Source organism: Ursus arctos, unplaced genomic scaffold (genome assembly GCF_023065955.2).
Source record: "Ursus arctos isolate Adak ecotype North America unplaced genomic scaffold, UrsArc2.0 scaffold_9, whole genome shotgun sequence".
Lineage (NCBI taxonomy): Eukaryota > Metazoa > Chordata > Mammalia > Carnivora > Ursidae > Ursus > Ursus arctos.
The window spans coordinates 17,043,092-18,196,524 of record NW_026623111.1 but is presented as its reverse complement, the minus strand read 5'-3'; the positions used below and the strand labels follow the sequence as shown (position 1 = coordinate 18,196,524).

At 38.6% G+C, this 1,153,433-nt stretch overlaps 2 protein-coding genes, 2 long non-coding RNA genes and 1 pseudogene across 8 annotated transcripts; 3 read left to right on the top strand and 2 right to left on the bottom strand.

Moving 5' to 3' along the window:
- Nucleotides 1–178,275: 178,275 nt before the first annotated feature.
- Nucleotides 178,276–183,791, top strand: LOC130543217 (uncharacterized). The gene is made up of 2 exons (XR_008958385.1): nt 178,276–178,472; nt 180,409–183,791. It is a non-coding gene; the product is annotated as an uncharacterized LOC130543217 (long non-coding RNA).
- Nucleotides 183,792–216,872: 33,081 nt separating this feature from the next.
- On the bottom strand, nt 216,873–863,987 carry LOC113266744 (cytosolic beta-glucosidase). Of its 4 annotated transcripts, XR_008958384.1 has the most exons (8): nt 863,802–863,987; nt 827,193–827,420; nt 815,415–816,214; nt 814,570–814,693; nt 621,998–622,057; nt 615,297–615,383; nt 318,259–318,376; nt 216,873–217,782 (listed from the first exon to the last, which is right to left on the bottom strand). XR_008958384.1 is itself a non-coding variant. In XM_057309598.1 (6 exons), exons 1-5 carry the CDS (start codon nt 863,857–863,859, stop codon nt 622,038–622,040), a joined length of 1,230 nt encoding a protein of 409 aa, XP_057165581.1. In that variant the 5' UTR covers nt 863,860–863,987; the 3' UTR covers nt 428,324–430,880; nt 621,998–622,037. The 4 variants fall into 4 exon arrangements, 3 of the variants coding, with proteins under 3 accessions (XP_057165581.1, XP_044245682.1, XP_026370307.1); XM_057309598.1 differs by lacking the exons at nt 216,873–217,782; nt 318,259–318,376; nt 615,297–615,383 and adding an exon at nt 428,324–430,880; XM_044389747.3 differs by lacking the exons at nt 216,873–217,782; nt 318,259–318,376 and having other exon boundaries at nt 612,938–615,383.
- A 124,241-nt stretch (nt 863,988–988,228) lies between these two features.
- ADGRA3 (adhesion G protein-coupled receptor A3) lies at nt 988,229–1,111,900 on the top strand. Of its 2 annotated transcripts, XM_026514509.3 has the most exons (19): nt 988,229–988,494; nt 1,022,669–1,022,740; nt 1,035,757–1,035,828; nt 1,042,049–1,042,120; nt 1,048,121–1,048,192; nt 1,050,458–1,050,618; nt 1,052,753–1,052,966; nt 1,057,205–1,057,369; nt 1,060,123–1,060,324; nt 1,061,230–1,061,385; nt 1,076,546–1,076,707; nt 1,079,049–1,079,252; nt 1,086,510–1,086,723; nt 1,086,934–1,087,142; nt 1,096,598–1,096,722; nt 1,097,842–1,097,965; nt 1,107,510–1,107,655; nt 1,110,088–1,110,183; nt 1,110,323–1,111,900. In XM_026514509.3, the coding sequence occupies exons 1-19, from the start codon at nt 988,244–988,246 to the stop codon at nt 1,111,563–1,111,565; spliced, it is 3,960 nt and encodes a 1,319-aa protein (XP_026370294.2). In that variant the 5' UTR covers nt 988,229–988,243; the 3' UTR covers nt 1,111,566–1,111,900. The 2 variants fall into 2 exon arrangements, with proteins under 2 accessions (XP_026370294.2, XP_057165549.1); XM_057309566.1 differs by lacking the exon at nt 1,076,546–1,076,707.
- Nucleotides 1,111,901–1,118,658: 6,758 nt separating this feature from the next.
- On the top strand, nt 1,118,659–1,150,479 carry LOC123001910 (uncharacterized). Its single transcript, XR_006411210.3, has 4 exons — nt 1,118,659–1,120,098; nt 1,139,153–1,139,230; nt 1,150,239–1,150,272; nt 1,150,382–1,150,479. It is a non-coding gene; the product is annotated as an uncharacterized LOC123001910 (long non-coding RNA).
- Nucleotides 1,124,520–1,124,954, bottom strand: LOC123001909 (60S ribosomal protein L27a-like; annotated as a pseudogene).
- Nucleotides 1,150,480–1,153,433: the final 2,954 nt, after the last annotated feature.

Below are 1,153,433 nucleotides of genomic sequence, written 5' to 3'. Positions count from 1 at the left end.
CTCCAGTCCTCTTGCCAACATTCATTTTGATTCCTCATTGCCTCTGTTTGATCAGGTATTAAATATTCTGTATATCACCTCTGGTTTATACCCAGTTAGGGCAGTGCAGAAGTATGCTCATTGGTAAGGGGGATCTTGGACCAAGCCATACATTTTTCCAAGGAAATGTCCCATTAGAAGAATGCTAATCAAAGCCTTAAAAAGCAACAACATCAGGTTGAAAGGGCAACTTGTAAGGAAGTAATAAAAATAAAGAGAAGGTCAAAAATAGGTTGGTTTGAGACAGAATATGAATTGGTTGAAAGTAGATTCAGGAGATAATTATGCTAATGCAGACCAACCACTGCAGCATTCCTCTCCTGTGTGTCTTGGCGCAGTGCACTGCCCAGGGGCATGTCCTTAAAGCCATTGACCCATCCTGGGTATAAGCCAAACAAGGAAGGGTCAGAAGCAGAGCCCAATTAATCAGGTACCACCAGTATAGGAAGGCAAGGGACCAAAGACCAGAAGGTCAGGTAAGAGAGTGGGGAGCAAGAAGATGTCATAGATCTCAGAACACAGGCAAAATCCAGAGTCCAAGAGGTTGGGAATTTGACAAAAACAGCTCCCGTTATAAGGGTTGAACTTGGATGCTAGGGCAGAAAGTGCTTCATTGTACTCTATTACTGCCTGCTGAATGTGGGTGACTTGGGACCACAGATGCTGGGTATTGTCAGGAAGTCTCAAATGTTGTTTGTAATTAAGGGCTAGACAGAGATGTCAGAGAGAACTTACCTAGATTTTACTACTGAATAATCTTTGTTAATCCATTCATTTATTTGTCATGTTTCTTGAGAATATACCATTATTAATATTAATAATAGCTAGCTTTCTTTTGGAGCAGTGTTTAAACATGCTGGGCACAGTTCTAAATGCTTTACATATTATAAATACTCATTTAATCTTTACAGCAATGATATGGTACGAGGTTTTTTTTTTTTAACTTCTCCTCTTTATAGAGGAGATATAAACCTGTGTCCACTTTGTTTATCAAGCTCTTTACAGGCTTATCCTCAACCATCCATCCATCTATCCATCCATCCATCCATTCATCCACCCATCCAATCAACCATCCATCCATCTATCCAGCCATCCAGCCATCCATCCATTCAACAAACTGATATGTCAGTTGCACTAGGTGTTGGGAATATAATGGCGAACAAGATCAGAAAGATCACTTCTTTGACAGTTTACAGTATGGCGGGAGAATAGGCAGTTAAATCATTACATGTGAGAAAATGTGATAGTAAGGTGCAAGATTTAATATGAACTCATAGGTGGGACACTTGGTGTTGTTTATTAAAAGGTAGAAAAGTTTTGATGAATGATATTTAAAATGAAAAACAAGTGGCCACAAAGAGTTCAGTAAGTAGGAGTAAAATTATGCTTAAGAACTGGAAAAGTACGCATTTCTTAATTTGAACATAAAGTGGGAAGGAGAAGAGGGTGAGATTAGGCAAGAAAGAAAGGCAGGATGCCAGGCCACAAAGGGCATTCTGAAGGGCTTGGACTTTATCTTAATGGCACTGGGAAACATTTGATGAGTGTTAAGTAGGGAACTGACAAGATTCATTCATTTTGCATTCTCGAAGTATCACTCCAGCTGCAGTGTGAAGGATGGATTGGATGGGGCAAGACTGCAGGCAGAGTCATTGGGGATGGATTCAATTACAGCCTCTGACTGAGAGCTAGCAGTGGCTTGAACTATGGTCGTGGCCATTGGCATAGAGGAAGGTGAACGGGCTGGAGAGATATCTAAAAAGGTGAGCGAGGCAGAACTTGCCATAGACCTTCCACGTGGAATATGGACTATGATATATATTTTGCTATTCATTTGGAGTTAATATGATTTAAGATTTCATGCCGTATTTTTAACATCTAATTGAGTGACTGGGAGCTTATGAGAAGCCTATGCCAGCAAAATGTATTTTTATAGTTGGTAATACAGAAGAGAAAAACCTCTCATTTTCATGATACAGGCCCAATATTTATGGCAAAGGATGGGTTGTACTAGAGAACGAAGGTGCTTAATGTACACTGAATTTTTTCCTGCAATTATGAAGCCAAGTGGAAGTTCCACTGAGAGGTGTGAAAATATGGGGCTCACTGGGGAAATCTGGGGGAGTTCTTCCTGACTGTAGCTGTTTATTTTGAGAGAAGAGTATGGTAGAAAACATCCAGTCTCACACGCTGAGATTCTAACCCCCCACCCAGGGTGCCTTTTCTTTAAATGAAGAAGGACTTGAAGCCAAAGTCTAAGAAAACGAAATGACCACAGCAACTTGGAAGAGTCTGAACCCAGCCTGAATGCCCACACGAGCCTGTGACGTAAAGCCAGAGTAGCCTCATTTTTCATCCATTTCATAACCAGGAAGTATGTGAACAGAAGCCTCTTTTTGATTTTATATTGCCTCCTTATTTTTTTTTTAAGATTTTATTTATTTATTTGACAGAGAGACAGCCAGCAAGAGAGGGACACAAGCAGGGGGAGTGGGAGAGGAAGAAGCAGGCTCCCAGCGGATGAGCCTGCTGTGGGGCTCCATCCCAGAGCGCTGGGATCACTCCCTGAGCCGAAGGCAGATGCTTAACGACTGCACTACCCAGGCGCCCCTGCATCCTTATTGAATTTAACTTTTGTCCAATTGAAAAGACTCATATTTTATTGCCAGTCATCTCAGTAGCTATTCAGCTGCCTGTGGAGAACAATTTTCTCTCGCCTGTGAAACATACTTTCATGGTTGTTGTTTCATACGATAGTCTGTGGCCTACTCTTGTTTCTGTGGTGTGGCTGGGCAAGGACTAATCACCAATCTGTCACCATTTCTGAGCTCCAGCCCCTCACACCTTGTCTTGTTCAGGTTTGTGTCACACATTATCAACAACAGCCGAATTAAGGAAACAGTGCAAGTGTCCATTGACTGACGAAGGGATAAAGAAGAGGTGGTGTACATATATATATATATATATATAGAGAGAGAGAGAGAGAGAGAGATATCTCTATATATATGAGAGATATAGTGGTACATGTATAGAGTATATATAGTAATATAGTAATATTTATAGGAATATTACTATATATAGAATATATTACTATATTCCTATACATGTAACTATATTACTATATATATATATACTATATTACTATATTCATATATATATACTATATTACTATATATGTTTATAGGAATATTACTCAGCCATAAAAAAGAATGAAGTTTTGCATTTGCAATGACATGGATGGGGCTAGAACAATGCTAAGTAAAGGAAGTCCGTCAGAGAAAGACAAATACCACATGATTTCACTCATATGTGGAACTTAAGAAACAAAGGAAATTAATAAAGTGGAAAAAAAGAGAGAGACAAACCAAGTAAAAGACTCTTAAGTACAAGGAACAAACTGCTGGTTACCAGAGGGGAGGTGGGTAGAGGGATGGGTGAAATAGGTGATGGGGACTAATGAGGGCACTTGCTGTGCTGAGCACGGCTGCTGTATGGGAGTGTTGAATCACTATATTGTACACCTGACACCCATATCACACTGATGTTAACTAACTAGAATTCATATAAAAACTCTAAATAAATAAATAGGCATTCAGATGAAGCCAGATATAGGGGCTCCTTTGCCTTTGATCCACAGCTTTCTTCTCATTTCTCAGTGAGGGAGGCAGGATGTTAGAGGCCCTTCAATGCACAGCAGCTTCCTCAATTCATGGTCACAGGGCACAGTTGTAAAAAATGGTGGAGGTGACAGAATTCCCATAATGCCACCACCGTCTCCTGCCCACATGATTGAAACAGCCTCTTTTCTGATCTCTCGGTCTTCATTCCTGCCTTCCTCCAAGCCAGTCTCCATTTTGCAGCCAGTGTGATCTTCCTTAATGTAGCCTGGTCTTTTCTGTTTCATTCTTTAAACCCTGGGAGATTTTAGAACCCTTCACAATCTTACCTCCTACCAACTCTCCCTGAATTACTATGGGTCCATCCAGACAGATCTTTCAATTCCGTGGTGGCTTGGCTCTACCTTTCTGCCTACCCAGGACATTCATATGAAATTCCCACTCCCTGGAATATCTGTCCTGTCCTCCTACCTATTTTCCAGGTCCCAGCTTAACTGTCATTTGCTCTAGAAATTTAACAATCCAGAAGTAGGTTTGATGTCCTCTGATCCCCATTTCTCATAGTCTTCTTTATTTCCCTTATGGTATTGTGTAACGATTCTCTTTCGTAGTTGTCTGTTTTCATTTCCTCATAGAATATAAGCCCCATTGAAAGGAGGGACTGTATTTTTCACCTTTTTTTTTTTTTAAGATTTTATTTATTTATTTGACAGAGACAGGGAGAGAGGGAGCACAAGCAGGGGGAGTGGGAGAAGAATAAGCAGGCTCCTAGTGGAGGAGCCTGATGTGGGGCTCGATCCCATAACGCCGGGATCACGCCCTGAGCTGAAGGCAGACGCTTAACGGCTGAGCCACCCAGGCGCCCCTGTATTTTTCACCTGTAAACTACCAGTGCCTGGTACAGTGTCTACCATAGAGCCAGAGCTTGGAAAGTATTTGTTGACTCTTTAGGGTTGTAGGAGAGAAATATTCTCCATTTCACAAAAGAAATCTCCCTCATTAATCAATGGAAGTGTCTAATAATAATTAATTAATTAATGCTCACATAATAAATATTTTCAGCACCTATGAATATGCTAGGGACTATGTTGAGCGCTGAGGATATGGAGATGAATAATACATTTTTCTTTCCCTCAAGACATTCCAAGTCTGATTGGGGAAATAGACAAGTAAACAGGTATAATACAATGTGACATACGCTGTAATGAATATATGCGTATGTTGCTGTGGACCATAGAAACACTGGTGCTTAAGTCTACCTGAGCATCTAAGGATATGCCATTCAAATGAGTCTTGATGAAGTACACTTGCTTGTAAGCGAGTATCTGTCACCCAAGAAGAAAGAAGCAAATCTTAGGAGGAGGAACTAACATATGCATCTGCAAAGGATCAAAAGTTAGCAAGAACATTGGCGCAGTCAGTAAACTGGTTAGTCGAGTGTCCAGCAAGAGTAACTCATTAAACCTGTAAGGTGGTGAGAAGCTAAATCATATGTCTTTGGCTACAATTTGAAAATTGGGGGTTATTGATTGATTTTAAGTATAAGAGAGATATGCTCAGAGTGGCACTTTAGAAAGACCCCTCCAGCAGCCATGTGGAAGATGGATTGGATGAAGGTAATACTAGAGGCCAATGAGAGCTGTTAAGACCTTTTTAATTTTATTGGTGAAAAATATGGTGGCTGGCTGTATTTAAGCTTCTAGCAGTGTATCTGGAGAGGAAGTGAAAGGGTTATGAATGACTTAGGAAGCAAGAACCATATTATCAAGCCTTGCAATAGGCGGCTGCTTCTTAGATTATTGTTCTCTTCTTTCTTTAGCTAATTACCATTGATCCTTTATCATTCAATGCAAGGGTTGCCTCTGGCAAGTTTTTTTGATATCCCCACCTCAGTCTGATTAGAGAGCCATTCCTTTAAGCTCTCATTGAATGCAGCATGTAGCCTCTGCAACATTAAAATGTAAGCAGTTTGAGAGCAAAGATAATGTCTAATTCAACCTGGCAAAGGGCTGGCAGAGTGTCTGGCACGTGGTATACACTTCATAAGAATTTATTGCATAGATAAATGCACAATTGACGAGTCACTACTCAGAAATGGAAAGTAATTTAGTGTGACTCTCAGGTTTCTGCTTGGGCAACAAGGGAAATGGTAGGGATAATCACTGAGATAGGAATAAGAGGGAGGGAGTAAAACTCAGAACAGTTTGGGGAGGGTTAACAATGATGACATTCACTTGGGACTGGTTGGGTTCAATTAGCTTATGAAAAGACTGCCTCCTTTTTTTTTTTTTTAAGGAAAATTCCTAAAAGTGATCTGGCATGAGGTCAAGAGTTGTGGTTCATCGATTTATAAGTAGGTAGGTAGTAGTTGAAAATATTATGCAGTTTGGTCATTCAGAAACTGTGTAGAGTGATAACAAAAAAAGGCTTAACAGAGAGACCTAAGGGTCACTGTCACAATAGTGTTTGTTAGGACAAGAGGTCAGAGACCCGTAACAAATAGTTAGACACTAACAGAAGTTTGGAGAGAATATTGCTACAGAAGACAAGACAGAAATGAGTTTCAGGAAATAGTCAACAATAGCAAATATTTCCCAGAGGACAAGTATAATAATTGAAAATAACCAATTCATTTTTTTGTAATTAGACCATGTGTAAAGTTATTTATTACTTGTAAAAAGCAATTTCAATGGAGTGTTGGGGATGCTATAGAGTTTGTAGTGATGTGAGAAATGGAACCATTGGAGACAGTGAATGTAACATATTTCTCTCAGCTTGGCTGTAAAACAAGGGAAATGAATAGGTAGAGTATGGGAAGGGATGAGAAGTGGGCTACACTGTTGAGGGAGCTTTTTTTCTCTTTCCAAACGGAAAAAAAAAACACAAAATATGATGAAATCTTGAGAATAAACAGCAATTAGAGAGAGAGAGACATGAATAATATAGGTGGAGGAGCCATTTGCAAAAATGGAGTCTAGGATAGAGTAGGATTAAGAGCACCAAAGGAAGGATTAGCATTGGCTGGAGGAAAGTCCCATCTCTTTCTGAGATTCAAGGGAAGAAAGGATGTGCACATGTGTATATTTAAATTAAGTGGAGGAACTTATATACACCTGATTTGTTCTATTTTTCTGGGGAGTAGGTAGCAGGATGCTCTGCACAGAATGAAGGGGATATAGGTGATAAAGAATATTTGCCAACTGGCTTCTGTGGGAATTAAAAATAGAACTAAAGAGACTAATGAAAAAAAAATATTGTGTAGCTGTCCAGACCTTGCAAAAATGGGTGGAAGTATATCTTTAGTGCATTGATTTGTACAGTTGCATGACTTATCCAGCATCATCCAGTGCTTATATTCACCTAAGATAGAGAAAGAAGGTAATTATAGTGATCCAACCTGACATTAACAGAGTGCGCACGTAAGTTTCTAACCAGGGGTCCATGATTCATGGTCCATGTGCAAATTCAGGAGTAGGTATCTTGTGGACTCTGAAAAGGATATGCAAATATTTGTACATGTACAGGTTTTTAAGGGGGAGAGAGTGTATAGTTTTCATACAACCTTTAAAGCAACCCATGATCAAAATTTTAAGATTAAAATTTTGAGGGAGAAGTATAATTGTTGGGAATGAGTGATCCTCAAAAGGCAGTAAAAGAGTTAGGAGGTGATTCTTTCTTTGGGGTTACAATGTTATATAAGTGAATTAGTTACATATATATTTTAAAAGGCAACAATTGATAAAGAGAATAATAACCAGAATATATGAAGAACTCTCAAAACTCAATAATAAGGAAACAACCCAATAAAAAATAGGCAAAGTAGTTAAACCTACAGCTCACTTGAGAAGATATATAGATGACAAACATATGAGAAGATGTTTAACAGCATTAACTATTAGAGTAATGTAGATTAGAACCAGTACACAATTATTAAAATTTAAAACATGCCAATAACAAACATCAGTAATGATATGGAGAAACTGGAACTCAAATATATAGCTGGTGCAACTTCAAAATGGTATAGCTTCTTATAACACAGTCTGGTAGTTTCTTATGAAGTTAAATATATACTTAATCATACAACCCATTAATACATTCTCTGGTATTCACCAAAGAAAAATGAAAATACATGTCTATACAAAACCTAAATGTAAATGTATACAGTAGCTTTATTCACAATTGTCAACAACTTGAAACAGCTCAAATATCCACCGAAGTGTGGATATAATTTGGATATAAATTGTAGTGTATGATGCAATAAAATACTATAATAAGTATTTTCTTCAGCTATAAAAAGGAATGAAGTACTAAAACTTGAAACAATAGATAATTCTCAAAAAGCATTATGCTAAACAAAAGAAGCCAGACTCACATGGCTGCAATACTGTATGACCTCCCTTCCATAGCATTCTGAAAAAGGCAGAGGTAGGACATACCTTACATCAGAGGCTGTCAAGGGCTAAGAGTGATGAGAGGGGATGTTCTACAAAAGGACACAAAGGAACGTTTTGGGGTGACAGAAATATTCTACAACTTGATTTTTGTGTGGTATCCTGACTATATAGGTTTGTCAAAATGTGTACAACTGTGCATCGAAAAAGAAGACATTTTGTTGTATGTAAATTGTACCTCAATACACGTAGGAAAAAAATAGAGCACAAAACTCTACAAAAAAATGTTTTTTAGAAGCGTGATGGCATAGTTGTGTAAATGGGTTTGGACCATTTTCTCTTCAACATCACCTTTCACATAGGGTTTATTGTCTGCTCCAGCTACTTTCTCAGCTACAGATGTACAGAACAGAATCCTCCAATATTTTTACTGAAAAGAGCTCTGCCAGGAAAATCTGAATGTAGTAACAGTGGGAGAAAGGATCCTACTGGAAAAATGAAAATCAGTGGAAAACATCTGTACTACTCCCTACTCAGAGTCTTCTTTCCAACTTATATTCTACTAAAACATTGAGTTTAATTAATAATGGACTCCATTGTCTTATAGCATTATACTCAAAGGCAAATTTTTGTCCCAGGGAGAGGTAATCAAGTTAGTTCTTACAATTTCTGTTTCATTTTAGAGAACCATAGAAGATGACCCCAACAAGAACCTGGAGATGAGAATCCAATGATGCAGTGTTTATAAGTCAGCCTCCTGAGGCAAAGAGCAGGGTGGGAAAGAGTAGCAAGCGGATCTAAAGACATAAGTGGTGTTGAGTTTGAGAAGTTCTTTATAGATCTTGGGTACCAGCCCTTTATCTGGAGTCATTTGCAAATATCTTCTCCCATTTCGTGGGTTGCTTCTTAGTTTTGTTGACTGTTTCCTTTGCTGTGCAGAAGCTCTTTATCTTGATGAAGTCCCAAAAGTTCATTTTTGCTCTTGTTTCCCTTGCCTTTGGAGACGTGTCTTGAAAGAAGTTGCTGTGGTCAATGTGGAAGAGGTTAATGCCTATGTTCTCCTCTATGATTTTGATGAATTCCTATCTCACATTGAGATCTTTCATCCACTTAGATTTTATCTTTGTGTATGGTGTAAGAGAATGGTCGAGTCCTTGGTGATTCAGGGTCTTTTCTGGGTCCATATGAATTTTAGGATTGTTTGTTCCAGCACTTTGGAAAATGGCTTTGGTATTTTGGTCAGGATGGTGTTGAAAGTATAGATTGCTCTGGGCAGCATAGACATTTTAACAATCAAGTCAAAAAATGGGCAGAAGACATGAACAGACACTTTTCCAAAGAGGACATACAAATGGCTAACAGACACATGAAAACATGTTCAACATCATTAGCCATCAGGGAAATTCAAATCAAAACCACACTGAGATACCACCTTACACCAGTTAGAATGGCAAAAATTGACAAGGCAAGAAACAACGAATGTTGTAGAGGTTGTGGAGAAAGGGAATCCCTCTTATACTGTTGGTGGGAATGCAACCTGAAGCAGCCACTTTGGAAAACAGTGTGAAGATTCCTCAAAAAGTTAGAAATAGAGCTACACCTATGACTCAGCAATCGCATTACTGGGTATTTGCCCCAAAGATACAGATGTAGTGAAAGAAGGGCCACATGCAACCCAATGTTCATAGCAGCAATGTACACAATAGCCAAACTGTGGAAGAAGCAGAGATGCTCTTCAACAGACGAATGGATAAAGAAGATGTGGTCCGTATATATAATGGAATATCACTCAGGCACCAGAAAGGATGATTACCCAACATTTGGATCAACATGGATGGAACTGGAGGAGATTATGCTAAGTGAAATAAGTCAAGCGGAGAAAGACAATTAGCATATGGTTTCACTTATTTGTGGAACATAAGGAATAGCACGGAGGACATTAGGAGAAGGAAGGGAAGAGTGGCCAGGGGGTGGAATCAGAGGGTGACATGAACCATGAGGGACTATGGACTCTGGGAAACAAACTGAGGATTTTAGAGGGGAGGAGGGGTGGGGGATGGTTTAGCCCAGTGATGGGTATTAAGGAGAGCATGTATTACATGGAGCACTGGGTGTTATACGCAAACAATGAATCATGCAACACTACATCAAAAACGAATGATGTACTATATGGTGACTAACGTAACATAATAAAAAATAAATAAATAAAGACATAAGGGGATTATGATTAGCACGGTCAATTCCTTTGGTGTCTTGAAAACTAGTCTTGTTCTTCATCCATTACAAAACTTACGGCATAAACACAGGACACAAACAAAGTCACTTCTGTATTATCGTGGGGAGTGATGTGGATTCTTTCATTCTTCTACCTGAAACTTTAAACATTAGCCACTGATCATCATATAAAATATGTAGTAGAAGAAGAGAAAAAGTAAAAAAATCCTAACATTGACTCATGCTTTAGCAGCTGGTCATGAGGCCTAATTGGTCAATCAACACTATCATCTCCTACTATACACTTCTGGTCCCTCATAGCTTGTGGCAGCACCTTGGCTGGAGAAGTGGCGACCTGAGCCTTCATTCCCATAATTTTGCTTCCCTAGGGGTCTTTTAGGGAGAGAGAGAGAAAGAGAGAGAGAGAGAGAGTGTGTGTGTGTGTGATTGATTCAGTTTTCCATTCGTTAGTACTTTGGGAAAGGATTATTTAGAGGGGTCTAGAAGACAGGCTATGTTCCATCTATGGTCCTCCATGTACTCTTTGATAGCAACAATCTGATGGCCCAGATCCAATCATGCCTGCAGATACAGTGACCTTTCTCTGCCTGTTGGTACAGCTGCATAAGAAGCATGAAATGGCTGAGGGAAAGAATCAGCTTCTATTTCAAGAGAATCAGGGTTTGTACTTTGTTTCAGGTGTTCCTCTTTTGGCACTAGGATCTCCAAATCCATTAAGCTTTTGTATGGTCAAACCAGTGAATATTATAAGGATTAGCCCATTGCCGAATTGCTCTTGTCTTAAAAAGTATCACCTGGTGGAGGATGTGTTCTGAAGGGTACTATCCTAGTTTCCTAGGACTATTGTAACAAAGCACCACAAACAGAGTAGTTTAAACAACAGAAATTTATTGTCTTACAGTTCTGGAGGTGAAAAGTTCAAGAATAAGGTGGCAACATGGCCATATTCCTTGTGAAGACTCTAGGGTAGGGTCTGTTGTAGGCCTCTTCTAACTTCTGGTATTTCATTGACTTATGAGAGTATAGCTCTAATCTTCATATGACATTCTTCCTGTGTGTGTCTATCTGTCTCTGTGTCCTTATTTTCCCCTTTTTATAAAAACACCAGTTATATTGCATTAAAGGCCCATCTTACTTTGCTGTGACCTCATTTAACTTAGCTAATTAGATAAGCAATGATCTTATTTTCAAATAAAGTCACATTTTGAGGTAGCAGGAGGGTTCAGACTTCAACATGTAAATTTCGAGGAGACACAATGCAACCCATAAAAGGAACTGTGGAAATCGGTATGGCTACGGCTCCTCCCACACAGAGCAGACAGCAGAGTGCACCGTCTAAAGTTGTGCCTACTGGAAGAACTAGAGTGTTTCAGGAAAATGGAAGGTATCCATCACAGTTCCTACTCCATGAGGTTAGGATGCTTTAAATCATCATCTTCATTATCTTTATTAGGTCTTGAATTAAAGAGTCATTATACATGAACACCATGACCGAGTTGGCCACCAGAGCAGGTAAGTAGCACCCTATTTGCCTTTTCAAGTCTTCTCTCTTCTCTCTGTTCTGTGTGTTCTGTACTACACGTTCCCAAAGAAAGTTGAAAATCTTACTGAAACAAGATCTTGATTAGATCCAGTCTTTCTGCATTAGCACAGATGTAAATGGTCGTTTGCATAATAGACTTGAGTGGCAATAAAAGACCCCTTTCTTGCCTCCACGTCAATCCCCCTTTAGCCCACTTTAAATTCCAGAATTGTCACTATTTAAGAGGCACAAATACTTCCTGTTACTGTATTCTATTTGAAAGTCTATTGTTCTAAGAAAATTTTTCTTTGGGATAAGATGGGTTTGGGCAGCAAAAAGACGACAAGCTCAGGGATGGGAAAATATGGACAACACCTCCAGCTCTACCCCTAATAGTCTGTGTAGACATGACAGACTGGATCTATTCGGTCCCTTATGATCTCCCATGAATGATAAAGATACTAGATAAAATCAGAGTTTCTGAAATTTGACTGATCACAATAACCCCACAAGAAGCTTGTTGAATGACAGTTTTCCCGACCCCACTCCAGACTGATCGCATTGAACTCCCTGGAGGAAGGAACCGTGATTTTGTTTTTATACTACTCTCACCCCTGCACTCCACTGACAAGTTAGGGAAACTCCAGACCAGGTTATTTCTAAAGCCCATTCCTGCCTCAAATATCTGTTGACACCGAATAAAAGCCACTGTACCGATTAACCCATTAGCTCACTTTATTCCTCACATTTTTCCAGTTATCATCGAGTAGCATAGGGTCTTGAAGGATAAGGCCTGGGCAACTTCTGATGAGCAGACAGTTTGGGGCAGCAGGAGGCCCAGATGTCAGGTGTGCTGAGGCAACTTGGATGGCTTGAGGGTAGAAGGAGGGCCTCATGGATAAATTTGGGAATAAGAAAAAAAAACTGTGAATGTGTATATTATCTATGAATATATATATATATATTCATATATATGAATCAAGAAGAAACAGACTAAGTGTGCAAATTATGGATACATTTATAGAGACTGCTAAAAATGGTAGTGTAGATCTATATTTATTGAAATGAAAAATGCACAAGATGGATTTCTAAGTGAAAAATAGATATGTCTCATAGGTTTCATTTAAAAAAATTTCTTTGAATTTGAAGACTATACACTTGAAGTATGGGTGAATTTCTCTGAGTGGTCAGAGTAGAGCTAATTTTTATGTCCCCTTTCCTTTTTATATAAACTCATTTTTTTTTTACAATGAGAATTTAGCCTTTTACATCATAAACAACAATAAAGCGATTTCCATTCTGACAATAAAAGAGAGCACAGGTCGCATAGGGGAGGTGAGGATAGTGGTTGTTGCTGGACACATGTGGGGGGAGCACACAGGGCGGGTGAGAGGAGGAGTTGGACAGAAAGCAAGGAACCAGCCCAGGGCTGGAAAGGGAAACCAAAGAGGAGAGGCCAGAATGGCTGAGCCAGTTGAAGTCTGCATTCTCCTGGGTTCTTATCACTCCTCTTGGCACCTTGGCCAGGGCTGCCGTGCTGCACTTTGTTCCTTCCTGGGGCTAGTGAGGAACCCGTGGGTCATTGCAGCAGGGATAATTGCCATGTTGGATTGTTTAAGATTTAACCCCTCTGCTGCCAGCTGTCAGCCTGCAAGCTTGCCTGGGGCCTCGTGCTCGCTCCACAGACCAGTGTATTTATTTCTGATATGCAACCCAGGATTGCAGGGTTGACTAGCAGCGTGGAGGGAAGGCAAGGGAATGGAGGCTATTTATAGCAGAAGGCAACAAAGGTTTCCTTTCTTTCTTTTACCCAGAGTTGTATTTCTCTGAAACTCTGCCCATGTTGTGCAGAAATCAAAAGGGCAAGAGAACAAGTTCTTCGGAGCTAGTTGGAAAGTTCCAGGGTTCTGTTTTTAGAGCAAATCTGCCAGCTTCGGGGGAGGTTGCCACCACCCTCGGATTCTAAATCAGCTTGATGGCAGTGCAAATAGATGCAAATGAGGGTCAAACCAATTTCCATAATGAACAGCACAAGCAGAGCGGACTCCTCTCCACCTGACTCAAAATTACTAGAAAATCCAATGAGGAGGTGAAAAGAAACAAAGAAATAAAGGGAACGCAAACATCTTAGTAACTTGAAGACTGTCGCCCTTTGGATCCTGGCAATGAAAACTGTGAAGTCCGAGAATGATTCTGGGACGTTATTGTGGAAGCCGGTCCAGGAGTGGAGGGGTCCAGCATAGGTCTTCTAAGGGTCTTGGTGGTGATCAGGTCCTTTGGGCGATCTTGGTCATGGTTCATCTTTCCCCATTCCTAGACTTCATTTAATACCATACCCTTGTTGGCCTTGTTTTCTTCTCCTTTTATAACAGCTTCACAGACATATAATTCACCTACCATAAAATTCACCCTTTTAAAGAGGGTGGTTTTTCAGTGTATTCATGGATTTTTACAACAACCGCCACTACCTAACTTTGGAACACTCTTGTCACTCCGGCTGGTCAGCAGCCCCTCCCCAACCCCCCTCCCCCAGCTCCTGGCAACCACTCCTCCATTTTCTGTCTCGGTGTCTTTGCCTCTTTTGGAGATTTCATACAAATGGAGTCATACAATATGTGGCCTTTGGGGACTGGCTTCAAGGTTCATCTATGTTGTAGCATGTGTCTGTACTACATTCCTTTTTATGGTGGGTTGGCCTTTTTAAATGAAACCAACATGAGGCTATAAACTGCATCTCAGAGGACTGCAGCGAACTCCACTTATTTCATGGAAAACCGCATGGATTTGAGATAATAGTAACATGACCTAACCTTATTAATTTTCCATTAAGTCTTTACGCACTGTGTTTAGTTCTCGATCTCCCTGCATTTCAGAAATTAGCTTCGTGTCATTCAACTAACACTGGGCCGAGTTGACTTACATTTATAATTAACAGGTATTTTTATGAGCCACAATGCAGAGGCATTTATTTCTAAAGACTATTTTGGTACTTCTGGCACAGCCTATGTCACTGCATATGGTTGAGAGTTGCTAGAACTATAATACATATGGGCCATTGACTGAACCATCTGAGGAATTTTTAATTGGTGTGAATATGGAATGCAATAATTTATATGGATCCATTACTTTTATATGCTTAAGTACAGGGAGGGAACTAATCGAATGGGTTTTATTTTCTGGAAGGCCCTGAATGTCTTTGGATAACCCCAAATTTCTTCATATAAAGCTATCCTGCCATGCAAGTTATTACCTTTAAGACGCATTTATCAAACGTTTCCCTGTGCACGTCCATACTTTGAAGAAGCGTGGTTTCCATCAGTAATCACGCACTGCAAACCTTCTGCTTTTGACTCCTCAGCCAACAGAACCTCACATTTCACCGGCAAATGCAGAGGCAGATGGTAGGATGCAAACTGAGGTTCTTCATGATGCTTCTGAGGCATGGCTTGAGTCTGTGAGGGGGTAGGGGAGTCAAGTTTAACCGTAAGTTGTGTTTATGGCTGGGATTCAGCCATGTCAGGGCATGTTTGACAAATGAGTGGAAAGAATATGCCAAAAATCTATTTCTACCAGTGCTAACAAAGGAGGAGTCTCCTGGGAAGGAACTCATTTATTCCAAAGCTGATCTGGGATCGCGACATGGGATATAAGGCCTGTGGAGGTTGGTGAGGTATTCCAGAGGGTCCCCGAAAGCCATGAAATGGACTAAAAAAGTGGGAGGAAGAATGCCATTATTTTATATTAACATAATACTATGGAGAGGATGCCAAATTCACATGTTTTTCTTTCCCCCCCCCCAAGATAAAAGATGAAACATCAAAGAGACTTAGCTCTCATGTCAGGCCATTTTGGCCCTGTTCCCAGACACACACGGTTTAGGTTCACTGTGCATAGAACTTGGGGTGGGGGGAAGTTTGAGGATGCCCACTAGAGTGACTTTCTCTCTAAGGGAAGAGCAAAGCAAACAAACTGACTGTGTCTAGTGATCTGACTCTGTTATTGGAAAAAGAATAGTGTTCTAAAAAAAAAAAAAAGAGTGGTTAGAAGAACGCTTTCAGTCATTTGGATATTACCCAACCTATCCTTAACTTCTACTTCCCAGACAGTAAAGACCGTATAAAATGTTGGACCACAAGACAAACCCATTTTTGTGCCTATGTCACAAATGTAATGCAACAGATGGTGGCAAAATATTCCCTTCATTTTGGCACAGAATTCAGTGTTACTTTGGCACATCAAGAACAATGATACATTGGAAATATCCAGGACTCAAGTGGCAGGGAGATGGGGGGGGGGTGCCTAGGGGTGGCTTTGTGCACTGTGACCACGCTCAGAGGGTAGAACAGTGGTAGAGTGTTGGAAGAGCGGGTGGCTGCATTTCTGGCACCAGTGGAATTAATAAAGAGGAGTCACACAGTTTCCTGCAGGGCTCTATGGTGCTTACACCCTCTCTTGACCAAGAGCCCCTATTTCCCCTTCCTATGTTCCTTGTTTGGTGAAGGCCCAGATGCCATGTTCCCAGGCACATTGAGGATGCCCTGTGGAGGTGCTCAGAATAGGTGGGTGAGATTATCAGAGGCATGGAAGTCTGCAATGGCAAGTTTGAGTGAAAGCCAGAGAAACAATAATAATGATTGGAACCATAAAAATACCAGCTACTGAGTATCCCATGTGTGAGGCTTTGTGCCAAGTGCTTTCCATTCAATATCTCTCTCAGTCCTTCCAAGTCTTCAAGTTAAATACATTTATTACATCCATGATACAGTTGAAGAAACTGAAGCATTGTAAGTTAGATTTTCTTGTAAGTGATATTGTCAGAATTTGAATCCAAGTTTATTTCTTACTCCCTAGACCAACTCTTAAACATCATAGTATATTACTTCTCAATTTATTACTGTAAGATCTTATTTTTAGCCATTCATACATTATGTCTGTATGAGTATTTAGTAAAAAATATATATATTTCTTGGGTATGCCATATAAAAATATGGCTTAAAAACATAAAGACAAAACTATACATGTGTATGTTCACATGGATAAATAAATCCACATGTAAATGTGTGGCTTTGTAAAAGAGTAGACTAAGATGTGAATAAAGACTAGTGTTGTGGAAGAAGCATTTTTACAAGCATTCAAGTGGCTCTGATGAAGAAAATCAGGAAGGAAGAAGTGTTTACTGAGCATCCTTGTATGTGGCAAGTGTTAGGGTCCCACTGGATCCTCACATCAACCCTGTAAGGTTGGTATTGCTGTATTAATTCTATAAGTGAGGGAAAGGGGGCTCCGAAGTAGGAAGTAACTCACCTTAAATCTTAAGTCAAAATTGAGATTCAAAATCATGTGTGACTTAAGCCTATCCCCTACACCACTGAAGGCAACTTCTGGCAAGATGTTAGAGAATAGAAGGAATCATCATTTTCTTAGTTCTCAAACATCATTAAACATGAAAGATCTATTTATTTAATTCTCCCAACAAACGTTCGTGGCGTACGTATCATGTTCCAGGTACTATGCTAGGTGCCGGGTGTAGTTAAGTCTCAGCACTGACCTTGGGGGGAAATTCCATTGTTCAATGGAAGAGACAAAAGTTAGGCACATCAATAGTTAATATGCGGGCATTATGAGGTTCTGTGGGAGGAAATGGGAGGAAGAAAGTTTATATCCTTGGTAGATTGGGAAACACTTTATAGAGGAGGTAATATGGAGGTAAGATGTTGAGTAGGAGTTTATCAGGCAAAGAATAAGATACAGGAGACCAAAGAGCATCTTAAAAGTATAGAAAAGCTCAGTTTGGTAAGGGGAAGATAATTCTTTTCTGTGCCTGAGGTCTTGTTTTGAAATAGGCAGTGGAGAAAGAGAAACCTGATGCTGGTTTTTAGGGTCTGCTCCTAAAGGATTTTGTATGCGGAGGCAATGAATCTGGACTTTTTCCTATGCCAGATAAGAAACCATTAAAGCTTGCCCAGAAAGTGTGACCAAATTTTTATGTTAGAGAGATAACGACATAAGATTTGAGATGATATGTTCAAATATAGAGAAAGGAGCATTAGCAAGAATTTTAAAATGCTAATCATCCTGAAGACATCCTTAACTTCTTCTCCTATAACACTCCACGTGACTAGTCACCAGTTCCTAAAAATTTCTTTTAAATCAGGTGCCTGCTCTCTGTCCCACTGCCATTTTCGCGGTCCTGCAGTTCATCCTCTCTTATCTGGGAGGTTACCCTAGTTTCTAGTTCCCTCTTCCAAACTCCCGGTCTCCTATAGCTATGAATCCCAGGCCTAGAAGATACTCTAGCGTACATGAAATCTCATGTCTTCAGGTTCTGCCATACTTTCATATCTTTCTCCAAGCAGAGGGAGGTTGCACTTTGCATAAAGTTAAACTTTATAGAAATGTTGAATACTTTCTCATTGGTTTGATCCCATTGGATCTCAGTTGGCAGAAATTCTGAATCTTCCACTCTTCAGGATAATTTCACAGGGCTTGGGATGGTTGGGGCTTGAAGTTGGTCACCTGGGACCATAGACATCACCATCCATTTACGCTCATGATTCATAAAATTAATGCCATTTTCTGTGTATACCATGATGTGAAAAACATAATTGGGAAGAATTCAAAAGGCAAAATTGCTCCTGGGGGATGAGATTATAGAAAAGAACAGCGCAGAATTAGAGGAACATACTTCATTTAACATTTCCCACACTAGACTGGAAACATTTCTAGAGGTCTGAATTCTGTTCTTGGGTCTCTTTATGGCTTGTTTTATGACCTTGGCCAAGTCAATTAACCTTTCCATTCCTCAGGTTGACCTAAGTAAAGTTAGAATAATATATCCCTGCCTGCCTGGCTTCCAGGCATGTGAGGTTGAAAGGGTTAATGGTAGAAAGTTTAGAAAGTATCCAGAACACTGTTTATCAGCAAGTCTACAGTCTGTTGTGATAGGCAATCTATGAGTGAGTGTTTTAGATAGTAGAGGATTATGAAACCTTGGTACAAAAGATTATTGGGCACAGTTATCTCTTTTCCTTGAAAGCCCTCAACTTACAGGTCAATGAGCATCTATGTACTGGGTGATAGTCAAGGTTAGAGGAAACACATGCCTTACTACTGTATTGTAGCAAGTCAGTTAATTACAGGGCAACCTGTTCTTAACAGCCCCTGAAGGCACTGCCTGACCTTGTACCAGGGCTGTGAAAAGACACTTTCCTGACAAGGAAATAACCAGACTTTTAATGGGGGGGGCTCTCTGTGTATTCAGGTATTTACAAGGGTAGCCCAATGCCACAGTTACCACTTCCTTTGGAAGTCACCACACCTCTTCTGTCACTGTAATTTCTCAACTTTGCCCAGAAAGGACAGTAGCGAATAGCAAGTGAAAGTCGGTTTGGGCGTTGCAATGACTAGACGGGGGAAAGCCAGTGATGCAGCAAGCGCCATCTCCTCCCTGGCATATAGGTGAGGTTCAGTACCCGCATAGCCTGAAGCCGGACTGGGAAAGCAGAGAGGGGGCCTGTTTTCAATGTCACATTGAATTCACATTGGCATCTCATTTTACAGAATGAAGTAAAGAAATATCAATTGGCACAGGCTGATCAGTACATATGGTTTAGAGACCTATTTGTCAGTATCTGTTAAGATTAAACTTTTATGTACGCTATGACTCAGCAGTTTCACCCCATAGCTTTGTATAAACAATCACATGTGTATAAAGAGCCATGAATATGAACAAACATTCTAGCACACTTTGGAATTTAAAAAATGGAAAGAAGGGTGTCTTAAATATAAGGAATGGCTAAATAAACAATGGAGTATTCATATTGTGGGATATAATGGGAAATTTTAAAAAAACGTGGGAGACATATGTCCAATTCACCAGCAAATCCTATTAGTTCTTCCCCTAAAATGTACCTTGAATCCTGACCAGTCCTCCCCAATCCCACCATAGGCCTCATCTAAGGGACCATCCATCATGGTTCCTGTGAACTTCAATGAACCCCAGCTTCCTCTCTTGCCTTCTATAGTCTATTTTCCACCCAAGAACCAGAATGCTCCATTCAAAATGCAAATGTGCTTATATTGCTCCAAGGGCTTCTCATCACACTTAGAACAACACCCAAGGTTCTCTTAGAACAATACCCACAAGGTCGTACGGGATCTGAGCCTGACTCCCTCTCCAAAGTAACTTTTTACCAATATTTGTTCCCATACCTACACCATGCCTCATAGTGGTGTTCAAGAGAAACCTCTCAGAATCAGTGAAAGGTAGGCTCCACATACACGACAATGGCAAGAGCAGTGAGGCGCACAGGCCGCACCGTGGATGAACACATTGGCTATCAGTTTAAATGCTTGTGCGCGAATCTCAGCTTCAGAGCCGTTTTCCGCTATGTGGCCTTGTGCAGCCTAGTAAACTCAATGTATCTTAAATTTCTTCTAAAATGGGATTAATAGGGGCGCCTGGGTGGCTCAGTCGTTAAGCGTCTACCTTCGGCTCAGGGCGTGATCCCAAGGTCCTGGGATCGAGCCCCGCATCAGGCTCCTCTGCTGGGAGCCTGCTTCTTCCTCTCCCACTCCCCCTGCTTGTGTTCCCTCTCTCACTGGCTGTCTCTCTCTCTCTCTGTTAAATAAATAAAATCTTAATAAAATAAGATAAAATGGGATTAATAATATTATTTATCTTATAGAATTATTTTGAGGATTAAATGATCAATTCATGCAAAGCTCTTAGCGTCATGTCTTATTCACAGTATGTCTCCACTAACATTATTTTACAACTATTTGGAGCTTCTAGGGTTCTTTGTTTTGTCTCTTGATATTTTCAGCACATCAAGTGTGATGGGTGATATGTCCTAGAGTGTGGTCAACAGGGGCTTACGAATAAGATGATTTTAGGAGAGATCTGAAGGCAGTGAAGCTGAAGACCATGTAGGTTTGGGGGGGGGGGTAAAGAATATTTAGACAGAGGGATTAGTTGCAGGAAATGCCCTGAGGTGGGGGCATCCCTGAATGTTCTCTATAAAACAGTACCCATGTTACATTATGTGGTAAAAATATAAGGAGTAAAAGCAAAACACAGGAGCTCCAAATAATAGTGATGCAATGTTACTTAAGACTTACGATGAGTAAGATATAGCTCAGAGTGCTTTGTACTTGTCAACCATTTAATCCTTATAGCCATTCTACATAGTGGGAGCATCGTGGAATGTTCCAGGGAGAGCAAGAGGGACAGAGATGAGTGAATGGAGATGAGAAAAGTGGGGTGGGAGGTAATAGAGTGGATACCTTTGGGAGCTATGGTAAGGACTTTGGATGATACTATGAGTCAGCTGCAAAGTTGCTGGAGGGCTTGCACTAGAAGACTAACATGCTAGAAGGAACACCAGGTGGAAGTGAGGATGTGTCTGCTAAGATAAGGTAGTGACCTGGGTAAGAGACGATGGTGGTTTGCATAGGAGTAAAGTACATATATATTCTGCTGGGCTTTGTGAGGAATTGGAAGTGGTATGTGAAAGAAAGGCCAAAGTCAAAGATGGCGCTGAGACTTCTGGTTGAACAATGGTAGATTTGATTTGCTGTGTACTACATTTACTGAATGATTATGGGGAAGCAGTTTGGTAACCTGGGGGCAGCAAATTCAATAAAAAATTTGGTTTTGATACCCCATTGGAGATGTAAAATAGGCAGATGGATAGAAGAGTCTCAAGTTTTGGGAGAAGGCTAGGTCTATTAAAAACTCAGCATTTTAATCTCTAGAACTCAACTTTGTACACGATCTATACTGCCTGTGTTATCTCTGGGATGTACATGGTGAGGGTGTGTGTGTGGCGGGGGATGGTATTCTTGGTTCTTATACTTCTCTAAGATTCAGTTCCAAGATTTTTCCATTTGATCTGATTCTTCCCACCCATTGAGGATCTGAAGGAAAGAAAAGAAATAAGCAAGGGTTTTGTCGTTGTTGCTGTTTTCCACTTTCCATTTAAAATGATGCTGCTTTTGGAAGAAAACGGGATGGGAGTTGGATGATCACAGACAGGGAGTTTTTCGAAACAGAATGGACATGTGATTAGAAATATTTCATATAAGAAGGGAACAGGAATGGTTAATACTGTATTATAATGTGAGACCCCAGTAAGATGTGCTTCAGACATTCCGGAAGAGGTGATACAGATGCAAAACTATATTAGCTAAAATAATATAAAGAGTATTAGTTCTAATATTTCAAAGATACATGAGTTATAATAGTAATATTATTCTTCTTAGCTACCCTATTCTCAAGAGTTCGTCTTGTTAACTTCCATTGTTTCCAAATACATATAACATGTCGGTGCTTTTCTTGGTACTTAACATTCATTACTTTATTTGATCCTTACGCTTTGCTGTAATATTACTGGTATCTCTGTTATTCAAATGAGGAAATCAAAAACATGTAGTTGCTTTAATATGGATAGTCCGGGCCACAATTTCCCAGTTATTTCACAGAGTATTAAGTACTATGAAAAGAAAGCGGCAGCCCTAGAAGACTGGGGAATGTTAGATTAAATAAATATAAGCATGCTTTTTAACTGTCTTTTTATGTTATTAATATGCTAATATTATAACTCTCTAAAAGGAGCGATTGCACGTAGCATCTCTCAGTTACTTGGGCACAGAACTGATTATTTTCTTGGAGCTTCTCACAGTTTAATACTAGAAAGAACACATTTTGGGACACGTGTCTCTTTAGGTCCACTTAACCCTGAGGAATGACGTATGTCCACGAACTCTGTTTTCCTGTGGTATTTTTCTCCAAATTGTCTTTCTTGGGCCTTCTATGTCATAATGCTACAGGCATTTGATACTATCTTGTATTTCTGATTTCTCACTACTTTCTGGACTTGGATGTACCTTTTGACTGATACACTGTTGTCGTCCATGCAAACATGATTTCACTTTGATGGACGCCCGGAGTGCTTGTCGAATGACTGGGGCCTGGCCACACGAGAGCTTCCTTCCTTCTGCTTCAGCTACAGATCATCACCCAGTGTCATGGCTATCCCTTAGGCACTGAATGCTTTGGGCTAGTCTTGGTCTCTACCAGCCTGCCTCTGCTCACCTCAGCTACTCCCAGTTCGGTCCACAGCTCTCCCCTTTTGTAGCTTCAGCCACACCACAGCTGGTTGCGCACCAACTCAGACAGAGAACGCTTACTACTCCGAAAACCTCTTTGTCTTCTGGGGCTTGGATGAACCCATTGCCCTAGGCACAGGGCCTGGGTGCTCCTTGCTGAGAGTGAGGCCTCCCTACCTGGCCTTGGAGTCACACAGGCCTTTGTTCCTACTGGGCCTAGTTTTTATGTGGTCAGCTAATACTTCTGCCCTGGTCCCATTATTGAGTTCCCACATCACTGTCCAGTCAAAACCCTCAGTTCTGCTTAAGGGGCCCCATTTGGCTCTTGTCAATGTCCCCAGCAATTAAATATTTAGCTGTTAACCGTCGTCCATGGTCTGGCGGTCAGCTATCCACAGACATATGCCTCAGACAATGATTCACTTAGACTTCTAGGCATCTCTCAACGAAGAGACTCTTTAGTTGTGCCTTGCCCGCTTTTATTACACTGACACACTGATGACAACAGCAGAAGCTCACATTTTATGAATGCTGACTCTATGTCAGGCTCATGCTAAGGTCTTTATCAACATTATTTTATTCAACAGCCTAACAAGATAAGTGTAATTATCCACATTTTTCAGACATGGAAATAAACTCACCAAAAATAGTATCTCTACCACTGGGGAAGGACAAGATCGAAATCCAAGTTTTCATCCTTAAACTTGTGCTCTGGGGACAACACTACCTTCCCATATACATTTAAGACATTCAGTTGCTATGCTTTACCTGAATTTGCCTATGTTTTCCCTAATCTAAATTTAAATAGTACTTACTATAGAAAGCAAAGTTACTTTGCATCAGACTTAATTAATTAATTCATTCACACATTTATTTGCTAATTAATCAAATATTTACTGAGGGCTAATTGAGTGTTAGACACTGTGATGGGTGAAGACAATGAAAATATTTTTTAAAAGGCATAATCTCTGGGGGTGCCTGGGTGACTCAGTTGGTTAAGCATCCTACTCTTGATTTTGACTCAGGTCATGATCTCAGGGTTGTGAATTGAGCCCTGTGTGGGGCTCTGTGCTGGGCATGGAGCCTGCTTAAGATTCTCTCTCTCCCTCTCTCTCTCTCTGCCCCTCCCCCCTTCTCTCTCTTTTCGTAACTAAAAAAAAAAAAAAAAAAAAAAGGTAAAATCTCTGATATCAAGGGGCTCATGGTTTTAAGGAGATAGGAACATAAACAAGTATGTAGACAGTATAATGGTGATTATTATAGGCAGTTGTATGTTTAACACATAATCTTTTAACTCAGTAGAATGAAAAGCAGGACATTGCAAGCACGATTGCCTTGTTTCTAAACCCAATGTATCAAAAAAAAATTGCACGTGCTTATTGTAAGTATGTTCTTGCAACTGTACAGCTAGATCGTTGAGTGAAATGTTACTTCTCTAGGTATATAGGTGATGGTGCTCCCTTTAGTGAGTCATTTAGAATTCTCTAGATGGGTGAAGAACTGGTGATAATCCAGAAGTAGAAGAATCAGGTTGCTCAAGGGGATCACGGGCAGAATACCTCCTTGCAAATTATTTAGGCACCAGGATAGACCCTCCCTCCACCAGGAGACAGGAGCTGAGTGTGAAGGCCCTAGGTATCTGCAAGGTTTGGACTAGCAAATGTTGTCATTTAATGCATTGACATTCATCCTTGGAAGGATATAATAAATAAGTAGTTCTATGTTTGGGTGCTGGAGAGGCAAGATGGTGTCCTCGGGCAACATGGCTTACAGCCAGGCTGAGAAGGAAGAACCACAGTGACTGCTGTGCCAAACACTTTCGAGAATGTCATTATGTTAGGAATAGGGAATTTGGGGTGTGAATGCTGTTCACTGCATTTTCTAGGATGTATAGAATCAGAAAAATGCACTTGTTAATATTATATGCACTTGATAAATAATGAACTCTGTAATCTGCATTGGATCTGGTTATTTTTTCAGAAAGTATCTGGTCAAAATGTCAGTGTGTTTCAGTTATTCTAAGGAGAAATAAGGAGAGGGATTTCTATCCAGGTTTGGACCAGAGAGAAACAGAAGAGCTTCCCTGCTGAGATAGAAAATGGGTAAGAGACAGGAAAAATTCAATGGGAGAAGTACAAATTTATCATGTCAGAGGCAAGCAGGAGAACAGGGGATACTGTCAGTGATACCAGAACATTCATCTACTCAAAACTCAAGGATTTCAGTAAGAGGTATTAGGTCCCTAGAATCCTCTGGTAGATAAAACACAGGAAAACCATCCCTGTTTTGCTGTATTATACCAATCAATCTTATCACTGAGTCTGGGATCCAAAGGTCTCTGGAAGAAGAGACATCATTAGCACAGACAACAGTTAAGGGCGATAATTTGTTTGCCATCTGCCTCATCAAGCAAGGCTGTACTGGCCTTTCAGAAATCTTAGGATTCTTTTCAATCTACCCTGTTCTTCTCTCCCCCCATTCTGACAGGTCATTACTGACATCCTAGGAGAGTATGTTTAGCTTTCTAAATCCTGACATGATAGGACGGCTGGAACTTGTTAGGAGAATAATACAAAGTTTTAACCAGAAGATAAATTGGTCTGTTTATCAAAGATCCTTGTATCATTCTTACTGTTTGCTAAAAGAGAAAGGTAAATGCATTTGATCATTTATTCAGTGAAAACTCCTTATTGAGAACAAACTGTAGAGAAGCAAGATAAGCAAGAAAATAATTTTAATACAGGAGTTCTATGTTCTGATAAGGTTAAGTCCAGGAAGCTCTAGAAACAGAGTAGTGACAACGTACCCAATACTTGTGGTCAAGGGTGGCTTCTTAGAAAAAATAGCATTGACATGGAGGCCTATGGATATGATTTGATTCATGTATTAAGCACAGACCATGGGCTAGCACTGAACTAGCAAGATCCAGCAGAAACAAAGCTAGTCTCTGCTCTAAAGTGTCTTCTCTCTCTTTAAAGACACAAGCAGCTCTAGAAATTAGCATAACCATGAGACAGTAAATGATTATTAGCTCTGATATGTGATAGAGATAAGTATATATGTGGTCAGAGCAGGGAAAAGGTCTCCATGGTTATCAGTGTGGCCAATTTATAAATGACTGAATTTGGACACCCACTCTGATACTGTGCCATCTGCTTTAAAAGAATTTCCTTCTATTATGTAAAACGCCTGGTCGTGGGGCGGTGCCTATATCAGCGGATGCTTTTTCTTTCAGGGGAGCCTCGGGTGGTCCATCTCAGGTGCAGCTCCAAAGTCAGGGTACGTTAGATGTTCATGCTGTTTGCCACTTGGTGATTCTCATCTATCAACAGCTGTCTGGGAAGAGCACTTTTGTGCATAGGGCCTTTGGAAGAGTCAGAGCTAAGGAAACTCACCAGCTCCTTTAGAGACAAAAACTCACAAGGCACACACCTCACAGTCCAATCTTTATGGCTGAGCAGTAGACCCACAGTATAATTTCAGGCTTTTTCTTGGCATGTGGAATCTGTTACTCCTGAAACTTCAAAATGTACATATTTCCCCCAAATGAGATGTAATTCTGTTGAGTTAATTATCATACAATTATAGCAATGGAGAAGAAAACCCTAATCAAACCTGAACAGCTTGTCTAACTATTAACCAGGCCATAGTGAACCATTACTTAGCTCTGACTTGCATGATCCGTCATAGACGTTCGGCCCTCTGTGAACAAATGCTTAAATGAGTCCACAGTCATTTAAAACCGAGAGGCCTGGCCGCCTGGGATCCTGTGATTGTCTTTAAATTGTTTAGTCATTATATTTTACTGGCGTGAAGTTACGGCAACCTTCTTCCTTCTTTCTGTCTTCTCTGTGTGATGGGAAGGAGTGGGCATAGCTTCTCAGGGCTCTGATCTACAAAAGTAGTGACTTGGTTTTTTTAATTTTGTTTTGTTTTTGGTTTTGTTTTTTAGAGTGAGGAAGCAGAGGTAGAAGGGGTTGGGGGGGGAAGGGTAGAGGGAGAGAGAGAATCTTAGGCAGGCTCCACGCCAAGTGTGGAGCCTAACACAGGCTCCATCTCAGGACCCTGAGATCATGACCTGAGCCGAAATCAAGAGCTGGCCGCTTAACGGACTGAGCCACCCAGGCGTCCCAGTAGTGACTTGTTTTAAAACATTTCTACTTATATTCTCTTAAACTACTAAAAAAATATTGGAAGTCAAACGCTAATGGATAACTTTCCTTGCTATGAAGATCCAGAGTTCAAAATTCAGGGTATCTTTCAGTATGAATCCAACTTGATCTATCTTCAGGGCAATTTACTGCCAAATACAAAACCGCTCAGATATGGCATAATCAACTTTTGGTTTCACAGTCTTAAATACAAGAGGTCAATTCGTATTGATAGAGGAGTATGGAAGGAGGGTTTGCTCCGGTTGAAATGGTTACTTTGTTAGAACAGGGAAGGAAAAACAAGGAGTATAAAGCCAATTAGATGGTCTGATACCACCTTCGAGGTTAGGTAATGAGATTGTGGGTTCAGGGGTTCAGTTTCTCCTCAGGCACACTAGAAACTAGGCATGGTAGCTAGTGACGGCCCACTCTTTATTCATTCTGACCCCTATCACACTGGACTTGCCCTGGCATCAGCCACAGGGGCCTCCCAACTATCAGCTGCTCCAGAAAGGCGGGAACTGGCACTTCCTGTGGGACTATATGGTGTCAGGTACACAGTGAACGTAAAGGCCGATTGAACGTGGAGCAGATGCATTTGTCTTGGGCTTTGACAGAGTGGGGCCTTTAGAAATGGAGGCAAGTGATGGGGCACCTGGGTGGCGCAGCCGTTGAGCGTCTCTCTTCGGCTCAGGGCATGATCCCAGTGTTCTGGGATCGAGCCCCACATCAGGCTCCTCCGCTAGGAGCCTGCTTCTTCCTCTCCCACTCCCCCTGCTGGTGTTTCCTCTCTCGCTGGCTGTCTCTGTCAAATAAATAAAATCTTTAAAAAAAAAAAAAAAAGAAATGGAGGCAAGTGGCTGACTTTAATTCCGCACACACAGGCTTAACTACAGCAAGTGAGCTCTTCTACTGACAAAGAGGTCTACAGAGTATTTTCGTTTTCCATTGTGTCCTGGTAACTAGGGACTGAGCAAAGGTGGGAGGAAGGAGGTGTGGGGAAAAGACAAGGTGGAGGTGCATCTCTGCTGATGGTGGTGTTGAAGCTGCCACAGCAACCGGCAATGGAAACCACTCAAGGGCCCCAACTGTAAACAAACAGTCTGCTCCCATGAAAATAGCACTCTCATAAGACCAAGATCAGCAATCATATTCTTTTTCTCCACTCCAGCCTTCTGCTAACAAGAAGAGAAAGGCAAACGTCTCGGGAATAAGACCCAGTTGGGGTGAATATTCCAGGATGCTTTGATTGTCAAGGCTTGCCTTCCAAGCTTACCTTGCTTCCTGTAAGAGTTTTGAAAAACTGAAAATTAGCTTTGGAAGAGATCCCAAGTTGAAGTTTGCATGGGGAGAAGAGGCCAGTGAGATTGAAGCATATCAACAAGGGCCCAGGCCAGTGCTGGGAGCCCAACCAATAAGAAGGTAGAGAAAAGGAAATATAGTTAACATTTGTGGAGACTTGTGGTGCCTACAGCAAAGAGGAGGGAGAGGGCGAAAAAGGAAGGAGAAGAAAAGCAAAGAACCCCAGAAGAGGATAAGAAAGTACTGGCCGATGAGAGCAGTCTCAGCCTAGGGTAGAATAAGAACGCTCAAGTATTCCAGGGTTGTGTCAAGAACATTCTATAGAAGCTCTTTGGCATCAGAACTCAGAGTGATTTCTCTCATGTTTATAATAGGTGAAATGTACTGAAGCTGATGGATCTGTTTGCTGCATGTACCTCATGAAAGCATTTCCCCCTGGGAAGTGGAGGGGATAGAGATCTCTTCATAGAAAAATAGGCTGGCTTGGTAGTGGTGCGCATAGCTACCTTCTGCTTAAGAAATGAAATAGACATTTATGGGGAGTTAATAGTCAAAGGGGACATAAAAATGTTTCGTCTTCAACATGAAATAGGGCTGGGATGGGGGCAGGGCTACTTCTCAGGGTCCTGGAGCTTCATTACTGCCTTGCTTCCATCACTGTGACCCAGAGTTTTCTTGCCTTGATTTTAAAAATAAATAAATAAATAAAAAGGAGGGGGCAAATTCAGCTGGATTATGTGTCCTGAAGATGTGGGACAGCATGGATGATAGGAGTTTTAGCATTTTTGTGGCTGTTAATACCAATTTTTTTCCCCCAACAAAGTGATTGATCAGAATTAAGGAAACTACCCTGGATGAACTGATTCTTTAAAAAGCTGCTTCTTCAAAAAGCCTGTGATGCCCCTGGGCTAGCAGCTAACCCAGGATTTTAAAGAATAAGAGAATCCGATTCTGAAAGAGAACGGTACAATTCTTGGTATAATCCACACCTCCGAAGTGGTTTTGGGTAGCTGCTGCTCATTAGATTGCCTCGTCAATGCTAATTGTCCATGCTTTAGTAAAGTTTTGCCCTCTGATATTAAACAGCAATAACAACACAGAAAATTCTATTAATACAGGCAGGGAAAAAGCCTTACCCCTTGCCATCAGTTTGCTGTATGGCTCTCAGAATTACTGTGGGAGAGTACATCTACTATTCTTGTTTCCCAGAATGTCTCCATGTCTCTGGAGGAGGCATGATGATTGGGCTGAAACTTTCCCTCATCCTGAAGAAGCAGTGTTTGTCCACTCTCAGTCTCCTTTAACAACAAAGGTTATTGCCACCGAATAGCTCAACTGCTTCATTTAGATTATGCTAATTTGTGAGATAGTTGTGTATTAAAAGAGTGTTAAGAAAAAAGCCCAAATTGGTGGCATTTGTCCCTTTTTCCCCCACAAGGAAAGCAAACCAAGACTTAATTACAGTTTCAACCTCTCCCAGGAATGTGACCTTTTAAAAGTCGATCTGAAATTTCCTCATCAGTGCCCGCAAGGTCATCTGCATGATAAAAACCAAGCTGGTTCCCTTCCCACCGAAAAGAAGAGGTCCTGACCAGAAAGAATCCTTTCTTGTCTTTCGGGAATAACTTCCTTGTCACACCCTCTCTCCTATAAAAGCCTTCCATATTGTACAACTCGTCAGAGCATCTCTCTACCTGCTAGAAGGGATACTGCCTAGTTCATGAGTGGTTTACGAAAGCCGAAGAGATCTTCAAATATACTCTGTTGAATCTGGTTTGTTAAACAAGAGTAATAACAATAGCTGCCATGAACGAGTACACGTTATGCCAGACAATGGACTTCGCTTTTATCTGCCATCTTGTTTAATCTTCATGGAAACTGTACAATGTAGTTATTTTTATATCCATTTTACAGATGAGGAAATCTGGAAATTAAGCACATTTCTTTAAGTTTACTCGTTTGCTAGTAAGTAGTAAAACAGAAATTCATATACAAAGAGAATCTGACTCTAAAACCCACGGGCATAACAATGAAGGTGTAGAGCTTCCCTAGGGCAATTGATAAAAAGTCTGTGATGCTAGTTCCTAAATAAATGTTTAAAGAATTGAACTGAGTTCAAAATTGAGTGGAAAACCATCCGTCTCTAACCTTTGCCCTCAAGGTAATATGCTTCTGACACTTTATGTATCTTTTAGTCTTACAGCCAAACCCGAGGTGTGGATTCTAATGATGGACAGAGCTGTATTTTCATCCCAATTCCTCCATTCCTAGGTGTGTGCCTTTGGATTCAACCTGTCTGATTTCAGTTCACTCATTTTAAAAACTGAGATGGTATTTTCTGTATAGAGTTATAAAATGGATTATGTGACGTAAACAATGACTGCTTAGTCAACTGGCATAGCTTAAATGTCTGAAACACCTCCCCTCTGTAATGCTCATGTGCATGTCCATTTTCTTAACTAGTCTGAAAACTTCCATTCCTGGAGAATAATATTAAAAATGTCACTTTTTGGTCCTTAAATTCAGGTTTTTTCCTTTTAATAACAGAGAACCATATTATATTTATGTGATAGTTCTACTTTTTAGGTGATTTCTCATAAACGTTGGGGGAGTCGCCTACTTTTTCTTTTTATTATATCTTGATTCACGACTAGGAACTGTCAACATCTCAGTAAGTAACCACTATCTCCTGCGAGTGACAGAAGCTTTTCTGGAAGTTAACATTGTCTATTGATTGCTCTTTTCCATCAATAGACTTGTGGCCCTGATCAAGGGCAGTAGTGCCAATTGTTAGGCCATTACAGACGCGTTTGGATTTCCTTGCAATCTGTAGGACAGGCCTAATGGGATCTACTGTCATCCCATAGATAGCACAAGAGCTGCTGTGCTTTACTTAATGTAAAGGGACATTTCATAATTCTGGCTAAATTGGAATCACAAATCAGAGGAAATTTAGGAGCAAATTATAGTGATCTTGCCCTCTGGAGGCTTTAGAAGAATAAGTCCTTGCAGCAGTTGGTAATGGCTGTTGACGAAGTGCCTTTTAGCTCAAGAAGAAAAGCTACTATTTCAGGAGTTGAGAGTTTCTGGGGTCTAATGACATAAATGATCAATTCTTCACAAACTAAAACGTCTCACGATTTAAATGGGTGAGAAATATTAGTGTCCAATGAAGCAGTACAAAATTGAAGTAATTTTAGAAATATTTTAGGAAGGCATAACGAGAATGTAGGGAAAATGGCTGCACCCAATGTTAGGGTACTAATACCAAGTTTAGAAGAAAAACTATTAAATGCAGATACCGGATAATTATTCTGTGCCAGGAACTGTGCTAATTATACATTATATATTATGCTATGTAAATTCTTGTAACAACCTTGAGGAGAATATCTAAATTTTAAATCTGTAGTTCAGAAATTTCAGTAATTGGTCTTAGTACAAAAAGCTAGTACACTGCATGACTTGGACTTTGAACTCAGAATTTGTCAGGAAAGTGTGTTCCCTTTCTATCATGTACATTTCATTGTGTGCCTCTTGGCTTGTAATCTTTCAGTATTCCCTACTGCCTGTTGGCCTCACTCTGGGGAGACTGGGCCTTCTGTTCATTTGCCTAAGGTATAAATTAGTCTACCTTTAGTATATCGGGGGTCAGTATTACCCAAGGAAAAGCTAAAGGTAGAATCTGAGATCAATAGCACATGAATGGGACCGATATTTGAGACGCATATATCAATTCGGGATAATCCATAGGCCTCCTTCCAGACGCACATGAGAACTGTGCTCTGTGCTCTGGTTTATTCAAGCATCTTCATGTATAGGAGAGGGAGATACCCATGCTGAGTGTAAGCTAAGACACGATCTCAATAATCATAAGGCAATGGCTATGTATTTATGGAGCAGCTACTCTTTTTCAGGTGCTGTACTACATGTTTTAGCTCTCTGATCCACTTAACCTTTACAATTTTTATCTTTAAGATAAGATGTGCTAAGTTTTCAAAGCCAGCATTCAGTGAGATCAAGTCAGTTGTGTAGAATCACAGATGTAGAAAATGACAGATCTGAGATGTAGGTCTGTCCAAGTCCAAGTGTTACATTTGTTCCCCTTTAACCTACTCATTAGTTAATTACCAAGATGAACTAACTGCATGCTAGGGCCAGTGCTAGGTACAGGGAATCATAAGTCCTACCCTCAGGGTTTTATGTTTTTCATGTTTTAGTCAATTCTCTCCTATCACAAAGAAAACTTCATGGCTCCTTGAACAGGATTGAGTCTTCTGTTTTTGTCCTCCTGTGATTTGTCCTGCACTATATTAGGTAAGCAGTAGGCATTCAACAATACTACATAATTGGCTTATTCATCTCAAGACCTTGTTCATCCTACCATCTCTCACTTAGGTGAATCAAGGCCATTCTACCCTGAATCATGATCCCTCAATGCTTTGGAGAACTCCAACTTTGTAATTCCTTTGCATTAACACAATTAGCAGAATTCTCTTCTATTAACAGAAATGGAAATGAAAGTGGTTAATGTCTCTCTGATATAATGCCAACTGGGCATGAAAAGAAGCTGGAAACATCAGCAGGAAACAATGTGTCATACTCTCATAGGTCTTTTCCCTCTTGGATTACAGTACTTTTCTCCTACTGCCAGTTTCTTCTGTGCTTTTGCCCAGATCAATAGAGGAAAGCAAAAGAAAACACCTATGAATGAAGTTTTAGTGATGTCATCTCATTTAGCTTCTCTCCCTTCTCTGGGCAAGGGGATGGAGTGGGACTTCATGGGCAGCTAACTTCCCAGCCTGAGCTACTAGAGATCTCAACTTCTCAACGGTTATCAGAAGAACGTGGAGATCTCCCCAGAGATGTCACATGCCTGGAAAGATGTGCTTCACAGAGAATGGTGAAATATGTCCAAATCTGGCTTTTATTTTAGGGCTTAGAAAAGCATTCAGTGTGTTCTCTTTCTCTCTCTTTCTCACCCTCCCCCCCCATCTCTGTCTGTCTCTCTGTTTCTGTCTCTCTTGTTTTGTGTGATATTAGCATGATCTTAGAAAGTGAGTGAAGTTTGTTAGGGGAAGGCTCTGTTCACTGACACCAATAGTCCAAAAGACTATAGTTATTACTAAAATGAACAATTACTCTGACATGGATACAAATAAACTAATAATGCTGGTCCATTTATCCGTTGATCTATTCAGCAAGCAGTAATTTACAGAGTGACTTCTATGTAAAAGGCATGGCTCTAGGCCAAGAAAACACAGTAGTGGATTAGTAGACATGATCTCAACCCTAAAAACCTTGACAATCTGGTGAAAGAAATAGTCTAAAATAAGAGAATAGATAAATGCCTATACTATATTATTGTATGTTAAATTACGAAAGCTAAGGTTTTGATCTCAAAACAGTAAAGAATATTTCTGTCTCCATGGAAGTCTTTGAGTTGTTTGATCTGTTTTTTTTAATGTCTAAATATTTTCCAATTTCTTTTGTTGTACTCACAAAACACCTTGCACATCGTCCTATACTTAGTAGGTATAACAGATAAGTGGATACTACCACAAGGGACAAATGTTCATTGAGTACTTGCTGTGTGTCAGTCACTATAAAGATGTTCCATTTTTGTGGCACATTGTGCTATGAGCTTAATAAAATAAGAGCTAACATTTATTGGGTACTTTTTATGAGTCAGTGATTTTCATGTAATATTAATTCACTTAATCTTCGTATAGTAATGTGTTAATCAGGGTTCTCCAGAGAAACAGAACCAATGGGAGAGATATAGATAGATGTAGATAGATATAGATATAGATATAGATATAGATATAGATATAGATATAGATAGATATAGATATCTACATGAGAAGTCCCATGATCTGCCTTCTGCAAGCTGGAGAACCAAGAAAGCCAGGGCATAATGCAGTCTAAGTTCAAAAGCCTGAGAATCGGAGGGGCTGTTAGCCTAAGTCCTGCTGTGAGTCCAAAGGCCTATGAATCAAGATCGCCCATGTCCAAGGGCAGGACAAAAGTAGATACATCTGTTCAAGCAGAGAGAGTGAATTTGCCTTTCATCTACCTTCAAACCCTCAGTAGCTTGGATGATGTACACCCACGATGATGAATGTGATCTTTCTCACTCAGTCTACAGATTTACACGTCTTCTGGAGACAACCTCACACTCACGGACGTACCCAGATATGATGTTTTACCAGCTATCTGAGCATCCCTGAGCCCTATGAAGTTGACACATAAAATTAACCATCACAGTTCCTATGAGGTATGACCGTAATATAGGTTAAGTAATTTTTCCAAGTTCACAATTGGCAAATGTCAGGACTCAGATATGATCCCAGCTCGTCTTACTCCATTATGTGTATTCACAACCGCTATGCTAGTTCGTTCAAGCTACATAGCCTAAACATACATTTGAACATATCAGAATGCATGGCATATATAAAATAAAATATTATTTGGGGAATTTTTTCAGTCATAGATATACATTTATACATGCATAATATTTATAAGTGCACAAAGTCAAATATAAAACTTATTTCTCATGTGCATTATGCTCAAAAAAGTCTCAAAAGCACCATTATTAATCATAAGAACGCCCAACACATTAGTGGACAGGAATCTACTTTATCCCAGAAATGTCTGCTACTTAAAATGGGCTTTTGGGAGAAGGCAGTGCAATTTTAAAAGTGGATGCCTTGGACTGGGAGGTGAGTGGAGTAGGGAGAGTTTGGTAAAAGGGTACAAATTTTCAGTTATAAAATGGATAAGGTCTGAAGATCTAATGTATCACATAATGACTATATAGTTGATAACACTGTATTGTATATTTGAAATTTGCTAAGAGGTAGAATGTAAATGTTCTCACACACAAAAAAGGGTTAATATGTGCGTTGATGGATGTGTGAATTAACTCAGTGGGAGGGATATATGTACGCATATATCAAATCATCACTTGTGCACTTTAAAGATCTTACAATTTTATTTGTCAATTATACCTTCATAAAGTTGGAAAATAAAGTAAATGTGTTTTCTGTGGTTCATGAGCTTTGGGAGTCAATGGCAGCTAAGTTTACCTCCCAAGGCTGCAGCCAAGGATGTGGAGATTCTTGACAAATCTTATGTTTCCCCAATGAAAATGGGAATAAACAGATTTTTTTTTTTGCATGATAACTGTAAAAATTACATGAGATAAAATTTAAATCACTTAACATACCTCTGCTACTTAGCAAATATTGTGAGTGCCTTCTTTTTCCCCAACACCCATGCAATTCATACTCTATAGACCCTGGACCCTGCTCAAAGAAATTCCTAAAGATTCCATGGGTTGGCTGTTGTGACCCCCAGGTGTTTGGCACACTTATCATTTCCAACCATTTGTGTAGGGTACGATGACTGGGAAAACAAAGGCCATCTGTTCTTTTAGGGAATAAGTAATGGAGCAACTACGCAAGGTAGCCAAGAGCCAGGATCTGCAAATACACCCACCCAAGTCTCACTCCAAGAATAAGGCAATGAATAGGAAACTTCTTGGGTAAAAGTGGACTGGGCTTCTCTAGGTCTCTTCATACCAGAAATGTTTTAGAAGGTGAAGCTATCATGACAAGTCCCATGTTGGAAGAATTCATGGAGATTCATTGAGCTTAAGGCTCTTTAAAAATTGGAAGATTGTAGAAACTTCCTCCTCGGCTACAGGCTACAACCCCCCGAGAACTCTGGAACCTGTATTTTTCCAGTTCTGCAAGGGCTCTTGCTCTGAAATGAAAAAAAAAAAAAACCAGATGCTTCTTGCAGCTGGTTTCACCTATTAGCTCTTTAATCTATCCTAGAAGAGAGCTCTGCTTCCGTAATAGCAATGTGTTCCATCTGGGTCGTATGCAAGATGCTGGCCTGACAGCATTAAATTGCAGGGGAAATACCAGATACCAGTTCTTTCTTCACTTCAATGAGATTTTCTCTTCTCCTTGCTCTCACTCCAAGCACCTACCCCTTGTCCTCACTGCCCCCCACCCCTTCACCACCTTTGTAGTTAAGACATGGATAGAGATGTGTTTCCAGCTGCTTAGTTGCAATCAATACCCAGCTTTCTTTAAATATTGAAAGACTCCTTTTATGTTGTTTTCTTTAGCAACATTTGCTTTTATTTGACTCACTGTTCCAATAATTGGGAAATGGAATCTTCACTGAGAAGGTGTAAGTGAATAGGACCTAACTGTTTCAATTCAGCTAGAGTTATATGAAATGTGTGGGGGTTACAACCCTTGTCAGAGTGAGACACTTGCTTTTATGAAGAGCATATATTTGAACAATTGCAACTAAATACAGTCGTCCTAACCCTTGTGCCCATAAACAATGATTGTAAATGGTAACCTTTAAAAGGAAAAAAAAAGAAGAAAGATTCTTAGATGTGCAGTTGACTAGGTTGAATTGCATTTTTGTACAGGTTTTTCAGATGTGTGTGTGTGTGTGTAAAATACTGCGTGTGTGTGTATATATATATGTATATATATACACACACACACATATATGATTTTTTAAAACTTTTTTCCTAGTTTACTCCTAAAATTTACCGTGACTAACCTTCAATTTTAACTCATTTGTTTTACTTCACATCTGCTTCCTGATGCCCAGGTTAAGAAAACAAATATTCACCTTCGAGCCATAGGCATCTACGGAAACAAGTACCAACTGAAACATGACCAAAAGTCAATTGAAGGAGAAACACAACAGATTGGAATTCCTTGTGGCCCCCCTCCTGATTTCTTTCAGGCCCCGGGCAAGTGAGCATGTGCTAATTTGCATGGTTGACTAAATGGCATGCTTAGACCCCAAATTTGCATCTCTGCTTGGGTTCAAAAGTGGATCCCTGAGCCAGTTTCCCTTAGCTCCTTTGTTATTTCCCACTCATAAGTTAACCCCCTTTGGGAATGCTGCTCACCAGGGTACATCTTAGTGCAGAGAAGCAGTAATTGACTGGGCCCCCTTCTTCCTCTAATGTGGGGCACAGCCAGCTGGTACTCATGTGATGTAGGGAAGAGGAAGGGATGGGGAAGAGAAGGAGATGGTTTCCAAGGCAATCACACAGAGGGCATGGAGTGACTTGCCCCACTCTGTTCCCTTTCCAAGGGAAGAAACTCACTACAGTTCAAGGTCATCCAGATTTTCATCCTCCTTCCACCCCACCCCCCATCCTGAAGTCTTGATTGGGAAGGAAGGGTTAACTACAAGCTGAACAGCTTTATGCAAACCATACATTTCTCTGGACCTCAATTTCCTTACCTGTGAAATGGGAATCAGATACTTGCCTGGTCTAATGCACTGGACTGTAAGAAAGTCTATAGTGGTGTTTTGAGGTTATTTGAGGTTCAGGAGTGAAAAGCAAATTTGCTCTTGTGTACTGTGTGGCGAAATCTTCTGAAGCAAGGGTCCTTGGGAAGAATGCTGAGACCCATACACAGTAACTTCCAAGGGGGTGTGTGTCTCCCTCAGTTCCTCTGACCTTGGTCACCCTAGCCATTTCATCGATGAGAAACTTAAAACCCAGAGAGCTGAAGCAGACTTGTTATGTCAGGCCATCAAAGTGAAGGGTTCTGCAAACAGAAGGCCACTCTACATTTATGCAAATACAGATGGTTTTATGGGGGTGCTATTTCAGCCTTTGCTTGGAAGAAAATTGAGCTGAGTAAGTAATACTTTGAAGAGTGTATTAGTTTGGTTGCAAGTGTCAGAATTCTAACCCTAGCAAGCTATTGGCAAGAAGGTCATTTATCAACATACACGATCATGGCAGAGTTGAACCACCAAACAGGACAAGGAGAGGGATCCAGCTGAGCCGCTAACCAGAATCAGAGGTGTGAATGCTGTAGACCTGCCCTCCAAGTTTCACAGCTCTCTCTGTCTGTTTCCACTTTATAATAATTATTATTATTCTTTTCACTGCATGTTACCTTTCAGGGGAAGCAAATGGAAAAACAAGATTCACATTTTCTGCTTTGGCCACAAGAGGGAGACTGTATCCCCCTCCCTGTACTCGGAAATTTAAGGTATCTCAGGAAAGTGCAGGGATTGGTCTAGGTTGGGAAAGAGGGTGAGGCTAAGCCAAGCACCGCAGCTTCCATTAGGAGAGCAAAGATAAAGTAGGTTAGAAGCTGGTCCCAGGAAATGAGTTTTCCTGGGCAGAAAACTAGTGTGATGGAATCACTTAAAATGCATATCTAATCCCAGAAATACAGCCAGAGGTCCACTCGGTGCTGCAGAGCCCTCTCTCCTATTAGGGATTAAGAGAGATGAATCTGATGTTGGACCATCAGTCCCAGCTTCTACACTATGCTGAGATTCGGATACTATGCTTTCTCAATCCAAGCAAACTTCCCTTGCTGGGGCCCAACTGAAGAACAGAGAAAACACTGGAGAAAGAGGGGCTTGCTTTGAATTGACCATAATGAAGATAGTGTATGAGTCTCCCCATGCTGCCTTCCTTTTTCCAAGAGGCATTGGATCTGGCATGATCATCATTTAGTGCCCCGACTGGGTCTCCAAGCAACACGCAGCGCCTCGGACCATGCCGACCACAGAAGACTTTACAAAGCTGGGCTGCAAGTTCCAAGGGAGACACCTTAAGTCACTTGTACTATTCAGTACTCACAGGAATTAAACAAACCGACTAACCAAATGCTAACTGGAAATATAAAAACCCCTCCAAGGCTCCTGGGGAGCTACCAGGGCAGTTGAGGTAACACAAACAAAAAGGCCCAAAGCACCTCTGAAGGCAATTTCAATGCTCCAGCTCGGTATTGCTGAGATTAAAAATGCAAGGTAGCATCATAATTACAAGGAAAGCATTTTGACCGCCTCTAAAGTGTAGCACTTTGTAAATCAGTAAGTCATTGTTATGTTCCTGGAGAAAGGAGGCTTTCCAAATCAAATAAAATATCTCAGAATTTAATTGTATTTTTCTTCTAGTAAATAACTTTTTTTTTTTTTTGCCTACAGATATGGCTGAATGCAAATGAAGATGATGTTTTCATATTCATAATGGATTTTAGGTTTAACTATAGCCTAGATTTAACCAGGCCAAGGACTATAGAAGGGGATAATACTTATTACAAACTTTTGCCAAAGATCCTGTTTTGTTTTCTCCCTAAAGTGGAGCTATGCATCCATAACACGGAAAGCAAACAAGACATTCTTGTTACATGAGATGAGAAGCTCTTTTCTACAAGGAGGTGAGAAGAACTGGTAGGTTGTACAAATATTACTCATTGAGAAGTTCATATTTAAATGGCACCTTGCTTGTACCAGACAGGATATTTACAGGGTATTTACAAAAATTCTCATGGCGATCCCCTGTGCTAGATTTTATATACACATTAGAGAGATGAAAACTGAGATCGCGTAATATCGTCAAGGTCACACAGATAGGAAACAGAGTGGCCCGGATCTGTCTGGCTGTTGAAACCTATGCATTTCTTGGTGCATCATCTCTGCCTCTATTTTGCTTTGAGAATGCTGATTCAGGAATGAATGAAATATGTTCAGCCCTACTGGATGCTATCATGTCTTCAAGCTTCCAAGAGAGATTATTAGAGTTGGGATTAAAAAAAAATCCCCTTTCAACTTCACATATTTATGAATGTGTCAATGAACACTTTAAGAATGTATCTATCAATATCAAATGTGGTTTTTAGCAGAAACCTTGAAAAAATTGCAGAATTATCCTCTGAAATATTGCTGCTATTATTTTTTAAAATTGCAAGAAAATGTTCTGCCATTTCAGACCATTTATCTCTGTTAACAAGACACTTTTTTAGTTGGATAGATAATGTACACCCATCTGGTCTGCAGCTTCTTCATTTACTGTGGTAATAATAACTAAAGGCATTTCTCCATTGCTTTGGCAATGCCCAGGCCAGTCTTTTGCCTTTCCTGCTGTTGATGTGCAATGCAAAAACAAAAAAAACAAAACAAAAACAAAAAAAAAACCCAAAAAATGTGACCCGGTTATAATACGCAGACGTGCCATTTCAAATGTCATTTCAGCATCTACAAGGGAATAGGGTCTAAGTGTTAATGAAAGCAGAACCTTATTTAAAACATCCCCAGCTATTCAGAAAAGATACAGGAAAATGCCCGAAAATATTTGTGTGCTCTTCGAAGGCACCACCCCATTCTTATATCTTCTATTTAACGGAGTTCTCCAGTATGAGGTCCACACATTTGCAAAAATGTGTGTAATTCAGATTTTTTTGCCCGAGTTGTGCAGTCACATAGGAGAATTACAAAGAACTGGACCAACTTTTCACTTGGCTTTCGCTCTGTTTACAACACAATGAGAAATGAAGCATTGAGACAATTTTCTGAATAATTCAAGGTAAAGAATTTGCTTTAATCTCTTTGATGTTCAGTGAAGACTTTTCTTCGGTATCTGCGTAGCTCCCTCATCGCTCTGTTTTCCTTTCTGTATTCAGAGAGTTGCATGTTGGCATAGATTTTGCCAGGGAGTTCTAGAAGGGATTTTTTTTTTTTAAATGAAGTGTAAAAAAGCATGCCTTTTGATCCTGAAACTGCAAACTACAATTTCCCCCCTTTCTCTTTTGTTTTCCTCTTCTTCTTGTGCTTGTGTTCCATCCCACCGTTTTCCCTTCTCCTCATTATTCCCAAAGCCGCCTGACCCTCCGTTAATTGGTTTCATTGAATTCAGTCTATCGAAATACAGTTGAATTCAAAGAAAATTCTGTTTTGTTTCAGTTTGACTGAATTGTTTTCTCTTTAACGAGTTGTTTTTGCTTTGCGGCAATGGAGCTAAGTAGTGGGCTTATTCCAGGCCTTTCCTGGCAGGCAAACAGACCTGCCTTCTTCCACTCATCCCGCTGGCTGGTTGCAGAATCTCAGCACCCCAGCTCCTACCAGGCTGGGGTGCTGGGGGTGGAGAACAAACAACTGGGTATTTTCAATATGATGCATAATTATGTATCCACTGAATGCAAGAGGTTGTATAAAAAAAAAATCAGGTCAACAAAATTCAACTAGTAGGAGTTTTGTCTCAGAGCATTTTATTTGTATAGACAAGGCTACTCAGGGCAGGAAAAGTGCCTGCTAAAGGACACATTTTTTTTTACTTGTCTGATCAGCCGTTTAAAATAATACCCACGTGAAAATATGTCAGTCTTATTTCTCCCTCCAAAGTGCTGTTAATTTAATTATTTTTAGATAGTGAGCTAAAGTGACATTCTTTTTTTTTTTAAATCAGAGCTTTATTAAGGTGTAGTTAACATACAACAGGCAGAACACATTTAAAGTGTGCGATTTTATATGTTTTGACATATGTAAAGCAGCGTCAGTCCTGAAATTCCAAAGCATTCTTAATCATCCTTGCTTTAAATTGGCTATGCTTATCCTAATAAGACAAGGCTCTATTTATTTATACAAACTAAATGTTATGGTAGAACCTAGAACTGGAAGTGAGCAGATTAGAGATGATATAATAAAGTGCATTCGTTTTACAGATAAGGGAACTGAGGATCAAAGTAGCGAAGTCTCTTCAAGGTTGAAGATGATTTGAGATAGAGCCCAGGCAGGTTTCCTGGTTTTTAGTTCTGTGACAGTTATGTATACCCATCTGTCACTTTCACTCTTGACAGTAGGAAAAAATATATTTTATATATGTGTATTTTATATATATTATTTATATACATAAAAAAGGAAGACAAAACTTTTCTCAATTTTGTGTTAAATGCTGATTGGAATGTAAATTTCTTTACACTAAATTTACTAGGAAGTAAACTAGAGAAAAGCCCTCAGACCCCCCTTTAATTTGTGTGTGTGTGTGTGTGTGTGTGTGTGTGTGTATTTAGAAGGATACATTCCAAGGAACAGGTCATGGGATGCCCATACCCATATTGGCAGGAGCATAAAGAAAGACTTATCAGGTAGGACTTGATTTTTTGCGGTGGTTGTTGTTTTGCTTGTTCATAAACTTGGGCTGATTGAGTTAAAAATACAATATTCTCGGGGCGCCTGGGTAGCGCAGTCGTTAAGTGTCTGCCTTCGGCTCAGGGTGTGATCCTGGCGTTCCGGGATCGAGTCCCACATCGGGCTCCTCCGCTGGGAGCCTGCTTCCTCCTCTCCCACTTCCCCTGCTTGTGTTCCCTCTCTCGCTGGCTGTCTCTCTGTCAAATAAATGAATAAAATCTTTAAAAAAAAAAATACAATATTCTCCAAGAAGCAAACAAAACATGAAGCAGGACATGCAGATCCGGTGTCCCTACTTCTCGTTTTCATTCTTGTTCTCAGGTGTTACCATATTCTTTGTCCAGTTTTGCTGCTGACCCTTCCTCTTGGGACAAGGAGCCTGGCCTCAGGAGGTCATCTGAGGTTTTAAAAATCACAATTGGGACCTGGCCCTGCTTAAACTCTAAAGTCAGCTCTGAAAAGAAGCAAGAAAAAGAGGAAGTAAAAGTAGGCCTGTTAAATATGTTCTTTCCGGTGAAAAATGAGCCATTATATTTGAATGTCCGCGATCTGAACAATTGAAGAAGCACCATGTATGTCTTTAGATGGAAATTTTCCAACCAGGAGACATGAAGTCAGAGGATCAATATTTTAGATGCTATGAAATAATTCCTTTCTATATTGTGTTTTGTTGCACACAAGATAACTTTTTTCTGTCTTTTCTTTAAGTTTTAGCTTTAATCTTTATAATAACTCCTTACAGGTCACCGTGACATAATGTCAAAGCCTTAAGTAAGCATGGCCCCACTGTGAATGCTCAGATGTATTAATGTGAGAAAATAGTGATTCAAAGAAGTTCGAGAAAGTATTTGAGGTAAGAAAAAACATATTCGGGGGCGCCTGGGTGGCACAGCGGTTAAGCGTCTGCCTTCGGCTCAGGGCGTGATCCTGGCGTTATGGGATCGAGCCCCACATCAGGCTCCTCTGCTATGAGCCTGCTTCTTCCTCTCCCACTCCCCCTGCTTGTGTTCCCTCTCTCACTGGCTGTCTCTATCTCTGTCGAATAAATAAATAAAATCTTTAAAAAAAGAAAAAACATATTCGGAGTATGTTTTATAATACCACCCTGAAGTATGGCATCCCCAACATCTCTGTTCCTAATGTATCATTTTGTGACTTTCCTGATTGCAGGGACCTTGTCTTTCCTCTTTACTGTTATATCTGCAGGACTTTGTACTTTGCCTGAGTTGAGTCCTCAGTAGTTTTAATTAAATGAATGAAGAGTCAGATTAAATAATTTCCAAGCCACTCTTAACCCAATGGTGACTTAATTGGAAGACTAATCACCGGGGACAATAACACATCAATCTAGTTTGGCCTGTGTTCCGTCTTCCCACTAGCTGACTTCACAAATAGTAATTGAATATCTTCTATGGCCATGGAATATTCTAGATAGTGGGGTACAGCCATGCACAAGACAGGCAAGATCCCTGCTCATTAAGAGCTGGCATCTACCGATGAAAGATGATGAATGAATTTACAAATAATTCTAGACAGCTCTATATACAAATTAAAATACAATAGTAAGATGGAGAGATGGATGGGTCTCTGGGTCTGGAGGGTGAGCAGGGATAGTCAGCCTGAGTGAGTCCCATTTGAGTTGACAATGAGAAGAAAGCAGTCATGGGAATCTCTGTGAGTCTTGTGCCCCAGGCCGAAGGAATAGTAAGCAAAAAGGCTTGAGGTAGGAATATGGTGGAAGTATTCAAGAAACAAAGAAAAGGTCAGTGTAGCTAGAATGGAGTGAGGAACGGAGGAGTCACAGGAGGCGAGGCTGAAGAGGAGAGCCAAGGCCAGACCATGGCGGGCCTTGGGAGTCCGCTGCCTTTTTGCTTTTTCTAGCTTTAAATGAGGCTTCCTTCATTAAATACCAGGGCTTCTGATTTATATTTTTTAAGTCTACCTATAAAGAAAGGATTTTAAGTAAGACACAAACAAAGCTATTATTTTTAATGCTTCTTGAGGAATTATGATATTGGGAGATGGATCAAAGAAACGGGTCACTATCATGTCCATATAAGCAGGTGGATATTAGGATCTTCCCTCAATGAGAAAGTATTTGGTTATGACAAGGGTGGCACAATTTTAGAGGCAGATGCCACATATTTTAGAGTTTGAGGGTCAAGAGGCAACATTCTGGATATCATGTAGGTTCCTACAACACTTGCGTGTGTGTCGTAATAACAAATAACATGGAGTTTATCGTTTTAACCATTTTTGAGTGTACAATTCCTTATATAGTTATTTATAATACAACCATCTAAAAACATAAAAACTTTCTCAGCTCTTGGGCCATGCAAAGCAGGCAGTGTGTCGGAGTTAGGTGTGGGCCCTCATTTGCCAACACCTGGTTTACAAAACATAAGAAATACCCTTTTAGCAAAAGAATTGACATTGGTACAAAAAAAGTATGATGTGTTTCGAATCCAAATAACTTTTGGCTTAAGCTGTAATATGAAAAACAGTGAGATGGTCCTTTTTTACTGAACAGATCCTATTAGTTTTGTACACGCCAATTTAATAAACATTGTTTGATGAAGTTCACAGCATCCATATTGACAAATAGAGTGGATGCCTGTGACTGGTTACATTTTATGCGTCACCCTGGCTCGGTTACAGGGCTCATTGTTTGGTCAAACTCTCATTTAAATGTTGCTGTGGACATATTCTGCCGATGTGATTCCATCTCCTGTCAGAGGGAAGAACCTTAATGTGAGTGGGCCTTGTCCAGTTGGTTGAAGGCAGTAGCGCAAAAACAAGTTGCCCAGATAAGAAAGAAGTTTACTTCAAATCCTGCTTGAGTGTCCAGCCTGCCAGCCTGCCCTACTGACTTCAGACTGGCAAGCAAATCCCCACCCAGTGATGTGAGCCAATTCCTTAAAACAAATTATATAGATAGACGATGTATTCATACATGTAATCCTACGTATGATATAGAAATGTTTATTATATATAATACATTGTGCATATTTTGTATAATATATAATATGTATATTTGTTCTGTTTATTTTCTGGAGAACCCTGGCTGATACAATGCCCTTAGTGTGTTTTGAGTCTGAGAAGATTAAAAGTTGCTGTGAATTTTAGCATAAGTTCCTACTATTTCATTTTTAGTTCTCAAGTTTTAGCTTTACCATCGAAGATAACATAAATGTGGTCTGGAGGTTATAAAAGTTTCCAGTACTGAATTTAGAAAGTGGCCAAAAAAGTTGGAGAGTGACAAAACTATGATTTTTTTTTTTAAACCTGACACGCCACATGTTTGCGAAAAGCCCTCAGTCTACAAACAGAATGTACAAGTGTTCAGCGATTGGATTCATTCTACACATAAGTCTCTATTTGCATGTTTTCTCCTTTGGCCTTGTAAATAACCCAAATAAATCCTCCTAGTATACTTTTTGGGAGCTCCTACTCTCAATTAGTAATAGAATGCCATAAAGTGGCTAGATCTGTTACAGAGAGAACTGTTCTCTCCTCATTAACTCATCGCTTCACAGAATTCAGTGCCTAGGGGAACCCTCGTCTTGTATCAGGGCTTCAGGCTGTGTGATTTTTTTCCCCAAGAATTGAATGATTGTGCTATTGGGGAAATAGCATCATCTGTGACAGATAACTTCTTTATTGGGGAAGGGGAGTAAGAGTGACTGTAGCACTGATATCATACTTAAAAACCTAAGGGGGTAGAAAGGTGATAGTGGGTAGTGCCCAACACCTGTCCATAAAGCTGATGATTCATCACACCCAGATAATTTTGTGGGAATAATGCATTCATTGTGTCATGGCCGCCAACTCGTCTCGAGTTTAATAGCTCCTGCAGACCCACGGTGCAGGAGAAGCCTCTGAATTAAGATGATTCAGTAGGTTCCAATTCATCCTAAATAAGTGGCTGTCTAGATAAATGAAGTTCATCAAATTGCAATGAATACCATATAACAACCTTGCTGGGATTGCATGCCCCTGGGACACGGACCGTGTCTAACTGCGCGCTCGGCCGCCGCGCCTGTGCTAGTGCATTGCGGTCCGTGTGCAATAATAACAATATGACAGTGTGTTTGCCCCGAGTCATTTTATTTTTTATCAGCAGAGTCAATGCTTTAACTACATCAATTAAGTCACTTAAAAGCAACCAGTTAATGGAATGCCCTTATGGAACACAGCCTTGGAGTCATTTTTTTAAAGTAGCCGCAGAACGAAACAAAAAATCAGTATAAATTATATCTTATTTAGTTTATTAAAAAAAAAAAGACAACCCTGATTCAGGTTTTATTTTAATTAACGATCTATATTGATGAGGTTGCCACAGCCCGGCAAGGTTCTTTTTGCTTAGTGACTTTTCTCTAACACACTAGGGACACCAGGCCAGTGACACAGTGGGGTAAGAGGAGCGGAGCCCTTGGAAAGTGACCCTGGGTGCTCACTCTGGAATGCGTGGCCACTGAGCTAGTGGGGCCAGCTCGCCCCTCCCCAAAGTGGTGGGCAGGAGGAGGGACTGCGCTCAGATTTACCTCTCGTGGGCCAGGCCCTCCTTCCTTCTAGTAGGGGAACTGGATGTTCTCATGGCGCTAGAGACTCCAAGGGCGTCTGCTTGTAAACATCTGGTACCCGCATGCAGACCATCTGCTGGCAAGACGCCTGTGCATTCTCCGTACGCAGGATTGCTTTCTCATATCTGCCATAAAAATAGCGAGTGAGGAGTGGGGCATGGTCCGTTCCGTGGAAGGCAGATCTGCACCCCGTGCACAGCCACGTGCTGGTTCTGACCTAACTCTGGGGTGATGGGAGGATCAGGTAGACTCTTGTCTCCCCTGTCTAGCTAACCCTTGGCTGATGTAAAGTTGCCCCATTTCCAAATATGCCTGCTCCTTAACCTCTGTCGCATGACATTATGGAATCCATTGTGACTTTCATTGGCAAGATGGGGCTGACCCACATGAATTCACCTTGAGCAACACACAGCCTCCACGGGCCTTTTGAGGCCTCATTCCTAGGAATCGTTTCCATTCCCATGCCCAGGGATTTCATTTCTTTAAGATGAAATGTGACCTTGGTCCCAGCTGAGGTCATCTCCTTAGTATAATTGTTTCCTCTAGGGCATCATGCTGCTTTGCCACTTAGAGTTGAGGAAGAAAATGGCCACCCCAAGGATTCCTTCTAAAACCTTCCCTCACCACACTTCACTATCCACACGGGGCATGGCTCTCCTGCAGTTTCTTCGTCCATTGGTTTCCCTAGTGTGACAAGCTGTACAGTCCCCTTTTGTTTTCTTGCCATGGGGCCACTCCTGGGCCCCAAGACAGGGGACCAAGACTGTGTTTTCTGTCTTGACATATCCAACAGGAAAACGGAGTTTGAAAAGGGGAATGTATTCCCTTCAGAGCCCAGATCACAACATTAATATATATTTATATTTTATAAATGCATTTGTGGTGTGAAAGAAAAAACAATGGATTTGGGATTTAAGTGTGAGATTGAACCCCCCTCCACTATTTGGTAAATCCATCTTTCTGCTTCTCAGTTTTCAGATCCATGTACTATGTAGCAAGAAGTTAAGAGGGTGGGGACTGACCGCTAATTGACTTCTCCTGGCAGGTTTGTGTAAGAAACAAGTAAGTTGCTGTACTGAGAATACCTTATAAAATTGAGTTGGATTACAGAGGTGTTTCTTAGTAGATGGTCTCTTAGGTAGAAGGGAGGAAGGGTATCATTCCCGTTAAATATATACAGTAACTATAACATAGAAAAGTGAAGTGACTTGACCAAAGTCATGGCTAGTGAGTGACAGGTGAAACTACAACTCACAGTTCCATCTTTGGCTTCCATTGTCTCCCCAATGCACTTCCCTTTCATTTCTCTCAAATTAAATATGGTATGATGCATGATTAGAAGAAAACACAAAACCGGGAACTACTGAGATCCTCGGGTTCTGAGAATTGCTCACTGCTGATCACATTCCACCACAGGGAGCGACCAGAAGAGGTCAGTTGTCTTTACTTAATCATTTTATTTTGAACAAGACGAGTTCCTTCCTATCTCAGGATTTTTTTTAATGCTCTTTACCACTTATACTTACTATCTCTTGCAATCAATAACATTCATTTATTCATTTATGTAACAGATATTTACTGAGTGCTTTCTCTGTGCCAAACATTGTTCTAGGTGCTAAGGATGTATCCGCATAGAAGATAAACAAGACTGCTTTCCTTCTTAAAGCTTACATTCAAGTGAGGAGAGATAGTATTAGGTGGAGATAAAGACTAAGAAGAAGTAAACCAAGAGAGGAAATGGGAGGGCTAGGGTTGGAGCTACAATTTGAATGAAATGGTCTAGTACAGATAACTGGTTCTTTGTGTTCCCTGGTATCTGAGAAGACTTTCCAGCCCCTTGCAGTTAGACTGGCCCACATCACTGGTTTGGACCAATGGGTTAGTGGTAAAAGTGATGTGGTTATTTCCACTAAGGGCATTTCAGAGAGGCTGTACATTCTCCACTGGCCATTCTTCCTCTGCCACTGAGGCCGTGGGAGGCTCCACGCTCCAGATAATGCTGGTAAAAGATGGCAGGTTCTTCATCAACCTGGTTCCTTCAGTAAGTGTGTGGGTTATAGACCACCTGATGAACCCACTTCAGACACCGAAAGTGAGGAAGAAATATATGTTTGTTTTGGTAAGCCAATGATATGGTGTTAGTTTGTCAACCACCCTTATTACCTCTCTCATCCTCACTAATACAGTTGGTTACACAAGAACTCTCTAGAAAGATGACTTTTGAGTCACTATCTAAATAAGGTAAGAAGGCAAGCAGATTTTTCACCTTCAGATTTCAGTCTTAAAATGATCCTTCATCACTATTTGCTTAATGCCACAGTCTTAAAACTCCATCAATATAGGGCTGCATTTTTTTTAAATTGAATTTCCAACATTGTAGAAATTCAATACATCTTTGAAAAATGAATAAACGAGTGAACAAATATATGAATGAATGAATTGCACAAAAATTGTTAGAACACAAAAAAGGTAACTATTACTATTATTCATTTAACATTTAATCTCCTTTTTTGTCCTTGTATATCTTGTTCTTCAAATAAAACTGATAATAGATATTTATTTAATTAGGCTCCTTTGACTGACAGTGATGTTAATTGAAAGATACATTTGGACATAAGGGAAACAAGAGTTATAGTGGAGCTGAGGGGCTGCTTATATGTCAGTTTTATGACTACTGAGGCATAGTTGATGAAAGCTAATAATGTCTAATATTTATTTATTGAAAAATGACTATGTACTAGTAATGCACTAAGCCTTCACATGTATTTAATCCTCATAATGGCTTTAAAGGTAGGTCCCATATTTCCCTGCGTTATAGAAGAAGAAACTGAGGTAGTAGAGAAGTTGAATATCTTGCCCAAATTAGCTAGTTAGTGACAGAGCTGGGACTTGAACCCAGCTACTCTAATCCCAGAGCTGAATCATTAACAGTTCTACCCTACGCCCTCTTCCCAGACCATCCTGTGTCTAGACGATCTGCAAGAAGTTGCAAGGTCCTCAGCAGAAACGTTTGTTGATCTTAAACTTATGCTTTGCCATTCATGTGATTCAGCTATTCTGAATACGTTAGTTTCTCTCTGGGTTTTTCTGCTTCTGTCACCATAAACCCATTTATTCTTTCTGTCTATGAATCTGTCTGAATTTTGCCACTTGGCCTGTAGTCTCCTTTCTCATAACCTCCTAGATCCTTCATGCTTTGGTCCTATATCACAGCTTCTGTCTGTAAATCCTTTCAGTTTCAATCTTTGTTACTGACTCCCTGATTCTTTCAGAACTCAAGCAAGAGTCCATTAAGTCTTGGAAGCAGGTCATAGTTAGGCACCATGCCAGGTTGTAATTTCTTGCTCATCTCATGAGTCACCTGTATTGGGTCTGGCTACCAATGGTGTGATCATCTGTGACAAAGGAAGCTAAGCCTTACAGTAGGAACAATGTTGTCTAGGGATTTTCAGAGTTAAGGGCTTGACTGTAGCTCTTTACTGAGAAATGTTTATGGACATTGCAGGAACCCAATTAATATATGTACCATGATTATCTATGATGAGCCAGGCATCACACAAGACACTTAGACACGTTGGATAATATAATTATGATGCTTAAAGGTAGGCAGTACCATTATTTCTGTTCTACAGTGGCAGACTGAGTCTCTAAACTTGCCCAATGGCCCATGGCTAGAAAAGAGCAGAGCCACTATTCAGACTCTCTTGACATCTATACCACACTAAACCAGAAGGTTCCTTTGCACATGTTTATTTTACTTAAAAATCTCTGCTCCCTTTATACCTGAAATAAATAGAACACTTGAAAGTCACCACTACTGTCAATATTAGAGACATGTCAAATGCTGTCACTTAGCCAGAAAGCTCCTTCGGAGTAACTATGTAATATTATACAACATGACAAGCTCTTATCCACGGTGGCAACATTAAAGCCAGGCGCATGTGGCTTGTGCAAAACCCCAAAGCCATTAGTTGAAATCCCAGGACCAGAAGGCTGAAGAACTCACCACTGAACCCAATACAGTCTCAGCCCTGGAGAGCAGAGGCCACTCTGAACGGGTAAGTTATTTTCATTCAAGACGAAATGTGTGCCAACATTCAGCTTTCTGTTCTGGAGCTAGCTGGGCACGTTATCTTCTCAGTGTGGATTGGATGAGGGAAGTGAGAAGCAAACAGCAAATTCTTGGCAGCCAAAGACAGGCAGGCTGGGAGAGAGGAAGGGAGAAAAGCTGTCAGGGGACTGTGGAGGAGTCATTTGACTCTTGTGATGTTTTTGCCATTTTTCTTCAGTCATCAGCCTGCTGTTTGCAGGCTTCATATTTTCTTAATAAACAAAATGTTAGGGAGAATCATAAGAATGAAGAAGCTGGAAGAGGTCGTCTAATTTTCTACCATTATCCGGACTGTCAGTGCTATAGCCAGGTTTTTAGCAGTTAAGATACTTCTAGTAACAGGAATGTCCAACTTGGAAAAAAAAACATTTAAATTACATAGATGATTAAAAATAATTCATAATTCTACATAACTCGAGGACCCCAAGTAAGAATAGACCTAAAGTAAGATTGGCTACATTTACTTCTCTATGTTTGCTTTCTGTAGTGTTGGCTTAATCTAACAGTTGATTTTCTTTCTTTTTACAATATGGCAGCCAATAGTGTCCAGACTACATGTTTCCTGGTTCCAGAATAGAGACTACTACTCTCAGTAGTTCTCCCAGAAGAGCAAAGGATATTCTCTTCCAAAAGCCCCAGCCCAGATATTCTCTGGTCTCGTTTTCTGACCTTGAGTCACATGCCCAGTCTCAATCCAATTACTATGGCCAAGAGAGTGAGTTTTGCTGATTAGCTTAAGTTAATTGAGAATCACCCTTGAAGCTGAGAATGAAGCCATTTCATTCAAACTGCAGGCTAATGGTAGGGGGAAGGGTGCTTTTCCAAAAATCCTATGTACTGCTAGGGGAGGAAATATACTCAGGGTAGCCATAACAGATCCCAGGAGGCCCTTGTCAAATCTCAGATGGACCCTTGCAAGTCTTCTCATTGAGTTTCTTGCCCCTAGCCTTGTCCCTTTGGTTCATCTTTGGTACTTCCCCTGATGACAATCAAATAAAATGTAATTTTATTTTGCCAATGTTTTATTTCAAATGTAAACAGCTCAAATGGCATACCAGATCCTTTATGAACCTTCTAGATTCTTTTCCAGCCACACCCCACAATGAACCAGGTGAAGTTCCCTAAACATTTTTCCAACCTTCTCCAGCTTACTAACTGTGACTCTTTAAACTTCAGCTCAATCATTTCCCATGCGGGGCCTTTCCTGATCTTACTATCTTGGGTTAGTTTCTCCTACTCTGTCCTTTCAAGGCAAATCTGAGTTTACCCTCCATCACAGAAACATCCTACAGTATGATTTGTTTTTTCTTTCCCTCCTAAGAATGTAAGCTCGTCAGAGGAAAGATCCAGAGCTCTGTATCCTTAGATCCTGGGCCCTCCCATAGTGTACTGTAAGCACTGTCACATAATGCATGCTTACTGAGTGCTTATTATTTGCTTATAAACTCTGCTGGGTGGTGTCGCAAGGAAACAAATTCAACTCTGGTCCATACTGTCTTACAGCCCATTCATTGAAAGAATAAATAAACAATAAGTAACAAAATGTGAGAAGGAGTATGAGGCGTCTTTCAGCATCCAGGAGGTATATTGAAGAGAGCATGGAACTCATCTCCGTCTATGGGACCTCATTCTCTCTCACTCACTCTCTGAACTACATTTGCATCACCTATAAAATAAGGAGCTCTTTGAGGCATCTGGCTGGCTCTTGATCTCAGGGTCACGAGTTCGAGTCCCATGTTGGGTGTGGAGATTACCTAAATAAATACACTTAAGAAAATAAATAAAATAAGAAGCTCTCCAATGCTTAATACTTTTTCTTAAAGTTAATTATTTTTTTAACTACATTCTACCTAATCTTTCTTCCTTTGTTTTCCTAACAAATAGAAAGGGGGGAGTTGTTTTCACCCTAAGGTATTTGTGACAATACCTGGAGGAACAGCAACCATGTCAACTCCTATGAACATCTAGTTGCCATTACTTTAAGCAAGTAAGTGTTCAACAGTGGATAGCTCTTCCCTGGAATACTGGTTGATTTTCTTGGGTGATAATAGAGAATCATATTTAATACCAACTACTGATGCCAAGCCTGAAAAAAGAAGAATATTATATTAAGTGGAAATTTAGTGAATTTAGTACCAATCTAAATCTTGCCTTGCTCTTTTGCCAATGTTTTATTTCAACTTACTGCCAAATAAACTTGCACCTGATTTTTAACTAATATTTAATGTTGGAAAGCTCTAGGGACATAATTTGCACTAGTAGCAATGATACATTAACCTAATTAATTAAAAACTAGCTTATAATTAAGAAAACAAGTGACCAAAGGACAATTTTGTGATGCAGTGGCCTCAATTTACTGTCATCCTCCTCCCTCCCCCTTTTTTTATGCTCACTTGCTAATTCTCAGGATTCAGTAATCTGCACTGGGTATCCCAGTCATTAGTATGAATTAGCAACACGCTATCGTAATTCACTGAAATTCACCAGAGACAGAGTTTTGATAAATGGAGAAAGGTTTTCACAGAGATCAGTGTGGTGAAGCCAATTTATAGGAAAACTAGGTCCCTTTGGTAACTAGGTCTGTTTCCTTTTCCCTATCCTGCATTCCCTGCCATCTTATAAAAAGATAAAATAAATGAAATCCTTAAAAAATCACTATATCTGAAACTAGGTTTTAATAAACAACATTAATAAAGAGTTTGCATGATGAGAGTAAGGACTTCTAATCAATCCAGACAGATAAGATCACAGTCCTAATTGCATTGGCTGTTACTTCCTTTTCATTTACTTGTACCAAATGGAAAATAAAGTCTTGAGATGTCTACAAATGGAAATTAAAATAATGGTTTTCAGTGATAATTTGATAGGAAGTAATTGGCCACCTGAAGAGAAAAACCCTCATCGTGGAAATAATTACAAATAATTGGTTACTACAAGATTGGACTATATTTGATACAATCAGTACAATAAATACTCTTAACTAAAGATGCCAACATGGAGGTTGGGGGGGTGGTGTTAGAAACCATGTAAATTGGAGACAATAAAACACTTTGTAGACTGACTAATCTCTGTCCACCTTTGGCCCATGGCTATGATTTATTTGGCCGACAAAATTATTTTGAACTGTATTTTAATTATCTATCAATACTTACAGATGGAGATTTTGACCAAATAAATCAAGATTTATAGATTTTCTTTTGAAAGAAAAATTGAAATATTAGACAACATTAGGCTCTTATTGCCACAATTGCAGCAATCCTGTGGGACTAGAATAGATTCTGGAGCCACCCACAGGCCCAACGATCCACCTCATGCAGATAGAAGCCCACCCAGCCCTTGAAGATGCTTGAATTTATGACTCCAGATCCAAATAATATCTTGTATTTATATAAAACTCCTCAGTTTTATAGTATGTTCACTTTTCTTGATCCATACAATAACTTATGGAATAAATACAGTTTATAGAAAAATAAACTGAGGATGTGTTTAAGAGGCTCACCCAAGGACACAGTCAGAAACTGAAGAAGCCAGGACATGAATCCAAGTCTTTTGGCTCTTCTGACATTTCTACTGAGCCCTGCTAACTCTTGTCCAAGATCAATTATGAAACTCTTCATTGGAGTAATAAATGCACTCAGATGAAATAAACACCCTCTATTTGGAGCCTCAAGTGCCAGCATTGATATCTCAGATGCAACAATTTGTTTTATGTGAAAAATACTAAACGGCCAAGAAACAAGATATCTGACCCAGAGAAAAATTTCTAGGAAGTTTCTTGGGATCATTTGTTTAGACAGAAAAATAACCAGTTTCAAATTCCCACACCTAAAACTGAGCATATGCATTTTTTCACGTGGTGGAATATATATCTATTTCTCACTAGGTACTTGATTTTTTTCCAACTTATGACATTTTACTTTGATCTGTTTTTTGGGGAGATCAGAACGTTGGGAAAGTTGAGTACACAATGTTCTAAGTAGAGCCTCCTATAAATAAAAGTATGTGAAAGATGACATAAATAGTAATTTGGAATCTTTAGAAATTTCTGAGCACATTCTCAGCAAACATGATTGAATAAAGGAAACTTTGTGTTGAACAATTTACTTGTAGGAAGTTTTTATTTGGAATCTTTTCAGCGTCCGGTGTTACCACGCGTGCAGTGTTACCTGGGCATTGGTTGTGCTATTACTTAACAGGATTTATTCCTGATTCAAATTCATGATTCAGAAATAACATCTCAACAACAATGTCTTCATCTCTTTATTCATTTTAAGACCAGGGTGAATGAACATCTCCATAGCAAAATGGATATGAGTAAACAATTTTTAAGAGAATATAGGTAAATGGCCAATAAGCATATGGGGAAAAGAATTCAGCCTTACTAGATAGAAAGAAATACAAATTTATAATATGCAATTTCAACCAAATAACAATGATATATAATTAATTTCCAACTGAATAGGCAAAGAATTTTAAAATTATCATGCCCATTGCGTCCAAAATTTTAGAGAAACTGTTATCCTTAATGCATCATTGGTATGAAACTTTGTCTGGAGCGAAAATAGTATTTGTATCAAAACCCTTTAAAATGTAGAAATAGTTTAAACTGGTGATAAGATTACATGATTTAGAATTTATCATTTGAAAGTAATTAAGGGTGAACACAAATATTTATTTATGAGGATGGCAATCATCACATTGTATTGTATCATTAAGATAAAATAATAATAGATTGGAAGCACATGAAATTCTTAAGTATAGTGTATCAGATTAATTATCAATTACCCATACCCTTGAATTGCCATGCAGTCACTGATATTGTAGGAAAATATTTAAGGATACAGAAATATGTTCCAAGTGTAAGTGAAAAAAAAAGTTTCTGAAGAGGTAGAACATATGATGCCATTTCTGTGTCCACACAAACACTTAAAGTTAGAAATGGATGGTAGGGGGCGCCTGGGTGGCACAGCGGTTAAGCGTCTGCCTTCGGCTCAGGGTGTGATCCCTGCGTTATGGGATCGAGCCCCACATCAGGCTTCTCCACTATGAGCCTGCTTCTTCCTCTCCCACTCCCCCTGCTTGTGTTCCCTCTCTCGCTGGCCGTCTCTATCTCTGTCAAATAAATAAATAAAATCTTAAAAAAAAAAAAAAAGAACTTTAAAAAAAAAAAAAGAAAGAAAGAAATGGATGGTAGGATGCACTCAAAGATGTCAACCAGCCTATCTAGGTGATGGTAATATGGATGATTGTGTGTGGGTGTGGGTGTGCCTATTTTTTTTTTCAAAATTTGTTTAAAAATGTATGTGACTCATATAATTAATAAAAATAGAATTGAACATTTAAAAAACTACCTGAATATTATTGTTTCTTGGTAAATTCAATAAATTCCATTTAAATGGCACAAGCTTATATTATGTTGATTCAAAATTATGAGGGATTATTCAAAGGTAAGCTGCTATCACACCTTGCTTGGACCACTATAGTATATTCCTAACTGGCCATGTCATTCCACTGCTTAAAACTCTTCAATGGCTTTCCAATGCATTAAAAATAAAATCCCAATTGTTTACATGACTCTATTAGACCTTGTCCCTTCTCCGACTCTTTCATCTTATCTCACACCACCTTCCTTCCCTCCAATCACAATCACGTTGTTTCTCTAACAAACTAAAAATCTTTGTGCCTTAGAGACATTGCACCTGCTGTTCCTCCCTGGCATGTTTTCCCCTTTCTCTCCCTACCCCAGGCTCTTTGCATGACTGTCTCTTTCTCACTTTCCACATCCCAGCTCAACTGTTACTTCCTGAATAAGGAGTAGTTATCTTCTGACAAAAACCCTCCGTGGCATCAACCTGTCTTACAGCCTTTAGAGACCTTTTCATTACATCAAATTTTCTTGCTTAGTTACTGTTTCATAGTTATTTAATACTGATTATTTCTGTAATATTGGTTTCTTTCCCTCAAAGTGTAAACAGAGATATCCACTTGGTTCATTCACTATTACATTTCCTAGCAAAAGAAATGTGCTTTGTATGTTGAAGATCTTTAATAACAACAAGAAATTTTGCCTCTGGGAATAGGAGGGTTTCTGTGAAGGGACATATCCGTATCCTTGGAAAGAACAGGAACTGAAGGATGGCTCCAGATGCAAGGTGAGGACCTCAAGAGCTGGAGGCGGGGACGTCTGCCCTTTGCCCAGGAGGCAGTGTTGTCACTCATTCCCCTCTTCTCATTTCATCTCTATACTGACATCTATTTTTTATGCAACTTTCTGCAGCTTGGGTTGCTGACCCTCTACTAGTTCTGTATATTTTCCTTCCTCCAGAGTTTCTGCTGACTCATTTCTCATAATTTTGATTTGCATAGAATTCCTCAGAGTTAGAGATTTCTATAAAGTAAAACGGCCACATCACTATTTTGCTGCTTATTTCATGTATTTTAAAGTACCTTTATTAACACCAGTATTAATTCCAGTATTTTAATAAAAATTGAAATGTGATTGCTATCAGCTTCTACATGAATATAATGCAAGCCACATATATAGTTTTAAATTTTCTAGTGGCCATATTTTAAAAAGTAGAGGAAAACACATGAAATTAATATCAATACTATATTTTATTTAAACAGATATTCCAAAATATTTTTTCAGCAAGTAATCTATATAAAGATATTGAGGTATCTTTTATTCTTTTATTTGCACTAAGTTCTTGAAATCCAGTATGACTTTACACTGATGGCAGATCTTGCTTTCGATAAACCACATTTCAAGTGCTCGGTAGCCATATATGGTTGGAGGCTACCGCATTGAGCAATGACGCTTCTACTTTGTATCAGATTCTGTTCCACCTGAGGGAAAACTAAGGTTATTCTGGCCTTTTGGCTAGAATATCCCTAGGGAAGGTGATTGAGAAATATGACCATCATTAAGATAAAGAACAGTGTTCGTAGTGTTGAAAGAATGGCAGGGATGAGATCCTAAGAAATGGATTTGGTCTTATGAAGATAAAGGAGGAAAAAAGAAGGAACCAAGCACCAGGAGCAGAAAGATGGGTAAGCTTTAGGGAAATAGCTAGAAAGTTGTTCTGAGAAAGGTTCTCCACCTTTTCCCTGTCTTCTTTCTCTCCATCCCTTTACCTCCTCCTCTTACTATTTTCCTTAAGGCACCTGCTACCATTCTAAGCCAACCCTATCAGGGTCTCCAGAATTTACTATGACCCCAAAGAGATCCTGATGTGTATGAAAATGATCAATGAACATGAAGAAAGATGTTTACTTCAGAAAGAATAATAAAAAAACATTAACAAAATGCCTGGGAAGAATTTTAAACAAGGGAGGAATACAGCTAGAACACTTTCAGAGTACCACTTTGGTTCCATTAACCTCTTTGTGTACCTCTCAAGTTTTAAATGATTCAGATTTCAGATTTTTTTTTAAATGGTGAAACAATGATATCATAGAAGAAAAAGGCAAGTGTTTTAGTATGCAAAAGTATCATGATGCATTCAGAGGTGGGCTAGTAAAATTGGTATTACCACTGCTAATATCAGCTGGCCTCTTGTCTCAACTCTTATTCCCATTGCTCAATGACAAATTCTTTCTGCACTTCTTTATTCAAATTCTCTAATGAAAAAACTTTTGTCCCACATTTTACATTTGGCCAAATCATTACTTGCTGGCCTATTTCTGGATGGACAATTCTTGAGTCAGGTCAACCAGTAGTTCAACCAGCTGTGGTCAAGAGAGACAATGTGAGCCCCACAGAGCTGTAGACAAGTAGGTATAGTAAATAATATATATTTAGCAAACTTGGGCACAGGGCAATGTGGTCAGCTGCTTAGCTTTTTTCAAGGCAATACAGATTAGTATATGATAGCATGGGTTGGGGTAGGAGGGACCAGGGAGAGTCAGACTTCCTACGCCCAAATATTGATGCCACTGAGAAACAGCTGAACGTACTTAGACGACTTAACTGATCTCTGTGCAAATCTCCCATCTATATCACAGAGACACTAATAGTATCTATCTCTTGGTTGTTATGAGGACTGAGAAAATATATGAAAGTTATTTGAATAGAGCCTAGCATGTAGGCTAGTGCCATACGGTCCTACTTTTTCTTCTCTCATTCATGCAGAGCTAACCATATAACCTTGGCACACTGTGCTCTTGTTAATCTTCCCAATAACTATAACACTGGGTATTGTGAGGCAACCTGGGCTAAGGAAGTTTAAACAACCTGCTTAAAACCACACAGTTAGTAAATGTCAGGGAGTGGGACTTGAAATGAAGGCTGACTAATTTCAAAGGACATCTCCCCTGTTTTACTAGAACTCTTAGTCTCCCAAGATAGCATCTATAGCACAAGAGCTGAATGTTAAGAGTCACCATACTTTGGGGAATTTTATTTCAATGATAGGTGGTTGATTATCCCAGAATATGTCCTCAGCATCTTATTTGGTTTCCATGAGGCCCCAGTTCTAGCCCCGGTGTCCTATTCATTTATATGCTTAGGCTGCCAAAATGCAAGACCTATCACTGACGCTCCTGCACCGTTGGGTCCCACTGCCATCAAGCCATCACTGATGTGTTGAAAAGGTGTGTTCTGGTTTGCTTTGCGGAGAATGAACTGATGTCTCTTTGGGCCAAGACTGGTCACACTGCTCAAATAACATGGCTGTGGAACCCAGTCAAAAGCACCAAGCTCTCGCCCCAGGGACCGGCGTGATGGAAGAGCCGGCAGCGTTCCAGCCATTCTCCGCCTGCGCTGTAGTCTTGAAATGGTTTGCATGACTGTGCAGCTTGACCAGAGCCTCTCGGATTTGCAAAATATTTTCTGCCATGCTTTGGCTTTTTAAAAAAGAGGGCCAAGCTTTGAACTGTTTCCCCAAAGATAGACTTTGCCTTTGGAGCTTTGAGAAATAAAACACACACCTGTGTAGAAAAGTGTGAATGTATCCCATTTAAGGGTAGAGCCATTATAAACGTTGGTGCTGTTAAATTCTGAAAATCAGGACTTGGAAGGGAATGCCTCCTCTGCTGATTGCACTGTAACTGGTGCAGCTATAATAGGCCCCAGACACTACTAGAATAGCAGATATCTGTGTGTGACTACAGAGGAATATATAAGAAAGAAAAAGACAGATGGTGTACTTAGGTGCACTTAAGTCTGATTGCATGAGTTGATAATGAATGTTTAAATATGGCACTCCCATAAAATCAGATACCTGTAGACAATACTGGAATAACTACAGACTTGCTAGGCGAAAAAAAATGAAGTTGTGGATTCTAATTTTTGTTTTTGTCATTATTATGATTGTCTATTTACTTGTATGGGAATTTTCATAACTTTCTCTGAGCCTAATCATAAAACAAAAAACACAATCAGTTGCATAGAAAACAGGTTCTTAGAAATAAGAAGAAACTTAAAAGATTATTTTCGAATTGTGGAAGCTCATGGCCAGGTAGGTCAGATGGCAAAGGTCAAACAACTCAGTGACAGATTAAGGATTAAAAGCCATGTCCCCCATGTCCCTGCCATTCACTGTTCCCTCACAAAACGCCATGCTTTCTCTCCAGGAAGATTATATTAAAACATTATAAGCCAAGCAAGAATCATAAACCAACCACAACCAACATTGTTCAAAAGGGGATAGTCGTCTACCCCCAAGAACTGCTTTGGTTTACATACCTTATTGGCCCCAAACCAGATTAAGTAGGATTTTTGAAAACCTCAATAAAAGTTAGATTTTATAGTTTGCAAATTTGCACTCAATTTTCCTAAGGGGCTCCAATTTTAACACTATTCCTGCATTTGCTGTCCAAACAGTTTTTTTAGTGAGATTATTAAAATTACAAAGAATAAAAAGGCCAAGATTTTGTTTAGGTCTGACGCCACAGGATGACTCCGGCACCAAGCGGTGCCAGGGAAGGGTGCACACTTTACACGTGCATAGGGATGGCGAGGGTATTGAAGGAGCTAATCCCGATCTGAAATGCATGCTCCCCGTGGAAAGTAGACATCGATCAGAAGCTGTAAATAAATTGGACCTGGCACCTTAAGTGCCTTAAATGTTTGAAGTTAAACCTTAAATCGCATCCTTATTCTTAAAGGAAGCGGGTGAGCCTCCCATCAAAGAGACTGGTGGCATAATCAAGATGAGTAATGCTGCCCGATTCTGCAAGGACTTCATGATCTGAGTAGGCAAGACAGTCCCTGGCGCTGGGAGCACTAAAAGTCCACATGTCACTTATCATGAACAGGAATCTGGGTGGTGAAAGATGCACATACTTTAAAATCAGACCGTGCTGACATATATCGGGAACTTTTTGCATGGGTGGGAAAGCTTTCCAATCACCCTCAAAACCGGTCCACGTTGGGCTGTTGAAGATTTTGAAAATGGCTCAACAGAGAGCAAGGAAAAGGACAGCTGCACATACGACTTAAAATTACAGTTCTTAATATATACATTATATAGTTGTATAAACATAGCTATAAAATTATTTATAATTTCCACATGAACAGGGACATTTAGTAAACATATATTATGCAAATGTCAGCTCTCTAGCTTCCAAAGGGTTTCCTTTTTTCAACCCCTCAAAATGGCAAGGTGACTATTAGTTACGATTTGTGAGGTTGAGGTGAATGCTGTAATACTTGCACACAGTCATAACAGACTGCAGGAGAAGAAGCGATGCCCTCAGCAAAAAAGAAATTTTGAAAAGTTCTGGCAATCAGAACATGTGGAACCAGAATGACACAGAAATTAGAACAGAGAGGGGCACCCCTGGGTGGCTCAGTTGGTCAAGCCTCCGACTCTTGGTTCCAGCTCAGGTCATAACCTCAGAGTCCTGGGATCGAGCCTTGCCTTGGACCCCGGGCTCAGTGCAGAGTCTGCCTGAGATTCTTTCCCCCTCCCTCTCCCTTCTCCTCTTCTCCTCCTCTTTCTTTCTCTCTCTCAAAAAAATAATAAGTAAAATCTAAAAAAAAAAAAAAAAAAAAAAAATAGAACGGAGAAAATCCTAACTATGGAAGTAAAAGCATTTCTTGCCAGTGTGGACCAGGAAACAGCTCAGCTCAGGATGAGGGTGCAGAGAGAGTAGTCAGTGGGGCAATTATGTCAGTGGGGAGTGTGAAGCCTTGACTGTGGAGGAGTTGGTCCAGTTATGCTCCTTCTATGATAATACTATAATGGCGGCCCCTTGCAGCAAATGACTCACCTAAAAATAAGAGGTGCTCCTGATGAGGGTTTCTAGCTGTGTGTCAGGCAGAGCTGGTACACCAGAGTATGATATGATTTCAGTCTTTCATAATGAATAATAATAATAATAAAGGAAAAAAGAAAGGTAGGTCCACCCAATACTGAAAGTGTGAAGGCATTGACACAGTTCTCATGCAGAGTAAAGACACTCCATCTGTCAGGCATTGGGGAGGGGAGGATCAACCCACTAACTATAAGGGAAGTCAGCTTGCCCATAAATCCAGCCCACTAAGGATAGCACCCCACCAGTCCTCTCATTCAGGGGAGAAAAGAGAAGAGAGAAATTACAAATAAACTCACTTTAAATGAGGAACTTCACATAAGCTACTGAGAAAAAAAAAGTTTAAAAAATATAATTTTAAAGGTGAGTTGAAAGGAATGATTTTTCTGGAACATATAAATGACCAAATTGATTCAAAAGGAGGGAAATAATCTTAAGAGACTGAAAATTATAGAAAAAAAATTTAAAAGAGTCAAGATATCATCCTAACTCTCCACCAAAAGCAATAAACCCAGACAGATATACAGGTGAGAGTCATCAATATGTTATAAGCAAATAAATCCCTTATTTATGTAAAAACAATCACAGATCTTAGGATACAATTCAGAGCTTCTCAACTCATTCTATAAAGCTAAGATAATCCTTATACCAACACTGGAAAAAGATGGATTTTTTTAAAAAGATAAAAGATAACTACTGTCTAATCACACCTATAAATATATAGACAGAAATTCTGAATTAAAATTTAACAAACTAGATTCAATAACTTATTAAAAGACCATTTCATGATTCACTATAATGTGACCAAAATTATTTTAAAAGAGGAAATGTCCATGGTACGTTAAGTTATAACTGGACTATCCTTGTGAGCTGTATAAATGTTATATTATTTTCTCCCTTTGCCATGCTGTAAAGAAGTTTGGGACACCCTGGTTTAAACCAAAATGCTTGATGCATAATCATATGTAAAGCACAATTTCATTTATGTTAGACAATGTGTATGTGGCATGTGAATATGTGTGTGTGTGTTTAAAAATAGATAAAATATCTGGAAGGATAAACACTGGTATAATAACAATGGTTACTCTGAGGGAATCATTCTATTTTTACTAAATGTTATGTCTCCTGCACATAGCACAGTCATTATCACATAGAAGTTTCTTTGTTAAATGAATAAATGAAATAAATTTAGTTGGAGTAAACCACAACTTTCACTTTTTATTATAAATATCTATAGTTTGAATATTTTAAGTGAACATATATTTAATTGCATTAAAATGACATATTAAAATTATAATGTACATACACAGACATACACACATGCAAGAGTATAGCTATTATTTCCCAATGGTTATTCATTAACAAATATTTGTTGAGAAAGTGTTATGTGCCAGGTACTGCATCAGATGCTCATTATCACATAGTGAACAAAAACAAAATAGATTTCAAATTTAGGTCTCTCTCTCTCTCTCTCTCTATATATATATATATAGTTGATAATTATGATTATTTAATCATTTATTAGTCCATCGAACTGTTTGATCACTTAATCTGTGTCAGATACTTTGTTAAGAGAAATCTATTGAATCTTACAAAAATAAAAGTTCTCCTAATTATATGTTCCCATATGCATATGAGGGAAATTCACAAAAATTGGCTAGGGAAGTGAGTATTCGTTGTTCTTCATAATTGGGCAAATTCACTGGAATATATATCAGGAATTTTTGTTAAAAAGCAATATGAGTCAATTCTAAAAAGGATGATAAACTGTTTATTTTCTATATAAACAAGAAAAGGGCAAAACTATCTAACAAAGGGGAAACAGATCAAAGAACACTGAGTTTGAAATCAGATTGACCTGATTGCGAATGCTGTATTGTGTGTGAGCATACCTCTGGAGTGCAGGATGTAATGCACCAAAAAGGGTATAGGAGGCTGTGCCAACATGTTACTAGGAGGGCTTGTAGAAGCTTGGAGAATGTTATGATGCACATTAAGTGAAGTAGAAGTAACTATAACTCTCATGGCACACCATGGAAGAGGAGCTCAAAAGCTCCAAGAAGTGGGCGTGTTAAAGCAGAGGTAAGCCTGAAGAACCCACTGGGTGATTATCGACCATGGTACAGCCCAGAAACACTTTGTTTCACAAACTGATAAAATGTTTACTGGAGAGAAGGGTATTAGCATGGGAAGAACCTCAGTGATGGTTTTCCTCTGAGGACTAGTCTTGATATTTGGAGATATTACACAGCTGGCTTCTTATAGCATTGAAAATGGCAGGGTTTCAAAAAGAAGAAGAAGAAGAAGAAGAAGAAGAAGAAGAAGAAGAAGAAGAAGAAGAAGCAGCCGCCGCCCCCAGATGACAGTGCTTAATTTTCAGAAGCCAAGGGGGTGTAATTACTATAATGAACAGCAGGGTTTGTGTCGTAGCCAGGAGGGCCTGACCCATAGAGAGCTATGGATATTGTAAATGATCTTTATTAACAAAAGAAATTAAGATCAGATGATCAGGAGATTGAGAGTAGCCACCCAATAGAAGTCATGATCTCTTGCACGGCTTCTAGATAGAAGCCAATTTTCGCCTCTGGAATCTAGTGACTGAAGAAGAAGCCAGATCTTCAGGAGAAAAGAGCCTAGAAAAGTATGGCAAGCATAAGATTTCTCCAATACTTCCCCTAGTAGCCTTCAGTCATTTACAACAGGGGGAGGGGAATATCCAAATATTTCAAGAATAGAGGATCCAAGTTAACATTCCAGGTTTCACAACTTCCCTGGTGAAGTTGAAGCACACAGCGGCCAAAGAATAAAAGGCGTTTTGGCCCAGGCCTGGCTCACAGTGCGTCCAGTGGGTCCAAGACCCATCCAGTGGCCATGACCCAGTCCCTGAATGTTTAATTGGAATTGACATACTCAGTTATTATGTTCCACATTGGCTCCTTTGCTTGCGGAATAAGAGCTATTGTAGTAAAGAGGGCCAAGTAAAGCTTCTGAAACTGAACCTCTCTCTCTTGCCAAAATAGCTACTGAAAAAGAAAATTAGGAAAATGGCAGAAATTGGTGCCACCTAAAGACCTAGAAATACAGAGTAGTGGATCTTATATCTTCATTTAACTTACCAGTCTATACCTTATAAAAGTCAGATGAATTCTGAAACATAATGGGGGGTTACTGCCAATTTAATTGAATAATAGTACCAGACGTGGTATATTTGCTAGAAAAGATTAAAATAGTCTCAAGTAGGGGCACCTGGCTGGCTTGGTCAGAGGAGGGTGAGACTCTTGATCTTGGAGTCATGAGTTCGAATCCCACACTGAGTGCAGAGACTACATAAATAGATAGATAGATGATAGATAGATAGATAGATAGATAGGTAGATAGATAGATAGATGATAGATAGATAGATAGATAGATAGATAGATAGATAGATAGATAAAAATAAAACAACTTCAAGTACATGGTACTCAGCCATTGATCTGAATGGCTTTATCCCCCCTGATCAAAAGGGTAAATAAAAAACATTCACATAGAGAAGATAACAATATACATTTACAGCCTTGTTCCAGAGCTATGTGAAAACTCTATGTTCTGTCAAAATACAGACTGAAGAAAACTGGGCTGTCTTGACATACCTCAGAATATCACACTTGTCCATTCTATAATGACATCATGCTAATTGGGATGAATGAGCAAGAACTGCAAGTGTATTAGAGGCCTCAGTAGGACACAGGAGAGAATATGGTAAAGATTCAGGGGACCAATACATCCATGAACATGTTAGGATTCCGGTGGTCTGGGACATAGTGCAGCATAACTTCCAGACTAAAAGAGACAAAGATTATATTTCCTACCTGTGATGAAAGAAGCACAATCTCACAGGTATCTTTAGGTTTTGGAGACTGCCGATACCACACTTGGGAACATTGCTCAAATCCATCTCCTGGGTGACCCGAAAGGCAGACATATTTGAGAGCAGAAAAGGGTTCTGTAACAGGTTCAGGCCCCATGCAAGTTGTCCTGCCACTTGGATCATATGACCTGGCCGACTCTATAGCATAAATGGTATTAATGCTGATAAAAGACGCTGTGCGGAGTTTGTCTTAAGGTTTAAGGATGAGGATTTGGCTCATTCCACCCAGTAAAACACCCAGACAAGCCAAAGGTGCTACCCAAAATAGAGAAAAATTTAGAATGGGTAGCATAGGAAAGAAATTATGATGTATTTCAGCAGGAAATAAATGATGAGGGACTTCAGAGTCGCTTAAGAGCTTTAAAAAACCTCATTATTTTGGACAAGTTAGAAACTTTCAGAACTTTAGTTTACTTATCTGAAAAACTGTATTGATTTTGAAACACAGTGCTAGTGGAAAGGGCACAATTAGGGTTCTAAAAGTCAGACAGAATCCTGCACCCACGAGGATTCAAGTTAACTGCTATGTCGTCTATCCCCACTATGTATCACAAACTATCACAACATTTCACTTAAGCCTCTATAAATACTCGGCATAGATATGATGATCCCAAATGAGCAAATGTGGAATCCAAAGTTTTGGGAAGTTAAGTAACTAGACAAAGTCACAGAGTTGATACCATTTGAATGGCTGATTGTTCACATAGTTATTCAACTTCCTTTCCTGCTGAGAATCCATTCTTGATGATTGGAGAATAAATCCTAGTCATCAATTTCCCACATATATGTTTGACTTCGTAAATTTCAAGCTCCACTAAATGCTTTCAAAATCACAGAAAAGTAGGGATGCCTGGGGTGGCTCAGTTGGTTAAGCATCTGCCTTTGGCTCCAGTCCTGATCCCAGGGTCCTGGGATCAAGACCTGCTTTGGGCTCCTTCCTGGGTGGGGAACTTGCTTCTCCCTCTGCCTGCTGCTCCCCCTGCTTGTTCTTTCTCTCTCTGATAAATAAATAAAATCTTTTAAAAAGTGGCAGAAAAATAATTGCTATATATTCATTTCTTTATTAACCAATACACATAGGCTCTGCTTCTTGATTTGTCTGGTTCTTGGTAATTATGTGAGAGGGGGTTACTTTCAACAGCAATGATAGTAGCAACAATAGTAACAATAACACAAATGTGTGGAATGCATTTTGTGTACAAGCTACTGTTCTAAGGAATTTTCATGTATAATTCATTTATTCTTCAAGATAGTTATCAGAAGTAGGTATAAATATCATACCTATTTCGTATTTGGAAAAACTGAAAACAGAGAGCTCTAAAAACTGATTTGAATTCATACATTTAGAAAGTGGCAGAAATGGGTTTTGAACTACTATCCGGCAGCTTTGACCACCCTCACAAACACATGCTATATAGCAGAAATGACTGCCAAAGCGGGTAAAACCTAACTCTATGAAATTCCGAATAAACTCTCAGTTCTCTTTAAGTGGTTGTATTAAGGCAGCTAACACTCAGAAGATAAGGATTTGGAGTGTTGTATATGGCGATTGCAAAGGGCTTTCTATTTGACAATAAAACAAGAGTTTACTTTCTCTGCCCTTCAATTGGTACTGCTGGCTTAGAGTGGTGGGATCAGCATTATGTAGAAGAAAGGTCAAGAAATTTGTACCTTATTCCCAGTTTTGCTATTAATGGCTGTGGAACCATAAGCAAGTCATTTAATCTTCTGTGACCAAATTTTCTCCTGTGTAAATAGCTATCCATATTACTATCTCTCAGGACTGTTTTAATGATTAAATGAGCTAATGTTTGTAAAGCACCTGTACAGTGTCCTCCCATCCCTCACAACAAGCAAGCAAAATGCAAGCAAACAAAAAACATGTGTGATTTCTAGGGTTGTTGGAGTAACTGACCCTATGCCTGTGGGGCCATAAAAAGCTAACTTTAGATAATCAGACATCAATTGAGATTTTGGTCCTTAATGACATTTTAAGCATCTCTGGGGCAGTTGTAGTAGTCAGAAATATGCATAAAGATTTAGATGTGGAAAGGGATTACACTGTCTGCTTTTTATAGTCTTGTAGGGTTTCCCAGAATACCTCTTTTCTTTTTAAGTCTATAGTGAATTAAAACACCAGACTTTTTTTTTTCATTCATTTCTTCTCATATCAGCACCATGATTTTTCTTTGGAGAAACACCAATCAGCTCCTCTTAGCACATGAAAGTTTTAGGAGGGAGGGCTAAATCTTCCTTTTAGCTCCAAGGGTGGCACTTTGAGTGGGGTATTAGAGGTGACCCATGTCTGACCAGTAGGAGAATCACATGCCTGTGGCCATGGTGATTGGTCCCGAGATGGGCATACGAACTAAGCCAGGCCAGTCTGAGTCAATAAAACTCATTCTGGACTTCTTTTCAAACTACTAGGAAAGAAACATACTTTTTCTACTGAGGTTCCTGAAAGGATAGGATATTAATGTAACCTTGGAGCTGCCGGCAGCTCTCTTGCTATCATGAGTGAAGACTGCCTGACAGTGGAACCAATCCAGACAAAAACATAGTTAAGAGATGGCTAAAGATTCAGTCCTAAGGATACCATTGATTTCCTGTGGATCCATCTGTTTCTGAAGCCAGAATATGACCAAAATTCTCAGTTACCAGGGCCAACACATTATCATTTTTCCTCTAAACTAGTAAAATTGGTACTATATCACTTGCCACTAAACAATACAAAGATAGTTATTCTCTTGAATTCCAAGTGTTGGAACTGCCAAGCGCATTTAAAATGCTCAGCCCCATTGGCAGCAAATATTCCAAGCTTTTTAGACTGCTCAGCTATACTCTCCATGCCTGTTTCAGTTGAGTGCTTGCTCTCAAGCTCTAACCAGTGAGCAGCGTTGCCCAACTTCTGGTCTCGCCTCTCTGTCTTTCCCTTAAGAATCTGAATATAGCATTTGAGCTCTTTATAACAGAATGGCAAGATTGTTTTGCATAAACACACATGACTTCCTCCGACTCAGTCCCAAATGAGTCCTCTCCATCAGTGCATAGAGATGCCCATGGCATATGGCTCCAACTGCACTATTACATTCACTCCCTACAGAGAATCTCTGGGTCAGCTCCGGGAGACAGTAATTACTCCTTGCATGGAAGTAGCTGTTTATCACTCAGGGGCTTTTGTAATTGATGTTTCTTACACCAGTGTTTCTCTCTTTTTAGAGATGCCTCAGAGAGCTGCAGACTAACTTCTTTAGGTAACATTTGCTTTTTTTGTTGTTGTTTATTTATTTAATTCTTTTAAGCAAATATCATCTTGTGATGAATTTGGTCCATTATCACAAAGACCCTGAATTCATGTCAGACTCATTGCCTTGATAATAATAGATAACCTCTTGAAAAGAGTCACTGGGTATTTTGGAAAAAGGAACCATATTTGATTATTTACAATTATAATACTATCTCCTGAAAGCACAAGTAGGTTTTTAGCATGAATATCAAAAAATTCATATTGTAGGCAAAGCACCTACTTTTTTTGGCTTTGAAGACTCACCTTTTCATCTTTTTAAGCAAAATACCATGATGCTTCAAAATATTAACGCAAGAAAATATCATTTGCTCCCACTGCCTTAGAACACTGCATTTAACATTCCACAGACTTGAGGCTCGTAATAACCGTGCAAGCCGAAATTACCAGGGCAGCTTCTTAGTTGGCCTAATATGAGTGTAGAAGAGGAAGTTTTAAGCATGTGCCCATCTGATAGAGGACCTTATTTGAAGAACATTATAGCTAAATTGGAGAGAGCATAGGGCAACAGAAATGATAAATGGAATGGAAGGGATTACTGAACAGATGAGAAGAGATTAAGAAAAATGGGGTTGTTTAGTCTTAAAAGAAGATGAGTCTGAGGTGAATTGATTGAGGAATTTGAGCTAGCTAAGGGCCACAGTGCAATTAAGTTTGATCCATTGAAGGTGTACCTTTAAGCAGAAACGTATGAAAGGCAAATTAAAGGGTGCTTCTTTTACAGAAAGTGTGGTGATAAGCAAAGAAAGAACTTGTAAGTACTAAGCTAAAATAAAATTGTATTATCATACTTAAGAAAATATTCGTACTGGCTAATTGAAGACGCATAAGCAAAGGAGAAAGACAATGGGGATAAGCATACAAAGACACAGCATGTTTTTTAGAAGCAAAAAGACTTCGATTTATTATTTTCTACTTATGTTATAAGGAAATTAGGGTATTTGGGTTGAATTCTTATTTATTCACATGCTATCTCATTGACTCTGTGCCTTGGTTTCCTCATTTATTAAAGAGGCAGCGAAGTGAATATTTGCACCGTTTTTTGTGGGTTTTTTAAAGATTTATTTATTTATTATTTGAGATACAGAGAGAGCACTAAGGGGGGGGGCAGAGGGAGAAGCAGGCTCTGAGCAAGGAGCCCAATGCGGGGACTTGATCCCAGGACCCTAAGATCATGACCTGAGCTGAAGGCAGACGCTTAACTGACTGAGTCAGCCTGGGCTTTGCACTGTTTTATTAGATATACAATAACTAAATAAAATATAGAACTCTACCAGTTAAAGTATAAAATATTTATCATATATGTAAATGTTATATTTACCAAAATCTTTTCCCAATGTAAATGTGACCACAGTTTTGAGAAAAAATACACATTGTAGAAAACACTTTGTAAAGAACTCAAATAATTTACTAATCCTCTCTATCATGTTCCCAAACAGCATGATATAGCAACCAAAAGTACTTGAAATAAATGAAAATATTCAATGTAGGTGTGATGGGGGGAAAATTCAGGAACAGAAACGTATTGAGGAAAAAAAGGCCAACTCATGTGAACTTAATATGTGTAGATTGCAAACGTTTTTCTAAATTTTCTCTAACCAAATGGAAAAAAACCAACACCCAAACCTGAGCGTTATACAACATAGTAAATTTGGAATAAAAACAGAGAAACCAATATGGCAAAGAACAATTACTCTTGACATTATGGCCAACTGAGTATGTTTTCTGGGTGTTGTTCTAGAGAGTGAGTACCACTCTCATAAAGAACAAGTTCCTCGACAACATGCCTAACAATGTGCACGCAATAATTTTTATGGGACTAATTTATTTTAGCGCTCATCAGTGTAAATTTGGCATAAAACCAAAATCTAATGCAACAAATGCAGTTCTAATGAGTATTGTATAAATTGGTCATAATACCCAGTTATTTTTTGAACTTAAATAATACATTCTATTCATTCATTTAATCAATCATTCTACCAATTCATATTGAGTGTCCCCCATTTTCCAAGACTTAATTAAATCTCTAATACGTATAGAAATAAAATGTAGTTCTAGTCCTTTAGTCACTTCCGCTTCTGAATTTAATGAAATATCTGGTATGGGGCTACATTTCTTGATAGACCAACTATAAAATCTGAATTAAAAAACACAGAAAAAAACACAATTATTTGAAGATAGTGAGAACAACCAAGGCAATCAGGATTTGCAGGGAGATGTTTCTAAGAGTCTGAAAAGCTAAATCAAAATTAAGCGGTTTTATAGCACTTAGGAGACAAAAATGAAATTCGGGGCTATAAAGGAAGAGAAGCCTAGGTAAACAGTCCAAGTTTTCTTGAGAGCCTGGAAGAGCTATACCCTGGGAACAAAGGCAAATACTAATAATCAGGCCTTGACTGACTAAGATGACATGATCATATTCAAGCTGCTATCCAGAAGAAAACTAAATTCTATGAAAGATAACATCATCAAAATCGTTACAACTGTTGTTATGCAGTATATAAAATTCAATTAAATAAGTGCTCTAAAACAACCAAGTGACCAAAACCAGAAGAATAAACACAAAACATAGGATAAAAAACCTTGGTTAAAACAGTTATTAGACTTATCCAACAGAAATTTCAAGATAACTAAGATTAATATGTTAAAAAATAGAAAGATGAAAAATATCAAAATTAAATTAAATATATGAGAAGAAATCAAATGGAAATTTTGTGCTAAATAAGAAGTCAGCAGATACTAAGAGATTAATAGATTTTTAATAGAAAATTAAACACAATAGAAGATAAGATTAGAGAATGGGAAAATAGAACAGTAGGAAATATCCAAGTTGAGGCACAGAGAAAAAAAAATGCAAAATACATAAAAAGCATAACAAACCCCTAGAATACAATAAATACGTCTTACATACCTATATCTTGAGTCCCAGAGTAGGGGAGAGAAAGAGAGAGAATGGGGCAAAAATATTTTTTGAGCAGATACTGACATTTTTCAAAGCCAACATTAAGCCACAGATTTTAAGAGTTTAGGGAAACCAGAACAGGATAATTATAAAGATATATCCAGGCACATTATAATATAATTGTTAAAAAAAAAAAAAAGGTAAGGACAAATAGAAACCTTACAGGCCAAAGAACAAAAGACACGTGATTTTCAAAAAGAAGAGCTATACAGATAAGAAATATAGTTGAATTTTAAATAGAAATGATGAAGCCAGAAGATAATGGAGTGACTTTTAAACTGCTAAAAGAAAATAATTTCCAACCTGGAAGTTAAATGCCACCAAAAACGTGCCCCCAAAATAGAGATAAAGTAAAGGCATTTTAAACTGTATTAATATTCTATTGTGGCTGGCTGGAACAAATAATAAAATTGTTGACACAAACATTATAAATTTATAATCATCTTAGAGCTGTATAGATTGGAAGTCCAACAACATCTCAATGGGCTACAATAAAAGTGTTGGCAGGGCCAATTTTTTTTTTCTAAAGATGCTAGAGAAGAATCTATTCCTTACCTTTTCAAGATTCTAGAGGCCACCTAAATTTCTTGGCTCTGGGCACTCTTGCTCCATTTTCAGAATTAGCAAGAGTGAGCAAGTCTTTCTCACACTGCCATCCTTTTGGTTCCCTGAAGTTGGGAAAGTCTAAAGATGGATTTGATAAGATTGAACTCTCTGGATAATCTATGATGATCTTCTCATTTTAAGGTACATAACCTTAGTCACATTTGCAAAGTCCCTTTTGTCGTGAAAGGCAACATATTGTAACATATTCAAGGTTCTGAGGTTTAGGGTGTGAACACACATGCGGGCCATTATTCTACCTACCACACACACAAAAATTTGAAAATCTATTGTCAGCAGACCTTCACTAAAACAAATACTAAAAGGAGTTCTTCAGGAAGAAGGAAAGTGATTCTAATAATAACTATGATACTACAGAAAGAAACAAAAATCGTCGAAAAGGGTAAATATATGGGTAAGCATAACTGTTTAAAATAATAATATCTTGAGGAATTGAAGTACATATAGAGTCGAGTGATGTGCTGGAGTCAGCTAGCACTGGCTTGCAAGAACTTACTGCTAAATTTCAGTAATCCTGGAAGTTGGTTGTTAAACACATAAAAAAGTAATAAATAATCAAATGCAACACCTCTTATTTTACTACATTTATTTTATCCATGCTGCTGAGATCATTTATGTCTATTGTGTATACATATATATATATGATGAAAATAATATATATAATGGTATACATAAGTACATAGTTTTCAAAGATTTATTTAGTTATTTTAGAAAGAGGGAAAGACAGCACACTCGAGTGTGGGGAAGAGCAGAGGCATAGAATTTGCAAGCAGACTCCCTGCTGAGCGTGGAGCTGGATGCACGGCTTGATCCCATGACCCATGAGATCATAACCTGAGCTGAAACCAAGAGTCAGACGCCTAACTGACTGAGCTACTCACGTGCCTCTAAATGTACATAAAATGTACATATTTTTCCAACACACATTCCATGATGCTATGTTGTAACTTGGAGTTGGCTGTCATGAGAGAATTTATATCATGAAAATTGGCAAATATTACAGATCAGGGCTTGATTTATTGTTTTTGTTGATTGTCTAAAAAGCAACCTAGAAATGTCAATTATGCAGATTAACTGTTATCCAATTTAGTAAAGAAATTACTCATGTCAGTGTGTCAAGCTGATATTTAACTTCATTATCTTCTTTGCATCACACATGTTAATATAACTAAGATATGAGCCCATTTATATCTAAGTATACTTACTTATCAAATTCAACCACACTCTGAGTAAGGATATAAAAGCTTTAAAAAATCCAATGTAAGCATTCAGTGACAATCAATTGGCTATTTGGAATTTATAATAGAGACTATTGTATATTGTATTTTTATTTGTGGACTTGGTGCTACATTTTTTTTTAGTCAGGAAGAAGTATAGTAAACTAATATATGTGTATATGCATACATTTTCCTCAGATAACCAGTTGCTAAACATTTATTGGTACATAGTGAATTAGGTTCAAAATATAGTAATAGCACAAAAGGTGAAGTTAAGGTGCAATTTCGAGAGGCAGTAAAAGTTATTAATTATAAGGTCAAGAATGCAAGTTGTAATTTCTAGGGTTGCCACTTAAAGAATAGTAAATAACAACTTAATAGAATGGAAGAAGATAACCAAAATAGATACTCCTACCCCAAAAGAGTAAGATATTTCATCTATTTCTATTTCGTACAATTACTGATATATTTGAAATTAAAAGGATCATCTTGTTATTGTTTGTTTGTTTAGTCTAACTAATTTTATCCTTTTTCAAAAATTTTTATTTTCTCTGTGTATCTGGTTAGAGTCTTAACAAAACTGTTAACATTTCTATATGTAGATTTGTAGCCTGACTTTTCAGTACATGTTATATTGCATGCCATTAAATATTCTTTGAAACATCATTTTTAATGGCTACATAAAAACCTCATTATATGTACTATTATTTATCCTCTTTCTTATTGGTTGATATTTTCTTCTTTATGAGCTATTATGGATAATGCTATGAGGAACATCCTTTTCCACACATTTCTTTGGCAAATCCCTGATTATTCCCATAGGGTAAATTTTTAGGAATAGAATAAAAAGGTATGAATTGTTTTAAGCACTTCATACATATTGCTAATTGACTTTCAGAAAGGTTGTGCTAATTTATACTCCCTGTAGTGGTTAAAGGATGTTCCTTTCTCACTATGATTTCTTTAACATTGAATATCACTACTTAAAAATACCTTTGTCAATTTTTAAAATTGAAAATGTAGATCACATTGTCATTTGATTTGAATTTCTTAGATTACTATCAAGCCGAATAGCATTATGAGTTTATCAGCCATTTACATATCTTCCGTGAATTGTTGGTTCATGTCACTTGCCTTAATTTTCCAAACGCCTTTTTCCTTTTTAAAAATGTCCCCGTACTTTCATGATGAGCAATTGATTTATGGAACTGCATATGTCAATATTAATCAATTCATTAAGTATTTACTAAGAATTCCTGACTTTTAGACTTGTTAGGGTTACAAAAAATATAACACCCTAAGGAATCCATAAGGTTAGTGGACAGCTGTTGATTCATCGGATAACCTAATTCAGTTCATGGTAGAGTATATAACTAAGAGTGAAATGCCTATCGTGGACAGTAAGCGTACAACCCAGGAAATACTAGTAATTGGCAAGTAGGGTATGCCTTGAGCCTTGAAGGAAGAATAGTGTGTACATTGAGGGAAGCAAGCTGAAAACAAGTGGAATGAAGACAGAATATATGTGTGTGGGTGCGTAGAAAGAGTGGGATTTGTGGTGTGGTATTTTTAGCAGATGAGTTGATGCCAACATTAATTGAGATAATCGGTGGCAGTAGACATGTGACTTGATTTAGCATCTAATAATTTGTACTCCCTTTCCATTCAAAACTTACTTTAAGACCCTCTATTGGGGTGAAATACAGCAATAATAAAAAGGAAAACAATGACCGCAACAAGAGAAGAAGACAGTGTGCCCACCAGAGTGGGTGCCATCTGCAAGTTATTTTAATGTCGGCACTAAATAAGGAAGTCTGGGGGAGGATCCCTGAAATAGACACCACACACAATAAGACACTCTGGAAATGTATAAATCAAATAAACGATTGGATGTACCTCTTCCAACTATAGAAAGAGAGAATTTTTACAGACTTCTCTTGGGATCACAGTTTTTTTAGACTGCCCAAGCAATTTAACCATTTTCCTCCCAACAATTCCTGTTCTCTTTAAGACAGACAGCAAAATAGTTATAAGTATTCACATTATAAAGAGACTAGTTTTCAAAGGCAATCATTTTGGAGCTTCCTCTTAATTGGTACAGAACTTGCCAAAACAATGAAACTGGTCAAAATGGGAGAAGCATTAGAAAACAGGCAGTGTAGGACAGGGGGGTAAACAAATGATGTGAGTGCTATAATTGTCTGAGCTCTCTAAGTGGAAGTGCTTTTCTATACTGTAGTTCAGGGAAGGGCACCTAGCACCCAACTAGCAGAAAGCTATGGTCTCACTGAGTAGAGAAGAAAACATCAGAGGGCCTGTTAAAAAGCTCAATCAAAGGTCTTGCTTCTCCTCTCTCACTTACGGCTTCCCACTTTAGGAAAAAAGCATCTATTGGGTACTCAATGTTCCGCTCTCCATCATCACCTCTTCTTACTTCCTTTCCCGTGGTTCACTCATCTCAAAGTACCCGAGCTTCCGAATTTCCAAGTTTTTGCTCAAACAAGCCAGGCTCTTTTCCTTATTTTCCTATTTCCCTTTCCTGAAACTCCCTTCATAAGACCCTCCACCTCCCTGCCACCAAATACACATAGTTTTTTTTTCCTTTACTTCATTCAGGTCTCTGTTCAATTCTTACCTATGCAGATAGACCCTCCGTGGCCATCATTTATAACGTACCTTCCTCTAACTCATCATTTTCCGCCATGCTCCTTATGTCATATTATTTTCTTCATAATTGATATTATCTTGGGACATATTATTCCTTTGTTTACTTATTGAGTATCTCCCTTTAGCAATATTGAAGCTTCATGAGTTCAGAGATTTGCCTATTTTCCCCAAGCCCTGCTACATGGTAGGTGCTCAATAAACACGCATAGAATGAATGAACGTCTGAAAAGAGTTCCAGGGAAGGGGGAGCAGCAGGTTTTCCAGAAGGCTTAAGAGAAAGGATTGTATTTAGCTGAAAATGACATGCCCAGAAATATCAGCATGCACAATGATGTGGCGTGAAGCATAAAAAACAATTTCAGATCAGTTTGGCTGCAGCATGGGGGATCCAAAGGGCAGCACCAGAAGACAAGCCAAATCAAGTGGAAGAGATCCTTGAATACCAACGGAGGTTGTATGTTTGCTTGATTTTTTTAATATCCCTGGAAATCTACAAGGTAAGTGACACTGAGGGCCTTTAAGGAGAGGAACAATTTGCTTCATGTAGTATTTCCAGAGGACAACTGGGCATCAGAGAGAAGGAAGCTACCTGAAAGCAAGGTAGCTCCTGAGGGTTGCGTGGGTCCAGCCAATAAACAGGGTGCCGTGAGCACCGGCTCACGGTCATAATAATATTGAACTTCGGTGATCAAAAGGAAAATCACTAAAATAGGACACTTTTTATCTTGACTGTGGCTTGCCAAGCGTCCTCTGTGAATTATCAAAGGGCTATATAAAAAGAAAGTTGAAATATATTATTACCCTTGCAGGGTACCTATTATTGTGAATGATTGATTTCTCCGCTCCCTCAGGGGCATTGTGAGCTCAGTACAGGGACCTAATAGAAACTTCTGCAAAAGTGCTCCAAATCCATTTGGCTGAGTCTTTCAAAAGAGAATGATGTAAGCTAGTGACCTTTGTGCATTATTAGAATTAAGAGCCCTTAACATGCAGATTGACCCTCATTTCCAACTTCATTCTCAACAATTAGTGATTGCTTTCATTAGTTATTTTTCTAAGAGGCAGGTCCCATTTTACAGATGGGGAAAGTGAGGCCACAGAAATTAAGCAATGAAGCTTGAAGTCAGGGTTAGTCAGGAACTGGGACATGGCAATTTTTTATTGTCTTAGTCTACAAAGTCACGTTGGCTCAGTTTTCTTATTAACATAGAAATTCTTATGTATGCACTTATACTAGAATGTTGTACACAAAATTTTCAAAAGTGTCATCAACATTTGGACATCTAGTTATCAAATATCGGAATTTTTGTCATTTAAGGGGATGCCTGGGTGGCTCAGTCAGTTAAGCTTCTGAATCTTGATTTTGGCTCAGGTCATGATCTCAGGGTAGTGAAATCAAGCCCTGTGTCGAGTTCTGCTCTGGGTATGGAGCCTCCTTAGGATTCTGTCTCCCCAGCTGCACCCCCCCCTGCCCCCAGCTCATGCTCTCTTCCTCTCTCTCTCAAAAAAAAGAAAGAAAGAAAAGAAAAGAAAAAAGACAAAGAAAAAGAAAAAGAAAATAATTTATATCATTTAGGACAATTGCAAGCTGTTAAAAATGATAGCCATTAAGTAATGATAAAAGTCAACTATTTGATGCTTTTAACTTTCCAGACTTCCACATCAATTTCTTTACTATATCCCTATGAGTTTAGGAAAGACAGTCATTCTTATTCCTATTTTATAAACAGGTTAAAAAGACACAGTTTGCCTGACTACTTCTTAAATGTTTAGAAGGCCATGCACTATACCTCATTCATTCATTCAGTAAGACATTCATTTTTACTTATTCACTTAGAAAATATTTGTGAGTATCAACTATGTGCCGAACATCTAACAGACCCTAGATATACTTTGATAAATAAAATAGACAATCTCAGGCCTTGTAGATCTCACATTTCAGTAGACAGGTAATGAGCAAGTAAACAAATGCATATTTACACATTGAATGAGGTGACAAGAGGGAATTAGATATAATATTTAAGAAATATCAGTAAGGGTCCTTCTTCATTAAGAAAATCAAGGAAGACCTCTCTGAGAAGATCATGTTTAAAGTTTAGACTAACACGGAGAAGAAAACAACCTTGCAAAGCACAGGCGAAGGTATTTCCAGGCAGAGGTGGTTATGTATATGAACATTCTGCAGAAGGAAGCACTTAATGTCTCTGGAGCAGCAGATCTTTAGCACAGGGGAGGTTGTAGGCGTGGTCAGGGGCCATATCATTCAGATTCAGGTTATGACAGAATTGACTTCATTCTAAGTAGGATAGGAAACCACTGGAGGTTTTAAGCAGATGAGTGATCAGAACCATGGGTTAAGAAAAAGCATGTTGGCTATAGTAATGAGGATAGATTGAGGGGTGGGGGGCTTAGAGAGAAGAGTGAAAACACAAAGACATTAAGCTTTCACTGTGTTCTGGGTCAAGAGTGATGGTGGTGCTGATAGTAGAGATGAGCCAGAGTCAAAATATATTTTTAGAAGTAGAACGAATAAGACTTTAAGTGGATTTGATATTGGACAGGGAAAAAGTCATCATGGATGACTTCCAGTCTCTGGCATCAGCAACTGATAGTTGGCAGAGCCCTTTATGATAATGAAAGGGCGGAGGGGGGGGAGAATCCAGGATATAGGAGGGAACAAGTATTCAGGTTTGAGCAGACAAGTTTGGGGGTGTCTGGGGGATATCCAAATAGAGAAAACAAGTATGTAGTTGGATATACAGGTCTAAGGCTTGGAGGGGATGCTCTCTTGGTAATATGAATTTGAGAGTCATCTACATAAAGATAGCATTCAATGTCATGGGAATGGAGATCATTAACAATGAAAAAAGAGGGTTGAGAATAAATCCTGGAAAATTTTCAGAATTAGCAAGTGAATATAAGAGGTAAATCCTACTAGGGAAAATCATAACGGAAAGGGGCAGGAGGCAACCAGCAACAAGTGTTTTCATGGAAGTCAGGAGAAGAGTATTTCATTTACTAATCCTTCTTACCCCCGTGGCCCTCCATTCAAAATTCAGCTCCTGGTGTGGGTATCATCTTTTCTAGAATGTCTTTCCTCATAATCTTCTTTGACTACCATGCACCATGCAAATGGCTTATGACTGTGTTACAAGAGCAACTATTAATGTTCGCAATTTATTAAACACTTAAAATGTACCAGCAGCTACACCATGCATTTTACCTGCATTTATTCTCTCTTCGCTGTAATCACATACTCATTAAGTAAAATTGATTACTCTTTTTCCCCCTCAACTTTAGTTGCAGTAGATAATAAGATCTACATTGGGGCACTGTTCAGAAAACAGAAATAAGGAGTCATACTTGGCACAATATCTACGGTGTAGAATTTACGGAGTAAATTCTTTTTTTACACTCTTTACATTTATAATTTACGATTATACATTTACAATGTATAGATTTACCTCCTCTACAAACTACGAACTCTTTAATGCACGAGGTGTTTTTCAGTCATCTTGAATCCCCAATACTATGAACATTGCTAGGTGTGTTTTATGTGCACAAAGTTTTATGGAAGTATTAGTCTCTAGTTTATATTTCAAAGGTAGACGTTTCCAATTCTAGATGTGTATTAGGTAGCAGTGGGCAACATCCTTGTTTTTTTAGCGTCTTTTAAATTCAGCATTAAAAATCACTATCATTTTAAGCTGGATTACCTGCTTTTAATTACATTTTTAATTCTTGTATTCTGGACAGGCGGAAAGAGGGTAGAGCAATCAATGTCCAGTGTGTTCTGTGATAGATAACTTTATTCCCACCCGGTAAGCTTGTAAGGCATCCTTGGAGCCACAGTTATATCTTGTTTGAACTTTCTATTCAATTTTGAGACAGCCATGATCTATTTCCATTTATGTAAAAGGAATTTCTCCTCTTTATAGAGAGAATGGAAAACTTTAAATTCCCAGTAGATCAATTTATGAAGGAGCATCTTAATAGAGCTCTATCTTGAGAAATAAACATGTGGCGCGTCCTGCTATGCCAAGGCTTATGTCAGTGTTACATATTATATTTTAAATGTACATTTTCAAATCTATGTCATTTTCATCTTATTTACTCTTTGATTCCAGAAAAAAAATTTCCTAGGATAAAAGTTTAAATAACCCACAGGTGTGGAAAAGCAGAAGTCCTCAGGAAAAATTCGAAGTAAAAAGATAGTAAAAGTCACAACTGAAAATCTTACCATGCAACAAATATACTAAATGTGGTAAGGATTAAACTAACGAGGACAGGAAGAAGACAGCTTCTGGGAGAGACCATAATGGCGGCACTATGAGCAGCAAGAGTGACAGGGGAGTTCTGTGGTTAGACTATAGAGAAATCTGTTTTCAGCAGAAGTGCTTGGCTTGGCACCTGTCTTAAGCTCATTGAATCTCACTGGATAGTCTTCATACTAAAAGAGGGTGGCAAAGTTAACTAAAAATATTAACAGTTTATTAGTAAGTTTTGTTGAATATGCACCATTTACTTCAGCCATTTTCATAGAGGTTGGGGATGGTTTGAGAGCTTTGATGGGGGTAAGATTTGGGCTTAGACAAACTCATTGGATATACCACAGGCACGGAGTGAAGCTCAAGTGTGAGGTGACATTATCTGTTGTGCATACTACTTAGTAATAATAATTATGATAAAGCATAAAGCTTAGTAATTGTAGCTTACAGAGTATCCTTGAAATGGATTTATTTGTGTACCCCTAAAATAATTTAGTGAAATTATACCCATGCTTGTACACTTTTCAGTTGGCAGCAGAAATTTTTTGTTGTATATTTAAATACTTTAAAAGGTGTCATTTCCTGCATAGCAGAAATATTAACATTTTAAAATAAAATTGTTAAATAGTGCTTTAATTTTTCTAAGAAAATGTAAATATCATATCTGCTACCATTCATTTAAAATACATGAACAACTTTAAATAATAAAACAACATTCTTTTTGCTCTTCAAGCTGGTATTTTTATCCTATTTCCTCCAAAATTTTTATCCTAATTTAATGTATTTTATGCTTAAAGGACCTTATTAACCGCCTTACCATACATCTCTACAATAAATGATGTATATACATTAAGATTTAACTTTTACAATGTTTCCTGTAACCATAAGATTGTTAAGTGTTAAAATTACCTTCCACATTAATTTATTATAATTGTCATAAGTACACCATTGATCAAAACAACATATTATATTTCAAATTTGAGTAATAATTATTAAGTATAAAAGTAATATTTTATTGGAAATTCACCTCAATGAGATAAATGACTTTTTTTTTCTTTCATTGGCTCATATATCTTTGGATGGATATTACTTATTGCTAAAATCACATAGTTACTATATAAGTTCTGCTCCTATTTTTGGTTTTTATAGATGTAAGAGCTGAGAAGTCATATTCACATAAATAAGTGGATGGGAATGGAAGGAGCAATGTCACTCAATTCTTTGATCTTCTTCAGAGATATATGACAGAATTCACATAGTCATCTAGGATCATAAATTATTTTTAATCTATTAGCTGACAACTTGATTAGGTCCTCTTTAATTTTGCTGAAAGTAAAGAATTGGAAACCACCTGACTTTCAGAAAAGATTAGTCATTAGTCATTCAGTTTTTCAGCGTCTCCACCAGCGTGTATCCCTTTGTTTGATGTCATAGAAGTTTATACACCTCAGGGCATTTCACCAGAGGTAGGTTCTAGGATTACTGAGAGTTATGCCTTTCTCTCCTAAAGTAGAAGAAAAGGTTTGTGTTAGAGGAGATGGAAATAAAAAATCTGCATGTAGTCATTAACATTCTCAAGGAGACTAGTTTTAGGAAAGAGTACATAAGGAAACTGGGAACTCAGAAACCCTTGGAAAAGTCTACATTGACCACTGGTGGTACATGAAGTGGAAAAATCACAGGTTTGAAGCCCCTAGTATAGCCCCTTACCATTAGCCTCATGTCCTAGCAATGTAATAAGGTCATCTTTCATTGATTACTACACACTTTACATGTTCATATATCAGATGGATACTAGTTACCTAGGGTAGACAGTAATAAGTATGTATAGTGGATAGATAGCTAGTAGTAAGTATGCCAAAATAGACCAAATGCTAAAATGTGTGAGTAGAAGAGATTATATTAGACAGCGAGAAATAAGGTAAGGAAAGTCTGTAAGATTGGTAACTGATATATCTGATACAGTTCCACATCTGGATATCTCCTTAAATAAAAATATGCTAAATAACAATGTATTTTTGTAAAACAAATATTTATTGCAATATTATTTATAATAGAAGAAATTGAAATCAACCTAAATGCTAGTTCATCATATATTGGTTTCATAAACTGGCACAATTCTTCAAGAAAACATTTTTCAGACATTATAATTATGCTTGTGGAGATTATGGAGTTATCTCAATAAATGCTTGTTATATTATTTAATTTATACAAATTACTGTGTGTAAGCAAAATTCTGTCAAATACAATATAAACAATGTGAAAAGTAGGCATATGAGGAAAGACTTGAGGAAAATACATAAAGTAATAATTATCTTGCGTTGATATGTATGTGTTTTTTCTTTTGTCCTCTAAATAGAGGAAATGTGATTATATTGAACATGTGATTATACATTTTCTCTTCGAAGGTATGTATATGTTATATACATATAGTTATTATATATAAATATAACAGGTTAACGTTTATTTATATAATTGACTACCTATAACATTATATATAAGTATATATCTCATTAGTTCTTTAAAAAGCAATACATGCACACAGTAAAACAGCCAAATAGATAGAAAACTTACAAAATAAAAATATGCATATGTATACATATTAAAGATTTTGTTTATTTATTTGACAGAGAAAGAGACAGTGAAAGAGGGAACACAGCAGGGGCAGTGGGAGACAGAGAAGCAGGCTTCCCGCTGAGCAGGGAACCCGATGCAGCCTGATTCCAGGACCCGGGGATCATGACCTGAGCTGAAGGTGGACGCTTAAGGACTGAGCCACCCAGGCGCCCCTAAAAATATATTTTTTAAAAAATTCAGCCTTCCAGGGTGCCTGGGTGGCTCAGTCAATTAAGTGTCTGGCTTGATTTCAGCTCAGGTCATGATCTTGGGGTTATGGGATTGAGCCCAGCATTGGGCACTGTGCTCAGTGCAAAATCTGCTTGTCTCTCTCCTTCTGCTTCTTTCCCGCTCACTCTCGGTCTCTCTCTCTCAAAATAGATAAATAAAATCTTTAAAAAATAAAAATAAAAAATAACATTCAGCCTTCCAGGACGTAACCACCGTTGACTGCTACTTACATATACCTCTAGACACTTTCTATGCATATACATGCATATCAATGCAAATATATATGCATAAATAAGCACATGGTAATCATGTATTTTTACATAAATAAGAACATATTAACCACATTTGCTTTCATTATTCACTTGCCATCTTCTAAAATCAACATTTCTCTAATTTGCTATGTTTGTGCATTTTCCTTCTGGTCCTTTAGCAGTTGTGTAGGCTCTTTTTAGTATTTCTAAAGATTGCCTTTAAATTTTTATAGATTTCATTTAAATATCTTTTTCTATATTTATCACCTTTATTTTTTATTTTTTTTTAAAGATTTTATTTGTTTATTTGACAGAGATAGAGACAGCCAGCGAGAGGGGGAACACAAGCAGGGGGAGTAGGAGAGGAAGAAGCAGGCTCATAGCAGAGGAGCCTGATGTGGGGCTTGAGCCCAGAACGCTGGGATCACGCCCTGAGCTGAAGGCAGACGCTTAACGACTGAGCCACCCAGGCGCCCCTACATATTGCACCTTTAGATACCATTTTTTTATTTTTTTATCAAAAACATGAGGTAGCTAGTAAATTTCCAACCTCCATCTCCCATGTCTCCTTTCTCCACACTTAGCTTCAAATTTAGTTTGGTTCTATTTCTTTTTTTTTTTTTTTTAAGATTTTATTTATTTATTCGACAGAGATAGAGACAGCCAGAGAGAGAGGGAACACAAGCAGGGGGAGTGGGAGAGGAAGAAGCAGGCTCATAGCGGAGGAGCCTGATGTGGGGCTTGATCCCATAACACCGGGATCACGCCCTGAGCTGAAGGCAGACGCTTAACCGCTGTGCCACCCAGGCGCCCCTGGTTCTATTTCTATTTTTCTTTTGGTTACTTCATACTCTTAAAATTTTTAAACTTTCATTAATTGATTTATATATTGAATTAATTCCCAATTATTTGAAAAGGGGAAAACAGCACACTTAAACTTCCTAATTTCTCCTTTCACCTTGGAATTTGTATTAGTTATATAGTAATTCTACTTTGCCAAGTTTGATAACATTTATATTGCATTCCCTAATTCCCACAGCTCTTTATTCTTATTTATCCATTTTAATGGATTTATGACCCATTTCTATTTCCACACTTACAGTTCTTCCATTGGTTGGTTTATAAAAGAGTCCATGCCAATTTCTTCCCCACCCCCCACCCCAAGAAGATGTCATGAGTGCAGTATGTCCAGAGTTCTTGAAAGTTGTATAAAACTTTTGGGTCATATTTTCTGAATCCAAGGACCAAGTAGACATGCTCTTCACACATCTCACAATTAGTTTCAAACTTCTTAAACATTTGAAGCCAGCCAGAGTTTTCCACTTTTGAGTAGATGTTGAACATTTTGCCTAGATAACCTCTTTATTGTGTAGTCCTTATTATTTATTCTTTGTTATTTATATCTAAAATATCTCCAAAGCAGTGTTTCCCTTTCATTCTTCAGAGTCAAGCCTTCTTTTATTTTTGGAAACTTTTCTTTTATTACATCTTTTAATATTTTTCCATTTTTACTTTTTACTTCATCTGGAACACTAAGCATGTATATGCTATAGTCTTTTGACTGTCTCTCAGAACTATCATTTTCTCTGTAATTCTTTTATTTTTTATTTTCTTTTATTTTTTTAATCGATTCTTTTAAACTATGTTTTCCATTTTATTTTGTTGAATTTTATGAAGTCTATGTCTTTGTCCATGATTGTTTTTGGTAATATCTACTCTTGGGTTTATTGGTTCTAATGTAACTTGAATAACTGACATTGTTTGAAATTTTCTTTTTTTTTTTTTTTTTTTTAAGATTTTATTTATTTATTTGATGGAGAGAGACACAGTCAGAGAGAGAGGGAAGTGGGGGAGTGGGAGAGGAAGAAGCAGGCTCCCAGCAGAGGAGCCCGATGCAGGGCTCAATCCCAGGACTCTGGGATCACACTCTGAGCCGAAGGCAAACGCTTAATGACTGAGCCACCCAGGTGCCCCATTATTTGAAATTTTCTGTCTCATTTCTTTCCAAATGTTGCTATCTTACTTTTCACCTTATCTTTTTTTTTATCACATGCATCTATACTTTGAAGTCTTATTCAGATGACATTTTTTAAATTTCGTTGATTTTATTTTTAAATGTGTCTCATTGTTAGTTGTTTTTTTTTTTTTTTTTTATATTGTCCCAGTGTTCTGTATTTGTTAAATTTCTTCTGTTCTTTATCCCCCTGGCTATGTCTTTGTGTCATTTTAAGGTTGGTTACTTTTTAAAAGTCTGGACCATCCTTCCTGAGCAAGTAGTTTGTTAAAGAATAGCATTGTGGGGCGATGGGCTAGGGAAGATGCTTAACAGCAAGCTGCTTGAATGTAGGTCTAGGGACACATACACTATGCCCAGGACCATGCTTTGACTCTGGTCGACAGAAGGTCTGCCAATCCCACAGCAAAACCCCATTTATCATAACTTTTATTTTAGTGGGTTTATTGTTTCTGTTTCATTAACTGCCAAGATCAGCAGATTCAGCTTAGTGATTGCCAACTCTGGTTTTTCATCCGCTTTGCCACAGGAGCAGCTTCTTGCTTCCTGCAAAATTAGCATGCATGTGCTTGTCTTCATTCAGCCCCTTCTCCTCTGTGGCTGTGGTTTCATAAATATCTGATCTAGACTTTCACAGTGCCATCACACGTTTACAAGAAGTCCGTAAATTCACCCTTCAGAATAAGCCATCCAACTATGGAGAACTCTGCTAACTTTCCAAGTTCTGCAGGGGTGTTTAATCTGTTCTCAACATCTCCCCTCAATCTGGTCATATTTCACAATATTTGGCAATGATTATTTACATTTTATGGACTGTCAGGGTAGATATGTTCTACTTTCATTATAGAAGCCATTATCATTCTGTTGTTTGTTTTCTTTGTTGTTTTCTGCTGGTTTTAAAAGATGGGAGTAACATTCTTTTCATTTTGTCCAGTTTAACTGGAAGTCCTTATATTACCTTTAAAAGTGAGAAAGTATATATTCAATGATCAAAATAAGGTAAGAATTGTATTGATACTCAAAGAATAGGTGGAATTTATCATCAAATATGAGGCTATAATTAGTACATATATCAAACTTATAGTTGCAGAATTGCCTACGGCATATTTCAGGAGAAAGAACGTTGTTTGGCTGGAATAAGTATTTTACAGACTAGTGAGAAGTAGGTCTTGAAAGAGAAGATAGCAGAAGATCACTAGGAATATAGAATATGGTGTTAATTTTTTTACTCTACAGAAATTTGGGAACTATTGAAGATCTCCGAGCAGAGAATAAGACAATCATAGCTCTTCTTCAGAAAGATTAGTTTAGCTGTGGTATGACAGATAAATGATTAATTGTGAACAGAGAATTCACTTAGGAGAGTTACTATCAAAGCCTCTGTATTAGTTTTCTATTTTTGCATAACAAATGATGTACCTTACAACAGTTTCTGTGGGTCAGGAGTCTGAGCACAAATTACCTTAGTCCTTTGTTCAGGGTCCTACAAAGCTGCAATCAAGGTGTCACTGGGGCTGGGGCCTCATTTGAGATTTGGGCTTCTCTTCCAAGCTCACTCAGCTTTCTGGCAGAACCCATTTTCTAGAACTGTAGAACTCATGACCACTTGTTCCCCAAAGCCAATAAAATAGTTGTTACTTTAAAAGAAGCCTTAAAGGATTTCCCACTGATTAAGTCAGGGCTGTGCAGGATAATCTTCCTTTTTATTAAATGCAATTGATTTGGGGCCTTAATTACACCTGCAAAATTATTCTACCTTTGCCTCATAATGCAACCTATTCAAGTGGGTGAGATCCATTACCTTTGCCATATATTGTAATTTAGTCATGGGCATAACACCAGGGGGTGAAGATCATAGGGCCACCTTTGGACTCTGCTTACCATAGTATTTATAAAAGATATTGGGAAAAATAAGCATAGTGACTTGAAAGAGTTATGTGATGACTTGAAAGAGATATGTGAAAGGAATCCACAGTGTTCTGATTCAAGCTGGTGTAGAAATAAATACATAAACACACAATTAAATATAGGGTGGTAAGTGCAAATATAGAGACATGTATAAGGTTCCATGGTAGCTCAGAAGAAGGAGCCTGCAGTTCTTTCTGGAAAGATGAACATCAGAGAGGGCTTTCTAGAAGAGGTGGTTCTTGAAAGATAAGTAAGATTAATAAGATTAACAAATAGAGAACAGATAACGTAAAGTGAGAGGTTGATTATGAGCAGATAAACTATATCTTCAACATTTACAATAATATATTTATAATATTTAGATTTTTAATAGACTTTTGCATTTATTTTGATATTTTAAATATTGCATTAAAACATTACATATCTTGATTACTGATTTATTTTTATTTTTATTTTTTGCATCCTCTTAAGTTTCACACCCGAGGGAAATGCCTCACCCTCCTCACTGTCATCCTGGCCCTGAGCATCAAGTAGGGGCACTATCCAGAGAGCTGTGGTTATTTAGGTATTGAGGAAGTATAAGGTGAGAGTGGAAGAATTGCAGGAAGGAAAGCTAGAAAAACCGGCTGGGGTAAGATCATGAAAAGTCTTGATTTGTTCTCTAACAAAATGTCCAAGGACTTGACTCTGAGGATCACAAGGAAAAGTCATGGTTTTAAACTGGAGAGTGATCAGATGAGCCTGCCATTTGGAAAGATTATACTGGCAGAAATATGGACGCTAGTTCGGAGGGGTGTGCTGTTCTCTGTTAAAGGAGAACAATTAGGAGGCTACTGTAGTGGTCACACGAGGTAAGTCATCATACTTATGTTACCCATAGTATTTGGCTCACTGAAAAGTATTTTAATTTGGGATTCACAGGCAGAAACCGAAAATTTCTTTTTGGAGAACATGTTAGATGGCTTTTTTGACTCTCTAAATGGTAGACCTTTTGCTTAATGTGATTTTTTTATGGCAATCACATTTATGGCTCAAGCATTTCTGTAACTATATGCAGCTTATTTCACCTGAGAAATGTTTTTGATAAGATAAAATGTTCTGATATGTGATGCCGGGATTGAGTCTGAGACTACAGTTTTTATTGCATTTATATGCAGTGATGTTAGGTTAGGAGTAAGGCAAATGAATTCTCACCATACAAAATTGAATAACCCAGCTTTATAATTGCTTCAGGATAGCCGATTGCCTATTTTGTCTCTGTTCAAAGTACCCAAAGGAAATCTTCCTAGGGCCATTGAAAATATCAGAGTCTGCAGATGGAGATCATAACTATAGAGTATTGGCTGTATATTTAATATACAACTAGTGAAAACTGATTTAAGGGAGGGAGCCAGGATTACAATTGGATGCTTGATTGGAGGGGCTGCTATAACCAAGAGGCCAATCTATACAGGACTATTTTACATAGTAAAGAAGCGGCATATTAAAAAAGTATTTACTGCCTTGAAAAATTCTAAATACACACAACATAAGTGCTGACAGAATATATGGCCTTTTATATGTCCATGTTATTTAATATATCTAATACTAGCCCTTAACCCCCACCTCCATCTTTTGGAATTTTCTTTCTTGCAACCTATGTAAATACATCAGCCCCAGACTGCTTTCTTGTCTGATAGAAATCAAAGACTCCATGAAGCTTCATGTATATATTGGAGTATTTATTTTCAATTAGAACAAAACTTAAAATTTTTAGAGTTTCTTGTCATATAGAATGACCATCAGTTAATTGGAATATATCATGATTGATTCTTGAAATTAGGGAGAGAGTTCTTAATTTTAGGTTTAGTTGGAAACTTTTGGAAACAAAAGTGAATCCCAAAAATCAAACGAAAAATTGTTACATTTCCTTGGCGCTTGTAGTATACATTGATGAGTTAATGTGCTGTGAAGCTTCGTGAATGCTCTGAACATGCAAGTAGTACAGTTCCAAGACAAAATTGCTCAAAGATTCAACCCAAGAGCAAGCAGGAGATGCTTCCATTATTGGCACATTCCAGCAATTCCAAAAATGTCTTCCAGACTCCAGAATATACTCAATACTTAAAATCCTACTACACATGACACAGTCTTTTATGACCCAATAGAATTTGAAAAACAAGGTTTAAAATGCAAACCTTGCTACCAGAGTATCTAATTTTAATTAGATTTTTATTAAAGTAAAAGTTACTGATGGCTGAGCTTTACCCAGGAGACCCCTGTGATAAGAGTCCTGATATCCTAAATCGGTCAATACCTTTTGGAAGGAAGGGTAGGGAATTTAAAAGGAGACACAGTGGCCACCGTCCCATTTTACCTTTACCCTCTTTACTTAACAACAACCACAAAATCTAAATTTCAACTGGCAGTGAAATAAGTTGAAATAAGCTGAAAACATCAAACAATACAGAAGTGTATAAAATAAAGTTCAATGTTTATCCCTGTACTGTGGATCTCCAGCTCTCTAGACCTATCTCCAGAAGCAATCATTGTTGGGAAATTTTTAAATGTATTTCTCGAGAAATATTCTCTCTCTCTCTCCATATATATACATGTATGTGTACATGTATATGTATATATGTATATGTGTGTTGCTTGTGTGCATGTTTATTCTTCTCAGTTACACAAAAAGGAATAGACGGTGCCTTACTTCTAATAAAATATCTTCAAGATCACTTCTTGTCAGCAGATACAGAACTCACTCATTCCTTTTAGTACCTTCAGAGCCAGGGTCTCTCGCTCTTGGCACTCTGGATATTTGAGGTCAGAGGATTCTTTGCTTCAGATGGCAGTCATGTGCATTCTAAGATGTTTAGCAGCATCCCTGGCCCACCAGATAACAGCAGCTTCCCCCCAGTTATGAAAACCAAAAATACCTCCGGAAATTACCAAATGTTCCCTGGGGTCCAAAATCACCCTTGGTTGAGAAATGTTGCTTTAGAGAGTCCTATTGTATAAATATGTATTCCCTTTTGATAAATACTTAGGTAGTTCTCAATTTTTGAAGTTACACACACACAGACACACACACACACACACACACAAAGGCTGCACCAAGTGTTCAAATCTATGTGTCTCTGAATAAATGTATATGCCTATCTGTAGGAGAAATTCCTGGATGAATTCTTAGACCAAAGAGAATGTGTACTTCACATTTATATAGAATTGCTGGATTGCCCTTCTTTTATACCATTTTGCCTTAGAACAGCTCTTTCAGAATCTCTTGCTGATCTCTGAGAGGGAAGGAAAACCCTCAATAACCGTTTAAATCATATATCTAAAAGCTCTAAAGGCAATGGTAGCAGCAGTTGTCATTTGCATTGACCAAGGCTATCCTGGAGGAGGTGATATGTCAACTTTTAGATTTCAGGGCCACAGGAGAGTGAGAGAGGAGGAAAGGCATTAAAGTAGGAGGAAGGGGATGAGAAAGCAAACATTTATTGCATGTCTTCTATGTCCAGTGCTGTGATATGTACATTACATATGTTACTTCCAAAGTGTTAGGAATAATCATTATGGCCCCTGCAGGGATTGGCTTGGGTCTTTGGGCATGAACCCAAACGAAGTGAGCAGGCTTAAGGACTAAACACTGCCAACATCATTGCAGGTGCCATTTCCCTTGTGCAAAGGTATCAGCCACCTCCTCAACAGCCTGAAGCTATCTATATTCAGTTTCATAGCTGATGCGTTTCATTGAAATACCCCATTCCTCCAGTCCAGCCAAGTCCTGTAATAGATGCTTATGTCCTATTTTAGTTCCCAATTCACAAAGCGGTGGCTAGAAGGTAGAATTGGCCCACGGACCTGGTTTGTTCAACCCCTACAATGTTCTAAAAAATTGAGTCAACATTTAAAAACAAGCACTGTTATACAAAATCTTGAGTTCTGCTTTCTTTTTTGGGAGATCTCTAACAGTGGGCAGGCATTCACCCTCGACAACAATTGGCATGAGCTGAGTGAGTGACAGATGCCCCTTAAGACAGGGCATATGCTCTCCAAATTATCCTAGTCTCTGCCACTCCGTAATGCTCCTTGATATAGAAGTGTAAGCTCAGTTTCTATTGACATAGTAGTCCTGATGTTTATCTTCCATTTGAGAAAGAGCCTTGCTGTAAACATTCTTTAAATCATAGGGAAAACACGGTTAGAAGAGATCTACACACGGACATGGAAAATAGGAAAGAAAATAAGCCTAGTTCATAGGTTCTTAAATCTGCATATTAGAATCACCTGAAAAGTCTTTTTAAAATGATAAATGTCTGAATCTTTCTTCCTCACCTGCACTAATTTGAGAAGGCATCAGTAGTTTTGAAATGTCTCCTGGTGATACTAATGTAGAGAAAAAAATTGACACCCCCAAGTCCTAATCTAGCTCACTATTTGTATACTGTCACCTATAAGTATTCCAGCTTTGGATTCTCTGCCCCAAGCCAACCACTTTAGCCATATGGCTTATATAATTGCCACTTAAGTTTAGTTCAGTCCAGTAAAGTTTATTTTCAAAGCAAAGCACACTGCAGGACAAGATAGACGGTAAATAAACTTTGTATTTTCTTTCCTTGAGTTTAGGTCATTGCTCCTCTTTCCCCCCACTTTATCTGACCAACTCAGTCCAGCTTATCTTCAGTGTTCCATATCTATTCCTCTTATTCTGTCCATTTTTTCCCCTCATTAACAATTCCAATCTTCAGATGAAGAAAATAGATCTCAGAGAGCACAATCAATTTAGCAAAGATCATCCTTCTAGTAAGGGGCAGACCAGAGACAAAACCCAAATCTTTCTGATGGCAAAAGTCCATGTTCTTTCCACCATACCAATGTGTTCCACAGAATTCTTAACTCTTTTCTTATTTTTGAACATTCTTTAATTGGAAATAAAATCTTTTATTTCTCAATGAGAGAGACAGCTTTGGAGAAAATGCCTCCAGACGGGGTAAAGTAATAAAACTACACTGATATATAAATGACTAATTGCAGATCCTTTCATAGGAATGGATTGGACTTAAATATCACAACATTACTTTTAGCTGGTTATAGGAGTTTTACATACTCATTGGAAAAAATTTAGAAAATAGGTAAAAAATAAGAGGAAGACATTCACTAGAGAATTACGACTCCTGAAAACCACTTTAATATTATGATATGGTTTCTTCTATTTTTTTCTTATCCATTTATCTCAAAATTGAGATCATATGATTTTCTTTCCCAATTCATCACTTAGTATTACTATTTCACCTATTCATTGAAAATTCTTTGGAAGATTTTTAATGCCGCAAAATACTCTGTTGTGAAGAAACCTCTAAAATTTATTTAACCAGTTTTAGTAGAGGATGCTGGAGATAAATTTTGAAAGATGTGGGGATATTTTACAAATGGACAAGGGAACAGAAGGGCTTATATGTCAGCCCTGTATCAATATTCACTGACCTGGTTTGCTTTCCAAGAACCACAGCTGTAGCTGCTCTATGCTCATGGTTGACTATTTGATTTGGATTTGAACTGAATCTTTGGGGAGTTTAGATTATGCCAGCCTTTCAAGGGAGGGAGATCAAACTTAGAATTGAGAAAAAAAGGAGGAAACAGAGTCAAAGGGGATTATTTTATTAAATTGGACATGCATAGGTGCTTTTCCTTACCTTTGAAAACAGCTATAAGAGAACAGTCCGTGTTTAATAAAGGGGCACACCTTGAAAGATAGAAGATGAATCTGGCATTTTAACACCCTACTTCTTGAACTAGCATTTATCACTAATTAATTATGAGATTCTAAACTGTAACATTTAAACATTATTCATTGAACATATATACTGTGTCAAGTACTAGACATTAAAGATACAACAATGGGCAAGAGAGACACATGATTCACCATCTGGTTGATTTGGAAGACAAAATAATATTTGTAACTCCACTTTCTCATTTATGAAATAAGGGAATCTCTATAGCTCCTTTCAGTGACAAACTATTATTCTTCTCACTTCACTCACTAATGTAAGAAACATTTATTAGTTAATGACTGTGTTGTGAGCACTTTACTAGTTGTTGCTGATGCAAAGTTGCCTGCTTTTAACAAACTCACTCTACAGTCACAGTAGGTAATAGAAACATAATTTAAAATGAAGTGCAATGGCCTGTCTTATGGAAGTATGCACTGGGTGATTAGGGTCATATAGAGGAACCATCTATTTTTCTGAGAGGAAATGGGAAGTCTGGAATAGGGTAGAAGAGAAGACAATGAGTTGTCACAACACAGAAACAGAAGCTTTCCACACAGAGACTCTGAGAAGGGGCCTGTCACACCATGCGCAGGAGTGTGAGAGAATATTCTATACTCACGAAATAATTGGAATATGGTATGTTTATTAGTTTATCCATTCCATAAACATTTATCACACACCTGTAGTGCTAGGCAGGGCACTAAGCTCTGGGAATGAAACAGAGATCAGTAGAAGTACGGGTCCTGACTTCAGAGGGCTTTAAGTTGGTTGGTAGAGTCACACGCTAGACAAATAATCACACAGGTCAACATATAATTACGAGTAGTCACAAGGGCTATGAAGGAAAATTCTGAGTCACCCCAGTAGAATTAAGAAGTTTAAGAATCATTTCAGGGGGAGGGGAGGGATAGGGTACAAAACATTCGGTGGTAGATATAATACATTTGAAATAGCTCTCCAAGAAGGTTGGAAGTGGTGATTTAGTGGGATTTATAATGTCATATAGCTAAAGTGACTGGCACAAGGTAAGTATGACACGGGGCTAAGCCAAGTCAAACAAGCCAAAGGGTACCTGTTGCCATGATAGATGTTTACTGAGGTCTTTCATCACATTCAACGTTTACTAGTGTGGTTTGTAAGTCCTATATTATCTGGCCTGTACCTAGTTCCCAGGTTTTGTCTTTTACTATGTTTCTCCTCCTAATTGGATCTCTAAGATTTTCTACCAGTTACTTCTTTTTGAGGCACTTCCCCCATTTCCACAGTTACTGTGGTAGCCTCATCATACAAGCAAGTCCTGGTGATTGGTTTTAGGGAGTCACATAATCCAAGGTAGGCCAATCAGAATACTCCTTGCTTTAGACCATATGGGTCAACGGGTTTTTCCAATACATTTCATCTTGAATCATTTTTGTTTATTCAAAATTGCAAAGGATACGTGGTAACCCACACCACGAGTTATGCAAAGTGCTAGTAATATCAATTTGTTTACGAACAACTTGAGCAGAGAAATAGTACAAGATCTCCTGAGCCTTCATAGAAAGTGCCTGGGCTGCGTCTGGAATAACCAGTAGTGTACACATGGGACAAAAATGTCCAGGAGAAAGATACCACCCACCTTCACACCACATTGCATATTTATAGATTAGCCTAAAGGAGAGTAGAAAAAAAATCTCATATCTGTAATTAACAAAGAATCTAGCAGGGGATCCCTGGACCCAGGAGTTGAGACAGGAAGTGTGACTACCATGGGTCAGGTCCACACTCTGACATCCCTGGGAATAACCTTGAGCAACTTCTTCATGCCAGGATTACCAATACCAAAGGCCTTGGCATATTTCTATGCACTAGCTAAGTCAAAGAAAGATCCCTCATCACTAACTTAACCAAAAGAGACACTGGTGTATTCAAAGCACTTCAAAGCAACACAAGACATAAAAGATTCAGGAATTTTGGTAATTCAAACAATAGTGATTTGCATAGCACATACAAAATCCCATTGATGGAGATTTTTTCTCCTGGGGCTTTAGGGGTTCACTAGATGGAGTGGAAGTCCTAGGAGGAAACAAAAACTTCTTATAAACCCTGCATGTAGAAGATTTCTCTAAGAAGGCTATTCCTTCAGACCATGTGTGAGGAGGACACATGCCTGACTATCCTAAATACAGATCAGAGAGGGGATAGATGTCATAGCCAAACCACCTCGACACTTCCTAAAAAGCGGGATTTACATTTTTAATCCTGTCTTAAACTTCCTGCTTCTACAAGGGGGTTTTGAATTGTTACTCCATGAATACATGAAATGCTGATTTGGAGGGGATGATGAGGAGAGACGCTTACAAACATAATGCAGAAAAACTCAAAATAAGTGTGTGGTTAAATAGGTTGAGTAAACATGTGTTAAACATTAGCAGGACTTTTCAGAGCCTTGAATGACTAAATTTATGTTGTGAATCTCCAAAGAGATAAAACTATAATCATGATTTCTAAAATGTACTTAATCAGGAAACCTTTTATTTGTCTACCCAGATTCTTGAAGGACTCATTCTCATACTACAACTAATAATAATTCTGCATTTCATATAGGCCAGGAAGTGCAGTAATTGGTTATACACAAATTATTTAACACTGATGACAAGTCTAAGATGCAGAATCTATTACTCTTCTCATGTTGGAGAGGGGAAGACTGAGGCGCTGCCTATTTAGCATCCTTCCCAAAACACACTGCTTGTGCCCGGAAATGCTTTGAATCGAACCAAGGCAGTCTGATTCTGGAACTTGTGTGGTAAACCACCTCATCTTGCCACCCATAGTTCCTTAGAATAGCATGGAAAAAAACCTGGCATAGAATATAGAACTCTAACAATGCTTGCTTTCTATATGAATTGGTCTTTTATTACCTGGAGCTATGTTGTTTTGGAACACGTGATTTCCTTAGAAACACACAGGTTTAATAGAATTTGTGACAATGAGTCATGTTTTAGATGAATCCACCAATATTTCTTCAAGGGAATTTATCCAACACTTTATTTTTAAAAGACAACATCATAGAAAACCTTCGCTGTGCTCTTCTGTTGTCCCTCACCTTGAAGTGGGTGGGTTTGTAATTAATTTCCTTAGAAAATGAATCTTTGGGAACTATACACACCCACACTACAACACAAAATTAAGAATACACTTTGATTCTTCCAAAGCTCTCTATCCCTTTTAGATCGCTCTCTAGGCAGGGCAAGCTTTATCCTGAAGTTCAGGAACTCTGGGTGTTATTGGAATAAAAGCACATTGAACCTTAAAAAAAGAAAGAAAGAAAGAAAAAGAAAAAGGAAAGAAGAAAGAAAGAAAGAAGAAAGAAAGAAAGAAAGAAAGAAAGAAAGAAAGAAAGAAAGAAAAAAAGAAAGAAAGAAAAAAGGAAAGAAAGAAAGAAAAGAAAAAAGCCTATCATTGACATTTTCCTGATTCTATATTAAAATCCCTGGCATGTTGATAGTTACAAGCTTCCTGACTTAGTAGGCACATAGTTCTGGGAGACCAAGGTTCCCATGGTCTAGTGATAACTAGTGGGGATTACTTGGTTCGTCTATCTGTCCCTTGTGATATTTTTAATTGTATGGCACTGTAACCGTTGGTGTAACTCATCCTGAGCTCTGAGGAAAGTAGTGGGAAAAAAAATTTAGGGGAGAGAATCTTGTTGCAAATGTCCTTGATGCATAACATGCTGAGGGAGATATAATGGGGTGAGGTTCAGATTTCTCTTCATTCTCCTGCTATATTGCACTCCAGTTTTGGTATCGGTAAATTCCTGAGAAGTAGATGTGATTCTGTTAAACTATAAGAAAAAAGCTAATTTGCCACTGCATTGCCAGGTGAGGAAAGGGCGTAATTTCAGCCAGGTACTTTGTGCTGACAGCAACATTGGATTCCACACACATAAACACAGCAGGGGCTTCTGTAGTTTATGTTATGGTGCTGGGCTTGTGTGAAAGTCGGTATGTACTTAGATGAGCTTTTTCTGGGCACCCCATATGCAAACTTCCAAAATATATTGACACCCTTTGCCTTAGAGATAGCTTTATATTTTACAAAGCAATTTTATATAGCATGACTTCGTTCATTCTTTACAACACTGTGATGATTGTTATTTCTCTATTTTGTGAAAGAGGAAAGAGGTGTGGAAAGGTTAAATGACTTGCCCCAACTCCCACTGTTAATAAATGGACAAGCTGGCTGTCAGGTCCCTTCTGGCCTTCTTTGTACTGTATCTTTCATTAGCCCTGTGAGGCTCACAACATTCAGAGAAGTACAAAACAAGGAAGCATAGCTAAAACTAACAGAGATTCATTTTGACTATTAAGTTATCAAACAGTATTTTTTTAATTATAATATTTAAATCTGAAGATAATGAGGGACACCTGGGTGGCTCAGTCAGTTAAGTGTCCGACTCTTGGTTTTGGCTCGGGTCATGATCTCAAGGTCATGAGATCCAGCCCATCAGTTGGCTCACACTCAGTGCAGAATCTGCTTGAGATTCTCTCCCTCTGCCCCTCCCCCTGCTTACTCGTGCTCTCGTGTGCTCTCTCTCTAAAATAATAAAAATAAATAAATAAAATCTTTAAAAAAAGAAATCTAAAGATAATGAGATTTGCTATCCTCATACCCACCTAGCAGATTGGAAATCAAATAAAGTTTGCATTTGGTAGAGTTTGAAATGCTTTAGATCTTTTTATCTAATAATTCTACTACAAGTAATTCATGTTTAAGTTAAAATGGAAAAAAAAAAAGCTTTATGTACCAAGTTGTTTGTTGACATTTATTTTTAATGATGATAAACAAAATAAACATTTCCCAAAGAGAATAGTGACTTCATGGAATATTATGCAGCCATTAAAATAATGTTACAAGATGCTTTGAATGACGTGGGAAATTCTTGTTATGAAGATAAGGAGAAAAGAAGAATATATATACGTATTTGGCAAATGTACACACAAACGAAACAAAGAAATAACTGGAATCATGTCAGTAATTGGAATGATGGAATTGTAAATGATAATATACTCTTTTTTGTTGTTGTTTTTATTCATTTTGAAGCTCTTCTAAAATGACCATTGTATTCTTTATAATGTAGACCCAAATTGTTTTAAAGAGTTAAAAAAAATGCACTTCTCAAAACCGGAATAAAGTATTTGGTGCACTAATTTGATATTTTGGCTGGTGCATTTTCCCAAAGCCAGCGAACCTGGCTGTGTTCAACATGTGGGTGATGCTAGCTCATCTCTACTGGTCCTTTCTGGGGTGCCTGGGTGGCTCAGTCGTTAAGCGTCTGCCTTCAGCTCAGGGCATGATCCCGGCATTCTGGGATCCAGCCCCGCATCAGGCTCCTCCACTGGGAGCCTGCTTCTTCCTCTCCCACTCCCCCTGCTTGTGTTCCCTCTCTCACTGGCTGTCTCTCTCTCTGTCAAGTAAATAAATAGAATCAATCAATCAATCAATCAATCAATAAAGGTCCTTTCTGCATCCATCTCCTGTAACTATCAGACTAGAATGACCATTTGCCATCTTTGGGCTGACCACATTCAATCGTTCCTTACTAAGAGTACCCTGTTGTCCTTTTGGGGCAGTTCCTCATTGTGTATACTCTCGGTGTGAGGTACAGCTACCTTTCCATTTCTTCTCCTCCTCTATGCTACTCATTCCCTGAGGCTTTGAATCTTGACCTAGTGGCTCTAGAGCATAATGTTAGGTAGAGATCGTTTAATTTCTATCTGGCTAAAAATTTTCTGCTATGAGATGACTGCCATGCTTCCTCCTAATACTTTGGAGCTCTTTTGATGCTTGTTCCTTTGTAAGCCTAGTTCGCCAGCCTCCCATGAGTTCTGTGACTTCCTTCTTATCTTTCCAGTAAATTCCCTTCTATTATATTTACCCAGAATCAGTTTCCATTGCTGTCAACCCAGAAGGATGAATAATACACACACCGACAACCATTCTGCATTGTAAGTATCAGCAAATACTTTTCTTCGGGTCCATCAAAGTTAGCAAGGAAGCATTTTGTATATCTAACTAAAATTAAAAGTAAAGTCTACTTGCCATAACATAATACCTCAACCAGAAGGATCTTATGAAAACATCAAAGGCCCTGCCATATCAACTCAAAGCCTTAAAAGTGTTTTCACATAATAAACACATTTTAGGCTCCAGTAGGACCTGAGAATTCATTCTCATAGTAGCCACACATGAGCGGACTCAGAGAGATCAACTAGTATTCTCCAATTTGCAGCAGAAGACTGTAGTACATTGCAGGATCTCTGACTATCTGATGCTCCTGAATTTTCACAGCATCTTAGACACAGGAATTTTTTATTTTTTTTTTTTGTTTGTTATTACTCTGGCTTTTCTTCAAGACTTTTGTTGAGAAGGACATAGACTTTGGCCAGTTTAAGCTACTCTCAGTATTCTGGAGATAACCCACTAATGCTCCAATTTCTTTGTAATTAAAATCTTTCTGAAGTGGTGCATTGGATTTGTAATAACTCTCTCATGACAGCAGAGCCTAGCAGAAGACCCAAGACATCAGCCTGTTTCCTGTAGTCTTTTACATAATAACATTCCCCACCATAGACACTCAGATTCTTAAAGCAGCTTTACCTCAAGGAAGCAAGCATTCTCTTATGCATCCAGAAACCAAAGCAGCTTTTAAAGCAGGAAGCTGACATAACTGGCTTTGAGTTCCTTCCTAAAGAGATATTTTGTCAGCTTTGGCTCTATTTACTTAGCTAGTGGGTTAACCAGGAAAACAAGTTTGACTTGCAAATATATTTTTTTTCAAAAGAACACAAACAAAGCTACCATCCCTTCAAAAACAACAGTGGGGCAAGAGGCTCCTGGTTGTGTGCCTGCAGGGAGAGTTTGCATTTGCTTTTCCTTGTATCGACTATTAGCTCATCTCCCCCTTTCTGTCCCCCTCCCCTCCCAGTTTACCTGGGGCGAGAACTGCGGGAGCTGAAGAGGTTGTAAATGGAGGATGATGCAGCAGTTTCAAGACTCCCCCAAACCAGGAGCCTCTGCTTCCTTTTTAGAGCACAAGGAATGGCCCTGGTCTTGCCACTAATAATTTTGTCTAGTCCTAGGGACAAAACCTCCCTCAGGCTTCCCAGCCATGCCAGTTCTCTCCTCCAAAGCAGGGACAGTGTCTTCTCACCCCCGTATATCCACTGACGACTTTATTACTGAACTTCAGTGGTCATGCTATGAGTTCAACCTGCCTCTCTTCACATCCCTTTGCCCTCAGCTGGTTATGACTATTTCAGGCAGATGATTCTCTTCCTTGCCCAGTTCCCCTGGGTTCTTTTTCAGAGACACCCCTTTGTTTGGGAGGCCCTTCTGGTTCTAATCACCACTAAAGTAACACCTCCCTCACTCCCCCTGATGCTCCTGAATTTTCACAGTATCTTAGACACAATTGTCTCTTCTTTAGGTGCAATTTTGCATCAATTCTTTATTTTTTCTATCCTTACTATGGAACAGGTATTATAAGCACTGAAACGTAGCAGTGATAAAGTCACACATGGTACCCATTCTCAGAGCTTACCATCTACTAGAGAAACAGAAAATTAATTACAGTGCACATGATAAGAGGCAGGGGTGAACCCAGGTGCTCTGGGGGAAAATGACAGGGCCCCTAACCTACAGCGCTGGGCTTGGTGCTGTCTTCCTCCTTGATAAAGTAAGAGTAAATGAGCAGGGAGATTAAGTAGGAGTCAGCTAGGTGAAGTAGGAGAGTTTACAAGCCAAGAAAATAGAATATTCTCATTATTTTTATCAATTGTGTAGTTAATTCATACACATTGTGAACTTTTTGGAAAAACAAAAAGACAAAGAAGGAAAAAACCAATTGCCTTAAGTAATTTGCCATCCAAATATCACTGACCATTATTAACATCATAATACTTTTTCTTTTCATCTTGGGGATTTGTGGTAGGGGATGAGAAAGTAATGCAGAGATGAGCTAGATTTTGTATTTTTCAGATTATTTATTGTATGTACAATTTTGAATACTGCTTTTTTTTCCACTTAAAATTGCACTATAAGCTTTGTTTCACTCCATTAAAGCTTTCAAAAATATCATTTCAATGGCTCATTTAGTCTTTCTACATGAGTCCTTCCTGGCTCCTCTCATTCCTGTGGTCACACCAGTAATCTTTCTTGTTCAGGCCTCCAAATCAGACTTGCCTTTCTAGCACTTCTTTGGAATTGATAATATGGTCACATTTGTAATCTCCATCATTTGTGTGAATTTAGAGCAGCCCAGTGCCCCCAGAGAGTTAGATAGAATGTGCCAAAATAGGGAGCATTCCAGGCATCATCTTTCACTACCTTTCTGTGTGTGGCCTGTAAATGTTCCTGACTAATCTATCAATTGATGTTCCTTTAAAACATACACAAGAATCAAAAGCTAACAAACCTTGGTTGAATCCGCTCTGAACCTTATTTGACTCCTTTCATTGGGCAACATCTAAGTGCCTCACACTGTGAGTTATTGATTTTGCTAGTCATCATGTGTCCTGGAACTTTTTCTTTCGTCAGGGTTGGGGTAAGGGTTAGGACATCATGTGCCAATTTTGATAATGCTTCCCTTTTTGCTGAAATAGTTAATTTATTGGCAGCTGCTCCACAAGTCTATGAATAGAAATTATCATCATCGTATCTATATTCCCTAATATCATTACCATTATCACCAGTGTCAAATCATTATTGTCATTGTCATATTGTCACTGTCATCACAGTGGCTTCCTTGTGCTTAGTTAGTCATTGTGCTTAGTGCATTACTCATATTATTTTATTGACATTTCAAAATAACCATCTGAGATAATTATAATTTGCATCCCTACTTCTAAGAAATTAAGTAAAAAAAAAAAATGGTTGAGTCCATGATTGAGCCATATTTATTTGATTTCAGAGTGTGTGATCTTAGGAGAGAAGGAGTATAAGAGTGTGTGTGTGTGCGTGTGTGTGTGTGTTTGAGAGAGAGAGAAGGAAGAGAGGAGAAAACTGGGAGAAGCAAAGATCAGAAAGAGAAAGATCAGAGAATATCTTCACTTTAGGGAGATTTGAGATAGTGCATTAGATTTTATGTTTCTTATTTTAAAAAGGACAGTAGGCAAAAGACCAATGTGTGCATTGGCACTGAGAACCCAACGAAGCCTATGGAAAAGGAAGATGTTGCTCATTTGCGGTCATGAATTCTATTTCGCCACAAATACCACTATCATACTGGTTGCTTTTCTTTTCTGTTCTACATGCAGGTCTTTCTGATCTTTTTCCTTCTGGCCTCATTTAGTCCTGGAGTCAAAGAGAAGTCCAAGATGCTGCTTTTAGGCTTGGATAAGTGATAATATGACCTATTTGTAAACGGGCTTCTTGAGGGTATATTCACATACTTTTATTTCTGTTTACTTTTCTGTTTCTCTTCTTTATTTGCTCTTTCCCCCACTTTTATCCTGGCAACAAATATGGCACAGAAAATATACAGATATTTTATATTAATGATATTTTTAATTTTATGTATATTACCATATTTTGACATCTTAAAATGCCTTTCTGCTGGGAAGAAACTGCCCCTCCTCGAGCTAGCCAATTCTTGGAACAACTTTCTTTAGTTATTTTAACTAGGATTTTTTTGGGGCGTAGGGGGAGAGAGAGGTTGAGAGAGAGAGAGCATGTGTGAGCAGGGTGTGGAGAAGGAAGGGGCAGAGGGAGAGGGAGAGAGAGAATCTCCACACTGGTTGTGGAGCCCCACGTGGGGCTCAATTTCATGATCCTGAGATCATGACCTGAGCCGAAATCAAGAGTCAATGCTTAACCGACTGAACCACCCAGGTGCCCCTCACTAGGTTTTCGGAGGGTCTTGCTACTGCTTTCCAATAAATCAACCTAATAGGAGGAGGGCAGTGTGGGGTAGAAGGAGGTGTGTGAGGGAGACTGAAAGGGAGAACAATCAGAAAAAGGCAGAAGGATATAGACACACGTTACGAATCCACAGTAAATTCCTATGAATACACAGCTTGCTGGCTCTGACTTTCCTTCTCTACACTGTGCACTGGAGTGAAATTTCTCAGAAAAGTGAGCAGTGCCAGGTGTGATTGGGGTGAGTCTCGGCATTGCAAAAGTCCCTTAACGGTTGTGAACTGAAACATGTCAAGGCCTAAGTCTGCCCTTTTCCTTTATCTTTTAAGTCTACAGATAATTAGAGGGTATCTTGGTTAGTTTCCTTTCATGTTTTCCTAGCTTCTGGAGGATGGTGCTTCACAAAGAAAGGAAGGCAGGAGCAAGAGCACTGCAGGCTCACTTTCTTGACTTTTCTCCAGTCCTGAAATGCAGCTAAGGCTTAGCCTCTGGGAACTTTGGAGCTAAGTGCCTGGTGTCCGCCCTGGAATGAAAGTTACCGCCAGTGAATCTTGGGAAAGGGGAAACCACACCTTCCAGGCCACCATTCATGGGATAAAAATTAAACCAAGGGATTATAATGAAAGCAAAACAAAAGCAAGATGGTAGAGCCAAAACAGACTCCCTATCTTATTTCTGAAACGTTTTAAAACGTGGGCCTCATGGAAATGAGTTTGAGGAAAAACCTTACATATAATTGAGTCAGATAGTCCATAGGCAGATGTATTGAAGGATGGCCGATGTGTTTGACGAAGCCAGGCGTAGAAAAGCAGTCACATGGGCATGTATTCCCAGCCAACGCCTCGAAGAAGTGAAAGATGAAAGTAAATGTACGTATAAACGTGGCTGGTGACCAAAATGACAGCAATATTTAGAAATGGGGTGATTCAGTTACCCTTTGAGTATGAAACCATATAATCCACAAGTAGTGGATAACTGAGTAAGGTACACAATCACTTAATGGGACAGTTCTTGGGCCTAACAGTATTAGAGTGTTGTCATGTTAGTAGCACTAATCACCACTTTTTTCTGTTTTTTATTGTAAAATCTTAGATTCCTCTTCCATGCCTCTCTTCTAATATTAGGTAGAGATTTTGAATGCCTTTGTCAAGCCTAACTTTTATTTTAAGAAAGAACATTTTATAATTATTGACAAAATTTAAATTGTAATTAAAATGAATTATTTTGTATTTTTGTATTATTGTATTAAAAATATAATGCTTCCATATTCTCATATTGAATCAGGAATCATTAATAATAAGACTAACAAGGGGAAAAAATCTGTTTGGACCACGTTTTCATTCTAGTCTGTGTTCTTGTTCTTTCTTTGCTGGAGGGAAAAGCTGGTAAAGTTTTTTCACATACTGTTAAGTTGAGCAGGAGGGAGAAGGGAAGGGACAAGCTCATGAATGAGTCATATTCAATGTCTCTTGACACTTCCAAGCCCCATTTCTAGAGCTGGGAATTTGAGGGAAGGCACATCATAGAAAATTGGCCACTTAGAACCGTAGAAACCCAGGAATAACACTTTACGAAATAATAAGGTAACACTCTACAAATGAACAAATATCAAGCCCCTTCCCGCCCCCTCTCTTGCATATGACAATGATGATACAGGCTTCCCTGTGAGTCAACCCAGGAGAAGCTGGAGTGAGATATTCTCTAACTGAAAGAAATGCCTGACGGAAAGAAAATTCCCTTTCTTCTATACGATAACATAAAAGTGTGTATAAATAAAGATACATTTTATTTGAATTGAACATTTCAATTCCTCAGCATACAGTGTGCATGTGGTTAAACTGGTAGCACTTGCCTGTTAAAATGGAAAGTTCCCATTATCATTTTAGCTTTCCCAATTCTTTGAAATGAAAGTCCTACAACAAAATAATTTGGCTTTCAGAAGTGGTGCGTGGAGGCTAGGCGGGAGGAAGAGAGGATGTAGATCAGTGATTTTCCACTGTGGCTTTATGTGAGATGAATCCGTGGAGCTATTGACAAGGCCCAGGTGGCGAGGCTTGAGGTCTACCCCCAGAGACGCCCCAGGGTGGGGCTCCAGCATCAGCATTTTTTCAAAGTTCCCCAGATAATTTGAGTGTACATCGGGTTGACAAACTCTGGGAGAGACAAACCAAGGAGGCAGAGGTGCTAATATTGCCTAATGAAGTAGTTTCCTGTGGCAAAATGGTCTCCACAGGGACATGAGCTTAAATCCATTCACGATTCAATCAGCCCACTTACACTTCCTTGCTCTGGTTCTGGGCTGCCCGAGCACACGTGGGTTATACCATGTTCCTTGCGTCGGTCTGGCTACTAAATGTGGGCTGATCATCTTAACACTGGCATCATGGTTGATGAGACACTTACATGTCTCATTACATATGAGTCAATTAAATGACTTCCTACATTAGATTTTAGCCTTTTCTAAGGTCGATGGGTACCATTAGTTTTCCCAAACCTGCTTATTTCTGCCACCCTGAAAACTTTAGTTTTTAAGGCTGTAGGCCAGATTAAAGACCTAAGAATTCAACCAAGGCATTGCACCATTATCTGGGATCTTCTGTCTTCTCTTTGGAGAAATCCCCTGAAAACATTGCTATTAATTCTGTGGGCTGTTATTTTGGTAGGTACAACAATTTTGGAGAGGTCTTTTTTTTTTTTTTTAAGATTTTATTTATTTATTTGACAGAGAGAGACAGCGAGAGAGGAAACACAAGCAGGGGGAGTGGGAGAGGGAGAAGCAGGCTTCCTGCTGAGCAGAGAACCCAATGTGTGGCCAACCCCAGGACCCTGGGACATGACCTGAGCCGAAGGCAGACACACCAAGCACCCCTTAGACAACTATTTTTACAATTTGACTAATTCTTGTTAACCTTTTGGAAAGAATTGCTGGGCCCTGAGTGATTTCAAACAAACTCTTAAGGAGGTTTTTGGGGTTCAAGTCACTGGGAACTCGTATTAACATTCAGAATAAAATGAAACGGTCACAACTCTGAGCACGTTTTGATGCCCTATAATCTCACACATGTCATTTGTTCTCTCTGGGCACCAATTTACCTTCATGGGCAACAAGAGGGTAGGGTTATACTGAAATATCTCTAGGTTTCTTCTAGGTTTAAAATAATGTACATCTATGTAACTATGTCCTTTTTTTAAATAAAATTTTCATTTTATAACAGTTTTAGGTTTACAGAAAAACTGGGATAATAGTACAAAAAGTTCACATATTATTAACATCTTATGTGAATGTGGTACATCTTCAATAATTAAAGAATAAATATCCATACGTTATTATTAACAAAAGTCAGTACTGTCTCTCTATTGCCTTAGTTTGTATGTTCCTTTCTGTTTCAGGGTACCTACTCCATATGTGTAGAAGTCATAACTCCTGGGGGTGCTTGGGGGGCTCAGTCAGTTAAGCGTCAGACTCTTGGTTTCAGCTCAGGTCATGATCTCAGAGTCCTGAGATGAAGCCCTGCCCCCGGCCCTCTGCTGGGTGTGGAGCCTACTTGAGATTCTCTCTCTCAATCTCCCTCTGCCCCTCCTTTCCCACTCTCTCTCTCCCTCTAAATAAAAAAAAAAAAGTAAATCACATCTCCTTAGGCTTCTCTTGGCTGTGACCCTTTCTCAGATTTTCCCTGTTTTCGATGACTTTGATAGTTTGGGGGAGTACTAATCAGGTATTTTAAATATGTGCCTCAATTTTGCTCAGTATTTTTCACATGATTAGACTGGCCAAATGAATTTTGAGTGAAGATCATAGGATCAAAGAGGTATTTTCAATACATCCTATCAAGGGTACGTTATACCAACATGACGGATAAGTGATAACTGTTGCTATTGACCTTGGTCACCTGGCTAATGGAATGCTTGTCAGATTTACTCTCCCCTGTCCCTTTCCATACTGTCTGTCCTCTTTCGAAGCCAGTCACCGCAGGCAGCCCACACTTAAGGAGAAGGAAGTTTTGCTCTACAGCCCAGAGCATAGATAACCACATACATTGTTTGGAATATTTGTGCAAGGGAGATTTGTCTCTTCTTCCCCATTTATTTATCATTTATTTATAAAAACTTGGAATCATGGATATTTATTTTATACTTTAAGTTATAATTCAAAATTATTTTGTTGCTAAAATTGTTCTATCTTTGTCTGCTGGAAGTTCTTTTAAGTGGGTCCCTTTCACATGTCCCCGTTATCGATCATTTGGGACATGTGTATGTGTGTGCATGTGTATGTGTGTGTGTGTGTTCAATTTCTGTCACTACCGTATGCTCCAGTCCCATCTTGTATATTTCCTGTCCTAATTTTAGAATCAAAATATTCTCCAAGGAATTTTGGTTCCAGTTATTGGAGAATAACATTAAAAACCAAGATCTGGGTTCTAGATGTACTCCTTGCTACTGGCATGCCGTTGCTTCTAGGTATGCTCAGCTGACAGAATGAGGAAATGTATGTTTGTATATATTAACCTGTGTTTATAAGCATATCTATAAATGTTTCTGTGTGTAACCATCTGTATCTATATTAAGCTAAACATAAATTCATCCTGATGTCTTGGATCTAACGTAGATCATTCTAGTCTTTTCCACTCTCTTACCCACAACCTCTCACTCCAGCAGTGAGAAACCTGACTCCCACCATTGGCCATCCATTTATTTAATTGTTCAATTACAGTCTAAATATATAACAGTATCAGAACTGTGACCCCACACCCCAGGGGAAACAGTGTTAGGGTGGGGCTTATGTATAATTTCTTTTGCCTTTATATTTATAGACTCCATTCATTTCCAAAGTTACTTAGATTAGCAACTTTCCCCCTTTCCATGAGCTTGTTTTGTACATTTGTAATATAATTAGATGATTAGATTATTTTGTCACATCCTGCATGCCATCCTAGGATCTATCGGCTTCCTAAATGATGTTTTAAAAATTTGCATATATTAAGAGTTACTCTTTGTGGTATAAAGACCATGGTGTATTTTAATTTCTATTTTTGTGGATATTACTTGTGCTTCAACGATTCATTAGTAAGTTAAATCATGTGCACAAACACCTTTGATGTACATGGTCTGGTGATTTTCCAGAGAGTAAGACATTCTCGAAATATAGTCTGGAAAATTTTATATATCTAAAATTTCTTTTCTCCTACTGTAAAAAGCTTGATTTCTAGTAACAATAAATTACCTATTTGCATTATTCTACAATATAAATAAAAGTAATTTGAAAATAATAGTATCAATATTGCTACAAAAAATTAGATTACAAAGTGTACTTTGAGACTTCTGAAGTTTTTATGGTCACTTGAATATTGGCTACTGAGGATGAATAGTCAAAATATTGTATTTTAATGTCAGTTTAATTCACATCTCTATGATTATGTCGTCAAGTGGATACACGGGTACATTTATTTCAGTTTGTTTGCAAATCTTAGTGATTGCTTTTTAAATGTAATTTCATTTTTGAGTATGGAAACACAAGTGTATAAGAAATAGAGACTATATTTAGATAAATCTCACTTCTCTTCCAAAAATACCTGACTCCTCCGTGTTTTTTACCTCCCCTATGATAACCTTTTTATTAGTTTTGGGGTTATCTTTATTTTCTTTCTCTTTGCATAAAACAGCAAATGCACATTTTTTCCCATTTATTACACGAAAGAATCACAGTATGTATCATGTTCCAAACCTTATTTATTCCACTGAACAAATATCACAGAGCTCACTTTATATCATTGTATAGAGATCTTAACCATTCTTCTTTCTTTTTTTGAAAATAGCTATTGGTATTCCTTCTTGTGAGTATATCATGGTTCGTTTCAGCAATCGCTATTGATAGAAATCTGCCATTATAAATAATATCTCAATAAGCATAGTTTTATGCCTGTCATTTTCTGCGTAAGTCATTTTTTTTTTTGAGTTACACTTTGGGAATGATTTTTCTTGGTCAAAGGGTAATGTGTGTATACTATCCTAATTATGGCGAAATTCCTCCATAGAGGTGGAATCATCATGTTTCCATAAGCAATGTGTGGAAGCACCTCTTTTCCCAGAGGGTTGTCAATGCAGTACCCTGTGAAACTTTTGGATTTCACCAGACTGATAAGGGAGAAATACTATTTCAGTGTAGTTGTAATATCCAATTCCATCATTATAAGTTAAGTTGATCCTCTTTTCATATGTGTACAATATACTTTCTATATTTGGCTTATTCTCTTAGTTTTGGGGGGATGTTTTTTCCCTCAAATTTTAAGACCTTCCTTATTTTTTTTGGAAACATTATTTTTGTTGATAGACTATGAAAATATCTCTTGTAGTTTGTCCTTTTCATCTTACTTTCATTTTATTTGCCAATCAAAATGTTTCTAAAAATACTTTTCTATAGTTAAATGTATTGCTATGGTATTTTATTATTTTGGATTTTGACTTCTAGTTAAGAAAGTATGTCTCTCACTTTTTAAAGATATTCATTCATGTTTCTTACTAGAGATGTTATTGAGTTCAATTTTTACATTAAACGTCTGATTTGTTTAGAATTTATCCTGGTATACATTGTGAAGTATGGGTGTGATTTGGTCATTTTCTTAATAGCTATTTCTCACAGTATCCTTTTTCCCTATTGTTATGAGTTGAATTGTGTCTTCCTAGAAAGATGTTGAAATCATAACCCTGGGACTTCAGAATGTGACCATATTGATACAATATGACTGATGTCTTTATAAAAGGGGAATCTGGACACTGAGATGGACGCACACACCGGGAAGATGATATGAAGAGACACAAAGAGAAATTGGCCACCTAAATGCCAGCTAACACCTGAGGCTTCCAGAAACTGGGAGTGAGGCCCTTTCCTGGAGGCTTTGGAGGAAACATGGCCTTGCCTACACCTTGATTTCTAAACTTCCGCCTCCAGAGCTGTGAGACAAGACACTTCTATAGCTCTGAGTCTCACAGTTTGTGGTACATATTTATGGCAGCCCTAGGAAGCTAAAATACCCACTGATTTGAGGTGCCATCTTTATCATAGCCTATATTTTTACCAGGAACATGGGTGTGCTTATGGACTTACTATTTTGCTCCATGTGAACTATCTGTCTACTCATGTAGAACTACCACAGTATTTTAATTAAAGGTGGTCTACACTATGCTTCACTATCTGGTAGAGGTACCGCCCCTGTGTGTGTGTGTGTGTGTGTGTGTGTGTGTGTGTGTGTGTTTCTTTTTGCAGTTTTACTCCATACTCTTGCTTGTTTATTTTTCCCATATGGAAGTGATCAAAACAACCAATTAAGCAAACCAACTCACTCCAGGAAAAAGAAGTTGATATTTTTATCAGGATTGCAACGTTTTCTATTTTAAGGCTCATTCTAATCAGCCTCGTCAACCCACGCCTCCGGACCCTATCTTCATGTCAGTATCTCCCTGCTCAGGTTGCCTCGACTTCAGAAGTGGCTCCATAGGCCCCTGAAATACTCAAATTCTTTAGATGCAAGCCCCTCTGAAGCCTTTCCCACCCCCAGAAGCACTTCTTGGGGCACCTGGGTGGCTCAGTCAGCTAAGCGTTCCACTCTTGGTTTTGGCTCAGGTGGTGATCTCAGGGTCTGGGGATTGAGCCTGCGTTGGGCTTCGCACTCAGCATGGAGTTTGCTTAAAAGATTCTCTTCCTCTACCCCTTCCCCACTCTCTCTAAAATAAATAAGTAAATATTAAAAAAAAAAAAAAGAGAGAGAGAGAGAAACATTTCTGGGTACATGCTTTGTTTCCATAGCATGTATTAAATGGAATCACATTGCATAAATATAAATTTTCAAGTTATAAAGAAAGATTTGCTACAAATAGTCTGTAATTCAAACTTCCAACTGAATTGGGATATAACTGAGGTAACATAGTACAGGGAAGTGAGTGCTGGATGTGCAATTTTAAGATCTGTGTTCTGATAGTCTATTGATCTCTATATAATGTAATTATATATCTATAATGATAGATAATGCAATTATATTACATGGTATTATACATTTATAGGGTATGATATATTTATATTCTATTATATGTAATAAAATACATATTATATAATACACAATTTATATTATATAATTAGTATAAATATAGTATTTAGTACACATAATTATGTTATATAATATACAACTATATATAATTAATCTAATTTTATGATTATATATGCTGTAATCATATGTATACTATACTATATACTAGATAGAGCATAATCATAAAATTAGACTAATTATATATTATATAATATAATTTTACACACTATAATACTGTATTCTTTATTTTATATACACTGTCCTCTTCAAAGTTTTATGTACTAATACAGTAACTTTGGGAGCAGCTTCCTAGCTTCTCACATTTTCTTGTACATATTTATTTATGTATTTGACAGAGAGAGAGAGAGAGCACGCACACACAAGTGGGAGGCTCAGAGGGAGAGGAAGAAAGAAGCTCAAGCAGACTCCGCTCTGAGCAGGAGCCTGAGGCCAGGCTGGACCTGAGATCATGACCTGAGCCAAAAACAAGGGTCAGATGCTTAACCCACTGGGTCACCCAGGCACTTTCCCGTCTTTTTTCAAATCACATTTTAGAATCTAAGATCAAGAGCCTCGCTCACCAGGTTTTTGGGAGAATGACATAATTGCCAGTTCCTGCTGGGATTTCTAGCTCTCTTCCTGCTATGCCCCTGCCTCTCTCCTCTCTGTCTCAGTTACCTTCGACTACGGAGGTTTCTTTGCTCTTCCTTAAACAGGTCAGTCTCATTCTTGCCTGATCATCTGCTCTTGTCATTGGTCCTTGCGGCTTTACTAATGTTGCGAGCTCCTTTAAAGTGTAAGCTCCAGTGCACTTCATTGCATGGCCTTCCCTGATCACGTCTGCATCCAGTGGCTTATCTTCTTAGTGACTCCTTAATCCAAACCCACTTTATTTTTCCTCATGGTACTTATTTATATCTGAGGTTATATTGCCTATTTATTATTTGACTTGTTCTCTCTTTCACTGAGATATCAGCTTCCTGAGGAGAAAGATGTCATCTTCTTCACTTTGATAGCCTCTGGCTTATAACAATGTATTAGATGCTTAATAAATATTTGTTGAATGAATAAATCAAATGACATAATGTGTATAAAACGTTTGGAACATAATAGTTGTTTAATGGGTAGTACCTTCTTTTCATTATTTATTCTACAACAGTGACTTTTTATTGTAGTAACACCGAAGGCACGTGTAAAACATACTATATTCCTTCCCAAAAGTCTAGATCCTTGACCTCTGGTTAATGAAGACTTACATATAATCCAATTTCCTTGGATGAAGTGCATGTTTTGGGTGTTGTGTTTCCCTACCTTAGGCCCTTTTGTATTTGACAAGAGGTCATAGAATTTTTACATGTCCCTTTCCTGTCATCAGTCATGCTGATTTCTTGGGTTCTGGGTATGCTCATGTGTCCAATTATATCTGGGATGTTTGCTTTCCAGATGCCAACAGAAACTACATCTCTGCATTTGCTTTTCACAATTGGCTATCCAGCCTGCAACAGGCCCGACTTGGTGGTTATCATTTTGCCAGTAAGGACTTAACAGTGCTCTCAGCAGAAATGGAAGATATTCAGGCACGTGTGACTTTCCCATTCTTTAAATGGAAAGGTCCTGGCATCACTGATTTTCCTAAAGATTTTGCAGAAATAGTCTAAGATTGAAGTCGAGAATTGCCTGTCCAACGGAAAGTTTAGAAAAGTGTGTAATTTGGGAAAGTTTCTGACCATGCTTGACATTTCCCTGAATTGTTAAGGCCCTGGCACTCAGGACCAGGGAGAGACATGGAATTTGGCTTCTGCAGTCATGGCCCTTTTGACAGATAAGATGAGAGGGTCTAATCATCAATGGCAGAGCATTTAGAATGCCAAGGAACAGGGCAAGTGTCAAAAGATTGAGAAAGGAACTAACATTCCCCAGACATATACTGTGTACATGGCACAGTGCTGGGAGCTAGGTCAGGGGCACTTAAGTAGCTTTCAGAGCAATAAATGCCTGACAGTTCTAATAATGCTGCCTTAGAAATATCCTACTACTTCAACTCTTAAGCCATGGCATGGCCTGAATGTTTGTGTTCCCCCCCAAATTCATACGTTGAAACCTAACCCCCCAGGTGATGGTATTAGAAAATGGGGGCCTTTGGGAAATGGTTAGTTCAGGAGGGCAGAGCCCACATTCAGTGTCCTCATAGAAGCAGCTAAGAAATTTCCCTTGGCTCTTCCATCGTGTGGGACTATACTGTGAAGAGAACTGTCACTGAGGAGGCAGGCCTTCACCAGACATTGAATCTGCTGGCGCCATGATCTTGGACTTCCCAGCTTCCAGAAGTGTGAGAAATAAAAGATTGCTGTTTATAAGCCAACCCAATTTAAGGTATTTTTGTTATAACATCCCAAATGGACTAAGACAAGCCCTCCTTCTTGACTGTGTCTGGTGTGGTGGTTCCCGAACTTTAAACATTCGTGTGTATTACCTTTACTACTTGGGTCACACTTGAGTATCACCGGCACTGTTATTTATTTATTTCATTAGTTATTTTTCTAAAATCAACTTACTTTAATTCTATAAATCAGTTTCTTGTAAAACATGTTATACTGGCCATAGATAGTTACTATTAATTAAAAATTATTGTCGTATCACCTAAAATTACATCATACGTCACCAGGGAACCTGAGTCCTTACCTTATTTGAGAAAGACTGGAATCCTTGGCATCAACTCCAGACTATTTGAATGACAGAACTGGGCTTTCATTTCTTGTCTGACTTTATTATGATACTGGGTCACCCAGTTGGTGTGAGCCCCAAATTGTCTCTTTCTCCTTCTATTTGCCTTCTATCTCTGCAACTACAAAAGCAAAGCTCTTGGGGTCCCATCTTCCTCTCTTCCTTCTTGAGGATTGAATTTTCTAACCAAAGCTAGGCATCTTTAGGTTTTGACCCTGGCACATAGAAGCTACAAGTGAAAAAAAAAGAAATGAAATAATTTTTAAATGTCTACTGTGAGTAGAGTGCCTCGGGGGCTAAGTTGGTTAGGTGTCCAACTCTTGATTTCAGTTCAGGTCAAGATCTCAGGGTCATGGGATCGAGCCCCCTGTTGGGCTCCACACTCAGCACGGAGTCTGCTTTTCTCTCTCCCTCTGCTCTTTGCTCCCCTCCCTCTGTCTATCTTTCTCTCTCTAGCTCTGAAATAAATTTAAAAAATCTTAAAAAAAAAAAAAAAGCCAAATGCAGCTTTAGATGTTCTATAAACCTGAACCCATTCAATACTTTCAAACCATTTATTGTCATCCCCATTGTACAGGTAAGTAAAGCACGCTAAAAAGAATGTAGGGAATTAGCAAAGGCAACGCAGGGGTAAAGCTGAGATGCAAACCAAGCTGTATCTGACAAAGTTATGTGCTTCTTTCAGTAAAAATCCTGAAGAGAGAGTCCACTGGCATTTCAAAGATATGATATGCAGAGCTGATAATCTCTCTTAAACTGACAAAAACTCAATCATTTTTGTGATTCAAATAGCTACAAAATATATGTGTTTCTGATTCAAGTTGCACTTAAGGTATAAAAAGACTGTTTTAAAGAGCCATTTAATGTTCAAGAGCCCTTTGAATAGGATCAGGTGACTCAAGGTGGCTAACTGAGAAGATCTATTTCTTGTTTCAGTCTTAAATGTGCTGAAATGATATCCAATTCATAATGGTACTATTGATATGCCCGGAGGGTAGAATCCTGTGACTACTTAATCTCATGTTCCCTCAGAGCAGAGAACTGCATAATCTTTCATTGTGTGAGGGTACCATAATTCATTCGAACATTTCTTTCTTTTTGGATATTTAGGTTGATTTCATTTCTTTGCTTATATGAATAATCGTGTTATTGTTGGTTTTAAAGTCCAATTTGAGAGCGGAAGATGTTTCATTTTTAAATGGATTTCTTTTATAGTTTATGAATTTAAAAGTGAGTGTGGATGTGTATTAGCCTTTAATTTCTTTTTTGTTGAAATTTTCAGTTTATGCACATTATGTATCTCTCTATTTGTATGGTGGCCTTTTCCTCATTGACTTGCAATCTCGATGAAGACAGGGACCTTGTTCGTGTTGTTCAATGTTGTATTTCCAGATTCCAGAATAGTACCAGGCACAAAATTAGGCAATATTAAATAAGAAAGGTCCCCTATGTTTTACCTAGAAATTATGCCAATGATGTTAATAAGAACATTCCTTAGAATAAAAAGTTACACAAGCTAGCACCAAATTTTATTATCAAGTGCATTTTTCCTGGTCAGACAGATCATCCTGAGTTTAGGCTACATGATTTCCAGGTATCACATCGATCTTACATAAGAGATATGGGTCTGAATATCTACTTTCTTAATGTAAACTTTTAACTAAACTATGGAGAAACATAGATGTTCAAAATGTTCCCTTTGGGCCTTTGTGTTTTGAATAACAAAATTCTCTATAGAAATGAGGAATGAGCAAGTAAATAAATATTTGTTTAAAAATAAGGAAAGTCTACATTGCAAAGAATTTATGAGTTAAGGAGAGACAATTCATAATAAAAAATTGTTATATAGGTCAACCCTTTATAGAAAGAAAGGAAAAAAATGTAAATATTTGCATTGTGATGGAATTTTGCTAAACTTTGCAAGTTTGAAAGGTTTACTACATAACCGAATTAAAATTCTTTGAACACAAACATGCACTCCCACCTAACCTCCATGCACAACACACCCAGTAGAATCAAGAAACTGTGTTTTATCCTCAGAGAAAATGCTGTTAGTGGTGATGGGCCTTTCTTGCAGCTCTTACTATGGGCCAACCACTGTGTTCAACATTTAGTATTTAAGAGCTCAGTTAATTCTCTAAGAGAGTAATCATTATTCCATTTTACAGATGTGAAAACTGAAACACAGAAACATTAAATAACCTGCTGGAAGACAGAAAGCTCCTGTCACAAGCAGGATTTCAACCCAGACTCAGAGTCTGAATCCTTGAACAGTAAACATAACTCCAGAAACTAAGGATTCTACTCTGACATACATTTCTAGTTTTCCCCTCTTTGAAACAACAATTTATAATATTTAGTGTTAAATATGTCCTGGGGCCCAATCTAAGTGATTTGTTACACACACTAACTCATTGAAACTTCAAACCAACCCTGTATGGGACATATTATTGTTTCCATTCTGCAAATGAGAAGCTAAGACAAGCTGAAATGAAGTAACTTGAACTAGGTTACATGTTTTGTTTTTGTTTTTTTAAAGATTTTATTTATTTATTTATTTGGGAGAGAGAGAGAGAAAGAAAGAGCACATGGTGGGGAGGGGCAGAGAGAGAGGGTGAGAGAGACTTTCAAGCAGATTCCATGCTGAGTGCAGAGCCCAACATGGAGCTCGATCCTACAACCCGGGGATCATGACCTGAGCCAAAAATGAGAGTTGGACACTTGACCAACTGAGCCACTCAGGTACCCCTCTTGCATTTATTTTTAAAGCACAATACGTAATTCTTATCTTATACAAGTTGTTACAGAAAATAAAGGATGAAATGGTGCTCATTGACATCTGGTTCTCCTTTCTTCCCTAGGCATGGCATTCTCTGTTTTCTAGTCCTCATTAGAGTTAGCTGGGATCATGGACCAGTTCTGGACAATAGATGGTGAACAGAAGTAACACCTGCCAGTGTCAAGTATGGCAGTAAAAAGGCCTCACATTTAAAAAGCAGAGCAGCAACATTAAAGTAACCAGGTCACTGAGGCACTAGATGGAGGACAAATCTAATAGAGAAATGTTGGTGGCTGCAACATTTCTCACTTCTTATTTATTTGCATGAGAAACAAATAAAATGCTGCACTTAAAAAATTGAGATTTGCAGGGTTTTTTTTAATTACAGTTTAGTCTCATCTATCCCAATTAATACTATAGCCAAAACTTCCAACTAATTTAATAAGTCCTGTATAGCTTTTATTACAAATTTGATTAAGGACAGTATAAGAAAAGGAAGTAATAGGCTCACTTTACTTATGAATGCAGATTTAAAAATCAAGTATATATATAAAATTATATTTTATATTATATTTAAGTAAATCCAATAAGTTTTATAAAATATATTATGATCCTTAAGTTAGCTTTGTCCCTGAAAGCAAGGTAGGCTTAACATAAAAAATCTACCAATGTGATGACATATCACATTAATATAGTAGAAAAATCAAATGATTATCTGAATAGAGAAGAAAAAATATTTAATAGATTTAGCATGTATTCATGATTTAAAAATTCTTACTAAACTTAAAACTTAAGAGATCTTCTTATCTTAGTGTTACTGGTGGGAAACAGGCTCTGAGACAGACATCTTCATGTAGAAAGTTTATTGAGAAGTACTCCCATGGACAGTAATGGGGCTTGGGGAGGTGAAGGAAGCAATATTCGGCAAGAGAAAGTCAACTGCTTTGAAATTACAGCAGGTCTCACCTAATGATGTAAGTAGCATGGGAGCCAGCATAGCCATTCAGAGTTGAACTCTTTTGAAACAAAAGGCCATAATTTTATACAACCAAAGCTACCTGTTGTTAGACATAGTGTGCCCCTGGGGAAGGGCCATGTACAAGAAGGTTTACTTTACCCAAGTCAGTTGTTGGAGGAACTTATTTTTTTTTTTAAGATTTTATTTATTTATTTGACAGAGAGAGTGAGAGAGCACAAGCAGGGGGAGCAGCAGAGGGAGAGGGAGAAGCAGGCTCCCTGCTGAGCAGAGAGCCTGCCGTGGGGCTTGATCCCAGGGACCCTGGGATCATGACCTGAGCCAAAGGCAGATGCTTAACTGACTCAGCCTCCCTGGTGCCCCTGTTGGAGGGACTTAGATGAGAGATACTGATATGCCACCAGCTGGGAAAATGACTGCTTCAGGAGAGGATCTGGCTGAAGCACCATAATATTCACTACATTTGGTAGACATATAAAACAGAAATTTAAATGTATTCTCTATAAGGAGGCAAAGCCCACTATTACGTTTTTTAAAACATAGTACAAAAGGTCCTGGGGAAAGCACTTAGAAAAGAAAAGGAAATAACAGGCAGAGGGATTGAAAAGGAAGATCTAAAGCTATCAGTGTTTGTAGAAGATATGATCACCTATGTAAAAGAAATAATGAGAGTAGCAAACAACTATATTGAATGAGAAAGTTAAATGATCTTATATATAAGATCAACTTGAAGTAATCTAATTATCAACTTGCAGTAAAGTAATAAATTAAATGCAATTCATGTATCAACAGAAACTATTTCGAATCTAGGAAATAACAAAGAATTCACAAGACTGCTATAGAGATTATATTCCATCAGTGGATGATGGAGTGTTATAAATCCCCCACAAATTGAATCATAATCTTACATATTAAGTACTCAGAATATTCTCAAACTTACATGATAAAACAAAAATAAAAAATACACTGAAACAGAAGAATACATGACTAACTATATCTTTTTTTTTGTCTTTTTTTTTTTTTTTGGTCTAACTATATCTTGACTTAGTACTACATTTTAATCATAAAGATAAAAATTCTTCAGGCATCCATATAGAAAAACTAAGTCTGCTTTCTAGGGTGAAAACTTCACAGGAGCCTCAGACTTCTCAGAAAACTATAGTACAGTCTACAAAATCCTAAGGAAAATAAAGCACTACCTAAAATTGTCATATCAAGCCAAGATATGCTCAAGCACACAGGACAATAGACATGCAGGACAAAAAACATATAAACTTGAAAAAATTTAGAAGGTAGAATCCATAAACTATCCTTAGAAAAAAATCTATTAAAAGCCAACTAAGGGGCGCCTGGGTGGCTCAGTCCGTTAAGCATCCAATCTTGCTTTAGGCTCAGGTTTGTGAGATCTAGCCCCACAACACTAAGGGTTCCCGCTCATCAGGGCATCTGCTTTGAGAGTCTCCTCCCCCCCCGCCCCTCCCTCCACTTGCACGTGCTCTCTCTCTCTCAAAATAAACAATAAAATAAATCTTTAAAAAAAAGCCAACTAAGGGTGGATTTAAATAGAGAACCCCCCAAATGGAACAAGTATTCATAAAATCATTAAATCTATTTAAATGTAAAAATGAGACTGGGAGAAATACAGAGCCTAATATAAATGCTAGAAAATTTGAAACAAAATATGTGCAATGAAAAGATAATTAAGGGGGGGATAAAGTATGAGGAAATGTGTGAGTCTATTTCATGTTTGATAGTAAAGAATCATTCAAGGTTGTCTACATTGAATGAGTGTTTGAATATATCATGCAGCAGCTTCTTAATATTTTCAATATTTCTCTCCTTAAACCCAGAGGAATTTAAAGGATTCAATATCTCATAATTTAAAAACTAAATAAAAAACCTTTTAAGTAAAATATATTCATTCCTTTAGATTGACTACATTTTCTTTAATATTCTTTAAATTCAGGTAAAATTAAATTAACTCCTTTTAAATTTAATACTAGCATATTAGCATATCTCCATGTTATGTGTCTGTCTACCTCCTGTGTCTAGCTAAACAGATTAAAAATACGAGTTCTTGTATGCATAAAGAGACCTCACCAAATATTGATTATTTCTGGCAAGGAAAATTATTTGAGGTAATCTGTTGTTTTATTCTTTATGCTTTTTATTAATAATGTGCAGATATATTACTACAATAATAAAAAGATTATGCTTAATGAGATAAGTAAATATAATCAAATGAAAAACTATAAATAAGTAATTGGGAAATTTTATTTAAAAAACTAAGTAAGGAGACTGGTTACAAAATTAAATATAAATTCAACTGATTATTTACGCAATAAATAGTAGCCAACTAGAAAACATAATGAAGAAATATTGCATTTTTAAAAATAACAAAAATCATAAAGACCCTGGAATAAATGTAACAAAAAAATGCTAAATTTATATGAAGAAACCCAAAAACCCTTTCAAGGGCCATAAAAGATGATTCCAAATAATGGAGTGACCTATGTTCTTCTTGGGTAGCATGGATTAATATGGTAAAGATGTCAATTCTTTTCTAAATTAATTAATGGATCCAAAGCAATCCCAGCTGAAATTTTAAGAGATCATTAAAACGAAATTGAGAATCCAGATGCCAACTTAAATATACGCTGAAATTTAGTATATAATATAGGCTGCGTTTTATACCAGTTGGGAAAATAAGAAGTAATTAAAATTTTCAGAGGAAAAACTGACTAAGCATCTAAAACATTGGATTTGTAAGTAATTCTTTATAATAAGATGAATTCTGGAGGAATCAAATATTTAAATAAAAAAGATATAAAATATTGAGAGAAAAACGTGGGTGGTGATTACTTTATCATCTTGGAGCATTGAAGACATTTCTAAATATGACCTGAGACCCAAAAGACATAAAAAAAGAGGACGACAAATTTGAATCTATGATATTTTTAAAATTTTGGTTTGGCAAAGCAATAACAACAACAAAATGCCCAGCATGGTAAAGATGTGAGGAAATGAGCATCCTTACGCATTTTGGAGAGGAGCTTAAATTGGTACAAATTTTAGGAGGTGAGTTTGCCAACTGTGCCAAGATTTTAAATGCTCATTCTCTTTGATCCATTAATTCCACTTCTTTCATCCAAGCAATATTTATTGAAGACCTAATATGGACCTGGCATTGTGGTAGGTTCTGTCAAAAATAAGTGAATACAACAAATATGGTCCCTGCTTTCTTGGACAAAATGTTTCCTTAAGGATGTGGCATATCTTTTTCAAGATGGCAACAAAGAGTAAGCTTTAGAATTCCTCATTTGTGTGACTCCTTTCCAAGGCCTTCGGTATTTTAATGCTTAAATTTAAAATTTATTTCTTTAAAAGTGGCATTTTTAGGCCCCCAAAACCTGATTCTAGTCCTGCTTAGAATAAAATCAAACGAACTTATAACAATGTACACATAACAATTTTTCTTCATTTTGACTATATTTGTGGCTGAAAAGAATATATAGTCTAATATAATATTGATAAAAATATCAAATAGTTATATAGCTCTTACCATGTACCAAGGACTTTTTTGTATACTTATCAACCCACTTATCTTTAAAGCGATCTGAGACTAGTATTACTCACTCCCATTATACAGATGAGAAAAACCAAGCAACAGACAGTTTTTTTTTTTAAAGATTTTATTTGTTTATTCGACAGAGAGAGAGACAGCCAGCGAGAGAGGGAACACAAGCAGGGGGAGTGGGAGAGGAAGAAGCAGGCTCATAGTGGAGGAGCCTGACGTGGGGCTCGATTCCATAATGGCCAGGATCACGCCCTGAGCCAAAGGCAGATGCTTAACCGCTGTGCCACCCAGGCACCCCGACAGTTTTAAACCTGATCAAAGTGCTCATCGATAGATAATGTGTTAAACTGAATCATGGCATAGCCATACAAGATAATTTGATGGAATCAACATGATAAAATAAATCTCTATCAGTTGACCTGGAAATATGTCCAATACATCATTAAGTAAAAAGAGTGAAATCAATACAGCATTGGTTTGATGATTCATTTAGGTAAAATATTTACTATATTTATATATATCTATATTTCTAAATGTTTACTTTTGGTCTGATCCATAGCCAATCTATATTTATTTGTTCCCATTTGCATAGAGAGATACCTGAAAGACTGTTGTATAAAATGGTGACCATTTCTGGGGCACCTGGGTGGCTCAGTCAGTTAAGGGTCTGCCTTTGGCTCAGGTCATGATCCCGGAGTCAAGCCCTGCATGGAGCTCCCCACTGAGTGGGGAGTCTGTTTCTCCCTCTGACCCTCCCTCCTCTCATGCTTTCTCTCACTCTCTCTCTCTCAAATAAGTAAATAAAATTTATAAGAACAATAAAATAAAATGGTGACCATTTGTTTCTGGGCCAGTGAAATCTGGGGTGACTTATTTTATTTTTATGAAAGACTTTATTTATTTATTTATTTGAGGGAGAGAGAGCATGCGAGTGGGGGGAGGTGCAGAAGGAGAGGGACAAGCAGATTTTGCATTGAGGGGGGAGCCCGACTCATCAGACTGGGCCACCCAGGTAGCCCCATATTTTTTCTTGTTTATCATTTTTTGCAGTGCTTGAATTTTTAGCTGTGAATGTATTTTACCTACTGAAAAAATATGTTGTTTTTGAAGAGAAAATATATAGCACAGATACGGAATAAAGGTATATTGCAAAGCATCATGTATGTTTTGTCTGTTAGTATGATCTAGTTAACGTTCATGCACAGTCTGTAAGAAGCTACAGCATGGACTTAGTAGCATTTATGTAACGGAGTTATAGGCAACTTTAAAAATATTCTCTTGCTTCTCTGCATTTTCTGATTTTTCCCGAATGTGCATATCATACTTATATAATAAGCAGTAACATTGTCCTATAAATACATTAAAAACAAAAATGTCTCATGTATTATGTAATCATTCTTGATCTGCAAACTCATCGAACATGGGTTATATGGTTTCTCAAACATACCTTTAGTAATTGTTTCTATTGTCATTTATGCTTCTAAAAAACAAGAATCCCCACATCTGACCTTCTTTCTGCTCTTCATCACCAGCCTCTGTATCTCTGAGTTTGTCTCCTTTGTTCTGCATTTCTTCTGCAGATTCTAGAGTTCAAACTCATCATCACTAATTCCATAGTGTTAATTCTGCTCTTTATTGCTTTTAATGCAGATTTCTACTCTATTATTGCATTTTTAATCTCCTTATAATCTTTCTTTATCATGTCAAACTCCTGTTTTTATTTCTACCTGCCTCTCAGCCAACTCCCTTCTTATCTCGACTTATTTTCATATAATCTCATTTTTCATCTCTTTATTCAAAGACTGTAGTTTTCATTTCTATTAAGATTACAAAGCAGACAATTTCTGCAATTTGTGGTTCCTTTAGTGACTTTTTAAACCGTTCTTTTTCTGCATCTTGATTGCTCTTTCCTCCTTTTAAGGTGCACAGTATTTTCACTGCAACCATTTCTTTTTCTGTTTTCAGTGTCGTCACCTTTAAACAACAGAGTATCCACTGCTGGTTGGTGGAGGACCCTGCCATGCCCTTCCAGTCGCCCTAGCTTACTGTTAAAATCCCCTGCTCAGATCTTAAGCAAACAGGCTGGTTGATATTCATGTCTCAGTGCCACATTTTGGCATCTAGCAGCCATTTATGTGATGGTAATGTTGGGTCTTAGGAGGGTCTCCTCGTCCTTAAGGTACTGTGAGAAGGCAGAATATTGCAGTAATGAGGATATCAGCCATATACAGTAAAATAGTGCATTCGAAATCTGGATCTACCAATTATTAGAAAAGTACCTTGACTCCTTTAAGGCCCACTTTATGTGTGAAATGGACACTATAATAGCACAGACCTCACTGTGTTGTATGAAGATTGATACCGATATCAAGTATATAGGGCACTGAAGTACTTCAAACATATTAACTCACAGAATCCTGACCATGTTTATTCTCCTTTCATAGGAGACGAAGTTGGGGCAGCAACATGTTAGATAATTTGCCCAAGGTCTCATGGCTTGTAAGATGTAGAATTGGGATTAGAATCTAAGCAACCAGGTTTCTAGTGAGTGCTTGTACTAGCATCTGATAAATAGTTGCTATTATTATTATTATTACTTGGGGGGGAATTTATTCATCGATGATAAAAGTAGTGAGTACTTCTTCCTGAATCTCGTGAAACAATAAAGGCAAAACAGTGTTCCACTTACATGTCTTTTTTCCCCCCTCTTTCTATTATATTTTAAGATGTAAATTAGCCATTTTAACTCTTCTGTCTCAGGATGTATAGAATGCCTGACAATATTTAGAATTCTGAATTGGGGAATCTCAGGTGGAGTGTGGGTACGTCTATGCGTGTGTGATCCTTTTCGTCTGTTGTCTACATACATGTACACATACGCCCGCACATAGATCTCCCACGTGCACAGCTACTTTAGAGTTCGTGTTCTAGGTTCTGTTTGGTCGAGCTGTGCCTGTACAATGTGTCCGTGGTTGCTGGCTGTCACACATTCTGCTTTCCTGAGCCAAGGCATAGGCAACAGTGTTGAAGTGCCTCTGCATTGTCCTTCACGTTGGCAGTTTTGATCTCCTGCAAGTGACGAGGTATGTGTTAATGTCACCTGACAATTGTGTTTCTCTCTTCCACTCCATGAATATTATAATTAGAGGAAATTCCTCTAAGATTTTGGCAGTAGATTAGTTGTCAATTTTAGTTTCTCGGTTTATTATGCACTCTCATCTCTTTCTGTGTTTCCCAGATATTTTGTGATGAAAATCACAAAGTCTGAGATAGGGAATGCTCTTCAATCACTTTCTTAAGCTGCTCCCTCCTCAGATCCACCCCTATGTTCCAACCGTGTGCGCGCACACACACACACTCACACAGTTGGAGAGCTTGAACCAATATTAATGCCAAAGGTAATATAACAACAAAGAGAGGAATGTTAACATTATATGAGAGAAAAAAAGATTAATTTCCTTGAGAATCCGTACCCTGTGTCCCTTATTCTGTGATGGCAGGAGGGTCCAAGTCAAAACAGATAAAGATACAGATGGATTTGTGGGTTGGAGGATTTAAAAATTTCGGCAAATTCCCCTTACTTGCCAGAGTTGTCAGCAAAGAAGTAAGATTTGAAGCAATTTATGGAGAACGAGAGAAGTAAGATTGGGCTGGAAGTATTAGAGACCTGGCAAAAGTTTGCAAAAGCTACTGTTTGAAATGGAGAAGAGCCAATTTTTCTTTTTCTTTTTTTTTTTTTTTTAAAGAGTTTATTTATTTATTTGACAGAGTTAGAGACAGCCAGCGAGAGAGGGAACACAAGCAGGGGGAGTGGGAGAGGAAGAAGCAGGCTCATAGCGGAGGAGCCTGATGTGGGGCTCGATCCCATAACGCCAGGATCACGCCCTGAGCTGAAGGCAGACGCTTAACCGTGGTGCCACCCAGGAGCCCCCAAGAGCCAATTTTTCATTAAGATAATGATCTGTCCCATGTGGGATAGACAAAACTGATGGTGACCTAAACAAGGAAGAAGTATACAACCCCCTCATGTGACAATCTTAGTATAAGCAACATAGTCTTATTTAGTGGTCCCATAGTCTTAGGGAACGACCCTCTTTCTGTTACTTGCTCTGTGTGTTGCCCTCACCTACATCCACGATCACTTTTTACTATGTCAGGCAAGTGGTGAGAGTATGAGAGGCAGAAGAAGAGCTCATCTGTTGATTGTAAGACCACTCATAGGAAGTTGAACACATGCCTTCTATTCATATTCCATTATAGAAAGCTCAGCACGGTCATACCCCGTGGCAAGGGACACTGCAAACTATAGTCTTCAGCTGAGCAGCACTGCACAGTGAAAATTTCGTGGTGTCCTTATAAAGTAGGAAGGCAAGAATGGAAACTGGAGGACACAATATTCTATGCCATAGTCAATAGGGGCCATGTATTTATGGGTCCCAGCAAAGTTGTTGAGTAAGCTAACTTTGCTTTTGGAGGTCTTCCTCTTCCCGTTTGCCCTCACTTCCAGTGTTTTCATGATTTTCCCCAAATACGTAGTGGCTTTTCCTGCCGTGTGGGGCAGGGAAATTAACATTTATCTTGGCTTCTAATTTATATTATACAGGTGATCAACTGACCTCTGTTTGGATATTTCCAGAGCAAGAACTCAGGACATCATTGGATTGTTAGACGATTCCAATTTTTAGAATTTTCTTTTTTCAATTAACTTTATGATGTTGTTATAAATAAAAATATTGCAGATAGAGTCCATTGCAGTTATTCCTTCTTTCTTCCCTGCTAACAAACTCTAATTTGTGCAGGTAAATTTTGTGGGGACCTTTTGATTGCATGGATTTTAGACTCTTACTCCAGAATTCATCATGATTGATGTAAACCAGTCACCATAAGATCATTCCTCTTGGACAGTCATGTTGCACAGTTCTGTGTAACCAGACAAGAGGATAAATCATGGAACTGGTGACTGGAGACTTTTCTTCCTCAAACGACAAACAAGAAGTGATTACACGGGCAGTACTGGTTAAAGAAATGCAGATTTCATTGAAAATTATGGAGAAAGCAGGCAAAAGCAGCTAACATCTCAGTTAAACTGGTTGAAATCCATACACATTGATGCAATTAGCAATTTCAATTGACTGTAGCCATTAGAATTGAAGCTTGGAATTCAGCTAGAAACTGAGAAACTAAAGAGTCACTATCTAAGGATGGGACACACTGACCTATCTATATTGAAGGGAGGGATTCTGGACCCAGGAACACAGTGGTCCTAGAGAAAGCGGACAGGGTTAAGAGATCCGGGCAGTTAACATGCAGAGATGACATGAAAAATACGAGTAGGGAAATAATAGTACACCAACCAGAGAGACTCAGGCAGTAGGTGGACAAGCTCCAGTGACCAAAAGGCTTAAGTCACCAGGTTTGTGAAATTCACAAGTGGGATTCTGGCCTGCAGGAGTCCGCCTTAGGCCAGTAAATAAATATATATAGCAAAAGCAACCAATGAAGCTGAGGGAGCAAGTATACTGGGTAGAACCTAGGGAAGGAATTCAGATATAGAACCATTCAGGGACATGGTTTTTAGAATTCAAGTGCTAAAAAAGAACATCATGCATCTGATCTGGGGTGTAGATGCTGAACGGGTTGAGGTCTGCGTTCCTATTTTGGGAAATATCGGTATCGAAGCATTCTCTCCTACCCTTCCTTACCCTTCTCTCATTTACTCCAGTGCCACCCATCTCCTGCCCTTTGACTTCATTTCTTTCTTTTGCTTTTGCTGCTGCCTTTCTAGGTTCAAAACTTACCCATGACTCTCAGCACATCCTAAACACTGCCTCTGGTATCTTTTAGCTTATTGTGTTTTTTTGGTTTTGTTTGTTTGTTGACACCCTGCAATTTAATCCCCAGCCTGGACATGGCTGTTTGCAGCTGGCGCCTTGGCTTGGCTTGCCTCAGTCCCAGTGTGGGTGGGATTTGGTAAAGGGTCAGGCAGGTTGTTGTTATCAAGTGTTGTGTCCTAACTTTGTCACTTTTCCCAGATTGGGGACAGTACATCAAGAATCAGTTTCAGAAACAGGGAAGACATCCTGTTGAAAGAGTGAGGCTCCTTGCTTGAGTGAAGGGAAGTAATGAAGGCAAAGACCAGTTGCTAACCAGTGTTAGAATAAATGGCTTTCTATGGACCCTAGTGATATGCTAAAGAGTAGGGGTAGCTTTGTTGAGGTTCCTACTCTTGGTTGGACATTTTTAACAACAAAAGGAATGGAGTGTTTTCTTTCCCTGATTGTATTAGTTGAGACAATACCAGAGGCCTGATATTCCACTTGGCATCTAGTCGTATCATCCTGTCTTGTTCTACTTGTCAAACAAGTTTGAAACTGTCACCAGCATCCTGACCAATTCACCCTGCCTTGTATTTTTTGGCCCCAGACATCTGGAGAGTTGAGGCTCTGCCATCAGATCTCAAATTTTTATTCCCTCTAAGTCCCAGCAATGCATGTCCCTGGTTGGAAGGAAAAGATATTGGATATATGATCATCCCATCTCTGAACTTGAAATTCTCAGTCACATTTCATTTTCTCCTTCAAAAATGATTAGGTGCTCTGCTAGAGATGGCCTTTGTGCTCTGACCTGAACTTTTTACTGTGTTATCTGGTTAACTCCCTCATACTTTCTCTGTGTCCCCTTTGACATTAATAAGTTATTCCTGTTCTCTCCCCTAGTATTTTCAATTACTTTTTTATTCTTTCTATCTCATCCTCTGTCCCTCCTTTGTATGCGCTTGCATGCTCTAAACTCCTTATATATCCTATATGGCAATTTTTCCCAGTGGTGTCAGGAGAGAGACAGATAAGCTATTGCAAGCCTTCTTTCCAAGATTCATAATTACATTTCAACAACAAAAAATTATTGATTGCTAAGCACTCTCCCAGGTCCTGGTGATAAAATGATCAAAAAGACAATTCCTGCCCCCAGAGGATCTCACAGTCCTATGCAAAAACTAGAGAGATGCATGAACAAATAATTATAAAACAGGGGGTAAAAATTATAAGAGAGATATGCATAAAAACCTGTAAGAATATTAATTATGGAGCAATATATTCTGTCTATAGAGTAAGAGAAAGCTATAGACTAAATCCAACAATTAAATGCCTTTTTCCTTCTATGCACTCCAGAAACTTATTAAAAACTATAGAATTCTAGAGATGAGAACTCCTTGTTCTATCCGTGAGAAAATAGACCTTGAGAGGTTGAATGACTTGTCCAAAAGCACTGAGCATGCTTTGACAATGCTGGGATCTTACGTATTAGTCAGGAAAATTAGCACTAGCTGCTACGATAGATGAAGCCTCACATTCTCAGTGACTTAAAACAACAAAAGAGTCTCCCTCCTCCTTCATTTAAAAGTGATGTGGGCTAGATTGTCTTCGTCCATCTTGTGGATATGCCACTTGCAGCATATGGCCTCCAAAATTGTTCTAGCTGGGGAAGTGAAAAGTAAAGAAAACATAGTGGCACTTAATTGCCTTGCCCTTAAATTAACAGATGTTGCTTTCTCTCCCCCTTTATTGGCATACACAGGTCTTATTGCCCCAATATGAGAGATGTTTATGAACGTGTGAAACATATTGTGTCCAAACTATCTTTGCCACACCTGACTTCTCTTGCGAATCCTACTTCTACTATTAATGGGTGATCTTCATTGTACACTGGTGGTGGTAGGGCACAGAGTATATGGTTAAGAGGGATGAATGAATGGGTGGATGGATGGATGGGTGGATGGGTGGATGGGTGGATGGATGCATGGATGGGTAAGTGTGAAATAACTTCTACATTATTGGTGATCAGTATTTCCAGCTGACCTTCTTAGCTAGGTTGATATTTATTGTCTACGCTATTTTTCTTACAAGTTGACCCTCATGTTCTTCAGCTGAAGGGCATGACCACCCTTTTACCCAACAGAATTCAAGAGAATTTTGATAGTGCAGCATGGGATATCATCGTGTTAATCATTTTGTGATGAGTACTGCAGAATAAAATGCCCGGCATAGTAAATAATAGCATTAGAGCTGTCTTTGAAAGAAAAGGTCAATATTATACCTGGTTGCTGATAGGAGAGATTAATATACTCTTGTTATTATTAATAATAGTAATTAGACTCTATTGCTTTAGCTGATCCTTAGGTCCCATTTATAGGAACAGCCTAATGTTCTTCCTGAGCATGACTTGGCATATTTTAGCACGTCATTGCAAGCATTGAAAATCAGTGCCAGGATCTTCTTATCGTTTTATTAGCTTTTTGGCACTTGGATTTCGTATTTGTATTGGGCTTGCTTTTCCACCCCTGAAACAGTTAGCAGGGATTTTTATATGAAAAGTAGAAGACCTTTTCTTAATAGCATTTCTTATTGGGGGGCATAACTATAGATCTTTGTATATTTTGCACCATTTAGCACAGCCACTGTTGCAAATTAAGAGGACAGGCATTCTTGTCAGGACAATTAACACATGCAGCAGAAAATTCTTCTTAGCCATGGGGGAAAAATAAAAGTTTAAATTGAGGTTGTCATACAGGGAAACCTTTTAGGTACTGGGAATGGAGACAGGGGAGAGAAAAATGGAATGCTGAGTGTTTGTTGACCAGATCATCGACCTCTTTTCCGTTACAGTTTCTCTATCTAGATCACCTTTGAGTACTGTGAGAAGGGTTTGCAGAAATGTAAAAATGTGCCAGAATGGATGATCCTTGTTTAAAGGCTAAATACATGGAACGAAATTTTAGGAGTTTCCTCATTCAAATAAATTCCCCTCCATGTTCTTTCTCTGTCATGAATTTTCAGTAATATTTCCAATTTTGGATTAAGGCACTAAAGGCCTCTATTAAAATGAACCAGTGTTACCTAGCAGGGGTAAACCACTTACTCTTTATCATTAATGTCTTACTGTGAATAATTAAAATGAGGTTTCTTCCTTCAGCAAAGCCTTAAGAAAGAATAGTGGTAATGTTTGAAAACTTAAAATTTATAGCATGCTAGCATTTACAATGCTGAGTTATTCACCCATTTGTTTCCTATAATAATCATGTGAGATAAAATAGGTGTGTGTGTGCACTGTATTTTCTTTTAGCTGATGGAGAACCCGAGATGAATCAGTTGCCTATTTGAGGGCATGCTAAAGGACTGAATTATAGAACGGTAAGTAGGAAGGAGTAGGAAGGAGGAAGTGGGGACAACATGTGAGAGGGCCAATTCTTATTGGACCAGTAGGGAGCATACTGAACACCTAAGCTCTGTGTGAGGGTCTGGAGGTCTTGAGGGGGTTGATGTTTGAAAGGCAGACTATTAACCATAGTTGCATTATCTACCTTTTCTTGAGTGTTACCAGCTAAGACCAAACTAAATTCCTTCATAAATAGTTTCATTTTCTTTTCTCTATAATCTTCAAGGTGGATTATATTCCATATATACAGATGAGGAAACAGGGGTTTGGAAAAATTAAAAATTTGTTCAAGTTTACTCAAGTAAAAGTGGCAAAATATTTTCCTCTCCCTAAGCCCCACATTCCTTCACAGCCGCACACTACTGTGCAAGAAAGCAAACAAAGAAAAGGTCATGGCAGGGACTTGAAAACAAATTTCCCTTTCTTCACATCTGTCTCAGGCTTGGCTTCTTTGCCCTTCACCTTTCCATTAACTCTCTAATCCTGCAAAGAACAGAAATTGGATCACACCCTGACCAAAGGGAGGGTTTAAAATTTTCTACCTGGATTCTCTTTCAGCTTTCAAAGTTTGCAATTCACCCTTCAGATTCATTATGTGGAACATTTCCCATGTTTATTTCAGTAGTATTATTGTTAAGGTAAAATAATAAGTTTGTTTTTTGTTTTTGTTTTGTTTCTATTTTTTTAAACAAGACACTTTTTTCTTCCTTATTGAACAATATGGTGGCCATATGTTTCCCTCCTATGTTAAAAATTACCCTCATCATTTTAAGGTGCAGTGAAACCTATCAAAAGTTTCTGACCAGATTTCCTTTTCAAGCAAGAAGTCATTAAGGGCAAAGAGTGATTGATACACCCAGTGCACACCACCACACTTGCCCTCCTTAGTACCCATCACCTTGTTACCCCCTCCCCCCTCCCCTCTGAAACCCTCAGTTTGTTTCCCAGGGTCCATAGTCTCTCACAGTTCTCCCCCTTCAGATTTCCCTCCCTTCCCCTATGGTCCTCCATGCCATTGCTTATGGTCCACATATGAGTGAAACCATATGATAATTGTCTTTCTCTGCTTGACTTATTTCACTTAGCATAATCCCCTCCAGTTTCATCCATGTCGATGCAAATGGTGGGTACTCATCCTCTCTAATGGCTGAGTAATATTCCTTTGCATACATGAACCACATCTTCTTTATCCATTCATCTGTTGAAGGACGTCTCGGCTCCTTCCACAGTTTGGCTATTGTTGACATTGCTGCTATAAACATCGGGGTGTATATGGCCCTTCTTTTCACTACATCTGTATCTTTGGGGTAAATACCTAGTAGTGCAATTGCTGGGTCATAGGGTAGCTCTATTTTTTTATAATAATTTTTTATTATGTTATGTTAGTCACCATACAGTACATCCCTAGTTTTTGATGTAAAGTTCCATGATTCATTACTTGCGTATAACACCCAGTGCACCATGCAATACGAGCCCTCCTTAATACCCATCACTGGCCTATCCCATTCCCCAACCCCCCTCCCCTCTGAAGCCCTCAGTTTGTTTCCCAGAGTCCATAGTCTGTCATGGCTCATTCCCCCTTCTCTTTACCGCCCCTTCATTCTTCCCTTTCTTCTACCGATCTTCTTATTTCTTATGTTCCATAGGTTAGCTCTATTTTTAACATTTTGAGGAACCTCCATACTGTTTTCCAAAGTGGCTGTACACTACATCAAAAACTAATGATGTAATATGCAGTGGCTAACTGAACATAAACAACAACGACAAATAAAAGAGTGACTGATACAATGGAAGGCAGGCAACTAAACTTTCCCTTAGTATTTGCTACCACAGTTGCTGTAAATTAAAATTACTCTCTCCTTGATTGAAGAGTTGCCACCTCTTGGGTGACATGTGGCAGCTAGTTAACAGTGTACAGTAATAAAACACGATTGTCTAAAAAGAAGCAAGTAATGATGAGCTGACGCTTTTAATCGACAGGACAGAGAGAAGATTAGAGGGCTCAGAGGTATTCTTTGAATTTTCATCTCCCTGTTGAGCAACCTTGAGCAGGCTGCTTAATTTCTCCATTAGTCAGTCTCCTCATCTGTAAAATGGGCATAATAATACTTATGTAGCTCACAGAGGCATTGTCAGAATTAATTAGGAAAAGTCCTCTGAGATCTCTGAATGAATGGTGCCATGCAATGGCAAATGATTAGTATCCTTATTATTCTGACACTCACCCATAGGCCCATCGATCAAATATGGCTCTAGCTGAACTGGGCAAAGCGACGGATTCTGCAATTGCATTCAGTGGCAGTCTGCCCTGAAGATAAAGTCTGTCACACACAATGTCTCCCTTGAGCAAGCTTAAGCTGGTAGCGGTATTGATGTAGGTGATCTGCCTGCCAGGATGCACAGAGGCAGTTTAACTAGGGCTAATTATGGCTAGCAATAATGCCAGAGCCAAGAACTCACCTCTGATTATGATGGGATGTTCAAAGAAACTATGTCTGAACAGATAATCAGACAGGGTTTTCTGCACCATTGGTATGGGTAGTATTCTGAAGGATGTCAGGGCACCTCAAATTTCAGAGGAAGGAGACTTGCAATACTTTTCTAGAAAGGAAGAGAACCAGAGAGAATTTTTATCCTTGCAAATTGCCCATTGGGATGTTCATAACTTATTTATCTTGGCCATTTCTTTTTATTGTTGCATAAATGTTATATGTTTGCTCTTAGAGTAGTAATGAAGGGATGGAGAGAGTTGGCAAGTAGGACAGGTAAGATAGAGTTTCCAATATCATAGGAGCTTTTGATCTAACAAAGATCAAGATAGACATGTGCAAACAAGGTACAGAAAGTAGAGGAAGTGGAACTTTGAGGAAGCTTCAAGCCAATGCTGAGTGTAGGTGCTTTGATGTGGTATGGCTGATTTATTAATCAGAATATCATAAGCTACCCAACTGTATAATGTGTCAGTAAAAATATTCTTATTTCCAGGACTAACACCTTAGTGCAAATTACTATCATTTATCCACTGGATTACTTTGATGACCTTTTGGCTGATGTCCCCTGTTTCAACCCTTGTCCTCATAGTCTATTCAACACTCAGAGAAACACTCTTTGGTTTAAGTTATCAAGACTTCTATCCCCATTGTGCTTAGAATCAGTTTCAAACTTTTGCTGTTACTTCTTATTGCTTTGTATCACTTTTTATTGCCCATCTCCAATCTTATTCTGAAATCTAGCTGTTATCTAAGCTCTATCCATGCTACTTTCCCTTTAGCTCCCTGAAAGTCAGGTCTTTTCATGCCCCAGGGCCCTTGCATGTACGTTCTTGCCTGGAATGTTCTTCCTAGGTGACTTCCACTGGCTAGATTTCAATATTCAAAACATCTCATTTATATGTGAAATATTTAAAAGGCTCTATCTAAATCATCATCTACCCATCCCTTGCCAATATCCTGGGATTGTTTCATGGTATTTATTAAAATCTGTAATCATTTATTCATTCACTCAAATGTTCATTCACTCTTTAATTTTCTTCTTCACTGGTTTTGTCTCCTACTGAAAATGGGCTCTCAGGAGAAACTTGCCCTCACCCCTAACTTACCAGTAGCCAACACAATACGTAGCACAAATGTAAGATTCTTTTCTTTTTTTTCTCAAACATTAGATTTCTTAATGTTGAATAACCTCTATTAAGCACCTACTGTATGTCATGCATTATACTATATACATCATGTACAAATCTACTTTTTCCACACCACAACTTTGAAAGGTTGGTATCACTGAGCTACAGTTCTCATACAATTAAGTTGAGGTTTAAGAACACTGAGACTTGCTAAAGACCAAGCTTGGATTCAGGGAAAATTGGATTCAAACACAAGCCTCCCTAGCTCCAAAGTCAGGACTGGTTCCATTTTTTCCTGATTCAGAGGCTGGGTGAGCAATTCAAATGAAGGGGTCAATGATAAATCCTATCTCAGGGGCACTGACTGTGGTTTGGCTTGAAAGGTATTTTTGGAAAACTGAATCTAAGAGAAAACCCTAATTGTTAACTGCTTTTGTTAAGTACTGAGAACTTGGTAATGATTCTCCAGAGGAGAATTAGTAAAAACCTTAAAAGAATAAACCAAAACAATATTTTCCTGCCCTTCATAGGAAATTTTCCCATTTATTTTCCAACCGCTTCTCACCTGAAGGCATCTCAATCTTTGGTTCTGATTACTGTTTCCTGGAGGGAAGTTTAGGGAGTGTGAAAATTATTTCACTTTAGGTTCACTCCAATTCACTTAAGAACTTTACACATTTGAGAATCTAAATAAATGAATAAATGGCAAAAACCTATTGAACTAAAGGGTGAAAAGACTGTGGCTTTTCTTTTCTCAAACTTTGACATTTAACGTGTGATATTTTGTTTGTGAGTTGGAGCCCTCTCAGGTTTAATGCAAATAAACAGGTTAGCTTTTAAAAATGAGACAAATGTTCAAATAGAAGTGTGGTTCTTTCTTTGCCAAAATTAAAAACAAATCATTTATGCATAGATGGGCAGGATTTTCTAGCATGAGATGAGTATTTTTTTCAGAAAGGTAGTTTTTTGTGTGTTTTTTGCTTGTTTGTTGTTTTGCTGAAAGGTTTCCAGTTGGCTATGATGATAGGAAAAAGATGTTAAAATAAAGATATGCACATATTTAAGTCATCAAATCTCAACCAGAGCAATCAAAACAACCACAAAGACACATGAAGATGAAATTTCAAATATTGTGGCACAGCTGTGGACTGCTAGGCAATAAACAACTAAACTAAAATCAGAAGTGTTCGTTAAGGGGCACCTGGGTGGCTCAGTTAGTTAAGTGTCTGCCTTTGGTTTGGGTCATGATCCATGATCCCAGGGTTCTGGGATTGAGCCCCACATCCAGCTCCCTGCTTAGTGGGGAACCAGCTTCCCCTGCTTCTGTTCACTATATCTCTCTCTCCCTCTCTCTGTCTCTGTCAAATAAGTAAATAAAATATGAAAGAAAGAAAGAAAGAAAGAAAGAAAGAAAGAAAGAAAGAAAGAAAGGGAGGAAGGAAGGAAGGAAGGAAGGAAGAAAGAAAGAAAGAAAGAAAGAAAGAAAGAAAGAAAGAAAGAAAGAAAGAAAGAAAGAAAGAAACTCATTAAAATTGAATAATATATCTATGTCCCAGAGACTAGGTTATGTTCAGTACAAAGTGGAGTAGTGGGTATTAAAAGATAAAACAAGTCCCTTTTGACTATGAGGGACTAATGGTGACAGGGATAGTAACTAATAAATCATTATAAAGTGGTCAGTGTTAGGAAAGAAGTAGTCACAGGGCTCTATGAGAAGACAGAAGGTAGAGCCCCAAATTCAGCCTTGCAGAATCATGACAGACTTCCTAGAGGAGGTGACATCTGGACTGAATAAAGAAATGCTTCAGTTGTCAAGAGCATAACAGTGAACAAGGTTTCCCTGAAGGAACCTGAAACTTCCTTTGTCAGCTCATTCTCATCTATTGCAACCAGCTTTCTCCTCAGGCAGAGAACATTATGGCTAAACCCAGCTTCCAGATTTGTATTTCTCTAGACAGGAAAACATTTTTCCCTTTCCAGCAACCATCTGAAAAATCCTACAGAAAGATTCTGATTTTCTTTGGTTGAATTTCTTTTCTAACCTTTAGTCTAATGCTTTTGGTCGAGGAGGTGGTGTTTTCTGATTGAGCTAGTTTTGACCCATCCAATGTATCTAGAATATTACTAGCTATTTGACATGACAGCTTCCATTTACAACCTATGACTTAGCATGCTAATGAGAAAGGCCTCAAAAGAGAAGGAGAAAGAAACATTTATCAGATGTTAAAAAAAACAAAATTCAACTAAGTTTTAAAGCTCTTATTGGCTTTATTCAACAATTCATGAATTGAGTAGCATCCCATTAGGGAAATAGAAAGGGGCTCTGAAAAACTGTACAAAATGAAAGATGTTCATAGGGAGAAGGGGGTGGGACAAGGAAGTTACTAGCAAAGAGTGGATTGTTTAGAGCAAGGTCAACTCCTTTAGGGGATGGCCAGTGTCTATCAGGAGGATTACCTCACTAATGCTGACCAGGTAATGCCAGATTAACTGGTTTAAGATTCCACTCTTAGGAGATGTTGAAACTGTAATTAATTTAGGTAGTAAGTCTTCATTTGCTGACTTGGGCTTAGCATAAGTGACTCCATTTTGAGCCTGTTATCTCTTTATTCATTAACACAGATGAAGCATAAAGGATTGTTGACCAGATGAAATAGTTGATATTCTAGGGACTATCTTCCAACCTACCAGTGGCTAAAGTAATTAAGGCACTGGATACATTCTAGGTTGCATTGGCCTACTGAGAGACTGACAGGCAGAGAGAAATAAACATTTGTTAAGTTATTTTCTGTGTTAACTGCTTTTCCATGTCTTTTACTTTCACCATCTCATAAAAATTCTTACTACAATCTTCAAAGATAAGTATTAATTTAAGTATAGGTACAGAGAGGTTAAATAACTCTTAGAAGATCACATGGATTAAGAAGTCACAGAGATTTAATTTGTTTTTAATTAGCAATTCCATGTTCCCTCCACTACACCATGTGGGATCTTTGGAAAACAATATTTGTAGCATAATGCATAATCTTCCAAATGGCCAGAGGTGTGCAAATAGGAGCAGTGTTTTGTTTTCTTTTTTGCTGACTTTATGATAAGATAGTCTTTTTTCTTCAGATTTTAATGTGCTGTGTCAGGAGAAAATATATAATGAGTGCTCTGGATTTTCTGTCTTTTGAGCTGATTCTGTAAGATGTGTCACATGTCTCTTCCTTAGAGAGAGTAATTAATGTAGTGTATTGTTATTTCCATATGATGTTGTCTCTGGAAGAATTTCTCTTTGGGCACACAGTGAGGGGGTTGAGGGGGAGGAGGGACATGTGTGAAATTCTGCATTCATACTGAGCATTTTCCCAATAGGATGGCACAAGAAAACATCAATAATTAAATGGGAAACATCCTTTCATCTTTATAGAGAGATCTTCATATTAAGCTTGTGTGACAATTCTTTTAGAAGGGCCACTATCTCTGGCTCTCTGATTGTGGACTGGCAGAATATGGGGCAAGGGTTGTGTCCCAGCAAAGACAATGTTTGGGTCATTCAGTGGGAAGCCAATAACTGCTCCTAAGTTTGGCTCATTGCTCATTTCATTAATCCTGCACAGATTCCCTAGGATTTTTTTTTTCCTCTGTCAGGTAAACATTAGGCTTAGTTACAGAGGTGAAAGAGATGTATAAATGGGGGGGAGGTGTATCTCATTTTATTACTCTTTTGTGTAATAGTAATAAAAGTTTTGTAGGGAGTATTGTATACGGTAAAACAATCATTTGTCAAAGGGTAAACTTACTGAACACCAATGCTCTGTTTTTAAAAGATCCCTTGTGTGTCATGAACTACACAGTGTTCATAAAAAGTTGTACTCCGGGGTTAGATATTCTTGCTTCCTCAATTACTAGAGTTTTCTGAAGTCTCTCAAGGAAGAGGATTAAACATTTATTGTCAGGAAGCACCAGGTTGCACTTTGTCCCATGCCTTGACACATTCATTAGCCCAGACTCTAAATTTTCAATTACTGAATCCATAAAATACAACTAAAAAAAACTTAAAAGTTGTGAAAGAAAGAAAAAAGAAAGCAACAGCCAGAAACTATGCACTGTAGTTTTGAAGACTCTATTCTTTCCCTTTCATTTTAGCTTGGCCATTATAGACAGTATATCCCCTTACTGAATATTTGAAGTTATATATGAGTCATAATCTACTCTGATAGATTATTTACTATTTCATATAATAAGAAAATAAGAAATTGTCTATCACTTAATCTTTATTCATTTGTGGAGAGTTGATATGACTCATGGAGTAGATGAGGAACATGACAGAAATTAGCAAAATTTCCTCATGGTGAATTGGCAGACAGAACATTTTTTAGATAATAATGCACACATAAAGAAGATAACTGAAGAGAAAGGTAAAAGATAATTTCTATGACATGATCATTAAGAAACTCTAACTTGAAAGACTAGCATAAATTATATGTGCAAAATTAAATAGAGTTTTAAAAATATAGACTACTGGTCTCAGTTCTGACAGTAAAATGATTGAAAGTTGTTACCCCTAACCTTACAACAACAAAAAGCTGGACAACCTGAAAATCAATGATTCTTTTCTTGGACCAATCAAAGAATTGAAGTCTCAGGGAGAATTGCCACCCTGAAAATCTCTGGAGGTAAGTGCCTCTAGAGAGATACAGCCTGGATCTGCTCACCTGGAACAGAAGTCGTAGAATCATAAACTAGCAGTAACACTTAAGTGGTAATTTTGATGAATTGCTTGAGATTGAGTGTAGACTAGCATGAGATTGAGAAACACCTGGTGGCTACAGTCTTGGGGGAGGGGGCACAGTTCTCTGGGTTTTAAGTCCAGGAACTTGACCAGGTTCTTCAGTAAGGATGCAGGAAAGACCTTTCTATCCCTGGCCAAGGGAAGAGAGGAATAATCATTGTGATATACCCCCAGAGTCTTCTCCATAGCAAAGTCCTACTCCTTGGGAAAAGAGCTTTGCCTGAGCCTAATTCCAGCTGTCAGGATGGAATTCCTCCCACTCCAGCCCCCTGCAGCCTTCTTGTCTCACCTTCACAGAAAATATAGTCTGTAGGGCACAGTGCTTCAAGGAAATGGATGGGGAATACTACAGCTACAGAAAGGAATAAAGGACTGAAATTTAATCAGAAGATTATATAGCACTCTGCCTTCCCCTGACTACCACTACACAAACAGGGCTCTGGGATAATAACAGTAGGCTATAGCAGGAAAAGCTTTACATGCAGACCCTCTGAGGAACAATACTAAAAGGAAAGACTAACAGAAGGACACTAGAGGAACCTGAATCCTCTAGCATCTACAACTATAGCACACATCAAACACGGTCCAACTCCTAGTCAGATTACTTAATTCTACACACCAAAGGAAAATTCCTCAATTCTTACTCATTGATCACATGTCTGGCTTTCAAAACAAACAAACAAACAAACAAAACAAAACAAAAAACATTACAAGGCATGCCAAAAGGCAAGAATAAACAACAAAAACTGCCTGAAGAGACAAAATAGGCACGAGTACCAGATTCACATATAACACAGGGACTGTCACACAGGGTGTCTAAAATGATTATCATTAACATGTTAAGGATTCTAATGAAACAAAGTAGAAAATATGAAAGAACAGATGAGTAATGTAAGTAGAAAGATGGAAACCCTAAAAATGAATAAAAACAGTGTAACAGAAATGAAAAATGCTTTTTGGTAAGTTTATCAGCAGACTTGATATGGCCAAGAGTCTTTGAACTTGAAGGTAGGTTGATGGCAACTTCCCATGCTGAAATACAGTGAGAGAAAAGAATTTTATTTTATTATTATTATTTTTAAAGATTTTATTTATTTATTTGACAGAGAGAGACAGCCAGTGAGAGAGGAAACACAAGCAGGGGGAGTGGGAGAGGAAGAAGGCTCCTAGCGGAGGAGCCTGATGTGGGGCTCGATCCCAGAACTCTGGGATCACACCCTGAGCCGAAGGCAGACACTTAACAACTGTGCCACCCAGGAGCCCCGAGAAAAGAATTCTAAAACAGAACAGACATTGAAGGACTGTCAAAAAAATGTAACATATACAACTTTGGAATAGAAGAAGAAAAGAGAATTGAACAGAATAAATACTTGCAGTAATAAAAGCTGAGAACATTTTAAAATTAATGAAATACAGCAAACCACAATCCCAAGAAGATTAAAGAACACAAAACAGGATGAATATAAAAAAATACTATATTTAGGCCTATTATTTTAAAACTGCAGAAAAAACAGAAATGAGAAATCTTGAGAGAAATCAGAGGAGAGGGGAAAAAAACCTTACCTAAGAGAGAAGAAATAATCATTGTTGCCGTCTTCTCATTAGAAACAATGCAAGCAAGAAGAGTTTGGAGGGAAAACATTTACAAGAACCTCACTACCTTCCCCCCCAATCTAGAATTCTATATTCAACAAAATTATCCTTCAAAAGGAAACAAGAAATACTTTCTCAGACTAATAAAAATTAATATTAATCTCCAGCAAACCTACTGTTCAAGAAATGTTAAAAAAAAGTCCTTTAGGCAGAGAGAAAACTAGATGTTATCAACTAAATGTTGTGTCCCCTCCAAAATTCTAATGTTAAAGCTTGAACCCCTTAGTGCGGCTGTATTTGTACATAGGATTTTAAGGACGCAATCAAGGTTGAATGAGGTCATAAGGGTGACGCCTAGGGAAGATTAGTGTTTTATAAGAAGAGACACCACCAGAGCACGGGTGCACTGGGTGTGTACTTGTGCTCTCCCCTCTCCCAACACACAATGATTTAGGACTGTAGGAGAACATATACAGTATGAGTCTGAGTTTCCTATGGTGCCAGAAAGTAAGGAAGTTCTCAAAAAAAGAAAAAACACCCCACAATGATGCGTGTTCATCAAAGGGTCATGGGAGACCAGCAAAAGAGCTCCAGATGGTCACACCTAGAACAATTTGAGTGACAAAATAATTAAGGTAGTGTGACGGTCAATTTTGTGTGTCATCCTGGGTAGGCCATGACGCCCAGGTATTTGGTCAGATCTTATGTTTCTGTTAAAGATATTTTTAGATGAGATTAACATTTAAATCATTAAACTTGAGTAAAAAGGTTACTCTCCAAAATCCATGTGGGTGGTCCCTCATCCAATTAGTTGAAGGCCTTAATAGAAAAGCCTGACCTCCCTGGAGAAAAAAAGGAATTCTTCCAACAGATTGCTGTTAGACTATAACTACAAATCTTCCCTGTCTCCAGCCTGCTAGCCTACCCTGCAGATTTTGGACTTGCCAGGCTCCACAATCACATGAGCCAATTCCTTAAAATATATCTAGATCTATAACCCTGTCTATGTGTATGTCTATAATCTATCTTGTTTCCATCCATTTATTGTTTCTCTGCAGAACGCTGACTAATAAAGGTAGTAAGTATTGGAGTATAGTCCCACACATAAAGATCTCTCATATAAAAGAATTCCAAACAATTGATGTAGGTAATCCCCTCTCAAGTAGAGTTAACTCCTACCCCACCCCTTTAGTGTAGGCTGTCCTTAGTGAGTTGATTCCAAAGACTAGTGTATGGGGAAAAAGAGAACAGTATAATTTTATAGTAGAGAAACCTGACAAACACTATCTCGACCAGGCAATGAAAATTAACCTCAACATAAGTCATGTTGATAGCATGCACTGTTACTATGATTTGATGAGAATGACATTTTACTTCTGCGGTCTTCCTTTCAAAAACCCATCACTCCAGTCTAGCCGTGGGAAAACATAATACAAGTGCAAATTGAAGGACCTTTTACAAAACACCTGACCAGTACTCCTCAAAACTGTCAAGGTTACTAAAAGCAAGGAAAGCCTGAGAAACTATTACAGCCCAGAGGAGCTTAAGGAGACATGACTTTTAAATGTAATGTGGGATCCTAGATGAGGATCCTGGAACAGAAATATTTCATTTAAGTAAAAACTGAGAAAGTTTGCATGGAAAATCTGTAGGGAATAAGTAAAATGTAACAAAATTGATTCATTAATTCTGATAAATGTGTCATACTAGTGTAAGATGTCAATGATAGGAGAAAATGGTTGTGGGCTATTTGGGAACTCTCTGTACTGTCTTTACAACTTTTCTGTAAATCTAAATTTATTCTGAAATAAAAAGTTTATTAGAAATATATATACACTAAGGGAGAATAATATTTTGAGTAAATAACATAACTATACTGGCAAAACATCAATTGCTTCTTTCTTTTGAGGGAAGAACTGAACAGGAATTTCAGTAGAAGTAGGATCTCTCAGGTAAAGGACCCAAATCCTTAGGAAAGAATAGCTTTGATTGTCTATCTTGGCAACTAGTATTGACTTGTGAAACTCAGACTTAAAATAATTACATGATTTTTGCTGTACTTTTCAGGTATAAAGACTAATAATAAGAGCATTTGATTGCCATTTCTCCAAATGCATACTGAATATACCATTAGTATACTTTCCATGCTTTGTGTTGATGGAAAATCCATCTTTAACCATAAAGCAATTGATTTTCATAAGCGTCTTTTTCATATATTACTAATTTGTATTCTGTCAAGCCCACTATTACAGGACAGTTTGAGTATAACCTGCTCTCTTCCTTGCTTGGGCTCTCTGGTTTGTTCAAGTTACCAAAGGACAGAAATAGCTGCAGTTTTGGCAGTATCCATTCTCTTTTTCCATAGGGAATACTCACTATTTAGCAATGAGCATTTTCAAATGCAAATGACCCTCCAAATTAGGGCAGTCCTCCTTCTTAGAGCCACTACTAAGCCACCACCTGCGTATGTTCCTATTCAAAGCTGGTCTACTCAGCCCCATATGCATCTCCTCCAGTGTTTTATTTGACAATCTGTTTCAGCTTCGCAAGGGAGCTAGCAAATTATGTATTGCTCATTTTGTCAAAGTCATCATTGATGACAATTCCGGCATCAAGAGGCTCATTTTATTCTGCAGATGTTTTTATCAAATAGAAGATAAATCATGGTTCCCCATCTTGTTTTGTGTTGTACTTCTGGGAATAACGGAGGGCACAAATAAAAACCCTTTCATTAATAAAGAAAGAAAGGAATAGACTCAAGAGGATCACCATGTATGATTTTCAGATATGCAGAGCCCACACTGGTGAAAGATTATATTTAGCACCAACGTAACAGGCTTGGGATAAGGGATAGTGGTGTTGTGGGAGGGAATCTTAATTTTTAAAGATTCATATCCTCTCATTCCTTTGGGAATACTGGGCCCAATTTCAATTAGAATTCCAATACAGAGCAATGTTCACCATAGCATTTTCTAGAAAGGGACACTATAAAATATTTCCGAAAAAAATAAATGATTAATCTCACTAGTAAGTCATTGTGAGAAATTGTCTTGATAGTCTCATGAAATGTAGCTAGGCTCTCTGGATTTTCGACATAAGCACCAGGGCAGCGGGGGGGAATGTCAATGGGTCTTTTGATTCGGCCTGCTGTAGTCTAAACTCAAATTTAGAATTGGTGGGGGTGGGGGGTTATGGGTATGCGAATCTGTCTTTACCTTCAGGTACAGGTATAGCGAGCTGATGAAAGTAAAGCAAGACTCTGAAATACAAAGAAATATTTAATACAAGCACACTACATGCAAAGCACTGGTATTCTATTAGGATTCCATATGTGTATTGAAATGGCCAGACATGCTTCACTGTGGTCCCTATAGTTTCTAGTGCAATATGGAGTTTGATGGGATTGAAGTCAGGGACCCGTGTGGTACTTATCAGAGGAGAATGAGCAAATGTTAAGTGACACATAACCCTCCAAGATGCAGATGACAGCATTGTGAGAGGCAGCCAACGGAAGATAGTGTTTTGGAAATTCTCTGGTGGATATTGGGAAGAAGAGAAATTGTTGGGAAGTAGCTGACAATAAAAAAGAGAACGGTTAATACAACTTTACCTTACCTTTGCTCCTATCATCATCATTTCCAATGATGTGAACTATGTGCCAGGCACAGGAGTAAGCATTTTACACATACTATTACTCACTGTCTTTACAACTACATCTTGAGACATTATCCCATTCTCTCTCAGTATGAGAAATGGGGGTTCAAAAAGGTTATGTCTAAGACTACATGGCTAGTACTTTCTGAATCATTTTGGACAGTGACTAAGAGCATAGACTCTGCCTTCAAACAGTTTTTGGTTTGGATCTGGACAATCCAACATTTCTGACCATTAGAACCTCTGTCAATCAGTATTACTTTTAATTGGGTGAGTGTGTCCATACTTGGCCTCATCACTGTATTTATTCATATATACACTTACTGCCTATTTATTGAAGATCTGCTGTCTGACAGCACTATGCTAGGCTCTGGACAACAGGGATAAAATATATCATCATCTCTTCCAAAGTAAGAGAAAGGAGTTAGAGTAGCAACCTCTTGTCTGGCCTGGAGTACCCACGGACAGTTATTTCTTTTCTACATCAGTGCCCTTTTCAGGTGCTAACAAGCCTCTCCAGGAAACCCTTAGACGTTCTGCATCAGGATTGCAATTTACTATTTAAGGGAGAGATTCCTTCTTATTGCCCAAATGTTCTCCCATCAAGTTTGAATAAAACATAAACTGATCAATATATAAAGTAGCCATAAAATTAGGCCACTGCAGTGACTATTTGTGTTGGCTTTTTTCTCCCTTCTACCTTACTTCCACTTGATTTAACACTAAAGTTAAGGCAAGAACAACAACTACAAAAGAACAGGAAAAGCAAATAAGATTTTAACAAGCTTTCAATAGACTGACAAAAGAAGATGGGAAACGAGAAACACGAAAATAATAAGCAGTAACTCTGTCAAGAAATACAGCCTCCGAATGGATCCTGAATGAGAAGTTTACTTATTTATTTGCATCCTTCAGTTCAGTTTTGTGTTAACTATTTTTTCCCTCTTGTTCTGAAAATGATTGGATTTATTGCATCTTTTGGTGTGTATGTGTGTGTGTGTGTGTGTGTGTGTGTGTTTGCATTTTTTGTTTGTTTCTCAACACCCAGTCTCCTTATTTTAACATCTCTTTCTGTTCAGATTTTTCAGACACCGTTTACTCTTTTTTCCCCTACAAATAGAAATCATGGAACGAACAGAGTGATTGTTAGTGCACAAATAGCTTAAGACAGATCGTAAAGTCCCTAGTGATCAAGGAACTAGATAATGCTGACTAGCTCCAGCAGCGACAGCAAAAATTTTCATAAGCCAGATGCTTAGCTTTCAGCTCAACCCCATCAACTTATCCTCACCATGTGAGAATCCCCCATTACTTTTCCAAAAAGCCTATTGTCTTTCTGACCCTCAGAGAAATTCTGCAGTTTCTGAGGGTGTTCCCCAGTTTTATTCTTTCTACAACTGTATATAACTAACATGGGAAAAGACAAGCGTGCATTATTTTTTTTACCAAACAGCAAATTCAGGTGAAGAATTTTAAAACAGGGTATAGTAGAGTCCTTTTGGATAAGATTCTGCCACTTGTGGTATGAAAGCTTAGACATTTCTTATAAGCATGGATGGTGAATAAGGTAGTTTTCCTGTCCTAAAGATCAAAATTGGATTGGATATATTATAATTCATGTTATAATCTTGAGGGTATCTGGACATGACAAATGTTAACTTTTCTTTTAATTTACTGATTTTAACCCACAAAAACTCTCCTTAGAGTTAGTGTTTTTAACATTAGGCAAGCGGTTCAATTTCTTCAAAGTTTTTTTTTTTTTTTTTTTTTTAATCTTGTCCATAGGACTTCAAAATCTATTACATGGGAGTAATGCATTTCTGCGAACTTTTCTCTCACAGACATGAGGAAATTAAATCTCAGAAAGATTTTGTGTTGAGAATATCATCTGCATAAATATAAGAATGAACTATCCAGCCAGGAGAGTAACAAATGATATCAGTGCCCTATCCAATCTGTGATTTTAGATATTTAGCCCAATATGAGTCAGCTATATGAGGCAGATCCCTGCCCCCTGGAGTAAATATGCCCCATGCTGTGTGAAGAGAATTAGCAGATCTAGAATACAGAAGATGATGGTTCTGAACTACTGACAGCCAGTCAGGTCACACTAATACACACAGGTGTATTAGTTTTCTAGGCCTTTATTACAAATCACTACAACCTAGGTAGCTTATAACAATAGAAACTTATTCTCTTATACGCCTAGAGGTTAGAAGTCCGGAATTGAGGTGTCAAAGGGGCCATACTTTCTCTGAAGGGTCTAGGGGTGGATCCTTCTTTGCCTCTTCTAGCTTGTATTGGCTGCCAGCAATCACTGGCATTCCTTGGTTTATAAATGTAATTCTTTAGCTTCTGCTTTTGTCTTCCCATAACCCTCTCTCCTATGTGTTTAAGTCTCTGTGTGTCCAGATTTCCCTCTTCTTAAAAGAATGCTAGACATACTGCATTTCAAGCCCACCCTAATACAGTATGACTTTATTTTAACTTGATTATATCTGCAAAGATCCTATTTCCCAATAAGGTCACATTTAAAGGTGCCAGGGGGACAAAAAATTTGAGGGAGGTGACACTACCTAACTCGTCACACGAAGATTTCAAGCTCCATTTCAGGTGACATAGATCTAAGAGGCCTTTCAAACATAACATGTTAGAATCTGAGCTCTTGGATATCCCATCCCCAAATACACATTCCACTCACTGTTCTTTCCAGCTCAGTCCAACAACAACCGAATCCTTTGAGTTGTTCAGGCCTAGAAACTAAGAATTACGCCTTTTAAGTGTCCTTCTTTCACAGCCTACATCCAGTACATCAAAAAATTCTCTTGGTGACAGCTGCAAATTATATGTAGAATCTGGCTAGTTGTCACTCCCTCTACTGTGAATGCTGCTGTATGAGCTGCCATCATCTCTCATCTGTCCAACTGGTCTCCCCACTTCCACCTTTCTTCATCTACAGTCTAATTTCAACACACCAGATGGAGCAATCTGCTTGAAACATAGGTCAGATTCTATCACTCTTCTGCTAAAAATCCTTCCAGTGGCTCCCTATCTCATTCAGAGTAAAAGCCAAAACCGAACAAGGCCCAATGTAAGCCTGTCTCCCAAACCTATTTGACCTCATCTTCCCACCTCCCTCTCTTTGCTGCATTTACACTGCCCCTGGCAATGTGTCATATACACTGGCTATGCTCTCACCTTGCGGTCTTTGCATGGCTATTCCTTCTATCCAAAGACAACTTTGAGGTACTCAAGTCTCCATATTGTTAGAGGAGTCAAGGTGAGTTGGACAAAATCTTGTTCAAGATGATGTAACATGAGGACACCTGGGTGGCTCAGTTGGTTAAGTGTCTGCCTTCAGATCAGGTCATGATCCAGGGTCCTGGGATCGAGTCCCACATCAGGCTCCTTGCTCAGCAGGGACCCTGCTTCTCCCTCTGCCTGCTGCCCCCACCCACCCGCTTGTGCTTTCTCTCTCTCTCTGGCAAATCAATAAATAAAATCTTAAAACAAAAAAAAGGTGTAAAATGAATTCACATGTCATTCCTGGTTCTCTGAACTACAGCAAAGATAACTCCTACAGGTTATGCTAAAGAAATGCCTCCTTTCGATTGTTTAATTGCTTATAATAATAACAATGATGACAATATAGTATTTTCAAAATACTTTAATGTGTGTACTAGACACTGTTAAATAACTTTCATACTGTAATGTGATATATAAATTCTTAGCGAGCCCTAGATCCATTAGGATATTGAAAAGATAACCTTCAAGCTCTGGCAAGAGAGAAAACAGTATATAATTATGCGATGGATAGAAAAACTCTCTTCCTTGTCCTTCTCCAATATAAGCACATCAACTCTGAGTGCCTAATCCTGGTCTCTTTGTCCCCTGTCCCCTATTTGTCCCCATTGGTAGTTTCTGGGAAGAGTGGATGTATAGAAAGTACCAACCCTCTTCCCAACTTTTTTCAACTAACACCCCTGGATCTGTCATCTGGATTTATTTCCTAACAAAACATAACTTAATAAGAAAAGATTTTTCATAGGCTAACAGAATTGTCCAAGAAAACACTAGATGGCTTTCAGACAACCAGTTAGCTTTAAACTCAAAAGGATAACAGACATTTTTTATCTATTAAAACAAAGAATGAAACAAGGTGACAGTAAAACAAAAGACATAAGGTTTTAAAGAAGAAAGTATTAAACAAAAGCCAGAGATGAAAGCTAAGCGTCAGAGCTCAGGAAGGATATGGAAGAGAACAATGAAAACTGAACAGAGAGAAAAAATACGTAAGAAACAACAATAAGACATAATTTCAACAGAAAATACTGTCAGGGATATTGCAAATAGGCTTGAGGAAACTGTATAAAATGAAACAAAATAAAATAACGTTTAAAATTGATTATAGAAAATATACTTAGTGTGGAAGATAGAAAAGGGAAATTGAGTACATGCAAGAACGGTGTTCTGAAGATGAGAATAGAACACATGGAACATTAAAAAATATTTTAAGATGCAGTGAAAATCAAACTATTTTGATACTTAGGAAAAAGCTTGTATTTGCAGTAAAAAAAAAAAAAGTATACTTATTCCTACACTAGTAGTACCAACACATACTGGCAAAGTAACTGAATGTCAAGAATAAAGAAAAAAAAATGAGTTCCTTTTTCCAGTAATTGGGATCCAGGTTGTTTGGAGCAATACTTTGGCTAAAAATAGCAAAAATTGCTAAATAATAGATTTAAAAAAATTCCTCAAAGTATTGGATACCTGAAAAGACAGTGAGGATCTAGTAAGTGAAAATGTCTGGAAATGTAGGACCCCAGAGGTATAAGTGGTGCCTTGCACAGGAATACGGGAGCATTTGCTCTAAGGGCATTTGTTGCTGCTGGCAAACTTGGACCTTTGGTTTGGCAAGCATGGCCCATCCACAACTGAACAGGAGACATCTCCACCTTCAGCTCAAAGACAAAAGTAAATAGGAAGCAATGCTGAACTCAGAAGACACAGAGAAAGTTGCTGTGATATTGAACAGATAAAGGATGGAAAAGAAAAGAGAATTAAGAATAACTCTGAAAAGTTGTGGTTATTGCATTGCTCTTGCTCACATTTGTAGTTCAGAGTCATGTCACATGAGGATTTCAAGTAAAATGTAAGGTTTGACTTGGGATAGTTATGAATTTATAGATCTTGATAGAAAGGAACTTTGTCCTAGGTCATAGAGAATCTATGCATCAAAGTACTTTTTCAAAACAATGAGCAACACACAATCAAAAACATCAAAACACAAAAGGAAACAATAAGAGAACTAGTAAAACTAACCAGTGAAAGTAGCTTATGGAAACTTTAGGCACTGAAACTATCTGACAGTTTGCAAGTACACTATACTGACCATACGGTTTCCAAGAAGAAGAGGCTCTAAGCCAGGAAACAGTGAAGGGAATTTCCAGGATGACCACTACATAAGAAGTCTAGTGCACCTTAAATTCAAGGTAGAAGAGAAAGACAAAACATTCCTAGAAGAAATTATCCAGGATTAAAAAGTGATTTCATGAGCTGGTTAGGAGTTTCTTTGGTTTCTAAGTGCTTAACAGCAAATAATGTAATATGAAATAAAAGGCATTTGAAGCCTCCAAAAAAAAACAAGAGTTGTATAGAAGGAGAAACTGTTACTTCGAGTCAGTAAACAATGATTTTATTTTCAATTTTTAGAATCAAACTTTGTTCAAAACTAAATTAAGTTCCAAAAATTAATGAAAATGGCATAAACATAAGTGATTGAGAAAAGATAATTTGATCTAGACTTACAAGTTACTCTTTTAAGTGGTATAGTTCACTGTTTCTTATAGATCCATTTAGAATATCTAGATAAAAGCTGAACACTATTAATTTTCAACTTTTAAAACCAAACTTCAGGCAAAGCTAGGCAGTATAATTACAGCTGTTGAATTCAGAGAAAGTGACAAACTTAGATAATGTAAAAGTAATAGTATTGTTAAAACTTCATTGAACAAAGAAATAAGGGTGGCATGATTGAAAAATACTTCATCATTCAAACTGAAAGTCAAAAGATAATTATTTAACATTGATAAGTATATATTCTGTGTATTTAGTGGTCCCATTGGATTTGAAATGAATGATTTACAGTAATTATATGATGAAAGTGGAAATGGGAATAAGTCACTGTACTGAGAGAAATTTCTGTCTTATATTTTCTGTATTTTAAAATTATTTCTCAATCATTTGGATTTGTTATTCATATAACAACTCTAAATATAATACTTCTTTGTGAGAGTGTGTAGTCATCGATTTCCTCATACACTGTCTAGGTGCTTTGGTTGGGAAGACAATTGAACCTCAAAGCACCCTCCATCCATTTCAATATTGGTGATATCAGGATTAAATGCATCAATTCTGGAATCAGACAGACATTTCAAATATAAAATGTACTACTTCCACTTTCCTAATTTGTAAAATTCAACTTAGTATTGTGGGAATTACATGAGAATATATTTGTATATAGCACTTATCACAGTCACTGGCACTGAATATGGGCTCAAATATAAGTAATAGCAACAAAGCACTGGGTCACTTGTACTTCGAGAGCCCACTCTTGGTAAAGCATCCACTTCCCCTGAGAGGCAAACGTGTGTGGCCATATGTGTTTGTGTACTTGTGTTTTGAGGTTCTTTATTAGATTAGTTATGAAGAGTATCAAAGTTGAGTTTCCTTCCATGCACATTTTTTAACCTATACAAATACAAACAATGAAAACAATATGGAAGTTTTCGAATTTTAGTGTAAGAAGTTATGATCTGTAAAATAATCTTTTATAATTAAGCTATTTTCTTTAAAGCCACAAATAACTTGCCAACATTTAAATTTTCCTTTAATTCCTAATTCTGCTCTTCATTCCAGCTTCTTGCCAATGAGATTTCTGGGCCCAAAGGATGGAGCATGAGAATGACTAGTTTCATGGGACAGCCTTGTGTTAGAATTAGGGGACTATGCTTGGAGATCCAGCCATGCCCATAAAGAGCTGTGAAGCTTATGGTAAGTGTCCTGCTCCCTTTGGGGCTTAGTGTCTTCATGTAGCAAGTTGATTTAATGAATTCTAGTTTACATTATACTGTCATATGAGTGCCCTGAAACTTTAAAATATAAGGAAAGAAATGGACCAATGCATCAGGTGTCATTTCCATTCCTCCTGTATAAAACATCCAGGACTTTTTTATGACTTACTTCTGTACTGATAAAATTTAGTGTGTTCTGAATTATCTGTTTTTCACTCATGGATATTTTCTGTTAATATCAATAAAAATTATAAAATGACAGGTTTCCCCCATTAATATTGAGCATATAGTAACAACATAAAATGATGTTGATCCATTAATTAGTAAAGGCAGAACTCAAGTTGGCAGGGGGAAGAAAAAATCTAAGCTATTTCTTCTTTTTTCAAAATAGGGAAAAAAACACCAATAAACCTTATATTATAGGAAAATCTCTTTAAAAAAAAAGAATCTCCTCTTCTGTTCACTAGAAAGTTATGACAAGGTCTATTATGTAGGTGTATGGAGGAAAACCTGAAGAAAGTTGTCTTTTGGGAGAACCTGTTAACAGTTTAAAAAGTTCAAACTCTGCTTTTATGATTTGACCACTGTCTCCAGCTGATCATCTCCCGGAACTTCATACACTAGAAATATTTAACATCTTTGATGCCTTCTTGTCTTTGTGTTTGATGTAGGCTCTCCCAATTCAAATGTACATATCTTTATCCAAAAATGTCTATTTAGGGGAGGGGGTGGGGGGATGGGTTAGCCCGGTGATGGGTAGTAAGGAGGGCATGTATTGCATGGTGCACTGGGTGTTATACCAAACAATGAATCATGGAACACTACATCAAAACCTAATGATGTATGGTGACTAACATAACATAAACAACAACAACAAAAGTCTATCTGTCAAAACTCAACTCAGCACTCACCTCACCCAAAGATCTTTCCTTCACACTGCTAACCACCTTGATGCTCTCCACCCTTCCCCTAAAACCCTCCAATCTCAGATCCTAGAACCTGTTCCTTTTGCTGCACTCAGTGTATGGACAGTGGTGCTTTTGCACACCTGCCTTCCTTCCTACATTGAAGACAAGGGATTAAGGATTGACTTGTATTCATCAGTATAATTCCAACATTAAGCCAAGTGTTTGATAAACAATAAAATTTGATGAATTTGTGATCAAATGAGTGGGCCCCAACTCTAATCATTTTGATGGTTTTATTAGTATACATTTACTCATTAACCCACTATTTTTGTTTGTTTTTTAGCAGCTTTCCTGAGATCTCATTTATATAGCATAATATTCACCCATTTGAAATGAACAATTCAGTGATTTTCATCATCTCTTTTTAGGTTGGCACTTCCCACAATTTTGGCAGAAAACATTTCCTGGAAATCTTGCATGGATCAACTAAGTAGTTTTAACTTAAGGATAAATAATGACTGAAGAGAGTCAAGAAGGGGGAAGAGAATGCAATATAATGATTTCAATGCCTTCAACAACAATACTGGTTAAAGAGAAATATATGACACTAATCACTAGTTAAGGAGAGGTGCACTTTTAAGTCAGATTTATGATATATCTTATCCAGGAGCAATTAAGTTAAATCTCTCTAAACTTCATTTCTTACTACATTCATTATAGCCCTCTTCAAATACTGCCTGATGTTTTGAGTTTTATGTCTGCATGGAAAAGCAAAAATCATGAATTATATTTCTGTATTTCTCTTCAGGATTTGTTGTACTATTTTGCACATAGTAGGAACAAAATACACATACAGTGCATTAAACTGAGAAACAAAAGAGGAGAATGGAAGAAATGATGTATTATCACACAGAGAACATATGATAGGCATCATAAGATCACAGCCCCACTTTGTCTTTTAAAATCTGAACATTTCAGGTAATAGTTTGTAAGTCTAACTAATTTCATTTCTCTGCTTCAAATTACTAGATGAGATTTGTCTTTATACTTATCACTCTGGAGGAATGACAGGTTTCAGAATGAGCTTCCCCAAAATGTGCCACATTGCCATGTGGACTTTTTTGAGTTGAATTCAATCAAGGCCCAAAAGACTCAGGAAGAGCTTGTACCTCCCCCTCAACTGCCTAAAAGAATTTAGATAGAGGGCCTGGTCCAGAGACAACTACAAAGAATATGTGCTAGGTGTCATAAGCTGGGAGTAAGCTCCACAGGGCCTACCAATCAAATTCTTCTCTGTGTCCCATTGTCTCTGCATGGCAAGACAAACATTTGTTTACCAAGCATCTGCTCTTCCTATCTGCTTGTATATTGTCTTTTTCCCCTTTGAAGTCTCAGATTCCTACTCCATTCTCCTTAGCACAGGATGGCATATAAACCTCAATTGCCTAATTACCTGTGGGTCCCATATTCTTGTGAGGCTCCTGTATGCATGCAATTAAATTTGTTTTTCTCTTCTTAATCTTTTGTACCAGTTTACCAGCCAAAGAACCTAGAAAAGTAGGGGAAATTTTCTTCTTCTCCATCAAGAACAAGGTGTGAGAACATAGCTCTCTATTTATAAAGATCAATTCACCTACTACCACCATTTCTTGATGAGAGGTTGACAACCTTTAAATAGTTTCAGACAGCCTCCCATTACATTTTATAGTAAGAACCTAAAAAGAATAAAGTATTCAGTTGAAATCCTGAGGATATTTTAAGAAATAATTATCCAAGTGTTGTTACTAAAACTGCACCAGAAAAGCCCACCCTCAATCTGCTTCACAACTCTCCCACCTCCTCCAAAGGAAAAATACTGAATAAGAAAATTAACTCATTAGCACAATTATTTGAATCTTTTGAAACTACTTCCACACCCTTGGAGTTTGGAGGTCAGTCTAATTTCTTGATTAGCTGAAGGTATATTAAATTGGGTCTCTTTGAATTTTGGGAGTTGTCCATCAACAACTAACAGCTTGTTAATTGTAAATGTCTACGTCCCTTAACCTGGCAATATTTTATTACTCACTCCTTTCATTTAGTGTTTACCCATCCATATTCTACAGTTCTTGACACATTTTTTTATTAAGTGCCCTTTTATGATTATTCAGGTATTCACTCCTATGTCAAAAGCATCTTAATATTCTTTTATTGCATCACTAACTGCATATCTATCTACATTACACATTTCTTGCCACCACTGCCAGATATATCCTACTGATTGCAAGGCCTCTTACCTTATAACTGCCTTGCAATGATCTTTTGTGAAAAGTCTTGTTCTATAGCAAAGTCATTCCCCCTGCAAAACAGCAAATAAGCAGGGTGCTGCATTATGTCCCCTTTAAGCAATAATTGGTTGCTTTGTAACTCTTTGGCCTGATGCTTCCTAATTTGTAACGCACAAGGCTCTGTTTAAAAAAAAATAACATATTCCATTTATGTTTACAGAGCTAAGGCTTGATACAAAAAGAGATAGAAAATAAGATTGGTCCTTTATTGGTGATAATTATACCAACAATACTGAGCAAGATATGGAAGGGTTAGATAAAAGCAAATGAACTTACTTTTTAAATTGAGTTTACTAGATATAATCATATAACGAAGTACAAATCTTTTAGCTGTTCAATTAAAACTACCTTTTTTCCCAATAATTTAGGAGTCCATTTTTATATTATTTTGCATAAGTATTTCAACCAATTTCCATAAATTTGCATTTTTGTTCAAAAAGCCTTAATGCCAATTATGTAAAATAAATGTAATTAATTGGTGCATTCCACAACAACTGCATTCAAGCCTAGTTTGCAGTCAGATTCTTCAATGGCTGAGTATGGGGAAGTGTGAGCTGGTAAACCTGCAAAAGTCCACCCTGCGGCCCCCACAGCAAACTGAAAAGTGAGGTTGGGGAATGCTTCTCAGAGGGGTTAAAATATATCAGATAAAGGATGCCTAAGTAGCTTCATTTTAGAAAGCTTAATTTAATGTCTAAAAATAGTGAAAGACCTATTTGTGCCAACATCTTCATCTTCATGTATCCATCACTTTTGTATCTAATCCTCAAGCTGACTTGGCCAACTTAACCTGTAAGTGTAAGTCTGCTCTTTCCAGCACATCACTCTGCCAGAGGAAAGGTAGGAACAGGAGTACTTACTCATACTGTAATAGGAAACTTACAGTATGCAGGAAGTTAATTCAGGAAGCAACAGGAAAACGTGTCATCATCTTTTTAAACACAGTGAAGGATATGTGTCGGTAGTTCTTCATGTGGTGCGTTTATGCTTTCCCGGAGAGTTCATGCCACCCAGGTACATGTTACATGTTTGCTAACATGAAGCAACAGAAACCTGTAGCGACAACATTAGCTCTAGTTTAAAAACCATTTGTTGCTTGTAAGCTTGGGAGTGACCATCTCCATATTTTAATTATCAGAATCTCTGATCAAACTGGAAGGCTATCATAATTGGCTGAACTTAATATGCCCATTGAGTTGCTTCAAATTTAAGTCTATGTATTTAGAAGCTTTAATGCAGTGAAGATGGGGAAAGAAGTGAACAACTGGCCTTCTCATCTAACTTTGAGTTGCACGTGAGGCATATCTTAGTTATATCTTAAACTGACTCTTGCCAGAATGCTCCCTTAGAGCTTAAAAAATATTTTCGTATTTTAAAATTCAATAAATATTCGGGAGGGCAGGCTGTCCCTCCTTTGAAAACTTGGGAGGTTCTAAAATGTTTGAACTTCAACTCCAATGGCTAGAGCCCACCTTTTTGTCCTAGGTTTTCATTCAGTTAGTGTTGGTAACACCCATGGTGGCTCCAGGGTGGTAGGTCACACAGTAAGGAGGAAGCATCTAGGCCTGTTCTTAGATGATTCCCTGGGATCCTGCACTCAGAGCCTTGTTTGGACAGATGATAGATGTCTATGCAGCCACCAGATTTAAATTTACAAAAGGCAGTGTTGTGTTATGTGTTACACAGACCTGCTATGTGGGGCAAGGTTGAGCCTGTCAGGTTGGGGCAGAGTAATTGAAAAAAATAACCCCGCCTACTTAAGAGTGTCTTCTGGTAAACTCTATGTAGGATTAAGTTTAACCAAAGCTTCTTATTTTATTCCCTATACTGGACCCAAGAAGGTACCATAATCATTATTTCTTATAAAGCAACTGGTTTTCAGAATTTTTATCTTAGAGGTTTCTAAATGCCTCACTTTTTATTTTCTTATATCAGTGCAGATATGAGGGATGTTGTGTATATTTCCAAAAAAATAATACATATTAGCACTCCATTAAGCCCACTTTGGATGAAATTGATTGCTCAAAGGTGATCATTAGTATATACACCCCACAAGGAGACGTAATGAACTGTGATCAAAGCCTATGTGTCCATTAGCTGCGGAAGCACTTACTGCCTGCCACCAAATCCAGTGGCAGGGGAACCACAAAGCTTTTGTCCCATACTTAATTTTTAATAGGATCTGACGTCACGCACTCAAAAATTTACAAAACTTCTAAGAGTGAAAGAGAAGACCTGTTGTCTCAGAGATACCCAAAACCATAAATGTAGTGGATGCCCAACTGAATTTTAAGCACTTCTTATGTTGAAGTTTGATTGGTTCTTGAGAAAGTCTACCCTTCTGGATGGAGGGTAAGTTACAGAAAGAGTATAAATATGCCCTTTCATTATAATTAACTCCTGGAAAAAGGCCCCCAGGAGAGCAGGTATTCTGAAAAGAAAGGGGTGTGTGTGTGTGTGTGTGTGTGTGTGTGTGTGTGTGTCTTGTTTGGGAAAGTGTTTATTGTAATGGAATGTTTTCAGTATTTAATGTGTTTGCTTCTCTCTGGCCCTGACCTCAACTTTCTAGACTCAGTTCTATTCAAGTAGATCTCAGCTCACACAGGGGAAGGTGACTGTGGGTAGGAGTATTCGATTATAGCATACTGTGAGCCCAGTCAACATTTTTGAATGAGAGTATGAGATTATTCAGCAGTGCTATAAAAGTACCAAACTTCACGAAGCCAAGATTGTTGTTTTAGAACTTTTGGTGATGACAACATAGATACCCTCCTGTCATTTACTCACCTTCACTTAGGTTTCTTTTATGTAATAATTCATGTAACAGATGGCATCTTAACATAAGATAATGGAAGGTGATCTTGTCAAACCACCAGCTAAATGGCATTTTATTTTTTTTATATATCTATAATATAGAACATTGTACAAATCACGCAGCTTATCTTCACAAAAGGCCTTAAAGAAAATAGGCTTGAGTTGGGTTGGAAAAAATAAGACTCAGAGAGTATATAAGACTTGCTAGACCGTGCTAACTGGTAGATTTTAGGTACAGACTGAGACCAGATCAGATATTGTCACCTTTACCAAAAGCCTTCATTTGGACTCTACTGTCTGCTAAGGAGAGTGGACCCTGTTACTACAAGGTCCTTGGTTTGTTGAGAAGGGTGATGGGTGTGTGAAAGCAAATCTGGAGGAGTAGTGATTTTTCAGGGGGAAAAAAGTTGTGGGTGAGAGGAAGGGAAGTGTCAAGGAAGACATTTGCTGGCAAGACAGAGAAAAGGACAAAACATTGCCCAGGGAAAGGTCAAAAAAGAGACTCAAGAAAGGAGACAAGTGGAAAATGCATCAGTGAGGCTGATTTTGGGGGTATGTAATATATAACCCTCCACAGTCCTCCCTAACATGTCTTTGAGAAAATCTATATTGGTTGACAGACACATTGGTGTGAGTAGAATCTATCCAGGTAATGAGATATACTAGGTCAAACCTGACATGAAGTAGAATAGTGTTTCATACCAGAGTACTGTACAGCTGGGTTACAGTATTATTTTTAAATCATCTGTTTATGTTTGTTTCACAGGCTAGATTAAAAGCTGCTCACAAGTGCTTTCTCATTGTTTTATCTCTCGTATCAATTTTCATATGAAATGTGACATATAGTAGATACTTACTACATTTTGTTTGAAACTCTTACTGTGTGAAGCTACATGCTATTTGAAACTTTCTTTCTAGCTGCCCTACAAGGAATATCCAGAATTAATAAGAGCTCCAGCACCTGAAGGAATGTATTATGCCCAAAGCTTGTTTTTATACTTAATTATTATATTTATTTATATCTTACCTTGTCCCAGAAAGGGTTTATGATGGATATATCCTTTAGGGTTTTTTATTGTTGTTTTGATTTGTTTCTTTGCTTGTTCTTTGTTGCAAATAATAAAAATCTATAACGGGTGATTTCAGCAGAAGTAAATTTACTAGAAAGATATTGGGTGGCTTGCAAAATCAGTGTATAGATCAGAAACCTAGACCACACACACAGTTTCAAACAGAACAAAAACAATCAGGGCAGGAGAAACTGTTGAGCCTTGATATCAGGGTACCAGTTAGGATAAATGAACACCAATCATGTTTTCAGATCTTAAATCTTGCTTGCAGAGATTTGAAGTTCCAGGAGAATGAATCTGATTGGTTGAGCATAAGTCTTATGCTAACCTATCCATTGGTTATACTTAGTTGGAGAGAAAAGATGTGGTCAGAGGAGCCTATAGTGTTTCCAAGGATTCCTTCAGCTCCTGTAGTAGAGGAATGAATTATTCAGAGTCCCATCAAGACTGCAATCAATGGAAAGTTATTCCATGAAAGACAATATGAGGGTTTTTGGAAAGCACCCATGGATGCCAGGCAGCCAGCACAGTAAATATCCACAGCATTGGGCACTTTCTTCAGTGGTCTTTCCATCTTTAGAGAACAAAAACTGTGAAAGCACCTCAAAGTGTTGACCTTCGTAGTTAGAGACCAGGAGTAAGAGGAAAAAGGAGAGGTCAAACCCACGCACTCACACGCACAAACACATACACACATGTATACGCACACACACATGTACACAGACCCCAAAGTCACCAGGATTTGTTGAGGAAGTTCTGCAGAGAGGTGAACACTACTACTTCAGCAAAAGAAGGAATTTCAGATATGAAACAAAGGAAGATGATTCTGGATTGGTTCTTGTTTTCCTTTGTGTTTGAACTGTTTTCCCCAGATGCCTTGAAGCTAAGCTTTCTTTCATTCATCAAAGAAATTGTAGTTTCCACCAAATGGCAATATCCTCTCCCAATTTCCAACAGCTGTCTATCTTAAAGAGGTTATCTAGAGATTTAAGAGTATCTAAAAGACCATTGAATTTTGATTATGAATGGCTAAGAAGAAACCAATACTGAGGAATTGTGAAGACTAGGCTAGTTCAGGAGCCCATCATTTCTGTCACTGACAAGTCACCAGGCTACTGTAATTCAAAATCATTAGTTATGTCTTCTTGAAGCGCAGTGGCAAAGCAATAGAAAAGCAGCAGGCACTGGAGTGTTTCAGGAGGATAGATTATTTTCTTCTACGCACTGGCCATATTCTAAGGACCCTACCGATTAAAACAAAAAAGACAGCAATATCACAGTAGATTCATGCCAACTTATTTTAAATATGCAGCAAAGCTGCAAATTTTGCTGATTCAGGATTCTATAGTAGGAAAAGGAATCCTGATAATCTTGTTTTGAGAATACTCTTCAAAAGATTACCAAGAAAGATGGCATTTGTTACTCTTTTGTAGGAAAGATTGGAAGGCAACTAAAGAAAGTTTTCAAAATCTTGAAGAGATAAAAATACAATATGCCAAAGTATCAAACTGGAGGAAAACTGAATTTGTTAAATACGCGTTTTGCAAAACCAAGCCATTGCCTGTTATGCCATCTTACATGAATTGCCTGAAAACAGCTTTTAAAATGGGCAGAGCATTTAACAGATCACTGAAAACCTAAATACCAAAGAGTCCACTGAGGTGAGATATATTTAGCTATCCACTGTGCCCATGCCTGCATTCACCATTTTTGCCTGCTGCTATATCAAAGACTTTGAATGCAGCATTTTAAGAAATTTTCTTTTGCAGGTAAAAAACCCACACAAAAAACAACAAATCTTGATGCAAATCTGCATTGGAGGATGCAAACTTTTTTCCTAAAAATGTGCATTATGCCTGGGGGTTAACCTTAGGCTCTGTCAAGAATATATCCTAAATGAGGAAGAAGTAGTTTCTAGGAGTAGAGGAATTTGAAACAGTGCCTCGTGAAAAATTATCTCTCCTCCCCCAACCCATTAAATTATATAATTTTACTTTAAAATGCACAACTGCCTATTAAAAAACTTATTTCACAGATGAGCCTCATTTGAATATGAGCGTAAACATGTGTCTAAGGAGGATAGCAAAAGCAACTCCCAGAAGGGTGACCTTGGAACATTCCAGAAACATGATAGTCCTTATATTGGTTCTGGTCCAGATGTCATTGAGAAACAGGATGGGCGAAAAAGGTCTTTGGCAAGATTCCACTTACTTTGCTATCAAATATCTCTGTTCCCTCCAACTAGATGCAGTTTCACCACACCAGTCATATTTCAATATTGGGTAGACAGATGAACTTGTCCCATTCAATCACTAATATTGATTCCCTCTTGCAAAAATGAAACTTTGAGTTGCCTTGGCACTGAATGTGCTATCCATATGCAAAATTAAAGACAGAGAATTAACAGGTGCTCCAATCAAATGTTTTTAGAATGGATTCAATAATGGACTATGTTCCATCATATTTCTCCTCCAAATGTTATGGAATAGCTCTGTTTGAATACAAATATCCTCTCTAAAATAATGATTGCTGTTCCCAGTATATGGAGTGGGGCATATTATCTAAATATTATATGACTATATTTTCTCTACGTTAAGCCAAAACTTTGCGCTGATCCAGAGTGTAAAAAAAATTTTTTTAATACCCCATTAATTTTACAAAGTGGGCTGTGAATATAATGTCAAATAGATATGAGGTACCATAACATATGTGGCCACACTTCTTGCTACAATCCATTAATAATTATAACACAGAACATGGTACTTCAGATTTGCTTATTCATTTATATTTAATGGGTATTTTATATGGTGCTATTGTAATAAGTTTTTATATCAGAAAGTTACACTAGTGGTTGTGGTAATGTTCTCTGGGAACACTGAACTTGTCTTTGTGGGAATGTTCAAAGTGATCCTAGATGAAATAGAAAGGAAAGAGAATGCGGTCATGGAGGACAAGCTTGTTGAGCCCTAAGCTTCTTCCATTCCTGCATGATGATTATGTTCATTATAGGAAGCTATGACTGTTTCTCAATAATCAAAATGTCTCTCCCCACTATGTTTTGGTCCATGTGCATCAGCATTACAAACATGGCCTTAAGTCACTTTAGACATGTATAACATGTAGATTCTTATTAGTGCAAAACAGGCCAACCAAGAAATTTGAGGAGGGTCAGGGCTGACGAATTCTTGACTATTTTTTTCTTTTCTGACGATCACCAACCTACTTAGTAAAGCATCGTTATTAATCTAGATATGGGTAACAGAAGCCTATCGTCGAGTTGAGTTTTGTTTTTTGTTTTTAATTAGAATGCTAGCTAGACACCCGGGAGTGTGAATTCCTGATTAGAGCAGCCATCTGCATGTGGGTTATAGCTTAACCAATTAACAAACCCATAACAGCATAACATAGAAGGGTTTGTTGGAATATTCTAAAGTAAATTCAATCATTTCACTGACAGCAAACAGTTCTTGCCATTCTCACACCAGACAAAATAGAAGGTAACTATTGGCTCCATAGATTGCCTAGGGTCTAGGTATCACAGTAATTTATGATCTTTCCCAACTTCCTAATCCCTATAAAAAATTCAAGTGCCAATTCTGCAGAAAGCAATGCTTAAGAGCAAAGCTGGGCCCAAATACGGATTAAAATCTTCAGTTTTCAAACTGTTGAAGTTGAAGATAGATACAACTTTCATTCCATTGTATGTATGTACTACTAGTAATCCCTAATACCAGTGAGTCCTTTCAGCCTGTGTATCATTATTTCTTTTATCTTTGATTGAACAAAGGACAATGTCTTGTAACCATTGATGTGCACAAGTTTTATGGAGTACTATGTCCAAAGTATATAATCAACAGATATTTGTTTAAGGAGGCTAAACCATAATGGTAGCTCAATGCCTTGCTTCTTAGGGTAGAGTTGCACAGACATCCTAGTTTGCTTAGAATTAAATAGTCAAAGACTAAGTCTAAGTATTACTACTAAATAGCTGTGTGTCCTGGGCAGCACTCTTATTCTCTATGAATCTCCAATTTCTCATCTGCAAAAGAGGGATAACAGCCCTCTGCTTCATAGTTATTGTAAAATTTAAGAAAGAAGACATATAGTATGACATGCTTCAGTCATAGAATTCATTCAAAACTGTGAGCAAAATGAATTATCTAACAAGTGAAAATTTGTCTTATAGTTTTTTTCCTCCCCGGCAATATGGTATAATGAACATCATTTCTATGCTGGATTAGAGTACAGAATTGACTCATGAATAAAAACTGATGACCTTATATCAGTCTTGCATACATATAGTTTTTTAAGGGGCATTATTTTGCCCCACAGAATATCAGAGTAACTGTAATTATTATGTATTTTTGATAGGATTTTAGCATATTTTATTTAGATTAATTTTATAAATTTTATGTGCTCAAAAGTATTATCTTATGTCCTTATCATTCATAAACAATTATGAAAATGAGTCACTGTCTTTACTATTATTAATTAATGGAGTCTTTGCTTTTGCTTTTAACCCATATAAGTTGGACTGAATTCTATTGAGTTAATATGGAATCCCTGGTCTTGTATTGATTATGCTGAAAAAAAAATTTTCAAGGTATTTTTGGGTATCTACTGTATTTTAGATATTAGAAGTCTGTTATCTCATTTAATCCTCATATTAGCCGTTCAAAGAAGGTATTACTGTAGATGAAAAAGTGAACATCATAGGTATTTGTATCCTTATTTCACACATATGGCAGCTCACTGTAATCAGACTTTATTGTCATCTATCTATTGAAACTTCAACAGCAAATGTCATGAGTGATTTCCTTATTTATAAATGCAATGAGCATTTTGAGTTCTAATCATATTTGACCTTGGCAAAGTTTTATACTGTGATCATTTTCTTTTGGAAATTCTTTCTGATTTTTTTTTTACCCTAACATCATTCATCCCTGGATTCCCTTCTACATCATTGGTCATTGTTTCATAATTTCCTTTATGGATTCTTCTCCCTATGTTTTTTTACATACTAGAATTCCAGGAGGTGGGGTCTATCCTTATCCCTCTTTTTCTCTCTCTCTACCTACTGATACTAAATATTTCACAAACACTTCAAATTTAATATCCTCAACTGAACTCTTCCTTTTCCTTCATAAACCAGTCACTCACCCAGCTTTAGAAATCACACACACACACACACACACACACACACACACACACACACACCCCTCTACTCTGAAGTCTATCCTCTTCCTATAGGTTCTATTTCAGTAAAAGGCACCACTATCCATCTGATTTTTCCCAAACAGAAGTTTCAGCCCATAAATATAAGCATTGGCCAAAGCCCAACTCCATTTTCTCACCTAATATCATACAAATCATTGCCTGCTCTCCATCTTGACTGCTACACTCAGCCACCAGCAAATCCTTCCAAAAGATTGCTTCCCTGCTAAAACTCCTTCACTGCTCTCCTCACATATTCAGGATAAAATTGTTAGTATCAAATACATTCATGTTCTCTAATCTTGCCTAATCACAAGAAGCAAATGTATTCTTGTTAAATGTCTAGGTTCCTAAGAGTTGCACCTCGGGAGTCTACTAGAAGTTCTGGGAGAGGAGTGGGTTGCTGTGAATATATAATTTTTAACAAGATCCTTGAATTCTACTGAACAAATTTGAGAAATAATGGTATATAAGTCCTTTTATAATCTGGCAGCTGCCCAATATTTACTTAATCACTACCAATATTTAGCAATCACTAATATCTAGCATCATGTCTTGCATTTTGCTGGATTCGTTAATGAATAAACTTGTTGAGATGAGGTTTAAACCCAGGTTGTGGGTTCTGACTCCAAAGGCCATGATTTTATCACACATTAGTCATAGTAATAGAAAGGTAAAGGAGAGTACATTGGAGAGGGAGCATTTACAGCCATGTCCTTGGAAGCGGATGGTGGGGTCATACAGACCAATCGCTCACTTTATTTCTGTGGTGTAAGTACATGATTCATTCATACACGCAGAAACTGATACTATGTATCAGTCATTTCATAAACACCAGAAGAATGTTGATCAAGACAGACACATTCCTTGTCCTTATGGAGTTCCTATTCTATTGGGGAAGATAAAAAGTAAAATTATTATCACACATTGTGGTAGGTACTCTGAAAGAAAAAAGATACTGTATGTGATGCATACTTCAAAGAGTCAGAGAAAGTCTGACTATGGAGGTTATATTTAAACTAAATTACCACCATGTGAAAAGCTGTTTAGAAAATATTGAGGATAGGGGCGCCTGGGTGGCACAACGGTTAAGCGTCGGCCTTCAGCTCAGGGCGTGATCCTGGCGTTATGGGATCGAGCCCCACATCAGGCTCCTCCGCTATGAGCCTACTTCTTCCTCTCCCACTCCCCCTGCTTGTGTTCCCTCTCTCACCGGCTGTCTCTATCTCTGTCGAATAAATAAATAAAATCTTAAAAAAAAAAAAAAAAGAAAATATTGAGGATAGAGGAAATGTCTAGATCAGGATCTCTGAACTAAGAGAGCTACGTATGTTCAAGTAATCAGAAAGGACCAGGTGGGTCTAGTTTCCTAAGCAAGGCAAGGGGTAAACTGACATCAGGATAAAAGAAAAAAAAAGGTCCAGGTCAACCACATCACACCAGGTACAGATAAAAATTATGAAATGAATGACTTCAGGCATTTTTGGCTATTTCATTTACTTACTGAGTCATCCACTTGGGGCAAAGATTTTTGTGTCAGTGTTTCAGTAGTGGCATAGCCCACACTCCAGCATTTATTAAGAAATTATACATAAAAAATTACTTGAATATTTGTACTAGGAAAAGGAATCTTTTCTTAATATTTATTATTCCATAATTTTATTTCTTTTGAGTTTTTTTGTTGTGGTGGTTATGCATAGCCTTTGTTATATAATACTCAACTTGTGACTCTGATAAAAAGGATATACTAATAATAACATAGTAAGGGAATGCTAGACCATGTGTTATTTGAAATATCTTATATGAGATGATATTATCAAAATCAGGTTTAATGAAGTACTGTATGGTGACTAACATAGCATAATAAAAAAATAAAATAGGGTTATTATTTCATGATATTTCCGTTTCATGGATATCCATTTCATGGATATTTATCCAATGTAGAAAATCACTGAATGCCAAGATCAATAAGTTACTAGAAGAGCAATAATGAAGTAAAATGAGAGCTATTCCTTAAAAGTAAAGATTTTTAATTCATGGTGAAATATTTTTACAACACATGGTTAAGAATCAACCAAAAGAGAGATTCTCTTCACATTAAGGAGGTCTGACATAGATATCATCGCTTATATTTCATCAGAATTGGAGATGAAGCCCCATCATGAATGCTTATAATTTCTCCAGTGATAAGAAGAATCTCAGCTTTTGTGAACATGCCTTTATAGTTTTTGTAAGGAGGAAAATACTTTCATGGGCACAAGCAGAAACAGAGAGAAGAGCAAGATATTATGTTAAAGTAAAAGTTTTCCAGGAATCACACTTTGAAATGAAAAAAAAAAAAAACTATTTGTAACAAACACATTTTAAAATACTATATACAGTATCTCAGGGGGTTAAATTTTCAAATGTAAGTTTTATACCAAGGGTACTAAGCAATTCTTTTATTATTCACAAATGTTCTACTATAATACAATTTATTTAAGACAATGATACTAAATGTAATTTGTAGATGTTGACTGTCTAACTTTCAAACAAGTTGATGAGAAAAAAAATCATCCATGGAAACCACCTGCAAAGAATAAGAATTTTTTTTTTTAATCTTTTAAAATCTCCTTTTTGTTTAGTTAAGAAAACCCATGGGACTCTATATGTAAAATACTCTTTTAGAGTCAATTTTTCACTGGACCTTCAATATTGGAGGAGAATTACTTAATTCACCAGAAAGAAAAAAACAATCAATCAACAGGGATTTTTATTGTATTTATGGAGTGCTCAACATTGGGCTGGATGTTATGAAAAAAGGAGGATATGATATGTGAGATTGAATTGCCACCTTCAAGGAAATTAGTTTAATTGGGGAATTGCATTAGCTCATTGGAAATAATTTTGGAATAATGCACTGAGGAGTGCAGATGATTGAAAAAGTTTCATTAAGCAATTAAGTAAGGTTGGGTCTTGACAAGTAGGATTTTGAATGGCTTGAGAATATAAGGTAAAGAAGATTAATATTTCTTGAGCCCTACCAGGTGCTCAGTATAGTACTAAATGCATATTACACATTAGTTTTTACTTTTAATTCTTATAATAGCCCTGTGAAATAGGTAGTTATTCCTATTTTAAAGTAGAAGAAACCGAAGCTTAAAGAAATGAGCTAATTTGCCCACAGTCCACAGTCCTTACATGGCAGCCACTGGGTTTAAATACCTTGTATTTAAGGCCCTCTCTTGCTCCAAAGTCTATGATGCTCTCCCATTCACAATATTCCAGATGTGAGAAATACTAGTATGAGAAATAGAGGCAAGGAAGGGCATTCATGAGAGAAGGAAGAGGAAAAAAAATCAGTGGGTATCAACACAGATGTGACATTTTCCCCTTGAGTGCTCCTGATTTCACAAGTTTTCTTGGGTCTAATTTACCTCTTTAGTGGAGTAATTTTCATAGACCAGTCTCTTCTCAGTAAACAGTATTGCTCTGCAACCAGTGCTCAAGTAATCATTGATTTCTTTTATACCATCACTTTCCTCCTGAATCTATTAGTGAATTCTGTTATCTTCATCTCAAATGTATCCATATCTGTGTTTGTGTCTCTATCTATCTAAATTCATATCTACTTCAATATTGATATCTATCTCTATCTAAATATATCTATATATCTTTATCTATCTTATCTTTAAATCTATATCAATTTGTATATGCAAAACTCTATCTCTGTCTAAATCTATATTTTTATATTGATTTCTAAATGCACACGTATATCTAAATTTTATCCTGTATTTGAATCTATATTTGTATAGGTCTACCTCTCAGTCTGTCCCTACAGCTCTATCTCTATGTGTACCTACACCTATCCCTAAACCTGTACCTATACCTATATCTATATTCACCTTAAATCCATCTTCACTGAAATCAACCTAGCTTAAGTCATTCATCATCTCATACTTGGATTACTGTGATTGTCTCCTAAGTGTTCTTCCAACTGCTATTTTTGAACCTCTATAATCCTTTAAATATGTAAATCACTTCATGCTAATTTCAGAAGCTTCCAAAGCCTTCCCTCACACTAAGAATAGTATCCAAATTCCTGCCCATGGCCTATTGACTCTACTTGTGCTATCTCTTCTCCTTAAAGTCTCTCTCCATCTTCAAGCTTCAGCCACACAAGGGTTCATTCTTTTCTTAAATAAGTCAATCGTTTACCCTGCAGGCCTTTGAATTTGCTATTCCTTCTGCCCAGTATTCTCTGCTTTCAGAAGTTAGCATTTTAGTTTCTTCTTGTCACTTAGGACTCAGTTCAAATGTTGCCTCCTGAGGAAAGCCATCTTCTATCACTCAACATGATGTCAGAGACCCTGTGGTACATTAAAGATGGCCACGTATGTGTTGGCAATTCTCCCACTCTGAGGTGGGGTCCATATAGCATCTCCCTGAGTCCAAATGGGCTCTGTGACTGATCCCAGGAAAAGGATATGGCAGAAGTGTTGCTTTGGGCTCTGGCCTGAAGAAACTTGCAGTTTTCACTCACACTTAGAAGTGAGTTTCCATGTAATTAGCATGATTCCCCTTTACCCTCATACTGTAAAGACCCCAAGCCACATGGAAAGACCTTGGAAGATCATGTGTGATGTGGGGACATAAAGACGGAAGGAGGGTAGGGGGAGAGAGGAAAGAGAGAGAGAGGTACTTCTGAGGTGCTAGGTATGTGAATGAAACAGCTGTGTTGGGAACTGGATTTTCCTGTCCTTGCTGCCACTATATGGATCACTAACACCCAGGTGACTCCTTCCAGAATTCTCAGCTCACAAAAATTGTAAATAAAATATAATGTCATTGTAAGCCCTTAAATTTTTGAGCAGCATGTAACATAGCAATATTAACAGGCACATCCCAAGTATGATTTATCACATTACCCTTTAATTTCCCTACTAGTTATCACTGACTGAAAGGTCCTTCCTTCTTCCTTCTCTTCATCTCTACCCTTTTTCCTTCCTTTTACTTTTCTGTTTTTCTCTCTCTTTCTTTCTTTACTTCTTTGTTACCTGGATACTGTCTCAAAACTTCCTAGATTATGAACACTATATAAATAAGAACTTATGTATCTCTTTTTCCCACTAATCTCTGATATGCAGACATATGCCCCACAAATAGTTAGGATCAGTAAATATTTATTAAATGAGTGAAATCAGTGTATGCATTTAATTATTCTGCCTACACAGGGTTGGTAGTTACTCTATCAAAATTATAACACACCTCCTTTACACAAACGAACAAACAAAACCCTGCAAGAACACTTCTGAATATAAGTGGGGAAGGAATACATGATATACGGTATTTTATAGTTGTACAATGGGGTGGGTTTCAGCCGAGCAGGATGCTTGAATTGGCTGGAAAATTACACCTCTCTACTGCTCTTTGGTATTAGACTTCAGTGGGATTACTAATGGTTAGCTCGGTGCCATAATGAGCTTCAAAGGAGGAAAAAACATCCACAGATTTCAAAGTAGCTTAAAACACATCCTTTGGCTCCTCAGTACTAGATCTTGTAGCTGGCAGAGTTCCAAACCCCTTTTCATCAGCTACATGACGACCTGGACCAGGCCATGTGCATCCTGGCTGCCCAGCTGCCTCTGATCCAAGGAGCTGACACAGAAATAACTTCCATTGCTCCTGGATAACTCCTCACAAGGGCAGAGTGAGTACTTCTCTCCAAATACCAACTCAGGGCCATTTGAAAACTCCTGCTGTGGAGGAGATGAGGTTTTCAAGATATGAGAATAGCACCTTTCACATCTTCACCCTTTGTGCTTAATACAAAGACAGAAAAAGGGGCAGAGCCTTAGAGAGAGGTTCCTGTCACCCATAAAGTAACTAAACTGAGCTAGCTAATTCGTAGACACTTCCTAGGGTGCCCATCCAGCCTGTACCTTATGTTCCACCTCTAAGACATTCTTTCCTGCCTTTAAAGTCTCAGGGATGTGTTGCTGTCCTATCTAGATTCCAGTTACTTTGGCCTTCCAGCTTCTTCTGTGTGTGCTGTAACTTGCAGGCTCAGGGCTTTTGCACAGGCTATTTGCTATGCCTGGAACTTTCTTAACTCTTACTCTCCTCACCTCACTCAGAAGCAAGGCTTCAGCTGAAATGTCACTTCCTCTGGGAAGGCTTTTCTATTCTCCTAAGCGAGGTTATACGTCTCTGCTACACTTCTATTACAACCTTTATAGCAAGGAACACCTCTATATTTAAACAGCCAGACCATTGTTGCATGTGTTCCTTGTGATTAATCAATCAATCCATTGTGTTAAGTGTTTTCTGTTGTTAGACAGTAAGCCCAATAAAAGCAGAAATCAGGCCTGTTTTTTTTTTCCTTTTCAGTATATGGAGGACTTAGCATGACTCCAGGCATAGATCAGACATTCCATAATTAGTCATTGAATGAATGAATAGATGAATGAATGGTTGATGGATCAATAGATGGATTTCAGGGATGTTGTCTTCTCTTGATTCCCTGCCCACCCCCACCTTGGATTTGGAACAATGTGTGTGTCCCTAGTGAAGGTGAAAGCCTTCATTCATGTCTAAATTCTTTATTTCTGATCCGCATAGATCACTGGTCTATTTCAATTGCACCCTGTGTTCTAGACCAATTCTGATTTGAAGCAGGAAGTACATAAGAATTCTAATTATTTTACTCATGAAGTTTTTACAAAGTTGTCCTTCCTAACAATGACTCTAAAGCCTTTGGTAAATGTGGGATCCCAAGTATGTCCTTTTAGCGTGCTCCATTGTGGTAAGTGATCCCAGCACACTTATTTCAAGCCTGAGCTTCTGTATGTGACAATTACTGAAACTTATTTCAGTATCTATGTCAGGCACTCAATAACTGGATACCATTATTATCAATGTGATTATTGATTAAGAGTCAATGTTCCAATTGCCTAGGCAGTCCTTCTCTTTCCCTTTGAGTTCTGTGTTCACACCTTACATTTTCATCAAGTCCCCTAAAATGGGTCCAGAAATCTTCACCCTGAGCCTAGTCTATGAACTCAGGCTTTCCTCTCCCTGACTATATTTCTGGTGCTACTAGTTTGCTTCTCTTCCAGCAACTACAGAGCATTTGTACTGGAATTTAGCTTACTGAGGCTCATCTCATCTATTGGAAACCCCCAACTACTTTTTGAATCACTATCTTAGCATATCATTTCAACTGAGATCAGATATTATTGTGACTCTTAGATATCACTGCTATGTGATATTTTTATATATTTATATATTTTAGTTATATTTTTATATATTTTAGTTACTTTGCTGAGCATGTCTCATCTCTAATAGTTAAGAGTCTAGATCCTATAGTCAGAGATACAGGTTTTGAAGAATGGATCCTCCAGTGGTTAGCTGTAAAAACTTCAGAAAACTATTTAGTTCCTATGCCTCTCTCTCTCTCTCTCTCTCTCTCTCTCTATCCCCCCCCTCTCTTTTTTAATGGAAGTCAGTAATAGTACCTACCTTCCAGAACTATTGTCAGGATGAAGTGGGGTATCATGCTAGTAAAAGACTATGGGCAAATCTTCTTTCCTCCCTGGTCTGTCTGCCTACTTGCAATCATAATTTCCTGCTTGGTCTTAACATCTTCCCCAAGGTTTTGCTGGGTGTGTTTGGTTCAAATACTGCCCCTGCATATTACCTGGAGACATACACACATTATCGGTCTTCTGGCTCTTTGGGAACTAGAAATTGTATGCATGCTAATATCTTAAGTACTATTTGAACCTGTTCTCTGGGATACCCTGACCATAGTAGCAACTATTCACTTGTGATTCTCTCACTTGTGAGGCAGTCTTTCAAATGAACTGTGAATTTTTCACTAAGAAAAACAGTAAATTAAACTATTATTTTTTAAAGCCTTGTTATTACGACTTTTGCTTCTGGGAGATAGAGTAAGCATACTTCTGTCATCATCACAATAAGTACAACTAAGAACACTGGATATTATATCTAAAATATAAGAAGACTCTGAAATAGAGACAGTAGAAGTCAGACTGGCAAGGAAACTTAAGACCTAAGGAATGGTTAGCTACCTGGGTTTTCTTTTTGCCTCATATATTCCAACTCAGAGCTGATGAGGTCAGCAATTTGAAAACACCAGCCAGCACAGACAAAAATAGCCCTAACAAAAGCTTGCTCTCTCTAGCCAAAGGACCAGGAAGAAGGACAGCCTAACAAGACAGAAAACTTTAGACAATAACCGCTCTATTCCAGCTAAACAACACAGAAGAAAAAAATCTTGTCTGGGCCCACCCATACCAGCAAAGACTAAGTGTTGATCCACTTAAGGATGTTACAAGGAACTCTCATATCCTTACTGGGCTGGAGTTGGAGAGGATTAGGTAGGGAGCTAGAATTTTAATCCCTGCTGGACAGTACTAAACCTCCCACTGACAGCGTCATTCAGACCACATGGGAGTCTTGATTTCTACTCATAGTTGGCTATAATGATACCATTCCCATTCCACTCAGATGGTGACAGAGGAGGCCTGGTGGAGAGAGGTACCTCTCATCATCATCCAGTGGTAACAAGGCTACTCCCACTGCTGTCAGTAAAGACTACATGGAGAGTCAGAACTCTCACCTCTGCTTAAAAGTAATGAGAATCATGCCCAAATTGGGTGTCAATTGAGGCTGAGTGGCAAACCTGGAATTTTATCTCCATGCGGCAATAAAAAGATGATACTCCTCCTTCCAGTCAACAGAGTCATGTTCCAAAAAGCCAGCTAAAAGAGAAATTTAGTAATATCAAAAATTACCTAACATAATACAAAAATGTTTAGGTTTCAATAAATAATCACTTCTCATATCAAGAATGAGGAAGATCTCAAACCAAAAGAAAAATGCAATCAAGACATGTCAACATTATAGAGATGTTAAAATTATCTGACAAAGTTTTAAAGCAGCCACAGTAAGATTTCTTTATTGAGCAATTAAAAACATGCTTGTAACAAATAAAAAAAATAGAAAGCCACAGCAAAGAGCCAGAAAATCTCAGCAAGGAAATAGAGGATATAACGAGAACCAAACAGAACTTTAGAACTGAAAAATACTTACTGAAATATAACTGAAAAATACAATTACTGAAATAGAAGCTCAGCAAATAGGCTCAATCATAGAATGCAGGGGACAGAGGAAATCATCAATGAATGGAAAAGAGAACAATAGAGATTATTCAATCTGAATAGCAAAAAGAAAATAGACAAAAAAATTAATAACTTCTTAGAGATATGTGGAACTATAATGAAAGACCTAACATTCTTGTCATTGGAGTTCAAAAACAAGAGGAGAAAGATGACAGGGCTGAAAAACTACACATAGAAATAATGAACAAAAACTTCCCAAATTTGTCAAAGACATAAACTTCTAGATTCAAGAAGCTGAGTAAACCCCAGATGGGATAAACCAAAAGAAATTCATGCAAAGACACATTATAATTAAATTTTCAAAAACTAAAGACAAAGAAAAAAATCTCAACAGTGGCCAGAGAAAAAGGACACCTTACATATAGAGAATAATCAATTATGATAGCTAGTTTATCATTAGAAATGATGGAGGCCAGAATAAAGTGGCACAATATTTTTCAAGTGTTGAAAGAAAAGCTCTGTCAACCTAGAAACCTATACACAGCAAAAATATCCTTCAGGAATGAAAGTGAAATCAAAATATTGTTAGACAAAGAAAAATTAAAGTAATCTATCACCCTCAGACCTATTATAAAAGAATGGCTTAAGGAAGTTCTCTAAACAGAAAGAAAACTGTAAAATAAGGAATCTTGAAATACTGGGGAAGTGGAAAGAACAAGATAAGAAAAATTAGGAAAATACAATAAGATTTCCCTTCTTGCTTGAGTTTTCTAATTTTTTTATGATGAAAGCAAAAAAAATTTAACATTGCGTGATATGATTCTAAATGTATACTGAGGAAATATTGAAGGCAATTATAAATAAGGGAGTGCAAAGGAATCTAAAGGGAGGTAAGATTTTAATAACTTCATTTACACTTGTAAAATAATGACACCAGTAGACTGTGTGTGAACATATATATATTCATGCACACACGCACACAGACACCTCACACTTACATTCACATGTATAATGTAGTATCTAGAAAAACCACTTAAAAAGCTACACAGAGATATACTCAAAAACATTATAAATTAATCAAAATAGAATCTTAAAAAAATTCAAGTAACCCACAAAGAGACAGGAACATGAAAATAGAGATCTGAAAAACTAAGAGAACAAACAGAAAATAAAAATTAAATGGCAGTTTAAACCCTAACATATCAATAATTACATTAAATGTAAATGGCATAAATACATGTTAAAATACAGAAATTGGCAAAGTGGATTGTAAAATATGACCCAAATATTAAAAATAACAATAACAACAACAACATGTATCATGCACACATTAATCAAAGGAAAGCAGGAGTGGATATATTAATATCAAATAAAGTAGACTTCAGAGCAAAAAAAAAATTACCTAAAAGAGTGACATTTTACAATAATAGAAGGACAAAGCTGCAAATAGGCACAGAAATCCTAGATAATGTAGGCACTAAATAACATAGCTGCAAAATGTGAGGCAGACACTGATAGAAGTGAAACAGAAAACATGCATCCACTATTACACTTGGAGAGTTCAACACTCCTCTCTCAACACTTTACAGAAAAATCGAACAGAAAATCAGCAAGGATATAGAAGAAGTCAACAGCACTATTAGCCAACAGTATCTGCTCAATATTTTTAGGACACCCAACAACAGCAGAACTCATTATTTTTAAGTGCACATGAATCATATCCTAAGGTAAAAAGCTATAAAATAAACCTTAGAAATTTAAACTAACTTAAATTTATACAAGTATGTATTCTGACCACAATGGAATCAAACTAGAAATCAAGAGAGTAATTACAGAAAAATTTCCAAACATTTGAAAACTAAGCAGCATATTTATAAATAATCCATGGGACTAAAAGTTAGTTTCAAGAAAAATAAAAAAAAAAATGTATATACAAACTATCAAAATTTGTGAGACGCAGCTAAAGCAATACTAAGAAGGAAATTTATAGAATTAAATTTATACATGAAAAATGTCTCAAATCAATAATCTAAAAAAAAAAAGAAAGAAAAAGAAAAAAGAAAAAAAAGAAAAAGAAACCCAAAGCAAACAGAAGCACGAGAATAATACACATTAGGGCAGAAATGAATGAACTCGGAAACAGAAACACAATCAAGAAAATCAATGAAACCAAGAGCTAATTCTTTAAAAAGATCAATAATGTTGACGAGCAGCTAGCGACCTTGAGAAAGGAAAAATACGTGAAAATACAAAAATTACCAGTATTAGAAATGAAGCAGGGGATACCACTACAGACCCTGCCAGCATCCCAAAAGGTAATATGGAAATATTATGAACAACTTTGCCCATATACCTCTGACAATGTGTTTGAAATGGACAACTTTTTTGAAAAACACAAACTACTCTTACTCACCCAATATGAAATAGAATAAAATAAATGACTGCAAAACCCTATCACTATTAAGAAATTTGAATTCAACTATTTAATAATTGAGTTCAAAGTCTTTATAAAAAGTTAATAATGTTCATCTCATACAGATTTGACCTAAGAATATAAGGAAAATCATACCAATTATCAGTTTACATTCTTTAGAATGTAATTTTACATTCTTTACATTATATTCCATTTTTTCCTTCTAAAAATTTCATAGTTTTAAATTTACATTTAGATTTACATTTAAATCTATGGTGCATTTTGGAGTAATTTTTGCATAGGTGTGAAGTTTATGTTCTGTTTTTGACCAATGATTCAAGTATGTATTACTACCAGGTAATGAATGAAAAAAAACCTAAATATCTAACACCAGGTAACAGTTGGTTTTCAGTTCAAATCAACTTAAGATTCAGTTTTATCACTTTAACTACACTGTGGCCATAACCTGTAAAATAAGAGCCAATAAAATGTATCATTCTGGTTGCTGTCATTCAGTGCAAAGAGCTCAGTATAGAGATTTTTCCTGTAATTTTGGTATACTTATATCTAATTATCTGTCTTACCTTGGGCATCACTTAAATTCCTTGAGTTGGTAATTAGAAAAAGTTACATGAGATTATTTTACGTTCTTTTACTTTTAGCTATGATATTCTTTGATTCAAATCCAGAGTGTCTCATCAGAACTCAATTAAGGGACGGGGTGACCAGGGTATTCTTGGCAAATTGGATTTTCCAAAAATGGTCATACCAATATTAATCTCATCCTACAAGCTCTTCTTACAAAGTAATACTGGCAATCCTCTAAGAAATAGTGTCTCTGGTGCATCCCCTCAAATCTGGGTATACCTTTGTAACTGCTTCAACTATGAGAATATGGCAAAATTGACACTTGCCTGACTTCTAAGGCTAGGTTGTAAAAGGCAATGTGGCTTCACCCAGAACATACTCTTTCTCTGTCTCTATCACTGTTTCTGTCTCTCTCTTTCTGTCTCTCTCTCTCTAAGAACTTGTGCCTTTGGAGATCCGGTCTACCATGTTAGTACTTTGGAAGCTGCTATGCTGGGGATCACATAAGCTACCACACAGAGTTACAGAAAGATACACCAGGAGCCCCTATGATTCCCAGATGTCCAAGTCTCCCCAGTTGGAATTCCACACACATGAGTAAGGATGCCTTCATGACACTAGTTTTAGGCACCATTAGACTGATGCTTCATGAAAGACCCTAAACCAGAACCACAGAGCTGAGCTGTTCTTAAATTTCTGACTCATTAAGATCATGAGAGAAAATCAATAAATATTGTCTTAAGTCACTGAGTTTTGAGTTGGCTTGTTACATAGCCACTGTTATAAAAAGGTCCATTTAAAGGACTGCTAAAACATCACTGGAAATGTAGCGAGATCAAGAAAGTTGTATTCACTAGAATGCTTTGGAGTACGTAAGTGTATGAATGAATCTGGTAAATCTAAGTTGCACTGAAAGCTACATCTTAACAGCATTAACATCTGAGGGGTGCATATTCATATTTCTAAAACATAGAGTCAGAGGAATAGGATAGCAGAGTTAAAATATTTTCTAATCATACTTAAAACCAACAGAGCAGGGTTAGTCATTTCATATAGCCTATTGAGCAAGACTGTAAAAAGCAATGGCCTTGGGAGAGCTCATCATATAAAGGGAACTCTTCCCCCTACAGAATGCAAGAACCCTGAACTCAAGAACATGTGTTCCCACTGTAGAGGTGCATGGTTTTTCTCTGTGCTAAGTCTTGAAGACAAAATCTCTCATTAGAGACTCTAGCACTCCAGTGAAACCTGGGTACCAGATTCAAGGCATAGTGGTAACCTAGACAGCAGCCAGGTAAAGAGAGTAATATAATCTGGTAATATAATCGGACACAATAGATTTGTCAGACTGTATTATTGTTCAAAATAATTAATTCCTGGGCTGCCCGCATGGCTCAGTGGCTTGAGTGACCAACTCTTGAGTTTGACTGGGGTCATAATCTCCAGGTGGCCAAGGCTCTGTGCTCAGCTTGGAATCTGCTTGTCCTTCCCCCTCTGCTCCTCCCCCTGCTTGCTCTCTCTCTCTCTCTCTGAAATGAATAAATAAAATATTTAAAAAAATAATTCACTTCCATCATTGTAAGTTAATATATCCTTGTCTTTGTTGTGTAACTTTCAGTGCCACTGTATAAGGGGCATATATTTTCCTGTCTCATTGGTCAATCTGTCGTCGTAATCTGAGTAAATGTGATGTATGCCATGTTGGAACAGACGTTTTAAATATGATCGCATGGTTCAGCTTAGTCTCTTGCTTCTGCTTTCTGCTTTGAGAATGGCACATTCCAGATAAAGGTTGCTCCTTTAGCCTGCAAGTCTAATTGAGAAGACAAATGGAGTGGAGCCATTGCTGGAGCAGAACACTACTGGCCTAGGGTTTACATGTAATGTGAGCAAGAAATAAGCCTTTGTGTTATATGACACTGAGATGCTGGAGTTTGTTATTCCACCAAAGATACCAAGTACACATGCCTGTGGGAACACTAACAGATGTGCACCTATCTGTGGCCTTTCAAAAGAATTAAAAGAATATGTAAGTATATGGATATGGTGTGTGTATATATATATAAGTTTTTCTAGATAAATTAAATAATTTTTTGTTGGGTAATTTGTTAGTCATGTTGAATAATCCCATAAGAGATCTAAGTAATTTGGAAAAGCAATCTTTGGTTGGTTTGCACTTATATGAAAGTACTAGTTTAGATTTGACAATGTCTTTCAAAGACAGTACTATAAACAAACAACTGGAGGAAACATTTTTCTTTGAGTTGATAAGGGACTGTATTATTAAACCCTGATTTCAAGTGATAGAAACTCAAATCATACAAGTATAAGCAAAATATCATCATCATCATCACAATGATTGTTTATAAATAAATAAAATGTTCTGTGTGTGCATGGTGGGTGGGTGTGTGTGTGTGTGTGTGTGTGTGTGTTAGAGGAAGAAGATCAATTAGCTTATATAACTAAATATATAGTTTAGAGAATGGTTGGATTCAAGATGTCAAACAATGTCATCAGCGTTTTCTGTCTGTCTCTCCTTTCTTCTTCCTTTCCTCTGTTTTTTCCCCCTCCTTTATGTTTATATTGCTCTGATCCATCTCTGCCTGTCCCTACACTACACCTCCCTTTGTCTTGGCTCTGTTCTTAGAGCTGGGGGCAGGAGTTCCATCAGAAGCCACAAAGATTGGAAATACACAATGAGGTTGTATAAAGGAAAACTATGGTGCTATTGTCAGAAGAGGGAATAGATGATAGGCAGACAAACATTTTTTTCAAAAATCTATTACAGAGATAATAGAGCATGTTCAAAATAGTGCAGATGTTTGCTAAATTGCTCTTTAGGAAGGGGAAAAGAGTTAAATCCAGGTCACTTATTTTGCTAAGTGGACTATGCCAGTTTGGGGCCAGAGCTGAATTGCTCAGGACCACAAAGGAGAAAAAGAAAGCCACATTGTCCCACACTCAGTAAACAGCTCTCTGCTAAAGGAATGTTTAATAATCATTTATAAGTATCACTCTGAAGAGAGGCCAGTGCAAGCTTAGGAGCTTGGCAGAACTCAGAACTTGCTTCAGCACTATCTCTAGAACCTTGGGTTCTAAACTCAACATTACAGGTCTTTGATATTCAAGATTGAAGGAGGAAAAATTAGAAAACTCTGTATCAGAAAATGGTATCAGTAGGTCACAAACCTTTTCCCACTTTAATTCTTTTGGTAGCATTTTGTGTGCATGATTCAGTGCCTTTGTCTTTATTTAAAAAAAAAAATTCAAATATGTAAAAAGCTTTTTAAATACAGTCTCCCAGGTGTCTGCTGCAGCCTCAAGCTCCTTTTCTTTCTTCTATTGTTCTCTTAATTGTTACTTCACAACAATTAGTTGAGTATTCATATGCAAATATATGCAAATGAAAAGGGGCTCAATCTATGAGATTTTCACTACTAGTTAATTTCTACTTTTGGGTCTACTGCTAAGATCTGCAAAACTGAATTTTTTATACCCTTGCTCCTTGGGGCATAAAAGGGAAAGGGTGGCATGAAAGCCACCTAAATATCTCAAAAGCTCTGCCATTGTTAAGATCCTTCTTCAGCTTGGAAAGTGTTTTTTAATTGTTTTTTTCCTTCGTCTGCCTTGCTTTCTCTCACGGAGAATATTATGTTGAAGCTTCTGTTATTTGCTACTGACTAGTTATGCATAATCCAGAATGGCATTTGGAGTGTTATAATCAATATGGGAATAAGCTGGGAAAGGAAAGGAATAATTATCAGAAAAATAAATGCAATTTGATTGATGATTGATTGAAACCATTGTTTCAAGATACCATAAAATATTTACTAAATATCAAAAATGGAGGAAAATCCGATTAATAAATTAACAATATTTTTTAAGATTCTGGAAAAGATCAGATAACCTGCGGCGTGGAGGTGGTAGTTAAAATCTAATGATTATGATTTTCCTTGATGTAACAGATTGAAGATGTCTGCAAAGTTTTTGCTGTCCTATCATTAAGAGGGGGAATCTATTTTCTGTCCCCTTGAATCCAAGCTTGCCTTAAGTGATTTGCCTGACCAAGGAATACAGTGAAAGTGGTGCCCTGGGACTTCTGAAGCTAGGCCAAAAGGCATCTTGCAGCTTTCAATGGACCGAAAGAACATTCACTCTAGAAACTCAACTTCTCTGCGATAGAGAAGTCCAAGAAGCCTATGGATAGGCCCTTGTGGATCACTACTGAAGTTACCCTACCAAAAGACTAAGCTAAATTCTCAGCCAACGCCAGCACCAACTTGCTAAACATGTGAGCGTGCCATCTTGAAAGTGGAACATCAGCACGCACCAATCCACTCCAATTAACATTTCATGGAGCAGAGATGGGAAACCCAGCTAAGTACTTTCCAACTTCCTCATCCACAAAATCATGATCCAAATTGATTGTTTTAAGCCACTAAGTTTTGGTATAGTTTGTCACACAACAACAGGTAACAAGAACAATGGATATAGATTAAAAAGAGCAAAAAACCAAAAAAACAGCTGCATTTGTGAAAGCAGTCATACTACATGCAAAATTTCCTTTGCAGAGCTAAATAGGTGATATATTCGCAGATGGTTTAAAAACAGGAAGGACTTAAATCCAGTTTACTAATGCTAAAAAGAGCGTTTAATTGGTAAGGCTTCCTTCCCCACATTTATCCTTGGCACTTTCAGTCTCTGTTCACCAGTGGAAGCCCTGGAGGAGAGGGAGGAGTATATTGGTGAGGATAAATGTGCTGGCCAAGACTCCCAATGTCCTCTGCACAACCTACAGATGCCTCAGTGACTAATCTTCATCTGCAGATAATTCAGAAACAGGGCAGATCCCTTGGATTTGAAAATGGGAACTAAAACTCATCCATCTTCTGCTGATGGCTAAACAGGCTATTATTAGCAGGCCAGATGATTTAATAGGCCGGGGATGGAAAGGCACATGTTGATAATTAAACACTCCAGCGTTCCATTCCAAAGCAAGTGTCCTTTAATAACATGACTAAGGTTTGTTTGCTTTTCAAACCCTTCTCTTCCACTTCCAAGACCTGGAATTGTGTTCAGGCATCAATGATGGATAGAAATGATGTGTGTCAAGCCAATTCTCAATTGTTTGGGTGATATGTTACATGTTACATGGAATTACCTGTCCTTAATCAGCTTCATATATTCACCCATATATGAATTCTAAAAAGAAACCAAACCACTCCTTTGACAAATATGAATTGAAGTCTAATACATTGTAGTAGAGAGGTGTAAGAACTGTGTTTTATGTCTGGCTCGGCAGAGTAGCTGTTTGACCTTGAGCAGTTTAGAGTATCTTTGGTGCCTTTGTCTGATCATTTGAAAGGGAAGAATACTTGATTCTAAGATTCCTTGAAGCACTAAAGTTTGCTCATTCTATGGTTTTCACTATCAAACCAAATCCTTCTCTCAGTTAAAAATTACCTTACCTAGTGGTTGAATTAATTGGAAATACACTGAGTTAATAGAAGTAGACTTTTTTTTTTTGCTTTAAGCATATACATCTATTTTCTCAGCCCTCTTTCTTTACCATGTTACCTGACATTGTTTTTATTTATTCTTTTACTTTTTAAATTTTTTCAAAGAATATTATTTTTATAGTAGTAAATGTTTATTTTGCTCACAAATATGTACCAAGCACCATGCTAAAAGCTTTAAAAATGTAGTCTGATGCATTTCTCATGACAACTCATTGAGGTAAGATATAATTAGTCTTACTTTATAGAAGAGATGCTTGGGTTCTAGTGAAACAGGACTGCTCACTAGAGTGGTGGGGCCAGGACTCAAATCCAGGTCTGTGTGATGCCAGAGCCCATACTCTAATGAATTTGTTCTACAACTATTACATCAATGCCTACAGTCAGCCTGAAAACAAGCAGAAGCTTTTTAAACAACAATAAACATTAAAGAAGCACACATACACACATACACATACCTACACAACACACCTACACACCAAGTCAGCAAGCTCTGTGAGAAGGGCTCTCGTGCATGGAGGTGATGTTTGCATTGCTCTCTGATGATTCTTTTCCGTCCTCAGCTTAGAATAAGCTTCCAGGAGGAATTGAACTGTTGTGTAGGGAAAGAAAGTAAAATACTTTTCCAGAAAAAATATTCTTCCTCCTTTTTTGAAGTAAGGCTGCTTAATGTTATTTTCAGTGCATTGCAGTACTTCCAGGGAAGGGACTTAATTTTTTAAGCTGGAGAACTGCCATCTGGATGTTGCTGTCTGTGTTCTGTTTCTGGAGTTACAAACTCATATTGTTCCTTGATAATACACTTCCATTTTTCCGAGAAAGTCACCACTATGAACTTTTAGTTAAATAAATATAGAACAAATCCATACTTATTCTTCAGAAGTATGTGCAGCTGAAGCATATCTTTTTGACTGAATTAGGGCTTAAGCTCACGCTGAGTGAAACTTTGGTGTTCCTCCATGTCCACAACTATCAAGAACTGAGAGAACAGGAATATTTATATAAATAAACAGGTCTCTTAGAACAGCTTAGGTATTTGCAAACATTTAGAACACATTTGGTGGGTTGAAGTGATCTTGATTGAGGTAAGCTATTAGGAAAGACCAGAAGCAGACAAGGGAAAATGGACTATAGCTGACATTATTGTCCATACTTCAACCAAATCCATTTGGCTCCTGTTATGGACTGGAATGTTTATATTTCTCCAATTTGTATGTTGAAGTCCTAATGCCCAAATTTAACGGTGTTTGGAGATAGGGTCTTTGGGAAGTTATGAGACTAGTTCATGAGGATGGGGCCTCTGGATGGTATTAGTGCCCTTATAAAAGGAGAAAGAAATTCTCTCTCTCAGTCTCTCTCTCCATCTCTCCCCATGTGCCCATGCACTGAGGAAAGGTCATGTGCAGATATAGCAGAAAATCAGTTGTCTGCAACTGAAGAGAGACTTCATCAGGAATTGAATTAGCTGACATCTTGATCTTGGACTTCTCAGCATCCAGAACCAAGAGAGAATGAGTTTCTGTTGCCTAAACCACCCATTTATTTTGTTATGGAAGCCAGAGCAGATGAAGATAGCTCCCCTTCACCATTTCTTTGCACTCCTCCCCTAATTTCCCTAGTTTTGGCCTCCAGTGGCTATTGGGCAGCTCTCTTCTTGGAGGACAACTCTTGGGAGCTCTCCTGACCTTACACAGATCAAGGAACCCCTAAGATGTAATTTACACTCCACAGTATTCCTCCAGTATCAGGATCAGCATAGCACCTTATTTTGGCTTCTACTTCTTGACAGTTTATCCTTGGAGTACTTCCTTAATAAATTGCTTGCACAGAAATCCTTGTCTCGAGGCCTCCTTCTGTAGAAACTTACCTAAGATGCTTGCTATGATAAAAGGGATGTCTGCACTGTTGACCTAGGCACCAACAGGACTCAGGAAATATCATGAGGTTCATGAGGAAAATCCTCTAATATCTTTACCTTTGTGCTTAGTACAAATGCGAAGAAGCTTATAAGAATTAGAGGTTTCTTTCACCTATGAAACATCCAAACTAAATTAACTGTTTTAACAGATACCTCCTAGCATGTCTACCCAGTCTGAAATCTATAGTCCCATCTCTGAGAAGTGCTATCCTGCCTCTAAGGTTAGAGAGGTGAGCTGCCACCCTCCCCCAATCCCAGCCACTCTGCCCTTCTTTCAACTTGAATGTGTGCTGTATTTTTCAGTTGCAGGACTTTGCACATGTGATTCACTCTTTCACTTTGCATGAAATTTCCTTATTGTTTATCCTTCTAACCCCACCTCTAGTAATCCAGTTATTCCAGAATAGTATGTTTGGGAAAACATGGCCAAGTATATAAAAATACCTGAACTACTAAATCTGTGATACTCTTAAAAATTTATTTCTTCCCTCTTTTAGAAAATCCTTTATCAAGCTGCCTTGTTTTACATGGTTTCCATATCAACCCTATACCTCTGTTGCAATAGCTTCTCTGTTTATTCCTTAAATTCCTTAATTCTTTCCTCTGCCAACTTCTCCAACTCTCATCTCCTTCTGGTTATTAAAAGAGCTCTTTTGTTAGCCAACTTTCTTCTCTGTCCCCAAACTAGCATCATTAGCATCACCTAATAGCTTATTAGAAATGCAAATTCTCAGGCCTCATCCCAGTTCTATTGATTCAGAAATTCTGAGGGTTAGCCCAGAAATCTGTTTTAGCAAACCCTTCATGCCATTTTGATGCACATTAAATTTTGAAAACAACTGATCTAAGTATTACAGGACTTTGAATCTTGAAATACAATGACAAATTTTAGAAATTAAAAAAAAAAAAAAAAAGCACAACAAGCAAGCAAGCTTTCCTCAAGGTCTTGGCTCTTAGAAATCATAAATGCTTTGCTATCAAATGATTTGTATTCATCTGTTCAGGGTGCCATTAACAAAGTATCATAAACTGGTAAAGAACAGAAAAATGTATTGTCCACAGTTCTGGAAGCTAGAAGACCAAAATCAAGTATCAGGAGAGTTGGCTCCTTCTCAGAGTTATAAGGGAGTATCTGAGCCACACCTCTCTCAGCTCCTGAGGGGTTTGTGGGTGATCTTTGGAATTCCTCGGCTTGGGGCAGTGTAACTCCAGTCTTCACATAGGGTTCTCCCTATGCCTGTGTCCAAATTTCCCCATTTTATAAAAAGGATGTAAGTTGTTTGGGTTTAAGGTCTATAATAATGACCTCATTTTATCTTCATTAGCTCTGTGAGACTGTATTTCCAAATAAGATCACATTCTGAGGCTCTGGAGGTTAGGATCCCAACACCTTTTTTTTGGTGGGACACAATTCGACCCACAACATGATTGTCTTTTTTTGTCCTGGGTTATATCCACTCCCCCACAGATGCAGTGGTGACTACAGCTGAATGGTTGAAGGGCAATAAAACATTGAGGAAAAAAATTAAAAGAATATCAATTACTACCTTGTAAAAAATAGTTTAAATAGAGGTGGAAAGATCAGGAGCTCTGGTCATTGTAAATTCCATGTCTGGTGTCTCCTTATAAGGACACTAATCCCATCATGAGGACCACACCTTCATGACCTCATCTAACCCTAATTACCTCCAAAGGCTCCACCTCCTAATATCATCACATTGGGAGTTAGGACTTCCATATATGAATTTTGAATAAACATTCAGTCCATATCATGCACCCAGAGAGATTCTGATTTATTTCACCTAGAGCAGTCCATCTAAATTTTTAGAACTTCACAGGTAATTGTGATGCACAGCTAGGGTCCTAGCTCTTCATTTCTATGGAAAAAGCACAGTAATCTTGTAGTGCTAATTAACACAGAATAAGACATGACACTAGTCAAGCTATTACATCTTACTTTACCATTCTGATTATTTTTTGTATATCTTGTCAGCCCACCTCTTCAGTAAACACCTGAAGAAAGTCACTCCATTTCTACTTGTTAAGTGCTTAACAAATATAAGCTGATTGGCCAAATAAAATCTTGGATTCTTAACTTCAACCCCTTTGCTTCAACAACTATACAAATAAAAAATCAATACATGTACGTAATTAATTCTCTTCTGTGATAGAGAAATGCAAGGAACATATGTTGGAAATTTTACTGTGTCTAACCTCACAGTGTAGGGTCTGAGCCTGGCCTGGCCAGGTAATAGAGAGACTGAAAAGCAAACACAGCCTGTGAGCTTCTAGTTAGTAATTAGTTTCTCTATTCCCTATGTCTCTTTTATACTCTGGCTGGTTAGTAAAACAACTCTAATGGAATAGGCCAAAGCTTATTCAAGTGTTGCTGTGAAATGTATTAGGATTGCAAAAAGGATCCGAAGAGATTTCTTTTCTGCACAGCTAAGTTAAAGATGGAAAGTTAGGGAAGGCTTTTTCAAACCCCTATCCCTTCCCCCCTAGTTTCCTTTGTTTAAAAAGAAAAAAAAAAAGTATTTGGAATGTCAAGATCACAGAAAATGTATTATAAAAATAATGATCTGAAAGTCATAGTCTCCTCTCCCCAATCTCCTGCCACCAAATCAGAGTAAAACCACTCACATGCTACTAAGTTCTAGAAAATAACAATTTCCTATCTGTCCACCTATTATAGGATTTTTCTATTAAGCCCAAAACACCCTGATTTGTTTGGAGAGATAAATTCCACCCCCAGCATTTCTTTAATAATCCTTTTATACTTTCTTCTTATCTCTCTTCTTGCTGCTATTGTTTGATAGTGCCACTTAAACAGGTCTTTCCACAAGGTTACTCAAATTAAACATTAGCCAGCTCAATAAGCAGCTACAGAAAACTACTGACGGTATCTAGCAAGATAAACATCCACACACCAAACTTTTGAGATTTCTTTATTTCTAACCTGATTGTCTCAAGGGAATGTTCTTTACAGACCACCTGACTTGCTTACTGTTGTATTTTCAGATATTAGGTCTTCTAGTGCCAAATGGTCCATGTGGCATTGCTAATTGGCTAGATTTCACTTTATTTTGATGGTAAGAAATGTGATATTTATGTGGTCTGTGCTGGGGTTCAAGAGACTGAAGCTCTACATTTAGAGATTCATTACTTTGAATTAAACAATAGCAAATATGAAAGGAACAATTTATCCTTTATCTATGATTCTCTAGATAAGGCAAACAAACAAATCTGAAAAACAAACAACAACAAAGAACTTTGTGACTAATACTTAAGTGAGAATTAGATTATCAGAGATGGTCCTCTCGCAGAAAACTCAGATAAGCTAAGAGCACTGGATAGTATGTGTTGGGGGACTGGGTAGTGCAAAGGGAAGAGACAGCCTAGAAAAGGAACCTTACAGGTGGGAGGTATCACAGGAAACCTTGAGCTACTTCATACATAATCTGGGGCAGGAATCCACTCTTCACTGTTCTTGTGGAATAGTGGACTGAGGACAAACTTTAGGTTCAGACATGCTTCTGGGAGAGGCTGCTCTCCCCATTACTACTTTGGTAATCAGGATGGTATTGAACTTCATTAAACTCAGCCTCATCATCTCTAAAAGATTCATAATAACATATATCTATTTGTGTTGTTAGGAAGATAATGTGAAATATTGTTTATAAAGTATCTGGCTTGTATAGAAATTGAAGAAATACTAGCCTGCATCCAGGACCCCAATCTCCTTGGCCTCACCTCCCATTTAGTCTCTTGGCCTTTTCTTTTGTCCCAGCAACACAGGGATGAAAGGATGTATCTGATAACTGATAGCTGAATGGTTGACTCTGCTTGTTTTCTCTCTGTTCTTTCCACTCTCCTCAAAGAACTTAAGTACTTTGACTGGGCTTTGAATATATGGTACTGGAAATTTTCAACAAAAACACTTTTAACATGAAAAATTACTGGGAATTCCACACCTTAGTTTTCTGTAATATATGTATGTTGACACCCAAAAGACTCCTAGTAAACCCATCAGAAGAAAAGCAGATGTCCCTAGATTTTACTGTATTATATAGTACAGCATAATAATATACCATTAAAAAGAAAACCAGGCCCAAAATGGCATCTCTTAGGCCCAAATCACCAAAGCTGTGATTAATGTCTAACCTAACTGCAGTTTCAACCTCCCCCCAAAATGCAGTCTTAATGGGTCAATCAGGAATTTTCTGATAAGCACCAATGAGGCTATCTGTCACTTGGGCCTCTCCATCCCCCAAAGGAAGATGAGGTCATCTGCATGATAAGACCCCTTCTTTTCCCCATAAAGCATAGTTTGCCTGAAAGTATCCTTTCTTTTATTTTGCAAATAACTTCCTTGCCTCCCTTCCTTGTAATTTTGTACAGCTCCTTGGAGCTTCCCTCTATATGCTAGACAGGATGCTGCCCTATTCATGAATCTCTTAATAAAGCCTATTAGATCCTCAAATTTACTCAGTTGAACTTTGTTCTTTAACAGTATTATTGTTATTATGATAAAAGATAAAATGGTAATACTATTATTTAAGATTTTATTATTATACAGTGTGTGCATATATATATATATATATATATATATATATATTAATCTCCGCTTACCATAGATTCCACTGAAATACATGGCTAAGTACTCTTCACAATGGGTGGCAGAAAATGTGGGAAAAAAATGCTAAATCAGTAGCAATATCCTGTTCACAAGTAATCAGTTTTCAAGTAATGTGGAATTCAGGGAGAAATAAATGTGGATTGGGGGTGTGTGTGTATGTGTGTGTGTGTGTAAAATAAGGGCAAGTAGAAGAAAGAAGAGAGCAAATTCTGAAGGCTTCCAGTTGCTAAGAATCAATCTGTGGGCCTCCTGCAACCCTCCAGGGTGACCGCCTAGGTGAGAGCAGAGAATATTTTCTTTTTATCTTTCAATCACTGCCTTTGTAGGTATAAAATAAGAATATCGATTACTGGAAGGTGATAATGGTTTCTCAGTCAAACTGTTATTTGTTGTTGGAATTCATTTCCCTGTCTCTTGATTTTTATGTCACTCTCCCCAGGTCTTCAATCTTCTTCAGATGCGGTCAATGTACTGGCAGGTCCCAGGAAGATGCGATGGTTAGACGGTCTTGGAAGAGACCCAGCCTCGCCAGGGGGATATCCTTTCAGGATTCCCAGCTCCCTCCTGCTTTCTATTCTTAATATTCTTAATTCTTTTGAATGATTTTGCTTTTTAGTTCTCGACATTATCATGAATTAGTATAGTATGTTTCCCTCCCCTGAAGCTCACCCTGTCGATAATCACATACAAGAGAGAGAAGCATTGAAATACACAAAAACAAAAGCAACTTTAAAAATGTGAACAACCTTGGGGAGATAGAAAGCAGTTTTAACTGATGGAAGGAGCAAATGACAGACCAGGGTGGGGGAAGCCCCAGTGTCATTCATAAGCAAGGAATATAAATAAGACTTAAAGCAGTGTCATCCATATGCAAGGAATACAAATATGAATTAAAAGAAAAAATTCAATATAAAGGATAAATAGCAAAACATATCCAGCCAAAAGGGACTGCTGACATAGGATACAGTTTTGTGATGTTACCACAAGACAACACGAAGGAATAGAGAGATGAAAAATAATAATAATAATAATAATAATAATAATAATAATAGTTGGAGAATATGGAATATAGAATTAGCAGTTTTAACTTTTTTATATGACTCCTTAAAGGTAAGGAAGGTCATAAATGGAGGAGAAAACATATTTTAGGAAGTAAGGGCTAAGCATTTGCAAGAGTAAGAGAATAATTAAAGATCTCAACTGGAAAGGGATTACAGAGTGCCAAATAATTAGATAAGTGAAACTCACACATACACAATTCATGGTGAATGCTAAGAATCTAAAAAATGGCAAAAATAATATGCTAAAACTTCCTAGACATAAAAAAAAAAAAAGTTAATCATTGAAATTAACCTTCTCAACAGTAGTACAAGAAAACAATAATAGGGTAATGTTTTCAAAGTGTTGAAAAAAATAAAAGTTAAATTTTTTTAATAAGCTCAGAGATAATTTTAATATACATAAACAAATAAAGCTATTTTCAGCCCTCATTAGGTTTACCCCACATAACCCTCCTTGAGAATATTTTTGGAGGAAGTACTTAGATAAGATAAATCCTAGAGGAGATTATATATATATGACATTAAGGATGAGTAAATAATTCAATCAAGTTTATTATTTATTATTTAAAGAAGCAAGGAGCCTGTATGGGAGAAGATACAGTGATTAATGAGTTTAAAATGGTGCAATAGTGGATATTTATAAGTTAGTCACAATTAGATAAAGACTAAAAATAGAATATTTATAAAGAAGAAATCATAAAAAAAGTACCATACTTAGCACTGAATGACAATGTAAATTCATTTCTAAGAGGTAAATTAATATGCAAACAATGTAAATAGTTGGAAAAACAAACAAAAGAAGAAAGCCAATGAAGTAAGAGAAGAGCCTACTATAATCTTAGCTGGGTCTAGAGAATAGCACAGGCATGTAGCCTCCATAAAAACAAAGGATTTATTCTGCTTTACTCACAACTATATCAGAGTGCTTATAACAATGCCTAGAACATGACAGGTACTCAATAAATATGTAATAAAAGAAAGAATAAATAAACAACAACATGGAGAGAATATTACCAAAAATGTGTGTGTGTGTGTGTGTGTGTGTTTAAAGGATCCCTATGATAAATACATCTCTGGCAAGAGTGATCTAGGAAAAAAATTAAAGAGTATACAAACCAACAAAGTATAGAATGAAAAGGATGTAATAAATATATATGCACAAGAACTTCAAAAATAATAAAATTTATTATAACAGCTATACACTAATACATTTGAAAACATGGGAGAAAAGAAAAATTTGTACAAAAGTATACTAAGCCAGAATAGGAGCAAAGAGAGTAAAAACCTGAATAGACCAATAACCATTAGAGAAATTGAAATGGTAATTTCAGGCTCTTCTCCAAAGACGCCTCAGGTCCAAATAGCTTCATAGCTGAATTCTCCCATAATTTCAAGGGATTGATGCTTCCCATCTTATAAAAGACTTTTCAGAAAACAACAAAAAAAGGAGAGAGAGAGAGAGAGAGAGGGAAAGAGAAAGATACCCATGTTTTTATGAAGCTAGTATTATATTGATTTCTAAATCGGATAAGTAGAATACAAAATAAGGCATTTATAGATCCATTTTATCTTTCACCACATAAAGAACTAATCATACAACTATTTTAATAGGTACAAAAAATTCATTTACTAAATTTCAATGTCTATTTTTGACATAGATCCAGAAAATGACTGCTAGAATGAAACTTCCCTAACTTAATAAAAGCCATATAATTAAAACCTACAATTTTTTATTTAATGGGAAAACTTGAGCCACATTCCTTCAGGGTTATGAATAAGATAATGATGTTTTTTATAACCACTCTTGTTTAACACAGGACTGGATTTCTTAACTAATGCTTGAGAAAAAAGAGGAAATAAGAAATGCAAATATTAGAAGTGTACAAATACGATTTAGGATTTAGGTAAGATAACGATCTGTATAGAAAATCTAGCTCTTAAGATAAAATATTAGACTTATCTGAGTATTCTTTAGGTTATGTGATACATGATCAATTTATAAAAATCAATGGGTTCCCTCTTAAGTAACAATATTTATCTAGAAAATATTTAAAATATATAGTATTCAAGTAACAATTAAAACAATAAATAAAGTATTCAGGAAATAATCTGATAAAAAATGCAAATTACTTTTACAATGAAAAGCCTTAAAGTCTATTAATTGACCTAAAAAAAATCTAAAACTAGTAGAAAGATTGCAATATGCTGCTACATGACTGACTTTATAAAGAAATAGTTTCCAAATTTCATCAATTGATTAGATATAATACTAAAAGGAATTCAACTTAATACTTTCACAAACTTGAATGATCTATTCCAAAATTTAAAACAAAAATGAAAGTGCTGTAGGTAGTGTTTTTAAAAAGAAGAGCTATAAAAGAGAACTCCTTCTGGAAAGATATATTACAAAGCCATAGTTAGAAAAGTAGAAAAGAAAAAAGATACGAACAATTTGATACAAATATGAGACAGATAGCTAAAGGACAGAGAAAAGAGCTTAAAGTAAGTCCCATTTAAGTATTATGATTTGATTTAAATCATTGAGGAAGGAAAGCTGGCTCCATTTATAGGGGAGGAGAATGAAACATTGATCTCTTTCTTACACCATGCATAGAGAGCCCTCATCCCATCCCACAGATGGGTTAGCACTTAAATGTGAAAGATGAATTTATAAAGCTTTTAGATCAAAAATAGGAGAAAGCATTGTTCCTGGGAGTGATGAAGAACTTCTTAAACAAGATGGCAAAAACAAAACAGAAGGAGAAAAATTGGTAATTAGGACTACTTAAAAATTAAAAATTTCTGCTTAGTGAAGGAACCCATTGATAAAGTTGATGACAGATAATGAACTGGGAAAAAGTTGTTTGCAACATCAAAAGCCAGTATAAGATTAATATTGAAAAGAAAGGAACCTATACAAGTTTAAGAGAAAAGATAGGGAAAAGTAACTGATTTAAAAAATAGTTAAAAGATGCGAATAAGGAATTAACAAAAGTGATAATCAATAAATCACTATCTGTAGTACTAGTATTAAAACCATTTCTATTATTAATAAAATTGCTGGCCTGTAGAAGCAGAAGACCTCAATGGGATGTAGCATAGTAACTTTGAGAATAACATAGAGTTAGGGATTGCAGGGATACAACTGTCCCTAGAGAGCTGTGCAGACTTTTTTTTGCTTGCTCTGAAGTTTCCATTACCTCTTCTTGGAGCTAGAATTGGATAATAAGAAAATGACAGATTATAATTAATAGCCAAGAAGACAGTCCCCATGGCCATCTGTGAGACATTTTCTGGGAACTTTCAGAAAAGCTCAGTGATGAATTGGGAGGAGATCTTAAGAAAAACTTTAAAGGCATTGCAATAACCTATAGGGGAAACAACCAAATGAATGTCATTTGGGGCTGTTATAAACTGACCTTTTCACACATCATATTCAACCTGGAAAATCCAAGGCCCACTAGTGCTAGAGGTTAGATGCTAATTCTATAGGGGAAAATAGAGCATCATGCCTGCCCTCTCAGTGCAGCTTGGTGCTAGCAAAGGAGTAAAGGAAATTGCTATCTTAAGAACTTAGTTAAATTAACTTATTATTTTTTTTGCCACTTGTGTTAGTAGATATTTTATTCTCATTTAACATGGTTAATTTTCAGAACCCCTTCATAACCCCAAATTAACAGGAAATTTATATTCCCCCAGCCCTCACCTATTAATGACGTTTTTAGGTATTTAAACTGATTATATTTTATAACATAAAATATAACTCATCCAAATTCCACCTGTTAATGGTTACCTAAGTTTATACACTGATCTTAAAATTCATTAGGAAATGCAAAGCACCTAGAAGAGCCAAACAATCTTGAAAGAGAACAAGGTTGAAGGACTCATACTTCCCGATTTCAAAACATATTACAAAGCTATAATAATCAAAACACTACAGCATTGACATACAGATAGACATAAACCCATGTATATTTGGTCAATTGATTCTTGAAAAAGGTACCAATAGAATTCAGTGGGGGAAAGAACAGTGTTCTCAGCAAATGGTGTATGGAGCAACTAGATATTTACATGCAAAAGAACATATCTGAAAACCTACCTCATATCATACATAAAAATTAACTCAAATGATTCATAGACCTAAATGTAATAGCTAAGACTATAAAACTCATAAAAGAAAACATAAAAGTAAATCTTTATAACCTTGGGTTAGACAAGGCACCAAGAGCACAAAGACAAGAGGAGAAAGTAGATACATTTATAAATTTAAAAATATTTGTGCTCAAATGATACCACCAAGAAAGTGAGAAGACATCTCATAAAATAGATAAAAATACTTGCAAATTATATTTCCAATATAGGGACTTTTGTTAAGAGTATATGAAACACTCTTACAGTTCAATAATAAGGGAACAAACCAATTAAAAATGGTCAAAAGATTTGAATAGATATTTCTCTAAAAAAGATATACAAATAGCCAATAAATACATGAGAAGATATACAAACATCATTAGTCTTTAGGGAAATGCAAATGAAAACCATAACAGTTTATCACTTTATACATTTAGCATGGCTTCAATAAAAAATACAGACAATAACAAGTGTTGACAGGGATGTGGAACAATTGGGACTCTTATACGTTGTTAATGAGAATGTAAAATGGTGCAACCACTTTGGAAAAGTTTGGTAGTTTTTCATGAAGTTAAAAACAGAGTTACAATATGAATCAGTGATTTCACCTAAAGTATACACCAAAGGCAAAGAAAAACATCCACAAAAAACTGTGTACATGAATGTTCACAGCAGCATTATTTACAACTGTCAAAAAATGGAAACAATCCCAATGCCCATCAACTGATGAAAGGAAATATAAAATGTGGTATATTAGTAAGACGGAATATTATTCTGCAATAGGAGGGAATGAAATAAAAATACATGCCTCAATATAGATGAAAACATTATGCTAAGTGAAAAAGGCCAGTAAAAAATGTTATATATGATTTCATTTGTATGAGATGTCCAGAAAAAGGCAAATTTATAAAGCCAGGTAGTAAATTACTGATTGCTTAGAGCTGAAGAGGGAAATGAGGAATGGAAGAGATTGCTAATGAGTAAAGAGTCTTGTTTTAGAGTCATAGAAATGTTCTCAAATTAGATTTTGGTGATGGTTTCACAATTCTGTGATTATGCTAAAAAAAAAAAAAACCCTGTCAATTGTATATTATTCACATGGGTGAATTTTATGGTCTGTGAATTATATCTCAAAAAGCTGTTTAAAAAATAATATCCCTTTAGCCCACTTAAATTTTTTTGGGACATGATCTGGTCATTCAATATATTTTTTATCCCTCTCAGTTAATGCCAGTTGCAAATGTGATACATGTGCTATCCAAATCTTCATCCCCATCATTGACAAATACTGTAACCAGAACAGAGACATTGGTAATCTTTCTCCAGGCTGGTATTAATTACTGCTCCTTATTTATGTACATCCCATAAAATAAATCGATTTACTTATCTGTGCTCACAAATTATTAAAAGGCAAGCACTATACTGGATGATGAATATAAAACCCAACCCTGCTCTGCCCTTTAAGAGAAGACAGCGTGCAATGTAAGCCAGGCAAATAAGAGAGAGGTCCTAGAAGAGGCATATTGTATATGCTAGACTTTTTTTTTTTTTTTTTTTGTAATCAGTAGAAATTGACTCTAGCTAATTTAATTCAAGAGGAAACTTATTTGAAGGCTATGAAGTTGCTCACGGTACAGAAGGAAAATATGAGTAATTAAGGCTTCCAAATGGACAGGAGCCAGAGGAACTCCATGATAAAAGTCAAGAACCAATCAGTGATCTTGTCAGGCTGCCAGTGCTGGTAATAATCAGCACTAACCATTCTTCATCCTTTCGTCTCTCCACTCAAGGTCTGAGTTTCCAATAGAGTAAGCTTAACTAGCTTACCTTCATCTCAACTCACCAGTTGGCTAGGGGAAAGCAGGGTGCTCTGGATGGCAAACTCCCCAAGAATGTACATTCCAGGGGAAAGAAAATCAGAAAAAGAGGGCATGGTTTCTGAGCAGACAAAAACCAGAAATTTCACCAAAATAACTCTATGTCAGGAGAACAAAGATGTACATACTGTTAGCACAGGAATAAGCTTGAAGGGATTAGGGAGTCTTCCTGTTAGAAGTGATGTTTTAACTGGAATATGAAAACAAATCATCCATGTGGAGTTTGGAGTGGAGAGGGAGTATGGAAACCAAGAGGCATTTCAGGCAGATGGAGTAATGTGAGTCAAGGCATACAGATTTGAAAAAACATGATTCATGGGGCACCTGGGTGGCGCAGTCGTTAAGCGTCTTTCTTCGACTCAGGTCATGATCCCAGGGTCTTGGGGTCAAGCCCAACATCAGGCTCCCTGCTCAGCGGGGAGCCTGCTTCTCCCTCTCCCGTTCCCGGTGCTTGTGTTCCCTCTCTTGCTGTGTCTCTCTCTATCAAATCAATAAATAAAATCTTAAAAAAAAGAAAAAGAAAAAAACATGATTCATTGAAGGAATGGAAAATTATTTAGTCACAACATAAAAAAAAGAGAGAGAGAGACTTTTGGATAGGGGATATGATTATGGCTTAAAAGAAAAAAAAATGGGCACCAGTGAGACTATGAAAATCTTTCATGCCTTACTGGAAGGGAGGCCAAACTTTATTTTGGAATTCAGTAGAATCAAGCATGGATCTTCAAGCAAGGGAGTGATGTGATTAAATTTGCAATTTACAAATTCTGGCTATTGTGTGTAGAGTGATTTGAAGGGTGGAAAAGGCGCTCAGACTGGTGAGGAGGTTAGTTGAAAGTTCCAGGTGATATTTGAAAAAAAAAGATGGACCAGGGAGTGGCAGAGAGAATGCAAAGAGGGGTGAGATATTATAGAATAAAGAGGCCTAGGGCCTGGTGAGTTCTTGGACATCGATTTGGGAGGGAGGTGTGGAGAGAAAGGGAAGCGTCAAGAATGTCACCTTGATTTCTAGTCTGGGAGAGTTCTTGAATTTCTCAGGAAGACTTTTCGCTGCATGTTTGCTAGAGTAGCTCTTTGGGGTCCCTGCTTTATGAGTGTGTCCTGTCTTTCAGATGACAGTATGGAGAGTTGAAGCCCCTCATGTTTGTCTCTAGCAATTCATGTTCTAGGAATTGCGATTCTGAATTTTATCACGTTTGTTCCGGAGCCTCTGGAGTCCTTGCAGGTTAAAGCTTAGATAAGCTTGTTTTCTCTGGCACCGCAATGCTCTGTTGTAGAAGCCTTGCCACCTTAGTACCTGCAGTAAATTTAAAAGATACTGCAGTTTGGTTGTTCATGCAGCCCTGAAACTTTTTTTTTTTTTTTCCCAAAGGCAAGATAGAACACTCTCAGTGCAGTGCCAACAAGGCTTATTACTTTGGAGAGTGCAGTCTGTCCCGGCTGCACTGGCAGTGGGGGATGACTTTGGGTCACTGCCAACTGGATGAAATTCAAACTGGTCACTCAGAATTGAAAGGTTCCCTCTCGCAGTATGAATTCACTGATCCAGGAGTGCAATTTTAACTTTCTAATCAGTTCAACCAGATGACCTTTTATCAAGTGGAATCACCAGAATAGAAGGGACACCGTGAGGGCGTTTAGTCTCACCCATCTGCATCCAGGCAGGACTTTACATGAACCCACGGAAGAAGGTAAATGTTTCGGTTTGTCATTAAACATCCATTGGAGCAGTCCCTAAAGGTGTCAGTGTGAGTCTTGTATACCAGGAAGGCCTTCTAAGGGCAACATACAGTTCTCCCCTCTGTCTCTAGTCATTTCTGTCTTGTTCTGGACTCATTAGAAAGAAGGGAATCTGCTTCTTGTCACTCACACACTTCTTGATATACGTGAGAACTATTATTAATTCCTTATTCAGCCTTCCTTTCTCTAGGCTATATAAACTCTGTTCTCTTAGCCTTTCCTCAGAGGGAATATTAGTCAAACCTTTAATCATTTTAGTCGTTGTCTTCTGGACTGCCTCCAAATTCGCCACAGTACATTCTATCTGAAGACATGAAATGGAAGGCAGTAGGGTAAAAATCGCACTAATTCAGACTCCGCCAATTTGAAATTTGTGATAATCCAGACAGGGATTTGCTTAACTAACCCTTCCTTCATCGATTATGCAAGTTCAAGGTAAAGGAGATCAGCAGGAGGAGGAGCCATAGAAAATACGTGAAATTCTCATGGGAGCTAACCTTTTTCCAAGTGTATCAATGGTGCACTTTTCCACAGAGCTACTTGTAGGGCAAGTGTTACCTGGACATTTCAGCAAATTCCCTAAAGACATACACTAGGCTGCAGTGTAAGTCTAGATTGCGTTGTTGTTACTATGACCATATATTCTCTCTCCTATGACTGTGCTTATTGGGCCAAAGGCCTTCAATTTATCAGTCTGATGCTGTTCCAAAATTCTAGGCTGTAAATCACTATAATTTCTGTATGTATTCTAAAATTACACAATTATATTTCAATTTGGTATTGGGCTTTTAACCAATTCAGAGCAGCTATTCTTTCATGAATCTCTATGATAATTTTTTTCTGTGTACAAAGATTGCACTAATCCACATTTAATTTCAAATGCTCACCTTGCAATCTAAGTTATTCATCCTTTATCCACTGAATGACCACGGCTTGTTTGGGCCCAGCCATAACTATGCTAGTTGTTTTCAATGAAGAGTAAGTGGCTCCTGTCCTCTACACCTCTTGGCCTGGGGGATGAATATTATAATAAAGGTGTCAGTAAGGGTCATGGTCCCTGGAAAAACTAGGGAAAGCTTTATGGCAAAGGCGACTTCTGGAGACGTGACCTTATCTCAGAGGGGAAGCAGGACTTTTCCAAATGGACAAAGCAGAGGAAAAAGCTTGTAGAGTATCACAGAAATCTGGGTTCCTCATTACAGGGTAATAATTTAATCAGATTTCACTTATGGCTTGTTATGGTGACAATAGCTTTGGTATGAAAATTCTGAAAAGGCAGTCTTGCTCCCATTGATGTATATATCTTAATGGTTTGGGGGAGGAAAAAGAATCCCTGCTTGATTCCAGAACATATTGATTCATTGACTATCTGAGATGAAGAAATATAGACCAAAATAACTGTGTTAACTGGCAATGATGGGGGTATTGGAGAATATAGCTATATACAGACATAGACCGAAAGCAGGTCTCCTAAAATTGCAAAATTTAACTTTTTGTAATAGGTAGAGCTAAAAACCACAGGCCTCACAAAGTAGAGGCAGACACTTTTCTCTATGCTTCTTTAAAACAGATTAGATTTCCCTGTATATAGGGAGATCCCAAGAGAGCCTGGGGGAAGCTGCTCCATATTGGGCTGAGCTCTTTACCCCAGACTTACCCACTTGGGAACTTGGGAGTAGCCAGAGAGCTTCTCTAGTGAAAGTCCTTTACAGGAAATCATGAGCTCTGTGGAGTAAAGGCTCCAGTTAAATTCAAAACCTACCGCATTGTCCATGAGTCTGGTTATGAGGTTCTATAGGACCCCCACAACTCCTGAGTCTAATCAAGAGTATTATTGCTGTGCTCATTTGAGAATAAGGGGAGACAGTCTTCGAATATAGAATCAGAAGCCAAATTGGTGAAATTCAGATCCTAATTCTGTCCCTTATTAACTGAATGCCCTTGAACGAGTAACTTAACTTCTTGTGTAAAATGTGAATGGTAACAATACTTACTTCATGTGGTGTTTTGAGGCTTCAGTGAATCAGCCTTTGTTAACATGTTTAAATCAGGGCTGGTGCATAGTGGGAGCTAGACAAATACTTATTCTTTTTTTTTTTTTTTAAAGATTTTATTTTGTTTTTTTTTTTGAAGAGTTAGAGACAGCCAGCGAGAGAGGGAACACAAGCAGGGGGAGTGGGAGAGGAAGAAGCAGGCTCCTAGCGGAGGAGCCTGATGTGGGGCTCGATCCCATAATGCTGGGATCACGCCCTGAGCCGAAGGCAGACACTTAACGACTGCACCACCCAGGCACCCCGACAAATACTTATTCTTATTAAGTGTATTTCTGCCTAATGCTTAAGGGCTAAATGGCTTATGGCAGGTTGTATTCATTCTTTCATCCACTCAAAACTAAGAAGCAACATACACCATATACTATGTGCAAGAGATTAGTCGGCTGCTTCTCCAAGCTTTATGGGCACATTGGTCACCTAAGGGATTTTGCTGAAAAGCAGATCCCATTCAATGAACCTGGAATGGAACTCCAAGATTCTTTAGTTCCCAGATGATGCCAATATTGCTGATGGGTGGGCCATATTTTGTATAGAATGGGCAAACACACTTCTACCACCGATCTATAAATCTGCTGGGTGTGTCTAAAGAAACAGGCATAAGTGCTGCTTCCAGGTACAGACATCTGGGTTTGGCTACAATGGCATATTTCTTCATTTCTCTAAGTGCTTTCTCAATTACAACTTGTGTAATGCATTTGTGCCCTACTGCTTGTGATTTACAACTAATAGTCTTCTCATTACTTATTCTCCTAATTCTTACCCTAACTCCTTAATTAAGATAGAGCTAAATCTTGATCAATTCACAGCCTTGACAAAACCTGGTTCTTAGAACAGGTTAAATCAATACAGATTTCCTTCTAGCATTGGTTGTCAAACTTTAGCATGCATTGAATCACCTGGAAAACCTCCTTAATCACAGACTGCAGAACCCTACCCCAAGAGGTTCTGACTCAGTTGGTCTGGATTGAGGGCAAAGAATTCATACCATCCAGTAAGGGTCCAAGCAGTGGTAGTTTGAGAACAACATGTCAAGAACCATTGCCTTATACCAACGAGGTCTCAGTGACCATGAAGAGATACTGTTTTTGGACAAGGGTAGCCAATCATATTTGATACCAGCGAGTTCAGGAATAGCACAGATATAATACTCATGTAACCAAAGATTAAGCATGTATAGAGGAGGGTAAATTCTATTTCATCAAAACCCATAGCAGCTAATACCATCCCCCAGCATCCAAAACCCTTATTTATTGTCAACAGAGAGGACTGTATGATCAGGTATAAAGGCCAAACCTGGTCACCCTGTATTTCAAAATCATGTATTAATGAGGCCCAGGAAATCTGCAACATTTTCACTGGAAATTGCCATAAAAGCTTCCTAATTTAAGCATTGTTATATGTCAAATATCAACATCATCCCCACCTCCTCCTGGAAGCTTTTTCTGATGGCCTGATGCAGAGATCAACATTTTCTCCACCAGGTTTTGTCATATCCGTACTTCTTTGGTAGTATTTATAATTTTGTGTTACCTGCTTATATTGTCTCTAGACTTGGAACTCAGGGAAGACAATGATCATCTTATTTTTGTGCTTTCGGGATCCATCACAGTGCACACATGTACTTTTAGCGTCTAACACGTATTTGTCTTCAAAACTTATCGTTAAATTTCTCTGCATACAATGAACCTCTGTTTCTGTTCAAAGTTAAGTGTTAAACATGTATAATAAAGGATTAGATTGAGAGTAGATAGGAGTTGGCATCATGTCATTGTAACTACAGGATATTATATTTATATGAAAATAATGTTTCTCCCCTACACAATCATTTCAGTAGTATGATAATTTGTGAATGATGAAAAATTAAAATTTATTTTAAAAAACCTCCAAGTAAAGATTTCAAATATTCATTAACAGAAGAGTGATTTTAAGAACGGGATATATTTACACAATGGAATCTAATGCAACAGTAAAAAATGAATGGAATATAACTATACCCAATCGTCATTATTCACCGATCAAGTGGTTGCAAATTCCCTATTCATTAAAACTTATTTGTAGCTCCAAAAGCAGTACTCATTGCCTTCTCGTTTCAGCTGTTATGTTGCAAACCAGTATCCTTTTCACAGACTATTTAGTGCTACACTTTTCACACTTTTCTGTATTTTATTGATGATTTTGCTATTTAAAATGACCACCCAGTGAAGTGCAAAGTGCCGGCTAGTGTTCCTAAGTGCAGGAAGGCTGTGATGTGCCTTATAGAGAAAATCTATGTGTTAGATTGGCTTCAACCAGGCATGGGCTATAGTGCTGTTGGCTGTGAGTTCAATATTAATGAGTAATAATATATGTTAAATACAATGTACTCAAACAGAAACACATACAAAACATCAGTCAATTAACAAAAATGTGACCAGAGGCTCACAGGAATCTAACCCTGTATTTCTTATAGGAACAATAGTTCGAAATTGGTTAATTCAGTGTCATAGTGACTTTATAGAAAGTAACTACTACAAATAAAAAGAATTAACTGTATAGGCAACTAGATAATAAATCTCAGTAGCATAATTCCAAATGAAAAAAAAAAGCACTTCCTGAAAGATCATACAGCACCCTTCTTAAAATGTTCAAAAACTGGGGTGCCTGGGTGGTTCAGTCAGTTAAGCATCTACTCTCTGCTCAGGTCATGATCCCAGGGTCCTGGGATTGAGCACTGCACTGTGCTCCCTGCTCAGTAGGGAGCCTGCTTCTCCCTCTCCCTCTACCATTCCCCCTGCTTGTGCTCTCTTGCTCTCTGTCAAATCAATAAATAAAACCTTTTTTTTTAAAGTTCAAAAACAACTAAAACTAAACAGTACCTTGTTGAAACAATATATTTAAATAAAGCATTGGGATGCAAAATTTTAGTAGTCAATACCTTGTGGGGACACAGGGAATGGGATTGGGTAGAAGCAAATTGGTAGATGAAAGGAATTGGGTGATGGGTTCATGAATGTTAGTTATCTTCTTAATATCTAGCTAAAGTTATTAAATAAATAAATTGAGAGGGTCACACATGAAGATGACAACGTGTCATAAACCAAGGATTACAGTTAAATCAATTCTTTGCACTGTTCATTAAAACACATCTGTAGAGTTTTCATACCCACAAATATATGTGGTGAATGAATAAATACACAGATGTATCTTGGCCCCCTATAGGTAACTAATATTCCCCCTTAATCTAGGCTTTCTGAATGAGATTCTGAGACAGGGATCCCCATGAAGAATTGGAGAACACCCTGTTACAGAACTTTGAGACCAGCACCTGGATCTCTCAAGTCATTCTCGATAGTTCAGACACTTAATGTATGGATGTGTCACTCATGGAAAAGTAGTCCAGAGACCACAGCAGCCCCCAGAAACCACTGTGGAATAGATGCATCCCTGCCGCAAGGAGTCAGAACGGAAGACTGCAAAGAGGTGGGCTAGTCATTCAAAATGAGATCGCAAGCACAGATGAGAAAAGACTAGACCTAGTGGGATTTTAAGTTGTAGTTTAGAATTAAGGTCAGCTCTAAAATCGCTGTACTGTAAGGCAACAAAATGTACCTTCTTACATGAGAAATCAAGATGTGTCCTCCCTGGAATTTGCCTTTGACATAGAACGTATATTCCAGCACCCAGTTTGCTTGCAGTGGTTGATAATTTAGAGTGATTTTTATCACGCATCTTGCCATAGCATGCAAATGACATGACCCCTTCCTCTGGCTGAGCTGCAGCAGAGTCAGGCCGGTGGGGCTGAAACACACGCCTGGTATTCAAGTGGCATTAATCACAGGTTTGGTTTGATTTACTAATGCTATTGTCTTTCCATTTTCTGTTAAGAAATTATTAGCAGGAAGTAACTCGGCCCGAACGCCACAATATGTTGGATCAATTTAAGAGACAATATAGATCACTGGGATTTCTTTTGTCAAATGGAGCCATTAGACTTGCATATTAAAAAAGTATATATTTCTGTTTCGAGTGTGGAAGTGATACATGGCTTACCATTATGCAAACGACCACCAAGAAGGCAAAAGGCAAGACGCAGATGAATGGCAGGGAAGGGTGATAAATGTGTTGTTGTATATGCAGCTTATATTCGACCATAGGTATCTTGTTCTGTGTTTTTTCCTCTTTTCTCTAGAAGGTAGTTTACCTTCCTTCTCAAGGTTGTCATCCACGAACTCAGAGAGACAGTCCACTTTCTACCTTTTACATAAACGCACTATCACTAAGATGCTTCCAACTCTATCTAAGCACTCATCTGAGCGCTCTTCAGTCTAGGCTCTTGATGAACACTCTGCTTGAAAGTTAAACTCAAGACACATTCCTGCCTCTTTGTCATCGTAAGATGCATTTTCCTCCAATGCCTGTTTTTCTGTGTCACATCAGGTCTGTTTTTCGGTGTCCCACTGTCTTGTGCTATACAGTGCATGGACAGAACAGCTGAGTAATTATGTCAGTGTGACTGCAATTTTACCTTTGGGGCCCTCTCGCTATGCCCGCACACAGGTGACTAAACTAGGAATGGTGACATTCCTTGCCTGTGAGGGATCGGCCATGTGACTCTATCAACTGGCAGCTGAGTCACACTGCTTAACCTTACAGCTTGGCAGTGTGAGCCTGAGAAAGGCAGGTGAAACGAGACCCTAGGCACTCTGTCCCCAAAGAGTTTGGCTCCAGACTGTGACTGGATAAACAAGATGGAGACAGTGTGAACCAGGGAAAGAAAGAGTTCTCTGGACTCCCATCCTAGCTCTCTCTAACCTCGGACCAGGCACTTAAAAGACTTTGGAGCATTCATTTTCTTATGTTTAAAATGAGGAAGTTTTTTTTTTCCTCATCTCTTATATGCATATATTATCAAGACCAGTAATAATAATAGTAGCAATTAGCATCATTTAATGATTGAATGAGTGGCTTTTGTATACTCTTGGTAAACAGCCAAAAAAAATTAAATAAAACACAAAAGCACTTAGGCTGAATGCACTTAGAACAAAAGCAATTTGTACCGAAGGGAGTTGGAAAACAACAAAACAACAACAACAAATTGATCCAAAGTTACATATTTTCTGTCACTCTTTTTTCCCAAGGTTGGCAATGTAGGCATATAGTACAAGGTAGATTCATAAACTTTCATGTGCTTTTAAGTATTTTTCCATGTTACAGACTTTGTTGTTGTTTTCTTATGTTTTATTGTCTTCACATTTCTAATTAACTTCCAGCTGAGTTTTTCTTCTCTTTGCTATTAGTAGCCATGGAAAGACGCTCATTTGGTTTGCTTTCAAGCAATCTCTATTGTTGGACATTGTTTGTTCTCATGAATCTCTTGTTATTGTCACCTAGGTTGTTCTAATGTGTATACTTATTTAAAACCTAGAATGCCTACTCTGGTTCAGTGAATCAGGACTGGTCAAAATAGGAAAGAAAATTATACTGGAGATTAAAATGGCCCTGTTCTTATTGCAGTTATAGATATACTAAACATCTACTATGTGTCAGACACTGAACTTGGCACTGAGGCTGTGGTAGTCACCCTGACCGGATCCCTGCCTTCATGTAGCTTACAATTTAGTAGCAAGAGGTAGACCATGAATAAGTAAACACATAAACAAGATAAAGACATAAATTCCACAAAGGAAATAAAGCAACATCATATGTTAGGTAGTAACTCGGTGTGTAACATTCTAACTCTGGATGGAAGAAGAAGAATGTGCTAGCTATGATCAGATCTAGGGGCAAAGCATTCCAGGGACATTTACAAGAGTTTATTTGAAACTGGGTTTTTGTTTGTTTGTTTGTTTGTTTTTTTATAGAAAGGGATATGAAATAAGTTTGGAAAGATAGTTTGGGATAAATTCTTTGAAAACTGTGAATGTCATGTTGAGGTAGTATTATGGATTGAATTGTGTCCCCTCTAACGGTGTTAAACTCCTAACAATGGAATATTATTCAGCTATCAAAAAGAACGACTTCTCAACATTTGCTGCAACATGGATATGGTCTCTGAGAAACAAACTGAGGACCTCAGAGGGGAGGGGGGTAGGGGAATGGGATAGACCGGTGATGGGTAGTAAGGAGGGCATGTATTGCATGGTGCACTGGGTGTTATACACAACTAATGAATCATCGAGCCTTACATCGGAAACTGGGGATGTACTGTATGGTGACTAACATAATATAATAAAAAATCATTAAAAAAAAAATAAAGCAATTAATACCAAAAGAAAAAAAAAAAGAACTAGGAAGAGCAGTAGGAGAAGAAAGGGATATAGAAAGGGGTGTAATCAGAAGGGGGAATGAAGCATGAGAGACTATGGACTCTGAGAAACAAACTGTGGGCTACAGAGGGGAGGTGGGTGGGGGAATGGGATAGGCTGGTGATGGGTAGTAAGGAAGGCACATATTGCATGGTGCACTGGGTGTTATACGCAACTAATGAATCATCGAACTTTACATCAAAAACCAGGGATGTACTGTATGGTGACTAACATAATAAAATTAAAAAAATATTTAAAAAAAATAATAAAAATAAAATAAAATCCTAACTCCCAGTACCTATGAATGTGACCACACTTGTGAAATCACCTTTGTAGAACGTCAAGTGAAGACAAGGTCCTTAGGGTAGGCCTTCATCCAGTATGACTGTGTCTATATAAAAAGAGGAAATTTGGACACAGATAGGGAGAACACTATGAAAAGATGGGGGCAGAGATCAGGGTGATGCGTCTGGAATGCCAGAGATTGCCAGAAACTGTCAAAAGCTAAGGGAAAGGCATGGGACAGAATTCCTTTCACAGCCTTCAGAAGGAACCAACCCTACGGACCCCGTAATCTCACTCTGCCAGCCCCCAGGACTGTGAGACCATTTATTTCTGCCGTTTAAGCCACATGGTTTGCAGTCCTTGGTTATGGCAGTTGTCGCAAACTCATGTGGGCAGTGCCTCCAGATCCATGGCTCTATGGCAGATGTCCCCATGTATCTCAGTGCATGGCGTGGCCTCAGAACATTTCTTAAAACAACCCCCAGGCAGCCAGGACAATGTCACCGGGCTCAGCAAAGTAGATGAAACTCATTGGGCTAACATATTCAAAGTTTTTTTGTGTTGTTTGATTTTTGGTAGGCAATAGGAAGCCCTTTGAAAGTTTTGAAGAGAGAAGTAAAATGAATCAGCCAACTTTTTGACCTCACTTTCCAGCTTAAGGGTTGTTTATAAGCCTACTCCATTTCTCTCCCTCTTGTAGCACTGGTTTCAGAGCATCCTGAGTGCTGGTTTTCTGTCTGTCTCTTGCTATAAACTGGGGACCACCTGAAACCAGAAACTGTACCTGACACGTCTCTCCCAGCTCTTGTGTCTACTACGTGCTCGTTAATTATTTGTTTGGTGGTAAATTTCATTATTTTCTCACTTTTTGCTTTGAAATAATTTCACACTTGGAGAAACGTTTCAAAAATAGTATTTTCACATTCTCTTTTTCCTGATTCACAAATTGTTAATATTTTGCCACATTTGCTTGAACATTTTCTTCTCTCTATTAAGCATACCATTTTTTTTCCTGAACCACTTAAGAACAAATTGCACTCATCAAGCCTGTACTCCTGAAAACTTCAGTATATATTTCCGATGAACAAAAGCATTATCCTATGTAATCATAGTAAAGTTATGAAAGGCAGGAAATTAAACATTATTAAATGCTCTTATTTACAGCCAATATTCAAGTTTTTCCAATTGGTTCTTTACCACAACTTTTTTCTGAATCAGGATTCAATGCAAGATAATCCATTTAATTTACTCGTCATGTCTCTTTACCCTCCATTAATCTGGAACCATTTCTTATCCTTTCTTTGTCTTTCATCATATTAACATTTTTAGAGTACTGATTAGTTATACTGTAGAATATTCCTCAGTTTGGTGTGTCTAATGCTTTCTAATGGTTAGATTTAAGGTATGCATTTTTAGGCAGGAATACCACAGATGTAATAACATGTCCTTCTCAGTGCATCACATTGGGGGACACAGAATGTCAATTGATTTGTCCCATTTCACGTAAATTTAACTTTGATTTCGTGGTTGAAGTGATGACTGTTACGTGTCTCCACTCAGTTACCACTTTCCCTGTAATTAATAAATAATTTGTGGGGAGATACTTTAAGACCTTGTAAACACAATATTCCTCATGAAATTTTCACAGGCTAGTTATAGCTCCATTGTTGATTTCTGTGTGATTCCATTATTATTATGGTGATTGCACATGGTGATTTTGCTCTTTCATTTATTCTACATTTATTAGCTGACATTCTGTTTTACCTTCTCTCCAAATGTTTATTTATTCATTGGTTATCAGGATGGGCTCAGATATTCTTATTTTATTCAGTGGATTATAACACTTTAGCAACATTATTTATGTTGATGCACAAATTGTCTCAGATTTGTCTTTTGGAAACCACTTCAATCTGGCTCCTTTGTACTTTTTACACATTTTTATCATTTTTTGAGCACTTTCAATTCTTAGGCACAACAAGATATTCCAGTTTATCTTGAATTCTCTTTGCCCTTCTTTGGAATTAGTCCTTTCTCCATGGCTGTTCTCCCTATTTTCTTTCAGCAAGGAAAGATACTTAGATACCAAAAGCTGAGCACAGTGGGTTACATTCATTCTGAACATTTTAAAGGCTCTACTTTCTGGTGCCAGGTAACATTTGAAGCAGAATCCCTTTCAAATTTTCCCTATAGTCCCATGTAGATCTTCTCCCTCACTCTCATGTCCTTTTTCGTTCTCTAGAAAAAGATGAAGTTATCCGGAGCTTGTGACTTCTCTCCTCTCCATCTCAAAAAATTTGTCAATAACCATACCATTCACTCCCTATCTTCCTTTACCTTTAGGTAGTCTTTGATCATCTCTTTTGTGTCTAGGAGAAAAATGTCTCTTCTGCTTTTGTAAGCTAATCGTACCACCTCTTGATTCTATCTCCTTCTGTCTCCTCAAGGACCCCTTCCATCTATTATTTCTCTCCCTACTTACATTTTTCCATTTCTTGTTTTTTTTCTTCTTTTTAATTTAAATTTAATTAGCCCACATATAGAACATCATTAGTTTCAGAGGTAGAGTTCAGTAGTTAATCAGTTGCATATAACACCCAGCGCTCATTACAACACATGCCCTCTTTAATGCCCATCACCCAGTTACCCCACCCACCTCCCCGCCAGCAACCCTCAGTTTCTTTCCCGTAGTTAGGAGTTAGGAGTCTGTCATGGTTTGCCTTCTTATCCACTGTATTTGCTTATAAGTTCTCAGGTCTTTTTTCTTTTTTTTTTTTTAAGAGTTTATTTATTTATTTGACAGAGAGAGAGACAGCCAGTGAGAGAGGGCACACAACCAGGGGGAGTGGGAGAGGAAGAAGCAGGCTCCCAGAATAGCATGGAGCCCGATGTGGGGCTCGATCCCAGGACCCTGGGATCAGGCCCTGACCCAAAGGCAGACACTTAACAACTGAGCCACCAAGGCACCCCAGTTCTCAGGTCTTTTATATGTTAGAAAAATGTCTTATCCAATCCTACAACCCTTGGAGAAAACAGCCTAACTCTGCTTTGTTTCACTACCAAAGTGCTTCAAAAAGTTACCTACATTCTCTACCTCCATTGTCATAGTACACACACTCCTCGGAGGCTAGCAAAGATGTCAGCCCTTCAACTGAATTTGTTCTCTTGGAAGTCATCCATGATCATAAAATCACCCACTTTACCCTTCTGCAGGAGTTAATAGAAATAGAATAGAATAGAAAAAAGATAATGTATGGAAAAATTGAGAGTTGCTGTTAAAAATGAGATGTTAATAAATGATGTTTAAAATGAGAATGATAATTGGTGTTGGAAAACATGGTTTCTGTTGTTTCCTCATGCGGCAGTAAAATAAGCTATGATACTTGGAACTTATTTTTCTACAGAAGCAGAAGAATGGGTTCTTTCCTTATCATCATATTCTAAGGAGCAACTTTGTAAACTGCTAAAGCATCACATAAATGTTAGTATTTATTAATAGATAATAAAAATACATATCATTACTTTACCTTTAAAACTATAAGATATCAGCAAAGGATCAGTTTAATTATTAGAAGGTTAAAAATATACCAGTATGCTTATATCTCTTCTTACCTTTCCTGTCCATCCCCTTCATAAATTCTTCTTTCTTCTTGTACCCTTAGTTATACCACAAGGTCAGTCTTTAGCTTTTTCTGTTTTCCTTCCCATGCCCTTTTTCCTTTTTAGGCATGATATACTGTCATAGGTCCAGCCTTGCTGGAGTGAATTTTCAGTCACTATCTTGCATCCAGACTTCTTTTTTAAGCCTATGCCCTACAAGTCTCAGTGTCTGCTGGACAAACTCACCAAGGAAGTTCTGTCAGATTTGAGTCGATTCAAATTCAACCAATATTAACCTGTTTCTCTTTTCTCATACATTTTGTTACTTATTTGATAAAATTCTAAAGATTTTCTACACAGGACACTTAAGTCTTCCAAGAGTGGTATAGGCAAAGTTTCTGGAAGAGAGAAGATGGGCCTTTCATTGGTCACTTCCTCATCTTCTGAATTCCATCAGATTTGCATATTTTTTAGGAGAATTATCACTTTTTATTTGATATCACAATATGAACAAAACTTATTCTGTTTGACTATTGGGGGGGTTTATTGTGGGAAAATACACATAACACAAAATTTACCATCTTAACCATTTTTAAATGTAAACTTCAGTAGTAGTAAGTATATTCATATTGTTGTGCAAACAATATCCAAAACTTTTTCGTATTGCAAAATTGAAATTTTATACCCATTAAACAATAACTTTCCATTTCTTCATGTTAGTTTATTTGAGAGTATTAATGTCCATCTTATCAAATATTACAATTGCTAAAAAGAATATTATAGTGCTTTTTGTACAGTGGATGCTCAGGAAGATTTGAAATCACCAAAATATAATGAGCATTTTATGATCACCTAATGTATACCAGACTGTATACTAAGCAATGGGGAGAGAGGGGGACAAAACCAAAATGATACAGGTAGGGCTTCCAGGATTTCCAGATTTATAGGAATTAAAGATATGAAAAGCCAATGATTAACATATAACACAATAATAGCAATAATATACCTTGGTTGAGAAACACTGTTATAACAGAAGTTATATATCTGTACTAGGAAACGGCAGAGTATGCTTCACGAAGGAGATAAGCATTATGAAAACAGAAATCTTATATTTTTTTAACTAAAATATCCCTAGAGCTTGGAATCATTCAATAAATATTAAATGCTTATTTAAAATGATTGAAGTGACATCTGAGCTTGGTTTTGTTTTCATAATAGGAGTTCATCGATAAAATGCAATAAAGGCAAGTTTAGGAAAATAAAAACATAAAGATGTTAGGAACATAACTGCATACAAGGGTAATATGAAAGTTAGGTTTGATAATATTTATTAAGGCATGTGGAGAAGAAACAGAGTAACTATGTCAGGAAAGGAGGAGGGTAGGGTAGGAAGAAGGGAGGGAAGGTAGGAAGGAAGAAAATGGATAAGTGAAAACAGCCTCACTGATGGTCTCATTTTCTTCCTTTTCCCAAAGGAAGGAGAGGACAGAATTCTGTTTCTAAAGACCCATTCAGAAGAGTGTGTTTAGGATGTGACCAGGGGAAAAAGGATGGAGAGTGAGCTTGGGATAGGAAGGCAGAAGCAATTCAAGTCCAGAAGCTGGTGAGGAGACTCCCCAAAAGACTGTAAAAGGCATGGATTTTATGACCTGTGGGGACCTTCCTAGTCACTTTTACAACACACTGAGGCTAAATGACCTCATGTACCAAGAACTACATGGGCTACCATGTCCAAGGGAGGCTCAGAAGCAAGATGTCCCCCATATTTAAGAAACTCAGGGGAATTAATCAATGCTCATTTTAGCAAAGATCAATATGGACCAAAGTTGAGGGTTCTTTTTGAGTTTTCATGTATAAGACCCCTGCTCCTGAACACAACTTTTTTTTTTTTAAAGATTTTATTTGTTTATTTGACAGAGAGAGAGGCAGCCAGAGAGAGAGGGAACACAAGCAGGGGGAGTGGGAGAGGAAGAAGCAGGCTCCTAGCGGAGAATCCTGATGTGGGGCTCGATGCTGTAACGCCAAGGTCATGCCCTGAGCCGAAGGCAGATGCCCAACTACTGAGCCACCCAGGTGCCCCCTGAACACAACTTCTGCGTTGTGCTGGGTGGCACAGAGAAAACCCTAAGTGGTTCAAAATAAATTTCCATGCAGCATGGATAGATAGGTGCTTAGAGTAGATTAGTTAGTTTGGATAAATAAAAGGTACACGATACATATTTTCACCCTGTAAGGTAGGATTAAATGCAAAACAAAACAATTGTCTAGAGAAAGGATACTGACATAAGGCATAATAGTCTATGCTTTCAAGCTATTATCAGGGTTAAACATCATGTTATTAAAGGAATTTACAAATAAGATTAAAAGAATAAAAGGAGAACTGGAAAAAAATGTCCAAAGAAGGTAGAGCTAAGTGGGGTGGAAGCGAAGAATGTAAAAAAGGTAAATAGGATGGTGTGATGCTTGATTTTGTATGTCAACTTGACTGGCCACAGGATACCCAGATTAAATATTATTCCTGGGTGTGTTGTGAGGGTGTTTCTGAATGAGATTAATATCTGAATTGGTAGACCGAGTAAATCAGATTGGGGGTGGACATCATCCAATCCATTCAGGGGTTGAATAGAATAAAAGGTGATGGAAGGAGGAATTTGCCTGTTTTTGCCTGCCTCAAGTTAAGCTGGGGCATTCCATCTCATCTTCTCCTACCCTCGGACAGACATCATTGGCTCCCCTGGTTTTCAAGCCTTTGAACTCAGACTGACTTACGCCACTGGCTTTCCTGGGTCTCCAGTTTGCAGCTGGCAGATAATGGAACTTCTTAGCCTCTATAATCACATAAGCCAATTCCTCAAAATCTCTCAGATAGATAGATAAATAGATAGATATAAATATATGGATATATATGCATACATATATACAGAAATATATACATATGAATGTATATATATATATACATTTGTGTGTGTATCTATCCTAATATATGTATGTAAATATATATAATATTTGTGTGTGTATATATATCCTAATAACATATTGAGTTCTGTTTCTCTGAAGAACCCTGACTAATACAGATGGTCTCTCTGAAGGTGTGCTCCACAGACAAGCCTTTCTCCACTTCCTCAGTTTGCCCCAGGCCACGCTGTCAAGCTTCCTGGCACTGGAGTGCTTTCAGTACCAGAGAGCCTGGGGTTGGACTACTTAATGCCTTTTCTTCACTTTTAGGTTAAACACCTTAAATATCTTTAGTACCATTTTAGTCATAATAAGAAGATCATTTCCACAGGGGAGTGTCATGAGGCCTAATTAGTACCTGTGGAGAACTCTGTGATCTTACAAGGTAAGGAATGCAACCTGAGAACCAAGAATGGACGAAGAGATTGCTTGATTTATTAGAGCTCCAGTCGTCTAACACACTGGAAGGAAATGTGCCTCTCTCCATGGGGACGCTTCCCAAGGGCAGGATTTTATAGTCAACATTTCCCCATTGGAATAGTACCTTTTCATTTCAGCAATGTGTGACGCAGCTGTTGCTGTAGAAAACAGGGATGCATAAGAACTGGGTTCTAATCCAAATTCATCTGCCAATACCTAGCCTTGCAAAAAAACCATTGATCAACTCACAGCTTTCCATGTCGTTTATTCATCAATAATTTGAGTCTATTGATCTAGATGACATCTAAAGTCCATTTCAAGTTCAGCATATTCATGGTTGAAATTCCTGGTTTTACATTGGACAAATTCAGTTCAATCAGTATCTACTGAGTAGGTTCTGGGTGGCAGCCATAGTGGTAGTTTCTAGGCAAAATCTGCCTCTTTGCACAACTTCAAAGGCACTATCCATATAACAAATAGTGCTAATCCTCACCCTCTTTGCACAACTTCAAAGGCACTATCCATATAACAAATAGTGCAATCCACACCATAGTAGTGTGCAATACTATGGCCCTGGAGACTCAATAATGAAGCAAAGTCACTGAACAGGGAATGGAGAGATGAATTCAGTTGCACTGGTATGGAGTAATCTAAAGCTTTTCCAATGAGGATGTCTGCACTGGATTTTGAAAGATGAATAAACGTTTGCTGGTAGGCAAAGTGGATTAGGGAGGGGTTTGGGGGAAGCATTCTGGTGAGAAAGAAAAAAAACATACAAAAGCATGGAACATAGGTGAAGATTTGCTAGATTATAAACTTCAAGGGGGCACCAAGGTTATGATCCAATACACTCTTATGTGATGATGTGTTTCACTATATAAATATGATTTTTTTCTATTTTCCCAAGCCCCCAAAAGCTGAGATTATTTCTTATTTGCAGTCAAGATTTGTTCAAAATCTCTATATAACAAGATTCGAAGAAGATGACCGAAGCTATAGAGAATCAAGCACAAACAATGCAAGCTAAAGGCTGCTTTGCATTTTTTGACCTGTTTAAGTAAGAAAAAAGAATACAGGATTCCCATGAAGGCATATAACCTCAGAACTGTGAGTTAGCTATGGGGAATTCACAGTGTCTATGCCTTGCTTCTTCCAGAACTTGTCACAAAGAAGTGCAAATAAGGAGACCGGAGAAGCCAGCCAAGTCCTCTCTAAAATTATCCCTGTCATCAGAAACAATTAATACTATGTACAGCACAGTATTGTCCTAGGAATAGGAGCCAAAGGAGTTTAGGGAGATTTGCAGATCATATAATTTTGTAACTGGAGTTTATGGTTGGCACTGGTTGGTGTGTCAAAGCTTAATTGGTGGGAGGATTCCAGGGGGTCCAAAAGAGCTATTCAAGGGGTTCAAACAACATTACTAGAGGAAGGAGATGGTTTATATGTATCTCATATTCTTGGGAAACTTGTATGTTTCATTTCTATCTGGAACTGATCAAGTTTCGCTGACTTAGTGTAACCCTGCATGTGCATGTGTGTATGTGTATGTGTGTCCCTGCATGACTGTGAATGTGTGTGAATTTGTTCCCCTCTCTGCACAATATTCTGTGGGTGCTGAGTAAATGTCAAAACATCACACCCGGCCAACCTTTTCTGGTTGAACTAATGGAACCTCAAATGAATTTACTTATCCTCCTTTGCACTTATAAACCTTGAGCTCAGTCACACCTGACTTTCTTTATACATTTTAACAAAAGCAAAGTCACATTGCAAAGCAAAAGGCTAATGTAAGCAGAGAATGAAAAAGAAAAAAAAAAAAACATTTAAAAAGAAAATGTAGTAATCTGATAGACTAAACCATAATTTTATCCAACTAATATTAGATTATTTCTACTTATTTAGCACATTCTTCTGTGTAATCGAGCAGGGAGAGTTCCACTTTCTCTATTACTGATTTTCAGTCTAAATGAGACATCATGAATGTTTTTTGAAGTAGAGTTAGTGTAGTCTTTTTAAAGTGGGAATAAACATGTTTCACCTTTTGTCATGGAAAAGTATGAGCTTCATTTTTTTGTTGTTTTATTTTTACATTTGAGGAAAAGGAGGTTTCAGAAGGAAATCAAATTCATTAATAAATCTATCTCCTGGATCCTGGTTGACATTCAGTTTAATAAAAGCTAAGAGTGTGGTTTTCAAGCTCATGAAGAAAGAGCAGAGAAATCAGTATTTGTATTTTTTGGTAGTCATTAAAATTTGAAGCTTCTACAAGTCAGGCTAATTTTGAGATCTGTGCAACTCTGGAAGCTAAGTGAGAATTTCATAAATAATCAGAAGTAGAAAACTCATACGGAAATAAGGAAAGTGTTTTCCAAGCAGAATAAAGGTTTTCAGCAGCGTACGTGCCTGCAGAGTTAGCTCAGCTCATCAGGTTGAAATTCTAGGTAAAGCAACACAAAAATATAGAGCTCATGTTTAGATGGGACACAGAGATTCAAGGAAATCTCCTTGTATTCTAAGAAAACTACAAACAAACATCACCTGCTTCCCCAGATAACTATTCTATACCAGATTCCCTAATGGTCAAAAGAGGTCATGTTGTAAATCTACTCTGAAAGACAGACTGAATCTGGGCATTGACATCAGGATTTGCAGGGAGGAGAGAGTGCCACCTACTGAATCACCACCTTTTAGATGTTTCTTTCAGCACTTTGATTTTCCTTGGAGTTCTACCAACCCTAGAGCGTGACCTTGCTTAGAAACAAAATCTGACCTCATTACAATGCAAGCTTAGCTTTCTGCAGGCACATTACAAAATCAGCCAGAACCCCTCATCTGCAGATTTTCCCCCAAATAGTGCAACACTAAGGGAGAGCCACAAGAAAGACAAGCAAAGGGGCTAAGGAGAACCAAAACAGCAAGAACAGCTGCAAAAGGGGATCAGGCATCTGTGTAATGATATGTTTAGTCACTAAACACAACTATTTTATCTTAAGATAGACTCAAAACCCACTACACATGTTTATGTAAAGTCTTATTCTCAGTCTGCGGAAAGTGCCTGACTAAATGTTTTGTTGGATTGAACTTAATTGTTGACATCTGGAATTGGTTAATTTTAATATTAACCAAAGCATTTGACTAAATAAAATGACATGGGAGAAAGGTATACTCTGAACATTTATTCTGTGATGTTAACGTAGTTAACTCGTACAGTTCAATAGAAAACCTACTGAATTTATTAAATAATTTATAGATAGATAATAATTGTGTACAATATTGATTTTTAACTTAATCTTAAATATTATACTGTATTTTCTCAGTCACACAGGCAAGAGGTCCCATCCGTATAAAAATCTGTATGACAAAGATTCAAATACATCTATCAGGGCAATGGCTCATGGTTGGGCATATTCACTTATTATTAACCATGAGAACATGAAAAAAGAGGAAATGTAAAAATAACCATATGTGTTTTACCATCTCATGCACTTTGGAGTTCCCCATCATCCATTGGAACATCTAACTTACCTCTTATATGTGCCTCATCTTTCATCCACCTCAGGTTGACTAAAAGGAAATATTTTGGAAACCATATTTCGTAAAGAATAGTACAACTAAATATAAAAATTTTAAGTCTAAAGATAGATTTGCATATTGATGTAAAGGAGGGTGTGTTTAGATACAGTTCCTTGTTTTGTGGCAGATACCATTGGTGTCCATAAAAGCATAAGGAATTCAAATAAATTATGTAGGTTGGCCTTGAGAGATTCAGAAGCATCAGCCAGCCTTGAGCTAGACTGAAAAGAAACACTTTAACAGAGCATCTTAACCCAATTAAATAGCTATCCCCAGGCATCTTGCTGTAGTAAGTAATTGAAACCAATGACAAATGTTCTGCTTTCATAAAGGGCATAGTGTTAGGAAAACTTAAACATGTTTCAGTTGTTATTGCTTTTTCCTTTTTCTTTTCTTTTTCTTTTTTTTTTTTTTTTTGAGTAAAATGCTTGATAGGAATACTAGACAGGAAGTAGTCGAAAAACAAAACAAAATAAAACAAACAAACAAACAAAAACAAGCATAAGGTTATGTCAGAAAGACATAGAAGACAACCTGAAAGAGCTCCCAATGGTCAAGCTAAAATAATTTGAATAAAATAAGTAACAATGAATTATAATCCACAGTGTAAAATAAATATATGTCCACACTGATATAAATGAATGATTGAATAAATAAATAAATGAATGAAAATTAACGAATTTTCCTCACAGAGTATTGATACAAAATGTAGATTGGACTTAGTAACTCACTTCCAATGAGTAGAGTGTAGAAAGCAAAAATGGTAACTTTACATTAGAAAATCCTGGCAAGTACCACTTACGATCAAAATCAACATGAACAATGATACCATGTTGATATCATGTACCCCCTGGTATGAGGTGATAAGAAGTGTGCTTCACTTCTGTAATATTCCTTCCCAAAACCCATAACACCATTCTAAACATGAGAATATATGCGACAAATCACATTTTAGGAATGTTCTACAAAATACCTGGCTCTTACTGCTCAAAACTATCAAGGTCATGAAAAACTAGGAAAGACTGAGAAAATGTCACAGACCAGATGAAACCAGGAGACATGGCAGCTAAATACAATGTAGTATTCTGGTTGGGTCCTAGGACAGAAGCAAAAGAATAGTATAAAAACAGGAGAAACTTAAATACCTTTTGGAGTTTAGCCTTCGGCTCAGGGCGTGATCATGGAATCCTGGGATCGAGCCCCTCATCAGGCTTCCTGCTCCACGGGAAGCTTGCTTCTCTCTCTCACACTCCACTTGCTTGTGTTCCCTCTCTCGCTGTCTCTCTCTGTTGAATAAATAAATAAAATCTTTAAAAATAAAAAAAAGAAAGGAAAAAAAAAGAGTAATACACCAATACTGGTTTCTTAGTTTTGACAAATATACAATGATAATGTAAAATGAAAACATTAGGAGAAACTGAAACTGGATAAGTAGTATAAAGTATAATTTAAACTATCTTTGGAACTTTTTTGTATTATCTAAAATTATTTCAAAATAAAAAAGTATATTCAAAATATTCGAAGAAAACATTCTTGTGAAAAAGTTTTTTGAGTCTCTGGATCCTAAGATACATAATTCTTGTGGCTGTTCGGTACTTTTAAAAGTATTTGTTGGATTTCATTGCTATGCATCCTCTTTGTACACAGATAACATAAAGAATTGAAGTAGGTATTATCTGGATAAGAGATGATGTTGATTGAAAGTGGTGAAAAATGGTTCACTTCTGGATATATTTTGAAGATAAAATCAGCAGGTTTGTGGAAGTAGTAGAAGGTATGGAGGAAACTGCTCATTCAAGGGTTCCTCCATGGTTTTGAGCCTGAGAACCTGGAAGAATGGTATGACCATTAATTGAGATGAGAAAGAGTTCAAGAGGAGCAGTTTTCTGAGGAGGAAACAGGGATCATGACGTAGATTTGGACATATTATCTTAGTATATTAGGCTTAAGATACCTATTTAAGCAATATATTGAACACTTTAAGTATATATTTTACAGGAGAAATCCAAGCTAGGGATATAAACTTGGGAGTCATTAACATATAGATAAGAACAAATGATAACAGCAAGGAAGTGAGTTAGGAAAGCAAAGACAAGTGGTCCCTGAGTTCCTCCAACATTAAGAGATAAGGTAGATGAGGGGATCTAGAAGGGATCAATGAGACAAGAAGAACAAGGTGACAGTTTCCAGGCTATGGCACAGGGAGGGGAGCCCAGGTAGCCTCAGTGGACAACCTGAGTTATAGAGACAGTGCTGTAAGTTCAAGGGGACAAAGGTAGAAGGGTTCATGTAACAGTTTCAAAGAGGAGAGTTCTAGAGAGAAAACTGTATTTGCCCTTCCCCAGTATTCAACACAGAAAAAATCAGGACATACACATGAGGAACCTAATAAAGGCTAGAGAAAGAACCCATCTGAGAGGATTAGAGGGAACAGTGCCTGGCACTCATAAGAAGCTGGGAATAGTGCCTATTTCTAATAACCAGGTTGGGGGAAAAATTAAAAAAAAAAAACTGTAATGCATACAGCATTGGATGGAGTACTCAGAAGAGTTTGTGTCAGTTGTAAAGAATAATTGTTCCTAGACCAAATACTGCCTAAGAGAACTTAAATGTAAAACTGGAAAAATTCAACTGTTTCCAAGTAAATAAATTGTGTACTAATATAGAGCACAAGGATATTTATAGAACTACAATAAGAGAAAAAAAAATCAGAACCATCAAGAGAAAATTCATGTATGGCACCAAATCAAAAATAAGAAGGCATTCAAAGAAGCAGAAAAACATGACCTGTACTAAAGAGAAAAATCAATCAATTGAAACTGACACAGATGTGACACAGATGTTAGAATTAGCAGACAAGGATATTAAAACAATTATAAATGTACTCCATATGTTCACAAAGCTAAAGGAAGAATTGAACATGTGAAGTGGAGATGTAGAATACATATAAAAAAAAAAAAAAAGACCCAAGTCAGACTCTACAGATAAAAATTACAGTGTGTGAGATTAAAAATATACTTTATGGGATTAATGGGAAATTACACCCTGAAGAAGAAAAAATAGTAAACTTAAATACATACCAATAAGAAGTATTCATAAAGAATGCAGAGATAAAAACAGAATGAAAAAATAAACATTGACTGGCCTAACATGTTCATGAGTTCTTGGAAGAGAGAACGGGGCACAAAAAATTATTTGTGGCAATAATGGCCACAAGTTTTCCCAATTTGAAGATAATTATAAAGCAGCATATCCATGAGGCTCAACAAACCCCAAGCAAAAATTATTAAAAAAAAAAACAACTTGAAGAAAACACACCAAAACATATCATGATCAAATTGTTTACAACCAATGGTAAAGAGAAATCAGCCAGAGACACATATGAATTTTCAAAGCCAAGAAAAACCTAAGGAGAAATAATAACTGACTATAATATGATAGCCTGGGTGGGATCCTCAAACAGTAAAAAGACATAAGTAATAACTAAGGAAATATGAAAATACTATTGACATTAGTTAATATTAATATGTCAATATTAGTTCAATAATTGTAACAAATTTACCATATAAATGAAAGATGTGAATAACAGAAGAAACTGAGTACACAGTATATGGAAACACTATCTCAGCAATTTTTTGGTAATTCTAAAAATAAAAAGTTTATCTTTGAAAAAATATATATAGAAGAACAAAAATAGAGATAATAGCAGATATCTTGTCAGAAACAATATTAGTGAGAAGACTAGATAATATATTGAAAGAAAAACTATCATCAACCTAGAATTTTATACATAATAAAGTCTTTTAAAAATAACTATAGACTAGATAATTTTTCAGTCATATAAAAGACTGAAATAATTCAATACTAGCAGATCCTAATGATAAGAAAAGTTAAGTTAAAAGAAGTACTTCAAGCAAAAAGAAAAGGAGACTAGAAGAAAATGAAGATCTAGAATAAGGAATTAAGAGCCTGAGAAATGGTAGCCACTGGTTAAATATATAAGATATTATTCTTATAAATTATATTTCATCAAAAGTAATTAACTGTGGTGTGAAAAATACATTTACATAAAAGCAGAATTATAAAGTCAAAAGCTGGCTATTTGATAAGATCAATAAAATTGATGAAATCTAGACAGATTAATAAGGAAAAGAGAAGACACAAAATTACATACCAGAAATAAAGATGATATTACAATCAGTTCAACAGAAACTAAAATGGTAATGAAAAGTTTGAACAATTTTACACCAATAAACACATTAACGGGCAAAATGGACCACTTATTTTAAAGGTACAAACTATCAATATCAAGCAAGGAGAAAGAGATAACCTGAACAGTTCTTTAAGCAGCTGACTTACTTAAATTGTAAATTTGTCATTATGAAGAAAAAAACCCCAGGCCAAGATGGCATTATTGGTGAATTCTTCTAAGCACTAAGGGAAATAACAGCAAATCTACATAAATTCTTTCAAAAAATTGAAAATGAAGGAATACTTCATAACTCATTCTATGATGTCAGAAGTACCATGGTTCAAAAATGAGAGAGACATCGAAGGAGAAAAAAACTGCAGACCAAAATCTGCAATGAATTTTGATGCAAAAGAAGTTATTTTTAAAAAATTTAGAAAATAGAATCCAGAGATGCCTGGGTGGCTCAGTTGGTTAAGCATCCAATTCTTGATTTCAGCTCAGGTCATTATCTCAGAGTTGTGAGATAGAGCCCCGTATCAGGCTCCACACTCAGCTGTCTGCTTAAGATTCTTTTTCCCTCTCCCTCTGTCCCTCCCCCTCTCACCCTCTCAAGAAAAAAAAAAAGTAAAGATAAAAAGAGAAGGAAGGAAGGAAGGAAGGAAGGAAGGAAGGAAGGAAGGAAGGAAAGAAAGAAAGAAAGAAAGAAAGAAAGAAAGAAAGAAAGAAAGAAAGAAAGAAAGAAAGAAAGAAAGAAAGAAAGAAAATATAGAATCCAGTAACACGTGAAAGAATAATATTTCATGACCAAGTGGGGCTTATCCAAAAATGCAAAAATTGGTTTATTATTTTAAAAATCAATTTAAATTACCATTTTAACAAACTAAAAACAAAAAACACAATTAAAAGCAAATAAATAAACACACAAAAACAGCACAATCATCTTAATACATTAAAAAAATCATTTGATGGGTTTCAACATCCATTATTGATTAAATAAAAACTCTCAGCAATGAAAAGAACCTCTGGAATTTGATAAAGGGTATCTAAGAAAATTCTTTAGTATCTAAGAAAATTAATATCACAATTAATATTGAAAAACTAAATGTTTTACCTCTAAGTTTAGGAATAAGACAAAGGTGCCACTTTCTATTCAATATGTTACTGTGGGTTTGACCCAGCATAACATGGGAATAGAAAAAATACAAAGATATCCGGACTAGAAAGGAAGAGCAAATCCCAGTTGGCATGGTCATCTATGTAGAAAATATATAAACTGCCAAAAAGTTACTAGAACTAATAAGTCAGTTGAACAAGGTACAGTGTATGCAATCAAGAAACAGTGATCAACTGTATTGAAGTATATACATGTGTATATAGATAAGCAAGAAATAGTCAAAAATTTAAATTCAAAATCATACCATTTAGAATAGTATGAAAACATTAAATATATAGAGGTAAATTTGTGAAAATATGTGGCATAACTGTACATGGTAATTATAAAACATTGTTGAGGTAAATTAAAGGTGCCCTAAATAAAAGGAGATGCATATATCCCCCACTTTTTCAGAAGTTCACGTCAGGCTGTTTTGCTTTTATGAAAGACCTATATCAGTATGGTAATGACTTTTTTGATAAAAACAAAAATTCTCTTTGGATTTCTTTCAGTTAGCAAAAACCTAATATAGGTCTTTTGTAAAAGTGAAGTGGCCTAATGCGAACTTTTAAAAAGAGGGGATACTCTTCACTTGAGGCCATTTTGGCTTACGAAAGGCTTCATAGGGACCCTCTGCTTTTGGATAGAAGAGGAAACCGCTATATAGTATGTTCATGTTTCTAAAGACTCAGTATTGTGATAATATCAATTTTCCCCAAATTGAACAATAGATTTAATATAATCGCAATCAAAATCTCAGCAAATATACAAATTGACATTACTTCTATGATTCAATGTAAAAGTCTATGTAGTAAAACGTAATGTAAAGAATAGTCAAAATGACTTTGGAAGGGAAGGTGTCAAAACTGATTATAAAGCTATACTAATCAAGATAGTTCAGTATTGGTATAAAGATAAACAAATAAGTTAATGGAACAAAATAGAGTCAGAAATATATGGATATATGGCAAACACATGGAGAACTGATTTTTAAGACAAAGGTACAAAGACCATTCAGGGCAAAAAGTGTCGTCTTTTCAAAAAATATTGCTGGACAATGGATGTTCATGTGCCTCTGAATGAACTTCAATCTATACTTTGTATCACATAAAAAAATTAACTAAATATGAATCATAGGCCTAAATATTAAAACTAAAACTATAAAACTTCAAAGAAAAAAGCAAAAGAGAAAAATCTATGACTTTTGAAAGGAAAAGATTTCTTATATACAACACCGCAAGGAGGATCTATATAAGGAAAATTGACATATTGTACTTCATCCAACATTTAAAAACTTCTTTTCCTTGAAGGTCACTGTTCAGAAAATGAAAACAGAAATTAGAGATTAGGAGAACTTTTTGCCAATTATATACACTGGTAAAAGACTATATCTAGACTATATAACAACTCTCCAAACTCAACAATAAAACAAACAAGCCAATAACAAATGGGAAAAAAGATGAAATAGATATTTCACCACTGAAGAAAATAAGGATGGCAAATAAGCACATGAAAAGATGTTCCAAAGGATTTGTTATTAGATACATTCAAATTAAATCCATGAGATAAAACTACACATATATTAGAAAGGCTAAAATGTAAAAGACTGACCTTATGAAATGCTGTGAGAATACAGAACAAATGAAATTTCATACAGTGCTGTTGAGAATGTAAAATGCTTAAATCATGTTAAGAAAAGTTGCATTTTCCTAAAAATTAAATATATATACCTACTATGTAATCATCCTACTGCTAGGCATTTATTTACCTAAGAGAATGGAAAGCATAGGTTCATACAAACACTTGTATTTGAATATTCACAGCATCTTTATCTACCAGAGTTAAAAACCAGAATTAACCCATCCGCCCATTAGAGATGAATGGGTAAAGCAATTGCGGTACATCCATACAATGGACTAAACATTAAAAAGGACTGAGCTATTGAAACATATGAAAACGTGGATGATTTTCAAAGAAAATCACATTGAATGAAAGACTACAAAAGACTAAATACTACATAACTCCATTCATGTAAACTCTAGAAAATGCAATTGATTTTTATTGACAGAGCAGACCAAAGGGTGCTTGGTGAGGGGGGGCACTGACATGACATGCACACGGGGTACCTTTGGGGATGATGGGTGTGCGCATTATCTTTGTTGTGGTGCTGGTTTCAGGGTGATAAGTACGTGTCAAAACTTGCAAAAATATATACTTTTTAAATGTATGTAATTTATTGTTTGTCAATCGTACCAATCAATAAAGCTGTTAAAAGACAGTACCTAGCACATGATAATTGCACAGGAAATTGATAAATAAATGAATCGGTGAAGTAATGGATGGGTCAGCACTATTTGTAGACTAGTTAAAGCAGGTGAAACATAACCACATCATATAACAAAATGATTCTTGGGAAATCATTGACTTATCAATCATTACCACCTCTCAAAAATCTGATAAACTGTACCTAAATAAATGGAAAACATATTTTTTCTTTATAGCAGTATGAATGCTGACCCCCTATAAAGCAGAATTATGAAGTGACAAGAGAAAGAAAATAAATCTCCTTCTGGTTATTTTAGTGTTAAGGGAAATATGTTAATTCTGAACAAATGAGCAATGTATATATAGTGTTCACAAGAACTCTTGTTAGTAAGTATATGCATAATCAGTTAAAGAAAATCTACTATTTGCCAACTACTTTAAAAAAGTTTCCTGTTTCTTAAAATCCATAATACAATAACTGGGGAGGATCATTTTTATTACGTGGAGATTGTTCACTTTACAAGAAAGTTCACAGAGGAATTATTGAAATATCAGAGTTTACCGGTGCATTCAACTGTTAGTTATCAGATCGTTAACTACTTTATAGGATGAGGTTAAGCCGGAGAGAAAATGAAGTTAATACACAAGAATGGAGTATTGGAACTACTTTGAATTGACTGTACACCAGAAATAAGATTTTTAAATCTTGGGAAAAAAATAAGTCAATGGAAAAATATTCAACGAAAATTTAGATTACAGTACATTTTAAGATGATATCTGTAGTGGGTTATAGTATGAAGGGGTACAAGAGCAGAGGATGTTTGGACCAAAGATGTCAGTATGCTGACAAAGATTTGGCAAATTGAATATATATCCTCTTTCATCAAATATATTCAGATAAGAACCACCAGTGCTTCTCATGCCAAATAAAGGGCACACGTGAGGAAATATGTGAGCAGCACCTCAAACCTAATGCTGATTTTTTCTAGGCATTCTTAGACTACCTTGGCCCTGGCAAGTACGTCTTCATGGAACCAAGGGAAACTAGAGCTGATAAGGCAAGGACGTTTCTTTCATCATCATTTGCTGTTGTGGCCCAAGCTAAGTGATCTGTGAAACTGTGCTGGGTATTCATCTGTGACCTCAATAATCTATGTTAATTGTGATATGTAAGTATAGTTTCCCATTAGTATGCAAGTCAGAGAACCAGGCCTTTTTATTTCACTTGGTAAAAAAGTGAGATGCAGCTATGTAGCAACCATGTTGCTGGATCTTACAGACCCCCCATTCTGCTATAATGATCCCACTATATATAACTAGAAAGAGCCAGGAGGAATCTCATTTGTGTTCACAGATAAATCTTTTCAGAAATCACAGATAAAACAAGCAAGTTAGTAAGCAAACCCCAAATACCTATTCTCTTAATCCATTTTCCCTTCATTGGAAACCAGTATATTAATTGGTCACTGCTGACATTCTCATTGGTAACACTCCCCACACACATTGATGATGAATCACCAGTGGTATATGGTGGTAATACCACTATATACTACCAACTTTGACCAGACACTCCATATACCAGAGAGTACTCTCCTACCATATCAGGCATCAGTGTTTTTCTGTTGCACACTATATTTCACAACTCTCTGGTAATGTGTCATGGTTTGGAAAGGTCAAGGCAATGTTGTGTTTTGCTCATCCAGCCAGTCAACATGTAGAGAACCTTCTACTGGATGACAAGGTTACAATGGGTAGCTAAAGCAGGTCATGTTCTATGAGACTCTCAGTAGGTGAGTATCACACATTAGAGGCAAGTATCTTGTCCTGCTAGGAAAGACCATGAGGTAGGGACTATACTGTGCAAAGCTTCACCCTAGGAACAATGGAAAATCATGAAAGTATTACAGGAAATACATGGTCATATTTACTTTATGAAAAAGTTCTCCCTGCTTGAAGTGGGGAAAACAGAATATATGCAGGGAAGCAGTTAGCCTCTTGCCTAAGCCTGCATAAGGTAGAGAGAAATGCATCAATCTGAGTTTCAGCGCGAAACAAAAAAATCAACAACATGGTGACAAATTGAATTTGGGTAATGAAGGATGGCAAGATGTTAGGAATGACCCTCATGCTTCTCACTTTCTCTGACAAAGGAAGGAGAACCTCTTGGTGTCACAACCCTTATAGGATCCCAAAGCACTGCCTTCTGTTCATCAAAATATTATTTTTTTAAAAGGAAGTCACTATTCATTGATTCCTTCTTATGTGTCAAAGTTGTGTTACATTTCTTAACCTGAAATAATGCATTGAATTCTCTGAACAATTCTGTGAGCTAAGTGCTCACTATGCTTCCCAATACAATGGTAAGGAAAGTGAGGGACTGAACGTTGAGTAAACGTGTCCAAGGCTTTTCAGCTGGGATGGGTCAGAGCTGGACTTGATAGCTTGGTAATGTAATTCCGGAGGTCTTGTTCTTAAAAGCAGTGAAACTGCTTTCTCGATTGTACTTATTCTCTCTTTATTTAATGCAGATATAAATCCATGGAAGGATGTGTGTGAATGTGTGTATGTGTTTCCTTTGTGCATGGAGTTATTTGTGATACATATGTGTTTGTCACATGTGTGTTATTGTACATAGATGTGTAACTGTGTGCTGAGCACATTCATGTGTGGAGGTATCTATCTGTGTTATGTATATGTATTTGTATCTTGACTGTATGTTTGGGGATGGTGTGTGGTGATATCTGTGCATGTATGCATATGATAGGCTAAGTGATAAATCATTTTACTCTGACAAGGAAGCTTTTATTCCCAAGTAGGCCTGTGATGCCCTGATCCTTTTTTCATTAACAGAGTCTTTTTCCATTTGGAGTAAAGTGCAAATTATTTCAAGGAAGATAATCTCTCAGGTCTCTAGCATTATACTAAGTTATTTTTATTGTATCATTTCTGAAATATTTATATGTTTAAAGCTCTTTTATAATGTAAAGCAAAAACAAGTTTATAAATTAAATGCAAAGAAAAAATATCTAAAAGTAACAGCATTAATGTATTGTGATGGATGACGTTGTTTTGCTGAAACTAAATTCCTGTAATATGAATGTGACATTGATGTGCCATGGCACAGTTTGTGCTTTTTAAAAAGCAGCATATATAAAATTCCTCCATCATTTCCACTCTCCACAATATCGTGAACTGTTTTTCCACTTGATGAGCCTTAATGTAAATTGGCCTACATTTTGCATTAAAGCAATGTTTACGTATTAAATCATTTTCTTCCTTTTTTCTCCTTCTCATTAGCACACAATAATTAAAATAGCATTATATAAAAACAATGCTGACACTAAAAATTCTTGTATTAACCAATTATAAGTTGATATGTTCTTACAATACATTGTATTTATTTATATCATCCAAGTGATATATAAAACTTAAAAAAATTTTTTTTAGACTTCTTGAAGCTCTTTTTAGAAACAATGCCATAAGATTTTGTGACCCAATCAAGGCTCCTTAGTATCTCACACAAATAAGTTTCTCTTTGACAGTACCACCATTCTGTAAACAGCCTCAGATCCATTAGAATCCCAGGAGGAGCATAGGTTGGCCTTAAGCTGTCCCCTGCCCCTACCACTACCACCACCAAGCTAAAACAGTCAAAACAATTTTCTCCATAATTATACAGATGTAACAGCTATGATCGTTTCCTGCATAGCCTTCAGTTGAATAATACAATTTTCATTCATTCGTTGCTTCCACAAACATATGTTTTTCAGGCTCTTTGCTTGGCACTGGAAATAACAAAGATGGATGAGGTACAGTTTCTGCCTCAGGGAACTTAGAATATCTCTAGATGTAAGAGACAGAGAAATCTTACCCAGTCTCAGTGTCCAGGGAGAGTGTCCTGGAAGACATAACTTGTGATGGTTAAATTCTGAAAGATAAGCAGCAGAGAGAGACTGAAGGAGGAGCATTTTGAGCAACAGAAGCAGCAAGTGACAAGGGAACTAAAAGTAGTTGAGTTTGTCTGGATAAGAGTGTGGGGAGAGGGTGATGAAAAAGGCCATGTCATGAAGTGCTTTCCATGCCAAGTTTAGGAGTTTGGTCTTTTGCTCTGAAAACCATGGAAAAGCCTGAGTATCAAACAGATCAGGCCACATAGGTAATAAGTATTTTGACAGTTCAATGAAGGAACAGTATGAAAGAGATGGGGGTAGAGGTGGAGCATAGCCGGGATTAGGGAAACCAGTTGGTAGAATGAAAAGGAAATATGATGGTGGTGTCAGCTAGATAGTGATAACACAAGGAGAGTATATATGAGACTGAAAATTTATAAAAAGATGCAATTTTGTTTGAACTTGCTGAAGAAGTTGAAAACATTTTTTTTTTTTTTAAATCAAAGACGAGGCTCTAGTTTTTGGCTTGGACATCAACAGGGATAGAGAGTAATAAACATCGAGTGCTTCATATATGCCAGACACCAGAATGAATGTTTTACATTTATTATTTCACTTAATCTTTATACTGCTTTAAGGTCGACTGTGTTACCTCTCTCTCTCTTTTTTTTTAAGTTGAAGATCCTGACAACTCAGAGTGATTTCACCACTTGCCAATCTCATTCCCTGAGCTTAAACACACACACACACACACACACACACACACACACACACACACACACACAAAGCGGGGGCGCCTGGGTGGCGCAGTCATTAAGCGTCTGCCTTCGGCTCAGGGCGTGATCCCGGAGTTCTGGGATTGAGCCCCGCGTCAGGCTCCTCCGCTGGGAGCCTGCTTCTTCCTCTCCCACTCCCCCTGCTTGTGTTCCCTCTCTCGCTGGCTGTCTCTCTCTCTGTCAAATAAATAAATAAAATCTTTTTTTAAAAAAAGAACACAAAAGGAGCAATAGTCATTTGGGAATGAAGATGAGTTTAATTTTGAACAGGTTGATTCTGAGTCATGCATTAAGAAAGACACAGAGATGCACAACTCCTGGGAGCACCATTCACAAAGGCCATGACCAGTGCACTCTGGAGTCATATACCTGCGAATGACTAAATTTAGTATGCAGTTGTATATGCATGTCTGGAGTTCAGCATAAAGGACTAGGCTATAGATTTATATTTGGGACATGAGGTTATAGTTTCTGGAAGACAAAACACACTCAATAAATATTTATTGGATAGATGTCAAATTGATGATAATTGAAGCCTTGAGTATGAGTGAGATCATTCTAGAAGCATGCATAGTGAAGAGGGTTGTAATACATAAACATTTCACAACTAGGCAATAGAGGGAAATGCCATGAAAGAGATTATGAAGAATTAACCAGAGCAGTAACAAGCAAATCTATTGTGTGTTTCAGATATAAAAGGAAGGGAAGTTTTCATAAGAAGCGTCTGGTCACCAAGGTCAAATGCTTCCAAAAGACAAGGAAGATGAAAATGGAGCTGGAAACTGGACATGGGATTCAGTGGCAAGGAGGTCTGAGAATAATCTTTTTTTTTTTTTTAAAGAGAGAGAGAGAGAGAACAAACGGGAAGGAGGGTCAGAGAGAGAGAGGGAGAAGCAGACTCTCTGCTGAACAGGGATCCCAATGTGGGGCTTGATCCCAGGACCCTGCGATCATGACCTGAGCCAAAGGCAGACGCTCAACCAACTGAGCCAACCAGGTGTGCCTGAGAATAATCTTGATGCAGGAAGAGGAGTCTGGGCTTAGGAGAGGCTGAGAGAATCTACATATTGGGGGCTTGTTTGAATTTAGTATTTTTCACTTGTTTCAGATCATAAATGATTCTAGGGAGATTTTACCACCTAGTAAGTCTCTGTCAAGTCAAGGCCTCTGGTATTCTGTCACAACAGAAATTTGCCAGAGACAATCTCACTTTTTGAATTTAAAGTTGGACTTAGTGTATGATTATACAGTTTCAAACTCTACAATGGTCACATATTTGGGAGGGGGGGAAGTGCCATGAAAATCTGAGCAATTCAAATAGTCTGCCCTCATTGCCTTAAGAAAAATGAAGCTCAAAAAGTTCTATCCCAAGCATTGCAACTAGACTTCTGCCATTTTCTCTAAACCATATTGTCTTATTAGGTTCAAATATTTGTTGTGTTTAAGCATTGTTCAAGCAACCTTAATTTTTCTGGAAATAATCCAAGAATATACAAGTTTTTAAAAAGTGATAAACATACTCAGAAGTACAAAATGAAGGGAAAACACATATTTTTGAGAACCACATGCTAATACAACACTTTTAAGCCATATGGACTTTGCTCAGATATATTTTTCCTTTCCCAGCTGGTTGTTAGCAAGAATTAGAGCCTTACAGGTCTTCTGTTCACACAATAAACAAATGATTCAGAGTTCATTTTCATAATCAAAGAAACTTTAAATTGACAAAAAGATGCAAAATGGTTGGATGGTTTTACTAGTTACTGACATCTCAAGTTATCACCTTATCCATCTTCCCATTTGAGACAGAGACAGCACCGCTGGGAGAACTAAGAACCTTGAACAAACAGACCCAGATATGACCAAGGCCTCAACCCCGAAGCTGAAGTGTGATCTCCAGACTGAATGAACTATGCCTTGGTCCCTGGGTCACCATCAGCCTCAATCTTAATCAATCCAGTAACTCGGGGCATCGAATAAGCTAACTCTTCCCAATTACGCTTGGAAAGCCTAGTGACTATAGCTTCTTTCCAGAATTTTACCAACAATGATATCTGACAGCCACGTAGGCTTTCTAAATTTTTATCACCTTTTCCTTCATTATCTCCCCTTCCCACAATGTAGCAAAATGAATGGAAGAGACATGATTTTTCTCTGGGATAGATGAGGAGATGAGATGAGAGATGAAGAGATACATTCAAAGTTATACAATTAATTAATAAGTGGCAGAACCGGGGTGCCTGGGTGGCGCAGTCGTTGGGCGTCTGCCTTCGGCTCAGGGCGTGATCCCGGCGTTCTGGGATCGAGCCCCACATCAGGCTCCTCTGCTATGAGCCTGCTTCTTCTTCTCCCACTCTCCCTGCTTGTGTTCCCTCTCTCGCTGGCTGTCTCTATCTCTGTCAAATAAATAAATAAAATCTTTAAAAAAAAAAAATAAGTGGCAGAACCAAGTTTATAACCTGTCTCTCTTAACCCTCTGAAGTAGATTAGGCAACTACCCATTGTAAGGAAGTCTGAGTAAGAGAGTAGAAGTCTCCATGCTGATTTTTAGATTTCTGAGGAATTAAGGCAGAAATATTTTTTCTCTTATGAGGAAGATAAAAGGTGAATATAGATTCTTTGCAACTTCTGTCATTGAGAGTACAGTCTAATTTTTTTCCTTGTGAATTTGGGATGCCCTTGGTAACTTGCTTGAAAAACAGAATGTGGTAAAAGTGGTATTCTGGAATTCTGAGGGTAGGTCATAAGAACCTGTGCAGCTTCCGTCTATACCTCTTGGAATGCTCACCATGAGAGAAGTCAATTGTCACATAAGAAGTTCTGAGAACACCATTCTTTAGGGAAGCCCAAGCTGGCTATGTGAAGAGGCTGCACGGAGAGAGGATACCAGCTTGCCCCAATTGTCTCAGACATACCAACCCAGGGACCAGAATTTTGAATTAAGATGCACTCTTGGACATTTTAGCCCCAGGAGACACAATATAGAGAAGAACTGAAGCATGCACCTGATAAAACAGAGGTTTTTACATATGGCCCTCATTGATCTATCCCAGGTAAATCCACTTGAATCACACTCACTGACTCCCAGTCATCAGGAAGCAGGAATGAGACATTCCCATTCTAACCTATCTGAATTGTGAGCGTAATAAAATGGATGTTTTACACTACTAAAGTTTGAGGTGTTTTTTTATGCAGCAATAGATGAACATAACATCTTAGGTAAAGCCTTTCCTATGACTTCATGATTGAGTATCCTTCAAAATCAGAATTGTCAGTCATGGAAACAACACAGGAAAAAACAGTTATCTAGAACTCTTCGGGAACAAGTTCATGTGGATGATGGAATGATTGCACTTCAAAAGATGAGGTGATCAAGCTTTCAAATGCTTGGGACATTGTATTTTAACTGTTTAATGTGAATAGTTATACGTACAATTTCTTATAGATTAAAAAAATACATAGTGAACACTTAACTTTGTGCCAGACTTTATGCTCAGCACTTGGTAAGAGTCTTATACTAGACAGATATAGCCCTTGTGTCCACAAAATTTACAGATTCGTGGGGGAAGCAGAGACACTAAGCTATCTACCTTAAGTTACAAAGAAGGTAAGCTATAGAGCTAGGTTTCCAACCCAGGTCTGTCTGACTCCCAAGTTCATGGGAAGACATTTTGCAAGATGGTATAGCTGAGGTCAATGGCCCAGTCTCATGCTTTGCTTTTATCCCTCCTTTAACATCATTTTAAGTATTGTCTCTGAAAAACAGTTGCACTGAAAAATTACATATTTATATGTCTTTAACCTTCTAAATAAGACAAACTGAGTTGCATTGAAGGAATGAATTTTACTTGTGTTTCTGCATGGTCATAGCTAGGATTTAATCAACAAATCCAAGTGAAATAAACTGCAGTCATTTAAGATGGCATCAGTGATAATAATAATGATTCCTTATACTTTTCTGGTGCTTTCATCTGAGGATTGCAAAAGGCTTTACAGACATTAATTAAGCCTTACAGGATTTCGATGAAGTCATGAAGCAGTTTAATTACTGTAATATATTGAGATTTTAAATAAAGCAAAGCAACTTTGGAATCAGATTTTCTTTTCAGAATCACTCTTCTTTGCTCTTGGTAGCATGGACCTAATAGTTTAAGAATGACTTTTGTATTCCTTTATTTGTTTCTCAGGTTTTTGAGAAATCGTGACACCATAATGTATTACTTTTTCATACTGGAAGACACAGGATAGTGACGTTGTATATCTCATGGGAATTAACTGATCAACCAACACATATTTCATGCTTAATAAGTACTGGGCAGCACTGTGCTATCTACTCAAGAGAACAAAGAGTATATACCCATCCTCAAAGAGCTCCCAACTCAGCGGGAAAACATACAAATAAAATACAGTGTGATTAGAGCTGTGATAGAGCTATACATAAAGTATTATTCCAGCATGTAGGACTGTATCTAACCCTGAAAAATAATAGCTAATACCATACAGAGCTTATTTTCTACCCTTCTAGGACTTCACATATAGTAACTGCTTATTTTTCACAACAATCCTGATATGTAGGCATCATTATTTTCCTAATTTTACAAACAGAAAACTGAAGCATAGAGAGATTGGATGACTTGCCCAAGCTCACTTAGCTAAGATGTGGATTAGAAAACTCAATGACATTAAATAATTGCTTGAGTGGGAGTTCAAGAAAAAATAATTGAAAGGAAAGGAGGTATTGATTATAGACAGAAATTGGCAAAAACAGAGAGAGAGGTAGGGAGGGAGAGGAAGACAGAGAGAGAGAGCAACTGGTGTAAATCACAGAGTATAAGCACATGAGAGGCTGAAGTGATGTGGAAGATATTTTTGGTGAAGGACTTAGAAGATGTGAGAGGTCAGTATGTTGGTTAAATCTGTTCTGTTCATGTTGAGGGTCAAAAATGATGACTAAAGTGATAGTGAAAAGGAATGTTCATCTATAAATGGAAAGGAAGGACTGAAATGATAAATGACAACACCAAAAAGGAGAAGTAGATGATGATATCTGATAATATGAACATTAAAGAAGTTGGAGCCTTTCTTTTCAAAGATTTATTTAATTATTTATTTGAGAGAGAGAATGAGCAAGAGGGGCAGAGGGAGAGAGAATCTGAAGGAGACTCAGTACTGAGCACAGAGCCCTACGTGGGGCTTGATCTTATGATCCTGAGACCAGACCTGAGCCAAAACCAAGAGTTGGCTGCTTAACCAACTCTTCCACCCAGGCACCCCAAGAAATTGGAGTCTTTGAAGGAAGAAAATGGTTTGAAAGAAACAATGGGGCGTTAGGAGGGAATAGACACCATTTAAATGTCACAAGGTATATAGAATTGGGAGAAATCTAGTCTGTGGCTGAGAGAAGTGGGGAACAGCTTTCTCAGGGGGCATCTTTCGGTTACAGAACAAAAGGAAAAGAGCATTCAGAGAAAGCAAAAAGAATAAGGGGCACCTGGGTGGCACAGTCGTTAAGTGTCTGCCTTGGCTCAGGGCATGATCCCAGCGTTCTGGGATCGAGCCCCACATCAGGCTCCTCCGCTAGGAGCCTGCTTCTTCCTCTCCCACTCCCCCTGCTTGTGTTCCCTCTCTTGCTGGCTGTCTCTCTGTCAAATAACTAAATAAAATCTTTAAAAAAAAAAAAAGACAGAAAAAATAAGAAAAAAAGAAAGAAAGACAGGAAGAAAGAATGAATATATACTGCAGTCCTGTTAAAAACTCAGTAAGAAATGAGTACTGGGCACTGAATGATACTACATGCCGGACAGTACTGAGTGAAAATGACTCAATAGTAACTATTTCTTCTAATTATCTACTGCTGTGTAACAAGTCACTAAAAAATAACAGTGGCTTAACAATGACAATAATTATATTTCAAGGTTTCTATGGATCAGGAATTTGGGAAAGGCTCAGCTAGGCAGTTCTGGCTCTAGTCACTCAGGAGGTTGTTATCAGAAGTGGGTGTTAGGGGGAGCCTGGGTGGCTTAGTGGTTAAGCATCTGCCTTTGGCTCAGGGTGTGATCCCAGGGTCCTGGGATCAAGCCCCACATTGGGATCCCTGCTCTGCTGGGAGCCTGCTTCTTCCTCTCCCATTCCCCCTGCTTGTGTTCCCTCTCGATGGCTGTGTCTCTGTCAAATAAATAAAATCTTAAAAAAAAAAAAAAAGAAGAAGAAGTGGGTGTTAGGACAACAGGGAGCTGAAGAAGCCAGAAGCTACATGGGCATCTCTCTTCAGGCAGTTTCACTATCTTCCCATTGCACTTAGTTGCTCCTTGTAGGCTGGTTTGAGCTTCCTCACAGCATGGTGATTCGAAGCCAGACTGCTAAGATGGTTTCTCAGGGCTCCAGAGGTAAGTGCCCCAAGAGAACCAGGCCAAACCTAAGTTGCCTTTGTAGCCTAGCCTCAGAAGTCATGTAGCATAATTTTTGTCATAGTCACCAGCCCATCGAGATTCAAGGAAAGGGAACTGAGACCCCACCTCTTAATGGGAGGAGTGTCAAAACCGCATTGGAAGAAGAGCATGTGTGTTGGGAGATATTGTTGGAAAATACAATCTGTCATTTTTGGAAAATACAATCTGCCTCAAGTATGGACCCAAAACAGACTAAACTCAGTATAAGAAGCCTGGTAATGTCTTGAAGTCCTCATAACAATTGCTTCCTCCCCTACCTCTCCATCCCCCATGTTGAGGGCCTATAGCAGGCAGGATAAATCCTAGTGCAACTCACTACTTGATATTTGTAATACACATCACAGAACAGGAATGAAGTCATGAAGGAAGTAAAATCACTTCCAATAAATGAATTACTTTTTTCATAATGGTTTTATGAATATGAGGAATCTTATTTTTATAGGGCTATTTTTGAAAACCTTGATCACAAAAGAGATTAGTTCGTTTGAGGAAATGATAGAAGATCTTTGTGGTTTAGGCATAGGACATTCCATGATTCAAAGCATATTTATTGTGCATCCACTATGTGCCAAGCACATTCTTGGTGATGGGAATGCAGCAAACAACACAAAATGAAAACCATTCCTGCCACCATAAAGGTAACCTGAATACACTGTTGACTCAGGAAAAGGACACTACCTAGTAAATGCGTATGTATTCAATCTCTTCTACCACTGCTAGATAAGCCCCCCAGGGCAGGAGCTGTGTCATTTTCACTACTGTATCCCCAGCTTAGCATGGATGCCTGGAGGAGAGCAAGTATTCAATAAACATTTGTTGAATTAATGTGCAGATGTGAAGGAATTCAGGCCAGTTGCTTAAAGAAAAGGGCTTTCCTGAGAAAGTAGTCAACATGCCCTCTTCTTCAAGGACTGTCACTAGACTACCTTGAGGAGATTGCTAAACTCTGTCCTTAAGAATAAAGGTTGAACAAAATGAGAAGACTGGCTCTCTGTTACATTCTCAGTAATAGAAGAATAAAGAAATCTGTATGATTTCTTAAGCCTTGTAATTACAAGGCTCTTGTGTTTGTTATTGTTGCTTTTCTCTGTTTCCGTGTGGTGATTAATAGTGATTTTAAAAAATATCCCGTGTACTTGTCTTAGGGGAATGGAAGGAAGGAGGAAGCCGAGGAGACTTGCTTTCTGCAGGGAAGCTGAAGGGGAGAGGATCCTCCAGGGACAGTGTTGACATTGGCAGCTTTGGAGAGCAGGGAGTAGGTAGAGTCCCTGGGGCCTGCTCTAAGGAGAGACAGGACAGCAGCAAGCCTGGGCCACAGAGGGTCCTGAAACTCAAGGCTGCAAAGGCCTTTGTGGTTACTTGACCAATCCTTGCCCAAATTTTCCTTGTAAAGAATTAAAAACAAATTAGTGTTTTTCTTGTGCTTTTATGTTTGTATTTTCTCCGCCAGTTAAATATGCCATCCATACGGGAAACCTTTCTGACACTCTGCTCTGCTTTTCTCATCCTTCATTTATAATCACTCACCTAGTCCTGTCATTTCTGCCTGTTGATGTCTTTCAAATCTGTCCCTTTATATCCTCACTGACTCTGCCTGCGCTCAGACCTGGATCACTATAGCTGCTGCCTAACTGGTCTCCAACATGAGAACTCTTTATCCCATTTTACACTAACTTTTTCTTAAAAGCTAATTTGATTGTGTCCTTCTCTGCTTAACTCTCTGCTATGAAGGCCTGCCTCCTCCAAGGCAAAGCCCCAAACCTTAGCATATGGGGTCTCTTCTCTCCATACAACTTTCGGATTCAATTTTTGCGCCTCTTCCCCCAAACACATCCTACACTCCAGTCATATGGGTTTGCTCACTGAAGCCCAAGTATGCCCAAGTATGCCATATTATTCCAAATGATTGACACATATATATCTGCATATAATATTCACTTTGCTGAAAAAGTATTTCCTTTTCTCTCCAGTAGCTAAGTGAAATATCACTTCCACTCAGTGAAGCCTTTATTCCCTCTGGCCCCCACCCCACAGGCAACCATAGGCTTCCATAGTCTGTGTACATGTTCTTGTTCTGGATGAGTTTCCTCACTAGACTGTGACTTCCTTGAGAGGAGGGATTCTGTCTTAACACAGGGTCACAAATGCCAAGCGCAACACATATTGTAAAACTGGTAAATAACACACATGAAGTGAATGAATAAATGAATGTGAGAAGGCATGGATAGTTTTGGCTCTCAGAGATGTGATGCTGTGATGCTAGGGAAAAATTAGGAGCACAAGTCCAGGTAGATGTGTCAGAGACCAATCTGTTACATGTCACTGATTATACTTAGAAAGTTGCCTTTTATTGCCTGGGGGTATAAAAACATTAAACCAGGAAATGCTAGTACAGCTGTTCAGTCTCTGGACAGCTAGAAAGCTTCAACTCTACAAAGAATATGCAATTCTGTCCTTAGATGAAAGGAAAATATCAGCTTTGAACAAAGTAGTTTCATAAGACAGTATAGACAATTATACTGGAAGGGGGTGTTCACTTTTTTATGTGGCAAAAATGTCTACTTCCAGGTGTCCTGTGTATGGCCAACTCATCTCATCTAGAAACAATGACTTTAGCCAGGTAGTACATCCCAAAAAGATGAATAATTTTTTCTTACATATTAATGCAAGAATGGAGATCTACTGATGATCATTAAATAGGCAATATCATAGTCTGCTTAGCTACTGTAACAATATACTATAGACTACATTGCTTAAACAATAGACAAGTGTTTCTTATAGTTAAGTGCTGGGAAATTCATGATTTAGGGGTCTTCAGATTGTCTGGTGAGCACCTCTTCCTGGCTTATAGACAACTTCCTTCTTTCAGTGTGGGCTCAGAAAGAGAGAGAGAAAGAGCTCTTATATCCCTTCCTCTTGTTATAAGGGCACACATCTCATTATGAGAGCACCACCCTTATTACCTCATCTAAACATAATTACTTCCCAAAGACCCTACCTCCAAATACTATCACATTTTAGGGCTTCAACACATGAATTTTGGAGGACACAAGAATTCAGTACATAAGAGCCAATCAGGAACAATCCTAAAACAGCAGTGATTATAAATAACAATAAAAATAAACTATAGGAATAGTGTCATACTTGAGATTTATTGAAAGCTTGTTATGTGATAGTCAACTCTTTAAGTATTTTTAATATGTTAATTCATTTAACCCTCCTATGAACCTATGAGGTAGGTGTTACCATAATGTTCATCTTACAGATGAAAAACTTGAAGTACAGAAAGCTTTAGTAACTACCCTGAGGACACTCAAGGTAATGATTAGCAGAATTGGAAATCAAACTTACTTAGTCTGGCTCCAAAGCTCTTACCTTTAACCACAATGCTGAATTTAGATGAAGAAATATTCAGAGATTTTCTAACTTAATGACTTTTAACATTTTTTTGTAGTCATGGAGGCATTTATCCAAAGAATATTATTTTTTAAAATTCTGGTATATAAAACTGATAAGGGGTGCCTGGGTGGCTCAGCCATTACATGTCTGCCTTCAGCTTGGGTCATGATCCCGGGGTCCTGGGATCGAGCCCTGCATCGGGCTCCCTGCTCGAAGGGAAGCCTGCTTCTCCCTCTCCCACTCCCCCTGCTCTGCTTGTGTTCCCTCTCTCGCTGTCTCTGTCAAATAAATAAATAAAATCTTAAAAAAAAAAAAAAACTGATAAAACCTGACCTAGACCTCTATCCTAGCAATATTGTGGGCCACGCACACTGAATGTATTCCTTCTATTAAAAATGGGAAATGAATTTATTTAATGTTTAAATGTATATTTTATTACTCAACAAAATGGGAGAAGCATCAGGGAACAGAAAAAAAAAGTGGGATCAGAAATAGAGTGTAATAAAATGGAGGTTTTTGTAAAAGTACCTAGAGATTTCCAGTAAGCTACAGTCTTTCTTTCAACAGGCATGTGGAGAAGAGGAGAAAAAGTTTTGGCCCCATACAAGTACAGATTCACCACAGTCACGCTTAAATCTGGGATTTCTGATAGGATACTCCACAGAAAAAGGGTGAATTAAAACATATATATACATGTATACACACATACACACACACATATGACATGTATGTGAAGGGAGAAAGCAAAGAAACTTGTTAATCACAGCCTTGAATTTTAGGTGAGATAAAATTTTAAAAGTTGTCAGTGAAAGTTCTGAACTATACATTACCCCCCGCCAAAAAATAAACTACATATTATCCATCACACAAAATTAGGATCTACAGTACCTAAGAATCCTGAATCAAGAAATTACGTAAAATATTTTGGGGGCTAGAGTTCCCTGCAATGCAAATCTTCACTCCAGGAATGCATTCTCAGCCTAGATATTACAGAATTCCATAGATAAAACTCCAAAGGAATATAAACTTACAGAAAAATTAAAAAGAAACTCATGAAGAAATAATGCCAGTGGTTTCTGGTCTAACATATAAAGAGATTGAATGAAAAAAGCGGAACAAACTGAAAATCAACAACTCTCCTTGGATCCGTTAGAGAAATGAGATCAAAGGGAAAACTGGTGCCCCCTCCTCCCCCCCTCCCCCGCCTCAAGACTGGAGAGAGAAGTGGATACCAAGAACCACATTACCTTCTGCTTACCTAAAGCAGAAGCCTGCTGCTCGAGCCAGTGCTCACAAGAGCATTTAAAATGTGATTGATGAATTACCAGAGGTTGAATGTGGACTAGCCTGGGAGTTAAAGCTCCAGGGGCCTGGCCTTTAAGGGACTCCCACACTTTTGTGAGTTTTACCTTCAGGAGCCCTACTCAGTTCTCAAGGTGAAGATTAGAGAAAACTCCTTTTGCAGGGGAAAGTGACCATTTTGAAATATGCCCAGCTCATTCCCTTCTTTTCAACAAAGGATTGCCTTTAATTGCCCAAGGAAACTATTCTACCATTATCTACCCAACTTGAGTTTTACCAGAGCCTAACTACTCTGGAGAAAGGGAAATACCTCATTCCAGCCCCATGTAACCTTCTTGTTTAACTAAGAGAGAGGAAGAATGCTGACTAGCACTTTTGAGGGTCACAGCCAAGGGGCATAGGCTCACTAAAAGACAGAGATCCAATCGGAAGATTATAGAATGCTTCCCCTCCTCCTAGACCTTACCACCACATCAGTCAAGCTTCTGTATAACAGTATATTTCAACTAAAAGAACTGAAGCCTAAGATCCTATTTAAGAAGGAGCCTCTGTGAAACCCAATGAATATCAGAGGAGATTAAAAACAAAGACAGTAAAACAAAACAAAACAAAACAAAAAAGAAACAAAGAAAGAAAAGAAAAGTCAGATTCTGACAACTTTAGCGAACAGTAAACACAGGCTAACTCCTAAACATAAGCATAGGCCTCATACTGAAGACCTATTTACTCAGTTCTTTTTACGTGATCTATCACTTCTGACTTTCAACAAAACATTATAAGGCATGTTAAATTCTAAAAATGCATTTAAAAAAAACAAAGTAAACATCAAAACCAAAAAGATTTTGGAATTATCAGACTAGAAATTTAAAATACCTTTGATTAAAATGTTAAGGACAGTAATGGAAAACTGGAAACCATGTAAGAACAGATGTAATGTGAACAGAGAGATAGAAATTCTAAAAAAAAAAAATCCAAAATAATTGTTAGAAATAAAAAACACTGTAATAGACATGAAGAATGTTTTTGATGGGCCTATCAAGAAATTGGACATTTCTGTGAAAAGAATCAGTGAGCTTGAAGATATGTGTATAGGAACTTCTAAAACTGAAATGCCAAGAGAAAAACAATTTTAAATAATGGAACAAAATACATAAGAATTGTGCAACAATTATGGGAAGTGGAACATATATGTATTGGAATATCAGAAAAAAGAAAGGATGAGAAGAACATTTGAGGTAATAAGGGCTGAGAATTTCCCAAAATTAATACAGACACAAAATCAGAAGTATCCAGGAAGCTCAGAAAACACCAGGTAGGATAAACACCAATAAGTAAGTAAACAAATAAGTAAATAAATATTTAAAGAAATCTACACCTATGCGTATCATAGCCAAGCTGAAAAAAAAAATCTTGAAAGGAGGCAGAGGGAAAAAAGAAATAATACAAAATGAAGATCTGTACAAAAAACTATAGGCTCAGATAAGCAAAGACTTCAGATCTTGGAATCATAAAAATGAGTGCTAAATATATTAAATATATCAAAAGACACAGTGTTAAATATATTTAAATATATTAAGTAATATATATCCCAAGAGATAAAATAGATTCAAAATGATAAAGCGGATTTTGGAAAATAATCTGATATAATTCTACAAATAAGATAAAAAGAACTCTCTCAAAAAAAAAAAAAAGAAAGAAAGAAAAGAAAAAGAAAAAGAAAAAAAATAACTCTCTCATATTATGGTTCTCCAGAGATATAGAACCAATAGGATAGGGCATAAATATTTGCCTATCTATCTATTTATCTAGAAAAAATTTATTTGAAAGAATTGGTTCACACAATTATGGAGACTGGCAAGTCCAAACTCTGCAGAATGAGCCAGGAGGCTGGAGACAAGGGAAGAGCTGAGGTTGTAGTTCAAGTCCTAAGGCCATCTGCTAGTGGAATTCCTCCTTGCTCTGCGAAAGTCAGTCTTCTGTTCTATTCAGGTCTTCAAAGGATTGGAAGAGATTCACCCACATTATGGAGGGCTATCTACTCTACTCAAAGCCTATCTATTTAAATGTTAATCTTCTTCAGAAAAAGCAAACAAACTTTCACAGAAATATTCAGAATAATGTTTGACTAAATAACTGGGCATTGCGGCCCAGTTAATTTGACCCAGAAAATTAACCATCACAACTCTGTATGAATGCGGTAGATTGCATAACTAGCTGCCTTCTTCAGTCTTCCTAACATCAACGCCATTTGTCATAGGGCTTGGCAATTTCTTCACTTGGGCGATGGTATATTTTCTTGTACCTCAAATTTGACATCACCCATGGTACTCAGCATAGCTAATATTCTAAGGTGGAAGTGAGGACTGCCAGTTCTGAAATCAGGCCTTAAGAGGTTTTTGTGTTTCCACTGGTCCTCTTATATTCCTGACATCATCATAAAAAAAAAAAAAAAAGTCAGGAATGAATACTACATGGAGCAAAGGCACTAATGATTTGTACTTGGTTATAGTGAGATCCCCAGAAATTTCTGCCATTGAGACTATTTACATGGCAAGAACAGTGCCCATCTGATCAAGAAGGTGTAAGACTGAGATGAACCTCTCTGTTGAGCTTCCTTTTTCTGAGGTGTGCCATGTATATCCTTGTGGTTCCTGACTGATCGCAAAAGTGCATTCAGTATGACCTTTACAGGGAGAGGACAATTGGAATTCATGCTTATCGTTCCTGGACTTGTTGTAAAGCAGTCTTTGGCTTTGATGCATACCTGTACTTTAATTCTGTTGCAATTATTTTGTATTATTTTCCTGCAGTAAAATACAGATTTGTAAGCATTATCATTTGGGGTTCTGTGAATCTTCATGTGTAATATAACTCTAATTCTTAGTGGTAGTTCAGGTGAAGTAAATGTTTAACCCACCAAACTGACAACGAATAAATAAATAAAAATCTGGAAAAACAAGTATTGATGAGATCTAGAACATGGATTTTCATATGCTGCTGGTTGCATTATGCACCGTTACAGCCAATTTTGGGAAGCCAAGTAATTTGGCATTACCTGGCAAAGGTGAGGATGAGAATATCCTAATGTCGTAAACAGTTTCTTTATAATATATACTTTTGAAAAGCTCATGCACATGGGCAACAAGAGAAGAGTGTAAGAATTTTTATAGCAGTGCTTGGATCCAATACAAGCATCTATCAGTGGGAGAATGACTATATATACATTTTTATGCCTGAGTAATACTCCATTGTATACATTTTTATATACATATATATAAATACACCACATATCCATTATATATGGTAGTGTGTATACACACACACACACAAATATACCACATATCCATTATATATGGTGGTGTGTGTCTGTGTGTGTGTGTGTATCCCACAACTTCTTTATCCATTCATTAGCCAGTGGACATTTGGGCTCTTTCCCTAATTTGGCTCTTGTTGATAATGCTGCTATAAACATCAACATGCATGTGTCCCTTTGAATCAGTATTTTTGTATCCTTTGGGTAAATACCTGGTAGGGCAATTGCTGGGTCATAGGGTAGTTTTATTTTAAACTTTTTGAGGAACCTCTGTACTGTTTTCCAGAGTGGCTGCACCAGTTTGCATTCCCATCAACAGTATAAGGGGGGTTCCCCTTTCTCTGCATCCTTGCCAACATCTGTTGTTTCCTGTTATTAATTTTAGCCATTCCGACAGGTGTGAGGTGATATCTCATTATAGTTTTGATTTGTATTTCCCTGATGATAAGTGATTTTGAGCATCTTCTCATGTCTATTAACCATCTGTATGTCTTCTTTGAAAAACTGTCTATTTATGTCTTCTGCCCATTTCTTAACTGAATTATTTGTTTCTTGGGTGTTGAGTTTGATAACTTTTTATAGATTTTGGGTACCAATCCTTTATCAGATATGTCATTTGCAACAGTCTTTGCGTTTCTTCTTCCATTCTGAACGTTGCCTTTTGTTTTGTTGATTGTTTCCTTCGTTCTGCAGAAGCTTTTTATCTTGATGAAGTCCCTTGGTCTTTATTGATACAAGAATAATAATGAACAGAAACCAGTCACATAAGATATATATTATGAAACCATTTATATAAATTTCAAAAATATATAGAAGAATACATATTTTAAAATATATAAACACATTTTTAAAACTTTAAAGAAAAACAATATGATGTTTTACAGTAATTCAGAACAGATTATGGTTACCTCGGCTGCTATTGTAATGAGGAAAAACAGGGTTTTGATATGAATGAATTTGGTATTGGTTTGTTAGTGTCCTATTTGAGGACTGTTTGGTATATTATTTTATATATCTAAGGAATAGTTTAAAGAGATTTGTGCTGACCAATGCCATCTATAGAAAGTTAGGGATATTAAGGACCAGAGAGGTAAGTAGACTACCCTGCCATAGAGCTTACTAACAGAGGCGAGTACAGGCCACCTGACTCATTCATGCTACTTTCTACGTATTCGAGGAGCTCATATAGTGTGGGGAGCACTAAAAATATAACTTGGCATTTTGAACCCATCATGGTACACCCATAAGGTAAGATAAAATGAGAAGGATCATGAAAGTAACAGGTTTGATCAAAAACTTAAGTGTGGAAGAGACTGAGTACCCTCCCCTGAGGCCATACAACAGAGCATCTCGATAGAGCATCTTTACTAGACAAAATCCCAGCCAGCAGGAAGAAGAACAGTAGACTCTGCTAGGGTCTTGATCCAAACATGGGGATATTATTGGAATTCTCTGAAATGTCTTTAAGTAACATGGGGGAGTGCTTATAATGAGACACTTGGGAAATTTGGAATATTGCAGTTTGCCTTTCTTTGTAATGCTCAATGGCTGAGAAATTTTAGGCAGTTATTTATTAGCCTATTCGGTTCAATAGTAGAAATATGTTTCTAGTTTTCTTAATATATTTTCAGACTAGAAGAAATGTGATGTCAGGAAAGGCTAAACAGCCTTTAGAACTAGGAATTATTTTATATAGTGTGATATTTATGTTATAATTTAATAGATATAAAACATTAGGATTTAGGAAAAGATTAAAGGGAAGTGGGTAAAATATTTGAAAAATATATTTGGAGGAGGTACAACTAATTAAGGTGAGGTGTTCTCACACCTTTTTGAGAAATGGGGAAAATTTTAAAGGTTTTTTGTTTGTTTGTTTCAGTTTTTTGTTTGTTTTGTTCAAAGGTAGAGAAGATGATATTGAATCTTACCCATTTTAAAGATAAAGAGGAGAGATGAGTACTTCTACTCAATGGTGACAAAATGTGGTTCTTTGACAAGCTGTATCAGAATATTCTCTTTTTTTAATGCAGATTTATAAAAACTCCCAGAGAGTATCATTTATTTGGGCTGAAGATTGGGCTCAGAAATGTATGTTAATAATAATAAAAAAAATCTTCCAGGATGATTTTGATAGAAAGTTAATCCTGAGAATTACTCTTAGGTAATTTTAAGATCATGAAAATATTCAATAACCAGGAATGGAGTGAGATTTTGTACTTACTATCCTGGTATAGAAATGGGATTTCTCTACCTGAAGGGGGATTAAAAGAGACTATACACCCTCAGATTCTCTGAATCAGGATTGCAAAAATGAGAATTAGAAATTTATGTGAAGAACACTGTCCTTAGTGTCTACCTCCTCTCTAAATGTACTGTTGATGCTAACATGATACAAAGCCCCCAGGATGCTGGTCAATACCCAAGTTTGGAAGAAAGCAGAAACCACAATTAGTGAAGCCAACTGGTATTTTGCAGTGCTTCTAATGATAGATCATATTTCTGAAGACTTGAAAGATTTATAGCACATGCCGTACACCTGGTGCATTCCAGATGAGCGAACTTTGCGTGCTCAGAAGTGAGCGGGAAGATGTGCTGCATTGAATTTTATTGATTTTCCTCTTTGCTTGTATAGTTTTATGATGTTCCATTTTCTCTTTCTCTTGGTTTGGAAATTGTGGCCTCAGTTATTTATTTTCTTCCTTCATTTTGCATTTAAAATGTATATATAACACTGCATCAATTTTCATGGCCATAGGTGAGAGGTCTGGGTGACTTCTCTGGCCAAGGAAAGATGGTCTAATGATAGAGGAGTTAATTCTTTTCCTTCTTAAGAGCTACCCCTCAAGTTCACTTTCATTTTCATTTTCTCGCATTTTTGGAATGCATTTATAATTTTCTTTTTCATCTCATCACTTTCTGCTTTTTAGCACTGAGGTATCACTTTCAGAGATTATATATTGATAGCTCTGAATTTTTTTTTCCATTTGTATTCTACACCAGGCCTTTTAGTTGTGAACAAGTTCCTTCTATAACTTCTTGATACAATTCATCTAGCAATAAGACTAAATAGCTGAACTATAACAGAAGTAAGGATTTGTTTGTGGAAGCTTGGTAATTGGTGAGGATCAACTTTGCGAATAAATTTGCTTTTCCTCTGGTCTTTACTCAGTTCACATTACAGGTTTTAACTAGAATATTATGCCTTTTGTATTATAAAGTAACTTTCTCTCAATAATCTCAAAGTTTGGGATATTCCAGTCAATTATATATTAAAATAATGTTCGGGCTCATGGCCTGTGGAACACAGTTCAATCTCTAATCTTGGTAGTTCTTTTCAATATCTAGGGAAATAATATGCTAGATTAGAGAATGACAGTATATGGGTCATTGCTGGTTCCAAGGCTAGAATCAAAGTAGCACCACTCTCCTTGTTAAAAAAATGATTTGAACACATAAAAAGAGGCCAAAAGAAGAGGTTCTTCTTGTCAACTGTTAATCATATGAGCTCCTGTTGAAGGCACTCATTATTATATCAGTATTCCCAGATTTCAGACATCCCCAGAACATCGCCACACACTTTCTCTCATTATGTACTACCTATAGTATTATAATTAGTTTTAGCTTCATAATATTGCCATTTTTGTAGGTCAAAAATGTGTGAATATTGAGAATTTCATGTAATTCAACCTGCTAGTTAATATTTTATATTGATTCACTTTTTTAACTCACACACTGTTCTTTAAAAGTTAAAAAACAAAATCACTGCCACAGAAGGAAAACTTGTACCACTTGTGATAAATAGAATATAACATTATGAACAAATGCAATAAAAACAAAACAACAGAAAAGGGCAATGTCATTAAATTCTAGCTAGATACTGCAGCCTGCCAAGTGCTCAGAGCTGGAAATCTGCACTTTCTTTGTTCAGAGGAGGGATTAGCAAGCAAAAAGATGCCTTAAAACTAGCAAAAATCAAACTAAGGTTTTTTTCTTGAGATAGTCAGTATTGAAAGAAATTTTTAAGAGGGAATAATTCTTTCCATCTGTGATTTAATGTTGTTTAATTCCATACTTTGGAACCACATATCTTACCTTTTGGAAAATGCCACAATTAGATCACTTATTTTGCCCACTTCTCTCTTTTGTGTTTGGGAGCACTTCTAAGCATGCAACTAATGACACAGTTATTCATGTGCCAACATCTAGGGCTGAGTTAATTTCATAAACGATGTCAAATGATGCAGCTGATATCTTGCAGAGAATCCACAATTTTCTTAACATCATTTATCGTAGCATATGGTTTAATTTAATAGATTTTTATTTATATTTGGTTTCTCTCTTCTAACCTCTATGAATTCAGGATTTTCTCTCCTTCCTGGGTTAGTGCTAAGAAGTGAATAAATTAGGTAAAAGTAGACACTTGAGTCAATGAGTACAACAAAAGATGTGGGGAAGAAAGTGATATTTACAAAGGAAAAATTTAGTTGAATCCACTTTTATTTATTTATTTATTTTAAAGATTTTAATTACTTATTTGAGAGAGAGGGTGTGAGAGAGCATGAGCGGAGGGGAGGGGCAGAGGGAGAAGGAGAAGCAGAATCACCACTGAGCAGGGAGCCCCACCAGGATACCAGGATCATGACTTGAGCTGAAGGCAGAGGACTGAGCCACCAAAGTGCCCCTCCATTACCATTTCTATAGTACTCAGTTTCTAAACTATTAAACTGGTATGCCACTCCTTGAAGGAGATCCACTCGCTGCTCACTTAACCCCCCAATTAACTTACTGTCTTCTGTAAATGGCATATTTTGTTTCCTGGAGGTATGTTTTAGTGTGCTAGTGAGAATGCAAAGCCAGGGGATTATATGAAAGCCTCTTTCTAGTCACTGATATTAATATAGAGAGTATTTAAAACACACACACATACACACATACACACATGTGAATTTATATCCAAGCATCAATATTTTTGCAAATAGTACAAAATTATATGAATTTGAAAATAAAACTGATACTTCACAAAAGTTTTAAGCATTCTCCTTCCATAAATGAAGGGATATTATTTTGAGTCAACTCTCCTGAGGAAAACCAAGAAAAATGGGAAAATTACATATAAAAAATAACTTTGAAAGTACTAGCAAGCTTATCAAGTCAGTGAGAACTTTCAGGACCAAGATTTTGAAAATAAGGAAGATCCAGAGAGGTAAATCCATAATTTGAAGCATTTTTCTCCTTGACTTATTGCCAACTCTGAAAGTCAAAATGATGACTGAAGGCTGAGAAGGCTGCCTAATCCTATCAATAATGCAAAACAGAATGAAACAGTCATCAAGACTGGAGCCAGATCTCTAACCATTCAATTTAACTGACTGAGTTAAAGCAATTTTCCCTTAAAATAGCAGCTAAGCAGAAGAAAATGCAAATATATAAGGAGGAATATAATCTCAGCCAAAATATCATTTTTACTATAATTTTGTATGCAGTATCTGATGTAACCTGCTATATGGAAGGACAATAATTCACTGAAAATTAAAGAGAATAAAATGGGAAGTGGAAATAAATCCATGGGAGATGCACAAATAGAAGTTATTAGACACAGGCTTAAAAATATCTATGATTACTAGTTTTAAGAAAATATGTGACAAGATAGAAAACTATGTCAGGCAAAATAAAAGTATAATTAAGAATAAAATAAAAAATACAGAACTGAAAATAGAATAATTGAAATTAAGAACTCAGCGGATGTTTGAGAAGATTAAAGACAGCTGAAGAAAGAGTCAGTGAACTGGAAGACAAAGCAAAAGAAAGTATACAAACTGAAGTGTGAAAAGACAATGGATGGAAAACAGAGGAAACATTAGAGACAAGTATGGTATAATGAAAAATTCTACTATACATGTGTAATTAGACTATCACAGGGTGCCTGGGAGGTTCAGTCAGTTAAGCATCTGTCTTTGGCTCAGGTTATGATCACAGGGTCCTGGGATCAAGTTTGGCATCAGGCTCTCTGCTCAGCAGGGAGCCTTTTTCTTCCTCTCCTTCTGCCTCTTGTGCTCTCTTGTTTGCTGACCTGCTCATTCTCTTTTTCAAATGAATAAATAAAATCTTCCAAAAAAAAAAAAAAAAAAGAATATCAGAAGGACAGGATGAAGAGGTTTAAGTAGAGGCAATATTTGAAAACATATGTCCAAGAATCTTACAAAAGATATCACCCAAAGATGGAAAAATAATTACAAACCTCAAAGAGGATGAATGCAAAAAAACAAATGCCACACCCCCCCACACACACACACTTAAGCATATCATAGTAAAATTGTTGAAAACCAAAGTCAAAATCATAAAAGAAGCTGGGGGGAAGGGAATAACTGCACACCTAAAATTCAATATTCAGATATTGATGTTTAAATAAAATTAAGGTATTTTCTGGCAAAGGAAAACCAAAAGAATTGGCTGCCATCATCATCCAATAAAGGAAATACTGAAAGTCAAACAGGAAAAAATTACCCCAAGAACAAATAAAAGTGAATAAAATGCCTATCAATGCTTATAAATACAAATGGACATTGACTATTTAAAACACAATAAATATTGTTGACCTACACACATAGAAATAAAATATATGACAACTTTAGCCCATAAATCAGTCCATATATATATATTAATGTGCATCTTTATGTATATATACATATATAAATATGTTATATATAATATACAAATATATTATAATAAAAATATATACACATATATTATATATACAAAAATCTCCAGTGAATTGAACAATGGGAAGTGGAATAATAAAAATATTCCCCAAAAAAGGAGGGAGAGAGAGATCAAAATTGGGACAAACAAAAAACAAATAGTAAGATGTTAAATTTGTGTGGTGATGGATGGTAACTACACTTACCATGGTGAGCATTTCATAATGTGTATAATTGTCAAATCACTATGTTGTGCACCTGAAACTAATGTAATATTATATGTCAACTATACTTCAAATTAAAAACAAGAATGTAATAAGAGCATTATCACTTACAGTTTTTGGATGAAAAATCCAAAGTTTAGTTTAATGAAATTGATTTACTTAGAATAAGGCTGCCTGTGAGTAGCAAGATTGACACCAGAACACAGGCTGCATTATTACAGATTTCGTGCTCATGCATCAGCTCTTACATACCTAAAAATTGGCTAGTAAAATTTTAAAATCGCTTCTAATTTTTAAAACTAAAAAATCCATTTAAAATAAAATGTAGAAATACTAAGCAATACATAAATAGTGAATCCTAAATTAAAACAAACATTATGTCTAAAGGCAAATCAGTAGAAGTAATCATATCTAAATCAATAAAGGGAATTTTTGTTATGCTCCTACCCACAGACACTACAAGGTTTAACATTATGCTAGGAGTGCTTTCCAATGTAATTCAGCTCAAACATAACATTGGTTATAAATACTGAATACTTAAGCAAATTGTCATTATTTGTAGACATTATGATTTTATACCTCCAAAATAAAAAGAAATAAAGTGAACAATTATCTTAATTAATAAGCATATTCATGATATGAATAATTATAGGACATTAGAAAGGACAAGGACTTTCCTATATCCTAGTTTTAGCCAGATAGAAAATATACTGAAGACAAAATATTCTAGTCAAATAATGACTTTTCTTTTTTTTTTTTTTTTAATATTTTATTTATTTATTTGACAGAGAGAGAGAGAGCCAGTGATCAGGGAGCCCAATGCAGGGCTTGATCCCAGGACTCTGGGATCAGGCCCTGAGCTGAAGGCAGATGCTTAACGACTGAGCCACCCAGGCACCCCTCAAATAATGACTTTTCCAACTGCAGGGGTAAGCAATAAATTATTAATTATTAAATTCTAGAACATTAAAAAGATCAGAAAAAGACATATATACTAACTTAATATATGACAAATGTGAAACTGACAACGAATGATGTTGAATAACTGCTGGTTCCTTGGAATGAAGTTTATCTCTAACCTACATTTTATTACCAAAATAAAAAGTAGTAGCATAAAAATTTAGTAAAAAGTAGTAGCAGAAAAATTTAAATGTAAAGTATTCAACCACAACAGAGGTTTATCTATTAAAATGGACTTCGTAATTTTGGAACATAAAGTATAACAATTATGGCAGAAATAATCATTCAAATTAAAATAAAAAGGAAAAAATAATTTGAATTGACTATAAAAGTTAAATATCTCTTCTTTGGAAACCATATTTGCATCAAAGTCAAATTAAAAAGGTATCGTACTTATTTGTAAGGCATTTTAACTTTGCTTTTTTATTTTTATTATTGGAAGTGATTTTAATTCCTGCCATTTTTCTTAGCTTCAAACAAATGTGTTTTAAAACCCTGAGCTCTCTGCTCAGTGGGGAGTCTGCTTCTCCCTTTCTTTCTGCCCCTCCACCTCCCAGGGCTTGTGCTCTCTCTTTCTCTCTCATTTCATCTCTTGTGCTGTCTCTCTTTCTCTCAACTAAATAAATAAAATCTTTAAAAAATATTGAGGACAAAGCAACAATATTTACTTGTAATAAAAATAAATGTTACCTACCCAAATTACTGGATTCACATATTGTTCTAGGGTATTCTTATTAGAAATTTAAATAAGAGATTATTTTCCTTTTAAAAAATATTTAAATTCAATTTAATTAACATATACCATATTATTAGTTTGAAAGGTAGAATTTACCGATTCATTCAACACCCAGTGCTCATTACTTCAAGTGCACCTCACTCAGCATCAAGGAAATACAAATCAAAACCACAAGGAGGTACCACCTCACAGCAGTCAAAATGACTAAAATTAACAACTCAGGAAACAACAGACGTTGACAAGGATGCAGAGAAAGGGGAACCCTCTTACATTGTTGGTGGGAATGCAAACTGGTACAGCCACTTTGGAAAACAGTAAGGAGGTTCCTCAAAAAGTTAAAAATAGAGCTACCCTATGACCCAGCAATCACACTACTAGCTATTTATCCAAAGGATACAAACATAGTGATTCAAAGAGGCACATGCGCCCCAATGTTTATAGCAGTAATGTCCACAATAGCCAAACTATGGAAAGAGCCCAAATGTCCATCGACAGATGAATAGATGAAGAAGAACTGGTATATATACAATGCAATATTACTCAGCCATCAAAAGAATGAGATCTTCCATTTGTAACGACATGGATGGAGCTAGAGGGTATTATGCTAAGTGAAATAAGTCAGTCAGAGAAAGACAAATACCATATGATTTCACTCATACATGAAATTTAAGAAACAAAACAGATGAACATAGGAGAAGGGAAAGAAAAATAAAATAAGACAAAAACAGAGAGGGAGGCAAACCATAAAAGACTCTTAATATAGAGTTGCTGGAGGGGAGGTGGATGGGGTGATGGAGTAACTGGGTGATGGGCATTAAGGAGGGCTCTTCTTTTTAAATAAAACATTTCATAGACTAGGCAAAAGGGAAAACTCTTTACATGTTAGTCTAACTTACAGATATCAAAACCAGGCAAGGAGTAAATGGAAATATATAGAGAGAAAACTAACCACATTTATAAGTATAGTTTCAAGAATCCTATATACACTGCTAGTAAATCATACCCAGAAGTATACACAACTTCTTAAATAGTTGTTTATAGCAGTAAATGTCCTTCACCTGGTGAAGGGTATCTCTAAAAAGAATATTACAAATATCACACTTAATGGCTATTAAAGTCAGTAATAAGACCAAAAAAAAATGTCTTTTCTGATCATTACTATTAAACTGAGTTCCTAGGCAATGCAATTAGGAAAGAAAAACAAATAAATTGTATAATAGTTGAAACAAAGCAACAATACGTATGTTACACAAGATAGGACTGCAAATACACAATCTAAGAATCTTCAAACTATCATAATTGTTTTTAATCACTCTTTTTTTTTCTTGGATTTTTAGGTATATAATCATATTATTTACAAACTTGGATAGCTTTACTTCATACATTGCAATTTCTATACCTCTAAATTATTTGTCTCAACTAAGTTGGTTAACACCTCAAGAATAATGCTATGTGATAGCAAGGGGGCACCCATATCTTCTGTCTGATATTAATATAAGTGCTGCTAGCATTTCTTAACTAATCATGTTGCTATATTTTGGACTGAAGATGTTGTTTTATTATATAATGGTAACCTTCTCATTGTCAAATCCAACACTCTCTCCTTTCTTTTCTTTCTCAATCTCAGTTTTCCTGACAATGTTTGAAATGTTTTGCCACCTACTTTTTTATACTTATTGGGGTCATCAAAGATCCAAGAAATCATAGTTTATTTCCCCACCCAGATTTAAAAAAATAAAAAAAAATTGCAAGAAATAGCAGGTTAATATCAACATATTATCTTAATTATTGATGAAGACTAATTATGAGAGCCAAATTGTCCTATTCACTGAGTTCCAGAAATCAAAGAATTACCAAAATAGCTACATGCCACCCAGGCTCAGAGTAGGCCAGCCATGTGGTCAGGGAAGACATGCAGCCTGGAGAACCAAAGAGGAGCTTATGCAGACATGCTCTGAAGGAAGAAAAACAGAAGAGCTAAAAATTCTGTTTTTACATTTTATTTTATTTTATATTTTATTTTATTTTTTTAGAGAGGGAGAGAGGAGTGGGGAGGCTGAGGGAGAGGGAGAGAGAGAATCTTAAGCAGACTCCATACCCATCACAGAGCCCAATGAGGGGCTTGATCTCATGACCCTGGGAGATCATGACCTGAGATGAAATCAAGAGTCGGATGCCTAACCAACTGAGCCACCCAGGAGCCCGTTTTTACATTTTAAATATACAAATCAAGCAAGGCATTTCTCCTCCCTGGAAATATGAGCAAGGTTAGAAGGAAGCCATGGACAGTTGGGGAAAAACTTCTGTATTAGCTTTCTATTGCTGCTGCAACAAATTATTATGCACTTAGTAGCTTAAACAACATGAATTTATTATGTTACAGTTCTGGAAGTCAGAAGTCTCAAATAAATGTCATGGGGCTAAAATCAAGGTGTCATCAGGGTTGTATTCTTTCTAGAGGCTCCAGGAGATAATCTGTTTTCTTGTCTTCTTCCAGAAGATACAGAACTCTTTACCTCATGGCCCCCAGTTAGCAATTGCATCACACAACCTCTGCTCTTATCTTCCTGTATTACTCTGACAGTGGCTTTCCTGCCTACCCCTTGCACTTACAAGGACACTTGTGATCATAGTGGGCTCACCTGAATAATCCAGGGCAATCTTCCATCTCATGATCCTTAACTGAATCACCTGAAAATCCCATTTGCTATGTAAGGTTACATAACCACATGGTCTGAGGTGTGATTATGAACATCTTTGGCAAGTGGGGGACATTATTCTGCTCACTACATTTCATTTTATGGAAACCAAGATGGGGAGAGTGGATGGGCTCTTCCATGAAATTCCCTAGTTCCGTTTGCCCACTGAGCTTAACCCTTAAGGCTTTAGTCAACAGGAGAGGTTTGATCTCTATCAGGATTACTCTGTTCTCACCCCCATGAGGTTGCTCTTCCAATGACAAGCATAACTCTTCGGGGTTTTATCCTTGAGCCAGCTGTGAGCAGTTCAGACTGTCCTTATAAAATTATGAAATGGGTCAGAATTATATGTTATATAATCAATTCAAAGTCAATCATTAATCAGAGTTGAAAATTCACTTCCTGTCCTATTTCTCATCTCAATTTTGGACCAGTCACATTGTTCAATGGAGCATATCATATGTTCATCAATCAGATTAGATGACAACAATTAAGATTCTTCAATAGTAAAATAAACAAGGAGGGCACAATAGTACAACATCAAAACCAGAATTTTCTCAGTTTGAATCTAAACCTCACCTCATTAATAAATTCATGAAGAGAAAGAAAACTACCAATATAACAACCCCTTGCAAAGTAAAGCCAAAAACCAAAAATAATAAAGTCAAAAATCTAATTTTCTTTGTGTATTTAAAGCTCAAAGAATTTTGTTCTCCACAGTTTTATATTCTGTATGGTTTCAGTCAGAGATATTTTAAATGACTGGTGGCATTGAGGTTTTAGAAGCAGCTGTATCCTGGACTGTCTTTCCAAAAGATCTGTGTACTTTCTTGAGTCTCAGAAGATGGGTTAACTTACTTCCAAGGCTCTGATGTTTCTAACCTTTTAAAGATTACAGAGAATTAATGGGACACATGAGATTTCCACAGTACTGGCCTCACATCATCACATTGAAGAATGAGCCAATCTTCTTCCTCAAGGGCAGTTATCCTAGGCAAAATCATGTTCCGAGACCCCAGATCTGTGTTGCCAGAGACCATAGCAGAGACTTGGTGGCATTGGGATAAGACTATTGATGGAGAAAAGCTGGGTGTCAAAACTGTGGCATCACTGAATGCTGGTTAGTTGTCTTTTTCTGGAATGCACAATCTGTAAACTTAAACTCAGATTGGAGACATCTCTGAGCAAAAGATTAATTTTAGCACCGCCTATTTACCCTATATATGATGGGAGCAGACATACATGTATACATAATACACCTCTCCCAGAGAAGTTTGTCTTCCTGTTTTGCTTTTCTTTCGATTTTTTTTTCTTTCAAAATTCAGCAATTTGCAATGTTGACGTCCTCAGTCTCCAGGATGTATCTAGGATGTCTTTCTTTTTCATCCAGCCTATTCAAAATCCCTTATTTTTTTATTTCATATTTTTATTGTCCTGCATGGGCCTTTCTAATGATATTCTGACCACTTTCCCATAAGCAGACATATTTCACCCTGTTTTCATCAGTTCTTGCTTAGGAATTATTTAGGTGTAGGACATCTGACTCTTAGGAGAGGTTTCTGCTTCTTAAGTAGTTATCCAATTCAGAGTCAATATAAGAACCTTTGGTGGGATGTAACTTTTGAGTCTGTGGACAGAGCACTTTGTCCAAAGGTTTTTCATTCACCATTTTGATTTTTCAGCTACTGATAACCCATGTAATAGCTTTCACCACTATCTTTGTTCAAATTTAACTTTTTTGCTCAGATCATCCATTTATGCTCCAAGGGTATAATTTCAATTCTATAATGGACATACACCCTTGGTCCCTTACCATCATCTTAAATTCAACATGCCCAAAATGAAATTAATCATCACTCTCTCCCCTAATAACAAGCTGGTGTCCAGATTGTTTCCTCAGCTTCTTCAAATGATGATGCCATGCTTTTGTCACCCAGCCTTGAAATTTCAGCATCATTTTTGACTGTTGTTGATCTATGTAAAGCCTATCCATCCTTTTAAGCCTGCTTCAGCTATATATCTTCAACAACACCATTTCTCCCAATTTATGTGTGTGTGTATGTGTGTATGTATATATATGTACACACATGTATAATACATATTCATTAAATTATATACTCATATATTATATATATACAGAGGGAGAAAGAGAAAGTAAGAGAGAGAAGAGAGGGTAATCTTAAAATAAGCTCTCTTAACTTTTTTCCCTTCCATGTCGCAGTTTATCTAAGTTCTCATCAATCATTACATCTTTTTCTTTTTTATAGATAAGGAGTCTCTGATCCTTTGCCAAAACTAACAGATACCCATTCTCTTATTCCTGTATCCTCTTACTTTCTCTAGGTCTTTAGTCTGTTGGGTAGATCCTCTACTTTACATATTGTACTTTTCATTAAATCTGAAAACATGTTTGGTCTCAAATTTGATCCTGCATCCTATCTTGGGTAATGGTGTCATCAGTGATGAAATTCCTCAAACCGTGATCCAAGAACGTATCCTTGACAATCTTCAGTTTTAAAGCTCATATCCAAATAGTTGTGAGGCCCTACCTTCTAAATAACTCCAGTATATTTCTCTTCACTGTCACTTACTGGTTCATCTCTTCTTACTCATATGGATTATTTCAAGTTACACAGCTGGTAGTCCTGACCTCAGATACTCCCCTGTACTTCAATTAATTTTTCACACTACTGACAGATTTGTTATTCCAAAATAAAACTATGATCATGTTGCATCACTTCCTTGCTTAAAATATTTCAGTGGCTCCCTAGCCTACTGGCTGAAGTCCAAATTCCGTAGGGTGACATGCAGGGACCTTGAAGATCTGATGCTAACTTCATCTCATACTACTTCTTCACATATCTCAATCAGATAAACTATATCTTAGTATGTCATTGTTTTCTCTCATTGCCTTGCATGCATATTGTTGTCTCCGCACATATGCGTTGTTTCAGTATGAGTCACCTTTTCTCCCTTCTCAGCCAAGTACTTCAATATCAAAAAACAATTTTACCTTCTTTGGCATTTTAAGAAATATTAGGCATTTCCTTTTCTGAGCTCCTGTTTTTTAAAGAGCTCTTAATTCCTTTGCTCTCAATTTTTTGTGCTTCCCACATTTAGAATAAAATTCAGTGTCTTTTAATGGTCTATAAGGCCATGATCTCGCCTTTGGCTACTTTCCTGACCTCATTTCCTTCCACTTTCTCCCAGCTGATTCTGCTCCAGCAACATTGGCTTCCTTCCTATTTCCATGCACATTCCTATATTCAGTCTTTTGTGCTTGCTGTTTCTTCTGCTCCTCCTCCCCAGATACTTGTATGGCTGGTGTTCTCCTTCCTACAGGTTTCTGCTCAAGCATCGTTCCCCTCTGAAGGTTGTTTTTCCTGAGCATGAAGTTTAAGATGACCTGCGCCTCACATTGCCCAGGCATCTTGAATTACATTCACCATAATAGTACATTCCCAGCCTGCCTTCTAAATTATAAGCCTTGACTTGTCTGTAAGGGTATATGTATAACTTGTTGATCATGTTGTAAGCATTCTGGCATTGGCAAAGTATGGCTGGTGTTGGAGTTCTCTTTTGAAAATAATACTAGAGCCAAGTTTTCATTTGAAGGTCATGATTAACTATGGATTAACTTAAACTCAAAAAAGCTTTTTGGAATATTTGACTACTGTTAATAAGGATAGCGTGTAGTGTAGTGGAATGTTTATCTGGGCTTATTGCATAAACAAACATATCTCAAGGCAATCAGAAGCTACACACATTATTTTTAAAACAAATTCCACAATGTAGGCAGTAGTTTTATATGCTACATAATTTATAATATGATACACATAACTAAGTTGAGTTTTGCAGTAGAGAGTGGATTAGTACTATTGTGTTCTTATAGATTTTATCCCAAAATGAAGTTGCCATCAAAAGTAGCTTATAGTTTGAATTATCAAGCATTTCTCTTAGACCCGGAATACCCGGGGATCCTTACTCTCAGGCTGAATGTTGGCTTGTACTGACCAGCATACTAAGTGTGTAACCAGGGATTATTCCAACATCTGTTTAGAACAGACAGATGTTGTCATTATAAACCTTCATCAGTGTGCTCCTTCATAGTTAAAAAGAATGATTCCCAGACATTGAGCTCATAAAAACAAATAAGAAACAGACAGAAAAAGTGGAAGTCTCCAGAATGTTTTGAGTAAGAGGGTTGAAGACCAGAGAAAGCAAAAAGGAAACAGCACTGGGAGGTAGGGGGTGTGGCAGTGATGGAGGAAAAAAGTATCATGAAGAAGTCTCAGGTTACATAAAAAGCCTTTTGTATAGTTTGTCTTATGTGAGATTTTATAACCATATAAAATCCAATACGCTTGTTTCATTGCAAGCAGGAGGATGCTGTATTAAAAAAAAAAAAAAAAGCTGGAGAAACAGCATGCAACTCATAAAAGACATGCAGTTTGAATTTGCACATGCATCCATCATGAGGTAGTGTGCACCAAGAGGCAGACCAAGATGTTTAATAAGACGATACTCCCTTCTCTGTAGCAAAAGCTTTTCAGGCATAGCCAAGCAGCTGACATACGTAGGCATCACCAAGAAGAGTGACTTTTCAGGACAATAAAGAATAGCCTTTGATATTATGCTTCAACAAATGGACAAAGCAGGCTAACTGGAGACTTACTGCTAGTGAGGAGAGTAAGGTCTGCGTGTAGGGAAAGGTCTTTTTATGTAGGAGACATTTAGTTCTTTTTCTACATCTTGTCTCCTTGGCTTGAGAGTAACAGGTGGCCAAAGTATTTATGCCAAGTTCATTCTTGACCACAGAGCTGTCTCTGGTGATTCGGTATGCCTTGAGAAGAAGGCCATGGCTATCAACTGGTCACTGATATAAAAATTAACATCAGCATGTAAATCTCAGGGCCTCCCCTTGGAGATTGGCTTTGACCCAAAACCACTTCTATCTACTGATCACAGATTGTGATATTTGTGCTCCTGTTCCATTGATCAAGACTGCCAGCAAGGATCATCTTACTTAGATCTTACCCATGTGACAAAGAGAGGGGCAGATGGACTTAACACCATGTGATTTGTTTGGGTCCTTGACCCTGCCTAGATATGGTACCTTCTGTGCTTTTGGGTTTATATCCAGGTCCTAATCCTACATCTGCATTAAGGGAAAACTTTAATGCAGCTTCTGTCAAGTCAACCTCACAGTTGAATGCTGGTATCAGAGACCAATAAGGGACAAATCAAGCCGTTTATTCACACAGACCACCCTTTTCAGTAAGACTGCTATAAACCTTCCTAAAGACACACTAATTACACAGATTAAGATTGTGATTTGGTAATTTTTAGGGAAATCTAAAAGCTACAGAAATCCAAATGGCTTTATAAGTCTTTAGAATTCACACTTACACCAGCATAAATGAGGGCTTCTCTCCCATTAGGGGACTGGAGTCTGTTACATTATCCCCATTGACTCTCCTAATGTCCCTGGCTCAGCACCATATGCAACAGATGCAAAGGGTCACCAATGAAGGGCAAAATATTTTGTGAAAATAATAGAGCTATGCTATCTACATAGCCAGTTTTCCCCACTCTGCACTTTGAGTGCTATCACCTTGTTTTCATAGAGTGATTTTCTTTTATTTGCTGGAGTTTATTTTGTTGAATATGGCAGAAAGCCAAAAAAAAAAAAAAAAAAAGGAAAGAAGGCAAGATCTCTTTGTTTTCCTCCAAGTATTAACCAAGCACTGCCCAGGGCCTGCTTCAAATAGGCTTTGTCATCCTAAAGTGTTGTGTGATTTGCTTAGCTGATCAATCTTCAATAATACGTAACAGACAGGGGGAAAAAATCACTAAAAACTAGAAATGGCTACAGCTGTTTCCTGCACTATAGAAGAACAGAAGTCTTCTCTGGAGTAAATGCTCTTTTGTTTAGGAAAACTTAGGGGATTTTTAAGTTATGCAAAAGTAAGCCTCCAAGACCAGTCCAGAGTGGAAGCGAGATAGAAGAAAACAATTACTCTTCATTATTCAGGGTCAAGAATTCTGCTTCTGTGCTCTGCTGGTTTTGGGGGCGGGAGAGGGGGGTAGCAGTGTATTCTAGAGCTAGGAGAAGATAGAAATATACATGAATGTTATATATACACAGTCAGTCACACACACACAGAAATAAGGAAATATGGCCATCTGGATCTTGTGCAGAAAGAGATTTGTGAGATATTTCTTGGGGTAGAGATGGCTGAAAAATGTTAATAGTCATGAATATAGCAATCTTAGGGCATTTCCTATTCTGCTGTAATACCCCACCCCAATACCACAGTATTGTTCCTCTAACCTTTAGTTAGAATGTGTTACATTCTAGACCACCTTAAATTAATGGTTCTTCCAGGAACAAAGGGGTTGGGGCTGTGTCTACACATGGAGTCAGGTAGTACCTAGAAAGCTCAGGAAATGCATAAATAAATGGGCATCTCAAAAGTGGAGATGTGCAAGAGGATTCAGAAGGAAGAAGAAGGTGGGGGATATCAGATATAGAAGTGATTCGGGGAACATCAGCACTTTCACCTTTGGAATTCTCAAGAAATGGAGAAGGGGGCAGGGTTTTTGCTGGGAGATGAGGTCACATTTTTTTTATTTGGATATGAAAAGAAAGGGTGGCCGTAGCAGGGTGCTATCCTGCCACAAATAGAACTGTTCAAAGTGTTTTTTAATGCCCCACACCTGAGCCCCACCAGGTTAGCCACGCTCTGCTGCCCCTTTCCCACTCTCTCCAAACACTAACAATAACCATTCCATCTTCTGACTTTTTGTTGAGCCAATTTTCCACTAAGAAGCCCCAGGTTTTCATCCTCTGCTTACACATATTCTAGCCATTCTTCAAGGCCCAATTAAAATCTCACCTTTTTTTATTGAGTTGATTCTGACTCTCAGAGGCCAACTTTAGATCTCTTGTTTCTTTCATTTCAGAAAGTCATAATACAGCAATGTGATAGCAGTCTTCTGTTTTCTGTTTCTTCTACCTTAATTTTGTTTTCCCCACACAGAAATGAAATTCTTAGGGTGAAGGAAAGGTGTCATTTATTTTTCCTATAGTTCTTACCTCCTCCACCTAGCCTATTCCTAGATATCTACTAACTTCTCAAGTAGCATTTGGTTAATGGGCAAGGGGCTGCATTAGTCTTCAAAATAAACATTTCTTATTCAGAAAATGCTCACTATAGGGAAGCAATATTGATGCATTAGTGGGCCCAGCCAAGTGGATGTTGCTTAGGTGGGCCACTGTATGGTAAAATTAAATTTTCAGAATGAAAAATTACAAGATCTAATTTCTGCCTTTCTTTGTATGTGTCCAATCCAGCATAATATTTTCACCTCTTTTTACTTATAAATGAAGTATTGTTTCCGATGTAACTTCATTAAGGGGGCGCCTTGGTGGCTCAGTCGTTAAGCATCTGCCTTCGGCTCAGGGCGTGATCCTGGAGTCCTGGGATCAAGCCCCGCATCGGGCTTCCTGCTCCACTTGGAGCCTGCTTCCTCCTCTCCCACTCCCTCTGCTTGTGTTCCCTCTCTCACTGGCTGTCTCTCTCTGTCAAATAAATAAATGAGATCTTTAAAATAAAAAAAAAGAAAGAAAAGCAAAATAAAGTACAACTGAACAAGTTCCTTAAATCAAATAGTGATTCAACTTGGGAGAACTTACAGAATCTTTTAATAATTATTTAAATGTTGAGAGTACAATTAGCTTAATGAGAGACTAATATTTCAAACCTCAGTTCAACTTGAGTACTATGAGTTAAGGCATTAAAATACAACCACAGGCACAAACCAAGTGTATATTTTATTTTATTTTTTTTTTTTTTAAAGATTTTGTTTATTTATTTGACAGAGAGAGAGACAGCCAGTGAGAGAGGGAACACAAGCAGGGGGAGTGGGAGAGGAAGAAGCAGGCTCATAGCGGAGGAGCCTGATGTGGGGCTCGATCCCACAATGCCAGGATCACGCCCTGAGCCGAAGGCAGACGCTTAACCGCTGTGCCACCCAGGCGCCCCCCAAGTGTATATTTTAAACAATTCTATTTCCTACATGAGTCAAGTGTATCGGAAGGCCTACAAAATTCATTTTGTATCTCCATTTTTATTGTTGGTTTCCTTTTTATGCCTTCCTCATTGCATTTTCTCTCACTTGCACTCTTTCTCTTTTGCTTCAAGCTTCCTTTTTTATGCATATTGTTCTGCATATGATGCTCTGGTGGCTTCTCACAGCTCTTTCTCATTTATGAGTTGTCATTTGGCTACTGTCTGCAAAAAGTTGTATCAACTGAGCACACCAGGAAATAAAATGAAGGTGTCATGTACATGAGGGCTGGTTTCTAAGGTCAGGGAAAAAATAAGATGAAAACTGCATATTATTGAGTTACCCTTGAAACCCCCTTTGGTAGGCGCTAGGTAGGAGATCTTCTTTAACCAAGTCGAGCAAAGTCAGTTTTTCCTCCAGCATTGAAATCATTCACTCTTTATTCAGTCGAACCACAGAGGAAGTAGTCGGCTTCTTTACACAGGCTACGCTGATCCCAAAATGAGATTCTTTAAACACATGTAATGGGATGAGATGCTCAGGTTCTGAGAGGCACCGGGGAACCAAGGTGCTGACAGAAGACAGGTCCTGGGAATCCACTTCAGGCTGGTTCTGGGGTATTAACACATTGAATGGCTGTACAGGTTGAATTTTCTGAATCAATTAAATGAATATTTTTCTTCTTTTCTGTTTGTTTTCTTCTTCCTTTCTTCCGTCTTTCTCATCCAAATACATATAATGAAATTCCATTTAGCTGAATGTGTGTGTGATATGACTTGACCCTTATATCAGGATGAAAGAGCTCACTGCCCTGGAAACAAACTCATATCTCTATAATGCTCTTGATCATTCACTTGAAAATAATTAAGGCCATTACACAAAGCTTCTGCACATCAAACGTGGCAACTTACAGGGTCTGACAGATGGGTTTTGGTCTTAACTCTTCCTTCACTGTCTCTTATGTTTGAATTATGTTAATAGATCTGGTTAAGCGGAAAAATTGTGGTGAACATTTTGGCATCATTAAAATAGCTTTTGTTTGCCTTGATATTGTGTGGTGAGTTTTCCAGTCTGTTTTTTTCCCTGCATCCCTCAATCAAGAGGCACTGACCTAAGATGCCAGTAAATCTTGATAGAAGTCACATGGCTTCATCTCTCCTCTTAGCTTTTTTTTTTCTTTTTCAATTTACTTTATCTGTTTACAACAGCTTTATTGAAATACAATTCTCTTACCGTGTAATTCATCCATTTAAAGTGGTACAATCCAATGAGTTTTAGTATATTCCAGGGTTCTACAATCACTACAATAATGAATTTTAGAACATTTTCATCACCCCGAAAAGAAACCTCATGCTCTTTAGCTATCACACCCCAGATCCCCACCCCTATACCACCCCAGCCTTGGGCAACCACTTATCTACTTTCCGTCTCTATAGATTCGCCTTTTCTGGATATTTAACATAAATGGAATGTGAGTGAGGGGGATATTTAACATAAATGGAATGTGAGTGAGGGGGAATGTGAGTGAGGGGGATACAGCATTGAGAGTCTGGTAGCACTTACATTAAGCAGAAGGAAACACTATGCAGATCTATGTACTTCAAACCAGTTTAGATGACTCAGTGGATTGGTGTTCAGGAATAAAATCATGTCTCAGCATTTAACGGTGTTATACATCACGGGCATGAAAGCAACCTATCTCAGAGCAGGTACCAAAATAAACCACTAAGCCCCTAAAATATATACCTTGGTAGTAGATCAACACCAGCTGTATTTCAATATTTTCTCAATGATAGTATTAAATTTACTGACACATAAAGGTATATCAGACAATTCGTTTTACTTGTCACCTATTGGTCAGATTTGAGGAAAATGTTATGACCCTTATTCAATTCATTCTTTAAGTGACGGCTTTACTAATGAAGTTGCTTGAAAAAAAAAAATAGATTATTCAATGGAGAAAAGATTCTCCCCAAATGTAAAAACGAAATGTATGAGGAAAATTTTGCCTTGTCAATAATTTTTCTAAGTGTAACTCAAGGAAATTTTATCCGTTTTAAAATTCAGCATGATAAATTAAGGTTTTATTTGTTAATTCATGTTAGCAGGTGTTAGCATGATATTATTGGTTTAGTCACAGTGGCAGTAGTATAAGTTTTAATTACTGACCTGAGGAACAAAGAATATATATATACTTTACACTTTTAAGCATATCTCAATTTGTATTTGTAATAATTGGAAACTCTCAAAGCTCAGATGTCTATGGAAGGTATAGGAAGAAGGTGTTCCCCATAAGTATTCTTTTAATCATAGTGATAGCACCATTTGCTAAATGCCTATTATAGGGCAGATGATAATATATTATCACATTAATCTTTACAACATCTCTGCGAGGTTAAGGGAGTTACCCTCCACTTTTTACTGAAGCTCCATGTATCAGGAAAGAAGCTTTAGCTTATGCGGCCCATTGGTGGTGGATTCAACCATCACAATTGGTTCGAATTTCCTTCCACACTTCCCGCTGCCTCTTTAATTCTTCAGTCTCTCAGATCAGAAACAATAATACAAATATTCCCCTATGTTTGTGTGGTGCTAGTTTTGACCAGGTTTTAAAGGCAGACTGAGTGGAGCTGTTCAGTTGTAAAGCATTACTTGGTAGATGGTCAAGCTGGTCAGTTACTACCCACCCATATCCAAGATGGTCCACATTTCTAGCCAGGAAGATTCTGGCACTGATAGTCTTCTTTGTTCTCAGATCGTCAGAGAAATACAGGGGGCTTCTTTTCACTAGATGTTTCACTAAAAATATTAAAGAATCACGATCTGGCCATTCTTTATAACGGGTCTAACATAACCTTTAGACACATTTTTTTTTTTCTCTTTGGATTTGTTTTCTGATGACTTTTATCTTCCATTGGTTTATTAGAAGAAGACTATTTCACAGGGAAATGAAGCATTTAGACTGTCAAAACATCAAGCGGTGTTTACTAACTATCCACTATGGGGGATGTTATACAGGATTCAAAGGAGGATGCAAAATTAGTCTAACTCTTAAAGAAGCTTAAAATCAGCTGAGGAGACATATATAGTTGTGAGACGAATAACCCTGAAACACTATATGACTAAATGGAAAATGACTAGTGTACAGAAAATAACAGAAGCCTTAAATCTTGTGTAATTTTAAATTAAGAAACCTAGTTAAGTAGTGTTTTTCTCTATAATAAAAGAAGTAATTAGTGTCAGGGAGATGTTTATACAAGTTTCAGGAATCATAACATTAAATACTCTGGCTTTGAAGTTAGATGGCCTGAATTCAAATCTGCCACTTATCTGCCATTTATCAGCTGTGTGATTTTAGAAAATCACTTCACCTCTCTGTGTCTCATTTTCCCATCTATAAACTGTTCCTAGCTTATGCTATTTATGTGACGTGTGCACTCCTCAATTTGCTATACTGTTCTAAGACTACATATGCTGAGTCACTGATTCAGAGAGTTACTATCATTTAGATACTTAGCAAGAGCCATTGGATGTTCATACTCATAGGAATTTATTATAAGCAGGACTAAGGGAAAGGTCAATTAACATTGGTTGAGACTGGGTGAAATGTACTAGGTGAAGTCCACAGTATACTTTTAAAATTTAATCCCAATGAGAACCCAGTGATCTAGGGCTTATAAGGCCCAGAGAAGTCAAATAATTTTCTGGTAAGTAAGGAGTGAAGTTAGCTTTCAGCTCATACTTTTATGAGTGCAAATCTCCTAATGTCAACACTAGTCATACCATAGAAGAAATGCATTTCTAGCTCCACAAATAAGTATATGAAATATAATCTATCATAATAAAAATAATTGGAAACAATTTAAATGCCCAACGTTAGAGACCTAGTTTAATTAAATATGCTAAACAAACAAAATGAATGAAGTTATTAAAATTATAATTGAGGATAATAATTATTAAAAGCATGCATAAAGAGCATAATAAGCTAATATATAAACAATTAGTAAAATTACATAAAATATATAAACATGGATGGCATATGCTAACAAAATTTTTGGTATGCATTATATATGATTTAAGTTTAGTTTAATCTGTTTTACTTTTTACACAAAACTTCTGAAGACAGACATTTAGAGGTAATTTATTAATATGTACATTATTCAAAGTAATTAATTTGTTTATAAAATTACTTTAAAATATGTAATGAATTACTATAAAAAATATAAAGTAACTTTTTGTTAGCCACTAAGGTCAGTTCTGTGTGTATAATAATAATAAGACAGAGTAGCTTCCCTGAAGGAGTTTGCAGTCTACCAAATTCAGTAAAGGCATTTTACTTGCAAAATATATTTTCCATTTAAAATATATACGTATATATCTTTATCTTGATTTGTATAATGTTCTTTCTTTCCTTCAAATCTAGGTGGGTCAAGTATATATGTATAAAATAAAATAAAATTTTAATAGAATACTTGTTACATAAATCTGGAGTGTATATTGTATTTTAAGAGAAAAATATCCTAACACAATAAAAGTTATTAGTGACAAATTCAACTCTATTAAAGTTATTTTTTCATGGCAAAAATTACCATGTATGAAAATAAAATAAAATATCATTGGGAAATAGTATCTGTTAACACATAGGGCAAATTAATTTACTATATAAGATTGGACAAACTTTCAGAGATTATTAGAAAACTGGAAAACAGGACCAAAGAAATAACATAATACAGCATAGAAAGATAAAATTATATATATATATATATATATATATATTTTTTTTTTTAATAGAATTTCAACAGAAATGGAGAAGACAAAGGCAAAGTCTCTAATCAAAGAGGCAGTGTCTGAAAATTTTCTTGAATTGACAAAAATCAGCAGTCTTCAGTTTCAGGAAAAAAAAATCTTTTTTTCAGAGAAAAAAAAAATTAATCAAATTAAAAAAAAGCAAATCCACGCATAGACACATATGTATTTTCTAACTGCAAAGTACCAAAGACAAACTGAAGATCTTTGAAAATCCAGAGAAGAGACACAGTTTAAAAAAAAAAAAAAAAGGTAATCAGGTGGCCATCTAATTTCTCAACCTCTATCATGAAAGTCAGAACATAAGGAAATGATGATCTTAAAGTTCTAGGATAGGAAATAAAAACTGTTAACCTAGTTTCAGTTTCTATACAATTCTATCTTTAAAAAATAGTGGCCAGAAAAAAAGATGTTTTTAGAAATACAAACAAAAACTTATCGAGTGGATTACTGCTTAAGAACAAAGGACGTACACTGAGAAAAAAGGAAAATAGTTTTTAGAAGAAAACTGAGAGGGGTGCCTGGGTGGCTCCGTCAGTCAAGTGTCTGCCTTGGGCTCTGAGCATGATCTCAGAGTCCTGGGATCCAGCCCCACGTGTGACTCCCTGATCAGTGGGGAGTCTGCTTCTCCCTCTGACCCTCCCCCCTCTCATGCTCTCAATCTCTCACTCTTTCAATCTCAAATAAATAAACAAAATCTTAAAAAAAAAAAAAAGAAAATTTAGATATTCTAGAGGCTTATGAAAAAAAAGAGCAAGTATATGAGTAAATTAAACAAACACTGGTTGTTAAAAAGAGTAAGAATATTGTTCAATGAATATGGTTTAGAATATGAATCTAGGTAATATGAAAACCCTAGCCAAAAACATATACAATGGAAAGCAGTGATTTGAGTTGACACACTGTGAGTCATTTTAATTTACTTGTTAAAAATTTCAAGGGCTGAACATAAGAATTTGTAAAGTATATAATCTTAAAGGGAAGAAAATAAGTCTTGGGAGAAATATTCCACCAAAAGTCGATCAATGAAAGAAAAAAATAGGGTAGAAAGTAAATTTAAAAATAAATCAGAACAAATTTAAAAATGAAATAACTGTACACACATAAAGCAAATTATGTGAGTTATCACAATCATTCATTACAGGGGTGCTTGGGTGGCTTAGTCAGTTAAGTGAGCAACTCTTGATTTTGGCTCTGGTCACGATCTCAGGGTCCTGGGATCAAGCCCTGCATCAGGCTCCATTCTCAGTGGGGAGTGCTTGCGATTCTCTCTCTCTCCCTCTGCCTCTTCCCCTCCCCTGCTCTCTCTCTCTCTCTCTCTCTAATAAATAAATCTTTAAGAAAATACAAGGCAAAGTAATTTTAAGTCAAGAAGCTTTCCCAAACGTAAGTTGAATCAACATAGACCAATTTTCACTTAATGAAAAAGATATAACCATTCTAAATTTATAATTCCTAGTAATGTGTGCTAAAAAGCAAAGAAATATTTTAAACACACACACAATTTGGATGAAAAGCAAGGTCTAAGAAATTTTTAAAAATTAGATTCATTTGAAACATAATCTTTGATCAAAGGCAATTCAACTGGAAATAAAAACCAAAGACATAAAGCTTCTCCATTGTTAGAAATTTTAAAATATATTTGAAAAAACTGCTTCCTAAAACAGCAGAGTCAAAAGAGAAATCATAATGGAAATTCAGAAATACTTAAAACAATAATGAAAATACAGTGCACCAACTTTTGTGGAAGGCACCAAAATCCCACAGTAATCAGAGGGCAATATATTGTTTTAAATAAATACTTATATCAGAAAAGAAGGAAACTGGAGAGTTAACACACTGTGTATCCTAACTTAGAAAAAGAGGAAGACATTAAACTCAAAGAATAATAAAACAAATAATGCAGATTATGTGAGAATCAATGAAATAGGAAAAGAAGATCTATTATGATAGAGGTTCTAAAACCATGAACGACATTTTATTTTAAAAAGTTAATGAATATACATGTATATAAGGACAACACAACTCAGGATGTGGTTGAGACTGAAAAGATAACCAAATGATAATATCCAGTAAAAAAAAACGGACAAAGAGATGACCTAAAACTGCTATAGAATGAACAAAACACCTGGGTCATCCTGTAACTATTCAAGAATGAGGTCAGGAGTTAAAACATCTTCTCCTGAAGAAAACAGTCAGTCCAAATGTTCTGTGTGAATTCTCTCAAAAATTCAAGGAACAGATAATTCCAGTCTTCTACAAAATATTGCAGAAAATAAAATAATAGGAAAAGACATCCAACTCATTGCATGAGCCTAGTGCAAACCTGATATCAATATAGAGAAAGACAGCATTAGACAAGAAAATTAGAGGCCAATCTTACTTATGAACACGAATGGAAGAACACGAAGCAACCTATTAGCAACCCTAAATTCAGCAGTACGTAAGAAAGATACTGCATCACACCCAATCTGTTTGCAAGAATGCAACTTAATTCAAAATGAGGAAACCTACTATGTAATTATCCACATTAGTAGATAGAGAAAAATCACATAATCATTTCAGTGGAAGTCTAAATACGTCTGCGATAGAATTCCACAATTTATAGATATATAAATCCTAGCAAACTAAGAATAAAAATAAACCTCCCAAAGCTGATAATGGGAATCAAAGAATCTTCAAATTATTAGAATAAATAAAATGTAGAAATGTCTCCTGATTAAATATCAATATATAAAATGCAAAAGTTTTGTACATATCAATACCGTTTTCCAGATCTAATATTAATACAAAAATAGATCGATACGCAAACGCAATTCAATACATAAAAGTGTTTTCATTTGTATATTTCAGTACCATTTTCAATAAAAACAAAAACACACACAAAATGTATCTAGCAGCAAAATGAAGTATGTCTAACAATTTAAAGGAGAAAATAACAGAAAAACGGAAAATGAAACACAAAAATAATGGATATAAATACTATGCCCACGAATGAAAACATTCATTATCTTAAAGTGACTTAGATCCAAAAGTGATGTAGAGATTAACAGGTAATTCTAAAAATTATGTAACAGAACTATTGACAAATTGAGTTTACATTATAAATGGTAGATTAAGGGGCCAAAAACAGCCACAGCATTTCCTCACAGATCAAGCACCCATTTCTGACACGCTGAGACAGTGAACTACTTGAGAGCAAGACCATGCCTTTTCATCTTCATATCCCTTAACTGTGAGCACCCCTAAGGCTTAGAGGGTCTTTAATAAATGCTCCATTAATGATTCGTTATCACCGGAAGTCTTAGGATTGACATTTTGGGACTGTGTATTCCTTGTGAGTCATAATGGCCAGAGCAAGAAAGGAACATTTTGAATTATTCGAGTCAATGGTTTCACTTTCTATTTATTTAAACTGAGGCCTGAGATGTTGATTGGCATGTCAGTCCCGGCAGAACTAAGTGGGAAATCCACCTTAGTATCTCTCTTCTCCCAATCTTCTCATTCCAACACTTTCTCCTGTGGATTTGGCTACTTTTTCTATGTGGAGTTAGGGTCCAGTTTAAGAGTTTAATACAGATGTGTTTGTCCAATCCATTCCCTGACTCAGGTGTTTTCCTTGGTGAATAGAGCTGGGGACATTTTAATTAATTTATTATGTCCCTTCAATTAGGGGACCCAATTAATAATTGAAATGGGTTTTTAATTGGTTTATATCCTCTAGGGTATCATATTAATAACATAAATAAACTAACAGGTTTGCATTGAATTAGGATTCATCTATATGCATATCTGTTGCCTCCCAATACATTATCTATCCTGGACCTCCAAAATTGAATGTAACTTTTTAAACAAAGACATTCTGATGCACTAGTTTCCTGTTGTTGTTCTACTTTGAGGCAAGGTCATAGTATTCTCCAGTTGGGATGAAAAATGTTGATGTTACTTCTTTTTTCAGTACTAGATTCATGATTTCCCAGTTCTCCAGTCCTACATGTTGAAATCACCTCTGAATTGGGTGTCCTCTTCAGGCTTCTATTCATAGACTTATTATGAACCATCACAGGTAGGCAGATCCTTAGAAATCATTTGTTTTTCCCCAGTGAAAAAAAACAGAAAAACCCTGGAGAGGTTACACAGCATGCCCAACCTCACACAGCAAGGCAGTAATAACAGTGGTTTCTATGAAGACATCTTACAGATTTTTCTCTCAAATGTCATTTATTTTGCCCTTCATTTATTTCCCTTTGGGATGTTACCACACAAGGCCACACTTGGATTGGCCTTCTCTTCTCTTGAGAATAACCAGTGATTTATCCTACTGAAAAAAAGTCAAATTTCATTATGATATTTCCAGCACTTAGCCAAATACTCAGGACAACAGTGTCTCTTTTCCAAGTTATTTGGAGTAAACTGTCGAAGAGCTTCTAGCATTTTCTCCTATAGCATTAACTCCATGCACCCTCAAGATGTGCAATCCCAGTACACTCCTCCCCTGAATGCTTGGTCTGAATTTACTCTTCCGACCTTGTTCCTGCTGTTTGACTCACACAAGTTCTCCTCAATATGTGGCTATCTCCCTCTTCATCGAATCTCTCTGGCTGGTTCTTTCTTCCTTGCCTCTAGTCCTGAAGGTTTCTCTAACTTGGTGGTTTTCACAGTGTAATGTAGTCCTCAGACTAATCTTGAACTTTCTACAAATGTTAGTTCTTGTTCCTCCTCCCCACAAACTCAGGGGATGGGTCTAGCAACCTATTTTAACAAGTTCTCCTGGCATTTCTGACGCAAGCTAAAGTTTGAGAACCACTGCTCTCACTTCTTGGATGAAGAAATGATCCCTAACCAAACCTTACACCTCTTTTAAAACTCTGTTTCTTTCTAGGGGCACCTGGGTGGCTCAGTCGTTAAGCGTCTGCCTTCAGCTCAGGGCATGATCCCAGGGTCCTGGGATCGAGCCCCGCATTGGGCTCCATACTCTGCTGGGAGCCTGCTTCTTCTTCTCCCACTCCTCCTGGTTGTGTTCCCTCTCTTGCTGGCTGTCTCTCTCTCTCTTTGTCAAATAAATAAATAAAATTAAAAAAACAAAAACAAAAACAAAAAACTCTGGTTCTTTCTAAAAGGCAAAATGAAGTCCTCACGTTTACACCCACAAATATCAGATTTGATATTTGATTTGATTTGATAATCAGATGAATAGTTGGGGTGTACACCTTACTATCCCCAAGTGAAAGCTGAGGGCAAGGATTCCAGCCTCTATTCCTAGCTTTTCTTCCACATAAGGCCTCACACTTGTTAACGAATTAATAAATGCTTATTGAATGACTAGAGGCAGTAATAGTGATGGTGACAATATAATTTTATAGTGGATATTTGTCCTGTTTGTGGTCCTATGGCATCTTTTCCACATTCTTTCTAAGTTTGGGAGTTCCTTAAATTACAGATTCTAGTTTTTCAAAATAAATGGCCAAACGCACTCCGTTTCTCTTATAGCTGGTGCACGGCCCTACCAATCAGAAGCCTTAAAACGTAGTGATGGGACAAGGGAGGATCGGGGAATTCTTTTCCTCTCTGGTGGGTCAGGAGTGGCAATAGTTATGTGTTAAATTCCTGGCAGGAAGAGGCATTGGTGCTGGAGGTAACTTTAAGTTCCTTAGAAATGGCAGGTTCTGGGGAGTCAGGGGCCCTTCCCGATCAAGGGCAGTGTCAGTATCTCCCTGCTTTTCTCATGGGACCAGTTCCTGAATGACTGGCATTTAGCCTCGTTCTCCAGCTTGCTCAATGACTCTGTGGGCCACCCAATATCGTTTCAATAAACTCTGTTTCTTAATAAGAGAGTCAGCTTCTGTTGCTTGAAAGATAGAACCCTGACTGATGCAGTAATAATAAGCTTGGCTACATTTGATTGAGTAGTTGATATGTCTATTAAGCTGCCTCGACTTCCCCAATATAACAGAAAATTGACTAGTCTGAAAAGATAGAGATCGCAGAAAAAGTCATGTCTATTTACCCTCTGTCAGGCCTCCATATACGAATAGGAATACCTGACAATATCTGCCACTCTCATTATTCCAGAAGAACAGCATGTGATACTACCTGACACATTCTTCTACGTCATAAACAATATCATTCCTCAAGGGGGTGATAGGCATTGTACGTGGCTGGGGTGAAGGTCTCCATTTGTCAGCTCACATTTTTAATCTTTAAGGTCAAGGTTCTCTGCTCTTGGCACATCTTAGGTGGGTGAAAGGAAACATTCACATACCAAAGTTCAGATAGCATGACTGGGAAAGTCACCCTCTAATCCAGAGAGACTCTCTCCCTGGAAAATTACTGAATTATACAGAACTGATACAAGTCTCTCTCGGACTTGTCGAACAGGGTTCCCCACGCTCTGACGTGAGTGTTGGCAGTGCCATCCTCACTGTACAGATGGGGCTCAGAAAGGCGAAATCAAAGTTATGATTACATACCTCAATGTTAGCAGAACTGGGACTTAATTTCATATTCATCTAATTTAACAGCCTGTATTTTCCCCACCGAAATGCTGTCTTTCAGGGAAGGTCTTTTCTACCATGTTGTTCTGAATATTCCTCTCTCTTTCCTCCCCAGATCCTACAGAACACATTCTCCCTTAAGTCCCAAATATACTTTTGGTACAGTACAGAACACTTCACCACTCACATTTGTTTGCATGCATATCACCTTATCTGAACTGCCAGTTACTGAGCGCACAGATGACTCTTTATTCATCTTTGTTCCCCATGTTCCTATCGGAGTATGTGGATTATAGTAGTTGCTCAATAAATATTTATTACATGAATGATGGGTCAATGAAAGCAGAGGAAAAAGATCCAGTTTGGTATAGGTAATGATGAAATATTCTCTTAGCATTCCAGAAAACACGCAACTCATAGGGAGAAGAGTGCTCTGGCACTGCCCCTTACACAAGGATGCACTCACTATGGCCCACTTCCGAGAAACTAACAACACCGTCTGAGATCATTACTCATCAACCCCAACTACTCAAAACCTTGCAATGCAGCTGGCATGCCTGACAACTCTCTGGATCCCTTTGCAGTACCATTTTGTTACTGACAAGGGGCCACGGAACCACGGAACCACACAAATAAGGCTTTGTGCTGAGGCTTAAGTGTCAATACCACAGCTCAGTTTGCAGCTCAGGGCGTCCTCCCTCATCTGGACTGTACTTCTTGGGAATGAACCCTGACCGACAGTCCCCATCAGGCAGAGTGAAGGCACTTTTCAAAGCCTGTGAGACACTCGCTTGCATTAGATGGTGTCTGAGTTCTGGAGATTGGCACAGAACCAGCAAGGTATGCTACTGCCATTCAGGGGATTAAACGCGCAGCCATTACCATTATGTGCAATTAAAAACAAACTAAGAAGTGGCCATGCAATCTGACCACATTGCATTCTACTTGGTGAAATCCAATTTGTAATGCGAGGGCAAGAAAAATACTTTCTCCTTTTCTTCCTTTCTTTCCCTTAAAGGAGGTGGCGGAGGGGAGGAGAAAGTGCGTAAGCTTTGAATTCTGAAAGACCAGGATCTCATATCGGCTTTCTCTCTCATTCATTGTTGACCTTTGGAAAGTCACTTCTTGTCCCAGAGATTCCAATCTCTCTCCTACCAAATAGGTAGCATAACATCTTCCTCTCATTCCGCTAGGACAAATTAAATGAGCATTACAGGAACTCAGGAGTGCTGGGCTTGTTCGCTCGCTCTTTCTCTTTCTTTCTTTCTTTCTTTCTTTCTTTCTTTCTTTCTTTCTTCTTCCTTTCTTTCACCCACCGCCAATTTCTTAGTGTCCTCCTTGTTCCTTCATCTCAGCACAGATGTGCCTGGTGTTCCGTTGGGGGAAAGAGCACGCAGAAGCCACGGGAAAATGAGAATGTGTCAGTTACACAGCTACACCTTCCCGCCAAGGATAAACATTCTCCAAGGCGGGAGAAAGGGATCTATGTGGACCCAAGCGGAGGGAAACAGCTGTACACTAAGGTTCATGCTGGAAGAAGATACCTCCTTTCAAACGTTGCTGCATCTTCGAAGCACTGCATCAAAGAAGGCCAAATGATGTTCCTCCTGCTGAGCGAGGCTGGGATGTCTGCACTCATCTCGCTACACATGTGGGAAGGGCTGTGGTGACCTGAGAGCGGCTTTGTGGGAGTGACTTCCCCACTGGTCCTAGGCCATACGCGATTTGTGCAAAGCAAATGGGTCGGACGATTTCATTTCTAATTTTTCTCTGTATGGACTTTCCTCTGGTACACAGGGAAGGTTGGTAAAGTGAGGAAATTTGGGACGCCTGGGTGGCTCAGTCAGGTAAGTGTCTGCCATTGGCTCGGGTCATGATCCCAGGGTCCTGGAATCGAGTCCCACACCTTGCTCGGTGGGGAGCCTGCTTCTCCCTCTGCCTGCTCTGCCTGCTGCTCGCCCTGCTTGTGCTCTCTCGATCTGCCAAATAAATAAATAAAACCTTTAAATAAATAAATAAAGTGAGGAAATTTACTCTTTGTGGGAGGCCACTGAGAGTCTGGTTGCTTTTAGGGAAATTAGTATTAAAGACCTTTTTGCCACTAAGTGTTCTATTCCAGAGCGAGACTCAGACCCACCCAAGGGCACAGCTAAGTGGGCCTTTACATGTGTATTAATGACTCCATTGGAGCATATTATTTTGCATTTGAGACTAAAGATTTCTTTCCACAGATTTTACAGTTTCCAGGGCCCTTAAATAAAACAGTGATTTGTACTTCTTAAGAGTTCCTCACTCACTATGATGTTATTCAATCCTGAGTTACTTTATAAAGTTAAGGTACAGATAACTCCATTTTACAGATGAGAAAAGTAAGGCCCAGAATACTATCTGTCTAAAATGGTACAGCTGGTTAGTAGCAGCATCAACGCCAAAATCACCGACAACACCTATATCCTCACCAAGACGGTTACAGATTTTGTGGGCCCCAGAGCTTTGTTCTGTATAAATAAGAATAGGAAAAATATTCTACTTTGCACATTTTATAAAATATGTGATTGTATGAACACATGTCTAAGGCCCCTCTCAGGAGCATGGATGGGGCCTAGGCAAGTGAGGGCCCCAGAATGTAAGCTTCACTATCTTCATAGTAAACCATCTGCTACCACAAAGGAATGTGCTAGAAAGAGACCTGCATGTGGTACAGTGCACATACTCATTAACTAGTTGTCTTGAGTTTCCTCTTTGGCTTTATGTGATCTCTATAGAGACTCAGAAATGTACGTTTCAAGATGAGAGCCATGGGTCGTGCGAGACTTCATTGCTGTCTTCAGAACACCTACACCGCCCACCCACCCTCACTGCTGTCCTCCCCTGCTTGGGATGCCATCCTTCCTCAGAGCCTGCTCTGTCTGGTCAGTGGCTCAGGTCCCATGATTTGCCTTATACACTGAACACAGTTGCTCCTCACAAGACTCAGAGTCTGGTTCAAATAAGGGCCTACACCCCCTACTTCGTTCTCCTTTCATTTTTAGAAATGTGTATTATTTTGTCATCTCACTTCCAGAGGTCATGACTCCTTTTACCTGTGGTTCTCCCTTCGCAGCTTTAAACAATGGTTTTCTTCGTTTGTTTGTCTTTTTTGAGAACCCCATGGAAGCTTTGTAAGCGCCCACCTGCCTTCTCCAGATGTATCACAATCATCATTTGAAACCCGTGCGGGGCCCATATAGGACGCAGAGTGGGCAGCTGACCAGGTGTCAGGAGACCCAAGTTCTAATCTTGACCTTGTTTCTGTCTTCTTATCTAACCTTGTATCATGCACTTTTTTGTATTCTGGAAATACTAAAATCACAGTACAGTATGTTAGGAGGAAACATTAAGCAGTGGTTTCCATTTGGGTTTCATCATAAAAACACAGTGTACTTTTAAAATGAAGATTCCCTGGCTCCATCTCAGACCTTGAGAATCACTACGATGATCCCCCGTGCATCACCAACAGTCAAAAAAGCAGAGGACAGTTCTGATACGCCACAGATAACTGAGGAATCCAAGGATTATTTCATTTCTTCTCCCTTTTACAGAGGGTATAGCATTATATCAACACTTTGAGAAATGAGAAGAGAGGGTTTAACAACCCCTTTTTATCTAAATCTCAGATAATTATCCTGCTGAACTTGAACTGCGATCTGTGGGCCATGCACAGCTCTGATAGGCACCCTGGGGGCGCCACGTGGCCAAGCAACCCAATGACCTGCCTCCTTGCTGAGCTTCCCTTGGCGTTGCAGCAAGATTCCTGAAGACGGCGAGCCTCCCAGGCACAGAGTGGGTCTCTGAGATCTTTGAAACGCTGTGGGCAGTGAGTGTCCTTACACATATTGGGGCACAAGTGAGGCAGGGATCTGTGTGGCGTCTACTCTGAAATGCCACTGCTGAGCCTGTGAAAGGTCCAAGAGTAGATCAGATTCCCAAGTTCCCAGCTGGCAGGTCTGTAGGAAAATCAGATTCCTGTGAGTCCTTAGAGGTCATGGGAGGGTGACTGCTACTGGTTAGAGGTAGGGTGGCTCAGGGCAGAGACAGGAAGGAAGTGAATAGGGCAAAAAGGGAATGAAATGGGACCAGAAGACATTGACTCCAGTTATTATTTTTCCAGTTTGGCCACCTTAGATGGGCTATGGGTTCGTGAGCACTACACAGAGAGTGGTCTTCAGCTTCAACAAGCACATTCCCATCCCAAGGACAACACGCGCGCACACACACGCACACACACACACACACACACACACCCCTTGTGTAAGTGACTCAGCTGTCAGTCATCAAACTCACCCAAAGTAGCAGCAGCAGCAACTAAAAACTGCATGTGTACATAACACACACACACACACACACACACACACACACACACACACTCACTCATGTACTTGCAGCACAGTCACCTGGCAGAACCTCAAATTCTAACCAATTATTAACCTTTTAATTAGACTCACTGTCTTTGGGGCCAAGAACTATAGTTCACTCCTGCTTGTATTTCCCCAAGCACAGTACCTGGCATCCTGTGGCAAATGGTTGTAGGATAAATTAATAGAGGTAGCAGCAACTATCGGGTATACTACTTCTTAATATTAAAAGGTAAATATGATAAAAGCTTTCAAAATCACAATGAACTATAGCTAGATAGAAATGCTTAACATATTTTTAAATGGATAAACCTAGGCATCCATGAGATTTGAGCTCTTAGCTGAAGGCTGGTGAACTTAGTAAAATCTATGAAATGAATTAACTTTGAGACAGATACATATATTGACAAAAAATTGCAAAGTCATCTGTGTTAAACAACATAACAAGGATCACATGGTACTATTATTAGTTGCATAAAACAGTCTCTTCCACTAAACAGTGACAACTTGAAGGTACTAGACCTGTAACACTCATGTCTGTAGCCCTGGTACCTAGCAATGTGTGTCAGATAGACTGTAGGAATGATTACGTCCTGATTAAAGTGCATGGAAATGTAAACATTGACAAAAACCTATTTGAAGTGTATGTTTACTCCAACATCACATATGTACCTCTTCCAATTGACCTTGTAAATGAAATGCTTTGCAGTTGAAGGGGAATAGAAAGTGTACAGAGATTTTCCAGTGTTTATTTTTACATTGAACATCAACTAGGCCCCAAGGCTAATGCTACTGACCTGTAACATGCATAGAGATATGGCCAAGCAACTGGTCACTTGGTCAGTAAGCTGAAAGGCCAGGGGAATCCTGTCCTCAATGGGACACTGCCATCTGGTGTATGCCCCAGGTTAGACAGCCAGGGAAGGGATGTTGCTCAGGGTCAGGAAAGGTAGGGAGACAGAGGTAACCCTTGAGTATAACATATTGCAAAGACACTCTGTAGACAAAAATGATCACCTACTTGGTTGGGCTCTTGGAGTCAAAAGCTCAAATTATCCAGAAATGGGATAGAGAGGATGTTAAGTAGGAAGGGGGGAAAAAAAGTCCTCAATGTCTGCAATAGGTTGAGCGTTTCGCATTGGTTACCCCATTTAATTCTCAGTCACCCAACAAAGTAAATATTACAATGGTTACATAACATGTAAGGAAATAGAGGACCAGAGAAGTTAAGTAACTTGCCTGAGGTCACGTAGGTAGAAGTAACCATCAAGCTACTGCTCTTTTCTCTATATCTTGCTGGCTCCGTGACTTTTTCCTTTTAATTGATAGCCTCTTAAAAGGAGGGATGTTCTCTTTGTCCAAATGTAGTTTTAAAGAGAGCTAAATAGTTCTCAATGATAAGTGATCTATTTCAATAGAGAAGTACACCCAGAATTCCTGGCTGTTTGTAACTTACTATTTAAGTGAAGAGAGAGAATCACATAATAAAGTGAATTAACACTTAAAAATCAGTGCGACACCAAGGCCAAAAATATTATTATGCAAATAATATAAGAAGACACTTGACATTGATCTATGAAGAAATGCAAGAGTTAAGGAAAATCAGTAATTCTGATCCTATCTTGATTTAAAATTTTGATATTTTGCTCATTATATATTTTTGGGCATTAATTTTTACTTTTTTTGCTACGCAAATACATTTTTCCAGCCTTATAAAGAGAGATAATTGACATATAAGATTATGTAAGTTTAAGGTGTATAACGTGTCGATTTGATACACTTACATATTGTAAAATAATTACCACTACAGCATTAGCTAACACCTCTGTCAGGTCCCATACTATCTCTTCTTCTCCTCCTTCTCTACCTTCTCCACCTTCTCCTCCTTCTCCTCCTCCTCCTCCTTCTTCTCCTCCTCGTCCCCCCTTCCTCTCCCCCACTCCCTCCCCCCTTCTTCCTCCTCCTCCTCTTCTTCTTCTTCTTTTGTTTAAAGATCGTATTTATTTACTTGAGACAAAGACAAGAGAGAGAGAGCAAGTGGAGAGAAGGGCAGAAGGAAATGGAGAGGGACAAGAAGACTCCCCACTGAACACAGAGCTCAATGTGGGGCTCAATCCCAGAACCCTGAGATCATGACCTGAGCCAGAGTAAAATATGAGCCACCCAGACCCCCTACACACACACTACCTCTTCTTTTTTATGGTGGGAACATTTAAGATCCACTCTCTTAGCAACTTTCAAATACATACTAGAATATTACCAATTATAATCACCATGCTATACATTAGATCCCAAGAAGTTATTCATCTTAAAACTGGAAGTTTGTACTTTTTGACAAATTCCCCAGCTCCCCCAACTCCCAAACCCTGATAACCACCATTCTAGTCTCGATTTCTATGAGTCTGGGTTTTTTTAGATTCTACATATAAATGATTTCATACAGTATTAGTTTTTGTCTGTTTTATTTCACTTAACATAATGTTCTCAAGGTCCACCTATGTTACAAATGGCAGGATTTCCTTTTTTATCATGGCTGATAATATTCCATTGTATCTATTCATACATGTGTGAGTATATTATATGTATGAATACACACACACACACACACACACACACACACGCATATCTTCTTTATCCATTCATCTATTGAAAGTTAGGTGATTTCCATATTTTGGCTATTGTAAATAATGCTGCAATGAACATGAGAGTGTAGATACTGCTCTGGGATCCTGATTTAAATTCCCTTGGATATACACCTAGAAGTGGGATTCCTGGATCATAGTTCTATTTTAACTTTTTGAGAAACCTGCATACCATTTTCCATAGTGGCTGCCCCATAATTTTTATTTTTTAATATCATCATAAAATGTTATTTATCTTGATTGCTGAGGATTTTTGGAACCTCCTTAAGTTTTGTGCCTGGAGGGAGTCTAACTAGCCATGGTTCTGAAGGGTTTATAACTGAAAGGATGGAAACAGTCTAGAAAAAAAATCTTACTTTGGCATCATGTCTGTCAAAGAGATTCTGGCTTGCTCACTATTATCATAATGTACCTTGTTTTCTCATGTGAAAAAAGTTATATTATTATAAAAACCATTAATGATAAGACAGTGGTAGAAACACAATATGGTAATTATTACATACCCCATATACCTTGAGGTTTTTATGTGTTTTATATGAATAACAACTGTTTTATCTGTACTCCAGGTTAATTTAAATAAACTATTAGATACAACATCTCAGTTTCGAAGCACAATATGTATGTGTTAGAGCTGTTAATCACAGAATGATGGGTACTTGTTTCGATGGGCACCTCAGGAGACTTTTGTTGTGTGTACATGGTGTTAATGCAGAAAAATGCTTTTGCTTCTGATTTTTGAATTAAACCATAAATATCACAAGGGAAATAATGTTTTCTACCAACATGTTGCAAATGTAAATTAAATAAAGTGTTAGCCCCTAGGTTTTCACTAAAAACACTTTGGTGGTGAAAAGTCACATTAAATTGGACAAAATCCTCTCTAATCGGAGATGTTCGGGGCACCTTTCATGCAATAAGAAGTCAAAAACATCCTTAAGCCACAGGCCATTCTAGATAGGATCATGAAGAGTCTCAGACACGGATTTAAAATATTTTCAGGGACGCCTGGGTGGTGCAGTCAGTTAAGCACCCAGCTCTTGATTTCAGCTCAGGTCATGATCTCAGGGTCTTGGGATCGAACCCTGCATCAGCCTCCACACTCAGTATGAAGTCTGCTTGAGATTCTCTTTCCCTCTGCCTCTCCCCTCCTCAAATAAATAAATCTTTAAAAAAATATTTTCAAACAAGATAATATCCCCAGAAAAATTCCCTATTGATGTTCAGGGATTTTCTCTAGAGGGCACAAATCATAAAATTGAAGAGACACTGTCAAGATTTTATGTATTAAGTTAAAGCTTAGTCCTGCTCAGCTCAACTTCTATTAATTATTTTTCAACTCATGGCAAGCAGAAATTAACAAGGATGTGTCATGGTAAGTAATTTCCTCCCATTCCCTATTGCAATGTCACAATCTAGATCTTTCTTCTGAGAAGATTTAGTTGAAACTTCTATCTCACACCTCCTGGTAAGAATACCATTTAATGTTCCATTAGCAAAGCAGAGCATTTGGAAGACATAATGAAGAAAATTCTCAGAAGAACTCAAAGAAGACTTGAGGGAGGGCCCTGTTTTCATATTAATCTTGCGGTTAAGTTGGAGTCTGGGTAAAGTTGTACAAATTCCTTTGTAATTTATCTGGCAGAATAAGATTTCAGTCAGACAAGGTACTTACAATTGAGAAACCAGCTTCTCTCCAGCCATAAAGCATGCTAATTGGAAAGCTGTGGGCAGAATTCCTGCCAAAAAACAGGGAATCTTCTCAAATATTAATGATGCCCTCCTGCCAAACTTTTGGATGCTGTCATGAATCTCATGGCTTACAGCTTTATGTCACTTCATCATGTCTTTGATCTTGCTGTTGGTGTACCCCAAAGAAGTAATCCTGTCCTGTGGTGGGGCCGTGAGACACAGTGTTGACGTGTCTATAGGGTTGGGAGGGAAAGCTGGTGTCTACACAGGTGGGAACATCCCATAAAGGTGACATGCATTACAAACTGAAAAAGATAATGACAAATACATTTAGGAGTCACACCAAGCTCAATAAGGAATTTAAATTGTTCTAAAATCATAGAATATGGCTGGTACTGCTAGCAAACACAGAAGACAATGGGAACAATGGCAATGAGTAATTCATTCAGAGATTGTAACGAAAATTATCATTCAGGAGAAGCAAGAATTTTCCAACTGTGTTGGGAAAATTTTTTAAGGGAAGGATAACATTGGCTATAAGGTGCAGCTGACTGATCACATACACGGTACGGGATGTTCAAGCACTCCTAACTTATTTTTGAGAAGCTTAACAAAATTAATGCTGTTCCTCCAGATGCCTAATTCACTCTACAGAAGTGGTCTCCATCTCAAATCTCGACCAGAAGTTGATTTGGAAGCTGGCAAGCGTGCACCCTTGGCAACTGAGAACATCAACAATGACAGAAGAGCCTGCAACCTTCCCCTCTGCCCAGGAAGAGGTCAGAACCTTGGCACTCCACTTTGGGAAGATTGCCAACTTTGAGTTTTAGACAGCCCATTTAAATGCTTTATCTGAACTGCCTATTACTTCACAGCTAAGGGCCTCTCTATTCAGCCAAAGTGGTCAGATAGACATTTGATGAGTATTTGGGTTGTTATGCCAAAGTCATTTTTGGCCTTCGTTTTTTGGATACTTGTGAGAGCAATTGTCAACTCAGTTCCTTGAATAATTGATTGCAAAGAGGGTTCCTGTAGATGGGAACTTAAGGTTCTTATGAAGGCATTCCAGAGCAGAAATTTCCATGTGGAATAATGGTATAAGAAAAGGTGTAATAAATCCTCACACTTATATAGTACTTTATAGTTTAATATAATGGTTAAGAGCACAGGCACTGGAGTCAGACTGAATTAGGTTTTTGAGTTATGTTAACTCCTATGAAAATCAGTTGCTGAAATTCAGATTCTGTAGTTTCTTAAGGGCTTTGCTACTTACTAGCTGTGTGGCTTCAGGCAAATCCAACCTCTCCAATGACCTTGTTGGTAAAATGGGGATGATAATGTCTATGTAATAGGGTTGGTTTGAGAATTCGAAACTATACTATATGTAATATAATATGTGTAAATATGATTTTATATTACAGCTCCTTGCAAGTAAGTAATCAATTGTAGATGACAAATCTATTTTATATATTATGAAGACCTTCACACGAACCCTTTAGAGTCAGGGATGGAGTTTTATGAAGATGGGCCAGGCAAACTTGTCAAGTGAGCTAGACAATTTAAGCTATCCTGAGATTAAATAACCAAGCAAACAAGTAAATGGACTACAATGTCCATTGGTAAGGGACACCTACATACCCCAGCTTTGGAGTATGAACAATATATTAGTCATCCATGTACCGCATAATTCAAGCTCAAGAGTGCAATTAAGTATCTCTTACTGCCTTTGCTATGGCAAGGTATGGGATTATGGTATCAGGTAAACCTAATTTGCATCCTGATTTCACTGTTTACTGACTGTGTGATCTTGGAAAAATTAATGTAACTTTTCTAATCTTCATTTATAAAATGGGAGGAGTAGTAGTTCCTAGCTCACAGCGCTGAGAAATTCAATGCGACAATGCTTATAAAGTGCTCAGCATCGAGCCTGGCATATAGTAACAATACAGTAAATATTAACTACTATTATTACATCTAGAGAATAAAAGAGGACAGGAAGCAAAACAAAAATGTATTGAGTACTGACTTCATGTAGGACACACCGCCAGATCCTTTATGTGTGTTATTCTTTTTTATACTCTCAGCATCTCTGGAAGATGGGCAGTATGGGCTTTATCTTTATAAACAAGGGCTCTGAGGCCCAGAGAGTTTAACAGTTAAACAGAGAGAGAGGCTGAACATATCAACTGTTCACACTTTGCTTTAAAGAAGCATGTGCTGAGTGCCTACTCTGTGCCAGACACCGCTCTAGGTACGATGAACACCCCATCTCCTGTCTTCATAGTGCTTATCCCGCAGTGAGTGGAGAGAGCTGAGTTCAAAGAGGTACAGGGGGTGTGGGAGGGTGGAGTAAACGGATCATGAGAATCTTGTAGGCTGCTGTGAGGATCTTGGCTTTGACTTGGCTGTGAGGATCTTGGCTTTGACTTTCACCTGCAGGACCTCTGTACTTGTTTTAAAAGTATGTCAGTTTTCTCAACATCTTTTTTTTTTCTTCTTTAAAGAATCATCTTATTGGCTTTAATGTTAAGATCCTGGCTCAGGGTCTGTAACCTAGACCCCTAGGGATATTGAAGGACCATAGCATGTAGCCGCGTGCAAAGAGCTCTGGTGTGCTTTCCTGGGCAGGCGGTAGTGCTACACTTGGTGCCCCACCACCATGAAAGGTGTCTCGAGACATTAGACAGTCTCCTAATGCCTCTTCAGCTATCCCACTGACGCAAGCGGCGGTCAGGATAAACCACAGGAAAGACAGAGGTGGGACTTGACTTTGACTCTTTGATATAATTTTTTGTTTCATGATTCTCACCATTCCATTCCTGACTTTAGACTCATCCATGCTTTGTGCACTGGGATGCCTCATATGGTGCCACTGCCTTCACTAGACCTAAGATTAGCAATTAACATCTCCCATGAACATTCAGACTCCACAGTGGAAAATCAATAAATCATGTTCAATAAAGAAATCGGGAATGCTTGAATAAATAAGTGGTTGAATAAATGCATCCTCCTGACTATCAATCAAAACGTACATGCCCTGTGCAATTTCTTTAGTGAACAGAGTATTTAGATACACCAATTTACTCAACAGTGTCCACAAAGGCACAACTCTTAATGTCTTCACTCTGTACAAGACACATACTGTTAGGCATTCTAAAAAATTTTACAACCTAAAGGGATGATGATGCTCAAGGTGGAAATTATAGGCATCATGGAAGGCTGGACAAAGACATGGATTTTTCTGAACATAAATGTATCTTTAAGTCAGTTTTGGAATTTCACCATAAAATTCCCCTTAATAAGTACTTTCAAAAATGTTCTCTAAGACAAGAGTATTTTCTACATTCCCTGAGTCTATAAAATAAGAATACCTTGAACATGAACTCAATGGCTTCTTGTTTGGTCCATCTTAGTTGCCAATTCGGAACACTCCGTAGTAAATGTATAAAAAATTAACAGGAAGAACAATCAACTTGGCACACAAACTGGGGGTCTTGGGATATATTCAGACACAACCATGTTGTTAAGCCTTCCGCTTTGAAAGGGAGGAAAAGATTACTTGAATAACTGACTGGTCATCTGTGGCAAGATAGTGTTACTCTCTCAGTTTTATAAATTAAACATGAGTGGCAGTAAAAGTACATGAAATATATGTTTGTATTCAGCACACACATGTGTGTGCACGTACATTCCCCCCCATATGCATACTGGAGATTCTATTTGCTGCCATCAAAATAACTGATTTTTCAATATGAGTAAGTGACCTTCATCGTACCCTCCAGGTGACTTGTTTTCCCAAGCGCCTGAACATTCCTTCCCCTGCTGAAAACACTCAGCATTAATCCAGTGCCTCTCATTAAGCATGGTGAACGTTCCTTTCGACATAGTAAAACTAAAGCCAGTATAATTTGTGCATGCCAACGGGTAGACTTCCTTGCCGAAGGGGTTTTCCCTGCTGCATATGGAAGGTGCTTAACTTGCATCCTCTTGCCAAGAGATGATGATCACACACCGTATATAAATGCATAAGCAATTTTATGGAGCGTGACACTCCCTGTGGGTCTCTGGAGATATTAACCAGAGTCCACTGTTTTCCAAACTTGAAGTTTCCATGAATTGAGAAACATGTAACATCCTTCTCAACACAAGCATTGAGTCCTACATCTGCTGTGACTGCAAAAAAGCATAATCCATGAAATATCCTTTTAAAGGATACTGAGCATAACCATTAGCATAGCAGAGAGTGAACGTGATTTCTATAACTCTTTCTCTCTCTCCCTTTCTTGATAAAGTTATATAGATATAAAGATATAGATATAGACTTAGACATTCAGAAAAGTTTTTACACAAGGTGAAATTTGCCTTCCCCAGAACTGTAGAATCATTGCCAAAGTCTTGAGCATTAATGGCAATTCTGATGTGTATCTAAAATAGTCCCTTAACTTGCTAAACCTCAACCTTTGTATAATAAAAAAAAAAAAAAAAAAAGGAAGAACTTCTTTCACCTTGTCTCCCAAACCAGATTAAGGGATAAAACCAATAATGTGAAAGTACTTGAAAACAGGCAGCACATTTCAGATGTTAGACAAGAGTTGGAGGATTCGAATGTAAGAATGTAAATGTCTACAGCATATTTGCATGAGTTTCAACTTAGTAGAACCTTTCAAGAGAAATGTGTTCATCTCCACCCATAATTCTTAAAATTACTTTAAATTCTGCAGCTTGGTATTTGGTGCATTATACATGAGGTAGGACTAGTTTCGCAGCTGGACTTCATAGCATGGCAGTACTTAGAATATTTTTGTGGATAATGTGGTTCTTTTAAAGTTTTCTCTCCTTAAATTTTGAAAAAAAAAGGTGATCAAAATATGAGTTTTCCATTTCCAACAAATCCTAAATTGGTTTAGGACATATTTCAAGTAATGCTAAATATCTGAGGTTCCCTTTTACATTTACAATGAGACCTTCACAGATTAAAACTCCAATTCACACTTAGGCTAACGTGAGGAATCCAGAAGTAAAATCCAGAAGAGTGATATGAGAGAACAATCTAGTTCCTCGTTCAGAAGACGGTGCTAAAACATTCGGAAAAGTTAGAAATATTTCTGTACGTAAACCTGATTCCGCCAGATGACAGCCTGAGATTCACAACTCAGTGACAGCGGGGATGCCAGTTCCAAGGTGATAACCCTGCCAGGTTTCATGAGAAAAGGGTTTTCTCCATATAATCCTCTCAAAGATCTGTTTGTAAGTGGTATCATTTCTACTTTTCAAATAAGAAAATCAAGGTTCACTTATATGATTATCTTCTCATATATTAATTTTAATTTATATCCATCCTTGCACAAAAATAACTAAAAGAAGCTAAATAAATACAAATATCCATGTCCTAATTATTTTACAAATGATAAAATATAAGAGCTTCTCTGTGTCTCTGCCTCTAGCTTCTTACTCCTGTAAGGCAGAGCAGCAAACCATTTCGCCACCATCTTAAATGGGCATATCGTAAATTATTTTAGGTTTGCAGGCTATACCAACTCTACTACAACCACTCAATTTTGCTATTGTAGCATGAAAGCAACAACTGACAATACATAAGCAAATGGACATGACTGTGTTCCAATAAGACTTTATTTTTTTTTAAAGATTTTATTTATTTATTCGATAGAGACAGAGACAGCCAGCGAGAGAGGGAACACAAGCAGGGGGAGTGGGAGAGGAAGAAGCAGGCTCATAGAGGAGGAGCCTGATGTGGGGCTCCATCCCATAACGCCGGGATCACACCCTGAGCCAAAGGCAGATGCTTAACCACTGTGCCACCCAGGCGCCCCCCAATAAGACTTTATTTACAAAAATAGCCAGCAAGCCAGACTTGGACTATAGCTTATCAAACTTTGATCTATGGTCCCTTGGAAATGGCATAAGTTCTTTCCTTCCAAATTCCATTTGAGGCTCACTTCCACCAAATGTCTTCTGAGCAGCTTTAACCAATAATCAGGCCAATAGGCCAAGAAAACCCACATTCTTACATGTTTTATAAACATTTTGTGTGAGCTTATCTGTGTATTATTATATTGCCTGCTTTACAAATATTTTATAATTTATTATTTCTTTTTATGTTGTATCTTTAAAGACACTCTTACTGAGATTGCTCATATAATAAATCCATTGTGCCAGTGAGTATTCAATAAATGTGGTTGAATACTGAAAGGGAATAAAGGAATTCAAATTTATTGTGAACTGAAAGAAAAATAAGGATGCAAAACTTGTGTGGGACGGATTACAGAAATTGTTTAGAAATATGAAAATAATGGAATGTATATGGTCATTGACATTTTCTTTAAAATCCTATGCTTGGACAGAAGGTTTACGTATTTTATTTCATTTTGGAGGGGATTGTTCTCTGTCCCATAATAGTCACTGTGTCATTGCATCACCACCTCCGAGGCACACCACTGGTACTGCTTTCTATGTAAAACCATCATGAGTAGACAACTGCTGGTCAATTTGCTGTTCTGTTTTAGGTTGTCTCTCAGTTTGGGAACATTTTTGGCCTTCATTACATGCCAATATAATACACTATGCTGAATCCTATAAATAAAAAATGTATTTGGGCCAGTTTACCTGTAGTTCTTGGTATCTGTCAATTTGATTCAACTTGAATTTCAATAACTTTATTGTCATGACAAGGTAAACATGAGCTCAAGAGTTGCCAAAGTCAATAAATCAACACTTGGGTCCAGAGATAGCTTCTGTATGGCTTTTCTCGCAATTTCGAATGAGGGATAGATAAACGGGCACATATTTAGAAAAGTTCTTTTGGCCTTGTATAAAAATAATGCATTAGGATTAATACTCTCCTGTAGGCCAGGATAGGAACTGCTCTCATTTGTTGGACGTGCTTTCATGAGCCAATCAGATAAAGATTTTGTTGCCAATGCCAACCTCATGCAATAGAACCAGGAAGAATAGTTTTTTATGCACATCGCACTTAAAAGTTATGAGTATTCCTGGGGTTGTTATTGCTATTATAAAGACCAGAGGTGAGCAAACATTTTCTTAGGGAGCCACATAGTAATACTTCAGCCTTGTGAATCTTTACAGTTTCTATCACAATTATTCAATACTGCCATCGTGGTAAAAGTACCTATAGAGAAAACTTTGAAGAATAGACAAAGATGTGTTGCAATAAAAATCTATCTACAAAAATGTACAACTGACCCATAAGCTATAGTTTGTGAACTCCTGTTACAGACTTTCCATCATAAATTGGTCTAAGAACTTTACAAACTTATTACTCTTTATTGCCTGAACCACATTTTGGACTCCTATACATTTCTCTTTACATTCACTTTGGTAACATGAATAACACTCGTAATTTACTTGGCCAGTGTCTGGATTGTTTGCATCTATAACTGCAGTATCTACCACAGTCTCTGGTACATAGTTTGTCTATGACAAATGTTTATGGAAAAATTAGTTATTGGGTATATGTACTATTATATAACCTAGAAGGTAAGGTACATCACTCAAGACTAAAAGTGTGCCCTAGGATGCTGGGAATATATAATGGCCCTGCTTTTACTTATCTACATGCAGAAGCATTCCTAGGATAGACTGAATTGTGTAAGTTTCCTAGGCTCTTTGTTTTGCACACCCTTGAGGGCTTAGCCATGAGTTGAAGAAAAAAGGTGGACATTAGCAACTAATATAATTTTTAAAAGACCAATAGTTCAATACCAGTAGTTCATAAAACAGTTGCGATATAACCATGAAGAGGAAAGTGTGCAAGGCAGAGTAAGCAAAGCATTCTACCATATTTCATAATGAACCAAGAAGAAACAATGTGATATCATTTTTTCTTTCTAATTCTACTTTTGGTATTCTCTTCAGTTAATGTCTTCTATTGAGCACATTCTCTGTTATAAGCAAAGTTGTAGACTTTGAAGGGAGTAGAGAAGGAAAGAAATAGCTTCTACCTCTGATATTCTCTATCTGTGGAGGAAGTTAAGTAATGTAATGATTAAAATAGAAGTAACAATCATATGGGAGTACAAAGGAGTGGAGAAGTGAGGGAGAAAATAAGCATTTAGATTGTCTTGATGTTTTTCCTACTACCAAGGGAGAACCCTGCCCACACTATTCAAGTTTTCCCATAGCACAGCAGTGTCTTTTGTCAGCCTTTTACTTTTTTATACCGAGGTTCAATTAAAATCCTTATTTGAAAGCTAAGCCACAACAAATCTTATTGGGCCTATCTTCAAATATCCAGAATCCAATCTCTTCTTACCACTTCCAATGCTACTACCTTGGTCCATGCTCCTGTTCTCTCACACCCTGAATAATGAGATTCTAACTGGTCTCTCTGCTTCTGTCTTGCTCTCTTCCCAAGTCTTGATCCTTTAAAATGTGGGTTTGATCATGTCACCCTTTCCTCCTATCTCACTCATAATCATATTTCTAATGATTGACCAGGCCCAAATAAATGTATCCTCCCTCTGAATTACCTCTTTAAACTCACCCCTTACCATCCCCCTTTCTCACTCTTCTCCAGTCATATTACCTTAATGTTCTGCAAGAATATCAAGAATGCTCCTTCCTATCCTTATCTGTGTTTCTTGTTTTGATATTATCCATTACATGCATATCTATGATGTACAATACAGGTATTAGGATATTAGAATATTATGAAGATAGAGGTATATATATTCACTCCTATATCCTCAGTGCTTAAACCATTTCTTGATACATGGTAGGCTTTCATCACGTGGAAGGGATGAAATGAATTAATAAGTGATAGATATTATTACTATTCACCAACTATTTCCATCTCTCTTCCAGGCACATGGTCAGAGTTAGGCATGACTATGTGATTTGCTTTAACACAGTAAATGTGAGCAAAAGTGGCATATGTCACTTCTTGGCAGAGACTCTAAGATACAGTGTGCAATTTATGCAATTCACCATACTCTCGGTGGATACGTATGTCAAAGGAGAGCCCCTTGGGTTAACCATGAATGACTACAGAAGAAAAATGTTTCCTGCCTGATTATGTAGGACATGTAGTTTGAGCAAGAAATAAACTCTTTATAGCCACTAAGATTTGGGATTATTTTGTTCCAGCAGCATAACCTGACCTAAACCTAACTGATAAAGGAACAATTTTAAATACTTTTCCACATATAGGCCATCTTCCCTATCTGCTACCCCAGTAATCCTCTGATATTTCAGGAACCTGAAAATGTATGTATATTATTTAGAAAGCAGAACTAGAAAAGCCCTCACCCAGTTTTCCCTAAGTCAATTGGACAAAGAGAGAAGCTGGCCAGCACTATGGATTATAAAGGAATATCATTCTTATGCTTCACAACCCCACCAAAAAAGACGACAGTTATATGATACAGTGCTGTGCAGAAGTCTCTGATATATTGGGGGACCTTTCATGAGTGAAATGAACATGCATGGAAATAATGGAGGGTGTTTCTTTTCCCCACAAATCACAATATATAATTAATTTTAATATAGTTTCCAAAAATAACTACTGTAGAGTATGACTGGAGCTTAAAAATTGCTCTTGTCATCTCTTGTCATATGGCATGCTATTTAATAAAGTTTTATAAATGATTATTCTCATTTTAAAGAGAAGATGTAACATGAGCAACTAGGGTTACACAACTGCTAAATATCATAAACTAGACTCAATTACAAGGGATTTTAAGAGCTATATTTTGTTCTTACATTTATTCACACCATGTATATTTATTACATACTTGCTATGTTTAAGCACTGGGCTCATTTATAATTTAAGTATTTGGGTCCTTCCCTACATCTATAGAAGAATAAATTTCAATGAGAGCAGGTAGAATAGATTGCCTTGTACAGAATTTCAATATCCAGAAACCTCAGTTAATGAGAAACTCTGCATATTGCTGGGATCTTATGATCCTACAACTCCTAATAGAGGGCACTTAGAGGGTGCTCAACCAATAATCCTGGCTGATAAAGATAATGCTGGGGCTTTCCATGGTCATAAAATGCCACCCGATAGTGTAATAAGCACAGGATCATTTGGGTGCAAAGTTGGTGTTAAAAACTGAATTGTGTCCCCTTCAAATACATTGAAGTCCCAACCCCCAGGATTTCAGAATGTGCCCATATTTGGAGATAGGGTTTTTAAAGAGGTAATTAAGTTACAATGAGGTCACTAGAGTGGCCCTAATCCTATATAATTGGTGTCCTTATAAGAAGAGGAAATTAGAACGCAGATGCAGACAGAGGAAAGATCACGGGAAGACACAGGGAAAAGATAGCTATCTACAAACTAAGAAGAAAGGCCTCAGAAGACACCAACTCTGCCAACACCTTGATCTCAGACTTCTAAGTGTCCAGAATTGTGAAAAAATGCATTTCTGTTGTTTAAGTCACCTAGTCTGTGGTTCTTTGTCATGGCAGCTCCAGCAAACGAATACAATTCAACTGCTTGACTGACAGAGTTGAACTCAGAGGTATGCATTCAAATTCCCAACAAAAGTGCTTATTTACATGCCAAAGTACTTAAGGTAACACTCATGGGGTCTGAAGAGGCTGGGATATAATCAAACAGTATCAAAGGGCTTCATAAATATTCATCTGGCTCTACACACAGTCTTGGTACTGACATGTAATGATGCATCCCTCCTTTCACTTACACATGTAATTTTTACAAATCTTTGTCTACAATCCTAGATGTGAAAGAAATTTACCTTTATTTTTAAACTGAAATGAATCTCTCCACCCCATTTGGTTGTGATGGAATAAAATGAATTTCAACCCAGCTGGGGCTCCTGTACCCTTTTCCTAGAATTGTATCAACTTCTGAGGGATTTAAGAGGTGTTTGATGATGGTCGGGCTTACACAGTATCACATATAAGGGAAGATCATTTCTCAACATGTTCACTTTCATCTGTTATGAAGATTGCTGCTATATTGTACCTCCCTCCCGGCTTTAGGATCTTCTGAGTCTGAATACCTTTTAGCTAATTTTGAATCATCTGGCATTCAGGAATCCCAATATTATTGGGTCATGTTGTTTCTTGGGAACTACTGATTGAAACTTCCAGTTCATGCACAATATTTATTTTCTCCTTATCTATGTTAAAGTACTTTTATTTTGTTTAGGAGTAGCAATATGCCTGAGAAGAGAGTATGCTTCTTTCCATCCTTGCAACCAAATGTAGCAATGTGACTAAATCCTGGCAATTAAGATATATATGGAAGTTGCTGGATGGGACTTTGAAACGGGGCATGTTCTTTTGCTCTCCTTTTTACCTCTTTTGTTTTTAAAAATACGAATGTGATGGCTCATGCAGTCATTTTGGAGCATAAGAAACATGACAAGGATGGTGATAAAGCAACTTGTTACCTGATGATTATGGGGCTACTATAATTCAACTTCTTGAGTAAAGAAACAAACAAACAACTAAAACTCTCTCATTTGTCAAAGTCTCCCTTATTTGGGGTTTTTGTAATGTATAGATGAACCAAATTCTAATTGACCCCTGTTATCTCAGGAATGATCTCTTAGACTAACCATAAAATGATTTTTACCCTGGGATCTACTTGGGAATGGAGCACAAATACACTCTTCTCTCAGATTCTTTTTAAACATACATTGCCTTTTTTTTTTTTTTAATAATTTGTTCTCCCTAGGGCATGGTCCCTGAAAGATTGAGTAGTTATTGGCCATCTTCTCAAGGAAATACTGGCATATAATTCCTCATTCCTTCCTCTGCAATTGCCCCACTCTGTCTACAACCAATGTTACCATTTTCTATTCATCAGAGCATGGTACCTAAGATCATAAGGTCTGGGGCCAAACTGCCTAAGGTTGAACACTGTATCTGCCATTAGGTATATGTATGAATTTGAAATGTCTCTCTGTGCCTTAGGTTTCTCATCTATAAAATAAGCAGTACACAATTCATATAGAAATTGTAAGACAACCTTTATAAAATACTTAGCAAAGTGTCTACAATATAGCAAGTGCCCAACAAATTGTAGCTATCATCATCATCATCATCATCATCATCATCATCACTTTTGAGAATATAAATTCTTATCATACATCATCAGGTATAGCATCAAATAAATTGTGTTTTTTCAAGACTTTCCAATTTCTTAGAGGAACAAAACTTGAAATAGACAAAGAAATAATTCCTTATTCCCTGTTGAACACTCTCTCTCTTGGAAACAATAAGAGTCAGCATACCTGACTAATTGTAAGAAAGACCACTGTAGAGAAGCAAACATAGAGGAGAAAAACTGGTTAACATTTAAAAATAATATCTACTTCATACTAATATTTTATTTGAAAATGTTTGACTTAGCCAATCTATTGATAAAGTCATTGCATGAACCAACAATATGGTATTATAAAAAGAGATTAGAATTTGATAAGGTGACCAACTGTCCCAGTTTGCCCAGGATTGACAGGATGCAAGATTTTCGTGCTACAATGGAAAGCCCTGGGGAACAGACTCCCATAGATTTATATCAGATAGATCTGGGATTAAAGCCTGATATCTCCATTTCCTAATGGAGGAAGCTAGTATAATTCTCCTCTTCATGCCATTCCATACCCAAACTAATATGCTTCAACTATTTGGTTCTCAGGTTATTCATCTGGAAAATGGGAATCATATTATAATGTACCTTGTGCAAAGAATTTGGTATAGAGAAATGATAGTTATTATTAATAAAAATTATTTCCCTCCACTCTACCTGATACTTGAAGACTACATTCCCCCAGTAATAAACCCAAGGAATTCAGGGAAGAACTCACTACCCAGGCGTCTTCAATCATGTATGACCTGAATGAAACTTTTAACAAAAACAAATGGCATCCTGCACCTTCAACAGTGATATGCAGAAACCTTCCATAAAAGACCCTATTTTAAAACCAATGAAAAGAAACTCCATCACTCTAGTTGAATGAATATAGTCATCAGCAACTGAAAATGGAAATTAGTTAGCAGAGGGTCCCTGGAAACCTGTGGAGAAATGACTTAATAATCATGGTGACTGAGACAGAGGTTTCCTTTTTTACCATAGCAAATAAAAAGAAATGTGAAAAATATACTTCCCCGGGCTTTTAGAAATAGCTTATTTAAAACTAACTTATTTATAATAGATACTTACAATTGAAAAGTGACTAGGGAAAAAGTAATCTAAATTCAGAAGAGGATGTTGAACCACATCTTACAGATAGCAGTGCATCTATTTTAATAAGCATAAACATTCAGTTATTCATTGTGGTCATAAGGTGAAGCTTCCCCCTTAATCAACTATTCTGCCTACTGAGAAAATACTCTTTATCTGTCACCAATTTTCCTAAGAAAGAGGGTTTTCTGTATCTTTAGTTTCCATGTCCTTTCTTTGATCTGTTATGGAAGTCCAAATTAGGGAAAATTTACTTTGGTAGGTATGTAGTAGCCCCTCCCCTCTCCCTGAGCTCCTGACTGCCCAATACACACACAGAAATGAGACCTTTCTCTGCAAATTGAATTGCACACGTTATGTATGATATATCTGAATAGAGACAAGCCAAGTCATCTTAGAAAAATATAGTGGGTCTCTGGTCAGTAAAACCAAACTGTAACCCTGTCAATTGTATTTAAAAGATAAAGAACGGATCTGCCAGAAGAAAAATTGGTCAACCATGGAAGCAAAAAGAAAGGAGTCAGTGAGTCAATCCTTGAAAATGTCCATATAAAAACCTTCAAAGTCAGAATACTTGGTTTGACCAATCTGAACAGTCCTCTTCTCAGAGTGTGATGAAATTAAACATTTGTCTTCTATAGTGATGGAACCCGGTTTGTGGATAAAATATTTTCATCATACTAAAGACCATCATATTGACTTTATTGGCTGCTTGCCACTTCTTTTAAAAATATTTTAGCTTGTTGTAGTAGTCTGCTCAGGCTACCATACAGAATACACAGACTGGGTAGTTTGAACAACAGAAATTTATTTTCTGAGTTCTGGAGGCTAAAAGTCCCAAGGTCAAGGTGGTTGAGGCCAGGAGGGTTAGTTTTCGGTAAGACCTCTCTCGCTAGCTTGCAGGCAGCTACCTTCTCACTGTGTTCTCACATGGCCTTTTCTTTCTGTACACACACTCCTAGTATGTCTTCCTTTTTATAAGGACACTTCTTTAACTTTTATTACCTCCTTAAAGGCTTTATCTTAAATTTAGTCACATTGGGAGTTAGACCTTCAACATATGAATTTAGGGGAACACAATTTATTTCATGTGTTATGAAGTGTGGTATCTGTGTGAGTTGGCCAAAATGTATTCATTTAGGTCAGTTTCTTTCTTTATTTTTACTTTATTTATTTATTTATTTATTTATTTATTTATTTATTTATTTATTTATATTATTATGTTCGATTACCCAGCATATAGTAGTACATCATTAGTTTTTTATGTAGTGTTCAATTCATTAGTTGAATATAACACCCAGTGCTCATCACGACACATGCCCTCCTTAATACCCATCACCTGTTAACCCATCTTTCCACCCGCCCCTCCCTTCTGTAACCCTCGGTTTGATTTCTGGAGTCTAGAGTCTCTCACGGTTTATCGCCCTCTCTGATTTCTTCCCGTTCAGTTTTCCCATCCCTTCCCCTGTGGTCCTCCGTGCTATTCCTTACGTTCCACATATGAGTGAAACTATATGATAAATGTATTTCTCTAATTGACTTATTTCACTTAGCATAATCCCCTCCAGGTCCATCCATGTTGATGCAAATGGTGGATAGTCATCCTTTTTGATGGCTCAATAATAATCCATTGTATATATGGACCACATCTTCTTTATCCAGTCAACAAAACTAAGAGGGAACCCATGGGATGGGAGAAAATATTGCAAATTCGTCAGATAAAGGGCTGGTATCCAAGATTTATAAAGAGCTTCTCAAACACAACACCCCAAAACCAAATAATCCAGTCAATAAATGGGCAGAAGACATGAACAGACACTTCTTCAAAGAAGACATACAAATGGCTAACAGACAGATGAGAAAATGTTCAACATCATTAGCCATCAGGGAAATACAAATCAAAACCACAATGAGATATCACCTTACACCAATTAGAATGGCAAAAATTAACAAGACAGGAAACAACAAGTGTTGTGAGTACGCGGAGAAAGGGGAACCCTCTTACCCTGTTGGTGGGAATGCAAGCTGGTACAGCCACTCTGGAAAACAGTGCAGAGTTTCCTTAAGACATTAAAAATAGAGCTACCCTATGACCCAGCAATTGTACTACAAGGTATTTACCCCAAAGATACAGACATAATGAAAAAAAAGGGCACATGCATCCCAATGTTCATAGCAGCAATGTCCACAATAGCCAAACTGTGGAAGGAGCCAAGATGTCCTTCACAGATGAATGGATAAAGTTTATTTCTTTTTCTTAAAGATTTATTTATTTATTTGAGAGAGAGGAAGAGAGAGAGAAAGCATGAGTGGGAGAGTAAAAGGGAGAGGGAAAGAGAATCCCAAGCAGACTCCATGCTGAGATTATGACCTAAGCCAAAACCAGGAGTTGGATGCTTAACCAACTGAGACACCCAGGCACCCCTGGGTCAGTTTATTTCTATGATACCAAATAACTGAGAGAACTTCCAACAATTTGATATTAGTTAGATACTTTTGATTGAGTTAATATTTTCAAAGTACTATCCATGTTCAAAAAAAACTACTGAGAAATTTGTTAAACATTCAAATTTCTGGACCTCACTCAAAACCTGCTGAATCAGAACTTCTGGGATTGAGGGAAGAAAATCATCCTTTTTAATTACTTTCCTAGATGTTTATAAAAATATATTTCAAAATATGGAAAACCAACTATGGACAGATTAACCTAGGTTCAGTTAGTTTTGCGTTTCAAGATATTAGTTAAAAAAATGTTCCTTGTACTCAAAATAGAAATATGAATCATAGACTACAAGCGATGTCTTGATTTATATTAAGACTTCCAGAATGCACCCCACATAAAATAAGCTTCTTATCGTGATATACCATATCCCTTAAAACCTTATAATAGGGTCTTGGTTACTTTTGAGGTTTAGAGAGCTCAAAAGGGCACCTTCTTTCTGTGTCTCAGAGGAGGAGGGGTCTAAACCCATAAAAACGATATCTGATTATTCGTTCTCTCAATATCATATATCCTGACAACCTTCCAATAACCCAAATGGTTAAGTTAGAGGAGTAGAAGAAAGAGGGTAAGTCTTATCATAGACTTGTGGTCAGCATATATTATCAGGAAAGATTTTTTACTCAGAGATAACCATATATTGCCCAGTGAGTTTAAGCGGCTATGCAACAACCCAGCCTTAATCCTAGACAATCTTACCCCAAACATTCATAGAGTATAGAGACCTACATACCATATGTCTGAAAGTTTAAAAGTTTTATGTTAAACTCATATGCCATTAAATAAAGTATATTTAGTGCATTAAATAAAGTATATTTAGTGAGAATAAATGTTTAACAATTGGGTCTCTAAAGTGGGTGGGGAAGTGAAGGGGATGCTGATTCATAGCATTTGCTAATTTCTATGGTATAAATATTCTCGTTGTGGCCAGTTTCAAGGAACCAACATGACACCACTGAAAATGGGGCTTAGAAAAGATAGCAGTCACCTCTCCTGAGACTTTGTAAGCTGGCTCTAGCATGCCACTGAAACCATCTTCCTTCCTTGATGGACATACCCTCATAATAACCTCTATGGCCAGGTTCAAATTTTCAGGTCACAGACTTCTGAGAATTCTACACCAGAAAAATGGGCCCTTTCTACCACTGGCCTCTGGTAACATCCTTTATGTCCAGAAACAAACTGCCCCTTCCTTTTTTCCACTCCTGGGCCCATCTTTTACAGCTAGGGGTCCCACATGTTTATATGTTGACAACCCAGATGCATCCCTATGTTTCATCCGCACTGATCCCAGGCAGCCCCCTTTTCTGCAAACAGCTGCCCCTTGGACACCTCTTGAGGACAGCACACGTGCATCCTGAAACAAGGATTGGGGACCACTTGGAAGGAAATCCCAGGACTTGAGGTACTTGTGATTTTGGGGGGTGGCAGTGGTGGTATTTTGGGCTCTTGTGTGGTCATGGTGTTCCCTAGGTCCTACTTAGATCTTACTCCATGGAGAGGAATATGACCCTAGGACAGACAGAGAAGAGGTTCTTAAAAATTAGAGCCCAGGGCAGTGTCCCCTTGCCTGAGTCTGAGACTGAGACTAAGGCCCTGAGGGCAATAAACTCCAGGCACTATTCCATAAATCTCCAGGCATAAATGGCCTCTGCAATACTGATTAAACAACCTGAGCATCTGATTACCCTGTTATAAGACCTTCTGAGTAACTTTCCAGTTAGGAGAGCAGCAGCAACATTAGGTAGCCTAGAACTCCTTCAATGTTGCAGTAGAGCCTGTGAGAAGAAACTGTGATTCCTGTATGTTCTAGAGGAGCCCTGTCTAGTCTTGGGAACAATTTCTAATACCCTCTCTAGTTTCATCCCACCAATTTTTGACCTTGACTATGCTTCAGCTGTCCTCAATGTAAGTAACCTTTGAAGGTGCCAGGCTAGTTCTTCGTACTCTGCCTTTGCTGGAAATGCTGTTCCACCTGAATGCCTCCTTTCTCTCCTGCCTCTGATCCATGCCACACTTCTGCCTGGGTAATGCCCATTCAGCTTTCCAGACATTATGCACGTCCCATCCCAAGAGAACTTCTCAAATTTTTGAACCAAATTCTCTTAACCCAGAGCATACTGACCATAGTTCTAAAGACCTAGGATGTAGGCCCCACAAAGGGGAAATTCTGCTTCTTTTTTTTTTTTAAGGTTTCCTGTTTTATTTTTTAAAAATCAATATTATCAATATTAAAAATCACACCATCATCATGGTTGTTTTTAAAGCTTTATTTTCTGGCTTATGCATTTGACAGGCTCTAGGTTCCTTGAGGAAAAATTGTCTGTCATACTCATTTTGTACCATCAGCATCAGGTAATATCTTGTACTTTGTAAGACTCAATAACTCTCTATCAAGTGAATAAATAAATGAGTGCTTGAACAATTAATGAGGAAGGAAAGAAAGAAGGAAGCAAGGAAAGAAGGGGTAAAATAATGGAAGGAAGAAAGAGAAAATTTATATTAATGAATAAATTAAAGGATTTCAGAAAATAATTTGTTATAGTTTGGGGATAATTACCACAAGGACTTTTGTGAAGTATCAGGAATAATTTAATCTTGCAATCTAAATAATTAGAATTTATAATATTCTATTTCTCTATGTTGTTGAGTAGCAAAGTATTAAACAGTATAAAGGTTTGTGGACGGGATGGTTTTAGTGTAATCTGACAATGTCAGTAAAGCAAAGTTATGGCATAGGCTGCTGGACAAAAGTCCCAATGTACACAGATGACAACTTTTGGTGCTCCCATTTCATGAAAAGTCCTTGATGAAAACGTGGGTGTCATACTGAAGAAATAAAAATTCAGTGCTCACTTTTTCACCATTAAATATCATTAAAGAGTCTTGTCAGATGGTGTTTTGTTGGTACTTCTGTTTTCAAAGCATGGTCTTAAAGGCATTGGTATAAGTTGACAAATTACTAAGTACTTAGCAGACACATAGAAGTTAAGAAAACTTAAATTAACAAAGAACTGGCACCTAGATAATCAAAAGCCTACACAAATAGTTTAAATAAAGCCACTGGTAATGAAGGTACTAATGTAGGTACTGGATACCCATCTTCCCCCAATAGAAATATATTTATTGTTGATATTTTTAAATGATAAATTTAACACACACTCATAAACAAAATCAATAAGAAATAGTTTTGTGTATTTCCTTCCACATTTGTCTGTGCACACGCTGCATATGTGTATATATTCAATTTTCTTTTTTCTTTTTAACAGTACATATACTGTTATTTAACCTACTTTTTCACCCAACAATATGCTACTGATATATTTTGATATTAATAAATGTAAACTCACACCACCAGTAATAATAACTGTATAATATCTTACCCACAATTTATCAAAGTACCTTCATCTTGAGGGATATCTAAAAATTCCCCATCTGGTTTCCCAATTTATTTTTACCTTGAAACTGATGAATATTTTTGTCTGTATACACATCTTTCTGGACTAGCCCAATCTAGATAAATTTCTAAAAGTTGAACCCCTACCACATGTAAAATTTGACTTAACACTTAAGATTTTTAAAATTGTTTTAGATAATGTGAAGTCACCAGCAATGCCTGTATTCTATCTCTGGGACATATCCTGCATATGATTCCTTGTCACCAACTCTGCCATTTTTACCCTAGTCCAAGCCTTCATTATCTCTTTCCTGGACCCTTGCAATTGCTGCCTTCTCCATTTGCCCCCATGCCATGAATTCTCAACAAAAAGCCAGAGTGATTCTTAAAAATTATGAGTCAGATCATGTAATTTCCCTGTGTAAAAATCTCCAGTGGCTTCTCCTCTCACTTAAAGTATAACCCGGTCTCCATATTCTGATTAAAGCCCTGAAGGACCCCTTTCTAAATCCCTGCTTAAATCCTTAACTCTGTCTCACACCATTCTTCCCCTTCTCTCATTGGACTTCTTTTCTTTTGTACAGGAAGCTAAAGTCTGTCCTTCCTTTTGGCCTTTGCACTTGCTCTTCTCTTAGCTTTAAATGCTCTTATACTTCCTTTGAAGATGGCTCAATCCACCTGGTAATTCAGATCTTAATGTCAACTTCTTAGAAAAGTCTTCTCTGACCATTCATAAAAACAGCCTTCTGGCCATTCTCTAACATGTCATGTATTCTGTGTCTCAGTCAAGCATTTATCACTGTGTGAAATTCTTGTTTGTTTATTTATTTACTTGTTTAAAGGCTGGCTCTCCCCCAAAGGAGCATCATTTCTATAAGAGCAGAAGTGTTTGTCTGTGTATTTCTCACAATACCTGGAAGGTAGTAGAAGCTCAGTATCTTTTAACTGAATTCATGTTGCTCCTGGAGTGTTTCTCTTAGACTTAAGAGGTGCAGTGAGATGAAGGAGTATAGGTTGAAAAATAAGTGCTCATTAAAAACAAATCAGACCTCTATTGGAATAAAATTGTCTTCATGAAAACATTTGTCTAGGAAGGACAAGTATAAGGTAGCTAAGTGCATATTAACTGTTAACTTTTGTGAGCATAGGGCAGCCTTTATAATTGCATCTAGATTTTTAAAAACTCTTCTTCAAATTATAGGGCATTAAGGAACACAAATAAGAACCTGTAGTCCAAACTCTGGCACATTGATGATATCATGATTCGTTTTATGGTGATGCCGTGTAAGTTTTGTGCAAATTTGGATTTAAGATCCTGCAGGTCAGAGTTATTCGACTGCATTCAAGTGAACTGGGCAGCTTTATATGCTCCAGTGGTATTCCTGATTTGGAGAAACACTCTGGAGGCATTCCTCAGAAATATCAAGGATCTCTTTGTTAAGAAGATTAAGGAGATCGTTAAGATTTGCACATCTATATTCTTCTTTGCTAAAAGATGGTATGCTCTTTCAAGGCTAGAACCATGTCATATATTTCTGGTAACAGAAAAAAAAATATAATTGAATTAAGCACATTGCAATTCTTTATTCCTTGGCATTCACATTCTAATGATCAACCAGGCATGTTGTTTTCTATATTGCGTGTTATTATCAATCAGCACTCTATCAGACCATCAATAAAATAGTCTAAGAACTGCCCCACAGATGGATCTAGAGAGCTGGGTCACTAATGAGTGACTAACCTCTTTCTTTTAGCCCCTACATGAATGATCTCAATGCCACAAAGAAATCCAGCCCAGTGTGGTGTCTCAATAGTCCAGTTCTCTTTGGTTTATCAGAGACCCTGAGCTTGGGCATGGCTCCAGCCCCGAGAGTAACTGATCCTAGTATCTATTAAGCTATGAGATGTGAGTCCTTGTCTCACTTTCCCGCTTGAAGGCATCCGTTTATGCTTATATTCATCCTTCAATTGATGGATTGATATAGAAACTTAAATACGTCATTTGTTTTTCCATCCATTCCCTTTGTAGCAGTTGTGGATTCACTTCTGGAGCCAGATTGAGTCCAGGGTGATTTTAAAGTCCAATAAAGCAAGGAAAATCTCTTCTCCCGGTTGGATTTTTTTACATGTTTGTTAATATGCAGCAATCGGGGGAGAGATGAAGTCTGTGGCTCATTTTCAAGGGAGGAATCCAATTTGGATTTTATAGATGTTGCTGTCACTGGTCCGACATTGCTTTATTCTTTCACCAAGGATGAAGCATCAGGGTTTACTGCTGCTGCTGCTAATGGAGATCTCTCTGGCTGTTTGGGTGGAGAGCATTTCCGTTTTTATGTATTGGAGTAATTAGCCCTCCTGACCATATCTCAGGAAGTGTCTGGATTGGAGGATTAGGATAAACATCTTCAGTCAGGCTTTCTGAGTGTGATCAATGTGGGGCGTTAGCATCTCATTTGATGTGTTTTTATCAAGGCTATGGGGTTTCCTAGCTCTCTCTTTGAAGGGGCGCTCTTTCATTTCTTGAATCACCAGGGCTGGGCTTAAATAACTGGGACAAAGTTAAAGATACTCTTTCAAGCAATTTATATGTCCAGGGCCCCACTTAATCACGGCCTCTGCCTGGGCCCTTTGCTAAGCACCCACGGGTGGGTAGGAACTCTGTCTCCCCTTTGCTTCATAGAACTACAATTCTTAAGGACTCTCAAAGCACCATTTACCGAATTCAACTTCTGTGCATATCTTAGAATTGACTAGGCTCTCAATTCTTTGAGGGCGGACACCATGCCCTCTATCCCATGTATTTTTTCTTTGAACAAGATATTTATGGATCACCAGATAGTTACTAGATATTGCTCAAGGTGCTGAGGATATAGTGATAAGCACAACAGACTAAGTCCATGCCTTTGTAGAGGTTACATTTCAGTCAAGCAAATAGGCAATAAACAAATTAGGGAGAAAATAGCAGCATTAGTGATAATTACTTTGAGGAAAATAAGCCAGGGTCTCATATTAAAAGCTGTCTACACAGAGGCTTATAACACTTGGTGTGAGACCTAAAAGACAGTTAAGATTCGGATGGAGAGAATTCCAAGCACTCCACCCCTTTGCTACCTGTGTGACCTTAAGCAAATTACTTGTTCTTTCTGTGTCTCAGCTTCTCCAGTTACCATCTGAGGATAAGAACAAGAGGTTGTAGTAGGTAAATAAGCTAATGTATATAAATCAGAATGCCTTATACATAAAAGCACTCGGTAACTGTCACTATTTCACCATCATTATTAATAATATTATTTCCCCTATTAAAACCCTTAGATTTTATTCTATTTCAAAGTAAAATCATTGTCAAGTTTTCAGCATGACTTGCACTTGAATCCCTAATGAGGTTTAGCATAGTGACTGCTAAGTAGTTCATTTCATATCCTATAATTTTCTTTCTGAAATTTCTTAGTAATTTAGATGAGCTCCTCCATGGCTACCCGGTCTGCAGTTTCCATTGCAGAGAATATAAACTACAGGACATGGACCTTGGCTTCAAGTATATTGCCATTAGTTGAGGGTTTTATGAAGTTTGTTTGTAGCTCTTTTTCTGGGATGCATAGAATTGGCTCCTCTCTTTTGATTGGCAATGCTATACCAGTTCTCCTTCTTTCATAAGGAAAGATGATGTTGGTGAAGAAATTTAAAGAAAAAAAAACAGTGGGGGCGCCTGGGTGGCACAGCGGTTAAGCGTCTGCCTTCGGCTCAGGGCGTGATCCCGGCGTTATGGGATCGAGCCCCACATCAGGCTCCTCCGCTGTGAGCCTGCTTCTTCCTCTCCCACTCCCCCTGCTTGTGTTCCCTCTCTTGCTGGCTGTCTCTATCTCTGTCAAATAAATAAAATCTTTAAAAAAAAAACAAAAAAAAAACAGTGAGTCAACCATAAGAAATTGGTTAAAAAAATTATAAGCATGAATTCTTCTATCAATAAAAATCAGGTTGTATAATGTATAAAAAATCATGATATGATCGATTTTATAAAAATAAGCAGATTATAAAAAATTATAGAAGAAAATGTTTCCAATTGTTAACCATGAGTAAGTCTGCATAGTAGGATGGTAGGATTATAGATTACTTTAATTTCCTTCTTTGAACTTTTCTCTGTTTTCTGAACAGCTCAAGACAAATATTCATTTGTTTTGTAATCCGATAAAGTAAATTAATTATAAGCAAGATAAAAAAATAAGGAGATTCACCATCACTGCAAAATAAATTCAAAGAGAATGGCAGATTATATAATTTAACAAGATATTAGACTAAAATATGGAAAATATGGATGACATTTTCTCAGTTAAATCCTGATATCTTCCATAGTCTTTTTTTTTTTTTTTTTTTTTTTTAGGATTTATTTATTTCTTTTGGGGGGAGCAAGGGCAGAGGGAGAGAATCCCAAGCAGACTCCCTGCTGAGTGTGGAACCTGACACAGGGCTTGATCCCACGACCTTGCGATCATGACCTGAGCTGAAATCAAGAGTCAGATGCTCAATGGACTGAGCCACCCAGGTGTCACACTATCCTCCATGGTCTTAAGACAATGGACTCTATTTCGAAGAACATAGAAAGTATCCTCTAGTTACTGTCTAAGTGTTTCCCAACCCAACATCATACAGATAGGCAATGATTTGACTGTGTACTTCTTACAGAGTCTGTACTAATTTCTCCGCACTGCACTGTCTATACTTATGTCATCAAAATAGACTTGAATATAATGAGACATGAGAAGAGTATTCTAGTCCCTTTCTTTTGTCCTACTCTAAACCGCCCTTCAATCCCTTCCACCTATACTGAAAGTGTACTTCTGTTATAATCACTAATGCATCAGTTGTTCTTACCAGCCTGAGACATAGTCTATGATGGTCTGTCATTTGAGACATAGTCTGTCTCAAATTCATATGAAACTGAATTTCATATCCCCGGTGCCTATATAGTACCTGGCCTAATAGCGCTCTATGAATGTTTGTAGAATCTATTGAATTGCTGCCATTTGCTCCCCAATTCCCTTTAGATGTCATAAGTGTGGGTGCTGTTAAATTCTTAAACTCTGGACTCCAAAAGAACCTGAGAGCCAAGTTGTTCATTTCCTTAAGGGCACCTTCGTATTGTACTGACATTTCAGGGAGTGCCTTGCTTTCTGGCTTTCATCTCCTGTTTAGAAAGTCCTGGCAATGAAATACTCTTGAAAGCAGCCTGATATCTGGCAAAATCTTTGTTTTCTGACCTGGAACAGAAATTAAACTCTCCACAAAAGAGCAATTCTTTACCTGCAGGCCAGATTACAGGGCTTCAATGTAAATGACAATTGCAGGAGATCTTAAAAAGGAGATTGGAGCGGAGGGTGATGTCATGTGACAGGATTTCTACTCTGTCTCAGCCCTTCTCTTCAGCTTTTAGATGAGTTGAATGACAGGTAAAGCACAGGGCTGGGGCTGCCAGGAAAAATAAATGCGGGTAATTTTCATCATTTGAGCAAGTCTTTAAATATCCTGTATAGCTTTCAGGCGCAAAGCAATCTTCCTATAGAGAAACAAACTCAGGATGTGGTTACAAGGTAGAGTTCTACTCCTTTGTGTTAAAGTGCCTTAATGATGTGGAAAAAAAATAGATTTGCATGAATGCTACTTATGGAAAGCACTTAACACAATAGTTACTCAAGACAAACTTCAGCACAAGTAGATGTAACCGATATGATGAGTCATCCTATGTGGTTTAAAGCCACCACAAGTGAATGTCTTTTAATTCAGTCTTCATGAGCCCAGACCATCTTTTATAAGACTTTGAGAGTATCCACGGCATTGACAAAATGCATTTAGCTGTTTAGCTATTAGATTGAATCATAAGATTGAAGGACAGTCTGATTTAAAAATGATTCAGGTGAGTGGCATATAGATGCCAAAGTTTCTATTCAAATCAGCCTAGATCTTTTCTTTTTCTTTTCTGGTCTCCTGTCATAAGATATACACATACACACAGAGTGACATCATCTTAAGATCTGAGTAATATAGTCAGGATAGAAATATAATTGGCAGCAATATCTTCCCATGTAAGCACATTAGTGATGCTTACATAACCTTTTGGCATCAACTCGTTCTCTGGAGTAAGAAGTATGATTTTCTGTTTCAGTTTCATGGCTCTAGTTTGGAGAAACCTTTGATCTTTGAAGAAAGGTACAATGTAATATGTTTATTACTATACTGGCTATGTCTTTGACACTTTTCTTAAAACTATTTGGATATGCCCTAGAATATCTAAACCATATGTGAGAAACCCTGGCCTGATTCTCATTACTATGCCATGACAGTCATTACTAATTGATCATGGTGCTTCTTTTTGTTGACGTCAACTAGGATAAAAATCCTTCTCAGTAAAGTGCTTTAGGAAGACATGGCAAATCAACTGGAATGATCATGGGAAATAAAATCTACTTTTCATTCACAGCTTATATTAGATAACCTAAAAATCAAGGCTGTGATCTTCAGGTGTCCACCCTTACCTGAATGAATGTTTGGTAACATCAGGTTCTGCAATAACAAGTATTAATACAGGGTCTCATTCTCTATTGCTTGATTACTTTATTTTTGTAGTATTTGAATACATTGCCTCCATATTATATATTCCTTTTGTTTTGCATTCCTTGTAGAACCCAGCACAGTATGGAGCCACTGTAGTGCAATCAATAAACATCAGTCGACCAATTAATTCATACAGGGGTGATCTGTCTAAAAGCTGTATTAGTTTTAAAGAAAGAATTTTGTACCAAGAGTTCTATTCCCCTTTATACCTGCAAATAGCTGTGGTTTGGAACAAGCCTTTCAACTTCTCTGGACCTTGGTTTCCTCATTTATGAAAATGGAATAATGAATTAAACATTTGCAAAAACCTCTTCCATTGGAACATACATTAATTCTTCTGAAGGGGTGACTATCCAGCATTTTTAAAGGGACAAGGTACAGAAAATATCTACCCTCAAAGGCATAACTCTTTCCTTTGTCTTTCCACTTTCATTCTCCTCTCTCAAAAGTGTTTTCTCAAGGTAGAGTCTGCCTCTGAGAAATGGCAAAAACAGCCCTCTTCTATCCACGCTCCATCAATCACACACACAATGATAGCTAATAAAGAAATTCCCTTGAGTCACCGATTCCCTAAAATTTGGGATCTGTTTCATTCACTACCAAAGGAACTAGTAGAGACCCAGTAATCCCACTGGACTCACAACCAGAGTAAACTCCCCCATTCCTCAAATTATTGCCTACCACGTTTGCTTATACTATCCACTTTCCCAGAAAAACCCTTTCTCAGACAAATTCCTGTGCCTTCTTCAAGACCAAGTCAAAATGCCAGCTCCTCAATGAAGACCGTAGTTCTATTTGGCAGTTGGATACTCTGTTTTAACTGTCCCTCTGAGGAAGCAGGTGTATATCGTAATTTGCAAAATATATGTTTAAATGTCTGTCCCTCACCACAAATTAAAAGCAATCATAACTTAGGTATATCTAGTTTATCTTACAGTGATATATGAGACATGCTTCTATAAGATTCTGCAGCCCACCTAACCTCCCATTCCAAGGTAAGTCCTAGAATGCTTTGTAGAGGCATTGTCGACCTCTTTCAATTACTATGAAAAGTAGTCTCTGATACTTATGGATTTAAAGTCCAGAATCTCCCTTGTGAATCCCCCTAAAGTTCTCAGTCTTTTAAAAACTGGAGCTTATCAGAAAAGATGGTGAACAAGACGGCTTTAGGTCCTGTGATATCAATTATTTTTTAAAGAAGAATAGATTATCATATTTTAAAACTAAAATCATAATTTTCCTTCTTGTTACTTCTCTGATTATCTGCATATATTATTAAAAAAAACTATGGTCTAAATTCTTAGAGCCTTGTTCCTGGTTTTATAGTCTTCACAAGAAAGCTGACTTAGACAAGTAACTGGCATTTGACAATTCCCAAAGGATTTACTTTCAAAGTATGGCATTTTGCATCAATTTCCTCATCTCCAAATTTACCTCAGATGTCTGTCTTCACGTGGGTATCAGTCTCTGTGTACGGATTTCATATTTAACAGTACGCTGGATCACAGGTTTAAAGCATCAATTGGCAACTAGTCCAAAATAGCAAATGCACTTGCCAAGTTGTTGGAAAATGACCTTTTTCTTTTTTATCTCCCTCTTCCTAGACAAATCACCATTACTGGTGATCTCTGACCACAGACCTTCCTATGTCTGCTTCTGTCATCTACTTGGTAGACATGTTGACCGCAGCAAACAATCCCCTATCATCAAGTTTTCCAGATGTTTGCACAGCGGGTTCAGTGTTTTTAAACCATCTAAATGACGGTCCCAAATGACAAATGTTCATTTTCAAAATTAAAGCTTATTACGAATTACCTGCCAAGTACAATGTGTCAGGAGAGACTGAATGAATTAGAATTTTTGTCCACTGAGAATGAATGAATAAGAAAAAACATAAATGAGGCAAGCTATTACACATCCTAGAGGTACATAGAAAGAATTTTAAATAACAGTAATTTACTAAAGGCTGTTGCATTAATACTTATGACTTACTTTAAAAAGGCCCATCCCCATCTTTTGCCATGAGTCAGCCTTTAACTTTGCTAATGAAAAAATAATGGCTAGGAAAGACAAGGATAATCTTTAGTGCAAACCTGCTCTTCTCTGTGGTCATGGACCACACAGACTCAGCTTTGACATACGGGGAAGAAAGAGCAGAGCCCAATACAGCCCTCAAGGACTGGACTCCGTTCCCTCTTTACTGCTTCTAGCTGTGTGCCATTTATCCTTGACCTCCAGTTTACTCATCTATGATGTGGAAATAATAATACTTAGGTTGTGGTAAAAATTAAATAAATGAAAATAGTAGTAGGATGTGCTTTGTAAACTATAAAGTACTATAAATACTTACTGACATCAGAATAACATGAACTACCAAATATTAATGACTTACTATATGCCAGATACTATGTAAGGCTTCACATGTATTCAGTCTTTTTCAATTTTCGCAATTGTTTAAGGTGGGTGATATAATCTCTCTTTTATAGATGAGAAAACGGAGTCTTGTATAGAGGTTAAGCAACCGGCCCAAGTAACAGCTAACTGGGGTTAGACAGGATAGGAACCCAAATGCCAGAATCCAAAAATGTGCACATAAAATCCGTGCTATGCTACTAATCTTTAATCATTAAAGCCTAATGCCTGGTGATGCCACTTTGGCTCAAAATATTTTGGTGATGCCATTGAAAATTGCCTTCAGATCCAAATTATTCAGGCACACAAAGGAAGCAGCCTGCTGACTCTATAGACAACTTTTTTTCTTTCTTTCTTTCTTTTTTTTTTTAACCCCAAAGAGCACCATCCAGTCTGATCATCCTGCATTCTAGGCAGGAAGGCAATGAATAACCATAGCCAAGAATTCTATCTTTTAGAAGACTCTACAAGATTGAAATTCCTTTTCAAGATGGATGTGGCTCTCTTTTCTTCACATCCCCATAGCTCTGGATATAACATCAAATGTAACTCCAACCACACGATGTATTAACTGTTTACTTACATACCCAACCTTCAAGTAGCCAGAATTTTTTAATTACTGTATCCCAGATCCAAGAATAGAAGTTGCATGGTAATATTGGAAGAAACAAATGATGCGTACTTTCTTGCTGCCTAGGAAAACTTTGGTCCCAGATAAATATGACACCAGGCTGACCACAGAGTGAGATTGTTTCATAGGACCAAATAGAACATCTAGATTTTCCATCTTTAAAATTATAATCAGCAGCAGGAAGCAAAGCAATACCACTGTCCCTGTTATAGGGATCCAAAGGCTTTTTATAGAATGCACAGCAGCAAATGTTATCGCTATGCCTGAAAAAACCATTTTCATTATCAGATGCCTTTTTTTCCCCAATTGATTATGACTTTTCCTTTAAAAAATGCATTTAAGCAAAAATTTTCTATGCTTGATTTAGCCCAAGGGAAAATTTGGGGGACTAAGACGGAAGAGAGCAGTCTGAACAAAATTCCTTCTGCCTTTAAGCTATGCACACATGGACAAAATAGATTACATTCAACTGAAATCTTTAAAATAAAAAAACAAACAAACAACTCCTATTACTTAGAAAGAGCCTAACAATGAAAAATCCAGCTTTATGGTATTGTAGTCCCTAATGCGTAAGCCAGTGAACAGACAGGGGTAAGTTTTGTTTTCTGTTTTAAAGTTGTAATGTTCTTAAATTCATTTCATCTTGGTTTAAAGGTGTTGCCCTGGACTGAAACTTCTTCAGCAGACTTCTGAGGACGCACCAATTCATGTTAGAAATCTTCAAGGTGAAAGTCATTGGAGTTAAGGCTAGTGTTTAGTTAAGACAAACTGAATTAATGGGCCCCACTCAAGGTGGACTGTGAATGTATTTCTATGTCTGGCTTAGCTTAATGTGTCTCTTACCATGAAGGGAGGGCTAGAGATAAGGATTTTTTAAGCTGATAAAAGCTCTTTAAGATTCTTCAGAAAAAATTACAAAGATGAGAAATCTGAGTTTATACCCAACATGCTAAACAAAGAGGCGGTACTCTCTCAGAGCAAACACGAAGCCTTGTTTGAGTGAAGCAGCGATTTACAAGTCTATGACAAAACAGACTTTTCATTTCATAGAAAGAAAAGACAAATAATTTTAGAACAACATTTTGATTTAGCAGCTGTAAGGGACCTTTGAATTTAAATTTCGATATATAAATCCCAATTTTGCCATGTAAAATTAATAATGGATTTCTCTAAAGCCAAACTCTCTCCAACCTCCGCTGTAATTCTCTTAAGAAAGCATTAAATGAAAGCATTTCACTTTAGTTGAAAATCAATGGCACTTCAGTGAAGCATGCATCTCCCAAGTGTTATGGAGTCAAGAATCATACAGTCCTCCTAGTAAGACATGGGACTCTGGATTTGATAATAACTTCATACAACATATGAGTCTTTGAAAAAAATTAATACAAAATGAAAGGATTGAAAATCCAATATGATCATGCTCAAATTCTCTTTGAAATGTCAACCCAAGTGCATTATAATATAATTAATGTTGATGATATGGTAATAATAGTAATAAAGGTAGTAATAAGTAGAAATAATGTTTAATTACTGCTCATGATAGACCAGACACTTGCTAAATACTTCATATGCATCATCTCATTTGATTCTCTCAAGAATCGTGTGACTTGATACTGTTAGTTATTTTTAAAATAGACCTGAAGAAGAAAGAGATAAAATAATTTAAGATGGATTAAAAGATTTCATTTTAGGGGTGCCTGGGTGACTTAGTTTGTTAAGCAAATGACTTTGGCTCAGGTCATGATTTCAGGGTCCTAGAATCAACCCCAAATCGTCCCCCACCTCGAGTCTTGCCTCAGGCCCCATGCTCAGCGGGAGTCTGCTTGTCCCTCTCCCTCTCCCATTGCCCCTCCCCCTATTCATACTCTCTCTCCCAAATAAATAAAATCTTTTATTCTTCTATTTTTCTTAAGATTTTATTTATTTGTGTGAGAGAGAGAAGGAAAGCATGAGTGGGGGAAGGGGTAGAGGGAGAGCAAGAAGCAGACTCCCCTCTCGGGGCTGGGTTCCAGGACGCTGGGATCATGACCTGAGCCAAAAGCAGATGCTTAACCCACTAAGCCACCCAGGTGCCCCTAAATAAAATCTTTTTAAAAAAAGATTTCATTATATATTAATCTATGGCCACTTGGAAAATGAATCAAAAGGTATTATAAACTCCATCTTTTTGAAATGTTTGTTTTCCATACTGATAAAATTGTATTTATCTTTCACTGTGGTAATTATAAGGATGAAAAAGATACAATCCCTGTCCTCCAGGAACTCACAGTCTTAAAAGGAGATGAAATCTGCACTAAAAATCCAAATATAATTCAGTGTGGTTTGTGATAAATTGTAAGACAGTCTGTTGAAAGCTTTGGGTAGTTAGAAAAAAGAAAACAATTCTTACAGCTTAGGGAAGGATCAGGAAGTCTCCTTACAGGAAGAAGCAGTTCCACTGGGTTTGAAAGGTGGGTAAAGTTTCAACAGTAAGATAGATATGAAGCCCAAGAGAAAGAGCAATGTGCAATGTCGTCAAGAATAGTTTTTCAGGATGCCAGTGTTGCTGGACTTTTTGACATATGAATGAGCAATAATGTGGACTAGACCAGACCTTCACTGTTGTTCAAAGGAGTTTAAACTGTATTTGAAATTCAGTAGACAGTTTCATAGTGAAGGTATAATATGGTCAGAGCTCTCTTAGGGAAGATTAGTCCAGCAATGCATTACACTCATTTACCCTTTCTTTCTTTCTTTCTTTTTTTTTTTTTTTTTGGTTACTTCACCAATGAATAATTACTGTCTTGTTATTATGTGCCAAGACCTACATGAGGCAATGGGGTTATAATGGTGAATATGACTCACTGTCTTTCATAGAATTTATAATCATGAAAGTTAAACAAAAAACTGAATAGTGTCACCAATACTATAAGAGAGGAAGTATACAAGAGCACCTAGGAGGGGTATCTTCTCTAGCTTTGGGGTTAAAAACAACAGCAGCAACAACAACAACAGGCAACAAAACAAAAACCTTCCCATAAAAAATGGCTTCAAATTGTGTGTACTGCATGTGTGTATATGTGTGTAGGTTTACGGAGTAGGAAGGTCGATATATGAAAATGTTCCCAGGGGAAAATATGTTTTGGGAACTTGACGTGGGGTTATTTGCTTTCCCGCCACATACATCCTTAATAACCTCAGTAATGTGCACAGGGCTCCTGACTGTTTCATCCTGCAGAGAAGGTCTGACCATCAGTCAACTTCCGGGAGAACCAATGAAGCATTATGAACAAGGACCTTATGAAAGCAAATTCTGTTGAATTGAATTGGCTCTCTTCATAGACCTGGAAATCATCTGGTCTGACTTTTAAAAAAATACCAAATATGAATAATTCAGTCAAGCCTGAAATAAGCACCTTGAATGAGTGTGGCTTTTAGCGTTCATTCCTTCACTCAATTATTGAGTAATTAGTTGTTGTTTATCAGCACCATGGAACCCATTGTACTAAGCACTTGCCTTACCCAATCCTTTAGTCATAATTAATCATTTCCCCTAAATGCTTATCTTAATTTTCCTGTACCTCCGTATAACACACTTACAGTTGGCTTCTGTCACTGTGTGTTGTGTGTATAAGTATCTGCAAGTAGACTGTGGCTTTCTGAAGAGAGAAATTGTGTCCTCATCCCTATGTTCCATTTAGCCAATGGCACAGATATAATAGGGATTCTCTAAATGTTTGCTGAATGAATGAATGAACGGATAAATAGATGAATGGATGGATTGATGAATGGATAGAGACAGACATGCATACAATGTTTTTCCTGTCCTCATGAATCCTACAGCTTAATGCAGATCAAATATGCATATTTAATTAGAAATATTTTTCAATATTCAAATCATGATCTCTTTTCAATTTATGCTTACTGTTATAGTGCCACAATCTCACCATGATCCCAAAGATACCATGAAAGAGCTCCACAGTGTATTTAGAGTTTGAATGTTTACCTCTTCTATGTTAGCTAAAGTTTGCTTTTTATCCCCCAAAGTACTGATTCCTGAGTTTTCTCTTTAAACTCAACAAAATAGCAGCCCCAAAACCCCCACTAAGCCATTTTAACATGTTGTTCCTTTCTCACAAGTTAGATGCAATTGAAGTAGATAATAACAAAATTGAAATTTTAAGAATGTCTGCAGTCATCATTAATCCAAGAACAAAACAGAAGTCTTTGCCCCTGCACATAACAGCATCAAGATCATTTACAACTCCCTTGTTCTGTGGTCTTATTTGATTACCATTTTCCCAAAAGTCCTGCCATATTTTCCTCTTTCCTTTCAGCACATTCAGCACATCTTTTTTGGCTGTTTCATACTGAACATTGGTTTGGTTGACCAGGAAAAACAGATTCAAAAACTTCAACGGAACTGTCTACATAGATATCTGTTGCTCAATAATTTATCTTGAGAAACTAAGTAAGATATTTCTTATTTTTGCATGCATTATTAGACAAGTGTATCTTTATACTTCATTTGAGTAAAGTGATTCAATAAAACAAAGAGTGTTTTCCCGTTAAAATCATGGGATGTTAATTATATAATGTTCTCTAGAAGTCAGGAAATTGCATGATGTAAGATGAAGGAGATGACAGAGATGGAAATTACCCTATTACTCTGTTTGATCTGAAACAAATTCCTTAATCTTAGTGAGTCTCAGATCCCTTTTATGTCAAATGATAATAATAATAATAGCCTTCCTATATTGTTACTATGGCATCGTGAGAAGTTTGAAATATGGTGGATATCAAACTACCAGGCATTGTTCTATGTGGAAAATTATCATTCATGGTGATTATCGTATGGCGGTAGTAGACTAAGCATTCTACCTGCATTTTCTCATTTAATATTTCTCCAAACTCTATGAGGCAGATTCTACTTTTATCATTATTTTTAAATGAGGAAACTGATACATAAAGCAAAATTTGATGTAGATCATAGAGCTATGTAGCAGACCCAGATTCAAACCCCAGTGCTAAAAGGAACTGAGTGTGGGATAAAGGGTTGTGCGATTTGATAGCACAGTAGAGAATGCTTTTCTCTGAGGCCAGCTTGTTCCCAGGAGGAGGATGTACGCTGGCTCAGGCTGAGAGTGGGTCAAAATCCAGGGCGGGGCAGAAAAACTCAACCAGAGTTCAGTTAGCAAATATTTTGTTCCAATTGATCATTGGGAATAAACAATTCTACTAATTATCTACGAGGCAAAGAATAAGAGTTTCAATTCTGTGTCTAGCTCTGTCATAGGTAAACAGAGGGGTGTTCATGAGTCTTATGTAAGTCTTATTGGAAACGGTGATTCTTTGCAGGCTGCCATTTCTCAGAACACAAAGGAGTCAGAGGGATTTCTTAACCTTCACTGTTTTCCAGAATCATAGGGCTCCGATAAAGTTCAACACTGTACTTCCCATTGGTTAGACATGCTGAAGAGAACTTGTGCAAGCCATATGTTGAAGGTGGCACAATCCCCAGATGACCTTGCAATCTCCCTTCCCTGGAGTGTTAATTGAGTCAGTAAGTTTTAGAGATTCTTTGTTACAGGAGCTTAGAGAGTAGCCTAAATAGTAAAGTGTTCCATTTTAAAATCCACACCCATTGTGATTTCAGTCAAATCACTTGACCTAATGAAACCTAGTTTCCTTGTCTGCTAAATGATGGAGTTGTAATAGACAAATCCTTAAAGAGTCTTCTAGCTTTGACCTTCAAAACTTTATGAAGACATAAAGATTTGTCCAAGTGCCCTGTGGTTTGATGTGTGGAATTAAAGACTGAACCACTCCTTACTCTTCCTCCCAAAACTCAGACAGCCTCAGTGTGGGAGCCACTTAGGAATGCTCTGGCTTTGGATGTTGTATAGGCTTTTCATTAGCAATTCAGAATAATGCTATCAAGGCTGCTTTTGTCTCCATTCTGCCAATCAATCATTTATTCTTCCTAAACCTACAGTACCCACTTTGCATTGCCTTGCATAAATGGGGTGATTCTTGGATTCTCTTTTTCCTAACCCTTTTGATTTTCTCTATTTTCCTTCCACTGTCCCTCTGAAATTTTTTCTGTGTCATGCAAACTCCATTTTTGGTGCTGTTTCATGCCTTCCCAAAGGCCAGGTTCATTTTCCTACCTAATATTCAAGAAGCATTCTTGAAGCTCATCTTTTTTGAAAAAGCCTACAAAACTCACCAATGCTCAGCTGATGACTTACTTCATTTCTCTACATTTGGATCTTAGTGTTTCAGCTAGTTGCAGCAGAACTCTGTGGGCCTTGTTTATCACCCAGTGCCTTGGACATACGTAATAGAGGCAAAAATTACCCAATTACCAAACCTTAAGGAATATTTAGATTAGAAAAAAAGTATAATGTTATTAATAAGTGGGCTTTGTATTACAAATATGAGTGACAGCCTAAATTGAGCTTTCAATGAAATAAAGGTAAGTTACAACTTCAATTAAGCAGAGCACCAAAGCTATTATTTTCATCCCAAATTGGAAAACATCGAGTACAATCTTGATCCAATTTTGGTGGATAGTGGACATGTGATAGAGCAGAAGAGGCACACAAACTATCTTAAAGCATTCAGGTAGAACAGAGTGAAAAAGACCTAAATCCAAAGACCTGTAGGTAACATGGTGCCTGGGTAATCTTAAGAAAGTTACTTTACCTCTCTCACCTTAGTTTCCTCAATTATAAACTCGGGGCAACAATTACATTAAAGGACTGCAGAGGGAATGAAAAAAATAATGTATGGAAAATACCTTTAGCTCTGTAGGCCTATGGTAGACATCCAGGAAGATTGGAGTTGTCGTTAATCTCATATAATTAATTAACATTGACTTACCGAACTGGACATAAAGATTCACCAGTGAGAACTGTTTATAAACCCAGAAGGAAGGGATGGAATCTTGGAGCTCTGAATGTGGACCACTCAGTCTGCAGGTTTATAAGAGAAATGTTCCCTATGGAAAGAAAAACACAACAGAAATCTGAAGAGGAATGCCTACAAACAGCTTTTATGTTTGGCTGGTTAAAATAGTCTGTCATCTTTTCATCACAGTCAATATCAAACTTTTCTTTCCTTTTTTTTTTCTTAGTACATGTCCTACTCATATCACCAGATTCTTGTCTATTCCTTGCCTCCTATTTACCACTTACTACACTTCCTGAACGCTGTTGCGTTTAAGTCATGTTTTCAGATGTAAATTCTCCTCCTTTATCTGTGAGGAAACAACTGGACAAATAAACATGGGAAAATCAAAGTCCAAAAGAGAGGAAAATATATGAAAATAGAGAAATACATAAAAAAGAGAAGCCAGAGATAATATTTGTGCAGACAGAGTAGTTTTAATATGACAGAGAGAAAAGGAGACTGGCTTTTGCTGGCTCATTTGGTCAAAGAAGATAATTTGGATGATTGAGTTGCATGGTTTGGAGTTATACAGAGCACATATTTATTGGATAATTGAAATCTCTCCCACTTACTTTGAGCTAATAGATTTCATCTTAAAGCTCAATGCTGTCAAATGCTGGAGTTATATAACTAAAAGAAGAAACAATAATCTCAGGGAAAAAAGTGATTCATTAAACAAAGTAAAAACTTTGTCCTTAGGAAGTTCATAAGTATATTTGGCTGGTCATTGCTATATGGGAACTTTCTGAATGTTGGTGGCAGTAATGGGACAGAAATTATTCAGTTGGGGCTGGTTTTAAGAAATGGCTTCAGCCCCTAAGTGGTTTGCCAAGTTTCTGTTAAACATCTCACATTATTGAGGATACAAGTCAAAATCACTTATCAGCAGTTCTTCTAAATAGCGAGGAACATGTATCAAAGAGGCCATGAAGGAATTTCTAATGAGAAAAAATGCTCTCACTTTTTGAGAAATTAACTGCTCCAATAAATTGCAAAGATAAAGTAGGAAAAGTTATCACAATAATGTCTGTTGTAATAAAACTAAACTGTACAGCTGATAACAGTTAAAATGCCAGAAGGTAAGTTAATGAAATACCATTCTCCTAAAAGCCCCTTTGGTCCTTACTCTGAAATATAATTCTGACACTCACATATAAAGGATATGGTGGAAACTACATGGAAATACTGTATCTGCACGTGTTCTACAGATTCATTGCCTATGAACTTTTGAATACATATAAAGTTTAAAAAGCAGAGTATATTAAATGAAACTTTCAGGAAGGTGAAATAAAATAATCCTAGGGCCTAAAATTGATTCTTAAAGTGTAAAAGAGATGAAAGTCTGTGGAGAGAGAAATCAGACGGAATTGCTAGCTGGCATTGGAAAATTTCTATCAAAGATCACGGGAACAGGGCAAAGATGGAGTCACTGAAGTCTCCCTAACACCTCCCATGGATTCATGCAGGTAGGAGAGGCCTAAAGCTTCTGTTACGATTTTCTGCAGTCAAATTCCTAGGCAAGCTGAAGATTTGTAGTAGAGCAGAGGAATTCATAAGGCTAATGAGAGAGCAGAAAAGAAAACCAACAGAAATAGCACACGTAGAAACTGAAAAGTAATCTGAAGTAGGACAGTTCGGGGTAATAGTTTCGCTGTTTATATATTACTGAACTTTTCTTATACATAGTAATGATCAAAATGGTAATGAATGGTGAAAATTCTGTGTGTGTGTGTGTGTGTGTGTGTGTGTGTGTACAGAGAGAGAGCATATGTGAGTGAGCAGGGGATGGGGAGGAAGGGAGGGAGAAAGGGTGAAAGTGGGAAGGAGGATAAGACAAAGACCAAAGCTGTAAAAGCCCTAGAAAGCCAAAGATACTCTATGCGCACATGCTCAGATACCAGGCTGAGAATCTCAGAACTCAGGGCCAGCTTCTTGCCCCATGGTGAAACCCAAATGGTTCAGGGCATCTCCCAAACAAACAGCAGAAGGGCAATAAACAGAGTCATCTTCAGGTCCCATGAGTTCAGTGAAAACCAGGCAAGGGCCCTATACACACAACCACATCCTGACTAATTAAGGAAAACAACAACAAAAACAGCGAAACAATTACATGAGAAATAAAATAAATTGAAATCCACCAAAACTCTGTAAGAAAAGGCACGAAGAAATAATGCAAACCATGACAGAAACAAACCTCTCTGCTTTGAGCCATCTGTGCCACCCATCAGCTGGTAATAATATGACTCTGGGTAGCAATAGAAATAATCAAAGGAAGAGCTTTAAGAAGGCATGGCAATACTAATAGATTTTTTTCTGGGTTTCTGGTCTTTGTTTATGGATAATTATAATTTGGCAAAGTGTTCAGAGGCCCATCATATGAATGTGTCTCCAGTGCTTTACTTAAGCAACAGTTCACAAAGGACTCGCTTCAGTTTACCACCATACCAACTAAATGCTAGTAGAAGGAGAAAACCTCCAAGTGATATGTGTGAATTTTAAATTATATGTTGATTTAATGTATCACAGCAAATTTTCCAACCAGAATTCTAAATAAGTATACTCAATATGTTGACCTGTCCTATGAAGGCAATTTTGGTTATCTTAATATATTTGAAATAAATCTTGCTTTCAAGGTATAACCATTTGATCTTTTCTATTTTAGACTTTACTTTCATGTATTCCCGAGTACATCCTTATGTATCCTTGTATTTGTCGAAATCTTAAAGATAAGAAAAGTGAATAAACTTGGCTTTAATTTATGTAAGAACAGCCTATTCTGAGAATAAGGAGATATTTTATGGAAAGGACATGGAAAATTATAAGCTGGTTAAACTACCCTCATTTGTATCAAGTCAGATCTATCTTCAAATATGGCTTGTCTTTTTGTTAGAAATAAATTCTCAGAATATCAGTGCGCCAATTGATATTCTTTGGGTTGCATGCAACAGAAACAAACCCTGATTAATTTGAGCAAAACCGGAAATTTATTAGAAAGAAGATAGAATTGCTCAGTGACTCAAAGGAAGAGTTGAAACATATCACCAAGGGGAGATAAGGCAGTTCCAGGAATCTAAGAAACAAGAATTAGTGGGCAGTGTGTTCAAAGTGCTAGCCTTGAGAGGAGTGAAATCTGACCATTTTTAATTCCTGGACTGCTCAGTTTAATATTCAAATTTCTGGAAGGGAACTTAGTTATGGCCTAGTTTAGATTATTTATGTCCCTTTTGCCAATGGGAAAGCTGAGCCACATGATTGGTCAGTTTATCAAGATTGTAGCCAATGAAGGAAATCGAGCTTCTGTTACTGGAAGGGAAGGAAATGAATGTGAGGAAGACAAAAAGCAAGCCCATGCTTAAATACATTCATGGGGAGAGATTACTACATAAAATAGTCTGAAAAACCCAAAATGACTAATAGTTCAGGAATAATTCGTGCTTTTTAAGATTTAATTTATAACTGCTCCACTAAAAATAATGAAGGAAATTATATTAAGTGTATTCATATTGAGCCAATATTTATTAGAGATATACATGTATTAAGTATAAGTTTCACATGTATTATCTCATTAAATTATCACCTGAAATTCCTGTTAGAACTAACATTTCTACTTTGCGCTTATGAAAACTAAGGATCAGAAAGTTATGTTGACTTCTTTGTTGTCACTCCATGAGGAATTCTGGTCCACTTTCGGTTATATTTCTATTATTCGTGCAGAGTGTCTTCCTTTAACTAATTGTTTCCAACCACTAACCTTGTAACACTAAAGGAAAGAAGTAAGACCTGGATAGTAATGCAAAAGCAAACAAGAAAACCAACCAACAAACCAAAACCGCACAACACTGTGTTTAGGATGAGTGCTGCAACTGCATCTAGATTTAGGACCTTACGGACAATACGGTGAGTACAGCTACACACAGCAGATTGAACATAGCCAACCACTTCTCCTAATAATCTCACTAAAAATGAAACTACGATAAAGGAAGAGTATAAAATCTCCAGGGAAAGCAACAATAATCCTGATAGGACAACACTTTTTTGGAACATCGAAAGCAAAAGAGGAGTTAACAAGACAGAGAAAGTAGAATACTAATATATTTTCTTTATCTGAGTTGCCATTTATTATAAGATGCACCATTAGTTTGTTTCATTGAGAAAGAAAAGTCACTGCCACATATAATCATAAATTTATGATTATAAATGTCCACTTATCTATTGCTATGTAACAAACCATCCCAAATTTAGTAGCTTAAATTAACAACAATAATTTGATTATTATCTCTCACACTTCTTTTTTTTTTTATTTTAAAGATTTTATTTATTTATTTATTTGACAGAGATAGAGACAGCCAGCAAGAGAGGGAACACAAGCAGGGGGAGTGGGAGAAGAAGAAGCAGGCTCCTAGCGGAGGAGCCTGATGTGGGGCTCGATCCCATCACGCCAGTATCACGCCCTGAGCCGAAGGCAGATGCTTAACGACTGTGCCACCCAGGCGCCCCTATCTCTCACACTTCTAAGGGTTGACTGGGCCTGGCTGATCAGGAAATCCCATGCAGTTGCGACCACATGCTTACTGGGGCTGCTATCCTCTCAAAGTCTTCCTCACTCATGTGGATGATGATTACTATTAGCCGTCACCTGGCACTTCAACTGGGCCTGTTGGCTGAAACATGTGTATTCAGACTATGCATGTAGCCTGGGCTTCCTCAGAGCAAAATAACTTTACAAGAGCAAATATGCCAAGAGAGCTAGCTGGGCAGAGCCGTATTGCTCTTTAGGACTTATCTTCGAATCATGCAGCTTCACTTACACTCCACGTTATTGAACAAGCCACAAAGGTTGAACCAAGTTCAATGAGAAAAGACATACATTCCTTACTTTGATGGAAGAATGGCAAGGTCACCATGAAAAAAAGAGCACGTTGGATGAAGATACTATTACAGCCATCTTTAGAAAAGACAATCTTCCATAACCCGCATTCAAAAATATTAAAATGAGAAAAAATATTTTATCTTAGAATCAACAAATATGGTAATTATCTATAGTTGAGATATCAAATGAGAGGCAAGCAAATCCATGTTGCAGAACTTTAGAAAGTTCAGGAATCTGAGGCAGCAGCTACCTTAAAAGTTTTCTTTATGACCTATAAGTGGTTGAAATTTTGAATAAAGAGCAGCTAGTGTTTGGGATTCTTTCTTTATCCACTGTAGCTGAGTAAACATCCCTCTCTCTCCTGGCAGGAGAAAACTTGCTATGTGGGGAAATTAAGCCAAGATTCTCAAGATCTGGCAGATAAGAAACACAGTTTTGAAAACAGAGGTATTTTTAAAAGTCTACATGTAGAACCTAAGATCCTCATCCTTCTCCTTGTTAGTTCCAAGAACTTTGGCAGAGATTTATTCTTCATCCTTTCCCCTCTACCTTTATAGGTGATGGATTGGAAGATTCTTCTCTGAAAATACGAAGATGACTAATGGGCTTAGAGAGTGCACAGAAGGATATGCAGAAGTGGACATCATTTAAGTATGTTGGGACAAACAGTGCTACAATCCCAACTCTATCACGCTGCAGTGAAGTCTTGCACATGGACCTTCCAATCATTTCTTTAGTGCTTTAATTTTAAGTATGAGTCAGTAGTCAAGAATTATCAGACATGGGGCGCCTGGGTGGCACAGCGGTTAAGCGTCTGCCTTCGGCTCAGGGCGTGATCCCGGCATTATGGGATCGAGCCCCACATCAGGCTCCTCCACTATGAGCCTGCTTCTTCCTCTCCCACTCCCCCTGCTGTGTTCCCTCTCTCGCTGGCTGTTTCTATCTCTGTCAAATAAATAAATTAAAAAAAAAAAATCTAAAAAAAAAAAAAAAAAAGAATCATCAGACTTGTATGGAAAGCCTCAGCATGAAAGAAGGAGATTGAAGCAAATAACAGTCAGAGGGAACTTGCCATAAATAGAAAAAAACAGGGACCAGAACAAATCTTAAAACACACAAATTACCCTAAATTTTTAACCTTGGAGATTTTAAAAAGAAATTGCATTCCCGAAATGAGAACAGAGTTATAGAAAAAGGAAATTAAAAGAAAGAAAGAAAAAGGGAATAGAGAACAATGAATGATTTGAAAAGATAGTTTCAATTAAAAATTCAACAGAAATCTTTTTTTTTTATTACTATGATAAGGATACTTAATATAAGATCCTACCATCCTAGTAGAATTTTAGGTATGCAATACAACATTATTATGTAGAGGCACAGTGTTATACAACAGATCTCTAGGACTTATTCATCTTTCATATTTGAAATTTTATACACATTAATTAGCAATTTCCAGTTTCTCTCTCTTCAACCTGGCAAGCACCATTTTATTTTTTTAATTCTATGAGTTTGACTATTTTAGATACCTCATATAAGTGGAATCATGAAGTATTTATTCTTCTGTGATTGCTTTATTTCACTTAGCATGTCTTCAGAGTCCATCCATGTTGTCATATATTATAGGATTTTCTCCTTTTTTAAGGCAGGATAATATACATATCATATTTTCTTTATGCATTCATCCACTAATGCATACAGGTTATTTCTACATCTCAGTTATTGTGAATCGTGCTGTAGTGAAGATGAGAAGGCTAATCTCTTTGAGATCCTGATTTCCATTCTTTTGGAAAAATACCTAGAAGTGGTATCTCTGGGTAATAGAGCATTCTACTCTTAGTTTTTTGAGGAGCCTCCATACTGTTTTCCTTAGCAGCAGCACCATTTTGCATTCCCCAAAACAGTGGACAAGGGTTCCAATTTCACTAATACTTGTTGTCTTTTTTTTTTTAAATAATAACCATACTTAACAGGTGTAAAGTGATATCTCACTGTGGTTTTGATTTGCATTTCCCTGGTGAGCAATGTCATTGAGCATTTTTTCATATACTTTTTGGCCTCAACAGAAATCTTTAGGAAAATAGAATAAAAAAGCCAAGATTTTCAAAAGTAGGTAAGAAAAGTGATTTTTAAATGCTAAAAGATAAATCAGTAGATCCATAATCTGACTAATATAAATGCCAGAAAAAAAGAACAGGGAAAAATTGAAAGAAAAAAAAAAAGGAAATCACTAAAGAAATAATGCAAGGAAATTTCTCATAATTAAAGATGCACTGGTGTGCAGAATAACGACGGGGAAAAGGAAGGAAAATAAAACCCTCGTACTAAGGCCTATTATCATAAAATTTCTGAAACTAAAATAAATTAAGATCCAGATACTCCCATGGAGAAAACAAATAGGTCATATCTAAAGGATGGAGAAACAGAATGGCAATTGACATCTTAAAATTAGAAACTAAACAACAGTGGAGTAATGATTTCAAAAATCTCTAAAATGATGTATTTTTCTCTTTCAACAGAGAATTCTATCTCTAGCCAACTATCAATCAAATTTGGGAGTAGACAACAATTTTGAACATGTAAGTTTTCAAACTGTTTATCACCAGTCACCTCCTTTTTGGGCAGCTATTCTAGCATCTTAAATTATGTTCCATCAAAACAGGAAGTAACCAAGAAAGAAAAACCTAAAAGCCTGGATCCACCATGAAGAGGGGAGAAAGGTGTCCCTGATGAGAGCAGCACAGCAGGTCTAATATGCAGGTTGAGAAGGGAGTAGGAGAATGGGGCCTTTAGGAATGATGTCTCCAGGGAAAACAGAGAAACAAACAGATGATGTAATGTTTTTGACCACATAGAAAAGAGAATTTGAAAGTGGTTTGATATTTTTTTTTGAAGCATTAATGAAAAATTAATGATAGGGACATAGAAAGTTAAGTAAAAATTAATTGAAGAAAATTATTTAAATCTGGAAAAAAACAAAATGTTGCACAGGAAAGGTAATTGAAATATAGTGCTTGACTTGGCTCAGGAGTGAAAAATAATTACTTAGCAACTTTAATGTAAACACTGAAAATTGCTTTATCTGAACAATTTTGATAAAACCGTATTGGAAGAAGGAAAGAATGCAAAGTAGATGGTGGGGACATTGGGTGTTGTCTTCCTATTTCATAATAGGAAGGCAATAAATAATGTCTGAAGTTAATAAATCAAGAAAGAGGAATGTTAACATGTTATTGGAATTATGAGTGAAGAAGAAAAGGAAAAATGTTGCTGTCCCATTCATTTTAAGTTTTATACTACATAACTTTTAAAAACAATGCAGAGGTATTATGTTGATAAAAATAACTTTTAAAAAGGGTAGAGACTTTCAACAAAGAGAAATAGAGACTGTGTCCCCACTCCTCTTACTTATTACTTATTTTCCCACAAGTGAGGTGTTTTTCTTTCATAGCCTCAGTTTTGTGTATATACAATGAAGAGAAAAATAATTGTGTATAACATTTTGCCATCAGAAACACTTGAATGCACTATTACATTTAATTATCACAGAGTTTCCATGACTTTTCACATTCTTATTATCCCATTTTATATATGGGTAAAGAGGAACACAGAAAGGTTAAGTAAGTTGTCCAAGTTAATATTATAAATCATTGATGAAAGTGGAATTTGAATGTAGGGAGCAAAATGCTAGAAATATCCCCAACTCTCGCCATCGTAAAGAATTTAAATGAGAGTACCTAACACTGAGGTTGCAGGAGTAAGTGCAATAAATATTTGTAAATGAATGAGTAAATGTTCACTTAGCAACTTCATTAAATGCATAAAACACATATGACCCATTTTATAATGCTGATGTATTGAACTCACACAGTAGTTATCCAGGCATTAACAGAGTTTTAGTGTATGATTGAGCCACTTGAATTGAAATATATAGCCATACAACCACCAAAGTATCTATAAGTAAATAAATTATACTATAATGGTGGTTCACTATTAATTTATATAGCTATCCTAGTTAAAAATATTTGCAGATCATGAGGGACATTTTTCATTGTGATGCCTGGGCAGGTAAAGAAATTTCTACTGGTAAATACTAGCCAGGAATTCTATTTTTCAAATCTATGCTTCGAGAAGGAAATCTTCCTCTGTCAGTTCTTCCTTCTCGTCTTTGTACTGGATCAATTTTCCTATCAATTATGCTAATATGCATTACATCAGACTTGCCATCCTGAAGCGGAAATGTCTAGAACTGAACGTCTGTTATGGAGTATGAATGGATTTCTTATCACGCTGTTAGGTTAGCCTTTTACATTTTCATCAATCTTTGAAAGAGAATGCTACCAAATTCAGTTCAGACTTTATTTCAGTCTATAATTAATGATTATACATGTAAAAAGTTCTGCCATCAGGGATTTAAAATTTTAAATGTCTCAAAGAGATTTCAAAGAATGGCCAAAAAAATTAAATTAAAGGTTTTAAGGATATAAAGACATATAAGGAATACTTTGTTAACTACATATAAAGTTACAGCTCAAGAAATTGTGGGTTTCTTTTTTAAGATTTAAAAAGAAGTGCTGAAAAGGGTTTGTATACTGTAAGAGTTGTTTGAGGTACCAGATTTAGAAAGTGTAAGTTGAAACACAAAACTCTCAATTCTAAGCGCCATTTTTTTTTCTATAATGCCATATTGCCTGCTATTAAAAAAAAAGTCTTTCTAAATATTGTTAACTATACAATCAAATGATTAAAAACCAATAAATTTGAATATTAAATAAATAACACTATCATTGGCTACTCATCTATGTCCCCATGATAACTTGTTCAAAAATCCCAGGAGTTTACAACAACAATTTGGCTTTTAAAAAGATTTCCACTGCGGGGCACCTGGGTGGCTCAACCATTAAGTGTCTGCCTTCCACTGGGGTCATGATCCCAGGATCCTGGGATTGAGCCTCCCATCGGGCTCCCTGCTCAGCAGGAAGCCTGTTTCTCCTTCTCCCTCTGCCCCTGCTTGTGTTCCCTCTCTCACTGTCTCTCTCTAATAAATAAATAAAAAATATTTAAAAAAGGAAAAATAAAAAAAATAAAGATTTCCACTGGGATGCCTGGGTGACTCAGTTGGTTAAGCCTCTGCTTTTTGGCTCAGGTGATGATCTCATGGGTCACGGGATCAAGCCCCATTTCAGGGTCCCTGCTCAGTGGGGAGTTTGCTGGAGATTTTCTTTCTCTCTCTCTATCCTTCTCCCTTTGCCCCTCCCCCAATCTCTCCCTCTCTCTCTAAAATAAAAAAATAAAATCTTAAAAAAGTAAAAGAAAAGAAATAAAAAGTTTTCCATTACCAGACATGCAAACTAATTTCACGTTATTGTTCATGGCTCCCAAACTCTAAGAATTAATTTTATTTTCATATAAGCCTCAAAAGAATTAGTTTTAAGAAAATAGAACTAAGGAATAAACCATGATTTTAAAAGGATATATATAGGGGCTCCTGGGTGGCACAGCAGTTAAGCGTCTGCCTTCGGCTCAGGGTGTGATCCCTGCGTTATGGGATCGAGCCCCACATCAGGCTTCTCCACTATGAGCCTGCTTCTTCCTCTCCCACTCCCCCTGCTTGTGTTCCCTCTCTCGCTGGCTGTCTCTATCTCTGTCAAATAAATAAATAAAATCTTAAAAAAAATAAAAGGATAAATATTAGAAAAACTTCTTAAATTAAATTAAATTTTATTTTCTTCTTTTTTTGTTGTTTTGTTTTCATGAGACTATCTATACTGTCTGAAGTTTCTTTGGAACACATCTTGGCATTTTTTAGTAAGATGCATATTTTAGTATACTCATTCTTACCTCTTCTAGGCAAAAGAAATAAAACCCTGGAATTTCAGCATAATACATTAGAGATACTAAACTTGATGTAGTTTTTGGTTTAATTCTTGCTGGTTATAAATGGCTTCTAGATGTTAATAAAAGATTTGGTTGATTGGTCAGCAACTTTCAACAACATGAGTCAGTTTTTTAAAATATTGAATCTCTTTTCCATCCTTAGTAATGCAAACATTACCAATTATTATAAGCCATCTTTTAGCAATTATTTTGGTACTCAAAATTTAGTAGAAGACTGTTACACTTAAAAGAAGATAGACTGTTAACCTGGATCATTCCGATTAAAATTCACTCCCAACATCATCACGCAGCTGTGACTATACCTACCAAGAAAGTAAAAAGGGAAATTTTCTAATTGTTTTCAAGATATATCTGCTTTGAAAGAACATGATATAAAAAGTAGAATGACCACTCCATTGGGATCTTATCATTTGAACATGGTTGATCACCTTGAATGCCTTCAGAGAACTGAAAACTAATAAAATTCTAAACATGTAATTCCTTGGGCCAAATGATTATATAAAAGAAAAATTAGAAAAAAAGGAAAAAGTCCCAAAAGATAGTATTTGAATTTGGTTCTTAGCACACACACACACACCTCACCCCCCACGCTCCACCAATGTCTCATCGCTACTGTTTGGGACTATCTCATAATAGAATTAATTGATCTAAGAAGGATAGGTTTAACGTACTATCCTAACATTGAGCAGGTTGCTTGGAGATTCAGACTGTAGGTGGGTTGTAGCTTGATAAATTGGTGAGATTATTCACTTGAGATATATGCAGAAGTAGACCAGGGAAGCAGGAAGATTGCGTCATGGTGCTCCACAGCATGCCTTTATAATTTGTATACAAGTCGGTGCAAGAGCACTGAATCAAGAAAACTTAATTTTGACAGGTCTGATATATAGTCTATTTTGGTTAACCAAAAGGAACACATACATTTACTACATTAGAGAAATTTCCATTATTTTTCTCTCAGCCATGAAAATCGATTTTGATGTGATTACACTCAGAGGCTGCTTGATGTGCTTCTGACAGCACAAAATGGATAGAGACAGTGGGTGGTATAGAATGTGGGAAACTGTGGCTAAGCTGGACTCTGGCTAAGTGAAAATCGTAGGATTCAAATACCAATTAGGGTGATTTGTGTGAAAACAGACCTAAGATAAAATCATGATGACTATGCTATATTTAAATGGTAACGAAAAAATATTTCAATAGTTCAAGTAACCAAGGGTTTTCATCATTTCATTTTTACTGTAAGCTTTATTTTGAGAAATGCAAGGATATCACTAATTGTAACCAGTGAATATTTTATTTCTTGAATGAAATATTGAGCCCTTATTACATACAAGGCATTTATTTAAGAAATCTTTAATGAAGTTTATATTTGGTAAAGAAAAAAGTAAGAATTAGAGATTGTGTGGTTTTAACTGACAATTTCATTTCTGTTCCTTTTCAGAGTTCCTCTCTTACTATTTGTAAAACTATCCTTACTTTCTTTCATTAATTCAATAATTATTTATCAAGCATCCAAAGGCAAGTCACTTGACTAAGTGTCTGGTACCCAAGAATAAGCAAAGTAGACAGTACTCATCTTCATGGGGTGTACAGTCTAGTTGGGAGTGCAAGCAAGTAAAGAGAAATTACTATGAAGGGTGGTAAGTACTATAATAAAAGACGAAGTTCAGCCATGGATGATGAGTAGAGTCTATTCAGGAGTGGTTAGTCATCAATCGGGAACTGAGATGGGGGTGGGTGTCTGGAAGCAGGGAGGGTATCAGGAAGAGGAAATAGCTTCCTCAAACATCAAAAGTCTAGAGAGTGCATAATACAAGAAAACGAGATGAAGCGTTTATCTTGACTGTAACGTAGGATGTGAGAGTTGGGGTGGGTGCTAATGAGAGAGAAGATCAGAGTGTAAGCAAGAGTGACTCCATCAGGGACCGCAGGAGAAGACCATGAAAAACTGTGTCTGAAGGAGAGAGAGGGTGTTGGGTGGTTTTAAGTAGCAAATATATATGTTTAGTCTTGCACTTGAGTAAGATAACTCTAATTGCAGGGAATATAATGGACTGGATGTAAACCAGATTGGGAACAGGAAGAAAGCTAGGGGACTGTTAAAGCACTCCAGGCAGGAGAGGGTGATAATCTTAACAGGAATATGGGCAGTAGGTATGGGAAGAAATAGTAGATTTTAGAGGTTCATGGTTTTTGACTTTTTGTTTGTTCATTTGGAAGATGAATTGATATGAATATGTAGTTGATTGGATCTGGGGATTAAGGAAGAAAGAGTCAAAATGACTGCAGCAAAACAACTAAAGCCTGCAATGAATATATTTGAGGCCCCTCCAGTTTAGTTCTCTGTTTCTTCTTTCTTTATTAAAAAGAAAGACAGAAATACAGGAATCAAGGAAGAAAGGAAGATACAAGAAACAAAGAGCATATATAAACTGGGACTGAAGACAGAGCTCTGGCTAAAAAGCCAGGGGAAGAACAGATCTGCTGCAAGATCAATAATTTTGGTCCCCTGAGAAATCAGCAATAGCAGCAAAGACATCAGGAAATTTTGAGAGGTTGGGAAGGAGGACTTGAGCTCTAGTGCAGAGTCTAGATCCTCAGAAAGGGCTGAAATGCTCCCCATGTCTGAGCATCAGCAGAAAGACAAAAACAAGAAATTAAACCAAAAATCCCTGCAGTTGATGGAAATTTTAGACACTGAATATAGAAGTTCATGTACTTGACACATGATAAGATAGACACTTCAGTCTTCAATGTTCTCAATTAGAACTTTATCAGAAAGAGACAGATACATTTTTAACTATGTAACTTCTAAAACTAAACATATAGTGCTTGAAATAAAAACTTCAATTGACTAAATTAAACAGAATGATTACAGCTGAAGAGAGAATTAGTGCACTAGAATATATATCCCAAAATAGTCAATAGGAACTAGAGAGACCAAAAAAAGGAAAAAAAAAATCTAAAGTATGAATGATATAAAGGATAATGTAAGTAGTTTTAACATGCATGTAAATCAGTCCCAGATGGGGAGAACTAAAGAGAGGCAATATTTAGAGAGATTATAGATTTTTCAGGATTGATGAAAATACAAATTCAGGAAACATCCTGATCTTCAAATGGGATAAACATAAGGAAATTAAAACTGAAACAAATTACAGGAAAATTGCAGAAGAAAAAGGACAAAGAAAAACCTTTAAAAACAGTTTAAGAGACATGGTAAATGTCCATCAATGTTCGCTATTTTGGTGATTAATTTATTTAACTTTATCAGACTGCTTCCCTGGACTTTGACAATTCTAGCAGCTCACAGACAGTGAACAACTGGCAATCTACATCAGATGTTGAATAAGTGTACTTTTCTTGACCTAGCATAATCTCTTGGGTACTTCTCTGAACTAGGCGCTGAGCTCATTGTTTCTACATGCTGTCTCATTTGTTCCTCCTGAATACCCTCTGAGATTGATATTGTTATCCTTACTTGAATGGAAGGGGATTCTGGGACTTAACGAGGTTTTGTGACTTGTCCAACATCACAAAACTAAGATGTGACAGCAGGGACACAATTCCTAGGCTTCTGATTCCAGATACATTTTCCTAAGAACACTGTCCATTGCAGTGACTCATCTTTTATTCCTTATTTAGTGAGTCTTACATTAGAATATCTTCAACTTAAAAAGTAGAATATAATTCTTGTATAACTGTGAAATAAAAACAATTTAAATAATTAAAAAGCAGCCAAAGAGAAAGAACAGATGACCAACAAATGAATAATTAGAACATCAATTGGAAGTCAGAAGTTAGTTGGAAGATATCTTCCAAGTGCTGAGGGAAATAACTGCTAACTTAGAATGGTATAACCAACAAACGCTACCTTTGGAGAAGACTATAAGAAAGCCATGTGAAGATGAACAAAACCGGAAAGTCAACACAAGGAAACTGAATTAAAGAAAATTCTAAAAAACGTTTGAAGGAAGATGGAAAGTCAAACTAAAACACAACATGCACATATTATGCAAGTCAGGAGAATGATCAGTTTAATAGCTCCCATGGTTGTTAAATTGTTATGAAAGAGGATTAAGGTATTATTTAATTTTGAACTTTCTAAAACTAAATTTGCGTGATAAAATTCCAAGGATTTATAAAAAAATATGGAATGAGGAAAAATATGAACTCAAATTTTAAAATAGAAGGATGGTAAAAGAAAAAAAATTAAAATTAAAAAGTAAGGTAGTAGAGGGGCACCTGGGTGGCTCAGCCATTAAGTGTCTGCCTTCAGCTCAGGTCATGATCCCAAGGTCCTGGGATTGAGTCCCGCATGGGGCTCCCTGCTCAGCGGGAAGCCTGCTTCTCCCTCTCCCACTCCCCCTGCTTGTGTTCCCTCTCTCACTGTCTCTCTCTGTCAAATAAATAAATAAAATCTTAAAAAAAAAAAGTAAGATAGTAGAAACAGGCATAATATATCATAATCACGGGGATAAATATATGTATTATACTTATCAAGAAACAGTTTAGCAAATTGGATTTTAAAGTGAAGCTATATGCTGTTTATAGAGAAATGGCTAAAAAAGACAGAGGCTTAAAGTAAAATGATGAAAAAGATATACAAAACAAATACTAACCAAAAGAAAGCTGACATAACTATCTTAATAGGGGGAAAATATATTTTAAGATCAAAAATATTTTTAGAGATGTAAATTGTTATCATATAATGATAAGAGACTAAGTATATCAGGATTCTCTAATAATTATATATCTGTATACTCCAAAAACAAAAAAAACCTATTTCAGAATAAATACAGTGCTGATAAGGCTACTGAGAAAAGTTAATAAATCCTTCACCCTTGTGACAAATTTAACACACTTTTCTCAGTTCTTGACAGATTAATCTAGAAAAGGCAATAAACAAAAATGTAAAAAACTTCAACAAAATTATCAATCTAGAGATAATAGATTTCTATGGAGTCCTGCACCTGAGAATAAGGGAATATGAACTCTTTTTAAACATCTAAACGATTTATAAAGATTATATACTGGATCATAAGGTAGATTTTAACAAATTCCAAACTATGGTCAATATAAGGCCATTAACTGAAAAAAGACATTAGACGCACACACACACACACACACACCCATAAATAACTCCTGTATTATTCTAAAATTGTTATGATTTAATGATAACCAAAATATTGCATATTAAAACTTCTATTTAGAAGGAAATTAACTAAGTTCTTATATTTAAAAAAAAGAAAAGCTGAATATTAATGAGTTAAGTGTGCAACTAAAGAAGATAGGAGAGAAACCCTGACATAAAAAAAAAAAAGGACATAATAAACTTAAGAGCAGAATCAATAAATGCAAAACAATTATAAAATTATTTTTGAAACATAAAAGTTGGTTCTTTGAAGACACTAATAAATAGACAAATATCAATGAGGGATTGATCAAAGAAAAAGAGAGGAGAAAAAATAAACAGTACTGGAAATGAAAAGGGTAACATAACTACAAATGCACAGATGTTAAAACGATACCAAATAAGAGGATAATGTTGGGAATGAAGTTCTTATTGGTCACTATGCCACCCAGTGAGTTAGGAAGTGCACAAAGAAAAGGGGGTTTGGGAAAATATATTCAGACTTGGAATTTGAGGACTTCATGGACAATCAAATGGTTATGTCAAATAGCCAGTTGTCATACAGGCTAATAGAAAGATCTGAAGGTACCAAAAAAAACAACTAAAACAAAAACTAAAGGTAGAGGTAATCAGCAATAGATAAAATATATTAAATAGTTTTTTAGATGTCACTAATTCTCTTAAGAGAGAGAATCCACTTACTTAGTGGATAAAGCAAATTATTCTTAACATTATTTTACAAAGAAGTGATCTGAAGTTAAATGATTTCTCCATCGCGTATGTAGTAACTGGCAGAGTAAGCATATAAACTTTGAATGTAGGTCTACTATCTCCAGTTCATGTTCTTAAACACTGCCCTACACTCCCTCATCTGAGTTGTAGATTGATAGATTGGGATCCATCATGTTATAGATGGAAATTGATGCCCTGAAAGCAGAACATATTAGCCAGGGGGATTTTTTAAAATAAGAAGGTAAAGGGGCTTAGGGCAGAATTCTGAAGATTGCCAATAATTAAAGGGTAGACCAAGGAGAAAGAGACGTTCACAAAAGAGAAGAAAATGAAACGGTCAGAGAAGGATAAGGCAAACAAGGAGAGTGCAGTAAAAGATAAGTCATAAGAAGAGGGCATTTCAAGAAAGAAGGAGCAGTCGATAGTGTCAAACTCTGCCAAGTGTTCAGGTAGATAAGGCCTGGAAATTATTTATTGGATTTAACTACAAGGCCATCATTGCTGACATTGACAAGAGCAAGTTCAGCAGAGTGGGGGAAGTCGAATCCAGATTTTAGAAGGTTGTGGAGTGAAAAGGAGAAACAGATGTGGAGACAGAATTCAGACTTTTCTGATATGTTTGGCTGTGAATGGGAAGAAAAAAATACCATTGGTTAGTGAAGAAGAGCATGGAGATGATATCTTTTTCTAAAAAGTGTGTGTAGATTCTGAATAGAAGTGAATATAGTCAGAGAAATTAAATATATAGGAATGAGGGGATAGTTTATTTATCAACCACTGTTCCTGGGCTTACTCTTCTAAAGTCTTTATAAATATTAACTTTTTCAATTCTCACCACCACTCTATACAATAGGAATATTTCTATTCTCCCATTTTACAGTAAAAAATGAGTATGAAGAGGTTAGGTCAAACACTCATGGTCACTCAGGCAATTAGTGAGGAGTCATAGTCAAATCCAAGCTGCAACTGCTTCATTAGACTAATCATCTAAGGGTAAGTAACGAAGAAAAGCCTTTGAGAAGGAGCCAGAGTGAGTCAGCAAAGAAGTTGAGAGGTGAGCCTTGGGTGGGAGGAAGGACACATTTTAATTGCAATAGGAGGAAAGAGACAATCTTGTGCAGAAGCATATTATCGAGGTTGTGGTAGTTCAGGAAGTTCCCATGGAAAGGATTCTGTTCTTACTGTCAAGTTGTCATTTAAGGACATCTGTGAAAGATGGGTGAGGCGATGGGGTTAGAGATTCGGGGGGAGAAAATGGAGATGGTTTGACAGAGTATCACAGAGAAAAGGAAAACAAAAATGAGCTTATTTTAGACACAGTAAGGCTACACAGACCTGTGAATATTGGTGACTATGAATTAGTGAAAATACCAGTGTGCAAGATGGTGCGTTTTCCCTCTAGCAGTGCTTAGTTCAGGGCACTAGTTTTCAATGATGGTTAAACTTTGCAGGTAGAAACAACAAAAGGGATCTAGAAGGGAGTTGATGCTATTGACAAAAGAGCAATTTCAAGTGATGACACTTGGAATCCAGGCTGGAGGAAAGGCAGTGAAGAGAGAAATGGAAGTAGACCTGCCTGCACAGTACTTAGGCTGCTTTGGCAATACCAAATCCCAGAGATTCTGAAACAATGGCATCCACACCTTCTTAAAGCCCCCAGGGTGATTTGAATATGCAGCCAGTCACAGTCACAGTCACAGCCCTGGGTATTCCAATTAGGTGGAAGAAGAGATCTAGAAAGAGTTGAGAAGAATGAGAGGGGTCAGGGAGAGAGAGTGAAGGCACTAAGTTAATTATTTCAGAGATAAGGCTTTCGCTAATGAGGACAAAGTCCAAGTAGCAGGCCCCTTGTGGCTTTTGGCCAGTATTGGGTGCATCCTCTATATGGCCTAGAAGTCACCCTGCATCACCGTAGGATTTTAGATGGAAGGGCAGTGTGAACAAGGGCCAAAGTCTGCAGTTGAGTAAGATGATTAACCCAGATGTTTCTGGATGATAGCAAGAAAGAGGAGTATAGAATGATTCAGCCAGATGGCACTTGCTTTGAAGTAGAAGGTTTTGGTTTTGGGTTTTTTGGTTTTTTTCCCCTTTATGGAGGTGAATACATAGGGGTCAGAAAAAGTATATTAGAGGTAGTTGGACTCTGAATTCATAGCTTGAGATGTTTTGCGGGTGTGTTTTGTAGCACCTGCCACTTAAGAAAGTGGAACCCTTTAGGAAGGCCAAGTTATAATTAAGATCAGGTGCAAAGAATAAAAGATCGGGTAAAAAGGTTGAGGTTATAACACAGCTTTCTAATAAAGATGGAGAATTAATAGGAAAAGAAAGTAAATGAAGTAGAATCAACTAGAATTAAATAGAATCTAAGAAATTAAAGGGATGACATTATTTTGGAAACATAGATAATTAAACAGGTTTAAATATTGAGTGTGGAGCTTTCACATTGAAATCACAAATAAGACAGAATGCACCTTAACACTAAATTATTCTAACAATTCTAAAAACATTCCAATCTGTTGGCAACTGCTTTTCACTTGATCCTACCCCATTGTCTAGGGAAATAATCATATCATCAATACATAATAATTACTTTGTTTCTTCTTTGCCAATATTTGTGCATCCATTTCTCTTCATGTTGCTTCACTATTAAAATATTTTTGATATAGATTTTCTTTAATGTATAAAAAAAGTAGTCTTTATTTAAAATGTTTAAGAGAAGTGAACACAATTTTATCAAATGTGTTTTGGGCAAATTTCAAAGCATTTTTTTGAATAACTGATTATACATGCATATAATATATTAATGTAAGCAATATAATGTTACATAAATAATATATAAGCAATACAATGTAAACAATGCAATATAAGCCCTTGAATTTTTTGGACCCAGTCCATTTGTCACCTTCTGTTGCATCTTTACATCATCCTAGGCCCAAATTGGTAGTATTTCCTTGAGGATCTACAAATCTATAATCCTAAACACTGGTGCAACATGGTATTTTGAAGGTTTGGGGGTCAGTTTTTTGTCCACTACATAAACTATTTTCTATGTTCTGAAACAGTCTAAATAGCATAAGAAGGATCCTGACATACCCTTTCCCATAAACTCATCTGAATCTTATTTCCCTGGCACCATTTTTTGAAGATAGGTTTGCTTTTTGTTTTTAAATTTTATAGTCGTTACTTGTCTTCATGTGATTTTCATGTCTTAAGTTAATTTTGATAAAGTATTTTCATTCTCTGTGACAATGCTTCCAATTTTGGGTTCGTAGTGATTTTACATTAAAAAATCATACTGTCTAGGGGCGCCTGGGTGGCTCAGTATGCTAAGAATCTGTCTTAGGCTCAGGTCATGATCTCAGGGTTCTGGGATCGAGCCCCTCATCTCATCAGGCTCCCTGCTCAGCGGGAAGTCTGCTTCTCCCTCTCCCTGTGCTCCTCCTCCCTGCTCATGCTCTCTCTCTCTACCCCCTCCTCTCTCTTTCAAATAAATAAATAAATAAATAAATAAATAAATAAATAAATCTTTTAAAAAATACTGTCTTTAATTTTAATCTAATCCTCTTTTATTCCTAATGTTTCATAGCTGTGATTTTTTTCCATGTTCATTTCCTCTCTTTCAACTGACACTGCCAGGTTTGACTATTTTATTTTTTTAATCATCTTTTATATTTATGTTTCCATTCTGCTACCTTTTGGCTTTCTAACTCATTCCTTTCTGTTTGTATTTCTTATTTATTAATTCCTTCATCCTGCTTTACTCCTTAATGTTTGTTTTACTTTGTTGTGAATACTTGAGCGGTATGTTGAGTTCTTTCACACCTAGTATTTCTTGCATAAAATATGTGCATTTAGATTTATAAATTCTCATCTAGGTGGAGATTTGGCTGCATTCCATTAATATAATACGTGGTACTCTCACTTACATTGTATTCTATATAGCTGCTATGACAAGTTGAATTTCTGCTTTGACCTCAGTTATTTATGATATTTTTGCTTATTTTCCAAGCATTTTGAAACACAAACTTTCTTAATAATATCTAGTTTCATTGCATTATAATTAGAGAATATGGCCCACTAACTAACTTCTTTTTAAATTTATTGAGGTTTTTGTTTTGTTTTGTTTTGTTTTGTTTTGTTTTGTTTTGGTGGCCTACGACATGTTCAGTTTTTGTAAAAGATCTGTGATGCTTAAGAAGGTATATTTTCTCTTTGTAGGTTAGAATGTGTGGTATGTATATATAAGACATATTTAATAAAATAGCATATAACAATTCTATCATATGCTAAAGTAATATAGAGTAACATATAATGAATTATATAAACATAACCTGTTAGTATATAACAAAATAATATGTACTAAATAGTATACATTATAAATCCATGGCTTTCATACCCTGAGTAACTTTTGTAAGGAGATTTGTCAAAGACATAGATCAGTATGCTAACTCCCATTCATATATTTTAACTTCTCTTATAAATTTTGAGACAACTTTGCTACCAAATATTTATATTATTGTGAATTTCTATTTCTATAATTCATTATTTCTATAAATAACTATTTTGTCTTATAAAATGCTTTTTGCCTTGAATTTTATTTGACTAAATATTACTAGCGTGACTCTATTTACTTGAAATTTACATTTACCTGAAAATGTATTTGCTCATTCTTTGCTTTTCATCATTTAGTTTCACTTATCTTGAAGTGTTTTATTTTAAATTCAAATCATGGGGCAGGCCTTGACGTTCTGCCATGGCCCATGCAGTGCCAAGACTGCAAGCCTTTGCCCTAGACCAAAGAGATCTACAATGTCATCTTTTGAGATTCTTCCATAAAGTGAGCTTTCCTTGCAAGGTTTAATTTTGTCTACTCTACCCTCAACTGTGTTCTCTCTACTTCAGTAACATTTTCTCAAATAATATATTTTATTGCATTCATATTTTTACCTATGCCTTCCCACAGTAGCTCTGTTTTCCTTGAAGACAGGACTTGTGAGTTGTTGTTTTTATCTGAAGTATCCAGTAGCAGATGCCAATAATTGCTTATAAAAGAAACGAAGGAATAAATGAGTAGATGGTGTCTGTAGGCAACGTCAGGAAATGATGAGTTTTTTGCCCTTAGAGGAGGTACGCAAATAATGAGTAACTGAGTCCGAAATACAAAAATAAAGTAAATATTTATATATGTGTTTCTCGTTTTTAATATACTATTTATTTATATATACTTACATATAATATAGACTATATATGTGCATATGTATATACATGCACATAGGGAGAGAGAGAATATATATTTATGAATGTATTCTAAGGTGTTTTCAAACCCAAAGAACTTTAAGTGAAGACAGAAATATTTGTATAGTGAAAAGTTTTATGTCTTAAAGAACAAATTTACCAGGGAATCTCCTTTTGTTTCTTATAATATTTCCCTTAATCCTCTTATTCTTATTTTCTAGAGAAACAGATTTTTTTCCTTAAATGTCAAGCCATAAACATGTTCTGTTTTATTATTTTCTAAGCCATGTATGAAACCAGATCACTTCTACTACATGGGAGAAAAAAAATACCCTTATTGCCAACTCGTTAAATTTAACTTACTACCCTGACTCTTATGCAGCGGTAGTTAGATAAACTTCCTAAACAAGTTCCTATAGTTTATAGTCACCTATTCAGATGTTCAAAGAAAGCAAATGAAGAAAAATGCCAACCAAATCCTGTAAACATCAAACCAGAATGAAACATTTTAATAACTGATAGATACTGATTTTATATTGTGTAACAATACTACTGTTTTAAATTAAAAATACTGTTGAGTTCTCTCTGAAATGCCCATGGGTATGTTTTCCCTTAACAGTTACATATTAAAATTAATGGGGTTATGTTCAGTATTAAAGGGAAAAAGGAAATCACCTCCTTAAGATTATGCCTTTCATACTATTTTGCAAATCACTTCATAGTTGAATAGGAATTTGATCATCCAATTTTCTTGCATACCCTGCAAATGTATCCTTTTATATTAAGAATAATCACATATTATGCACTTTTAGGCTATTTTTGTGTTAGCCAACTGCTTTGGGGTTTACTTCCATCTACTTTATTCAGCATACTTGGGAAGACATAAACATAGCAGACAGCTCTATAATGTTTGCCTCTGGTTTGATAGCAACTATAATCTAATGGATTTCCACTAACTTTTCTTGTTCCTTATGTAGACCCAGGTATGCATGGTCTGGCACAGGGGATGGATAATGTCCTCTATTTCAAACCCTGGAGCAAAGGATACTACAAGTCACAGACTTCGTGATGCTATGGAAACAGTCCTCTGGGCTCTAGCCCTGGTGCTTCACCAGTTGTGTGAACTTACATTGTCTCCTCACCCCCAAGCCTCAGCTTCTTCAACAGATAGAACGGGAAGTCGGTAACAGAGAAATTGGAACTTGATGGGGTGTTGAGATGAATATAAGGAGAAATTTAATGACAGGCAGGTGGTAGTGTTCTAGGCAGAGTGGAGGACAGCAGCTACTACTGTGAGGTAGAAATTCACTGGGGACATTAACCAACAAGTTAAGCAATGGAAAATAAGGTAGAACATGTTACTTGGGCCAAATTATAAAAATGTGAAATGTCACATAAGTTTTCTAACCTAGCTTATTTATATACTGATGCTAGTCTGATCTTTTTTTTAGACTTTGGTTCAATTTTCCTCTCACTTTCGCCTATATATTGTTTGACTTTTTCTTACTCATGTTCACTTTCTTCTGCTATGTCCTATTTTTGTTGTTTGTGTATTTGTCTTGCTTTCCTGCTTCCCCAATATTCTGTCTCCAAAGCTCTGGTGCCTACTTTTTCCTGGATATAAAAGAACTATAAAAAGTAACATGCCATACTTGATATTCAAAATATGTTGTTGCTGGAAATTTTAAAATATTTTTCCAACAATATTCCATGGATTTATCCAGTACCTCTATGTAATGGACAAGAAAATAAATAGACAATTTATTGTGTTGTCTTTGCTGAAGGCCAATCTGTCAAATGAGAATGTCTGGAGAGAGTGATAATGTTTTTATTCATCAATAAACTCACCAATCCATTTATTCATTAAATTGATATTTATTGAGCCCTTACTGTGTGACAGTGACTGTGCTAGAGGGTTGAGACATGGTCCCTATTCTCTAGACACTTAAGATCTAGTGTGTAAAACAGACAGTGGACAAGTAAACACAAACTTAAATATATCATTATAAATTGTGATATGCAATATAGATGCCATGTGCTTTATAGATGCTATAAAGCCAAGAACAAACTGCTATGATAGACTACCAGAAGTAGACATAACTTATATTGGGTAGTCAGCACAGGCCTTGCTGAAAAGTATGTTCTTAATTACTGGCCATGGCTTTAACTTCAAGACAAGTAATTCTTTGGAAAATACTGATCTCGTTTTGGCAACCGTAGTGACTATTATCCTTCAGGTCAACCATGATAATTTTTTTTTAATATTTCTAGTGATTCTTGAACTGTTCATGTCATTAATGGGTTGATTCAATTCAACTTACTATGGAAATGTATCAAGATACATCTTAATATGGAGTCAGAACTTGAAATAGGAAAATATGTCTATTTCTTGTTTTAACTTAAGTAAAAAAATTTTGATTCAGAACCCCTCGTTTTTCCTAAGGATGGATAACTTGAAATACCTTTCTACTTAGTCTTATAGTTAGTTTTTGAATGCCGAAACTATTTATAAGAACAACTGAACAAGAATTTGGGTTCCTATGTATTCCCATTTTATTTATATTATTTCTGTCTTTATAATTGTTGTGCAACGTAGTTGAGCCCACCGCTTTATGGATGAGAAAAACTGCATCTAGTCATTTTAGCAACCTTCCTAAGATCAACAATATAACAAATAGTAATGCCAAAGTTTAGTTAGCTATCTAAATTCCTAGCCTATACTCTTTCTTCTTGGTTTGATTTCTTTTTTTTTTTTTTCTTTTCTATAATATATAGCGTATTACTAGTTTCAGGGATAGAATTCAGTGTTTAATCAGTTGCATATAATACCCAGTACTCATTACATCAAGTGCCCTCCTTAATGGCCATCAGCCAATTACCCCATCTCCCTACCTAACTCTCCTCCAGCAACCCTCAGCTTGTTTGCTATAGTTAAGAGTCTCTTAGAGTTTGCCTCCCTCTCTGTTTTTATCTTATTTTTCCTTCCTTTCCTCTTATGTTCATCCCTTTTGTTTCTTAAATTCCACATATGAGTGAAATCACATGGTATTTGTCTTTCTCTGACTGATTGATTTCATTTAGCGTAATACCCTCTAGTTCCATCCATGTCATTGCAAATGGCAAGATTTCATTCTTTTTGATGGCTGAGTAATATTCCTCTGTGTGTGTGTGTGTGTGTGTGTGTGTGTGTGTGTGTGTGAGTATACACCACATCTCCTTTATCCATTCATCTGTAGATTGACTTCTGGGCTCTTTCCATATCTACTCCGTTTGATTTCTAAGTGCTTCAAGTTTGTGCGTGAACTCTAGAAATGACTATTGTGGGTTGAATTATAACCCTCCAAAATATATGTTGAAATCCTGCCGTTAGTACCTCCAAATATGACCTTATTGGCAAATAGTGTCATTGGAGATGTAATTACTCAACGTGAGGTTATACTGGAGTAGAGTGGGCCCTTAATCCGTTATGGATATTGTTCTTATAAGACCATGTGAAGACACAGACACATGAGGGGAGGACATCATGTAATGACAAGACAAAAACTGAAGTGCTGCAGCTGGGAGCCAAAGATGGCCAGAAAACCACCTGAAGCTAGAAGAGGCCAGAAAAGATTCTTCCCATAGGTTTCAGAAAGAGCATGACCCTTACCCTCTGATGTTGCTGACTTTTGGGAGCAAAGGTAGCTAAGAGAAAGGGAAAACCAAATAATCATACTACAGGCCCTTTCAGCAGAGCTGAAACCATGGCGAAACATCTTCAAATCAAATGCTTCTGGGGAAACTACCCATTTCTTCTTCAGGTTCCCCTTTATATATCTGAGAACAGGGCAGCTACTTTTTCAACTCTGCCAGACATGTCTCTGCAGTAAACATCTTTGATGTTACCCTCCTTGGGAATGAAAGACACAAGGAACTCCTTCTTTCTGGTCTAAGGCAGAACATTTGATCCTTGCCTGTGAACACGATCGTGCTTTTGTTCAAGCTAATTAGGTTTTTGTAAACAATACATAATTTTTCAGGATTGATATATTAACTTCTCTGTGCAAATGTCATTTCCTCAAAGAGTCCTTTCCTAACCACCTATGTCACTCTCAGCTCCTGTCATTTTTTATTCTTTCATTACACCTTATTTAACATATTTCCTTCCCTTTCTTTCCCTATCCTTCCTCTCTCTCTCTCTCTTTCCTTCTTTCCTTCCTTTCTTCCTTTATCCTTCTGTTGCTTTATTTTCTCTTATTTTCTCTAACTTTATCTGATTCAGAACTGAATTCCTAGCATCTTGAAGAGTGTCTGGGTCCATGAGAATCTGCCCAAGAAACTTGGGTTAAATGAGAAAATAGAGATAGATATAAATGTGCACATAGTTGGAGGAAGGTATAAAACACAATTATGTTTTTTGTAATTATAAACTGCCAGTAACGTTGCTTTATAAGGACTTGGATCATTAAGAACAAAAAGAAATCCAAACGAAGAGTTGTGTGTTTATATCAACCATAACATATTCACAACTAAGGTAATTTTTGTATCATTTTATAAGCAACATAGATGAAGTGAAAATTTGATAAGCTAATGGCAAGAATAAAATAATGCTATCTCATTGAAAAAGTATCTTCAAACTTGTGAATAGGTGCAATGTTTAGGCAAAATGAGAAAAGTGGGTACCCTTGAAAGAGTGTAATATATTTCAATATGCTTCTTACCTTGGGCTTCTATATATTTAAAACTATTATTCTGCAAAGTTTTCAAAATACTGTCCAAATGGCACAAAACAGGTTAAAACTCCTCACTTAGCATGACCTGTGATGATGGTGATGGGCAGTCCTAATGATATATAGCTATGACTTTAGAGCTATGACTCTAGTTAACACGTAAGACTGAAGTCAAGTACTGCAAACTGTTTTGATAATTTTAAGTGAAAGATGTAAAGCAAATGGATAATGTGCTATTATTGTCAGTTTGAAGGGTATGCTTTTGGAAATTACAGCATTTTTCCCAAGTAGTCTTGGCTGAGATGGAGGTCCTCTCTGTCCTCTTGTGTCAAGTTAGACTTGATAGATACTTCCAACTGTTCATTAAATAATATCTAAATCATAAAGCAATAACCATCATATGACTCTCACATAACTATCTGTTTCTAAAAGAATTATAGCACTGATGGCTTTTAATGGCCATTTACAATGCCAGAATACTCTTAGGTGATCTCCAGTGGAATCAGCCCAAATTGGTTACCCAGTGGAATTGATCTTTAGTTAAAGGTCAAATTCAATTTTATCTTCAAAATTGAGAAGACTTGGATATGAAGGTTGCCTCTTAATAATAATCTTTAGTGTAAAATTCACTCTATATTCATTTTTTAAAATCTTTAGATTGAAAAAGAGGAATAATACCATTTTCCCCACCCCCAGTATTCAAAAGGATCAGTAGACTGACATGAGGACTACCATATGGGAACTCAAATGATCACTTTCATTCTATATAAAGGTCTTTAGAGAAAGCATCTATAGAACTACAGCAAATAAGACTTACTAACACTTCATTAAAGATTTAAGTTTACTCATCTAGTCAATCTAGTCATTGCTTAATAGACACAGACACCTTCACTAGGGCTTGACTTTTAAAACTTGCATTACAGAGAGTTAGAGAATGCATTTTTTTCCCTGCAAAATAAAAGAGCAGAAGAGCTGGCTAAGCTGAGCATGTCCACTTGCTTTTTCTAAATCCATCTGTTAACTAACTTACTGCAGTGGAATGATAGAAGCTAGAAGTCCCTCCACAGGGGGAAAAAAAAAGTGAAGAATGAATCTCTAACAGTTGTTTTGGTCTTAATATGTCCAATATTGAGGTCCTAATCTTCCCATCATCCTTCCTAAAACAGACTTTCCTCCCAGTTTTTCCGTAATTTTAAATGACAATGTTGTCTTTGGTTCTTTCTTTTTCATACATCCCAATTCACAGCAGGTCTTCCTCCTTCAAAATTTTGACATTGAGAGCCTATTCTCAATCCTGCAGCTTGAATAATCCTAGTAAAATACAAAATAAAGGTTAGATCTTGCCATTCCTCCACACAAACCCTGCAGTTACTCTCACTGCACTGAGTATGAGTGCAAATCCTTACAATGGCTTATGAGGCTTTCTAAAGCCTGTAGCCTGTTACTCCTCTGACACCCAGTCTTAATACACTGCTCCTTACCGATACATTTCAGCTGCACAGCCTTCTTGTGGTTCCTTAAGCCCCAGGGCATGTGTCTACCTTATGGCTTTGCTCTAGTTGTTCTCTCTGCCTAAAGAACTCTTTCCTCAAATATTGCCTAAGCTGATTCCTGCTCTTCTCTCAACTGTTTGTTGAAATTTCACCTACTCAAGGAGGCATGTCCTGACCATTTATTAACCTAACTCACCACTATTGCCCTTCTTCACCCAAGCACTTTTTCCTAACAGCACTTGACAATAGGTAACGTACTATATGCTTTATTTATTTGTTTGGCTCACTGTTTACTGCCTGCATACCATCATCATTTTTTAAGTTCTGTAAGAGTAAGAATCTTTTATCCCAGGCACCTAGCATAATGCATAGTCCACAGTAAGCCCTCAATAAATATGTGCTGAATGAATGAATCCATTAGAAAATCATGTTGACTCTAGTTCTAAAATATTTCTTGAAACTAAGTATTTCAGACCTCATTATCAACAATTCCACTGCCACTAACTTAGTTTTGGCCATTGTTATAATTCTCCTGAAATGATGTTAAGTTCTTAAATAACTGTTTGAGTAATCTCTACACTCAACATGGGGCTTGAACTCACAACCCCAAGATCAAGAGTCACATGTTCTACTGACTGAGCCAGCCAGATGCCCATTAAATAACTTTCATTTATATCTTCGCTTGCCTTCCTTTATTCTAAAATACAGACCCATGCACATACACACACTTTAAAACAACCAAATGTAAGAACAATGAATGTAAAATGTAAGTCAATTGTACCACAGCTCCAAACCTTCCAATATCCTCCTTTTTTTTTTCACACTGAGTAAATTCCAAAGTCTTTACAGTGGCCCTTGGGGTCCTACAGCATCTGTCTTCATGTCATCTCCTTTCCTCCCTGACTTATCCTATTCTATCACACTGGTGTCCTCACAGATCCTTGAAAATATCAGGCCCACGTGTGACTGGGCCATTTGTGTTTGTTATTCTCTCCGCCTGGTACGTTCAATACCAGAAATCTTCATGACTGGTTCCCTTACCTCTTTCATGTCTTTACTAAAATGTAACTTTCTCAGTGGAATCTTCCCTGACCACCCCCCTTTAAATTTCAATCTCCTCCAACATTGCTATCCTGCTCCCCTGCTTTATTTTCCTTCATAATATGTATCGCTATATCTCACATAATTTTGTACATTTTATTCACTGTAATCTTCAACTAGGATGTAAGCTTCACAAGGGCTATGGTTTTCATCTATTTTGTTCACTGCAAAGTCCCCATGGTCTGTAACAGTGCTTGGCACATGGTAAGCACTCAATTAATAATTGTAAGGGGGAAAATGAAGTATGTACTCTTGGCAATTGGAAATGCTCAAAGGAAATACATATGTATTAGTCAGTGTCTCAGCAAGAAACAAATGGCACATTCAAACTAATGTGAGCAGAATTTAATAAAAGAACTATTTGCAAAGGTGAGGTCAGAGTGGAGAAACCACACAGGAGAGTGCTTTATCCCCCAGGCTAGAATCATTGCCAATCCCTACCACCCTCCTAAATGGAAAACAAGAGAGCCCTTTGATGTGGTCAGCCTCCCAAGCATCAAGCAACTCGGAGAAGGATGCCGAACGAACCTAAAGGGCCAAATAGATGATTTTCAGAATAATAGTGTTGCTGATTTTCAATAATATGACTGGCTGCAAGAGAATCCCCAACACCCAGTCCATTCTCCATATTCTCTATATATTTAAAATTCTTTAGGATTGCTCACCAATTACCACCATTTACCAAACTAAAGCCTAACCCATGCTCATCTTCTTATATTGACCTCGGGTGCCATCCCATACAAGACGTCCTGGATTCTTAGAGGCCTGGATAATTGTGGTACAACTGAAAGAGGACTCCTTTAATAGGTAATTATGGTGTAAAGTTGATGACTTTGTGAGAGATCGTAAATGACCTTTACAAACAAGTAATACCAAGCAGTTGAAATAATTGGGAAGAAAATAATTAAGGTAAAGTGCTAGAGCATAACAACGGGTCACTTTAGATAATGTGGGGAGGACAGCTCCGAAGAAGTGATCTGTGACCTTAGATCTGAATGATGAATAGGAACCACATCAAGGGAGTGCTAGAGAAAGAGAGAAGAGAGTGTACAGGCAAGTTTGGGGAATGAAAATCTCAGTGAACTCAGAACATAGTAAACAAGGGAAATGGGAGAGGAGGAGACAAGGTATAATCTCAGACAGGAACCAATCAGATGATTTGTAACTTTGTAGGCCATTGAAGAAAGAATTGATACCTTATTCAAAATGTAGCACCAAACCACTGGATGGCTCTGAAGTTGAGAATTACATCCCATACACATTTTAAAAATATTCTCTGGCGAATCTGTGAAGAATTCTGCAACTATTCATTTTTGTTAAAATATGACTATAAATCTCTTTTCATCACTTTACCTCCCATATTCTTATATCATTTGTTTTAGCTATCTCTTGAATGGCATGTTGTAGGAATTCATTTTAAGTTATTTTTTTTTTAACTTCTATATTTTACTTAAATTGATGTGTACCATCTTATTTTGATTTCTTCTCCATGCTATCTCTTTTTCTGGAGATATCTCTCTGAACTTTTCCACCTTTCATAGAATTGTTGGAGTGTAGTTCAGTGTTTCCTGGTTGTTTGGATATTACACATTTTACTTCTCTTCTTATTATGCAATAAACTCATAGCATGGAAATTAAACAAACATAGTGGTTAAGAGCATAAATTCTATACCTAGACATAGATTCTAACCTTGTGTTACCACTTACTACCTGTGTGGTCTTGGGTAAATTACTTAAACTCTCTGTGCCTCAGTTTCCTTATCCATAAAGCGGGAAAAAAGGACATAGTTCATAGGGTTATTGGGAGGTTTACATCAGTTAATGTATATAAAGCTAACAGTGCTTGATGTAAGTACTATAAGAGTTTATTTTTGTTTTTTAATAAGTGTTAAGGCATTGTTGTGGGTTAAGGCATATGTATACCTGTGAATATGACCTTATTAGGAAAAAGGGTCTTTGTAGATGTAATTTATGTCAGCATCTCAAGATGACATCATTCTGGATTAGGGTGCACTCTAAATCCAATGATGGGAATCTTTACAAGAGACAGAGAAGCAGAGGGGAAGATTCATAAAGATGAACATAGAGATTGAAGCAATGCATTGGCAAGCCAAGAAACACCCTAAAACTCCTGGCTGCCAGGGGGCGTGGAATAGATTTCTCCCTCAGAACCTCCAAAAGAAACCAACCCTGGTCAACACCTTGATTTTGGGCTTCTGGACCCACAGAACTGTGAGAGAATAAACTTCTATTGTTTTTAACCATCCCGTTTGTGGTATCTCTTATGGAAGCCCTATAGAACTAACACACACATTTACAGTGTTTTAAAAAAAAAGTATTTCAAATCCTCTCTCAAAGCAAGACAAATTCTTCGCTTGCTGTTCCTTCTCTCTCTTGTGTCCAATGCCATCCCATGTTGTTGAAATCACCTGGGACTTTTATTTTCATTTTGTTATAATTTTGTGTTATGTCTCCACATTTTTACAAATCATTCTCTAATGGTCATCTGAAGATTGACAACCATTGTATCAATAATTATTTAGATGGTCATAAAATTCACAGATGTCTTATCCCATAATATTCCTTAAAGTCCATATCTTTTTTTTTCCCCCTGGGATTTATGTTTTGTTTTGCAAGAATATATTCTCAAATAATTTATGAAAAAGTTTGGGGATGAAAATGTTCCTTTCCTATATATGCAAAACTGTTTTTCTCATGTCCTCACACTTGAAATGTTGTTTTGGCTTCACACAGAAAACAAGATTCAAAGCATTCTTTCCTCAGAATGCTGAGACATTGCTCCCTTATTTCAAGCCCTTTTTGTTGGTAAAGCTGGTTGGATCATTGTTGCATTTTACGTAATCTGTGTTCATCTCTTTTTTTGGTTTTGGATGGTCTTTTCTTCTTTCTGGCACTTGGTGGGCTTAAGTCTTTTGTTAGCTCTGAAAACAAAATTTTTTATTTTCTCAAACAGGGTGTGTTAACTGTCCAGACAGGGGCTGTGGATGACTGCTTCTCTGAGAAGGGAAGTTCCCTAGCATTTCTATCTGCCTTTATCACATGCTCACTTTTTAGGCCTATATAGTTACTTCAAGATTCTTTCCTGTGAGAAAATGCTGGAATCAGATGCTTGGAGAACTGATGTAGAGGTTGTTTCTGAAATAATTCCCAGTGGAATTTTGTCCATGTCCAGATTCTTCTTCCAGATTCTGTCCCCTCAGTTCTCTTAGATTATCTTTGCATTCTTCCTGATAAACACTCGTTTTCTAAGTCTCCCCTGATACCTGATGGTGTAACAGAGCCATCATATCTGCTGGGCTTCTCTCTCAATCTCCAGAAACCCTTACCATTCTGGTATGCTAGTGGCACTTCTCCTAACATTCCAAGGTTACTAGGGATTTATACATATATTTCTCAAATAATTCTGATGTGATTTGGAAAAAAAAGTTAAAGTTTTTGATCAACCATCTTGAATCAGAATAGAAGTGGATTTCTGGGAGAAGATAATGACTTAAGTTTAAGAAATATGCATCATTTTAATTGGAATTGGCATTTGGGCCTGAAACTTGGGAGGGAGGTCTCAGTTAAACACTGGGGACTCTTCAAACAACAGAGGATGGTGAGGGTTAGAAAACCAAATCAAATTATCAAGAATGAGCAAAGAGAAAGTGTCCAAAGATAGACCCCCAAAGATATATGGCTTCCATAATTTTAAAAGAAAGATGTTTTTACTGTTTTAATACATATGGAAAGTTCACAAGAAGTAATAAGGCAACATTTAACAAAAAGGCCATATGTAAAAGATTATGTGTCCAGATTTTTTTTCTTTTAGGAGGTTTTAAAATATAAAGCATGTGGCAAGTAGAGCCCTAGCAATTAGATTTATAAGGTGTGATGGTCGTGCACATCCCTACTCTATTACTTTTCTTGCAAAATGGGTATGCAATACCTAGCCTAAATTGATATATGTGAAATGTAATTTATGCATGCTAATGCTATTATGATGATTATCATTAGTGTTGTTACTATTATTATCATCGTATTTAAGGCAGCATGGCATATACAACATTTACATTACAAGAATTAACAGGTGACAAATGCAGATTATGGAGGTATCATGTGGGTATGTAATTACTTTTTGCTTTTTACTTTCCAGTTCTTTTTCCATTCATCTCTCCCTTTACTTAAAGACTTGGTCTGAGTGCCAATTATTCAAACATGATTTAAAAGAGGGGAGAAATTTATCATGTTTATGATTTCTCTAAAACATATCTACAGAGCCTAAGATCATTAGAAGAAATGCAGTCACCTTTCTTTTCCTGCTCAATAATTTACACAATTTTAGAGGAAGGTGACAGAAATAACACGTTTTTAAAATGTACATTCACTAATTTCCAAATAAAATTGCTTAAACTGCCCAAAAGAGTGTTTGGGATCTTCCACTGGCAGCAGAACTCGGTAATACTGCCAAATTTCCCATATTTCATGGAATTATTTAAAGTAAGTTCCTGGCCCACATCCATCTTCCTCTAGCCATTCATTCACTCAACAAAAGTCTTTGAGTACCTGTCTTCAGATGGGTCCTGTTATTGGCACAGGTATTCCAGAAGGAAAAGAACCCAGACAAAGCTCCAGCTCTCATGCAGCTTCCATTCTAGCAGGATTTCACAGACCATAAACAAGCAAGCAGATGAAAGATGCCAGTTGAGGCAATGATAAATGTCGCGAAGAAACTAACGTTCTGAGAGGGACAGTGTAAAACTATGCTATTCTGATAGGATTTGGTGACACTCTGTGAATGTCTGTGTTTTCCAGTTGGCATTTCATTTGTTGGCTTGTTTTTCTATTTTACTTCTAAGTTTACCCAGGAGAGGATCATGACCGTAAATATCAAGAAAGGACTCTGAAAAGAGGAAGCAGGGGAAAAGCCTCGCTAAGTCAAAATAGAGGTGCTCATGAGCTGTGAATACAGTCATCCACTGCTGAGGAGGAGGGGCGCGGTGAGAACAATTCAACAGAGGGCATGTGTGACAGTACCACCAGGATTAAAGGCAAGGCTATGTCTAGAATATAACTGATATGACAAAGAACTTTTAGATCTGAATTCCAGAAATGGAGAAGATGAAGGAAAAACAGAGCTGGTGGTTATTAGTTAAGGCCATTCTACCTCAAAATAGTCAATGACTCTTTTAGCAGTTAAATATATGTATATTTATATTAAATATATATTAAGTTAAATATTATATTTAATATTTATATACATATGTATTTTCTATGATCTGTTTATTCTTCCTATTAATTCCTATTAATTATCAAAAATGTTATGATTTTTTAAATTCTTATAATAGATTCCTTACATTATTTAATTTCTCTTGAGAAAATGCACTTGGATTTAAGCTTTGTGAATGACCTATTGCTTTAGTCAAACCTTCAAGTCATTGCTCAAATTGAAAAATAATACTAAGGAAAGCGAAGTGAGAACGAGGGAGAAGAGGGCTCGTGCTGGGATACACAATCAATTTCAGTAATCAAAAAGCAAAGTAAGGCAGTATTAGGGTCCACGAGCCTAAAAAAGATGAAGACCCCCAGGAAAGGTAGCAAAGAGTAAGTTTGCTCCCTTGGGTATTTTTCCTTCAGTTGCCAAGCCATTCTTCTGCAGAGGGCCGCCATATTTTTTACGTTTCAGTCATCCATCTCTTATACCCTGACGTTCATTAAGTCAGTTTTAAAATGAACCCAGAGGTTTCAGTGATATACTAAGTGATACTGACTTTATTTTTGCTATTTAAAATATGTGCTAAGTAGATCGGACTACTCTTGACTTTATGGCATCTGTGAAATAGCCAGTCTCTTTAGGAGCAAAAAACCCTTTCTGCGTCTCATACAAACCAGATTTTCTTACAACTGCAATGTATCTTAATACTTGATATCTTATGCACACCCCATTTAGGATGGAACTCCTAAATAAAAACCCACAGCATTTGCTCTTTCGCTCATCTTATTGGCATCACTGTAAAACATGGTTCATTCTCATTCCACAGAAGCAGCAGAATTTTTAACCTCATCTTTTTATATTGATTTGATGCGTATAAAATGCAGGTAAATCTTGATATCCATGTTGTTGTTTCATTGCGATGGAAAGCTATTGACATTGCAGAAAGCAGGTATTCATATGCCATTTAAAATGGTTCAATCTCTTGCAAAACTCTGTTGCTGTTGTCCTTTTATTTTGTTCCAGTCCCCAGATATTCTGTGAGGCATGCCTCCTCAAAATGGAATGGGCTTTCCCTTTCAAACTTGCAGACAAGATTTGCTAACGTCCATGGTGTTAACACCTCCTGTGGAGCTATTTGGGTTCATGGTAAAATGTTCCAGAATAAGTAAGTCCATGTCATTCACAAATAAAGATGGGTAGCCCCACATTAAAAATGGGATATTTTCCAAATGTCTCTTTGTAATGTGTATTTTCTAAACTTGGGAAATTTTCCTATTGATCTATTGTTCTCCTTTGGTCACCTCTGTTAGTTTACTCTAAAATATGTGGGACGGTACTGGTGAGCCAGTGGAAGTTGAGGCCAACCAATTCCATAACAATCAGAATAAGTTTTACCTTATTTGCTTAACTGTTTATGCTTTATGTGCTAAAATGTCGCAGTCAAAAAAGAAGTTGAAAACTATGGTGTTGAGCATTAAGAAATTCTGGTTATTCTCAAATGTTCCAGCTACAAAACACCTAAATGTGCTCATAAAATTCTGCTTTAAAACTCCTTCTCAGTACATAGCTAACATCACAAGAAAATGGGAGAAATACTCAGAAGTCAAGACCCCAAAAAGAAGAAAATCAAGGATGGTAAGCGGAAAAAGATGCTAAGTGACTCTCTCGGTGCCTTATGCAAGCACAGTAATCTAGAGCTTTCGCCTTTAATCATCACACAGGTGAAATAGAAATCATACTTAGGTTTGCTCAACATAGAAACTGGAATAGAAACCCCTGCGTGAAGATACAACACCCCACAGCCTCTGTGTTCAGGGAAGGACTAGACTTAAAAATATGTCTGCAAAAGGAAGTGGTAGATAATTTTGTCTATTTACCATTGTTATGATGGCAAGGGGGAAAAAAATCAATGCATGTGTGTATGCATAAGACAGCCTAAATTTATTCCCAAGTTAAATACTTATTTTCTCATTTGCCAAAAATGCCCAAGTTAAGAAAGTAGTTTATAGTTGTACAGATTTGATAATTCTCCAGAAGCCTAGCAAAACCAAATACAAATAACTTCTTTAGGAACCTTCTATAAACCCAGACAGCATAAAATTCCCAAAAGTAAAGACCCAAGAATTATGACTAGACAATTTTTTTAAATGCACAAGCAAGACCTACAAGAATAACAAAATATACTATATGACATGATGAGGCAAATTTTTTATAAGAACCAAATAAGTTTTCCACAAATAAATTTATACTTGAAATTTAAATATCAATGGATGTGTTAAATAATAGTTTTGATTTAGCTAAAGAGAAATTTAGTGAGCCAGAAGATGGATCTGATAAAATTACCCACAATGAAGCACAAAGATATGAAGAGATAATAAAAGATAGAATGATAACACCTACCAAAAATCTACTCAGATTTTCACAAGGAAATAGTACAGAGGATAGAGTTGTATATTTGAAGTCATTATGGCTCAGACTTCCCTGAAATGACAACTGCCAACAACAAATTAGGAAATACAGTGAAGACAAATCAAGATGAATCAAAAAAAAAAAGAGAGAGAGAAAATCCACACCCACTCACCCTCAGTGAGTCTTTAGAATATAAGATCTTAAACATAGCCAGAAAAAGAGTACCTCAAAGAAATGAAAATTACATCAAGACTTCCAAGAGCAGAAATGGCACCTAGATGATAATACAATAAGGTTAAAATCGTAACTGTAAAGTACTAAGAGAAAATAATTCCCAACTTAAAATTGTAAACTAAGCTTAAAAAATAACATTTTAAGCAAATAAAAAATGAGAGAATTTACCACCAACAAACCATCACTAAAGGAATTTCTTTCAAGAAGGAAAATAATTACAAATAGATAAATAAAATGCAAGGAGAAATGATAAGCCAAAAAAATGATAAGGAAGAGAATAAATCTAAATAATCTTCAATGTCATACACAACAACAATAATGTGTAATATATGGTGATAGAAGACAGAACTAAGTTTCTTGACATATATCTTAACTATTGGGTAAGTTGCTCAAAAGTTCTCTAAGGTCTTTACATTATTCAGGATTAAATGTCTGTTAAAACATTTAGAATAGTCACTAACAGAATTGAAAGAGGTACCATAACTTCCAAATATAGACTGATGGATAAGTGGAATAAGATTTATTTTAAGTGCATCCTAAAGAAGGCAAGAAAGAATACAATATCCAAAGTATGACAAATACCCAAAATAAGATGCTAGGAAAACTCCAATAATCACTCAAAATGTACCCTAGTCTTGATAGTTAAAAGATAAAAGTTTTCAGGATAAATACATGAAACAGTATTTGATTTTATGCTGCTGATAAAAGACATAACTAAATCAAAGTAAAACAGGAAGTTTCAGTGGAAAATTATCTAAACATTTCCAGGCATTTACTAACCAAAATACAGAAAGTGTAGCTATATTTATATAGAAGAGAGTAGACATTAAGCCAGAAGGCATTGCTAGAAAGAAAAGGTATATCTTCATAAGAATAAAAGTTTCAATTTAGAAAAACCATATGACAATTCCAGACTGACAAAAATCTTATAAGAGTGTCATAATATATAAATAAAATTTTGCAATATTAAGAAGGAAAATTAAGAAAACACCATCCTAGTAAAAGGGTTTAACACACATCATTCAGTAATTGTTAAATCACGTGAACAAATTAGTAAAGTTCAATGAGTATAAAACTACAGTTATAAAAGATGAATACGTCCTAGAGAGCCACTGAACACTACCGTGCTAGGCACTTAAAAACTTAAGAGGACAGATCTCACATTAAGTGGTCTTAACATATACACACACACACGCATAAACACTAAAAAAAAAAAAAAAAAAAGTGGGGGAACACAACAATAAGAAAACAACCCAGTTAAAAAATGGTCCAAAAGCCTTAACAGATTCTTCACCGAAGAAGATCTACGGATAGCAGATAAGGGAACTAAAATGCTCCACGTCATATGTCATCAAGAAAATGTAAATTAAAACAACAGTGAGATATCACTACGCACATTGGCTCTAGTTGCTGAAATTGCAGGTTAAAGATGATGGTTTAAATGACGTTCATAAGATCTGATCTCTTTGCTGGTTCTTCCTTTCTCCAAACTGGCTTCATTGTCCGTCTCTCTGGTAACAGGACAGCTGTGGTAGCTCCAGTTTTATCATCTCTCAGGTTCAAATCCAAAAGAGAAGCAAGAACCACTTTTTATGATCTCACCAACAAAAATCTCTAGGGTTGTTTCTGACTGGGTTTGACTCTTTTGGGTTGAGTCACGTATCTGTCCGTCCCTGAAACACTCGGTGTGACCAGAGCAGGTCATGTTCTCACTTGCTAGGTGTGTGCCGAAGATTCCACAGCTGGAGTCAGTGGTGGTGAAGTGCTCATTTCTTAAAGGGCATGCACTGAGTTTTGGAGTGTTGTTTGCCCAAACCCCATTTAGAGTGCCACAACCGGGAAATTGGTAAATGGGATAGAGTAGGGAAAGGTGCTCAATATCCCTCAAAATCCTATTTAAATTCAAATGAACTATAGTTCAAATAGAGCCTAATTACAATTCATTAATTAATTTATGGAAAGAGCATGCGTTATAGTGGTTAAAGATTTGAGTTTTTTAATCAGACAGAACTGGGTCAAGTTGCAGATTTTCCCCATGCTAGCTGTGTAACCTTGTGATTTTCTACAATATGGAAATTATAGTTCTACCTCACTAGAGTGTTGTGAGGATCAAGTAATATATGCAAATCGAGTTCCTACAACATAGCAAATATGCAATAAATGTAAACTATCTTCATCATTTTTATAATCATCATAAACTTCATTTCCATCATCATCAACATCATCCTCATCACTATTGTCATTAACTGAATATTCACCAGGAATATGTTTCTTTGGGAAGTAATTCTCAGTTGCTTTTAGGGCCATCAGGGAAAAAAAATCTTTTCTACGTATCATACCTTTTTTTCTCTATGTTCTACATTTTTCTAGTATGGTACGTATCACAGTATATTGTAATTGTGCTTACAGGTCTATTGTCTCAGAGATGTTCTTGTGGATAATACCTAATTCATCATTGTATCCCTTAGTATGGTTTCTTGTACACAATGGGAAGAGAGTAGTATTATGGCATAAAAAGGAATCCATATTAATTAGGAGTTTACTCTATGTAAAACATTATGTGACATATATTGTATACATCATGCCATGTCTTCCTCGGAAAGGCACCATTATACAGGCAGTGTTTTCTCATTAGGTAGAAAGATATCGAGTCATCTAATTTGGCTAAAATAAAACATCTTGTAAATTCCAGAGCCAAGATTAGAATTCTGGTCTGTTTGAATCTCAAAACTATTCATTTTCCCTCTAAGCTAGCATTTCAAAAACTGCAGAATATGGTCTTTGGGATTCTTAAGATAAAATTTTCTAGGACCACACGATCTCTGTGAATTTTTTTTTGTTTGAGTTTCAGGGATGATATTAAAAATAAATATGAACATATTCTTGATTGTCTTGTAACTCGGTCCTGGTATAATGTTTCAAGGGCTCACATTTGAGTTTGTTTTCAACAACACTGGTATCAAGGGAACAACTGACATGACAGCCTTTAACTTTTACTGCCGTGTTTCACAAACTGGCATTTGCAGACCCCTGAGGATCATTACACTCTACTTGATAAATGTTGGTTGAATAAGCAAATGATTAAGTTCTCCTCGGAGAACCCATCTCCCTGTGGCAGAATTTGGGACTTTCCCTTCCCCCAAATCCTTCCTACTCATCAGTCAGTGACAATAGGAGTCCTCAATTTCAAGTTCTATGTTCCATGGCCTTGAGAAGGCAGGGGCTGGAGCAGAGATCCAGAAGAATCTGGAAGACTGAGCACCAGGTGGGGATAGAGGCATCATTCACCCACCCATGAAGGTAAAGCCCCATGGGAACTTGAGTTTGGGCGCCTTTAGTCAATGTAACCTTTAGGAACACATATTAATCTGCTGGCCCCAGTCCCACCACCCTATAAACAAAATAATCCTTTAAAAGCCACAGGAACTAAGTGGCCCCACTCTCTTCCATCATCTTTTTATTCCTAATTACATTTTTCCTTATGAAGACAAAGGAGTTTTGAGGGTTTCCAAGAAAAGACCCTACGACATACATAAAGGTATGTGCAGCATATGCATTTATTCTTATAACTCTTCCCATTTCTCCTTAGTACTTCCTCACTTTTATTCCCCCCTCCTCCACAGAGGGGGGCAGCTAACTCTGATTAGTGAGAGCCTAATGTTCGCAAGACCATGCTTTTACTGGTAGGTGTGGGCACTGTGCAAATCACCGGTCATGCCTGGCATGGGCTCTTGCTCTCTTGGAACTACTCACACTTATGGGAAGTGAGTTTTCCGCCTCTGTTCTCTGTTCCCCTGAGATAAGTGCCCTGAAGGAAACCTGCCATCTCTCCTGTCTTTCTCTCTCACTCTCCAGTAACCATGTGTGAGGCCTGAAGTTCTTTCCACAGGCTGGCTTTGTAACATTGGAGTCTGTTTTGCTGACCCAGCTCTCCCTGCAGGCCTTATTTTGAAATGAAAATAAAAAGTTTTCATTAGGCTTCCGTTCTAAGCTACTTTCTCTAACATACTTTACCAGGAGCCCTGCAGTAGGAGGACAATTGGGCACCTGACTAGCCATTAGCAAAGCTAAAATCTTGTCACATTTAGCTAGTGATCCTTGTGTGTATCCTCTATTTTTGTGACATCGAGGGAAGGAGGAATGATGAGTCTTAAGCCCAAAGCCAGATTTTAATCTCCGAAACCAGATTTTAAGGGATTCTTCCTAAATCACGCTGTTTCTTTTCTTACTTAGATGCTGCAGAGAGGCAAAGATACAAGTGAATGATGCCATCTGGTATACAAAAGTGGCCTGGAACCTTTGAGCAAGAACAAGATGAGGCTCATTATGATAAAAGATTGCCTAAAAATATAAACTGCACTTGGATTTTGGGGATGATATTGGAACAGGAGGAATAACAATGATCTCTCTTACCATCCATTTTGTTACCTCCTGTGATTAATTCCCAAGGGAGCTATTTATACATGAGGGGCATATAGGAAGTTAGCAAACATCAGAGGGAAATGTCATGTTCACCAGGAGCATAAAAACAGCTACAGCGGCATAAATCAAAATCCTTAAATCTAACCTACCAGCGAAGTGAACCCACCACAACCACCAAACTGAAGCCTTATCAGTACCTTTGGAAAATCTAGTACTTTCAATAATATTTTGACTACACACTTGTAATATCACTATGCGGAAACAAATCCAGATATAAAGATAGTCTCTAAATCGACCAGATATATATATATAATTTTGTTTTAAGAACTGGTAAATGAGTTGTGCAAAATTAATGTGGCCACTGAAGTGGTCCTGCAGAGAATGGAATTGGGAGTTTGATGAAAATGCTCTGACATCTAAATCTTATAAAGTCACAGTTTACTGCAGTAAATGCAAAAGACGTATTTTGGGTAAACATTACTACACATCGCAATCAAGCTGAGGATATTTAGTGACTGCAGCTTCTCAAATATCCCCAATCCAGAACAGGAAGGAAGAAAGGAAGGAAGGAAGGAAAGGGGTGGGGAGAGAAGAGAAAGAAGTTTATTATGGTTTATTCAAGCTGTAATTGATCCTTTCTGCATTTCCCTGAAGGACATAAAATTGGATATATATAGTTCTCTCTATATAGATATATCTCATATATGTGACATGTAGATGATACATGTATATCATCAAGCAGCAGATTTTGGACACTGACAGTTTAGGGTTCCGATTACAGCTTTGCCTGATAGTAGTCGAATATGTTTAGAACTTGGCTTATCTTTAAAATGGCCTTCATCTTAAAAAAAAAAAAAAAAGATTTTATTTATTCATTTGAGAGACAGCAGGGGAGCACGAGAAAGCATGAGCCAGGGGGAGGAGCAGCGGGAAAGGGAGAAGCAGACTTCCTGCTGAGTAGGGAGCCTGATGCAGGGCTCTATCCCAGAACCCTGGGATCATGACCTGAGCCAAAGGCAGACGTTTAACCGACTGAGCCACCCAGGCACCCCTAAAATGGGCTTCATCTTAGCTATTTTGTAAGTTGGTTCCTAGGATTTAATACAATGGCCAAGTGCAGGTATATAACAACGTTTCATCTCCTTCCTTTTTAACACTACCTTCCTTAAATATTCTCCTAGACTACAAATTCCTTGAGGAGTAGACTTTCCAACAAAATTTTGTGATTTGTACAAAGTAGTTATTCAAGAAATATTTATTGAGTGTATTAATATCTGGCTTAAGCCTAAATTTATCCTACAGAGCTAAGACATATTAGGCACAGGCATGTTTTTCCAAGTGACAAAGTTAACCAATTGTAGAAAATCTCATTGTAAGGGAACTGAGAGTTTCCTAAGAGAAAAGAGAACTAAGACTTCTACACAGATCTGTGTACAAGGTCATAAGATAAATTTGGTATAAAATTTTTTATTTTACTTGAAAATTTTGGGGAGCAGCGGTCACTTTATACTCTCCCAGAGAAAAACTTCCCCGTTCCTCTAATCAAGGGATGTTTGGGTGGAAACATTTAAGAAATAATGTTCTAAGTCAGGTATATACCAGATACTTAGAAACCAAATTAAGATGCATTATGCTTGGCTAGTACTTAATTTTTTAATTAGTTGCCAAGATTCAAAAATCAGGAGAGCTCACATAGAAGTCTAGATTTGGACTTTACCAGAAAAATTAGATCTGATTATATTTGGACCACATCCTAGCATGACTACAATTGGCTCAAGCTGAAGGATATTCCCTTTAAATAGAAAACACGATTTCTTTCTTTGCTAGAGCACATCCCCCCAAGCCTGATTCAGATATTTATCCACCCTCTTAGCCTTTGTGGGCCCTTCTAACTCTTAGCCCATGGAAAGAGAGTCGAGCAGACAAGCTTTGCTCAGTTAGGAGGCTATGGTTTTCTAAAGGAGACTGATGAATGATGCATGTATTTTTATTTGCATATGTCTCTGGGTTCATCTTATCATGCTCTTATCAGAGATGCAGGGAGAGGCAGGGACTGAAACCAAAAACTAAATGGGTTGGTATCAATTCTGAATGTATCCGGGGGCACAAAGAGCTCTGAATGGACACCCATGTATCAATGTGTACTTTTCATTAAAGGGGAAGAAGTTATCTCCCCACTACTGCCTAGACCCTAGCTTCTGCTTACTGAGGTTATCCAGAAGACTCCATATGTTGTCCTACAAATTTGCAAAGGTGCCTGAGCAGGGCCCTTCAGGAGAGGATATAACATGAAGAAACAGTGGTTAGAAAATAGGCAGGTGCCTAAGAGAAGATGCCAGACCTAGCTTTAGGAAAGACACTGTACAAACCAAGAGATGAGACCTGCTTAAAAGTACATAGACCATCCCCCACCTCCAGTGAATAAATCTCTAAAATGCAGCCGTGGTGGAACCGGCTGCAGAAGCTAGAGCCTCTGCGGAAGCCAGTGGGAGTGACGGCCGAGGAAAGGCAGGACACAAAGAAATGAATGGTAATTTGCCCGCAAGCTCCTAGAGTTTAATATTATTTTTGGACCTCTCTGCACCATTACTTTTAAATAAAATGGAGAGGAAAGAGTGTTAATACAAGTGTAGAATTACACTACAAGCTCTATTTGTATGTAGCCCTGCCATTCAGGCAAAAAAAGGTAATAATGACTCAGAGATCAGACTGGCTCACTAGAGCACAGCAGTAGCAAAGAAAAGCCCCAAATGATTTACACAGAAGAAAGAAAAGGAAGGCAAGATTGGCTTTTTTTACATTCAGCCACATTTCCTTCACTTAGTCTTACTAGCAGCTATTAAAAAATTCTTTTCACCAAAATATTTAATTCATGAATTAATTCAGGAGGGATAAATGAAGACATTTTTAATTTCTTGTGAAACTAAGAATGTGAATTATGACTTTTCAGTTTTTAGGATATTCATCAAAATTACTTTGCAGAAAGCTTCCCTATTTCAAATGCTCTATGCTCGCCACTCTACGTACCAGTCCTCGCAATCGCACCGGCCTGGCCATCACAAACACCCGGAGCAGGTGCGTCGTCATCGGACGTGAGTGCGGATCTGCGAGCATTGCTTGTACGAGCTGATTTCCACAAGTGTATTAGTGATTGATCCTTCTTGAGTTTTTAAAGCATTTCAAGCAGTTGTATAGAATCTACAATTCTCTTTTTATACTCACATTTAATCAGGTTACCTATTTAAGTAACTCACCTAATTACACTATGAAGCACAACTAGCCGCCCCCCCCCCAAATATTTTAGGAGCGAACAACTGGTTCTTCATAAAGTAATACTTCAACCGGCTGAGAGCTACCGTAAGCATTCAGGGTAATGAGGGCGGTAGTCAGAATGTTTCAGAGCGGAATTGGAGGCGTCGGTTAATCGGCAAGTTGATCAGGTTGAGACAGGTCTGAGATAGCCTTTTCTGTATTACCTCCCTTATATACAGGTGTAACAAACGGCTACGTGATGGTATGGCCCCGGTTAGAATTCCTTGTTCTCTAGTAATACCCAGTAGCTAGAAATAGCTGCAATATAGTAGCATCTTCGTTAGTATTTGTTGAGTGTGAACCTGGGTGTGAAAGTCATGGAACTGAGAGCAAAGGGCCTTGGTTGTCTCTGAATTCACACATGGGCCTCCTGACACTCAAAGTCTTGAGGCAGTTCTGGATACAAATCTATCTGGTATTGGGTCCCAGTATGCTTGACTTGTGAGGAGGTTAGGAGCCCCTCTACTGCCCTCTGCCCATCCCCTTCTCATCCCGCCCATACCGTGAGCATTTGGCCACATGGCCAGGGTGCCGCTTCATCCCCTCCAGGACACATCCCTCTTCTAGCCAGAAATCAGCAGCACGAACATTCACTATTAATGACTTACATGCAAACTGAACATTATTCTGGGCACATCTGATTTCACATTATAGAGTTTTGGGGACCCACACTGACTAACGAAGAACTTGGCTATCCTAACCAAGATCTCGGGATGTGGCAGATTGAAAGGAATTGAAGGGGAACTTTAAATCAACGGAAATTTTCAAAGTACAATGAGTAAGTCAGTAAGTTTACCAGAAGAAAAATAAGAGGGTTCTGTTCTGTTCTAAATAAGGCTGACAGACGTGGCAGTCCATTTCCAGCACAGAACAGGTAGAAGGTGCATCATGGCAACTTTGGAGAATCATTTATCTGCAGCATGTTTTCATTATTTAATACAAATTAGAGTTAATTTCTAGACGATCAGGGATGTCTGTTTTCACAAATTAGTAGAAAACATATTTCTCTATGAAACAAAACCCATAAAATGATTATTAGGTTGTAATATTAATTTTGAATTCTCCAGGCATCTATATTCTTCCATGATTCTACTACTGAAAACAGCAACCCCCCCGCTTCCTAAGGTTTACATTGTGAAGGCACCCTTCCCAGCCCTCTTTATTCCTTCTTTTTAAATATCTTAACATCTGCTACTAATTTAGGCATTATTCTCAGTATAATGATGAGGAAATCAAGGCTCAGAAAGGTTAGGTAACTTGCCCAAATCACACAGCTAATGAGTAAGCAGAGCAAACACAAAACCCATCTTTGTTTGACATGACACCAAAGCATATGTTTTTCCTTTGTGCTCTGCTGTTTCAGCACACTCTCCAAGAAGTCATTGCAGGCATTTGTGTAATATTCTGAAACAGGCTAGGTATAGATGAAAAAGAAGCAAATGCCACAAAAATGTGGGGACAGAATAAGATGATTTGACTTTTAAGGCAGCTATGCTATGGTACAGAAAGCTTTTCAATTCATACTTGTTAGTATTTCCATGTAATAGCTTTTATAACACTACTCTGTTGAGAAGGCAGATAAAAAGGGCCCCTTTTTGTGTATGTGGAGTAAAATAAAATGCCTTAGAGTTGAATGGATATAACACAGAAGAGGCGTGATGCACTATTAAACACTGGACTTGGTGATTAAACAAAATGAATCTTTTTTTTTTTTCTTCCCCTCTGCCTTTATAAACTAGTGAGCAGACTGGTAACCTGATAAACTGGAAAGCCCCATCCTCCATCCTCTCTCTTTTAAAGCAGGAAAAAAGAAGGAAAACAAACAGTCTTTATAAATAAATTAAAATTCTAACTAAAAAGCTAATTATAAGTGTATTTGTTTTGTTGGAGGTAAGGCACATCTATTATCATAAAGATAATTAACTCAGTCTGACAGATCTAATAAAAGGACAAGTTTAGCACTGGCTTAGCCGGAAGCCGAAGGCAAGCAATTTTTATAATTACTAGTTATTGTAACTGGGCTCAGAGAAAATGGTCTGTGATATTTAAACAGTAATGTTAATTTGCATTTAGACCTGCCCTTTTTTTTTCCCATGAAAGAATAAGTAAAAGACTGGATTAAGTACAAGAAACCTCAATAACGAAAATATTTTTAAATCTATAAAAGCATTGGGAATGAAAGCCTCTTCATCCATAAACTCAAAAATTTCTCTGAACCAATAATGAATGTGCTTATAAGGTAAAGGTTTTAACAATTATCAAACAATTAAATAACTTAGCCCAACTTTCTCATGCACGAGAGGGATCTATCCCATCTCCGACAATGGGGTAAAGTGATTGTGTTGTGACCCTCTTTCATTCTCCCATTTATAGATATGCATGCTTGTGCCTACCATTGGCTCCTCTTGAATTGAGAACATTAAAAAATAATAATTAAGTAAAGAGCATTGCAAATAGGCAAGGGAGAATGCATACCAACTTTGTAACCAATGACTTGCAGGGTTAGGAAGATGAGCACATAAAAGCACAGGGGGCATGTTAAGGAGATGAGTGATTTCCACTGTTACGTGGCAGCTGCCCTTAACTAAAGCTTGTCTCAACATTTCACACCGAACTCCTTTCTGGAGCAAAACAAATCAGCCTTTTTAAGAGTGGAAGTTACTCTTTAACTGCTCCTATAATAAAGGCTATAGAAATAAGTAATAACCAGTGTCAGAAAATAAGTTCATAACACTAAGAAAAGCACTTTAAGGTAAAATACCTGTTAGTCAAGGACACATTTTATTATGTTCTACAAATATGGTGATAGAATCAGCCCATTACATGCAGTAAATATGTTGTATAATTTCTCCATATAATGCCCTGTCTGTGCTTCTGTTAATCAAGGTGAATATTTAACCCATCAGCCTAACTAATTGTATGACCAATACTTTTTTTAAAAAAAATGCTGATGAATTATATGGCAAATGGTCATTTCCCCTGTGTTCTCCAGGGAAGAGTGGCTTTTGGTTTATTTCTTCACATTGTCCTTGGCTTTCCTTCACTTTAAAACATTTTGGGGGTGGGGGCGGTTCTGAGATTTTAGAATCAGGAAAGGAAGCTTGACATAATGTCTTATTTTCACCTTTGCAGTAAGGAATTATACTCTTGAATAAGGAAAAAATAAATAAAAAGTCAATCCTGTAAAGGAGGACACTTCTGTTCCAACATTGGCATAGCAACATTCTTCTCCATCTGCGTTTTCAATGATTTCTCTATCGGTTCCCACTTCTAACCCACTCTAGCCTCATATCATTAGTATATCATATTCTTATTACATGCCTTTATCAGACACCCTCAACTAATACTCATTAATGCAACAGACAGGGAGAGAGATGCTCAAAAAAAGGAAATAAGAGGAAAAGAAAAGAAGGTGAGATAAAGTTTCTCAAGGTCCTCCCATCTATGATTTGAAACCAACATAGAATCAGGCACTCATGGTGCAACGTGGGACGTGCAATGAGGCATTAGTACAGGGAGCTACGGGCAAAGGTAGCACCTAAAAAAATTTACAAACAGAAAGTCGATCTAGTTGAAAGACTCCTAAGAGCTAGACGGAGCCAAGATACTTTCTGGAGAATCAGCCGACTGAAGGGACCTCCTAGAGGTACTTGCAAAGTCCTTGAGGCAACAGTGAATGAAATTATTCACAGAAACCTTGCCAATGTGTATTTACTCTTCAAGAATTAGCCCTGTCCAACTCTATTTGACTCACGTTAACATTAGATAGATAATCTAAGATATTTTACGCATTGGTATGCTTCCCTGCCTTTTTTTTTTTCTTCTGATTCTAAGTTCTTAAAAATCAAGGACCCTATCCATTACTTTGGTTACAGAACAAAACTTTACAAACACTGACAAGCCGTTAAATGCCTGGTACTGAGACATTAGGGTAATAGAAATTTAAAATGAAACATTCCATACCACAGAGAGGGTACTTCTGCAGGCAACCAATTCTTATTCTCATCAGCCTCCACACTGCCCCAGTGTGCTATGTTTGAAGTATCAGAAATTAAGCCCTACGCTTCTACGGTAGTCAGGTTGTAGGTCTTCAAACTCATGGATTTTCAAGTCATTTCCCTTTATCCAGGTGTCTGTGCAGTGGACAAACTGGAATTGATTCTAAACTTTTTCAAGGTCCCATTCCAGGTCATTGCTGAAAATGTACCAGTGGCAACAGAGCTTGAAAGATGGGGAAAAAACTGACGGAAACGGTCTCCAACCTTTCTCCACATATGGGTGGGCAGAGCACATGCTTCATTTCTTATGATTGCCAGGGGTCACTGCATAAAGGCAGGGGTCATCTGCCTGAAATTGAAACCAAATTGACTATTATTTATACTGTCCCAGGTAGGAGTACATAGCTTTATATGGTAAGGGAAAGTTGTTCAGAGACGAGGGGTGGAAAATCAGCGCTAAGTGTCCACATCCTTGTCTTGCAAGGGCAGAATAACAAAGAACAAATGAAATAAGATGACATGGAGTAGGTAGGAGGTCACAGGAAGCAGAACACTTCACTGAAGAGGTGTGGCCAGAATCCTCTGTTTTGCAAAATGTGAGGACAGTATTGTCAGTGTAATAGCTCTGCGGATTGCTTCAGGACAGGGTGTGGTCTTAGAGGAGAGCTTGTTTCATTAGTTGAGAGTGGAAAGATCAGGGAGGACAGAAGATGGGAAGGCTCAGGAAGGAAGGGAAAAGAGATAAATTGCCCGCAGGTCCTGATTTTGAAAGACTAGCGCTTTCCCTTTTTTTTCCTGGCTTCTTCTTTTTTGTCACCAAATACAGAATGTAAACGATTGAATAAGACCTTAAACACAGAATCAGGAAAACAGCCATATGACTTAAGATGGGTATCTTCTCTCGTAATTTCCTCTTGGAAATTCATGTGTGAGTATTGGCTAGGAGGAGGAATCTGGAAGCACGCGGGCCTCACTGAATTTCACTGAAGCCAGTTCATCCTCACTTTCACTGCAGCATAATTGGCGAGACTCTCAGGAAAGAGGTTTGATTGTTTTAAGTGTGATTCATTAGCGGAATCAGCCACAAGAGGTGGGGCAACGCTGCTTACTTTAAGTGTTATACAAAGGCTGTGCATTTTTATTATTATTATCCGTAATGTCTCACACAACAGGCCTGTTACACAAAGCTGCTCAGAATTAGTGTGCAATTCCTCCTCAGCTTCTAATGCAGGTCAACTTGTGGGTCTTAAAAGATTGACTAGGGCCCTTTAAAAACACTCTCTGTATTGTGGTGTGTAATTAATCACAGCAACAGAAGCGAAATATATTGTTTCCTTGCTGAGAATAGCATGTTTTCTTTGCTTATGAATTGATCCCTTAAACATTCCTCATGGGAATATATTTTTCCCTTCTAATACAAACCGGCTTTAAACTACAGATGTGCTAATCTATCTGTAGGAACTTCCAGGGCTCATTGATTTGTGGGACGCATAGGTATTCATCTCCTTTAGATGGAAAACTGAAAGAAGGGACAATTAATTAAGTCATCCTGCAGTTATTTTTCAAAACTAGAATACAAGCAGTGACGGGGAAACCCCCCAAGGCTTTAGAGTTTGAATTTGGTTTGAATAAGCAACTGAACTTTTGCAACTTGGGTTGATCTGAGGAAAAATAAGAATACTGTGTTTTGCATCAGGGAATGCACACCCTGTACCTCTCACAGGGCTTATCACATTCAGCCTTCAGTTTGCGGGGTACGTCTGATGATATGAATCTTAGTGCGTGTCTATGGGTATATGATCTGCCCTATAGGAGCACAAGGGTCTTTAGAAAGAGACTGTTTCATGCACCACTCGTCATGCTGCTCAGTACGTGGTCCAGTACTTGCCACTGCATGTAAGCTCTCTGTATCTATCTTACATCTTCAATAAGAGATTGATTCTTTTATTCACTTATAACCAAACAATAACTGAACATCTCCTAAGCATCATCCCTAGATTCAGAGAGCTCACAATCAGTAGAGACCCATCAGTATTTAGGGATAAGCAAATCCTACTTTCCTCTATCTCTTCTGGTTTTATAAACCAGTTGGCTTTGAGAGGAAACTTTATCATAAATCCATAATCTGCACTATGCCCCCAAATCCTTTTGGATGTAGGCAGGATATAAAAATAAAACAAAGGCAACTACTCATAGAATTATCCATGAAATATTTGATTCAACTAAAATACCTTGAGCATCTATAAAATGCAAAGGACAAAACTAAGTCTGTGGATAGCATACCTGCTAGAGACTTCAAAAAGGCAGCAAAAAGATCTTTCAAATATGAATATTTAATTATGTCCATTAACCAGGTTAGAAACATTCTGTGAAGTCCCAAATCCTCAGCATTGTTGATGTGGCCTCTACGTGCTAGACCCTTCTCTTTGGCCTCCCATCTTCATTTTCCCATTGTCCCTCTATACTCCAGGTATTCTGAGTGCACCCCAGTTCCTTGAGGTGCCAAGTTCTCCCTCACCTCTGGACCTTGACATATACCATTGGTTTCCCTGGAACTTCCTCCTCTGTCACTCTATTCCCTAGCTATTCCCTGCCTAACCTTCAGGGCTCCATTTAAACTTTGCTCTTTCTCTAAGCCTTTCCTTATTTCTAGGTCTGAGGTCATGTTTGGAGGCCAGAACATCATGTGCTTCTATTATCTTAATACCTAAATCATATGAATTTTTGTTTAGGGTTTACCTTCTCTGATAGATTGTGAGCTCCGTGCAGGCAGAATCATATCTCTAGCAAATAGCATAGAGCCTGAAACTTAACATGCACTTAGTAAATACTCATTGAATGAATGAATAGAGAATCATATACTCTATTGCCAAATTTCAACAGTATTATATAACAAAATATATTTAACATTACAAATTCATTTGAAAGTTTCTATTATTTAGAAAACTCTTTGGGATTTGTCAGTGACTGTAGTTATTATTCTCCATGGAAGGAGTCATTTTTCTGTAGACACGATGAAATAATAAAAGAAATTTCTGCCTATGTGAAAAATAAACTTCTGATATTTTTTATTTATCAATATAAAGTATTTCAAATATGAAGTTATTTCTGACATCTCAACTCTCTCAGCACCGTCTCAAAGAATAGAAGAAAAAATATTCTCTTGCCCTTACCAAATATTAAAAAAGATGTAGTTATTTGTTGTTACTATTTTCAGGTAACAGTTGGTAGGTGATTTAAAATATTGGTTGAGGCAAGAATGTGCTTTTTGCTTGGTTTGTCATAGTGGGAGGGACAGAAAAATATGCAATGGATTCAGCAATAAAGACCTATATTCGAACCCTGGCTCTTTCACTTTCAAATTATGGGCAAATCATTTAAATTCTCACTGCCTCTCTTTTTTCTCATTGAAAAATGGGAACAATGTATTTCAAAAGACTCATTCAGAAACTTTCATTTAGCAATTACTCTAATTTTAGGTACTAGTCCAGATTCTTGAAATAAATCAGATACAACTCAAATAAATCAAAATCCTACCACTTACCGAATTTGTATTTTAGACTGTTCATGAAAGCACTTTCTAAATGGTGAAATACTACACAAGCACCACTGTTTTTATTGTTTTTGTTCTCTTTTGTTTTTTTTTTACCAGTTTTGTTAACGTTCATTCCTAATTCTCATGACCTTAAAAATTTAGTTCTATGAGTGCACTTGTGATGTTTAATGCTAACATTGCCCTAATGCCTAGAGACACTGAATCCATCACAAAATAATTTCTCTGAATTTGTCAAATATACAAAAAGCTTGAGATGAGCCACATTTAGATGGTGTATACTTGTGGAAAATTCCGAGTAGTTTGATGTTAGCACAAAATATGAGTGATAGGCTTTGAGATGGTAAGTTCTCAATACATGTCCACCGTCAATGACCTCGATGTCTCCACTCATTCAAATATTCTGAGTGTATAATTCTGTAAATTCATGGCAAAATCAAAAGAAGGTAAGTGATATAGCATAATAAATTAAGAAAGCCAATTTAAGTCTAGAGTACCCTATTTTTATTGTCAGAAACATAAGGTATTTTGGAAGGCAATGCATCGTATTATAAAAGAACAAGGGCTCTTGACACTTCCTATGTTCAAATCCTAACCATGCCACCTGTTGTGACTTTGGGCAAGTTATTTCGCCTCCTTAGACTCATTTTCTTCATCTGCAAAAAGAAGATGGGAAACTGTAGGATGTGCTAAGAAAAATTGGCTGTTCGTGCTGCCAGTAGTAGTAGTAGTAGTAGTAGTAGTAGTAGTAGTAGTAGTATAAAATTAGTAGTAGTAGTAGTAGTAGTAGTAGTAGTAGTAGTAGTAATGGTTTTATAGTACAAAGCACAAAGTATTCCCATTCTCGGTGTATGTATAGTACTTAGAATATGCTATGCAGTTCAGTAATCTTACAAGGCAAAGGGTCCATTAAGACCCAGTCAGACTGACTCTCCTTATCTCATGTTTTTATTAAATCAAATTTACAAAAAGGGCTCCCAGCTTCTGTGGGGTGGCTCTGGACCTGTGCCAGCAAATCACGATTGAGGGCAGATACTCCAAAGAAGAGATATATGAAAAATAGAAGTCTCAAAATGTCCCCAAACTAGCAATCATGGCTCTTTATGGGACCTTAATAGTTCTTTTTTTTCTCCCATAGTTCAGACTTTTATATCTACATTCTCAGAGGGTAAAGATTAGAGAGGGTTGAGGAAAAGAAAGAAAAGAGGAGAGAATGGAGAGATTTTGCTCTTATAAAATGCAAATTGCTCTTAAAACAATGCAAAATATGTCAATAAAATAACCACTACCATCACCTCCCTATCCACTTGTCATGTTTTTCCTATTTCCATGAGATTGGCATTCCCTGAGATGGGGTGTATTCTTCCACTCCTTTCCCTGAATTCATACAAAAGCATCTACACACTTTTATATATGGGAATGTCTGTTGCCATTGTTTGTAATTATGAACATGGGATATAACACTGGAACATGTCTGCCCGCATCACATAATATGGAATGGATCTACCTTGAAATAAATGCAAAATATTTCATAGTATTGGATTTGCCACAAGTAACATCTCTTTATTGATGAATTTTCAGGTTGTTTCCAGGCTTTCATATTGCTCTTTCACTTTGTTTGTTTTACCACTATACCATAGCAAAGAAAATCCATGCTCATGCATATGTACTAATAGTTTTATTCCTATGGAATAAATTCCTCAAAAAGAGATGCAGGGCCTAAGAGTATGTATCTTTCTAGTGGTAAAAGATAATGGAAGATGATTCACCCCACAAATCTGTAACAGGTCATGGTCCAGCCAGAAATGTAGAAGAGTGTGTTTGCCCATATGCTTGTAAGTTTTGGCCAACCCAGTGGGTAAAATAGAGCACCACACTGTTAATTTAATTTGCATTGTCCTGACTGCTAAAGAGTTTACTTTTCTTTTTTATGTTTCTTTCACCATTCGTATATGATATTTTAAAAATTTACCTGATTGGACCCTCTGCATATTTTAAAGGTATTTTCAGAGATAATTCCAGACTTACGAAGAGTTGCAAAGATAGTACAGACGGTTGTTGTATGTATAACCTTCACTTGGCTTCTGCTAACATCTTAGATAGGCACCAAACAGTTATCAAAACTAATGTTAGTACAATACTATTAACTAAACCAAAGACCCTATTTGTATTTTGTCAGTTTTTCCACTAGTGTGATTTTTCTATTCAAGGACCCAATCCAGGATTCCACATTCCATTTAGTTGTCACACTCTTAGTCCCCTTCAGTCTGTGACAGTTCCAGAGTTTTTGCATAACCTTGACACATTGAAGAATATGGTCATCTATTTTGTACAATGCCCCTCAATTAGATTTATCTGATAATTTTCTAGGATTCAACTGAGATTTTGTATTTGGAGAAATAATATCCAGGAAGTGATATGCCCTTCTCAGTGCAGCATTTCAGAAGGTACATAGTTTTCATGTCTTAGGATCAGTGCTAACATTGTTTGTTCATTCAAGGTTGTATCTGCTAGGATTTTTAAGTTACTATTTTTACTTTGTAAGCATTGAATATTCTGAGGTGAATAACTGGAAACAATGCATATATCCTGCTTTTGCTACTAATTTTCGGAATCATTGAGAATAATGCTTGTGGCCATTAGTTGTTGTGTCCTAATAGAGTAATTTTCTTTCTCTCATCCCTTCAACATTTACTAATGGTAATTATTCTACAAGGAAAAGTTGTTCCTCTTCCTCATCCATTTTTGTATTCATTTATTTATAACAGTATGGAACCTTCGATAATTATTTTATCCTTTTTATTTTAATTCAGTACTATCATTTACTTTGTTGTACAAATTGTTCCAACTTTGGACACACAGAGCTCTTTAAGGTTGCCTCGTGCGCCCTTTGACACACCCAGATATGTTTACATACTACAAGACACTAAGCATATCTTGTATTTTTCTTTTTTAGCCCTATAATCCATCAGTATTTCAAGGAGCCAGTTTGTTTTTTTTAAAAAATGGAGAATGGTATTTAGAAACCAAGATGTGAGCAGTAGGTGTGCTCAGCAGTACTGGGTATGTCATCACTTTTCATCTCTTGGTAGATAGAACTAGAAAATATATGCACATATACTACCTCAAGTATACATGCAAACATCATTTATTTCCATCTGCGTATATGTTTACAAAAAAAGTGTGTCCCTAGTGATTCAGTTGATTCCAACCTAGTACCACAGAGCTCATTCTAATCTTTCTCACTTTCTTAATTGTATTTTATTCCTCCAACTGTGAAATGTTTCTTATTATCTACAGTGTATATGTTCAATTGTTCAATCCTAATTTACAAATAGAGTAGTTTCATACAGGTTTACCTATACCCTTGTGAGAAACAAATTCACAAACGGAAGTCTACTGCTTGTGTACAATTATTTTTGTTTTTAGCCCTATAGTATCCACTCAAAACACTATTACCAGCATCCGGGAATATTGGACAGCTATATGCAAAAGATTGAAACTTGACCACCCTCTCACACCATACACAAAGATAAACTCCAAATGAAAGACCTCAATGTGAGACAGAAATCCGTCAAAATCATAGAGGAGAACATAGGCTGCAACCTCTTTGACATCGGCCACAGTAACTTTTTTCATGACACGTCTCCAAAGGCAAGAGAAACAAAAGAAAAAATGAACTTGTGGGACTTCATCAAGATAAAAAGCTTCTACACAGCCAAGGAAACAGTCAAAAAAACTAAGAGGCAGCCCACGGAATGGGGGAAGATATTTGCAAATGACACTACAGATAAAAGACTGGTATCCAAGATCTACAAAGAACTTCTCAAACTCAATACATGTGAAACAAATAATCAAATCAAAAAATGGGCAGAAGATATGAACAGACACTTTTCCAATGAAGCCATACAAATGGCTAACAGACACATGAAAAAATGTTCAAAATCATTAGCCATCAGGGAAATTCAAATCAAAACCACATTGAGATAACACTTAACGCCAGTTAGAATGGCAAAAATTGACAAGGCAGGAAACAACAAATGTTGGAGAGGATGTAGAGAAAGGAGATCCCTCTTACACTGTTGGTGGGAATGCAAGTTGGTACAGCCACTGTGGAAAACAGTGTGGAGGTCCCTTAGAAAGTTAAAAATTGGGCTACCCTATGATCCAGCAATTGCACTACCGGGTGTTTACCCCAAAGATACAGACGTAGTGAAGAGAAGGGTCATATGCACCCCAATGTTCATAGCAGCATTGTCCACAATAGCTGGATTGTGGAAGGAGCTGAGATGTCCTTCAAAAGATGACTGGATTAAGAAGATGTGGTCCATATATACAACGGAATATTACTCAGCCATCAGAAAGAACGATTACCCAACATTTGCAGCAACATGGACGGGACTGGAGGAGATTATGCTAAGTGAAATAAGTCAAGCAGAGAAAGACAATTACCATATGGTTTCACTCATTTGTGGAACATAAGAAATAGTGGGAAGATTGGTAGGATAAGGAAGGGAAGAATGAAGGGGGGCTAAACAGAAGGGGGAAAGAACCATGAGAGACTGTGGACTCTGGGAAACAAACGGAGGGCTTCAGAGGGGAGGGGGTGGGGGATTGGGATAGGCTGGTGATGGGTATTAAGGAGCGCACATATTGCATGGAGCACTGGGTGTTATACGCAAATAATGAATCATGGAACATTACATCAAAAAGAAAAAAAAAGGTATACCAAATTTCTAAAATCTCTACTATTGTATGTACTTTCTGATTAGTAATACTAAAAAAACAAACTTGTCTCATAAAAATGGTGATTAAAAAAAACACACACACACACACTATTACCAGCATCCTTCGATCAGCTTTTTCCCCCCACAACCCCTTCAGTATGATGATGTGATTCGTATGTAATACAATTGGATCTGCTTGTTTCCATCTGCATTTTGTCTTTCCTCCACATCCTGGCTGATTGTTTTTTTTCGTTATATAGAGTAAAATTCATTCTTGGTTGATACAGTTTTGTGGACTTTGACAAAGGTATAGCCGGCACCACACCTCCATAAAGAACAGTTTTATTGCCTTCAAAATTCCCTCATGAGGGGCACCTGGGTGGCTCAGTCGTTAAGCATCTGCCTTTGGCTCAGGGCGTGATCCCAGCGTTCTGGGATCAAGCCCCACATCTGGCTCCTCCACTGGAAGCCTGCTTCTACCTCTCCCACTCCCCCTGCTTATGTTCCCTCTCTCGCTGGCTGTCTCTATCTCTGTCAAATAAATAAATAAATAAAATCTTTTTTAAAAAATTCCCTCATGATAGCCCTTTCTACATTGAAAATCGTGTTATCTGCAAACAAAGATAGTTCTATAGATCCCTTCCCCATCTTTTAATGTCTTATTGCATTAGCCTAGACTTCCATTACATTGCTGAATTAGGAAGGGGGAGAGAGATGATCCTAGCGCAGTTCCTGCATTTAGTGGGAAAGCATCTATTTTTGTCACCATTAAGTATGATGTTAACTGTAGGTTTTTTGTAAGTGTTCTTTACTCCTCTAATCTTAGTTTGCTGAAAGTTTTTATCTTGAGTGGGTCTAGATCCTGTTGAATGCTTATTTGTGATGGATTACATTAATTGATTTTCAAATGATGAACCAGGCTGGTATACCTAGAACATATACCACTTGCTTGTAATGTATAATTATTTTTATATATTGTTGCTTTTATCTATTTGATGATATTTTATGAGTATTTTTGAATCTATGTTCATGAGAGTTGTTGGTCTGTAGTTTCCCTTTCTTGTTTTGTCTTTCTCAGGTTTTGGTATTAGGGAAATGCTGGTCTCATAGAGTTAGGAAGTAATCCCTCTGCTTCTGTCTTTCTGGAAGAAGCTGTAGAGAACTGGTATAACTTCTTTCTAAAATGCTGGTTGAATTCACCAGTAAACCTATCTGGTTTTGCACATTCTGTTTTGGAAGGTTTTTAATTATTGATTGAATAAGTTTAATAAACGTATGCCTATTCAGATGTCCTATTTCTTCTTGTGTGAGTTTTGGTAGGTTCTATCTTTCAAGAAATTGGTCCACTCTATCTAATCACCTAAGTTATTGAATTTATGAGCATAGAGTTGTTCATAATATTCCTTTATTCTTCTTTTAATGTCCATGGGATCAGTAGTGATGACCCCTTTTCCATTTCTGACATTAGTAACTTGTGCCATTTCTCATTTTTTCTTAGCGAACATGTTTACAGACTTATCAATTTTATTATCTCTTCAAAGAACTAGCTTTTGTTTTCATTGATTTTCTTTATCAATTTCCTGTTTTCAATTTCATTGATTTCTACTCTGATTTTTATTATTTATTTTCTTCTGCTTACTTTGGGTTTAATTTACTCTTTTTCTTTCTTAACTTTTGCTCTTTTAATATCTTCTAGTTTCCTAAGGTGGAAGCTTATATAATTGATTTTAGATCTCTCTTGTTTTCTAATGTACACATTCAAAGCTATAAATTCCCTTCTAAACACTGCTTTTGCTACATCCTACAAAACTTGATAGGTTGTATATTAATTCTTTTTTAGTTTAAGATATTTTAAATTTTCTTGTTAGATTTCTTCTTTGACATGTGTGTTATTTAATCTCCAGGCAAATATTTAGGTGGTTTACAGCTCTCTGTTATTGCTTTCTAGTTTAAGGCCATAGTTTTCTGAGAGTATACTTTGCATGATTTCCATTCTTTAAATTAATTAAGGTGTGTTTAATGGCACAGAATATTGTCTATCTTGGTGAATATTTCATGAGAGCTTAGGAAGAATGTGTACTCTGCTCCTGTTGAATAAAGTTTTCTATAAATGTCAATTAGATCTAGTTGACTGATGGTACTGTTCAGTTCAACTATGTCCTTACTGATTTTCTGCCTGCTGTATCTGTCAATTACCTTAAGAGGGATGTTGAAACCTCCAACTACAAGAGTGGATTTGTCTATTTCTTCTTGCATTTCTATCTAGTTTTTTGTTTTTTTGTTTTTTGGTTTTTTGGGTTTTTTTTTGCTTCAGGTATTTTGGTGATCTCTTGTTAGGTGCATACATGTTAAGAATTGTTATGTCTTCTTAGAGACTTAAACCTTTTATCATTATGTAATGTCTCATTACATCCCTGGTAATTTTTCATGTTCTGAAGTTTGTTTTGTCTGAATTCAATATAGCTGCTCTAGGTTTCTTTTGCCTAAGGTCAACATCGTATATTTTTCTCCATTTCTTTACTTTTAATTTATCTGTGTTTTTATATTTAAAATGGGTTCTTGTATACAACAAATTGTTGGGTATTCTTCTTTTATCCCATCTGACAATCTTTGTCTTTTAATTGGTATATTTAGACCATTGATGTTTAGAGTGACTGTTGATATAGTTGGATTAATATGTACTGTATATTTTTATTGCTTTCCATTCTTTGCCCTTTGTTCTTCCTTTCTTCCCTCCTTTCCTCCTTCATTCTTTTCTTTCCTTCCTGCCTCCTTTCCTTTCTCTTTCTCCTCCTCTCTTCCCCTCTCTGTCTTCCACTCCTTTACAGCCTTCTCTGATATTAATTAAGCATTTTATATTACTCCATTTTCTCTTCTCTCTTATACCAGTTATACCTTTTCTTTTGTTTTTAAGTGGTTGCCTTAGAGTTTGCAATATACATTTGCAATTAACCAAGACCACTTTCAAATAAAACTAAGCCATTTCACAGGTAGTACAAATACCTTAAACAGAGTAATCCCAATTCTCCTCTCCTGTTTCTTATAACATTGTTATCATTCATTTCACTTTTCCATAAACTATTATAATTAAATTACTGCTATTATTTTGAGCAAAATGTTATGTGTTACATCAGCCTAAGAATAAGAGAAAAAAATGGTTTTTTACCTTTTTTTATTCCTTTTCTAATACTATTTCTTTTTAGATGTAAATTTGATTTTCTGACCTATATAATTTTTCTTCTCTCTGAAGAATTTATTTAAGCCTTTTTTTTTTTTTTTCCAAAGCAGGTCTACTGGTGAAAAATTGTCACAATTTTTATATGTCTGGGAAATTATTTCTCCTTTGGAAGTATAATTTCAATGGATAATGAATTCAAGACTGGTGGGTTTTTTTGTTTTTTGTTTTTTTAACATTGTAAATACTTCACTCCACTCTCTTCTTGCTGACTTGGTTTCTAAAGAGGCATTTTATTGATTCTTATCTTTGCCCATCACAGGATAAAGTGCTTTCTTCTCTGGCTTCTTTCAAGATTTTCTCTTTGTTTTTGATTTCTTTCTTTTTTATTTTTTCTTCTCTCTTTTTTAAATCTATTTATTCTGCTTGGCATTCCCTGAGTTTCTTGGGTACATGGAGGGTTTGGTATCTGTCACTGACATTCACTTTAGAAAATGATCAATCATTATTATTTCAAATATTTCTTCTGTTTGATTCCTTCTTTCTTCTCCTTCTGGTATTCCCATTGCATGTGTGTATACCTTTGTAATTTTCCCACAGTTTTTGGATATCCTGTTCCATGATTTTCTTTTTTTTTTTTTCTTTACATTTTGGTTTTGGAAGTTTCTATTGACATTTCTTTAAGCTCACGGGTTTTTTCTTCATCTTGTGTGGTCTGTTAATAAACCCACCAAAGCCGTTCTTCATTTCCTTCAGTGTTTTTGACATCTAGTTTTTCTTTTTGATACTTAGAGTTTCCATATCCTAATTACTTTATCAATCTGTTTTTGCATGTTGTCCACTTTCTCCATGAGAATTCTTAGCATATTAATCATAGTTGTTTTAAAATCTTGATCTGATGATTCCAAAACTACTGCTGTATCTGGGACTGGCTATGAGTCTTGCTCTTTCTCTTCGAACTGTATTGTCTATTGGTATGTTTGTAATTTTTAACTGTAAGTCAGGTGTGATATCCTAGGTAAAGGGAACTGAAGTAAGCTTGAGGGGTTATTTTTATATGACTACATTATATTTATTGTTTTACCTGTAGTTGTCAGATGCTAAACTCTCCTCTAATGCCTTTATTTTTGCTCTCCCTGATGTTTTTTTAAATAAGATCTTCAGTATATAATTCTTTCCATTGTATCCCCTTGTTAGTTATCAATGTGGTGGTAAGGTTGGGTGAGGGGAACTGTTCTGAAGTCCTATGACTGGGTCTCAGTCTTTTTGTCAATCTGCGCCCATGGGCTGTGATGTTTACAAATGATTCTCAGTCTCCCCTAACCCTTGGGTGAGACAGAAAGTTCAGAGGGGGGCTAGAACTGAGTATTTCCCTTCCCTCAGGTCAGTTAAGCTCTGATAAAATAATTTTCCTTGAGGGACAGTCTTACTAAGAAGAACAAAATGCTCTGGGCATATTTCAGAAAGTCTACTTTTGCCATACCAGTGCCAGAAGCATAAGGAGATTTTTCTGTGACCTTCACTGTGCAAATCTGGTAGGGCTCCTGAAGGTAAATTCATGAAAGTGTAGGAGCATCCCTAACACAGATACCCTAGAAGTACTCAAATCTCAAATTTATCCACACTGAGATTCCAGAAATTTGTTAGAGTGTAAGTTTTGTATTCTGGTACTGATTCCAGTGGCAGTTTCTTTCCTGGTCTTCTGCTCCAATAAGCTGTGACTCTTTGAAACCAGGGGTCTGTCTTCAATTTTCAGGACAAGAGTTTGCCCTGTGACCTTAATTCTCAGATGGATCTAAGAAGAGTTGTTGATTTCAATTTGTTTTCCTTTTCTTGCTGTTGTGGGGTCAAGAGTTATGATTTCCACTCCTTACATGCCCAGATCAGAAACTGGGAGTCCTATCAACAGTTTGCTTTCTAATTTCAAAGTTCTTTTGTTCACTGCTAGAACATAGAAATACATTTGATTTTTATACTTTGACTTTGTTTCTACAATGTTGTTAACCCCTAGGAGTTTGTTTGTTTGTTTGTTTGTTTGTTTTGGTAGATTATTTGGGATTTGAAATTTAGACAAGCATGATGTCTGCAATACTTCTATCTTTCAAATCTGGATGACTTTTATTTCATTTTCTTGCCCTATTGCCCAGGCTAGAACATCCAGCACAATGGGGAATATGAGCACATCTTTGACTTATTCCTAAATTTAGGGGGGAAATTCCAGTTTGTCACCATTATTAAATATGATGTTAGCTGCATTTTTTTCTTTGTTTGGTTTTGGTTGCTTTGGCTTTGTATAGCTGTCCTCTATCAAGTCAAGATAGCTCCCTTATCTTCCAAGTTTGCTGGAAGTTTTTAAAATCAGGAAAAGCTACCAGATTTTCTCAAATAATTTTTTTTCATTGATTTAGATGATTATATGATTTTCTTTATTCATCAGTTAATATGATGAATTACATTGACTAGTTTTTGAATTCTGAACCAGCATTCTTGAGATAAACTTCACTTTTTCATGACAAATCTTTTTTATGCACTTCTAGATTCAGTTGGGCTTTTTTCTTGAGGGTTTTTAAACTCATAAATGAAATTGTTCTGTACTTTTCTTTTCGTAATGTCTTTATCTGGTTTTGGTAATAGAGTAATGCTTACCTGGCCTCATAAAATGAGTTGGGAAGTGCTCCCTCCTATTTTCTAGAATACATTTTGCAGAATTTTTTTTCTTAAATATTTGGTAAGAATCATAACAGAAAACATCTAGAACTGAATTCTCCTTTTTGGAAAAGTTTTAACTATAAATTCACTTTAATTTATATATGATTTATGCATTATCTGTTTTTACTTGAGTTTTGGTAATTTGTGTCTTTCAAATAATTAGTACATTACCCCTAAGTTGCAAATTTATAGGAATAGAGTTGTTTATGCTATCCCTTTTGTTATTTTATTTTACTGTATCATTTTTATTGTAATGTCTGTTTATAGTATCTCCTATTAATATCTGTGATGTGTATATTGTGAGCTGTTCATTTTATTCCTTTAGTTGTATTAATGTCTGTGGGGTCTGTAGTGATATCCTTTCTTTCAAGGTTCACATGGTAAATCATGTCTTCTCACTTCCTTCATCAGTCTGGCTAAAGGTTTATCAATTTTATTAATTAGTCATTTATTTTATCTAATGTTTTTCTATTTTTAATTTTATTTATTATTTATATTTATTATTTGGTACTCTACTTGCTTTGGGTTAATTTGTTCTTTAGTTTCTTTTTCTACTTAAAATTATTTGACACTTTTTCAGTTCTAAGATTTAATTGACAGGTTTAACAGTAAACATTGCTGTTGATGCATCTCACAAATTCAGATATGTTGTATTTTTATTTTTATTCAGTCTAAAATATTTTTCAATTGTCCTTGAGACTTCCTATTTGAATCATGGGTTATTTAGACATGAGTTGTTTAATTTCCAAATACTTGGAGATTTTTCCAGCTATCTTTTTATTATTCATTTCTAGTTTCATTCCATTATGGTGAATAAACATACTTCATATTATTTCTAATATTTAAATTTGTCAGGATTTGTTCTATGGCCCAGAATACAGCCTGTCTTAATGAATCGTCTATGCATTTGAAATTTAAATGTATTCTGATGTTGTTGAATGAAACCTTTTATTAAAGTCAAATAGAGCTTTTGGTTATAGGGTAATTTGGTTCTTCCTATATCCTTATTTTCTCTTTTTGGATTTTTCTATTTTTCCTTTTAGTTCTATGTTTTTCACTGTGTGCTTTAACACTCTGCTGAGAAGTGTATACATGTTTAGAATTTTTATGTATTCCTGGACAATTGACTATGTCATCATTTACGTCATCATTATATAATATTTCTCTTTATCCAGAATAATATTTCTTGTTTTGAAGTCTACTTTATCTGATCTTAATCCAGCTATTTTCTTTTGGTTAGTGTTTGCATGATACATCTTTCTCCTTCTTTTTACTTTTAATGTACTTATATTTAAGATTGGTTTAAACAAAGATCCTCCTAAATTTTTCTAATATTTTACTGTTTTATATTTTCACTGAAATTTTAAATATTTTTTTTCAAAATGGCGTAAGAGCACAGTCTTCTTTTGTTGTATTTCAAGTGGACAGCAAATTTCACCAGCATTATTTATTATAAAAATCATTCTTTTCTACAATGAATTTAAGTAGCACTCTTCCTGTATATTGTTTATACATACTTAAAGGTATTTTGAGTCCCCTTATCTAGTTTCATTGATATATCCTATATCTTTTCCTAGATATTCTACCATTAAGCTTTTTAGATGTCGCAGGAAACAATTCAACACCTTCTCTTTATAAGAAAATCCACTGTTTGAGAAGCTTATGACCAGAAAATCTAATATCAGAATTTCTCACACTTCCATCCAAAATCATTCAATTGTAAGGTACTTATCTCCCTTCAAAGCTATGATAACCTGTTTACTTTTACCTGAATAGAAAGACTTTTGCAGAGAAAAATGTTGTTAGTTTTGTTTAATAACCATATGCCCATGTTATCCTGAAAGGAAAAAAAACAAAACAAAACAGTTGTGTATGCAATAATTCTGCTAGTTTCTATTTCTTCTTTCAAATTTCAATTATGAAGTCTGATTTTTATCTTGATCTAATTATTTAGGAACCAGAGTCATAATATGCTTTCATACACAGTTAACTTTATTCAGTGCTGGGATAGCCTATAAAGCTCTTTAAAACATCTCTATTGTATTCGGCCAAGTTCTAGGTTCTTTGGAGATACAAAGTCATATACAATACATAATTATTTTGGTATTTTTGCAATCTAGTTAGATGATCTAACATAGACAGTGGCATTTATCAGTAATATAAGACAGTAAATGTCAAGTGTTCAATGAGTGATTTAATTTATAAGTGCTTGGGTGGGGAGGTGCTCAGAAGGAACTAATGTTTAAGGAGCCATGAACCTTTAACACATGCATTACAAATATGTTTAATTAATCCTTCTAACTACTCTGTGGCTAGGAATTAATATTCCAAATATACTATGGAAGTATTGGAGGCTAAGGTCCCATGGCCAGAGTATTTGGACACAGCTGGGTCTTATGGTACAACACTAAAGGTGAACATTATGGGACCTTATTTAGAAATAGGAGCAGTGCAGATATAATTAGTTAAGATTAATTCATACTGGAGTAGGATGAGCCCCTAATCCAAAATGACTTGTATCTTTATAAGAAAACAGCCATGGGAAGACAGAGACAGAAAGACTGCCATGTGATGACATAGAGATTGGAGTCATGCAGCTTCAAGCCAAGAAATGCCAAAAATTGCCAGCAAACAACCAAAACCAAGGAACAGGTAAGGAAGGATTCTTTATAGTTTTCAGAGGGAGCATGGTCCTACTAATACTCTGATTTTGGGATTTCTACCCAAACTAGATGTGTGAGAAAATAATTTCTGTTGTTTGGCTTTTTCAAACCATCCATCTTGTGGTAGTTTGCCATGGCAGCTCTAGGAGACTACTGTGGAAAGCTATGGACATATAAGAATGGCACAGTGGGGTGTGGGTTCTCCAGACTGTGCACTTCTTGTAAGGGGAGTGCAAGGGTAGAAACTGGGTAAGAAAGGTATTACTGTAGGTTACCAATATCAGGCCACTAGTTAGAACACAAGAGTTAATTCCAACCATATAGTATTCCTGGAGTGGAACTGATACTAGGGAAGATAATTAAGAGGTAAAGACATGGACTCTGGTGAATGTTCTAATGTAGCTACCTACCAGTTGGTCCACTAAAACCGAAAAGGGGGGCTTTTCTTTATTTAAGAAGAAATAAACAGGTACTGGTATTTCTCAATTTGTATGGCAGTGAAGGACTGCAAAAATTGCCATATAAGTTGAAATCCTGTAGAACAAAGTTAATCAAGGAAGAATTATGACTATTCTGTGACCTTTAAAAAATTTTATGAAAACATTAAAAAGTCTTTTACTGACTATTGTGGATATATAGGGAAATGAAAAAAAAAAGCACAGTAAAACTAATACTTAACACACTATAATTATAAAACACACTATAAAACCTTGGGAAAACAGAATCAAAGTCATGGTTTCTTTATATTCAAGAATAATTTGAACAGTGCTTCTCTTCCTCTTGTCCTAAAACTTAAAAATATGGAGTGAACATCTTTTCTATGTCTTGGCAAATTGCTATATAACTTTCTAAGTTTGGATCACCTTCCAAAATGTTATCTTTTGCACTTCTAATGTCATTAAATATCTTTGAAAGTTCCTTTAATGTAAAGTTTTGCTGGCATTACTTCCGATATGTCATTTTTTTCATCATAACTACTTTCTTCATGTATGTTGATAAATTCACCTTCACTAATTTCCTCTGGATTCTTATCTAGAGTCTTTCGAATAGTGAGTGTCTATATTCCACAGTCAGCAATTTCTTCTATTACTCCATTTACATTTTATTGTAATTTCCCTTCTTCCACTGTTATCACTTTTCATTTCTTTGCTGTACTTTTATCTTTGTGGCCAATTCTCTCTTTCGATTATCATTTTTGTAAAATGTCACATTGCTTTATTACAGGGAGACAAAGGGCCAAAACAACTACATGCTTTGCTGTCTGCAGGTAAAGCAACTAACAATGCACACAGTAATAATCAACAAATTTTCAAAGAGTTGGCATCATTGGTCATTTTACACATCTGTTATTTACACAGTGATTTTAGACTAAAGAACCATGGAAGTTTGTACTTTAAGCAATTACTCACAGTTAATATACCATGGCAACTGAAATTTGAACCGTGTTGCAGAAGACTGGCATTATTTAACTAAACAAGGTACCTGAAGTTCGTGCATACTGGAACCATCAAAGGGAAGACCGTTTTCATATATATATATAATTATATGAGGGGTCAAGATTTATACTGAAGGGAATTAGATGGGAAGAGGAAGTAAATGCATAGGAGAGTGGTTCTCAAAGAATAATCAACAGACCAGAAACATTGACATTGTCCAGAAACTTGTTAGAAATGCAAGTCTTAGCTCCCACCCCAGACTGACTGAATCAGAAACTCTGAGAGTGGGACCCAGCCATTAATGCTTTAATAAGGTCTCCAAGTGATTCTCATATTGTAAGTTTGGGAACCACTGATCTAGAAGATAGGGAGTGATATCATGGAGAATGGGATTGAATGAAGGTAAACCCCTTATTTTTTTTTAGGATTATATTTATTTGAGAGAGAGAGAGAGTGAGAAAGAGAGAGAGAATGAGTGGGGGGGAGGGGCAGAGGAAAAGAGAGAAGCAGGCTGCCTGCTGAGCAGGGAGCCCAACACAGGGCTAGATCCTGGGATGATGACCTGAGCTGAAAGCAGATGCTTCGCTGACTAACCCACCCAGGCACCCCATAAACACCTTATTTTAGAGGTGAAATGAATTGGCAGAAGAGGTTCCTTAAGGTTCTGTGAGTCAGCATTGCCTCTAGAGATGGCTGCTATGTTGATAGGCTCTTTCAGGTTTATATTACATACAAATACACATTTATGGGAAAGACCATCATAACCACCTCAAATCTATGCTATTTAGGCCAGGAAAGATCATGGTTAACTAGGGACATTACCTGAGAGGCCACAAAAGTCACAATCCCAGTAGCTAGTAGAGAAAAATCTTAAATTCGGGTCTTTTTGCCTTGAAACTTCATGTTCTATAACTTCTATCACACTATTTATTTATAGTTAATCAAGACCTTATTCACGGGTTCAAATTCAAATTTCACCATTTAATGTGCGTATGGTTTTAGAGATAATAATACCTACTTCAAGTGGTTTTGGGAAGGATTTAAAGAGATAGATAATGTAAATAAACTTCCTAGTCTGATCAGTAACACTTAATAAGGCCTCAGTTCTATTCCTAAATTCTTACATGGATTCCAATCTCCCATTTCTTGCTACCAATTTTCTAGTACTGTCATGCCTATAAATATTACATCTTAATAATTTAAGATGGCAGGGATCTTTGTTTTGTTCACTGATATAGTCTAAGATCCTAAAATTGTTCCCAAAATGTAGTAGGTGCTTAACTAAAATCTGTTGAATGAATAAATGACTCCTCCCACTAGTCCTTCTTCAAAATCCTCATTCTCCATAAAGACAACCCAGAGACTTTCCAAAGCATTGGAATGGTTATGTGAGAATGATATTTACATGGGATGTGGTAATGCTTAAATTCTGTCTCAGGCAGAAGCATTCTTAATGAAGATGGCCACCCGAACAAGTGGACGATCCCGGCCTTAAGCATTATGGGATAAAGACAGCATATTCAGGGGGAAATGTAAATCATATTCAAGAAAGGAAGCAAAGGCTATAACTACAAAAGTGCCAGGATGAACACATCAAAAGGTCAGAAGTTAGAAGAATCAAGTGCAAATTAGGGAGTGGAGAGTGAGATGGATCCAGGCAAGTGGTACAGGAATAACACTATAAAAATTTGATGTCCTATGGTGCTCTCTGCATGGTGCTAAGCCTTGCAGGATTGAAAAATTTTTCTTGCATGCATTTTAAATGCTTTGATTTGTACTTAATGACAGGGAACTTGTATATGCCACTCAATAAAGATGGATTTGTCCGAGGCCCTGCTAAATCAATGCATATTCACTGAAATCTCTTGTCATTGTTCTGTCAGAGAAAGCTCTGCATCCATTCTGCCACATGGAGATCTGGCTAGTCTGTATCGTGTTTGTAACCAGCTGGGACTTTTACTGGCTTCATTATGCCATTTATTTTATCAGTAGACAGTTTTCCTCTAGTCTTTGTTTTCCTTGGTGGAAGTTATGCTCCTTTTGTTTGTGTTATAATAGAGAACAAGCCATTTCCTTTTCAACATTAACAAGCCCATCAGTCATGCACTTTGACTTATAATTTTGAGTGCCTTTCAGCACTTTTAGGCCCAAGAAAAGATGACATTATTCTGAGCCACAACATTATGGGGGCAAGAAATTCCCTCAAGAGGTCATATAATCTAATCCCTTGAACATTAGCTTTTGAAGAGCTCATCACTTATAGATAAAATCTTCCTCTTTGCTTTATATTCGCATGACATTGAAGGAAGCTACATTTTCTGCAAGCCTAGAGGAAGAGAAAATGGCTTTCTCCAAGCCAAGGAATCTCACTACTCTCATTTACCAAGATATACAACCTGGCAAAGAAACCTGTAAACGGATCATCAGTTCTGAACATACCTAATAGTTGAAGGGCTAGGTTGGTATATTTGTTTTCTCTTGGTGTGTCACACATTACCACAAAATTAGCTCAAAGCAACGCAAATTATTATCTCACCATTTCCTCTTCCGAACTACTTTTGGTGGTTGAACATTTTCAGCTGGATGACTGATTCTCATGTCCTTGCTGGCTATGACCTGGGGGCTCTGAAACCCGTTCACCATTCTTTGTCATGTGATCATCGCTACAACACTGCAGATATTTTTTCAAGGCCAAAAGAAGAGTATCTGCTTCTGCTTGAAGTCCCTCTGATCTCTTAAGGACATATATTATTAGGTCAGACCCACTCACAATAATCTCCCCTTGACTAACTCAAAGTCAACTGGTCAGAGACCTTCGTTACATCTGTAAAATCTGTTCAGCTTTGCATAATCACAAGAGTGATATCCCTTCATATTCCCAGGTTATATAGGGTGCACAGGGGTAAGAATCTTGGCAACCAACTTAGAATTCAGCCTCTCACAAGTGGAGACACAGTAACCCACTGTTTTAGTTTTTGATGCTAATAAGTCAACCTCAAACTTAGTGACTTAATAATAATTGATTATTCACTTACAATTCTATGAGTTGGCAGTTTGGGCTGAGCTCACTTGGGCAATTCTGATCAGCTCAGCTGGATTTACTTGCACAACTGCAGGGAACTGCTGGATTGATTTGGGGCTCACTGGTCCTGGATAATCTTACTCACATTTGCAGTGATTGGCAACAAGGCTACCCTTCTCCAGAATCTAGAAGGCTGTATCGGTCTTCTTCATAAGGTAGCTGGGTTCAAAAGTAGCAAGGGGAATGGAAGACACCTTTCAACCCTTGGGTCCTATCATGTTTCCTAATGTCCTTTTGGTCAAAGCAAGTAACATGTCTAAGCCAATATTCAAGAAGCACAGAAATATGTTCCTAACGGTAGGAGCTAAAAAATATTGTAGTCACTTTTTAAATCTGCCACACCCATTCGAAATTTAAAGTCATTCAAACAAAGGATAAAGAAGGCCACCGGGAACAGCACCACCACAACACACAGATAGACTCTACTTCTGAAATGCCAATAATGATTCTAAAATTCATTTGAAAAAGAACTCTTTTAGTTCATCTTTTGAAATTAGACCATTCCTTTTGAAACTGGAATTGTCCTATATTTCTTTCAATTTCTATTTTTCCTCTGGTTTCTTTTTAAAGTAGCTTTTCTACTTAAAAATACAATATTGAAAGATATGAATCACTATTTCTCTATTACCTCATGAAAGATTTTGTAACTACAGGCACCCTAACAACCCCTTCTTATTTCAGCTTCATTAAAAATTAGGATGTACAATGAGAACATGTAATTTGACTCAATTATATTCAAAAACCAACCAGACTTGGACCTCATCTCTGACATTGAAGCCCTCAGCATTCAAAGAAAATTACAAATGACTCAGCACATTTAATGATAATGCAGGCAGCTCTCTTCTTTCTGACCAAAGACTATAAGAACGAATGTAAATCAAGCAAAAGAAAAGATTACAGGAGGAAAAATATTTATTTGGCTTCATCTTGTCAATAAAAATAAAACAAAGCAAGGAAAATCCCAAAAGTAGCTTCTGAGAAAGTAGAAGGACAAAGAGAATGCTGATTTAACCTAAAAAAAAGAGGCACTGTGACATAAGATTCTGGGGAAAAAAATGTTTAAGATGAAGATATGAGCATGAAAGAGTGGGGGAGTAAAATAAGAGGAGAAAGCCTGGACAGTATTTCCAACAAAAGCAAATACCTAACTTATGTGTGGTTAGAACTTTTAAATATGTACCACATCGTTATACTTAGGTTTAAAAAAAAAAAAAAAAGGTAAGCATGGGAAGAACATTATAGAGGCTCACTTTCCCCAAAACTACCAGCAGAATTACATTTTTAAACAACGGTGTGTTTGTATCCCTTACTTGCTTTAAAGAAAAACAAAAGCACTGATGGTTTTTCATTATTCCTAGGAAAAAGCCCAAACTCCCTAGCCTTTCAAGCAACCTGGCCACAACATAATGGATACAATAAGCAACTGGCACAGTTATACCTACTATAACTAACAAGAGTTATTTAAATCTCTGTGTTTTTGTTTTACTTTTTCCCCATCCACCTGGAGGATTCATTAGTGCAGTCTTGGACAATTTCTCAAGGATATATAAGTTGCTTTTTTTCCCCCATCCTGTGTGTTTCACAAACCATTGTTAATTATTCTAATAGCATTTACTCCTGTGCACAGTAAATATTTGTTTATTAATCTGTCCTCACTAGATTATTAATGACTCTCAGGCAGAAACTGCACCTGGTCCACTGCTAAGGTTGTAGCACAGAGCCTGAAACATAGCAGGTGCTCATTTTGTGAGAATGAATAAGTCAGTCAATCAACAAATAAATGGAATTTTTGATGAGGTATAAAGGAACCAGAAGGCAACTTCTCCAGTCTTCAAAAACATTGATTGCCAGTGGTCCGTGGATTCCCTTAGTAATTGACTTTATGTGTCAATTGTCTTTTTTTTTTTTTTTAAAGCTGGGTAGAGTAATACCAGATGTTAAAGTCAGTCAAGTATTGTGCTCTGGAGACTCTCAGTATTTTGGGGCCATATACTAAGGTGTCCTTTTATTTCATTGAAGTAGAGGTTACTCATACATGCTGTATTGCCTGGACAAAATAGGGTTTACGCCTATTGTCCTGGAGTAATTATTATCTGTGCCCTTTTTCACTGCCAATGGTATTATTCTCTGGATCCTGAAACTGCAGTCATTTCCTATGAGTCTTATGTGTCTAATCCATGAGAATATTTAGAGAGTATACAGTAGACTGAATTGGAACCACAATATCAAGGAATTAGAAGATTTGGATTCTACTTGAAGACCTGCCACACTTGATACAGACCTACATTGACTTGACATAATATTCATAGGAAGCCACTTAACATTGAATTTACTTCAGTTACATAGTCTGGAAAATGAAATAGGGAAAGGAGGGAAAACAGTATAATATAGTTTAAGATTAAAAAAAAAATTAAATTCAACTCTGGTTGTACAAAGTTAGAAGAAAGAAACATAGTGTAGAGAAATGAAATGTACAGAACATCCTCAGATCTTATTGTATTCATCACTTTTTTTATGCTTTCTCCTTACTAAACTTTTTACAGGAGTTGCAAGCAAATAAAATGTTGACTGGTTTGTCTATCACATCTTTTCTCTCTAGTGGAGGTGCAAATGAGCAATAAAATGGTTACCTGGCTGGTAATAGGAGAGAGAGAAGGTGAAAAAGTAGAGGACCAAAGCAATCCATAAATAGGATAATAAGAGCCAGATTTTATAATCTGAGTGGTTTGCCAATGATACTGTCTTCTTCAGAAGAGAAGGAAAGTGATATATAAATATTACATCAAAGGAACCTTATGGGATTAACCTCATGAAAGTCAATCTGTAAAATATTAGCTTTCTTAGAGGTTAATTATTTGATCAAAGACACAGTGCAAAAAAAAAAAAAAAGTCATACCTTGAAGACCCCAGCTATTCTGTCTACTTCTTTTCACTATGCTACATCTCACAAAACCCTGCAGTACTGTGGGCTGACATCCATTTCTAATAGGAAGAATGATTTTATAAACTGTACATTGTCATCAGGGGTATCTTACAACATAAATGTTACTGCCTGTGTAAAATCTCACAGTAATTGATTTGCCATTGCCCATGGGATATAATTTAAATACTTTAATAGTAAATAAGAAGCTTCCATGGCAATTAATACCTACCCTTCAAGTATCTTTTCGTATTCCTTCACCTCACCATTCACCATGTTCTCAGCACGCATCCTATAATAAAGCTATATGGACAACAGACCATTTAGAATTTTGCAAATGCCCTTAACCCTATTTGTAATGCTTGATGACCTTCTTCTTCTCGTACTTCAAAGCTCAGTTGTGGTATTATTCTCATCTCTTCCACCTCAATTCACTACCATAAATCACCTTGTTTAGATGAGAGAAGTTTGGCAGTTTTGTTATTTCCTGGAGCCCAGCCAGCAGTTTTTCCATACTTCAGTTGTCACACATAGCCCCCTGTCTTGGTGAATTGTGAAGGACGTGAGCTATGGAATCAGAAAGGTCTGGATTTCAGCTCTGCCATAAGCCATGCATCTCTGGACATCTTTTAAAACTTCTGTTAGTCTTAGTTTCCTCATTTAAAATAACAGTGAAAATAATGTCAATCCCATAAGATTGTTCTATAGATCAAGTGAAAAAATGTGCAGAAATTGTTTACCGCAATGCCTAAAAGTCAATGAAAACTAACAGTGTGGTTAATTTTCTCACTAAACTGTGCAATAAAAATCTCGTTATTCTCTAGCACCTTTCCATGGTGCCTGTCTCAAATATGAAGGATTTAATTACTTATGTCATTCCTTCTTCTGTTTTGTGCCTCAATTCTAGAAGAACTGATCAGAAAGTCTGTGATTATTTTAAAATTAACATCGAGAGGAATGTGTAAGTTTTCTCCACGGTTTTATCTGGAGAAAGTATGCCTCCAGTCCAACACCTAAGCCTACCATCAGGGAGAGGTAGATACGGTTAGGTGGGGATGGGAGTACCAGGTGCCTACCAACTTACTGAAGAGAAAATAATCTTTTCTTCAAACTGCAAAAACCTGACGGCTACATCAAAAGAAAAATCTCTTGTTTTTCTCTCTGCAATCAGTGGGAGGTCATTCCTACCTGCCATTCTCTCTCCCTTCATCCCTTTTTGTGCTTCCTCGGTTCTCCTCCACATGAAATTCATTCCTCACCTTGTTCGGATTTCTTGAGAAAAGTTGTCAGTCACCTACTATTTCAGGGCAAATTTTAAATGACATTTCAGAACTATGGACAGCAGACCACATCTATTCTCCATAGCCAGACATTTCCTCTGTCAGAGCCTGGTCATGCTACCTCTACCTGTGTTGAAAGAATCCGTAAGAACAAACGAGAGCATATAGGCTATTTCCAGCACCACCACTTCTATCCTGGTTTTGAGATGATGAAAAGGGAAACCCAGGTCAGGAATTTGGGAAAGAGGAAATCTCTTCAGTATATGGCAGAAATAATGGAAGGATAAGGCTATAGGGCTTCAGTGACATCAGCTGAAGGTACCAACAGAATAAGCCTACAAAATCAGGCATATAACTAGCTCAACTTGTAACTACTTAGAATTTTAATCTATACAATTGATATTTATTTATTTATTTATTTTTTAAGATTTATTTATTTGAAAGAGAGAGAAAGCAAGGGGGAGGGGTAAGGGAAAGGGGAAGAGAGAAACACAAGCAGACTCCATGCTGGGCATACAGCCCGACTCAGGGCTTGATCTCACAACCCCGAGATCACGACCTGAGCCAAAAACAAGAGTCAGATGCTTAGCAGACTGCGCAGCACTGGTGCCCCTATAAGATTGATATTTAAAAGGTTTTTGTATTTCCCCTAATCCCCAAGAGCCATACTGAAAGCTTTCAAGAAGTGCGAGCAAGTTTAGTCAACCTAAAAGAAAACACATGGAATTGGAGTCAAAATGAGGTGCTAGTCTCATTCTGCTACTGTCGTCTTCAGAATGTTCCTTCATGTCCTTAAGCCTCTGTTTCTTCATCTTTGGCATGAGATGTAAGCTTAAATAACATCTAATTGAGGTGTGCATATTTCTACAAACTATAATGAATAAATGTATTCTGAAATATTCGGGCTTGGATAGAACTTTTCACATTAGAATCATGCTGACAAAATCATGGCTAACATCTTCAGAAGCATTAAATTTGGTAATTCTATATAATCCTTTTAACCTTTCTATTCCTGTAATGTTTAAGATCATAAGCAACTGAGTATATTGAATTTCAATTTCCAATAAGAAAATATTGACTATGAAAGATGATAGCCCAGAATTAATTTCCCCGAAACTAATGAGTGAGTGAAAACAAAGATAATAATAAGAGTCTACCTACATGGACTACCATGGTGATTACAATCCCACAAAATGCTTCCTACTGACAGACATCATATTAACTCTAATATTAAACAAATTATTGCCAGGGTTTCCAACCAGATGGTCAGCAATCACGAGCTCCTTGCTGAGCAATTCTTGAAGGGGTGCCAAAGCAGTTGTGTGGTTCTCGTGATCTTTCTGGATGTCAGCCATGTTGTCTCCCATGTGACTTATGTCCTAGGGACAAACACTGGCCACAAATGGTCAAAGCACGGTCATTGAGTTGCAATATCACATGATCAGCAAATGCTGTTTGAGCTGAGGAATAGAGGTAAATACATATAATTGTTCACACTCCACAATGAAAAGCTACCTTTTTAGATTACTAAATGATTTAATAGAATGCTTGTCTGGTCCCATGATGTCCAGATATGCTTCTGTAGAAATCTAGAGGAAAGGACTGCCTTATATTCCTCAAGGGCTAAGCAACAAAAATACTTTACTTGTACTATTTGTAATTGCAAAGGTACTTGAGCCTTTGTACTTGACATTGGTGGGAATAGCCCCAGACTTTTAAGAATTGTAGTGTCTTAGATTATTTAATAGTTTCACTTTATTTATATCACAATATTCCTTTCAGATAGCTTTGTGCTACATAACTCATTGTGAGTCAAGTCTGGAAAATTTTTATTCTTAATATTTGTAACTAAATGGAGAAAAAGAGTAAAAAGTGCCAGTGGAATGACTTCTGGAACTCTTTCAGCTCTCTGAGGTGCAAGGGGAGAACAAAAGAGTAAGGACAGCTTATGTTCTTATTTTTTCTATCATTGTTTTATGACAGTTGACAAATCCTCAGCTTTCCTGAGACTCAGGAACATAACTTGAGAAAACCAGAGGACTTCTGGGGTCTCCACTAGCCCTGCCATCTATGGTTCATACACAAAATAAATGGAAGTGATTTTAACTATTGGAAACTTGTTGAGATGGCGTATCATTCATCACTAGACATAAAGATCCTTCTTCATGCTTCTGAGCTATTGGGAGGTAGGAGGTTGAAGGAAGGTAAGGGTGTGTATGTTTGTTTGTTTCCCGCAATAGTTAAATGAAATTAATCGTGTTTATTTCTGATTATAAATGTAATCAATTTTTTGTAAAAGCATTGAAAATTATAGAATAATAATAACTAAAAATCACTAATAACTACCAAAGAGAAATAAACACTTGTAATTTTGAAATGGAATTCTCCATTTTTATATTCCATCTCATACATATTTACCTTCAACACCCTCAATTTTTATCTTTAACAAAATTGAGATATCGCCTTACTGTTTATAATCTGATTTTATTCTTTGGAATTCACCTTGAACTTGTTCTATGCCATTAAATATTTTTCAACATAGAATTTAAATAGGTGTACCTTATGCCCTCATATGGATAAACAATAATGTATGTATTCAGTCACTTTATACTGTGAAATTAATTTGTTCCCAACTTTTGCCACTACAACTAATGCTGAAATAAACATTCTGATAGATAAATACTTTTGCAAATGTCTCACTATTTTTATATGTAAATTTCCCAAAATGAAATTACTAGGCCCAGTACCCAAATTGCTTTTAAGGACATCAAAACATAAATAATTGGAATACTCTTGGAATATATTTAATATTAAAATGATAAAATAAGAAACTTCTAGAGGTACAGAGCCTTATGGAGACCACAGAAAAGATCTAAGTCCCATCCCTAGACGGGAAAAACGGCTCTAGAGTCAACAAATAATTTTCTCACCAAGCTATCGTTAGAACCTGAGGTTATAGTCATAGTCTAAATCCCAACTTAGTGGCCTTATGTCCAAAAATAATGTCTTTCTCCTTCTCACTGACAAAGAATTCTCTCATTATTTTATTTTTAGTGATAAGCTGGAGAAGCCCACAAGAAACAGAGGTGCCGGCTCTATCCCTCCAAGGTGGAGGAAGTCAGTTTTGTGTAGCTATCTGGGTACCAGCATGACTGAAACAGACCTGGACTAAGCACATCTTACTTGCTTTTTGAAGACACAGCTACTGGAGTGAGACAGTCCTTTCCTCCCCCTGAAGCTATCTACCAATTTCCACTCCTGATGCCCTGTGGACGCAGGGGAATTGTTAGCATAAACCCTCCCATAAACAACTCAGTCAGCCGAAGTGCCAAAATTAAGCTTCTTAATTTAGCACTTTGATTTTAAAACCTTCTTCTCAGTTTCAAGTCAGCTATTTATAAAAGTTTTCACTTATCTGAAAGAGTCCAGCTCTTCCAAATAACTTTCCCCTCCCTTCGGGAAGCATTTATTTAATAGCTTGCCTTCTGGAACAAGGAAGAAAAGCACCCCGAGGCACCTAGAGACAAAGGGCCTCAGGAATTGCCAGAAATGAAGAAATTCCAAATGAGAGGGCCCTGATTTCACTGAATTCGACATCATAAAGCAAGAGCCATCCAGAGAAGTCACGAAGATCATCAGTGCCTGATTCACTGAAATCTTGTTATAGGATGTCTGGTCCTGCACAGAGGCCTGGAATAAGATTTAAATCTGAAATTCGCAGATGTTGCTCACGCACAGCTTCCATGTGAATGAGAGTCAGTGAAATTAGAGCTAAAAGAGACAGTAGAGAGGATCTATGCTAGTCGTTCAGTGAGGCCTGTATATTGGGCAATTGGGCATTCAAGTTCAGTATCTTCCATATTACAGCTCTACCGGAGACACTCAATACCACATGCCAAGGGCTTGCCATACCCCAAATGCCCTTTCAGTTACTAAAGAAAGAGTAAACCATTTTCAGTAAACTTGTGCTCAGTTCCAGTACATTCTTGTCCTCAGAAGTCTAGACCCTTTTAATATTGCCAGATTCCTCTTGATATTTTATAAATATTGTATAATGTATATGTGATTTTTCTTTTGCTTTTGGAAGCTGAGAGGTGAATGAAATTCAATTAACATCTAAACTTGTCTTTATGATCTGTATTTTTTTCATGTTTACATGTTGTCGATTTTCTACTTTTATTTGTATCATAAGTGGCTTAAAATTCTTTATGGAATGCGAAAGTGTATACTAAATTAACTTAAATGTCTGGCATTTCAGTTCAATGTAGAATGTTACTGCAGCATTAACCAAAACCTTTGATAACTGAATTGTAGCGTGGGTTGAAAAGTAGAATGAAATCCTGTTTGAAGTGGCTTTGAATAAGTTTTTTTAAATACAGTTTTAAAAAGTCTAGATAGTGTATCTAAGGCCTCACTATTAATCAGGATGCGTTTATTAACTGTCTCACTCCTTGGATAAATAGGTATTTCTACGGGACAAGGTGAACCTGCCGCCACAGTCGTTGTCAGCGTTTGGATCCAATCATTTTGCTGAATTCGCAGGGTTGTCTTAAATGGAAAAAATATATATGAAAGTGGTCAAATATATGAGTGTACTTTTTAAATCTATAAAGTATTCTATCCATATACGATTAGTACTTTAAGCAAAATCAGTATAAGGAGATAGCATATCTAACAATAATTATTTACCTTACTTGTTACTCATTATCACGTTCATCATATGAAGATATTAATGATAATAATGAGCTGTGAAGGTCATACTGGGCCAGTCACAGCAGATGCACATAAAAAATATCAGAATGAAACTCACTCAAGGAATCATATAGACGTGGCATGACGTCAGAGAAAGTTTTTGGTACAGAAAGTCAAGAAATGGGGGCGCCTGGATGGCACAGCGGTTAAGCGTCTGCCTTCGGCTTAGGGCGTGATCCCAGCGTTCTGGGATCGAGCCCCATGTCAGGCTCCCGCTATGAGCCTGCTTCTTCCTCTCCCACTCCCCCTGCTTGTGTTCCCTCTCTCGCTGGCTGTCTCTCTCTCTGTCGAATAAATAAATAAATAAATCTTTAGGAAAAAAAAAAAAAAAAAGAAAGTCAAGAAATGTAAGATATCATTCTTTCCAGGTCTGCCTTTTTCTATTTGGCCCTGAGAAAATAACTTCCTTGTGTGAGCCTTTCTTCTTTTGCTCTGTGAAATAAGGGTATCATAGAAGATGGTCACCCAGGTGCCAGTGTTCTTGGGCTCAAAGATTTTACTGATGCTTATTAATCACAAAAAAACGAAGAAGATAAGAATCCCATCTGACATTTAGGAATGATCAGGAGGGGGACCGTGAGTTTCCCAGAAGTGGAAAACGTAAATTTGAATAAAGACATGATGCAACTTTGAAGGCCAAGTGACCGTGTCTCTGTCAATTCCTGAGTGACAGGCTCCACGGGTGGCTCTGCTGGCCCTGAGAAGACAAACTATGTTTGTAGTCAGCATGGAACAGACTGTAGGTCAGAAATGAGCCCCTTTAGCCACACTTGAATGACTGGATAGCAGCCTTGTCAGATGTGTCTGTGCTCAGTGTCGAGAACAGTGATAGACATATGCTGGCCATCTTTCCCATCCGTTAATATTCTAGACATTCAGGAAGAATGTCTTGTAGATCAGGAATTTAGAAGTCAGTTACTGGATGGGCTTAGATTTTGCAAGCCAATTTTTCTGTTCAAATGCAAACTTCTACTACTAGAATGTTAAAAGATACCTATGGTCCTCCCCTGTGCCCACCTCTTTCTACTTCTGAATACACAACTTAAAACTTTTCCCTTAGACTCAGTCTTGAAATTCATGCTGATTGATATTGATGTCCTTGTTTGTATCCTTGGTGTTGATAACAGAGAGAAGTTCCAGGCTCTTTGAAGTAAATGTGTTCAAAAGACCCCTAATTATCTTCTCCTAGTTGGAAATCTGTATCTTACTTTACCTCCTGACCAGCACAAATATATGATGAAAATGGATGAGACTTTAACAGGAAACACATCCTGCTCCAAAACCAGCACGTGCACAAACTTGGGAATAAAGAAAGAGAAAAATGAGAAAAATGAAAGTTACAATAAAATGTGGATGAATGTAACTTTATAAATAGGAATAAATAAATGGAAATGCAACTAATTCTCCAAAATGATAGAATTGTAGAGCTGACAAGAACTTCGGAATCATTTTATCCAAGTCCATCAGTTAAGAAACAAGGAACCTGAACTCAAGATGATAAAAATAACCTGCTCATAGCCAGCCAGCTACTTAGTGATAAAATCAGAATTAGAATTCAGGTCTGTATAACTTATTTATTTCATTTGAAATTGTAAAATCATGAGGTCAGCTCTATGCCTTTATTTATGTAATAATAAAAAAATTTTAATACTTTTAGGAAAAATTTCTAAAAGTTACTCTTTTGGGGGGAAATATCTTGTGCTACTTACTATTAATTTTAGGGAGGTAAACTTCAAAACCAAGTGCCAGGATGTTCCTTAAAGAATATGCTTGAGACACTGGCTGACTCAGTCAATAGAGCATGCGACTCGTGATCTCAGGGTAGTGAGTTCAAAGCCCCACTTTGGGCTTAGAGCTTACTTAAAAAATGTATATATATAAATATATATATATGTACTTTTTCCCACTGAAATTATACAATAGGAAATTTACATAATTAAAATTCTCTGGCAGGGGTGCTTGGGTGGCTCAGTTGGTTACGTGTCTACCTTAGGCCTAGCTCATGATCCCAGGATCCTGGGATCGAGCCCTATGACAGATTCCCTGTTCAATGGGGAGCTTGCTTCTCCCCTTCCTCCTCGCTTGTGCTCTCTCTCACTACCTCTGTCACTATCTGTTTCTCTCTCTCAAATAAATAAATAAAATCTAAATAAATAAATAAATGAAATACTCTGGCAGTATCATAAAAAGCTATCTGGGAGCGCCTGGGTGGTTCAGTCATTAAGCGTCTGCCTTCGGCTCAGGGCGTGATCCCAGGGTCCTGGGATCAAGCCCCGCATCCAGCCCCGCATCGGGCTCCCTGCTCCGCTGGGAGCCTGCTTCTTCCTCTCCCACTCCCCCTGCTTGTGTTCCTTTTCTTGCTGGCTATCTCTCTCTCTCTCTGTCAAATAAATAAATAAAATCTTTAAAAAAAAAAAAAAAAAAAAAAGCTATCTGCTACCTAAAACCATCAGCCAGAGCCCTGAATATTTTCCTCCCTGGAGAGCTCCGAAAGGCTATTAAGAAGTAGAAGAAAGAAAGAGGCCCAAGGATTGGAATATAACAGGGTCCAGAACAATAAGCATAGGCACTATAAAATGAATTCTATAATAAAATCATCAAATACTGGATAAGTATAACCTGACCAGTCATCTCTTTGATGTGCTGCAATTTTATTCCAGAGATTGGGAACGAGAATGCAGATGGATCACTACACATCCATGACCACAGCTGGAAAACCAACTTCAAGTTCCCATCCAACTGAACACAATGTGTAATCATTACTCACGTATATCTCCCAGATATATGTACTCATACACATAATAAAATGAACTATACAGACTAATATATATTGAGTGTCAAAAGAATGATATAAAGAGTAGAGAAAGGCAAGAAAAGTAGGGGAATAAAAGAAACATTTGGGTAGGATGTACTGTGGGCCAGGCTATTTGTGTATAATTACATTTCATTTTTTCAATAAAGAGGTGAAGCAAATAATACTATTCTTACATTGATAATAAAGAGGCTGATACTCAGGAAGGTTAAATACCCTGCCCTAGCTCATAAAATCTAATAAGTGATAGAGTCAGAATTCAAACTAATACACATCAGACTTGACGAGGAGAGAGAAATCCCTATGAACTAGGGTAATTAAGGAAAGCTTAATTTCATTGCAATTTGAGAATGGTCTAATAGAAGAAAGATACAGAGAAGGCATTCTAGAAGAATAAGCATGTAGCTAAGTATGAAAAAATGGAGAGATGATTGATAGTTAGATGATAGATAGATCACCTGAGAAACTAAGCTTCTGATTAAAATTAAATGTATAATACATAGCTCAAGACCTTACCCCAATTAGCTTTCTTTCTGGAAAAGTGTTACTCTTTTCTAAGAAAAGTATAGATTGAAACTTAGTAATTTCTAATGCCCTCTTCAAATAATCTTGTGGCATGTGGGGGAGGACGGATTCTAAAGTGGCCCCATGATTCCCATCTCCTGCAATTCATGTCTTTACATAATCTCCTCCCTTGAGCATGGGTGGAACCTGTGACTTGCTTTAACAGTAAAATATGACAAACATGCTGACACGTCACTCCTATACCATGTTTACATTATTTAACACTTCATCTTGTTAGCCAACGAGCTCTCACTCTCCTGCCAGCCTTGAAGAATCAAGCCACCATGTTGTAAACCCTGCCCGCACGGGGCAGACACCATGGCAGAGCCCTGTGGACAGTCTCTTGGAGCTAGTGGCCTCCAGGCAATAGCCAACAAGCAAAACAAAACAAACAAAGCAAACCCAGAAAGTTCAAGTTCTATAGCCACGAGGAAATGAATTCTGCCAATAAGCTGAGTGAACTTGGAACTGAATCCTTCTACAGTTGAGCCTTCAGATAAGAAGGCAATGTATAGGCACTTGGGTTACAGCCCTGTTAAAACCGTGAAGCAGAAAACCCAGCTGACCATGCCTAGACTCCTGACCTACAGCAACTGTGAGATAATGCCTTGCTTTTGGTAATTTGTTATGCAGCATGGATAACATGCTTTCCATGCTGGTAATTTTCCAAGCTGGAAACTCACAAAGAGCCGTAGTTATCAAGGAATCTCCAGCCTGATGCTATTTGTTGGTTCTAGTTGCCTTTCTGATAGTGATGACTCTTAATGACATAAATGGGTTAGCAATTGGCTCAGCCGTTTCTAACACGTATCAATCATTGGAGAGAGCTTCCAGAAACTATTCCTCTCAGTAGCATATCTGGATGATATGGCCTGCTATGTGCTTTCTGCCCTCAAATTGTTCCTACTACTTGTAGCCATGACCCATTTAGAACCTCCATTAGGGAACAGGTCACACCAGAGTCCCTGATTAACCAGAGTGGCCATATAAATCATTGTCCAAACTGAAACAGTCTTAAGAGCCCAAGGAAGGAGACTGGTCTTCTCTGTTTCTAAGATATCACGATTCTGTGTTGCAAAGGCTTGAAATCTTATATTTCATGGGTTTAGAATCTTGATGGGACTCAAAGGTGATATATGATACACGTTAATCAATATCAGTAGAGTAAAATAGTACTGTTCCATTAAAATTTTTGTGGCAATGGCTTTTACTACAAATTTATAGTGTATCTTTTTAGACAGCCCGAATCTCCTGGTCCATGCAGTCATATATAGTCTCCATGCAACTGCAGATAATTTATTTTAGCACTCTGAATAACAACCAGATTCATTAGATCCTGAGTAATCTTGTACTCACACTTTGTTTGTTTGTTGTTGTTCTTGTGTTGCCAAAATAAAAATAAAGCTGAAGTGTTTTGCCAATTGAATGTGTTTATCCCAATGGAATAATGGAGATATCATAATTTTTCTAGCCCTGGAAGATTTCCAGAGGAAGTGCCAAATAAATTCATGTAGAATTATTTTTATGTTTTTTTTTTTAATTTTTTAAGTTTCAGGTCAGATGAGAATGACTAGGTCCTATAAGATCCTCTCTTACATCAAAGTCTATGTGATAGAGAAGTATTTTGTAATGTATCTTGTACTTAATACAAAAATACAAAATTGCATTTTTAGGTACATTTTAAGTAGATCTGAAGATTGACTTTTGTCTCTAATTCAATCTGTGGGTTGTGCACCTTCCACAGGCTGCCTGTGTCTTCTCTCACTTTCCCTTTTAACCATGTCAATTTGATTGTTAGAAGCTCTTTAACCAGAAGGGCAGAGGCTAAAGAAAAGAACAGTTGTGAAAATCAGTTCAGATAGTGCCCTCATAAAATTTTAGTGAAGACATTTGAAATTACTGGTTGGAGGTTTCATATCTCCTTGCAGACTTTCCTCCATTAGGTATAATTGAGAGTTATCTATGTATGAGTTCCATGAGCTACTTTAGAAATTATGATGTTTCTTTGCAATTGAATATTCAAAAAAATCCATGAAAATATTTTAAGCTATTACCTGTGAGTAGACGATTTTCTTTCGATTTCACTTAAAATGCGATATTATTTAGCCCTGCGTATTTGCCTTAAGTAGATTTGAACTTAGAAGGTGGCCTCTGTGAAACCACTCATTCAGGGGGGAAAAAAATAGAAGAAGAAGAAGGAAGAGAAGAATTTTACCACCAGCAGATAGATCTTAGACATGAAGTAAAGAAGAACTTTTTGGGGTGGTAAATAGTGGCTACATTTGGGGGAAAACCTAGGAAAATGAGTAAAGGAATTTTCTTCTAAGCCTTATTTAAACACAGGACACATTCTTTTCACTGAGCTGTTTTTCTTGTGGCCTTACAGGAAGGCAAGGTGAGCCAGGTGAAATTGCAACTCTTTCCAAACTCAGTGGTCCTATGAAAATCATTTCAAACCCGTTTTCTTTAAAATGTGGTTTGCACATGATTTCCTGCCTTTGTGAAATCTTTACGATATTGCTGATAAATCGTCACACACATGATAGTGTAGAAAAGTCACTTCTGTTTAGGCTTAAGCAAGATTGCCATCAAATCCCACTACACTATTTCAAAGAGGGTTTCCATAAAAGCTGTTCAGAAGGCCTGGCAATTACATCACAGAAACAGAACACATAAATAAGAAAGGCTTAAAAAAAAAAAATCAACTTCCAAAAGTCTACAATAATGTCTGAATAGAGCAGCAGTTTAGAGTCATGAGCATACTAAAGCCACATTGACTTAGATTCCACTGTTACGAAATTTATAATCGTTACTTGACAGGTAGATCTTTGAAAAAAAATGTCCATGTAATTTCATAGTATAAACAATATGGTTTGGATAAATCCAGCATAGAAATTAATTTTGAAATAGTAATAAGAAGCCAAATGACTGGCCAACTTCAACGGCATCTGTACTCAACAGGCCCGAACACTAGCTTGTAAGCTTCCCTCTCCAAGCCTGGTTCTCTTTCAGTTTTTTCGATTCATTAAATCAAACCACCATCTATCATTCTCCATGACATAAATTATTGTTGATACCCCCATCACTTCCCAAACAAATCCCCTTTAACAAATCCTGTCTGTTTTTTGTACTAAATAGCTCTCCTGCCTATGTCTCCTCTTCTCCACTACCATCATCACAGCAGTAATCTCCCAACTCTTCTCCTTTCCAATCCTTTTTTCCTTTCAATGGCTAGAAACAGCTTTTCAAAATGTCTGTCCCAACTTATACCTCTTAAATCCTTTACTCGCTTCTTCTTACTCCTAAGATAAAGATAGATTTCTTTAGGGGCGCCTGAGTCATGAGCATACTAAAGCTTAACAGCGGTTAAACGTCTGCCTTCGGCTCAGGGCGTGATCCCGGCGTTATGGGATCAAGCCCCACATTAGGCTTCTCTGCTGGGAGCCTGCTTCTTCCTCTCCCACTCCCCCTGCTTGTGTTCCCTCTCTCGCTGGCTGTCTCTGTCTCTGTCGGATAAATAAATAAAATCTTAAAAAAAAAATAGATTTCTTTAAAGTCACCTACAAGACCAACCTTGTGTAGTCTAGCCCTGCTTACATCCTCTACCTGAAAACACTGCCTTTATCTTTGGGAGAGAGGATTATTTATCCTTTAGGCTGCCTCTTCCCTGTGAAAGGTCCTCCATTTTGAGTAACAGGACTAGCGTTGTGTGCTACCCCACATCATTCCCATCTCCATCTACCTGCCACCTCCACCCCTCTTGATTGGCTCTGTGCTCCTCTGAGAAAGAAACAGGCATTCAATATTGACCACCTACCAGGACAGCAGAATTGTCTTTATTCTCACCATCCCAGGTTTCTCTCTCCTGCGGAGACTTTTTTCCATGCCGCTCTCTCTTCCCTGACACACTTCCCTTCTCTTATAACTTCTTATATTTCAGTTCAAGTTCTTCCTTTCCTCTCTCACTGAGGCAAATCCTCCTTTTATAGCCTCTCTCAGCGGGATCAATGCTTACCACACTGGCAAGTTTACAGCTTTTTGTAATGATTTGATTACTACCCATCTCTTCACTATTCTAGAAACCCTCTGAAGTCAGGGGCAATCTTGTTTTTTTCCTCACTGAATTCCCACTATCCAGCACAGTTCCCTTCAAATATTTGTTAGTTGATTAAATGAATGAATAAATGAATGTCAAACGTTCTTAATGATAAAAATGATAATAAAAACTCTATTTGATATCACTTTCTAAGACAATATATACCACGAAATTGATCATATAAGCAGACCTCCCAAGTAGTGAGAAACTTTGGGTGAATTTATATTCAACAAATATTTTATAATTCAGATTTTTTCTATTTAGCTTCAATCCCCCCAACCCCCCCCCCCCACCACATAATATGTTATATTGGCAAGGTTCTACTTTGTGTAAATAATTAAATATAAGGAATGCCAAAGGAGAGGACTAAGGACTAATTCGTCAACTGATTCATAAAATATTTGCTAAGTGCCAGTCTTAACATTTGGACAAATTGCTTAACTTCTGACAGGTGAGCCTCATTTCTTTAAAAGTGAAGATAATACCTGTATCACATGACTACTGTTGGGCTAAAACAAGGTAAAGTACGTGAACTTGTTCGTTGTAGGCTTTCAGTGATGGTTTTTCTATTTATCGTAGAACACTTAGCACTATTTTATTTTATTTTTACAATAGCCAAACAACATGAGAGTTATTTCATATCTCTATTTTATAGATCGTCAACCTCATAGAGTTTAAGGAGCTTGTTAATGTTTCCCAGTAATTAACAACAGAACCCATGAAAAAAATCAGTTCTCCTGATTTCTATTCCACTGTATAATTATTTTAAATGAGGGACATGTGGTCAGAACTTAAAATGCTACAACCTGGGTCTTATCAGGGTTCAGAAGAGAGAGCTGTTGCCGTTTAATAACTATGAAGCTAAACATTGGGCCCAGAGAACCATTTTGACATTTTTAATCAGCTGAGATAATACCTTTTCTCTAGGTTTGAAAGATTTGCAAGTAAGATAGCCTCTGCAATTAAACAAAACAAAAACAAATAAACAAACTAAAACAATAACTGTATCCCATTTCAGGAATAGGAGAAGATAAAGAGGCAAGAACTGGAATTTGCTGACACATATTTTTAACCTCCAGTATTTTATTTTTTATTTTATTTGATTCTGTTGGTTTCAGGAGTAAAATTTAGTGATTCATCACTTACATATAACACCCAGAGTTCATCACACGTGCCCTCTTTATTCCCCATTACCCATTTATCCCATCCCCCCTCCACCTCCCCCCACCCAGCAACCCTCAATTTGTTCTCTATGGTTAAGAGTCTCTTATGATGTGCCTCCCTCTCTGTTTTTTGACACATTTTGACTTTAATTTTTTTTCTTTTCCAATTTGTATTTTGAAATAGCTTTACTATTTCTTTGCTATTTTATTTCACATGTTTTGAGTATTTTCTGCATCCTCTTTATGAATGATCTTTACCTCTCTCCACATACAGATTCTTGCTACCCTCTTACTTCTTCCAGATTACCCGAAATGTCTTCATCACTTTCCCCAATTTTCATTGCCATCTTCTCTGTGCCTTAACAATGAGACTTCTTTGTTCTGCATTGCTTAATGTATGTTTTTATACAATATTCATTGCCAAGATAGCTGGTCCCTTCCAGTCATTAAAAAAGAATATTGAAAAAAGAATATTCATTTCTCTAATGAAAAACATTTAAATGGCTAAATGAATTCATTAATTGAAATTCTCCATTATTTTTTGTTCCCTTTCTTTTTTTTTTTTAAGATTTTATTTATTTATTTATTTGTTTGTTTATTTATTTATTTATTTATTTATTTGACAGAGAGAGAGGCAGCCAGCGAGAGAGGGAACACAAGCAGGGGGAGTGGGAGAGGAAGAAGCAGGCTCCCAGCGGAGGAGCCTGATGTGCGGCTTGATCCCAGAACATCAGGATCACGCCCTGAGCCGAAGGCAGATGCTTAATGACTGAGCCACCCAGGCGCCCCTGTTCCCTTTCTTCTAATCTTATCCACCACCACTTAATATCTTCATGCCTATGTGTCTGCCATTTCTCAAATATGTACAGAATACCTGTATGTTTTAGGCTTTGACCTTCTTGGGACTGTGAATGCAGAGACGGTAGATGATGGTGGTAGAATCGCACATACACACACATGGAGGGTGCATCTGTCTGTCGGTATATGTGCGTGTATTTTGTGCTTTTGTGTGTGTAGTGCCTGTCCTCAAAGATCAGAAAGGGAAACAAATAATTATAATTTAAAATGCCAATGAAAACAAAGTACAATCTATTTCCTTCTCTACCAACCCTTAGGCAGTATCCACTAAACTGAAGTATGTGAAATTACCAATATGCAATTGTTTATGACCACATCAGGAAAAAAAATGGCTTTGTCATATAATTTAATCTCATCGAAGCATCTAAACCATTTGTCAAAAAGGGAAAAATGTCGTCCCCCAAACTAAACTGAGTTGCTTTGTCACTATGAACTCCGATAACTGAATTACTTCACTTTTTAAATGAATTGATGGAACCAACCTGTTTAGGCCTTCCATCGACGCATTGTCATTTAAGCAAACTTTAGTTTCAATACTGCTTTACTCACATATAGATTATAGTTAATATAAAGTCAAAGGACAGTGACCCACTAATTGGCCTCCCTTTTGGCCTCTTCTAGTGGAGCAGACACAGGGAGGAAAATCTGCCTGGTTGCCTTAAACTCTCACTCTTGTGCTTCCCCCCAACCGCTCCCCACCTCTCTCTCTCCAACTCTGCTCCAAGGCAGGCTTAAGCAAATGTTTTTTTTCCACAGTCAGGCAACATTTATCCTAACCAACATTTACCCAAATCGATACATTTTAATTGAAACTAATGGCAGTTAGCTTAAACCAACAGATTTTTCACTGGCCTAAGTACATTAAATCAATGAATTTCTCAAAATTGCTATATCTTATGTAAAACAATACATTTTCATTTTATCCAGGACACATTTTTATTCCACTCTAATCTGCCAAGTTAAAGAGCCAGACTGAAGTAATAGATTTCTTTTTTCATACTAGCCCTAAGATCTTGAATGAAAGAAACATATTAATCATTCAGATATATGAATTCGATTTCTTTCGATTTAATGTAATAGACATTTATTGAGCACCTACTGTTTGTGAGATACTGTGTTTGACACTCTAGAGAGTACAAAGTGATTAAGATAGAGTTCCTGCCCATAGAAGCTCATAATTTAGTGGTGAAAACTTCTAAGGACAGAATTAATTATAACATAAGACAAACAGCTAGAGAAATGTTATGGAGGAAGGTTATTAACCGTGACTGAGGGATTCAGAAGGAGATATGACGGAGGTTGCATTTGAGCTCATCTTTGAACAATGGATACCTGTAGTGGAAAGAACATGCTAGATAGATTGGCTAGTTGGGATGATATATCAGTTTGGTAATACCAGCTATTATAACTAAATATACCTCCTAAATTTTCAGTAGCTTAATGAAATAGAAATTAATGTCTCACTACATAACAGTCTATAGTGGCTATTCCTGGTCACGAATCAACTCTCCTTAATTGATGCTTCTAGAATGAAGGGTCCTTCCAACTGCTGACAGACTTCAAAGACTCTATATCCAGCAAGTAGAAGGGAAAGAGCTTGGAGGAGATCCGTCTGCTCTAATAGTCTTAGCTGAGAGTGGTACCAGTCACTTCTGCATAGGTTCCATGGGTAGAAATGTGATGCAAATGGACTGAAGATGTAGGTCTTATCTGGGAAGCTACATCCTAGTGACAACTGTATACTGTAAAAGGAATAGGAACGTAAGTGGGCAGCCAGCTGCTTTGCCACGAAGACACCAGGTGAGAAATACAGAGGGTTATGAATATGGCACAGGACACATATAGTGAAAACTTTAGGAGGTAGGAAAAGCCAGGGTATGAAGAGTTTGGTATATCCCCCAGAGTGTTAATTCTGTGCATACTGGGGGCCACTGAAAGAGATTAGTTTCCTTATAAAAGAGACCCCCCCCCATGAAGTTAGGGTGGATTATGCTAAGTGGAATAAATCAGTCCGAGAAAGACAAATACCTTATGATCCCACTCATACGTGGAATTTAAGAAAGAAAACAGATGGACATATGGGAAGGGGGCAAAGAAAGAAAGGAGAGAGGGAAACAAGCCAAAAGTGACTCTTAAGATAGAGAACAAACTGAGGGTTGATAGAGGAAGGTGGGTGGGGGATGGGCAGGATAGGTGAGCAGCCAATTGTTGTGATGAGCAATGGGTGTTGTATATAAGTGATGAATCACTGAATTCTACTCCTGAAACCAACGTTGCACTGAATGTTAACTAAACTTCAAATAATAAATAAATAAATGAATAATAAAAAATAAATAAATAAATAAATAAATAAATAAATAAATAAATAAAAGAGACTCCACAATGTGCCCTCTTGCCTTCCCTCATATGAGGACAGAGTGAGGAGTCAGCAATCTGCAATCCAGAGAGAGCCTTTACCAGTACCTGACCGTGCCAGCACCCTGATCGAAAACTTTCAGTCTCCAGAACTGTGAGAAATACATCTACGTCGTTATACCCACTCCATGGTAATTTGTTATAACAGCTCAAACCAACAGAGACAGACCCCTATTTCATTTTCTCATCAGTAAAATGGAAAAAGCAGCACCTGTGAAAGCGCGGTTTACCTGCGGTTTACTTCTAGATTACCCAAGAGAGCAGTCATGGAGATGTCTGTAATTGTTTCTTTTAAAATGAGAATGTATGTTTATGTCACCTGGGTTATATAAGCTTCAGAAGAACAATTCATGAGAAGATAACGTAGCCGTCATTTTTCAGGAACTACTATACACTAGGTGTGCCATGTACATTATTTCTAATTCTCACATTTTAAAACCCCACTTTCGGATTCCCTCGACTTAATGGTTTGGCCTTCAGATAGCCTTCCCTACCCTCTCCATTCATTCATTGTGATGTGAGTAAACTGTTAAATGCTCTGTTTTCAAGAAGGTGCGCCTGCACTGCACTGGGCGAAGCTGGCCATTGCATGCCTAGCCGGGCACACGACTGCACTCTGCCAACGTGCCAGCATTTCCAGCAGGTGGGCCCATGAGAAATGAAATTAGCCCTTACCTTGGCGAGAGCCCCACACGAGTGTTTAGTCCTCGGCTACAGCTCGCTTTCATCTCTCTGACCATTCAGTTACATACGTAAGATTACTTGCTGCTTTATTGCTTACGACAATTTACTCACGAATTTACCCATGTTAATTATGACTTATTGAAAATCACCTGGTTGGCAAAGCTTTTCAGCTCCATTTTCCTCTCGTCATATTCCTAAAGCATAATATGTGATCTATACGTTGGTTATAAGTATATATATATATATACTCTCACAATGAGAAAAATCCCCTTCACTCCCTTACCCTCAATGCATTTCCTGATAATGTGTCCATTTTGCCAAATGGAACATTTCCCCCTCTTTGCCTCTCCCAGTATGGTTGATTTGATATGGTTAATTAAGAAGAGTCCTTCCTACTTCCTGTTTTCTGAGAAAGGAGGGATCACGTCTTGTGTTGGTTTTTATAATGATTATGGTGTCTGAGAATGCAGGTACTTTATCTTCAATTTTCAAGACCTAGGAGGCTGCTGCCAACAAGCTTATTAAAGGCCACTGAGAAACTGAGCAGAACCAAGTACCTGGATTTGATCTATGGACTTGATTCCTTTATGCAAATTTCAAAATACAAATATCAGTTATGGGGCATTAGCTATAGAATTTCTTTAATTTATCACCATATATGGTTCTTGTTAACTTCCTACACACATGTGCAAGCGCCATACTACATCTGGACTTTGGCGCAGGGCACTCTGGGTTAAAGTCTTTGTTCTACCACTTATTATGTGATTGAGAAAAAACACTAAACCTCTTGAGTTGCAGCTTTCTTTTCGGTATAGAAAGGAGGTATAATTAACTTACAAAGTATTTTGATAATTAAACATAGGACATATTTAGGGCCTACTACAATGCCAGCCGTCTAATAGTCTTTAAAATGTTAATATCAATCTGCATAAATATATGACATATGCTTAATGTTTACCTACTCAGATTTCTATGTCACACATTACATATATAACACAAAATTGAGTGGGACTTTTCTTTTTGCCCTGGATTTAGTGCCTGAGGCCCAAAGCTGAAGACAAATTGGTACTGAGTTGCCTACATGCCTAAGAGAACTTGAAATAACTGGGTCCTGCCAGCTCCTACTGGGTCACATTTTGGGGTGGCAGAACTGGCCCTACTATCAGGTGCCCAAAACAGAATGTTCTGCTATCCCCTTTCTGGTTAAAAACTAAGACTGGAAAGAAGACAAAGTTAATTTAGAATGGTAGACATCCTAGGGACTGTAGTCTTCATGGTTAGAAACGAGGTTCTCCTCCACTCCTCCACAAAGCCGTCACAGTGTTAGAGACTAGTAGAGACTGGCATTGTCTGAAAGAGGGAAAGAGTTGCATCTCTGTTCCATGCTAGATGACTGAGAAACCATGGAATCAATCAAGGTGAAATTAAGATTTGTTTGGAGAGAATAACTCGCATATTCTGAAGGTTAGGGGCGTATAAGAACATAGAGACTGGGGTCCAGTTATTGTTTAGAGATTTCTGAAAATGAGAGACTTGCTTTTGACAACAGGACGAAAAGGAATCACAATATTGTATGCCTAGAAAAAAGATGGGGCAACTTCCCACCTCATCCCAGTTTCCTGCAGCCCTTAAGGGGCACTGATAAGGAATTCAGTTATTCCTGATTCTAGAGAGACCAGCTCTTTGAGGTACCCTGTGCTGGCCAAGTCTTGAAAACAAGAGAACCTGCTGGAGGCATGGATCGCTAGTAAGGAGCTGAAGAGAAGCATGACTGGCCTCTCTGAACGGGGTAACCACAGTAGAGAGTGTTAGATGAAAGCTGATCACTGTCTCAACAAAGCTACATGCACTGACCATGTGGAAGCCAATCCACTGGCAGAGACGCCAACAAGGAACAGAATGGGCCAAGCCAGTGTTAGATTAGGGACACCTCCCACAACTAACAAGCCTGAGAAAATGATGTCTTCCTCACCTATTTCCCTTCCCATCCTTCACACAAGAAGCTTTAAAAGGGAACAGATACTAGAATTGAATGAAAAATGAAAATGAAGACCCTTTTCAACCTCAGATCTCTTTGAGCCTCAGGTTAAGTGTGTGCTGAGGGAAGTGATGAATGATAATAATGAAAATAATAATTATTATAATAATAGCTAATACTTCTATCTCTTTCATTCTATACCAGGCAATATTCCAAGTTCTCCATGTATAGAAAATCACAAGAGCCATATGATGTAGGCTGCTTTCCTACCTCCAGCGCATTGCTGAGAAAATGGAGCTCATTAGAGTGTGAGTGACAAACACAAGAAACCAGAGCTAATAGATGGGGGTTCTTGGATTCAAATTAATAGTCTTCTGGCTCTAGGATTTGCACTCCTAAAGTGGAGTTCAGAATTGTAATATGGACTGAGATTTCATATTCAAAATATACACAAATTTTCACTGACGGACATGAGAAGATAATTCGACAGAGCAAGTTTGAAGACAGATATTGGAGAAAAATAAAAGAATCTCATATTTATATCTCATCAAGTTAAATGCTCAATAAACTCTCAATAAGCTGATTTTCAAAGTATAATATATATGATACATAGTACACACATATTATATAACATATATATCACAACCTGAAGGCTCATAAGGGCACCCAATAAATTTTCGTTAAAAGAATGTTTGCTGATATAACAACAACTACTGTGATGTGTATCATTTGCTACTGTAACGTGTAACATGTGTGAAGTTCTATGCAAATGTTCATGATTGCCATTATTGATCACAATATACTGGATTTATCTTTATTTCCTAGATGTTCGTCATGAGCTTTTCTTATTGAAAAGCTTGAGAAGATAAGCACAGATGCATCCTCTTAAGAACACAAACTCTCATTCTTTATATTTATGTCATTACAATGGAAATGGTAGATGCTTGATCACAAGGGAAGTTTAATATTAGATTGAAGAAAATATTAAAAAGTACAGAGACCGGCTAAAACAAGTCTATACAGGCACAGGGGAGGGTCCTGGTGACATGCTAGGTCTTCTCCACATCTAATTTTGATAATATGATTGATGATGTGATTTCTCATAAGTGGTGGAAAGAAACAACATCAAAACTAATCACATTATGCTGGCATTTGGAAGTCTAAATAAAAGGTATGTGAACTCATTACAGGAAGATATTTTTTCATTTGAAATTTAAATTTACCAGCCCATCCATATTTGTCTGGAAAACTTGTGAATTTGTTTGTAGATGAAAATGACCAGAGTTGAGCAATCAGTTCCAACTGATTACAGTTTATAATAGGCAGCCCAGGGACTTCCTGGCAGTTACAGATCTGCCTTCACAAATCTCAAGAATAGGGAGGATGATGCCATGCCCTTCCTCTCTGTAGCCATGTTTCTCTGTCCCTTCAAAAAAAGAAATGACCCTCCAGATGCTAATGGAATTTCTCTTTGCAAATTTAGCCTCCTCTGTGGTTTGATTTTTCTTTAAAATGGAAATGTTTGAGTTTTAAGTTGAGAGGATAGTACGCCTTTATTTCATAGACGTTTCAATGATACAGCCATGGCTGTGTGGCAGTCTCTACCAAGGGGGAAATTAACTTTAATATAAAAACACACAGCTAGGAGAACTCAAGAAGTCTATCATTTTTCCAATATACAGTATTCAAACCCCACAGTTGCACACCCTACACTTAAGCTATCAAGAAATTTAGGCTATTTGAAATGTTACAAATGTGCGAGCAATACCCATTATCCTAGATGGGCGATACAATTTATGGAAGATATAATAAATAGAGGGAAATTTAGTATGTTTGTTCAATATAGAGTAGGTAATTGAAGTACAGGATCCAAAGTAAAACCATAAACAATAATTAGATAGTGGAAATGTGGAGAGTTGGCTGTGACCCACATAATAATACAGCTGAGCGTCAGCAAAGACAGAAGCTGGCTTGCAGTTGAAAGCAGATTATAAAGGGAATGTATGTTTAATAAACATCTGGAGAAACTGTGATAATATCCGAAGAAGAATCTTCTGAAGAAGGGAACTCTCTAATCTTAACCTTACAATCTTAATTTGTGGAGGAACATATGATTACGTAGATGTTATTATGTACATCTGGAGAGGAGTTAGCGTGATGTCGCTGGGAGCCTCAGCGTTGAGCAAATTGCAATAAAAATGTGTAGAGTTGCTTCGTGTAGATAGTACCACTGAGAGTTTCCAAGTTAAAAGTTCTCTTCAAGGTTGTTGTACTCTCTAGGGTCTTGGGTGCAAATAACAGAAAGAGATCCTGTCTGCTTTAAGGAAAAATAGAATTTAATGGAGGGTTATGAGAAGCTCACAGAATTACTGGGGAGTTGGAGGAAAGGATTTGAAAAATGAGTAGGCCTAGGCAGCCGGAACAAAGTGAAGAATGAACTGTCATTTCAGTTGTAAGACACATTGTCTAATTCGTGCGGACCACTCGCTCAAGAGTCAAAGTACCAGGAGCCAACATCTGAGGGCTGATGGTGCAGTGAATGTGCCCCTTTCGTTGTACAGAACAGGGAGGGATAGACGATGGCCCTTGGAACTTTCCTCAGGAAGCATGTGCTTTTTGGTGCCTATTACATAACCACATTACAGGCATAATCATAGAATAGGTACTTTGTCTATTATCTAATAATATATAACATAAAACATACAACAATAATAAATAAAAAATACATTGGAAAGCACTAGGATGCAAAAGTTCCACCTTTTAGGAATTTCTTTTATACACGAATCATTGCAGGAAGTAGGAGGAGAAAGCAGTACAAGACAGAGCCCAAAAAGGTAGCTACTACTATCCTCATTGTACATATGAGTGAAGAGAAACCTAGAAAAGTACAATAACATGCCGCATATGACACAGCCTGAAAGGAAGGAAATGAATGTCACGTGTAATGTACAAGGAGGCAGTTAAGGCGGCCATAATTTATTGGCCAAACTGGGAATATTTTGAGAGTGAAAGGATCGCCATTAATATTTACACAGAACAACAGGTTTAGACACAAGTATCCTTGGCATATCATATCCTTGGCATATCAGAACGCAATAAGCCTGAGAAAAATAACATCATACAAGGGACACACCTTACTGGCTTTGCTCACTTTAGTCAGAAGCCACCAGGACGGTGCCGCCCACACACTGCCCAGAACTTTCTACAATGATAGAAATACTCTATTTCCATGTGTCCAACATGGAATCTGTCCAAAGTATGGCAGTCGCTAACCACATTTGGCTATTGACCCCTTGAAATGTAGCTAGTAGGACTAAAAAGCTAAATTTTTAATGTATTTAATTTTACTTGATTTAAATGTAGATAGCTACATGCCAAGTGATTACCAATAAGGACAGCACAGATCTAGATTGTGTTTACCTTAACGCTCATTAGATTTTTATAGCTATGTATCATAATACTCTGAGAGGTGTTTTAACTTGGGACTTTATCAAGACAGCAGTTGCCATTGGACTAAGAATGAATAAGTGAAAATACATACAACTAAATATAGAAAATGATACACACCAAGCCCCTGATATTTATTTTGAATTCCACTTCACTAAGGAATTGTGAAACTCTGGATATTCTCTTTATTTGTTACTGTAGGGGAGGGAAAATCGGTTCTCGGTTGAGACTCTGCCCCTGTAATAAAAGATTAACAAGAGAAAAACCAGCAAATTGAATAACATGTATACCTCCTGTACGTATGGGAAACACCCAGGAAAAGTGAGTAATTCCTCAAAATGGCCCAAACCACCACCTGAGATACCATGTTCAGCTGCTCATCTTCCTCCCCTGCATTATGGTCATGGAGGGTTCGCTTGGGGTGGGGTGGGTTGGGTTGGGATGATTGATCCTGGCTTTGGAACCATACAGTTTTCCCCGCTTGTGCTTTACCCTGGGAATGGCCTCTGCCAAAATAATCCCTGAAAGTCCCCAGCTCTCTCTCTTATCTAGCTGCCTCTGTGTGCTTCCGCCCTGCTTCTGTGGGAAGAAAGGAATTTTATACCTCATTTTCTTGGCATAAAGAGCCACTGCTGCTTGGATTTACCAAACTGGATCCCAAGTCGGGCTAAGGTCTTGGATATCGTTAAGCACTATAATAGCGTGGTCGGAAAGACAGGCTCCAGTGAAACAGAACAGATTTGCAGAGCAATTCAATCTATTACTAACCAGATGATCGTAGGCAAATTATTTAACCTTCTTAAGTCTCAGTCTCCTCATCTACGAAACACATTTAAAAGGTTACTTTCCTTGATGAGTTATTGTGAGGCTGGGCATGTAAAGTAACAAGCATAATTTATAAGATAGAGTCAGTGTGGGGCGCCTGGGGGGCTCAGTTGGTTAAGCATCTGCCTTCGGCTCAGGTCATGACCCCAGGGTCCTGAGATCAAGCCCTGCTTCTCCCTCCCCCTCTGCCTGCTGCTCCCCCTGCTTGAGCACACTGTCTCTCTCTCTCTCTACCAAATATATAAATAAAATCTTAAAAAAAAAAAAAAAGATAGAGTCAGCATAACTCAAATCAGCTCGATTTTTCTGAGCCCCTAACAACCACGCTTGGAGTCGAGAGATGTGGCGTGGAGCTTACAGTGTAGTGGGCAATCTTGCCATCACACCAATCCTTGCCTCTTGGTGATTTGTGCTACGATTGAGCAAGTACCGTGTTCTTTAAGAAGATGCTAAGGAGGCCAGGGAAGATTTCCTGGGAAAAAGACTAAATATTCCCCAAACGCTGCTAGTACAGCCTTGGGAACGGTGCATACAGCCAAGTCTTACAAAGTCAGGACCCATATTTGCAACTGAATCTAAACGTTTTGCTTCTTCGTTTTGGCTTTTATTTTGTTTTTGTGTATTCACTGATCTTTAGCTATTTTCAAGAGTGTGTCCAGTCTTAAGAGCCGACGGTGTCATCATAAGCTGTACTGTTTCTTGTTGATGCATTTTCCTCAACAAGGATTTACTGAGCACCTACCATGCCAAACACCGTGCAATTTGCTAGACATTCACTGGTGAATAAATCAGATGAGGCTTCTGCCCTCGTGCTGCTTATAATCTAGTGTGAGGCTGATTGTTTCTGCTCACTATTGTTATGGCCAGCTTTCCCAGACACTCTGCATGCATATCATAACCTCTAAGTGTGGGCGCCAATGTTTCCCAAATTGCCAGGGCTGGAGGACCTAAACTTTTTTTTTCCTAACCCATTGCGCTGATACTAACAGGCAGCTCACAGCATACACACTCCACCACATAAGCCAGACAACACTAAAACCAATCATAAGCAGTGCAATGACACCAGTCCGCTGACTACGGGATGTCACAGGGATGGCAAATTGCAATCAAAGTTTCTAGACACCTTTCATTTGCATGCCAACAACAGTGTATGCATCAACTCCAGTCCCTAGATCAGATGGCAAGGGGCCATAACATAGGTTACAATAATTCAGGAATAAACCCACCATGTTCGTAGAAGCTATTACAAAAAGAGGGGGAGGAGGAAGAGGAGAAATTATCTCTCCATTTTAATGGCCTGTTTATTAGATAGACTGCATATAATTTGCACCCTGTTCTTACTGAGATCACTAATGGACATTTACACTCCCAGCGAATAAAGTGCTCTATTGTTCAGCTCCATTGGACCCTATGCAGAGAATCCAGACGGAAAAATCTCTGCAGCTGTTGTGGGGGTAAGGCTGAGGGAAGAGGTTCTCGGTTTGCCCGTACAAATCACTCAGACAGGAAAATAAATGGGAAATATTTAGATTTCTAATTGGCAGTAGGGTAAGGGATCAATGACAGCAGTAGCTACGGGATAACAATTTAGTATTCTGAAAGAGAAAATTTGCTAATCACTTTGCTGGAAAAGTTAATGCTGCTTTTACAGTTACTCACTTTGTTCCCAGAGATTATCAACTTTGTCAAGCCAGATCATATCCCACTGGCCATCTTTTATAAAGGCAAGACAAATTAAGCAAACTAGTTAATGATATATTTTTAAAGCTAATAAAAAATGCATTTTATCTCTGACAAAAAAGTATTTTTATTATAAACTCAGATAAAATGGGCCCACAGCACAAATTAGTAACTTTTATACAACGACCACTACTTTCTGGCTCCTCAAAATTCTTTTTAATGATTTTACACATTAAACAATGATTCTTGCTTAAAAAAAAAAAAAGAAAAAGAAAGCAATGTGACCCCTGAAATTACCTATAATCCCGGCATCTAAACTGAAACATTCAGGGCGCCTGGGTGGCTCAGGTGGTTAAGCATCTGACTCTGCATTTCGGCTCAGTTCATGATCTCAGGGTCCTGAGATCCAGAGAGATAAAGAGAGAAAGAGAGAAGATTCCCTCTCTCCCTTCTCTCTCTGCCCCTCCCCTCCACCCAAATCTCAAACACTAAATTTACCTTGTGGTGTATTCAGCGCTATTCTGGCAATAACACCGATTTGGGGGCTTGAAATAACTCAGCTTTCCTAACATTGCCACTTCCCAGAGTAGTAAGTTTCTGAGAGAAAAGAGGATTCAAACACTGTAGCCTCAGTCTGAAGAGCAAGCTCTTTGTTCATGCGCCCACTACAAAGTGGGACTCTATGGGTCTCGTGAATAAGAGCCTGAGACGCACAAAAGAAGAAATTACCTGGGGCTTTTTTGGCTCAGCAAGAATCAATTCCTAAGTCGCATCGGAATTCTTGTAAACTCAGAATTAGTGGGGTCTGACTTAATGAGGTTCGACTGTATCCAGGGCTATTGATAAAATAGCCCTGCCCCAGATTCCACGCGGTGCCCCGCCCCCCCCCCCCCCCCGAAGTTAGACTGCTGTTTCCACGCGGGTTGAAGAGGGCAGGTTCTTCCTGGTGCACATCAGCGCTTTTTAATTACACTATTATGTGGCGTAAGGTGGACCTACAAGATGACCTACCCCAGGAAGTCAGCACTTTTTGAGTCCGCACCAGCATATTTTTTTTTACTTCTCTCTGCAGCCCCCTATTCACTTTCAAATGGATCAGGTTTCCTTTCTCTGGATCTTTAGCTTTTGTCCATTAGAGTTTCCCCCAAAGACTATTTTATCAAACAAAGCAAAACACTTTAGAAAAGACTGTAAGTTCTTTGCAGACTTATAGCCTGTGCTTTGTTTATGTATAGTGAACACTTACTGAGTTAGCACTCCCCAAAGGAAAATCTGGGGAGATATCAGAAAAATGTTTTCGGTAATTGCTACTTGGTTTGATCTCCTGGTATTTTGTGGTGTTTTATGCAGCATTAATGGTATCGCCTGAGATTCTCAGGGTACAAAAGAACTTCTAAGTACAGGTCCATTTTCAAATATAAGGGAGTCATTTTCAAATCTCTGAGGGAATCAAGCGAGTTGGTATTTAAATGCTGTTCTTAGAGCAATGTGACAACAACATGCCTCTAGAAGATTTAAAACATTTTAATGTCTGTGTGTGTATATGTCTGTGTGTGTGTGTGCGCGTGCGCGTGTGTGCGCGCGTACGGAGGCACGCATGCCTAATCACAAATGCTATGGGGAAAGATCCAGTACCTCTGTCAGGCACACATAAATATCTAATCAAGTTATTATTATTATTGTTATTTTGGCAAACCAGCCATTAACTTTCAGTATCCTTCTAATACATGTTTCTAATTTATGTAAATTTTGGAGCTACTGAAAAACCTTTCCATTTCATTTAATTTGCCCTGCAAATTGTTATTTGGGGTCTTTACAGCTTGAATAGTCTCACTCGCAAAGACTCGGGACTCGGAGAGTGAGAGAGGAGGCAGGGAGAGTCACAAACTTACCTCTCTTCCCACCTTGGGCCATTCAGTAAGTTCCACAGCCCAAAACTCTCCTCCGAGACCTGAAATCTGGTTGAATCCACCGGTGATAAAAACGCCCATTCGTTCGGTGGAAATAGAAGCACATCCCAGTTTCTGTCATCTTTAGGACACACTGTATTCTTATTCCGCATTATGTCTTTACTTTGCTGTCCGTTTATCCTTGGACTTGCAAAGAGCCTCGCACTAGACGGCAGGACCTCGGGAGGGATCCTGCCTGCTTCTGGTAGCTATTTCTGCAAGACTGGGGGGCACGGCCCCAGAACGAGTCCCTGGAATTCTAGCTAAGGTGGGCTCTGAGGGCAGCTTCCCCGATGGCAGGTGCAAGTGTGAAGGACACCGTTGAGAACCTGGATTTTGAAGGTCATCAGTTTGGCTCATATGAATCACTGACTCAGCCGCCTGGTCAGCCTCTCCCACTCCGCTTTCTCAGCGGTGCAACGGGAGGAGGGGGCCTGGGTGCTGTTGAGGGCTTAGTGTGGGTAGTTGCAGCTTTAAATAGTTGAAAAGCCGCTGAACCTTTGACCCTTTGAAACCACTTAAAAGCAAAAAAAAAAAAAAAAAAAAAAAAAGCTGAACGAAAATCAAAATGGCTACATTAATGCTTCAGCCGGGCTGGATTCTAAACTAAGTAACCTTTTCCCTCTCTTCTGCAACCCTCCCCCTTCTCCCTTCTTAGCCTTTTGTTTCAGGAACCAGGTTCCATCCTGAAGACAAGACAAAGGAGGCCGGCAGCACCCGCACAATTCCTGTCAATATCCAAATTCGGCAGGATCCTGTGTTTCCCTGTAACCCCCCCCCCAGCCCCTTGCTATGGGCAGGCTTGCGGTTTGGAAGGCCTTGGCCTCCTGCAGCCTCCTTTTCCCCCCGCAAAGCAATAAAGCTATTGTTTCTCTTTATACCCAAACTCTGTCTTCGAATTACATATTTCGGCTCTGGAGCACAGAGGTCTGTTTTCAACATCTTCAGAAAGGAAAGAAAAGGGGAGTAGGGATATTTAATCCGAACCTAAAAACTGACTCCCAAAACTCAGTCAGTTAGCAGGTTCTGTGGGGTCACGGGAAGGATATCCCAAAGCCTGCCCAGTATCTGAACCTATCTATCTACTGGAGGTGCTGTGGTCCTTGAGATCCCACATTCATATTCCTCATGCCCTTGGACATTAAAGAACATGTGTGAAAACAGCAGAATAACAGGAGTAAATGAGATGATCGTAGTTAATATAGATTGAGTAATTTCTAAGGAGCAGGTGCTGTCATAATACTTAACTATATGATCTTATTTAATCATGTCAGTATTAAAAATAGTAGCTAATATTTATTGAGTGCTGACAACGTACCAGTCAACAGTCCATTCCAGATGTTTGATTTAAGCTCAAAAAAACCCTATGAGGTAGATATGTTATGATATCCGCTTTTAAAAATCAGGAAACAGAGGCACAATAAATAAGGCTAAATAATTTGTCCAGTGCTAGTAAACAGCAAAACCGATCGGGAACCTGGACAGTCTGATTTAGGTATGGATCCTAGTGATGCCTAAATTCACCAAACAGCATTTTATCCCCACCCATGCCCTGCCTTTTATCTAGATGTTGACATGTCTACAAAAAGAAAAAATAGCGTAACTGTGTCAACGATTTGGGTGGCTTCAAAGTGTGAACAAAAGTAGTTGTGTTTTATGTGTCAAAAGTGCGAGTCTGGTTGAAGCAAATGTGAAAAGTGATCAAGAGAGAGTAGTGCCTGGTGCCCAGTGGGTTGGCTCTGGAACTGTAGGCTGCGCTTCAGATCCAGTTCTACGGGTTCTTAGCAATTACTGCTCCGTTCTAGCTCAGCTTCCTTATCTTAAAGCAAGCATAGTAGTGTAGTACCCTCTTACAGATCTCTCTGAGTTAATGTTAGTTAATGTGTTTAAAATACAGCCCTGACAGAGTATGCAATGTATAAGTTAGTTAATATTATCATTTGCCTCCATATGCAGAGCTAGAACCAAAAGGTGGAAGTTTCTGGGAACAGATTTCAACTCACACAGTAGAATTTATTCAAAAGACTGTCCAAAGATGGAACTAGGAGAAAAGAGCTCCTCCTCATGAGAGGCATCCCAGGAACTGGGATTTGGTACGGATTCTGCAAGGTGTATTTCCTCACTGGATCGCCGTCAGACCAGTCCGCTATAAACTGACTTCTAATTCAGGGGTTTTATATTTCCATGATAACCCTTCATCATTTTTGTGCAAGGTGAGACCCTTAGTGCCAGATAGTGTGTGAAAATGAAGGAACTGAAGGTGCTACAACAGTGAGGTGCAGTGGAAAGAGACAAAGGCTTAGTCAGAGGAGCATTTGACCTTGTGACTTTGGGGAAATTCCTTAATTGCTTTGAATCTGACTAAGGGGGGGGGGGCGGTGCTGGAATGTAGCGCATATGAAAGGTACTTATAACCTACAAAGAGCTGGAGATGAGGGTTGCATTTAATACTAGGGAGAAGGAATCAACACAGACCTAGAGTATAAATCACCATCCAGGTTGGTCTAGGGCTAAAGGAGCAGAGAATCAGGCAGACTCTGGTTTGCAGGAAGGGTTGACTTAAACAGAAGAGGAAACCATAGAAAGGGAGGAGGAGCCAGATCTGAAAGCAAAGCCAGTTGCTGCATAAATCTCCCTGAGGTCTCCAGCAACAACTCTGCCTCCGTTTTTTTGAGAAATGCCCTCTCTGGGTTTCCCAGGTATAGCTCAGTCAAGAGAATGCTGGAGAAATAGGTTACGCACCCACCCCCCATTTTAGCTGTCTTTGGCTACAATACTATGGAAGCCACCATTCTTAAAGAGTGTCATCTTTTATTTATTAGCATCATGAAACATTCTGGAAGTAACTGAATTATGTGATCAATGTTAATGCTAATCAAAGTTATCAACGTCGAGTGTTCTCTTCTCCACATGGCGTGGTCCTTGCTGCTCCCATGATGCCAATTGCATGATTTGTACATAGCCCTAATTTGCTGATTACACTGATCTTCTCAGTTCCTGCTATTCTGAGTTCTTACCCCCTTGCTATTTTTGGTTTCAGTTCAGCATTAATATTAGGGAACTGCCATTAGAAAGAACAAGGTATTTGGAATAAAATCCAGCCAGATAAATTTTAGAACTTAAAATATGTGAATCTTCTGAGTATCTGAGTTATTAACCATTAAGCATTTAATAAATAATTCAATCAGATTAGGAGGAAAACTGATTTAAAAATATATACATTTATTTCTCATATAAGCCTCAGCCAAAATTTAATTGGAATCAATAAGTCATATGCCAAGTACAGGAAATTACATCCTATAACAAGTGCATCTTGTCTTATTTCATTCATTCTCAGATGGTAAGTACAAATTCACACATAAATATGTTAAAACATCAATACATAATACTCTATTTCTGCTCAGACAGAAGGGAATTCTGGAATCAGAGAAGGAGATGATTCAAAGGGTGTTAAAAGGGAACGGAAGCTAACGCACACAATGGATACAAACTCTCTCCCGTCGTTGCACCAAAGCTGGAAGCGCATCTACTGTTGCCCTTTCTTACTGTCCCAAGTGAAATAGAATAACATCTCCGCATTTACTGTGCCATATGGCCTCGGCCACTTCGTTTCACATTCTATGAGAAATGCCTGTCTCCTGGGAGGTTGTGAAAATGAAACAAATCAGCAAAAAGGAGCTCCTCTGCTGCAGTGTTGGATATAGCACACAGTTGGAGCTCAATAATTGCTCTGGTTCCGCTTTCTGTTTGTTGTGAGGTATCACTCTTACTTCATCACACCTTGACATTCATGATGATTTGGTTTAGCAAAGCAGAGATGTGCGTTGGGATGAGAGATTAAAGGGGTGAATATTCTAGGTCCTGCTCATCACCAGCAATGATTCAACTTCTGGCTTTGGAATTCAGTTCTTTGATGCGTTTTTACATTTCTACTCTTGGTACAGGTGTGGATTGAAGAAACCCTACTGCAGTATCCTGAGTTAGTTTTTAAAATAAACTGTGTTGTTGTCTTTCTGATTATAAAGTTATTGCTCGCTTACTATTGTTAGTTTGGATGGGGGAATAAAAAGGAAATTATAAAGAATAATGATAATAATGATAATTCCACAGTTTATTGTTAACATTCTGATATATTTCTTCCTGGTGTGTTTTTCTATCCATCTGCCTATCTCTGTGTCCATACACATCTACATACATATAGATGCATATAAATACAACCATATACATACATATATACACACATATACAATATACCTATATATGAAAATATATGTATTTAAAAATATGCAGATGTTCAAAAAACATATAAATGCACATATTGGACATACATGTAACTTGCATACGTAAAATATATAATATATCAATAGCTAATATATGTGTGTTTTTATATATGATCTATTAGATTGTTTCCAACTTTTTCTCTTTTATCAATAATGCTATAGCCTATATATTACAAACTTTTCTCTTAATTTATATTGTAACCTTAAAGTCAACTTCAAAAAGTGGACTCGCTGGGTCCAAGACAAGTCTCATATTTAGCTGCTATGCATTCAAATGGCATATCCACTAGCACTCATTGGGGTTAATCAGTAGTAATGCTATATAAATAGTTCAATATTTTGAATAAGTACTATGTTATAAGAGTATGAAAATTTTTAAATGTGCTGCTTTTTAAAAGAGATTTTTGCAATTTGATTTGCATAAGCCCCCACCAAGCCAAGCTGGGAACATAAAATCTACTGGGTTATCTCGAAGCTCTCTGCTTGCAAACACACGAACTGCAAATTTATCACAGAGGTTTAATCAATAGAATATAACATAACAAATATTAAATCTGTAGATTACTTCAAAAATGGAAAAATCTCCCTCCAGTAACATTCCTGTAGTTCAGATCTATATCCCAGGCTCACTCCAGGTACCCAGAGAAGTAAGTGGCTTATTATATTCACCATCTCCATACTACTCTCCACCTTCCCACCCCAGTCCTGTCCTGTGGGGCCACCACTCTCGGTTCCTGAAGAGCAGGCCTTCCTTGCCATTTCCACCATATCTCAGGACTCCAGATTCTTCTCTAGTGTTATTTGGGGAGGGAAGGAACCCATTCTCACGGTCTTCTTTGGGAACTGCCACTTCCTCAGCCTTTGTCTTCCCTCAAAGTGGGACAAGCCCTCTTCCTGCCTCCGGAGGCAACACACAAGACACCTTTACCTTCACTCTCCCTCAGGAGGCTTTGCTGGCTCTGACCGTAGAGCAGGCATGTTTTCCCTTCAGTGATAAGAAGATAAAACTCTCCAGATACACCAAGAAAAATATAAAATGGTACCATCACTTTGGCCTATTGACCTTCAAAAACATGAGTCTGAAGGGTAAATACAAGCATATGAATTAAGGCCTTTAAATTGACCACATTCTTACTCAGAGGTTAACAAACGAATGGATGATGAGCAAACCTTTATTTTTCTAGAACCATCGAATGTTCTTCAGGAGTCCTGTCCAACAGAAGGTCAGAAGTTTACAAAAATTGCCAGTCACGTATATACCCCTCTCTTCCAATTTCATCCAGTCTCTGTCTCACAAATATTCCATCAAGAGCATCCTCCCTTCCTTTGCTTCTTACCAAGATGGTAGCTGAGAGGAGGAGAGAGCTTTCAGCCATTACCTACTGGTAAAGAGGTGATATCTCTGGCTCATGCTCTCCACATCAGGCAGCTGGTTGCTGAGAGAGCACTGCTGGGCATCTTTTCATATATACACCTGGCCCAGTCTCTGGATTTCCTGTTGGGGTGTGGTGCCACTGTCTGGCCCTGGGCTCCTGTGGGGTGTCCACTCCACTCCACTGTCCACTCCAGCCTCGCTTCTCACCAATGCTGTGGTGCCTCCAGAGACTGGACTGTGACAATTGGCCAGTCCCTGGTCTGGGGGCTGCTCAGTTGCCTTCAGGATAAAATCACATCCTCCTGTCAGAACAATACTTCCTATTGCGTTTTCCAGCCAGCCCTGTCAGCTCTTTCATTCACCCCTGGCCCATCAGACTCTCAGGAGCTCAGGGTCCAGCAGCTCTGGATTAACTTGGGCTCACGCTTGACCACCACTGCTCATTCTTCCTCTTCATGCTGGAGAAGGACCACACAAAACTGAACACTTCTCTCAGGAGTATGAGGTGGAGCTCATCAAAACTCTGTTGCTTTCATCTTCCTCTTGACTAGGAGGTCTCTTCCTCTTTGGAAGAAAGGTCAAGAGACTTTTCCTCCTAATTCTTCCACCTTCTTCCCACAAATCACCAGCCTGGAAGACCCAGTTTTCCTTTTTCTCTCATTCTTTGTCAGTAACTTTTACCTTACTTATTCTCTCTCTCTCTTTTTTCTGGATGCTCCAAACCTAACAGCTTAGCTTTAATTGCAGAGAGGATGAAGAAAGGGAAATAAGCTTACATGTAATGAACATACATGGATTAGAATTTTAGAAATATTATTTTCTTTACTTATTTTTTAAGTATCACTTTATTAATATAATAAGAGGATAGATTGATTTATAAGAAACCCTATGAAATATACTATTAATGCTAGGTGAGGAAGAATATTCCTGGGTTTCACACCATGACAATAATAGTTAACACTTAACATTGCTACATGCAGAGTTTTGTTCTAAGCATGTTACATGTAACCTACTTCCTCAAAATAATCCTATAAAGCAGGCACTGTTATTTCTACTATTTTAGAGATGAGGAAGCAAAAGGGTGGAGAGGTTGATTATCCCAGGCAAAACAGTTGGTAAATATAAGAACTGGATTTTGAACCCAGACAACCTGGCTCCAGAGTTGGTGCTCTTGACCACCATGATGCTCTTGACCATCCCTTAGTATCATCTTCTTTCCTCCACCATTTGCTTATTGTATGTGTCCTACATTCCAGGCAATGTTCTAATAGCTAGACTTTCTAAATAAAGAAAGACAATGCCTGAGAAATATAAAGTGAGGAGAAGCATGAAAAAGCAAGCTTTGTGCTCTTCATTATTCCAGAAAGAAAAAAAAAGTCCTTTTAATGACCACAGTGGTAAAGGTTTTGCAAAGCCAATGCCCATGAACTAAGGAGAACAGTCCAGGCTGGAACACTTCTAACCTATTGATGTTTCCTATGCTATATTGGTCAAAGAAGGCTGGATGGCATGGAGAATATTCAAACTTTCAGGCTCAGTACCTTAGCAAACAAAAGTGTATTTATCACTCCTACAAAGTTTGGTATGGAGTTCCTGGTTGGGCTATTCCTCTGGGTAGACTCTCTCAAACAGGGACTCAGGTATCTGGGTTCTTGACATCTTTTCCACTCATTCCAGTGAACAGGAAGGAGATAATGTATAGAAAATAAGAAGCATTTTAGGATATGGCAGCCACTTTGCAACCATGAGGTTAAAGATGAACATAAGCTAAGGATGAGCTACCAACACATCAGAGATAGAGGAACAAAAGGATATTAGTTGGTATAACTCTTTTTTTAATTTAAATTTTTATTTATATTTTATTTTTAACATATAATGTATTATTTGTTTCAGGGGTACAGGTCTGTGGTTCATCAGTCTTACATAATACACAGCACTTACCGCAACACATATCTTCCCCAATGTCCATCACCCAACCATCCCATCGCCCCCATCTCCCTCCATTCCAGCAACCCTCAGTTTGTTTCCTGAGATTAATAGTCTTTTATGTTTTGCCACCCTTTCTGGTTTCATCTTGTTTCCTTTTTTCCTCTCTTCCCCTATGATCCTCTGCCTGGTTTCTCAAATTCCACATATCAGTGAGGTCATATGATAATTGTCTTTCTCTGATTGACTCATTTCGCTTAGCATAATACCCTCTAGTTCCATCTACATCGTTGCAAATGGCAAGATTTCATTTTTTGATGGCTGCATATATATTCCATTGTATATGTATACCACATCATCTTTATCCATTTATCTGTCGATGGAAATCTGGACTCTTTCCATAGTTTGGCTATCATGGACATTGCTGCTATAAACATTGGAGTGCAGGTGTCCTTTCAGATTACATTTGTATCTGTGGGGTAAACACCCAGTAGTGCAATTCTTGTGTCATAGGGTAGCTCTATTTTCAACTTTTTGAGGAACTTCCATATTGTTTTCCACAATGGCTGCACCAGCTTGCACACCCACCAACAACGTAGGAGGGTTCCCCTTTCTCCACATCCTTGCCAACATGTCATTTCCTGACTTGTTGATATAACTCTTAAGCAAATGAACCAAAATCAGAAATCACATACCCCCAGGAATTATTCTTCTGTAAAAATATTAATACCTACTTGTTTTGATAACTATCATTTGAGTTTTTTGTCATTTGCAGCTAAACATCTCCTAATTTATATAAATATGTACAATGTATTTGCTTAATTATTTTATGTAAATCAACTTAAAATTGACTCACTTTTTATAATGACTTTATTAAGAGATAATTCATGCATCATACAATTTGCTCATTTAAAGTGTATGCTTCAGGGAAATCTGGGTGGCTCAGTTTGTTAAGGGTCTGACTCTTGGTTTCAGCTCAGTTCATGATCTCAGGGTTGTGAGATTGAGCCCCACACCGGGCTCTGCACTCAGCATGGAGTCTGCTTGAGATCTTCTCCCTCTTCCCCCTTCCCACTTGCATGTACTAGAAAATCTCTCTCTTTCAAAAATAAATAAATAAAATAAATCTTTAAAGTATCTACTTCAATGGTTTTCAGTATATTGAGCTGTGTAATCATTACCACAATTGTAAAATATTTTATCACCCCAAAAAGAAACCCTGTCACCCTGTATTTCCTCTCAAACTCTCCCCCCAGAAACTGCTAATATATTTGCTCCATCTATGGATCTGCCTATAGATTAAGATATTTAACATGAATGGCGTCATACAATGTGTGTTTTTTTACTTAGTATAGTGTTCTCAGGTTTCATTCATGTTGCAGCATGCATTAGTATTCTAATCCTTTTAATTGCTGAATAATATTCCATTATAGATATTTACAAATTTTATTCATCCACTCTACAGTTGATAGACATTTGGGTTGTTTCCACTTTGAGGCTAATAGGAATACTGCTGCTATGAACATACACATACAAGTTTTTATGTAGACATATGTTCTCATTTTTCATACCTAGGAGTAAAATTGTTGGGTCATGTGGTAACCCTATACTAATCTTTTAAGGAATTGTCAGACGGTCTTGCAAAGCATCTATACTATTTTATATTCTCATCAGCAGGTTATGAGGGTGCTGATTTCACCATATGTTCCCCAATATTTGTTATTATCTGGCTTTTCGATTATAGCCATCCTAGCAAGTGTAAAGTACTACCTCCTTGTGGTTTTGATTTCCATTTCCCTTATACCTAATACTCAACTCTCTTTCAAGCAGACTCATCCTAAGTAAAAATTTCTCTGTTGGTTACATCTTAATGCATATTAAATAAATATAACTTTTGATATATGTCACACTTTAAACTCACTACTCTGTTTCCTTCCATCCACAGCCCTTTTGTCAGCCCCCCCTCCACCTTTTTTCCTATTTCTTGATTGGGAATCCCAGCAGACCAGAGCAAAACTTATTTAAAAAGAGCTGGTGAAAACTAGCAATGAATATTGGGGAAAAAAGAGAAAAGAAAAGATTTAAAGTTTTCACTGACTACAATTTCCATATAAGCCAACAATGCGATGTGACAGCTTAAATGATCACCTGTAATATTAGCCAATAGTAAGCAAAGGAGGGGCTGCTATTCCACGCTCTGCACAGGCCCTATAACAACAGCAGCCCAGGCATTCATTCTGGGACCACACATAATGAAAGAAACTGGCAAATCAAGGTCCACTCAGATAAGGACCCCCCAAGTGATAAGGGTAATAAAAACAAATTCCAAATCAGAGTTTGAAGTATCTAACAATGTTTAAACTGGTAAAGAGAAACCCAACAAAAATGATAGAGATGCCTAGACTCTATAAAGCAGTGAGAAACCAAAAATAAATTTGCTTTGTGCCCTGAAACTACAATTCTCCCATGCATCTCCCTGTGGGACACATTGCTTTTCAGTAGGTTGGTGAATCCCAGAGGATGTCTTACTAAAAACAATTAAAGACCACAGGTCTGGGATTGAGTCTCGCTTATTACAAACTAAAGAAGATTGGGGCTATTCCTATAACATCACTTTTGTTCATTCTTTATTGAGAGAAGTACAGGTGAATTTATATCTAGTGTAAGAGAAATTATACATAAACTGAGTTATCCTCAAGGGACTCTGTGAACCACTCTGGAAGGCGGAACTGGTGTCTGAGAATTACATATAGCCTGACTTCAATTCAGTATAATGATACGGGATCTAATATTGAAAAGGTCAGAATGTAACCTGAAAATATAAATACTGTTAGATGGATTCTGATACTCAGTATGTGGTTGGCCTCAGTGACGTCTTTCCTTTCAATAAAATGATATAATTTTTATTGAAAAAAATGACATTTTCTGACTTTCCTTCTTTTGGCTCTAGGATTCATCTTACTCCTTGTAAATATTTGTTGTATACAGCCCAACCCTTCCTAAGCCATGAAATATATATCATGTGGCATAATATGATTTTACATATGATTTTAGCAGGTATATGCAATGGATTTAGTTGGTGGTACAGAAATTTTAAATCAAATAGAAAGATACAATCTTCTCAATTCTTAATACATCTTAAATTCTTACCCATCTCCCTGTGCTCAGAAATTTTTTAGGCATCTGTGGCTAAAACATTATATTTTGATTTTATCTTTTTTATGGTTACTTTTTGTATAAACGGCTTCCATTTATGCTGGTAGCATAAACTTTCTTTTTTTTTATATAAAATTATTTAAGCAAAAAAGTAAATCAACATGAAGAACAATATTATGTAATGATGCAGTTGGTACAGGACATGACCAAATCTGAAAAAGTGATGTGACAATGACTGGATTTGGGGAAACACTGGACAGTCTTCATAAAACTCTTTCTCTTCACACTGAAACATATGAGAAAAGTGTTAGCGCTCATCTCAGCGTCTGTTCTCCTAGTTGGATGACCTTCCTTCCCCCTCCTCATTTTCCCACAGACTTTCTGATTGACTTTCATGGCTGCCTCCAACAATCCCCGCTAGGAAACATGACCTTCTGCATTTAACTACCTCCTATGTACTTTATCTATTTCTCCAGAATGTAATAATATATATAGTCTATCTATCCTCTATCACATGATTCTCAATAACTTTGATTGAGTAAATAAAATTACCTACAAAAAGAGTCATGATTTTCATATCCCTATTTAAGCACTTAGATACTTTTCCCTCTTGAGTTATGCTGTACTCTGGACTTATTTTTCGTTTGGATGCCTTCAGGCAATAAGACCTACATTACAACACTCTGCTTTCAGGTTTAAATTGGTGTAATGCATCTGTTACGTTTCCAAAGTTTTTAGGTTTTCTGTGTCAGCTTTGTTTGTTCTTAGTGTTGAAGTTTTGGGAGGCAAAAGTGGAGACCATATCAAACTCTTTCTGCCCTCAGGCAAAATTTTATAACAAATTAAGCATATTGTGAGTACATTCTATATTATGTTCATTTAACTCAATAAGAAAATGGCCACTAATGCTAAGACCAAACATGTAATGCTCTTTGATATCGCTGGTCTTTAAAATAAATGACTATACTTAGGAGTTTAAGTACCTAGGACTCCTATAACTGAGGAAACTCATTTATAGGTAAATCATGAGAAATACCATTTAAAATGTAAGAAAAAAAGAAAAATAGTATCTTATGTTCTTTGAGGCACCTCTGCTTACTTCCCAAATTTCAAGCATGATTAAGTACTATTTAGTTTATGTTTGATTTATAGGATGCTGCTTTTCTTCTCTCTGGAAAAACCAGAGTTTTTAAAACCACTGTCATGTCTGTCATTTCTACTGCCATGTTCTTGAACTTAGGGCCTGGATGTTGATTTATTGAGACTGCTTCTAAAGCTGACCATATTTTATTATACATTTCTTTATCACTTCTCTTGGAAGAGTGTTCTATTTCCCCAGGTAACTGTGGCTCTCACCATCTTATTCATGAAGGCTGGGGAACAAAATTCTGTTTAAACCTCACTTTTTACTCAGTTCTGTGGACCCAAAATGTATCTAAGGTGACAAAACCATCATAAGCCTAGCAGCTTATCTGCCAGAGTTCTCCTCCTCAAAATGACATATTATCCCATCTTTCTTGTTCCAGATGTGGTAATTCATCTTTAAATAAATGTTTCATGTGATTTTAAAGCTTTTTCTCCCTCTTCTCAGACCACAGCTTGTTTTATTTCTCCTTATATGTTCTAAGATAAGGATGAGGGTATATTTCTCATTGGAAACAAATCAAGTGAGAGGATAATAGACCAACATCTTTAAAGTAGTAAGAGAGAAAACTGTCAGCTTGGAATTTTATATCCCATGAAAATACCTTTGAAAAACAAAAGCAAGACCTCTGGTTTCAGTTCCAACATGTAAAGAGCTTGGAAGCCATCACTTTCATCCTTACAACAAGAAAAAAGCTGAACAAAGTAAAAATCAATGACTTTTCTTAGACCCATCAGAGAATTGAGGTCACAAAGCAAACCACAACCCCCAAAACTGTAGAGAAATAAGAAAACAGAAAATCATAACCAAGATCACCTAAACTGCAGCAAAACCCTCTGGAGCCATGAAGTGGTAAGAACGCTTAAAAGGTAATTTTGATGAGCTGTTGAAGGCTGAGCATGGCCTCGTGTAAAAATGAGAAACTCCTGGAGGCTAGTGTTAGACCCCTCCTCCCCCCACACAAACATATTTGCATAGACTTTACCTCCAGGAATTCCAACAGCTTTCAAGTTGAAGATCCAAGAAATACAAACCTTGTGTTTCAGGCAGAGGGAGAAGAAAAGTAATCATTTGAAATACAGGCAAAGCATTCTCCATAACAAAGCTCTGCTCTTGAAGGAAATCTGCATACAAGAGCCTTATCTTCTTACTGTAAAGAAATTAACCAACTTCACCCACCTCTAGCTTTCCTAACTCATCTAAAGGAAAAGAAAAAAAAAAAGTTTACAAACACTTCTGAAAGTCAAAACCCAGAGATTGGGTCCAACAAAAAGCCTGAGAATTGATCATAGTATTATAGAATGCTCACTCTCCCCAATGTTTACCACCACATCAGTAGGGCTCCAGTGTAGTAACAGTGGATTCCGAGTATAGAGAGGAAGACACAGTGTCTCTTTAAGGAGGTGTTCTTAGGGAAATCTAGAGGCAACAGCAATGGGGAAAGAAAAAAAATAACCAAGGACACAGAAGGAAACTATCCTCCAGCATAGTTTAGACATAGTAGACATACAAGAACTACTAACCATGTTCTAGATTAGAGCTAGCTCAATATAAAATGTCACAATAAAGATCTCTTTATCTCAGTTCTCACTATCCAATACATCATAACCAGTTTTAACAAAAAAGTACAAGATATGCCATAAGCAAGAAAAACATATTATTTGAGGAATCAAAATAAGCATCAGAACCATATTCAGACATGGACACAGATTTTCAAATTATCAGAGAGACAATTAAAACAATCAGGATTAATATCTTAAATGCTCTAGTGATAAAAAGTATACATGGAAGGATGGGTGGTATGTACAGAAAAAGCACTGTAACATAAATGAAAACTGCTTTTGATGGGCTCTTCAGCAGACTAGACAGAGCCAAGGAGAGAATCAGTAAGCTTGAAGTATGTGAAAAGAAATTTCACAAATGAGATGCAAAGTAAAACAAGGATGAAAAACAAAACAGGATGTACAAGAACTGTGGGACAATTACAATAATGTCTCATATGTATGATTGTTACATAAGAGAAGGACAACAATGATAAAAAGAAGCAGAAGAATTATCTAAACTTATAATGTCTTAACACTTTCCCAAATTAATGACAGACACCAAACAACAGATCCAGGAGGCTCGGATAGTACCCAGCAAGATAAACACAAAAACAAACAAAAACCACTACAGCACGGGCAAATTATATTCAAACTGTGGGAAATCAAAGACAAAGAAAATATAGTGAAAGAAGCCAAAAGCGGTAGGGGGAAAATATGCTTTACCTATAGAGAAATAAGTAGAAGAATTACAGAGGACTTCTCATCAGAAACTATGTAAACAAGAGAGTAAAGAGAAATATTTAAAGTGTAGAAAGAAAAACATAAGCACAACCTAGAATCCTATATTCAGTGAAATTATCCTTCAAAAGTGAAGGAGAAATAAAGACTTTCTCAGATAGCCAAGAAAAGAAGGAATTCATTGTCAGAAGACCTGCCTTATAAGAAATGTTGGAAGAAATTCTTCAGAGAGGATGCCTGGGTGGCTCAGGAGGTTAAGCAACTGCCTTCAGCTTGAGTCATGATCCCAGGGTCCTGGGATGGAGTTCTACATTGGGCTCCCCTGTTCTGAGGGACACTTGCTTCTACCTTTCCTTCTGCCACTCCCCCTGCTTGTGCGCGTGCTCTCTCTCTCTCTCTCTCTGTCAAATAAATAAATAAATAAATCTAAAAAAAAAAAGAAAGAAATTCTTCAGAGAGAAGGAAAATATGTAGAAACTGGGAACTATATAAAGAAAGGAGGCACAGTGCAAAATAATAATAATAATAATAATAATAAATGGAAGTAAAACAAATATTATCTTATCCTTAATTGGTATAATAAATAATTGTTTCTTCAAAGAAATAAAAGTAACAATATATTGGGTGATCAGAACATAGACAGATGAAATGAATGATAGCAATGTTATAAGGCACAGAAGAAAGAAATAAAAAAAAATATGTTACAAGCTGCACTACCCATAAAGTGGTATAGTGTTACTTGAAAGTGGACTTATATTAATTATAAATGTATATTGCAAATTCTAGGTTAGCCCATAACATATATTTTTTAAAAATATAATTGATATGCTGAGAGAAGAGAAAAAGTGGAAATATAAAGCTCAATTAAAACCAGAGAAAGCATGAAAAGGGGAAAATTTGGGGGGTAGAAAGAAAAGACAAATGCAATGAATATAAAACAATTATAAACATGGATATCCATAATCATTTTAAACATGAATGGTCCAAAATACAATTAAAAGACAGCCTGTCAGACTCATTTGTTTTAAAGGCCTAACTGTAAGTAGTCTATAAGAACCTACTTTAAATATAAAAACACAAGTTATAAGAAAAGGGATGGAGAAAGGGATATCATGCTAATACTAATCAAAAGAAAGTGGAAGTAGCTGTATTAACTTCAGACAAAGCAAACTTCAGAACAAGGAAAATTATCAGGGTATTACATAATGATAAAAGGATTAATTCTCCAAGAAGATGTAATAATCTTTAATGTGTATGAGTCTAAAGACAGGCATCAAAATACATGAGGTAAAAACCAATAGAAAAGCAAAGACACCTAGACAAATCCATGACTTCAATACCTCTCTTTCAGTAATTGATAGATATAGATGGCAGGAAATCAGTAAGGGTATAGTTGAATAAGCACCACTATTAATCAAGTGGATATACGTCATTCAACAATAGTGGAATACATATTTGTCTCAAGCTCAAATGGAGCACTCACCAGAACAGATAACATCTTGGCCATTAAAAGACCCTAACTAATGTAAAAGAATAGAAAGCATACAAGCTATAGTCTCAGACCACAGTGGAATTAAACTAGAATTCAATAACAGAAAGACAAATGAAAAATCCCAAAATATTTAGCGTTCAAACAACACAATTCTAAGCAACAACAACAACAAAAAATCTCGAGAAAAATTTTTAAATAATTTCAACTAGGTAAATGAAAATACAATTTACCAAGATTTGTGGGATGCAGCAAAAGCAGTGGTTAGAGGAAAATTTATAGCATTGACTGCATATATTAGAAAAGAAGAAAGATCTAAAATCAATAATCTGTTTCCACCTAGGAAATTAAAGGAAGAAGAGCTATTCAGTCCTAATGCAAACAGAAGAAAATAAATAGTAAAAATTAAAGCAGAAATCAATGAAATTACAATCAGAAAATGCAATAGAGACAGTCAACAAAACCAAATGCTGGGTTTTGGAAAGAGCAATAAAATTGATCTGGCTAGACTAGTCATGAAAAAAGAGAGAAAGCACAAATTACTAATATCATAAAACGAAAGAAGTGTCATCATCATAAGTCCTATGGACAGTAAGAGGATAATAAAGAAATATTATGAGCAACTATAGGCCCAAACATTTGATAACTTAGATGAAGTGACCAATTCTTTGAAAGACACAAACTATCAGAATTCTCACAAAAAGAAAAATAATTTGAATAAGCCTGGAATTATAAAAGAAATTGGACAATTAATTAATGAACTTCTAAAAAGAGAGCACTAGACCAAGATAGTTTCACTAGTGAACTCTACCAAACATTTAATAAAGAAAAAATACCATTTTTTAAAATCTGTTGGAGAAAACAAAAATGGAAGAAACATTTTCTAACACATTCTGTGATGCTGGCATTAGATTAATATAAAACCAGATAAAGACATTATAAAAAAGGAAAACTACATGCCAATATCTCTTATGAACTTAGATAAAAAGAATTCCACAACAAAATATTATCACTTTAAATCCAACAATGTACAAAAATTATACAAAATGACAAAGTGGAATTTATTCCAGGGATGCAAGGCTGGTTCCACATTTCAAAATAAATGTTTGTAATCTACTATCGCAACAGGCTAAAGAAAAATCTATTAATTGATGCAGAAAATACATTAGGCAAAAACATGATACAAACTCTCAAAAAAGTAGGAATAGAAGATGATATCCTCATTTTTATAAAGAAATTTATAAACTACCTACAGCTAACATCATAGTAAGTACCTGGAAACCTAAGATCATGAAAAAGGCAAGGATGCTCACTTCTCCCCATTCACATTCAACATCACACTGGAAGTCCTACCTAGTAGAATAAGACAAAGAATGGTAATAAGGATATATAGATCAGAAAGAAAAAAAAGAAGACTCTTTTCATAGATGACAGATTGTCTATGTAGAAAATCCCAATAAACTGCCCAAAAAATCAGGAAAAAGTTATACCCAGATCATAGGATACAAGGTTAATACACAAAAGTCAGTCGCTTTCCTTTACACCAGAAATGAACAATTCAAGTTTGAAAGTAAAAATCAATACTATTTAAATTAACATAAAAATTAAATATTTAGGTACACATCTAACAAAATACATATAGGATCTATGTAGAAAACTATAAAACTCAGATGAAAAATATTTTTAATTTAAATATATGGAATGGTATTCCATGTTTATGGGTTGGAAATAATATTTTTCAGGTGTCGATTCTTCCTAACAACCTATTCAACACAACCCATCTAAATTCAGCAAGCTATTTTGTGGATTCTTTAAACATATCATAAAGCTGCAATGACAAAGACAGCATGATATTAACAAAAGAATACATACATATAGATCAAGAGAACAGAATAGGGAGCCTAGAATTCCACCCACAATTCATCTTTAATAAAGGAGTAAAGGTAATATTTTTCAATCTTTCCAACAAAGGTGGTGAATTTCCATATGCAAAAGAAAAGAATTTGGCCGCACAACTTTCTTTTCACAAAAATTAACTCAAAATTCATCATAGACTTAAAAAAATGTAAAATAGTAAAACTTTTAGAGAAGAACATTAGATAACATCTAGGTGAACTTACTATGATCCATGATAGAAAAAATCAATGTTAGACTTTATCAAAATTTTAAAATCTTTCTACAAAGGACACTATAAGTATGAAAAGACAAGCCACAGATTGTGAAAAAATATTGGCAAAACATATATTTGATAAAGCCCTTATGTCCAAAATATACAGAGAGCTCTGAAACTGAATTTAAAACCCCCCACAAATAACCCAATTTAAAAATGTACAAAAGATCTGAACAAACACCTCTACAAAGGAGATACACAGATGAAAAATAAGCATGTGAAAATATGCTCCAAATCTTTTACTATTATGAAATTGCAAATTAATGTAATGATGAGACACCACTACACACTTATTAAAATAGCTAACATCCAAAAAACTGACAACATCAAGTGTTCATAAGGATATGGTACAACAGGGTTATTATTCATTGGCAGTGGCAATGCAAAATAGTATACCCACTTTGGAAGACAGTTTGGCGGTTTCTTACAAAGCTAAATACAGTCTTATCATATAATCCAAGAATCATGTTCTTAGGTATTTGCACAAATGTGTTGAAAATTTATGTCCATAAAGAAGCCTGCACATGAATAGCAGCTTTAATCATAATTGCTAAAAGCTAAATGTAAATAATATTCCTTCAGTAAGCAAGTGGATAAACTAATTAGTATATCCATATAATACGATATTATTAAATGATAAAAGAAAAATCTATTAAGCCACACACACACACACACACATACACACAAAACCATGGAATGACCTTAAATTCATATTAAGTGAAATAAGTCAGTCTGAAAAGGCTACGTCCTACATGTTTCTAATTATATGACATTCTGGGAAAGGTAAAAATATGGAGTTGATAAAAAGATCAGTGGTTGCCAAGAGTTGAATAGGCGAAGCACAGGATTTTTAGGGTAGTAGAATGCATGATAGTATGATCATGGACACATGACATTACACATTACCAAAACCTATAGTACTTTAAAACACAAAGAGCAAACCGTAATGTATGTAAATTTTTAAAATTATTTAAGGGGTCAGAGAATTCTAGAAAAAAAATGTAGACTATCATAAGAGAATTTAATTGGATTACAAATGTATGAAATGACCTCAATAAAATGGGTAGGGGAAAGGCACTGAACTAAGTAATAATGGAAATGAGTGGATTCTATACACTATAGGCACAAGAAACTGTATGTAAGTCCTTCATTTTAGTAGAACAAGTTGTTTTCTGTGAAGGTAAATACAAAATATGATACTTCTATAAAGGCATATTAGAATTGAACAATTAAGGAAATGAATGGGGATGCCAGAAGCCAGACTTGCAACTGTTAGAAAGGAAATTTACAGATTGTAAAGGGAGGAAACTGGTATGATCCATATTTTAATGGGTTAGGGTTGGAACTACCAGTATGAATTCATATTTAATATAGATACAGATAGCTACATATGGAAATATTTACAGATAGGTGTATATATGCAGGTTTGTATGTACACATATATATCCTTGCTTTGTCAGCTGAGAGGGAAGGGGGAAGGAAGGAAGGAAGGAAGGAAGGAAGGAAGGAAGGGAGGGAGGGAGGGAGGGAGGGAGGGAGGAAGGAAGGAAGAAAGGAAGGAAGGAAGGAAGGGGAAGGAAGGACAGCCTGGTAGCAATGAGAACACTAGCCTTCAGATATTGGTTTCCTTTTTATTATTTTTTTAAATTCAATTAATTATTATATAATGTATTATTAGTTTCAGAGGTAGAGTTCAGTGATTAATCAGTCTTATACAATACGTATTGCTCATTACATCACGAGTCCTCCTTAATGTCCATCACCCAGTTACCCCATGCTCCACCCTCCTCCCCTCTAACAACTCCCAGATTGTTCCCTATAATTAAGAGTCTCTTACGGTTTGTCTCACTCTCTGATTTCATCTTGTTTTATTTTTCCCTCCTTTCCCCTATAATCCTGTTTTGTTTCTTAAATTCCACACATGGTGAGATCATATGATAATTATCTTTCTCTGATTGCCTTATTTCACTTAGCATAGCTCCATTCATGTAATTGCAAATGGCAAGATTTCTTCTTTCTTTCTTTCTTTCTTTCTTTCTTTCTTTCTTTCTTTCTTTCTTTCTTTCTTTCTTTCTTTCTTTCTTTCTTTCTTTCTTTCTTTCTTTCTTTCTTTCTTTCTTTCTTCTCTTTCTTTCTTTCTTGCTGGTTTGTATTCCATTGCATATATGTACACCACATCTTCTTTATCCATTCATCTGTTGATGAACATCTCGCTCTTTCCATAGTTTGGCTGTTGTGGACATTGCTGCTATAAACACTGGGATGCAGGTGCCCCTTCAGATCACTACATTTGTATCTTTGGGGTAAATACCTAGTGGTGAAATTGCTGGGTCATAGGGTAGCTCTATTTTCAACTTCTTGAGGAACCTCCATACTATTCTCCTCAGTGGCTGCACAAGCTTGCAGTCCCACTAAAAGTGTAAGAGGGTTCCCCTTCCTCCACATACTCACCAACATCTGTCATTTCCTGACTTGTTAATTTTATCCATCCTGACTAGTGTGAGATGGTATCTTATTGTGGTTTTGATTTGTGTTTCCCTGATATCAAGTGATGTGGAGCATTTGTTCATGTGTCTGTTGGCCATTTGGATGTCTTCTTTGGAGAAATGTCTGTTCATGTCTTCTGCCCATTTCTTGATTGGATTATTTGTTCTTTGGGTGTTCTTTCTAAATCTCTTAGTTCTTTATAGATTTTGGATACTAGTCCTTTATCTGATATGTCATTTGCAAATATCTTCTCCCATTCTGCCAGGTGTCTTTTGGTTTTATCAACTGTTTCCTTTGCTGTGCAGAAGCTTTTTATCTTCATGAAGTCCCAATAGTTCATTTTTGTTTTTGTTTCCCTTGTCTTTGGAGATGTGCCTAGCAAGAAGTTGTTGGGGCTGAGATATATAGATTGATGTCTGTGTTCTCCTCTAAGATTTTGATGGACTGCTGTCTCACATTTAGATCTTTCATCCACTTTGAGTCTATTTTTGTGTATGGTGTAAGAAAAAAGGTCCAGTTTCAATTCTTCTGCATGTGGTTGTCCAATTTTCCCAACACCATTTGTTGAAAAGACTGTCTTTTTTCCATTGGATATTCTTTGTTGCTTTGTTGAAGATTAGTTGACCAGAGAGTTGAATGTCCATTTCTAGCTTCTCTATTCTGTTCCATTGATCTATGTGTCTGTCTTTGTGCCAATAGCATACTGTCATGATGATTACAGCTTTGTAAGAAAGCTTGAAGTCTGGACACTATATCATAATTAAAGGGTCTATCTAACAAGAAGATCTAACAATTGTAAATATTTATGTCCCTAACATGGGAGCAGTCAATTATATAAGTCAATTATTAAAAAAAATAAAGAAACACATTGATAATAATACAAAAAAGCAGGGGCCATTAACACCTACTCACTACAATGGACAGATCATCTAAGCAGAAGATTAACAAGGAAACAAGAGCTTTGAATGACCCACTGGACCTGATGGACTTCACAGATATATTCAGGGCATTCCATCCTATAGCAACAGGATACACATTCTTCTCGAGTGCACATGGAACATTCTCCAGAATAGATCACATACTGGGTCACAAGTCAGGTCTCAACTGGTACCAAAAGATTGGGATCATTCCCTGAATATGTTTGGACTACAATGCTTTGAAACTGTAACTCAACCACAAGATGAAATTTGGGAATAACTCAAATACATGGAGGCTAAAGAGCATCTATTAAAGAATGAATGGGTCAACAAGGAAATTAAAGAAGAATTTTAAAAATTCATGGAAACAAATGAAAATGAAAAAACACCCGTTCATAACCTTTGGGATGCAGCAAAGGCAGTCCTAAGAGAGAAGTACATAGAAATACGAGCCTTTCTCAAGAAATAAGAAAGGTCTCAAATACACAACCTAACCTTATACCTAAAGGAGCTGGAGAAAGAACAGCAAATAAAGGCTAAACATAGCAGGAGAAAGAATTAATAAAGATTAGAGCAGAAATCAATGAAATAGAAACCAAAAGAACAGTAGAACAGATCAACAAAACCAGGAGCTGGTCCTTTGAAAGAGTTAATAAGGTTGATAAACCCCTGGTCAGACTTATTAAAAAGAAAAGAGAAAGGACCCAAATAAATAAAATCATGAATGAAAGAGTAGAGATTACAACCAACACCGAAGAAATACAAACAATTAGAGGAACATATTATGAGCAACTGTATGTCAACATATTAGGCAATCTGGAAGAAATGGATGCATTCCTAGAGACATATAAACTACCAAAAGTGAAACAGGAAGAAATAGAAAACCTGAATAGACCCATAACCAGCAAGGAAATTGAAGCAGTAATAAAAAATCTCCCAACAAACAAGAGTCCTGGGCTGGATGGCTTCCCAGTGGAATTCTACCAAACATTTAAAGAAGAATAAAAACCTTATTCTTCTGAAGCTGTTTCAAAAATTAGAAATGGAAGGAAAACTACCAAACTCATTCGATGAGGCCAGATATTGGTTTTGAATGCTATTCTCCAATAAAAATAATCAGGGCTTCTTGAAGAAACAGTTGATTAATGGACGGATAGGGGATGTACAAAATGAGCCTGGAGCATGTTATAATGGCAGAAAGTAAAAAAAAAAAGTTGGTTTTTTTTTTTAAAAGATTTTATTTATTTATTTGACAGAGAGACAACCAGCGAGAGAGGGAACACAGGCAGGTGGAGTGGGAGAGGAAGAAGCAGGCTCCCAGCGGAGGAGCCTGATGTGGGGCTTGATCCCATAACGCTGGGATCACGCCCTGAGCCGAAGGCAGACGCCCAATGACTGAGCCACCCAGGTGCCCCAGTAAAAAAAGTTCTTAACAATTTTTTAAAGTGATGAGAATATGTCAAAAGGTCATATCAGCTGTCTGAAAGCACTCCCATTGGCTAAGTCTGGAATACTTTCAGTAAGAAAACAAGTAGTATTAGATGTGAACCAAAGTATAAAATAAATATCAATGCATCCATATTAATATAAACAAGTGACTGAATAAATTAATAAATGAAGAAAAACTCTCCCATGCAGAATTCCAAGTAAATTATGTAAATAAGCCACTCTAAAGGAGATGGAACATAATTCCTCACTCCTGAAGTGCAGACGGCTCACGGTGACTGCCTTTGAAAGAGGACAATACAAAAACAAAGGAAGAGAAAAAAGTAGCTGTACTGTAGAGAAACCTTGGAAACACTATCTCTGTTAGGTGATCATAATTAACATCAACAATGATAAGAAGTCATGTTGATAGTACGGATTCCTGATCTGATGTGATGAAACAGCACTTTACTCTGTGATCTTCCTTCTCAAACCTCACAGCCTCAGTATAATCATGAGAAAAAAATCAGATAAATACCCATTGAAACTACGTCACAAAACTTTTGACCGGTACTTCTGAAAATTGTCAAGGTCATCAAAAACAAGGAAAGTTTGGGCAACTGTCACAACCAAGAGTAATGTAAGGAGACATGACCTTAAATGGGACCTGGAACAGAAAAGGACAGTAGATTACAAACTAAGGAAAGCTGAAAAACTATGAACAAGTATGTAAATATTGGTTCATGAATTGTAACAAAAGTACCATATTAAGGTAGATGCTAATAATAGGGGAAACTGTGTGAGGACTACATGGGAAATCTCTGTACTACCCACTCAATTTTTCTGTAAGTCTAAAAATTTCTGTAAGTCTAAAACTGTTCTAAAAATAAAGCTTATTAGTAAAATATTTAAAATAAAAGTGAAATAAAGACATATTGAGGGGTCACCTGGGTGGCTCAGTCAGTTAAGTGTCTGCCTTTGGCTTAGGTCATGATCCCAGGGTCCTGGGATCTGTCTGAGTCAGGCTCCCTGCTAAGCGGGAGTCTGCTTCTCCCTCTGCCCCCCCCTCATCTTGCTCACAGGCACTCTCTCTCTCTCTCTCTCTCTCACTCTCACTCTTGTTCTCTCTCAAATACATAAATAAAATCCTTTTAAAAAAAAGACATCTTGCGGAACACACAAGCTAAAGGAATTTACCACAGACCTGTGCTATAAGAAACACTAAAGGAACTTCTCAGGCAGAAAGATTATGATACCAAATGGATATACGATCTACACAAAGAAGGAAAACTTCTGGCAAGGGATACACATGGAGGTAAATATAAAATATATTATTCATTAGTTTTCATCTCTTTAAGTGATAAGTGATTACCCAAGACAAAAGTAGTACCAAAGTATTATGGAGTTCATAACGTATGTAGAAATAAATATATGACAAAAAATAGCATGAAGTATGGGAGGAAATAAACGGCAGTGCTCCAAACTAAGTTTCTTATGTTTTACAGAAAGTTCTATAATATCATTCGGCAGCATACTGTGATAAGTTAAAGATAATATTGTAAACATGACAGCAACAGATATAAAGAAGTATAATTAATAAGTTAATGATTAAGATGAAAAATATTAAAAGTACTCAATCTAAAATAAGTTAAACATGAAAATAAGAAATTAAAAAAAAAACATGGGACAGATAGAAAAAAATTTGTAACAGATTTCAATGATCATTACATTAAAAGCAAATTATTTAAACTAAATTAAAAGACAGACTGTAGATCAGATTAAAAAGCAAGATCTAGTACACTGCCTACAATGATTGAAGTTATATGTAACAATGCAGATCTGTTGAAAACGAAAGAATGAACAAGTATACCACAAAAACTCTAATCCAAAGTGAACTGAAGTGGCTATATTAATATCAGACAAACTAGACTTGAGAAAAAAGAAATTTTACATTACTTAAAAGTAATGGGGTAAATTAATCAAGAAAATATAATAACTCCAAAATGTGCTTGTACCTAATAAGAGAGTTTAAAATAAATAAATAAAAATCATATAAGAAAAGATATTTGAATCCACAATTCATGTTGGAGAGCTTAACATTGAAAATAGGCTTTTATTAAAAATCTGAAGCTAACATATACTACTGATTTCACCCTAAGATCAGGGGCAAGGGAAGTATGTCTACCCTTACTACTTCTATTTAATATTGAACCAGAAGTTCTAGCAAAGACTATAAGGCAAAAAAGAAAAAAGAAAGAAACAAAATGCTGATAAAAGGGAAAAAAAAAAACTATTTTCATTCACGAATAACATAATTGCCTACAGACAAAATCATAACAAATCGACCAAAAAAAAAAAAAAGAGAGAAGAAAAAGAAAAAAGAAAAGTTAAGAACAAATGAGTGACCTCAGCAAAATACATGATAAAAGGACAATAGGAACGAAAGCTATTATAGTTCTATATACTCAAAATCTACAAATGAAAACAAAAATTAAAAAATACCTTTTACAATAGCATCATACCATGTCATATACTTAGGGATAAATGTAACATAATATGTACAATGCCTGTATGCTGTAAACTATAAAACATTATGGAGAAAAATGAAAGACTTCACTAAAGAAGAAATATACCATACATGGGTCTAAAGACTAAATATTGTTAAGATGTCAATTCTCACCAAATTGATCCATAGAATCAAGGCAATGTTGATTCAAATTATGTCAGGTTTGTTTTTGTTTTGTGTCACTTTTAGAAATTAAGAAGATGATTCTAAAATTTAGACAGAAATTCAAAGAGAAGAAAAAGAAAATTCTTACTACCTAATTTCAAGATTTTAAGATAAACGTACAAAAAAAATAAACTATCTTATTGATATATAATTGTCAATACAGAGAATCACAGAGGGCAGATATGCACATGAAAAGGTGCTCAACACCATTAGTCATTGTGGAAATACAAATTAAAAACATGGTAAGATATTACTAACACCTATGAAAATAGCTAAAACCGAAAAGACTAACAATACTAAGTGTTGATGATGATATGGAAAACTAAAACTCCTCGTACATTGTTTGTGAAATGTAAAATTGTACAACTCTCTAGAAAATAGTTTAACAATGTTCCATGAAGTTATATGGAACTTTATATATACGGATCATGTAATACATACTGATAAATATATATTTTATATATATATATATATATATATATATATATATATATACATATATATGTGTGTGTGTGTATATATATATACACACATACACACATGTTTACTGAATATATACTAATCATATAATCCAGCAATCCTACTTTTGGATATTTAGCAAAGAGAACTGAAAACATGTTCACTCATAGACATGTATGCAAATATTTATATAAGTTTTATTCATAATAACCAAACACTAGAAATTACCTAAATATGTATCATCTTATGAATGAAAAAATAACTTATAAAACATCTATATAGTAGAATGGAACCCAGCAAAAGAAAAAAAAAAAAAAAGAAAAGAAACTAATGATATACACAAAAACATGGATGAATTTTAAAAGCATTATGTATTATGATGAGAACCTATGTACCACATGATTCAATTTACAGGAAATTCTGGAAAAGATTAATATGCAGGGACATACATTAGAAGAGTAGTTGGCAGGGTCTGGTAGCAGAGGGAGAGGAGAAAAGGGCAAGAGAAAACATTATGAGATGAAGAAAATACTCTGTTCTTATTAGTCTGATGATTATATAGCTACATTTACCTAAACTCTTCAAAGTAGACACTTAAAAGAGTGAATTTTATTATTTATAAAATATATATCAACAAATAACTTTTTTAAAAATTAACTGAAAAAAACAGCAATAATGATCTTTGCCTAATGTTTTACGATGAGATTCAATGTTAGTTTGAATAGGTCACCTTCATCATCTCAGGGATTTGTTCTTATCTCCTATTCCTAGTTGACTAACATTTTTTTATCAATAATTGATGTTGAATTATTTTAAAATGCTTTTTCAGTGTCTACCAAGACAAATTTTTCTTTCTTCTCCTTTGATCGATTGTTGTGATGAATTATTACTTGATTTCCTAATATTGAATTGTTAGTGTATTCCTGGAATAAAAACCTATTTGGTCATGGTGTGTTATCTTTTAATAAACTGCTACATTTGATTTGCTAATATTTTGCAGTTGTTCTAAAGATCTTTAGTCAGTTTTTCTTCTTTTAATGTTCCATATTTCTTATGTTTTGGTTCATAATTGAATTGGGATGTCGCTTGGTTCATAATTGAATTGGGAAACTTCATCAATTACTATCATCAGAAATAGTTTGCAACTGGTTTCAAATAACTCAGCATAAAATTATTTGATAAAAATGACCTTTTGGCAATTATTTCCTAGGAAATATTTTCTATCTTTGACGTTTTATTTTTTAAGCTTCAACATAAAGCATCCATTTTTTATAATAATTTTTTTCTGGAAATTTGTCCATGCAATTAATTCTTTAAAAAATATATAGAATTTAAAGTAAATTCTATAAATCTATAAATATTTGAAAAGCTTTAATGTCCTCATATTTGATGCTGCATTTCTTTTACCTCTTAATGTAGCATAGCTGCATTATCTCTTTTTCTTCATTATCTTTGCCAAAATTTTCTTAGTTTTAGTTCCTTTCAACATCTAATATGGTTTGTAATCACCTGGATAATTTTTCAATATGAACTTGTCTGAGCCCAACCACAGAATTGGTAAATTAACATTTTTGATAAAGGAAAATAAATATTGCATTTGGTCTTCCGTCTTCAATTTTAATTTAATTTAATTTTATGAGTATCTTGCTTTGTTCTGTTTCGTTTACTCATGATCTACATCTTTCTTATATTTTGTGGATATTTTATGGATACTTTCTCTTATTTTATGGAATTTGGAAATCCTGTTTTTATTCTATATTTGAAAAAAACTCTTGGTCTTGTCTATACAAAATTATGTATGTAAAAGTAACACATATATTATTTGGAATTCTTCTCATGAGAGACTTGTCTCTTCTCCCTCATTTATTTATTTATTCAATAATTTATTTATACCTATATGTACTCATGGATATTTGTTTCATAGTCCAATATTACTTCATTTCTTTTGTTTGTTCACATTATTCCAGCATTGGCCATTGGGAGCTCTATTAATGTCTCTTGTATCTTTTGACATGGCCCCATCATAACAGGGCTTTTAAATTTTTTATTTCTCAGCGTTCATTACCTCTGGCACTACAAAATACTCCAGACTCACCTTTTCTATTTTTTGCCCCAGCCCCTGAATTAGTCATTTCTCCAAGGAGTCCTTGATTCTTTTACTGAAGAATGGTACTTAGGAACTAATATCTGGGTACTACACATACTTATTTATAATGGGATATCATCACTTCTAGGCTGTCTCAGCTGACAAAGCAAGAAAGGTTATATGTATAAACTTACCTGTGTATTTACACACATCTATATATCTATAGATATAGATATATATAATATTCTGACATATATATATACATATATATATATAAAATTAACATTATTTCATAGGGCTATCCCCAATTCTACTCCATTAAAACATGGATTATTCTATCTTTTTCCATTGTCTGTAAAATCTTACTTCCCACCTGGCTCTTACCATCTACCATCCATTTACTTAATTGTTCAATTCCTGTATACGTGTATAGCAATATGATAATTTTTAACTAATATCCTTGTGGAAAACAACATTATCAACTAAATTACAGTAATTATGTACTGTTTTTGCCTTCAGCTATACAGATTCCACTAATTTCCAAAGTGACTTAGACCAGCACATTTTCCCTCATCACCTTTAGTGATGCTGTTTCCTAGATTTTTAATATAGTTAGATTGTTTTGTCATATTCTGCATTATATCTTGGGATTTCTCAATGATCTAAATGATTTTTTAAATTTTGTATACACTATATAGATAATGCACCCTTTAAAAAAGTGGAGCATAACTGCCCACATCTTGTATGTGGAAATTTTCTTCCAAAGAGTATAGAATTGAATGAGGGAATGAAAAAGTAACTTTATTTTTTTATTATTTATTTATTTTTAAAGATTTTATTTATTTATTTGACAAAGACAGTCAGCGAGAGAGGGAACACAAGCAGGGGGAGTAGGAGAGAAAGAAGCAGGCTCCCAGGGGAGGAGTCTGATGCGGGGCTTGATCCCAGAATGCCGGGATCACATCCTGAGCCGAAGGCCGACGCTTAACAACTGAGCCACCCAGGCGCCCTGGAAAAAGTAGCTTAATGATAGAGAACCCTAACAAAGATTACCTCAGTCATGTGATCAAATTAACATCAACAGTGATAAGTCCTATTGATAGCATGTACCTTTGATGGAGTGTGATAAAATGGCACTTCCCTTTGTGGCCTTCCTCCCAAACACCCATAGCTACAGTCTAATCATGCAAAAAACATCAGACAAATACCTTCAAAGAGCATTCTACAAAGTTACTGACCACTATTCCTCAAAACTGTCATGGTCATGGAAGCTATCACAGTCAAAGGGAGTCTAAAGAGACATGATGAATAAATGTAACATGGTACATTTGAACAACAACAAAAAGAACAAAGGATATTAGGTAATGCCCAAGGAAATCCAAATACGGTATAGACTTTAATGATAATGTACAGTATTGGTTCATGAGTTGCCACAAATGTACCATAAATGTGAAAAATATATGATACTAATAACAGAGGAAGCCATACAGATTCTAAGGAAACCCTCTTACTATATTTTTTTTCAGTAAATACAAACTATTCTAAAAAAAAATGTCTATTTTTTAAATGGTATATATCTAGTCACTATTCCTTGATAATTTAAACACATTTACCTTCTTTTATTAACTTCTACTTCCATCCTGTAATCTAGTATTTATATCATAATTATTTTTTGAAATTTTTTAAGTATCTGCATTATCTCTATCAAGAATTACTTTCCCACCAAAAAAACCCCTAAAACAAACAAACAAACAAACAAACAAACAAACAAACAAACAACCTGTTAAACTAACCAATGAATTTAGCAAAATTGTGGGATATAAAATCACTGTACAGAAATCTATTGCATTTCTATACACTAATAATGAACTACTGGAAAGAGAAATTAAGAAAACAATCCTATTTACAACTGCATCAAAAAGAATAAAATACCTTGGAATAAATTCAACAGAAGAGGTGAAAGACCTGTACACTGAAAACTATAAGACATCGATAAAAGACATTGAAGAGGCACAGATAAGTGGAAAGATACTCCATGCTCATGGAATTTAATTTGAAAAGGATGATAAGGCCAAAACTTCAAGACGAAAGTTATAAAAAAGGAAAAGAAAATTGCAATGAGACTCCTTTGAACAGATTCACTACTGTAGGAGAAAGAACCAGTAGAGAAGAGTTGAAGACACAGGAGAAAAAGAGAGAAAAGAGTCGGAGCGATGTGGGTGAACAAGTGACCTAAAAAAATAGAGATAGTTTATTATATGCTGGGTTAAACTGAAAAAGGATTTAGCCTGGGTATTTTTGCTTGCAGTTCCGAAGGCCTACTGAAAGTTGCAGAACATGAGCTCGTATGTGGGACTCGAAGGGACAGAGAGTTGCAGGGTGGATGCAGAAGTAAAACTGAGTGGAAGAACAATCTAGCAAAAGAATGGCCTAAGTGATCTAGCCAAATATCCCAAGGAAGGGGTGGATAACTAGAATGAGGGGGGAAAATGAGAATAGGGGTTATGGATTAAAGAACAGTTGTAATCTGCTAATTCTCAGATTGGTGTTCTGTGGTTCACTAGGCTTCGTTACTATGTTTTTTAATTGCTGATATTAATTTGGTTAAAGCAGTCACAAAATCTTGGTTATTCAGAACAAATGTTAGTGTACTAAATTCCTTCAGTAAGAAATGTTTCAACTTTTATCAACCTCATTCTCCTAAATTTATTTGACTATACACCATTTTACCTTCCTCTGGGTGATCTTATTAACATACTGAAATACTAATTTTCCATGTAATACCATAATTTGGTAACCGATGGTATAAATGAAGTAGAGGAATGAGAAAATTGGCATGACCAGACAGTAAAGGAAGGAATATTTGAATTTAAATTTCCAGAGCTAACATGTATCTAGGAAACAGGCTAGGTAGAGCAGGTGAATGATCAGGCAGTATAAGTGGACCTCAGTTGAAGGTCACTTGAGTTGAAGAGGTCAAGAGCAAATGGAGTAGGTGGTGGGGGGTTCACTGCCGTGGATACAGAAGCAACTTCCGGTCCTGCCAGAATCTGATGTGAGAACAGTATCTGTGAACCAGCTGCCAAAATGGTGGCTGACTGTTGGGACTAATTGTGAAGTTGATTGAAGAGAATATTGGAGAGAAGTAGCAGATGCACAGGTTGTGGTTATGGATTTGTAAGAAGCAAAAATTAACAAATGTAATAATTCAGGAGCGTCTTTAGCAATGTCAAAAAAAAAATTGCTCTTCTCCCTGGAAGCTATGCTCTGAGGATGGCAGGAATGTGAGGGACCTCACTTTCCAGCAGGGGAAGAGATAACACCAGTGGGTAAATGGAAGCTCCGTGTTGCTGTTTCAGTAGAAGACGCTGTTGTAGGTTGAATTGTGTCTATCCAAAATTCATATGTTGAAGCTTTAACCACCCAGGACCTCAGAATGTGAACTTATTTGGATATAGGGTGTTAGACTTAATGACGTTATCAGGACAGGCCCTAATCCAAGATGATGGACATCCTTATGGAAAAAGGGAAATTTGGACATGGAGATACACATAGAGGGAAGACAATGGTGAAAAGATGTAAGGAAGCCAGCGAGAGCGGCCCAGAACACATCCTTCCCCGGGGCCCTCAGAAGAAACCAACTCTGCCTACACCTTGATTTTGTACTTCTGACCTCCAGAACTATGACCCAAGACATTTCTGTTGTTTAATCCACTTAATTTGTGGTGCTTGGTAACCACAGGCTTAGCTAATTAATACAGAAGCATTGGATCAAAATAAGGTTGAGGGTGAAAGTGGGGTTTTTTTGTTTGTTCTATTTTATTCATTCATTCATCCATCCATTCACTTTAGCATAGATTGGGCTTTTCTAAGAGTATGGTGGTAGGTCTGGGAGAGAGAAGATGTCAGGAGCTGGTTGCTGTCTCTCAAAAAGCCAGTACCATGGCTCAGAGAATCCAGTCGGTGGTGCTGGATGGGTTCCTCATTGTTGCTTCCTGTTGTTGAGAGTAAGGGCTCTTTCCTCTAACCACGTGCTCTCGAACATCACAACATCAGGAAGGGGTAGAGAGGACCTCAGTGCTCTCATTCAATCTGCACTCGTATTTGAATCTCCTTGGATGCAAACGAATGCTTGGCCAATTAGCTGGCCTTTTGCTTTTTAGAGGAAGAGACGGTCAGAGCCTCTCCAGGTGGAATCCACTCTGCTCACATCTTCTTCCTTGCTGCACTTACTTGCTCACTCTGAGGCACTTACTACACAGAGATTCATGTTTGGAGGGAATAAGTTTTTCATTGCACATGACACCTTGAATGGTAATACAGGAGCCTATGATACTCTGATGTGCACAGAACTTGAAATTTTAGTGAATCAGTCCACTGGGGGTTGGAATTTTTCTATATACTCTAAAATATTTCTGTTCCTAGAAGACAGCAGGAGGAAGAACTGCTGTTTGAATCAGAGTCAGGTGTAGTACGATTTTTTTTTAATATATATAAAAATGAATGCTGTGCAGAGCAAGGTGGCTCCTTTTCCATCTGTCAGCACATTCTTTACAACCATGCATAAACCTTATTATCACACTCAGTGTGTTACTGCAAAAATTATCCCGGCCCTCAGAACGGTCTCTCTACAGCTTTGAGTGGAATTCAAACTTCCGTGCAGTTAATATAAAAACAAGCAACCTAGTAAGCAAGAGGGAGGGGGGAGAAGCAACAGACATTTTCCTTTCACAGAATATTTGCTAGAGCTCCTTCATTGCATCGGATGTCCAAGGCTAAATATTTTGCATTGAATAAAATAGTGGCTGATGACACATATTTGGCCTTGATAAAATTTTTCCACTGTATTCACATATATTAACCTTTGATGAAAAGACCACAAGAAGGAAAAGGCATGGGAGGAATATGGCATAATTTCAAAGCTTTTTTTTTTTTTAAACATTAACCTTTGAGATCTGACCTGTTGTAGTTGCGTGTTTGGGGTATATTTGGATAGAGACATTACTGCCATCCTGTTCATATTTATGGTCCTGACCTTTGTATTATAGTAGCCTGCTTTGAAGCACAGTTATTTTTTAATTGTTTCATGTGTCCTCGGAGACTGTTCTTTGCCTCTGTCAGATATATACAGCACCCCAGCACATATGTTTGCTCAGTGAATCTTTCAATGATTGGATATTTACAACCACATCTGAATACAAGAGGAGGAAATGTTACATTTTGGGGTGGTGTGAGTGTTGCGTGTTTGTGTGAAAATGTGTTTTATTGTCAACGTCGCCATATACTTAATGAGGTGACAGGAAGAATTAAAAGTGACAGATTGTTTGGGCTGCACTGGGGCCATCTGAGATATAGTCTCCTGTAACGCAGCTCCATAAACCCAGGCTGTGTGAAGCCCTCAGTGTATGATTCACGGCTGCAGCCGGGCTACTCACGGAGGTTTAACGAGAGAGAGCCATGGGCCGGGCAGCGGGAGGTTGAAACTGCTGTCAGAAGACAATGAAGAGCGCTGTGTGCCAAAACTGCGTCTGAAATGTACAGGGGTGCCTTGATCACCAGTGTCCCTAGCGCCATTATTCTGCCCGTTCCTGATTAGGACTGGGGACGGAATGATTGCCGAGAATGCCTGACTCAGAACAACTCATTTGGAGAGGAGAGGTGCCCCTTCCTTTTCGTCGGAAGGAAGCATGTCCCATGTGCTTTTAGGTGACGGTCTGTTAGGCGCCGCCACAGAGGGGACAGAAGAAAACAAGTTTATTATAGTCACAGGTCCTAGCAAGGGGATCTCCACATGCCACGCAAGGTCACAGGGGAACTGCTAAGTTTTGTTCGGGTGGTGGAAGACAGCGCCAAAGGCAAAGCTTAGGCCAAAACCTTTATTGGCATTTCCAAAGAGAAAGCAAAGCAGGGCAAAGTAACGGTTTAGGATTGGCAAGTTGGAGTAATTTCAGTGGGCTTTATGGAGGTGGTCCTGGTAGCTGTCCCTGGGATGATGGAGCAGAGGGATATTGCTCCTGGGGTGTACTGGCCAGATGGAGAAGTTTCTGTGTCCGACTGGTTAGTTTGCATATCAAAGGCATGCCACCAGCTGAGTCCTTTGCTACCTCTAAGAATTGGCTTTTGGGGGGGGGGGCAGTCTTTCCTCAGCCAGAAAAGTTTAAGATGGCAAAACATCGCAATACACAAAAAGTAAAAAACATATACAATACGGCATCTGTGAAGTTTCTTCTGCAAATGGATTATTGGATTGTGACAAACAGATCTCAAGATAACCATCGTTGGTAAAATCAGCTCAAGCAGGGCTGCTAAAAATGTGGTCCCTAAACTAGCAGCTTCGCCATCCCCTGAAAGCTTCTTAGGAATGCAAATTCTTGCCCCATCCCAGAACTCTTGAATCAGAATTTTGTGGGTCCAGGAAAGGGGGTGGGGTGGGTGCTCTACATTTTAATAATTTTTCTAAAGAGCTGTTCTGCACACTAAAGCTATGCTATATACCCTTTAATGGATCATACAAGTGACTACAAGAAAGAGAAAAGAAAAATAATTCTATTTATCAGAGACTCAATTGCATCAAAGGTAAAATTTCCATTAATGAAAACCACCTAAGTGGAATTCTGAAGACAATGTGTGTTCTTACCCTACTGTGTATTACTTCAGGACAGTCACAACCGTCCGAGATTCAGCCACCCAGCTGGTAAAATGAGAACGATAAGGGTATCTACCTTTTGAAATTTACAGGACGTAAAGGTAATGATGTATTTAAATACACTTCGTAAATAGTAAAGTGTAGACAATGTTAGTCGTACTTAATATTAAATAATCTTTACTGTGCACCCCATATGAAGACAGATCACAGTGAAACAAGTTTACACCAGGAACGGGTCATATTACTCTCTATGTATTAGATTTTATTGTGTGTCAGACATGGGTTTAAGCATATTACATACATTATCCCATTTAATTCTCAAAACAATCCTATTAAAAAGGCAATAAAACTGTGCAACCACAATTGTTTGAAAGAGTAAACTGGATGAAAGAAATTAAACAACTTGCTGAAGGACACAGAGATATTAAGTCTCATCCTTGTGATTCACACTCAGAGCTGTCCAACTTCGAGTGTTTTCTTTTTCCAACACGATTCTTTCTTTGGGAGAGGAAAAAAACAATTTCCACCATATTCTCTCACATCATAAATTTATCTAAATCCTTGTCTATAGTTCCATGATTGCTGAGCAAAAACGAGGCCCATGAGTTACAAGGAGGTATCTTGAAATTAATAACAAACAAATGTGGTCACTATTCTCTGACTAAAGTAGAAAAAATGTTAAAGTATTTTTTTTTAATGCAATATAGCACAAGAAGACCCTAAGAAGCGTAATCTTATGGCCTCACCATTCAAATGTCCATTCCAAAGAATCTTATTTATGCAGGTTCTCCTTGCCTGATATAAATAGTATATAGCACGTCTCATTGCTGGAGCCCCCAGGAACCATTGTATGATCCCTGATGTGCACGCTTTGATTCGTCAAATATACAGGTGTAAAATAGAAGATCAAGAAGTACCTAAACCAGACATTTCAGATGTCAAGAGCTTAACTATCCTTACAGCGACTTCCCAGAGCTTGACAATGTAAGTTGTACCCTGTTTGGTTTGATTTCTCACTGCCAAGGGAAACAAGGGTTTGGAGTACTTCAAGTGGCTCTGTACTATCAGATCAACACAGCTTATACGTCCCAAGGCTGACACTGCCTCCCTTCCTTTCTCCCTCTGTGTATGTGTGTGTTTGGGAAGTGGAGAGGGGGGTCTCTCTCCTTTCCTTAAGAAGCCTGGCCAGGCACTGCTACTGAGTGGTTTCTTTGTAGGCTAGACACTGGGAAAAACTAAAGCAGGCAAAGGGACAGAGAGACACAGAACAACAGAAGGACACACAATAGCAGCTACCTTCCTGAAAGGGAGTCATTGTGCCACATAATGGTCTGAGCATTTCAATGCACAGGGTGGAATAGAGTGTACCAACCCTTTCTTCACTCACATCCTGAGACGTGAAAAGGCTTGTCCTAGTTTCAGTCATGTTCTTTTATTCTTCCCCTCAAAGGGGGCTAAATGAAACAAAAAGCTTGGTCTATACAACCGCTGCTCCCTGAGCAAGCTGTTGAGGAAGTGGCATTTCCATCCTTATTCCTCCCAGGCTCCAAGCGCTTCTGAGTCCGAGTGAGCATTCCTCTTGGTGAGACAAGCTCTCGTGGATGACAGGCTCATTTTCTCCAAGTTCCCAGCTGTTCTCATAAAGTCCAGTAAATGCGAAATAGCACACTGGCCAATATTGATGGAACACTAATATAACGGAAGCCGGGGGTTACTGAAGGGATAAAAGAACTTCTCCTTGTAGAAACTGATAACATCACTTTTCCATATTTGCTCCCTTTCTCTTGATTATCTGATAGGCTGGACACAATATTCTGGGAGGCAACTGCATGGTAGAATAGACATATTAAAGCCCTGTGAACTAGAAAAATGTTCTTAACCTTTCTGAATTTCAATCTCTTAATATGTGATCAGAATTATAAAACCTAGTTCACAAGGGGGGAGGGTGGGTAGGTGCGAAGTCAAAGGTAGAAGAAATATTAAACTATTTCTTCCTTCATTAATTTGGCCAATAAACATTTTAAGTGTTTACTATGTTCTGATACTATAGAGGCATAGGTATATTAAAATGAAAGCCTCAGAGATCTCATGGTCTAAAACTCAAAAGATTCTGAATTCAGGTTCTCCATGAATTTGGTTTGAAGTAATAATCATACCTTCATTTTCCCTTACCTGTAACTAAAATTCAGCATTTTTATTTATTTTTATTTTTTTAAAAGATTTTGTAAATTTATTTGAGAGAGAGCAGCACAGGCAGCAGGAAGAAGAGGGAGAAGGAGAAGCAGATGCCCAGCTGAGCAGGGAGCCCAACTCCGGGCTCAATCCCAGGACCCTAAAATCAGACCTGAACTGAAGGCAGACATTTAACTGACTGAGACAACCAGGCACCCCAAAATTCAGCATTTTTAAAAATTATGAATGTATACAACAAACCACAGTAATACTTTGTCACGAGTGGAAGCTATAGATGTCATATCAGAGTGGCGGAAGATATCATGAAATACTGTTTTTGCTTACCCCTACATCTAAATTACAACACTTGGTGGGCTTGCTGCTTGACTTTCTTAGCTGATGCTTTAATAAATAAACATATTTATATGTAATATATTATTATAATACATGTTAATATTTTGGTAACTGTCATTATAATTTATTTTCTTTGTAGTCACATGTGTTTTGTTTTATGTGTTTAAAAACATGGCGGCTTCTAGCTGGCTTAGTAGGTAGAGCACGTGGCTCTTGATCTTGGGGTCATGAGTTTGAGCCCCATGTTGGGTGTAGAGATTACCTTAAAAAAAAAGAAAAAAGAATAACATGATTCAGAGAATGGATGCATGGTATGACAGGGTTCAGAATCCTGCCTCTAGAAGAGGTGATAAGTCAGTCAACAATTCCAATACAATATAATTAATGTTATTGCAGTGGTACAGTGAATATGGTAGGGCTATTGTGGAATCCCAGTCTGGATTAGTATGTGTGTGTGCGTAGTGTGTGTGTGTGTGTGTGTGTGTGTGTGTGTGTGTACAGTGGAGGTGTTGGGGACAGCAAGTCGTGGGAGGTTAGTCCTGGAGGATTTCAAAGGTAAATAATGCTATAGCTAAGCTTCGAAAAGGAGGTGAAAATTAGCCAGGCCAAAATAGGAGGCCGGGTGAGGGGTAAGACATGAGAGAGGAGAGTTGGACAGGGAGCAGCAGGCAAGTGTGAGAAGACTGGTGTACCTGGGAATCGGTTTGGCCAGAGCCCGGGTGTGCATGGACAGCGTGGGAGGTCAGGGAGGTCAGCAAGGGCCAGTGAAGGAATCTGAAATGTGGTGTGGAGCCACGCAAGTATTTTCAGCTTCTGCTATCATCAGATAGGTGTTTTAGAAAGATCCCCCCGGCTGCATTATGGACACCGGAGTATTCTGGTGATGCCATTCTAGGGATGGTGGGAGGCAGCCAGGTGAGATCTCCAAGAGCAGTAATGCGACTGTAGCAGCAATCCCCGCAAGCAATGGTGAGGGCCTGACCCATGACAGTGGCAAAGTATGAAATCACTTTGTAAGGTGTAAAAAGCCACTGTGGAGTTGATAGAAGGAAAGAGTGAAAGAAAGAAGGAAGGGAAAAAGGAAGAAGAGCAGGAGGGAGGAAAGGAAAGGAGGGGACCAGAAGGAAGATGGTAAGGGAAAGAAGGAGACATAGAGGAATTGTAGTCTTCAGCTAAGCAGACATTTGAAGTCAAAGTGTTTCATTAAACGGCAGTCACAACTGTTAGTCTACCCCGGAGGTGTGATAGGATTACCCGTGCACGGGGTCCCAGGCAATCAGCCAGATGGCCGCTGATTGGTTCTACTGAAAGCTAATCAGAACCCTTCTTCAGTAGTTCAATTGCTGCTCAAATAGCCACAGCCAAGGCGAGCTCAGGGAACAGAGGCTTTGCCAAGTCCACATCCAAAAGGCAACAGGAAAGGTGGCACAATTTCCTTTTTGACAGGCAGCAAGAGCTGGGTTTGTTTACGAGAAGTTCCCAGAGTCTGACACCACATACACCCATAGGCACGCGCGTGCGCGCTCGGACACGCGCGCGCGCACACACACACACACACACACACACACACACACACACACACACTTCTGGGCTTTGGTATTTAAGCCACATAATATAGGCTGTGTTTTATATTAAATTCACTAAAGGAGAGTTGCAGGAGCACATCTAAGGATCTAATCTGATGCAGAAGTAGTAAAGCAATACATACCCATTCTAACACACAAAAACATGCAAATGAGAAAAGAATTCTAAAAGCAATCAGGCACAGTTATATCTGAGGATGGTTCAAGAGAACCAAACAGTTTTTACTGAGCTCAATTATGTCAGTTTTCTTTAGTACTTTTTTCTTTCCTTTTATTTCTCCCTTTCTTTGATATTAATTATTGGTGTCAAGCGGGAATCACCTATTAGACACTCTTGAAGCTATTTTTAAGAGCTTTGAGCTTATTGAAACTTGTTCTTTTATGTGACTCTGTTCCAAACAAATGACAGTTTGCTTTCATGTAGACGAATTCCTGGATAACTGAATAATTGTCCAGAAGAGAGCAAGTCTCATTTTGGAAAATGCTCAAAGTCAAAGATGCTTAAAGGGAGTCCCCCTTCAAAAGCCATGGTTTTGAAATGAATGAAGTTGCATGTAATTCCAGAAGAGATCTTAATTTCAACAGTTCTCCCCAGTATACTCCGAAGATTCTATTCAAAGTTCACACTTCAGTAAATCCAAATCTGCTGTTCAGGGCATTAGCTTTTGCATAGGAAAAAGGTGGGAGCTAGAGCATGCTAAATAAAGCAGGAAAAGCAAATGAAACCTTAGTATGGAAGTTGACGAGAGCAGTGACATCACAAAAGCCTAAAACTACATTAAAAAAAAAAAAAGATATCAACATAGAGAGTTGTCTTCATACAAAATTTATACAAAGGGTGCTATTTCCCTATTAAATAGATTAATGTTTAAATCCACGCTTTCAACAGTCTTGATGGTACTTCTGAAGCTACAGCATACTGAATTCTTGTTCCCAAGATTTAGGCCACACACACACACAAAAAAAATTCATGCAAGTTCTATACACGAAACCCTTTCCATTTTGAGGAACTGGGTTTGGGCGAACACCTGCCAGCCCAACCGAAAGAAAAGCTCTCATGTTACACAGTTTGTCTAGAGTCAGAAGTATTTCCAACACATTCCAAAAGCCACTAATGATACTTTACCCAGTTCAGTCTCCTGAAGGTTGGTACATAATTAATGAGGTAGTGGAAGGTCTCTAGAATTAGTTTTCATCTAAATAAAGGTGCCCGATGTTTATCTGTACCCTTTGTACTCATTGTTGCCTTGAATATACCGAGCTTCCTGTTGGTACAGGGAACTATCGATTTGCTGACTAATCTTTTTATCTGATCATTATAGATTGTAACTCTCAGTCTATAACCTTTACACACACCACTATTGTGGTTAAATAAAACACCATACAAAATAATTAACATGTGGCCATATCGGTATTTCTCTTCCAGGCAAGAGCAGAAGTAAAACTTTGATTTGACAAAGTTTTGGTTTGGACATTTGTATTTTTAGAGAAAAGTATAAATAGAAGATGAATATACAATCTTTAGTTCCTTAATATAAATTACTCAGGAAGAAATAGTATGTAGCCTTGGGGAAATCAACAGCTTCTTCAATTGGATTGCTTCTGTCACTGTATGGACACAGTCTTGTTTGATGTCCTCCTACCATTTGTCTTGTATGGAGTCTTTTATCTAAATCCAAAGTAATGCAGTCATCAGGGCTGCAATTCAATAATGGCTCCACAGGAGCTGTCATCCACAGTTTGCTATTCATCTTGTAAAAGGCTTTGAGTTTTCAAAGTACCAACTAAGGTTGGCATTTCAATGCCGTGGACAGAGCACTTAAAGTTCTTTTGTGTTCACAAGAAAGGGAGTGAAATTGAGAATGGGGGGAGATTAAATGGCCAACCTGCTACTCTACCTGACTACCTAGGGGTAACCCCAAGCTACCCAAGGGAGCGAAGACATTAGGTGATTTGACCCCCTCTGTAATGGGACATTATGATGAATGGGGACTCATCGAGTGGTGTTTGGATCATACTGAGCTCCACTGCTATAATTAAGAGGCAACAAATATATGGAAATTAACTGAAAAAGGGAAAGTTAGAAAAATTTTTTTAAAAGAAATGAGAAGGAAGAGAATAATTCCTTGAAAGATTTATAGATCAAAACATTTTAGAATTAAGAACATCTTCAATGGCTTTACAGATGGATAAACTGAAAATGTCAATTAATAGGCCCAAATTCTCATGTGTGGCTATTGTTCTGTGAACAAGCTGGACTGGGATTACCATCATTGGAACTGATTGTTGAGCTCTTTGGCTGGAAGTATGGATATTTCCATCTTCCATTCAGAGTCAATTTCCAAATTCTTCCATGACCATGATAAGTCCACTAGAAATGGCTAGCCTAAGAAAGCATGGTGTAAAAATTTCTGGAACCATGAATGAATTAAACCAAATACAACTTCACAGACCTTGACACTCAACTATTGGTTTGATGGTAAGTGGAGACACTTACACAATACCGAAGTCACCCAACTCCTACACTGCTTCACTATGATTCTGGCCCTCAGCTTGCACTTCTGGAATGAGGAGGTTGGCTGAGAGGAGCTGTAACATAACAAAAAGGGGTCAGAACACTACTGGAGACCTAGAGTCTAGCTCTGTCACTGTGATCAACTGTGTGATCTTGGACAAGTCACTTGGTTTCCAGGCTTCAATTTCTATCTAAATAATGAGAGATTTATGGGGTGCCTGGGTTACTCAGCCAGTTAAGTGTCTGACTTCTGCTCAGGTCATAATCTCAGGGTCATAGGACTGAGCTCTGTGTGGGGCTTTGCACTCAGCAGGGAGTCTGCTTCTCCCTCCCACTCTCCCCCTGCCCCTGCCCCCACTCGTACTCTGTCCTTCTCAAATAAATAAATAAATAAATAATCTTTAAGTAAATGAATAAATAAATAAATAAGGAGAGATTTAGAATACAGGATTTCAAAGGCACTTTTTCTTCCCAAACACACTATGATCTAATGAATATAATAAGTGATGACTATATTTTCTACACAGGTCACAGGTCCATTCATTCATTCACGCAACATCATGAAAATCAACAACTACATCAACTACGTATTGAACTTTTATTTGTCAGATTCGTGTCAGTGCCTGGGAAGAGAATACGTTTTCGAGGCACTGCCCTCATAGAATTTGCAATCTAATGCTGGAGAGACATTTGATCTGTCTGTTGATTTTATCTGTCATTATTTATCAATAATGGCACCAGTTGTAAATTTACAATTGTGATCAGCTAAAACTGTGAAAAATGTATCCTGCTGTGAAATTGACTTGGCCAAAAAGGTCAGGGAAATCTTCCTTGAGGATGTAAAACTAAGCCAAGATCTGAAGGCTGCTGCAGTGATCTTGTTCGCCATGATCAATCCAACCTCCATTTTGAAAAGAACAAGAATTGTAAACAGGAGGCGGCATAAACATCTGCATTTGCATTGATTTGAGAAAGACCATCTGCTGAAAGAATAGAGGAAGAGTTGAGGGAAAGCAAAACTAGAGGCAAAATTCATCTTCTTCATAAGATAAGACAAGTGGAATTAATTTTCAGCAGGAAAATTAGGAGTAACAGCAGTGCTTGAACTTGCAATGCCAGAAATCCGGGCAGGCACACCTCAAATCGACCTCTCAGGTAGATCTAAGAGTATTATTTTCCTGTAGTCTGTGACCATGTTATAGAGTTTTTTGTCAACTGGCAAATGTGAGTTTAAAGAGATACAAGTTGACTTTAAAGAAGAAAAATTTCTTCATCCTTCTCCTCATGCATGATTTAATGATGGATGGGTTGCCACGGGAGCAGATATTAGTATCTGTGGCACTAATAAACAATTCTGACGAATTCCAAAGCTGAATCACTACTTTATGATGGTTGGGCCAAAATGAGCATCCCATGAAATTTTGCCAGTCCTGCAGGATGGCCCGTAATCTGTGAAATGTTATTTTGTGAACCTGCTTCTCAGAAAGGTCATGGGTAAATGGAAAATCCTGACTGATCATTTTAAAGGCTGTTCATGGTGACTGATATATTACTAAAAAGGAGGAATTTCCAAGCAGATTCAAAATATTTCTTCAGAGTAACTTCTAGGTATCCTGTCATAGTCCTAGTTATAGCAGGGAAGATCATTTATTTTGGCTGGAAACCTCCTCTCCAATTATATTACTCACAATTCTCACCAATATATTCATCTTTCCACATTGGCTTTCTCCGTGTTCCAAAATAAGCCCCATGTGATTTCATCTTCACTCTTTACACCAACTCATGCCTGCATGCCCCCTCCCTCTCACAATCTATTCAACGCCTAGCATCCTTCAAGGTCCTGTTCCAAATTTTCCTCCTCAAGGAAGATGTTCCACTGTCTCCTCCAACTGTTGAAATCTCTCTCTCCTCTACAGGTGTTATTAACTATGGTATCCTTGATCTTTGTATCCTTATACTTATTTTAGCTTATATATATATATAATATATGTAAAATATATAAATATGTTAAATACTATATATAGTATTATATTATATATGATACAATAATATATAATATATATTATAAATATTTTACACATATACATATATGTAAATACATATATCTGCAAATAGAATGAGAGATACTTTAAAGAACTGGGGCAGAGTCATTGACTTTTCATGTCCTCATCCTCACAGCACCTAAAAGAAAAAAAATCACCTGAGAGAATACATAATAAATATTTGCCGATGGGTTAAAATATTACCTATTGAACAATGCCTCAAATCCTTCAAAAAGATTAGATAAAATACCTCCAGTATAAAGAGTCAAGTTATAATCATGATCTTGCCAAGGAAACTGATTGATTTGCATTAATTTTTCTAAATCATGGCAGAATCTACTAGATGCTTTCTAGTATAAGGATTTCTAAAATCAAGAATTAATATGGTGATCAGAAAAATAAAAACAGAGTAGGAATTATAAAACCTTGACCAAAAATCTCTACTGCTACTCAGGGCATTCATTTAGTAAATACAGTTTTTGCTAAAATTAATGTTTTGGACCATTATTAGGGGACTTTATGGTATTAATGTGATATTAATAAAATTTAAAAGTCAGGCACACTCAGCCTTTCCCAAACCCATCAAATTATAGATTCCACGACTTTCCTTAAAAACTTCAAAACAAAAAAGTATATGGGAGCTCAAATTCATTGAGAGTTTGCAAAATTACTGTAAAAAAGAGCTTAAAAAGAGCATGAAGAGTACATCAGTAGAGCTGTAGGGATCTTACTGTGGCTTATAAAACCAGGGACCATGATTTGGTCCCTGCCTCCATTTCCAATCTCATCTTGCACCAGTCAACCTAGTTTCCAATCTCACTGGGTTACTTTCTGGTCTTTAAGCATGCAAAACCCATTCACATCTTGGCCGTTTACTTTGCTTATAAGTTCTTAGCATAGATGTCTGCATGGCTGACTCCTTATTATTCATAGTTTAAATGAAATGTCACCTTCACAGACTGGCCTTGTCTTACCACCTGGTTTGAAGTAAGATTCCATCCATCAAATTCACTCTCTGTCATCAAGATTTGTTTTCTTCATACTATAGTATATCATACATATATGTGTGTGTATATGATAGGCACACATCCATATTTGGTCCATTAGAATCACTCACACATTCTTTTCCCTGAGGTGTGAAGTCTTATCTCCTTCTCTAATATCTCTGCTTTGGTCCATTCACCAAGACAGCAGTGGTTAACCTATCTCAGGTCTTCCAGATCCCTCAGATGAAAGTCAAATCGTTAATGAAATCCTCTTTAAAATGCAACAGTCTCACATGAAGCTCACAGTAGTCCATTTAAGGTTCTCTTTCTTGACTTGAGGTGAAGGGTGAACCAACCCCACCACTTCCCCTCGGAGGTTGCAGGGAACTATAACACAGCCCTTCCCTAAACCATCTTTTTTTTTTTTTTTTAAAGATTTTATTTATTTATTTAACACAGATAGAGACAGCCAGCGAGAGAGGGAACACAAGCAGGGGGAGTGGGAGAGGAAGAAGCAGGCTCCCAGCGGAGGAGCCTGATGCGGGACTCGATCCCATAACGCCGGGATCACGCCCTGAGCCGAAGGCAGACGCTTAACCGCTGTGCCACCCAGGCGCCCCTTCCCTAAACCATCTTACTTCCATCTCCCTTATTCTCCTGAGCCTTCCGTACCTTTCAAGTGAGTGAAGGGTGGAAGAGTTTGCTAGCCATTCCCTGAACACTGCTGGTAGTTCTATTTGGTGGTCTGTCTCACATCTCACTTTATTACCCGATCTGCACCACTACAAATCTTAACTAAAACATCCGTTTTAACAATTGAACACCTTTAAAAATTCTTTTTAACTGATATATTTTCTTCCTCAGAAAAATGCTTCTTCCTCAGATACCACTGTTATTTTGTATTTAGAAACTTCAAACAACAGGAGAAAAGCTGGAAAAAACCATGCAGTCCAGAAGAGGCGTGGAAAATGAAAGAAAGAAAAGAGAGCTAACAACAAGCCCTGAGCTTACCAGCTCCGCAGAAAATATATAACCACCATTAATTTAAGGGGAGGACATATGTGTCAACTCAGTGAATTAGGTCATCATTTCTCAAACATTTTAATCTCAGTACCCCTTTAAACTTTTAAAAATTAATGAGAATTCCAAAAACATTTTGTTTATGTGCATTATATTTATCAATATTTACTATGCTAGAAATTAAAACAGAAACTTTTAAACACTAGAATATATGTGCATCCCTTTAACCATCAAAGCAATGACATCGTCACATTTCATACAGCTTCTAGAAAACTCTGCAACTGTTATGAGAAGATAAGAGAGAAAAAAGTCCATAATGTTACTATTATTATGAAAATAGTTTTGACTTCATCGTGCTCTCAAAGGGTCAGAAATCCAAAGGTGTCCCCAGACAATATTTTGAAAACTGCTAAACTAGGTAGTCAGTCACTAGTATTACTTTATTTTTTGAGGGTCCTTCAAAAATACAAACTTGAATTATAACTTTTCACGGACAACTTTCATTGCAGAAAACTGCTTATGAGTATAAACCTTTCCAAAAACTCTCAGCTCAGATAAAGAATCAATCTAATGGGGGAAAAGATAGCCTGTCTGGCTATCAGTAATTTGATTTAACATATATCTAAATCCATTTGTCTTTCTTATTATACCCTATTCATTAGCTAAATTTATCCGAGGAAAAATAATAAATGTAATTTTGTTCAGTTATATTGGCATATAATCTATACTTATTGATAGGCCACGATAATATAACACTAATTTATTTTTCCCTCTTTTGAGTAAGGTCTGAAAATTATTCATACCTGTAACATAAGATAAACTAACTCTTGACTCTCTCCAACAGCATTGGGAGAGAACCCCTCCCAAGATGATATCGTAATAGCACTGTCTCACTAACAGCGCCAAGCTGGCGGGAGTTCTCACGAGGGAGGGCCTGGCCTACTTTATGAACATCCCACAGGACATACCAAGTATCAATATCTCCGACTCAGACAATTTATTGAGTTTTTTTTTTTTTAATTATTCTTCAAAAATTATCACCTCCCTACTTTTTTAATAAGAATACCTTCCCCAAGGGAGGGATTTAACAAAAGTTCCCACATGTCCAGGGTGGCAGAGATAGTGGTTAAAACTGAGATTCAGTAGATGTCCCATGAGGTTGCTCTGACAGGTTGGGGAAGAACTACTCAAGCCTGGGGCGGGGTGAAATTCCCAGGGATTTTTATTGTGTCTCAGAGAACCAAGTGTCAGCCCAAGCTGGAGCCCAGCCAGCAGGGGGAAACAGTGAGCAACGCGCGCAGCATTGCCCAACAAAGACAAAAATTCACTAGTGGCAGGACCAACCCAGAAGCAACAAAGACCAAACTACCCTCCTTTTAGGCCAGGATGATAGGTAAATCCTGCTATAGAATTTAGGGAAAGAGAAGAGGAGAATCTTGAATTAAAGACGTCATCTAAAATGGAAGATCCCAGATTGACCGTGAATTGACAAGTTTCAACTTTCAGTCAACAGGAGAAATAGGAACTTGAGAACTAAGTTTATTTAGGTTATAAAGAAATAAAAATGTCTTTGCACTTTGCATTTATAGAATATTGTGACAGTGAATTTTATATTTGTTATACAAGAATATAAAATTCTGGCTCAGGACAGACCTACTGAGAGCAAAATACTATTTAATGGGAACAGACTTGATTGGAAGGCAATCACATCTAAGCTGCATATTGTTTTTGTATTTATATATTTTATATTATCTGTCACTTCTTCCCCCACCCCTACCCTAAGGGTCAACCCTGTGAAAGCAGAAAGTTTTTACTTTCTTTTCTTTTTTACCCTGTGCCCCAGCACTGGGGAGCTTGTGGGGGCTTGCTGAGGCTTCCAGCCCCCTATGGCCACAGGACCCTGTTCCATGCTGCATTTTTAAGGGGAGGGGGAGTGCATACCTGTCCTTCTTCTGTGGGAGAGCTTTCTCACAGCTCCATTTGGTGGAGTTCTAGTGCTGTGTCTTTAATATGCTAGTTGTTCTTTTAAACTGCAGCCTTTTTTTTGTGCCCAAGGACAGATATGTCCCTGACCCTCACTACTGTCTCCCCACTGCCTTTCGCAGCCTCCAGCAGAACTCCCTTCCCTGCCCTGTCTTCATGTCTTTGTCTCTCCTGCTGTTCTCTTTCTCATTCTTTCTATCTTCTGTCATGCAGAAGCTGTTCCCAGGGCCCTCATTTCTCCTTCAGGAGGAATTATTCTATAAATAGGTATAATTTAGTATGTTTCCTGGAGAGGTGAGCTCAGGGTCTTCTTACGACACCATCTTGGACTGGATCCTTCCTCTTTTTTAATTTTTTAATCGAATTGCAGGTTTCAGGTGTATGACATGGTGATTTGACAATTATATACGTGACACAATGTTCACCACAACAAATGTAGTCACCATCTGTCACTGTACAAAGTTATTACAGTATTATTTATATTCCCTTTGCTGCACTTTTCTTCCCTGTGACTTACTTACTTTATAACTGGAAGTTAGTACCTCTTAATCCCCTTCACCTATTTTGCCCATTTCCCCACCCCCCCAACTCTGACAACCACCCTTTGTTCTCTGTCTTCATGACTCTGTTTTTTCTTGTTTGTTCATTTGCTTTGCTTCTTAGATTCCACATATAAGTAATAGCATATTGTATTTGTCTTTCTCTGTCTGACTTATTTCACTTAGCATAATACCCTCTACTTCTGTTCATGTTGTTGCAAATGGCAAGATCTCAATCCTTTTTATGGCTGGATAATATTCCATTGCATATATATACCACAACTGTTTATCCTTTCATCTGTTGATGGACACAAGTTAAAACAAAGAGTTTTTTCTGCTTTGTTTATTATAATATTCCAGTGCCTGGCACAAATTAAAGACTCAAAAAATATTTGTTGAATGAATGAGTGAATGCTTTGATGAATTAATTAATCAGAATCTCCTGGGAAGCTTTTTAAACTATAACTGTCCGCCCCTAGCCCCGAGTATCGTTCATGTGCGCTCTGAGTCTATACGATTAATAAGCTCTCCAGATGACCATGATGTACTTTGAAGTTCGAGAATTGTGTGACAATGCTGGTGGATAGGGTAAGCATAGAAAACCAGTTAAAGGGTGTGGGATTTTATGCAAATATAGTTGGGAGAAGGAACTTAATGTGTATTTAGCACCGAATCTCTCCATAAAGTGACCCTGCCTGCCTTTGTTTTAATTTCTATCTTAATGAATTATTTGTGATTTTTACATTTCCATAGATCCAAGAAAATAATACCTTAGGTGCCACAAATTTTAAAGATGAATTTCTGCATCTTGACTTTTTTTTTTCATATTTCCAATAGTTTTTTCGTTTAGTTTTCAATAGTTTTCATTTTCCCTGGGATGTCATTATATCTTCACTTGGAGGCCTCATAATTTCAAATTAGCATGTCTTTCTTTTTCTTTTTTTTTTTTTAAGATTTTATTTATTTATTTGGCAGAGAGAGAGAGACAGCCAGTGAGAGAGGGAACACAAGCAGGGGGAGCGGGAGAGGAAGAAGCAGGCTCCCAGCGGACGAGCCTGATGTGGGGATCGATCCCAGAATGCCAGGATCACTCCCTGAGCCGAAGGCAGACGTTTAAAGACTGAGCCACCCAGGTGTCCCAAATTAGCATGTCTTTCATACAATTTTTCATGCCCACCTGACCCCAAGATAATATTTTACAGGAAACCTAACATTTCATAGCAGTTATCACAATTTACAATTATATTTACATCTGTTTATTATTTTTAAATAATATTTTATTGTGATAAGTACACTTAATATGAGTTCTACCCTCTTAACAATTTTAAGTGTACAGTATTGTTAAATGTACAATATTGATAATTATACTACAATGTTGTACAATAGATCACTAGAGTATTTTCATCTTGCTTGACTAAAACTTTGTGCTCATTGATTAGTAACTCCCCACCTCTCCCTCCCCCTCCTCTCTGGAAGCCACTACTCCACTCTTTGAGTCTATGACTTTGGTTATTTTAGATATCTCACGTAAGGGGAATCATGCAGTATTTGTCTTCCTATGAACCTGTCTTCAGGGTCATCTATGTTGTTACATATTGCAGAATTCCTTCTTTTTTAAAGCTGAAAAGTAAATTCCATTGTACGTATATATCACATTTTCTTTATCCATTCACCCATCGATGGACGTTTAGATTATTTCCACATCTTGGCTATTGTGAATAGTGTTGTAGTAAACAAAGGAGTGCAATGCCTTTTCAAAAGACCCTGATTTCAATTACTAGTTTGTATGGTTTGAGGAACCGCCATAATGCTTTCTCTAGCAGCTGCCCCATTTTGCATTCCCCTCAAAAGTGTGCAGGAATTCCGATTTCTCCACATCCATGCCAACAGTTGTGGGCTTTTTGATCAGTGTTTGTTATTTATGTCTGTTTTCTACATGAGAAGGTTAGCTTCATTAGAGACACTCATCGACTGCTGGGTTTCCGTTAACCTGGAACGGTATCTGGTACGTAACTGACTTTCACTGGTGTGTGATGAATGACTACACAGGGGAAGGAATAACTAGAGTTGGATCCTGAGCAAGAGGTTGGCTGTGTATAAACAGAGGAATGCAAGTAGTCGGGTCACGGCAAACAACTGCAGCAAGAGCACAGACCTGAGAGTTACTGGAACGGTGATGTTTTCTTGAGGCGTAACTTCCCGGAGTGGAAGGGAACGTGTAACAGATAGCGGGAGATCAGGCTAGAGAGGAGTCAATATGTGGACTCCCTTAATAAGAAGATAGAGACAATTAAACTTAAGCCCTTGAGTGAAAGACTGACAAGATGAAAGCAGGATCATGGAAATCTTCATCTGGCAGATAACACAGAGTGGACAGCCTTGTAAACCATCCTTTAGGGCCCCGTCTTTCCTCCCTCTTGAGGCAACAGAGGCAGAATTAACTGCTTCTGCACTGAGAGATTCACTTTTCCACTCGTCTCCTGACCAGCATTCTGGGGGTTATCTGATTCCTGCCTACTTCCGATCTGCGAAGGGCCACAGAAATGAGTCTTCTTAAACCAGGATATTGACAACTGTGTGAAAATGCAACACGAAACAACATCGCATCCAATTCCCAACTAAGTAGGGATTTGAAGACATGCAAATTACAAACAAAATTGATTAACCACTTCTTTCTACTCTTAAATCATAATAGCAGATTGACTCTGCTTCTGTGCATCTCTGAAACATGGTGAGGAATCTGTAAGGAGAAAAGAAGGAAACCGGAAAGAGCGCGCACCTGCTGCTATAGATTTAGGTCTGTTGCTTCACTGGAAGAGCCGAGGTACCACTTTATATCGTGTTTGAGACAAGAAAGAAGTGAAATAATATGAAGGTTTTACGTTTTACATGTATTAACTCAACCAATCCTCACCTCGATTCCAATACAGAGTTTCTATTGCAATCTCCATTTGACAGATAAGGAAACTCAAGTTCACAATGTCAATGCATCCGTGTCATACCGTGCCTGTGCCATGAACCACCACAATGTCTTGGTGGCTGAGTGCACATCGTGCCTCACATTTTTATAGGGTGTGAGTTTTAAAAATGTATTTCTGTACGCTGTATCTCCCTGACACCACTATTGAGGCAGGCCTGCTTATTTTCCCCACATTACAGATGAGGAAACAGGCTTAGGGAAGCTGAGTGACTTGTCTAAGGTCACACAGCTTACAAGCAGCAAAGCCATATTTGAAATGTGGTGTGCCTCTCTCTTCCAGATGTTGCTTTGTTTTGTTTTTTCCCCTACACCCTATAGGTTATCCTTGGCATGATCACCCTCTACATATCCAATACAGGTATCAATAGAAGCAATATCCCCAGTCACTAATATATCAGTATTAACCCAGTTCAATATCTCTCTTCTCTGGCCACAAGTCTTATGGGATCTCAACCTTCAAACACAGGCTTGAATTTGAAGGAGACTAAGGTATTTCAGAATATTCACAGTAACTGGCTCATTGCCCCAATCCTAAACCCAGTTCTTGTGACTCTTTTTCACTATTGACAGTGTTTAACAGAAAATTTCAACAAGCATGGCTATTGATTTTTTCCAGTGTACCAGAGTAGAAGCAGAAAAATAGGGGAGAAGGACACTGCACAAGACAGGTACAAAAAAAGAAAGCCGATGCCTGGTGGAGAGGTAGAAGGAATTAAAGGAAAACAAACACCAGACGGAGAATATCCTATCTCTTAGAATCCGTAGCCCTGAATCACGGAGAAAAATGTAAATTATATCCAAAAACACTCCTCTTAGGAAGTCAGAGAGGTGAATAATTCATTTTTATAATGATTTTTATTAAAAACAGTTTACAAAATCTGCCACTTGAAAACTTCACCTCCTTAGAAAATTGGCATTTACCTTTAAAAAGGATAGGTCAATAGAAGCATTATTGCTACCTGCTCACTCTTGTTCCAGATTCTTCAAGGTGACATATCTGACAGTCTCCAAATGGACATGGTTATCTCCCTTACCCTTTCTGCTTCCAAATGCTCTTTATCAATCACTATCTTCACTACCTGCAGTGTTTTTGTTGCGGCCTATTTCAAGCCATCATCTAGACCAGTGCATTATGGAACTCCGTCTTCCACTTTCTCTCTCATAGCCTAGGTCTTCATCACGCTGTACCTGCATTGTTAACATTTGCCACTTTGGGCTGCTGAGTATTCATCCCCTGTTCTTGATACAGCAGCCTAATTTTGGCTCAGATACTAATTTTTCCACTTCACAGCCCAATGCTTTAGGGAAGCTGACTTTCTTCCTGTCTCTAGAAGTGTGCCTTGTGAAACCTCAGCCATCTGGCCATAACAAAATTGTTTCAGGGATGAGTACAGGACTTAAGATCAAATCAAAACGAAGCCCTAGCCTTCAGTTCCACCGTTGAGAGAAGAGATACACTCTGCTTTTCTGCATGTGCACACTGTGCAGCCCCTGGAGGTGTGGGCAGCCATCTTGGAACCATGAGGAAATAGCATTGCTGAACATGAACTTAAGACTGAGAAAAGAAATGGAAAGAGAGAAACCAAGTCTTGGTCATTCACTGAGTAGCCAGAATAAGACTTGAAAGAAGCCAGCAAAGTGATCCAACTATTTCTGTTTCAATTAAATGAGTTAATATTGGGATTTTTATTATATATGACCAAAAATATCCTAATTCATATACTCAGCCTACTCTGCCTCTGTTCTGATCCATTTTCACATCTTTGCTGGAATAATTGTCCTGCAACATTTCATTCCCTTTCTTTGTGGGTCATAGGGACTCCCCTCACTGTTTTCACCAAAGATCCCCAGATTCCTATCTCACCACACGCTTTACCTCGAATGGCTCTTGTAACTGGACCGCTTGCTCAAACTAAGCCAATATGTCATAATTCTTAAAAAAAAAAAAAAAAAAAAACCTTTTACACTGTTCTGCAAATATGAGTTTCCCTCTCCCTTCCTCCCTTTTTTCTCCCTTTTTCATTGTCTCTCACTGAAGCATCCTCTTCTAAAAATGCTAACTCAACAAACCGGGAATGGCTTCTGTCTGACCCCTGTACATTCCATTAGCCCCCTTATCATAACAGGATATGTGAATATGTGAGTAACATTTGCATTTAATACAGTGTTAAACATTATTGAAGCAATTTATTTCCATGATTTCATTTGAGCAGTACAGTTTTTTTTATTACCAAAAGAAATTATATATTTCCATATACCTTATACACGTATGTGATATAATGGGAAGAGCAAGCAATTGTGTCAGAATTAACTGAGATTTTCATCAGGTTTTGTCACGTGACCATTGTATGATCTTGGGTAAATCACACACACAAATCTAAACATTTCATATTTTAAAAATGGAATTATCACATAACATTATCAAATATAAAGTTTTTTTCACTTTATATTTTATGTTTTCTAATGCATAGGTATTAATGTAATTTTTTAAGTTTTAAAATAAAACCAACTTTGAACCATATTTTAAAAGATTGTTGCACACTTCTAATATTTAGGTCAAGAATATATATATATATATATTTATTTTTTACTTTGCAAAAGTAATAATTTTATAAGATATATACATTAAAGTATTACATATGGGAGTATATTGTATGTTTACTAATACACGCACATTGTCAAAAATTTAGAAAACACAAAAGAACAAAAGAAGAAAATAATTCTATCATTAAGAAATAACTATTGATAATATTTTTGCATATATCCTATTTTTTCTTTTTTCTTCTTTCTTTTTTTTATTGTTTCAAGAACATTAACATGAGATCTACTCTTGTAATATGAGATCCACAAATTTTAAGTGCACAATACAATATTGTTGGCTTTGGTACAGTGCTGTATAGCAGATCTCTAGAACTTATTCTACTTGCTTACTGAAAATTTATGCTCCTTGATTTGTAACTCCCCAAGGAATATGTTTTTAAACTGACATTTTATATACTCATAACTAAAAATTTGGTTTTACAAACTATTTTTAATAGTTTTCAGCAATATTACCTAACCCTCGTATACAACTGAAATCCTAAGACTGCTTTCTTTCTGTTGGTAGGAAAATCCCCTTATCTTTAAAGAATTACCTTCTCAGAGTTCTTTCAAAAAGCATTCAGTATCTGACATTTTTCCCTTCCTAAGTCAAAACCAGACTTCATTATTTCTTGGCGATCTCCATAATTTGTTTTGGTAGACATTGCTATTGTGCACCGATACCTGGTTCTTCTTCCATTCTAAACCTCAGGCATTATGCAACTGGAAGAATTCATGAAATTACATCTGCCAGTGGTTGTGGTCAGATATGATGAGAAGTATAGAAAAACTGGTCAATATCTTTCCAGCTGTCTCTTCCTCTACTATGTTGACTGAATGGATCATGTATTTTAGATGATATATGTATAGGATGATGGAATCTTCTTTAGCCTGGGTGGCTGCCTTAGTAAGAGGATAGTTGCCCTTCAGCTGAAGCCCCAAGAGACAATTAAGCCTTAATCTGTGAAGGCAAATAGACTTCTCTCTTTGCGTCTAGAATGATAATAGTATGTAACGTCCTTGGCAGAACTGAAAAAATAGTTGAGTGGTGAAAGGCTGCCTTACAATGTTGCCAGACTTACAGTGGACTTTGCCTGAGTGAGAAATAAACTTTGTTGAGTTAGCCACTGATATTTTGGATTTTTTTTTTTTTTTTTGCCACTACAGAATATTCATTCCTGTCCTAAGACTGTTGTTTTAGGAAAATCTTACTTTGAATATCACTTCAAATTGTCTCAGTGTGAGGAATCCCAAATCAAGTTCCTTCATATGCGGGTAATTTAATTCTTCATATTACATCTTGAAATGGATAAAATATATCAATTTTCTCTGTTCTTAGAGACCCATAGACTACATTCCCAGCCCTTTATATTCTTATAGTACTTATTTGTATTATTCTATTTATTTATATTGCATTTTTCTTCGTGAAGAGTACTTTAGTAATATTTAGATAACTCTTACTATTCCAGACTAAAAAGAGAATAACTGCAATGGTCATAAATATGGTCTGTGACTCTGAATTTCCATTCAACATAATTTCTAAAGATACAAGCATTCTAATTCCCTCTCTTCTTCAGGCAGAATCCCAAGTATCTCATGTGATTTTCTTGGCATCCGCTCAAGTTCTGATAAAGCTACTAGTGCCAAACTCATCCTTACCTGCTACCCTGAATCTGCTGCTTTTCTGCCTTGCAACTTGACCTTGACTTTGCTGCTGGAATGTGACATTGTTAGCACTTCCCACATTGCTATCACTCCCTCTGTCAGTACTAATGCTCCTCTTTGAGATAAAGGAGTCCTCTACCTATCCCCTCCCCAGTATTACCAAAGAATGCTAGGAGAAAACACAGCCCAAGTTTTGGGCTAACTCACAGGAGTGTCTTTTAATGTCCCTTCATTAGCAATGACCTACCATTGATCCTAAGACTGGGAAATATGACTTAATTCTAATTTCCATTGGATGGTGGGGCTAAGATTTCTGGCAATGCATAGTGTCTGGGTCCAGATAACCTCAAAGACCGTGGCAGACTGAGCTTGCATTACTGGACCTAGCTATGAGAATGGGGCAGAAAACAGATGAGGGACAATCAAGGTGGGAAGAGAGGACATGAGGCATACTATTTTAAACATAATGAGTTTGAGGTACTGTGATGAACATGAAAAGGGAAGTCTGCTCAGTGAGTTAGAAAAGCAGAAAGAACACTCAGATTCAGCAGCCGGCAACATAAATAAAGCTGCAGGAGTATATGTATGAGAATATTCTATATAGCTGATTAATTACAAAGAACTGCCATACCTGAAAACATGGTTGACTAGATACCAGAAAATTTTTTCTGCTATGAAACATTTAGGAGTATTGAATTATAATATAACAATTATCTGGGAGTACACAGCTAATCTTACAAATAAAAAGAGGTGCTTCTAGGGGACAAGGTCTTAAAAGAAGCTGAAAACAAGGACACAAGTGGGTGATGAAACCAGATCTACCCTGACTGCATGTGTCAATCTTTTGTCACCCAGCAACTTGTGTGTCAATGACGTTGAGCCCACTCGAGGTAAGGATTTGGAGCTGAAAGCCAGAGCCCTGAAAAAGCCACGTGTTTGGTGAAAGCATAGAACATGAAAATACAGTCTGCCTGAGAGTAAAGAGAGAAACAAAGGAAACATACATATTTTAGCCCAGACTTACACAAAAACCAAAGTTTCTCCTAAGAATTTATAAAAATCAAGCTGTCTCTCAAGATGAGTTGGAATTGTTATTTGTATGATTTATATGATCTGACAAACTACACACATTTTGAATTAAATGATATCAAGTTAGTGGAATCATACAGTGCCAAGCAGAAGCAAACAGAGATATTCTCCTGGGAAATTTGCCCTAATACAAAGCTTGTAGAATTTCTAAAAATAAAACCTGACCATTTGAACAAGAATCCATAATCCAAAATTAATAATACTAAGAGAAACGAGCTACGAGAATGAATGTCAGAAAAACCAACAAGCAGGAGAAGTAGACTCCCAGGGACTTCTGATGCTGAAATCCTCAGATACAAAATTTCAATAAGTATTTCTTAAAGACATAAAACATAGAATTAAAACACCACATAAAAATAAAAAGCAATCAGAATTGAAAAAAATTGAAATTCTCAAAATAAAAATACAATCTTTGAAATACAAAATGCAGCAAAGATATTAAATATGAGATTAATTACAACTGAAGAGAGAATTAGTAAATTGGAAGGAACCTGAAAAAAAATACCTAAAATCCAGTACAAAAAGGAAGTGTTTTAAAATATGAAAAACAGTTTTAAAAATATGGAAGATAATGAGGTCATATACATGTGAAGGAAGTCCCAGAAGGAGAGAATACCAAAAAAGAAAAAGAAAAAAAAGAGAGAGAGAGAATATTTGAAGGGTTAATAGCTGTGAAATGCTCACATTTTCATCAACAGTGTGGGAGACCAGTAAGTTGCTATTGCCACACAAGCTACTTTTCTGTGCCATTCAACTAGTTCTCAGCAAATGAATGTAATTGGAGGAGATGGTCACTTTCTGTTACAGTTAAGAATAGATGAATATTTCCCTTTTTCAGTTTCCCTCCCTCCATTCTCTCTCTTTCAGTCTCTTTCTCCCCTTTCCCTGCTTCCCTCCCTTTCTCTCCCCACTCAATATGATAGATTGACGACCCCATGTTAAACTCGAAGGAACTGGATTCCTCAGTTCTTGCTTAGAGGACAATAGCCCAGAAAAGCCAGTAAGCCAGAAACACCTGCACTGAAGTTCACATGAGCTAGAAGCAAGAAATAAAACTTACAATATGTTACACCAATGCCTTAGGGGGGTCTTTTTGTTATAACAGCTGGTATTAATTACTCTAATACACAGAGACTCAGAAAACCCTACGAATCTTAAGCATGTTAAGTAAGAAATATTTACATGCATCAGACTGAAATAATAAGAGCACAACAATAGAAACTAAGTTTTATATACTCTTCTTTAATGTATCTCTCAAAGTTGACTACTTTTTCCTGGCTCCATCACAAATACTGAAGTCAAAATGTCCATTATCTTCCTTGTGAGACACTGAAAAAAGCCTCCTGACTGATCTCTCCATCCTCCATTCCTACTCTGCCTCCAATTCTTTCCCCACCTGTCAGAAAGTGTGATCTTTAAGAAGAGGAAATCCATCATTATCATACTTCTGCTGTAAAACTTGAGTGGAATTCCATTTCTTTTGAAATATGGTTTGGACTTTACAGCATAATTTCCAAGGCTTTCATCAATATGACCATGCCTACCTCACCAATTTTGTCTCTTGTTATTCTCACTGGCTCTAGCCATGCCAGACTTATGTTACTTCATTTAATGAGTTATTCTCTCATTTCCAGGTGTTCTAACATTCTGTTTATTTACCTGGAATATATTCACTTTCACCTAAATATCTTTTATGCCTCCTTTCTCCAGAAAAGCTTCCTCAGGTAACAAAGATTAGTTTTAATCTCGGAGCTTCTACTTTTGAAGCATTCAAAATTCTCCCGGAGTAGATATGTCGTACTTCTACTTTTGAAGCATTTACCATGACAATAATGGTTGGTTTATTCCTATTTTGGGATTGAGACTTAGTTCACTTCACAGGAATTAGGTCTGTAAATTTCTTGGTGGCAGTATGCTGAATATAGTTGCCAGGGCATAGTAGCTGCTCAGTAAATATTCCTAGAATGAGGTTAAGTAAATGAGTGAATGAATGAATGAACCAAAAGAATGCAGAGTAAGGCCATGTTTCAGGAAATTTCTGCTTATTTTAAAGATGATTATTGGATACTAGACAGGTATTTGATCTTGGTGTCCATCAGAAAAATAATCAAATCTTGGCAATTAAAAAAAAGCAAAAACCTCATCATTCCTAATTCACCCTAAGTATTAATGGACCTTAGCTACACAAAATTGTACATATCACAAAACTTGGTTCACTGTAGATTATAACACTTAATATATATATGGCCCTCATTTTATTATTTGCTTGTTTGTTTATTTGTTCATTTATTCATCTATTCATGCATGCATTCATTCAATTGTAGCGGCATTAAAATGAACACTTGTGAACACACTATCCAACCTAAGAATTAAAGAACTCCCCATGTCCTCTTGTCCTACTCTCTGATGTAAGAAATGCCCTAGGTCTTATGTTTATCATTTGTTTGTTTTCCAAAATTATATTATTACGTACATAGATACGCTTCAATTATATGTGTTTACTTTAGTCCTTAATTTTAACTACTATAAAGGGTGTTATTCAGCATGGTGTCATCTGGGAATTTTTTTGCTCAATATCCCATTATTGAAATTCATTCATGTTATTGCATGTACCCGAGTCTATTTATTTTGCTGCTGCTTAATATTTCATTATATAAATATATCATTATTTATTTATTTATCCTTTCCTATTAGTGGACATTTGGTTGTTTCTAGTCTTTCATTTTTATGAACAGTGTTTGTCATGAACATCCTTGTACATGTATTTTATGGTAAATGTGAAAATATTTCTCTCAGGTCTATATGTAAGAGAGGAACTACTGGGGCCAGAAGAGAATGAAAATGTTATAAAATTTACTTCCTTGTGGTCGCTTTACATCTTTCTTTGCTTTCTAATATGATAAAATATTCAATATCAAAATGGCCTATTTACAAGTTAAGTGAGTTCCCTGCTTTTGAAATGCTCACAGATTAATTAAATATTCACCTGATAGGCTTTCTTTTCTAGGCAAGAGATGGGGCCATTCATCATTCATTCAACAAACATAATTTAGCATCATGTTGAGTATTAAGGTTATACCAGGGAACAAGATAAGCATGGTTGCTGCTGTCTTGGAGCAAGACCCTAATAGTCAATTATTAATGTGATAAACACCACGAAAAAGTGTAGGAAGTTTTAGAATGAATAACAGAAATACCTATTCTGGTCAGAAGATGGGAAGGATGTAGGGGAATGCTCCCTATAGGAAGGACCCAAATGCTTAAACCTGAATTAGGCATAATTTTACCCAAGAGTGGGGAGACTGCAGATTTAGTGGACAGGGTCTTCCTGATAGAGGAAGTAGAATGTGAGGATATTGCCTTAGAATTCTGTCTATATTTCTTCTCTCTCAAGGCTTAAACAAATTCTAGTGGCCAAGGCAGAAATTAGTGCCTCAAGCAGCCATCTCCATGTTCTTCCTATCTTTCTTTCTCCAAAGCAGGGCTCTCTTCCGCCAAAGGAAAAAAAGTCATATCAGCTTCTAATGATGGACCCTACACATCAGTTTACCAGGCAAGAACACCTGTAAGTCTCCAGCTGGGAACTCCTACTACAATTAGAACATAACAGTTATTGAGCATTTCTGAGAAAGGAATGCAAACTTCAGAAAACAGTATGGGAAAGCAGACCTTGCATAAGATTTGGTCTTACATGAGAGCAAACTTAATACCTCTAATATATAAAGTAGAGAAAAGGATAATAATGAAAATGGAAGGGTTTTCTCTAATCAGCATTGCATTTCAATATTTTTCATCTAACATACATGTTCTTGCTTATTCTGGGGACTAACTTTATATATATATTTTTTACTTTTGAGTTGTTTTTAATTCAATACACTGGAAAATTAAAGGGTTGTGGACTTATTATAAAAACTTTTTTTTTTGTCCTAACATCAGACAAAATCTATCAATAATCAACAATGATTCTTGTGAGCCTACTAGATATTCATTACTATTCTACAGTCTAAAATAAACCAGACAAGGAAAAGATGCCATATCTGAGCCCCCAGAATATTCACTTTGTTGAGTATATTTCTTTACATATGTGCATATTCTTTTATTTAAATATTTTATACACTATATAAATATACACATAATTAATTATAAATTAATATATGTGCTTTTTTCCAGCTATATTATTTATATATAATACTTTCTCTTCTGAGACCTTAATTTGGAAAATTAAATTTCTTCTGTTCCATTATAAAGCCTATGCATGGCCTTCTAATATTCTTTGTGAAAACTATTTGACAATAACAAACTTGTTCTCCTTTAATCCTTGGGACAAACAGTAATTTCTATTTATTTAAGTCTTAGTTTTCTGACTATTAATGTGCAAGGGGTCATATTGTGAAATAAAGGCTTAACAAATGGCCTGTTTGGAATATCAATGAGTTACTTTTAGTCATCACAAAGAAAATGCAAAGATTCTTTTAAAAAGTAAATACCAAACTGTCACAGAATTCATTTGGAGAAAAAGAAATAAAAGAATATTCATTTGAAACTGCCTGGCATACAGCTTGTTTTAAGGCACGGCATGGCAGTTATAAATCCGGAAGGAACCTTACGGCTCCTCATATAATCAAGGCCCTTTATGACCTGTCCGTTCCATAGATAAGGAGACTGAGGCCAGGAAAATCAGTTCCAATCCAAAGTCACACAGCAACCTTGATGCAGTGTGAGGCAGAGAACCCATGGCTTCAACGCTATGGATTGATTGCTCTTTTCCCTGACCTATGGTTTATTCTTGATAAGCAATTTCATCCCAGAAAAATGTTTATGCTCATGGTGAAGCTGGGAAAAGATAAAAGAAATAGGGTTGGTAGAGTGGGCATCATTTTCTTGAAAATTTTCTTGAAGTAGAGTATCTGCCTGCTGTACCACCAGACACACACACGTGCGCGTGCACACACACACGCACTCTCTCTCTCTCTCTCATTCACACACACTCATATATACAAATACAAACATGCATAGATGATTACAAGATATTGGAAGATGAGCCAGTTTCTTACTTTTTGTGATCCCCCAGGAAAGAACTTAGGTCCTTGCACGTAATTAAGCTGAACTGAAATTCTCTAAGCATATCTCAGCATCCCTAAAGCACCCAGTGTACCCATTTTATCCTGTGCCCTTGTGTTTCCACTCCTCATTCTCATTCTCTTCTGGGAAGGGTGGCTCTCTAGTATGGGCAGAGGAGTTCAGAATTTGAAGTCAGGGGCGCCTGGGTGGCACAGCAGTTAAGCATCTGCCTTCGGCTCAGGGCGTGATCCCAGCGATCTGGGATCGAGCCTCACATCAGGCTCCTCTGCTATGAGCCTGCTTCTTCCTCTCCCACTCCCCCTGCTTGTGTTCCCTCTCTTGCTGGCTGTCTCTATCTCTGTTGAATAAATAAATAAAATCTTAAAAAAAAAAAAAAAGAATTTGAAGTCAGACCAACCTGGATTGAAATCTACACTCAAGTTTCACCACATGTGCTGTCTTGGGGAAGTTAATATTGTAGCATAAACACTGGGTTACCTGGGCCTGCTTCTCAGGTAGGTTATCACACGCCTGGTGGGAAGGTGGCTTTGCCTGTCAGCAAAGGAGTAAGTGGTATTTGAGTTGATTTTTTAAAGTATGAAGAGGATTCCAAAAGCCAGCTTCTGTGTCCGCCAGCCTGACCTCTTGCTCATAGCATCTTCATCTTTTTGCTGAGTTCTTGTATATATAGCCAGCCAGAGGTGCCCGGGAATTATCTCCTTCTCCCCAGCACTTTCAATCCATTAGCAATAGCCCCTCAAACCAGTGACAAATGGGCATTGGTATACATAACCCAGGTCCCTCACCCTTCCACTGAAACAACTCTGAGGCACGTGTGTGACAATAATTCCCAGGGTCCCTCCTCTGATTTATGTTCCAATTGCCAACAACGGTAACTTAGCTGACGATGTATACTTTATCGGCCTTCTTCCCTCCCCCGACTCGTTTCTTCCCTCCCCTACCAGAGTTGCCTAGACTCAGCTCCTTACTAAACTATTTACACTTGAATCTTTGTGTCAGGATCTGCTTCTACATGAACCCAAACGGAGACGGATACTGACAAGTGTTATAAGAATGTTAAGAATGGGATATTATGGAAATACCTAACACAGATGGTAAGGGGCTTTGTTCAAAGAGGATTTCCTGGAGTAAGTGGTATTTGAGTTGATGTTTTAAAGTAGGAAGAGGATTCCAAAAGCCAGGAATTGTAAGTACAAAGTCTTGGAGGCAAGAGACAGTATGTTATCACGTTTAAGTAGCTGAAAGTGGTTTAGTGCACCCAAAATTAAAGAGTGAGCATACCAGGTAAATGAGGAGAAGAAAGGCTGGACAGGTAGGCAAGGGACAGATCAGAAAGATGTTTGTGAGCTAAGCCAAAGAGATGTCCCTTTATGCAAGAGCAATAAAGAGGCATTGTGGGAAGTTAAGCAGAGCAGTGATATGATCAGATTTCTGTTACAAAAAGATTCACATTTGGCAGCAGGGGTGAGAATGGATTGCAGGGATCAAGATAAAAAGCTGGGAGGCCCATTGGAAGCCCATGGCAGTAATCCAGGTAAGAAATGACATGAATCTGAACTAAGTTAATAGTAGAGAAATAGAAAAGAGAGGACAGATCTCAGAGTTATTATGGGGTTCGATCAACAGGACTTTCTGAGGAATTGACAATGGAGGATAATGGGAGAGGCAGAATTTGAGAATAAGTCCATGTGTCCAGCATTGGTGATGGCATCAAATGATGGTTATGCTGCCCACTGAGCTGGTCGTCAAAGAGGGAGAGGTAGGTTCAGAAAATCAAATAGTGAATACACTTTGGATATATTGAGGGTCATATGCTTGTGGGAAAGTCCTATGAAACCAGAGGTCTGGCCTAAGAGGCAAAGAAGCTAGGTCCAAAGAAGTAGAGATTGAAGTCACTGTCACACAAGAAAGTGGTGCCGTAAGAGTAGATGCAGTCAACCTTGGAGAAACATGGAAAGGGAAAATGCAGGACATTACTATGTAACATAAGAATGCCAACATTTAAAGGACCAGCAGAGAATAAAGAGCTCCTTTAGGAGACTGGGAAGGACAGACACACCCACCCTCTGGCAAAAGGACACCCAAACCCATTCTTGTGCCCACAGCACATATAGGAATTTATCACAGACCTCTTGCACTTTGGGCTCCAATTTAGCCTTAGAATCTTCCTCAACTTAGCACAGATGGAGTAGCAAGGGTCATAACTACTTCAAAGAGCTATCATGTGGATTAAATAAGATAAATATATAAAGCACTTAGCGCAACATCCCATAAATTGGCAAGAACTTAATAAAAGATACATATCAAACCATAGAGGTGAATGCATATAATTTTGTCACAGGGGACAGGGGAAGGAAGCTGAGAGAATTCTCTTCTGAAAGTCTTTACTTTCTCTGAAGTAGGCATCCGGGCCACCTGTAAACACGAGCAGAGGAAGTGATAGGGTAGAAACATGAGAAAACTGTGGAGATTTTTCCAGATAGCTAGTGCAGGGAATGGGTACAGGAGCTGGCAAAGGACCCACACAGGAATTATTGGGAACTGCTGAGGATCAGGAATGAGCCTGGAAATCATCAACGATGATCTTAAATAAAAAGCTGTTAATCATAGAACAAACAAAACCCATAGCCAGCAGAAGGAAGGAAATAATAAAGATTAGAGCAGAAATAAATGATACAGAAACTAAAAAAAACAATAGAAAAAATCAGTGAAACCAGGAGTATCATACTCTCGTTTTCCTTTGAGCGTAAGATAGGAACAAAAAACACTGCTACATTAGAAAAAAAATAAAGGAAAGTAATGTTCATGGAAAAAATAAACAGTATTTTAGGTGTTTTGCAATATATTATGTAAACCTCATGGAAAATATATGAGTGGATATTATCAATTCCATTTTTCAGATGAAAAAACTGAGGCTGAATTTTTTTTTTAAATCACCTAAGATCACTTTTGCAGTAACAGGCAGAGCCAGGATGGAATCCAGGGCTGCCTAAAGCTCAGGTGTGTGCTATTGGCAGAGACATCTTCATTATACCAAGTCTCCATTTTTAGAAAATAATTTCTTATGTGTTTCAGCTTCTTTCTCTCTGTTCTCTGTTGACGTTTCACTACTCTTACTTAAGGGAATTCCTTTAAAGTGAACCACGAAATAGACATGAAAAACTAGTAATAATTTCAAACCAGCCTTTACTGTATTGTTGCTGTTACTTGTTGTTTCTCATGCATTTATTGAGTATTTGAGCTTCCCTACTTCAGTCAAATAGTATTTTAATGCAAAAATGAAAATAAAATCCCTTGTCAGCAGAGATGATTATTCCAGAACAAAAGACACTTTAATATTCACATGTATAATTCATTTCTATGTTTTTACTCTCCCTCCCTCTATCTATTTGGCTATCCATCTACCTATCTGTGTAATTCTCAGTATTCACAGTAGTTATGTTCTAGAAAGTTTCCACAAACACTGGAATTAACAAATATTGAGCCATTGCTCCTAGGGGAAATACAGAGTTAGGTTCCTATGAGCCTCTGGTCCCACTGTTTTTATAAAACCATCAATGAGTAACACTGTTTTATGTGTCTCCGTTTAAAAGCACCTTATGTAATACTATTGTTGACTCATTAACATTGAGCTCATGGCCAGCAGCGCTCTGACTCCTGCCCAAATGAAGTTCTTCTGACACACGTATTTTCTCCATAGCGCCCAGCACAGCCTTCCTGCACTTAGGAACACTAGACAGGATGTCAGCATTATGCTGGGGAACCATTTGAAATGGTGAAATCACCAAAACATCACAAAAAGTGTGAAAAATATGGCCCTGAACAGACCACAGAAAGGACACATGTATACAGTATGAGAACGAAAACAATAAGGCAGTGTCACTCTGTTGGGCTTCAGCCAGGAACATTGGCAACTCAAATTTTTCACCACTCTGTGCATATCTGCAAATAATCAAAAAATCCCATGAGTTTTGATTTGGGGGGTTATCAAATTAGTTTTAAAAAGTAGGTGAATTCACAAATGCAGAATCTGAATAATGAAGATCGGCATGTGTGTGTGTGTGTGTGTGTGTGTGTGTGCGTGTGCATGCATGAGTGCCTATCTGTGTTTTCACAAATTTAAATGCTATCCTGAGTACAGGCTAGTATTTCTTTACGTATCAGAAACTGTCCCATGCCACACCGAAAGGGCTGTCTATTGATGGAGAGTTTTATGTGAAGTCCCCTTAGAGGAGGACCCTTCCACAAGCTTGTGAAGTTTGGAGACTACTGGAGAACAAACTCTCACATTGGAATAGCTTTTATTTCAATAATATGCCTCCTTTGAATTGCTTCCTTTCTGCTAATTTTTATATCTTTGCATCTCTTTCAACAGCAGAATGTCAAGAATCATGTCTACATTCTGGGCACATAAAGCCAATGCACAACACTGGACTGGAAATACCTCGAGATTTGCGTAGAGCATTTCTCCCTTTGTCAGAACATGAAAAACTAGGTTTTGGCTTTTCATGTTTAAACAGTGGTGGTCAGCATACACTCATCTACATTTTTTGGTCAGCTGCAGTCAGACTTCCTGTCACTGAAGAACATGGTAGCAAATAAGATATAAACTCTACAGCAAAAAAGAATTTGCAGCAGCGCCTCCTCTTACCAGAAATAAGTAGAAAATCTCAGGCTGTACTCCGGGGCCTATTGTTTTCTTAATTAATCATGTTTTGTGTAAAAATTATGACTCTTTTATGGCAAAACAATTGTAGAAGCCATGAAAGTTTTGAGGTTCTCAGGGAGCTTCTCCTCAGGTACTCAGTATTACCATTGAGTCCCCCGTTGGCTCTGTCTTCATGTGTCATCATGCAGTCAGGTTGTCACCTTTTGCTACATCATGGGCACAATGGTCAAATTCTTTCCATTCATAGACCAAATCATCTCATGTCAAAATAGATTGCATTTCCATTAATCCCTGGTCTTTAAAATCTCTTTTCTAGAACTCTCTGTCCTATAGCTAGCTGTGCTGAGGATAGATGATACAGTAAAAGCCACTCCAGTTTTAGAGCCCACGGTATCATTGTAAATTATCAGCCCTCAGCTGTCCCCTCCCCAAACACTGAAGGTTTATTCATTAGGAACAATTCACCCCTCTAGTGGAAGGATGTGAGTACTGCAGCTTAAGCTCTGACAAATACCTCACTAAGCTTATGGCTGAAAGAGTAACTACAGACCTCTTTACATATAAGATTCCCCCGTTTATGCTGGTTTGTTATTAAATATAACTCAATAAAGAAATCTCTTTAAAATGTTCGTACACTTGCTTATGTTTATACACAGGGAAATGCTTCGAGCTATAAACAGGCAGTATTAACACTAATAGATTTTTGTTTACACTCATCTCCACTTTTCCCTTGTTTAGAGTCAAATAGAAATTGATTGGAAAAATGTTTTTTTGTGTACTTTACTGAGTTAAGCAATAATGGAAGATGTCTTTTTCCCCCCATATGCTTCCCATAAACAATGAGCTTATGTTAAAATCCACAATCCAGCACGAAATGGAAAAACTGTTCAGCTAAACTGGGTTATAATGGGAAAACAATGATATTACTACCAATGAATACTGGTAGCTATTGTGGGAATGATGTCAAAATTCTGATTTCAGCTCTGCTGTTGTGATGTTCTTGTCAGTTAAAATGTGGGGACTGAAAAGCCTTCATGATTTAGTAGGCCGGAAGTCCTAAGAGATGAAATAATTTGCCCAAGATCACACAGTTAGTTAGTGGCCCAGCTGGAGCCCATTTCTCCCAATGTAGAAATCCAAAACCCTTCCTAGTTCACAATGCCGGTCATTATGGCACAAGTCTGAAGTCAGACTGAACGAGCTTGAATCCCACCTTGGCTGTGGCTTGTCTAGACAATCACGTGCAAATCCTTTTCATCCATACAGTGAGGGTGATGGGGATGCCCGTCTCAGAGATGGCTTGTAAGCATTAAAATGAGATGTTGCTGGAAAATTACTTAGCATGGGACATGATGCATAATAAGTACTCAGTATCAGTATTACTATGAGCTTTTCTCTTTGCTGTTTTGGGGGCAGTCTAAAAACAGAACTTCCTTTCACTCTCAGGAGTAAATGACTATGTAAATTAGAAAAATTTAGTCTTTGTTTTTTATTCCATTACTCATAAGTATTTCAGTACTATGAGAGCATTACTAATCTTATCCTTCATTTATGCAGTAATATAAGGGTGATAACAGCTGTTTTAAGAGAGGATTTTGATTTTTTTTCAGAGCATCATATGCATTGCCTCTATTAAGCCAGATTTGTGAAATAATTCTAGTATAATTTAGATACTATGGCATATTAGAAACCAAAGATTATAAAGTGCAAATGAGATTTTTTCTTCTGCTGACATCATAACAGTTTTTACAGAGCCATTATCATCTCAATGGATACGGATGTCATGCAGTCATTATCCTCAGATCATAACGGGGTGGACCATTAGTGCCTTCTTTGGAGACCTTATGGTCTGAGATGTTAATGAGCCTTTGGGGAACCCTAAATCCTGGGATGGTTGGCAGGATACTCCAGACCATAACAGAAACTTCTTCACAATGACAATGGATCCTGTCAATTTCTATTAAGGAGCTTCTTAATTCCCCAATCATTAAGATAGTGGAAGGACTTATTACACTAGCCTATAATTAAGAAAGCTTTCAGCCATAAATCCCTTCCGTAGAGTCCTTCCCTCTATTCAATATGGAATGAATAAAGGGTAAGAGTCCCACCAGAGGAACTATGGAGACAGCATCCATCTCAGGAAAGTCTGACAGGATGAAGATTTTCTCTGGTTTTCCCCCAATTCCCTCAGCCCCTATCCACTCCCATGTAAAGGCACAGAACAGGGAGGCCCCTTGACTAACACACAGAGGTCTCCAGCAACTCATCTGGTGGTGATCTTTTGTCACAATTGTCGTTTGGATTGGACTGTGTCGAGTAGTTACGCTAGGTATTACAACAGAGAAACACAAGTTCAAGGCACTATCTCTGCCTTTAAATAATTCACAATCTTACTGGAAAGAGTGGATGGTGAAGTTCAGCAATGACGTCAGAACGTAAGGCAACAATACAGAGAGGAACAGAGGCAGCACGAAGGTAATTGCCCAACAGTTGGTGTAAAGAGTACGTGCCATGACTTGACTGAGAAAATACGCATGGAAATAGATGCTTAATAAGTATTGCACTCTTTCCTATTTTAGAAGAGGATGAGTTCAATGCGAGCTGTTGACTATTGATTCATTTCATTATGCCTCAGTTTCTCAATAGCTAAACGACTGGATTAATACACCTTGCTATAAAATATCACTAGAGAATCAAAGGAGCAGGTTACATGTGTTGTTATTTTATAAAAGGAAATAATTCCTGGCATGCTAAAGTGACAGGTGCTATAGAAATATTCAGATAGGGAGATGTACAAGCTTCATTACAAGTGAGGTTTACTATCATAACCCAAAATTTATTGCTTTAAAAAAGCAAGGATCCAAGTAGGAACAGAAATTATGTGCTGCCATAAAAATCAAAAATGAAAGAATCCAACCCGTTGACCTTGAATGTACAGAAACTTGGAGTTCCCTCATTCTTTTTGATAATCCTGGACTTTTCATCTAAATTTCATTCGACCTCAAGCAGACCTGCATTTGGCTTATTACTGAAATTTCATTGCTGAAATTTTCCAATGTAAGAAGTTTTCTAATCAGAAGTTAAATTTATAGAAAATCTCTACTATACTGAAGAAGAAATAAATGTCTCCTTCTACATTTTGTGCTTCAGGAATTTGAGTTAGTTTTATTGTGATGTTTCCAAATCAGGTCGTCTTCAATACTAACAAGGGAAAGACTCGGACAGGACTCCATCTCTGAGCCAAAGTCCTGAATGAATTGAAACTCTATAAAGAGGTCTGAACTTTGCTTTAAGTTGTTAATAAGAAACTCCTGGGTTTCAGTCTCTCTTAGGTAACTGTTGCTTTAAGGGCACTCAGAAACCAAGGTCTAGGATCGGATACTTGAGACTTTCTTCATTGTTCTATGTAAGCTCCTTGAGGCATTTCATCGTCTTTTTGTTTCTTCTTGGCTTATAATCACTTTGTATTTGATGATCATGTCAGGGAAATCTGAGTAGCTATACTAAGCCCTAAAGATAGGTGCAGTAAACAAGCTGGTTTGAACATTTTCAGCTTCCAAGGGCATTTCACTAGCATACCTCAAGTTCATCCATCACACCTGTTTCTCCTACTTCTCATAACACGAAAGGCCCTTTAAAACACTGCCCACTCGCCACCGTGCTATTCCCAATGTAAGCACACACAGCCTTCTGGCCACAAAGCTGCCTAAAATGCTATGTGGGAAACAAACAACAACAACAACAACAAGAGTAAATCCCATGGCTCCTTGCCCCCGCCTCTTCTGGATTCTGGAGCTGTGACCAACCACACCCACCCCACTAAGGTTTTTGATCCCTCTACTTATACCCCTCAAAGGACAGCTCTGTGGCATTAAGCTTTTATTTAGAAAGTCAGAACGCATTTCAGAAATCCATTGGATATCTGAATAAGCCCCAGGTTGACGCAAGTTCTAACTCAGGAACTGAACGTCTTCTCTGCAAAAGATAGCTCTGGCCTCTAACAACGGCACAAGCACCCTTCGTCTGCATTGTCCAAGAGGGCACACCCCCATCTCAATCTTCAGATTTGGATGATATGCATTTATGAAAAGTGTATACCAGAGCTGTGGGAAAAAGACCTGACATTAGTCCCAGATCAAATTAGAGATTAAAAAAAAATTGAACCAAATAGAAGCCCTTGAAGGGCAGATGTAAATTGGATAAGCTTCAATATTACACGACTAGCAAAGAAAGAATTCTGAGACAAGAATGAAAAGCAGAATCCGTCCACTGGTAAGTTGCTGCTGAAGGAAAAGATAGAGCAAAATGGGCTGCATTGACTGCTTTTCCTGCTTATACGAGAAGGCAAAATGGGGGCACCCTTGGGAGACCATGGCAATTATTGGTAAGAGCTACATCTCCCTCCAGGAGGTGTCCAGCGATCCTAAGAAGACAAGACGCAAGGTCAGCAAAAAGGAGGTAGGCTATAAAAGCTGATCTGCACGATGCCTTCCAACTTGGGTGTGAAGGAAGCTGTTTCCTAGACTGTTACTACCCTAGCAAATGCTGCCCAGTAGAATTTTCTGCAATAATGACATGATTCTTTATCTATTCAGTCCAGTGTGAAAGCCACTAGTCTCACCTGGCTAATGAGGCCATGAATTCTTGTTCATGCAGCTAAGGAAATGAATTTTTAATTTTATGTGATTATAACTTATATTTAAATAGCTATCAATTTACCTTATTGTATCCACAACTATAAGAGATAAGCATCATTACAAAGACTCTTGTTGGAACACATGATAGTGAGATAATCTCAGTAGCTGCCCTAGGGGCTGTGGGACCTTGAACAAGTTACTTAACCTCTCAGAGCCTCAGATCCTTTGTCTATAAAATAGCTAAAATAACATCTAGGTCTTGTGGGTTAGTGCCTAGGACCTCACACATAGTATATTCCAATATCCCTGCCATGTCTGAGCCTAGTTCTGATGTTTGCTCTGTTTCTTCAAAATTGTGGCAAATAAATAAGTCTTTAGTAGTATGATGGTGAAGTGTTGGGGCGCAGAAGTGGTCTATGGCCATATGATTAGGTCTCAGTCTTTAGTGAGCCTTTGTCTGTGGACTGTGAACTTCATATGAGCTTCATGGTCCTCCCCTCTACTGTCTTAGGTGGGACAGAATGGCTACAGTGGGCTGAAGTTGGGTATTTCCTTTCCCCCAGGTCAGTTAGGAGTTGATAAAGACCCAATAACATAAGCCCTAGTAAAATAGTTTGTACCGAAGAGTTTCTATTACAAAGAACAGAGTGTCCTGGCTTATTTCAAAATGGCTAGTTTTCCTCTTCCTCTGCTAGAAGCATGAAGGGATTCCTCTCTGATATTCACTATGAGAACCTGGCTGAGCCCTTGAAGGTAAAACTCACAACAGTGTGGGGTTCCCCATAACTGGGCCACCCTGGAGTTTTTGACTCTCAGACTTGTCTCCACTGAGCCTCCAGCAATTCATCGATTACAGTTCAGGCTCTCCCACCCTGGCACTGATTTCCTTGTAGGTTTCTGCTCCAGTAAGTTGTGATTCTCTGTATACACTTGTCAGGCTCTCCAGTTTGGGGGGACAGCCGCTTGTCCTGTGACCTCTGTTCTCTGATGGATCTAAGAGTTAACTTTCAGTTGGTTTACCTTTTCACTTCTTGTCAGGATGGACTGACAACCTCTAAGCTCCTAACATGCCTAGCATTTCAGACCAAAAACTGGAAGCCCACATTGTATGAGGTTATGAAATTGGATGATGAAAAAGAGGAGAATGGAGTGACAGAGAAGATGGTTGATTGGAAAGGCTACAAAGGGAAAGAAGGGGACATAAGAGGATGGAAGAGGACATAAGAGGTATAAGGAAAAAGAGAAGGAGAGAGAGGAAAAAAGAGCTAAAGGAAGGAGGAAAAGGAACACCAGAAGAAGGAAGAGGAAAACATGACCCACCACAGTACCAAGCATACAGTACGCACTTCATACCTGTGAGCTCCCCTGCTCCCTTCCCTTTCTCTTGCTGATTCCTCACAAGAAAAAAGAAAGTGTCCCTCTCCATGACCACCATGCCCCAGTACCTGCTGGTTCTCCCCACAGAGCAAGACTTCCTTGGACTATCTGTGTACCCACCTTATGTGAAGGGTCAATCATTCTAGATCACAGATAAATCAAGTGTCAGCTGGAGAAGATGCAAGAATAGGCTTAAAGTCCTTCAAGGTCCCCTCTAACCCAGAGGTCTTCTGACTAAAGTGATTAAGTACCTAAGTGCTCCTTGGGATTAAACTCCCTGGCAGCTGCCATCCCTTTCATGCAGGATCTTCTCTGCTTTCATTTGAAATTTCCACCGATCATATCTCAGAAGGAGACCACGTTAAGCTGTTGTCGATCAGTAATAGCTTGGCATGGATCCAATTATCAGAATGTATTAATTGGTTCTTTCACTTGCCAAATAGGTATCGAGTGCTCACTCTGCCATAAAATACAGAAGGACATGGGGAACATCACAGCTGGCCAAGATATGCACTATCTTCATGGAGCTCAGATGCTAGAAAGAAGAGTCTGAGTGAGTTACAAGACAAGTCAAACATGGAAGCCAGACCTCAGTAGAGAACTCTGAAAAATTTACCAGAACACAGAGAATGGGGGAAGAGCCAAAAAGTGGGAAATCAAATCTCAAACAGATAATTGGGTAGCTGCTGAAAACCATCTATGTAGGTCTTACAGCTGCATTTAAGAATGGTACTATCTGTACCCAAAAAAGCTGAAGAGAATTTGCATTCAGTAAAATTTGAAAAGCACAGTTAACAGTAAATCAGCATTCCAGATGCAGACAAAAGTTTAATATTTTTGTCTGGCGAAATCTAACTCTCAAAAACAAAGGTGGTACACCAGCACCCAGATCTTATTTTCTAATGCCATTCTCCAGCTGAGACAGGAAACATACCAGATGAGTCTGGAACATCATGTAGTGTCATTAGGTAAGAAAGTACTCCAAAAACAAAATGATGGGAGCATCTCAAAGGAAGACAGGAACCAACTGAAAGAGTTCCCATTGGCCAAGCTGGAACTTTCTGAGCAACAAAGTAAATAACATACGATTGGATTATAGCTCAAAGTATAAAATAAATATCCATGTGTCCATTCTGATATAAATAAGTGGCCGAATAAATAAATAAATGAATAAATGGGGAGAAGAAACAAATCTCCCATACAAAAGAATTCCAAATCATGTATATAGACCCATCACCCTCAAGGATTAAAGTGTGCGTTCATTTTACTTTTATTTTCTTTATTTACTTATTTTTATTAATGTCTTTGTTATTTGTGATTTGCGAACTAAGGGCTTGCTATATTCTTTCTTTGTTTATTTTGTTTTAAATTAGGGGTAAGAAAGCTAAGAGATATGGGTGAAAGTCAATAAGAAATATTATTTGAGACCCATCTAATTAAATGGGCTGGTATACGAAGAAGGAAGAGAGAAACTACTGATAAATAGTGACATCAAAATGTTATCATCCACCAAACACTAGCGTTGCACCACAATACTTCAGGTATGTCCATCTGGGGTCATTTAAGACAAGGGCAAACAGTCCTTCATACCCCAGTAGCCCCTATACTTCAGCACAGCTCCATTATTGATATCCATAATGACGTCCCTGCATTAAGTAAATGCAAAATTCTTCTCCAGAGCCTCTGCTCAAGTGTGTTCAACTTTTACCAGAAAGATTTCCATTTGAAATATTTAAATCGCTTTTTGGGGGCCCAAATGGGAAAGCTTTGGTTACTTGGAACATTTTACTTTATAAAATTATCTCATTCTCTGAGGATTGCAGAGAAATTAAACATTAGCATATGTTCGTCAACATATTTCCCCTGGTGAGTAGGGTACTCTTTGACAGAAGGGGCTCTGTCTTCTCTGTCTCTGGAAATCCCACTCAGCACCTAGTTCAAGTGACGCCACACAAAAGGTGCCCAGAAGGACTGTGGCCCAAGAGGCTGGTTGACCTCAGCAACTTGCATTTTCTCCTGGGGAGAGAATGGGTCATCCCTGTAATCACTGCCTTCTTGGATACCCTTTAAGCTTGTGCTCTTGCCAGATAAGCTAAAGGGATAACAATTCTCAAAGTCACTGGCATTTATTGAAAGCCAAAGAAATTAGTGAGCTCTGACATTTATAGGTCTTAAACATTAAAGAAGTTAAAAGTAGTTCGAGCAAGGTTCAAGTCTTAAATGTAATGGTATATGAGTTGCTGTTAATTCTCCAATAATTACTCTGTTTATTATTTCAACAGCCAGATTTACAGTTCTAGTTAGCCTGCATTTTAACGACATGGTCTCTCACCTTCCAAACTTTTCAATTTCCCCATGACTTTAGTTGTCTCTGATGGGGCATTCCTTAATGGTTCACAATTTTGAGCACTTCCTATATGTCACGGTTTGTTACAGTTGTTTCACATGTTATTAATTCACTTAATCTTCACAATAATCCAACAGGCTAAGGACTATTATGATACCTGCTTTACAGATGAGGATTCAAAAGCACATAGAGGCTGTGTAATTTACCCAAGGTCACACAGCTAGTAGGTGGCACAGCCATGATTTACTCAGAGTCGGTATGCTCAGTCGTTCTGCAATACTGTCTTCCAACAAAATAAGTTTCATTTGAGGAAAAGACACTAGACGCCTAATTATTCATTATGTGGGATGGCAGTCATAAAGCTCCCACCCAGGGAAAACTAGAATGCGGGGAAATCTTTTTGTCCTACTGGCCTTCTCCCTCCTTTCTCTGCTCTAGCACCTACAGCCCTTGTCCTCAGCAGCACCATAAGAATGGAAAGAACTCTCTCAAGTTTACATAAAACAACTGCATGACTTCTCTACAGCATTTGCTGTTCCAAACTCAGTGCTGGTAGTCTGGTTAGCAAGAGCTTGGAGAAAAAATCTTGTTGCGAATGAGGTCAAAACCATTGTTAATATGGGGTTTGGGCAGTCTTTGTTGATTTGACTTTACTCAACTGCTCTTGGTCTTGGTCTCCGTTAGTGTCAATAATTGACGCCTGGCTGCGTTTCTTTTGAAACCACTGACTTTGAATAATACATATACATCCATATACACATACATACATATACACATATGTATATACTTACATACATATGTATACATATATGATATGCATACATGTGTGTATGTGTGATATACATTATATATATATAAACCTGCACAGCTAACACCTTACCTTAAAGGAGAAGATACTGGAGGATGCATGGGTGAAAAACTAATTCAGAAAGGAGACAGGCATTTGCTTAGTGGTATTGAACAAAATAAACAAAACCTGCCAAACAAGTCTGAACTATAAACAAAATAAAGCCTCTGATGAGCACAGCGGGTTCATCCTTGAAAGAAGCCACTTTGTCTGGACAGGTCTTGTGCCTGAAGTTCGATGCAAGAGCAGATAGGAGAGGTCTCTTTCACGTCTTCTGAGGGAGATGCAGGACTCAGTCGGTATGGGTGAATGAGAAAACTCTTTTGGCTTTTCAGTGAATACAGAATAAATGTCACTTTCTTTGGAAATGACCTTTCTGCTATTCTCATCTTTGTATATAAAGTTGCTGTGTGAGAAAATCCATGCCTATGAATTTCATTTCTGAAGGTACAACAGAATCATTCCATAGACATTTTCAAGATGGATGGACTAAAAGGTATCAGAGTCGATTTCTTCAGTGATCTTGAAAGAATCAACATCATCAGGTTCTCGTCCAGTGTAATTCAGTAGGGGTTTTAGATTCTCATCAGATGAGTATTCGGATCGAGATATGCAGTGTATTTCTTAGAAAGGGGTTTGTCTGGAATTGTTACGCTTTCATTCACCAAAGGAAATTGACAGCATGTACCCTTCTTGGGGACTTTTCTTGGCCCTTGTATCCATAAAACACAGTGAGCTCAAATTAACTCCCTTGAAGTCTTAGAGATGGGTGTATTCATGACAGTGTTAATGAAAAACAAAAGTATATACTCTGTGCAGAATTGCCAGGAAAAAAAACCACACACACACACAGAGCTCCAACACACAGGTCTTAAGCGGCCTGCATTTGTAAAAGATGGATATTCTAGCTTGTACAAGATGAGAATTGCTACAAATGTGTTGCATTCTTCCAGGACTAATAATGCAATGCCAAAAGCAATCAAGCTTTTAAAAAATCTCAGCTGTCCAGCAAATGGATGATCATTATTATAGCAAATCACTATGCACCTAAGAACAAACGAAGTTTATAGTTCAGTGTAATTCAATGGCCGGATTTCATCACCAGCGCTCCAAAGTAGTACAATCTATCATAGGAATACAATTGGCAATTTCGATGTGAAGACCTAACCAAGGTCTAATTAAGCGACAACTGCAATGTCCTCCCATCTCTTTCCCCCATGCTGGAAGCTTCTTCAGCTTAGAATGGTTACCCGTGCTAAATTTTTTTTGGAAGGTATTCTTTTAAAATTCTGCCCAGAAATCTCATCCTTTTTGTGTCAGGCCTCACCTCACAACACTGATGTCAGCTTTCAGTTAAAAAAAAAAATGTGCAAAAGTATTATCATTGGGTTGCAAGTTCGTTGAAAGAAGTAACTGTATCCTGTTCACTAAAATGGGACCGTCTTAGTCCCAGCACAATGCCTACAACCCAGCACTATAGTTATTGGATAAAGTAATAGATCAATATATAGTAAAATGTCATTAATTCGGATCCTTTAATATAGGATTTGTGTTAACTCATCCAAGTCTTGAGCTTGGGTTTCAAACTGCACTCTTTTATGATAAAAAAAAAAAAAAAAAAAAAAAAAAGCCAGTTATTTACTTCTTTAGGACTAATACATCGACAGTTTGCACATGTGGGTTGTGAAGGGTAAGCTCTGTTATATAGGAGCATTTTAAATGCAGTATTTATATACAAATAATTATTATGCTAATTTCACAGCATCTTGATCTACTCATTAACACAGATACAAAGAATCAGCATGGTGTGGTGGAAACGCATTAAAAGGGTAATTAGGAGCCCTGGGCTCTGATCCCAGCTCCACCACTCATTAGCAGTGTCACCTTGGCCAAGTCACTTAACCCCTCTGAGTCTGTTTCCTCACCTGTAAAATGAAGAGACTGAACTAGAGCATCACTAGTGCCCTTCCAGCCTTAACATTCTATGACTCTGTGATCCTTGTGAACACCCACGTGGCAACCACACTCTCCTTTTAACGCATCATCTGCAAAATTCCCCCCTCTTATCCCAGGACTGGCTTTCGTAAGTGATATTCTCTGAACCTGAGACACTCTTCCCTTTGCCCACACCACCCCTACAGTAATTAACTCCTCTTTTCCTGGAGCAAACCATTTCCTTGGGGAAGCCTTCCTTGATTTCTCAAGCCAAGTCCTGCTATAATCTTGCACAGCTAGGCTCCTCTCCTCACAGTATATACCCCCATTCTAATTTCTGATTCATGTCCATCACCTCCATTAGACTGTTTGCTGCACGAGGACAGAGACAATTGGAATATATGGAATAAACATCTGAGTGACAGTGACACAGTCCAAACACATTAATGTCTTCAAATGAAAGGGGGCCAAGGGTTGACACGTGCTAGCCTGACTCTCATTGCTGTGAATTTAAGTCACAAAATTGCCCTTTTTCAATTGTACTTCATTTCTTTAATTCAGATCACTTGTAAATTACTCCAAGGCAAACAGGTGTTTTACTAGTTTCCATGTCAGAATTGAAGTGATATGAATTTGAACCAAGATTTTTTTTATTTATTTATGTGGTGACATTTGCAGAAGGAAAAAGGTCCTATGGCTAGCTCCAACATAAATTTGAACCCATATAGTCTTTTTCTTCCACAAATGCTGCCATTATCCAGTTTGGATATGTGTACAATTTTAGCCTTTAAGTTTCCCTATCAGAGTTTCTTCCATACATTCATGATCATCTGTGAAGATTTTATATAGGTACATACATATAAAATCTTACTAAACAGTCTTAATGCCAAATCGTTCTCTTTAGTTTTATCTCCTGTTTCTCTTGTTTTTCAAGCCTGTTATGTTTTCAAGCAGTTTTCCCCAGTCATTTTCCCTGGTTTTAAACCTTTCCATTGGTAATGAATTTCGATCGTGAAGCACAGAAATTTCACATTTGCAGAAGTTCACTGCATGAATATATTTCATGCTATTAACTCTAGTCTCAAATCATATGTAACTAAGCACAGGGCCCCCTGTCATCTTTGTCTTCTGCCCCTTTCTTTTTTCAGAGAAGAGAAGAAATTGTGATTTATAATAAATCCTGGCATTAAAAGAATATCTCGTATGTCTCCTTTTGTGATTGTTCTGGACTTGAAGGATGACATGTAATAATAAATAGTCAGGTTTTAAAGGTGACAGTTTAGAATTTTAAAGAAGAGAAATGACATATCAAATAGCAATATTACCATCAGAAGTGTGGCTAAATAGACTGAGAAAAATGAATCTAATTCACTACTTTTGTATGTGAGCCCCTGGCTATAGATCCCAAATTGTCTCTTCCTATTTTCACACAGAAGAGCAATTTTTGTCCAGTATCCCTTGGGAGCCTACAATTTGTATAAACATCGTAAGTAAGAAGACTTTCATTTGTAATTATTCTAAATTTTCCAAAACTCAATCTACTACCACCATGGAATTCATTAGAACATTCTTAACATAGGCAGCTTCAAATCTTTTCTCCACCCAGATTTGTAGGCTGGTGACTGTCAAGTTCTTAGGAAGACAAAAGTTAGGCTATAGCCATTCCAGGAATATTCTTCCCTTCCCCTTTATGCCTTTGGCTTGACCTTTGTAGTTTAATGAATAAGCATAAGCAGAACTAAGCATCCCACTTTTGGGGGGCTTTGGGTTTATAAGCAAACTAACATAGAAATCCTAAGAGAAGGTATCTGTCAGTCGGCTCTTTCCGAATAATAAACCACCCCAAATTTGTTGTGAGTCAGGTGCCACATGGGTGTTTTTTCAGGTCTGTGCCAAAAGATCTGGTCGGTGCCTGGTGACATCTACATTCAGCTGGAGACTCAGTCGGGGCCTCTCTCTGTGTAGCCCCAGCCACTGAACCTCAACAGCTCGATGAGAGTGCCACAGCTTAGAATCAGAAACAAAGAGCAGAAACTCTGCTATGAAGTTCAGTCTGTGCCTGTGTGAGGGAGATAAAAGATGTCCAAGTGTTCTGGCGGAGCTAGTTTCCCTCACTCCCACTGTCTCGATATTAAGATATTGTACAGCAGAGAAGAACAGAAAAGAGGAGCCACCCAGGCAGGAAGAGAGGACACTGGAAAACACAGGGCTTTCTGCAGAGAATCAGACCACAATTCAAAGGAACTGGCTACATTCTGAGTCATCAGCTAGTTCTTCTTCCAGCTGCCTTTAAGACAAGACAGTTGAGTCTCTGGGGTCCGTCTCACGGTGATCACCGCGTTTGGCGTGATGGTGCTTTGCTTTGATGCTTACACAGGGCTCTATACAAGCTAGTTTGTGTGGACAAGGGCCCATCCAAGGGACCACTCAGAGGATGAATGAATTTAGAAACCTTCAGGAACGATAACACAGAAAAAGAACTCTGTTATTCCTGAACAGTGTGGGATGAGACAGAACAACTTTGAAACCCACCACTACTCTGAAGCAGCCCATGTTACGCTTTTTATGAAACTGGGAGTATTTCTTTAGATTGATGCTTGTCCAACCTATGAGCAAAAGTACAAATACCTCCCTCTGTCTCCATTTTCTCCAAATTTCTCTAAATATATATAATACAGGTCTATGTGAGTTGCAATTTTTAAAAATCCGTATTTGCCAGCCTTTTCAAATCTTTGGGATGGTTAAAAATTAAATTTGGGACTCACTTTCCATGAATATGTTCCTTGCAATGATAATACCATCATCCTCTGAGTGGGCCATTAAATGTGTTTATAGATCAGACATGCAAAAGACATTTTATCATAATCATTTCTACTGGTTTGTATTTAGATTGCTTCTTGCAATTTCTACTTTTAGTGGTTAAGAGTCTTTCTGGTTCACTTTTTAAATGTGCAAAATCAAAATGCAAAGGCAAAATTCCTGTCAATGTTGAAAAAAAGATATTTAAGAACTGTTCAAATCAAATTTATATTTCAGTCATTTGATTTCCCCCAAATGGAGAAAAAAAGCCTAATCAACAGAAGAGCTTTTTCCCAGTGGTTCATAATTCTCTTCAAGTAAGGACTCAAGAAAAACATTCTCCCAGCACCACACTGAGAAGAGAAGGAACTCCCTGAAGACATATTCAAGCAATGAGGGGAAAGAGGGAGAAAGAGCCACAGTGGACAGACCCACTGGCCCGAAGGCATCAGAATTGGGATGGTTCCAACTGAATAGATGCCTAATGAACCTAGAATAGCCTCGGACTGCATAGACAGCCCATCCATACACTCAGCAAGGAGGACCCTGTTGCTGGCCATGTAGTGGTTGGTTTGCACACATGGCTATCCAAGGGAAGAGGAGCAGGGAAAAGTGCAGCTTTCTCCACGGCGATAAAGAACAGCCACACATCCAGCTCTGTGCTTTCAAAAGCTCCCCTTTTGAAATGGTATAGAGTAACACCTCATAAATTTGGACCCAATTATAGGCCCTCTCTCCCAGCAGTCAGGATGGTTTCCTGGGAAAGTTTTATTGCCCACCTAAAGTCAAGAAACTCAGTGGGAAAGAGTGATGTGACAGCTCAAGTTTGTTTTGCAGAAGTACATTTTTATCCAGGCTTATTTTAGTCACAAAACTTCCCGCTCCTTTAACATACAGCAGGATGGGAAACCCTTCTATTTACAGGAACTTATGTCCTTTTTTTTGCTACAAGATTCCGGCTTGAGCTGGGGTGTCAGCTCAAAATCACCTCCTCATTGGAGACAACTACACCAGCCCTGTCCAATCCTTCATTCTGTTTTAATGACTCTTTTCTTAATAGCTCTTTTTACTATGATCCTATTTACTTGTTTATGATTTCTCTTCCCCCATGAGAATGGGAGTTCCGTGAAAGCAAGGACCTACTGGGAGCTGTTTAGTACCCTATTCTTAGCTATTAGAACAACGTCTGGCACATAGGACGTGCTCAGTAACTATTGCTAAATGAATGAATGAATGAGGTAGTGCTGGTGGACACTATATCACACAGAGAAAGGTGGCAAGGGAAGGTATCTAATTTGGGTTCCGGTCCCTGATCTCAACATGTGTGTGTGAAGTTTCCCCTACACCAACAAGCAATGCTCAGATACCCAGTGGGTGTTCGACAATCCAACTCAGATCTGACACTACAGGAGATGGCATCAGATCCCACAGGTTAAGTGTTCAATCCTACAAGGCTGCCCTCCACCCCCTTCAGATGCCAGCCACAAACTCAGGTTATCACCTGTGTGTCTGACCAATGAGCTATAGATTGGAGGCTCCACCGGACCCCTCCTTGGACCTCAGATGCCAGTTGAATGTTTCCTGTACTTCTGACTGGCTGACTATAAATTGCAGGTTCCCATGGCCCCCTCCTCAGGTTCAATTAATTTTCTAGAGTGGCTCACAGAACACAGAGAATCGTTTCACTTACTAGATCACTGGTTTATTAGAGAATGGCATAACTCAGGCACAGCCAGATGGAAGAGATGCATAGGGGAATGTGTGGGCGAAGGGCATGGAGCTTCCGTGCCCTCTCAGAGCGCACCTCTGTCCTCAAATCTCCACACGTTCGCCAATCCAGAAGCTCTCTGAACTCCCTCCTTTTGAGCTATTCCAGAGGGTTCTTTACATAGGCATGATTGATTAAATCGCTGGCCACTGGCATTTGATTCTACCTCCAGTCCCACTCAGCTCCCCAGAGATCTGGGGTGGGATTGAAATGTCCAAGCCTCTCATCACATAGTTGATTCACCGAGCAAACAGTCCCCATCCTTAAGTGATCCAATGATCATTTTATTCACATAACAGAAGACACACTTAGCTCTCTTATCTTAGGAAATTCCAAGGGTTTGGGCAGTGGTGGGCCAGAAACTATGGACTGTGGCAAAATATGTGTGAGTAATACATTTTGATCATCTATATGACCAAATACATATTTCTTATAAATCACAATATCTCAATATCTATAAGAAGTTATCACTGCTTCTGACAGCTGATACATAGTGGGAATCAGTCAAGCCAAGAGGGTGTGGAGCTGAGCAAAGGGTAGGTGGATGACACAGAGACAAAGAGGGAGGCAGGAGATGGAGCCTAGAGGGTCCTGGAGTTCCTGACAAGAAATTTAGATTTCATTCCAAATGCAATGAAAATCTGACTTTTATTATTTTAGTTTCAGCCATTGTGTGTGTGTGTGTGTGTGTGTGTGTGTGTTTAAAATTTACTCCTATTAACAACCCTGTAATGTAGTTGCATTTTTGTCAAAGTGAGATATAAATAACTATGGCTTTAAGCACCATTAAATGGCTCAAAATCTCATAATTAATAGGCGGTGTGAAAAGAATCTAAACCCAGGTCCATTTACTCCAAAGAAAGTATCATTTCCTCTACTCTACACTCTTTCCAAGAGGCCATGCCATGCAAAAAATCATCATACCATTTATATTTGCTAATTGCCATGTGAATTATAAATGTTTTTAAAGTTCTCTGTTAAAACAGGCTTCCCAAGGAGATCTGCTTTGCAATACTGCAGTTGGCCTGGTTTGAGTAATGGCTTGCTCTTGAACGCAGGAGGGCTGCATAATCTATACAACAGCTATTATTTCTTGATCGTATTTAACCATTCTAAGTTTTCATTAAGTCACCCTCCCCTCCAATCAGTGATGATCAGATATATGCAATGGTACGTTTCTACAGAGAATGGCTCTTTTGAGAACTTGAGCTCATAAAGACCTCAGCTGCTAGAAAAGCCACAGAAACCTCAAGCTCCATATTTTTCAAACCTGAAGAAACAGGGTCACAGATGGTCTCATTTCTAAGACTATGTGCAACCTTTTCTTTCTTTCTTTCTTTCTTTCTTTCTTTCTTTCTTTCTTTCTTCCTTCCTTCCTTCCTTCCTTCCTTCCTTCCTTCCTTCCTTCCTTCCTTCTTTTCTTTTCTTTTCTTTTCTTTTCTTTTCTTTTCTTTTCTTTTCTTTTCTTTTCTTTCTAAATAAGTTTCCTGACTCAACTTCAGGGAGTGCCCTCAAGCTTTCCATCTTCTTGGAAAAATAATTGACAAAACCTCTGCCTTTTCCTGTGGTAATTAGGAGGTTTCGGCTCCTTCTTCCCCAAAAGGAAAACACTTTCACCAATTTTGCCTCTGCTGCGTTAGAGCTCTGGAGGAAATTCTGGGAACCGCATGAAGTGTGTGTGGGTGTGGCACCGTCACCGTTAACCCAAAGCAAATCTCTTCCTCTGACAGCGACGCGCTTCCCGTCTCCCCAGAGAGTGTGAATCTGTTCAGCAACACCTGCTAACAACTGAAAAAGGAGACCTGCCTCCTGAAGGGATAATCCCACACAGGTTTTGATCTAATGTGGCAGCCAGAAAGAGGGCTTGCTATGGGGTCAGAAGCTTTGCTATTCCCGAACTGCTAGGCACCACCCCACAAGCATTATGTGAGGCCCGGGGGACAGAATAATGTAGGAGTTGACACGAGACTCTGGTAACAGGGCTGCTGAAGGCTTTTGATGCTAGGATGGGCACTGTTCTTGCCCCCTCTGCAGTTCGAACTGGAAGAGAAACTTGCCTCATTTAAAATACCCCTTAGAGAAAGAAATAGCAGCGTGAACTTGGCAAAGTAATATTGAGTCACTCCTTTATAAATGCCTATTTTTATGGACTGGCTGCAGAGGTGACCGGGGAGGGTTGTCTCTTGCTGCTGCTTTTGAGGAGTGGGTTCTAAGTTGTGTGTCTTCGCCCGCAGCCCCAAATGTAATTTTCCAGGTGGCTATCAATAAAATCAGATGATTTGTCAGGAATAAAGCAGGCCAGGTGCAGGGTCCCCAGGATCCCAGACACAGCCTGCTGCTAATGGAATCAACTGCTTAATGAATGAGGGGCTTTACATAGACCCTGAGGTTAAAAGTCAACAGGAAGGGCCTCAACAACAACTTTATTAGGCAGATGTGCGCCATGGTATTCTAGCCTGAAAATACCTGTCTCGGACGGTTTCTCCTCTATTTAAGGATTCCAGTGGACAAAAACAGATTAAAATGCACACATACTCACACTTCATAAATTACCCCAGGGTAACTTGCTTTTCAGGTGATTAAAACCACTTGGCTTTAAGCCTCTGCCTTAAAATACCCCCCAAGATGTGCAAATAATGGCCTAGAAGTACCAGGCCATTACATTTGTTAGGCAGACTTTTTTTTTCAATTAGGGCCAATATGCGTACCAGAAAATTACCAATGGGGAAGTATTTAACACAAGTTGGGAGGAATTGATACACTGCCAATGTTATTACATAGTTTATGAACTTAAGAGGCAAGTTTGTAAACTTAATTTGAGAAACAGAGGATCCAATTCTGGTTCTAACTGGCATATGACTAGTGGCTCCTGATAGAGCCACTCCAAGTTTCCCACAAAATTGTCCAAATGGAGATAGGAAAGAGTCTCACAACATTACCAAAATTTAGAACTAAAGTCAACATATTGCTAGACACTTGGAAGAATTAATATTATGAATAAAATCAATGGGAATACAAACTGTACAACAGATGAAAAATAAATGCACAATGATTAACAGAGCTTTCTTGAAAAAAAAAAAAAAACCCAACATACATTAATCATCAAGAGTTTCCAAAGCAGCAGCATGAAAAAGAAAAGGCTTAAAAGAAATTCTATATAAAGAATGGCCAGTAAAATTCTGAAATCTCCCAGAATATATGGAGAAAAAAAAGGACGAGAGAGAGAGAAAATACATGAGAAAAGATCTGACATCTTAGAATACCCATAGAGATGTTCCAACATCCAAAATAATAAGATTCTCAAAAAAGACAAAAACAGGTAAATTATTGGAGCAATAAACAGCCAACTCCCCAGAGACACAAAAAAGGTATATGGCATTAAGCTTAAAAGGCCCAATGAGTTCCAGCACAATGAATAAAAAGAAAACCATACCAAACATCACTGTAAAAATTATGACTCCCCAAGATAAGAGAAAATTCCTAAAAGCTTCTAGAGAGACAAACTGACCATCCCAAAATAAGCAAAATCAGACTGGCATTTTTCTAGCAATTCCAGAGGTGAGAAGGCAATAGAACAGTGCCATAAATATACCAAGGAAAAATTATTTTCAACCCAGATTATTATACCCAGCCAAATTATCTATAAAATTGAGAAGTGAAATATTTTCAAGCAAGGATCAGAAAATGCTCTGCACACACCATTTTTAGAAGACACATGAGAATATACTGCAGCAAAAATACACCAGAGGAAAACCCAATACGCAAACGGTCTTTTCAAAGATGGGGTGACAATGGAGATTATTGCTCTTTCTTAATTAAAATACTTAACTTAATTACTTAAATTAACATTTATGGACAGTGGATTAAAAAGTCATTTGCTTAGAAGATAATTTTTCTCTTACTCTGAGTTTCTCTTAAATTAAGAAACAAAAAGTCTCCACTAACCACTAGATCAGTCACTTATAAACTTTAGAACTCTTAAAAAGTAGCTGGGTTTCTGAAACTATGAATTAGTAGGTCTGGGAATCTGTTTTCCAAGTCATTCTGATGCAGCTGATCTATGGACTATATGCTGAGAAATAGTAGATTGTGCATTTCCTGAGGACAGAGATGGGTGGGGCTTTTTCTTGACCATAATACCTGTGGAACATAGCATTTTTTAAAGGAATTCAATGTATAAGAAAACTGGGTCTCAGACCATCTTCTCTTATGGATGCTGTGCCTCTGGATAGAGTGCTATTTCCACTTAAACACTGTGAATGCCTCTTGTTCTGCATCTAGTCCTACATAGAGAGTTTCAGAAAACAACTGAAAAGCAACATGAAGATGAATGAATGGCACAGCACCCTACAACTTATAAGCCCTCCAAGTAAAGGACTGTGGGTGAGGCAAAAGTGGGAAAAACCTGGAAAACAGGGACACCTGGGTAGCGCAGTCGTTAAGCGTCGGCCTTTGGCTCAGGGTGTGATCTCGGCATTCCAGGATTGAGTCCCACATTGGGCTCCTCCGCTGGGAGCCAGCTTCTTCCTCTCCCACTCCCCTGCTGTGTTCCCTCTCTTGCTGGCTGTCTCTCTGTCAAATAAATAAATAAAATCTTAAAAAAAAAAACAAACTGGAAAACAGAGTGTGTTGGTGATTACAGTTTTCCTGCCTTTTATCTGTTCACAGCGGGGAGTAGTAATTAGAGATGAGCCCATCTCAAGCCAAAGGAGGGCCAAATGAAAATCTATTTAAAATTGCAAACAACATATATCCCTTTCTTGCTAGCTCTAAATCCAAAACAATGATCTAATCAGCACCCAAGAAGAAATCATTCACCTGATTTGTTGACAAAGGACTTGACTTAGGATGAGAGCCCCTAGAAGAAGAGCTTGAGACAAGGCTGGAGTGCAAGTAGGTTATATGGGAGGACGTCGCAGGAAACTTTGATCAGGGAGTGAGAAAGTAATAAACAGAAGGGAAGGAAGGCAATAAAAGTGCATTAACCAACAAGTTTGATGTGAGAAACAGGTGCTCAGATCCACTGCAGACCTCTGGGAGAGAGCTTAGGACATGCTCTGAAGTTGTCCCCACAGAGTGGCTAAGACACTGGGCGACTCCTATTCCCCACTGGGCTACCACTGTGAGGACGACTCCCAGGGATGCCAACTCACTTGCACTTATGTCCTGTACCCAAGCATGTCAGAGAAGCCTTCAGGCATAGAACCACAGATGGTCACAGAAGGAAACTGTTAGCCTGCCCTGAAATGGAGTAGGGAAGGACATGGCAGCATCGACTATGTATCTGGTTTGACGAGGTCTCTTTTCATTAGATAATAAGAAACCCAACTTAAAATCATGAGCTCATGGAAGTGGGGGATTTTGGAATTAGGGAAAAAAAATTCAGCTTAGGAGCACACACACACACACACACACACACACACACACACACACAAAGTCTCTGAAAAATATTTACTATAATAACCAGAAAACATGTTTTAGAAATGGTTTCTATTTTGAAGAGGATACAAACAGTGCAGCCTGTATGCAACAAAGGGGAAAGCCAGAAGAGAGAATAGATTGTGTTGAAGAGACCAATGGAATGGGAAGAAGGGGGAAGAAGTGGGAAAGAAAATTTGGGGAGAAAGAAAGATGGAGTTAATTGCAGAGTCAAATTCTGGCACTGAAATAAGTGAACAGTACAACTGATATAGTAGAAAATAGAATGAGTGTTATAGAAGAAAATTTGAGATCTTAGAGAATGCACAAGAAAAAACCAAAACAATAAAATTTGCTGAAAAGGAGAAAAACATGAAATTTCATTGAAGAGCTATGAGATTGCCTTCCCAGCATTCACTGGCCTTATTTAGCAATGGATCCCCTCCCCTTCCCCCCCCCATATTAAGAATATACAAAATACAACAATAATAAAGCTAACAATAAAAGAGCAATAACAATAGCTTATCATTGCTGGACACTTGCCATGTACCAACACTGTTTCAACGGCTTTATGTATGCTGACTCATTAAATCTTCTGGTGTCCAGCGTGTGGACCGAGGCAAAGGCAGCCAGTGTGTAGCAAGAGAGAGAAACAGCCACACGTACAGCAGAGCAGAGATGAGACAGGGTCACTGGAAGGATGGACCTTTGTCCCTTCCATTTGTTTCTGCTACATTCCAGCCTTTTTCATTGCTCTTTTCAACTCTGCCTAGCCTGTGGTTCTTAAACTACCCCAGGACCCTTCCATTAAGTTCCTGGTTTTGCTTAAACTGGTCTAGCAGCTCACAAATGCAGAATCCCGCTTGAAGAAAACAAGCGATTACCATTGTTGCTAAAGAAGAAAATGAAGTATTTGAAGAAGAACCCACAATTAGACTTGAAGAAAACAGTTGCTGAACTACAAGGGAGTGGGTGTGTGGTGGGCAAACTCTAAAGTGACTCTTCTATTCTCCCAGTAGGAACTATCATTCACTTGTAACCAAAAGAACGTGGCAGAGGTGATCGGATATCACTCTCATGATTACATTTCATCATATAAAACCCTGTCTTAGCAGACAGAGAGAGATTCTCCTTGCCAACTTGAAGAAGGAGGCTGCCATGTTGCGAGGGTGCCTATGAAACCAGTCATCTTGTAGGCGCGGAGGGCAAACTCCAGCCTACAGGCAGAAAAGACCCTGAGCATCCAGTCACACCACTACAGGAGAATGGATTCTGCCAGCAACCTCAGTGAGCTTGGAAGCAGATTCTTCCATGGGCAAGTGTCCAGATGAGAAAGCAGCCTGGTCAACACTTGATTGTAAACTTGTGAAGCCCTGGAGAAGGACTCAGTCCAGCTGTGTCCAGACTCCTGACCCACAGAAACTGTGAGATAATAAATGGATACTGTTGTAAGATGCTACGTTTGTAATTAGTTAGGCAGCAACAGAAAAGTAACGCAAAGGTAAGACGCTTAAAAGTTTCAGGCAAAACAAATGAAAAATGAAAAGAATAACATAGTTACTCTGGCAAAATTTTTGTATTATATCCTGGCAGGTATTTTGTATTACAATTATTATTTTTTTAAAATATCTTACAAAGAAAAAAACAGAAAAAGCACAACTGTTTATATAGGAACAAAAATCAAATTTAGTAATTTAAAAAAAATTTACCTCAGACTTCTTATCTGAAATATTGGAAGTCTGAGGGCAGTGTGGCAACATCTACAGAGCTGGAGAAAAAAGGTTTTTATAAGCAGCTTTTTCTACCACATTTTTCATGCTTGAAAGAAAAATACACTCTCAGGTATATGAGAACTCAGAAACCGTAACATTTTAATTTATGTGTGTGTGTGTGTGTGTGTGCATGTGTGTGTGTGTGTGTGTGTGTGTATACTTTTTGACTTTGGATTGGCTGATACATAGATCATATATATGTATATACCTATATACATATAGATTATATATATACTATAGATTATATATAATATACAAATATGTGAAGATCTAGATATACACATATATACATATACATAGATATATAAAAATAGATGTATTATATGTGTATAATGGTTCCTGAGTTCTATTTTCATCTACCTACCTACCTATTGATATGTCTCCATATATATCTCTCTACACACACACACACACACACACACACACACATATGTTTATCTTTATATATGGCTGTGTGTGTGTTCTGGACTAAATGTCTATGTCCCCCAAAATTCACATGTGGAAGGTCTAACCTTAAATGTGATGCTATTTGAGGTGAGGCTTTGGGGAGATAATTAGGATTAGAAGAGGTCTTGAGGGTGGGGTCCTCATGATGAGATTGTTTTTTTCATAGGAAGAGATGAGAGGGCTTAATCTCTCTCTGCTCTGCCATGAGAGGATACAGCAAGAAAGCAACTGTCTGAGCCAACAGGAGGGTTCTCACCAGAACCTGACCGTGCTGGCAGCCTGATCTCAGATTTACCAGCCTCTAGAACTGCGAGAAATAAATGTCTATGGTCTAAGCCACCAAGTCTCTGGCATTTTGTTACAGCAGCCTGAGTTAAGATATGTATGTATCAGCCAACTGAAAGTTGAACAAAATTAACACCTCACTAGTGGGCATGGTATAAAAAGGTGTAGTTTCTTTGTATGAATATGCACTGGTTTAAAAGCTAACCAACTCACCATAAAGTCCTAAGGTGGAGCCCCAGTTTATAAAACAAATTTGATTGAATTGTCACCAATAATGAATCCTTAAGAATATCGAGGAACGCTGTTATTTCACAATACCGTCTGGCAAAAGTCTATATGAAAAGTCTATATGACAAGTTTTGATTCACTTTTGCATCATAAGAATGATCTATAACAAATAAAAAGAAGTCTTTTAAAATTTCTCTATTTTAGCAGCAGATTCAGAAATACTGATAAATGGCATTACTACCCCATGAAAAGCAAACAAATGCCCCATGGCTGGGTGTGGAGGGGGATAAGGATTGAGGGGAGGTAGAAGGAAAGATGGCAAAATTTGAATGTGTTTGTTTGGATAACAGAACAATTAGAAAATTGGTTTTTGCTAATTCTTCGGGTATTCTTTTAACAAACAGGATAACGTAACCTTCCTTACTAAGAATAATAAATATAAAACAAGAAATAGGAGTCTCTCTTTAAGAACGAAATCTGCATAAATGACAGGGAAAATCTGAAGACATCTCGGAAACATTAATCCAAAGGCGATGCAAGAAGTGACCCTGATTTGAATATTTTGAGTACCTTGTGAACAAAGGAATTTCAACACTTGTTTTCATAGACTCGATATTGCTGTATGCCCTCATTTCTGATGATGTTTACAAGCCCTTGTCTACCTGTCCTCAAGGCTCAAGGAGGTAAGAGTGATTATTAATGTGTATAGAGTCATTTTTTATCTGCTTTCAAAATAATTTCATCTAACCCTATGTCAGTATGGATGTCAAGTGTTGTAAAAAAATATTTTAGATACTCGTATAAAATCATGTTCTCAAAGTATGGCTACTAGTTAAATATTTAAAAGATAATAAGATCTCAAAATTTCTCCCCCCACCCCTCTTTTCCACCCATATAGGTATCTTAATTTAAACTACAAAAATTCTATGTAATTTCTGGTGTTTGAGATAGGAAATTATTCTGCGTATCTGTTCCTTTCTATGGCTCAATAAAGTATTCCTTAAGAAATCTATAGGATTGTCTGTACATTTGAGCCAATAATACACTTCTAGGAATTTATGCTAACGAAATAATAGGAAATATAAGTCAAACATGCAATGGTATTTAGCACATTATTTAAAAACAAAATTGGATGCATTCTAATAAGGAAATTAGGTATATAGTTAAATGAATTATGGCAAATTATTGGGCAGATAAATATCATGGTAATCTATTAAAACTGCATGAACCCAATGGCTTGCCTCCTTTTTAATGATTCTATGAAATAAAAACAAATAAAATAAAGATTTAGTTACATTTTTGTTTATTATAACAGTTATCATAACAGATATATATGTTCACTGTAGAAAGCTTATAAAATACACAACTGTAAAATAAAGAAATAAATCACCCATTATCCATCACACAGTGATATCCAATATTGGCTTCCTAGTTCTGTCTTGCTCTCTTTTAAATAATTGTAACATTTAACTTTCTACTTTTACTTAGTAATTTACCATACAAATAAGTTCTGAAGTCAGAGTGCCTAAGTTCAAATCCCAGCTAGGCCACTAATATGCTATATGTCATTTTGGCAAGTTATTAAAACTTTCTATCCATATATTTTCTTACCTGCAAAGTAAAGATAATAATAGTACTTATTATGGTAGTTTTATGCAAAGAATTGTGTTCAAGAATAGTAATACAAAATATACTGAGAGCCTAGCATATATAAAGCAAAACAGATTTGAAAGAAAAAATAGACAACTGAACCATTGTATTTGGAAATTTCAACAATCCTCTCTCAGTATCTGAAAGAACAAGTAGACAAAGAATCAGTAAAGGTATAAAAGATGTGAACCATACTATGAAATTACTTGAACTAATTGACATTTATAGGACATGCTACTCAATAACAGGAGAAAACACATTCTTTTCCACTGTAAATAGATATTCCATAGACATTCAGATAGACCATATTCTGAAAAATGAAACAAATCTAAATAAATATAAATGAACTTAAATCATTAAAAAAGAAGTGTTCTCTGGGGGAAAAAGAAGTGTTCTCTGACCACATGGGATTAACTAAAAATCAATACCAGAAAAATACAAGAACAGTCTCCAAATGGTTAGAAATAAACAATACACTTCTAATAACACATGGGTCAAAGAAGAAATCACAGTGAACTTTAGAAAATATTTTTAGCTAAATGAAAGTAAAAAACATATCAAATTTTGTAGGAATGCATCTAAAGCAGTATTCAAAGAGAATTTTGCAGCATGAAATTGGATTTATATTTAGAAATTAGATTTATATTAGAAAAGAAGAAAAATTTCCAATCAATATTGCAATTTTCTACATTAAGAAAGTAAGAAAACAAAAGCAAATTAAACCCAAAGTAAAAGGAAGGAAGGAAATAATATAGATAATAGTATTAATATATTGGTGAAATAAGAAAGAGAAAAATCATAGAGGAAAATCAATAAAACCAAAAGCTATTTTTAAAAAAGTTGAATGCAGTTAATAAACCTCTAACTATACCAATACATTTTTTTTCAAAAAAGAAAAGAGAGGGGTGCTTGGGTGGGACAGTTGTTTGAGCATCCGACTCCTCGTTTCTACTCAGGTCCTGATCTCAGGGCTGTGAGATCCACACTCAATGTGGAGTCTGCTTAAGATACTCTCTCTCCCTCTCCCTCTGCCTCTTCTCCTCACACTCTCTCTCTTTCTCTCTCTAAAATAAATAAATAAATCTTAAAAAAAAAGAAGAGAGAAAGAAAGAAAATACAAATTTCCAATAAAAGCTAGAACATTACTTTTGATTCTGCAGACATTAATAGGGTAACAAGAGACTATTATGACAATTGTCCATTCACAACTTGGACGGATGAACACCTTCCTTGAAAGATACAAATGACCGAAGTTTATTCAAGAGGAAATAGATGACATAAAAAGCCCTATATCTATTAAAGAAATTAAATTTACAATTAAAAACCTTTAAACAAACACAGATATAAAGAGGGTAGGGGTCGGGGGGCCCCAACTACATGGTTTCATTGATGCAATCTACCAGTATTTAAGGAAAAAATAATACAAATTTGATATAGACGCTTCCTTCAGATAGAAGAAATGGAACACTTTCCCAACTCATATTATAAAGTTAATATGACTCTTGGGGCATCTGGGCGACTTGGTTAAGCATCCGCCTCTTGATTTTAGCTGAGGTCATGATCTCAGAGTCATGAGATCTAGTCCCAGGTCACCTCTGTACTCAGGAGGGAGTCTGCTTGAGATTCTCTCACTCCCTCTGCCTCTGCTCCTCCCCGCCCACGCTCTCTCTCTCTTTCCCTCATTCTCTCACACACGCACGTTCTCAATAAACAAATAAATAAATAAATAAATCTTTAAATAAAGTTAATATTACCCTAATACCAAAAGCAGATAAAGATAATTTGAGAAAAAAATTACAGACCGATATATCTTATGGATATACACACAAACATCATTAACAAAAAATTAGCAATTGACTCCAGCAATACATAAAAAGAGAATACATCATGAACAAGTGAGTGAGGTTTATTCTAAGAGTACCAGTTTGGTTCAACATTTGGAAAGTAATCAATGTAAAACATTTTATCAACAGACAAAAAGAAAAACATATGATCGTCTTAATAAATGCAGAAAAAGCACTTGACAAAATCTAGCATCCAACATAATAAAAACTCACAGTGATATAAGAATACAAGGGTATTTGACCTGATAAGCAACAAAAGCACAAAGGTTATGCATATTGATATACCTAATAGTGATAGACTTAAATAATTACTTAAATATTAAAAGAATTGTTTTAAACTATCGTCACTTGCAGATAACAAAGTCACATATATAGAAAATATTAAGATATTTTAAAGTCACTAAAATGAATTGATGAGTTTAGCAAGTTTGCAGAATAGAGAATCAATATTCAAAAATCAATTGTATTTCTCCACTCTGGAAGTGAATATTTGAAAATCAATTTTTTAAATACAATTTATAATAGCATTAAAAACCATGAAGTATTTAGGAATAGATTTAACAAAATACGTGCATGATCTATGCACTGAAAACTAAAAATCATGCTGAGAGAAATTAAAGAAATCCTAGAGAAATGGAGAAAAATGCAGAGTTCATGAATTGGAAGATTCACTACCGTTAAGGTATCAATTTCCCCCAAATTAATCTACATACTTAACACAGTCTCAGTGATAATCATCGTATGTTTTTGCCGAAATTGCAGGCTGATTCTAAAATGCATATGGAAATACAAAAGTCCTATCATAACCAGAATGATTTGAAAAAGAAACAAAAGTGGAAGAGTCATATTAGCTGACCTCGAGATTCACTATAAATCTCAGTAGCATTGATATAAGAGTAGAAATATAGACAGTGGAATAGAAAAGAAAATTCATAAATAGAACTGCAAATATACAATTACTTGTATTTTTTTAAGAAAAAGTGAAAAAGTAAATTCAATTGGGTAAAGAAACCTTTACAACAATAGTGTTGGAACAACTGGATAACTATGTGCACACAAATGAGTGTCAGCCTTTACCTTACAACATCTACAGGAATTCTCTCTAAATGAATCATAGACCTAAGAACAGAACAGAAAAGAAAAGAACAAAAGAAAAGAAAAGAAAAGAAAAGAAAAAGAAAATCATAGACCTATATGTAAGAGCTAAACTTACAAATTACTTCTAGGATCTTTGCAAACTTGAATTGGGTAACAATTTCTTAAATAGGACCCAAAAATAAGCCATGAAAGAAAATCGATATCCTGGGCCTCATCAAAATTTAAAATTTCTGCTCTTCTAAAGACATTATTAAGAAAATGAAAATACAAGCCACTCACAGGGAGAAAATGATTGGAAGTCACATGTAATATAAAGGACTTGTATCCAGAATATGTAAAGAATTCTTACAACTTAATAATGAAAAGACAAACCATCCTGCCCCCCAACCAGATTAAGAAAACAACAACAACAACACCTGGGTAAATATTTGAACAGACACTTTGCAAAAGATGATCTACAAATAACCATGAACACATCAAAATCACCAGAAATCATTAGAAATGCAAGCTAAAACCAGAATTTGATATCATTATAAACTTACTAGAACATTGTATCAGTCAGGGATCTCCAGATAAAGAGAACCAGTAGAATGTGCATACCTACGTATAGATTTATTTTGATGAATTGGCTGTTACGATTGTGGAGGTTTGGCAAATCCAACATCTGATGGGGAGGTTAGCAGTTTGGAGATCCAGCAAGGAGTTGCAATTTGAGTTCAAAGGCGGGCTGCTGAAAAGCCAAGAACTCATGATGCAGATCAAGGAAGTCTGCTGGAAGAATTCCCTCTTGCTCAGTGGAGGTCAGCCTCTCATTCTATTCCAGCCTTCAGCTGAATGAATGAAGCCCACTCAAATTTCAGAGGACAATCAGTTTTACTTGCGGTCCATCAATTTAAATGTAAATCTCATTCAAAACACACTCACAGAAACACCCAGAATAATGTTTGACCCCATAGCAGGGCATCATGGCCCAATCAATCAACGTGACAAATAAAATCAACCATCACAAATATCTAAAATTTGAAAAAAAAAAAAAAAAAGCTAGTACTATCAAAAGGGGGTAAATGTGTGAAGCAATTCTCAGTCATATACAGTGTTGGTGGGACTATAAAATGGTACAGCCTCTTTGCAAGGAGTATGGCCCTTTCTTATAAGTTAAACATACATTTATCATCAATAACCCAGAAATTCTACTCCAAGAGAGGTGAAAACGTGCCCACACAAAGACCTGCATGCAAATGTGCATAATAATGATATTCATCAGAGCCAAAATACTGGAAACAACTTGACTTTCTATTAACTGGTAAATGGGTAATCAACTGTGGTATGTTGATACAATGAAATACTACTCAACAGGATAAAGGAGCATAACTAGCATTGTAGATGAATCTCTAAAATATTATGCTATGTGACATAAGTCATGTGTAAAAGACTACATACTGTATGAGTCCATTTATCTGACATTCTAGAAAAAACAAGACTATAGAAATAAGAAACATACCACTGGTTGCCAGGGACTGACGTGAGAGGAGTCAGTAAACTACAAAAGGATTCGCGGGAATGTTTTTGGGGAAAAAATTGTTCTGTATGTTGATTATGATTGCAATTCCAGGATTGTTTGCATTTATCAAAACACACAAACTGTTCACTCTAACAGGGTAAATTTTAATAATGTAAATTATATTTCACTAAACCCAACTTTTAAAAATGGATCAAGAAATACATAATTCAACTAATATATCAAATTAATTAAACAATTAACTGCTAATAAATGTTTTCAAATTATAAAAGCTGAAATTATTGAAAAAATGTTCACTGCTTGGTATTGCGTCATTGAGTATTTGGTATTGTATCATTTTCTCAAATCATCAAATATCTTTTGAGAACAAGTTAGTCTGTAAAATAAAATGCAAAGATCTCTCCCTCTCTGTTACACACACATACGAGCATACGCATACACAAATACACACACACCCTGAGTTTTCTGGAACATTGGGAGGGCAACAAAGATTCCCGTGGGATCACCCTCACCAAAAATGACATGGCAGGGATTGTGTGAGTAGGGGCTGGATTTCCCCCCTTTTCCAGAGGATGCTGTTAGTGCGGAGGCTCTGGTCTGAAGCAAACTTAAGGGAGCCAATTTAAGAATCGTGAATTGGTAGGTGAAACCCACAGCAAAGTTAATACCAGTGACTATTAAAGGTCTGTTTGCGAGCAGAGGCAAAGGTGGAGGAAACGTGGCAGTTGCCACGCAGTGGTGAAAATTACATGCTCAGGATCTCTCACGAGGAAGCCCCTGGGGTCTTCCATAAATAGTTGATGAGACGTTTTCCCTTCAGCGGCAGGTAGGTGTGAGCCTGGGAGATACGTTTGACACTAACTCTAATGAGCACACAATGTTCCAAATCCTGATGTTTTGATCTTTGATGTAACAGAAGCTGTTTCTACACTAAGCCTTCAAACAAACTGAAAGCAAAAGGATATGTGATGTTTGTGAGTGCATTTGAATATCAGAGCTGCATGTTTATTTTAAAGCAAGTAGACATGCTCTGCATTGAGGGTATGAAATCATGTCCACAATGGGCTGGATTTCTGGAGCTTCTAGGTCTGCCTCTGCCTCTGCCCCAGTTCTGCGATTGGGCGAAGCCGTTGGCTTTTCTAGATCTCATTTTCTCCACCAATGAAATGGTGGTGGGGGGGGGGGGGATTAACAAAGTATGAGATCTGGAAATGACAGGATTCAGGACCCAAGCCTATTTTGTTTGGCACTTTGTTTTGGCATATTTTTTTGTTTAAAAAAAAAATTAAATAGGTTGCCAACATTGAAAAATCAAGAGATTTTCACAACATATAGATTTATAGCCCCTTCAGAACACCTTGCAGATACTCAATCTTCATTTGAGCATGAGACCAAATGGCTGGATCTGAGTTACAGTTGCATTATTTAGACAAGGCGTCACTCTCCGTTAGCCACAAGCCCATTCCTAAATGTCAGCTACCTGGCTCTGTAGGCTTAAGAACTCATAACACCTGAACCAGCTGCTGCTAGGTCCCTTGGCTCAATTTCTTTTTCTTTCTTTCTTTCTTTCTTTCTTTCTTTCTTTCTTTCTTTCTTTCTTTCTTTCTTTCTTTCTTTCTTTCTTTCTTTCCTTTTTCTTTCTTCCTTTCTGTCTTTTAATTGACGTATAGTTGATACACAATGTTACATTAGTTTTAGCTGTTTGTTGTTGCTGTTATTTTTGCCAAGGCTCCAATTTAATTGCTGCAAATAACAAAACTAGTGAGAGCTGTTACAAGAGGCTGAAATCTACCAATTGCTTATGCTATTGTATAGGGCCTATGGCTGCCACAACATCCCAAATGCCTTTCTTCTGATGGGAGAGTAACATCCATGGAAGTTATTTCACAAAAGAAAGAAAGAAATGCAAGAGACAAGACCACTGCTTAGTAACCAACAGCAGAATACTACCTACCCCATGCTAAAGCTTCCTGGTCTGACCAACTATTTTAAGCAATTGAAACTCTGCACCCACTCTGTCCAGGAGGATTAACATCATCATGAAATTTCAGTGGAATGAACATGTTTGAACACCTGCTAAGACCACACGCTGCGCTACATTACAAGAATACAGAGATACCTAAAACACAATCCCTGCTTTCATACTCTTCAACCCTCAAATACAAAATTTAAAATATACATACTTTATCTAATAAAAAATATGTTTTATTTAAAATTGTAATAATTAATAATTAGAAGATATTTTGATAAACGTATTACTAGAAGTAGATATGGTACAGAGGTAACATAAAAAGTGGTTCTCCAGAGCCTTTGCATTCACTGTTCCTCTGTCTGGGACATGTGTACCCTAGATGCTCAGTATTTCAGTCTTTCTCCTCCACATCTTTGCTTAAAAACCTTTGCTGATCAACCTGTTGTGGTGTTTTGTTTTGTTTTGTTTTGTTTTGTGTGTGTGTGTTTAAAGATTTTATTTATTTCTTTGACAGAGAGAGAGACAGCCAGCGAGAGAACACAAGCAAGGGGAGTGGGAGAGGGAGAAGCAGGCTCCCAGCGGAGTGGGGAGACCGATGCCAGGTGCTATACCAGGACCCTGGGATCAGGCCCTGAGCCGAAGGCAGATGCTTAACAACTGAGCCACCCAGGCGCCCCGCTGATCAACCTGTTTAAATTAAAACTACCCCTCTCCCCAACCTTAGCCTACTGTAATCTCTTTCCTGCTTTCTTTTCTCTATAGCACTGATGACCATCTTTCATTCTATATATTCTGCTTATTTATTTTGATTATGGTTCATATCCCCTACTTGCATGTAAGCTCCAAGATGCAAGGTTTTGTTGTTGTTGTTGTTGTTGTTGTTGTTGTTGTTGTTGTTTTAATGTTTTGTTCACAGCCATTTCTATAGTTCCTAGATCAGTGCCTGATGTGTAGAAGGCACTGGGTAAATACTGGCTGAATGATTCAATGGATTAAGCAATCAGTTTTCCTCAAGAAGAAAGTCAGGGCAAAATTCTGGAAGAGATGATGTCTGAATAGATGGGTTTTGAAGGATGAATACAAGTTCACTCTATTAAATGATGAACTGGAAAGAGAGCATTTTAAGAAAAGACAGCAACATGTTCAAAGGCAAGAATGTGAGAATGATCACTGTATATTCAAGAAGAGTATTTATGTAGAATTATTATATGTATATTATTATCAGTAATAGTAAGTCTGCAATTGTTGTAAGTTATCACACCTGAGAATGTTAGATACCCTTATAAGCCCTTTAGAGACAATGCTTCACTTCACTCTTCAATAACCCTAGAGGTTAATTATAAGCTTCATTTTCCTTCATTTCACTCTTATATAACACTTTGAGGTTTAACTATAAACACTCATCTTCCAGATGAGTAACTGGGGCTCCAACAGGTTACACCTTGCCCAAAGCCGCATGGCTGGTAAGGCCAAAATGGGAATTCGTATTTGTTTTGTGCATCTAAACCTGTTCCTTCCACAGACAGACTTCCAGTCCGACTTCCCTCAACACTGGCTCCATCATAAACTACCATGAGGTCACCTTGATAAAGTGCAGCTGATTATTCTCATGGTTTTAAATCTTTTAGGAATATTTTCATAAGGCACATCCATCACAAAGGGACTGGATAGCATACAAAAATCTTTATTTCTTTGGTTTGAAATGACTTACTTGCAAGTCAAATTAATGTTTCCCCTCCCAGATTCCACTTCTCTGTTTGTCTAATAACACACATGCACTCTGTGATAAGAAGCCAGAAGTGTTGGCCCAAATTCTCCTTTGTTACTTGTAAGAATCCTTTATGATATTTTTAAAGGGGGGGGGAAAAAGGAAGGGGAAGTTAAAGAAAGAGAAAAAGATAACTTCTGATTTCAAAACATACTAATCTTGTCTCTCTAAGGACTGCTATTAGGCATTTATTTAGCTGGTGCTGATTTGGAAACCAATTGAATATACAGGGTTTATTTCAAAGCATTATTTTCCCCTGCCACTCTGTAATTTTTCTGGGAGAATATTTGCATTTAGATGCTACCTGTATAAAGCGATGGTTATGACCATAAACAATTTGAAGACAATGAGAAAAAATAGTTAAAGCAAAGTGAAAGAAAAAGCACTTGCAAAGGGAAGAAGTGAGAAGATAAATTGAGAAAAGGGGGCTCATTGATTGAGCTTCCCAAAAAAATAATAGGAAATCAAAAGAGACACAGGAAAGAGTGAGGACAACTCAAAGAAAAATCGAAGGCCACGAGGGTGCTATTTTTGCATATTAAAACATAAGTAATATTCATCGTGCTCTAAAGGGGAGCAGGAAATTGAGAGAGACAGAAAAGCCAGGGAAAGGAGTGACTACAAGCTTCGAGATAATAAGGGGAGAATAGAGCAGTGGAGATCACTGGAAAGGCTGTACAGCCAAGGTAAAAGTACAAATGGTCCAACAAAATGCCATTTTTGTAGTGTTTTAAAATATTTCCAGAAAAACAATAATCCATTCATCTATCTATTCAGTCTTTCAACCAATGTTTGGAGGGTACCTACCGTGTACCAGTCCCTGTGCTAGATACTGGAAATACGAAGATGAATAGTTATGACTTTTTCTTCAAGAAATCCAGAATTGGACACTCTGATTAGAATCAAATCTTGAAAGGAAATACGAAATTCAAGAGTCATTTTATATTGCTTTTCCACTAAAAAAAAATAAAAATGACTTACTTGAATGTGTACACTACACTGCATTAAACAGCAGACTCTCAGGTCTTGTCTTTTGTAATGAGGTCTTTTGACCTATACTCGGCATTCTGTATAACCTGCATACGTCACAGGTTTCAAAGGCAGAGGAAGGAAGGGGCGTAGGACAAGAAAAATGCGGTGAGAGATAAACTTTGTAATTGATAAAGAGTGAAACAAAAAAGAATGTAGCTCTGATTCAAATTATGTTTTAACAAACTACACGGTGTCTTTTCTTGTAGTCATCCATAGCACTAGAAGGAAACTGGGTATGTGCACCTGTCCAAGGCTGTAGGGGTTTGGGGGTGGAGGGATCTCAATACACGACCTGGCTGATAACACTGAAGCCAGTGAAGATCTGAATCATGCTGAAGGGAAAACAAAAAAGAGTTCAGTCAGAGAAGGAGTTTTTGCATTAACCTGTGTAAGGCAAAGCACTCCCTAAGAGGAGAGAAAGAGCTCTGAGTCAAAACCAAGAATATCATCTCCAGACAACTGGACATTTGCAACAGCCTCCAGATACTCCCCTTCTTTTTCAGTCTTTTGATATTTCCTACCTTTTGCTGATTGATGCTTGATTGCTCTACCTGGACCATGGGTCTGGTCTGACCACATTGGTCTCCTACTTGGTTATGCTCCATGGTTCCTATTATGTCTGGTTATTTATTAAGCATTCAAGATCATCTAAAACCTGAGTCTACCCTCTTTTTCCAATTTTATTTATTTATTCTTTCTCATTTTATCCCTTGGCAAACCTATAATTCCCTAGTACTAAGGAATGCCCTAAAAATATTCCATTTCCAAACCTGAGTATATTCTGTTTGCTCGGCCTCCCTCTCCCCATCTCTTCATGCTCAAACTCTGCTCATTCAAACAGCCAGCTCAAATGCGACTTCTTCTATGAAATCCTCCTTGATGTTGCCAGATGGGAATAATCGCTTTCATCTCTGAATTCCCATAGCACATTTATGTAATAATAAGGCTCTTCTCTCTTTCTAGATTATAATCTCATTAAAGAATGTTTCTGAGTCAGGTGTGTATAATGTAAATGGTGAAACACCATACCTGCCCATAAATGACTGAATTAGAAGTGTGAAGGAGATCATATAGGTGGGGTTAGATGAAAACAGGACAAGGGCAGAAATAGAGGGAAACAAGGTGGGGAGAGGCATGGACAATAGTTAGAAGATGAACCTTAAACCTCATAGCCAACCTCCAACTATCCATAAATGCTATAATACTTGTCAACACTAGGAGATATCTTAAATAAACTGCCAGAAGCTAATTTAAAACATGTATTTCATGGGCTTAATTTATTAAACAATATCCAATTCAAGAATTACATTTTTCCCATATTGTGTATTTGTAGAGATAAATATTTGCTGGGGTTATCAGATATGTTTATCTATTTGAGATGCATTAAAAATTTTATACAGAAGAAATGGAACATTCGCTCATAATTTCTCATGTTTGCTTCCTCTCCTTATATCTTTACTTTCAAAATTGCATTTTGAATATTTAAAAATAATTGCATCACGTGCAATGACTTTGTCCATGGGGGTTGAAAAAATGTGTTTAGGCCTGCCAGCATTGATTTGACCAAGCTAGAGAGTCTCCCTGTGTGTCTCTGACACATCCTAGAGTCATGGGGATGTGCCCTGATGTGATTGGCCCAGCAGGCATCTGAGGACACACAACTGAGACTTTTGCATGTGATTAGAACCCATCACTGCTGGAATATTGTTTTAAATCCTGCACAACTGCAGCCCAAGAAACTTCCAAGCCTTGTGCATAATCTTCTTCCATCCATGGATGGTAAATATCTACAATGTGTTAGATTTTATGAACAGATTCTATAAAGCCAAGTAATTATTGCTTCACTAAAATGCTAAGTAAACTATATCCAACCAGATAAATAGATCCCTTCTAGAATTGAGAGTTATCTATACTTTTTTCCAGAATTAGAGACTTTTCTCACAACCTCTCTGCATTCAGACTCTTTGAGGTGTTATTTCGGGGATGCCCTTCTTTCCCTTGGCCTCATGTTCACATGAGACAGCATCAGCTAGAGTAAAAGTCCCAGTTGCTTACTCCAATGCAGGGTCCGTTAAGGACGAGGGGGAGTTCCTTGTTTGTTAGGTGTCATTAATTTGTCCATGTTTTTCATTTGGCTGTAATGAATCTAATAAAAACCTGAAGTCCCTGGGGCTGCCTTCCTATTCTTCTCTCTCCTCCCTTGATTATTGCAGGGCAGCAACCTGGCCTGCCCAAGACATGCACACCAGCCTACCCCGCACCAGAGGTCTACTGACGTTCCAGCAGTTAGTGATTGAGTGGGTCAGTCTGTCTCGTTGCAGGGCTGATGGATTAGCAAGGCTACATTTCCACAGATCTCCAGTCCCATATTTCAATCACCATTAACACAATAAACATGGTAGGTTGCTGTGTAATTATGGAACTCCTACATCCATCTCTAAATTGGTTCCAGATGCAGCAAGGAAAAATGGGCATGCTCTGTATTGGCATCCTGAAACTCCAACCATATTATTTTGATCATCTTTGCTGGCAGCAAATTTACCTTCCTTGGGAATGTCTTTATATTTTGAAAGAGCCAAAGACACTTGGTAACTCTTTGAGCGAGGGGAGTGTGGTGGGTCAAGTGGCAATTTCTGACTATAAAATAGTGAGTCCGTTGGCTTTGTTCGATTCCTTAAGCTGGCACTGAATGCAGATCTCCAAAACCAGTTTGGAGCCACAGTAGTATCATTAGCATAGATTCATAACCTCCCAAGGTGAGGACTTGGAACGACAGCACTCATTTGGGTGTACAATTCCAATGTCCTTATTAAACAATCAATCATACTACTTCATAATTACACTTGGAACTTAAGGAGAATAGCTGCTCGGTGCTTCAAGCTGGGTTACTGGGCATCACAACCCTCCACTTTGATTTGGTATCACATGAAATTGTTCCTACAGTACTGTGTTTGACACTCTGCCCCAGGGATGGGTGCAGAGATGCCACGCAAAAAGTTCAACCACTACCTACCACTGTAGCTGTTACTCCCATGTCATCAACAGCACATTCCGTGACATCACACCACATCCCTCTTCTGAGGGCCCATGGAAGAACTGCAGTTGAATTTATCCCTAGATGGGAAAAAACAGCCCCATTCTAAGCCAGAGTTCTGGTTTTTTTTTTCCTATCATATTGTATGTTTCTATCCAAAGGCATGAAACCCCATTTGTAACCAAATGGAGTAGAAATAAACAAATGGAAGCAGATGGGAATAACTATAATTACCTAAAGTATTCCTATGAATATTACTGAATATGCTTGAAAGAAAACTTTTATACGCCTCTTGGGGCAGGGGCAAGATCTACAGGACGAGCTCCAATAAAAATGGCAACAACAACAAACATTTACTGAGCTCTCGAGATGACAGCATTGGGTACGGAGGCTGAGTGTGGCTAGTGCGGATACTGGTGCCTAACTGCCTGAGTTCAAATTCCATCTGTGTCTCCTACAGACCGTGTGACGTAAGCCAGTCACTAAATCTCTCTGGGCTTCAATTCCATCCATCCTGTATAAAATGAGGATAAAAAAATCAAAATGAAAATACCTACCTCATAGGACTGTTTTTAGGATGAAGTGAATTAATGCATATAAAGTGCTTAGAAGACTGTCTGACACATTATAAGTTCCATGGAAATTTTACTTTTTTTTATTAAGTGATGACTCTGTTCCGGTCAATATTCTAAGAGTTTAAATGGACTATCTCCTTGGATCGTCACTTTAATCCTGTAAGGCAGGTAATATTCTGTCCATTTTACAGATAAGAAAACCAAGGCACAGAAGTATTATGTACTTGTTTGAGATCACATGGTCAACAACCACCACAAAATGATCACTAAACTGCATCTGAAGAAAGACGGGTCCTCGTAGCACAGGGTTTAGGGGTTTGTTGTCATTTTGGAATACAGGCGACCTCATTTTATTGTTCTTCCCTTTCTTGCACTTGGGCAGTTTGCATTTTTCACACACTGAAGGCTGTGGCAACACTGTGTCAAGCAAGTCTATTGGCACTATTTTCCCAAAAGCATTCGCTCACTTCACGTCTTGGCATCACATTTTGGAAATCGCAATGTTTCAACCATTTTCATCATTATTATATTTGTTATGGTCATCAGTAATCAGTGATTACAATGTGCCTAAAGCTCACGTGATGGTTAACATTTTTTAGTAATTAAGTATTTTTTTAATTAAGGTATGTACACTGGGTTTTAGACATAATGCTATTGCACACTTAATAGACTACAGTATAATCTAAACATAACTTTCATATTCCCGGGAAACCAAAAAAGAAAAATCATTTGATTTGCTTTAGTGTGATAGTCACATTATCGAGGTAATCTGGAGCCAAATCTGCTGTATCTCCAGGGTGTGCCAGTACGCATGATGGAAATAAAAGGAGAATTGCTCAGGGCAGCAAATGAGACACAGAGCACTATGCGGCGAGTCCTAAGGAAAGATAAGCACGGTGCCGTGGGAGAGGGTAACCGTGAGACCAGAGCTATCAGATGGCACGGTACAGGAGACCGTTCGCTCTGAGTATGCAATGTAAGCTTCCTCTTCCTAGAACATCCTCAGTAAATGTGCACACTATGAACAATGGTATTAATCCGTCATTCTCCTCATAGCAGAATTATGGATCCAGACCTTTGCCATGGCCTCATGGTAGGTTTGAGTGTGTATTCCACCCATTATCTTTTAGATTATCCATATGGTTTTGGCCAATGTGATGTTCTCAGGTGTGATGTAAGTACATTTTTTCAATGTGGTTGTAGTTGGATTATTCTCATGTGCTTTTGCATCACCGTGAGGAGAACATACCCTAGGTCTCTCCCACCCTCCAGCTTGAGATCCTGAATGAGACATGGATCAGATATGCCACCTTGGATCTGAGCCCTGTCAGTCTATAGTCTGAAGTAGAGATAACCTGGCCGACCCTAAGGTGCATGATTGACAAGAAATAACAATGCTTATGTTTGTAAGTACCAATTACCTATAGTTAGGCCAACTTCACAGGTTAGGGGGATAGTCTTTCTTAATACTACTTCAAACATCAGCAAGAAGTTTGGGGGGATCACCAGGACACCCATACTTCTGACACACTGTTTATAAATTTGAGCGTTCTCACTTCCCCCTCAGGTTCAATAATTCACTAAAATTCCTCACATAACTCAAGAAAGCACTAGACTTATGATTAGTTTCAGGATTGAAATCAGAACCAACCTAAAGGACTGACCTGTGGGGCAAGGTTTGACAGGCTTCCAAATATGAAATTTCCATTATCCTCTCTCCCCATGGAGTCAAGAGGCATTAACCTCCTGGTACACTGACATTTGCCAATGTTAAGGATATTGCCAACCAGGGGAGCTGACCCAAGCTTTGGTGTCTACATAGTCATGATTGACTCAACCTTCACCCATGTGGCTCACTCTCCAGTCTCCCTCCTCACCCCAGAGGTCAGGCTGATATCACATGACCTCCCCCACCCCCATACTCTAATCACATAATTGGCCTTTCTAGAATGACCAGTCCTGTCCTGAGGTAGCATAACTGATCAGGACCATCATGAATAACAAAGACACTCCTATCACTCAGGAAATTACAAAGATTTAGAGTTTACCTTCCAGGAACCGGGGACAAAGGCCCGCCAAATTGTTTATTACACAGCAAGACACTGAATCTTTGTGGTGGTGTGTTATGCATCATTATTGTGGCGATAGCTGACTTATACCAAACGTCCACCACATACACTCACACACACGACAATCATTAAATGCCATGCTGGTTTGAACTTTTTATGAAAAATATCAACGGGGATAAGGGAACAATAATACATTTGGGTCTCACATTCAAACAAATAACCACGATCACTTTAAAACATACTGACCTTCTATCCTTGATATTAAAAAAAATGTTAAGATGGCTGTGTAGTGTATGATCTATTCTATCTTATCTGTCTTCCTTGCTTTGACCTAAGCCATGAGAGTTCTCAGGACTGAGGATAAAATTTGTGGCTCCTGATGGAGACTTTCTCCATAAAGGGCAGTTACCATAGCTCTCCTTGGCTTTAACTAAGTGTTAAAGATGGAGTAATTCATTTATCCTGAATTCAAGTCAGGGTAGCCAGTTATCTGGTTAGTACTTACAGAGAAGAGTCTACATATGCTTTACATGGTGGTTTTGAAGGTTCTCCCCAAAAGTATCTCTGGTGATTCTTCTCTCCTTAATATATTTAAAGGCACAGTTAAACCTGGTTTCATTTTCATCTTTACAGCTGTAGTGCAATGGCAAAAGAGAACCATTAGTCTACCAGTCAGGAAATCCATCTTAGAGGTTCTATTCTTCATTTGCTATGTGACATTGAGGAAATCACTTCTCCTCACTAGACTCCAAATTCTTCATCTATAAAATAAGAAAGATGAACCAGCAGACCTCTGAGTTCTCTATCAGCTCAAGTAACTCTGTTTCTCTCTGACTTAACAGTGTGACCTTGGGTGAATCACTTAACGTCTTCAAGCCTGACTTTCTTCATATCTCCTCCTGTACACTCCCTCATCTCAATTAACAGCAAATCCGCCCTTGGAGCCATCCTTGACTCCTACCTCTCACACCCCATATTCAATCTGTCAGCAAATCCTGTGGGTGCCAACTTCAAAATATATTCATAATCCAACCACCATTGCTACCTCTTGTCTTCCGAACACAATGTGTATTTTATAATAAGAGCACATCTCAATTTGGACTATCACCTTGATTTAGACTAGCCATATTTCTTTTTAAGATTTATTTATTTATTTTAGAGAGAGAGTGCGTGAGCAGAGGTAGGGGCAGAGGGAGAGAGAGGGAGAGAAGCAGACTCCCCACTGAGCACAGAGCCCAATGAGGGGCTGATCCCACAACCCTGAGATCATGACCTGAGCTAAAACCAAAGCTGGACACACTCCACTGACTGAGCCACCCAGGCGCCCCATAGACTAGCCATATTTCAAATATGCAAAAGTCACATGTGACTAGTGGCTACTGTATTGTACAGCACAAGTCTAGGGTAAAAGTATATTCTCCTGCCTAACCAATGTCTCCATTTTAATGTTCCAAACAGAGCCACTTGCCTTAAAGGAGGTTTCACATTCTAGGCAGTCACCCCCACCACCAAGCCCCCACCACTACCACTAGTTTCTTCTCACTTTATCTCTCTCTTCTTGGGACTGATCTGCTAATCTCCAAATCAGTTTTTGCAAAAGTGCTCAGAAGAAATATTTTGATACATTCCTTTATTTATTCAACAATATTTTATTGAGATTCTGCACCCAGTCATAAAGTGTTATTCATCCCAGACAACTGCTCCCATAAAAATAAATGCTGGAGGTAGCCAACTATTACCACCCAAAGGGATAAATAGGTCTCTAATGGCAAGATTCATCATGAAGGTATAGGTGAATTAGGGATCAGGGAAAGAAAGAGGATCATTTCAGGCATAAGTGGATTTTTTTTTTTTCTTGTTCCTCCTATCATACATACAGCCTCCTTCTCTTCTTACCCATTGTAGGAGTTAAGATCAATGTTCCTTTTCTTTTCCCATTCATTTTTTCATTAGGTTACCAAACACTAACTAAGTGCTGTAAAACTACAGTTATATGCTCTCCATCTTCTTCAAATAAGGAAATTAGAATGCTTTCTCTTGATGACTTTACAAGGCAGAAGCTAATTATCCTAAAGGGCAGAAGCAATGAGAATCTTCACTCATGTTAGATGTGTACCTACCAACACCATGCCTGACTTATATGATCATTTTATTGTAACTTTTCTATACTGTTAAAGTGAATCAAGTCATCAAAATGATAAAAGCCATTTTATCAAGTATTGAGGTGTAAAAGCATCTGGAAACTTTTCTCCCTTTCCTGGAATTTCAGAATCCCTAAGTGGTAGAATGTGGGGGAACCCCCGAAAGATCATCTCGCTCCATACTTTCATTCCATAGAAAAAACAGATGGGCCACAACGGTGAGTGGCTTTTGCAAAACCATCTAATTAAAAGGAATGGTAAGAGTGCTGGGTTTTTTATACTTGGTTTTCATTGTTTTTAGGTCTTTGTACAGAGAAAAGCCAGAGAGTTTTGTCTTTATTCTCCAATTCCTTCTCCTCTGAGAATTACACAATATTAAGAGCATGATGGTTTCCTTTCCTAAAAGTGGTGGTTAATGACAGCAACCAAGGAGCCTCCAAAGATCTATTGAGCTGTACCCTTCTCACAGGCATAAATGAGTTTTGAGGTCAAGAGAGAGGCTATCAGGTTGAGCCACTGGAGGGCACCAAATTATCTCTTTTAACTATAACTATCCACGTGTAGCAAGGAGAAAAAGCTGTCATGGGCTGACATGTGTGGGGGTAAGGACAGAAGAATGGAAATTTCTACAAAGCTGATTTTAGTTCCATAAGCCTAAAGCTAAAGAAACAAAACGCAGGACAGGTATTCACAGGTAGGTACTATTTCCTGGGATCAGAGGCCCTCCTGGGTTATTCCAGATCTTCAGTGGTCCAAAACCCAAAGGAGACTGATCCTCTGTATTTTCACCAAGTGATTCTTTACAAAAGACCAAGAAAAGTTGGTGCAGAGACTTTACTGAACCAGAATGATTTTTCACTTTTATTTTAAACTGTTCAGCCAGAGTCACTTGCCAATAGCCTTGGGAAAATATAAGATGAATGTCCATCTGTTCAGACACCTACACAATCATCTGTTTTCATGGAGATAGGACTCCTGCTGGAATGTCATCTCACTTCTTATAATTTACCCTCTTCATCCTCCAGCTGATTTAGGAAGTATTTCAACTGGTGACCCTCAAAGACCATTAATAAGTTTGATGCCCCTTTTTGCTATGCTGGCTCTTCATTTGCTTGAGAGGTGACAAGAAGCAATGAAATGTTACCTGGCATCTGCTCTGTAGCAAGAGGAAGTCATTGAGACTCCAGAGCAACACCACAGGCTCACTTTGGAAGAGAAGCAAGCTTCAGTAATATTGTGTGCAGTTCAGAGAGTCACAAATCTTCAACAAAGTTCCTAAAGACTTTTGTTTCCCATGGTCATCATAGAGAAAATAAAAGGAGCTCTGGTTTAGCTGATAAAATGAGAACCGGACAGAGACCAGCCTTTCCTATCTCAGTCAGCAATTAGGAACATGGTGTTCATTCTTAGTCACTGTGGAGCACTTTGTAGGGCAGGGAAGATGCTATGTAAAATGTATTTATTTAGGACCTGGGTATACTTTACTCTTCCACACTTGTGCCTTCCAAGCAATACAGCTAACCTCAGAAACATGGAAATCCCAGAATGTAGCCAATTGCTTCTAGATCACTCTATCAAAACAGCCAGGAACTGGATCATCCAGGCTTAACCATTGTTCTAGAATTGGACAAGTCACGGAGAAGGCACTGGTCCAGGTTGGAGCTGCAATTCTAAGAAGTCTACCTCTTAACTAAGTATGTTTTTTCTAGTATTTTATAAGAAGATACTTCTTATTTCATTCATGGAAGTTAACCAAAAGAATAATTATAACAACTAAAAATTGCAAATTCCTCTATAGTTGGTGAAGCACCTTTCCCCTATATCCTATTTAATCCTTTCAACGACCAATGAGATTAATATTATTTTTCCACATTAGAAGTATAGACAAAAAATAAAACAAAACTAAGACATAGAGAAGTTGAACAATTGGTATTAGGTCATGCAGTAAGTGGTCAAGTCAGGGTTCAAATTCTCTTTTTTTAAAGCAAGTATGTCCACAGACTATTGGGGCTGTAGTATAGGTATTAGTCTTCTAGAACATGCTCAGTTCAAACATGTAATTTTATTGATGCCTGTACATCTTTACTAAGTGCAATAATGATTCTACCTCCTTGTTTCCCATAGGAAGCTCTCTGTATACCTGCAATATGGTTTGCTGTGTGAATATCTATTTTAGCCATTGGATTGTAGGCTCCATGCCTTTTTCACCGTTATATTCTGCTACCTCTTTTTTTCAGAGCCAAGCACAATGCCTATCCATATGATAGATTTTCCAATATTTGTTGAATTACATCGAATTAGCTGCTATAGTAAAGTTTGTGATAATTTGAGGCATCTTGCCAAATGATGCCTGCTTGAATTTCTTCCAAGACCAAAAATGAGCTACTTAATTGTCTTATACTCTATTTCGAACAAAAGGAACTTTAAAACTGATTTAAAAAACCGTAATTATGGAGAACTACAGAGACCCCTCACAGTGGTCCCTTCCCTGCATTCTCGACTTAAGGACCAGAAAGCACCGCAGAGGTGAAGAGCCAGAGAGAGTATTGTAGCAGCAAGCACCATACAGCAGTTTTATAGAATACATCCTTTCTGTTCTCAACGGTTTTGTCCAGTAAAAGCCCATGAACCCATCCATCTACTCCCTGGCACAATGGATTGCACTGACCTGTAGGATCCATTGGTACCTATCTGGAGACTTCTGAGGAAGGCCTGTGTGTTGTCTGTGGGCTGGGGAGGAGAAATCTTCTCTTGGCTTCACAGACATTCTCAGACTAAGGCTGGTGATACACGTGAACATGGTCACAGCAGGAGGAGAATGTGTGCATACTTTGCGCTGTTTGGGGGGCGAGGGAGAACACAAACTGTCATATGCAAAAGAGACGAAAAAGTTGGGAATGAGTACCCTGGAGACAAGAAAACTTAAAATGGGTATTTAGAGAATTTCTGACATGAAGTAGGTGGGACCGCTACACACAATGTACAGTCATGTGCCATAGCTATGATTTATGATGGCCTGGACTGAAAAGTATCAGTGGCTAGCATGTCACATACAGAGATTCCTCTAAAATTGTGTTCTTATTCTACCTGACACCTTCTACCTAGTGAAAAATGTAGTCTCCCTTCAAGATTCAGTTCCCATAACACTTTTCCCTGTGTAAGGTCCCTGATTTGCAAACATTATTAATTAGTTTGTTTAGACCTCTCATTCAGCACTTTTTTGTAGCTTTTTGTTTACTTGACTATTTTCCTCACTAGACGGTGAGGATGAAGTGGGATGCAATGAGTATAGTTATTTCATCTTTGGACACCAAGTACTTAGCACAGTGTTTAGCATGTACTGAATATTCAGTGAGGATGAAAGGGAAGAACAGGAGGAAAAGGAAAAGAAGGGAAGAAGGAAAGAAAAGAAAGGGGATTTCTTAGGAAAGCATTGTTTAATAGAGCTGTAATGCAAGACAGAATTGAGCTATAGCAGTCATTACCTGAGCCGTTGCGTGCAGAAGGTGGAAATCTAATAGTGCTGCACGGGGAATGGTATGGTACCATCAACTGAACAGCATTAGAAGCCAAACAATCCTACCATAAAAAAACGTTAATTACCTCCAATGTAATGCCTTGAAACTCAGAGAAAATGGTGTTTCTACCAAAGAGCTCAACTGCCCCCAGGGAACACGGCCTCAGTGCAGTCTGGTTAAAGAGACAGAGAGCTGCAGCATCTGGCAGACTCAGGAGCCAACACTACAAGTCTAGAAGCTTTGGAGATTAGTACCAAGAGAACTGAAGGGAAGAACAGTGCCCCATGGCAGAGAGCACAGAGCAAGAGTGGCTTGGAACGCCCACAAGAGGATGTAGACTAGAGCAGAACCAAAGAGAGATGAATTCTTGCTTACACTGGGTAAACACTGTCACCAGATTGTTAGTGAAGGGGAAGTAGAGACTGACATGAGAACACTTGGAAACACCCCGTCTGGTTTACTGTGTATATGTGGAATCAACTGTGTACAATTCCCACCATAGAGGTGGGTTCAGTCATTCTCACCAAAGCCTTTTCTTTATGAAGTCTCAAGTTAACACATCTATCTAAATAATTATTATCTGTAGAAATAATAAATAAATAAATACTGAAAGTATGAACTCTACCTGAAGATGGAAATCAAGATTCTGATGTTCATTGTGTGAGAAATGGGTAAGTGCTCTTCAAGAATTTCCTAGTAAGTCTGTTGCCTGTGCGTGTGTATATATCCAAGAAGAACTTCAAAAGTGATCGCTCTGCTTGCATTCTCAGATTTGCTTTGTATTCCCATCCGCCACCTATTGTGTTAACACTAATTTTCTGAGTCTACGCAATCATGTGATCACGCTATACTTTCATGAGGCTTGAGTCTCCGAGCTCTAGGACTGGCCATGCACAATTTTTGGTTGTGTGTGGGGGAAAAAGGCTTTAGATCACAGGCCATTCTTATGAGCTCATTGTGACTCACTGCTTGCCAGCATTTTTCCACCTGAGTTTGTGACATGTATGATGATCATATATGCAATACGCCTTTGAGAACAGATTTCCATATACAAGAGAGATGTCATTTCTTTATCAGTGAAAAATAAGTCTGTAGAGGAAGCCTTGAAAATTATAAAAAGGTTTTTTTTTCCACTGGTTGAATACCAAAAGGAATTCTGACACCAATTTCTACACAGTCACCACACTCTAAGGTGGGAGGAAATAAATATCATTGCCCAGGTTTTGTGCTCCAGGAAATGGCAGCCCAAGGAGTATGAGCGCACGTGCCAGGTGCAGAAGCTGGTCAAGTGTGGAAGGGAAAGGGAGCTGCTGCTCTTAATCCCGCCTGCCAGCACCTCAGCCCTTAAACTATTATAACATTCTTCCATGTAGAATTACACAGCTCTCAAAAATGCTGCTTGATAACTTCCATACATTGGAATTTTTTAATGTTGAAAGAGTATATCTTTGAAATACCATCTGTAATCATGATGTTATGGTTTTAAAAATGCAGCATACCCTGTACTGCAGTTAGGGTCATCAAAGTTATCTTTAAAACATCAGCTTACTTTGATGACAATTGCCATTGTGGAGGTTTTCAATGGAAACTTGGAAGCAGTCATTTCAGAGTGAAAAGCCTGGCATTCTAACCCCAGAGACCTGAGGAGCTCTTGTGATGAGCAGAGTCAGCTGTTTATAACTGAGTCAGTTGTGGGACCCCATTAAGAGTCCAACACTGGAAGTCTACGGAAGGAACAGTTATGGTGATTTAAGGAAGGTGAGATGTAAGGTCTCCAAATCCCGATTCAGCCCTCAGAGAAGCCCAAAAGTGTCCAATTGTGCGAGCTCTAGAGTCAAAGTCCACATGGCTGCATAGCTTCCAGCTTTTCTGTATATAAGTCTTGGAACAAAGTATCAGGAATGGAAATCAGTCCAGCTCTTTGATCACTATCCAAGGAGCCTGTATTAGTTTCCCAGGGCTGCAGTAACAAGGTAAAAAAACAAAAAACAAAACAAAAAAAGTGTTGGTTCAAAATAACATAAATGTATTGTCTTACAGTTCAGGAAGCTAGAAATCCCAAAATCAAAGAATTCTGAAATTCCAGGGAGGGAACCTTGGCATCTCCTGGTTTGCAGATGCGCCATCTTCCCCCTGCATGTCTTCACATCATCTTCACTCTGTGTGTCTCCGTGTCCAAATTTCCCCTTTTCATAAGGACATGAGTAATATTGGAGTAGGGTCCATCCTAATGACCGCATTTTAACTTAATTATCTCTGCAGAGGTCTTATTTCCAAATAAGGTCACATTTTGAGATATTAGGGGTTAGGAATCCAACGTACCTTATTTGGGGAATACAATTCAACCCACAACAGAAGCATTAAAAAAAAATCAAACTTCTAGGAAAAAAACCTATATATCCAAAAATATAATGGCTTTTGATTTGCATTCATAAGAAAGATAAATCTAAGCTTATGTTTTCTTAAATGTTCTCATTTCTGAGCAATGATCTGAATTAGCGTTCCAAAGTAAATAATTGATTTTGGAAAATGAAACCTATAAAGAAAGGGACCTCTGTGTCATTCTAAACTCACCCCTCACCTCTGTTCCTACAGCTACTCTCATGATATTTATTATTTTGTTTTCAGTATTGTAGCACACACATAATTCTTCCACTGGACTGTGAGGTCTGAGATCAGAACCTGCGTTCTTTTCTTTCTTTCAATCTCTAGCACCCTAGTAGTGTCTAGAACATATTATCACTTAGGAAATGCTTGCTTAATGAAGGACTGAACTGACAAAAAGTAGGGACAATAGTAATTTTTATGAAATAAAACTCAATGCCCCTGCTCAAGCAATAAGTTATTGCTAATGAACTATATGACCTTTTGCAAGTCACTTCACCTCTCTGTGTCTGTTTCATCATCTGTATAATGGTGGTGTTTAACTAAATGACCTTTAAGGTCCTTGACGGATCCCACACAGAGGATTCTAAGTAATTTCATGCCACCTGAAATAGATGGCAGTGAATATCAGACCTTGACACAGCATTTATATGCACCCTTGAAACTGAGTAAGGCAGGCAGGGAAATACAATGGAACACTAAGGACTCAAGCTCTCACTACTTCCTTCCAAACAGCTGGCTCCTCAACCTCACCTGCATATCCCCTTTGACTCCCTTGACTAGGTTCATATCTCTGATCTCCTAAGAAAGGCCACTTTGTGCACATCCTTCCTTTGCTCTTTGCCCAGCAATCCCATGATCTGTGTCTGATGTCCTTTTGGCCAGTTAGTTCTTCCAAAGGTGCACAGAACTCTCTGTAAGTTATGGGTCATGGCCCTCATTGTTCCTTTCAAATAGAAGAGAATACCTACTGTTTTCCTCCACACTCTGACTGTGCTCTCTCTTCTTTCCAAAATAGATCATGATTCAACAATCTAGTATGTCAGTCAATTTTGATGTTTTCGGCAAGGATTATAAATATATCTGTGATGATAGAGGGATTTTCTAAAAGAAAATCCATTTCTATGTTCAAGCTTAATCCCACAGGTTCTGTATTGGCCTCTCACTATTTACTATTTTGCCTCTCATTCTTATTCCCACCATATGCTAGAAAATAACCTTTCTAGACTAGAGATGGAAGGTGGGAAAGGAAACCGGATAGGGTTTTTGGTTATGTTTTTCTTGTTGTTTCAGAACATGGGAATAAAAAGGCAACAATATACACTCTTCCAGTGCCTCAGTTTCCCACTGGCAAAATGAGTTCAATGGTATTAGTCACCCACCTCAAAAATTTGTTGAAAGGATTGATTAGGTAATTACCAAACCTTTTGATCTTGTCCAATATACATTAAGTTGTCAACTAATGATTTATTTAGAAGTCTATCTCCTGGTCTTTCAGAATCCCAGACTGGGATTCACCTACAGCCAAAAAGCTGTATTTAGTGAGGTTTTGGTCATTTTCTTCAAAATTAAACCAAGAGTTGGCTCTAAAAGCCTAAGTTATAACCACATCTGAACATAAAGGGGATGTCATAAATTTGTCATGAAAAGAGATTCATCTCTGGATCCTCAAGACTTGGATTAAAAGATATTCAGGCACCCTTTCAAAATCAGGGAGCTCACTACAATGATTCAAAAAATATGGAAGGTTATAAAAATTGACTTAGAAATAACAAAAATATAGTGATACATCCTGGGTTTTGGCATCAGGAAAAGTACATTGATATCCCTTTCCTCTCAGAGTATATCTTAAGGCAGGTTTCAGCTAAAAAGATTTTTTTTAAGACTTATGAGTATTCCCTTTCCTTTGTGGATAGGAGGTCTTTATGCATATGAAGCAAAGTGGCAGTTCTGGGTTTATTTCCTGCAAAAAACAAACAAACAAACAAACAAACAAACACTCGACTCTCAGTTTATGCCACAAAGCACAGTGGGGTTGGCTGTGGGTAGCAGTGTCGTAGAGGAAAGGAAGGAAAGGGACCCTGAACCGTTGGGCTGTATATGAGATAGAACCAAAGTGCATAACCCTTCTTAGCTTCAGTTTGTTGATCTGCAAATGGAAACCATATTACCTCTGCTACTTCAAAAGGTTTAGCTTTTCTTACCCAATTTTCATAGCTTTATGCTCCTCTTTTGTAGTTTTGTTTCTATGTTCTTCTTCCATCTTTTGCACATGCTTTTCAGAATCCAGATGCCCGAGAAGGCTTCCTGTGTAGCCATGTTGGTTTCTACAGCAGCCCGAGGTCAGATTTTCAGAATTCCATTTGAAATCGTGCTATCATTACTTCCTCGGCCATCTCTCCTTTTAGAAGCTCTGGTCATAGAAGCATGTCTCTTCTTTACCTGAGTCTATATTACCTGGCTCATTGTAAGTCCTTTAGAACTTTGTTGAATAAATAGTGAATGAAATCTGATTTCGTAAAGTACTCAACTATACCCCAAATTCCATTCCTGGGCTGTTAAAGCTCCTAGAAGTTTATTACATCCACTCCCTCCCAAGGTCCCCATCTCTTTTGCTTCACAAGAATGAAGTTCAGGGCAGAGGTTTTTCTGGTTAGCTTATTCCATCTTAAAATCAATGAAAGTGGAGGCAAGGGAGTCAAACATTTATTAGATGATCTCTTTTTCCATGAATGATATGCCCATTATTGAAATCTCTCCTTCATTCTTCAGCCCCCTAGATCAGTGCTTCCTACACCTACCTAATCATAAAAATTACCTAAAAGATTGTTCAAAATAGATAACCAAGTCCTTTCCCAAACATATTGAATCTGAGTCTCCAGGGATTTAAACTTAGACTCTACATTTTTTAAAGGTTTCCCTAAGTGTCTCTGGATATGACCAGGTTCGGGAACCACTATCTTAGAAAGTTGTCCGTTGAACCTGAAGAGAAAGCCCTCTTAGGGGTCTTTGTTTGTTTGCTTATTTTTTTGTTTAAATAAAGAAACAATAGAGTCTCCCTCTTGATGTGGGTAAGGCAGGTTCTCCAAAAGATTTCTCTTTGAATGAATCTGTGCCTTTGTTTTTGGCTTTTGATTTTTTTCTCTTTTAAGTCAGATAATGAGGGCTGGGGATTCATTTTCTAGGGCTGTTCTAATAAGTACCATAGACTTAGTGGCTAATATAAGAGAAATTTATTGTCTCACAGTTCTGGAGGGCAGAGGTCCAAGATCAAGGTGTCTGCAGGACCATGTCCCCTCTGAAGGTTCTTGGGAGGGATCTGCTCCAGGCCTCAATCCCGGCTTCTGGTGGTTTCTGGGTGTGTGACAGCCTAATTTCAGGCTTTGCATGGCGTCGTCCCTGTGTACGCACATGTCTGTCCGGGTGATGTAAGTTACAAAAGACAAGAGTGGACAGAGCTGCTTCATACGCTGGCACGTTTCTTGCTACCTTTTTAGCTGCCAGAATACAAACTGCAAAGAGACTCCTGGTCCTCAGGTACAGAAAGGGCACGATGCCACTCTCAGGAAATCAAAGGTCATGGAGGGAAGAGAATTTCTGTCGACAAGACATAACGGGAGGAACGTCAAGAGACCTGCTGACTGATACATGAAAAATTTACAATATAATTGACAGGAAATTATAGCTTGAGCTGAAGTGACAAGTCGTTAAATGAATATCAGAGAAAATAAACTGAAAATGATATTCCTCGGAGACAAATAACCCAGTAGACACTACCAAGGAACTGCTAACAAATGTGCACGTGGGAGAGAAAAAGAGCTTCAAAGCATCATTTGTGGTGACAAATGGTGACAAATGGAGAAGTACGACTTCAACTAGAAAGAGACTGCATCGCATTCCAGGGTGTTAGCAAAAGGGGACACAAGACAATGCACCGATAAAACCTGTCTAGAAACAATGCAAGTGAACGTGGACCAAAACAGGGTACAACCTGCAGAAACACTGGAGTATTCAATTGACTGGGTTCAATCTACTCACTTTGAAATAATTAACAAAGTTTTCTAATTTAAAATACTGACCTTGCATGACCTTAGTTATCACCACCAAAGACCTTCCTTTTTTTTTCTTTTCCAGTAGTTAATGTACTTAAAAAAAAAAAAAATAGCCTGAAAACTCAATCCTATGTAATTGACAAAAATTGGAGCAGATTCTGTTCTGAGAAATTAAAAAAATATGCATTAAACTCTATTGTCCTGAACCACTGTCTATCTTGTCCTTTTCCGGTATGCAAACAAGCAACATTTAGCGCTCCAAAGCTCAAATTCTGGCCAAGCCACCTTTGTGAAACACAGTTGAGAACTAAAAAAATGAACACAGAAGTCCTTTGGAGAGTCAAAAGCTATCACAAAATGTGTTTCCTTAAAGCTCATGTAGTTCCCTCTTGGGGATTTGCCCCGTTCCTCCTGAAACGGTCTGCACATGCTCTGCACATAGCTACAGCATGTATGATTATCTGGTGTCCCGACTAGTGTTAGTGGAAGAGTGAGTGATTGAAAGGATACAGTATATCAGTTCATGGTGACACACTTGATAGCTGTAGGACGTGACAGCTGACAGCAAATGAGAAATCATAGAAAGAATAAAAATGAAACTTGAGAACAAAAAGAACAACAATGATTTTAAGTCATTTAATAAAGGGAAACAGCTCTATGCATCTCAATTATTCCAACAGCATCACGGAATTACAGCATGCTGTCATAACAGATGATTATAATGATGACCCTAAGCCATCAAGAAAGAAAAATAAATTTGGTTCCAGATGCATCATCTAAGGTGGCAGGAAAATGTGCAATAAAATTTTAGAAAGATCTTCATCCAAATGATTTTTTTTAAGTTTTAGTGCTGAAAGTAATAAACCCTTACTATTCAAAAAATTCAGCTCTTAAAAATGACTCATTCTTTGTCATATTCATCAAATACCATATTTCTGCAGCCCGGACCTGTCTCCTAAGTTCTAGATCCAGATTTGAAAAAGTTTGCTAAGCATCTCTGCTTACGTGTCATGCTGGTTCTTCCTATTACACATCTGAACTTAAATTATGACATCCCGCCTCAAAGCTCGTCCTACTATCAACTGAATACCACCACCTATGCCGCAAAACAAGCCAGAACTTTCATACCTATCCCTGATTATTAATCCTTGATAATTATTTCTGTCTCTCCCTTACATTCAGTCGACCCAAGTTTTCCATCTTCACCTAGAAGTCTCTTTTGTATCTAAGTTCCTAGTCCCCACCTCAGTCCTCTTGCCTGAGCTTGCACTATTTCTAGAATCTCTTTCTCATAATCACCTGATGTTAGAGTCACACCAGCTCACTTGCCATTTGCCATTCCATCTCATTCTTTCATGTCCTCCCTCCTGCCTGATCAGAATAAGTCAAGGCCATCTTGTTTAGGCAACTCACTTTGCATGTATGTGTTTGTTTGTGTCAGTCTTTTTTTGAAAGACAATGAGATAGTTGAGTCTTGGCAGCACTTCTTAGGCACTTAGTGAATATTTCTTGAAATATTTATTGAGCAACTAATATGAGCCAGGCAGTCTGCTAGCACAGAAGGAATAGCAGTGAGTAAGAGATCCTGAGATTTCTGAAATGTACAACATATAGAATCATCACATTTACAAAATGCCCAATTATTAAAGTGCTTCCATACCTATTATACATTTTTAATGAACATAGTGTGTGATCAATTAACCAAATTTTAAATACCTTACTTAGTACATATCTTCAGAGAATACAGGTTTTCATTGGATCATCTCATTTGTTCCTCACAACAGCTTTCTAACAGTCATCTTTACTGTCCTTGCGATGATAAAAAAAAGCCAAGTCTCACTGAAGTTTTAGAAACTTTGTTCAAGTTTACCTCCGTAAGATGGACAGATACAAAAGCAGACACAGTTTTCTGACTTAGTCTGGTATTCTTTCCACTGTTCTTTCTTCTCTGCCCAAATGCTCATCCGTCAAAACATAGTTTGATCCAATATGAAAATCTTAATGCAAAGGAAAGTAAATGTTTAATGACCAGCAACTGCTTCTGATTTTCTTGAACTGTGGATAAGTATTGGCTATTCCATCTACAAAAGGAAATTATCAGTAGAGGTACTGATAAGAATCACATGGTCCACTCAAAGGGTTAACTGAAGAAAGCTCAATGAACTCATTATTCACAGAGAAAAAAGAAGGTCAAGGTGATCACTGAGAGATGATGCAGCATCCTGATACTAGCCACAGTAGGAAGCTGTCATCAACTGAGGTCTGAAGGGGCAGGAGAGGGGATGATATTACTGGTACTCAAAAAAACCAAACCAAAACAAAACAAAACTGTAGCAAGAAAAGAGGAAGTGCCTCATAGGAGATGTGGCCATAGGAAAAGGAACACAATGATTACAAAGACTACAGCCCAGCAGGGGAAAGTAGAGGAAGAAATATTGGTAGCCCTTCTCCATCCCTTTCTCCAATTTCTTGCCAATGCCTTTCATTAGCAGAGCCCAATCAGAAGTAGAGAAAACAGAGCCCAAGTGATGCCATTCTTGAGGTCAGATATTTGGGGAAGAGTGCAGGGAAAGGAAGGGCAAAACAGGGACCTGAAAAGCATGGAGAATGATCAGCACAGAAAGTTCTCTAGATGCTGAAGAAAGGAAGCATGTCATTTTCCTTTTAATTATTGGGGTTCTTATGGTAATAGGATAGGGGTGATGGTATTCAGTGGCTTTTGATTAAAATAAATTATGCTAAGTGACTCTTGGCTTAATGAGACCACATTTAAGATCATGGACCTTGGAACCTGCCCAAGCAGTCTCCTCCATATAACGGCACTGTGAATAAGCAAGGTACTTAATTTCTCTGAACCTCAGTTTCATCACCTACTAAAGAGGGGAAGTAATAATGTCCACCTCATAGCACAGTCTGAAGAATTAAATGAGATGATGGGGGTAAAGTGAAGTATCTGACACAAACGGTAAGAGTTCAATACGCATTTATGATTTTAAAGTCATGGTAGAAAGAATAAAGGATACCCAAGGAGTGCCATTCCCTGACAGAGAATTTATATTAGGTTCAGAAAAATCTGTGGAAAATGCAAAAAGTGTAAGTATTGTGATGACCTTATTTTTATGAATATTTTATTCACCAGATCATAAGTTTTTAGCCATTTCTGGAGCCATGCCTTTGCCAAGCTGATGAAACCTCTGGAAAATAGCATACTCAGAATAAAGTTTTTATACGCATAAATAAAATTCATAGGATTATAAGTGAAAACAATTACAGAAGCATTTGCATATTTATATATAAACCAGTCATAGAAATAGTTAAAGAAAAAAATATGATATTGTAATGTGTATTCTCGTTTAGTGGTACATTACAAAACAAAATCCAATAGCAACTCTAATGACTAACATAATTTTGAAATAATAACAAAGGTAACATTTTTAGATATCAACAGTAACTGTAATTTGATAAGAAAATATTTGTGATCTCTAATGGTGACACAAATCACAGATACTAATAACACTGCTGGAATTTGCTGCTTTATATTTGCAACTAAGAGAATTAGTGATTAGGTAGTAAAACACGGTAGAAAAAAGATTTCTTTTTCCTGCACAAGTTCACAGGTCACATTAATTTTTATCCACAGTGTATGGGGTCCACGGAACTCCTGACCTAGAGCCTAATGCTATGGCTGGTAAGTAGTATACATTCAAGGAGTATTTGCTAAACTGAAATAAACATAGCAAAAGAATCATACTTACAGACACAAAGTATTAGTTAGAATATTTTGCAGGCAGTGAATTACTCTGTAAGCCAATAAGATTGGACTCACGCAGGCAAGATTTCAATAGATCTCACCTGTAGGTCCCACCAAGCTTAGACATGAAATGTCTCACATGTAGAAAAGAACCAACTCTTTGAGTTATCCTGTAATCACAAGGCTTTATGGGAAGACACGGAAAAAAACTACAGAGTATGTTAAGGAACAGACCTTTTAAACTTGACAATAAATGAAAAGGCACACCAGGAGTAACAATATTTGCATATAAAAATTTCTTTCCTGAAGAAGAAAAAAATTCTCCTAAGTCAGTAAGTGACTCCAGTCAACATGGTAACCAGTCTGTGAGGACATACTCATTCTCTTGAAGAAGCAAAGCATTAGGACTTTGGAAAATAATAAGACACTCCTCTTACCTATCAAATCATAATTTAAAAAATGGTAAGAAGGTTGTAAGGATATAGGAATTTTACTTGTGAGAATGTAACTTGGAGCAACCAACCATATGGAGAAGAATTCGACAACAGGCAACAAAACCCTACCCACTATTGAAGAGCTTTATGTACATTATTCTATTTAATACTTAAAACGACCTGAGGAAGCAGATATGAGGATTCCCATTTTAGAAATGTAAACTCAATGGATCTGTGAGTTAAGTGATTTGGTTATAGCCACAGAGCCAGTGGGAAGCAGAAACAGGATTCCAATCCACATCTCTCTAGCACCAAAACCTATACTTTATCCACCATATCACACTTCCTAACTTTTGGTTAAGTAATTAGATCTTTGCTAATTTAACCTAAAGGTTACATGCACCCAGACAGTTATTGTAACATTATGAATAATATTAAAGACAAGCTCAAAGCTCAACAATAGAGGAAAAGTTAAGGGAATTATCATGAATTATTTCTCTAATTAGTCTGCAGCTATTTAACATTCTGTTGCAAAGAGCCAATAATAACATGGAGAAATATCTATGGTAACTTAAGGACGAAATGAGAGTAGAAATCAGTGTGATCACAACCACAAAAAGTTTAAAAAATAATTACGCATAGGAAATAACATAAATTGTTAAATGTCAGTGCTTACTCTGAATGATAGACTTTGAGTAAATTTTTTCTTTCTTCTTTCTACGTCACTGGATTTCCACATTTTCTATAGTGGGCATTCCTAACATTTGTGATAGAGGAAATATACGTTTATTTTAAAAAGATGAAAGCAGAATCATATTGTAATATATAGATGTATCAAACCAATACCTTATACTCCTCAAACGTACACAATGTTATATGTCAATTATATCTCAATACACACACACAAAATTTAAAAATCTGAAAAGAGGAGTTAAATGAGATAACTAATATATTTAAATTATGTAAGAGCTTAAAGCTTGCAATACTAAATCATAATCTTGTTCCGTCAAACTTAGCACTCTCTTCCCAGTGACTTATTAACGTGTTGTAGGAAGCATAGTCACCTACTTTGACAGTCCCCTCAAGAGACTAGGAATCATGGCCATCATGGAAACACGGTAGCGACATAGGGTTCAAAGTTCTCAGTTTGTCCCTGGACTCCACAACTTATTAATTAGTTTTGTGATTTGGGGCAAAGTCCTGAAATTCTCTGAACCTTATCTACAAAAGATTATTATCATTAAATTGTTATTAAGATGGTTACAAAGAGTATATTGGACGCTGCGTGTACTGCTCTCCCTGACATCAAGCCATGTGTGATAGAGTGGTAATCATCATCCCATACAGATATTTACCTCAAAGTATTTATTTACACCACCTCTTTCTTTAAAAAAAAAAAAAAAGCCAGCTGGCAGAAGAAATAAATATAGTACAATTAATTATATAGAAATAAAACTTTGGGATGGAAAGATGGTCAAAGAAGAAAAGCAAACATTCCAATCAGAGGGTCAATACAATTTCTGTGACCAAGCATAAAGTCTGGCTCTAAGTTTCCAGCAGTCAATGCAAAGCTAGTCACACAACTTTAATGATCAGATGGAAGGAAACAGACTAGTGCCTCAAGGGTCACCAAGGTTTTACCAGAACAAACTCTGGACATTTTTTTTTCCCTGTGTGTGGTATTATGCACAAAAACTGAACGATATAATTGGCAACACTCACAAATAATTTTTTACAGCAAATGGAGAAGTAGATTCCACACGACTATTTTTTATAGTGACTTTTGTGAAAAGTCACAAATTTAACATAAATCCCTAAGTCAGCAAAGGCAATTCCACAAGGACTCAGATGACAGCCACCAAAACTCTGGGTTTCCAGGCACTCTCTTTTTCTCCCTTTCCCTCTCTCTTCTCTCCTGCCCTCCTTCCCCTCTTTAAACTCATTTGGAAGCAGTCACTAAAGAGTAGCTAGAAATGTGGACTTTGGGATCATATTCCTTCATTTAAATTCTCATTCCCATTATACTAGTGATTGGCTCTGTGCGTGTTACTTAATCATTCTCCTCTGTAAAATAGACTTAATCCTAACAATGAGAGAAAGACCACAAAGTGCTTAAAATAGTACAAAACATAGTAGTTAGCTCATAAAGGTTAGTAAATACGACCACTAATCATAATATCAATAATTATTTCATTCATTTGGCAATCATTCCTGAATACCTGTTATATATTAGGTAATGAACAAGGTGTTCACTGTTCAAAAATAAACTGTTTCCTGACCTCAAGAAACTCGCATATAATGGTAGAGGCGGACATCTAAACTGATAAATCTAAAACAAGTTTATATTGCAGGTGATTATAAAAGAAGCACCAAACTCTGTTTGGTAGAGAAGAGTGGGAGTCAAGGAAAGCTTTCTGGAGGAAAGCGGCAAATGTAATAAGAGCAAACACTTACGTGATGCCTTACCGGGTGCCATGTGGTGTTCTAGGTACTTGCATATCTTAATCCTCCCAATAATCCTGTGGTGTGTTTTTATCCTCGTTTTACAAACAGGGAAGCTGAGGCATGGAGAAATTCAACAACTTCTCCAAGGGCATAAAGCTAGAACGTGACAGAGCAGAGTGGCTGTGTTCCTCATCACTGTAATTGTGTCTACGGTGTCTTAAACCCTAAAGGCCTTCTGACAGTTACCCAGGCAGTGTGAGGCACGTCTCTGCAGACACCAAGAATAACATGAGTGCGAGACACAGATGTAGGGACCAGCAAAGTGCGGCAGAACAAGGCGCCATTTCTCAGCAGCAGATGCATCAGGAATGTAGCAGGAGGAGGTGAGGAGGGTGGAGGTGCAGGGTATGGGAGATCATCAAGAGTCTTGTATGCCATGCTAACTTGAACTTTAACCTGCTGGACCTGAAGATGACTATACATGAGTTTGAAACATGCCACATCGAGCAAGAATTTTGCTCCGTATGACACTGAGCAAGTTACTAAATATCTTTAAGTTTCGATTTCATTAGGGGGAAATGGGACTAATAAAATTCACATTACAGGGCAAGCAGTAATATATGGATACATGTAAAATGTGTGGTATTTAGTAGACGTTCATCAAAATGGTCATTATCCTTTTAAAACACATTATGCGGAGGCTGAGGGAAGAAACAGGCATCCCTAAGGTTCAGCTGGTGCCAAATGAAGGGCCGAGGACCTGTCTCCTACAGAAGTTGGGCCTACACTGAGCAGGTGCTGTGTTCTGAAAGTCTGTGTCCCTCCGAAACCCAGATGTTAAGCTCCTGACCCCCTAAAGTGATGGTATTTGTAGGTGGAGCCTTGAGGAGGTGATTAGGTCATGAATGGACTTTATGCTCTAGAAAGAGACACCAGTGAGCTCCCTTGCTCCTTCCACTGTGTGAGGATACACCCAGAAATCTACAGCCAGGAAGGGAACACTTACCCCACCATGCTGGCAACCTGACTGTGCTCTTCCAGCCTCCAGAACGTTGAAAAATAAATTTCTGTTGTTTATAAGCTGCTCCGTCTACGCTATTTTGTTATAGAAGCCTGAATGGTCTACAACAGCAGCTAAACTCATGGAGCTAAAAACTACCCTTGACATTCTTTTAGGAAGTTGCTGACATCTCATTTCTCAGCCAGTACAACATTCAAACACTGAAATACATGACCATTGCTTCCATTGATGAAGGAGTTGTATCCATCTCTGTCTACTTGTCTGTGTGTCATCGCTCGTTCTTTGTGTCTATCCCTGCTGAATGAGGACAGTTGAATTCACAGAAGTTAAATTAACATATAGTTCAAGTCCTTCTTAAATAGGCTAAAGGGGGAAAAAAACACACCATCATATTATTTTCCCATTAAGGGGGAAAAAAAAAGACCTCTCAAGTAGACAATCTGTCATTAACGGAATCAAAATAAAGCCTGCCTACACATACTTTATATTTCAAATGAACTATCACAAAAATTACTTTATTTGCCGTCTCCTAAGTCCCTGGGATTCATGCATTGTGCAGAGGCAAAAACAGACCAAGAAAAGGAGAATGACTTGTTGAAAGAAGCAGAGCCGGTCATTTCAGAATGAAAACCAGGAATTCTGCTCCGAGGCTCGGGCTCTGCGCCTCGGCCTGCCCGCTACGGGGTGGCCACGCTGCCTCACGGTGTACAGAGACATTGGTAGGGGACGCCGGGCCCCTCACCAAACACCGCGGGGAGTATTGACGGATATGAGTCATGGAGGCGCCGAGCTAATAAAGCAGGGAAGAAAAGGGAGAGAAACATGGATATACAGGGACTCGACAGACTAAGATTTACCCCAGAACAAAAGCCTTCATTGGGAAGAAATAAAAGGACTCTTTAAATTGAAGAACCCACCTCACCGAATAGCTAGAAACCAGCACCGCGCTATTTCTCATAATGAAACGGGACCGAGGGAAACAACGGGGACCAGCGATATATAACCAGAGAGCATCACAAAGAAGGCTGTGATCAATGGAAGCCGGAGGACTGGAAGAGGTGGAAATAGGCCATGTTCCACCCACCCCTGTCTGTCCCGAGAAAGTCCTGAAAGCAGACGGGCTCTTTGAAACATTTTTACGTTTCCAAAGCTGATCAGATCCTCCCGCTGAGAAAGGAGATGAAGACGTACACTTTTAAAAGGTTATTTCAGGAAGAAACAGCTTTTTGAAATGCTCCTTATATAATATTTACAATGAGGCTGATTGTTGACAAGTGGAGTTTGGGAAATGCTTCAAATTCGGCCCGGATTACAAAACATACAAAGTCGTCTCAAGAGAGAGAGAAAAAGGGAGTAATGATGTGTACGGAACAAGCCCTTTAGGCGGTGCTTCTGTTCCCCCCCCCCTCCCCGCCCCGGGCGGGCTCAGTGTCGCCCTCTGCTGGCATGAAACGGAGCAGACAGAGGATGGAAACCCAGGTCTAAGGCCTTCAGCTATTTTTTGCCACTTAACACTGAAAAACAAACAAACGATGTCACAGGAAAAAAGAGAGCTTATGCAAGAAGCCAGGACAACAAATGCGTCAGAAGAACAAAAATGAGATACATAAACCCTCTTCTGTGAAAACAGAACGAGATTGGAATAATATAGAGAGAAACCAAGGTATCTGTCCTGTGGGAAAATTTTTCTTCCTGATTATATAAAGTACAAGTTGGGATTTGGGGCTCAAAATTTTTTTCAAATAATACTTTTTTATTATATTATGTTAGTCGCCATACAGTACATCCCTAGTTTTTTATGTAAAGTTCCACGATTCATTACTTGCGTATAACACCCAGTGCATCACCAGCCTATCCCATTCCCCCACCCCCCTCCCCTCTGAAGCCCTCAGTTTGTTCCCCAGAGTCCACAGTCTCAAATTTTTAAGCTGAGTCCTGGTTCCCTAAGAATAACCCATTTCCATTAGTCGGCTTTAGTGGGGCAACACCCACATGGCCATTTTCATTGCTTACAAAGCATTTCTTTCTCGTTCACTTGGCATGTTGGTGCCTGTGGGTCAACTACTGTGGCTCCCAGGCATACGTCTTTTGATCCCATTACCCGCGTGAACAAACAGCTTCTTGTTAGGACATACATTTATAAAATCCAAAGATCATTATCAGTCCTATGCATGTGCATAAAGCCATTCAATATTTACTCAGAAACCTCAAAATCAAATCCCCAAGCTTTGCCATGACATGTAAGTTCCAGACTTCAGGCCCTTCACCTCCACTCATGCTACCCTCCCCATCAGTATTCTGCAGACACACTAGCTCACTTTCTTTCAATTTCTTGAACATGCCATGTTCTTTCCAACCACAGGACCTTTGCATGTGCCTGTTCCAATGCTGGAAATGTCCTTGCCTCTACCCTGCAATGAGTGAATACTAGTTATCCTTTAGACCTGAGCTTAACTGATACTTCCTCAGAGAAGTCTGCTTTGATTCCTCCATGAAAATGAGAACCCTAATTCTTTTTCTGCAGCACCCTTCTCAAAATTTGTAATGACATAGTTCATGATTAGTTCATTTCTGACTACCTACCTTACTAGATTGGAAGCTAGATGAGGGCAGAAATAATCCTTATCTTTTGAATAAATATATTGTTTCTTCTCCCACATCTAGTAATTAATGATGCATACTACATACTCAGATATATGGATAATGAGCCGAGTTGTGACTAAGAATATGTTTACAGAATTCTTTATATATCCACCAATACTTATATCAAGAATCTACTATGTGCTAGGCGCTGGGACTATAGCTGTGACTAAGCCAGACCCATTCCTTGCCCTCATTGATCTTACAGCCTCATGGATCTTACAGTCACATTTTCTATGGGGGATTGTTGAAAGCCTGTTGAAAATGGAAGGATGGCATTTATATACCTAACTTCCCCCTTGGAAAAGAACAATTCATGTCAAAAACACCAAGTCAAAGTAGAAATTTTGCCTCTGTTCAGGCTACCTTTTCATTCACTCACTCTTCCTACACCAGCAAATCAAAAAGGGACAGGTCATTGACTTTGATCTCAAATTTCTTTTGTTCATTTGTGTCAGAACTATAATGTTATTTAGCCTTTGCTTGTTGTGCTTAATGGATATGAGTGTTCTGATAAACGCAGTGCAACAGTCAATAACACACCAAAGCCTGCCCATAATTGGCTAACTTGGGAAATAAAGGGCCCTGCTTACTAAGTCTTAAATAATATACTCTGGGCAAGTCTGAACATCATTTTATCACTGATTATAGGAATTTAGATGTTCAAATCCCAGTATCGTTAATGGGAATTGTAACCCAGCTGCCCACAACCTATTCTAAAAATATACCAAGATCCATACTGAATTCTTTACTCCCGCCCCTTCAAATTTTTACCTGATTCTTTCAGGTAAAAACAAGGTTAGCACACAACCTCAAATCCTTTTTAGCCTGGCACCATTAAAATAAATTTAACCTTGTAAAGCCATGCCCTCTGCATGTCAGTAGACGAAGGTATACCAGTCAACCACATAAAAACTATAAACATTGTATTTAAATTATAAGAAAAAACAAATAGTACCTCAATTAGTCTCTATGTCAGACAATTTGCAATTACTTTTCATTCCCAAACATGATATCAGAGTATGAACTCTGTCGCTTGGACTTGGCCAATAATTAGCAGGGAACATTTGACAAATTTTCAAGTAACTCCATATATAGTAGCGATGTAAGCTAATCATCTAATGGTAAAAGCTCTGATACTTCACTAGTGTCTAAAAGGCCACAGCATGGTAATAGGGAATCACTTTGCAGTAAGGCGATCAATCTGAGAATGCATATGCCAGGTATCAGTTTCATGTGGTACTGAAAGAAGAATTTCCTGGAAATGTTTTCAACGTATAAAGATAATAAGGCACATCATTCATCAAGTAGAACATACCAAAGCATGCCTTCTCAGGCAGTTTTTGAAGAAATAATGTATAAAAACAAAATCCATTCAAATCCACAGAGTCCACTGCCCCGTTTCAAAGCAGCAAATGACTGGCCCAAACCAATTTCAGTTGGCATAGTGCAGATAACCTACACAACAAAGGAGAGAAAGAAGGCTTCTAGAAGAAACAAAAAACGGAATTCTCAACCTGGGACTAGAAATCAGGAACCCTTGAGTTCCAACAGACACCAGTAGACTAGACTGGCTGGCTTTGGGCGTGTCAATCTCAATTGTCTATTTCATGTGTCTGTTCGTATGTTTATGGCTTTACTTACATCTATGCTTGTGTCTACCTATGTCATCTGTATCTATTCACATTTTTGTACATCTATTCAAACTGCTCTGTGTCAGATACCAATGCTGGTGAGAGTACCAAACATTGAGGAACTCAGTCGAATAGAACAGAGAATGCCATCCAATAATTAGCAATATGAACTTAGGAAGCTTCACTCATTGGGCATGACAGACATACTAAGGTGAGGCCAACGAGCTCTTCAAACGCCCCAGAAAATATTTGGGTCTTGAATTTAAAAATCAAACTGCTGGCTCTAAACTGTGAAATCAAAACTGCCAAGTGAAAATCACAAAGATTTAATTAGATGTCTATAAACATATTATGTCAACTTCATTCATTGTGATATTCAGAACTCATAAACATTTCATTATACTTGAAAACAATTTGTAGGTTAGATTTTCTTGAGTATGCACGATGACTGCTGAGAAATCGTAGCTGACTTCAAAGTAAATGAATTATATGGAGCCAAATAATTTTGAAGCTCATTTAAAAAACCCCCACAAATATTTATACTGGCCAAATACGTCATTTTAAATGTAGGATTTGGTTGCATTTTGATATGTTGATATGATATGGGGTAGCGTCTCCAGTCTCAGAATCACCTACACAACAGAGGAGCAAATGAAGGCGATAAGCAAGAGGGGATATAAATGCAAGGGGCTTCTTTGCGGATAGTAAGTTTAAAATAGGATTAAAAGCTTATTCAGCAAAGGGAAAGAAAATACAGACATCTGCAAAGACACAATCATGCCTTTTGGGGCATTAGTAAAACGTTCGTCAAGGCTAGCAGGTCAGGTACACGTGCTGGAAGGTAGGACGAGGGCCTGAAGAAATATTAAGGCCGAACTAAGAGCAACTCAGAAGAAAAGGAACCACGAAGGTTTCTAAACAAGAAAAGTACATGCTCAGATGCACTTTTTCTGTACGATAACCCCCGACGGCAACGTGGACACATACGTGGTAGGGATGCCCATGAGGAGGCCATGGCAACATGAGACAGATGAAAGGTGATGAGAGCCAAAGCTCCAACTGGAAATATCCAAATTCAAGAGACATTTCAGCTTGGAAATAAAAACAGTTTCTTACTTGGCACTAAGCCTTTGAGAGCAATTCTGAGGAAGAAGTGTTGAGTCGGATCATTTTCTCTGAGGCACAAGTTATTTTATAAAGTGGGTAAGTCCAATCCATCACAACCGTTCATGTATCCTTTCTCTTGTAACAACGTGGTGTGATTCTCTTTTGTTGAATCCAGCAAAAATATGAGTGCCTTCTATGTAAGCAACATGATTACTTGCTAGGATTGGAGAAGATAGCAGGTGCTAACATATGAGTCTGGAACATGGCTATGGCTTCTTGACCGCCACTATCCTTTTGCCCATTCTTTGAACTTGGATTGTTTTTTGGGGGTTTTGTTTTGCTTTGCTTTTGTTTTGTTTTGGTTTTTGTTTTTTTGTCTTCAGCCAGTTTACCTGTCATCCCCAAACAATGCTCTTATTGTGAACCAGGTGTGCGAACCTCACTACTCATTTCATGTTCTTATCTACAATCCCCTAGTTATACCTGCCTTGGACCAGTCAGTATCAAGCCAGCTTACTTGCCCTACAACCCATTAACAGGCTTCATCCAGCACTGCTCTCAGACTGTCTTTCCCTTCTAACCTTCTACTGCCTGTATTTGTCTGCTAAATTCGCAGCTCTATGCCTCTTCCCACCCCACCCCCCCTCAGCTCTTAAGGTCTACTATTTTAAAGCCTATTATAAATTGTCCCAATTCTATTGTTTATAACCTAATAATATCTTAACATATTTAATAAGATCATGACAACCCCTGCAATTCATTACTCTTTCTACTCCTAGAGACAATGATAATAAAGGAAAGGAGATGTGATTTATACACCATCAGGTAACCAAGAAACCTGCTTATCCTAAGAGAGGTGGTAAAGAAAGATTTTATTATTGCCTTTTAAAAAAATATATTGACTGAGCCAGAGAAAGGTCAACTGGTCATGGTCACCCATTATTCAGTTTTCATGCCAAGATAAAATTCATGCTTCAAATCTATTTTCATACCCTCCTCACAGACTCTTTTGGGTCTTTTTCTTAACAATCCCTTACCTCAACAGAAACTAGAACAATTCTTATAAAAATGTTTATCTTATAAATTGATGTTTGCCTCTGTGCATCAGATATTTATTTTTGTTTTACTTAAATTGGCTTAAGTTACACCCCCTGAAAATCATTGTTCGGGCAGTCTCCATCACTCTGTAGGGGTAAGAAAAGGGAGAAAGGAGATAATTGGTTCTCTTCTCCTTTCTGTCCCTGCTCCCATCCTTCCTTTTCGTCTCTAGGTTTTCCGATTTTTAAATCCTGTGCCAATAAGGTGAAAAATGAAATATAGAAAAGAGGAATGCGAACAGTGCATGAAGTCCTCTACTTAACCACTGAGTCATAATGGCCTTATCTACAGTGTTCTCTGGTTGGCTATGTTAAAAAATATAACATAATAGGTGTTCGATAAATTTTGTGGGTTTTTTTCCTTCAGTTCACTCCAATCAACAATTTCAGTTCAGTTATTTCTCTAATCCCAAACTGTGTGTTATTGTAATTGTGTATACATCATACATTAACCACCATATTTTTAAAATTATTCATTTTGCATATTAGCCACCTTGTGATTGTATTCATTAAAATGATCCTTATTTGAACATCCATTTCGTGCAACCTTCAGCTTGCTGAACATTTCTACATAACCTGGATCTATGGGTTTGCTTGGCTTTCTTTGTTGAATTACCAGCAAATATAGAGAACTGCTTTTGTGCAGTTTTATTTGAATTTTGAAGGCAAGTAATTTACTAATCCTCCTTTCAGATGCTTCCTTTGTTCTTTCCTGAGATGTGTATTGACTGAATGTTTCAAGGGCTTCATTGTTTAAAGTCAAAGAGGAAATGGAATTCCCTTTGATAAACTAAACTTGTTGACCTAGTCCTTTGCAGAAATAAAAAAAAAAAATCCTCATTGTATAAATATATGGTGATAGAGATGATTGTATCTCTTGGAGAAACATGTAGCTGCCTGTCTTTATAAGAGGTGATATCTTGATAGGATAGCATAACTTTCTTTCTTTCTGTTGCAACTTTAACCATCCAAAGATGCTGGCAATAAAGCAAAAGAAGCAGAAAGTTGAGTAAAGACATTAATAATGCATTTCTACAAATCCTCATTCTCATAGACACTTCCTCTTCTATGTGACATCTATATTTAAATGAACAATTTACTTCCTTGGAATCATTTCTAAACATTCTCCAATGAATCCTTTCTCCCAGTGACCTTCATCTGGGCATCACATGCATGTTCGGCTGCTCCCTACCATCTCATCCCACACTTTACCCAGACTTTCACTGAACGGAGACATTTGCTGGAGAAATAAGGAAGAGTACTACCCAAGAAGTAGAAGACAGTGAGTTCTATGGCCACAGTTCACCATTTACTCTCACATTCAGCAAACCACTGAAACTCTCTGGGCATCAGGTATCTTATCTGTAAAGTAGAGATCATGATATCTTATCTTCTTAAAACTAGATGATCTCTGAACTCTCTTTCAACTTTAAGGCTTGTTCACATATAAATATATGGAGTGAACTTTAAGCCTTATCTAATACAAGCTTTGTATTTTAAACACGGGGCACATGTGTAATCTGTTATTAGCACGTGTAAGATATCTAGGCTTACCATCCCTATCTCATAGGGCTAATAACAGAAAAAACAATACTGTAGAAAAGCAAAGCAAAATATCTTAATAGCCAGCACAACAATGTCTCTTAGGGTAGAAACAAAGCTATCTCTGTTAGAGAAATTACCTTGAGAGGTCGCTTGTTAGAAGAAGGTGAGGCATGTGTTCAGAGGAACCAAAGCAACAAAAGAGGTAGCTAGACCAGATTGAACAAAATGTTTTATTGGAAGCCAGTGAAGTAGAGAAGGGAAAAGATAGAAAAACAAGGATGGCCAAACAGCATGATGGACATCAGAAGTATCAGATGGATTTATATTTCTCACTTTGACGTGAGTAAATCCCATACACCTATATGCTAGAAAACCTGTTCACACACAAAATCCTGGTGTAAGTAGTTTTTTACAGTAGAAGTTATAGAAAATGGCTGAGTTTTGTTTCTGAATCCATGCATTATAGTTGATGGATAGTAAAGTCCAGAAATGAGATACTATCTAAATTGAAATAATTTGGTAAAAGAATCTCAGAACTGCAGTAGTAGAATGTGAAAATCCTTAGAGCATGAAAACCTTAGGATAGGTGTTAAATTTTCTTTGGATCATGGCCTGAATCTAACTTTTTTGGATATTAAGGGCAGGGGGCCAATCCCAGCTGATATCTGGATAATGAGAAGGAGGAAAAGAGGAAGAGCAGGATTGGTATTAGGAGAGTTTGTATTTCCAGAGAAATTTAATCATAAAGAAAAAGGATCAACAACCTGTAAGTAAAAAAAGAGAAAAAAAAGGAACTGTCAGTAAAAAGAAGAGTTTTATAACCAATATAATTAAGAACTGAACCAAAAGGTCACAGGTGATTTATAACAAGTTGGGACAGAGAAGGAGGGAGCAATCCAGAAAAGAAATGTGAGACCTTGAAGGAGATGCTACGAGGTTAGACTCTATCTTAACATGCACAACAAGTTCTCATAAAATTAGCATTCCTTTTTGAATCATAATTATTGTAACATTAAAGGAAATAATTGAAATGAATTAGTAGTCTTCTTCAATAAATGTCTTAGCTACTATTTCAACTAATAGAACAGATGCATTTCCAGAATTCATTTATAATAGTAAGATGAAAAGCAACATAAAATGAAGGTGACTAATGTGAGGGAGGAAAAAGAATTGGATTCAAAGTTTTAGGAACTAAATTCAAACCCTGCTTTAGCTATTGAAAATTATTTATTGAATTTCTGTGTGCCTGACTTTGTGTTACATGCAAAGGTATAAAAATGACTACCATGGTCCCTGGCCTGCAGAAACTCACAATCTACCCCAAAAAACCATGAAAACAGATAACTTTAGTATAAATATAGTTAATAGATACATAATATATAAATGCTATCATGGAAATTTGCAGTACATTGTGGCAATGGAGAGCACTGATCCAGGAGCTAGACTGTCCAGGGTTCAAATCCTGGCAAGTACATTTAATAGGTGTGTGATCTTTAGTGATTCATGTAATGTCACTTTACCTCAGTTTCCCCACTAATAAAATGAAAATGCTAGGATTTCTTCCTGGGGTTATAGCATGGATTAAATGAATTGAAAATTGTAAAATACTAAAAACAATTCCTGGTATATAGAGTTGTATTATCACCATCTTCCTCACTATCATCATCATTATCATCATCACCATTGCCATTATCACTATGGACACACTGAAATGGGAGGAGCTAATGTCCAGGAAAAACAGGAAAGTCTTCACAAAGTAAATGGGACTTAAAGTGGAAGTTCCAAGTAAAACAATGGGAAAATATATGTCAAACACAATGACCTACACATTCAAAGATGAAAAATCAAGACAAGCCCTGCTGAATTGTGGGGTATGCGTATGACAAGACTGAAGAGGTAAGATGAAACAAAATTGTGAAAGACCACATGGGCCATGGTGTCTTTTAAGTAGGTGAGTGACATCATAGTGCTTATGTTTCAGTATGATTACTCTAATGGCTCCAACTAGAACCCTAAAATCTCAGTGACTTCCAACAAAGGGATATTTCCCACCCACATCAATGTTGGTTGTGGGTTAGCTCACCTCTGTTCCATGTCCTCCTCATTCTGGCAGCCAGGCCAGATGAACATCCCTCATTTGGGACATTCCTAATCTCTTGATAGAGGTGAAAGGGGAGGATGGAACCACATGAAGTCTTTTAAAACTTCTATCCATAGCGACCTATCATTTCTGCTCATATTTTACTGGCCAAAACAAATCACATGGCCAAGTCTGATGTCGGTGACATGAGGAATTATAATCCCCCCAAAGGGAAGAGTACCACGAATCAGGTTGCAAAAGCTAACCGCAATTGTGTGGGGAGCTATGATTCTTGGGGACGGGTAGGGGGAGACAAACAACATTTGAAAAAATAGTACTCTATCATCCTAGTTCTCTACTGTATAACACATCCCTCAAAATAGTGGCTTCAAATAGCAACAATCATGTATTACGCTCATAATTCTCAGGTAGTCAGACAGGGTTAATTTGGAATATGTAAGTGGCTTATTCACTTGCCAAGAGTCACATAGCCAGGAGTAGCTATGAGGTTAGGCTCAGCTGGGTTTCTCTCCCTCTCTCTGGAACCTCAGACCCTCTCCATGTGGCTTCTCCAGCAGAGTGAGTAGTCTTATTGGTGTCTCAGGGCTCCAAGAGACTGAGGCAAAGGCTGCTGGTTTTCTGAAGGGCATGTGTCCATTACACTCCTTTGGTCAAGAGAGTTACAAGCTAGTACAGATTCAAAGAGGAAATTCCTGAGGGGAAGAGAGTCAAAAAATCTGTGGCCAACCTCCATAGACATAAAGGGTGGGAGGCAGATTGAGGAGCTATTTCTGACGTAGCATGTCAACAGGATATGCTGCCTACCTAAACATGGAATGGGAAGGAAAGAATAGAAGCGTGGAACAATCTGATCAAAGATGAGAGGGTCACTTCTGCAATGCTCGAGCACAAGTACTGAAAAAACATTTATCTTAAAAGTAAGAAATTACTTTATCAGTCCTGAATTATCCAAGAAATTAAAAGGAAGAAATTTTGATAAAGATGGTAATCACATCCAAGAGATTTATTTCAAGATGTTATTTGTGTATGAGGCTTGTAAAAGTGCTACAAAAACACACAAAAAGCATATGTTAAATCAAAATAAACTTTATTTTAGAAAGTCACTTTAAGTATGTGGTGATATAATTAAGCCTTATTAATATGCTGTTTATTTAACAGATTAAAAATGCATAAGAAGCATGTCCCATTCATCTTAATTAGACAATATGCTTGTCACAATTATTTGCTTTATATTTTCATTTTTCATGAACATTTTGAGGATATCCATTGATGCTATTAGAATCAACTTTCCCCTTGGTTTGTAGTTCTCTGATCTCAATGCCTTGACTCCCTTGAGGCACTACCCAGCATTTCTCACCTGACCCTCTGCCAATGCCAGCTGCAAGAAAATGACTGTATGCATTTCAGTGTTCTCAACAATGTCCTCTCTTTCCTTCTGTGATTCAGATAAAAAATACTCCCATTCCCAAGAATTGCACACAGCTATGGGCGTGAGATAATAGATACTGGCTGACACAGAATATCAAATTCTAGAGCTGCAGGAGATTTTCAAGATTATTCCTTTCAATTTTTTCCAAACTCAACCATTTACTCACCACTTTCTCCACATTATACCAACCACTGACATGCTTTTTTCCCCCTGTAGATTTGTTTACATTTTTCACTTAGTATATTTTAAGAGTATATACTGCTATTAGAAAAACACTAGTTGAATTTTCCACAAATTAAAGATGATAATATAAATGAACACAAGACAAAATAATATTGATAGATTCTAGTTAGATGTTTTTGCTTGCCCAAAGTTCACTGTCTGAAGTCTACTCATTTTATTAGAAAAGTAAATTCCTAAGTCTGAGATTACCAGGATCAAACTGAAGTTGACTCTTTGAACAGAAAGATTAGAAGAAAGTTGTGAAAGTATAAACACCTTCTCCATGTCATCCAGTGGACAGCACCTTCAAGGCACCACAAATCATTTTTGGTTTTTGTTTTGTGGCATGGGGCCCTTGTTTGGGAACACTTCCTATTCCTTTCCCACCGTTACTTACTCTCACTGAGTATACTATGTGCTCAGTTCTTGGTCTCTAATACCATTACCAATAAAAGGAACCAGGGCTCCTTGGAGAAATGGTTGACTTTAAGGCTGAAAGAGGAAATATACAAGATGAGTTTGGAGCACTGTAAAGTGCCAGAAAGCATGGAAACTCTGGGGAAAAAAATCAAATCACAATGATGGGGATATGTCAAAGAGACATAAGAGCCAATCAAAGCAGTTTCCGATGGTCAAAGTTGGAACAATAGGAGCAATAAAATATAGTAGTATTGCATTACAGCCCAAAGTATAAAAATAAATATCCAGGAGTCCATGCTGATATAAAATAAATGATTGAATGAATTAATGGAGAAGAAGAGACAAGTAATGCAGAAGAAATCCAAATAATTTATGTAGATACTTTGTCTCAGGAAGGTAGAGTATAACTTCCTATTCATTAGGTATGGGTTGAGCATAGTGACTTTCTTCAACAGTACTGAAAAGAAGAAAACTTTACAGTGAAGAAATCTGACAAACATTACCTCCACAACACTGATCAAGGTCAATAACAACAGTGATAAGTCATGTTGATAGTATGTAGCCTTGATGCAATGTGATGAAAATACCCACAGCTCCAGTGTAAGCATGAGAAAAACACAAATCCCAAGAGAGCAACATTTTACAAAACACCTGACTAGTACTACTCAAAACAATCAAGGTCGTCAAGAACAAAAAAATTCTGAGTCATGACAGCTAAGTGTAATGTGGTATCCTGATAGACACACACACACAAAAGGACATTAAGTAAAAACTAAGTAAATTTTAATTAAGTATAGATAGTTCATAATCATAATGAATTATTAATCATTAATAATAAATAATTAATTATTAATTGTAACAAGTGTACCATGCTAATGGAAGATGTTAATAATAGGGGAAGCTGGGTGTGTAGAGTATGGAAACCATTCTGTCTTTCCAATTTTTCTGTAAATCTAAAAGTCTTCTAAAGAGTAAAGTTTATTTTAAAAACATACATTTATTCATCCATTTAACATATTTTTCAAGTGTCTAATTGATGCCAAGGTCCACATTAGACGCAGGGAACACAACATGGTAGTTGCCTTCATGGAAATAGGCACAAAAACCTACAATTCTCCTCCGAAGTCACATAGCTGGAAAAGAATAGATTGAATAGCCTCCGGGCCCTTGACTTTGCCACTCAACTTTATCAGACTACTTCTTCCCTTATTATGACATGCTCAAGAAAATATTCCTTGTTGTGTTATTTATAGGGTGTAAGTAAACCTTTGAATCAATCAGCAAATATTTATTAAGAATGTACCATGTTCCCAGGACTGAGCTAATTGCTTAGGAGTGAAAAAGGGAATCAGTGGTCTCTACCACCCATAACAACAAATACGCTGTTTCTGTGACTGTAGAACAATTATATAAGCATAAGATTTAAGGATGACTCTCAATATTGAGAGGGATCATAGAACAATAGGCGTCAAATAAAATGGGACTGTTTCAGAGGGAAAGGAGGCTTGAACTAGGTTGTTGTAGGTAGGGTATTCATTCAGAACAAGGATTATTCATTAAGGTATAGTAGTGTGGTAGTTAAGAACATGATCTTAAAAGCTGAACTTCTAGTCTTCTAATCCTGGCCACTCTATTTGCAAGATGTGTGATCTTCAGCAAACTGCTGAAGCCCACTTCCTTTCTCCTTTTTAAAATGGGGCAATCATGGTATATTCTTAATAGGGTTGATTTGAGGATTCCATGAGGTATCAGCCAGGATTCCAAGAGAAATGATGATCCACTCACCCTAGGGAAATTCAAGGAGAATTTATTTACAAAGAGGCTGTCATCAAAGATATGGATATGGAAGAACCACAAACAACTTGGAAGTCTTGCTGCTGAGTTCTTATCACTGATAGGCCTAAGAGATAGAAGAGGAGAGTTTTTACTGGAACCCAAAAGGAGAATCATGGAAAGTCTCCCTTCTTGTGAAGACCAGTGCCCTTTGATGGAGCCAGAAAATTAACACTCAGATCTCACACTCTTCTCTCCTTCTACTTTCTGCCAGGTCTCCCTAACACTCCTATGCAGCCAGGAGTCAGAGGGCAGCCTTAATGATGTAGTCTATGCAGGTCAGCCTCCAGGGACAGAGAGCAGAATGATAGATATGTAAGGGCCAACATGAATTAATACACATAAATATTTAGAACATATCTAGCACACAGTAATGTCCAATAAATATTAACTTATGATTATTATTATTACCTCTATGTTATCAGTATTTGCCACAGTTTCCAACATTTGGTAGGTGCTTTAAAAAAGTTCAGGTGAAGAGTGAAGGATGACAGATCCAAAAGCAGGGTAGAGATTGCCTAGCATGTTAAAGTAGTATGAGTCACAGTCATGTATATACAATTGATCATAAAAACGTAACTGACAATGACATGAGTTTAAATGAGTCGAAATTTGAATATTAGAGAATAACAAGAAATAAAGTTGCACAGTAACACCTGAAGTCTTTAGAAAAAAAAAATCACATTATTAAAATACATATTGTTCCACACAGAGGGACAACTTAGGAAGTGGTAAGGGGACAAAGAGGCGCAAGAGAAAGATCCAGGCTTTGAGACACAGAAATATGTTCATTCACCTCTATATGTCTTTTAGCAAATTTCCTTCCCCCTGAGCCTGTGATGATTAATTTTATGTGTCAGCTTGACTGAGCCACAGAGGGCCCAGACATTTGGTCAAACATTATTTTGGGTGTGTCTGTGACAGTGCTTTTGGAAGAGATTAACATTTGAATGGGTAAACTGAGCAAAAGAGATTCCTTACTCCAACCCCACCGAATGTGGGTAGGACCCATTTAATAAATTGAAGACCTGAATAGAAAAAGTCTGTGTAAGAAGGAACTCTTCCTATCTGACTGCTAAGCTGGGACACTGGTCTTTTCTGGCCTTTGGGCTCGGACTGAAACATTGGCTCTTCTTGGGTCTCAAGCCTTGCGGCTTTCAGACTAGAATTTACACCATCCTCTCTCCTAGTTCTCAGATCTTCAGACTCCGACTGGAACTACACCATCTGCTCTCTTGGTCGCCAGTTTGCCAATAACAGATCTTGGGATCAGTCAGCCTCCATCACTGGGTAAGCCCATTCCTTATAATAAATCTCTATATATTGTATATGTACAGGTTTCCCTATGTATATATTATATATACATTCTATTGGTTCTCTTTACTGGATAACTCAGACTAATACAAAGCCCCAGTGCCCTAAATTATAAAAGAGGGATTATCAGTTGAATACAGTGAGAAAACTCTATGCAAAGTGGCCAGCACACAGTAGGCATTCAGTGAATGTATTTGTTCTTCCTGCACAGTTGAGGGATTGCAAGCACAGCAAGTAGAAATAAAACAGAGGACTATCTTTCTAATAGACATCCTTCCTGCCTCCAGTTTTTAATAGAGTCCATTAATATCTATCAAACATTCCTGGGAATGGAAATATAAAGCTATCCTTGCTGTATATGTGGCAGCCTAATGAGCCAGCTTCTCCCAGTGAGGCAATAATTTACTCAAAGGTCCCAAAGTGGCCAGCATGAGTTAAGACAGCTTTCCAAATTGACCAGTTCTTGCACAAAGAGATTGCATTATTATGCTACCCTTTCTATGTGATTTGTTCAACGAAGCTCTATGCAGGATAAACCAATGTAGATGTCTGCCCTCTAGGACCTTTCCCTGTGGGGATTTCAATGCCAACTTCAATCCCCCTGAAATCACGCAGTCAGCTCTCCTAATTCCAGGCCAATGGAATTTTCCTAAACCGTGACTTTCTCAGAATAAGTCATGTATATCCATTCCTTGGGGAGGGGCCAGAGGAAGGATGACATTGGGCAGTTTCTCAAGCTCCATTTCTCAGTAAAATGTCTCAAAATTTGTGCACATAGAGCTTTTTTATGTTGGCCAATCCATATCGGATGATGATATATGTCACTTCGCAGTGATGGAAGGCCCGGCTGCAGAAGCCATTTTCTGGAGTCAAGGATTGCAGCCCCAGCGCTAATTCAGCAAGGGAGATATTTATGACCTTAACAATGGTACCAGAAGGCTCCTGTCCCCCCTTCTGAGTCTGGACAGTGCCTGTGGAAAGACTGGACTGCATTTTCTTCACCAGAATTTGATGTTTAAACACATTAGAAAGTACATACAGAGTCAACATGACTAAATAAAATTATTTCCAAAAGAGATCCAATAAAAAGAGCATTGCCCTAGAAAGTAGAAAACTGAGTTATCAGCCCTCTTCTAGTCTAACTAGCACTGTCACCTTGGGTGAGTCACTTAATCTTTTTTGGATGAAATTGTGTGACCTGAAAAATGGGTTAATAATATCACTCTAAAGCCTAGAGAAAGTAAGACTTCCTGAAATTCTTTCCAGCTCTAGGATATCTAAAACTGTGCTTCTTATTCTGGGTGAAGGCAACATTGATCAGCATGAGACTATTAATACTTGATAGATTCCCTTTGTATGACGCTTTTGATTTGACAAAGCAGTTTTATGTACACTGCTTAATTTAATACACACAGCATTCCTCTTAAAGATTGGCAAAGCGAAATTACCATTCTCATTTGACAAATGAAAACACTGATGCTCAGAAGAACAAATGACTTACCTCATGTTGCTTTTCCATGAAAGTACCAAGCACATTGCTGCCTCGGTTTCTCTGAGATAACTCTTCTCGGCTATCTCTTACCCATCTTTCTTCACCCACCTCCAGTCTCTCTGCTCAAATGTCACTTTCTAAGAGAAGGCTTCCCTTCTGATCACCCAAATAAAACAGCATTATCACTCTATCCCTTCACAGTGCTTTATTACTCTTCATAGAACTTAATATTTCAAGATAAAGTCATCACTTACGTGTTTTTTTATTTATTGCTCCTTTGCCTCCACTAAAATCAAGCTCTGTAAGAGCAGGAACTAGGTCAATTTTTGCTCATTCCCATGTTCCTAACACTTACAGTAGTGCCTGGTCAGTAGTAGGCACTTGATAAATAATTGTTAGTAAATGAATGAACAAGTGAGGTAAAACAGAGAAGCCACTGGAAACTTTGGTTTTTATCTTTAGAAAAGAATGGAGGGTATCCCTGTCCCTTTACTAAGTTTAGAGTTTTGGTTCATTTCCTAGTATATCTTGATTGATTTTTATCTCATACATACTTTTTATCTCTCTTAAGAAAAATCGGGCCCTCTTTTAATTTTTTTCCTTAAACCAGGGGGAAATGTAATTGTATTTTTCTAGTTCAGGATTCAGAGGAGTGGTCTTTCAGGTAGAAAATAAAAATAAAAATCAGTGATTTCTACACATGGTTGTATATGAAAATCACTAGGGGACATTTTTAAAACTAAGTTCCTGAGCCCTACCCTTGAAAAATTCTAATTCATTAAGTCCTGCGGTAGAACCAGAATTTGTGTACATTTTCAACCTTCCCAGTTGATTCAAATGCATAGCCATGTTAGAAAACTAATGAGTTCTCTCTCTGATAAAGGTTCCTTTCTGCTCTGTGTATTGTAACCTGGGACTTGAGCAAGTACCACCCGTGGTTGAGTTACAGCCACAAGATCTGCTTTGGAGAGTTAAGAGTCATGTTAGCCTCGGGCACAATTCCAAAATGAGGTAGCCATGGGGATTTCTGAGTAAGTGGATTGAGCACAGAGGTCAAGCAGGTATATTTTCCTTATCCTAAAGATATACCCTCAGGGAACAGAAGCCCAATCACTCTGCTGGGTGTGAAATAAAGCTTTTGTTCCCATAAGGAATACTAGTAAATACAAAATAGTACAACCCAAAATCTAGAAGCAAGAATTAAGGCAAAAACTTGGCTCAATACACTGGGCCAACATGATGGATGGCATGAGGTGATTTGGAGAACATTTACTCAGCCTTCCATGGATATTTACCAAGCCTCTACTAGGGCCTGGGAATGTACCAGAGAACAAGAAATGGTCTCTGTCCTCCAGAAATATATACTGAAGTACGAGAGAAAAATATACCAAACACAACAGAGAGGAATGGGATTCCAAAGGGTAAACATTTAAGGAATGTCTACCATAGCAGTGGCATGAGGAAAATTAGCTCTAAATTAAAACCTCAAGGATGGGTAAAAGTTAACAAACAAAATGGAAAGAGGATGACAGAGAGTGTTTCAGAAGGAAAAAAGAGCAAAGATGTTGGTCAAAATGTAAGATACAACGTCAGCATTTAAGGAAATGAAAGTCTAGAAAAAAACAGAATGACAGTGTTTACAAGTCTGAAGTGGTAGAGGGTAAAATTTGGGAGACTGTATATAATCTTTTTAATGAGCTTTTTTTTTTTTTTTTAAGACTTTATTTATTTGTTAGAGGGAGAGAGCACAAGCAGGGGGAGCAGCAGACAGAGGGAGAAGCAGTTTCCCCACTGAGCAATAAGCCTGATGTGGGATTCGATCCCAGGATCCCAATGTGGGACTCGATCCCAGGATTCCGGGGTCATGACCTGAGCCGAAAGCAGATACTTAACTGACTGAGCCCCCCAGGCATCCCTTAATGAGTTTTTAAAAAGGAAAACCCAACAAATTTTTTTTTTAATTCATTCAATTTATGTTGTGCCTAACATAGGTCATTTATTGTTCTAAGCAGTGGGGATACAGTGGAAAACAAAAACAAAAACTGGCAAACTCAAAGTTAGCATTTGAATTATTGGGTTAGACAATAAATGAGTGGAAAAAAATGCAACCATAGTTCAAGTGATGGTGATTTAGGCTAAGTCTGGCAATGGATATGGAGAAAATGAAGAACACCTGGGTAACCATCTTCAGGAACGCAGCCTATATGAGAGATATTGAACTGTTTGTGTTCTGCTGAAATGTATTACAAAGGAATTACATGAAGGCCTTGAGACTAAAGCTGACCCCATTTATCTTTGTAGAATAAACAAATCCTATACATTTGGAAAATTCTATAACTAAATTCAAATATTGATGTAAATATAAGACACCCAAATGCCCTCTCGGAACCCCAATGACCACTGAACTCACCCTAAAACAATTGTGAAGGTGACAACAAAATAATGGGTTTAAAGTCAAGATTAAAGTTACATGTATCTTGTTTTATTTTATAATGAGGTGAACTTGTTTGTTATTTGCTTCAAAATCAGATATCTGATAGCAGTACACCTTTTGAATTATTGCATTAATATCTTATAAATCTCTTCTCAACCTTGCATGTGAATGATTCATAGATGTAGAACGTTAAGAGCTGGCTTGCAGCAAATGGAAGAAAGTCTCCATAATCCAAGTGGACATAGGCAAGAAGAACTAAATCATGGTAAGACAAACAGAAGAGACAAGATCTGAATGGGTTAAGAGAGGTTAATCAAAATATGTTCTTGCTCCAGAAAAGATGGGGAAGGGTAGAATAATTGATAGCCTCTGGAGAAATACAAAAGGTATGGGTAAAAGAAGAAAGGAAAAAACACACACATCCTAGAAATAGCATGTTAGGAAAAATAAGGAAATCTGGATGCAATAGTTTTAAGAAAAGGCCTTTGTAACAAAGGCAAAGTCATGTAACACAAGACTGTACTTTACTTTGGGTGTTTTAATTTTCTTCTCAATCACTCCAAGAACTTTCTTGTCTCCCTTCCTCAAGTCTCTCTTTATCTGTTTCCTATACTCCAGCTACATTGGAATAACCTTGATCTTGTGAGTTGATTTCTAAATGTATTTTCAAGGTAGGTTCATCTTCACCACTTAGAGAGAGGTTTATCTGCATTTTGCTAGACAAGCTGTTTGATCAAGTCATTTAATATCACATATTTGAGATATAGGCAATAAGGCTTGTTGAGATCAAGCAGAGTTTTACAACGGAAATGAGTATGTAGTTGTTGACTGACCTCTAAGAAAATGCAATGTCTTATTTTCTTTGGGACTTATATATCACACGGTGGTTTTTACATCAATTTTTATGTTCTACTTCCAGGAGGACTCCAGCAGATTCCATGCAATCCGCAAAAACAAATGCTCACACCACAGAATGACATCTGCAAAACTTGCATGTACATTTAAACCATGATAGCTACAAACAGACTCAAGCCAAGCAATTTTTTTTTTAAACCAGTAGGTTAATTTTAGATGCTTGACTGAAATGGTAGCTACAGAAAACTTATATTAGCATATATGTTTTAAAATTAAATTATAGACTGAATTTCTTTGTTCAGGGAAAAGCAAAGCTCATCTTAAAGTTAGAGAAAGCAGCATGCTATAAAGTGGGATATAAATGGCAAAATCAGCCCCATCCATGATTTGTAATTTTGAAGAACCACCCTTAATGAGTACCAGAAAAAGAAGTAGCTGAAGAGAAATACTAGTGTAATTAATGTATCTGTAGACCCCTAATCTGACTTCTGAATGAGGTATCTACACTGATAGTGTGATTTGTGACCACTACATGAAACCATAACGCAAAGCACAGTGATACTGAAAGAGTCCCTTAGAGAAGTTATTTAATAGAGATATGGAAAGAAATAAAAATGCAAAAGCCAGATTTAGAGGTAGAAGCTTCGATTGCAGCCTGCTTTCTTTGTTTCCCAATAAGACCCATCTAAGCTGTCTCTTTCCTCTTCAGTCCCCCTTGTCAGGTAGTCTGGAATGGAAAATTCCAGCTTCTGGGTATGAGGATCTCAAGGATTTCTATTCACTTAGTTATCTTGCTCCTTCTACACAGAGAAGCCAAGCCTAACACTAGGAACCCCGATCCAAATGAACCTAGGAAAGCACCCTCGGTCACCGACCTTCTTAAAGAACCCTGTTTCAGCAAATCATTAGCAGGGACAAAGTTAAGTGAAAAATTTAATATCTGTAATGCTGGACCACAGAATCAAAATCCCTATTTCTGAAGGAGCTAAATTTTGAAAGATTCTATCAATAGATCTTAGAAATACGATATATAAAAGTAGAATAGCATGATTGCTACATTCTAGCCTTTTTCAGAATGCTGAGCCTTCATTATCCTAATAGCTTTCCTTCAGTATCCATGGAATGGAAAGCAATTAAACCCCTCTGAGACAGTCATTGTACAGATTCAATAATAATCATCTTTACTTCTCTGTTCAGGACATGTATAAAGAATAAGTTTTAATGTTACAGAAAAATAAGACTATATATAACCAACTTCCATCAGACCAATAACAACACGTTGAACTAATGTTTCTAAAGGTATTTTATATTCCAAATTCTGTAATAAGTGCTGACCCAGCTGGATCCCTAACATTTATAAGGATGAAAGCCCAACACTAGAATAGATTTTGAGATCCTGAGATCTAAACCTCTTTATTTTGCATATGAAGAATCTGGTGAGTTATATAGCTAGTTGACTGCAGAGGTGAGAGTAGGAATCAAGACAGCAGATTTCTAGACCAGGGCTTTTCCTAATTCATCCTCCTGCCTCTCCATGAATCTTGCCCTTGTAAAATGACTTGGACACAAATTGGGAAAAGCATAGTGATTTTCAACAGATCACCTAAATGGCCATTGATCATGGAGGAAGGTATTCTGAGAGAAAGGAAGAGATATCTTGATATCTCTATAAAGGAAACCCAATTATATTGGGGTGCCTGGGTGGCACAGCAGTTAAGCTTCTGCCTTCGGCTCAGGGCGTGATCCTGGCGTTCTGGGATCGAGCCCCACATCAGGCTCCTCTGCTAGGAGCCTACTTCTTCCTCTCCCACTCCCCCTGCTTGTGTTCCCTCTCTCGCTGGCTGTCTCTATCTCTGTCAAATAAATAAATAAAATCTTTAAAAAAAAAAAAAGGAAACCCAATTATAAAGTAAGATAATCCACATAAAGACAATTAAAACATGATCTAGCTGACAGAAAGTCATGTAACCCTATACATGTAAACCACTGTGACCTCTTCTTCTTCCTCCTCCTCCTCCTCCTCTTCCTGCTCCCCCTTCTCCCCCCTCCTCCTCCTTCCTCTTCCTCCTCCTCCTCCTCTTCTTCTACTTCTTCTTTTTTCTTCCTCTTCTTCACCATCACCATCATCTTTCATGTGTCCTTTGTCTCACAACAGCCTAAGGACAAGGAACTTGGACCAGTGGGAGTTTCAGCAGCACCAGAATATGGAATTCTTCATTCACATGCTGGACCCTTAGTAGACTTTCCTTAATTTCTCTGGCCAATATAAACACAAATCCACAAATCAATGTCACATTGCTAGCATCCTCACAGAATCATTTCCTAGTGTTGCCATTGAAAAAAATGTCTGTAGATTCAAAGATTCTTTTCTAGGAGAAAATGAAATTTACAGTTTACCTGAAACACCTGGAGCAAGGATGAGGAAGAACTAACAAGACCCCTCAGAAGAGATGAGCCCGACTCAAATACTCTCTTTGCATCCTCATCTGCTTTGCGTGAAAAGGAAACTTAATTATGATATTTCAATATTGAAATAAAATTAGTTTGGATTTTATTCCTCACTCTTGAGAGGAAATTATGCTCCATTTTTAACTGTGCAAGACAACTGCCAATTCATCTGTGGAGTGTTATTTTTACGAACTAACTGTATACAGGGACTGCTCGGGGCTTCTCTTCTTGTGGGCAACTTGACATCCAAACTCCTGCTTACAGAAGCTCATGTGGACACCTCACATACCACGATGACAGCCTTGCCAACTATGTGTATTGGTTAAATCTGTTTAGCAACAATAAGTATCGCCAATAAAAATGACATATTTTACTCATACCCCATATTTTTGCCTAGTTATAATGGACCAAAATGAAAGGCTTAGAGAATTTTATCCAATTTAACCTAAATAGATTATGTGCAATTTCATAACATCCCTAGAATATAAATAGTATATTAATGAGTTGTTTAACATATTACTAAAGTTTAAAAATGATGTAATGAATTAAATATTAAAGACCACATAGCCAATGTAGTTTCACTGCTCTTAAATGCCTCTGGCAAGGATTTAATTTAGATTTAATAAAAGAGTTATTATATTATTTATTTGATTATAAATATGCTAATGTAAATGCTATGCTATAAATACTTCTGCTAATTAAATACTAGCTGACTTATGGAGGTTTATGTAGGTGCAACTAGCAGTTTATTAAGATCTATGAGTCAAAACTCAATAACCATATTCTCAATAGTCCATTGATATTTAATAGGTAATAACCACATTATACTCAAGGTAGTGCCTTTAGATGTATTTTTTCTATTGAATGTTACTTTAAAACTAATTATTAGTAGCATATTTACTAAGCCTTGATTGTTTAAGAGATATTCATCTTAATAAAAAAAGTTGTTATGCCCCAATAGATATTCATAATAATCAGCTGATATTTAATTAACATATAATAACTCCCTCATTAAACCTAAATTAAATCCTTATTTGAAATACTCAATTTAAAGTGCAACTGAAAATATCACTATGGAAAATTACACAGCTTACCCTGCATTGCTTTCAGAAGCAAAGTGAGAGATGCTCCTAACCAGCTAAGATGGAATTTCACAGGACACTGAAGGATGTTTAGGACAGGCGTTAAGTCCATATACATAGACCACAGAGTAAGACAAGTTTTAAAGTAAGCAATAGTTCTTATCGAGCCCATATTTAAATATTTTGTTTTGGGTTTGTTTTTTGTTTTTGTTTTCATTTTAGCAATCACTAAATTCTAATGAACTAGAAACTAAACTAAATGAAATACAAAAGCACTGAATGTTCTTAAAATAAACCAAGTAGGGGCGCCTGGGTAGCGCAGTCATTAAAGCGTCTGCCTTCGGCTCAGGGCGTGATCCCGGCGTACCGGGATCGAGTCCCACATCGGGCTCCTCTGCTATGAGCCTGCTTCTTCCTCTCCCACTCCCCCTGCTGTGTTCCCTCTCTCGCTGGCTGTCTCTCTGTCACATAAATAAATAAAATCTTTAAAAAATAAATAAATAAATAAAATAAAATAAAATAAACCAAGTAAAGAGAAAAGGGAGCTATACCAGATATTCTTCATTTTTCCCTCCAGACCCTCTCTCTACCCTCCCCTACCCAGCTTCATGACTCAAGAGGATGACCCCTAAGGATTGCATCACCAGCATCCCTTGCCTTCCAGATTCCAGCTCGGTTTGGCCAATGGGAAACACCATCTGGAGATTGGAGTAAAAGAGTAGAGAGAGGCTGGGGTCTTTATCTTTCCATCTCTTCTTGCTGAGTTGGGTTTGCCGGTGGTTAGGTTTCTTTACATAATGCACAGATTCTATCTGGCACCCTTCCTATAGCTCTAGTTCTCATTGTATTCTGGCAACTCTTCTTTCTCTTTGCCCTTTCAGATATGGGGGAGGTAATGGTTTCTCATGCTTGCTAGTCTCAGGGTATTTCTCCCTTGCTGGTTCTCCTAGCCCTGCTCATACTTTTGTAAATACTCTATTAATAAAATCGTCTTCAGTTGCTCCTTTTGACTGTGCCATCTATTTCCATCTATTTCAGGACTTGGAATGATATACAACTTAAATAAAATAAATAACAACTAAAACAACACCAATGAACCTTTCAAAACACTCCATATACATTGTTTCATTGCATTTTAACTAGTTTTATTTTTAGGCTCCATGACAGGCAAAAAAAACCCCGAGGCTCAGATTTTCTGAACAAAGACACATGGTTATAAATAGAGAAGCCAAAAATCAAGCCCAGGTCTTCCAACCGCATTTTCCAAATATCTTCAATTATATCAAATACTTAGAAGGATTAAATCCTACTGAGTTTTAATCAAAACTCTGCTAAAGCTGTAGTTGACAAGCTTTAGAAGCCATAGAGCCCTTTCTTCAAACAAAATCCAGTGTTTCAATAACTAAAACAGGTAAAAATAGAGCAGCTTTGATTGAGGCCATCTTTCACAACCCCATTCAGATTATGTGGAGATGACTCCCTAACATCCCACACATGTCCAAGCCTGCCCATTTAGAGCACTCTATCTCCCTGACCACAGTGATTGGTTCACTGATAAGCATGTGATCCAAAGTCCTCCAGAAAAGTGCAGCTTTCTTCTGGGATATCAAGATTTATAGAAAAGAAAAGCCTTAGCTCTGCCAGTAGTTAGGAGAAAACCATTTTGAAAATAAAACCAGATATAGAGGAAGCCTGGACTAAAAGAAGAGGATCAAGGAGTCCTAAGACCACCCTTTGAACCCTTGGATACAACTAAGACCAAAGACAATCCCATCCTTTGGAATCCTCAGGTATGGGAGTCAATCAATTCTCTTTCTGCTTAAGTTAGTTTGAGTTGGATTTTTGTCACTTACAACCAATAAAACAACTCCATTAACTTATTTATTATCCAAAAGGCATGGTTCTCCCTGAGTTGGGACATTAGCTGAAGAGTCAATGATTTATTTCTAGATTATTCCTAATGGTAGTCAATTGATCCTTGTAAAGAACTGATTCAATACAAAATTTTCCAAAATATATGTTACTTTTTGTCTTGTGTAGACAAAGAGCACTAAAACCCCCAATGTAGTAGCTGCATCCTTTGCAAAATTCATTCTCCTATTCTGAACTTCAATTCCTTACTGGTAAATTAATATTACCAATCTTGCCTTTTTCATAGGGTTATTGTGAGGCTTCAATTGGGTTAAAAATTTTTTATAATGTAGAAAATTTCTATTTTCTACAAAATATAAAATAAGTTGTCAGCAGTTTACCAAATGTCAATTATAATTATTTAAAAAATATTTTACATATAAAATATATATAAAGATGTACCACATTATATATTTGGCACCGTATATTCAACAGGAGACAAAGTATTTAAAAATAGGAGTCACTATTTGGTTCTTTCAGTACAAACCCTGTAATTAATGTTCTTAAAGCACTTTATAACATTAAATGATTAGACTTTTTAACAGCCCTCTGACACAGCAGTGATAAAGGGGAACCCTTCACTGCTATAATGTAGACCTGTATCTATTTTCTAGATTTAAAAAATTCACTTAGGGAAACTCTGGGCATTAAAAATCAATTTAAAATACAATTAAACTATTAGCATATCCAAAAGAGACCAATAGCAACATTAGGCTATGTCTATTCTTGGGCCAAATGAGTGGGGAGTACAGGCAAACATCCAGACACTTAGGACATAATTGACTAAAACATCAACTGTGGGAACAGAAAAAGGATGAGAGGACTTGAATTTTCCAAATTGACTCTTTTTAATGAAATCCATGTACATATTATTTTACCTCCACATGCCTGGATAAACCCAACTTCTGTTTTTGTTTTTGTGAGTTTTTTTTGGACGTCAAAAGCTCAGTCAAAACATCATAGGTAATAACCACATTATACTCAAAGTATTGCCTATTGATATCTTATTCCTACTGATTTTTTAAAACTAATTATTGGTGTCTTGATTTAATCACTTATAACCAAAACGTATTTCTTTCTTGCAACCTCATTCACCAAAATTTTATAAACAAAATCATTTTCAATTTGGGGTTCCCCTCCACTCGACTTGGATCACATATTTGTCCTGAATGTAGGCGAGCCCAAATTTAAACTGCAATATCCCGTTCTACCATCCTGGTTTGTAGGGTACACAAAATAATTATTAGTGTTTTCTGGCTTTTGATGACTAAAAAAGTCTTTCCTAGTGACAAAAAATGAAATTGGCATGTGTTGCTGATTGCATATTATCCATATACAGGACCAGAGCTAAACTATATTATTCTACCTATATCAGCCATTGAAGAAGGGCGGAAGGAGTAGAAGACTTAAGAAACCTGGAAATAATGATGCAAGACCAACACTTCCTGCAGACTGATGGTGACAGCCCTTCAGACCCTTCCATGGTACTTTTAATATGGTCCTCTGGCATAAATAGACTCAGCCTTCTTTATGTTATACAGCAAATAACAAAATTATAAGATCTTGTAGTTGGGCCCAGATCTCCTATCTCTAGTCATATAAAATCAATAGTTTGCTTGAACAAAAAATTCTATTATTGTCTTTGCTTACCACATGAGAGAGTATAGAGTAGTTATCAGGTATGTGTGCTTTGGTTTTAGACTGCTTAGGTAAAAATCTTGGGTTCGCCTCTGTCTTACCTCGTGCGTAACTTCTTTGCATTCCATTTCTTCATATGTGGAGGTAATAATAGAGTCTGGCTCATGGTAAAGTACTTGGATGTGTGCTTCAAATATTTAGAGGAACACCAAGTATTAGCAGTTGTTAAGCACCGTTTGGCATGCTAACTCTGCTTAAAACACCACCCTGATCCCTGTCCAGTTAGCTCCAGCCCAGCTTGTAGATTTCTTTTGGCCACACACACTTCAGTCTGGATTCTGCCTTCCTATTAAATGCTTTCATATCATCCTATACTTTTTTTCCAGAAATATTATCACTGCTTGTTATTATACATTTATAGCTTTTTAAATTTAATATCTGTATCTTCCCTTAGACTCTAAGTTCCATAAAGATGAGACCTATTTTGCTTACAATTTTATTCATAGTCTGATACACAGTAGGTCCTCAATAAACATTTGTTGAATGAGTAAAGGAATAAATAAATGAATGATTATAATATAGGTCTTAATTTTCTTTCTTCTTTACTTCTGTATTTTTTGACCGAACAACCAATGTTTCAACAAGTCTGGCCTCTAATATTCAACCTTTTTCTATAATACCAACTGTCTGCCTAAAATACTGAATTATTTTTCATGATAGGGTTTAGCACGATCATCTCTAAAATTAGGATTTTCTAAGACTTACAGTATGACTAAAACAGAATGTAAGTAACAAATTTGCTAATAGTGTTCCCAAACTGATTCTAATTTAGTATCTTTTTTTTCCTGCAGCAACATAATGGAATTAAAAGTTTCCTTTATATTGCCATGAATCAATCAATAAGCATTTGTTTTATTCCCACTATGGCTTAAGCACTATGGCAAGGTGTCCTATTTATAACAGGCATTGTACCTGTTTTAATTGCTTTCTGTAGCACATAACCATGTAAGGACTCAATGACAAATAAATATATCTTGATGTCAATTAAATACATTGGTGGCCACAAACCAGGGCCAATTAAAAAGTTCTGGAGTCAGAATTCCAAGGAGTTTATTGCCAAAAGGAAATGAAACTACTTAGGAGCTCCACATGGACTGGATGCTAGAAATTACAAATGCAGTGGGAATATTGGAGATGTCCACATCTGAGCAGAGTCATCACCATCTCCATGGAAACCATCCCCCGCCCCCTTCTGGGGAAAAAACAGCAGCTGTTCAACAGCACACAACCAAGAAAAATGCAAATCAGTCGGAAGTGGAAAACTCAGGATCCATTTTAAATTGTTAAGGGGATGAAATTTGGGGTAAAGGAATGAGATTAACAAAGCCATTATTTAGCAAATAAGGTTCTGTTAGTCTCCTGTGCATTGTGAAGAGTGCCAGGGAGGTAGAGGGGCAAGGTGGACAGGAATTCATGTCAAACATCGTTACATCGCCATGTTGGAATAATACATTGCAGGGATTTTGCAAAGTGAAATTGCAAGGACAAAAGCATTGTTTTTAAGGAAGGAAGCAGAGGAAATATATTTAGGGGTTATTTTTGAAGAAAAAGGAAAGTTAAAGCACGTCATTAAGTACTACATAGAAGGAAATTTGGAAAAGGAAGGGAAATAAAAGAGATGGCATTCTGTGGGCATAATCTATCAATTTGATTGCTTGGTATGTTTTTTTCATACGAACACTTACGTGTTTCTCATGGATGCATGTTTGGCTATGGAGGTGTCGCTTGTATGGGATAATCAATAACAAATAAGAAGCCTTACATGAAAGCCTTAGGTAAGTACATGTAGCCAAATCAGGCAATTTTGACCATGTCAAGAAGGATGAAAAGCTGGATGGTGAGTGGTCTGTTTGCTCAGGAAGGTAATGAGAAGAAGAACGTGAGCACTTATAACTGCTAGACACTGAGGAAGGCCTCCTGTGCCATCAGATTTTATCTCTTAAAAATTTGGACCTGAGGTTCCTTTAGTCAGTTGCACCATGCACAACAAGAGAGTGTAATGCAAGATTCTGCGAAGGAGACAGAAAAACAGAAAGAGCCGATGGGGGGCAGGGAGAGAAGAGAAGACAGGAGGGTGAACAGGCTAAGAAAGCAGAGACAATTTCTAATGTCCACCCAGGTCTTGTTCCTAGCCCCATTCCAAGTTCCAGCTACACCCATGCCCTCAAATCCCCCCCAAACACCCCTTTTGCCTTATAAAACATGTCCCCTTATTGCATAAGGGAGTTCAAGTTGATTTCCATTACGGGCAGCCCAAGGGATAGATTTTAACGGCCTGACAGTACACAATGCCTGGGAGTAAGGGTCATCTTTCACTCTCTCTGATACAAACACATACATCATATTGTAACAATTGGGAAGAGACTCAGGCTTTTGGGGAGAAAGACTCAAAATTGTAGACTTGCATGAGGACAAGTACAGTAACGTAGGTTGGGAAGAATCTACTAGATCAATTTCTATAGCACATTGCAGAGGTATATGTGCTGAAAAATACCAACTTATTCCCTTTAATTCCCTCTCTATTCTGGCAGAAATAACCTTAGCTGCTCGTAGGGCTTCTCCCGGGATATGCCGAGGTCCGAGGATGTGCTGCCAGGACCAGTAGGTCATTGCAATCTTCAGATGCAATGACTGGCCCACTGCAGTCATGAATGAAATGCATATTGGCTCTGCTTGTGGTCTGTCCAGATCTGACACTAAGATGCTCTGCTGCCACTTTTGAGGCTTAAGCATTTGGAAAGACTAGAAGCCTTAGGCCTAGGATATCAACTGAGTACCTCCGCCTGTATGCCACATTCTCGCGGACGTGCCAAGGTACGGATCGGGGACCCACATGCCTTTCCTCTCTCCACAGCCTCAGCAAGTTTTTCCTAGAACGAGACCAGCACTCTCCCACTCTCTCTTGAGTCTTAGGAAGCCCTCCATCTTTCTTCCATCTTAGCCCAGCTCTGTTTTGGAGGGTTTTGTTTGTTTTTCAATGCATTTAGTCTTTTAGAAGCAAAAGTCAGGAAATCTTGCAGACTTCTACTTTTTTCTGATTTGCCACCTTCTTTTTCCTGGGCTTTAAAGCACAGGGCTTGACAGTGGAGCAAGAAAAAGAAGGAAAACATGGGAGAAAATAATTAATGTATCTAATTATTTTCAGCCCACCATCCTGTAGGCTCTCTTTGACGTTTCTTCGAAAATGAACTCAAATTCTTGTAGGATATAAAATAAAAGTTTTAAAGTTCTAGTCTTCAATTTCTGAAAGGGCTCAGGGCAAGACTTCTTTGCGACCTAATGCAAATAACGGGGAAGGTTTCGTGATGGCAGTTGGTTTTGCAGGCTGTTGCTTCTGAGGAACAGTTTTTGAACTCTCCAAAGAGCAACAGGGACACTAGGTATCTCTAAAGGAAAGTTCTGTATTTTGAATTCCAATGACCACCTGCCTTTGTGAAAGAATGGGAACACTGCTCCAATAGAAAATATCTGAGCCTCAAGATACCATAAATCACATGTTTGGGTACAATAAAGCTTTAAAAGTACATATTTAAAAGAAAATGTTGATTTCCTGATAAAATATTAATACTGTCACTCAAATTAAGTCACTAGACAGAAATGCAAAGTAGCCTGAGTTATTGTTATGTTTAGCCTGATAGCTTTCAGCTCGGAAAGAAAATAGCAATCTTCGCTCAATGAAAAGCACATATGTGATTGTCAAGTTCCTGCATTTCTTTCCAGCCCATTCTCCAGTTTGTTAGCAGTAGGGTCATGGGTAGAGACTTGAATGAAAAGTAAAAGAGAGGCATGAGCAGAAACAAAGGGCACTGGGCACTAAACTTCAAAGTAGAAAACAGGAAGCAAATTCCTGGAAGCATATTCCCATCTTGCTTGTCTTTCAAACCATGATTGCAACCACATATCACCTCCTGAGCGTCCTCTCATTATTTTGTATCCTATTATCATTTTCTGTGGGTGTGAAAAGTGATTTAGGATAAAAGTGGTTTGGGATTCATATATTATTAAATACCATATTATAAAGATGCTAATATAATCTTTGATAATATTCATACTATATAAAGACAAATTCTTACTTTTCCCATTTAACAAGTGATGCATACTGTTTCATTTACTTTAAATTAATTATGTAATAAAAAGCATGAATTGTCAACAAATAAATTCAAAAATTATACATATTGTTTCTTGTTCGGAGAACTAATGGGTATTAAAATGTGGATTAAAATTTAACTATGCCTCATACCATCAAAACATAAGATGAAAAAACTTTTGGTGACTTATAATTTGAAGTCCTTGAAAACTGCATTTTAAAGAAACAACTGGTTTGTTTTTTTAAATTTGTTTATGCTTTTTTTCCACATGGCGGGATATAAATGTTCCAAGTTTTTTTTCTCCAGCACTCTTCAAATAGCAGGCTGAGGACGTAAACACTCTTTACTCCAATAAATCAAAAGCCAAATTGGATTAAATTGTCACTATATCTTCAAGTATCAGGTAGGCTATAAAAGAACATCTGAATAAATGCAAAGGTATGCTATGTTCCTGGAAGGGAAGACATAATATTGTAAAGATATTAACTTCCCCCTATATTAAACCAGAATTTCAGATAAATACCTATCAAAATACCAACAAAATTTTTTCATAGAACTTGATAAGGTGATTCTAACTATTTCTAGAAGAGAAAATACGAAAGAGGTGCTGGAAAAAAATTAAAAGGCAGACTAATAATGAGGTCTTGTTTCACCAGATAACAAGATACATTATACAACTATAGGAATCAGAACAGTATGATATTGGTGTGAGAACAGAGGAATAGATCAAGGGAAAATGATAGGTCTTTCGGAAACAGACCCACATGCATATGTGAAGCTATGTGTAAAAACTGATATATTTCAAATCTAGTAGGCACAGTATAAACAGCTTATAATGTTGAAGTAATTAGCCAATTCTAAAATAAATAAACTATAACTTACTTATAAAAATAAATACTATGAGGAATAAAAACCAAAAAATTTTTAAAGGAAAGGAATTCGGCAAAAATATAAGAGAATATGCTTATGGTTTTGGGATAGAAAAATCTTAAGATGCAAAATCACATACCAGAAAGGGAAGAAAAAGAGTTAAATTTTAATTCATTAAAACTTTGTGATTGAAGATGGTCATAAGAAGAGTCAAATTAAAATATACACAAAAAATATTAGCAACATACGTAACAAAGGACTTACATCAATAAAATAGGATAAGCCTTTAAAATAAATAAAGCCAAATAACTCAATTTAAAAAATGAACAAAGCGTTTGAATAAAAAAATTCAGAAACTAGGAAATATACATGATAAAAAACAAAGAAAACTGGTGAACCCTAGAATAGTTAGGAAAAAAATAGAACAATAAAAATACATATTTTTATCCAACTAGTTAAAAAAATTGTTAATATCCAATGTTGGTTAAGAGTGTTGAAAACAAACATTCTAAATATTCAGATGTATGGAATTTTGTGAGGGAAATTGGACAATATCTTATTTTGTAAAAGTATAAATAGCATTCCCTTTTGATAAGCAATTAATTTTTAAGAAGCTGTTATACAGAAATATTCACATATTTGAAATGCTAGGACAATTGAATCTTTGTTAAAAATTATAAAATCTATGTGTGTGTGTATAGCTAGATTCGTGGACCCTACCTACCCTACACTGTCTGATTTACTATCTTCAGGGATGGTACCCAAGATTTTTATTTTCAAAATAGTTCTCGGATATTCCTATGCAACCATATTTACAAATCACTGGAGCTAAACCAAAAACAAAGGCAAATTCCTGGGCATCTACATAGTTCATCCATTCAGAAGTATTTATTGAATGGTTATTATGTGCCAGTCCTGTTCTAGCCTCTGGAAATACAGTAGCAAACAAAATAATGTGAGTAACCTAATGAAGCTTCAATATTTTTAGGAAAGAGAGGGAAGGGAAGGGAAGGGAAGGGAAGGGAAGGGAAGGGAAGGGAAGGGAGGGGAGGGGGGAGGAGAGGGGAGGGGAAGGGGAAGGAGAGGGGAGGGGAGGGGAGGGAAGGGGAGGGGAGGGGAGGGGAGGGAAGGGAAGGGAAGGGAAGGGAAGGGAAGGGAAGGGAGGGGAGGGGAGGGGAGGGGAGAGGAGGAGGGAAGGGAAAAGAAAACTTATTACAATGTATTTTCAAAGCTAGATGTGAATTGGTATTTTCTTATTCAGTAAATACAAAGTACATAGCTACTGCTTCTAAGAGACTGAAAGAATTTTTACATGAAAAAGAGTTCTTTTTACTGATAACAAAAGCAACAAAAAAGAGAACCATTAATACAGATCTGTGTTTTCTAGCTAGCAAATTCCCCCACCCTAGGTTTCAAGAAATTATTCCAGAATATTCTCACCAATTAAAATGATCACGCTGTGTTAGTTTTGCTTTTTCCAGAAGCAGACATTGCTGAGATTGAAGTGGAGGCCATTTATTTGAGAGGCGGTTTCATGAAACACTAGCAGAGGAAGAACATATGCCTCAGAATCATGTGAGGGAGCTGGGAGAAGTCCCCCTGATCCGCAGTTTTCCTCATGCTGTTTCACTTACTGGTGGCCAACCACAGTCCAGGAGCAGATGATCTTCCTTCTGATTTATCATCAGAAGGTGCATAGAAGCCCAACACTACACAGTGCCTGTGTCATTCAGCTCCCTTCATCTCATTACACAGGCATTTTGTCATCTCACTTCATCTCAAGAAGGGTGAGTACAGTACAATAAGATAATTTGAGAGAGAGTGATCACATTCATATGACTTTTATTACAATGCATTATAATTGTCCCATTTTACTATTAGTTATTATTAACCTCTTACTGTACCTAATTTATAAATTAAACTTTGTCATAGGTATGGATGTATAAAAAATATATATATAGTATATATAAGGTTTGGTACCATCCACAGTTTCAGGCATCCACAGGGGGTCTTGGAACGCATCCCCCATGGATAAGTTAACTTATACATCAACTCCCATCAGCCATAGAATGAGAGGGCTTTCTCGGAGGGAGTGTTGATTCTCCAAAACTCTAACCACATGCACAGACAGAGCAGGCTATAGGTCATAAGAAGCACTTAGAAAAGACTTACACACATTTACAGTTGGACATTGAACGATGTGATGGTGAGTCTTAGGTGTCAATTTCGTTAGGTTAGAGTATCCAATTATTTCACCAAACACTAATATAGGGGTTGCTATGAAGGTAATTTGTCAATGTGGTTAATGTCTACAATCAGTTGACTTTAAGTAAAAGACATTACTCTCGAAAATGGGGTTGGGCCTTATCCAATCAGTTGAAGGCCCAAAGAGCCAAAACTGAAGCTTTCCAGAGAAGAAATTTTGCCTTAAGACTGAAGTGTCAAATCCTACCTGAGTTTCCAGCCTGCCAACCTCCCTCTATGGATTTCAGATGTCAGCCTCATAACTCCATGAGCCAATTCCTTCAAATCAATCAATCTCTGCCTCTCTCATATCTAGATCCAGAACTACAGATAGATAGATAGATAGATAGATAGATAGATAGATAGATAGATCCTGAATATATATTATAGTGTGTGTGTGTGTGTGTGTGTGTGTGTGTAAATATTCTGATTCTCTGGAGAATCATAACTAATGCAAAAGGGCCACGAGGATATAAGCAGGCCACTGAAAACACCTGCTACAAATGGCATTTATACCCGTTTCTCTTTTTTAAAATTAGAACACACACACAAACATAAATTCTATCCCACCTCATTATAAAAACAAAAGATTCAGAGAACTTCTTTGTGTGTTCCCTGTGAGCAGACAGGACTTTAGTGGAAATCAGATGAATACATCATGTCTCAAAAACTGCACTCAGCTAAACCCTGATAGCCAGCATAATTCTGACTGCTATGAACATTCAATTATATACATTGATACATTTTTAATTTATTCCCCGAATTACTACTGTTTAAACGTGGGGTTCATAAAGAATACTGCTATTTAAATACAAATTAATAAGCATTGGGTGCCTGGCTGGCACAGTTGGTTAAGCATCTGACTCTTGGTTTTCTCTCAGGTCATGATCTCAGGGTCATGAGATCAAGCCCTGGGATGAGCTTTGTGCTCAGCAGGAAGTCAGCTTGGGACTCTCTCTCCCTCACCCTCTGCCCCTCCCCATTGTGTGCTCTCTCTCTCTCTCTCTCTAAATTAAATAAATAAATAAACCTTAAAAAAAAACCCAACAAATTAATAAGCATAAAATTAGATTTAAAAATTTAACATAAGATTCTCTGCCCAGATCATTTAGTCAAAATACTTTTATGAAACATCACTATATTCTCAATATATATTGTTTAATTTAACATGCAATGCGCAAAAATATTCTTATTTTTAAAATACAACAATCCAAAAGTATATTGATTAAATACAAATGTAGTACTTTATGCTTCTTTCCCCTCTCATCCTTCCTCTGCAACTCAAATAAACATTGACAATTTGGAGTTTTACTTCCAGGCTTTACACAAACACACACACACACACACACACACACACACACACACACAAGATCCAGCCCATTGATGAACTAGACTTTGGAAAATACCAAGGGTCTGAAAGATCTGAGGGATTTATAACTCATCTCTTTTTTGTATGTATTCTGTCAGCCTCTGATTCATTGTATTTCTTATTCTGAATGCTTTAATATGGTAGGCACTGTGTCAGAACTTTCATTAAATGGGGGCACCTGGGTGGCTAAGTCGTTAAGTATCTGCCTTCGGCTCAGGGTGTGATCCCAGAGTCCTGGGATTGAGCCCCGCATTGGGCTCCTCTGCTGGGAGCCTGCTTCTTCCTCTCCCACTCCCCCTGCTTGTGTTCCCTCTCTCACTGGCTATCTCTCTCCCTGTCCCAAATAAATAAATAAAATCTTAAAAAAAAAAAAAAGAACTTTCATTGAATGAATTCAATAAGTTCTACTTACTAACTCCAAAAATAGTACTCTACTTACGAAAACAATTATGTATTTTTTATTTAATAGCTCCTAGTTTCATGTAGAAAACTAACATCTGGCTCTCAAATGTGCTGCCCAGTGAGGGAGCCTAATTGGAGTAGTAGAGTTGGTGTCCCCAGAGGAAAGGGAAGGCAACCTGCTGTGGAGAGAATGTTTATGTCCTCCCCCCCACCCCCCACAAATGCATATGCTAAAACCCTAATCCCCAGTGCACTGGTATTTGGAAATTGGGCCTTCGGGAGGTCATTAAGCTATGAGGGTGCAGCCCTCATGAATGGCATTAGTGCCCTTTGAAGAAGAGAGGTGGGAGAACTTGCTTCCCCTCTCTCTCTCCACCATGTGAGGATACAGCAAGAAGATGTCCTTCCACAAACCAGAAACCAAATTGATCGACTGATCTTGGACTTCTCAGCCTCCAGAATTGTGGAAACACAATTTCTGTTGTCTAAGCCACCCAGCCTATGGTGTTTTTGTTATAGCAGCATGAACTGACTAATTCAAGCCCAAATGACCAAGTCTGAAGGAATACTGATCTAAGGTAGCTGACTAAGAGCTTGAGGTAGGGGTAATGGCTATAGCTAAGGAGCACAGGCACCAGAGGGCAGCAGCTTCCTTGACATGCAAGGACAGTAGACAGTTTCTTGGTGGAACCTATATCTAAATTTCTGTTAATAATAAAAAGTTTAGGTCTTATGATTCTAGGGTGACTCAAAGTGTCAAATAATTCTGAGCTCATAAATGTTCTATTTCTCAGCTAATCTGTGACCCAATGAGTCTGAGTCATGTCTGGTGTGTTCAGGAAAACACAACTTTGAGACAATCTAATGGGTTACAGGGCCTTTTGCAAAGAGATCAATCTACACTGAATTTGCTCCTGTTAAGGAGGCTTCAAAATACTTAACAGTCCTCAACTATAAAATCCAAATTTGGATGAGTTGCATTAGAATAAAGGTCTAATAATAAAACTATGAATTTTAATTTACTCTTGAAATGGAATTTATTCTCACTAACACCAAGTAACAAGACACATTTATAAACTTTTTTGATCTTCCATTTACCCATAATAAATGTCAAGCAGCAATTTCCTATAAATTTTTATCTCTAAAGAAAAACAACTATAACACTGAATAGAATGTTCGATTATATTTTATAAGACCATTCATAAATTTAACATTTCTAGGAGTCAGCATTTATGAAATTCAAAATAATAGGCGATATTAGGCAACAAGAACCCGTAAGTTGCTGGTGCTCTGTAAGTGACCAGTTCTCCCAACATGTACATTATTTCATATGTCTGTATGCACACATACATGTATATATATTTCTTACATATGTATGCATACATTAAGATGTATATATTCGCTTCAGCTCCTTTCACATTTTTTTAAGATTTTATTTACTTTAGAGAGAGATAGTAAGAGAGTGCAAGTGGGGGGAGGGGCAGAGAGAGAGAGACTCTCAAGCAGACTCCCTGCTGAGTGCAGAGGCCAAAGTTGGGGCTTGATCCCAGGACCCTGGGATCACGACCGGAGCCAAAAACAAGAGTCCGACGCTTAACCAACTGAGCCACGCAGGTGGCCCTTCTTTTACATTTTTAAGGAAACGCTGTATCTATATACACACATACACGTAGAAAACTCCTATATGTGCAAATGTACTTATAGATATATGTATATATATTTCATATAAATATGTATGCAAATACACACAGTATACATACCTATCACATAATGTATGCTATTATAGATACAAAGATAAATAATGTAAACAGATAGATAACATATAAATATATAGACATAACAGGAATATATAATTTATATATATGCAAAGCAAATACATATTTAGGGATAGGAAGGCCCTGAATCCTTTATTTTACTAAGCAACTGAGGCCCACAGAAAATAAATGACTTAATCAAGTTTGCAGTGGTGAGAAAAAAAACAAAAACCCAAGTGTTATTATTCCATCACAGTGCTTTTCCCACTTAATATTTTTATTTTATGTCTTGAATTTTAGAGACGGAGCATGAACTGTAGATCCTCGCTTCCCATCCCAGCTTTCGGCTGACTTGTGTGCTGAGATTTGCCTTCTCTGAGATTTGGATTCTTATCATCAGGTTCTGTTTTGGAAGTACCAATTGCCATTTTAATGCAACTTACTGATCATGCAGACAGCCAGCCTCTCATAAATCATGTAAAGTACCTGAAAATATGATTTATGAGCTAAGTTATGGGAAATGGGGTCCTTTAATATTCTTAACCCTTCAGGATGTTGTTACCTATCAAAGAGGCTCCTTTCCTTACTCGACTGAAGGTGCGTCTGAATATTTTCCTCCCAAAGTGCTCCCCACCCCCACCCCGAGCTAACACTGACTGGTACCCGGTTGCCTTCATCCGGAAGGAATTTGCAGCTTCTTTAAGTTTATCAATTGAATAGAAATTCTTGATTCAAACTCTTACCCCACTGTGGCTATTACAGAATATGTTCCTGAGGCATCGCCTCACATGGTAATTAAAGAACTGCACTTAATAGCATCGTAGTATAAAATTAAAAGAGCAAGAGTATTATAGTTTGTTGCAGAAAACAGTCCATGGAAGATTCCAGAAAACCCAATATGAAACTAATTTAAACCATATGCCTTGTTGAAAAGGAATATGGAAAAAATGTCTGTAATATGCAGCAAATGAGGCCCATAACTCATTGGGGCCTCCAATGAGTTACGTGTTAAATCCATATTTCACAACGTGGTCATGCAGGTTTTTCAATCTCCCTGTCTATTAACCCTTCTCTTTGTGTGGGGGAGTTTATAAGAACAACATGGCTCTGAGTGTATTAAAATATTTACATATGCAAATAGAAATCATATACCAATAGCTTCTTTTTTTTTTTTTTTACCCCCTCCCTTATGGCTCAATATATTATCGCTTCACCAAACCAACAAATTAAAAACAATTTCCAATTTCCTCCACAAATACCTAGTGGCTAAATGTTATTAATGCATTTGTCTGAAAGGCACAAATTCAAACATTGCTCAGTTAGGGAAGAAGAATATACAGCGCTGATTGCTTGCAATCAGTTTCAGTAATCTATATTTTCTTCACGGAGGTGAAAGTTTATCTCACCATAGAACAACAGTTATAATTTTGCTTCTACCATTCATCAACTCTGATATTTCACAGCCTCAAATCATCACTTTCTAGAGCTACCGAGTAAGCAAGCTGTTGACTCTATTCTTTTTAGCACACTCCTTTAAAAAAAAAATTGTCTGCACATTATGGGTTTATTTTCTGTCTGTGAGAGACCTTAATAAATCACATTTGCGTTCAGCTATCATAGATTATTAGGCTTTTATAATCATGAAATAAACCCAATAGATTATTGCTATTTTCAGAAAATGAAAATCACTAGGTATTTTCCTCTTTGTATGAGTACGTGATTCCCTTATTTTTCGGGAGGGTAGTGTTACATTTAGACTCTGTCAGCATATTGCTTATACAACAATAACGCTCCCAACAAATTGTGGTCAGGGAGTAGGAGAGGGAGTGAGCAGAGGACACAGAGAATTCCAGAATCACAGGGCTTTAGTTAGCCTCTGCTGTCCTCAAGTTAAAAGCCTGAAGTTTATCTCAGAATGTGAACCTCTCCGATTGTTCTCTTTCACCCTTTCTCTTTTCATATGCAATAATTTCTGATCATCTTTTGTAGAACAATGCTTTGAAATCATTTTGGTTTTAAGGGAGTACATGAAGGCCATCAAACAGAACGAAGCCCCTAAAGGAGATTTACGTGAATTCTTTCTCAACACAATTACTGCAATTACATACACGTATACCTTTGTGTCCTTAATATTGTAATTTTCGTGGGGCAATGATTTGAAGGAGTTCCTTACTAGAAATAGATCTAAAACACAGGGTTTTGATGACATTCTCAGCTAAACTAATTGTGTGAGCTGGGAACAAGGTAATGAGGACAGATGTCAAGGTCAATATAATTACTCATTTCTGAATCTGGGTTAATATTTCCAAGGGCCTTGCATATAAGTTACAATGTATAAGTGCCACGAATGGAAAATTCAGCTTTCTTTTTCTGGTATGGATGGAATGTTTGTCTTTTTCCAATTGTGTCCCAAAGTGAACTTTATTTGTCAAAGGAACAAAACCAAATCTACTTTCTTGTTGACTCTTCATCATATCGAAAGATGCAGATGTGAACAACAAAAGAAACACTTGGCATGATCGCTGGAAATGTGTGCATTCCAAAGCGCAGCTCATAAAAATCATATTTATCCCTTTGAGAGGAGACAGGCATAAAAGGGGACAAATTCAAGGAGGAATTGTGGTGTTGGGTTATTTACATTTCTAATAGTCCTGAAATTATTAGATAGCTATTTTCTTGGATCTTTTTTCCCTATCAGCTGCAGACTGTCTGTACATCTTGTGTCATAATTGCTGTGAAAGGACCTTATTCCAAACGATACTCATTTCCAGGTCTCTATGCCTAAGTCGCTGAATGATCACCACGTTTCACAGTGATATAACAATATTCCAGAAACAGTGTTTTAGAACTCTATTCACTTATCTTGGCTGGGATAAATCAACAAAGGTAGAGAGATGCTGATTAAAAGGCATGCTTCAATGGAAAATTATTTCAAAGCCAAAATTAATAGAAACCGTTCAACTAAACAGTTTTGGGGGCTTGGCGGGGGAGGGGGAGACTGGCATGAAGTAATACAAGAAAAGGACAACAATAAAATCAATCTCTCTCCATCTTCCTCTCTCCCCCCCTTACACACACACACACACACACACACACACACAGAATTGCTCAATAATAATGCATATTTACCTTTATATTTCATGTTAAAGTCTTTTCTTTTTTTAGTTCTAATCATTTTTTTAAATGTGCTCGTGCTTCTATTCAATACAATATTTCCATATTCCACAGAGAGCATGAATGGCAAGCTCTCTGAGTTGTAATTGTCCAACAGGTTTCTGGAACTAATTGGCTAATTCAGAAAGTCATCTCCTGCCTTAGGCTTGACTGACTCTTCCCTCTCTACAGTATTCTACTGCCAAGCTGCCTTTGTCCATCCTGACTTATTCCACTTTGACACGAAGCCTTGCCTTGTGCCAGTTGCCGAGTTCTACTGAGAAATCCCTCCCTTGTGGAACCGAACATTTAAAATCCTGACTCAAAAACACTTTTTACATGCCACCAAAAAAGAGAAAAGGAAACCCTCCTGTTCCCCTTCCCCTTATACTGACAGCTTGTCTCCCTCTATTTTTCATCCAAATAAGCAGAGCTCTGTAAATCTTGTCCAGAAGACAAGGACTGAAAGAATTAATCAAAGTGTTGTTTATGAGCTGCTCAGAGCAGATTAAATGTTGTGTTGACAACACAATTTGCAAATTATCTATCAACATCAACAGACATACAGCAATGAGCCAAGCCAATTGGATACCTTTGGACACAAGAGGACCGTGTGTTTTCTAGTCTTGCTTCCAAAACTAAGTCCTTTTGAAAGAGTTTTATCCAACGTTATTTACAGTCTCATTGCTGCAGATGAGTTTCTTCGACAATTTATTTTGGACAATTCCGGTTTTATTTCTGCTACATACAAGTCAAATTTCCTATCATAATCTGACCACAACTTCTCTTCCCAGCCCCCCTTGTTCATCCCACTTCAAATACCCTATATTCCAATCCACCACCAGATTTCCACCAGATAACCAACCACTTCGTGAAAATACCTGTGGCGGCCAATCTCCAAAATGATCCTGACCTTCTGGTATTCACACTCTGCGCATTGCTCTGTGTAGTTCCCTCACATGTGACAAGGTCAGCCTGCGTGGCCAATAGAATAAGACAGAAGTGGTGGTATGTTCCTTCTAAGTTAGTTGTTTTATCTGTAATTTATTCTGTATATTTCTGGGTCGTATTTCATTGTATTGTTATACTACAATTTGTTTATGCATTTACCTGTTGATGAATATTAGAGTCATTTCCAATTTTGACAACTGTGAATAAAACCGCTGTGAACATGTATGTATAATACTTTTTGTGGACATATGCTTTCAATTCTCTTAAATAAATATCTAAGAGTAGAACTGGTCACAGAGCAACTTTATGGTTTGTTTTATAAAAATTGAAAAACTGTTCTCCAGTTTTCCAGTACTCTTTTACCATCTCCTCAACAAAGTATGAGAATTCCATTTGCTTTACATCCTTGTCAACACTTGGTATCTTTGTCTTTTGGAATTTTAGCCATTCTTTTTTTTTTTATTTTAATGTTTTTTTTTTTATTATATTATGTTAGTCACCATACAGTACATCCCTGGTTTCTGATGTAAAGTTCAATGATTCATTAGTTGCATGTAACACCCAGTGCAACATGCAATACATGCCCTCCTTACTACCCATCACCAGTCTATCCCATTCCCCCACCCCCCTCCCCTATGAAGCCCTCAGTTTGTTTCTCAGAGTCCATAGTCTCTCATGCTTCATTCTCCCTTCTGATTACCACCCCCTTTCTTTATCCCTTTCTTCCCCTACCGATCTTCCTAGTTCTTATGTTCCATAGATGAGAGAAATCATATGATAGTTGTCTTTCTCTGCTTGACTTATTTCACTTAGCATTATCTCCTCCAGTGCCGTCCATGTTGCAGCAAATGTTGAGAACTCGTTCTTTCTGATAGCTGAGTAATATTCCATTGTATATATGGACCGCAACTTCTTAATCCAGTCATCTGTTGAAGGGCATCTCGGTTCCTTCCACGATTTAGCTATTGTGGACAATGCTGCTATGAACATTGCGGTGCATATGGCTCTTCTCTTCACTATGTCTGTATCTTTGGGGTAAATACCCGGTAGTGCAATGGCTAGGTCATAGGGTAGATCATTTTTTACCTTTTTAAGGGACCTCCACACTGTTTTCCAGAGTGGCTGTACCAACTTGCATTCCCGCCAACAATGTAGGAGGGATCCCCTTTCTCCACATCCTCTCCAGCAATTGTTGTTTCTTGCCTTGTCAATTTTTGCCATTCTAACTAGCGTAGGTGGTATCTTAGTGTGGTTTTGATTTGAATTTCCCTGATGGCTAATGATTTTGAACACTTTTCCATGTGTCTGTTAGCCATTTGTATGTCTTCATTGGAAAAGTGTCTGTTCATATCTTCTGCCCATTTTATGATTTGTTTATTTGTTTCTCGCGTATTGAGTTTGAGAAGTTCTTTGTAGATCTTGGATACCAGTCTTTTATCTGTAGTGTCATTTGCAAATATATTCTCCCATTCCGTGGGCTGCCTCTTAGTTTTTTTGACTGTTTCCTTGGCTGTGCAGAAGCTTTTTATCTTGATGAAGTCCCACAAGTTCATTTTATCTTTTGTTTCTCTTGCCTTTGGAGATGTGTCATGAAAAAGGTTGCTTTGGCCAATGTCATAGAGGTTGCTGCCTATGTTCTCCTCTAGGATTTTGATGGATTCCTGTCTCATATCGAGGTCTTTCATCCATTTGGAGTTTATCTTTGTGTATGGTGTGAGAGAGTGGTCAAGTTTCATTCTTTTTCATGTTGCTGTCCAATTTTCCTAGCACCATTTATTGAAGAGACTGTCTTTTTTCCAGCGGATGTTTTTTCCTGCTTTATCAAAGATTAGTTGCCCAAAGAGCCGAGGGTCCATTTCTGGGTTCTCTATTCTGTTCCATTGGTCTATGTGTCTGTTTTTGTGCCAATACCATGCTGTCTTTGTGATCACAGCTTTGTAGTACAGCTCGAAATCCGGCATTGTGATGCCCCCAGCTTTGTTTTTCCTTTTCAACAGTTCCTTGGCGATTCGGGGCCTTTTCTGGTTCCATACAAATTTAAGGACTATTTGTTCCAGTTCTTTGAAAAATGTCCTCGGTATTTTGATTGGGATAGCCCTGAAAGTGTAGATTGCTCTGGGTAGCATGGACATTTTAATATGTTAATTCTTCTGATCCATGAGCATGGAATATTTTTCCATCTTTTTATGTCTTCCTCAATGTCTTTCAAGAGTGATTTACAGTTTCTAGAATATAGGTTCTTTACGTCTCTGGTTAAGTTAATTCCAAGGTAACGTATGGTTTTTGGTGCTATTGTAAATGGGATGGATTCCCTAATTTCTCTTTCTTCAGTCTCATTATTCGTGTATAGAAATGCAACTGATTTCTGAGCATTGATTTTGTATCCCGCCACATTGCTCTATAACTTCTAATAGTTTGGGTGTGGATTCTTTTGGGTTTTCCATATAGAGTATCATGTCATCTGCAAAGAGAGACAGTTTGACTTCTTCTCTGCCGATTTGGATCCCTTTTATCCCTTTTTGTTGTCTGATTGCTGTTGCAAGGATTTCTAGTACTATGTTGAATAATAGTGGCGAGAGTGGGCATCCTTGTCGTGTTCCTGATCTCAAGGGAAAGACTTCCAGCTTTTCCCCATTGAGAATGATATTTTCTGTAGGCTTTTCATAGATGGTTGTTATGAGATTGAGGTATGCACCCTCTATCCCTACACTCTGAAGGGTTTTAATCAGGAAAGGATGCTGTATTTTGTCAAATGCTTTTTCTGTATCTATTGAGAGAATCATATGATTTTTGAATTTTTCTTTCTGTATAAAATCTAAGACACTGATAGATTTGCAAATGTTGAACCACCCTTGCATCCCAGGGATGAATCACACTTGGTCATGATGGATAATCCTTTTAATGTACTGTTGGATTCTATTAGCCAGGATCTTGTTGAGGATTCTGGTGTCCATATTCATTAGGGAAATCGGTCTGTAATTCTCCTTTTTGATGGGGTCTTTGCCTGGTTTGGGGATCAAGGTAATACTGGCCTCATAGAATGAGTTTGGCCATTCTAATGGATGTGAAATACTATCTCATAATGCTAAACCAATTTGTATTTTCTGATGCCCAATAATGTTCAGCAACTTTTCATGAGTTCGTTGGCTATTTGATTACCTTCTTTTGTGAAGTGTTTGAGTCTTTTACCCACTTTTAATCGATTTGTTAGCCTTTTATTCTTGAGTTATCAAAGTTGTTTATATATTCTTAATAAAATTCCTTTTTCAGAATTATACACAGTGATTATTTTCTCCCAATCTACAGCTTTTTATTCTTTTTTTTTTAAAGATTTATTTATTTACTTATTTTAGAGGGGGAGAGAGAGAGAGCATGAGCAGGGGGAGGAACAGATGGAAAGGGAGAGAGAGAATCTCAAGCAGACTCTGTGCTGAGTGTGGAGCCCAAAGCGAGCTTGATCTCACAACCCCAAGATCATGACCTGAGCTAAAACCAAGAATCGGTCACTTAACTAACTGAGCCACCCAGGTGTCCCTTAATTTTTATCTTAAAACTGTTTTTCAAAGAACAGTTTTTACTATAGATTAAGCTTTATTTACCATGTTTTATGGTTAGTACTTTTTACATAACTATCCAAGAAATCCTTGCCTACTCCAATGTTGTAAGATTCTCTTCTGTATTTTCTCCTAGAAGTATTATAGTTTAGCTTCTTGATAAAAATTATAGAATCAGCCTAATAATATCTATCAAAAAAAATTAAAAGCTCATGGGATTTTGATGGGTCTTGCATTATATTTAGAGTTTAATTTAGGAAGAACTGACATCTGTAAAATACAGAGTCCTCCAATCCGTGAATATGGTAACCCTCTCCATTCTGTAATGGAGAATAATTCTGTAATATAATAATGATAATGTAATTCATTGTCAATCTCAATGTATTACTCTTGTGTGTCTCATTATATTCACTTCTAGGTATTTTGATGTTATTGTTATTGTTTTATTGTTATTTCACTTTAAAAATATAACAGACATGTGATTGATGTTGTTAACAAATCTTATATCCTAAACCTTGCTTAATTCGCTTATCAATTCCAGATTTTTTGTAGATTACCTAAGATTACCCAGTATTTTCTTTTTTTTTCATGTAGTCTGTAAATAAAAACAAGGTTACATCTTCCTTACCAATCTGTTACATGCCTGCTCCCTTTTTTTTCTTGTTATGTTGGCAAGGATCTCAAGTATTATATTGAATAGAATAGGGTAGATCAGATACTTTGGCCTTGTTTTCATTTTAAGGAGGAAATTACTCTGTACCATTAAACTTAATGTCAGTTTAGAATTTCATAAGTGCTCATTATCAAATCCAGGAAATTTTCTTCTATTCTTAATTGGCTGAGGTTTTTTAATATGAATAGGAGTTGAATTTTATCAATTGTTATTTCTGCTTCTGTAGATATGAGTATGTGATTTTTCTCCTTTTTTCTGTTAATAGGGGGAATGATATTGATTGATTTTCTTTTTAATGTTTAAACCAACCTTGCATTCCCGGGATGAACACCACTTGGTCATAATGTTTTATCTTTTTTTAAATACATTACTATTTTCAATTTGATAATATTTTATTGGGAATGTTTGTGTCTATGTCCATGAATGATATTGGCATGCACTTTTCTTTTTAATAATGTATTTGTCAGGTTTAAGTATTAGGGTTATGCTTGCCTCACAGAATTCATTGGAAAGCATTCTACCCACCTTTCTTTTCTGAAAGACTTTTCTGTAAAATTGTTATTATTTTTACAAGAAGTGTTTCATAGCATATACCAGTGAAATCACCTGAAATTTTCCTTAGGGTTATATTTCTTATTATGTCTTCAAAAATTTAAATAGATAAAGTATTATTCAGATTTTTCTATGTCATCCTGTGTCATTTTAGGTAAAAAGTGTTCTTCAAGGCATGTCACCATTTCATTGAAGTTATTGCCAGTAATAGCAAAAAGGTAATCATGCTATTCCTTAAATTCCTTTTAATGTCTATAGAATTTGTAGTGATATTCCCTTTTTAAATTTATGGTTTTTACTAATTTGTATTTTACTCCTTCTTGGCTTCATCATTCTAATCAGGTGTTTCTCAATTTTAGTAATCTTTTCAAAGAACAAACTCTTGACTTTGTTCACCTTCTCTATTATTTGCTTATTCTAATTTATTGATTTCTGTCATTTTTTCATCTACTTGTTATGGGTTGAATTTACTCTTTTTTCCTAACTTCTCAAGGTATAAAATAAGGTCATTGATTTATAAATTTCTTCACTTCAAATATAGATATTTAATACTTCAAATTTCCTTCTTAAGCACTGCTTAGATTCTTCTCACAAATTTTGATGTGTTTTCATTAGCATTGAGTTTAAAATATTTTCTGATTTTCCTTCCAATTTCTTCTGTCATCCATGGAATATTTAGAAATACGCCATTTAATTTCCAAATATTTGAAGTTTTGGATATCATTTTTATTGGTTTTGAATTTAATTCTGCTGTGGTCTAACATCAAGTGCCAAAAGATTTCAATCTTTTGAAATTTATTGACTTCATTTGTGGCCCAATATGTGTTATATTTTGATGAACATTCTATGCTAATTTGAAACGAATGTTTATTCTGTGGTTGTTAAATATAGTGCTCTATAAATGTCAATTAATTTGGTTGATAGTGTTGGTCAGACCTTCTATAGCCTTACTGATATTTTTCCTACTAGTTTCATCTTAATGAGAGAAGGTTGTTAAAATTTCCAACTATTATTATGGATTTGTTTATTTCTCCCTTTGCCTCTGCCAATTTTTGCCTCATGAATTTTAAAGTTCTATTATTAGATGCATACATCTTCAGGATTGTTATGTCTTCCTGATTCATTGCCCCTTTAATCATTATAAAATGTCCCTCTTTATCCATAACAGTATTTCTTGTCCTTAAGTCTATACACACCCACCATAGCTTTCTTTTGATTGGTATTTCCATAGTGTATCTTTTTCTATCTTGTCACGGTTAACCTATTTATATAACTTTACATTTAAAGTGTATATCTTACAGACAGAATATCACTGTATTATTTTTCATCCTTTCTGACAACCTTCACTTTTAAATACAACATTTAAACAACTTGTATTTAATGTAGTCATAGATATGATCAGGTTTAAGTTTATATTCTTGCAATATTTTTTTTCTATTTGTCTCACCTGTTCTTTGCTTTACTCTTGTGTGCCTTCTTTTAGATTAATTGGGTATATATTATTATTCTACCTTATGCCCTCTATTGACTTATTAGCTACCCTTCTTTTATTTGTAATTAGTGCTCTAGCATTTAAATACCCATCTGTAACTTATCAAAGTCTATTCAGAGTCAATATATTATCATTTCACACTTCATACCTAATAATTTACACTTATCATTTTTCACATCACTACTGACAAACTCACTATTTTATACATCATATAGGTCCCACTTCACAAATGGAATAAACTTTTGCCTTTCCTTGTACCATTGTTGTTATTTCTTTAATTCTACATATAATTTAACCCTGCTTTCCATATTATTTTTACATTAAATAGCCATTAATTTTGAAGGAATTGATTCAAAAGAAAAATTTTAATTTTTTTTCCATTTTTGATTCTTTCCTTCCTACCTGCAGATCCTTTCCATCTGGTACCATTTACCTTTATTTTGAAGCACAACCGTTGTATTTATCATAGTGCCAGTCTGCTGGTAACACATCATCTCAGCTTACATTTATCCAAAAATGTCTTTACTTCATCCTCGTTTTTGAAGTTTATTTTTGCTAATTCAATTCTGAATTGAAAGAGTTTTCTTTTGTTTGTTTTTAACTTTATAAATGTATCAATCACGGTCACTTGGACTCTGTTGTTTCTTATGAGATGGTAGCAATTATCTGTATCATTTTTCCCCTATATACCACATGTCTTTGCTCTTAGCTGGTTTTAATATTTTTTCTTTACCTTTGGATTTTAGCATATCTGATGTGCCACAGTGTCATTTTCTTTGTATATTCACCATGGGGTTCTAAACCTCTTTGGTCTATAAGCTGGGGTTTTCATCATATTTACTTTAAGGCATTATTTAATCTTTTTTTCAGACAACTATCACTGTCTTCTTTTGGGAATCCAATTATATATAAATTATACCAATTAATATTGTCCATTAGGTCCCTGTACTTTTAATTTTATTCACTGTCTTCCCTTTCTTTTCCAAACTGTAAAATTTCTATTTATTCATCTTTGAGTTTATTGACTCTGCATTCTGCCATATCCAATTTGCTATTAAGACCATCAGTTAATTTTTCACTTCAGTTATTATATTCTTCCTTTCTGAAATTTGATTTTTTTCTATAGTTTCATTTTCTGCTGAGATTTCCTATCTATTCATGCATTTAGACCATATTTTCTATTAATTATTTGAACACATTTTAATTCTTTGAACACATTTATACTTAATGTATATTAATATATTTTACATCCTTATAAAATACATTCCTTATAAAATATTTTCTTTATATTCTTTGAACACATTACTGTTAGCATTTTCGGGCTAACTCTTATATATCACAGCAACTTGGATTGGGTTTCTAATATTAGTTTGTGTTTTTCTTTGCAATCTGGGTTGCATTTTCCTGTTTCTTTGCATGTCTAGTTATTTTTTATCATATACTGGCCATTATGAATAATGTAGATTCTAGATTTTCCCATTTTTCCCTTTAAGGTGTTTATTTTTGTTCTAATACACATTTCAATTATGGGTTGGTCCTCTTTAAATTACACAGACTTGATTTTGTGTGTTTTTAGATGAATCTTTGGAAAGCCAAACATTTCTTCAGCCTAATATTGTAGACTCTACCTCTAAATTTTTCTTTTCTAGCTGAACCAGAACTCCAATATCTCTCAGCATTATTCAAACCCTTGTATCTCTGTTCTGCTATTAAATCCATATCAAAACCATCAAAGAAGCTGCTCTCTGTAAGCCTGTGTCATCTTATTCTGTGTAAGGGAACTCCTGTCCCACAGAATTCTGGACTTGCCTATCACAAAGAGATTCTTTCTCTACAGTGTGCTGTCTTGCAGATTCCAGCTTCTTTGGGAGCTCCATACTTCAGCTTCTTCAACTCAGTAGAAACCATTATTCTTGTCTTGGAGTCTAGCTCCTTGTACCACAGTTGGGGATTTGTCCCAGGCAGAGAATCAGGGATATCATGGGGCTCCCCTCACAAATTTCCCTTTTTGGGGGATCATTGTTTTGTGCTGTCTGTTGTCTAAAGCTTCAAATCCAATGATTCATAGTTTTTTTTCCTTTTCCAGTTTTATGGTTGTTTATGGTTAATTATGATGTAATGGTCTAGTCTAATACTCCATTATACTTTTAATAGTTTTCAAGTAAAGAAATTTCAAAGCAGATTATTTATGTTTATGAGCAAAACTAATTAGCTTCCCTTATAACCCAAACTGGTCTGGACTTAGGAGTCAATGTAATGATTCTGATTATTAAGTATGATTTAGATTTGCCAAGAAAGCTTGTCTCTAAATCTGTTACCCTCCTACCAGGAATCCTCCTGATATTTTCTTCCATGGCCCAAAATTCCTATTAGGTGAATTTTTTTCAATGTTACAATAAATGTAGAGACATAACTGCAATAGACACCAATTAAAATTCAGTTTGGGACATATTTTTGAGAGTGTCCAAATGAGTGTTTGAGAAGTATAGCTGCATAAGTCCAGGATTCAGGGTTAAGAGGATTACTCAGCCTCCCGAAGGCTCAGTTTCCCAATCTGTAAAGTGTGTCAGAGCTCTTTGTGAATTGTTAAATTCTGTCTTAAAAAATGTTTATTTCATTGTGAGGCACTGATTAAAATATGCTTCCTATTTGGTGGGAAGAGGTGGAGAAAGGGAAGAAGTTCAGGGGAAGAATTTTCTCTTGCTTTTACCCATTATCACAAATTAATTTATCACAATATTTATTAGCACAGAAAATCTAATTCTGAGGAAATAAATTTCAAGCCCATCTCATTGAAATGAGAATGCCATGAGAAATGGATTTATGGCATCAAAAATAACAACAGTGTTGGAAAGTGTCACAGAATGGAAGGAGAAATATAATAAACTTAAGGAGCTTGCAGTAGGGTCAATGAAGATAAATTACATTCAAGTAGCCCTGATTTTCAATAGCTCAATCTGGCTAATTAGTCATTTTTATCTTCGCCAAATAAGCAACTAGTAGATGGTACAAATATATAAGCTACCATCAAGGGCTTTATAATGATTATTGAACATGGTTGGCACTATTTATACCCATTACACAGAAGAAGAAATGAAAGCCTCTTAAAGTCTGTAGTGGACAGACTTTAAGGTGGATTCATGTCCCCTGCTTCCTGGTGTCCATGCACCATATGCCCTGTAAAATGCCCTCCTCTTCAGTGTGAACAAGATCTGTGACTTGCTTTTAACCAGCAAAATATGTCAAAGGTGATGAATCACTCCCATGATTACAATACATTACATAAAACTCCATCTTGCTAACAGACTCACTCTATTTGTGACTTTGAAGAAGCAAGTTGCCGTTTATTTCCACACCTGCAGGAAATACTGCAAGCAATCTCAAGGAGGTTAGAATTAGATCGTTTCCCAGCTGAGCATCTCATGAGAAACCAATCCCAGCTTAAACCTTTGTTGCAGCCTTGTGAAGCACAAAGCAGAGAACCCAGTTAAAACATGCCCAAACTCCTGACCCACAGAAACTGTGAAATAATAAATGCATGTTATTTTAAGTCACTAAGTTTAGGGTAATTTGTTATACAGCAATAGATAACTGACACAAGAGGTAAGTTAAGTTGCTTAAGGTCACATAGCTAGGAAGGGGTAACTATAATAACCAAACCAAATCCATTTGAATTCAAAGTGCTTACTCTTTGCCAGTGTTCTATATTAAATCCCACCCCTCTGCTCTACAGCAACCCAATCCCCACCAGTGAAAAGTTGATAATACCAAGAAGCTTCCCAGTGCAACCCAGAGTTTCAAAAACTTTGAACCTTGACTGGAAATCTGCTTGTCTTTCATGTGAAATAGTGGCAAAATCTCCATATGCAAATATCTGACACCAGCTCAGCTTACCACGTATGAGGATCCATTCTCAGGAATTGACCATGCATTATCTTATTAACGTTTTAACACTCCTATGCGGTAGAGGCTTGTTTGGGATTTTTAGAAAGGAGAAAAGAACAGTATAAATGTTTCCATTTTGGGAGTATATGTGTATCTGTTTAAATCAGTTCAGAGCTGCTAATTATAATAAACATAAATATTTGTCCATGTAGTAGATATTATGGTTCCCTACATTTTTTTCTATCTTTTCCTCGCCATGTAATAGCCTTGCTCTTTGGGTGGATCTTAAATAACCTGTGTAGTCAGAATAATCCCTTTCCCTTTGCCACAGTGACCGTCCAGTCGGAATACTACTGCACTAATGGAAATGCATACAAATGAAATTTCTAGGAGCATTTGGTAGCCATCTTGCCACTATGAAAGAAGTCCAGTTTAGGCTGAAGACACTACAATAAGACTGAAAATAATAGGTCCTCCAAAACATTGTTGAGTACCTAGGTTAAGTCCAGCATATTCCTACTCTTTCCTTTTATGTAAACCAACAATTTTCCTTTTGTTTAAGTCAATATAGGTTGAATTTTCTCTTACAGATGACAAAATGAATGGCTGAGTGTTGCAATACCTTAAAATTGTTCTTACTACAAAAAGAATGATAGGTGACATGACAGAGGTGTTAGCTAACACTGTGGTGGGAAATATAGTGCAATATGTAAATGTATCAAATCAACACTCTATACACCTTAAATTTACACCATGTTATATGTGAATTATACCTCAATAAAAAAATAATAGTTTTTTTTTTCTGATATCTTCTTCTGAATTGATGTTTTGTGGTAATGGTTGTTCAGTGAGAGTTAAGTAAAAATGTTGGCATCTGACATGTGAATCTTTGAGACAACTCAGTCTCTCAGTGCAGTAGCTAGCCCTCAAAGGGGTCCCTAATGATCTTTACTTCTTGGTACTTACACGTTTATGTAGTCTTCTACAACACTGAATGAGACTGGCTATGACCAATCACAGAAATGACAGTATGTACTCTCCAAGACCAGGTCATAAAAGACATTAAAGCTTCCAACTTAGTCTCTTAGATCTCTCCCTTTGGGGGAAGATAACCATCATGCCATGGAGATATTTAAACAGCCTATGAGTGCCCCACGTGGAGAGGAACTGAGACTTACCACCAAGAGCCAATGCCAACTTGCCAGTCATGTGAGTGAACCACCGCGGAAGCATATCATTAAGTCCCAGTCAAGCATTCAGATCCTTGGAACCCAGCATACCTTTAACTGCAACCTTCTGAGAAATCTGAGCCTGGACCACCAGCCAAGCCATTCCTGAATTCTTGACGTATAGACACAGTACAAAATTATAGCTCTTTTAATTTACCAAATTTTGAGGTAAGTTGTTACACAGCAATAAATAACTAATACAATCACCATGTATTTAATAAGCATGTAATTTTTAGAAGGAAGCAATAAAAATAATAAATGACATCATCCTGGTTACAAGAACTTACAATCTTATTTGAAAGATAATGATAACACATATGAAAAAACCACATTCCCTTCCATACAGGTGACACACAAAAATATATCACTAATTAACTTAGAGACCAATACAGGAGAGCCTTTTAACAAAGGCTCAATTGTGTAGTACAAGAAATAGCTATGAAGTTAGCTGCCCACCATTTGCTATAACCAAAAGGTTTGTATAATATTTATAGGAGCAGATAAACATAAATATTAGTTTAAATTGAGTTTAAAAATTAAGGTCTTCAATTCCTACATCAGAATTTGAAAATCTCCTGTTGATTGACTAATAGATGGTTTCTAGCTTATCGAGAAACAATTTACATTTTAGGGTTATAGAAACCATCCTAAGAATGGTTTGTGAGATGCCAAAAAGCAAGAGAACTGATAGAGTGATCAATCAATAATCAATAATTTTGTATAATTAACATCTGAAATGGAAGGGGATTTGTTCAAGAATTCTCAGGATTAGCTAAATACCAGGAAACAAAAAATATTGTCCCCTCAAGATAGAAGAATGGAAGGGACAGTATGACCATTTTGCCAAAGATTTACGTCAATGGAGAGCTTAAAACATGGTATTTCCCTCACCTACAAGCAGCTATTTACAGCATATGAAACAGGAACTGTGAATTTCTTTAATATAAAACAAAACAAAACAAAAGATAAAATATGTTTGCTAGGTTCTACAGGGTAATTACTCCAATATGTGAAAAATAAATTCCTATAATATGGTCAGCAATTTGCTAAAGAACCAGGAACATCTAATGCCAATGATTTCATTAAGCTATTAGATTCTCTTTGATTAAAACTAACAATTGGTGTTACACCACCTGACAATGGAAGCTTTTCATTAGAGCAGCCAGTTAACTACAGCAATGTTGTCTCTCTTATCACTGCTTCCATATGAAACTCAGAAGAATAGAGCTTCCTCAGTCCAACAGCTGGAAAACCCCACTTCTGAGATAAGAGAGGTTGTGTTCATCAGGACAAAATGTGCAATATTATGAAGGAATTTGCAGAAATAATAGGATCTACATGGAAATGCTGAGGACAATTGAACAAATGTGTCCAGACACTGACTTATGTTTTAAGCTTCTCTTCAAAACTGGGCATTGCATTCAAGGCTGCTATTTAACTTTTCAGCTTCGGATAATCACATGTAGCTATTCTCTCTCTCTCTCTCTTTTCACCAACAACAGAAATGACATTTCACAATCAAAACTCAGAAAAGAATTTACTACAGCCAGGTTTTTAAATCTAATAATGAGTTTTTGTTGTTGTTGTTGTTGTTGTTGTTGTTGTTTTTAGATTGAAGAGTTCTTTCTTAGCAGAAATGAACTAGCCACTTGCTAGGCACCAGATGCAGCTATAAGCGGTTTACTTCCATTGACTCACTTGAACTTCACAAGAACCCCAAGAAGTAGTTTACTTTGATTATCCCCATCTTACAGATAAGGAAAGTAAACCGTCACGAAGCTGAACAATTCACCAAAGGTCATATAGTCTTTCCATTTGTCTCCAAAATCCATGCACTTACTGTGTAATTTACTTATTGTATAATTTACCCCCCCCTTTTTTCTTCATTTCTTCATTTTAATCAACAAATCAAAACTCTGGATATAACTGCCTGACTTTCAGAGTAGACGAAGTGGTTTTTTGTCTTTTGTTTCATCTTTTAGAAACGGCCTCAATGTACGCAATCCACTGGTTAAAACAAATACACACATTCTTGGAAATGTGTAAATCCAATACTTTGGTACATTAAAGGGTATTTTAAATGAACTAAGAGAGCTACTGTTTAAATTACTTTTTGAAGTACATTTTAGAAATTCAAATTCCCATAACTTGGGCTTGGTTACAGCATGTCACCTTGTAAATGATTTTTTTTTTACCCTTCTTGGATAAAAGAGAAAGAAAGAGAACAAAGAAGAATGATAGAAAGAATGCCAAATTGTAAGAAGGAAATATTATTAAATGTATTAAATGTATTAAATGTATTATTAAATGTATTACTTAATCATTTGATTCTTGAATAAATGATAATAACTATAATAAACTCCTGCTTGTAGAGAATTTTATGGCTTATAAAAATGCTTTCAAATCCACTTGTTATTTGATGTTTAAAATGATCCTGTGATGAAGAACGTCCACGTATAATTAAAACCACATTGCATATGATTAACTGCTTAGCTATCAGCTCTTGAAAGGTAGGAATAGCCTTATCCCTGTTCACTCCTGTATCCCAGCTTTTACCATAATACCTGGAACACAGCAGGTAATCAATACACAGCTGCTAAATAAATAAATGAATCATTCAGTTAATGAGGTCATAAGTATGGATAAAAGGTCAAGATTTTGCTCTCTGGCTAGACTGCAAGGGTATGAAGCCCACTTAAACATTTCTCTGTCGCTTAAACATTTTGTAGCTTCAGGCAAGTTTTTTAACATCTCTGAGTGTCAGTTTCTTCATATAAACATGGGGACGAGAGTACCTATGTAATCATGAAAAGATGCAGATACGATGAGCTAACACATACAAAGTATACAGAACAGAGCTGGATTCATAGTAGCTGCCCAATATATACTTGGTGAATGAATGAATAATGCAACAATTAAGTTAACTAAGACTCAGAACAAGTCTCTGACTCTAAGTTCGGGTTCCTTCAATGACCCTATCACCCAAGACATCTTCAGGTCCTATGAGATCCACTTTCAGGGCATGTAGCTTACAAGCCACATAGCTAACAGGTGACCCAGACACTAGACCAAGCCCTGGATAAATCCTGACCTGATGTGGTTAAGAGTCTGGATCTCACACCTCAAAGTAGCTTTTATTGGTGGTTCCTTCACAACTTCTCTGGAACTAACCTTCTATTTTTAGAGCCATCTAACCTGAAACCCAAGGGATGGAGTTAAATTTAAATACTTAGTCTTATGGTTTTAAAGTGTGTTCCTAGTAAACTGCAAGGTCTTTGAAGGAACAACTACTTCAATCTTGTCCCCAGAGCTTAACATAGTACTTCGCATCTAGTCAGTACACTATAAATATTTACCAAATGAATGGACACTCCATACAAATCTAGCAAATGCCATCCCACAGAGCAACTTCAAGATTTTAAAAATGTTTTATTAAAGTATTAGTTTAACCATTTACTTAAAATATTTGAATTATATCAAAAGCTGTAATAAAAATTGCACATATACTCAAGCGCCTTATATCTTAAAATTTCACATATTAGGCACCACCAATACAATGAATTATATAGTCAGATGAACCAGGGCAGGTGCTGAGTTGAATAAAGTATTTCTGGCCATTATTTTATTTTATTTTATTTTATTTTATTTTATTTTATTTTATTTAACAAATATTGGTTAAGCACCTATTCTGTGCTAGGTACCATCTAGGTACTTGAGATATATTGGTAAAAAAAAAAAATGGACAAAAATTTCTGTCTTTATGGAGCTTACATTCAAATGGACAGACAGACAATAAACAGTAAATTGTATGTTTATCATAAGGGAATAAAGTGCTCTGGACTGGAGTTGTGTTTGTTGGAGTGAATGGAGGTTATAATTTTAATTAGGGTGGTCAGGGAAGTCCTCATTAGAGCAGAGACTTGAAGGTAAAGGACTTAGCCAGGTGGATATCCAGGTGGAAGGTAATTATGCTCATATAGGAAAAAATAAAATTAATTCACACTTCACACCATAAGCAAAATAATTTTTTGATTGGAGTAAAGATCTGAGTATAAAATTCAAAGCAAATAATACTTTAAAAAAATAATGTAGGAGAATAACTTCATAACATTGGGTAGGAAAATTTTAATAGGACATCAGAGCTCCAATTATAAAGGAAATATTAATAAATGTAACTTGTATTTTGTTCATCAAAGTCACCATTAAGAAGATAAAAGATAAGACTGAATTGGGAAAGTATATTTTCATCATATATAACAGACATAAAACTAATATCTACACTATATAAAGGACTTCCATAAATCAATAAGAAATGACAGCAACAAAAGAAGGAAAAAAATGGACAGGAGACTTGAACAGGTACTTCACAGAAGAGGCTATCCAAATAGCTGTAGTCAAATGAAAAGGTGTTCATCCTTACTAGTCATAATAGAAATGTAAATTAAAAACACAGGGATGATGGCCACAGGCCCGCTAGAATGACAAAAATCAAAAAGGCTAAAACACCAAATGTTTTCAAGGATGTGGAACAATTGGAACTGTCGTGTACAGATGGTGAGAATGTAAATTAACACCTTTTGGAAAGTAGTGTGATGTTATTTAGTAAAGTTGAAAATACGTGTCTCTATGACTCCAGTTATACAGCCCTCTGAACTGTGCACCCACAAAAACCAAGAGACATATGCAAGAATGTTCAGGACAGCATTATTCAAAGTAACTCAAATCTAAAGGCAAACCAGATGCCCATCAATGATAGAATGGAAAAATAAACTTCAGTACCTTCACGTAACGTACAGGAGTGAATATGAACAAACTACCAGTAGACAACATAGAGGTAACTTCTCACAAACATAATGTGGAGTGAAAAGAGCCAGACACAAAGAACACAGTAAGCACAACGATGGCATAATTCCACTTATAAAGACAAAGTTCAGAAACAGACAAAATGAAACTTGATGGTTTAGAGATGCGTAACTGTGTGGGAATATATGTAACGAAGAAATTGATATAAAAAACCGGGAAAGTGATCGCCTATTAGAAGAGACAGGGTAGAAATTGGAAAGAAGTACATGAAAGGCTTTTGAGATGCTCGCAGTTTCCACTTAATCTTGATGGTTTTCATGAGAGTTTCTTTATAATAATTTATTAAGCTATCAGTTTACATTTTAGGTAATTTTTTGCATGTGTTATATTTCACAATAAAAAAATTCTAAAGGTATTAGAAAGATATTAAATTTTAAGCAATTTAAAAAATTTGGACAGCAGGGATTATATAGGAAATCTCTGTCACTTTCTTTCAATTTTATTATAAACCTAAAACTGCTCGAAAAACAAAAGTAAAACCTTAATTAAAAAAATAATCAGGTAAAGGGGTGCCTGGGTGGCACAGCGGTTAAGCGTCTGCCTTCGGCTCAGGGCATGATCCCAGCGTTATGGGATTGAGCCCCACGTCAGGCTCCTCCACTGGAAGCCTGCTTCTTCCTCTCCCACTCCCCCTGCTTGTGTCCCTCTCTCACTGGGTATCTCTATGTCTGTCGAATAAATAAAAATAAAAAAAATCTTAAAAAAAAATAATCAGGTAAGAAAAAATTTTTGAAGGGGAAGAATTACAGATTATTAGTACAGATGATACTTTTAGGGAATTTTGTTTCAGAGTAGAGTAAAAAAAAATGAGGCAGTGGCTAGTAGGGGACGTGATCGCATGAGGAAGACTGATGGCAGGAATGACCCAGTAGAAAGCAAATGAAGGAGAAATAAAGGAGAATCACTGAAGTAAGGTCTTGGAATAAGCAAAAAGGGATGGAATTCAGGGCGCAGGTGGAAGGGTCGGCATTAGATAGGAGCATGGCTACTTTGGCTTTGGAAATAGGCAAATTATACTGATAACAGAGGTTGACAGGTGAGTCGATGTGTTGGTGGTACCCAACAAATATTGTCTTCTGAGAGCTCTTATTTTCTCAGTGAAATAGGAAACACAGTCATTGACTGAAAGTGAGGATAGGAAAACTGTGTTAGGAATTGAGGAGAGAGGAGAGGTGTAAAATAATCTTCTAGAAAGGTGGTAGAACAAATGGACTAAGGAAGTATAGTATTAACACCAGATAGCAATAAGTCCTCTTCAAGTTAGTGGAAATGAATATAGAGTGAGAAAAGTCAGCACACCTAGCATTTTCCTTCAGTCCCATTCAGCTACATGGTGCAGATTTTGATTTTAGCACACACACACACACACACACACATACACACAGAAATATTTATGTGCAGATGTACACATCTGTGTTTATTTTTTGCCACATCTTATTAGAATGTAGAACCCACAAGCCACTACTTTTTTCTTATCGTATACATCTCTGTACCCCTAGCATCTAAAACACTGCTGGTCATATAGTAGAGTCCCAAGAAATAGTTGTTGAACAATAAATGAGGACAGTTGTTAATTATTATCAATGCTTTGGTTTTAAAACAAAAATTTTCTACTATGCTTCTTTCAAACATCTAATTCATTTTACACTAAAGGTATCTTGAGATTATAAGGACAATGGAGTTAAAAATGAACCAATCAACCAACTAACAAAACAACTGCAGCTACTTCTCTTTCAATCACAATATTCTCAAGACTGCAACGAAAACAAAATATTCAAGTAAGTTAGATGATGACATTGATCTGATTTCAGCTGTCATCCAGAAACACTGATTTGAAATTTTGTGTTCAACAATAAGCACATCATTTCGCTAATATGACGGTCTTCATAATGAATAAATAGTAATAATTTAACTTGCAAAAAAAATTATACTGACAAATGTCTTTTTTATATTTTAGGATTCTGTGTCACAGTTGACTTCAAAAAGCTTTCTGTTTATGTAAATTTTAAATCCACTACCTTAGATAATAATTACAAAGACAGACTCATCAATATGAGAGTGACATGAAACTAGGGGAAAATAGCAAATTCAATGGAAAATATTTGGACAGACTGAAGCATCGTATGAAATCTAGTATGTTAAAATTCAACAGGAAAAAAATTATTTAGTTATTTTGTGGTACCCCTCCCCCATAAACAACTACACAAGTAAAACACAAGGACCATTTGTCTTAGCAAAGCTCAGATGAAAATAATTGTTTTCCTGGCAATAGGCTCAATGAGTACCTATGATGACACAGAACTGTCCCCCAAACAACTAATATGATCTTAAGCTGCATTAATAAATATATATCTTGGACAAATGAGACAGCAATACTCTTTTCTCTGGGCTACTCGTAACACACCTTGTGTACTCAGCCAATTCTAAGTACCACAATTTAAGGCAAATTAGAACATTCACAGAGGACATGTAAGATGGTGAAGAAAATCCAATGTCCTAAGTAAAATCATTTCTTACACAAGATGAAGTTATTTTTTTTTAAAGATTTTATTTATTTATTTGACAGAGATAGAGACAGCCAGTGAGAGAGGGAACACAAGCAGGGGGAGTGGGAGAGGAAGAAGCAGGCTTCCAGTGGAGGAGCCTGACGTGGGGCTCGATCCCAGAACACTGGGATCACGCCCTGAGCCGAAGGCAGACGCTTAACGACTGAGCCACCCAGGCGCCCCACAAGATGAAGTTATTTATCCAACAGAAGAGAAAACTCAGGTAAGAGAAGTCGGCCTCAAATATTTGAGTATCAATATATAAAAGAGTAATTCGATTCACTATGGCCCCAAGAAGTAGGACTGGGACAATGGATAAAATATAGGGAAATATTTTGGTTTGATGTGCTAGGGTATGAAAAGGAATCTCCACAATATTTCTGAAATCAGAAAACTGCATTTGGGAGTTTCCCAGGAATTTCTGCACTCTAAGTTAGAGAACGGAATTTGTCTTTGGAATAAATCCACCTTTTGTTCAGGGAGCGATCCCTCTGGCAAGCTTCTTTGTCAGGCAGGTGACAAGAATCTGCTGAGTGTTCCTAAGGGAAGCCTAATAGGTAGGTTGAAGCATCCCAGATTGAACCATTATGCTCTTCTTCCAACAAAAAATTATTTGATCATTGGGTTTATGGGTTCTTGTTCATCAATTTGCTACAGGAGGGTTGGAGATGGAGCAAAGACCAATCTAGAATCTTCACGTCAATCTGTGAACAAGGAAATGGACTCTAACACATGCTGCCTGCATCTCTATTCATTCAGCAAATTTTTATTGAACTTCTGTGTATCGGGCACTGTTCTAAATAGTGGGCTTACAATACGGAACACATGCTCTTCCTGCAGAAGTCAGTTTGCCTAACTATCTATGATCTCGTGATTTATAATAAGAAGTACACATTTGGTCTTCAACCCATTCCTGGCACAGAGGACTTAAAACCCTTGGAACTTCCCAGGGAAGGAGAGCTAGCTAGGAGTCTTTTGTTATGTTAATAGAGTGACTTTGGAACTGCACCTGAGGAAGGGGTTGGTTGCCAGGGGAATCTAGGGCAAGATTAGAGGGCTGAAACTTTTAGTCCCACTCTTGACCTCCAGGTAGGGGAAAGAGCCTGAGAGTTAAATCACCAAAGGCCAATGATTTAAACAATCACGACTGTGTAATGAGGCTTCCATAAAAACCCTAACAGAGGGGGTTCGGAGAGTTTCCAGTTTGGGGAGAGTGACCCTTTCAGAGAGAGCATGGAAACTTCCTGCCTTTTCTCCATACCTTGCCCTGTATATTTCTTCATCTGGCTGTTCATTCATGTGTTTTAATATCCTTTTGTAATAAACCAGTAATCTAGTGAATAAAGGTTTTCCTGAATTCTGTGAGCCACTCTAGCAAATTAATTAAACCGAAGATGAGGGTAATGGAAACCTCTGATTTAAAAGCCAGTCAGTCAGAAATACAGGTAACAACCTGGATTTGCTACTGGTGTCTGGAGTGGAGGCTGGTCTGGTGGGACTGAGCCCTTAACCTATGGAATTTAATGCTCTCTCCAGGTAAATAGTGTCAGAATTTAGTTGAATTCTGAGACAGCCCCCAAACACACACACATTGGAATTCGGTCCAGGAACCCAAAATACTATTGAACTATCTTCAAGTCTTGACTCATTTCTCACCTTCTCAATAAAGCCTACTCAGACCTCACAACCAAACACTACATCCTGCTTCCATCACATCACATCCTCACGCTGGAGACTTACTATCCCGTTTTCTTTTCCTCTTTTTATTTTATTTTGTCCAAAGCATTTCCTACCTTTTCTAATACGTGCTGTAATTCTCTTACTTGGAACTTAGATCCTCCAAATAGATTTTTGTCTATTTTGTTTACTGTTAAATCCCCAGCTCATAGAACAGGGCCAAGCAGTAGTAGACACAAAGTAAATACCTGTGAATGAATGATAAAAACCCTGGCACTGCCTGAAAAGTGCCTCAGTTGTTGCCAACTCTCCTCTGGGACTTGTGTGGGTTCCTGGCCAATCTGGTAGTCAGTGTCAGGTTGGCCCAGTTGTAACAATATTGCAACAACCAGTGTAAGACTTGCCCTAGTTGGGGAGAAGACTCTGCCCCCTTTTAGACAACAGTTATGGAGACATGAACTTACACAGAGGATGGGAGGGAAGACGTTGTTAACCATGGTGGGCAGAAAACAGGCAAATCATTAAAACTTTGGCTGTTGGCTTAGGAAATGAGGGGGCTGGTGTGTGACACCTGATAAAGAAGAATGGTAACAGATGAGCAGTACTACAGTTCATTACCTGATGCAGTTTGCTACGCCCTCTAAGATCCTATCGAAATGATTATAAAAGTCTTAGAGCATTTTGCAGTGGGTCCTGGCTGTTCCAAGAAAGCTTTAGCCCTGCCAGGAAGATTCCCAGGAGATAGACAGTCCTGTGAGAAACCAAAAGTGAAACATTGACTAAAACTTAGGGTGGCCAGATTGGGTGTATAGTGTCGATGAAGGGAACCTACTAAAGAATGAGAAACTCACCCAAAGAAACCTAGATAAGTTCTTGCATTCAGCCATGTTGCCCCAGAAAATTCCCTTAGGCCTTATGTTGAAAATGGGCAAGAACTTAAGAGATGTTATCTTGATAATGGTGCAACAAATGCCCCAGATTAAGGTGGGCTCCTTAAAAACATTGACACTGTGCAAGTCAAGCCCACGTTGGCTCCAAGGTGCAATCCCTGCGGGCCCAGTCAGAAAGCACTGTGGCTGCCGAGTCAAGGGGTCTTTAAAGCTGAAGCAGATGATGTCAGTAATGACGACGTCCCACCTGAGGAAAAGCCCTGTGTGGGCTGAAAACACTGCACATTTGCTTGGCAGAAGCACGAGCTGCTGCTATAACACTCAAAACCAAAAGAAGTGCAAAGGCTTGTTTGCTGGTGTCAGTCCCTGTCCATGGCCCCTTATCCCTCCATCCTCATCTACTGCTTTAAGGATCTTTACTGCTGTAAGAATAAAGATGATTAAGGGTAGGTCAAAGATCTTGCTGGTCCCAAAGAAGACTGAAGGCCATATTCATTTGTGTAGTACACAGAACTTTGGGGAGGGAGGGACACAAATTTTTATGGCTTTTTTGGATAAAGGTGCCCAATTTGCTATCGACCCGGGGGAGGGGACACCTGGGTTCAAATGATGGAATTTGGGTTGGCTTGAGAGTGGGGAAAGAAAGTGAACATGACATTATAGATGGAGGCTTTGGGCCAATGTAATGTACTATTGCTGTTGCTTGTACATCTGAATGTATGAGAAAGTGGTGTATTACATGCTTATATTTCCCCCATCCCACCAGCACCGGAGGAGAGTCTCTTGAAGATTGAGGAGAACCATGTGTACGGAAGTCCTAGTAACTCTGGGACTCACAATCTTAATGGTCCATTCAAACTAATAGTCACGGTGACTGAAGATATTGCCAACTGGGGCCACATGCAAAAGGTGGTAGCCTCAACCCAGAGGAGCCCTTTGGGGTTTGGATTCATTGTCTTGAAGGCTCCCAAGTACACTCCTTTTGAAGAGCAAATTTTAGCTTGCTACGAGGCTCTTGACATAAACAAACTCCTGACCCATGAAATCCTTGTGACTCTCCAAGCTGATGTTCCCATTTTAGAGTGGGTCAACTCAGATTAAATAGCTAATGAGGTAGAAGAGGGCCAACGAGACTTGCCGGTCAGGCTGAAATGATGTATTGAAGAATGCAGCCCATTGGGTCCCAGCAGCAACTCAACTTTATGTGGAAAAAGTGGCAGTTATTCCTTTTGGGGGAAACAAAGCTGCTGAGCCAGTGGGCCCTTGATATGCCAAAACTCCTCTAAATTCCTGGGCCTTGTTCACTGATGGGTCAACTAAACTGAAAGTAAATGGTGTCCACTGGCTATTGTACTTGTTTACCCTCAGCACTAGCTATACAGAACACAAAGTAGACACGGTTGCTTGGCTCAGTGGGCAAAATTCACGGTCATTCTAAGCTCTTACTAACTCTTGAGCTTGGGCCTCTTATTGCCAATAGCCCAGCTATTTGGTGTGCCACTTGGAAAACTATAGACTGGAAGATTAAGGATGCCCCTCTTTAGAGCCACAAACTGTGGGGACACATCATAGCTAATGATCCAGCTTCCGAGTCAATCATGTGGATGCCCATGGTAATGGTCAGTTCTCTGAAGACCAAGTGGAATCAACCTGCTGATGCATCCTGCACTTCCCAGATTGCTAGTGCTACCTGGATTCCATCAGAGTATGAGGCACGGCAATGCACTCACCAGCACAGACTGGGCACAGTACAGAGAATTCCTTATACTGAGGCCGAGGCTACAACTGCACACCAGATCTGTGAATCCGGTTGGCGAATTTGTCTTGCAGTGAGGGAGACCATATGGCACAGGGTGTGGCCCCCACCTCTTCTCTATAGATTGAGTATGTCAGACCTTCGACATCTCTCAGGACTATTGGTGACACTTCACCACTTTTTCAGGTTATGAAACCCTTTACTACACCTTTTACTACAAAAGCCACTTAACCATAGGCTGATAGTCAAGGTATCCAATGGACCTTTCACGCTCCTACCACCCACAGGCACCTGGTATGGTTGATAGTTATAAAAGCTTCCTCAAAAATTTACTCAAAAACCTTTCTGACTCTACCTCTCTCAACTCCTTTTGGCCCATATGCCTTAGTCAGTTTTGTCACTAACATAGATTTCCACAGAAAAGGTTTATCTCCTCTTATCTGTTCCACGAGTAATTGTCAGGAAGAAGGTGGTAGACATCATAGAGACCTATCCTGAAAATTCAGGATTCCATCCTGATTATCCCTACTCATAAGGCTTCTTTCTTCCCCTTAACTCGAAACTCCAGAGTGACCTAGTTGGTACCCCTTCAAGGTGCCAGACCAAAAAGAGGTCTAAGGGATTTAGGGTGAATTCTGGTTCAGCCATCTGGATTCTCCTGTTGGACTGACATGGCACCAGATCATAAGAATAATGAGCACACTGCTAACTGCATCCCTCTACAGTAGCCCAACCAAGTCAAAATACTGGAGTACATAATAGATGTCTGTACATTTTATTAAAATGTCCTTAGGCCTTTTGCAACAGGCTGTTCCAAACAAGAGGTCTGGGTATGAGATGGGGCTGGTTGGGGGAAAAGGTGAAGTTACAGCTACTAGAATGGGGCACGCTGATTTTGTGGAGAGAGAGCAACAAATCCAGCACCTGGTAACTTAGACTGTGTGAGATACCTGAGAGGGAGTGCCACCTCCAGAACTTCTTTCATTAAGGAAAAACACCCTGGTACAGCTCTCCTAAAGTATTGCAAGCTGCCAGCCTCTGTACGACAGCTCTGAACACAATTTGATTAGCAATCACCTTAACCTTACTGAGAAATCTATCAGAAACAGCAAGGGATTCCCCAGTCTCCATGCCTTTCACTCAAAACACCTGTCAGCATCTCCAGATGTGTTCCACACCTCCCTGCCACAGCTCTTACACAGCTTACGGTGGAGACAAACAGGACAAATTGGATCGACTGTTCTCAGGCAGTCCCTCCATGAAAAACAACTAGACTCAATTATTCAATCTTAACTGGAAACCCTAAGGCCTATTAGTCATTCAGGAGGCCATAGCGGAGGCACTGTCAACCTAAGTCCCCCAACTGATACAGGTCGCTCTTGGTGGTGGAGGGGTACAATTGTTTACAGTTACATCCGTGGATGCCCCCAGTACTATACTTCTTGAATGGAAACTAAGCATGAACTTGCCTCCCTCCCCAAAACATGGTAACTTGCACCATGGCAAGTTGAATCTGCAGGTATGGAAGACTGCAGGGGAGTTGCGGTGGGTACATACGAGGCAGTATGGGAGAAAGGGGTGCAAGCACTGAAGAGGAACTAGTTTCTGGTAACTAGAGCCATTTTGGGATAGATTACTTTTGTGTAAAAAGAATGTAACCTCATTCTGCAGTCATACAGTAGGACTAGGGAAATAACACATTCTGTAGGGTGGAACAGAGTACTTCCAAGATGGGTGGACTAAATACGCTGATTGTGAGGATTCTGTAACTAGAGGCATTCAAGTGTGGAATGCATCGTTATTTACTAAAAGTATTTTAGAAGAAATTCAAATGTTGGTTGCAAGACTGGACTAGATTTTATGATACTTCTTTTCTTTCTTTTTTGATCTGGGGGGGAAATACCACAGCACAGAAATGCACACAAAAATTTTAGACTATGAAGATTCAAAACTCCTGAGTATGTCATCAGTGTAAAATATCCTCTCTGAATGATACCACCCTGCTCATTCACCTGTGATTCTTGGAGTAATAAGGCATCTCAGAAATCACCAGCTCCTCTTATGGATTTTACAGATAAAGAAAATGATTCTCGGTGCAGATAAATGGCTATCTCAAAATTTCACAGATTTGTGACATAATACAATTAGAAATTGAACATCAAAACTCTCAACCAGCCTTTTTCCTTTGGGGGGGGGGTCCTTATCTAAAGCACAGAATTGAAAAACATCATTTGAGTGACTGTTTTCTAGGTTTTCCCAAAGATGGTGTGTAGCACATTTTAGAAATGTAGGAGAGAAGGCAGGTTCATACATACTTGGATACCTAGACGGCTGGATGTTCTTCTCTCCTGGAGCCCTAGCTGAGATGGCTGTCCTCGGCGGCATCCTGCACCTCTCTTCCCCCCCACCCCCCCAGTTCACACATTTTGTCAATATAAAGGATCGCTTTCCCCTCAGAATTATCAGGTGGTCCACAGACTACAGTGAGCCGCAGATGGGGTACACAGTCCATCTGTAGCCTTTGGGTCCTTTGGTAGAAACTGAATGAAGCACGCCTTGAGAATTTGCTGCAAACACCAACATTTCTATCCTCAATATACTGTTTGCTGAGCAAAATGCCCAGTTGAGCCACTATGGAGTTCAGTGCTGATTAAGTCCTTAGTCTTTAAAAAGAAGCCCATTTCCTGAGCACTTTTGGGGGAGGTGGGGAGGCCAGGGGCCAAGGCACAAAATCTGTACTGCACTCTGTTCTCTTTGTCTCTAAATTAAAACAGGCTGCTAAGGTGTGCAAGCGTGTGAATTATTATTTTCCTAACATTAAACACTTGATTTAAAGCATATTCCCTTTGAAGGAAGGTATAATTTGGGAATTATTTGAAGTCTCTAAGTGGTTAGAAACTGGGTTTAGCCAGATTTCTAGCTGTAAGCAAAAGTCAGCCTCTGATAAGAAGCTGTTGTACTTTATTGATGCAAAGGAGGTAAGTACCCTCTTGGGGGTTTCTCGGTTCAAGAGCATCCTAGCTGTTATTTGCAAACTGCAGTGTGCGATTCTGAATGTTTTCAGATACATTGGCCCCATATAACTGAGTTCTCGTCAGAGGAAGCTTCCAAGTACCTGGGCGAAGTTTTAACGACATATTGGTTGAAACATGGGTTTTGTGAGGCAGGAAAGCTTCCCTCCATTACCTATTCATATGCAATATTGAATTATAAAATAAAGCACAGAACCGAAATAGATAGACTTCCCAACAGAGAAACATGCAGCCACATTACAAAGTCTATTTCATATAGGGGATCCTACGCTGAATCATTTAGCTATTTAGGAATGCGTTTCGCAGCTAACTCATCCTGGCAGGCCCAACGGGATGCAGCTCCTCTTAAAATAAATATGGAGTCATCAAACAGGCATCACTGTGACAATTAACTGCTGGGCTTGAAGGAACTTTTGCTCGGCTTTTCAAAGCAGCCAGAACAAAAAGAGAGACTCCATGAGTCACAAGCACAATCTACATATGGGAACAATCTTTTGCAAAAATCAATCTTGAATAAATCCACTACAGTAGTTCTCTTTGTGGCTCGGCACAGTTAAGAAATAACTGGATTTTTCCAGGGAACTTGAAACTCACTAAATAACAATAATAATAATAGTAATAATAGTAATAAAAGGAAACAGTGGGATAGAGACATTTCTAAATATATTACATAGACCTCAGTTTCCTTAAATAGAGGTTGAGTGGTAAGTCAATTTTCTAAATTCTTTAGTTGACTTGAAGTCATTGCTTTGGGAAGATCTTGCAATAGTTATAGGGAAGGATAGTAAAAGTCTGGACAAGGGTGTCAGAGGCAACGGAGAGGAAGGGACAGATTTGAGATATATTTTGGAGGTAGAATTGACAGAACTTAGTGACTGACTGAATGTAGCATGTAGGCCAAGGATGAAGGCAGATATGACTCCCTGTTCTGGCACAAATAACTGGGAAGATGGCGGGGGCTATACATGGTGATGTCATGCATGGAAGGAGGAACAGGTTGTAGAGGAAAATATCCAGCATTTAATAAGATCACCAACCTAGAACTTAATAGAACTTAGAAATAAAGGACAAAGACCCTGGAGCCAGGAAAATATTGTCTGCAAAACTCAGATGGGAGCTACACACTGACTTCGGCTAGGCTCTCCCCCAGAGCATACTGACTCTTGATTGAACCTCAGTTGTAGAGCATGAGATTACCTGGTTGCATGGTTTGGCAGGTTGGCAACAGTACAGGAAGGAAGTCTTCATGATGCAGACACACAGCAAAAAGCAGGAGCTTAGAGCCTGAAGAGAAAACTGACGTATTACAACGCGAGGCAATAGGTAGTGTTTCTCCGAAAGCCCCCTGGACCGGAAGAGGATTAAGGGAGCTACTACCTACCTAAAGCTCATGGTTCACTATTTCTTCAAACACTCCTGCAATCCTGTGTGGTCAGTAGATTATCAGCATTTTACAGATGAGCCAATGAATACTTGGAGAGCTCATGTCACTTGCCCCAAATCCCATACAGTTGGTGGCTAAGTTGTGATTTTGATGAATGTCTGCCTAACCACAAAGACTAGTCCTTAAATGGAATTTAAGGATGAAATAGCTCTCAGCTCTGCTAAAAACAAAAACTCTTCTGAACAATGAGAGCTGTACATTCTAAATTCTTGGCACTATGAAGTAGTGAGCTCCCTGTCACCTGAATGGTTCCAGAACATGTAACTGCACATGTCCATTCAGGATTGTCACCCTGGATGGAAGAGAAGCTAACTAAATTCCTTTCGATAGGAACATTCTATGGTTTTAGAATCAAGGTTCAAAGGAAATTGTGGCTAGAACAGTGCTTTAGATATTGTAAAGTGATATGCAAAAGTCAGCATTTTTGTTATTAAGTGCCGATGTGGGCACATCAACAAACCCCATTCTACGATGGGCTGAATAATATGATACTTAAGTATCATAATTAGACAATCCTACACTGCCCTGCCTACCCTTATGCCCCTCATCCTTTATATCTCATTTCACCTAGACTGAAATGCATGTCATTGAAGTCATTTCTTTGAATGACTAACAAAATTAGGCATTTCCTCCAGAAGGCCACTATTGAAATAGACACATATGCCAGGGATGAGGATTGTAGGAACTCAAAAGGCCTCTCTCACTCTTTTGAATGATCATAGTCACTTAGATAGAACTGTTTAACTGACTAGCTAGTGGTTCCTTTGGGAGGTAGAGACACATGGACAAATCATCTTTGATTGGGAGTGATGGGGAAATGTGGCAGGAAGACTCTTGCATTATTAATTTATGTTTTCTCTCTGTCTTTCCCATGTCCTTTGCCCCATTCAAGCAGGCAATAGGCTCAAACCAACAAAGATTTGTGACAAGACTTTTTGGCTTTTATAGTCAAAAGCCTAAGCTCCTTAAGAATAGTAGGGCCTGAAGTAAGAGGGATACCCAACAACTAAAAGAGATTTCCCTGGGTGAGGGACAGTTGGTAGAGAAAAAAGTCACATGGTTCAGCATGCTGAAGATACCTGCATACTACTTCCTTGTAACACCAGAGGAGGGAGCAAAAATCCCTTGGAAGACCACATAGTGTCGCAGGGACGCTAGATGCTAGGACCCAGGGCTCACAGCCTAACCAAACATTTCTTCAATTCACTGAAGACTCCAGAGGCTAGGCCCATACACTTCTTCACAGAACCAGGGCATTGGTACTTTATAATGATCCCAGGACCTTAGCACAACCTCAGGGAAGCACTGAAGAGAAGCCCCAAAATATGTAGTTCAATTTTCCATAAGCCAAAAACGTGGGAACTCAAAGTTGGAAATTTAGTTTTTCTTAATCAAAAGATATGAAAAATATAATTGTTCTTCTGAATAAGAATGGAGATGGAAATGGAGATTCACACACACTCCAAAATCTAAAGCCATAAGGGACAGGCAGAGAAACTTTAGGGAGAGTCGAAATGGAAGAAAGAGCAAACTCCAGCAAGAAAATCCAAGAGGAGTCAGGAATTCCTGAAAGGATATAAAACCATGGGTGACAAACCCTAGATAACGAATACCCTGGCTTCTAAAGGAAGCTAAGTGCTGCTGTGATGGGGATAAAGCCCCCAAAGGAAGAGGGTATCCTATGTCTACTATACCAAGCTCACATATTTCCTGAAACAGCAGCCTGACCTATAGATTCAAATTCTTACATGTTTTCATGGCAATCCTAATTTTACCATCTCCCAAAAGGCCAAGTAGAGCCTAATTTAGTGTGACACTTTCATGTCCAAACTACTTTTACTCCTCAGAGTGAGCTGAGTCTGAACATCAAAATGAAATTTCAACTACATTAGGTTTTTTTTTTTTTTTCCCCTAAGCCCTCAAACTTCTGCTAGAAATGCCATGGCACTATGAAGTATATTCTGTTTTCTAGCAGAAATACTATAGTTCCCTCTATGGGTAATAGAACTTCACCCATAAAATAAACTCCAGCCATTAGCCTCTTCTATGGGCAAGTGAAATCCTGGGTTTTCTTTTTGCATATCTGCAACCTGAATACATTTCTTTTCTTCCCCTCACCCTTTTGCGGTGGATAGTCCCCAAAGAAGGCCATCATCAATTACCTTCCTCCCTGTATATGCAGTGGATCCCCTCATAAGGAGGGGGAGTCTATTCCAATCATTCTCTTTGAATCTGGGCTGGCCTTGTAATTAATGGAATGTGCAGAGGTGACATTGTGCCAGTTATAGGTCTTACTTTGAAAAGCCCTGGCAGCTTCCATTTCTGTGCTCTCTAGGGAAGCCAGCTTCCATGCTAGGAGGAAGCTAGCTAGACTATTAAATTATGAGATGCAATGTGGAGACAGAGAAGGAGAGAAGGGAGGAAAGAAAAAATGGCAAGGAGAGGGATGGGAAGACCAAGAAAGACCACAAGGAGGTGTCAGACATGTGCATGAATTAATCTCAGACCTTCCAGCCCCATCTAGGCCCAGCTGTATGCAGCCAAATGGATGACCTAAGCAATGACATTTGAGCAGAAGAACTAGCCAGCTGAGTTTTGCCTCATTTCTTGGCTATGAAAAACAATAAACTGTCATTATTTTAAACCATTAAGTTTAGGGGTTCTTTGTTATGCAGCAGGAGAAGAATGAAACACAAGTCTAGACCTCATGGCATATTACTTCATGACAAATATTTCAATATTTGCTACCACTTCAACTCCCATGCAAGGCTTCAGGGGAAAATAAACATTTATTTTCTCCTTCTGGAGAAGGGCCACTGCAAATATATGTTCTCTGTCCTCAGCTAGATGGCAATGCCCCTCAACAACTCTTCCATTTGTCCCTGGATCACTCTTCCATTCCTCACAGTGGGCATTACTATATTCGTTATGCTTTCCCAGCCCTCTTGATCCTTCTTCCACTTCCCTCAAACATGGGAAGACTTCATTTTCCACTTCAAATAATAAAGAGAAATGGGAATTCTTCAATATCACCAATTTTCCTGTTGGAAAGGGGACACCCTGTATCAAGGGATTCATGTTTCCAGAATTAACTGATTGCTAGTATGGGAGAATGGACTGGACATGCTCACTTAAACCCCTTTCTCTCCTAATCTGTCTGCAAAGAGTGTGCATTGGCATCTACTCTACTGTTCTTGGCTCTGCAATAAGGGGTCATTCTGTGCAGGGAAGATTGCAGATGTCCAGCTGTCCAGTCTATATGTCTGTCTAATTCAGGGCTACAGCATTAGCAAGTCTATGTGTCTATATCTCATTGCTACAGTCTCTAGTCAACCTATCATTTATAAAGCCTTCATGTTGATTTTCATCTCTCTGCTTCACTGTGTTATTCCATTTGGTTCCAAATTCAGGGAACAAGGAGGGAAGGAGTTATATATTGATTCCCTAAACCTCAATGTTTCCTACATATCTATTTGTAAACATCACCTTCCTCTCCTCTTAACTCCAAAGAACAAGTAGTCCTTTTCCTCTTTGGGGCTAAAGCCTCTAACAATGATCTACAAACCAACTCCTATCATTTCCCATGCAGAATGGGCCCCTTACAATAAGGCCAAGAACCACCTGTTCTCTCTCTCCTGTATTTTCAAACTGTCCCTCAACACTAAATCTATCTGCCCAACAAGTGATTTTTGTATGAGAAATTAATTACCTTCTCTTCACCTTTTGGCCAAATTTAATCTCTTCCTTTTTCCTATGAAAGCTTGTTTCTTGAAGACTCATCTATAATTATAATCTACCCATCAAATCCCTTAGACTTCTCAGTACATTATAGTTTGGTTTCCATTCCCAAAGCTCCTCTGAAAAATTTTCTTAGTAATTTGGGTAAATCCCTGAGCTCTCCATTCCTTATCTTCCATGGCCTCTTTACAGTGTCTAACGATGGTGGCCATTCTTCCTTTCTTGGCTTCCATGGCACCACTACCCCCTCCTTACCTTCCTGAATCTTTGACCATTTGTGCAATATCCCATTCACAGGGTAGTGCAGCATTTTCTCTGTCTTACAATTAAATAGTACCTCTACCCAGAGCATGAACCTTGGCTCTCATCACTCTGCAGATTCTGGCAGGACCATGACACTAATTATCGTGATTTAACTGTCATTAACTATCACTGCCGAAATCTCTATCACTATCCTCCTAGAGTTCTATCTTAAGTTCCACCCACTTAATTTACTTATTTATAATTACCATATAACTCCTCTTGGGAGTTCTCTAGCACCACAAACTCAACATTTCTCAAGAAAACATTATTTCCCCAAGCCTGCTCATCTCTTAATATTCCATTTACAGCTAATAGCATCACAATCCAACTGGTCACTCAGACTATACATGTCAGAATTATCTTAGATGCATCCCTGTTCTTTTTACATATGCTATCAGTCACTAAATCACTCAAGGTCCTCCTTTTAAATCTTTCATAGACATGGCTTCTTGGCTCTCTAATTCCATTGCCTTAAATAAAGCCAGTATTTTGCAAATGGCTTCTTATCCTCTAGAGGCACCCTTCTCTCATCCATCCTGTTCTACCATTATATTTAAAAAATCAAATCTGATCGTCTCTTCTTTGCTTAAAGTCCTTCAATGTGTTCCTATTATCTTCAGGATAAATCTGACATCCTTTGCTTTGCAAATAAGATCCATCATTACCTGGCCCCTCTCTATTCTCTACCTATACCTCTCCCCTATAAGTTCCCAGTAACATACTGAGGCAAACTATACCCTCCTTCTCAGTATGTACACAAATCGGCTTGTCCTCTCATACATCACTACCTTGACATGTGTTGTTCTTTCTATCTGGAATGCCCTCCCTCATTTGATATTTCCTCTGGATATCCCAGCCAGTGAACTTCTTTGGTTTTTTTGTTTTGTTTTGTTTTGTTTCATTTTGTTTTGTTTTGTTTTGTTTTAAGTAAGCTCCATACCCAGCATGGACTCATGACCTGAACTGAAATCAAGAGTCCGATGATTAAAGAACTGAGACACCCAGGCACCCCTGCCTGATGAACTTCTGATCATGCTTCCAAATCCTACATTAATGTTACTATTTCTCTAAACATTCCCTCAAGTTTTTCTCCACCCCCATGCTAACAGAGAAGGGAAACTTCTATTCTTGCTTTTAAAATAACTACAGACTTCCAGCAGTACACTTACCAGCTGTATTGTGTTTCATTGCATTGTCTGTTTCCCTCCTTGAAGATAAGTTACTTTCATTTATTCAACAAATATATTTATTTGTTGAGCCTACTCTTCTTGGGCACTTTTTTATACTAGGGAATAAGACACTGAACAGGCAAAGATCCCTTTCTAATGGAGTTTATATTCCAGTGAAAGATGAAAAACAATAAACAATAAACATGATAAATAAGTAAGTTGTATAATATGTTAGGAAGAATGGGATAAAGAAAATCAAAAATGCCAGCATTGAGGGAGAGAAGGAAGGTTGATTTCAATTTAAACAGGGTGATCAGCGGTAACTGAGAAGGTGAGGTTTAAGCAGAGAGTCAATCATTCAGATATTAGGGAGGAAGCCAATCAAACCACTAAGTTGGGAGTGGGCCTGACTTGTGAAGAAGAGGTGAACTCAGCAACTGAATGGAGGGTTGGATCATGGAGGACCTTAAATCCTCTCTATGGGCTTCAGTTTGACTTGAAAGAAAGGAGAAGCCAAGGCAGGATGCTTTACGGGGCGGGGGGCGCGGTGGGGGGGAGGGCTGTGAGCTGACCTATGTCCTAAAAAAATCTCTCTGGCTATGGTATTGAGCACAAACTTTGGGGGTGAAGGTAGAATCAGGGAAACCAATTAGAAGGCCACTGCAACAATCCAAGCAGGAGGAGTGAAAAGAAAGATGAAGGAAGTTAGGAAGAAAGGAAGGAAGGGAAGGGGGAAGGTAGAAAGGGAGAAAGGAGGAATGAAGAAGTATGGGGTGGGTAGGGATGAAGAAGAAAGGAGAAAAGAGTGTAAAGAGGAGAAACAATGAAATGTTGAAATGCGGGGGTGATGGATGGGGAGGTGGTCTCCCTGTGCAGACTGAACCACTTGCTAACCCATCAGTATGGTATTCCATCAGCTTCAAACTCTGCAGTGTATTGTTTGCTCTTCTGTTTCTGGGGTTACTCTTCTGTTTCTTGCTTCCTTTTACTCAATCTCAGGGTATTTTCTGCGGGCTAAGCTACCTGACTATTGGCATGTCTGCTTTTCAAACAATATCAGCCCTTGAGACAAGAGCCTAAAAGAACTTAGGTTAAGTGTAATGGAAATCAGGCAACTGGCCTCAGTATAGTGCTATGTCTTACTTCTCTCTTCTTTTTCTCTTTGCCTTGTTTTCTTGTGAATCTGTGTTTGGGAAAAAAAATCTATCTATATTTGCTTCAAGAAAATATTTGTGTTCTCTTACCTTGGTAGGACGCTGAGAATTGGAGTGATTCAGCAGGGACTCAAGGTGTGAAGGAAGAACCTGAAAAACAGGAGTGTACAAATCTCATTTGAGAAACCAATGGGTCTCCTGCCTTGATAAAACTATCTTAATTGATACTATTTTTTCAAATTATTGTTAATAAATAGTCTTAAAATTGTAGGTTGTTCTGTATTAATAACATTTCTATTTCCCATCTATGCATTCTTACATGTCACCCTGATTTTTAGCTGTAGATTAGTAGTCTCTGTGTTCCCATTTTCTACCCTATCAGCCTTCACTACAATGTTGCTTTGCTCAGACAAACTTTGCTAGAATATTTAATGACTGTCCTTCCTATGCCAGAAGTTATTATATTGATCACTTTGAGAAATAATATTTATTTTTTGGTCTGCATCTACTTGTTCAGTGCATTCCTAATTGAAGTCACAGCAATTATCAGAGCTAATTCTTGAAAGTTGAGCAATCTTGGTCCTTGGTTCCTATCTATAGGTTTTCCTTCACTTTTACAAATAATGATTTATGCAAAGTCACCAAGACAGCTATTGCTTCAATGCAAGGTTTATTATCTCCAAGATGAACAGACAAGTCATTAAGCGCTCATGGAAGGATTAGTGTAGAGAAAGATCACCACATTGTGATTTTCTGGTTACATGGTTCAATACAATGATGGTTTAAGGAAGTAAAAGCCAATTTTAGCACTGCCATTATGGAGCTGTGTATATCATCAATAGGCAGTTATAAAAGCTGTGACTGATAGGAATTTCCCTACCATAAAAGTTCCTTCCATCACATACCCACTAAGTGAGTCACGTAGAAGAACTTCTAAAGAGTGTGATTGATTCCTCGGGTTTAGTTTATGATATATTTCTTATACGAGCCAAGGCTATCAAGTAATAAGATAGATTCCATGATAGCTTTGCGCAATTAGCCTCATTACTTTATAGCCACATTTTATGAGTATCTCTCTTAGTGTACAGAGTATGTGTTTGTGGGTCTGTGGTTGTATCTGCTGTCCACACAGTGCAGTCCATTTTAGTTATACACCTAATGTGCCACAGAGGGGGCAAAGCACATGGATAGTAATTTGTGAATGAATGAACAAATGGATGAATGCACCACCATCTAACTGGCTTCCTTGCTTCCTTCCCCTACCCCTCTACTTTAATTTATTTGAAACAGTGAAAAAAGTTACTTATTTTCTTACCCAAAAGATTCAACCCTGCCCCCCCATTTTCTTCAGAACAAATCCCTGTCTTACTAGTGTGATGCTAGAGGTCTTCTGTGGCCTGACATCAACCTCTCTCGCCAACCTGGTTTCCTACTTCCTCTCCCCACAGCCCTCCACCTCAGTCAGGGCTCTCTCTTAGGCCAGATGGACCTCTGCCTTCTGTCTGTACTCACACTAGGACTCACCCACTCCATATTACTTTTCCCAGCTTTCCTAAAGTTCTAATGGCATATAATAGGAATAACAACAACAATAACAACAAAAATAGTAGTAGTTATGGTAGGAGTAGCAGTCATAGTAGCAGCTGTAGTCACAGTTGTAGTAGCACTAGTAGTAGTCATAGTAGAGTAGTTGTAGTAGTAGTAGCAGTCATAGCAGCCATCATAGTTGTAGTAGCAGTAGTTGCCATCACTGTCATCACAGTAGTAATAGCAGCAGTCACAGTTGTAGTAGTAGTAGTACTCATAGTAGAGTAGAGTAGTTGTCATGGTAGTAGTCATAGCAGCAGTCATAGTCATACTTTTAGTAGTAGCACTCCCTGTAGAGTAGTCATAGTGGTAGTAGACATACCAGCAGCCATAGTTGTAGTATCAGTAGTATAGTAGAGAGGTCATAGTTGTAGTAGTAGTCATAACAGCCACTATATTCATAGTTGTAGTAGCAATAGTTGCCATCACTGTCATCATAGTAGTCCTAGCAGCAGTCGCAGTTGTAGCAGTAGCACTGATAGTAGAGTAGTCGTCATAGTAGTAGTAGTCATAGCAGCTGTCAGAGTCATAGTTGTAGTAGTAGAACTCATAGTAGAGTAGTCACAGTAACAGTCATAGTGCAAAGTCATGGTTCTAGTAGAAGTAGTTGTCATCACTGTCGTCATAGTAGTAATAGCAGCAGTCAGTCATAGTAGTAGTAGTAGTACTCATGGTAGAATAGCCATAGTAGTAGTGGTAGTCATAGATGTTGTAATCATGGTTGCAGCAGTAGTATTCATAGCAGTAGCAGAACTGGTATTTGTACAGTTGGCGTAGTTTAGTAAAGAATACAGGTCTGGGGTTAGATGTCGGAGTTTTAATCACAGGTTTCACAATTCCTAAAATAAGGCAAGTCACTTAATCTCTCTGGACCTCGATAGCCTTATCTTCAAAGTAAATGCTGAATAAAATCAGCTCTGACTACAGAGCATTTACCCCATACTAGAAAGGATACTCAGCATTTTGCATGTCTTACTTAATTTTCTCCATGTCCTCCGAGGTAGGACCTATTATTTTCTCAACAGTTTACTGACAAGGAAACTAAGTTCAGGGTTACTTCTCAGGGTAACTGATTCAAATTATTTAACCAAATACACACAGCATGGGAGGGGTTGGGCCGTAATTCAAATCCAAGCAGCCAGACTCCAGAACCTGGCTTATGACCACCGTGAATTTATTCCTTTCCAAGAACCACTAAAAATCTTGCCTCTTATATTGAGCTTTCCTTGACCACTAAACACTTCAATATTCTGTAGCATTTATTATTAAGACACTTGTTTGATAGTAACATTATTTAAGTGTTCGTTAGGTACTAAGCATCTAACAAAACTGCATTAACTCACTTAATTTTTGTAATTTGATATTTCACATCTCCTCTGTTATGCTGTTATTAAAATCATTTGTATGGCTTTGCTTCCCATATTCCTTTGTATATATAGTTTGTACACACAAAATATTCCTTAAACATAATAAGTGCTTATCGGAAGCTCTGCCATTGCTTGTTGTGGGTGATAATGGTGATGGCATTGATCATAGGGAAGTATATTATAAGCATATGTGATAACTTTAGTTCGAACACACATTATGTGAAGAAAGGCAGTGAATCTCTAGATTTTAGAAGAATAAAATGAAAACTATTTTGTTAGATGGATCTGCCACCAGACTAAGAATGGGGATCCTTGGGTTGAGACCCCTGCCTTCTCACAATGTTCTGTGTCATCTTGGGGTTGTCACTCACTGCTATGTTTCTCACTTGAATTATCTATAAAAGCGTGTTAGCAAAATATTGGGCTAGTCTGCCTCATGGAGGTGACAAGACCCAAATAAGATAATGTAGGTAAAGCAGCTCCCTACATGTACACAACGAACTGCTGACATCGATGAGGATTATATCTCAAGTGACAGCTTCTTAATCCCGAATTGTGAACATCACTGTAGCATATTTTCTTCCTAAAATGCATTCAATTACAACTATAAATTTGTAAGTTGTTTCTTTAAAGCCTTAGTTAAAATTACTGGGTGTGCAACAATAAAGGGAAAACAACAAAGCTGTCTTGAGCTGTGATTCATGGACCATCCATCAGATTCACTTGCTAACCTCACCACTTAAAGTGTGTTCTGAAGGCCAGTTTCATTGGCACCCCCAAAATAAAATGCAGAATCTCATGCCCCTCCCTGGACCTAGGGAGTCAGGATATGAATTTTTGTAAGGTCCTCTGGTGATACGTGTTCACAGAAACTGTAAATCATGTGCCATAAGTGCTTCAATGACCCTACACATTTGCCTTCCATGACAGCTGATTTGAATTCACACCTGAACAAAATAAGCTAATACCACATTCCAGGGATGTCCAAGATCACCCCAACAGGTCAAAGCCACAAATTTTAAATCCCAGGAATCTCAAAGGTTGCAGGTAATGTGCTACTGCTGTCACTACCAATGACTAGAGCTATGCAAGTATCCTGTCCACCAAGAGATGCTGCTTGATGGGGGGGAAGGGGCATTCTTAGATAAAATGTTGCACTTTTCTTGGATTTACTCACCTACTGGCACCTAGAGGCATGGAAAGAAGAAATGATTAGCTGATGAATGCAGGATATGTAGGAGGCCAATTTTCCCTTTGAAAAAAGCTGTTTCCTAAATGAAGATCATAGCATGTCTTGGTGAGTTACTGATCTCCCACGTCCACAGGGGCTCAGCTGGTACACATTGATGATCTTTGGGGCTGCTGTTTGTACCTGTGGAATGTGGGTGAGCTAATGAAGCAAATCTTTGGTTCATTAAATCATTCACAAACTTCTGGGGCATAATTTTTGTCAACAGTCCCCTAATTCTCATATAATATCGGGGTATAAAGGCTCATTACCATTTTACCAAAGCAGAAATTTTATTACTTCAATATAGTCCACTGAGAAACAGAACTGAGACTGAAAAAAATAATTTAAAATATTTTGCTTTATCTTCTATTCTCCAAATTTAATTATTTTTCAAAGGAATGTTTATATGAAGTCTCAATGGGTATTTATGACCAGTCAAGTATAGAGGAGCAGTGGGATGGAGTAGAGTAAATTATCCACATAATTTGGGGTAATTTGCTTCCACCTAAATTGTAAATTGAGACGATAATGGGCATGAGAGTTCTATGAGAACATGGATTTTGTCCACATTGTTCATTAATTATATAATTAATATAATAAGCAATGATTTTGTTCTGTACTCTTGCGCCCCAAGTTCAAAAAGCTAGCACCCACTAGGTGCTCAGTAAAAATTCTCTGAATACATAAATTCCAAAATTCCTTCAATTTCTAATTTTTTGTGGGAAAACCTAATATCTGGAGATTTATCATAGCACCTCACAGAATTTTCATAAGCCAAAAATTCAGGCAACTAAATCATGTTTCTGTGTACTGACCATTTACAACTGTCTTTTTATTTCACTGGATTTTCTGATTACTAGACTAATCTATTCCATTTATCAAGATTTTAACATCATGAGAGAGAATATGAAATAACTGAAAGAATACAGATATTGAAGCTAGACTTGGTGTGAGTTCTCATGCTGACACCAAATGCAAAATCTTGAGCGAGGTTTTCACCTTTTTTACTTTCTAATCTTTAAAAAATAGGGACAATACTGTTTTCTTTATAAGAATATAGAACTTCCCTGTGATAACATAAATGAAAGCACTGAGCCTAGCACTCAAATATATCAGTTATTATCATTGCTAATGTTAAAGTTATATGTGTAAACACAACCGAGTAAATGTTACTATAAGTCAATGACTATTCGCCCCAAGTCTTAGACTATGGGCAAGTTAGGAAGGATTAGAAATGGAGAAAAGGCAGGGTAAATCATTCAAAATAGGCAAGGAGATAGGATCCTACTAAAAGAGGTGAGGTCTACCTCTCCACCTAAGAGTCAATTCATCCAGTCTTACAAGGAAGGTCATTAGACCTCTCATTTCCTAGCCATCCTGAAAGACGTGCTTTAATACCTTCCTTTTACCCACACTGCATAATTTTACTACATTTTCTGCTGAACTTTGTTTGTGGCATTTTGACACAGATACAGATTTAAGGGACAAATCAATCTCAGGAGAAGATCTTTATGAGACTAAACTTTTCCACAAAATTCTACAAAATGAAGGCTATTTGTGGTTGAAGTAAAGATTACAGCTCTGCCTGCAGCTTAACTGCGTGCTCAATATTATTATAACCTGGGTGAAATTGGAGACTGTCTATAACCATCAGACTTTCAGCAAAATGTGAATTCATTCACTCATTGATTCATTCATGCATTCAACCAGCAAAAGTTCATTAAGCATTTACTACACTCCTAGCTCTGTGCTGAGTGCTGGGGATAGATCCATTACTAAGACTTCCTCCTCTCTTCAAAAAGTTGGCAGCACAACTAACCCATTACAATACAGGTATATTTCTTATACTGGAGGTAAGTGTAGGTGCCTGTGAAAACACAAAGGGAGGTCCTTTACACCAAAATGAATGTGATAATCCTGGGAATATTGGTTTTGAGTGGTCTATTAAGAAGGACAATATTAACAGCTGAAGCCGTCAATGAAGAAGAGCAATTTGAGGAGATTTGGGGTTGAGAGCACCACAGTGCCAGACAATGATGTGCAGAGGAAACCAAAAGGCGAGGAGGTGAATGCCCCCAGCTACGTTACAACAGTCCCACGTCCTCTATCCCCATCTGTTATTACCATGCTCTACGCATCACGCACAGAAGGGGAGTTAAAGTGCTTAACCACTGGGGCACCTAAGTGGTGCAGTTGGTTAAGTGACTGACTCTTGGTTTCGGCTCAGGTCCTGACCTCCCCGTTTTGAGATCAAGCCCCGTATCAGGTTCCTGCTCAGCGTGGAGTCTGCTTAAAAGACCCTCTCCCCCTTTGCCTCTCTCCCTTGCTCAGTCTCTCTCTCTCTCAAGTAAGTAAATCTTTTAAAAACAGAAGTACTTAACCACAAATCCCACTTCATTTATAGCTGAATAAATGAAAGCTCTAAATAATTAAATGAGCGGTTAAGGTCACAGAGTCATTTGGTAGCAGAAAAAGTTAGAAGCCCCTGAGGTCTCTGGGACCTTTGCTAAATACCTTATTTCCAGGCTTAAGGAATCCACGGACCCACCTTCCTGGCTTACCAGAATCTTGCAGAGAGAAGAGTGACGTCACACCACTCTAGCACACCCAACACATGACCTTTCTCCCACCCTCCACCGCCAATCTGGATCGGTTACCAGTTCCCACACCTGTTCACATCCTATAATTACAGCAAGAACACGGCGTTCTAGCAGATTTTTGTTGTGTTTTGTCTTTACACGGGCCCCTTTCCACCATACTGTAACTCTTCGAGGGGAGAACAGATTCTCTCTCTTTTTTGCATGTACAGCATCTACGTTAGCTCAGTGTTCGTTGAAAGAATCGACGAACGCGTCCATCTATATTTGGTTGCTGCTCTCCTCAGTTCCCTGAATTCAGCCCATGATACAAAGCACCCTCAAAAATTCCAGAACAACCCCTTCCCCCAAATTGCCCACACCTTGCTTTGAACTCCCTCTACTGGTGAATCCAGTAAAATCCCTGTGACTAGTGATCTAGCTAACAACGTGCACAGAGAAAAAGAGAATGCTACCAAGCAGAAAAAAAAGTCTAAAATGGACAGCATTTCCCGAGGGAGCATTAAACTTCAACTTTAAGAGATCATTGCCTTGTGCAAGGAAACACTATAAAAAAGAGTGAACCTTATCATCCGTTCCACTGTCATTGAGCCAAGGAGTAAAGAGCAGGGATTGAGAAACCTCCTTTGCCGAGATAGGAGGATGACTAATGAACCAGAAGATATCTGGGGTGTGTGATCCTTAATTGTACATTTCATTGCTTTTACTATTTTCTATTACAACTTTATAGCTGGCTAACCGTGTTTTCCAAGAGCCAATACTTGGCAGTAAGAATTGTTTAAGAAAATAAAAAGAACTGCTCAACTTCTTTAGAAACTTTTTTCCCCTTAACAGATATTTTTCTTTCTCTCCTGAAGAAGCCATTCTTTCAAAAACAAGCACACTAAATTTATTTCCAAAATGAATAGAAACATAATGTCTCACACTCAATTTCCCCTTACCCTCTTTTTTTTTTCTTTTAAAGATTTATCTATTTATTTTAGAGAGAGAGAGCCCATGTGAGCAGGGCAAGGGGCAGAGGGAGTGGGAGAGAGAGGAACCCCAAGCCGACTCCCCAGTGAGCGTGGAGCCCAAGGTGGGGCTTGATCCTATGACCCTGAGATCATGGCTGGAGCTGAAATCAAGTCAGTCGCTTAACTGACTGAGCCACGCAGATGCCCCCCCCCCCATTTTCCCCTTACCTTCTTAAGGATTTTTCTTCCTTGTATTTCAATATAAGGCAGTATCATGAGTCATAAGACTGATCCCTAATTATTACAAGTGAAATAATTGCAGGCAATGGAAATTTATTTCACTCTCAGACTGCTGAGGAAATTCAAGCATTTTATATGTCATGAATGGTTACTGGCTTACTGGCTTTGAATAGTGCAGAATTCCATGGCTCTTCATTCCATCCAAGAAGTTCTCAGATGAGGCCAGTTAAAGTACAAAAACTCTTAAGGCCAAAAATATTTACACAAACTTAAGTGGAAAAGAAAACAAAAGGGAAGGGCATAAACATTTATTTAGTGCTTACTATGCCTGAGTCTCATAAATGTATCTCATTTGTATGCCAATTTTTCTTCATGGAAACTCTGTGAATTAAGTATTTATACTTTTGTTTTACAAAAGAGGGACTAGGCGTAGAGAGGTTAGGTTACTTGCCCAAGGTCACACAGTGAATAACAGAGCCAGTTTAGAAATTCAGGTCTGTTGATCATAGAAAGTAAGAGTGGAATGGTGCTTGCCAAAGGCAAGGGGGCAGGGATGCTGGGGGGTAAGGGAGAGGCATCAGTGGAAAGGTACAAAATTTCCATTATGCAGACAAATTTGTTATCAACGACCTCTCGTAAGTCTCAAATTAGTAATAATGGGTACTGTCGAAGTAATTTCTATTCATCCTTCCTTGCTCAATGGAAAATTTTCAGGATCTCCCTCCCCTGAAATTTCCAGCAGATGCTTATAAATTTGTTCTTCATTCTGTAGATAATATGCACACTAAAGTATTTTATCTCCTAAAAAAGAGAGAGGAGAGAGAGAGAGAGAGAGAGCGAGCGAGAGAGAATTCAGGTCTGTTGGACTCTAATGCCTCTTGATAGTGATTAAAGACATTTTTAGCATGGACAGTTAAGAGCCAGAATGAATTTCAGATGTCCTCTCTTTTCCTGTCCCCTTAGTGATCGGAACAGTGAGGCCCAGAAGATCTTAAAACTTACTAGTTTGTGTCAGATCTAGAGAAAACCCATCCTGATCAATTTTTTGTGTAAAGCACAACTGACCCTTTGCTTCATTTACCTGATATTTCAGTTGAGGTAGTTTGAGTCTAAATCGCCTAAAGAGTGATCCTAATCTGTTTTGGCCTACACCTGCTATGTCCACATGCGGTGGCTGAATCGAACTAAGAATTTCCACAGAGTCAGGCTGGTGAGAACTGCCCCAAAGATCCATTTCACTGGTAAACACAACGCACTCTAGCCATCCTTTAGTCCAATTCTTATTTTGAGGAGACAGTATACCATTATATGATTTGAAAGCATACGTTAAAAAAGAATATATTCTGGTCACTGATAAAATTTTCCTTCTGAGATTCTATTTGAAAAGTGTGCTAGGGGGGCGCCTGGGTGGCATAGTGGTTAAGCGTCTGCGTTCAGCTCAGGGCGTGATCCCAGCGTTATGGGATCGAGCCCCACATCAGGCTCCTCCACTAGGAGCCTGCTTCTTCCTCTCCCACTCCCCCTGCTTGTGTTCCCTCTCTTGCTGGCTGTCTCTCTGTCAAATAAATAAATAAAATCTTTAAAAAAAAAAAAAAAGAAAAGAAAATTGTGCTGAATTTTTCCTAGAACTTCTAAGTAAGTAATAGCAATAGAAGGGTTTCGTACATGTTTAAATAAATGTATTGTTTCTCAGCATTGCTATCTCATCTGGACCTCGCAACCACCCTTTAGATGAGGAAAATTAAGACTCAGAGAAGTTAAATGCCTTGTCTTGCAAAGCCCAGTCTTTTGAGTCTAACCGTAGAACTCTTCCCATTGAGCTTGCTGCCAACTAGAAAATCGTACCTGGATGCCTACATCCCTCACATACCTTCTCATTGCTCACATGCAGACGGGACCTTTTTAGGCTAACACTCCTTCATCCATACTGACAAGGCTAATAAAGGGGATAGAAAGGGCTGACATCAGGAAAGATGCCCAAGCCTTTTCTTCTTCTCCTTCAGGAACCAAGCTCACAGGGAGAAAACTGTTACCTCTAGGAATCTGAAGTACAAAGGGGTGTCATCCCCCATAAAAGAGAGGAGAAATAGCCAAAGACACCCAAATTCTTGTCTGAAGAGAAGGAGGTTGAGTAGCACTATCTCATTGTGGGGATCAGTGCACAGGTAGTGTCTTCCGTTTGGGGAACACTCACCTTACCACCTTCTCTCGGTCAATGAATACCTATTGCTTCTTCAGATCTCAGCTCCATAGTGGCTTCTACAGAAAAGGCTTTCCTGATCTTCCAAGTTGGGTTAGACTTCACTTCCATAAGCTCTCCTGACACCATACACCTTCTTAGTGCTTGATTATAATTTTACATTTCTACTGGTATGACTTATAGATGAGTGTCAGCCTCCTCTCCTGGATACTAATTTCCGTAAGGATAGAGGCTATGTTTGGCCCACCATTGTTTTTCCAGTGCCTATCATAATACCTGTTAGCTAGCAGATGTCTATAAAATATGTTCAATGAATGAACAAATCCATGACTGAGCCGAAAGACTATGGAAGAAAAGACTAGGATCAGATGCAGAGACAACTGGGAAATTTTCAATTACTCAATATGTTGAAACTTACCTGAATGAATGCATGAGATATTTTAATTGTTGTTGTTATTATTTTGATACATGTTTTGGCTTGCTTGGGAGGGGGCTGCAGAGAGGAGGTTAAGGAAGAGCTTAAGATAAGTAGAGAAAGAAATAAATAGGGAAATTATTTGATGTAATGCTTCTGGTTTTCTGCCCTAACAAATCGATACTTGGGTGGTCAATACAATGAAGCATCCTTCGAGGACTGCATTTCTTATCCTCTCCCAAGAACAAAAAATCCAAATAGAGTATATTTCCAATTTACTCTTTGAATCCTTGAAATAGTATAAAACTTTGAACTCTGAAAGAATTTTCACAATCCAATTCCCTTTCATCATCATGCCCTATACCCCAGTTTTTAAACATTTCATTCTCAATGCTATTATATTACAGTCCACAACAGAAATGTTTAATTTCCCCCAAACACCTGTTTTTGCTCAAACAAAGCAAAAACCATCAATGCAGTTCAAGTTCAGTAAATCCCATCTACAAATCCCCATTATTTTCATTGGGAAATTGTAAAGAATTCCTGAACCTGAGAACTGAATGTTCCATGCCACTTCTGTGAAAGATTTTCCTCAGCAAAACCCAGAGCACTGGAGTAGACAATGATGAGATTAGAGTCTTCTGAAACTATTGTATTTTTTGAGCAATCAGATAGTGCTCATTTGACAGTCTCTGTGTTTTAAGACCTAATGAAGATGGTTTAAGACTTAATAGCCGGGATATATGCAAATGAAACTCTGTTGAGAAAAACTGTATTGTCCATATCATCAGAAGCCCTCATGTGGAAACAGATCATTTCTGTGGCTTGGGGTAGCTCATTATTCCTGCAAAGGGTAGTCAGAGAAGAAAGAGCAGTTGGAGAAAATGGGCACCTGGAAGAAGCAGAGTCAACAAAAAAGGGCACTTGACTACTGAGATGGAGAGACAGAAAAGCCAAAGTCACCTGAGCTTATCTGTGAGCTGTAAAATCAGCCCAGGATCAGATAAAAAACATCATTAATTTCAATGTAATTAAATATCATTAATAAGATGCTCTGGAGTGTGTGCTGCTTAGAGATAATGGGAGTGCCTGGGCATGACCTATGGGGAGGCCGTATCTCAGGATCACACGGCTCTGGGTTCCTGGACAGAGCCAGGAAGGTAAAAATTGGGCACTGAGTTAACTTTGTTTATTGGCTTCACAGCTCTCTCAACAACAGCACCTCCAATAAAAAAAGATCAGAGAAGATGGTGCATGGCAGCCATAAAATTTATCTTTGTTGAATCAATAGAAAGGATTGCATTTCCTAAAGCCAATCCAGGCAACTAGTTCTCCTTAACAAAACCCCCTATGGATAAGTACATGGTAGGAATGCCTTGATAAGTGGAAGAGCAGCTTACAAGAGTTTCAGTTCTACTCTCAGCATATAAAGTCATGTAGTCAAAAGAGCTCTTGCTCTCACTGGTTTGGTGAGATGCTCCCACATGCCTGTGATGACTGTGCGGTTGGTCCTCTTATTCCATGAGTGCGAGACTCAGTTATGACTCCCTTGGGCAGCGTGCAGGCATAGACTCAAAGAGCAGGAGTAGCCACTGTTCAGGTTGAATTTTATATTTTTTCTCTCTCCCTCCCTTCCTTTTTTTTCCCCTCTCCCTCTCTCTCTCCTCTCTCTCCCTCTCTTCACAAATAAACAAATTCAGGAAAATAAAATGTGCATCTGATGCTATTACCCATACTCTTCATTCTGTCTGGAAGATCATTTCTCATCTCTGTTCTCATACCTCACTGCCTTCACAGCTTACTTACACCCCACACATCCTTTTGGGACTCCACTCAAGTCAATTCCCCTGACCCTCCAAGTCTAATTTAGGTGACCCTCCAGTGGGCTCTCTTTGAATCCTTTGTGCCCCTCCATGCGATCACGTACCATACCTCCAGTAATAATTGGTTTACATCGCTGCTGCTGCTGCTCTAGCTGATCCCGGTTATACGCCTTTTGAATCATTAGCACTGAAAACAGTGCATGGCATCTGGGAGTTATTCAGCAAATAAGCAAGGGAGAAAGGGGAGAAGAGAGGGAGGAAGAAGGAAAGGGAGGTAAAATGAGATATCTGTGTGACTTGAGCAACTTTTCACCCAAGTGGTGTCAATTTCCTCATCTGGAAAGTGATGGGGTGGCTACTTCCAATTTTGGAGAGTATTATTTTGTGATTCTAGACTTGGAACAACCTCACTGAGACCTAGCATCAGGCCCAAAAGAAGCAATTAAAGGAAATACTTTAGATAAGAAATAGGCTTTAAAAATAATCCAATCAGCAGAATGCATCTCAAAATATGTGCACAGCTCTGAGCCACTATCTTGAACAGTTGGGAAGTAGCATGTTCAGCAGTGAAAAAAATCTCGAGGGACTTGGCCAATATGAACTCACAGATGTTTCTATTGAAGTCAGCTGATGAGTTTCCTCCAAGCCATGTTTAACCAGAGTCCTCAGTTCACCTCCAGGGCACAGCCCACTCAGCCCCTGTACCCTTGGCTTATAAAAAAGAAAAGAGAAAAGAAAAATAAAAAAGAGAGATGAAAGGAAAGAGAGAAAGATCTCTCCTAACACAGATATTACAACTTACACCTAAGTGTTCCAAGAGCTGGTGACCTCTCTCTTTCTCAAGAAAAGTCTTCATTTGAAGTAAAAGGGCCAAAGCAATAGATTTACTCATTATTTTATGGTTTCTCTTCACTTATCATTCTTCTCTCTGTGTCAGAAAAGCCCTTCCATTATCCCCAGGCACTGGGTATAGAGACTGGAACATGTATGGGTTTTCTTGTGAAGGGACATTTTCACTGTGGATATAGGGAGGCTGGAAGGATGGGGGAAGAAGTAAAAAATCTGTTGAGCATTGACTCTGCAGCAAAAGATGTATGTACAGTATCTCATTAATGTTAATCTTTGCAAGATCCCCTCAGATACTATCAGCATTTTACAAAAAGGCGGAACTAGAAGAAAAGAGATCTCGAAACAACTTGCCTAGGTCCAACCAGTAAATGACAGAAGCAGAAGTTGAGCCTCAGCCTTGGGCAATGCAAAGCCACCGGAACTCCTCCTGACCCAACTCCCACCTGCTTACTCAGTGCTTTCCTCGTTGCTGCTGAACTTCTCAACTGGAATGCCAAGGGACATAAATGAGCAGCATGCTGTGCTCGGGTTTCAGGGCAACCTCGTGGAGGCTGGGGAAGCATGAGTCCCTGGGCCCGTTGCTTCCAGTCACAAGTGACTTCATCTGTTTAACCCAATGCTCCAAACAAATAAGGTAGATGTGAAAACATTTGGGAAACACTCTATTCTTGTTTTCTGTCATCCCGTACATGTGATGTTCCAGTCACACAGTTGTATAAGACAATAAACTTAACACATACATACACGTATATATTGTGCCTGTGTGGCTTTAGTCATGATGCACCCCCCACAGAATGCTTTCTCCTTTTTCTCTAGCTGGTTCATCCCTACTACCTTCCAGAGGAATTAGAATTTAACCTCAAAGTCACATGTTCTTTTCTTTCAAGCACTTAGATTGTACCTCAGTTAGGGTGCTCATCACATTGTGCTGTAATTTACAGGTTTACATAGCTGTCTCAACCGCTTAAGCACAAGGGAGATATTCAGTAAAAATGTGTCGAATGAATAAATGCATGGAATGTGGAGGGCAAAAACTGCATTCTAATCATTTTAGCCTTATCATGAGCTAGCTTAGCTAAGGGGTTTAACAAACTACGGCCCCAGGGTCAAATCTGGCCTGTGGTCTTTTTTCTTTCTTTCTTTCTTTCTTTCTCTTTCTTTCTTTCTTTCTTTCTTTCTTTCTTTCTTTCTCTTTCTTTCTTTCTTTCTTTCTTTCTTTCTTTCTCTCTCTCTCTCTCTTTCTTTCTTTCTTTCTTTCTTTCTTTCTTTCTTTCTTTCTTTCGTCTTCTTTTTTTTTCCCTTTCCCAAATTAAGATTCCTTATTTTTTTTTCAATTAAGACTTTATTTTTTTCAATTAAGACGTTATAGGTTCATAGCAAAACTGAGGGAAAGATAAAGAGATTGCTCATGTATTCCTGGCTCCACCCACGCACAGTCTCCCCCATTAACAACCAGAGAGATACATTTGTTACAACTGATGAATCTACACTGACATATCATAATCACTCAAAGTGGCCTGTTTTTTATAGCCAACAAGCTAAGAATGGTTTTTACATTTTTAAAGAGTTGCTAAAGAAAAAAGAGAAAGAGAATATGTGAAAGACATTGTATGTGGTCCACAAAGCCTAAAATAATGACATCTGGCCCTTTAAAGAAAGTTTGCCAACCCTCAATTGCTAAATCAAGCAATCAAGATTGATCAATCAATTGATATAAAACACTAATAAAAGAAATTCTAGATAGTACAAAGAAAGGGAAAGACATTCGCTCATGGGTTGGAAGAACAAATATTGTTAAAATGTCTATACTACCAATCTACAGATTTAATGCCATGCCTATCGAACTACCAACAGCATTTTTCACAAAACTAGATAGAACAAACAATCGTAAAAGTTGTATGGCTCCACAAAAGACCTTGAATAGCCCACAGCAATTTTGAAAAAAGAAAAACAAAACTAGACGTATCACAATTCCAGATTTCAACTTATATTACAAAGTGGTAGTAATTTAAACAGTAAGGTACTGGCATAGAAACAGACATATGGATCAAAGGATCAGAATAGAAAACGCAGAAATAAACCCACAATTATATGGTCAGTTAATCTTCTACAAAGGAGAAATGAATACATAATGGGGAAAAGACAGTCTCTTCAACAAATGGTGTTGGGAAAACTAGACAGCCACATGCAAAAGAATGAAACTGGACCACTTTCTTTCACCATACACAAAAATAAACTCAAAGTGGATTAAAGACCTAAATGTGAGACCTGAAACCATAAAAAATCCTTGAAGAGAGCACAGGCAGTAATCGCTCTGACATAGGCCATAGCAACATTTTTCTAAATGGGTCTCCTGAGGCAAGGGAAATAAAAGCAAAAAATAAGCTGTTGGGACTACATCACAATAAAAAGTTTCTGCACAGCAAAGGAAACAATCAATAAAACTAAAAGATAACCAGGATGCCTGGGTGGCTCAGTTGATTAAACATCTGCCTTCTGCTCAGGTCATGATCCCAGGGTTCTGGGATACAGCTCGGCGTTGGGCTCCCTGCTCAGCTGGGAGTCTGTTTCCCCCACCCTCTCTGCCCCTCCCCCACTCACAATCTTTTTTAAAAAAAGAAAAAAAAAAAAAAAACCTAAAAGACAACCTACTGAATAGGAGAAGATATTTGCAAATGACATACCTGATAAAGGGTTAGTATACAAAATATATAAAGAACTGATACAATTCAATACCCCAAAATCAAATAATCCAATTTAAAAATGGGCAGAAGACATGAACAGACATTTCTCCAAAGAAGACATCCAGATGACCAACAGAGACCTGAAAAGATGCTCAACATCACTCATCACCAGGGAAATGCATATCAAAGCTACAATAAGATATCACCTCACACCTGTTAGAATGGCTAAAATCAAGACATAAGAAATAGGTATCGGCAAGAATGTGGAGAAAAAGGAACCCTCTTGCATTGTTGGTGGGAATCCAAATTGATGAAGCCACTGTGGAAAACAGTATGGAGGGCCCCAAAAAATTAAAAATAGAATTACCCTATGATCCAAGAATTACACTAGTGGGTATTTACCCAAAAATAGAAAAACACTAATTCAAAGGGATATATGCACCCCAATGTTTGTTGTGGCATTATTTACAATAGGCAAACTATGAAAGCAGCCCAAGTATCCATAGGTAGATGAATGGATAAAGAAGAAGTAGTGTATATATATGAAATATGATTCAGCCATAAAAAAGAATGAAATCTTGCCATTTGCAACATCATAGAGGGAGCTAGAGAGTATAATGTTAAGTGAAATAAGTCAGTCAGAGAAAGACACCATATGATCTCATTCATTTGTGGAAATTAAGAAACGAAATAAATGAGCAGAGGAAAAAGAGATTGAGAGAGAGAGAGAGAGAAACTAAGAAACAGACTCTTAACTATAAAGAACAAACTTGATAGTTACCAGAGGTGAGGTGGGTTGGGGGATGAGAGAAATAGGGGGTGCAGATTAAAGGGTACACTTATCATGATGAAAAAAATAAATAAAAAAGTATGTAGCCCAAAAAAGTAAATAAAATAAAACAAAAATCAGATAAATTTTGAAAAAGATTGATCAATTGATTTCATAAATAGAGTATATATAAATAATTTTTCTTCTCAATTCCAGCTCTCAACTCTCAACTCTTATTTCTCAGCCTAACCCTGTTTCTGGCCTCAATTATACCATGTTTTTTCTTAAATTATTCTTCTACTTAATATTTCTTAGATTATTATTGAACTACAACACACATACAAAAGAGGTAAAAGCCATCACTGCAGAGCTCAATGAATTATTACTAAGTGACCACACCCAGGTGACTACCATCCCGGTCAAGAAATAGAAGATTTCTAACAAATCAGAAGCCCCTTCCCAATTATTTCTTAAAGGTAACTCTATCTATGATTTCTAACTCCATGGATTAGTTTTACCATTTATATAAAAATTTTTATCTTTATATAAATGGAATAGTATAGCATGTAACTATTTCCATCTCCATTTCTTGTTCAATATTATGTTTGTGATATTTTCCTACTTGGTTGTGGGTAACAGTTGTCTGTTCATGTTCACTGCTGTATAATACTCCAATGAGCACACAAATGAGTGAGCTAGGGAGAGAGATTGAGAGATCTATTTTACCGTTGGTGGACATTGGCTTATTTTTCTAATTGAGGATGAACATGAATAATTCTGCTTTAAACATTCATATGCATGCAATTTGAAGATGTCTCTGACCATTTTTCACACTCAGTTGAGCTCCCATATGATCCAGACTCACTATTTCACCTCCTTCTGCTCAGCTCCTTCCCTATAGTTATAGATCCTAGCTTCACCTTAGGGAGGCAGAACAATGTGAGGTCGAGAACTCAGAGTCTGGAGCTAGACCACCTCGATTTAAATCTAGATCTCCCTTTACTATCTATGTCATTTTGCATCAATGACTTAACCTTCTCAGCACCTTGGTTTCATAGCTATAAGTCAGGGTATTATACTTAATTGAGTTAATATTTGTAAACGGCTTAGAGCAGCATTTAGCACATTGTAAGTGACATATATGTGTCCCCTCAATATTTAAACAGTTACACTGAAACAATCGTTCTGCATTTAGAAAGTACCTTCAACTTTAACTGTTCATATGACACAAGTTAACTACTTTGTCTACATGAGGGCCATAAAAAAATCTAACTGTTCAGGGACTGGAAATCCAAATTAAACACTCACAAAAAAATTACCATGGCCTCAAGTTTTTGTTTAGGAATATATTCTTTGTGTACTCTACCCTCTAAATTACATCTGAAAAGCCAGACACCTTAACAGTTGCTCAATAAAAATTTCCTGAGTGAAGGAAATAAATACCATGTCCCCAAAAAAGGAATCAAAAAATTCTGATCATTGTAGTATGAAAATTAAAATCAGTTAACCCAATATACAACTGTTTCATTTAACCAGTTTGTTAAACTACCTGAGAAATATTCTCTAATTAAAGTTAAAAACCAAGTATGTATTTATTAATTCATATTCTTAGTGCCATACTGAACTCTCTGAAAGAACACAAGAGAAGTAAAATATATCATATTTTCCCTCAAATGCTTGTGATTTTGTTATTAACTGATTTATGCTATATTTATTGATTGGCTGTTGCATTCTAGGCACGTGGAAGGCTATCCTTCTACATATAAAATGATCAAAGAATATATGATGAGAGCTAGACAGATACTAAAGCAGGGCTCCTTTTGTTCCCAAACCAAAACAAAATGCTTTTCTCAGGGTCGTACAAGCTGAAAGAGTACCCCTGACCCTCATTTTAATTAGACCCATGTTCTACCTGGATGAAATTAATGTTCAGATGAAATAATACAGGATGTTGATTTGGAGGCATGTTTATAAAATAAAATTTTCATTTTATCACATATTTTTCCTAAGTCAGTGGAAAACCTCCATCTCTCTTGAGTCTGATGCAAGGCCAGCCTATTTAATAAGGATAAGAAAATACCAGGTGGAAAGAGGAAAAGGAGTATAGGCAGTGATGTGGTAGTAAATGTTTAACAACTAGTTCTCTGAAGAAAAGGGCTTTATTTGTATCATTTGCCCACTTTCATGGTGTAAATACTCCCAGCATGGCTGCTTTCAAGCAAGCCCCCAAGAGAGATGTCACTTAACATGGAGTTGGAAAGAGTCACACACCATCAAGTAATCATGAGCCAATGCAAGCTGGTTCCAGTGCCCAACTGAGTGCAGAGGAAAAGAACTTCAAATTCCCTTTGAAGAACAACCCATCCTCCACTGCATGCCAGACCTCCACAATGAAGTTGTCCCACCCTTGTCTGGAGGAGTATTCATAAGAACTTGGACTGGTCAAATAGATTCTCTCTCCCAAGAATCCAAATCTCGAGTAGGGCACAAATAAAGAACAAATGCTTTCTCCAATGCTTGGAAAAAATCCTTAAAGGTAGTTGCTCTCCAAACCTAGCCCCCTACCCCATGCCAAGGCTCTAGTCCACCTGATTTTTGACACCTGGATCTTTCCTGTTTTCCCATGGGTATATGAGCTTTCTTAAATCCTCCTAATACCCCTTTCCCCTTAATCTGCCCAGAGTCAGTCTCTGATTTATCCCAGAAGTAAAACAGCAGATTTGGTATTTACCAGTTTGTGATAACATGTGTTTAAATACTCGCTTCACAATGGTCTTCTCCCAGACTCATTCTGAGTCTTACCAGGATGTAGGCAGCATAGGAGTCAAATGTAATTTATTCACAAAGGCACAAGGTGACACACGTTCTTTCCCACCTTTTCTCATTATGCCAACTAATTATATCTAATATTAATCGAGAGCAGTTTGGGGTGGTGAAGGAGTACTATATCAGAGTAAAAGCTAACCTACTATAACTTGGGGCTTGAAGCATGATAGAAGCTTAAAGCGAAAAGGATTTATTTCTCTGTCACATAACAGGTCCAAGCTGGGCGACTGAGGAAGGTGAGCTGCTCTGCTGCACTTGGTCATTCAAACACCCAGGCTTCTATCATCTTTCTGTTCCACATTTCCTGGACACATTAGCCAGGACTTAAGTTGGGTTTCTATCATAATCCATTTCTAGCCATCAGGAAGCAGATGGAGAACAGGGAGGAAGCATGCTCATATTCCAAGGCCAAGAACTTTGCCATGTGAAAAAAATGTAATTAATTGGTCATCCACATATCTAGATACAACTTAGTCACAGTGCAAGAGAGAAAGAAAGCATAGCATCGAAAGAGCCTTCTAGAGCCATTTGCTGCTACTGTCTTTAAAAAAAGTGCAAGCAGAGACCACAGATGTGAAAAGTGCTCCAAAAGATTAAAATAGAAATAGTCCAAGTCTATGTGTTTTCTGTGTAATAAGTTCACATAGGCCAGCAGTTCTAAACCAGAAGAATACCCTAGAACATCTTAAACATTTATAAAATACATCATAAATAATTTGTTACTAATAATCATCAAAGTAATCATCATTAAAAGTTGAAAATAATTTATTTTTTTAAAAATTAGGGCCAATTCAAGATTATTCTGATAGCAGTGGTTCCTAAACTTTGATCGTTCAAGAAATACTATCAGAATTTTCTCTCAAACATATTATTATGGTAGCATATCTGTACTACTATATATTATAGGATATTACTGTTATTTACTTACATCTTTTCCTTTAAAAGGACTCATTTTTTACTTAAATTTATTTATGAAAGAAACTTTGTCACTACTATAAATGAAAAGCCAGTATCACTCGCCAAAATAGAAAATAAACTTAAAAATAAATACAATTCCCAGACAATGTTGTTAAGTGTTAGCTAGATACTGTTGCTAGCTGAGAACTTGAGTCAGAGCTGGTCTTTGTGCCGTTCAAAAGGGAGATAGTAAGAGCTGAGATGTTTAAAGAAACACTAGCAACAAATTGAGTCTTTTCCCTTGATGTAATCTGAAGAATTGAAAGAGAATTTAAATAGGATTAAGTGACTATGTGCGCCAATGTTATTTGATTCCTATCTATGAACTACCTAAAACCACTCTTTCAGGAACCCTGCCCCAAGGAAAATGCTTTCTGCATATCCATTTGCACATGGATATGCTTTTTTGAGTGTGAGAGAGAGAGGGGTGAAGCTAAAATTAGCACACTGAGAAGTTCTAATAATCATGCCAGGCCCACAGGCTTTGAATCTCATCATTCATGTGTGCCCGGATGGAAGACGGGCCAGGAACCGCTGCCTAAATCCAGCTATTGTCTCACAGCCATGAACTTGGGGGCGGGGGGGGAGTCACAGTCACAGATGATTAGTCAACCATTACACGTGGGCCCCAAGTCTGAACCATCTTTCCCTCTTAGGTGCTGTTTATTTGGATGAAGTTGATTTCCAGACTTCAGAGGACTGTTTTCTACTCCCAGATCTCTTTGACATGCTCTCCGGAATGTTTGTGTTAGATGCTGTCTCAAATGCTTTAATCAACCAAACACTCCTCCCATGAAAAGAAGATGATTTGAATATCTGGTCAGCAAACCTAACCTATAATCACGCTGAGTCCCTGACTGCCTTTGAGATTCCTAAACTTACACTGCGCTCTAGGAAAACATTTTCCTTTTCGAAAAAGACCGTTCCTTCAAGTGCCATTTGGCTATTGCAAGTCATAATGGCTACAAAGAGGAAGACTTCAACTCTTCCTAAAACTGGAACGGTGAAGCTCTATGAAAGCAAAGCAGCAGAATATGCCATGCCAAACTGTGGCACTTTGGCTTAAGTATTATTCTGAGCTGAAGGCGAGTGAGAAGAAGCAGATACAAGAGAAAGTCTCTTGCCCTCCCTCTATTTGCTGAAAAGCAGGATATAACTTGTAAAGGTGCCCATCTTCCCTCTCTACCAGGAAGGATGGAAGTTGATCACTGGCGACAACTCGAGACTTTATCGGCCCAGAGACTGCACCAAAGGAAACTCCGTAACAAACCCTGTAAAACTTGCCACTACCTGCCAGTAGTTGCCATATAGTTTCCTTTCCACGATACGCCACCCCTGGAAGCTCAAAGTCCTTTCTCTTTGTCTTGTCACTTCTCTACAAAATTATTGTGTTTTATGAAGATGCCGCATAAGCTCAAGTTCTAACCACCCCCCTTGAGTTACTCATTATGGAGCTCTTCCTTGTGTACCTGCGACACACACGTTAATAAACTTTTGTTTGTTTTTCTCTTGTTAATCTGTCTTTTGTCAGTCTAATTGACAGGGCCCCAGCCAATGAACCTATGATGGGAAAAGGAGAAAAAAAAAATGTTTGTCTTCCCCTACACAAGGATGCATAGACTAAATGTATCATTTCTTACCAATAAAGATCATGCTTTAACTTAAATATTGGGTTATCACAGTGAGGCACAAATTTAAATGTGAGTAAATTGCATTTGTCAAATGAGATGCTCTCAAAGATACCTGAAGAAACAGAGATGATGATGGGGATAAAGCGATGATATCATTTATTGCATACCTACTCTGTTCCAGTCATTATGCTACGTACTTCGTAAGGATTAGCTCATTTGTTTCTCTCAACTCTTTGAAGACTTGTAAAGGAACATGAAGATGTCTTCTTCCGTTTTTGCTCCCCAATGTTAAACCAATCAGACACTCACAGTCAGCATCCTTTGCAGGTTTCAGATACTATCTTAATATCAAACATCTAGCATTTGCCCCCTACACCAGTTCCTTTCAAGTTGGAAGTGATGAGGCGCAGTGAGGGACTCATATTAAGATCATATATAACACTCCTCTGTACCCCCAAGACCCAGATGTCTCCAAGGGTTCTCCTTCCTCACCATGGAGAATCATCGCCTTAGTAAATTGCTGTTACAAAGGGTAATTTGAAATATTCTTCAGGTAAATATCACAGCTAAATTGAGAACCACTTCAAAACCTGGATCAGTAAATGGCCCATGAAGGTCTCATATCTCAGAGACCCAGGCTCTGTAAGATTGCTCCTTACATTCAGAAATGGTACCAAAACGTTGTTAAGATCCTATCATGCTCTCTACCTTTCCTGAGTAAGAGCCCAAGCCTCCCAATGTTATGTGTCTCTCCATTTCATCTAAAGTAATTTTCTTGGTGTCCCAGGGACATATGAAGGAGGACATCTCAACATGCCCTCTGCCTTTAGAATTCTGTGATCCCATAATATAATCAGAATAGAAACCATCATTAATATCTGTCAGGTAACAGAACCCAAATATCTCAAAATGTGAAAGAATCCTATTATAGCCTTTCCAGTACTTCTCAAATGAGAAGAAATGACCTTATCTGGAGAATTATTTTCAGCTGCAATTTTTAGCCAACATAAACCAGGCTCAAAACCCAGAGCAATTGTATAAAGATCCTTAATTTACATTTAGAAAAATATATTTAAATCTCCTCACACATGTGTATGTATTTATTGTGTATAACTAAATTGCCTGATAACAGAAGGCTTAAAGGATGTGAGCAGTGGGGAAGAGTTGTAAGTGGGAAAATGTTGCATTAGTCTGGTTCTTTAATTACAAGCTGTTTGCACTGTGGGTTGCGTATCAATGTATTTTTGTTTGTGTATGTACAGGTTGATCCTGGTTATTTGCAAATGAACTTGTGAATAGGAAAAATAAAGATGGTTTCGTTATTCCTCCTAAAGAGAATCTTGTGATTTGATCCTGTTTCCAAAATCACAGAGACATAAAATTTCAGGGTTAGAAAGGAGGTTAGGTAGTAGTCCAGTTATTTACTCAGTTACTGAATCTTTCCTACAATGTGCTTGACAAAGTCACTCGACTGCCATCTGAATGCCAGGAGTCAAAGAGAATTTCTGGAAGAGTCTATGTATTTGCTGTAGATAACTAACACTTTAGTTCTGCATCTTGCATTTCATCTTCTGAAGAAGGCACTTTGGTTTTCCTTTGGGGAATTGTTCTTCCCCATTTAATGCTGTCTTAATGGGACCATCAGTCGAGGTGTCCTCTTCTCGGTTAGCCAAGGAGTGCTCACATGACCCAAACTATGACAATCCAAATCCATCACTCAGGGATTTAAATTCTGAGTGAAAGGGGATACGAGAGAAAACTGGCTGGAACCAATTTATCCTAATGGCAGTACCTTGAAGATCCTGGTTTCCTGAAAGACCAGATTCTTCAACTTTAATTTCAGATCTGTAAGCATCCAACACTTTCTCATAAATTTGATCTTTGCCTAGAACTTGCAGAGCCAATTTATATTAATTGCAATCCAAAATTTTTATCCAATACCCCACTGGCCTTGTATTTCTCCATCTGGGAGAACTAGAGACAGACATAATCCCTCTTCAGTATTATAGTCCTTCATATGTGTAACTACTCAGAAAGCACCTCTTCAGTCATTCCTTATTTCTTTACATGATCTTTTAAGAGACCAGCTCACTTTTCCTCAGCTTCTGCTATGTGTCATGTGTTTCTTTGTCCCCTCTCCTTCTCCTTTTCTTCCACCGCTGTCAAGGATTACTGAAAATATCTGAAATACGGGACAATAAATGCTTGGCTAATTCTATTCCAGCATTTTTGTAACAGTGTTAGGGTCGTGCAGTAAGAACTATAAAACTATGTATACGATAACCAATACATTGACATGTAGTGAGTGGAAGCCGGAATTCCCTGTGCCACTAAATGTCACTCTTCTGCATAACCTTCCTTTCACTCTTGGCAACTTGAGGTATCACAAGTCTCTTTGATCTGGCTTACATTGTGACCTCTAGTGCATACAGTGTGGTGTTTCTGGCCCTCATCATCCTTGGGGCCTCAGTTACTGGCGTTAGTTTCTAAGACCCACAGAAAGTGCTTCCATTTTCCATTTCTGGCATATAGTCAGTGTTTGGCTACCTGAATTGCTTTGAAAATATATGGACATATGTTACCAAATAAGTAGGAAAGAGAAAGAAAACTCATAACTCCTTTCTTTGCATGTTATAATTACTTTCTCCTGTTATATATAGCTCTCTCTTTCTTTTTTTTAAGATGTATTTATTTTAAGGGGGGGGTAGGGGCAGAGGGAGAAGGAGAGCGAAACTTAAGCAGACTCTTAGCTGAGTGCAGAGCCCAATGAAGGGCTCAGTCTCACCACTCTGAGATCACAACCTGAGCTGAAACCAAGAGTCAGATGCTTAACCAACTGCAGCACCCAGGTGCCCCTCTCTTTCTCACCTTCGAGACAAGGTAGAGAGTTACTTCTGGCTTACCTTGGAGTCTCTCTTTCCAGTCAATCCACAGACCCTCTCTGTGATACATCCTCTGAGAGGATGAACCTCTCCCTTTGCCACTGGGAAGAAGCCCACTACTAGTCAACTTGCTTGCTGTAGCATGACCTGATTCCAGATGGATTTCAACATGATTTCAAGTCCTTTCAACATTTCTACTTGACCTTCTCTAAACATGCTCCAGCTGGTCTGTTCTACTCAATTCCATATATATGTACTGAGTACCTACTAAGTGCCAGGCTCTGTGGGTACAAAATTGAATTGGACATGGACCCTGCCCTTCAGGGAAGATGAACACATAAGCAATATGGCAACAAAAAGTGATGAATGCAATGGTACAGTTGAACTGGCACAACATGGTGGTGATTAAATCTGCCCGGTGAGCATGGAATGGAGAAAGGTATCATAGAAGAAGTGACTTTGAGTGGTTCTGGAAAGATGAACAGGAATATACCAGGCAGACAAGAGGGCATGCCACGCATTTGAAAAAGTGAATGTGTCACCCCAGGTGTGCATAGAGAGGGGAATGCTCACTTTCTTCCATCCTCTATAATTGCAGACTATGATCATATTCATCTCTTTGGCAGCACAACACACAGCTGGCTCACAGAGACAGTGGCTAAAGTCACTATCTTTCTTGCATTGTTTTGCCACATTGACCCTCATCGTCCATGCCAGTGAGTCATTACTCTTTATCAAGGAAACAAAAGCAAGCCCTGAGCTCCTTCATCTGTCCCTCTTTGATCATGGCTCCTTGGTTCTGAAGAAGCAGCCTTGTCTCTCCTGCACTCAGCAAGAGAACCCCTCCATCTTCACCAATTTCCCCTCCTCTCTCCTTCACACATCTCCTTCTAAGACAACGTGCTCCCAGCTTCACAGGAGGCAAAAATCAGCTTTCAACAAGGTTTACGGTGGGTTAGATGCAGTTTCTACCCAGCTGTTGTCCAGCGTTCTCCGAAACCAATCAAAAGAAAAGAAACCAAAAACATGTTTGCAAAAATCAAATTAAAGCCAAGCTCTGATGGAGTCACAGCTATCTACGCCCATACGGGCTGCCTGCCAAGAATGTTTTTAATATAATAATCGCTCATCCATAGACCCATAATAATTGATATTTGCAATTCGATAATGCTTCTTAACAATTTTTTATTTGTTTCCAGTCTCCCCGCTTCCCTCCTCACCTCATCCGCCCAAAAACCTCCTGTGTCAGCACATTCATGGCTCTTAATGACCCTCTCAGCAGCTACTGATCAAAGTCAAATTTTAATTACGATTCTAATTTTGGAAGTTTGCTTCCTTTTAATCTGAACTTCTAGAAGGGAGTCAAATGTGTGCTTGCAACGACTCACAGAAAACCCATCAAGCTCCAGGACTATTTAATTGGACGAGTTCAAGTAGTTTAAGCTTCATGCTTCCTACCAGCCTGTATCTACCAGGTGATGACACCTACAGAATGTGAAGTACATGACTAATGACTGTAGTCCAGCCTGAGGATGGGAACGTGAAAATGAGATGCAACCGTATGACCATGGAACTTTACTGTCATCATTTCAGAATGTCAGCTTTTTCTCCAATCTTCTCTTCTTCTTACAGTTTGACCTGAGCCAAACTGCAAACCTTCTCTGCTCCTTTGTGCTAACCCCATCATCCCTTCAAAGAACATCTTGATTTAGCCTTTGGAAATGCTTAACAAGACCACCTCAGAAACCACCTTCTCTGCAGCCTTTCCTGATCCCTCCTGATAAAAAAGACTTCTCCCCAGAAATCCTGGAGCATTTACTGTTGTCATAATTAATATCAAATAGCAATCATCATAATAGCATTCACTGAGTGCATAGTGTGTTGGCACGTGAGAAGCATTATCTTACTTTATCTTCCAATAATCCTACTGTGTACTATTGTCCCCATTTTATAGGTAAAGAAACTGAGTCTCAGACATATTAAAATGTGTTCAAATTCAAATAACTACTTAATGGCAGAGAATTTGAATGCTATGTCTATTCACAGCAGACCACAAGGATTTATATTCCTCCTACATGCACACAAATAATCTCAATTAGAATGTAAGCCTGTGCAAGAAAGAAGTTATATCTCAGACTTCTTTGGATCTCCTAATGTTCACAAAGTTGTCATTCAATAAATATTTTTGGATTGAATGACTCCATCTTAGAATAAATGCAAATATATTTAGAAACTTGCTTTTATGAGGGGGAATAAGTGACTTTTTAAAAATTATTTCTCTGCTTCTTAACAACTTCTTTAGAAATTTGGCATTTCAAAAAGACAACTAAGGTGGTGCCTTTACAGCTCTCCAAACCTTTAATGAAAAGACAAAAATACAGACTTACACATCTACAGTATCGTTATTAGCCAGCCTTTATTAAGTACCTAATATGTGGGAGGTGCTAGAGAGGACATGAAGATGAAAATAACTGCTCTTCCCATCAAAGTAGCTTACCATCTCGTTTAGGGGCCCGATGAGAAACCAGTATTTGCTTCGCTAACCCTGACTGCCTTCTGAAAAGGTAAGGTAATGATAATAGCAGAGTTTTTGTTCTGGAGAGTATTTGGATGAATAAGTGTGTGCATTTAGAGTAGGAGCCAGAGGGAGAACTCAATTGTTATGAATAACAATTTATAACACAGAGAGGAATTACAGATGGACTCTAGAATGAGAGGAGAAGGCAAGAGAGATCAACTGTCAGTAACAACGTTTGAGGAGGGAAAAAAATTTGTGCTGTGAATTTAAATTGTTTGCTGTAGGGTGCAAAGTGTAAAGCCTTCTTCTATGAAATCATCAGTAAAGTTTACATTGATTGCTCCTAATTTTATGTCCATGAACTTTTCCGGGAAATAAAAATATGTTTAATTGTACATCTGTGTGAAAGCAACACAGTGCAGGGACATCATGAAGGATGTAGGGGGCCTCATAGATTCACCAAAGCTAACAGGAAAGAACAGCTTCTGTTCAAGATAATCTCATCGAATCTATGCCCAGCCCCTTCCCTCCCCTTCCTGTGGAGACGCTTCTGTTTACTCTCTTCTGCCTGGCTTTGACTTCCTACTCCTTTATCATAGGCCCAGAACCCTGACCCTGGACCCCACTGTTTAAATGTAATTCTCTTCTAGCTTCTTGGGCCCTGTACTGGGCTGAAGAGTATCCTCTAAATATTTGTGTTCACCTAGAACCTCAGAATGTGACCGTTTTTGGAAACAGGGTTTTTGCTGATGTAACCAAGTAAAGATGAGGTCATACTGGATTTGGGTGGACCCTAATCTCATGACTGGTATCCTTTCAAGAAGAGAGGAATTTGGACACGGACACTCAGGGAGAGCCCCACATAAAGATGGAGGCAAAGATTGAAGTGATGTGTCTATACGCCAAGCAATGCCAAAATTGCCAGCAACCCCAGAAGCTGGGAGAGAGGCACAGAACAGATTCTCTCTCAGCGCTTCCAGAAGAAAACACACCTGCCAACACCTAGATTTCAAACTTCTGACCTCCAGAATTATAAGAGAATACATTCCTGTTGATTTAAGTAACCCAGTTACATCAGCCCTAGAAAACTAATACAGACCCTTATTTTCCTAACTCATGGTCTGGATCCTCCAATACTCAATGAGACATTCTTCCACTACCCCAGACCACAGAAACCAATTCTAGTCAGACCAGCCCAGGGAACTGTGAACATTCTGTTGAGATCCCAACAGGACATTATTTAGTTTGCCCAAGACCCTGATGAGGAAAGCAATGAGCCATTTTTTTTTTCTATGATCAGTTCCTAATTCTCTATAAAACAATAGCACACAGGACTTTTCAGGGGATTAGAGCTGCCGCGTGATAAAACCACTGTAGGAACTTAGTAGCCCCGTCATGTTGACAGACAGTAAGTACAATGTGGCAAACTTCATTTATACTTGAAAACACAGATGATAGGAGTGTCACTGTCCAGAAGCTCCTATGTACTTACTCCATACACCACAGAGAGACAATAAATACACACTTGATTAGACTTAGGATATTGCTCTGCTGCATGGGCATTTCTTTAAATGACCTGGTCCAAGAATTGTCACATGTGATGTCCTCAAGATGAATGCCATGCAGCTTGATAAATGACTATTCAGTCATTTGACAAATATTTATTGTGTGTATATTATAGGCCATAGTATTTGGGAATTAATTTCTTGGAAGAAGACATGGGACAGGGCTACAGCCGAGGAGAAAGAGATGTGAACACTCACGTATAATTCATGGAGATGAATGCTATGGTATCGACACTCAGGAACTCATAGACTTTACTGAAGCTTCGCATATCCAGGAATAATCTCAAGACCCTTACACAAATTTGGATTGCCCAGTTCCGTTGTTGATTTGGTGTGTGAGTCTAGCTAACTGCCCGGCATTAACATCTACATGTGGGTTTGTTGTTTTCCATCCATCTTGTGTACACACTTACTCCAGTGAGTGATAAAACCTGTTTCTTTGTGGAAAATGATCCTCAAGTGAGAAATAAAACTTTCGTGTGGGAAGAACAAGGCGATAACTTCCTTTGTGCTTCTATGCACTTGGAAACACCAACGGACATGGAATTTAAGAGAAAACAAGCCGCTGATTCAAACATTGTCATTGCAGAAACTGGAGATTTTAGAAGATGCCATGATGGGCCACAGAGAAATGGTAAAGGTCTACTTTAGTCAAAATGAGAGGGAGAGAGCAACAGAAGATCCTTTGAGTTCTTTGAGTACAGTTAAGTGAGGAAGGTCTAATTGCTCCTTTGTTGTGGGGTGAGAAGTCTGGAAAAGTTTTGGAAGAGAATCCCTGCCTTTCTGTCCATGTAATTCCATGAGAAATCTTCGATTAGAGTAAATGCTGGCCTCTCTTTAAGATGCACATCTGCTACTCTGCAAGAAACAGCAGGACGGAAGCTCCTGCCTTTGCCTTCAACTTGGTGGCTATGTTTAATTCAGAAAAAGCGGGTCTTATGGAACTCAGCTGAGGCACAGACGCCCAGGCTGCAATTCCCAATCAGCTTAATCAATCATAAAGCATCTACTTCTCCACTGGCTCTAAACTCAGGAGAGAAAACATGTGGTGTTATTTATCTACCTCTGAGACAGTCACTGCTTGCTGACTCCCCCCTGCACAGTCTACCAAGATTATTCCACACCTCTTCTTACCTCCTTAACTCCACACCCCTCCCTGCCAGCTTGTTACACTATGAAAAAAATTATGGGCTATTTCAAATGCTGGGAATCTGTGTCTCACCATGTGGGCTCTCCTCTTCCACGGATTATCTGTGGCATGTCATGTATGTGACTCTGTGGCAGTTTTCATTCCACCTTGAGTTGTAGTTATTTGAGTAGTTGTTTCAACTGTCCTGCTAAACTCACAACACCATACACCATCTGCTCGAACCTCATCCCTTTCTCCATACTACCAAACTCCAACTCTGCAATACTAGGGATTTAAGTCAAATCATGTGATACCTGTTCCACTGTTTGTCAAAAGGGAGTGAATTTGCAATGCATGTCTTCATTTCATTAAGAAACTTTATTCTGATACCGGTTTGTTCTGCCTCACCAGTTTCAAGGTACAAATATCATCACAATTCCGATTAACTATTAAAATACTTCTATGTCTCTTTTAGCAAATCTGGAGGTGCTCTTATACCACAGTGTTCAGGTTAGAGGGATCTACTCATGTGAAAGGGTCAGCTCTGCTTCAAAATGGCACTGAGAGAGAGAAATGGAGGATCTTGCCAGTTGCACAGCAACACCTAGGTGTCAGATGATCTCTGTCACTCATCCATCCTCTTCTCTTTTGGAAAAAGTGATCAATTTTGGGACCTGGGAGTTCTTTCCCACCAATTACTTGGAACCATCTCAATCCCTCAAAGAGATCTGAGCTGTATCCTGTTTTTCTAGGAGATACCTTAGTCCCTGTGCAAATTTGCCTGCCCCTACTCTTGTGCAATCAACTTTGCATTCTGAGTGGCTTAAGAGGAGCAACTTCAGTCAGGGCTGAAAATATTTGGTCCCATATTAAATGCATCCACATTCATCTTGCAATTGCAAAACTGAGTAACTCTACCCTGAATGGCAATTGTTAGCAAAACTCAACAGAGTTTTTTAAGTTTTCTCAGTAAATTTAAAGATCTATTTGGATTTGTTCAAGGATTCATGAAGCAGGCAGCATACCATCTAGCAAATAGAAGAGAGCTCCAAAGAGTTGTACAAAATGGAAGGTTTTTAGAGGCAGAGGGCAGGTATGACAAGGGCGTTAAAAGAGTATATTATTTCAGGCAAGGTTATCTTCCCTTAGGAAAAGGCAGGGGGTCTTGTCAGGCAGATTACCTCGTTAGTGCTGACCAGGAAATTCCAGACTGATTGGTTTAAAATACACTCCTGGGAGAGGCTGAAACTGCAATTAGGTTAGGTATTAAGTCTTCCTGGGGCTTAGCAAAAGTGACTCCATTTTGGTCCTGTTGTTTCTCTGTAACACAATGATGCCCTAAACTCACTGGCTGGGTTCACCTAACAAAGTGACTCGTGGCCTCTATAGCTAAGATATAGTTAGATAAAATAAAATAAATTCCACCTCACCAGGACCCTCAATAAAATTCCTTATGCCTAGAAAATATGTGTGTAGGTGCTATCTGTTCATTGGCCAACACAGAGTTCAGATTTTTTTTTAAATACGAATGCCTTTAGGAAGGAGATACACACACACACACACACACACACACACACACACACACACATATATATATATATATATATATATATATATACACACACTCCAATTCTCCACAGGATCCACCTAAACATGGTGGCTCAGCTTTCTGCCTGGCCTCTGTAGGCATGTGAGTTTGAGCACTCTGCTTTATGAGTCCGCATGATTAGCTACACCCCTAAAGGTATGGGGATAAAGACGCATACACGCGCGCACACAAACACACACACACACACACACACACAGGAGGCCATGTGAGCTGAAAGGAAGCATAATCTTCACAATATCTGTATGTTTCTATTATTGAACTAAAGCTCTTGGCAGCAACTTACCCTCTGAACAACCACAGATAAATGGAAATTAAAGATAATCTACATAGGAAGAGAAGACACAATAATCACCTTCAGGAATGAGACTTTTCCCAGTCCTGCATGTTACCTTGATGGTCAGATTGTTGAATGGTTATAAAAAAATGTACTCCATGGGGATGTATTGAAGTAGGTCAGTCATTGTCTCTTGGGTGTCCACAGTGTCCATCCACAAGAGATGGGCGGGGGGGGGGGGGGGGGCTGAGTGGTGATAAAGAAGGAGAACCAGACCACCATCACTGCCACCAGGTGCCATCTTCAATGAAGGAAGCTCTGCTTCCACCTGTTTTATATACTGGTGGTCCCACTAGAAGAAAATGAAGCAGTTGAGAAAACCACTGGGATAAGTTAAAATAATTTTTTAAAACTCCTCTTTTTAGAGAACTCTAAACTTCATTTATTTTTCTTAAGAGAAGTTGAAGAGTAGTGGTCCTTAACCTTAGATGTGCATTATAACCATCTGGGAGAGATTTAAAAATACTGATGGTTCAACCTCCAGAGATTCTATTTATAATTTGTCTAGGTCATGACCTGAGCATTGAGGTTTTTTAAAACTAGCAGATTCCAAAGTATAGCCAGGGTTGAGAATTCCTGCAAGAGAGGGGAAAGGATAGGTTTTGGAGTCAGGAAGATGGGGTGGACACCTGACTCATCCCTAACTGTCCATAATATAAGTTAATTACATAAACTCCAGAGCATCCATTTTATGCATTTATAGAGCTGGAAAATTTTGTGAATATGTGTGTTGCTGCTCATTTACACCCTTTTTTGACCTCAAAATAGTTTCAGGTGCCTTAAAGAAATGAATGTAGTATAGCAAGGAAATTTTGAAATAGAAAAATGAAGCTAGAGTAGAATATTCCCCAGTGGTTGTCACACAGACTTCTACATTTCCTGGAGCTTCTTAGATCTGAGTAGAAGTGAAGAGGAACATATAACTGCTTGCACAATCTACAGCTTCTATAAGGTATTGACTACTTAGAGAATTACTACAAGTATGGTTTTTATCCTGAAGGTCCTCCAATGAGGTCAGTGTGCAATGTGATAAACAAAATCCTCAAAAGCCAAAAAAATAAGGAGCTCTGCAGAGCTGAGCTTTAGTTTCCTACATCTATAAAATGGGGACCATGACAGAGATTGCTAGTACGTATCCGATAACTGGTCTCACCTTCTTCCTTAACAATAGAAACATGCTTTTATTGGGAGCAACAAAGTGCCCAGGTAAGAAGGTGGAGGAGGAAGAGAATGAGAGAGTAAAAAAGGACAAAGAAGAGGAAGTGGCAACAGAAGAGGGAAAGAAAAAGACAAAGGAGAAGGAACCATCTACCCATTGGCTTACAAATAATGGTGGTCTTTGGGATGTAAATAGAGTCTTTGTGAGACTGAAATTAACATAGGCAGGATTTCTGGCATTTCTTAGTGATAATTATATTCATCCATTCCATCAGAACTTATGAAATGCTTACTCTGTGCCAAGCACCATTCTTAGTGCTGGAGAACATGACCCTGCTCTCAGAGAGATTATATTCTAATAAAACATTGCTGCTGTTTGCCCAAATGTTTCCTATTTTTAACTCTATATATTTTTGAAAACTTTTGGGTTTATGCAAAATCAAGATTTATATATCACCACTGTCTACAACCCATTTTTATTTTTATTTTTTAAATTTTTTTAAAGATTTTTTTTTTTTAATTTGAGAGACAGAGAGAGCACAAGCAGGGGGAGGGGCAGAGGGACAGGAACAAGCAGACTCCACACTGAGCAGGGCACCCAATGCAGGGTTCCATCCCAGCACCGTTAGATCATGACCTGAGCGGAAGGCAGATGCTTATCTGACTGAGCCACCTACAACCCATTTTTAGATCCATATATCTATCTATTGGTTAGATAGGATTTACACATATGCATATGTATTTACTTTGCATACCAAGCATATCATGAATTTCTCCTAGGAGAGATAAGACTTAACTGGATGACAAAAACCAGGAAGGACCAGACAGACCATAATGCTAGCAACTAATATCTACTAATCTAACTTATGGGTCCTGCATTTTTCAAGCATGTCATGGGAAGTATCTCATTTATTCCCCACATCTCTTAAGAGAGCGGCTAATATTATCTTCATTTGTACCCTGAGTAAACTGTCCTAAGTGGCAGTGCCAGTATTCAAACCCACCAAGTCCAGTACCAGAGCCCATGTACTTCGGAACTACTCCAAACAAATCCCAGGTAACTCAGAGCTGCCAAGGAAAGAAAATGGCAGCCATCCATGGGGAAGTGTGTTCAAAAATATTCATGGAGCTCCTTCTATACACCAAACATTGATTGGGGTACAATAACTCCATAAGAAAACAAACAAAAATAGAAAGATCCAAGGACAACTGTCCATCTGAGGGGTCATGATTTACATTGTCATGATATCAGTAATCCCCACGAATGAGGTGAAGCTTCTATGTTGGGAACAAAGTAAGATACTTTTGGTAATGTCTTAAGTATTTCAAATACCTGCAAACAACTTAGACCACATTACTCAGTAACCCACACCAGCCACAAGGAAATCTCACTGTTCGCGACTCTATTCCCCTGCTCTTCCCAAATCACTTATGGAACAATTAGGCTTCTGTTCTCTTTCTCTCACTCCCTGGAAGCCCAGTGATGACCAATATCTTTTTTTAAAGATTTATTTACTTGAGAGAGAGAGAAGAGTACACAAGCCAGGGGGAAGGAGCAGAGAGAGGCAGAGGGAGAAAGAATCACAAGCAGACTCCCTTCTGAGCAAGAAGCCTGACACAGGGCTCCATCTTACAACCCTGACATCCTGACCCTGAGAGCATGACCTGAGCTGAAACCAAGAGTCAGACTCTTAACCCACTGAGCCACCCAGGCACACCCATGACTGATTTTTTAAATCTAACACTTCCTATCCCCAAGCCCTTAAAAAAATAGATAATGTTTATAGCAGCAATGTCCACAATAGCCAAACTATGGAGAGAGTCCAGATGTTCATCAACAGATGAATGGATAAAGAAGACGTGGCACACACACACACACACGTGCGTGCACGCATGCACACACACAGGAATATTATGCAACCATCAAAAAACTGAAATCTTGCAATTTGCAACAACGTGGATGGAACTAGAGGGTATTATGCTAAGCAAAATAAGTCAATCAGAGAAAGACAATTATCATAATATCTTACTGATATGTGGAATTCAAGAAACAAGGCAGAGGATCATAGAGGAAGAGAGGAAAAAATGAAACAAGATGAAACCAGAGAGGGAGACAAACCATAAGAGACTCAACAAACTGAGGGTTGCTGGAGGGGAGAGCGGTGGGGGGATGGGTGGGTGGGTGATGGACACTGGGGAGGGTATGTGTTGTGATGAGCCCTGGGTGATGTGTAAGACTGATGAATCACAGATCTGTACCCCTGGGGAAAAAAAAATAGGTATCAAAGTGAGAGTCTGTGAGAGTCTGCCAAAATTTCGTGAGATGTGAGAGGCACTGACCAGCATAGTAAACTAGAGTAGTATTTCAAGGACTGCCCTGCTGGGGGAAATCATTTGCAGAGACACTGGTCATTGGCAAGAGAAGGGCCCACAAGCTCGTCCCCAGTAGAAACCCACAGACACAAGCTATGATTGTGCTTTTAATCCTGAGGGCTCTTTGCTTTCACAAACCACAGTAAGCTAAGTCAAAATAGGGTCCATTTGTCTTTAAGGGTAAAGAATATTCTTAACTTCATATCTTTCTGTTAAAAAAAATTCCATGAAGCTGTAATACTTTTTTGGGGAAGTAAGTCAGTCTGTTGGGTAAACACACAGTATCCATTACAAATAACAATATCATTTTGAAGTATTTACTTCTGCTATGTGCTTGCCACTGTGCCCAATGCTCCACGAGCATTTTCTCCTTGACTCTACAACAATCCTATGAGGTGGGGTCTTTTGTATACCCCATTTTCTAGACAAGAGAAATGAGACTTGTGAGCTGGGGAAAGGAGTCTGGTGGTTCCTGAAAAAGGTAAACATAGAGTTACCTTATAACCCAGAAATTTCACTACGAGATACATACCCCAAAGACTTGAAAATGGATCCCGAAACAAATATGTGCACACAGATGGCTACAGCAGCATCAATCACAATGGCCAAAAAGTGGAAATAACCCAGATTTCCATCAATAAATAAATGGACAAACAAAATGTGGCGTAACAATATAATGGAATATTACTCGGCCATGAAAAGATACAAAGTACTAATACATGCTATAGCATGGATGAACCTCAAAAACATATGCTAAATAGATCAGATACAAAACATCCCATATTGTATGATTCCATTTATATGAAATGTCCATAATGAGAAAATCCATAAAGACAGAAAGTACATTAGTGGTTGCCCGGGGCTGGGTGGAAGGGGAAATGGGGAGTAACTGCTTAATGGGTACCGGGTCTCCTTTGTGGGTGATGCAACGGTTTTGGAATGAGACAGGAGCGGTGGTTGCACAACATTGTGAGTGTTCTAAATGCCACGAAATTATACACTTTAAAATGGTTAATTATATGTTATGCGAATTTCACCTCAATTTTAAAAGTTTTTGAATTTCAAATGAGACAGAATCTGTAGTGGCCACGGAGGTACGTCACTCACACTCTCTGGAAGGGGACTGGCTGCAAGAAAGGTAGTTGGCTGACAGCCTCCAGCCATCAAACTGTTGGACCCCCCCCACATACACACAGTGTTTATGCCTCAGTGCCATGCTCTCTGTGAGCTGTCCCCAGTCAGTGACTGAGCACAGCAGGGGCACTAGGGCTGCCCATGCCTGCCCCATGCGGGACTCACCGAGCATGAAGTGTGTGCTCACCACTGAACTGCAGCCTGACGTTCCTTCCACAGACTTCCACGATCCCCTCTTCTTTCCCATGTCAGACCCGTATTTCACTCCCTCACCTACGTCTGCTCTTCATTGCTTTATCCATCACAGACACTTGCCCCCAATAAATCTCTGGCACAACTAACCCCATCTTAGTGTCTGCTTCTTAGAGAAGCCAAACTGACACAAAGTCAAATCAACTGCCGGAGTGATACAGATAGCTGGTGGCAGAGCCAAGACTCAGTATCTATATTACTAACCCTCATCAACTGAACATAAGTACAAAATCACATTTATTTGATGATGAGAGCTACCTAAATAGGATTTTCATGTATTCCTGGTAGAGTGGGCCTGATTTGCTCATTAAATAGCTGTGATTTTGAGCAAATCGCTTACCTTTCGTATTTCTATTTTCAAAAATGTAAAAATGAAAGGTTGCCCACTTAAAACTTGTAAATCACTTCTCCATCATGTGTCCGTGGCTGACCTCATTAATCTACCCTCAGTCCTTCCTTACCCTAAGACACCAGGCAGCTCTTCTAATAGATTGGAGTTGGATACACACACACACACACACACACACACACACACACACGCATCTATCTATCTATCTTGGATTTCATGACACCATACACCCCATCTCCCAGGTCACCCTTCATCACCTTATAATTCTGCATATCTCCTCTCTGACCACATCTCCCATTCCTCACCATGAACTTTCTAGAATTCATAGTCCATTGTCAGCAAACCCCTCCCTTGATCATCTTTCCTTTCTATTTCTCTTACTTACTCTAACTGAAATCTTCCTCTATGCTGAAGACACTGGATCTCTTAAGCTCTCTTAAGTAATGGTTTCTTTCTTTCCCTTATCGCTTATACCACCAAACCTTGAGGTAGGGCGCCATCCTCGTACCTCCTAGTCCCTTCTAGATCATTGTCTCTATCACTGAAACTAGCAGCTTTGAACTTAACTCAATTAGACTATACTACAAGTACCACCCTTCTTCATCTAGCTCTTAGTCACTCCTCATTTCTTACCAAATGTAGTACCTGGCTCATTATTAGTCTCTAGTTAAACCTGTCATGATTCTTGGTGAGTTTTAATATCCACAGGAACAGTTCTTTGATCACTCTGGCCTCTTGGTGGGAAATTTCTTGTCCTAACCCCGCCCCCATCCATGATACTGTCTACTCAATGTCAGCCACCCAATCCTCGGGACACTTCCTGAACTTTGTCATCACCATAATCTCCACTTCAGGTATCTTCACGTCCTACCACACCTCCCTTCTGTACAGCTCATTCACTCTTGTATCATGACTCAAACATTAATAAACCCCACAGAGTCTATAAACCATCAGTGCTAGCGCTCACTCTTCTCTTGTCCTCATCATCCTCCATACCCAACTTGGATTTCATGGTTCCTTACAAATGGGCTCATGTCCCTTCCTCTTCCTTCCTCCATCATGATTCCATGGCCAACCCACAACCTTGACCAACTTAATTCTCCACTTTCTCCATGCCTGCACCGGGGTACTTGAACTTGACTGAAGAAAAACATACATGAATATTCACTCACATCACTTTAAACAATTATTGCGACTCTCAAGGGGGTCCTCAAAGCTGCCTAACAATCCTACTACCATTCCCAATTCTGTTTTCTCTCCCACGATTCTAGGTGACAATTTCACACCTTCCCTTTACAATTCCAACATCTTCTGCCTCCTCCTCCTCCCTCCCCTCAATGATGTCACTTTCAAGTGCACTGAAAAAACAGAAACAATCAGAAGAGAACTTCCTTGTGCTGTCCCTGCCACATTTCCCCTCTTCTCACTCCTCTTCTCTTATCCCATGTTGTCTTACGAGCCCTTACCCCACCCTACACCTATTATTTATGCAATCAATTCTTTATTGGTTTGCCATCCATTTCTCCCTGTAGATTCTAATTTCCAAGGTTGTAGAGATTTCTCTCTGTTCATTGCTATATCCAGAGCAGTGCCTGGCATGTAGTAGCATCCGATAAATATTTGCTAATTGTGTAGCCATTATGTTGAACATATACCGTGAGGCACAACTCATGGTATGCAATCACAAAGTAACCTTACTCTGTCTCCTACGTCCCTTTAAAATTGCTCTCGTGGTACTAGTTCTGCCAGGAACTTCTGCCGAACTCATGATTTTTTTGGTCATCCTTCAGTATACAAAGAGTTTTTTCTTGTCACTTTAAGTCACAAAACACTGTTTTAATTCAGTAAAATGTGTAGTTCCATGTAACAGTATATCTTCAATTAAAATTAAAGTGTCTCCCTCTCCTCCAGCTCAGACTGCTCCATAAAGAAAAGAAAAAAAAAGAAGCAGCATATGGTCAGAAGGGGTTAGATTGCCTTCTTGCCACTTACCCTTTCCCTCTTCCCCAATTTGCAATTCGAAGTTTCTGATGGCTTCCCCTAAAACCTAATGTTGAAGAAAATGAGAGAAGAGAGTAAAGGGAGAAGGACATTTATTAGCTGACACTACCATGTTGATTTGTCATTGACTTTTTCTGAAGTTGTCAGATGTTCACAACTAATTCACTTGGGATGCTTTCAAGAGTCATTCAGTGTCCTTCCATCACTTGGGACCTCACCTGTGATTTCATAGACAAGGTGAACGTGTCTCTATTTTGGCTAATTCTTACTCCTTTCCTCCAATCCCATGAGCCCAGCAGTATCTCCAGCTTCTCTTTGCTTAGATCTGCTCACCTCTTTTGGACAAGATCTAAGACCACTCCACACAGGTCCCTCTTGTGGATAGCCACATAAATTTATAAGAAATATTCGCTCTTTCTTTGCTCTGACAAACTCTTAAGTGCCTGCTGCCCAGTGCAGCAGACTTGCCTTTGTTCTAGTAGTTGAGCATTCACCCAGCCAGCCCATCCATGCTGTAACTTCAGAGCAACTGAGTCTCCAAATAGCCACCTCATAATAGGTAACATTTAATTTGGTACTTAATATGTGTCAGCAGCATTTGAAATGCTTCAAATATATTAACTTACCTAATCCTCAAACAGCCTTTAAAGATGTAATTATTTCCATCTTACAGATGGGGACCTGGGGCACCTCCTTTGCGGCAAGTCCCATGTGATGGGTTCTAGCTCCACACTTTGGGATGTGGTTTCTGTTATCTTTAGCCCCAGCCAAAATAACTGAACTCGCTAACTAGTAAGTCTAGAGTAGATGATACCTAAGGTCCTTTCCAGTGCTTATAATCTTGAAATTTAAAATTATATCATCCAACCATGGTAAGGCACAGGAATGGTTTTAATTGGTGATGGGGGTGGGAGGAGAAGGGTGACCATGTATTTTCCTGGCCTAAATTCCTAGAAGATCCCCAATGTGATTCTAACTATGACTTTGTAGTTCAGCAGGAGACTAGCAAAACTAGCCTAGATGGTATGTACTCATGGAACCGTGAACTCTTCCCTGGTCCTATTAACAGATGTTTAATTGACCATTCAGACTTGCACCAAATTGCATGCAGCAAATGAAAGCACGGTGTCAGAGAACTGGACATGGAGACCTACTTTTTTTTTTTTTTTAAGTATATACTTAAAAATCAAACTCCCAACTGTTTAAGTATCTCTGTCCCCATACAATTCCAACATTCTTTTATTGAAAAGATCTCAGAAGACTGGAAAGCAAAATTAACTCCATGATAACTAGTTGGAGGTTTTCTGATATGGGAAAAAGAGGCAATAAACATGAATTTTATGACAGCATTTTGGTACTCCCTGCTGAGGCATCCCTGCTCTGAAAGGGAAAGTGGTGGGGACTCATCTATGATTTCAGAGGATATTTAAATTGGCTTCCTCATCTGTGGTCTGTGATGATCTTGGAGTTTTGGTACCATTTGTTAATGTCCAGCTGAAAAGCATAACCATGATGTAGGAATAAGTACAGCAAGGGAATATTAAAAAGTTAGAAGGCTCCTATGTCTCAAGTCTTGGATTTTGAAGGCTCTGCAGTGCACCTGGAGCACAAGAGTCCCCTGTCTGCCAGTCTGCAGCTGTGACTGGGGAGGCATCTGTGAACCCAGAATTAAAAGCCAAGGAGAATCCATAAAAGTAAGTATGTAATAATAAGATGGATCTAGAAAGAAAATGATACCAGGCCCTTGCCTCTCTAGCCTTCCTATGGTTATCTTTATTTCATTCCATCGTAGTTATCTCTTAACTCTTTTCTCTGTTTTCAGACTTTGCTACTCCTATCCAAACTCAACTCCACAGCCAGAGTCATATTTCTAAAATGCAAATCTGATCGTGTCACTTCTCTGCTCAAAAACTGTTGCTCCCCACTGCCTACAGGCTAGAGTCCAAACTCATTAAAATGGAAGTCAATGCCCTTGAAAGGCTGGCACTGACCCACCTTCTGGCCTCATTTCTCAATGTAATATTTCCAAACCCATCATGCTCTCTCCTTTCTCTCTGGGAGCCTTTGCACATGCAGCCCTCCCATCCAGAATTCCCTGCAGTTAGGAGGGGGATCCATTGCAAAAGTAACAGAAAACTCAGCTCAAATGGGCTTTAACAGTGAAGCCTATGTATTGGTTCACAGATTGGGAAGTCAGAGGTTGGCAGGATTCATATTTGATTGAACCAATGGCTCATTGGCATTAGCCAGGTTCTGCTTTCATGCCATTTCTCTTCTCTGTTTTCTGTAATGTCTATTTTGGTATCTGGGAGGCTCGTGTTGGGGTAATAGGATGAATATTAGCAGCAAACAAGTCTACATGGGAAGGAGCATACATATTTTGAGGAAGAGTGGTTCTCAGAGAAAAATCTGCATGCTAATAAGTGAAATGGAGGAATAAAATTATAGGACATCTTTTAGTCTAAATAATTCTTAGACATCTTTCCAGTCCCAGGTCAAGGGTTCCATTGGTTGTGGGAAGCACTCCCTTCCCCTCATCCTAGGTTAATAGTTTCTTTTTTCGTGCTTATCTGTCACCTTATGCACAGCTCTCTCATTAATACTCCTACAAATCATAAAAATTTTCATATTGGCCTACTATGTGCTGACTATCTGGTACACATTAATCTACTCAACACCAACAGTAAAACTTTGAAATAGATATTTGGTATCCATATTTTATTTATGAGGAAAACATAATGAAAAGTTAAATAACTCTCCCAAGGTAACACAGTTAACAAACTCTCTAATTTCTGCCTCCATATTGCTTGCCTTGTAGTCTGTAGATGAAAACACATTACAAAATATCCACTTGAAAGGAGTCACGGGAAAGATATGTTGAATGGATTATAATACTTATCACATGGTCTTATATTTATGGGTCTCCCTTACATGCCAACTATAAAACCCTTGGGAAAAGGGATTGTATTCTATTTCAATTGGGAGCCCTGGAATGTCATGATTAAAATCACGGGCTGTAGAGACAAAGTGACTATGTTGATACCTGAGTTCCTCCACTTCCTGTGAGACTGTGGGCACATTTCTTAACCTCCTTATCCCTGAGTCCCCTTATCTATAAAATGGGATAATAATAGTGCATCACAGAGTTGTTGTGAGGATTGAATAAGGTGCAGAAAAAATCCAAACACCTATGCTTGAAATGTTGAAAGACCTCAACAAATTTTACCTAAAAAGTGTTGTGTATCTTTCATCCCGTTAGGATAGTGCTTGATACGAGGCAAGATAAAGTCAATGAAACATGATCAGAGCCGTGGGCAAGATTCTTATCCTGCAGAAAACTTAACTTTTCCTCCAATTCTCCCCCACTGTCCTCTAGCTGTATAGACACAGAAATATTTTGTGTATCTGCAAAGCAACCAGGGTCTGGTTAGCATGAACAATGACCTTTTGGTGTCCCAGATAGGACACATGGGAGAGGAAAAAAAGGCATGTGACACTGTAAATTAAAGATGTAAATTAAAGATGGTCAAGGAATCAGGAGATTAGGTTCCTAGAGCTGTTCTTAACTGTGTGAGACGTTGAAATGACATCAATAGATTGTGATGACTGTCTAAATGTGCAGATTGAGTATGAAAGAGAAATTCAGGATCTTTCTCAGTTATTCTGATATTTGCCAAACCTATCAATGCAACAGGCCTTGATTTCCCATCTGTAAAATGGGGAATAACATCATCAGCCTTTTTCACTGCATTGCCCTAAAGATCAAATGAGCTTCCCATTTAAAGACTGACACTCTATGAGAAAGAGCCAACACAACCATCTGAGCTGAAGAAAGAGCAGCAGCTGCTGCAGTGTCCAAGAAGGTCGTGCCTTGTACTTCATTTTAAGGACCTGGAACTTTATCCTAACAGATGACAAAACACTGAAGAGCTGGTGCAGTAGAGTGGCATTATATTCGCATTTTAGACATATTTCTCTGATTTTAGTTTGTATAAAAATTGTGGAAAAGCAAAGCTTGCAAATATAGGAAGGGGTTATTGCAGGAATCTAGGCAAGAATTAATGGGAGATTGGACTGGGGTTGCAGCCATGGGAAAGAAGAAAATGCATGAATTAAACATGTTCAGTAGAACTTGGTGACAGACTTCATGTGGGCCTTAATGAAGAAAGAGGAATTAAGGATAATTCCTAGATATTCTGATTTATCTAACAGGGTGAAGGCAGTGTCACTTTTTCAGATGAGAAAACTGGTAGATCAAAGTTAAAAATAATCATTCTTTTCAGAAATTAAAACAAGACAGAGAAGAGATTCTTACCTGTCACATGTTACAATGTGGACTCATAGATTTCATTATAATGATTTTATAGTAATCATTATGGGATCTAGTCTGGAGAATAAATATGTGAAATTAAAAGAAATGACAAGAGAAGAATTTATCAAGTCCATTTATTCATTCAGGCAATTTATTCTAAGCACCTGTTTGACAATAGTAAAGAAGAGAGAAGGTCCTTATTCTTAGAAAGCTGATATTTTAATGGGGGCAGAATATATAATAAACAAACAGGAAAAAAATCAGATAGCAATTTAGAACATTAAGATAAGTGATGATGGAAAGGCCAAGGTATGTTCTTCAGAGGCACTAGGAAGATAAGGCCATTTTGATGGAGAAGAAATTGAAGCTGAGTCTTAAATAACAAAAGAGTCAGTGATCCCTATAATCAAGAGAAAGGCATGCTAAATAGAGAGAACAGCCAATGCAAAGGCCCTGTGGCAGGAAAAAGTTCATGTTGTTCAGACCAACCATAGAAAGTGATGAAGAGAGTGGCAAAAGAAGGTGGAGATAAAAGCAGTTCATTGTAAATTGGATCTTAGAGTTGCATTTTATTGTACATGTGAATGGCCATATAAGAGATCAAACCAGTTTGCACATTTAAAGGTATCCTGTTTGCTGTGTACAGAAGGGGTTGTGGGACCCAAGAGGAAAATGTGGTCTGGGTACATTTCTCTATTTGTGGCTTGGTGATTAAGGATCCAAATTTTTTTTAGTATAACCATTGGTAGAGTGAATGAAGGGTCCCTGTGACAAGAAAGGGAAGCACGCATAGCGCAGTGAGGAGAGAGAAGGTTAGCAGAGGTAAGGCTGCCTCCACTGAACTGAAGGACGGCTCCACACCTATAAAGGCAGGGAGAGTGCCAGATTCCCACTGGGCAAAAGGCAGACAACAGAGAAGAGGCAATCATTTGGGGGAGGAAAGGAAAAAGGGAGAGAGAGTCAGAGAATCTATGAAGAACATATGTTAGCTTAAGGACATATTTATGTTTGGTTTCATTTTGAAATATATATTTGCCTTGTTTATAAATCTTTTATTTTGAATTATGTGTAGCGAGAGCTAGGTATTGGGATGCCATTGTTTTTGAGGGTATATTGTAAAGTCTCTGATCATCTGAATTTATCTTTGAGAAGTGAATGTGGCAAGAAGTCATGAGAGACAAGGGGGAAAATGAAAAGAAGACACATTACAGGCTTTGTTGGAGGCTGGAGCCCAAGGAAAGGGGCCTTGAAATAAAGAAGCAGAAGATGCTCAAGGCATGAAAGGAAAAATATGCTGACTCTTCAACAAGGAAGCCAAAGCCTCGGAAAAGCCAATTTTGTGCAAAATATCCAGAAAAAGAAAAGAAAAATTAAGAGGGACACTCAGAATAGTTGGAGGAAAGTGTTAACGATGTCAGGAAAGGAAGGAAGGAGGGAAGGAAGGAGGGAAGGAAGGAGGGAAGGAAGGAGGGAAGGAGGTAGGAAGGAAGGAAGGAAGGAAGGAAGGAAGGAAGGAAGGAAGGAAGGAAGGAAGAAGGAAGGAAGGAAGGGGCCTAAACAAAAATACCCTAAACCCAGAAGTGATACACTCAGGGGAACATAGCCACATACTCGAGATAATGTGGAAAGAAAGACTGAGGAATGAGAGTACTTTCAAGAAAGACTCTAAGTAAGGACATCCTGCATTCTGGAGGCAGCTATGAACCCAGATTCTGCTTCTTTTTCACTGTGTGAGACAATAAGTACCTTTAACTTTTCTGAGCCTCATTTCCTTTATCTATAGATAGGGATGATGGAAAGAGAAAGTGACAATATGTTGGGGCACCTGGTGGCTCAGTCAGTTAAGTGCCTGACTCATGACTTCAGCTCAGGTCATGATCTCAGGCTCAAAGGATCGAGCCCCTTGAGTTGGGCTCCATGCTCAGCAAGGAGTCTGCTTGAGATTCTCTCTCCCTCTCCCCTTCTGCCCCCCCTCAAATAAATAAATCTTAAAAAAAAAAAAAGTGACATGGGGCGCCTGGGTGGCACAGCGGTTAAGCGTCTGCCTTCAGCTCAGGGCGTGATCCCGGCGTTATGGGATCGAGCCCCACATCAGGCTCCTCTGCTGGGAGCCTGCTTCCTCCTCTTCCACTCCCCCTGTTTGTGTTCCCTCTCTCGCTGGCTGTCTCTATCTCTGTCAAATAAATAAATAAAATCTTTTAAAAAAAAAAGTGACAGTACATAGATGGGAAGGTTTTATAAGCATTAAGAAATGACAGGGGAGAAATAAATAATTCCACAGAAGTCTTGAATAACATACGCATACATATATAGATACAAATACCCCTACACGTACACACACATTTTAAAGATCACCCCAGCTTCTGGGTGGTGAATAATTTGAACAGGATATGAAACTAGGGAGACCTGGTTAAAACATCTGTTAAAGCCAGTGGTGCAGAGTACAGCGCCCAGAATCAGACCCACTGCATACATGGAAATTTGGTAAAGGAGTGGATATGGCCAGCCAGTGAGAAAAGGGAGGACTATCCAATAAGAGGTGTTGGGGTAACTGGTTATCTATACAGGAAAAAATAAAAACAAAATGGGTACCTTAGACTATATGCAAAAATTAAAGTATAAAGAAATATTTAAAACTTAAAAAATTACATAGAAAAGCATGCTCACTTTTAAGGAAAGATTTTTTAAATAAGACACAAGTTGAGCAACCTGTAGAAAAAAGGAATGACCAATCTGACTATGAAAATTATAAACTTCAGTTCGTCAGAAGAATTCTCAAACAGGGAAAGATAAATCACAAACTTGGGTAAGATACACACACATATCCTTGATTGACTGTACCTCCTACCAAGAAAACTAGTATTCCGTAATTTAATTATCCCCTTGTTTTTCTTTATAGTTTTATCACATATGTGCGTTTATATATAGTATATTATAGTTTTGCTTGGTTTTGAAATTTAAACAAATGGAATCATAATATTTTCTTTGGGGCCATGAAAACTATACTATTATGGTTTCTAGCTCTCTTCTTGTTGATTTAGGTAGCTATTTGATTATCATAGTTGTATTGTAGTTCATGGAACAAATATACCACAATACAGTTACCTACTTCTCCTGTTGTTCACCTTTGAGTTGTTTCAAGGGTTTTACTCTTATAAACAAAGTTGTTGTGAATGTTCTTATACATGCCTCCCAATGCTCGTGGGCAAGATCTCTTTACAGCAGGGGTTAGCAGACATTTTCCACAAAGAGCCAGATATTATATATTTTAGGCTTTGCAGACAATATGGTAGCAATTGCAATTCTTCCCTGTCATTGTAGCATGAAAGCAGCCACAGATAACATGGCTTGAAATAAAACTTAATTTTAAACATTTTAAATAAAACTTTATTTATATAAACAGACAGGGGGCTACATTGGGAACATGGGCTATAGTTTCCCAGCCCTTGCTATAGATAATCATTTTTAAATAATCAGAAATACTAATGCTGAGGAAGAGAGCAAGCTGCAATAAAACATGTTATGATTCTATTTGTTTACATTTTAAAACCGAGCAAAATTACAATATATTACAATATAATGTAGAGATACATATACATGTGGCAAAACTATACAGAAAGCAAGGAGGTCATTAACAAAATGCAGGATAGTGGTTTTCTCAGGGAATGGGGATGAATGCAATCAAGGACTCTTCAAAGACCCTGGCGATATTCTAAAGCTGAAACTCGTTGGTAGATAAAAGGCTGTCACTTCATTATTATATTTTAAACAATACATTTAAGTCCTCTAGACTCTTCTATTATATAAAATATGTGTGTGTGCATGTGTGCATGTGTGTGCATGTGTGTGTGCGTTTTATTTCACAATAAAAACAAAGACTTAATTAGAGACTATTACAGTGGCCCCAGTGATGGTGGCTTGGTCTAAGTGATGGGGACGAAAACATGGGGTTAGATTTGTAATGCATACGGAGTCAGGAGTGACAGGACTTTGTGATTATTTGCATGTGAGTGTTGGCAGGGGGCTGAGGTGTGACTCCTGAGTATTTGCATCTGGCCTGGGTAGACGCGGCATTATTTCTTGACACAGGGAGACTTGAGTGAGGTGAGGCAGAGTTCAGTCCTGGTGATGGTGGTGAGCTACCCAAGAGGAGATGGCCCTAGGCAGCTGAGCGGACAGGTCTTGCTCAGGAGAGGCTGAGACTGAGCCTCATTAGGGAGTCATCAGCACCAAGATGACATATTATGCTGGGGAGTAGTCGGGATAAGCAGGTACTGAGCGCAGAGGAAGGCCGTAAGTGTAGTGGTGAGTGCTTAGGTGTCCAAGTCAAATCCATACTCTGCCACCCACCTACCAAAATGACTTGGTAAAGTTACTAACTCCTCTCTGCTTTCGTTTCTTCATTATATGAAGACAAATGCAGTTAAGGTACAAGGTCATAGCACATAGTAGTTGCTTGATAAAAGGTAGCTCGTTATTAACTAATACTATATCATCAAGGTCACAATGTTGACCCGGTGAATGGGCAGAGAGACATGAAGAAGGTTTCCTGTTCAATTCTGCCCTTTTTATTCTTGATGGGGAGAAATATCCACCCTTCTCCCAAAACTGTATTTTTTATTCCCAGCCTGAGGCAAGTGGAAAGCAGTGGGGAGAAGCCAAGGAAGGAGGAAGAAGGGAGGGAACACTGGCTCACCAGATTATACTGCATTTTAACACAACATAAATCTCCCCGAACTCGTTTCCTGGCCATTAGCATCACATCCTGCTCTCTCTCTAAGTAGTCTGCCCAAGTCCCTAAATGTATCTGGACCATGCATAAACTTCATTTTCCCTTCCTTTCTTCTCTACTTTTCATTAAGCTCATCCACCCACATCATTTTCCCTCGATGAAAACCACCACACTCATCTGGAAAAACATTAAGCTCTCAGTTTTGTCTGTCACTGGGAAACATTTTCAGATATTTGGTATGAAGGTTGCTGAAGAAAAACAAATTGTGTTGTCTCCTACCTGCCAGCATGGCTGCTGTTACACCAAATTTAATGAAAGATTGCCATCAGGTGTCTAAATGCTTAAGCGACCCAAAGGTCAGAGGATGCAGTCTCTGCTGTTGTACAATCCAATGTGAATCACAGGCTCCTACTGCCGAAAGAGGGAGAGTAAATAACAGGTATAATCACGAAACTCCCTTTCCAGTGTCTCACCCAGATTTTTAGGCAAAAATTTTAAAATATTAAATGATTTAAGATACTTTCAATGAGCAAATGTGAAAGCAAAATCTCACCTTTTCCAAAACTCACTGTTATGTGTTGTTACACCCTCAGAAATTCTAGTCGATTTTCTAAGAATTATTGGAAACAATCACTTTAATTGTAAACTTGTTAACCAAAAATATCATTCTTTTTGAGTGAAAATGAAATGCTACGAAACACAGAAGTGGTTTCAACTTTTAGAAAATTGCAAAGCTATACCTCAGTTTCAAACGTAGTCATTCATTCATTTATCCAACCCCTATTTACTGAGCACCTGCTACAAGCTGGAGACTGTGCGGGACTCCAGGGAGAAGCAGTAGAAGGAAACAGACAAGGTCCCTACCCCGAGTCTGCATTGGAGTTGGGGATGTGAAGTTGAAGTGAGTTGACAGTAAACCAAACTGATTACATGGGAAGAAAAAAAACCAATCTGATTACACGGGAAGAAGAACTACCAAGAACAATAAACAGGGTGGGGTCTCAAAGGATACAGGGGTCACAGTGTCGGGGAAAGGAGGCAATGCGTCTAAGGAGGTGATATGGGTACTGATGCTGAAAAGGGGGGAGTGACCCATTCAGGTGGTGATTATGGGAAAGCATGGGCATGGAGGAGTCTCCCAGGCAGTGAGACTGGCAAAGGCAAAGGAAGCCACGGACGGTGCATGGAGTAGGAAGTGCGAGAGCACACCTGCAAAGCCTTAGCGGCCTCAAGAGGGCTATAGCCACTGTCTGTGGACCCAGGCATTCTTACCCACTTGTGCTCAGTCTCAGCAGAAAATGGCTACAAATCTGGTGGCTGTTCTGATTTCTCCTTCTTCATTAGCTCTGTTCTGTCGGTGCTCAGGTTTGCCAATGCAACCTTCTGCAAACCCCGCCCAAAGCTTGTGGACTAATTTAGGCCCTTGATCTATTTCACCTGGCCCACTGAAGAAGCGCCCCCACCCACCCGCTGCCAGCCCTGGCTTCCTGCTGCCTCCCTGTCCTCCTTCAGCCTAAAGTTGTCCCGCTCTGCTGCAGAGTTAGCCTGTTAACATATCTCCTACCAGGTGCTCCATCTCAGATGACTTCAGAAGCTCCCCACTGCTCAGACTGCTGAACACATGACTGCAAGGCCCTCAACGTCTAGCCTCAATTTACACTCCTGCCTCACTCCTGTATTTGATTCCTGGGGCTGCGCGAACAACATATGACAGATTGGATGACTCACGCATCAGAAATCTACTGTCCCACAGTTCTGAAGGCTAGAAATTCCTAAGTCAAGGTGCTAACAGTGTTGGCTCCTTTTGAGGGCTAAGAGAGAAGGATCTGTTTCAGGTCTCTCTTCTTGGCTTATGGATGGCTGTCTTCTTCCTGTGTCTCTTTATATCACTTATTTGTGTCTGTGTCTAAATCTCCTTTTCTTATAAGGACACCAGCCCTATTGGATTGGACTGACCTTGTTTTCATTTGATTACCCTGTAAAAACCCTATCTCCAAGTTAGGTCACATTCTGAGATCTTGGAGGTTAGGACTTCGCCGTATAAATTTTGTAGGGGGGACACAGTTCAAACCAGAACATCTCCCATCCCCCATACCACACTCATCCTGGGCTCTGATCCCATTTAACGCTGCATCCCCCAAATCATCCCTGAATCTCTGACGCTCCCAGGTCTTCCCTCCTTCTTTGCACTCTGTAGTATGGAATTCCCTTCGTGTCTTACTCAGTTTGGTAAAGTCTTACTCACCAAAGGAGATAGTCTCAAAAGTTATGACCTCTGTAAATAAAGTCGCTCAGCCCTGCAATTCTACAGCCTGAAAAATGATCTCACTCGTTTGTGTTTTTTGTACCAATTTGTTTATAACTGGACAAGACTTGTGATGCATTATATGACTTAGTTTGGGGCATGGCCATCTCTCCATGTGGAGGGTGGTGAGCTGCTGCATGCCCTGTCTGCAAGAGCCCCTCAATAAATGGTTGATGGGCCATGCTCACATGGCACTGCTTCTGCTCTTAGTCTGTTGATTTTCTTTTTAGAAACATTTTTGTTGGAGACCTTTGACAATGACAAATGGTATTATCAGAATAATGATGGAGACAATGTAATGGATCATATTGTCAGACTCTGCACTTTCTCCTCTCTACATGAAGTATTGACCAGCTACGTGATTGAAGGAAAATAAAAGTATTATCCATTGGATGAGTGGTTGGACTTGACAACCTTTAAGCTGTCTTCCACTTCTGAGGAGTTTTACAGAACTTTCAGTTGAATTTGAATAGCTGTTTCACTCCCATCCCCCACCTCATAAAGAATACTTTATTACACAGATTCTAAAGATGAATTGGAATGAATATAATCCAAAAAGCTAGCCCATGAATAAAGGTGTCCCAAGATGAAATGAGTTTGTCTGAAGTTAACTTCCAGATCTCACTCTTGAAGATGACAATGATGTCAACATATTGAAGATTCTGAAAAATCAAGGAGCAAAGTCTTTTAAAATTGGCTCCAACATTTATCCCATGCATTTGACTAAAGAAACTTTTATATATGTAAATATATATATATACCATTAATGTATAAATTTATAAAATACTTATTTGCATATAAAAGTATCTACATATATTTACATATGTTATAAAATATGGTTGTATATAAATGCAGATAGATATATAGATAATGATAGTGCAAACAGACATTTCATCTTAAGAAACTATGTTCTGTGGAAACTGCTTTAGGAACAGCAGACCCAGTAACATTCAGGGAACCCAGTCACAAAGGAGTGCGTTTTATTAGAAGAGGGCATTTATATTTCTTATATTTTTTACTACTATATACTTGTGTTTTTCTCCTACTCTACACACATGGATTACAGGGAGCAATATAAAACTCATTTCTCCACCTAATTCCTATCTAGAGACATAATAGCAGCAAGTCCTGAACCTCTGAAGATATGGTAAAACTAGTGATTATCATTTCAAGGTAAAATTGTTAGCACTTTAGGTAACAGATTCTCGAAATATTTGCTCAACAGACGTTGTCTGTGATTTTTGGAAGAGCTCTACATTAGATCTCTGACTCATGAGGATTTTGCAAATGATGATTGTGATGATCGGTTTTATGTGTCAATTTGGCTGATGTTAGCCTGAGGTTATTCAATCCAACACTAATCTAGATGTTGCTCTGAAAGTATTTGTAAATGGGATGAAAGTCCATAATCAGTTGACTTTGAGTAAGAGAATTTGTTTTAGATAATTTGGGTGGACCTGACTCAGTCCATCGAAAGGCCTGCATTGCCACTGGGACATCCCTGATGAAAGTGAAAGTTCTACCTGTGCCCAGCAGCTTTGTCTGGGATACATGAATTTCAGCGGCCCATCCTGATGACAGCCTACAGATTTAGGTCTTGCCTAGACAGTCCCCACAATTGCATAAGCCAATTCCCTGCAATAAATCTCTTAATGTGTATCTCCTACTAGTTCTGCTTCTCTAATTGAGCACAAACTGATACCAAGGTGATGTGTTTTCTGCTGCCATCTACACTTTCTTCTACTTTTTTCGATCAGAAGCCTTGTAAGGGCAGGGAACAAACCTCATTCATCTCCGTGGCCCCGGTATCTGTTGGACTTGGTAGAGGTGAGCTCAATAAATGTGAACTGAATGAAATAATTAATCAATACAGGCCTAACCCAAGACAATGGCATATTTAAATAGACTTCTTTGTGCTTCTGTGCCGTTTTAGAATAACCCACTGAGGTCATATTTTTTGTGTTTTGCTGATGAAGGAAAATAATTCCATTTTTCTCTATTCGTCTATAGAATGAAAGAAAAATATAAAAGTACTATAAACACAAGCCTTGGCTAATTATTGGGAAATTATGTGGAGGAAGCACACCAAAAAAAAAAAAAAATAGTTTCAAGGGTAATAACACTGTGGCACTTTTATATAACTATGGAATTTTGTAACAAAAAGTTTTTTACCAATTTTATGATACAATCCCATAATTCTACCAATAAGAAGACTAGATTATTATTATTATTTTTAAAGACTTTATTTATTTATTTAACAGAGAGAGACAGCCAGCGAGAGAGGGAACACAAGCAGGGGGAGTGGGAGAGGAAGAAGCAGGCTCCCAGCAGAGGAGCCTGATGTGGGGCTCGATCCCATAACGCCGGGATCACGCCCTGAGCCGAAGGCAGACGCTTAACGACTGAGCCACCCAGGCGCCCCAGAAGACTAGATTATTTTTAATCATTTTTGTCACACTCCAAAATGCAGGTCCATTATAAGGAAAAAGCTGGGGTTTCAATGGGGCTGTCTGGTAAGGAAAATATAAACCAGCATAATTTTCATTGAGAGTATATATGATAGATGTTGTACTAGATCGTTTGCACTCCCAACAAACAGCCTCCTCCTTTAACAACAGGTCAGGTGTGTACGATGAAGTGAAATGGGGTTACGAATGTACAGAAGGTGTGTATATATGGAAGTGGAGGGGGGAAAGATAAGTGTTCCTTGTTCGAGAGTAGAGAAATGAGGAAAATAACTTCGAGTAGAGTTCTACTATATGCCAACCTTAGTGATACAGAGACATAATGAAGTAAGTTATGTATCCTATATCACTTAATTTTTATAATCCTGTGAGATACATTTGGTTATTGATGTTTTACAGAGTTGAGGCTAAGACAGTTGAATAATGGGGTCAATAACTACTTAGCCAAAGAAGCAAGATTTGAATTCAGGGCTGACTCCAAAGTCGATGATGTTTTTCACTACATAAATGTTTCCCGTGTATTGTTATCACACTTTATAGTAGATAAACTCTAATGTATGTTTGGTTTTGGGGTCATAAATAAATAACATCTATTACTGGCACCCATCTCTCAAGAATGGAGGAAGGAAGGAAGAAAGGAAGGAAAGAAGAAAGGAAAGAAGGAAGGAAGGAAGGAAGGAAGGAAATAAAAATGAAGCAGAAAAGTTAGATAGATGGAGGACAAGCATATCATTTATTGTAGGTAAAAGTGGAAGGGAGAAGCTGGTTTCAATGTAAAGACACATTAAAACTTCTCAATATTACCCCCCCCCCAAATCTAGATCTTGGAAAACCTATCTGAGGGAAAACATAGGCATGCAGATCAGACCCCGTTACTCAGAAACTTTGAACTTCATGAATTTTTCATTATTAGTAGGAAAAGCTATAACTCAAGGCCATCCTTTAGAAACCAAGCTTACAACCTGATCCACATGTGCTAACTATATGGAAGACGAAGCAGAAAACACCCATGCTGTAGGCAATCCAAAAGGAGAAACTGGAAATGGCTTTATCTACACATATTCAGCACCCTCTTCCTAATCTCAGTGGTCAGAAAAGTCACACTTCTCCAAAGGAGAGGAGTGGGTGGGTAGTGGAGAAAGATCAGATGCATACCTTCTAAAATGTTCCCTCTAGAAAGTGTGGTGAAACCCCACCACCTGTGCTCCTCACTTTGCTGGTCATGGAGATTTAAGGAGTGGAGAACACTTTCTGATATTTTTCCAACTATGACAATCAGAATGTAACTAACTTCCTCACTGGATGGAAATAGGGGAAGTTTCTCATTTTATCCGGGGTAATCTTACTCCCACTTTCATGAGGTGGTTCCCCCATACTACTACCTCTTTGGAGGAGCTGGAGGGAAACTGAGTTTTTCCTTAGTGAAGCCTCTGAAATTATCAAAACAATAAATTAATTAAATACCAAGACCAAGTTCACCACAGTTGCAAATTCATTTCCTAGTCTATTTACCTTCCAAAATACTGCCCAGTAAATTATCCTACAAAGCTTACCAGAGTTATACAAGTGTATCGGTTTTCTAGGGCTGCTGTCACAAATTACCACAAACTGGTTGGCCTAAAACAACAGGAATTTATTTTCCCATAGTTCTGGAAGATAGGAGTCTGAAATCAAGGTGTTGGTCATACTCCCTCTAAACCCTCTAAACTGAAGGGGAGATTTCTTCTTCCTTGCTTCCAGCTTCTGGTGTTTGCTGGCAATCCTTCCATTCTTTGGCATAAATGCCACATTGTAATCTCTGTCTCCATCATCACATGGCTGTTTTCTCCCCTTCTCCCTTTGTGTGTCTGTGTCTTCACATGCTGATCTCTTTCCTGTTGTTCCTCTCTCTTCTTTCTGTAAGGACACCAGTCATAGAAGATTGTGTCCACCCTGCTGTAGTATGACTTCTTTTTATTTTTAACTAATTACTTCTTCAACATCCTTATTTTCAAATGAGGTCTCATTCTGAAGTACTGGGTGTTAGAACTCCAATGTATATTTTGGGGGGACATAATCCAACCCATAACACAAAGTCATCATGAAACTACATATAGGTACTAAAACAATACAAGGTCAACAGCCTAAAAGAGCTCTGACTTACACTAAATCTTTATACTCCTAGAAAAACAGTAAGGTCCCAGGATTAAATTTTTTCCTTTTAAGTTAGTGTCCAATGATATTACAATCCAAAAATTCTGAGATCAGGGTCTCAAATTTGTCTCATTCTGCCACATTTCAGCCAGATACATCTCTCTCTGATGCATTCCTCCAAGAGCTACACTCCCTGGAAAGCAGGTGATTCCTTCAGGAATTAGTTCAATACAAAGAATTTGTTCGATACAGTCTCCTTGGTGCCCTTTTCTCTCAAAAGTCTGAAGAGTCAATAGGACACACAAGATCATCACAGCAATACCCCTACATTCACATAATTTGGAGAACAAGCCAATGCCCAGCCTCAAGAGCAAAGTTACACACACTCCCCTAACCAGCAGTGGGTACAATCCATGGGAAACAGAAGAGATGGTACTGAGATAGTAAGATGGTACTTCTAGATTATATGCTTTCCGCCTTGCCCACCACTAACAATTGTGGGGTCTGGAGCAAGATTACAAATGCATGTCCTCATATCATTGTCTAAACATTCAAAAGTTATAAATCAAGTTAACAAACTGAAAGAAAGTATATTCTTGTCCCCCTACCTAGACAAAAATAATAATCCAGAAGTCAAATTAGAATTTCAAATTCTCAAAGTCTTCTGTGCTTTTTTCTAATGACATTTTTAAGAACAGACCCTGGGGAACCTCCTGTTCTCTGTGATTACAGAGCTCTTCTCAGCCGTTCCTGCCACTTTTCTTTCTTCAATTTTTGATTCTACCTCAGTTACCTTTCTGCTGTTTCCAGAGAGAAACCCATTTCCTGAGTTCTGGTTCTATGTTCATCTAACATATCTTGAACTCTGTTTATCTGCTCCCGCAGGTCTTCGTGTCTTCCCAGGTTCACCTGATTTCTAAGAGAAGGCTTTCTAGACAAAAACCATCTCTTGTGAGTTTGTAGCCTTTGGATTTGTGATGATCTCATACAACTTCTCCTGCTTTGTTCGTAGAAGCTTTTCCAATAGATCAAGAGCACCATTAATCTCGGTTTATTAAGCAAACACACTAGTCTTCCATGATTGGAGTCAGTGTCCAGGAATTCGTAATAAGAAACAATTGTCAGAGCCTTCTACAACTGACAAGTATAGAACAAAAGCGCAACTATGAGATGGGGGAAGGCGGAAAATTAATGACTCTACAACTCTGTGAATAAGCCACATGGAACCAAGAGGTTGGTCCTTCCAGAGTCCTACCACCGACCTTCTCCATAGGTAGTTCACAGAAGAGAGGAAAGAGAAGAAAGAAAGAGAAAAGAAACACAATTGGAATCACAAATCTGTGACTTTTTATACCCAGCAGAAACAACTTAAAGGCTCAAATCTAAAATATAGCTCTTTGTGTTCCAGTAGAACTTACTTGCCCTATGCACTTTCAAGTCCTGTTCTGAAATTCTAGGTGAGAACAGAAAAAAGAAACAATCAAGATACTGTTACAAATACTGAGGTAAAAAGTCAGTATACTGTAGATCTGCTTATTCTGAAGTGAAATTTAACTAGAAATAAAAATAGCCCTTTCCTTTAAAAAAGTTTAAAAATTAAAAAGAGAGAGAGAAGCAAACCATACAAGACTCTTAACTATAGAAAACAAACTGAGGGTTGCTGGAGGAGAGGTGTGTGGGGGGGTGGGCTTCATGGGAGACGGGTATTAAGGAGTGCACTTTTTGCGTTGAGCACTGAGTGTTATATGTAAGTGATGAACCACTAAATTCTACTCCTGAAACCAATATTACACTATATGTTAACTAACTAGAATTTAAACAAAAATTTGAAAAAAAATATCCCGTTTCTTACAATCTAATCACTACCAGGTTAAGCCTGTAAGGTCAAAGTCAGTTTTAGAAATCCATTCATTCAATCCCAAATTGACTAGGCACAGCGCAGTCCAGGTGTGCTCCTGATGGGGAGCAGAACCCCAAAAACATGCCACTCTGACACATTGATAATTTTGAATTAAAATCACCTGAGAAACACCCAGTGTAAGAAGGACACTCTGACTTTCCTTTGTCCCCCTGAATGCAGTGGATAAATCTACCACATGAAAGGTACCCTCCTTACATGAGGAGGAAGAGAAACATCCTCATCATCAGAGACAGGGAATTTAGGACTGAGAAGGCTGTATGAACAAAATTTGTTACTTCTTCACTAATTTACTACTGTAAGCCCAAATTGCTTTTCATTGCCAATTCTTCACAAACTTATCATTCCTTTGTCTAAAAGGAATAAAAGCTGTCTTTGGTCACTTCTGTGAGTCTCATATTTTTAATGGGGCTCCCATATGTCCAAAATTAAATGTTTTCTCTTGTTAATCTGTCTTATGTCAGTTAATTGTTAGACTAACCAAAGAACCTAGAAGGGAGAAAGGGAAAAGTTTTCCTCCCTCACGTTACACAATTTAAAAACTTTGTTTTTTGTTCTCCCTGGTCCTTACCATCACCAAGAAGGATGAATTACTTCCAATGGAACTAAGGTAAGTTGAAGGAAGAGTCAATACTGTCCACTTATAAGAGATATTGTCTCTATTTTACCTGTGAGAAAACCACATACATTTGTATCATGTGCCAAACACAGACTGATGATACAAACCTATGATGATCAAAGATATGCACTGGTACTTTGAGCTAAAGAAAAATAAATGAAGCATTTTTCTACCCTCAAGGATTGTATTATCTTGTGGGAGGGAAAATATAGTTTTAGATGATGTCCTGTTGGATCTTTTTTGATTCTGTTAATCTGTGAATCTATAAATTAGCAATTTATATGAGACAAGGCAATTAAAAGTAGGTTATATTGGAAAGTTCTTTATGAGTAGGAGAAAACATTCAGCTGAGGGAATGGAAAAGATTTCAGGGAGGAAGTGACATTTGAAATAGGACAGGGTGGGTTGAAGTTTACATACTGACTCATATAACTATTTTTCTATGACTCAACTCAATTTGCTCAGGAGCCCTGATTTCTACCTTTAGGGGCCAACAGACTCAGTCATGCTATTTCAAGGTTGTTCCATCATTTTTTATGGGATCTTAATCTCCTGCAGTTTAACTCTCTTTTACTTTAAACGAATTTGCAGGGTGTTTTGTTTTATTGTGCATTGTTTTATTTTATTTTCAGGATCTCTGCCCACCCTCTTCCTTTCTTACTCTCCCTAGACCTGATCTAAAATCCCAGAGGGTGCTGCTAACATGTTATTACTAGAAGAAGCAGTTGTCAGGTCTGTTTCCCCCCCACAGGCTGCATCGGCCTTCACTGTGATCTAACTGTTCCACAGGGTCCAGGATGTCCTACACCAGAATCCACTGAGATGTGGCTGCACATACCAGAATCCTTTGGGTATGGCCCTAACAGGCACCATTGTGGCCCATGGTATCTTTTGTGACTTACACGCACAGGCTGCCCATCCTCATACCCGCCCCAAACCTCTCCTGCTCAACCAGTTTTCTTAGTTTCCCTACAACTTGTTGGGGCCTGGGAATTCTAAACTGCTATCTCTAGATTTCACTGAAATTTGGGGGCTCTATGAGGCGCCTCAAGTCCTACTCCTTAAGCATTTTCATGAGCCACAACTATGGCACTGCTCCTAGAAGGAAAGCCAACACATTCTGAACTTGTGTCTGCAGTTCACTATCTTCTTCCCCACCCTTCCTCCCCTACCTTCCTCTGCTTCCCCTTCTCCTCCTTCCTCTCACTGTCTCCCTCCCTCTTCTCCTCTTCCCCCTCCTTTCTTCTCCCTTTTTTTCTCCCTCTCTCATTTTCTCTCTCTGATTTGAACAACCGTGGAGTCCAGAGGTCTTTGTTTTCCTAGAAAACAGAAACTTCTCTTAGTCTATATGTGATGGCCTGCCTTCTCTCCATACTACAGCATTGATGACCTCTGAAGGGCAGACTTGCCTCTTCACATGTCAAACCCATCCTTGGAAAAAGCCAGGCTCCTGGAAACATTGGCCTTCACTGGTGGCAGGAAGGACCAGGAAAACAAATCAAGCTATTGTAGTCGTGTGGCTCTTTGGGGCTGTGCAGGGTTAGGAAGCTTGGAAGTGTGTGTGTCTTTGTGAATGACTGGCCTAACAGGTTCAGCTGAGACTAGGATTAGTTACAAAAGACATTTTCATTCCAGTCAAGGCTCACCTCGAAATGGGCAAAACTGCTGTATGTTGACATTTTTTGTCACTTGTGTTATGCTCCTTAAACATTACTTGAGCCCAGCACTTTAAAATGCAAAGGGTAAAAAGTTCCACTGGGCCACAGACCACAGGCATTTGAGGTTTGAGCATTTACTTGTTCGCTGTAGCTACACAGCATTATTGTTAGACTTGATGTCTGAAATTCTAGGACTTTCCATCTCTTTTGAACTACCTGTATACAGGTTCAATGAGAGGGCTGTGGAGGGGCTACCTGTTCTATGTCACTGATCCACTCCCTTCCTTGTTCCCAATCACCACATGACTTCAAGTTGGCTCTGACTAGTCTTTCAAAATGTATCAAACCACACTATTAAAGGGCTTATTCTAGGCAGAAAGAATAAGACCAGTAACAATGAATATACAGCATGTGGGACGGAGGGAAGGATAGCAAGTACTAGAATTTGATTTAAGTTTAGGTTTGGACCATACTGCGAGGGGCCATGATTGTAGAGTTTATTCAACAGACAAGAGGAACCATTAAAACGTTTAGGTTTGCGAGTAATGTAATTGAACCAAGTCTAGAAAAAACTTAATGGTCTGAAACAGCCCTCTGTAGGAGCTCAGAATAGATGTGACTTTGGGGGGGGGGAAATCATAATTTACAGACACAATATATGGACAAAGGGGCACTGCGTCCTAGAAAAATGTCTCTTTCTCAAAACCAGAACCAATAATTTTTACCCAAAAGACCATAGAACTCTTTCTAGTAAAAATGGTTATTTATATCATTAGGGCATAGACATAGTCTTGCAAAGTACAAAACACATGAAGACAATTTTTTAAAAGAACATTAAATATAGGTCACTCACAAATCCCCCTGGTTGATCACACCAAACGCATTCAAATTACGCTCCGATGACTTATACTGTGCCGGCCTGGCGTGACTTCCCAGTGGCAGCGGCTGAGACACGCTTTAAAAATAGGTTTTCTTTAATTGGATTCAAAATCAATTAAAATCCCATTAGAAACATAATTGTAGTGATACAAATCATAAAATGGTATCTTTTAAAATAAACTAAAAAGGGGGGGCTGCTTGCATAGTTAATACTAGGTACCACATAGACTCCATGGTACTTTTCAGTCACTACCTGCCCCAGTGTGGGTAGATGCTTCAGTGACCAGAGCAGGAACAACTGGTAGACAATGTCAAATGTGGGCGGAGACACCAGGAAAACACATACAGATCCCCACTGGTTCTCTTCTGAGAGAGCCAAAAGCCCTATCGATGTCCCAACACGGTTTAGGAAATAGTCTACATCTCTTCTAAAAACAAATTGACCTATGAGAACATACCAAGCAACCCTCCCTTCCACTTACTTTTACCCATTATTCAAGGCCCAACTCAAATGTAATTCTTTTGACAAAGTGAACCCTGACTTCTTCAGTTGCATTTACTAATGGACTCTTCAGAACGATGAGGACGTAGTCCTTTGGCTTTTATCCCTTCAGAATTGTTTTAAGCATAGACCCTGTTCTTGTTCTCAAAGGGTGGTCCTCAAACTCGTAGCCATCACCTGGGAGCTTATGAGAAATGCAGAATCCCAGGCCACACCCAGACCAACTGAATCAGAATTCACAGTGTGACAAGGTGCTCAGGGGGTTTGTTTAGACATTCAGGTTTGAGAAGCAGTGCACTTTGTCTTGTTCTTACGAGAGTGCCTTGGAAAGAACCCATTCTCAATATATATTTTTAAAATAAATGCTTTTTAAAATTCTGAGATATTAGCAAAATTATATTTAAAAAGTGAGCACATTTTTCTATATTGGGGGGTCCCTTTGCTTCTGAGTGGTGAGAATTAAATGAGACAATTACATATAAAGTGCTTATCCAAGGCAATTACATGTACAGCACTTAAAGTAGCTATCATCTAGTGGGCTTATTAAATGTTAGTTAATACTGTCATTACCGAGATTGTTATAGCATCGGTTTCTTGATCCACAGAGGCATGACTTCCTTGTTTTGGCCAGTGTATTCCCTTATAACTTGGTTGAATTTTGCCGCCATTATTGAGCAGGAAAATAACACAATATCATCCAGCCATTATTAAAACACAGTAGGGGGGCGCCTGGGTGGCACAGCGGTTAAGCGTCTGCCTTCAGCTCAGGGCGTGATCCCGGCGTTATGGGATCAAGCCCCACATCAGGCTCCTCCGCTATGAGCCTGCTTCTTCCTCTCCCACTCCCCCTGCTTGTGTTCCCTCTCTCACTGGCTGTCTCTATCTCTGTCAAATAAATAAAAATAAAATCTTTAAAAAAAAAAAAAACAGTAGGAAAGGCGATGGAAAATGTGAGCTTTTTCTCTTGGAGCAGAATGACTACGAGCGTTAATGTAAGGAATATAATTATTCTGGTCGTCATCTAGAACATTGCTTTAGTAGCCACTGGGTATCTGGGAAAATGCAGAGCCCACAGGAGAAATAGGTCCTATTCGTCACCATTATGTGAGGATGAAATTTGGTGGGAGGGGTGATGGGGGAGGGGAATCTTCTTTTAGCCAAAGTAAATTCCAATTTTCAGCGATTTCCCCGTCAACCTTGCTTTTAAAAATCTCTTTAAAAGAAGATACTTTAAAAAAAAAAATCCTTTGTGTTGAAGAAAGTAGACCTTCCCAGCTTTTGAACTGATAGGTGAAGTAAGGGCCTATATAAAAACGAAATACATAGCTTAATTGTCCTTTTATCAGATCGGGGGTGGGGGCACATGATAAGATTTCCCTTCAGCAGCCTATTGACTCTTTCAACCTTGCCTCTTGAAACCTTTCTGAACACAGGAGCTGATACTGCAGGTTTTATATTTATAATGATTAATTAATTCTGCACTAAGCAATGTTCTTGACTACAAGAACAAAATCCACTTTAGAAAGCATAAATGACAGCTTGCCTAAAATAATTAACACCCATACTGATAGAATTGAAATGTTCTCACTCTACACAGGCAGATTTCGGCAATTTAATTACTAGTATTTCTAATTGTTCTAGAATTATAATAAAAATAAGGAGAGTTTGATAAAGCAATAGTGTAGATGAAAAAATCAAGTGAGGAATGTAAAATGAGGAAATGATATTTATATGGGGACACACCTGAATTTATTACATACAATCTTGGTATAAACATGTATGTTTTTGGTCGGATAAACCACGACCATAAAAATGGGGCTGATTTTGGTCCAGGTTTGGGGTGGAAGGTCCTAGAACCCCTCGCGGCTCTCTGGAACCGTTACACCCTCCAGGGAAGAATTATATAACTGTTGTTCCCAAATGTCAGAGCTTTAGCATTTTCTTGAAACTCCTTGGCCCTCACTGTCAATTTTCACTATTATCCAGTTCGTTGTGGGACTTAAAAATTTCCAAATTGAAGAGTTCTGACATCTGGTTCATGTGACATAAGTAAATAAAAGAGGCAAAAGCATGTGATATTGTCTCTTGCTTTTTCCCATGAATTTCTGAGTCGAGTTCATAAAATTACCTTAGAAGTGGGAGCTCTCAAGCAAAGCAAACTCAGCATAGTGCCTGTCAGATTACATGTCTATAAAGTGACAGCTTTGCTGATAAAAGACTTTGATGACATCCTCCCAGTCCTCATTCTCCCATCTCCCTGTTTTGTATTCCCTAAATATCTGGTAAATGAATTCTAAATATTTTTTTTTCTGGCCCACATGAAATCCTCAATACCTTTTAAAAAATTTGCTTATAAAAATGTAAAAGCATCCCGAGTTCCTGCTTTGAGTGAACACATCATTTTATTCCCCTTAGGGGCAAAAGAAGTTACTCTTCTTTGTGGGTTTAGCGAGTGTGGTCCAGAATTTCACTGCCAGGGTTGACTCATAAAATCTTTGATCCCATTTGTCCTCTTTTTGATATGCTGTGGCAACCTTGCTGTGGCTACTAACCTTGAGGCCTTCCAGAGCTTGGAGAATCACCTAAATTGAAATAGCAATAGTCTAAGGCTACTCTATCCAATGTGGGAGCCACGAGCCACTTGCAGCAGATTTCAAGCACTTGAAACGTGGCTAGTTCCAATTGCGATGTGTCATATGTGTAAAATGCATACCGGACTTCAAAGACTAAGCACAGGGAAAAAATGTAAAATACCTCATTAATCGTTTTTATATTGATTACGTGTTTAAGTAAAAGTATTTGGGGTATAATGGGCTCAGTAAAATATACTATTAAAATGGATTTCACTGTTTCATTTTGCTTTTTTTAATGTGGCTACCGGGGTATTTTAAATCACACACACATCTCATATTCTTGGCTGGCATTATATTTCCATTGGGCAGGGGTGGTTTGCAGAGAGCTACACACATAAGAGTTTACAAAATGCTCATCTGGGGACGCCTGGGTGGTTCAGTCAGTTAAGCGTCTGCCTTCGGCTCAGGTCATGATCCCAGGGTCCTGGGATCAAGTCCCACATCCGGCTTCTTGCTCAGCAGGGAGCCTGCTTCTCCCTCTCCCTCTGCCTGTGGCTTCCCTTGCTTGTGCTCTCTCTCTCTCTCTGACAAATAATTAAATAAAATCTTAAAAAAAAAAAAAAAAGAAGCTCATCTGTATGTTCTTGGTGTGGAAAGAGAGTGGAGCTTTGGAATCTGAGAATTATGGGCCTACAGCCTCTCTGTGGGATTTTTTATAAATGAAAAGCAGAATACTTACCTCTCAGAGTTACAGCTAAACTCCAGTGAAACAGAATCGGGTCTCTGAACGTGCCCCCCTCTTCGCAGCTGCAGAATTGTGGGCCAGCACCCTATGAGCCTCCGAGCTCTCTTCACCCATAAAGTGAAAGTGATGGTTCGACCAGGTGACTGTCCCTCCGCCACTACCATTAAGGGTCATGGTGGTGATAGCATCGTGCTCAACAAGCAGAGGCCATTAAAATACATTATCAAATGTGAATCATATTCCTTTTGCTTTCTACCATGTAGAAAGGTGCCAGGCACTGTTCTGAAGAATTCCAGATACATTTGACCCGTCAATCCTCACCACCAGCACCACCAGCACCACCACCATAATAACACCTGAATCTTACAGAGATTTGACCACGGGTCTCATCCGTGTTATCTTACAACGCCATGATGAAGTACGCACTCTGGAAAGAAACTGAGATGCCAACCATCACCAGTTACATTTTATGGATGAGGAAACCGAGGCTCCGAGAGGCTGAGCAACCACCCAAAGCACATAATTAGTAGGAGACAGAGCTGCGAGATAACTTGGCGGTTCCAAAGCTGTTCTCTTAGGCGCCACATCCGAGTCTGTCTGCACCTCCTTCCCTTCACGGCTTCGTCCCTTCCCATCTTCTTTCCTTTCCTGTCTTCTCTTTCTTTTCCCCATCCTATTCCTCATTCCCATATGTCAACTTTTTTTTTTTACTCTTTCTTCTCTCCAACCACTTGTAACCTGCCAGCTTATTATATATGTGAATATGACTTTTTCCCTCTCTTAGCAATGACTAGTTCACTGCATTAAAGAACCCTATTTTTAAACTTTTTAAAGAAGCATCTCTACAAACATTTTCCCTGCCTGCAGTGTTGTATTTGCACCTCCAGTGGTGGAGTAAGGTCTGCTGTGGCCCCTCTTTCTGTTACTGCTCCTCCTTAGTCAGAGGGTCAGTGCCCCCACAGAGGTGCTTCTTGGGAAAGGCAGAATCTGAGAACTGTCAGGTGTCTCGGCAAAGCAGTTAGAAGAGTGCAGCTGCTGGGTGCCAAGCTGACAAGAGTATGTGTGAAGTCCCGTTAGGAATCATGGAATCTGGTATGAACCATCACCTTGGACATCACCTACTCCGTGTCTCCACGTCCAACACATAAGGACATTCTACCCCAGAGGCAGTCCAACTCGATTTTGATTTTCACATAGCTATTTAGTCATTAAGGGCTCGATTCAACCCACTGTTCTTTATGCTACACTAGTCTAAACTCCAAACTTATTTATCTTTAATGAAACTCTACTGTCAAATACAGAGCTCCATTTGAGAAAAGAAAATTCAGAGAAAGCATAGTGATATTAAATGTTTGTGGCTGAATCCCATGGCTACTTTTTTTTTTTTTAATCTGTTTATCTATGTCTTGACCTTGTTTTATTTTTTTTTAAAGATTTTACTTATTTATTTGACAGAGAGAGACACAGCTAGCAAGAGAGGGAACACAGGCATGGGGAGTGGGAGAGGAAGAAGCAGGCTTCCAGTGGAGGAGACTGATGTGGGGCTCGATCCCAGGACTCTGGGATCATGCCCTGAGCTGAAGGCAGACGCTTAACGACTGAGCCACCCAGGCGCCGCTTGACCCTGTTTTAAACTGTACCCCCTGCCCCCATAATCAAGCCTTAGGGCTTCAGTGTAGCAGAAAGCAACCTGCTTTTCCCCACACTTGGCCTTCCAGCATCCAGTGGAATGCCAAATGCTTAGTTTCAGGGCTGCAAATCCAGCCTGGCTAATGTTGTACAACATTAGGAACAACAAAGACACCAAGTTTTTGGTTAATTTTGGTTCCCCAACATCCCTCCTTCCCCAGATCTAAGCTCTCAGAACAGGTTTAAGTCTTAAGGACCAGAACTTTATTATTTTCAAAATCACTCTGGGAATGCATGCAAAGTTGGTTGAAACCCTCCAAGCATTTCTGATCCAACCTCACTAATCACTCCTCTGTATACCTCTAATAGAGGTTTTCAAACTTCAGAGCATCTCTTCCTGTTTATAGCAGTGAGAAATCGTGCAACACCAGGGAAGGGTAACTATTTGAAAATGCCTTCACAATTAGTCTTCTTGATCTGAGAGAATGTTTACCTACTTCTCCTGTGGCAGCTTACCCTCATCACGTGTCTTATAACAGCCCCCCTCAACACCATTACTTGTCACATTCCAGAATCAATTATTGTTATTATATCTACTAAAGAAGGTGGTAGAAATGATCATTTATTGTTCTACATCTTTAGTATGCCACTGAGAAATGAACTACAAATTTATTAACCTTGACCAGCCTATAATAAATTTGACAGAAATCATGTTAATTCGTAGCAACCACAGTACACACTGGCATCCCTCTAATCTCTGAGGCTGGTTACCTGTTCTTCTGATCCATGTCTCCAGCAGGAGAACCTAAATCTTTCCCATTTCATAGGGTCATTTGTTCTTAGGAGAGCTAGATATATTTTGCAATTGTGCTTTCTGGTGAGTGAGCAGAAAGAAATTACCAGCATCGGTACCTTCAAAGAACATCAACAGGGTATCTGTCTACACCCAGCAGGGCTCTAGGCATCATATAAAACCAGGTAGACAGATGCAGTCCTGCCCTCCTGGACCTTCTACAGACACCCATACTCTGGATGCACATAGACTTCAAGCATACACTTCCACCCCGGGTGGTGGACTTTTACTCAGTTATAGAGCATATATATACTGGGCTTTTATAACACTTCTTTCTATAGTCTCTATTCATGTAGCATATCCTGTAGAAAGGCATTACGTCCTTTCCTAAGAGAGTATGTTTTTAAAACTTGTGTTGACTACAATTTGGCTTCAAGACTGAGCCATAAATTGAACTTGAATTATAACTTGGGGCCTGTCTATAGCTTCTACTTCTCGCATCAATCAAACTGTGATTCCAGGATGCAGATTTCTGAGGGACATGGGGAAGATGTTCTAGGGAATAAATACTGTACAATAACAGGCATATCCTTTCTGTAATACAGAGTTTAATGAAAAGGAAATCGATCCCTATTTCTCCTATAACCCCAAACTGAATAGACCAAGTTTGAATTGTCCCCTTTGAGAGTAATCACTCTTGGGTGCCTGTCAACCTCACCTGTATGTTAAAGGTATCTGATCTTCCTCCTCTTAATTCTTCCTCGGTTATTTCTAAAGGTTTCCGGGATGTGTAACATGTCCTTATGAAGATCAAGCATGTTGTTTCCCTCCAGACTGTTGGCTGAAACTCTGTTCTTCTAGAAGCTTCTCCCACTCTTGTTGCCTTCAAGGTCCTCAGTGGGATAAAAGATGTTCACTTGGGAGTCAGAGGCAGGGTGTCCATCCTCCCCACATCATGAGCTGAGGGGCTGAGGAGCACCTCAATAGTACTGTGACCCTTGGGCCTCATAAGATGTAGGTGCCACACCATGTTTCACACAGAAATGAAGAAAAGCCACACTCCCCTGGGCTGCCCACACAAAGAGACTCTGAAAGAATGCTGCTTAGACCCCAGACTTCCCAGAATCCTCTCACAAATCAACAAAAAACAGTCCATGAAGTTGATCCTACAGGTATCAGAGTTTTTCCCCTGCTGCCCTTCACCCCTTCTCTACCTCCTCTCACACAAGATCACATCATGAAAGATATATGCCTGACTCCTGAGCCACCACACACAGCCAGGCAAGGCCTTCCCGGTAAACAGCACAATATCTAACCCTTTTGGAGTGCCTAATTTGAACAGGCATTGTTCTAAGTGCCTGGTGGGTTCAAATCCTGACTCTGGCCACATCTAGCTGTGTGACTTCAGTCAAGTTTCTAAACCTCTATGCCTCCATTTCCTCAGCTGTGACAGGAATAATCCTAATAATGACAACAGTATCTCCGTCAGAGGGGTGCTGTGAGAACTAAAGAACTCAGACGTAAAGCCTTTAGAATAACACCTGACACGTAAAAGGCACAATATTGTTTTTATTTGTGAATTCTCACCATAACACTTCTAGGACTAATATTATTCTCAGTCGCAGATGAGGAGACCAAAGCACAGAGAAATAAAGTCACTTGTCCAAAGTAGCCCAATTAGGAGGTGATCTATCTGGGAGTCAAATTCCCATCTGAGCCTCTACTTGATTATCTCCACTGTTCTTGCGGTGGGGGCAACAAGGGGTAGTAAGCAAAGACCCTCGAACACCTAAGCCTCTAGCAGAGCCCCCTGCAAAGATGTCTTTACCTCTCAAGAACTTTCACTATTAAATTTTAAACTAGTGCTGTATCCCTTCAACACCTGCGATCGCCAACGACTGACTGTTCCTTTCTGATTTCTTTGTCTTGCGTTGTTTGGCTTTGTTATCCTCCAGCATTAACGCTGCCTTCCCTTCCCACTTCTCCACTGCAGCTGGGCATCCATCCCTAGCTTTCTCTTCCCGTACTCCATTCCATCAAGTAACCTAAAATCCGAGGTCTGAAGCAGAAAACTTGGGCAGTGCAGCTCTCCCCCTAGTGGTGATGTAGGGAATATCCTAAAACTGCCTGGCTTGCAAACGAATCACTTTTTGTTAAATCGACCTGTTCATCTGAAAGTTATTACAAAAAAAAGCAGCAGATGAGTGCAGAATGTCCAATGATGAGGATGAAACAGGTTTCCGATGCCGGCCAAAAGCTTAGGCACTTCAGTCATCTGGAAGATGCGTGGAATTAATAAGATGGAGGAGGGGGTGGGGCAAGAAAACCCACCTTTACCCCGAGGCCGTTTGCGTTTGAAATCCCTGAGGTAAAAGGGAGCCAGCTAGTCTTGTTGGGAGGAGAGTGGGAAATAAAGGAAGGCCAGTGAGGTCAGAATGCAGCGGAGAGAGAGAATTAACGGGGCCAACACATGCAAGCTCTTCTAGGCCAAGTTTAGAATTAAGGGTGTTTTTTGCGTAAAAGCAGTGGGAAGCAATTAAAGGTCTTTAATCAAGGAACTAACAAGATCAGACTAGAATTTTTAGTAAATCCCTCAAATCAAATGACAGGGAGGAGCCATTCCCGATTCAGTGATTTTATTTTCTCCATTTCCTTCATTTTATTTTCCTGGACACGATGAGGTTCACCCAATAGCTTAGGAGACCTTCTCTCTTTACAGAGACAGTAAGAGAGGTGCTTTTTTTGGGAAGCAACAGACATTTCTGTCTGTGCTCCCTACCGGCAACATGTCAGCTCCACCCGGAAATGGCTAAAGTTACTTCTCAGAATAAGTTTAATCATTCCTCAGCCATCTTTCCTCTGTAAAAGGAGAAGCAATGCATGCTTCTCTGTGGTCATAACAGATTTGCTTACCCATCTACTATCCAAATGGCGTGGGAGTGCCAGGGAAGCCTGGAATTTAATGTTGTCCAAACTCTACCCAACCTTTGGGCCTTTCTCCGTGAAAGTCCCCACTTGTGACCTGCCTTTTCTCCTCTGCTCTCCTACTTGGACTCTAATAGTTAAACCTTGTTTAACATAGTCAAAAGAGCAACTGTGAGCTCCCCTCTCTGCCTCCAACCTGCTCAGGCCTCGCGGAGCTAGATGCAGAGATGGGGGTGATAGTCCACGAGCCAAGGAATGCCCAGGATCATCAGCAAACCATCAGCAGGTAGGGGAGAGGCGTGGGACAGACTCTCCCTCGCCGCTGTCAGAAGTAACAATCCCTACCAGCACCCTTGAGTGTGGACTTCTAGTTTCCTTAATAAATGTCTATGGTTTAAGCCACCCGGTATAGAGTACTTGGTTAAGGCAGCCCTAGCAAACTAAATACGGTTCTGGTCTATCTTCCATATCTGAGGAAACATCACCACCATTTCCTAAAAAAACAAGGTCAGAAAGTTAAGAGTCATCCTCTATTTATCAGCTTTGTTTGATAAGCCCCCTCCCCACATTCAAACCATGAATAAGCAGTCTGTCAATGAGTAACATTGCTCCCTTCTCTCCATTTCTATTCCCTAATCTAAGCCTCCATTGCTTCTTGCCTGGACTGTGGCAAAAGCCTGTGTCATTTTCCTGATTTCCTATGTAAAACCCTCCAGTGGCTTCTATTGCATTTAAAATACGATCTACACTCTCCCTGATGACCTCGTGACCTTGTCCTGCCCATCTCTCTGGCCTCCTCTCTTTTCCACCTTATTCCCTGTGCTTCAGCACACTCCTCTCTTTTCTGTTGCTAAAAGCCACCCAGGCTATCCCCACCTCAGGGCCTTTGCACTAGCAGTTCTTTTCTGGCCAGAATGTTCTTCATCCAGATATCTGTTTGGCTGCTTTCTTGTCTTTCAGAAATTGGCTCGTGAGGGAGCCATTCTCTGACTACCTAATCTGAAGTAATCCCTCAGATCCTCTCTACCATGTCGTCATTCTATCTTCTACTTGGTACATCCTATTTCTTGCTATTTTATTTTTGGTCAATTGCATATATTGATTGAACTCTGACTCTGTGCCGAGAACACTTCTGGGCACTGTGGAATACAGTGGTGAATGACAAAGTCTTTGTTTTCCAGGACTTGACATTCTAGTGAGGTAAGACAAATAGATCACTTGTCCCTGCCTGATATTTTATTCTGGTTTATTCTTTTTTTTTAATTGTCCAGCACACTCCTCCTCCTCCCACGAGAATATAAACCTAAGTCCTCAGGGCACTCCCTACCTAGTTCATCTCTGTATCTCTAAGGCCTTAATAGATCCTGGAACAGTTTTATTTAAATAAAAATATAAATAAAAGAAAAAAAATAAGTGATATCGTACAGACAATACAGCACTGCAAACAAGTCTTGGCTCTACCATTAATGAATAACTGAATCTCAGCAAACTCATCTGCAGATATGGGAGTAATAATAACTACCTTCAGGGTTATTAGATGCATAAAGGAAGAATCTGTTTGTAATAGTTTGCACAGTCTCACACACAGGGGGCAAAAAGCAAATGCTAAATGAATTAAAATTTATGAAAGTGAAAAAAATTAAGTAAAATAAAATAAAATTTATGAAAGTGCTTAGGAGTCTTTCTTTGAAACCTAAAAACTATGACTGGGTTCTCAGGTCAACCTTCAGGTGCAACCAGTCCCCGAATTCTGCAGACATCGTCCTTTCCCCTGCACCCCTGTACAACCTCTTTTCTGCAGGACTTGTGATTTTCCAGTTTAAATGATGGGTATTCAGGTGCATGCTTCATCTGTAAGAGGCAGGATCTATTTGTTCTACAAAGAATTACATACTGGCTTGTATTAATTAACTATTTCTGCTGGTTATAGGCCATCTCTTCAACTCCCCTGCAATCTTCTCGGGAAGAGAAAATGACTCACACTCATCTTCTGGCTGCCACAGAGCCTACTCATCACTGCTACACAGAACATCCTTATCAATTCTAGGTACCATGTTGGTCCTCAATCACCAAATACTTGTTAATTGAGTAGGACTGATTGTGGTAGGCAGCCTCTCAGATAGTTCTCAGAACTCCCACCTCCTACTTTTCCTGAACTTCTATAATCTCCTCCCCTTGAGTGTTGGCTGGACATTGCGATTCCCTTCTAAAGAACAGAATACTGTAAAAGTGACAGAATGCCACTTCCAATACTAGGTTACAAAAAGACTAATTCATCTTGTTCTCTGTCTCAGTCTATCTCTGATTCTGTCTCTCTTTTTCTCTCTCAGAACCTTCATTCTGGGGGAAGCAGGCTGCCATGTTGGGTAGCCCTAAGACGAGGCCCACATTGTATGGAACTGATGTCTCCATTTGATGTCCGGTTAGAACCTGAAGCCTCCAGGTGCCTGGGTGTCTCAGTCGGTTAAGTGTCTGCCTTCTGTTAAGGCCATGAACCCAGGGTCCTGGGATCAAGCCCCACATGGGGCTTCTTGCTCAGTGGGGAGTCTGCTTCTCTCTCCCCCTCTGCCCTTCTTCCCCACTCATGTTCTCTTTCTCTCTCAAATAAATAAGTAAAATCTTAAAAAAAAAAAAAAAAAGAAAGAAAAGAAAGGAACCTGAAGCCTCCCCACAGTTGGGTGAGTGAGGTTGGCAGTGGATATTCTCAGACCGCTCAACAGCTATGTAAATGAACGTGGATGTGAACCTGGATATGGAACCTCAACCATTTGACCCTTGAGGTAACTGCAGCCTCCAAAAATACCTTGATTGAAATCTCATGAGAGACCATGAGTCAGGACCATCCAGCAAATGCATCCCTGGATTCCTAAGCCACAGAAACTCTGAGATAAGGACTGTGAGTTATTTAATCCACTAAGTTTGGGGATAACTTGTCACACAACTGACGCACTGATGTAGGGCACTTGGTAGGTGCTCAATAAATATTCTTTGAATAACAAATGAATAGCTTCTGTCTATTGACTGACAGTTAAAACATATGAAATCAGAGATTTATAAAAGCAACTTCTTTTGCTTTACTCTGAAATCTGAAACTATAGGCCATAAATATAAAAATCAGATTCTTTATTCAATTAACAAAATTTCTTGATGACACTATGTGTCATAAAGTGAAGATTGTCCCCTACTCCAAAATGGTCCTTCCAATCTAGAAGGCACACACAGTCTTCCTATCACTCATGAATGTCTCCATGTGGTGTCTTTCTGAACAGAATTCTGGGTGAAAGAGAACTTAATAAACTGATAATTACTTTTTTTTAAAAAAAGATTTTATTTATTTGGGAGTGTGAGAGAAAGAGAGCATGAGCAGGGGGAGGAGCAGAGGGAGAGGGACAAGTAGACTCCCTCCTAAGAATGGAGCCCAACACGGGGCTTGATCCCAGGACCTGGAAATCATAACCTGAGCCAAAGTCAGATGTTTACCCAACTGAGCTACCCAGGTGCCCCTAAACTGTTAATTACTTCTAAAAGAGCCAGACAAATCTGTATATGAGCCCTGGCTCTCCACTAACTAATGAAACATCTGGAAGAAATGAAAAAAAAAAAAAAAATCTCTCCAAGTCTTCAGTTTCTTCAGTAGTAAAATAGGCATCATGATATCTAGCTTTTTAAGGACTTATAGGTTCCAAGCCCCAGATTCAGAATTATTAGTCCAAGTAAGCTAAAAAATATTTATGGTCTCATTTGCCATACTTCCTAAAATAGTATCATCAAATGGAAGAACATACAGTCAGTTATGAGGGTCCCATCGAAAAGCAAGTGACTCAGGTGCAAAGAGTAGAACCCTATAGGCAGGAATCCCTGACTGAGCAAAGCTTTAACCAGATCTATAAAACCAACTGGGGTATGCTTCGATCTCAGGCTTTTTCTCCACATCCCCCAAACACATATGGAAGCAGGAATCACAGTTGGAGAAAAATAAACTTAAAACACAACTTTGTAAAACAGATAATAAACATAAGAAACTTATAAACCTGAGAGATGGGATGGAATGAAATGGAAATTTAGAAATATAGAACTGAAGAGGGCTTAAAAATTCAGAGTGCGTCTGAAAACCTTAAAAAAAAAAGTCTAGTAAAAGGCAAAATCAGTGTTACCAAACTTATTTATCAAAATGTGTGTCTTCTAGTCTCTAGGTGCCTCTTTACATTCAGTTTACACACAATTCTAACAAATATTGAAATTCAATATTTCAGTCCTCCCTAGATTGGGCTCAAATAGTTGCATAGTCAGGCAAGCTGAAAGTACTGGGAAGCACCAGTCTTACAGAGAGAAGACAAATGATAACAAATTCAACAAAAGCTTAAGAAAATTATAAGAGCAATCTGAGGCCATTTAATGAAGGGGCAGGAAGTCCTACATATTCCAATAGTTTCCATGTATGCATCACTATTTTATAGAAGTGCGTAAGTATTCTGATTAAACTGAATCTTTCTAAAGATGCTAAATTTACGTTTTACATTTTATCTCCCTAACTTGGAAGTGTGCTATACCTTAAAAAAATTTTATTGTTAGTTGGCATTAAAAATTATATATAATGTCGTATTTCAGGCATCCATTGAATTCAAATATAAATTACTCTTAGTGACAGTAGGCAAATAAAATAATAAATAAATGCACATAAAGGGATCACAGACACCTAATGAATCACTGAGGAACACTAGGCAGTGTGAAAGAGACCCTAACTTTGATCTTGACATCCAGAAAGATGGGCATGACTGCGCTCCTCGCGTCCCTTGGGACTTGCAAACAGACATTTCTACAGTTGAGCATGTAACTGGGTTTTTCTTTCTATGTGTAGGGATAGGAAAGAGGCACACCATGGATGACTTTTTTTACAATCTTACACTGGACTTTCCTAGTATAGGCAGAGTCCTTCAACCAAATTGCCTGGTGTTGTCTCTTGGCCCATTTGTAAGTCTTTTAACCAAGAAGTACTTTCCTACCTAACATTTTTCTCCCCAGTGGTTCTTCATGGGCCTCACACAGTATAGAAACATTCTGTGCTGAAGATTCTTCACGTGCTCTTAGAGATGTACTGTCCAATCTGCTCTGGGCCCCAGCAGGCTGATCTTTAAAGTCTTCCTCAACAGACCACCTTGTCCTCCAGCTTCTGACTAGGGTAAGTGTGAGAGACAGCACTAAGAGACCAGGGAGAGGGAGGAGAGGAGGACTGGCATTTTATCCCCTAGCTTCCTCCCTGCTGGATCAGCTGTTGGAAGTGGCTTCTCTCTCTCTCCCTCGCTCTTCTTTCTTCTTCTCTCTTTTTCTCTCCTCCCCCCCCCTCTCTTTTTACCAACTTCATTTGCATGTGATAGAAACTCCTTTTATTTTCACTGTTTCAAGAGTTTTGACAAAGGTATATACCCGTGCAACCACCACCACAATCAAGAAAGAACACTCCACCACAAAATGTTACCTAATTCCCCCTGCATTCCGCCCCTGCCTTCCTAGCCCCAGGCAACCGCTGATCTGATTTCTGTCATTATAGATTCGTTTTACTTTGATTAGAATTTAATAGAAATGGAATCATAGAATATGAACTCTTTTGTTCGACATAATTATTTTGAGATTTATCTATGTTGTTGAGTCTATCAATAGTTCATTAAAATTAATTGCTTTGTAGTATTCCATTGTATGCCTGTCACAACAAAGACTGACAGTGGTTAGTTTCATCCAAGTCTCCCCTACAACTCACTGGTCCCCTGTTTCACCATCCTTGTTGATTTACCTTGAGTCGGCCGCCATCTTTGTAAATAGCCTTTTATGAAACTTTAGTCAGTGATCCCTTGTGGACATACCCACTGTCTCCTGCTGGGCTTCTAACTGACCCATCATCACTTAGGAAACACAGTATTAGAAGAATAGATAAACGTTCTGTTCTCTAAAGTGATAAATGTTTTCATAGGCACCATTCTATCATCCTTCATTACGTCCCTCTATGGCAAAGTAGATAGCAGCCTTTTTTAACTTCAAAGAGAAGAGAAATGTGGAGTGATCCAGCTCTTTGCTGGTGGTTCATCATGAAAGAGTAGGTAGAAAAAGTGAGGCAGAAGAGTCTGGACCCCTTGAATTTCTAAGCCTTCAGAGTCCTTTCAATTACTTAAAAATAGTCTTTTTCTTCAGATTATAAAAGATAAGTGTGTTAAATGAATATTTGGAAAATGTGGAAAAATGGAAAGAAAAAATTAAAACCATCCATAAACCCACTTTCCTGAAATAAACATAGCGTATTTCTTTCTAGTCTTTTCTTTTTTTTTTTTTCCTGATGACCAACATGCAACTGTTTGAAATAAAATTAGATTCCAGGGGCAGTTTTGTTTCCTGCCTTTTTACACCTAACTGTATATTTGCAGCATTTTTCATTATCATTAAATATTATCTACAGACATTATTTTTAATGGCCATATAAATCTTACTTTGTAGAACACACGTGTTCAGTTACTTCCTTATTGTTTGTGATCCTTTGCTTCTAACAGGGATCTAAATTTTGCAGAAGGCAAACCAAATTTCAAGTCATTCATTGGCCATTATGATGGCGTTCCCTGACATTTGGAGCCTGCCTAGCTCCTAAATAGAATTTAAAATCAAGGGATTTAACAATTGAAAGAAAGGTGCTTGACAGCTAATCGAGGCATTTGGGGAATATTCACTGGGCCTAACAAGGAAAATAATGGGGTTCTCAGTCTCCATCTCCAGGTAACTTCCAAAGCCTGCCCTGCTAAGGTTCAATTAAGATGAGAAAGATCAGGTAACTTTGCAGGAGGACCATAATTCCTGCAATAACAAATGTCAAATGTTGCCATTTTAGCTGTTCTGAGTGACTGCCTTGTTATTTCTAAGGGTTTTAAAGGTAGTATTTGTCAATGGCAGTATCACTGACTTTTCAAAGTAATTAACTTTGTATCCAAAAATAAACTTAATTGTTTAACCACCGGTGTATTAGGCACCATGGGAGGGATGTACCACTTTCTTTGGAAATAAATCTGATTCCTTCAGTCTCTAGATTTATTTCTCCAGGAACCGTGTTATTGTCTTGTAAAATGGTCCACCCCTCCCATTATCTCCTAAGTAGCAGTTAGGCTGGGGAGAAAACAGTTATATTGATATATGAAGTTGGAGGCAGATGCCAAGCTAATTGATCTGAGTAGGTTAAATGGGAGAAAATACTTCCAAGAATCAATAGAGGTGCTAATTCGGCTAATTGTTGGAAAGTGTTTCTTTTTTAAGTGAGCGATTTTCCCAATTAATGTTTATCATGTTGATTTTTTTTTTTTTACCCTGAGTTTATCAGTTTTAACTTTACTAAACCTTCTATGATATTGGTTTCCAATGTGTCTTTGTCCCAGAGTTTTTATCACCAACCTGGTGACAGGTAGTTTTGCTGGATAAGTTGATCTTCCAGCGCAAAAACTAGGCTTGATCTTTTACCAAGACAACTCTAGTGGAGACAAACTTCTGCCAATGGCATCCAAAACAAAAACAAGAATCCTTGTCTTACCAGAGTTGATGGACCACGAAATAGAAGTTAAAGCATATTATTTAAATTTACAAGGATAAGCAAGAGACAAACAGAAGATTAATATCTTTCTAATTAAAAAACTGAGAAGAGAAATCCAGAGCAAGTGGATAATGAACTAATTTCTTACCTGTCCATAGGTGTGGGAAGAGGGGGTGTCAACGGATGTTGCTAAGATTGAGAGTTCAAGACACGGTCAATGACGGATACACAAGGAGTGGATGTGGGGGAAGAAATAAAGGGGCAATGAGAACTTTTTTTCTTTTTTTAAACCTTATGTGTAATCATTTAAAAATAACAATAACATAAACACAAAGATGTTGGGAGTTTGGAAAGAATAGTGAGTAGATAAGAAGGAAAGAGAAATCCTAAAATATCACCCTGTAAAGACTGAAAGAGACCTAGGAGAACTAAATATTTTTCCATTCCCCCACTTCACCAATGACAGACTAAGAGACAGATGGTTGAATAATAGAGGATATTACAAACATCGAGACTCAAAAAGGACAAAGCAGAGTATATTCTATTGATATGCATGATATTTTCTTGGAATAATACTTGGAAAGTTCTTGCTAGCCCCCACCCCCAAGCCTCCTCTCTAATGCCTGAAAAGATGGGACTAAGCCTTTTATTCCAAAATGAGGGATACCCTAGGGGAAAATTTACACATTAACTCAGGTTCTGCTTGAGTAATTTTGACCTAAATTGGAACAAAGGTTTAAATGTCTGCTATTAGAAGAGCACAAAACTCTGAATGCAGAGAAAGAGCAAACTCTGTCAATATGAGCTCCAAAAAAGGAAAGACCAGAGGCATCTGATACACATATTTTACATCATAACTCTTTCCTGCTGTGTTTCCTGCTGTCCACTATCTGTCTCTGGCCTCCTTCTTTCCTTCTGTGCAATGGTCCATGATGTTCGAATTGTTTTTATAGCTAAAATCAGCATCAGAATTGGAATTTCAAATAGTTACTGCCAGATTTTGGCTAGAATGTTTGGCAGATCCCCCTGCTGGGGTGTTCACTGTCCTATCAGGGTGGTAATGATACATTTGCACCAACACATCCACTGTTGGCTAACCTGGAATAGAAAAGAACTTTTCAAGGCAAACTTCAGGCTACAAAGGAAGTTGGAGTGCACTCATTAGAAAAATTCACACAAACATCAGAGCACCTCAGAACAACTTATTTCATTTCTCAGATGGTCTGCCTACTTATCTATGAAATGGACATACTGGACTTGGCCCTGCCCATTTTGTAAAGAGTCCTAAATGTGGAAAAATAAATGAGGCAAAGATTCATAGAAACGCCACTGGAAAGCACTATGCAAATATGAAAATAATCAGAAATGATTCCAAGGTCTTGAACTCTTTGAGGTCAGGGACCCACAGAGCATTGCATGGAGTGCTTGCTGCACATTGTAGGTATTCAGATGTGTTTTATGTCTGTGCGATGGAGAAAACAGGCAAAAATAGACAAAAGTGCAAATGAAGGTGTAAGTGATTCCATAAGACAGCACAGGATTAGCAAGGGAACAGGTAGTCAGTGCCATGATTTCAGAGGACACGGAACCTCCAGAGGGCCTCTGGAGTGAAACTGGAAGAGAAACTTTAGTTGGGCTTTGAAGGACAGGTCAGGTTAGCTATTTACTGAAGAAAACAGAAGACAATCAAAGATAGGCGCAAAATTTACTTAGTAAATTTATTGAATACTTCCAGTATGTCCAGATAGGATTACCTGGTAGTCCTTTACATGTATTCTTTAGTCTTACCAAACACCTCCTGAGGATAAATACAAATATTAGCGTAAGTTCCCAATAATTTATATCTCATAGTTAAACCATGATTCAAAGGTGCTAAGTTGCCTGAGATCACACAGCTAAACATGGGGAGGCATGTATGACTGACTCTGAACCCCACAGTCTTAACCAGAAAGAGGATGTGCCCCCGACAATAAGATGTCATTGAGCCCTCAAAGGGTGTTCAGTCCTGATAGCCCAGAAGAGAGTTTCCTTTGTAGTCTAAACTCTGTGAAAATGCATACATATATAAAATCAATCATTATTTGCAGACTCTGCATTTGCAAATTTTCCCACTAGCTAAACTTTATTGGCTAAAATCAATACTTGTGGAGCTTTTGTGGCCATGTGCAGAAACGTGCAGAGCGACAAAAAATTGGAGTCATGTGACACACATGCTCCCAGCTGAGATTCAACAAGACAATGCTCTGTCTTCTTGCTTCATCTGTCATCCTACAAGCAAGTATCCGCTTCAGGATATATATATGTCATGATCTTCACATTTTTGTGCTTTTGGTTGGTGATTTTGCTGTTGAAAATGGCCCCCAAGTGTAGTGCTAAAGTTCTGCACTACAGAACTTATGCACAAGAAGGCTATGATATGAGAAAGGACATGTGTTACATAAGCGTCACTCAGGCAAGAGTTGTAGTGCAGTTGGCCATGAGTTCAATGTTAATGACCCAACAATATATATTAAATAAGGAGTCCTTAAACAGAAACACACATAAAACAAGGTATGTATCCATTGGTTGAAAAAATGTGATCAGAGGGTCACAAGAACCTAACCCTGTATGTCCCCTAGGAGCAATGGTTCAGTGCTCTCCAACTCAAGGTTCACAGCCACTTTAAAGACATAACTTCCATAAATAACAAGAATCAACTCTATTCCCTTAAAGACATAACCTGTTGCACATAGTATCACTCATCAGTTACATATCACAAAACCCCTTACTGGATTTACAAATTCTTCTTGGGGATAGAAAAGTTTGAGGTAGGGATAGAGGTGGAGAATGGAATGGATAGGTGGTGTCCTGAGATAGATGGACAAGCGTAGATGGGTTACCGCCATGGTGAAGAAGATGGCATCAGCCTTCCCAGCTAAAGAGAGCTGTGTGTTTGAGGCTATGGATATAGAAGATTCCAAAGAAGGCAAGTTGGGGACTAGGGAGAACAGGCTGTAGTTACTTATCATTTTGTCTTTACAAGCAGGACTATAGTAGGTAGTGGCCATTGTACTCAACAAGGAATTACCCAGTGGGACTGCATTCTCTCTAAAACATCTGGTCAACCATCCAGTGAGGGCCAGGGAACCCTTCAGTTCCCCCTTCAAGGTCTTCAGCTGTGATTTACCCATCCCAGTCTATGCTTCTAAACCATTCCACGGGACAGTGCACATCAGGTCAGAAGAGACTGGACCGAGTGTCCAGGGCCTGAGGCCTATTACCACAAATTCAAAGCTTTGAGGGTTTATATTTTACCGCAGAAACTCAGGTGAATTTTGTTACACTCTATAATGCACCTGTGCCTATGGGTGCACCAAAAAATAACAGAAAATTAGCACTTTAGGAATAATAATTGTTAATGACCATGGGCCAGGCACTGTTCTATGCACTGTATTTATACTGTCTTTGTTAATCCTCACAGCATGAAATAGTATGATTATTACTGTCATTATCTCCTTTTTACAGGTGGAGAAACTAAGGCTTAGAAAGGATAATGACTTTGCCCAAGCTCACTCAGCTAATGGGTGCTGGAGGCAAGATTCAAACCCAAGCCAGATGAGCCCAGAGCTCTGCTAGATCCTTCAAGGTCCAACCACCATTTTCCCTCCTCCAGAGGTCTCTCCATGTCCCTATAATGAGCTCAGCTCAGTGTCCTCTGAGGTCATAGAATTCACTGTCCGTACCCCTTCCTTAATGATATACTCCTTATATATTGTCATTCATATTTTCAGTACAATGCGCCTATCCTAGGACTTTAGGAACTCCCAATCCTAAGACCCCAAAGCTTGAGAAAGACAAGTCTACATGATATAAGGCTTGCCAGGGAAATTCTTGGCATTATTTAAGCTAAGCAGTCAGTTTCAGTATGTGTCACAGACAGCCTTAAGCCCACAACTGGGGGAAAAGGAGGACCAAAAAAGCAGTGGTGAGGGGAACAAAATGGAAGAAGGTAAAAATAAATTAATTAGTAAACTAAGTTAAATTAAAATTAGTGGAGGGAGAGGAAGATGGGATAGAATGAAAAATAAAGAAACATCATATGTGAGGCCAGGCATAGGAGAGAGGGAACAATCATGGTAAAAGTATCTATAATTGCATGTGTCCCCTGGGTTACCAATCCCACATGAATTGGCCCAAGCTCAAGGCTAGTAATTAGAAAAATAAGCTCTGACCCTGTGTTCACTACCAATTTATTAGGCAATCTTGAGGAATTCGACCAACTTCCAATCAACGCACCTCACGTAATCTAAGCTTCTGCTCATTACCCCTCCTGACCACTGCATCAGATGATTGAAAGAACAAAATGAGTGCATATCGTGTGAAAACATTTTGGGGGGAACATGCACTAGACAGAATATTCCACTGCACTTCTGGGAAGTATGGCACATCAACCAAGTCTCTAAGTATTAGAGATCCAAAGGTAAACAAGACCTAGTCTCCACCTCCAAAAAACCCACAAGCCAATGACAAACAGAGGATGGGTTAACAAATGTTTTTCAAAATAGTAGGACAAGTGTAATAAAAGAGACATATTCCAAGGGTAGGAAATGGTTAACTCTATCAAGGGAGGTCAGGAGGAATGGCATAGGAAGAAAACACAGGTGTCAGGATTAATTTTTTATGGGAAAAAAAAGGGGGCTGATGGAAGACAAGAAGTAAATAAAATTGTCTACCTTTAAGCCCATCTATTCAGAATCAAAGTAACAATGTATCTGTTAAAGTCTGACTTCCTTTGTCTGTAATTTTAACCAAGTCCAAAAGGACACTTGGGAGATTAAATCGCCACCCACAAAACCTTGATTTATCGGGGGAAAAATGGACTCTTTCAGCCTCCATCCCCTGAGCAGAACAGACAAGCCAATTTTGCCTTTAAAAAATCAACAGGTAGAGACATAACAAAGGTCATATATTACGAGGCTGCAGATGGAAATTCAGCCCCAGCAGTTACATCGACACAGTTATTACTGTTATTACAGCTAAACCTCCTCATTCCGCTGACATTATTAACCAAGACAAACGTGGCCCTGCAGCTTTATTTCATGGGGTAGATCACCTATTAAACCAAGAACAATATCATTGTCTTTTGCAGCACTTCCAAAATTGCTTCCTGCCTCTGAGAGGTGTCCTGGGCTTTTTTCCCCCTTGCCATCAAAACAGGCACCATCCATCTCGTACATGTTGCTGTATGGCCAGATTCTGTTTTGCATATCCCAGTATATCCCTGCAATATTCATTCAGGTAAGAGACGTGCAATTGTTGTGATCATTTGTGAAATCACCAACATGCTCTCTGGCCATTTCATTTAGCTGCTTACAGAGGGAATCAGCCCTTTAAAAAGCCCAAAATGTATCAGGGTGGGTTTTTTTTTCCCCTCTAACCACAAACGCCTAGTTCTGGATCCGTTAGTGAAACTGATCTCAGAATTTGGAAGGGCTACTTCAGTCTGGAGGAAGAAACCAAGTCTCAGACAATGGAGGTAATTTGCCTAAATGACACAGCTGTACGTGGCTGAACAGGGACTAAAACTGAGGTCAGATAAAGTTTTTCTTCACCTGTTTTTCTAGGGAAAAGGGATACTTTTTGGAAACAGGATTTCAATTCATTATTTGCTATGGGGGTGATAACTAAAATTCAAGCCACTTTCGTTTGGATTATGGGGCAGGCCGATTTTTGCATGGAATTTCCCTCATTAATTTTACCTTCCTTACTTCCATGAATTTAGTGAGTCAATCTTTTCCACACTCCATGTCATATGCTTTGGATTTGATAATGGTCTCTTTGTGTCAAAGAGGAAAGAAACCCCCTCTAAGCACTGATGATAGTGAAACTGGCAAATATTGACTGTTTTTGAGGGAGCCCTATGTGACCATGTAATTATAAATAAAAATACAGACGGAAATAACTACGGCAATCACTCAACGGCATCCTCAGTTCTCTTGGGAATGGTAACCTCAAGAGGCAGAGTCCAGCAAGAAGTTTACAACAAGCTAATCCTTAAGAAAGGAGAAATGTCTTCTAGGTTGCACAAAACTCCAAATGATCAAAGCCCTCCAAGGTTTGCCATATGACTTAAGCTCCTCATGTCTTTTCTTGAATTTTTTTTTCTCTGATAAAACAAACCATCATGTCGCTGTTGAACAACAACAAAGTAGCGGGACTTGATGTTCCAAAGGCATCAAGGTCGGGAGCCTGACCTGTAAGGGCCTCTGTGGGCTGTCTCTCTCCGCCTCCACTGGCCCAGCCAAGCTGGCCGACGGCAGGCAAGCCTGATGAGTAGAGGCAGAACCCCGTTGTCTCAGTGGTTCCTCTGGTCTGTGGGCAGCCAGACTGATCCAGGGCCAGACCTGGCTCCCCAGCTCTTTGCTTTTTGGCGACCAGCCACCTGGAGTCTGTTCAAATGAACAAGCTGCCTTTTCTTCCTACATATTGGTTTCTCCTCCATTTGAAAACAAAACTCTTCCCCATCTGCTTGCTTCTGGGATCGCCATAATTGCATGGAGGATAATTGGCGGCAACTCAATCTGAGGAAAACCCTGTTGATTCGAAGCACAGACTCAATAAACGTTTGTGTTTCATCGTTTTTCCAAATGGAGCCTGTGTCCCAGCCAGCTTTGCGAACGCAGGAGTGGAAATTAATGGGAGGCATATGAGGGGGAGGGGAACATCAAATTGTGCTCCACCATGACCCTCTTTCTTTCTCAGAATCCTCCCCTGTCAGGGGAGCCCTTGATTTGTCTGGATGGTGTTCCCCCCAATCCATAAAGCACTGAAGTAAATGATAGCAGAATGGTGCCCTGAAAGCTATGGGACTGCCAAGAATAGAGCCATTTTCCGGACTCCACGTACTGAACTGTGGCCCTGGATCTGAGTACTGGACTGGTCAACTCCAATAAAAAAGAAAGAAATCATTGCCTTAATACCTAACATTTGCTCTCTGTGATGGCCATTGCCAGCCCTGAAAGAAGCAACTTGAGTCTGTCTGTACACAGTCTGAGCAGAGCACTGGGGCAAGAGAAGTAAGCTTGTCATTTGCACACCTGGGTTCCAGTCCTGCCTTTGACACTCACAAGCTGTGTGACCTTAAGCATGGCCTTTAACCTCTCTCAGCCCCAGTGTCTCATCTTAACATGGGGGGTTAAGAATCATTTCTAACTCACTGGGTTGCTGTGAATGAAATCATTCATGTAAAGATCGCATCAGTACCTGAGGCAGGGGAAGCTCTGTAAAACATGGCTATTAATGCTATTTATAGTTGGGGCTCGTTCACTTTACTGAGCATTAACTACCTACCCGGTGCCCCTTTATCCTCTGGAAACATGTTGAAAAAGCGTAGCAAAGGACAGACACACTTTTGATAATCATGGATATTTGATACTTGTAAGGGAGACGGGCAACACAAATACATTCATAAATAAGATCACGTGAAATAGTAAGAATTTCTACAATGAAAATTAAATGAAGTACATGGGGTAGATAGAGACTGGGGTGGGGACTACTACTTCAGGTAGGTATTCAGGGAAGGCCTCTCTAAAGTGGAAGCATCTGAGCCGCAACTTGAAAGCTTGGTGTAAAAAAGAGCTGAGGCAAAGGCTGGTCGCAGGAATGGTCCTGACATGTTCGAGAGAAAGAAGAGGACCTCGGAGGCTGGAAAATAGCGAACAAGGGATAAGAAAGACATGAGATGAATCAGTGGACTTGGCAGGACCTTGTGTTTCAAGGTAAGTATGGTCCCGTGCACAATGGAAGTATCTGCGAGGAACTAGAATTCTGTGATTTACATGTTTAAATGCTCCCTGGGGGCTTTGAGAATATTGTCATGGGAAAGAGCAGGACCAGACCAACATGAGGCCAGTGCTGTGGTCTTGTTGAGAGATGACGGAGACTTGGACTAGGGTGGTAGCAGCAGAGATGGAGAGAGGTAGACAGGATTCAAGCCATATTCTCTTTTAGCAATGTCGGCCAGCCTGGCACCTGTTTTCATTGATCTGATTAAGTTCAAATTCTTAATTTCAGTTCTCAGTTCGCCTGTCCAGCAGCATACACATAAACCATAGTGAGGACTGAAATGAGATCCGGTCAAGGACTTTTTTCACTACACCATGTAGGCAGGACGGGGCAGTAGAAAGGGCCTTGGCTTTTAGTCAAAAGACTCCAGATTGAGCTGGACTTCTTCATCCACTCGCTGTGGCACTTTGACCAAGCCACTCAACGTCCAAACTCAGTTACCTCAACTGTAAAATCCAGGGGCTCATATCAAACTCATAGAATTGTGGAGGTAATGTATGTAGAAACTGCTCTGTGAACTTTAATGTGGTATTGAAATACAAGAAAGTATTTCCAAACAGAGAGCTGGAACAGATGGTTTCTGCTTTTCTTGATGTTCGGTGCCCAACCACAGGGCCAACTGGGCCACATCTTGTTCGAGTTTCTATATTAGCTTCCTAGGGCTGCTGTAACAAGTTGCCACAAACTGGGTGGTTTAAGGCAAAAGAAATGTATTCTCTTCCAGTTCCAGAGGCTACAAGTCCAAAATCAAGGTGTTGGCAAGATCGTGCTCCCTTGAAAGACTAGGGAAGAGTCCTTTCTCACCTCTTCCACCTGCTGGTGGCCCCAGGTGTTCCTCAGCTTACAGCAACAGTAGTCCAATCTTTGCCTCCATCTCCACATGGCCACCTTCCCTCTGTGTCAGTGTGTCTTTGTCTTCAGGGGGCATTCTCCTCCCCCTGTTTCTGCTTTCTCTTCCTATAAGGACACCAGTCATACTCAATCAGGGCCCACCTGATTGAGTATGACTTCATCTTAGCTTGATTACATCTGCAATGACCCTATTTGGGTGTCAGGAACCAGGGATTAGGACTTCAACACAACTCTCCGAGGGACACAAAACACGAATTACTCAGCTCTGGACTGTCCTGGTGTCTTGCTAAACAGGAAAGTAATGACCAGTTTTGGGTTTGAGGAAGATGTCTTGGGCAAAAAGCAAAATCAAGAATCCAGGGATTAGAACCGTTGGTAGATGGGATAGGATGGAATACATTTGATGTGAAGACTACAAATTTAAGCTGGAGCCATCTGGTGGCCCCAAGGAGGGTTGTCAAGTTGGAAGATGGAAGGAAAAGAGGGATCAGAGAATAAGCCAGTATTGTAATAAGGGAAGGAAGAGTTAAACTGGTACAGCTGGGGGTAGTGGGGACAGCAGTCACATACAGTGGATACTGCCTGGGCATTCCATTGACCAGGCAGAGAGTAGGTTACCCAAAAAGAAACAAAGAAAATTCAAGGAAAGCAGGTTTCAAGTTCTGCAGTTCATTAATTGAGCACAGGTGGAAGCCCTAAAGAAATTAGACTGTAAGTCACTCCGAATTGTATGCGTGTTTGACGGTGGCTCTGTCTGGCAGATGGCTATGTTCCTAGGCAGACAAGTTCAAGAATTTAAAAAAATTTTTTTTCTTTTGTGGGCTTCCTTTATGGTTTTGTTTTAATAAAACTTCATTTTAAACCCTGTGTGAATATACACTTAACAGCACTAAACGAACATAGTGAGACATAATCTCCACTTACTAACATTTTTTTCTTTCTTTGATGGGGGAGGGGCTCTAATCTTAGAATTAACTAGGTACATTAAAAAATATTCAAATGGAGCTTTATGAGATGTCTTCTGAAAGAAATTAATTCAAGGAATGTCGAATTTTATGTAGAAAGGAAAGAAACAGAATATTCTCTTTCCACAAGAAATCATAGTGGCTTTCAGGGATCAAAGCAGTAGGCATATCATTATCCCAGTGCTGGTGAAATGAAATGTAGACTTTGAATCCATGAAGTGGAACTGACGGTGTTTCTTTCACAGCATCAAGTGCTGCCATGTGAATTGCACTGTATGTAATTTCACCTACATATGTCATAACAACCCACATTGGCAGATATTTATTAGCATCAATACTCTATCCACCTCCGAGAGAGATGTCGATGTGTTAGTGTAGTTTACATCTCTGTGTTAATATGTTGACTTACCTAGGTCCCACGCTAGACCAAAGGCCCCTAAGAGCCGGGGCTGACTTTCATCTCCATATCCCTGGGCCACTGTGTCATCAAAACCCGAAGAATGAACGCACCTAACATACAAATATCTCACTTTCCCCTATATCTGTAAGAGGAAACTCTCTGGGGAATGTGACATCTGAACTGAGCTTAAAGGGAAAATAAAAGAACATTCCAAGCAGAGAAAATGGAATGAGCAAAAGCATGAGGTGAAAATTAGGAGACAGCAAGTCTAATGTTGAGACCAAAAAAACCGGCTGGAGCCAAACAGCAGCCCCAAGCACAAGATCCCAACCTGACTTTTCAGGCTTCGCTATCACCTGGGGTGCAAAATAGAAACAGAAGTCACCCTAGGTATTTAGTCGGGAAAGGATTTAACATAGGGGACTGAAAACTTAGAGGATTCGTGTTGCTACTAGATATGTGGGTTCTAGGTTGGGCCTCCAGGAACATTTGGATCAATCTAGAACGAGCCACCACGAGAGTTACTCTAGCTGAGAACACGGGCTCTGCCAGCATCACAAGCTACTACTGCCTCTGCTGCTCCACCATGATCGCCTCCAAATGCTCGGCAAGCTGTGGCTGCAGAAACCTCTACCTGCCCATGACCTCGTCCAAGAAGGGCAGGAAGCCGACACCTTCCGAATATTGCACAAAACCACTTGTTGGTAGAACCCAACTCAAATCTAGAGCCTTATTCACAAAGAATTCCAGGAAATGTAGCTTTAATGTGGTTTCAGCTTTTTAACCTCTCCAACTAGAAGAAAGCTAGTGATCTGAGTGATCCAGACCACAGTATTCAGAAAACCTGTTACAGTATTAAAGTGCAGGTGAAAAACGTGACGGCTTGAGAAATTTTACCTGGTAGGCAAATGCAGGATGAATGAAACAGAATGTGAAAACAGAGAAACTAATTCAAACAAATGAAAAGATTTATTTTGTAACATGGACTAAATATTACTCAGAGATTTTATTGATGACAAAAAAATCTTTTGAAAAAAATGTATCTTTCCTGCTTTGGAGTGTGTGTGTGTGTGTGTGTGTGTGTGTGCGTGTGCGTGCGTGTGTGTGCGCACGCGTGTGTGTAAGAAAACTGCTTTATGACTGATAAGGGCATTTGTCAGAAGGGAACAATGAAATACTGATAAGGAAAAAGCGTCCCCCAGCTCAGAAGGACTGCCTACTTGTCTACTGCCTAGTTGTCATCTTACACCGTGGCTTGCTGAATACTGGAGCCATCCACGGGATTTCTTGAATTCATTCAGCATTTCAAATATCAGCTGCAGTTTTAGGTCAAGCATTGGCTTAAATTTCTATGGGGTTTGTTCAATATGGTGCCTCAGGTTTGGGTATTGGCGAACTGTCATTGTAATTGTGTGTCTAATTTGATGTGACTTCAGTATGTACCTTTCACTAAAACCTCCTGAACAGCTTTTAGAATCCCTGATTAGTTTAGGAAAAGAAAAAAGTTTCTCCCTTAATGGAACGAAATAAAAATGGCTGGATTAGTAGGGAGGCTTTCAAGATTTGTGACAGTGGGAGAAGCAAGTCTCCATCACTTCACAGCCACACCCTAACTGAGCTTCTGTCCCGTGCACCGTTTAGGGTGGCAAGGACATGTGTATTCAACCTGCACTGAATCCCAATGCTGCTCCTTACCAGTTATGTGGTCTTGAGCTAATTATTTCACTGCTCCAAACCTCAGTTTCATTTTCTGTAAAATGGATATGACATTTATTTTATAAGATGGTTGAAAGGATTAATAAGATATATAATTTCTGACATATACTATTAGTTTTTTTAAAAAATCTTATTTATTTGAGAGAGGGAAAGAGAGTAGGAGGAGGGGCAGAGGGAGAATCTCTAGCAGGCTCCCCGCTGAGCATGGAGCCTGACGCGGGGCACCATCCCATGACCCGTGAGATCATGACCTGAGCCGAAACCAAGAGTCAAAAGCTCAACTGACTGAGCCCCCCAGGTGCCCCATAGTGTTAGTTTTAATAAATGTTAGTGTGTACTTTCTCTCTCCTTTTCTACTGAACCAGGGGCTTAAGAAGCGTACTGTGCATCTCATCGCTGCTAGTACGTGTGTATATACGTGGCACGTTGTAGGTTCTCAAAAACTGTTTTTGGATATTAGTTAATGTTAGGATGGATGCATGGATTGTTCACAACAGCCACGCATCCTCTGAGCCACTGCTGGTTGATTGTCTGGGCTGTACCTACACGTTTCTAATACTGGGCGGTGAGTGCATAATACAGACACCAGCCCATGCTAAGGGGTAAAACAACAGTCATTTTCACTCCTGACTAGACCAACCAGGACCCTCCCTCTCACTGCCACGGGAGACTTGACTCGCATTTGAGGCTCCAGAAGTAATTGTCCTTTCCAACAGGCTTATTTCACAGTCGATTATGCTGTGGCAGCCCCAGACATCCCATTTTAAACATGTATAGCGTGTCCTTGAAGAACCCAATCAATTCAACAAGAAGCAGTCACTCAAAATATTAAATACCACTCAATCTTCAAAGCAACTTATCACATAAGCCAGCCCCTCCTGAGCAAGATCTGCCATTGTCAAAAAATAAAATAAAAATAAAAAATACTAGGCTTAGAGGTGCAATCAGTCAATTACAAAGCCATAGTATCCACAGTGCTGGACACAAACCAGGAGGTATCACCTGGTGTGAGGCTCAGACGTAGCTGTTTGGCTACCAACATCCAAACGAGTACTTTAAACCAAATAAATACAGGGCTCTCATTCTGTCCAACTTGCAAGGACTAAGCTGGGCAGACCCCATCGTCCTGGATGGGCTCACTCTCACCCCTCAGTGCCTCCCAGGGGTTATTTATCTTGGCTGTCTAAGCCACCCCTGGTATCATTAGTGACTGCAGGAAAAAATGCCAAGTGCTCTCCACTGTTTCCAACTCACTGTGGACAATGGAGTCTGGGTGGTTTGGATCACTCCTGGGAAGTAGGCTGCTAGAGCAAGGTTTTTTCCCCCTGAGAAATGAAATTATACAAGCCTTTGATCTAACTTTTATTTTCCTTCCCTAAAGTGAATTTTATGCCTGGGGAAAGTGCCAGACCGGCAGGCCAGGAAAATGGAGGATTGTACTTGCCAATGAGAAAGGTCAGAGAGGAGGAACAACCTTGCTCACAAAGGTCACTTTTGTCCTCCTTTGTCTAGGGCATTGAGGAGAAAGCAGGCCAAGAATCAGACTGTCTCTTGTCTCTGCAGCAGTCTAATTTGAAAACTCAGTCAACTTCCTTCCTCTACCTTAGTTTTCCTTCCTGTTGAACGGGCAGAAGCCTAAGTGCCCCTTTCCTTCCTCAGAGGGATACTTGAGTGTTTTCAGGTTTGAAGTGCTTTGCTTACCAGAGAACAAGCAGGCTAGCAACTCAAAGACAACTCCATCAGCTTCTGGGTGATGAGGAATGCACACAAGTGAAATCATTCATCTTCATGTGCTTATCAAATTCCCACCATACTTCCCAGACGGTGCCCACCTTTTTGTGGAGTAGACAGAGCTGTAGAAGATCTTGCCCTCAATCAAAGATGGTCTATGAATTTTCTTGATTTCTCTAAAAATGGAAACACAGAACTACCCAGGAAAATAAAACTAAGCCAATGTATAATCGAGAAGGAAAAAAGTTAAACCAAAACTGACTTAGTATAACTTTAACAACTAGAAAGTATTATGAAGGTAGCAATTGCACCAAGTCGCTACCACCTGGAGGCTTGGAAAACCTAGGTAAAAGATTAGCATCATTAAACCAGAACGAAGACCTGGGGAGGCTGAAACTTAGACCTCTGAGGAGGGAGCCCTGTTGGGCTGGAGCTGGTGTCTCTGAGGTTATGTGAAGGGGTTGGTCCTGAAAATGCTGGGAAAACTTTAACAGCGTCCAGCAGCTGGGCTGATGACAACCCCCCTGGATGATACTGACAGGAGCAGGAAGTTGAATAAAACTAAATGGGAGAGATATAGGAAGCAGCAGCAGGTGTCTTCTCCCCTCCAGTCTTGCTCACAGTCTCCCTCTAAGCACCCTCCACCTGGCAGGGTTTAACAGGGAGCAGTGGGCAAAGTAGAATGGTGGTTGCTGAGTCCCGGTGCCAGCATCACAAAGACTAGAGGAGGGTCAGTGTAGAGTGGGAAGACAATTCCTTAATAATTGGCACTGGAAGATAACAAAGAAGAGAAAGAGATGTGTACCATTTGGAGTTGATGCTCTAAAGGCACAGAGTAGAGAATAAGACTCTGGAGAAGAACACTGGGATGAGAGGCAACCAGTAGAAATAAATAAACAACCCCCTGGAATTCAGAAGCAAAATTTGAAGAGAAAGTAACGACACTACAGAATGTAAGATTAGGGTGAGGCATTTGGGGCAGGGACAGGTGGTAGTGGGCCAGATAGATCGTCAGGGGTAAAGCGTCAGGGGCATGGAATTTAATTTCAACACAAGTCCCATAAATTGTTCAATGTATGACCTTGGGTAACTTGCTCAAAGTCTTTGAATTTCATTGTCCACGTCTGCAAAGTGGGGATAAGAATGCTGACTTTATTGAAAGTTTAATGTGGAAAGTGAATGAGATAATTCTGTGAAAGATTAGTGGAGTGATTTGCATAAACTAGGTACTCTTTGTTTATATATTTTTTTCTAAACTATGTACACTATTACTCTCATCAATGACGTTACAAAAGAAACTTACTTGTTCCCCAATATTTACTTTTTCTTTCAAACATGATAGTGGAATTTTAAGCTGAGTGCATGACTTGGTGGAGGAATGACTTCTTTTCTCAGCTATGTCTGTACCTATTGCCAGTAGACTAAGTTCTGACCAATGGGGTGATAAGCCAAGCGATGCAGGTAACTCCTAGGTGGTGTCTTTGAAAGGAAGAGGCCCCCTCTCCTCTCCTTCTTCCCACTTCCTGCTGGCTGGAATTTAGACATGGTGTGGAGTCATCTTAGACTTCATGGATGACAGCAACACTCTAGGAATGGCAGAGAAACAAGATAAAAGGAGGCTGTTCGCAGGATATCACGCAGTCATCCAGCACAGCTCAGACTTTGTGTAAAAGAAAAATAAATTTCCATTGTGTTGAAGTCACTGTATTTGCAGTGAACTAGAATCTGTCCCTGTCTTCATGGAACTTGCATTCTAAAAGGAAAGTGTAGCTGTTATAAAGGTATGTCAGATAGGATACCTTTGGTTTCAAGAAAGAAAAAACAGAAACTAAGAGGCTTTGAAATAAAGGTTTGTGTGCCTCACATCAAAAGGACTCATTTGGTGGTTCAGCAATGTTAGGGCTTTGTGTCAGTTTCTCTGTGATGCCCTTGGCCCTCTCCTCATGATCTAAAAGTGGCTGCCATAGCACCAAGCATCACAGCCCCACACAAATAATATGTAAAATAAGAAAAATGGAGAAAGATATGCTCCTTGTTTCTCTTCCTCTTTCCTCAGGGTGAAAAGTCTCTGACAAGTGTCCTGATCACTTTTGGTCTCAGGTCCATTGGTCAGTATTGGAACACATCAATGCCCTAGCAGCAAGGGAGGCCAAACAAGCAAGGAACTGGCATTTATTTTTATTTTCTATAGGCTTTGGAAGGTGGACTCTGCAAAAAAGGAAGATGTAGGCTGACAAGTGTCTTAGGCATCAATCTTTGCAGGAACCCTCTTCCACTCTCTGTAATTTTCCTGTGGGCAAGTTAGTGTTGAAATTCTTCTTTAAATGTGCTTATGTATATCCTGACTGCTTGTTGAGTTGTCCTCTTGCACTGCAGAGGAAGTAGGTTAGGGTTAATTATTTTTTTTGAAAAAGTTGTTGTAACCACCATTTAATTCAATTCTACCATGCGTCAGGCTCTCTGTTGAGTACTTGGTACACATTATATCATTTAATAAAGCATGCTTTCTGAAAATTGCTGGTCATCTGCTTGTTACCTTCCAAAGCGCTGCATTTTAGTATGAATAAAAATAAAGCTGGGTGATAGAAGGTGCTGTGAATCAATTTTCAATATGTTCAAGAATCAACATTACAGCAAGCAGACATCTTATTATCTTGGGCAAACTACATAAAGTGTTGGCTTAGCTTTTAGCTATGGCTTCAAATCGATTCTGATAATGGTGACAGAAAGCACAACGAAAAACTAAAACATATATGGCATTTTCCTGTCAAATAAACTGACCACTCCCTGGGAAATGAGACGTTGGCCAAGAATTTAGATCAGTTCACCAGGACCATTCTAGGACTTGATGAAAAGTCCCAAAGTTCTTCCAATTTGCTTAAATATTTGCAGAATATTGTGAACCCTGACAGTTATTTGCAACTCATGAATTACTATATATTCTACTTTGGAGTGTGGGTTTGCCTTTAAATCTGCTGAGTTCAGGGGATTAATGTTTGGAGACTTTATTAAAACTGTCACCATCACACCCCATCACCCTCAAGCAAATGGTCAGATTGCAGATGTGGTAGAAGCTACTATGGTTGAAATGAAGAAAGTTATTGGAAAGACCGTCCAATAAGACTAGACAGATTCCTCATCACACAGCATGGCCCAAGGGTAGTGTCAGGTCTGTGGCTCAGCCAATTGTACACGGTCTCCTGTCTTGGCTACGTCTACACTTCTAGATGCATTGGCTCAGCACATCCATAGCCTAGAATCATTTGTTCTCAAACTTGGGTAGTCATAATAATCACGTAAAGAGCACGTTAAAAATATGGTTTCTAGTGTCTTATCCTAAGGTGTGTATCCAGTAGACCTGTGTTAAAGTAAATGATCCTGCATTTTTAATGCATGCCCCATGTGGTTCTGATGCAGGTAGACCAGATCACAGATGATAATTTGAGAAACGCTAATCTAGATGCTGCTTGGCTGGCACCTACTTTTCCAACTTTAAGTTATAAAATGTAGTCTTTGCAAGTAACTATAAAGTTGGCCTAAAAAAGGATTCCTTTAAAACTGAGATCACATATGGCAAGTTATACAGTGATTAGACATCAGAAAAATCAAAGCAACCTTACCATGTTGATTGACATGTGGTTTGCACACACATACACACCGGCCTAGTGACTCAACAGAGGCAAAACTATTAGAGCGTCTCATCTCAGTCACTTAGCAAATGAATTATCAAGTATATTGGAGACATAATGCAAAGAAAATGTTAAATAGTTTAAGACACCGACAAACTCCTACAATCAAGTCACCTAATGGTTTTATGCTTACTGGTATAACAAAGATAAACTTGAGACGCCATCTTCCAAGACAAATCCGATATTAATATTTGGGAATATGGGTAAATGTTTGGTAGCCAAGCATTTCTGAATTCTCAGATCTTACCCTGACAAATATCCTTACTTCCCCATAAGATTTCCAAGAGAGATACATGCGAAATACAGAAGCAGGATATTTAGCATAATAGAACCACTAAATTAACAGCAACAAAAGATCCTCCTACTACTTCACTCTGTTAAATGGCAGAACTGGAGCAAGATTGCTTTTGGTGGACATTCAAAAGGGGCCTTAAATTCCCTCCTCCGGCAAATCTAAATTTTGAGACAGCTATACACATTCAAATCTGTGGGAGATGGGGAGGCAGGTGGAGAGGCAACACAGAAGGGAGCATTCAGAGAAGAGAGAGAGAAAAGGAATGGGTAAATATGGTCCTTGGCCCTGACCTGAGTTACCCACGTAGTCATATGCTAAGAGATACTAAAAAATAAGTAACCATGGCTCTGGAGGATCATGGGCCCTGCCTAGATATGCTTATTATAGAAAGGGAAACCACAAGAGACAAGGAAAGATGCTAGTCCCACCTTTAAGGATGGTAAGCACACCTGTAACAACAGTATGGCTCCAAGAAGTGCTTTGGTCTGATCAATCATATTACCAATCATATTAGCATGCTTCCTTGGTGTCAAATACAAAAGGGATGGGGCAGCAGCAGTGGAAGAGAAGTCCAAGATTGCTCTGGCTATGATTCACCTGATAATTGGATTTGACATTGAAATGGCATGGTCTGCTGCAGCCTGTCTGACTCCCCTGCTAAGACCCCCAATGTTTCCACCTCCTATTTCGGGACTTCTTTTTAGGCTCTGTGGAGGGGCTGTTGGAATGCCTGAGCCACCATTGCTAGGTGATGACTTGGTTACTTCCTTGGTCTCAGTGCTTCTGAGTTGCGGTTGCCATGGCGTTTCAGACAGTGGGAGCCCGGGCTTCCCATAAGCCCAAGCAGCACCAGCCAAGTGCCACTGTAAGCCATGAGACATCTGGTCTGAATGGGAAAGCCTTTCTATACGGCAACCTTGCCTCTATTGTTGCTGAATTTGGAACCTTCCCTATGGACCTGACCAAAATGCAACTTCAAGTTCAAGACCAAAGCATTGATGCCCACTTTAATAAAATACTGAGAAATGTTTCATGCCTTGTTCCAAATCTATAACGAAGAAGGTGTATTGGCTCTGTATTCTGGAATCTGCTTTGCTAAGACAGGCATCATATGGCACCATTAAAATTGGCATTTACTAAAGTTTGAAGAGATTATTTGTAGAATGTTTAGAAGATGAAACTCTTCTAATTAATATGATCTGTGGGGTAGTGTCAGGAGTGATATCTTCCACTATAGCCAATCCGCTGATGTACTAAAGGGTGAAATTTAGCTTTAAGATGCTATATTTTGCACAAAAATAAATTCAAAATGGATTAAAGACCTAAATATGATATCTGAAACCATAAAAATCCTAGAAGAGACCACAGACAGTAACTTCTCTGGCATTGGTGGTAACAACTTCTTCCTAGAAATGTCTCCTGAGGCAAGGGAAACAAAAGAAATAATAAACTATTGGGACTACATCAAAATAAAGAGTTTCTGCACAGTGAAGGAAATAATCAACAAAACTGAAAGCAACCTACTGAATAGGAGAAGATATTTGCAAATGACATATTCAATAAAGGGTTAGTACCCAAAATATATAAAAAACTTAAAAAACTCAACACCCAGGATATGAATAATCCAATTAAAAAATGGTCAGTAGACATGAGTAGACATTTTTCCAAAGAAGACAGATAGATGGCCAACAGACACATGAAAAGATGCTCAACATCACTTATCATAAGGGAAGTGAAAATCAAAACCACAGTGAGATATCACCTCACACCAGCAAGAATGGCTAAAATTAGCAACATAAGAAACAACAGGTGTAGGCAAGGTTTTAAGGAAAGGGGAACCCGCTTCACTGCTGGTGAGAATGCAAACTGGTACAGGCACTGTGGAAAACAGTATGGAGTTTCCTCAAAAAGTTAAAAATAGAACTACCCTACAATCCATCAATTGCACTACTAGGTATTTATCCAACAAATACAAACATACTAATTCAGAGGGATTATGCACCTTGATATTTATAGCAGCATTATCTACAATAGCCAAATTATGGAAATAGCCCAAGTGTCCATTAACTGATGAATAGGAAAGGAAGATGTGGTACACACACACACACACACACACACACACACACACACACACAGAGGAATATTACTCAGCCATAAGAAAGAAAGAATGAAATATTGCCATTTGGAATGAGAGGGACGGAGCTAGAGAGTACGACACTAAGCAAAATAAGGCAGAGAAAGACAAATACCATATGATTTCACTCATATGTGAAATTTAAGAAACAAATGAGCAAAGGGAAAAGAGAGAGAGAGGGGGGCAACCCAAGAAACAGACTCTTAGCTATAGAGAACAAATGATGGTGACCCTAAAGGAGGCAAGTGGGGGAATGAGTTCAATAGGTGATGGGGACTAAGGAGTGCACTTATGATGGGTGCTGTTTGGAAGGGTTGAATCACCATATGTACACCTGAAACTAATATTATGTATTAGTATGTAGTATGGTATATTACTATGTATGTACTGTATGGTAACTAACTGGAATTTAAAGAAAAACTTTAAAAAAAAATGGCATGTCAATCTGTTCCCTCATCTATACCTGCTTTTTAAATCTTACCCATCTTTTAGGGTTCACCTCAAACACATTCTTCTGCTTGAAACTGATGTAGGCAATTCTTCCCCGTGATCACATGGCACACATCTATACCATTCGTCAGCTCACCTACTGACAGACTGTAAATGATTGCACTCATTAGAAAGGAGTCTAACCCTTGCATGAATTCATAGAAGGATCAGAGGGATTTTAAAAATATGGTTATGCCTGTCTTCCTAACTGGATTCTCTATTCCTTAAAGGCAGCAACTTGGTTTTGAATATTTTTGCAATCTTTGTATCACCTCTAATGTATAATCTAAAGATTCCTTCTCTTACAAACATTCAATTTACAAACTTTTGTAGTAACAAAGGTTTTCACTTGGGTAAAAGTGAAGCAATCTCCCAGCCATCAACAGATGGTTGGGTATGGTCTCCTAAGATGTGGTGATCAAGTCTCTCACTAATTAATTGCATGTCTGAAGCTGCATCATGTTATCAACTTATTTTTGACTAAAAAAATGAAAATGCAGGCCTATTTGGGAGAAATGTTTGAGGATTAAAAAAAAATCAGAACTGTCAAATAGTCACAGTTCTTCTACAGAACTTTACATAAACATGCTGACAGGGATTGCTTTCAAGTATCCTAGGACTTTGGAACAAATAAGCTAATGAACAACCTTTTGGATCCTGACTTGATCATAAGTTAAAGATGATTTTGGACTATCTACTCTATGTTGTAAGGATTCTGTAAATTTTGATCTGGTTTTATTTTAATTTCTTTGATTCCAAACTAAATTTTTTTTTTAAAGATTTTATTTATTTATTTGACAGAGAGAGGGAGAGCCAGCGAGAGAGGGAACACAAGCAGGAAGAGTGGGAGAGGAAGAAGCAGACTCCCAGCAGATGAGCCTGATGTGGGGCTCGATCCCACAACGCCAGGATCACGCCCTTGAGCCGAAGGCAGACGCTTAACGACTGAGCCACCCAGGTGCCCCCCAAACTAAATTTTAACCCCTTTAAAGGGAAGAAACACATTAACTGCTTCTTTTACATCCCTCTCAAATGTCCAAGAAAGGTGTTAAATAGCATTGTCAACCACAGAAAGAGAACAAGTTAAAAAAATCATCATCAAAATAAGTCCATAGTACCTATATGTGTATAATATTCTGCATGCTAACCCAGACATTTTCTCTTCAAGAAAGTACCCCGGCAATGAAGGGAAAGGAAAAAATATGGAGATCTTCAGACACTTGGGTACAGCCAAGTGCATTGGTTCAGGTCAGACAGCCTGGTTTCTTCATATGGAGGCAATCATTACGTATATAACCTTGGAAAAGTTAGATAGCCATTCTGTGCCTCAGTCTACTCTTCTGTAAAATGAGGGTGACAATAATAGCAGACCCTATCTCATATAGACACTCTGAGTCTTAAAAGAATTAGGAGTTTGCAAATTATAGCCCATAGACCAAATCTGGTCCACCACCTATTTTTTTTTTTTTTTTTAAATATCGGAACACACACAGGAGTTAATGCATGTGAAGTGCTTAGAGCTTTGCCTGTCCCCTAGCAAATGCTCAGTGAATGTTAGGTATAGCTTTTGTGGTGTTGGGAGACACAGACGGTAGCCCTAATTTCGCTGGTCTTGAGACTTGTAATTTTGTGTTTCCTTATCTGAGAAAGGAAAATATTTAAATATTTAAACCAGATGATCTCTAGCACTAATTCTAAGTTGGGTTATTCAAAAAAGAACATCCAGATGGTATCTGAAAGAAAAACATAGGGCGTGTGGGTAGCTCAGTTGGTTAAGCAACCCCCTTTGGCTCGGTCATGATCCTGGAGTCCTAGGACCAAGTCCCATGTCCGGTGGGCTCCCTGCTCAGCGGGGAGTCTGCTTCTCCCTCTGACCTTCCCCCCTCTCGCGCTCTCTCTCTCTCTCAAATAAATAAAATTAGAAAAAGAAAAAAAGAAAGGAGAGATAGTGGTACTATAAAAAGTAAGAAGAGGAAATATTTCACTCAGAGCTCTATTCCTTTTATTAACTGAGAGACAAATTCACTCAGAACTTTTAATTCTTCAAATAACAGGCATCATAAACACCATTATCTGTTTGCTTGTGCCTGTAGCATTTACTGTAATTCCTGAGATTAAAACCACAGCTTCTAATATTACAGGACAAGGATGGAGTGAGAAAGGCTTAATGCAATTCAAGATATTCAAAGGTAAAAAGCTGCAAATGAAAATTATCACAATGAGCAAGAATAAAATTATTATAAAACTGTCACATTTCTAATATTTCATATCACTTCTGACCATAAGCTCTGCAGCTATAAAAGCAATATCTTTTACTCCCCAGTGTGCAGTGGTGATGGTTCGCATTCTTCAAGGCTTATGATGTTAAAATGCCTTTAATTATGTTCCGGATAGCTATTCATAAGGCATTCTTAAACCTCTCCAAGGTCAGCGTCTTCCTTCTCACTGATTCTCAGATCATCACTCTATGATTCTAGCTTCACTGACACAATATTCATTTTATCCTGGGGAAAGACACAATTGCTGAATTGGTCACACTGGCATCCGGGACGGGAGCAAGAATTGTCCCGGAAGGTTCCTTTGCTGGGCACTTGATGTCTGCATTGGTCTCCTCTGCCATTCTTTAGAGGTCAGCCAAACAGAAAATTCAGATTGGTACTTAATGCAATTCAAAAGTCCAAGCGTTGCAAACAGCCACCACCTTTTGGGGCCATTTGGAGACCCTGAGAATCAAGCAGATGGTAAGCGGCAGAGCCCCTTATAGATTTGTGTTTCTGGTGACACCTTGTAATGGGGAACATGAAAGTAATGTTGATATTGCCAATTCCTGTGCTACGTGGGCACCTTGAAAACTGAAAACTTAAGTCTATCCATAGTTTATCTTGAATTTAAGCAATTGCTGGCTATGCTACATACAGTGATAGACTTTACTCTCAAACCATTAATTTAAACACTCAGACACCAAAACCCAAAAAAGAATCAACTTCATGGATCGCTGGCCTTGCTAACAAGTAGCGAATGGGGTAAGTTATATTTCAGGAGCACTGGCTCACCAAGTTCTTGTTAAGGGCATAGCAACTATGGAAATGTCCTTGTTTTCAGGGATTTTCTTTTCATTCGCTAGCGCCTTCACGCGCGCGCACACAACACACACACACACACACACACACACACACACACACACACACACACCTCTATGCAGACCTATACATCTGCTTCCCCTCTGTGAAATTTCTAAAAGGCTGTGACAAACAAGTGGGAGTGCAGGGAGGAGGACCCAAAGCCCAAAGCCATGAAGAAGAAAGACCAAGTACAAAATGAGATATGAAGTCATTTCCAGGAGCCACCCAGATAATGAGGAATGATTTCATTTTCTTTTAATAACTTTAAATAATAATTTTACTGTGGTTTTTCTGCTTACTGAGAGAAATCTATGCCCATTGTAGTAAATCTGGAAAACACAGCGATGCCATGGAATAAGTTCTACTACTCAGATCATCACTGATAATATTTGGTATCTTTTTACCTAATCTTTTTTTAAGCATTGTCGTATCATCAATTTGTTTTGTATCTGTTCATGTCTAGCCTAGACGTAATCACAGTCTTAACTTTGTTTATTTATTAGTTTATTGTCTGTAACCCTACCCCTGTCCCCAAACCCTGCTCTTGCCCTGGAAAGAATGCTTCCAAAAGGAGAATAGTTTTGTCCTATTCTTTGATTTCATAGAGCCTGGGGACCACTTCAGTACTCAATAGATTATTGAATGCATGAATCAATTGAGATCCAATTGAGCATGTAACATTAAATCTTGTATTTCTCTCCCAACATCATAACAGTATAACGAGCACATCTTGTATGTCACTACATAATCCCCTCAATCTTTCTGTTCATTCCAAGTACTGCAGAAGTGGCTAGTTCCCTGTAGGCTTTCATGAGCTTCATGCAAGAGTAGTTAGAGAATGCCTCACCCCCACTTGCTTGGCTGTAAAATATGAATTACTACATACCATGTAATAATTTCAGTATTACTGAATATTTTGGTGGTTTATAGTTTTCACTCTTACGAATAAAGCTATGATGATCATTTTCACATGTAAAGATTTTCCTCATTTAGGAAATGGAATTAGTAAGTCAATAAGTTTTACATCATACTGAGCAATTAATTCCAAAAAAGACTGTACCATTTTACAGTTTCACTAACAATATATAAGCTTGTTCCTTTCATCGCAACCTTGCCCATACCAAGTATTATCTGTATTTCTATTTTTGATCATTTGAGAGGTTGGATATAATTTTTTATTTTAATTTGCATTTTTCAGATTTCTAGTATCCCGTCTTTTAGTCTGCCTCTTATGGACGATCAAGATTTTTCAGAATTGTGTGGAACTCTGAGTTAGACATATCCTACAACACGAGCCAAATCACCCTAGGAGATGGGCATTTGACTAAATGAGGGTTGGAGAGGAAGTCTAAGGGAAGGTTTGAGTTAGAACAAGAAGGAGAAGGGAGCTCTTCAATTGCATAAACATGGGTGCCTATTACATGCTGGGCACATGGGAAGATAGTGGAGATCCAAAGATGAAAGAGACGCAAACCATCATCTTGGAGCTAATACTCTAGTGATCATGCTGAAGAGAGAACTGAATGGCTGAAGAGAGAATGCCTAAACTAAACTAAAGTCAACCTAGAGAAAAATTATGGAAGAAGCTTTATTAAAGTTTAGCTTTACTGGAAAGGAAAAAAAAAACAAAAAACTAGTTCAAAATCCTCCCACAGCAGGTTAGGAAAAGTGAATTGCTTGGAGTGCATTTAGTTGGGCTGTGAAAGAAGTTAGACAATGCTGGTGGTTTACAGCTAGACATACTTGGGTTAGGCTGAAGTGATACCACATGGGGTAAATGATCATGCAACATTATAATAAGGAAATCTGAACATAAGAATTAGGCAACCCTTGTTTCAAGATTAAATTCAATTGCCTCTAGCTTATGGCCTTGGACATGTTAATTTCTTTGGTCTTCTATCTTCTCATCTGTGAAATGAAGATTATAATACCTTCCTGATGGGGTTGTTACATAATTTTAAATAAGATAGTGTATGGAAGAGCCTAGCAAATCATAATGGTACAAAGTAGATAACTGATAAAAGTCATAAAGAAAAAAATGTTAATTGTTTCTTAAGTTGAAGACAAAATTCCTCTGAGGATGAGAACTTTACATTGTTAAGTAAAATAGATCAGTGTCCCATTTGACTAGGAAGAGACAGATACAAGACCAGCAACTGAAAATGGAAAAAAAATTCTAAAATGTAGAAACTATAAAGAAAGTAAGAAATAACAACCAAACAACAACAAAATTCTGATTAAAAAACTGTTCCAACAACTTTTTTCAAAAATGAAGAATATGAAATAACCACTTAAAAGTTACTTGCTACATGGTGACTATAGTTACTAATATTGTATGCTATACTTGAAATTTGCTGAAAGTAAATCTTACATGTTCTCATCTCCAAAAAAAAAGAAAAGAAAAAAAGGTAAACTATATGAAGTGATGGATGTGTAAACAAAATTGATTATGCTAATCATTTCACAATGTATGTGTGTTTCAAATCATTACATTGTCCTCTTAAATATATACAATTTTTATTTGTCAATTAAACCTCAATAAGGCTGGAATAAAACCAAAAGCGACTTTTTCCCACCTGCCCACAAAAACTGGATGTTGTCACTCTTTAAATTTTGTCAATAAGTTTTGAAAAATGTTGTATTTGATAGCTTTAAATTTGCATATTTTATCATTTGTGGGGTTGAAGACCTTCCTCACACTGAAATAGTAAAAATTTTTCTCTTGAAAAAAAGTTGTTTGCTGGACAAGGCTGAGATACAACCCCTCCTTTTATGTACAAAACCACAACAGGGGCGCTTGGGTGGCACAGCGGTTAGGCGTCTGCCTTCGGCTCAGGGCATGGTCCCGGCGTTATGGGATCGAGCCCCACATCAGGCTCCTCTTCTATGAGCCTGCTTCTTCCTCTCCCACTCCCCCTGCTTGTGTTCCCTCTCTCGCTGGCTGTCTCTATCTCTGTCGAATAAATAAATAAAATCTTTAAAAAAAAAAAAAAAACACAACAAAACAAACACCTCCATTATGGATGTTTTCATTAACTTGATTGAGAGAACCATTTCACAATGTATATGTGTATTAAATCATTATATTTTACATTCTAAGTAAATCACAATTTTACTTGTCAATTATACCTCAAAATAAAGTTGGGGAAAAAAACAAACACCTCCAGAAAACTTTGCTAATACCAAGTATATTAACTAATATGTTTATATGGGTTTAAGATTAATAGCAACTCTCTTTTCTTCCATAGTTAGAACTGACTTATTGTGTGTGTGGGGGGGGAGTAGGTTAGGTTGAGGAATAAAAAATTACATACATATCAAAAATATTTTTATCTACTAATCTTTGTATGTGAATCCAATGCCTTTTCATCAAGTGAAGTTCGCACAGTTGGTTTCCCTGCCATCTTTCTTACAAAAACTATACCTATAATGCTTATAATGCAGCATTAGTTTTCATTTTGGTTTCTCTAAAGTGGAGCAAGAAATTAAAGACAGTTGCAAAATAATCTGAGTACATAATCCTTCTTGGTTTTTACAAATTTTCCAAAAACTTTTACTGTTGTTTTCTCCAGGCTTAATTGAATGCTGTTTTATTAAACAACTCTCCTTTGCTGAGACTTGCCATTGTCATTTCATAATAAACAAAACCTCTCTTACTCAACTATTTAATCAGTTAGGATAGTATTTCCATAAATTAATTAGTTATACTAAAAAAAGTCTTTAATAAGCAACTTTGGTAATAGATATATAATTTTGGTGAGCATACAACTTGACTGGTAGAGGTATATGTGCACAAGTTTAGTGGCCTGAAATGACTTATTTCCAGCAGTATGGGTGACTAGATAATTCTGAACAACCTTCCTGGCTAAAACAGCTAAAGTGATATATATATATATATATTCAATCTTCTAAAAAGCATTGCTGAATTAGCACAAAAGGAAGTAATTCATAGGGGCCAAAGAAAAAGTGAAAGCAGGAACCTTGACAGAAAAGAAGATACCAAAACCAGATTATATGTAGAGGTTTTTGGTAAATCCTGGAGTTCTCGAGTGTCTGTTTTGATGCTAGAAAAGGTGCAGGGGAATGGAGTCAAAATCTAGGATCTGCCAAAGGATAGAGCCTATGAAGACAAACTCCATGATGCTCAGCCCTCAAGGACTGAGGTAAAAGAGACAAGAAAATTGCATTTATCAATTTATTGCATTTATTGATTCTATGCTGAGTGAAGAGAGAAAAAAATCCTAGTTGAGAATTTGCTGTCATTAAACAATCGTTATAGAAATATACAATTCAAATTCATGCTTTCATTTTGGTCAAAAAAAAAAAAATCCTACAGTGAAGTAAAGTGGCGCTGGGTTACTAATGCTGCCAAATAGCATGAACACATACAAATGTCACCTGGAGGAATCCAACTACAACCTAGGCCTCAAGAAATTCTCACAAAATGTCAATTAAAATGAGTAGGTTGTAGCCAAAAATCACAAAACACAAAAGTGACAGCCAGCAGGAACAGAGATGGCACGATCAGAAGGGAAAGTCTTCAGTGATTGCAATAAGATAGTGAATATAAACTATACAAATTCAATATGTTTAAAAAAATAAAAGATAAGCTTGAAATACGGAGAAGAGGAACTCTCAAGAACTACTAAGTAGCTTTGGAAACATGCAAATGACACTCCCAGGCACGAAGGGTAAATTAATTAAAATTAAGCATACAATGAGTAAATCGGAATTGAAGACAACAGATAAGAGTTTTAGTGAACTGAAAGACAAATCCAAATAAATTATCTAGAATGCATCTTAGAAAGAAAGTGAAAACTTTAAAGAAGGTAAGAGCCATAGAGGATAGAGGGGTAATGTCTGACATAGACCTTAACTGGTGGTCCAGAAAGAGAACATATTAGTCAGAATAGGCTAATCTATGATGCAGCAACAAAGCAAGCCCCAAATTTTAGTAGCTTAAAAAAACAAATGTATTTGTTATTCATATAAAGGTCAGTGTGTATCGGGCAACTTTTCAGGGAAATATCTACCCCCTGAGTGGTACCTCAGGAATCTTGTGGATCTTCCACCTCACAAGTGGTTTCCACAGTTGCTGCCAAAATAGATGAGAACCCTGGGGTAAGTTAATGGAAGAGGCATAAATGATACAGTGAATGCATAGTACTATCTCTGCCTCTGTTTGCCCTTCAGTCATAAAATCTTTCCATTCTTCTATCTACACACAGAATATACTCAGCCCCAAACCCAAGCCCCATCTGGTCATTGCCCTCAGCTCACAATTCAAGAATTCGAAGTGATAGTCACTCAGTCTTTCCAAACATGGCTTCTCTTCTAATGAGATCTATGAACGAAAAAGTCACCATTATGCCACATCCTGTCTAATCAGTGACTGTGAAACAGGAACAAAATAATTACAGTAAATATTACCATATGAAAGGAAATGAATGGGAGACATATAATATACCCTTCACTGGAATCCACTGGGCAGACACTGTGCATGCTCCTTACTCAAGGGAGATTTTCCTTAATTCATCTCTGATTCTCCTCTTTGTCCACTGGTCTCATGTTTCATGGTGTCACTCTATATGAAGTTACTCTTCTTTAATACTATCCTTGACCACATCTGAGGTGAGCTTTGGGGGTCAATCACTGTTGTGGTCTGCACAGGTTTCAAAACTGACTTTCTGTTTATTAAAAGTTGGAACACAAGGGTTGTTTCAAATCTTAAAAGTCATATGCCTTTTCCAAATCCAAACTCATAATTTCTTTGTCATTATAGGTTTCCTAAAAACTTATTAAGTTTCTCATTATTTGCTTCCAGTCAGTTACATGTGCCAGTAATGATACCAGAAGTACTCTTAAAGACATTGTTTTTGGATATGTTTTCTTTATTTTCTTGTCCTTCACACCTCTCTCCCTTGATTTAATGGCAGGTACCTTAAGGCTACCTGGAGCAATGAAGGGTGTGGGGGGTGGGGGCAAAACTATAATGTGATTTTATCCTGGATCATTTTATCTATTGATAGGTTTTGCTAGTTGCCATTTTTAGGTCTTTTGGCTTTCCCAGTTCTGTAGGGTTTGAGTTTCTATTTCCTTTAATTGTGCAAACTGGCCCTATCTCTCTTAAACAAATCCCATTTTCATAACATTGCCACAGGTTGGGTTCTCCAGAGAGTAGATTCCAATATGGGGTTTAGTGTACAGGATATTCTTAAGCACCTTGGGATCAGCATCTGTGAAAGAGAAGGAATGATAGGAGGACTAAGAAACTGGAGGTCCATGACAGCTTCAGCCTACCCCACAGGGAACTCTGGAACTAAAATGGTCTAAGAGAATTGTCACATGCTGGGCCAAAATGCCTGTGTGTTTATGTATCCATATTGATCAGTCACTGGATATGAGCCACCCCATGAAGTTTGTGACTTTGTGAAAGCTGGCTAACTATAGCCAATGAAGTCTGTGGAGATGCTGTTATCTGAAGGGTCTCTATTAATGTAACCTCCAGAAACAGGGGAGTAAGTCCTTCTATGAAGAGAGATCTAGATAAAACATCTTGTCCATTCCAGTCCACCCGTGTGTTTCTCCCCTATACTTCTCAGCATGTTGAGTAGCAGCTTCTTTATAATTCTAGTAGGCTTCTCTCCCCTGGGAAAACTTAGTAGAAGGTTAGTGGAACAAAAGACAATCCCCACTGCAGCAGATGGTCTCTGGGCCACACGATATTGAATGTCTCCATCCTCCACTATATGATACAATGCATGGATGTCATGGCTGTAAACCCACTTGCACATTTCTTTGTTATATACTGGGTCCCCTGGTCTGACACAATATAATATGGGATGGACCACTGAGTCAAAGATCTGTAAACCCTTCAATGGTAGTACTGGTTGAGGTCCTGCAGGCAGGAAAGGAAAATGCACACACAGAATATGTATCTGTTCCTATGAGAATTAATCACTGGACCTTTAATGGTAAAAAAAGAGCCCAATGTAGTCAACTTCCCACTAAAGTGGCCCATTGGTTTCCTCAAAAAATGGTGCTATATCTGGGGCCCTTCCTTGGTATCTATTATTTATCAAACAGGCATTGACAGTGGCAATAGCTACATCAGCTTTGGTAAATTTAACTTCATGTCATTGAAGCCATTCATGGCCTCCATCTCTGTTACCATGGCCACCTCATTCATATGTACATCTACCAGCACTGAGGAGGCCAATGACAGAAAAGTCATTTTGAATACTTGGTTGCTTGGTATCTCTTTCATGGAGGTTGTTCTCTGATGGGTATTAACACACCCTAATAAATATATTTACACTTAGCAGCTACTCCCATATGTTCACCCACATGCTTCTATCCCAGATCACTCTGTTCCTAGTCTTCTACTCTTTCTCATTCCAGATGTCTGACCAACTGTCCAGGATAATTAAATATGCCCTCGAATCCATATATATTTTAACCTGAGGTAGTCACTCCTCTGAACACACAAAGTTGATGACCAGGTGCACCACTTATATGTCTGGCAAAGCTGGATGGGAGAGCCATCCCTTCCACCCACATTCTATTGTCCATAACTCAGTCACATAGTCCTAATCAAACTGAAAGAGAGGCTAGACCAGTTACTCTTATTCTGTGCCTGGAGTGTTCAAAGCATTGTCTCTGCCATAGAGAAAACAGAGAATGGAAGAAAGGTAATGTTCAAGTTAAGAATTATTGAGAATTTTCCAGAACTATTTAAAAACACCAATTCTCAGAACTAGGAATGGGACAAATTCCAAGAGGATTAAATAAAAAGAAATCCACACCCCAATCATCATCATAATACTGAAGACCACCCAAGAAAAAGAGGTCTTAAAAGACAGAGTGCCCACAGAGGAACAGAAATTAGACTGACTGATGACTTATCGATAGCAATAATGAAAGCCAGATTATTTTGGAATAATGCCATCAATGTTATCAGAAAAAAAGAAAGTTGAACTATTGTTCAAGAAAGAGAGTAAAGATATTTTCAAATAAATAATATGTGAGAAGCTAACCTAGCAAAGATCTTCCCTAGATTACAGTCTATGAGATGTACTTTACACAGAAGGAAAATGTTCACAGATAGAATATCTGAGATAGAACGGTGAGCAAAAAATAAATTAAATGAATAAAATTAAGAAAAATGTGGGTAAATCTAAATCAACATTGACTATTCAAAAGAACTACAAGAATGTTTAACTGTCGGAGAAAACTCGAAGAGAATTAAAATACAGAATAACAGTAAGACTTAAATTAGAAAAAAAAAAGGTGATCAAGTATTTAGGGTCCTTGAATATTTCGGAAGATGATAAAATGGTGGTGGTGCCAGTTGAGTAAGTCATTTAAAGGTGTTAGGGTTACAAAAAACTATATGGAGCACATAACATCCAAACATAGAAAAAGAAAACAAAGAAATGAGAAAAATGATATATATAACATATATCATCATATTATTCTACCAACATCAGAAGGCAGAAAATGAAACAACATATTTTTAGATGTATAAATCAAACCATAAAGGAAATTTGGAGAGTAGTTTAGAGACAATTCAGGATAGCGGTCACCCTGGAGAGAGTACAATGGGGAGGAGGAGCAGCAAGAAGGAAGGATGGGGGGAACTCAGGTTTCAATTTTTAAAGCTGGATGGTGAGTACCCAGGTAGTTGTTTAATTATAATCTTTTAAAGGAATCCAAAATGTTTTAAATATGCTTTTCTATGTATATTTCATCAAAAGTAAATCTACTAAAATAAAGGTAAAGATGTGAGTTGATGGATGTGTTAATTAACTTGATTATTGAAATCCTTTCCCAATGGATATGAGCATCAAAGCATCATGTTGTACACTTTAAATATATCACAATTTTATTTGTCAATTATAGCTCAATAAAACTGAAAAAAGTAATAAATAAGTAAATAAATAAACAAATAAGCAGGGGAAATGACTTAAAATGTGACCCGCCAACTCTGAGTATTCCAAGTGCCAGGACTATTAATCAGTATAGGTTGTCAGCAGATATATTTTGGAGAAGGAATGGAGATTGTCAATTAATGCAATCAATCAATCCAGAAAAACATTAATCCAGCTATTTGATTAAGTAGAAATCAATTAAGAGTGGTTCCACTTTGAGTATATAAAACTATTTGGATGTGCTTTCTCTGGAGAAGGGAGGAAAGAAGAGAAGACGCAGTAGAATTCATTGCTCCTGGTATGATTTCTCAGAAACTACTCTGAATCTTGGGTTTGGGTTTGTCTGACTGCAAGGTGTTAGATTCTGTAAGTGTTCATGGCATTAATATGGTATGCATTCTGAATTTCAAGCTTTATGGGCTATGTCTCTTTCTATACAGCATTTTTTCCTCCATGGAAAGCACAGCAACAGGATATTACTTAACAACAACAACAAAAGAGTTAATAAGGCTCGTTTTTCTTCAAAAGTTGCTTGAATAGTCTCTGCTCAGTTTCCTGAAGAAACTAGGATAAAATAACAGTACACATTTTAATAAAATATACGGGGAGTTTGAACATTAAAACTGCCATTATCAGTATTACCATTATCAGTAGAGAAGTTGTATACCTAATTCTCCATACATTATGCTAAAAAATTAAAGCATTATATCTAATACAATGTCAAACATAATGTTAATGTAAAAATTAACTACAGGAAATTACAAATGTGAAAGAATGGAATTCTAAATGAACAGATTAGAAAGATGGTAGCAGGAAGATATCTTCAGCTCCTAGAATTAATAGTTTCCTAATGTAGCACTCTGAAAAATCATTCAATGGAAGGCCTACCTATCATCATCTACATTTTCATAAATGATATGTAAAATGACTAGTTGTTAAGATGCAATATTGACATCAGGTTGATAATGAATCAACAACCAAGAAATGCCCAAGAGCGTATCTATCCAAACTACCATAATTAGCCAGACCCTGTGCTTTTTTAGAGAGAAATAGGCAAATAAGATTATCAGGATCCCTGCCTCATTGGGTGAGTGAAGCAAACAAGTAAAGTGAGTCCCCAGTTCCCAGTTCTCTGTCTTTTGGTAGGTGCTTGCTCAAATGTTAGTTGGATGATGGCGGTGTGGTAGGTTGAGTCAAAGTGCTTTCAGAATACCAAGGAGTAATATTTGAGCTGATTCTTTAAGGAAGGACAGGACCTTTCCAAGAAGAGATATATTCTGCTAAGAGAGATCAATGGAAAGGAAGATTTTTTTTTCATCCAAAATGTATGCTAACAAAGGGGTAAATGGACATGTAAGTCCTGGAAGATTCTGAGTGCCGGTATCAGAGGATGAAGGTGGAGATGAGATTGGGAGGCAATTGGGCCATGTATCAAAGCCATCTATCTATTCCACACTAGAGAGTTTGTACTTTCTTCTGTAGAAAATACAGGGCCTTCAGAGGTTTGCATGCAGGGGAGCAGGCAGGCAGGTTTGTCTATAAGGGGAAGAGCTCCTGCAGCGTAATAGGGAATGGATTGGGTGACAGGTGCCATGCTGCGGGCCCTGGGTTAGTGACCACACACAGATGAAGAAGACACTATCACCGCCTTCCAGGTGGTGGAAAGCTAGTGGGGAAGGCAGGTAAAATCAGGGGATGGATAATTGTTATACAAAGGCTAAGTGTTGTGATAAGAGCATATATAGAGTGGTGCTTTGCAAATACACAGGAGGGTTATTACCTCATGGTGGAGAAGTCAGGGAAGGCTTCTAGGAGGAAATACCAGCTGAGCTGAGCCTAGGAAATCAGGAAATAAAGGCAAATACTATATTTTAACTCACTGCTCAGGCTACAACCTGAGGTTAAGCGTTCATAACGGTTCTTATCCAATGGCATGTATTTTGGGAAACATGATAGGGTATAGGAATAAAAGTAATTAATGTAATAAATCAATAAAATCATAAGAACAGCATTTAATCTTGTTAAGCACAAGGAATGTTTAACTGATTAATCATGCACAATGAACATTTATCAAGGGCTATGCATCAAAGAAGCTTCAAGATAATTTTCAGGAGTACCAGGACTGTGTCCGATGGGATTCCCACCTTGGAAAGGGGTTAGAATGGGTCCTGTTTCCCTTTGAATACTGAGGTCCCATTTCTACCACCTTCCAGCTCAAGAAGCTTATAACCTAATTTGATGGAGCAGATTTTTCATGTTGGAAAAGAATAAAGGGCTAAAACTAGGCTTATACAAAAGTAGGATTAAGTAGTTTGGTGCAAACTGAAACTTCCATGGGGTTTCTGAGACATGAGCTAAGAAATGTGGACTAAAGCATCCCAGACAGAGGGAATATTCTGGGCAGAAGACCTAGGAATAAGCAGAAACATGGCTTTCTCTTTTCTCTTTTTCTCCTTCCTGCCTCCCATCCTCCCCCCCCTCTTTCTTTCCTTCTTCCAATGGCTATTCATTGAACCTAGAATTTCACTTTTAATCAAAATCTATTCACCGCTTGCAGTTCCACGGAAGCGACACCAAAAAGAGAAACTATGCTGCCCTTCTTTCCTCCTAAATCTAATTCCATCTTCTGGAAACTGGGCATTGATCAGGGAATATATCCCAAAAGAGATAATGTTCAAACTAAATCGCAAAGGAGCCTAAAAGATACACCAGGCAGAACAATAGCTCACACCAAAGCAAAATACAGAGGGTGGCATAGTCCAGGAATTACAAGGATCTGACTAGCGCAGAAGCTTAGGGTACTAGAGAGGGGGAGGGGTGGAATCCAAGGAAGAGTGCAATAATGACTCTCAGGACAGGAGACAGACCAGGTTCATGGCAGGAGCAGTAGGAGAGAAGGCTGAATAGGTCATCTAAGGTCCTGCTGGCTAGAAAACAGCAAACAGACGTGACATAAACTGGTTCCTGCTAGTCCTTCAGAACTGTGTTTGCTAAGCAATTTTGCACACTTGAAAGCAATCTGGGTACACTTAGGCCTTCTGACTATAGTTGGTATTACCTGTAATTATTATTAATTAAGGCAGAGACTTGCGTATATGAAAGGAGTGTGGAAATCTACAGGGTTCATTTTTGTATTTGTCAACTTTTATTTGAAAACAGCAGGTGAAATTCTGATTTGAGCAACGTTTAGCCTCAAACTATCATGCAGATTGTTTTGGTATCTATGTAATTGCAAAAGGCTGCTTTGGTCGAAGCTCCTGAACACTTTTTATTGCTAATTTTGGCAATAAACCTGTTAATTAGTTAATTGTAAAACATTAGTGAATCAAGCAAAAAGAATCCATCTGTTTATAAAATTTCAAAGATCTCTTCTGGGCATAACATTTAAAAACAAGAGCTGGCTTGCACTCTCTTGCCTACTAACTACAAACCATCTCTTTGGAATGTTTGTATAGTCTCCACTTAGGACTAAGAGGTGATATTTGAATGCAACCACTTGCCATATTTGAAGACAATTTTGTAGGCACATGGTGCTGCATACAAAGTTTTCCAGAAAATGAAAAATTAGTGAGGGATATACAACTTTTTCTTCTATATCCCAAGCTGAATCTAGAAATAATTAGTCAAGCAGGAAAAGAAACAGAAGGCATTCCACACAGAAAAGCACACTTATAAAAGCAAGTCACAACAACAACAACAACAACGACGACAACAACAACAACAAGAGGACTGCAAAAATTCCTAACAGAGAGAAGCTGTAGTATACATAGGAAAAGTACGACAGGGAAGACTGGTGGGTTGGACAGGGACCAGACTGTAAAAAACTTACAAGAAGAAATTTCCTGCAACTTTACCAACAAAGTTAGGGGAATCCAGTGAAAATCTTCTACCTAGTGAGTATGATGAAAAATTTGTTTTTTAAGAAATATTGCGAATCTTCCATCTGGAAAACTGGGAAGAGTCCTAAGGTCTTCCTTGCCCCAGTTCCCAGAGGGAAGTGTAGTGGAAAGACCAGGAAAAGCCTGGGCACCCACGAACGAAGTAGGAGAAAAGGTCACCAACCAAAAGCCAGACTGACCATGTAGCTCATCTTCCCCGGAGCTCTACTTTTCTTTATAAATGGGGAAGTTGTTTGAGGACACATTTAGTCTGGGTTTAAGGGAATAGACTGGTATGGTTCGGTTCACAGTTCCTTCTGTGTATAGCTAAGTTATTGAGAGACATTGGGATGTTGGGATGGCTTTAAGGAATTCCTCCCACCCAAGATAACAACTAATCTGATCTCCTGACATGAAGGTGCAGACCCAGACACCATATTGCAATATGAGCAAAAGCACCCACAACTGGAACTACGGAGGTTTGGGGGAGGAAACAAGGTTTGGTGTATAAGACTACCAGAAGCTAGTCCATGGTCTAAAGTCATATGCAGATGATGTAGTTCTGATGGAAACCTAATCATAATGGAAGTTACTGCATTTGTTATAATCTGAATTTTTGGTTATAACTTGCATCTTGATATCAGAATGATTTCCATTGTTTTTTTTTATTGCTGATTTTCATAGATTTTTTTTTTTTTGTATTCCATTAATTATCTGAATTTGATCTTGGATCTTTAACAAATAAATGTAAAGATAACAAAGGTACCCTTCAGTTATATAGTCATCCAAATCACTTGCTTGCTTTCTTTCAACATCCCAAAACATCATAACCATCTTTCTAAAATGAGTATAGAGTAGGCTTCCAGAGAAGAGCATCAATGGACCCCAAATGCTCAAACATTCTCCTTCATTTTTGTTTTTCCCTTGTTGTGGACTTTATTATGTCTTGGATGCAACTAGCGATTTCAACGTTATTAGGATCCCAGCCACCAATAATTCCCGTGCTCATATCTGCCTATCATAGATTACCCAGTTGTAAGTCAGAATTCCATTTATTTCCTTATTTTAAGACCTTCTGGCTTTGATATTGCCGACTGGGGGGTTCCAGCGGGCATCTGTTAATAAGTATTCTGATTTGTTCATGAAGTCGTCACTTAAATATTCAACAAAACTTAAAGAAGATAAGGTATCATAACATGATGAAGTAGAAGGAGCACTGAGTTAGGAGTCAGGAGGCTGGTACAGTCTCGAGAGCTGGGTGGCGTTGAATAATGTATCTAATCTCCTTCAGCCCTGGTTTCCCCAACTATAAAAACAGGGTTGGACCAGTTATCATTTTAGATTTCCTCCAGTTAAAACATTCTCAAATTTGATTTCCCAGGCTGCTTTTGGGATCCTCCGTTTGCTTCCAGCCCGGCAAGCAGAGGCCAATGCTATTATAACCTGACAGCTGGAGAGACAGACAAAGAATAAAAGCTTCCCCAAGTGTTCCTGATCCTCCTTTTCTGTAAATAAATGAAAAGACTTCATTTTCCAGAGCAAATCCTGAGTCGCAAATGCCATTTTTTTCTTCATAGGGAGGTAAAAAAAATTAGCATTTAAAAATATGCCAGCATGTAACATTTCGTTTGTTTCCATAATGTCTGATTTAAGGATAAAGATCTTTTTTCAACACTGAAAGCAAAACCTCCTAATTCATCTGGCTTACAGGATCATTTACATATCCAATGGAACGTTTATTTTATCTGACCAGAATTGAAGATGATACAACATTCTCGGCTGAGATTAAAAATATATAATGATGGAATATTGATGGCAATACACAATATAGAGAAGAGCAGCCCGGATGATGCACTGTGGATGATAAGAATGAAACAGAGCCTAGCTAAAGTAAGATGATAACCTCAAAAGATATAGATTAATGACAGTAGTTTCTAAGATTGAAAAAGGAGAGGCAAGGATAAAAGAGGAATAAATTTAAGCATTTCAACAAAGGATGGAGAAATTTAAAGGATAATGTTAATTGAATTATGTGTTGTAACCAGATAATACTCTATTATACAGAGATGAAAGCCACAGTCATATCAAACCATCTAGTCGCAAGACGCCAACTTGAATCTGCAAGGGTTATTTTTAAAGTGGCAGACTCTAATAGGAGTCTGAATTTCAGGAGTACAATTTTAGTTTAAGCTTCTTAATTTATAATGGTGATTGACTTAGTTTGATTGCTCAGGAACATATTTCCAGATTTATGACAACACCAGGGTAACTGAATGCATTGTTACTTTTCATCTAGAATTCACTGATTCATTTTATGGCTATTTAGTGAGTTTACCTAGGAGTTCTCCATAATCTCAAATGGCCCAAAGGGCCTTATTTTTTCAACCTTCATTCATGCAACTAACCATTCCTAAGTACCTTCTGTGCAGAAAGCATTGTGCTCAAGTTCAGAGCCTAAAAGACATTGATACACTTTTTGAGGATGAGAGTTATATCATCTTTACATTTCTATCCTTAGCAAGAGGGCCAGACCTATTTTTGTAATTGGTAAATATTAAGACGAAATGAACACTTTAGGGAGGCGGCTAGACATGAAACTATGAACTAAGAAAATCAAATAATACTTTATATGCCTAGAATCATGAACTAAAAAAGTTGGAAGAGATCTTATATGTCATTTGATCTAATATTTCCTAAGTTTGTTTCATGGAATAAAAGTAATGGATGTTACTAAAACAAAAGGGGGTGGGAGATTCCTTGGTCGAATAAGTTTGGAAGGCAGCTTGTGCTCTCACCACCGTACCACCGATGCTGCATAACACAGGTCAATTAAGTTTGGAAAAAACAGAATCAAGCAAGTTGCTTTACTTCTCAAAGACTTTAACATGCTAAAATTTTGTATTTATCTCAAAAATCAGATATAGCACATAATACTTTCAACTTTATTCATCCAGGGGGGGCACTTTTACTGAGCCACATCTTGTGAAACCCATGTTCTGACCTGGGAAGGGCTCAACTGATCCATTTTCCTGGCTTTATCCCTCAATCCTAACCACCTTTCATCCAGCAAAAGAGAACTTTGTAACTCTGCTTGAATAATTCTATGAAGAAGTGATTCATCCTATTGTTTAATTTAAATTCAATTTAATTAACATATACTATATTATTAATTTCAGAGGTAGATTTCAGTGACTCATCAGTTGCACACAACACCCACTGCTCATTACTTCAAGTGCCTTCCTTAATGACCATCACCCAGTTACCCCATCCCCCCACCCACATCCCCTCCAGCAACCTTCAGTTTTTTTCCTAGAGCTGAGTTTTTTTATGACTTGCCTCCCTCTCAACTTTCATCTTATTTTATTTTTCCTTCCCTTCCCCCATGTTCATCTGTTTTGTTTCTTAAATTCCACATGAGTGAAATCGTATGGTATTTGTTTTTCTCTGAATGACTTATTTCGCTTAGTGTAATATCCTCTAGTTCCATTCACAACGTTGCAAAAGGCAAGATTTCATTCTTTTTGATGGCTGAGTGATATTCCATTGTGTATATATACCACATCTTCTTTATCCATTCATCTGTCAATGGACATCTGGGCTCTTTCCATAGTTTGGCAATTGTGGACATTGCTGCTATAAACACTGGGGTGCATGTGCCCCTTCGAATCACTATGTTTGTATCCTTTGGACAAATATCTAGTAAGGATGCAGAGAAAGGGTGACCCTCTTACACTGTTGGTGGGAATGCAAACTGGTGCAGCCTCTCTGGAAAACAGTATGGAGATTCCTCAAAAAGTTAAAATAGAGCTACCCTATGACCCAGCAATTGCACTACTCGGTATTTATCCAAAGGATTCATCCTATTTTTTTAAGCAAACTGTTTCTATCATTGGAAAACCACTAGCAATCTTTTGGAATTTGAGCTGAAATCACCTCATAGTCCACTAAGAAGAGGTGTCAGCAAGCAATGGTCTGCAGGAAAAATAAGGTGCATCACCTACTCATGCATGGTGCTCAAGATAAGAATGGTCTTTATAATTTTTTAAAGACTGAAAAATAAAAAACAAAGAAGAATATGCAACAATGATCATATGTAGCCCACCCAGCTTAAAATATTCACAATCTGGACCTTTATAAAAGCATTTGCAGAATCTGTGCTCCAAATAGTCTCCAGAATTTTTGAACATGCATTCTGTGCTAAGCAACCTCAAAGGTAGTCCCAAAAGATCCCTGCATCCTTGTGTTCAAGTCCTTGGATAATCTCTTCCCCTTGAGCATGGATTAGATTTAGCAACTCACTTCTATTCTAAGAGATTCCATTCCATTCCATTCCATCCCATTCCATTCCATTCCATTCAACAGACTTGCTTCTATTCTCTTGTGCTGAATAGAATATGGCAAAAGTGATGGAATGTCTCTTCTAAGATTAAGTAATAAAAAGACTGGCTTCTGACCTGGTTGTTCTCTTGCCCTCTCTCACTCGCCCACTCTGAGGGAAACCAGCTGCCCTTTGTGAAATACTGCCATATTTCTGATCCTATAAAAGGGCAAGGAAAGGAAAAAGGCCTCCAGTCAACAGCTAACGAGGAACTATGGCTTTCTGTCCAACAGTCTGCAAGGAACTGGGCCCTACCTACAACCAGATAAGTGAACTTGAAATGGATCCTCCCCCAGCTGATCCTTCAAACATGACTACAGCACTGGCCAACAGCTTTTTTTTTTTTTTAAGTTTTTTTATTATATTATGTTAGTCACCATACAGTACACCCCTGGTTTTTGATGTAAAGTTTGATGATTCATTAGTTGCATATAACACCCAGTGCACCATACAATACGTGCCCTCCTTACTACCCATCACCAGCCAACAGCTTTATTTCAAGTTCATGGGAGACCTTGAGCTAGAGGCAGACGGCTAAATTACACCCAGATTCCTGATCCATAAACACTTCAAGATAATAAACGTTTGCTGTTTTAAGATGTCATGTTTTGGGATAATTATTGCCTAGCAAGAAATAACTAACACACATTACCATTAGTAAAAATTTTTAGAGTATCTAGTCCAGTCCTAATATATGGATATTTACTTATGAATACATGTATAATATATTAATATATTATATGTGTGTATATATGTATATATACATATAATATATATATATTTCTTATGAATTATAAACATGTACTCCAATTATAAACATGACCCTCTCTTTCCCAAATTTTTAATTACTAGAAAAGCTTACATTCTTTAAAAAAATAGGTAAAAATAAATATAGAGGTAAGTTTTAATAACTTTTTATGGGTATGGACACTAGTAGATTGGTTTGTCCATCCCCTGATGTGCCCACATCTACTACGAAGATCACTGTGATAGAACAACATATAAGATCGACACAAACACTCCCCAAAGTTGTAAACATAAAATTTTATTTGTATGATTACTATATACTTTCAATAGAATCAGATTTTTCTGTCTAAAATATTTTATTGTTCAGAAGTGTTAGTTCTTCATTCTTGTTAATCAGTGGACAACTCATCACAGATGTCACCTTGGAAACCTATACTTAGGTCTGTAGAAAATTTTCAGATGTCTGACAGAGTTTGTTCCTGTCTTAAGGGTTGCTTGGCCACCAAAGAGGAATGTTAACAGCTGTGGGAGAAGCAATTAGTGTCCATTCTATCCTGATTGACAATTCTGTAAAATGCCCAGTAGCATTTTCTATGGTTTTACAAAATGGCGACCTTCTGTTTCAGAGTGCTGGGTAGCTATTGAGTTCCGGGTATAGTTATCATCATGCGGATGCCCCATGTGGCTTCCAATTAGAGAACTGAGCCTAATTTCACTCCCCAACCAGACTGAAATATAAAAGAGACAGATAAGACCTTCATAGTGAAGCATGGACAGAGCTTTCAGGCAAGCAGAATACATGAATATCAACTTTTAGGAGCATTCGATTAAAAATGCAAAGGCAGAGCTCTCTGAGAAACTGGGAGGCTCTGGATGAAAGGAGAGAGATTAGGGAGGACGCTGCAATGAATGCACTGTTTTCATACAATGCCCTAATCAGGAGGACAAGTGGCAGTCGTTATGAAGCAGCAAGATTCAGAACAATGCCTTTCCCAGGGAAGTAGTCACTACAAAACAAGGCCTGCAGTAGGACAATACTAACTTGTACACATGAAAAAGAATAATTACTTTAAGACACGAGGCCTGACATTTGGTGAGCTTCCTTGGTCCAAAAACAAAAATACTAGAAACTGGAAAGTAGTGGGTTATTTTTCCCTTACCCTCCGAACTTCCTATTTTTGTCACTATGCATTTCATATTACCCCAATTATCTAAGTTAGTGCATTAATATAGAAATACTATGATCTTCCATTTTCCCTAATTAAGACTATTAGGAAGACATTTTATGCTCTTATTTTTTTAATGAAATTCAATTTAAAGTCACTGTATCAGATCTTATTAGCTGCTACATTATAACATATAATATTTCATTGGGGGCAAAATGCCTAAATCAAAAATTAGATCCAAACTTCAAAAATACAAACTATGATAGTAACATAGTCATGGTCCTTTGCATATATTTCATCCTGTATAAAATAAAACTTTCCTTGTGTCAAGTTTTAATCAAGAATGTCCCCAGGAAATACTATGGCATGGAAGATCTAGGAAGAAATTGTACCATTCCATCTTTTTAATAATAGGGTGTCCAAATTAAAGGTTGTGAATATTTTAAGGATGGTCTGAGAGGTGAATAAGGAGTTGAGCCACCCCATACCACTTTTTTTAAAGCAAAATGGGAAAATTTCATTCAATTAATACAGCAAGCATACTGAAGCGTTAAATGCATGCTCAGCGTGAAGCTAATCACAGTGGGATAGGATAACATCCTGGAGGAAAATACCTCCTGTGTCCAGTACACAGTAGTTGCTCAATACAAGATTTTTAAATAAGTGGATAAAGACTTTCCTCCCTTTCCCAAAGAAACATACAACCTAGTTGGAATTAACAGACATTCCTCCATGTAATCTTTGCCAGATGTCTGTGAGGAAGGAAATGTTTTTAAGCTAATTTTTTAAAGGAAGAGACGGAGGTTCTGCATCTAAAGGTCAGAGAACTAGAGAGTGGTGGAGCAGGGACTTTGACCCCGTCTGTCTGCCTCTGGAGTCTACGGATTAACTTGGACTTGGATCTTCAGCTACTGGTGTTTGCTCTTCTGAGAGAGAAGGACTGCCCTCAGTGATCTCCTGCTAGTCCTTCAGTCCTGGACTCTTTCTCATGTTTTCTTCCCTTGTCATTACTCTCCCTTAGAAATGCTACAGAATAACAATTCAGTCTCCTGCGGGAAATCTTCCAGCCGTAATTATTAAAACACAAGTAAACATGTACCTCTGAAGCTGGAGGGAAAACCATACTTCAAGTCAAACCTTGGGGGCTACCTGGAAAGCCACTTGGCATGTACCCAGGGCTCAGAACAACCACCACCAGGACAACTGATACTCAGGGATGTTTTCTTTGTCATTGCTGGACAGGAGGGACCTTTCTCAATGATTTTCTGTCACCACATGAAAGTGATAAGTTCTATGAACAGTTTAATGGCCAAATAAAGGATTTCTGGATACCCCATAGAGGGGATTCTCAATTTTGCTGTGCTCCCAGTACATCTCACAGATATGCTTCGAGGACACATCGATGTTCAAATTTCCACCAGGGCTCGGAATTGTCTATTTCTCTTGGAACAGCTCAGCACTGGCAGGGCTCAGCTGAGACTAGGGATAAAGCACCTTAGGAACAGTCAATAAAATATGGAACCTTGTTTCTCACTGATGGGGACCAAAAGGTTCTCATATAAGGTCTGATTTTTTTAAAGCCTTAATAAATTTGAATAAAAGGAACTGTACAATGGGTAAATATGCCAGAAAATAAAAATGACCCCTGAGATTCTTCAGCTAACAGGAATGAGTGGCCTCACACACCCACAATAGCTTCTTGCTTAATTTTTATTTTTGTTTTTGTTTTTACAACATTAACTACTCAAATTTTACCATTCCTTCTTAGCACTCTACTACCGCGACACCGTCTGTAGAGCCACGACGTTGATTCGGGAGAAGGAGGAGGCATAGACAGGTTAGCTTGTGAAAGAGAGCGTGGGTGCAAGGGACGACCGTCAGGCGTGCCACCGCCAAGAGTGCGATCGCCCGGAACAGCAGCAACCTCGCAACCTCGCGTATTTATTGGCAATAAACAACCAAAGACAATCAAGGGGATGATCCATATCACATCCTAGTGAATAGGAGTACATCACAGGGAAGGTCACAGGAGTAGAAGATGTAATGTTCAGCAAGTGAGGCCTATTCTTAAACATGTTTCTATGGACCCCCGCGGGCTATTGTCAAGAACAATCAAGTTTCGGTTGGGGCAGCGTTCCTACCCCGTAGCAGACCAGGCTTCCCCGCTGCTTGTTATCTTGAGGGCAGCGTTCCACCCTGAGCGAGCTGGGCGTTCCCACTGGGCGTTCCCAACTGCTGTGTAAGCTGGGCGTTCCCAGCCGCTGGGCTCTGATGTTTACGCTAAAGCCCGCAGGGTCACAAACATGTTCTCCTATTATATCCTTAGCATAAGCTCTCGGCCAGGGGCTGCTGCGCTCTACCACTCTTGAAGGGGGCCAAACGAGTCTTGGTAGACAGGCTTCATTCATTCACCCAGAACTGAATCTGACTGAGAATACAGGCAACTCTGATTCCCAAAAAACTGACAGGTTGCCAACTGTAATGAAGACAGGACCTTCTGGAAACACCACAGAATTGGTCACACCCACATTTCTATAATGTCTGATTTGCAGCATACTGCTAAACTGCACTGCATTCTTCCAGTAACCATGGTTGTTGGAGGTTAGAGATTTGCTCTTCTCAGCCTCCAGGACACCTTACCCAATCTTTGGACCTCTGTCAGACATGCTAGATAGAGGGATATGATCATGATGTGAATTAAGCAAAAATTTTAAATCTCAGAAGTTCTTTCCTCAGTTTACAAAATGCTTTCAGATGTACAAGTTGGTCCTTGTAACAACTTTATTATACATTCATTCTACAATGAGGGAAGAGATTTGGAGACATTTAATGATAAGATTAAGATGATCAAGGCATTGGGGTGCCTGGGTGGCTCAGCTGGTTAAGCATCAGACTCTCTCCCTCTTTTTTTTTAATTTAAGATTTTATTTATTTATTTGACAGAGAGAGCAAGCAAGAGAGCACAAGCAAAGGAAGCAGCAGAGGGAGAGGGGGAAATAGCAGAGGGAGAGGGAGAAGCAGGCTCCCCACCGAGCAGGGAGCCTGATGTGGGGCTTGATCCCAGGACTGCCAGATCATGACCTGAGCTGAAGGTAGACACCACCCAGGTGCCCAAGCATCAGACTCTTGATTTCAGCTCAGGTCATGATCTCAGAGTCATGAGATTGAGGCATGGAGCCTGCTTGGGATTCTATCTCTCTCCCACTCCCTCGGCCCCTCCCCACTTCCCGTTTGCTTGGTCCCTTACTCTTTGCCTCTTAAAAAAAAAAAAAAAAAGATGATCAAGGCATTTAAACAGTGGTGCTGGGAATGTTTAGGATTTCTGATTCTTAGGCCAATACTGTTTCCATCTCCCCACCACTAAGGTTAGTTGACTCACTGGCATACACCAGGGGCTCTCAAAGTTTGGGGCAGCAGCAGCAGCATCTGGTAATGCGTGAGACATGCAAATTCTCAGGTGCCTCCCCCAGACCTGCTGAGTCAGCAACTCTCGGATGGGGCCCAGCAATCCATTTTTACAAACTCTCCGGGTGATACTGATACCACTGATGTTTGAGAAACACTGGCATACAGTTCCTACTTAGGGTATCATAAAGTCATCCCAGAAATAGACCTTCTATCAGTTGTCTTTCCAAAAGCTTCCAGAAGACTTCAAAGCCATGAGGAAGCAGAATGTTTAAAGCTCATCCATATCGTGCGGGCGCTATGGCCTTGTCTTGCAGCTTTTCTTCCCCTATCCCTATCATCTGGAGATAAAGGAAATGGTTTTCATTTCTTGAAGTCCAACTATTTAAATCTGTTGTAAAAAAAAAAAAAATCTTTATTCTATGAAAGCCCTTTCTCAAGGGTCTTCAGGTCCTTCTCAGTCTGCCCAGAACAGTGTTTTTATTCAATTCATGGGTAGCCAGAAGCAGTGACTCCTTCTCCCCACCACTCACCCACTCCAGGCACACTGTAAACACCTCGTCTTTCAACGGCTTTATTCCACTAGTTGAAAATGTGCAGGTCGTGGATTTCATCGAGAAAAAAGAAAGGAGGTGAGTGAGGCACCCCCTCATATGCTCCACTAGCGCTCTGTAGTTCTCCTTTACAGTGCTCATCACACTTCTAATTACTTGTTCAATGTCACTGTCTAATTACTCGTTCCCCACATGTTCTCTATTAAGACTTTTAGAGGCCCTAAGCTCTGACAAGATAATGGTGTCTCCTCCGACACTATATGGATTTTGAAATTAGGACAAAAATCAAAACTTTCAAATAAGTTGAAGGTGTCCAACAGGTTTTGATATTGCCCATGATGACTGCTTCAGTACTTTCCTCCAAATAGCATAGACTGAGCATACTTTTTTTAAAAGGGGGGGGGGGCGACTCCTCCTTTGCTGGTGCCCTAAGCACAGGGGTCTTCCTGCCGGGTAAGCCGGCCCCATTTCTACATAAACTGTACGTTTTGTGAGGATCAGCCACGTCTGTCTTAGTCCCAGTGTGGTCCCAGTGCTGGCACACTGCCTGAGCCAAGACAAGTTCTTAGGAAAGGTCCGATGAAAGAACAGGAGGGTGACTGAGAGGACAGGTGGAGCAAGAGGAAGAGAATGAGATAGATAAGTCAAAGTGACGGAAGGGAGACAGGACAGAAAGGCAGGAGACGATAAATGCAGCTGGTTACTAACTTAATTTTGTGGTACTTTAAGAGAGAGAGGCCCTGGTACTAAACTCCCTGGTCCATTGCTAGAGCTCAAAGAATCATCTGTTTCATTACCGCTTAATTCTACAATAAATGTTGCCATCACCCTTTTATAGAATTATGAACTGTGTCTTTATTTACTTACACCGCACAATTTTCAAATATGTGACAGCCCATTGCTCATATCTTTGTCATGGAATTAGGGAAATGTAGCATAAGCTTTAAATTTGCAGCCGCTGTCCAATGGATGAGGAGGGCGCACCCTACAGATAGCGCTGTGATACATGAAGTTAGCTATTCAACAGTTGCAGTCCTTGGGACTTTTGATTTCTGTCACCCTGGAAAATGAACAGCATTTGTGCTGACAGCTTTTTTTTTTTCCCAATTCACCCCTTTCTAATGAATCTATTCTAAACCATGTTACGCATTTAAATAAATTTTACACGCCATATCAAAACAGCAATATTAACAGTACTTGTCGCCACAAAATCCCATGCAAATTACAGAGAACTTACACATGCAATACATTTAGCCAAAATGGGGCTTTTAGATGACAGCAATCTTATAAGGTGTCAACACACAGCAATGATATGCAGACCCTACTTTCTACTTTTTCCTGATGAGAACAAAAGTATGCTTTGGCACAGCATTCAAATTCATCAAATAAGCACCCAAGAGCGGATTTATTGCACAGGCTAAAGTTGAGTAAAGAAGGCCCATATGCTGTGTAAAAAGCTTCTATATCTTTAGGTCCCCAGATCCTAATGTGACAAGGATATTATTATCCACTAGAGTCATAAAGCCTTTTATAGAGATATTTTCCCCCTTAGCCCTGTTATTTTAATTTGTGCATACATTTTAGCACAGGCAATTTCCCCCTGAAAGGGCTTTTCACTAATAGAATTATACTGTCTTAGCTCAAAATGGCCTTTGGTTCTTAGTCCACTGGGCTCAAAAGATTATTTTCTTGTGTGGAGAGCTCTCCACACCACCCGGGAGCCCACCATTATCTGCACCGAACACCCCAATCCTCTACATCCTTCAAGAGGCTACACAGCTGGGCCCAGCATGAAAATGACAACCATTCAAAAGCGCCACGAGTTTATTTTCCTCTGGCTGGGCATCTTGGCTTCTGGACTCCCGTCAATGCCATCACAACACATGCCTTTCAATAAAAAGTGATCCTAACAGGATTAAATGTAATTTAGAGTCAATAAGGAGAAGTTTGCCATCGGGTGGAATTATAATAGACAGTATGATCAGAAGGTAGAAAATCTGGAAGGTTTTCAGGGGTGCATTCTACTGTAAGAAAAATGAAACAGAGAAGAGAAAAAAATTTATTCTCAGCCAAATCCTTTGGCTAGTTCCATCTCTCACGCAAATCAATTCACATTCTATTAAGGTAATAAGAACCATGTACTGTCATTTACAGGAAGGAAAAGAGAGAGAGAGATTTATGGGAGGATGGAAAACATGGTGTGAACGCTCCGCCAGTTCCTTGTTGTGATGTAAGTGGTGAGTAAAATGTTTTCAGTTCTGTATGACGTGGAGAGCACGAAGGGCACGTGGCACACATGACAGATTTACATTTGGCTACAGGACAGTTCCCAAATCGTCAGTCGGCAGGCAGCAGTGTTGGGAAGCCAGTCACTCTCCTAGAAGGCAGCCCTCTATCCCCTGTGCAGGGTGGGCCTAGGAAAGGGAGGGGAGAATTGAGCACTGGAATGAACTGTAGCCCAGGGAAGAATAATCCTGCACTGCGAGAAGGATGAGCTGCTTTCTTGAAGCCACCAGTGGATGCTCTTCACTGAATCACTGCTTTAGTACAGATGGAAGAAATAAGGAAGGAGGATAGGCATGTAGCAAGAGTACTTTTCCTGAAATTATTTCCCTGATTTAGAGTCTTCACATTGCTATTAACAGAAAATAATAGCTACCACTTATAAGACATTGTAATTACCACTTAGTGGAGAAGGCTCTAAGTTATCTTTCCTATATCATCTCACTTAATTCTCACTGCAGCCCTATAAAGGAGCTAGTTTTATTTTTTTACTTTTTTTAAAGATTTATTTATTTTTGAAAGAGAGAGAAAGAGCGCACAGTGGGGGGTGACAGAGGGAGAGGGAGAGAGAGAATCCCAAGCAGACTCCCTGCTGAGCAAGGATCCTGACGTGGGGCTCGATCCCACCACCCTGAGATCATGACCTGAGCTAAAACCGAGTCAGACGCTTAACCGCCTGTACCACCCAGGTGTCCTGGAGCTAGTTTTATTTTAATCCTCACTTCACAGATGAGGGAAACAAAAATCAGAGGTATGAGTGAGTTGCTTGAGGTCATGCAGTCCATAAATGCTAGAGCTCCAATCAAGCCCTGGGTTATCTATCTCTATCTATGGGCTTAACCACCATATCTGCTCCATTGCTGACCAAAAATGAGGCCCTTCCTCCCCCCCCCCCTTTTTAAGTTGTAGTATAGTGGACACACAATGTTATATTAGCTTTAGGTGTACAACAAAGTCAACAATTCTATACAACATGCTATGCTCACCATAATGAATGTAGTTACCATCTGTCGCCACACGACGTTTTTACAGTATCATTGATTATATTCCCAATGTTGTAGTTTTCATCCCTGTGACTTATTTATTCTACAACTGTAAGTTTGTACCTCTTAATCCCCTTTGGTTATTTGCCCATCCCCTCTAATTCCATCCCTTCTGATAACCACCAGGCTGTTCTCTGTATTTATGATTCTGTTTCTGTTTTTTTGGTGTTCATTTGTTTTGTTTTTTAGATTCCACATACAAGTAAAATCGTATGGTATTTGTCTTTCTCTGACTTACTGACTTCACTTGGCATACTGTCCATCCATGTCATCACAAATGGCAGGATGTCACTTTTTTATGGCTGAGTAATATTCCAATGTACATGTATATCACACCTTCTTTATCCTTCATCTATCAGTGGACACTTGGGTTGCTTCCATATTCTAGCTATTGTAAATAATTCTACAATAAACATAGTGATGCATGTATCTTTTTGAATTGGGGTTTTGTTGTCTCGTACTGAAATAAAGTTCTCAGACACCAATCTGAGCAGACATGCAGGACTCCCTCTGTGAGAGAGAGCAGCAGCAGATTCTGCATATAGCTTTTATTTTATTTATTTTTTTATCAGAAAAGCAAGAACCGATGTATCAAACAAAGGGATGGCAAGTATCTTGAAGCTGTAAAGCAGGCCTGCACCCTCCCCTAAGCACCAGTACGCAGGGAGGCAGTCATGGGATAAGGAAGGAGAGGGGTGTTTGTGCTAGCAATCGACAGGTGCAGGAAGGGGGACCAAGGGTTATGTTCTCTTACAGCTCTTAACCTATGCCCTGCCCCAGGAGATCACTGGATCCTGTTTGTTCCAGGCTATTGCTTTCAATAGCCTGAGACCAGGAACACTGCTGATGTTTCAGCTACTTTCAGGGTCACCCCTTAGGGCTTACAACACATTTTCTAAGAATAACTCCACAGGTTTTTGCTTTCTTTGGGTAAATACCCACTAGTGGAATTACTGGATCATATTGATGAGGGAGCAAAAGGCAAGCTGAGGACAAAGTATAAACCTCCCCCTAGCCCCCACTCCTGGGTGGGACCTGTGTGACATTCCTCAGGAATCTCCCAACTGTCTTAATGTTAATACCTCGCTAGAGGTAAAAACCACCTTAACTTGACAATGGCAAGACCTCTGGTATCTTGTAGGTATCTTGTAGGTCAGTCCTCTTTAGCATATGAAAGTTCTTTTGAAACCTCCCTTTTACTTACTTCCCCCAACTCCCGAGTATATATAATCACCACTCCTCAAGATCCCGGTGCAGCAGCTCTTCCTGTTCCCGTGCTTTAGTAAACCACCAGTTTGCACCAAAGACATCTCAAGAATTCTTTCTTTGTCATTGGCTGTGGATCTCACCCCACTGACCCTCACCTATATTCTAAAACCCCATCAATATGATGTTTCTATTTTTATTTTTTTGAGGAACATCCATATTATTTTTCCCAGGAGTTATACCAGTTTATATTCCCACCAGCGGCAGTGCATAAGGGTTCCCTTTTCTCTGTATCTCGCCAACGCTTATTTCTTCTCTTTTTTTATTTTAGCCATTCTGACAGATGTAAATAAGGTGATACCTCATTGTGATTTTGTTTGTAAATGTAGCACCTTTATCATGGGAGTAATTTTATTTTGATAAGAGCCATTGCTGGGAAGAGTAACCAGTTTCTTAGAAGGCAGGATTCAAAAAACATGGCCTGGATGAGTGCAGAAGCAAAGAAAATGTTTGGTATGGACAATGCTAGTCTTAGGAAAAAAAGATACTACACCCTACAACTTTGTGAAATGAGTCGCTGTGAGGTATGGGAAATCAGCTGAAGTTTTAGAGACACAGTAGATTTTTTTTTTTTTAAGATTTTATTTATTTATTTGACAGAGAGAGAGACAGCCAGCAAGAGAGGGAACACAAGCAGGGGGAGTGGGAGAGGAAGAAGCAGGCTCCCAGGGAGAAGCCTGATGGGGGGCTCGATCCCAGAACGCTGGGATCACGCCCTAAGCCGAAGGCAGACGCTTAACAACTGAGCCACCCAGGTGCCCCGAGACACCTATCTTACACCGAAATGTTACAATGTGGTTAAATTATGTGTCAGGAGGGCCTACTGAAAATAACCAGGGAGCCAGGCCTGATTCTGCCACAACTGTATCTGGAAAGAATATGAAGTAGCTTTTTGATGTTTGGAAACAGATACATGAGTTGCAATGCTGGCTCCACTGTTTACTAGCTCTATGGCTTAGACAAGTTACTTACTTTTCGCTTTCCCTCAGCTTACTCATCTATAAAACAGGGATAGTAACTGTAGAATTTACCTCATAAGGCTCTTGTAAGGATTAAATGAGTCAATCCATATCTTAGGCTTCCACTGCAAATAAGAATTTGACCACCTAACATCCACTGCATCAATGAGTTAGTATGCATTTATAAATTGTGTAGAATTGCCAGGTGTCATGCAAGGTACTGGAAATATTAAGATAAATCAGACCTTAAGTTGTTCACCATCTAGGAGAGCAAACAAACAAAAACATTATGTGCAGCAGGGATAGAATATATTGGTGATTACAGACAAGATGTAGCAGTTAATTTTTAAATATCTCAAAACTGTAACAAGTACTTAAGCAATATGTATTGCCACGATGAGTTTAAAGTATCACCTAGACAGAGGAATGTGTATGCTTGCCAATTTTCATCAACGGTATCATTGTTCCCTTACAGAGCCATCATGACTTATCTACCTCTATGACTCCATTATGCCATGAATTATCTTGACCACTGAAGTTTGTTTTTAAAAGTATTTTCTAGTAAGGGGCACCTGGGTGGCTCAGTAGGTTAAGCATCTACCTTCAGTTCAGGTCATGATCTCAGAGTCCTGGGATCGAGCCCCACATCAGGCTCTCCACTCAGTGGCAAGTCTGCTTCTTCCTCTCCCTCTGTGATCTCTCTCACTTTTGCTCTCTGTCAAATAAATAAATAAAATCTTTAGGAAAAAAAATATTTTCTAATAATAGAAGAAAACAGAAGCTAACTAATGAAAACTTAAGAGTAAATTATAAAGAAGAAAAAATTAACCATAATAGCACAACCCCAAGAGAGAGAGAAAAGGACATATCAAGACATTAACAGTGGCTACAACAGTGGTTATAAAAGACAGCTGTCTTTTATCTTGGTATATGTAGGTTATAATATATGCTTATATCTAATACACTCCCTGAATATATTAACTCTTCCATGTACATTTTTTCAGACTTTTGGGAGGAACAATTTTAGATTTGTTCTAAACTCAAAAGAGTTGCAAAAAGAGTACACAGCAGTTCATACATTCTTCACACAGCTTCCCCTAATGTTAACATCCATCTTACTTGACCATGCTGTATTTATTCACCAAACCTAAGGAGTTAACACTGGCAAAGCACCATTAATTAAACTAAAGACTTTATGTGATTTCCCAGTTTTTCCACTAATCTCTTTTTCTGTTCCAGGATCTGATCCAAGAGACCATGTTGCATTTAAGATCCTGTGTACTTTTCATACATTAATTATAATTATATATTAACTTTTCATATATGCACTTCCTACCTTAAATAGAGCCCTTAACACATCAACTATATTCTGCTAAAAGCAGCGTTCTAACTGGTTCCTAATTCTAGTTTCTTTGCCATCTTTCAACATATTGCTTTTAAATCTTCACCATCCTGTTCAGAAATCTTCAACTTGTTCCAAGAGAAAACCAAGACCAAGAACATCAGACTGTCCACATCCAATCTTCCCACTCCCTTTCCTAAGGTGAACTGGCCTAGGCAATGTCTCCCACGCCCAAGGCTTCACGCCTTCCACCTCCATATTTTAACTTACATTATTTACATTATCATACTGTTTTTAATATTTTTAACATTTTAAAAATTTATTTTTAAGTCATCTCTATACCCAACATGAGGCTCGAACTCAGGACCCTGAGTTCAAGAGCTGCATGCTCTTCCAACTGAGCCAGCCAGGTGCCCCTGTTTTTAATATTATATTACTTCCCTTGTCCAGGAAGCCATATTTGCCCACCCCCATCTAGCAGAGAGGTCACCCTACTCCTACTATCCAGAAAATTCACCTGGCATCATCTGTTATCATCTCATGTCTCTGTTTTAGTTCCCCAACCAGACTGTGAACTTCTTTGGAGAAGTTCTGTCTTGTGAGTAGTTTCTCATCTCCACAACCTATTGCACAGTTTAGTTTAATAAATATGTTCTGATTGGGCTGCTGGAAACCTTCAATTCTAATGATTACAAAATAATGGCCATTTTCTGTTTCTGGACCAAAATGTAAGGAGTTTGGATGTTATTGCTCCTCTCCTAACAAGAAAGAAGTTGAACAAACTGAAAATTAGCCATTCTTCTTAGATCAGTCAGCGAATTGAGGTCACAAGGAAAACCACTGCCCCAACAACTGGAGAGAGAGAAAATCGGAGTGACAGTGACTCCCAGCTGACCAGAGCAGAAACGTCTGCAGAACGTGGAGGTAGAACCAAAGTAAGAGATCCTAAACTGTAATTGACAAATTGCTGGAGGATCCATGTGAACAAATCAGAGAGTGAAAAACGATGGCCCACAGTAACTGTAGCCTAACCATGGTCTGGGAACTGTCTAAGCATGTTATATCTATCAGGTTACTTACGTCTCGCAACTTACAAGAAGCCCATGTTACAGATAGAAAAACTGAGGCACAGGGAAGTTCAGTAAGTGGCTTGGCTAGTAAATGTCAGAGCCAGGATTTAAATCCTGGTGAACTGCCTCCAGAGCCCACATTCTTAATGATTACTCTACATTTGCCTCATAACAGTTACCACAGTAGCCTCTTCGGCAAGGTCACACAAGCCAAGCATATGTCAGGTGACACTGACAGACGCTGGGAAAACCTAGGACAAGGGGACATTTACTCTCTACAAGAAGCACTCATTAACTCTCACCATTAGGGACTACTCTTCCCCGGGACCCTAACCCAGTGCTTCTACAACATCTCCCCATCTCACTGCTGCCACAATTAATAAGGTGTATTCTCACTTCATGAAGGCCACCATAAAGTGTCTCTATGTCAAATTTTCTTCTAATTTCATTCTTTAAGGCTCATCATGCTTTGTGCTAAGTACTATATCCCTCCCAGGACAACTAGAGCCTAAAATATTGTCATCAGTGATGAATATGTGTTCTCCAGGTAAGGTGTATTGCTAGTAATTAAACAGTATTAATTCCATCAGCTTTGATTTATTCTGCTCTCTCAGTAATGAAGCTCAGTATTCTATTTTCTCTCTGCCTAGCACTGAGCAATAGAATTGGTGTTTAAGGATTATCATATAAATCTACTTTTTGGTCAGCCAGTGTTGGGGAATTTTTTCAATATATTACAAATGTATTCATTATTCCCTCGTTCATAAAAATAATTAAAAGCTACGGCCGAACACAAATTCCCAGAGCACAAAAGACTGACTGGCAGGCCACTGCCAAATACCAAGGTTGCCAGCTTCTTAGTTTACGGGTTTCTTAATGAGAACTCGTACCTTCTCATTCAATAAAGGGCTTAGGTGGACATTTCGTGCTGGTGTTCACAGGAGTTATAAAACTAAAGCCCTACATATCAAAATGAAAATGGGCTTCTGTTATTTTCTTTATGTTCTTAGCAATTCAGAAATAACTTACCCTAAAATAAAAACTACCCCCCCCCTCAAAAAAATCCCACAATTCTCTAGAAGTGATGCCCAGGATGTTATAAACATGTGTTCACATTCTCTTAAAATAAAAATAAAAATAAATAAATAAATAAATAAATAAAAATAAAGCAAGGAAGGAAGGTAGAGAGAAAGAAATACAAGTAGATCCAATCCATCATTGTGATATCCAAGTTCTCCTCAGATAAAACAGACATAAAACATGTACTTTACAAGCCTCAGATGACCTTCAAGACATCTGAGTACAGTATCTATGGATTTTTAAGTATAATTAACAACTCCTGTTTTTCCATTTAAAGAATCCGAGTTCTGTTTCCTTGACAGGCAAAAGCCAATCAATCCTGTTTTCAAATGCTAATACAAGCAATTACAAATAACATTAATTAAAATACTACAGGAGCTGTTAGATTTTGGGTGGTGGAGATTTTTTTCTTCACCTAAACTCATCACGATTCTAATTTGCAGGATGAATTGAGGAAGCACCCTTGGTTGGATCGTTTCTGGCCCTTGAAACCCAGCAGAGAGCTGCAGAAAGCCACTGCTCTGTGAGGAATCCCAGGCATGCTGCAGCGACGGTACTTATTTCACCTGGTAGACCAAATGTGACAGATCATTTTATTTACAGCGCGAATATTAATTTTCTGGTTTTGGTAACGAAAATACAGTGCTCATTTGTATTGTTGTAAAACTTGTAAATATGCCCTGTAGGATAAATAATATTCAAAACAACATCCTAATTAAAAGGAAAACTCAGTTGTCTTGCAAGATAATATAAGGAGGGCACATAAATTGTAAATAAGATACATGGTAAAAATGAAAAAGACAGGCTGGATAGGAGAGGAATGAAATAAGATTTGGAAATGTGCTTTTTAAATGAACACAAATTGTGAGATAATGTCTCATTGAACAATAAAAATAACAAAACAGTGGCAAAGATGTAATAGAATTTCCTATGTAACCATTTTAATCTTAATATAATTTTCCCCAGTGCATCTACGTTTATTGAACTACTACGACCATTTCTTTCTCACTCTGTCCAAAGTTACCAAGACAGTGTTCTTTGCTGTAAATAATTCCCTGATTATGAACATGAAAACGATCTAGAAATTGACCACAGTGTTTTTTAAAAACGACATAGCGTCTGCTCAGGGCCAAAGGCCTTATGGGAATGGCAAAGTATGGGAATGGCAAAAGTTTCCTCAGGGAAACAGAATGAGAACACAGAAAAACACTTTCCCACTTCCTCCTGCATAAGGCAACGCCACACCTATGTTGTTGTTGTTTTTCCTTAATTCAGAAGAAGGAGAAAAGACTTCTATGGCACCTGGACCTACAGTGTGATGGACAGAGCACCGAGCTGATGCCAAAGAAGTTCTGGGTTCGGGAAACAAGTACCAACAACATGACTTGAGGAAAATTCACATCAGTGCATCCTCAGTTTCTCAGTCCACAAAATGGGGGTGATAATACTTACCTCTTAGCTTCAAGCATGATACACAAATGAATGTTGAGTAAATACTGCTCAAATATGGAGGTGAGGGTCCAAATTCGATATATGTGAAAGATTTGCTGGTGTGGACACATTATGTCCAGAGAAAGCCCTACATCTACTACTGATCCCAACTGATGAAGCTCAGTAGACTGTCCAACTCCAATCCAACCCTATACAATATACATCTCAGACGTGTATAGACGTCTTATACTCATGTAAGTCATTCAATCCATGTATATATTTCCTGGGTGTCATCAATGTTCTTACAGATCTTCAACTTTAAAAAAATACCCAAAAGTAGAGGCCATGTCCTGCTTATTATTTTGCCTTTCATTTGGTGTCACCCTAGAGTAGGAATTCTGTTTCCGCTAAACATCAACTCAAATACTTTTTCTTCCATTCACAGTCTAATTTGTTTTATTAATTTATTATTTTTCAAAAATAATTCATCAGGCAAGAGAAAGATATACTTGTTCATGCATAAAGAAAATATGTGCCAAATACATCAATAAATCCATTTTATTAAGTATGTCATCAATTAATTCCTTTGTTGAATAGAACACATAACTATAAATTGTGCCTAACTTTAATTTTGATTTTTTATACTAGATTAAACAGTAGAAAAATTTTGGACCACATGAAAATGGATCTACAAAGCAAATAATAGCTGACATAACCAGAAAAACTAGGCTCATAAACAAATATTCTTATACTAAATGGTCCTGCTGTTGGAGCTGCAAATCATGAGCATACTATCTTTACAAATTTTGCATTATTTTTTTCTAGAAAAATCCTAAGGATTTAAATTGAAGTTTTTAAGTCTATCTGATTTCTTAATATAAAAATCAATTTCAGAGGTTTTCTACTCTGTTTTTTTTTTAAGCCTCATTGATCCAAATGCAAATAGAGTAAAGGCCATCATTAAATACATCCCCAGGCATTCCATATTCAGACTTCATAATCACGGATCAGCTGGTAGGAGATGATTACAAAAGCAATTTGAGATTGTCTAAAGGATAACCAAAGCAGACTTCTTTTCCAAAACCAGAGGCCTCTTCTCCAGGAGATGTGGGCCAGCCATCTTTTATGGATGGTCCTCTAGTCCATTGTTTTGGATGAGCTTGGCATATTCCTTAGCCGATGTGTAAGGCACTCGAGGTCTAGCAGGATCCTCAAAATCAACGTGGAAGAGACCAAACCGGCTGTTGTACCCTTGGATCCACTCAAAATTATCCAGAAGAGACCACAGACAATATATTTTGCAATTGACTTTATCAAGCTGGATAGCTAATTTTAAAAAAAAATGAGAGAAAATAAAAGAAAAAAAAGGAGGAAAATTATCATCTCTGGGAAGTTTTCTTGTGAACATACACAATTGCTGACAATTAGTGTGGGTATCTTTCTCTTGCAGAGGATCGCAGAAAAAACCTTTCAATGCTCTTTTCCAATTCTCTTTCAACCAAGTAGGGCTTCCATTCAAGAAGTTAAATTACATATCATTCTAATTCTTTGGTTATTCATTCATTTTGATGTATGTTTTATTCATCCATTCATTTACTCAATAAATATCTTTTTCAATATCTACTACTTTTCAGACACAAAGAAACACATACACAGTTTCACCTTAGTCCCTAGAATTATATTTATTCATTAAAGACACTGCTCAGCTCTCACTCTCTGCAGATGATGTGATACTCTATGTGGAAAACCCAAAAGACTCCACCCAAAAATTGCTAGATCTCATACAGGAATTCAGCAAAGTCGCAGGATATAAAATCAATGCACAAATCAGTTGCATTTCTATACACTAACAATGAGACAGAAGAAAGAAAAATTAAGGAATCTATCCCATTTACAATTGCACCAAAAACCATAAGATACCTAGGGATAAACTCACCAAAGAGGTAAATGATCTGTACTCTGAAAACTACAGAACACTTATGAAAGAAATTGAGGAAGACACAAAGAAATGGAAAAACATTCCATGCTCATGGATTGGAAGAACAAATATTGTTAAAATGTCTACGTTACCTAGAGCAATCTATATATTCAATGCAACTCCTATCAAAAACCCATCAACTTTTTTGCAGAGCTGGAACAAATAATCCTAAAATTTGTATGGAAAGGCCCCAAATAGCCAGAGGAATGTTGAAAAGGAAAACCAAAGCTGGTGGCATCACAATTCTGGATTTCAAGCGCTATTACAAAGCTGTAATCATCAAGACAGTATGGTACTAGCACAAAAACAGACACATAGATCAATGGAACATAACAGAGAACCCAGAAACGGACCCTCAACTCTATGGTCAGCTAATCTTCAACAAAACAGGAAAGAATATCCAATGGAGAAAAGACAGTCTCTTCAACAAATGGTGCTGGAAAAATTAGACATATGCAGAAGAATGAAACCAAACCATTTTCTTACACCATACGAGAAAAGAAACTCAAAATAGATGAAAGACCTAAGTGTGAGACAGGAATCCATCAAAATCTTAGAGGAGAACATAGGCGGCAAACTCTATGACCTCGGCCACAGCAAATTCTTGCCAAACACGTCTCCAAAGGCAAGGGAAACAAAAGCAAAAAGGAACTATGGGGACTTCATCAGGATAAAAGGCTTTTGAACAGCAAAGGAAACAGCCCACAAATCCAGAAGACCACCTACAGAAAGATATTCATAAATGTCTTATCAGATAAAGAGCTAGTATCCAAGATTTACAAAGAACTTATCCAACTCAACACCCAAAAAACAAATAATCCAGCAAGAAATGGGCAGAAGACAGGAATAGACATTTCTCCAAAGAAGACATAAAAATGGCCAACAGACACATAGAAAAATGCTCAGTGTCACTCAGCATCAGGGAAATACAAATCAAAACCACAATGAGATACCACCTTACACCAGTCAGAACGGATAAAATTAACAAGTCAGGAAACAACAAACGTTGACCAGGATGCAGAGAAAGGGGAACCCTCTTACACTGCTGGTGGAAATGCAAGCTGGTGCTGCCACTCCGGAAAACAGCATGGAGGTTCCTTGAAAAGTAAAAAATAGAGCTACCCTATGACCCAGAAATTGCTACTAGGTATTTACCCCAAAGATACAGATGTAGTGAAAAGAAGGGGCACATGCACCCCAGTGTTCATAGCAGCAATGTCCACAACAGCCAAATTATAGAAAGAGCCCAGATGTCCATCGACAGGTGAAAAGATAAAGAAGAGGTGGGGTGTGTGTGTGTGTGTGTGTGTGTGTGTGTGTGTGTATGTAATGGAATATTACTCAGCCACCAAAAAATGAAATCTTATCATTTGCAATGACGTGGACGAAACTAGAGGGTATTGTGCTAAGAGAAATAAGTCAGAGTAAGACAATTAATTATCATATGATTTCACTCATATGTGGAATTTAAGAAACAAAACAGAGGACCATAGGGGAAGGGAGGGAAAAATAAAATAAGACAAAAGCAGAGAGGGAGACAAACCATAAAAGACTCTTAACTATAGGAAACACAATGAGGGTTGCTGGAGGGGGAGTGGGTGGCAGCTGGGGTAACTGGGTGATGGGCATTAAGGAGGGCACGTGATGTAATGAGCACTGGGTGCTATATGCAACTGATGAAACACTGAACTCTACCTTTGAAATTAATAATACACTGTATGTTAAGTAACTGAATTTAAATAAAATAAATTTTAATAAATAAATAATAAAATATTCTTTTAAAAAAAGAAAAGAAAAGACACTGTTCAGCTTCTAAGTGCAACCTCCAGATAATCCAGAAAGTCCACCTGTAAGTTGGAAGAGGTGATAATAATAGGGCTGAGGCAGCCCCAGCTATTACCTTGTGTCCCTGTGACCAAACTGAGACATGTATTCTAATTCCAGAAATAGGACCCTAAAGTGAAAAGGATCAACACACAGCTCTGGTTGTATGTAGACTGAGTAGGCACAAAAATGTTATGGCATCCCCTCTGCCCAATATCTAAACTCAGAGTGGTGTTTAAACCCTCTAAGAGCCAAAGCAATGGGCCATCTTTCCACCAAATACACATATGCACATATACAATATTCTATATGATTTCCTTTGTGGACACCCCAAAGCCCATCCATGGACGCCCACAGTAAGATGTCAAAATGTGGAGAATTTTCTAAGTAGTTTTACACTGATTTCTATCATGTTAGTCAGGGAATTTAACTCATTTTTTAGTATTTTAATAATTTTAATAAATGTTGAGTATTAATATTTAGTAATTAGCATTTTAATTTAATATTTCAAGTTTGGCAAAAACAAAACAAAACAAAACTCTGGTGTTGCATGAATTGTTGCACTGAACATTTCTTTGAAAACCAGAATAAATAAATTCTATATATGGGATGCACTGATATCTATTTCCCAATGGAGAAATTAAATTAAAAGGCACGTTTCCTTTACAAGATAGACATATTCCTAAATAAGTTGGGTGAAAATGAACATTCATATGTTACACCAAATTTTAACAATATTAGGTTTCAACCAAAATGACTCTTTTAGCATTAGCAAAGCAAGATCCACTCTACCTTTTTCTTTGTAAGTCTGTATTTTTGGGGTCTCTTAGAGGAACTATAGCCATAAACTACAACACATGTGTACATTCTGAATCACCTTGGAATTTTTTTTTTTTTTTTTTGACTATGGATACTCCATAGACAAAAGGTTCCTGAGCAGTTAACTGATGCCTAATCCCTCGACCTTTGTGCATGGATGCAAACTACTGAAGAGAGTATTCATAGAGAGTGCCTTATGAATGGCCTCGAGACAGGAATTAAGCCAAGGTAGACTGGCTCTTTTTAAATAAAGTATGGTTGGAAAAGGAAATATGTAACATTCAAGCACATCAAGTTTTGAAGGAATTAAAACACGTATATATACTCCTCCTTCTACTTGTCCACATTGCCATCTGTGTCTCTTCCCCTGTCAACCACAACTGCAAAATACTAATTTTTCTAAAAATAATTTTATAACTAATTTAAGTTCTACATGTCATATATTTAAGAATTAAAATAACCAAAACCAAGTACCAGGCCAGAAAACAACCATCTCCTTTGACTGCCTTAGAATCCAGTCTAGGGACCTGTGAGAATCTGCTTAGCTTTTTTTCTCGTTTGCAGAACTACTGCCCAACATGAAAGCCTGCCGGGGAGAAAGCCAGACAGCTTCTGCAAACATGCACAGTCCCATGGAACATGCACAAAGCATTGATTCACATGCTCAACCAGGGGATAAAAACGATGCCTCTCCTGCTTGCAAGGGAACAAAAGGGAAACGCTGACGAGTCCATTGTTAACTGCCAGGAGTTCAGCGGCAGGTACTAAACTGGCCCAGTGACCCTGGTGGGTGTCTCTGCATTTTCACTGCAGAAACATTCAAATAGAGAATTGCGTGGCTAGGGCTGAGGAGCTGGCCTGCTGGAATCCTTCTCATCCTGCTACCACAGGGAAAAATGACAAAACCATGCTAGAGCCTCTCCTCTTCCAATCTCCTCAAGAACAGAAAGAGACCATCATCCTATTTCTTGTCAGCGTGATTTATGAGGTCCCAGATCTGAGTAGGGAAAAATCACTTCTGTGAGTTCACTTTCTTTCTTGAACCAGAGTTGCAAGCAAAGTAAACATAGACTGACAGGGACTATGGATGGGTACACAACATACTGGGATAAAAATGGCAAACATACAGAACCAGAGTTTGGTTTGGACTCAAAGGCCAGTGGAAAAGCCCTCACAGCAGGTTGCATATAAAGATGCAAGGAGAAAAATGTCTAAGACTTGCTAATATATTAAAGTCTTAGTCAGGCTGTTCTAATTAGAAGATCCCTGTGCCAGTGTTGTACTAAACACATGAGTGTGCACACACACATACACGCACACACAGAGAGTGCCCAGTTTTAGCCAAACTGAGAAGGTTGAGGGAATCGTCTTTCATCAGACCACCCCCATTTCTGACAAAACTACAAGTTCAAGGGGTTCCCCAAACCACCCTCAGTTTCAGTAATTTGCTAGAAGAACTCATAGAACTCTCTGAAACCTGCTATACTCACAGTTGTGGCTTATTATGGCAAGGGATACAAGTTAACATCAGCCAAAGGAAAAGATACTAGGTCAGAGATGGAGGGGCTCCAAACATGAAGCTTCCATCATTCCCTCCCCTAGGAGTTCTGGTCCTGTGGACATGTGACAATATGCACAGAGCACTGCCAAGCAGAGAAGCTCACCTGAGCTTCAGTGTCCAGAGTTTTTACTGTGACTTCATTACACTGGCATGATTAATTAATTGGTTGTCCATGTGGATAAACTCAGACTCCAGGTCAAGTGATACCATGTTACCCAAAACCCCACCTTCAGTCATATTGTTGGTCTTCCTGATGTTACTAGCCCCCACCCTCAAAAAGAACGTTCTGTCATGTATGACACAGATTTCCTCCCCAAAAGCTGAGGGCAAAGGCCAAACCGTTACTTGGACAACACCCCATTCTTTAGTACACACACACATGCACACACACACACCTATTTTAGAAGCTCATTATTTCATGATACTGTGCAGAATCTTCTCAAATTACTCGTTTATGAAGTGCCGTGATTATGCCTGTGTTTGTCACATTACACAAGGCTAAAAATTGGGCACTCAGCTTTAGTGGGATTTATTTCCCAACAGCTTATAAACAGAGATAGCCTTTGTTTTCAAGATTACCTAGGACTGTATAAGACATCCATGAATGTAGCACAACTGTTCAGCTAAGAAACAAACGACTCATCCACAGACTGAAGCTGCCGTGGTGAGAACCAGTGGAAAGGTTCCAGACAGTACTAAAGGCAGCAGCCTCACAGAAGAAAAATGACAGAGAGAAAGCCCCAGGAAGGAGTGAGAAGAAAAAACAGAAGCATCTAGATATCCGTGTCCTGGTAATGGCAGATGACATTATTTGAGCAAGCCCTCCTAATGAAAACAAGTAAGCATGCTGCATAGAATTTTAAAAGCAAATCTTCAAAACAATGGAAAGCTGACAATTTCATGGGGAATTACCAGGCCAAAGCAGAACGAAGAAATGAAGATTGATGGGCATGGCAGCTACTTCCACCTCATGGAGTTCTCCAATCTTAGGAAATCAGATTCTTTTCCTATTTCCTGGGGTGAGGTTAAGTGTCAAAGCCCAGAGATACACAGCAGGAAATCTGAGACCCCACACAGAGAAAACTAAGATCCCCAAAGACTACTCCCTCAGGGGAAGGGTGAGCCAGAAGTAAAGCAGTCACTGGAAAGTCCCAAGTCATCTGGGTTCGGAAAACGTCTGGATCTTGGATAGAGGTGATCCCACAGTGGGATCACCCAAGTGCCTGGAAGATGCACATTCACATACTTTCTGAAAGGAGATACCTATATTCGAAACCTTCGACTATCATCACAAACATTTTTAAGTGTACTCATCAGCACATAAATATAACCAGAAAGACATGGGAAAACAATGGCAATTAGAAAATCAGCAAAATCAACACACAACAGAAACAAACCCACAAAGAGCTCAGTTATTAGAACTATCAGACAGACTATAAAATATCCATGTCACTATGTGTTTTTTTGGTTGTTGTTGTTGTTGTTTTAAGATCTTATTTATTTATTTGACAGAGAGAGAGAGGCAGCGAAGAGAGGGAACACAAGCCAGGGGAGTGGGAGAGGGAGAAGCAGGCTTCCCGCTGAGCAGGAAACCCAATGTGGGGCTCGATCCCAGAACACTGGAATCATGACCTGAGCCAAAGGCAGATGCTTAACGACTGAGCCACCCAGGCACCCCATGTCACTATGTTTATATCACAGAGATAAACTTGAGATATCTTCAAAGTTTAGGAACCGATTAAAACTGACGTGGCAATTTGGGAAAGGAAACTAACACTTGGGTTTGAATCCAAGATGTAGCATTTACTAGCTGAAGGGGCCTCCCGTTTCTCATGAGTGCAATGTAGACACCAATATCTACTCCTAGGGCTACTGTAAAGATTAAATGGGATAGCATGGACCCCTACAAAATACCTCACCCATGTCGTTTTCCTCTCTGGCCACCTCTTAGGAAAATACGAATCCAAAGTAAAAATATATTTTGATGCACCCTCTCCCCACCAACCCAGATATTTTGATGAAGTCAAAACTGCGTTTCAATGAACATCTGGGACAATGTAAAAGGTGAAGAGGAGTCAGAAGGACAAACTTAAGTCTGAGATAGTGTAAGGACAAAGGGAAAGGCATAGACAGACTGTATAAATCTGAGGACAGGGCTCTTTACATCACTTAACAAACTCCTTTCTTTTCTCCAGGGTGACAGCTCACTGCCTGGCTTCCTGCCTCCCTGAGTCCAGTGAAGCAGTTTGGAGACCCCTGCAACACTGAGCTTCAGGTGTCCAAGCTCTCAGACTTGTGAGATGTGAGCTGAGCAGGTGCATCAGGCATTTACTTTGTGAGCAGCAAAGCCAATCCCAGGTATGGAAAACACTAATAGAGTGGGTCTGAGTCAAAATCCTTAAGTAGTATGTGGCTAAGTCAATGTCATAACAAGCCCAAAAGGCAGGATGCAAAACAAGCTCAGATTCCAAATGATTGAAATAGAATGGGAATAGATCAAAGACAAAGAAGTTGCAGAGCAGTCCTGGGGAGTGTCTGCAAAGGGTCATGGGGTATTTTCCATTTGCATTAACTTGTTGCTGAAAATGTGGTATATAGAAGAATCAGGCTGATGAACAGACATGGAACCAAAGCAAACATCAGTATGATTACTAATCCAGTAGGGCACTGTTTCTCCAAGTGTTGAATCTGACCCCCTGAACCACTTGGAATCACCTAGGGCATACCTAAAAAAAACAAAACAAAACAAAACAAAAAACCTATTAGCCCCACCCAAGACCTACTAAAATCAGAATATCTTGGGTCCTGTTATGAGCTAAATTATGTCCCCCCCAAAATCCATATGTTGAAGCCCCAGCCCCTAGTACCTCAGCATATGACCTTATTCGGACATAAAGTCTTCAAAGAGGTGGTTAAGTTAAAATGACGTTGTTAGTACGGGCCCTAATCCAATGGGACTGGTGTCCTTCTAAGAAGAGAGAAGTCACCAGAGATACGTGTGCACAGAAGAAAGACCAATGAGGACACAGTGAGAAACTGGTTATCTGAAAGCCAAAAAGAGCAACCTCAGGAGAACTCAAACTTGCTGACACCTCAATCTTAACACTTTCAGCTTCCAGAACTGCGAGAAAATAAATCACTGTTATTTAAGCCACCACGTCTATGGCATCTGAGAATTTCTGTGTTTAATAAACAACCTGAGTGATTGTTGTTATACTTAGCCAAGTTCGAGACTACTAAGCCTAGGATAAGCTCTAACAGCCCACTATAATGTTTTGAGCAGAGGCATCCCTCTTGAGGTTATAAATGTAAACAACTCCGTCAGTTCCTCAACACTCATAGCCGGAGAAGCCCTGCGCCAAGAGACATAGCAATGTGCAGGCCAGGCCACCCCACCTTTCAGAAATAGGGGACCACAGAGAGACTGGTGGGAATCCTACAAGCTCAGGAGTGCCAAATGCCTGTCATCCACTGCTTAATCAAAGCCTCATCTTACTCCAGTGGATCATGAGAAATCTTCCCAATTCACCATGTGTAACTGGCTGATTGGTAGCTCCCCTTAAAAATCTATCCTCCAAAACCTGTGAATGTGACCTTATTTGGGAAAAGGGACTTTGCAAATGCAGTTAATGATCTCGAGATGAGAGGGGCACCTGGCTGCCTCAGCCAGAAGAGCATGTGACTCTTGATCTCCAGGTCATGAGTTGGAGCATCGCGTTGAGTGCGGAGATTAGAGAAATAAATAAAACTTAAAAAACAAACAAGGGTCTCAGGATGAGATCATCCTGGATAATGGTGCATAATGACCAATGTCCTTAGAAGAGAAGAGAAGGGGAGAAGACACACAGCGAAGAAGGCAATGTGAAGACACGGGCAGAGATTGGAGTGATTTGTCTGGAAGCCAAAGAATGCCAAGACAGCCACCAGAAGCTGGTGGAAAGGCATGGCAGAGATTCTCTCTCAGAGCCTCCAGAAGGAACCAATCCTACTGGCACCTTAATTTTGGATTTCTGCCCTCCAGAACTGTGAGAGAACAAACTTCTGTTGTTTTAAGCCACCAAGTTTGTAGTGATTTGTTACAGCGCCCACAGATCATGCACCATACTCTTGTAGAGTAGTTGCTAACGGGGCTCCAAGTCCCAAATCACCCATCTGATTTTGCTGAGGGCTTGTGAGAATCATCTCTCAAGGCCAGTCAAAGGGAGAGAAATCCTTGCCGGAACACAATTTGAAGCAGATTCTCTGGCAATTGCCCCATACGCCGACCTTGCAAATGTGTTTCTCTGAGCTTGATTGAGTTGCACAGAACCCTACAATTGTGGACTGCTTTAGCTGGGTAAAAGTGCCTGAAGGGAACTGGCACACTGACTATCTTTCCCTTTCTTTGGAAAAAAATAAATAAAATAAAATAAAATAAAATAAAATAAAATAAAATAAAATAAAATAGAACAACATCAGGAAGATCTAAACATAGAAAATGCACAAAAAACCCCCACCCCAACTCCAGGTGAATATCAGTGGCTGGACAGCATCTGTGAAAATGCCCAGATAATCCCAACACAGGAGGCCCCGCCTGCACATGGGAACTCCTAGTAGCAAAACCTATGACTCTCTGAAGAGAGAGCCTGAAAAACAAAGGCTAAGTTTTGAATATTTTATAGGGAAATGCCAATTAAGCAGAAATAAGCTGTAAAGATTTCTTAATTATCTGTATTGTTCCTATTACTTATGTTAGATTTGGGAGGAAAAAACCTGCAAATAGCAAGCAGTTGAAAGGTATAAAAAATATATTTTTATTTAGTTATAAAGCGATCTGAGGATAGGTACACATTCAGTGTCACCTTCCATAATGTCTCCATCAGTATTACTTTCACAGTTACCTCTGTGAAGTAGAGAAGTTCTTATGAAAACCAAAGTTCTGAGCAAGTGAAATTCTCTTCTACGGGCACCTGGGTGGCTCAGTCAGTTAGGCGTCTGCCTTCAGCTCAGGTCATGATCCCAGGGTCCTGGGATGGAGCCCTGCATCTGGCTCCCTGCTCAGCGGGGAGCCTGCTTCTCCCTCTGCCTCCTCCCCCCACCACCAACTCGTTCTCTCTCTCTTTCTCTCAAATAAATAAAATCTTTAGGAAAGAAAGAAAGAAAGAAAGAAAGAAAGAAAGAAAGAAAGAAAGAAAGAAAGAAAGAAACTCTCTTCTACCAGAAAACTTTCCTTCCTTCCCCTTACCCCTCTTCCTTCCTCTCCTTCCAGACATCCTTTCCTGGACTTACTTTCCCCTTCTGTAAAATGGGGGCAACAGTATCTTTTTGCTAGGATTGTGGTATTAAATAAATTAATACATATAAAGCTCTATGAATAATGCCAAGTTTATAGTAAACACTCAACATATTCTACTTGTTGGTACAGTTGTTGTTGTTACTTCTCTCCGAGTCTGGAAGGGCGATGAATGAAACCTGCTTTATCTCTGCCTCCCATCTGGCTTCAAACAGCTTTCAGAGGGTGTAGAGTCAGCAAAAAATGCTCAGTGCAGAGAACCAGAGAAATCAGGGCATCAAGGGAAAGAGCAGCATCTGGGCCGGGGTTTGTACTCTGTGGGAAAGGGTCAGTTGTGGGTCACAAAAAATAAATCACTAAAGACAAGGAACTTAGGGGGAGGGTGCCGGGAACACCGGGTGCTGCTGAAGCCACCCTGCCTCGGCATGCTGGGAGGTGGGGACCACATGGCTCAGGGTTTCTGAGATCCTACGACAACAGCCACCCTACACTTATTAAATAAATATATATTGTGCTAGCAGTTGGGAATATAATAGAGAGCAAAATGAACAACCCCTCTTTTTGTAGAGCTTAACAGCACATGTGGAAGACATATCTTAATCCAATTACCACCCTGTGAGCCTTTAATTGCAATCTGTGAAGAGTATTATGGAAGAGTATTATGGAAGGAAAGACATGGAAACTGTGAGAAACTGTGAGAAAGAACAACATGTCAGCTCACATTTATTGGGCATTTAGGTACAGATTCAAGCATTTCGCCTACACATTAACTCATTTCCTCTTTCCCCTAAACCTACGAGAGAGATATTACCATTGTCCCCATTTTACAGATAAGGGAATTGATACACAGAGAGGTGAGGTAAGATTTGAAGAATTCATATAGCAAGTAAGTGAGAGAGTTGAAGTTGGAACCCAAGCAAGATGCATGCCGAGCCACAACACTCCACGGAGTCCTGACAAGGGCTGTGCTGGGAAGATCTAGCTCAGTCAGCAAGGGTGGGAGAGCAGGGGGAATGGTGCAGTTTCCTGGAGCAAACTAGAGCTGAGAGGTCAGCATTCGTTGGGGTTATCTACTGCCATCAGTCAGGGTTCTCTTGTAATTGTGAGTAACAGAACCTGACCTTGATTGATGAAGCATAAAAGGGTCAAGCTGGAGAAATAGGCTCAAACAAAGCTCACAGGACTAGTGCCCAAAAGCACAACACAGAAATGGTGGAGAAGAAACTTCCTTAACTGCTACTGATCCAATGGGCACTAAGTCCTATACCGCATTGCTGCCAAGACCCAACTTTCCTAGAAGCATAGCAGCCACTACTTCTGCACCAGAAGCTGGACCTTATAACCAGTCCTTCTCGAAAGCTGGATGCCCATGCTGCTCTCCTCACCAGCACACGAGGTTCTGCCTTCCTCAAGCTGTTCACTTTCAGATTATTTTCTCATGTGGACAAGTCTGATGGGCAGAGACTAGATCACATGTGTGTGCCCTTGCTCTGACAAAACCTGAGGAATGTCATTCTCTACCTTGGCTAGGCAAAACTCTTAAATCTGGACATTCCTCAAACGTAGCCAGGGTGTCCAACAAGTGCTAGGCAGCCAGAAAACATGACAGATGTCCACTTCACTAGATGAACAAAGACAAGAGCAACCCGAGAAAAATGAACCATGTATGTGAAAGATCAGAAGTTCACAGCATATTTAAGGAACTCCAAGAAGGTGGCTCAGTAGATCATAAAGACTTATCAATAATTCATAGAAATAGGGGCGCCTGGGTGGCGCAGTTGTTAAGCGTCTGCCTTTGGCTCAGGGCGTGATCCCGGCGTTATGGGATCGAGCCCCACATCAGGCTCCTCCGCTGGGAGCCTGCTTCTTCCTCTCCCACTCCCCATGCTTGTGTTCACTTTCTCGCTGGCTGTCTCTCTCTCTGTCAAATAAATAAATAAAATCTTTAAAAAATAATAATAATAATTCATAGAAATAGCAGAATGGTGGTTACCAAGGGCTGGGGCTGGGGGAAATGGGGAGAGGTTATTCAAAGGCCACAAACTTTTAGTTAAAAGATGAATAATTTGGGGGGATCTAATGTACTATATGGTATTTATAGTAAATAGTTTGATAATTATACTGTATTACGGACTTGAAAGTTGCTAAGAGAGTAGATTTTAAATCTCCTCAACACAAAAAAATAAATGGCTATAGGAGGTGGTGGAGGGTGTTAGCTAACGCTACAGGGGGAATCATTTCACAATATAAAAATGTATCAAATCAACACACTGTACACCTTAAACTTAAACAATGTCATATTTTAGTTATATCTCAAAAAAGCAGAAGGGGAAGGAAAAAAAAAAAGAATAGTGGAGAGAGAGCCATAAGGCCGGGGACATGCAGGTCCTTATAAAGATTTTAAGGATTTTGCTCTTTATCCCAACCACATTAAAAGTCATTGAGGGAGTTTAAGCAAGGGAGTGACTTTAGCTAATTTGCATTTTTAGAAGATTACTGTGACCTCTGTGGAGAATAAATTTGAGTGTAGCAAGAATGGAATCCAAGAGAGTATTTAGGCGTGATTGTAGTAAAGCATGAGGGAGATGATGGGAGCTTGGTCTGGGGTGGTGTAAGTGAAGACAAGAGAGAATCAGGCGGATTAAACAGATATTCAGATAAAATCAACTGGATTGAACAATTCACTGGAGATCAGTGGTGAAGGAGATAAGGTAGCAAAGATAACTCGATTTAATGGATATCATTATCAGTCTCTGAATTAGGGAATACTGGGCATAGATAAGTTTTGGAGGAAAGGCAAAGAAGATAATGAATCAAGCTTTGGTTATGATGACTTTAGGTTTCTTTTTTGATCTCCAAATGAAGAGTTGAAAAAGCTCAAAGTAGAGTCTGAGATGAAAATGTGAATTTTGGAGTCATCAAGTAGAAGAGACTTCTCCCCTTTCAGTCAAAATGACATTTAAACTTTAACATATCTATTCTTACACTAATGTTCAAATCAGCATTATTCACAATAGCCAAAAGATGGAATAACCCAAACGTCCATCACTGGATGAATGGTTAAACAAAATGTGCTATATTCCTACAATGGAATATTATTCAGTATTTAAAAAAGAATAAAGTTTTGAAACATTCTACAATGTGGATAAACCTTGAAGGCATTATGCTAAGTGAAATAAAGTAAACATGGAAGACACATATATTCCACTTATATAAGGTACCCAGAATGTCAAACTCACAAAGTAGAATAGTTACCAGGGATGGAGGGGAGGAGGCACTGGGGAATTATTGTTTAATGGGCACAGTTTCAGTTTGGGAAGATGAAAATGTTCTAGAGATGGGTGCAGGTGATGGCTGTACAACATGAATGTACTAGGTGCCACTCACCTGTACACCTGAAAATGGTTAAAATGGTACATTTTATTTTTATGCATTTTAGTTTTGCAATTTCAAAAAACTGATTTTAAATCAATTTAAATAAATACAATTTAACACGTATAAAATAGAACTCTTGATTTTTAACCCATTCCTCAAAACTGCCCCCACCCACCCAGCTTTTCTAATCCTAGCAAATGGCACTATCTATCTAATTCTTGACACCAAGCACCTGGAGGTCATGCTTGATTCTCCCTTCGCTGTATTCTCTCCCACTGCCAATCTGTAACTGGCTCTGCCTCCATCCACCTCTCTATCCCTCTACACTACCACAGTAGCATCCTTACTGGTCACCTGCCACAACTCTTACACACAACATAGCCCAGAAAGTGTAAATTGTTGAAAAACCAATTTAACTTATTTCCTTCCCTGCTTAACTCCTCCACTCAATGGTTTCCTATCTTACTTAGTGCAGAATTTGACATCCTTATATGACCTTTAAGGCTCTGTATGATCTGGCCTCTGCCTAGCTCCCCTTTGCCTACTCCCTGCTGTCTTCTACCTTCACTGTCCAGACACACTGGGTTTCTTTGTCTTCTTAAAATGTGCTGAGCTCTTTTCCATTTCATGATCTTTACCCTGACTTTCATTCTGCCTGTATCACTCCTCTAGGTCCTCACTTCATGGCTTTTTATTATAAATAGGTCTTAATTTAAATTCATCTCCATAAGGTATCTTTTCTGATGCCCCAACTTAAAGTTTTATTCCCAACTACTCCATTCTCTCTCATATTATCCTGTACTGTTTTCTCTGTGGCCTTTATCATTAAGTGAAAATGTCTTCTTCATGTATTTATTTATTTGTTATTGTTTATCTTCCCCAGAAGGCTGAAAATCCCATGAGAAAAAGGGACATCTGTCTATTGTCTTCAATATGCCCAATCCTGAGAACAGTACTTAGCACAGAGTAGACGCTAAATAAACACTTGTTAAAGGAATGAAGAAGAGAGGGAGGGAACAAGATATGGAAGGAAGAGAGGAGAGAAGGAAGGAATGAACAAACAAATGAACAAATGAAAGAAAAAAGGAATCATCTTAATATTATCTTAATAAGACACTGGTCTCAGCATTATCATCTGGATATTAGGATCATAGCATCTTCAGGCTGAACAACCAAGACTTCAATGGGTATTGATTCCAAATCCACACCCAACACCTGAATCCCTCTTACTATACTGTTGTCTGTCCCTATCCAGCCTCTGCTTCCAGTCCCAACCTGGTGATTCTAAGTCTCCATCCATTCAGACCTGAGATTCCTCATCACTTTCCATCAGCCTCTTACTCTCTGAATTCTCCAAAAGCTTCTCCACTGTCTCAGCTGCTGCTACCACACTTCACCTCTGATTCCTAATATTTCTCAAAGAACTCTTTCTTTGGCCCTTGGTTGTATGTCTGGTATAGTCCCCTGGAGTATTTTCTCTTCTTCAGAACTCTGGGAGCTCTCAACCCTCTTGAGCAATGTCACTCCACTCTCCTGGACACAGTATGAGCTTAAATGGCGGCTCTTGGTCCCAGAAATCCCCTAGGGTACCAGAGTAGAGCCCTAGGAGAAAATATCTCCCATCTTATTACCTTATCTGCGTAGGCCTGAGGTTTTGCTCTGAAACTGATTTAGGGCTTTAGAACTATAATTTGTCAAACCAAATCCTGAATATATAGACTGATATTAATACTTCCTTCTTAGCTTCTTTCTTTCATTCCTCCCTTACGACCACAAAACACTTTACTAAGCATCTACTAAATGCAAGTTATTGTTTTAGGCAGAGTGATTCTCACAGAGGAGAGGAAAATCTGATGCAGACTTTACCCTCAAGGTCAAGTATCTTCACAAGGATCTTACCCTGTTGAAGGGTAGGTGTTTAATAGAATATTGCTTAAATGAATGAATGCTACAAATGGATATAGAATGCTGAATATAACATTACCAATATAAGAACAGAGAAAAGGTAGTTCTCAAGAAGGCAAGATTATCTTCTCAGCCACAGTAACAAAATTCAACTACAAATTCGTCTTGTCCAAATAAAGAGAAAGAATTATCTTCTAATCTGATCAACTCACTGCTCATTTTGCACTGTAGAATATTTTTGTGTGATCACAAGGACCATGTCTCTTATCAGTTACTGGAAATCCTATACATATATAATAAATGTTGAATAAATTATATTAAACGCCCCTTAAAAAGCCATTTTCAGAGGAGTCAATGCCACCTTTTGCTAATGACAAAAGCAAAGGAAGTAAACATTAGCATTATCCTCACCACAATAACACCACAAAATCACTTCGAGTGTTTGCATACAATGACCACTATAATGGCCTAGAGTCAGGAGATACAGGAAAGTGAGTAATAGCAAGTTGAGAAGAAAGAACAATGGCATCTCTTTAAAATGCTACTGTGTAAGTTTTCATATTGCTGGCACCAAGTTCAAGCCCAGGTGGGGACACCTCACCCAGACTGCCTGTCCTGGCCTATTGTATAAGTCTTGCTAGTCTGCTTTTTAAGGACAAGGAAGGACACTGCTTGGTGATGTGGCCACAAGCTGTTCAGGGAAGAGACTTTGCTCAGCACATTTCCACTACTGAGCAAGGCTGGGCTCGTTTCAGAGAGCCACATAAAATAAATAATCATGCAAAAGCAGATTCGTTGTGATAGGGCTCTGACAGCTGCTCTGAGAGGTGGATCCTTGCAAGCCCATCTTTCAACAATGAACTGACCCAAAGATCCAGGAAAGCTCCAGACAGGACCATATGGCCTGGAATAAAAACATATTTCAAACTCTGTTTATTATGCATATCTTTCAAAGGTTCACTACTCTGTGATGAAACATTGCACCTGCAAAGCTTTAATAAGCTTCCCAAGCAAGTACAATTATAAAATCACAGGCACCTGAAGAATTTGTCTTCTCTTACACTTAGCTATGCACTGCCCACCAATGACTGGTCTCATTCTTTTTAATTATATAGGTTTGCAGTATTTTGTAAGCTGCGATCAATACTTATTCAGAAAATAAAACTCCTTATAGACCTCAGTATGAGGGCCATGAAATATCTCTCCTCCTAAATTTTAGGGACTCCAACATTATTGCATATAGAACCTTCCAGTATGCCTGAAAGGAATAGCAGCAGCTCAATCATGCAGCCCTGCAAAGACAGGAGAGCATTTGACATGAATTTAGGCTGGGCTTCATTCATCAGCAATGGGAGAGGTGGAAGGGACATGAACAGTTTCCCTTCACAAGTGAGCTCTGTGACTCTACATCCGGTCCAAATATTTGAGCAGCACAGTCTGTTCATTATTCACTCAACAAATATTCACTGAGCAGCAATTATGTAGGCTATGTATAGACTCCAAGCTAGGTGTGGTGATTCAGTGATAAACAGAGTTTCTGCCCTCAGGAGTTGATGGTCTCATTGGGAAGACGGACTCAAAAAGAACTGATTTGGAAATATAAAAACACACGACAGGGACAAAAAATGGGGTGACTTAACTCTCTTGGGAAGCTGAGGTACAGCTTTCCAGGGAAACAGGCATTTGAATAAAAACTAGAAAGGTGATAATTCACTAGCTAGTTAAGTAAGAGAAGGTATGAGCCATATCGGTGTTGGAACTCTGCCCACATGTCAATTTTAATGGCCTGTCCCAAGGCCACAAGCATTGTGATACAGTCTGGGGCCATGAGTTCTGTTTCTATCCTTGCCTCTAATCAACTTATGCATTACCAAGACATGTGTCTCTGAGATTGTTCATATGATCCAGTGATGGGTATAGAACCGAAGATCTGTACAGGTCTACTGGCACTAGAATCTTTCTATGGTTCTCTCCAAACTAAGAGTCTACATGAAATCTGGACCTCTTTTATTTCTCTACCCTGAAACAGTGCACAGTGGTATATCTTGGGATTTAGAAGTAGATTTTACATAAGATAGCCTAATAATTATGCAGTATGATGGAGTGGCTGAGTCTTACTGCTGAGATCCTCTCTTACTCCCCTTGAACCTATGGTCTTGCATCAAAAGAGCCTTTGGATTGTATCATAGAAGGATTATATCAGACTCAGCCTTCAAGAATGGAGGACCAATAAAGGTAGATGAAATAAAGACTCTGACAATGAAATACATGTAGACCTAGAGACATATGAAAAAAGTGACTGTTGCTTCCTAAGGGTACTGATGATGCCATCAGTAATATTCAAGATGAGCTTTTCTTGACCACAGGTTGTTATCTGACAAGTGCGCTGAGGGAATAAAAGAGAGGAATGGAAGCGAGAGAGTGGGTGGGGGGAATAAAGGCGAGAGGAGGCAAAGAGGGAGAGAGGAGGTGGGAAGAAGGGAGGGAGAGGAGAAGGAAGGGAGGAAGGCAGAGAAACATTTACTTACTATAATCAACAGTGTCCCTAAACTGTTTTTATCTCTAGGCTCTCAACAATGAATCACAGTACAGTAAGTAGCCAGGGCATTATCTTTCAAGGCTTTTTAGATTCAAGAACAGCAGGGGATTACAAAGATGGCTCCTGATACTGCCAAGGCACACAGAAAAAGGGACAGCTGTGATATATTGCTAAGCACCATGTTGCTCACAACAACTCTTCAAGACTGATGTTGTTGGGGCGCCTGGGTGGCTCAGTCATTAAGCATCTGCCTTCGGCTCAGGGCGTGATCCCGGAGTCCTGGGATCGAGCCCCACATCGGGCTACCTGCTCTGCTGGGAGCCTGCTTCTTCCTCTCCCACTCTCCCTACTTGTGTTCCCTCTCTCGCTGGCTGTCTCTCTCTCGCTGGCTGTCTCTCTCTCTCTGTCAAATAAATAAATAAAATCTCTGGGGAAAAAAAAAAAAGACTGATGTTGTTATGTCCATTATATGGATAAAGAAAATAAAGTTTAGAGAAAGTTAAGTGTGTTCAAGGGGAGCAAGAGAACAGGTGAAAGAGAAAGGATGAAGACGCAGGAGTCAGCCTCCAAAGCCCATGCTCTTTCCAAAACCCTGTTTTGCCCTCTTCCTAAGTCATCTTCCTGACACCCCTGCTCAGGAGGTAGAGAATAGCCATTTTTGTCTCTGTCCTACCTATGCTTTGAAAGACTGTTGATCACAGCCATGTAGGTGGTCATAGCAGATGAAGTGTCAAAGGAATTCTGGACAGGTATCCTGACACTGAGCATGTCACTGACAGATGCAGGTCCAACCAGTGTCTCTTTTTATTTGACCTCACTGTCTGTCATATATCAGTTAGTCTTTTCTTGTTTGAGTATTAAAAAGACAAAAATATTCCTAAGAGGTGTCAGCAGAAAGAGAGAGTAGAGAATTGGAAACCTTTGTTTTACTATGAACTATAAGCAGAGAAAGCTATCATTCAGAGATAGATGGAATCAACAGATTTTTGTTTTTCCTCTGCTTATAGTAGAACTCTATATTTTTTGAACGCCATTGTTTTTCCTGATAAATATTGACTTTGAATTTTAATAAATCTACTCTTTTATGAGCTACTTCACTGAGGTTCAGAAGAGGTACAGACCACCTCTCCCACAAAATTTTTCATTGACAACCCCAAAGAACAACTTTATTGAATGAAAGATGGGGTGAATTTACTTCTATTTTGAAGCTAATAAGACAGCAGTAATCCACATTTACAGCATGTTTACTGGATACCAATCACTGTTTTAAGAGTTTTATATGCATATTTCATTTGCCCTTTGCAACAACAAGGTAGATTCTCTTATTATTCTCATCTTAAAGCAGAGAAAAATGAGACTTAGGGAGGCTGTGTCCAAGGTCAAACACATGATAGTACATCTCAAGTATGGTCTCCTTTGTAAACCTCTTGTAGAGTGGAGTGGATTAGTAACTTGGAAATGATTCTGGAAGGACAACTACATCATCTTACTTTTATTGGAAATTTTTATAATTTTATATTGAATATAATATTTATCCTTTCATTCAATCAACTTTTTTTTCCCCCAAGCCACCAAAAATACAGAAACAAGTAGGATGAGATAAAAATCCCAAAGGATTCCTCTGTCTTATAAAGAAAAAGATACATAAAAGAGTAGTTATGAAACAATGCAATCAGAAAAAATACTGCATGTCATGGGGGACAGAAGAGAAATTCCTGACTCAGCAAGGGTACTGGGGAAAGGAGACATCAGACCTTCTTTAGTGTGGATAATGCTAGAATAATCTTAAAGGGCAAATAGAAGATAATGAGGAAGAAAGGGCCAGGAAGCACAAGAAAAAGACAAGGGCATGTTCTGAGAACTATATCTAATTTGATATGACACAAATGTTGATAAAAGCAAAAGGGCAAGAGTAACCCTGAGGAAGTGTGTAAAAAGTGTGTAAAAAGGCATGTCATGGGAGACCTTCCTTGCCATATGCTAATAAATTGGAATTTGATGCTGAAGGCAAGGAGAAACTACTGGAGGTTTTAAGAAGGGGAGTAAGAAGATTGAGTTTTCATTTTAGAACAATCTTCTAGTAGACTGGAGACTGGAGTCAGGGAGGCCAGTCAGGAGGCTGACAGAGCCTTATATTTAAGGAAATTCCAGTAGGATAAGGAGGGACCAGATACTAGAGATATTAAGAATCAAATCCTGTAGCCAGCCAACTAATTGGGAGGAAGAGCTTAATAAGACTCCCATATTTATAGTTGTGTCTATTGTGTTAATAAGAGAGAATTCCATAGAAAGATCAGGTTCGGGGCATTAATAATGATAATGAACAAGGGACTTTACAGTTTACAGATGAAATTGACAGATATAATTTTATTAGTGCTTTAAACAGCCCTATGAGGGCTACCTCATCTCAGATGGGAGCCCTGAGTGGAGAGGTCAAGTGACTTGTTCAAGCTCCTACAAGTAGTAGAGGGAAGAACTAGAAATTAAACCCTTTCTAAATCTCATTTTCTTTCCACTCTATAATCTGACACATGGAATAATAGTAGCTGAATAATAATGATGATAAGTAATGTGTGTTGAACTCAGGTTCTCTTCCAAGAATTTTATATTTATCAACCCAGTGATTCCTCACCACAACCATGCCCAGTGGGCATTGTTGTCTCCATTTTACAGCTGAAGCAAGCAGGGCACAAAGAGATGGCGGCACTAAGCTGTATCCGCTGGGATATACCTGTCACCAATTTCCCTGTGCAGCGGATCCAAGTGCCATGACAAGCAGAACCACATAGCCATAAGTCAATGACTTGACCCCTTGCATTCTTCACCAGACATCAGGTTGCTTACAGAGCCTGTGGTCTGGGGGGAAAATCCAGACCCAGGTCCTCATTGTTTTAACTCATATATGAAAGAGGAGAACTATTCCCCCCACCCCAACCCTCATTCCTTGAGGCAAGGATATCCAGAACCTCTTTGCTGGGCTGCTAGTGTTGCCTTCTGAAAGCTAGAGCCAGGCTCTGTTGATCCAGTTTGAGTTTTCAATAGGGAGCCATTTTCCAACAGCATTAGTGTGCTGGGCTGGGCTGTCCTGGAGTGGAATAAACAACCTCAGGCTTGACTGCCCAATGCATCAGGCTGTGGAAACAGCCCTCCAGAGGACACTACTCACCAAAAGCCCATTAGCCAATTACTCAGAGCCCGTTTAGTAAATGAGCTCTTTCTGTGTACTAATTGGAGCCCTGTAAAAGTAAATTTGCAGTGAGAAGCTAGCTCTCTGTGGCCAGATTCCTATCTCCGGTGCACCTCAGAACCAGGGGTCCTGGATAGACTGGCGTAGTGGTACAGCCACAGGCTCTAAGCTCTGCTACTCACCAGTTATGCGGACAGACATCAGCAAGTTGTTCTGGCCTCGATTTCCTCATCTGCGAAATGAGGATTATAGGGCCTATTTCATGGGATTTTGGGGGCTCAGATGAAGTAATACACCTGTGCACATCAGAACTATTCAATAAATGTTATCTGGTATTGTTTATTGCCCTTACTTATTTATGTGGAATGAACCACCTTATTCCAAAGAATGTAATATAAAAAGGTGAGAGGAAGCAGTATAAATTTACTCAGGTTTGATTACTCAAGCTTGAGTAAATATATTTACTCAGGGTATCTATGATGTCTACTATACTCCTCATTTGGCAATTAAGATATAATTTATTATTAGTTTGCATTACTATGACCCTAAGTGACTTTTCATATACCTAAGCATTAATTACCTCATCAGTTCGATTTCATGCTCCTTGAAGACAAATTCCAGGTACCTACATGCCCCCCCCCCCGTACCATCCAAACATTAAGTAGATATTTGTTTATTATTGATGTCCTTGAGTAAATTGTCATTCCTGATGCAAATCAGCTGGAGTGAATATTGGTGAGTTATTACCTACGAATACTTAATTCTTCAAGATTGAAAGTCTCCAATGAATTTAATCTCTATTCATGATTTGGCATCAAATTAGACATACATACAGTCAAACCCATAGGGCAAAATAGTAATAAAATAAGCTAAGGCAAAAACTTACTCTACTCATGAATCATAGTTGTTTATTTTATGAGGACTTCATCACAAAGTTAAAGTAGATGAATACTAAAGCTTTCATGGTCTTAACTCCCCTGGAGCTGGGCAAGAATTAGCCTAAGAAGTAGAACAGACTCTAGAAACTAAATTGAAGCTCTGCCTAAATCAACTGTTATTGTCACTGAAGTTGTGCAAACTTGATCAAATAATCTTATTGTCTGCTAAATGTTAAGACTATTTTAGTATACAGGAAAATAATGTGCTTTGGTATCACTGAAACCACATTAACCCAGCAGCCATTTTATGGGTTTGAGTACCTGATGATGATTTATTAAAAAGTATAGTTTTCAAAGTAAATATTGGAAATAATAACTTTGTAATGTGGTAAAAGCCAACTCTGTTTAGTCTTTTTAAATTTCATCTTTAAAAGTATAAAAATGATATGTTAATTTGTTTAAAGGAAAAATAAGAAAAAAAATGTCACATCTTTTGTTAAGCATAGGTAACAGTTGAATGGGAAAGTCAGAACCATATACCTGCAGACTCATCATTCAAACAGACTTAGGTAAAGAGTTAACTTTGTATGAAAGAAAGAAAGAAAGAAAGAAAGAAAGAAAGAAAGAAAGAAAGAAAGAAAGAAAGAAAGAAAGAAAAGAAAACCCTGAAATAGCTTCCTTTTTTTTTTTTAGCATGGTCATTTTCCTGATTTCACAAGCAGAAGCAAATACAATGTGACTAGCTAATTCCCAGCTGCATAAAGATTTAAATCCATGTCTGAACACTGGACAATCAAATTATGTAGTAGTACAGTAACCAGAAATAAACTCAACACATAAATGCAGTTTATTTGGTATTATTAACACAAATAAAATTTACACCTACAGTCCTGTGCATTAAAAATAACTTTCCCCACATCAAATAGCAATATTTTGCTATGCCAATCAAATTAAACCACCAGAACCATACAGAAAGAAATCAATTCTATAACAAACCTTTGAAAAGTATGGCATTTATCATGTTCAAGACAGGTTAATTCCAGTTCTAAACAAACTTTATTCCGAATAGGGGCTTTTGTTTTTGTTCTATTCTTCGCTGGAAATGTACTTAACACAAGCATTCTGTCAATCTAACCACAAAATCCTTTTTCTTCCACCCTACATGAATTAAAGAGAGAAAAAAAAAAAACAAAACGAAAAGCAAACACACACACACACACACACACACACACACACACACACAAATAATCTTACCAGACTCAGACAAATTTAACTGTATTGATTTTAGGCAAAAGTGGGACTAAAATCCTATGCCAAGAATGAGAGTCTGAAAAATTCTGGTGAGAAATGTTTATAGAAAAAGCTGTGTCCCCTTGTTCCCTGTCAACAGTCCTTTGGAAACTAATTGTAAAATCACCTTAGGAAATGTACTTGACTAACGGGAGAGAAGCCATCTTTAATGGCTTTCGGAGCCCTAAGCTCCACAGAGCTCTACAGATGAAAACTAATAGCCTCAAGTAGAGCCCTAACCTGAACAATAACTGCATCATCCACACTACCTGAATCATATTCCTAAATTAGCAGCCTCTGTAGTCACCATTAGCTCATATTTGAAAGACGTAGTCAAGACCAGTCTTCCAAATCATGTACCACAATAGCCTCATCTACAAGTTATGAGCAGATGAACAATACAGATGAGGCAAAAAGGAACAATGTCTGCTCTAAAGTGCATACAAAGTGGAATGGAAGGAAACGAAATGCATAGGGTGCACATTTCAGAGCAAAAAGAGATCTTACCAGTAACCTAGTCTGGTCTTGTAGCTTCCATCACATGAGAGTGTGGGAGTGGAAATACAGAATGCAAAAAGGTTTCCCTCTGGCAAAGAAGAAATGAACACTTGGTGCCAAATGCCTGTGGGGGCTTCTCAGGGTTTGTGCAGGTATCTGGTTGTTCTCCACAAAAATGGAAACAGTCAAAAGTACTGTGTCAAAATTAAGAGAGGGGCTGGCTTTTTAGCTGGAGATTTGAAATTTGCATTTAGTTAAAACCAATCGACTGAAACATCAAAGTGAGTTTCTTTGTTTTGCCTTAATTTTACCATATGCAACCTAATTAATTCATCACATATTCACTTATTAAGTCAACAAATATTTATGGAGAGCTACCAAGTATCAGGCATGGCCCTCGCTGCTGGGGTATAGAAATGAACCAAGCAGACAAAGTCTCTGGGAGGGGATGGTCAATGAGCAAGTGCAGACATGTATATCTCAGGTATTGGTGGATGATATAAAGAAAAAGAAATCAGGGTGAGAGTCAAGATTGTCAGAAGATGCTATTTTATGTAGAATGGTCAAGGCAGGCCTCAGTGATAAAGTGACATTTGAGACAAGATTTACAAGAGAAAGAGAGCAAATCTTGAGAATATACAAGCTAAGCATTTCAGGCAGAGGAAGCAGCAGGCAAAAGCACTTTCGACATGTACAGGGAACAACAAGGAGGCTAGGCTTGATTTGAATGAGCAGAAGAAAAGTAGTAGAGCAGGAATGAGTGGGATACAGGGACCAGATCAGGTAGGGTCTTGTGGGCCACAGTAAGGACTTTGGACTCCATGCGGAGTGAGATGGAAAGTCATTAGAGTGTTCTGAGCAAAGAAGTGGCATGGTCTGACCTGGCTGATGTGGAAAGAGTGCAGCATTAGGGAGCAAGCAAAGGGTACTTTAGAGAGTGACCACTAATTGGTAGCAGTCACTGCCCCACAGAGCTTGTTTCTTTCAAAGACCTCAGCTTATCACCCACCACCATAGCCACTACCAACACCTCCACGCAACCCAGTAGGTCTAAGCAGAACCTGGAGGGAAGAAGGGTCACCTTATGAGTGTGTAGAGCATCAAGCATCCTCTCTTCTTAGAACTCTCCATCATCTCCTTCTGTAATATTGAGGGGACCCAAATGTCCGTTCCACCTCTGCAAAGTCAGGGACTGTGATCATTTCTTGCCTGAAGCTCTGAGCAATGGGATCCTCAGAGTGCCCAGTGTTGCAAACGTGGGACCAAGGGCAAGAGCAGGATGACCACGGAATGACAGACAGTATTTTGGGGCAGCCTGTACACATATGGTTTACCAAGGCAAAGATCAAGAAAGCCCCTCTGGGTGAACCAGTGCCAGAAAACAGAGGGATTCAAGCAGTTCCAAAAGGGAAGGGAAAGAGGGGACCCTGCAGTAAGAGGCCACAGAGTGAGCAGCCTGCCCACAGTGTGGGCTGAAGCTGGCAGGAAGAGGTGGAGACTGAGCCAGGTCTCCTGGACCAGTATACTGTGTGGGGCAGGTATGAAGAGAGCTCTCCCATGGGCACCCATAAGAGGTAACTCTTTGATGCCCTGCAGCACAGAATGGTGACAACCAGTTGATAAACGAAGGCAGACTAAAGGACTCTGAGAAATCCTGAAAAGCCCCTTACCCTAAAACTATTGCTTTTTATGTGATAATAATAGCATTCTAAGGATATCTCATTGAGGAACTTGCAAATATAGTTTTCTCTGCATACAGTTTAAATTGTGAAAACACCCCAGTGAAAATTTTCTATGTTAAAAAAAAACACTATCATGAGAGAATGATTAAACAGAGCTTACATATACTCACCTTTTACAGAACTAAATTCAACAGTTCAACACAGAAAGTTTTAACAGTTCTCTTATAGAGTCATACTCACTTGTTCTTGGGGGTTCTCCAAATTTTTGAAGAGGCAAAAATAACACTTTGAAAAATGGGATTTTTTTTTAATCATATATATGATTAACCTATGAAATATCCTCATCTATAGGAAAAGCAATAGAACGGTTCTAGGCAGGCTGCCTCTGCCTTTTTAATTATGATTTGATGAAGAAGTCATTTCACTTTTAGAGATCATGTTCTCATGGAGGAGCTGGAATGTAGAACTAGGGTTCCTAATCTGCAGATTTATAGTCTTCTGGGGAGGGGTTCCTCCTAATATCACCTACCTCCCATCCGTTTATTACTGCATCGTATCCCAGAGTCTACTTGTGAAGTTCTCACGGGCATCTGTCGGTTATGTCTACCTCGCATTAACCTCCCATCAACCATTGGGAAGAACACCCCAATTTTTATAGAGAAATCATATTGCCCACACTCAGTATACATAGTTTGGATGGGACTGGCCACATCCCGTGAATCCAGGTGTTAACACAAAAGCTATTTCTGGTCAATCAATATTTTCCAAAACTAAAGTCACAGTGATTGGTTCAAGGATAAACTCCTGATTAAAGTTGTCTAATCAGAGCTAAGTCAAGCATTTCCCAGAGAAAGTCATTCTCTTCCCTCTGATCTTGATCCTAGAAGATGTAAGCCTAACTCTGCCAGCAACCATCACAAAGAGACAGTCTGAGAGTTGAAGAAAATTCACATAAAAGCAGAATCAGGATATGAAGAAGAAACAGATCTCTTTAAACTACTAAGTCCAATTAATTTAAAAAACTATCCTTGGATCCATCACTTGAGCAAAAAAATTCCCTTATTTCTGTTTTTTGTAACTAAAACCAGTTTCTCTACTTTTTTTATACCAGAAAGAGATGTGTCTGATACACATAGTCTACAAATTGAAGAATTTACTCAGGTTAATACATAGATATACAAATACTTCTATAACATATATAAATAATATGCCAAATAAAATATAAATCAATCTAAAAGTTTTCTAATTTTTATGAGGACTTTCTCAATCAATATATAGCAAGGGTACAATTAGAAAATTTCAACAGTCCATTTAAGTTCTAAAATCCTATGATGTTTAAAAGCCTTTGAATTATATAAATCAAGGCATACACCTGTGCACAAAATGGTACTGAGGACATTTGTCCGCAGAGATTAATCAATAAGCAGCTGTGTACATTTGCCTGATATTGTGAAATGTGATAACTTTGAGACAATGATGTTTCACTGTGGGTTTTGCAGATTAGAGACAGGGAAATAAGGTTGTGAATTCTGAGTAAGACCCCCCCCCCCCCCAAAAAAAAAAAGAAAAAAAAAAACATTTTAAATCCAAAAGATGTCTTTTGTTTTGATCCTTCCTTTGGCGCCAGTGGAGATTTCACACTGGGTAATATGAATCACCAACTTGCTAATTAAGCTGTGTTTCTCACTGTAAGGTCTTTCTGTGCTTCTCTTAAAATGATAACAAATGGAACATCATCATTTTCCTTAGATCTGAAATCACAAAATGTCCACGAGCAATATACAGTTGTAGTGATACAATAGCCAGCAAAAAAATAGGCTTTAAATATCACCCGCCACAAAACTTGGAATAGAAAATGTGAAATTTGCAGAGGTATGACTAATGGGGTGATTTCTATTTTTCCAGCAACTGAACACCCAGTCCATGAACTGAACACATATAATACTTAGAAAACAGTCTTACAGAAAACTGACAGATATATAGGGCATTTTATCTTGTATTATGTGATTTGTAGAAGTAATCTCAACTGGAAGTACTTCAAAGGAAGGCATTAAACAAGTGTAAAATAACTAATCTACAAGTATTTATTAAGTGTTTGCTATGTAGCCAGCCAAATGCAAGGTGATTAAGGAGGAAATAAGAAAGTGTAATCTAAGGACCCTGTTGAGAGTGACTTGCTAACTATGTCCCCCTCTTCCAGCCTCATCCCCTCCACATGTTTCCGAGGCTAACGGATTCAAAGCACAGTACGACTCACTTTACTGTCCAGCTCAAGCATCTCCAGGGGTTCTCTGCTGCCTACTAAATACATTCGGGATCTCTTCGGTTGGCATAAACTAATCCCACCCTAATCTCCTAATCTTACCCCCCAGTATTCCCCTCTGGGTGACATGGATACAGGTTAGCATTTTTATCTGAGAAGGAATCAGTTCTAGAATGGCTATGACAATGCTAACAACAATGACGATGAGAGGAAAAAGATGAAGAGGAGGAGGAGGAAGAAGAGAACAGCATTCTTTGGTTGTCCAGTGCTAAGTATTAGCCACTGTGCTAAGCATTTAATGGCTTGGGTGAAAAATAGGTGGATACTATTTTCAGCCCCACTTCTTTCTGTTGAGGTGAATTTGACATAACATAGACTTAACCATTTTAAAGTGAACAAACATTTAGTATATTTACAATGTTGTGTAACCACTACCTCTATCTAGTTTCAGAACATTTTCATCAGCCTAAAAGGAAATCCCACATCTGTTATTCAGTGGCTCCTCATTCTCCCCTCCTCTCAGTCCCTAGCAACCACAAATCTGCATTCTGTCTCTGTATCATCTACATTTTTAAAATGAGAAATTCAGTCTTAGAGAGGAAGGCTCTACTGGTCCAAATTCTCACTGCAAGGAATAATGGAGTTGGAATTCTGTCTCCTTCCTTAAAACAACCAAGCTATAAGGCTTTTGCAACACAACTGCTTTAAGAATAAACTCATCATGAATACAGGAACTGAAAGAGATGGAATGATATATATTGGGGAACTTATAACTTTAAAATAAACTAAATCCCCCGCTACCTGGGAGAAACATGACAGCTCTCATTACCCCAAGGGTCCCCCCGAAGTTCCTTTCTAGCCAGCGTTTTCTCCTACCATTTATGTATTATATAATATGAATTGAACACCTACTATGAACTCAGTGTGTAATTCTCAGCTATAAGTACAGTCCACTAAATTTTTTATGCCTTTAAAACTTCCCAAAAAAGAACAAAGTCCAAAACAAAGTGTCTATAAGTCCATATATGCCACGCTTGGCAAAACGAGCCATTTTGTTTCTTACATGTTGGCTTCCAAGTTCTTTTGTAGAATATAGTATGAATATTATGTAATATCTTATAGAGAAGATGTAAATAACGCAAACTATAACATGATATGTACACTGCAATATTATAATTACATAATACCACAGATTATGGTGATTTAATACAAATCCAGATATAATATTATTATACATAGGAAATCATACAAATTAAGTCCAAGAGCATTATGTTCTAAGACATCTCACTTGATCCCTAGATGAACCACTACAATGGCTGTCTGCCTTATGCCCCTAATTCCACCCCTGCTACTGGTATTTGTCAGGGTACTCCTGAAACAGATACAGAATCAATGGAGGAGGCAGGGAAGAGAGAGAATGAAGAAATTGGCTTGCATGATGGTGGGTACGAAATACAAAGTCTATAGGGCAGGCTAGGAACCCAGGAAAGAGTTAATATTGCAACTCAACTCCAAAGACAGTCTGGAGGCAGAATTTCTTCTTTTTTGAAGAACCTCAATCTTTTTCTCTTAATGCTTTCGACTGATTGGATTAGCCCCATCCACATTATAGAAGGTAATCTGCTTTACTCGAAGTCTACTTATGTGAATCACAACTAAAAGATATCTTCATAGCAATATCTAGGTAGGTGTTTGATCAAATTTCTGGCCACCATAGCCTACCAAGTTAACACATAAAATTAACTATCACACAGTACCTATAGACTAGATTTTGTCCCCCCAAAATTCTTATGTTGAAGCTCTAACCTGTGACTGTATTTGGACATACAACCTTTAAGGAGGTAACTAAGGTTATGTGAGGTCATAAGGGTAGGGCCCTAATCCTGTAAGACCGATGTCGCTATAAGAGAAGGAAGAGATACCAGAGACCTCTCTCTCTTTCTCTCTTATGTGAGCACACAGCAAAAAGGCAGCTATCTAGAAGCCAAGGTGAAATGCCTTGCAAGAAATTAAGCCTGCTAGCACTTTGATCTTGGACATTAGCCCCCAGACATGTAAGAAAAAAATTTCTGCTGTTTAAGTCACCCAGTCTGTGGAGTGATAGCCCTGACAGACTAATACACAACCTAACTCTCTTCCCAGTAGAGTATCCAGGGGTTCACCGAGAACACACATCTGACACTGCAGTCCTCTGCACAAAACCTTCCAGTGACTCCTACTGCAGTCAAAGTGGAAGCCAGTATCATTAAAGGCCTGCCCTGCCCTATGGATCTGTTCACACAGGTTTCCTCTCTTTCTCAGTGACTCCTTCTCCCTCACCCATGCCTTTCCAGCCATGCTGCCCCTCTTTGCTCTCCCTGGGCCATATCAGGTCAGATCCCAATTCACAGATTCTGTCCTGATGCTTCCCTCTGCCCAGGAGCTTTTAGCCGAATGTTTGCACTGTTCCACTCTCATCTCTGAGTCAATACTCAAACAACCCCTACCCAGTGGGCCTTACATTGCAACCAGCCCACACCTCCACTCCCAGTGTCACTCTGCTCCCAGGGTCTCTGGCCCCCGGGTTCCCATTCTGCTTTATCAATCCTCTCAGTTGCCCCATGAAGAAAGTGCTGTTATTACCCCCATTTTATAGATGAAGAAACTGAAGAATAAATGGTGTCATTATCTCACCCTTGCCCACTAATCCCTGAAGTTGAGCGACCAGGGTTTGAAGCCAGGTAATCCTACTCTAACTCTACACCCTTCATCACTCAACTAGACTCTGTCGTGGTTTTGGGGAGAAGGAAATGCCACTCTCCACCCTCACTTTACTGAGCTATAATTGATAATATAACACTGTGTAACTTTAAGATGTACAATGTAATGAATTGATGTGGGTGTATATCGGAAACGTTGCCACAGGAAACACTGCTTTCAGAGTGAGCTCAGTGCCTCTGGCACGGGCCACACCCCCACGCCAGTGCACATTTTTTGCTCATTGTTTCATTTAATTGCTAAACGATTTTGTGAAGTTGACATGGTTCCCTTTATACAAATGTGGGAAGAGCTTTTTAGAAGAGATTAGGTAACACAGCAAATGAGAGAATTCGCATCTTTTTCCAAAATCTAGGTCTCCACTACTCCACGCTGTTGCTAATCATCTGCTTTGAAACTGTGCCCCATAGGGTTAATGAGGTTGAAACTCGCAGAAAGTTTAAAGCTTGTTTTTCAGAGAACTGATTCCCCCTAATCAGCTACTGTGCCTTTTCAGACCCCACTAACAAATCCACAAGCTGTCTCTGCAGAAGCCTGGAACTCAAGGTCAACTGATGTGGTTCCAGCCTAGAAACAAGCAAGGTCCTGCAATCGTTACCAGAAATAACAAGCCCAAGACCCCATTCATTTTGTACCAGCTCTAGGAGCACGCCCATAGCCCCTTCTCCTTGTCCTAAAATAACCTCCTGACGTCAGGGGCTGAATTTTGCCTCATTCTGATGTTCCACCCTAAAGTGAACACGGGATGCATGGAACACACAAGCCTGCTCGATGCACATACTCCCCAACTTCCCTCATGAATAATCTTAAATTTCCTTAGTCTTTCATCAAGATGTATGTAATCTCAACCCCTATGGTTACAAAAAAACTTGTTCTCTGCCCCTTTGGGGATGCAGATTTGAGGCCTGCCCTCCCATCTTCTCATTTGGCTGCCTCTCAAATAAACGGTTTCCTTGCTGTGTATCTGAGATACATCAGTTACAGCTATGGATAATATGAATATAACATAAATATGAATCTAGAATGGGTTTAGAGGTAAGACTCCCATATGACTTAGGGCCTTCTCAAAGACAGAAATCAGTAGTTTTGGTGTATACTTGTATATAGGGGCTGATGGCACATGCTTTATAGGAGTCATCCTGTGTGGTCAAAGCTTACCTTTACATAATCTACATATTATGAGCTGAGGAATCCTAAAAAGTCTGTTACGATGCATGTAATTTCATCATTAAAAATGAAATCTTTGAGTTATGGCATTACTATAGTTCACTAAACCTTTTAAAATTACAACAGAATATTTTCTAAAACTCTTTCTTTTGTGACTTAACAAAGACCCAGACCTAAACAATAAAGGGAATTTATAGACCTAGGTTGAGAGACAAGTTGGCCTAAGGTAAGGTTTGATCTAGCAATGCAAATGATCTCATCAAGGATCCAGGTTCTCTCCATCTGCCTCTTCTGACTTCTAGGATACCTGCTTCAGTCTCAGGATTCCCTCCAGGCTCTCCCCTAGTGAATGTAACACAGTGGCCAGAGTCTCAGACTTCCCTTTCCCATATCACATGAGGAAGACCAAGCATCTCCTTTCATAGCACCAATGGAAGGGAGGAAAACGATCTTTGTGGAAATGGCAACAAATATCTTCTTGCACCTCTTTATCTCTGATTAGGTTATACCCATTTCTCCAATCAGAGTGTCTCAGGAATGAGATTCTCTGACTGACTTGAACTAATTAGAGCTCCTCTTTGAAGCTAAGGATAGAGCCATTCTCACTGAAATTAGGTGGCTGAAATGGGGACCAAATGAATTGCTTGAAGGAAATGTGGGATGATGTTAGAAAAGCTACCACATGTCCACTAAAAAAGAGTAAGGTGTAAAACCATTTCAGGTTTTTAATACTTTATCAGGGTATTGGTCTATCCACTGATCGCCAAGTGTGGCACCTTGCCTGATACAAGACAATAAGAAGAGCGAACAGAAGATGTTAATGCAGGTGGGTGTTGGGAGGTGGCCTTTCATCTCCTGAGGCAAGAATTAGTAGAGCAGGCATATGCAAGAGCTGGGACAGCCTGAGCGAACTCAGTGCCTTAGGTCACCCTTGAGTATCAGAAGTTATGAGGCAGAGGAGGAGGAGGAAGGCAGAGAGGTGCAAGAAAGGGAAAGGGGTTTTGCCTACTTGACAACTTTGCCTTCTCTGGGAGGAATGAGCTGTAGGATGGGCAGGCTACAGAATGAAAAGAGATAGATTCTGCAAAAACAAGCATACATTATAGAAATTCTCAGATGGGATGATCCTCCCGAGAATTTTGTTATATCCTAGCTAATTAGCCAAGGATATAATTCATTTTACTCTTGAGAATCCTGTTTTCTCTGAGTGGGGGGGGATTATTCAAGGTCTGCAAAAAATAGAGTCCCAGCCTACTGTGAGTCTTGTGAAATACCAAACCTTCCTTCTCCCTGGCTGGAGCCCAGCAAGGACAAAGCAAAGACAAAAGATCTGGCTTTGGGAGTAGCCACTCCCCTCACACTTTGCTCTACCTCCATCCTTCTAATCCTCGTCTCCCCTCCCCTAGCATTTAGGCCTGGAGATAAGCTCACACCTGGGGAATGCAGATCCTGGAGAGAATTTCTTTTGTTACTGCCAAAATACACAGGAGGGAGAATCATGCAGTATAACGTGGGAGGAACACAAGGGAACAAAAGGCATGCCCAGTGCTCAGGGAGTTAGAAGAGCCTTACTGTATAAAAATGGGTGATCACAGACAACTGCAGAGATGCTCTTAAGCAACACAGTTTCCCCCAGTACAGAGCAAAGCTGACCAGAGTCAAAATGAAGGTGTGGTTACACTTAATGACAGGATGTAGCAAGAGAAAGAAGTTCAGTCATGAAAACATAGGAATTGGACAGAATTCTGGACCGAATGTGTGCTCAGTACATCCAGGGACTGGATGCCCTAGACAACTAGTACAGTTTTTTGTGCCCCCCCCCCTTGGAGGAATGGCATTATATTAGAGGTAGGTGCATCAGGCTACAAGATGCTCTTAGTCCTTGCCATGCCTTGATCACCTAGCCAGCTTTTAAGCTCTTCTTCTGTTTCACTTACAGCTTTCTTCCAGAAAGAGAATGTGTTGATTAATTGCTACAAATATCTTATGTCCTTGACAGTTGTATTTCAAGTCATAAATGAATAAATTGGCATTTGGGTTTATATATCAGTGTCTTGCAAGTTGCTAGATACGTGTCTATTACATGAGAAACTGATATACTCTGGGAATGCTGACAACACTTCATTTTCTGAACAAGCACAGCTAAAGAGCAGAGCTATCACTGGCTAGGATAATGTCCTCTAAAGGGCCTTGCCCAGCTGTTTGGATGGACTCCCTAGGTGTTGTCCCTTTTGCTCATGCCTTCGAACCACAACAGCAATGCAGGGTGGTCAGCAAGGTCAACTTCATTGCAAAGGATTAGCCTCCACTCTAATTAGAAGCTTGGGAGAGACCTTTATGTGTTGAAATTTTAGGGCCACTTCATTCAAAGTAGTCAAAAGTCAAAACACCATACAGAATTTAAGAGCTGTAGTGAGTCCTCATTATACAAGTGATGACAAAGAGTCTCAAAGAAGTCAAGTGACTTGTTTATGGTCACATGTTTTTGACAAAAACAGCACCCAGGATTCTTGGTTTAAGCCTCAGTTTCTTTCTATTGCACCACAATAGTCCCTAAAGACCATCAAAGTTATCACCACATCCACAAAAAGCCATCTTTTGCATCCACAGTTGTTATTAAGTGAACTAAATTTGTAAGTATAGCCAATTCCAGTCTATGTCCTCCCTCCACCAAAAGGTGTAGAAATTTTTCACTGCATTTCAAAGGTAAAATGCTCTAATTTGTAATCAAATTATAGTTACCCTGATGGGTCTTCCATTTCCTTATTACAATGATTCTAAGACTTCATATCGAATTTCAATACAGATAAAGTGAAATACTAATTTTAATGAGTTGTCAACTCAACATGAGTTCTCATTTTTACATGACACACAGTAAGTTGCTGATAATGTCACAGACAGTCAAGTGTTAATTTGGTATCGGGAGATTATACTGTTTGGCTTCTTGAAAAACTGGCAAGTATCCTTTTATTGGGTAAGGAAAATTATACAGCCTGTGGTATTTTTCTTTTTTTGTCCTGGCTGATGGGTGACTCAGCAGTAAACGTAATGCTCAATCACGTGAATTATTCTAGATATGTTTTGGGATATTTGCACGCTTCACTCCGAGTCAGCCATACTGGGCTCAAGCCAACTTCAGGCAGAGCTGCCCAAGAAGAAACTAGGTAGAGATGATCAAGAGTGGAGAGTCTGGCAATGGGTAACCTATGCTACATCTGTGATGAACTAACTAAAATCTTAGCAAGAGAAACAGCCAGAAAATTGGAACAAATAGTGTATCAGACTAGAGAGAGAAACCACAGATAATAAAATAGGAGGGAAGCACATGTTAGCTAAAGATAATGAAATCTAAAGAAGAAAGGGGCTAACCAGGACAAAAGTCCTGTGAACTCAGTATAAGTACTCTTACATCTACACTGTGAGTGTCTTGAGTGGTTTCCCAGCTCAGATTCCTGAAGAGTCAACTTCCTTTAGTGCGGCACCTTTGTTACTACTCTGTCTGATTGAACACGTTAATTTTGTTTTAAGCCACCTCTGTTCCTGTATGAAAGCAAGTAGATAGAGTCTGAAATATGTGGATGGGCTATCAATGACCTTTCTTTAAAAAATCTTCACTCTAGGCAGTCATGTGCCTGGAGAGTCGAGGAACAGCAAGCAAGAAGGAAAGTATGGCTGGAGTGGAATAAGGCAGAGAGAATAATAGCAGAGAAGATACAAGAGTTTGAAAGATAAAGGTTTTCACTATTATGCTGTGTGAAATGGAAAGCCATTAAAGAGCTCTAAGCAGGATATTTATATGATCTGATTTATGTTTTAGAGGATAACTTTGGCTGCTGTAAGATAGAGAAATGGGGAACCAGTTAAGAGCCCACGTCATCAGTCCGGGAAAATATGATGGCACCTCACACCTAGGTATTTGTAAATAAAAGAGAAAGGGGAGACAAAAGAAAGAGAAAAGACAAAATAACTCCAAGATTTTGGGCTCAAGTCATTATAAGTATGGAGTTGCCATGGAATGAGATACTGTGCCAATGTATAGGACATATAGAGGATGAACAGGACACGGTGGCTCTGAGAACTCAGTCTAGACAAGAAGATGGACGAGAAGCAGGATATTAATAAAAGCAAGTTCCATTTCTTATACGCTCACTTTGTACCAGGCACTGAACTAAGTATTCTATAAACAGGACATAACTCAGTCCTCATAATGACTTGATGTGGTTGATAACAATCAGCCCTGCTTTGCTGAAAGAAAACTAAAGCTCAGCATAGTAAAATGACCTGCCCAAGACCTAGGAGCTAAAAGATAGAGAACTGCTTTGAACTCATGTGTGTCTAACCTCAAACTTATACTCTTAACTACTATATTTTAGTCTACCTCTGGCTCAACTTAATCTGAGAAAGTAAGGTGGGTCGGATATATGAAGTATGCCCCAGAGTACAGGGAGCAGTTTACCTATGACAGAATGATTGCATGATCACTTTTAATCCATAAAACAAGAAGGATGGACTCAATGATTTCCAGGGTTCCTCTCAGCCCTAAAAGCCTATAATTTTAAAACATGGTGATGCTTCTTTTCACTAAAGTGAAAGTCATTTTTACTCCTTAAGATTGAATAGCATAAAACACAATTCTCTTATTTACACAAAGCTATTCCAAGCCAGGCTGAATTGAGCCTCAAGCCTTATACTTTGCCATTTTGAAACAGAAAGGGCATTAAAGGTAAAAAAAAAAAAAAAAAAATAGCAGTGAACATAGAAGGGTAAATGAGGAAAAGGAAAAGGCATATCAAGGAAGTAAAGGCATTGCCATAAAGTAAGCAAGTGAAATAAAAAGGAGGTTTGGAAAATTGTCATGTTCCAGAAAACTGAAGCATTTTTACATCTTTTATATAGAGACACCTTGATTATTGACGAAAAAAATCAGTGACAACTAAAAAAGAATCCTGCATGTAAACAGAAACTTTAATTTTCATAGTCTTTCTTGTTCCAAATCCTGGTTTGTAATATCACGCCTTCAATTTATCACAATAGCAAAATCATGGGAACATAGTTTCACCAAGAGAGGACATAAATCATGTATAGCCAGAAAAAGATAATGCAATATAGTTATGTTTGCCTCTGATTTGGGATATGTCTGTGAGATTAAAGCAAAATTTGGCCTAAATTTAAGGAATCATAAAAGCAACTTTGGGTTTAATCAGGATGTAACAAGCAGCGTGTTTTCCTTCTTCATCATCACTAAATTTATAATGGGCTTCCATAATGCATGTATCTCTGTAGCAGGAGGCAGTTATGGGTATGCCACTTGATTTGCTGACAAATTTATTGGAGGCAAATAAAGTTACAGTGAAATGGTAACAGAGTGTTCCATTAGCATGAAGAGGAAAGGAAAAACTCTAAACTCTAGTTTTTGAACCATGCTTCTTGGAACCAGAGCATGTTAGTCTCTTTCTCTCTCTCTTCATCCTTCTTTAGATGGCTCCATATGATGTCTTGTATGTAATGACACCTCAGATTTTCATTTTAAGCTTTTAAAAATGTGTAAAACTGCATCAAAGATTATAATGAATGGGTTAGATGTTTAAAGATAAAAATAAAATTGAAGACTTTGCCCTGTATATTAGAATCAGCATTATTTCTAAATACTTTCTGGGGATTGATAGGGGAAATGACATTCATTTATTATGATGGTTATTATTTTCTTAAAACACATGCTAAACATGAAAACCACAATAGGATATTCAACTAACATGAATAGACACCTCACAGAAGAAATTCAAATAACTGATAATAAAACATTTGGCCTTCTCTGAAATTAAATTAAATATAAATGAAAACAAAAACATACATGGAAACAGACAGATAGATAGATAGATCGATCTCATGTCAAATTAGCAAAGTGTGTGTTGCATGTATGTGTCTGCTTTAAAGACAGTACTCGGTATTGGTGAAGACGTGGCTAAATAAATATCCTAACAAGAATTAAGGAAAAAAGTTAATTTCTAGAAATCAATTTGAAAATGTATATCTAAACACATTAAAGTGCATAATCTTGACCCTGTAATTTTCTGTCTAGAACTGTATCCTAAAGATGTAAACAGAAGCTGGGTCTAAAAGATACTCTCCAATAAATAAATAAATTAAAATTAAAAAATTTTTCATGACTTTCCATAAACTGCCAGAGTAAGCACATGCATCTAATTCTCCCAATTCTCATATTCCTATAGAATATTTCAAAATATACATATCAGTGATTCTCAGTATTATCTGTACATTAGAATATCCTGGGGAACTTGTAAAATCCCTAATGCCCAGGCCACACCCCAGACACTTAAATTAGAATCTCTGTTCTGCATTTTCTTGTCCATTGCAGCATTATTCACAACAGCCAAGACATGGAAACAACCTAAGCGTCCATCTATAGATGAATGGATACAGAAGACATGGTGTACATATGCAACAAAATATCATTCAGCTCTGCAACAACATGGATGGATTTCAGGTCATTATGCTACGTAATATAAGTCAGAGAAAAACAAATACTGTATGATCTCACTTATGTGTGGAATCTTAAAAAAAGCCAAACTCATAGAAACAATAGGGTGGTAGTTGCCAGGACATGTGGGGTGAGGGGAATGGGGAGATGTTGGTCAGAGGGCACAAATTTGTAGTTACAAGATGAATAAGTTCTAGGGATCTAATGTATAGCATAGTGTCCACAGTAAACAATACTGTGTTACATACTTGAAAGTTCCTAAGAGTAGAATTTAAATGTTCTCACCTCAAAAAAAAAAAAAAAAAAAAAAAAAGTAATTACATGAGTTGATGGAGGTGTTAATTAACCTTATTGTGGTGATTATTTCATAATATAAACATATATCTAATCATCACCTTGTACACCTTACAATTATACAATGTTATACATCAATTAGATCTCAATAAAGTCAGAAAAAATAAATTAGAATCACTATATGAGACGAGGATGTTAACTAAAAAAAAAAAATTATTTTCACTGGGGGTGGAATCCAGGTGTCAGTATTTGTTAACTCTCTCCAGTGTTACAGGCAGGATTAAGAAGCAGTGCCCCAAATCTCTGCTCTAAAGAGAGCAAAAACTAGACTATTAAAAAGGAGTGATGTAGGGGCACCTGGGTAGCTCAGTCGGTTAAGCATCTGCCTGCAGCATGGGTCCTAATCTCAGGGTCCTGGGATGGAGCTCCCCACTCAGCGGAGAGTCTGTTGCTCCCTCTCCCTCTGCCTGCCTCCCCCCTCCCCCAACTCGTGCTCTCTCTCTCTCTCTCTCTCAAATAAATAAAATCTTTAAAAAAAAAAAAAAGTGATGTAGGAGCAATGTTTTCTCCCTGGTGAGAATATGCAAACTTCTATTTTAATATTTTTAATTTCCTTTTTTTTTTTTTTTTTTTTTTTTTTTTGCTTTTCCAGCTAAGATCCTTTAAAACTCCTTGCATATAATACCAAATGGACACTCTAGGCCTGCTGGCAAATCATTCTTAGTGACTACAAAGCAATGACTTGGGAAAGCTGTCTCCCTCATGAGCTCCTTCTGTACTATATCTCTTACTCAGAATACAGTAATCTGAACTACATTTGGAGAACATAATTTTAATCTGGGTTAATTTTAAGGTCAACAAATGAAAAGTAAGCACATACAAAGAGACTTTGGCCAATGGAAGAAATCACTAAGTCCCCAGACTATATAGCAAAGGAATATTTTTTAAGGACTATTCAAGTGTCTTATATATTTACTAATATAGTATGAAATCAAACATTAAATATCTGGGGCTGTAAATCTACTCAGGGTCAAGGTGGCTCCCAAGGTTCCGTTAAGTAGCCTAAGGAAGCATATTAATCGTTCAGATCACTGTGATGGCACGTGGATCAATGATGACAGCAGATATCACCTACATTAATGAGGTTCCAACACACTTGTGTCTGAAGTGCGTGGAAGAGAGAGAGGCCATATCCATGTGACAGCTGATGTAGGAAAAGACATTAGGGTTCAAATCTAACAGCCAAGAAAGAATTCTTGAGACGTCTTTGGTGCAAAAAGGTGGTTTTATTAAAGCATGGGGAAAAGACCTGTGGGCAGAAAGAGCTGCACTGGGGTCATGAGGAGTGGCCCATTATATACTTCCAAGTTGGGAAGGGGTTAAGGATAGTGTAAGCCCCCCAGGTATTTTGGAAACAAGGTTTCCAGGATCCTGAGGGGGGCTATTGTTAGGAAAGGCCATTTATTACTGTTTAGTAAAAACTCAGTCATGACACCCTTCAGATGTGTATCAGTGGGACATATGCTTGGGGGATGATTGCCAACTTGTATCTTAGGGGGTAGAGATAAAGGAGGTTTCCAAAGGAATTTTTATATGTTAAAGTTGGCTTACAGGATCCTAGGGGTTGGGCCAACACTGCCTTTTGCCCTTAGCAAAGTAGTAACACCAAGGCAGCTGAGTCCCTAGAGGAATGTCACTCTGTCTTTTTCAAAGACTTGTCATTGGGCTGTAGATAGTAAGGAAATTTAATAATTTTTCTTCTGCCTTTGTTTCCCACATCAACAGCCAACTTCATGTCATTGACAGAGGCCAGAGAATTCAAACCAAAGTGTTAGGTCATTATGCGATATCCAAATCTAACCCCCCAAACTGTTCCATCCAGACGTTTATTTATTAATGTTCTCTACTGTGAGGAAGAAGGTTTCCAAGTCAAACACTTTGTGATTGATTGGGCAGATCTGACTTTAAAGAATTAAGTGTGCTTACTTATAATTCCGTAAAGTCTCTACTTTATAATTCATGTTTTTGTCATCGGTGAGAATCACAGAGATCCAATTCTAATGCAAAAATATTTATCTCGACAAAGTTTGATTAAATAAAGCCAACACATGTCATCCTGAGCTCAGAACTCATATTAAACTTTCAAAACCAGAAGAGAAGTGAACCAAAGAAAAGAAACTAACTTTCATATGCTAGAATCTTTTATGTCACAAAAGCAAAGCCAGAGCTTCAATTGGGGGACAAAAGAAGGACTTGGCTATGAAGTGGTGTTCTGTACCATGTTTGTACTGGGGGGCATAAGGTTAAGCATGACCAGTAGGTTCGCGATGTTTTGGGACTTCATAACTTCAGACTGCTCTAATTGGAGGATGTAAGAATTACATTAGGTCCTTGGCTAAAACTCCCTGAAATTCACAGAATTTAGGATTGGAAGGTGATCACATCCAGATAGCAGCTGTGCCTTATATATTTCTGTATCCTCCACAGAAGCAAGTGCACTGTGGGTACTCAATAAATATTAGGGAGCTGCACACACTTGTGGAATGACCCTTCCACATGGGGCAGACATCCTTTCAACAACGTCTTTGACAGATGGGCATCTGGCATCTGCTTCCATGCCATCTATCGACAAGTCTCTAATGTCTCTTGAGGACCTTCATTCCCTTATTCAGCCCCACTAATTGTTAGAAAGCTATGTCTTATGTTAACTGAAACTCACTTTCATGTAATGGGCCCCCACTGGCCTAAATTCTGCCCTCTCCAACAACATAAAACAAATCTTTTTAGTCTCGCACCTGAAAGTTCTTTAACAATTTTAACAAAAACTAAAAGCTCTCTCCCCGTTAGGAGATCATCCTAGACATTATCTTCTGGGTAAGATTTAGATTGTTAATATTAATGTTAATGCTCAATGGTGCCAAGGACAGAAGATAATATTCCAGACAAAATTAAGAGTGATGTTATTATACCTTATAATCAGGAGATCTGACACTGTGAATACAAGTAAGGCAAATTTTTATACAACTACAACACATATGTGTGATTCCATGAAACATATTCAATTATGAATACCAGGCTTCTAGTCTTGACTCCTTCCAAATTTCATTTCTGAACCAGGAATCTGATCATGTCACTTCTTTGCCTAATATTCTTCAATGATTCCCATGACTTTCATTCAATCAACAAAAATTTATTAAGTCCCTATTATGTGCCAGGAACTATGCTATGTCCTGGGGGGCCAGAAATGATCAGGGAAGCATGGTCCCTTCTCTCATCAAGCTTATAGTCTATGGAGATGTGTCAGAAAACCATTAAACAACTAAGAAATACAATTTTGGATAAAGAAAACAGGTAGAGACTAACTGGAAATAAAGGTCATACATTAGTCGGATCCTCAGGGAAAGCCTCTGTGAGGAGGTGAAATTTAAGCTAAGATCTGTTTGATGAAAATGAACAAACCACCATAAAAGTAGCAGCAAGCTTGTTTTTGCTCTCTCCCCTAATGAGCTTTTTGTCATCTGCAAATTGGAAATGCATTCCCTCAACTCTTTACCCAAATCATTGATTAAAATGTTGCCTGGGACAGGGTCAAGAAGAAGGAAAAGTTTAGGCACCCAAGAGAGTTTCCTGCTAGGCTGTCTCATGCAACGTCTAAATGCAAGGACTTTGCAAAGCAAATAATATGCTTTTAAGATTTTGAAAGCAGGGCAGAGTTTGTCCCCTACTAAACTCCCCTGAACAATAGAGGGGACATTGCACGGCCTCTTGTGGGGTTGTTTTCCCCTCCAGCAAAGCCACCTAATGAGTACCAAAGGAACTTTCCATGAACACATTTCAATGTATTGGCCCTTGTTGCGCCAGCCTCAGTGGGAGGCTCACAACATGGCACCTCAGCCCAATACAATTCAAACTTCCCTTCCTAGGGCAAAGACACACATGCCTTCTCTGGACAGCTTGCCTTCTCTAGTAGCATATTGTTGAGTTAGCAGATGAAGCCTGGTAGGAGCCTGTGCTGTATATGTGTCTACATAGGAGGGGCTTGAGGGCAGTGTTCTAGGCAACAGCACCTCTATACATATCACTTGACCCTGCCCTGGTCCTCTGTGACCTGGAAAAGAAAGGAGGCCTATACATCTTCCCTGTGTTCCTCTTTTGCAACATATTATCTCTGAAGAAGATACAATTGTTTCCAGCCCCTGCCTTTAGCTGGAAAGATCTCGTAAACACTAAGCACCAATCTTTTAGATTATAGCTGTTAACCTGTTAAGCACGCTCATTCACCCAAACTCTTTAAATCCTGCGGGTTTTCTAAGTATGGGTCCGCTACGTACAGGGTGACTGCTATGATCATCCAAGTTTTATTTTGTGAAAGTACGGAAGACACCCTTGAAATAAAGTGATTATAGATTTGCTTAGTCTTTGAGATCATTTCCCAGAAAATGTAAAGTGTTTTAAGGAAAAGGGACCTCATTCTAAATGGTACAAAGACACCAGGTGGGCTAGCTGAAGGCTGGCTTCAAACTCCCATGTAAGAAATGCCTTTCAAACATAAGCTACTCAAGTATATTCAGTGCAGCACTGTTTGCAAAAGTGAAAAAAAAAAAGGTCCATCATCTGGACTCCAAGTATCTGTCAGCAGGAGGATGAATAAATAAATGTGGTGTGCTCACATATCAGAATACCATAGATCCATTAAAAAGAATGAGTTAAAGCTAAAAGTGTAATGGTAAATCCTAAAGAACGTATTGTAGAAAATGGATATGTATGGTGTGAAGCTATTATGTAAATGATATAATGCACAAAACAATATACAAATGGGTTACGGATACATACATTTGTAGCAAGACGTACATCTAGTGCACAAGCGGACGCACATCAACTTCAGGATCTGGGGAATCCAAGGTCAGGGAGGGAGCAAAGGAGATTTGGACAGGGAGGGTACAAAGGGGTTTCAACAGGGTCAATTTTATTTATTTATTTAATGTAAAATACATGTGGCAAAATACGAATATTTGTTAAATCTGGGTCACAGTTACATGGGTACCTGTATTTTTCTGTATGTTTGAAATAATTTTTTTTTTTTCTAAGTTAAAGAGAAAGGCAGTTAAGCTTCACTTCCTCAAAGGAGCTACTATGTTGCTTCCCCTCTGATAATGAGATCCCTATTATTCAGCGGCTTTCCAATTTTTCTTTTTTTAGCAACAGAGTCTTCCTTTCAAATGAAAATTTTTATGGATTCCTAATATATACAACCAATAAAAGCTGATGTGCCCTGGAGCTCACTTTCTCACCCTCCCTCTATGCAAACAGTCTCCAAAGATATCTCCATGGAACCCAAGACTCCACAGAGTACGATTTGAAATTACAGATGTAACTAATGGTGAGTCCCCTTTGACCTGGATGCCAGGATGCTACGAGCTTGTTTCCAAGTTTTATGTCAACAATCTATGATCAGAATGTTTGCATTCCCCGCCCCCCCTTTTTCTCCTTCTTCAGCTTTACTAGCTGGTATTTCTTTCTATCTAGAGCCTGAATATAATAAAATGGCCAATCTTCAATAATTGACAAAAATTAATACTTCTCAACAAGTTTAAACTGGCATTTCTTAATATCCTTCCTACCATTATTCTCAGTAACAGATTTAACAGTGCTTGTGTTAACAAAAAATATTTTAAAAAATAGAAACACGAAAAGAAAATTTTTTTCAAGAAGCAAATCTCCCTTAAATAAAAGGAAAGTAATGAAAGACGTCAGGTGACTGCAAATACACATATTTATAAGAGAATACAGCATTAGGAATGTCAGAAGTCAAAAAAATAAGATATATCATATAAACACCCTTCAACTACTGACCAACACAAATATTTAATGACTAAAGATGCATTAGTACTGAAAGTTGGTAAAGATATTTAAACTTCAATTTTGTGAATGTTCTTAATTTTTAGCATTGTATTTATATTAACATATATTCATTTGTTCTGCCAGACGGTCTTATACTATACTTAGGAAAATGTCCCATTTTGTTAAAGAAGCCTATTCAATAAAATATTACAATTGACCATTCTGATATACTGGAATTCAAACCCATGGTTCCCAAAAGATTCAAAATAGCCCTATAATGAAAATACGGTTTGTTAAACATGAAACACGTTTGTGGTAGCTAAACAGATACAGGTCTGGTGTAGCTAAAGAAATAGTGATGGTGATACCATTGAGTTGCTGGCTTTTAAAATATGTCTATATAATGAGAAAAAATCACTTGGGGGAGAAATTACACACAATAGCATGAAACTTACCTTATCAACTAAAGGAGAGCAATGTAGTGAGTTGAGTCTCAGAGAAATCACAGCATTACAGGAGAATGCTAATTGTTGCTTTCTGGCTATGCACCCCAGCTATCTATCCTTACCTAGTGCTCACCCTGACATTACCAAGGAAGCCTTCTACATTTTGACGGGAGCACCCTAGCCAACTCTGCCTTCACACCAGGGCCAAGAGTTGCCTGGTGTTGGAAAGCAAAATGAAATCTTCGTCAGCTATTTTCCCCATGGCCTTGCTCTCCCTTTAAGGGAGACAGTCAGACTCCTTCTACTGGTACTGTTGAACTCATGAAGTAAGTACTGAGGATGTCAGCTGGGATGTGAAGGACATTACAGAAGAGAAGACTGTTGTGTTGGAAGAGGGATTTCAGCGCAAGGCAGGGATTTAAAGGCAGGCAGAATGAGGCCAGACAGGGGGAAACCAATGAATACTATGTCCTATGGTGATCAATTAAACAACTAAAACCAATCTGCTTGCCTGAAAATGAGCCTTATAAACTGAGATCACAAAGGGACAATAATAGTGATAATTTTTTGAGGAGACTATTTTCAACTCAAGTCAGTTGTTAAGCCATCTTTTAAAGCAGATATGACCTTATGTGGGGCAGGGGGAGGTGGAGATGAGGGGGAAAGAATGTGGGAAGTTCAAAAGACCACAGAGATGATAAAATGCATGCTGAAGTTTTCATCAGAAAGGTTATATAGCCTAAAAAGCCCAATGAAAATAAGTCTAAAACATGATTGGATAAGAGTAAAGGTTGATGAAACACCAAGATAGATTGATTACTAATGTCAGTTGTGATGTCCATCTCTAGAAATCCGGAGGAAAAGAACAGACAACCCTCAAGGCTAGATTTAGTTACTCATCTGCACAAAATCAGATGGGATGACCAGCATTATGACCTTGTGATAAAAAATATGCAAACAGGGCCTTGTATACAGTGTTGTTTAAGGATACTTAAGGACTAATTCTAGAATTTCCAACAGGCAAGAAGCTAATCTTGAGAATAGATATCAGACCAGTATGAAGTGAATCCATCCGGCAAATGCCCAGTTTATCTGTAGAGTTTGAGTTCCAACAATATACAATAAACCCTTTATTAGTCTGACAGTCAGGAAGTGGAGTGCTCCAGCTAATCAAATATTTTTTGTTAATTGTTACCACATGCAGAAGGATTACAAATTTTTAAAGAATGAGAATAAATTAAAATACACTTAACACTGAAACTAAACTGATTATAATTTAATCTTTCTCTAATTATTCAGAATGCATTTCAGGGTCATCAAGAGAAGCATAAATTATCAGTGCTTGATGACTGTGCAGGAAGTCACAGTTTTTCTAAAATCCTGGTTAACAGACGCTGGGTAACAAAGAATTCACTGCAATAGTTATCATTTGGGGGATTTATGCGCTAGGCATTTTTCTAGGATATGAAGTATGTCATTAATCCTCACCAAAAATAAAATTTCACAAATGACGAACTGATATTCATAGAGTCAGGATAACGCATCCAAGGTCATAGAGCATGAAGGGGTGTCAGAGCCAGGTTTTGAATGCAGAACTATTTGTCTTTCAAGAATATGCTCTTTCACTATGTCAAATAAGCAAATCCTTGTTGTGTGGAAGTATTCATAAAAAGTGCCGCCTGTCTGTACAGAAGTTACAATGGGTGATGCTGTTTGTTCTTCTAGGAATGCTGAAGGATATTTCTGAATCGCTCTTGACATTACTATCATACATTCATGAGGGCAGCAAACTTTGGCCATGAAATATTTCTGAAGTTTCTTTTTAAATGAAAGGCCAACTGTTCATTCAAAAGATCAACAACATTGACTGAACATCTTTGGAAGAAAAATGTTTCAAGAAGACTAAACCAGTAGGGCCTCGCCACAGAACAAAATGATCTAAATAAAGGTATACACACTGAATATACACTCGTGTACTCCCATTTTATGCAGTGATCTAATTTTTGTGTTATTTTGCTTATTTTTAACTATAAAACATATCTGACTCAATTAGTAGCTATGAAACAATGTGGCCATTTAAAATTATTGAAGACTTTAGGCTGGGTTTAAATCTACTAAAGAAATGAATTCCACCTTTTAGGGGAGAAAAAAGTTATTTCATCAACAGATGTGAGGCATCCCTCCTCCCATCATCTACATTTAGTCCCAAACTCATTAATGTTTTCACTTGAAACATTTAAGGCTTCTTGTTCACCTTCACTCACCAGCACCAATTAAAATTCTTCAAGGTTCAAATGCCTTTTCTTCCTCCACCCATAATGGTTTCACTTATCTCTAAAGCAGGCAGTGATTCCTATAATGGAATTTCACAAACAAGGGGGGAAATGTGGCTGAACTTTAGAATGGTACAAAATAATCTCAGGCCATGATACGGTTTCATTAGCTAATCTCATTCACACACAGGAGACTTTGCTGTTGCTGAGATGACCCTATTCAGGGAGACAGGGCTCCCTCTCCCTCCTCTGCACATAGCATTTCCAGATAAGCCTTAAGAATTTCTTTCTATTCTGAAAGAAACTACTTTCATCTCCAGCACCAGGCTGATATTTTCATTGTATTGAAGAAAATCCTACCTAAACAGTAACTTGGGGTAAAAGGAACCCTGATTGGAGTAAACTCTGTGCTCAAAAGTTCCAAATAGAAAAGGAGACTTCCCAGCTATGAAGTCTCTCCACATTATTATGGTGGGAAGGTAATTTTGAAAATGGCTGCAACTTGATCCTCTTTCTAATTCAGGATCTTGCCCAGACACAAAAGTTTCATGCTAAAGTCAAATTTAAGGAAAGTGAAAATCACTGTACTGCCTAACTGAATTAAATTATGCATTTATGGCAAAGCTTGGAAATCATACTTAACTGTTTTAAAACTTGATAGATTAGGTGGGGCTTGCCATGATCATGTTTTGAAAGGTGATTCTACTACTTGTGATTGTAACTGCTGTGCATGTGTTCAGCTGGGGATTTTATTCTAATGCACTGGACTGATTTGTTCATTCTGTTTCCTCCCTAAGATTTTATGTTCTCTACAGTAATTTTGTTAAACTTGAATCTGAGGTGACCCTTCTGACTCTGAACTCCAAGGGATAACTTTCTCAGGGGAGGAAAAGGAAGGTTCATTTTCGATATGAGTGAATAGGAGACGAAACACCCAGACTGAAGGTCAAGAAAATGTTACCTGGAACCTGAATCAATATCGATAGAAACAGTTCATTGAAGAGCAAGGTCTTATTTTATGTTCAGCTAAGAAAGGTGTTCACATTTCAAATTAAGGAGCTAAATGAGAAGAATGAAGAAAGTTTTAAAAAAAAGATGTTAATTATAATTCCTTAGACTTAATTTTATAGCCTAAGAAATTATCAAGAGTTCTAATAAAATATGATCCTTGACATACCTGAGTCGAAAGGATACTTAGAGCATCACAAAATTCTTAAACTGGAAGGATCCCAAAAGAATAGCTAGTTCACCCCTTTTATTTTTCTAGTGAAGGAACTGAGGTACAGAGGAGTTAAGTGTATTTATATAAAGAGTTTAAAAACCTTCAGCATAGATTTCAATTATTGTCACAGCAAAACCAAATTTAGTATCAAAAGGGTATATTAGCACCTATGCATAATACAGAAGCATGAAAATTATTCTCATAATAGCAAAAACAATCCACTATTTCTTTAAAGAAGCAAAATGGTGGTACAAATCTAATACTTTGTTCAAATTCCCAGGAGTGATTCTGTTTTCCTGCTTATTTAAACTCAATTTCCTAATCAACCATTACGAATTTACTGACTGGCTACTGAATGCTAAGTATATAGCTCAAAACTTCAAAATTGAATTCTGGTCAAATTTTGTCATTGAAAAATGTTAAATAAAATCTTTATTATCACTGATCCTGCCTATGAGCACTTGTACCTTTTAATAATTTCCATTTCTTCTGAAGATGGTTTTCTTCCTTACTTCCAAGGATTATAATGGGTCTTCAAGACGCGAAGTGTCTCTCAACTCCCATCTATTCAACTGTCCTATTCAACATGTGCTTAATTGTAACAAGGAGCCCATGACTCAGTTATAGCACCAATGTTTAATGTCCTTATTCATTATATTGCTGATTTTCTTCTACACAGTGGCAGGCTTGCTACTGAAAAACTAATATAGGATGTAGTTAACCAGTCATTCACCCAATTACGAATCTGGGAGAGCTGACAGACACAATATTTATGTCACTATAGAGTGACTGACCAGCATCAAAGTTATAAATAGGTAGGATAAGAGCACAGAGAGGAAAGCTATAAAACTGTGAGATTAGAACTGCTTATAGTCTAATTACCAACACTGCAAATGCAGACACTTATTTCTTCAGTGTACCCAGAGCTAATCCCCACTGATGAACTCACAAGACCTTGACTTACAAAACATAATGTCAATGTATTAGTTTATAATGGAGAATATTCCTTTCCAAGCACTGGGAAACTCATGTTAAGCTTCTTAAGTAGGAATGGCTAACACCTGGCCATCTACTTCTCTCTATTCTCTCAATTCCAACAGCTCTCTCATCACCTGAATAGTCCATCATTGTGCTCTCCTGAAACAGTTTTAAAAAATCAGTATCTCTTTAAACCCATGTTTTTAGTTCCTTTGGATATATACCCAGAAGTGGAATTGCTTAATCATATGTTAGTTCTATTTGTAATTTTTTGAGGAACCTCCCTAATGTTTTCCATAATGGCTGAACCAACTTACATTCCTGCCAACAGTGCATAAGAGTTCCCTTATCTCTACATCCTTGCCAAGATGATAACAAGAGATATGCACTCCTATGTTTATCACAGCATTACTCACAATAACCTAAGATATGGATGTAATCTAACCATCCATCAACAGATGAATGGATAAAGAGGTTGTGGGGTGTGTGTGTGTGTGTGTGTGTGTGTATACAATGAAATATTATTCTGCTGTAAGAAAAAGGTAAATCTTGCCATCTGCAACAACAGGGTTGGAACTTGAAGGTATTATGCTAAGTGAAATAAATCGGACAGAGAAAGATAACTACCGTATGGTATCACTTATATGTGGAATCAAAAAAGGCCAAACTCATAAAAACAGAACAGAATGGTGGTCACCAGTGGCTGGGGGGTGAGGGAATTGGGGCTATGTAGTTTAAAGGTACAAACTGGGAACTAATAATAAGCTCTGGAGAGCTAATGCACATCATAGTGATTATAGTCAACAATCCTGTATTATAAACTTCAAAGCTGCTAAGAAACTAAATCTCAATTGTCCCCAGCACAAAGAAAAAAAAGAAATAATAATTATGTAACATAATAGTTAACACGAGGGTGGTATTCATATTACAATATAAAAATATATCAAATTAACATGTACACTTCAAACTTACAAAATGTCATATGTCAAATATATTTCATTTAAAAATCATTACCAAATCCTCCCTCTTTTTTTCACCTTTTTCAAGATTCCAGAGTCTACTCTTCATATTGGAAAAGTAGATTTTCTCCAGATAAAGTATGCCTCAATTATTTTACAGGTCTCTTTTACAGTTATAAAAATAAAACTGAGCTTCTATTTGCTGCCACATCACACAAAAACTACCAGACAGATTGTCATAAAAAATGGAGAGGGTAAGTTTGAGATAATCTGGATATGTTTTTTTTAAAGGCTTTATAGTAGTTTTAAAATTCACAGGGCCTGCAGTAATGGGGAACCTTAAGTAATTACCCCCTCAGAGCAGGTGGAGCTGAATTAAAAAGAAACAAAGGAATGTCCATCTGTAGTGCCCAGCGTAAGTATTAGAAAGCGACCGAAGGAGAAGATAAAGAGTGGTTTTCAGTCACAAAGCACAAGGGCAGATTCTCTGAGGTGTGACTGAGCTGCTTCTCACTTGGGCAGCTCCATGAAGCCTATTCCCATGAAGCAGATGCGCCAGGTTCTGTTTCTAAGAGGGTGTGTCTGCTAACTGTTGTATGTCCCTAATCATATCAATATGTGCCCTACCTGGCTTAGCCTGACCAAGTAGCTTAACAACCACCACCTGTGCATGTGTGTGCACGTGTATGTGTGCGTGTTTGATTCTCAGTGTTACCAAGCTCTACACCAGCCATTCGCCATAGCACATGCTCTCTAGTAAAATCCCTAAGCTGACCACTCCATTACGGCAGTTTAGAAATGTGCAGGAAAATAAAACCATAGAATCTGGAAATTGCAGATGTTGAAAGCAACTGGATAAAGAGTGCCAATTCCTTCTTTTTACAATGGAGAATACTGAGGTCCAGACTGTGGAATTTGGCCAGAATGACAGATGTCCTATGTCATCTGTCAATTGACATATGTCAATGAATATAATATCTAATATTTTAAGGTATTCTGAGCACACAGGGACATAAATCGTCTCATTTTATTTCACGACTGACTGCGTTACACAGAATAGTAATTAGCATTAGTCCCATTTAACAGGTGAGGAAGATGGCATTCAGAGTCCTAATGATAACTGACCCAAAGGCACATCACTAGAACACAGGACTTCGTCTGTCTTCACTCTCCAAGCCCTGCAGACTTTTTATTCTTTATATGAATAGAAGGTAAAGGTAAGTGTGCCACTGAACAGAAGTAGAGGAGAAAAAATCAGGGAAGGTCACCTGGCATCTCTCTGCTTAAGGTGAACTCTGTAATCTCTGGCTGAGTTTGCCCATGGTCTGAGTGTGTAGACTCGTACAACACAAATATATTGGAAAGTGTTTTCTTCATGACTTTTCAAATTCCACAAGTCTGTACACTAGCACATGCTAACAATTCTTGTGCACAGCCTTCTAATCTTGTCCTTTCTTTTCTATTCCGACCTTGACTAGTTGTCATCCAGTTCAGCCAGAAGCAACAGTACCCAGTGGATCTGATATCCCACCCCACATGTATCCAAAACTGCGAGCTATCTGTGAGCTACGAGATGAACGGCTTCATTGGGGCTAAGCTGACAAAGGTTTACTTTAAGAAGAAATAAAGCAATAGATAGGGAGTGGAAATCTATATTCAGGTACTTGGGTCTCTATTCTGAGCTTGCAATGGATTTTTAATTGGTTAGTTTTTCTAAAAGGTCAATGTATTAACCTTTGAGATCTTTCCTTAATTCTTAGGATTTTTTAAATGCACATTTAGAAAAACACAGGTGCTTAACACATTTTGTCCAGTTAAATGGGCCTCTGTGATCTGAAATTGACATAGGCAGGTGGCTGCCAGGTCTGCACTACTTCGGGAAATGGATGTCTTTCTCCTTTACTGGCTCTCCATGGGAAGGAGAAGAGGAAAGGGGAGGGAGGATGCTGACAGACAACAGCAGGGTGATTCTGAGCTCAGCATCTTGTCTTGGTGGTATACCCAAGCTGCAAGATTTATAACCTTCTTGTTACAATGCATCAGCTTCAACACTTTCAGTGAAGTCTTCAATAACTTCGATGACATCTTGCTGAGGGGTTTTGTCATTAAAAGCCTAAAGCTGGTTATTAACAAACCTTCTCTACAATCATCTACTGCTGTGCTAACTCAGGCATGGATCTGACTGGAAAGTTGGGCTGGCTCAGAAACTTTCCAGAAGTCAGCTTTCTTTCTTTCTTTTTTTCCCCCCCTCTATGGGGTATATTTCTTTAGGGAAAGAAAATACAGTTCCCAATTATTTAATCATTTATTTCTCATTATCCATTGGCTAACTCTTCTCTGATAGACACCACCACCAAGTTCAACAAATGTGCAGAACACCTACTACATGACAGAAATGGCAGTCAGGGCTGAAGATATAATCCTGAAAAGGACACAGCTCCAGTATTAAGAGGGTCTACAGCCCCCTTCAAAAATTAGCCATCATTTACAGAAACCTTTGTCATGTGCCAGACTCTGTATTTAGGCTTTATAAGCATTACCTTGTTCATTTTTCACCACTCTTTAGAAGACAGATGTTCTTATTATCCCCATTCTAAAGGTTAGATGGCTGAAGTGTTGTCTGTTTTAGAATTAACCCCCAAATTATTGAGCTTGTGAGTGGCAGAACCAGGTTTCAAACCTGTGTCTTGTCTGACTTCCAGCAAGTTCACGTACTCCAATCAAGAGCATTTGGGCCAGGAAGAAGGCAAAAACCATGGCGTTCCAGGCTGAGGAAAGATCGTGTGCCGAGTGAAAGGCAGGCACATGCTTGGCACATCCTCAGGCATGTGAGGAACAGGTGGAACACAGGTTCAAATCCCCTTTCAGGAGAATTCAGGTCATGGCTGGACTACTACCCATTGGGAGTAACCTCCCCTGCTTCACACACTTCCTAACATCCTCAGCAACATTCAGATTACTGAGGCATCTATTTGTGTATGTTTATATATGAACTTAAACTTGCCTGATGAACTTAAACTTGCCTGCCGGCTCTGGAGCAGCAAGGACTGGTGTAAATTTTATGAATATAATAGAGATTTATGTGAAAAAGGCTTAACTCTTTGAAGATCACTGCTTTCTGAACTTATGCAAAAAAAAAAAAAAAAAAAAAATCATGTGGCAGAGCAATTCCAGCTACCCAGTTGCCTAGTGGTTATTTCTGCTGCCAATGATTTAATTTTCAACCTAATCTGGCAACCTCTCTGATGGAAATAATGAATGGAGGGAGGCCGTGTGGCTTTCTACGCCACATGAGTCAACTGTAGATAGCCAAAGGGCCAAAGTTACAATATTCATTCAGGGGTTCCCCAAAAAGAATGATGGAAAAACCTGCAGACATGGGGGAATATTCTGCTATAACTTAAACACTTGGTGGGGGGAAAAAAAAATTTTTGGGATGACATTTTTAAAATAATGAGTTAAATAACTTGGGGTGATCAATATATTCTTAAGAGTACACATTTTGTAATAATAATACCTATTACCATTGATTGAGAGCCTACTGTGTGCCAGGCAATTGCTGGTTGGGCGTGATTACATATTAGCTCATTAAACAGAATCTCTACGACAACCCTCTCAGGGGAAAGTGTTAATCCATTTTTATAGATGAACAAACTGAGAGTTTGGGAGGTTGAACAATTTGCTAAAGGCCCCTCATCGAATAATTTACAGAGCTGAAATGCAAGCCTAGTTATATGTTATTGCAAGTTTTTTGTGTCTCTCCTACGTTGCTTTTCTCTTATCTATATCTACATTAATTAAAACACAACCTATTTAAAGGCATTTAAATAATGCAAAGATTAAAAAGGCATTAGCTGATTTCTCTCTCTTTTTTTTTCTTGGAATGACATTTTTCTCTTTTTTTTTCCTTTCCCAAAAGGAAACAGAAACATTAGCTTACTTTTTACTGCTCAATTAATTGCTGTGGGATTTTACCTGAAGAGATCAGTACGACCTCCAGGTGGATGTCATTGATCCAACTATAGTGTCATTGATCCAACTATGCCCGTCCGTCTGTGTGATGTTAGAGAGAAGGCTTTGTTTGTGGGGATCACAAAGCCATCATCCATCTGACTCCCTGGGTTCTGGCAGGCTCTCACCTGCAGTGCTTCCCACGAATGTCTTCCTTGGCCTGTTATTATTTTTAATTCCTCATGGGGTGCTTCTTACTAGTAAAGTTCTTGCCAATCAAGATCATCAGCACTACCTCAAAGGAGTCTCAGGAATTCGATTAGTAAATTAAGCTCCATGGCGCTGACAAGAGGCAGGATAGGGGGTGTCTGAATGGTGTCCAAGGACCTATTGGCTCCTGCAGGGGCAGCATGGAGCACTTTCTACAAGTTCAGAGTACCAAAGGTGAGGAAAAGTTTCCGTGTGGTAAGCAACCATGCTGAGTCAGAAAGCCCTGAACTCACAGATCTCATCAAACCCCAAAATAGTAGTAGTGGCAGCAATAATAATGCATGTATTCTGCTTGGTTCCAGTGATCCACTCTGTGATCTTGAACAAATGACTTAGCTGGCCTCTTTGAAACTCAGTTTTCTCATCTGTATAATAGGAGCAATGACCTCATCTCACTGTTTTGAAAATGAAGTGATATGATGGTATCAGTTAACACTCTTTTTGTTTCAAATGACAGAAAACCAATCAGATTCAGGTGAAGCAGGAAGAGCATTTCATTATAAGTAAAAGTAATGTCTCTTAAGATCAGGCATGCAGCTGGGTCTGAGGAAAAACTGGAATTAGAGGCTTAAGTATCACCATAAAGCTCTCCCTGTTTCTTGTCTCCACTTCCCTCGGTGCACCTGCAGCTCCCCTTCATACTACTCCTTAGCTTCCACGGCAGGACATAGCCACCAATGGCTTACAAAACTACATTCCCCTGCCCGACCTAGGCCAAGAGACAAGGTGACTGGCCCAAATTCTAAATCTCAGGGAAGAGCTGGGATTGGCCCAGCTCATGTCATGTGCCTACATTTAAACCAATCAATTCTGTGTTAACAAGGAGGGGTATTTTATTCTACTTACATGGCTGTCCCTGTGGTAAGCCTGAGGATAAGAGGAGGTGGATATTTCATAGAACACAAGGGAGTAATTACCAGAAAAGAGTTTCACCAAGATTAAATAACTGGTGTCTACCACAATAATATATAAGAAATAGCTATCACTGTACCCACTCCAGAAGAGATAACATGTATCTTTTTTGTCTATAAGTAGATATCTGCACATTTGAAAGGCTACATTTTTTTAAAAATGTAAAACAAATATAATATTATATGTTAACTACAATGAATATAGATCATCTAATGTGAAAAATCAGAAGAGAACATACATACTGTGAACAATTAATGTTTTAAGTACCTGGTCTCTTTTCCACCTGTTTAAAGACACAACCGAAATTCAACAAGTAGAAAAACAGAATTTTGTTTCTAATCCTATCTCCTCCCTGTCCTTCAGAAACCCAAATCTTCTCACATTTTCCACTTTCACCTTCAATTACTTTTCTATGTTTGTCTCAGTTTGTGCGTCTATGTTTGTCTCAGTTTGTGCATCCACTAAGTTTGTGTGAGTTTTTCCTGTTAAAGATCTAAGATACTGTATTAAAGTACTTGAAACTATTTCAAAGAACAATGAAATGCCCTTATATGTTAGCACTACACAGAGCACCTAGCTGGAAATGAAGAAAGTCAATTTCTATTTTTCTCTCTTTTCCCAAAAACACACAGAACAATTTTGGACAAGTCATTTGTGGTCCTTATACCATCCATAAATCTGCTTGTTGGTAACCAGTTTACTTTCCTCACAGAATGAAACTGGGAATATCAATGGATTAACTATGAATAGGGCTGTTTACAGGGAGAAGGGGGGTAGAATCTCAGAAAACTAGACTTTTTTTTTTTTTTATCAGAAAGTGAATCCTTACCTGGAGAAAAAATCTGTTTTGCATGCTGTACAAAAGAATTGGTTCAAATCATAGGAATCCAATTGCCCTCTGCCAATAAACTTCAAGCCAGAGTGAGGGATTGAGTACAATTTATTTTAGGTTTGGGAAAGAGACCATTTTGTGTCACTTTCCAGAATTCCTTCTGGCTGATTTCAGTATATTACTGATTATTTTGGGGTAGAATAATTCTAGGACCTTTCAAATAGAATGATGAGAGAGAAGTGTGCCTATCATGGTAAAAAAGGAAATTGAAAGTCTCATTTTTGCATTGCATTTTGTTTCTGTGATATGATTCCTTTACAGGGAGGAGAAATTAAATTTACAAAGCAACAGTGTTCCAAGCAGATGCTGAAATGGGGAAATTAACTGGTATCGAAATGTGTGTTACCAGTTAAAGATTATTCCTTCACATTTGTTTTCAAATACAAAAAGAATTCCATGGGGAAAGAATAGTTGCCAGAATAATGATCCTATCTTGAAATAAAATTCACAGATTCAAAAGACAAAAACAGGGGCGCCTGGGTGGTGCAGCCGTTAAGCGTCTGCCTTTGGCTCAGGCTGTGATCCCAGTGTTCTGGGATCGAGCCCCATATCAGGCTCCTCTGCTAAGAGCTTGCTTCTTCCTCTCCCACTCCCCCTGCTTGTGTTCCCTGTCTCGCTGGCTGTCTCCCTCTGTCAAATAAATAAATAAAATCTTTAAAAAAAAAAAAAAAAAGACAAAAACATGTTCCTAAATGGGGCTGTTTGGTTACAGCTTAAATGAAGCATACAGTGATGAAAGACTCATTTTAGGCCAAAACTCATCGAAGGCCATTTTAATGTTTATAGCCTAAATGCTTAATTTTGATCCTTTAAAAATTCTGTCAATTCATTTCTTGGTAGTTAGGATATTAAAATATGCAAATAGGCATGATGTAGTTGGGCAGTGCTAATCTTTTTGTAATAACTAATGTTCTCTTTCAACAACCACCCCCCTTCTGTTCATGTCACCTTCACCCAGGAGACACAAAATGTGGAAGACAGTTGCTTTTACTTGATTAAATTTTGGGAGACTGAAGCTAGGCCAAAATCCTCACCTTCCTCTTTCCTAAATACTTTTTCTCCTCTCTCTTAATTACATGGCTTTCCACTGATTTACATGAATTTCAGCTTTCAAAATCATTGGTCTTTACTGAATGCAAATGGGCATATGGGAAAATTATATTAAGTTTGCACAATTGATCTTTCATCATTTCAAATGGTACCTTTGAACAGTTCCTGAAACGTCTGTCTGAAATACTCCCAGCGCTGAGTGTCATCAAGAGATGCAGGGTCACGCTGGGGAAACCCATTCTCGGTGATGTAAATTACAGGGTTATTATATGTATCCTGGAACAAGAGAGCAGAAGTTTTATTCCAAACAGATGTAAAAAAAAAAAAAAAAGACTCATAAAATCAGGTGCTTTACCCTTTATCTTCTCTAAGCTACAACCCAAAACTAGTTTTCATCAAATTGCACTGACCCTATTAACTTAATTTTCCACGCACTGACCTTTTATGACTAACAATGGAAAAGCAAAACTGTGCAAATGTCCATGAAGACAGTCAAATGACTCTTACCATAATGAGAAGACAGAAATATCTTTCTTCCATCAGCATCTGCTGATTGTCACTACTTTTTAACCCCTTGGTCCCACCAACAGCTACACTCTCCATCCCCCCACAGCAAGGGTCCTAAAAATCATTAACTTAAAATTTTAATTTCAGCTACCTGGACTCCATCCAGATAATAGAGGCCCAAAAAGGATCCAGCTATTTCAGCCCTTAATATGCCTTTTAATAATTACAGTTGTGACATCAGCCTGAAAAATATGTCCAAGCTACTCTTATGCCCACAACTGGCTTTAACAGAGAATCCCAACTTTAACTGTTGTAATGAAGTCTGTCATCAGCTAGTTACTCCTCACCAACTTAAATCCTAATCTCTCTTCCCAAGCCAACAAATGTATAACCTATTGCCTAAAATCATTCTTTTTCCAAGTTCACACATATGTCTGTCTTCCCATTTCTACATATCTGGGTATACATGAACAGAAACACTGTATTTTACCTTAATGTATTTCAGTACTTTACGTATTCCCCATGGTACCACATAGATCCAATCCAAACTTCTTATCCAAGATGGGTCTGGAAAAATTTGAATCTCCACATCTTGGAAAAAACCCAGTTCTCCTTTCTTATTCTCCTGGTACTTGACTAAGCGGGTTGTATAATAATGCACAGCAAAGAAATCAGCAGTGCCTTTAATCATTCTCTTCTCTTCTTCTGTAAATTCTGGAAGCCTTGATGATGGATAGCCTTGCTTTTTACTCATGAAGGCAATCTGGGACTTGACAACTTCCGGATAATCACCATCAGTAAATATGGGTTTAGCAAAGAAATCCAAACAGAAAGCCATGGCTCTTTTAGCAGCTTCCTGGTCAGACACTGAGTTCGGATCTGCCGGCTCCACCCAGGCAGCAAAAATTGTTAGGGACACCATGCCCTTCTGCTCTTTTCGGAATAAGGAATCGTAGCTGTGCCAGGATCTGGCATGAGCTTTAATCAAATTATGAGCTGCCTGATAAGCTCCAGTTCCAAAGTGAGGTACACCAGGAGCATATATACCCAAATCGTATGCCAGAAGGGCAAAAACATTAGGCTCATTTATGGTGATCCACTGCTTGACTCGATCTCCAAAAGTACTGAAGCAAAACCGGGCATATTTGTCAAAGGATTCAATGACTGTCTCCGACAACCAACCACCTTTGTCTTCTAGGGCCTGAGGCAAATCATAGTGATAGAGGGTCACTATGGGTGTAACCCCATTAGTTAACAAATCATCAATGATCTTGTTGTAATAGTCAATTCCTAGGAGAAAACCGAAAAGAAAGTACAAGAAGAAAAGTTATTTTTAGAACACTGACAATAAGTAAAGATCAGGAAATGATCAGGAATAATTTCCTAAATAACTTTTATCCAAAATTAGGTTTGTTAATTTCTACATTTAATCAATTCAAGTTTGGGAGGAAATGTTAAAAATTCCAAGGAAGAACGGCTGATCGGGGAGTTGGGGATATGATGGAAGATGTGGAACAAATATGTTCTGACAGGGATACATTTGGGCAAGTTGCTACCACATAACTTTGTGTTACGGCCACACTTACTGAAATTATTTTATTTGTCTGTATGCTTGATTTGTCTCTTAACCCCACTAGAATAACAAGCCTCCAAATAGCTGGGGTCTTATCTAATTCACTTCTAGATCTCCCAAATCCTGGAACAATATCAGGAATTTAGTAGATACTCAATAAATATTTGTTGAATGAATGAATGGTTCTCAGCAGTATTAAATGTAAGTAAAGGAATTGATGACTGCCTCCACACTTTTCTAGATATATCAGTCTTATAAGTCTAAAAAGGAGACCCACTGAACATGAATAAGAGCTCCCAGAACGTGGGTTACAAGGACAGTTGGCCAGATGCTTGACATGTTAAGGAACATGGTTGGGGACTTTGCTCTAAGATCCTGACATGGTCCGTGAGAATGCATAGCCACCCCTCGCTCTCAGCTAATTCTCCAGCACTGCAAGTGTGCGGGAGAATTTTTAGGATCAAGGTAGAGTTCAGAAGAATGTTATTAACTTGGAGATACTCTGCCTCAGAAACCAATGCCAAGAAGATGTTGGGTCCAACCTAATAATGACTCCTAACTGGAAGAGACTTACTGGGGAGAGACTAGTATTAGTGCTTTATGTGATTTTATGTCTAAGATTATGGAAAAAACCTAAGCTCAGGAAAGAGAAGCTATCTTATTTTGAGGTTGTTTCCTGGATAATAATTGTAAATTCATAGGTAGAATTATGTTGCTTTCAAAGTTTGTCTAGAAGTAAGGTCCCTTTCTCTCTCTTCTTTTAACTTAGTATTCTCCAATTAAAAAACAATTTGGACTTTTGAATTTGTTTCATTTAATCATTAATTTATTCATCCTTCAAATACACATGTACAGAGAAGCTACTGTATGCTGGACTTACAAACCTATGTAAGATAAATACTGACGTTGGCCTAAGGGAGCTTCAATTTTAGTAGGGACTACAGATAAATTCAGAAACAATTATAATACAGTATTATTGGTAAAGTACAAAATACCATTTAAGCATATGAAAAGGAGTACCCTTTCCAAACTGCGAACATTTGAAAATCTATTTTGAAAGCAATATAGCATCATGATTTCAAAAGTGAACTATGGCAACAGGTATCTAAATTCTACCCAATTGCTTCACCTACTTCAGTGACCTTAGGCAAGTTACTTTATCTCTCTGAATTATCTTTCCCTGTCTGTAAAATGTGGACAATAATAGAAACCTACTTCAATAATTTATTGCAAGAATTTAAAGAGTTGATAAATTGAACATGGTTAGAACGGCTTTTGACATAAGGTAAGAGCTCAGTACAGGTTAGCTATCATTTTAATAATTATTGTTATTGTTGTCATTAGTGACATCTAAGCTGACAGTCAAATGATGAATATAAACTATTCACATACGGCAAGGAAGAACGAGTGATCCAAGAAGAAAAAAAAGGGAAACAAATAGGTGAACGAGTAAAGGAGGTGTAAAAATAAACAAAGACCACCTAAATGTTAGCAGTCTATTTATTCAGAGCTTGCTGTAGCAACGGAGTCAGCCATCACCACTTGCATTTGACCGATACGCAAAGGCTGTCAGGGAAGAGGGAAAGCTTTATAGTGACAAAAAGGGGGGGAAGGAGAAGCCTTCAGTTACCTTTGATTGGAAGTTGTTGGCACAGGGAGGCTGGAGGTGGGTTAACTAGAAGTGTGGTATCCCAAGCAATTTTGGGCCACTTAATTGGCTTTCTCTGGTTGGTCCTAAGTTGGAAGCAGGTAGCAGGGGAAAAACCATCACTACCACCACCACCAACAACAACAAAAACAAAACCAGAAAAGTTGGCAGATATTGATCAAGTTCTGACTATTCTGGACCACTTGCTGCAGAGGTTGTGATTTGACTTCCTGGGTTTCTTTTGTGGATCAGAGTTTTATTATCATATATGGACTGGCCATTGTTTGTTTGTATATTGTAATTTATTTTTATTTTTATTTTTAAAGATTTTATTTATATACTTGACAGAAAGAGAGAGAGATGGCCAACAAGAGAGGGAACACAAGCAGGGGGGAGTGGGAGAGGAAGAAGCAGGCTCCCAGCAGAGGAGCCTGACATGGGGCTTGATCCCAGAATGCCGGGATCACGCCCTGAGCCGAAGGCAGACGCTCAACGACTGAGCCACCCAGGCGCCCCTGTATATTGTAATTTAGCCAAGTATATCTCTGTCTGGGAACTCTAAGTTCATTATGATGAGAATGTATAGCTAAGCAGACAAAGAATAAGAATGGTGAGGTAAGCAGGATAAGCAGAAGCCAAATTATGCAAGTTCATGTGCTGTCTATCTGTCTGTAAGAGTGGATATTTTTAACAACAGCTCGCTTGTTTTGCAAACCAGAACATAATGTGAATCATGCATAACAACTCCATACCTGGAAGATCCATGTGTCTGCCATTACTCACTTGATAGAATACCCCAGCTCCAAAAAGATGTCCATGCCCTAATCCACGCAACATGTGAATATGTTACTTGACATAGCAAAAAGGATTTGCAGATATGATTAAAGTTAAGGATCTTGAGATGGGAGGATTTCACTAGATGGTTCAAATGGGCCCAATTTACACAAATTCTTAGAAGTGAAAGAGTAGGGGTGTCTGGGTGGTGCAGTCATTTAGCGTCTGCCTTCGGCTCAGGGTGTGATCCCAGCGTTCTGGGATCGAGCCCCACATCAGGCTCCTCCGCTAGGAGCCTGCTTCTTCCTATCCCACTCCCCCTGCTTGTGTTCCCTCTCTCGCTGGCTGTCTCTGTCAAATAAATAAATAAAATCTTTAAAAAGAAAAAAAAAGAAGTGAAAGAGTAGAGCAGAGGAGTGGGTCAGAAAGATGCAACAATACAAGAAGAGGTAGGAGAGGGAGCAGGATAAGAAAGACTCAACCTGCTATTGCCAGCTTTGAGGATGGAAGAAGAGAGCCACCTGCCAAGGAATGCAGGTGGCTTCTAGAAACTGAAAATGGCCCTCAGGTGATAACCATCAAGGAAATGAGGACTTCAGTTCTACAACCACAAGAAACTGAATTCTTCCAGCAATGTGAACGAGCCAAGAAAGACTGTCCTCTAGATCCTTTGGAAAGAAATGCGGCACTGGAAGCATCTTAGTCTTAGCCTACAGAGATCCATATCAGACTTCTGATCTCCATAATTCTAAGGTAATAAATTTATGTGTTTTTATTGAAATATAATCAATATATAAGGCTATATTATTTTCAGGTGTAAAATTTGTGCTGTTTTTAAGCAGCTAAGCTTATGATAATCTATTGCAGCAGCAACAGAATACTAATACATTCATAAAAATTTATAAAGCTTTTCTTATCTCTCATGATGAAAGAACATTCCACCATCCCATCTCTGAGCCTCAACAAGCCCACACGCCCTCACTTGTAAAATGTAATATCCAAAGACGGTATGATGGAATCATTTCGGAGTTTTCATAGCCAATTCATTCCATTGGCTCTGAATATAAAAATAATATCAGCTTTCATTTATTGCATTAATACTATATGTACCAAATGTCACACATTTTGTTTAATCCTAGCCCTAAGCCCAAAAGGTGGGCATTTTTATCCTCACTAAGCATCTAAGAAAACCAAGACTCAGAGAGAGTGAATATCAGACTTAAGTGATAATGTTGTCATATGGTACTACCAGCATTTAAACCTAGTAACCACTCTATCTCACTACAAAGACTGAACCTGTCCTACGATGACATTCCACTTCCCATGAATGTTTCAGAGCCAGAAACATGGTCACTCTGTTTAACCAGTCTTCACAATTACCTATTTTGGAGCTGATTCATAATATTAGATCCTTTTTTTTTTAAATTTTTGGAGGAATCAATGATTTATCTCTTGTAAGCATCATCAGATAGGGCACAATCATTAATGATGGCAATCAATGTAATTCCAACAACATGATAATCTTTAGTTGAATTGAAGATTTAAAAATTTTTAAATAAGGTTTTTTTCTCACTCATCAGCTTGGCAGAGTAACAAAGCATTACATGATTAATATTTAACATCCCAGAGTTGAGTACTTCTGGTTTGTACAAAGCACTTCTGGTTTGGTGCTATAATGCAATTTTCCCATGAAGCAGTGAAGTGAGGCTTTTAAGAGAAGAGCTCCAGAGTCAAACAGTTCTACCTAAGAATCATAGTATCATGGACAAATCAGTTGGCCTGTCTATGCCTAAGTTTCCTTATCTGCAAAAAGGGCATATGAGTAGTGCCACCTCATGAGTGTTTTGACTATCAAATGAGAACCAACCATGAAAGGTTTCTTTAGCTTTATCAGCACAATTCAGTGGTAACTAATTCTCTGAACAAATGTATATTTTTAAATGATTATTTGTTACCAATCTAGGGATCTTGAAACTTTGACAGGATATTTGAACCCTGTTCTGCTTCTGGATATTTAGGACAAAACTGATTAGTTTAAGTATTAAAACTTCCATAGCTTTCTTTCATAGTTACTACCATTTTCTCTGATTTAATTAAGCCCATTTCTTTCTGTTTGATCTTTAGAATGATAAAGCAAATTTGAGTTAAAGGCCTTTTAGATATAGAGAAAAGTAACCCACTCAGATTAACTCAAATATAAAGGTAGCATGAGGGGCAGGTGGATGGTTGGTGTGGGATACATGGGCATTATTTGGAATGACAGACAGCTATCAGATACCCAACAATGGAAAATTACAACTGAAACTCAAGGGAATTGAGGCTGGGGGCTGAGAAAGTCTTTGCCTCTCATGAAACACTGGCCTCACCCATCCAATTTCACTCAACACATCTACTCCATTCTTCTCCTTCTCCCAGAACCCATTTTCTTAGCACCCAATTTCCTATGGTTTCAAAATGGCCATCCCATCTGCCAAAGCTACCTTATAGTCCTGGTTCCAAACCAACCAACTCAGACCCTCAACTCCTCCATTCCAAACATCCCTGAGCAATGAAGACAATTGTGCAAGATTCTCTTTTGCCATGAGGTTACACAATAATATGTCACAGGGAAAGAGGTCTTTCCCTTGCTCAGTCAGCTATGGCCAGGAGCAGAGCAGGTTTATGTAGAACAAAGAAATAGGGACATTCCCTTAGAAGAGGACATGGCTAGGACTTGCAAAGATGATGTCTCACTACAGAAAATAAATGAACTGGAATCTCTCTAATCAAACTATAAATGTCTTCACGTAGAATTAATTTTGGTCAAGTGCCTACAATGTATCACACATGATAACTAGGTCACTCCCCTCTAGACTCTACCACCAATTAATTTCTTTTATTGCTCTATATTCTCTTAGCACACTGCCTATATTAGTCTCTGATTGCTGCTGTAACAAATTACCACAAACTTAGTGGCCTAAACCAACACAAGTTTATTATCTTATAGTTCTGGGCATCAGATATCCAAAATGATTCTCACTGAATTAAAATCAACATGCAGCAGGCCTAACTTCCTTCCAGAGGCCCTCAAGGAGAACCCATTGCTTTGCCTCTTCCAGTTTCTAGAGGCTGCCTTCATTCCTTCGCTCATGGCCCCTTCCTTTATCTTCCAAGCCAATAGTGTAACATCTTTTCTCCTCTCTGACCTCTGTTTCAGTTCCTGTATATTCTCTCTGACTTTGATCCTCCTGCCTCCCTCTCGTAAGGGCTCATGTAATTACATGGGGACCATCCAGATAATCCAGGATAATCTCCCCACCTCAAGATTTTTAATGTAATAACAGCTATAAAAGTCCCTTTTACCATGTAAGAAAATATATTCACAGTTTCTGAGAATTAGGAAGAACATCTTTGGGGAGCCATTATTCAGCCTAACACAGTGCCCAATATGGAGTAGGAGGTTAATAAATGTTTCTTTAGTTATTTACCATTCCTGCTAACTGGACTCATATTTTAAATACTAAAGTGAATAAGAAATTCTGCATAAACATTCCTTTTTTTTTTTAATTTCCAGTACTCGGGTCCCCTACTAATCATCTGAAACTTGCATTTGTGGCAGATAGGAAAATTCACTTGAACAGTTGAGAACTACAGAAATACGTGATTTCAGTTACCAGCTCAGTCTCTTCTTGTTAAACCTCAAAAACTTGACATTTGAAAGAGAAAGGCTGTGTAATAATTCTACTTCATAAAATATTCTTCCAGTTTGGGAACATTGGATTTTACAAGTTTCCAAATGTCCTCCAATCAAGCTTTAAAATAGGAAGCTGAACACACACACAAAAAAATGGGGGTGCCTTGGAAAGGACAGTGACAAGGGTTTTCCAATTCTCTACATGCTTTTTGAGAAAATGTTTAAACAGAAAAAACAAATGATGGCCTTTCTGAGTTACAACAGTTCCAGTTGCTTCAACAGATCACCGCACAAGAGTGAGCAACTGCTTATTGAAATTCTGCCTCCTGGAACCTCCAGTGCCCTCCTGTTCATGGAAAAGTCTGTAATATTAATCAGCTATGACTTTACAAAAGCTGGGCCAAACGAAGGGGGCACATGATCCCCACACGAGATGTGTGTGAGTGATCTTCCCCACATTGTTCCAGTGGCCTCAGTTTCTCCAGTCTCCCCACCACCACCCTCCAGCTTTTCTGCTGCCCTGCTCCTGGATCGCTAATCTACAGCGTGCTCCGTGAACTTCTGCATATCTCAAGTTCATTTTAAATAGCGTGATATGTTGACAGAGTGGTACAGTAATCCCCTATCTGAAAATCTTGGGGGCAAAGGTGTTCAAATTTTTGGATTTTTAGAAGGGAAATACAAAGCAAATACCATATATTAAGTTAACCCTCCCAGTGGGTCTGGGTCAGTCTCCCTTAATATTTCTGCAGTAAAATATGTAAATATTCTTACCAAGGGAAATCACCTGAGATTATAAAAAATTTCACAAGGGTTTAACATCCAAAATATATAAAGAACCCATAAAGCTCAATATCAAAACACAATCTGATTAAAAAATAGGCAGGGAACCTGAAAAGACACTTTTCAAAAAAAGACATACAGATGGCCAACAGGCACATGAAAAAAATGCTCAATGTCACTAACCATCAGGGAGATGCAAATCAAATCCACAATGAGATATCACCTCACACCTGCCAGAATGGCTATTATCAAGAAATAACAAGTGTTAGTGAGGATGTAGAGAAATGGGAACCCTCATGCAGTGTTAGTAGGAATGTAAATTGGTGTAGCCACTATGGAAAATAGTATGGAGGTTCCTCAAAAAAATAAAAACAGAACTACCATATGATCCAACAATTCCACTTCTAGGTATTTACCTGAAGAAAACAAAAACACTAATTTGAAAAGACATATGAACCTCTGTGTTCATTGCTGCATTATTTACAATAGCCAAGATATGAAAGTAACCTAAATATCTATCGATGGATGAATGGATAAAGAAGATGTGGTATATGTGTGTAGGTATGTGTGTGTGTGTGTGTGTGTGTGTGTGTGTGTGTGTGTGTAATGGAATATACTCGGCCATAAGAAGGAATGATATCTTGTCATTTGCAACAACATGAGTGGACCTAGAGGGTATTATGCTAGATGAAATAAGTCAAAGACAATTTCCATATGACTTCACTTACAAGTGGAATCTAAAAAAAACAAATGAACAAACAAAACAAAATGGTAACTGTCTCATAGATACAGAGAACAAACTGATGGTTGCTAAAGAGGACGGAGTAGAGAGGATGAGCAAAATAGGTGAAGGGAATCAAGAGGTATTTTATAAATCTCCATTTATAAAATAAAATATCGTGGGGATGTCATATGCAGAGTAGGGAATATGATCAATAACATGGTGACAACTTTGTATGACTACAGGTGGTAACCAGACTTACTATGTTGATCATTTAGTAATACATATAAATGTCAGATCACTATGTTCCATACCCGAAATTAATACAATATTGTATGTCAATTATTCTTCAATTCAAAAAAAACTGTCCCATCAATTCAGGTTAGTTTTTGTTGCCAAATTAGTTTTAGAACTAAACTTGCTAAAAAGGATTCAGGATTCAAAGCTTTTCTAGAATTTCAGATAAGGGGTTATGAACCCAAATTACAAGCTGGCAAGGGGGTGGTTGTTTTTTCAAATTTTTTCATTGTTTACCATTCAAATGGAAACTCAGTGAAAACTCCAAACTCCTAGGATCAGGAGGGTAGAGTTTCAGTGGGTATAGTTAAGGAAAGGCCATTCCAGGCAGGAGAAAGAGCTTAAGAAAATTCTTACAGAGGTGGAAAATTGCATAGCATGTTTAATAAGTAGTGGTTATGTGCTTAGGGAATTACATGGAGCAACTGCACGGGTCATATGCATGGGGGAATTTCAGCCTCTGAATGCTTCAGAGATGAATTAAGACCAAGTCAAACAAAATCTAGAATGATATAAGAAGGAGTGTACACTATATGTTGAGTCTTGAGATGACTAAAAAAAAATTTATAGGGGTGCTTGGGTGGCTCAGTCAGTTGAGTGACCAAATCTTGGTTTTGGCTCAGGTCACGATCTTGGGATCATGAGATCAAGCCCCACTTCAGGCTCTCTGCTCAGCAGGGAGTCTGCTTGGGATTTTTTTTTTCTCTCTCCCTCTCCCTCATCCCCCACCTTCTCAAATAAATAAGTCTTTAAAAAAATATTTTTAGTCTTGCTTTGTTTTTAGCAGATGATGCAAGCCAACATGACTGAGGCATGGCTTTAAGCAAATTGCTGTGGTGGCATTTTATACAAGGCATTAATGGACAGAGAACGAGTGAAAATAGGTAGACCCAACAAGGGTATATCAAGAAGTCCTTGATGAGGATGATAAACCGCTAGAGCAGGGTAGAAGTAGAGAAATTGGCCAGGAGGGAGAAGTTAAAAAGAGACATAAGTGGAACGGATCATAGTTAGCAACCAATTAGACGTAGGAAGCAAAGAAAAGAGGTGATTCAAAGATTACTCTTAGTTTTTAATCCTTGGGGGGTGTGATGGTGCTGGAGAAAAGAGAAGGTATAGGTGATGGATGAGGAAGGTGGGAAATTATTAGTTCACTCTTAAACTGAACGACAAATTAACTTTTGTTCAAAGTCAGAAAAAAAAAAAAAAAGAACTGGCCATTGACGTCAAGAAAGTAGACATTCAACCAGCAGCAGTCAGCCAGGGGAGCTAATGTCTGTAGAATTGAGCAATGGACTTGCTGATCTTGCCTTGTTCCTATCTGGGGGAGACATGAGGTGCAGCTGTTTTTCACAATGTCCAGATTACCCCACCTTACAGAAAATGAGCATTGCAAGTACACAAGCCCACCTAGCAGTTGTTATCCCAGGTTGTTCTTACTATGTAGAAAATCAGATAACTTATTCAAATAGAACCCCTGAGAATCAGTGAAGGCACGGCAACTGAAAGTCAGATGACCAAGCAGGTGCCTTCACTCAGGACTCTGCAAGTGCCTATCTTGAACTTCCAAGACCATGAGAGTGAGCGTCTCCTTAAATTTTGCACCTTAGGCACATCACTTGCCTCACCTAGTCCCAACCGTACGAGTAGTGTGAAATATTTTCCAGGACAAAGTAGCAATAAAGCTTCTTTATTAAGAAGCCTTCACAAAACTTTTCTTGCAAAGTACCAGGTAGTAAACATTTTAGGCTTTGCAGGCTCTATGGTCTCTGCCCCAACTACTCAATTCTGCCATTGTAGTGGGAAAGCAACCACAGACTAAATGTAATGAATGGGCATGGCTGTGCTACAATAAAACTTTATTTACAAAAATAAGGGTCAGGCCAAAATTTGGCCCCTGGGTCATAGTTTGCCAACCCTGGTGTGTAGAAGGAACCAGCCAGACCTTAGGTTTAAATTCCAGATCCACCATTTACAAAATATCTGTATTTGGACATGCACCACTGTAAAATGTGACTAATTATACCTTCCTCACTGATTGTGGGGATTAGAGAAAATGTATGTAAAATGCCTCATAAATAACAGGCATTCAAATAGGACAGTAGTCTTTTTAATAACAAAACTTAAGAATAATAGCTAATGCTTTTTGAATGTCTTTATGATATATCAGCTACTGTATAAAGCACTGTACAAAGATTATTTCATTTAATCTTCCAACAACTCTCTGAACTAGGAACTATTTGAGTATTCCTTTCTACTTGTGGGGAAACTGAGGCATGAAAAAATCCCCAAGAGATGCTTTCACAGATAGTAAGTGAGATAGCTTGCCCTTCATCCCAAATTAAGCAGACTCCAGATGCCTTGGTGTTAATCTCTGTGCTAGTTAATTGGCTCCACTAATTCCACTCCAACTGAAAAGTTTAAAATCTTCTCAAGTTCTGCAGGGCTTTTCATAACTCTTCACAGCATAACACAACTGAAAATAGTTTAATACATAACTTTTGGAAATTCACCTTCAGGTTAACCCTCAATAATATCTTCCATAAATGAAACCCTTATTCCCACCCCCTTCCTGCCCATCTATTTGTCCCTTCCCAACACATATCTCCAGTTCAGGGAAAACAGAACATTATTAAGAAAGCTAATGCAAACCCATTTCAAAAAATTTATCCTATAATCACCCTAAAAACTTGCAATTTCAAAGCTCCACTGCAGAATAGCATACTGGATTAATTATGCCAGACTGCAGCAATAACCTTGAATTAAAGCTGCAACCTTCTATTTTTAAGAAACACTTGCCTTTCTGGTTGATGAAACCTGTCGTCCCATCAGGTAACAGACGTGACCAGGAAAGAGAGAAGCGGTAATGAGTCAATCCAAGCTGTTTGATACATTTCAAATCTTCCTCCCACAGAGTGTAGCTGCCACAAGCTACATCGCCAGTCTGGTTCTTGAAAACTCTCTCTCCTCCCTGATGGGTGAATGTGTCCCAGACACTAGGGCCTTTTCCATCTGCATCCCAGCCTCCTGAGAAAAAGAAGAAAATGAAACAGTTACACTCTTGACATCAAGAGGCATATGTGGAATGTAAATATTTGTCGCCAAAAGAACATACCTCATTAATTCAATGTACCCTATTTATAACTTTAAAATATGCCTTTAAAATAACATGCATGAGCGAGTTATGTGTTTAGCTGTCCTTGATCCCTGAAGCTGACTGGTGTCAAATGAAAAATTATTGCATAGTGCTGCCGCATAGCAGGCTTTCATGGTTCATTTTCTGAAGATTTCCCAGCTGGTAAACAGAGGCAGGCTCTGGCTTATGAATGTCTGAGTTGAAAATATCTCCTCCTGGCCATGACTGACAAGCCTTGTCCTTGCTGCGCCTGACAGTCTCAGGACCTTGTCTTTGGCCCTCTACACTTGAACTCTATTCTCCTGTTAGCTAACAATGGAGCCTGTAATGGTCTAGTCAATTATTGTGGAGACGGCACTAGTTTCTGCCATTGTTGACATATTAGTATCCTACCTTCGTTCATTCGTGCCTCCATTAATTCCACAAATGTTGTGTGTCAGGCTCTATGCTGAGCACAGGCGATAACAGGGTGCACTCTGCTGTGCTTCCCGTCCTTGGAGAACTTGGCTACAGGCAATTGCAAAACAGCCGTGGTAAAAGCCTTGCCAGAAAACCAAGGAGGGGCGTTGATCCAGATGTGGGCTAGAGTCGGAGGTCTCTTAGAGAAATGACTTTCAGACAGGCACCTAAAGGAAAAATTGGGTCATCAAGGTGAATTGCTGGGAGGTGGGAGTAGGGATAAAATAGAAAAAAGAGAAGCTAGGATCCAAATAAGGCCACAGGGAAGAGTGTTGTACATTAGAAGAACAGAAAGTAAAAATTAATTACATTTGGAATATCTGTACACATAGAAATCTTTCTTAAAATGTACTTAGAATCCATTTTATGGTATAAAGGAGTAATTTTAAAAATCTCATGACTCCCGAATTTCACTTCTAGGTACATACCCTGGAGAAATGCTCATGTATTTTCACAAAGAGATTATACGAGATCATTGGGGCAGAGATGTCTGTAATAACAAACTCCTGGAAACAACTTACGTTCTACCAACAGTAGAACAGATAATTAATGTGAGGTATAATTATATAGAGGAAATACGAATCAGCAGTTAAAGGGAATGAATCAGAGCATCAATAACCCTCTGCTACAGTCTGAATGTTTGTATCCCCCAAAATTTATGTCAAAATCCTAATGCCAATGTGATGGGGTCTTTGGCACGTGCTTAAGTCATGAGGGTGGAGCCCCTATGAATGAGTTTGTGCCCTTTTAAAGAGACCCCACAGAGTTCCCCAGTCCCTTGTGCCAGATGAAAATGCAGATGTCTGTGATGCAGAAGAGGGCCCTCAGCCAGGCACGCTGGCAGTCTCACCTCAGACTTGCCGCCTCCAGAATTGCCGGAAATAAATATTTGTTGTTTATAAGCCATCCAGTTTATGGTGTTTTGTTATAGGCCTCCAAATGGACTCAGCCCCAAAACAATAAAGCTATATAACCAAAAAAAAATTGAGATTTGGAAGAATGTACACAGGGAAAAATGGGTGGAATTTAGATTTTTAGGGCAGTAGAATGTTCTATATGATACTGTCATGGTAGATATATTTATCAAAACTTATAAACTATGAACTTTAATAAGAATGGACTGATATTCATTCAACAGTTGTAATAATTGTCTTACAGTAAGGCAAGCAAGATATTACTACTAATAGAAACTGGGCGAATGGGGTATATGGAAACTCTCAGCACATTCTGCTCAATTTTTCTGTAAACCTAAAATTATTCTAAAATATAAAGTCTACTGATGCTTTAAAAATATATACAATATGTTTATCATGTTTGGTATATTTTTAAATATGTGAAATAATCCATGTATATTCTGAACATGTATATATGAGATAAACATGTCTGGAAATGATCAACTCAGGCTCATGGTTACCTTTGGGGAGAAAAGGGGGTAACAGAACCAGAAACGAGTCTGACTGCACCTCTTATGTTTCATTCCTTAAACTGGGTTAGGGGTATTTGAGGAGCTGTTTATTACACTACTCACAACCCTTTTTATATGCCCTAAATATTTCATAATGATTTTTATATAAGAAAGAAGGTCACAGAGAGAGTAAACTAAAACAATTACAAGAAGTTTTTTTAGGTCCTCATTTAGCATCTACTTACTCATATTTTATGCACAATTCAAACTGAATTAGGTACTAGTTTTTAGACCAAAAAAAGGACAGCATAGACTACAAATTATGGGAGGGGACCATGGGGAGACAGAAGAGACTGGTAAAAGGAAGAGATCCAACAAAAGGAAAAATGACAGTTAAAATCAGGGTAGGATACTAAGTAACTAAACAAAGAAATCATGAATATTAAAAAATGGTTGTACTCTGGAGTCATAATTTAGAGGCAAAAGGTTATACATTTCAATGGCTCTCAGTTTATGTCTATGTATGGGATTTAGAAGGATGGGGGGAAAAGAATACTGATATTCAATCTTAGAATGAAATAAGTATGAATATTAAAATATAATTTTAGTCCAGTATGGTGCTCAGAGTATCAGATAATTGATTTAATAGATGAAGAAGCTTCATCTCAGAGAGCTTAAGCAATGGTGTTCTAGAAAATACTGACAACTGGTTATATGTTTAGAAATGTGGGGGCACCGGGCTGGCTCAGTTGGTAGAGTATACAAGTGTTAATGTTGGGGTCATGAGTTCAAGCCCCACATTGGGCATAGACCTTACTTAAAAATAAACAAATAAATAAATATTTTTATTTTATTAGAAATTTTATTGACATAAAAGTTATGTAATGCACAATTTCCAAATAATATGCAACACTCTTTACTGTAAATTCCATAAGGCCAACTCATTCTTAGAGAATGCTATTTTAGATTTTTGCCAAATTCTTATATTGGGCCAACCTATGGTTGCAACCCAACCAAGGAAGTGTAGTTCTCATGTGAATGTTAGCCAATATTTTTGCTTAAATTAATGGGTAAAATAAAAGGAAAACATAATGATGTACCAGGATTTTACTTGCTCATCAGTAACATGAGCTACGTCTTCACTGAACTGGAAGAATATTTCCTCCAATGTTTGTCCTACTTAAAATGTAACACTATAGACGTGACACACTTTCAGTATTACTCTGCATTATTAACATTTTCTCTACCACTTGCTTAGGTCCTGACAATCAACAACAACAAATCAAATACTGACTTGCCAGTTTCTACAGTGTAAATATTTCCACCATGGCCAATTTCAAACAACGAATGGGACAGTACTAAGGGCAGAGTGCGGAAAAAATGAGCAGTAGCACAGCATTATATAGCATACAGGTATAAGAATAACCTCAATGACCTTGGGTTATTTGTAAGGGCATAGGGAATAAGAGAATTTAGTAAAATAATGAGGAAGTAATGATTTTGAGCATTTATTACCTTTGATTTTAACATAAATTATGTACTTATAAGTTTCTATAATTTAATTTTTAATAATGGATATGTTTAGGAATCAGCTCACAAGGGGCACCTGGGTGGCTCAGTCAGTTAAGTGTTCGACTCTTGATTTTGGCGCAGGTTATGATCTCAATGTCCTAAGATCAAGCCCCACATCAGCTCCTCACTCAGTGCAGGGTCTGCTTGAGATTCTCTCTCCCTTGCCCTCTGCCCTCCCCCCACTCATACAGGTTCTCCCTAAATACATACATAAATATAAATAAATAAATAAATCTATTTTAAAAAAAGAATCAGGTCACAAAATTACTGAAAGCTTAACAATAGGTACCAGTGAACTAGTACAAATTGGCTCCCCCAATCACTGATAAGTGACTTGTCTAAGACCAAACTGTTAGTAAGTAGGGAAGCCAAGATGTATTTCCAGATCTGTGTGATGTTGAAGTCCAAGTCCTTCCAATGAACTATGCTACTTTTAGTAATAATGGGTGATGAAGGAAGAGTCCATTGATGTCCATGCTATGCAACTTATGAAGCCTAAGATGTGCATAACACCATTTATTACACCTTTAGGAAAACACTCCGTTAAAAGTGCCTAAAACAAATGATGACACTTTTAAAAGGTAAATGTCAGTTATCAGGAAAATGTACTTATGTGGAGCAGCTCATTCTACATGTACACTAGCTAGACAAAGCATATCTAGCAACACTGTTTCCACAAGAAACTAAAATTTGAATTAAAATTAACCATTATAATTGGTGTTTTGATAAAATACATACAGTGACTGGTACTCACTAGTACTTTAATGTAAATTTGGTGAATTAATGGTATCAATAATTCATTTGTTCATTAGGGATATTCTCTAGATGCAATTATGTCCATATTCTAAAAGTATGATTGTCCTTTATGAGGAATAAGACTAGCATTTCCAGATTGACTACATACCCTAAGCTATCCTCCAAATAACTACAGTTGCTGGATGAAATATAGGAACTACATTTTTCAATGTGTCATTGATCTGGTGGGATGGTAAGTAACTCAAAAACAAAGTGAGAGAGGTAATTCAGAGGCACAAATGAATAGTGACACAGGCTTTCATCCTGAGAGCATCTGCCAAGCCCAGATGATGTGAGCTGCCATTTTAATGGCCTTGTGGGACAAGGCAGAAAGGAGACAAAGTCTAAAGCTTATCAAGGATGGGAAGCCTACATGAACATGCTTATATCAGGTTGGCAATGCAAGGACTCCACACCCTGTGCAAGAATAAACAAGAAATAAACCCCACCTGAGAAAGAAACAACAAAGCAAGCAGCTCAACACACAGTTGGGTGGGAGGAAGAAATGACTCTTCAATGATTGCAACAACAATCCAGCCCTCTAACCATTAAGTGTGAGAATAAGAGAAGATATTATCAGACATATGAGCTCTCATTGGATACTGAGAAAAAATTTTCATTCCATTGGATACTACAAGAGGATACGTTTCACCAGAACAATCATGTAGACCAAGAAAGATAAAAATCTAGGATCTAGGAAACAGATATTCAGCAGAAAAAAATCAAGAAAGGGAAATCTCCAAGCTACCAATAAAAAGAGACCTCCAAGGATATCTCTGTGCAGCAAACACAGGGACTAACCAGCTCATGTAACCACACCACAGGCTATAGGAAATAGTTCTTCAAGAAGATTAAACTAACAGAATATCTAGTACGATTTTTTAAAAAAAGATTTATTCATGTATTTGAGATAGACATAGAGAGAGAGTGAGAGTGAGAGAGCATGAGTGGGGGGTAGGGGCAGAGGGAGAGAGACATGCAGGCTTTCCACTGAGCAGGGAGCCCGATGCGGAGCTTGATCCCAGAATGCTGGGATCATGACCTGAGCGGAAGGCAGACACTTAACGACTGAGCCACCCAGGTGCCCCATAAGACTAACCATCTTAACTATTTCTAAGTGTAGTTCAGTGACATTAAGTACACTCAAGTTGTTGTGGAACCATCACCAGATCCATCTCCAGAACTCTTTTCATCTTGCAAAACTGAAACTCTAGACCAAGTTAGCAGTAACTCCCCACTTTTTATGGTATTGGAATCATGCATGGGGTCAGTGAAAGCAGGAAGGTAGAGGGAGAGAAAGCGGACAAATGGATAAATCCTCACTTTTCACAGTGAGAAGTCAATAGATTATGCCTACAGTAGAACTAAAATCAAGAACTAATAATATAAGCATGTTTAAAATACAGTAGTCAGGGGCGCCTGGGTGGCACAGTGGTTAAGCATCTGCCTTCGGCTCAGGGCGTGATCCCAGCATTGTGGGGTCGAGCCCCACATCAGGCTCCTCTGCTATGAGCCTGCTTCTTCCTCTCCCACTCCCCCTGCTTGTGTTCCCTCTCTCGCTGGTTGTCTCTCTCTCTGTCGAATAAATAAACAAAATCTTAAAAAAAAAATACAGTAGTCAATGCCAAAAGGATTAACTGAAACAGTTAAAGGGGTTTCCTCCAGGGAGAGGAACATGATTGATGGTTTCTGAAAGAGTCTCATTTTGACTCTTTAAATTATTTTATTATACAAACTTGAATTAGCATGAAAATTAATTTAAGAAATAATATTAAATGAAACATTAGAAGAGAGAGGATGATAAAGACATTAATAAATATATGGATAATCTAAATAAGCTCTTAACATATAAAAGGATAACAAAATGTATGTTTTGTGACAATTAAAAAAAATAACTAGATAGAACTAAAATACTGAACCAAAAAAAACATATAAGCACAAAAGGGAGAAATCAGAATTAAAGTGTTCCCAGGTCCAAACTGTAATTTATTGTTTTAAAGAAGAGTACAACACATCTATAGCAAAAGTTCTGTACCAGAGTCATTTCTACACATTTTATATATATTAACCCTTCACAAAAATATTATGAAGTCATGGCCATTATTACCCCCATTTTCAGATAAGGAAACTGAGTGAAGAGGGTAAGCAACTTGCTCAGATTAGCATATTCCAAAGCTAAGATTCTAACCCAGGCAATTGAATTCCAGAGACCATACTCTTAACTGGCAGGCTAGATGGGAAAAACTAAATAAATAAACTAAAAGAAGGATAAGAAAATCAGAAAAAGGGTCCTGGGATTGAGCCCCGCATTGGGCTCCCTGCTCCGCTGGGAGCCTGCTTCTTCCTCTCCCACTCCCCCTGCTTGTGTTCCCTCTCTCACTGGCTGTCTCTGTCTCTGTCAAATAAACAAACAAAATCTTAAAGAAAAAAAAAAAGAAAGAAAAGAAAATCAGAAAAAATAAGCATAGGCATGGTAAGAAAAATAAAAGCATAAAGCATAAAATAAGATGGTATGACAAGATAAATTATCACTTATAACAATGTAAGTCAATGCACTATATTCCTTAGATAAAAGACAAAGATTACCAAATCAGATTTAAAAAAAAAATATCCAGTGATATATTGATCACCAGTATACCTAAGATATAAAAATATAGAAAAATTTGAAAGTCAAAATATGGAAAAAGATATCCCTGCCCTCCTGCCCCACCATCAAAAAGTGAAAGACTTCAAAGGGAAACTAAGCATTTCTGGAGATAACATGGACAGCACTATTTTAAATATGTATGCACCCAGGAATCTGGTTTTCAAACATGTGAAAAAATTAAGAAACTAAAAAGCTAGATTGACAAATCTACTTCCATGATGGGAGATTTTGATTAATCTAAGTTCCACTGAACATTTAAAAAGCAAAACAAACTAACACACAAACTCTACTCTCGCAGAAACTATTCCAGAAAACAAAAAAGAATTCCTCAATTCATTTTATGTGGTTAGAATAACCCTGATACCAAAAACTTTCTCAGTCACTGAAAAAAGAGAGAATAAGGATAATAGACATTAGTAATCTTGATCTAATGGATATATATGACACTGCACAATAATGAATACTACAACTGAAGAATATATACTCTTTTCAAGAAGACAAAATTTACGAAAGCTGAGCACAAATTAGTCCATAAAGTCTCCATAAATTTCAAAAGTCTGAAAAAACAGAGATGACAATCTTTCATCAATTATATTAGAATTCAAACACTAAAGAACACTAGAAACCTCCAAAAGTTGAGGGGTGCCTGGGTGGCTCAGTGAGTTAAGCATCTGCCTTTGGCTCAGGTCATGATTTCAGGGTCCTGGGATAGAGCCCTGTGTCAGGATCCCCGCTCAGCAGGGAGTCTGCTTCTCCCTCTCCCTCTGCCCTACCTCTACTTGTGCTCTGTGTGTGTGTGTGTGTGTGTGTGTGTGTGTGTCTCAAATAAATAAAATCTTAAAGAAAGAAAGAAAGAAAGAAACCTGCAAAAGTTGAGAAATCTAAAAAGGTACATCTGAATAATTTAAGGCTTAAAGAGGGCATAATCGTGGTCACCAGAAAATATTAAAAACTTCATAACAGAAAAGTAAATATGAAAACATTGTGGTATCTAGTTTAAGTGGTATTTAGAGAGAAAGGCTTAATTCATATATTAGAAAAGAAGCAAGCCTCAGAGTTAATGTGCTATCTCGCTTAAAAGTGTAAAAAAGAGAGAGAAAGAGGAGGAAGAAAAGAAGGAGGAGGAGGAGGAAGGCAGAGACAAGTAGAAAATAAGGTAATATTAGAAATAATAAAATAGAAAACAAATCAGGAGAGAAAGGATTAATAGAAGCAAAAATCGGTTTTTAGAAAAGTCTAATAGAAAAAAACCCTGCAAAATAATTTTTTTAAATGAGAGAAGATAAAAGTATTAGTAATGCACACGGGACTAGAGCTACAGAAACTGCAGAGACTATAGTGATGGAAATAGTATATTATTTTTATAACTTTATTAAAACATGTTTGAAAAATTACTTGGAAATGACAAATTTTAGGAAATTAAACCTTAACAAAACTGATTCAAGGAAAAGTGAAAAACCTGAAAGATCTTAACTATTTCAAAATCAAATCAGTAGTTAAAATGTCCCACAAAGAAAATGCCATGCCAGGTGCTTTTAATATTGAGTTCCATCAAACATTTAAAAACAAACAGACACGTAAATCCACTGTTGCATAAATTATTCCAAAAAAAATTTTTTAAAGAATTTCTCAGTTTATGTGGTTAGACTATCCTGATTCCAAAACCAGAAAAAAAACACTACATAAAAGGAAAAATTAGAAGCCAATCTCACTCATAAACATAGTTGCAATATGCATAGTTGCATAGTTGCAAATGCAGACAGAGACATGGAAATTTTTTTTTTTTTTAATCTAAAGTGGGATGCCTGAGTGGCTCAGTTGGTTAAGAGGCTGCCTTCAGCACAGGTCAGGATCCCAGGGTCCTGGGATTGAGTCCCTCAGCGGGGAGCCTGCTTCTCCCTCTGCCTGCCCCTCCCCCTGCTTCTGTGTGCTCTCTCTCTCTCTGACAAATAAATAAAATCTTTTTTAAAATAAATAAATAAATAAATAATCTAAATTGAACTTCAAGAGATAAAAACTACAATGACTGAGATGAAAAATACACCAGATGGGATTAACAGCAGATGAAACATTGCAGAAGAAACCATTAGTGCACTTGAATAGCAGTAGAAACTCTCTAAAATGAAACATGAGGGAAAAAAAGGAGATTCATAATGTAAACAAAGAATCAATGACCTCTGGGACAACTTCAATCAGCTTAATACACATGTGTATTTATATGTACATGTATATGTATATGCATACATCAGAATTTCCAAAGGACAAAAAAAAAAGGAGGGGACAAATTTTTTGAAGAAATAATGACTGAAAAAAATTTCAATTTAATGAAAATTATAAGCCTAGAGATCGCAGATCAGTGAACCCCAAGCACAAGACAAATGAAGAAAACTATGCTAAAGCATACTGTGGATTTGTTGTCAAAAACAATGCAAGCAAGAAGACAATGGAGTAACATCTTTAAAAAATGAAAGGGACAAAAATCTAACTAAAACTTTATACCAGTAAAAATATATTTCAAAAAATGAAGGCTAAATACTTTTCCAGACATACAAAAGCTCAAAGAATTCATCACCAGCAAACCCTCAATATTAAAGGAAGTCCTTCAGGCAGAGAGCAATGGATGCCAGATGCAAGTATGAATCTACACAATGGAATGACAAGCACCAGAAATGGTAATTACATGGGTAAGTACATAAGATTTTTTTTATTATTCAAATCTTTTTAATAGATAATTTATTGGGTAAAGAAAAATAATGATAATGTAGTATAAAGTTTATAACATATGTAGGCATAAAATGTATGGCATGGAGACAGGAGCACAAAGGCCAGGAAGGGAGAAATAGAAGTATGTTGTTTTAAGAGTCCTCAGTTGTGCATGAAGTAGTATAATACCACTTGAAGGTAGACTGTAGCAAGTTAAAGATGTATACTATAAATCCTACGGGAAACACTAAAATAATAAAACAAAGAATTATGGTTAGTAAGCCAGTGAAGAATATATAGTAGAGTCATTAAAAATAAGATATCTTTGAGGAAGACAGAAAAAGAGGGAAATGAGAATAAAAGACAGATAGAAGAAATAAAAATAAATAGCAAGATGGTAGATTTAAACCCAACTATATCAATATCATTAAATGTAAATGAGTCTAAACAATTGAAAGGCAGGGATAATCAGATTGAATAAAAACATCAGATTCAACTATATACTACCTACAAGAAACCCACTTTAAATATAAAGACAAAAAGAGGTTAAAAGTGTTAGGATGAAAGAAACACATACCATGCTAATTCTAATCAAATAGAACTAGAGTGGCTGTATTAATACCCATGTAGATTTCAGAGCAAGAATATTACTAGGTATATGAAAAGTCATTTCATAAAATTAAAGGGGTCAATTCATCAAGAAGATTTACAATCCTAAATGTTTATGCACCTAATGACAGAGATCCAAAATACATGAAGCAGAACCTAATAGAACTGCCAAAAACAGAAAAAATCCACAATTGCATTTGGATATTTCAATTAACAAGACCAACAAGACTATAGAAAAATGGACAAAAGATGTAAACAGTTCCTTCACAGAAGGAGAAACACATGGCTAGTAAACATCTAAAAAATGTAAGAGATCATTAAAAATCTGGAAAATGCAAATGAAAACCACAATGAGATACCATTCTACACCCACACAGTTGGCACAAATTGAAAAATTGGGCAATATCCAGCATCAGAGAGATTGTTGCATGGCAGCAGTGTTTATACACTGCTGGTAAGAGAGCAATATGGAAATATTTAGTAAAGTTGAAGAAGCACATAAACCAAACCCAATAATTCACATAGCACCTTATACCCTGTTTCTATAAATGCAAACCAGGAAACATATATACCCATGACCGCAACAAACAACAACAAAAACCTGCACTGGAAACCGTCCAAATTTCCTTTGTTGGGACAATTAATAAATGAATAAATAAACTAGTGAAGACTATCCAGGAGTAAGAGTGAATGAACAGTATCTGTTCAGATCAACATGCATAAATCTCCCAAATGTAATATAGAGAGGGAGAAAGCAAATTGCAAAAAAAAAAAAAAAAATGCATGATATATTTCCATCTACATAATATCCAAAACATGTAAAACTCACAATCCAGTTGATATCAGACAAATAAATTCTTAGACTGCATCAAGATAAAAGTTGTATTAAGATCATGTAAAAACAGAATGGGGGAATCAAGAAGAAAGCACTTGAGTTACTTTTGTCATTGGGAGTCAGACAGACTTGCCTGAGAGAAACATTTTAAGGCAGATGTTGAAAAATGAGTAAGAGTTCTCACAGTGGACCTGATAGGGGGAAGAGCAAATGAGTAATTCAGTGGCAATGCTCAGGGTGAATTGCAGAAAGAAGGCACTAGGGATCCAAAGACTCCCAATTAGCAGGTCACTGCAATATTTTGGTAAGAAATAATAGGCTTCTATATTTTATATTTTTAGTAATTAGGAAGAAAATAAAATTGTCTCTGCATAAAGGAAATATTAGGACATGGAAGGGATTCCCACAAAAATGTAAAATACTGATATTACCTACCAACCTAAAATCAATGATTTCCAAGGCTGCAAAGTATGAAGGAAACAGCACAAGCTCTAGATCCAGAAACAGGTGAGTTTATATCCTGTCTCTACCCCTCACTTCACTTCTCTGTATATAAAAAGTGGGAGGATATGATCTGGTTTCGTGAGGTTCTAGTAAAAATCAACCAAGCCAAAGCAAAGGTGCTAACATGGTACACGGCAGAAGGTATGTGGTCAACAAGTGCCCTGTTTCTTCTCTTCTGGACTCAACACAACAAACACTAACTACATTTACACAAAAAGTGACTAGTTGCTCTTTTTTTTTCTTCTTTGGTGGCCTGCTCTTGATACCATAGTGCTTACATAGGAATTACTCTAACTAAAAATATTTGCAAACTTGCCTGTGATTAAGATCTGGTGTCCAGGCTTGTGTGACTTGGTCTGTGGGGCCCTCAGCCTCCTGATTTGGAAGTCATCATTACAAATGGGGCCGTGTCACTTTCGCTTTTGCCACGACAATGCCCTTTGAGAGGCCATAGATCTAAGTAGACCTCAGTCCTCTACATAAAGGAAACCACGTCAAATAAAAACTAAGTAAGTGCGTGAGCATGTGTGTATGTGTATATGTCATCTTCCTTCAAAACCCAAAAATGGCATTACCACAACATTGCTTTTTAGAAGTACTCTCTGACTCCCCATCAGAACCATGCCCCCCTGGGTGCACATGCAGTACAATTAACCCAGAGGACTGAGTCATCTTTAACATATCTTTGTCTCCTTCACACTTTGAGCTCTGTCAAGGCAGGGGCCAGGTTTCACTCTTATCTATGTCTCTCCAAGACCACGAATAGTGTTTGGAAATAAGGTTTCTCAGCTACCTGAAAGTAGAGCGTTCCTAGGAAACCTTTCATAACCTGAAATGGCCTAAAGCGAAAAGCACCCCCTGCTCTCCTAAGGTTAGCATTATGCCACTTGCTTTCATGAAAAAAGCCATTACCATACTATGCAGGTAAGTGGCATACCATGAACTTCAGGAAAGTGGAGGTTACCTGTAGTAGGTGCTGAATAAAACGGTTTCTGTGAGGTGTGTTTAGCATAAAACATAAATATTGATGTTTGCTATCTCATCGCTTCACAGAAATATGCAGAAGTTATTTTAATGCTTGTACATTATTACAAATTATTTGAGAAATTAAATGTGGCTAAAAATTCAAGTAGTTGCCATTTATAAGTTATGACCTGATGTGCTTTCAGACAAAAAAAAAATATTTATTTTTGCAATTAACATTCAAATGTATTAGACATAACTATTCTATGTGGAACTTTGAGGTTATGGTGAGCAAAGATTCCCTGATCTACTAACAGTACTCTGTGTCCAAAGCTAATTCAGAAGGGACAGAGCCTCCAAAGTGACAAGAAAAACCACTAGACTCTATGGAAACACATTTCAATATCATGTCACAGGAGGATGGAGGGTTCCAGAAAAGATGTCTCCACGAAAAAAGAGAGAGAGAGAGAAACTGATAAAGCATCTGATGTGTTTGAACATGTCAAGAAACAATTTACATTTCTGGCCGACAGTGTGGGGATGAATTAGTGAAAGAATCCTAGAATAGGAAGCCATCAACAGATAATTATTAACTCTCAGGCAAAACACAAACTGTACAAGAAAAGAAACTGAATCATAGGACATTAGGTGGCTCAGTTGTGCACCATTTTTACATAAACAGTGATGTAAAGCTGAATGAAGATTTAAACAAAATTTGCTAAATAACCAAATGGGAAAAAATGGAGAGAAAAAGTTTGCTTTGTGAGTATGGTACTAGAGAGGCTTAAAAAAACCCTCATCTTATAAAATCGGAAGTCGGTATGTTATATTTTCAACCAGAATACCAAATCATGACTGTATATGCATGCTATTTAGAAACACAGAAGTAACTACTAGAAAAAGATGGCGAAAAGACTCAAATATGTCGGCTTTAGGGAACTAAGTAAGAAGTGACATGAAAGATCTTTCTTGGGGCGCCTGGGTGGCTCAGTCGTTAAGCGTCTGCCTTCGGCTCAGAGCGTGATCCCAGGCTTGAGCCCCGCATCGAGCCCCGCATTGGGCTCTCTGCTCCACTGGAGCCTGCTTCTTCCTCTCCCACTCCCCCTGCTTGTGTTCCCTCTCTCGTTGGCTGTCTCTCTCTGTCAAATAAATAAAGAAAATCTTTAAAAAAAAAAAAAAAAAAGATCTTTCTTTGTTGTTGGGTGTTATAATTCTCAGTACTATTTGAGCTTCTAAACCATTGTACACGTCACCAAGATAAAATTAAAAATTAAGTTAGAAAAATCAATATAACCACAAGAGAAAAGGAATTACAGACCTAAGTCAACCCTGTTTGGAGGTTAGGAGTGGTGTTAACACCCAGAGGTATGTGAGAACGTGCAAGTATGCTTCCCACTGTCCCAGAGACTGGGCTGCTCTGATATTTAGTGGCAGGGCCAATAATGAGGGTCTGCCAAGCTCAGGACAGCCACACACAAAACCAAGAAATGACCAGATCAAATGCCAACAGCACCTCCAATGGGAAACACCGCACTCAATAGGAAAAAGAGTAAAGAAAAATACAATGGGGTGAGGAAGGGAGGAGAGAGGAGGGGGAAGCAAAAACAAACTATCACGTTAGAAAATTTAAAATAATAACATGGCAGAAAAAAGCTGAAACCTTGGTAATCACAAACCACTAAATAGTCCTATTTGAACAACGTAAAGGTGAAGAGGAAAAAAATATTTACCATGTAAATACTGATTTAAAAAAAAGTAGACTCATGAATATTTATATTATGTAAAAATGAGGGACGTCTGCCTGGCTCAGTTGGAAAATCATGCAACTCTTGATCTCAGGGTCATGGGTTCGAGCCCCACATGGGGTTGAGAGATTATTTAAAAATTAAAACTTTAAAAATTATATAAAAATGAATATAAATAAAAGGGACAGAGTAATATTCTCAGATGAGTAAAGGTTACAGTCCACCAAAACCATATAGCAATCATGAACTTTTGTGCATCTAACAATAGAGTTTTGACAAATACAAGAGAAAAACCTGTGATAAATGCAGGGATATAATGAAAACTCCACTAACACAGAAGAGACTCTCAGAAAATGACAGAGAAAGAGAGACTTTTATTAACATAGTTTATAAACTTATTCTCTTATGGACAGATGTCTGTATGACAGTATACGTATAGGTACATATGTATGTATGTGTATATAACATAAGATACACACAGACATACAATAGACAGAGACTGTTACTCAACAACAGAAAATCATTTTGAAACACCTTGAAGTATTCACAAATATTAGAATTCATGCAGGTACATTCTCTGACAGTTAAACATAAAAAGAAGAAAGAAAAAAAATGAAAGAGTAAATGAAGGGAGGGAGGGAGAGGAAGATTAACAAGAAAAGAATAAGTCAATCTATCCACTTGGATATTTTTTAAATTCTAACTAAATATTGTATTAAAGAGAAAATAAAAGCAGAATGATTTTTGAGGGAAAAATGCATTATTAAAATTATCTTAAGAAAAAGCAGACACCTGAAAACAAACATCTTTCCTGCAGCTAAAGGCTTTAAAACAGACTTCCCCTCAACAGATGGAAGTTGAGGTAAATGGCTGGAGAGTGATGAGCCGGAGCAGACAGCTTTGAGTGCATCCCGGATCCGGGAGGCTCCGCGGCAATGGGCAGGACTCTGAGGCATGTCCATGAGAAAAAGACTTTGTTCTAAATATCTGCCAAAATCAGATGTTGTGAAACCGCCTTAAGAATTTTCCTTTTTATTACCTCGCCTTCAACCAGGTCAACCAGGTCCAACCAGGTCAGAAGCCTTAGTAAACAAGCAGAAATATGAGAAGGAAGGGAAGAAAGAAGATTGACCACACCCTCCCCTCCAATAGAGCTAAGACCAAGACAGCCCTAAATCAGATTTGAAGTTTTAACTATTTCATAGAGTAATTATTCTAAATACCAAAATAAGGCTGTGTTTTGTAACCGAGAGTGGCCATATGTATCAGCCAGGGTCCCAGCAGGAAACAGATGGCACTCACACTGGGTAACTGAGGAGAGTTTCATAAAGGACTGTTTACAATGGTGTGAGCAGGGTTTGGGGAAAGCAACAAGGGAGAGTGTAGTACCTCGGGGCTTGCAACAGCATGAAGTCATTAGCACCCCGGAAGGGGCTGGGGCAGAATCAGTTTCCAAAACCTGTAGAGAGTAGTTACTTGCCAAGGGCTGCCTGGCAGAAGAGGAGGCCTTTAGCTCAGGGACACAGCCAACCCATTGCAACCCAGCAGGGAGGAAAGTGGAAGAATAAATATTCTGGCTTCTCCCTCCTCCCACCTGACTCTACTGTCTCCTGCTAATACTTCCCATTGATCAAATCCAAACCGAAGTCGAAGGACAATGTTATCACTATGGATTGGCTGCCCAGGGCCAAGAGCAGAGACGGTGGCGAGTAGATCTACACGGGCACAAATATCCAGCACACAGTAAGCCTTAAGATCACTGAGCCCACCTGTGTTGACTTCTGAGGGGAAGAGAAGAGCTACTCCCACTAAGTGTGAAGGGACAAGTGGGGGGAAAAAAACTAAGTTATTTTTAAGAGTGTGCCCAGAGTGTCCTCCTTGTGGACGGCATGGTGTAAAGTATAACAGAATGTGGATATAATTTAACTACTGATTTAGTAATTCAGGGATGTGATAAATTCCCCTAGAAATAAATAGCGAGAGGAAATAGTTCAGTTCTAGTTCTGGGACTCGACCCTTGGGGCTCCAACCCTGCACTTGTCGCCTGGTTGTTTTCTGATGATCTGTACTGTGTTCAGCTACGGAGGCTTCTCAGACTCCCTTTTTCATTTACTTTAGTCCTGTTTAACATATGCGGCTTTCTGTCTTAACTGCCTTTGCCTCCGCTATTCTGCTGTAATTATTCTTATATCTTTCAATTAAGTCTCTTTGCATTCAGCCATTTATGCATCGAAACATGCTATCTAGTGAAAGACACTTTTCTCTGTCTTTGAAGAAAAATCTCTGCTCTTCTCTAAATCCATCAGAGCACTACAGTAATCTAAACTGGCTTCAGCTTCTGATTGCCACTATGCTAATCTGAGCCCCATTTGGAAGGATGGAACAGTACACTGGAAAAAGCATCATGATAATAATAATAGCTATCATTTATTAAGCCTGACGATGGGACAGGCACTTTGCCAAGCATTCTACATGTGTAGAGAAGGAAAAATGTTTTCCTCGACCCTCTCAGTGGTCCCTGGCTGGGGCTGAAAATTAAACTGACAAAGACAGATTAACAGGCAAAAAGTATACAGATTTATTTAAGTTTTATATGCCCTGGGAGCCTTTGTAGGGAAATGAAAACCCAAAGAAATGGTTAAACCTGAGTATTTTTATGCGAGGTTTGATGATGAGGGGACAGTTGTGGAGGAAAATGATGGGCCACAGAGCATAAGGTAAGAGGAGGAAATTGGGGGAAACTCAGCAAGGCCTGCTGATTCAGATTCTGCTCAGTGTCCGTCTGTCTTCAGATATAAGGATGCTCCTTTCCTCCAGGTATAGGGAAGGCACCTCTCACATGAGTGTTTTATGACCTACTTCAGGGGAGAAGGGCGGGGGAGGTCAAAGTAACCTTCCAATCTCTGCTGTTTTCTCCAACTCCTTCAGTTTCCAAGGTACTGTACCCATGTCCTGAACCCCATCCCATACTTTATACCACTGATATCACCCCCAGTTAAACTGGAGGAATCTGGGGTTTCCCTGAGCTTAAGGCTTTGGAGGAGAGCATAGGTAACAGTAAAAGTAAAACGGTAAGCCAAGCGTCACTGAACAGAGACTGTGCTCTTACTCACGTTCTCTATATCAATTTAGCTCTGTGACCTCAGGCAATTCACCCAACCTCTCTGTGCCTCATTTTCCTCATCTGCAAAAGGAGAGTGAGGTCTTCCTACTTGATAGTGGTGTTGAGGAAATATATTGGATGTATTATTAGAGTGGATGTATTTGGAAACGACTCTCTGGGAGGCAGCGTGTAACTGTTGTTAATAAATAGTGTTTGTACCCACTGCTCCAACCTATATCGGCTCTCTTAAGAAGAGAGCTCAGAGTAACTAATCTTTTATGGAGCCCACCTTGTCTTGCTGGCCTCCCTGAGATTCCCTATTCTGGACTGCCTGGCTGCATTGGCTCTTCACGCCCAGGACCATCCAAGCCTGTTGGGTGTGCAGTGAACCCTGTCCATGCAGTTCCTCTGACGCCTGCACTCAGTCATCGCTCTGGACTCTCAGCACCTTGAGAAGGGCATTCATGCTGTCCCAGAACCTTGGGCAGGAGAAAGTAGCTCTTGGACAGCATGTACTGTAAAAGTTGTCCCCCAGGGACAAGTATTTTTCCCAGTGGCCTTTTTTCTGTTTCCCTTTAAAAATAATAATAAAGTTCTTTTATTACATAACTGTGGGACAAGGGATCAAACATCCGTGCTTAAAATGCAAAAGGTGCCCTACATTCAAACCTCTCCTGCCCAGAAGAAATACCCTTTGCAACATTTAAATCCTTTAACTCTTCCCTCCCTCTGCTTCATGAAAATTATAAAGAGCATCACGTTATTAATCTGTAACTTCCTAGTGACATCACGGCAGACATAAAATACCCCGAAAAACCTCACCCCTACGGGTTTGCCTGGCCTGGTTCCAGGAGCAAATCAACTCAAAAATTTTATGAACACTAATTTGCTTTCATTATGCTCCTATCAATCACCAATCAGAGCCTCACTGTATAGCACACCTAAGCAAAAAAAGGGGGGGGGGACTTCCTAAATCCACCCTATGAATTGTACCAGGTAAGTTGATTCTGTTTGCCAGTGAAATACAAATGTCTTATTTTAAATAATTCCATTTTAAAATGTTTTCGAGAACACCTCTATAAATCTGGCATTTGTGAAATGGGCTAATGGCATCCCTTTTTTGACTAATGAAAATCATAGGCTTCAGAGTCCGCAGAATCTTTTATATCGTGGCAACTAATATTTTTGGATTACACAATGCTGCCGATATGGAAGCATGACTCTGGGGTTTCAATCCTGGTTCCCATTTCCCAAGACAAGTGAGAATTGCTGGGGATGAGTAGACGTGGAAAGGCTGACCTGAAGAGAGGTGGGTAATGTCCAGATATTATTAGCACTGTAAAGATTTCTGAGCCCACCAACTAATGGGGCAAGAATTCCTAACAACCTGTCTCAGCAGGAATTTGAGGTTGTTGGGTTTTGGGGTTTTTTTCTGTATTAAAAAAAATTTCCAGAATTCCCACACACTAATTCACCCTGAATAACTTCACTTCTTTGAGTCTGTGTCCTCATCCATAAAAAGGGAATAATTATATAGGAAGTATGTAAAATGTCTGGCACGGTGGCAAATAGTAGTTGTTTAAAAAGCCAGCTATTGGGACACCTGGGTGGCTCAGTCAGTTAAGCATCCAACTCTTGGTTTCTGCTCAGATCGTGATGTCAGGGCCGTGAGACTGAGCCCCCCCACTCTGCGCTCAGTGTGGCTTCTGTTTAGGATTCTCTCCCTCTCCCTTGCCCTCTGCCCCTCCCTCCAGTTTGCACACGTGCACTCTCTCTCTCTAAAATAATAAAATCTTTTAAAAGGCAACTATTATTGTTATTATTATTCCTGTTGTTACTGTGATGGCAAGATTTTTCTATATGTGGTTTTCATGTTTTCAAATATCTCATTACACTTGCTAAGGTATATTTAGACCCATGCAATATACCCAAATGCATTTGATGACAGGATAGGTCATAAGGCAGCTCTGCTACAGCTTTTGTCTTTTAGACAGATGTTCTTCAGAATCAATGTATCACAGAAATTAAAAGCCTAACTTGAGGTATTACTGAGTCATAGTCCATTGCCTGAGGAGAGCAGAACCATCTATTCCCCCCAGATAGGGCTGCACTTGGTACCGACGGGTCTTACTAAATCTGCATGTGATCTAGGTTTTGTTATACACTTGAAATGGTTAATTAGAAGAGGTAGGGGAATCTGAAATGTCCCAGCAAGCTCCTCCTGGCCCACTGTCACGTTTCATTTTTCTTCATGCTGAACCCATTTGGATGAAGCACTGTCCCCCTCCAAACACATGGTTTCTGTGCCTGTTCTCTCTTACCACCTATTTATGTCCCAGTACATCTGCATTGTGTAGCTCAGTAAGATCCATTAAGTCCTTGGGCAGTGTTTACAGCTATTGTTTTTATTATTATTTCTTTGAGGCTCAGATTTCTCACATAAAGCGATAGAAAACTACCGTATAGACAGTGAGTAAAATGCTTCTTAAAAGAAAGGCGAAAAAAAAAAAAGTATGTATAAGATTCGCAATTTCAGTCTGAGAATTCTCAGAGCAACCCTGTGGGTGAGAGACTATAATTTCTTGTAGGTTTTAGGTAAAGATATAATTTACCTTTATTTGCAGACACAAAACTCTAAGAAAACATTACTTGCCATCGATGCCTCTGGCTTTAAAAATATTTATGAGATCGACATAGTTACCTGGAGGCAGACACTTCCTTACAATGTCATAGGTCAGGCACATTGGCTTACACCCCAGATAATATTGATGTACCTTCAAAATTTAAAATAATGCTTATACCATTTATTTATTCATTCATATATAGAGCACCCATCCTGAAGTATCTGGGACACTGAACAAGGTTTACATAAATCTGACTGTTTTTTCCTCTGGGCCATTTGGCTCAGTCTGGTAGACCATAAATATTCAATAATACTTTACAATGACAAAGCATCTTTTATGCAAACATCTCTAAGCACATTATTCACCAATATTACAATCTTCTCTTTAACCTACTGGTAAAGTCACAGAAACTAATTGACTTTCTTCAAGGTCCCACCACAAATTGTTTATTTTGTAGATTAGAGTCCAGGTGTCCTGATCCTAGCTATAACTAAAGGGAGAAAAAAACCAAACAAACACATTTTTTAGGTGCTTAAGCTGATGACCTACACTAAATATTTCTAAATTGAATCTATTAGGCAAAACGTCCTCCTTAAAGATGTTAAATGTTATGATGCATCCAATTGAATTTTATAACTTTTGTTCTAATTTGCCCAAGGCCAGTTACCATTTTCAGAGCCCCAAGTATGACCTATTTTAATCGAATCCTGTTACAAACACTTAAACTTTCACTCTTTAATAAAATCAGGTTTCTAAATACAAATTAAAGTTGGAGCAGAACAGCGAAACTTTTCATGGAAAGGTCCAGTTGCAGTAATGGCATGGCCTTACCAAAATATTGTAGCAAAGTGAAACGCTGGGAATTACTGTGAGATTTGAGCAAGTCTCAAACACTTTCAGGTTATGCAAATAAAAGAAAATACTTTAAATGCGTTACTTTACAGCTTCTTTATGTTAAAGTAAGGCAGGTTTAACATAGACAATTAATAAAATACAAAAAAAAAGTGGAAAGATTTTTAAAATCACTCACAACCGGGGCACCTGGGTGGCTTAGTCGGTTAAGGTTAAGCATCTGCCTTCAGCTCAGGTCATGATCCCAGGGTCCTGGGATTGAGCCCCAGGTAGGGCTCCTTGCTCAGCGGGCAGCCTGCTTCTGCCTCTCCCTCTGCCCCCCACCCCACTTGTGCTCTCTCTTGTTCTCGCTAATGAATAAATTAAAAAATCTTTAAAAAATCAAATTAAATCACTCACAGCTATGATGGTCATTAAGAACACATTTGCAAACCCCCAACCTCAGGGAGCAGAGCTGACCAGCTGATTGAGGGTCCCAGCTCTGAGCCCTGAAATCCATCACAGTGCAGTTTGCACTGAGGCCACACTTCCCCGAGCTGATCCCAGGCATTGCTGAATGTGGCCAGGCTATTATGACAAGCCTGTTCCTGGAAGATGTGGGACTTTCCGACAGGAGACCTTCCACTTCCCTGAAGACCTGGCTGAGTTTTCCCTTGTGCTGTCTTGTAGTCTAAATGCTTCACTCAAACTTCCTTCTTCCTTCCTTCTCTCCTTCACTCATCAGACCTGTATCCCAGCCTCTCCCAGCTCTCACCCGTTTCTGTCATGAAGAATAAACTTCTTGTATGTTCAACACCATCCTGGTCTCTGCTTCCTGGAGGACCCAATCTCACACGCCATCTGATGGCGATGATGATGGTGGTAATGATAACGATGATGATGGTGGTGGTGTTGATGGTAGTCAAGATAATGATAAGAATTAATACCTACTGAGTTCTTTTAAAAATGCCAGCCCGTTGGGGCACCTGGGTAGCTCAGTCAGTTAAGCACGTGGGAACTCTTGGTTTTGGCTCAGGTCATGATCTCAGGATTTTGAGATCAAGCCCCGAGCCGGGCTCTGTGCTCAACACAGAGTCTGTTTGGATTTCTCTCTCCCTCTCCCTTGGCCCCTCATCCTCAAAATAAATAAATAAATCTTAAAAAAAAGAAAAGAAAAGAAAAAAAGCCAGGCCTTGTACTAAGAGGTTGCCTATATTATTCCATGTACTATTCCCAATAACCTCCAAAAGACAGATATTACCCACCTGAGGGAAGTAAGTCTTAAAAAGGTTAAGGAACAAAAGCAAGACCACATTGCTTGTGAAAGTCAAATGCGAACTCATATTCTTCCTCAACCAGTGGAGCAACAAAGCACTACTGTCAGTAACAACCATATTATATTACTTCTCTGTATTACTATTTTGTAGTATCATCTTCTGGCCCTTTTTCTGTATAGTATTACTGTTACAATTACACTCAAAATAATAATGTATTCATTTAAGCCTTTTTTGGTAAAAAACTGAATTTTTATTTAAACTTTTTGATTCCTCGAAAATTCGCAGTTATCTACTTTACTTTGGTTGTGTACACCTGACCCAGTCATTCAAATACTGTTAGTTAACTTATTCAAATATTTTTCATATTTGTATCCCATATATGAAGAGCCACTACATCAACTCTGGGTAGCTGGGAGAGTTTTTCCAAGACCTTAACACAAGCAAAGGTCAAGCAAATAAGTCAAGGCCAAGTAACTTAAACAATTGGGACCATTAAAACATCCAAAATAACAATACTCAGTCTCCAATTTTAGAATTTATTGACACCATTAAATAGACCACTTAATAACAAACGAATGGGCTTTTTCTAAATGAAACAATTGGTACAAAAAAATGCACTTAAAAAGATTTGTACCCCATAAGCATCTTTCTAAGAAAGAATACCAGCTTGGAACTTGTAGCAGCTTGCTAATTCAAGAACAGAACTTTTGATGGCAGCAAATGCCTTTTAGAATAATTTGAGGTTTCTCTGACTCATAAACTAATTGACTTTCCTCAAGGTCCCCCAGGAATCACTGGGTCAGTCTTCAGTCTTGGCAGATTTCTGCTGATGTCTCAAAACAACTCCCTGAGTACAGAGATTTCTGGACTTTTCATGTTAAAGACTGATTGTGGCAGCCACAACATTTCCACAGTTTGTCAGCTGGCAGTGTAAAAGGGTATCCCCTGGATAAACCCCCCAAAATAGCCTTCTGAAATAAATATGCCTTCTACTAAGACGAGCATGCTTGCCTTGCAAATATAACTTCAAGGTAAGTTACCAAGACATTGCCTTCCAAACAAGCTGCCCCTCCCAAAGTGCCTTCTACATGGAAAGGAAAGCTACTGTTTGTCCTCCACTCTGACTCTTCAGCTTGTCCCACCATTCAATTTCCACTTCTATTGCAATTGGGATCAAGTCTGAACAATAATTATGATGTCACATACACAACAATTGCCTCAATTTTATAGAAGTTGGAAAGACTCACTTTTTAACTTTCTTCAACCCAGCACAAACTTTAAGCTCTGATTTTTAAGTAGGCAAGAAACTAAATCCCTAAATGATTTCTTATTCTCTAAAAATATACTACCTCTGCAACTCCTTCCCTGAATATCACAACACGGAACATTAACCTTCTGCCTTAACACCCATATCGCCTGCACCACTCATTTTGGCCATGAGTTCCACATTGTCTTTTGTTGTCTTGTTTCTTGTGGGTCTTATCCCATCGTATTGCCCCTCTGTCACTAATGAGTAGTGTGACACTGAGCATATGACTCCATCTCTCTGGCTTCTGTAAGATGTTTTAAAAATCATGTCTGCAAAGTGGAGTCAAGTGTCACCACTTGCGGAAGAAACACTAAAGAAGGAAGTGCTGGGTGGACAGGCAAAGACCACCCACCCTCCTCAACCAGAGAAGGTCCATGATTTTCCTAGTTCTGCTGCATTGAAAAATGTTTTAAAACCATTGGACTGGAAGGTTTCTAGAATTCTTTCTAGTCAGTCTGACATCCTGAAAGAATGTCAGTTCCATATGGGTTCCTTCCGAGTCTTCTGAGTTCTTCCACAGCACTCAATCCAGACTTTGCAACCTTTGCTCCTCTTTGCACTTCCCTCTATAACCCTCTTTCAAGTATTCTTATCCACTACAATTTCAACCATCAGCTAGACAGTGGTAATTACCAGCAAATCCAACCTGAAAAGGAGATAAGAATTTCCAGTCACCTTCCAGGATTTCCATTTAAATACCCTGGGGGTGGGGGGTGCCTGGGTATCTCAGTCTGTTAAGCAGCTGGCTTTGGCTCAAGTCGTGATCCCAGGGTCCTAGGATCAAGTCCCGCCTGCTCAGCCCAGAGTCTGCTTCTCCGTCTGCCCCTCCCCCACCCCACTTTGTGTGTGCTCTCTCCTACTCTCTCTCTCTCTAATAAATAAATAAAATCTTTATAAATAAATAAATAAATAACCTAGGGGAATCTCAAGCCCACATTGAACCTATCCCACTTCTACCACAGCAACTCCAAACCTGCTCTTTCCCAATAATTATGTTTCTATTCATAGTGCCATCAGCCAGCCAGTCACCTAAACTACAATGACAAGAGTCACCTTAGTCATCCTATTTCCTTCCTGCCCTGCATTTTATTCATGAACATATCCTTTTGGTTCTCCCTCAGTGATGGCTGTTTATGCTTTCTCCTCCATTCTGCCCCCTCCACCTGAATTCAGGCCTTCATCATCACCTGCCTCAACTACTCCAAGAGCCTAATGACTGCTCCCTAGGTCCTATGTCTCCTTCCTCCAGTTCATCCTCCACACTGCAGTCAAAACTCCTTCTAACATACAGACCTAATCACAGTATTCCTGTTGCTTAAGAATATTTTATGGCTACCAAGAACCTATTGCACACGATCCTAACACCAACACCTAAGCCTGTACCTTATATACATCACAACATGGACCTATCCTACCTTTCTAGCTTCAATTCCTTCCATTCACCCTATCATCAGAAAACAGACCGTGGCAGGCTTTCTCAAAGCCTGAGCCATCATACAGAACACTTATAAAAAAATGTAAATTCCTGGGCCCTATCTATAAATAGTGGTGTTGTATAGCCTCGTGTGAGGCCTCCAAATCTATATTCGAACAAGAACGCTAGGTGATTCTAATATATTCCAAAATATTAGAATCCTAAACCATTTACCTACTTTACTAGATGTGACTATACCATTCCTCAAAAACTACATAAATATTCATAATTTTGTTCTTTGGCTTAAAATGTTTCCTCTGCTGATATGCCCATCCTAGTGTCTATCCCTGAAAACAAAACAAAACAAAACAGAATAAAACCAACTTCTTATTAAAAGCCTAACATAAATGCCCATAAAGTCCCTCCCATTTTACTCTTGTATCCCCACACCTCCCACCAATGCTCCACTAGCATTTCGTTTGTTCTGCTACGAGGATCATCACATCATATCACGGTTCTGCGTATGCTTCTCTCCTTCACTAGAATGTTGGATTCGAATGATCACTTTATTTACTTTTTACATCTCCAGGCTCCAATAGCCACAGTGAATAAATGTCTAACTGAGAGGAACTATGTAGCAGTAATTCAAATAAACATCCATTAATTTAATTTAATAATTAACTCACATGAGGCACCTGGGTCTTCCAGTACATCATGGAAACCGATCTTTTCTGACTCTTCTAGCACGTTTTCTTTCCAAAGTCATCATCCAACATCAAGCCAACTACATCACAGTTTTAGAATGGCTGCCCCTTGTCTTAATTTGAGCCACAGAGAGTGTACTGAGGTGACTATGGCAGATGTTTGGCCCCAGCTGTAGAATATTTATGCTGAGAAGCCCTCAGTTCTTCCTTCAGTAAGTCAGCTGAAGAACAAGAATTTGTTACATACCAACATTTGCCAAGTTCTCAGCATTGTGGGGAACCGGATACATTAGAGTCTCCATCACCTCCATTCCCATATCTTGTCCTTCATACAAACAAAGAAAGGAGGCAATGGCCAAAGTCTCTTGCAATAGTTCACCCTGTGAAAGAGCCTTAGTCTCCCACACTCTGTTACAGAGTGGTTGATGTGCATTTCTAACCTGTGCCTGCAATCTAGACCCAGATAATAATTTATGAAACATATGAAGTAATGGACCATCAAGAGAAAATGTTGCTCTTTCAAAGATCCCCAAGTATGCATCTGTATGATAGACTACAATGACTCCAAAGGAAGATTATTGTCTTTAGAGTAAATAATACTCTTTTCCCCCCAAGTCTCAAAGCCTGTATTTAAATGATTATTCATGGGTGTTGTGGGAGACTTTAAGCCTTAGCTTGGCAATTCCCAACATAAAAATGGGTAATGTTTCAAAAACCTTGTTTATGACTCACCTGCCCAGAAACTCACTATTGCCTCTTACATTATGTTCCAAATTCCCAGGCCAACCCCCAAAATCTATTTATCTCATTACACACCTGAAGGGTATTCAGTGACACCTGCCCCTATTTACAACATTGTTCCTTTGAGAAAATGTCCTCTAAGCTCCCAGTCAAGTGACATGTAAATACATTTCTCCCTGCATTCAGAGACACATGGGGAAAGACAAGAGGATGAAAATGAGAAGTGAATGAGCACAGACATTCAGACAGGGATCAGAACCCTGTTAATCTCATACATACATTCAAAAAATGCCCTTCTCTACATGATTATTGCTCATTAGGGGTAAAGAATTATAGTCTTCACTATCAAGAGAGAGATTTTCGGAATTTGAAGTGACTACCACCATCTCCTTGCTACCTAGTTGAAACATAAACATAGTCATAAGAAGATTTGACATTGACTCTGGAACTGTCCAACCTCTTGTCTATATTTTCAATTTCCCCCTAACTCCATTAAGTGCCTGTTATAATTAGTATACATTTTAAATAGGTTTTAAATGGGCACATCATAGAAAACATTTTCTTATTTTGAGTCAACGTAAAAGCAAATAAATTTACAGTTTCAAATTATAAAATAGGCCCTTTTAGATTAAAAAAAAGAAAAGAAAATCTAGCTTGTGTCTTTTTCTATTATTAAAATGTAAAGGATTTTTAAAATCTCATTTATTTTGTCAGTTGGTTCTGCTTAACATTCTTCAGCCCAGTCCACTCTCAATTATCCATGCTAAGGAAGGGGGATCAGAGTGGCCTGGATAATCTAAAACAGCAGACAATTTTAAAAGCCCTTGTATTTGGCCCGGGCATACTTTACAATCAAACTCTGATTATCCACACTAATGAAAGGAAGAACAGGCACCTTGAGAAACATCCAATGCCAATATAGATGTGCTCAGCTGGTTTAGGGCACCTCGAGGCAGAGGCCTATGTAGCATAGCAGAAGGAAAACAACAGGGCCCCAGCTACTACCAATGATGACCACCAATGCCATCCAAAATACCAACACACAGCTACAAGTGTCCATACCAACCCCTCTTATGATAGTAGTCATCTTTAGAAGCATGGAGTTATGTCCAAATGTCCCCAGCTAAAAAGGCATGCTGTTTCAAACAGTTAATACAAGAAGAGATTTTTCATGCGTATTAAAAACCTGTCTTAGGTCTTCCGTTTGCCCCACGCCACTCCCCTGCCTCTTAACTCATCTACCAAGTTCATGGTAACACACTCGGAAGAGGGGTATAAAGGCTCTCAAGAAGCAGTATGTGGGAGTAGGAAATGTTCCAGCTTGGAAGGTGGGAGGCCTGGATCTTTGTCCCCTGTTGGTCTCTGCTCACGCCAGCAGTCAGGTGTGCACCCAAGCAGAGGGAACACTGCGTTCAGCAGGACATGAAGGTCATGGCACATTTAAAGAACGGCATGTGCTTTATCTTGATCCAAGAAGAAGATACAAATGAAGAAGAAGCAAGAGGTGAAGCTGGGGATGTTGTCAGAGGTGAGAGTGCAGAGTTTTTTTATACCATGCCAGAAGTTCAGAAATTATTCTGTAGATGGTAGGAAGACAATAAAAATGTTTTTAATCATTGTTAAAACTTACTGAACACGGTTTGCCCAGGACTGCTCTAAGCATTTGATGTTAATAAACACACTTAATATTTCCAACAATTATTATTGTTGTTCCCATTTTATAAATGAGGAAACCAAGGAGAGCAAAGCTCAGGAGTCTCCCAAGATCACAGAACTGATAAGTGGTGGCATCAGGATTCAAACCTGGCCCATTTCATTTCAGAGCTCTTTCTATGTGGAATGGAATGATGTGGCCAGAATTTTACTACAGACCACACTGTAAGCAAAGTGCTGGAGGGATTTGGAGGAGTATTGAGGAGGGAAGGATATTTCAAGAAGACAGGAGCCGGTGTGTTCCAGAACTAAAGGAAAGGTAGTAGTAATGGAGAAGAGGGGGTAACCAAGAGGTTAAAAGGAGCTAGAACTAAAAAATAATAATAATAATTGGTTAAATAAAGGAGAGAGAAAGAGGAAGAGTCTAGCATGAGTCCCAGAATGCTGACCTGGGCACTGTGTGATGGCCTAATAATTCTGAAAGACCCACTTGACCTTGTGCACTAGTGAACTTACCTGGAAAGCAACCCCGAGCAGATGGGCAGGCCCAGGAAGGAATGGCACAAGTAATGCTTTTTATTTTCCAGTACTATGCTGGCATATACTCATCCAAATAAGCAAATGTGCCATTTTAACTGATGAATTTGGTGGTGACAAAAAACAAAAACAAAAACAAAACACAACTCATGTACAAATATGTAGGCTAATATAGAGAACACATACTCCAAACAAATGATTGAGGTACAGCAATTTTTTTTCTTGTTTTTCCAGGTTAAGTATATTGACTCACATTTCTCTTTCTATGTAACATCCATGAACAACTACAGAAAGACAGATAAGAGAGAAAAAGAACAGGATGAGGAGAAAAGATGCAGACATGTTATAGCTTATCAAGATAGTTGTAGGTGTCATAAAAAAAGCCAAAACCACTTATAGAACATTCCTATTAGGGTGAAAAATATAAAAGGGTATGTGTGCATGAAAGTGTGTGGATATATTCAAAAAGACTAGAAGTATATACTCGAAATTTGAAAATTGCTCTCTGAATGACTCTTCTATTTCTCGCTTATTTATATGTTTTAAGTGTCTACAATTATCTTGTATTACTTTCATAATACAAAAAAAAATTTCTAAGCATATGGAATAGGCATCTATGTTTAGAACCTGCTGATACAAAAGAATACACAGGTAGGCAGACACTCATCTGTAAATAACCCACATATGCCAATAGTGATAGCAGTGGGTACCTTTCAGCACTGCCCATAAAGCCAACGGAGATACTGGAAAATTTGGTACATGGAGAGTCTGTGTGTTGAGACTAAAAGGAGGTATGAAATGATGAAAAGTATGAATGGCTTAGAGCAGCTGACCTCAGAAGCAGATGCTTGGATGTGGGGCCTGTGTAGGTCATTGTATTCCTCCTCCACCATGCCTTTCTCACATTGTCTGACTATTTCATTCTCTCCCATTACATTGTCTGAAATTCCATCAATCTTCTTTCTAAAAAGCATAAGGCTAGACAATGTCCGGAGGTGAAAGTGTTAGAGATGATATGGAAAATGATAATGGTAAGGAGAAGAAGAGGAAAATTCACTTGCAACTTGGAACAATGTTTCATGGTTTATGAGATACTTCCATATATTAACTCATGTTAACAGACTTCAAGTTCAAGGTGGGGGGTAGAGTGTACATATTTAATTTCTCTCCCTTATAACCCCATTGAAATGATAGTAAATAAAAAGAAAATCCACAATTGAGCTGAAAACAAAAGAAAAAAGTGTCCCAATACAATAACACATTTACTAAAGTATTTCCAGATAATAGAAAGAAAATACAATTGTCTAAACAGTCTGAGAAACTAAAGCAAAGAATTACAACACAAACTTACAATGAAGATTGGTGCTAAGGATTAAGAGGAGATCCCCTGGGGAATCTCTGGTTTAACCAAAGCAGAGAGCTGAGCAGGCCTCAGAGAGATCATCAAGATAATTAATTAAAGTATTATCTATCATACTGTTGGCTTGATTGTTCCCTCTCCCCCATAAACAGAGCAGTTGGTACTCCCTTAGCCCATGTTGGAATCCTAAGAAATGCTTAATAAAAGTGAGAGATGTGCTAGGAAGGATCCTTACTAACGGTACTGAAATGGTGAAGAGAAGTTGAACAAACTCAAGCTAAACATGAACTTGAAGAGGAGTAGGGACAAGAGACAAAAAAGTAACAAGCGAACATTTAGACAAAGACAAACACTGTATGATCTCACTTATGTGGAATCTTAAACAAAACTCATAGAAAACGAGATCAGATTTGTGGTTACTAGAGGCAGGAGGAATAGGGGGTTAGAGGAAGGTGCTCAACAGGCACGAACTTCCAGTTATGAGATAAGTAAGTACTGGGGACACAATGGGTGACATGATGACTACAGCTAACTCTGCTGTATGGTGCATTGGCAAGTTGCCAAGACAGCAGATCCTGAAGTTTCTCATCATAAGGAAAAGACCTTTTTTTAGGGGGTGGTGGGTATCTATATGAGATGATGATGCTAACTGGTCTTACTGTAGTGATCATTTCCCAATATGTGTAAGTCAAATCATTATGCTGTACACCTTAAACTTATACTGCATGTCGATGACATTTCAATAAAATTGAAAAAAAATAGACTTAATAAAAATATAAAATCCTTAAAAAAAGCAAACAAAAATATTCTTCTTTAAAATCCTTGAAATCTGACAGTTATTGAGCTCTAAATCTTGGCTCTTTCCCATCATATATAGTCCTTTATGAAAAGATTGACTGTCAATAGGTCCCATTCACTTATACAGAACCCTGCTTCTTATAAAGTCAGCCCTGTTCCAATTAAATAGAGCTATTTAACTTTAAAAAAATATCCTAACTCAGACACTGTTTTTTTTGTTTGTACACTTTTATTTAAATTTAATTAGCCAACATATAGTAGTACATCATTAGTTTCAGATGTAGAGTTCAATAATTCATCAGTGCTCATCACATCATGTACCCTCCTTAATGCCCATCACCCAGTTACCCCATCCCCCCACCCACCTCCCCTCCAGCAACCCTCAGTTTGTTTCCCATAGTTAAGAGTCTCTCATGGCTTGTCTCCCTCTCTGATGACTTCCCATTTAGTCATTCTTCCCCTATGATCCTCTGTGTGTTTCTTATATTCCACATGTAAGTGAAACCATATGATATTTGTCAACATACTCTTTCATTCATAAACATGAACAGACTCTCAAGGATCACCAGACTTTGGACAAAAACAAATAGCATGAAAGATAAGGTCCCAAATAAGCAAATAACCCCAAAATCTCAAGGTGATAGAGAAAAAAAGAAACAAAGAGCAAGAAAGAGAACTTAATTTTTTAAACTAGCATTCTTAAAAAGATCTGAGGTGTGACTACATCCAGAAAACAAAACACAGCTTCCTGAAAATGAAACAATCAAAGAATAGATTTGAAAACCTAAAAATATGATCGCCACAATTAAATACTCAATATTGGAGTTGGAAAATAGAATGAATGAAGCTATAAAGTCCAAATTAGTAATCTGGAAAAAAAAGTTGAGGAATCACTTCAGATCCAAAGAAGCATAAAATATAAGAAAAATTTCTCCCACATTCGCTCAGTGAAATTTCAATAAAAAGAGATAAGCATTAGAAATTCTACAGCTGAAGGGTGCCTGGGTGGCTCAGTCAGTTAAGTGTCCAACTCTTGGTTTTGGTTCATGGTCATGATTCTCAAGGGTCATGAGATCAAGCCCTACATTGGGCTCAGTGCTCACGGGGGAGTCTGCTTGAAGATTCTCTCCCCCTGCCCCTTACCCAACTTGTGTGTGTGTGTACGCATGCGCTCTCTCTCTCTCTCAAATAAATAAATAAATCTTAAAAAAAAAAAAAGAAATTCTGTAGGTGAGAAATCTGAGATTTAATTCTCCAGTAGTTCATGAATAGAGTCAGATATATTCCAGATGTCTCCTACTCATAAGCCCAAGGCTGAAATTCAATCAGTACATGTAAATGTGGCCCCAATGCTTGTCTATAGCTGGAACCCACTCTGATTGGTTCATCGGGTGCCAGCCTGGTCAATATCAGTTGTTTACAGCTCTACTCTTCATGGTCTTAAAATGGTCCCATACTGGTTGCTTATGGCTGGCATCCACTCTCACTAGTCAATGCAAGTGCCAATCTAGTCTATACCCATTGTTTGCAGTTGGTATCTGCTTGGGTGTTGAATGAGTTGATGAATATTTGAATATCATTCTTGCTTACAAACATACTCTTTCAATGATGCCTATATAATTTCATGGTACAACCAAAAAAGGGGGATGCATTAAATAGGTGATGGGGATTAAGGAGTGCACTTGTTGTGATGAGCCCTGGGTGTTGTATGGAAGTGTTGAATCACTATATTGTACACCTGAAACTAATATTACACTGTATGTTAGCTAACTGGAATTTAAACAAAAAGTTAAAGGGAGGACAATCATTAAGATTTTTGTGGACCACAAATTTGACCCTGGGGGAAAGAAAGAAAGGTGATTTCTGTTACATCAACCTTTGAGCTATGAAAAATTTCACAAACACACGCTTCCCTCTCTTCTTCCTTTCACCTTACATACTAAGAAACGAGCAACCATGCTTTTAAGTCTATTTTCTCTCCTTCTTTTCTAGGTGGTCCAGACAAAGGGTAAATATATCAAGTGAGCCCTGTTCTGGAAGACTCCCACAGGCAGTCATCCCAAACTGGGGTGTTTAATCTAAGGGGGTTAGCAGAAAACAGGAACTAAGATACGCAGGCCAAATCAGTTACGTAGAGAAAGCAAATAGGAAGTGACCTAAAGAAATATAGGGCCTGTGCTGACATCTAAAGCAGGTAGATGAAATGTGCCTCTAGCTCAGGTGTGTGTAGATTAGATGAGTTTTTAAAAGGGACTAGAGATGAAATAGCCTGAATAGAAATCACCAAAAATGGGATCTAAAACCAACTAATTCAGCTGCCCTGTTTACTCTCCCTTGTTTACTCTCCCATCTTTTAAATGCAAAAGTAACTCCGAATCTCTTAACTATAGGATTCCATCTTTGACGTCCAAAGGCAAACAGAAGGCCAAAGTTTGAGCCCAGCCCCAATTTCTGCCAACACAAAGCCAAAGTCAAAGGTAAATCAAAATCCAAGCATTATATTGGTATCCAGTGCAGCATCAAAGGTTGATAATGGCATTCATAAAACCGAGGCCTTTGCCCCCCCAGAACCACAAACTCAGATCCCACCAGGAAGTGTTAATGGAGTAGTTTAGACTTTGCTTAGGATTTGTGGGATTTTGCAGAGCATGTTCACCCCTTAAGAGCCTTCCCTGAAATCACTGGGAGTTATAAGCTCATAAGAGCTGTAGAATTGGGTCCTAAATGTCATTTTCATAGCTCCTCTGTGGCCAAGCGAGGAAGTAAACAAAATGGTTCTGAGCTACCTGCTGTTTTCAGTTTCATATCCCCTCCAGCCGAAAACAGAAGCAGAGGCGGCTTCACAAAGGGTTAAAACTCATGAGAATTGTTTTTGTATTTTAAAATACTGGATAAGACTCACTTCTGTACAAGCGATAATTATCTGCACTTTTTCTTCCCTGCCTCTTCATCTAACAAATATGTTTTACGGGTTTTACAACGCTCTTTACAACTCACCTAAAACACATAATTTCCCTCTTGCTTATATTACTTGTTTATTATTTATTTATTAGATTTATATTATGCTTTCCTCCAAAAGGCTCAAAGCACCACGGAGCCAACTCTTATATAATAAACATTTCATTAAACTCTTCTTAAAACTATAAACAGGGAAGTAGCCGGAGTGGAGGCAGAAGGGATATGAACAAGGACAGGAAGAAGGAAGAACCATGGGGTCTGGTGAAATAGGCAACCAAGTAATCACTATATTAGCAGGCCCAGGGATCAGAAAGTCCTGTCCTGCCCCTTTCCATCAGCCCCACCTGCAGAGACCCTGTAGTTCTTTCTCCAAGTAACAGAGCCAAAATGTCTCCATTTCTGTGTGGGGGTGAAGCATAGATATGCAGGGAGGGGAGGTGGGAGATTATGTTAGTTGTCTATCAGGGCTCTCAAGAAGTTATGTGAAAACAAATGTACCTACACAGACAACTGTGTTTTGAAAACCAGTATAAAGATATACATGGTAATGCTTTATAACAAATTGCCAAAATGTTAGTTTGGTTTTTTTTTTCAAATACAATCCAGGTTTAGTCCTCAGTTCTGCTGAGTGTGTGTGACTTCCAATGGTTCTGTAGACTTTCAGAACCAGGACAAACTAAAAGTTCAAAGATTCTCAAAATCAAAAAGTGACTGAGGTTGACCTCAGCTTTTAAATCCCAGGTCACACTGATTTGACAAAGTGATAGGACAAAGCCATTGACATCCTGCGTATGTGATCTGCACAAGAGTGGAAAAGTAGCTAAATGGTAATTCTCTCAGCAGCTGCTGGTAGAACCAGTCCAGAAGAAGCGAAGAGGGAATATATTCTAACATGCAGAACGAAGAAGAAATGACCAGTCACTACACGCAGCAGACTAACTCTCCTGTCGGTAACACAGAAGAGAATACAGCCAGGAGAAAGAACAACCATAATAGTATTACTGTTGCTGTTACCATGTGCCAGGCACTCTCCTGCTCTGGTTACACATGCTAAACTCTGCCATCCCCAGAACAAACCTACAAAGCGGGCACAATTATTTTCCTAATTTTACAAGTAAGGAAACTGAGGCTTAAGTTATTTGCCCAAGGTCACTTAGTAAGTGTGTGACCTAGGATTCAAACCCAGCACAAAAGGATAAGTAAGAGCTCTTAGGTGGGAAAAAAGCAAACATAAAAAAATTCTGTGAGTTGACAAAGAGAGAAGGCATGTTGTATCAAGTCTTCCCACTTCTAAGCTGCTGATAGAGAGTTAACAGCAGGTTAGAGGCCACAAATAAAAATCTTAAAATAAGGCTGCAGCAAGCCCGGTGCAGAAGAGCATGAAATAAACTGACAGAAGAAGTACGGCAACCCGGAGACCCCATGAAGACAGGAGTTCAGAATGGACCAGTGAGGTTATCCCTGAGTCCTGAGGGAACAGGACCTGGAAACTGGTACCTGAAATCCACAATATTACCTTACATAACTGATTGTAGATTTATCCTAAATTAACTGCTGAGTTCTATAGAGTATTGCAGATTTATGCTACATTAACTGCTGAGTTCTAGAGTTATCCTCAGAAATCCTTTTGTGACCCTTCCAATATAAAGACCATGCATTGAGCACTTGCTAAGCACCAAGCATTTGACACACACCATCTTATTTAAGCCTCACAGCAACTATAAAGTAGATAACCACAATTATCCCCATTTTGCAGATAAGGAGGCACAGAGAGGTTGAGTAGCTAGCCCAAAGTCACACAGAACTAGTAAAAAGGTGAGAAGGATCCCCAAGTCTAGGGAGTCAAGTGGCTTATTTTGGCCCCGAGAATAGTGAGAAAATAAACCTCCCAGTTTATGACGATTTGCTACAGCGGATCTAGGAAACTACTGCAAGAAACTATCTTAGCTTTGTTTAAGCCAGGGTTTCCCACATTTATTTGACCAAATAAATATTGTTCCCATGATAGGCACTAACGACACTTAATTCCTCAAGTGGAAAATATATGTGTTTTGGGAAAGCTAGCCTAATCTTCCTATTTTACAGATGAAGAAGCTGAGACTCGGGGAGGATGATGGAATCACGTGCACATGCTCATGCATAGTAGGATGGAGACCACGCTCAGACCTCCCACTCCATTCAGGGCGCTCTCTTCCATCTCACAGTTGTGCCCTGTAATTCTCAGGGGCCGGGTGATGGGGCGACACATGAGATTAGGCTCTGCTTTTGGCCACCAGAAATAGAACAGGACACCTCTCCCAAGGGATGAACATCCTCCAATCAAGTGTCCTGGATTCTTTGAAGAAATGTAAATATTTTCCCCAGCCAATAGGGTAATTATCTTTTTTGTTGGGGGAATTGGGGTAAATGTGTTCAAGAACCCAAATGACAAAACAGCTAGTCCAATGTAAACTGATGTCTCAGATGAACTTGAACTGACTGAAATTACAGGTGCAGCTTGGTGGTCAACCCCTCACTACCACCACCCTTGCATAAGGAAAGGGACAAGGGAAGGTGAGCCTCTTCTGTGTGAGAAGTGACAATTTCACTGGTACACTTATGGGCTCATTTATCCCTTTTCTTCTTTTCCTTTTGCCTCCTCACCCTCACCCTCATCCCTATGCATACAGAACCCAAAGAAGTCATTTCCATCCCAGACCAAGCAAAGGGGAAGGAGCTTCTCCTACCTTCTACTTGATAAGCTGCAGTAGATGCCCCCCATCCAAATCCAGCCGGGAAAGCCATGCTTTCAGAAGACAGCCAGCTAGAACACTCAGCCAAACGGGAGCTGTGTGCCCTTTAGTCGGTGGAGTCCAAAAAATTGTGCAAACAGTCAGTGGACTCACCCTAACCAAAGTCTGGAATTCAAATGTGTATGCAAACAAGAAGGGAGCCAGATTAAATGATCACACTTCACTGGCCATGGCCTTGATATGAATCCAAGACACTTTGTAAAGGCAAGCATTTCCACTTTCTTTTCTGGTCACTCCCTGATTCTTAACTGAACTGGACCAGCCTGGATGCTTCAACAGGCACCCATTCATCTAATCTTATCCATTTTAATAAAATACATGGACGTTGTTTTTAAAAGTCACATAATCCTACTAAAATTTTCCCTTAACTAGTGCCTGCCAATTCCTAATCCCCACTCCTTAGAGGTAACCATTTGCAACTGTTTCTTCTGGAATTTTCTCCCATGTTATTTAAATAATAACCTGAGATTACTGCTTCTTAATTTGTTTTCAATTTTACATAATAACTATTGAATTCTGGATATAGAGATAGAAGATCCAACTCACTCTCTCTGTCTCCCTCCCTCTTGGTCTCTCTCCTCCTCTCCCAGCAGAATAAGATTCCCTTTTTTGTTTAAATAAATACTCGATATTTACGTTACTGTGACCATATATGGTTCAATGCTGAGCCGTGTAATAATAGACCATGCTTACATGCAATCTTTTATTTTCTCTGCGGTTAATCAACTGTCTGGTTTTTATACTGGATTTTCTGTATACCTATCATTACTTCATCCCCAAATACTCTGATAGAACTGTAACTCCCCGACGTTCGAAACCTCTGATCCCCGCTCACTCTGCACTGTTTGTTTCTCAGAGGAGCCCAGAGTCCCATAATCTGCACCCTCCATCCCTCTCCTTTGTGCTTTCTTCCTCTTTGTCTCTCCTTTTAGAGAAACCAATCCTTGAATAGCTTTCTGATAAAGGGGGCATAAGATGTAACTTTCTGGAAACTCTGTAGTTCTGGAATTGTCTTTATTCTAATGTCACACCTGATATGCAGTTTGACTACTATGGGATTCTACTATGGAAGTAATTTTCACTCAGAATTTTGAAGGCATTGGTTCATGGCCTTCTGGCTTCTGGTGTGGCTATCAAGAAGTCTGATGACAATCCAAGTCCTAATCTTTTATAGATAACCTGTTTTGTGCCCCAGCCCACTGTCCCTGATTCCCAAACGTCTATTTCTGAAATTTCACAGCCATGTGCCTTGATGTGGGACTTTTCCTCCATCATGCCAGGCACTCAGCATATGCACCCTAGTAATGCGGCATGTTGGTAATAGGGGAAAGCGGGTGAGAGGTACACGGGAATGCTCTGTACTATCTTTGCAACTTTTCTGTGCATCTAAAATTAATCTGGAAACTCATATAACATTGTACGTTAACTAAGACTAAAATAAAAACATAAGGGGCGCCTGGGTGGCACAGTGGTTAAGCATCTGCCTCTGGCTCAGGGCGTGATCCTGGCATTATGGGATCGAGCCCCACATCAGGCTCCTCCGCTATGAGCCTGCTTCTTCCTCTCCCACTCCCCCTGCTTGTGTTCCCTCTCTCGCTGGCTGTCTCTATCCTGTCGAATAAATAAATAAAATCTTTAAAAAAAATAAAAAAATAAAAACATAAAATTTAAAGGCAAAATTCAAGCTCATTTTTTAAAATTCCCATGGAGAGAGGAGTTAGGTAAAATCACAGCACAGAATGTTACCTATTCAGTCCCCCCAAAACAGCATTTAAATCATCCTACACTATGTCATGACAGGAACACAAGATTACAACGGGGTATAACTAGATGGGGAATCCTACTCTGCCCAGTTATGCTAACCCTAAGAAGAAAGAAGACGTTAAATATAGAAAGAAATAAGAGACATTTAAAATTTTTAAAGGTACATGTTTGTACCTTTTGTATACATAAAAAATACAGGGCATACTATTCAAATGAGTCCCTACAGTCAATCAGTTCTGAAGCAATCATCATAAATGGAAAGAAAAAAATAAATATTAAAATATTTTCATTATACAACACTAGATGGCAGTATTGCAATTATTTTAGGTTTACAAGTTGCTGTATGAAGGGTTATTAACATTTAGTTATCCCAACAATGACCACCTACCCCTGCAACCCCTAGTTAATTGTTACTGCTCTTCTAAGGATTTTTCTCCAGAAAGAACAATCTACCTTCTCAGCACTCCACAGCCTCTGAGTTTACTTGACCACAAATGGCAGAATTTAATTTTTCCCACCTCTGATCTAATTCTCTACTATAGCATTCTGAAGCAATTCGGTGTCAGGAACTCTTTACACTCTTAAAAATAATTGAGGCCCCTAAAGAACTTTTTAAAATGTGGATTATATTTATCAATATTTACTGTTTTGGAAATTAAAACTGAGACTTAAAAAAAATACTGATCACTTCATTTAACATAGCAATAAAAAGCAGGGAACATAAATAACATATTTTATGAAAAATAATCACATAGTCCAAAACAAAAAATATTTAGTGGGGAGAGTGTTTTACATTTCTGCAAGTTCCTTTATGCCTGGTTTAAGGGAAAACAGCTGGATGTTCATATCTGCTTCTTACTCTTTATGTTGCCTCTGTAAAACTCCACTATACATTCCTAGAGACAAGAATAAAAAAGGAAAATTGTGTCTTTGTATTTATGAAAATAGTTTTGACCTTCTGTACCTCCAAAAGAGTCTCAAGGACCCCAGGGGTCTGTAGCTTTCCTGGTACTCTCTTCCTTCCTCTCTTCTAGTACCTTGCTTTGCTACCTACAATCCCTCTGTATTCTTCTGTCCTTACAGAGAGCTCATTCTACTACATTCCTTACACTGAAGTCCTGATGGATATAAGACATAAATATGCAGCCACAATCTTGAGCAAGAAAGAATTATTTGCTTATTTTCTTTATTGAAAAAGAATTCTGATTTTATAGACTTATCTAGCAGAACTGGCTGATAATTTGTCATAATGTGGGTCCCCTCCACTCCATTTTAGGGCCATCCAAGAAAATTTAGGTCATATTTTAAAGATCAAATTTTAAAGATGCTCAGTATCTCCATTCTCCCATCTCTCAGCTTTGGCCTGTCTTGCTTAGTGCCAAGATGTCCACTACCCAAGCCTGCCACGTGTCCTTCAAGACCACCTAGTCTCTGCTCTTGAGGCACAGAAACCCCTCTCTGTGGATGTAAATCTGAGACCTTAGGTTCAATTACCTCCTCAAAACCACAGAGTACTTCCTTTGAGATCCTGCCACCTTCTCAGGGAACGGCCTCAGAATAGTACTCCAAACCCTGCTATTCATGAGAGCCACCAACCTCTGTTCAACTTCCAACTGGAGGGAAATGAGTTACTTGCATTACGGTTCCTTGAATAATGTCTACCATAATGTATGCTCTCGCTAGAAGTCCTAGGAGTGCCACGAGACTATATCCAGTGACCTCTGGGGTAAAAATACATCTTGCTGAAACTGTTCTCTTTGTTAATTGCAAAATAAGCTGTTCTTTGATAAGAATTCAGCTCGTTAATTATGACCCTTTCGATTTAAAATGCTGAAATTCAAAAACCCTGGCTTTCAAAATGTTTCTGTGTACCTGTGTCAGGAGAAAAGTAACATTCTAAATAAGCATGTTTCTGTCTGCAACAAAGACTCCTATGCATTAGCCAAATCCTTTTCCATCTGGGCACACAATCAGACCACATCTCTCAGCTCCCTTACAGTTAGATGAGGCCATAAGACTGTGTCTTGACCAGTGGAATGTGGGCAGAAATAATGTGCACCACTTCCAGGCCAGGTTGCTGAGATCTGCCCACACAATCATCTGTGTTTCGTCCATATGCTATTATTCTACACAGGATCCACTGGAAAACTCTGAGTCCCTAGGGACTCCTGAGATGGAAGGAGCCTGGTTTCCCATATCACCACATGGAGCAGGGCCCATACAGACTCCATTAGCAAACCGCTTTGGACTGTGGTACGAATGAGACATAATGTTTACTTGGCTAAGCCACTGAGATTGGGGAGTTGCTGATAAACACACTTTCTGGATAATAACTATATTTAAACTAATATATCATTTTAAAAAAGCAAAAAAAAAAAAAAAGGCCAAGGAAAAAGCCTAATTACTTCAAGTATTTTTTGTTTTCTTCTTGCAGGGAGACTCGTTGGGGGTATCACATCACTGGAGGAAAAAGGCAGTGACAGGGAGAGTGAGGGGATGGGGTTGGTATGAGGCACTAAAGGGCGAATCTACCCCAGGTTGTTAGTACAATGGATTATTCATCTTGACCTTCTGCATTTGTCAAGAAAAATCTAGTCAAAACTTGACCTGAAGAGTCACATTTTACAAGAGTGCTTCCCAAATAGAGCCCTTGATTCCTGAGAGTCATCAAGCTATTTTTAATAATTCTAAGCGCAATTGTACATTTACTTCCTACCAAGTCTCCCAGTCTTCCTAAAAGTTCAATTTTATTACTTTAGGCTGGAATTATATGAACTCATTGTGGTAAGACCAGTTTCTCATGCATCAAAATGCAAAAAATGAATTCGTTATAACAATGCTCTCAGTTTCTTAGTAGATAGAATCTGTCAAAACATGAAGTCCAGAAAGCAAATCTGTTATAAAAGGAATCTTTGTGGAATCCCTGATGACCACAATGTATGAACACACGTGTGTGGGAGACAGGGGGTAGGGGCATTGATTAATCTGGACCACCCAGGATTCCATCAACTCTCAGGCTTCTGTTGGTAACAGAATCTGATTTTCCTTTGACTATCCGCTTTCCCCTCTGCACCCCACATTCTTCTGGAAGAACTGACACTGGACCCCACCCAATAATCCACCATCTCTAGGGATTAATTTTAGGCCATCTTCACACCTCTCATTGGCTAAGGGAATGGATTAAAGGTGGGCTTGAAACCCAATCAAACAATGAGAAAATGCACTTTTAGGGGTTCTGAGAAAGAAGCCTTTTCATTCTTCCATTAAAGTTACCTGAACAGACATCCTCTTCCTGCTACATATGAATACGGAAGTTTTAGGCAGCCATTTCAAAAAAATAAAGAGGACGACCTTTGGGATATGGAAGAAAGATGGAAGGAACTGTATCTTTGAGAACCAGTAAATTGCCTTTATGGCTTAGGCCTATTTGGGTCGGGTTTCCTATTACTTGCAATCAAAAGATTCATGTATGGTAACATATATTTGGGGTGTGTGTGCATGCCTATATCTATCTCTGCATATACATACATAGAGATGCATATGTATATATGTGTGTAATATATATATGTGCATGTGTTCATCTATATTTACCCATGCATGTGGTTTGATGTAGACATAGAGGTATACAAGTGAGTACAGACATAGATACGTGGAAAGTAGATGTGTGTACATACACGATTCGTATGTGTGTCTGTATATCATAAGCCCCTCCATATAAAGGAACCTTACTGGATATTTTTTCTAGCTGTCTTGAATGTTGGTTCATATCACCAGCCAGGAAATGAAGATATATGTGAGATAATTAATGGCACACTGAAGTGGGATTCAATTACATCATTTGCATTTATTTACTGAAGGCCGTACACCCCATAAGATTTAGCACGAATGCAATATAAAACAACAGCAGTGCATCAATCAACATTTCAAAAAGTCATACTGTTATATAATTAAGGATTACTGTTGAGTAATTTCCAAAACAAACAGAAAGATGCTCTGTCCTTTACAGTGTTGACAGGCTGGTACTAACAATGGCATACAAGTAATCACAAAAACCACTCAATACCACTCAAAGTTCAATCTTTGAGCTTAGAAGCTCTAAGAATAAAAGGCAGTCAGAAGAGGCAGAGAGAACCCTTGGAATACCTTTCGGAAGCCTTCCAGCAAATATCCACCGCCATAGTATCAGATTCTAGTCGTAGCACATTTCAGAACATTATTCATAGTGCAGCTGCCCACGATTCTGGCTACCTCAGTGACAAGTCAGATTGACCAGAATTATTACTCCACAAACTCGGATTTAGCCACTCAGATCATCCTCCTAAAAACTCCACCACCAATGCAATCTAAACTCCATTTATATACCTACAGATCAGTTGGAGAAGTGTTAAACTGAGCTGGAATTAGGGGACAGCAAGTGAGGTGCCTAGGACCACAGTCCAGGGAGGTACTTAGCTCTCCATTCCGGCCCTCATGTTACATACCAGAGACAGAACACTCAGGTTCAAGGGCCTTGCTACAGACCACGAACTGGTTTTCCTTCTGAACTGTTTGTGGACACGCACAGGTGCACCGTGTAGCTCAGGACTAGACTGTCGATAATGCATCCAAGGCCCATGAGCATTTGCACATTTGAAAGTATCTTTGATTGTTCATCTTGCTTCAGGGATTGGGTTAAGAACTTCAAAAGCATTTTCTTCCCACAGTGAATAAAGCAAAGCACTGGAGGCCCACGTTCTGAAAAGGCAGCATAAACGAGTGGAATCAAGCCCAATAAAATGCAAAACCAGAGGGAAAAGGAGCAATTTCAGTGATCATAAAATGACTGTCAATGAATTGTATTGGAAGAGCAAGCACTGCCTTCTGTACATACCATATGGCAGTCTAAGAGAACCTACCCAGACCTTCGTCTCTTGGGTCCTTACTCAAAGACCACCGCATAGCCTGGACACCATTCTGAACCCTTCTCTTGTCCTCCTCCTCCTTCCTGCCACACGCAGCCCACCTCCAAATACCATTGACTCCAACTCCTTGACATGTCTTACGTATGTCTCTTCACCTTCATCCCTGTGGCCTCGTCTACATGCAAAGTCCACAGAAATCCTCTCAAGCCTATGAAGTTCCAAACTGTACTAACTCCCAACATCCAGTTTTGTTCCCATCTGACAGATTCATTACTGCAGTCTGAGTCACCTTTCTAAAACACAAATCATTCAGCTGGTTGACTGCCTCTGAAGTTCAAACTTCTTGACCTGCACAAAGTCTGCAATGACCTGGTTCCTGCTTCCCTTCCACGTGCATCCACACCAGTGTTCCTCTCATAAGCTCTTCTAAATTTTTCGGCTTTTCAAATCTACTATGCTCTAACTTTCTCAACACTAATTCTTAACAAACACTGCTTCTTCTACCTAGAACATGCTCTCCCTTTGTCTGGGCTAACTCTCACTTCTCTTCCATTGGCCAGCTTAAGGTCACTTTTTTAAGGACCTATTCCCCAGAACCAGTTAGGTCCCACTGCCCCATGCTCCCATCAGACCTTGTGGACCCCCTATCGCACACTCATGGCATTTTATTTTAAAGTGTGTTTAGTTGTCTGACTTCCCATTTGGTTTATAACTTTCCAAGAGTAGAGAATACCTTACTCAGGCAAGCTAATAATGAAAGGCTCATTTGGTATATTTTTTTCCCTAAATTCATCAATTCATTCACCAAATGGATAATGAGCCTTTACTAGGAGTAAAGCACCATACTAAACCCTAGGAAGAAAGTGGCAATCCAATCCAAACAACACAGTGTCAGGGTTTGAATCATCTTCCAATCTGCTAATTAAAGTTCCTCAACTTTGTTTTAATAGCATCCCATTTCTACCCCAAGTTACTCAGGGAAGACTCAAAGAGTAAGTAGAGAGTTACCAATAGTTTTTCTAAGTCTATTATTGCCACCCCTCCCCCCAACAACCTTACAGATTCAGAGTAGAGAAAAGAGACAGGGAGGAGGGAGAGTGTACCAAAAACTGCAGGATGCTGTTATGCCTATGAGGTCATCAATGCAGAAAGGCACCCTCTGGGACCACTGCCTAAAGTGGATTTAGAATTTAGGTTCAAGGAAGCAGACAATAAGGATGCTCCTCAGAGCACTCTACCAGAAAAGCTATCCGTGAAGTTTCTCGGTCTTAGGGTGGCTGGCATAAAAAATCCGTCTGCCCAATCTGGTATACTGATGGTATCTGCATCCAGCCAGGGAGCCCCTCCTCCCTGTCTTCCATAGGCAGGACTGTACTGCACTCATTAGTTGGGAATCCCTGCATTGAGCAATACTGCATGGCACAACACCAGCCCTCAACTTCGGTTTTGGTTCATAACATTTAGAACTAAAATTATAGTCTGCTCATTTTCAATAATTATAAAAGATTATTCTCATTTCATGTGTGCATTTTATGTGGTTGTATTCTAATCATTTCTTGCATTGTACATGAGCAATACGTTGAAATTATTCCTGAAATCAAGGGGAAGTCATTAAAATATGCCAAGACAGTTCAAGTCAGCATGAAGAAGCTTGTGACAAATGAGAATTTTTCCTGAAAACCTTTTTTTATAACATTCACTTCATGTGCTTAAGAGTTTCATTGAAAAAACAGACATTCTACACACAAATGACAAAAAACCCACAAAAATCAAATTACAATTGTGATAAATGTCAGAGTAGCTTGTATCTATATTATCCTGTTATCACTTTCAATCGTAAATTCTAAATATAACACCAAAGACAACTGAGGATAATGCAAAAGTGGGTAGAGACCAGGGAAGATTCAGACCATGAAAGAAGGGACGTGAACCAGAGTGTGACCCACTTGTAAAAGGTTTTTACCATCAGGACACCCCTCATTGAACTGAAGTAGAACACCCCTTTCCTCGGGCCTGAAAGGAGGCAGAGAAAGAAGTCTGACAGAGCAGAGGGGGGCTAGAAACCAAGGGAGGAAATCCAAAAACAGAGGAAGCTAAAACTTAATAAAATTACTATGTTCTCATACATATTTCTGGTTACCTTTTACTTATAACACATGACAACAGTTTTCCATATACCACCATGATATAAATACATTACATTTTTGGTTTAAAAAAAAAAAAACATAAGTCAATGTTAAGTAAGTAGTAATGAAGGTATTACAAAGCGACAGCAAAAATTTTAAAGGCAGCACCCAACCTTTCAAACTGGGGAAGCTGTGTCTTAGATCATTATTTTATCCCATTTTAAACCTGCACACAGGCGATCATTCCCCTCTCTGCCTTATGTGCACTCTATTAGTAAGGAAGACATTGATTAGCTTTGCTTTCACCATTTTATTGGGAAGGATACTGGACTATCAAGTACTTTTAAACTATAGGTGATACCTCTTTTCTAGAATAGCAACTGGAAGAGGCATATCGGCTTGGGTGTCAACCAACAGGCCCCATGAGAGGCACAGCTTGGCTGTTTCTTAGGTATGTAAGCTTGGGTGCATTTCTTTTACTATTATTATTATTATTACTATTACTATTATTTATTTTTAAAGTAATCTCTATACCCAGTGTGGGACTCAAACCCACAACTTCGGGATGAGGAGTCGCACGCTACACCGACTGAGCCAGTCAGGCCCCCTTTGAATGCATTTCTTGCCCTCTCTGAACAGCAGTTTTCCTGCAAGGGAGGGATCATCATCATTCTTAGTTCATGAGCTTGTTGTGCAGAAGAAATGAGACGTGAAGAAATGAGACGTTATATGTGAAGCCCTGTGGAATGTGCTAGACCCACTGATACACTTCATCAAAAACAGTCATGGGTAAGACATTGCAATTTTTTCAAAGTAGCAATCTCAGAGACCATAAGGACAGTTGTAAGTTTGGGCGGGAATTCTTTACTGCAGAAGAGACCATCTAAAAGAAGTCAATTCCCTAAACCAATTTAACTTGGCAGTGGAAGGGGGACAGGTGGAAGTCAGAGAAAGTGTTACAGCAGACAATTATGGGGTGTCTGGGAGCAATATCTTTCCAAGGCTCACACTGGGGAATGGCTTCTCTCAGTAGACACTGTTTCCCTGCCATGGATTCTCCCATTTTTACAAGTACCTGCTCTTGTGTAGACAAATCCAACAAAGGAGTTGAGCCAGAACGGAAGTCACAAGTGGGTACGGAAAAATGCATCCTGCTAATTCTTTCCAATGCGCAGTGTGAAGTATTAGGTGCCCCCTCCTTTGCCGGACTTATGGACTCTTGCCATTTGTTATTACAATTGAGACCCAGTGTAGTCCAACAAACACTGTGAAAATAAATCTCTCAGCTGTCCAGGAAAAACACTGTTTTCCATAGTCTTATACTCACAACACTTCCTTTTTTTTTTTTTTTTTTTTTTAAAGTAAGCTCCACACACAGCACGGAGCTTAAACTCACGACCCCGAGATCAAGAGTCATATGCTCTACTGATTGAGCCAGCCAGGCGCCCCTTGCACTCACAACACTTCTGACACCCAGTGTGTGGGTTTCTTCCTACACTGACCAATTCTCCAAGACCAGCAAGGTGTCCTACAATTCAGTTCAGTTCTGACACTATCCACCTAGAGTTTGCATCAGATCCCACAAGTTACAGGGTCAGTAATACTTCAGAGGCTGGCTGAAAGTCCCAGGTTGTCACCAGTACTTCTGACCAACCAGCTAGAAGTCAGGGTTCCCACATCCCACACCTTGTTTGATAATTTGTTAGAACAGCTTACAGAACTCCAGGGAAACACTCGTGTTTATCAGTTTGCTATATAATAAAGGATATGATAAAGGACACAGGTGCATAGACAAATGACAAGATACATAAGGTGAAGTCTAGCAGAGTCCCTAGTGCAGGACCTCCTGTCCCCAAGGAGTTGGGGTGCTCCATCTTCCAGCTTAGATGTGTTCACCAACCTGGAAGCTCTTCGAACCTCCTACAATTAGGATTTTTATGGAGGCTTCATCATGGAGGTATGATGATCCAACCTCTCTACCCTCTCTGGAGAATGCAGGGGGTGGAGCTGAAAGTTCCAAGCCTCCTCATGGCTGGGTCTTTCTTGTGACCAGCCCCATCCAGGAGCCCAAAGAGTCCCCTTGCTAAAAGAAAAGACGTTCCTGTAACCTTCGAAGTTAAAAGGATTTTAGGAGCTCTGTCAGGAAGAGAGGCCAGAGACCAATATAGATATGTCTTACTACTTCACATCAGTATAGGCTTATAAAAATCCTGAATAGTTGGGGTCACTCATTTCCATATTCTAAGCAATATTTGCCATACTTGCTAGAATTAAATTTCAGTCTAATAAGACAGTTTAAGAAGTTCTTTGTGTAGTTTTTTCATGAGGTTGGCCTTATATTTTTTAAAGAGACAATCAGAAACTATAAAAATGAGCAAAGAAATAGGGAATATTAAGGATGAGACCTAAAAAACAAAAACAAAAAAAAGGATGAGACCTGGCCCCTTCTATTTTAGTGCATTTGGATATGGCTTTTGTTAGAACAAAATATCAGCCTGTGTTACCATGTCCATTTCTAGATCACGTTCCCCAGCTTCTGTTTTATTTCTGCCTCTGTTATTTAGAAGCCTGGTGTCTTCAGCTAAAAATAAGGATTTTATTTTATGGCATAATGGCTAATACATGAGGCAAATACTTAGCTTGGGTTGGGTTTTTTTCCCAAACCAATCAACCCCTAAATCAATAACTTTTTTCAAAAAAAAATTGGGTTGTCAATGACTGAATGGCAAACATTGTTAAATTTCCCCAAAATGCCTTTATTTCTCTACAATGTTAATTTATTTCGTTTTGCCTCTGCTCTACTGAGCTATATCTATATTAATTTTTTTCCTCATTCTTTCTTCTGCCGTTCTTTTCTCTTCTTCTCACATATGTGGATCTAAGCTTCCAAAAACTCTAATGACTAGGATCTTTCAGCAGTAGAAAGCAGGACACTGACCAAAGATCTTTTTCCTTCATGGCAATCACTCATATATATCCCCACTAAGAATAAAAAGCTGCACCCATTTAAAAGAACTAGAATCTGGGGCGCCTGGGTGGCTCAGTCAATTAAGTGTCTGCCTTTGACTCAGGTCATGGTCCTGGGATCATGGTCCTGGGATTGAGCCCCCGTCGCTGAGCCCCAGGTCAGGTTCCCTGCTCTGTGGGGAGTCCACTTCTCCCTCTCCCTCTGCCCTCCCCCCACCCCCACTTGTGCTTGCTCTCTTGTTCACTCTCTCAAATAAATAAATAAATAAAATCTTTTTTTTTTAAAAAGGAACTAGAATCTGTATTTTACCAATTTTTGGTGCCTTAAACAGAGCTGTCAATTTTGCTAGGCTAAGGGAAAAGAACATTTTTATTTGCAATATTCCTCATAAATATGCTATGTTTGGCTTTTATAGTTAAAAACGCATCATTTCCTCCAAGTATAAATATTTTCTTGGGATGAGAAATCCAATAAAACCACAGGTCCTTGGCCTTTGTGGTTGGTATAAAAAGCTCTGCTTTTAGAACTTTCAGTCTCAAAATGTGACAGCCGCAATTTTACTTTAAAGGTTATACTTTGCATTTTTTTTTAAGTGTTTGCAAGATTTATTCATATGTGGTTAAATGTTTCCACATCTCTGAAGTCACCTGCTAGGATCAACCCCACTTTACATATGGGAAATCATTTATGGGAAGTGAACAATATTTCCTTTGTATCTAACTGCAAGCTGGATCAGCCTCACCTTCACAATTAACTGAGCTTCCAAAATCATTATCCTGGTGTGCACTGTGATTCTTTTCTTCCTTCAGAAATAGAAAAAGATTGCCTTATCCCAAGACCTTACTTTAGCTTTTGAATGTGAACAGTGCTTTCACTCTTCTGAAATGTTTAGCTGAGCCCCTGAGGAAGTGTGTAGTATAAAGAATGTGTAGATGTTGCAAGTTTCTTTAACTTCTCCAGTGCATATTTCCATATGCATACATCTGTATTCCCTACCTCCCATGCCTCTTTGGCTTCTTATTGATGTATTTCTTACAAGATACATTTCCAAAAATGTGGTTATGTCTTTGTGTTTAAATTATGGCATGTTCGACAATAAGGATACATTATATATCAGAAGCGGAAAAAGCATTTTTCTTAAACTGAGAACACACAAGGAGTAGATAAATTCTACTGATCATCAGCAGACCCTGATTCTAACCACCAATACTCTTCAAAGCAAGCTGTGTATGCATTCCAGTCCACCCCTACTAGGAAAGAAGAAAAACAGAGCCACACAGGCCTACTGTTCTCTCTTGAGCACTTCCAACAACTGTTTTGAATGGCAACATAGATGCATTGAGTAATAATGTCACAACTGGCTGCCAATCATTTGGGGCTAAATAAAGCTAACATTCCAGAGGCTCTTGCCCTTCTACTACTTGGTCTTTTTTTGCCCACTTCAGAACCTCTTATTTTTTTAGGAAACAGACATGCTTCTAGGACAGCTGTTCTTTGTGCCACATGGTAGAACAGTTAACTATGCACAGTCCCCTTCCAAACCTCTCTCCTCTTTTTCCACAGCGGTCAAGTGGAAGTCAGACCCTCATTCAGCATCATAAAACACAGAACTGAAAAGGCCCTATTCATGGAATTTGGAGAGGAATCCTTGGTTAAGGTGATGAAGTCTTTGGGGCTAGAAATAATATTAAAGGTCATTTGGTAAGGCACACTCATTTATAAGTGAAGAAGAGAGCCAGAGCCTTGCCTGGAAAAGCACTGTGATAAGTCAGCAAAGCCAGAACTCCAGTCCAGGCTTTTCCATTCCAAGTCCTACCTCTTTCCAGCATTTTCATTCCATTTGAAGATTCAGTCGATTATTCTTATAGAAGGCAGAACACATTTCTACTACAGAGCCCATGTACTGGGAGAGCTTTTCCCAAAATTGCTTTGATTTTTTTTTTTTAAGCTTTTTACAAGCACTTATCTTTACTTGGCAGTTCCAGTTTTCAACAGGCATATATCTAACAATAACCAGAATGATTGTGAAAATTCCACTCCTGGCCAACGTCTCTTCGCTCTATGTTTTTTGTTTTTTAAATAACCCTCTCTACTCTTTCCCCCTCTCTCCTATGTATGAAAGTAAAAATTGCGATTGGAGAGACACACCTAGAAATATGTGTTGACATATGTTTGGCGCTGGGTTTTACACACTAGAATAGAAGAAACTCGTGACATTGGGGCACACCCGAAATGAACTGGTAGCACATTGACTAGAAAACATTGAACCGGGTCTCTAAACCAGGAGGGTTATTTTAAGTGATTGGTAATACTTTGGACAAATATTTCTTGCCCGGGTGAACACACAACCAGAATTCTGGCATTCCACTCCATTTTGTTGGATCAATGCTACACTTAAAAAAAAAAAAAAAAAAAGCCCACCAAAATGCTCTTTAAAAAAAATTTTCCGCAATTTAAATCATTCTATAAAAAGTGTCAAAGAACTTACTTGGGTTAATTTAGATAGATGAGAATAATACTTTTTGAAGATAGTGAGGTAACTTACCTTTAACAGGGAGGAAAAAAGTCATGCTTCCTTAAGTCAGAACAATCAGCTCTAACACTTGAGCTTTCTACTTAGCCTAGACTCCACATTCCAGAACACAGCCTGATTCTAGAAACCTGTACTACAAGGTCCAGTTTGAGTAAGAGGATTGACTATTTACCTCTTTTACTTTCTGTCTTCACAAACACCTAACACAAATGCAAATAGTTCAGAGAGAAACTACAGATGTTTGAGAGAAAGGAGAAATGTCCGAAAAGCAAACGTGTAGATACATTACTCTTTCAATGACTGTTTGCAATATGTATGCAACTGTGTTCACAGTGCTCAGACCTACAACAACTTTAACCACTTGACTTTGTCTTAAAGCTTTTCCCATTTTTCATGGTGAAACTAGGTATTTGGGGCAGGGGGTTGAGGAAGAGGGGGTTGAGGGAATCTATAAGTATAGACCAGGCATTATTCTATCTACTTTGCCAAGCCAACTTAGTTCTTCTCCACAACAATCCTGAAGCCCAAGAAGTCTAACTCTCTTTTTAAAGATTGAGAAATGACGGTTATCAAGGTTTAGCAAATTGCTCAATTCAAAGCTGGGGAAGAGCGGCGTGGGGATTTATTTGACAATAAAACCTCTTAGCTTTAACCCAAATCATGACACTTGAAGCTAATCTCCAATGTGTAATTTTAGCTCTTCACTCCTGGGCAAGAGGACAAGCCCAGAGGCCACACCCACTTATTTGGTGAAACCGAATTCCTAAAATATCACCATTTTCCATTCAGATAAAATCTAGACTCTTCTAAACAAATGATGACTAGCAAGGAGGAGGCTTAGCCCCTGGGGTGGGATTGTGTATTCATGCTGACAGATAAAAGAAAAGCCATGTGGAGTGTGGGAACTGTTCTGATTTATAGTTCAGGAGTCACTGGAGACAAAAGCCCCAGAAGGCCATCCTCCCTTTTTTATGGAACACCAGCTGTTGCAAAGATCATCTTTGTTTGGAGCTCTGACTTCTGACTTCCTGGACTATTAACACCTTCAGTTAAAAAGCTCTACCTCCCAGAGACTGCTGCCTTTGACTAACAGGGGCTTGTAGTCTCCCCCAGAGATAGATTTTAAGCTTCTTGAGTACAAACTGGCCTGTCCTAACCACTTTGATATTTACAAAGGACCTGAACTTGTACTCTGGTGGTTTTCTTCAGGAAAGCAGGCAAGCAGGGAGAAAGGATTAGAGGGAAAGGGATAAGGTTTGGCTAGTACAAAACAAACAGGAAAAAGCACAAACAAAAACTGCTGCTTTTCCTGGATTTCCAAGATCTGACACATTTTTTTCAAATCCGTTTCCATAAATCATTTTGGTCATTTGCCTCCTTTTTTCTTTTTAAAAACATGTATCAGATAGTCCATTATATAGGTGTGGCTCAAATGTATTCCATCAGCAAAATTCAAGTTTCTGTTGGTGGCAAAACCAGATGGTAAGACCTCATGATTTGTGACCCGCTGATGACGTACATAAGACACTCCGGGAGAATGGTTCAACAGGCTAATCTGAGGCCACTGGCAATGGGTGGGTGGGTATGCCTACTGATATAACCATGTGAAGAGAAAAGCAAAGAAAGAGAGAATACTGGTTGTTCGTCTTTACGGCCAGAATGTTTCTTGGAGATTATTTCTGTTCACCTTATTTTATAAATGAGGAATTTAAGACGCTGGCTGACAGCTGCTAAAACCAATGAGAGTCTTGTACCTCACTGCCTTTGACTTGTTTTCACCATCAGCTCTTGCTCCTGAGAAAATGGTGAGGCATGGTAGTTACACGATCACATGTTCATGCCCAACTTTGTGAGTTCAGATCCAGGCTCTGTCACTTACAGCTGCAGAACTCTTGAAGCAAACTATGCCTCAATTTCTTTATCTGTGAAATGTAATGATACCCACTTTGGATAATCGTTACCATTAATTTAGTTATTCACAGTGAACATTTAGAACTGTGCCTGATATATAATAATCATTAATGTTAGCTATTATCATTCATGCTAAAACAGACATCTGTTTCATTGTGGGAAGAACAAGATGGTCTAAAGAAGAAAACAAAGATATGTAAAATTCCAGGACCCACTGTGAGGATACTCAGAAAATATTGAGCCTGCAATCAGGAGATCTCAATGCAGTCTGTAAGAACAGGGTGCACTTGGGAACGTCTCCTAAAACCTATTTCCCTCATCTGCCAGCGTTGAATGTTGAAGGATCAAATGAACCTTTAGCTGAAATCTGTTGCAAAATGAAAAACGTGATACAAAAGTCAATTTGGTTATCTGTCTTTTTTACCAAAATTAATCTGACAATAGTTTTTATTAAAGCCTTATTAATTCTGTATCAACTGCCAACTTCTCAAAGCACAGTTTTTTCGTTTTGTTTTGTTTTTTTTTTTTTAAGATTTTATTTATTTATTTGACAGAGAGGAGACAGCCAGCGAGAGAGGGAACACAAGCAGGGAGAGTGGGAGAGGAAGAGCAGGCTCCCAGCGGAGGAGCCTGATGTGGGGCTCGATCCCAGAACGCCGGGATCACGCCCTGAGCCGAAGGCAGGCGCTTAACCGCTGTGCCACCCAGGCACCCCGGTTTTGTTTTTTCTTTTAAGATTTTATTTATTTATTTGAGAGAAAGAGAGAGAGTAAGAGTGGGGGGAAGGGCAGAGGGAAAGAATCTCCAAGCAGACTCCCCAATGAGCACGGAGAGGAACAAGGGGCTTGATCACAGGACCCTGAGGTCATGACCTGAGCCGAAACCAAGAGCTGGAATCTCAACTGACTGAGCCACCCAGGTGCCCCTTAAAGCACAGTTTTGATCATGTCTCTCCATCAGTGCTTCCTAAAAGTAAAATAAAATTCCTTTACCTGGAAGTCAAGGTTTTCCCAGATTTGACAGAGCATCTTTTTCCAATCTTATTTCCCTGAGCCTCATCAAAGTGAATGATTATTCATGATTCCTGTCCACAGACTGAATATTTATTTATTCCTTCTCTAATGCTATTCCTGCCACTTAGAATGCTTTTCCCTCTCTGTCTTCATCTGTCCAATTCTCATTCATCCTTCAAGATTCAAGTGTCAATCCTATGAGATCTTACCTAATTTCCCTAGAGTCAACATTATTTTCTTCCTTCTCTAAACTATGCTGGTGCTTTATTCATCATGTCGTGGGAAATCAGAGCTCACCAGACATGCCACTGCATGTCAACAGCCATAGCAAGTGACTTGCTCTTCCCCAGATCCACTCTGCTTTTCTCCCCCAGAGTGTTTGTTCATGCTGGCTCTACAATCTGAACTGTCCTCCATCATCTTGTTCACTTAGTGGACTTCTAATCTTGCAAACCATAGTCCAAGCGCTACCTTGTCAGCCAGAACTCTCCCAGGCAGAGTTAAGTAAATGCTTCCCAACATCTCATAGCACCCAACAGACTCAGAGCACTTCACGAACCAGTAGAAGGTACTTTTTGACACCTGACAATCCTGTGTTTAAATCCCAGCTCAGTCACTTTTCACTCTGATCATTTTTATTAAGTCAGTTAAACCTACTCTAAACTCCAGTTTCTCCAACAAAAAAAGGAAAAGAGGGGCACCTGGATGTGTCAGTTGGTAGAGCACGCGACTCTTGATCGTGGTGTTGTGGGTTCAAGCTCCATGTTGGGTATAGAGATTACTTAAAGGAAATAAAATATTTTTTAAAAAAATAGAAAAAGAGATTGAGAGAGAGAATATTAATGTTGAGGAGCAAATACTACAACAGCTTACAAAGTCTTGAGAATTTGTAGTATTGTGAACAAAGCACAGGGCACATCAAGAGAATAAATATCAGAAATATTTTCATATAACTCTATGTTAGCTTCTATATGTCACAATTGTTTTTGTACTGATGTTCCCTTTCTACAATGCACCACTGGAAGCTAGGTACCATGAAGCGGAAGAGTCTTAAAGCCTGACAAACAAACACCTGGGCTTGACTATCAGCTCTGTTACTTAAGAGCAGTGGGTCATTGAACTTTCATCTTTCATCTCTATGCTTCAATTTCACTCCTACAATATGCAGGTAATATTATCTACATGGGAGAGTAGTTGTAAGGATCCAATGTGTATAAATAGTAAGTTCAGAAGAAAATATAAGACATAGGAACTTCCCAACATATGACATTTAGTATTTATTTGTAACACTAGTAGCTAAGTACAGAACATAGCAGATGACTAAATGTTTTTTAAAGAAATAAATAAACCATAAAGTATTATATAGATATTAGCAATTATTATGACTATTCACTTGATGAGATTATTTCAGCTCTAAGATCCCACTCCCAGCTGGGTGGGGCAGAAAACTTAATTTCATCATTTACCTGAGTCCCTGTGAAATGAGCTCCAGGATACAGATAAAAGAGATTCCATCTTTTTTTTTTTTTCAATATGCTGGAAAATATACCTGGACCAATTGTCAAAGTTTATTTTTATGCACTGAGATAATCTATCAAATTATCTATTAGCAGACTCTCTACGGGTCAAAACAAGGAATGTTCCATCCTACATTCTTCTGGAGATTTTTTTTTTCCTAGGTTTTTTAGACTAACTGGATTTTTTTTTGGACTAAGTGTTCTCTAATGTTCCTTCTAGTATTCTACGGTGCTCAGCACCTTGTTGGATTCCATGGAGATGGTGAAATGTGAGACATGTTCCCTTCCTTCCAAGAGCCCATGGAATGCAGAACTATTATTTTTAAATTAAATAAGAAATAAAGAGAAGCTGCTGATTAGAATCAGAACCCATTGGTTCTTGGTTTAAGGCTAAAAACGTGGTGTATTCTTACTCTTGGCCATTGTTTTCCATTATGAACAGACTCCTGATTCCCCAGTATTCCGTGCATTGCAATATCACATATGCAATTTCAACGCCAAGTTTTATAAGAAAGACATCTCCTGACTGCCTCTTGCTCACCTCATGGGTGTCAGTTTCTGACATGTTTCACTTTTTGCCAATTCTAATGTCTTTCCCAGCATCCACATTATCTTGGACACTTATCTGTCCATTCACCTCAAATAGGGTAACATTAAAGATGACAGTGAGTTTTGGTGTTAACAATAGAGAAATAAAGCACCATATTATTATTTTTGACTCTCACTGGAAAAGCTTTTAGGACGTTTAATTTAGTTTTGAATTTTTTGAACTCTAAGAGTTACCAATTTCATAGGATTTATTCTATTGTGTGCCTTCCTTATATTTTTAAGTACGTGATTCTTGCAGCCATTTTATTTTTATTATTTTTCACTTGTATCATGTTAATTTTATGCTTAACTATTTAAATATGTATCTTTATCTTAACTCTCCTAAAAATGGCCAATATCTTTAAGTGCTTAATATGTATCAGACACTGTTTTGTGTCATTTACTTCTCACACAACAACCGTATGAGAAAGGTATTTTTAACTCCATCTCACAGCTGAGAAGACATAGTAAGGGTATAAAATTTGCCTGAGGACCTATAGCCAAAATATAAAAAAGCAGGATTGGAACTCAGTTTTTCTGATTCGAAATCCTGAATCTGTAATTACTATGTCTTAGCAGTTCTCAACCAGATTGAGTATTTCTTTGGAACAGAAACAGTATCTTCCTGATTTCTGCATCTCTTTCTAAAACCTAGCCTAGGATCTCTTGCCTAGTGGCTTCTTAGTATATTTTTGTGATGAAGAAAAGGAAGAAAGAGGAGGAGGAGGAAGAGGAGATAGATTGTAAGAATGGTGTAGCTATTGTACGAAGGTTTCTTCTTTCTGAAGGCATCTCTCTGCTTCTCTCAAAAGCCCTGGGCTCCAGCCAACAGTGCCCACTTGCTGTGTGGGGGATGAAGATGATGAGAGGTGGGCGGGCAATGCATTTCTAATTTTCTGCATGGATGCCTTAGTTACTATTAAGATATTGTCAAAGGGAAGTAATTTCAAAGAAGAGAAGCTAGCCTGATTAAGAAGTTCGATTAAGATTGAGTTTTGAGAAAATATTAAAAGCTCAGAGGAAAAAGAAAAGATTAAGATTGGGAGCCGTTAAAGGGAGCCCTCAGATATCAGAATGGCAGAGCCTTTGTATTGATGCCTTTTTTTTTTTTTAAGATTTATTTATTTATTTATTTATTTATTTATTTATTTGAGGCAGGGAGGGCCGGAGGAAGAGGGAGAGAAAGTCTTAAGCCGATTCCGTGCTGAGCGCAGAACCCAACGGGGGCTCCATCCAGGACCGTGAGATCATGACCTGAGCCAAAAACCAAGAGTCAGAACCTTAACAGACTCTGCCACCCAGGCACCCCATATTGACGCCTTTTATGTTAGTAATCACAACACAAGTGTGCATTGTCATTTCACTCAAGGTCACGTATCCCATGTTAGCTATAATTCTAATAAGCTTGGGGTCCCCACTCAGAGTCTGAAGGTCTTCCATTTATTCACACAGCCTCTCTGCTTACCTTTTGTTTGCCAGACCACTCACAACTTAGGCCCTAATCACAGCACAGGGAGCTTAAGTTAGTTCCCCTGCTTAGATTCTGTGAATTAATTTTTTCTCTCCTTAGAGATCTGCTGAGACAAAAGTAACCATCCCAACCATCTCTTATTTAAACAAGAGATGTATTACTTTTAACCAACCGTATTACCTGATGTCAAGCTCCTAGCTTATGGAGTCCTTGGCAAACTGTCTGATTCTTCTAAACATCCTTCCCTTCCAGCCAGTGCTGCCCAGTAGCGGATGGTCTGGCATTTGGCCTCAGGAATGAAGTCAAGAGAGGATGTCAACAACTAGTCTCCTGAGGAGATCTCTAGAGGAGAGCCTCTAGGAATCCTCTAGGGACAGCCGACACATAGATCCATATTCTCTGACATCTGCAAATCCTGTTTCTCTGTCTGGGTTTTATATCTTTGGCAGCATTTGGAGGCTGTTACTCAAATGGACTCTGGCCACCCATTTTCTGGTCAGTTCAAATGTACTCTAATTAAGTGCTCTTCACACTAGCCAGTAAGGAGAAAGCTTTCAGTCTGGCTATTCACAGAATTGGAGCTGGCAAGGAATGCCTAGAAAACTCTACTTCAGTGAAAACATCGGGCATCTGTGGGAGGGACAGGAGCTAGGAAACTGGAATTACTAGGAAACTAGAAGGTTCTTTTCATTTTTTTTCATCCTAATTTTACTTCAGGGTTATGAAACAAGGTCCTGAGTTTCAAAGTCTCACACTTTTACAGAAAAAGAGGACATGGTATTATCACCCTAGGAGTTTACAATGACAAATGGAGGGGTGCCTGGGTGGCTCAGTCAGTTAAGCATCGGCCTTCAGCTCAGGTCATGATCCCGGGATCCTAGGATCAAGCCTCGTATGGGGCTCCCTGCTGACGGTGGAGCCTACTTCTCCCTCTCCCTCTGCTTGCTGCTCCCCCTGCTTGTGCTCTCTCTCTGTCAAATACAATGACAAACAGAAAGCTTGTGTCACTGTGCACATGTGTGTGCTCAACATTTATGGCATATCTCACTTGGTAAAGCAGAGCAACAAGGTCTTCCTCAATTTACTCAGAGAAACGTGAACCCAAAAGCAACAACAGTTTGCAACCTGCCACCTACTGCCCCCATTCGTATAATAATCTTCTGCTTTTAGAAACCCCATAAGCTTGAGAAATGAGGGGACAGGACAGAAATCCATAATATGACTTGGAATTAGGCAGTAGAACCAGGTTATGTTGTAACGTTACATCTGCTTTTCTGAACTCAGTAAAACTCAAATAATTCTAAGTTAACAGTTTTTGGTTTCTTTTGGATGTGTGCATATGTGGTATGGTGGTGGTGGTGTGTGTGTGTGTGTGTTTTCGTTTTTTTACTTTTTTACTTTTCTCTTATTTCTTTTCTTTCTTTTTTTTTAAGATTTTATTTTTTATTTTTTTAATTGTATTTATTTATTTGACAGAGAGAGACAGCCAGCGAGAGAGGGAACACAAACAGGGGGAGTGGGAGAGGAGGAAGCAGGCTCCCAGTGGATGAGCCTGATGAGGGGCTCAATCCCAGAATGCCGGAATCACGCCTTGAGCCAAAGGCAGACGCTTAACGACTGCGCCACCCAGGCGCCCCTAAGATTTTATTTTTAAGTAATCTCTGTACCCAATGTGGAGCTTGAACCCACAATCCTGAGATCAAGAATCGCATGCTCCACCAACTGAGCCGGCCAGGAGCCCCTGCTTTTCTCTTATTTCTAAAAAAATGAAGATTTATTGTAGATATTAGAAAGAAAAGAGAAGAAAAAAGAAAAAAAATCCCACTCCCAGAGGTAGTTAAGATTTCACATCTTGGAGGTTCATCCTGTTAGTAGGTTACATTTTGTTCTTTTAAACGTAAGAAGCCCATTTCATTACATCTTTCTTCACAGTGTCCTTCACGAAAACACAGAATGACTACTTTTAAGCCCATTTTCAATATCTACAGAGTAGATCCAAGGGAGCAAAGAGATGGGACAAGTCATCCATGTATATTTGCATGTGTGCAGAGTCAAAGAGAACATTTTAAACCTAAAGGAGACTTACAATTAAATATAGTGACATGAACATGTATTTACTTTGCACTCAATCCATGCTTTTTAAAGATATTTGATTAAAATAACAATGTAGGGATAAACTCACAAGATCAAAGAGAATGGGGAAAAGAGCAACAAATTTGGAGAAGATAGAAATCACATGCTCAAATAGTAACAGACTTAGCAGAACAGAGAAATACATGAGTGGCAGCCCAGAAGCAAGCTGATTCCATCCTTGGAATTCCAAAATCTAAAAGTGGGGTTGTAGATGGGGCTAAAAACTGGAGAGTTTACTGAAAATCTGTCTAATAAGCAGAAGGGGCCAAGAATATGATGGTCCCCAGCTCCCTACCTGCCCCACCGCAAAAAGCCCTGTTTGCCAGTTTCCATGGTGTAAATACCCCCACTGTGACTATGAATAGAACAGTATGGAACACAGAATTGGGGTGAGATAAGCATAGTCATCTATAGAGAACTGGTTCAAAAATCTCTTAAGCAGCTGGGAAATTATCCTTCTCCTTCTGCAGCTAAGGAATGGCCACTTATTCTATGAAGACATCCTGAGAGAGACAGGACTCAGGGACCCAAGGCTCATTTAAAGAGGACGTGCAACATGGAAAAGGGAAACCACATGGAAATGCATTCAAGGTACAGTCCCTTTCTCTTCTTGGTTTCCAGAACTTCCCACTGGCTGGAGATTGGAGAATCCCTTCATAGGGAATCTGAAACCCAAGAAGGAGCATCCATAGGTATGGCATTTGAGGGGTTCTTCAGTGAAACATCCCAGCCACAACACACCAAAGGGAAGCCCACAACTGAGATGCTCCACTCTTGTCCAGAGCTTCCAGTCACCTTTTCAGTGCATCACTTTAAAAAACTGGACAGAAAATCATATTGGTGTTGGTAGTATTAGTGTTGCTATCCTGAAACTATTGTGTATAATGTGAAAAAAAGTACAAGTATAGTTGTGGAATACTCTGCCATCCTCTGTGTCTTTGAGAACCAAAATTCTTGATGTAAAGGAACAAGATTAAATGTAACAAAGAAGGAGGTAAGCCCTCACAATTATGGTCAATTGATTTTTGGCAAAGATTTCAAGGCAAAACAATAGAGAAAGGGAAGTGTCAAGACAATTGGATATCCATATGCCAAGAATATAAACTTTGATTCACACTTCACACCATGTATAAAAGATAACTCAAGATAGATCACAGACATAAATGTCAGAGGTAAGACTACAAAACTTCTAAAAGAAAACAGAGAAGGTAATCTTTGTGACCTTGGATTAGACAAATATTTCTTAGCTATGATACCCAAAGCAAAATCTGTAAAATAAAAATTTGATAAATTGGATTTTTAAAATAAATTCAATCAAAATTAAAATCTTTCACTCTTCAAAACATACAGTTAAACAACGAAAAGGCAACACAAACTGGGATAACATATTTGTAACTCAAATTTGATAAAGAGCTTGTATCCAGGACATAAAAAGAATTCTTGAAGTCAATAAGAAGTCAAACCAATTTAAAAAATGAACAAAAGAGAGGCACCTGCGTGGCTCAGCTGGCTGAGTCACCAACTCTTGGTTTCGGCTCAGGTCATGATCTTGAGGTTGTGGGATTGAGCCCCACGTCAGGCTTTGCACTCACTGTGGAGTCTGCTGGAGATTCTTTCTCCCTCACCCTCTGCCCCTCCGTGCTCATGCTCTCTCTCCCCACTGACCAGGGAGTCCAAGGCAAGGCTTTCGACCCTAGGACCCGAGGATCATGACCCAAGCCGAAGGCAGACACCCAACTGACTGAACCACCCAGGTGCCCCAATAAAATCTTTAAAATAAGTAAACAAATAAAAAAAAATGGACAAAAGATTTGAGTAGATACAAAGATAAATATATACATGTTTGATAAGCACGTGAAAAGATGTTCATCATCAGTAATCATCAGGGAAAAGGCAAAATGAAACCACAATGAGATACAGCAGCAACTAGAAACACCTATAATCAAAAACACTGTACCAAATATTAGCCAGGCATGGAAAAACCAGATCTCCTATATTTTGCAGTAGGAGAACAGTTTGGTAACTTTGGGAATCAATGTGGCAGTTTCTTAAAAAGTTAAATATAAACTTAACATACTACCTAGCATCCCCTGCTATTTACTTGAGAAAATAAAAATATATGTCCACCCAAAGATGAGAATGACCATAGCAACATTATTCATAATTCCCCAAAGCTGGAAACTATCCAAATATCCATCAACTAATAAACAGATGAACAAAATGTGGTATATTCATACAATGGAATGCTAGTCAGTAATAAAAAGGAATAGATTATTTTTACATACTACGACATTGATAAGCCTCAAAAACATTATGCTTCATGAAAGAAGTAGACACAAATGACTACATATATTGTATAAGGTAAATGGAATTTCCAGAAAAGCAAATTCATAGAGACAAAAACACATCAATGGTTGTCTGGGAATGGGGTTGCGGCAGTGATTTCCTGCAAGAAGATATGAGGGAGTTACTGGGGTTGATGGAAATGTTCAAAAGCTAGATCGTGGCGATGGTTGCACAACTCTGTGAATTCATTAAAAAATCACTGAATTGTATATTTATAATGAGTGAAATTTATGATATATAAATTGTACCTCAATAAAGTTGTTAAAAAATAAAGAGAGTATCTCAAAGACACATTTAAAAAGTGAGCAAGAATAAACTATGGTGTCTAGCACAAACACTGTGGCAATGAATCTGGAAAGAAATATAAGGAAGTGATGATTATCCTACTCTTTCATTTTATGTTTATTCTGGATTCTCTTAGTATTCCACCATCCCATGAGGGGAAAAAAAGACATCATACGAACAGATGGCCCAAATTTCCTACTTTTAGAACTATTGGTTCCTATAGGATTTCCAGCTTTCTGCAAAATCTTCCATAGTTTATTCAAGAAATCTATGCAGGTGTCTCACTGGACTCCTAAACTGAACTCACATCTCAGATTACCCCATGGGATCAACTATGTTCTTCCTCTCATTTTCCAATTCCCTTTGTTAACCTACATGTACAAGCTATATAACAAACTGTGTAAGTTTGGTGATTCTACACATGAGATAATGCTCTTACAATTGCATTTAAAACTGATATTGTACAAACAATAGGGCTCACAGCTGGCTCACGCAACAGAGATGTAACTCTTGATCTCAGAGTCATGAAGTCGAGCTCCATATTGGGTGTAGAGATTACTTTTAAAAAATAATAAAAAATAAAACTGATATTGTGCAATACAAAGATGAACAGCAAAATCTATGCTAATAATTTAAATGTTCCGTTTTTCTTTGGAATGATAAGATTTAGAAAATAAAAAAACACTATGAAGGTTCAAGAGAAAGACCATGGAAGAAAAAAAATTCATATTTTAGCATCTTTAACACTTTTTTTCAACCTTTTCAAATGGAGGAGAACTTACATTTTCATTTTGCAGTGAATCCCACAAACTATGGAGCTGACCCTGAGTTGAAGGCACCATTTTGATTCAGACAATGGTTCTCAGGTATGACAAGAGAGATCAGATAGTAATAAATGGAAAACCTACCCCAAGATCTTTATTTTTTCCCCTAAGACACTGGGACTCATTCACAGGTCTGCTCCCTACATTTGCTGAGTGCAAGACAAGAGTAAAAATGGAGGGCTTTAGCGTGCCTGGGTTAAGTCAGTTAAGTGTCCAACTCTTGATTTCAGCTCAGGTCATGATCTCAGGATGGTAAGATCAAGCCCCATGCCAGGCTCTGCTTGGGATTCTCTCTCTCTCTCTCCCCGACCCATCTCTCAAATAAATAAATCTAAAAAATAAAAAAATAGAGGACCCTACACCCTATGGCTTAATATTAGAAGTTGTAAGAAAGGTTAACAAACTCTTAAATAAAATAGGTATGTTCTGCCCTCTCACCTTGAAAAATGTATTCTTTCATAACAACCAGAAGGCAAGATGTAAATTTAGATGTCTAAGACTTTTTTTTTTTTTTAAGATTTTATTTATTCATTCAACAGAGATAGAGACAGCCAGCGAGAGAGGGAACACAAGCAGGGGGAACGGGAGAGGAAGAAGCAGGCTCCCAGTGGAGGAGCCTGACATGGGGCTCGATCCCAGAACGCCAGGATCACACCCTGAGCCAAAGGCAGACGCTTAACGACTGAGCCACCCAGGCGCCCCCAGATGTCTAAGACTTCTTACAATTCCATTCCAGAATGTGAAGATGTAGGGAGTGCTGGTCCTGGCCCCCAGTTCCCAGCTGTGACTTGATCCCATTTTCTTTCCACCTCTAGGTTCATTCCATACCCAAAGGGCCTCATGCTAATGTGAGTGCTCACCACAGTTCATACATTTAAGCTCCATCTACTCTCCCAGAAAGAGCCACCCCGTTTCCTCTTAGATCTAACCACTGAGAGACTGAATCATACAGACAACAGCCAGGCCGGATATAAAAATAGAACTTTGACCCACAACCTGCCCAGAACACCAACCCCCTTATCAACAATAAACAATCCACCTAGCCAGCTTGCTGTAAGTCAGACTTGCATAAAATCAGGTTTCCACCTTCCGTGACAATCCAGGAAGCTAAACAAAATCCTCTGTAACAACTGGACCAAAGTGGCCAGCACATGATTAATACCCGACAGTTTCCCTAATTTTTGTCCCCACTTCCAACTTAGGTTCAACCAGAGAAAGCCCTGTAATGCAACGCTAGCCAATCACATAGGATGCCTCCAGCTTTCCCAGGCCAACAGCCTCCAATCAGGGCACACCTAGAGCCTACCCTTTCTCCCTATAAAGCTTTTCCACTCCTCTGTATGCCTTTAAGTCTCTGCCAAACACAAGTGATGGTGGCTCACTCTCTTGCTGCTGCAAGTTCAGAATAAGCAGTCTTGACCTTTCTCATTTGGTTGGTCTCAATTTATTTCTACAAAACACAATCTCCACATAGTCCACAGTCAGGACTGATCTGAAGGAGAGACCTACCAAACCCTGGAAACAAGAGCCGACAATGCTGAGGTCCTATGGTCCTATGTGTCTGGAATGCTTTTAGAAAAGGAGAATATGGAGTTCAGGTAGGGGGAATCTCCTCAGCCCATGACTCCTTGTCTTCTGAGTATGGACACGGCAGTGAAGAGCCATGGCCAGTCTCTCCAAAGCACAGGGCCTGGGCCAGGAGTGCTCCCCTCAGGTCCACACAAAGTTCTCTTTCTATACTACTCTGAAGCAGGTTTGGGGGAGATGAGCTTTTTTTATGAGACCAGAGGGATAGGTACTTGAAGTTGAAATTAGGTTGACTTAAAGAAAACAAATCGTCTTTTATCTAGGCAACCAAGAGTGCTTCAGAACCCATCTGAGTTTTTGTGACAGTCTCAGAATTCTCACTCCCCTGTGAACTGGGGAGACAAGAGCAGTGACCGCTCCTGGGCCATCTGTATGTCTTCTCTGGAAAAATGTCTATTTGGGTCCTTTGCTCATTTTTACATCACATGAGGTTTTTGCTATTGAGTTGTACTAGTTCCTTATATATATATTGGATATTAATCCCCTTATCCCTTTATCATATGGTTTACCAATATTTTTTCCCATTCCACAAATGGTCTTCTCACTTTGTGGATTATTTCCCATGCTGTGTGGAAACTTTTCAGTTTCATGTAGTCCCACTTGTTTATTTTTGCTTTTGTTGCCTGTGCTTTTGGTATCAATTGCAAAAAGTCATTGCCCAGACCAATGTCTTGGCATATAAGTTATGTGCCAGTGTCTTTGCATAAAAGCTTTGCCTTTATGTTTTCTTCTGGTAGTTGTACAGTTCCAGGTCTTACATTTAAGTCTTTAATCCATTTTGAGATGACTGTTTCATGCGGCATAAGGGTCCAATTTCATTCTTTTGCATGTGGATATCTAGTTCTCCCAACACCACAAGTTGAAAACACTACACTTCCCTCATTATATATTGGTGACTTTGCCAAAAATTAATTTATTGAATATGCATGGGCTTAATTTTAGGATTTCTTTTTCTTTTTTTTTTTTTTAAGATTTTTATTTATTTATTTGATGGAGAGAGAGATAGACAGTGAGAGAGGGGAACACAAGCAGGGGGAGTGGGAGAGGAAGAAGCAGGCTCCCAGCGGAGGAGCCTGATGTGGGGCTCCATCCCAGGACTCCGGGATCATGCCCTGAGCCGAAGGCAGATGCTTAATGACTGAGCCACCCAGGTGCCCCTAGGATTTATTTTTCTGTGAAAAATGTTACAGAAATTTTCACAGAGACTGCACTGAACCTACAGATCTCTTTGGATAGATTGGACATTTAACAATATTAATTCTTCCAATCCATGAACACAGAGTATCTTTCCATTTATTTGCAACTTCTTCAATTTCTTTCATCAATATTTTATCATTTTCACTGTACAGATATTTCATTGGTTCAATTTATAAGTACTTTATTCTTTTTTGTTATTGCATTGGTTGAATTTATTTCTAAGTATTTTATTCTTTTACTCTTATTGCAAATGGGATTTTTTTTTTACTGTCTTTACAGATGGTTTGTCGTGTATAGAAACACAACTGATTTTTGCATGTCTACATTGTATCCTGCAACTTTACTCAATTCATCTCTTAGTTTTAAGTTTATTGGTTGAGTCTTTAGGATTTCCCATATATAAGATTGTCATCTGCAAACAGAAACGGTTTTATTGGCAGTGCAGGCCATTGACAGAAATCAAGATCTGGGCTCATGAGCAGCTGCTGGGGCCTGGGCTGTCAGTGTGTATGCAGCAGCTGCTGGGGCTAGCTTCAAGTGCAAGCACATAGTGAGGACGAGTGACAGGAGTCAGGGCCAGCAGCACGCAAGGGTCTGGCTGCAGTGGCTAGCTGTAAGTGTGTGGCAGTGCAAACCTGTATGAGGAGCTGGGCCCAGCTTTTGGTGCACAAGCATCTATGGGAGCCTGGGCTGTTGGTGTGCATTTGTGTGGCTGTAGCAGTTAGCCACAGGCATACATATGGCATTGGGGGTTAGATGTGGGAGCCTGGACTGGCATCATGAACACACAGAGCCACAGAGGCTGAGGCTGGTGACCTGCAGCAGAGTGAGTAACAGAGCCCAGAATCCAGGGTGTCTCTGGGAATTCCGGCAGGGGATGGGGATGGAGAGGGATGCAGGCAGCTGGAGACTGCAAATGCAAAAACTTGCGGAGCTCTCAAGGGTGAAATCTGCAGAGGGTCCATGGTGGCTTTGGTGGCCATCTGTTTCTTCAGTGGCAAAAGCTGCTAGAGCCTTCTGTGGAGTGGTCCCCTGGGGTGCGTGATGGAGTCCTCACTGATGAAATCTGCAGACGGGTCACAGCATCCACAAGGGCTACTGAAGTGTTCAGCATCAACAGCTGCTGAGGCCCTGTGCAGAGCAGGCTACAGAACTCAATCAGTCCCACCCTGTGACTGATACTCCTGATACCTCCGACCTTCTTCCTTGTTCCTCTCTCTAGATGTCTCAGCCACACCATTCTCTGAGTAGGATAAAACCAAGTGAATCCTTTATCCTGCCCAAAAGCCTAGGGAAACTGGGAGTTCACTGCAGGGAAGGGAACTCTCTCTCACCAGGCAATCTCAGTGCCGGTCTGGGGGATGGGGTGATGCAGACAAAACGAAACTGCTTTTCCTACCCTTTTTGTTTAGTTATTCCCAGGTTTTTTGTTCAGTTGTGTTGCTGAAGCTTCTTAAGTACACTTATGAGCACCCCCAGAGCCGTTCTCCTTTATGGATAGCTGTCTAATTGTGATTCTTTGTGGGCAGACAGAGGCTGGTGTCTCCTACACTCCCATCTTGGCGACATCACTGGACATGACTCTCTTTTCTCACTCTGTTCTGCATTAGATTGTGGGCCTACTCAGAAGCTATTGCTGCCAAAGGCATCTCCTTTCCCTCCACTTTTACTGTGCAAGGAAAGCCGGAGCTAGGAGGCAGGGAGACCAGAGTTTGAAACTGGACTCCACTACTTAGAGTTGTAGGGTCTTTTATAAATCATCTGTCCTTGTTTAAATCATCGACCTTTACTGATACCATTTCCTCATGTATAAAACGGGGGTGATGATATCTGATTGGAATGACTGATGCTTATGTTGGAGATGGCTGTGTTACAGTGACCGGCATGTGGTTGGTGATCTATACATATTTGCTGATGCTGCTTCTGTGGTGGTTATCTTGGACGTTCTAGGAGTGCTATCTGGTTTGCTTTGATGTTTAGTCACTGTCAAAATGTTGCTAAACAAGTGTATCACAATGTATCTTTATACAGCTAAGAGAGAATTCAGCACCCGCCCCCCAACCCAGACATACACACACACATACTGCAATGTCAGGAAACAATCTTGCATTGACAGGAAGAAGGATAATGATACCCAATGGGTCGTTTTCATTTCTAATATCAGTCACTCTATGGTTCTGCAATTACCACAGCCAACTAATCAACTAAACATAATCATGCACTATTCGAAACATATTATGAAGTAATAAGGCCTTTATTTTTCATTGTGCTCTGAATGCTTGTATCATTAAAGATGTAAAAACAGAATTTAATTTGGGCCAACAGAATGGAAAGTCAAAGGAATGAAAGAGAATATGAAGAGGGCTAGTTTTTTTTTTTTTCTTTCTAGCTCTAAAGTATAAAAACACCTGCACCTGCAAAATTTTTAACAGTGTGTGAGTAGCCTCACAGTTCCCAGATCATATTAGGGACTCACCTTATTCAAGTCAATATTGTAGGAATTTTATCCTTGAATCTTTGGGGAACACCTGTAAGTAAGTGTCAGAAGTTTCTGATGAAATGCAAATGATCAAAAGTGTCCTGGAAAAACTAAACACACCTGTACCAAGATCCTCAGGACATCTGATTATCGTGCAGCCTGGCAAACATGTCTCATTCCACAGTTTCCAAAGTTCAGACTGTGTACATAAGCTGACAAATTAGTTCCAGAAGCATATTAATGAAAAGCAAGTAAGAGAATAGGTTTTTACAAAGTAGTTATGATATAACTCTTGTAGCATATCATTAAATGAAATAATGAATGCCACCCTGTTCTGTAATCTATAATATAGAAGATTAGGTACAGTCATTATTATCTCTAATGATGAAACCCACTAAACATCCTCATAATGAGAACTAAGTTATGAATCTTACCCAACATCTTCAATATACACCCTAGTGTAATAGCTACCAGTATATGCTTTGTACAGAAAACCAAACAAAATAATGCATGCACTTGCAAAATGAAAAGAACAAAAAATATCACAAATAATTTAGAAATTATTTTAGGGCCACCTGGGTGGCTCAGCCGTTAAGCACCTGCCTTCAGCTCAGGTCATGATCCCAGGGTCCTGGGATCGAGCCCCGCGTTGGGCTCCCTGCTTGGCAGGAAGCCCGCTTCTCCCTCTCACACTCTCCTTGCTGTGTTCCCTCTCTTGCTGTCTCTCTCTGTCAAATAAATAAATAAAATCTTAAAAAAAAAAAAGAAATTATCTTAATAATTCTTTTCTGAATCAGAAGTTGAAATACGGTGATACTAGCTCTATCTCTAAAAATTAACAAAATTGTAAGTTATTCTAAATTCTAGATTTATTATATCCCACTGTTTCCCCTGCAACCTGCTCTAATTTTAATCAGCACAACACAAAACTTTATGCAGTGTCCTCTCACGTCTCTTTTTGTATTTGTTATTTAAATTTTCTTGGAGAACACTGAGCATAGCTAAACATTCATCATTCTCTAGGCAAAACCATGCATGAATGTGGATTCCAAATTTTGTCCTTTCTGTTTTACCCTATATACATTAAAATTCTGACTAACTTTATGAGGTACCATCATGAATAAAATAGAAAAAATTACAAGCGTTTAAATCCAGCTAGTTGGAGCTGATCTTTCAGGATCCAAGGAGGTAACACACTGTATTTTTCTTCCTAGCTCTTTACTCTTCCATGTCTTCTATTCTCTTAGAAGTTAAAAGAAGAATGTTGAGCTTAACATCAAAGATAGATTACTCTCAAAAAGGAACATTTATCAGAGAAAATATTAATTGGTTGCTGGAAAACAGAGCTATGAGAATTAAAGAATCCGGGGTGAAATGGGAGATAAAAGCTAGAAAACATCACTAATGAAGAATGGAATTTCTTTTATGCATGTGGGAGCCTGCATGCACATGTTCATTTCTCCCAAATATCTAAGATGTTTAGATGAGCAACAACATCCCACTAGTTTTGCCAGGCAAGTTTTACCCTTGCCTCTTCTGATTTGTGATATGAGACACTTTCCCCTTAGCCTCCTGACAAAGTGTTAGAATTCTGCTCTGTGTTGCAGAAACGCCCGTGCTGTTGCTCTCCATGCTCTGACAGCTGCAAGTTGGGGATATAGGGGAAGTACACCCCTACTTGTAATCTGGGCTAAGATGCAGTGAATAAAAGCAAAATGCAAGAAGACCGCCTACAACCCTGGAAGAATATGCAGGTGTGTCAACAGGGCTGACCTGGCCCCAATCTAACACATTGTAATTCTCAGCATAATAGCACCCAAGTAAGGGGGGGGGGGGGATGGAGGCTGGGGGGAAGTACATGCAGAGGCAACACCTATTGGAAGTTCTAGGAAATGTGGAGCCAGAAGATGAGTGTCAGCAACCCTTCCTGCTTGTTAATTTTGGAATCTTTGCCTAATAAAGCCTAAGCCTAAGAAAGGAATTAGGGATCAAAGAACTAGACGTAATCGGACTGAGTGTAATTAAGTGACTTCCTTTGCTGTTCCCCTCCCTTCCCAAACTTCGGATCACCCATTTTCCTCCTGCTCTCTTCAACTTCACCCAAAACACAAACATATACTAATCAGGTGTGGGGGACACAAAATTACTTAAGAGAATTTTACCTTTCCACTTTCTGGCATTCCTCCCTCCCAAATTCTGAAGCTTTCATGCCCCAAGATCTTAGCCTCAATATCAATGATGATAATGATAGTTAATGTTTATTGAACATTTACTATAGGTCAGGCACTATTCTTAGTGTCCTTTACCCTTTTAAATCACACACACACACAACCACCCTGTGATGTACATGCTATTATCATCCCCATTTTATAGGTGAGAAGACTCAGGCTCAGGGTTGCCTGAACATAAGCAGCTTGTCTATGCTAGTAAACCTCATGTATGGGGCCAAAATCTGAAGCTGGACCTTCTGACTCCGAGTGCATGCTTTTCATCACTACTTTCAGTATCACTATTGCTACTCCTTTCCTCCTTGTCAAAACTTAATGTCCTATCAGCTTTACCATGAATGAAACTAAATTTATGTAAATCTCCTAGAGAGTGGCTAGCCAGACTAGAGGCACTACTAATATCAACTGTCCCTTCCCCTTTTCTCAGTAGTAAATCATAATATGAACTAGCTCAGACATTTTGTTCAACTGCAAACTGGCCCTCATCCCCCCTACCCCCGCCAATTAACATTGCCCTAAATGTTTAAAGGATGGGAAATTACTGAGACTGTCAGGTTTCTTGCAAATGGAAGAAGAGAGATCTTTCAGGGCCTCAGTCTGGTGCTGGTCATAGGTTTCGGTGGAGGGGTGAACACTAGAGCCAGAAGGGCGATACCAAATGGTATGGCACAGTATTTTCCTGCTGTTCTTTAGGAAGGACTGCCATTGTCATGATGGAAGCTTAATTCGAGGCCTTATTCGATCACAACACAGTGCTAGATACTGACGTTTATTAACACGGTATCTGGGCTCAAGTGATTGCTCAGGATTGCTAGACAGGTTAAAAGGCAATTACGGATGAAGTCCAAGAAAATGCCAGTTTTCGTAAACTACATTACAGTCATCCCCCCTGATCTGCAGGAGATACGTTCCAAGATACCCAGGGACACCTGAAACCACCGATGATACCAAACCTACATATACTATGTTTTTTCCAGTACGTACAGACCTATGATAAGGTTTGATTTATAAATTAGCCACAGCAAGAGATGAACAACAATAACTAATAACATAGAAAAACTACAACAATATACTGTAATAAAAGTCACATGAATGTGGCCTCTCTCGCTCTCAGAATACCTCAGAGCACTGTACTCACCGTTCTCGCCATGATGGGAGGTGCTAAAATGCCCACGTGACCAGACGGAGGTTGTGAATGGCGCAGGCGCTGGGACGTGGGGTTAGCCTACTATTGACCAACAGATGATTCGTCAGGACGATCATCGGCCTCCGACTGCGAGAGGCGAAACTGCAGGGAAGGATATAACGACAGGCATACTTCATTTTATCGCGCCTCCCGCACACTGCGTTTTTTACAAGTTGAAGGCTTGTGGCTGCCCGGAGTCCACGAAGTCTATGAACCTCATTGTTCCAACAGTGTCTGCTCACCTCGTGTCTCTGCGTCACATTTTGGTAATTTTCCCAATATTTCGAACGTTTTTATTCTTATCATATTTGGTGCCCGTACAACGGGGGGAGCTTAGGGATGAATGTGTGTGTTGTGACTGCTCCACAGACTGGCCACGCCTCTCTCTCTCCGCCTCTCCTCTGGCCTCTCTATTCCCTGAGACACAGTAATATCAAAATTGAGCCAATAAATAACCCGGCAGTGGCCTCTAAGTGTCGGAGAGAAAGGAAGAGTCAATTGATGCAGCAAACGTTATTGTTGTTTTATTTTAAGAAATTGCTGCAGCCACCCCAGCCTTCAGCAACTACCACCCTGATCCACCAGCAGCCATCAACTTCCAGGCAAGATCCTCCACCAGCAAAAGGATTACAACTTGCCGAAAGCTCAGATGATGGTAAGGATTTTTTTAGTTATAAAGTATTTTTTAATTCAAGTATATGCACTGTTTTTTAGGTGTAATGCTATGTATTGCATACTCAGTAGACTACAGTATAGTGTAAATACAACTTTTATATGTATTGGGAACCAAAACTTCATGTGACTCACTTTATTGAGGTATTCACTTCCTTGTGGTGGAACCGAGTCCACAGTATCTCTGAGGTGTGCCTGTCCTGTACCATTTCAGCACTGATGTCAATTCTACATGAATTAAAATAAAGATCAAAGACAACTGTTAGAAATAGCCAAGTAAAGAGAAGGAGGAGTTCTTAGAACAAGAGGGAAAAAAAAAAACACATTCAGTTGTTTGAGGTGGGACAAAGGATGGCATGTCTAGAAATAATGAAAAAAGCCAATAAGATTAGTGTATTGATGCAGGAGGAAGGATGGCTCATGGGTTTTGTTGTTTTTGTTGCTTTAATCCTTATCTCTTTATTTTCACAACTCATACATACTGACCTTGGATATAAAAGCAGCCCTAGCTTTGGATCTCACACATATCTGGGCTGGTCCAAAGAACTTATGCCAGTGTCTCCAGGAGACAATGTGTGTGAAACTTTTTTGACTAGAGGATTTGGCCCATGTGCTCAGAATAAAGGGTACTAGAGAGGACGGTGCAGAATTTCCCTCCAATTACTTTTGGCTCGTCCCTTCAGCTTATGCCTAAGACTTATGGAGACAGCTCCAGAGGATGCTGAGAAACTATTTATTACGAGGACTCAGATATGGGTGCCCAAAACATACTGCAGGTCTTTGTAAAGAAATGGTACTCCAGATACAAGAGCTCCCCCATATAGGGGATATCCATGAGGAGACATCACAGTATATTCTGTGCAAGTTGAATAATATGTGGACCTTTATTAGTGTGAAAAGCAGATATCAGCAAGAATGAAGGTTTGGAGAAGTTCCAACAGCATGAGTGTCCTTTGGGAATTGTCAATACGTAAAGGAGCCAGTACAGGCTGAGATGGGAGCAAAGGGGATCTCTACCCTGGGTCCAGTGCTTTCAAGGGGGACCTCACACATAAATTCACCCTCACAACAATGTCTAAAAGAACACATGGGTCATCAAAATTTTAAAAATCTCTCTTTTATAAGATGTCATTAAGAAAATGAAAGAAGTCAGAGTGGGAGATATGCACATGACATATATCTAGAAAAAGGACTTGTATCCAAGACATATAAAGAATTCCTACAGACCCATAATAAAAGACAAATTACTCAATTGTTTTTACATGGATGAAAGACATGAACAAATACTTCACAAAAGAAGATACACAAATGGTCAATAAGCACGTGTAAGGTGCTTGATGTCATTTATCATTGAGGAAATGAACACTAAAACCAAAATAATATGCTATTTCACATCCAGGAGAGTGACCAGATTGAAATTCTGAGTGTTGACAAAGCTGAGGAGCAAGTGGAACTCTCATACCAAATGATACAATCACTTTGGGAACCTGGAAGTGTCTATAAAGTTAAACATACTCCAGATGTGCCTTGGTGGCTCAGTCAGTTAAGCATTCCCCTTCAGCTCAGGTCATGATCCCAGGGTCCTGGGATCGAGCTCCACTGCCAAGCAGGGAGCCTGCTTCTCCCTCTCCCTCTCCTTCTGACACTCCCCCTGCTTGTGCTTGCTCTCTCTCTCAAATGAATAAATAAAACCTTAAAAAAAAAGTTAAACATGCTCCAATGTATGACCCAATAATTCTTCTACTCAGTATTTACCAAAGGGAAATGAAAACATATGACCATACAAAGAATTGTATAAGGATGCTTGCAAGCAGCCTTATTCACAATAGCCCATAACTAGAAACAACCAAATGTTCATCAAAAGGAGAAAGGATAAATAAGTATATATATATATTATAATAAATATTTTGAAACATAAATATGTGTATTCAGCACTAAAAACAACTATAAACTACACAAAATAAAATAGACTAATCTCAAAAACATTACATTGAGCTAAAGAAGTCAGGCACAAAATAGTATGTACCATACAATTTTATTTATATGAAGCCGTAAAATGGGCAAAATGAATCTGACAATAGAAATTGGAATAGTGGCGGCCTCTGGTTTGTGTAAGGATTGACTGGAAAGGGACAAAGAAGACATTCTGCAAGAATGGGATATTCAATATCTTGAACGAGGTGGTGTTTAAATGAGTGTATACAATTGTCAAAAATTATCTAACTTTACACCTAAAATCTGTATATTTTCTTACAGTAAGTTATGCCACGATTTAAAAAATGAGTTTGGGATTTAAGAAATATATTATCTATAAGAAAAAATATCCAATCCACATTTCACCTCATTAAAAACATTTCTCCCCTAAAACAATGAGTGCTCTGTCCTCCAGGAACTGGTGGTGCTCAGCACTGATAATGTGTGCAACGCATTACCTTTGTAGGAGAGGAAAAACTTTTCCTCTACACTCTTAGGTTTTGATAGTGAGACCTGCAAATTAAACTAACAAGAGGTTACTAGGAGATGAAAATTTCTTTGTGTACATTCAGAAGCCAACAGAAAAGTAGCTGGCTTATTAAATGGTTGAAGTTGGAGCCTCATATATAGCTAACTTAGTAAGAGAAGATTACTTTAGACACTTCTGTCAAAAAAACACAAATTATGTATAATTCTGATTTCAAAAATAATAGTGATTTTGCTGAAATGCAGACAAGAAAAATAAATTTTATAAACTAAATGTCTTTATTATTTATTCATAAATCTTTGATTCATCAACAGAACCTCCACCCATGTGCAAAATAGTAAAATCAGTCATCCGTAATACATTTTACCAACTTGCAGTCACCTGAAATTCATAGCTTTACACATATTTTTCCATTTTGTCATCATGAAGTCACATTTTTCCAAGGTAGAAAATACTACATATATTATTTAATGATTTGTTATTTGATTTATACCTTTCAAATAACTAGACAGTGGTATTTGGGTCTCAGTTGTTACTTATGCCCGGGGCTCTGTACCTGTAAGGAAAGAAGAGAGAAGCACTCCATTTGCCTGTAACCCTGAGACCTGCCTCTCTACTGCCAAGAGTCACTTGGTTGGGACTTTGTGGAACGATCTTGTGTTTGCTTTGACAGGGTAGATCTTGCTCTCTCTGATGTCTCTAGACTACTATGCGCTGAGATAATGCTCTTCATCTTCCTGTGGTCTTCTCGTTTCCTTGGGTAACTATTGGCCAAAGCAAATATGTGCTGAAGGGGGAAGGAAATGGGGCTGCAGAGAAGGAAACTTTTTTCCCCACTTAATGGCTTCTATATGCCATAAGGTAAGTAAACAAATCATTACATATGAAGAAAATTACTTACAGAGCAAATGAACCTCTGAAGGCTTCCCAGCCACAATGTTTTCCATCATTATGCATAGAATTTCAGTTCCCATTTCTTCCTCTTTTTTCTCTAACTTGAGCATGGGGTTTTTTGTGTGCCTAAGAAATTGGAGCCTTGACAATGACTTCCACTCTCCCCCTGCTGACTATTCTTAATTCAAGAAAATGTCAAGAGAAAGTTGAAAATTTGTTTTTTCTTCTATTTTAGTCTAGATCAAATTCTTAGGCATAGTTTCTACCTACCAATATTCTGTGTAAGCAGGAAAATAAAAAGTGCAAAGATTTATTTTCTCAATTTTAAGTGTAAATCATTATAAATTTTCTCCAATTTTCCAGAATAGTATCATCTGATTGAGAATAAGGAGCAGTTTTCTCTCTCTTGCTATTTATATCCCTACCCCTACTGTGCCCACATACTCATGCTGCTGGCCTAATATTGTTTTACGCTAGCAAATTCACCATTTCTTAGGACACAGAACATTGCCCACGAAAGAGTGGGTGCCAGAAGATGCTGGATCTACTGGGAAACTAAAGAAGCTTACTTTAGGACTCCTAATTGCACACATCTATTCAGTGCCCTAGAAAAGGCCCTAGCCATGTGATCTCATGGTCATGTCTTTTTGTGAAATTTGCAAAAGTGAGGCCAGTACCTCTGTCCAATTTGACTTCTCCATTTGTGTGTACACTTGTATTAAGGTGATGTCAAAATGGCTATGGCATTTTTAAAAAAATCCAGCTAGGGGAGAACTGACTTTGGACCCTTTTAGTTTATGTTTAGTGGGATACAGTTGTGGTTTGCAACACCTCCACCTACAATTAAGCTGTTGCTGACTTTCCAGGGAACAAACCCTCCTTTGGCTCCCTGTGTGAAATCACCCAGCATGATAATCTGAAGGTCAGGACTGAAGACTGCATCATAGCATGATAGTGTCATAATTGGGTTTTTTTTGCATTTATAATCAGTAATTACATATCTAATTTTACATGTATGAATGTGTATGCCTTATCCTAAAGATCTCCAAAATTATATAAGGTTCTGGCTCCATAAAACTCAGATATATCTCTAATGGGTGTTCAGTAAATGTTTGGTGCAGGAGTAAATGACCTTCCATGATCAGATAAATTTCAATTCGTCTGATACAGCACCTTAATTTTATTAAAAAATTAAAAATTTAAGATAGTAAATTAAATGCCTGAATCTTTAAATACCACTTCAGTATATCAGGAAAAAGGTTAGAAAAAGCATACACTTTAGAGTCAGAAATGAATTTATATCCTTCCTTCTAGCAGTTTAAACTTCGTTATTTAATTTCCCTGCGTCTCATTTTCCCCATTTGTAAAATGAGGATGATAATACTTACTGTGCAGAATCATTCTGAAGATGAAATGAGATGATATAGGTACGGCACAAAATCAGGATGCTGAGCATGCAGAAGGGTTTAGAAAAGTGTTGGAAGCATGGTGTAGGGGTCAAGCACACGGACTCCGAAATCAGATGACCTAGTTTAAATCCTGGCTCAGCGGCTAGTTACCCATGTAGTCTAGGACAAATAGTTTCTGTGCTTCATGTCCTCATCCTTAAAATGGGAGTAAAAATGATACCTATATTATAAGGTGGTTATGAAGATTAAGTGAGTTAATATTTCTAAAGTACTTAGAATGGTGCCTGTAGCACCAGGTATGCTATAGAAGTATATATTAAATTGTCAGCTATTTATTTATTGAAAATCTTTATTCCAGTAGACCAGAACTGTTCTATTAGGTACATGCTATAGAAGAATAACCATAACATTATCTCTGATAATGTGGGAAGTTTATTCTAATTAAATCCACACTTCATTGTTAGGGGTTTCTTGTAGTTGCAGATTTATAGACAACTTTTTAAAAAGCCAAAGTTTTGGATCTATAGCAACATGTTCTACCTTGTTATTATACATAAAGACCCCAATTATACTACTTGGTTACTGCCTTCAAAAGTATTTTTGGTAACAGTTAAACAGAAAGAGTTCCAACAAAAAAAAAAAGAAAGAAAGAAAAGAAAAGAAATGAAATGAAATGAAATGAAATGAAATGAAAGAAAACACTATTGTTTTCTCTGGGATCCAAGAAAGTTTAATTAAAATGCCAACATGATCAAGCAGGCTAAGAATGTTTTCTCATTATTCCAATTAAGAGTCAGGAAGATTTGATTAATATTATTCTGACTGCTTTGGGCTCTGGCAGATCTGTATATTTTCATTCAGTTATTCAACTCTAGTGTATCCTATTAATTATCTTTCTCTTTTTCTCTGCCTTCCTCTTCTTCAATATAATCCTTTTTTTTTTTTTTTCAAATGGCCCCAGGAGCTTTTTCCTTAAAATAGTAAGAATTATTTTAAGTGCTACAGTTAATTTTAGTCAAAACCTTAAATACCATTTTGAGTTAATTCATATCTCAGATTCTTCATATAAAAAGAATATGTGAGTTTTTAAAAATGGAACTTTCCCAGGCTTGATATAATTTACTATGTAATTCAGTGTCTACCAGAGAATTAAAATGATTATTTATGTTCCCCAGACTCGTAGAATTAGGGAAACATTGAACTGTGCTGATTTTTTTAAAACACAGTTGGAATTGTTTAGTAATGCTTCATTTGTATGCAGAAAGCCCAACACATATTAAAATAGGTACAAGTCTGTGTTGGTTTCAAAGAAATGAAGGTGAGCCAGTTTATCATCAAAGCTAATATATTCAATACCCACCCAAAAATTACACAAATTGGTGCCATGTTTGAAAAATTAAATGTTCGGAAGTCTAAAATCCAAAGTTATGACTCCCAAAGAAATGATAACTCATTCTTTTATGTTTTTGCAATATTAAATTCTTGGCTTTAATATACAATTCTGAGTAGGTGTGTGAAATGGTTTTCTATGGGGAAAATGCCTAGTTAGTGCTCTTTTTCAGTCTGATAATTTCGCTGGTATTTTTAAATATGTTATGATACCCAGAGGTTTTGGAAACGGTCATATGTTTTATAAAAATATGAATAAATGTGAGATAGAATTATGCTGCAATTTCTGTGAAACCCATAATTCTGAACTGAATGCCTTTTGTGTTTTTAAAAGACACCTGCATAAACATGAAAATAAAAGGTGGGTGTTAAGAGAAGGGCATCTATAATTATATTCTAGTCCGTTTGTGTCATTAGTTTCATAGTTATGTGTGTTTGTGTACACACACAAGTTTTTGGTTCCTGTTCTATGAAAAAAAAATTGCCCCCCCCAAATTACAGTGATATTAGAACATAATATATTAAGCATGATTGCATAAAGAGTTCTTGTTTTGTATACTTGGGTTAGCTTGTTTTTGTATTTTCTATTTATTTAAGAATCAGAAAGAAAAAATAAAATATACTTACTCTTCACCATCTGCATACTACCATTGCAGCTGGACGCTATTGCAGCTGGTTCATTCCATCCTCCGATATGGATTTATGTCCTAGGAAGGTAGCATTCTTGACAGCGATTTTATACACAAAATGCTTTTCAACTGCATCTACTGCATTAAGTAAACGATGGAGAGAATTATTACGATTTTAATTATTATAATTTCACAGGATTAAAAAGCCTTAATTTATGCAGCTCTTTATTGATGACAAAAAGAAAGGAACTCTAAGTGATGAAGTATATCTTACTTAAGAAATGAAAAATTAAGCTCTTGAACGACATTAGTGGCAAGGAAAATTCTTCAATGAAGAGAATTAAATGTAGATTCTTGATCTGCTCTTTGATGGCAGAAGGATAAGTACGATGTGCTATGTTAATGGTATGATCATTTTATTGCAAAATGGCCAACAGCCAATCACTAACTGTGTCGAATCCTAATTCGTGACTGTGCTATGCATTCTTTAACTTGTGTTTCAGGTTTGAAGCAAAATAAAAAAATATATATGCTCCTTTCTGTGTTGATGGCAGACCTCAATGAAATAGTTCATATAAACTAATTAATGCCTGATGTATAATGGGTGCTTAGCAAATGATAGTTCCTATTTCAAGACCAGATTTTAAAAACTTATGTTTTTGGGGCACCTGGGTGGCTCAGTCGGTTGAGCGTCTGACTCCTGATTTCTGACGGGGTCGTGATCTCGGGATTGAACATGGGATTGGACCCCATGTGGGCTCAGTGCTCAGCGTGGAGTCTGCTTGTCCTTCTCCCTCTGCTCCTCCCCTTTGCTTATGGTCTCTCTCTCTAAAATAAATAAATAAAATCTTTAAAAACACAAAAACTTAATTTTTTACCACCTCTAACTATTGATGTCATTTCTTTTTAAAACTCATACCCCACTTCTATGCTTATAATAAACAGCAGTATTATCTTCATAAAATATTTACCATCAGTTTTCCATAAATCCTTTTAATTTTACTATTTGCTTGCTTTTGAATTTGGAATTATCAAATGCACTCTTTTCTTTCCATTCCAAAATTTTATATTCAGATTTCGTTCTAAATGTTTTTGAAATCAAGTTCCTCTCCTTTAAATATGAAATATTTTCACAACTTGCATAATTGTTCTTTTAAGGAATTTCCTTGTATTCCATTTTATCAGCAGCTGGTGTATCTAGAAATGGCAATAGCATGTAAATCACTATTTTTCCTTAACTTTGAATTGAGAACATAAGATTACATCATTTTATTTTCTTTATAAATTCTTCAATTTTTTTTCCAAGAAATAAACAACACTCACCATCCTAGCTTCCTAAACACTCAACAATTAAGTTAAAACTCAGACTTGAACATTTTGGAGGGAAAATGAAATTGTGTTTAAACTTCAAAGTTACTTAGATTTAAGAAAGTGAAAAGGGAAATTTTAAACAAATAATTTGTACACTATCCCAACTACGTGTTTTCTACAAGAAACTCACTTTTTAATATAAAAACATATGCAGATTAAAAATAAAAGGATGAAGAAAAATAGACCAAGACAGTAACAATTTGTTACGGTTGAACTTAAATATGTCCCTTTGTGATGGTGCTTAATTTTAACTACATAAATTGCACTCAGGATGCATGAGTTCCTTTATCTAATCATGAGCTGCCAACAATCTGTTTAGACATTCACCTGGGTTAATACGCATATTATTGTTCCTCAGTTTGGGAAACGAAGCTTCAGACAGAATCCATTATCTATGTGTATTGTTTTTGCCTGAGCAATTGTTTCCCAGATGCATATTAATTTTATTTTTATTATTTTTAGCTCTGATCCATCTGGGTTCTATTTAACTTTGTTTAACCCAGAGCTTTCTAAATTTATTTGAGCATGGAACCCTTTCAACAAAACAGCCATAAAGACTTTTTTCCCCTTTTTCCTTCTATCTGTTTTCTGAGTTTTCTGCAGTGAACAACCATTATCAGAAAAGAAAGCAACAAATGTATGGGAATGAACAGTGAACGTTACACTAACGCAGCAGTATACCTGTGAGCAGTCTGTGAGATCCTGACTTTCCTCCGCACGTTTTTTCCATATACACGGTACAACCAAAATCACATCTCTGACCCAGTTTATTGTTTAGAGTTGCTTTTCTCAAAGCATATGCTATACACCATTAGTTCCCAGAGATGTTAGCTTCACAAAAAAAGAGTTTCAAAGTCAAAAAACTTGGGATCTCTAAAGCTGTGATTGGGCTTCTCAGAAATTTAATATTTTAATAATTTTGGTGTACTTTGTGCATTCCCAAGAGAGATGAGATTGCCGTGTTTCACCTAATTTATTTGTCCATAGGTCAACTTCTTGTCAGTAATACCCTAATGGGCTTTTTCCTACCAAATACACTTTGGAGAACACTGGTTTAAAATTTCAGCTGAGGAAGTGTGTGAATACACAGAAAAGGCAGGGATTAAAATGGTTTTTAGCAGTTGACCTAAGACCCTAAGCTATAAGGTCTTGCCAACAGAAAAAATATGGAGAAAATTGTCTAATAATTGTTGTGGACAGCTTGGAAATCCAGGGACTTTGTTTCTATAAGTCAAGGAAAGATAAATGATATTTTCACAAAGATGATAAGAAACTATATATATATATATATATATATATATATATATAACCAAATAGATTTCCCTAACTGAATGAAAGATTGGTGTATGTATTTCTCCTTTCATTTGGCCAATTTAGTGCCAGTTTTTTTTTCCAAAAACAGGTGTAACACTAAAGATACAAAGGCACATAGGTGAGTTCATGACCTCTGAGAGTTTGCAGTCTCATTGGTGAGGGAACCATGCAAATAAGCCCAATACTGTGATAACTGTAGCTTTGATAACAAAGCTATGTCTAGACAGCCATGGGAGCAGAGAAAAAGGACCCAGAGCTTGCCGACCTTCAAGAAAATCTTTCTACGAGAGTATATTACTGAGCTGAGACTCCTGACCCACCATTCCAGCCACTTCCCACCCCACTTCCCACTGTCCCCTCTTGAAGATCTTATAAAGCACGAAATTGCACCCTGTAAATTTATCTATTTTTTTTGTACCTCTGACAACAGTGGCAATCTCTCCAAAATTTGAATTGAAAGCCGTGTTTACCCAGTGATAATAAAATCGTGTCATTAAGATAGTAAATGTGACCCTCCTGTGCTTTATATAGAACAAGAAATTATCTCTAATGAAGACAGAAAAAGGCTCCAAAAATGAGATGAGACTATCATTCAGATCATCCATGTTGAAGAAATACTGAAAATCCTCTCTTTTTGCTGACTGCAATCTGCTGCTGAATTGAACCTTTGAACCATTGAATCATTAATTTTAAAAAATCGCATTTTGCCAGCCAATTACTCAGCATTCCGTGACATGATCAATGATGTTAAAGGTTTTCAGCTCATTGTATTAATCAATTAAGCAAAGAATGTAAACAAAAAAACAACTGTCAGCTGATCTGGGTCCATTGCTGATGAAGTGCTACTTAAAACAATAATGAAGTAATGCCGCAAAACTAAGGGCAAAGGCCTAATTGATTTTTCAAAAGTAAGAACACTCTAAATGCTCAATTAGTTAATAATTTGCCTACTCATTGATTTCTTCAAGGTGTCTGACTGGCAAAATTGAGAAAGATTCTATAATCGCTGTCCTTCTACAAAAAGCTCGTTTCTAGGCATCTAGGAAGGTTAGAAGATCAATTTAGACTTCCATTAATAGTGTAGGAAACTTTCTCCAAGGATGAAAAAGCAACTATCAAAAACAAAGAAATCATCAACTAATAAAACTCTGGGGAACGCTCTGTGAAATGAACCAATTTCATGAAGAATATTAATACATTAAATAGGGAAAAATAATGAAATGATGCAAATATCTATTAGAAATAGCAGACATTTACCAAATGCAAAAGGACAAGTTTGAGACCGAGAGACTTGTGATTAAAATGCTTTTAATTGCTGGTAATGAACTCAATAAAGAGAAATGAACATATGAGGATACTTAGACTTCCTCTAATTATTTTTTTATTCCCTAATTCTGTCTTTTCACTGCACAGGGCAGGTTTTGGTAATGGAACCTGATGCATGGTATGTAGATGGTATAATAGAGATTATTGGTGTTAAAAAAGAATCCAAAAGCATCCTGAGGATAGATTGCAATGCTAACAATTATGAATAGGAGTAGCTGACATTTATTGAACGTCTGCTATGGGCCAGCCATTTTTCTAAGTATTTTACACAGATTAACGCATTTAACCCTCGCAAATTCCTATGAGAAGTTGTCTTCCCAGAGGGTAAGCAGTATTTCCAGAATTTGAGTACAATCTGGCTGCAGGGTCCAAATCTTTACCTTCCCACTCCTTAAAGAAACCATGCACTGTTTTAGCACTTGACGTAGGTTTTCTTGTTTAATCTCACAACCACCCTATGTATTAGTTACTGTTCTAGCTATATTTTACCAACTAAGAAATTCTGATCAAGTAATTTGCTCAAGGACCACAGAGCCAACGTATAGTGTCTTAGGAAATTACAGGATTAATATCAGAACAGGTGGTCTTTAGGCACAGTGTGGACAGACAGGCCAAGCTTCTACCACTAAAGTAGTTGGTGACCTTAGATTTTTTTTTTTAAAAGACTTTATTTATTTGAGAGAGAGAGAGAGCACAGGAGCAGGGCTGGGGGAGAAGGAGAGGAGAGAGAGAGAATCTAAGCAGACTCTGTGTTGAGTGCAGAGCCCAACCTGGGCTTGATCTCATGACCCCGAGATCATGACCTGAGCCGAAATCAAGAGTTGGGCGCTTAACTGGCTGAGCCAGCTAGGTGCCCCAACCTTAGATTTTTAATGAAGGAATTTTATTCAAAGTCCTTACTGCCTCTTTTTCTCCTCTCTCTCCTCCCACAATTTTAAACCATCTGACTATTCCTTTTTCAGGGGTACTGTGAAAATACTTTTAACAAGCACAAATTGCATGTAAAAATTACAAAGTTGACTTTGGCATGAGTAAGAATATATAGGTTTATGTGTATAAATATTCTAAAAGTTCACAACTGGAAATTGCCTTATAGGATGGACAAAAAAACAATATTAGCTAAAATATCATGCATATGATAGTTGCTGAGTTAATGGCCAGAAAATAATTTCAGCCTTAAGAACCATCTGCCAAGTCAGGGATCCAGAGGATCAAGAAGCTAGAGGAAGGAGGAAGATAGGGTCCACCCTGAGTACAGGGGCAGGAGCTGGGACCCAGGGCCCAGGCTTTGGTATCTAATTTTAAGTCACCCATGGTAAGCAGCAGCTTCACCAGGCTAACTCCGGATGATCACCAGTTAGTCCCAAAGGAAGGTTGCAGATCTTCTCCTCCAGACCCTCCTATCTCTTGGTTTATCCTCTGGGTAAATACAGATGCAAATAGAGTGAAGCAATAAACACATTTTAAAGAATCCGGAGCATCCACATTTCTTCTTCGTTCATTCCTTAATAACCTTGGGTTAGAACTGTCCTCTATGAATAAAATGTAAGGACACTTAATTAGGATTTATACGATTCTAACCCAAGGTTTTTGTTTTTGCTTTTGTTTTTTGTCAGAAAGGAATTTTTTACAGCTTTGTGAGAGTGACTTGCTTCAGGACAGGAGGAGGAAAGCAAACTGTGTGTGGTGAGTAGGACAGAATCTTTTTCCTTACTTTGGAATTGGACAGCAGCTTGCTTACTACTTATTGTAGTTGGGAGGATTAATCGGAAAATGTATCCTATGTGCCTGGACATTGTAAGTGTTTGATGCATGTCAGTCAGCCACCTCCCCCACCCCCACCTCCATGCACACACACATAACTCCACCAGCTCTCCTTCCCACTTACTTCCTCACTGCAGTGAAGAGACAGTTGCTGTACCCAAGTATTGAATTACTCACCCAGATCTAATCTTCCAAGCTACATGCCTTCTCACCATCTCCCTCCTTCCCCCGCCATGGCTTTTTGTGGGTCTTCCCTTCCTGAGTGAGAATCAAGGGTCCTTTCCTCTTTCTCTTTAACATTACCCCTCTGCAATCAGTCACAGGCATCATCTGAGGGGGGGGGGGGGATTGTGTGAAATATAGAGAACAAAAAGTTATCCGGGCTTTGGAGTTCCAGAATTTGCTCCTGAACCTCATAGTCTTTACAATCACCTTGAAATTAAGGTTTTTTTTTTTTAATTTATGAATATGAGGATTTTTTTTTCTTTTTCCTCTCTTTCAAGAAAAAAACAAAAAAATTTTTGGTTTTATGTATAGAAAGTCAAAGGAATTGAGTCACAAATTGTATGTCTAACCCCAGACTGGGAAATAGGTAGTTGAAGAATCGGAATACAAGCTGGGTAGATAGATGAGGGTTTTCTTCTACAAGAAGAAAATAGCGTCAATTTCTAGTACATGTGTCTAAGAACGTGGGGCATGCAATAGTAGGGAGGTAGAAGGAAGGCATGACAGAAACCACAGGTGGGTTTAGAGAGAATCCCAGGGTAGAGGGACCTCAACTAATGAAGCTCAGTTGGTGGCCAGTCCTCCAAAGACTTCACCATGACAACCAGCAGCGACACAAGCATGGTGAGGCAGCATCAGAAACAGCGGCAGGGTGTGGCCAGAGAGAACCTGATTCCACCCACTGAAATTTCTTCGGCTCCAAGGAGCATGAAAAAGAGTACGGAAGTGTCTCAATATCTTGAGAGGACCAGAGACATGCATGAGGGGGGCACATCAAACCAGAAGGGACCTTTTATCAGGAGAGGGCAGATCTCGAGCAAGGACATTAATCTGTTACTAGCCACAAACAAAATGTGTTATGTGCATACAGTGGAATCAGCCTTAAAAAGGAAGGAAATTCTGACACATGCTATGACATGAATAAACCCTGGGGACATTCTGCTAAGTGAAATGAGCCAGTCAGAAGGGACAAATACTGTACAATTCCATTTATATGAGATTTCTAAGGTAGTCTGATTTCTAGAGAAAGGAAGCAGGATGATGTTTGCCAGGGCTGGGAGGAGAGGGAATGGGGAGTTATTGTTTAGTGGATTTGGAGTTTCTGTTCTATAAGAGGAAAAGAGTTCTATGGCTGGATGATGGTGATGATTGCACAACAGTGTGAAGGTACTTAATGTCATTGAACAGTGCACTGAAAAATAGTTCCAGTGGGGGCACCTGGCTGGCTCAGTTGGAAATTCAGGAGACTCTTGATCTCTGGGTTGTAGGTTCGAGCCTCATGTGGGGTGTAGAGATTACATAAATAAATAAAACTTTAAAAAAAAAAATAGTCCCAATGGTAAATTTGTGTTATGTGTATTTTACAATTAAAAAAATTTTTTTTTAATTAAGGCCAAAAAACCCCACTGTTTTGTAGAAGAACAAGGAATTTCTGTTTTGTCCCTCTCCACACAGCTTCCTCCTGGAAGTCTTTTAAGAATAGTGCTCTCTATACAAGGAATTTATGAGACTACCCAAATCTATATAATTGCCGAATTCACATCAAAGTCTACTGAATCCAAATCCACTGCTTTCTCCATTAACTCTGATAAATATACATTTGAATATATGTGAGCAAACAGCATATACACAGTCATACAGATACACGTATAGTGTGTGTTATTAGGAAACAGAACAATCGGTACATCTTGCTGAGCATTGTAATGTTACCTCTGATTTGTGAATTTCAGACCCATTTATTTTTAAATAACATACTTTCAGCGTGCCTTTGATGTCCAATAATTCTAAGTCAGTTCACAGACTTTGTTCTTTGAAATAGTAAATCAGGGTTACTAAGTATCTGAATACTAAATACTAAATAAGTACTCATTTTCATTGTCTCTGACTCTAAACCAACAAAAATTTATCCTTGCCTGCTCCTTTAAAAATGTATCTGAATTTCATGTTTTTCTCATTTTTATTGAAGCCCAATAAAAAATCTATTGTATATATACTTAAAATTGAAAATAGGTGGCTGTTGTTAAAATTATGGACTGTTTTTATGTTATACAATATTTAGATGTCATTAAAAAGAACTCACAAGTTCCAACAGGCTAAAAGCTTACATTTAAAGTGGTACAAAGGACAAACACATATTTATGATTGTGTGCCTAAGTGCTTATTTTATTACATTTTGTATTCATCTCAAATTTTATTTTGCCATCGATTTTAAAAAGAAATAGGACTTTTTTTCCTCTCGAAGTCATACTTGGAAGAGAAGCAGCATTTTATGGTAGAAGAGCATTGGCATGGGAATATAGATATCCAAGCCCTTCTGCTGTACAATCTTGAGCAAGTAATTTTACCTCCCTTGAGCTCATTTTTCTCCCCAGTAAAGTAAGAGAGTGAGAATAGTTGGACTCAAATATTTTTCCATCTCTCATGTTCCAAGACCTCATGCTTCTGAGACTCTGATGGGCAGGCACATAGCAGCATGGGCTTCATCCAACACTTACACAGTAAACCCATGCTTCGTTCCTTCAGCTGAGTTAGACTAGACCAGTTCAGCTTAACCTATAATTACTGAGGGCCTTCAGTGATGATGATGATAGTGGCAGGTAAGATTTACTGAGCACTCACTGTGTGCCAGGCACTGACTGTGGTAGACTGATCGTAAAAAAAAAAAAAAAAAAAAAAAAAGCCCCAATTTTCCAGTCCAATCCCACATCTATGCTCTTTTATAATGTGCCCTTACAGCTCTTCCTGTCATGAGGTGGAGTCTTTCCCTGTCCTCTGAATCTGGGCTTGTCTTGTGACATACTCTGGCCAATAGAGTCCAACAGGCAAAACGATGTGCCAGCTCGGAGCCTAGTCCTCCATGCTTGCTCTTGGAACTCTCCCACCACCAGAAAAACAAGCTCAGGTTAGCCTGCCAAAAGATAAAAGAACATGTGAAACAGAGTTCTCCTAGTCAGGACTCCAGAAATGTGAGAAAGCCCAGCCAAGATTAGCAGAGCTTCCTAGCTGACCCACAGCGAGTCACAGACACATGAGTGAGGCCCCTGGAGTCCAGCTCAGGACAGCAGAAGCACCAAGCTGAAATAATAAGGGGTTCTTATAAGCCACTAAGTTTTGGTGTGGGCTCTTATGCAGAATTATTGTGGCAATACGGAACTGTTACTCTGCTCTAAACATGTTGTAAGGTTTTCTCATTTGCTCCTCACAACAGCCTTATATGAGAGCTGTTATAATTACCCTACTTTAGAAATAAAGAAACTGAATCACAGAGAGATAAATTAATTTGCTCAAGATCATAAAACTGCTATATTTTACATATTAAAAAACACCATCAATTGTAAGATGCACCATTATTTTATATACCACTAAGAAAGATTAAAACTTAAAATAAGACACACCTTAATTTCAGAGGGATCAAAACATGAAAAACAGGGGCACCTGGCTGGCTGAGTTGGTAGAGCATGTGACTCTTGATCTGAGGGTCATGAGTTCAAGCCCCATGTTGAGCATGGAGCCTACTTAAAAAAAAAAAAACCTGAACATCAAAATTCATGTTTCATGTTTCAGTGGTTCCCAAGGGTCCAGGGGAGAGAGAGATAAATATTTGGAGCACAGAGGATTTTTAGGGCAGTGAAATTGTTCTATAAAATGTATACCACCAAGAAGAAACCCTAAAGTGTAAAGTGTGGGCTAAGGTGATAAGGATGTGTCAGCGTGGGTCTATCAGTTGTAACAAATGTATCACTCTGGTGGGATGTTGATTATGGAGGAAGCTATGCATGTTGGGGGCAGAGAGTATTTGGGAAATCTGTGTACCTTCCCCTCAATTTTTCTGTGAACCTAAAACTGCTATAAAAAATGAGTTCTTTTTTTTTTTTTTTTTTTTTAGTAAGCTCTTTGCCCAACTTGGGGCTTGAACTCTGGACCCCGCTATCAAGAGTCTCATGCTCTACTGACTGAGGTAGCCAGGTACCCCTAATTTATATTTCTTAAAAATGAAAAAGAAGAAATGCATCTTAGAATTGATGAAATAAGGAGTAAATGGTGGGGGTCAGGCCTTTGGGTTGGGCATTGTCACTTATTTGAAATAATTTAAGTTACTTGAGTATTTAACTGGTTTGAGAATTGTATGCACCTTTTACAGTTCTCTGGGCTAGCGGATGATGTGGAAGGGATCTGCTCCTCTTAAAAATCCTTTGTTAGTGCTCTGAAATTTAAAATTGTTCTCTGCCCAGTTCTGTGAACTGTACTATATCCCTATGCTCTAACCAGGACTCCTATTCTTTGCTGTATACTTCATTGCCTGCATTATTTCATTAACATTTCCTCTTCCTAAATCCCTCTCTGGTTGGTTGATCTTCTAAAAATTCCTCCAATTTATCTATGTCTCTTAAAAGAAATTAGGTGCTCACTTACTAAATATAGTATTAACGAGACCTAATCACCAGTGCTGAATTAGATTAATTACCTTGCTTGTTTGGAATGTGACACTCATCAATCAATTAATATTCCACATATGTGTGGTTCCCTCATTGTATTCCCTAAGACAGATTAGTCTGATGAGGGCTTTTGGAGGTAGATAGACCAAGATCAAATATTGCTTCTTTCTGCCACTTGCTATTTATGTAACCTTGGATAAGGTACTTAACATCTGTGAGATCCAGCATCCTGATGTAAAAATGTATATAAATACATTCCAGCCTGAATCATTCAAGATTTGTTCAAAGAAGCACAATTACTAGAAGAAGATCGATAGAGATATAAATATAGATATAGATGTGATTTGGTCCAGAGACTGGACCGTATACAGTTGTGGTTTGATTAGACCATCTAGGTGAGGCTGTCACTCCTGTGTCTGCTGCTGTAACTCAAAATCAGAGGGCCAGCAGTCTAGAAGAGATGAATGGGAAGCAGGGTATAAGGACAAATAGGAAACCTCGAGGCTCCAGAGAATCCACAAGAACGTTCTGGATCCCACATTGGTCTCTCGCTATCTCCAAGATTCCAACATCAATGATGGGGGTATCCTTCTGGAGAAGTTTCTCCTTACATCCCCTTTTTAAAGGCCTCATAATATTCCACTGTGTGTATGTAGCACATTTTCTTTATTCATTCATCCCCTGATGAACACTTAAGCTAAACACACACCTGACCAAGGAACCAGTGAAACTGAAGGAGGACATACAGCAGTTGCTGGAGTTGCTGCAGATCTGGCCACTTTCTTTTAAAGATTTATTTACTTGAGAGAGAGAGAGAAAGAGAGAGTTTGGGTGGGGGGAGGAGCAGAAGGACAGGGACTGTGCTACCCAGGTGCCCCAGATCTGGCTGCTTTCTCATACCAAAGGATGAGCCACAACGGTGCTAGGGACGCTGCACTTACTGTTATATTTAGCAGATAGGAATGCTGAGTGCCTAGCTAAATTTACATTTCAGACAAATAATAAATAATTTTTAGGTATAAATACATGCCTCATATTGCATATAAATACGTTTTAATGTAAGTATATTTCAGGCAGTATTGAGACATACTTATACTAAAAATTATTTTTGTTTAGGGGTCCCTGGGTGGCTTAGTCAGTTAAATGTCCGACTCTTGGTTTCAGCTCAGGTCATGATCTCAGATCAAACCTGGTGACGGCTCTCCACTCAGCAGGGAGACTGCTGGAGATTGTCTCCCTCTCCCTCTCCATCTCCCTCTGCCCCACCTCCCACTCATGCTCTCTCTCTCAAGTAAATAAATCTTTTTAAAAAATTCTTTTATTTATCTGCAATTCAAAATTAATTGGGCATCCTGTATTTATTGACAACCCTACCTGCTCTGGCCTTCAGAATCTAAAAAGATTATGCATGTTACTTTGCTTTTACCTTTCAATTCATACAAAAAGTCTCTTGTGGGCACATCAAAACAACAATGATATACTGCCTCAGACCCATTAATCAAAAGAACGGAAAACAAGTGTTGTTTAAGGTACAGAGAAATTGGAAGCCTTGTGCATTGTTGGTGGGAATGTGAAATGGTGCAGCTGCCATGCAACAGTAAAGGTGTTCCTCATGGTATAAAAATAGAGCTACCATATGATTCAGCAATCCCCCTTACGGGTATATAGCCAAAAGAATCAAAAGCAGGATCTCAAAGAGATATTTGCACACAATTCACAGTAGCCAAGAGATTGAAGAAATGCGAGTATCCATCGACGATGAATGGAGATACAAAATGGGGTACATATGTACAATGAAATATTATTCAACCTTAAGGAAGGAGTTTCTGGCACATGCCACAATATGCATGAACCTCAAGAACATTAGAGTAAGTGAAATAGGCCAGTCACAAAAGGATAAATACTATATGATTCCACTCATATGAAGTATCTGAAGTAAACAAATTGATATAAAGTAAAAAAGTAGTTTCTGAGGACTGAGAGGAGATTAATGCTTAACATAGTTTCAGTTTTGCAAGTTGAAAAAGTTCTAGAGCTCTGTTGTGCAACAATGTGAATACACTCATCACTACTGAATGGCACACTTAAAAATGTTTAAGATGGTGGGGCACCTGGGTAGTGTCCAACTCTTGATTTCAACTCAGGTCATGATTTCAGGGTTGTGAGATCGAGCCCCATGTTGGGCTCCGCGCTGGGTGTAGAGCCTGATTAAGATTCTCTCCCTCCTTCTCCCTTCTCCTGCGCTCTTTCTCTCTCACTCTCTCTCTCCTTCTCTAAGAAAGATAAATAATAGTAATAATAATAAAATGTTTAAGATGGTAAATTTAATATGTTTGTAACCATAATTAAAAATAAGATAAAATAGAATAAAATAAATAATAAGATAAAATAATTTTTAAAAGTCCTTTGTGGCTCATGCTGATTAGAAGGAAATTCTGATAGGAGAAGGGAATTCTGGAAATATTAGCTCCAGCTTAGCTGAATTAACAGACAAATCCTCCACACAACACAATTCATAATATTTGGAGGATTTAATGGGGGAATGTACTTGAGACCACTTTGTAGGTATATACGCTCAGTGTCTAATCTTTACTATAAAGTTTCTACACTTTCTTATACAGCAAAATTTTCTGGCCTCATATGTCACATATTCTTATGTGAAAACCCCTCATCAGTCCTTTCCAATGGCACAATTTTAACCTCACCTTCCCCTACTAAGGTAGAGTGCTATCCACAGCCAACAACAACAAGTAAAAAGGTGTAAGCAAACCTATGTGGTTCTAGAACACATTGGTCTATGACTCAGAGTTGGGGTCCTTTTAAGACCATGGTTGGAATGGGAAATTCTGTCCTTCAAGAACAGGAAAATTGAAGGGCGCCTGGGTGTCTCAGTCTGTTAAGCATCTGCCTTCAACTCATGTCATGATCCTGGAGTCCTGGGATCGAGTCCCACATCAGGCTCCCTACTCAGTGGGGAGTCTGCTTCTCCCTCTCCCTCTGACTCTCTCCCCCAGATGTTCTGTCTCTCACTCTCTCTCTCTTTCTCAAATAAATAAATAAAATCTTTTAAAAAAAAAAGAATAGGAAAATTGAATTTTCCAGTGTCTCACTACAGAAGAATTTTAGATGCCAAAGTTGCACAGATGCCAATAAACAAAAATGTCTGTACCAGAAGTGGAATGTAAGAGAACATATCAGAGAAGACAACAGACCCTTTACAGTATGTCTGCAGTGCAAGCCACAGGTAGAATTTATGAGCCAGGAGAAAAGAAAAAGGTTGACATAGTGGTACTGTGGCCCCGGGGATGACGGCACAGCCTCTGGCATGAAGGGCCAGATGAGAGAGGGAGCACTGCATTATGGGAAATGGCATAGTATGGAAGGGATGGAGCCCTTTCGCTCTTGAGTTTCTTAATTACCCTTCTCTTCGCCATCATCTCTATTATGTTCTCTTAGTCTATTAGGTTTCCTCAAACTTCTTCCCTTTTTTAATTCTCCTATACCTCTTTCCACTATCTTCTACCCACAAGACAAAATCCACTATTGACATCACTATGCCCTCCCAATCATAGGCAAATGGGCTGTAACATATCAAAATAAGGGGTATCATTATGGATGATTAGCACCACAACATGACAACACAGTCAGTAGCATTCCACACTCTTCTCTCTAGCAGCAAGTATGTACCAGATGGGATATGGTCTTTGGCAAAACTAGCCAGAAATAATATAGTTCAGATGGTATAACTATTAAAAGATTCCCCCAAATGGAATATTTGTCCTCTTGTTCCCCTCCCTCAACCAGATGTTATTTCTGTTACCTGGATGTGGTTCTATTATCCATGCCAAAGTCTTATATTTTCAAAAAGACACATTCTTCTCCAACAGACCACATGCCTGAGGTGCAAGGTCATAGGATTAACCAAGCTTTATAGATAGCTTATCCCAGTGGTTCACAGAGACCTGTACAAGAACTATGCTCAACAGATGGGAGGTGCTCAATACATATTTGGCAAGCACATGTTTGAATGAATAAGTGGTTTAAATGAATAAGGACTTGCTCGGGACTGTGCTATGTGATGTTCCATATGATATTTTTACTTCTCTGCCAGGTAACCCCCTTCTCTGTGTTCTTCTATCTCTGCTACAACTGATTTTGCCTCTTGTACTCTCAAATGTGTACAATATGAGTAGATATTATTGTTGTGGTGGTTGCTGGTGTAATGGGAGAAGCTGGGTTTTACCTTGAGTTGATGGTGAACAAAATAGAGAGAGCACCAATTTGGAGAAAGAAGTGGCTATGAGAATATAGGCCATCTGGAGATTCAGAGAAATCTAGAATAAGGTATTGGAATTTTGTACATGGATTTAAGGGTAACTTTAAGTTAGATTCATCTAGTCCTCAAGGAACTGGGAGAATCTAGATGACATCTGAATTATGCTTTATTTGTTTGTTTTAAAATTACCTTTCTCCATGAAATGGGTATGATAGCCATCCCTATTAAAACATCTTCCCAATGCAGTCTCCTTTAAAAAAAAAAAAAAAGAGTTTATTTGACACAGAGAGAGAACACAAGCAGGGGAGTGGCAGGGAGAGGGAGAAGCAGGCTCCCCGCTGAGCAGGGAGCCTGATGCGGGACTCGATCCCAGGATCCTGGGATCCTGACCTGAGCTGAAGGCAGCCGCTTAACCAACTGAGCCACCCAGGCACCCCTCCAGTGTGGTCTCCTGATTAAAAAAATTATAATATTTTCCAGGAAAACACACACACACACGCACACGCAAACATGAACACACCTAAAAAACATGAAAGAATTATACACTGAACTGTTAATGATTATGTGGAAATACAGGAGATATTCACTCTCAACTTTTTTTCCGTATCATTTGAAGTTTTTTTAACTATTGTGTATTACTGTTGTAGTTGGGGAAAAAAAGGATTTATAAAATCTTTTTGTAAAAGAAGATTTACAACTGCCTTACAAGCTTGACAAGTACATCATCACAGTAAGAAATTTTAAGACACCTCTCTCAACAATTGAGAGTGAAGGGGATCAGGATTTGCCACCCCAAAAAGTGACATTTTGACTTAGGAATTATTTTGTGTTGATAGCATTTTGTTCCTTAAGGCCTTTGCATGCTTAACAGCAGAGCTTTCCAGAGGAACTCAATTGTCATAAATCCCCTCCCCAAAGTAATTCTAATCTTTTCTTCTCAGAGCGAGAAGTTGGCACCCACACCCAGACAGACATGTCACAAATGATCACTTCTACCTGTTCTCCCAGAGGCCCATTTATCTTTCCAAAAACTCATTTGCTTTTCCATAAGTGCTCTTGCTTCTCCTCCCTTACCCCTACTAGTTAGATACATAGACCTCAAGTTCTAACCACCCTTTGAGTTATTCATCTCTAAATGCCTCTGTGTATATGTGCAGTGCACATACTAATAAACTTCTGTTCATTTTTCCCCTTTTAATCTGTCTTTTCTTAGTCTAACTTACAGAGCCCCAGCCAATGAATCTGAAATGGGTAGAGGAAAAAGATTGTTTCTTCCCCTATAATAGCTAAAGTTGGAAAACAAGCAAACAAACAAAAACTTTGCCAATTGTGTTATGAGTAAACTTGACCTGATGGATACATGTAAAACATTGCACACAGCAACTGAAGAAGATATGGGATGTTTATAAAAATTCACATGTGTTCAACCATAAAGCAAATATCAAGTATCAATAAATTCTTTAATAATCAGTATCATACAGACCAGATTAGTTGACCAGAAGATAATTAACATCAAAATCAATGACAAAAAATTTTAAGTAGCCCGCAAGAACAAAAAGAAATCATAATTGAAATGAATAAACACTTAATAATATTATATATCAAAAGTTGAAGGATATAACTAAAGTGTTTAGGGGGGAATTTATAGCCCCAAAATGTATATGTAATTAGAAAAACAGAGAACTTTAAACCTAGGCTCTGAACATACAAAATAAGAAGGTAAGGGAGGACTACAATAAACCCATAATGATAGAAAGAAGAAAATAATAAAGATAGGGGGAAAATTAAATGAAATAGGAAACAAATATGTAGCAGTGACATTCACCTCAGCCAAAAGTACATTACATCAAAAAATTAATAAAAATGACAAACCACTGGAAAGATTGATCACTAAAGAGAGAAAACAAAAATAAACAAGATGAGGAATTTAAAGAGATACAATTACAGATGCATTAGAGACAAAAATACCACAAGTTTTTAGAAACTTTTGACCAATAAATTTTAAAACTTCAGTGAGATGACAAACTCTTTAAAAATACTGGGTTACCAGAGCTGCCTCAAAAAGAAATAGAAAACCTAAATGACCCTAAAACCAATTTTAAAAAATCACTCATTTAAAATCTTCCACAAAGAAGCTCAGTCAGTTTTACAGTTGTGATCTATCAGATTTTCATTTTGCTGTTACACAAATTCTATGAAAGAATAAAAAAAGTAGGAACATTCATCATGGCCCAGGTAGGTTTCTTACAGGAGAGGACTCTGGTTCAAAACTTCAGAAAATCTTGTAATGAACTCTTTCTGGCAATATGGCAGGCTGGGCTCATATAATGACACTTGCCCTGAAACCAACTGAAAATTCAAGATTTTTAAAAATCATCTTCTAAGCATTGAAGGGCTGGATAGAAAGCAAGTAATGCTCTGACCAGAAACGGAAGGGATGTGTATACTCAGAGAGCAATGGAACATTGAAGCTAGCCTTCAACATGAGAGCATCTACTAAATCCTACAGAATTAATCTTTGGTTTGTCATAGCCTTACTGGTATAGGAACTAGGTCCAGGGCCACCCAAAGTAAAAAAAAATAAATAAATAAAAAAGAAAAAGAAACATTGTCTCCCAAAGCTGAGACTTCAAAGGGCCTCATCCTCAAAGGTGAACTAGAAATAAAGCTTCCATTTAACACCCTCAAGTCTACAAGGACAAATGCCTATTTGTCTATTTCTTTAGCAAAAAGGAAAAACTCTTTTTATTTTTAAAGATTTATTTATTTGAGAGAGAGAGAGAGAGCATATGCACAAGTGGGAGGGGCAGAGGGAAAGAGGATCTCAAGCAGACTCCCCACTCAGTGAGGATTCTTTGAGAATCGAGATTTTGTGTTTAACCTTTAGAACACGTGGCAAGAATTTCTGTTGGTTGTGGAGAGGCGACTTCCACATCATAAGCCCCTCTCTATCTGTCTTGTTAAAGAAACCCATCAGTTTTTTCTTGGATATTTATCAGGCTATAAATCTGCCTTTCCAAATCTTGTAATAGCTCATTGTGGCCCTTCCTACTGGCAGCCACGAAAGAACCAAGTGGTGTTCTAGTTTGCAGCTGTGGTGCTGAAGTCACTGGTTTGCCCTTCCCCAGATCTTTGAGACTTTGTTGTGGTCTCCCCTCCGCCAGTGGCAAATGCCCCTTGATGATTGCCTTTTCCCGTTTTAAGTCTGAGGCTGACACAGGGTCATAAAAACTAGGAGTCCCTTTCTGGGCTTTTCAAAACTTAAGTGGCATCTGTGATTTAAAGAAATCCACCTTGTCTTCATGGTCATTTTTTACATAGTTAGGATCTAGAGTTCACAGATCTCTGGCCTATAATACAAGGAGATTTACAATGAGATGCGTCAATATACAAGGGTGATCCCAAGGACAATTCAGCCATAGGGGGTAGTCAAGAGAAGGTCACAGAGCACAGTCCATCCAGGTGCAAGGTAGTTTTAGGCTAGAATTCTGGTCTCCAATTGGAAAGAACATGTTGATATAGAATACATTATTGACCTGGTATTACGCAGATATGCAGGGAAGGATTATGGTCAGAACAATGCCTTGTAAATGACCCTCCCATGTTCTCCACTTGCATCAGTCATGATAATTTCAGTGACCTGAGTTCAGCAGAGAGCAGAACTGCAGCTCACATGTCCATCCTGATCACTGGAGGGTCTCAAGCCACTTGCGCTTTCATTCCATAAGTTACTTAGTTTTTCCTTAATGTCATACTTTCCCTTCTCCATTTTGTCAGAGCACTTCAGAGTGAGGAAAAAATCCAGTTGATATTTGATATTTAGGGTTTCACATACATGTGGAAATTGTGTCCCATAATACAAGAACCTTGCTCTAAGTCTGTAATCCTCAGCAAGAAACCTTTCCCCACATCAAGTTATTTTTGATACTAATAACTCTTTGGTGAATCCAAGGAGCAAATATAGAACAAGCAGGACATGGGTATAATCCCCTGGATAAAAAATTCATAGTCATTTTCTGAGTGAGGGACCTACACCTGCCCAATGGAACCCTTTTTTGCCCTCGTACTGGCTTCCCTGCCTTATAAGTATTATAAGTGGCAAAAATGGAGCAGAGCACACAATGAGGTCCTACTTTTGAGGAATCTAAAGCAGTCTGTTATTATTGTTGTTATTCTATTATTCCCCAAGTGTGTCACTAATTGGAATGTATAGACTAGGACAAGGAGCAGGGGATGAGGCCATAGGAAGCTAATCTGCATATAGCCAGAGCCTGTGAATAGGACGCACTGAGTCACCTATTGTGTGTAAGTAGCCTTTTAAGAATTAGGGCTCTGGGGCCCCTGGGTGGCTCAGTTGGTTAAGCATCTGACTCTTGATTTCAGCTCAGGTCGTGATCTCAGAGTTGTGAGATTGAGCCCCACGTTGGTTGCGCTCTGCACTGGGCAGAGATTCTGCTTAAGATTCTCTCTCTCTCCCTCTCCTTCTGCCTCTCTGTGATTTAAGGTGACAATTTATGGTATCATTCTATTCATGTTCCCTTTAATCAGAAAATACATTTGCCTGAAGTATCTATCTACATTTTTTGTTTCTATACTCTTTAACAATACAACAAATTAGGCACTAATACCAACATGACTGAAAGTAGGAGTCAATACTTTAAGTTAGCTTTTCTCTTTTGTACAAAATTATATACTAATAGTTTTCAGCCTTAAAGTGTGTCAGTTGACCAGAGCCATTATCCTCCTTTTGGTGTTCAAATTGTCTCAAGTACACTTTAAATAGGTTCCTGTGGTCTTTTGACACAACACCATTAATCTTTAGAGGCTCCCGAGCTTTCTGACACAACTAGATGTTCAGTCTCACATCGAACCTTCCAGCACAGACGTAAAATCAACCATTTCTCCAAGAGGTCCTGTGCTCCCGGGCACTAAGTGTGCATCACAGAATGACCTTGCTCCTGGGCCACGTCACTGAACAGGGCTAAAAATCACGTATTTCCCCCGTGGACTAGTATGGATTCTTTTTTTTTTTTTTCAGCTTTGTTAAGGTAAAATTGTTAAATAGAAATTGTACGTAATTAAAGTATACAACTTAATGTTTTGATATTCACACACATTGTAAAACAAACACCACAATCAAGATGATTAACAAATCCATCACTTCACAGTCACTATTTTCCCCCTTCCTTCCTTCCTTCCTTCCTTCCTTCCTTCCTTCCTTCCTTCCTTCCTTCCTTTGTAGTGAGTATGCATAAGATCTACCCTTTTAGTAAATTTTAAGTATACAGTACAGTATTGTTAACTGAATTGTATAACTGTAGTCACCGTACTGTACATTAGATCTCCAGAACTTACTCATCTTGCATAACTGAAACTCTGTAAACTTGGACAACAGCTCCTCATTTCCCCGTCCCCCTCACCCCTGGTCACCACAATTTGGCTCTCTCTTTCTATGAAACTATTTTAGATGCCACATATAAGTGAGATTATGCAGTATTTGTGTCTCTATGTTTGGCTTATTCACTTAGAATAGAGTCCTCCATGTTCATCCACATTGATGCAAATGGCAGGATTTCCTTCTTTTTTAAGGCTGATAATATTCCACTGTATACATAGATGAAACAGGTATAGATACCTATATCCTGTATGCATTGCCACATTATTCACAATAGCCAAAATATGGAAACAACCTGAATGTCTACTGATGGTTGAATGAAAAAAAGAAAAAATAAATAAATAGGAACTGTACATCATTGGAAAGATTAACCTGAGTTCATGCCATTTCACCATGGATGAAGAAAAGGACAGATTTCTGTGGACAACTAACAGTCTCTGTGTTAGTCTATTACATTGGAGCAATTATGAATGAAATCAAAGTGTTACTTTTCTTGAATTTTAACATAAATAATTCTTTAGGTGCAGAAACACTATATCCAAATATTGATCTAATAACATGAAAATAAAGATAAATTAAATTTCCTGACATGCCTTAATTTATGTCTTTCATTAAAGCATAACATATCTTTCTGAAATATTTATTAGAACGTTCCTTACCTAATGTTCAAAATTTTTTCAACTTAGTGAAAATTAGATATCAATTGCATGCATTTGTCACAAAATGGTCTCCTTTCGTACCTACTGAAACCAACAAAACTGAAAAATATTTTAAAACTTTGTGTGATAAAAGCAATAATTTATTTTAATTGGCTTTATGTGGGTAGGATAATGTCAATTGTTTAGAAAACCTTTATGGCCTATCATTTCCATGTAAATTAGGTGAACCATTTAACAAACTGAATATATTATCCAAGTAAAAGAAGCAAGAATGCTGTGATATGACAATGGAAATTGGTGATTGAGTACATCAATTCTCTGAGAGCCCTAAACATGCCAGTTTAATCAAATTTCTGTTTCTGCAGCAATATAAATAAGTAGAATCGGTAGAATAAATCAAGAAGGCTTAAAGATTTAATCTAGGAATGTGGTTGATTAAATCAGGCCACTAATTCTTTGACACCCCTCCCATAAACAATAGGGCCTTCTCCTCTTGAATCTGGGTGGGTTAGAGGACTGTTTGACCAATAGAATATGACACAAGTGACAATGGGCTAATTCTCAGACCAAGAGATTGACAGTTGCTACTTCCTAGCCTCTTGGAGCAGTGGTTCTTGGAGCCCTAACTTACCATGTCAGAAGTCTGATGACGCTACTGAAAAGATCCTAAAAATAGACCCTGAGACTACACAGAAAGAGAAAACAAGTCAACTGAGCCCAGTCTTCCAGCTGTCCTCACCAGGGCACCAGATATGTGCCCTTGGAGTCTCCAGACCAGACTAGCCTCCTGCTGAAAAGCACTAGGTGAAACCAGTTGGTACCTTGCAGAGTAGAAGACTCACTCAGCTGAGCCCTGTCCAAACTCCTGACCCTGCAGCTCAGGAGCATAATATATTGATTGTTTTTTACAAACAACTGTGTTTGGAATATTTGTTACACAGAAATAGATAACCACTGGTGTGCGTGGGTGGCTCAGTTCATTATCTCAGGGTCCTGGAATGGAGCCCCATGTTGGGCTCCCTGCTCCACAGGGAGCCTGCTTCTCCCTCTCCCTCTGCCTGCCTCTCCCGCTGCTTGCGTGCATGCATACTCTGTCTCCCTGTCAAATAAATAAAATCTGGAAAGAAAGAGAGAGAGAGAGAGAGGGAATAGGAAGGGAGGAAAGAAGGGAAGGAAGGAAGGAAGGAAGGAAGGAAGGAAGGAAGGAAGGAAAAGAAAAGAAAAAAGAAAAGAAAAGAAAAGAAAAGAAAAGAAAAGAAAAGAAAAAAGAGAGGAAGAAAGAAAGAACCAGAAAAAATAGATTGAGTTTTGGGTATTTAAAATGGGAACTCTCCGTCCATAACATCGTAGTCTACATGTCCTGAAAAACCTCCCATTGCAAAACACTTCAAAATACTGGATAAAACATTTTTTGAAAAATTATTTTAAATGCATAGCTAAGCTCACAAGAGGATAAAAAAGTATTCAGAAGTGAAGGAGCCCAGGATGAATCTGGACTAGTAAGCAGGGCTAATGCTGGCAGCTGTCCAAGGACATTGGCTCCAAAAAGTGAGAGCCTTGGGTTTTAATGGCTGAGAGAGAGACAGTCTTGGGCCTTCACAAAATAGAGAATTGGAATGGAGGTGCTGAGTAAGCCAAGAGCCTACAGGGTTGTGCCCTGAATGAGAGACTGAATAGAAAAAATATAAGCTCTGCAAAGGGATATAACTGGGAAACTATTTTTGGCCTTCAGCTAAGGAAAAGCAGAAGAGGAGATTTCTTCTGAGACTCTGTTAATAGAATCAGTCCTCAAATGGATTTGGGGCTCCAATTCAAAACTACCTGCATCCTCCAAAAAAGCAAAGAAATTAATTTAAAGTGGTCTGAAAATGGGAACAATTTTGGGTACCTAACAAAAGTCAAGGCAGATCCCCTCTAAGGAACAGACTCTTCATCATGATCTAGTTCAAATTCTTACAAATAAGGGAAGTAACAGGCTGGAGTGGACTTGTGCCAACTTGCAAGAGCCGTTGTCCACATCTCTTCCCGGCTCCACATTCGGCAACACCACACTGGTCGTTTGTAATTAGCTGTGTTGGGTGTATCTACCCCACAGAAATTGGCGAACACCACAAATTGGGTCTTATTTTTGTTAAGGGAGCCACTCTATCAGCACAATAGTAGATAAAGGCCCATATCCATGAACCGTTAGAGACTCCACAACAAACCACAAACAAGAACCAGTAGAAAACAGCATGGTTAGGCTCCTAAAGTATTCATATGATTGAATTATAAGATACAGTATATGAAGTAAGAATCTTTTGTATGCTTACAGAAAGAATCACAAACATGGGCAAAGAACAAGAGATTATAGAAGGTGATTCATAGATTTGAAAAAGAGCTTAAGATTTTGGAACAATAATTCTAGAGTACTCCACCAACTACAATTCTGCCATTGGTCCTTACCCTGTTCTAGAAAATATGCTTCTGGTGTGACATTTTTTTACTGACTGGTCAAATGGTATTATAGCCATATCTGATGAATTAAAACAATACTAAATTTTTGTTGGTATTTTTGTATTTTTTTATGAAATAAATCATCTTTACAAATATTTAATGAAATGTATCATCTTTACAAATATCATCTATTACAAAACTATATGTTAGGTCTTTATCCCCAGCTTCTGAAGCCCTTCAGGAGTGAAAGAAGGGATAGAAGTGATTTGTGCTAAGAAGGCAACTCTTGGCGGGCCCCTAGATAGCGTTAGAATGGGAGGCTAGTTGCCAGAAAGAACAAACCTTGATTCAAAGCTTAGAACATTCAGCCATACATGTCAGGAGTAAAATTGCTGGGTCCTACAGTAAATATATACACAACTTTGAAGAGGTTGGCAGTTTCTCAGAGGGCATTATTTTATATCCTCTCTAGCAGTGTGTGAGAGTTACAGTTCTTCTGCAATCTTGCTTCTACTTGCTATTGTTGGTGTATTTATTTTTAGCCATTCTGGTAAATATATAGTGACTTGTCTCTTGTGGTTTTAATTAGCATTTCCCTGATAACTAACGATGTTGAAGATCTTTTCATGGACTTATTGACCTTGGCCTATCTTCTTTTACAAAGTGTTTGTTCAAATCTTTGCCCACTCTTTGTTGGACATCTTTTGTTGTTCATCTTCTTATTATTGAATTAGAGTTCTTTATACATGTATATATTTATATATTCTGGATATACATCCTACATATATCAGACATATGTATTGGAAATATTTTCTCCTAGTTCATGGTTTGCCTTTTTATTTTCTTAATAGTGTCTCTCAAAGAGCAAATGGTGAAATTTTTATGAAGTTAAATTTATCACAATTTTTTTTCTTCTGTTTCATGATTTCTGTGATCTAACTAAATATTTTGTCTATCCCAAGACCAGGAAGATTTTCTACTATGATTTTAGCTTTATAGCTTTATATTTTATGTTTCATTTCAAATAAATTTTTGTGTATGGTATATGATGAAAGTTGGGTTTTATTTCTTCTATTATATATATCCGGTTATTCTAGCACCATTTATTGACAATGCTGTTCTTTCCCCTTGATTACTTGGCACCTAATTGAAAATTATTTGACTATATAAGTGTGCAGGCATATTTCTGAATGCTCTTTTCTATTCCATTAAACTATGTTTACATCTTAATATCAACACCCTTATCCTTATTATGGTAGCGTTATAATAAAACTTCACATTAGATAATGTTAAGTCTTGCAACATTGTTCTTTTTTCAAGGTTTTTTGTTTTGGCTATTCCAAATCCTTTTCTTTTCCACATATGCTTTATTATCAACCTGTCCATTTCTACAAAGAAATCTGAAATTGGACTGAAACTTGAGGTCAAATTAGGGAGAATTGTCATCTTAACAGTACGCATTCTTCCAACTCATGAGTATAGTATCTCTCTCAAATTATTTGGGTCTTCCTTATTTTTCCTCAGCAGTGGAAACTATTGTACAAGTCTGGCAGATAGTTTACCAAATTTATGCCTAAGTTTCATGGTTTGGGATCTTATTCAAACTAGTACTTTTTAAATTATATTCTAATTGTTCATTGCTAGTATCTGAAGATACAACTGGTTTTTTGTCTCTTGACCTTATATCCTCCCAATTTGCTAAACTCCCTTGTTAAATTCATCTCCAAGTCTTATATGATTTTAGATGGCTTTGCAAATGATTTTTGTATCTCAATTTCCAATTATTCTATATTGATATAAAGATACAATTGGCTTTTATAAATAACTTGTATCCTGAGAATTTGCTAAACTCACTTATTAGTTCTAGAAGTTTTTGGTAAATTCCTTAGGACTTTGTACCTACAACCTACCTGCTTTATAATCATGACATGAAGATTATAGTTCTTTTCTGATTTATATACATTTTACTTATGTTTCTTGCCTTATTTCATAGACTAATTTTTACAGTACAATGCTGAATTGTAATATTAAGAGTGGATATTCTTATCATATTCCCAATCTTAAGATTTTGTGAATGTGTGTCCTTACACCATTAACAATGTCAGTAGGTTTTGTTGTAGATGCCTTCCATCAGGCTAAGGAACTTCACTTCTATTCCAAATTTTCTGAGTTATTTTTCTTATAAGATGGTATGAATTTTGTCAATTTTTTCTACATCCAATGATGTACAATTTTTCTCCTTTATTTTGTTAATATGATTAATTAAATTTATTTTTAATGTTGATATTTAATCAACCATACGTTCTTGGCTCACATTCTATTATACTTTCATATACTGCTAGATTTCATTTGCCAATATCTTATTGAGGATTTTCTGGGCTTTGCTCATGATGAATATTGGCATGTAGTTTTCTTTTAATTGCTTTGTGTGGTTTTGGTATCATGGTAATGCTGCTTTCATAAAAATAAGTTAGGAAGTATTCTCTCCTCCTCCTTCCTAAAAGGTTTTCTATAAGATTGGAATTATTTATCTCCTAAACATTTCATGGCATTGTGTGAAGCAATCTGTCTCTGGAGATTATTTTGTGGAAAGTTATTTATTATTTGTGGAAAACAAATTTAGTTTATTTAATTAATATGGGGCCATCCTATGTTCTGTTTCTTATTAAATCAGTTTTGGGTGCACCTGGGTGGCTCAGTCGTTAAGCGTCTGCCTTCGGCTCAGGGCGTGATCCTGGAGTCCTGGGATTGAGCCCCACATCAGGCTTCTCCTCTGGAGCCTGCTTCTTCCTCTCCCACTCCCCCTGCTGTGTTCCCTCTCTCACTGGCTGTCTCTCTTTCTGTCAAATAAATAAATAAAAATCTTTTTTAAAAAATCCATTTTAGTAGCATATATTCAAGGAATTTATCCATTTGCATTGGTTGTAGGATGTATTATCCTGAGATTATTGATAATATTCCTTTGTTTCAATGTCTATATTCTTATATTGCTGTTTTATCTCTTTTTTTCCCCTTGATTTAGCCAGAGGTGTTCCTGTCTAACCAGAGATTTATCAATTTTATCAGGGTATTTTTCCCCCCAAAGAACTAAGCTTGGATTCATTGGGTTTTTAATTTTTTTAAATTATTTTTTACTCATTTTATGTATGTGTTTTCTTCTCCTTAGTTTTGGTTTAATTTGTTCTTTTTCTAGGCTATTACAATGGATGCTTATTAAATCATTGATTTTTTAAAATTTCTACTTCCTAGTAGCTATAGATGTCATTGTGAGTACTATGTTAACTATATCCCACAAATTTTTATATGCTTTTTTCTTTTCCATTCCATTCTAATTTTTTTTTGTGATTTATTCTTTGACCCATGGATTGAACTTCTATATGTTTGAGGATTTTTGAGTTCTCTTCTATTATTGGCCTTTAACTGAATTTTGTTGTCTTCAGGGAACATATTATGTATGAAATATTTTTATTCACACTTCTGACACCAAATGTGTGGGGGTTTTTTCCCACACCAACTACAATACAATTCAATTCTGACACTAACTATTCAGAATTAGCACAGACCCCACAAGTAAAGGGCTCAGTCCCACAAGACTGCCCTACTTTACTTACCTATCCTAAGTCTTAAGTCTCCTATACTTATGACTGATCAGCTATAAATCAGAGGTTCCCATGACCCCTCTTCAGGTTTAATAATTTCCTATAATGGCTCAGAGAATTCAGAGAAATGCTTTATTTATTATTAATAGTTTATTATAAAGGATACAACTCAAGAACAGCCAAATGGAAGAGATGAATAGAACATGGTGTAGGGGAAGGGATATGAAGCTTCCATGCCCTCTCCAGCTACGCCCCATTCCCAGCTCCTAAATGTGTTTCCCAACCAGAAGTTTTCCAAACTCCCACATTTAGAGATTTTTGTGGAGGCTTCATTATGCAAGACACGATTAAGTTAATCATTGGCTATTGGTGATTAACTCAATCTCTAGCCCCTCTGATCCCTCCAAAATTTGGTGTGTGGAGCTGAACATTCTAACCCTCTAATCATGTCTTGGTCCTTTTGCCCTATTTATTTATTTATTTATTTATTTATTTATTTTTAAGTAGGCTCCACACCCAATGTGGAGGTTGAACTGACGACCCTGATATCAAGGGTAACATGCTCCAACAACTGAGACAGCCAGGTGTCCCCTCACGTCTTGGTCCTTTTGGTGACAAGCCCCCATCCTGAAGCTATCTAGGAGCCCACAGCCACCAGTCATCTTGTTAATGTACAAAAGACACCCATCATTCTGGAAATTCCAAGGGTTTTAGAAGGTATATACCAGGAACCAGGGACAAAAGCTAAATATATATTTCTAATTTATTTCTATATATGATTTCAATTCATTAAAATGTAGTGACAGCACAAGCAACAAAAGCAAAAACAAACCAGTAGGACTGCATCAAACTAAAAAGCTTCTGCACAGCACGAGAAATGATCAACAAATGAAAAGCAACCTACGAAATGGGAGAAAATATTTACAAATCAGGTATCCGAACTCATACAACTCAATAGCAAAAAAATAATAATCTGATTAAAAACGGGCAAAGGACCTAAAGAGACGTTTTTCCAAAGAAGATATGCAAATGGCCAATAGGTATGTGAAAAGATGCTCAACAACACTAATCATCAGGGAAATGTGAGTTAAAACCACAATGCGATATCACCTCACACCTATTAGAATGGCTGTTATGAAAAAGATAAGAGATAAGTGCTGGCAAGGATGTGGAGAAGATGGAACATGTGTGCACTGTTTTGGGAAATGTAAACTGATATAACACTATGGAGAACAGTGTAGAGCTTCCTAAAAAATTACAAATAAAACTACCCTATGATCCAGCAAGCGCACATTTGGATATATATCCCAAGGAAATGAAATCACTTTCTCTATGGGATTTCACTTAAATGTGGAATCTAAAAAGAGCTGAACTCCTAGAAACAGAGTAGACTGGTGATTGCCAGGGGCCATGGGTGGGGTTAGGAAAATGGGTGAAGGTGGTCAAATGGTACCAACTTCCAGTTACAAGAGGAATATATTCTGGGATCAAATGTATAGTCAAATTGACTATAACAATATTGTGTTATATAATTGAAAGCTGCTAAGTGAGTAAATGTTAATTTCTCACCATACACACACACAAAAGGTAATTAATTGTGTGTGGTGATAGATGGTAACTAACCTTACTGTAGTGATCATTTCACAATATGTGCATATATCAAATCCTCACATCATACACCTTAACCTTACACAGTGTTATATATCAGTTATACCTCTATGAAGCCAGGGGAAGATGTGTTGACACTTATTTTATGCACTAGTTTTTGACCCCTTTTAGTGAATGTTTTGTGTGCATTTAAAGCAATTTGTGTTTTGATTTTGTTGGATGAAGTCTTCCACAAATGGCCATCAGGTGAATTTGGGTAATAGTGGTTAATAGTTTTAAGTTTTCTGTATCCTTACCAATTTTGTTTACTTACTCTCTCAGCTAGTGGGAGAAGATAGTTGAAATCTCCAGCTAGGACGCCTCGGTTGGTCAGATGGTTGAGTGTCTGCCTTCAGCTCAGGTCATGATCTCCAAGTCCTGTGATCAAGCCCCATGTTGGGCTCCCAGCTCAATGGGCTCTGCTTTTCCCTCTCCCTCTGCCTCTCCCCTTGATTGTGCTCTCTCTCTCTCTCTTTCAAATGAATAAACTCTTAAAAAAAAAATGAAACTTCCAGCTATAATTGTGGATTTTTCTGTTTTTCTTTTCAGTTCTGACATTTTTTGCTACATGTACTTTAAAACTCTGTTACTGTTATATACTCATTGATGATTTTTATGTCTTTTTGATGAAAGAATCCCTTTATTATCATGATAAACTGTCACTCTTTATCCCTGGTAGTATTCCTTATTCTGAAGTCTATTTTATGTGATATTAACATAACTCTTCCTGATTTCTACCTCACTGTCTACATGTCAATCCTTTTTTCATCCTTTTCCTTTAAATGTATCTGTATCCTTACATATAAGTTGGGTTTCTTATAGCCATCATGTAATTAGGTAATGCTTTTTCACCTAGTCTGGCGATCTCTATCTTTTAACTATATAATTATATTTAATGTAGGTGTTCACATAATTTGACTTATATTTACTTCTTTTCTATTTTTTCTATTATTCATATGTTCTTTTCTCATTTTATCCTTTTATCTTGCCTTCTTTGAAACTGAGTGTATTTTAGTATTCCATTTATCTTCACTATTGGCTTATTAGTGAGCTCTCTTTGATTTTTTAGTGGTTCTGTGGGGTTTAAAATAAACATCTTTATTACAACCGAACTTCAGTAGTTTTATATTATTTCATGTATAACAAAAGACTCAAAATGATATACTTCTGTTTTTTCACTTCTATATTTTGTGCTATTGTCAATAAGTCATATACTAATTCTATACGTACTGTATACTCCACAGTATATTGCTATTGTTTTGCTTTAAAAGGTTAATTATATTTTCAGGAAATTTAAAAATGACAAGTATTTATTTGCCCACATATTTACCACTTTCAGTGTTTTTTGTTTCTTTGTATCAGTTCAAATTTCCATTAGATATCATTTATGTTCCACCAAATAATGTCATTTAATATTTCTTGTAGTACAGATCTATCTATAATGAGTTTTTCAGCTTTTGTTTATCAAAAAAGTTTTTATTTTCCTTTCACTTTTGAAGGATATGTTCACTGGATATAGATATCTTGGTTGAAAATCTCTGTCTACACTTGAAAGATACCAATCCATTGACTTCTGCCTGGAATGGCTTCTGATGAGAAGTTTTTGATCAGTTTTCTATTTGATCTACTGTGTGGACACTATCTCTTTTACTCATATTGCTTCTAAGATTTTCTATTTTTCTTTATTTTTTTTAAGATTTTATTTATTTGAGAGAAAGAACAAGTGAGTGAGGGGCAGAGGGAGAGAAAGAAAGAGGAGGAGAGGGGAGAAACAGACTCCCCACTGAGTGGGGAGCCTGACATGGGGCTCGATCCCAGTACCCCAAGATCATGACCTGAGCCAAAGGCAGATGCTTAACTGACTGAGCCATGTAGGCACCCCAGATTTTCTATTTTTCATTAGTTTTCACCAGTTTGATTATGATGTGCCTTGGAATAAGTGAGGTAATGGAGTGTTTTTACCTTTCTTGGGGTTCATTGAGTTTTTGTAACTGTGCGTTTATACTATTTATCATCTTTGGAATTTTCCTCCATTGTTTTTTCAAGCATGTTTTCTGCCACACAGCCTCCATCCCACAGAAAGTACCAATTAGTGTTGGTTAGATTGCTTGATATTTTCCCCACTGGCCACTGAGACCCTGTTAGTGTTTTCAGTTTACTTTTTCTCTGTGTGTATCATTTTTCATATATTGTATTGCTAAATCTTAAGTTCTCTGGTCTTTCTGAATTTTTTTCTGTTAATACCATCCAGTGAAATTTTCATTTCAGAGATTTTACTTTTCATCTAAACTCTAAAGTTTCCATTTTTAAATCTTCAATTTCTCTACTCATGTTCACATTTTCCTTTAAATGCTTGAACATAATCATATTATTCTTTCCATGATTTCATCCACTAATTCCATCATCTTGGTCATATTTATTTTTGTTGTTATTGACTGATTTCTCTACCCTATGAATCACAGTTTCTTATTTCTTGGACTGTCTAGGAATTAATTGTATACTGAACCTTTTGAATGTTACTTTTTGAGTGTCTGAATTTTGTTGTCTTCTTAACAAGAGTCAAGCTTTGTTTTGGCCTTTAAGTGCCCATTTTTAAGTTCTTATAGAATCCTGGGTGAATTTATAGATTGAGCAAGGCCTTCAGTAAATGGCAATTTTCATTAGTCTCTCCCTACTGCACTGATCAAACTTTTTTTTAAATTCATGAGATCTGTGCTTTTACAATAACTCCCATTTTTACTTGAGCATTTTTGTTTACATTTCTTTTTCTTCAAAAAAAAAAAGAAAAGGAAGAGAAAAGAGGGAAGAGAAGAGAAGAAAGAAAAGGAGAAATTAAATAGATAACACTTGTATGGAATGTATTATGTGCCAGGCACTATTCTAACACCTTTACATATAATAATCTATTTTTATAATAATCTATTCATATCCTCAAGCAAATCAACATGAGATAAATACTACTGTTACATTCATCTTCCAGAACATGAAGGAGAAGTACAGACAGGTTAATTAACCTGCCCAAGTTCACACAATGAGTGAGGAATGAAGTGGAAATTTTAACCCAAGCAATAAATTATCTAGAGTCTATGTTTCTAATCACAACATTGTAGTCACTTTCTGCACATGTCCCAGTATACCTTTGCTCTGGCTGCCACAACAAATACCACAGACCAGGTAGCTTAAACAACAGAAATTTATTTCTCACAAATTTGGAGGAAGCTAGAAGTCCAAGAACAAAATGTTAGCAGATTTGGTTTCTTCTGAGACCTGTAATAGTTGGCTTGCAGATGACCATCTTCTCACCATGTCCTCTCATAGCTTACGCTCTTTACACACATACACCTGCTGTCTCTTTCTTGTCCTGTAGGGAGAGCAGTCATTTTGGATTAGAGTCCCACTTTTATGACCTCATTTAACCTTTGTGATCTCTTTAAAGAGTCTATCTCCAAATATAATCACTTGAGAGGTTACGAATTTTGAGGGGACACAATTCAGTTCCTAACAGTCACTAAATCTTCAGATGAAAATCTAACCTCAGAAAACTGGGTTCATAATGCCAGGGTAAATCTCTTAGATAAAACGAATGCAGAAAATAGTGGAAAACACACACTGCTCCCCAAAATATCCTAATTTCAGATGTCAAAGTTAGGGTACAATTTTAGTTCTGTAAGAGGTAAGATCATAAGCATGTTACATATGCGCTAATGACGTACAAGAGGATTGGGAATCCTTTAGCCTATAACCAGAAAAGCATCCTTGCTCCATTTATATCATTGTGTTTTTGTAAGGACAAAAAATAAATTAGCTAGTAATTATTTAACATTGTATGTCTTTCTCTATCCTTCATCCTCCAGTAAGAACCAAAATTTCTCTTCCATGACTACAAGAAGAAAAAAAAGAAAGATAAATTAATTTCATGGTCTACAAGATATATTGCACTGAAAATTTGAGTCAAATTGTAAGCTTAAAAAATTATAATAAGGTTCATAACCCTATTATTACCCCGAGTTACTGCCCTGAAGCCTCAAATTTTATTTTTCTAAAAATCTGTGAGGTATAGGGGATATTTTCAGAAACAACCTTACTTTATGTGTAATTTTTGTAATGTATGTATTGTACATATCTTCACTTTACCTATTGTTTTGCAAATTAGTCATTTTTACATTCCCCAAATGTGCATGCCCTAAGGGCTGAGCTTAGCCCTCTGATCTTTGTGAACCTCTGAAATGTCATTTTCAATAGAGATTTTCTTTTAAATAAATGTATGATTTCTATTATGAACAGGTAGTGCCAATTGCCAAAAAATGACAAGGAAAAAACAACTCTTAATGTATCTATTAAAAGCAAAGCTTGGGAATATATTATTCCAAAGTCATTTCAAATAGCTAGTAACTAAAATTCTAAAATTAAATAAATTTACTTAGTCTAACACCATTTTCATTTCTTAAAAGAGTTATATAAAGAAATTGACTCTTTGGAGAATGTCATGGTTTGGACAATCATTTAAATTAATGTTCCATAAATCACAATTAATCTTATTTAGCAGATTAGTTCATATAATTAGTTTACAAACACATGATTGGAACAATAAAATGCTCTCAGTTATATAATTGTTTATAATTAGAATGTTAAGTTACTGCCCTAGTATTTAAATTTCCAAACAAAATGTCTAATAATTATTTGGCATTTACTTAGCTTATGTTTTTATTGCTAAACTTGGATTTCTTCTTGGAAAGCTCAGAAATCATTTGTTTATGGGAGGGGGAAGATAGCACATTTAAGTAAATATCAGTATAGATGAATATGTAAATCTTGGAAATAGATACAAAGGACTTGACTCCTTTCTGACAGCATTCAAAAACTGAAAAAAGGAAAAAAAAAAAAACCACATATCATCTTAAAAGCCTTATCCACGCAGAACACAGACTTATTAGACTTTTGCTCGAATCTGACTTTAAAATCTATGGTAATTCTGAATCATTTGTCTCTGACAGTCATATCACCAGGAAAGAATTAATCTATCAGAGTCACTGTCTCTTCCTCTTTTTTCCCTCCTCTATTTGCCGCTCATATTCTTTCTCCTTCTACCTTTCCACTTTCTTTTTGGCCTTTTTTCTTTTTTTTCTTCTAATGCCAAAAAAAGCTTACTTAATTAAACCACCGCTACTACACCTGACATCCTCAAATTCCATAATTAAAGGCTTTTCCTTCATAGAAATATCTGTCCCAGTCACGGCAGGAAATAATGGGTTTTGCAATATATGGTAGTTAGTTCTAATCCAGGCTCTTTCTAGCACCAAACAAGAAAATTCAAATAAGTAAGAATTAGTCATACTTTAACTTTATTCCATGAATAAGAATTAAATATTGAAAATATAAAGATGTCATTTTAAGTTTATTATTTTAAGACCTTTTTGAAGGCTCTACAGAAAGGCTTTAGAAAACAATTTTACTCACTTCTCAGAAGGTAGCTCTTATAGATTCAGTTGTGTCCTCCAAAATTTATATGTTGAAGTGCTAACCCACAGTACCTCAGAAGATGACCTTATTTAAAGATAAGGTCTTTAAAAGGTCATTAAGTTAAATGAAATCATTTAGGGCGGTTCCTAATCTAACTGGTGTCCTTTTAGAAGGAGAAATTTAAAGGCTGATACAACATACACAAGGAGAATTCTATGTGAGTATCAAGGCAGAGATCACTGTGGTGCATTTATAAGCCAAGAATAGCAGAGATTGCCTGAAAACCACCAAAAGTTAGGGGACAGACATGGAACAGATTCTCTCTCAAAGCCCTCAGGAAGAACAACCACAGGACAATCTACCAATACCATTATCTCAAGCTTCCAGCTTCAGATCTGAGAGAAAATAGATTTCTGTGCTTAAGCCACTCAGTTAGTGGCACATTGTTATGACAGCCCAGCAAACTAATACAGTAGCTAACTTTCACATTATTTCCATTTTTTAATTTTAGGTTTCTAATTCTTTTTTTTTTTAAGATGTTATTATGAAGTATTCTGTACACCCAATGTGGGACTCAAACCCACAACCCTGAGATCAAGATTTCCACGTTTTACTGACTGAGCCAGTAGTAAATCACACCCTGCCTTCGGCTCAGGGTGTGATCCCGGAGTCCTGGGATCGAGCCCCACATCAGGCTCCTCCACTGGGAGCCTGCTTCTTCCTCTCCCACTCCCCCTGCCTGTGTTCCCTCTCTCGCTGGCTGTCTCTCTCTCTGTCAAATAAATAAATAAATAATCTTAAAAAAAAAAAAACACAAAACACAAAAAACCAAAAACTATAGCTAACATCATACTTAAAGTGAAAGAATGAATGTTCACACTGACACTTCCCAGTTTCAAACTTAGTACAAAACTGCAGAGATCAAGACAATGTGATACTGTAACAATAGATATATAGTTTCTTGGATAGACTAGATAGTCCAGAAATAAACATTCATATCTATGGTCAATTCATTTTTTGACAAGGGTGATAAGACAGAGAATAGTTTTATGAGGAAATGGTGCTGAGACAAATGAATATCCATATGTAAAAGAATGAAGTTGGAACTATTTCCCACACCATATACAAATTTAACACAAAATGGATCATAATCCTAAATATAGGTGCTAAAACTATCAAAGTCTTAGAAGATGATATAGGCATAAATCTTCATGATTTTGGGTTAAGCAAAGCCTTCTTAGATATGACATCAAATCATAAGCAATAAAAGAAAAATAAACAAATTAGACTATTAGTCAGACTTGTCTAGAGAGACAGAACCAACAAAGTCAACACAGAGAGAGAGAGAGGGAGAGAGAGGAAGGAATTGTCTCATGCAATTATGAAAACTATTAAGTCTCAAGATCTGCAGTCAGCAAGTGAAGACCCAGGAGAGCCCGTGGTGTAGGTTCCAGTCCAAAATCCTGCAGCCTTGACACTCAAGAAGAGCTGATGTTTCAGTTCAAGTCCAAAGGCAGGAAAAGATGACAATCATATTCCCACAGTCAGGCAGGAAGAGTTCCCTTTACTTAAGGAAGTGTCACTCTTTTTGTTCTATCCAGGTCTTCAACTGATTGAGTGAGGGCTACCCACATTAGTTAGAGCAATCTGCTCTATCTGCTTTAAATGTTAATGTCACCCAGAAACATCCTCATAGATACCTCTAGAATAATGTGTGACCAAATATCTGGGCATTCTCTCCATGGCCCAGTCAAGTTGATGTAAAATTAACCATCACACAGACATTATCAAAATTTTAAAATTTTGTGCAATAAACATTACAATCAAGAAAGTGAAAGTCAACCCACAAAATGAGAGAAAATATTTGTAAGTCATATATCTCAAAGAGGATTTATGTCCAGTAAAGAACTTGTTATAAAAAGATAAGTAACCTACATTTAAAATGAGAAAGGAGCTGTACAGGAATGTTTCCAAATAAGAAACACAAGAGAGCATAAGCATGTGGAAAGAAGATAAACATCATTAGCCATTAGGGAAATGCAAATCAAAACCACAATGAGGGACTGTCTCATACCCACTGGGATGGCTATAATAAAAAAAAAAAAGAAAGACAATAATGAATTTGAGAGAATGTGAAGAAAATGGAACTCACACACTGCTGGTGGGCATACAAAATGGTGCAACTTAACGTTCTTTAAAATTTAAACCAAGTCACACTATGTGACCCACCAATTCCACTCCTAAGTACATCCACATAAAAACTGTACACAAATATTCATAGCAGTATTATTCATAAAAGCAAAAAAATGGAAAAATGGATAAATAAAATTAATGTATCTATACCATGGAATATTAGCCAGGTTCTTTTTAAAAAATTTTTACATTTTTAAATTTAAATTCAATTAATTAACATATAATGTAATTTTGGTTTGAGATGTGGAGATCAGTGATTCATCAGTCTTATATAATACCCAGTTCTCATTACATCACATACCCTCCTTAATGTCCATCATCCAGTTACTCCATCCCCCTGCCCCCCTCCCCTCCAGCAACCCTCAGTTTGGTTTCCTATAATTAAGACTCTCTTATGGTTTGTCTCCCTCTCTGATTTCATCTTGTTTTATTTTTCCCTCCGTTTCCCTATGATCCTCTGTTTTGTTTCTTAAATTCCACATACGAGTGAGATCATATGATACTTGTCTTACTCTGACTGAAATATTTCACTTAGCCTAATACCTTCTAGTTCTATTCATGTTGTTTGCAAATGGCAAGATATCATTTTTTTATGGCTGGTAGTATTCCATTATATATATATCTTCTTTATCCATTCATCTGTCGATGGACATCTGGGCTCTTTCCATAGTTTGGCTATCGTGGACATTGCTGCTGTCAACATTGGGGTACAACTGCCCCTTTGGATCACTACATTTGTATCTTTGGGGTAAATACCCAGTAGTGCAGTTGCTGGGTCGTAGGGAACATAGCAGGATTCTTAAAAATATATGTTAAGTAAAAGAAGCTAGTCTCAAGATTTCATTCTTTTTTTTTCTGTTTTTTTTATGGCTTAATAATATTCCGTTGTATATCTATACCACATCTTCTTTATCCATTCATCAGTTGATGGGCATTTGGGCTCTTTCATAATTTGGCTATTGTTGATAATACTACTGTAAACATTGGGGTGCATATATCCCTTCTAATCAGTATTTTTGTATCCTTTGGGTAAATACCCAGTAGTGTAATTGCTGGGATCATAGGGTAGTTCTATTTTTAATTTTTCCAGGAACCTCCATACTGTTTTCCAGAGTGGCTGCACCAGTTTACATTCCCACCAACACTGTAAGAGTGTTCCCCTTTCTCTGCTTCCTCATCAACAACTCTTGTTTCCTATGTTTTTAGTTTTAACCATTCTGACAGGTGTGCAGTGATACCTCATTATAATTTTGATTTGTATTTCCCTGATGATGAGTGATGTTGAACATCTTCTCCTGCGTCTGTTAGCCAATGGCATGTAAAGAAGCTAGTCTAAAAGGATACATTATATGATTCCACATATACAAAAAGTCCAGAATAGGAAATCTACAGATGGAAGGTAGATTAGTGATGGCCTAGGACTGAGGTGGGTTGGGCGGGGAATGAGGAGTGTTGCCACTATGTAAGAGACTTCTTTTGGGGTGGATGAAAATGTTCTAAAATTGATTGTGATGATGGTTGCAGAACTGATTATACTGAAACCCATTTAGTTCTGCACATTCAATGGATGAATTGTATGATATGCAAATTATATTTCAATAAAGCTGTTAAAAATAAAGAGTACATTTTTTAAACATTTATAATTGACTTGTCCCATTACAGGAACTGCATTGCAGAAAAGAAGGATTATTCTTCTCACCCAGGTCCATCTTCTAGTTCCTTACCACATCAAAATTATAAATATGTATTTATACCTGAGTATATCCAAGGTCCTCTTCAAGATTTGCCGTGTAGTGCGCTAAAGAGAAGGAGCCCTGTGTCGCTAAGGGAGGGGAAGTGAGACCATATGCTCATCAGGGCAGAAAGTTAATCTTCTCGTCAAAAATCATCAAACCTCCAAAGAGTTATTTTAACATACATTTGAATTCATCTAGAGGAGTAAAACATTAAGAATCTTTGTGTTGAGATTTTTAACTTCTAAAATATTTGACTTGAAATTCTATTGTTTATGAAAAGACTGATAACCCTACAAGTCTCCCCTCTAGAAATGTACAGATCCACGTATTTTACCATATAGTCTTTCTTTTTCCACAATAGATTTTTTAACTATATATACATCTTTCCAAGGATGATCATTTCTTACCATCATTTTCAAAGTAACTTAAGGAAATTGGACATGGTGAGAGGCAGTAGGAGAGAACATTTCTGTAGAGAGCAGCAGACTACACATGGAAGTAAGGTAAAGGCAGTTAGGAAATCTGCAGTGGTTTCCAGTTTATATAGTAGTTCTGAGGTTATTCGTGCTATGTCAACACGCAGGTCTTTGAAATTTGGGGTAACGACAAAGCATCCTTTCTTCTAGGCTGTGTGCTACACAAAGGTGAAAATATAATGAATTCTCTTCCAGCGCTGCCCTTAGGCCTAGGCAGTAATGGCCCTTGCCCTTGGACCCATGGTTTAGAAGACCAGTGTAAATTACAAAATACTCTAATACCACCCCCGTCCAGTCCCCTGCCCCAGGCCCCAAAAGCATTTAAGAGCACTTGGGCTCCTGCATCTTTTAGGACTCAACGCTAAACAGCCTCTCTTGTGAATAACACTCTTCAGGTCTCAGGGAGATGCTTTCCAGGGTCTCTTCCTTTGTGTCCTTGGTGGTAGAGGTAGGGTTGAAAATTTGTGGTTGTAAAGCTAATGATGTTGGAGACGACAATGCTTCAGAATCCAGGAAGAATATACTCTAAGAGAGCCAACGGAATTAATCTATCAGCTCCTTCCTCTCAACATAAATGCCATACATACTTGCATAAGAAAGTATCATTTCCTATTAGTCTTCCAAACTGTGCTTCAAGAGGTACTTAGGAATTAATTAGCATAGTATTTGCAACATTGCACACGGCAATTGACGGACATTTTGTAATAGTAATTAATACTGCTCTCACATCTGCATTGTGTAATTTGAGACAATATGTGTGAAGCTTGACAATCTTTACATGAGCAATTTGATGGACAATGAATACAAGGATGGGAATAGTTTTATTTTTGTGCATGTATTTAATATGACACTTATATTTTCAAAAATGAACAAATTTCAACTTTAAAATTTTTGAATTAAAGTGTTATTATTTGGGTTTGTGTTTTAGTTTTGAATAATCCAGAATAAAAATAACTTTTTGAAAACTTATGAAAATCATCTTAATTTTTTGACATTTTCTATTTATTTGTATGAAAATATATTGAAATTTATTCATTTTGAGTACAATAGAATTGTTTAATCATTTATATAATTGCTATTAATAGAATATAACTCAAGGGAAAAAATGATTGTAATAACATAATTATTGATATTGGTGAAATGGAGGCAAGAAAAATGAATTTCATGGAATAAATACATAATAATTTATGAGTTTCTGTTTTATCAGTCATCCAAACATCACTATTCCATCAACACAAGACCCAGCATATATAACTAATAATTAAATTGAGTTGTCTTCACTATTTTGCTACCATTCATATAAAAACCATAGTTTCCCACGTATTTTTGAGTCTATTGTAAAGGTTTATCGGTCAAGATAGGCAATTAGAACATGCTTTTACATAATAATTTGTTAGCTTGATTTATAACCTTTAAATATTTAGACCTATGGTAAATAGGTTTGCATTTGCGTTTTTCTTCAGGGCTACATAAATATTAGGGGCAAGATGATTCCCTTATAACTTTGGAGATCTTACAGATTATTTTTTATTTGCACCTTGTTTTGGTGGTGGCCGTAACATAATTTGCTTCGTTTTCCATGGCTCTCTTACACAGAACAGACTTTCAATGAGATTTGTGTATCCACAGGCATGGTCTGCTGCACCATATGGTTCTGGGGGTCCATAGAGCCCAGCTAGCCAGTGCAAGGCAGGTATATCTTTGCAATTCTTTTCTATAGACCATGGCTGCAGAGATGTGCTGATATGGAGTCCAGTATTGGCCAACCCACATTCACACTGAAAATGAACTTGGAATACTGAAGCCTTTTTGGCAGTAACAGCAACTTGACCACCAGTTGTCAGAGGGTTACAGTAGGAATATGAGCTGGGACCCGTAAATCCCATCTTAGGATGGTTTCATATGATTTGAGACCTACAGTCCTTTGAATTGCAACTCCCATGTTAACCACATTAGTTGAAAGTACTTCAAACTCTACAACCTATTTTGTTGCAAAGTTACTATAAAGTTTCCTATGGCTACTATAATAAATTAGCAACAAACAGTGGCCTACAACGTAAACTTATTCTTTCACAATTCTGGAGGCGACAAGTCAGAAATCAGTTTCACTGAGCCAAAACCAGTGTCTGCAGGGCTCTGCTTTCTCCAGAGGCTGTAGGGGGAAATCCACTCCTTGTTCCTTCCATTTTCTGGTAGCTGCTGGTATGCTTTGGTTTATGGCTGTATCACTTCTGGCAAGGCCAGGTGATTCCCTATCTGCTCTGTCTTCACACAGCTTTATCTTCTGGGTGTCGTGAAATCTCCCTCTGCCTCCGTCTTATAAGGATACACAGGATTGCATTTAGGGTCCACTGGATAACCCAGAATTCTCTCCCCACTTCAACATTCTTAACATAATCACACATCTGTAAAGCTCTGCCATATAAAGTAACATTTACAGGTTCTAGGGATTAGGATCTGATATGTTTAAGGGGACTATTTTTTAATCAAAACAGGTACATAGTCATTTTAATATCATAGTTTTTTAGCCTACTTTTTCAGAGTTAATACAATGAAACTAAATTCTCTTAGCTATTTCATTGCTGAAAATTACTTTTAAGATTTTACCTGAAATCATAAGTCTACATCTATTTCTTAAATGTACATTTCAAATTATAGTTAAAGGGCTATGAGTATAATAAGCCAGTAGCAGACATTATAGTATATGAAATTTCAAATATTCACAGCTATTTTCTTAATAAAAACTGTTAACACATGACACTGATTCTCTTACATGTGTTTTTTTTTTTTTTTTAAGATTTTATTTATTTATGTGACAGAGAAACAGCCAGCGAGTGAGAGAGGAAGAAGCAGGCTCCCAGCGGAGGGGCCCAATGTGGGACTCGATCCCGGAACGCCGGGATCACGCCCTGAGCCGAAGGCAGACGCTTTTAACGACTGCGCTACCCAAGTGCCCCTCTTACATGTTTTAATACTTAATTTAAATTTTTCCAGGCTTAAAATTTCAAATCTAAAGATTGAGAGTAACCATCCTAGTTAATTGATGTTGTCACTATTAGTGATTTAACAGTGCTCTTTGGGGGGGCTACCCTTAACATGTTAATTACTCATGCTCTGGATTTTCATACCAAGGTTTGCGATATATAAATCCAAGTAATCCTCCAAAATTCTAGTACCTTTACTGAGTAATATGTGGAGGGCTGTTTTTGTAATATGTGTTTTTTTCTTTAAGTAATTGCTATGTGCCCAATGTGGGGCTCAAACTCAGGACCCTGCTCCAGCCAGGGGCCTCATGTGTGATAGTTTTAAAAATATATCCACAAACTCTTTGATTCTCCTTCTTTTAAAACTTGAAGCTTAATTTCCTTCCCCTTGAGTGAGGCTGGACTGAGTGACTCACTCTTCAAAGACTAGATCATCAAAGGCATGTGGCTTTTTGCCTGCTCTGTCTTAGATCACTCACCCTGGGGGCTGTTAGCTGACATGTTGAAATGATACTCAAGCAGCCCCACGGAGAGGCTGACACAGCCAGGAACTCAGGCCTCCTGTCACCAGCCACGGAAGAAGAGGCATCTGGCCAAGAGTTCCAAGAGCTCCAAGAGCTCCTTGAGAGAGCTGTCTCAGAAGTGAATCCTCCAGGAGCTCCTCGGTGGCTCAGTCAGCTGGGCATCTGACTCTTGATTTCAGCTGAGGTCATGATCTCTGGGTTGTGGGATCAAGCCCTGTGTCAGGCTCAGAGCTCAGCAGGGAGTCTGCTTGGGATTCTCCCTCTCCCTCTGCCCTATCCTCCTCCCCCCTTCCCTGCACGCACTCTCTCTAAAATAAATAAATAAATCTTTAAATAGGAAAAAAAAAAGAAGTGGATCCTCCAGCCCCTGTCAAACATGCAGATGACTGCAGATCAGGCTGACATCTTGTCTGCAGTTTTGTAAGAGACTGTGAGCCAGAACCACCCAGCTACGTTGCTCTCAGATTTCTGACTCTCAGAAACTGTGGGAGATAGCCTGTGTTTGTCATCTTTAGCCTTAAGGTATGGGGTAATTAGTTAAGCAACTATAAATAATTCATATAACTGGATGAAACCTCCAGTTTTTTCTGCTGGAGGATTAAGGATGCACCTTGAATTTTCAAATTGCATCTGATTAACAGTGAACAATTCATGTCAATGGAGGCTGCTGGGATTTCGCCTAAATCATTATCTGACTGAGGATCAAAATGTAAGAATTCATTTATACATATAAATGAGTATATATATATATATATGTATGTATATATATACATATATCTTCATATTCTTATTTTAATTACAAATAAACCAAATGTAGAACTCAGAAGCCCCTGGATATATACAAATATTTATTATGTTAATATTAGACAAATATATATGACAATTAAGAATGTTATAAAATATTAACCAGAGTATATCAAAATAAAATACACTCAAAAAATAAATAAAATACAATTAAACTTTTAAAAACTGGCAATTATGTGAGATATTACACAATTATGCCATACTGTTGGACTGAACTCTTTCTCACCAAAATTTTTATGTTGAAGCTATAACCCCCAGTACGTCAGAAATTGACTGTATTTGGAGGTGGGGCCTTTGAAGATGCAATTACGTTTAAATACAATCGTATGGGTGGGCCCTAATCCAATCTGAGTGGTGTCCTTATATGAAGAGTAAATTTGGACACACACACTCTGTGTGCACAGAAAAAACGCAACGTGAGGACACAGAGAGCAGGCAGTCATCTGCAAGCCAAGGAGAGAGACTTCAGGAGAAACCTACCCCCTGACACCTTGCCCTTACACATCAAGCTTGCAGAATTGTGAGAAAATCAATCCTGCTATTTAAGCCCCCCCATTTCGTAATGGCAGGTGGAGCATTCACACACCTATCCGAGAAAGGTCAAGGAAAACTTCTTTACGTATTCTTTTCCAGGTCACCCGGGTCATGCTAGAATGAATACACAATACTAATTTGGGGGCAACATTTTAAAACATTGTATGAAACTGAATAACATACCCCAAACACACATCACATTTTGTAATAACTGTCCTTACCACTATAGAACCAATAAATTTGCCAATTTTAAAAATCAGATTCTGAAATATAAAACGTTTATTTCTAACTATTCTAAAATATCTCAGTTTGAAATAAGTGTTGTAGGAAATAAGTATAAGATTCCAAAATGAGGGGCGCCTGGGTGGCACAGCGGTTAAGCGTCTGCTTTCAGCTCAGGGCGTGATCCCGGCGTTACGGGATCGAGCCCCACATCAGGCTCTTCTGCTATGAGCCTGCTTCTTCCTCTCCCACTCCCCTGCTGTGTTCCCTCTCTCGCTGGCTGTCTCTATCTCTGTCAAATAAATAAATAAAATATAAAAAAAAAAAAAAGATTCCAAAATGAGTCTTTTGAGCAAGAAGAAAGTTTGTTTGATCCAAATGTCTCTTTCACTCATCTTTTATTATCTTCATTCTAAAATCTGGGCTTTTGCTGATACATAAGATTTCTTTTCTTTTAATTTCTTTTATTGTGGAAAAATACACATAACATTACTTACCACTTTAACCTAGACAAGATTTTAAAGTGTCATTTTTTTCTGGGATCATTTAATGACCTTCACATTTATCAATTAATTGGTCCATGGTTTGTCGTTAGCCACTGAAAGTTATATTTATCGTGTCTGAGTTTAAAATTCTGTAAGCAAAAGAGGATGTTGTTTTTAAAAATTTACTTCTTATACTTTTTAGTATCATACAGGGACACTCAGGATCTTCCCATGTATACACTCATCCTGTGTTCTTAGCTTACCTGACATCCCAGTTTCTTTTTCTTTTTCTTTTTCTTTTTCCCACATGCGGAGAACATCCCAGTTTTTAAACACATCAAAGCCAGAAGTTTTTTGTTTGTTTGGTTGGTTTTTTGCTTTTTTTTTTTTTTTTAAGATTTCTTAATTTATTTATGTGACAGAGAGACAGCCAGCAAGAGAGGGAACACAAGCAGGGGGAGTGGGAGAGGAAGAAGCAGGCTCCCAGCGGAGGAGCCCAATGTGGGACTCGATCCCGGAACGCCCGGATCATGCCCTGAGCCGAAGGCAGACGCTTAACGACTGCGCTACCCAGGCACCCCTGCTTTTGTTTTTGTTTTATGTGCAGTATACCCAAGAACTCTCACCTGCTTTAAGATTTGCCTTATGATCAGCATAGGAGGAGGCCTCATGACCTTCAAGAAAGTTGAGATATCGTGGCACTCAGCAAGCGATAGGGAATGTAGAACTTACTGTCTTGAGTTGGTAAATTGCAAAAAGCCATTTGAAAAAGTATTGATGTCATATATTTAGAAGAGTTCATAATACTTTTCAGGTAAAACATTTAGGATCATACAAGAGGTTACAGTATTCACCCACTAAAATAAAAGATTGATGATCCAGAGTGCCTGGATGGCTCTGTAGGTTGAGGGTCTGACTCTTGATATTGACTCAGGTCATGATCTCAGGGTGCTGGGATTGAGACCCACTTTGGACTCCATACTCAGTAGGGAATCTGTTTGAGGATTTCTCTCCCTTTCCCTCTGTTCCTCACCCCAACTGGTGCGCTCTCTCTCTTTCTAAAATAAATAAATAAATCTTTAAAAAACAAAACAAAACATTGATGATGTAGGAGTTGCATGATTGTCCAGGAAACAAATAATTAGGGATCTCTTTATTCTTTAAGAATTCTAAGTTTTAGGGGTGTCTGGGTGGCTCAGTCGGTTAAGCACCAGACTCTTGATTTAGCTCAGGTCATGGTCTCAGGGTCGTGAGATCAAGCCTTGCATCGGGCTCCAAGCTGGGCATGGAGTCTGGTTAAGATTCTCTCTCTCGGGGCGCCTGGGTGGCACAGCGGTTAAGCGTCTGCCTTCGGCTCAGGGCGTGATCCCAGCGTTATGGGATCGAGCCCCACATCAGGCTCCTCCGCTATGAGCCTGCTTCTTCCTCTCCCACTCCCCCTGCTTGTGTTCCTTCTCTCGCTGGCTGTCTCTATCTCTGTCGAATAAATAAATAAAATCATTTAAAAAAAAAAAAAAGATTCTCTCTCTCCCTCTCCCACTGCCCCTCCCCCCTTTGAAAAAGAGAAAACAATTTCTAAATTTTAGATTATGTGACACCATTTTGTTGATTATACAGAGCAGCTGATTTCCTCCTGAGCACTGCCTGTTGAATTTTACTTTTCCATGTAAATTCTAACCCACTTAAAAGTCTTTGAATCTAAAGGTTTCCAACGAGGAAAAGTAAAATCCACACATACAAAAGTATTCAAACAATGGATAACTTAAATTTGACCCATGCGATATATCAGGTACTCATAGACAGCATTACATAGTATTTATGAAAACTTTCAGGATCTTAGAATTTAAAAATTATCTGGTTTTCCTCTTGAGGAAAGCTGCTGGTTAAAACCAATGTGTGATTGTTTAGGCCTGATCATAAGCAGTTGCAAAAGCCCTACCTGGCAGGTCTCACAAGGGAAAGCTGCCCCTCCATACCAGACTGGGTACACAGTCAGTGCTTTGCAGTGTCTGAAGGGACTTGTAGTCAAGCTCCCAGGCTCCCCTGGCTGGTCATGCTCTTATGTCTATCTGCGTTCCTAGCTCAGGCTTCTATATTCCTAGGTTTCTTTATCTGTCTGAGGCCTTGGGCTGAGGCCTTCTTATCAGGCAAAGGGGCAAAACCTTGAAGACATTTTTCCCCTTTCTCAGTATTCAATATTCCCCCCCAGCCACCTAGTGACTGTAAAAATCCCACAGTCTTTTGTTCAGGCTTCTGTCAACAGTGAGACAACCTCACGCCACAGTGATCTACCAGGTCCTGGACCAGTGTGCCATTCCGTGGGGGAAAATGAATCAGGGGGAGTTGGCACTTTCTCTGGTTTTAGCCTCTTACATCATCTCAGTAAACAGTTAAAAGCTTAACTCTTTCATTTTTGGCTTGTTGCTTTTATCAGTTACTCTGATACCTAGCTGCTTGGCTCTCTTGTTCCTGGCTCAGTTGATCTCCTAATACCCCTGTTGATGCATCCAGGTTATCTTATAGCATAAGCAATATAACTGGTTCAGCTCTGAAATCCCCTACTCTTGAGTTTGTCAGGGGTGATTTTTCCTTTAAAAAAAAGCCAGAATGGACCCTGAGCAAGAGTATGATGGGCAAATCTGACTACCTAGTCTGCAGAATTAAGACTTTATTGTCTTTAATGTGGCTTTATTACTTATTTTGCAATACTATGGATCAAATACATTTGTAATCAAATATAAATACCAAAATGTATTTCTCATAGTCAAAGAATCTTATCCATTCTGCCACACATCGGAATGGATACATCAGAATGTTTTGGTTTCGAGTAAGGGAAAACACAAAGTGACTGAAGTAATAAGAAAAATTTACTGGCTGCCCTAAATGACAGACCATCAGGCAGGCTTGGTTAAAGTGTAATCAATCTGTGTCTCAGTCTTGATTTTTTCACCCCTTTCTTACTCTATGTGCCCTTCTTATCCATAAGCGGGTTTTGCTAATAAAACAAAATGGCTTCCGGAGCTCTAGACTTCACAAAGCTGTGGGTCATCCTGTCTGAAGCAAAAGAAGGTCTTGGCTTTCCCAGGGTTCCCTCTCTCTGACTATACTAGCTGTGCTCACATGCCAACTCCTAAACCAATCATGGTAGCTGGTGGAGAGCATTGTTCGAACTGGCTTGGTCTAGGTCATTTGCTCTATTCTTCAAGCTGATGGATGGAATTATTATCTTCCCTGAAGCTACATGATATCCCAAATAGCAGTCAGATTCTATTGAGAAGAGGTGAATGGATACTGGGGAGGTAATAAAAGATGTCAAATAAATTGTACAATATAGAATTGACTGCACCTTTTTATTCGGCCCAGAAATTAACATATAAACCACATATTTTCTTACTACTCCCAGCTTGCTTAATTAGTACAACATTTTGTACAATCGCTATTTCAGGGCCATATTTAAAGTAGTGTACATCAAAACTCTTTAAGGAAAATGCTTTGCCCTCAACAAATTGTAAAACACATCATCATTGTAATCACTTTCTGGGGAGGGAAAACTTTCCATTTTTAAATTACTACTGGATAAATTAACCTGAACAAGATTATAGCAACTTCAAAAGGATCTCAGTTGTTTCCATTCCTAAAAATAAGTTGGTGATGGGAGATGACTTGAAACACTCAGAGATAGTGTCAGTTTTATGTGGGTTGGCCTATGTACATATTTAAACAAGACGAGTAGCAAGTGATATGTTCGCAGTATGTCAAAGACAAGGAGGGAAAAAAAGAACAAAGAGGAACAGCCTCAAGACTTCCAATTTATTAGCCTTCCCTAAACATTGAGTAGTTTCCGTAGATCTAGGATCTAATAAATGAATGTATTAGCTACTTGTTCTAGTCAGTGCTGATGGCATGGTATTTAACCAATTTTAAATTGTCATTGGTATAAAATATGTAACCTTAATTGTGTTATTCTTATCTATCCAATTCACTCACACTGAAAGAACAGCAGGGATTTCCACCTTACAAAAAGTTTCAAAATATACCTTAGGTGTACATAAACAAGGATGACTAATACCGTCCTTACTGGAATCCATGGAATGCAGTTAATAGGTGGTCTCCTTTCATATAACAACAGCTCACCTGTACATTTTTAAAAATCTGAATCAGATATATGGATGGTGTCATCATCTGTAAAAACAGATATTTATAGAATATCTCAATGTGGTAGCACTGGGAATATAAAGATAAACAAGACAGTCTCTGTATTTAAAGATCTCACAGTCTACTGTTAGAGGCAGAGATATAAGCAGAAATTAGCCCCAAGAGCCCAGGAGATGGAGAGACTAGCTTTACCTAAATTTATAAAAGGCACACAGAGGAGGTAACACTTGAACTAGATCTTAAGTTATGGGTAACACTTTTATAGTTAGAAGACATGGCATTCTAAGAAGAAAGTCAAACACAAATGAAGGAAAAGAAGTTTGGAATTTCTGGAGCAAAGAGTACTTCGGTATTTCTGAACCTGGAATTGTGGTGAAGTCTGCAAAGGACACTGAGTCTGAAAATGCTAAGGCCTGAGACTTGATTTTACATGCTGTAAGAGCCGAGAAAGTATTTAAGAAGGGCAGTAGTACAATTGGTTTCGCTTTCCAGAAGGATGGCCCTGGTAGAGTGTGGCTCTAAGGACGGAGGCCAGCTGGGCAAGGTTTTTAAAGTCCAGGCGAGACATAATCAAGTTCCTAACTATACTGGAATTAAAATAAAAACTTAATTTAAAAAATAAATATATCCAGAATCTGATAAGAAACAAGGTTTTTGGAACTACACCATAAATAGCCACAGAAGTATCAGTACCCCAGTAGCATCCTAACTGATCTTGTGTCTGTCCTTGCCTTCTGCGATTGACTGCTTCCGACATGGCTCCCAGTGATCCCACCTCCTGGGAGCCATGTCCTCCTGTAATCCCCTTCCCTTGAACGTGGGCTAAATGTATGACTTACCCTAAATGAACCAAATATAGTAAAAGTGATGGCACATTACTTCTGTGATTGAGGTACAGAAGACTCTGCCTTTCATCTTGCTGAGATTTTCCTCTCTGTCCATCGTGCTTGCTAGCTCTGCCGGACAGGACTACCTGGAATGGCACAGAGGACAGCCTCTGGTCATCAGCCAACAAGGAACCGAGGTCTTCAGTCCAACAGCCCATGAGTAACTGAGCTCTGCTAATAACCACTCAGCTTGGAGGCAGATCCTTGACCTTGAGATTACTGGTCCCAGCCAACACTTTGACAGCAACATCGCGAGGCCCTAAAGCAGAGGCCTAATCCGTGCGTGAAATCTAAACCTATAGAAACTATGTGAAAACAGATGTGTGTGTTTGCCTCACTAAATTTTGAGGCAATTTGTTACAGAGCAATAGCTAACTAACACATCTCTCCAAAGTCAATTCTGAAATAGCAAATGACTGCTCAAAGCACTCTTCCACTTAAAATCATTCCACAGTTGGCAATCTCACTTGGAGCATCAGCAAAAATCCTACAACAGCTTCACACTGACCTGTCACCTGGCTTTGTTGAATAGACCAGCGTGCTCATTTTCCAGAATATTTGCACTTACTGTTTCATCTGCTTGGAAGACTTTTCTCCAGAAGCCACATGGTTTGTTCCTTTACTCCTTTTAGTCTCTGTTCAAATGTCTCCTTACCAGCAAGACCTCCCCTGATTACCCTATAAATTATCAATGATTTCCCTGCCTAACACTTCCTAGCTTCCTTCCTTCATCTTTCCTAGCATCTGACCTACACCTTTACTTGTGTACTTGTGTATTTCCTTCTCCCCTTACTAAAAGAAAAGCTCCAGGAAGGAAAGGACTAATTTATTCATTGCCGTATCCCCAGCACTAGAACAGAGCTTACAATATAGTAAGCACTCAGTTTGCCGAACAAATGAAGGAATTTCTGGCTCTTCAGCAGTGAAGTTAGTACATTTGAAAGTTGTAAATGTTTAATGAGAGAAAAACAAGGATGGAACAGGGCCCTACTCAGGAACTATGTAGCAAGCAACACATAAGTAGCCATAGGAATATGAATTGTTATTAACAATGTCCTACCATTGGTTAGGATATGAAGCAAAATTATAATTTAATGCTATTATAAGCTAGTAATTTTTCACATAAAGAAAAAAATCTGTTCCATAATCACAGACTGTACCCCTAACCTTGGCTAATCATCTTGCAAATGCATGTGATTAGTCACAATGGATAATGTGAAAGGGAGTGCCAGTGGCTCAGGCAGCACAATCCATCACCAACACAGGGGAAATAACTCAAATTTCGTGTCCTACTAATGGCGGGTCAGTAGCATCAATTTCGTATTTGAAGGGCATTCCAAACCAAATTCCCTAAAATGCACCAAAATTTTGATAACTACTCTCTTCTAAAATGAACATTATCTAGCAAAACAGCAGATTTAACATTGTAAGAATTTGTAGCAGTTGGGAAAGCAACCGAATTAAAAACATGAGAGCAAATCACGCAAGGCGATCTTGTTGGTTGTTTTGATAGGACGTCTAAATGTATGGCTTTTTAAGCGAACAGTATTTTATCAAAATGTCAGAAAACTTCACTCATTTTTTTTTTTAATAATGATTTTTTATTATATTATGTTAGTCACCATACAGTACATCCCCGGTTTTCGATGTAAGGCTCGATGATTCATTAGTTGTGTATAACACCCAGTGCACCATGCAATACGTGCCCTCCTTACTACCCATCACCGACTTCACTCATTTTTTATGGAATCTAACAATTTGACTCAAATCGTCCTTCAGTACAAAAACCGTATATTGAAAATGGGTCAAAGGTACAATATACCGCCCTGTCTGGAATTACCTTTGCATTAGTCCTATAATAGAATGTTTTAAGACCGGAAGGAGAATATAAAAGAGCTAGAAGAGCCTCTAAAAATAGTCAGGAAGGTAAAAAGCTAAGTAAATTAGGGTATCAAAAGACATTAAAGGTGACAGAAAGGGATTTTTCAACTGTTTGGAGCTAGAAAAAATGATGGGCTCAGCCTACCATTTAAAGAATATAATGCTAACAGCTGATAAAACACTAAAATATTTCTATTTGGTCTCCTTCAAGTTGAAAAGGTCCAATTTAAAAAAAGGAATTATAGCCCCAGATAGTTGAGAAGATAGTAAAAAGGGCACATAGCCACTTTAAGTGAATTTAAGTCTGTGAGACCAAGCAAATTACATCTTCAGAAGCTGAAGGAATTTGTAGATGGAATCTCAGCACCACTGTTTGGTATGAAGAAAGGAGTAGAAGCCAGAAAATTGAAGGTAGCTCTCTGTTGCTCTGTTTTTTTTAATAGGAGTACTGGAGTGTTTTGTTTTGTTTTGTTCTGTTTTGTTTTGTTTTAAGTAGCAGACACAGATGGCAGGCCAAATCTTCAGGGTGGATTTATTAAGCATATGCATTTCGAACATCTAGAAAATCATGCAGTGATGGTGATACACCCATAAAGACTTACACACAAGGTCTAAACTAAACTCATTTGCATTCTTGTTTTGTTTTTGGTTTGTTGCTTGTCTGTTTCCTTTTCAGAAGGTCCAGATTTGCTAGAAAGAACTCCTGAGCTTTGGAGGGCAGGGAACTGAATATAGATTTGAATCCTGGCTCTACCACTTTCTTCCTGGGAGACTCAAGGAAATTCTATCCCTCTCTTCTGTCTGTCCTGTTTACTCATAACCCTGCCTTAAGGGGCTGTTGTAAGGCTCTCGTAGGCTAATTGAAATAAAACACCTTGCACAACTTGGGACACATAGTTGGCTTAGTATTATGGGTTGGTGGAAATCCTCCATTTCCCTAGTTTATATTCCTTGGAACTAGTCTATTTGAAGGCTATGTGAATTCAGGTTGCTTTCTGTGCTGAGCAGGAAGTTTATTCAGGCAGTTTCCGTTTGCACGAAGAGGAGGCGTATATTTCGCGCAACAGTGCCCCTGACCAGGTAGATGGAATGACTTAATTCACATAGGAAGAGATCAGGAGGCCCCGGTGGCCACAGGTTAAACTACATTCTTCAGTCTTTTCAACAATAAAGCTGATATTCTCATCCCTATTTCTGTCATTAGGGAGGAAATGTGGGGTTCGGGTGAAGAAGAAAGTGTTATTTATCAGCCAACTGGAACCTCAATAAGATGACAACAGCAATGATGAGAAAACAGTAAATTTGGAAAATTTCAGATAGTTTACACTTGGATCTCGGTTCCTTAAATGACAAAATCTTTGACTGCATTCTGATGAAAAAAATAGTTAATGTATGTAGTTAGATAAGTTAATAAATTATATACCAAAAGAGCGTCGATTAATAATACTTAATATTTCCTTAGCACCAGGGCGCCTGGGTGGCTCAGTCGGTTAAGCATCTGCCTTCAGCTCAGGTCATGATCCCAGTGTTGTGGGATTGAGCCCCAATGTGGGCTCCCTGTTCAGAGGGGAGCCTGCTTCTCTCTCTCCTTCTCCTTCTCCCCCAGCTTGTGCTCTCTCTCTCTCTCAAATAAATTAGTAAATTCTTTAAAAAATATATTTCCCTAGCACTTAAAGAACCCTATTACTTAGCTAAGGGCTTCATGGATATCATCTTATTCTTCTCAGCTGTCATCAGATGCAGATCCTGTAATTCTCCGTTTTGTAATTGAGAAAACTAGAGCTCAAAGGTTAAGTGAATTGCCCAAGGTCATACAGATACGTAGAAAATAAGGATACAAACTCAGATCTGTCTAATTCCAAAGCTCATATTCCGACCCAGGGCTTGGGAAACTACATCCGGCCAAATTCAGCCTGTTGCCTGTTTTTGTGAATAAAGCTTTATTGGAACAGCCATGCGTGTTTGTTTGCATATCGTCTCTGGTTTTTTCGGCACAACAGTTGCAGACTGGACAGAAACCATATGGCCTACAAAGCAGAAAATGTTTACTATCTGTGTTTTTGTGGCAAAAGTTTGGCAACCTCTGCTCTACTATAAACCATTACGTGATGGTTTTTTCAATGGAGTATCTTGAGGGTTTCCATCTCCTGCCATAACAATGATTCAAATCTGGCCCTTCACTTACCATGGAGTGATGAGAGAAAAGCTGGGAGTCTTTCACGTGGACTCTTCTTCAGAAACTGAAACTAAACAAAAGACTCAGCGGCCCCCATGATGTTCTTTTTTTACTTTTGTTCCCCCTCCCTAGAGCTTCAGCATTGTTCTCAAATCACCTTAAATCCCTTACGTGGTATCTCTTGACAATACCAGATTTGACCTTTGGGAAGAACGGAGACAATTCCAAACCAGTACAACTGTTCCAAACTGCATGTGGGGTTTTTTCCTCTTGCTATTAGGAAAAATTCAAATAGAGAGAAAATATATAGAGTGAACAGTATGGTAAAATTCTACACACCCATCACCTAGCCTCAAAATTATCATCTTTGAGGCTAATATCATTTCATCTAGAAACTCGGCTTTCCCAAGTCCCTACGCCCAAACCATTTGAAACAAGTTGCAGACATCATGGCATTTCAGTCATAAATACTAAGAGTGATTTTCAATACAGACCCATGGGTTATCAGTGCATAAAAGCCATACATTCATTAATATCAGCAGACCTGTACCTCTGCTCACCTTCAGATATTTACACGACATCTCTGCCTCTAGCATGATAATGTATACTACGTTTCCTGTCAGAAAAGGGTCACTTGAAGAGGACATGCTGTTCAAAAATCCATTAGGAAAAGAGCTCAGAAACTGTTACAGCAGTTCATAGCGTGTGGTAGCAGGTGATCTCAATGACCCACCAGCCAAGCTCCCGGGGGCCAAGAATAAGAGTCTATGGAATAAATGAACATGAGGGAAGAAAGCAAGCAACCCTGGTCATGATGTGCCAACAAAAATAAAAAATACATCTGCCGTACATTCTTAAAAGACCCTATACCTAAGTTACTGGGACCATTATATATTTCCCAAGACTACACTGATGATACAGCTGTCCCTGTTGGAAGCTGTCTTGTGAGCGTGCAGGGAGACATTATAATCTATCGTTTAAGGAAGCCAGCACAATTCAACCATCTATAGATGTTCTTGAAAGCTAGAAGTGTAATTTTGCGAAACAATTAAAAAAGATCCGTTGCTTGCTGGCTCCTCAAATAACCCCAGACACAACCTGTGGATAAGACAAGGCTAAGTATATTGCTTACATATTAACGAAGAACACACCTCTGCAAAGCTTTGGTAATGTCTCTGTGGGGGGACAGATTCAGAATTAATTGAAAATCAGAGATTTTGCTCAGTGTTTCTGTGCGAGGGGGATTGATGTTAACGGTGTAAAGATTAAAAGACCATAGTCCAGGATTGTCCAAAGCAGTAGGTAAGAATTTTTGAGGCAATACATTCAAAGAATCATAGGTTGCAAACTGTGTGTTGATGTTTTCCATGGAAGAATGGATGAGTCTTTTGAAAGTCGCACCCGTGAAAACAATGGAAGAGTAAAGTCATGTTAAGGGAAATGGTTAGTTTAGCTGTGGGGAGTGAGGAGAAGAGGCATTTTAATTCCTCAAGTGTCCAAACTGTGGGTAAGGGTTGGCAGTTTGAATTCTCAACCTTCATCTTCAGGTCAGAAAATTTGTCTTCAAATAAGCTAGAGATAGGTAAATAAGCTAGATATTGGATGGATAGAGAATCTGTCTATATACATGTATGTTTTTAATATAATGTAATCCATATAGTGTTTAATTAGTCTGCCAGGTTTGTGGTTAAGATGCAGTAGAGACTGAAAATGATTCATTAGGTATCTTCTTTCTTCTTCATTTTGGAGTTCAGCTGATCTTTCTTGTGTCTCCTGAGGTGTGGCCCCACTTAACTTTCAGTACCCTTCGTCAGAGGCTTCTTAGCAATGACAAAGAACTCTCAGTGTCTGCACCTGCAATTTTGTTCAAAGTTCAGATGGTTAATGCAGACACATCATCAATTGTAATAAAAGTTGGGTATTTCATCTAATTCTTGCCGTCTCATGCTTGCCCCTAGCTACTTAGGCCCCAGAGACGGTTTTTTAATTCCTCTGTGTTATGCAGCATTCCTGAGATGTCATGGACATTAACACTATTAAACCTACCCAAGAAGAGCAGTGTAAGGGTTAGAGTTTGGTGCTTCTCCTTCTTAGCTTTAATCCACTATTTCTACGCCATATTTCTGGTATTGTTGAGAGATAGAAGCAAAAGAAAAAGAAATGTTCACATTTAATCCAGAAGCCTGACCTATAGCCTGCATAGTTCTGATAAGGATCAAATACTACTGGTTGCTACATCCTTAAAAGATCTCATCACTGCCTCTATATCTCACCGATAGTTATTATCGAATTGAATGATAAGCACCAGAGAAATCCTGAGAAAGTCGTTTTACGAGTAGAAATTTGAAGAAAACGTTTATGATCTAAAACCACATTCCCTCCCCCTTGAGCACTAAGCATATAACCATACAACAAAAGTGCAGCTCTTTCTGCCCAGGAGTCCTGTCCCTGTGCTACTTAAATAAACTTACTAAGTTGTACTGTAAATGATTCAAGAATTCTTTCTTGGCCATTGTGCTTGATGACCTCACAGCAGTATCAACAGATGATGAATTATAGAGACATTTGGGAGATCCTAAATCATTTTGCAGTTACAACAGAGGGAAAAATCCAAACAGTTAAATTTCCAGTGTCTCTTCCTTAAGCGATCATATAAATATGGCTAGTGTTCACCCATACTGCAAATATTCCCCACCTACCCTTGATGTGAAGAGAAAAATCTAAGCTTTCTTTAGGTTGTTAGTGTTTTACTTTGAGTCCAGCTTACTGGAGGATTTGGTCTCTTAAATCATAGGAGAACTAACTCCTGAGGTGAGATGCTTACTGATTCCTGAACCAACTTACCCTCAAGGCTCCAGTGGAGTAGTATCCTGGTTCATGTAAACACCGACCACAGCAGCCCTCACAGCTGCCTTACCTGACTAATCCAGCTTTTAGCCTTAACAGTCTTCCCCTCATTAATAGACCATAGCTTCTCAATTATCTGGCCATCTGTTCTGTGTTTATCTTGCACAACCTCTCTGTCTCGCTAATAGTCAGAGCATGCTTCCAAACCACCAATATTTTCCTGTTGATTGGATGCCTGGGTCTTGAATTTCATATTAACTCATATTCTATATAAGGGGCTACCAACTCTGTTCTTTTGTTGTGTAAGGAAGCTACTTGTAATGAAATTTAACTCAGCTCATCAGAAATTGGCAACTCAGGAAGAATATCTGATGGGGAGAGAGACAGATCTCAAAGACTTTAGACTTGTTCTTGGGGATTTCTCATTAATTTCCTCTGCTACTTAAAGAAGGTATTATTCCCAGCACCTGGCTGGCTCAATCAGTAGAGTGTGTGACTCTTGATCTTAGGGCTGTGGAATCCAGCCTCATGTTGGGTGTAGAGATTACTTAAAAAGAAGAAGAAGAAGAAGAAGAAGAAGAAGAAGAAGAAGAAGAAGAAGAAGAAGAAGAAGAAGAAGAAGAAGAAGAAGGCGGCGGAGGGGAAGAAGGAGAAGAAGGAGAAGAAGAAGAAGAAGAGGGAGGAAGGGAAGGAGGAGGAGGAAGAGGGGGAGGGGGAGGGGAAGGGGACGGGAAAGGGGAAGGGGAAGGAGAAGAAGGTGTTCCTTCCTCTTTGGCATTTTCTTCCAAGATGGAACACAGGACTCTCTGTAGTGCAGCTAGAAGCAGAATGAAAAACTAAAAATAATTTACGGAGTACTAAGAGTGAGAAGATACTAACAGGGCTAGAAATAGCAGAAGTAACCTGCTACAAAATAATCAATATTACACTAGGCAATTTATCTATTGTCTACTGGGGGTTTCTTGCAGAAATTTATCCTTGACTGGTTCCTAGTCTCTGCCTAGCCCCAGATCTGCCACAGTGGAGCAAAAGTCATTTTCTTCTGACTACCTGGAAATATACTAATGCATGACTGGACTCTTTGGAGACCAGATGTAATAACGCTATTACCAAAGAAAGATGCAAATGCTTCTTCCCACCTACCTAAGCTCTGTCAAAGACAAAAGGCGAACAACTAAGGAGAATGATTTTATTCATACTATTGCAATAGGGAGAGCATCTAGATTAGAAGATGAGTTTCTCAGTAGGGTGGTTTCACCCTAGACTTTTAAAGGGAGAAGTAGTAAGTTATAAATGGGGTGATTTACTGTTGGAATTGTTTTTGCAATCAGAGGACGTCTCAGTCAGCTCAACAGGAAATGTTTATGTCTGTGTCCAGCTAGTTTCAAAGGACATAAGTTTTAATGTTTGCTAATCACTCATGAGATGAAGAATTAGAAATTGGCTAGGGGCAAAAGGGGAAGGGTTGTGTCTGGCCTTGTTAGCAGGTTCAGGCAATAGGGGAAAGCTACGTGTTTGACCTTGTCACAGCTCCCTTCCCTCTTGTGGAAGACAACAATAAGGTTGTCCTTAAATAATTACAAGGGAAACAAGGCAGTGGGAAATGTCCAGATCTTATACACCTTTGTTAGTCCAGATTTGATCTTTGTATTCAAAGCTATCAGTTCAAATTCAGCCTCTGCATGAGAAATTAGTTGGAAGTGCAGTTGTTTGGCGGTCACATTGTTGAATCATATTTTGAGACCATGACTGCATAGTAGCATTTAAGACTGTGGACAGGATGCATCACTTAACTGCAAGGCATAAGATTACAGACAGAAGGATTAGTATTCCTTGCAATATACCTCAAAGCCAGGATCCTGCATTTCCATTTCCCATCCAGAAGAACATGTCTGATAGGACATTTGGATCAACTTTAAGAGGGCCAAGTAGCCTTTCCTTGAGTTTAGTGGTTGACTGTTCTACTTGGTCTGTGATGTTTATGCAAGTGCAACAAGAAGAATTGGTTATGGAACAGACAGCTCCTTGCCTAGCTGGGAAGAGTTTGAGAGCTATGTGATGTCTGTAACACCACTAGCCAGTGAGTTTAGGCTTATTTGTTGGTTTTGTGGCAGAAATGGTATCATTTATTACTTCTGCCTAGGTTAGGAGAACTTTCTATTTTTTCAAATCGTATTATTCCCATGGTAGATATAATGGCTTTTATATCACACATAAAGAGAGAATTGATGACCCCCCCCCCAGGAGTTCTCCTGAATAACTTACAATTGGCTCATTTTGAAGTCACTATTTAAATTTTCAGATGACACATGGTTAACAAGTGAACTGGTGAATTTAGTTCCCAAGACTAAAGGTTCCCAAAGATGTAGGGGAAAAAAATTGGTGTGGGGAAGGCAGGTGTAGGCTTGCTACCACATAAAAAGTAATCTACTTGGCAGGGGGGCACAGGCACTTTGGAGGGTGTAGAAACTAATAATAATAGTTGGTACTCACCATGGGGTAGAGCTGGCAGAAGGCCATAGTCATTGCTTAGAATTCAACAAAGTCTGCAAGGTTAGTTGAAAAGTAGTGAAAGAGAACATGGTTATTAGAAATAAAAGTGCTGATGTGTGGTTTTTTTCTTACACCTGTTCCTGAGGAGGTAGAGTCATGCATTTTGGAGATTTCAAGAGAAGTATTAATTATGTTGGGAATTAAGTTCCAGGTAGTACATGCTGAGAGGCTGAGGTTGATGAAGTGGGAGTAGTTGAATTACCAATACAGACCATTAAGGGCAAAGCCTCCCTGGGATGTGTTGAGGGGAACAGCAATGGGGTGTCTATCCTGGTGGTCAGATGAGGGATGGGTTGAGAGTATAGGGACAGTTGGAAAACATGGAACAAACGGAATGAGAGTTTTACTCTTTGTACGGTGGGGCAGGAAAGGTTTGAGAACGAAGAGGGGCAAAATCATGTTCAGGTATTGGGTAACAAGAGGAGCACCTGTTCAGAGATTGACGGAAGAGAAGAAGCAGCTTGACAAAAAATAGACAAAGATGCCAGGGATTAAGCAGAGAAACCATGTAGTGTCTTGTTTTGGCAGCTTAGGTAGAAGCTGACCATTTTGTGATGCTCTGTGTCTGTCTGGTGGGTCTTGGGAAAGCAGGGTACTTCATGCTGTTGTCTGCTTTTTGAGGCTCTTGAAAGAGCCTCAGTTAAAGGTCTTCTGGTAGATCAGATTTCTATTCAGAGTGAAGCTGGTATTTTCCTTGATTGTGCAGCATGAGCCCAAGGTTGTACCCCTTGTAGATTTGCAGCAGTATTGGTGGTTAGGAGGACAGAGTTAGGTCCCTTCTACCTGGACTCGGGATCACTTTTTCAGTTCTCTCTTTTCAAGAAAATGAGGCATCCAATCTGAAAATCATTTGAGGGCTGCTTTGGGATGTCTGGGGGAAAACAGAATTGACCTGCTGGTGATAAGTATGAGTGTATTTAATAAGACCTTGGCAGTATTTAAGTTTATTGGATTGAATCAAATTAGATCTCCTAAGGTCCAAGAGGGGTAATGGATCTTCACTGGCCTGCCTGTAATTATTTCATAAAGGTCTAAGTGAGAGAAGCAAATAATGATCAGTGCTAAAGGAATGACTTTGGTCCTAGGCAAATGTGAGTTCCTCAGGGAATTTGGTTGGTTTGGCCCATTCCCTTTTTCCAGAGGACTGAGATGGTAGGATGAATGCAATTTTGTGAGAGTGGAAGTACCTGTTGAACACCCTGAATAATTTTACCAGTGAATTGAGTGTCTCTATTGCTAGAGAGGAACAAAGGCACTGTCCAAATCGTTACCCTTAGCTACCACGGTGGCAGTGCCTGTTTGCAAGGAAAAGCTTTCAACCGTCCTGCAAATATGAAGACCATGGTTTAGAACATATTCCTATCCACCAAACCTTGAGAACTGAATAAAATCCATTTACCAGTGGAAAAATGAGCCAGAAGGAGCTGGCTCTCATCCTTGTCCCACATTTACGTTTTCCCCAGAATTGTGTTTCTGGTAGATTGAGCAAGTGGAGGTTACCTGCTCAATGTGAAGGCAGGTACACTCCCACTAATATTTGTGCAGGAGAGCTTTACCTCCTTGGCCATAGTGTGTAATCTCACAGAGGCTGGGGACTAAATTGCAGGCAAGGGAAGAAGACAAATGGACCTGGGTGTCTCCAAAGCTCATTTGAGTGGATAAAAATCTACCATTTCCAATTAGTTTTTTCAGCTTCTGGTGCTACCAGTTCCTATGCCTTAAATTCTGCAAGTACAGGGTGTGTCTTACTGACTCGGTGGGTAGAGCATACAGGGTTTTGAGTTCGAGGCCCACGTTGGTTGTAGAGATTACTTAAAAATAAAATCCTTAAAAAAAATTCCTTAAGTAGAATTTCTGTGTCTAAAGGAGACTGAGGAAGGGGGAGTAAGTGGTGGTTGAGGAAGAGGGTTCTTGGAAAGCAGCTGTGTTAGCGTATTTTTCAGCCAAGGAGTTTTCTTTAGCTTCAAGAGTCTGGCTACTAGTCTGAGGTTTGATTGTGAGAGTTTTTCTTGGAATGCCTGGGGATTACAGATTTTTATCATGCCCTTGTCATCAACATCTGAGGGCCTCTAAGTGTTTATGTCTTTTGGCTGATCCTATTATAGAATTATCTTTCTAGAAGATTCCACTTGATCTATGTCTCAAATTAGGTAAAGAGTGGGAATATGGAATGAAGACTTGATCCCAAGTCATCACCAGGAGTTAGTTTTATATAAAGGATGCATTTTGTAGAGAAATAATATTAATTTTCTGAAAGGGGGTCATCAGATCATCTTGGGTATAAAACACTTAGAAGAAATTTGCATGACCTCGTTGCTTAAATTTACATCAGGTAGCCTGGGACAAATACAGATAATAACAGACTGTAAAAAGAGTTGTACCACATTCTGGCCTACTTGACGGTACTGGCCCAAGGTCATTTCAGGCTAAGGCCTCCAGAAGCATTCAAAATTCATTTCAAGGATTCATATTGATTTTGCAGGCTGATACCAAAAGAACTTCTTGGGTTAGACTCTCTCTCAAAATGGCTCTAAGTGCTTATAATTGCATTTCAAACATCTGCTGTAGCAATCAGCTCTGTGCTCGTTTCTGCAACACGTGGATTGACAGACACCATCCTTACTGACAACAGTTCCGATTCAACCTCAGCATGAGTAGTGAGAATTTGTAGTTGGGAACCTTATCTGAGATGCCACCATTATGTCTTATCAACCCCAAGCAAATGGCCAACCCTGGACGGTGCAGACTACTAAGATTGTCTTTAGTAAGAATGTTGGAAGAACTGGACTCCAATATTTGCCAGATTTTTTTTTGTCCCCAGGGTTAACATTTTCATTTTCAACAACTGGAATTGAATTTTCTGAATTAATTATTGGGGGGAGGGATGGAGGGGGTGATAAGTCAAGACCTGCTGTGATAGTCTCGTCTAGAGCAGAAGTCAGTCTACCATCTATTTTGATAAAGTCAGCAAGCTAAGATGGTTTTTACATTTTCAAATGGATAGAAAAAGAAATCAAAAGAAGAAAATTATATGAAATTCCCATTTCAGTGTCCATAAATAAAGTTTACTTGGAGCACAGTGGCATTCATTAATTTATGTATCATCTATCACTACTTAAGTCACGATAGTTGTAACGGAGACTCCATAGCTGGCAAAGGCTGAAATATTTACCATTCGGTTCTTTACAGAAAAAGTTGGCTGACCTCTGCTCTAGCATGCTGATGACAGAGAAAAACTCCCTCTGGAAGTCAGTCCCATATTTTTACCTGTTTTTGCCAGGGCAAAATTTTGCTAGATACTATAGAGGACCAGACTAGATACTTATCTTTAAAAGACAGAAATGAGCAAAAGGCCCCAATGCAATGATTGATTGATAAGGTCTTCTTCCAATATGACTTGGTGACAACAGAATCCTTCAACGCGCCTCCCCCGGTGCCATCTGGCGTGGAATTTTTAGCTCTGTCTTCTAAATACTGAGCAGAGACACAAAGAAAAGAAAAGAATCATTTTCCTTGATTCCCGCAATAGCTGCAGAGGAGTCAGCTGGAATTTCCATACTTATTAGTAAAACTCAGAGATACTCTCATAAAAAGCCATGCCATAAATTGGAAAAGGATTCTGTTAACTTAGTGCTGGTGGCGGCGGGGATGGTGTGCGATAAGTAGCACAGGTGATTTTGTGCTTTTACTCTTAGTGCTTTAAGTTCCTTTGGTGTTTACATTGGTGTTCAGCATCTTTGGTGTTCCAGAAGGTAATTTAAGAAAGGTTCATTTAAAATAGATATTGGTCTTGATAAATAACAAATCTTATGTATCACTAAGTGATCTCGTTAACTTTGTAACACAAGGAGAAATTAAATGATCATGGGAGGTAATCAGCAATCACTTATTATTACATTATCCATTTGTGAAAGGCTTTATTCAACTTGTCTCTCTTTCTCTGCAGCCAGCTCCTCCTCTTATGCCTTCTCTGCTGCCTTCTCTTCTCCCACCATTTAAAAGTTGACTTTCTTTAGGGTAGATGATCGCCAATCCCTTTTCCTTTCTCACTTTTATTTTCCTCCTTAGGATGTTGCATCCTCACCTATGCTTCAAATAAAATCTTTATGCTCTGACTTTGAAAAAAACTAATCTCCAGCCCTTGCTGAAAATGCCAGGTCATAACAGTGCCTACCCAACACTGCCACCTGAATGTTTAAAATGGACTTCAGGGGTGCCTGGGTGGCGCAGTTGGTTCAGCGTCTGACTCTTGGTTTCAGCTTAGGTCATGATCTCAGGATCTTGAGAGCCAGCCCCGTGGGAAGCCATGCTATGCATGGAGTCTGCTTGGAATTTCTCTCTCCCTCTGCTTCTGCCCCTCCCCACTGCACTTGTGGTCTCTCTCAAATAAATACATGAATCATAAAAAAAAAAATAAAAGAAAAGAAATAAAAGAAGATGGACTTTAATCTCAGCATGTCCAGTGAGCACCCCTGATCCTCCCATGCAAATTCGTCTTCCTCCAAATCATCCTATCTTGATGAAGGCCATCCCTATTCAGTTGGGCAAACCAGAACACTGGGAGTCATCCTTGACATCGCCCTCTCCCTCATGCCCTCCATCCAAATGACTACAAAAATGAGTCCTGTAGTTTTTAAAATATTGTATCATTTATATACAGCCACTTCTCTTCATCTCCATCCCCATCCTCCTCATTTAAGCTACCAGAATAATCTCTCATCTCTGGCTACAGACGCTGAAATTGTTTCCTGGACTCTACTCCTGTGTGCTCTCCATTCCCCTCCAACCTCTGTGCAGGAGCCAAAAAAGCATATAAGCCTGCAACTTCTATTGTGTCTTCCCTCTCCTGTAAACGCTTCAATGGCTTCCAACCGTTGTTAAGGTGAACAACATTCTTAATGACCAAAGCCACAACCCCTGCAAGATCTGACCTTTGCCTGTCTTACTGGTTTCTTTGGATGGCAAAGAGTTCTCTGTTGGAGTCCCTGCCAGATTGGTCTTTTCTCATTTCCCCAAATGTTCTATTTTCTTGTAGGCTGCAGGAACCTTCCATAGGCAGCTCTTCTTGAGTTCAGCTAAAATGCCACTCACAATAGAACCCCCTCAAGACCACTAAGTCCATCGGAGATATAAAACCATTGAGCCTCAGAAGGGTTCTAGTCCTCAGTCTCCATCCCTAAGCTCCCAGGAATCTCCTTTGTTCCTATGCAGATTTACTCACCTTGCCCTGAAAGACTGGTTCTATGTTTGGAGGAATATTAAAAAGAGCAGTTTTCTTCAACCCCTTAAAAAAGGGGGAGGTGGGGACTCTCTGGCAATGGACACCTTCTTGCTTCATAGTTTTTACACCTAGATCATTAAGAGTCTTCCTTCAAGACATTCTTCCTGGAACAAATATGAATATTTGCTGTCTACTGCTGCCAAAAAAAAATTGAAAAATATATTTACAATTTTTGCTCTCAGTCTGTTTTTAAAATCAGTCTGTCTGTTTAATAAAAAGTAAAGGCAGGTATGAAACTGGTAAAAACCAAATAAAAAAAATTACAGTATGATATGTAAGTCTCTTCACTGCTGATCCCTCTCCGAGAGGTAAGATTACATTATTTACGGTTTCTTTATATCCTTCCAGAAATACTCAGTGTACACACACACACACACACACACACACACACACACTTATTTATAAAAATGGGGATCCACTATATCTCTCTTTTCACTTAACTAAGGGATCGCCACAGATCATCACATAGAGTTCCACTCATCCTTTCTTCAAGTTCACTGGAAACGAAGTGACCTCCGTAGGTGGTTTACCATACTTATTGAACCCACTCTCTTTTTTCAACTTGCTAATAGACATATATGTTATTTCCAGTCTTCTGTCATCACACACATACACACACACGAAAATGCACCAATGTTCTATGTGTGCTGTCTTTGCATACATGTAGGTACTGAATCTGAGGGGGAAATTCCAGGCAATGGAATTACTATATCAAAGGATATTTGCTGTTAATGTTTCTGAAAGATGATCCCAAATTGTCCTCCAAAAAAGTTGTATCACCAATTTACCACGTGGGGATTATAGCTAATAATACTGTATCATACAGTTGAGTATTACTAAGAAATTGAATCTTAAATGTTCTCACCACACGCATTAAAAAAAAGGAAACTATGTAATGGGATGGTAGTTGTAGCTAACACTATGATAATCATCTTGCAATTCATAAATGTATTAAATTAACAGACTGACACCTTAAACTTACACAATGTTATGTGTCAATTACATCTAATAGAAAGCTGGGGAAGAAAGCAAAAAAAAAAAAAAACAGTTGTATCAATTTATTTTGCCTCTAATCACGAGAATGTTGGCTTCTCAACACTTAGAAGTCACCAAATAATATCTAACTCTGATTTTTTTTAATTTGAAGGGTAAAAGTTAGTATCTTAATTTTTATTGGTAGGTTGGTTTGAATTTCTTTAATTATTTAGTGAGGCTAATCATTCTTTCATATCATACTTTCATATCATATGATTTTTATTTTTCTCTTTCTGTGAGCTAGCTGTTCATATAGTTCACCTCTTTTTCTTAAATAGTTGGACCTTTTCTCACTGATTTCTAAGTTTTTTAACTAGTTATTCCTCTACCATATATATTGCAAAATTTTTTAGCAACTTGATTTTTTATCTTTTTATGACATTTGTTCAGGCAGAATTTAAAATGTTATGAGACAAAATATATCACTTTGAGCTTTGTGTCTTGCTGTGGTGTGTATGTGTAAACACATATCATCTAGATGATTTTACACATGCATATAAATATTATTTTTAAGCATGTTTTATAATAACATTTTTACATTGAAATCTTTGATCTCTTTGTTATGAAAGAGAGGGATTTGGTGATAAGCAGTGAGTAATAATGGCTGGTAACTTTTAAATAGTAATTATCCCTTTGCCAAAGGAATTTAAGGAGCTCCACAACAGTAATTAAATGAGTGTGTGTTTGTCCTTCCCATCTGAAAACAAATACCTTGATGGTAGTGACCAAGCCTACTTTATTCATTTAATTTGTCCTTAGCTTTCAGAAAAGTGCTTTACGCACAGCAGACTCAAGAATTATATTCATTCATTTATTTGATTATATGGATACATTCCTAAAAGAATACTTAATTTTAAAATTATATTAGTAACTCATGTACATTATAAAAATGGAAAATAACAATATAAAGAGAAATATAAAGAAGATATTAAATTTGCTTGCAAGCTTCCCATCCAGAGATCACTACGGCTCATATTTAGTGAATCTTCCTTCCTATCATTTTCTCTACGTAATATACTATTAGGAGTAAAGATAGCGTAGTGGACAGTTTTCTTTTTCCGCCATCAAGTAGGTATTTGGGGAACTCACCTTAGCCCACACTTTTTCCAGTACATGTCTTTTCTCTTTCTCTCTCTCTCTCTTTTTAAATAAGTTGTTCTAAAACTTGGTTTTCTTTCTTCTTCCCTCCCTCCCTTCCTCCCTTCCTTCCTCTCTCTGCTTTCTTTCTTTCCTTATTGAAGTGTAATTGACATACATTACATTAGTTTTAGTTTGGGGAAGTGTGAAGAAGTCACAGAGGACTTCTTGCCCCCTCTCCTTTCCTCTTCTGTGACCCAAGACAGGCCAATCATATCTCTTACTGGGAATGCCGGGAAAGGGGATTGTTTTGTTATTTTTATCTTTTACTGGGATTTTACCATGTGAGAATAATGTCAGGGTGGAGCTGTGGGTAGCTCTCCAACTGCAGAGTTAATAGTTCTTGCCAGAGAACAAAGCCAACAAAGTGCAAAGAGATTGAAAGAGAGACAACTGGGAACAATACTTCAGCACCTAGATCCAGCTATGCCTGAAACAACATCCTATTTATATGAACGAATATATTCCTTTTTGTGTTTCAGTTGGTTGGAGCTGTGTTTCTGTCACTTTCACCTGAAACTGTTTTGACTAAAATAGGAGTAGTTTATAGCACCGTAGACTTTCATGGTGCTATGAGCAGAGACCCATGAACACCTGACTCTTGACTTCCTCCTTGCAGAATTCTGGGAGTAGGTTAGGGGTGTGAATACAAAAAGAAGAGAATGTTTTTAGCTAACTGAGTTACACATAACCCCTGAAGGGATCAAGTAAAGGTGAATGACAGCACTGGACAGTGCCTTAGACAGAATCTCTCTCTTCCCTTAAGACTATATATTGAGATATTAGCTGCCAGAGAGGTTTTTTTATTATATATTCCCATCAGAAGGGACTGAGTTTTATATCATGAAGATTAGAGAAGCTAATTAAGTGGATTTAGAATTTAATATACAGAGCTTTTACCGCCAAACAGGCTTCAAATAGATGAGTAACTTTTCTTGATAGGGACAGACAGGAGTCAGATGGTTGGAATTTTATCATTTATAATCTAACAGTGACAGCATCATATATTCAAATAAGGGTTTTTTTTAAAAGATCTTATTTATTTATTTTAGGAAGACAGAGAAAAAGAGCATGAACGGAGGGAGGGTCGGGGGAGAGGGAGAGAGAGAATCCCAAGCAGACTCCACACCAAGTGTGGAGCCTGACACAGGGATCGATCTCATGATCCTGAGATCATGATCTGAGCCAAAATCAACAGTTGGATGTTCAACTGACTGAGCCACCCAGGCACCCCTATTATTCAGATAGTTTTAAGGGGTAAGTGCAAGTATGAGAAATGTCAATGCACAGCCAACTGAGCTAAGAGTGGAGCTCATAAATAAAAGTTTTGCTTAAGTTACTGTACAGCAACTAAGTTGTGGTTATTTGGTAGTCATGGGAAGACAAATTAATGAATGGAGAAATGTTATCCATTCTTCTGTTTTTTCATTCATCTATTCAGTCAACAAATATTTATGGAGTGCCTAGTGCATGCTAGGCACTGTTCCAGGGCTGGGGACACAGTAATAAACAAGACAAAGGCTTTCCCTTTGTGGAACAGACATTCAGAAGCATTGCAGTTAGAATGAACTGAACTCAGAATGCATGTATATCTATATGGTGATGGGGAATCACTTGCAAAGAGATGAGAACAAATGAGGTATTTACCCGGACAAACAGAACTATAAAAGTCAGTCAGTGTGGAGAATATGGGCTCGCTTTTTCCTGAATTTTGAGTATGATTGCCTCAATTCTCCATTTTGCCTTCCTAGGAGAACCATTGCCTAAGAATGTCCACAGCACTAATTTTCTTGGAATTTAGAGATCTAGAGATGAAAGGAGCTGTATATGTAATTGTAACATCGTGTTATTAAAGATGAGGTGCCTTTGCAATTTCTAATGTTTATAATAATATGTTATGGTTACCTAGAATGTTTTTCTCAGTGATTTCTTCCATGCATTACTTCTTTGTCTTTCCAATATTACTAGAACATAGGGGGAAATTGTTAGTCCCTCGATTCTGCAGGTATTGAAACAGAGATATTTAGTAAGTGACTTGTTTAACTGATAACTCATAACCAGATGATAAGAATATCTGATTACAGGTTTATAAGAGAAACCAGCTAGACCTACAGTTTTCTCAGATCCTCTGTGCTGGCTTTCCCCCGCACCAAGGTATGACCTTAGACACCTTCACGTAACCTCTAGGGTTCAGCTTCTTCATCTGGAATGTGAGGCGATGTGCTAAGTTCAGGTTTAACTAACTTTCACTAGGCATCTATTGTGGCCAAGTCATGCGCCAGGTGCTTTCAGTGTTATCATATTAAATTAAATTAAATTTTAAATTAAATTAAACCTCACAACAGGCGCACCTGGGTGGCACAGTCAGTTGAGTATCCACTCGTGCTCTCTTTTGCGCTCTCTCTCAAATAAATGAATCTTAAATTAAACCTCACAACAAATGAGAAAATCCAGGCCCCAAGAAGTTGAGTAACTTGCCTAAGGTAACCCAGCTAAAGGTAGAATCAATATATGAATCCAGATCTCCTGACTTTAAAAATCAATGCTTTTTCCTCCATATTTTCATTTTTCCTCTGTTTTTAGCATTCTATAAAGTTATACAAAAATATACATGCATTTTGATTCATTGGCATATACAATAAAACAATCCTGTTACCCAAAATACATGTAATATACTGAGAGAAATACTTAACGTATCTAGATTAAAATTAGAAGTTTGACTAAGTTTACATAATAACCCAATTGTAGGATTTAGCAATGTTTGAGGTTTTTGAGTGATATAGGAGGGTGTTAAAAAATATGTGACAAAAAAAAAAAACCATGTTACATAAACCCAAATACCAAGACGTTCAGTGTGTTATCAATATACTGATTCAGAGGTTGATTCAAAGTAGCAATTATTTTGTTGAGAAATGTATCATTACGTATACACCTTCCCATTCTATACAGCTCAACAAATGGATTTTGATATGTTAACTGACACTAAGGAAGAAGGAAGCTACTGGCCTTTTTAAAAATACACATGGAAATTTTTTGATTGACATATCTGCTACTATACCTATGATTAATCGTTACTAGTTGGCTGATAGATTGTGATCACTATTGTTGGTACATAGGACTAAAATTATAGGAACATAGATAGCTGATATAACAAGACAGGTTATTTACATTGTCTTTGGGACACAGATACTCGGGCAATACTGCTATTTGGGGAAGCTAGCCACATCTCTGGTGTGCACTATATTTCTAAATTTCCCCGAAGTCTGTTGTTTCATCTATCATGTAATGTGTTTCTTGTGTTACTTTAAAATATTTAATTCTGCTGTAAAAATAGAAAAAAAAAGGATGGAGAATAGATGACACTAAGTAGAAAAGCAAATAGCTTATGACACATGGTAGACATAGGGAAGAAAGTAGGGCACATGTGTGGTAAATAGATAAAAATGTTGGGACAAGGGAGAAAATGACCTATAGGGAGAAAAGGATGGAAGAGCTGACTATGTACCAAATATTTACGGCTCACTAAGTATGCATAAGACAGATGAGGCACTCAATATTTATTGGGTTGAAAAACCAGCTCTCCATTGGTGATATCCAGTCTGGCCCTATGGATCCTCTGTCCAAGAAGCACCAGTAAAACTCATGGCTGCTTATTAGGCAAGTTATAATCGTGGTCAGGCACCACTGTCCTCGCATCTCTCTAGTAGAGCAAGTGAGATGTTGGCCCCAGATACCTTCCGTCTGTTCGATCACCTTGCGCAAACTTCAGCTCCGGTCCCTGTAATCATATGAGCAGTGGGTAAAATTGATGTGTCTGAGTTAGAAGGGACAGAGGCAGATAGATGGACTCAGATAGCTCCAATGAACACCATGGGGCCCAATGTTCAGGTGGTGTGATCTGTCATCTGTTTGCATTCCATCCTGTGTAGGTTAACCAACCCCACCCCTTTCCTCTGCTTCTCACCAAGTGCTTTAAATGGATGTAATCAATTGTGTGATTTGAGTATCTTTATTTGAATGGTGAGCCTTTCTGTTCCACAACCTCTATGTAACTGGCCTGATGGTGTACTTGGAGGCTGCTTGTTGCATTGAGGTATTTCCCTACATGGCACTGCTGGCCAATTTTTGCCTCATATTTCTTCTTTATATTCACAACTGATGGTAATTACACTGGAGTGGGCAAAGAATATACCATTTCAGAAAGACATTTGGTCATCTAAAGAGAGCACTTAACTGTCACAGGGATACATTCCAATAATAGTCTGGCTGCAGCAGACAAACAAACAAACAAAAAGAATTCATGGTTCAGCAGGATAAAATCATAGTACTTAAAAGCTGGTTCTAGTTCAAACTCATTTCGAAAGATGAGATTTAGTGACTTGGTGAAGATTACTATTTCTAGTAACTTGTAAGCCAGAACAGGAGCCCATGCTGCCTCAGAGGCTAGGGGGTTATTCGAGATACTAATGATGTTCCTATCTGGGTCCTGGGTAATGACTGAGCATGCATTCTAGCACATGCTATGTAATGACTAAAAATATGAACTACAGCTGCCACATTTAATAGATTCACGTTAAATGATGCAAAAATACACAGAGAATGTCTGTTTATTAATGGTGTATAGAGATGCCACTGAGCCGTTTCAAGTGCTAAAAATCCCTCTTCTTTCCTGCTGTCAATTTAATCATGACATGACACATTGCCCTTTGATTCTAGAAGACTGAACTTCAGTCATTCTTCTTCTTAAGTTAGTTGATTTTTGGCTGGAAGTTCATGCCCAGTTATCAAAAAATATGTAATTCATAAAGACTTTTACTCATCGGCTAATATATATGATGAGCTGTGTGAGATATTTGGAACATAACAATGACCAATATTTTAACTACGTGAATCAACAACATTTTGGACTTCCTTCCATGTGCCAGACACTGTTCTAGGAACCAGAAAACCATAACAGCAGTGCGTTACACCAGAGAAGATTCATTACCAATAAAAATAAGTACACAGGCTCGTTTCCCAGTTCAACTATGATCTCAGTGACCCAAATGGTGGTTTCTGTCCTTGCATTCACTCCTATTATTTTGGCACTTTCCTTTAGGCTTTTTACCTAGTGGTCACCAAATACCCGCTTTAGCTCCAGGTCTCCTGTCCCCACATTACCATCTCCAAAGCAGGGAGAATGAGGGTGGTGGGAGAGATATTCTCTTATAAGTCTATCACAGAAAATTTTGGTCCTGAGGCTTCTCTGCAGACTTCCCCTCAGGTTTGGTGTTGATGAGCAGAACTTTCTGCCATGTTGAAACTCTTCTACAGTTTGTACTGTCCAAAATGTTATCCACCAGCCACATAACAGTTAGTGGACACTTGGCTTGTGGGTAGTGTGTTGAAAGAACTGCATTTTTAGTTTTATTTAATTATAATCAATTCACATTTAAGTGCTCACATGTATCTAATGTCTACCATATTGGACAGTGTAACTTTTGGTTCTTTTTGGCTAGAGTGAGGTTTTGGCCACCCATGGTTGCAAAGGAGGCTGGGAAAATTATGAGGTTTTTCAGTCTCTAAGGGAGAAAAGCTTTGGGAATGGTTCTGTGGCAGAAGCAACAGTGTCTGCGATAAAAAGCAGATAAGAGTGTCATAGAGCTGGTGTTGTAGTGTGGGAGACTCACAACATAAAAATGTAAACAAATAAATTTTAAAAAGAAGCTATCTTCAGGTTGGAACAAGCCATGTTATCTAGACTGTCTAGATGATTGGTCTAGATTTTAGAGTAATTAATAGGGAGTGATTGGAGTAATTTAAGAAGGCGGTTGGAAAAACCTCTAGGAGCTCACAGTCTGGTAGAGAAGGAAGAAGACAAGCATGTAAAATAAATTGTTAACAATAAACAAGGTGGCATATATGCAGTTACACATGTATTTACATATTCACACAACATAGTTATACATTGTGCCTATTAGGAGGGACAGTGCATTTGGAGTGTTTCTCTGGTGTCTCTGGCTAGCCTCACATAAGATAGCAAGACAAGATTCACAGCATAGAAGCTTTGGAATGTGGTCCACCTACCATCCTTAAAGCAACAGTTGGTACAATGCAGCTTTACTGGACTACGTGTATACAAACACAGTTAACAAGCAATTTCTCAAGGAGTTTCTATAGGATGTTCTAAAGTGGGACAATCGGAAACACAGTGAGAACTTTGAAAGGACCTCTTACGTCCTACAACTTCAAATGCTATGATGTTCATGCCTGAGGGGGTATCAGCAGTAGATAGACCTGTCTGGCAAGAGGCTGTCAGGGCTGGGGTAGCTTAATTAAAGTGAAGTTTTTGATTTGACCGAGGATAAGTGATGGTAAGTTTCAGACAGTATCATCCTTTGAGATTTTTCTATGTGTGGACAGGACAACTTGCAATTTTATGAGCCCATACTGGTACAGAAATAATGATGAATGAGAGTTGCATGATTCAAAGAACCAGAGAGTTGAGAGATAGGCTTTCTTAAGTTCTTTCTAGCTTTCATATACTACTATCTCGTGATCTCTAATGAGTTTTATTTTTCAAAGATAGCATGATTTCTGTGCAAAGATAGCTGAATTTATCCATGTAATAAAACATTTCATCTCCTCCATGTTTCTCTCTGTATTCATGGTATCACTTGAGATTCTTTTTCTTATAATTCTATACTTTATATAACTTTCTTTCTTTCTTTCTTTCTTTCTTTCTTTCGTTCTTTCTTTCGTTCTTTCTTTCGTTCTTTCTTTCGTTCTTTCAAGATTTCATTTACTTATCTGACAGAGAGAGAGAGAGAGACAGCCAGCAAGAGAGGGAACACAAGCAGGGGAGTGGGAGAGGAAGAAGCAGGCCGCCAGCGGAGGAGCCCGATGCGGTGCTGGATCCCAGGACTCTGGGATCACGCCCTGAGCTGAAGGCAGACGATTAACAACTGAGGACCCAGGTGCCCCTTTATATAACTTTCTTAACTACAGTGAGGTAAAAAGAGGATATGTACCAAATTGGTATTAGTACTTGTGGCACACAAATTTCAAAACAGACATGCACATTTATTTCAACTATAGGCTAAAATAGAATATGTGAAAATAGGCACAGATTCTAAATTCACATGACAATTTGTAACTATGACAGTAGTAATGTGGCTCTTAAATCTTCCATTTTGCTTACATTTGTTTTATAAAGAAAATAGACGACAGGAGGAGTTAAGATGGCGGAGGAGTAGCAGACACCGTTTTCAGCGGTCCCCCGAGTCGAGCTGGGTAGGTACCAGACCAGCCTAAACAACCACGGAACCAGCCTGAGACGCAGGAAGACACATCTGGATCTCTACAAATGAACATCTCCAGCGCTGAGTATTGAGGTACGAAGCGGGGAGCCATGAAACCGTGCACAGATATCGAAAGATAAACGGAAGGGGGAGGGAGCCGCCGCGTTTGGGCGCCGGGAAGCGGTAGCCACCTGCACGGGGGAGCGGGCGGGCTCGTGGTCGGCACCCGCAAAACAGCAGACTGAGACCGTGAGCCGCGTGCGCGCGCCACCAGGCATCTCGCGGAACACCGGAATCCCGGTGCGCTCACGGGATCCAGACTGAGACCGGGAGATCCGGGAGCGCGCACGGGGCGGCGGGCGGCTGGCGGCGTTAGAAACACAAAGGACAGAGACTCGCTGGCCCTGGAAGTGAGGGCTGGGACGCCGGGTGTGGGGCGCACATCCCGGGACGCTGCAGGGTTGAGCAGCACCAACAGTAACAGAGTTAAAGTGGCCAGAACATCAGTGGAGAACGGGCCACAATCCTTCTGTTCCGTGACAGAGGCTGAAATTCAGCCGCTGCTGCTCTGACTCTCAGAAGAGGCACAACAAACCGCCAGGGAAAGCCGCCACAGAACAAAAGCCTGGAAATACCGGCTCAGGGAGTGCCCATCCCCATCCCCCCTCGGAGGGGATGCGGAGACTCTACCCAAACAGGGTTGCCTGAGTATCAGCGCGGCAGGCCCCTCCCCCAGAACACAGAAGGCAGGCTGAAAAATCAAGAAGCCCACAACCCGGGCGCCTGGGTGGCGCAGTCATTCAGCACCTGTCTCCGGCTTAGGGCGTGATCCCAGCGTTCCGGAAAGGAGTCCCTCGTCGGGCTCCTCCGCTGGGGGCCTGCTTCTTCCTCTCCCACTCCCCTGCTTGTGTTCCCTCTCTCGCTGGTTGGCTGCCGCATAAATAAATAAATAAAATCTTTAAAGAAGAAGCCCACATCCCTAAGATCCCTATAAAACAAGGGGCATGGCCTGGGACCCAGTCAATAATTTGGGCTCTGGACAACCCCGCAACTTCTCCTCATCAGAATGACAAGAAGGAGAAGCCCCCCCCCCAGCAAAGAAAAGACAGTGAGTCTGTGGCCTATGCCACAGAAATAATGGATATGGATGTAACCAAATTATCAGAAATTGAATTCAGAGTAACGATGGTCAAAATGATGAGTAGAATTGAAAAAACTATTAACGAAAAGGTTACTGAGAATATAGAATCCCTAAGGACAGAAATGAGAGCGAATCTGACAGAAATTAAAAATTCTATGAGCCAAATGCAGGCAAAACTAGAGGCTCTGACGGCCAGGGTCACAGAAGCAGAGGAACGGGTTAGTGAATTGGAGGATGGGTTAATAGAGGAAAAAACCAAAATAGAATCTGCTCTTAAAAAAATCCACGCCCACGAATGTTGGCTACGGGAGATTACTGACTCAATGAAACGATGCAATGTTAGAATCATCGGCATCCCTGAGGGGGTGGAGAAAAACAGAGGTCTAGAAGAGATATTTGAACAAATTGTAGCTGAAAACTTCCCTAATCTAGCTAGGGAAACAAACATTCGTGTCCAAGAGGCAGAGAGGACCCCTCCCAAGCTCAACCACGACAGACCTACACCACGTCACGTCATAGTGCAATTCGGAAATATGAGATCCAAGGATACAGTATTGAAAGCGGCCAGGGCAAAGAAATTTCTCACGTACCAAGGCAAAGGCATCAGAATTACGTCAGACCTGTCTACACAGACCTGGAATGAGAGAAAGGGTTGGGGGAGCATATTTAAAGCTCTTTCAGAGAAAAACATGCAGCCAAGGATCCTTTATCCAGCAAGGCTGTCATTCAGAATTGATGGAGAAATAAAGACATTTCAGAATCGCCAGTCACTAACCAATTTCGTAACCACGAAACCAGCCCTACAGGAGATATTACGGGGGTTTCTATAAAAGTAAAAAGGCCCTAAGAGTGATACAGAACAGAAAGTCACAGCCAATACAAACAAAGACTTTACTGGCAACATGGCATCATTAAAATCATATGTCTCAGTACGCAGTCTTAATGTGAATGGCTTAAATGCTCCCATAAGACGCCACAGGGTTGCAGATTGGATAAAAAGAAATGACCCATCCATTTGCTGTCTACAAGAGACTCATTTCGAACCCAAAGATGCATTCAGACTGAGAGTAAGGGGATGGAGTACCATCTTTCATGCAAATGGACCTCAAAAGAAAGCTGGGGTAGCAATTCTCATATTAGATAAATTGGATTTTAAACTACAGACTATAGTTAGAGACACAGAAGGGCACTATATTATTCTTAAGGGAAGTATTCAACAAGAGGATATGACAATTATAAATATATATGCCCCCAACAGGGGAGCAGCAAGATACACAAGCCAACTCTTAACCAGAATAAAGAGACGTATAAATAAAAATACATTAATAGTAGGGGACCTCAACACTCCACTCTCAGAAATAGACAGAACACCCTGGCAAAAACTAAGCAAAGAATCAAAGGCTTTGAATGCCATACTCGACGAGTTGGACCTCATAGATATATATAGAACACTACACCCCAGAACCAAAGAATACTCATTCTATTCTAATGCCCATGGAACATTCTCAAGAATAGACCATGTTCTGGGACACAAAACAGGTCTCAACCGATACCAAAAGATTGAAATTATCCCCTGCATATTCTCAGACCACAGTGCTCTGAAATTGGAACTCAAACCACAAGGAAAAATTTGGAAGAAACTCAAACACTTGGAGACTAAGAACCATCCTGCTCAGGAATGACTCGATAAACCAGGAAATAAAAAATCAAATTAAACAATTTATGGAGACCAATGAGAATGAAAATACAACAGTCCAAAACCTATGGGATACTGCAAAGGCAGTCCTAAGGGGGAAATACATAGCCATCCAAGCCTCACTCAAAAGAATAGAAAAATCTAAAATGCAGTTTTTATATTCTCACCTCAAGAAGCTGGAACAGCAACAGAGGGACAGGACTAATCCATGCACGAGGAAGCAGTTGACCAAAATTAGAGCTGAAATCAATCAAGCAGAAACCAGAAGTACAGTAGAGCAGATCAACAGGACTGGTTGGTTTGAGAGAAGCTGGTTCTTTGAGAGAATCAATAAAATTGACAGACCACTGGCAACACTTATCCAAAAGAAAAGAGAAAGGACCCAGATTATTAAAATTATGAATGAAGGAGAGGTCACGATGAACACCATTGAAATTGGAAGGATTATTAGAAATTTTTATCAACAGCTATATGCCAATAAACTAAGCAATCTGGAAGAGATGGAATCCTTCCTGGAAACGTATAAACTACCAAGATTGAAACAGGAAGAAATTGATTTCTTAAACAGGCCAATTAATTATGAAGAAATTGAGTCAGTGATAAACAACCTTCCAAATAACAAAACTCCAGGCCCGGACGGTTTTCCTGGGGAATTCTACCAAGCATTCAAAGAAGAAATAATACCTATTCTCCTAAAGCTATTTCAAAAAATAGAAACAGAAGGAAAGCTACCAAACTCATTATATGAGGCCAATATTACCTTGATCCCCAAACCAGGCAAAGACCCCCTCAAAAAGGAGAATTACAGACCGATTTCCCTAATGAATATGGACGCCAAAATCCTCAACAAGATACTTGCTAATAGAATCCAACAGTACATTAAAAGGATTATCCATCACGATCAAGTGGGATTCATACCTGGGATGCAAGCGTGGTTCAATATTCGCAAATCAATCAGCGTGATACATCCTATCAACAAGAAAAGCCTCAGGAACCATATGATCCTCTCAATCGATGCCGAAAAAGCATTTGACAAAATACAGCATCCTTTCCTGATTAAAACCCTTCAGAGTGTAGGAATAGAAGGTATATTTCTCAATCTCATAAAAGCCATCTATGAAAAGCCTACTGCAAATATTATTCTCAATGGGGAAAAGCTGGAAGCCTTTCCCTTGAGATCAGGAACACGACAAGGATGCCCACTCTCGCCACTATTATTCAACATAGTACTAGAAGTCCTTGCAACAGCAATCAGACAACAAAAAGGGATCAAAGGTATTCAAATTGGCAAAGAAGAAGTCAAAATGTCTCTCTTCGCAGATGACATGATACTCTATATGGAAAACCCAAAAGAAGCCACTCCCAAACTATTAGAAGTTATAGAGCAATTCAGTAACGTGGCAGGATACAAAATCAATGCTCAGAAATCAGTTGCATTTCTATACACGAATAACGAGACCGAAGAAAGAGAAATTAGGGAATCCATCCCATTTACAATAGCACCAAAAACCATATGTTACCTTGGAATTAACTTAACCAGAGACGTAAAGGTCCTATATTCTAGAAACTATAAATCACTCTTGAAAGACATTGAGGAAGACATAAAAAGATGGAAAGATATCCCATGCTCATGGATCGGAAGAATTAACATAGTTAAAATGTCCATGCTACCCAGAGCAATCTACACTTTCAATGCTAACCCGATCAAAATACCGAGGACATTTTTCAAAGAACTGGAACAAATAGTCCTTAAATTTGTATGGAACCAGAAAAGGCCCCGAATCTCCAAGGAACTGTTGAAAAGGAAAAACAAAGCTGGGGGCATCACAATGCCGGATTTCGAGCTGTACTACAAAGCTGGGATCACAAAGACAGCATGGTACTGGCACAAAAACAGACACATAGACCAATGGAACAGAATAGAGAGCCCAGAAATGGACCCTCGGCTCTTTGGGCAACTAATATTTGATAAAGCAGGAAAAGACATCCGGTGGGAAAAGGACAGTCTCTTCAATAAATGGTGCTGGGAAAACTGGACAGCTACATGCAAAAGAATGAAACTTGACCACTGTCTCACACCATACACAAAAATAAACTCCAAATGGATGAAAGACCTCGATGTGAGACAGGAATCCATCAAAATTCTAGAGGAGAACATAGGCAGCAACCTCTACGACATCGGCCAAAGCAACCTTTTTCATGACACATCCCCAAAGGCAAGAGAAACAAAAGATAAAATAAATTTATGGGACTTCATCAAGATTAAAAGTTTCTGCACAGCCAAGGAAACAGTCAGAAAAACTAAGAGGTAGCCCACTGAATGGGAGAATATATTTGCAAATGACACTACGGATAAAGGACTGGTATCCAAGATCTACAAAGAACTTCTCAAACTCAATACACGAGAAACAAAAAAACAAATCAAAAAATGGGCAGAAGATATGAACAGACACTTTTCCAATGAAGACATACAAATGGCTAACAGACACATGAAAAAATGTTCAAAATCATTAGCCATCAAGGAAATTCAAATTAAAACCACACTGAGATACCACCTTACGCCAGTTAGAATGGCAAAAATAGACAAGGCAAGAGACAACAATTGTTGGAGAGGATGTGGAGAAAGGGGATCCCTCCTACATTGTTGGTGGGAATGCAAGTTGGTACAGCCACTCTGGAAAACAGTGTGGAGGTCCCTTAAAAAGTTAAAAATTGAGCTACCCTATGATCCAGCCATTGCACTACTGGGTGTTTACCCCAAAGATACAGACGTAGTAAAGAGAAGGGCCATATGCACCCCAATGTTCATAGCAGCAATGTCCACAATAGCTAAATCGTGGAAGGAGCCGAGATGCCCTTCAACAGATGACTGGATTAAGAAGTTGTGGTCCATATATACAATGGAATATTACTCAGCTATCAGAAAGAACGAGTTCTCAACATTTGCTACAACATGGATGGCACTGGAGGAGATAATGCTAAGTGAAATAACTCAAGCAGAGAAAGACAACTATCATATGATTTCTCTCATCTATGGAACATAAGAAGTAGGATGATCGGTAGGGGAGGAAAGGGATAAAGAAAGGGGGGGTAATCAGAAGGGGGAATGAAACATGAGAGAGTATGGACTATGAGAAACAAACTGAGGGCCTCAGAGGGGAGGGGGGTGGGGAAATGGGATAGACCAGTGATGGGTAGTAAGGAGGGCACGTATTGCATGGTGAACTGGGTGTTATACACAACTAATGAATCATTGAGCCTTACATCGGAAACCGGGGATGTACTGTATGGTGACTAACATAATATAATAAAAAATCATTAAAAAAAAAAAAAAGAAAATAGACGACGATGATGATGATTTTGTTAGTGGATAATAATTCTTTACATAAATTCAAGAGAAATGTATGATATTTTACCTACTTACACAGAGGCATTTATTTTTGCCTTCTAGATGATATACAGATTTATTTTATGTATTTATTTTTTATTTTTAAGTAGGCTCCCTGCCTAATTTGGGGCTTGAACTCACAATCCCGTGATCAAGAGTCACATGCTCTTCCAACTGAGCCAGCCAGGTGCCCGGATTTACAGATTAAAGCTACTTAATAGTGATGATGATCTCCCACTTTTTCTACCCATCAGTGTGGAGATCTGTAGTGTTCAATGAGGTAGCCATTGGGCCCCTTGGACTATTTAAATTCAAATTTAAATTAATTAAAATCAAATAAAGTGAAAAATTATCTTACCTCACACTTACACAATGAAGCGTTAAACAGCCACCTGTGATGCCATATTGGACAACACAGACCTAGAATATTTCTGTCAGAGGACGTACTATTAGCAATAGATACTGTTGGGTTTATATAGTTGAATCTCAAAAAATGTTGGTTGAATGAAGTGCTGTTTAAATATTAATGCAAGAGTGTACATTGATGGAGATCGTTTATTTACTATTGAGAAAATTCTAGTCATAGATTCCTGGGAATTGATACCTTGGATAAACTCTGCTGGTGCCTTAGACCCATGCAAGAAAAACCCTGCCCTGGGCTCTGCATTTTAGAGGGCACCATCTTAGCTCCCCTCCCCAAGAGGAAAAATTCTACATGGACAAGGGATGTGTTCCCCAAGAGCTTATGTCCCTTTCCTGCTTCTAGACCTAATCCAAGGTACCCAGGACCCAGTAATTCACCGATCAAAAACTCCTGGGGTTGCCTGGGTGGTTCAGTCGGTTAAGTGGCTAAGCATCTGACTCTTGGTTTCCCCTCAGGTCATGATCTCAGGGTCATGAGATGGAGCCCCTGATTCCCTCATCTGGGGAGTCCCCTTCAAGATTCTCTTTCTCTGCCCCTTCCCCACTTGCAAGCCCTATGGGCATGAGAGCTCTCTCTCAAATAAATGCATACATCTTAAAAAAAAATAAAATTCCCAAGGCTACTTCTGGGTCCTGCGCAGGCCCCTTTCCAGAATTGTCCTCCCAAGGGAAGACCAAACAACTGATGTGTGCCCTGCTAGGCCAAGGGTGGCTGTTTGAGGTCAGAGTTTGGTATCCAGGTATCCATACACGTGCACAAAGGCCCTCTCCTTCAGGAAGGGAGCTGGCACAGGAAGCAAAAGGGGTGGAAGTGTGTAGGCCAAGGGCGGGGGTCTGGCTTTTTGCTCCCTGCCAGTTTCAGGGTGAAGCTGCGAGGCACAGAGATCTCTGCAGACACACCTGGCCTTGGGGGTTGTTAGGAAGGTACGTTTCTCAAGGTAAGAAAACAGAATATCTTTTATTGGTTAGCTTGACATATTTCCTGTAAATATTTAAATACGGAGTATGTCAGTCCTCATCCCTGGCAGCCCTACATTGAAGAGTGATGGAATCAGCTGGGGTTTCTCGGCTAGTTTGGTCGTTATTGCTCTAACTGGTACCATCTCAGGTATTCGTGGATGTCAGAGGAAAATTTATTTCAAAAGCCTGCTTGCTGGTCGAGCGGGACCCCAGTGCATCCTTTCCAGGGTTCACAGCTGGAGCTGCTGAAGGCCAGAAACAACTTCTTGAGAGTCCCCGTTCCGGAGAGAGGGGCCCGTTCCATGCTCTGGTGCATTTGGGACAAATGAGAAGACCGTGTTCCAAGAGAAGGCATGAAATCCCTTGTGGGGGCGCGGGGGTGAGATGGGAAGGTACAGTTGGTTTGGAGCACTTTCCCTTTCCTTGCTTTCTCCGAGTAAATTCATTCCTGATCTTCTCCCTCACTCCAAATTCCAGGCCAGGTCTCCATGGGCAGAATGGGAGCCCCGCAGGGGCGCACAGGGCGGCTTTGTCTGCAGGGCAGCACAGGGAAGCCAAGGAGAGTGGCCACCGTGGCTGGAGTTTGGACTAGAACTTTCTCCCGCCCTCTCCACGAGTTACCGAACTCCGGCGGGGCCCTCACAACTGCTGGCCCGAGGCCGAGGCCGGGGTCTGCGAGCACCGCGTTGTGGTTCGGGCCCCCGGCCCTCGCGGGCTGCGAAGGTCCGGGAGCGCGCTCGTCCTAACCGGAGCCGCGGGCGGCGGGAGGCGTGGGGAAAGGAGAGAAGGAGGAGGAGGAGGAGGAGGAGGGGAGGAAGGGAAGGGGCGGTGGCGGCCGCGGGCGGGGAGGAGCCGCCGCGGGCAGTGGCCGAGGGAGGCGGCAGCAGCGACGGTGGAGGAGGAGGAGGAGGAGGCGGCGCTCCCGCCGGGCCAGAGAGCGGCGCTGGGACCCGCGCGGCCGTGACCCCGCGGCTCCCCGGAGGCCGAGCGCGGCCGCAGCGGACAAAGGAGCATGTTGGCGCCGAGGAGGGCCCGTCCTCCGGCCGCCATGAGGCTCCGGGCGCCGCCGGGCCCGCGCCGCGCCCCCGCCCGCCCGGGCGCCGGACCGACCCGCTAGGCCAGCCTGCCGCCGTTCGGCCCGCAGGCCCCGGCCCGCCGCATGGAGCCGCCCGGGCGCCGGCGGGGCCGCACGCCGCCGCCGCTGCTGCTGCAGTTCGCGCTGCTCGCGCTGCTGGGAGGCGGCGGCGGCGGCGGCGGCGCCGCGGCGCTGCCCCCCGGCTGCAAGCACGACGGGCGGCCCCGAGGGGCCGGCAGGACAGCGGGCGCCGCCGAGGGCAAGGTGGTGTGCAGCAGCCTGGAGCTTGCGCAGGTCCTGCCCCCTGATACGCTGCCCAACCGCACGGTCACCCTGTGAGTAGCCCTCGCGCTGGGTCCCCTCCCTGGGGCGCTTTCTGGTCGCGCCGCTTTCTTTCTGCGCAACTTTGGAGAGGGGTCCTGTCGGCACCCACGCGCCTTTGTGTGAATGAAGCTGCAGGCAGGGGTGGTGCTGGGGTGGTTGACTTGGTAGGGGCGCGTCTCGGGGGAAGGCAAGTGAATCTGCCCCGGAGCCGCTTTCTAGTTCCGCTAGTTTGCAAAGTAAAAGTTTTCGGGTTCCTCGGCTCGCCCTGCACAGTCAGGGCGCAGCGCTTCTGTGGCTGCGCGGTGCCACGTGAGGATGCAAGTAAACATGCAGTCGGCGGAGCTGTAGCTGGTTCATTCTGTGCTTGGGCTCCCAGAAAACACGGACCTTGAGCTTCCGTGCACAGTAACTTACACTGCCGAGAAGTTTGCATGAATAGTTTGCGGAATACCAAACAACGCCGCGACTTGGAACGCCTGTGTGTATAATTCCCAAACCCCCTTGCCTTTCTCTCTCTTAGTTTTATCACGGTAAAAGATCACCTTTTACAATGGAGTGGTTATTAAGGGCGAGAAATACAGTTGAGGTGAGTCGTGCACTTTCCAGCCGGGTTTTCATGTGTTTGAGCCCGCATATTTAAAATCCCGAGAACTTTGGGATTGAAAACTGGGTTTGTTGAGACTTCCATCTCGAGGGACTTGATATTTGAGTTTCCCACCTGGAAGGAAAAGTTTTTGGTCTCGTAACAACGTTTGTGCTCAGATTCACGGTCCAGTTTTGCAGGTGTGATGCTGCCCATTCTAGTTGGACACTTGGAATCTGGATTTTATTTTCTGAACGATGAATTGGTTTGGCAAAGTTTAAGTGTTTCTAATGGATATTTTGTCGAAGTGAAGTATGAGCGCTTCTATGTTCTTTTGGTTGGTTTCCTGGAGAAGAATCAAGGCTACCACTATAAAAACATGAAGGCAAGGGGAGCAGCACGACCTATGAAAAGCTTAAAATATGGTTTTTAATTTAACCCAAATCAAGCAGGATGTATGGGTAAGATAAGTATAAATCACATTACACCTTTGTTCTCCCGTTTTCATTTGTTTGAATTACGAAAGGTTTAACACGGGAAAACTGGAGGCATGAAAATGGGTAAAAGAGTTTTTCTTTGACTCCTTTACTGATGCTTGACCATTTGCTAGTGGTAGCAGCTGTATTTATTTATTTCTTAACCAGATTCTTTGAAGTGGAAATTTTGGGTATGGGACCTTTAATTACAGTCTTGAGTCAAGTGGAGAAAACCCCTGTGTTGGAGATACCCCTTTATAACTTGGCGGAAATTAGTCATCATACATTTGGGTTCTGGATCATTGGCACTCCAGCTGATTCAAGTTTAGGTCGAGTTTTTCAGAATGTCAACGGTTTCAGCAGCATTAAATCGTCTATTTGTAAGTTGTTTTTGCTTTGCCGATTTTTAGGTGGTATAGAAAATCACTCTTCAGCGTATTATCAGTTAAACTATTTCAGTGAATTTTTTATAAGCTGATTAAAATATAAGTGCCTTTGAAATGTCATATTAATCCAATATTTTTTGCACCTGAAACCTCTTTAGATGAAAATAAAATTAATACAATTTAGTGAGTGGGAAGAACTTATAATTGATGTAAGGATCAGCTGATGTTCTGGATTAAGTTGGGTGAAGGTATATGGGACCTGGTAGAGGGTCTTCTGGGCCAGTCCCCTCATTTTACTAGGGACTAAATCAGAGAGTCATGGCGGGTTAGTGACTTGCCCAAGTTCCCATAGAAATTGAGCGGCAAGGTGCATGTCCCAGATTCCTGCTGTGCAGTTCACATGCCTTCTCATCTTTCCCCCGACCTTCATCTTTCTTCTTAGTTCAACAGTTGGTGTGTGTGTGTGTGTGTCTGTGTGTGTGTGTGTGTTTCCTAGGTAGTAGGCAGCACATTGAGGTTTAGACTAGGTGTTAGTTTTCTCGGGGTGTGGCAAATTACCACGCATTTGGTGGCATACAACAACAAATTTCTTTTCTCACGACTCTGGAAGCCAGAACTTGGAAAATCAAGGGGTCGCCAGAGCCGTGCTTTCTCCGAAGGGCCTTTCATCTTCTGACCTGCCTTGGATTGTGGTACCCCAGTGCCAGTCTCTGCCTGTGTCTTAAGGTCGCTTCTTCCCATGTGTCTCTGTGTTTCAGATATTGTTTTTTCTCTTCTAAGGACACCAGTCATTGAGCTTCAGGCTGACCCTAAACCCAGGATGATCTCTTCTAAGGATGCGTAACTTAATTACATCTGCAAAAACCCTATATCCCATAAGGTCACTTGCAGAGGTAACCAGGGGTGAGAACTTTGGACCCCTTTTGAGGGCATACTATTTAACTCACTACAGAATGTAAATTAAACAAGGTCTTTCTTCATGAACTTACAAGTATTGGGAGAGAAAGATTAATGAATTCAGAACAGTATGGTAAATGCTCTAATACTGGGGTGCACATGTAGCAAAAGGAACTCCGGAGGGCAATCAAAGCTCCCTTGGGACATAGTTGGTGGGATCCAGGATCTCAGGATCCCGAGCCAATTAGAGAAGGATGAGATGGATAATTGTGAACAAAATAGTGAGGAATGAGAAGGATGGTCAGTGGGATACCCCTCCCCTCCTTCCTCCCTGGATCTCAGGATCCTGAGCCAATTTGAGTAGGATGAGATGGATAATTGTGAACAAAATAGTGAGGGGATGGGAGGAGGGGGAGGAAATGAGGGGGATGGTCAGTGTGAGATCCCTGCACCTTCTCCCCTGCCCCCAGGCGTGCCCACAGGCTTGGAGGGGGCAGTGTTGCTTGTTGTGCTGTGCAGTTGATGTTGGATGTCAAGGGCAAGTGTCCGCTGCCTGGAGTGGTCAGAGAGGAGCCTGTAAGGGCCAGGTCAAGGACAGGCAATCTCTTTGGTTTGAGTTTTCATCCCTTAGGTATGGTGAACCCTGTTCAGCTGAGCTGTGATGTGGTTGCTGCAAAGAAAATTGATAGGATAAATTTTTCTTTTCTTTTCTTTCCTTTCTTTCTTTTTCTTCCTTCCTTCCTTTTTTTATTTCTTATTTTCTATAATGGAAGATAAGGTGATTTCTACCTCGTGGGTGAACTGGACTTCAACGTAGCAAAGAGCTTGGACCCTTCAGCTACCTTAGTGATCAACACTTATTTTCTTATTTAGCTGTGTGTATGGAGAGCCTGACCACTCTAGTTTCCTGTATCATGTCGTCTTTTGTATTAAAGAATTAAATTCTTTAATTCCTGCCCTATTGTTTACACCCAGATTGAATAAAAATTTAAATTTTCAATGTTTTTGTTGGAAATATAAATTACTCTATTTCTGTGTTTTATTTGAAATGCTCAATATTTTAAGTTTTAAAAAGTTATGAGGACTTCAGTGACAGCAAGTTTTACAATTTAGCCCTGCTTTTCAGATGTTTCTTTTTCCATAATGCTACACAGTGATTCTAGGTAAAGGGTTTTTTTCTTTCTTTCTTTCTTTCTTTTTTTAATTTATGATTTGTCAAGTAACTTAGGGACAAAGTCCATATTTTTCTCAGACTGCTCAGCAAAGTAAAATAATGTGTGAGTTTTGGTTTTTTGTAGAACGTTATGCTTGTTTTTGCCATCAAAGACCTGATAATCAGAGATCAACCAGGGCACCCAGCTTAGTGTCAGTTAGACAAAAGGGAATGCTTGTATTGTTTAGAAACCTAAAGCTAGTTGGAAGAAAGGTTTTGCCCAAAAGCAGCATTTAGGGAACAATTCCAGAATGTCTGTAATTAAGTAATAAATCCTGTAGTGCCGACTGTTTAAATGCTTTAGGAAGCCTGAAAAGAGGGGAGATCAGTGGGGCTATAGAAGCTCTGGTAGATTTTCTGTTTTCCTGGAGAAGTTTGGACTTGAGCATGGCCTGAGGGAAGGGAAAGATTGGACTGAGTGCGGGCATTCCGGAGATCCGGGTGGAGGTGGGGACCGAGTGGTTCTCTCCAGCCCAGAGGTGGTGTTGGGAGACGTGGACTGCGCTGGGTGTTTAAAACCCAGGTGTGGTGGAAGGTCACTTAGGGGAGCATATGCAGGTGGGAGGGGGCGGTGGCTCAGGCTGAAGCTCCAGGGATCAGTAGAGGAGCCTGAGAAGGCGCAGCTGGTGAGGTGGGGGACACGGAGGGGAGCCCGTGGTTGTAGAAGCCAGGGCACATTCAGGTTTGAAGGAAGGAGCGGGTGCCCCAGTTGAGAGATGCTGAGAGATCAGGACCCGGAGAGTGGAGTCGCTGGGCACTGGCTTGGCCAGCCTGGCGCTTTGGCGCCCTCTCTTGCCTGGAGGCCATGAGGGCAGGTTGGGGCGGCTTGAAGGGAGAAACGGGAGGATGGTGGTAGTAGCATGTAGATGAGGAAGAATTTAGGTACGAGGGAAGATTTCTTAGGGAAAGACAGTGACAGCACAGCAGAGTAAACTGGGGAATAACTCGGCAGTGGGAGAAATGGATGCTGGAAGGTGAGATGGGTGGGAGCCACGGACAGGTGCAGGTTTTGCTGGCAGAAGGCACGTTTCATCCCTGCATTAGGAGAGAAGGTGGTGGTGAGGCAGGAGGCCTTGGGAGTGCAGATGGGTGGAGTTCCTACCCCATTGCTTTTATCTTCCCAAAGAAGATGGGGAGGCAGGGTGAGGGAGGAAGGGGCAGCAGGTAGTGTGGAGAGGAAGGAGACACAGGAGTGAGGCGGTCCTTTGGGGAACTGGGAGCGTGAGCACGGTGGGGCTTGTGTCCGTTTCTGCCTTGTGATCAAATTCGAAGGGACGGAGATGGTCCGCTCAGTTCTTTGCCAGCCGATTCAGCCCGAGGTGTGACTAGTTGGGATTGGCCTGGCAGCTCCTGGCCAGGGGAGTGCCGCAGAGCGAGAGGTGCAAGCTGTGGCCTGAATTCTTACGGGTCAAAGTTAGGTTTTTAACTTTGAATTCAAAGTCTTCCTTACCTTTCTAGCCTCGTTTCCCAATACTCCCAGTACAAGTTCTGTTTTCTTTCCATGCACATTGGTTGAGGCACTATGAATACTGTAGGCACTGTGCTGAGTGCGAAGGCTGTTCGGGGAGAAAAGTAAGACGTACATAAGATGGATCTAAGAAAAATAATCCTTTCATCTAAGGTTCAGTCCTATACACAAAGCCTCTGCTTCATCTAAGTGTGCCTCTCATTGTCCCCTGAGCAGAGTTTGGACTTGGTTTCCTGTGTGTCTCAGGTTAGTCTGTCACTCTTGCCTGGAATCCCTGTCCTGGTAAATTCTGGGTTCTTCACAATCCAGCTCAACTCCTGCGAGCTTTTCTCTCACCTTCTGGCTTTTGATCCATCCCTTCTCTGAACCCAGGTAATGCTTACTGTTTGCCGTGTCACTTTATGTGACACTTGATATTGCTCTCCTAAAGCACATACCCTTGAAGGGAAGGACTGGGAAACCTGTCTTAGCCCAGTGCCTGGAATACGGGTGAGAACGTAATTGTTCCTTATTGACAAGAGTCATACTAACAAATATAATACTGTACGGTGAGACAAAAGGACAAGTGCAGGGATGGAAGAGGGATGTGAATTCAGATTTTTACTCTATTACGGCAAATTGAGAACAATTATTTATTTAAGTCAGCATTTCATGGCTGTAGGGCCCCCACTTCAAGAAGGGTATGTTAAATCCGTTTACAGTTACACTTTTAAAAAAAAAGATTTATTTATTTTAAATGTTTATTTATTTATTTGTCAGAGAGAGAGCGCGTGAGCATGCGTGTACAAGCAGAGGGAGTGGCAGGCGGAGGGAGAAGCAGACTCACCGCTGGCAGGGAGCCCCATGCGGGACTGGATTCCAGGACCCTTGGGATCATGACATGAGTTGAAGGCAGACACCTAACTGACTGAGCCACCCAGGAATCCCAAGATGTATTTAGTTTAGAAAAGAGACAGTGAATGCATGTGCACGAGTGGGGGGAGGGTGCAAAGAGAGGGAGAGAGAGAGAGTCTCAAGCGGACTCCCCACTAAGGGTGGAGCTCCATGCGGGACTCTGAGATCCTGACCTGAGCCAAAATCAAGAGTTGGCCACTTCACCTACTAAGCCAGCCACGTGCCCCTGTTTACATTTGATGCAAGTAATCTCTCGGGTTTGGTGACTCCGCACAGAAGAGTGTGGTGGCAAGTTGCTCAGAAATATCACAGAATTTTGGGCAGACTTAGGCATTTGGTCCATGATTGCAGATCTTAAGGTTTTTTTCCAATATGGTGAGAAGGTGTTATGTGACCCAGCCTCTCAATCTTGTTGCTTCTTGCCTGTGGAGTGTTCCAGCATCATCAGGAGTGTGTGAGGGAAGTTGGTGGGTTTGGCAAGGAACCAGAAATTAAAATACCAAGAACAAAAGAACACAGGAACGTTTGGAGATCCTTGCCCTGGTTCAGCTGCTTTTCCCGGGAGCCTGTAAACATGGTTTTACAAAACAGACAAAAAACGCCCCAAAACCAGAAGTAAAAGCTCTTGAAAGTAAGTCAGAAAATGACGGTGCTAAGTTTTAGTGTCATCAGTGATTTTTTTCTTTTCATATTTAGCTGCACATCTGAAAGCCATTGTTTTCTCTCTCTTTTTTTTTTAAAGATTTTATTTATTTATTCGACAGAGATAGAGACAGCCAGCGAGAGAGGGAACACAAGCAGGGGGAGTGGGAGAGGAAGAAGCAGGCTCCCAGCGAAGGAGCCTGATGTGGGGCTCGATCCCAGAACTCCGGGATCACGCTCTGAGCCGAAGGCAGACGAAGGCAGACGCTTAAATGACTGAGCCACCCAGGCTCCCCTGAAAGCCTTTGTTTTCTCTATTGGCTGTATTCCTGTGAAGGAATCCAAAATCCAGGGAATACAGCTCATTTATTGTTGTCAACATTTTTTTGGTAAACAGGCAAAAATTAGGATACAGAGTCCTTTAAATTTTAGTAGCTTTATTAAGTCAGTTTTTGCAAAGATAAGGAAGTGATAGGTGCATACTTGCTCAAGGAGGTTTTAATTGTTGCCTGACTAAATTTATTTTAAAACTTAATGTAATTTTAATGCTTTATGTGTGGTGTCGCTGGCAATTCTGTTCAAATGCAGACGGTTTTAGTCTGAGGAGGGAGTTTTCAAGAGAGCAAGCATCATCTCCCAAGCTGGGGTTTCTTTCTGTTTTTTCTTTTTTTTTTCCTTTTTTTCTTGTTTCTTCATAACTAAACTTTTTAGAAAGTTTGTGTGTCTTGTAAGGGAATTGCCTTCATGTCGGAGCCGGGGAAACAGAGATGTAGAGGGCATCTCACAGAAGACACGTGTGTGGCTTTTATTTTTTTTTTTTAATGTTTTTAAAGATTTTATTTATTTATTGGACAGAGAGAGACACAGCGAGAGAGGGAACAGCAGCAGGGGGAGTGAGAGAGGGAGAAGCAGGCCTCCTGCTGAGCAGGGAGCCCAGCACGGGGCTCGATCCCAGGACCCTGGGATCATGACATGAACTGAAGGCAGCCGCTTAACGACTGAGCCACCCAGGTGCCCCATGTGTGTGGCTTTTAGTCCCAAGCTGAGGACACGGCAGACATTGGGCTTGTCAATCCAGGGAAGCATTTCTCGCCCTCAGATCCCTCCTGTTCAGGGTCTAAAGGGAACAAAAGGAAAATTTAAGGGATTGGTGTTCTAAGAATTATTCAGAACAACCCCCCCCACCCCACCCCTGGTCTTCTTTTTCCTCTTTGTAAGCTGCAAGCCCAGGCTTAAATCTGTGCTTTCCCACATACAGCAGGGTCTGTCCAAACACCAGAATCCACTTTTGATATTTACTGTTCTCTAGTGGCATTCTTTTTCTTTTCTTTTCTTTTTTTTTTTTTAATGATTCTGGTATCCAACTTTAATAAATTTACCACATTCTCTTATAGCAGCGAATATTTGGGTTTCGTTATTCATTTCATTGGTTTAAAAATACAAAGAAAACAATGTAAATTGTCCATAGGAAGAAATTGTGTTCCCCAATGAGCTGTAATCTTCTAAATCCTTAATAAAAGGGAAAGTTTTAAAGGATTCCTTGAGGTTAAAACCAGGAAAGAAAAAGAAAAACATGCAGTCTTTCAAATGATCTAGTTTTGAAGAGACATAGAATGGAAAAGTATTTGGTATTTGCTGAAGTGGTGTATTTTAAAAAAATTGATGTATAGTTTATATACAATATTGTATTAGTTTCAGGTATACAACATAGTGATTAGACAGTTTTATATGTTATGCACTGCTCAGCACACTAAGTGTAGTTACCATCTGTCACCATTCAAACTCGTGACAGCATGGTGACTCTGTTCCCTGTGCTGTACTTTTCATCCATGTAACATTTTATAACTGGAAGTTTGTACCTCTTAATCCCCTTCACCTGTTTCATCCATCTCTCCTTTGGCAACCACCAGTTTGTTCTCTGTATTTGAGTCAGTTTCTGTTTTTTGTTGGTTTGTTTTTTTTGATTCCACATAGAAATGAAATCATACCGTATTTGTCTTTCTCTGACTTATTTCACTTAGTGTAATACTCTGTAGGTCCATCCATGTTGTTGCAAATGGCAAAATTATATTCTTTCTTATGGTTGAGTAATACTTTGTTGTATGTATACACCACATCTTCTTTATCCATTCATCTGTCGATGGACACTTAGTTGCTTCCATGTTTTGGCTGTTGTAAATAATGCTACAGTAAACATAGGGATGCATATATCTTTCTGAATTTGTGTTTTTATTTTCTTTGGGTAAATACCCAGCAGTGGAATTACTGGGTCATATGGTATTTTCTGTTTCTAATTTTTTGACCAGCCTTCTTACTGTTCTCCACAGTGGCCGTACCAAATTACATTCCTACCAACTGTGCAAAAGGGTTCTCTTTTCTCCACATCCTTGCCAACACTTACTATTTCTTGTCTTTTGATACTAGCCATCCTGACGGGTGTGGGGTGATAGCTCATCGTGGTTCTGATTGCATTTCCCGGATGATGAGTGATGTTGAGCATCTTTTCATGTGTTGGCTGTCTCTGTGTTTTCTTTGGAAAAATGCCTATTCAGGTCCCTCTGCTCATTTTTAATTGAATTATTAGATTTTTGTTTGTTTGTTTGGGTTTTTTTTGGTGTTGAATTTTGTGAGTTCTTTATATATTTTGGATGTTAACCCTTTATTGGATATCTAATTTGCAAATGTTTCTCCCACTCAGTAGGGTGCCTTTTCACTTCCTAGATGGTTTCCTTTGCTGCACAAAACCTTTTAATTTGATTTAGTGCCAGTAGTTTATTTTCACTTCTACTTCCTTTGTCTGAGGAGACATATCCAGGAAAATGTTACTAAGGCCATTGTCTGAGACATTGCAGTCCATGCTTTGTTTTTAGGAGTTTTATGGTTTCAGGTCCTACATTTAGATTTATCATCCATTTGGAGTTTATCTTTGCGTGTGGTGTAAGAAAGCGGTGCAGTTTCATTCTTCTGCATGTAGCTATCCAGTTTTCCCAGCACCATTTACTGAAAAGACTGTCTTCTCCCCATTGTGTATTTTTGCCACCTTTGTTGTAGATTAATTGATCATATAAACATGGGTTTATTTCTGGGCTCTCTATTCTCTACCATTGATTTATGTGTATTTTTGTGTCAGTATCATATTGTTCTGATTGCCATAGCTTTGCAGTGTAGTTTTTTTTTAAATTTAATTCCAGTATAATTAAAGTACAGTGTTATATTAGTTTTGGGTATACAATATAGTGATTCAACAGTTCTATAAATTACTGCACATCATGGTAAAGTAGTATGTAGTTTTTTTTTTTAAGATTTATGTATTTTACAGAGAGTGTGTGTGTGCATGTGCGTGTGCGTGCATGCGTGTGTGCATGAGCAGGGGAGGGGCAGAGAAAGAGAAAGAGAGAGAGAGAGAATCTCAAGCAGACTCTGCTGAGCACAGAGTCTGATGTGGGGTTCCGTCTCACGACCTGAGATCATGACTTGAGCAGAAACCAAGAGTTGGATGCTTAACTGACTGAGCCACCCAGGCGCCCTTGTTCCCGATTTTAGAGGAAAAGCTTTCAGTTCACCATTGAGTATGATGTTAGCTGTGGGTTTGTTGTTTATGGCCTCTATTACATTGAGATATGTTCCCTCTAAACCCCCTTTCTTAATTTTTATCATGAATGGCTGTTGTATTTTGCAAATGCTTTTTCTCATCTATGGAGGTGATAATATGATTTTTATCATTTTGTTAATGTGGTGATCATGTTGATTGGGCTTGTAGATATTGAACTATCCTTGCGTTCCTGGAATATATCTTACTTGATTGCCATGAATGATCCTTTTAGTGAATTGTTGAATTCAATTGGCTAATTCTGAATTTGTTGAGGATTTTTGCACATATGTTCATCAAGGATATTGGCCTGTACTTTTCTTCTTCCTCGTCGTAGTCGTCGTCCTCCTCCTCCCTCTTCTTTTTTTTGTAATGTCTTTATTTGGCTTTGGTACCAGGATAATGCTGGACTTGTGGAATGAATTTTGAAGCTTTCCTTCCTCTTTTAATTTTGGGAATAGTTTGAGAAGTATAGATATTAACTCTTCAAATATTTGGTAGAATTCATCTGTGTACCTGGCAGGGCCTGGGACTTTGGTTTGTTGGAAGTTTTTTGATTACATATTGACTTTTGTTGTTACTAGTACTCTGTTTAGATTTTCTGTTTCTTCCTGATTCAGTCTTGGAAGATTGTGTGTTTCTAGGAATTTATCCATCTCTCCTAGGTTGTCCAGTTTGTTGGCATATAATTTTTTGTAGTGCTTTTTTTGTAGTCCTTTATATTTCTGTGAGGTCAGTTGTCCTCTTTGATTTCTGATTTTACTTGAGTCCTCTTTTTTCTAGATGAGTCTTGCTAAAGGTTTATCCATTTTATCTTCTCAGAGAACTAGGCTCTTGGTTTCATTGATCTCTCTCTCTCTCTATATATATATATATTTTAAGATTCTTTAATTTATTTCTACTCTGATCTTCATTATTTCCTTTCTTCTAACTTCAGGCATTTTTTTGGTTTGTTTTTGTTTTTTCTTCTCTAGTTCCTTTAGATGTGGGTTTGGATTTATCTGAGATTTTTCTTGTTTCTTGAGGTGGGCCTATGTCCTTGTAAACTTCCCTATTAGAACCACTTTTGCTGTGTCCCAAAGTTTTTGGACTACTGTGTTTCCATTTTCATTTGTCTTCAGCGGTTTTTTGATTTCTTCTTTGATTTCATCGTTCACCCACTGGTGGTTCTGTAGTGTGTTGTTTAGCTCTAGTGGCATTTTTGATAATCTATCCTACTTTTAAAAATTGCTTGCTTTTGCATTCATTCAACAAAGTTACTGCCTATTCTGCTTGTTGTAGACTTAGGTGGGCTTATGTGACTTCTTATTTCTGGGCATGACTTTCTCTTTGGCCATTAGACCAGTTTTATCCTAGTCTTGTATGCTTGTATCCCTTTCTGGAACTCCACTTCTTGCCTTTAAACTGTGCGGTATCTATCCTACTTTTCCCTAGTTAGACTTGACTGTCTGGCTCTTTGTGATTTAACCGGCATCTTGCTCTGTTGCTGCACTTGGCTAAGAGAGCTAGAGATGACAGAGGGGTAATGGGTGGATTTGTAGAAATTTTTATAGGCATTTCTGAAGGGAAATTTGCAAGACTGGCTTAAGAAGACCTTGCTAAAGGAGCTGATAGACCTTTTTGTTCAGTGACCTGCTTTCCCCTTCCATCCACCTTCCAGGCACAAAACCTATTCCTAACCTCGTGTGTCTCAGATCTCTTATAGTACATAATCACTTCCATAATTTATGGCTGTTCTTTCTGAGAACTTTGATGCCACGACCTTTATGGGCAGTGATGATGTTTGTGTGAATCATGCCCCAGGCCCTGCATCCCAGCCCCAGGGGGGTCGAGGGGAGCAGCTGTCTCCACCTTCCTGTAACCCGGGTGGTGAATTTGTTGTTGAGGTTTTCAACCTTGCATGCAGTCACCTGGGAGCATGAAAAGCTCAGATGCCTGGGCTACAGACCTCACGCTCTTGTTTGATTGTTCCAGAATGAGGCCTGGATGCTGGTATTTTTCAGAGCTCTGCAGGTGATTTTGATGTCACCTGGATTGAGAACCTGTTGTCTAGTAGCCTAGTGACCTGAGGGTTAACCATTTGGACCAGCTGTCCTCCACTGCAGCAAAAGTAGAAGGAAGAACAGAGGAACAAATTGGGGGCAGCTGCCTCACCTGGGAGGGAGGGACTGTTTTAAGTGGTGCAAAGATTGATGGAAACCGAGAGACATTTTTGGTACAGGTTGCTGAGAGCTTAAGGGGCGGTCTTATTCATAGGAGACAGGAAAAATGCGCATTTGTCAGGTGGGGGGCGATTTGCGAAGGTGGATTTAATATCCAGTCATGGGGTTAGGGACACTCAGGTTTTAGCCTGTGTGGTGGCACCGAGTGAAGGGAAAGCCCGACAGCAGCAAGCGTTTGTCCGAACCAGTATCTGAGGGCCTGGTACTCAGGTGGAGCAGGCCACGAAACACTTAGTGTACCTTAAATCCATTAATTTAGATTTAAAATCGAGATTTCCTGGGGCACCTGGGTGGCTCAGTCGGTGGAGCTTCTGACTCATGATTTCGGCTGAGGTCATGATCTCATGGGTTGTGCGATGGAGCCCCGAGACAGACTCGGTGCTCAGCGGGGAGTCTGCTTGGAATTTTATCTCTCTCCCTCTCCCCCTGTACACTCTGTCTCTAAAATGAATAAATAATCTTTTTTTAAAAAAATAAACATTTCCTGGTCATAATGCATTATTAGTATAAAAGGATGGAGAAAGTATGAGAGGCCCAATTTCCCAAGTATATGCCTGCTTTGGGGATTGGGTTTTTTTTTGGGAGAGGTGGTCTTTACTAGTAAAAAAAAAAAAATCTTATTTTAGTTTGCATTGTTGATTATTAGTGAAGTTTAATATAATTTGGCATGTTTACAAAAGAGTTGTTTGTATTTGACCACCTTCTCTGTACATTTTTATTTTCTAGTACTTTTTATCCCCCCAGTCGATATTCTCGAGATTTTTTGAGGCTAATCATCTGGTAACATTTTTAAAATTATTTTTTTGCTGCTTTGGTTGGGACGAAGGAGGCCAGAGCAGGGGCATCCTTGTCATATTCTTGACCTTGTAAGTGACAGACACATTGTACAAACCAGGATAGGAGATTTTCTCTTTTCTATGCTGTGAGCCTGAATCCTCTCAGGCAGTGGGCCTCTGCTAGTTGCTTTTAGCTGATTAACAATTCAGATGATGGACATTCCTCGTTCTTAGTTTAAATAAAAATAAAAAACTACTTTTGTCCCCCCCCCAACTTCTCCCTTATTTTGCCTTAAGTTTAAATTACATAGTGTTTGAATTGTGCATATTTGAAATCTTTTTTTTTTTTTTGGTGGTGGTTGTTCCTGAGTAATCCTGACGGGAGCAGATCTACAGAATTATATATTCTATACAAAGAAAGCTAAATTATCCAGACCTTTAGAATGTTTTTAGAATTTTTGTTCAAACTTTTTAGATGACAATGCCCTGAGCATAAAGGAAATCTTTTGGCGAAATTGCTAGCTCTACATGAAAAAGCACTGCTTCCTCCCTATTTAAGAATGGTATTTGCAGGCCAAAATGTCTCCACAGGAGAGGAATAAGCATGCCCCCTACAGAGACTGGGGAGCTGTAGGGGATTCCTGGGGTCATCAGAGCTCCCCTAGCCCCCCCATCCCTAGTCAGGGAGTAATGCACAGTATGTGATTGTGAATTAAATTCACTCCCTATATGAAGATATTTCTGAATTATATAGTTCCAAATATGTGACCTGGCCTCCTCCAGAATGTCCGTTCCACTGAGGTTAGAGACTCTTGTTTTGCTCCCTCTTGCAACCGTGGCACCTGGAACAGTGACGCGTATTTAAGGGCACTTCTGTGATGTCCTCATAGTGGGGGCTGTACAGAAAGGGGGTTGTAGATTGTGTTGGGGATGACACTTCAGTCTAAACCCTCCTTCAGTTTAATCAAAGGAAGCTTAGGGCGGCCTTAGAGGTGCAAGTGTAATACAGATTCTTTAATGTAACTGTTAAGCTTTTCTTTCTTTAAGTTGGCTTGAATCTAAGTCTAATTAAATTGATTCATTTCCCATCAAGATAAGACTTAAAAGCATCCTTTGTTTTATTGTGCAATGCTCCCCAGCTCTTTTCTCACAAAGAGGCAAAGAGAAATTGACGAGTGCTGTATTCATCTCTAGGACCATGTTTAAGACAAATGTGCTTTCTATTAGATTAATCTTTTTTTTTTTTTTTAAACCTGCCTTTTGTTTGTGTTTTCTCAAGACCAAGCATAAACTCTCCCTTAATGGCCAAGCTCGACTAGAATTCTAAAGTCATTACAATACCGTGGGACTTGCAGTCCACCTTGACAATGCTAGGCTGACTCTTCATTCCTTGTGACTGGGTCCTGCCTCTTGTTCCCTTGCAACAAGGCAGGCTTCATACAGTTTGAGCTATTTATAATCCTCCCTCTCTTACCAGATTGTGAGCTCTTGATGGTGATATTTATCTCTGTATCTTCAGGGTCTAGTGCATAAGCACTCAGTAACTCTTCGTGTAAAGAAGTCTCATTTTCTCCATTGTTGTTGTTTTTTTCCTCAAGGAGGACTGGGGGAAGAATCTTGCATCATTCTTAATGAGGAATGAATCTATCATGGATAAGCTTGAGGTTCTTCAAAGAATACCCAACCTGTAAGGTCAAGGCTTACACTCCCACTTTTCATTTGATAATGGACAGCGTCTTACCCAGATGAGTTTGCCTACCACCCCTCCCTCCCCCGGCCTTTTCTTGATCCCGTTCCCTCCTCTCTCTTGAGAAACCATCACTTGTTTTTCCTGTGTTTTGAGTTTCTCCCCTGGTTTGTGATGTTTGTCCTGGGTGTACATAGCCATGCCTTTCCTCCTCTCCCCAAAATACCCCCTGGTCACGCCATGTTGGAGGGGTCACTCTCTTCCTTCACAATAAAGCTTCTTGAAAAGTGGCTTGAATCCATTGTCTTCATTTCTTTACTTTTCATTTCAGGTTCAACCCATTGCTGTCTAGTTTCTGTACTGTGCCCAGCCTGAAATCTGTCTAGACACAAGCATGTTCCATTCACTGCCCCATGGATCATCTTCTGGTCCTTTTGCATTGTGGCCCCCATCTCTGTTATCAGGCTTGCCTTGTTATCGAATCTTGGCAGTTCACGTGGTTTGGACCAGGAAGCTCTTAGCAGGAGACGGCTGGCTTGGCTGTGTGGCTTCCCTGCCAGGATAGACCACGAAGAGCCCTACGTCCTGATGAATGCCTTCTGAAGTACCGAAAATGGGTGTCATCCGGTTTGAAACCCCTGAGAAATAGAGATTGTCCACTTGAGATTATTGCCTGTTTAAAGAACCCTAGACAACTGTTCTGTGACTAGATTTTTCAGGGCTCCTTATTAAAAAAAAAAAAAAAAAAAAAGCTCTTCTCTCAGGGGTAAAGTTGAAAAACTTGTCCATCAGCTCAGCTAGAAGTTAGCAACCACACATTAGGACCGTGAGTATAAAAACTTTGTCAGACTTTCCCTTGTTTCAGCTTTCTCATGTTCTCAGGTCCTTGCGTTAGCGTTACCATCTTTTCCCATTTGCGTGATTATAAAACCTTTTAAATTGTGGGGGTCCTGCTGTCACTGTGTGAGCACAGGTGAGGGGGGATGACGGAGGCACTCTACGTGGTCTTAGTATGTTCAGTGGTAGTAGATGGTGGCAGCTTTCCAATGGAAAGTGTGGGGACCTGCCGTCGGTGAATACCAGGCTTCCCTTGTGCCTGGAAAATATTGCTGGGAGGTGAACGTCATTTGGCCCCAATCAGGCTCTCGCTTGCTCTTTTATATTTCTTTGTTTGCTAGTTTATGAAACTACGGGTAAGCCTTCATGGTTATATTTTATTCTGACCCTGAGTGGTTATTTTTGTTTTATTTCAGTTTAGGTTGGGTTATTTTTAGGAATGCATTGATTTTTCTGTTGGCATGTTGCAGGATAATAAAATCAATGGAAAGATTCTGGTCTTATTGTTCTCTTTCAAGAGCATGGGACTCAGAAAACACGGCTTAGCCTTCTGAGGAAATTAATTTGATAGACCTGCTGTTTCCAGTTTTGATGTAAGCTGCAGGAGTCATGATTGAGTTACATGGTTACAAACTGTTTCTATTGCTAGTTTAACTTTCTCCCAAAACCAGTATGGTCATTACATGGAAATACAATGCCGAGAGAACTTTAAAGCTGTCTATACTGCTCTTTGGCTTATAGAACTAACTTTATCTATAACAACCTTTAACTGATTTAAAAGTTGTAATGACAGCCAACATTCAGATATTTCTCGTGTGCCAGGTCCTGTGCCAAATCCTTCACATACCACAGCTCATTAAAACCACTTCATGAGGTTGGTATTGTCTCTGTCCGACAGGTGCGCCCACTGAAGCATGGACAGGTAAATTGATCCTCTCGAGTTACCTCTTCTGTAGGCTTCTGGCCCCGGACTGTGATCTCTAGGCCTATAATTCTCAGTATTATGTCCCTAAAAGACTTAACCGACAACTTAAGTGCTCTCTTTGGCAGTGGGGTGGGGGTTAAGTCTTTGTGGAACAAAAGATCTGGGACTTGTTTGCGTTGAACCGCTTCTTTAGTGATGGCTGGCTGATGGGATAACAAGGTAACGGAGAATCCTCACCTGCTGCGTGTTATGTCTAAGGAGCTGTTGAAGGAAAGAATTTGAACCTCCCATTTTACTATCGAATGGTTTGGGAGTGACTGGGGCAGTCACACCTAGGACTGCAGTGTGGTATTATTGACGATTAAATAATCCGTCCTTCTCTTGTCTGCGTTCTCGAGGTTGAAAACTTTATCCTGGACTAGTAATTGCCCTGATCTCAAGCTTAGCTGCCATGTTAAGATGGAAGGAATCATAGCAGCATAGGGAAGTAGTTGCCTTTTGGGTAGGTTTCCCTTTTTAGGAAGGGTTCACACCTACATGTCACAGTTGTGCTGGGTAAGCAGGGAACTGGCATTCTTATTATTTGATAAAGACAACCAGAAAGGAGTGTACAGAGGAAATAACTATGAGGCTGAATGGATACAGGGGCCTCGAGTTAGCTCTGTTACCAAGTAGAATTGTGACCCTTACTTAGCCGGTCATCATGGTCCCGGCCCTCCCTTTCCTGAATGGTAAAATAGGGTTTTGAAGCAGATGATCTTTCAGGGCTTCTGAACTGCTAAAGTTCTATGATTTTATATATCCCACTAAAGCAAACCACACCTGATAAGATCACAGAGGTATATTTAAAAATCCAGGGATTATATGCACATTTAATGAAGCTGAAATTGATTTATTAGAATTGATTCATTGCACGGTAATAGTAAGTGCAGGGGCTCTTTTCTTGGTGGAGGGGTGTGTGTTGAGTCTGTTCAGTCCTTAGTGTCTGGCTGATTCCTGAGGTTGCATGCTTTTGTTCACCACTCCTGGGACTAATTGCCCCTCACTTACAGGCTGAGACCAGCCCTCATTCCCTAGGGCTACCCCCTACATTGGGACCTTGTGCTCCTGTTAATTGGATTTCTGTTTTGTCTCTGAGTTCCGTCTTTAAGATCTTGGTAGGCTTTTTTAGCATCTGAACTCTGGCTGTCTCTTCGTATAACCCTATTCCTTGGCTGTCTCTTCGTATAACCCTATTCCTTCCTCTGTTACAGGAATATAGATTTTTAACCTCCCCCCCCACCCCCCCCCCCTGCCCCGGCTTAGTGAGTCGGCCAGCTTGTTTATCTCAATTTCTGAGTCTCAAAGGAATTTAGAGGGCGTCCCTAGCATTTGGAAACGTAGACTTTTTCTCTTCAGCATGGCGAAGATACCCTTCATAACTTCATACATGCAGACACGTGTTTTTCCCTTTTATCTCCAGACTTAATGGAGATCTTGCAGATTGAGTGTCACACAATTGTTTTTCTTGATGGTGTGCTCCTGCCGCTGACGGCTTTGCCGGTATTACTGCATTATTTACTACAAATCTTTCAGTGCCCGCGTTTCGGCTGATGCGATCTCACACCGTTCCCTGCTGACCCTTACTACCCAGCTCCTCTCTAGGAGGCCGGCCAGTTCCTGGTCATGATCCCTCCGCCAATTATACAAGTACAGTTGGGGGGGTCCTAGTTGACTGTGACCCCTACTTCTGCACTAGAACCTGGATGGCAAATAGGTTTCTGGAATGTCTGCACCGGTGAATGGGGTCTAGCCATCAGGAGTGTTGTGTGAGCTTATCAGGAAAGGGCTAGGACTGACTCACGATCTGCCCTGGGCACGGGACGAGGAGGTGGCGGGACACGTGCCATTGTTTGCCATTGGCCCCGGAAGCCCAGGACTCTGTTAATGACTACATTAATCGTTTCTTTGGTTTGATAATCTTGGGAGCATATGGCTTTTTGTGTATATCAGTGTTCTTTACTGTTTGAGAGAGTTTCAACAGCTACTTTAAAAGAGTTGCTTAACCACCAAATTTACAAAAGGTCTTGAGAGATTTCTTACCAGGAGAATTATTTAGATTCTATACTTAGTAGTAAGCTCTATCCTTGTCAAAAATATTGATTTTACTCCTCTGTGATAATTTCTAAAATGTGCTTTCCAACTATCTTCTAATAGAGTGGCTCCTAGCATTTGGACCAGCTGCCTAAGAATGTTTGGGAGATTGTATTGGAGGAAAATGGTGGGTCCTGTACATGAGGAACTCCTGCAAATTAGTAAAAAAGAAATATGTGCTCTATTAGAAATATGGGCCAGTAATAAGAGGTAATGTCTGCTGAGCGCGCCAGATCCTGTCCTACGTGTTTTAAGTGTTGTATTAGTTAATTCATACAGTTCCCTAGTGAGATCATTATTATTATTATCCCTCTTTTGTGTCTGAGGATGTGGGGCACGGAGGCTTATTCATTTCCCCAAGGTCACTAGCCAGTAAGTGATGGAACTAGGATTTGAGCCCAGACAGTCTGACTCCAGAGTTCATACTTGTTTTTTTTTTTTTTTTTTTTAAAGATTTTATTTATTTACTTGACAGAGATAGAGACAGCCAGCGAGAGAGGGAACACAAGCAGGGGGAGTGGGAGAGGAAGAAGCAGGCTCACAGCAGAGGAGCCCGATGTGGGGCTCGATCCCGGAACGCCGGGATCACGCCCTGAGCCGAAGGCAGGCGCTTAACCGCTGTGCCACCCAGGCGCCCCTAGAGTTCATACTTGTAACCAGTGTGTTGTAATGGTCAAGGAAGGTTTCCAGGAAGGGAACACATGTTCACGATTGGAAATGCAAATGAAAAGTTTGAGGTGCTGCTTTTCACTACTTAGATTCAAGTGTGACTTTGGTGAGGATACTTCATAGATGTGTGCACTGGAATCCCTCCCTGCCTCCGCTCCATTCATTAACTGAAGCATCTGCCCTGTTGGTGGGCAGGTACCCTGTGCCTGGACTTCTGACCCGTGTAGCTGTGCGCCGGATTACAGGTGTCGATGTAAAGCACTCAGTTTGTGTAATCGGTTATGCAGCAATAGCAAACTAATACAGACCTTTGAGGGGTTTTCTCTGTTTAAAAGGATCTCCCCCTTCTTGTCTGCCCTTTGAATCCCTACTCATTTTATGTATTTATTTTTTAAACAAAGTTCAGAAACCTTTCCCTTAATCATTCTGCATTTCAGCAACATTTAAACTCTAGTGTTGGGGCGCCTGGGTGGCTCATTCGGTTAAGCGTCCTACTCTTGGTTTCTGCACAGGTCATGATTTCGTGGGTCATGAGGTGAGCTCCGCATGGGGCTCCGTGGTCAGAGGGGAGTCTGCCTGAGAGTCTCTCCCGCTGCCCCTCCCCCAGCTTGGGCCTGCATGTGCGTGTGCTCTCTAAAATAAATCCTAAAAAAAAGGAAAACAAATGAACGTCTATTTTGTTTGGATCAGTCATGCATCCCACATGTAGCACTTTACACTTAGACCTCAAGGACTAATACTACGCAGGAATCTATGTATCCTTTGTGTCGCTCCTAGCACACAGTAGGTGCTTAAATATGTTCTCAATTAACATGTAGTAGGTCCATCATGAATTTTAGCTTAAAAATCAAAGATTCAAAATTCTGAAAAGACCTCAGTGTGGTCCCTAGAGAGCATTCTCTATTTGATTAAAATGCCGAATCACTTGCTTTTTCTTGTATCATAAATATTAAGTGTCCAGTGTTCTTTATGATGTATAGAAACCTTGAAAAATGGGGCTCCCTTTTCTCATGGGGCTGGTGTGTTCATAAGATAAGATGAAGTGTTCTTTAATAAAGAGTTTCTCATTTTTAGGCATTTCAGACATATGGCTAGCATGGCATAAAAAACCGTTTCATTTTTCTTAACCAAATGCTACTTAAATATACATAGACTTACTGTTTAATGTCAGAGCAGAAAAACAGATTATTTCCTTTTTGTTTATGAAACTGCTGAATAAAGAATCTGAAATAATTATAAGAAAGAACAGGCCTTAAAAAAATGTCAGGTCTTTGATTAAAAATGCGTGGAAACTTGAAAGGTTATTGAACAAACCATTTGAATAGTTCAGCGTGACCGTGTGTCCAGGTTGCCACCTGTTGTCGTAGTGTAATTATTAATGGCACTTTGTGTTACTCTCAGGTGTCTGTTTGATGATAAATTGTATTGTGACCCCGCAATAGTATGTTAGCAGTTGATGTCTTTGACTTGCTGTCTCATTTTAATAATTATCCACCTCACAGAGATTAAAGTTGGAAGTACTTTTGCATACAGCTTCAAGAAGGCAGACGGAGTATACCGCACTTCTTCCCTAATTCGCCAGATCTGTGGAAAAGATATTAAAACCAAATGATAAAAATACCCACATGTTTTCATGTCTGTTTGGCAACTTGGAGGGTTTTTTTCCCTTCATCATGGAATTCAAACATTTTATTAGAATATGCCTGGGTGCACATGGCTTTTGTTTTGTTTTGTTTTTTGTTTTTAAATTAGTTTGCCTGACATATGGTTGGTTTTTTTTAAGTCTTCAAACTGGAGACATGTCTTTTTGTTTTGTTTTGTTTTATATACACGCTTATTAGACATTACTTTTTTTATTGTGGTAAAAGACACATAACATCATTTTTCACCATTTGTAAGTGTATAATTCAGTGGCATTAAAGACCTTTGCAGTGTTATGTATATACACTGTCACTATCTATACCCACAGCATTTAATCCCATCTCCAATGGAAACCCTGTCCCGACTACATCATAATTCCCTAAACCCTCCTCCCCTGCCCCCTGCACCCTGCTGACCTCTCTTCTACTTTCTGCAGAGGACATTTCCTTTTATTTAATTGTAGCCATTTTCCTACCAGTTCCATTTTATTTTATTTTTATTTTTATTTTAAGTTATCTCTACACCCAGCGTGGGGCTTGATCTCACAACCCTGAGATCCAGTCTCATGCTCCACCAGCTGAGCCAGCCAGGCACCCCACTGCCTGTTCCTTTTTTTTTTAATCCCCCTGGAGCCCCTGTAATTTTCGTATACTCCAGATTTCATGATGTGCCTCCCAGTAGTGTCTTTTTATCTACTGAATTAAAAAAGTCAAGCCATATGATCTCACTCATATGTGGAATTTAAGAAACAAAACAAACGAGCAAAGGGGGAGGAAAAAAGAGACAAACGGAACAGACTCTTAACTACAGAGAACAAACTGATGGTCACCAGAGAGGAGGGAGGTGGGGCGATGGGGGAAACAGGTGATGGAGATTAAGGAATACACTTGATGAAAAAAAAAAGACACTCAAAGTCATTATTTCTTAGGAAAATGCATATTAAAACCACAGTTAGATACCACTGCACGTTGAATGGCTTTAAATCAAAAAAATTCTGACAGTCCCAAGTGCTGGGGAGGAAGTGCGGCAGCCCTCATATGATGCTAGTGGGAGTGCAGGGTGGTGCAGTTCCTTTGGGAAAACAGTTTGGTAGCTTCTTATAAAGTTAAACATGCACTTACCATATGAGCCAGCAATCAGACTTCTAGAAAATTACTGAAAGAAACACAGACATATGCTCACTCCAAAACCTCTATTCAGGTATTTATAGCTGCTTTATTCATATCCCCCAAATTTGGAAGCAATCTAAATGTCCTTGAACTGGGGAATGCTAGACCGTGGTCCATCCCTACCAGAGACTACTACTCAGCGAGAGAAAGGAACAAACTACTGACTCGTGCAACACGGATGAATCTCAAATACGTTTAAAAAAAAAAAAGGGTTAGGATGATGAGTGAGCACCTATAACACTCCAGTTGTTACAAATAGAAATGATCTTGTAGCTTTCCTGGTTTCCCTGCCCCCCGCACGTGCCAAAGAGCATTTTGTGTGCTCTAAAGCCTTTGTTGCCTTTTATTCAGTTACCTACGTGTTTACCTCTTCCAGACTCAAAAAATGAGCAAGACATTTAAATGGACACCTTACAAAAGGATGTGTAGGAACGATCAGTAAGCACATCAAGAGAAGGTCTGCATTTATACTGACAAAAGTACAAATGAGATACTGTTTCAGACCTACTAGAAAGGCCAAAATCAAATCGACCATCACATTTTGGAGAGGTTATGGAGCCACTGGAACCATCACACACTGCCGGGGGGGCTGTAAGAGGGTACAAGCACTTTGAGTTCTTACGCATATACTACCCTGTGGCCCGGGAATTCCAATCCTACAGATTTGTTCAAGAGAAAAAGACTTATGTTCACAGAAGGACACACATAGCAGTCTTACCATAATCAGAAACTGGAAACCCAAATATTGATCAACCTGGGAATAGTACACAAATGGAAGTATATTCGTAGAGTAGAATACTATTCAGAAATTAAAAGGAACAAATTAGAATACCACAGTACAGATGAATCTAAAAAAAATATGTTAAACAAAAGACGGCGTGCCCATACAAACTGTGATAAATGTCCCCCCGCCTCCCAAAGGCCAACCTAATTTATGATGATAGAAGTCAGAACGTGGTTTCCCCAGGCTGGGGGGCATCACACAGGGAAGAGCAGGAAGGAGCAGGGAGGAACTTTCTGAGAGGACAACGATGTTCTGTTTCTCTGTCTTGTTGGGGTGGTGATTACAAAGGTGTATACAGTTGTCAAGTCATCAAACTGAATACTTCTGTACGTTTTATTTTATGTATGTTACGGCTCAGTGATAAGAGTAGGATTGTACATTAAATAAGTCAAGCCATGTTCCAAAAAATTTAAATTTTATATGCTGTTGTTACATCTCTGTAGGTTGTCTGACTTCTCCCTTCTTCTTTCTTCTTGTGTAGTAGTATTTTAATTCCCGTCTGATAGTTCCATGTTAAAATCAAACAAATGGAGACTGTACTTGAAAATGCTTTGAACAGACAAAACCAGTTAGTCATACAAGCAAAGCTTAATTTAGCTTATTTTGCAAGACAAGTGAGGTTAACTTGACCTGGGTCACTTCTTGCTTCTGCCTCTGAAAATCATAACCAAAACTAAAATAGTTCCCCCAAATTGATAAGCGGTAACGACTAACCGATTCCCTTTCATTTAAGAAAATTCTAACACTGTAACCAGTCACTACAGAGAATAAATGCTCACTGCCTTCCTGCTGGATAAACAGCTTTAGAACAGTACGTCTCAGAGCCTCATTCCATGTTTGGTGTGAGTGCTGTGGGTTTGTAGTCTTTTTTGGTGTGTGCACAATGGTGTCAGAGGTGGGATCCTTAGACGATGATGATGATGATGATGATGATCCCCTTTGACCTTGTGGCCTGTAAGCAAACCAGGTGCCGGTTCCCACCAAGCCCTTTGTGCTCACTGTTTTCTCTCACTGACTGTGAAGTTTCCTGGGTCACTTTCTAGGATCTCGGCTTTGCTGTGTGTTCTGAGCTGTCCAGCTTTGCTGTGCACACTTGCCTTCTGTTTGTTGAAGCTCCTTTGGTAAGTGACCTTCCTGTCTGTAAGGGGAAGAACCTGTGATACCCTGGGTTTTAGGCAGTGGTGGGATTATCCTGTTGCCCATGGTTTGTTTTAAGGAATCTGAAGGCAGAGATGGGTTCCAACTGGTCTCAATCTTTGCCTCCCTTAAAGACTCCTGCCTCTTATATGTGAACCCACAATCGACCAGGATCTTGTGCCTTTCTGGAAAAATGGGTGGACCTTACAAAAGCATAATTTGGAATTCTAGCCATCACTTTGGGGAACCTACAGTTTAGAAAAGATGATCCAATTTAGGGGCACCTTTGAAAAGAGGATCCCAAATCTCTCAAAAACAATGAAATGTATTCTTTGGTTGGTTAACAGAGGCCTCCAGAAGGCAGCATGGCTCTCAGCCTTTATAAAAACAGTCATTACAAGGAGACAAAACACTGATGACAAAAGCTCTGACTGAGGTTGAAGACTTGACCCTCCAGCTAACCCCCTGCACCCGACTGTCCTGATGCTCAAGTTCCATTCAATCTGCCCCCACCTCCTCGAACCTTCTAAGCTCCTGATGTCCTTGAGAGTAAGACCATGCTGTGAACCGCAGATCTCAGCCGCAGCAAAATGTAAACCCTGGTCTTGACCAGAGCTCCTATTTGTGAAGGACTGCCCAGGCTAAAGACGGATCAAACTAAATTTGTAGACTTCAAGATTCTTGTTGGAGTGTATGACCCTGGATTTCCTGCTTTATACCAGTTCATTTACATGGGGTAAGGAGTCCAGGAGGTGCCCGGGGATGGCTCCAATCAGACGATCGGAAAGACCCCTCTAAAGAGTCTTTGAGGATCCCACCAAACTAGCCTCAAAAGGACAACAACAATTAAACAAGTGAGAAAAGTAGGTCAGTCACTGCTTGAAGCTGTACCCAGGGTTTTTCCTGTGAGAATTGATTGGGCCATGATACAGTCCTGTAAACAAAAGAGGGATGAATCAGTTGCAGACTTTTGATTTTGCTTAGAAGAAATATTTAGAGAGCATTTTGGCCTCTGGGACCGCGAAGCTGATGGTGCCTTGTCTGCTCGTTTTGTTAATGGGCTTCTCCCTGAGGTTCATGATTTATTAAAGAAACAAATTAAAACGGGAGATCACTCCCCTTTCTGAGCTATAACATCTTGCTGAGCATTTCGAAAGAGTTTTAGAACAGAAAAAGGGTTATCAAGCAAATAACCTCATGACCCTACAATTACAGCAACTACAGGGGTGTTGACCACACTTTAGAACTAACTTTGTACCTGCCCCTGTTGACAAGGATACTTGTCAAGACTGTAAGCAAAAGGGACAATGAAAACAAGGACTTTGCCTGCAAACAACCTAATTGTCCAAGAAGAGGGAGCTCTCAGCCTTCAGATTCTCAAGATAGTAACACTGATGGGGAGGAAGAACTGCCTGGTAAGCTACTCCCAGCGATTCCTATAAATCATCAGGGTGAAATGAAACTTGACATAAATGAGAGATCTGCCCTGTGCTGGTGGATCTCAGAGGTACTCTTTCTACTCTAAACCCCACCATGATATGCCAAGAACTTGCTCAGGGTAACAAAACTGTTTTGGTGATAGGAGTCAAGTTCAAAGAGTTCCTTTATCAGAGCCCATAACTCTTTCCCTTGGCCCCTTCCCAGAAAACCATGCCTTTCTCTTAGGAGACATTGACTCTGTAAATCTCTGCTGGGAAGATACCTATTTTCTAAATTCGGAGGCCAAAAATATTTCGTCTTTCCCCAACCACATAAATCTGTTAGCTCAGTTTCTACACATGGGGGTCTGATCTCACTGAACTCCTCAGGTGACCTTTGCTAGTGCCTGTGTGGCCGGCCGGCCTGAGCTGAGACCGCTGCTGAGCCCTCACACCACCACTCACCAGCTCAGGCTGCTGGAAGAGCAGTGAGGGGTTTGAGCCGAACACAGCTGCGAAGGGGGCCGTGGTGAGACCAAGGAAACCACGACCACTTCAGAGGACCCAGTAGCCAGAGAGAATGTGGGAACGATCTAGAAGTCTGCTTCTAATGACTTGTGTCCAAAGTTTATAAAGAACAGAAAACCAGTGAATCACCAAAGTAGTAATTAATCAAAGTTTACTGTGTATACACCGAAAGATTGTTTGCAAACCAGGAGCACTCAAACCCAAACATGGAATGAAGCTGCAAAGTAGCTTCTAGCAGTGTGAAGGCAGTGAGTGTTCTTTGCAGTGACTGATACTAATATTAAGAGTTTTCTTAAATGTAGACTAATTGGTTAAGGGTTACCTCATATCATTTGCGGGAACTAGGTTAGTTTTGCTTATGATTTTCAGATGCATAAGCAAGAAATGACCCAGGTTGACCTGGAGCTTTTGCTGTTAATAACATTTACCCCTTCATCAGTTGCTTTTTCTTTCCGTTTGTGATAAATGTATTTTAAATCATTTGGCAGTATAATGCACACATTGTAACCCGCTGATCTTTTTATTAAGGTGTTTTTGACTTTTTTCCATCTTTAGTCTTGGTAATATCATGTGAATATGGATGAAGATAGGGTTTTGTTTGCACTTTTTACTCAGTGAAGTTAAAAAGCCCCCCCCCCCCCATTTAATTTAATCATGTATCACTGGAAGTTTAACTGCTTCCCTTATAAATGAGCTGGCAGCTCGTGAGAGCTGTGAGCTGCGTGAGTGATCGTTCCCCATGACACATGAATGAATCCCACCAACCTCTCCTAAATGTTAAATTCTGAGAGATTTAGCATTTCTACTGCCTTTAATTACGCTGACTGCCATATAATATGCAATCTTCTATTACACAACTTTTTATTTCAGTGCTGTATCATAGTGAAACCTTAATGTGTAAACATTAAGCCGTAATTAAGGATCCAGACTTAAAATTCAACCACAGTTTGTGTGTGTGCCAACAATGACAACTACTGATAAATTCTTCACTTACTCCTCTTCCTAGCAGCTGGAAATTTCTCTTGATACCAATTTTAAGATGGTCCTAATTTTACAAGGGTGAAAATGTGGAAAACAGTAGCTTAGGACACTTCTATTGCAATAGTATGAGACGTGAACTAGGTATGTTCTGGTAGAATTTTTTATTTCCCACCCCCCTCCCCAAAAAAAAGAAATTCCATAAGCGTCAGAGAGAAGAAGTAACGTGAACAGCACTGAACTTTATACTTCTCATCTATACCCCTGGAAGCGGGTACTTTGTAGATGCTGTGTTATTAATTCCTTAAGAGGGATCTTTGAATGCAGAACCTTCAACCCAGCCATATTTTTATTTTATTCATTTATTGAACAGATACTCTGGGCATCTTGCCAGTCGGATCTTCTGGGAAGCACATGCCAAGTGTTTAGAAGGGGTTAGAAGTACAAGATTGGTACTGATGGAAATACATCTGGACGGTGAAAGAAATGAAGCCTTCAGACTGGGATACAGACTGGCCTCTGTGAAGGGAGTGGGGAAGGGAAAGACAGTTGGATAGGACAGTTGTGCAGAAGTCTGGGCCAGCGCTGGTGCAGAGATAACCCCTTGGGCAGTCTGTGCTGGCCAGGAGTGGAGAGCCCTGTCATCCCCGCTGTGCTGAGTCCTTGGCCGGCATTGCCTACAGGGTGGATGGACTCTGCTTGGAAACTGAGGCAGATCGCCTGGACAGCTGCTGGTCGAGGCTTGCTGCCAACTGCCCTCCCGTGCAGGGTCCCTCTTGAAGGAGGATCTGAGAAGCGCACCTCCATAGCCATGAGAGTCTCTTATTATGTACCGGGAGTTGTTCGAATCTTAACTCTGCCACTTGGTTTGAATCTGAACCTGGACAAGCTACCGAACTCTTAAGTTTTATTTCATTTATTTATTTTTAAATATTTTATTTATTTATTAGAGAGCAAGCACACACGAGCAGGGGGAGGGGCAGAGGGAGAAGCTGGCTCCCCACTGAGCAGGGAGTCCAACATGGGACTCCATTGCAGAACCCCATCGCAGGACCCCAGGATCAGGACCTGAGCCCAAGGCAGACACTTAACCGACTGAGCCACCCAGGCGTCCAGCAAATTGTGGCTTTAGAGAAAATAATACTGACATCGTAGGGTGTTTATGAAGAGTAACTGAGTACACGCATATAAAGAGGGGCTGCATGATGGACTCACGTGTTCACTGTTAGGTCCACTTCTGTGGGGATGCAGAGATGGTCCCTTTCGAAAAGCTCCCGAGGCAGGTTTCACCCAGTCCTGGGAGACCCGGCAAATACACAAGTCCCTGTACAGTGATTTCACAAAATGTAGACTCCTCGTTAAAACAAGGTGATGCAGCAGAGGTGAGGACGAATCATTTTTGACACACTGGCACTAAAGCCTACCACCCAGAATTTTCTCTGCAGAACTGACTGGACGGAGGCATCAAGTTCGGGGGACACATTGACAAACAAACATAATACTTCAGACTCAATGTGTATATCGCCGATGGCGAACTGAATTAAATGCGGTTTTAATATAAAGGTTACTCAGATTGATGAGGAGTTTTGCCATCCAGTAGATACTTACTCTTACTTGCTAGCGAGAATTAATTTAGAAAAGAGCACTTGATTTTCATTCGCCTGAAACCAAAGAACAAACTGGGACAGAGTGTGCTAAAACTGGGCTTGACAGACTTTTTCTTTTTCTGTAAAGGGCCAGATAGTAAATATTTTAGGCTTTTCCTGGCCACGAAAGTCTCTGTTGACACTACTCAACTCTGCCGTCATCGCAGGAAAGCTGCCACTGCCAGTATGTGAACAAATGGGCATGGTCGTGTTCCAATAAAATTTTAAAAACATTGAAATTTATATTTCATAGAACTTTCATGTATCATAAAATACCGTTCTTTTGATTTTTTTTCCCCCCAACCATTAAAAATATAAAAACCATTCTTAGAAGCCCACAGGCTGTCCAAACAGGTGGCGGGTTGGATTTGGCCACCCCCTGGACTAGAACTTCGACAAACTTCGTGGGAGTAAGCAGTTTTCATTAGTGGAATAAATGAAGCAAAGCACTAAAATTGACTTTAGAGGAGTTAGCATATCTGATTTTAGCTTCTCACAGGTGGTCCTAAATTCTTAGAACATGTGCCTATTGAAGTTAGTGACTCAAAAGCTTAGCGTAGCCACATTATCTGTTCTTCTTGTATTTGATAAAGATGTAGCAATAACAAGTATTACTCTACATAATAAATCTAATACAGAATCAGTTTGTGGTACTACAGTTTGTATTGCTTGAGCAAATCGGAGATGTCAAGGGATGGAGAATTTGTAATACGTAAATACATACCTTCAGTCCTTAGTATGTCTTTGATCTTTCTGTGTGAATACCTGAAAAGCATCTCTCTTCCATTCTGCAGCCCCTCATCTGCATGATATCCCATTTTGTGGGTCCTGTATTCCATCAGGACCAATCCTGTATTCCTGGAATCAACCTAAATACCCAGTCGTTAATTTTTACAAATCATAGTGCAATCAATAATTTTGTTGTATAAATATATAATTGCATAATTTAGTATATAACATGTATATTGCACAACTGCAAATTTGTCTTTAGGATAAATTTCCAGAAGGGGAATTAATGGATCAAATGTTGTAAATGCGTTTGTACTTTCGCCTTCCGTAATGATTGTACTGATTGATAGCAAGATACGAGTGGTTGTTTCCCTCTGAATACAAAGTGTGTTATCACATTTTCTTGCACTCCTTAAGTGAATTATGGTATCTTGTTTTAGTTTTAATTTACATTTCTCTCATGATTGTGGTTGTATATCCCTTCATATGATTATGATCCATTTGTATTTACTGTCACTGAACTGTCTTTTTATGGCCTTTGCTAGTTTTTCTGTTGGGGATTTTTTTTTTAAGAGCTCTTTATATATTTGGGAAATGAGGCCTTTGTTTTTGGTAGTAGTCATAAGTATTTGTTGTTTATCTTTTAACATTGCTTATGATTTTAAAAATATCAAACTTTTAAAAATGTTTATTTTCTTAGTTCTAGAAAATCTTTATTGTGGCTTCTAAATCTGTCTGCCTTTCATTTTCTCTCTCTCTCTCTTTTTTTTTTTTTTTTTTTGGTCTGTATGAGACTGCCCTTGTTTTAAATATGACATTCTCTTAGTCTTCCTCCTTTCATTTCTAAGGATACTTGTTGTTGAATTTAGGGCCCACACTCGTTGAGGATGATCTCATCTCGAAACTTTCAACTTCATTACATCTGCAAACATCCTTTTCTTGTTAAGGTCATAGCCATGGGTCCTGGGTGGGCCTATCGTTTGGAGGGCCACTGTTCCACCCACTGTAAGAGCTCAATTTGATTTGTTTTTCTGATTTTCCCCTCCAGGGGTCGACTTCAAGAATTATATTCCTGACGCTTGATCTGAATATTTAAAGACCCTGAAATATATTTTCAGTTCCTCTCAAAAGGAAAATTATTCTGTGCCTTCTGCCATACAGAGTGTGGGAGCTCTGCATATAGCATTCCATTCTGGAACTTGCAAGAGCAAGCGACCAAGAACTTGTAATACTTAATTTTTATTTTTTTCTGCTCCATAAACTTGATTTTTTTTTTAAAAACATGTCTACATTAGGTCTTACTCCTTTTTTCATGTTTCAGCCTAATTGATATATTGAACTAACTTGCTACTGTGTTAAATGTAACAGTGGACATCACAGTCTTCTTACAGTGTTTCAATTCAAGAGGCAGGAGCCCAGAATCTGTTCCTAAGCATTGTCTATAGATCAGGTGGTAGTATAACATCGTTAGTATAGAACAGAAATGGGTATACATAAGCTTTATAACTTTGGTCAAGTTTTATACTTTTCATTTAGCTACCGCCTGGAAAGTTTGAAATTTCAAAGATGTCAGCAAAAATATTGATTAGAATGGGTTTTAGGTTTATAATGATACATGAGATTATGCATTTGCTCACTCCACCGTCCCCAGTCTCAAAACTGAGTATAAAAACTGTCTGCAGAGGAGATTTATTCATACCGATCCTGTTTTCTTGCACAAAATCCTTAAACACACCGAGTAATGGATAGACTGAATATATTAACATGAGGTTGTAAACTGTATTTTTAAGGTTACAGTTATAACTTTTTAAGTGTGATGAAATGTCTTCCTTTTTACTCTTCTCAATAAAATCTATCATTTATTGTACTAAAGCCTTTATGGCTGAGCAAATGACAGTCCTTTTCTGCAGTAGTGCTGATGTAATTCAGCCAGCGCCGTGACAGTTTTTCATAAGCTCCTTCCATATTTGGGGATCATTCTTCACCCAGACACAGGGTGCTCAAGCCACGGAGCCTGTTACCTGTTAGACCGCGTCGTTTTCCTTTGTTTCTCTAGTTCTCGGTTTATCGGTTTTAAATTCTCAGTCACCGTCAAGTTCGGCGGCTTTGCTCATGAAAACGTGGCTACAGAAAAGTGAAAGAAGCTAGAAGGGATCTTGGTGGTCATTCTGGTCTGATTTTTTTCCATCTTAAAGGTGATGAAATTGAAGTTGAACTAGAGAGGTGACCTAAATGCTATCTCGCTGGGGTGGGGGTGGGGGGTCTCCGTTAAAACCCTGGGCTCTGGATCTCCACTCCATTGTTCGGTCCTCTTCTTTTAGTGTCTACGCATAGTGCCTGTTAAGTTGCAAACTGTCGCTGCATAAATATTTCTTAAATATGAATAAATAAACCTGAGTCTTTAATCTCAGAGCTTAAAGTATTCCTTCAGTGTTTATTTCTAAGATAGAATTATATGCAAAATTAACTCCATTTTAAACTCTCCCTAGTTATGAAGAGTCTCATGTTTATCATCAGGAGAAAAAAATATTTAGTGAGAGTTGTCTGCTTGATATTTCAGAAGATACTACAAGATTATAGAGAGTAAGAGAAACTAATAGAAGTGCCTCATCACTAAGGTATTGATCTAATAGGGTGTGTTTTTTCCTAGTCTTTTTTGGTTGGGTTTTTTTTTTTCTTTGTTTGATCTCTGCATAGATTCTTTTCAATCAGGGATACCAATTTTGTTTCCTTCTGAACTGAGTGCAAGCATTTTCCTTTTTATCAAGTTTCCTCTGGAAGAATCCGTTTTTAGTGGATGCATGAAGTTTTGTCTGAATGTACCACTGCTTTACTCTTCCTCTTACATAATGCTGAAATAAGGTCACGGGCTCTCCTTGTCAGCTTTGGTGAGTTGTTCAGGAGTGATGTTTTGGGCAGCAAGGTGGGAGGCTCTCAAGGAGGCACCATGGGGCTGCTAGAGAAAGCATATTTCCGTGACCTTGGTGACCGTGAGCGAGGCTGAGTTTGCTTTTGCCCGAGCCGACCACCTCACTTGAAAAAACCTTTGCAATTTTGATTAGAGAAAATGGTATTGTATTTTAATTGCAGTGTTTTCGAACACCACGTTTTCTTGGTCCCAATGGTTGATGACGCCCTGCCCTTGCTTTAGCAACAGCTTGGGGGAGAGGCAAGATATTACACGGTCATATACTTGGATTGCAGGAAACATTAAAATGAGGGAGGATGTGTGTCTTAGAACCAAGGACACAGAATCTGAAATTTGATGGCTACTCATTGAGTGTGTCATGCATTTCCTAATTTTTCTCTAGTGTTTATGAGGTAGATATTATTCTTCCTGTTTTATGAATGAGGGAACTCTTACAGAGGTGGAGTGACTGGCCAAGATCAATGGAACTTGAAAGCAGGAGAGCTGAGCTTCAAACACGGGTATCCTTGACTCGAGAAGCTCCTAATAATCATCCCACAAAAAAGTTCTGAAACGTGGATCTGCATGAATAGGGATTTTGTTTTTTAATTCCACTTAATATCAAAAGAAAATCAGGTGCCAAATGGCTATTTTTGTTTGAAGATAAATAATTAGAGGTTCTACTTTTAGTATAATAAAAGTAGATAAAATAAAAATGAATGCCTGAACTCTTCGGACCCAGGGGCACTCTGTTATTTGTATGTACATAGGATTGCTGTGTTGCACCGTTTGGAGGGGAGGGGGGCACCATGCAACTTTGTACCCCGTGTGAAGGGCGCCCCTGAAGGGCACCATGGTGTGTGATGGAGAACTTTCTGCCCACGTGGCCAGGAGTGTGTCTCTGGACCTACGTTGACGTATGTTGAACGTGAGGTTTGGGGTAGAGATTTTCTGGGTTCGTGCTTTGGTTCTAGCATTTGCTGCTGTAACCTTGGGCTGTTAACCTAATTAATTCTTCTCTGCCTTGGTTTTCTCATTTTCTTATCTCGATGTCCTCCCTCCTCCAAATCAGGTGGCTTTAGCATTTTCACTTACTTTATGGAAAATCTTTGTTGGTACTTTAGCTGCAGAAGGCATGTGGCTACAGTGCCTAGAACGGGAGCAAGATCGTGTACACTGAGTGTCTTGTCAGGGAAGTCCTATCATGGGGGTGGCTCCACTAGGACTTCTTTCAATAAATTCTTATTGTCACGTCGTATCTTTAAGAAAGTTGTCCTGATGCATGAGGTAGAGTTCTGTGACACAGCTGCTTGTGCCGTCTGTATGTGAGGGTGTGCAAAAGCTTATTTTCACACATACAAGACAGTAGATTCGTATACTGTTGAGTTACAAATAATATTCAGCATTGACTTATCGAGAGGATGTTTTATTTCTTTGTAGGATCAGTATTTTAGAGAACATGTTACACATTTTCCCATTAAGTTTCTAAATAAGTATTCGACTTATATAAGTTGACTAATTATATAAATGTATGTGGCATTCTTCTTATATTGAACACGAGAGCTATTTTCTGTTCACTTCTCTCCTTTTTTACCTTAAAATTTTTAGTCGGATGTGATAGGAACAATTTAAGAGGTGACAAGATGAGTGAGCGAGCTATTTTAGGTGGCTTCTCAAAGAAAGAGAAAGAAGGCCCTGTTTTTGTCAGGTGTCTCAAAAACTGTTTGGCTAATAAGTGACTTCTTAGAATTCCTCATAGGTTTAGAAATTAAGGACCTAAATTATTTTAATATTGATGGTGTACAAATATTCTGCAACTTACCTTTTTTTTTTTATCCTGTCGTTTTTAGGATTCTGAGTAACAATAAAATATCCGAGCTGAAGAACGGCTCATTTTCTGGGTTAAGTCTCCTTGAAAGATTGTGAGTATTTTTTATTATATCTTATTGTTATTTTACTTAGTGCATTTTTTTTGTTTATTATGAGCTTTAGAGTGAAAGATAATACTTAGCTGCATTTTTATTGTAAGTCTGTTACCAAACTCCCGACTTTTCAAAATAAAAATGAGTTTTCCCAACATTTTATTATGAAAAACTTCCAAGAATTTAATTTCAGGAAACAATTAGTTAATTAGATGTTGGCAAACTTTCTGTAAAGGGTCAGATAATAAATAATTTGGGCTTTGTAGGCCATATGGTCTCTGTCACAATCGACAATAAATAAATGAATTGATGTGGAGGTGATGTTATTTGCAAAGCAGGCTGGGGATCAGGGTTTGCTGGTCACCGGCTTTTGGAGCATAGATGCTGTTTCGAAGTTCGGTTATGAAGTGTGGGCCTTTATAAAATAGTCAAGTAGAATTTGAACACATCAAGGAGGGAAACTTCTGGATAAACTTCGATATTTTATTCAGATGTCTTTGAATGTAAATATTGTGTTTTGCTTAGAAATTAGGTCTAGTTTTTATGATCAGATATATTATAAATAATGCTTGTTTTTTTGCCTTGGATTTTACACAGTGGATATTTGATTGGCTTCTGTTATGAGTGATAGTCCAGGATCATGTTTCAGATTCCCTTTATTACTCATACATTTAGGATAACATTTCAGGACATTCTTTTTTTTTTTTTTTTTTTTTTTTTGAGTTGGCTCCATGCCCAACGTTGTGCTTGAACTCATGGCCCTGAGATCAGGAGTCACATGCTCTGTGGGCTGAGCCAGCCTGGCGCCCCTACAAAACATTTCAGGGGTATATAAGGTATAGTTAATATAAGGAAGTTCTACTGTGAGCCTCCTCATTTCTGTTGAATTACAGATTTCCCTTTTTTTCCTGATTTCTCTTTGCTTCACTTTCTCTCTTTCTATGTGGTCTTCCCTTGACCATTTTACCCAGTAGTTTCTACAAACTCCCACATGACATTATTGCTTTGATCACAGATGTGTTATGTAAGCATGTACATAGAGTTTTTATTTATCCTTTTATATATGTCTCTTGTTTTCATTGATCACATGTCTTAAATCAAAAGTCTTTTTTTTTTAAGTAGGCTCCATGTGCAGTGTGGAACCCAACACGGGGCTTGAACTCATGACCCTGAGATCAAGACCTGAGCTGAGATCAAGAGTCAGACACTTAACCAACTGGCCACCCAAGTGTCCCTTAAATCAAAAGTCTTAAAGTTAGGTTTTTACATTTATATAAACACATGAAAATAGCACATATACGTATAAAGTAGCAGTACATTCATATTTATACATACACGTGTCTGTATACGTATGTGTGTGCACATACACATATGTAAAATGTTCTTGGCACAGCAGTGCTTAATTCTCAGATTTTCTTATTTCTGTTTTCATTCAACTATTCCTGTCCTGTTCCACGTAGGCCATGTGTCTCAGAGGAGGCTGGTCATACCAGTGCCAGGCCTGACTAGGCGGAGGACAGTCCTTTACTCACATTCCATGGGCCCAGGGTGAGCAGTGGGCACTGGCCAGTGTAACCGAGTCAGGATTTGCTCAGGGCTTTTTGGGAAAGGAATTTCCTTACTGTCATCAGGATGGATGATTGTACGGTCTAGAGGCCGTCTTGCCACGGGCTTGGGCCGGAGCCGACACACTGAAGAGCAGGGAGTAGGGCCCATCGTGGTCAGCAGGGGGAGGCTGGAGGGACCTTGCTGAAGCAGGGCTGTCCCTGGACTGTTACAGTTGTGGGGGGCAGTCTGTTCCCGTTCGGCTGTTTCTTGTAAGAAAAGTCACTGTGCTTGACAGAGAGCCTTAGCGTGTAGCACGTTGTCAGGCACTGAGTAGGTGCGTGGGTAATAATGGGAGGATCAGTGGGATCTTTTCTTTCCCAAGGAAGGATGACAGGGATGCCTAGGTTATGAATGGTGTCTGTTGTGTTTATAAACATGTTTTATTTTGGGGCCCTCGGGTTGCTGGGGTTGTTCATGTGCGTCATAAAAAGTATGGGCAGCTTAGCTAATGGTCTGTGCTATGCTGTGAATTCTACCCTTTTACATATTTTCCGTCATTTCTTGATGATAAATCTCTATGCATGATAAAAACATACTAGGTTGCCGCAAACATATTAGGTGATATGAAGATGATGCTGTGATTGTTTTTAGCTAAGGGCCTGTTTATACCTGAATCCCAGGACGTCACATGCCTTTTGTAGGACCACAGATGCAGATATAGACAGATAGATAGACCACAGATACATGCATATGTGTATATATATGAGTATACACACACACACACAGAGGGACCACATATGGATAGATAGGCAGGCAGACAGACACACATACATATACATACATATATTACATATATGTATATATATATATATATGAGAGCGTGTGTGTACACGCACACACATACATACATACACACACACATACGCAGGGACTAAGATCCCAGTAATGACTTTGGGACCCGGGCCATCTCTGTTTGGAAGCATTTTTACCTAAGCTCAGCATTTCACACAGACCCTTCAAAGCCCAAACCTGAGTCTTGGCCTCACTGCCGCTGCGTGAGGGAGGCCATGCATGCCTGGGTGGGACCTACCCTCCCCCCCCCCGTGCTGTCTCCGTGGGAGAACAGCACACTTCGAAAAAAAAAAAAAGGAGAGGGGCGCCTGAGAGGCTTAGTTGTTTAAGCATCTGTCTTCAGCCCTGGTCACGATCCCAGGGTCCTGGGCTCGAGTCCCATGTCAGGCTCCCTGCTCAGTGGGGAGTCTGCTTCTCCCTCTCCCTCTGCCTGCTGCTCCCCCTGCTTGTGTGCTCTTTCTCTCTCTCTGTCAAATAAATAAATAAGATCTTTAATTAAAAAAAAGAAAAAGAGATGATATGGCAAGGCTCTTACTGTTCTGGCCTTGAGAAGGAAGGACGGGGATGGGAGGGGGGGCCGGCAAGAGTTTCAGAGGAAGTGTCCTGTCAATAGAGCCTTTGTCTGTGAGCATGAGCTCAGACAGAGCTCCTTCTTCCTCCAGGTTCCTGCTGGGACCAGTGGCTGGAAAGGCTCCCCAAGAGCTGAGGGTGGCTGGCCCTTGTGGAAAGACCCTGGTCTTCGTTTTACCTAATTTCAGAGCACAAGATAGACCAAAGAGATCCCATAGCCAGTGGTTTGACCCTTTTGCCAGGAGTTCATGACCAAACACTGATGAATGTCTTCTCAGGCCTTTCCTAGTGCAGCCCCATTGATCCTCTGTGGGCGTGGGAGGTGGGTGTTGGTGCAGAGTGATGGGGAGGGAGGCTTGGGGGGTACTGGGGGCTTTTCTTCCCCAGGAGCCCAGAACTATCTTTCTCACAGTTACATTTTCTACTGTCTTGCTCTTCTCTGATTTGCTGTTGTGATCTTAAAGCTAAAATCTCTATAGATTTTGTAATTTCCATACCAGCCCTTGAATAAGCTCTTGATTCTTTCTGCTGTTTTCATAGCTCTTCTCATTTTCCCTCTCTACCAGGTCATCTAACTAACCTTCTCAGCCTCTGTGTACCACTGTCCCGTTCCTGTGACCGAATCCAAAGACTATCTTGTCCTTCCCTTATGTCCATCAATGCTATTCTTTGAGTTGTATTCTTTGTATTCTTCTGTGATTTTCTTCACTGTAGGATTCCTCTCATGGACTCTGGTTTGCTTCAGGATCTCATTATACTGTCTGTGAAATATCTTAGGGATCTTCTCTTCCAAGACTCTGCAGAGACTTGAGGACTCTGTCTTGGGCTTTCTGTGTATCAGACACAAACTGTGTGAAGGCAGGGTGGCTGAGTGGCTTAAACAACAGACCTTTATTTCCTCCTAGTCCTGGGGGCTGGCAGTTCAAGATCCAGGCTCTGGCAGGGTTGGTTTCTTCTAGGGCCATGAGGGAAGGATCTGTTCTAGGCCTGTTTCCAGGCCGTCTTTTCCCTGTGTCTTTCCGTGGTGTTTCCTCTGTGTGTGTGTCCACATTTCCTCTTTTTTTTTTTTGATTCATTTATTAGAGAGAGAGAGAGAGTGAGGGAGAGAGAGAGCATACAAGCAAGGGCAGAGGGAGAGGGAGAAGCAGACTCCCCTGCTGAGCAGGGAGCCCCATGAGGGGCTTGATCCCAGGACTCTGGGATCATGACCTGAGCCGAAGGTAGACGCTTAACCGACTGAGCCTCCCAGGCGCCCCACATGTCCTCTTCTTATAAGAACACTGGTCACTTTCGATTAGGGCCCACTCCAATGTCCTCATTTTATGTTGATTACCTCTTTAAAGAACCCATCTCCAAATACAGTCCCATTTTGGGGGAAGAGGGGTTAGGACTTCGACATGGAATTTTGGAGGGCACAATTCATCTTATGACAATGCTGTAACATTTTTGTGGATTTACTAATGTGTGTTTTCCCTGCTGTTCCTAATTACTCTGCCTTGGAAGGGATGAAAGAACAGAAAAAAGGACTCAGTTTTTGGCTATTGAGTTCCAAAAGTCCTACCTAGTCCAATATAGAAAAGAGATTCGAGAAAAGGTAACATAAGAGAAACTTCTTCCTTTTCTAGATACACATTCTGTGGGTTCACTGGGGAGTTAGAGGGAATGTAGAAAGAGCTTATATGCTGGTGGGTCCCCAAGAAGGGTCTCGTCTTTGCTTCCCCATCCCTACCGGGTTTAGGGGATGGACAGGGAAAAAGACCATGTAATAAAGCCAATACATGGTTCTGGATCTAAGGACAGAGGGTCTCTGAGTCCTCTTTCCTGGAGAAGAAGCAAACCCTCAAATTCCCAGGGCCCAGTGCAATATAGGAGCAGAAGAACTGGTCACATAGCCATTGAGGCACCTGGACTAGGACAGTCTAGTCGAGTTTCCCAGGGGAACAGCAGAATGGCCCTTGCTGAGCTAAGAGATGGGGTTGTTTGCAAAAAGCTAGTGCTCTTTCTGCAGGAGACTGCTGGTTGGCAGTAAGTGACTTAGGATCTGGGCTACTCACGCTGAGTTCTGGACTGAAGACCTAGCTAGCCGCATAGGTCTTTGTAAATGACATCAGTTTTAGATTTTTCCCAATTACTTGAGAAAACACTGTAGCTGATTTTTTCTTTCATTGCTGGTCATTCCTGTGTATCTCTGCTTAGGTCTTCCACACGTGAACCTGAGAGCTTTTTGTGCTCCAGCACTGGGCTGAAAGCCACTCCCCTCTGCCCCGGGAGCCCTCAACCAAGAACTGAGAGCCGATGGTGGACAACCAGCTGACCACCTCACCTCTCGGGGTGGGACGGGGTGGGGGGGGGTACCCTGCGGCATGCTCTATGCTCTCTTCCACGGTTCCCCAGGTGACTGGAGGTCTCCTCACCATGCCCTTTGTATGGGCTTCCTTCTCATTAAGGGCTGGCCGGTTGAATTAACTAGCAAATATGCCTCAGAGATAAGGAAATCTGCGGGTCAAACTGCTCCTGTCAGTTCTTTTGATTTGAAGAATAGCTTCTGAAGGGGATTCATTCTCTCTCTCTCTCTAATAAAACAAGCCTGGGTGCACATATCCTTCATTTTAGAGTATTGTGATTCTCTCTCTCTCTCTTTTTTAATTTTAAAGATTGATTTGTTTATTTGAGAGAGAGAGAAAGAGCAAGCGAGCATGTGAGTGGGGGGAGGGTCAGAGGGAGAGAATCTTTAAACAGATTCCCCACTGAGCGCAGAGCCCAACGCGGGGCTCGATCTCATGACCCTGAGATCATGACCTGAGCTGAAACCAAGAGTCGGACTCTCAACCTACTGAGCCAACCAAGTGCCCCTAGAGTATTGTGATTCTTGTTACGTATCTGTTAGTATCTAGTGACACTCCTCTGTAGTCTAATTACTGACACTAAGATGACATACTAGCAATGTGTTTGACTCCCTAGCTTCTACTCCATCCCAGATGATGGGTGTGGGTCACCGTAGCACCTCTTTCTAGCTATTGCCAGAGCCAGCCGGAGCCAGTAAGAGTGATGAGGGGTATTTAGCTCTGGGGCTTTGAGAAAGATGTCCTGGCTCCTAAGGAGTTACAGGGATAGAAGCATCCACTCTTTGTCATGACTTTGTGCTTGGAGGTGGTTTGTGGACCTTGGCATCGCCTCACGATTGAGGGTCAGCCTGAAGGCCAAGTTGACATTCTGAGAAGGGCGGAGAAACCCCTTAGGCTGTCCTATGTCTTGATTTCCCTTAATGCCAGAGAATTTCCTTTATTGCTGAAACCTTTTTGAGTAGAAGTTTCTGATACTTGCAGTGAAAAAGCATCTTTTCTGCTACACTTGGCGTTCTTTCCAAGAACTATTCACACACTCCTTTAATTTTGTCTCAGCAATTCTTGTGCACTTTTTCATTTATGTTTTAATAAACATTTATGTTTATGTTTAAATAAGCGATAGACCCTAAAGTTAGACTCCTGTTCCCTAGGGAAGCTGTGATTGGTAAGGGAAGGAGAGATGTTAAATGAGAGAATCTGACTATAAATATCTTTTGGCAAAGCCTGATTAATATGGCTGTTATTAAGTATTATATAATATGTCAAGGAGTTTTTATTATTAAAGGAGAAGTGTATCTTTAAATCTTGTCGCAGTCCTCAGTTTTTCACGAGAGGTATAATGTAGGAACACATGCTGTACGTCATCGGCAACAAATTTATGGACTGCTTTAGCTAAATAAGTACTTGTAGATGCGGTTTAAAATCTGAAAAGGGAAACATAGGTTTTAAAAAAATGAAACTGACATATATTTCTGTTTGCAGCGCTTTTTTGCTTATCCAACACGAGTCAAAAATACACCGACTGAATTTTCTCCTAAAATATCATTTCTCTTCGAGGTGTAGGATTGGGGTCGTTTGGGCCAGGGGGAGGATAGGGACTAATAAGTTGGGTCTGGTGATTAATTATACTCCCTAGGACTTAAAAAGTTGGGGACAAAAAATAATTTGTATTATGAAAATTTTTAAACATACAGATAAATGTAAAGAATTAATGTAGTAACCTCCCCTATCACCAGTGTAACTACCCAGCTGCAATAATTAGTTGTGATTTGCTGTCATTTTTCTCTTCATATTGGAACATGCCTGCACATACACACGTTTGCTGAATTCCTTGAAGGTCAGTTGCAGGCATCCTGACCCTCTGCCTTTATTGAGAAATGTAAGTGGTTATGAATGAGATGCAGCTGTCTCTGTGTTGCCTGAGTTTATGAATATCATCATGATTTTGTAGCTAACTGTAATTTACCAAAGAGATTTTTGTAGTGAGGGTCAGGTAACATAATTCTGTCTCCCGGCCGTGGTGTACTTTCTTATGCATTTATCATCTGTCTTCATCCATTCTGGCCGCTATCACAAAATACCATAAACAGGGTAGCTTGCAAACAACAAACATTTATTTTTCAACAGACATTGAGTTTGGGAGGCTGGGAAGCTCGAGATCAAGGTGCCGGCAGATTCATTGTTCAGTGAGAGACCGCTTCTTAGTTGGCTGTAACCTCTCGTGGTGGAAGGGGATGAGGAAACTTCGGGGTCTCTTTTATAAGGGCATCGACCTCATTCATTAGGTCTCCGCTCTCATGACCTAATCACCTCTCAGAAGCCCCACCTCCTAATTCCATCACTTTGGGAGTTAGGATTTCAATATGAATTTTGGGAAGACACAAACATCCAGACCGTAGCAGTGTCCATCGCACTCTGTAATGTGTGTCTGTCCATCTCGCTGAATCGGTGGACGTGGACCCTGCCCGTGTGGAACTTTTGGTCTCTCAGTGAAGGTGGTTTAAGCAGTGAGTAGAGGGTGATGAGGGCCACAGCAGGGAAAATACAGGGCATTATTGTCCAGAGATATTTTTTTTGGAAAAAGGAATGCTGTTCAAGATGTAAAGGATGAGTGGGAGTTACTCAGGCGTGAAAAACGAGGATGCAGGTGAGGATAGATCCTGGGGGAGGTGGGTCAAGGGCAGAGCAACCCTCTGCCAAGGTCTGGACGTGAGAGAAGTAGGACTCCTTCTGGAAACATCTTGAAATATGACTAGTAATATGAAGAGAGAAAGGCTGACTGAGTGTCAAAGAAAGGTATGGAGCAGAATGGGAATCAGAGTTAGGGCCGGGGCCATGGTGGCGCTTGTAAGTTAGTCTAAAGAGTTTGGAGTTAATTCTGAGGGACCTGGAGCTCTTGGAGGTTTTAACTAGCACAGACACATTCAGAAATATGCTTAGGAAGATCACTTGATTTTTTTTTTTAAGATTTTTTTTTTTATTTATTAATTTGAGAGAGGGAGAGTGTGAGCTAGAGCACAAGCAGGGGGGAGGGTCAGAGGGAGAAGCAGGCTCCCCGCTGAGCAGGGAGCCCAGCATGTGTCTCGATCCTGGCACCCTGAGATCAGGACCTGAGCCGAAGGCAGATGCTCAGTGGACCAAGCCACCCAGGTGCCCCAGGAAGATCACTTTCAATGGAGCATAGCTGGGAGAAGCAAGGACACCAGCCAGCACCGTGTGGGGTGATGACAGCGAGGAGGGAGAGGTGGATGCCTTTGACACCAAGTTGGAAGGCTGGACAATACCACATATAGTAACTTTTTCCAATGAATAAAATGTATCAAACATGCAGAGAATTTGAAAGAATGGTATCTAGCACCTTGCCAGTTTCTTGGCACATTTGCTATATCTATCTTCCTCTTGCCCTAGGTATAAATTGACTTGGTTCCTTTAGTAAATCTCCACTGTGTCAGTCAGGAAGATGTGTTGAAATCCTGACTTCTGGCTCGGCCACTCAGAACTTGGCCAAATTTCATAATCTTTTTGCACGTGAGTTCTTTATCTGTAGCAGGAGTTGTGTCTCCTAGGATTGATTGTAGATCTTAATGGGATGGTAGGCGGCAGACACCAACTCACTAAAATTAGTGATTCGTGTAACTGAGGAGCCCAGAGAGTTAGAGCTGGACTTCAGGCTTGGCTGGATCCAGAGGCTCAGCATTAATTCTCTTTTCCTATCTTTTGCTTCATTAGACAGGCTCTTATTTATTTATTTATTTATTTATTTATTTATTTATATATTTTTAAGTAAGCTCTGCACACCCATGGGGCTTAAACTCATGGCCCTGAGGTCAAGAATTACATGCTTTACCTACTGAGCCAGCCAGATGCCCCATAAACAGGCTCTTATATCATGGTAGCAGAGGGTCCTGGGGTTATCTAATCAAACCAATGGAAATGGCCAATCCTTGTCCCCATCTGCCTCCTCCCCACCACCCCAGGCCCTAGGTTTAGTTGGACCAGGGACATGTAATCCTGCCAACTTACCAAGACGACGGTGTTTGGAAAATCTGGATGGAGGTTGATCGAGTGCTGTACCTGGAGGGGTGGTGTTGGGGATTCTGAGGCACTGTCTGTATGTATGGTCTGTGAGAGAAGTAAGGGTGCTCCTCCCCAGTGCACGGGAGAAGGCAGCAAAAAAAAAAAAAAAAATGTTTAGCACAGTGACATGAAATGATTGATAGCAGTCATAGTTTGAGTACCATTGTTAAATTCTGGAACCTTTCATATGTGCTCTCCTTCCTCACCTCCACCTACTCTAAAGTTTTTGAATTTTTTTTTTTTCCTTAGGAATAAATTTTATTTTTTTCTTCTTTTAAGGTTTTGAATTTTTGAATGACTAGTAGTCTTCCCGTTTCTGCTCTTGCTCTGAAAATGGAGTGGGTGGATAGAGTCTCCTTAGGTCTCTGCCCTGAGTGTGAACACTTGTCCTGGTGCGGGTGGATTTCACGTTAGTGGGCCAGTATCTGGACCTGAGTTTTCCCAGAAGCAGGTCCTGAGATGAAATTCTGGGTTCAGGTGGTTCATCTGAGAGGTGGTCCGAGAAATCTCACATATCAGGGAGTGGACGATGAGAGGGGAGGGAAGGAAGCCGGTGTGTGGTGCCTTTGTGAGCAGAGGCTCCCGTGGCAGGCAGCTGGGCCTGGACCGTTGGGTGCCTGTGTGGAGCACGCTTCCTCCTCCTCCTCCTCCTCCTCCTCCTCCTCACCCTGGAGGCCGGCCTGAACCTGCTCCCCTCTCTCATGGGGTGATGGCTCTTCTCAGGGCCACTTAAACGCCCTTCACCTCTGACTTTCTGGAGTGGCCAAGAGAAAGGCTGCAGGGCATAGTGGCAGGCAGGGGAGCAGCCAGCCTGGGCTGTGCTCTCAAAATCTGCCTCACTAGCCATTTGGGCCCCCGGCAGGTGTCTGGGGATGAGGGAGGCGGAGGCCATGGCTCTGTAGCAGGGAACTTAGTCTCTGCATGATTTTCTTTTCCTGTTGAGGTTGCTACACCAAGGACATCTTTTTTTTTTTTTTTTACTCCTTAGTTAAAAGCTGATTGGAAGTTCGGAAAGAAGGGTAGGATTTGAGAGTTTACCTGAATGTCTTTTGAGACTTTTATTACCATCCAGTTCCATTTTGTGAAGCTACCTGGCCTTTTCAGATATTTTCATTTACTTTATTTAAAAAAAAAATATCTTAGAGGCTGTGGTGCAAAAAAAAAAAAAAAAAAAAAAAAACAAACCAAAAAATCCCAAAATTTAGGTCAGCTGCCAGCATTGACAAAGCTGTTTTCTTGTGGAATATAGAATCTGAGTTCTGATCAATGAAATCCTTATTTAGTAATGGTAATCAGAGCATAGATTTTATGTTTAATGGGTATTTCTTTTTTTTTTAAGATTTTATTTATTTATTTGAGAGAGAGAGAGAGCACACAAGCGGGAGGAGTAGCAGGCTCCCCGCTGAGCAAGGAGCCCGATGTGGGGCTCGATCCTAGGACTCCAGGATCATGACCTGAGCTGAAGGCAGGTACATAACCACCGGAGCCACCCAAGCGCCCCGGTTATTTCTTTTCTTAAAAAAAGAGTTACAACGTACTGGGGGTTCAGTTTTATTTAGACGCATCGGGCTCTGATTTGGGGAGGAGGGTGGAATGGCAGTTCTACCCCCCCGCCCCCAAGAACGCCTGGTGTGTGACACTGGGAGTAAGACTCCAGAAAGGCGGAGTGGTATTTGCTGGCGAGCGTTGTGCTCCTGGCATTACAGACTGCACTTCCAGAGAAGTGTTATGAGACGTTCTGACCGGTGTCTTATCACCATGTATTAAACAGCAAGGCTAGTGTGGGAAGCCAATGTCAGTGACACAGCGAGAATGCTGGACTTGGGGCGTCTGGGTGGCTCAGTCAGTTAAGCATCTGCCTTGGGCTCAGGCCATGGTCCTGGGATCAAGTCCCGCGTCGGGCTCCCTGCTCAGTTGGGGAGCCTGCTTCTCCCTCTCCCTCTGCCTCTCCCCCTGCTTGTGCTCTCTCTCTCTCTCTGTCAAATAAATAAATAAAATCTTAAAAAAAAAAAAAAGAAAGAATGCCAGACTTAGAGTAAATGAATGATTGCCACCATGATGGGCAGACGGCCAGTCTCCTCACGATGTTTTTGTGAAATTTCCAGGAAACCTGTCAGAAACTAACCCTAGCGTTGTCACTGGTATATATCGATAGTTTGAACTGTTAGAAGAAAATAGCACATTATGAAGCAGGCCGTATACATCAGATAGTTTTCATTAGCTGAAGGGTCAGTAAAATTGAACGTGCCTCCCTTCACTGGATGGATCGGTGCTCATTGCAGTAAGACTTCCGTGGGGTTCTTCTCTTCAGCACAGGTAGACGGGTGAAGTCAGACACTTTCTGAGTTGGAGTGGTTTGAAAAGGGGTAAACACCAGATTTTTCTCTAGCTTATAGACTGTGTGGGGTCAGGCTATAATCCCATGATGGAGCAATAGATATAAAGGATCCCAGAGACTTGTCACCTCAATGTCATAACAGGCGACACCAGTGGCCCAAAATACACTTCTACGAAGCCCTTTTAAATCTCCAGTAAGTAAGAGACTAAAGGACCTGGTGAGGTGGTTTGTAGTGGGTGTTGCTCTGCATTTCTATATTTTCTCACCAACTCTGTGTGCATCCCTATGGATGAGGGGCAGGGTTGCCATTCTTAGGGAAGGAAGGGAGAAGGGAAGGACAAGAGAAGTAGCAGAGTTTCTTCTGCTCATAGTGTGATGTCAGGTGCCTTGAGAGATGACTGGAAACTACTCGTGACTTCAGTGGGCAAGGTTATGAGGGAGTCCGGCTCAAGGGTCTGACAAAGCTCAAGTGTGGGCCAGCCACGGGCAGGAATGTGGTCAGGGAAAAGGGGCTTCTAAGTGCTCCTGCAGTTGAATGTCTGCTGTCTTTGAGGTCTGTGTGAACATTTGCATGGGGACGACTTGAGTCCCCAGCTGGGCCCAGGTACCCACCAGAGAGCAGCAGCCTTAGCAGGTGGCCCAGATCCTCACTGGTGGAGGGCCGTGGCTGTGGCGCTCACCACTGGCCCCTGGTGGCGGTGTGCTGACATGGCAGGGCTGCGCATGAGAGTGGGAGTAAATGGAGACTGCCCTCAGATGCCAGAGCCTTGGGGGCTGCTGGAGCTTTGCCTTGAGCTACATGTTGTGAATGATCGCATTGTTATTTTATAGGAATCCTAGCCGCAAAAGCTCAGGGAGGGAAAAATATGAAAAACTCAGTGACATGAATTTTAGAGTATATTTTAGAAGATGGTTTTTAAAAATTCAGTTTAATTATGTTCACAAACATAATCTGATTTATTTTGACAAAACTCAAGTGTAGCATACTGAGGAGGAAATTGTAGAATGTTTAGGATTGTAGTTTGGGCATGACTTTGAATTTGAATAATATAGGGACGTATATATCTTTTTTGGTAGATGCCTTTATTATATTGACCAAAACAAGTGGCTTTGGAACCAGATTTCTTGAATTTGAATTTTGGCTCTGCCACTTACTATAGGGGTTAACCTTTTTGGCGTTACTTTCCTCCCATTATTGTTGTTTTCTGTATAGCAGGTAACTGTAGTTTGCCTAAATATCACTTACCAGCACTCTAAGTGATAACTTTTATTCTGTTTTTTAACAGAGACCTCCGAAATAATCTTATTAGTAGTATAGATCCAGGTGCCTTTTGGGGACTGTCATCGCTAAAAAGATTGTAAGTATTTGAATTGCTTGCTTACGAGTTTGAACTGTTCTCTTCTTTTTCTTCTTTCTTTTTTTTTTTAAAGATTTTATTTTACAGCTAGATAGAGGGCGCACGAGAGAGAGAGAGAGAGAGAGAGAGAGAGAGAGAGAGCGCGAGCGTGGGGGGAGGAGCAGAGGGAGAGGGACAAGCAAACTCTGTGCTGAGCGTAGGACAGGGGTCTCCATCTCACCACCTTGAGATCATGACCAAAGTCAAGAGTGGGACACTTAAAACCGAATGAGCCGCCCAGGCGCCCCGAATTGTTCTTCTGTAGTAACCATTAATCTACTTCAAGCTTTAACATGATTAAAAAAATGGGTTTTAAACAATTTTTAGTTTATTGGCTAAGTCCATGATAGAAACAAAAAGAATATTTAATATAAGTAGCATAGAAAGTGGTTAATTTGTGCAGTAATTTGATTTGATGGTAGATGGCTGTGTCCTTCTTAGGCTAATAAAATGACGACTGTACTGGCTTTGCCAGTAATCATCATATGTAATGCGTAGAGGGTTTTGAAGTTCTGAATGCAAACTCGTATCTGTTGTATATGCATTCAATTGACGCCCCTTTCTACTAATGGTTTAAAGTCTTTGCTATTGCATGTATATTTTATCTGTGTATTATTATTTCAAAACCTACAGTGCAGTTTTTACTACTTCTTTTTTTTTTTTTTTTAAGTTTTTATTATTTATTTGACAGAGAGACAGCCAGCAAGAGAGGGAACACAGGCAGGGGGAGTGGGAGAGGGGGAAGCAGGCTCCCAGCGTTGGAGCCTGATGTGGGGCTCTATCCCAGAACGCCGGGATCACGCCCTGAGCGGAAGGCAGAGGCTTAACGACTGAGCCACCCAGGCGCCCCTACTACTTCTGAAACTCAGCAGCTCCCCTTCACTCCTTACTATGCGGTTTTCACAGCTGTCGTGTGCGCGTGCTCGTATTGGGGACGTAACCCTACACGCGGGCCCTGTGGACTGTCCCACCATCCCTTAGTCCTTCCAAAGACATTTCTTACTATTAAGTGCTGGCTGCCTACCATGGGCTGACTTCTTGGGAAGAGCGCACAGACCCTTGAGGGCAACTAGATAATGAAAATACGCCCTCCCACGCGTGCTCGTCAGAGCTAAAGTCATAGGAAGAATGTGCCGAGGAAAGGAGGGGCCAGCTGGGAGGGGAACGGCCTGCCCCAGCAGCAGACCTTCAGATCTGCCCTTGCTCCCGAGGGATGGGCACTGCCTATTGCCAAATAACAAAACCGGCGTTCTAAGCAGAGTGGGCGTCCATGTGGAGCCAGAGCATGGAGGACAAAGGGGGGGAAGAGGGGTTTAAGTGGGTTATGGAGAGATTAGGCTTTCCTAGGGCTAAGATGACCTGCCATGTTAAAGAACTTTGTCTCTTTTCAGACAGTGTGGGGCCAGCAGGACTTATTGAATCCGGAGCTGACATCAGATTTGTGTTTCAGAATATTCTTGATGGCAGGAAGGAGAAACCGCTTCAGTGCGGAGAACTGGGGACAGAGGATGTTGGGGATGAAGCGATGGACGATGCTTTCGTTCTTCCTAATAGGAGGCCCTTCCTCTGTCCCTGTCTCTCTCTCTTTCTCTCTCCTTTTATTTTATTTGTTTGGTTCTATCATGTTCTTTTATTTACTTAAAGATTTTATTTTTAAGTAATCTCTACACCCGACATGGGGCTCGAACTCACAACCCTGAGATCAGGAGTCGTCTGCTCTACTGACTGAGCCAGCCAGGTGCCTCTCTCTTGTGCTCTTTTACTATTTAACGTTTATAAAGTATTGGGGGTGTCTGGCTCCTTTTTTTTTTTTTTTAACTTTTTCTTTGTTTCCCATGTTATTTGTATAATAAAATAAGCTATGTTTGCTCCGAGTTGAATCATGCCAGGACGTACTGAAATGCTGACAAGGACCTTCCCTCCTGATACTTTTGACGTTTTGTATCTATTATTCTCTCATTCCAAACTCGTTCCTTTTTACAGTCAGATCCAGTTGTAAGAGTTGGCTGTGCTATTTTTGCTGATTAAAAAAAAAAAAATCACTTGTGCAAATATAATTTTTTTTTTCATCTAAAACGTATCCTCTGAAGCTCTCTCCTCTCCGTCCCCTGTCTTGGTGAGTTGTAGTGTTCAGAATTCTAGAAGACGAGGTGTAGTAGGAGTTAAAGGGTTCTCTCTTCATTGTGTAACACTGTTTGAAATTTCAGTGAGACTCTGTGGGAGGGAACGATATTACCATGGATTTTGTCGAGGGCGTTGGATGGCGGTTCATTGTTTTTATCATACTTCTCTGCGCTCAGGACACCCTGGGATGTCTGCTGGACGTCTTGCCCTTGATCCTTTTCTTCCTTGTGCACTTTGCTCTCCATTATTTCCCAGTTAAGGCTTTTTAATGAGGCAAGTCAGAAAAACTGGCCCGTCTCTAGTAGGTCAGTGGTGTTAATGGAGACTGGAGTTCTGGCTAGGGAAGATAAGTGTTGGAGGCGAGTGGGCATTACGTGGGCATTGGAGTTGCAGTGGATCAAGGGGTAGAGTTTGGTTTACAGCCCAGTAACAGTAGTAACTGGGTCCACCGGTGGGAACAGGTGGTGAGACAGAGAGCAGCGTCAGTTCCGCTGAACAAAAATTGAGTCTGTGGTGGGTGCCCAGCAGTGTGCCTGGCTCCAGAGGTACAGGGGTAATTCAGGAACCCCTCGAGGGCTTGGCAGTCTAGTGGAGTCCTGTGCACCAGCCAGGAGCCTACTTATAGAGAGAGGGAGCCGTAGCTAGAGCGTAGCTGCTGAGAGCTGCTAGGACTCAGCCATTCTGAGGCAGGCAAGGGTGTGGAACAGGGCCCCAGATAGGCTGCGTGCACCAGTCAGGGAAGAGCAGGTCAGTAAGCTTGGTTGCTGACAGTGAGTCACTTTCTTTGTGCTTCTCACCAGGTGCACACAGACACTGTGTTTGGATGGGTCACTTTGAATCAGGGGTAGGAACAGAAGGCCTCAAGTAGGAAGCGGGAGTGTGGGTGTGAGACCCACCGTATCAGAAACTGGGGCTGAGGCCGAACCATCTTTGTTTTATTTGTTCCTCCTGGAAATTCTGAGTTTGGAAATATCTAGAATATCTTTCCCTCCAGGCTTTTCCCTCCCCCCCTCCTATGGGGGGATATGATGTCATATTGCCAGACAAGACAGACAACCTATTCTCTCCCTTTGTGATTGGCCCCACTTTATTCCCAGCTTTTTGAGAGGGAAGCTTTTTTTAGGAAGATGCATGCTAATAATATCTTCATGTCGAGACACAGGTTGAAGGGAACTTGACTGCTAATAAAAAGCGGTTTCATCAGGATGTTTTAAGGATAATGCAGAATATCTTAGATTCTCTATCCGGCTCTTTATCCTTCAGTAAATAATGTCTCAAGTACTTCCATCCAAAATAAATAAATAAATTTCTTGTTCAGTAGCATTTAACTACTGATACCGTCCCTGGCACTGCCTGGGCATTTTTCCATTGCATTACACAGTAAGTAGTCTCTTGTGTTCTTGCCTAGAAAGGTAATTGCCATTTATAATATTCTTCCCAGTAGAAAATACATTCTTAATTTCAAACAGCTGACGTGTAATGGAACTTATGGTATACGACTTGCAAGCTGAGAGAGTCGTATATGTAAACTCAATGAGATACAAAGATATTCTGTGGTGGTAATGTTTGCCGGTTGCTTGTGGATACAGGCGCTCTTTCTTATGAGGCTCTAAATCATTCATTTCAGTTGTGCCTCTCACTCGACACACATAAAGCGTTTCTGTAAGCGTCCCATGGCTTTGCCTTTATTTTATAGATAATTTGAATCAGGAAGATTAAGTGGCTTTCTGAAGGATAAACTACCAAAAGTAGGTAAAACCTAGACCCATTCAGTTTCTCTTTTGCTTTATCAACAAATTCAAGCTGATTCTCAATCTAAATAAAAACCCATTATCAATACCTAAATACCATTTTAAGTAGGTATAGCTATAATGAAATTGTTTCCAAAGAATCAGTGGTAATTACACCAGTTAAAGCCCAGAAGTGAGACAAGATAATGAATAGAGCCCAGAAATGCTTGTTTAAGCAGCAATTCACAAAATGATGCCTAATTTTCTTAAACAGTAAAACCCAGAAATAAAAGGAAAATCAGCTGGAATAAAAAAAAGTCCCATCGGATTAAATACTTTGCTTTAGTATTCTGAGGAGCAGGAGCCTGGAGCAGATCAGGCGCAGATAAAGTTTTGTATTGCTTAAGATTTTTTTTTTTAAATCAAAAATTACCATAAGGGGCACCTGGACGGTCAGTCGGTTAAGAGTCTGCCTTCGGCTCAGGTCATGATCTCAGGTTCCTGGGTCCCTGCTCAGCGGGGAGTCTGCTTCTTCCTCTCCCTCTGCCTCCTCCCCCCCTGCTCACGCTCTGTCTCTGTCTCTCAAATAGATAAATAAAATCTTTAAAAAAAAAAATGTTGCCATAAGATAGGGAAGGCGGAGCTGTGAAATTAGGGCAACTCAGGATTACCTAAACTAGGTTTCAGAATATCTAGGGGAGAAACTTAGTGCCTAGGTACCTGTTTGAGATGCCGGGTCCTTATCATTTCTGGGTTCTAATACAGCTGATACAGTTTCTGGTGTTATATACAATTTAGAACCCAACAATTTTAGTTCAGAGATGGGTGGAACAAGATGCTTCTCTAGAGAGTAACTCAGAGCATGACTCAAAGAATAGGTACTTTTCCACTGCAAAGAATAATATGGACATTGAAGAAAAGGTGATAGAAATATTTTTGAAAGTTTGGTTTAGAATCTTATCCTAATTCTTTTATCGAAATCCAAGGGGTGAATAATTCCTAAGTAGGAACTGATAAAAATTAAGATTCACTGTTTTAGGTTTTCTTGCATATAGTTTAGCAAGTGTAGCGATGGAAAAAATGCTGAAAGCCATGCTATCTTACTTGAAGGTTACAGAAATTGTCATTTATTATCTCCCAGTAAGAATGTAGTCTCTTGATTAAAATTTAAAATTGTGTTTGCTGTCTGTGGTGTGGAAAAAAATAGTGCAGAAAGAACACAATATCTACTACACATTTTACGTAGGTAAAAAGTTTCATGGATTGAGGAGAAAAAAAAATATTTAGGAAGTAACATTTGATGGGAACTATAAGAAGTGAAGAGTGGGGTGGGACACCTGGGTGGCTCAGTCAGTTAGTTGTCTGACTTCAGCTCAGGTCATAATCTCAGGGTTCTGGCAGTGAGCTCCATGTGGGGCTCCACGCTCAACAGGGAGTCTGCTACTCCCTCTGCCCCTCCACCCCTTGTGTGTGTGCTCTTGCTTTCTCAAATAAATAAATAAATAAATAAATAAATAAATAAATAAAATCTTTTAAAAAAAAGTTTAGAGTGGGGTGTCCACGTGACTTAGCTGGTTAAGTGTCCAACTCTTGATTTTGGCTCAGGTCATGATCTTGGAGTCATGAGATTGAGCCCCTCCTCAGGCTCCACGCTCAGTGGGGCATCTGCTTGGACTTCTGTCTCTCCCTCTCTCCCTCCTCCCTTCTCCCCCGCCCTCTCTTTCTCTAAAATAAATAAATCTTTAAAAAGAAGAATTTAAGAGTGATGGGAAAAAAATAACTAGACCATTATTTAGATAAAGCTAAAGTAATTTGGCTTGGAGACTAAACGATAGATCTGTGAGGTATAAGCAAACTCAGTTTTCATTACAGTCAAAACGTCTGACTATTTAAGCATTTTGGTAATTTTCCCCTTTATCTTTTGTCTGTCTGGTGTTCTCTGAGACTGGGCTCTGTCCCTAACTTCTGCAGCATTAAGAACGGTGTAGGTCATCTAAGGAATTCTCTCACAGACAGTAAGATAGATTTAGTCTCATTTTTACCACTCCAGTTCTATCGTGAGTCATTTTACAGGAGCAAATGCTTGAAATATAAAGGGCACTATAATTAGACAGCGTTTAGTCTGTATGCGCTAAGTAGGTGAAAGCAAGGATTATTTTTTTCTCTCCGTGCTCCCCTTAACTCACTTGAAGTAGGTAAACTTCTCAGGGATGCTGAGAAGAAAGGTCTTTCATGATACGTGGGTGCTGTTCTTGAATATTGAACGTATGAAACCTTCATTAACCAAGAGAACTAATCGAAGACACTTTTTTCCCCTTTCTCTTTAGGGATCTGACAAATAATCGAATAGGATGTCTGAACGCAGACATATTTCGAGGGCTCACCAATCTGGTTAGGCTGTAAGTACGTCTTCTCTATTAAAGTATAAGAAAGCATGTGAACTGGTACCCAAATATTTATAGACACCTATGACATGTCTGATAGTAAAGTAGCAGCTGTCAGGATTATAGAAGGAGAAAGAGATAAGGAGCTGGAAATTCAGTCCTGGGGATACAGTGTCATCAGAACATAATATTATGTATCATGGGCACACACGCATATACACACAGAGCCCCTCAATGGGATATATGCCTCAGAGAATATGTTCATGTTGAGAGAGATGGTCAGAAGCTTTGCTGGTCTGGATACATTTCCTGGAAGGGGTGAAACCTGAGCGGATGGTCCAGAGATTGCAAAGCTTTGATTAGTTAGAAAGGAAAAGAAGCAGAGCTGATGATGCGTGAAGGTGGAAGGTGAGAGCAAAGCCAGTGTCAGGGGGAGAGCTGTTGGTGTGAAGAGCAAAACCACCATTGGAATCATGCCTCTCTCTGACTTTGTGATTTGGGGTGAATTCACTTTTCTGAGCTTCTCTGTTTTTTTCATCTGTTAAAGTCGGTTTATCATACTTCAAAGTTACAAGGATTAATTAAAATTTGAATGATCTGTATCTCTTATAATTTATATATAATATAAATGCAGAAGAACTTTGTATAAGCCATCAAATACATTTTTATTTTCTTTTTAAAATGAGAAGGCTCTGTTTGGGAGTAACTTAGAAGGAAGGCTGATTATCTTTAGTAGAACTTTATATGGGAACATATGAAAGGCAGACAGGGGCTTAGAACTGATTTAACCATAGGAAGCCACTGAAGGACATTTACGTTGGGAAAGTGGCATAAAATCCTGTTTTACAGAATAGTTGTCTGGGAATAGGGTGCAGGATGAAATTTGGGATTGAGGGTCAAAGGTCTAGCTTTAAGGCTTGTCTGTGCCTCATTCTTTCTGTGGCTTTTCAGAATGTTCCTGCAACTTCATTCATGTTAACTTTGCGAAAGCTCTCAGGGGCTTTAATAGTGGGGTCATTTCATTTCTGCAGTAAAGTGAGGGGACTTCAGATCACTCGTTAGGATACTACTGGGTACTCCTGCCCCTTAGCAAGCTTGCAGTATTTTTCAGTGAGCTCTTTAATTTGGGAGGAGAGATATATGGCCAAACTTAAGTGTTTAAGTATAAGATTGATTTGGTGTACAGCTTTGCTCATAACTTGAAATTAATTAAACCAATTGCATTTTTCTTTTTTTGTGGCTGGATTGCAGCAATTTTATTTCGGTGCTTCTATTATCTCTTCCTGAGAGTCTTGTATTTTTGGTTTTGAGGACTGCATAAGAATTGGCAAAATGAGGCATTTATGAAGGAAAAATCTATTATATTTTTGGATAGCTGTGACTCAAGCAATGAAAAAGAGTCTGGAGTTTATTGTTTCAACTTCAGTTCCAGATGAATTTGTAACTTTGGCCCAGGGATTCTTGACCCATCAGCAAATGTTCTTTAGGCAAAAGAGCTAGAAGGGACAGTCTTTACATTTTACTTACTATTTCCTCACTTTTTTTTTTTGCCTCCTGCCTCAAAAGCCGAAGGTTTTGGAAGTCTTAAAGCTTGGGTCCGTCTCTTACATTTTTATTAATTCTGTGATACCTGTTGTGAGAATTTACAGGACATTTATCCAGGTGAATCATTAGAACAGAAGAATAGCACAGCCAAGTTTGTTACCTTGAGGTTTGGTTGAGTGATTTTGTAGCCCATGTAATAGGTCACTGTGGCTCTTTCAAATGCAACAGTCTGTGGCATATACAGGAATAAACCTGGCTTTATATCCTTTAAAGACTGTTCTAAGAAAAATTGCCAATTGAGGTAGCTTTTCAACGTCAGGAATGCATTGCACTGGAGATGCTTATAATAATTTGGGTTGACACAGGTCTAGAGTCATGGGCCAAGAAACTATGGACAAGTGTGCTGTATGGACAGCAGCAACCTGCAGATTTCTAGGCTTTCTGCGCCAGCCTGTATGCTTGCTGGTTGTGAAGGGTGTTAACAATCTGTGTTTCCCACCGGGAAGAAAAGCATCTTCTCAGTTGAACACGTGGAAAAGGGAATTTGATTAGCAGTTGGGGATGTAGTGCATTCTTACATAAAGTCTGACTCCCACCCAGAAGAGCAGGTGTATAGAAGAAGGGAATCCAGAGTGGATCACTCTTTATAGATATTTCCTTTACTGCTTCTTTAGCTGGATTTTCTGGGTTGCCTTGGAACCTGGGATCTGGGACCGGTGGGGCCTCTTAGCCAAGGAGGCTGGAGTGGAGGCCCCCCACGGTCTGGGTGAGACCTTGGCAGACAGACAGTAGCCTTCTCACCCATACTTCTCATCGTTTTGAAGCAAATCATGGCTTTGGAGTTGTAGGTTAAGAATTCAAAAACAACTGGGCACCTGGGAGGCTCAGTTGGTTGAGTGTCTGCCTTCAGCTCAGGTCATGATCCCAGGGTCCTGGCTCCAGCCCAGCTTCTCCCTCCCCTTCTCCCCCAGCTTGTGCTTGCATTCTTTCTCTCTCTTAGTCTCTCTCTGTCAAATAAATAAAATCTCAAAAAAAAAAAAAAAAAAAGAATTTAAAAATAACCTTAAATATGTCTGAGCTTCAGTGGAGATGGGTGTGGGGAGTCGAATTGATTAATGCTGTGTATGGATCTCTGCCTTTGTTGATGGAGAATTTCTGGGGAGAACTGTCTCAGAGAACTGAAGACATACTCCCATAGGTTCCTGCCCCATCCCTCTCCACAGTGGAAATAACTGGCAAACCAAAGATGGGGAGCCAGAAATGAACTTCTGTGAAGTCTCTGTCCTTTACTTAGGGTGTTAATTTCCAGAGGAGTTGTCAGGAGCTCAACAGATCAAAATCTTTCTTTTTTCCCCCCCTTTTTTATGAATTTTATCAGTTTAAATCTTGTATTTTTTTTCCTAAGAATTATACCTTTAATATTTTTCTATCAGAAAAAATTGGTGAGTGAGGGTGCCTGGGTGGCTCAGTTGGTTAAGTGTCTGCCTTCAACTAAGGTCATGATCCTGGGGTCCTGGGATCGAACCCCCCCCCCCCCCCCCCCCCGGGTCTGGCTCAGTGCGGAACCTGCTTCTCCCTCTCCCTTTGCCCCTCCCCCTGCTTGTGCGCTCTCTTGAATAAATAAAGTTAAAAAAAAAGAATCAGTGAGTGATATTTATAAGAACTTCCTTTATGCAATCAAACACTTACTGATGTCATTAAGTATTAAAACCACATAGAGATTTGAAGGAAAGTTAAACCTCCCTTCTATCACTTCATACGAATCACTGTGAGGTAGCATTACTCACTATCTGGTGTACTATTTTCAGATTTTCTGTTGCCCCTACAAAAGTACAGGCATACATACCGGGCTTTATTTTATTTATTTATTTATTTATTTATTTATTTATTTATTTATTTATTTATTTTAAAAAAGATTTATTTATTTATTTGACAGAGAGAGAGAGCGAGCCAGCAAGAGAGGGAACACAAGCAGAGGGAGTGGGAGAGGAAGAAGCAGGCTCCCAGCGTAGGAGCCTGATATGGGGCTCGATCCCAGGACGCCAGGATCACGCCCTGAGCCGAAGGCAGACACTTAACGAGTGAGCCACCCAGGCGCCCCCATACTGGGCTTTAAGTATGTGCTGTACTCAGCAATTTACTTAAAAAAGTTACCGGCATGTCATTAATATCTTTTCAAGAGGGTACATGTTGATACAGTTCGTGTTTGTTAATAATTACAGAATATCCCAAGTATAGAACTGATTATAATTCAGTCAGTTACTCTTCTGTTGAAGGAGATTCCATTTGATTGCATTTTCCCCTCCTTTAACAAATTGGCCCTGGTAAACATCCCTTGTATATACGAAGGTGATGCATCGTACATATTTAACTTACAGGGATTCACATGTATCTGTTAAGCAAAAACTAAGCAAATAAAGAAAAATGAAGATATTAAGAACCACAGCGTAAAGGGGTGGGAGTGGAGATGCTATTCTCTTCAGGGAGCTGATAGGACATGGGAGCAATGACTTTGCTGGTTGTCATTCTCGGTTCCCCTTTACTTTTCTGTGTAAGTATCTCAGAGCTGGAGTGTGATTCTAGTGTTTTAAAATGTGTCTAAATTTTTATGGTCCCCAAACCAAAGCCGGTTACTCTGATGTTTAGCCAGCCTGTTCCAACACTGAGGGAAAAATTGGTTTGTGTTGGGATTTTACTGAGAGGATGGCATGTCTCACTGCAATGTGATTCCTTTCTCTGTGATTTTTAAGAGGAAAAAGCTAATACTATCTAATGATTAGAATGAAATTACCTAATAATTAGAATCTAATGATCCCTGGAAGATGCCATTATTTTGAGTATACTTAAATCCTGTGTTTGTATGACAGAGTTTTATTTCCAGCTTAACTGTTACGGAATCTTGCAAACTTGTAAAAGAAAAACATCATAGAGACAGTTGTGTGGGGCATCTCCATGTACCCTTCCCCCAGTTTCGACACTTAGCAACTTCATAGGCAGCCTGTGTTAGTCCTTATCTCCATCTCTGTCTTCCTGCCTACATTATTTTAAGCAAATCTGAGTAATCATGTAATTCCACATAGGGATAGCTTCATGAAAGTACTGTTTGTTCTAATTGCATCTTGATTACTTTTAAAAAATGTAACAGCGATTTACACTTCCATCAGCAATAACCCTTTCAAAATCTACATTCAGTATCCCCTCTGATAGGACAAAAAAGAGAAGGGCATCTCCTTCATTGTTCTTTCAATTGACAGATATCCTTTTTTTGTTTGCCTAAGTTCCCAGGCAGTTTTCCTGTGAAGATCAGAATCCTTTTATCCAGACTTTTTCTACCAAAAATTGTACGCTGCATTTAAAAGCCAATCCAGGGATGTTTTTCCTGAATTTCATTGTATATTAATTTGTGAAGGATTGGCGTATGTGTAATTCTGAGTCTTCCCATCCAGGAGAAACTGCTGCAGAATCCATCTGTTGACTGTCACTTTCTCCTACACGGGAGGGATTCAGCCCAGACTCCAGAGGAGAGGCAGACCTCTTCCTAGGTCTCAGGACATCTTCCTTGAGAATTCTGGGTTTAAGTTGTATCTATTCTTGGTACCACACCAGGCACAGAACAGAGCTTGTGGTGGTTAGACCATCCTGCCATCTTCCCAGAGTCCTCATTCCTGTTGTAGTATTAGAACCTTCCTGAAGGTGGAGCCTATATCCTGAATAGTCAGCCGCAACTATTGAGCACCTACTGTGTACCCCAGCTTGTTACTAGCTGCCAGGGGTACCCTGGTAAATAAGACCCACAAGTCCCTCTGCTCTTGGAGCTTAGGGTCGGTCAAGTGTGGGATCATTATGGGTATAACAAACCACCTCAAATTGTAGCATAGGGTGTTCTGGGTTTAATTCATATAAAACTCTGCAAGGGTTTAGATTTTTATTAAAGTCATCTGATACAACGGGAAATGAGATAGGTTAAGTATTTGCCCAAGACCAACACTGAATTACATCCCTCTAAACCCTGGACTCATAGCACTCTGTTGACATTTTGCTCAGTTCCTGTGGGTTGTTTCTGCTGATCAATTCTGGTCATCCCTGTCCTTTTCTTGTTTTTAAATTTCTGTTTTCTTAAATGATGCCAAGTTAACACACGAAGAGTAATTCACTTATAATGAGAGCGTCACTGAAGTTCTGGCTCGGTGAGGTGGCTTTCCGGTTCACCTGGTATTTGGTAGAAAATCCTTATCTGATAGTAATAACTTAAAAATAATTTTATTACTTTATGTAGGTTGAAAACAAATTTTTTCATCCTTGGATAAAATATTTACTAGTTGTTCCCTTTTTATAAGATTTAAAACAACTTTCATAAATTCTTTATAACCTTATTCAGTGATTATAGGACACATTAGGAAATTGTATAAATTGATATATAATTATGTATATTTTTAAAATGAAATTATTTCCTTTTTTTTTTTTTTCTAGAAACCTTTCAGGGAATTTGTTTTCTTCATTATCTCAAGGAACTTTTGATTATCTTGGCTCATTACGGTCTTTGTAAGTAAGAAATTTTTTTTTCTTGTTTTGATAAATATATCTTGGTTTTTAAAAATTAAAAATAGTTATTAAATTGTTTAAGAGACTTCATGGGGAAAATCTGATGATTTTACAAAAGCTAGACCCTCACTCGAGAGCATGCATTCTCATTGAAAAACATACTGTAAACCCAAATAATGTGTTTCAGACTGGGACGACCATTTTCTCCTTAGAATACCATAGCTCTCTATCTTTAGAGTAAATAAGTTGGCACTTCATTCTCTTTCACTTGACTTTCAAGTTAGAAAATATTTTACTGTTTGACCAGTTGAATCCTCAAAGTATAAAATATTCCTCCCTATGAAGAATCTATAGTTAAGAATATTTTATGTTTTGGGGATTAAAAACCCTTTCCCCAAACTGAATTCACAACTTATTACTGACGTTGCAAGGAATGTTTGTATAGAATGCTTGCTTTATGAAATCAATGCAAGATCATATTGGCACAGTTCTCTGTAGCTTTAGAATTGGCGGATTTTTTTTTTTTTCCTCCCTGAACAGTTTTGTTAATTGAGATTGTACGGGAGGTCCTTTTGACAGTAATGGTATTTCCAGCTAAACCATAATATATTCAAACTATAAGGTATACTAATTTGTATTGGAAAAACAATTAAGTATAATGCTTTTTAAATTTTTATTGTGTATAATTTGTGGGATTGACTTTTTCCAAGGAAAAAATGTCTTCTTCTCTAGCAGATGCTGTTCGGTGTTTGCGGACTTCTTTCCTACCATCCCTCCCACTCCCCACCCTTTCTGTGCTCTCCTTGATTTTCTAGACCTACCATTTATAGTTTTCAGTGAGATGTAGCTAATACTTAGGCATTCATCTGGCTCCTAGCATTATGGCGGACCCATGTACACGCTTCTGGAGCCGTGTTGGATTAAACTCTGGTCTTTTTGTTGCCATTACTGTTTTTTAGTGAAAACATCTCTTTTTGGCGTATTTAGTGGGCTCAAGTCAGCCATTTTTGTGACGTTAAGAAGATAAAGAAGACTACAAAGAATAATCTGGCTTTTGAGACCCTGGGTAGCAGGAATATAGAAAGTATTTTCATCCAAAAACTGGGTAAAATGGCCAGTGTTTTTTACCCGATAGTGCTGGAAACTGACCAGAAGGTGGTGCTTAGGAGTTAGAAGTCAGTCCAGTCATCCTATGTTGTTTTTTTTTTTTTAATTTACTTTCTCTTTGTTTGTCTCATCCCAACTCCCACCCCCTGCCCTTTTTTTTTTTTTTTTGCCAGAACTAATAAGGTGAAGCACTGTCTCTGTTAGGAGCACACGTTATGTTCGCTCTTTGCACTTTTATTTGTATAGAGCATGTTACATTCTGTATTGGTCGTATTTGTTTTGTTCCACTATTATAGAATGTCCTCCGGGTTGACAGGGGACAGTATCTGTATTTATTGTTATTAGCTGGACTTAGCATACCCTGCAGCACATAAATAGCACTTTGTAAAACCAAGTATTCGACAAATTATTGTGCTTTTATCCAAGCTATATCTATTATCCTCTGTTTCTTATACCCAGGCGCCAAATTGTAAAACTTCTTGCCTCATATAAAAATAATTCTGTATTTTCTTTCATATCAAGTATGAAGTATTCTTCTGTTTTCGGTTGGTTGAGTCTGTGCCCCTTAAGTGTGTAAGTATCTTGGTATCACATGGTGTCTCCGTGGTGACACGGAGAAGTGTCAGAGTCTCCACTCTTGATAAACGTAGACTCTAGTCAGATAGAATAGAGCCATGGTGAACGGTCACATATTCCTTTATGTTGCTGAAATTAACAGTTTATAGGCATTTAAGGCAAGAACGTGGCAATGATGTTGGAACACTTGGGGAATTGTCAGGGGCCAGCATTGGTGCCACCATGCTTAATGAATGAACGGGTAGAAATTCCATAGACACAAAAGATGGGAGATTTGGTATTCCAGACCCTGGGATTCAGGAGCTTGTTGCATAGACGAGGGATGACCTAGAGATTTGCGTTCGCCTACCAGCTCTGATCTAAAGCAGGTAGTCCCTGAATTAGCAGGGAGGCATGCTGGGGTCGGCCCTTCCGCCTGTCTTCTCACTGGAAAGGAGAAGAGAACCAGTTGGTGTTGTGTGCCAAAGGCCGCTGACAGTGAGCCAAGGTGTGCTTGTCACCCAAAGCAGAAGCCAATGTAAAGCAAACACGCAATTTAATTTTATTCACCGTACTCACTAGTTTGTATTTTGTATGCTACAGAGAATTTCAGACTGAATATCTTCTGTGTGATTGTAACATACTGTGGATGCATCGCTGGGTGAAGGAGAGAAACATCACCGTCCGTGACACGCGGTGTGTTTACCCCAAGTCTCTTCAGGCCCAGCCAGTCACGGGGGTGAAGCAGGAGTTGCTGACATGCGGTAAGGGAGAAGGAAACGCAGGGGAAGTGTTCGCCATATTTTACTTGCTACTCTCTTTTTCTTGACTATCTGTAAAATTCTCTTTATACCGGGCTGGAATTGATTACAACCATTAATCTTCACGGATCTGATAATACATATTTAGTTTATGCGAACAGTTAAGTCAGCTGGATAAAAAATCGTTTTTTGAATTGGTGTTTAAGGTTCTTGGGTTCCGAACAGCTTTCTTTATGAAAAACATTTTCAGAGAATAGCGTGGATCTTCGGATTTTCCATCAGTTGGCAAACCAGGAATTTGTTGATAGTAAAAAAAAAAACCCCAAAACTGAGGATGCAATCATTATTTGTTGGTGGGAGTGTAAATTAATAGAGGCTTTTTGAAACAGAGTTTGGCAGAGTGTATCAGTGTTCTTAAAAATTTGATGCAGTTTGATCCGGTAATTCTACATGAGGGTTTAAATCCTAGGAGATGGTCAGCATTGTATGTTAGTATTTAAGTATAAGCATATCTTCGATTCTCAAAAATAGGGGATTGGTTGAATGACTTCTGACCCATCCGTTTGTAATATGCAGCTATTGAAAATCATGATTTTGAGTAGTATCTGAAGACTTGAGGGAAATAAAATACATTTATTAAATGAAAAAGAAAAACCACATAAACCAAAAACAGTCCTTAAAATGATCAAGGGAGAGTCCAGTTTAGTCTTTGTATCTGGAAATAAGCAGTTCTGTACTTTTTTACATTTTCTCTTTATTATTATTATTGTTATAGTTTCACAAGTAAAGTATGCTATTGGATGAAAATTAAGATTTGTGAAAAGAAACAACATATGCGTGTATCGAATCATCACGATGTACACTTAAAATATCTTACGATTTTGAATGGGGGAGGGGAGAATAAAAGAAACAAATATCTTATAATTTTATTTGTCCGTTATACCTCAGTAAAGCTGGAAGAGAAAAGAAACTAAAAGAAGTAAACCGAACAAAGCCCATGTTTCATTCTTATCACTCAAAGGTAGCTGTTGTCCAAGATAACTAGTATATTTTCTTCATCTTTTTCCTGTACTTTTACCAAAGTGTCATTATAACTCTAATGATATTTTGTAACTTTTTAAAACCTGGGATAACATAAGCCCATTTCCTCCTCATACCAAATAGATGCGTACCAATCCATGATACAGATGTTGTTGTTATATCTCTTTAGGTTGTTAATAATTTCTCCATAAATAATTGCAAGGATTGATTTCTTTGTGTGCATGTTTGCATGTGTGCTATTATTCTTTAGAACAGACTGCTGCTAAAAGCAGTGGACCATGGGCTAAATATCTAAAGGCCTTGAATGCGCCCATGGTGTTTGTCTGTATTTTTGCACATATATTTAGGATTCCTCCCTTTTATTTGTATGACTGGAAGGAAGCATATCAGCTTTTTAACAGTGATGATGATAACATATGGGATCTTAAAGATTTTCCTTTCCCTTTGCTTTAAGTGTTCTGAAATTTCTCAGTGACTATGCATTACTTATATAAGCAGAAACCAGTGATTTAATCAAAGGTAATACTGTCTCCTGAATGTATTCTAAAATTATATATATATGTCAGTATTTACTTATCACAGTTCCATTCTCCAGGTTTAAGTATCATTTTACAATGTGTTGTTTTTTTAGTAATTGCTTAGATACGACCAAAAAGGAACAACTTTAAATGTCAGAACTGATTATGAAATGGTTTCATTTCAATTTTACTAATTTTGTTTTCATCTAGGACCCATTTATCTCAGTAGGAGCCTTGTTGGTGCTAGCATTAAAATGCTGGTTACTGAGGAAAATTTGTTTCTCCATTTAAAAAAAAATTTAATTAGAATTTCTATAATTTTTTTTAAAGATTTTATTTATTAGAGAAAGAGAGAGAGAGCAGGGGGGAGGGGCAGAGGGAGAGAGAAAGAAGCAGACTTCCCGCTGAGCAGGGAGCCTGCCATGGGGCTCGATCCCAGGACCCTGGGATCATGACCTGAGCCGAAGGCAGATGCTTAACCGACTGAGCCACCCAGGCTACCCCTCTATACCTTTGACTTCGAGAATGTGGATATCGTATTGTATTTGTTTACTGAGTCCTTGTTTTATGGCCTGTAGATCCGCCCCTGGAATTACCATCTTTCTACATGACTCCGTCTCATCGTCAAGTTGTGTTTGAAGGAGACAGCCTTCCCTTCCAGTGCATGGCTTCCTATATTGATCAGGACATGCAGGTGTTGTGGTATCAGGATGGACGGATAGTTGAAACTGATGAATCACAAGGTATCTTTGTTGAAAAGAACATGATTCACAACTGCTCGTTGATTGCAAGGTAAACTTTTTTAGATGAGGAATTGTCTCTGTGGATTTTATGTATTTCAGCATTGTCCTGTTTTGTTAGAATTTAAATTAATATTTTATCTTCCTGCATTTAAAAATGCAAACCTTTGGTTTTCCTTTTCCTGATTGTTACTCATCTCCAGAAGTTGAATAGCTACCTTTTCCATCCATTTGTGATGAAAAAAAGCATGGGATTAAGGGAAACACTGTTAAACATTTTGTTTAAAGTTTTAGGAGGAAAAATGTAAACTTTTAATGCCAAACTTAATTTCCTACCATTTACTGCTGCTAAACTCAGATTTTCACTTTTAGCACTCACCTAATTTTCACTCTCTTGGTTAATGCTACATTTTAAGATACTTCCTTTCTCTACTCCACTAGTGTAAAAGAATATAACACCTGTCTTGTTAACCCCATGCCTGGTATGATCACCAAAATCATTAATTCAAATGAACTTTATAAAGTGTAAAAAACAAAGTAAAAATATATGTATTACCATCACTTTATATTTTGTTTTGGTAAAATCTTAATCTGTAGGCATTGAATTTCCTTTTTCTTCTCTCTGTTTCTGTGTCTCTGTCTTTTTTCCTTCCTACCAATTTCTTAAAGACAGAACTCACCTTGAATATTTAATATTAATATTTAATAATATTCTGTAGTTTCCTCACTCTGCCAGTGCGTCTTAGGGTAATATCATTGCAGATTCACAGAATTGCCATTAAAAAAAAAAAATCTATGTTTATATCTATCTAGAAAATAAAGGCCCTCTGAGTTGAGAATCATGTCTGGGAATTTTGGGGGTAGAATATTCTATTTTATAATTTCTGTTTCTCTCCTGAGATTCCCTGTCTTATTTATTAGAAGCATATTTTCCTTCGTGTCTTCTAACATATTTATAGTAGATGCTTTTAAATCCTTGCCTGCTATTTGCATCATCTGGGTCATCTTGGGATCATCACCACTGACTACTTTGCTTTTGTATATATTTTATATTTTCCAATTTAAAAAAATATTGTTTATGTGTCTAGTAATGTTGGATTCTATCCTGGACAGTATGAATGATTCACTATGGAGAAGCTGGCCAAATACAGCCTATGGGCCACATTTGGCCTGATGGGCCTAGGGGATAAGAATATTTTTTACATTTGTAAATGGTTACATTTCAAATGGTTATGTAAGTACCGATATAATATCTTCGATGTTGCTTCTTGGCCAGAAAAACCTCAAATAATTACTGTGTGGCCTTTAAAGAAAACCACTTTTTGCAAATCCCTGACTCTGGATTCTCTTCCATTTGCTTGAAGTTAGCTGGTTTTTGTTCCCTCAAGCAGTTAGTTTGGCTAAACTCAAACTCCTAGTTCGGTCTTTTCTGTGAAGGCAGCAGCTGAAATCTGCTTGGTGTCTTCCCTGTGGGGACCAGGGCCAGTTAGAGATCCGCGTCGATTTTACATGTAGAAGTTTGGGTTTTCAGGCGGGTTCCTTTCTACCTCTGTGCTCTGATCTTTCAACAAGTAAGACTGTGAACTTCTGTTTGAGTAGGGCCTATCTTTGCGCAAAAGCCGCTGAAAACCATTTCCTGGTCTTACTCCCAGTGCTGATCCTTTCTGTGGTTTCTGCTTGTTCTTGGATCACTGGCCATGTGTTCAGATAGTTGTCATTTTGTAGTTTGTCCAGAGCTTTTATAAATAGTACTGAACTATAGGGAGAGTAGTTTCATGGAAGCTGGTCTGCTGTTATTCCTTTATTAGGGGATAAGATTGTTAGAAACAGTTTATTAGGTCCCAGTGAGAAAACTCTTAGTTGTTACCTTACTTGTATTGTGGTGATCATTTCATAAGTGTATACATGTGTTAAAACTCCTTAAGATGTGTGCTTTAAGCAGTTTATTATATGAACAGATAATAATTGACATATGATACAACAGTAAAGCTTTAAAAATATAGAGAACCCTGGAGCACCTGGGTGGCTCAGTCAGTTAAGTTGTCCAACTCTTGATTTAGGCTCAGGTCATTATCTCAGGGTCCTGAGATTGAGTGCCACATCAGACTCCATGCTGGGCGTGGAGCCTGCTTAAGATTCTTTCTCTCCCTTTCTCTCTGTCTCTTGCCCTCCCCGCCACCTGCTTGTGCTCATGCTCTCTCTCTCTCTCTCTAATTTAGAACTCTTAAATTTTGCAACTGTAAAGTAATTAGATTGGCTTTATAAATTTATTTCTATAAGTCATACTTTAAATTCTTTATAGCAGTACAAAAAATGAATTCTGAGGTTAGCATCCTAATAGTTTTTTTTGGGTGGGGACACACTTGACTCCTGTGAAAATCTTTCATATGAAGACTGAAGTCCTTTACCCAGAATTTGCCTCCATATAATAAAGAAGTTGCAGAAAAAGGAACTATGGTTATTGAATTGGTTAACCTGAGATGTTGTTGATTCTGCATTGGTTTCCTTATGTCATCGAGCCTTCATTAGTAAGAATCAGAGTTTGTAGTTTTCCTCAAAGATGATATTGAAGCTGCCTCTTCCTCCTTAAATCTCTGAACACCCTGCTTTGAGGATTCCCGAAAATTGTATTCTGATCATTGGTTTCAGACATTGAAGGTATTGCTAAAGGTCATCTTTAAAAACATGTTGGCAAAGTATATTAGGACCTTAGCTCCCACTGGGTGTGCCAGTGTGCCCTGGGACATCACTGTGAGTTCACGTACAGAGCCGCTGTGGGGTATTTTAAGTTTTGGAAGAAGCATGGTAATGCTTGACGTTTGTTGGGACAGTTAGGTGTCATTCGATTGCGCTGTGTTCCTTTGCTGGTACCGTACTTGAGGGTGCTGAGTTCTTGGGGATTATGACGGTGCAGAGCAAGTGCTGTGTGAAAGTCATTGTGGAACGTGAAATAAGGGTCTCCCTGTCTGTTCTGTATCTGACATTAGTTTAATTTTGGAGTGCTCAACAGACAAACACAACCCATCAGGAAGCTGGGTTATTTAAGAATGAAATATTTGTCTCAAATTGATGTGCGTTATTTTTTCAAATGACTGTGAAGTTAGTAGGACATAGCTACGCAGTTCTGGGATTTAATTAGTAATTGGACCATTGGAACTATTTCTTTTGGGTTCGGGGCTCTGTGAAACAGTTTTCTGGGCAGTGAAGGTGCTGTGAACCAGGAAAGTTTGGGAACCTGTGGATTTGAGAATGATTGCTTATTTTGGAATCAGGTTATTTAAATTTAGTGTAAAATACTTTTTGTGTCACTTTATCTTGACTATATTTATTACAGCATATTGGTTTATTCACTGACTTAATTAACAAAGATGATAAACATTTTCTTTGATTCAAAGTAACAGTGCCTCAGAGTCTTTATTAGAATATATGATGTTGTGTAGCCATTAATGATTTAAGAGGCTGGAAAAATGTGTCTTAACTTCAAGGCATAACTTTGTAAATTAATTAAAATGATATATCCTTTGTGTCTAATTATCTCTTCTTTTTCTATTTACATAAACGCATAGCATGGTGGGTCATGTGGTGGGGAGAAAGGTTAATTGAAGGTTCTGACATTTGCTCTTTAATTAATAGGCTTTATATTAGAGAATTATGAGTTCATCTTGAAAATTGAATTTAGTGACAGCTATTTAGAAATACAGCTGTTTTGTAAATTGAAGTATACCTTTACATGGAAAACTCCTTTTGTGGAAGCATTAATTGGTAATTTGTTAAATCTTTGTGGAGACTTAATGAGTTCCTCCACGAAATATTTTACCTTAAATATTTTATTAACTATTCTCTTCATAATATTAATCGCCTTCCTTCATGCTTGAATATTTCCCTCCGAATCAGTGAAAAGGTAGATGTAACTTGGAAACGTCTCCATTAGCTTTGCTGAAGGACGTGCTGGGACGTTTCTGTCTTTGCATTTGCTGTCCCCCCTCCTGGCTGCGTCCTCCTGTCCTCTTTCTGGCAGAAGCGTGAGGCATGATGTACCCCTGCATTTCGTTCATACTTCGGGCATCGCTCTTCCCATAGTGTTTTAAGTAGCTCTTCACCTGCTTGTCTTGACTTGCTGCTGAAGTACTAAAACAGACAGGTCATTTTTCAAATTCGTTTGTATCTAGCAAGTGCTTTGCCCACACTGTGCATTCAGACGTACTTGCTAAATGAAAGATACAAGTCTGGGTTGTCTCCCTTTTTTGTCTGACCATTTTTTCTCTCTCTTTCAAATCTTTCTCCATGCAGTGCCCTAACCATTTCTAATATTCAGGCTGGATCAACTGGAAATTGGGGCTGTCACGTCCAGACTAAACGCGGGAACAATACGAGAACCGTCGATATCGTGGTATTAGAAAGCTCTGCGCAGTACTGTCCTCCCGAGAGAGTGGTAAACAATAAAGGGGACTTCAGGTCAGTGACATGGAGAGTGCTGGGCAAATGATTTGCCCACATCCATTTTTATTCTTAAAGGCTTTGCATAATTGGTCTACTATCCTCGAGAAGAGAATTCGAGAAATACCTATGTATTCACGTATATATCCTTATATATCTAAGGACTGCCCTTCAGAACAGTAATGTCAGAGTCATGTATGAAGATCAAGAAGAAAAGGTGCCTGGACTTTATCTCAGATATGTTGATTTAACAGTCTCTGCAGGCAGAGTGTTTCGTGTTTAACGGTTTGTTGTAAAAGTTAAGGAACACTACTTTAGGGGAACATTCTGGAAATTCTACTAAAATTGCAGAATTCAGAAAGGCTAATGGTGTGTCCTGTTTTTTTTAAGGGCTTTTTTATGGATGAGCTTTGGAAGGTTTAAGATACTTTTAATTCTTGGCAGTTAAGCAGACATGATAATTAGGAGAAAGCCATGTTCATTATCCTCCCCAATTTGGTTCTAAGGAAGAAGGACTTTGGGAAATGAAAGCTTTTGGATGGCCTGAAACTTTGGGTACCATTGGTGTTGGACTCTTTGCGTTGAGATAAGCAGAATGAGTGAAATATTACAGTTTTTTTAAGTAGAAAATGTAGACTTTGTGAGAGGTAACAACTTTTGCCTTAGACTCGCCTTACTTTCAAGGTTGTTTAAAAAACATCTTTAAGTATATTACTTATTTAATTTTTTTTATGTTCAGGATTTTAATAATGACTTTATAGTTGGTGTAAATGAAGGGAAATATGTTGCTCTTTAAAGCAGCATAAAGTTTGTTGAATACCTAGTTTGTACTGCCTGTGATTGGTACTCCTACTGCCCAAGTTTTAAAGACTAAGAAAACCCTCTGGTATTAATCTTTTAAATCCAAGGTGAATGATTTCACTCATATGTGGAATTTAAGAAACAAAACAGAGGGGCATAGGGGAAGGGAGGGAAAAATAAAACAAGACGAAATCAGAGAGGGAGACAAACCAGAGGAGACTCTTAATCATAGGAAACAAACTGAAGGTTGCTGGAGGGGAGGCGGGGTGGAGGGATTGAGACCTGGGTGATGGACATTAAGGAGGGCACATGATGTAACGAGCATTGGGTGTTACATAAGACTGATGAATCACTGAACTCTACTGAAACTAATAATATACTTTATGTTAATGAACTGAATTTAAATAAATTTTAAAGAATAAGTAAATAAATAAAAAAAATAAATCCAAGGTGATGAAGCAGTAGCAACATCTTTAGCTTAGCTTAGTTCTTCACTGCTTTTTTTAAAAAACCATCTTTTGTCCTTTAAAAAAAAAAATTCTCCCTGACCCAAGTATATGGAAATTAGCATTTATTATTGCCCATGGATAAGTTATTTATGTAGATGAACTGTTAATAGATAATATTTATACTGTATACTTTAAAACAAAATAGATAACATTTGTGAATTTTCTTATATTCTGCATCTTTTATTAAGTAATCACAATGTTTTCCATTTATGGTAGATTTTCTATTTTTGCTCATAATTTGACTATTTTACATTTTTAAAAATAGAAGAAGGATCTGATTATTTGACTGATTAATGAATTAGCTTTTGACACTCCTTAGTATATTATGCAGTTGAACTCTCCCTGCATTAATAAGATTTAGTTTAGTGTTGCTTGATCTGTTTATGCAGATTTTGGTAGTGAATTATATTTTGGTATGACTGCTATTCTAATTTATCAGTTCCTATGTTATAGGTCAACTGTAACTTTTATTAAATATATTGAATTCATTCCCAGTTTTGGAGAAATGGAGCTCAAATGACAAAGATTTCTCCCAACTTCCAGTGACAGATTTATGTAGTCACTTGCACAGGGGGTACCTTCTCCCAGATAAATTCAGTTGGATTCTGTGTTGGAGGTCTGCTAGAGCGCCGCCAAGTGCAGAAATTTGCCAGGAAGACTCACAGGACTCAGCATGTCATTGTAGTCACAGCTAAGATAAACTATAGTGATAGAGTAAGACATGTAGCTGGGTAACAAGGAGAAAGACATAGGTGCGTTCTGGAGAGATCCAAGTGCAGGCTTCCTTCTATTCCTCTTGCAGCCAGGGAAGGGCAGCAACCTCTATACGGTGTTGCTGCCCAGGGAAGCCCATTGGAGACTCAGTATCCAGAGTTCTTACTGCTGGTCGTGTAGGCACCCTCTGTCTAGCGTGTACCAAAATTTCAGACTCCCAGGAAGAAAGCGAGTTTCAGCATAAACTGTACTGCTTGTCCCAACAGTCCAGGCTTGGTGAACAGCCCTTACCAGTTAACTGTTCATGGGAGAATCCCCCCGAGTCCCGAATTCCTAGGTGCCACTGAAGGGCCAGGATGGCAGGCAGGCCTTGCTAAGGACAGCAGTTCTGCACCTGCTGCAGTGACTTGTCTGTACATCTGGGAACGCCGTTTCTGTGCCAGCTGTTGAACTGTCTTTTTTTTTTTTTTTAACTTGGTGTAAGACCGTTTTCCTGTGTGTTTATAGCAACATTGAGAACATCTGAAGAAAATACCCTATGGTATTAAAATAAATGTGGCTGATAGTTTAAAACAGCTCAGCCCATGCTAACCTTTGAATTTTTTTCTTAACTGTTTATTCTGAAAGGAATCTGTTTCTTGATTTTTCTCTGTGCTTATCCATGACCTGTCCTAATCCTCGATGTGCCTCCACTGTTATTTGCGGCCACATAGGTTTTCTTATCCCGTCTTGTCTTCCTCTGTCTAGATGGCCTAGAACGTTAGCAGGCATCACCGCCTACCTGCAGTGCTCTCGGAATTCGCACGGCAGTGGAATCTACCCCGGAAACCCACAGGATGAGAGGAAGGCTTGGCGCAGATGTGATCGGGGCGGCTTCTGGGCAGATGATGATTATTCTCGCTGCCAGTACGCGAACGATGTCACTAGGGTGCTCTATATGTTTAATCAGGTGACTGCAAAGTCTTCTCATTTGCTCACGTTAATGTGTTTTAGTTGAAATACCAGGTGTGTGTGTGTGTGTGTGTGTGTGTGTGTTTTAAATACTAGTAAAGCATAAGGATCTGGTGTTTGTATTCAGTTGATGTGTCTTCGGCATCAGGCCAGGTCACCTGCCCCAGTATTCAGTGCCCTCCGTGGTGTCCATTTTCCTTTCCGGTCGCTGCCTTTGTTTGAATATCTTTATCATCTGTATCCACTGGACCAAATCCCACCCCTCCTTCAAATCCATCTGGGAAGCCGCCTCTTGGGCTCCTTTTAGAATCCCTTTGTCACGAGTGATCCCTTGTCACACCTGTATTCCTCAGGCGCCTTTTCTTGTCTGTGCTCCTATGCCTCGGTGTTAAACCTGACCGGATTATAAGCAGCTGGAAGATGGTTTCTGTGTTACACGTTTTCCTGTGCTCCTTGGTACCTATTACAGCTGGTGCCGAGTTGTGTTTAAGTCAGTAAATAAGCAAACGTAGACCATTCCTGGCAGTGCATGGCAGGATAGATAAATGCTTCCTCCTCCCCCGCGTAGGGGCTCCAGGGGAGTTATCGATCCCTCCCAGTTGGAATACTCAGGAAAGGCTTTACTAAGCGATTGGCATTGAGTATGTGTAGAATTCGGATAAGTAGAGAGGGAGAGGTGGTGCAGCGTGTTTACCAGATGTGTTTTCTGTATTCTTATATTTCAAAGTTAAAAAAAAAATTCCTTCAGGTTAGTTACCATTATGGTTCCAGTCTCCTCAGGTTTGAAAAAGCGTTTTAAGAAGGTCCTGGTGATAAATGAAAAAAGAGTGAATTCATTTTCATGTTTCGAAATGCAAGACACAATGTCAAAATTCGTTGATCATTTTTGCCTTTTTAATACAGATGCCTCTCAATCTTACTAATGCTGTGGCCACAGCCCGACAGTTACTGGCTTACACCGTGGAAGCCGCCAATTTTTCTGACAAGATGGATGTTATATTTGTGGCTGAAATGATAGAAAAATTTGGAAGATTTACCAAAGAGGAAAAGTCCAAAGAGGTATTTCTCTGGTTCACCTTGGTAGCACACAGCGTGTCAACATCCGTTCACGTGGTAGAGCTGAATCTCTATTTTTAAAGCCTATTCATGTTTGCTATCTTTTAATTAAATGTGCTTTTTAATTTCCAGAATTGTCGTGGAGAAATTTATGCTCCATTTATTATACTCATCTGTTGTGGGAAGGAATAGAGGTCAATAATCAGTTCTTATAAACTGAGGTATCATGATAGAGCCGAGCCAGCCTGTGAGAGAGCAACACTGTGGGTTGGCTACAGCTGCTTCTTTCGGGCATTCTGGAATTTCTCTTCTCCACACAGCCATGTGTTCATCTTCTCTTGTGCACGCATGCGCTCTCTCTCTCTCCCAGTTTTTTTGAGGAATACTTGACATTCAACACCGTGTAAGTTTAAGGTGTATAGCATGATAGTTTGGTTTACAAATATCGTGAGATGATCACTGCAGTAAGTCAGGCTAACATCCATCTTTCCATATAGATCCAATAAAAAGAAAAGAAATGAAAAGGGAAGAGAAAGGAAAACAAATTTCTTTGTGTGATGGGGACTGTTAGGATTTACTCTAACAACTTTCCTATATACTCACACAACCGTGTTAGCTGGGTCGCCATTTCTACTTTATATCCCCAGTACTTACGTTGTGTCTGGAAATTTGCTCCTTCTGACCACCTTCCTCGTCTTTCCCCTCCCCCCACCCTCTGCCCCTGGTAGACGCAAGTTTGTTCTTGTTCTGTGAGGTTTCTTTTTGCCCACCTGTAAGTGAGATCAGACAGAATTTGTCTTTGTCTGATTTACCTCACTTAGCATAATGGCTTCAAGGTCCCTCCATGTTGGAACAAGTGATAGGATTTCCTCTTTTTTTTTTTTTTTATGGCTGAATAGTATTCCTGTGTGTGTGTGTGCGTGCGCACGTGCATGTGTATATCATAATTTCTTTCCTTTCTTCCATCGATGGATACTTAGGTTGTGTCCATGTCTTGGCTATTATAAATAATGCTGCTATAAATATGGGGATGCAGGTATGTTTCAAGTTAGGGTCTTCATTTCCTTTGGATATATTTCCAGAAGTGGAATTTTGGGATCATGTGGTAGTTCTATTTTTAATTTTTTTAGGGTCCTCCATATTGTTTTGCATAGTGGTTATACAAATTTACATTTCTACCAAGTGCACAAAGGGTCCCCTTTCTTCATATTTTTGCCAGTATTTTCTCGTCTTTTTGGTGATAGCCATTCTACCAAGTGTGAGGTGGTGCCTCATTGTGCTTTTAATTTGTATTTCCCTGATGACTAGTGATGTTGAAGACCTTTTCACATACCTGTTGGCCTTTCATATATGTTCTTTGGAGACATATCTTCAGGTCCTTTGCCCATTTTTTAATTGTGGTTTTGCTTTTTGGCTATTGAGTTATATAAGTTCTTTATATATTTTGCATACTAACCCCTTACCAGATGAATGGTTTGCACTGTCTTTTCTCCGTTGAGTATTCTTGGCTCCCTTGTCAAATATTGTCTTCTGCTACCTTTGAGCTCAGTTTGCTCTTCTCTTTCTAGATCCTAAAGGCATAGAATTAGGTTATTTGGCCTCTTCCTTTTTCTAAAATAGGTGTTTATTGTTGTGAACTTTGCTTTTAGAACTGCTTTTGCTGGATCTCACAAGTTTTGGTATGTTGTATCTCCATTTTTGTTTGCGTCAAGGACCTTTTTTAAAAAATTTTTTTTTTTAAGATTTTATTTTTAAGTAATCTACGCTAAGTTTGGGCTCGAATTTACAACCCGAAGATCAAGAGTCACATGCTCTACCAACTGAGCCAGCCAGCCATGTGCTCCTCAGGAGCCCTTTTTAATTTCCTTTAATTTCTTCTTTGATCCATTGGTTATTGAGTAGAGTATTGTTTAATTTCCATGTGTTTGTGAGTGAATTTTCTAGTTTCCCTCTTGCTACTGATTTCTAGTTTCATGCCATTGTGGGCAGAAAAGATGATCTCGGTCTCCTTGAATTTGTTAAGACTTGTTTTGTGGCCTAACGTATGGTCCATTCTAGGAAATGTACTGTGTGTGCTTGAGAAGAATGTGTATTCTGCTGTTGTTGGGTAGAATGCTCTGTGTATGTCTGTTAGGCCCGTTTCATCATAGTGTTGTTCAGATCCACTGTTTCCTTTTGATTCTCTGGCTAATCTATCTGTTATTGAGAGTGGGATGTCAAAGATGGCAGCTACTATTGTTATACTGTTCGTCTCTCCTTTTAGTTCTGTTTTTGCTTTGTGTATTTACATGTGCCAGTGTTGGGTGATGAACATTTACAGTTGTTAATCTTTTTACATTGACCTCTTTACCATTGTATAGTGATCTCTGGTTTTTTTTGTTTTTTTGTTTTTTACCACTTTTAAAGTCCATTTTGTCCAATACAAATATAGCTACCCTCTTTGGTTTTTTTTGGTTTTGGTTACCATTTGCTTGAAATGTCTTTTTCCATCCTTTCATGCTCAGTCTAGGTGTGTTTTTAAGGCTAAAGTAAGTCTATAAGCAGCAATATTGTTAGATCTTGTTTTTTGTGTTTTTTTTTTTAAGTTATTGGGTTTTTGTTTGTTTGTTTTTATCTTTTGAAGCAGTCTGTGTCTTTTAATTGGAGAATATCATTTTCTTACATTTAAAGTAATTATTGATTGATAGTCCTTACTAAGGACTTTTGTAATTTTGTTCATTGTATTCTGGTTGTTTTGTCGATCCATTATTCTCTGATTCTTATCCTGCTTTTTTGTTTTTTGATGTCTTTTGGTATCAGTATGTTTTGACTTGTTTTCTTTTGTGTAATTAGTACAGGATTTTTCTGTGTCGTTGCCATGTGGCTTACATAAAATATCTTAAAACTTACAACACGTATTTTAAACTGATAACAATTTTAGTAGAGTTTGTAAACTTTACACTTTTCCTTCTCCTCTTCGTCACGTTTTAGGTTACTGCTGTTATTATTTATACAATGTAAAAAACATGTGGGCGCGCCTGGCTGGCCCAGTCTGTAGAGCATGTGACTTTTGATCTTGGATTATGGGTTGGAGCCCTGTGTGTGGCATAGAGTTTACATAAAAAAAATGTAAAAAAAAGTACCATGTAAATTGTAACAGATTATTGTCATTACGGTTGTTTTAAGTACACTCTTAACTTTTAAACTAGAGTTTTAAGTGAATTATACACCACTGTTGTCATATTGCAGAAGATAATATGCCTATATATTTACCATTACCAGTGAGATTTGCATTACCTTTTTATGTTTTTACGATGTTAGTGCTCTTTTACTTCTACTCCAAGAACATCCATTAGCATTTCTTGTAAGGCAGATCTGGTGGTAATGAACTCACTCAGCTTTTGTTGGTTTGGGAAGGTCCTTCTTTGTTTCTGAAGGACACGTTTTCTGGTTGTAGAATTCCTGGTTGACAGTTATTTTTTGTCAGTATTTTGAACATGTCATCCTCTTCTCTCCTTGATTGAAATGTTTCTTTTGAGAAATCTACCAAGAATCTTATGGGGTCTCCCTTGTATGTAACTTGCCTCTTTTCTCTTACTGCTCTTAAATTATTTGTCTTTGACTTTTTAATTGTAATGTTTCTCAGCGTAGTCCTATTCAGGGTCAACCTTTTTAGGGTCTTTTGGGCCTCATGGATCTGGGTGTCCATTTCTCTTCTCAGGTTTGGAGAGTTTTCAGCTATTTTTGCTTTAAATATATTTTCTGTTCTTTTCTCTTTCTTTTCTCCTTTTGGAATTCCCATAGTGTGAATATTTTGCTTAGTTTTGTTTTGTTGTCCCATTGTGTCCCATAACCCCTGTAGACTTTTTTCATTCTGTTTCATTTCCTTTTTGCTCTTCTGACTCTAACATCTAATGTCCTATCCTCTCTAGTTGTTGATTCTTTTTTCTGCATGGTCGAGTCTACTTTTGAAACTCTGTTAAATTCTTCAGTTATTATATTTTTCAACTCCAAGATTTCTGTTTGTTTTTGAATGGCTGCTGTTTCCTTGTCAGACTTATTGTTTTGTTCATGCATTGTTTCTCCAGTTTTGTGTAGTTATCTCTGTTTTCTTGTAGCTTACTAAACTTCCTTAACAGGATTATTCTACATTCTTTGTCTGACAGGTCATGGATTCTCCATTATTTTAGAGTTAGTTATTGGAACTTTATTAGTTTCCTTTGGTGGTGTCACAATTATGTGACTTTCCATGATCCTTGATTCCTTATGTTGGTATCTGTGCATTTGAGTAATGGGGCTCCTCTCCTAGCCTTCACAGGTTTGTTTTTTCACCAGTCACCTCTGTTTGGGTTTCTGGGTGTGTCTACAGGTAGTGTCCTTGGGCAGGTAGGACCTGCTATTACCATCTATTTGTGGGCAAGGGAACTTGTTAGAGCTCTGAGGATGGGCATGGGGGCTTGTGCCCCTGGCTGAGAACTGCTGGCTTGGTTCTCTGCTCCAGGTGAGGCTCTGGGATGGGCTTTGTGTTTTTCTGAATTCTCTGTCAGACTTACTAGATACGGTTGGGGTTGGAGACCTTGTTCAGGAGTAAATGGGGCTGTGGGTTAGCTCCTGTGCCTTGGCAGGACAGCCATCCCTAATGTGAGCTTTAGTCACCCAGACCTTATATTGAATGGCTTCATTTCTTTTGTAATGTCCTGGAAAATGAAACCACTTTTTAGGAACTTTTTGAAATTCCAAATGATTGTAATATGCAAATTAGGAAAATTTAGTGACTTTGAAAATGAATATATTTTAACAGGACCATGTTCTTAAAACTATGATATCCTTTAGGTGAAAACATTGACAACCACCATTTTAAGAATGAATGAGCAGAAAATAATGTTTTGAGTCAGATTTTTGATGCAGATTAATGTATTCTTAAACTGTAAGTTTCAAGCTACCTGAGAATTTGATAGATAACTGTTTCTTATGTGATAGAGTCACTTAAGCAAAAATGGATTTTAGAGATAGACCAAATCTAGATCAAGCCATGAACAGAAGCCCAAACACAAATAAATGATTTGTCTGAGTGTCTATATAGCAAGGTTAGAGCAGGACTGAACACGGAGCTCAAGAGTCCTGTGTGTGTAATCCAGAGGCTTTCTGCTGTATCATGCTTACTTTCTGATAGTGTTGCCCTGTCGTGATATTCTGGAAGAACTCAGCATACAGCTGTGGGGGAAACACTGGAGTGAACAAAGTCTAATATATTTCTTTATGTAGGACATCTCAGATTCGTTAGTAATGTTCACAGGTAAATACTATGCCTTGTTTTTCTAAATCATTTAAACCAAGGAATTTTTTTTTTTGGTGGACTATTAATAGCTTGCATTTTGGTGATAAGTTTGGGGACTTGGAGCTATAGCCCCAGTACCCTAGGTGCTTTCTTTAATAGGATGTAGTTACTAAAGGACGGAAAATAGTTACATGTCTTTACATGGGACCCAGGTCAACGGGACCACTTGATAATGAGATAACATTCAGTTGCTATCTGAACTTCAGACCGCAGTTTTCTCAAGAACGGTCTTGGTGCTTGGCTGTCTCTCTGGGCCACAGCCTGCTTCCGGTGGCAGATTTTCCCAGCGGTGGGAGAAGCCGCCTGGATTCCGGCTCTGTGGTAGTGCTGCTGTCCATTATGCAGTATAATCACAGGTTAGCTGCCACATGATTAGACGTTATGCGTGGAAGTGGGATGGTTTGAGTCACTCGAATAATTGGAATATCATCTGGAATGTGGACGTGGAAAAATAGTTTGCCATCCTATAATGCCAATGTATTCCCACGCTGCGCTGTTTGGACGTGAGGTAGCTTTGCAGCTTTGTGCATCTCCCAGCTAGTGAAGAGCAGGGTGGTGCCCACAAGTGTACATCTCACCGTGTTTACTACTGTGTGCGGGCAGTGGGCCGCTATTTTGGTGTGCGCTCAGGTAGAAGCATCTTGTTGAGGACTGGAGGTAGAGCTCGTTTCATGAGTTATTCACATTGGGCCCTTTATTTTTAAAACGAGAATGATATTTGCCCTTCTTAACATTCTCATCTCAGAAGCTAAGAAGGAGGTCCTTTAAAAAAAAATTGCTGGAGTGCTTTAATTATCTAACTAAAAATGTAGTGTGGAGGAGGTTGCTGTCCCTTGCATGGTGACATAGGAGGTAAAGTTTGAATTAACTTTGGAAACAAATGATGGCAAAGTATTAAGCATTAATAGGAGAAACAGAGGGAAAATATTCAAGATTGCATAATTGAAGTACAAATGTAATGTTATCACGTGGTGCAGTGACAGACATCCTATCAGATTCTTGGGAAAGTTAAAGTAATAGGCCATCGCTTTCACCATTTATTAGAATAGTAAAAAGAAATCATGGGGTTTAAGGGCTTCATTTTATGTTAATTACCATGAAATCATTCCAGGGTATCCTAAAATGCGTACGGCTTAGTTGGACAAGTAATTAAATTGATTTTTTGCAATATGTCCAAAAAGTGACTCTGCTATGAGTAATTCATACGCACAATGTTGTGAGGCAACTGCTTTTTACCCTGTGATTGGTGTTATTTAGTGGGGTCTTTTAAAAACTGCTGAAGGTTGTCTGTCAGGCAATTTCAGTGTCTGCTCCATATTTACCATGGTGATCTCTCTTAGCAAAACAATATATATGCGTTTGAGAAGATGAGAATAGATCTAAAGAGCAGACTTGGTTATGCACCCTCTTGCTGTAGTTTGTAAATCTCTGAGTGAGGCCTGAGCCTTAGTGCGAGTTGACCACAAAGTTCACTTGGCACATTTTTATGTAGAGTTTTCAAAATGTAAACTTCTTCACGTACTTATCTTAAAACATAATCACTTCTGTATTAACAGTTATGTTTTCTTTTGTTTTTCAGTAGCGCTAATTTTTTTTTTTTCCCCTTGATTTTGTCAGACTTTTCTGTATTGTTAAGCTGGTCTGAGATCCCGCACACCTGGCTTTGTTATCCTTTCTAGAACACGGTTTCTAAAGCTTGAGTGTGTATCCGAATCCCCTGGAATGTTTGTTAAACGGATTGGTGGGCCCGCATCCTGAGTTTCTTTGTTTTGTTTTTTTTTTTTTAATTTTTTTTATTATATTATGTTAGTCACCATACAGTACATCCCCGCATCCTGAGTTTCTGATTCAGTGTGTCTGCGGAGAGGTCTGAGAATTTGCATTTAGACTGAGGTGATACTGGGTGCATGATTTTGCACCGGCTTCGAGAACCACCGTAGTAACTTTGCTTTCAATCCCTGACCTGCTTCTTAAAAAAAGTATTCTTTGGGCTTAACTTCCTAAATACTTTTCAGAAACTGTTTTTAAAAAAAGATTTTATTTGAAAGAGAGCCAGAGAGGGAAAGAAAGCACAGAGGGAGGGGGAGAAGCAGACTCCCCGCTGGGCAGGAAGCCTGATGCAAGACTTGATCCCAGGACCCTGAGATCATGATCTGAGCTGAAGGCAGACAGATATTTAACCAAGTGAATCACTCAGGTGCCCCAGAAACTTTTTTTATTGGAAAATTCCAGAAAGGTAGGAAAAAGAGTATTATCATTAATATCTACGTCTTACCTTTCACCAGGCTTGAAATCTTGTTTTATCTGTCCACTTCCTTTGTCCCCATTCCCTCCACTCTCTTCTCTCTCTCTATTTTTTTCCTTTCTCTTTTTCTTTCTTTCTTCTTTCTTTCTTGTTTTCCTTTTTCAGTGCAGGAACATTTGATAGCAAATTCCAGATGTCTTATTTCATCCATGATTTTCCTGAAATATCAGAAGCTTTAAAATAGAACCATGATACTGTTATTATGTCACTCAAATGAGCTCTGATTCCTTAATATCATCAAATATCCAGTCCTTGTTCAATTTTCCTTGATTATGGTTTTTAAAAATGTGCACTTTGATTCACATAATTTTGCAGTTGGTTATATGGGATTTTCTAGACAGATGTCACCAGTAAATAACACTTGGTATATTTGTTCCTATTTAAATTGTATCCTTTTTTTTTTCTTATTTTTCTTTTTTCTGGTTATACATTAGTGAGACCCTCTAGAACAATATTGATTAATGTTGATAAGAAGTCTTAATGGGAATAATCGAATGTATCCTTATTAAATGTGATGTTTGTTTGCTTCTGTCTAGTGTCTGGGGGGCAATACAAGGTAAGGGGTTCGCTTTGAAATTAGTTCTCAGCTTGAGGTTTTTCAGACCTCAGAAATAATGTGATGTCTGACCTTAGTCCTATGTGAAGATCAGCTGTGTTTACAAATTGTCAGGGAAGAGATTTTTCACCTCCTACCTTGTGAAACTGTCTTGACCTTGGCATGTTTGCTTGCTGGTTCGCACTGACCCTGGAGGTATCCCCTTTTTGTTGTCAGCTCAATGCAGTAACCTCCTTGTAGAGCTGCGTTGGTGGGGCCCCGGGCCCTGCCTGGAAGGCAGATCACAGGTCATGGCTGTCAGAGTTCAACCTCAGGACTCCTTGGATTCCTATTGCTGTTTTGCTCTTGGCCTCTGGAGCAGTCTTTATGTTCTGACTGGTCAGTGGTGCAGTTTTTCCTCTCACTTCTTTTCACTTAGCATTTTTCACGTGTAGCAGAAGAATCATCCTGAGTACCTAGTTCTCCGTGCTCCCAGAAAGGGAGATGCACATAGGTGTCTTTAATCAGAAAAAACAAAATCTGCTTCCCTCAGGAGAATTGAAGGACTCTCTGGAGTTAAGCTCTTCCATTCATTGTGAGGGTCTGGCTGAGGGTGCAGGGGACCGCCCCCCAAATTCTGCCTCTCTGGAGTAGTGTTCCTCATATGTCCCAAGAATTTATCACGAAAGTGGCTTTGTTGACCTGGAGGAGATGTTTTCCTTCCTCCCTTCCTTCCTTTTAGGTTTATCTATTTATTTGAGACAGAGAGAGAGCAAGAGAGAATCTCAAGCAGACTCCTGGCTAAGTGCAGAGCCCGATGTGGGGCTCGATCCCACGACTCTGAGATCATGACCTGAGCTGAAACCAAGAGTGGGTACCCCTTAACCAAGTAAGCCACCGAGGTGCCCCAAAATATTCTCCTTTCTGTCGATAATTGCGTTATCGTCTTCACCATTTTCCCTGAGTCCTAGAAGCTCTGCACTGATGCATATTTTTACCTGTGTCTCTTGTTTCTTATAAGTCTGTATTTCCCACTCTTTGTTTTCTTAATTAAAAAGAATAATCCTTTTTATTTTGCTAAGCTACTTTAAATCCTTTTTGGGAGGAAATGGGCCATAAATGTGACATTTATTCCACACAGCATTATTCTCAACCTCACTCCCCCCCACCCCTCACCTGTTTGCCTGGATCCCCCATGGTCCTCATCGTCCTTCTCCTCATTAACAGCTTTGCTCCTAGACCACAATAAAATCAGGTCTTTAATCTTTGCCACAGGCCCTGGTGATTATCACAGTGAGACTCTCACTGAATATTGACTGCTTAACTAAGCGAGCCGAGAAGCCTACGGTGGGATCCCGAGGCACTCAGGACATTGAAGCTAGTGAAGAGGGACATAAATACACTTTTAGAACTTGGCTTCACAGTGGGGCAAGTCCTTCATTAAAAGCAAGCAGGGCAATAACATTTTGAGATAGGTATGATCTCAGTATTATATGTAATTTGTATCTAGGAGAAAATCATGAGGATTGCCTGAACTTAATAATAATACCAGCTGCAGCTATTATTATTATTATTATTATTATTATTATTATTATTATTACTATTATCTAGTCAAGTTTGGACTGCATGTCGTTCCTGTACAACCCGTCACCACCTTACCTGTCCTCAAACAACTGCCCAGTCCCACACAAGTCTAATTCTTGCTTTTCTGGTTATTAGATTTAATGGGGGTGGGTTGGGGGGCTACCCCCTGCTGCTTTGTGCTCGAAAATGCAAACTGGGGAGGAGCCTAGATACCTTGGCTTTTCTCGAAAATGGCATGAATTGCCTCAGGAGGATATTTGTCTTTAGTTTTGTTTTCTTACTTTACTGTGGAATGCAGCCTTCCAAGCAATTCTTTTAGGATTCTTGGACTCATTTCACAAATGAGCAAACAAACTGAGGCTTGGAGAGACTCAATGATTGACTCATGGGCATTTCACTGGCAGGTGACAGAGTTGAAGTCTTAACCCAGGAGTATTTAACTCTAAGGCACAAAAATATTCTGTCTTTGGGGTTATACTCTACTCCTCCATCAAAATTAAATACCAAGTTTAGTTTACGTATTACCTTGTGTGTTTCATGCTGACATATCAGAAAGTTCATGAAATTTACAGATGATGTGGATCTCATTTTGATCAGAATTTTCCAAACATGCATATTGAGGAACATGAAATATTCTTATAGCAAATGACACTCACACTTTCCTTGTTGCTCATGGGACATTTCCATTTCTTTACCCTTTTATCTTTGATAAAAGTGCTTTGCACGTGTTTTTATTTGAACCTCAACCATTTAGTGTGACAAGTGGAAGAACAGGTGCATGATTCCTTCTGACCCTTTTGTGGCTGGAGCGGCCTTTGGGAAATGAGGTCAAGGAGAAACACAATGCTTTCTGATGCTCCTTGCGGTTGCCAAACTATCTGTGTGTGTCAGATCGTAGGAATACTTTTTTAATCCAATGTAATTTTTCATGCGCTGTTATCCTTTTTGTGTCCTTTTTTGCCCCTGGGACAGATGCAGAGCTGCTTTTGTAAACAAGCTCCAGAAGCATACAGCATTTTATGATTACCTGCTCCAGGGCATATTTTGGCAACAAATCCCTTTCCTAAGTTCTTAGCCATTTGGAATGAAATAATGAGAAAGATAGCTTGTTCTCAGCAAAAGCAATCACTCTTGGCTAGTTGTGTACCCTCGTAGAGAGAATTCTTTTCTTTACAGTTATTAACACATGTGAAAGTGCAAGACTGGCATTACCTAGTGGGCCTCAGCCATAGCTCTGTGATCAGGTAATAATTACAGTTTTGCAGTAGAAATGATGTATTTGTCAGGTCTCATGTTGGATCTTTATAATGTCCATACGTTTAAAACTTCAAAAAAAAAAAACATGAGACAAGTGGAATTGTAATTGCGCTAATTTATAAACACCTTATATATTTATTTCTCCAGTGCCTTAGAGTCCGGATATTCTTATATATTATCTTTTCGGTGTATGCAGCCAATGGGAATTTCTTTGGTAGCTGTAGAGCATATTTTAACCACAGCATCTCTTTTACCTATTTATTTTTGCATAACAATTTGAAATAGCAATAGGTAATAATAGACACTTAGCCAAGTTATTCCAGCTACTCTAAATTCCTGTTAAGAGTTGGCAGTTCTTTTTCCAATTGTTGAGTAAATGGGCTGAAGGACATATTCAGCACCTGCCATTTGGGGAATGACTGCCTTTCTTTATAACTCCAGAAATAAGGGTTTCTTCTTCTTTTTTTTCTTTTTGTAAGATTTTATTTATTAGAGAGAGAGAGCATGAGCAGGGTTCGAGAAGGGAAGAGGGAGAAGCAGACTCCCTGCTGAGCAGGGAGCCTGATGCGGGGCTTGATCCCAGGACCCCGGGATCATGACCTGAGCTGAAGGCAGACACTTCATCGACTGAGCCACCCAGGTGCCCCAGAGGGCTTCTGTTAGAATGAAATTCACCCCCATTCCTGTTTCTTAGGGATATGTAGAATATATCCTAGGATGCTAATAATCCATGAGTTGTATAAAATGAATAGGCTCTGGACTGCATTGAGGTTGATTATATATCGGCCTTTCTAATTCTCAGTTGATCTTGTTAATGTCTCGGGTTTGAGGGAAATGCCCTTTGAGAATGTCTGAGTCTATTAAAATAGGGTGTTTGGATTAAATCCCATTACTCTTCATCAGATATCACTCTGGTACGTTTGTTCAGTGTAGTTATCATAACCCGTAGTCACTTATAAAAAATGCGTTTACTGGCTTGTTTTGTATTTTCCTCAAAGATTATAAGCCCCCAGATAGATCTTGTATGTTTCTCTTACTGTTGTATCTCCATTGCTCTGGACAGTGTCTGGCTTACCTTGGTCCTCAATAAATAGTCAGTGAGTTAATGGAACTGTGTAGCTATTGGCTTCTACAGTAGGAGTTTTACTACTGAGTAAGGGTATAAATATAAGTGAGACATTGTGTTGTCTCTGTCCTCGAGATGTTTACTTTGGAAATAAAGTAAGGAAAGAATTGTGATATACTATGTTAGGGGCATTAAGAAGTCAGTAAACTGTTTTTAATTGAATGAAGTGGCAGCACTTTAGAGAGTAGAGAAAGGCAGTTTTGCTGGATGCATTGGTCCTATTTATATATGAACACAGACTTTAAAAAGGCACCCCTCTCTTTAAATTCAATTTAATTTTTTGTTTTTTACTGAGGTGTAATTGACAGATAACATTATATTAGTTTTAGGTGTACAACATAATGATTCAGTGTCCGTGTGTATTGTGAAACGATCACCAAAATAAGTCTAGTTAACATCCATCACCGTAGAGTTACAACATTTTTTTCTTGTCATGAGAAAGATCTCTCTTAGCAACTTTCAAATATGCAATACAGTATCATTCAAATATGTAATACAGGATTATTAACTGTAGTCACCATGCTGTACTTTACATCCCCATGACTTATTTATAACTGGAAATTTGTACCTTTTGATTCCCTTCACCTGTTTTGCCCACTCCCACCTTTGGGAAACACCAGTCTGTTCTCTTGGTGGTTTTTTGTTTCATTTTGGTTTTTTGTTGTTTTCTCAAGATTCCACGTGTAAGTGAGATTCTATGGTATTTGTGTTTCTCTGTCTGACTTATTTCACTTAGCATAATACCTCACGTTAAGTTCCAACCACGTTGTCCAAACAGCAGGATGTCCTCTCTTATGGCTGTGTAATATTCCAGTGTGTGTGCGTGTGCGGGCAGCCGTGCGCACACATCACATCTTTTTTATCCAGTCATCCATTGATAGACACTTAGGTTGTTTCCATATCTTGGCTATTATAAATAATGCTGGTATGAACATGAGGTGCTTATGTCTTTTCAAATTAGTGTTTTCATTTTCCTTGGATAAATACTTGGAAGTGGAATTGCTGGAACGTATGGTAGTTCTGTTTTTAATCCTTTGAGAAACCTCTGTACTGTTTTCCATAAGTAAGTGGCTGCACCAATTTACATTCCCACCAGCAGTGCACAGGGCTCCCCTGTCTCCACGTCCTCGTCAGCTCTTGTTACCTCTTACCTTCTCGATAGCCATTTTCACAGGTGTGAGGTGACCTCTCACTGTGGTTTTAATTAGCATTTCCCTGATGCTTAGCCATGTTGGGCACCGTTTCATGTACCTGTTGGTCTCCTGTGTGTCTTCCTTGGAAAAATGTCCTTTCAGATCCTCTACCTGACTGTTAAATCAGATTGGTTTTTCTGCTGTTGAGTTATATGAGTTCTTACCTATTTTTGGATATAAATGCACCACCCCTGTTAACACTCCTTCTAGAACTATCTTCAAAGAAAGGACTGGGCTGGAATTGAAATGTTAAAAAAAAAAAAGGAGCAATAAAATAATGAGGAAACTAGTATTTATTATAGGAACTTAATCTTCACAACATTCAGAAAAGATAGGATTTTTATTACCCCCCTTTTTACAAATAAAGGAAGGCACAAGAGCTGAAGTGTCCAGCTCAGCCAGCGCGGTCAGGATTTGAAGTTGTGTTCTTCAGCCCTGTCCTCACCCAGTTGCCCCATCCCACTGCGTTCCAGTGTTGCGATCTGGTGGATTTCTTGTCTCTTTTGTGAAGTGAACCATGGGTGGGATGGACCCAACATTTTCTAGTTCCACCTCAGCCTCATATTATACATCTTGGGAAGAGTATTGGATGCAGAACAGGGTTGAAAAACTCATCTGGGATCTTCTGGGATGATCAAAAGACATCTGCTGAAAGGGCCTTGGCTTTCTTGCTTGCCTTTGGGGCTTAACACCTTTGGTATTTGCTTCTTGATTAGAGGACCAGGCAGCTTGTAAATCCTCTGATCCTGCCTCTGGAATGCTTTTGTAGTTCTTTCTGCCATCGATCTCCCTCTCATGAACATTATGCTCGATACCAAACCCCCTGACACCAGTGTGTCTCGTTAGCCTGGACTGTTCCTTGCATTTCTCTGACATGGGACATACAAGTCAGTGTCAACAAGAGTTAATGGACACTTTGCTGGCATTGTCTGACAGATGTTTACATCTGTGAGTGAGGAACTGAACTTAATAAAAGGAATTCAGTAAATAAAACAAGTGCTGGAAAAGTGAGCCCCTCTTAGGATCCGTTTATTTCGTGGCCCTGGATCTGAAAGCATTCATCAAGCTGGGAGGAATGGAAGAAGTTCATTCGAGGTAGTGGAAACCGTATGTGCGAAGAACCATCCAGTGTCCCAGCCCATGGGGGGAGCTCATAGTAGCTGGACACACCTAGAGTTTTGGACCTGACAGGATACTAAAAGAGGTGGCCATGTGTATTTCTTAATAGTCATACTGAGTTAACACTTACACAGAGGGGCGCCTGGGTGGTGCAGTCGTTAAGCGTCTGCCTTCGGCTCAGGGCGTGATCCCGGTGTTCTGGGATCGAGCCCCACATCAGGCTCCTCTGCTAGGAGCCTGCTTCTTCCTCTCCCACTCCCCCTGCTTGTGTTCCCTCTCTCGCTGGCTGTCTTTCTCTGTCAAATAAATAAAATCTTAAAAAAAAAACAAAAAACCACTTACACAGAAAGGGGTGTTTATAAATGTTTTCCCAGACAAAGAGTTGAGATCTCTTTAGTCTGGGAACCATGGGCCGTCTTTCCCTTCTCCTTGATTAATTTAATTGCTTTTTTTTCCCGCTTGTCAAATGGGTTACCACCTGCCATCCTTCGCCAATGAGTTGGTGATTATTTACTGTTGGGAGCTAAATGTTACCAAATGGTCCTAACCGAATGTGCTATGCCTATCTGAAAACGTTTCAGTGAGAAAAAATAAAGTGGCCGTTGGATTTTCACGTGAACATGGAGCCTGAAGGCCAATCTGGGTGTCTCATTGTGATTTTGATAATGTGTAAAACATCCTGCATTGGTTTTAAGAGTCTGTCTTTTCCCTCCTGCACACCTGCTAGCTAGGCGATGTGATGGTTGACATTGCAAGTAATATCATGTTGGCTGATGAGCGTGTCCTGTGGCTGGCACAGAGAGAAGCGAGGGCCTGCAGTAGAATTGTTCAGTGTCTGCAGCGCATCGCGACCTACCGATTAGCAAACGGAGCTCATGTTTATTCAACAGTAAGTGTAACATTGTTCTAAAATTCCAAGAAAAAAATTCGTTGAAAGTCAACTTGAACTTAAGAAGCATAGATTTTTTTTTTTCTTCATGGTAGGGAGGGTATTTTCCATTACTGCCGATTATTGCAGAATTTTCTGTTGTCTTAACAGTTTAAAAGCTCATTTTGCTTTTGAATAATCTATTTTTTTGGTACCTGGAAAATACTTTCTTAATTTGCCATTTGAATGGTTCTCACCATTTAATCTAAAACCAAATCAGCACACGGTAGGTTTGCTTACTGTCTGTCATCGACCTACCGTCCAGCCCAGCGAGTGTTCTGTTCTGGCCCTGAGGGATGCTTTGAGAGAGTGTCTGATTGCTTGCCCAGGTTCCAATTTCAAAAGAGAACTGGGAGGCCCTCCAACCCCTGTGAACTCTTGGCATTTCCAGTCGGTCTCGCTCTTGGAATGACGGGTTTTTATATTTAATAATCACTCAGTTAAATAGTATTAAATTTTATTTGTGCTAAATTGAGCTGGTGTCCTACTGACTTTTTCTAAAAATGTGGTGAAATGTAAATAATGTGTCATTCCCTTATGACTCACTCTGATCTGGTCCATGGTTTTCATTTCCTAATTATTTCAGTGAGTTCATAGAATATTCTAGACTTCCTCCTGTGATTTTATACAATTAAAGATTACTGTTTTCCCAAAGATCGTTGGGATCTTTTTGATGATACCGTGTTTTATTGTTCCTTTTGCTCAATGAAGTTTAGGATTACCTCCTTGAGTAGTAAATGGAATGGAGGAGGGCTACCGTGACTGCTGTCCTAACAATGTAGTTCAGGGTTTTCTCTCTCAGGTAGTGACCTTACTTGAAACCAGCTTGCCATTTTTATGGCCACATTTGGTCCTACCTGGTCATTTAGATCCATTTTAAACCCCATGCTTTTGCCTAACTACTCAGCTCCAAGAACTTCTTCCTTTCTCTGACCCTCATGGGTTCTTCAGAGAACTCAAGGATATGATAAAAGTGCATTGTAGGTGTCTACACTCCACTTCAAAGTGTAAAAATTATGCATCTATAATAGGATACAGCTTCCAGGGTACCTGAAAACTGCAGTTTTCTTTCTTTTGACATATTTGTCATAATTCTGTGTATCTCTGCTCAGCGAAAGAATGGAATGTCATTTGTTAACAAATACAATTGAAGTTAGTAAGATTTTTCACAGTGTGTCATCCGTGCGACAGAAGCTAAGGCTAAGACTTGTTAATCTTGAATATTTGGGGGAACCACCAGTTCTTTTCTACCATGCGTATGGTGCTTGGCAGATTCTTTGTGGCCTTTTATATTTTTTAATTTGTATCTTATCTTCCTAATAGATTTTACACACCTTACACAGAAATTTTATGCTTAAAAAATTTGAAAAAGAGGACACTGTCTATATAGTTACTTAGAATGGTGCCTTGCCTATACAGTAAGCTTCACTTAGTCATCCTTAAAGAAAGGACGGAGATACTGTCTGCCTGCAAAGAGTGAACTCGATCTCCCCTTAACAGAAAAGAGTGAATGTGACATGAAGTGTTGGAACAAGGAGAGTTTTATTTTTTTTGTTTTTTGTTTTTTAATTTTACTTTTTAAATTTTTATCTAAGTAATCTCCACACTCAACGTGACTCCAACTCATGACCCCAAGATCAAGAGTCGCGTGCTTTGCCAGCTGAGCCAGCCAAGTGCCCCAGAACGAGGCGACTGTTAAAAGTGTATTTCTCAGGGGTGCCTGGGTGGTTCAGTCGGTTAAGTGTCTGCCTTCAGTTTAGGTCATGATCCCAGGGTCGTGAGATCAAGCCCCACATTGGGCTCCTTGCTAAGTGGGGAGCCTGCTTCTCCCTTTTCCTCTGGCTGCTGCTTCCCCTACTCTCTTTGTCTCTGTCAAATAAATAAATAAAATCTAAAAAGAAAAACCACTGTATTTCTCAAACCCTAGTACTCCTCTTGTATTATTATTAAGGGAGTCCCCTGATTTCTCTAGTTCGTTTTTTTTTTTTTTGTAAGACACTTTCATTTTTAGCTTATAGTTTCCTACAGAGTGCTCTTTAAATGATTTTTAATAGATTTCTCACTTATCTCAGATCCTCCATACTTTACGCCTTGTCTCCTCACTTGGTATGTGTCTAGTTTAGAATATCCTTTTGTTTTCAGCATCTTTTTTATGTGCCAGTTACCTGCACAGTGTCTTTGTTAAATTAGGAGGTGAGCTTTTGCCTCTAGCTTATGTACAGTGTTTTGTGTTTGAAAACTCTTGGAAAGTGCTTTTCCCTCATGCTGTAAATCTTTCATAACTCCTGTTTGACTTTTGAAGTATTCACCCAATATTGCTCTGGAAGCTTATGTCATCAAGGCCGCGGGCTTCGCTGGGATGACGTGCACCGTGTTCCAGAAGGTGGCGGCCGCTGACCGGACAGGACTTTCCGAGTATGGGAGGCGGGACCCGGATGGAAACCTGGACAAGCAGCTGAGCTTTAAGTGCAATGTCTCAAATACGTTTTCAAGTCTGGCACTAAAGGTATGTTATATTCTAGAAGCATTTAAGACCCTTTACTGTTAGTACTGTCAGATTAGAATACTCAAAATGGTTTGCTTTGCAAAATAACCTTATCAGAAGCTATTTGGCGGTGGGGTGGGTATTGGTATTATTTGGCTGTTGTTTGAAAAGAAATTCAGACGAGGAAGGGACATGCTATGATTTTCATGGGCCTACACACTTTTGCCCTTTGGACCCCATTCTCCACACAAAAATATCAAAATCACATTTTATGATTGCAAGTGGTAAAAAGATGAATATATTAATACATATTAGAACATTTTCTTTGACCTGAAAGTTCATTTTTATGCTCCTGATTTTAAAGACATGAAAACATTTTCGTAGACCTCCTCAAAGTATTGTGTGCTCTTGGCTCTGTGCCCACTGGACCTAATGGAAAAGCCAGCCTTGAGATCGGGCATTTAATCAGGCAAGCTGTGGATCAAGATTTTTGGCAAAGAAGTGCAAACATGTGATCTGTCTTCAGAAAATGTGTGTTTTATTGCAGCAAGCAAAATGAAAAGCATTTTTATTGAGTTTTAACATTTGGGGTATAGATGTGTTTCATTAAACTACATTGAAGGTACAATTCCGACACCCTAATGGAACCTACATTTTCTCATTTAGCTTTGTGTGGCCATGTGTAACTATGTTCTCTGTGGATTTTAATTACATAGTACGTTCTTTGTTTGTGGGTTGTCCCTGAATTATATCACAACCAGTATTGCATTCACTTTAAAGGCTTCATGCTAATTGATCAAACAGGTGTTAGGTGTCCTAGTACTTTGTGGGGACTCAGTAAATATTGAATGGCTGGCTGGTTGGCTGGATGGATGTGGGCACTCAGTAAATATTGAATGGATGGATGGATGGATGGATGGATGGATCCACATGATGAATGAATGAATGAAAATTAACATTATTTTGTTATACTTTGCTGTGGGTGACCTCCATAAGGAGAGCTGGTTTGCCAAATTTAGAAATAGTCCACCCCCCCACCCCAAGACAGTCTCAGCTAGGTCGGAATGTCTATTGATAATATATTTACTTGATATAACATACTCAGAGGAAAATTGGCAAGATTTATTTGTGACTCTTCGCTCTGGGAGGGTACTTAACGCACCCAGCCATACTCCTGCAAACCTGCTGTTTTCCTTATTGTGTTGTTCGCCAGTAAGAACATACCACAGAAGGCAGAGAAACAGCATCGCACACCAGCCCAAGAGAGAGAGGCATGTGTCTTTGAGGAGCACTTAAAATTGATGAACCCTTCTATCTTAGATGATCATAGTTGGTAGAAAGGGATTACAAATGATGAAACCCTACATTTCATCAATTTCACAAGCTACCCTTCTGGGTAAGGAGAGTTTCTACCTGCCAGAGTAGAGAGCTTTAAATGAACACACTCAGATTTGTCAATTTCATACTAGTCTATCCTTTTAAGATCATCTGTGGCCAGAAACCAAGGACACATTACACTATTATTCATGCTTCATTGATGGACATGATTAAACCAAGTGAGAATGGAATATATCCTTCATGACATAAAATTAGTTAAAAATTATAACATCAACAGAGCAAAATGCTTTAACACTTTAATAGAAAACTTACTTTACATTTTTAACTTTATTATATTAGGGCAATTTTTACTCTCTTTGCATGTGTTTTTTTCTTTTTAATGCCTTGCATATACTAAGTAGATATCGCTAACACCTCCTAATTGATGATATTACCCTTGAATGGGAGAATATGCTAACATATGAAGTTAAACCTCTAAAAAGGCAGTTCTGTTAGCAATAGGAGCCTCACTTGAATTGCTCCCTATGTATTTCTTCGATCTCTGCCCTTCTGTCTTTGTACCATCACAGTCTGGTTTGGAATTCTGTATTACCCGAACCATTGTGACTTCCCATTTAGTCTTTGGGTCTCTAGGCTCTTCCTTAAAATCCATCCTTCTCATACAGATTGGTCTACCTAGGCCTACCTGGTGTTCGACCAGCATGTACCAATGCAACCAGGATAGTCAGTAAGATACTGAAATACTTCCTTACCCTCTAGCAAAATTAGCTGCTGTGCCAGTTCCTGAGTGCCTCCCCAGCTGGTCCTCCGAGGAGCACCAGTCCGTCCACCCTTTAGCAACTGAGGGCCTCCAGGAGCCTTCCCATTTGCAGAAGCCGTGTAGGTTGTCCGTATCTGCATCATTTCAGGTGGTTCCTATTGTTAGCATTATCCTGGATCTACCCAGCATGGAAATTGACCTTGCTCATTCCCTGATAGATACTCTGTGTCTGTCTGGAGGCTGGCCGTGGGTAGCCTTCTCATTTGGCATTTATCTGCACTCCTGCCACACAACTCTTCCTGCCCTCTTTCTTCGGTCCAGTAACAGCAGACATCCTTTGGCTTCTCTTCCAACCGTCGGCCAGTCTCATGTTAATTCTTCTAGAATTCCCAGCTCCTCCTCTTCCCTTTCCCGGGCAATTTGGCTGTGTGCAGAAATGTCACCTTCAAGAAACTGTGACTGAATACGACCCTGTCCGTCCTCTCCTACCCTCATCTCCTTTATTTCTCTTGCATACTTTGCCTGTAATACTCTTCTCCTCTCTTTGTCATTGCACGTGATACACAGTAGCCAAATGGGTTTTGTGGCTCCTTCACCAGACCGAGGATCGCTTGAGGGCAGAGCTAGGGCTTGAGTCAGCAGTGAGTTCCAGTGCCTGGCCTCAGTCGGGGGGCCACGGCGAGACTGAAGTAGCTGTCAGCTGACTCTTACAGCACCGAATTTCTGCTGTTGTCTTCACCGAGTGCTTCCTTCCCCCGTTAGTACCATAACAGACTATGCTAGCATCACCAGACAGTACCTGTTTTAGATACATAACTAAGAGCTTTTAGAACTCGCTGGTGTTTTGAGTTCAGCTGTAATATAGCCTAAAAGACTGGTTCTTTAATGTTTTCTTGACTGTAATGTAAAAATCAGTGTTTCTCTATGCATTCCCTATTTCCCTCATTCTCAACCCCTAGGGTTTTAGCCCAACTAAAGTTCTTTAACTTTCCAGACCAGTCATTTATGTCTTCATGCCCCCTCCCTCCTTTTTGCCTCTTCTCCTGCCCTCGGTCCCACACCCCTGCCTGGTAAAAGCCTTGCTGCTGTGTTTCTAAGACTCCATTCAAATAGTACCTTCCTTCTCTTCCTGAGAATTCATCACTGCTTGTTAGTTTCATAGTGCCTTGTTCATCCTCCAGAATAATTAGAAGCTATTATGGATAGCTGATTAGAAGGTATCATGGTAGGTTGAGTTATAGTGAGAAGCCATGGGATATGGTGACAGAGAATGTGGTCTCTTCTTCTCCCCCACTTAACGGCTGTGCAAACTTGGGAAAATACCTTAACCTCTCTGAATCTCAGTTCCTCATTGGTTACATAGGCATCATGAAATAGTACATAGCTCAAAGGGTTATTGAGATGATTAAATGAGACAAATGTGTAGACATTCATAATAGTGTCCAGCACAGAAAAAGCACTTAATAGATGTTCTCAGTATTGTTTTATTGTTGTTGTCTCTCCCTTGTTAGATTATGAATGTTTGAGGCAGGGACCATGGCTTACTCATCGTGTATCTCCAGAGTGCCTAGCACAGAACAACGAAACATCCAATAAATACTGCTGGATAAAATTTAACAGCCAAAGCTTTAATTAGCAAGGAAAGTTAGTTAAAAACTTGATTCTGAAGGCAAACGTAATCCCTGTTAATTTTTAGCAGTGAGATAATCAAAAAGGGGTATGCACTTAATAACTAATTATACACAAGAAAATTAGGACGTATTGTATCTATCTGTTTAAAATCAAGTTAAGACAACATGATTACATTAGTATTTTTATTATTTGTTTTAGTATTTTACTGTTTTAAGGCAGGTGCCTCTTTGACTCGTTCCAGTTTTACTGTTAGAATTCTATAGAAGTGAGCAAAATTAGGATTTCAGGAAATTTTAATTTATTAATTCCACAGTAGCAGAAGTTCACATTGCTTCAGAAGGAAAGGTGTTAAAATCTAGTGGAAGTATTTGAATTAATATCCTTTATGATGTGTATTTTCTTCCTGGTTTAATGTCATTGTAAGTAGGGAAATATACATGAATTTTGCAAATAAAATAATAAAAGCTCTATGGTAACATCCATTTCATGTGTGTTCATACCTTGTCGATTTTTAGTATTGAAATTAAGACTTAAAGTGAAGTGTGGAAGTCAAAATATGTTGAGGTTCTAGGTGATTGTTGGTAAGTCCGTTATTTGAAGGCATTTTCTGTCTCCCCAGCCTCCAGATAACCACCCGTCACACTGAGGCAGTAATAGTCATAAAAGTACCACCCACGGTTATGTAGTCTCTTGTGCTTGTCACGGTCATGATCCCCTGTGGTCCTCACAGCCATTTGTTAGAATGATCATTCCATGCCTGTGACAGAGGAGACCCAGAGAGCGTAAGCAAAATTGTGCCATGTTAGGGGCCACGAAGTGCTGAGGCTGGGACCCACATCCTGGTTTCTTGTTTCAGATCTTATGTTCCTTTCCTAGGGGTGGCATATGACCTGCAATAATGAACATGAGACCCCAAAAACATATATTTCCCAAAGGGTTTTAAGAGTGCCTTTTTCTGATTCATTAGCTGTAATTGCCACGTCTGTTTCCATTGCAGTGATTATTACATTTTAGAATGAATAGATGGTTAAATAAAATGACAGACTGGTTCCTTGCCTAGAGGTCAAGTGGCAAAAGGTAAAATCATGATAAATGTAACAAATGGGTGTTCCTCGGTGATTTGGTTCATGAGATTCACAACTTTTCCATAATAAACAATCACTTCTTTTAAAGAAATGAAATATACAAATATTATATTCTTACTATAAAAATCCAGACATCATTCATCATTGATTCAGTTTTTCCAGCGCTCCTAGCCATCCTCTGTCCATCCCAGAGCCCCTGTAATTATTATTGAGGCATATTCCATATTGGACTTCAGAGGGTATTTTAGAAGCCAAAGTATGTAGCTTTCATCTCTCGGTGATCTGTTCATACTCCTCTGACTTTTTATAATTTGTTGTTGTTTGGATGGTTTTACAAGTTTAAACTTTGGTAGAAAATATTTTCTGACTTCTAGAAATCATAGATGTCATTTCCTCTTCCAGCTCTTTTAGAAAATGCCAGTATGTCTTCTTTTTAAAATTAATTTGATAACCCGTAACACTTTCCCAGAGAGTTGTGCTTTGCTTTTGAGTCATTTTGTGTTCACGATAAAGTTATTTTATTGAATCTCATAGTTCTTAAGTTTTAATAAATGTCTAGTATGTAACGCTTTATCAGGATTTTGACCGAGTTGATCTGTTGATGTTTTTCCTTTTTTGCATACCTCATTTCACACTTCAGATAAATTTATATACAGAATAGAAATTTACTGGATGAATTTATAACAGACTTTGTGTCTCCATCAGGTTATTAATTATGTTTCTAAGTGAGAATAGTAGAAACCTTTTTGTGAATGTTTCTTAGGCAAAATATTTCTACCAACTATCTTCTTGGCATCTCCAATTTAAAAGAAGTATTCAAACTTCCAATACTCAAACTATCAAAATACTTTATTCAGCAGATATTTGTGTATGTCCAGTGTGTTCCAGCATTGTTCTAAGCACAGCTGTTAAAAACTCATTTTAAAGTTAATCACTTGCTTAAATAGAACCTTTTTAAAAATATGATCATGCCATACAGACTTTCATTAGTTTAACAAACAGTGGGTTACTTTTATCAAATACATGTGCCAGGAACAATTATTAACATAGGGGGTCCGGAAAAATAAGTGAGATGATCTGCACTCAAAAATCCTGCCACTGTAGTTCAAGGGGCAGACAGCGAGTTGCACTGTGATATTGCACGTATTAGTTGCGCTACAGATGTGTGCAGAATACCACTTGAGGCCAGACGAGGGAGCAGCTCACTGGAAAAGCAGTGTACTGAGGAGTCATGTAATTAATCATCCAAAAAAGCCCCACGTTAAGGATGTCTTTCTCCTGGCTGTCCCCCGCTCTTACTCTGATCCATCTTTAACATTGCCTGCAGAATTATCTTGCTAGAAATCAGATCTACCCCGTTCAAGAGTTTGCCAGACAAAAGAACAGTAGAGCATTTCAGCAAGGGGTCCTGGCGTGTGCAGCGCTCACAAGTGGCATAAAAAATGTAGGAAATCTCAAGGCTTGATACATTCAGGGTGGCCAGGTTACAGGTGGTGGTATAGGGAATGTTAGAGAAGAAGTTGAGATGTAGATTTTAGCCAAATCATATGATGTACTTAGGATTGAGGGGGCAGTATTCTCTAAACGTTGGAGAACTGGGGTGTTCTTTAAATGAATATAAGATCAAATGTGTTTCTTAGGAGGAAATTCTGTTGGCAATGTGGACATTGGATGGGAGAGAGATTGATGTCAAGAGAAAAACTTTGTGATCAATTCTTAAAACAGGGAATTTTTTTAAGTGGTTAATTATTTGCCTCCTTGGTATACAGATTTATTTTTTATCGACTGCTGAATAAGGTATAGTTTAACAATCCCTAATAAAGAAGTATGTCAAACATTCAGTGATCAGCCAGCATTTCCAGCTGTTCTGTTTGTTACTATGTTTTTCTAACTTGATTTCTAACATGTTTCTTAGTCTCAGGGGCACTTCTGCTAAAATCAGAGTTTGCTTGACTCTAAGTTTCTATTAAGTCTGTAGAATTTCTTTTTGTTGACAGTTTGAATCCATCCTAAAACCCCTTAGAGTTCCATAAGTCCAAATTAATTAAACTCACATTGGCAGTAAGCTGCATAAGTGCTTATTCTATAATTGGTCGTTGCACAATTGATAGAAAGAGTGATCACCGAGATCCCTGATCTGTTTAATGCTTTTGACGTCAGCAGTATTTGTTACCATGGGAAAATTCACTTTATTGTCTGAAATAATTCCTTGTTTATGACTTTAACTCTTTGAAATAGAGTTTGCATTTCTCTTTATTTTATGCTTCTTCTGTGCTTTGGTGTGGAGTTCAGATATTTCACGTCCCTCATAAATTGTTCTATTAAATTTCGTATACATCCACTTAGAAAGCTGTTCAGTAGCATACAGTTAGAAAACACTCGTGACCATCTGAACTATTCTTTCTGGTTCCTGCACGCTAATATGGCAACCTTTCTCTGATTTTGTTTTTTATGTATATTCAGAATACTATCGTCGAGGCTTCTATTCAGTTTCCTCCTTCCCTTTTCTCACCAAAGCAAAAAAGGGAAGTCAGACCCACTGATGACTCTCTCTATAAGCTTCAGCTCCTCGCCTTCCGCAACGGAAAGCTTTTCCCAGCCACCGGGAATTCAACAAATTTGGCTGACGATGGAAAACGGCGTTCGGTGGTTACCCCCGTGATTCTCACCAAAATAGGTTTGTTACGTGGTTTCTGGTCTCCCGTAGTGACTGGACAGTGGGACTTTATGAGAGCCCGTACCTCAAAAATGCTTATTTTTGTCCCTTCTCATTTTAATGAGTCCCTAGTGAAAAAAGATACCGCAGAGTACCCATTAGTGTGTAAGTCGACGTTTAATTGTTTCTGAAGTTTGTTTCAGAAATATTTTCATTTCCCATTTTCTCCAGATGGTGTGAACGTGGATACCCACCACATCCCTGTTAATGTGACGCTGCGTCGAATCGCGCATGGAGCAGATGCCGTGGCCGCCCAGTGGGATTTCGATTTGCTGAACGGACAAGGAGGCTGGAAGTCAGATGGGTGCCATATACTCTCCTCGGATGAAAATATCACCACCATTCAGTGCTACTCCCTTAGTAACTATGCAGTTTTAATGGTATGGCAGTTGTTAACTTTATGCATAAACACTGAATTTCCTCATTTTTTCCCTAAGCGTAGTTAAGCTCCGGTGAAGATTCTTTTTTTGAACTTTTAATATAAATTGTTACCTTTTTTTAAGAGGTGATATTTGGGGTAATTCCGAATTTAAAGGGAAATTAAGTGACGACCAAGTGCAATGTATGGGATTGAACTTGGTTATAGAGATTTTCAGTAAACTTTATAAGTCAATCAGTTCCACTAAACTTTGACTTTCTGAAATTTGAAGACATTTTGGGTCCACACAGTTCAACTCTTAACCAGAAAAGAATGACTCATTTGCCCAAAGATACACAGTGAATAATGAGAGATTTTCCTTCTTTGCCATCTAGCCTTTTTCTCGCACTATACAGCATAAGTTTTAGACTCTTGAATTTAGAGTAATTATGGCAATTTCAATTTAGTCACGGTAAGTGACAGTATGCCCCAGGTCATGTCTTTTCACTGTTAATGCTAATTGAGCTAATGTTGTTTTCTGTTATTTACCTATTCATACCTGTTAGTCTGTGGTAGTTTCTTTAGTCTCAGGGAAACTAAAATGTGTAGATGTATATAAATGTGTATATGAATGTATGGGTGACTTAAGTGTGTCTGATTCCTGAGCTGGTAGGTGTGAAATTAGACATACTAGTTGATATTTTATATGACAGTATATATATGGAGTACGTAGACCTGCATTTGGAGAACAGGGGAAGGAATTACTTAGGAACCTGAAAGACGGTTTTGAGAAATGGCATGAGGCCAGCCTGGGAGCGAGGACGCTTATGTTTCTGTTCCTGCCTCTAGCTCTGAATCTGTTATCTAGATGTTATTTTATCAAAGCACTAAATAATCTTGAAACATGATATATCTTACTTTTTATAAGTTCTTCTTTTCTTAACAAAACAAAAGCATGGGGCTCCTGGGTGGCTCAGTTGGTGAAGCGTCTGACTCTTGAGTTCAGCTCAGATCATGATCTCAGGGTTGTGGGATCGAGCTCCCGGTCTGGCTCCGGGCTCAGCGGAGAGTCTTGTTTGGGATTCTCTCTCTCCCTCTGCCCCTCTGCCTGCTTGAGTTCACTTGTACACTTTCTCTCTTTCTCATAAATAAATAATCTTAAAAAAAAAACCAAAAACAAAACCCAAAAAGTATATTTACCACTAGAAGTGATTTTGAAGCAAGCCTGAAGTAGAATAGATTTTCCTGAACTCCTTTTTTGGTTTTCTCTTTGCACCTCAGTTAAGTATATACCATACCCAGCATCTGGTCCGACAGGCAGAGGAGGGAACAGACTGTTAGCAGGGCGGGAGGATTGTCTTTCAGTGACCTCCATGAATATGTCTGTTTTTTAGGTCGGCTGACAGTGGGTGGAGACCACACCAGGCAGACTACTTGTTTAAGTCATTTATCCTTTTCTTGTGTATAGTTCTTGTTGATAAGTTTAGGCTTCTCCCAAATAGAAGGTGTTTGATATCTGTTACATTTGAGTCTGGTTTCTCTAAGTTCACATTTTATTATTTTGTAGTGACCTTTCACATTCAAGCATGAAGCAATAAAGTAGGAAGCATTTTCTTTCACTTTTAAAAGTGTTTTATCGTTCAGGTTTTGATTATAAAATAACCCAAAATTAGGAAGTACTGGAGGAGAAATAATAGAGATACAGCAGTGTCTGAACTTTATATTAATAACTAGAGAAAATGGGCACAATAAATGAAACAAGACACAGACAAAAGGCATTTTATAAGCTTCATTGTTAATGACATGATACTGCACATGTGAAACTTTTATTTTTATTTAATACTAGTTAAAAGCGTCTATTTTTGAACTTCCTAGATGTTCTTCTAAACTATTTAAATTGGCATAATCCTTTTCTAGAAAGAATAAGCTATTTTATCTTTCATGCTTTTAATCTTTTAAAAAATGTAATACACAATTCTTTAAAGCTAAAATACAGTACTGAGATATTTTTCTATTTTCAAAGAATATCCTTTGCTCTTTTAAAATGTAACTGTGCCACCTAGAGGTAGCAAAGTGAAATGTATCTGAAACTGTTAAAATTACAACAAAGTTAGTATCTGGAATTTTTAGAATTGCTAATTAAACATGAATGCGGAGCTAATGAAATTACGCCTACTCTTGAATAAACCTATGTCTGAGATAAAAAAGGTATCTTCTAAGTATTGGAAATCAGCATCTTTTTTCCTTACCTGACACTATTTTGAATAATTGATAAAATCCTATTTTTCTTGAAAATTGTCTTAGTACATGGCTTTCTGTAGCAAATCTAGATTCCTATTCTGGCAGATAAAAACCTTTTCCTGATCGGGTTTTAAAGAACTTTGTATTAAAACAACGAGATAGAATATATTTGTTTGTAAATCCGGAATAGATACCATGGTTTGGTTCAGTACATGTCCTGCTGTAACCAGTTATGTATATCCCAGGTCACCATGGGAGCCAGAGAAAAAACTTAAGCGCAAATTGGGTTTGTTTGAAATAAATGGTCAGAAGTAGTAGGAACTGAGGCAGAAAGATTTCTGGAAGCTGGGGTCAGTAGGAGATAAAAGAAACCTGAGTAGTAAGGAGGTAACGTGTAGGGTCAGACTATTTGTATTACTTGATACTCAGTCGGTGATAGTAGGAAAGATAAAATAGCCCCTGTACCGTGATTTCCCCTTTTGTTACTGTGTTCACACAGAAATACAGGAAACTAGAGAGCTCTCATTTGTTATGACATCCCTCTAGTGCAGCTTTGAAATTTTGTTTGTATAAAACTTGCTGAATGAAAGCAAACTTCAGCTTCACCTAGGCTATAATTAAACATGAATGCTAGCAACATTGTTTTAATATAATTCTTATGTAGGTACTACATTCACAGGGATCAAATGTCTTAATTATTTCTACACATTAGCATATAGTGAAAATTTGACCTCCTCCCCTCTCTCCCATCACGGTCATTATCTGTACAAAGTAGGTAACCTGTCACTAATAGAAGTTTCCTGCCTGTTGTTGAAGGGATTTTCATGTATACTGAAACAGAATATCTAGTCCTGTCATCTTCCATTTTTGCATGAGGGCTGCATGCTGCAAACATTGTTTCAACTGTGCTTCCCCCCCCCCCCCAACAAAACAGTGTATCTTATGACAGTGATGGTGTCCTTGGAATAATATATCTTATGATACTTAGGATGATATGATGCTGCTGGCTAATTTTCATTAAGTACTTATGTTCTAGGCATTCTCCTACATGCATTACCTTCTTTGGTCATTGTAGCTACTTTATGAGGTCTAGTGCTATTATCATTACCCCCAGTTTACAGGTAGAGAAACTGGGGCATAGTGAGGTTAAGCACTGTGCCCAGATTTGCAAAGTTAGTGTTGGAATCGAGATTTGAATTCAGCTGAATTCAGACTCCAGAAATCAATGTTTTTAATCACTCCACTAAATCTCCTCTCTGAAATCTTCCTATATCTTCCTCATTTTTTTTTTTAAGATATATTTATTCTAGAGAGAGCAAGAGAGAGAGCACAAGAGCGAGTTGGGGGAGGGGCAGAGGGTGAGAATCCCTGCTCAATCCCATGACCCATGAGATCAGGACCCAGGCCAAAACCAAGAGTCTGACACCCAACCCACTGAGCCACCCAGGCGCCCCAGCTTCATTCTTTTTCACCACTATTATTTTATGCTCCTACCATGATTTATTTAGATATTCCTCTGTTTCCAGTAATTGCCTTGTACAATATTATTTCACATATTTAATAGAAAATCTGCAGGATTGGTTTTCTGAAGTGGTCTTCAAGGGGGACCGATTTTGTTCAGTGGAGGTATTGAGCAAAGTGCACAGATAGATCTTAGGTGTAATGATATTTTTATATGAATATGCACCTTTGACTACCATCAAGATCAAGATTTTGGCCTGAGCACTTGTTAGCTCTCCTATGCTTCTTTCTGGTTAATCCCACCACCATCTCATGAGATGTCCCCACCGCCTGTGTCTATCACCATAGATCAGTTTTGCCTATTCTTAAATTTTCGTGAAATTGGAATTTTACAGTATATACTCTTTTGTGTCTGGTTTCTTTCCCATCATTACGTCTGTGAGATTTATCTTTGTTTTTGCATGTGGCATTGGTGTATTCTTTTTCATTGCTACACAGTTCATTGTGGGAAAATACTAGAATTGGTGTGTTGCACTTTTGATGGGCATTTGGGCTGTTGCTAGGTTCTGGCTATCAAGAGAAAGCTGCTCTGAGTATTCATGTACATGGTTTTTGACGGACATGGGCACTCCGGAGTGGAATTACTGGATGGTAGGCTATCCGTATATTTAGCTTTTGGTAGCTTATGCCATACGTTGACCAACGTGGTTGTTTTGGTTATAGTTTCAACAGTAATGACCATTTTACTTTTTCCATATCCTTGCCAATGCTTGGTAGCATAAGTCTTTAATTTTAGTCTTTGGTGGTGGTTTTATGATATGTAATTGTGGTTTTAATTTGTTGTTCTCTGTTGACTAATGATGCTGATCCCTTCTCCATTTTCTTATTGTCAATGTGGGTATCCCCTTTTGTGAAGTTCTTGCTCAGATCTTGCCTGTTTTCATTATCTTTGACTTTCAGTTTTTTTTTTCTTTCAGTTTTATAGAGACTGACATGCAGCCCTGTGTAAGTTTAAGTTATACAGCGTAATGCCTTGACTTCCACATATTATGAAATGATCACCACAATAAATTTAGTTAGCATCTGTTATCTATACAGATACCGAAAAAAGAAAGAAAGAAAAGTTGTAGGCTCTACGCTCTCAGCAAGTCTCAAATATCCCCTACAGTAGTGTTATCTTATAACTGGGAGTTTGTGCCTTTTCACCACCTTCATCCAGTTCCCCCTCCCCCATCCCCTGCCTCTGGTAACCACAAAAATGATCTCTCTTTCTCTCTCTCTCTCTCTCTCGTTTGTTTTGTTTTGTTTGTTGTTAAGATTCTGCATATAAGTCTTGCCTGTTTGTAATTTGGTTATCTCTTGTTTTCTTACTGACGTATAGGAATTCTTGGTATGAGTGGTGAATAGGAGTTCCTTGTTGGATTTATGTGTTCAAGTATCTCTCTTAGTCCATGCCTGTCTTAACGAGTTTGAGCGGCTGTAACAGAGTACTGTCGGCAGGGTGGTTTATAAAGAACAGAAATGTATTTCTTACAGTTCTGGAGGCTGGAAGTCCAAGATCAAGGGGCTAGCAGATTCGGTGTCTGGTGAGGGCTTACTTCTTGGCTTATAGATGGCGTCTTTTCCCTGTGTCCTCCCATGGTGGAAAGGGCAAGGGAGCTCTCCAGGGTCCCTTATAAGGTGCTAATCCTCTTATGAGGCCACTCTCCTGTCCTGATCACCTCCCAATAGACCCCACCTCTTAATACCATCAGATTGGGGATTACTATTTCAACAAATGGATTTTGAAGGGACACAAACATTTTAGTCTATAAAAGTGCTTTTTCCTTTTTCTCTTAAGGTTGTCTTTTTATGAACAGAGTTTCTTAATTTTTCTCAAGTTTTGCTTTTTATATCTTGTTTAAAAAAATCTTTCTCTACTTCAAGATTACGGAGATATTCTGTTTTCTTTAAAAGCTTTGTTGTTTTTTATCTTTTACATTTAAGTCCATGATTCGGCTAGAATTGACCTTTGTATATGGTGTGAGGTAGGGGAGCAAAATCTTGAGATTCTTCTTCTTTTTCCCTTAAGGGAAAAATTAAAAGTAGTATAGAAGTCATAGTCTTTTTTTTTTTTTTTTCCTGATTTCAGATCTATTTTTAAATTTTATTTTATTGGTAAACTTCTTAATATTTCTCTGAACTCTGACAAACAGAGGGGATTTCTTTGTATTTCCTTCCATTGTACAGATCCTGGCAAGTTTAGATAATTACTGATTTATAATTTTCCTTATTATTAATATAATGATGATGAATTGATTATTTAAAACTGTCAATGAGGGGTAACCGGATGATGGACATTAAAGAGGGCACTTGATGTGATGAGCACTGGGTGTTATATACAACTAATGAATCACTGAATTCTACCTCTGAAACTAATAAGATACTGTATATTAATTAATTGAATTTAAATAAAACTTAAAAAAAATAAAATTGCCAGTGGTTTTATATTTAGTAAATCTTGGGTTAGAAGTAACATGTAAACATGTGAATGTTTCTTTATCAGTTTAACAGAGATTTTCAAAAACTCTTCTTCCATTTGGGACCTCATCATCTTTGTGATTTTTTTTTTTTTTTTAAACATACTTCCAGGTGTTTAGATACTCTCTGCATTGGTGAAGTTAACTAATGTGAAAAACTGTACTTTTCCCTTCCTGTCTCCATTATTTTCTTTTTAGTGATTTTCTATTTAGTGATTTTCTATTTAGTGATATTTTTGTTATAGTATCACAGAGCTTATGTGTTTACTAGTATAATTGAAAAATAATTATGTTTCGGATTTCTGCTTTGTTGTTTAGATCTTTAACTTCTCTACCATCTAAATCTTCTCAGTTGTCTCAAGTAATCTTCTATTCTCATATTTTAGTGCCGTCAAGATAGGTTTTCTGGGGCACCTGGGTGGCTCAGTCATTTTGAGTGTCTGACTCTTGTTTTCAGCTCAGGTCATGGTCTCAGGGTCATGAGCTCAAGCCCTGCGTCTGGCCCCATGCTCAGCATGGAGTCTGCTTAGGATTGCTTGTCTGCCTTTCCTTCTGCCTCTTCTCCTGCTCCCATACACACGCACTTTCTGTCTCTCTCTCAAATAAATAAATAAATCTTAAAAAAAAAAAAAAGATTTTCTTAGCTTAATTTGTTTTCTTTATGTCTCAGGTCTGTAACCAATGGTGAACATTTGACCCACAGGCTCCGTCCCATGAGCTGCTTTCAGTGGTTAATAAGACCTGCGTAGTAGCCTCAATTTCCTTCTTGGCCCTCAAAGCCTAAAGTACTTCCTGTCTGGCACTGTACCCCTTTCCTTAGGTCAGTCTGTCGGTGGGGGTTCTCTTCCATTTGGGCAGGTCAGTTTGTGGTGACAATCCAAAATGTCCCAGAGGAAGCACGCCCCACGGGACCAGTGACCAGAGCACCTGTGCCTTCCTCCCGTTGTGACTCGGAATTATAAGAGTCCTTGCCCTTTATTTCACCCTCCACTTTCTTTCTTATACTGTGTTCTCTTCACTTGACTTTTGAAAAATACTAATTGCTTTTAAATGTAAATAGTATATACAATATATTTTGAGAACTGAGTTGGCACTTTGATGTTTCATTAGATATTACGTGGCTGCCTGTGTTTGTTAGCTCTCTGACGAGGCCTGTGGAGGGCACATTGGCGTGCCCTCCCTCGGGCCCCTACCCAGACCCGGGGATTGGTGGTGTCTTCACTGTACAGGGAAGCAACTGCTCCAGGCTCAGGTGGCCAGCAAGTGAGTGGTGACGTGTTATTGAACATCTCCTAGAGGAAAGTCAAGTACGTGGTGCGTGGAAGGAGTCTAGAGGCCAAATCCCAGATATTGAAAGTTTATCTTCAGTTATTAATTCTGCACTGGACTAGTAGCTTCTTGTAGAAATTGAGAGGAAGTGTGTCTGCTTTTACTAGCATCTAACTGGTTCTCATTGCCCCAGTGTTTTTTTGAGTTTTCCCGTGAATATTCTGGGCTTCTGGCGAAATGTGAGCGCATGGAGACCCTGGGCGATAGACGAATCGCGTGAGCATCTCACAGGGGCAGATTGTGCAGACTTCATGGTGCTAGGCTTTTTCTCTTGTTTTTCCCTCTGTCGGTACTCAGTTTACAGCCTGTCAGCTCTCGAGGGCTGGGACTATGTTATGTGTTTCGCTGAGTATCCAGTGCTTGGCACAGTGCCTGGCCGTGGTGGGTACCCAATTAACATTTGTCAAATAAATAGATGAATTGCAGGTTTGAGACTCATCACGGCGTAGTGGAGCTCTCAGACTAGAATTCAATTTCCCACGTTGTATCTCCAGTTTCCTATTAGCTGTGATTTTTGTCAGGCTCCGTGGGCCTCTGTTCATCATTTGTTACAGTGAGGGGCTTGTTACGGTCTTTTTAGATCTATAATTTGTGTATTGTCGACTTCCGATTCTTTAGGAAATGTAGGTTTTCCACGTAGGTTTTCTAGATAAGTCAGGCATCTCCGGATTAAAAGTGCATTTACTGTGAACAGCTTCCTGCGTCCATCCAGCTGTCATATTGTAGCTACCAGAGTCAGTTGAGAAAGATAATTTCGGGACAGGATCTGGTGACTCTACAACCCCTATTTTCTGGTGTGGCAATCGTGGCCAGGGTGGAGGCACCTGCCCAGCCAGCTTTCGTCCTTTATAAGGAAGGAAGCCTAATGGTGTCAACAGTTTTCATTTTAGTCGGGCACTGTCTGCATTGTGTTTGGGAGCACAGACTGGCAACCGCGTTCCCTTGGACCTCATCATCGTGGCACTTACCCTCTTTGTGCCTCGCTCGCTCAGCCCTTACAGCGGGGCTGGTAGTATACCTAGCTCGTAGGGTTACTCGATGTAAAGTGCTGGCCCGGTGCCTGGATTATGATAAATGCTATAGAAGTGCTTTGCTGTTATTTACAGTATAGATTTTTGAGTTCTTCACTTCCAAAGCCGTGTTGCCTTTATCATCGTCAGACGTTGTTGTGATCTGATTGTGAATCTCTCTCCCCTGTGACGGGCAGTTCTTCAAGTGCAGGAACCACGTCTTACCATTATGTCCTCAGTGCTTTACACAGTGGTCGGTCCGCTAGTGTTTGTTGAACTTGGTGTTGAACTTGACTGTGCAAATGGTGAGCAAGGCCCATCTAGGCTTGGTTGACTTGGAGGTACCACTGTGCTGTACCTTATCACAAGGCTGCTGCTGTCTCTCCATGATCCTTGTAGCAAAGTCAGTACTCAGATTTATCTACATCTCAGATGTAGAGCAAGGTGTGTGTGTGTGTGTGTGTGTGTGTGTGTGTGTGTGTACGTACGTACGTATGCAGGTGTGTATTTACGTATACACACACATCATACGTACATGTGCCGTAAGTAGCTTACACAGTGGAAGTTAGGAAGGCAGAATAAGGTGTGAAGAAGATAACATGAAACATTGGTCCTTGAGTAAAACAGAGATGTGGGGCACCTGGGTGGCTCAGATGGTTGAGCGTCTGCTTTCGGCTCAGGTCATGATCTCCGGGTCCTGGGATCGAGTTGGGCTCCCAGCTCAGCGGGGAGTCTGCCTCTCCCTCTGCTTGTGCTCTCTCTCTCTCTCTCTCTCTCAAATGAATACATAAAATCTTTCAAAACAAAACAAAACAAAAACAAGGAGATGTGCGGGTCAGAGCGTGTTCACCCCTGGAGAAAAATCTCCGCATGTCCAGAAACGTGCTGCTGGAACGGGGCTTTCTCTTTTCCCTCAGGACTTGACAGGGTCCGAACTCTACGCCCAGGCCTCCAGTCTGCTGCACCCTGTGGCTTACACTACCGCCGTCATTCTCCTCTTAAGCCTCCTGGCGGTCATCATCAGTTACATATACCATCACAGGTAAGAAAGGCAACTTGGCGGTGGGGGACTTCGAGTGGAGGGAGTTTATTTCACGTTGAATTAGGATAAAACTGAGGTCAACACCACGCTATCCTCCTGAAGGAAGAGCGGTTACTTTAGAATACATACAAGCCTCCTTCAGTTCATGCAATTCGAGACATAAGTAATGAGTCCAGGAGATGGTAAATTCACCTTTTATAGCGTTCAATCTGTTTGTATCTGGGAAAGAATATGGGAGGTATGTGTTGGAGGCTGGGAGGTGGGGCATGGGGGCAACAGTGGGTGAGGTGAGCTGGAGACTTGTCCTGTGGAGGTGTCTTCCAGAAGCCGACCGTGGTGTTACTTCTGTTTTATGACTGTGCATGTTGTGATCGTCTTAATTTTATAGATGGCACTTGTAAGACAGTTTGTGGCATTTAAGCATGAATATGGTTTCTGTTAATTGGAGGCAAAGCTACAGAAACTTATTTTATGGCAGGAAATAACAAACTAGAAGGATTTGCTAAGCAGAAATTCACTTTACAAGAAGTTTTGCTAGGATGTATTTTCCTATTTAAGCTAGACTTATATGGCATTTCTTGACATTTAGTTAAGAAACAAAAGGAGATTTTGATATTAAAAGAAAGAAAGAAAGACTTCAACATTTTGTTATGAAAGGCCAGGAGGAAATGTACTGGGCGTTTAGACCGTGTTATCCTAGTAGGTCAGGAAAAGCAGAGATTGGCACCTTGCAGAAACCTCTTGGAAGCAAACAAGTACTCCAGCTGTCATAAGACGTGGTAACTAACAGAAGCCCAGATATTTCTTATTATGGAGAATTTGTTTAGCCTTTAGAGGGTGCAATAGTTCCCTACATGACTTGTCTTTTTTAGTCCATAGAGTGAAATGTTAAGAAACTGTATTGAGTTAAATGAGGTCTCAAATTCTGTGTGTGTGTGTGTGTGTGTGTGTGTGTGTGTGTGTGTGTCTGACACTACATGCATTTTAAGTAAAACGTTGAAGCATAAAACATTTACATTCGGCCTCTTATGCAGCTGGAATGGCTAACTTGCGGATGAAGAGCAGAGTGTCCTGCCTCACATGAACTAGCCTGAATATTAATATTTTTCCTTTTCACAGTTTGATTAGAATCAGTCTCAAGGGCTGGCATATGCTTGTGAACTTGTGCCTGCATATTTTCCTGACCTGTGTGGTCTTCGTGGGAGGAATAACCCAAACCAGAAATGCCAGCGTCTGCCAGGCGGTAGGTCAGAGGGAAAACCTGAAATGGGGGGGAAAAATGGCATTAGAAAGTAATTTCATGTTTTATTAACTGTAAAAGGAAGCATGTTTTTTAAAGTTGTTTTTCTTTAAAGTTAAACTGAGTATGTGTCACTCACACGTTTTTAACTGGTGTGCTCTAAGTTTTGAACTATTATTTCACAGCCAAACATACGACTTAGGGAGCTTGTCTCTTTATCCTTGGGAATTCACTGCTACTTGTTACGTCTTTTATAGTGCTGAACATTTAATTTAAAATATTTGTAAAACCCTGGCTTGGGCTAAAAGAAAAGTGATATTTTCTGAAAGTAGGGTTTTATTTATTTACTTATTTGTTTAAAGATTTTATTTATGTATTTGAGAGAGTATGAGTGAGAGAGAGAGCACAAGCAGCGGGAGAGGGAGAAGCAGGCTCCCCACTGAGCAGGGAGCCCGATGCTGGGCTGGATCCCAGGATCTGGGATCATGACCTGAGCCGAAAGCAAACGTTTAACCAACTGAGCCATCCAGGTGCCCCAGTAGTAGGGTCTTAAAAATTATTTCATCTATTTATGGAAACAACAGGAATTTAAAATGATTTAACTGTAAGATATAAAAATCAGAAACTTCTCATGTGGTAAGCATGAAAAAATTAAAAAAAATTCAACTTTTAATTTCAAATAAATTATTATATATGTAGCCTTAGTGAACAGTATTCTTCTGGAATATGTCTAAAAAAATCAAAACTGTTCAACATATGAATAGACATCAAAAATTGTACCTATTTCTTATATTTGCATATTGTTTTCCATATGCATGATAGGAAATGGTACCATGTAGTAATTGAGTTAGGACTGCCTGGGTTTGGGTCTCAGGTCTACTTTGCTGTTTTTATGGGCAATTTATTTAACTTTTGTTTTAATCACCAGTAAAACCTAACAAAAGGTTTACCCTCTTCACAAACTTTTAAATGTACAATTTAATGTAAAATAGAAGTACAATGTTGTACAGCAGATTTCTAGAACATTTTCATCTTGCATGACTGAAACACCGTACTTGTTAAATAGCAACTTCCCATTCCCCTGTCCTCCCAGCTCTGGGCGACCACTGTGTTAATTTCTGTAGCTTCTTTACTTAGATACCTCGTCCAGTTGGAATCATGCAGCGTTTATCATTCTGCAACTGGCTCATTTCACTTAGCATAATGTCCTCAAGGTTCATCCGTGTTGTAGCATGGGACAGGATTCCCTTCCCTTTTAATGGCTGAATAATATTCCATTGTATGGATACACCACCTTCTCTTTATCCGTTTATCTGTTCATGGACACTTAGGTTGCTTCTATTTCTTGGCTGCTGTGAATAATGCTACAGTGAACATGGGGGTGCAGATATCTCTTTGAGGTTCTGTGATTTCAGTGTTTAACTTTTCTGTGTCTCAGCTTTCTCACCCATAAAGTTGGGACTAATATTTGAGTTGTTGTCAGATGACGTGATTATTTATATATATATAAAAAAATCCTACAGTAATTTACAGATAAATGGTATAAAATAATGGGAAGGTTTAGCCAAGAGTGATTAGAAGTTTAACATACAGAAGTTTGATGCAGAAATGTAACTATGAGAAAACATAATTAATGTGAAAATGCCATTTATATAGTATCAAAGAATATCAGGTACCAAGAAAGAATAAAAGATGTTCACGATTTAGAGGTAAAATTGTAACAGGTATTTAAGACCTAAATAAATGGAAAGTTATACTAGGCCCAAGGACAGGAAGTGTTAATAGCAGAAAGATGGCAGTTCCTCTGAAATTAATATATACATAAGAAGAGAATTTTTCACAAGACGCAATAAAATGATTTTTAAATTTACATTAAAAGCAAAGGACTGAAGGTGAAGATAGCCAGGGCACTTCAGCAAAGGAAGGGTAGGGCAAGGTAACTGTCCTCCTAATCCTCAGAACTTAGGAGGCTCTGGTCATTAACACTGCGGCATTTGGTGTAGGGAGAGAGACACAGACCAGTGCAGTAGAATACAGACTCAGAAGCAGACTCATGTGGAACCTTGATGTGAGACCGAGGTTTGCGTGCTCATCAGTTGTGGGGAAGAGAGACCTCTGTGCAGTAAAAAGGAGCTGGGGAGGGGCGCCTGGGTGGCTCAGTCCTTAAGCGTCTGCCTTCTCCTCAGGGCGTGATCCCAGGTCCCTGGGATCGAGCCCCGCATCGGGCTCCATGCTCCGCTGGAAGCCTGCTTCTTCCTCTCCCACAACCCCTGTGTTCCCTCTCTCACTGGCCGTCTCTCTCTCTGTCAAATAAATAAATAAAAATCTTTAAAAAAAGGGGGGGGCGCCTGGGTGGCACAGCAGTTAAGCGTCTGCCTTCGGCTCAGGGCGTGATCCCAGCATTATGGGATCGAGCCCCACATCAGGCTCCTCCGCTATGAGCCTGCTTCTTCCTCTCCCACTCCCCCTGCTTGTGTTCCCTCTCTCGCTGGCTGTCTCTATCTCTGTCGAATAAATAAATAAAATCTTTAAAAAAAAAAAAAAAGGAGCTGGGGAAAATCCACGTGGAAAAACATTAAAGGGCGTCTGTAGTCATGCCTTATAAAAATGTCAACTCTGTGTGGACTAAAAAACTATCATGGCCAAGCCAAAATGTTAAAATTCATATGAGAAAATATCACAATCCTTGGAATAGGAATTTCTTAAATAGGACACTAAAAGGCATTGACCAGAAGAGAGATAATTTTAACCAAATTAAAAATAAGAGCTTGTGTTGATTAAGATTCCTTAACGAAAGTGGAAAGATAAGCCAACAAATTGCTTAACACGGAAAGGGCATTGGAATAAAAATACACTAAGAACTATAATCAACGGGAATGCCACAAACAGCCCAGGAGAAGAGGTGGCGAGAGGGGACGGGCTTTTCAGAGAAGAGCTTACCCCGAGTCCGTATCCGCGGGAAGAGGTGCCCAGCATGTTTGGTGGTCATGGGGATGCAAATTAAGACAACAAGGTAGCATTTAGGCCTTTTCTGTGAGCAAAAAGTCAAGCCTGATGATGCCACGTCGTGAAGAACATGTGGGACCACATGTTTTCTACGTCGTGGGTGGGAATGTGAAGCGGATGGTTCTGGGAGGTTTTGTGGCCTGAGGTTAAGCGTGTACAGACCGTGGGGCCCAGCAGCCCCGCTCCGGACTCCGAGAGTACGCTCGCCCCTACGTACCAGACGCGTGTGTAGGAGTATACACGTGCGTATGAATATTCATAGCAGCACTGTGCCCCGCAGAGAAAACCTGGAAGCAGCCCAAATGCCCATCAGTGACAGAATGAGTGAATAAACTGTGATATTATGCAACAGTCCGAACTAATGAATTACAACAACGTGTAACAATATGAGTAAGTCTTAGGAATATATGTGAAAAAATTAAGTCCCATAAATTACCTCCACCCTGCTGTCTTTTTTTATAAAAGCAGGAAGTAACTAAAATGAAACCGCTCACTTTTAATGAAAATATGTAGGTCCAATAAAACTGTCAAAGGAAGGCAAAAGGATGATAAATATAAGATACGGAGTAATGATTACCTTGGGGGAAGGGGATTATATTTTTTGATACAGGTTTTGGTCAAGGTCTTGCCTTTTGTCTTGCTGATAAATTCTTAGACACTTGGGAATAATAACTAATTACATAAAAGCAGGATGTGCTTGGTCCAGTCACTAGAATGGGTCACAGACCTTAGGTTGACAACTAATCCAATATTGTATAGCTGACATCCAGCTTAAAATGTGAGTGTGTATAAAATGTGAGTGTGTATAAGAATCGTGGAGAGGATTAAGGCGCTGGAGAGTTCCTGGTATACAGTAAGTACTCGATAGAGAGCAGCTGTGACTGGTACTGTCACTATCGACAAAATTACCTCTGTGCTGTGCAGAGTATTTCTGTTGTAGGCCATTGGTATACACTGGGAAGCAGACTTGATTGGAGTGGAGGAGAGGTCAGATAATGGGTCTCGGGTCAGCTGAATCCATGCACAGAAGATAATCTGTTTTCTCAGTCCCCCACCCCTTCTGATTCCTACTCATCTCGGTTTATTGCTACTGTTTGAGAGATACCGTCCCTCCCCTCCCCTCATTATCCTGCGGTGCTTAGTAAATTTCCATGATGCCTACAACCCTCCGCAGTGGACTGGTGTTTACTTGTTGTCTGTCTCTGGACCCGACACGGGGCAGGAATCCCGTTGCTCTGATTGACCCGTGTTTATCCAAGGATCTGCACAGGACCTGACCCAGAGTAGGTGATACTAGATGCTTAGCAAATATTTACTGGGCGAATGAACAAAAAAGGCCTCAGTTTGCAAACAGTGGAAGCCATTCGACCCTGGAGCCATCTCGAGGGGGGGCTACAGGGAGAGTGCTCAGCACACAGGGTGATAATGGTAGTCTCGGGTTTGTGTGAAAGTATTCATTGTTTTCACAAAGCAGACACATTGATTTCACTAAGGAAGTGACTAGAAAGAGGCCATTGTGAAGATGACTGCCTTTCATTGTCCTGAATGATATTTTATACCTTTTCTAGAGAGAAAAGGAGAGGAATTTGCAGGAAGTGTTCAGGGCCTCTACATTGAACATCCATGGCTTAAAGATGTTTGTTTGGTTTTTTTTAAGGGAAAGCAAGTCTAAAGAGATGTTTTCACATGTCGTTTTCTTCTGTTTTTACAATATTCTACCTCCTATGAAAAACCTAACACTGTTGCTGTTTCTGACTCAGACACGACTGGCTTCTCTTCGCTGTTGTGCTAGTTCAGTTAGGGGCCAGCCGAGAGGGGAGTCAGTGGAAAGCCAGCGGGACTGGCCTGGGCTTCCAGACACGAGTAGGTAGGTTCTAATTCTGCGTCTGCCAGGATAACTGGTATTGATGTAGGAAAGACGTTAGGGTTCGAAGCCAATGTCCAAGAAAGAATTCTTGAGACGTGTTTGGTGCAAGAAGGTGGTTTTATTAAATAAAGCACGGGGTCAGGACCTGTGGGCAGAAGGAGCTGCACCAGGGTCATGAGGAGTAGCCCATTATATACTTCCAAGTTGGGAGGGGGCTAGGGATAGCAAAAGTCTCTAAGGAATTTTGGAAGCAAGGTTTCCAGAACCTTGAGGGAACTAGCTATTGTTGGAAAAGGTCATTTATTACTATCTAGTAAAGCCTTAGTCATGAGATCCTTTTTTTTTTTTTTTTAATTTTTATTTATTTGAGAGATTCATTCATGCATGAGTGGCCGGCGGGGTGCGGGCAGCAGAGGGAGAAGGAGAAGCAGACTCCCTGCAGAGCAGGAAGCCCGATGTGAGGCTCGATCCCAGGACCCTGAGATCATGACCTGAGCTGAAGGCAGATGCTTAACTGACTGAGCCACCCAGGTGCCCCTTTGCTCATGAAATCCTTTATTTATTTTTTTTTAAAGAATTTTTTTTTAAGATTTTATTTATTTATTTATTTATTTGTCAGAGAGAGAGGTTGAGAGCACAAGCAGGGGCAACAGCAGGCAGAGGGAGAAGCAGACTCCCTGCTGAGCAGGGAGCCCGATGTGGCTCGATCCCAGGACCCTGGGATCATGACCTGAGCCGAAGGCAGATGCTTAACCGACTGAGCCCCCCAGGCGCCCCTTTGCTCATGTAATCCTTCAGATGTGGATCGGTGGGTCATATGCTTGGGGGTTGATTGCCAACATGTATCTTGAGGGGTAGAGATAAAGGGAGTTTCTAAAGGAATTTCTATATGTTAAAGTAGACTTACAGGATTGTGAGGGTTGGGCTAAGCTTGCCTTTAGCCTTTAGCAAAGTACTAACATCAAGGCCGCTGAGTCCCTAGAGGAGTGTCTCTCTGCCTGTTTCAGGGACTTGGCAATGGGCTGTAGGTAGTAAGGAAATTAAATAATTTTTCTTCTTCCTTTGTTTCCCACATCAGTATGACTAGTCGCTTAACCTAGTAAGGGCTTAATGTTTCTTCTATAAGATAATGGGTTGGGCTAGTTAGCTTAAATGATCACTAAGGTTCTTCCAGCTGAGCCCTAAGTGCACCTACGAGAATCCTAACGTGTGCATACCTTATATGCATTTTTATATGCGCACGTAATCGGTCTGGTTTTATGTTTCTTCTTTCCCTTTCGGAGCTCGTATACTTTATGGCCGGTGAGAACGGCTTCTACGATGCTTTCCTCCCCACGATGATGGGTTGAGGTTGTTGCAGGCATCATTAGGCACGAGCCAGCTCCTTCCCTCTCTGAGTCTTAAGTTCTGGGTGGTACTGTGGGCGCATTTCTGTAGGCTCAGACTCTCTTTTGCGGGAGGAGCTGAAGGAGAGCTAAGCAGCCGAGGGACAGAGTAGCCAAGGCCGTGGACCCCAGGTGGGAAGGGTCCTGGGTTCTGGGTCATGAAGTGCTGCCACATAATTGTGTGATAATTAATTTTCTGGTCCTTCGTTTCCTTAGCTCTGCGGTGAAAAGATTTGGCCGGATCTTACTTCAGTCACCTTGTTGCTCTACCACTGCGTGATTTAATTTATTAAATACGGCGTCAGCTAACCTTCTCCGGTGTCCTTTTGTGTCTCTTCTCGAGAGTTCTTCTGCCATGCCCATGAAATGCAGTGGGGAAATTTAATGAGTGAACTTTAAGACATTTTACTTGCCAACTACTGTAGCTGTGTTACCTTAACATTCATATTAACCCTGGGAGCTACTTCTTACTCTTATATTTTATCAATGCAGAAATTGAGTCTTATGGGAATTGAAACAGCTTGTCCCAAATCAGTAGGGCTATTAGGTGGACTGTGCTTCACTATTCAGTGAGGACCAGCATGGCATAATAGAAGGGGCACGGGTTTTGGAAACCAGCAGGCGTGGGTTTGGGTTGCAGCCCTGCCACTGACCCAGTGACCTCTACTGGGTGATTGCATCCCTTTCAGATGTGGTCTCCTTGGCTGTAGTTCAAGGTTCGTACCCTTCACCGAGTGGTGACATTAGGAGGATAAAATGGAAGCACATACAGATTGTCTTCATACATTCTGGGGCACACAGTGGGCATTCAGTAGTGGAAGCTGTTACTATTTTACGTGTATTCATACATGATTCTATGAATATTAAAGATCATTCTTTTTGCACACTCACTATACGTGCTGTATTCTCTTAGGGTTATTGGTGGTTAAAAATACAATCGTTATAATGTCCAGTCTCTAGTTTGTGAGAGCTTTATGGTTTGATAACAAATAAAGTACAACTCTTCAGGACAATTATTTTACTTTACAGCTTTGGACATTGATGTCCTGAGAGGTCGGTGACTTTCTCAAGTAATCATCTGTTGCATTTAATTAATCATTCACAGGCTCTATGAATTAGATTACTTATTCCCAAACTACAAACTTTCCACATGTATTTCTGATTTATGTGAAAGAAATTTGACAGACAAATGTCTGATGGAGAATACAGTAGGAAGTATCCCATTCCAAAAGCAATGCCCTCTCTGCCACTTCTCTGCCCCCCCTTTATTCTGGTTCTCATGGAATATCTGAGGATTTGCTTATGTGATGATTACTAGGTGACATCAGACCCCTAAAATTCTACCATTGCAAATAATTTTGTTTGACTGAAGTCTTGAGTATCTTTCAAGTGTGAACACTCTGGAAATTTTGAAATGCCATAGGAAACACTTCAAAATCTAAAGGTTGAGTTTTCCCTCTTAGATCTCAAACAGGAAAATGCTCCATCTTGCACCTCCTGTGTTGAAAATGTTTTTATTCCTATTTTTTAAACTCACTTCACCACTCGGTCTTGTTCTTCTGACCTCAGCATCTGAGAAACCTCCAGCAACAGTGGAACCTACCATTGGTTTCGAGTCAATATCAGTGATTTGTCTTGAATGTTTCCGTGTCTATGTACCAAATTCATTTGCACTATTTTTACTTCAAGTATTGGGTGTGACTCCAGATAACCTAAGGTTTATTTAATGCTTTTTGTTCCGCTTTTCTCTGTAAATTTTGCTCTTACCATACAGACAGTAAAACTAATGGAAACCAAGGAGCCACTTTTCTCCTTACAAAGAAAATAACTGAATTTTCTAGTTTGGCCAACCTGGACCCACCGTGCCAAGCACTTGCTGAGTCAGAGCAAGATTCACACTGGGCAGTGACTGTCCTCATTTTTGTCCTGCAAAATAAGACTTGGGTTTTCATTTGCCACATTTTGGCTGCACACTGATTCTCGTGAAAATGAAATCTAAATGCTTTTATTACTGCCTTCTGTTTGGTAACGGCATCAGCTTGATTTTCTTGAGATCGGAGAGCCATCCTTTTAGGACAAAAAAATTTGTCTTGAAGATTTTCATTAATAGGATTTTGCCTGTGATAATTATATAAAAAGAAATGATCAAGCAGATAGGAAGTAATTAGTCAGATAAGAAAGCTGAATAGTGTCCTTGATGCTCCAATGACACGCTTACTTTTCTTAAAATGGATTTAAACCTTTCTTAGGCCCATGTATATCTTCATCTAGAATTTTATCTCCAAATAGAGTTCCTTCACACACTGGTCACACGGTAAACATGCCCTCCATCACCCCCTTGGGGAAGAAACTTAATCAGTGTGACCATGACATATCCTGCAGGTTTCCACTATTTATTCGGTAACCTGTTATGTCTCAAATATTGTGTCCATACAGTTCCTACAGAAACGCTAGATCGAGATGGTTATTGATAATTTTCCCACTCTTCTAATGAGGAAAATTAATTTAGAGAGGTGACATTATTTACTTAAAGCCACACTCCTAATAAGTAATAATAAAAATACAGATATCAGGTTTCTTGATTGCTTATCATGCACCAGGCAACGTGCTAGATGCTCTTTGTAGATTCTCTTAGTCTCACAGTACTTTCGTCTCCCTCTCTGCTTATGAACGAGGAAACCGGTGCTCGAGATGTTACAAGCGCCTTTGCTGAGGTATCACGGCAGATAAGGGGTGGATCCTGGTTTTAAAACCAGGTAAACGTTTTAATTCTAGACCTCAGCCTCTTGCCCACCAATTTTTATATTGCTGACCTACCGTCACCATATTCGAAAGCTCTGAATTAGGACAATTCAGGTCCGTCACACAAGCTTATTCTCTTGCCGTCTACCTTCCTCCTTAAAATGGGCCTCAGAAACCAAACTCTAATTTATCTCATGGCGTCTGGCAGAAACACACCTTTGGTTTAATGTTGTCTAAGAGTCAATTCCATGGTGTCTGAAGGGGTATCGTGGATATACATTGTTTGTGGTCTGCGGGCCTCCTAGATCCAAGTGTTGGCTTTGTCAGTGAGAGGACATCATCCTCTGTGATACGTGTGTACTTTAGAATGCTTTGTTTCTTAGCGGGCAGAGGAAGCGATCTTTGGAATATACCTTCGTACTGTGTTTGAGTCCTGTTTTCGAGAAAGTTACTTACCAGTTACTTTTGGTAAACCTTGGAGGCAGCTGTTATTCCTGCGGAATTTTTTTTTCCTTTTAATTTATATATTCTTCAATCTTCTTTCTAGGTTGGAATAATTCTTCATTATTCCACTCTTGCTACAGTACTGTGGGTGGGAGTGACAGCTCGAAATATCTATAAACAAGTCACTAAAAAGGCGAAAAGATGCCAAGATCCCGATGAACTGCCACCTCCACCAAGACCAATGCTCAGGTACCTAGTGTCTTCGTTTACTGTATTATATTAAACGTTCCTTAAACGGTTGAGGTGAAGCTGTTTTAAACATGACACAACAGTGCCGAGTAAATTTTGGAAAGTACATAACGGACTTGTACGCTGGGCTTCCTGGGTTTGAATACTGGCTGCGTAGCCTTCCGGCTGGGAGCCCTTCGTGACGTTCTCTGCCCTCTCCCGGCCTCCCTCGCTCATCAGCGACGTGGGAATAAGTAAGTGCCTCAGGTGGGACTGGCCGCCTAACAGGCTCTAAGCAAATGTTAGCTGTTTTCATTTCCTTGGGGTCACGTCAGAGATTTTAATCTACTTACGTATGTTTCAATTTGATTATTCTCTACAAAACACAACACGGTTTTGGAGTTACACCCTTCTTCCCAATTATATAAAAAATAATGGCTTACTGGGCTGGGTGAGTAAAAACTGGCCAGTGCGACCTCGTGGATTGAGCGCTGGCTGTGTAGCTGGCACTGGACCAGGCACTGAAGCTGTCCCGCCTCTGAGGCGTTTACAGTTGCCTGAGGAGACCATGAAGAACCAGCTGTGGGCGGTGTGAGAACTCTAGTGGAGATAATGTTCTTTTGAAAGTGCAAACAAAGGCGCCATTAACTTGGGGGGATGGTGGGTGTTGGGAAGTATTGACCATTAGGGATGACCTTCCTGAGTGATGAGGGCGAAGGCGAGAGGCGACACTCCAGGTACAGGATTCTGTGGGGAGCTGAGGGAACTTTGAGAAATGCACTTTGGCCGGAATCTACAGCATACGGTGGAGATGGCAAGAATTTGGGTTGAAAGCTCTGGGTCAGGCCTCTGGGAGCCATGAAATGTGGGCAGATGTTGAAGACTTTCCTGAGGGAGTGGCCCGAAGAGGTATCTTTTTAGGACAGCCTTGCATTAGTATGCCGTGTACATTGGAGAGCCTGAGGGTAAGGAATTCTGCCGAGGTCATTCGGGTGGTCCCTGTGAGGACTGAAACCAGAACAGTGTCATAGAGAATAGAGAGGGCACGTGTTCAAGACACTTGAGGCAGCTTCTCCAGGAAGGATGACCAGTTAGACGCAAAATTGTGGGAGGGAGAGAAATTCCAAGATGGTGTCAGATTACTCCAGCTTAGTGAGGGCACCTCAGCACACGGCGCTTCCATCAGCGGAGAATATAGGAAACAGAGAATGGGGGCAGGGAGGGTACGCACAGAGGAGGTAGGCTCACTCGTACTTTTTGTGAGTAATTGACATTTTTGGAAACCAGGTGCTCAGCAGGGAAGATGTGCTCGGCATTTTGCAGATAGCACAGGAGACGTTCTCATGTGTGGTCATGAACCAGATGCCCCAGGCAGAATTTAGTTAAAAGCATGGTCCTGGGGCCATGTTGACAATTAGTAGATGGGCCATAGCCAATAAAGGAAAGAATTGAAAGAGAACACCTGAGAACATAGAAGATTGGGGGGAGGGTGAGTGGTCCATGGACAATGAGGGGCAGTAGGAGTGCTCGGCCATAGAGATTACAGGATGCGATTTGAGACCTCTGTCCCTGGCCTTAAAAGAATGGAGAGATGGTGTTTGAAGAAGAGATTTGGGGATTCCATTCTCCTTCCTGTTAGGTTCTGAGAAAAACAAAACAAAACACTGGGCACAAGGTGTTAAGTGCTGAATACGTCTGCATGCAGCCAGCTCAGGACTTGGGCCCTGTCTCTAGAAGCAGCAGATGCAAATTAGGATTGTGACTGTTCCCAGGAAGACCTGGCCAGGGCACAGAGTTCCTCTTTTCTCTTTTCAGAGAGTTCAGAGAAGCTGTGGCCGAGAAAAGAAGTTTCTCTTGCAGGACCCGCCACCAGTCTGTCTCCCTCTGTTCTTAGGCACCATCATTTCTCCAGGAAGGGGGTCAGGAAGGGCCCGCGCACTGCGTGAAGCTGCTGGGACCGGGCACCTGCCTTGCCTGAGTGACTAGGGATAAGCACACACATCGGTAGGGTGTCCCGGAACATGCAGGCTTAGCCAGACATTGATAACAATTAATGTCACTACGCATTCTGTCTGAACAACAGCACAGCGAGACTTTTAAGTCCACCCGGGAATGGGCTGACTTTCTGGTTCACCAGCTGCATTTAGAGGAAGGCAGAAAACCCTACCTGCAGTAGCCTTGCCTGTCCACAGGGTGGCAGAAGCCGACCAGCTTTGCTCTAGTCAGAAACTTGGTAGTCTTTTTAAAAAAAGATATCCAAACACAAATTTTAAAAAATTTCAAAAAGTTATTGTTCACAAAGTAGCCTCCAAAAGTTAATCTCCAGTTTATTACTGGGATAGGAATAATAATTAGTCATGAAGGAAGGACTTTTGCTGGACCGAGATACTGGGATGTGTGCACCTTGATAACTTGGAACGATGAGCTGATACTTGCCCTGTTCCTCCTTGCAGGTTTTACCTGATCGGAGGGGGCATACCCATCATAGTTTGCGGCATAACAGCCGCGGCGAACATCAAGAATTACGGCAGCCGGCCACATGCACCCTAGTGAGTGTTTTGTGTTCTCTGTGCACCTGACCCCGATTGTTTCTCTCTCTAATGATTCCCAGGCCCTAACTTTATTGCAGTATCTGGAACAGTTTGTTGACGCATAGCATCTGACCCGGAGTATCATTTTCTTTTCTAGTTGCTGGATGGCCTGGGAGCCCTCCTTGGGAGCCTTCTACGGGCCTGCCAGCTTCATCACTTTCGTAAACTGTATGTACTTTCTAAGCATATTTATTCAGTTGAAAAGGCACCCGGAGCGCAAGTACGAGCTGAAGGAACCGACCGAGGAACAGCAGCGGCTGGCGGCCAACGAAAACGGCGAAGTGAATCATCAGGACTCCCTGTCCCTGTCTCTGACCTCCACGTCAGCGCTGGAAAATGAACACACTTTTCATTCTCAGCTTTTGGGGGCCAGTCTGACCTTGCTGTTATACGTTGCTTTGTGGATGTTTGGGGCCTTGGCTGTTTCCTCGCATTACCCTCTGGACTTGGTGTTTAGCTTCTTCTTTGGAGCCACGTGTCTAAGCCTCAGTGCCTTCATCGTGGTTCACCACTGTGTAAATAGGGAGGATGTTAGACTCGCGTGGATCATGACCTGCTGCCCCGGCCGGAGCTCGTACTCCGTGCAGGTTAATGTGCAGCCCCCCAACTCCGGCGGCACGCACGGAGAGGCCCCGAAGTGCACCAACAGCAGCGCAGAATCCTCGTGCACCAACAAGAGCACGTCGAGCTTCAAGAACTCCTCCCAGGGCTGCAAACTGACGAACTTGCAGGCCGCCGCAGCTCAGTGCCACACCAACTCTCTGCCCTTGAACTCCACGCCTCAGCTCGACAACAGTTTGACAGAACATTCGATGGACAATGATATCAAGATGCACGTGGCGCCTTTAGAAGTCCAGTTTCGCACAAACGTGCACCCAGGCCGCCATCATAAAAACAGAAGTAAAGGACACCGGGCAAGCCGGCTCACGGTGCTCAGAGAATATGCCTATGATGTCCCCACAAGCGTGGAGGGCAGTGTGCAGAACGGCTTCCCTAAAAGCCGGCCGGGCAGTAACGAAGGACACTCGAGGAGCAGGAGAGCGTATTTAGCCTACAGAGAGAGACAGTACAACCCACCCCAACAGGATAGCAGCGACGGCTGTAGCACCCTCCCCCAGAGCAGCAGAAATTTCGACAAGCCCATCTCGAATAGTAGTAAGAAAGATGCATTAAGGAAGCCAACTGGAGTTGAACTTGAAAGCCAGCAGAAGTCTTACGGACTCAACTTGGCCGTCCAGAATGGACCAATCAAAACCAACGGGCCAGATGGCCCCTTGCTGGGTACAGAGAGCACGGGCAACGTTAGGACCGGGCTGTGGAAACACGAAACCGCCGTGTAGCGGTGGGGGGGGGGGGGGGGGGGCTTCCGAGGCAGGGACCCACATAAACTGTGAGGTTCACATTCCTTTACGAATGCGTGCGAACTGTTTACGGCCACCTTAGGGATTCGCCACAATTTTGAATAAACTTCTACGTTTGGGATTTTACGTATTTTTTTTTATCCCCCGATTGTTGCTTTTTTTATGAATTAAAAAAAAAAAGCCCTCCAAAGCATTGTTTTAGTTGTAAAGCACCAGCAGGACTTGGAGAATCTGAAATGTAATTTTTGGAACCTGTTCTATCTACTTAACATTTCAGGCTTGTATTTAATACAATAAATAGGTGTTTGTCATTGTGTCAGTCTTACATTTTTATGTTTTATAAGAGAAGCATGTCTTTCTGTTTTAATTGTGTTTATACATGGGGTATCTTAATGAGAATTATACGTAAATCAATTATCAGACTTTCACATAATTAACTCCGCTGATGATGACACATAAAGCTCTTTTGGATGGATGTGTTTTATAAGTACAGTTTTAAATGCTACAAGGTTTTTAAAAGATCTCATGGGATGTTTTTTTTGAAAATCAAAATGCCTAAAAAGCTCTTTCTTAATTGCATTACTTTGCCGTATCACTTCAGTCCTATTAATATTGTTTTGTCACCTTTGTGGCTTTTCAGTGATTAACAATTCGGTTTAATTTTGTTATTCGTTCCCCTCCCCCCCAGCACATACATTATTCTTGAACGGAAACGAGGAGCTACTGTATAAGTAAGGGTCTCGCTCACTCATTCTGAGTTCTTCAGGACTGGCTGTTATGTTGGCTGTTACTTTGTTCTCAAACAGATAAAGTTCTTCAGGTTCGTGCTGAAGGACTCATTCTTAAATCCCATTCTGAGGGCAAAAACTGCTCTGAGCCAAATGTTGTCATCGGTCATTGATGCACTACAGTTATTAACCATCCCTGGCCCCTCGTCTCACTGGAGTCCATTCCTGCAACTCTGGTTTTGTTGTTGTTGTTGTTGTTATTTAATACATTGCGTTTTTAAAACAATTTTAATTCCAGTATAGTTAATGTGCAGTGTTATATTAGTTTACATTAGTATATGTTACTCAGCTTATGTCATAGTAAGTGTGCTCTCAATCCCCTTCACCTGTTTCCCCCAACCCCCCGCCCCCTCCCCTCTAGTAACCATCAGTTTATTCTCTGTAGTTAAGAGTCTGTTTCTTGGTTTGTCTTTTTTTTTTTTTCTATGTTCTCTTGTTTTGTTCCTTAAATTCCACATATGAGTGAAATCACATGGTATTTGTCTTTCTCTGACTGACTTCACTTCGCATAATACTCTAGATCCATCCATGTTGTTGGAAACAGCAAGATTTCATTTTTTTCTTATGGTTGAGTAATATTCCTGTGTGTGTGTGTGTGTGTGTGTGTGTGTGTATACACACCACCTCTTCTTTATCCATTCATCTATTGATGGGCACTTGGGCTGCCTCCATGATTTAGCTATTGTAAATAATGTTGCAATGAACAGAAGGGTGTATATATCTTTTTGAATTAGTGTTTTCATATTCTTTGGATAAATACCCTGTTCTGGAATTACTGGTTCACATGGTGATTCTATTTTTAATTTTTTGAGGATCTCCATCCTGTTTTCCACAGTGGCTGCACCAGTTTGTATTCCCACCAACAGTGCACAAATGTTCCTTTCTCTCCACATCCTCACCCATACTAGTTGTTTCTTGGGTTTTTATTTTAGCCGCTCTGGTGTGAGGTGATACCTCATGGTGGTTTTGATTTGCATTTCCCTGATGAGTGATGTTGAGCATCTTTTCATGTGTCTGTTGGCCATCTGCATATATTCTTCGAACAAATGTCTGTTCATGTCTGCTGCCCATTTTTTAATTGTATTCTTTGTAGTTTGGTGTTGAGTTGTGTCAGTTCTTCATATATTTTGGATACTACCCTTTATTGGATATGTCATTTGCAAATATCTTCTCCCATTCAGTAGGTTGTCTTTTAGTTTTTTTGATTGTTTCCTTTGCTGTGCATAAGCTTTTTGTTTTGATGTAGTCCCAGTAGTTTATTTTTGCTTTAGTGACCTTTGACTCAGGAGAAATATCTAGAAACACATTGTTATGACTGATGTTGGAGAAATTATTGTCTATGCTCCTTCTAGGATTTTTATGGTTCCAGGACTCACATTTAGGTCCTTAATCCAGTGAGTTCATTTTTGTGTGTGGTGTAAGAAAGTGGCCCAGTTTTCCAGACACTATTTGTTGAAGAAGTGGTCTTTTTCCCATTGCGTATTCTTGTCTTCTTTGTTGAAGATTAATCAACCATATAATTGTGCATTTATTTCTGTGCTTTCTGTTCTGTTCCATTGATCTCCGTGTCTGTTTTTGTGCCTGCGCTATACTGTTTTAATTACTACAGCTTTGTAGTGTTTCTTGAAATCTGGGATTGTGATACCTCCAGTTTTGTGCTTCCTTTCCAAGATTGTTTTTGCTATTTGGGATCTTTGGTGGTTCCATACAAATTATAGGATTCTTTGTTCTAGTTCTGTGAAAAAAATGGTGTTGGTATTTTGATAGGGATTGTTAATCTATAGATTGCTTTGGGTAATATGGACATTTTAATAGTATTTGTTCTTCCAGTCCATGAGCATGGGCTATCTTTCCATTTGTTTGTGTCATCTTCAGTTTCTGTCATCAGTGTTTTATAGTTTTCAGACTACAGATCTTTTGCCTCCTTGGTTAACTTTATGCCTAGGTATGTTATTACTTTTGGTACAATTGTAATTTTTTAAAAGATTTTATTTATTTATTTATTTATTTGAGAGAGAGAGCGAGCACAAGCAGGGGCAGTGGCAGAGGAAGAGGGAAAAGCAGGCTCCTTGCTGAGTAGGGAGACTGACACGGGGCTCGATCCCAGTAACCCCAGGATCATGACTTGAGCCAAAGACGGACACTTAACCAGCTGAGCCACCTACGCGCCCCTGGGATTGTTTTCTTAATTTCTCTTTCAACTACTTCTTCGTTTTTAGTGTATAGAAATGCAGTGGATTTCTGTATATTGATTTTGTGTCCTGTGACCTGACTGAATTCATTTATCAGTTCTAGTAGTTTTTTGATGGAGTCTTAAGAATTTTCTTTATCTAGTATCATGTTATCTGCAAATAGTGAAAGTTTTACCTCTTCCTTACCAGTTTGGATACCTGTTACTTCTTTCTGTTGTCTGATTGCTGTGGCTGGTACTTTCAAGTCTGTGTTGAATAAAAGTGGTGAGAGTGAACATTCTTATTTTTGTCTTGTTCCTGACCTTAAGGGAAAAGCTCTCCTTTTCCTCATTGAGTATGATGTTAGCTGTGGGTTTTTCACATATGGACCATGTTATGTTGAGGTATGTTCCATGTAAACCTTTGTTTTGAGAGTTTTCATCATGAATGGGTATTGTACTATCTGTTGTACTGATCATATGGTGTTTATCCTTTCTCCTGTTGATGTGATTTGTCATGTTGATCAGTTTGTGAATATTGAACCGTGCTTGCATCTCAGGAATAAACCCCACTTGATCGTGGTGAATGATTTTTTTAAATGTATTCTTGCATTGGGTTTGCTAATATTTTGTTGAAGATTCTTGCATCTGTGTTTATCAGAGATATTGGTCTGTAGTTCTCTTTTTATGTGGTGTCTTTATCTGATTTTGCTATCAGGGTTATGCTGGCCTCAGAATGAATTTGGAAGCTTTCGTTCCGCTTTTGTTTTTTGGAAAGCTTTGAGAATAGCTATTAACACTTTAAATGTTTGGTAGAATTTACCTGTGAAACTGTCTGGTCCTGGGCTTTTGTTTGTTGGGAGTTTTTTGATGACTGATTCAGTGTTATTGCTGGTAATTGTTCTGTTCAAATTTTGTATTTCTTCCTGGTTCAGTTTTAGGTTTTATCCGTTTCTTCTAGGCTGTCCAATTTGTCGGCATATAATTTTTCATTATATTCTCTTATAATCCTTTGTATTTCTGTGGTGGTGTTATTTTTCCTCTTTCTAATTTTGTTCATTTGAATCCTTTTCTTTTTTCTTACAATTCTGGCTAAAGATTTATCAATTTTGTCGATCTTTTCAAAGAACCAGCTTGTGGCGTCAATGATCTGTTCTGTTGTTTTTTTAGTTTCTATTTAGTTTATTTCTGCTCTAATCTTTATTATTTCCTTCCTTCTACTGGTTTTGGGTGTTTTGTTTTTTCTTCTCTTTCTAACTCCTTAAGGTGTAAGGTTAAATTGAGGTTTTTCTTACTTCTTGAGGTAGGCCTGTAAACTTCCCTCTGTTGCTATAAACTTCCCTCTTAGAACAGTTTTTGATGCATCCCAAAGATGTTGGAGCATTATGTTTTCTTTTTAATTTGTTTCCATGTATGTTTTGATTTAGTCTTTGATTTCTCGATTGACCCATTCATTATTTGGTAGCATGTTATTTAACCTCCATATACTTGTGTTCTTTCCAGATTTTTCCTCATGGTTAATTTTTGGTGTCTTAGCATCGTGATCAAAAAAGATGCATGGTATGACTTCGATCTTTTTGAATATGTTGAGACTTGTTTTGTGGCTTAATATGTGATGCATTCTGGAGAATGTACCATGTGCACTTGAAAGGAATGTGTATTCTGCTATTTTAGGGTGGAATGTTCTGAATATATTTGTTAGATCCATCTGGTCCAACGTGTCATTCAGAGCCATTGTTTCCTTATTGATTTTCTGTTTGGATGATCTATCCATTGATGTGAGTGTGGTGTTAAGTCCCCTACTATTATTGTATTACTGTCTATTACTTTATGTTTGTAATAGCTGTTTTATGTACTGGGGTGCTCCCATGTTAGGTCCAAACATTTACAATTGTTATATCCTCTTGTTGGATTGTCCCCTTTATTATTATATGGTGCCCTTCTTTGTCTCTTGTTACTTTGTTTTAAAGTCTGTTTTGTTTAGGAATTGCTACCCTGTCTTTCTTTTCACACCATTTGCATGATAAATGTTTCTCCATCCCTTCACTTCCAATTTGCAGGTGTCTTTAGGCCTGAAATGAGTCCCTTGTAGGCAGCATATATATGGGTCTTGTTTTTTTAATCCATTCCATCACCCTATGTCTTTTGATTGGAGCATTTAGCCCATTACATTCAAAGTAATTCTTGATAGATAGGTACTTACTGCCACTTTGTTATTTGTTTTATGGTTGCTTTTGTTGTTCTTTTCTCTTGCACTCTTCTCTCATGGTTTGCTGTCCTTCTTTAGTGATTGACTTAGATTCCTTTCTCCTTCTCTCACTTCTTGTTTGTTTTGTTGTTGTGTGTTTGTTTTTTGCAGCTGTGTTACCGGTTTTTGATTTGTGGTTACCGTTAGGTTTGTGTATAAAATGCACGTAGTAATCTATATTAAGTTGAAGGTCACTTAGGTTTGAACCCGTATTTTTACTTCTTTCCCCTCCCATGTTTTAGGTATTGGTGTCATACTTCACATCCTTTTATTTTGTGAATCCCTTGACTGATTTTTGTAGATATACTTATTTTTACTGCTTTGGCTTCCTACTTTTCTTACTCCTACTTATGGTCTTTCCCTTTCACTCAGAGTCCCCTTTAACGTTTTTTTGTAGAGCTGGTTTGGTGCTGATGAATTCCTTTAAGTTTTGTTTGTCTGGGAAACTCTTTATCTCCTTCTATTCTGAATGATAGCCTTACTGGATACAGTATTCTTGGCTGTAGGTTTTTTACTTTCAGCGCTTTGAGTATATCATGCCACTCTCTTCTGGCCTGCAAAATTTCTGCTGAGAAATCAACTGATAGTCTTATGGGGTTTCCCTTGTATGTAACTGCTTTCTTTTCTCTTGCTGCTTTAAAATTTTTCTCTTTGTTACTACTTTTGACCATTTTAATTACTATGTATCTTGGTGTAGACCTCCTTGGGTTAATTTTGTTGGGGGCTCTCTCTACATTCTGGATCTGGGTTTCTGTTTCCTTCCCCAAATTTGGAAGTTTTTAGCTATTAGTACTTCAAATAAATTTTCCACCCCCTTTTCTCTCTTTTCTCCTTCTGAAATCCCTATAATACAAATATTATTATGCTTGGTGGTGTTGCTGAGTTTCTTTGTCTTCTGTTCAGCTTTGATTGCTTTCCATTACTCTGTCCTCCAGGTCACTGGTCCATTCTGCTTCCTCTAGTCTACAACATGTTCCATCTAGAGTATTACTCATTTCAGCTATTAAGTTCTTCATATCTGATTTTGTTTTTCTTTATAGTCTCACTGAGGTAATACAATCTTAAGTCTAGTGAGTATCTTTATGACCATTACCTTAAATTCTCTGTGAGGCATATTATCTCCATTTTGTTTAGCTCTTTTGCTGTCATTTTATCCTATTCTTTCATTTTTAACACACTCCTTTGTCTCCTCATTTTAACTCTGTAAGGAAAGCTATGTCTCCTGCTCTTGAAAGTAGTGGCCTTATGAAGAAGAGTTCTGAATAGTGTCCTCTAGTGCAGTGTCCCCTGTTCTCCAGAACCTGGCACTTCAATCATCTGCAATGGTTCTCTGCCTGTTTTGGGCAGGGTTTGGTCCCTGTGTTAATAGGCCATTGTGGGGCCATCTTGGGCTTAAGTTGAGTCAGACCAAGTATTTGCCAGAGATACAGTAGCACTGAACTACTGGGTGCTTTCCCTGTCTTGTCCCCTGGGAAGTGTTCATTGTTGAACAGCGCCTGCCGTCAGACCCCCACTGCTGGGGCTGCACTCAGACCGGTGTGTGTGGTTATCTCCTCTCTCTCCCTTGGGTAGGGGTCACTTTGGAGTGGTGCTGACCCCCGTGAGGGCTGCTGGCACACTGCCAGGCTTGTGGCACTCCTTCATGTGGGCTCTAGACAGGAGTAAGTGGAGGGGGTTTATTGGCAGAAGAACACGGTGATGGGGCGTGTTGTACCAGTAAGGTCTGTGTGGTCCCCTGTGGGAAGGGATTGAGGCAGGTCGGGTGGAGGGAGTGGATCTGCAGAAATGTAGCAGGTGGGGGGGAGTTCGGGGTGGGCTTGTGGTGTTAGCAAGTGTTGTGTGGGTCTGCTGCAGGAGTTGACCTGTTCCAGGCCTGGCTGGAGGGTGTGTGTCCACAGGAGAACATGGGGGTGGGGTGTGGTGTTAGCAAGTTAGGTAGAGAATGTTGCCTCTATGCTGGTTCTCGCAGGTGTCCATGTATCTGGACTGAGGTGCAGGGGAGGGAAGTGGCATCTGCCAGCTCCTTTGTTCCTGGAGAGGTCTCCCAAAGATCCCAGGTCCTCCAGCACATGCTCTGAGATCAGTAAACCAATCTCTCTCCTGTATGCCGCAGGAATTTTTCCAACTGCTGCTTCTATGCTCTATCTCTGTGGGGCCGTTTGCTGTGCTGTCTCCTTAAGGGTAGGAATTCCACCCTCTGCTCTCCTGGAACGGAGCCTGCTGATTTTTAAAGTTCTGGGTGTTAGGCCCTGCTGATTGTAAGAACCTTGGTTTTCAAAGTCAAACATTATGGGGGTTCATCTTTCCCATGCAGGCTCCCTGGGTTGAGAATCTGCTTCTCTCCGCTCTCTACACCCGTGGTGCCCCTCCCTCCTGTGGGCAGTCCTGCAGGTCCGTTTAGCTCCCTACCTTGTCTGTGCCCTTCCTCCCCTCTTCAGTGTGGCCTCTTCTCTACATTTGGCTGTGGAGGGTCTGTCCTATCTGTCTTTGGGTTGTTTTCTGGGTTATTTACACTGACCTGGCTGTTATTGAGTTGGGTCCATGGGATAGGGTGTTTGGGGTCCTCCCACACCACCATCTTCCCTGGAAGTTCATTCTTGGAACTGCTTTGAAGGTCAGATTGGGTCTGCCCTGACTCCTTTGTGTGTCCAGGCCCTCAGGTAGGCAAGACAACGCTTGAGAAGTGAGGTATAGCTACAGTGGCAGCTGACGAAAGGTTCCAATCAGCTCAAAAGTATACATTCAAGAAATGCTGAGAGTCAAGTTTAGCCTGATCAATCTCAAATCTGAGAGATGTACTGTTTCACTTATATAGAGTAATTCTCTCTCAGAGACACAAGATCACTTATTAGAGTGTAAATGTTCACTTGTCATTGGGTTACTGCATCAGACATTATTTTGCTTTGCAATAATAAAACTAGTGGTTCTATTTAAGCCTTTTGTCAGATGTTAGTTTTAGAGACTCTCTTTTGGTGGGGGAAACAAGGAAACCAAATGGATAGATTTGACACTTGCACTCTGAACCACTGCCTGGCCCAGGATCTCCTAGTAAGTTGATGTCTATGTGCAGGATAATGTTGAGGGATAACCAAAGATAAACTAATAAGAGATGGAGTGAATAATGCCTATTTCTTTATTGCTATTTTAATTTTGCTCTTATATTTTGCAAAGCATCTTTACAATGGTTGACCTCTTTCCCTGACCCATAGGTCGACTCTACATAAGGAAAGAACTTCGTTCCTCTGCTCTTTCCTACCTCTTCCCAGTAAGTGAGGAATTTCCCTTCCTGGGCACATTGGCCATTCAGTAAGTATCTATTAACTTAAATATAACTTCATGTAGGTAACAGAAGACAAGAAGCCTAGGCCTAGGAGAGGCGTGGAGGACAGAAAAAAATCAAATACTTGGGTAAAATGAAGATTCCACTACAAATATTTGGAGTGTGTTGATATTCAAAGCGTAGAAAGTGATGAGGAATGACTATGCATTCCACTCTATTTGACTGAGTCAGAATGTGATGTTAGTGTATTGGATATGAAGAACACATTGTATCCCCCTACCTTTGTCATTTGTGATTTATGGCTTGTGGCTGGTTGAGGTTTCTCTCTTTCGTAGAAGCATAAACTGTGAAGAGGTGATTCGGTTTTCTCAGAGATTGGCTCATTCATTTTCCCCATTTAAAAATGTTGGCCGCTGAGGCTCAAAGAATTTCTGACTTGCTGAATGTGCTGGCCAGTTACACTCTATCTAGGAGCAGGGACCCGTTTCTGATAACTGTGGTCACCAAGCTGTGGAGCACATGGCCTTGCTTCCCGGGAGGCAGTGACTCGTCCTCTTCATGGTATTTATGGTCTATAGTTTAACCAAACCTTCTTCTCATCCCACTTATTTTGTTTGAGTTTTACTTTCATAATGAGTTATAATTGGTCATGTTCTGCTCAAGGAAATGGTATGATTTATTGTTTTATTCCACAAAAGGTTTTATAATCCTGTTGTCACACACTACGTAATATAACATGATAACTTGATGTTATTTGCTGGTGTTAAATGCTAGCCTGTATTTTTAGGCAACAATTAAAAATCAGGTTTGTGCTTGAGTATTTGTGTGACTAGATTTATATATGTGTGCAAATGTATATTAATATTTCAGGTCAGAATAGTCCGTAACTAATTAATCTCAAAATTTTGGAATTTTTTGCACATGCAACTTAACGTAACTCTGTATCCATGTTCAATAATATTTATATAAATGTAATCTTATGAACAGATGGCAACTTATATATAGATGTTGAGGCTTACATTTTGCTCATTATTGAAAAATAAGAAAGTTAAAACATGCAGACCTACGTGTTTCAGGCATTGAGTTCAGAATGTCCAAGCTGAAGTTGGTTGACACCATAAAAATGAGGAAGTAAAAAAAATTAACTGAAAACATTTCAGCCAGGAATTAAACTAACTCATCAAGAAAAGTGAGTCCTCCAACAGCAATCCAAAATTTAAAACAAATGTTAATTCTCTTTTTCAGATTCCCAGAATCATTTAGTTATTTTAATATTCACTCCAGTGCTTTTATCTGAGAGATGATTTGATTATTTATAGCCCTTAGGATAGTGTTCCCCAACCTTGGGTCGTTCATCACTCTTGCCAATTTTGTCATATTTTCTCTAACATTTATATTAATGCTGTCATAAGGGTCAACTCACTTTTTTTTCAGTGAAATACAAGTGATGATAAATCCAATAGATTTATTTGTATCGATGAAGCCAACTCCTCTGGGAGAAATTCGTGACGGTTTATTTTGTGTCACTCTCGGCTGACCCCTCCTGTCTTTCCACCTTCCTTGGTAAACCTGGTGGTGTATGTCACTAGCAGCCTTTCGTCATAGCTTTCGTTCAGCTTCTTCTCACTGGAGGTGCCAGTGGCTTAGAGGTGGACACCGAGTGTGAACTTACAGGATCCTTATTATAGTCAGTGATGGACCACTACCTACGCTTATAGAGTTGGATGCTTAGAAAGAATTCCTGGCCAAAATCTTGTTAGATCCTTTCCAGCCAACTTTTGCTTTATATTGTCTGAAACACATATTGTCCTTCTAATTGTGTTATGTCTACAATATGGTAGAAGGAAAGTGTGTGTGAGTGTATGTGTTTAATCCATTACTGCTGCTGTCCTCTAGTTTGAGAAGGTGCTGATGATAATTTTTATCAGAATGTTCCATGCATTTTTTAAAAGTTCAAAATCTTTCTAGAGGGTCCTTGAGATGCATTCACCATGGAAAGAATCCAGCTAATCCCATCTTGAATGTCGCGATCATTGTGTTTGGTGTCTTTGCATATAATATTGAGGAAGGTTGGTTTGTACAGCTAAATTGGAGTGTTCCCATGAGCAAATAGATACAGAGGATGTGATTGCTCACAAAGCCAGGAGTAGTCATGGGTCCCCAACTCGGTGAAGACCGGGTCTAGGAAGATACTCCATGTGAAAGTAATGGACCTCCAGGGTGTTTGTTTTGTGATTGGTGTCCATCCTATGTAACGCTGAGTAAAAATGTTTAGTGGACAACCATGATTAACATTTTTTACTGCTTAGTTAAGTATTTTCTTTTAAACTTCATATTTTAAAAAAATGCATCATTTTAAGGGCTGATCGCAGCAAGAATTTCTTGCTGAAGCAGTGGTCTGGTGTGTATGTCACCAGCCTGGCAGCTTCCCCCGGGGTTCTAACCCCAGCTCTGCACTTTCTAGGCCCTTCCTCAGCAGATGAACAGTAGCACATGGGAGGGTTCTTTGGATCAGGCCTGGAGATGCCATATGTCATGTCATATTAGTCAGAGTACAGTTGTGGCCACACCTAACTGCAGAATGGGAAACCAAGTCAAGCTGTGTGCCCAAGAAGGAAGGAAAGATGGTTTGGTGAACAAATAACCAAACAGCCAGAGGGATAGATTCCCAGGATGGACAACAGTGAGCTCTATTCTCATCTACTCGTCTTACCTGTTAAAAACCTTACTTTCAAAAAAAGCCCTGATCCATTATGAGTTCCAAACAGAAATGTTGGATATCATGTCAGTTTGCAAATACATGGAAATTCAGTATCCATCCCGATCTATGTCCTTAATATTCTTATTTAACAGCGATTATATTGCAAGGGTCATTTGCTGAAGGTGAAATATATTCACAGTTGTTAGGTAATCAATTTCCAGAACTTTCTGGTCTTGCAGAACTGAACCTCTATACCCGTTAAACAACTCCCCATTTTCCCTTCTGCCCAGCCCTTGGCAACTACCGTCCTAACTTTGTTTCTATAAATTTGATTACTCTAGGTACCTCTTGTAAGTGGAATCATACATAGTTGTCTCTTTGTGACTGGTTTATTTCACTCAGCATAATGCCCTCAAGATTCATCCACGTTGTGGCATGCATCAGAATTCCTTCCTTTTTAAGGCTGAATAATATCCCTTTGTTTGTACCTTCCACATTTTCTTCTTTTTCTTTTTTTTTAAAGATTTTATTTATTTATTTGCGAGAAAGAGAGTGAGAGAGAAAGTGCACATGAGTGGCTGTGGGGGGAGGGGCAGAGGGAGAAGCAGGTTCTCTGCTGAGCAAGGACCCCGATGAGGGGCTCGATCCCAGGACCCTGGGATCATGACCCAAGCCAAAGGCAGACGCTTAACCCACTGAGCCACCCAGGCGTCCCCCTCCCACACATTTTATTTGGATTGCTTCCATCTTTTCACTCTTGTGAGTACTGCTGCTGTGAAAGTCAGTGTACTACAAATACCTCTTTGAGACCCTGTTTTCAATTCTTTTGGATTTTTTTTTTAAAGATTTTATTTTATTTTATTCGATAGAGATAGAGACAGCCAGTGAGAGAGGGAACACAAGCAGGGGGAGTGGGAGAGGAAGAAGCAGGTTCCTAGTGGAGGAGCCTGATGTGGGGCTCGATCCCATAACGCCGGGATCACGCCCTGAGCTGAAGGCAGACGCTTAACCGCTGTGCCACCCAGGCGCCCCCAATTCTTTTGGATTTATACCCAGAAGTGGAGTTGCCATATCGTATGGCACTTTTATTCTTAGTTTTTTGAGAAACCACCCTAGTATTTTTCCTGGAGCCTGCCCCATCTTACATTCTCAACATTTGTCCAGGGGTTTCGATTTCTCCATATCCTCACCAACACTTGATTTCTATTTTGTTTCTTAGTGGTCTTCCCAATGGGTATGAGGCGGTAGCTCATTTGGGTTTTGATTTGCATTTTGCTAATGATAAGTGATGGTGAACATCTTTTCAGATTGTCGTTGGCCATTTTGTGGATCTTTGGAGAATTATGGAGATCCTTTGTCTGTTTTTTCATTGAGTTATTAGGCTTTTTTGTTGTGGAGCTGGAGGTGCTTTAATATGCTAGATAGTAACCCCTTAGAAGATGTATGATTTGCACATATTTTCTTCCATGGTGTAGGTTGTCTTTTCATTATGTTGATTGTATCTTTTGATGCACAGAAGTTTTTAATTTGATGTCCTATTTATCAGTTTTTACTCGTGTTGCTTATGCTTTTGGTGTTATATCCAGGAAATATTTGCCAACCCAATGTGATGAAGCTTTTCCCCTGTTTTCTTCTAAGACTTTTATAGTTTAAGGTCTTAAAATTAGGTCTTTGATCCACTTTAAATTCATTTTTATATTTTTTTTCCCACTCATTAGCATTGAATGGACCTCCCTCCACGTGGCTTCAAGCTACCAGGACACAGGACCCCCAGTGCTTAAGCTTCTCCCCAGCTCTTCTGATGGAGAATTTGCCCTTCATGATGGTGGGCTGTTTTGGGAGCTCCTTGCCCCAAAACTTTGTAGTACCCTGATCGCGCCACATCAGTGATAGGAGCAGCTCTGGTCTTCTTTCTGGCAGTGTTTACCTGTGTCTGTTTGCTGACCCAGGTCCACAGTTTATTAACGTTGACAGTTGGGCAGAAGCTCAGGTTCCTCCTTACGTGATGATGCCTCACACCGACTTTTCCAAAGCAAACCTGGGTGGTGTTTGTCAAAGTTGATAGTGTAGCAGTGCATGCCACCAGCATGACCCCGGCTTCCTGGGTCCTTCCGGTGTTTGCTGAAACACCCGGCTTTTGTGGCATGAAAGTTTCTTGGTCTTCCTCAGTCTGCATGGCATGGTGGCAGATGAAAGAGCCATTTTTGTGTGATTTACGGTAAGGATCCAACTTTCATTTTTTTGCGTGTGGATATTTATTTTTTCCTACCCAATCTGTGGAAGAGACAGTCCTTTCCCCATGGAATGGTCTTGGCACCCTTGTTGACAGTCATTTGACCCTGTATCTGAGGGTTTATTTTTGAGCTGCCTCGTGTACTCCATTGGTCTGTATGTCTGTCTTTATGCTAGTACCACACTCCTGATTACTGGAGCTTTGTAATAAGTTTTGAAATCCGAAACTGTGAGGCCTCTAAGTTTGGTTTTTCAGGATTGCTGTATTAGCTAGGGTGACTGTAACAAAGCACAGACTGGGTACTTACACAGCCGACTTATTTTCTCAGAGTTCTGAAGGCTAGAAGTTTAAGGTCACAGTGTCTGCAGGTTTGGTTTCTTAAGTGGCCTCTCTTCTTGGCTTTCAAATGGTCCCATTCTTGGTCTATTCTCACATGGCCTTCCTCTCTGTGCATATCCCTGGTGTCTCTGTGTCTAAATTTCCTCTTAGAAGGACATCTGTCAGATTGGATTAGGGCCCATCCAAAGGCCCTAATTTTAATTTAATCACCTCTTTAAAGATCCTGTCTCCAAATAGAGTTACACTCTGAGCTTACGGAAGGGTATTTGGGCTGGGAGAGGATAGAGCTTCAACATAGGAATTTTGGGGGTACATAATTCAGCAAAAATTATTTTGACTATTTGGGACCCCTTGAGAGTCCATAATATTTTTTAGGGTGGAATTTTCTATTTCTGCAGAAAATACTTTTTGGATTTTGATAAGGAATGTATTAAATCTGTAGATCACTTTGAATGGTATTGATCCTAACATTCCTAACAATACTGAGCCGTCCAAACCATGAACACAGAATGTCTTTCCATCAATTTGTGTCGTCTTTAAATTTCTTCCGGCAGTATTTTGTAGTTTTCAGCGTACGAGTCTTTCACTTCCTTCGTTAAATATATTCCTAAGTATTGTATTCTTTTTAATGCTCTTGTAAATGGGATTGTCTTCTTCAGCTTATTTTTGGATTGTTCATTGTTAGTGTGTAGAAACAACTGACTTTTGTGTCTTGATATTATTGTATCCTGCAACTTTGCTGATTTTGTTTATTCTACCAGGGTTTTGTTTTTGTTTTTGTTTTTTCCCCAGAATCTTTAGGGTTTTCTGTATATAATATCTTGTCATCTGGAAACAGAGATAATTTAACTTCCTTTCTAATTTGGGTGCCTTTTGTTTCTATTTCTTGTCTAATTGCTTTTGGCTAGGACTTCTAGTACTATATCGAATAGAAGTGATAAAAGTTAGCATCTCTGTTTTGTTCCTGATCTTAGAGGAAAAAGATTTTCTTCACCACTGAGTATGATTTTAGTTATGGGCTTTTCAGAGGTGGCCTTGATTATGTTGAAGTAATTTCCTTCTGTTCCTAGTTTTTTGTTTGTTTGTTTCTTTCAGTTAATTTTGTCAAATGCGTTTTCTGCATCGAGATGATCATGTCTTTCCCTCTTCCTTCTGTCAATGTGGCATATTAACACTGATTGATTTTTCATATGTTGAATCATCCTTTCATTCCAGGAATAAATCTTGCTTGGCCATGTTGTATTATCCTTTCAATGTGCTTTTTCGTTGCTAGTATTTTGTTGAGGATTTTTGCACTGATAATCATAGTCTTTCATCTTTTTTATATGGTATTGAAATAGGTGTTCTGTAGCTACCCTCCATGATATTAAGAAAGTGTTTTTAATGCTTAGTTAGCTGAGTTTTTACCATGGATGGGATTTGGATTTTATCAAGTGCTTTTGTTGTATTTGTTGAAATGCATGGTTTTCTCCTTTATTCTGTTACTGTAGTCAAGTACTTGACTGAATTTTTAATGTTAAACCAACTTTGCATTCCTGGAATAAATGCTATTTGGTCATATCATATATTACCCTTTCTCTATAAAACTGGATTTGATTTGCATATGTACCTTTTGGATTTTTGCATCTACATTTATTAGAGAAATTGGTCTATACTTTTCTTTTAATATCCTTTTTAAAGGATTTTAGATGAATGTTATCCTGGCCTCTTAATATGAATTGTGATACTTGATTCTTCTCTGTTCGCGGAAGGAGTTTTTGTAAGATTGGTTAGTTTTTCCTTAAGTATTTAAAAGCATTTTCAAGCGGAGTTATCTGGGCCTCAAGTTTTTTTTTCATGTGTAGTTTTTCAGTTACAGAGTCAATTTTCTTTTCTTTTCTTTTTTTTTTTTTTTAAAGATGTTATTTATTTCTGTGACAGACAGCCAGCGAGAGAGGGAACACAGCAGGGGGAGTGGGAGAGGAAGAAGCAGGCTCTCATCGGAGGAGCCCGATGTGGGACTCGATCCGGGAACGCCGGGATCACGCCCTGAGCCAAAGGCAGCCGCTTAACGACTGCGTGACCCAGGCACCCCAAGAGTCAATTTTCTGAAAGATCTTGAACTATTAAAATTTTTCTGTATTTTCTTGTTCAGTTGTGTAAGATGTATTATTTTCTTAAAGAATCTGGCCATTTCATCAAAAGTTGACAAATTTATTGTCATAAAGATCTTTCTAATTTCTTCTGATCCTTTAAAGTGTATACTAATTTCACCTTTCTCATTCCTGATAATGCTACTTGGGTTTTCTCCATTTAAAAAGTTCAGTCTTAGAGGTCTGACACTTGTATTAATCTTTTCAGAAAACCAGCTCTGGTATTGCGCACTTTGTCTATTTAATGTTTGCTTTCTCCTGCTGTGGCCTTTTGTTCATCATTATTCCTTCTCCTGTTTTTGTGGTTTGCATTGCTCTTCTTTCTCTGGCTATTGATTGATTGGTTGATTGTAGACTCCACACCCATCATGGAGCCCAACACGGGGCTTGAACTCATGACCGTGAGATAAGCCACCCAGGCACCCCTTTCTCTGGCTTTTGGAAAAGGGTTCTTAACATTTCCATTTTTAAAAAATCTGCAATTAGAGCTATGTATTTCTCTGTGAATGTTGTTTGGAAATAATGAGGACCATAGGTTTTAGCAATTGAACCCTTGTAAACTTTGTGTAAATATCTTCATGTTTTCTTTTTCTTTTAAGTAAAATAATAGGCTACTTCTGCTTACCATAGAGTGTAGTGAGAAACTGTTTTTTAAAGTCTATTCATCATTTCTGTTTTTAACTCTCCCACAAAGGATCCCCTTACCTGCTTAAGTTTCATAACTCCTTATTTTGACAGGGTTTTCTTCTTTTGCCATGCCATTAGGTGTTTCTCGGGTGAATGGCATGAGGTAAAGATGCCAGAATGTGCTTCCATTTGAGGGTACATTGCCTGAGAGACTCCTCGGTGTAGGCAAAACCCGAAGAGAGTATCTTGCTGTAGAACAGTTCTAACTGTGATTCAGGAGACATGTAGATGATTTTCTCACCGAGATTATTCCCTGAAATAGTTTAGCTTTATGAAGAAGTGAAGAAAACCCTGTACCTTTAGAATTATTATAGTTAAACATGGAAATTTTGAAAGAGGGAATGGTTTGAATCAGACTTTTCATTACAACTTAAAAGTTCTTAGCATTGAATGCAAACTATGTTTGATAAGTTGTGTTTGTACGAGATTTCCATACATCCTACTGACGTCAGGGTTCCGTTGGCAAACTGACACCATGGCGGGCCTGGAAGGTTTGACTGGTTTTGTTGACAGAAGGCCTTGATACCTACAGAGACAGGAATTTGCAGCCAAGATTACCACACAAAATTGAGTCCCTCAGGGGCTACAGTCACAGGATAAACTCAACCCACTTTTAGAGATAGAAAACAGGGGAGTTTATCAGTCCTGGCCTGGGCTCTGGTTTACCTCCTCTGTGAGGTTATAACCACATGGGTTGGTATTTAAATTTTTACTGCCTGCATCCTTCTATGAATATCCCCCATCAGTGATGGTAAAATAAATATGGCCTTGCTCGATGACACTTCCATGGATGGAAGAAGCAAACATAATACAGGACTGGAAGTGCACACTCTCAGAGACCTATAGGATTTATGAGTCCAGATGTGAACCGTCCCTTAGGTATTCAGCATTATGCTATCCCAGCACTTTGGAGTGACTTGTTACAGTTGTCTTTCTTGCACCTGTCCATCTCACGCTCATCTGTAGTGGATGCTGTCTTCACGCAGTGTGATCTCCTGGCCATAGTTAATTACTGCAGGAATGGGTACATGACCCCAGCCAGGGTCGGCCATCTCTTCCTTGGGAATTTGAACTAAAAAGAAATCTCTTGGGTGCCTGGATGGCTCAGTTGGTTAAGCGTCTGCCTTCGGCTCAGGTCATGATCCCGGAGTCCCAGGATCGAGTCCCACATCAGGCTTCCTGCTCAGCGGGGAGTCAGCTTCTCCCTCTGCCCCTCCCCCCTCTCATGCTCTCTCTCACTCTCTCTGTCTCTCAAATAAATAAATAAAACCTTAAAAAAATGAAAAAGAAATAAAAAGAAATCTCTTCTAGTCACTTGATGGGTAAAGACTTAGGATTTTGGCTGTCATATATTCTCTCATGTCACCCTGCCGCCAGAGAGAACAATGCAGAAAACCAGAGGGAGTGGAGATAAGAAACAGTTTAGAAATTTCCTCCAGTCCAGCTGCGTTCCCGGCCTGTGAGCTCTGTGCAATACATTCTATCGTTGCGTCCCCCCCCCTTTTTTTTGGCTGAAACTGTACTTAATTTGTTACTGGCATCCCAGAAGAGTTCAAACTAATATACCAATAGGGCCTCCATCTCATTTTTTTTGTGTGTTCTTAGAGATTCAAGATCTATGTTTTGATGAAATATTTGATGGAAGAAATATTCTGATCTGACAATCAAATGCTACAGTTTCATTTTTGCATAAACACTCTATTCATTCTCATCATTTGAGGAGAAATGCCTAATAATGTATATATATAAATTATGGCACCATTATTTTACGGATTTCATGAATGTTTTAGCTATCACACTATGAGAGAAAGGTTTAAGAATGAAAAAAATACATTTCTTGAGGCAAAATAGAATATGCCAACATCACATATCACATTTACTGTTTTGCAGGTGAAGTTTGCTCTCCAGCCCAAATTACTCTTTTTTCATATGAACAGAAGATTGGTTGAGTGATAGTTCTTTTTTTTTTTTTAATGATTTTTTATTATATTATGTTAGTCACCATACAGTACATCCCCGGTTTCCGAAGCAAAGCTCGATGATTCATTAGTTGTGTATAACACCCAGTGCACCATGCAATACTTGCCCTCCTTACTACCCATCACCGGTCTATCCCATTCCCCCATCCCCCTCCCTCTGAGGCCCTCAGTTTGTTTCTCAGAGTCCATAGTGAGTGATAGTTCTTAATTCAAGAAGAAACAGTAAAAAGCTTTTCAGAAGCAAAACTACTCTCCTAAAAGTATTTTTGTGTTCTATAGAATGTTATTCATTTAATATTCACCTTTGAATATTGAAATTCCTTTGACTCATTAAATACATTCTGTCACCAAATAGAAGACAAGCTTTAAGAATTTAACATTTCATGAGGATCTATTTATAATTTCATGTTTCTGTTTTAGGGAGATAGTTATGTACAGGATGTTAGAGGGGAACATTCCACACCTCAGTTTCAGCTAAGGTGCTGATTCTATGAATATCAAGATACCAAGTGGAGTGAAAGCACTGCATACAAATTCTGTAAAAGAAATGTGAAGGTACTATTTCACAACTCAGTAGCTGTCTGACAGACGAAGAAGGATCAGAGAAGAGGCCAGATAGCCCTTTGTGTGGGGACAGGAGAAGAAAGTGCTTCCCTGGGGAAGGAGTGGAGTGCTACCTTCTTTAGTTCGAGCCTGGTGGGAGGGATTTCCATGAGGAAACCAGGGAAGGCTGCTGTGTGTTCTTTGAAGCAGAGGCATAATGAATTGGAGTCCAACTCACCCCAATCCCCAAGAAATATAGAAGACAGGATGTTGTAAGCACAAGGTCCCCCAAAGGTATCTATATCATAATCCCTGGAACTAGTGAATATGTTACCCTACTTGGCAAACAGGACTTTGCAAAAGCGGCTAGGATTTTGAGGTGGTGAGATGATTCTGGATAACCAGGTAGGCCCTGTGGCATCACAAGAATCCTTTGGAGAAGGAGATGAGATGGTCAGCCAGAGGTGACATCAAAATGGAAGTAAAGATCAGAGCAGTGTGGCATGAACCAAGGATTACAGGAAGCCTCTAGAAGGTGGAAAAGGCAAGGAATGGGTTCTCTCCGTTTCTTCAGAACCCTAAGAAGTAATGCCACCCTAGTGGCTCCTCGATTTTGAGCTCAGTGAAACTGATTTTGGACATCTCCTCTCCTGAACTGTAAAATAATCAATTTGTGATGCTGTGTTGCTGTGCAATTGGAAACTAAGACACAGGTTGCTGCCTTGGGGACAGAGCTGAGTGCCGCTGCTGTGATCTAGGTTGACAGGCACAGACTGGGGGGAAAAGGAAGGGTGAGTGTTTTCTATGGATCAGATATGGGCCTCACAGGGGAGATTGCTGGCAGAAGGTTTCCATGAGGCCTGTCCAGGACTGCTCTCTGTGGGAGCAGAGAGTCTCCGCCAGAGTCTGGAAGTGGGCCATCGACTTTCTGTGGTTAAGGAAGGAATTCCAAGTGACCATATGCATCCATCTGTTTCAAGGAAGCTGCAGCAGCGCTGGGCCCAGGGAGCTCAGGGCCAGCATGGGACAGTTCCTGTTCCAGTAACACCTTTCTTACCCTCTTCTCCCAGCATGTCCCTTCTAATCGAAGCTAAAGCCACTTGTAGGTGGATGGGGAAGCTGGCCGCCCTCTCTCTCTTTCTGTGGCAACGTGGAACTCTAGTAGTACCAGCAACCTGGAAGGAGGTAGGAGATTGGATATTAAAGCAAATTCACAGCTTTATTCTCTCGAACAAGCATTTCTAATTACCTCGTCAAGAGGTGTTTATCGGTATAACAGGACCATAGAACCTTCCAGCGTTTTCTGTTTCTCACTAAATCAAGTAGAAACACACAGGAGCCAAAATACAGTTACATCTTCTAAATCTTATGGAAGTTTTCAAACGTAAACAGTTAGAAATGATAGCATAATAAATCCCCCTGCTATGGACTGAATCATGTCCCCACCCCAAATTCATCTGTTGAGGGCCTGTTTAGACTCTGTTTAGAAATAGGGCTTTTTGGAGGTAACTAAGGTTAAACGAGATCATAAGGGTGAAGTCTGAATCTCTCGGGAGTGTAACAAGATGAAGAGAGAGGTCTCTCGCCACACGCATGCACACAGGAAGGCCACGTGAGGACCCAGATGACCCGCTGCAGTGAGGAGGAAGGCTCTCACCAGCAGTCAACCATGACAGCACCCTCATGTCAGACTTCCGGACTCCAGGACTGTGAGAAAAGAAAGAGCTCTTGTTTAAACCAGCCACCTGTGGTATTCTATTATGACAGCCCAAACAGATGAATGCACTCTCTCCCATCCCATGTCCAGTAATTACCACTCGTCAGCCACACTTCCTCTATTCCTCTGCCTTCTTCCTCCTCTCCCTCCTTTCCTTTAAGGACTATTTTACATGAAAACTTAGACATCATGTCATTTTTGCTTCTAAATGTATCCACATATATCTCTAAAGAGCAAAGACGATCTGCAGCCTAACCCCTCAGCATAGAGCATTACTGTCCATTAGGAGCTTACTTCCCACACCTGCTGGGGACACTGGACATGGAAGTGAGTTGTGGGCACGTGATTTGCTTTCACTACTGAAACGAGAACAGGAGTGACCTGTACCAGTTAGATATTACTGTGTAATAAATCACCCCAGAATTTAGTGGTTTCGTGCAAGCATTTTTCCTCACGATCCCGGGGGTTGGGTGCTCATGCCATTTGGTCTGAGACAGCTTGGCTTCTCTCAGTGGTCAGCTGTCAGCCTGGCTGTAGCTGGAAGGTGCAGGAGGGCTTCTGTTGGCATCGTCTCTTGGCTCTGTGGGTTCTCCATCCATCAGGAGGCTAGCTCTGGATTCCTCATACAGCAGGAGTCACAGGGCTCCAAAGAGCATGAAGAGAAAGTAAACTCCAATGCCCAAGCACTTTTCATGTCTTTGCTTCTGACGCATTTGCTAAGGTTCCACTAAACACCTAAGTCATGTGGGCAAGCCCAAATTCAAGGACCTAGAGAACAGACTGTCTCCTGATGGGAAGAGCTACAAAGTCATACTTCAGAGGAGTATGCATACGAGATGGGAAGAGTTTGTGGCCATTTTTGTAATCTACAGGTAATGGGAGGAGGCTCTTCCAGGGCTATGGTTAACAGTTTTGTTTTGAATATAGTACGTGAAAAGGCTGGATGACAAATTAACAGTTGGGAATTGGCAATGGAACCAAGCAAAACAGGATTAACAGTAAGGGAAAAAAGTAACAGCATCTAATTGTTTATTGATGTATATAGAAAAACAATACCTCTTTAAGTACTGATCTTCCAAATTTACTAAATTTATGTGGCAATTATGGTAACTTTCTAATAGATTCTTTAGGATTTTCTATATATGTGATCATGTTATGTGCAAGTAAAAACAGTTTTAATTCTTTCTAATCTATAGGTGTTTTATTTCATTTTCTTGAGGTCATTTCCAGTCTTGAGGTCATTACCAATTCTTCCGCCATTAAATATGAGTTAGGTATAGGGTTTTCATAGATACCTTTTATTAACTCAAAGCTATTCTTTTTTATTCTTAAAATGGAAACTTTGTTCACCGTTGTTAGATATCATTTCTTCTTTCCTAGTGTAAGCATTTAGAGCTATAAATTTATCTTTTAAATTCTGTATTAGCTTGATCCCCTTAATTTTTATTTTCATTTTCAATCATCTTGAAATATTTTCTAATTTTCTTCATCATTTCTTTGACCCATGTAGTGTTTGGAAGTATGCTGGAAGATTTTCCAGATGTGATTATTCTTATGGATTCCCTAATTTAATTCCTTTGTTATCAGAAAACATGCTTCCTAAGTCTTTAGGCCTTATCAATTTGAGACTAGTTTTATGTCCAGCGTGTGATCTCTCTTGTTGAATGTCTGATGAACATGTGTAAAGGATGTACATTTTACTGTAGTTGGATAGAATGTTCTATAAATGTAAGTTAGATTAGTTAGATTGACAGTGTTATTAAGAATGTCTAGGTTCTTACTGATTGAAATCTCTAGTGACAATATTCAGTCTGTCTACTTTCTATCCTGTCATGTTTTTCTTCATATATTTGAAGCTCTGTAATTAATTGCCTGTATAAACTTAGAACTGTCATGCCTTTTGAGGAATTGGTGATTTTTTTATTAAAATATTTGTCTTCCTGTCTGGCTACTTTTAAGATTTCTCTCTATCATTGGTTTTCAGCAACTTAATTATGTATTTGGTATGGTTTTCGTTGTGTATATATTTCTTGGATCTTTGTGTTTATTGTCTTTATCAAATTTGTGAAATCTGCAGGCTGTTCTTTTGATTTTTCTTTTTCTTACACATAAATTAGTATGACATTGTCCAAAAATCACTGGAGTTCTGTTCATTTTTTGTCTCTTTTTTGCTCTGTTATTCAGTTTGCATAGTTTCTATTCTTGTATCTTCAAGTTCACCAATCTTTTCTTCTAAAGTATCTAATCTGTATTAAGCCCATCCAGTTTTTCACTTCAGATAGTGTATATTTCATCTCCAGGACTTAATTTGGCCTTTCTTTGTATTTTTCATTATGTGTGTGTTTTTCCTTTAAGTAAAATATTGAACATATTTACGATAGCTCTCTTTTAAGTCCTTGTCTGATACTATCATTTTGGGTCATTTCTAGTGTTTTCTATTGTTGACTTTTTCCCCCTCATTCCTGGGTGGCATTTTCCAACTTCTCAGTCTATTGATTTTAATTGAAGGAATCACATTGTGATTCCTGTGTTGCTGAGTGTTAGATTTTGTTGTCTTAAGCACTAGAGTTTTTTTCTTCTGGAAGACAGTTAAGATACTTGCGAATTTGCTTGATCCTCTAGAGGCTGGTATTTCAGGGGTGTGTAGTGTGGACTTCCCCATGAGGCTGGTTTACCCCTACAACTTAGCAGTAACCCTCAGGTGTCTATTCTGGGTGGGTACTGTGGCCTCCCTGTCCTGCCTGGTTAAAACTCAAACATCTCTCAGTTCCTTGTAAGAGTTCTTGCAGTTTTTCTGTTGCTCTTTCCTGACTTGGTGAAATTTCACCTGATGCATGCACAACTTAGTATTAAGTTATAGTCTGGAGCAGATCCCCATGCAGATTCCTGGGGCTCTTTCTTTGTATGGTTTTCTCATTCCTGGTTCTTTTCCACAAGTACAGCCATGTGGCTGAGTGCCAGTCTTTCCTTCCTGGACTCAGTGACACTCCTGTGCTCTGCTTGGGGTTCTGCTTGGGGTTCTCTTTTCCAGCACAGTTGAGAAAGTGCTTCCAGGCAGAAAGCTGGGGTGACTGTATCACCCTCCTAGATGTTGCTCTTCCTTTGGGGATTGTCCTTTGCTGCATGTTCTCTAATGTCCACAAACACTTTCTCATGTTTTGTCCATTTCCCTACTTCTTTACTGTGTGTGGATAAATCTGATCTCAGGTACTGTAGCATTGCCCGAAGTGAAGCCCCCTACGCCGTTAGATTTTAAGACTACTTATAATGTCGTTTGTTCATTCCCTGTAGAGGGGATCAAGGTATATCAAACTGTTTGCTCCAAATATATTTTCTATTCATGAAATGCAAATTTTATCAACTCTTTAGAAAATTAGAAGAGCTAATTGTGATAAAGTTACAGCTCTTAAGGTAGAAATGGAGTTGTTAGTAGCTATTAAGAATGTTTCTCAGTTAAAGAGACAAAACCGTATAATTAAGACCATTAGATCGGTTGAGGGAGCATTGTTGTGCATCCCTGCAATTTTGTTCTCTTCTGAATTCGGCAGAACTATTTTTTTCATTGTCCATATACCTTGTAATAGTGTCATTGATTTCCATCATTTTTTAAAGGCCGAACTCGATTATATTTTGTAGAACCATTAATTCTTGGTTTACATGCCTTGTAGAAAGCCTTATTTTTCTGGATCAATTTTTCTAATTTGAAGTGATACAGATTTGTCCTCTCTTCTTTCTTTAGCCTTATTTAAAAACCCTGCAGGGACATTGATTTGGAATTAATTCATTTATTTAGAGAACTCAAAGAGCCTGCCAGAAATTCTGTTTCTTTTCATATTTAGTATAGAAATCCTATTTTCATGGAGTTTGACAATATTGGACCCCTTATAAGTGAAAATACAAAGGGCTAGAGTTTTTGGATAAGGAAGAAGAATCTTTAGAGTTAAAGGAGCCCTTATTGTTGCAGATAAAAAACAAATACAAGCTGAAGAAAAGGCTAAATATACCACATTCTACATTTACTGTCATACCCATTCCTGACATCTTTTCTTTTTTTTCAAGATTTTATTTATTTATTTGAGAGAGAGAGAGAACAGGAGCAGGTAGAGAGGCAGAGGGAGAGGAGATAAACAGACTCCCCACTGAGCAGGGAGCCCGACGTGGGGCTCAATCCCAGGACCCTGGGATCCTGACCTGAGCTGAAGGCAGACGCTTAACTGACTGAACCAACCAGTTGCCACCATTCCTGACATCTGATACCCAATAGAAGTCTCTTAAGGAACTGACCATAATAATAGCCTCCACCCCCACCCCCCTTTTACACTGCTGCCACTGGTGTGGACACAATCATCCAGAAACAGTAAGCATCAGAACCAGAACCAGAAACAAATTCAGCCAAGAGTCTGGTTTAACATTGTCCAATTATTCAGTTACCTAATATGCAGTCCAGTACAGAGAAATCTCTTTGGAAGAATTATGGGTGTGGTGTTTGGAGTATGAAACGAACCCAGCTAATTAACATAGGACGTGCACATAATTTTTAAGAAAATTATGCTAGGAAAAGTAATTCCAGCTTGGACCAAAAAGGGCAGAGACAGTTGAAAATGAGAAAAGACCTCTAGGATTCCAACTTGCATGGCTAGGAAGAAACCTCAGAAACATTATCTTCTGGAAACATGGGGCATTTCTTATTAAAAAGGAAGGATGTTTTAGAGGGAGATGAGATCAGAAAGTGGCACAAAGAGTAACCATTCTCAGGGAGAAGATCTAGACTCCAGCCAAGGAATATTTCCAGCTTTCTGCTTTTCCTTTTTTTGAATGGGAGTGTCCACTCTGGTTATCCTGTTCTGGTCTCACCAGTGTGTTTTCATTGAAGGGAGGTAGACAGATAGTTTGTATTCTTAGTTCACCAGGTCTCTGGACCCAGAGAAGCTGTTCTTGATGATTTGAGTACAAGCAGCCTCATCTGCATCTGGACCTGATACAGATCATGGGATCATGGGCTTTGAGTCTTAAACCATAATTGAATGAGACTTCAGGGCCCCAGGGTTGTGGGTTTGCATATTTCCCATTTGGGAAGATTTGAAGTGATTCTGGCTCGAGTATAGATGGTGGTAGATTGCAAAAGTCATCATAATATTTTGAAGCTCTTCACATCAAAACATGGAGTCTATTTCTTCCCTTCTTGAATTTAAGCTTAACTGTTTAACTTGATTTGGCCAGAAGAAATTAGCAAAAGTGACACAACCAGAAGTTTAAAAGCTACTTGTTCTTGCCCCTCTTTGGAACCCTAGACCATTATGGAGAGAAGCACAGGCTAGCATATGGAGGAGTTGAGATCATGTGGACCAGATGCAAGTTGTCCTGGCTGAGATCCTGGCACACGCACCAGCCTGCCAACCACTAGGTCTGTGAATGAGGCCATTTGGCCACGCAGACTCAGCTGTCCCAGCAGAGAACCGAGGAACTCCTGAACAAACCCAGAGATTCATGAGAAATAATAATAGGCTATTAAGTTTTGGGTGATTTGTTATGCAGCAAGAGCTAACAAATACAAGCTATCCATGAAGGTTAGTGAGTGTGAGGATATGTGCTTCTCAAACAATAGGAAGATGTGGGGAGAGCCATGACTCTGAGATGTCTCTTCGTTTTGTTTTGTTTTTGTTTTTTTGCCTCCTAGATGAGCATGAGGTCGTGTTCACACAAAGCTTGGTTCAAGATACAATCTCCATTATTCTAAATATTTGAAACAAACCAACCACTACTGTGAGTTTTTCCACAGTCATGATGTAAGCCATGAAAATATGAGTGGCATTAGCAAACATTTGCCTATTTTCTCAACTCTTCTCTCCCTGGACAGAGATTATCACCGAAAGAAGCTGACTAGAGATTAGCTAGAGATTAGTGATTGCTAATGGCTTTCCTGTATCCATTCTCTCATTCTTGCTTTTAGCAGCAGAACCTATGCCTTGACATGGGTCCATGCCTGCTCATGTAGTAACTACATTTTCTGGCCTTTCCTGAAGACTTACAACAAAACCAGTGACACGTAAGCTTCAGGATCCTTAATTGCAAAAGTCCGTTCCCAAACCCAGGAGGGACCCTCCCAACGTGTTCACCTAATCTTAAGTTTTGGTGTTTTGTTTTGTTTTTGTTTTTTGTTTTAGTTTTGAACATTTGTAAGAGTAAGATATTGTGATCAACATAGGTTAAGACTACTATCTCTTTGCCTTCCAGCTTTTACTTTATTACACTTTGTATTGGCTATGATGGAGTGGTCACGGGAGTTTTTTGGAGACATAGGGGTTAGAGGAGTTGGTGTCCATTTATTTTTCATTGACTGTGATACATTTGTGTAGTTTGCAGTCACTTCCTTGGAGAGTTACATTATCATTAGCTGGCCCCGTGTAGGGGTGGCCTCCAAGCACCTCTAAGTCTGTGGGTACTGGAGGGGAAAGAAGGTTTGAAGTGTGCAGAGCCAGAAGCTAGACTCTGGAAAGGTCTTTCAGGGATCAGATTGGAGTCAGAGGTTTCAGTTTTCGTTGATGCCTAGTCCAAATGGAAGTTCCTTCCCATCTTGGGTATATTTATTCAAAGCGTACAATTATAAACATGCTACACATTTTTTTTACTTTGATGAGAATTGCATCACATGGAACTGATCAGAATTTCTATGTTTGTGGTACATAAATCTTTAGCCGTTCTACCAATAGAATATTTGTATCTTAAATTACGTGTTTTATACATTTCAGAGTCTCAGATGTTGCCTCACATCAAAATTACCAACAATGGATTGTGAAGCTGAAAGGAACTTTTCTAAACCATCAATAGTAAGATACAAATTATGATAATTCATATTAAAGGAAATTATTTTTCTATTCTCACTATAGAAAATGATAATGATAGAATATTGTGTGAAGAAGTAATCAAAATATAGGATCAAAAATATAGGAAAATAGTATTATGAAGGTTTGGTGGCATTTAATACCATTATTTTTCTGGATTTTGTCATATTTATGGAAATTGACAGCTTTAAAAAGATCTGTATATTTTGTTCATTCTAAGTAAATATTAAGTGTTGTTATGTCTTTTAAATCTCAGACTCCACAAAGCTTGGATATTTCCCTGGATATGTGACTAATTTCTGGTCAGTGGAATAGGAACAGAAGGGATATATATGACATCAGAGACACATGGTTTAAAACATGTTCTTTTTCCCCTTGCCCCGAATTGTAATGATGGCTTGGTGGTGCTGCAATGGTTAATTTTGTGTGTCAGCTTGACAGGGCCAGGGGGTGCCCAGATATTTGGTTAACTGTCATTCTGAGTGTGTCTGTGAGGGTGTTTTTGGATAAGATTAATATTTGAATCAGTAGCCTGAGGAAAGCAGATTGTTTTTCCCAAGGTGAGGGTGGGTGGAGTTCATCCAATCCATTGAAGGCCTGACTAGAACAAAAAGGCAAGAGGAGAGAGAAATCACTCTCTCTGTCTTCAAGCTAGGACACCAGCTTTGTCCTACTTTGGGACTCAGTCTTTGACTGGAACTTAGACCATCAGCTTACCGGGTTGTCAGGCCTCTGGACTCTGATTGGAACTATACCATCGACTCTGCCCTGTCTTCAGCTTGCTGGCTGTCTAGACCCCGGGACTTCTTGGGCTCTACAACGGTGTGAGCCTTTTCCTTGTTCTCTCTAAATGAGTTATAAAATAATGCTTTTATCCTTGGGGAGTTAATATCTTAATGAGGGAGAAGAGATATTCGTAATTATACTATAATTCTCCAAATGGCGGTTTTAATAAGCATAGTATTAATAGTGGTTAATTCAGTTTTAGAGAGAAATGGGCAATGTTTCAGGAAGCAAATAAAAAATAATGCAAAAATTACTTCTGTATGGTTTTGGAATGCATCAAATTGTGTCTACAATGGTCCCATTGGAGTCCTTTTTACCTTGGGCCCATTCAGGTGGCATGGGGAGGGGGCAGAGGTGTGGAAAGTTGCCATTAGCTTATGTTGTTAATAACTCCCTTGCAGTTTTGGGGGCTAGACACCTGAAAATCAAGGTGTCATCAAGGCAGTGCTCCCTCTGAAGCTTCCAGAAGACCCTTCCTGGCTTTGTGAACTTCTGGCAGCTGTAGGCATTCCTTGGCTCGTGGCCACATAACTCCTGTGGTCTCCGCCTCCATCTTCACGTGGCGTTCTTTTCCCTGTGTGTCTGTCTTCACATGGAGCTCTCCTTCCTCATTCCGTGCTTTCTCTTCTTAAAGGACACAAAATGTGTACTGGGTTACCAGGGCCCATTCTAATCAAGTTGCCCTTTGTTCACTGGTACATTTCTCATTCCCTTCTTCTATCGTTCATGATCTTTCATTTCTACCTGTTGCCACCATGCGCTTTACTTCTGGTTAGCCCCAGATTCAGGAAGCCCTTCCTTGGCGTATCAGTTACAGTTTCAGGACCAATGACTTGGACGTCACAGACTCAGAGGTAGTGAACTGGGAGCCCTTGGACCTCTGGGGTCATGCCTTGTTCATCTCGCGGTAACCAGAATTTACTTAACCTTTTGCAGTTGTACTCATCTATAGGATGGACACCGTAGTGTGGAACATTCTAAATAAGGCTGTCGTGAGGATCAAAAAGGTTTGTACAAAGAACATATACGTGCTAAGGACCGTTGAGAAGTATTAACAATAAGAATACTAGTGCTCCTTGTTAGTCACTGCTTGCTAAGTGCCCGAATAAAAGAACAACTGTGCGCCTCCATGTAAAACAGCCATCCCGGGGTCAGAGGTTGCGATTTCTAGAGCCAAGGCATTGGTGTGGTGATGTGTCACGGTGGCTGAAGTTTGCATGCACAAAAAGGCTATGAAGTATGAAATGAACTTGGATAAGAGTGAAAGGAAGTACAAATTGGTGGAAAGATTATAAGGCAACGAGCAACAAACAGCTGCTCTAAGTCATAGCTGTCCTCAATTCTGAGGAATAGAAAACTCTGGAAGGATTGGAGTTGGGTAAACCTATTTCTGATTTTAAAGAATGAGAAGCTTCCTATACTGCCAAGCTCACCCACACTTAGAAGATAAGGCAAAGCCAAGGCCTGACTGGTCAACCCATAGAGATACGATGAGCCACTTTTAGATTTAGACAGTTCATTACAAATAGCAGGAAGAAGAGTAAATCAGAGGGGCGAGCTCCGTGTCCTACACACCAAAAAGGATGAGACCCAAACAAAGGGCAATGATGGCAAGACTAGTTGTGGAATGCCCTGGTGCTGAGTTGCCTGTCCTTCCTCAGAACCCAGGAGATGATGAGAAACTGTCTCATAACATCCTCGCAGGGAGATAGAGAAGTGGGTGGAGATGGCTTCCTCACAGCTCTTTAGAGGCCGCCCACCCTCTCTGTGCTCCAGGGTGGTGTTCCGCCAGGACTTGGATAAGCTCCAGTTCAAGCTTTGTTTATACGGATACCGGCACGGTCGTCAGGCTGGAGCTGTTCCCCTGTGTTCATCAGTAAACTTGGATGGATCTAAACCAAACTCTTAAACAGATCATTGATGAGGAAGAAGATGACTTGTGAACATCTGAAAAGAGAATGGGCGGGAGATGTGATGCTAACAAGGTGAAATTTGCTGTAAATGAATGTGTAATCATGACTTTTGTTCTAGGAAACTGACCTTCCCATTAGGTGAGAGTGGGACCTGGCTTAGCAGAAATCTCCAAAGAAGAAGACTCATGAGTCAAAAAAGACTCAGGGGTTTTACTAGATAGCTTGATGTGAAGGTATTGTGATCTGAGAGCCAGAAGTATTAGGATATATGTTTCCAACCCCATGGGAGCGGTCGGCTTAGTGTAACCCACGTGAAGGGACACACCTGGACAGTCACTTTGAGGACACACAATGTAGGTTCAAGGGACTGAAACTACTTCAAAGAAGTAAGGGTTTCTTAGGCTAGAGGAGAATCAAGATGGATCATTATCAGTCATATTAAGTAAAGCCCTACTATGTGCTAGATATCCTGTTAAGTGCTTTACATGAATTATGAATTAAAGCCTCATAATACCATATCAAGTAATTACCAGTATTCTCCTCATTTTCCATATGCGACAATGAAGATTCCATACGTTCAATGGCTACCCTTAGACATCTTGCTAACTAGTGCCTGAGCTGGGATTTGAACCCAGGACTAACCCCCAGGTCCACACTCCTTACTAGTACTGTAAAATCTCACTGCAATTTTCCAATATTTGAAGGGCTTTAATGCTTACAAGGGGTATTATGGACTGAATTGTGTTCCCCCCATTCACATGTCGAAGCCCCAACCCCCAATGTGACAATATTTGGAAATAAGGCCTTTAAACAGGTAATTAAAATGAAATGAGATTATAAGGCGGGGGTCTAATCCAGTAGGACTGACGTCCTCATAAGAAGAGGTACTGGTGTGCACGCACACAGGGAAAAGACCACGTGAGGACATGCTGAGAAGGTGTCATCTGTAAACCAAGGACAGAGGTCTAGTTGTATTCTGTTATGGCGGCGCTAGCAAACGAACAGAAGATGTGACATTTGTTTTGTATTCAAAAAGTACTGACACTGGGGGACGAGCTGGAGGAGCCCCCTTCTGACGAGGACTCCAAGTAATAGCTCCAAAATGGAATCTGCAGGGAGACAGCTTTGGACTTGATCACAGGAAGAACTTTGTAATGAGTCTCCCAGAAATAGGCTTATTGGGTTGCCTTGGCTTTGAGTTTTTTCTGCCTACAATTCAAGTGTATCTAGCCTGGATGACACTTTCTGGGTGACGTTGACAAAAAGATTTCAATGCTCAGCAGTTGGTTGGGCTAAATCATCTTTAAAGATGGGCTAAAAATCACACAATTCTTACCTCACTTATCTCTGCTCTTTGTACCCATTGAGCTTTTTTAAAAGCTTGTATATATATTTTTGGAATAATTTTAGATTTATAGAAAAGTTGCAAGGAAAGTACAGAGAGTTTCTTTGTACCCACAGCCAGTTTTCCTTCACATTAATATCTTACTTTACTGTGGTATATTTATCACAACTAATGAACCAATATTCCACTGAGCTTTTGAACCTTTTCTTTTTTTTTAGGAAAAAAATGACTATTTTGTCTCTAGCTTAATCAACCTGAAGTGTTTATTTGCTCTGAAATAACCATCAAAAATACAAATGTTGGTTCTGAGACTTTTAACTGAGCAAAGAAATTTCAAGGAAAAAACAAAAATTAACCCCCCCATCCCCACCCCATCCCCCCGCAATTTCACACAAGTGAGCAGAACAAAAGCTTTAGAGCCTTGAGAATGGATAGATACCTCAAAATGGTGAGTAATGTAGAATTCAAGAAATAGGATACGTATCTGAGGGGGGATAGAAAACAAGACAGCTACTTCTGAAGCTCTGTTATTGATCAGAATGTAACTAGAATGAACTTAAGGTTAACCAAACTCAGCGTTGCTGCCATCCTTGCTTGTTTGGTTTGGTTTGTTTTTTGTTAAAGCACATGACCGTAATGGGAAAGCCAGATTTTACTTTGCTTTCTTTGTACTTAGGATAACCAGATGTCTTCCCCTACTTTTTCAGGGAACTAAAATATAGAAATTCTTTGTGATTGGCTTCCAAAGCTTCCCAGACATACCTTTGGGTCCAGATGCTTGACCTTGAGCCCCTTGGCTCCCCACATGGGCCATGGACCCACTTGGACTGCAGTTTCCATGGTGCATATTACATAAGGATTCTTGTCAGGGTGCCACTTAACCGAGACAAGAGGTCCTTGTCTCAGAAGCACAAGAGTACCTGACTCTTCCTTGTAGCACTGTTTACGACTTACGAGTTTTTAGAATTAAAAGCTATACAGTGAAGGATATAAAGAAAGATTTCATCCTGTGGTTTTCCTAGGAAATTGTCACTGGAAAAATGGATTGAAAACAATTATCAACTGTCTCTTTATAGGTCTTGGCATGTTGAAGATCTCTTCTTTTCCTAAACCCGCTTAAAAAAACTAGTCTGTAAAATTCCAAGCTTTCCGAAGATACTAAAAATGTATTTTCCACTACAAACTGCAACCCCAGCAAGTGGATCTTGATGCAACTCTGTGTCACACAAGAACCAACATGGTAACATAAACTAAGCTCGTAAAACCCACACAGAAGAGGGAACGGTATGTTTAAATAGCAGCATCCATTGGGGCGTTGGATTATGTAACGCTTACTGAGAAAGTAAAACCTTCTGCCCATTGTTGGAAACCGTTTCAGACATCACTCGGTTTGGCAGCCCCTCTTATCTTGTGAAAAGGCGAGGCTGTCTCTGTCATCTTCACTTTGTCATAACAAAGATGGTATTTGTCCCCATACTGTCATAACTGGACATGGGAACATGTTTGCCGAGTCAGAGGAGAAACAGATTTTAATTCTACCCAGATCTGGGCAGTAGCTAAGAAAAGTAGGAACCGCCACAGTTACAGATGCATATTTGGCAAAGACCTTCAAGAGTGATTACAGATAGTATAAGAATATTTTTAAATTAGTGGATGGCAGAAGCCGTGTTAACACCTGAGAGAAGGAGGGGGTCAGCAGATTCCGTTAAACTAAGACAACAAGAAGGGATGACTCATGCAGTAATAAGGACAAAAACATTACCCCTAATCTCATCTGGATATAATTTTTATTAGTCCTTAGATGAGAACGGATTAGATATTAATAACTGCTCCTGAAACTTTGCTGTCTACATGTTTGCTTAACGCAAGCAGTAAATTGATATTGAGTAAATAGCAAGTTCATTCTATATTCCAGGTTCCGTTTCAACTAATCCTTGTGTTGGTTTTTGAAATCCCAAGTCACTGAATCCTTCAGCAGTGGTTAAGGGTGATACCTCAACTGGGCAGTCACAAACTCGTGTGGGTACCCACAAATTGGGTAGCCAATGGCTGTGGACCAGACCAGGAAAATGGCTTCCTCTCCAGGTGCTACGGAGCAAAGTATGTGTGTCTTCAGGACACAGCCATACATTGCCCTGAGTTTCTTCGTCGCCGATCTGTGTTTCTCAAAGTGTCGTGGGCTAATCATCTGTATCAGAATTCCCAGAGGAACTTGCTTAAAAACACAGATTTTAGGGCCATGCCCAGACCTAATGAATCAGAATTTCTGGGGATGTCCAGGAATCTACATTTCAGAGACACAATTAGCCGCTTGGAATGAGTGAAAACTACTGTTTTAGATATTGTCAACATTAAGGGGAATGAATTCTATATAGAAATTCAGTGGGAAACCAAAAGATAATTACAGGTTTTTTATATTTCCTCAGTAGTGCTTCGATTTGTGTCTGTAGATGATTCTCCAGGAAGGCTTCATTTGGATAGTGAGAATATTTATAGGATGTTTCTGGAGATAACTGTAAGTAGCTACCTCAGAACCCATATGACATAACCATGCTTTATATCTGAAGATGATTTTCACATCACTCCAGCAATGTGTAAAGTAGTTATATAAAAACTTAATTGAAATCATACAACTGAGACAAATCTATTTTGTCAGTTCCCACATTTCTCTATATATCCTGACCACCACCTACATACTCTCAGAGCAAGTTACATGTGGTTTTATAAACCATCCATGTAAATTAGTAATAAATGTAACTAGTTACTCACTCTGCTTCCAGTCTAACAGATAATAATCTAATATTGCATTCACTAGGCGTCCACAACTATACTTTGTACTTTTATAGCTGGACCAGCATAGGGACCAAAGAATGTTGATTTGCATGACGTGATCTTTCTCTACAGGGTAGTAATATAAAAATAATACCTATTTTTTTGGAAACATTATCCAAAAGCGGTGGTGTTTTATTTTGGAGAAATCGTATTTCAGCAAGGGAAGAACTTGATATCCCAGAAGGATGGTGTGATGATTACAAGTGTGGACTGTCTGGAACCGGACAGTCCAGAATCAGAATTCCACTCAGAATCCTACCACTTCTGAGCTGAGTTCCCTCGGGCAAAATATTTAACCGCTCTGTGCTTCCGTTTCTTATCTGTAGACTGGCAAAAATAATTGCACCTCTCTCGTTGGTTTGTGTGATGATTACATAAGTTGTATACATAAAGGCTGAGACCAATGTCTGCTAGATAATAAGCACTCAAAGTTGGCCATTATTATTATTAATCTGTTTCATAACATGCCAGAATTATGCCTCAGGTCATTCATCTGTGTTTGGTATATTTTTCTACTCCTTTTTGCTCTCACCGGAATCTTGAGGGTTTTTTTTTTAATTGAGAAATAATTGACATATTGGTTTCAGGTGTACAACATAATAATTGGATATTTGTATCTATTGCAAAAGGATCACCACAGTAAGTCTAGTTAACATGCATCACCATGCATAGTCGCAAATTTTTTTCTTGTCGTGAGAACTTGTTTCAAGATCCACTTCCCCGGCTACTTTCAAATATGCAGTATCCTATAATTAATTATAGTCACTGTGCTGTACGTTACGGCCCCATGACTTAACTCATTTTAGAACTGGAAATGTGTAGCTTTTGACCCCTTCACCCATTTTGCCCACCTTATTATACTCCCCACTTCTAATAACCACCAATCTGTTTTCTGTGTCTCTTGAGGGTTTTTTCCTCCCTCACCGCACACAGTGCTGAAAAAAAAGATTCAGACTATTGACTTGAATTCTAAACAAAGTTTCTTGGGTCTGTTTTTGTTTTTGTTTGTTTTCTCATAGAACATAAGGTTGAGGGCTTGGAGCTGGAGAAAGAGAAAAGGAAAGGCAGAGCGGTGCCTCTGGAAGGAGAGAACTGGAAAAGGGACTAGGAATCGCCAAAGTAGGAGGGAGAGGAAAGGCCCTTCATTTGGAAATGTTTCATGATAATCACACTATGCAATGCAGACACCTGCCAACGTTGACCTCCCAGTCCTGCACACCTAGAAGCTTCTGCCAACAGGCTGGAGGATCTGGTCATTCTGAGTGGGTTTGAGAGCTTGAAGGGAGAATCTCGACCTTGTAGACCAAAGTAGAACTGTATAGAACTAGTGGGGAATTTCCCTAAGAATGGAGCAGTAGGCAAACAGTTGCTGTTGGAATTCAAATACGTGAATCTAGCTATGTAATGGTAATGGGAAAATGCTAAATTGCAAAAAGGTCAAACTAGAGTTTGGGTGATTTTAATTTCCACATTCTGGAATTACAGGAATTACACAACCACATTATTTAATTACAGAGTAAAGTGTTGAGTATAGTTAAAAAAAGCCAGTTTCTTCTCAAATATTTCTTCTCTCTAGCATTTTTAATATGTCCCTCTTTAAATGAATCATTTGCCTTTATCCTTTAACAAAAACAGTTTTTAAAAAAAATCTTGCAAATTACTTTCTCATGACATAAATCTCTTCAACCTCCCACCACCAGCCACCGTGTCTCATAGCTTTTATTTGCATTTTCCAAAATCACCAATGACCTTGTCTATACAAATCTCATTCATTGTTTTCCTGGACTTCTCAGAAGTATTTGACACCAAATCCTCCGTCTACTTTCTTGAAATTATCTTCCCTTAATTTCCACAGTATGGCATTATGCTAATTTCCCTTCTTTGTAATTCACCTATGATATCTTAGGGGTCATCCTTGGCCTCAAGAAACTTACAGTCTAGTGCCAAGTCCAACATTTTGGCAGACATTGCTAAGTGACTGGCCCAGTTTCAGTGCACGGACCTCTTCTCCCCAGCCATTTACTTCTATGCATCTATTAGTACCCCAGTGTCAAGCCAGGCAGTACCCATTAAGCAGTAGAGCAACGTCCTACAGGAGCATGGACACGGGGGAAGTCATCTGCATGGAGGAGATGGGCAAGATTTATACAGGAGATGACACTTGGGATGGATGTCTAGGGATGGAGAAATTTCAACAGTTAGAAGTGGACAAGAGATTCCACATGGATGAACTGCTTGAGTAGCGACACAAAAGTAGAAAGATATTATTCTTAACTGTCCTGGGATGAAGAACTGTCACTGGGATGAAGCAGAAGACGTGAACTCTAGTGGATTGCTGGGGACAGGGAGCTCATAGATCACGGGTGAAGGCTCTGGAACCTGGACTGTTTTATGTAGATAATACAAGGGAGCCATGACAACTTACGGACACAAGAGTGTCACTATTAGAGTTATGTTTTAGAAAAAGAACTCCGGTGTCAGTGTGGAGAACACATTAGGAAGGAGAGATTGGTGGTGGGATATCTGTTAATTTTTTTATGTATCTCATTCAGCATCGGTCATACGTCGCTTTCTTGGATTACTTATCTTTTCTATGCTAAATGTTTATTTATGCCTTGCCCTCCAAGATAAACTGTTTAAGGCAGGGAGTACATCTTGTTTTTCTTTTAAGCATACTATAGCATACACAGAAGCTATCACCCTGCCTTGAAGATTATCATAATTTTCATTGTTATTAACATTTATTGAGCACTCATGGGCTATACACTAATGCAAAGTCAATTACATTTACCATCTCATTTAATCTTTATATGTTTGTCCCCATTTTATACATGTGCAAACAGGGATTAGAGAATTTAGTCATTTGCTCCAAATCATATAGTTAGTAACCAGTAGAGATGGGATTCAAAACAAGTTCTTTGTGATTCCAAGGTCATTAATATTGTTAAATGGACTCTCCATAGTGGCCAATCAATGAATACTTTTGAGTGATTGGATAAATAAAAATGGTGGATCACAGAATAAATTCTTCTTGGTTTGAGTTGATCTGTATAGGCAGTTAAACATATCCACTCATACTGGGAAGATATATCCAGTGTTTGAATTATGCAAGTGTATCTATCCAGTATTTTCAAATAGTAAAGTTAATAATAGTATAAGGCATTACTTATATGAATAAACATCATTAAAGAACCAGATAGTAAATAATGTCAGTACTCTATCCAGATTCTGTAATATCTATTTTCACTGTTCCTTTGTGTCTCCAGACTTCTGGGTGCTTTTTATTCCCATCATTCATAAGCTATAGTGATTTTGGGGAGGACTTTCTTTGGTCTACTGGAGCCTTCCTTGAACACATGGGAATTTATGTCCCCCCTGGGTTGACCCTTTGCAATGCTCTTTGCCAGTGGAGTTTTAAAGCCCTTCTTCCTTGACTCAGGTTAGAACAACTCTTAGGTGATAATTTCTTCTTCCAAGTCTCCTGTGGGATTAGGCTATGTGGGATTTTGCTTGAGATCATACTCTTATTTGACTTCCTGCCCTTCTCTGTCCTTCCTCCTTCAGCCTTTTGTTGGTTTTACTGATGAGCATTTCCTTGATGAATCTCTTGCATGTGAACCTTCATCTCAGGACCTGCTTCTGGGGAAGTTGACCTAGGAAAAAATATACATTAAAATCTAATGAGTATGCTCTTTTCACTGTTTAACATGGTATGTGTGCCTTTGTAATTCATTTTAGGTGGGAAAGAATCAATGACCAACATTACACGCAGTGTCCTATCAGGATGCCTTCTATTACTAGAGGACTTTTCATGAGATTTGATTTGACCTTTGATACTTTTTGTAGCAAGCCATGCAGAAAAGTTTTCTGCTGAGTGTGTTCATGTGTAAAACTGCAGCTTATGTGTATTCGTTGTATGGAAACTAGAAATTGCCTTAAAAATTCCACTATTGAATTTTTTAGGAGTTTGAAAGTCTAAGTTCTTAAGTTGTATTCCAAATATAGCCAACATGCTTTTTAAAAATGGGTACATTTTGAATTCACATGGTTCAGATAATTCCGTTTCTTTCAGCATTATGAGCAAAACATTGATGTGTTTTCTTACTTCATTTCCCAGGCTGCGCATTTTACTCCTTCCAGCAGGACCACGGGTAAGCAAATCATTCCAAATTTAGCGCACTGGAAATGTCTCATGTTTAAATCATAGATATTTTTATGGGCGTGTGCCTTTTGCTAACTTTATCTCCCACTTTGCTTCAGGTACCGTTCTGAATGATGGCAGTTTCTTCTGCATCCAGACTGGTGATGGTGTTCGACTCTCAACCTGGCCAGGTCATAATAAATAGACTTTAAACAGAGCTCAGTAGTGCTCATGATTTACAAACTAACTGGCCCCTCTTGCCTCCAGTCTGAGATTGTAAATGATTAGATTGTAAGTGATTAATGTGACCCTGTCAGCATCCTAATCCTGTTGAGGTGACTGACGACTGTTGACATGCAGTGGCACAACCTCACCTAGAAATTCTCCTTGAACTTGGAGGGAAACAGACAGGGGGGAAGGGAGACAGGATTCTGGTTGAAGAAAAGATATGTTTTCATTCTTGGTTGGTCCTTTTGAAATACTTAGTTGCTTCCTGTATCTTGGCTGTTGCATTTTAAATTCCGATTAGAGTATATTCTAGAGCCTTACAGTGGAGTAGATGCTCTCGTATGAACTTAGCTGATCCCCCAGGATAGAAGGCAGTGTGCAGTAATGCAGAAGAACCACTATAAGATGGAGACACAGATGAAGAGAAGAGAATTGATACCCAAAAACGAACAAGAAGAAATCTGTCAAGTTCTAGGACCTGTTGGATGCTGGACTTGAGGGAGGAAGCTAATAGGGCAAGCAGTGAGCTCAGGCAGGGATGAAGGGGAAGAGGAAGGAAGGCGCAGAAATGAGACAGGAAGATTTGGGACTTTTGCCGTATTCTGAGCTGAGATGGCAGGGGCTGCCTTTTAATGCTTTGGTGGTGTGATCCATGTTAAAACTGTAGGACCAGGCAAACAAGTACTATATTAAAATTCTCTTACATAATAGTTAAAAGTGATTCACTCTTTATAATTGAGGGGCACTGCAGTAGGCAGTGGGGTTACAAATAATAATAATGATAATCAGCATCGTTGTGATAATAACAGTAATAAAAATAGCTTACACTTACATAGGGCTTACTGGTGTGGTGCGTAGTATGTGCCAGACACTTTTCTAAGGGCTTTACATATATTAACTCCTCACAAGAGCTCTCCGAGATGGTACCATTCTTTCTGTTTTTGTTTTCAGTTGTTAACCATTTTAACTCCCATCTTATGGACGATGAATCAGAAGCCCAAGCAGGTGGAGTGCTTTGCTCAGTGTCAGTCGGCAGGTGCGTGGTGGAGCCGGCCTTCAAGCCCCGGGAAGTGTGGCATCAGCGTCTGCAGAAAACTGCCCCCACATAATCTGCTGTTAGGTGGAGAGGCAGGAAATGGCATTAACCATGTCAATGACCACATAACTCACTTTGTCCTAAATATGGAATTCGCGCTCTACACAGTAGGGGCCTCAGAGGCCTGGAGCTGGGAGAGAGTGTTGTGTGTGGCTATTTGTAGAAGTGACAGGACTTGAAGGATCCAAAACTCTAACTCCAACTGCATGGACAAAGGACACTCATTGGTGGCATACCTGATGAACGCACGGGTTCATCTGACGATGACATCAACGATATCTGTCCTTCGTTCTCCTGGATTTCCTTTCTTCTGTTGGCTTAATTCTCAGCAAAGTCCTCTTCCCGTGGGCCAGATTGCCCCTAACAGCTTCAGCAGCACATTCTGCCAGCTTCACACCACCAGTAAGGAGCTCCTCCACCTCCATGTTTCTAGAAGCACTTCCAGGACCTGATGGTCATGGATTCGAATTTTCACAGCTTCAGTGATGTATCTGCCTCTTGAGCCAGTTACTGCGTGTGGGCCTGGGTTATTTATGCCTCCCTTGCCCAAGGGCGCCCCTCCCAAAATTGTATGGATTAAAAGTGTAGGAGAGGTTTCCTAAAGGAACATCTAAGTGCAGTTGCCAGAGGAAAGGGAGTTGATGGACTCTGGGAGAAAAGGAAGCAAAACATCAGATCTCTTGCCCCTATCTTACCAGGTGATGTGTTGACTGACCAAGTCAAGGACCCAGACAACTAAAATAAAGGAAGCACGTGAAGGTGCCTGAACCATGTGCGCAGTCAAAGAAGGAGGGCTTGAAGGAGGAGTTGGGATTAGCATTGGATTTTAAGGACACATTTGAGAGGTAAGGCTGGGGGCATAAAGAGAAGGCAGAAGTCTTCTTCAGTAAATGGAAAGGCAGTGTTAAAGCCATAGAAAGCAAAATAGAATGTATTCTGAGAAGGGCCAATAGTTCAATATGACAGGAAGAAAATGAGATAGAGAAGGTAAAGCTGAGAAGTTTGATTTGGGCCACATTATGGAGAGACCTTGACTGCCTTCCTAAGAAATATTTAAAATTTATTTATTTATTTATTTATTTATTTATTTATTTATTTATTAAGATTTTATTTATTTGAGAGAGAGCATGAGCAGGGAGAAGGGGTAGAGGGAGAGGGAGAAGCAGACCCCCTGCTGATCAGGGAGCCCGATGCAGGGCTCCATCCATCCTGTGACCCTGGGATTATGACCTGAGCCATCCAGGCACCCCCTTAAATTTTATTATGGAGGTGGTGGATAGCCAGTGCACACGTTACTGCAGAGAAGTCAAGTAAACCCAATGCTGAGTTAAGAAGATTAATCTAGAGAAGACGGCTAGCACATCAGGGGTTCACCAACCCTTTCCTAATTTCATGATTGGCAGTATGCATGCATCTGAGATTTGTTAGAGGAAATCCCACAATGGGGCAAGTGTATTGATAAATCCTGTTCATCAAACTCAGGTGGCCACGTGGCACTGCTGAACAAGCCTATTACCTTTCTTTACTAACTTTCCTGAATAGGTATTTTATACATTTTCTGTTTTGTCTAAGCACTTTCTCCTGCCTTTCTAGTCTTTTCCTCAACTCCCACTATTCCGCATCTGTCCAGGCTCACTTCCATTTCCACCTGGACTATTGAAGTGGCATGTTCCAAGGCGAGTCCATCCTCATTTTGCCTTTGCCTTGTCTTCTGGCTCTCGTCCAAATACAGGGTACCAAGAGTAACATGGTAGAGGCAGTCTTTCAAAAATAACTTCATGAAGTCCCAGAGGGAAGGAAAGAAACAAAAGGTGGATAGAAGGATACTGAGCATGCTTTTAGGCCGG

Coding starts and splice junctions, on each gene's coding strand:
- ADGRA3 (XM_026514509.3), top strand. CDS start 988,244: ATGGAGCCGCCCGGGCGCCGGCGGGGCCGCACGCCGCCGCCGCTGCTG. Junction 1,022,741..1,035,756: donor TTAAGTCTCCTTGAAAGATT/GTGAGTATTTTT, acceptor GTTTTTTAACAG/AGACCTCCGAAATAATCTTA. Junction 1,079,253..1,086,509: donor TTTCAAGTCTGGCACTAAAG/GTATGTTATATT, acceptor ATGTATATTCAG/AATACTATCGTCGAGGCTTC.
- LOC113266744 (XM_026514522.4), bottom strand. CDS start 863,859: ATGGCTTTCCCGGCTGGATTTGGATGGGGGGCATCTACTGCAGCTTAT. Junction 827,421..863,801: donor TGCAGCTTATCAAGTAGAAG/GTAGGAGAAGCT, acceptor TCTTTTTCTCAG/GAGGCTGGGATGCAGATGGA. Junction 757,162..814,569: donor GTTTCAGGAACTGTTCAAAG/GTACCATTTGAA, acceptor TTTTAAAATTAG/CTATCCAGCTTGATAAAGTC.